This window comes from Globicephala melas, chromosome 18 (genome assembly GCF_963455315.2).
Source record: "Globicephala melas chromosome 18, mGloMel1.2, whole genome shotgun sequence".
Lineage (NCBI taxonomy): Eukaryota > Metazoa > Chordata > Mammalia > Artiodactyla > Delphinidae > Globicephala > Globicephala melas.
Genome location: NC_083331.1, coordinates 10,691,889 through 11,845,321, shown reverse-complemented (window position 1 = coordinate 11,845,321; position 1,153,433 = coordinate 10,691,889). Strand labels below are relative to the sequence as shown.

The 1,153,433-nt window shown below is 38.2% G+C and overlaps 3 protein-coding genes, 1 non-coding gene and 2 pseudogenes across 12 annotated transcripts; 3 read left to right on the top strand and 3 right to left on the bottom strand.

Moving 5' to 3' along the window:
• The first annotated feature begins 5,821 nt into the window (after nt 1-5,821).
• DCLK1 (doublecortin like kinase 1) lies at nt 5,822-332,710 on the top strand. Of its 5 annotated transcripts, none has more exons than XM_060288223.1 (18): nt 5,840-6,076; nt 10,788-11,182; nt 26,518-26,864; nt 173,676-173,775; nt 235,669-235,785; nt 253,189-253,283; nt 268,403-268,487; nt 271,377-271,485; nt 278,618-278,675; nt 279,177-279,296; nt 282,682-282,828; nt 294,305-294,438; nt 296,161-296,238; nt 296,600-296,696; nt 298,904-298,984; nt 309,072-309,185; nt 314,252-314,325; nt 326,880-332,710. In XM_060288223.1, exons 2-18 carry the CDS (start codon nt 10,807-10,809, stop codon nt 326,935-326,937), a joined length of 2,190 nt encoding a protein of 729 aa, XP_060144206.1. In that variant the 5' UTR covers nt 5,840-6,076; nt 10,788-10,806; the 3' UTR covers nt 326,938-332,710. The 5 variants fall into 5 exon arrangements, with proteins under 5 accessions (XP_030738374.1, XP_060144206.1, XP_060144204.1 ...); XM_060288222.1 differs by having other exon boundaries at nt 5,842-6,076; nt 268,403-268,490; XM_060288221.1 differs by lacking the exon at nt 314,252-314,325 and having other exon boundaries at nt 5,841-6,076.
• Nucleotides 332,711-390,245: 57,535 nt separating this feature from the next.
• On the top strand, nt 390,246-391,672 carry LOC115866711 (TOM1-like protein 1 pseudogene; annotated as a pseudogene).
• A 15,054-nt stretch (nt 391,673-406,726) lies between these two features.
• NBEA (neurobeachin) lies at nt 406,727-1,034,231 on the bottom strand. Of its 5 annotated transcripts, none has more exons than XM_030882520.2 (57): nt 1,033,914-1,034,231; nt 981,509-981,740; nt 977,900-978,000; nt 977,563-977,658; nt 969,728-969,849; nt 967,603-967,729; nt 960,198-960,317; nt 958,165-958,311; nt 920,262-920,459; nt 919,510-919,643; nt 902,122-902,230; nt 893,022-893,174; nt 890,874-891,042; nt 877,117-877,196; nt 876,347-876,409; nt 876,153-876,250; nt 872,418-872,510; nt 851,891-851,999; nt 844,693-844,774; nt 844,315-844,438; nt 843,274-843,466; nt 840,247-841,263; nt 838,106-838,323; nt 835,585-835,738; nt 819,576-819,756; nt 817,342-817,472; nt 814,054-814,161; nt 810,031-810,199; nt 808,475-808,570; nt 796,144-796,582; nt 785,688-785,842; nt 783,309-783,435; nt 768,990-769,117; nt 740,590-740,651; nt 721,732-721,796; nt 706,548-706,656; nt 702,563-702,729; nt 644,796-644,920; nt 627,686-627,829; nt 606,885-607,021; nt 526,778-526,895; nt 526,351-526,453; nt 519,773-519,888; nt 507,873-507,985; nt 486,704-486,844; nt 478,084-478,203; nt 463,803-463,955; nt 447,569-447,736; nt 430,130-430,219; nt 427,294-427,486; nt 425,646-425,717; nt 423,596-423,751; nt 422,902-423,072; nt 414,089-414,190; nt 411,407-411,603; nt 410,468-410,619; nt 406,727-408,593 (listed from the first exon to the last, which is right to left on the bottom strand). In XM_030882520.2, the coding sequence occupies exons 1-57, from the start codon at nt 1,034,214-1,034,216 to the stop codon at nt 408,503-408,505; spliced, it is 8,841 nt and encodes a 2,946-aa protein (XP_030738380.2). In that variant the 5' UTR covers nt 1,034,217-1,034,231; the 3' UTR covers nt 406,727-408,502. The 5 variants fall into 5 exon arrangements, with proteins under 5 accessions (XP_030738380.2, XP_060143843.1, XP_060143844.1 ...); XM_060287860.1 differs by having other exon boundaries at nt 427,294-427,471; XM_060287861.1 differs by having other exon boundaries at nt 785,706-785,842.
• Nucleotides 602,702-604,377, top strand: MAB21L1 (mab-21 like 1). The gene has a single exon (XM_030882521.2). The coding sequence runs from the start codon at nt 603,191-603,193 to the stop codon at nt 604,268-604,270; it is 1,080 nt and encodes a 359-aa protein (XP_030738381.1). The 5' UTR covers nt 602,702-603,190; the 3' UTR covers nt 604,271-604,377.
• Nucleotides 747,009-747,115, bottom strand: LOC115866858 (U6 spliceosomal RNA). The gene has a single exon (XR_004044885.1). It is a non-coding gene; the product is annotated as a U6 spliceosomal RNA (small nuclear RNA).
• Nucleotides 946,053-948,720, bottom strand: LOC115866535 (Y-box-binding protein 1 pseudogene; annotated as a pseudogene).
• Nucleotides 1,034,232-1,153,433: the final 119,202 nt, after the last annotated feature.

Here is a 1,153,433-nt window from a genome sequence, read left to right as displayed (position 1 = left end):
TATTTATTATTTATTTAGGCTGTGCTCGGCTTAGTTGTGGCACATGGGATCTTCGTTGTGGCGTGCGGGCTCTTTAGTTGTGGCATGTGGGTTCCTAGTTGCGGCATGTGGACCCTTAGTTGCAGCTTGCATGTGGGATCTAGTTCTCTGACCAGGGATCGAACCTGGGCCACCTGCACTGGGAGCACAGAGTCTTACCCACTGGTCCACCAGGGAAGTCCCTACTCAGATTTTAATTTCAGTTATTTTATTTATAATTTTCATAACTTATTCTTGTTACTTTTCTTTGAAATATTCTTGGTTCTTTTAAAATAATACCCTACTCTTTGCTCGCAACCTGTATCCTTTCTTCCATACGTATATATTTTTTTATAGTCCATGTTAGATAACTCCACTGTCAGAAATCATTTTGATTCTGATTCTATTTTCTTCTTCTTTTTCTAGTTCATACTCATGATGCCTTCTTTACTGATATATTTTGTGATTTTTTTTTTTTAACCATAAGCCTATATTCTTTGGAAGTTTATAAGTGGAGATCTTTTGAGGCCTAGGTTAAAGATGGGTTTCTTCAATGAGGATTTAGTTTATTTCTCCTAAGTTCCTGGGGACCATTTTTAAGAGAATCGAGAACTTGAAGGCTTTTGAGGCCCCCAGGAAGTATGACTTTAGGCTGCAAACCTACATGAGGCCTAGCTTGTGTATCTAAATTCTTAGAGAATAATTTCCTCCTCTGTCCTCAGCCCATCTCTTGCTCCTTGAACAAGCTGCTTCCCACTCAGTCTTCATAAGCCTATTTCTTCTGCTTGGAATCATACTCTTCCACCCTGCTGCTGGGTAGCTTCAGGTCTCTTCTTAAATGTTACTTCCTTAGGGAAGGCAAGCTCTCTCTGAAGCCCTTTGTTCTTTTCCTTCACGGTACTTAGTGATACTGGGATTAAGTAATTATTTGTGTAAATTTCATTTGCCATCCTACTCCCTACAGACTGTCAATGCCACGGGAAGAGGATATTTGCAATTCTACCTCATGGTTGTATTGTTCCCGCCTAGCACAGTGCCTGGCACATTGGAGACACTCGAAAATTATCTATTGGATGAATGGATGAAGGAATGAAAACTTGAAAGTGATCTATCAGTATAAATATACCTATGACCTCGAAATAGCAACAAAGTCAAGGATATAATTCTAGATGTAAAAAGGTGAATTTCAGCGATCACTGGATCTCTAGATATTTATTTGCCGTTAGAGAACATGTTTTTTATTTGCTGTAGCTAACATGGCCTGCTGTGATCATGTTCTATTGAAAGCTTTTATCCACTATCAAGATGAGATGAGGGTGTGGTGTTAATCAGACTGACAGGAGGCTGGAGGGATCGCTCTCGTGTCGTGGTGACATAACGTGTCTGAAGGGATCCCACTCAGCAGGTTAGAAAGGTGGATCAAATAACAACACACAATTTAAGAAGGAAAATACAGAGCACTGAACTTAGGCCCCCCAAATCTAATTGAACAAATACAGAATAAGGGGCCTTAAGAGCCAAACATGTGAAAGGCATGGAGATTTTAATTGACTGAATGAGTCAATAGTGCAGCATGCCTGCCAGGGAGGCTGATGTGATGTTCGGTTCCTTTAACAGAAGCAGTGTGTTGAGGACAATTGAAGTCGTGGAGCTTCCCCAGTGAGACCACCGTTGCCATCCGGGTCCAGTTCTGAGAGGCAGATATTGAGGGAGGTTTTGACAGCTGCGCACCACTGACATTTCCAAGCCGTGTCACATGAGAAGCAGCTGAAGGGCTGGGGGTTCCTAGGAAATGCAGAGTAGAATTTGGTAGAATACAATAGGGCTGTCAAGGAGATGGCAGGGCCATTCGATTTGTCCCCTGTAGATCCAAACAGAAGAGCCAGAACCACCAGGCAAGGTTGAGGAAAGTGGCTCTGGGTTTAATTTGCAGCGCTGCTTGGCAGGGGACTGGGCTGTGCTGAGTCCCTCTCTACTAAAGGAAATCACACGTAGGAAAAGGAGAAATGAGCTTTGGGAAGCTCTCTGTCAGCTTAGGGAGGGTCTCTCGGGGTGGTAGAGTCCCTTGCTCCTTTGTGTAGGTCCATAGCCTTTTGTAGTTTGGACCCTCATCATGTCTGGAACGCCAAGCCAGAGAGAAATGGCCAGTTAAAAATTTAGAGATCTCGTTCACTATTTCTAGAATCCCCTGATCTAGCGTAACTCTCAGAGGGTAATCTCATTTCTCTCCACTGTGTCACATGTGCCACCTTCAGAAGCAGCAGAGTGGAGGCTGAAAGGCCACTTGTGGTGGCGGGGATTCACACACGGGGTGAAAACTGGACCGGCTGTTGCAAGGGCCCTCATCAGGGAGTTTCTTTCATTCTGGAGGAAGGCAGAAGTGTTCTGTAATTAGAGGCAATTAGGAAATGCTGTGGGAAATGCCATAAGGAGCCTTTACCATACGGGAAGAAATACAAAGGAAAATTAAAATGACAATCATATTCTATAAAACTGTTTCTCACAGTTGTGGTGGGCACTAAATATGCTTGGTACTCTAGCCCAGTAGCACTGCATGCCCTTGGTCCCGGAGGAGGACTGAAGAGACGTGAACGGGACACAGTAAATTCCCCCTCCTAGAGGGAAAAGCAGGAAGTGCATCTCTTACTGCTAACATCCCTTATTCTGTAATTCTCTTTGAATCTGCATAATTGAGTACAGGTTCTAAGAAGAAGCCAATAAAGGCACCTGAAAAGAGGTATGTGGTCAACTAAAAATTATTATTCTTTTTTCTTTAAGAATTAAATTTTTTTTTTTTAATTTTTGTCTTCGTGGCATGTGGGATCTTAGTTCCCCCACCAGGGATCGAACCTGCACCCCCTGGTTGGAAGTGCAGAGTCTTAACCACTGGACCACCAGAGAAGTTCCTAAAAATTATTACTCTTTAGTTTTCTTTATCTTCCCTGGCTTTATCTGAAAACTTAATTTCAGGAAAAAAAACACCCTTTAGATAAGATTGTCCATCAACTTTGTGGACGAGCATGAAGTGCAAATGTTCTCATGAAAACGTTTAGCTCAGAGCAGACACACCTGATGGTACCCATCACTACAGCACAACAGCAAGAGTTGTTCTCACTCTGTTATGAAATAATAAATCCATTGGTTATGAGGCTGCATTTTTTCAAAATAGATTACACTTCACATTAGAATTTGGTATTGCTTTATAAGCATATGGGCATAGCAGTTGGAAAAGTGACTTGAATTTTTTTCTTTTTTTCTTTTTTTTTTTGCGGTACGCGGGCCTCTCACTGTTGTGGCCTCTCTCGTTGCGGAGCACAGGCTCCGGACGCGCAAGCTCAGCTGCCACGGCTCACAGGCCCAGCCGCTCCGCGGCATGTGGGATCCTCCCGGACCCGGGCACGAACCCCCCTCCCGTGCATCGGCAGGCAGACTCTCAACCACTGCACCACCAGAGAAGCCCAGTGACTTGAATTTTAAAACATAGGAATTAAAAAAAATGGAGTTGGGCTCGAGATTTATTAGCTACATGACTATGGGCAAATGAGGTAACCTCCCTCTGCCTAAATTCCTTCATCTGTTAGGTGAGGATAGTAATGCCTACCTTGAATGGTTCTTATAAGGATGAAATAAGAAAATGTACAAAAGCCCCCAGCACAGCAAAAAGCAAGCGCTCAGTTAACAGGAGCCACCGACAGAACAGTGTCCAAGCCGTTGTCATCTTGCAGGGCGCACAGCTGCGGCTGCTTCGAGCAGCAATTGGGGTACACAGCTTAAAAAGAGTTAGCTTTGGGGAGTTAGAATGAGACCTCTGTTGCCTTCAGATTTTCATGGAGAAAAGGGTCAGTCACTTCTCTGGTCAGTATCCTTGTGATGTACTGGAAGTAACGTCAGTTTTTGAAAATTATTTGAACTAGGAGTTTCCTGATTAAATTTCACTTCAATTAGGAATTATTATTGAATAGCAGTTAGATTTGCCAAAGACTACCCTGGAAATAATTTAGGCACTTCTGTTGTTACTTCTGTCAGGTCACTGGGAGCCATTTGTTACCATCCTCCTGTCCTGGCTAAATGATATGACCATGGTATATTGGCTGGTGGGTACTATTCAGTGTGCCCACCTAGTTATCAGTTGCCCTTTGGTGTCCTGAAAGGGTTAATGATGCCCAACTATTTCTAGTGAGAGCACATTGCAGCTGGGAGAATCAAACTCAAAGGTGTTTCTTTGGACAGTATCTGCATATCCCAGAGAGAAGACCTAGGAAAGAGGTAAGATACAGTTGAGCTACTTAAAGTGCTTAAGAAATGACCCTGACAGAATATCCATGGGGGCAAGGAGATGGAATATATTTCTTGGTTTAGCATATTGGCAGAAATCAGTTGGCATCTGTCACAGGAAAGATAAACAGAAGCTTTGATTTCCCTTCTCAAAATACCCTTGGCTTCTTTCTCTGCACTTACCCCTTGGCCCTCATTCTGATTAGAATTTGAAGGAACAGGCTTAGTACTTTGCATTTAGTTAATTTGGTGAGTTCACTGTACTCTCATCCCTGGGCTATTCAGTAGTTCAAAAATAAATATTGCAGCACTTGTTGAATATGTAACATGCATCTCTTTTGAGCTGCCTTTTATAACAAAGGGTAGTTAGTATTTACATAATACTTTTAAAGTACTTCAGAATAGCTCTTATTAATAATAACTAGTCAAATACATAATGGCTCAGCTGACAAGAGAAAAAATTTTGATTTTCTATTGAAAAGTGTAAGCTCAGGAAGAGAGAGATGCACGTGTATTTGTGTATGTACAGTATTTGGGACAAATACATGTCTCAAGGGACAGTCAGGAGGTTAACTGGACCAAAATTCAGGCTGCCCACTGAACCAGGCTAAGGTTCGCCAGAAGTCTGCGACTTGATTCTTGGACTTCCGTGCAAAAACTGGCGGAAGCTGTGAGCAGCCTGAGCTTTGAGAACATTCCTGCCCCCTGGGGTGTGTGTGTGGCGGAGGCTTATGTGAGCTCATGGGGCTTTCCAGCGCTGACCGCCAGCCTTGGCAGGCACGAGGGGTCCAGTAGCGAAACTCGGCCTTTAAGTTATCAAGGGCCTGTTGTGACATATATTCAGCTCCAAGCAGAGATCACTGTTTCAAAGGGTGACTCAAGTCTGGGGGTCAAGTGGAGATGATGGGCGGGATCTATGAGCAGATCTGGCCCATCCCAATTAGGGGGCCTGAGGGTGACACTAGTGCGGGTAGGTTGGGAGGGTCTGGGGATGGTCCTCCCAGGAGGTGCTGCATGGATGTGTCCTGGGTGAGAAGTGATGACAGGGCCATCACGTTGGCTTTCATGATTCTGGGAAAGGTGTCAAACCATGAGGTCACATCGAAGTGTGTGTACAGTGGCGGGGGGTGGGGGGGAGGAACTGTTTCCCTTGCCTCCCCTTAGGGAGGGGTCTCACGGCTCGGCCACACCTCACGTCTCTGCCTTGCACGTTTCCTGGTTCAGACCCGGTCCACGTTCTCTCTGCCTGTCCCCAGGTCCACCACCGACCGGCCCCAATCTCCAGACAACCACTCCCGGGGCCTGGGGAGGTCAGGGGGTTTGCTCCAGCCAGATGCACTGAGGTCGCGGCGGCGGGAGAGGGCGAGGGGAGGAGGAGGAGGCCCGGGGCGCAGCCGTGGTGGGAGCGCTCTGCCCAGAGGGGCGGGGGCGCCGGGCGCGCACGCGGAGGAGGCGGAGGGAGCGGGGGTGGGCGGGGGAGCGAGTGCGCCACTAGAGCAGGGAACGCGCCCGCAGCCGCCGCCGCCGCCGCCCTCCTCCGGAGAGAGGCAGGAGTGAGGCTGTGCGAAGCGCCGCATTTCGATGAGTAGCGGCCGAGGCGCGTCCCTCCGCTAGCGGCTGCAGCCCAGACGCCCGCGGTCCAGCAGCGGCCGCCGCCCAGTCCCGGCCCCGCCGCCGCCCCACAGCCCCGCGGTCAGGCCGCACCCAGCCCCGCGAAGACAGCACCAGGAGGCGGCCCCGAGCGCGGCCACAAAGACCCCCGGCGGCGTCTCTCCGCAGACCGGTGCGTGGTTTGCTTTCGCCGGGGAAGGGAGCCGAGGGGCGGGCCGGCCGGGAGGCCCCTCCGGGGGCCCGACAGCGCCGACTCCTCCCGCAACCGCGGGGTCCAGGGGAGCGCGGGCGCGGAGGGCAGGCGGGCGCCCCCTCGGCCGCCGCCGCCCTTCCCGCCGTTCCTCGAAAGGAGCTGCCCGGCCGCGGCCGGGGGCGGTGTGTGCAGGCGGCACTGGGGCTGCTGGCACCTGCCTCTTTTGTCTGGTGCCACCGGGCTGAAAACGGGGAGTCGGGCGAGCGGGGCCCCCATTCTCTCGGCCGCCTTGTTAGTGGAGATGGAGAGCTAGGGCGGAGGAGCTGGGCCAGGTGTTTGTCATTGTCAGAACTGGCCGCGGAGTGAGGACCAAGTGTGCGCCCAGAAGGAGTGGTCGGGTCGGGCCTCTTATTGTGTGCGTGCTTCCCCGTGGGCCCGGGAGGGTGGTGTGTGCCTGAGGACGGGGCGATCCGTGCGCGGGGGCTGACTGCAGTGTGGGTGCTGCAAGCACGTTTGCGGGGCCTCGAGTTCCCTTGGGGACAGCGTGGCTGCCCCGTGTGCAAATTAGTACCTGCAGTGCTAACAGCCTGCGGAGAGGAAATGGCATTTCCCTCCTAGCGGGGAAACGCACGCCCAGCCCCGCACGGCCCCCCACAAAAGAGGCCGCTGCTGAAAACCGGGTCTGCTCGGAATCGCTGCTGCATTGGGCCAGGAGGTGCTTGCAGGAGATGGAGCGGTTGAAAGGTTTCATTCAGGCCGGCTTGCTCTCCCCGCCTCTATGAATGTGTGTCCACATTCTGGTGCACACGCGTTCAGCGGCCACACGGCAGGGTGTTCCATGAATACGTTTTATGAATGTTCCTAAATATATCTCTTTTCGCCGGGAAAGTAGGACGGCCTTTTAAGTATGAAATGTCATATGAATGCGGGTCAGAAGGAATTTAAGAGAGGTTATATGTAGGAACAGTGTAAAAGGTATGCACACATCCTGTGGTATCTGTGTCCGGGGTGGTGCGTGCACACTGAAGGTGTGTTTGCCTCTTCGTGCGTGCCTGGCCATCCACCTACATCCTAATCCCACTGGCAAAATGTGCCTTGGGACCTCCAGGTCTAGCATCTGTTTAGATGTGGTAGCGTTTATGCCAAATTATTTCTTGGTGTGTGTGTAATCTCCAAAACAGGAACTCGTGTGCTCATCTAGAGAAGGATGAACACACAGTTTCTTCAAAATGGTGAGAAATCCCATAGAGAGCAGCTGAAGAAGCTGATTTCTTGGCCTGGCAGTGTTTATAGGAAAATCTCTGATAAGACCCAGGCCGGGTCTTCCCCACCCAAGCCTCTGGGACCTCTGTGGCTTAGGTGGTGCAGTTACCTCCTCGGTCCCAGGACACATGTGTGCCCAGGGCCTTAGCCATCTATGGCCTGTGAACGCGTGGCTGTGCCCTTTAGCCAGCTTCCTTGCAGAAAGTGGGGACCTGTGGAAGCCCAGTGAATCTTCTTCAGGAGCTCTTGATTCGAATATATGACTAAGCCAGTGGAATTGCTGAGCCAGCCAAGCAAGGGAAAGAATACCTATTTTGAAGCCACACATAATATCTGGAACACGATGATGTCTGGTGTGGTTTTCGGCATTCATTTAGTGGTAGCTGTAGCCTTGAGAATGATTTCACTTGGAGTGTGGTTTTTCTTTGTCACCCACATCGTTGCCTACTCTGGGGCAGACTCAGTGAAGGGAAGTAAAAGACGTGGGCCCTGCTGTGGTTGGACACATGATCCAGTTTGGAGAAATATACAAATAAAATCAACTTTTCTCTATTTTAAATTGATCTTTTTTTTTTCTCCCCCAATTGGGGTGGAATTGTTGGTTCTAGAAGCCCGTTCCCTCAAGGGAATTCCAACAATTGCTAAATAATTTGACCTTTGCCGATTGCGAATCAACAAGAGCCCCTTGGAATTAGATTTGCACTCTGGTGACACAGTTGTGCCCTCCTTTCTGCATGTCCTGCACGTTTTCTTTCGGTTTATTTGGATTTGGAAGGAAATGCCTAGGGTTGGAAGAATGATCACTGCATATAAAAAATAAAACAAAACCTTCAACAGCCCATCTGACCTTTATACTTTACGAAGTTTGAAGAGTCTAGTGAGGTGGCATGGGTTTTTGAGTACTGGCAGCATCATCCCCCCAACACACACATCCCTTTTGGAAGACAAAAGAACTCCTTTTAAAAACAGAGTAGGAGCACTTATGATATCATGGGCAAAATATTGGCTCTGTTAATTAATAGCTCTCTGAAGGATTAGATAACTAATAATTGTTTTAAAGTTATCTAACTTCAAAATCAATGCAACCACTTCATACCTACCTATATATGGTATATTTTTTCTGGAAAATGCAAATTTAGACTAAAAGTGAAGTTATTGAGTGGCATGAGGCGGTTTTCATATTTGGAGGAAAAAAAATACACAAAACTAATAATGACTCCAGATTGAATCCCAGCCCACTGCTCCCTCCCCCAAGCAGGGTCAGCTGTAGAATCATGAGCAGGTGAAAACGTTGATGGCCTGGAGACCACTGCCTGGTCTCTGTGCACACAACGTCTTTGGCAGTTAAGTGGCCTGCCCAAGGTCACAGAGCTAGTGAGGAGTGAGGGCTTTAAACACCTTACTTTACATGTCATGATGGGCCAATCCCAGGGGGTCTAGGCCTCTAGGACAGAGTGCACAAGTCGGAAAGGAGAGAGTGCCAGCTTCAGAGGCAGTTGGAGTGAATCTGGGTTCAAGTCCCAAGGCCCTCAGTTCTGTCTTTGGGACCCTGGATACATCCTGCACTCATCCTCAGTCACAATAATACCCCCTCCCTCACTGGACTGGCAGGAGGTTTAGAGGGAGCTCTTAGCATGTTACACAGCAGTTGATCGCCACGTAACAGTGTCAGGCACGTCATAGACGTTCAATAACTGTGAGCTTTTTCCACTCCACTCATTTCAGGTGTGCACAGTCTCTAGCAGTGCATGAAGCTTTTGAGCATGAATTTGTAGCCATTCTGAATGGCTCAGAGGTCAGTTGACTGAGGGTGAAGGAAAGGTCAGGGAAGCTTGGCAGTACTTTGGGCTGGTTTGGACTGACCTTCGGAAAGGTGACATCGTCTGTGTGGTAGGATTTGGGGAGCACTTGTAAGGTTCTTGCCCCCAGTTTTCCATTTCCCTTAAACTCTTATTTCAATATGCCTGAAACTTTGTCCTTGAAACTTCTTTCCTTTGAATGTTGAGGTTTTCCCACTTTCTAGATTACCCTGTTTAAAACACGGATCCCCTGTGAGGGGCAACAGCACAAGTCCTTATCAGCTAACCCCTGAGCAAGGATTAATTGATCCCACAGGCAGCAGCTGATGACAGGCCTCCATGGAAAGTCAAATGGGGACGTAGGGGCACAGGTGTACCTTTTAGAAGGTCATGAGCTGGAAATCTGTGGCGGGGGTGGGGCTGGGGGAAGCTCACCTGGAGCCTCTCTTACCGGAGGGAGAGATTCTGTTCCTACTAGGTCTTTTTGTGACAAAGTCAGGAACAGAAAGGCAGATTTTATTAACAAAAATATTAATACTTATCACAGGGTAGACATTACCCTAAGTGCTTTATGTGTTTTAACTTACTTAATAGCTGATGTTAACTAGGAGGTAGGTACTGTTATCTTTTCCGTGTGTGATTCAGGAAATCGAGGCTTAAAGACGTTGAACAAGTAGATTTCTCAAGGTTACGCAGCTCATACGGGGTCAAGTCTCGGTCAACATCTTCAAATCTCGATTTTCTCAACCACAGACAGACAGAGCCTTAGTGGAAGGAAAGGCCAAGTGTCCCAAAGAAGTAACTTCCGTTCCTTCTTCTTGTTCTTGTTGCTGTGCTGCTTCTCTTTTTCCTTCTTCTTTTCTGCCCCTGCCTCCTTTCCTTTCTCCTCCCTCCCCCACCTTCCTTTTTCTTCTTTTTTTTTAATCCACCTTATCTGAAGCATTAAATATAAGTAAATGAGTTATGGTGGGTCCACTTTTTAAGTAAATTTCAATTCAATATGTGAATCTGCTGGAAAATCTCTTTTAAGTTGGTAGAATCTACAGATTGTTTGCTCTTGGTCTAGCCATGGAGAGTACAAACACTAGGTAAAATGTTTACAATCTGACTCCTAAATGCTACCTGCCCTCTTTTGATTCCTCGTCCACCACCACCACTATATCTTGTATCTTTAGCCCTGTAGTGAAATGAAAGCTCATTTCCTACCTACCCTTGAAGTCAGGCAAACCTGGGGCAGAGTTCTTGATTCAGGCATTTCTCAACTGAATTACTTGGAGAAATTTAGGAGAAATTTTTCTGTGCCTCAGTTTCTTCATCTGTAAATCGGGTTAACAATACTTTGAAAGGTTTGTTGTGACTGTTGGAAATAACAGCGGTTCAAAACCTGACGTGCTAGGTGGTCAATGCGTACAGCCGTATTCTGACAAAACTGGGGTTGATTAATAAGCTGTTTCCACTGGGTCTGCCTCTTCTATTTGTTTGTCTTTTCTCTCCCAACTTGATAATTCATATTAAACATATCATCGATTATAGCAATATCTCCATCAGCTGCTCTCAAGCTGAGCCTTTCAAATCAGGGTGCAAAAATAACATCTTTGTGTGGCTGTTTGTGTTTCTGTGCCTCCCAGGTTCAACTTTACCTCCGTCATGTCCTTCGGCAGAGACATGGAGTTGGAGCACTTCGATGAAAGGGATAAGGCGCAGAGATACAGCCGAGGGTCGCGGGTGAACGGGCTGCCCAGCCCAACGCACAGCGCCCACTGCAGCTTCTACCGAACCCGCACGCTGCAGACCCTCAGCTCTGAGAAGAAGGCCAAGAAAGTTCGTTTCTATCGAAACGGAGATCGATACTTCAAAGGGATTGTGTATGCCATCTCCCCAGACCGGTTCCGATCTTTTGAGGCCCTGCTGGCTGATTTGACCCGAACTCTGTCGGATAACGTGAATTTGCCCCAGGGGGTGAGAACAATCTACACCATCGATGGGCTCAAGAAGATTTCCAGCCTGGACCAGCTGCTGGAAGGTGAGAGCTGGGAGATACCTCCCAAGTGACCCTAGGGCATATGGCTTCGGTTCCCACAGGTCCATATTATTCTCACCATCTTCTGCTTGATCTCTAAGAGACAGCATTCAGCCTTGTGGCTGTGATCCTTACTGTTCCACATGGTGGAGAGTTCCCTTGTCTGTACAGTAGCGTAAAAAGAAAAAACCCCAACAAACCTAGTGGTATTCGATCAGGTAGCTTATAATAATGGGCTGAGGGAAAAAGTGTCTTCATTCTACAGCATCCTCTCTATTGTTTCTCACACCCGTGCTATGTTAATTTTAAAAGTCCATTTTTATATCTTTAATTACATAGTTCTTATTTATTTCTAGCTGCAAATTGAACTTTTGCTACCACATGTGTGAAAGTACTTGAACTGAAAATAACTAATAGATCATGAAATTTTTGAGTTTTAAGGAATCTTAGATAGGTATCAAACCTTTTAATTTTAATCACTGGGGACTGAGGCCCCAAAATTCAAGTGTCATGTGTCTGTGCGTACATGGTAAGATAGTGTTGTTGCTGGACCAAAAGTTAGATTTGCTGCCTGTTCTTTCCAATATGACACATTTCAATGTTAAAATTATTTTAAGGTTTGACTGATTTTAAGTTTAAAAGGATTGTTGTCTTTCTGTGGTATTTGAGGAGTTAATCTGCTCAGTTTATTTTTGTTAAGTTTAACGTAGGTTAATAGTGATTACCTATTTTAGACATTTCATGTGGAAATAGGACTATTTGGGTCCACGGATGAGGCCTGGTGTCTCGTGCAAGCAGAGTAGGTTGCCTCCTCTGGAATATATGTGTCTCAGGACTGACCCTGTTTGAACAGGGCGTGAGGTCTCTAATCACCTTAGAAATCATAATTGAAGTAAAACAACTTGGGAGAAAAATAACCGGGGTTAAATTCATGCTGAGATGTAAATGAGGGTAGCCGATCCTCTTTGGAGAGTAGATTTTTCTAAGTTGAGGTCTCAAGGTCCTCATGAAATATTAGTGCAAAGCAACACGGGAAAGGAAGTTGGGAATGTGGGGAGAGCTTGATTTCACCCCGAGTTCATCTTTACTCCAGATGTATTTGCCCAGGCCCTGCAGTCTGTCTGGATCCTGGACGAATGCCATGCCCTGACTGCACACAGGCAAGCACTCTGGTCTTCCTTTGGAATCAGAGTTTGTACGTGATTCAAGGCTGAGGGCTTCTCTGTCTTTCTCCCATTTCTCTTCCCTTGATCCCTTGGCAGGGATGCCAGTCCACTCACAGTATGACTGCACTTGAGAAGAGGGTGTGGAGGGGTTTGGTTATGTTTATTTTGTGGGAATTCACATCTCTTTTCGATGACTCATCACCCTGCCAAGAAGCCTGTAGACTTGGCCTTTTTCCTTCTCAGATGCTGGAACTTCCAGTAAATTAAAGGGGAAGAATGAACATAGAATATTTGTGTATCAGCTTTGATTTTTGTGCCTTGTCTTTTCATGACCTTGGAAAATACAGGATAAATAATTTGGTGAGATATTCCAGAGGATCTGGGAAAAGATCAAGTACAAAGTCAGGTGTAAGCAATCCCTTTGAGGGCTGATGGTGTTGTAGGGAAAATATGCCAAGATCTCAAAGCACCTTCTAAGACATCCTGGGCTTGGCATTCTCTGGTCTAGAGTCACTTGTGCAACATCTGTGCGGGGGGAGGGTTACTTCAGTCAGTTTCTCACCCAGGATCGATCTTCACTCAGAAGTGGCAGAGATATTCCCATGATTCCCATCCGCCAAGGAGAAGGTGTGAGAGGTGGGATATGACAGTACTTTATATCCAGGGACCAGCAAAATCATGGCATGCTCGCCACCATCTTCTCTGTCAGTTTTTTAGCACAAAAGAACACCTGCCCTGAGAGAGAGACTACTGTCCTGAGTGATGATGATAATGATAGCTCGCAGATATTGAGCATGTGTCTTGCATGTATGAACATTTTTCATTCTCACAATGATCCTAGGAGGTGTAGGTACTGTTATCCTCATAGTAAGATGAGAAAAGTGAGGCACAGTGTGGTTAAGTGATCTGCCAGAGTCGCACAGCAAGAAATAGTAGAGTTAAGATTTGAACCCGCTGGTACCAGCACTTGAGCTCATAACTGCCACTAGTAAGATACTGAGTGGGGTGGTATTAGTGGCTTTTTAAAATTGAAGTATAGTTGATTTACAATATTGTGTTAATTTCTGGTGTACAGCAAAGTGATTAAGATAGATAGATAGATAGATAGATAGATATTCTTAGTGGCTTTTAAATGAAATCTTATTGTATTAGCTTCTTCTTGAAAACAAATATTTTTAACCTTGACTTAATTCCAGGAATGACAGATACTGCTCCCAGAAACACTTTACTATTTTCATTTGCCTCCAAACACCTTTCTCCTTGATCAATAAGAAGTTAACTGCAGATTGAATATTCTGATGTTAAAAAATTCCTTTTTGGAAAAAAATACCTTTTTCTGATTAAATAAATGGTAACTTCAGTAAAGTAGGTAAGTTCACTCATTGGCTGCATTTAAAATTTTTTTTCAGTTTAAACAGATTTTTTTTTTTCATTTATAACACTGACAATTCTCATGCAGCTGCACTTAGTGTTGAAATAGCTGGAAATTCATTTAGATTTGCCTCTTTGTCAATTATGTTTTTTGCTTAGTCTGATAAAATGCAAACCGTTGCTTCACATTCATCATTAGGTTCATAGCTCCCACTTTACATACTAATTTTATGTAAACGTCAGTGCATGTTATTAGCTTCTCATTTCCCTTTCCAACATGATGACGTTTGCATTTTAAGTTAAATCCTTTTAGTGAGTGCTGTGACAAATATATCTGACTTGTAATGTTTTTTTGTGAGTTTGTTCATTCTCACTTATCTCAGACTAGAAATTCGGACGATGATGTATGTGAGTTTCTTTATTTATAACGGTCTGCTGGTCACTTTAACTGTTGTATTATTATTATGCCTAAATTTGGCTTAAAAATGTTGATAAAGCTAGCTCTTGGCCTGGAGTATAACTGTATGAGTGGTGTGTGTGTGTGTGTGTGTGTGTGTGTATGTATGCTTGTCTATCTGTGCATGTATGTTTACATACACACACACATGTACATGCATGCACTTCAGAGTAGACCATGGATGACACTCCTAATTGTTTGCTTTCAAAATGGCCTTTATATGTTTAAAAAAAGCCGTGTTGCTCAATAAGGAAAGTTGAATTGCAGGCCTATTTCTGCAGGTGATTCACCTTGAGACGTGGCCTCATTTTCCCAATATTGCCTCTTTTTACCCAGTTTTACACCGTTTGTATTCCACTGTAGCTATGCAGATGTTGTGAGGATAAATGAAGGAGTAACACTTAAAACCTTTGAACCATTAGGAAAAAGATGTAATTTACATACCAAGCAGCAACTGATTGATTGGTTTTTCTCTGTGGGTTGCTCAGGTGTTAGTGATGTGTTGAAGAATAGGCATTCTCCTTCCCCACACTTGTAAACAGACTTTTTTTTAGTGCAGTTTTAGGTTGGCAGAAAAATTGAGCAGAAAATGCAGAGGTTTCCCATGTCCCCCTGTTCCCACACGTGAACACCGTCTCCCACTATCACCAGAGGGGTACGCTTGTTACAGTCAGTGAGCCGGCACTGACACGTCATTTATCACCCCAAGTCCGTAGTTTACACGAGGGCTCATCCTTGGTGTCGTACCTTCTGTGGGTTTGGACGGAGTTATAATGACATGTATCCATGACTGTGGTATCACACAATAGTTTCATTGCCCTGAAAATCCTCTGTGTTCTGCCTCTTCATCCCACCCTGCCCCTAACCCCTGGCGTCCACTGATCTTTTTACTGTCTCAGTAACATCTTTTAACATCTTGTGTGAATGTAGGTCTGAAAGGGCCAGGGCGTTTCCTTTAAGCCTTAGGATAAAAACGAAGCAAGGATGCTATCTTCCGGATATATGTAAGTTAATTGGTACATGAACTCTGCATGTATTAGAAACAGGCCCCTCTCTTCCTCGGCTCCCCCACATGCTGTGACCACCCCCGGCGCACCCCCGCCCCACCATGGACACTGCCTGACTCCCGAGCCCCAGCATAAGGGCTTTTCCCAAGTCTCCATCAGTATTAACCTCTCGGGAATAAACCCAGACTTCACCCTACAGTCAGGGAATCTCTCTCCAACCATGATTTCCAGGGCCCCCAGCTCTCTTGGCAATTTTCCTTTCCCTTGACGTGGTATCATCTGGTTTTTTTTCTCTAATTCACTAGCTTACTCTGTGCCTCTCCCTGCTGCATTGAGTTTTTTTTGTTTTAATTAAGTTTTGAAAAGCTATAAAACATGCCTCTCTAAAATTCCCGGCCAACAGTGGCCAACAGTCTACTAGTAGTTTTTTGAGTATCCATCTCCTCAAAGATACCAGTGCTTGTTAAGAAGATGCATATCAGTTGCCTGTAAGTTAACATACTGTGCTTACAGTTTGGCACCTTGCTTTGTGCACTTAACAATATAGCATAACACAAGTCTAGAACCACTGTGATCTTTTTCCTGACTTCAGAGTAACCCTTTTTACAAATGTACCATTTTTTATTTAACCAGGCTTTTATTGATGGGCCTTTAGGTTGTGTCCAATCCTTTGTTATTAGAAACAGTTTTGCAGGGAATATCCTTGAATGTTAAGTTTTCCACTCACGTAGGAGAATATGCATAGGATCAATTCCTAGGAGTAATATTGCTGGATAGAGAGGTACAAGCATTAAATTTTTAAGAGCCATTGCAAAATTTCCCTTCATAGAAGTGGTACTAGTTTGTACTCCCCATTAGTAATATATGAGAGTGGCTGTTTTTCTACAAGACAATGTTTTACCAAATGTTTTGTCATTTGCCGATCTGTTAAGGAAAGAAAAACATGTATCCTTTTATAGTTTTAATTTTCATGTTCCCATATGAATTGTCTCTTCATAGCTTTTGACCATTTTTCTACCAGGTTGGGGTCTTTTTTTGGTTGACTTCTAGGATTTTCTTTTTTTTTCTTTTAAATATATTAGCCCTTTGTGATACTAATTTCAAGTATTTTCTTCCAGATTGTCCTTAGTGATTTTGTTTATTTTCTATTTTTTTGCCAGATTTAACAAAATTATATAATCAAATGAATCAGTCTTTTCATTTATGGCTTGATTTTCATACCCCTTGGGTCCTCTGTACCCTGAGATTACAAAATTGTTGCTCTTATTTTCTTCTAGTGTTTTTATGTTTTCATTAAAAAATATTCTAATGAAAGTCATATTAGTATAATTTTTGAGGAAAGGATTCAGTTCTATTTTTTCCAGGCTACCTGCCTCATTTTAAAAAGTTTTTATTTTGAAATTAATTTGTACTTAGTAGAACTGTCACAAAGATAGAAAGTTCCCATATACTCGACCCAGATTCTCATGAGGGAATGACTTACACAGACATGGTATTAATTATCAAAAGTAAAAACTAACTTGAGAATACTAGCAACTAAACTATGGGCTTTATTTTGCTTTCACCAGTTTCTCCACCAGTGGCCTTTTTTCTGTTCCAGAATCACACATTGCATTTAGCTGTCCTATCTCCTTCATATCCTCCAAGCTGTGACAGTTCTTGAATCTCTCTTTGTCTTTAATGACTTGACAGTTGGAAGAGTGCTGGTCAGTTATTTTGTAGCATGTCCCTCAACTTGGTTTAACCTGGTGATTAGGTTGAAGTTATGCATTTGTGGCAAGGATTCCACAGAAGCGAGGCTGCATCCTTTTCAGGGCATCGTTTCAGGAGTATGTGCTGTTGCCATGTCTTGTTGCTGGTGAGGTTAACTATGACCCATTTAACCAAGGAGGTGTCTGCCAGTTATCTTCACTCTAAAGTTACTCTTTCCCCCTCTGTAATTAATAAATATTTTGAGGAGGAACTTTGCGGCTATGTAAATAACTTTCACCCATGAATTTTGGCATTTCTCGCTGGATTTTGCCTGTACCAGTGTTAGGAAGGTGTCCAAAGGGTGATTTTCTGTTTTCCTCGTTACTTGCCTCAGCTTTATACACAGGTCCCTTCACTTTCCTGTCTTGGGATCATCTGCTGTGACGTCATCAACTCCATTATTTTAACCACTCTTTTAAGGCCAATTAGTCCCAGATCAGACCTTCCTTCAGCGCTCCAGCCACCTGGATACATTCACCGTATACTCTAATCCTGAGTCATTTCATCTCAGCATGTATAGATGTGAACCCATTCTCTTAGGTTATCCCGAATTTAATCCTCTTCTCATCTTCTGCATCTTGTTAAATGGTGTCACCATCGAATTCAGCATCACCTTTGGCTTCTCCTTCTCTTCATCCCGCAAATCCAAGCTGTCACAACTTACTGTTGATTCTGCTTAAGACATTTCTTCAGTTTGTTTGCTCCTTTTCACCACCATTATTATAGTTTTCAAGTCCTCAATACTGTTTTAAAAGTATTACTTTTTTTTATTAACCATTTATTAATGGAAGTATATTAATTTACAGTGTTGTGTTACTTTCAGGCACAGCAAAGTGATTCAGTTATACATACATATATATTTATTCTTTATCAGATTTTTTCCATTATAGGTTACTATGAGAAATTGAATATAGTTCCCCATGCTATACGGCAGGTCCTTGTTATTTATATCTATTTAATATATACTAATGTGTATATGTTAATTCCAAACTCCTGGTTTATCTCACCCCCCCCAACTCCCGCTGTCCCTTTTGGTAACCATAAGTTTATTTTCTATGTCTGTGAGTCAGTTTCTGTTTTGCAAATAAGTTCCTTTGTGTCATTTTAGATTCCACACATAAGAGATACCATATGATATTTGTCTTTCTCTGTCTGACTTACTTCACTTAATATAATCTCTAGGTCCATCCATGTTGCTGCAGATGGCATTATTTCATTCTTTTTTATGGCTGAAGGAGTGGCACATTTTTATACAGTGAGCATTATAGAACATTTTGAAAGATGCAAAAACGTTTTAAAAAATTAAATAATGACCCCTCATATCCCTGTCCCTTGACTGTTCTCATCTCTTTCCTGTACTGTTGTAATAGTCTCCTAAGCTGAAACTGTATATCTTAGTTTTCCTTTTTCAGCTTGTTTTCTCTTTTCTTTTTATAGAACCTGTATTTGCCTCTGCTTTCCATTCCCGTTACAGTCTCTCTTAGATGAGGTCCTTTAGGACACCTGTCCTGTACAGTGGGCTTCAAACCAGTTTTCCTGCACAGAGACCAGGCCACTGACAAAGCATCGCATACCGCACTTGTGCTTCACCACGGCTCTCCCGCGAACATAGAGGATACAGCCCTCCATCTTTATCGTGTTTCTCTCAGTGGTCCTGCTCCTGCCCCTTCCTTCTGTTCTGGCTTGTCTCCCGTTACCCATTGATACTGGGCTCAGCTGCTCTCTTTCCTTGTGTTTCCCCACCTCTGGGCCTCCTTGTCTCTGGGAGGAGGGTAAGATGGGTGTTCTCCTGAGGGTGCACGGTGGCATCATGCTGCAGTCCTGGCTCCGCAGGCCGACCAGCCTTAACTGAAGGCTGCTTCCACCTCTCCTGGCTGGGTGGCGCTGAGCAGGCTCCCTACCTCCTCGTGGGTCAGTGTGCTCTGGGAGGAGAGGTCTGTTAGTTCTTAGCTCACAGGATCGCGGTGAGGATTACAGGTAGCATGGCATGGGTTACAACAAGATCTACTGATGGCAAACATTAAGTTAACCTGTTCTACCAATAGCATCTCCAGTCTTGTCCCTTCAACCTACGGAACAAGTCTCCCACAATCTAAACAGTTCTCGCCTTTGTCTTGCTTACCTCTCAACCCCTGGCTCTTCTACCTGAGAAATATCTGCATTTGCTGTCTCTACTTCCTCAACTTCCAATCATACATCAGCCCCTTGATTAGCATCATTACACTGTAATATACTTGCTTATTTTCTATCAGTGTCTCTGGAAGTCAGGAGCCATCGATGTCCTCACTGTCTATCACGGTAGTAGCAAGGACTCAATAAATATCACTGGAAGAAAGAGGAAAGAGAGAATGAACGGATAAACGAACGAACGAAAGCAGTCTGACATCATTATCCAACTGAAATGGCTGTTACGAGGCCACATGTGGCCTCCTAATGGCCAGGCCAGTGATTTCTTAGGAAACCTTATCTTTGCTGCTGTTCCTGGAGCCTCGGATGGTGACGTCTGGGTCTTTCCCAGCCATGTACTCACCACCCCTTGGTTTCCATGGCTCCAGGCACCTGATTTCTCTCAGTTCCCTTCAGTGGCACCTCCATCTCTGGGCACTCTCAGTACTGCTGTTGCCTGGATTTCATCCTGTCCAGCTGGGTGGGGTCTCTCTGAGCATTTTCTTCAGTTCGCATAGCTGCAGCTAGCCCATGCATCTCCATCCCATACCCCAGACCCATATTTTCTAACTGCTTGCTGGAAAATCTCCAACTGGTTGGCTCCTAGGAACTTCAAATTCATTATGTGCACAACCAAATTCATTTTCTTCCTTACCATCTAATCCAAACATGTTTTCCTTCTCATTTGTTCTGTTGTGGTATATGGGAAGTTGGCCCAAACAGGTTTCAATGCCATCATTTCAGTGTTGTCGTCGACTCTATTGTCATGAGCGCTGCATCCAATCAATTGCCAGTTCTTCAATCCAGTCGGTTGATTCTGTTAAGTACTCCTCAGAGCAGCCGTTTCTCTCTGTTCCTAATGCGGAGGTGTGAACTTTTGTTCTTCAGCTCCTCTCCTGGTCTATTAGAATAGCTTTCTAAGTAGCTTCCTGACCTCTGTCTCCCCATGTCCTGCCTTCAGCCCTGCCTTCACACTACAGCCAGTGTGGTCTTCCTAAAACCTGGGGCTGATCATGCATAAACACTTTGACCTTGTTGCCTACTGCAGTCTTACTCTTAACTTGTTTGTCCCTGGCACCGTTTTTGTTTTTTGAGAAAGACATATTAATATCAATCAGACTATTCCTTTACTGCACTGTTCACTAGAGCATATTAGTGTTTTATTTTTATCTGAAATGCTGTCCTCTTTTCTGCTAATGAAAATCTGACCCTCACTTCCAGGGCCAGCACGAATTCCATTTTTTCTTCCTTGATCACGTAGTGGGAAGTGGGAAATGACTTTTTTTTTCTCCTCTGAATTAGGATTGCTGGGACCACTTATTTACCAATTATCACTTATCTTGTGGTGGAATCTTTTCATAAACACATCTTGCTTTCTAAATTCTTTGAAGAGAAGGTCAAAGGATTAGGATTCGGATTTGGATTCTTTTCAGGTGTTATACCTGTTACTGAGAATTTAGGAGGTTGCTTAAAATTTTTGGATTTCATGGCTAAGTATGTTTGTACTTGTTGCAATGTTGTTATTTGTTGCTCTGTTATTTACTTAGGAAACATTTTTAGCAATGAGAATAAATATTTTCGTGGCTCCAAATACAGTTTGCCGTGTTGCTTTCTAAAAGGGTTGATAGCAATTTATAGTATCCCTAGTGGCATTTTCTATTTCTATTTTATTTTGTTTTTATCCTTTGTCACATATTTTAGTCCCTTGTATTTTTGTAAATTATAATAGGCTTTGTACATTATATTAAACCACTGTTGTATTATAGGTCGTCTGTCTGTTTTCCCCTTCTTATTTTAGTTTCTCTAGTTTTCAGTTATATCAGTCTTGAATTAAAAAAAAAATTGGATCCTTCAATTTTTTCTTTATGTTATTTTTCTCTTGCTTTAAATTTGAGAAGTTGACATTTTCCATAGACCTAAAATACACATTCACATTTTATTTTCAGTAAGCTTATTTTTATGTACTATTATATAATGAAAGACTTCCATGGAAGAATGATATCCATAAGTGCCTTTGGGAATCCTTTTTCTTGCCTTTGATAGCACTATCAAAATCGTCTTCTTAAACCAGCACCTTCCAGGTAGATTATGAAGTGTTGCTGTGTATACTGAGATAGGCTCATAAAATATAGTATCCAGAAGGCAGTTTATGACATTTTATTCCATAAATAATATCTTTCGTGTAATTTAACTCAGTTCAGAGATTTAAATATATATTTGAATCTTTCCCAGCTTTTACTGTAACTCACAGTAGTGAATTTTAATTTCCAGAGTTTTCAATAAGAAAATCTTTACTCTGGAAAAATGAGATATATTACACAAAGCCCTCATTTAAGACACTTTTGAATATGCCACATTTGGAACTTAAAGGAATCCTATAGGTGGTGGGCAAGCAGCTTTAATAATGTGAAGAATGGAGATTAGGTCATTTTCAGACCGAGGTCAAGTGATGTCACAGCTGGAATTCACATGTCTCAACCCTTAGCCAATGAAAAACCTCTAGCAATGAGGAAAAACAGGGCAGACTTCTAGTATCTCCTAATATGAGATCTTGTGGAGGAGTACCTTCCTAGCTGACTGCACAGGCCTGGTTACCCAGGGAGCTGGTACCATATTACTGGAAGTTGTCCAGAGTGACTAAGAGAATTTCTTTTACATGCAAATTCTCTAATTTCTTTTTTTTTTCCCTAATTTCTTAATGGGAGCCCATGGCCAAGTAACATTAACTTTGCAGATTTTTTACTAATAAACTTTGTTAGAGAAAATTTATTTCCATACTTTAAAGAATAACAGAAAATCTAATAATTTAAAAATGCATATGTGATTTTTTGGAAAAAAACAAGGACTCTTTGGTACCTCTAAAATAATCTAATATGCTTACACCGAAATTATTCTATTTTCAAAAGTCCCCCAAATATTTAAGCCTTTCAGGGAAAAGTTACTATATTCTGATATTTTGGGAGGTATTGATTGGATCCAGACACAATTTCATGCTTCATTTTCTTACCTTCTTTCTTTTTGTTTGTTTTTGTTTTAACTGTTGTTTTCTTTCTTTCTTTGCTTCACAGCAAGTATTAGTTTTTTGGCTTTTTTAAATGCCACAGCAATTCAGAAAGATGCTGCTTCTGCAGTTCCTGCTGTTTGTTGGGCGTCTTAGGTACCTAGAGTATTACATTTCAAATTAAGGGTCAGTCTTAACATAAAAATTTTTGGCTCTAATAAACTAGAACAAAATTGTGACAGTGTGATAACCAATGAGCAAGTCATTATGTTTAGTGATTTCCAGCTCCACCTCCTAGATTTTGATGCCATTTCCTTTAAACCATCTATGATCTTTGCCATCTTGCCATCCTTGTCTAATTTCACCTATAGTAAATAATCCAAAAGTTTCAAAGCACATTTTGGGCTATTTTGCTCAAATATACTTTGATTTAGATAAATTAACTTTTATTTCACCGTGGTAGTAGAAATTATACCGCGAAACTCTGGGATGGCTTAGTGTGTAGAGGAAGCATGTTATGGTACTAATGAGAAGTTTTACTTTACCTTGCTATTTAATTTAATCAATTTATTTTTTAAATTGAAATATAGTTGATTTGCAATTTTCTGTTAGTTTCAGGTGTACAGCAAAGTGATTCAGTTATACATACATATATATCTATTCTTTTTCAGATTCTTTTCCCTTATAGGCTATTACAGAATATTGAGTATAGTTCTCTGTGCTATACAGTAGGTCCTTGTTGGTTACCTCTTTTATGTATAGCAGTGTTTATATGTTAATCTCAGGGTCCTAATTTATCCCTCCCAACCCTTTTCCCCTTTGGTAACCATAGGCTTGTTTTTTATGTCTGTGGGTTTATTTCTGTTTTGTATATAAGTTCATTTGTATCATTTTTTTTAGATTCCACACATAAGTGATATCATATTTGTATTTGTCTGGCTTACTTGCTATGATAATCTCTAGGCCCATCCATGTTGCTACAGATGACATTATCATTCTTTTTTATGGCTGAGTAATATTCCATTACATAAATATACCACATCTTCTTTATCCATTCCTCTGTTGTTGGACATTTAGGTTGCTTCCATGTCTTGGCTATTCTAAATAGTGCTGCAATGCACATTGGGGTGCGTGCATCCCGCTCCTGGGCATATATTCGGGGAAAACCATAATTCGAAAAGATGCATACACCCCAATATCTTGCTATTTTTGAATGGCCTGAAATTTAACACACATACCTCATGTCAGGTCTTGAACAAAACCTATCGATGATTCTCTAGTCAAGAATATAACCTATCTCTTAACTGTCTGCCCAGTTAAGGAAGAGATTAAACCCTGGCTATCCAGAGCCATTTGACCAAATCAAGGCTATGTATTTTTCCCATTCAGAACAATTACATTTGTTAATTTACAATTATCAATGCTATTAACACATTAATTAAAAAGCTAATTTTTACAAGATCAGAAAACGCAATCAACTTTAACTGTGTTATGACAGAGGCTACGTCTCTTGTGATGGGAAGAAGTTTGGAATTATGATTAAAATAAAAGTAGTCAAAATGAGGGTCAAGTAGATTTAATGCAAATATATTTTTACAGCTTAATAGAAGCTTATTAACATATGGAAAGCCATCTTGGCTTTTCCTGAATTCCTGAATAGTGTAATAGATTCTAAATGACAGCACTGGATGGTGTGTGATCTTGGATTTGATGACCACTCCTTTCTCTCACTTTAGTGTCACTTTCCTCTTAACACAATATCATCTTTGTTGGGAGTCTCACACCCTTCGCCAAGATTTTATTCCAGTCTCTGAATTCGATAAAGGAGGCAGAGAAGTTTCAAAGTGATAGCACTGATAAAATACAAGTTTCCTCTCACTGCTGTTGCTTGAACCAAGCCCGCATTATCTTCTCAAAGTTGTCATGCTTTCAGAAATTTTCAGTGTGCTTTGTCTAAGAAGATGTAAAAAAAAAAAAAAAAAAAAAGTTTATTTTGTCTTTCAACAAACCCATTCCATACTGTTATGTGAATACTTGAAAATTACTCCCTTTTAAAATTATTTTTTATTCCTAAAGTTAAAAATTTTCCTTTTTGAAGTGTAAACCACTCCATGTTTTTGTTTTAAGTTATTCGCTTAGTATATAAACTTCCAAATAATCAGACAATGACATATCTCCAATGAGCACAGAATTCTGACAAAGTCTGGTGTTGTCAGCTAAGGCCTGTGTGTCTTGTGGGGGGAAGCTTGGGGCATCCTCACATTGTGATGTATCCCAAGTTGAGTGGATCTGTGGTCTACTGGTAACCACAGAAACAATGAACACTTTACAGTGTTAATACCTGTTTAGTGGACAATTAGTGCAGTGCATCCTCTGGTGATTTTCACTTGTGTAGCAGTTTTGCATTTGAGATCACTTTGACCTTTTCTATCTAATTTGATGGTCACAAAAAACTGGTGAGATGAAAGTGGCCCCTGGCATAGCCTTCATCTGACAGGTGAATAAACTACCACTGAGAAGAGTAGGGGATGTGCCCAGGTCACACGCTGAGAGGCCAGGTCTTGAGCCCAGAGTTCAAGTTCTCTTCCCACCATGACATTCACACTGTCTCTCCACCAAGCCTTCAGAAACACTGCTCTTGTTGCAGCCCCCATGGATGTGTTGTTGATATCCACATAGATCTTGAGAAAAGCATAGTTGGGACCAGTAGTAACTGCTAAGTGACTAGAAAGGGGGTTTCCTAAACTGGTAAACGTCCCCTAGTCTTACTATTTGTACCACTTCTAGTGAGACATAATGCATAAACACACATTGGAATATGTTTTAAAAACATTGGCAAAGTAAATATTTGATAACATATATAATTGTGCTTTTCTATTTTTGAAACCCTGGTTCAGTTATTTTTATGTGAATACCTATTCCATGGCCTTGGATATTTGCACTATTAATTTAAAAATAGGACAAGGATTTAGATAAAAGTAAATGGGCTGTGTAGGATTAGTCCTAGGTTACTTTACCTGCAATTATGAAGGCTTTTTAGCATTTTTACCTATTCCCAGTTATAAAGACTTACTACCACAGAAAAAAAGCCATTATGAGATCTTTAATTTCAAAATGCTTTGACTTAAGTTTATGAAATGTGTATGCAGGATTAATCATTTTATAATGACTAATGGTACATGTGTTACCTTCTTTTTTATGTGATACATATCTATTTAATAGTCTGAGTATCTGTAATTCTTTTATTCATTCGACAAACATTGGGTACCCCGAGGTGCCAGGCACTGGTCTGTCCTGTGTGCTGGGCATATATCAGAGAACAAGGCAGTAGAAGACCCTGCAAAACAAAATATATAGTTTGAGTATCTTCATTAAATGATTCTCTGTTAAGGAGTCATTTTTAATAAAAAATTTAATTTTGTATATTTTCTTTTTTTCAGCTTTATTGGATTATAATTGACAAATAAAATTGTAAGATATATAAAGTGTACCTCATGACAATTTTACATATATATATGAAGGATTCCTCTTATCTAGCTGACACATTCGTCAACTCAAATATTTTTCTTTTTTTTCCTTTTTTTCTTTAGTGAGAACATTCAAGTTCTATTCTCCTAGCGAATTTCAATTATACTATGTTGAACTATATATCAAATATACAGTGTTATCAACTGTAATCACCATGCTGTACATTAGATCCTCAGCTCTTTTTCATCTTATATAGTTATATTTATTTTAAAGTCAGTTTATGAAGTTTGTAAGTTGACGACTCTCAAAAGTTTTTGTCTATAAACAAGTGTGACGTGTGTGTGGATCACTGTGCTTGGCCCTGTGAAGATGGAAGAAAAGGAAAGGAGTTATTCTGCTTATTTTTGGAATTTTACTTGACTTTACAAAGGGTTAAGCAAACACTCCCGTCAAAAAAAAATTACACAGCTATTTTTAGAAGCTGTTTTCTGATCCATTTTCAGTTTTTATTTTATCTCAGGTGGCAAATGTAGGTGCTCCAATTTTGAAGTTTTCTGCAAATATAAATATAACTGAATCCCCCCAAATAGTTTCTATTTTGAATTCAATTTCATATCTCTCTGAGGGCTATATTCAATATCGGGATTTCTATCACCAAACTGAAGATGATGAAAGGGAAGAATGATGATTTTTTTTCTTCCCCCAGAATACCAATCTGTTGCTGACAGAGCCAGATTAGAAGTCAAAAATCTGGAAATCAACTGTACTCCAATAGAAATTTTTAAAAAAAGAAGGCAAAATTCTCTTTCATTAATTATTAATCATACCGCCATTGTTTAAAAAGTCACAAGTAGTGCTTGCTTCTAAGTAGAAAAGGAAAATTCAGAGAGTAGGAAAAAGGAATTGAATTTACCTGAGTGTAAATTTAAATATGCTTCTCTCCTCCTTAGGAGAGAGTTATGTGTGTGGCTCAATAGAGCCCTTCAAGAAGCTGGAGTACACCAAGAACGTGAACCCCAACTGGTCCGTGAATGTCAAGACCACCTCTGCTTCGCGGGCAGTGTCCTCGCTGGCCACCGCCAAAGGGAGCCCTTCGGAGGTGCGGGAGAATAAGGATTTCATTCGGCCCAAGCTGGTCACCATCATCAGAAGTGGAGTGAAGCCGCGGAAAGCTGTCAGGATTCTGCTGAACAAGAAGACGGCTCACTCCTTTGAACAGGTTCTCACTGACATCACCGATGCCATCAAGCTGGACTCGGGAGTGGTGAAACGCCTCTACACCCTGGATGGGAAGCAGGTAAGGGAGGTATCATGCTGTGACCTTGACTTTACGGGCAAGAACCAGGGAGTTGGGGGATTTGTGCAGCATATGGTGGAGACCTGAAACATACATTTTACTGATGTTGAGGGACTTGGGTCGTTTAGTCAATGCATACATAGCTTTTGCCCCCAAACCAGTTCAAGGATAGAGTTAGCACAGGATTAACCACTGAAATCAAGTACAAATATAGACCTATGAAGCTTAAATGATTACTCAGAGATTTCTACTTTTCCAGTCATTCATTGCTTAACATAATGGTGCCTTTTTCAGCCATCTGTTTTCAATTTGTTTATATAGTAATGTCTTATCACCTTGAGCAGGACAGAGCTATAGAGGTAGACTCTGACCAGTAGAGAAAAATCTGAGTCCTTTCTTTGACCTAAATAATATTTCATAGTTTTATGTCTCAGTAATGCTCACTAGTGAGATTTATTTACATTTTATAGATTTTTATGTACATATCTAAGGAATGAAATATTTCCATCTGGGTGGCTTTTAAGAGGCATATTTCTAGAATATTATACATCTTGTATCAAAAACATAATTTCAGAATTACAATGAAAAGGTTTTCCTTTACTGTGGAATGTACATCAGTCAGTTTGGGTGAGTGGACATCTTAATGTGCATTGCTCAGATGAACTTAAAGGAAGTCTTGTGTGGACTTTTGCAAAGATTTGACAGAACCCTGATGGTGAGCTGAATAAAAGAACACTGATATATGGACAGAGGAATTTGCTGGTCATTCAGAGTTTACCAGTGTCTTTTGGTTTCAGATTATAGTTTTTAGTACACTGTATTTGTTTGAAATTTTGTTTTTAACATGGATCTGTCCACTTGTTTTTTAGAAATTATTTTGAGGGATAATTTGAATGATTTGTGTATAGAGTACATATTAAAGATCAAAACTAGATTCATAAAAGATTGATCTTATTAAGTAGAAGACTCATCCAGGTTCTTGAAGGCTAACACATGCAAACTTTATGAATTAGAAATAGATGCAAATACTAGAGAGTGTTAGTAATGAAAAAAATAGGGATGAATTCCTCCCCTGGGAATCCATTCAAATGCTCTAAATTATAAAATTCATTAGGAGAAAACGGAAGATCTGCCAGTTCATTTATATTCACCTGCCTTCTGCTTGTCTCATAAAACTTCCCTTAAGTGTCACGTGGATAAGGATTCTTAGGAAATTTCCAGTCTTCTAGATCTAAGAGGGTGTAGCCTGAATGTCACCAATATATCAGTGATGAAAAAGTCCATAGCTGCTTTGTGAATTACAGCAGCAATAAGATGGCAAGGTTCACATTTAAACACTTAAGCCCTTCAGTGGTTCCCTTTGTAATGAACTACTCAACCATCTTGTAGTTCTACATTTTTGTGATTTTTCTCAAGATGGGATTTTATGTGTTTTCATAAAAAGTAAAATTTACAACAAAGAATATGCATTGATAAATGTTCCTCCTCCCACCTTGCTTCCGAATTTTGGGGTTCCAAATTGCTACACACTGAATTAAAAAATTGGCTTTAATTATGTAAGCTAAATTGCCATCAACTGATCATTTGTTTATTCCAAGAATGAATTCCTAGAATAGATATTATGATGTTGTCAGTGGTTTTTGTCCTTTTAGGAATTTATCTAGTGTCCCTATTTTATAATGGCTGTTTTTGTTTATGAACCAAATTTAGGTCCAATCACCTGATGTGAAGCAAAGCCAATCTACTGACATTAGGTTGTGGTGAAGGAAGGTGTAGCACTTATTGCAGGGCCAAGCAAGGAGAACCGGCAGCTCATGCTCGAAAGACCTGTGGCTTTTAGGGAAGTGTTTTTAAAGGCAAGGTGAGGGACAAGGTCTCAGGGTGCATGATCAGCTCATGTACATCCCTCTGATTGGTTGGTGGTGAGGTAACAGGGTGGTATTTTGGGAACTAACATCATCAACCTTCTGGTTCCAACTGGTCTGGGGTCTATGTGCTGGTGGTCAGCATGCAGTTAACTTCTTCAACCTGATGGGGGTTTTAGTATCTGCAAAACAACTCAAGGATATGGCTCAGGTCATTATCTATAGCCCTTGAGGAGGGACTAAAGGTCTGTGACATTGTTTTATGGCTAAATTATTGTTATTTTGTCTTGCTTGATTGTCTTCCTTTGTTTCTGTGTTTTCTCATTTCTCTGATTAAATTCCCTTTGGAACTTGCAGAAGGCCTAGGAGGCTAAAACTTTTCTAAAAACAAGAGTCAGGGGACACAGGGGTCTGTCCCCAAAAGGCCCTGCAGGGTCCTGCTTGGTTTCATTTTTGCTGTGGTTTACATGTAAATAATGCAAAGTAATGGAAAAGGTCCAAGGTTTAATGTCAGAAGACCAGGATTCAGATCTTGGCTCAGCCACAGGTTTTTTACATTTTTAGCAAATCACTTAATGGAGTCTCACTATACTCATAAGAAAAACATGGATGAAATGATCACCACTATTTCACAGGGTGCTTGTGGGAGCAATTCTGATAAATAAGTGAAAGCAATTTGGAACTATAGTAATAATGACCGTAGCTTTATTGAGCATTATTCTGAATGTTTTGCACGTCGTAGCTTGTTTAATCCTAACAGCTCAGTTATTATCCCCACTTAACAGATGAGGATATTAAGACACAGAACTTGTTAATAAAAAAACATGTCCAAGGCCACACAGATATAAACGGCAGAGTTGGAATTTGAACCAGTCTCTCTCCAGAGCTTGTGGTCATGACCGCTGTACACAGCAGATTATAGTAGAACACCAGAGATGCAAATGTACGGAAAAAGAATTTTCGAGTCAGTAATTGGTACAAGGAATATCATCTGAAGGTTTTCTGCCATGAGTTTTTCCCCTGCAGTCATCCCGCTGACTATTGTATTCAGCTGTTTTCTCGTGGAGCTGATTCAGGTCGCCTTCGTGGCATTGCCTCAATTGTGGCATATTCTCTTCATAGCAGGAGTGGGAAAAAGCTGCAGAGGAACTGGATGGTTAAGTAGAAAGAATATGAAGACTTTCTGCTTGATTCCTTCCTCATGGACCCCGGGAGTCTTTAGAATCATTTCTGTTCAAAAGAGAAATCTGCCCCCATAAGCCATTTGTGAGAGGGATTCTTTGACAGCTTGGGCTGTGACCAAGGCTTGCTAAGCCTCTGAGAAAAAATCACTTCCCTCCAAGCCCTCCTGTTACGTGACACTCTGCCATAGGAGGGTGGCACCCTATGCTGCCACCATCTTACCCAGCCCATTGTGGCATCAGGGTCCACATGCTGTCCACAGGACATCACCCTTAAGATCACTTGCCTGCCTCTCTTTTTTATTTTAATAGTATAACTGAGCCCTTGTATTAAAATCCAAAGGCCAATAAAGCTTTTAAAGGTAATTTCTTGTATTGAGGAAATAGAATTGTTTAAATAATTAACAGTTTGAGTGCTTTGGATGAATGGGTAGAGAGGAAGCTATACAAGCAGGAATGGCTTTTCAGATTGCCTTTGGGCTGCCTGCAGAGGTATCCATGGGAAGGAAACTGGTGACTCTGGGATTTCTGATGGTGGAACAGTGCAAGCCCGTGCCGGCTGTTACATATGGTACCCAGAGATGGGGGCTGGAGGACGTGGACCACGTGCCCTTGTCACTCGTCCTCCTTGCTCATCGGCCTCTTGGCTTTGCTTTAAGCCCTAGCCTATGAGGTCATTATACAGCGCTTTTTTGAGGTGTTTTGACAGAGATGAGGAAATCAACGTATTGGAAGTGCTGCACCATATAGAAGACATTTTGCAGGAACATGCAGTTTCCCTGGATGGCCGTTGTGGTTCATGAGCGGGCTGTTTGTGAGTGAACCTTTTCTGATTATTTCAACTCCATTCTTTATCCAGTGGCATTGAAGCTTTGGTTAAAGGTTCCTGCAACCTTGCTGCCCCCTCCTCTCCCCTGTCGGGGGCCTCTGCTCACCAGGTGATCAGGCACTTTTGCCGGCATGCTTAGGAGGTCAAGGCTCTTGCCGCGTCTTATTTTCAGTGATGCATTTTTTATCTGGGCACTGATTAAGGGCCCCCAAAGATGGACAGAGGGCATTTTCTAGTTGAAGGTTAAAATCATATCCCCTTTCTCCATGTTCAGGGGTGGCTCTGCAGGGCGTGAGAGTCTTTTCCTCTTGTCCCAGTCCAGGCTCTGGGTGTTGGAATTTTTCTGTGGGTTAATCACTCACCCTGCTAGGAAGCTAATCCCAGAGGTCATTTGGAGTGTGACTCATTTTTAAATGATTAAAATAAGCCCAAAACGTACAAGATTTGCTGAAAAGATATACTTGCGTATCTCCTAATACCTTTTTGGAACAGCTAATCAGGCTGTCTTGAACTGCTTAGTCTTCAGCATCTGTGATTACTGGATCCTTGCTTAGAAACATAAACAGCAGCAAGTCTTAGAACACTTAGTGCCTAAGCAGGCAATTTATACTGTGCAGATCATAGATAAGGCACTTCGCAACGATCCCCCATTTCCCAACTGGAGTGTAAGTCATGAGAAACCAGATTGCTCTTTAAGTAGAAGATGTATTCACATCCCATCTTATCTAGTCTTTGACGTTGAAGATCTGTATAAAATAACAATATACTTTAGTATCAGAGGAAAAACTCACTCAGGGGTATTGTATTTATCTTACAGACGTTTCACATAGGTCATGCACTTTGTAAAATCCACCACTGCTGCAAGCTAGCTTGAGCAAACAACTTATTGTCTTTGTAATATGGAAAAACACTGGGACTAACTCAGCTAAAGTAAAGGTACTCATAAACTGATTTAGATGGTAAACTGAGAACAGGCATCATAGCTGCTCTCTTAGTCCATTAGGGCTGTAGTAACAAAATACCACAGACTGGGTGGCTTATATGCAAAATAAATTTATTTCTTCCAGTCCTGCAGGCTGGAAGTCCAGTATCAAGGTGCCAGCATGTTTGGTCTGGTGAGAGCCCACTTTCTGGTTTTGCAGTGTTCTCACATGGCAGAAGGGGCTAGGGAGGTTTGTGGGGTCTCTTTTATAAGGGCACTAATCCCATTCATGAGAGCTTCACCCACAAGACCTAATCACCTCCCAAAGCACCCTCCCTCCTAATACGGTCACCTTGGGGGTTAGGTTTCAACATATGAGGTTTTGGGGGACACAAACATTCTGACTAAAGCAGCTGCTTTGTAAAGGAAATCCCAGTTGCTGTCAATATATTAGTTAGTATGTCTTCTCAGTATCTTTTGATCATTGGTCCCCTCACCTGTTACAAACATAAAGCTCAAAAGATGCTTATAAATGAGTCATAATAATTGCAGCCGTTTACTTTAGGTAGGTAGTTTATGAGTTTATTGGAATGCAGGAAATGGTGATACCATGCATAGGAATTTATCAATCAGAAGTCACAAAATGGCCTTTGGTTTTTTTCCTTTTGGTTTTTAATACCTAATTCTAATCTGAAGTAAAAATAATTTGGTTCACGCTTGAGTTTAGAGAGCTTAGAATAGTTCTCCATGCAAGTTAAAGAAGTGGTACATATTACTACCACATCTGACCTTGGCTGTAGCAATTAATGAGTATAGAAAATGTGAAAACCAAAGGTTTCTGAATGAAAAAGAAGGAATTTAGGATGTGAAAGGGTTTGGTTGGACTGGAAAAGGATTTTTCTGTAGCTGTTGGTAACAGTGATGTGTGTGTGTGTGTGTGTGTGTGTGTGTTTAAATAAAAACTTCTGTGACAGCTCTAAGTTTTTTAAGCATATTTAAAACCTTTATCCTTGTTATACAGATTTTTACTCTTATGATTTGGTATATATGTTGTGAAAGTGCATGTAACACTTTTTAGTTTTGTTTGCAACTGATGTAAAAAACAGTTGATACAAATAATTTAGCTTTCACTTTAAAATGTCAAATTAAAATTTCCTGCAGACGCTCAGAGCACATGTTCAGCCATTCTCACGATTTGCCAGAGCTCAGAATTGCTGGGAAATCTTAGCTGTTTTCAGAGAAAAAGGAGCTTAAGAATCGTTACGATACTTCACTCCGGGAATTAAAGTGCCCAGAATGGAGTGTGTTATTTTACATTATGTAGCTTTGGTTGATACTCAGGATTTATCGGCTACACCTGTCCTTATGTAGGTTTTCATTCCCCCAAGTTGGGAAAAGTTAAGTCCTCGTCTTCCAGTCTTAGCGCCTCTGACAATGTAATTAATTATGGGTGCCTGCAGTGGCGTGTATTTTAAGGTTTCGATTGGCCTCAGCAAAAGTCAGCTTTCTGGAAATTGAATTCTGATTTGCTGTCAAATGAGTTCTGAGTTCCCCAGTGGCCCCCTGTTGAACTGAAGATGTGCTGAAACCCTCCCTCTGCTGGGCCGCGGGTGCTGGGGCACTTTCCCCAGTTGGGGGCTTTGGGATCATCTCCTGGTGCTGACTTCTGCTTTTACAAAGGCTGGGAGCCTGATTTGGCCTGTGAGCTTCGTCTGCCCTGAGGGAGCACGTTGGAATGAGGAACAGACTTGGACTTTCACGTCAGCTGGGCCTGAGCTCAGATTTCAGTCTGAAAAATCTAGCTTGATCCAGTTTCTCATTCAGGCCTGGAAACCTTAGTTCCCCACTTAAGTGATGAAGTTTAAAAATCCTGTATATTGAATTTACTTGTAATGAGGAAATTTGCTTACAGCTGTTGTAAGGTAAGCATAGGGATTGATATATGCAGTGATATAGTACAGAAGAGAAACACTAGTTTTTATAGATGAGTTTCAAACACATGGTTTTAAATTGATAGACTTGGGGTCAAGTCTGTCCTCTCCCCCTGGTCACAGTGAAATCTGCCCTCCCACTGGGAAGTTTAATTCTCTGGTACTCCTTCGTTTTCTCATATGTGTAATGGGACTGATAATAATGCTTGCTTTATACGTTGTCATGAGGATTAAATGAAACCATCTGTGTGACAAATTTAGCACTGTGGTAGGCACTTAACTATTGGTAGTTCTTATACCTGAAAAGCTAAGGGTAAATTGTTTTTTGTTTTTGAAAAACAATCATATTTTAAATGTGTTGAGGGAACTCACTATTTAAAGTTACCCTTTAATAATTACTAATCATATCTACCTTTGTAAATGTGTCTTTTCACATGAAAATGCTCCATGGTATAATGAAAAGAGCGTGGAAATTGAAATGAGATGCTTATAAGATCAAATCCTGACTTTATCGCGCATTAGCTGTGTGGCCTTTGGCAAATCAGACTCTGAATCTCAGTTTTCTCTTTAAAATGGCAATAAAAAAGCATACCTCATAGTGTTGGTGGGATGATTAATTGAGAAGATATGTACATAAAAGCCCTGGCTTGATATATGGTAGGTCCTCTATAACTATTAGTCCCTCTCCCTGCTGTCTTCAAGTTCCAGGCTTTCCTAAAAGTACAGGACACGTGGTTGTAGAATGCTGTCAATGTAGAATTGGTCATTTTGCATTGTTTCCATTGTCTGTATTGTAGCTAAACTACTAATGATTATATTTTTGTCATTCCATTTCTTGTCAGTCAGTTGTGAATGTAGCCTAGATATTATTTTCTTCACTATCTTCTTTAATTATACCAATCATTTCTTACAAGTAACTTTTTCACAAACCACTACACTAATATAGTAATATTAACCTTATTATTACTATGATTGGTTGAACACCTTCTCTGTGCCCAGTGCCATGGGCTAGTTGCCACATGTCTATCCATCTCATTGAATCATCACCACAGCTCTGCAAAGCAAGAAGCTGATTCTTTCTCAAGATTAATTCAAAGGTGGCCTCTCTGTGAAACATTTCCTGACTTCCCCGTGTAGAACTGACAGCCCCCTCTCCTGGGGGACTCTGTTCAGTCCTTTGTACTTTGTCCTCTGGTACTAACACATTGCTTCCAGTGTTCTGCAAAGCACAGGTCAAGGCCATTTAGGAGCTGGTTGGTCACCTGGGCTGTGCTTGTGTGCAGTCCTCAATGCTAGTGGTGCTCTCTGCCCTGAAACCGCAGATTGTAAGCGGCTCATTATGGCGCTTGTTTTCTAGCTCAGACACCTGCTTCGTTAAAGGCTCTAGGATAATTAAACAAAAACTCATCTGCTAATTTTAGAGCAGTTCCTCAATTGAAAGAACTTTTATCCCATGGGGAAACAATAGATATTCTGCTAGAGAATTTTCACCATCTGAGTCGGGAGAATTGCTCAAAATCTTCCTGACATTGCCTCTGCCATCCAGTGCGTAAAGAGGAGAGCTAATTAATACATTTTATGGATTTGAAACTTGGTGATAGGCCAATAAGAAGGTGGCATGAAGAGCATCTGGCCCAACTGTTGCAGACACAGACCTGCAGTGTTCAAGGGCGTTTGTGATGCTGAGTACAGTACGTTGCAGCACATTTTTCTGATTAGTTTAAATCCTTGAAACTAAATTAAATGAAAGAAGGCAGTTTCAGAAATTAAATGGAAATTTTAAAATCCAATTTTAAACCTGAACTGTGTTGTAAACAACATGCCATAGAAACAAAAGGACAGATGGGAGATTTATGTTCTAATTGGCTTTTTCCATGGTAAGATGAATGTATAATTGTTGTAAAGAATTTTGGAGCAAATGAGAAAATATTAAGATAAATTAAAATGACCTACAGTCTCATTGACAAGATGGCTCTTGTTAATATTTTGGCCTATTTTTTGCTTTTTTTTTTAAAAAAAAATTCAGATCCTACTCTGAATCCAATTTGGTTTCTCGCTTGTAATCTCACATGCTACTGTGTACACTCATGTGCGAAATGTCTTGAAATTATTGTCATTCCATCTCTAATTGTGTTATTTTATTGCCCAGTGTAAGATCCTTGGAAGGCAAGTTGTCCAGCGTTGCTCTTTTTTCTAGTAACTCATCAGTGGACCATCTCCTGACTGAGTTCTGACTTATGGCTGAGTTATAGAGTTCTAAAAGCAGATTGAGAGGCAGACATCATGTGGAGTAGTGACTCTTGAGATGTTATTCAATGTCGTCGGTTATTGGAGGTTAAAAGTGTCTCAGAATTCATTCGCTCTGCTGGGAATCTTCATGGAAAAAAATTATTATTGCATTTCAAAACCTGTCTGATTAAGTCTAGTATTGTTTCATAAATACCAGATAATTTAGGCTTTTTAGGTCAGTTGCAGCTCAATCACCATGATGCTTTTCAAGTCTCTCCCTGAGGGAGAAACACCAGGTAATTCTCTTTCTGTGCCTAATCACGTCTGCTTGTGTTATAATTGTTTGTGAACTTGTGTAAGACCAGAATGTCCTGGAGAAAGAAGACAGTACTATATGGACTTCTGTATTCTTGGCTACCCTTATTAGATGCTTAATATTTATTAAATGATGTTTCTTTTTTTTTTTTTTTTTTTTTTTTTTGCGGTACGCGGGCCTCTCACTGCCATGGCCTCGCCCCTTGCAGAGCACAGGCTCCGGACGCACAGGCTCAGCGGCCATGGCTCACGGGCCCAGCCGCTCCGCGGCATGTGGGATCTTCCCGGGCCGGGGCACGAACCCATGTCCCCCGCACTGGCAGGCGGACTCTCAACCACTGCGCCACCAAGGAAGCCCTAAATGATGTTTCTTGATTTTAACTTGTGGCTCAGATTCTGATAAGTAGAATCACATAAATGTAGGACTAGGAGGATCTCTTTGAGAGATCTTTCTACTCTTTCTTCTTCTCTACTTGGAAAACCATAAACTAAACTTACCTTGGCAGGTAGTAAGATAAAATCAATATTTTCTTTAAAAAAAAATCTCCTAGGAAGAAAACAATTCAAGGTAAGCATTATGTTGAAAAAGAAAGGGAGAGACATTTTACCCCGATGCTTTTTCATAGTAATACTATGGGAACTGGTAACTAGTTACACAACAAAATAAGTTGTAGAAAGTCCTGTATGCTCAGGTATATATTCCACCCATGTTCTTTAAAACCTTGTTACCAAGAGGAGTCGGAAGATGGCAGCAGTAATGCCACTGGTGAGCTCGTAGAAATGCAGACGCTCAGGCCTCACCCTAGACCTACTACTGAATCAGAACCTGCATTTTAACAAGATCCTGACACGATCCACATTCATATTAAAGTTGGGGAAGCACAGATCAGGCACAGATCAAGCACAGATCATACTGGACAGTATGAATGGAGCATCGGAATCCAAAGACCTAAAGACGATAAACCCATGCTGTTACTCAGTAGATGGACTTAAACATTAATTTTAGCTGACTTTAGCAGTTTTATTTGCATCTTCTCAGTGTCAGTACTAACATCAGACGGCAAGGTATGATTGCCATCAACAAAGTTCTGGATAGCAGCCAGTCCATTAGCATGAAGAGTGTGCCCCCTGCGATTTGGCCTCAGTGGGCTGCCTGTGTGTGGACGATGGATGACTTCCTGTAACGATGGATGACTTCCTGTAACGATGGATGACTTCCTGTAACGATGGATGACTTCCGGTTTGGAGAATAAATGAAAGTTAAGAGATGCAGGGAAGGCTGAACGATAACCATGGAAATGCTGATCCTGATGAAGGGCTTAATGTACGTGGTTGCCGCAGAGTCCATATGCATGCTGTTGGAAGTTTATCTGCATGCTCCCCTCGATAGGCCATACAAATTTAATATTCTCCTCATGGTCCTTCTGAATATCTTCCATGGGGAGGATTGAAAGTCACTAAGCAAGAGTTGGTTTTAGATCTCCAACTGTTGTCAGGCAGAGTCCCTGTGCATGAGAAAATTCTCAACATGGAAGATGTCCAGAAAAACACGGGGAAATTTTTAATGTGTGCAGGAAATGGAGGGGCAACTTTTGAAAATAATTTCTAGTTAGTATATCTAGGAATTTAGTGGCCAAGAGTCTTATGTATCACAGACTCAGCTGTTGAGAACTACAGTGGAGGGGTAAACTGGTGTGCAGTGATCACCTAGTAATCAGAATTGGAGTGGTTCTCTTACAGTGCAGCCTGGGAGGCTAAGAGACTGGGGAGATGTAGCCTGCTTAATTCATCTGTCCGCTGCCCATGACCGCACACTACGTAGGGCAGACGTGACTTTGCAAACAGCCACACAGTGCCCGGGAGCTCATCATCAGGGGCTTTTTAAATCTCTGGGATCATAGCTCCAAATTGGGAAAGAAAATAATAAACTCTAGAAATAAGTGGCATACGCAGAAGCGATAGAATGTTCATTTTTGTCACTGGTTGATGATATAGCCCTGGGAAAAAATAAAATTATGTATTTCTCAAGTCTTTTCTGGGATTGGTGTACTGGGAAAGGAATAAAGGGCATGCTGGCCATTTTTTGGTTGGGAACATCATTTTCTTTTATAGCAAAAATTCCTTTTCTCCTTTGTTTAAATTTCATGGCGAATTGGTAGACTTTAGCCACTGTGTATTTAAAAAGTATGTCTATTTATTAAACTTTTTCTTTTTTTTTCTTTTGCATTTGGCAACAGTTATTAAGCCATGTAGGAAAAGAAAGAACCTAAGAATATTGTGTATTGATGCCTCTGGTATACTTTCAGGTGGAGGAAATTGAACCTAATCCCATTATTTTATTGTGCGGTGCCCATTGTTGATCGTTGTCATAGAAACAAAGACCTGTGCCAGTGTCTGTCAGCTGAGCAGGCTATCCACAGATTCACCTTTGATTTTGCCAAATTGGATCAAGAATTTCACGTGGGTTCTATTGAGATGGTCCTGCTTTAGCTGTTTAATTCACATGCCTTCTAATATTGAGAATATGCATGTTCTCATAGATTTGTTAGGTCAGTAGACATCTATGGAGCATGGGCTTGTGCCAGGAGTTGGGAATATCTCAGTATTCCTCCATTGAGTAGGGGGAGGACTTGGAAGAATTCCTCACAATGGAATCCTAAGCAGCGGAGTCCCTTTAGGACCCCGTAGATTCACTGCTAGGGAAATTTGCATTCTCATTTTTGTTATGTTCAAAACGTAGGAGGTGATTAGTATAGGTAACCTTGCTTGAGGGTGTCCTTGCACTGTTTGGAAATGTGCCTGTCAAGACACTCTTAACAATACCTTTCATTTTAAATATCTAAAAAATATGTTCTACTTTATAGTTTAATTAATAAACACTTCTGGCACATTTGGAATATGAATAACATTGAAAGCCTGCTTCTGTGTACCAGCATGCTAGTAAATAACTTTACATTTAAATTAGTCCCTGTCCTCAAAGCTCGTGGCATATTGTGGAAGGCTTGAGAATAAGTAGTAAGTGAGCTAGCCCTCAGTTTCACTAGCCTGTACTTTCCCAGGGAGGTATGTTGGCAGTCAGATCCTGTAAATCACCGTTCCTTTCCTTGCATCAGTTGAAGTGAGAGGGAAGTTATTTTCAAGATTTTACAAGAATATCAGAATATATGAGAACTGATTTTGGCAATTTTTACCCCCCATATGTACATTTTTGGGCACAAGAGAATGAGGGGAAGGACTAGAGGAAATGTTGATATGGTTTTGAGGTTCAGCAACAGTAATAAATGTTTTTCTTTCAAGGTTTTAAAATTACTTTTTTCAAAGGGAAAAATGAAGCCTTACCCTGTGTATCTAAATTATTGCATGTCTGTATTTTGGATGCTTCGTTGCTCTGGAAGGACCTTACTGTAAGGGACTCCATGGTAAATGGATTCTGCTCATTTGACTTTTTCTTTGTCCTATTTGCCTAATAGTTTGGTTTAACACAGTCTGAAGAAAGTGTGTCAGACCAGTTCGGGGGTGTGGCACCAGCTCTGTGCCAGCGTATGAATGATAACACACTGTGTAATGAATCAAAAGTTGGAAGATATTTTCTATTGCAGTAGCTGGAAAGGGTTGGCATGAGCATTGCTGAGTAATTGAGTTTTCAGGAAGGTAAAGACCTGGAGCTGTCCCTGGGTGTGAGGCTTTGTAGAACCGAGAATAAGATCATCTGTATATGGAACCTAACTCAGGGATGATGGCATCAATACGAACACAACAGCAGCTAGCATTTCTTGAATGTTTACCATATGCCAGGCACTAACTAAAGAGTTCTTTTTTACCACCTCAGTAGTATTATGTGGTAGATATTATTGTTATCTCCATTTCACAGATGCAGAAACAAGGGAAACAACTGGTTGACCCAATTGATTAGTATATGATCGAGGCGGACAGACGTTCTTAACCACAGTGCCATACTTGGCTTTATATGGTGTTTTGAGTATGTAAAATTCACATGAATCTTTTATTTTTTGTAAGAATGTTCATGATTCATTGCTGTGTTTTATCTACTTTACCCACTGGAGTTTAAAAATACTTTTCTTCTGAATTTATCAAATTCTGGGGATCTGTCAATATTATAGTTTGAGTGGGTTGCCAAAAGAATAGTAACTGTTGAGAAGGTTACTACTGAAATGTCTTGCTTTGATTTCTTCTAACTTTTTCTTGCTATTTTGATTGTTAGTTATGAAATTAATTTATTTTGAGTAATTTTAAAAAGCACCTAAGAATCTTTTTAAAAAATTGTCATAAAGATTTCCATCCCTAACAGTGGAAAAATAACATTCTTAATGGAACCCATTACCCAGAAATGCAGCCATTTTATAGAAAGGGAATATTGTTGAATTTTAAAACATGTCAACTTTAAAAAAGCTTTGTAGCTTTATTAAGGCATAATTTACATACGTAAATTTTACCTGTTTTAAGTGTACTAGTCAATGATGTCATACATTTATAGAGCTTGCAGCCATCACCACAATCCAGTGTTAGGACACTTGCACCACAGAAAGTTCCCCACTCTTGCCCCGAGACCGGCAATCACTGATACCCTTTTTTTGTTGTTAATTAATTAATTTATTTTTGGCTGTGTTGGGTCTTTGTTGCTGTGTGCAGGCTTTCTCTAGTTGCGGCGAGCAGAGTCTGCTCTTCATTGCGGTGCCCGGGCCTCTCATCGCGATAGCTTCTCTTGTTGCGGAGGCGTGCGGGCTTCAGTAGTTGTGGTGCACAGGCTTAGTTGCTCCGCGGCATGTGGGATCTTCCCAGAGCAGGGCTCGAACCCATATCACCTGCATTGGCAGGTGGGTTCTTAACCACTGTGCCACCAGGGAAGTCCCACTGATCTGCTTTTTAATTGCATCACTTTTTAAATGCTGACCCCATCCTTCTATATGCATTTATAGGAAAGACTTTTTTTCTGCCTTTGCAGTCATTTGTATAATATGGGTTTACTAAGTATATCCTTCTTTAACCTTTACTGTGATCTTCATCCTGTCCACCTGAATAGCACTGGGGCTCACTTGGGTTTTATTAAGTAACTTGGAGCAGAGAAGGTGATGCAGCATTTCAGTGCAGTGAACCACTTGTGGTCTTTGCACTCTTTGCAAAGAGTGCAATACACACATATGGTATTTCTGATTTAATTCCAAACCTAGACAACTAAGAGGAAAAACATTTAACGTTCATGGCAGGATGGAATAACAATTACTGTCCTCTAATGCCCCAGAGGGGCTCCCCAGACGTATATTCTTTACTCCTGCCTTCTCTGTGCTCCATTTGGAGATACTTTCTTTGTTATAGTCCAAAAATACCACTTATAGGCTGATTAGATTTCAAATTATATTAACGTATTTCTAGCTGTGTATCTTTTTGCTTTTTCATAACTAAAGTATGCTTTCCATGTGCTTTGTCTATTTCTTGGGTGAGATCCAATTATTTTGTAATCTCTCTCTCCCCCCCTATAAACCAATTACATATTTAAGGTCTGATATAGAAGTGAGAATTTCAAGAACATCTCAATGACCTATCATGTTAGTAGTTTGAAGTACTGTTATTGCTCCTGTCTCTTACTGAGGCCCGATTATCAATGACGTGAACAGTGCCTTCCTCTCTGAAGCCACTTTTTTCCTTGACTTGTCTTATTTTCAGAGTCTCTTTTATTTAGTTCAGACTGTTTTGTGTGGTCTGAACCCTTGACCAGTGTGCATGGGATATTTAGATGGTAGAATGTATAGAATTCAGTGTCTGATTGGATGTGGGAAGGAGAGGGAAAAGTGAAGAAAATGAAAAAGAAAGAAAAGGCATCTCAGATGAATGGGGGATGTGTTTGGGCAGTAAGGTGGGGAGTGGTGGCGTTAAATGTTAATCAATATGCGTAATGACTGCAGACACGTACTCAGCAGTTGTTATATATTAACCACTTTATATGCATTTTAAAATTTATTCCTCAGACCAACCCTTTGAGGTAAGTTCTGTTTTTTCTCTTTTACAGATAAGGAAACTGAGATTTAGAGGGATTGTATAATATGTTCAAAATAACACAGCTAGAAAATAAGTAATAGGCCAGAACTCTTATACACTGTTGTCTTCCAGTGGGAAAAATGAAGCAGATTTGGAGTTGTGTATAGCCAACAGTATCAGATGCTACTAATCACATCACGCTGTTTTCTTTATCTGCCTTGACTCATATATGTTTGTACCTCTGGGGTGTTATAACTAAAAGAAATTTTGTGGACTAACTTTGTAAACATATAGAGAAGCAAACAGATGATGCTTCTCTGAAGTTTGGGTTGTCATTTTCCGTTTGTGGCCAAATGTAGATTAAAGGTTGAAGGTCAGGCGTTGTCACATAACAAGACATCATGTGCCAGCCATTGAAGATACAAAGATGAGTCAGGTCCTGCACCTGCCCCGAGACACTCGCAGTACAGGGCAGGAGACAGGCATTTCAAGAAAGGGTTTCCATGCCATGTGCTAAGTGCTGAGTCCTGTGAGAGCAGAAGAGGGGACCGGCCATTGGCATGGGGTGGTGAGGAGTCTGGGGAGCGAGGCAGATATGATCACAAGTCATTGCTGCCCTCCCCTTCTGTTTCTGAGTTTCCACTTGCCTCACTGGAAACCTGAGCATCATCTGGACATCCTTCCTTTCCCTGCACTGTCCCCATATCCAGCGGGTCCCTCAGTGAGTCACCCAGGGTGCCCCAGGGATGCTTTGGGAATCCAGTTCCCGTTCTCTGTGCTCTCACTCTTGGCCTGGACTGCCACAGAAGTTCCCTAGCTGGTCTCGGCCTCCTGCCTGTGTCCCCTCCACCCGGGCCTCCATGCTGCCTCCAGAGGATGCTCGCTAAGACAGAGCTGATTTTGTCCCAGCGTGGCACAGCCTTCAAGATATGCGCCCCTGCGCCCTGTCCACCCTCATTTCTTGCCATTTCCCCAGGCACGCCCTCAGTCCCAGTTCTCCAGACAGCTTTCTGTTTTTTTTGTTGTTGTTGTTGTTTTTCGGTACGCGGGCCTCTCACTGCTGTGGCCTCTCCCGTTGCGGAGCACAGGCTCCGGGCGCGCAGGCTCAGCGGCCATGGCTCACGGGCCCAGCCGCTCCGCGGCATGTGGGATCTTCCCAGACCGGGGCACGAACCCATGTTCCCTGCATCGGCAGGCGGACTCTCAACCGCTGCGCCACCAGGGAAGCCCCAGCTTTTTAACCTCCAGTGTCGTTGTAGTCCCATCCCCTCTGCATGAAGTGCCCTCCGTCTGGCCTTCCTGGGAGCTCCTTTCTAAGACACCTTCTCTGGAGCGTTTAGGCATCTTCCCTGTTAATGGAGAGTGAGCAGCCCCACCAGGCCATAGGTTCAGCATCTCAAGGCTGTGAGAATTTTTGCACTCTTTTATAGTGTGTTGTAGGGCATCTCACACTTTACAAAGGTAAAGTGCAATAAATTTTAAAAATAGTAATAGATTGTCAACCCAGCGCTTACTCCTACCAAGCGTGTGGCACACTTGGGGACTCTGGTAGTCAAACACACACAGTCTGGATTTCTAACATTTGCTAATGCTCCCCAGTGGACCTCGGTAGTGATTCATCACCAGCAGAGTAAAAAGCTTTGGTTCTCTCATGCCGCCAAGTGGGGATCAAAGTGTCGTCAGCCTTTCCCGGGAGGCATTGCTGGAGTCACTCTCATACCAGAGGAAACAAGATTTTGTCTTGTTTCATATTTGAAACATGGAGAGAAGAAGTCAAACTGGGCTGAACGTTATTGGTGTGAGGAAAGAGTCAGTGCCTCCGAAACAAAGAAGGGAGTTAGGGAAATTCAGTGACCAGAACTACCTGTTGTAGGTTTCTTTGTACAGAGAACAATAAAATAAAATAAAATAAAATTTTAAAAAAGGAAAAGAAAAAGAAAAAAGAAGATGTCTTTGCCAGTGAGTTGAGGTGAAAAGACGAGGAGGGAGATGGGGAACTTGGGGCAACTAGGAACCTTTCACAAATGGACGGTCTGGGCTTCCTGTTGGCAAACAGTCCTGTGGAGAAGGTCACGAGGGCGGGGACGCATTGAGATTTACTGGGAAGAAACATATGCCGACTGATTTGGAACAAGATTCTTTCCAAATGTAGTTAGACTTCCATGAATTGCACAAAGCACACTGGGGAAAGGCCTGTGTTTCTACTAGAGCTGGCAGGCCCCCTGGGTCCCCAGGCATTGGGCCTGTCCTGCTGGGTCACCTAGCTGTTTATGATGTGAGGTGTTCTTGTCAAGCAGGGAAGAGCTTACACGTTATTCATAAATGTATGAGATTACACAAAGGAGGAGCGATTTGAAGTGGGCCAGAAATCAGGCCTATTGAAGATACTAAATAGGAAAATTAAAACCTACTCCTGAAAGCAGAGGAGTGATTCTGGTAAAAGCCATTTTAAGATGATTTCAGACTTTTCTCCCTCAAACTTGCTTACATAAATAGAACCAATGATGGTAAGCAGATTGAGAGTGTTCTTTAAAAATATAGAATAAAAGTGTATTTCTTTTACTGGTTATTGATTTTTTTAAAATAAGACTTTATTTAATTTATTTATTTTTGGCTGCGTTGGGTCTTCGTTGCTGTGCGCGGGCTTTCTCTAGTTGTGGCGAGCGGAGGCTGCTCTTTATTGTGGTGTACAGGCTTCTCACTGTGGTGGCATCTCTCATGGCGGAGCACGGGCTCTAGGCACACAGGCTCAGTAGTTGTGGCTCGCGGGCTCTAGAGCTCAGGCTCAGTAGTTGTGGTGCATGGGCTTAGTTGCTCCGCAGCATGTGGGATCTTCCTCGACCAGGGCTCGATCCCGTGTCCCCTGCATTGGCAGGCGGATTCTTAACCACTGCACCACCAGGGAAGCCCCTGGTTATTGATATTTCATCAATTTTTTGCTGCTTGTTGATATTTCATCTATTTTTAAAAGTATTCATAAACATTACAATCCATAGGAACCTTGAAATAGAGAGTAGTGGTGGGAGAGGAGTGTAACAGGCTGAGAAAATGGTTGCACTAGAAGACAGCGAGGCTAAGAATAGTGAGCCGTCTCGAGCTATTATAAGCTAAGACATAAATGGAAGTGTGGTTGTCATGGGGCTTCTGAAGAGTCGAATAAAGTATTTCGCTTTGTCAAGAGGTACAGATACTTTCCTAGCAGTGACGTTAAGATTCTGCTCCCTCAGAATCTCCATGTGCCTCTGGGAGGCCCTGCCCGTCCGGCAGCCCCACCTGGCTGACCGTCCCCCCTCAGCTGGGCTGCTGGGGCTGAAGCTGCCTGGCCCCCCTGCAGGGCACACTTCACCATGTTACCACCTGTTTCCCAGGCTGTGGCTCCCTGCCTTGCACCACTTCTCCCTCAACGTGGAAGAGGGCTGGCCTTTCATTCCCCACAGCAGAGCTAAGGCCAAAGGTGATATTTAACAAAACTTTCCAGAAGCTTCTTACATTAAAAAAACCAAAAAAAGCTGCAGCAAAAGCCTTCAGCCTGGACTGCTCTTGAAGGCCAAGGTCAAGTTCCTCTCTGGCACCGTGGCAGTGGCCAGCTCACCTGCCCACAGTGGGGTGCTCGTCTTCTTGTCTGCTCGTTCCCTCCTGGGTTCAGGCCTCAGCCCCCAGAGCCAAGTCTCTGAGTAGAAAGGATCAGTCTGCAAAGGTGAATTTGAGTCTTCAGTTAGGAAGAAACAGGAAAACCACTGGCACTTTACCATTTTCCCACATCATGTTTTAAAACATGTTGTTTGGACCCAGCCAAAGCATCCTTTATACATGGGCACTCCGGTACTGCCCAAAGGCTACCCTAAGTTTTGTGCTAAAAACCAAAAACACAGGTTTTGTGCCTCTTTCTCCCTGGTCTCTGACCACCTTCATTTTCCTCTCCTTGTTTCCTGGGGGAACTTGGTCATCAGCCCTGACAGAGCCGTGGGAGACGGTGTGTCCACAGCAGGACGGGTGTCCCTAGTATTAAGGGTCCAAACTACCCTCGCCTCCCCCAACCCAGCCCTTCCCTGTTAGAAGGGAGTGAGGAGGAGACAGGGGCAAATGTCCAGGGGGCTCCTTAATGGGAAAAAGGCATCAGTATCCTTGGACACCCACTGTGTGCCCACGTCCACATGGCTTTGTCTTCCAGCCCCATCTTTACACGTCTGTATCTGCCATTAAGCTACAGGTTTTCTTATAATCCGAGGATGGGTCTCATCATGTTTCTGTGCCCACCAATGCTTGTCTCTATGAGATGCTTAGAATTGATTAGCAATGTAATACGTAACACCTCCTAACTCTGTTAATTGCACCACGGGTGAAGAGATCACAGGTTCCTTTACAAAGGCTTATTTTCCTTGTAGCAACACCCATGCCGAAGATCAGTGCCGTCTTTTGTTGCAAACTTTGCATCCCACTTGCAAAGATATGCAAACACTCTCAGTCACTGTGGGTGTTTCAGAAGCTGAAGTGGGAGGCATTCAGGTCGTCCTATGCAGACGTCTCTGGGGACTGATCCTCTCTCCCCATGTACTTTGTCCAGACACCTGAGTTCAGGTGAGGTGTTCTGGAGCCCAGGAGATTCCAGGTTGTACAGAAGTGCACTCCAGAGGGCTAGTGCAGGGAGTGTTTTAAGGCAGAGAAGCAGTTCCTGACATTGACTTGGTCTGTCCAAGGAACTAATTAAGTCATGCTGATAACTGGCAAACAGTGACGTCAGATGGATAAACAGTGACACTGGCTGCTGAGCTGAATGGGGAAGAGGATCTACTTGTAGCTGATCAAGGGTGAGCGTTTAATATATAGAGCAACAGTAGAATATTTTATTAAAAGCATCCCACCTGGGACTTCCCTGGTGGCACAGTGATTAAGAATCCACCTGCCAATGCAGGGGACACGGGTTGGATTCATGGTCCGGGAAGATCCCACATGCTGCGGAGCAACTAAGCCTGTGCGCCACGACAGCTGAGTCTGAGAGCCACAACTACTGAAGCCCGCGAGCCTAGAGCCCATGCTCTGCAACAAGAGAAACCACCGCAATGAGAAGCTCGCGCACCACAACGAAGAGTAGCCCCTGCTCGCCACAACTAGAGGAAGCCCACGGGCAGCAACGAAGACCCAACGCAGCCAAAAAATAAATAAATTATAAATAAATAAATTAAAAGCATCCAACCTTGTGCCAAGTGCCACAAGATTTGGTTTGGGTAGAGATTTTTTCTTGAAGTATTTCTTCACACGATAATGTATTTTCTTACTGGAAAGCTAATTGAAAATGCACAATATGAAAATAAAATATTCTATTTTGGGTTCCTGCCTGTCTATTCAAAGCTGCACAGACACCAGGGTAATAGGAGTCCAAAGAAAGAATGAAGGGAAGGACAGCTTCAGGAGTTCGTGCCGTGGTGCCCTTGAGATGCCCATCGTGTCTGTCTCTCTTTGGGTTTGCCCTTTTCAGATCTTCTCTAGCAGCTGGCAGGCTTACTGTGCTTAATGGAAGATTGTAGCTTTCTCGGTTTATCCCAACTGTAATTTCACTTGATAACATCAGGATATTGGTGGTTGTTTCCTCAGTTTTAAAGGATAATGTGTAGTAATTTAGGGGGTTGATTTCTGATAAACAGTGTTAGGGTGAATTATAGCAAATGTAAGCAGTCATGGGAACTTTATGGTTGAAGCTTTAAAGATAATTCTAGATGGACTCTTGTCTCTCTGGGGCACTAGTACAGAGCTGGCTCCTGGCCTTTGTTTACCCTTAGTAATTTTTTCCTTTTCTAAAGCAATTTGCAAAATATGTGCAGTATGGTTTCCTTCATAGTAAAAAATGAAACAAAACAAAAACAACCTATGGATTGTATATATTAAGGAAAAAGGTTTAGAAAACACCACAACAAACTAATGAGATGTTACGTCTGAGAAAGACGGCAGGATTGGGCTCTATAAAGGGTGCATTTCCTTTGTATCATTGGATTTGTTCACAGTGTAAGTCTATTTTAAGTATAAAGATAAAAGGTAAAAGTATCCAAAGACAGCTTTTAGAGAGTGCAGGCTTCTGTTTCAAGCTCCTCCTGGGGGTGGGCATCAGTATAACTTATTTATATAATTTTGAGATCAAAGCATTATTTTAAAATATTGATAAAAATATTACTTTGGGAGTCCTCAGGCATATTTATAGTATCTAAGTTTATCTCAAAGTGTATGCTTAAAGAAAACATCAATTATTAAGAATTTAGCTTTGTCAATAAGGTGATACAAGACATTAGTTTTCCTCCACAGATGATATCTATTTGTAGGTTTTTTTTTGTTTTTAAACTTTTTATTTTACATTGGAGTATAGCCGATTAACAACGTTGTGATAGTTTCAGGTGCACAGCAAAGCGACTCAGCTATCCATATACATGTATCCATTCTCCCCCAGACTCTGCTCCCATCCAGACTGCCACATAACATTGAGCAGAGTTCCCTGTGCTATGTGGTTGGTCCTTGTTGGTAATCCTTTTTAAATATAGCAGTGTGTACATGTCAATCCCAAACTCCCTAACTATCCCTTCCCTCCACCCTTCCCCCACTGGTAACCATAAGTTCATTCTCTAAGTCTGTGAGGTTTTTTTTTGGTAAATATTTATTTGGCTGCGTCGGGTCTTAGTTGCGGCATGTGGGATCTAGTTCCCTGACCAGGGATTGAACCCGGTCAGTCCCTGCATTGGGAGCACAGAGTCTTAGCCACTGGACAACCAGGGAAGTCCCACAAAGGCTCATCTTGATTTATATAGTCAGGTGATATTTTTGAAAATGGAATGATAATTTAGTTTTTGATGGGAAAGCTGTTGATGTAAGTCTATCCCAGGAGTAGATTTTTAAAGAACAGCAATAGGTGCCACGTACCAGTAGTGGTGAAGACCATTTGGCGTTGGCTTGTTGTTACTCTCACATCAGTTTTTACACCTTGCTGGGTTTTCACTTTTCTTAATGTAACATACTGATGCTTGTAGGTAGTCTTTCTAATAGGGATTTAGTGGGAACATAGATAATAGCAGAATGATTGTAGCTTTCACACGTGTAATTAACTTCTTATAAAATACAGTTCTGCAGGACAGATCTGGAAATAGAGTAACTAACCTAGAATAGCATAGAATAACTAATAGAATAACTATTTCCAGATCTGGGCTTTTATACCCCGCCTTTCTAAGTTCCTTCCACTTGTGTGCTGTCAGCTTAGTGATTCTTCTAGAAAACTTCCAAAACTTCAAGTTTGTTTCGTGTCTCTCCTTTTTAGCCATAACTTGCAGAAGACTATGCATGAGAATTTTTGAAAGATTTCTGCAAGGTTGACCCCTGTGCCCAGTGATGCATATCAGTCATTAGAAAAATCAGATAGCCAGCTGTTGTCCCTTGGGGTCCAGTTTCTAAACCAAGAATCATTAACTGTCTGGGGAGAAAGGCAATGGAAGAAGGTGAATCTAGCGACTGTTTGGTGACCCCTGCAATCCTGTCTTTTTCCTCACTGTTTTCATTCTGCCAGAGAAAAAGCATTCATGGATGCTTACTGACATTTCTGCATATGTTTTTATGCCTCAGAAATTGAGTTTTCCTTCGTGATAGTGTAACCCTACATATCCATCTGCCCTGGTCTATTTTTTTTTTTTTTTTTTTTTTGCGGTACACGGGCCTCTCACTGTTGTGGCCTCTCCCGTTGCGGAGCACAGGCTCCGGACGCGCAGGCTCAGCGGCCATGGCTCACGGGCCCAGCCGCTCCGCGGCATGTGGGATCTTCCCGGACCGGGGCACGATCCTGTGTCCCCTGCATCGGCAGGCGGACTCTCAACCACTGCGCCACCAGGGAAGCCCTGACCTGGTCTTTTTTTTTTTTTTTTCTTTCTTTTGCGGTACGCGGGCCTGTCACCGTTGTGGCCTCTCCTGCTGCGGAGCACAGGCTCTGGACGCGCAGTGCCCTGGTCTATTTTTAATGCCAAGAGACAAATAAATTTTGTTTTCTTCCTTTTGATAAAAACAGTTGTTTGAGAAAGGGAAGTCTCAGTTGGACCCATCTCTGTGCTTTTCTGCACATTCTAATTATGTTACAAAAATAACAACAAAGAAATTTAGAAATATCCAAGAGGAAATGAACCTGTTGACTTGGAGACATATATATATACATATATGTATATTACATATATATACTCACATATATATATTATATATATATATAAAATATATATATTCACTAATCTTGTGCTTTAATAGAATGACCAGAGTATCTTATAGAAACAAGTTTCCCAACCCCACCCTAGAGGATCAAGGGAAGGGATAAGAAGTACCACAGGAGATGGCGCACAGTGGGTTCTTAATAAATGTTTGTTGAATTTTTAAAAAATGAACAGGGAAACTCAAGGGAAAATATTGTTTCTGGAGGAGTTCTGTATATCATTTATTTGTTGTATGGTGATCTTTCAGATGGGTTGGGATGTGAACAATACAATTATATGTTTCTTAGAATCTATTCCATGTTTGATCCTGGTGAGACACATTCATGATGGTTATAGCATCCATGTTTTGATGATTGCATGGGTATTAGTTGACAGCCTAGGCAGTGGATGTTTTATTACCATTTACATTTTCATTATCATCATCTGGATGGTGAATGCCACCACCACAGGCTGATCTGCCAGACGAGGGACTGGAGTTGAGCTGACGAGGGACCCCACAGAGTAATTAATCATAAAGTGGAAGAGAGGTTACAGAGACTCGAACCCAGGGGTCAGTTAAAAGCAAACTAGAAATTTCCAGTATATTTTAGAGAACTTCCTAGACCTTTGACATCATTTAGGGCTGAAAGGCTCTGACAGAGACCATTTAGGGCTTGAGGCCACCCTCTTGATCTGTTAAGATAACCTAGCCTTTTCCTCCTTAAATAAGATGCTTTCTTCTCATGGCCTAATGAAGAATGGATTCTTTACTCTTCGAACTGCCCTTCCACAAGGACTTTTAAAATATCAGTGTGGAATGTGTAAGTCCATTGTTTAACACTGAATGGGTGGTTGGGGAATTCAACTGAGATTTTAGAGATTCTTGTGCTCAAAGGGTTTTTAAAGAAAATTTTGTGGTCAGAGCCTATTCCTTGTTACCATAACTTTGACTCATCAGACATTGAGTTTCTGAGGCAACTCTTGCCTTTTTCTGATGGGGGCCATTTGCTTATATTCCCTATCTACAGGGGAGCAAGGAAGCAAAGTGAGGGATGCAGCAGAGAAAATGCTAGATGGGTGGTAACTGGGTTCATCTGGCTCAGGTGTTTGTCTAATCCAGTGCATGGGTTTGGCTCTTTTTTTTTTTTTTTTTTTTTCGGTACGCGGAGCTCTCACTGCTGTGGCCTCTCCTGTTGCGGAGCACAGGCTTGGGACACGCAGGCTCAGCGGCCAGGGCTCACGGGCCCAGCCGCTCCGCGGCATGTGGGATCTTCGCGGACCGGGGCACGAACCCGTGTACCCTGCATCAGCAGGCGGACTCTCAACCACTGCGCCACCAGGGAAGCCCCTTGGCTCTTTTTTTATAAGAAAATATTTAAGCGACTTTAGTGCTTTCTTCCAACTTCCATTTCAGTGAGGTTTGGAAACCATGCTCTCACAGGGTGGTCTAACCAAGGACTGTAACTCTTCCACTGATGTTTCAGGAGAGGACGCACTTGGAGAGTCCATCAGGCCTTCTTGATGCGGTGCGTCTGGGAAAATGGCTCCTTTGTACACATTTTTTTGAGAGTTTAAGTGACAAATGACATGCCCAAGTGATTGCTACAGTAGCAGTGCTGGAGATCTCAGGAGGACAGGTTGCATGCTCTCCATCCTCCTTAGTTAGTGCTCAGCCAGTGCCTGCTGTTGGTGGGATGCTACCAGTTCTCCAAATCATTCTGATCTAAAAGCATTGCTGTTCCTTACTCCAGTCGACTAGAGCAAATGGAATGTTAAACGGAAATAAAGTTTTCACTAAAGAATGCCTACATAAATCAGCCTTTCTGCTTAATTTCTACAAGCTTTCTACTTAAGTTGAATACATATTGTGATTTTTCCTGGAAGAAGTGAGAGAGCATATTCCAGCAGGGGCTCGATGCAGTCCTCTGTTCATGGTGAGGCTTTGTGTGCCTGTGAGGTTGGGGTGGACTCAGGAGGGAGAGATGGCGGTTGGTTTCCAGTGCTTTCTACCCAGGCACACAGGGTACAGTTCAAGCACTGCTGGTGGGAATGTAGATTGATACAGCCACTATGGAGAACAGTATGGAGGTTCCTTAAAAAACTACAAATAGAATTACCATACCACCCAGCAATCCCACTCCTGGGCATATACCCTGAGAAAACCATAATTCAAAAAGAGTCATGTACCAAAATGTTCATTGCAGCTCTATTTACAATAGCCAGGACATGGAAGCAACGTAAGTGTCCATCAACAGATGAATGGATAAAGAAGATGTGGCACATATATACAATGGAATTTTACTCAGCCATAGAAAGAAACAAAATTGAGTTATTTGTAGTGAGGTGGTTGGACCTAGAATCTGTCATACGGAGTGAAGTAAGTCAGAAAGAGAAAAACAAATACCGTATGCTAAAACATATATATGGAATCTAAGAAAAAAAAAGTCATGAAGAACCTAGGGGCAAGACAGGAATAAAGACACAGACCTACTAGAGAATGGACTTGAGGACACAGGGAGGGGGAAGGGTAAGCCGGGACGAAGTGAGAGAGTGGCATGGACATATATACACAACCAAATGTAAAACAGATAGCTAGTGGGAAGCAGCCGCATAGCACAGGGAGATCAGCTTGGTGCTTTGTGACCACCTAGAGGGGTGGGATAGGGAGGGTGGGAGGGAAGGAGATGCAAGAGGGAGGAGATATGGGAACATATGTATATGTATAGCTGACTCACTTTGTTATAAAGCAGAAACTAACACACCATTGTAAAGCAATTATACTCCAGTAAAGATGTTAAAAAAAAAAAGAGTCAAAAATTAAATAAATTATGTGTATTCGTACAGTGGGAAAACTATCAAGCAATAAAATTGAATGAACTAGAAAAAAAAACAAAACAGTGAAACTTTCCAAGAATGCAACTGCTGTGAAGTGAGTACCTGCTTTTTAAGACCTCATTTTCTGCATATGACTTTTAAATTGGAACTATGACAGTCTGCATTTGAAAGCCACCGTTAACCACCCTCTATTCTTTTGAACTGTGGATGGTCGTCTTAAGTTATATTTAAGCATACTTAATTTTTCTTGATATGTGACTTTGCATTTTTTTCTGCTTCATTAGATCTTTTTATAATCTGACCAACATGTTATTTAATAATGCATCAAGTAATGCGATTGTGTCTTCAAAATTCACATTATTTTTGTAAAGCCTTATGATATTAGACTATATTAATGAGGTGTTAGGAAAAGGAATAATTTGGGGGAAAATATACTTACATCAAATTGAGTTCTTAGCTTCATTATATTAATAATTCTAACATTCTTGCTCTTAAAAGTTGCTTTCATTTAAACCTTTTAATTAATGTTGCAGTAAATTTCCATATGCATTGAAATGGTTATTTTGTGATGAGTGAGGTAAAACTTCTATCAAAAGTCTGTAATTATTTAAAGCACTGTTTCTCAACGCTGCACTATTGACATTTGGGGCCAGATAAGTCTTTGTTGAAGGGAGGATTCCTGTGCACTGTAGGATGATTGATGGCATTCATAACCTCTACCTACTAGATACCAGTAGAACCACCACTACCCCACTCACTGCCCCAGTTATGGCAATCCACAATTTCTCCAGACATTATCAAATCATCCCTGGTTGAGGACCACTGATTTAAAGCCTACATCCTTTCTTCCCAGTAATAGAAAGGGACTCCTTATCTTAGAAAAAGAGAATGAAAGTAAAATCAGTGTGTGGGCAAAAGTATCTGTGGAAATCTCACTGGACATGATATTATAGACCAATGTCTGAGGTTAAGTAAAACTCAACAGTCAAGCTAAATATTCAAATAATACAAGAATCAAACTTTTTATTTCTTTATAGAGTATTTCTAGACCTAGATTGATATAAACTAAAATACTATATGGAGTACCATCTGGAAAAGCTGGTTGAATTCTAGGCGATTAAAGGAAACTGACATATCAGATTCGAAATGCTATTGACCTTGAAGACTATTTCCTGAGTGTTTATGGTATCCCAGACCTACATAAGAGAATCCAGATAGACTGAAGCTTCTTGTTTAGTTCCTATCCAATTCCTGTATTTCTGCTTTTTACATTAGCAGATATTTTTTCATCTTGATTTTCCTTGTACTTTGATCTTCCATGATGTCATTTTCTCTTGGTTTATATGCTGTTGCTTTGATCTTTTTGTTTTCCTCTCTTATGCCTCTTCACTCTACCACTGGTTATCTCCCATGGACTCTTACGTCCTGGTGCCTCTCTTCTTTATTCCTTCTTCATTAACTCTCAGTCACCTTCAGTCCAGCCCCACAGTCCTTTCTCTGCTATTCCCAACCCTCAAAAGCTATAGAAACAAACTTTTTCATTACTCACTAGTTAGCAAAACCTGACCCTACTGATGCACACCTACTTTGTAGTCACAGTTCTCTCACCTAATGTGAATAGATATACACGTCACTACAGAATTATTAATGTGCTGATCACGGAAACTGCTTCAAATACCTCTGCAGGGACAAGGAATGCGTGATATATATACTGGACTATTTTTCTAAGATCTGAAAAATTCAGAATTCCCAAACATATTTGGCTCCCCATGTATAGGATAAGGTATGCCTGTGTTACTTTTGTGTGGAACATCACAAATCAGTAGCTTTTGATGATTTAAAAAAATTGTTTTTTGCATACCAGGCTCTCACCAAACTAATTTTGGAGAGTATCCTTTGAATGAGTATAAAGGAAAATTTGGTTAATAGGTCCATTAATAAATGTGGATTCGACAGTATGAAAGAGTACCAGATAAGCAATTTACTAGAGATGTATGACTGATTTAAATGATTAAGAATTGATATTCACAAAATGAGGGAAGATATTTTATTTACCAAGGAGTAAGTGCAAGTCAAAGCTTACCGAAAGCATCTTTCACCTGAAAAGCTAAGAAAGAAAGACATCCTTCCGATAAACGTAGGCTTACTTGAAATTCTAGAACCGGATAAGTTCTTTTCTAACTGACTCCTTTCTTGAAATTTACTTAAACTTGTGCCCTATTTTATATAAATTTAGTATCTGAAAATCCAAATATGCTCATAAGAAAAATTAGTGATTATTTTACAAAAGAATTCATACTAAGCTCCCTGTAAATAGGAGGATTCTCTAGTGTATTTTTTAAATTGAAATATAATTGACTCATAACGTATTAGTCTTGGGGTACAAACATATTGATTTGATATATGTATATATTGTGAAATGGTTACCACCATAAGTGTAGTTAACATCCATCACCACATATAGTTACAGTATTTTTTCCCTCGTGATGAGAACTTTTAAGGTCTACTCTCTTAGAACCTTTCAAATATGCAATACAGTTTTGTTAACTCTAGCCACCATGCTATACGTTAATCCCCAGGACTTATAACTGGAAGCGTGTACCTTTTGACTCCCTTCACACATGTTTACCGTCTCCCCCCATTAATGACCTCCTAATTGCTTTCCTTTTGTGTATCTCCAGCTATTGATGGAACATTCTTTCGTTGCTTAAAAAATTTTGTTTAAAATTACGGCAATTCATTTTCCTTCCTTTGGGAGAAACAGAATATTCCTAATAGTCTCGTGGGGTATTGAGTACTCCAGTCTTTAAAACTTGAAGTTGGCCTGATGTCTCCTTTTCTCTACTTCCCCTTAAATTCCTAAGGTTTTCTAGGTCTTCATGCACAGGAATATTCCGTGACCACTACCAGTGCTATCAGTCTTGATGCTGCATCAGTCTCCATTCTGCAGAGCTCATGTATCATTTCCTCTCTCAAGGACCTACTGCAACTCTTCAGAGTAACATTCTGGGCATTTCCACAACTGCCCTCACATGGCCTCATCTCTAGCTGTGGATTTTGTTAACCAGAATGGGCTTTTCTGCTCTAGTGAGGCACATAGGCCGCTTAATGTCGTGTGTTTTGATACCATGTCCTGTTCCTTTGTTTACTTTCTCTCCCTAAGTGCCCCTTTTCTCAGAATCCATGTCCATCGTTGCCTGCAGTTTCATCTTTTCCATACAGCCTTCCCGAAGTGCGAGCCACATTTTATAGAAGGGATACAGTCCTACAGACCTAGTAAAAATGAAAAATTCGTGAAATTCAAGCCTGATTTTTCTTACAGGAAATGATTCACATTATATAAAGTTGTATGCATAAAGTGACAACCTTATTAATGTTTTATACCACAGTATATCACATAAAGTAAGGTCATTTGTAGTGTTTTACCATCCACTTGCTCCAGTACACAGATATTTTATGGATAGCTCATCTTCTCGAACACCCTGCAAATTTTTCAGTGTATCCAACTTGTAGGCCACTTTTATTGATAATTTGATTTAAAAGATCATGGTTTTCTTGTGGCTGAGATGAAAGACTAGTGAGATATTTCTACATAGTTGAAGAACTCTAACCAACTAGTGCAGATAACAGATCACTGCCAAGTTGGAGGGCTTCAGTTGCATACACCAACTCTCAATCCTGTGAGCATTGTTTAGATGCTTTTAACACACCTTGGTCTGTGTGTTAGAAGAAGACATAAGTGGTAGGCTTAATGTCTTTGTCAGTTTGGGCTGCTATAACAAAATACCGTAGACTGGGTGGCTTAAACAGCAAACATTTATTTCTTACAGTTCTGGAGACTGGGAAGTCCAAGGTCAAGGTGCTGGCAGGTTGGTGTCTGGTGGGAGCCTGCTTCCTGTCTCACAGATGTACACCTTCTCACTATACCCTCACCTGGCAGAGTGAGGAAGCTCTGGGGTCTCTTTCTTTTCTTATAAGGGCACTAATCACCTGGGACTTCTTGGCAGTCCAGTGGTTAAGACTTCGCCTTCTAACGCAGGGGCTGTGGTTTCGATTCCTGGTCTGGAAGCTAAGATCCCACATGCCTCGTGGCCAAAAAACCCAAAAAACAGAAGCAATATTGTAACAAATTCAATAAGACTTTAAAAATGGTCCACATCAAAAAAATCTAAAAAAAAAAAAAAAAGGCCACTAATCCCATCATGGGGACTTACCCCCTCATCTAAACCTAATTACCTCCCAAAAGCTCTTCCTCCAAATACCATCACATTGAGGATTAGGGATTCAACATATGAATTTTGGGGAGATACAACATTCAATCCATAGAATTTATCTTACTAATGTAGTAGTTAGTGAGAGAATCAGATGATTAGGACTCACTAAAACCATTGGTCACAGCTCACACAATCATATTAGTGTTTGTGGCATTGCAAGTTCTCCACTTTTGTTCCCAATATCAGTTATGTAATTATTGGCTAGGGCAATAGCTTGACATTATTAATTCATGAGAAAATGACATGGATTTTTGTTAACCAGAATGAGCCAACCATGTATTAGGACTTGTTAAGGTAAACATAGAGCAGGGACATGTGCAACAAGATGTGCGGTCCTTGTGGCAGGGGTATGGGGGGTGGGAGAGGTGGGGGAAGAGTGGGGGTGTAAGAGGGGTCTTACTGCATTCCTCCAAGGGACCAGTTTGTGTTTGCAATGCTGACCCCATCTAGCCCTCTTTCCACTTTCTTCCATTGTACCTTGCTTGTGCCTTTAGTATAGTAATCTTTTTATTATTATTCTTCTACTTATGTGTCTTTTCTCCTAATAGACTTTTAGCTGCCAGAGGACAAGGGCTTTCTGCTCATCTCCACTCTCTCCAGTACTAGCACAGTAGTTTATATTTAACATCCTGTCAGTAAACAGTTATTGAATTGTCTCAGTGACCCATTTCTAGGGGGATGTTGGCAAACCAGCATGCATCCAGAGGAGGACAAGTAGATTGCTGAGAATTCCTGAATCCATTTTACATAAGGAGTAATTGATGGAACTGGGATTGTTTAGGCTGGAAAATAGTTATGTCTGCATTATGTGATCCAGTTTCAGGAACACAGAGTAAGAGATTATCTAAAAGATAAAGCCTAGTGGTTAAGAGTTAAAAGCAGTGCAGCCTTTGGAAGGTCTAGGTGTATCTATTCGTAAATTAGAACAGGGTGCGGCCCTCATTGGCTTGTTGAGAAGCAGTTAGCACTTGGAGAAGTGCTGCTACTAAGTGTTCAGGAAGCGGCACCACTTTCTCTACTCCTCTGGCTACTTTTCCTCCTTCCTCTCTCTCCACCCCCCTTGCCTCCTGCCCTCCATAGGAGGATTATTACATCTATCTTATAGCCAAGGAAGATAAGTTTAGAGGGTTAAGTGATTTGTTTGAGATTTCTTAGCAAGACGTGAAAGAAGGAACTATAATCTGGGTGTCAGTCCATTATTCTTTCTTGGACAGGATAAACATCTTCAGACATTTGAGAGGGTGTCATGTAGAAGGGGGAGGTGACTTAGAGTGTTGCCTCACGGTGCACAACTAGGGCCGCTGGGTAGACATAGAGGTGGCAGGTGCGATCTGAACTTGTAACACTGGAGCTGCTGCTGAAGTCAGGAATTTCCCATACGTGTTCCTGCAGAAGCTGGGTCAGGAGAATAGCAGCCAATGGGGTTGGAACGAAGGGATTTCCCCACTGGGAGAGACAATTGTACGAGATGTCTCTAAGTCCCTTCCAAATTTAAAATTATGCTATTCTCGTGTCCCTCTCCTTCCTTGGCCTTTGGAATGGCACTGTGCAGATCCCAAGGAGTCAGCAAATCACTGAATTAATATCATTTCACTACTGGAATTACAAGAACAGAAATCTTTATATCTGGCCAGGGAGAACCAGGCTTGAAAAGTCGTTCTTCCGCCGGAATACATAGAAGAAGCGTTATGTCAGGATGACATAATCAAAATGGTGCCCGAGTGTAGAGATGGAAGGAGAACTCGGATGCAATCAGAGCTTTTTCAGGATTCAGCAAATGACGGTTTGCGTTAAATTGCAGACTGTGTGTGAGAATTGGGCAGTCAGCAGTTTCCAGGAACTGGTTTCATTCAGTAGTGCAGACTAGGGAGGTAAAGATGATATTTGCAGTTAAGGTATGTGACAGTTGTGCATGTGCCCGTGATTGCTAGTGTAAGTTCTGCCTATTCCAAGGAGACAAGAAAAATACAACGTCTTTTACATTCTTAACTTTCTGAATTGGTATACTTACCTCATTCGGCACTTCTTTGTGTAAATTTTGAACCATAATTTTCTCTTTGTTAAAGATTTTGTTTTCCTATACAACAATTTTTATTTATTCTATTTACTCTTAAGAGAAAGTAGTCTTACGGATTAAAAAAGTGTGATGAGGATAAGAAATACAAGACGTGTTAAAGGGAGGGGTCAATAGGACAGCCCTCGCGTTTACTTAGCGCCTGAGTTGTGCTTCGACTATTATTCATGCAATCTCATTTAATTCCCATTAATTTCATCCACATTTTATGTAAAAGGACTTGAAGTTCACAGGTTAAATAACTCACCCAAGTCTCTGCAGTAAGGAAATTATCTATCTTAAAAGGCAGACGGTAGAGAGAAAGTTTTTGTAGAAATGGTTCATTCACTCTCCTCTATAAAATTGTTTGGGAGCTCTAAATTATAAGGCAGTTGGTGGCGTATGACATATGCTTGATTTCCCAATAAAGTCAATCAGATGTAGCTTATAAGTAATCCCTGTGTTTTATTGGTTCTGTCCTCATTTGTATTTTCCATTCAATTTGAGCTCCCATCAATTACCCCCTACATGAGAAAAATGTGATATTCAGGAAGCCATAGTAATAGTATATAAGAGCTAATGGAAATGAACCTGGCAAATATATCTACTTGTTTTATACCGGATAAAGTCAGTAGAATTTTCCTTGTGAATTGGAAGGAATTTACACTTTGCAGGTGATTCTAAAAATATTCTTCATCTTCAAGAGCCATCTTTTTTTTTTTTTTTTTTTTTTTTTTGCGGTACGCGGGCCTCTCACTGCTGTGGCCTCTCCTGTTGCGGAGCACAGGCTCCGGACGCGCAGTCTCAGCGGCCGTGGCTCACGGGCCCAGCTGCTCCACGGCATGTGGGATCTTCCCGGACCGGGGCACGAACCTGTGTCCCCTGCATCGGCAGGCGGACTCTCAACCACTGCGCCACCAGGGAAGCCCATGAACCATCTATTTTTTAAAAACGTAAGTTTTTGATGCTCTTCCTTATTTGAACCTGAAAAAATGCACTTGCCACCCTTTTGCAGAAAGATGCAAAGGACAGGGGGTAATGTGGTATACTTTAAAAATCATTTAAAATAAAATATTTGCACCACTTCGCTGTCAGGAATTCAGTAGCAATGATAATAGAGTCACCTTCTGTGTCTAACGTTGCCTTTACAGTTGCTTGGCTTCATAGTTTTATAAATTGGGCTTTCTGGTTTCCTTGGCAACCCAATTGTCGACATTGGTTGCTAAGGAGCAGCCTCGGCTACACAAAGCAGGAGCTCAGTCTGCTACCCGGTGACTTCATTCCTGGCAGTGACAGGCGGTGGGGATCTTAGTACTTGTTCAAGTGATGCCTCCATCTTGATTTTAAGCCTGAAGGATTCTGATGGATTTTTCTGACCTGTATTATACTGACAGTTAGGCTGAGGTATAGGCGCTGATGGGAACTGACAATTGTGTAGCATTTCAGAGCATCTGTTTCATCAATCACCTGATGTCAGTGACTTACTCAACAAAAGAGAATCTATTGCTATAGTTACAAGATACCACATAAGCTGTCCTATCTTTTTTTCTTAAATGTAGCAGGGGACACTCAAGAAAGGAAGCCAGCTATTCATCTTTGCAAATCAGTGTGTGAGCAGGACACTGATGTTGGATTCCAGTTAGAGAAAGTAGAGATTTTCATGAACTTGTACCACAACCAAATGGTCAGTCCAATTAAAAAATAACCCCCAAATTGTGACCAGCCTTTTCTGTATTGACAGGTAACAGATATTGCAGTTCATACAGAAATACATTCTTTATTTGGTTTCTGCATATCTTTGAATGTGACTTCATAAGCTGTGATAAGCATAGTAATTCGGGTGCAGATCTATTTGTCGTGTTCCACGTGCTTGTTTTGGGGGCATATTGCATGAGGACGTCAGTGATACATGAGTCTTTGAGGTAAGAGGTAGAAGGTCCTTGTTTTCAAAATAGGTGCTAAGGACATGTGTAAGTGCCACTTCCATAGCTCAGGTGTGGGCTCGACAGTCATCCTCTGCAGCTGTCGAGCCTGGAGGGCTGCTTTGCGTTATGGAGGGTGTTGATGGAATGATGGAGGACCATTCCTCCTCCTTCCTTGGTTTTGGATGGCGGCGTTCTACAAGTTCATCATCTTGTATTAATTATCCTTTGGAGATCATCAGATACAGACAGTTTATTTTTGGAAGCCCACATAACTAAGTAGGCTGACGTTCCTCCTTGGGCAGGTTATTTACCCTCTCTGAGCCTCATGTTCATTATCTATAAAGTGGGCAAGTAATAATACCTCATATGGTTGTTGTAGGACTAAGTGAGATAACGTATGGGAAATATTTAGTTAGGTATCTAGGCCCTAAGAGGCCCTTACAAATAGAATCTGTTTTCTAGACAAAGCAAATCTATAAAGATAGATATAGATTAGTGGTTGCCTGGGGCTAGAGGTGGGGCTGGAGAATAACTGGCGTGAGGAATCTTTCTGGGTGATGAATGTGTTCTAAAACTGGATTGGGCTGATGGTGGCACACTCTGTATATATTTACTAAAAATCATTGTACACTTAAAATGGGTGAACTTTGTCATGTAAATTATACCTCAGTAAAGCTGTTTTTAAAAGTAGTAGCTATAAGTAGCAGCAGGTCTGTGTTTTCCCTTTCCTTTTCTCATCAAATTATTTGTTGCTTAATTTGAAATTGTTTTATTGTAATTTAAGTGGAGATGGCATGCACACTAATTTCTGAATGAATTTTGATGCACACCTAGAACAGTGAATTTGAGTATGTTTGTATTTCTCCAAATATGTTAATCCTGTAGCGGGAACAATGGAAGTATTTCAAGTTGAGCTAATGTTTATTAACCTTTAAAATAAGTCACCTTGATAGGGCAAAATATGTCATGGTGTGAATGGATAAGTAGGTGTGTCTGTGTAAACGATATTCTCTCACAGTGGAATTTCTTCACGGAGCCATAATTGAAAATTAAACCTGGCTTCTCAGAGGCGATCTTTGATGTACTAGTAATATCTTAGAGCATGTTGTTCAAACCAGGATATCCCGGAATCCATGTAATGATGAGCATGAATTATAATGAGATCCTATTGTGTGTGTATATTTTATGATACAACCGAATATAATTACTCTTTGTGATTATCTGATATTCTATGACTTCCAGTTCTATAGCAACCTTGAATGTTCATGACTGTGAGGGTAGCAAAATCATTTGTGGTTTTATACCTGACTCAGACCAAACCCTTTTAAAGAAGTTAGAGCTGGTACTTGGAGCAGATATCACTGTGATTCTGCTTTAGAGACTCATGTTCATCTGACTGGGCTATATCTGTTTATTCAACTCAGCCATTTTATTGAGCACCTAATATGTGTTAGTGACTTTTCTGGATGTTGGGGGTAGATGTGTGAAGAATATAGGAGTTCAGTTTTAGGCGTGCTAAGCGTAAGGTCTCTGTTAGTCATACAGGTTGAAATGCTGACAAGGCAGTTGATTCAAGTATGGAATTCAGATGAGAAATCTGGGCTGAAGATATAAATTAGGAGGACATTTGCATAGATAGATAGTATTTAAAGCCATGAAACTGGATAAACTCAGCAAGGAGATGAGTGTCAGTAGAGAAGAGAAGAGTTCCCTGGACCGACCTCAATTTTGGGGTGCTCCAAAAAGAACAGATCAAGGAAAAGAAAAGTTAGTGTGTAGAGGACTGAGAAAGAATGACAGGCTAGGTGGGGGAAAGTCAGCAGCGTGGGGCACCCTGGAAGCCAGGAGAAGGCAGAGCCAGGAGAACAGAGGGGGCCTGTGCTAATGGCTAAGGTAAGACATGCCCTGAGAACTGATGGAAGGGAATAACCTAGAGGCCATAGACAATCTTGACAGGAGCAGCATGGTGGAAAAGTGGCACCAAAGCCTGATGTAGGTGAGGGCTTTAGGAAAATATGAGAGGGGAGAAATTGGAACAACCATAGACAACTCTTCCGGGAAGAAATGGGGAGGAAGCTGGTGAAGGAAGTAGGATAATAAGGATAGCTTTAATCAGATATTTGAATCTATTAAGCATTGAGCGTTTGGTCTATATGGATAGATTTAGATTTTAGTTTCTTTGTTGTGCCTATCTTGATAGCCCATTATCATTAGTATTTTTTGAGTTTTGATTTGCAGGTTGTCAGTTTCTGTAACAAAATTAAGTTGTGTTGTATATGGATTAATTAACATAAGTATTTCCCCTGCAACGCAAAAGCAGTATAGTCTAGTGGTTAAGACCATGCACTTTACGTCATTCAGATGAGATCCCAGTCTCAGTTCTGCTCCTTCTTAGCCGTGTGAGCTGGGAAATTTTTTTAGTTTTCCTGAGCCTTGGTTTCCTCATCTAGAAAATAAGGGTGGTAGCAATTCTCACTTCATAAGTTGTTGTGAGTCTTAAATGAAATAATACAGTTTAAACATTGAGGCCAGCGCTAAGATCTGTGCAAACTCCCAGTAAAGTTTAGCTGTTATTGTAACTATTAATTTATATTTTGACACGAAGTAACATAGTGTAGTAGAAAGAATATGGGATTGGGAATTGGCTGTACTTGGGTTTCTACTCCATTTCATCACTCACCATCTTTACAGCTTACTTAACACTGCTGAATTTGTTTCCTTATATCTCAAATGAAGATAGTAGTAATTCTTTTTTTTTTTTTTTTTTGCCGTACGCGGGCCTCTCATTGTTGTGGCCTCTCCCATTGTGGAGCACAGGCTCCGCACGCACAGGCTCCGCACGCGCAGGCTCAGCAGCCGTGGCTCACGGGCCCAGCCGCTCCGCGGCATGTGGGATCTTCCCGGACCGGGGCACGAACCCGTGTCCCCTGCACCGGCAGGCGGACTCTCAACCACTGTGCCACCAGGGAAGCCTGATAGTAGTAATTCTTAACACAAAGAGGATTAAATGATGTATTTATAAAATCACATTGTATCTTATGAAGTGTCTTACAAATATTCATTTCATTTGTTTAAAGTGAGATTTTCTTTTAAATATATTTGATCTCTTCCATTAGATTTATGTACTAAGAAACAAGAAATCTTAGCACACCTTTGCAGTTTTAACTGTTTAATTTCATGGGAAGTTTGGGTTCCAAGGACAATGAAGCTATCCAATGGCAGTGTGAGAAGATCTGTTAACATTATTATTTTTGGTAAAAATTTTTGAAGTGTTAAAGATGCTACAAAATAGAAGAACAGAAATGTGACCCTATCATATATATATGCAGTTATTAAAAATATTTTCCCATATGGACTGGCTCAAGTGAACTAGCTTACTTGGTGCCAAGCAGGTGTCTTTTTATCTTTCTGCCAGAACACCACATCCTTCAGGTCTCTTTATAAAAATGGAGAGAAGTGATACATAACAGCTGGTAAAAAAACAAAGATGAAGCGGAATGAGGTCAGCCAATCATCTAAGAAACCCTCCAAGTAAGAATAACCTAATGGGGAAAAAATGAGGTTAGGCCTTGTTCGATAAAAATCTAACCTGACCTTGTACAAATTCCCTGACCCATAACTGAAGTGACTCGAATCCCTTTTGAGTCCACTTGGTCATCCTTTAAGGATGTGGAACAGCTAATACTAGTGCTGTTACTGCTAGTTTATATTTATGTAGTACTCAGATCTTTTCAAACACTCTTTCTTGGGCTTTGTTGCCTGTAATTCTCAGAACAATCCCATGAGATCAGTCTTGGAACTAGGGTCATGTCCATTTTAAGAAGAAACGAGGACTTCCCTGGTGGCACAGTTGTTAAGAATCCGCCTGCCAGTGCAGGGGACACGGGTTCGAGCCCTGGTCTTGGAAGATCCCACGTGCCGCGGAGCAACTAAGCCCGTGCGCCACAGTCACCGAGCCTGCACTCTAGAGCCCGCGAGCCACAACTACCGAAGCCCGCGCGCCTAGAGCCTGTGCTCCACAACAAGAGAAGCCACTGCAATGAGAAGCCTGCGCACGGCAACGAAGAGTAGCCCCAGCTCTCTGCAACTAGAGAAAGCCCACACGCAGCAACAAAGACCCAACGCAGCCAAAAATAAAAATAAATTTAAAAAAATTTTAAAATTAAAAAATAAAAAGAAGAAACAAACTGGTTTCTATGGTTATATTATTACCTTTGGATCAAAGCTGGGACTGACCCAATGTTGTTGGACGAAAGGTGTTTTGTTTTTTTTTTTCCCACCTTTTCAGGCACTATGCAACAAGTGTGAATTGTAAAGTTCTGAGCTTCTTTGGATACCTGAGGATTTTATTTTTTTTAATAACACAAGCGTCTTGAATCAAAAGTACATCTAAACTCATTCTTTGCACCAGACACACGGTTGGTCGTCAAGAACTCTCTGTTGACTAGCCGACTGCAGTGTTCCGTTGCAGCTCGTGGTCACTGTAATTCATTGCTGCTGCTGGATAGAATGCTCAGCAGTTTTTTAAAGGAATAAGACCAAATTCTGACATTTAAAATTTTTAGATCGTGTGCATGGCAGGTCACTATGGAACACACATAACGCTGCTCTGAGAGTGATGGGGATGTCCAAGAGACAGCTAGGGGATAATCCCACAGCAACATAAAAATAAGCATTGAGGTTGTGACAGCCCGAGTGAATGAAAGATCATGGTGGGTAAAGGAGGCTGATTTAGGGACAGAGGCTGGACCCATCTCTGGGAGGGGGAGTCGAGGATGATGGGTGGAGAGGAGGGGGAAGGTCATTTCAGGGGAAGGGAACAAGGAGGGCAGTGGGGCCGGTGGAGCTGGCAAGGGGAAGTGATGCCAACCTGGTGGATGTTACGCAGCATTTTCTGTCAGTTAGTGACCGAATGTTTAGAGCAAGCTTTGTTGCTTTCATGTGGCCTAATTCTTAGAGCCCTGGGGTAAAAGCCATGATATATTTTAACAAATTAAATCATGTTCTCATTGAAGGAAGAGTGATAACTAGTAGTATTCTTTTTCTACAATTTATTTATTTTTAATTAATTTATTTTTGGCTGTGTTGGGTCTTCATTGCTGCACGCGGGCTTTCTCTAGTTGCAGCGAGCGGGGGCTACTCTTCGTTGCGGTGCGCGGGCTTCTCATTGCAGTGGCTTCTCACGTGGAGCGTGGGCTTCAGTAGTTGTGGCTCGTGGGCTCTAGAGCACAGGCTCAGTGGTTGTGGTGCACGGGCTTAGTTGTTCCGCGGCATGTGGGATCTTGCCGGACCAGGGCTCCCACCTGTGTGCCCTGCATTGGCAGGCAGATTCTTAACCACTGCCCCACCAGGGAAGTCCCAAGAACTGACATCCTAACAATATAGATCTTTTAATTCATAATTATATATGATGCATGATTTAGTTTTTCTTTAGTTTATCACTGCAGTATTTTCAGTGAGCACTGTACAGATATTATGTCTTTTATATATTTTTGTTCCTGAGTATTCTAAGGCTTTTTAACTGTGCCACCAAGGAAGTCCAGTAGTAGTCTTGATTTCTTCGTTTCTTATCTTCATTTCTGTTGCACGTTGGCAAAGCTAGTTAGCTTAATTTGAACTTAATCTAATATTTGGATTCAGGAAGAGGAATCATGATCCTCTTAAAAGAATCAAGATCTCTTGAAGCTTTTTCCTCCATTTAAAATTTAGTCCAAAGTAATATTTCCCAAGTATTATTTTCTGGACTCCACTTTTCCAACGAAACCTTGTGCGTGGTTTCTTTCTCCTCAGCTCAGTTCCTACCGTATCCTCAGTTTCCTCTTCTGGCAAATGGAAATTAATACTCAGTATCTCATGTGGTTTTACTATGAAGGTTTAATTACTGTGATGTAATGTGAATACTGTGTACACTGAAAGATGCTTTAGACTACCGAACGTGATATTATATTCTTACATATAAGACTCTATGACTTATATTTGACTAGAGGCATAGCTTTTGTATGATTACTATATTTGGAAATTGTAACATGCATTTTATTATTAAGTTTTCCTTTTGTCTTGGCTTATCTTCACATTATCCTGGAGTTTTCAGTTCATCCAGATTAGTTTAGTGTGTTTTGAAAAACCAGGTACTTTATAGCATTCATCACTCATGCTCTTGGAAAGAAGATTTGAAATGCCCTATTTTGAAACTAGTGAAATGAATTATGGATTTTTTTCTCTGCATCTTTTAAAAAGCATTTTAGAAGGTTGTTGTGTTATTTAATTTGAATTACTGTGTCTTAGGACCTGTCACAAGAAGTTTCTTTTAAAGCTTTGTTGATCAAGTAAACTAATTATTAAATATTGGAGATTTCTTTGTAAAATAATTATGAAAATTTGTATGAGAGACTGTGCTCTACCAAGATGCAGGCAAATAAAAAGAGAAATAATAAGAGTAAAATAAATAATAAAAGTAAAATTTTAAAAATCTGAGGATTTAATTTTTGGCCTGTAAAAACTGTATTATATGGGTTTTACATAGAAGTCATTCAAAGCTGACTTTAAGATTTATTTAGAGAGGCTTATATTCACTGAATATCAAGCAGTTCTTTTTATTGTGGTTTTGTTATAGAGTTTAGGATTGATTTGCATGGCCTCTTATTTATAACCTGAGACCAAGACAGTGTAACCAGCCAAAACGATGTACAGTGTCAAAAGCATTTTAACTAAGCACAGAGAAATTAATCTTTGTTGCCCAGCATGAGACTAGCCAGGTCATCTACTGCCAAGATAATAGGAACAGCATGCTTTTACAGGCTTAGCACATTTGGCTTTGTTTTTTTGTAACCATAAATTTTCAAAAATCAGAGTATAAAATGTTGGCATTCAAAGTTGGTAGTGTAAACTTTAAAACTGTTAATCAGTTTGGTCATATTTCCTAATTGTGTTCTGAGTACTTAATTTTTTTCTTCCTATAGTTTAAAAATATGAATACTTATATATATATATATAAGCAGTTCTTTTTGGCTCCTTAATGTCTAGACTGGAAAACTTTTTGTTTTCTACCTAAAGCAGATGTCCAGCACCCTGGCAAAACATCTGGCTAAAGAACAGAACTGATTTGTTTTCTTTGGTGGGAAGCGGTGCTTTCCATTAATATAGTGGTTTTGGAGGCAGTGGCAGGGAACACGCCATGTCTTGTCATCTCCGAGGGCAAAGGGATGGCGTTAGAGAAACAGATAGGAAGCCTCGTGGAAGGACAGGGTCTTGGCATTTTAGTTGCCCCGTGACTATCCTGAAGGATGTGGTGTGGTACCAGAACCCACATTCCTCAAAGCTGTTTAGTGTGTTAATTTCTGAAATATGATGCCAAAAAAAGAAAAAAGGAAGAGAGGAGGGAGAGAGAAAGGGAGGAAAAAAGAAGAAAGGGAGGAACAAAAGAAAGAGAGGATGGAAGGAAGGAAAGTTTTGAAACACAATGAAAGAAGGATGGAAGGAAAGGAAGGAAGGAAGGAACAAAGGAACGAAGGACGGAGGATAGAAAATAATAACAGATTTCTTTATTATTGGCACAGATTCTTTCTAGATCCCTGAGTTTATGATGGAAGAGGATGTAGCTGCCTGATTTATTTGGGCCGTGCTCAGTTCATTACAGCACCTCTAAGCAAAATGAAAACTTCCCAGAGGAATGTACTAGTTGTTACTTCAAAGGCTAGCACGGTATCTTGTTTCTTATTTGGACAAGATCTGTTTGGGAAACTAGTGTCATTTAGACTCATTTTACAGTCCAGGAAAACGGTGTTGTTCCCAATGATTAACAAGGCAGCTACTGCCGTGGATCCTCCAATTCCGGATCCTGTCTGGTCTGGAAGGCCCTCCTGGGAAGAGCTGTGCCCCAGGTGGGAAAGCCCTGGGTTGACCTCAGGTGCCTCCCATTACCCTCCTCCCCCATATTTTGTGGAAAAGAACTTGACCTTTCCAAACTTCAGGTGCTTGGTCTGACAGGAATGTCTTGTGTTCAACACGTTTCATGAAGTTATTTGAGGTGCACATGACGCCATGTATATTATAACCCTTGGCAAATTGTAAAATGCTGTTCAAATTAGAGGTGATGAATCTGTTGTTATTCTGATATCTGGGACTTAGCTTTTAGATTGTGTTTTTTTTTCCCTATGCAAATGCAGCATTTGCTGCAAAGAGGAAAATTAAAAAATCACCCATAATTGTACATCTCAGATCTTTACTACTGCTGTTAGCATTTTGATACATTCCTATATAAATGATTAAAATGCACATGGATATTCTTCTCTGTATTCAATCTGGCATCCTCTCTTCCTTTTCCATAATATAATATAATGGTGTATAATGGTGTATGTATTTTTCCATTTTACAATGTAATTTCAGTGGTTATTTAATTGTTGGCAGTTTAGATTTTGCAGAATTTTTAAAGGATGTATCAAACTATTCAGCTGAGTCTTTGCTCTGCCTAATTGTCTTAAATCTTATAGATAGGTTCTTAGAAGCTGAGGGGCCTTGAGTTTCCACATCAGTCACTGAAATGTTGTCTTTCCAAACCATTCTTCCCTTCCTGTTTTTCATCCTTATGTAGGAAGAACAATCCAAATTCCAGATTGTAGGAATACTAGCTAACATTTATTGAGAGCTTATTCTGTGCTCAGTACGTGTTCAACATCTGATATCTGTAATTGTCAGATTGTAATTGTAACCTAAGATAAGTGCTGTTATTATTCCCATTATATAAGTGAGTAAACGGGCACACAGAGGCTAAGTAACTTAGTTAAGATCACATAGTGAGCGGGGAGGCTGGGGTTTACACTTGCCTAATTTCTCGGGAAGTCCTAGGCATTACATGACACAGGCAGCTGAGAAACCATTCATTAGCCTGTCATGATCTGTATATTTTGTTCAGCTATTATCAGTACATATTTACACTCTGTCTAAAGTCAAGAATTCCAGAGAAGGACTTTTTTAGAGAAGAGGGAGTGTTTGGAGAACGTTTCCAGCGTTATTTAGGAAGCTCACGTATCGTTAGCGCACTACTGCCTTTCCTTATGTAATCATGTGTGGGAGAAGAGCATGAACTCAGAGTAATGACACTGTAATTCTGTTTCTACTTGAGAATAAAAGTCTGATGAAAGGAGACTGATACCATTATTATGGGATAAATATGAAGATGTTATATGGAATTGTCACATTTCATTTCTGTCATTTTTTTCTGATATAATAGACCCTGATATTCCCTGTAAAGAGTAAAGGTGAAGTTACTCCTTTCCTTCTTTGTCTTCTACATTCTTATAAACTTAAGTTCAATGGAGCTTCGTCTTATCTACAGCTAAGTGGCATCAGGGTTGAAGAAGAACACATATATGATTAACACTTTGCTATACATATTTCCTCCGAGTCACTTGCTCTGCTGCAATATACTCCATGATACTTAGAGCTCTGTGAGTTTTCAGGTTAGTGGACGCATCTTTCTACCTTATTTGTTCAACCCAGTGACTGCCTCTAGTCTGAGTCTTGTTCATGTCGCAGGAACGTGACGTATGAATGGTATTCATCAAATTTGGCGGGACTCTTCCCATTGTCCTCTTACTTTTTTTTGTGAGAGCTGTTTGGAATACATTTATGACTTTTCGTTTTACTTGATTAGTACAGATGAATTATAGCTGTCAGTGTGCCCAAACCTACCCTGCAAGTCATGCTTTAAAAATGTAATCATTTGTTTAATGGATTTATGAAACTCTTTGTGGGAATTGCTTGTCTCAACATAAACTCATCATTTCACTTATTCATGCAGTAACTATTTACTGCCTGTCTTTTCTGTGCCAAGCTGAGTGCTGGGAACATGTTAATGAGCAAGTCTGTGATTTGAAAGCCTTTTTAAAAGGTTGAATTTCTAAGTAGATACGCTGAAAAATTCACTATATATTATCGTTTAATAAGAGAACAGTTCCATTTGGCTCTTTCCACAGTTCAATGAGAGAACAGTTCTGTGAGGTTCTGTTCATCTTTTCTCAGAAGGGGTACCCATGACCTTTCCTCTTAAGGGGAAAAACAACAAATTCCCTTACATTGACACTGTTGCCCTAATCTCCGTCTAGCAGGTGGTGGGCGCTGTGGCTGGCGTAATAATTTCTGAAATACTGGGCATGCCTGTACTCTTCTTAGGCCTTCTTGCCCCTTTCCCAAGTCACTGATGCCACGGTTTCTCCAAAAATAAGAATCTGAGGGCATTGAAGTTTCTGGGAAGCAAAGTAACTGTGCATATTTTTTCTTCATATATTTTGAAAATGGTCAGAGTCTAACTGAAGCCATGATCTAATGACCTAACTTTGTAATGAGGCAGAGAAATCATTTGAAGGACAGCAGATACCGAATCTCCTCTGGTTTCTCCTTCCTCTTCTATCCTTTGGAATGTCCCTGGGACATCTGGGGGCATTGGGTCTCTAGCTTGAGAAGGTGACATCTAGAACCTTCCAGCATATCTAAGAGTCAAATCCAAAGGCACTTCACAGTATCCTGGTGACACTTGGAGGACCTTTCTGTTAAAAGTTAATAATTTTTATCATAGCTTAGATGATGGCAATCACGATCAATATCAAAATCGTTTTGTTTCCATGTGCACGTGGTAATGTATTAGCTCCAGGCAAGTCAGATTAAACAGGCGTGGGCCCTGTTCTCATGAGGCCTCGGGTAGCATTGTTCCAGACAGGCAACTGAAGGACATCAGATGCAGACATCAGCCAACAAGTGCATTGAAGGCCTTGCATTATTTGTGGTCATTGGAGGAAATATCCTCATTAAGTTTGCAAATGACAGCTGGGTCAAGGTCACTGACCTTTTGATATTAGATGTCAGTGTGACCTGAACATATGAAATTGGAATATCAAATCTGAATGACAGTTTATATCCTCAACTTTTATTTAAGATAGATCAAGACTAGTCTCAAAGTTTACGTGTTGACTCCTACCTGTGGTCAGTTCTCTCCTCTGTTCTTTTTTTAAAATTAATTAATTTATTTATTTTTGGCTGCGTTGGATCTTCATTGCTGTGCGCGGGCCTTCTCTAGTTGTGGCGAGCGGAGGCTACTCTTAAGTTGCGGTGCACAGGCTTCTCATTGCGGTGGCCTCTCTTGTTGCTAAGCACAGGCTCTAGGCACGCGGGCTTCAGTAGTTGTGGCTGTAGAGCACAGGCTCAGTAGTTGTGGCGCACGGGCTTAGTTGCTCCACGGCATGTGGGGTCTTCCTGGCTCAGGGCTCGAACCCGTGTCCCCTGCCTTGGCAGGCGGATTCTTAACCACTGCGCCACCAGGGAAGACCTCTGTTATTTTTTTTTTAAATCTGTATCACCAGAGTTGGCGTTCACCATTCATCACTATCAACATCAGCATCCTCATAACTATTCTTTGGGTATATTTATGTGTCAGGCAGGCACTTTATATAATTATCTCTAATTCTTACAGAAGCTCTGCTGTCAGGTCTTATTATTTCCATTTTAAGAATCAACCAGTAGTTTTAACTTGCGTATTAAGTAAAGCTGAGACTCAGAATGTGTGGACTCAGCACCCATGCCCGTCACTCTAGCACAGACGGGGCTCCCTCATGCCTCTCTGTATTTCTCTCCACTTGGTTGGTTGTGAACCCCGGCCACTCGTCTGGGAGGTAGCGGTGATTCATTTATTTATTCATTTAGCAGTGATTACCTGGGCCTTGTTCTCAGCACTGGCAACAGAACCATAACCAAGACAGAAAGTCCCTGACCCCATTATGGTTACGCACATTCCAGTGGATTCCAGGCAATGTCTGGTAAGCCTTTGGAAGCCTCGGGGAAGGGGATGTGAGTTAAGGTTGTCTCAGTCTTTCTAAACCAGTGGTTGATGAGTGAAATCCAAAAACAATTCTGTAGTCCTTGGGCTTCTCAGAATTAAGTACAGTGTTTCTTAAACATCAAAGTCACTATATAAATAATGAGGGGTGAAAGAACCGGGGTGTTCCCAGACAAGAATGACATTTTATAATGATAGGAAGCTCAGCTGAATCACAACCAGAACGCCAACAGAATTGTACCTGACAGAAGCGTTCCAAATTTACACAGTTCTCAGCTGCTTCATAGATGAAACGTCTGAAAAATAGGACTTTGGGGCTTCCAAGGTGCTGACTTAAATGGTATTTTATGAAAGGTGACACATTTGTGGAGGATATTGAAATTTACTACGGTATGATTCAGTGCCAGAAAAATGTCTGGCTGTCGCTTAGTTTTGAGTAGATGCAAGTAACTCTATTAAATGTTTGGTTGTTTGGAATATTGATGTGTTAGGATCTCCGTCAAGCACTGAATTGAGCCAGCGTACATTCACACATCGTCACTTCACTTCTATATAGGTTGTGGTATTTTAGCAAGAATCCATTTCTGCCAGTTTTTCTAGATATAATATTATTCTTATTAAGCATCCTGTGGACTGATATACCCTACTAGAAATACTTGTGAGTCACTCTATGTGGAAGGAGAGACAGTAGTTAAAATAAAAAAAAAATCAAAGTGGAGATTTGTGGAGAAATGAATGTTTTGGTTATAGTTTTAGTGCTCTGTTACCAGAAGTGAAGATGTATGTGGTCTGAACAACCACCTATCTACTCTCCTAATGTCACAGAAGGGAGTAAGCATTTGTCTTTAGATGTCTCTAGACTTATTATAACAAAGACATGTATAACAGGGTACTTGTTTTTTTAATGTGCAAGGACTTATTTCAAGATTGGATCTTGCAACTGGCCATAGATGAGAAGAAATTTCGGTTCTCAGTTTAAGAAAGTCAGGGTGGGATTAGTTAGTTCTCCACTGCTCTGAATTTGCTGTTGCTGTGTGCTGGTGGCCTCAGTTTTAAGAGTTCTGTCCAGCCTCGTTGCCTCACATCCCCTCTGTCACCACTACCACGATTACCACCCTCACAGGCTTTCTCTTGGTCTTCTGAAAGATTTCTTATCTGAAATGTTGATTGTGTTATAATCAATCCAACATGCTTCCTCCCTTCTGTGGCCTTGTGTGGTCTCATACACGTCATTCCTAAGCAGATGTTGCATTCGTCGCCACTGGCATAATGACTGCTTTCTTATCTGTCCTATGGACCATTTCTGCCATTTCCTGCAGTCACCGCATCCTGGTGGTTTGGGGCACTGAATAAGCACTCTGTGCACCTTCCTTCCTGCATGGCTGCCTGCGCTGTGGCTACAGATGCGTAGTTCTTTGATTAAAGTCCTATCTTTACCAGTTGATGTCACTAACTTTGGGGGAAAGGAATGTTTGTTGCCGTCTAGTTTTAAACCAGACATCTTTTAAATTCTCCCGTTATTAACTGTGTTTTGGTGATTTTGCTGCTCCATGCACTTGCTGAGTGTAAACTTCAGTATAAAATAACAGGATTTTTAGAAATCTGTGCCAGTCACCACACCCAGAGTAGTATGTAATTCACAATTAATGATTACACGTATGCCTGCCGAGTAGAACGTGGAGTGTCTGTGTTTGACGAACATCTAGGAGTCTTTTATTTGCATACTCAAGGAGGGCACAGTGATGAACTGTTCTGATTATGAAGATGATATGACAGGAAAAAGCATACTTTCTGGTCATGGTACCACTGAAAGTGGGAATTTGGTACAGTCAGTGGTAGGGCTATGACAGAGTAATCTGATGCAGAGTAAATAGGAAATGGTTGAATGAATTGTGGATTAATGGGCATTTTATTATGTTAAAAATAGAATTCACCTGAAGCACATGTTAATGTACAGATTCCTCATGTGAATTGAATATTGATATTCTACCTTTAGAGAGAATATTGAAAAAAATTTTGTTAAGGAGTAGTTGATTTATAATACTATACAGATTTCAGGTGTACAACATAGTGATTCACAATTTCTAAAGGTTATACTCCATTTATAGTTATTATAAATATTGGGTCTATTCCCTGTGCCATATAATCTGTCCTTGTAGCTTGTTTTATACATAGTAGTTTGTACCTTTTAATCCCCTACTCCCAATTTTTAAGGCATCTTTATTATGGAAAACGTTATGTGCTCATGTGGAGTACTTCTTCAGGATGTGTGGGGTTCTAAAATTCAGAAGGAACAGCTGGTCTAGAACAGTGGAAGTAGGATAGTTTCCCCCTTATTCTAACTTGCAGTCCGACTATTAACTGCGACCTATGGTGAGTGTAGTTAAGGATTTCACTGGTTAACCTGTCAGAAGCCACCTATGGTTCTTCCTCTCCATTTGCTGTTATTCAAGCTTTCTGTATTCTAGATGAGTGGCTGTTTTTTGTGTTTCGATTTCTTTTCCCTGAAGCTGGCAGCTGGCCACTGGGGTCTAGTGGAGAAAACAGTTGCCTGGAGGAACAAAGACCTTGATTTTATTTCCAGGCCCACTGAGATGATTTCACAGAATGCTGGCTTATAAACTGCTGTTGACTTCTTGGGAGAAAGGTATTATTTAAATGCCAAGTTTCTAACATTAAGATTTCTCTGTGCAGGAATAAAGGGTGTGTTTGTATTCTTGTGTGAAGGGAGAGTGAATGAGAAAGGGGTGCATTGCTATTGGGAATTGGAAGGAGAGAGGGTTCCTAGCTTTTCTCTTCGTCTGACCTAAAGAATATTTCTGTGCAGATGAGCTCAAGCATACAGTGGTATGGTCTACGGGCGTAGCCCCTAATTTTATTTGGTTTCTCATCAGCAAACAAAGCTGAATGGCCATACCTTTGTGACTGATGGAGTTTGATGATGTGTTTGCAGAACGTGATTTGCCATCTCATTTGGAGAGGTCAGTCCAACCATTCTAAATCCACAGGGTGGTTGTCCTACGAAGGCAGAGATTTAGGGGTGGGAATTTTTTTAGAAAAGTAGTGGAATCGAATATTACCTTATTACCCGCTTTGGCCCTGGGTGCTAATTGAGAAATCTAGATTTCCTAATCATAAATAACCTATTCCTGAGAATAATAAGGGAGGCTGGACCTTATTCCTGATCTCTCCAGAGAGTTATAGCCCTGTATCTTTGATTGACTGAGTTAAATGTTGGCCTGAAGGTCACGTTCAACATAAACAAAATCAAAGCCACAATCACTAGTCAGGTTCTCTCAGTGGCCTTCCCTGTCGGTGGGGCTTTCATTCTTCTAAGCCTCAAGTCCTTGAAATGATTCTTGCTTCTTCTTTTTCTCCAGATAGTCACTCAAATACTAAAATCTCTGTCTAATTTTATGCTCTTAAGAAGCCCCTCCTGGCTGCCATAATCTTATACCCGTGGACCTCTGACATTCTCACCTTGTTCTCTGCTTATGTCTAGAATTGCTTTGCCCTTCCTCAATTAGTGCTTCACCCCAGACTAATCTTGTGGATGTTAGCTTCACATTTCTTAATTTGCCTTCTGGTTGTATCTCCCTCTCAACCTTCAGTTTTTGTGTTTTTTTTTTTTTTGCGGTACACAGTCCTCTCACTGTTGTGGCCTCTCCCGTTGCGGAGCACAGGCTCTGGACGCGCAGACTCAGTCACGGGCCCAGCCGCTCCGCGGCATGTGGGATCTTCCCGGACCGGGGCACGAACCCGTGTCCCCTGCATCGGCAGGTGGACTCCCAACCACTGCGCCACCAGGGAAGCCCCATCAGCCTTCAGTTTTGATACTGCCTTTGGCACTTGTCTCTGGTTTCATCTCCTACTGAAATTCATTCTTGCTCCTCACACAGCCCTGCCCTTGGTTACTTTGGGAAAAGTTCCCTTTCTCAGTCCATCAGGCTCCCAGAACCTTGTCCTGGCTCAGACACTTGTAGCCAGTATTACAAGGAGTTTGGCTGCGTCCAGTGAAGGGAACTGGACACTATTCTCCTCCACAGAGATGCTGCCACCCCGTGTGTGCTTGTCTAAATTCCATCTTTCTTTTAAACCTAGTTCAAATCCCACCTGCTCCATTAAGTTTCTCGGTCCCACCAGCCCATAGATTTCCCCTCTCTTCTGAATACTTTCTAGAGCACTTATGAACTGTCCTATTCTCTTCATATTTACTGTGATTGTTTAAGATATGTCTAAGCACAAATTACTATTTATATATAGCTTGATCTTACCCCTCCCCCCCCAAATCTATAATCATCTGAAGGACAGAAACCATATTATGCATTTTATCACAGGGCTGTACATTTAACAGAGAGGTATTCATGACTGGCTGGCTTTCTAAGTCCTTCTCAAAACCAAGTGGTCATAGGAAGAAAGATAAACTCACCCTGAATACAGAGCTTTGAAATCCCTTCCCTTGCCCTCCTCACCCGTACCAGCTTTATTCGGCCAACTGGAAGCCCATGCTGGCCGAAGAGCATGACTTTAATCCATTACATGAATTCAGTATCCTGATTCTGGTCCTCATCTGAGCTCCGCATGGGCTAAAAGTACAAATAATTTTTTCACGGGTGCATCACATAAAGCAAGGCTTGAACAAAGATTTAGATCTCTTTAAAGCAGAAGATGTTGCAGCACATTTTCCCTGTCCCACAGACTTTGCGGTGGAATTTCTATTCCTTACTTGCCAGCCTGATTTAATAATTGATGGCTGCCTTATATATTGCTCGTTCCCAATGTTATAGTATACGCATATAAATGTACACACATTTGAGTAAGCAATTGCTAATATTTCAGGATCTGTCAGGATTCAGCCCTTTGGAGCTTTTAAAACTTTACCTACGCCTATGCCTGCTGGGTTTTGTTTTTTTTAGGAAAGCAGAGGTTGGAGTGAAGTTACTAGTTTGGAAGATTAAATCCTTTTGAAGTGAGGGAAAAGGGGCGGGAAAAGTCATGTTGCTGTCCATGGTTCTGATTTATGTTGCTGCAAGAAAAGACAGATTTATTTGGCAAACCACTGATTGTGGTTTACGGAGGGATCGTGATGATGATGATAAAATATAACAAGAGAAAACTACTTTAAACAATATTAAAATTTTAAATATTGACCAAATTTCACATGTATTTGTGTGTGTTTTTGTGTATGTGTTTGTGCACATGCGAGTACATGTTTCTACCTAGAAAGAGCGAGTCCATGGAAGTCGTTCTAAAGTAGCATGTTCTGATCCTCAGGGATCAAAGGATAATATGCCTCCAGGATAATATGCTTCCGTTTATGTAGAAAAGGAGAACATATGCACACAGTTATGCATACGTACATATACATGTATGTAAGCATATATACACATACTTTTATTACATACTTTTGAGTACATTCTGGTGTTTGAATGATCTAACTTTATTACCTATTCTACAGTTAATTTTTTAAAGTTCATACTTTGTTTTTAATATTCCCTATTTAAAAAATTCTGCAAGAAACTAGAACTGTTTTAAAATAGAAATAAAAGACCTCTTACCTGACCTTAAAACCCCATTGTGATCTGGCAAGCTCTAAAGAAGCTAGAATGAAGTTAGGTGGTCCTAGAGTTCACACCAAGGGATAAAATGTGACCCGGATTTATGACAGTATGGTGTCTGAATTTGTTCTACCTAATATAAGTAGACAAGATAAATTGAATACCAGTGCGTTGGTATTCTTTAGAAAGCCACTGAGAAAGAAGCACTGGGAAAATGATGGGCTCTTCCCCTTATTATTATTTAGTTCAAAAAAGAAAAGTGTGAACTCTATTAAGAAAAAAATAGACGCTGAGTTCACACCTTAGTTCATTAAGAGAAAGGATGCTGGCTGATTAGGATCAACAGCGTGGGATGGTTAATTCTCTTCTGCTGGTTTTCCAATAGGGTCCAGTGGCTGGGATACAGTTAGAGTTTGAAGAAGATAAAAGTAGCCTTAGAGGGCAGAGTAGCAAAGTCCGTGATCTCTCAAACCTGACATGAAATTTCAAAGCCAATTCTGCTAATGCATCAGACTTGCTGTACAGAAGCCGAATCACTGTTTCTCCATTTACCTGTCCTCCCTCCAGCCTGGCCCTCTTCCTTGATCCCCTGTTTCTGGTAACAGTTGTTCTCCTGGCCATCCAAGCCTTCAGTTTCTTTCTAACCTCTTTCTCTGTCTTTCCAGTGAACCCAGTGGCCAGTTTCGTGAAACCGGTCCCTCATTATCTTTTGTTTCTGCCCCATCTCTTAACTCCGCCTGCATTCCCCGTGGTTCTGGCCCTTATGACCTCTTACAGAGATGGGTAGCCTCTCACCTGGTCACCACACCAGGTAGTATAGTGTGGCAGTGGGAATGCTGGGGCTGCAGTGAGATTCCTGGGTCTGTATCTCTACCCCACTACTCGTTAGTGAAGACAGAGATCTCAGTAAGATAGAGTCTCTCTAGCTTCAGTGCCCTCAGCTCTTAAATAGACACAGTAATAGTAGTCACCTCATTTTTTTTTTCAGGTCTCACTTACATTCACCTCCTCAGAGAGGTTTTCCCTGACTACCCTGTCTAAAATAGCATCCATATCACTCTGTCCTTTCACCTTGCTTTATTTTCTTTAAAACATTTATGACCACCTGACATTCTATCAACTGGTTGGTTGGTTGTCTGTATTCCGCCCCCCGCCCCCCACCTAGAATGTGAGTTCCATGGTCACAGGAACCTTGCCTGTGATTTTGTTCGTGGTTGTATCTCAGTGCCTAAAGAATTCTTGGAAGATAGTTGGTGCTCCATAATTGCATGTTGGATGAATGAATAAATAAAATTAGAGTCTCCTGTGAGAATTAAATGAGATCATGTATCAAAGTGCCTGCCCAGAAAGTGTGAGCTTTCACAGCCTCCATCACCGTTTTCTCCTCTAGTTGATCCTAAGCCACCCTGATAATTTTATCTTACCAAACATTGCTCTGCTTAAAACGATCACTGACTTCCTGTCGCCCCTCTCAAGCTGGATGGAAGTTTCTCAGCTCAGTGTCCAGCTCTCGCTACGATAAGGACCCAGCTATGCTGTGGGATTCTGAGATTTTACTCTACTTACCGCCAATCTTATTAAGAGGGCTGTTAGCAAATCCTTGTCTCAGAGAGAGAGATTCCACTTATTATCTGGATCCTGAAGCAGGTCTGCCCTCTACCTCATTAGAGACATCACCTTTATTGTCCAAGGCTATTTTGCTATACACTCATCTTTGCAAGGATAGTTTAGGACACATGCTGTCACCAGGCAAGTAGAAATGTCATGGAGAATTGCACCCTAATTCTGTCCTTCTATACTTATCTTCCATGACTCTTACATTTATCCTGTATTACCCCAAACTGCAGCACATGCCAGTTTCCTTGCTTTGTGCCTCACAGATGCTTTTCCTTCTAAGCTCTCCGAGGTAAAACCTGATCTCATCTTTAAGATCCATCTTTTCCTCTAGATATCTGCATAGTCTCCCCATTTGCTTCCTTGAGGTCTGTGCTCCCTTAGTAGTGAGGTCTTTTTCTGATCTAAAATAGAAGCCTGGCCCCGCCCAGCAATGCCACTCTCTTTATCATTATCACTCTATGACATATATTTACTTGTTTATGGTCTGTCTTCCCCTTCTAGAATCTAAGCTCCTTGGAAGTAAAGGCTTTGGGTGTTTGATATTCTGCTACAGCCTCAGTCCCCTAAACAGTACCTGGTACGTAGTAGATGGTAAATAACTATTGGTTGATTTTGTGAGTTAGTTTTGTATTTCATCTTCTCCATGGCTCTTTCCAGGTTTGCTAAGAGGGATGTGATCACCAGATCTGCTGAACCTTAATTCTACTTTACTTGTCCTTCTCCGTGATGATGATCCTGTTCTGCCTCTTATTATAGGTGTTTATTCTTCATTAGACTGTTAGTTTGTTGAGGACAGAGGCTTTCTCTTATTCTAATAGCTTTTTAGTACCTCACACATTTGCTTTAATGTGGTAGACACTTAATATACATGCACAGTATTTCATGGTAAGTGAAGAGACCAAGTAGCCTGAAATATCACACTCCTTTTGATACTGGTTTACTTAGCTCTGCATCCTGGGTAATTGGAATGTACTCTCCATCAGAATTTGGAGGAAATAACCAGTGCCAATTGGTAGAAACTGATGGAAAAGTGATTTTGGCTAAATATAAGGGCAAACAAATGGAATTTTACAAAGGCATTGACTGCCTCAAAGATAGTAAGCACCATATCCCTGCATAAGCTCAGTCACAGAACTCAGGCTGGGTGATTACTTAGCAGAAGGTAAGCAGCAGATTCAAGTACAGACGGGATGTGGGAGTGTGGTATGGTTTGACTAGGGGTTCAGGGAAGTCCCTTCTACAATATAGGTTCTGTGACTTTTATGTACATGTAATTTACCCATCAATCACGTAATGATCTGGAGCAGCGTATGCTGAGCCTAAAGGTACAGTTTCTTTCCATCCTCTAGGGCTTCAGTTCTTTTGTTTTTTTAAATCCTACAACATTTTGAAAATAGACCTTACACTTCTCTCCTTTTATTTCAGTATTGGCTTACATGTCTGTCTTTCTAGGAAACTGTGTACCCATTAAGAATAAAAACCATGTCTTATTTAGATTCCTGTTCCCAGTAGCTGACCTAGAGTCTTAGTTGAAGTTCATTGGATTTTTATAGAATGAATGAATAATCAGTCTGAGGTTGGTCTTTTCTATATTATTGATACTCTAGTTGTTTGGCTCTTTTTTTTGCTATCTGTACCCTTCTGAGTGACCCAGAAATATTGCCTTTCTTTCCCCAATGTTATGGCCCCTGTTTTGCTCCTAAAACAAATTCATCCTTGAATCCCTATAGGATGATGATGATGTTTTGCTGTTGCTAATAATAACACCTTTCTAAGAGAAGGACGGTTCTGTTCTCAGAACAAGCAAGGACATTCAAAAAGTCTATGGATGGTGGGGGGATATTTTAAAAATTAAGTAGCAGTTACACTGACTATCTCTAAAGTGATAGGAATGGAATACCAGGTAGAATTGTATTTTAAATCACCGGGAGGCTCAGGCTTCCTGAGAATGGCAACCTTTAATTCTGTGGAGATAATGGAACTTTCATTAAAGGTCTTTTCCCTCTTATGTAGGATGGAGTCTCTTTTTGAACAGATTAATTCCCTTCTAAGGTTCTTTTTTTTTTTATTAATCAGTAAGCATAGCTCTTTAGATGGCTATCACTATAATAAGGAAAGTATTGAAATTCAGAAAGCTGCTTTTGAGAAAAAAGGGGACATTGTGCTTTTAGTCTCAAGAAACATGAAGGTGAACAGTACCTTAGTGTTGTTCATTCGCAACGAAACTTGATTTTTCACTTTCTCTAAAGCTACTTTTCTTCTGCTTGAGTCTGAGCAATTTCAGAGGAAAAACCAGTGTCATGTGCTGGATGAGATTTAGTGAATGAATGAACAGAATTAAAAGAACAGTGAATTCAGGAAATTGTCATGATTACTGACAAATGAGAGTGCACATGGGGTTAGGGGTGGAGATGAATAGACTGTACAGAGGCTTTTATGATCTAAACTGGCAGGAATCAAGTGAGACAAATGTCGTGAAAGAAAAAACATTAACTTGTCCTTGAAGGGAAATAATCCTTTGCTACTTGAAGGTGTGAATATGGTTGAGCAGTAAGGTGATCTGAGGCTAGTTATTAAGTTGGGATGGTTGGTGAGTTTGGCAATTGAGGATTCATTGGTGCTTTTCTTTCTGGTGTGTTGAAGAACTGAGGATTCTCCAGAGACGTTGATGATCAGATAGGTCAAAAACGAAATCTTTGCTCAAAGATTATGCAAACATGAGCTGGAAGGATTAATAGATAAGGAAACGATATTATCTTTTCACCATTTTCTCAATTCCTTAAATAGCTATTTATTTATTTTATACTAAAGAATATGGAAGGAAATAGCTTGACTGTCTCATTAAGCACATTGAGCTTTTTGGTGGAGTGAAATGTGTTTCTGCTGCTAGAGCATCATCCCGAGTTGACTGAAGTACCGTGGTTCTGGACGCCTTGTGGAGTGCCACTGTGCCGAGTCTGGAGTTCTAACATTTTGTTTTTTACATGATCCTACTGGCACTCCTCTTTCTAACGGGCCGGGCTCTTACCTGATCCACTAGACTTCCAGAGAGAGGGGTATCTGTCCCCAGTCACCTTTGAATCTTCAGGGATTCACATAGTTCCTGACAGGCAGAAGACACTCAGTAAATGTAGAAATGAGCTGGATCGGTTTAATCACAAGGGACAGTGGTCAAGATGGTGTGCACCAGTGCAAATCCCATAATTTGAAGGAAAACGCAAACCTCATGCATAATGGAGGAAGGGATTAACTTAATCCTTAGATGGAAAGGGAAAGCACATTTAAAAAACAAATGAAATAACGGGGTCTAATCCTCACGTGTCAGTACTGCCTGAATGGGTAGATTTCATGGCAGATAAAGGAATTGGCATTGGGATTTTTAAAGGTTGTGAACCAGGTTATTATTTTGTCATCTTCTGAGGTTGGTCAGTCAGTACTCACTGGGTTAGAAGCAGTGTTAAAATTAAAATCAATTTTTCTTGATTTCCACTGTTGAGTTTAATTTCTGCTACATTATTGTTGGTATCTAAGTCTACCAAAAATGTGATACCCATCAGTGAACATCAGACTTGGGACACTCTTCTGTTCCTGGATGTGCTTATTTAACTCATGTCTGCTCTCAGATAGCTTTGTAGTAAATCAAGATATTTGAGGTTGACTAAGAAATCCTATTTTTCTCTACTCCATAGATATAATTATTTTAAAGAGATTATTAAAGAATCAACTATTAATGGGCCAAAGGAGTCTAATGATGACACCAGAGATGTAGTAAATTTATATTCAATTATACAACCAAAGTTTAACAATATTTTAAACATAGTAAGTACCAATTATGTGCTGGAGCTGGCTTGAACCAGCTTGTTAGAGCTGATTGTTAAAATTTCAAGAATTTTCTGAGCCAGTTGTTAAACAGTTGGTAGCTTGAAATTGGTCATAGATATCATGGTGGGAGTATTTACACCACAGAAATTAGCAGTTGCCACAAATCAAGACTTCCACACAATCCCCACCCCGAAAGCCAGTTGTTAAACATTTACCAGCTCTCCAATGACAGTAAGTCCTATTTTTATTAAATGATTTTTAAATCTAGTATGTTAGAGTGGTTGTTTTCTATTTTCATCATGACAAATTTATGATTATTGCCACTTTTGCTGTCTTTCCATAACCGGTTTCTTAAGTGTCAAGACTTACACAAGTTTTGAAAAATACTTTTTAAAAACCACAAATAAGATTCTAAGGAAAATTAAATAAATTGTAGAACTGAATAATTTAGCAGATTTTTTTGGGCTATCTTTAACTTTAGATAACGTTTTCATGAAATGAAATCTGTTATACACAAAAATAATATAAAAGGTTAATAGATGATTAAGATAGGAAAACATGAATTTTCTTTTAATTTCTAAAATAGTAACTGGCACAGAGTTCTGTTAGACCACATGGGACAGCCAGGGAGCTGTGTTAAAGGACTTGGAGCATTAAAAAGTAGAATGGACAAAGAATTGGAAAGTTTATTTTAGAAAGTAATACTTTAATGGAAGGGGTCTAGCAACAGCTAGATTCTCACAGTGGGAATGTGAGATGTCTCCTGAAAGTTTGCTAGATGCTTTCAGATAAGCATCTACTTGGTCAGGTCATTAGGGTCTGGAGATGGATTGGCAAATTCTTAGAAAATAATCATAATATTCTCATGTTTCTTAAGCAACCGTACTTGCCTGAAATGGTCAGGTGCAGTACAAAACAATTGAAAATAATATGCAGCCTCTTCAAGCCAGCATCTTGTAATCAGCCAGTCCAGACAACAATGGCTCCCTTTTTCTGCAGTGTTTTGTTACATTTGCTCGGGCTTGCTCTTGTCTTTGGAAAGTAGTGTGCAGGAGGATAAGATGGAAAGTGCATGGAAGTTATGAGATAGAGTTGAAAGGGAGAGGGAAGAAACAGAACGGGGTAAGAGGAGATAGTGTAAATAACTTGGGGTAGGAAACAATACACAAAACTGCTCCCACCCCCCCACCCCACTTCCAGCCTGATGATCCTACTGAATAGATTTGTGAAGCCAGGGCTATTTCCCCAGCGGAAGGAGGCAGAGAACTGAGTCCTGAGAACTTTGAAGTGATTGCCCACTGGTACTGTGACCCCGGGCTTACAAATGCTCAAGAATAAAACTCGTAAACTCGAACGCTGTGAGGGCTTTTGACCATCACAGACAAGGAAAGAGAGTTGATTTTCCCAAGAGCACACAGCTCATTCCTAGTAAAGCTGAAACGAAAGTCTCTTATTTCCCAACTTAGTGCTACTTATAGTGTCTTGTGCTTGTACATCACTGAATTGAATGTACAGCCTCATTTGTTTTAAGTCTACAGATGCCCTGGAAATTATTATTGAGTTGAGTAAGACATTCTGCCAAATGGCTGTTATGGGCTCAGAACCCCACTCCTGTGAGGGAGACACAAGACTGAGAACATACAGTGTTTATCAGCAGGGGAATATTCTGAGATCAGTTGAAATGTGATCTATATTCCATAAACATGCAAAGGGAAATATAAGCAGAATTACTCCACGGTATTGACAGATACACACTACTATATAGAAAATAGATAACTAATAGAGACCTACTGTATAGCACAGGGAACTCCATACTCTGGAATGGCCTATATGGGGAAAGAATCTAAAAAAGAGTGAATATATGTATATGTATAACTGATTCACTTTGCTGTACACCTGAAACTAACACAACATTGTACATCAACTCTACCCCAATAAAAATTAAAAAAAAAATTACTCCACGTAAAGTAAAATAATATTATCTTCAAGTACAGATTAAGAAGTGCAATAGTTGTTGGCTCCCCAACCAATATGAAAAGAATATTTTATAATTTTTTAGTTGTTTATTTCTTGGACTAAAATGTAAAAGGGTCTCAAGAACTTTATCAGTAAAGCCTTCCTCCCTGGTTAATCATTCCCAGTTTTAGCCCATATCCAGTGCTGAATATATCAGTTGGCTCCGTCTCGGCTACCACAGAATATTTAGCCAGAGAAAACCATGAGTTTAGCAGTGGAGCGTGGGGTTTAGCTGTCTGTGCAGAAATGTCTGTGGTTCTGGCAGTCCCCTTCGTGGGTAGATGCAGCTGTCTTTTCGTTCCGACAGCTGATTTCCATGCATGTGAACTTCGTGCTTTACTCACTTTACCACCATTGCTGGCCTTTTGGTGTCATGTTTATGGGTTTGGAGTTTCCAGTTTCAGCATCATTCTGATGGTCTGGTCTCATTAGTCCCAGTCCTTCTCCCTGAAGCTAGTTATTTCATATATTTTAAGTCAGGAGTTACTAAGAATAGGACATGCAAAATCATTAATTTGAAAGGAATGGGGTTATCGCACATTCCCCCACGGGCTCTGAGCCTTGAATTTCTCCGTTAAGAACATGTGATGCAGCCGCTTTGTAGAAACGTCCCACTTAATTTTCTTTGCCATCATCACCTGTTCCTCATGTGCTCTGTGCCGGCACGGCCAGCAGATTTCGAAGCAAAGGGTTAATGAAGTTTCAAACTACTGATATACTTTGTGGCTTCTTTGAGGATGTGATTTATGGATCTGGGCATTGCCACAAAGTCATGGAAGTATTTTAAGAAATGTGCTAGATTTAGCATTGTCTGTTAAACCACAGTCATAAAATTATCACTGTTCAGGCACTCTGGCTGCATATGTTATAATTTGCATTAATTTAGATGCTGTTGAATGATTAAAGAACCATAAAGTACCATTAAAATTACTTAGCAATTTGCATTGTGACATTCAAGCTAGTCACATGTTTCTAGCTAAATGTTAGGCCACAAAAAAGTATGCATTTGCTTCTGCAAGCATACCCGGCAAGGAGGGAAAATTGTTGGAAAAGAAAGTAAATATTCATGCCAATCGGTTCTGATAACTCCTTTTATCAAACCAACCTTTAGGTTTTTGTAATAATGCTTGAGGAATCTTATTATTTAATTATAAACTTAGGGTTTATTTAGAAAGGCCACACTGCAAAATGGAAGCTAGTCATCTCTTTTAGAATTGGGCCATAAATTAACCTAAACTGTGTGAAGAAAGTGGAAATTTCCATTTACTTTAATATACATTTACTAGCCTCCTTTATTGAGCACTGAACTCGACTCTGAGGAACATTTATTTGATGAGAAAAGTTTTAAAACTGAAATATGCAAAGTCAAATTTTGACTGAGAAGATTTGTACTTTATTGAAATCTTGTTAACTTGTATTTTACTCATTAATTTGCTTGATTTTTTTATTTCTTTAAAAATTTTCTAAAAAAATGTATGTGTATATACTGAAGTACTTATACTGGTATTTGCAGTCTACTTTGAAATGCATCAGAAAAGAGGATGGATCTCGGGTAGATGGAACAATGGGTAGGTGGATATTCATGAGACCAGTATGGTGAAATGTCAATGACAGAATCTCAGTGTTGAGTAGATGGCTGTTCACTGTAAAAATTCTTTCAACTTTACTGTGTATTTGAAATTTTCCAAAATACAGTTTTGGAAAAATCATTAATACCCCCCCCCCCACTCAGCTTAAGAAATAGAATATCAGCACTTACCTGGTGGCGCAGTAGTTAAGAATTAGCTTACCAATGCAGGGGACACGGGTTCAAGCCCTGGTCCAGGAAGATACCACATGCTGCGGAGTAAAACAAACTTAACTACCTAAATATTACGTGTGGGATGTTACTCCATCTGATTTTTACATTGACCGCAATTTAATCTGAATTACCAAAATATGCTTTTACAGAAGAAAGTGCATAATAACTAATCTTAGTAATTGAATATTAGATGTATATTAAATGTTTTTGAATGTTTTCTCACCAGAACTGATTTACCGCATTTACAGAAAAAGCTAATGAAAATGGAATAGTATAAACAAAACATTTCTTTTGACTTCATGCTTTGACTTTATTTAAAGTGAATGTCTCTTAGTTTGATTATGATCTCTTTTGCTTCTTCAAGATGCAGAACACATGAAGCACAACTTACATTGGAGCCTTCTTTAGATGCCTACTTGAGGCCTCTTTCATGAGGGAATTCATCCCTCTTTCATGAGGGGAGCCTCTGGCTTGGCAGTGTAGTCCTTAACATTTAGTTGTGTTTTATGGATTCGTGGCTGTTCACGCCCTTTGGTAAACCCTGATCACAACATTTTTATTTGAACATTCTCTCCCCTCAGTGCTTTAGAGTCACCCTAACTGGCATTTCTTGTCAAAGGTAAGTTCATGTACAGAAGAACAATGGATAGTACTTGGTTGGGAGGTAGAGAGAGGTCATTGAGGCTAGGTAATTTTGATTTTCTAAGGCTAAGTAGTGGTTACAGATCTGGCCACTAGTTTCTAAGCCACGTTAATAAGCAGATACCCTTTCTTTAAATCAGGTTGCAATAAAAAAGAAAGGAAACATGAAAATTATTTTATCCGTTCTTTATTTTGTGAGACATATACAAGTTTCCCCTGCTATCTGGAAGTAGAGGGTTCCTATGAAACCTTTTGTAAGCCAAAACGGAGTAAAGTGAAGAAGAAATTGCCTTAGGACAAGTCTGCTAATGGGTGCACAAAATAAATCAAGATAAAGCACAGACACTCACAGATACAGTTCAAAGCTATGGCAGCTTGATGCTGAGATGCTGAGTGTAGTTCCCAGGGAAGGAGCTTGGCAGTGCCACTATCACTACTCAGGGAGTGTGCTGCATCTGTAAGGGTTCGCCGCAAAACAAATGCCAAAGGCTACTTCCGCTTTTAGCCTTTCTTCATAAAAGCGAAAATCCTCTTCGGCTTTCTTTCTGTTAGTGAAAACAGGTACTGATGTCGATCTTTCATAAAAGCAAAGTGGCATACAGTGAACTTTTGAAAAGCAGGGCATACCTGTATAGACAGACATAATTTAACATCTGTGCTTGAGAAATTTTGGATATGCTTGGAAATAGCTTGTGACACTGTCACACAATCTGTCTTCAATAAGTGTATACAACTGGGACAGAATGCCAAATGTCCCACCATGTGTGGCCCATGCTTCTTTTGTATGTCACCATCCCTTTGGGAACTGAAGACCTGAGCCACTGAAACAAAGCTCTGGCTTTACACTTTGTTCACAGCCCCTGCCTGTCCAGTGCTCAATTTGAATTGTCCCAGTAATGGAAGAAGCAGAGTAGCCAAGGCGATATTTCCCTTGCTTCTATTTTAAGAAGTGAGGAAACAAGAGGAGAGACAATAATTAAAATTCCTATAGCTGGAGTCATCTCTGAGAGAGTACCTTTGTATTCTTATATTCTTTCTAATGAATAGTACTTTACTTAAAGCTGCACTTTATCCTACTAGAAGCTAAACTATGGAGTGTTTCCACAGGTGGATTTATATAAAAGTTCATTATAGTGAATGGATTTTAGTACGGGTGTGTGCAGGGGGAGAGCAGGATAAGTACCATGAAAAAACTCAGCAGCCATATGGATTAACATAGTGTTCAAAATACTTGGGCACCTAGAATAAAATATAATTCTATTTTAAGTATTCTGGAATTCAGAATAAGATAACACAGCTTAATACATTTAATTTCCTTTTCTTTTTAAAATACAATGGATGTGACAAAACAATCTATGTTACACATAAAACATCCTCACTAAAGGAGATGGGGGGAAACAGTGCTGCCCTAAGTGACTTTGGAAATGAGTGGCGTCTGTAAGATTGAAGGCAAAGGAAACTACAATAAGTACTGTCCTGTAGTTGATAAAGTTGTTTCCCATGGTGGTATGGGTTTAAAAATCTGATAGCAACTGAACACTTAGACGAATGGATGGCAAATGATGGGAGCCAGGTTCCTCACTGTTGGACTAGAATTTTACAGATAAACAAGGGGAGAAGGCTAAAATGACCCAGATGGTTATAGATTAGAGTTGGAGACATCAGTATAACTCATGGTGAGTTTAGTGTAGATGCAGATGTTACATATAGATCTATTTATAGATACGTATATATACATGGGTTAGCATACCCATACATATTTCCTTACTCTATCAGCGGAGAAGGCTAGAAGCAACAACAACCCAGAAGCAGTGATACATCTAGTGCTCAGATCTTGTCTTTAAATACCATCCTCTGATAAAAGGAAACAAGGATCCTTGGAGAACTGGCTGATTCTAAGACTAGAGCAGGAAGTGTATATGATGAGCCTGGAGCACCTTGTAGTGGCAGAAAGTAAGGAAGTGCTCGAAAAACAAAACAAAACAAAACAAACCCACAATGATGGAGGTATGTCGGAGGAACACAGGAGCCAACTGAAAGAACTCCCAGTGGCCAAGTTAGATCAATTTGAGCAACACATTAAATAAAGTGATGTTGGCTTATAATCCAAGGTACAAAATGAATGAGTCCACAGTGATACAAATAATTCATTGAATAGATAAATAATGGGGGAGAAGAGACAAATCTTCCATGCAAAAGAATTCTGAAAAATTTATGTAGGTATTCTGCCCCCAAAGAGATGGAGCATAAGTCCGTAGTCCTTCAGAGTGAGCTGCATGTGTGACTTCCTTCCACAGGGGGCAGCATGGGAAGGAGAATAAAAGCTTAATTTTATGGTTGAGAAACCTGACAAATGCCAGCTCATCCAGATGATCGAGGTCAACATCAACAGTGATAAGTCACATTGATAGTATGCACTCTTGATATGATGTGATGAGAATGGCATCTCACCTCTGTGGTCTTCCTCCCCCAAACCCAGAGTCCCAGTCTACTGAGACACCAGACAGATCCCAATTGAGGGACATCCTACAAATATCTGGCCAGCATTCATCAAAACTGTCAAGGTCATCAAAAACAAGGGAAGTCTAAGGAGCTACCGTAGCCAAGAGAATCCTAAGGAGACACAAAGATTACATATAATGTGGTATCATGGACGAGACCTTGGAAGAGAAACAATTAGTTAAACTTACAAAAAAAAAAGTTAAAGGAATCTGAATAAAGTATGAACTTGAGTTAAAAATATTGGCTCATTCATTGTAATATGATTCAAGGCATAATACTAATGTAAGATATTAATACTAGGGCAGGCTGGCAGTGGAGTATATAGGAATGCTGTGTACTATCTTTTCATTATTTTCTGTAAATCTAAGACTGTTCTAAAAATGAAGTTTATTTTTTGAAAAAGATAGGTGTTTGGATATTCATAGCAAAAATCAAACCAATCAATAATGGGTATACACACTTAGTTTACATCTGAGACTCTCGTTTAAAACTAGAAAAGCTGCTAATATTGGGGAATATTCAAGATAACAATAATAAACAAGAATATTGGGAAAATCCCACGTAGAAAATCCCATAGATTCCAATAGATGGAAATCCATTCTAGATATCTAATTGATATGATAAACTTAGAAGTTATTTGTGTTATATAAATGTCTGCTACTTAGTGGGACCATTTCAATTTTAAATTTAGAGCAAGTAATGTATGCATTATTAGACACTGAGTTCAGAAGACATTGAGTACATGATTCAGTCCATGCAGCAGTACATTTATGGCTCTTAGTCATACCTTCAGGATTTTGCGATAAAATTAGGTTCTTTGTTTAACTGAGTCAAAAGATCATTTGTTGGCTTTGTAACTTGTTTTGAAGCTAGAAGGGCAGTGTATTTGTGTGTGTACATATGTGTGTACACACATACATGCTAAGCTTGACTATACAACACTGTAAACAAAACATTTCACCAAGAAAATTGACAGAACTTTAAATTAAAAAGGAATTTTTAAAAGACAGTGTTTCCCTCCCTGGTTTAGCTTTAGAAGAAAGCAGTGCTAAAAAAAAAAAAAATCACCAATGTTCACACATTTTGAAGAGTGTGAATTTTATTCACCAGTTTGCTTTTTATACCAGAGCCCAGCTGCTGCCTTTTGGAAGAGTGAAGCATTTCCACCAGAATTGTCTGCAGCTCAGTATAGCTATAATGCCAGAAGAAATCCTACCAGATTATGTCCTTTGATTTTCACAGATTTTATTCAGAAGATCTGGCAATGGTTGCATTTTCACACTTCAGAAATACACGGTTGGCCAGGAGTTATTTCTGGAGTTTTCTTTTAAAGCCTTATATGTTTTTGAGATTCTCTGTGTTCCTAAATCAATTCCCTAGTCATTCCTTACCCGAAGTGAGAAATTTATATCTTTTTTTAATGAAGTCACTTTTAAAGTTGAAAGCGGTATTTTCTAGAACATCTGAAAAAGTTCTCTGTTCTGGGCATCTTGACTAATGACTGCTAAGTCATGTAAACTGCCTTCTTCCTTCATAGAATATGGTGCTGCAAATCATAAGATGTTAGACATAAATTCTGCCCCTGGGGGGTTACTTCGTAAAACAGATGACTGAGATTTTTGGCTCTGGAGCCAGGGACACTTCATTCAAGCCTCAAACCTGCCACGTCCTGACTATGTGAACTTGGGCATCTTCCCCTTAACTTCCTCCACCTCAGTTTCCTTAACTGCAGAGCGAAAAGAAAAAAATAGCAACTAATGCATAGAGCTGTTTTTAGTATTAAGCAAGGTAACTTTGTACAGTGTTGGTCATAGCACATAGTAAAAATTAAGTAAATGTCAGCTATGTTCATTATCATGACATTTATAGAAAACGTGCCAGGAACTACCTGAATAGTGCCACCAAGTATATGACTTCTAAACAATCAACTGTGCGTCAGTTGCTTAGGAACGCCTATGAGAAAAGCCTCCAAAAGAAAAAAATGTGTGTGCCAAGAAATGCCAGTGCTTCTTTGGATCATGACTTACAAGAAAGCTCTGTCCCACAGGCCCTCAGTATTTCCTGACCAGAGCTCGGCTCTAGAGCGCTTGTCACTGGATTTGGAGCTTGGGATTCTCTGCCTCATCCCTTTGACCACTTAGCACGCAGTTTGGGAGACGCAACCATCCCATGGCCCCGGAACCAGCCTCAGGGAGCAGGGGTGAAGCCATGGCATGCTGCCCGCCAGATCTATGAAATCTGGTAGCTTAACATGTAAATGAAATGTGATTTTATACACATATATACAAACACACACACCCTTTTTGGTTCAAAAGCACATAAAATATCAGGACTCATAATTGGTAGCAGAGGATGGAGTAATGTTATGGAGAAAGTCAAGAAATTATTAGATTTGCCATTCAGGCATTCTAAGAAACAACATATCGTACCCAGGGAAATAGTATCTATTTGGATAATGTTATTCTCTTCGTAAGTGTCAGCATGTGGCCAAGGAGAGAGGTGATCCATGTTTTTTTCTATACCACTTTTATGTAGTACCTAACTCAGATTTCCCTGAAATCCACGTTGAGTATAATCAACCACTGCTTTTCTAGGAATTAAAAGGACGCATAAAAATAGTCAGTGTTTCGTGTTTGGTAATTGCAATCATTGTTGCTTTTGTTGTGGTCATCCAAAAAAACAAAAGTCAGTGGCATAGATACCTAATTTCCTTTAGCAACCAAATTATAAAAGCACAGATTGAATATTTGATAAACAATTAGATTCAATCTTTAAATTATTTGGATCCCCAATACTACTTAATAGCCATATCAGTGGAAAACACTGGGAGAAAAAGAGCAGGATTAATTAAGAAAAAGCTGGTTATCAAGAGTTTCATGTGTGGGTAATAAGACTAAGGTTTCTGTTCTAAGTTAAATTCTCATTCTTGGGAGGTCAAGAGAGACCCAAGAAGATTACTCAAAATATGACTCTAAAAACATTGTCAAGGAGATGTTATTAGAACAGAAGTGAGGGGCAGAGATATGGGGCTATGTGGGTAGAAAGACAGGAAAGAAAGGACAGAAGCTGAGAGAGACAGACAGGGACAGAGAAACAGAGACAGAGACCAAGAGACAGAGAGAGGTGGAAGGGGAGAGGAGAGAGAGCCAAAGGTGGATGGAGAGAGAAAGGAGTGAATATGGACAGATGGATGGGGAAAGAGCAAAAGAGAGGGAAGGAGCTAGATTCACACAGGGAAGAGATACAGTGATGGAAAAAGAGGCAGAGAAGTGGTGGGCAGACGTGGTTGAAGGTGGCAGGGTTTTTCACTGCCCCTTGACATTTGGCTGATATTTTCATGGTCAAAAAAGAGAGGGGGCTTCAGCAAAAGATGAAGCCACAGTGATTTGAGGCCCAGCTCAAAATATGCTGCAGGTGGGATGTTCCTCACGTGTCTGGGCTTTTTTTTTGCTTTTACAACTAGTTCCTTCCCTGTGTCCCTCTTCCTGCCCATGTATCTTACCAACACCTTTCAGTTCTATGCTGGGCTTCACTCTCCCTGGCTCATGGTAAATATGCAGAAATTTTGCAAGCTGATCATTAAACTGGTGGTAGCTTGAAATCAGCCATAATGGGAATATTTACACCTTGGAAATTGGCAAATGAGAGCTTTTTTTTTTTTCTCCTGGACAGGGCTTGGCTGGATAAAATTTGCGTAAAATTCATTTTGTTTACTTACTCATTTATATGTGTAATTGATGTCATGACTTAGATCCTTCAAAATTTAGGGAATAGAATTGATCATTGGGCCAATTGTGCAATTTAAAACAGTATATAAATCCAAGACCCAAACATATGCATTTAGTATTTAACATTAAAGGCATACTTACCGTCACTTCCAGGAGATCACTTCAAGGGAAACTGGATAAACTGAGAACTGACTTCTGTTATTTCAGAGATAAAAACTAAGGTACAAGCAAAGTACATTGTATGAGAGTTATTCTTATGTATTTGGATGTGCAGGTATGTTTAGTATCTTGGTTGTGGCGATGGTATCACAGGTGTACTCATATATTCAAACTTATCAAGTTGTATATGTTAAGTGTGTGCAATTTTTTGTATATCAGTTATACCTCAAAGCAAAAAAAGGAGTTATTTACATCAAACTCAAAATGCAAATTTTAATAGACAGTAACTTAAAAATTCTGATTTAATTACTGTCGATTCAACTTTGGGTAAAAACAACTGAGAAATTTCTATTCTTCTTCATTTGTTTTCATTCTTACAATTGCATTAATATACATGACACTTCTTTCTAGACTGGAGTTCGCTTAGTTTTAAGTGTATTCATGACTTCATCATAAAATTTTGAGTTAGTTTTAAAATATCTTGTTCACTAGTGGCCGTGTCTGGACCAGTACCTTCACCTCCTGGCTCTCTGCTTTTTCTGTCATGTCTCACAGTGATTTAAAAGATAACCAGTTGCCCATTTTGTTAAGCTTATATTATTTTCAGGAAATGTTCAGAATACTTTGTATTTGATAGATGTTTATATTTTAAAATAGAACTTACAGTAATTGAGTGCCAACTCTAATAAGCTCTGGCCTACACTTTATATACTTTGTTCCTCTAAAACTTCACAGCAGTCCCCTATGGTAGGTATTATTTATGCCCTCTCCCAGTCCCTGAAAAGTTAAGTTACTTGCTCAGGTTACACCAGTAGTAAGTATAAGTGGTCTGAACGGTTTGATTCCAAAGCTTAAGTTCTTTACACTCCACCAGGCTGCCTACCATACATTATGGGATTTTACCCTTCTTATTACCTTGTGAAGAATGCAAAGCAGGTATTATCACTGCTTTACAGGTTATGTTTTATAAAGGACTTAGGGGCCACAGGTGACTTAAAATCAGATAGCTAGGAAAGTCTTCTGACTCCTCTTCCAGTGCTTCTTCCCAGATGGCCCAAATTGTAAGTACAATAACAAAATTAAAATGAGGTCATCATATCTGACTTAATGTGAAACTTTCATAGGACATTATTTCAAGCTTATAAAAGCTTCTTCGGGATTGAACACAAACTGCGTATACATGTTTTCAAGTGGTTCATATTTCAGAAGCAAGAGTGTAGGCCAAGAAAAAAATCTTCAGTTGCTGTTTGCCTGATTCAGTCAGAATGTGTTTGGCACAGAGTGTGTTCTATTCATCAGTCCTGTTGTTTCTGGGGAATACCCAGATCTCAGCCATCCACCCTCCTATTCCTGGGCCCCAGCCTCAGGAAAAAGGTGACAATTCATTTTGTTGGTTCATTTGTTTTTATTACAAGGAATTACTTTTAGCGACTCAAAAAGAATTCTCTGTCATCCAAGGAACTTTTAGTCACCCAGGTTTACACCTTGCATTTGCAATGAAAGGACGTAGGAAAGTGGAAAAGGGACAAAATGCAAAAGGCACTGAAAGAGCGTCTGGGGAGAGGGTGTCCCGCCCAGTGGAGCTGAATTGCAAGGAGCCCCCCCGCCCCACTTCCCTTGCCTGGTGTTCTTCAAGGGATCACTGGAAAAGGGGACTGTCCCTCCCTGGGAGCATGACAAGGCCAAGGTGGAGTCCATTTGGCCTTTATCCTTCAGAACTGCCCAGCCGATGGAAGGGTTTGTATGAGCAGTTATGAGAGTTACAACTGCATGTCATGCTATGAGTCTTCAGATTTTTTTTCTGATTATGAAAGTAGCAGTGAATGCTTGGGCTTAAAAGAAAGGCTGAGTTTTAGAAACATAGCACCTTGTTTCCAGTTGACAACCCACTGTGGGCTTCTGAGCCACCCGGAGCAGCAGGAGAAAGTTTAATTAGTGTTGTAGAAGGGGTCTGCCCCCACAGGCTTGTCTCCTGTCTTTTGTTCTCTCCTGCTTCTGCCTCTCCTGCTGAGCTGTACATCCAGCCGCCTGATCCTCAGCTTCTGAGCCTTCAAGTCTAACAGGTGGGCCCAGCAGGGAGCCGTGGGTTGGTTCTGTCAGCAGGGAAGCGCATCCAGGCTATGCAGAAGCTGTGTGCAAAGCCGTTCATCACCCCCATCGAGGTGACAGTCACATATTTGGACAACAACAAAAGATTGCCAGGGAACCAACAGTCGATGCTCTGAAGTTTCACGCCACGCAGTAACCAGCCCCTCCCCATTAAATGATCATCTATTTGTGTTGCTATGAATGAGGCCTTGGTGACAGAAATCATCTGTACAGCTTACCAAATTGACACTCTTAACTGTCTAATAAGAGTAAAGAGCCTCTTTATATTATCAGATTTATTACCAAGAAATAATTTAGGGCCCAGTAGCAATTCAATCATAGGACTGATCTCTTAAGGAAAAACAAATTTGGTGATATATATACATATATATATATATATATATAAAATACATATTTTGTATACATGCAATTCATATATATGTGTACATACACACCTACATATATATTTTTTTCTTGGCAATTGTATTATTTTATTATCTTCATAAAATGTAATTTTTTAAAAATAAACTAATGGCGACTTGTGAAGTAACAATAGATGGCCAGATAGAAAAGCTAGGAAAACTAAAAGATTTGGGTCTTTATTGACATTATCTTCTTTAGAGTCTCTTAGAACATTTAGAGTAAAGATCATCAAATCAAAAGGAATCAGAGCCAGATAGATAAGGGAATGAGAAAAGCATGCAAGTAGAGTATTAGGGAGGTGAAGGGACCCGGGCCCTGTGCACAAGGGCAGCTACTGTTGAGCTCCACATTGCTGTTGTCACGCAGGAATATAGTACAAATATTTATAGATACTCTAAATTTTCAGAAAAGATGAATATTTTCATTTAATTGTTATTACTCAATTTAGAAATGTTGGCCCAATTTTAACAACAACAAAGGCATAGCATTTGCCAAATGAAACATCTTTATAACAGTCTGGGTTTGTGGGCCTCTGATTTTCAAACTCTTATGCAAAGATGGATTCGTCTTATTAAATAAGTAAACAATCATATATTAAGTTTTTCTCAAAGTTAGTCTTGCTTCTTGTGAAGAGAGGTGATATCTGTTAACTGAATTTAGTGTGCTCATTATTTTGCAATATACACATAGATTAAATCAGTATGTCGTACACCTTAAACTTGTACAATATTATATGTCAATTATACCTTAACAGAAGTGGAAAAAAAGACATCGAATCAAAAACAAAGTTAGTCTTGCTTCCCATCACAGTTATATTCTTTTGAGGTGCAGGGAACTGGTCTTAAAACTGCTGCATCTGCCACGCTAATAGGTGGAAACTACATATATATTTAAGTGAGCCCTGATCCCTTTGAAACTGTCAGCACTGCAGAGTTCAAGCTTCTTGCAGCCACATTGTAGGGAAACAAACTCTTTCTGAAGCTCCTCCTTTTTTGGTGGTTGATATTGGAGCCAGTCCCTGAGCCTCACAAGAAAATTACTCTATGTTTTTATTCTTTTAGCCTAAATGGAATTATCCAGTCACACATATTATTTGCTAATTCAATTGTGGCTAATTTCCAAAGTCAAATTCAGATTCAAATGATGATGACTCACCACTATTTAGGATCTTGAGGAAATTATCCTGGGTTGTGAAGGCCTAAGACTCCAGAGATGAGGTTTGAGCGTTCATGGTGGCCTTGGGGAAAGTGTGGTGCTGAGTGTTTTGTATAGAGCATGGAATGTTTGTGCTCAAAAGTTGTTTAGAAATAAGTCCTATGGCTTTTGCAGAACACAGAGAAACATTTGGTCTTCTACTAAGGGAACAGCACCTCCAGAGACACCGAGGTCTGAAGTAACAAGGCACTGGCTGGTGTTCTAAGAAGTTTGGTGTGGTGAGATTGCATGAATGAATGAATAGGACGAGCTGATTAGGTGGTGAGGTGCCCTGGGACCTGCACCTGCTGCAAGCAGAAAGTCTGAGAAAAGAGGCATAAAGATTGTCACTAAAGATGGTAATCTGACTCTGTATAATTCTGACCTGCAGCAGACTGGCTGCCTGGGCTGTTTACTGCAGATAAGGACTTGGTTTCTTGGGCTGGTCGCTGCAGGTTGTGGATCAGAATTCTATTTATATAGGACTTCCCTGGTGGCGCAGTGATTAAGAATCCACCTGCCAATGCAGGGGACATGGAGTCGATCTCTGGTCTGGGAAGATCCCACATGCTGCAGAGCAGCTAAGCCCGTGCGCCACAACTACTGAAGCCCACGCTCTCTAGGGCTCACGTGCCGCAACTACTGAGCCCATGTGCTGCAACTACTGAAGCCCGTGCGCTTAGAACCCGTGCTCCACAACAAGAGAAGCCACTGCAATGAGAAGCCCGCATGCCGCAACGAAGAGTAACCCCCGCTCGCCTCAACTAGAGAAAGCCCACTTGCAGCAGCAAAGACCCAATGCAGGCAAAAAAAAAAAAAATTAATTAATTAATTTTAAAAAAGAATTCTATTTATATATACGGTCTAGCCATTGTCTGTATAGTCAGTCTTTCACTGGGACCATCTTACTTTTTCCCTTTTATTTTCCAGTGTCTTGCCCTGAACTAGGCAATATTTGTTGAATGAATATGTGTATTCATTCACGTATTGTCCCATTACCTTAAAAATTTTATCAGCATTATGCCAAGGTAAATTAAATCCTCTTTTAATGTAAACGTTAGATTCTACTGAAAAAGAAACTGCATGTTACTTTTATTTGAGATATAGGCAGAATCCAAATTATCTCAAAGAACCTGATTTTGAGACACAACCATAACAAAAGCAAAAGCGTAAGATAACCATATTGAGAGAGAGCTATTAGCAGGCCGTGGCTCTATTTGGAGGCCACTGTAGTTTGATTATAAGTTTATTTCCATTGTATAAGCCAACAGAAGAACAAGAGTTGCTAGATAGAATTTGCATTTCAGATAACATTTTTAGACATTTGTGTGTTTAGTGATAGCTACATTCCATTTTCTTACTGAGGAAGTATTGGCAGAACACCTCCTCCATGCCGGCGTTGTCATGTGCTTACACAAATTGTTAGATTTCCTGTTATCCCCACAATAAGCTGGGAGATGAAAATAATTAACCTAGTTTTACAGATGTGGTCCAGAAAGGTTTAGTAACTTGCCCAAGATAACACCGCTAGCACTCCATTGAACTAAGGCATTGACCCAGATTTATAAATGCAGAGGCCAAGAGTTCTTTCATTGAGTTATACGTACTTGAAGATGGAATATATCCAAAGGAAGCTTCACCCATTCAGAAATTTGCAATTGTTGACTGAAGCAGAGAGTTAATCCCTAGATTTTCCGTTATTTAGCATCTTATCTAGATCAAAAGAATGTACCTGTCTGAACCATAGTGTCACACTATATGAGTTCATGTTCAAACTTAAGAATTATTAAGTAACCCAAAGTTTTTGCTTTGTTTCTGTTTCCCGTTTCTTTCAAACGAACTGAATGGATAGTACTTAATCATAAGGGGATCAGTGTTTTCATATGTTTACATTTAGGAGAAAGTACCTCTTTAAAAGTATTAAACTCCAAAGCTACCTTGTTCATCAGAGAAAAGCTTCCCTTTTTTCAACTCTAAAACTTCCCCATTCCTCAACCTGCCTTTGAGTTTCTGCTGAAACACAAGTGACCATGGCTGACTCCCTTTCTATATAGCAAACTCAGAATAAATCATACTTGCTTTCTCATTTGATGGTCTTCTAGTTCCACACCAGACTCTGCTGTCGTGGCGCTGACAGTTTCTTGGGGAAAACAGACATCCATTAAATAGCCATACAAATAAATGCATAACTATAGCTGTGATGGATGTTGTGAAGGAAATATATCTGGTGCTGTCAGAATAGGCAACAGAGATTTGTGACTCGGCTGGGGAGATTGGGAAGTGGTTCCTGAGCTGAGGACTGAAGAAAGGGTAGGTGTCCCCTGGGTGAAGGGAAGGTGAGTGTTTCCCAGGCCAAGGGAGCAGCATGTACACAGGCAGGAGGAAGCAAGGCAAATGGAGGAACAGAGAAGCAACAGTGTGGGTGCAGCAGGGTGAGCAGGAGGCCCATGTGAAGCTGGAGAGCTTGGCAGAGATTGCACAGCAAGGGGCCCTGTGAAGGAGCAAAGGGAAACCATTGAGTGTTTAAGCCCACGAGTGATGTGGTCAGATCAGTATTTCAGAAGACCAAGCTGGAGTCTCTACTAGGACTATTTGGAGAATCAAAGCAAAGCATCTGTCTTTTTTTTTTTTTTTTGCTGCATTAGGTCTTCGTTGCTGCACACGGGCTTTCTCTAGTTGCGGCGAGCAGGGTCTGCTCTTCGTTGCGGTGTCCAGGCTTCTCATTGCGGTGGCTTCTCTTGTTGCGGAGCACGGGCTCTAGGCACGTGGGCTTCAGTAGTCGTGGCACGCGGGCTTCAGTAGTTGTGGCTCGCGGACTTAGTTGCTTCACGGAATGTGGGATCTTCCCGGACCAGGGATCGAACCTGTGTCCCCTGCATTGGCAGGTGGATTCTTAACCACTGCGCCACCAGGGAAGTCCCAAAGTATCTGTCTTGAACTTAACCAAGTGTTAAGTAATAATTTCATCATGCAGTTGGAGTTTAGATAAATCAAACCTGAATCGCGTATGGTTTATCCATTACAAATAGCCACTGAGCTGCTATTTCTATGGTCAGTAGGTAAGTCCACAAGAAATAAAGTACATCTGATAATAATTGAAGAAAACCTGGAAAACTGAATCTTTGAAAACATCAACTTAACTTAAAAATCAAATATGAATCTGGATCACCACCATCATCAATAGGAAACAGGTAGTTGAATGGCCCAGCCATTGTACTAGGTAAAGAAATGTTTTTCTTCACATATAGAAATTTGTGGCACTCTAAATACTTAATGCATCTGTTTTACATGGACCCCAGAACTGAGGTAATCATCTTGGAGGGTCAGTAGTTGACACATTCATTCCAAATAGACACCTACTAAAGCTGTAAAATTTGTTCACTTATCCAAAACTCTGTAATATTTCCGAGGTCATGTCTTAACAATGCATGTCCAAGTTCATTACATTTAATGTTATCACAGAAAGTAATGCTGCAGTGAAAACTCTCACTGTGTGAAAATAGTTTGAAGCCTTAGATATTTGCCTTTATTTTTAGTTAGTATTTCAAATTAGAAAGCCAATAAAAATTTTTAATGCATTTTAAAGTTTTTTAATAACTATATTTTATATTCTTATCCCAAGAATAGGTAAGTCTGTATATAAACATAACTTATTTGGGATCAGTGGAGCAAGCTAATATATTTTCTGTTATATTAATGTGTTATAAGTAACATATTACTTCTAACAATCGAATGAATTATCCTAGTTTATGATAATAGTGCCTGCGACGCTGTTGACTAAGGATAGTCCTGCTCATATTGAGTTTTGAGCAGTTTTGTTTCCAAGGAAACCAGTTCACTGTCAGCAAAAGATGCACCCAAATCAGTGCAAAAATATTTGCCAAAAATAATCAAATCTTATAAAATGTGAATTCACATGTCCCCCATAGCCATAAAGCAACAATCAGAAGAGGTTTACATTTCTTGCAGAAATGACTCAACTTGATAAACTCATCATAAAATGTATTTCAGACAAACATTGACATGGTGCAAAGTAAATGATTCATCTTTAGGATGTCTCCACAGTTTTGAAAGTTAACATCTTAGATGTGGTATGGATCTGCTAATGAAGAATTTATTAGACTTTCGCTTTCTCTACAAATAAATATATAATAGTGTGTAGTGATATTTGTAGGTGTTGTGTGTAGTGAATTGGAGGTGGGTTGAATTATAATTTATTGTTGCATAATCTATGAAGGAAGTCTTTGCTAATGTAAATCTCTTGACATATTTGAATATGTTTTTGCATGGCTAGTATTCAGTATTTGCTGCTCTAGGCAAATTTTAAAAAATAAAAAGAAGAGCTGACAAGTATCAGGTTATTTCCAACTTGAATAGTGCAGGACCAACACATTATTTCTTGCCCAATGTTAAAGTCATCAAACAAAACTCAAAATCATACCTAGTTCACAAGCGTAATCCAATAGGCTTCTTATTTTATCTGTAATCATATATGTTTATGAACAGATGTATAGGTAACATGATAGTTTCATTTAAAAGTGCTTAAATATAGGCAAACTAGGGCTTCCCTGGTGGCGCAGTGGTTGAGAGTCTGCCTGCCGATTCAGGGGACATGGGTTTGTGCCCCAGTCCAGGAAGATCCCACATGCTGTGGAGTGGCTGAGCCCGTGAGCCATGGCCGCTGAGCCTGCGCGTCCGGAGCCTGTGCTCCGCAACGGGAGAGGCCACAGTAATGAGAGGCCTGCATACCGGAAAAAAAAAAAAAAGTATATATATATATATATATATATATATATATATATAGGCAAACTTACCAGTCAAATAGAATTGGTGGGAGTTTACAAAAGGAAAGCTGCATATTCCAATTCATTTCCTTCGCTCTCGCTCTGCTGCCACCCTAGCAGATTCAGGCCCAAATCATCTCCGACTTAGACGTCTTTTAAAAAAAATTTTTTACTTTTTATTTATTTTTGTCTGCGTTGGGTGTTTGTTGCTGCATGTGGACTTTCTCTAGTTGCGGCGAGCGGGAGCTACTCTTCGTTGTGGTGCACGGGCTTCTTATTGCGGTGGCTTCTCTTGATGCGGAGCATGGGCTCTAGGCACGTGGGCTTCAGTAGTTGTGGCACGCAGGCTCAGTAGTTGTGGCATGCGGGCTCAGTAGTTGTGGCTCACAAGCTTAGCTGCTCCGCAGCATGTGGGATCTTCCTGGACCACGGCTTGAACCCGTGTCCCCTGCATTGGCAGGTAGGTCCTTAATCACTGCACCATCAGGGGAGCCCCTAGACTTTTAAATTTTTACAATTTTCTCTGTTCTCCTCCATGTTGCTGCCAGAATGATATTTTGGAAACACAGATTAGATCACATTAGTTTCGACTTTTTAAAAACATTTTTAAAACTTTTAAATTCTTCAGAGTAACATAGAAAATCCTTAACCATGGTGTTTAAAGCTTGTCCCCACCTGTCTTTCCCGTACCATTCTCTTTATCATCCTAGGCATGGCCTGCTCTAGCCTTAACCTTGACCAAACATGCCAAACTTTTGCCTCTTCTGAGCATTTCATATAGATGAAACCATGCCATAAGTGGCCTTTTGGGTTCTTTCACTTAGTATAATATTTTCACAGTTTGTTCATGTTGTATATCTGTACTTCATTCCTTTTTAAGGCAAAATAAGACTCCTTTGAATAAATTTATGTCATTTTGTTTATCCATTAATCAGTTGATGGACATTTGGGTTGATTCCACCTTTCAGCTATTAGGAATTGTGCTACCATGAACATTCATGTATATGTTTTTGCATGCCCATAGGTTTTAGTTCTGTTGGGAATATACCTTCATTCTTTTGCATGTGGATGTCCAGTTGTCCCAGAACCATTTATTGAAAAGATTGTTCCTTCCTCCATTGAATTGTCTCAGCAACCTTTTGTAAATCAACTGACCATAAATGTATGTGTTTATTTCTTTACACTAAATTCTGTTCCATCGATCAGTATGTCTGTCCTCTGCCTGTATTATACGGTCTTGAGTGATGCAGCTTTGTAGTAAGTTTAGAAATTGAGAAGTTTGAGTCTCTACTTTTATTCTCGTATTTCAAGATTGTTTCGGCTATTCTAGGTTCCTTGCATTGCCGTAAGAATTTTAGAATTAGTTTGAAGTTTCTGCAAAATGAAAGTTAACTTTATGGATATTGCATTGAGTCTGTAGATCAGTTTGAGGGAGTACAGCCATCCTAACAATATTAAGTCTTCAAATCCATGAACACAAGATGTCTTTCCTCTTATTTAGGTCTCCTTTAATTTTGTTCAATAATGTTTTGTAGTAGTTTTCATTGTACAAGCCTTGCACTTCTTTGGTTAAATTTATACCTAAGTATTTTATTCTTTTTCACGTTACTGTAAATGGAATTGTTTCCCTAAATTCAGTTTTGGATTGTTTATTGCTAGTTTAGAGAAAGACAGCTGGTTTCCGATTTACAATTTTATACAGAATATATAAAATCATGTCATCTACAAATAGAGATTGTTTTATTTCTTCCTTTCCAATCTGGATGCCCATCGTATGTTTTTGTTGCCTAATTGGCTGGTTAGAACCTCTAGTCCAACAGTAAATAGAAATGGCAAGATCAGATAGATACCTTTGTCATGTTCCTGATCTTAGTGAGAAGGCTTTCAGCCTTTCACTGATAAGTATGATGTTCTCACTGTTTTTTTGGTAGATGCTTTTTTATCAGGTTGTGAAAAAAAACCCTCTAGTCCTTTTTACTGTATTTATCATGAAAGAGTGTTGGATTTTGTCAAATGCTTTTTTTCCACATGTATTTTGAGATGGTCAGGTACGTTTTTTTTCCTTTATCCTACTAATATGGTATTATTATTTATGGTATAATATGGTATTTATTGATATTTGAGCATTAAATCACTCTTGCATTCCTTGGCATAATCCCAGTGGGTCATGGTTTATAATCTTTTTTATATGTTGCTGGATTTAGTTTGCTAGTATTTTCTTGAGTATTATTATCTCTATATTCACAAGGGATATTAGCCTGTAGTTTTCTTTTCTTGTGATATCTATGTCTTGCTTTGATATCAGGGTAATACCGACTTCATAGAATGAGTTGGGAAGTGCCCACTCCTTTTCTGTTTTTTTGAATGAGCTTGTGAAGTATTGGTGTTATTTCTTTAAATTAGTCACACCATCTGGTCCTAAGATTTCCTTGTGGAAAATTTTTGATTACTAATCCATGATCTTTACTTATTATAGGTCTAATCTGATTTTCTATTTCTGTGGTAGTTCGTGATTTCAAGGAATTTGTGCACTTTATTTAGCTTATCTAATTTATTGGCATAAACTGTTCTCAGTATTCTGTTATAGTCCTTTTATTTCTCCAGAGTTGGAAGTGATGACCTCTCTTTCATTCCTGAATTTTAGAAATTTGAGACTTCTCTTGTTTTTTCTTGATATGTCGAGCTAGAAGTTTGTCAGTTGTATTGATCTTTTCAAAGAATCAACTTGGTTTTACTGTTTTTCTCCATTTGTTTAAATTCTCTATTTTATCTATGTCCACTCTGATTTATTGTTGCATCCCTTCTGCTTGTTTTGGGTTTAGTTTGCTCTTTTTTTTTCCATTTTCTTTAAGTGGAGTGTTAGATTATTGATTTGAGATCTTTATTCTTTTTAAGTGTACACTTTTTACAGCTACGATTTTATTTCCCTTAAGTACTGATTTAGCTCCATACTAAAGGTATGCATTGTGGTTTTTAATCTTCATTAATGTATTGAGTCTCTGTTACATGCTAACGGCTGGGAGTATATTACTGAATGAAACAGACATCACTGGCCCATGGATCAGATACAATCAAATAAAGAAGTGTGTGTGTGTGTGTGTGTGTGTGTGTGTGTGTGAGAGAGAGAGAGAGAGAGAGAAAGAGAGAATGAACAGCTGCACATTAGAATGTTGTGGGAAGAAGTGATGTTTGAGCGAGGATCTGAAGGATGAGAAGCTGCTCACAAAACCATGTGATATTCTTCTGTGAGTTATTGAAAAGGGACAAGGTTGAAAACCTGTGAGTTTTACTTGAAAGAAGCATCCTGATGAGTCTGCAGTTTAAATTTAAACATCCATTTTTGGGCTTCCCTGGTAGTGCAGTGGTTAAGAATCTGCCTGCCAGTGCAGGGGACACAGGTTCAATCTCTGGTCCAGGAAGATCCCACATGCCGTGGAGCAACTAAGCCCATGCGCCACAACTACCAAGCCTGCGCTCTGGAGCCCGCAAGCCACGATTCCTGAAGCCCATGCACCTAGAGCCCGTGCTCCGCAACAAGAGAAGCCACTGCAATGAAAAGCCCGCACACTGCAAGGAAGAGTAGGCCCCTTCGCTGCAACTAGAGAAAGCCTGCTCGCAGCAATGAAGACCCAATTCAGCCAAAAATAAATAAATAAATTTATTTTTAAAAAATTAAAAAATAAACATACATTTTCTTTTTAAATTATCAATGATCTAAACATGCTATTATATTGAATAATTTAATTCTTTTTTCTCAATAATATTTGTTCTTTCTGGAAGACTAATTTTTTTTTTTTTTTTTTGCGGTACATGGGCCTCTCACTGTTGTGGCCTCTCCTGTTGCGGAGCACAGGCTCCGGATGCGCAGGCTCAGCAGCCATGGCTCACGGGCCCAGCCGCTCCGCGGCATGTGGGATCTTCCCAGACCGGGGAACGAACCCGTGTCCCCTGCATCGGCAGGCGGACTCTCAACCACTGCGTCACCAGGGAAGCCCTGGAAGACTAATTTTTTATTGCAGGATAGTAAAAAGATTGAGAATTATGATCAGTTTATTACCTGACTTACCTGCTGCTTTTATTTGTCTTCTAGCAACTCCAAGAGGATTGCAAGTGCTTTAATAACATTTCTCCTACAGATAAATTTTCTGAAAACAGTTTATCAGGATTGGGCCTTCATTTATATTAAATTCATTTGCCATTCACAGATTGTTAGCTTACAGTCCTAGGTTACAAGCATTTCAGGTGTGACAAAATTAAGGTAAACAGATTATGTACTCTTATAGCTGTAATTTAAAATTATAAATGCAGCAAAATAGTTGTTTTCTGAAACACTGCTCTGAAGAAGAGTGCAAAATAAGCTTTATTTGAATGGGGAAGTCCTGCAAATAGCAAATATTAAAGTTGTTCATTCTTGCAAACATGTATTTTTGTTTATATGATCTTCAGCTCTCTATAAATATTGGGGAGATGACTGATGTTAAAAATAGTATCCTGGGCTTCCCTGGTGGCGCAGCGGTTGAGAGTCCGCCTGCCGATGCAGGGGACACGGGTTCGTGCCCCGGTCCGGGAAGATCCCACATGCCGTGGAGCGGCTGGGTCCGTGAGCCATGGCCACTGAGCCTGTGTGTCTGGAGTCTGTGCTCCTCAACGGGAGAGACCACAACAGCGAGAGGCCCGCGTACCGCAAAAAAAAAAAAAAAAATCCTGGGGAGGGGACCCTTCAAGATGGTGGAGGAGTAAGACGTGGAGATCATCTTCCTCCCTACAAATACATCAAAAATACATTTACATATGGAGTAACTCCTACAGAACACCTACTGAACGCTGGCAGAAGACCTCAGACTTCCCAAAAGGCAAGAAACTGCCCACGTACCCGGCTGTGTGGCTGACAGGGTCTTGGTGCTCCGGCTGGGTGTCAGGCCTGTGCCTTTGAGGTGGGAGAGCTGAGTTCAGAACATTGGTCCATCAGAGAACCCCCAGCCCTGTAATATCAATCGGCGAGAGCTCTCCCAGAGATCTCCATCTCAATGCTAAGACCCAGCTCCATTCAATGACAGCAAGCTACAGTGCTGGACACGCTACGCCAAACAACTAGCAAGACAGGAACACAACCCCACCTATTAGCAGATAGGCTGCTAAACTCATAATAAGTTCACAGACACCCCAAAACACACCACCGGACACGGTCCTGCCCACCAGAAAGACAAGATCCAGCCTCATCCACCAGAACACAGGCACCAGTCCGCTCCACCAGGAAGCCTACACAACCCACTGAATGAACCTTGCCCACTGGGGCACACACCAAAAAGAACGGGAACTATGAACCTGCAGCCTGAGAAAAGGAGACCCCAAACACAGTAAGTTAAGCAAAATAAGAAGACAGAGAAATACACAGCGGATAATGAGCAAGGTAAAAACCTACCAGGCCAGACAAATGAAGAGGAAATAGGCAGTCTACCTGGAAAATAATTCAGAGTAATGATAGTAAAGATGATCCAAAATTTTGGAAATAGAATGGAGAAAATACAAGAAACGTTTAACAAGGACCTAGAAGAACTAAAGAGGAAACAAACAATGATGAGCAACAACATAAATGAAATTTAAAATTCTATAGATGGAATCAATAGCAGAATGACTGAGGCAGAAGAACAGATAAGTGAGCTGGAAGATAAAATAGTGGGAATAACTACTGCAGAGAAGAATAAAGAAAAAAGAATGAAAAGAATTGAGGACAGTTTCAGGGACCTCTGAGACAACATTAAACGCACCAACATTCGAATTATAGGGGTCCCAGAAGAAGAAGAGGAAAAAAAAGGGGCTGAGAAAATATTTGAAGAGATTATAGCTGAAAACTTCCCTAATATGGGAAAGGAAATAGTCAAGTTCAGGAAGCACAGAGAATCCCATACAAGATAAATCCAAGGAGAAACACGCCAAGACACATATTAATCAAACTACCAAAAATTAAATACAAAGAAAAAATATTAAAAGCAGCAGGAGAAAAACAACAAATAACATACAAGGGCATCCCCATAAGGTTAAAAGCTGATCTTTCAGCAGAAAATCTGCAAGCCAGAAGGGACTGTCAGGACATATTTAAAGTGATGAAAGGGAAAAACCTACAACCAAGATTACTCTACCCAGCAAGAATCTCATTCAGATTTGATGGAGAAATTAAAACCCTTACAGACAAGCAGAAGCTAAGAGAATTCAGCACCACTAAACCAGCTTTACAACAAATGCTAAAGGAACTTCTCTAGGCAGGAAACACAAGAGAAGGAAAAGACCTACAATAACAAACCCAAAACAATTAAGAAAATGGTAATAGGAGTATACATATCAATAATTACCTTAAATGTAAATGGATTAAATGCTCCAAGCAAAAGACAAGACTGGCTGAATGGATACAAAAACAAGACCCGTATATATGCTGTCTACAAGAGACCCGCTTCAGACCTAGGGACACATACAGACTGAAAGTGAGGGGATGGAAAAAGATATTCGATGCAAATGGAAATCGAAAGAAAGCTGGAGTGGCAAGTCTCATATCAGACAAAAAAGAGTTTAAAATAAAGACTATTACAAGAGACAAAGAAGGACACTACTTAATAATCAAGGTATCAATCCAAAACGAAGATATTACAATTGTAAATATTTATGTACCCAACATAGGAGCACGTCAATACATAAAGCAAATGCTAACAGCCATAAAAGGGGAAATTGACAGTAACACAATCATAGCAGGGGACTTTAACACCCCATTTTCACCAATGGACAGATCATCCAAAATGAAAATAAATAAGGAAACACAAGCTTTAAATGATACATTAAACAAGATGGACTTAATTGATATTATAGGACATTCCAACCCAAAACAACAGAATACACTTCCTTCTCAAGTGCTCATGGAACATTCTCCAGGATAGATCATATCTTGGGGCACAAATCAAGCCTTGGTTAATTTAAGAAAGTTGAAATCATATGAGGTATCTTTTCCGACCAGAATGCTATGAAGCTGGATATCAATTACAGGAAAAAAATATTTTAAAAATACAAACACGTGGAGGCTAAACAATACACTACTAAATAACCAAGAGATCACTGAAGAAATCAAAGAGGAAATCAAAAAATACCTAGAAACAAATGACAATGAAAATACGACGACCCAAAACCTATGGGATTCAGCAAAAGCAGTTCTAAGAGGGAAGTTTATAACAATACCGTGTACCTCAGGAAACAAGAAACAACTCAAATAAACAACCTAACCTTACACCTAAAGCAGTTAGAGAAAGAAGAACAAAAAACCCTGAAAGTTAGCAAAAGGAAAGAAATCATAAAGATCAGATCAGAAATAAATGAAGGAAACGATAGCAAACATCAATAAAACTAAAAGCTAGATCTTTGAGAAGATAAATAAAATTGATAAACCATTAGCCAGACTCATCAAGAAAAAAAGGGAGAAGACTCAAATCAATAGAATTAGAAATGAAAAAGATATGACAACTGACACTGAAGAAATACAAAGGATCATGAGAGAGTACTACAGGCAAACATATGCCAATAAAATGGACAACCTGGAAGAAATGGACAAATTTTTAGAAAAGCACAACCTTTAGAGACTGAACCAGGAAGAAATAGAAAATATAAACAGACTAATCACAAGCACTGAAATTGAAACTGTCATTAAACGTCTTCCAACAAACAAAAGCCCAAGATCAGATGGCTTCACAGGTGAATTCAATCAAACATTTAGAGAAGAACTAACACCCATCCTTCTCAAACTCTTCCAAAATATAGCAGAGGGAGGAACACTCCCAAACTCATTCTACAAGGCCACCATCACCCTGATACCAAACCAAAGAAGTCAAAAGAAAGAAAACTACAGAAAGAAAACCGTATCACTGATGAACATAGATGCAAAAATCCTCAACAAAATACTAGCAAACAGAATCCAACAGCACATTAAAACGATCATACACTATGATCAAGTGGGGTTTATCCTAGGAATGCAAGGATTCTTCAATATACGCAAATCAATGTGATAGACCTTATTAACAAATTGAAGGAGAAAAACGATATGATCATCTCAATAGATGCAGAAAAAGCTTTCAAAAAAATTCAACACCAGTTTATGATAAAAACTCTCCAGAAAGTAGGCATAGAGGGGACTTACCTCAACATAATTCTGGCCATATATGACAAACCCACAGCCAACATCGTTCTCAGTGGTGAAAAACTGAAACTATTTCCGCTAAGATCAGGAACCTGACAGGGTTGCCCACTCTCACCACTGTTATTCAACATAGTTTTGGAAGTTTTAGCCACACCAATCAGAGAAGAAAAAGAAATAAAAGAATCCAAATCAATAAAGAAGAAGTAAATCTGTCACTGTTTGCAGATGACGTGATATTATACATAGAGAATCCTAAAGATGCTACCAGAAAACTACTAGAGCTAATCAATGAATTTGGTAAAGTAGCAGGATATAAAATTAATGCACAGAAATCTCTTGCATTCCTATACACTAATGATGAAAAATCTGAAAAAGAAATTAAGGAAACACTCCCATTTACCATTGCAACAAAAAGAATAAAATACTTAGGAATAAACCTACCTAAGGAAGCAAAAGACGTGTATGCAAAAAACTGTAAGACACTGATGAAAGAATCTAAAGATGATACAAACAGATGGAGAGATATACCATGTACTTGGATTGGAAGAATCAACATTGTGAAAACGACTATACTACCCAAAGCAATCTACAGATTCACTGCAATCCCTATCAACCTACCAATGGCATTTTTCACAGAACTAGAACAAAAAAAAATCACAATTTGTATGGAGACACAAAAGACCCCGAATAGCCAAAGCAATCTTGAGAAAGAAAAATGGAGCTGGAGGAATCAGGCTCCCTGACTTCAGACTATACTACAAAGCTACAGTAATCAAGAGAGTATGGTACTGGCACAAAAACCAAAATATAGATCAATGGAACAGGATAGAAAGCCCAGAGAGAAACTCATGCACATATGGTCACCTTATCTTTGATAAAGGAAGCAAGAATGTACAATGGAGAAAAGACAGTCTCTTCAGTAAGTGGTGCTGGGAAAACTGGACAGCTACATGTAAAAGAATGAAATTAGAACACTCCCTAACACCATACACAAAAATAAACTCAAAATGGATTAAAGACCTAAATGTAAGGCCAGATGTATAAAACTCTTAGAGGAAAACATAGGCAGAACACTCTATGACATAAATCACAGCAAGTTCCTTTTTGACCCAGCTTCTACAGAAAGGGAAATAAAAATAAACAAATGGGACCTAATGGAACTTAAGAGCTTTTGCACAGCAAAGGAAACCATAAACAAGACCAAAAGGCAACCCTCAGAATGGGAGAAAATATTTGCAAACGAAGCAACTGACCAAGGGTTAATCTCCAAAATATACAAGCAGCTCATGTAGCTCAATATCAAAAAACAAACAACCCAATTCAAGAATGGGCAGAAGACCTAAATAGACATTTCTCCAAAGAAGATATGTAGATTGCCAACAAACAAACAAAAGGATGCTCAACATCCCTAATCATTAGAGAAATGCAAATCAAAAGTGCAATGAGGTATCACCTCACACCAGTCAGAATGGCCATCAGCAAAAAGTCTACAAACAGTAAATGCTGGAGAGGGTGTGGAGAAAAGGGAACCCTCTTGCACTGTTGGTGGGAATGTATATTGATACAGCCACTATGGAGAACAGTATGGAGGTTCCTTAAAATACTAAAAATAGAACTACCATATGACCCAGCAGTCCCACTCCTGGGTATATATCCTGAGAAAACCATAATTCAAAAGGAGTCATGTACCACAATGTTCATTGCAGCTCTATTTACAATAGCCAGGACATGGAAGCAACCTAAGTTTCCATCGACAGATGAATGGATAAAGAAGATGTGGCACATATATACAGTGGAATATTAACCATAAAAATAAATAAAATTGAGTTATTTGTAGTGAGGTGGATGGACCTAGAGACTGTTATACAGAGTGAAGTAAGTCAGAAAGAGAAAAACCAATACTGTATGCTAACATATATATATATATATATGGAATCTACAAAACAAAACAAAAAAATGGTTCTGAAGAACCTAGGGGCAGGCCAGGAATAAAGACGCAGTCGTGGAGAATGAACTTGAGGACACAGTGAGGGGGAAGGGTAAGCTGGGATGAAGTGAGAGAGTGGCATGGACTTATATGCACTACCAAATGTAAAATAGATAGCTAGTGGGAAGCAGCTGCATAGCACAGGGAGATCAGCTCGGTGCTTTGTGTCCACCTAGAGGGGTGAGTTAGGGAGGGTGGGAGCGAGGCGCAAGAGGGAGGGGATATGGGGATTTATGTATATGTATAGCTGATTCACTTTGTTATACAGCAGAAACTAATACAGCATTGTAAAGCAATTATACTCCAATAAAGATGTTAATTAAAAATAAATAGTGTCCTGTTATTAGGTGATCGGAATTGATCAAAATTTCAATTAAGTATAATTGGAAATATTTTAGTTGTCAGAAGGAACCTGAATATGTACATGGATTTTTACAAAAGAATGATTTTATTAATTACTCATGAAGGATTGCCTTTACAGTGTAGAAGATTCAGGGTTTATAAATGACACTCAGAATAATTATTCCTGATTTCTTGGAAGTCAAAGACAGACAAAAATACAATGAATATGACACAGTTAAGTGTCGTATTAGATTTTCTCTTACATGAAAAGTGTTTGGATGCACGTGGTATTCAGAACAAATCTATTTCATTAGTTATTTGAAGGTAGTAATTGCTCATAGTTTTAAGTTTCATTGGGTTTTTTGTTGTTGCTTTTTCTCTTTTCAAGAGTTTTTTTAGCCATGAATAGTGTGGGTTTGGAAAATATTTTAAAGGAAACTTTATCGTAGAGAGTAGAATATATTCAGTACTCTTCCAGTATGGAATATACTCCGCTTCCCTTTGGGTAGCTCATCTGCCTTCACTGCTGCTCTTAAGACTATTTAGACCCTTCCAGTATCAATGTTAATCTCTACTCACAACCCCATTATGTTATGAGGACTCACAGAAGGCATATGGCTGGGATTGTGCTGGGCGCATAGCTGGCTTGGATAGAGATTTTGCACGTTCAAGACCAGATGATTCTACCTTCAAATGTGTGTTAATACAGCCACGTAGCCCAGGAATCATACTCTAGAACATTGCAATTACATTGCTGGCTGAAGCTTCTGCCTGTAAAATAATAAAGTCTCCATTACGCTTTATTGATAAGAAGGCACCCTTGGCATTTATGGATTTGATATTCATGATTTTAGTGTTTGGACCTGTTCCCAAAGGTTTGTGATATATAGTAATGTGAAATTTCTTTCACACTGGAAGGGTGGGCAGTCAATCGCGATTTTACTGGGCAGTGACATGCCACAGGGATGACACATGACCCTTGCAGGATACCAGGTATCACTGTCTTCTCAATTCTCAGGCATCCTTTCTTTCCCTAAGTGGTAAAAACTTGATTTCTTTGTGTTAACTTTTCATCAAATCAAATAAATACCACTATGGAAGTTGAAAAGAATTGTTATGAATCTAAGCACAGGGAACAGCAATTCAGACATTTCCATATTCACAAATATTTAAATTGAAAAGGTACTGAAATATATTCTTTCAAATATACACAATTATCTGATTCTCAAAGTATTACCATTATTCCACGTCACAGGTGGAAAAACGTAAGCTCAGAGACTGTAAGTTAGTTGACTGGGGCCCCCTGGCTTTAAAATTTCTACTCTTATCTTCCGTAATTGCTCCTGGATCCAGGTCACTTCAGATAGAAGGTTCCTTGCCCAAGAGGTTGAAAGTCAATTTCTGAGACAGCAAAGTGAAGTAATTTTCTTCTCTTCTAAGACATCTGCTTTCAGGGCTCTGACCTTTCCTTTGCCCTCTCCTGGGAAGCCCTGACCTCCAGTGCCTTTTTCTTCATGGGAAGCTGCAAAGTGGTTTTTGCACAGCAGGCAAAAACGGTTTCACTAGAGGACCACAAATTGTTTTAAACATAAATGTAAATGTCGGTGCAGATATGCTAATGTCATGGTATAGTGTTTCTTGCTTTATTTGATATAGTCTCACATGTAGATGTGGCTTTTTTTTTTTTTAACCGCTTTATTGGAGTATGATTGCTTTACAATGTTGTGTTAGTTTCTGCTGCACAACAAAGTGAATCAGCTATATGCATGCATAGATGTGGCTTTTGTGATCCTTCCTTGTTTCATTTCTCAGTTTAAACCAGAGCTCCCATAGGATTTCTCTAAACCGAGTGTCCGTCAGTCTGGCCCCCCTCATCACCCCCACCCCTGCCTTTACTGGGCTCCCCGTTCCTTGTCACAGCTTCTGGGAGAATGTGCTTGTGTTTGGGCTTTCTTCCTTTTTCTTTAACCCATGATTTCTCTAAACATTTCTGGATAATCCACACTTCCTTCCCCTCCTCCAGCAACACAGGAATGCTGCTATGCCGTGGGTCACTTCCGCTCTTTGCTGTAACACAGCCTGTAGTGGTTATACCTTTTGTTCTTGAATCACGTATTTTCTTGCATCCTTTTATAATGTTTTCCAAAGTTACTTACAAAGTGTTAGTGGATATCTTTATAACAGCCCCTGGCCATCCTTTTGTTAATTGAGGGAACGTTGGTTTATGACATTATGTAAGTTTCATGTGTAAGCATTACATTTCAACTTTTGTATGTACTGCAGTGTGCTCACCACCCAAACTTTAATTTCCATCCATCACCATACAGTTGACCTCCCCTTACCCATCTTACCCCTGCGCCTTCCGCTCCTGTAACTACTACTCTGTTCTCGGTACCTACATGTTTGTTAGCACTTTGACATCATTTTTGAAAGATGCTTTGATCTTTGACCTTTAAAAATAAGTTAATAATAGTTTGACATATGCTTCTTGTGACACATGGTTATGTATTGAGTTTCTTGTATGTGATCATCACTATGTCATTTTCTCCTGGCCTCTTGAAATGGGAGGGATAAGATGTGATTCCTGCCTTTGGGAATTCTTTTCTTTTTGCACGTGAATTTGTATGTGTTATTCTTTACATTCAGAACAGATTTCCTTTATCATAATATTCAGTTACCCTTTCCCATACTTACTCTTAGCAAGTGCTTTTAAATTATCATCTATTAAAGTTAGCAAGCGTTCAGACTTCTTACATAGGTTTTATGACACATAGGAAAATTACCTTATTTAGAGTTTCTAAATAAATGTAGCTTTTGAAATGTATATTCTGTTGTTCTATTGGAAGGATCATATATGGTGGTATTTCACGTAAGTTGGGTTGGGTTTAACAGTCTCTTTGTACTAGTTTTATTCTGGTTTTCAGTATTTCAGTGCCACAGTTTTCATTGTCTATAAAGGTATTAATACTTAAAGGAGTTGTTGTGACCATTATATTAGATAAAATAAACACAGCATCTTGCATACAGTAGATGATAAACGGTAGCATTATTACTATTTAAAGTTTATGAACAATTTTGTTCCCCTGTGACTGTATTTTATGTTCTCTTTAAGAGAACAGGAAAATTTTTGGTTTTCTTGGTATATCTTAGCTTCATCTCTTCCTTTTACCACGTTACCCTTTATCCCTTCAACAAATATTTATTGAGCCCCTACTATGTTCCAAATCCTGTTTTAGGATATGGAGATTCGCCAGTGAATGATGAAGCCCCTGCTTTCATAGAGCTAATATTTTAGAACCAGTGCGTGTAACTTTTTCATCTTCGTAATTTTTAAAAGTTTTTGTATAACATGCTAGGGGCTATATTGTTAGGTAGTCTGTGGAAGCCCAAAGATAATGGAATAGTTTTGTGACCGTGTGCTGAATTATTAGAAACAGTTCAGATAGTGATTTTACTTTTTAAAAGATTAGCTGATGCTGGGACTTCCCAGGCTGTCCAGTGGTTAAGACGCTGCGCTTCCACTGCAGGGGGTGTGGGTTCCATCCCTGGTCCAGGAACTAAGATCCCACATGCCCCAGGGCACGGCCAAAAAATAAATAAATAAGATTTTTTAAAAAGATCATGTGATGCTGACTCTCTTGCAGTAATCAAAGAAGGACTCATTATTAAGGCAAAGCATCCAGGAAACATATTATTTTGTTGTTATTGTCAATTACGTGATTTTCATAGTTAAACCTTGGGGGTTGTTTTGCTTCTTTTCAGAACCATTAATATCATTTTTAAAAACTTTATTGAGGAATAATTGAGAACTACTGGTTTTTCGAACAAACAAAACACTCTATAATAAAGTTAACACAAAGACATAAAATTTGATTCCTCATTGCTTTTTAATGAGAGAGCTTATATTTTAATTGCAAAAGCAATTGTACTCTACTAGAAAAAAAAAGGAACATTGGAAACTGCAGATAATTAAATCTTAAAAATCATAACTATTTACATAAAATCTCTGTTATATTCTTTCAAACTTTTCAATGCACCCATGTATCTTTTTTAAAAAAATGGAATAGTGTTCATATGGTTTTGTAACTTTTTCACTTATCAATGTACTATGCAGTTTTTCATGCCATCAATCAATATGCTTAACATAATTTTTACAAGCTTTATATTTTTTATATACATCTAATTTGTTTGTCAGTACCATATTACTACCTCTTTATTTCCACCTTTTCATTCTTATAAGCAATCTTGCCATGAATTCTAGTCTCCTCGCAAATGTTTTGTATATCCTCAAATATTTCCTTCTGACAAACTATTAGAAGTTAAATCGGATAAGCTTTTGTGGTTCTTGTTATGTATCATAAAATTGCTCTCTATAGAGATTTTAAAAATTTACATTTCTCCAGAAATGTATGAGAATATGTTTCTCCAAACCCTTAATAATTGGAGCAATGGCAAATACATATACACACAGAGAATTGGGAATGCAGTTCTCATCATCCCTTTCCTAGTCCTGGGATCCTTTCTTCACGGCTCTCTGTGACAGAGCGAAAGTCTTCAAGGTCAGTTTCTCCCCCCTGGTCTCCAGGGTTTAGCTCCAGGAACTTTCAGAGCTTGGAAAATTGGGCTCATAGTCACCAAGGTCACATGGGATTGACTGGAATCACCTTGGTATCAGAATGCTCATTCGATAGTTTATACAAGTGGCTTTCCAGTATCAGATGAGATCAGATTGTTTAGACAATCTGGGCAGATAGCTGAGGACACAGTGGTAGCCTTCACTGGTTCCCTGGACCACATGCACCTGCTCTGGCCACGTGGTCACGTGGCCAGGAGAGGGTGAGGGAGCAGAGGGCAGAGCGGCGGTCGGTCCTGGTGAAGCTTCCTCTGACCCTCAGGATGCAGCTAGTGCTTTCCTTAGACTTGGAATTGTTCCTTTTTTGATTTCTTAAGAACTGTGGATCGTTTAGAAAGTATAATTTATTCAGTTCATTTTCCATAGGATTTAGAACAGTGGAGGATGAAATCATGCAGTTAGTTGCTGCAAGGATGTTGGATCGTTGAGAGGAGCAGTAATCCTGAAATAACACATGTGCATGCACACACACAGGTGCGCACATACACATGCCTGCACACACACACACACACACACACACACACGTTTGCAAATGAGCCAAAATAAGGCATTTTCCTACTGACCTCAATATTTATTTTGTAATTCTTGATCCTCTAGGGAAGGATAAGTTTCCTTGTGTGCCCCAATAGAGAACTACACAGAAATTTTCCATATTTGTTTATTGCTTAAAATGCTTCATTGGAAGAAACAAAAATTTATTGTGGCATTAGCACTTCAATAACTTTTCAGTTCTTGAAAAAAAAATAATTTGCCATCTCTTCGAAAGAGTATGTTGGTACTTTGAAGAATAAGCTTAGCTCTACCGATTATTTTAGAATGTGTTTCAAACTCACTTAAGTTTCTAGCACATATTATTCTAGCAAATATTTTTTTCTAGGTTTTACTAAAGAAGTCCTTTGACTTAAGTTGAATGGTACCAAATTGAACTCAAAACTATTTAAAACATTTAAAGGTTGTCAGTACATGTAATTGACTTACGTTGTGCTTGTTTTGGAAGATACATACTTGTCACCTCACTTGCTAAAGAAATGGCACATCTTCAAAAGACCAAAAAGCCTATGTTTATATATTTTGGTTCTTGCCTAAACTAAGCTTTGAGCTGGCCATTGCCAGAATGAAAATCGGATTTTTTTTTTCACACATTACACTTTGCCTTGTGAGTACAGCTATTGTCTTGAAAGAGATTTTTTTCCCCCTCCAACCTCATCCTACTTCTTTCTAAAAGAGGATAAGGTAGATAATCAAAGCTAAACTGGTTATTTGTGCAACAACAAAAAGGCAAGAGTGCAACCAAGCTTCATCTAGCTGACACTGAAAAGAAACCAAGCAAAGCTTCCAAGTAGCTTGGGTTATACAATGATGTGCTTTCTTTCCCAGTTAATTAAGAGTGTTTCAATCAGATACAGACCATGGGTTCTGACCTTTCATCTTCCAAGAAAAAAAAAAAAATTACTGCACCAAATCAAAACAAACTAAAAGGAAAGCTTTGTTTAGAGATCCTCCAGGGTGATGAGTCTTATATTTTTTATTTTGGTTTTCTTAAAACCGTTCTTCTCTGTCTCGTAACTTGGGCATTTGTGGAGTACACAGAATTTTTCATGCCCCACATCTTTTCCATTTAAAACCCAAAGTCAAGGCTTCCCTGGTGGCGCAGTGGTTGAGAGTCCGCCTGCCGATGCAGGGGACACGGGTTCGTGCCCCGGTCCGGGAAGATCCCACATGCCACGGAGCGGCTGGGCCTGTGAGCCATGGCCGCTGAGCCTGCGCATCCAGAGCCTGTGCTCCGCAACGGGAGAGGCCACAACAGTGAGAGGCCCGCGTACAGAAAAAAACAAAAACAAAAACCTAAAGTCAATGAGATGTCTTCTAGCAAGCAAGGGATGTTTGCTACAGGAGCCATGTAACCTAGAGTGTCAGAGATGGAGAGGACCAGATGAGGAGAATGAGGCCCAGGGAAGTGAAATGACCAGCACAGGATCACGTAAACCGTCAAGGTACTGGGACCTGATCTGATTCCTATTACAGCTAGTTCTTTCCATTAAACTCTGCTGCTTTGATGATGCTGGAAGAATTCCTTCTTTGCTGTCAGATGTTTCTTTTAACATTGTGTTTCGTTCTCTTACTACAGCATCACTCATGTATGTCTATACTTTTATAGCAATGTGTAGAATACATACTTAACATATTGAAAATACGGGTTAGGTGAATAAAATTCATATTCACTCATTCAGTTAACGTGTACTGAATGTCAGCTTTGTACTGACTGCTGGTAATATCAAATCAAATAATGTATGATCCCCTACATTTATAGGTAGGAAAAGATATTCAGGGTTTTTTTGTTTTGCTTTTGTTTGTTTTCTATGAAAAACATAATTTGATTAACACGATGTAATTATTCTAGATGGCTTCATTTTTTTTTTTTTAAGATGGCTTCATTTTATTTTTGATGTCTAAATTCCTCAATAACATATTTCAGATGACCTTTTAAAGGCTTTGACGTTAGATTACTTTCAATAATTTCAGTAATGGTATATAATGGCGTATAAATGGAGTATAATGCCGATTTACATAACGATATTTAAAGATGAGTTCTTTTTAGATATCAATCTAAGGCATCTTTATCTTAATGCAGCTTTGCAAGTGAGAGGTCTTACAAGTCAAACAGCCATCAGGTTATGGAACCTGCAATGCTGCAGTGCTGATAGCTGCCAGTGTCTGGCTTAGTCAGATCAAGCCAGGCCAGAAGCCTGGATTTCTTCATTTCCATCCCTTGGACCACCATAAACTGGAATGCGCCAGTCTGTGCTAGGAGCTTGGGATCCAAAGAAAGCTGAGTTATTTCTGCCCTTAAGTTATGAAACTTAAGGACTCCCTGGCAAAAAGAAAAGTGATTGTAGAGAGTGCCCAAGGAGGGCTTTAGGAGGAGGGCATCATCCCTGAGGTGGGGAGGGGTGGGATCCTTAATTAGGCCGTTTGGAGTGTGTGTGGTTTAAGGTTCACCTTGAGGATTAAATGGAAGAACTGAGGCAGGCCAGATGGTTCGAATGGAGGGATGGTAGTCAAGGTTAGGAGTGAAGTGGGAACAGACCTTGTTCCACATGAGACTAACAATTACCTAGTTTCCTTCCTTTTCTAGCCACTTCAGGTAACTCAACACTTTTCCAAGCATCATTGTCCCAGATGCAAAAGCTTTGCTCCCTGGAGTTTAAGACATTTTGGGGTAGATTGGGAGATTTCAGCAGTTATTGTTTGTTATTTTTGTACAGAAATCTGTAAAAGACTGTTCTGTAAACAACAGTCTAGGACTAGCTGACTGGAGGCCCCGGCTCCCCAGGCATTATCAGTCTACGCCACCTCCCGAGAGGAGGGGTCTTCTTTTACCAGTTTCCTCACAGAAGAGTTTGGTACCCGCGCGTAATAACACACCAGGTATCCGTAACAAGGAGAAAGGAATGTAGTTTATTTTCATACTACTATTTTTTACATTCCAGCCTCATATTGGCGTTGTGTTTATGACAAGAAAAATAAAACCAGAAAGAATGGAAGTCCAAGGCATCAGGATAAAGCCTCCATCTCCCTGACAGCATGAGGGAGGCCTTGCTTGGTCAGGTGGAAGAAAGCAGTTTCATGCTGGGCCTGAGATGAAAGGGTGGTGTTTTTCTATTTCAAAATGTCCTTGAAGGGAGAGAAGCAAAAGGTTGACGCCACCGATACCACCAATGACTTTTACTTTAAGAACCATCGTTGGTGACATTTGGGAGACCTGGGAGGCCCGGGTGCAGCTCTCTGGTCAAGCCGTGGTGACTCCATGGTGACAGCTGTGGGCACTAGGCCCTCGGTCGTGCTCAGTGAATGTGGTGTCCACCAACAAGGCTAGTGTTGGTAGCTGAGATCTGTTGTGGGGATTTAAAAATCATACCTGGAAATCAAAATCTTGTATCACCATTAAAATTATTACTTATCTCATCCCCATCTACTTTTGGATTTGCTGCCTAGAAAACAGTGAATGTTCAATAAAACCTTGAGTGACTGCAGCTTCATTGACTGCACCTCTTTCTGCAGGACACATTTTCATTTCATCTGGAAATATTTTGTAGCGTACCTCTAAAAGATAAGGACACTTTTTCTTTTAAAGCATAACCAGTATACCATTATCTTATGTAAAAAATTAATAGTAATCTCTCAGTTTGGGTACTGTACCTTTAATAAAAATATTAATGATGTAAGAAAAAACCTCATGAGAGATTTTCTTATAAAGCTAGTTTGATAATGTATCATTCATTCATTCATTTGTTCAGGTCCTGTTCTGTATGACTGGTGCAGGTGAGAAGCCCCTCACAGTACAATCACTGAGTTGTGCTGAAGCACAGTGAATTTCTTAAACCCTCTGTGATACTATTCTATCATCATTTTTTAATACATCTATTAATATAGATGCTTCACAATGCTGAATATAATTGCTTCACAGTGCTGTGCTAGATTCTGTTGTGCAACAAAGTGAATCAGCCATATGTATACATATATCCCCATATCTCCTCCCTCTTGCGTCTCCCTCCCACCCTCCCTATCCCACCCCTCTAGGTGGGCACACAGCGCCGAGCTGATCTCCCTGTGCTATGTGGCTGCTTCCCACTAGCTGTCTGTTTTACATTCGGTAGTGTATATAAGTCCATGCCACTCTCACTCACCCCAGCTTCCCCCTCCCACCCTGTGTTCTCAAGTCCATTCTCTATGTCTGCATCTTTATTCCTGCCCTGCGACTAGGTTCATGAGAACCTTTTTTTTTTTAGATTGCATATATATGCGTTAGCATATGGTATTTGTTTGTCTCTTTCTGACTTCACTCTATATGGCAGACTCTAGGTCCATCCACCTCACTACAAATAACTCAATTTCATTTCTTTTTATGGCTGAGTAATATTCCATTGTATATATGTGCCACATCTTCTTTATTCATTCATCTGTAGATGGGCATTTAGGTTGCTTCCATGTGCTGGCTATTGTAAATAGTGCTGCAGTGAACATTGGGGTGCATGTGTCTTTTTTAATTACGGTTTTCTCAGGGTATATGCCCAGTAGTAGGATTGCTGGGTCATATGGTAGTTCTATTTTTTAGTTTTTTAAGGAACCTCCATACTATTCTCCATAGTGGCTGCACCAACTTACATTCCCACCAACAGTGCAGGAAGGTTCCCTTTTTGCCACACCCTCTCCAGCATTTATTGTTTCTAGATTTTCTAATAATGGCTGTTCTAGCTGGTGTGAGATGATACCTCATTGTAGCTTTGATTTGCATTTTTCTAATAATTAGTGATGTTGAGCATCTTCTCATGTGTCTCTTGGCCATTTGTATGTCTTCTTTGGTGAAATGTCTATTTAGGTCTTCCACCCAGTTTTTAATTGGGTTGTTTGTTTTTTTGATATTGGACTATATGAGTTGTTTTTATATTTTGGAGATTAATCCTTTGTCCGTTGTTTCATTTGTAAATATTTTCTCACATTCTGAGCATTGTCTTTTTGTTTTGTTTATGGTTTCCTTTGCTGCGCAAAAGCTTTTAAGTTTCATTAGGTCCCATTTGTTTATTTTTGTTTTTATTTTCATTACTCTAGGAAGTAGGTCAAAAAAGATCCTGCTGTAGTTTATGTCAAAGAGTGTTTTTCCTATGTTTTCCTCTAAGAGTTTGATAGTGTCCGGTCTTACATTTAGGTCTTTAATCCATTTGAAGTTTATTTTTGTGTATGGTGTTAGGGAGTGTTCTAATTTCATTCTTTTATATGTAGCTGTCCAATTTTCCCAGCACCACTTATTGAAGAGGCTGTCTTTTCTCCATTGTATGTTCTTTCCTCCTTTGTCATAGATTAATTGACCATAGGTGCGTGAGTTTATCTCTGGGCTTTCTATCCTGTTCCATTGATCTATATTTCTGCTTTTGTGCCAGTACCATACTGTCTTGCTTACTGTAGCTTTGTAGTATACTTTGAAGTTGGGGAGCCTGATTTCTCCAGCTCCATTTTTCTTTCTCAAAATTGCTTTGGCTATTCGGGGTCTTTTGTGTTTCCATACAAATTGTAAAATTTTTTGTTCTAATCTGTGAAGAATGTCATTGGTAGTATCATCATTTTTAATGTTCATAATTTGTTGTACACCCCACAGGATCCTTAATCCACATCCTAAAAATACACTTGTTACCACTTTAGTTCAGCAGATATTTATTGACTGTATGCCACGTGTATGGTTGCTTTCTGTTGAGGAAAATGATAGCCTAAAGGATAAAGAGAGAAGGAAGAAATGTTTGTGGTTGTGGAAGATGAAGGAAGAGAAAGGAGGAGGAGGAGTGTTGAGGTGCCCCTTCCTTGACCCCCCAAATTATGAGTAAAGTCTCTGATTATCACAGAATGCTGGTGAGAAGCAAGTCAAGGAGCAGGTACATCCCCTGCAGGTACCAGGAATGCTGAGGGAGGTGTGGGAAGAAATGGGTCAGGGAGACGCTTTCCTTTGTCACATGGTGGGGAACTGGTTTCAGCCCCAGTGCAACTAGCTCCTTGGATATGAGGGTCCCAGCTGACAAAGGTGCAGAAAAAGTGGTGCAGGGGAAGCATATTTTCAGAGGTTGAGAGGTGGGATGTGGATGAGTGGAATGGACTGTGTGCTCTGCAGGTTTGGTGGGGAAATGGAAGGGAGCATGAGGGGCAAGGCAGGTTGAGGGGAGAGTTCTTTTTTTGAGATAAGGGAGATGTAAGTGAGTTCACTGTCCAAGGGAGAAAGAAAAGACCAAGAGGACTCCTGATGGGTAGACAAAGGGACAGCTAGGATGCAGATTGAGGATTTCACCTTGGGAAGGTGAAGGATGTGCTGGTTTCCAAAATCAGAAGGAAGGAGAACAATTCCAGGAAATAAACAGCAACTCCAGGAAATTCTAGAGGGAGGGAAGGCAAAAGATTCGGCTGAATATTTACAGTGGTGTTATAGGTAGGTGCTGGCTGCTGAACAGTGATTTGTTGTCACCCAGGGACGAAGCCTACGGGGGCCCAGCTGAGATGCAGTTTGGTTCCCAGATGTGCAACAGAGAGCAGATCCAGTTTTGGCTTCTTCCAGGAAAAATGTTCCCAACCAAAATTTCGAGATGATGCCATTTACCTAGAGCTGGAGGTTATGAAAAAATTAAGTAGATGAGGGATTCTCTGGTTGCTACGGAACATATGATTAAAACAGCCAGTCATGGGGCGGATGGAAGCTGTAATGAAGCCATGATAAGGATGAGAAGAACCAGTGGGCAGGGCTGAAGGAGGAGGAAATATGGAAGCCTATGGTCAGAGAGGATCTCAGAGTTTTGGTATCTCATAAGTGTGATGATTCGGAGTGGTGGAAATGGAGTGAAAGGAAGAGTGGTAGAGTTGAGGGGGCTGGAAAACTAGGACCTGAGGAGGTAGGAGAGCCATCCATGTGGGGGTGATGCTGGACCACAGTCAGGTGATGGGTGGGGAGGAGGGCCAGACACTTACTAAAGGGCCCCTTTGTTAATGATGTTATCAATCATTCTGTTAAAAGCACTTCACCTTAATGAATATTTATCAAGGTTTTTAGTATTTTATGATGGTAGGAGTATGTTGTGTCATATTTTTCTTTTTCTTAAGGACATTTTTGCCAACTTTTTTTCTAAGACTCCTACAATTTTTAATTTTATTCAAATTTTATTTTATTTTTTTAACTTTAAGGCATTTGAATGGATTAAAAAAATATCAAAAAGGGGGTCAGTAACTAAAGTTACTGAGGAAAGTAAGGGTGAGAGAACAGGATGTTAAAAGAAGAATTTATTGAGTGATGCTACCAGAACAAAGGTCTAAAACCGTGATTGGAATAAGAGAAACTGTTGACCATACTTAGCAGGAAAACAGACTGGTTGTATTTCAGATACATTTTCAGTAATAAAGCTCTCAATGCAAAAATGGTAAACTTTAGACCAAACTAACCAGAACACCTCAAACCTGTGCATTTGATTAGTTGAGGTGTTTCTGTATAATGGAACAAAGTGATTTGTAGTAATTAGTCCATGAGAAGCAAATTTTGTTTTTTGGTTTGTTTGTTTCGCCTCCTGATTTATATAACCTTATGGAACTTTCTGGATGAGAAGGGATGTTTTTACTCCAAACCACTCGTTTTCAATCTAGTCAAAGAACCTAATCAGACCAACACCACCTTGTGACCGTTGGTATTAAAAACTACTGATAGATGTAAACATGTGATTGGCTGTTGAACTGTTTTCCTTTGTCATATTGAAATCAGCCCTTGAAATTAGAGCCACGTCCTGAAAATGTCCTTTGGCCCCACAGCAAGCTTTCAACCTTCTGTTCCACTGTGATTTTCCACCCTCCACCCACCCCTTGCCTTTGAAATGGGAGATGAGAGAAGAGATTGGAGGTGATCGTATCTGTCGAGGTTTTGGTTGGACTGGGGCCTGTCTTCATCAACAGTGTCTCATATTTCCTCATCGTGGAAAGGAACTTGATCCAGATAATATGTTCTCATAGAGAGGATCATGAGATCATTGAAAATGGACTGTCCTCGGCTTTGCATTTGTGTATGAATGAGTCTGATCTCAGAATTTATTTAAATTCACAGATTTTAAATTTAAAAGCCCCAGGAGAGAGAAGCATTCTAGAAACTAACTGGCATTTTCCATCCCACCTTTTACTCAAAGCTTCATTAAACTCCTTTCCTAGCGAGGGGGAGACCATTTTCCTTGTGCAAATGCAGAGAAAAGTGGTTACAGTGCTTTAAAGGACTTAAAAAGCATGCAAAATATATAGCACAGGAATCAGTGTTTAAAAAAAAAAAAAAGCTCAAAGTAAATGCCTGTTGTGGCCAAGAGATTAAATGCTTACTCTCAATATTAAATGTGCAGAAATAAAGTTCTTCTATCCATATAGATGAAAGCAAGATGGGTACAGAGGATGATGCAGCGTGATTAATAACCCTACAGATAATCAGTGTATTATTCAGGTTCCCCAGAGAAACAGAACCAATAGGATGTGTATGTGTAAAGAGAGAGATTTATTTTAAGGTATTGGCTCACAGGATTATGGAGGCTGGTAAGTCGAACATCTTCAAGATGGGCCAGCAGGTTGGAAGCCCGGGGAAGAGCCAGTGCTGCAGTTCAAGTCTAAAAGCCATCTGCTGGCAGGGTTCTCTCTTGCTCAGGGAAAGTCAGTCTTCTGTTCTATTCATGCCTTCCTCTGATTGGATGAAGCCCACTTGCATTATGCAGGGCAATCTGTTTTATTCTAAGTTACTGATTTAAATGTTAATTCATCCAAAAACACCCTCACAGAAACATCCAGAAGAGTATTTGACCACATATCTGGATGCCACGGCCCAGCCAAGTTGACTCAAAAAATTAACCATAGCAGGTGGAACTAGATGGCATTGCCCAAGATGCTGTTTGCGGTACTGGCACAATGGAGTGAATGCCAAGGAAAGGAAGGCTTCATCTGTTTCTTCTACTTAGAGCATTGACAACTTGTCTTAAAATCAGAGTAGATCAAAAATACTATTAGCCTTAAATTCAGAAAAGTCTAATTTAAAAGATATTTTGGGCAAACTGTTTTAATCTGGTTGCTCGTGTTTGAAACATTTCTGCTAGGTTTGCATTTACAATACTAGCGAGGAAACAAAGATTTATGGAAAATATGTATGATCTCATATACCTAGGTTAATTGGTATTCTTCCAGGTTGTCCATCATAGCCTGCCACTAAAAATAAGCAATCTTCTATTATTTGCCCACCTAGGATTTAGTCAGAAAAGCCGGTGTATTCTAATGATTTAGGAAGAGGAAAAATTTTCATTCTGAATGATGATTTCCTGTTAATCATTGATGAACTTGAAGAGCCTTCCAGACTGTTCCTCAATGTTTGACTTGGTCTCAGTAAAAATAAAGGAAAATAAAGGAACACTTATATACAAGTTAAAATGTTCTTGGGCTTCCCTGGTGGTCCAGTGGTTGAGAATCTGCCTGCCAATTCAGGGGACATGGATTCGAACCCTGGTCTGGGAAGATCCCACGTGCCGCGGAGCACCTGGGCCTGTGCGCCACAGTTACTGAGCATGCGCGTCTGGAGCCTGTGCTCCACAAGAGAGGCCGTGATAGTGAGAGGCCTGCGCACCGCGATGGAGAGTGGCCCCCGCTTGCCACAACTAGAGAAGGCCCTCACACAGAAACGAAGACCCAACACAGCCAAAAATAAATAAATAAATAAAGGTGGAAGCCTGTCTACAGTAAACATTAAAATACGAACTTTCTTTAAAAAAAAAAAAGTTCTTATTCATTCTGTTTTTTCTAATAAAGTTACCAGAATTGGTTTCCCCCTCTTCATTCCCTGAATTCTTTTCATTATTTTATTATATTTTGGTGTGTGTCTCATTAAAATGATCGTCCCATATTAACCAGGACATTAAAAATGTATAGCATTAGATTTAGTAACAAAATGAACTTCGTTCAGTCGAACATTGAGTTATTTCCCCCTTTGAGTCCTTTTAAGCAAGGCACCTAGGTTTTATCTTTTCAATATGATATTGGAAAAAATGAGGGTGTATTGGCAATTTGATGTGAAAAAGACAATCCTTATAGTTATAATTAAATGTAGAAGCTCTGTCTTCTTGGTCTTATTCTTCTGGGGCAGAGGTTTAAGGAAGAAATCGTATCTCTTCCAAGCTACCTCTGAAAACACTTGGGGAAAAAAATTGCTCACAACGTATGCTATTTGATAAAAGTCACAAATTGCTCTTCGTAGTTTTCTGAATTTGTGGCTTATCTGCCTTTTCAAATTGAATGTGCTACAGGTATAACCTGTATGCTTTTGAACGGATCTTAAAGACGAGCCATTTCTTACTGCCATCCTCTTTGTCTTTCTTTGCTGATTTATGTTAATTGCCTTTTTTTTTAACATCTTTATTGGAGTATAATTGCTTTACAATGGTGTGTTAGCTTCTGCTTTATAACAAAGTGAATCAGCTATACATATATCCCCATATCTCCTCCCTCTTGCGACTCCCTCCCACCCTCCCTAGCCCACCCCTCTAACTGCACTGTGGTTTGGGGCAGTGGATGAGATAGCAGTGCCGTCACATGTGGCTGCTTACTTCAGGTCAGGTTCAGAAGCTCAGGTACAGTGCCAGGCGTTTGCAGACTGATTCAGAGCTTGAGCCCTGCCAAAATGATGCCACATTTGTCAGGCCTGGACTTGGGCAGAAGCTGCTGGAAGGCTCTTATTCATCTAAGCCAATAATTGATAATGAAGCTCGAAGAAACGTGAAATACTTTTTCTAAGAAACAAACGTCCACCAGTTGGCTGCCTTCTTTTATTTTTAGTATAATTCCCAGGGGCAAGCTGTCTTGCAAAATTGGTACCTTATATTAGCTGAGAATCTTTATCCTTGTGAGATAATGCAGGGGTGTTTTATTAGTTAAGAGTATGTGGCTTGAGGTCAGTTGAGCACTATTCTTTCAAGTTTTTTCTTGTGGGCTATAATGTGATTGATGATCCTGCAGTATGCGGAGCTGACAGAGAGAAAAGCAGCTTCAGAAGAACGACTTCCCTGCTTTCATGCTTGTATTTGATCTAATTTGCTTGATTCCTGCCGCAAACATCTATCTATCTATGCACAGATTTCTGCCACATGGAAAGTTCCAGAACAGCTAGGTAGCTGAAATACCTTAATCAAGCATGGAGGTGAAATTGTGAAACGTGGTTCATTCCAAAATCACCATACCCTCAATCTATCCCCACTAAATGGTTTAGGTTTGGTTTGGGTTTTGTTTTTTTTTTTTTTGGAGGTGACATGCTACCCTCCTCCTCTTTCTTCTTTTCAAAGGGCTCGTAGTACCGGTTCTAATATCTCAAAAGGATGTTTTGCAGATGAGAGAAAAGGACTTGAAAGTAGTCTGAAATGCTGTAAGAACTAGACACATTAGCTGGTCCCCCCCCCACCTTCTTCCTACCTTTCGTACTCCACAGTCAGCTGTTAAAACACGAGAGCATTGAAAAGGGGGGATGAAAAATATGGTGACCTGAAGTCTCACACATTGCCTGGCTCCTGTTTCGTGAGTATTCAGAGAAGGCAACTGAATTTGAGTCCTGTGATACCTGCCCAGGATACAGTCAGCTCAGGTCCTCCTGCTGTGTCTCTGAAGCATCATGTGATATGTAGTTCTGATTAGATTGTGGCTAGATATCATTATTATTACCATTATCAAAAGTGTGGGTTAATTATTCTTGTGTGTAGGACTTTGTAATTTATAACAGATTCATTTACCTGCTCCTCACAACAACCTGGTCATGAAGACAAGGTGGGTGTCATTATCATCATCACCATCATACCCATTGCACAGATGTGGAAACTGAGGATGGCAGGCTCCACTCCTTTCCTGAGGTTTCACAGTTAGTAAGCGACAAATCTGAGACAAACCGAGCTAGGTCCCATGCTTTTCCTATATTTCATGTTGCCTCCTGCCTGCTGTGAGCAGACTTCGGTGGCTGTTGAGGAGAGAGAGAATTGTAAGATAAGGTCCCTGCTCTTGGTGAACAGAAGGTCACCTTCGAGAGACTGAGTAGAGACATGAAATGACAAAGAAGACTGTCAGGTGGACCATGCGAGGTGCTAAGTGGGTGGTTCAGAGGATGCCTGCAGCAGGGATATCCTGTAGGAGAGGTGACTGAAGGCAGGGGACAGCAGAGGAAGCTTTAAGGAGGGAGTGGGACTTGAGCTGGGTCTTGAAAAGAGAATAGATAGGTCTTATATAAGCGAGAGCCGGAGCTGCCTGAGAGAAGGGATCACAAAACCAGGTGCACAGGATGGAGTGCAAAGCTGAGCGAGCAGTTCTGTGAAACTCACGTGCCATGTAAGGAAGTAATTGGAAACAAGGTTTGAAACACAGCATAAGGGCCAGAATGTGGCAGATCTTGAATGCCTGAATTTGCACTTTATCCATTGCATAGTACAAAGACATTGAGGGTTTTAGAGCAGCAGATTCATGTGTATAATTGATTAGAGATTGGAGATCACAGACGGGGGGGCGGGGGTGTGGTATCCTATCAGTGCAGTTGATAAAGATGGGGGAATTGAGATGAAGGAGTGAATGACCAAGTATCACAAAGGAAAAAGCAACAAGGTTTGGGTGGGGGGATGAAAATAGTGATCGTGTAACTTATTGTCCAACCAGGAGCTCTTCCCAGGAAAAACGCTAAACTGGTCAGGATGCTGACAAAACAGGCAAAAACTGGGACCATCCCTGACCAACTGGACCTATGGTCATACTAGTTGAGAAAGAAGATGCTGAGGTTCTGAGACTGGGACAGTCATGGTGTCACTGGCAAGAGAAGGATTGCCAGCAAGGAAACTTAGTTTGGGGAAAGGATCATGATCTGGGCTCCTAAGCTTTGAGATGACAGTGTGATGTCAGGCTTCAACTTCCAGCGGAAAGGGAGAAATGCACAAAAGTTGTCTGTAAATCCTTCTGATTTCACCTTTCATTCCGCCTTGACCCCAGACCCTTTAAAGGAGCATTTTCTCTTGAAGAAAGCAAGAGAGTAAGAAATATGCCATCTTCCTGGTGTTGCTGACACGTTGCCCTGAAATTCTGCATTTCAGAAACTTGAGCCTGGGTGGACTGCCAGGAACTCATCATCAGTGTGTCTTTGGCTTGCGGAAGCACGGCTGTGCACATTTTCCCCGCATCAAAGGGAATTCTTTGTCTCCTAAGTGGATTCAGACTGCTTTGACTTTCAGAAAAGCAGAATTGCATGTTGGCTGTCACCTGTTAACCACTGAGGTTTTTAGGAGGAAGAAGTGTGGGCTAGAAAAGTATGAGTGTGGGAACCAAATGATCATCTGTGATTTAGTTGTGAATTAGAAAGAATTTAGCCCTTTGTTATTGGTGGCCTTGAAGATTCTCCGAGTGGCAGTTTAACCAAGGTAAACTCAAGCTAGTGAAATCCTGAAACATAATTCTCATGGTTAGAGATGTCATTTGGGTTTTTTGGGTGATTTATGTGGCCCTTTGCGGGCATTTATAAAAGTTTTATCCATGTTATGTTTAAGATCTTCCTAGATTTCATTCCAGATAGTTGACTATAGCCTGTTACATGAAGTTAGAAGGGGGCAGGCAATTTCAAGCTCACAGAAGGTTCTTGAACCAGACCTGGATTTGCCAAGGAGAAGGCAATCCTCTCACCCTCTCAGGAACCTAGTTCATGGGGAAAGCAGAGGCAGTCACTGCCCTTCCCAGGAATTTGAAAATGTCATTCTCCATAGTCAGCCTTTTATTCTCCAGGCCTACTTGGTAGACATGATGTAAAAGGGAAGCCATCAGATTCTAAATAACTTGGTTGAATTATTCAGAAATATCTCCCTCAAAAAGTTTCCCAGCGTTGGTTATCTGTTTAAAAATCAACAAAAACCAGTAACATGTGAAGTCTTACTTGGAATTCAAAATGAGCTTGGAAACCATCTGCCCTGACTTAATCAGGGGTGGTCAGTGAGTGTAGACAGCTCCACGCAGGAGCTGGGAGGGATCCAGAGATTTCCAAGCCCGGCTTAAAGTAAGACACGTTTACCTGAGGCTATAGATTCTGTGTCTAGGAGCTAGGTGGGAGGGGGGGAAGGTGTCTATGACAGTGAGAGCCTCTGCCTCGGAGTGTAAGACCAGTTCCAACAAGGGCAGAAACACGTGGTGGGGAATGGCCAGGAAGGGCTTGGGGTGGAGACGGAACCTGGGGGCCTTGAGGCAGGTGGAAAGACGGACAGCGAGAGGCCCTCCAGGCAGAGCGGCGAGCGGGGGCCAAGGAGCCAGATCCGATTGATGTTCAAGGGCACTGAAGAGTGTCCCATCTGTGGCAGGCGATGTTTTCCAAAGTTCTAGGAAATATGGAGGCTTCATGACGATGCTGGCAGCGTTCCCACCTTGGCCAGGTGTGAAAGGTGCTTTCTCTCTCAGTAGGACAAGAGGCCCATTTCCTGTCCTACCTGTTGCCAAATATTTTCTCTTTCAGTACTTTTAAAGTATGTTGCTGAAGTCTAAACCCCTTTACTACCCAGAAATGGTCCCTAGCCTTGATTTATTGACAAAACTGCTGAGCTCTGGAAAATCTTAGCCTGCCTTTCAAAGCTGTGCGGCCTTTAGTACTCTCCAGGGCAGGATGTGGAAAGGATTGTTTCAAAATATAAAGAGTAGGGCCTGTGGGGCTCTGACGTTTCAAAATATAGGTGATGAATACATGCCATAATGTTTTAGTATCGGAAAATACGTTACACACAAATACTAGTTCTTAAAAGACTTGTATTTTGGTATTTAGTATTAGTATAGATTGTATTCTGATATTAAATCTATTTTTATATCCTGGGGGACAATTAACACATGGTTTTAAAAGGGAGACATTGTTAGGACCTAGGACCATAAATGTATTTTCTACGCTTATTACGGTCTCTTTTTACAGCAGTGCTGCCTTCGGATAGAATTTTCATATTTTTATTAGACATATATAAAAGGACATAATTAAGATGGGCTACCCCAGAGTTGTGCTTTCTTTAAAAAAAAAGGTAATTTATGACTTAGGCATTCCCCTTTCCTATTGCAATGATTATATCCGGCATTTATTAACTCTCCATTTATACCATATATCAGCTATTTTTTAAAGATTATTTTCTTCAACGGTGAAAAATGAGAAAAAGTCCTTATAAGGGTCACGTTTTGAAATTCCCAAGTATGTATCTTTTACAGAAATGAAGTTCACATAGACTTTTCCAGTACACACACATATCATAAGGGAGTTGTTACTGGGAGGGACAGGGGAAATCACCTCAGAGAAGAACAGCACTTAGTGGGCATTGGAGGGAGTGAAGATGGCATGGATGCTGTACCCTATTATCCTCTAGATCATGAGATAATTTGTAAAATTCCTAACTTATCATACTTTGAAAATTCAGATTTTCATTGTGCAAGATGTGCTCCCAGACAAGAGAGGGCTAGTATGGAATTTCCTGGAGTTGGCATCCCTCCCGGCCGTGCCCTGGTGATGCCCTGGGTGTGGTTCTGGGCAGCTGCGCTGATGCAGGTCTTCTGAGATGTTCTGGGCTGCAGCCATTTCCTCACTGCAGATGAATAATGAATGAGCTGTGGGTGGAAGCTAATGGTTCAGGATACAGTCAGAAGCGCACTGCAACATGGGTAATGGTCCTTTGTCATCTCCATGGTAACTGCTATTTATCAAGACATGCTAGTACCTCAGAAGACAGTGACCAGTAACCAGTTTCTGTAACTTTGGGTCAGCTGTTGAGAAATCCACAGACTGAGACAGAATGAGTAAAGAGAAGGCCATCTGCATGTGGTGGAGAAGCTCTGTTAGGCCATTCTTTGGGATTTTCATAGATGGTAAAATAAACAGTAAGCTGTGAGATGCGAATCAAAAAATGAGTTAATACTTTTCCCCCCGAAAGTCTGACTTGGCGTCTGGGTGGGCGGCATGGTGAAGGAGTGCTCAAGAATCTTCCAGGTGGCTTTCCCGGGATGCAGTGGGAGGGCTGGCACTGGTGGTAGGAACTCGAAGAGCAGCTGGCTACACAGCACTGGTACCAAACGGGCTCCCCAGCCTCATGCATGAGGGACACGCCTCACCTGCCGCCTGGGTGCCTTGTCCCCACTGCTGGCGCTGATGTCAGCCTGTGGCTCTCACACTCGGGGGCTGGTCCTCTGCTGCCACTCAGCCAGCATGTAGGGCAGGCTGGTCTGCCTGAGCCCTGAGGACAGTGGTGCCCCAGTCATTGATAGATGGAGGGAGAAATACAGGGGCTGGCTGAGCTGGGAGGTGCCAGGAGAAAGAGAAGTGGTGCGAAGAGGCAGGAAATGCCCAGAAGTGTGGCCTGGAAGTCGGTCCAGCAGAGGCTGGACCTCGCATCATTAGCACAGCCTGCAGTCAGCCGGGCCAGCCTGGGGACCCCTGAGGATGGGGGATGCACTTGGCCCTAGTGGAGGAGAAGTGGGAAACATTGAGGAGACCATACCGTAAACGCTCTAGTAATATTCAGACATGGGAAATAAATTAGAAAAGTAACTCTCCACACAGTCAACTTTTGGCCTGGGAAGCATATAGTATTGGGTTACCTAAAATCTGAGGGAGAATAAGCAAGTTTTATAGACTTGGATTCCAACTTGGCTCCCCCGCTTATAGCCTCATCACCTCAGGGCTGGTGAGACGCCTCCTCTCAGCCTCTTTCCACTTCATCTCTAAGGAGGGGCAGTGATCCTCCTCAGGGCCATTTTTAATATGAAATGAGACAACGTGCATAAAAAGATGAAGCCCAGTGCCTGGCATCTCACTGCTATGAATAAAAAAGGAAAGCACTTCTCTTTGCTAAGACTGTCTCCTAAGTCTCCCCCTCCCCAGAGAAGGGGGACAAGGGATGAACCGTGTTTGCTGAAGGAGGTGGCTGGACCTAACGGATCCTGCAGGAACGCATTTGCGGAGGAAGGGATGGTCGTGGCGCTTTGGCGGCTGCACAGCTGGGTTGGCCGTAGCCTCTGGATGACCCGCCCGAGTCCTTCTGGGCGTCTTGGCCCAGCTGCCTAGGGGCGCAGGCACCTGGAGATGTGTGTCTCCTGTGGTCGCGTGAGAGGCCATTGGTTGGCCATCTGTGGGCACGTCCCGCCTTATGGAGAAGCCACCGTCAGTATTTCATTCTGAGCCAGGCTCCAGCTCTGATTTGCCTCATTTTCCACCCCTTCCTCTGCTCAGTTAGTGAGAGCACAGGGAAGAGCAAGTCATTTTGAGATTTTTCTATGCAAGATATCATTAGGAAAATGGAGCTTCCACAAAAACATTAAACCTTCTCTGTGCAAACATCACTGCCTTTTAAAAAATTATCATACAGACTTCCTTGAGGCAACAGATGCTGCCTTCCTACCGTGTTTCCCTGTCTTCTGTAAGTGCCCCCCTCCACGTGTCCTGTGCTTGCACACATCAAACAAGCCGTCACTGCCTTGTTTACGTGCTGGAAAACCAAGGGGTAGATTACTTACCAGTGTAGCCTGCTGCTTACAGAAGGATCTTGCTCTGCCTCTTAAGATCAGCAGGGTCCCAGCAGTGTCTGCATTTCTCCACCCACCCGTCCCAAGTCATTTACTTCCAGGAGGGTGATAGGTGCAGAAAGCTGCCCGTGAGTCACACAAGAAACCATCCCAAGAAGCTGTCTCTACCGAGTGATGAAAATTGCGGTTTTTGTGAAAGTGGTGATCAGTCCTGCATCTCTCCTCAGTATGTGCTTTTGACTTTATCTGGCTAGTCAGATCTGATTAAAAGTGTGTATGAAGGCCAAAATACAACAATGAATACCCAACATATAGCTATAAGAAGGTGTGATGGGAATAAACCACGCTAGGATTTAAGGGGTCACTTGCTAGGCTGAGTTCGGGACTAAATCCCCAACTTCTTGGCCCTCCCTTGCCTCTTATAAAATGGGGATAATGTACTTTATCCATTTTTTAAGTGCAGCTAGACCTTATGAACTCTTGATATCTTCTCTGATTATGGTTATTTGGATTCTTTACTTCTCCTTAAATCTGGGGATAAACAGGAATAGGGATACTGCTGTACTGAGGATGTGAATTTCTTCCCAATAAAATATCTATTTCTTCCATGAGAGTACATTTTTATTTGGGGCAAGTATAAATTTTAAAGTGAGCCCCTTAATGTTCTGCTAGTTGGCATTCCCATCTGGCCAGAGGGGAGGAAGGTTCTGGAAAGGGAAGATTAGAGGCCCTGGAGAAGGCAACATGGGCATGGTGGTCCGTCACCGGCCTATCCTCGACCTGCAGGCCCCCAAGCCCCTCTCTCCCAGGGGCCAGCTGCCCTCTCCTTGCAGTAACCGGTTCTAGTGCCCGGAGAGCCATCAATGACCTTTTAGCCACTTACCCACTCTGCTAATTGCAAACTAAGCAGACCCTGCAGCCTGCTGTTTTTCCCAACTTCCTTTACTTTCCTGGTATTTATGTTTTCGCTCCTTTTGAATTACATTTCACTGATCGGTTTCTGAATACTCCTTCTTCTCCCACTTTGTATTTTATGGGTCCTAATTTTTTTTGGAAGCAGAGAACAGGGGTCAGTGTCAGATTTTCTAAAAGGACTGCCAGTGCCACACCTGCCATTTTTGATCCTCCTTACCTAAAAATCCCTAAGGATGGCTAATCCCCCTTGCAGGAGCCATTGTTTCCAGGGAGAACTGGCTTATTGGCTTTCCACACCTTGATTAGGAACTACGGTAGCGAAAGATGGGGTGACAGGGAAGTCAGCTGGCAGCAGGGCTCAATGAATCTGTAGTCGGAAAGATGGCCACATTTCCCTAATTGCTGTTTTTATTTGCAGAACTTCTATTTTAAGCGTACACACTCAGGTGTGGATTGACAGGCACTAGCCATAGTAATGGCTGTGTCTGTCTGTAGTGCCTGCAAACACTCGTTTCCATGGTGATGGGAAGCACTGCAGAGACACGGTTATGGTGCCGCTGGGACCAGGGCGCTGACACACAGGAGGCTTCGTGTGTGTGTGTGTGTGTGTGTGTGTGTGTGTGTGTGTGTGTGTGTGTGTGTGTGTGTGTGTGTGTGTGTGTGTGTGTGTGTGTGTGTGTGTGTGTGTGTGTGTGTTGGGGCGGGAGTGGGGGCTGTCGAGAGCCACGGGAGGGAGGGGCTGGGAGGTAAGATAGGTGGGAAGGGCATTAACTGGGAGAGAGGCCTGGGGGAGGCCAGAAAGGTCATACTTTGGATCGGGGAGATTCTAGAAAATCATAGAGGAAAGTGAATACAGGTGGGAAAAGCAAGGGGCACATGGAGAATTTCTCTCTTTCCCTTGAAAGGTTTATGGTGGCAGGATTATCCCACATAGAAGGGAAAGGGAGAAATCGAATTTAGCAAGCAGAGGCAGACGGTGCAGATGGTTTGAGTGTCAGGGTTTCTGTAACTCCAGGGTCTTGGGTTTGCTGTCCCCAGCCTCAGTGTGCCAGGAAGAGGAGGGAAATGCTCTCTCTCACCCCTGCAGGATTGGGGGACCTGTAAAGCCATGACTTGGTCTCCCCAGCACTGTGGCAGAAACAACCACCGGGGTGGAGAGCACCCAGAGCGGCCTCATCCTAGTGGGAGTGAAGGATGCGAGGCAAAGGATGGCGTCATCTGGGTCTCACAAGGGCACAACCCTCTGTCAGAGACCTCGAGGGGGTGTCCAGAGAATCTGTAATATTAGCATTTGTTTTGTGGGCACTGACTGAACCCTCAGCTAAAAGACAGACACCCACCCTTGGGGTCAGCGACCAAAAGGCAACTTTAGGGGATTATTCTGCTAGTCTCTGGTTGTAAAAACTGACGATTTTTGAGGATTTATTAACAACCAACAGTATGCCAGAAGTGGTACCGAGATGTGCACCACCATGGATAGGTGGTATCCACCCCATTTTACAGCTGAGAATGTGGAGGCTCAAAGAGGTTGAGCCATTTGCTCACAGTCAAGGAGGTCAAGGCAGAACCAGATTTCCAGATTGCAGTTCACTGGTTTCCTGCATTGGCCAGTTCCTCTTGTATGCAAACCCTTACTTTCCTGATGGAAGGATTCAGGGCTGAGGAATCTCTGTGGAACTTGACTCCACTCATGGGCTTGTTCATGAAAGGTCAAGGGGTAGTGGAAGGACCGAGAGGTGGTAACCAGGCCCAGCATGAGTTTGACCATGGCTGGCTCCTTGGCAGAAGCGCTTTCCAGAGATTAACTCTCAACCAACCTTGGAAAAGGAAGTCTTGGAGATGTTCCTGTGTATCTCTTGACTTTTGAAGAGCTCTGGACCCTACAGGAAGCTTGGTAGATAAAGCAGATGAAAAAGCCATTCACCCTAATGAATAGATTTGGGAAACCGAACACTCTGGAATCATTTGTTTCTCCCCCCAAGAATGTGATTTAAGCGAAATGCTTTTAGGTTTTTGAAAACTCGTATTCCAGATCTGAAGACTGACAGAAAAGCATTCACTTGTGTGGAGTTATTTATAGTCATTTTTGTTTTGTTTTGTCGATCTTCACATTTGGGCTCTCATTGTGGGTTTAACAATTAATGGAATTTTGAATTCTGACTTCAGTAAGTTGGAATTCATTTAAATTGCTTACCCTCACGTAGGCAGTCAGATTCCTGGTTCCTTCTTTCCCTTGAGAAAGGAGCTGACCAGAGGGGGGGCGGGCTGGGACCCCATACCGATGCTCTTCCATTCTGACCCAGCATCCTCCCAGGTGGTGTGGTGGGATCCAGAGGCAGGAAGCGATTTAAATCTTACATCTGTGAGGCATTCCTTTAACCCTAAGTACTACTGCAGTGTTATACAATTAGGGCTTTTTCATAGTTTCAACCTTGGAAAGAGTTTTTAAAAGGTTCACCTCACATCCACTAGGATAGCTACTATAAAAAAAAAAAAAACATGCATACACACACAAAACCCAACAACAGAAAATAACAAGGGTTGGCAAGAATGTGGAGAAATTGGAACCCTTGTGCCCTGTTGGTGGGGATGTAAAATGGTGCAGCTGTTACGGAAAACAGTACAGTAATTACTCAAAAAATTAAAAATAGATTTACCTTGTGAGTCAGCAGTTCCACCTCTGAATGTATGCCCAAAAGTAGGATTTCAAAGAAATATTTGTACACACGTTTCATGGCAGCTTACTCACAGTAGCCAAAAGGTGGAAGCAGCCCAAGTATCAATCAGCAGAAGAATAGATAAACAAAATGGGGCGTATACATACAATGGAATATTCTTCAGCCTTGTAGAGGAAGGAAATTCTGACATATGCTGCGACATGGATGAACCTTGAAGACATTATGGTAAGTGAAACAGGCCAGTCACAAGAAGACAAATACATTTTTTCCCCACTTGTATGAAGTATCTGCTGATCGAATATTAAAATTCCTGGAGACAGAGAGTAGACTGATGGTTTCCAGGGGGAGGGGGGAAACAGGGAGTTATTATTTAATGGGTCCAGGGTTTCAGTTTCGCAAGACGGAAAGAGTTTTGGAGATGGATGCCTAATAATATGTACTTAACACTATCCAGCTGTTTGCTTGGAAAAGGTTAATTAAGATGGTAAATTTCATGTTAGTGTATTTTACCAGGGTTTAAAAAAATGCATGAAGGGGTTTCTCCAGTTAGTCCAACTGTTCAAGTAGTTGAAATTTCATTATATTTCCAATAGCAAACTTTCAGTTCTGATAGGGTTTAGCTAGCATGACAGAAGGACCAGTGTGCTCCGATCCAGCTGACTTGATGCCAGAGTTGCTCAGAGAATCCTCCACGTCTCGGAGAAGGGGGACCAGCCGCCTGCATACGGTTGCCTGTATAGAGACAAAGGTCGTTTTCAGCCCTCCAGCAGGCTAACACATTGCAGAAACACTTGCTCTCCAGCTGTTAAGATTTGAATGAGGTAAATGACCATGATTGGCCTTTCACCACCGGGATTTGTTCCCGATGAATCATCATCATTTGACTGAGAAGCCAACTCAGCATCTTTTGAAAAGAAGAAGAAAAAAATCCAATCCGTTCCCTTTTAGCCCCGAATGCTGTGAGTCAGAGCTTTGGCAGGGGGAGTGGAAAGCAGGGAGAAATCGGCGGGCCTTTAGGGATCTAGCGGGAAAGGAGAGCTCTGAGAACAGTGTCGCTTGTGGGTTGGCTGTGATACATCTGCAAAGCAGGGGCAGTGGCTCTTCACAAGATCTCTGCCCCTCACCTGTGCGTAGGTTCTCTTTCTGGTTGTCTTAGCTCTGAACGCTCTGTGAGGACCGGCTGGTGTCCCCTGTCTTCCAGGAAGCCTCAGATGAGCCTCAGGTCTCCTGGTTCACAGGCTGTATTATGTGGTCTTTAACAGTCGTTGGACAGCCAGTTGGCACTTAGTTTACAGCCTTTGGACTGCTGCCTTTTCATGGGTGAGGCCCATCTCCCAGCTGGATATTAGTCCTCCAGGCAGCTGTGTGGCACCCCCTCCACTCCCTTTGGAGCCTAAGTCACTGGCGACAGCTTGGGATGTTACTAAACTCTGGAGGACTCAGATCCCTCACTTTAAAAACAAACAAGTAGGGACTTCACTGGTGGTGCAGTGGTTGAGACTCCACGCTCCCAGTGCAGGGGGCCCGGGTTCGATCCCTGGTCAGGGAACTAGATCCCACATGCCGCAACTAAGAGTGCGCATGCCACAACTAAGGAGATGGAGAGTTGCAACTAAGGAGCCTGCCGGCCGCAACGAAGGAGCACACATGCTGCAGCTAAGGAGCAGGCAAGCCACCTGCCACAACTAAGACCTGGCACAACCAAAAAAAAAATGTGCTTTAAAAAACAAACAAACAGGTATAACTACCATTCAAGTAAGGTAGTATTATAAGGCTTAGATGAGACAATATGTGTAAAACATTTAGCACTGTGCCTTGCCTTCAGTAAATGCTGGTTGTTACTCTTACTAGTAGTTTGTGTCATAGGTATGTATAGTGTTTGGGAGTTAACCTGAGTTTATCACCCTTTTGGAAAACAATCCCATTATTCTAATTCATGCCATTCTTATTTTGGAATATTTTTGCGTGAAATGGGGGCATTGAAAGAAAAAAAAAACAGGTATAGAAGTCTGATGTAATTGCTCAGGCTGAGTGTGGGACTTTCCTGGAGTTCTAGTGCCACCAAGTGGGAAACTATGTTATTACACCTTGGCTATTTTGAGTTTTCGCACTCTATTGCGTTGTTAAAATGGCAAATTATTCTCTGTATCATTTCTCTGTTTTCCCACTTAATTATAATTATTACTCTTGTCTCAAGGAGTAAGGTTAAATAATGGAAAACTGATTATAAAAGTAGTGCATGTAGACTTATTGAATAAAGGGAACACTGAATTACAGAAAGCAGAAGTGTGAATGGGCGAGTGTTTTCTTCATGTATTATTTGTATCACATCAATACAGTGATGCATTTGAAATTGATACCAATTTATGATGAATCATTAGCAACAAGATATGAAGATTTCATTAGGGGCCAGTGCCATTTTGCTTCATATTACCTACTCCAGTCTGTCAGTGGGGCTGGCATTTGAACATTCACAGAGTTGCTACCAGCGTAATCGGTCCGCAGTGTAGAGTAGGTTAGTCCTGTTCCCAGAATTGCTTCTGAACTTTCTTCCCACCTTGGCTTTCCTCATGGAGGAAAGAACGCCTCTCTGTCATTTTCTGCACTGCTGGGATGACATCTGGGAGTGGTTAGTCCTTGGGCATGAATTGTATACGTGGGTTTATTATTACCTTAGCTGCCAAAGAGTGGACTAGTATTGGTGAGCTGGGATTTTCTAAACTCAGTAATTTTTTTTTCTCGGCCTCTTTCTCCGTGTCATGGCAACACCCATCTCTGGCTGTGTTCTGACCTCATAGGTGTGTCCTCACTCTTGTTATTCAGGGTGTTCTGGGGGAGTGGAAGAGACATAGATCATCAAAACACACCTGGTGATCAGTATTAAACGCACACATTTCTATAGCTTAATCAGAAAAATTTAATATTGGGACAACGTAGAACGATATGCTCCTCTGATGGAAAACTCGGGTGTGTCCCCTCACACACTGTGGGGAGGTGCTGCTTTGGATTGGAGGCTGGTGGTCCACTGTGAAGTTTCCGAATCATACTAAGGAAATGGCCCCTGACTTTGAGTGGGGGCAGGGCTCCCTACCCTAGTGGGTTGACACAAGAAGGGCTGAGAAATATTGGCCCAAACGACATTCAATATCAAGTTTGCACCAAGTTCTTGTAGGAATCCTCAAGGTGTTTTCAGGTGAGTTAGGACAGAACCTTGAAGAAATCAAGAGAAAAAAACACAAGCAGTTCTGTATGATGCTCAAACTCAAGATTTTGAAAAGCTAACTCATCCTCTTGCTTAGGGGTTACAGACCTCCCTTGTTTTGCTTTGTTTTTTTTGTTTTTGTTTGTTTCAGTTTCAGAACCATTTAATACAAAGTGACAGTGTCAAAATTCTGGTAGAAATCGGGGTCGGGGTGGGAGTGACATCCAGCTCAGGAGGTGTCCCTGGCGACACGTGGATGAGGGGCGTCCTGGCACTCCTTCGTTTACTGCCTGGATTAGTCCAGAAAGGGTGAGAAGCCTCTTGATGTCATCTGCCCGCACCTCTGTGCTTCTGGCGTGGCAGGCTGGCGCCGTGACGGGTGGGCCGGCACAGTGCAGTGGGGTCTCCAGCCCCATGCGGGTCAGAGCCCCTCTCTCCTCTCCGTCCCCTCTGACTCTCCACCATGGCTCTTGTGTTCCTACCTGCACACTCTGAGCCCTCACACCTTTGTCCTCTGCCTGGTCCACGCCACGAGCCCCACCTGCCTTCTCTGCTCTTGTCCCTGGCAACTCGGTGATGCCGGAGAAACAGTTAATGGTGGGGACCGATGCCTTTCAAAGCTGTGGTTTTCAATCACAGCTGGATTGAGATAAGCCCTTACCCAGTCTTTGAACATGGAGTACGTAGGATTTGGGCCTCTGAGGTCAGCCCGATGTGCTTATACGCTGGTGCTGTGTCCTTGGAGACATCACTTGGTCCCTGCAGACTGAGGACAGCCGTGGCATCTGCCTCAAAGGGCTGTTGATTTAAATGAGATAATTGGGCTACAGTTCTTAGCACCTTGCCTGGTGTATGAATGAGCTTGGGCAGCTGTAACAAAGTACCAGAGACTTGGAGGCTTAAACAGCAGAGATTTTTTGTCTCATAAGTCAGGAGGGGAGAAGTCCCAGATCAGGTGTCGGCAGGGTTGGTTCTTTCTGAGGCCTTGCGTCTTGGCTGGTGGATGGCCGTCTTCTCCCTGTGTCTTCACATGGTCTGTCTCTATGCTTCTGTCCAGATTTCCTCTTCTTAGGAAGGACATCAGTCAGTGTGGAGTAGGGCCCACTATAATGACCTCTTTTCTACTTAGTTACCTCTGTAAATCTCTATCTCCAAATACTTTGCTATCTGATATATGACCTTTCCTGCTGTTTTGAAAAATGAAGTACCAGGGCATAAACTCACTCAACTTCCAGACTGTTCCCCATTCTCCAACCCCCCAAAACCTTGCCTACATCTCCTCCCTTCCTTCCAGTCTCAGAAGGTGAGTTTTCTCTCTCCCTCCACAAACTCATTCCTACACTTAGGCCCCCTTGGACCCCTCTCCTCCTGGACCCCCAGCTGGCAATTGTTCTTCTCTTGTATCTTCCCCTCATGACGTCTTCCCCTTCACTGCAGCCCTTGAATGTGTTCCTCCTGACGTAGACATGCTCCCTTGACCCAGCCTCCTTCTCTCTCTCCTCTGCTTCTCATCCAAGCTTTTGAGGGAGAGTCCGCATCCCACTTTCTCCTTTTCCTCATTCATTTATTTGTTCATGGGGCATCTTCCCTTTGTCACACACGGGGCTGGGTTTCGGGGATACAAAGATGCCCATCCACTGTCCCAAGACCCGGAAGGAAATAGATCATCACAATATCCTGAGGTACGTGCCCTGGGAGAGGAAAGCCCAGTGAGCCCATGGGGGGGTGTGTGGGCACATCCAGCCCATCAGGGAGTGGCCAGAGGCGTTGGGGAGAGCTTTCCAGAAAGAGAAGCCCATGAGTCCTGAGGGGTTAGGTGGGCCATGCGCATGTGGGGAGGTCTTCCTTGTAAGTGAGAGGACCTGGGTTCCTCTGGTGAACAGAGTTTCTTTGCTCCCATTTACCGCTCAGCCTGCTAGCCTCAGCGGGTGCCACTCCACTGAAAGGATTTTCATGGGGTCCCAGAGGATTTGTTGCGTTTTTATCTTACTTGACCACCTCTCCTCCCGGCACTTCTTCTCCCTCGCTCGCACCCTCATCCGGTGGTCCTCATCCCTTTCCCAACTTTCTTCCTCTGTCTTCTTCACGCAAGCCCCTCTGCTGCGGCCCCCAGAATGTTCTGGGAGCTGACTCGGGCAGCTGGGTGAGTAGTGGTGTCGTGGAAAGACGGGAGGAAGAGCAGGCTTTGGAAGGTGGGAGCCGTGATGCATTTGTTCAGCGTGGGGACCGTTAGTTTCGTGACTGGTGATGTGCAGTGGACAGAAGAGAGAAGAGGAACAGGCAGGGCTGCACCGGAAGGTGGAGGTTTTCAGCTGTCTTTTCTTTGTCCCTCACACCTGCTCAAGCACCAAGTTCTGTAGTCTTTACGCTCCGGCCATCTTTCGGATGTGCCTTCTCATGTCCGTTGTAACTGCAGTATTGATCATCACAGTCTGCCCTCTGTATCCGTGGGGTCCACATCCACGGTTGGTTGAAACCTTGGATGCAGAACGTGCAGACGCTGACCACTTCTCTGTGTTTGGCCACCTGCCGTGAGTTCACAGCCTGCACTGTGTGGAGGCAGAATGCCTCTCCTGAGCTTTCGAGATCCTTCGCAATCTGGCCCCATCCTAGTGATTAATCTGTAAATTCATTAGGAAATGTGTATCAGGCACGATGTGTGTAGTTCTGAGGGTAAGGAGTCGGTCTCCCTCCCTCCCTGTCTCACTGCACACATGTGGGCTGAGCGCTTAGTAGGCAGTCGGTATCTCATGGTTAATAGATTTGCATGATGGGGAATCTACAGGCGGGAAGAATTCAGTACAAGTTGTTTGGGAAGCACGTAAAGAGCCCAAGAGAAAGAAAGCAGAGAGGAATGTGTCCCAGGATGCGGGCAGGATCGGGTTAGGGTGCGTTGCGGCAGAGGCTGAAGAAGTAATTGAGATGTGCGAAAGGGAGAGGCGTCTGGGGCTGCCGTCAGCAACTTAGGGACGAGAACTTTAATTCTGTGGTCACAGAAGGAGACGCTTCTGGGAGTGCAGTCAATGAAGGCCTGGAAGGGTTTAGTCTAGACGTAGAAAGGAAGTCCACGGGGGGGCGGTGATTATTCGTTGTTAGAAGGTAGGAGTCGGTGTACCGCCATCCCTGTCTTGCTGCCAAATGAAAACAAAATACAGGGATGGGATTTCATCCCAGAGTCATCTCATCGGCTCCAGAGCCCAGCGCCGGGCCCCGGGAGGGTGCCTTTGTCACGGACTCTGTCCAAGCACCGTCTCCTGCCTCGAGCTATGTCAGCTCTGAGCCTCTGCTCCAGTTACATGGCTGTCAATCCATCTTTCTCTGCCCACCTCACTGCCAAGAAACGTTGAAGAGATAATGGGACCTAGAGATTATCATACTAAGCAAAGTACATCAGAAAGAGAAAGACAAATACTGTCTGGTTTCACTTATATGTAGAATCTAAAATATGACACAGGTAAAGTTATCTGTGAAACAGACACAGACTCACAGACATAGAGAACAGACTTGTGGTTAGCAAGGGGAAGGGGGGTGGGGGAGGGAAGGACTGGAGTCTGAGATCAGCTAATGCAAACAATTATATACAGGATGGATAAACAACAAGGCCCTACTGTATAGCCCAGGGAACTATATTCAGTATCCTGTGATAAACCATAATACAAATGAATATGAAATGAACCATATGAAAAAGAATATATGTATAACTGAGTCACTTTGCTGTACAGCAGAAATTAACACAACACTGTAAATCTACTATACTTCATGGACTGTGGATACAGCCCATCGCACTGTGGAGGAGCAGAAATCTCCTAACTTCGGTCCTTTGAGCTTCATGATGCTGCCCAGCTGGATTTGACCCAATTTTCTTTTGAACTGAACCGGGTGTGTTCCTGGGGCATTTGCTCTTCTTTATCAAGGATGTAACCTTCCTAAGGAGGTGGCTTGTTTCCCTGTTCCTCGGAGGGCCCTTTCCTTGTGGTATCATTTCCGTGGCCTCGGAGGTTCCCGTGCTGCTCAGTGTCAGTTCTGTTCTTTCGCTGCCCTGTGTGTAGACTGAGCCCTGACAGTGACATTTAGGGCACTGAAATGAGGCTACTCTTCCTACTTTCCTACTCTGCTAATTCTCCCCTAGCCAAAATATCTATGAAGTTAACTTTTTTTTTTTTTTGGCAGAATATTAGAAGTAGGATTGTCTAGGAAAATCTTACCTTTAAAAAAAAATGCAAATACTGTTAGAGGCCTGGTTCATCAAAGTGAAGTGAATGGTGTCAAATGTGGGAGAGTGGGTTATTTTAATCTGATATTGCCCTCAACAACTAATTTCTGGCTAGGGCCATGGGTGAAAATTTTTTAATGCCTAGGAAGGTTAGCAAAACCTAGGAACACTAATAAGCATCTTTAAAAAAAAAAAAAAGGGAGGGGATTGGTCTCCTGCAGGAAAGGAGGAAGGGGTCTTTAGATGGTGAGAGAATTAAACAGCTAAGTCACTATCAATTTTGCTCATTTCACAATCGAGTGAGTGTGTGTTCGGTGGAGACAAGCACTTCTGCAGCAAAGAGGGACCAGGTGAGGAGACGTGCAGTGTCTGGTGAGCACGATGTATTGGCTACCTAGGGCTGCTGCAGTAAAGTGCCACAAACTTGGCTTAAACAAAATGAATTTATTCTTCTACAGATTCTGGAGGCCAGAAGTCTGAAATCAGGGTGTTGGTAGAGCCACACGTTCTCCAAAGGCTCTAGAAGAGAGTTTTCTTGCCCCTTGCAGCTTCTCATGCCTCCAGATCTCACTCCAATCTCTACCTCTGTCTTCATGTGGCCTTCTCTCTTTTCCTCTTCTGTCTCCCATAAGGACACCTGTCACTGGATTTAGGGTGGATAATCCCAGTTAATCCAGGATGATCTTAAGACCCTTAACTTTTTAAAAATAGTGTCACATTCACAGTACCTGGGATTAGGTTTTGGACATATCTTTTGGGGGGGGGGCCACCATTCAACCCACTACACACACCAATGGACTCATGACTTCAGACACTCAGATTATGTGTCCTGACTATTGGTTCCAAAACTGTAATCCTTATAGAAACAGGAGAAGTAAAATATCCCTGAGCACTGCAGGAATACTGTAGAAAGTAGTCACTGCCATCAGGAGCGTCCTCATCTGGCTCAGGACAGGGAAGCAAAGGGAGATTCTGCTGGAGGAGGTGGTGGATGAAGGAACTCTTCAGCAGGCTCGGGGCCCCAGTTTCCCCCACTGGACTCCTGGGCTTCTGCTCCATCGAGCTTTGTCTCCACTTCTTGCCCTTGAAGCTGACCCCTTCCAGACCAGCAGGGGCACCACTATGGGAACTGTGAGAGGTGTTCATCAAATGTCTTGCCTGATGGCTGAGAAGAAAGGATGCTTTCAATTTTGAGATTTAAATGAAAATGTTTCAGGCTTCCCTGGTGGCGCAGTGGTTGAGAGTCCGCCTGCCGACGCAGGGGGCACGGGTTCGTGCCTCGGTCCGGGAAGATCGCACGTGCCGTGGAGCGGCTGGGCCCGTGAGCCATGACCGCTGAGCCTGTGTGTCCGGAGCCTGTGCTCCGCAATGGGAGAGGCCACAACAGTGAGAGGCCCACGTACTGCAAAAAAAAAAAAAAAAGAAAATGTTTCATTCCCCACAACTATATTTTTTGAAAAACACACAAAACCTTAACAACACTTTTTTTTTTTTTGGACTCACTGCTCAGCTTTGACTCTTGTTCTGGAATTGCTTTTGAGGTCAAGATTTTACATTATTGAGTTTTTACCTTGGGGTTTTATTGCCCAGACCTTACATGTTCTGTTATCATCCACATTTCATGTGGTTTAGTATTTGTTCCAGTTGTATTATTCAAATCTGTGTAAGCATCTGTTTTCTTTATTTTTCATGTAAGACAACTGTTTCTCATGAGAACGTGGAGAGGTGTAAACCAAGTTTCCACTTAGCCCCAGGCCTGGACCAGAGGGTGTGTGGTTTCCAAGACACACGCTTTGTGGGTACATAGACTTCTAGTTCTGTTTATTAGAGATCATAATTGAGAAAACTACTCAGACTGTTATTCATATATGTTAATGATTTTGAAGTAAAAGTATAGATTACAGATTCAAGATTGTGTACACTAAATTTTATGTTGTATGTGTCTCTGATGACAGGACGGGACTACAGCATGGCTAAAAATGAAACAAAACAATTAGGGAATTCCCTGGCGGTCCAGTGGTTAGGACTCTGTGCTTCCACTGTAGGGCGCACGGGTTCGATCCCTGGTCCGGGGAACTAAGATCCCACAAGCCATGCAGTGCAGCCAAAAACAAACAAACAAACAAAAAACACAGAACACTTATATGGGGGGGGGTGAGAGAGAGAGAGCGAAAATAGTGAGTAGTGAGTGCAGAGAGAGGGAGCGCGTGGAGGCATGAAGAAGTTGTCTCCAAGTGGGTCCAAAACCTACATCCAATATTCTAGCAGCTTCCGGCTGGCCTGCACTTGATACATCATGCTGAGAAGGAGACCCTGAGCCCACCCCAGGGCCAGTGGCTTCCTCTTCTGGAGTCTCTTCTGTGACCTGCGTGTAAAAAAAGGTCCCGACCTCAGAGCAGTGGTTGGTGTCCTTTATGCCTAAGACACGCCCCCAACACACACACACCTGGTCGACCCGCCCGTTCCCGGGCCCCACCCCACAGGTGACTTGGTAGCACAGGGCACAGGAAGTGGACGTTGTCCAGGGATCCAGAAAACGTGATATGCATTTTAGAGAATCTGTGGCAGGAAGGAGCGGGCCAGTTTCATGGCGCTGGGGAGCTGGTCTGGAGTGGACTGGAGGACAGCCAGAGCTCCCCACGTCACCTTGCTGCCTGGGAAACTTTCACAGTGAGATATGTGCTTAGCTTAGTAACCTTCCTCTCCCCAAAGTGCTAACACCTGAGGGCCCTGGGGGGCAGGAACATCACGTTGAGGATGGATGCCCCAGTCACCTTTCCTCCCTCCTTCCCTGACTGAGCCATGCCCGAGGGGAGCCCTGGGGACGTCACATGGCCAGGCCGTCAGTGGGAGGGGTGCTGGGCGGACAGGCCCTGGAGGTGAGGAAGGGGCAACCAGGGGTTGGCAGAAACCTACAAAGGACATACTGTATCAGGCGCAAAGGTCTAAAAGCTCTGTAACCAGCCCCCCTCCCAGTTCCAGGAAACGCGGGAGAGTCTGTGGGCCTCTGCCCTCCGGTCATCCAGGACTACTTCCTGTCCCGAGAGCGGAATCGGTGCTTGTGATGTACTCACAGACCTGGAGTCTAAGGGGCTTTGAGGTGACCCTGATGCCTGCACGAAAATTCGAGGTGAGCAGGGCTGCAGCTCTGCTGAAGGTCACCACGGCACGCCCGGGACCCACCAACTTGTCCAGTATCTCGGGGTGCCCCGAGCAGGAACCTGCACACACCAGCTCAAGCCACAGGGAGCTGATTAAGCCACAGAGAAGTCCCTCAGAACCTGACTGTGGCGGGGTGTAGGCATCCCGGGACCGGTGTGGGAAGTAGTCACAACGATTACACTCCATGTTTCCTCTCTCCACTTGCCCCTCCCCCGGCGTCTCTCTTCCCTCTTCTCCCCCCTCCCCTCCGCTCCTGCCCGGTCATGACTCTCTCTCCCCACCCCTCCCCCTTCTTCATCTCTTCCCAGCCTCGTCCCCACTCTCGCCTGGGTCCCAGCTCTGCCCTTTATCAGTGTGTGACTCAGCAGACACTCTCAGTGTCTCTTTCTCTAATGAGCAGATGCTGACACCTGCATTAGAGGTTGCGGGAATTAAAGGAAACGTCACAGTGCCCTTGATCCCACTGATGCTTACCTGGCGATGCTTCCTTTCCTTCCTTTTCTCAAGACCTTCAGGGGAGGAAAGCCCAACAGTTGTTATAAGCATTTTATTAATTATGTTTCTTTTTAAATTCACTTGCTATGACTGACCATCTAGGTTTGCCTGGGACTTGAGGGTTTCCTGGGGTAGGGGACTTTCAGTGCTTAGACCTGTAACCTGCTGCTCTCCAGGGAAAAACCGGGGCAAGTAGGTCACTCTAGTACATACGCCATCTTAACAAACATAATTTTCCAATTTTTTTTTCTCTCAATGCATAAGTGAATCAATGAAACTTTTTCCTTATGTATATATTGCTGCTGGACTCAACCACTATTTTGTCTGACGGGTGTACCAGTGCTTTCCTGGAGGCCAATTTTAGGGTTTTTTTTTTTAATTGTAAAATATAAATAACATAAAATTTACTATCTTAACCATATTTAAGTTTACCGTTCAGTGGCATTAAATACTTTCATATTCTTGTGCATCCAACTTCAGAACTTTTTTGTCTTTTCCAACCGAAACCCTGTACCCATTAAACAATAGCTGTCTTTTCCCCCTCCCCGATCCCCTGGCAACACCATTCTACTTTCCATGTCTAAAAATTGGACTCTTCTAGGTACCTCATAAAACGGGAATCATGCAATATTTGTTCTTTCGTAACTGACTTCTTTCACTTGGCATAATGTCTTCGTGGTTCATCTATGCTGTAGCACGTGTCAGAATTTCCTTCCTTAAGGCCGAACAATATTCCATTGTATGTCTTGACCACGTTCGTTCATCCATTCTTTGACACTTGGATCGAGTCTACCCCTTGGCTATTGTGAATAATGCTGCTGTGAACATGGGTGTGCAAGTACCTTTTCACATCCTCACTCTCACTTCTTTTGAGTGTATACCCAGAAGTGGAATTGCTGGATCATAGGGTAATTCTATGTTTAAGTTTTTGAGGAGCCACCAAACTGTTTCCCACAATGACTGCACTATGTTATATTCCACCAGTGATGCAGAAGGCGTCCAACCTCCCTACAGCTTTACCAACACTTGTTATTTTCTGTTGTTGTTTCTTTAAATGATAGCCACCCTAGTGAGTATGAACCAATTTCAGTTTTGTAATGAATTGTATTTTCAGAAAGTTCTTACATTCATTTTTAAACTGTCCCCTTACTTTGAGCTCTCTGTTTCTCACATATGTATTGACAAAAGCAAAGTTTTCCTTAACTTCTATGATACCATTTCAAACCTCTATTAATTTGCCCTGTGGCCCCCCTCTCTTTGGAATGAGAGGTTCAAATCTCATTGATTTATTGCCCTTGTTTTTTTTAATCTTTTGGTCATTCTTATTTTTATATGGCCCTGAAGAATATTTCTAAGGTCAGTGTCGACTGAAAAAAAATGCACAACCTAAAAGTTGAGAATTATGTTTTATTCTGTGGACTTTCTGAGGACTTAAGCCTGGAAGACAGCCGCTTAGAGAGCTCCGAGGCACTGCTCTGAAGAGCTAAGGGAGGAACCAGGATATATGAGAGTTCTTGCAACAAAAACCAGGAAGTCGGAGCATCAAACACTGAAAGATTACTGTTAATTAAAGAAAAAACAGGCAACTCAAGTCAATGAATTTAGCACTTTTTTATGTATGGGAAGATGCAAGAGTCTGAGCTCATTGCAATCATTCCTTTGATATGCACCTTAGCTACCTAGGACCAGGATCCTGTTTTTCTCCATCCTGGATCCCTTCCAGGTGCACAGTCAGGGTGACTGCAGTGGCTGATGGCTTGAGGGCCCCAACACCCCACGTTTACTGATACGGTAGGCGGCCTTCCTGTCCACATCAGTCACAGTGCAGAAGACCCCAGTTTTAAAAAGAAAGAGAAAGGAAGGAAGGGAGGGAGGGAAAGAAAAGAGAAGGGAAGAGAAGAGAAGAAAAGAGAAGAGAAAAGAAAAGAAAAGAAAAAGCAAGTGCTCTTCCCGACCGCATGCCCGTGGAATGGGCCGTGGAAACAGAGGACTAAGTGTGGGTTGATTCTCAGTGGCTTCTAGTCAGTCTTGGAAAAAGAGAGAGAGCAGTTGGTTTCTTAACCAGCCCTTAGTTGCTTTCAAATGAACTTTCCTTCATGGTAGGACGTTTCTAGGTTTTACTGAGCAGAATTTTTCTCTTCCTGTGCTTTGCACAGCAGTGCGTAAACTGAGATCCCTTTATTTTATTTTATTTTTTAAGATTTTTTTTTGATGTGGACCATTTTTAAAGTCTTTATTGAATTAGTTACAATAGTGCTTCTGGTTTTTTTTAATGTTTGGGTTTTTTGGCCACGAGGCACGTGGGATCTTAGCTCCCCGACCAGGGATCGAACCTTCACCCCCTGCATTGGAAGGCAAAGTGAGATCCCTTTAAAAAGTAAATATTTTTAAATGTGGAAACATCACTTAACAACCAAATGAGTAAAATTTGGCTAAAAAAGAGCATATTAGTATCACATGGAATGAGGGCTCTGTGTACACAGTACAGAAGCTCCTGGCGCTGGTGTCAATTCAGTTGAGTTGGAGTCAGAGCATAGAATGGGTGGCCCTGGGCCTTTGGATGGACTGGTCATATGGTTACAGTTGGTCAGTGCTTGCCTAGTCTGGACCATTGGTCTGAACAGAGTAGTGAGCTATTGGCATGCACAGGAATTTTCCTGTAATGCTTGTGGAGGGACAGTTGTGTGTATTTATTTTGAACAATTATTAGCATCATTAACAACACATTTGTGAAGTAGCTGTCCTGTGTTCAGGAGACTCTAGGTTTTGAAGGGTTAACAAACAGCACCGGTGACCTAGGAACTGCGTCTTCTACTGCGTGATGTAAAGGAACTTATTACTGATTTCATGTCAAAGCAACTTACGTTAGGACTTAAATCAGAGATCGGCAAGCTTTTTCTGCAAAGGGTTAGAGCGAGAAAATATTGTAGGCATTGTGGGTCCTACTGTCCTCTGCCACTGTAGCGCTAAAGACACCATAGACAATCCCCGAAATGTGTGAGCGTGGCTGTGTTCCAGTGAAAATGTATTTGTGGACACTGAAATTTGAATTTCGTATCAGTTTCACCTGACACAGAATGTTATTCTCCTGATTTTTCTTCCATCATTTTCGAATATAAAAGCCATTCTTAGCTCATGGGCTGTGCAGAAACAGGCAGCAGGGCCAGATGTGAGTCTCAGTTTATGAACCTCGCGAAAGTCAGAGCTTCCAGGAATGTTTATTATTTTTTTTCAATGTTTTTAATATCCAGCCGTTTTTTTTTAAATTTATTCTTATTTATTTTTTTGGCCCCGCCATGCAGCATGTGGGATCTTAGTTCCCCAACCAGGGATTGAACCCGTGCCTCTTGCATTGGAAAGGCAGAGTCTTAACCACTGGACCACCAGGGAAGTCCCCGGGAATGTTTATTTTGATGCTGAGGTTTTCATATGTGTAGAAAAACTCAGATGCAAGCAAATTTAAAAGTACGTTCTATCAAGTTACTCATGAAGATTTGAATGTGAGAGATGAAAGTAAGCATTTCTGGCCACCTGCCTTAGTGTAATTTGGCTGGTTACATTTAATGGCTTCAAGAAGGCAGAGATTTAGGGAGCAAAGGGAGCCTGCCAACTAGGAGAGGATGATGGAGGACTTTAAAACCCTGGCACTGTCTGTGAATTCTGAAGTCATGCATTCATACAGTTTACACATTCATTTCCTCTTACAAAATGTGTTGTTGTTGTTTTCTTAATAGAGGTTGCTCATCTTTTTATTTTAGTTATTTATTTATTTTTGGCTGCATTGGGTCTTTGTTGCTGCACGCGGGCTTTCTCTAGTTGCAGCGAGCGGGGGCTACTCTTCGTTGCGGCGCGTGGGCTTCTTACTGCTGTGGCTTCTCTTGTCGCGGAACGCGGGCTCTAGGTGTGTGGGCTCAGTAGTTGTGGCTCATGGGCTCTAGAGCGCAGGCTCAGTAGTTGTGACACACGGGCTTAGTTGCTCTGCGGCACGTGGGATCTTCCTGGACCAGGGCTTGAACCTGTGTCCCCTGCATTGGCAGGCGGATTCTTAACCACTGCACCACCAGGGAAGTCCCTACAAAATGTTTGCTCCTGGAATTCTTATAGTTTCATTGTTCGTGAAAATTCTCTCTTTTTTTTTTTTGTTTCCTCTCACAACCCTATATTATAAATTCTCAAAACCTGGCATTTCATGCCACATTACTTTTTTTTTTTTTTTTTTTTTTTTGCGGTACGCGGGCCTCTCACCGCTGCGGCCTCTCCCACCACGGAGCACAGGCTCCGGATGCGCAGGCCCAGCAGCCATGGCTCACGGGCCCAGCCGCTTCGCGCATGCCACATTACTTTTGAATGGCTTTAATTCTGCAATTTTATACACCTTCTTATCTTCTAAATTTAACTTGTTTCCAGAAGTTCTGCATGGAAAAGGAGCCATAATAGTTCCTGATTATTCCCAATTATCTTGTTCTCATTTAATACAAGAGGATTTTACTACATTTTAAGCAGTATTTTTAATCTCAAAAGAGATTGTTTTCCCCAAGTTTAACTTTATAATGCAACAGGAAACATTTAACTACTATGTTCTGGTTCTAGAAGCCTTTTTCTGTCTAAAATAAATGGTTTTTCCCAGCTTGTTATAATACTGCAGTAATAACTGAACTATTTCATGGTTCTAGAAACACCTAGAACATTGAAGTTTTAATGTTATCATTGACTAGCACATGCCAAAAATTTAGTAATGACCTCTAACCTCTCAGCATAAAATCAGTTCTTGACCATCTCAGTCTTTACATTGACAAAACATGGCAAAAACATGGTGTCCTGTTCTACCAAACATCCAGCAAGAGCATCTAATAATTTGTAGAATTAATTATATCTGTTCCGCACTCTCCTGACTACGGAAGCCCCTCGCTATGGTGATAAAGGTGCCTTTTACTTTAGGACCTCAGGCCTGGGAGGCTTGCAGGCAACATTTGCCTGCTTAGTTTGTCTCTTGCATGTGTTCCTTTGTAAATCACGGAGCAAAAGAGCCATGAGAGGCACTGCCTCGGCTCATTTAGTGTAATTGCTCATTTTAGAGAAGACGCAACTGGCGCTCAGAGATGTTAGGATCCCACTGAGAGCGATTTACAGTCAAGATTAGAAGAATCCAGTTTTACTGATTCATCATGGCCAGGGTTCTGTCCAGAGCCCACTTGTTCTGGAGGCATTGTCTTGACTAATCTCTCCCGGTTTCTATCTAAGAAGTCAAGGAGGTGTCCCAGAAAGGCTTTCCTGTTCTTAATACTCTATCCTGCATATATAATGTAATACAACTGGGTAATAAAAAACAAAGCTTCAAGGACAAGGAGAAAATAAGAGAGCCTGGCTAATCCAGGATCTGTACAAACAACTGTCATACAATCAAGAATTGGTCATTGTGGCATAGGTGATAACTGGCATAAATGAGAAATGAGTAAAAATCATGTGTTGCCCTTTTTCAGGTTAGCACAACATCTATAGTGTTGTAATAGAATGTTCTAGACTTCGGAGTTTCTGTCTAAAACCCTCTAGAGGGACTTCCCTGGTGGCGCAGTGGTTAAGAATCCACCTGACAACACAGGGGACACGGGTTCGAGCCCTGGTCCAAGAAGATCCTACATGCCGTGGAGCAACTAAGCCCATATACCACAACTCCTGAGCCTGCGCTCTAGAGCCCACAGTCCACAACTACTTAAGCCCACATGCCCTATAGCCCGTGCGCCACAACTACTGAGTCCACGTGCCATAACTACTGAAGCCCTCACACCTAGAGCCCGCCACCACAATGAGAGGCCTGCGCACAGCAACAAAGAGTAGCCCCCACTCGCCAGAACTAGAGAAAGCAACAAAGACCCAACGATGAAGACCCAACACAGCCAAAAATAAATAAATAAATAGATAAATTTATAAAAAATAAAACCCTCTAGAACTCAAAGTTAAAAATGAAGCCACTAACAGCTGATGCTACGAAAAAAAAACCCTCCAGGTTTAAGTTTAACAGTAATCTGGTATGTTTCAAGCCTTCCTCCTTCTACTTTTAAAGTGAGATTACAGGTGTTTTGTGGAGTATTTGTATGTTATTCTCCATTTTTGTATGCATGAAAGATACACACCTGTACTGGTTTGCCAGAGCTGCAGTAACAAAGTATCATGACTGGGGTGTGTAAACAGCAGAAGTGTGTTGCTTCACAGTTCTGGAGGCCAGAAGTCTCAGTTGAAGGTGTCAGCAGGGTTGGTTCTTTCCGGGGTCTGTGAAGGAGAATCTGTCCCTTGTCTCTCTCCTAAGCTTCTGGTGGTTTGCTGGCAATCTTTGGCCTTCCTTATCTTATAGAAGCATCACCCTGATCTTTCCCTTCATCTTCACATGCCGTCCTTCCTGTGTGTCTGTGTCCACATTTCCCCTTCTTATAAGGCCAACCATCGTACTGGATTAGGGGCCCCTTCTACTCTAACATGACCTCATCTTAACTAACTGCATCTGCAGTCACCCTGTTTCCAAACAAGGTCATACTCTGGGAATTAGTATTTCAGTGTATGAATTTTGTGGGGCAAAGTTGAAGCCATAGTCACACCCTTCACCGAGAGACTGCAAAAAAATAACTATTTTGGTCACTGTAAATGTTTATACAAAGACACTTCTCGAGTTTAAAAAATTTGATTAACCGTTCATGTGTTTGAACACTGAAGGGCAGTATAACACTACAAATACTGCACAAAGAAGTTTGTGGCTCAATTACTTTAGAAATTGAATTATCATAATGGTTTCATTTAAATACACTTTATAAGCATGGCTGTTGTTTCTGGTAGTTCTAACCTGATATCTGATGAGACTGAATGTTAGAGGCAGAGACTGAATATTGAAACTTGAGGTTGTCTAAGTGACAGACAAGGAGAGAACCTCAGTGTTGAGATTTACGGTGAATGGTTATGCCTTTTCTATGGTTTTAAAGCTTTAATTGGCTGCTCGTTGTGGCAGTTCATGCTTCCATTTCATTTCTTTTAACATCAAGGAAGTTATGATTGGCATGGACAAATGTTTCAGCATGGGGAGAATGTTCACTCGTCTACTTGTCAGGTATTTCAAAAGAATGTGATTTTCAGGGGCTGTAAGGAGATAGCTTATATAGTTACTGCACTGTATTCTTCACATGGGAAAGAAAACTGGATAATATACAGACGGAAAGTAAATGTTATTTTCATGTACTTTGGTTAGTGTTGATTGCAGTTCTAATGGCTTACAGTTGCCTAAAGCCTGACAGCCATTAGATGGAATAATTTTCAGTATGAAAACAGTACAAGGGAAAGAGAAGCTGGAAACTGCTGATTTATTTTGCCTTCTATGCCATGATTGTTGGCTTTTCTGAGAGTAACCTTAGAAGTTTATGCTTTACCAGGGCTGCATACAATTACTTGCCTTCTGCTAAACACTTGTTCTGTGCCTGACACATGTCCGTACATTATCTTATCAAATTCTTTCTACCATCTTGGGAGGTGGATGCAATAGTATTTTCATTCTCTCTATGAAGAAAAGGAGATTTCTAAATGTTGAGTAATCAGCCCAGGTCACCCAGCTAGTAATGAATGGAATTGAGTTTTAAATCAGGTGTCCTCAGACTCCAGAGCCGCTCTTCGAAGCTTTTCAAAGCTACGACAGCCATCCAAAGCTACTCTTATATGTTGTCCTGTATTGGTGTTTCATGAAATGAAAATTAGACCATAAACATGTGGAAACATAAACGTGTCCTCATCCAAACATTGAGAGTATCTCCCAGTCCTTGCTAGATGTTCCCTAGATAAATGCACTGACCCTTTATGTGCCATTAGGGACGTTCAGAGCTAATCACGACAGAAGGCCATCGATACCGTAAGACTAGTTTCTGAAAGAAAGAAGAATCATGTCAACTTACTTCTCACTAGTGAAATACCTAATAAATAAAAATCAACCATTAGAAATGATTTATGAAAAGCTTTGATTTTTATCCTCTCACTTTGATGTCTTAGGCCCCAAATCTATTTCCCCAGATGGCTGAGTTTTATTTACACTGTTTCCTTCCAACTAGAGCTAACATTTGTAATAGTTTTTAATGGCCCTGGTGATTTTCACATTTGGGCAGAGCAGATGTGACCAAAAAAAATACTGTGTATGATTGATTTTTATTTTTAAGAGAGACCTTTCCCTTGGAAGGTGAAACTGGCAGCCTTTCAAACCATGATTAGCCCTTATAACCAGGGGATGACTTGAGGGGCAGGAAAAAGAGGCAGAATGTGCTTCTGGCCTTTATCGAAGGGGTTTAATTTTGTTCCATCTCTACTGAGCTGGTAATATTTGGTCTGAAATTTCCTGTTATAGATTCTCCATATCATCTGCTTCTCCCCTCTTTTCTCCCAGGAAGGGAGAAAAGAGAGTCATGGTCAGGGATGGGCAAGAGAAGAAGGACTCAAAAAATAATCTCAGTTGAGAAATCCACCCTTTTCCCAGCGTACCAGAGTAAGCACGCGAGGACGCTCACGCCCACACACACAGACACATACAGCATCAACTGTATTGATTGTTCATGGGCTCCCATTTCCAGAACTGGTGGGTCTGGACTGCAGGCTACCTTGACTGTCTTTGGAGATTGCTAGAGTTGGAGTGTATCAGGATGCCTGGGGGCCTCCCTTGGACCTTAGGTACAGCCACGGGGACTGGCCTTATGCACATGAACCATGGCTAATGATCACTTAGTATGGAATTCTCCCCCAGAGATTGGAAACTGCCTGCCCATGGGTTGAATTCAGGATACCGGTGTGTTTTATTTGGAATGCACAGTGTTTTTTTATTAAAAAAAAATGCATTGCCAACTTTTAAGAATCGGGGACTTTCAAATAAAAACCTGATTTCACTTTCTCTCAGGAAATCAATGAATCTAGCAACACTGGGCTAACCGTCCTGCAGGACAGGTGTTGAGGGAGGTGACCCTTTTAGGTGAGAGGAGGGTTTCGGTTTATAACAGCCCCACCAATTTCCTGTTGTCTGCCTGTGTTAACTGCCATTTTCCACCCCATTTGCGCTGGGTTTTATGATGCTTGGCCCACTTCACTGTTTGTGTTACCCTCCAGGCCTCTGTAAGCATTTGAAGTCGTGATGCTTTGCACCTACAGCTCATGCATTGTGGGGAAGTGGCAGCCAGCCCCATGTTATTTACCGAACTCTGTATGTAGATAAAAAGGATTATAGAAACTCTAATATATATACTATAGGATGAAGACAAAGAAGAAATATTGGCCTAGAGTGTTTTGGTCACCATATATAATTTTTTTAAAGACCATTGAATAAGGAACATCTGCAAGTATATGTTCATCGTTGTATACCCATATCAGCCTTTATTTATAAAAACAATGTTTTGGGGCTTCCCTAGTGGCGCAGTGGTTGAGAGTCCGCCTGCCGATGCAGGGGACACGGGTTCGTGCCCCGATCCGGGAAGATCCCGCCCACATGCTGCGGAGCGGCTAGGCCCGTGAGCCATGGCCGCTGAGCCTGCGCGTCCGGAGCCTGTGCTCCTCAACGGGAGGGGCCACAACAGTGAGAGGCCTGCGTACTGCAAAAACAAACAAACAAACGATGTTTTGAAACCAATCCTTCATTTTAGACGTCATAAAATTTTTTATCTTACTATTGCCATGTCTTTCAGCCTTTTGTCAGTTTTGCTTAGATCTCAATACAATTATGCAAAACAGTATTATCATTCAAACAACTCCAAACAATTCTAGAGAATGTTTTCATTAGCAATTTAAAAAACCTATTCTCAAATACATTTTTGGAAGAATAAGTATTTTTTTCTCCAATAATATTTTTGATGCTATATAAATGTTTGTCTTAGCTGCAAACGTTTGAGTTGGGGTACAATAAAAGTAATTTTTTCATATAATAATTTTAGAATGTAATTTTCGGTTGCATTTGGACTGAATACTACTGGAATCATTATGCTCAACTAGAAGTGGTTAAGCATCCACCAGCCAGAACACTGACCAATATGTTACACATAACATACAGGAGACAAAAGGCTGTATCCTCAGTTCATTTAAAAAATCCAATGTTTTAGGAGCACTCCCATTGTGGAGCTGTTGATGGTGATGATGGTGGTACCAGCGGTGATGGTGGCCATGGTGTTGATGGTCATGGGGCAGTGGTGATGGTGGTAACAGTCATTTTGGAGATCTCAGATTTATGGGAATGTCATCATTTGAAAAACATCATTTACTTGAGAAGACTAATTTGAATCGTATAAAAAAAAATCCCTTTTTTTAACATCTTTACTGGAGTATAATTGCTTTACAGTGGTGTGTTAGCTTCTGCTTTATTAAAAAAAATCCCTTTTAATGTCAAGCTGTAAAGTCAGACAAGTAGATTAGAAATAGAAAGATTGAAAACAACCAACTCCATACTTTAATGTCAAGCAATTTACAAATTTTCCTGGAAGAAGCATGCTTCCATGGGTTTGGGAATATCATTTTTTGCCTGTAACCTCAAGTGACAAGCCAGTGCACAAGAATATAAAAAGTAGAGTGTTTGTCTTTATACTTTTATCCCTCAAATAGATACCAATTCTTTGGATTGTGATTTTCTTGTGAACCTTTTTTAAAAAATCAGGTTTTACCAAAGGGTACTTGTGAGGAATCAACGTAATGTTAAGTCTCTCTTTGGGGCCTGGCACATCATAGGCCTTTGCACTGGTCTTGGGCTCCTGAAACATCAAGGGGGAAATAAGTCATGCACTGATTCACTGGTCATGTGCACATAGAGATAAGAGTCAGTAAAATTGCAAGAGAGCTAAATGCTTTAAGTACATCTTTAACTCCTGATCAGAGAAACCGTATCTGAGAGTGCTGCCTTGCACAGGTTTTGTGGGCTGTGTTTGGCCCTCTGGGTTTGAAGCCCAACCTTTGTGATCCACGCTTCCTAATTCACCTGCACTCCAGGAACCCCGTCGCAGAGCACCTTAAGCCAGCTTTTCGGTGTCCTAAGTTTAATTTGCCCCACACCTATCCTGTTCAGGGTTCCCAGGCTTACGAACACTTAGTGGAAGCATCTCAGAGCATCACTTTTTTGTCCTTCCTCTTGACATTGACAAACGGTGACCCTGCTCTGCCACAAACACAAGCAAATGGAATAAACACGCATGAAAGCACACACTTCCGTAAATCTTTTTGGAAGGTGTAATTATTTTCAAGGAGCTTTATATGGTTGTTTCTAGATCAAAAGTTGCGTGGACTGAATGCAGCCCAGAAGAACCTTTTGTATGGATTTGTTTATGTGGTATTGCAGAGATATATATATATATATATATTTTAAAGTTGGGGGATATGAAATTTGACAACAATTCTTATTTAAATGTGAAGTCATAAAGTACTGCAGGGTGACACAGCGCTTGGTGCTGCTGGCTTTAGACATGGCATTTGTTATCCTTTTTGCTGCAGTCACCACTGAAGTTTGCCTGGTCCGCCTCCCTCATCTGTTTTCTCTGCCAAGCCCAGGCTGGACCTGTGTGGCGACGTTCACCGAGGGCAGCCAGAGCACCTCTCGGCATTGGCAGTGAGAGCTTGAAGTATTTCTCGGACTTGTTTGAAGCTGCCATTATGCCCAGCACCTCTGTTCACATGTTAAGCAGACAGCTCAGTATTAACTCTCGGTGCCACCTTTTCCCCTTGGGGATTGTTTTTCCTCATCTGCTCTGAAAAGCTCTGTATTCGTTGGCTTCATGTGTCTCATAATTAGTTTATGTCTTCTTTTTCCAGTGATCGTAGTATAATGTTTCTGCCTAATTAGAAACTGAGTCACAATCTCCACTACCTATTTACATGGATCTTTTAGAAGATCCTCTCAGCAACAGCATGTAAGTTTAACTCTTTTTCTAGCCCTGAAAAGAATGACTTGAATCAGGCTTGTTAAATAACCCTGTTCTTGGGCGCGTGGCAGCCCTCAGCTTGAACGTCGCTTGCCTTAGTCCGTTAGGTCTGCTGTAACACAATACTGTAGGACTTCCCTGGTGGCGGCAGTGGTTAAGAATCCGCCTGCCAATGCAGGGGACATGGGTTCGAGCCCTGGTCCGGGAAGATCCCACATGCCGCAGAGCAACTAAGCCCGTGCACTGTAGAGTCCGTGAGACACAGCTATTCAAGCCTGCGCACCTAGAGCCCGTGCTCCATGACGAGAGAAGCCACCACAACCAAGAGTAGCCCCCGCTCGCCGCAACTAGAGAAAGCCCACGCGCAGCAACGAAGACCCAACACAGCCAAATAAATAAAAAACAAAATAGTACTGTAGTCTGGGTGGGTCATAAACAACAGAAATTTATTTCTCACAGTCCTAGAGGCTGAGAAATCCAAGATTGAGTGTCTGGTAAGAGCCTGCTTCCTAGATGGCTGTCTTTTTGCTGTAAACTCACCTGGCAGAAGGGGCAAAGGAACCCCCTCAGGCTTCTTTTATAAGGACCCTAATCCCACGACCTAATCACCTCCCAGAGGCCCTACTTTCCAATACCATCACACTGGGGGCTAGGATTTCAGCATATAGATTTGGGTGGACACATTCAGACCGTAGCATCCATCTTGAGGTAAGTGGTATGCATTTGCTTCTGAGCTCAGATCAGAGATTATTTGTGCCCTCTTTAAAGAGATGACTGTGTGACAGTTTCCACGTTCTTGCACTATGGTTTAACTCCTTAAGTGAAGAGTGGCAGGTAGATTAAGCTACTTCTTTTTAATAGATTTTATTTATTTATTTATTTATGGCTGTGTTGGGTCTTCGTTGCTGTGCGCGGACTTTCTCTAGTTGTGGCGAGCAGGGGCTACTCTTCATTGTGGTGCGTGAGCTTCTCATTGCGGTGGCTCCTCTTGTTGCGGAGCATGGGCTCTAGGCGCGCAGGCTTCAGTAGTTGTGGCATGCGGGCTCAGTAGTTGTGGCTCGAGGGCTGTAGAGCGCAGGCTCAGTAGTTGTGGCTCGCAGGCTCAGTAGTTGTGGCGCACAGGCTTAGTTGCTCCACGGCATGTGGGATCTTCCCAGACTAGGGCTCCAGCCCCTGTCCCCTGCATTGGTAGGCGGATTCTTAACCACTGTGCCACCAGGGAAGCCCTTAGAATAAGCTATTTTAAGGATGTGGTAGCCAACAGGAGGGAAGTCTCAGGAGAAAGCAAACACAGCAGTGGGATTGAGGTTACATTAACTTGTCAAGAGGGCAGACTTGGAGGCCTCTGAGGTCAGCTCTGTTCTCCACACTCCTCTTTCCCAGATGTTCAAAGGTTTTAGTATTCCATTCTCAAATGGTAGCCCCAGATTCCTCATCATGATGCCTGGCCCAGAGACCTACCATGCCTGACCAGTGCCAGCACTAATAGTAGCAGCTGCCCGTCCCCCTGTGCCTTCCCTGTGGGCCAGTAGTTACTGAGGGCTTTAACTACCTTCATTCATTGAATTCTCAAGGAACTCTGCACAATAAGCCCCATTTTACAGATGCAGAAACTGAGGCTGAGGACGTTTAATAGCTGCCCAAGGTCACATACCTATTAGGTGGCAGAGCCAATGCCCCCTGTCAGTATTTGGTACTAGAGGGTCACTTTACTCCTAAAAAAAAAGAGAAGAAGAAGAGGATGTTAGTATTTAAAAAATAGGATAAGTAATGAAAGAACCATCATTTAGAAGAGGTTGCTGTCCCATGAAGGATGGTGACCCTGTATGAAGAGCGCATTGCTCCATCAGAGAGGATGCTCCATGGCGGTCTTCCCTAGGTGATGTCCACGTGAGCCAGTGGCTGAGAACACACTTAAGGAGTAGATGTACTTTCCATTCCATAATTATTGGAATTGTTTTTTTCTGGTTGACCCAGCAAATTAAATTGCTTGCATTTCAAAAGAGAACATTTCTTTTTTCCATTTCTTTTAAGCATCAGCATGTTATTCCAGTGTTAGCTCCGAGCCAATTCTGAATTTCAACAATATTATCCACTTTTGCAAAAAAAGATCCTAGAGCTTCAAACTTGTAAAAAGCAGTTTGAGGAGCTTTCTTTTCTTCTCTCTGTTACTATTATTTTACTATTATTAGAATAATGTATTGCTTTTCTTACTGGTTATATCTTTTTCTGAGGAAGAACCGTAGTTTCTTGAAAATATTTTTCCTTATTAGAAATTTCTTTGTTTTTCATCTTTACTGGAGCATACTTGCTTTACAATGTTGTATTCGTTTCTGCTGTATAACAAAGTGAATCAGCTATATGTATACATATATCCCCATATCCCCTCCCTCTTGAGGCTCCCTCCCACCCTCCCTATCCCACCCCTCTAGGTGGTCACAAAGCACCAAGCTGACCTCCCTGTGCTATGCAGCAGCTTCCCACTAGAATTTATAGCTAGAAGAGCAATTGTAAAATAAACTACCATTTGTATAAGTTTGTCATCAAAGAAATGAAAAAGTGATAAACGAACAATGGAGAATGTATTTTTGTGACAATAATATAACGTATTCCTAATATTTGGCTATAAGCTAATTGTAGACATATTTTAGAACTAGAAATGTATGGAATTACATGATTATAGAACAGGAAAATTCACAATGGTTGACTTATAATATCATGTGTCATAACAATGCTCAATGCTAAGAGTTAAGAAATGAAGCGAAGTATGGAATGAAATTGGAAGAGAAATCTTCTCAAAATTAAGTTTTGACAGGAGGAGGGGGCCTATGTGTGTCAAGTTTTAACTGAGAGCTAATTATAATGGTCATATTACGAGTTGTGTAGAAAGGAGATTGTTGATTCTGGTGCCTTAGATACACAGGTGACTGGACTTTTTTTCAAAAGTCTAAGTATTCCTTTTTGGTAAAGATTATCTCATCAAAATGTGGACAACAGAACCTTTAAAGCTACCCTCTTTAACTGGTATCAAGAAGAATGAGAAATTATTATAATTAGTATTATATCCTTTTTTAAAAAAAGAAAATTGAAACAGAAAGGATAGGGATACTCAATGATTCCAATAAATGGACTGAATTTCTTGGCTTTTGTTTTTTGTGGTGGTTTGTAATTTCACTTAAAATACATTAAATAGGTGACTGAAATATTTTTAGCGTCTCTAACATACCAGGAGACATCTGATAAAGACACAGTGGCTGGTGTGGCTTCAAACATATGAGGCCATGGCTGCAGAGATATCCCTAATTTCGTTGGTAGAGGTCACTCTTGTAAAGAAAATCTCATCATACAGGCGCTGCTGAGAATCTCGCCCTGTTCCCTGATGTCAGCGTCACCATGGAGATCTCATTCCAGTAAGGGGGAATGGATTCCACAGTCCTGCTTTGGAAACGTGTAAATAGCAGATGCTTTTATTGCCTTTGTTTGAATCTCTGCCCTTGTAGAGCAACTCAAACCGGAAGCTCAGAGCAGAGGAAGTCCATATTTGTCTGCTGTGATTTTTCCCCCCCCATGTAAGCAGCTTGGTCCCCTGGGACGGGAGTGCATAAAGACAAGTTAATGGGAAAGAGATGAATTCAGATTTCACATAAAGAATGTCAGAAAACTGAATAATGTTTTCCTTGAGTCAAAGAAATAATTCATACTTGCTTTAATACTTTTTATTATAAGCTATTAATGTACAATATATGGGATAACTAAATGGTTTTATCAACTGAAATTTATAATACAAAATTGGAAGGGTACATGTTTCTATGAATTTGAATAGACTTGTTTTCCTGAAACTTGGTAGTTAAGAGCCTGCATCTGAATTCTAACTGACCTGGTTTCAAATTCCTATTGATCTTCTGTTTAATCTGGCTACGTTTTTTTAAATCTTAAAATAGGGAAAATAGTAGCATCTAACTATTGTTTACTAGTGTGTCTCCTTCATAGCAGAGGGGCTTAAATGTAATCATGTATATTGAAGGTTAAGTATAGTAATATATATAGAAATATTCTTGTTGCTATATCACACCCAGAAGAGAATTTTCATCTTTTCTTTATATCTTCATCACATAATTACCGTGGTAAAACAGAACCATTACAGAAACTGATAAGTAAGAGAATTTAAGTAACCGGTCCAAGTGTATACAATGACTATGGCAAATCTGTGCTCAGAACCTGTGTATCCTGATCCTCATTCAAAGGCTTTTTCCAGCACATCTGGCAATTATAATCGTCCGTGTTTTTCCAGATACAGTGGTGTTTATATTTGGGATTAGATGTTCACATAGTAACCAAAGTGTTAGGTAAGAACTGCAAATTAATTGATGGAATATTAAGCCTTGTGTGCCATAAACTACCTCCTTTATGAATTGTATGCAGTACATCTGTAATTTCGTTTCTAGTGTAGGGACATTTCAACAAAGGACACTTTTCGCAGAGGAATACAGATCTCCAGTTCCCACAAAACTAAAAGTTGGTGACAGACCCCGATAGGCCCTGATTAAGATAATGGTTCATAGAACTATATATACGTGTGGAAGCAGGTAAACATATTTGCAGGTGACTGTCACAGCATCATTTCAGTGGAAACTTTTTTTTTTTACGTCTTTATTGGAGTATCATTGCTTTACAGTGGTGTGTTAGTTTCTGCTTTATAACAAAGTGAATCAGTTATACATATACATATGTTCCCATATCTCTTCCCTCTTGCGTCTCCCTCCCTCCCACCCTCCCTATCCCACCCCTCCAGGCGGTCACATAGCACTGAGCTGATCTCCCTGTGCTATGTGGCTGCTTCCCACTAGCTATCCACCCTATGTTTGGTAGTGTATATATGTCCATGCCTCTCTCTTGCTTTGTCACAGCTCACCCTTCCTGATCCCCACATCCTCAAGTCCATTCTCTAGTAGGTCTGTGTCTTTATTCCTGTCTTACCCCTAGGTTCTTCATCAGTGGAAACTTGGTGGAAATCAGAGGCATGAACCCAACTTCTTGTTAGCAACTTCTACCAGCTTTGCACCAATTCCCTGATACTAATTCAAAGTGTGCTTTGCACCAAGATAATTATACCAGTAGAACCCCTGTTCTCAAAGTGAGAAGGGGCACCCATGTGCTACATTTGACCCAAATCTACTTAGAGAAGAAGGCTGTTTGTTGTGCCCAGGAGTTACGTACTAAGTTTTTTTTTTTAACGTTTTATTTGTTTATATTAGGTATACATTTGATTTATACTTATTTGGAAGGAAAACTATATTTGGGCTAATAAAAATAGCTAAAATTTATTGAGGATTTATTCCCTTCAGATTCACAGTCGAATTCTTAAAACCACCAATATGATAAACGGAGGCACAGAGAGAATAGCATCTACGGGGCAGAGCTGGGTTAATGCAGAACCCGGGGTTTGACGACAGGGCTGTGCTCTTGGGAAATGGTGCCAGAGCAGATGTTCCCATTGTGACACAGAATCGCACTCAGGGAGGCACTGCCTCTGCCCAAGGTTTAGGATCTTTAGAAGCAGGGTTTCCTGATTTGCTCAAGTCAGTGGTAATGGCAGAGCACGAGCTGCACCCCAGCCGCCTGCCTCCAGACCCATGACAAACCACTGGAAGTTATTGCAGGTTACTCTCTGCTGAATTACTAATTCACCACAGTGTGTTAGGAGTGTCCGTCTGTGCACATATGTGCTGGAAATGAATAGGGGAAGGATGAGGGCAGTCGTATTCTCAAGGCCTAGCAGGGTGGCTGGCAAATAATAGGTGCCCAATGAACATTTATTGAGTGAAGATTAGGTGTTCAGAGCAGGGGCGAGGCACTTTGGATTGGAGTGGATAGAGAAGGTAAGGCTTGGATCTTCAACTGAGCTTTGACTCATAGGAGGGATTTGAATAGGTAAAGAGTTAATAGGAGGGGATACCTAATGGGAAAAAAAAATATCATACCAAAGCCACACACGCATAGGAAAGAAAAAGCGCTTTTCCAAGGAGAATCAGTAAAGCAGATCAACTGGAACATGTTTCAGGTTGGAGCATAGTACTTAGGTTTATCTCTCCATCCACCCACCCATCCACCCACCCACCCACCCACCCACCCATCCACCCACCCACCCACCCACCCACCCATCCACCCATCCACCCATCCACCCATCCACCCACCCATCCACCCATCCACCCACCCATCCACCCATCCACCCACCCATCCACCCACCCACCCATCCACCCACCCACCCACCCACCCACCCATCCACCCACCCACCCATCCACCCATCCACCCACCCATCCACCCATCCACCCACCCACCCATCCACCCACCCACCCATCCACCCACCCATGACCCACCCACCCATCCATCCATCCATCCACCCACCCACCCATCCACCCACCCACCCATCCACCCATCCAATGCTTATTGAGTATCAGGCACCATGCCATGGGTAAACCTACCATAGACTTGAAAGATAGGTTGGAACCAGATTTTGAGGAGTCTGGAACGCCAAGCTCAAAGATGAACTTTAATTCGATGATAAACCATTGATGCTTTTCTGAGCCATGGAGGGAGATGGTGAAAGTTTTCTGAGGAGAAGGAGCTTAGGAGAATTAAATAGGACCGGTGGGAGAGAAAGGAGATGGGAGTGAGAAAAACCATGAGAGGGAAATGCTAAGGTCCACAGGTGAGAGGCTAAGCTCTGGACTGATGTGGTGATGGGGGTGAAGAGGAGGGGCAGGAAAGGCCTGGGCTTGGGAGACGGTACAGAGGCAGCATCTGTGGCCATGGAGACAGTGGAGGCGGGTGTATGCTGACAATACCGACTCTTCTGGGGGCAAGAGAATGATGGTTAAACAGGAACAGGTTGGACTTTCTTTTCTCAAACTTCTTATCTCTGCCTTTGCATCTTCCCTGGATCTAATATTGATGGATGATTCCAACATCTGATACCTACCAACCAGAGAGTTCATGAAAGAATAGGTCAACTCTCACTACCTTGTTGTAGCAAGGAGCATGTTTTTTTTAATCCATAAGTGGAACTTATTTCTCAAAGCTGGTTACCACTCTGACTTTTGAGAACCTCAAACTTAAAAAGGAATAACAATGTGTAAATATATAAAATCAGATCATTACGCACAACATTGGTTTTACATTTGTCTATCTTTTCTAATCTTTTGATATCAGAATGTACAGTAATGCCTAAAGGAAAGTTCTCAAAGTATATTGGCCTAGAGAAAAGGGTTATAAATCTTACTCTGTTATGCTTTATTGTTAGATGGAATACATTTACAGCTACCTCAATATCAGTGATAAAGAGTGAGAGCACGGATAATTGAAGGGCATAGATTATCCTGAATCCATATTTATTGTAACCTTGTGTTTAAGCCTCTGCTATCAACTGTTTTACCAAGGCTTCTAACAGGGAGCAGTTTTATAAATTTGAATTTGATCTACTGACCGTACCCACCTTCTCTGGTGGGAGGTTGTGAGCAGGGAAATGGCTAAATGGTGCCAGAGCAGAAAGCACAGAAAACATCACAGTTTCTGACAGTTGAACAAATTCTTGATTTTAGTCACTGAAAATTGAGACGTAAATGAATACATGTTGCTTGGCATTGAAAGGACTTTTCCCTTTTTTTGTGCTGAGCGATGACAGTTAGTTTTCCTTAATCATCACTGCGTTCCTTTTACGTTCTTGGAGTCCTGGAGTTGGAAACAACATCAAAAGTTCATCCTCTTTCAGTTCCCACTTGCCAACAGAATTATACCTAAACTGTCCAGGCTGCATCATTGTCTGTTCCGTTCTCTGAGTCTTCTGGGAGGCTGGTCATGGGATTATGGTGGATGGGAGTTGGCTGGCAACCTGTTCATAACACACTATAGTTTTGATAGTTATTTGTCTGCTTAGCAGTGGCATAAAATAGGCACCAGTAGGTGAATGTCTTCTCGTTGGCCATCTCATGCTCTAAAATGCAAATGATGGGACTGTGAGGAAAGAAAGGACAGTTTCTTTTGGAAAACAGTACTTTTCATCCATCAGAGCTTTGTCATCATAAAGTTTGGCGCAAAGCCTGGCACAGAGTAGGCCCGGCATAAATGTTTGAATGATTTAAAAATTAGCCAATAAATATTTATCAGCTAGAGAAATATGGTAGCTCAGGAGTAGGGTAAGTAACTCTTATTTCCTTTGTGTGTTCTTTTCACTTATGGCCGTCAGCACGGTACCAAAGGGACCCTGTCAGACAGGAGTCCATACCAATGCGGGTGAGAAGAGTTCCAGAATCACATGAGTCTGGGAAACACTATATTCTTCTATCATCTCCTCTTTGGAGTTGCAGTGTACATTAGCACACTAAGGGTTTTGAGAAGACCAGAAATAAAGAAACCTGTTTCTACTGGTTAAATATTCCCCAAATCTCTTTGGCTATGGGACCATTTGGGGCACAAATGCTATTAATCATTCTCACTTTAGGAAATACTGCCTTTTTAGGGTTAATTCACACTTTGCCTGAAAAAGACACGGTTTCCCATTCTTACTCATTTTTGTATGCATGTGTGCTGTATGCTAATGGACATACAGTCGGCACAGTATGGACTTCTGCACGTAAAATGACAACGGCCTATGTAGGGTTGGTTGGGATGATACCCATGCTGATAAAGAAAGCTGGGGTGAGGAGTGCTGCGTCATAAAGGTAAAAATGAACAAGGTCGTGGTTGGAATCTGACAGAGAGGAGTGAAACGGAGAGTGGGTTCTGAATTCAAAGAGCCTGTTTTTAACCCAAGTAGACAGAGCTTCTGACACGAGTCTTAAGACCTTGGGTCCGTCTTCCTCGATGATTTCAAGGTCCCCCTTAAGTCACCTGTGTTTTCAAAGCTTTTGCAGACAGAATAAGTACTGACAACCATGAATGTCCCTCACTCATACTTAATGCTTACCATCAAACTGTTAGAGAAATATCATTCTTAAAACCTCAACCAAGCGATTATTTGGAAAGGAGAGATTATTTAAGAAAAACTATGTAAAGCCTGCACAGCATTGCGTTTGGGGCTCTAAAGTGTTCTCCCAACTTATTTCTGGAAGTCCTACAGCATCTTTGACTTGTCAGGGTCATGCTCCAGGAACTGACAAGGAACAGAACCCCACAGGTGCTCTGTGGATGAAGCTACCAACAGATAAGGGAGGGGCTCGTAGGAAACACAGACCCAAAATATCTCACATATCAGACACAGGGAAGCTTGTCTCTGGTCCTTAAATATCCGAGGGAAAGTGCAATAGATAAATAAGAAAGTCTATTTCATGCAGCTCTGAACGGTGCCTTCAGTTGACCGCTTTACAATCTGCTCCAAGCAGTCAAAGAAAATTGAAAATAGATAGAAATCAGCAGTGTTTCCGGCGCCTTCTGCTGGCATTATACATACTGTGAACAAAAAAAGTATTACACCGCACGTCCACGTATCCACAGACAGAGAGCAATAAGCTTGAAATTATTCATCTGGACCACATTTACTTGGAAAGCGGCATTTAGCTCTCAAAGTTCGTATTGGAGAAGAAATTGAATAAATATCAAAAAGTTGTTAAAAAACTTTCCCTTTGGGTGACTACAAGCTGGGGAGCCCACAGGAGTGTTAAAGTTTAGCTCAGCTTGAGTTCAGGGCATACAGTCCCTCCGTATCTAAATCTCAGAAATGACTTTTTCTATTATTTATGTATTTATTATTACTGTATTCTATTATTCCTTGTATGAAGGGTACCATTTTTGTTTTAGCTGGAGGTAGAATGGGTCTCAAGGAGACTGTTATATTCTTGTTAGGATATAACTATTCTTCTCTGTTTGTTACCCCAATGATCATCATGTGTATGGCAACTATGGCATCAGTTACTAGAAAATGTATTTGTTGCTAAAATCAGATGCTGACTTTTATTGCTATCAGGGACTGTTACGTTCGGAAGCGTGAAGGAGCGCCCCTTTTTCCATATGTTGCTGCATCCTCTCTGTTATGAAAATAAAGGGTTCTTACCTCATATCCTATTGATATATCAAGTAATAAATGTGACAGTTACCGGTTCTGTTTTCCTTATCCCGTCTTCCTGCACCACTGAAACGGAACAAGTTTCTTACTAGTAACAGATGCTTGCAACCTTCTTTTGAAATTCCTCTGGAGAAGCTGCCCTGTTGATTCCATTAGATGGGAAGTGGCTTTATGCAGATGTCCACTTGCAGGGATGCACTGTTGTAATTGCTGTTCTGCTGACCCCTTGCTGAGTGCCATGCTTTTCTCTTGTAGGTGATGTGCCTTCAGGACTTCTTTGGTGACGATGACATTTTTATTGCATGTGGACCGGAGAAGTTCCGTTACCAGGATGATTTCTTGCTAGATGAAAGTGGTAAGGAAAAAAAAAAAAAAAAGTTCAAAACCAGGGGAAATTTGAGGCAGCTTTCCAAAATGAGCTGCACCAGGCCAAGATTATGTCAACTCAAAAGCTACCAAATCAGTTTCAGATCCTCAACCAACATGGCTTTTCCATATCTTGAATTTCTTTGATTTTTTTTTTAATATAGAAAACAGATGAAATGATCATTGGGAAGGTTAAATCATTTAAAGGGTAAGTTACCAGTGGCTAATTTATAACCATTTCATAACTAAATTGATGTTCTATAGAAAAATCATGGTGCCGATTTCTACATGTTTAATTATATATTTTTGTCAAAGTGCGTAGTTGAGAGACGTGTAACATAAAATTGTTGAGTATGTGTCTAGACTCGGCTTTCACACGGCCTCCTTTATCCTTTAGGTCCTAACTGAGAAAGATGGTTTCGTGTCCTTTTCCTTTAAATGCTTCAGAGCTTGTATGTCATTAGAATCTATGAAGGATCAAAAGAGAGGAGGGAAGCTCCCTTCCATTGAAAATGGAATGTGATTTTCTTTTTACGTTTGTTAGAGGAGGAACAGTTGATAAAGAGGAAAAGGTGCATCTCAGCATATGAATGTGAAAGGTTGTAACTTCAAGGATGATGTTTTCTGATACCATAAATCATCTCAGAATCTTAACAGCATCACAGGGAAGATTATTGCCCTGAACAGAGACCTTTCCTTGATCACATTACTTCTGGTTTAATTAGGGACATAGTACATATTTATGGACAATTCAAACTGTTGCTAGTTGGAAATACTTTTTGACGTGATAGTGAATTTCTTGCTTAGATGAATGCACGTAAATCAGTGAGTTTTTGAGTGAGTGGCTGGGAAATACTGGAGCTCCAATACAGCTGATGTACATTCACGTAGAGTATCTACGTATCACGTAGAGTTACATGTATTTAAACACACTACAATTATTTCGTCATTTTAATGTGACTTAGGGTATATAGGGAGGGATGAGAATAAGAGAGATTGTCCCTTTACCATAAAAACTTTAAATGCCCAATAAAAGTTTATATAGATATATCCCTTGAAGAGATTTAAGTCATTTTGGTTGAAAGGGCTTAACTGGAAGAGTGGTTTGGTGTCTCTTTCCCTCTAAATACCTTCCATCTTCATCTCTGATAGACTGTCCTTGGGGGCACAGATTTATGTACACCTGTCACACATATAATGTCCTCTGGGAGGGCCTTCTTCAGGATGAGGCAGCTTTGCCATTGTGCAAAACAACTGAATGTTAGGAGTCAGGCAGAAGAGCCGGCAGCACAGTTTTGAGAAAAATAAACTGCCTTGACTTTCGATTTAAAGAAAATAGCTGTTTCTGGTAGAATGGTCTGAGAGACCAGATGCGTTCTGAAATGAGAGTTTCATTTGTTGCTTTGATACGGAAAGCAGCCTGTCAGACTCGAACAGGAATACAGCTCAGTTTCAAATCAGCAGAGTTGGCCTGGGGTTCCCTAGCCCTCCATCTCTACCCAGCCCCCAGGTAGACTTGGGGCTTCTCCCCGACCCTGCCTTGCTTGGTGTGGCCTTGTGCTGGGCTTTCCCTCCTGACAGTGTGCTCTCAACTCAGAACGCTGCAGCCTACTCGTGTTCATCTGCGATGGTGGGCAGGCAGGCTTTCTGAAAAGTACAACAGAAAAATCCCTGTACTCTCCCTTTAGAAACCTTTCTTATTAATAGGAATGCATATATATATACACACACATGCACACGTGTGCACGCATCAAGGGATATTGACCGTCACATATGGCTTGGCCATTTGAAGGACCACTTCAAACTATTTTAGTGAGAAAGTGAGAACTTCACATCCTTTCCTGAGATGAATATACCCTAAGCATTTCTTGGTGTGAAATATATTTGCTGAGTAACAGTGTCCTCCCCCATCCTCAGAGAAACACGTGGATTGGGGGAGGGGGTAGAAAGAAGTCTAAATGGAGCTTTTTACTTCCTTGGATGAACCTACCCTGAGACTAAATTCACACGTTGACAACTGCAATTTCCCTGTTGCTTGTATGGCATGTTCTGGTGCTAATGTATTAACATTTGAATCTTTTCTTACGTGCTCTGAGCATGATTTAGCCCAGCTTATTTGTGCTTGCTAAATGGTATTTGCACGTTGAGGCTTCATTTGGCCTCTTCCATAGTAGCTTCCTAAAAGGAGCGTCAGCAGGGGGCCCAGGAGTCTACTGAATTAAGACTGGCGCAGGGCTGTGCTTGATTTAATGGCGCCAAGAAGTGGTCCTTTGCCACAGGGCAGCACTTTTATTTTGTCTCTCAAAATTAACCCAGCTCCCAGTGTGTTCAGGATTAGCAATAATACATCCCCCTAATTACTGCTGGGAAAGCTTCTGGAGATGGCTCTTAAGGTCTTTGCAGTGAGGCGTTCTGCCATGACAGACATTTATTTCATGGGGCTACAGTAGAGCCAGATCCATATGAGAAACTGCAAGGGAGCCTCCTTCCTCCCCTGTTTTCACATGGAAAGAAAAAAATGCCTTCCTTCTTCCAGCTCCGAATGTAACCATTTTAGCAATATCGTCATCAATCACTGGATTCTTAGCGCCTTCTACCATGGTGGATGCAGCACTATATGTAGAGACAAGACAGGCCAACAGATCCTTCCCCTGTGTGGCTTGTGGTCTAATTTAGAAATGATGAAACATAGTCAAGGGAAATGCCAGATTGGAGACAGGAAGCTTCACATGGTTTTGCTTGTATATTGATGATAAAATGATGAATTTATGATTTGCTGCCATTAAAAAGTGAGCGGATTTTGTTGAGAAATGCCTACCTCTTACCTGGGAGGGATAAGTACCTCCTTGGTGAGGAGCCTGTCACAGGCTGCCACCTTCTGTTCACCCCCCAGCCTCAAATCCAACACCCTCAAACTCACCTGACCAGTTTCCTCACCAACTTACTTCACCCCTGCCAGGCCTGACACCTGCTCAGGTATCTAAACCTCACCCGTCCTTTTTTGTCAATTTTAATTTAATTTTTTTATTGAAGTATAGTTGATTTACAATGTTGTATTAATTTCTGCTGTACAGCAAAGTGATTCAGTTATATATATATGTGTGTGTGTGTGTATACATTCTTTTTTATATTCTTTTTCATTATGGTTTATCACAGGATATTAAATATAGTTCCCTGTGCTATGCAGTAGGACCTTGGTGTTTATCCGTTCTCTATATACTAGCTTGCATCTGCTGATCCCATACTCCCACTCCATCCCTCCCCCGCCCCCTCCTTCCCCTTGGCAACCACAAGTCTGTTCTCTATGTCTGTGAGTCTGTTTCCGTTTCGTAGATCAGTTCATTTGTGTCATATTTTAGATTCCACATATAAGTGATATCATATGGTATTTGTCCTTTCTGTTCATCCTCTCTGTTTACCAATTCCCAAGTGTCCTTGATTCCAGTGTTAATAAGCATGACTTCAAACTTAACATATTTTTGCTTAGGTGTTGTATTTGCTTTCTAGGGCTGCTGTAACAAAGAACCACAGTGGCTTAAAACAACAAAAATTGATTCTCTAACAGTTCTGGAGGCCAAAAGTTCAAGATCAAAGTATTGGAAGGGCTGTGCTCCTCCCCAAGGTTCTAGGGAAGAATCCTTCTGTGCTCTTCCTAGTTGTGGATGGTTGCCATTAATCCTTGGTATCCCTGGCTTGTTGTAGCATCACTCCCGCCTCTGCCTCCATCCTCACTTGGGCTTCTCTGTGTGTCCAAATGTCCCTCTTCTTATCAGGACACCAGTTATTGGATTAGGGTTCACCCTAATCCAGTATGACCTCACCTTAACACGATTACATCTGCAGAGATTCTATTTCGAATAAGGTCACATTCACAGGTACCAGGGTTAGGTCTCTGACATATCTTTTTTGGGGGGAGACAAGTATTGTTTGGAGTTGTCCAGATTTTATTTGAACTTGAGTTACAGGTAAACTCATCTTCCCTTGTTTGTTTTGTCCTGTCTTTCGATTTGCACAGTTATAGCTTTATCATAATTAGAATACATAAACAACAGAGCTGTGATAAGGCTGCCTCTCCCCTTACCTTTCATAGGTAGGATCACTCACCAGGGGGACCAGAGGGATGGGCTGAGAATTTCAGCAATGGACTTGACAGAGCCCCTCTTGAAATCCCTTTGACTAAGATGAAAATGTACGGTCTGAAGGATAGAGGTGGTTGTGTTTTTAATTGCTTGAACGGCCTCGTCCAGAAAGTGTCAATACTGATTTATAGGTGGAATATGCTGGGAGAGATCTCTGTTAGAATTGGCCCCAGAAGGTCCCTGAAGGGAGGGGCTGTTCGTCGGCTGAGAGTCACACCCCAAGGTTCTTCCTTGGATTCTGTATAGTTTAGCATCGTTAGAGATGCCCATTTGAGAAGGTTGATGGTGTGTGGGTGAAATCATCTGGGAGGGGAACTAATATGGTAGAAGACAGGTGAGGATCCACAGAATTTTAACAGGATGGGTTGTATCTAGGAAGATAAAGGTGAATTGGCATAGACAGGAAGTAGAGCTTTGGGGATTTTTTTTTTTTAAATTTAAAAACAAGCCAGTGCTACAAGCTTGGTTAGGAGCCGTGTATTTCAACAGGGGCACATGTGAAGATTGCTTTTAGTGGACTGCAGGCTTCTTAATGCGATATGGCTCATTTACTGTATTGTTGTAGGCATATCACGTATTATTAAACCATAGAGCCCCTCTGATTGAAGATCGCAAATGTTGACTGAAACAAAAATTAAAAGTGTTACTCAAATTTCACAAGAATTAGTATAGAAGTATAGTAAGTCTAGCATAAAAGTACAGAAGAAAGGTGAATAACTAAGCTTCCACGTGATGTTTGTTGTTACGTTTGTAGCGTTTATACTTTTGAAGTTATGAAAGTTTCAAACTGCACTAAGACTTTGGGGAGACTGAGTGTGTGTGTCCACACACACACCAGGTCCTGTCTCTGGGGAATGCCAGTCCAGCTTTTTCCTGCAATAGGAAGACCCACCTGGAGTATAGTGTTCTTTTGGGGTATGTGATTCTAGAAGGGATATTTCCTCTCTTATGGACCCCCATGGTGTCAGGTACCCAGAATCCACTTGATAAATGTTTCTAGAAATATTTCATCCTGCCCACTTTCCAAGGGCTCATGTCCTGAATGAGATGAAGCAGAAGCGCCCTGCACCACTGATTGCTTTCCCCAACTCTGGGTGATAGGAAAATAGGGTTAGAACCTAGTGTAGTAGAAACAGTATTGGGACAGGGTTAGAACAGCGGTCCCCAACCTTTTTGGCCCCAGGGACTGGTTTCGTGGAAGAAAATTTTTCCACGGACAGGGGGTGGGGGGGATGGTTCAGGTGGTAATGGGAGCAGTGGGGAGCCATGGGGAGCGGTGGGGAGCGGTGGGAAGAGGTGGGGAGCGGTGGGGAGAGATGGGGAGCAGTGAAGAGAGGTGGGGAGCGGTGGGGAGCAGTGGGGAGCGGCAGATGGAGCTTCCATTGCTTGCCCGCCACTCACCTCCTGCTGTGCGACCCAGTTCCTAGCAGGCCGCGGACTGCTACCGGTCCATGGCCTGGCGGTTGGGGACCCCTGGATTAGAAGACAAAGGTCTAGTCCAAGCTCCGTGTCCTACTTGCTGTGTGGTCTCTACATCTCCAAGCCTGCTTCCTATTCTGTAAAACACCTTTTTTTTTCCCCCTGGGTTGTAATGGACCTCAAATGAGATAATAAATGTCAAAGCACGTTCAAAACTGTGTTCCTTATTACTTAGTGAATAATGTTAGTGAGTGACACCTCAGCTGAAATATACCTCCTGGTGGACTGCAGCTGGACTCAGCCACGTCGATGCATTGGTTGGGCTTAACTGGAGGCAGATGTCACCAGGATTTGCTTTTGGTGCTCTTTAGAACAAGAAAAGTGATTTTCTGTTGCTTTTTCCCACTCTCAACTTTTATTCCTGTGATGGAGGTAAGGGGAAATTAAGAGACCTTTGAAGACATCCACTCTTTTCTGGAGGGAATCTCTGGAAGGTTAAACCAAACCACATTTAGAACCAGTCAGACTTCTGAAACTGACAATGTTTAGGAGTCTCAGGCCTTAGGTCCACATTGATTTGGGTCAAAGGAATTTTAATGGCCCGGCTGCTCTGTCCTGGGGCTGGTGATGCTGAGAAACCCCAAGGTCGTTGGGAACACCGGGAAGATGCTCAGTGTCTGGATTGACGAGACCTCCTCACAAAGTGGCTTTTGAGCTACTGCTAACAAAATTCATTCATTCTTGGGCTTCCCTGGTGGCGCAGTGGTTGAGAGTCCGCCTGCCGATGCAGGGGACACGGGTTCGTGCCCCGGTCCGGGAAGATCCCACATGCCGCGGAGCGGCTAGGCCCGTGAGCCATGGCCGCTGAGCCTGCGCATCCAGAGCCTGTGCTCCGCAACGGAAGAGGCCACAACAGTAAGAGGCCCGCGTACCGCAAAAAAAAAAAAAAAAAAAGAAAATTCATTCATTTTTTCATGTATCCATTCATTTATTCAGTAAGCTAAACTAACTTACCATGTGGCAGGCAGTGCTCTAGGCACCAGTAATTGTAGACAGTAACACTTCCGTGAAATAGGACCTTCATATGACTTTTTCTTTTGCGGTACGCGGGCCTCTCACTGCCTTGGCAGGCGGACCCTCAACCACTGCGCCACCAGGGAAGCCCCCTCATATGACTTTTAATATTGCTTATGTCTAAAAATGTCAAAGGATCTTAGATGCTGAACTTTGACTCAGAATATTAATTGTTGCTTGTTGTTCTTGTGTATTTTATCTCTTTGGAGAAATAGTGCGGTGAAATATCTGATGGGTCACAACAGACTGACAGTTCTTTATAGATTTGAATTTTAATTGCACAGTGTGGCTACTTTAAATCGAATCTATGGGCAGATTTCTTTGAGATGCTGACACCTGATGCTGGAATACTTTATTGGTTCAGTAGATGTTGACATTAGGAATTTAAAGTTCTTATTTAAAAAAAAAATTATAACTGTGTTGTTGAATAATTGCCAAGTTTCTGTGACATTTCATTTTCAAATAGAAAATCTAGTGTGTTTTTTATGAGTTCCAAACAGAGAGCCCATTGGCTAATGTGCTTTACTCTTGTCAGCAAGTTCCCATTTGCCTCTTAGCTGTGGAAAAACTAAAGGGGTTCTGGAGACTTCCTCCACCATGGCTACATTTTAGCTCATGCATAAATATAAAGTCTCCTGGAACATAGTGATGTTTTCTAATTTAACCCACTGCCAAGCTGTGGAGACATATAGATACTTTGGAGACATATAGAGACATATTATACTTTGGAGACAGACTCTAACTCAAGTACAAGCTAGTTCCTTTGCTACAAATAGATAATTTTCTCCTTAGGTAAGCAAGACATTGTATAACAAACATATGCAGTCTTTTATTTATACTTTCTCTTCCAGTCCTCATGGACTTCTCTTTATTGTATTCAGTAACAGTGATACCTGACTTGTTCACGTGGGAAAACCTACAAAATATAACACTGAGAATAAATCCTGTACATTAAGAGTCCTGGAGCCCTGTGAGTTCGCCCTCCCTCCTTACACTTGTTCATCCACCTCCAGCTAGAACCCTCTGTTCCGGCAACTTACACCTTTATGAGAAGGCCAGTTCCACAGTCCAGTAGTGCTGATTTTTAATAAGTTCTGTGTTATATTGAGCCCAAATAAATCTCACTGTAGCTTGTGCAACAGTGGTCTTAATTTTGTCCTCCAGAGCAGTAAAAACCACCCACTCCAGAGCAATAAAAACCACCCACTGCCTTCATTCTTAGAAGATGAGCTTTCCTTCTAGACCATCAGGATGTTCAAAGTCATTCGCAGTAAACTATTTTATTTTCCTTTCCTTCCAGACCAAAATGTCCCTAACTCTTCACTCATCTTCTCCTCTCCTTCTCCCATCTTTCAAAGGAAGAAGAGTCTTCCTTTCTAATGGGGATGATAGTGTTCTTGACTTTGTCTTTTCTCTTATTGATGACTTTGCCTTATCAACATTTCCTTCCTGTTGTTCTTGAAGATTTGTTGTTTTACCCTGGCTTTTCAGTCTCTTTCTCCTCAACTCATGGCCATGCCTAAATTTCCCCCATCCTAAAAGAGCTGTCCATCATCTCATCAAATCACAGTACTCTTTCTGTCTCTGCCAAACTGCTTAAAAAGTATCACTGTCCTTGAAGCCTCCATCAACTCATCCTGACTCATTTTTTACACCTTTGGGTAAATGGTACACTGAAAACACAAGAATCATGTTTTCATTCTTTCATTTACAAAATTGTCCTCCACTATCTTTTAAATTTATATGGTGGTGAAAGTTCTTCTCTTGCCACTGAATGACACTTGGGCAGATCTCTCAAGACTTTTCTGCTTCCTCCTAAGATAGTAAAAAGTGTTATGGACTCTCCTAGCTACAAGTCACCATCTCAACGCAGAAGTGGAAATATCTAGTCCCACACAGTAGTCACTCCACATTGGAGTTCTTTGTCCTTACCTGTCTGGGGCCCAATGTAGGGAGTTCTTTCTCTGAAGGAAAAAAATCGGGGTTGCTAACCTTCTTTCTCTTTACTCTCCTCCCCCGTGTTGTTATTGCTCCTTCCAGGGTTGGAGTAGGGAAGGGGGCAGAGGAGCAGCGTGATGAGAAAGGGGTGGAGGCTCCTACATGACTGTGCTGTGCCGTGATGGGGCCAGCAGATGCTGTACGAAGCCAACTTCTCTTATGGGTGTTTTCATGGGTTCTTCAGGGACACTCACTGGGAACATTCAACTCTTCTTTGATGTGGTCAGTTCAGTTTCTTCCAGCTTTGGGTATTTCTCCCTCAGTCCCTGTTTTCCAGAGCTCTCCCTGTTGGCCTCAGATGAGCCTCTAGGGAAGAATTTCAATTATCTTCATGCCAGCCCACTCCCTCAGATCCATTGCAACACTCGTATGTCTTTTGCCCCAACAATAAGCCATTCATTGCAACCAAATCTCCTTTACTCTTCTGTCAGAAGTTCTCGGGGGAAAGCCAGACACTCAAACACCAGTCTGCTCTTTCCCTCCATCCACAGATGCCGCTGACCAAGCTCTTCAGTCCTCCCAGGGAAGCCCCAGCTGAGGTGAAGGGAAGCAGCTCCCCTCTTTTGGAATTAGGGTATTCACAGCACAGCTCTCTCTAAAGAAATCCATCTCACAAATTCCCTTTCTCTCTAATAACTTAAGCCTTTTATACCTTTGAAAGTGGGTAAGAAGACTAAGGCCTGTCATTGTTTGCTTACATCTACTTTGACATTTCCAGAAGCTGATCCAGCTCACAGCTCACTTCGGTATCTGATACACATCCCTTTGGAATCTGGATGAAAATCCCATTCTGAATCCTGTTACATTCGTAACTGCCTCCACTCCGCTTACGTAGTAGTTCACTAAACAAGGGTAACCTTCACATCACTAAATCCCATGTTCTCCATTTTTTTTCCCTCCCCTATTTTTTTTTGAAGGATTTGATATCTTCTATGATTCCCCCCTTGTCCTTCATGGTCTGTCCTGGTCTTCTGCCCACCTCCATGACTATTCCTGAGCTTCTTTCAAGTCTGTTCTTCTGCCATATATCCCTTAATAATTGTCCCCTAAGATTCATTCCTCAACTCTTTTTCTTCTACTTAATTACTCTCTATTCCTAGCCAAGTTCATCTACCTTAATGGTTTCAGAAATGATGGTTATGGTAAACAGTGACAGTGACAAATGACAACCAGATGGTATGCAATAAGCAAAGCCTTTGAAGTATGTATAATTTTCCCAATTTTACAATTAAGGAAATTAAGCCTCTGGTGATAAATAATTTGTCCAAGGCCACACAGCTTGTTAGTGTGAAAGGCTAAGTTCACCAAATCTCCTTTACTCTTCTGTCAAGAGTTAAAACCCAAGTTTTACCTCTTTCTTTTTGGCGGTACACAGGCCTCTCACTGTTGTGGCCTCTTCCATTGCGGAGCACAGGCTCCGGATGCGCAGGCTCAGCGGCCATGGCTCACGGGCCCAGCCACTCCACGGCATGTGGGATCTTCCTGGACCGGGGCACGAACCCGTGTCCCCTGCCTCAGCAGGCGGACTCACAACCACTGCGCCACCAGAGAAGCCCCTGTTTTTTTTTTTTTTTAACATGTGTTTATTTATTTATTTTGGCTGCGCTGGATCTTAGTTGTGGCATGCAGACTTCTTACTTGCTGCATGCATGCGGGATCTAGTTCCCCGACCAGGGATTGAACCCAGGCCCCCAGCATTGGGAATGCAGAGTCTTACCCACTGGACCACCAGGGAAGTCCCAAGTTTTAACTCTTGACGGAAGAGTTAAAGGAGATTTGGTGAACTTAGCCTTTCACACTAACTAGAGTTCAAATCCAAGTTTGTTTATGTTTGACAACACACTCCTTAAGTGTACCTCCTCTCAAGTCCACATCTCTAACCCCAACTCCTCTCATGAGCTCCCGAACCATATTTCCAACTATCATGAACATCCTTACGATTATTCCACAGCCACCTGAAATTCAACACAGCCCACAGCTGAACTCATCAGTTTCTTGGTCACCTTTATTCTCCTTCTGGGTTTCCTGTGCTAGTTAATGGCATCGGTATTCTCCTTAACAAGGCTGTGAGTCATGGAGTTGTCTTCTACTTTCCCTCACCTTCACTCCTCCTATCCAGCAGGTTGCCCCCCTGATTTCCAGTGTCATTGCCATTATCTTGGGTCAGTTCCTCGTAATCTCTTGCTTAGACTTATAAAGATTCTTTAACTTGCTTGCCTGGCTCCAGCCATGTTTGAACACAGATTGACCCTCCTAAATTCACTTGACTGACACTCCACTGCCCAGGTCCCCTTGGCATGGCGTTCTAGGGCCTTCATAAGTCAGCTGTGTTGTATCTTTCCAGCTGTTACCATCACTTTACTCTTCCTCTGTACTCCAGCCACAGTATTACTTTCTGGTCTCCCCAAAGAATTGTTTATTCTCAACATCTCTGCCTTTGCTCATACTGGCCCATCCACCTGGAATGCTTGTCTTCCTTTTCTCCCGTATCACCCAGAATTAACTCCCTCTTGTCCTTTGAGGTTCACTTTACAAGTTGCCTCTTTTTGTAAAGCCTTCCCCCATCTACTCGGTTCCAATCAGTTACTGAGTTCTCATTCTTTTTATCGATATTTATCTCATTTAATTGTCAGAAAAACTCTGTGGTATTGCTCTATGAATAAAAAATGCCGAGTTAAGATAAGAAACTGCTTAAAGTCACATACTTAGTGGGGAACAGAATTGGTATGAAAACCGGGGATCCCAGACTCTTTGCATTTCATCTTACTTAATCACAAGTGCCTTCAGACTGGTCCTGTGTGTCATGAATTTCTATAACGCAGGACCTATCACAGTGTCCTGAATATAGTAAGTGCCCAAGAAATGTTGGTTGAATCTGTGTAGGAATCTGCTCCACCTGTCAACCCTTCAGATACTTGAGGACTGAGACCCGATACTTCCCCAAAGCTGTTTTTTCCAGGTTTCTTAGGCAATGCTCTCTTAAGACCATGCCACCATCCTAGTTACATTTCTCTGGATACTTCATGGTCAGCCATATCCTCCTTAAAATAAATCCAGAACTGAAAGCAGTAGTCCTTGGGGGCTTCAAATAGTGTAGAGAATGTAAACTTACTAAATAGAGGCATCAGACTCGTTCAGATGCAGCCTAAGAGCGATGATGGTTTCTTTAAATAGTTGTCAGACAGTGCAGGCTCATGGTTATCTTGTGGCTGAATTCTCTGGGGCTTCTGACGTGATGTCAAGCCACGTTCTCCTTCGCTAATTGCATGTTTGAACCTCCGTCCAGTACTTTAATTGTATTCATGCCAGCCAACATCTTATTAATGTTAGTCATTAATTCTGGCCATTTAAGGGCCTTCAACATCCAAATTCTGCCTGCGGATAAATAATGGCAGAAGACAGAGTTGAAATAAGGTCTTCCTGGTTTCCAGGCCCCTGCTCTTCCCAACTACGTTATGCTGCTAGGGGATTTTTTAGCTATAGACCACCAGTAGCATAGCTGCCTGCAAACTCTCAGACAAAAAAAGAAAAAGAAATGAAAAGCTACAGTAACCTTCATATGTTTCCTCAGGGGTGGCAATGGCAGGCCAGCCTCAGATCCCATGTCCAGCTTTGGCAGGGTCTCTGTCTCCCTGAAGCCGGGTAACAGTCCTGCAGAGAAGGACAGCAGGTTCTTTGGTCCCCTGCACTGGACCCACACATACCCCTGAGTACAGGAGGGTATAGTTAGGACTTTCCTCTTAACATGGGTCCACAGGGCATATGCACTCAGGCTTTTGTTCCTGTTTGAAATCTGCCAATTCAGTTCCCACACCAAGAGTGTATTAAGAGCCTTCTGTGGGTCAAGCATTCTTGGGGTTTCACCACAGAAAGTTCTGGGAAGTTAAATATCTACTTACCAGAAAGCAGATGAAGTGAAAATTACTGTGGAAAAATACTTGATGTGAAGGTAATTCTAAAATCAAGTTTCAAGATTGGCTAATAATTTGATATGTGTGTGGGTGTAGGTTGTCTTTACAGATTTTCACTATTGTAAGTGTTTGGAATAACTAAAATATAATAAGATCCTGATATTATATGATTCTTTGCTGCCTAAAGCTGTCTCGATGGATCTGGAAAATAAGCAAATGGATAAAGCTCTTAGTCAAAAAAATGATTGTGTGAGTGACCTATCTTCATGTTTCAATAGACAGAGTCATTGTGAAATCAGGAGTCCCTCTTTTCTTGGAGACTTCGAACAGATCTGAAGAAGGGTTTCTCTAAATTCATAAGAATCTTGTCAAGGGCTTCCCTGGTGGCGCAGTGGTTGAGAGTCCACCTGCTGATGCAGGGGACACGGGTTCGTGCCCCGGTCCAGGAAGATCCCACATGCCGCGGAGCGGCTGGGTCCGTGAGCCATGGCTGCTGAGCCTGCACGAGGCTGTGCTCCACAACGGGAGAGGCCACAGCAGTGAGAGGCCCGCGTACCGCAAAAAAAAAAATAATAATAATCTTGTCAAATCATCAGAACAAAGCCAAAAAAACTCAGCAACCTTGTCAAGAAATGCCAGCAGTGGAGCCAAATGAATCCACACCTCTAAGTGCAGGGAAGGGGAGTGCATGAAGGAAAACCCTTCATTGTCAGACGGTCAGGGGGAAAGCTGGCATCCTTTTGATCCAAGACAACATCAATCTCTACCTTTAGTTTAGTTGTTAATTTACACCAGGGCCCACTGGTTCAGTGACGGTCTCTTGTTCACTTGTGGAGCTTCCCACCAGTATGACAGCTGAGTCGTTTCTCTGGTAGGACCACAGAACTCCCTGCCCAACTACTGAGAACTGAGGTGGTAAAGCTTTTGAGGTGATTATCTCGGGAAAATACAAAATGTCTTCTTTTGTAGGTTTGCCCCTCAACCGTAGCTAAATCTTTGTTTTTATAACTTTTTTGTTGTTCATTCACGCTTGACTGCCTTTCAGCAGAATGATTCTGAGCGTCCCGTTCGAAGTCAGAAGATTAGTTTACGTTATGAATAGCTTTAAAAACCTATGGAAAAATGAGTCCTGTCGTTCCTTCTTCCTCAAGCGAGATGTAAAATTTTTCTATATACAACGGGTTTTCCAAATATGAAATGTAGGATAGGTGAATAAACTAAGTGTAGGAGGGTTTAGAGACAATTAATATGAATTCAATTTATTATGTCAAGGATCTTGATCTTTATAATGTATGTGTGTATGCATATAGGTCTAGGTTCTACTAATATTTAGGGAATACCTGCTACGTGCCAGGCCCCATTCTGAGCAGTAGATATAGAGCAGTGAACTAAAGAGAGAAAAACTTTTGCCCACATGGAGTTTATATTCTGGGAGAGGAAGGTATTTATTGATAATAAGCAAAATCATAAGCGAATTGCGTAGAGTATCAGAAGGTAAGTGCTGTGAAGAAGAATGAGGTAGGGAAGGGAAGGGAAGGAAGTGTGTGGGGTGTGTGGGAGGATGTGGATGGGGGCGCAACTGTAAATGATGTACAGTTGACCTTGAACAACACGGGGCTCAAGGGCACCAACCCCTACATGGCTGAAAATATGTGTACTGCTTTCTCTGCCTCAAAACCAAAGCAGTTGAAATTTGACTCACCCAAGGGCAGGACACCGAAACAGTTTGGTTAGAATCAGGACTCAAACTCTAGTTCTTTTGATTCCGCATATTGTGATCTCTAATCAGACACAAACTTTTCCCCACACTTAGTTAATTTAAAGATCTGTAAAGTGAAAATATAAGTACTGTGTTTATTGAAAAAAATCCATGTATAAGTGAACCCGTGCAGTTCAAATCCATGTTGTTCAAGGGTCAGCTGTGGTTTGAGAATACTTCAGTAGGAAGGTGACATTTGAGCAGACTTGGAGGAGGTGACAGAGCCAGGCATGAAGATCTGAGAGGAAGGATGCTCCATCCTAAGGGGACAGTTAGTGCAAAGAGCCTGGGGTGGGCGTGTGCCTGATGGATGCCCTGCAAGCTCTGTAGTGGCAGGGGGGCTGCAGGACTGCACTGCAATTCTGACCTTACTACCTGGAGTTAGCACAGAATTCACAGGTTAAGGGCACAGTCCCCAGAAAGGTCACCCTAATTTCAGATGCCAGCTGCCAATTCAGGGGTCCCCAGGCCACCCACACTTCCGACTGACTACCAGTTGAAGGGTTCTTAAATTGCCCACAGGTTCAATGGTTTGGTGGAACACACAGAACTCAGGGAAGTGCTATACTTATGATTACAGTTTTATTACAAAGGATATAAATCAAGAACAGACAAAGGAAGAGGCACGTAGGGTGAGGTCTGGGAGGGTCCCACAGGTAGAGCTTCCACATCCTCTCCCTGTGGAATCAGGACATGTAACCTTCCCGGCACTTTTGTGTGTTCACCAACCCGGAAGCTCCGCTGAGCTTGATATACGGAGTTTTTACTGGGGTTTCATTACGCAGACCTGGTTGGTTGCGTCACCAGCCACATGATTGAACTCAGTGTGTAGCTTCCCCACTCCTGGGAGATCAGGAAGATATCACGTGACTCAAAGTCCCCACCCTCACATCCCATGGTTGGTTTTCTTGGTGTGACCAGCCCCCATCTTGAGTCATCTCATTAGCATAAACTCAGGTGTGATTCGAAGGGGCAAGAGTGACAGAGACACTCCTATCACTTGGGAAATTCTTGGGGTTTAGAGATTCCCTCCCAGGAGCCCAGGAAGAAGACCAGATACATTTTTTTTTTTTTTATTATACAACGTGAGCTGTGTCCAGATCCTGGGAAAAGATCCATGTTAATTCTGTAACACTAACAATACCAACCACTTATAATAAGGACAAAACAAGCAGAGGAAGGAAAAAAAGAGTTTATCAAAGACTTTGGTTCTTTGCAAACAGAGAAAGGCAAATTGACTAGCCCCCAACTCAGGAGAGGCAGGCTGGCTCTCGTCATTTCACACTCCCATCTTGAAATTTGATTTCTGCACAGGGGTCATAGAAATGTTTTAACAACTGTTCGGACAGTCAGCTCTTAGTGAACTGTACTAATGAGAGGGACCTGTGGCACGAATCGCCTAACAACACGTAACATGCAGAATCCCTTCCATCTGCTTGTTGAGTGTACTTCGTGTTTCACACCACGTACATTCCCATCAGACGGATCATTTGGGAACGAGACTACTTTGACTCAGTAAAATTCCTAATTGTTGGAGTTGGAAGAACTTAGGGAACGTCTTGCTCAGTTCTTTGATTTTGTATGTGAGGAAGCCAAGGCCCAGGGGAATTACGTTAGCGGCCCAAAGTCAACCAGCAGGCTAGCGTTAGAGATGAGGCTTGAAGCCGGCTTGCTGGTGTCCAGTCTGGGGCTTGTTCCGTTATGTGAGCTTGCAGTCAGTCTGGCAGTGCGTCAGCAGCAGCCTCAAAGTCCCCCTCAGAAGAGCACCAGCCCTGGAGAAGGAGGGTCCTGGTCGCCACCAGCTCCTGCCCTTGTCACCTGTGTGACCCTGCACAAAGTACTCACCCTCTCTGAGTCAGCGTCCACTGGTCAGATGGAGACAGAAGTGGGGCCAATCATGAAACGTTGCCATGAGGATTAAATGAGATGATGTGGGTGAAAATCATGTTGCAGAGTTGTAATGTAATAGATAAATATTACGATTTGATACTATTATTATTAGGTACGTAGAAAGCCTCATCTCTTGATTAAAGTGGAACAGGTTTTAGATCTTCATTTTGAACTGTTTCACAGACGTTTATCTGAACAATATGTGAATGAATATAGGAGATACTAATTTATGATGAAATGTTTTGCCACCACCAACTCACAGAAAGAGGCCATCCATGGTAGGCAGCAGTGCTTAATCAACTCAGATTGGAAAATGGTATGAGGGCCACGTGGCAACCCAAAGAGGAAGGCTCAGAAGTTCCAGCGTGTCATGGTGTCCTGCTGCGTAGAATAAGGCTCCTGAGGGCCCCTGACATGAAAGCAGCAGCATAGCACAGGGAGATCGGCTGCGTGCTTTGCGATGACCTAGAGGGGTGGGATAGGGAGGGTGGGAGGGAGGCTCAGGAGGGAGGGGATATAGGGGACATGTGTATGCATATGACCGATACGCTTTGTTGTACAACAGACACTAACACAGTATTGTGAAGCCATTATACTCCGATAAAGATTTATTAAAAAAAGAAAAAAAAAAGATTGGATTTGCAAATATTTCTCCCCCTCTGGGCAAGAAAGAGCCTCTGACTTTGTGTAGCTCTCTCTCCTAACTCCACACACCTAGCTTCCCATACAAACTGCACGTTTAGGTAAGGCATATAGTTCTTGGGGTTTCAAGCATGGAAGACACTGACAGAATGAGGCTGCGTAACTTGAGGTTCACGCGTGGTTTTATTTATATGGCGTCTGCTTGCTTTGTGCTCAGTGCACGTGTTCAAGTCCGTATACATAATGCGATCTGCCAGCAAATAGATCAGCGTGATGAGAGCTATCCAGAACAACCAAAAATACACAAAAAAGATTCTTGAAGATAATAAAATTAAGATAAAAATGCATTGAAAATGGAAATACGCAACCTAAAACACATTGAAACGGAGTAAGACTTTTTCTTAATCTGAGGCCCAAGGAAAGTTTTCTATCAGACTCACTGATAGTATTATATTAGAAAATACCCTTAGGATGTTTCTCTTTATTTGGACTGATCTTATAGGCCAGTTGATAGATGGCATCGTTTCTGCAGTTTGGCCTTAACGTGGTGAGAGCGTTAGCATATTTTATATAGTCCTTTAAATGCACTGCGGGTAATTATATAATTTCTCATTTTTGGCTTGTAGCCAGCAGCAGGACTCTGTCTTTGAATTATTTAGAGTGATGATGATTCTCTTGCTTAACTGTCTCTTCTCTAGCAGTTTGCAAAGGAAGCTTGGCCTGGGCCGCCCGTGGCAGGGTCCCCTTGGAAGAATTCTCGCTCGTCTTGCTCTTGGCCACTCCTCTGCCTAGTAGGCCTCTAAGGGGGACAGGAGGGCCAGGCTATAGCACATCAACTAGTCTATGAACTTGCTAATCAGGGCAGGGAAACTTTGATTCTATTTGCTCACCTTTGGATTTGGATGGTAAATTATTCTCAAGCAACTGCCCAAGTGTCGTGCATGATTCTAAAAATATTGTCTAAATGGGGGATCAGCACCTTCTTCCATAAAGAGGCAGATGGTAAATATCTTAGGTTTAACAAGCCATATGGTCTTTGTTGCAACCCCTCAGCTCTACTGTTGTTGCGTGGAAGCAGCCACAGACAATACGGAAACACACAAGTGGGGCTGTGTTCTAATAAAACTTTATTTGTAAGATCAGGCTGTGGCCAGGTGTGGCTTGCAGGCTCCAGTTTGCTGAGCCCTGGTCTGAATCATTGATTTTTAATCTTCTGGGGAATATGCTCCTTCATGAGAACTTAATGAGAGGTACGGATGCTACTCCAGAAAAATAAACATTTTCATGCACAGGTACGTATACACCTGCATCCATGCATGTGGGTACACACACACACACACACACGCACGCACGCCTTCAGTTTCAAGAACTTATATATCCTCAAAACTCATCCATGGATCCAGGTTAGGAACTCTTGGTTTGGGTGGTGTTTTCCTGGCAGAGCTTTTGTAGTGATGTGCTGGATACCCTGGGACAGCCATTCTTTAAAATGAAGAAAAAGAAAAGAAAAAAAGAGATGATTTTCGTCCTACTTACTTCACATCAGAAACTACAGACTCAGACTCTGCAGTTTATATGGAGACGCAGAAGGCTTGCACTAGAGGGGACGTCAAGGGGCTTTCAAAGGAAACAGCCACGGACACGTTGTAAAGGCAGAGAAGCAGACTTTGGGAAGAGATGGCGGTCGGTGGCAGGTTGCTTATGACACTTAACAGTGGGTGACTTGGTTGCAGGCCTATAATTTTGAACACGGCTGCAGTCCCGCCTCCTTAAGACCCCTCTTAGACTATCCTGGCCCACAGCACCCTCTCTTTTTGCTAGAATGGGGTCTAGAATCCCATCTACATGTGTTCTGCTTTCTATCTTTCTCTCATTGTCTCATGGGTATTAGTGTCAAGAGTTCCTGAATTTATTGTGATATTGTTGAAGACAGCGGTTAGTATTTTATACACTCTTTCCACTCCCCAGTGCCTGACACTACTATTCTGCACCTCGCTTCCCCTTCCCGAGGCTCCCCTCCGCACCCAACTTCCCAGACACACCTGACCCTCGTTCTGCAGGGGATCCTGTACCCTCACCCGTGCAGCTCACTTGACTCCCCTCTCCGCCTCCACCTGGGGGACTCTTGGTCATCCTTTGAGAGCCAGGGCGCTGTCACCACCTCTGAGCAATCTCCTGGGACCACCCCACTCCAGCCCTGAGGTAGAGCTCATGGCTGTTTCTTGTGTTGCTGTGGCACTGTCTGCTCCAAGGGTGTGATCTGATCACATTGGATTGTATTGTTCTCATTGCTGTGGGTCCCCTTTAGCAGGCCACCAGCAGCAACACAGCCCAGGCACTGTTAGTAGAGCAAATGGCTGGACAGGCAAGTGATGGGCATTTCAATTTCTGGGGGGTTATAAGGAGAAATGTGCTGAACTGAGGTGCATGCAGTGAGGCTGTGCTACCCTATTGAATAGGTGTCTGGGACAGGGTCTGCCCACACAAGGACCCCTGTGTCGTGGCCCCCTGGTGATGCTCTCCTCTGTAAGACAAAGTGGTGCAGCTCCCTGAGCGAGACAGGAGGTGAGATTTGGGAGTCAGTATTCCAGACGGGATGGCTGTGGGGTGGTGATTGTGTGCACGTCCTGTGGCAGGTAGCCCAAGCACTGGCCGCGTGAGGACCCGATTGGCTGTGGTGGGGTTCCCTGCTTGAGTCTGCTTGACCTCAAAGGAATGGAAAGCAGCTCAGATGCTGTTCTAGTGTCCAGATGACCTGAGTACCACCAGGATAAGATGGACACAGAGTCTCGAGAGCTTATTGCCCCTCTATCACTCAGTGTCTATGACAGACAGGTAGGCTTGCGTGTGTATCTTCATACTACAAGCTTTTCTCCCTGGTCAGAAGCTAGTAGAATAGTGCAGCAGCTAAGCACATGGGCTTGGGGTTGCCTGGTTTCAATCCCAGCTCCGACCCGTCCAAGCTCTGAGACTTACTAGCTCCGTGCCTCTGTTTCCCTTCTATAAGCTGTGGCTAACAATAGTTTGTATCTCATAGGTTTACTGTAAGACTTAAATAGACTGCATAAAGAGTAGTGTCAAGTCAAAGTAAGACTCAATCGACGCTTCCTTGTTATTATTAATCCTGCGTAAATTTGCATTTGGTACCTCTGGAGTTCTGTTTCTTAGCAGAACTCCATCATCACAAATGGAGAGGGCAGGGGTGTACTGCTAACAGCGTACTCCAGCTCACTGCCTGGCCGCTTATTCTAGAAGAAGGTGAACCCCAGACACACTGAAACCTTCATGAACCTGAAGCAGTAGTAGACTCCTGGATCTCTTCTTTCCTTCAAGGGTATTCTTCCTAGAACTGGTGCCCTTCTGGGACGGGTATGGGAGACTTCTGTCTAATACACTGATGCCTTGTAACCCAGCAATTGCAACATGTAAAAATATACAGCATGGAAATATCATTGCTTCCTGTACGACTAATCATCAAATTGCTGTTGTCCTTTATTGACTGAATATTGTGTAGGCAGTGTGTATTCATTTATTTACAGTATCTCTAATTTTCTCAAGAAGAATAGGAATAAGGAAGTGGAGGGTCAGAGAGGCAAGACAGCCTCCCCAAGATCACAGAGTTAGTACAGAGCAGAACTGGAATATGAACCCAGATCCGCCTGCTGTCGTGCCCTACCCCCCAAGACTTTAATCTTTGCCTTGAGGTCATCTCTTGTTGGGGCCAGTACAGCTCTCAGTGATTTAAAAATTGGCATATATATCTATATATCTATATATATATAGCATGGCTTTTAATTAATGTAAAAGTCTGGCCTCTATTTAATGATCATTGGCGGTGGTTGCTCCTTCTGCTCTGACGATAAAACAGAACGCAGAGACCTTCTGAAAGTACAGCTCCCTGGCCTTTTCCAAAACACAATTCGAGGCTGTGTTTCCTGCTCACAGACTGACTCACTGGTGACTCAGGGAGGCTGAGCCAGCCCGTGTCCTTTATGTTTAGTACCACCAGCGTTATCATTTGTCTTGTAGCCTCTCTGCCCGCCACTGCTCCCTCATAAGCCTCCCAACACCCACAGGATCAATCGTGTTTCTTAGGCCCAGGGCAGCCCACCAAGTCCTGGCCGTCTTCCCAGTGACTCAAGATACCCTTTGCACAGCTCAGGGGAAAGGTGGTGAGATAGTGAAGCTCGGGGCCGTCTGGGATGCAGCTCCAGAGTTGCGGGAGGAGTCTGGGTTCTCTTCTGAGCCAGAGGAGAGTGTGACCTCAGGCAGGGCATCTAATGCTCTCCCAGGAGTCCCGAGACCCTGTCTTCTAAGGTCCTTTTCGGCTGTCCTCATCTGTTCTCATTTCTTCCTTATCTGAAGGCAGAATCTGGGGAGACCTTTCAAGCTGCCTTCCTGTCTTAGGCTCTTTTTCATTCTTTCACGGGTTAATTCACTGGCTCATCGACCTCTTCACTTTCCTTCAGTTCCTGATTCACAGCAGTTATTCCGGTTCATAAGGTGCCAGTGTGGAAGCCCAGTCATTGTCTGGAACAGAGGAAAGAGGACCAGACTTTTCATTTCAAGAGGTGTGGTTTTCAAGCTCTGTGTCTCTGCATTGGTCCCAGGAAGCAGCTCTCTGGGCCTCTGCTTCTCTAGATCTAGAGCAAATTGGTGCCCTGACTGGAGCTATGCGGTGCCCCAGGGCGATGACACTGGGCTTTGAGGTCAGACATCCGTTTTGGCACCCATTGGGCCACTTGAAGCTGGGTGACTTTGGGGGAGTGTCTCACAGCTCAGAGCCTGTTTCTTCATAGGGATTTTTGTGAGGACAAAAAAAGATAACACGTGCCAGGGGTTTGGCTCACTCCTTGACCTGGGTTGATGCCTGGTATATGTCAGTTTCCTTCCATCCCCCTTCCAGTGCCGAAATTCCAAACTGTCTTGATAATGGTGGAAAGCATCCAGTTCTGTGTTCTGCACAGCTTGCAAAGTGCTTTTGTGTGTGCTGTTTCCTCCAGTCCTCACAACCACCTTGTATAGACATAGAGGCTCTGAGTACCGTGGCACAGCTGAAGACACTGATTCAGAACCCGGATCTGCCTTTCTGTTAATGCGCCATTCTGTATCTAACAGCCAATCAGTGAATTTTTATTGTTCATCTGGTACGTGCTCAACTCCAGGCTGGGTGCTGTGCAGAGGGTTTGGAGGATGTGGTCCCTCTCCCCAAGGAAATCATGGGTGATGGGGCCGAGAGAGGTGGTAGGCAGAACATACTTAAAACAAGACGCCATCACCCCGAGAGATATTTATTAGACGCCAACTATGTGCATGATTGTGAAATTATAGTGCCTATTATTTACTTTTAAAAACGCAGTCCAGTGTTTCAGTCACGTTTTCAGAACGAGCTTAAGAGAAACAGAGTTTGAAAGTGGTGCTTGATTCAGCTCATGTCATAGTTTACAAAAACAGAAACAAGCCCTCAGCTGTGTGTTTCAAGGGCAGGGCAGGGCAGGGCTTCTAGCCTTGATACACTTTTGTTGGATAGAGTTCGTCTTCGTGAACAAGGTCATGCGGAACACTCGGAACGGCGGTCACAATATTCCTCTCTTCATTTTTACCTCTGACCCAACATGTTAAATTCCAAAAACCAGTTTCTAGACTGGATATCTGGCTCTGTCATTGATGTCATTTTCTCCCAGTTCCTGAGGTGGCATCTTTATTCCTGCTTTGTCCTCTGGTCTTCCCTCTGCTTCCCTCGCCCCTTCCCACAGCCATCAGCCCCATCCGTGTGTCTTCCCAACTGTCTCCAAATCCTTCTTTTATTCTCTGAGTCACTGCAGGCACCCCTTAAGTGACCTTCTTCTTCTCTTCATTCATTCAACACACGTTTCACTTTGGCCAGGCACTGTTCTAGGTGTTCCTACCATATTACATGAAACAGACATGGTCCTTGCCTCATGGAACTTAAAGTCTAGTGTGAGGTACAGAGTGAATGAATAATTGAAGGAACAACGTGTATTGTGAAAAGGAAGTATGGGGGCTACGAGACCATGCCTTGTGGACCACGTGTTTAGGTTTAGGAAAGAGCTTCTCTGAGGGTGTGGGGTTTAAGCTGAAACCCAAAGGGTTAGGAGGTGTCAGCCAGGCCACCGAGGTGGGCTTGGATAAGTGAGTGTGTGGGTGCGGTGTGTCGTTGGCGGCTGCCAGGGGTGCGCTGACAGCAGAGTGATTTCATAGAGAGAGAAAGAGTGGTTCAGTGTCACAGTTGAGGAACTGAAAGAAATCCAGAAAGACTGGAGTGGAGGGACGGAGAGGAAAAGTGGCAGGAAACGAGCTTGGAGTCAGGCTGTGGTGAATCTTCTGAAACCATTTTAAGGCTTTGCGACATTTTGGGAACAATAGGAACCAGGGTGTGGCATGATCCAATTTACCTTTTTTTTTGGACCGCACCGTGTGGCGTGCGGGATCTAGTTCCCTGACCAGGGATCGAACCCGGGCCCCCTGCCTTGGGAGCGCGGCGAATCATGTCTTGATAATGATGTCTTGATAAAGAAACGTGTAAAAGCAGAGGTGAGAGGTTATGGTGACTTACGGAATGTGGGGGGCGAGGGAGAGAAGGGGTGAGGGACGACGGGCAGTCCCATTGCTTGGGCCTCTTCTCAGGTGTGTGCTGGTCACTGCTGCCGGCTGCGTGGGTGAAGCACGTGGAAGGAAATACACTGAGCTTTGTGTGGGGACAGAGACATCGGGGAGAGATGCAGAGACATCGGGGAGAGATGCAGAGACATCGGGGAGAGATGCGAGACACCGGGGAGAGATGTCCTCAGAGCAGGTGTCCTTCCTCCTATCTCTTCCCACCCCAGTTCCTTCTACATCTAGCCTGCAGATCAGTGGTCCTTAAATTCCATTTGGACCACATCCTCCCCCTTTTAGGATGCTTTCAATGAACCACCGTGTGTGCAGCCATGGTCATCCTTGCCCTCCATGGTCTCAGCCTTCTCTCATCAGCCTCCCGCATAAATTTCATTGGGTTCCTCCACAAGCCCATGCGTTTTCCTCACCATTGCTCATGTTCTTTCCAATCTTGTTTCGGCCTCTCCTCAAAAATACTCTCACCAACTGTCCCAGCCTGTTTACTTCAGGTTTTTGTTTTTGCTATTCATTTAGCACTTGGAACACAGCACCCGACCCTCTTGTGATTTTCTCCTTTTATGTATTCTGCTTCTCTGATTTACTTAGGACATCCAAATCAGGTATGTACTTAGGACATCCAAATCAGGTATTTACTTAGGAAATCCAAGTCACGTACTTCATTGGCTAGACCCTTCCACAGTGCTCTGTGCATGGCTATGTTTCAGAGCTGTCAAGGCATGGACGTGGGAAGGGCAGGTCTGTGGAATGAAAATGAGGCAGGTGAGGTTGGAGAGTTTGATAGGAGATCTGCAGATGTGGATATAGTTATAGCTATTGATCGATACATATCTGTACATACGCACACACATACCTACTAGGATAAGGGGGTTATTTATCTGGTGTATGGTAGCTGAGGGGGAAGCCTTGTAAGGTTTAAAACAGGAGGTGACACATGGAATGCAGTCATTTATACAGATTAATCTGGCTGTGCCACACGGGTAGATCAGAAGAGGAAAACAATTGTTAACGAATAATGAGTTCATCTTATCTGCCAGGCTTTGTGCTAAGCACTTTACATGGATGAATTTCTGTGATTCTCACAGACACCCTGGGAGAGTCAGCCTCCGCGTTTTGCAGAGCAGGATTGCGAGGTTAAAGAAGGCAAACTATTCACAGGTGGAACCAAGGTGCAGGTCCAGCCTGCCTAACAGGAGAGCTCACCCTCTTAACCATTATGCTGTAGTGTCTTCTGGAAGAACGAGAGAGTCCAGGCGAGTGCTAGGACTGGAGAGTGATTTTCAAACTGATTCAGGGATCCCTCGGGTTCCAGGAAGAGCCTGAGAGCCCGCAGCCCAGAGGACAAGCCCTTCCCACAGCCAGAGCAGCCCCTCTGGCACCCGTCTGTACATTTGGGCTCTACGTAAGATTTGAAGAAAGGATCCTCTGTTAAAAAAAACTCTGAAATCACGGGGTCCAAGGATTTCAGTTGTTTGGCTTGTTGAAGGTACTATAGAGCTAGTCCGAGGCACTGCTTAGATGCTACAAGCCTAGAGAAGTCTTCCCGAGACAAAGGAAGGGATATTTATTATCCCCAAAGAAATGAGTCTGCTAGCTCCAGATTGAAAACACAAAGAAAACATGTTTTTAAACTTAAATTAGTGACAAAATTTGTTTACTTGTTTTGAAACTTGGGGAGGAAAGTTTCTTTTTGGTCCTTTTGACAAATTATAAGTCAACTAATTAAATAGGAGAACTTGTATTATAATCAATCTTTTCCATTTTCAGAATGCTTTCATGAATGTACTTATTTTAGCCTTACAACAACTGCCTGTGAGGTAGGTAAGGTTAGTCACCATTAGTGTCCATTTCACTGTGCCAGTGATAGATGCAGAAAGTCTAGGCAATTTGCTCAGGATTGCTGCCTGTCTTGTTCACTGCTCTGTCTGCAGTGCTCAGAACATAATAGTTGCTCAACTAATGTTTGAATAAATTGAGTGATTGAATGTAGCTAGTAAGGAATACAGTTGGAATCAAGCTCTTCAAAATCGGGTCTAGTTTTATTATCCCTGTCTCCCTAAAATATGGCAAGAATTCAGTCCGTGGGAAACCACCACCGCAAGGAGGTATAAATACAACATTGGAAATCAAATTGACCTATTGTGTTTCATCTATCAATTTAATGTTTGGAATGCTCTCTTCTGTTGCATAAGCTTGAAGAACCTCTCCTCACACAGTTCACTCCTCCACATCTCAGGTTTGAACCTATGCCATCTCCTTGACAATGGATTGCCCGGTGTTAGCTGTCATTGCAGCCACCTGTAACAGTCATATGTTCTTTTCATTATAAACCTTGATGCAAGTTATAGAGCGAGTTGCTATATTGATTTTTCCAAATCTATTATTTGATGCATTTGAGAAAGAAATATAAAAACATTTATAGTTCTATATGAGTTATGTGAGGCTATAGAATGGATTCATTCTTTTTGCCTGTCGCTCGAAATGATCACATCTTTGTGTGCCTATTAAGAATAAGCATAGTGTTTGTAAGAATGTTTAGAGAAGAGAATAAAGATCAGTGGCAGGGTTTTGGACGTGGTCTGTATTTGTTTTCTCATCTGTCTGGCTTTAAGGGGTGTGAGCTGGCAGGGTCTCTGGGCTGCCTCACCCTCTGGAAATCCATCGAATTTTGAAATGTGTGTCAGGCCAATTGTGCAGTCTCCAGCCAGCTAGAGGATGCCTCCCAGCTGGTGGCTGCCCACAGGAAATGCTGTGCTAATCTCTGCTGAAAATACTCTCAGGATAACTAATGACTTTAAAAATGCCACGTTACCATGGTGCTTGAAACATGTAGGTGGAGGGTCATGCCGCTGGGATTCAGATTAAGTATGTCTCCGGGTTCTTATAAGCTTCCATTTTCTTTTTGTTTTCAGTTTGTGTTTAATTTGAAACGCAACGAGAAAACAATCATACCAGTCTCAGCTGGCTTCCTTTTTGGCTTTTCTTTGTCTTTGCAGCATTGCCCTCCACCTCCTAAATTCCTGGTGGTGCGTTTTGTTAAGAGGTGGGACGGGATCGTTTGAAAGCTTCCACATGGGGTGTGGGCACATGAACAGGGAACCAAGGGCCACAATCATGCCAAACAAAGAAACCCCAAAAAAACCCTGCCTCAATCCAGCATCTCTGTTTAGTTATATGTGATCCACTGATCATGTTTTAAAGGTAGGGATGGACAGATGTTCACCATCATTTATATATAGGACAGTTGACCCTTCAACAGCATGGGTTCAACTGCCCAGATCCACTTATATGTGGCTTTTTTTCAATAAATATAGGAAAAATTTTTTGGAGATTTTCAACAATTTGAAAACTCGCAAACTGCGTAGCCTAGAAACATCAAAAAATAAAATGATATGTCTTGAATGCATAAAATATATGTAGCTATACGTATAACATGCAAAATACGTGTTAATCGACTGTTCATGTTCCAGTCAACAATAGACTATTAGTAGTTAAGTTTTGGGAGAGTCGAAAGTTGTATGTGGATTTTCTACTGAGCGAGGTCGGTGCCCCTAATCCTCGTGTTGTTTAAGGGTCAACTGTACATATAATTTAATTTTAGTTTTAAATTTTGACCACTTAAGGAAAGGATGTCTAGAGGGACATAAAGGGATAGAAAGAGGGAGGCATTGCTGAAGAAGAGATGAAAGAGATAAAAGAACAAGGAGAAGGGTAGGATGAGATGATGAAAGATAAAATTTAAGGAGCATCTGCTCTGTGCCCTTGTTAAAAGGTGAGGCTGGGCATCTTACACGGAGGAGGAAGGAAACCAGGACTAAGGGAGATAAACTGGGCCACTGGGGAGAAGGGAGAGTCTGAGAGGGGTAGAGAGCTGCCTGGAGAAGCAGAGGTTGTGCCTGGAATTTCCAAGTGGTATTATCCACGCTTTCTATCTGTGGTGTGTCAGGGCTCTGGATTTCATGAGGGCCCTTTGAAGTGCTCCTTGGCGCTTTCTGTGCTGGAAAGAAGCTGATCAGTTTCTGTGTTCAAATGCAAAGGCTGTTCATGGTGTGTGTTTGTTATGGATGTTTTATTTTCCTTTTGCTCATGGGATTCTTAGGGCTTTGCTCCCTGGTGTTCTGGAAATCTAGTGCGGGCTTCTCTATAGATGTCAGTTAATTTACAAACTGGGACCTGAAGTCCTTTTGGCAGGTGATGGGCACCTCATCTCCCAGAGCCTGAAGGTTAGATTTAGAGTAAAAAGCCCATTGACCTGCAGCTCCCCAGGGACTCCTGTCATTAAAATCAAATTCCCTTGATTTGCTTGCTTGGTTACTTGTTTTAAAACACTTATTCTTCCTTGCAATGTGTATGCCACACATATGCCTGAGGGTTTGAATTAGCTTTAAATAAAAGCTGCCCTCACTGTTTCTTCGGTTGTAGCCTCCCTAGGTTAGTGAGAAATTAAAACATAAGTAAGACAATAACGTTTCCATGAACACGTAGCTTACTTTCCTTTGAATAGCTCTTTAGCCTTTTTTTCGAATCAAACTTTCAGAATTTAGCTTTGAATGGCTAACCCCAGGAGTCAAAAATAGTGAATATTGACTGGGGATCTGCAGCCTCTGTGATCAGTGACATTAGGGATGCTGGGGTTAAGGGAACCTCAGTGGACGAGCACTCACAAGTTACATCCTTCAGCATGGTTTTATTGTTGACCTAGAACTGTTGGATTTCTGTGACTCTGAAAAAAAAATCCTTCTGTTTCTTCAATCTGCAAAAAAGTGATACGTTCCAAGGATTAACAAATTAATTGTTTTCAGTGCTTAGTATGATACTGTTATACTTAGGCTTAACTTATTTTTATGTTTTCTCAGTCACTGAACAGAACACTTAACTTCCTCATGGGAAATTTGAGGTACAATTAGTAGAGATTCCAAAGCATAATGCAACAATAAATGTTTCTTTTCAGTGTTTATTTGCTACTTAGTGCCTCATAAAACAATTCCTAAAATCATTGGCTGTCTCCCGTTATCTTCTGCTCATCTTTCAAGTAATCTCCTTTCTGTTTATTTGATTGAATTAAGAGATTTTACTATTTGCCAGGCACAAAACTAGATGCTGGGCACGTAACCATGAATAAGTTGTGATTCTTGCCCTCAAAGAATTCTTGTTTTCTTGGTGAGATAACTCATAATCAACTCAGAATTTGGCAACCTTAGAAAATAATAGGCTAATACTTTCATTAACAGTCATTTTGCTAATGTGTCTTTCTGGTCTCTCAGTATTCCTTCCTCTTTCCTATACTGACAACACCAACTCAGAATAAAAATGATGCAGCCTAGAACTGAAGGAAAATTAATCATCTTTTCTGGTCAAAGCCGTTGGATCAGCTGTGTAGCCTCTGGTCACCTGCCAACTGCAAGTTGAGTTCAATGCTACAAAGTTCTTGCCAACATATTCTTATATTGTGCTATCTTTCTGTGACTTTATTTTTCTAGAAGCATAAGCCTTAACTTTTTCAACATTTCCAAAATTCTCACACACAGGGTTAGCTAGGTAAAACCACTTAGCAACAATTTATAACAAGAATTATCTTTATCCTGTTTCTGCTTCATATTGTGAAGGGAGTCTGGGCTGCCATAGTTTTAAGATAAGAAGAAAAAAGTGACTGAGTGGGAAAATTTAAACAGTGGTAGGCAAGAGGCAGTGTATCTAACCTTTTTCCGTGTATCTCCATTAAAGATAATTTATTTGAGAGAGGGGTAGGAAGAAAAAAAAATGAAACAAATATTTTAAAATTCTTTACCAAACAAAGGCATATAATAGATGGTGCCAAGTGATAAAGTGCTGCAGCATTTGTGGTTGGACAGTTTCAGGAAAGTATTCATGAAGATGGGAAGTCAAGAGGAAATAATTTAGCACATGAATACTGTATCCTAAGGGAAAAATATATTTTATATAGGCTCTGGTGAAAGAATATACAGTTGTCGACTGAAGAAAAACCACACAACCTAAAAGTTGCATGTTATCTTTTATTCAGGGACCTTACTGAGGACTATACATAGCCCAGGAGACAGCCTCTCAGAGAGTTCTGAGGGACTGCTCTAAAGAGGTAAGGGAGGAACCAGGATTTTTCTGGTATAGGAGTTTTCTGCTGGAAAAAAAAAAAAAAGCAAACATGTAGTCAAACATCAAAAGATTACTGCTGGGCTTCCCTGGTGGCACAGTGGTTGAGAGTCCGCCTGCCGATGCAGGGGACACGGGTTCGTGCCCCAGTCCAGGAGGATCCCGCATGCCGTGGAGCGGCTGGGCCCGTGAGCCATGGCCGCTGAGCCTGCACGTCCGGAGCCTGTGCTCTGCAGTGGGAGAGGCCACAACAGTGAGAGGCCCACGTACCGCAAAAAAAAAAAAAAAAAAAGATTACTGGTAATCACAAAAACAGGCATTTCTGCGTTGGCCCTGGGAAGTCAGGGCCGTTGAGTGACACACCTTCCCTTTCTCCCAGGTACAGGAGTTTACCTCGGAAAAGGTGGCTATTGCTGGCAAAACTGAGTGATCTCTGTAGATCTGTGCTCTAAGGTTTGAAACCACTGGGGATGTTTCGAGAAGTTTGATTTGAAAAATTTCATCTCTTCTCACATCATTCTATTAGTAGATTATGAATCAGTGTCTTCTTGTGTTAATTTCTAAAAATGATTAATTGCACAAGGAACAGAGATAGCATTTTTGTGTGAACTATACTCTTCTTTTTTGCCTCATCCCCTAATCAGCCCACACTCCCCCACAATCCAACAATTTCTGGCCTGTTCCCTAGAGGTCTACTCTTTGCCACTTTAGGGTCTTCCGTGCTCCTTCTGTGCCAGGAGGATGCTACCATGGTGGCCCCCAGCAGGCCAGCACAGCCTTAGTTTTCTTTATAATCTGTCCAAGAGAGACCTGCGAGATTGGAAAGGAATTTGTTCCTTCAAGAAATGGTCTGTTTTAAGGAACTCTGTGTATTAAGGAAGGCTTGTCAACCTCTCCTATTTCCAGCATGGAAGGAAAAAGAAGGAGAACAAGGACAGAAATATTCAAATTATTTTGGGGATACTCTCTCATTTCTATTCGGCACAAAATCGATAATTCGCTTTTAAACAGTCACTGGCAGGACAATAAAGTTGTATATCCTCAGGCTGAGTGTTCTCTCTGTTTTTTATCAAATTCTTTTGTCTTTTTCATGCATCTCCTGTAAAGAGGCAGATCCCAGATTTATTTAATTTTCACTTTTATTTTTAATTTTTTGGCCGAGTTACATAGCATGCGGGATCTTAGTTCCCTGACCAGGGATCGAACCCACCCCCCTGCAGTGGAAGCGCAGAGTCTTAACCACTGGCCCACCAGGGAGGTCCCCCAGATTGATTTTAAAGATGTAAAAGTGTCTCCTCAGTCTCTGCTGAATAATCTGTTATCATTGTGTCGGGTCTCAGTGCATTCCCGTTTATTAGTGAGGGCAGAGGGAGTGCCGGGCTGGTCACTGGAAGCTTCTCCCGGTGGAGCAGTAGAGCAAGCTTGTTTCTGGCAGGAGTGACATGGCCTTATTCCCAGAGGAGATTTTGTTTTCTTTTTAGGAGTAATAAAGTCTAGGGTGGTTTGTGTCATTTCACTCTTCTCAGAAGTTAAGGAATAGACTAGTTCTTACCCAAAATGCTTCCTTGTGCTCCTTCACCCTTGAGTTTAAGGTCCCTGCCAGGTGCCTCCCTAGGAAGCCTTGAGTATCTTTTCTCTTTGTGAAAAAAATCACAATAGCAGTTAATAGCCAGAGTTTCGTGAGGGTTTAGAGTGTGCCAAGGATTGCCTCGTTACATACATTATCTCGTAAATCCTACCCCAAATGCTGCAACGTAGTTATCCTGCTTCACAGATGAGGAAACTGTGGAGCGGCGTATATGTTGCTGCTTTGGGCCACAAAGTGGGGAGCCAGGATTCCCAGCAGGGCTGTCTGGCTCCAGGGCCCATGCTTTTAACTTGTGCGTGTGTAGCGGGGTGGTACAGGTGGGGAGGTTGATTTTCACACGTATATACCGTCTTCAGTTTTATCTCAAATATTGATTTCTAACACCCTCTCTGGGGAGAGATGAGGTTGAGAGGAAGAAGTTGTAGGTTTTTTTTTTTTAAATTAATTTTTATTGGAGTAGAGTTGCTTTACAATGTTGTGTTAGTTTCTGCTGTACAGCAAAGTGAATCAGCTATACGTATACATATATCCCCTCTTTTTTGGATTTACTTCCCATTTAGGTCACCCCAGAGCATTGAGTAGAGTTCCCTGTGCTGTACCAGTAGGTTCTCATTATCTATTTTATACATAGTCATGTATGCATGTCAATCCCAATCTCCCAGTTCATCCCACCCCTTCTTCCCACCTTGGTATCCATACGTTTATTCTCTACGTCTGTGTCTCTATATCTGCTTTGCAAATAAGTTCATCTGTTTCATTTTTCTAGATTCCACATATAAGTGATATTATACGATATTTGCTTTTTTCCTTCTGACTTGAAGTTGTAGGTATTTAAATAGGCCCGCTCATGTTCATGAATATTTGGTCCGGAACCCTGTCCAGGAGGCCAGTCTTGGAATGAGAGCTGGAGAGGGCCAGGCTGAGGAGACGCCAACAGTTATGTTGTCCATCCTGCAGCCTTATTTCTTTTTCTGCAGCCTGAATAGCTGCTTCTGTATGATATGGAGGACGTGGGCTGTATGGTGCCGACACAATAGGAACTTTCTATGACAAGCGCTCCTGACGGCTCAGGAGCCTGCCTCTGCTTAGAATCACGCAAACTTCTGCGAACAGGTTTTCTATTTCTTAATACTTTGTAGAGATATGTATTTTTATTGCAAAAGCTTTATGATTTCTTGTGCAAGAAAATCTGTGTGTCTGAATACTGTCTCTTAGCACAAAATTGTAAGGAAAAGAAGTGGGGTTTTTTGTGTGCTAAATCAACAATAGGAGGTGATTATGTACATCATGGCCCCACAAATTATACCACCAGAAGGGGTGAATTGAGGAGCCTCTATTGTCTAACCTAGTTTAGAATTAGTATAATCCACATTCTTTTTCTTTGTCCTGAACCCAGCATTTTCTCCTACTTGATTTGAATAACAAAATGGCCTGTCCTGTTTGGATGATAAGAAATTTCTCATCTTCTATTGAGAAATGATAGATAGTATTGGCTGAAATTTCCTAATTTCTATGCCTTATTCAAAATGTCTTAGATCTTTTATACTAATACCTATAAAACATTTTATTTCCTTCCATAATTTATCTGTTCTATGTTATCCATCTCCTACTAATTCAAACCTCACCAGGAAAGGAGAAACAAAGCTTACCCCAACCATTATTCCTCCCTGAGTTGTATTATAATGTCAGCACAGTCCTATTTTAAGATCCTAAGCTCAAAAGCTTATTTTTAAGGGTGTGAATCTGTCTAGACTAAAATCTCAAAGCAGTCCTAGAATATAGGGAAAAAATATTATGTTCTTAGAAATGTTATTTTTAAACTTAGAGATAATTTATATAATAATACCAATTAGTAATTCCGATAGCCCCTACAATTTTGATTTTAGGCTGCTCCTTTGGGGGAAAAAACGTTTTTCCATAGGAATGCCAGTAGAGGTGATGGTTAGGGTCTGAGGCTCACAGAACACTGTTTAACCTACACTGAACCCGAGTCCGGGTCTCCTCTGAGCCCTGGCCCGGTTGCGGGGGAGTAGAGGGGAGTCAAACTCCTCGCTAGTGTCCACAAAACCTCCCCACCCATTTCTAGTTTAGGTCTGTGTGACCTCTTCCTTGACCATTCTTCAGGCTACCACCAAATGCCAAGTCGGTCTTTCCTACCACCCCACCCTGGTTATGTCACTGTGTTGCTAAAAAGTCTTCACTGAGTTCCCAGAGACGATTGAACTGAGAGAGGTTCTCCGAGTCCTATACAGCCTGCTCCCAACTCACTTTTCTAGACTTCATCAGTAGTTTCCTCCCTGCGTTCATACCCAACTGGGCCACCCCCAGTTCATCAGGTGTAATTCACGGTTGTGTTCTTTCCCTTCATCTCTCTATCTGCTGCTCATTTCCATCCTTTCAGAATCCAGCACAAATGCAACCTCTGTGAAGTCTTGGAAAACCTTCAAGTCGGAGGTAATCATTCTCTTGTCAGAAACCTCACCAACCTTTAAATATATCTCTTATGCATTGTTTTCATTCAGTTTTTTACTCTAACAGCACGAGACGTTGCTATAGTTCTCTTGTTCCTTGATTTCAAAAAGTGGGGATTTTTGACCGACTAATGAAGTGAAAATTAGAAAACATCTACTTCCTAAATTTATTAGTGACTTCATTTCTTACAAATCCCATTATAAAGATGACGAAGGAGGGATGAATGCTGTGTGGTTGCCGGTTCTGTTTCCCTCGCTGGATTATCAGGTAATTGGGATGGATAGCGTGGTCCTGGAAACTAACGATGATGGTGGTTTAGGGAGGAAAAGACAATGAATCGTTTGTATTAGTTTGTTTCCATTTTTAAGTAAAAATACTCTTCGGGAGAGTTTAACCTAATTTGTACTGTGCTTTTTTCCAGTTAATCAAATGATACTTTGCTGGGATTTATCATGGGAAATGGGACTTCTGACGGGGATAGTTGGCAGTTAGGGAGTCCCACCTCTGGCAGGCTTCAAAGCAAGAATCTGAATGAGTTCAGCAAAGTGGAAAATGCAGAGGTGGCCCTCAGGTGGATTTGAGCCAGAGATTAACGGGGTCTCAGGGACGTGGCTTGATTTCTTTGAAATGCTCTTGACTTTGTCATCCTGTGTGTGCGCCAGCCTTGACCTCATGGGAGTGAGATGGCCACTGGGGGCTCCCAGGGCTCCATATTTCCTGGCTCCTGTGGAGGAAGGGGGAGGTGGGAACCTTCTTTTGCCCCAAACATTGAAGAGAGTTCCTGAGCTTCTCTCTGATTGCCCCAAATTATAACACATCTGCCTCTACACAGTGCCAGGAGAAAACTATGATTGGCTTCGTCCAATCAAGTCCTGCCTCTGGAACTGGGGGTGATATTGATCCCACCCAGACAATACAGATATTGGCATGGCAAACAGTGTCCACCCCAGGCTAGGATGGAGGGTAGGGCTGATGGGAAGACGCTGACCAACCAGAGGACAACACAAGGTCATGGTACCTGGGAGTCGGGGAGAAGAGGCAGGGAGTAGGCAAGGGATTCGTTTATCATTCATCAACCTCTTATTGGTTACTGCTGTGTGCCAGGCATTAGTCCAGGTGCTAGGTTGTGAGGTGAACAACACAGACCAGGTCCCTGCCCTCATGAAACTTAGAGTCAGTTGAGGAAGGAAATGACAAGCAAACAAAAAATTCAGTGAACAAGATAATTTCAGATGGTGACAAGAGTTAGGAAGGAAATGGCGATGACTTGCAGAGATGGGAGGAGGGTACTTGAGAAAAGATGACAAGATTTCGGAAAGTAGAAGAGGAGGACGAAAACCCAAACTTTGCCCCTTTGCAGTTTTGCTGAGGGCATTGGCTGACTTGCCACCCAGAGGGGGTTGTCAGTGCCTGAGCTGAGGTGTCCAGACCAATCTGGAAAGTCACAAAGGGAGCTTCCCCCAATTCTGCCGGGTCTTCAAAGTCCCTGCTAACCCAGATCAGCCTTCCTGACCTTCCCAGTGTTTCCCCTTCTTGGTCCAGCCCTTCTTTTGGAAGCACAGAAACAAAGGAAGAAGAAGTAGAACAAGAGCTGCAGCCGTACTCCCTCGTGCAGCCAGCACCTCCCCATTCCCCTTTTTTCTTGTCAGAGGGGCATGTGCAGTGCTCAGTAGAGATCTTTGCTGAACAGAACTTTTAGAAGGTTTCCCTGCTAAAGGTACTGCTTATTGAAACTTCCATATTACTGGAAATGTTGCATGATGTTTTCAGCTGCTTGAAAGGCTATTTTAATAGTGTTTGGTTTAGAATATCCATAGCTTTGTGATGCTTTTTGTTCACTCAGCACATATACACATAGCTTTAAACTTTTCAAAAATATGTATGATTGAGATCCCTTTTGTGGATTTATACCTAGCAATAAGTATATGAGACCCTGTTTGATCTTTGCTTTACTGGAAATGAAACTAACCGTATGATGAATTCTTAAGATCAAAATATTCTTTTATATATATATATATACACACACACATATATATGTATATATATATGTGTGTGTAGATATATATATTATTTATATAAAATTCACTAAAGTAAAGAGAAAAATTGATATTGGTAGGTCCGTTGATGAACTTGAGGGATGTTTTGTTGTTTTGTTTTTGGCAAATGGAACATGAGTGATTTTATGCTTTTGAATAGAAATGATGTTGTCTGTGGTTTTAGTAGTCTGTCTCAAGAGCATATTCAGATTGTTGGTATTATTTTCTTAGGCTATTAATTAAAGCTTGGCTTTGGAGGGGGTGGACAGTCTCCATTCTAGAACATTTGTGTGTGTGTGGATAGCCTTCAACATTTTTTAGATTGAAATTAGTTCTGAGAGCATTAACTACAATATCCTGTTACTTAGAAAATATTGAAGACTGTTTGGCTGACATTAGCCGTATGGTGCCAAATAGGATCATTATAGCTTGATTTTATAACTTAAGCAAGACATTCATAAAGTGGATGGCAATGAAACGGGAAGAAACTAGCTAAAGATTAAAAAAAAAAAAGAAAGACCAATATGAAACATTAAATGCCAAATAACAGAAAACACATCTGTTTTGAGGTTAGGAAATGGTTCAGCAAGTTACCTATTGAGGTTTCCATAAGCAGTATTCCTGCCTCTTAGTTATAACCAGACATTTTCCATGGTGTTCTGTTTAATTTGCCAAGTGTGCCTGACATAATAAAATTTAAGGCACATCATAGAGCTGATAGAAATCCTTGCATTTTTAATCTTATGCTGAAAGACAAATTATAGAAGCAGTTCATCCAGACTCCCTCTAAATAAAAACATCTTGTTGTGATTAAGCATGTAAGGTTTAATACTTAATTTAGTTTGTGAAGTTTTACAGAACTTGTTTATCATTCTCATGGAGAATTACAAGTTGCTGAAGAGTCCTTTTCTTTCCCCCTCCTCCCATTTAAATGAACCTGGCACATAGGAGTTCCGATTTTTATTATTTGGTGATTATTTGAATTATAGGAGAATCTTCTCACCTTACAAAATGATTCACAGCAGTGTTCTTTGAATCAAGACTTTGGAATGTCCTTATTTCAGCTCTCCTAAAACTGTTAGGCCAGTATCTTTTGGACGTGTAGCTTTAGGATCCACAGTTTCCATTGTTTGTGAGGCTGAGACCACCAGACCCGTTAGGAGGCCCTACTTTTTTCCTCTGAACAGCCTCCTTCAACTGTGACTGTGATGGCCTCCTCCCTCGCTATGAATTTCACAGGTCTAAAATCTCATTCACAATATTACTTTCAGCTCTGCTGCTGTTCCCAGCTCCATTAACTTCTGTAAACAGTGTCATCGTCCCGCTAGTCACCCAGACTTAGCTCCTTAGTCATTCTTAATGTACATGTATCCTTCCCCCCGCATCCCTGGATCTACTCCCACAGCTACCGAGTGATAATGGTTCTGCCAGCAAAGCATCTCTACCCTATCTTCTTCCTTTCTGTTGGATGGGTACCTTGGTGCGTTGCAGATACAGAAAAATTGATTCAGGGTAGCTCTGTGGAGCCCTTTCTTCAGAAGGATCCTGAGACCATGTCCAAGCTCTTGGTAGGAAATCAATTAGCAGTGCCTGCAGTGGTAAAGAAATGGAGAGAATGAGCACACAGGCCACAGATTTGCTGCAATTAGTGTAGTGGATTTTGGATTTTGGAATTGAGGAGACCAGTTTCATGCTTGGTTCCAAAACTTACTGACCATTTCATCATAGGCAAGTCATTTATCTTCACCGGGCTTTAGTTTCCTTGTGACTGAAATAGATATCATAGGTTAACTTAAAATGAATTGAATCGAATTAAACTGAACCAGTATTTATTAAATATTTCCTGTGCATAAAGCAAATTTAAATTTGTTGTTATAGGACCAAATAACAGGTGTTACCCTTCAAAATATTATGCACAGTGTCATTGGTGCCACTATGTTCAGTTTCTTCTGCCAGCGCCCTAACCTACCATAGGCTCTCATTAACTTTCTCTTCAACAGTTAGCTTCTTTACTATTTTCCACACACAAACGCTTCCTCACAAAAAATTGTTCCGTGTGATAAAGCTGGTTGTTGATCCTGGCATTTCACCAATTCCCAGCCTTCTGTGGGTCATTGCTCCTTTCCTGGTAGTGATTCTCTCCTACTTTCTAGTCTCTATCCCAACATCCTCCTTCACAGGCACAAGGGCAGCGGGTCCAGCCTTGGGAGGAGGATGTTGGCAGCCTGGGTTGAGGGATGCTGAGCTCTAAGAGGAGAGAGACTTGAGAGAAAGCTGAGCGGGAGGGCCAAGAGAAGCTCCATTTTTAACTACCAACTGGCCTGTCTCTCTTTCCTCTAAACGTTCTACCCCGTTTCCACCCCCGCTGCCAACCCACCTCCGCCATCTTATATATTCTGTCTTTTCCTACTTATGTCTCCTCTGGTTTATCTTTCAGTTTTCATCTCCCTATTTCAACCATAATACAGAACTGAAGTATATTTTTATAATCTGCTGGGTCTACTGAATTAATTTTATGTCCTCTGTTCTTAATTTTACAAGCAAGAGAGAACATTTCCTTATTTCTTGTTTCTTTCTCACTCTCTCAACACCTACCTTAAGAAAATAAAATAAAACATTGTGCTGAGTTAATTTTTTGATGTGGCTTGATAATTCTTATCAAAGAAAAAGGGAATTCTCATTTAAAACAGGGAACTCGGCTGGTGCCTTTAAACTATGACCGCATTAACAGAGCTTTTAATTTCTGCACATCTTTCCACATTTATAAAGCAGTAGTTGCCATCAGGGGTCAGTTTTGCAATATGTGGAGACATCTTTGCTTGTCACTTCTAGGGGTGGGAGGTAGTGCTACTGGCATCTAGTGGAGAGAGGCCAGGGATGTTGTTAAACATCCTACAATGCACAGGGCAGCCTCCACGATAAAGACTTGCCTGGCCTAAAATATCCATAGTGCCAAGGTTAAGAAACGCTGCTATAAATTAGGGTAAATCTGTACAATGCCCATATAGAAAACTTGGTGAATAATTTCTGTAAAATGTTTTTTTAGTTGAGCCTCAGGTCTCTTAAAGCTAAAGGAATTGGCTTATGCTGTCCCCTGTAACCACATTTCTTTAACCATATTATGTTACCCCCGTTTTCTAGATATTTCCATTGATAGTATTCAGTGATTCTTTCTGTCTTATATTAATAGTACTTCGTTTTAATTCTTGTGACATATTTTTCCACAATGTTGCATTCTGATTAATGAAGAAAAATACTTAGTAAATGTGTTTATTACTAGTTGTTATAGCATCGGTATGAGTTTAGAGAAAGCTGAGGGTATTTCTAATGGTTTTTATATTTTAAAAAATACCTGACAAATGTTTTTTAGGGATTTGATTATAAAATTTGCCAGATCTTTATTCCAATGGGTCCATTTTCCCCACACTATCAATACATCTAAAATAAATTTCATGTAGAAATAGCCTGTGATATAGAACAGTGTGTCTTTTACCAATAGCCTCCTTCTTGTTCTTATTTATATATGCCGTTTTTTCAAAATTATTATTTAACTATTCATTTGATTCGTTCCTCACGTTGTCATTTCTTAAAAGCTTCCACGATTTTAAGTTATGGGCCACTGACCATCCTAGAGGAGTGATACGTTATGAAGAAGTTATGAAAACTGACTGCACATTGACAAAGTTCAACCTTGCGGTTAAAATGAGCACAAGTTAATCAGACATCTAGTTCACGATTTACATATTCATCACTGCGCTGCCTGGTGATTAGGCATGTGGTAAGCAGTTCAGAGAAATTACTGTAATTAATATTCCTTCTGCACAGCCAAACCACATTTTTATAAGGTTGTTTTTGGGGTTTTTTTTTTTCCCGCTTGCTTAGTTTGCCAGTGTCTGTAATCAGTGTTGGTTGACATTCTCTCTTGTGTAGTGCTGTGTACACTTTGTCTTTTCTCTTTCGTACATACACACACACACACACACACACACACACCCCTACACACCTCTTTTTCTCATTGACACATAATTACAGGAAACAGTAGCGTACTTAAGCTGCCCCCTCTCTTATATTATTATCCGGGGGCTTGGGAACATTAGGAACAAGGAAATGATTGGGAGATGACACTAGTGTCTCTCCTTTTGATCATTTTGAGAATATGGTTGAAATCATTGTTCTTGTTTAGGAAAAGGGAGGCCATGAACTGGAACCTAAGGTGTACCTCAGTGTCGGTCGTTGTATATGTGTGTCCCCCCATAAGCAGGGCATCATTTTCTGCCTGTAATTTAGGAAGTAAAACATCATGTTCTAAAGCACAAGAACTGTAACAACAACTAGGCTGCAGCACACAAACAAAATGGCCCCAAGGGTCATACCAACCAAGGACTGTCTTGTGCTTTCACACTTGGACGCTTGGACACCCTTTCACACTTGGACACGTTTTAAAATTATAATTCACAGTTTGTTTTAAAGCAGCCAGGCTGTACGAGTTTTTTCTCCTTCACTGTTCTTGCAAATATACTACAATAATAAGACTCCAGCCAATTTTTGATTCTCGTTATTTACAAATGAAATCTTCGTAGTATAGGAAATGCTTCCTGCTCATGTTTCCTCTCACTCATTAGTAAGAGCAAGCTTTCCAGACATTTCTATGTACACGTATACTCACAAGACTTCTTCTCAAGAACTTGGGGTACTGAGAAGGATGATTCATGTCTTTTGCAAAACTCTTCCCGGAAAACTAGTCAGGGACCACTATTCAGCTGACAGTTGAAGAGGTATCTTATTGTAGCCAACTCTTACAGGGTAAGACATTTATAGGCATTTTGTAGTTCCAGGAAATAATCTTGTACCTGTAATTGGAACTTACTTAAGCTTTCATAGGCTTTAAGTGTATGTTCAGAATTGACCTTTAGCAGCAATAATGGAAGGGAAACAAAGAAAAACAAGCTAAAAGAAAAGAGTTAACCAGCCACGTCTGGCCCCCCTGGGTGACTTGCCTTGTTACAGAGCATATATTTTCGATCCAGTAATTTAATGTTTACGTATATATATTTGAAGGCCTCTACCAAATTAATACTCTCGCCTGTTGCTTTTGGAGATGATCTCTCAATTTGGAATGACATTTAATTAATACAAACACAAAAAATAAGAGAAAAATGAAAATGTTTAGAATACAGTAAAAAGATTCTCTAGGTTCTTGAACATCAAATGCAGTTTTATCAGTTACACTCTCCTTTGTCAGATGTGTGTGTTTTTATAGTATTTCCTGAGATCAAGTTGATTGTTGTTCTCAGTTTTGTTTTATTTTTAAGTGGGGGATTTGGAATTTTTATGTTTCGGTTACATGGGAAGGGAAGACTTAGCCCACTGCCTACCATCACCACCAATAAAATTCCCCAACTAACTAATGATAAAAGTTAGTTGATGTACTACTTTAAAAATGTGTCTAGTTCTCATTTTCCCCTCTCTGGTTTAATAGCCTTTGATAGGAAAAAGGTTCTCCTAGAATATGCATTATGGAGACTGCTTACCACAGCTGGAGCAATATTGTCCTGTTCAGCTTGCACATGGGTTCATTCATCCCTGATTTTTTGCTGTACTATATAGATACTGAGCTATAAAGATTACTGTAAGATGGTTACATGTTCTCATAAAATAGATGCTTTATTTGTGTTCTCCACAGTCTTGACATAAAATAATTCATAGAGATAGCTAACCTCACGCTATGAACATGAAGATGTGACTAACCATCTTTGATACCATTTAAGGAAGACAGTTTACTCAAGGAAAGTGGGAATAAGGGTAGTATGTACATTAAGGACCCACTGTGCTTTAAAATAGATACAGCTTAGAAAAAATACACCTCTATGGTGACTTCAATGGGGCTCATCTAAAGCGAAATGCTGTCCCAAAGAACCATGAACCATCAAATCATAATTGGTCTTCGGTTACTATTTATAAAGGTGCGTGAAGGACAATTCTGAATGATCAAAGCATATTTACAAACCCTTCCAAAGAATTTTCATCTGAAGTTTTCCTCCCTATGAAAAAAATATGCGTATCTTTAATCTTGAATATTACTGACTTTTGGAATCACTCTTTTTGTTCATCATTACTGCAGTGTTGAAATGTTTGAAGATGAGGGTGGTTGTCTGGGAGTGTTTGGAGATGAAACGCTGCTGAAATCTGAGTTCTTGGCCATCTTCTCTGTCCTGTACTCCTCTTGCTCGCATATCCACGGCAGGCTTAGGAGGCAAGAAGAATCACAGAGGAAGAATCTGAGCATATGAGTAACGTGGCACACAGCTTTTACACAGCGTTCTTCTCAAGCTCTCCCATCTCCCCTAAACACTTACGTTCTGGTGCGGTCAGTGACCTGTGCACTTTTGTGCCTTTGTGTCTTCCCTCTTTTTTTGTTTTGTTTTGTTTTGGTTTGGTTTGGTTTGGTTTTTTGCGGCACGCGGGCCCCTCACTGCTGCGGCCTCTCCTGCTGCGGAGCACAGACTCCGGACGCACAGGCCCAGCAGCCACGGCTCACGGGCCCAGCCGCTCCGCGGCACATGGGATCCTCCCGGACCGGGGCACGAACCTGTGTCCCCTGCATCGGCAGGCAGACTCTCAACCACTGCGCCACCAGGGAAGCCCTGTGTCTTTCCTCTTGTTGCTTCCTCTTTTTCTGGAGGAAACTCTTAATCCTACTCGTGGGCCCAGCTCAAAGATGAGAATGTAGAGCAGAGGTAGGTGCTCTGTGCACAATGGCTTTCTTCTCCCCTTGCTGCCAGGCCTTCCCTTTCTGCTATGAGAGCCCTTTCCAGGGTAGATTGACAGTTACACTGGGGCTTTGGCCTCAGACTGCACCAAGTTCAAGTCCTGGCTCTGCCACTGTGTGGCTGTATGGCCCTTGGTAAGTCCCTTGTCTTGATAAGCCTTGATTTCATCTGTATGAACGGTCGCACTTGGACCTAGCATGTAGCCATGAATAAGATAGCACATGTAAAGGAATTAGTATCCTACCTGGCATTCAAGAAGTGCTCCGTGAATCGTAACTATTAATGACTTTGTCAGAGTTGTTAATGTGTTGGTCTTTTTTCTTTAAGGATAGAGATGGAGTTTTAATCTTTGAATAGCTACAGTGTCTGGCACATAGTAGATGCTCAAGAAATATTTGCCACGTGGATGAATTAATGAATAAGTTTGGAGCCGGGGTTGTGAGTGAACAGCAGGAATATTTCATATTCTTCTGGACAAGCTGCATTCCCCTTTCACCTTTTTCTTTGCCTGCTGGAGTCCCGATGCCCCCCAGTTCAGACCCCTTGAAAGAAACTACCAGAATAGAGTTGATGTCCTTGTTTGGAGTCTCATTTATTCATTCAGTATTCATTAAACAAGTACTATTGGGCTCCTCCTACGTGTCCAGACACAACGTCCCATCTGAAAACAAAGTTCCACTTTTCCGCTGCTGAAAATAGATTGTGTTTTTATGTATGGAGCTGAGTCCGTGCACTTTCCTGTTTTAGCATATTTTAGTTATGCCTCTTTCTTCTTCTACGATATCAGGGGCTTTCCATTTATCTTTTCAGCCACGAAAAATTTCCTTGAATCATCCAAGGCTATTTACCCTATGCTAAAATCTCCAGATGAACAGGCAGAGCTCCTGAGGTGTTTGGCAGGAGAGGCTACCAGACAGTTTCCTGTGTATGGAACAGAGAAATAAGATGTGGTTGAAGCAGCAGCTTCCTGTGTTAGTAAAATAGTTGACTGTTCCTTTACCATAGAACACCTTCATATGACAAGGTAGACTAAAGCCATGATCATGGATGACATACTCCTAAGGACACAGATCGTATCTGGGACCCTTTGTGGGGTTTCCAGAATACTTGATAAAATTTGTTTGTTAGATACTGACATCTATCTGATTAACATTTTCCTAAGTCGAAGGCACTAGAAACCTCACAAATATGTTAGTAAATGGAATCAAAAAACTTGACAGTGTTTCCCAGTTATGTATGTTACGGATGATTCCACGGAATTAAATTAGTTGTAGAGATTTTTGCTCATCACTGACTCATTGCAGATTTGTGCCAGAGAGAAAGGCCATTTACCTTGATTTTGACTCATACTCTGGAGGTTCAGAATTTAACGATGAAGGTAACAGTCATCCAAAGCTACTGGAAATAATGTAATAATGCCTATAGTTTTATTCTCTGTATTGTATTTTAATGAAAGGTCTTAAAGAATAAAAATGCAAAAAGCAGAAAAAGTCTACCACTGAATAATCATCGTAGGTATTTAAGGAGAGAGGCGAAAGAGATTCTCTAAGAAACAGTGATTGTATAACTAATTGTTGAATGTGTTGGGTCACATTCCTCTCAGTAAGATGAGAGCACATTAGAGCATGAAAATCCCTTATGATGTTCCAGTTGGTACCAAGCTGAATTTCTTTGAATCATCCAGGGTTACTTACCTCCTGCTAACCCACACTGTGGCATGTCAAGTTCTAGAGCATCTACACTGAGGAAGAATGATAATCCCAGGGGTCAGAGGAATAACAAAAACATGGAAAGAAGGTCAGAAAATCCCCCTCCATCTGCTCTGGCTCCTACCCCAGTCATGAGAATTTGAAAAGGGGAAGAGGGCAGATGAGAATAAACAGTGAGGGAAGGAATCTCCAAAGGCGAGCCCACCGAAAACCAGTTTCCAAATGAAGTTGTGTCCTAGCTGGTACAGAACATGCTGTGGGCAGTAAGGGGACAAAACACAGTAATTTATTTTGCACACAGCTGCACTCAAAACTCACCACATTTAATATTTCTTAGAAGCATCATTGAGACAGGATTCACATACCATACAACCTACCCACTTAGAGTGTACGATTCAGTGGCTTTTAGTGCGTTTGCAGAATTGTGTAAACAATTCTAACCATGACCATGATCAAGGTTAGAACATTTTCTTCACTACAGAAATAAACCCCCTACCCCTGAACAGTCCCACAGTTCATTTTTATTCAAACAGAAGGAGAAGAATCCTGTATTTATAAACCTAGGTTTATAATATAGTCCTTTTTGTGTGACAAAAGTAATGTTATAATTGGGGATAAAGCAACTATGATTGTTATAGCTCTTACAAGGAAATGGTAACTCAAAAGGTGGGAAGATTTTTCCAGCTTGGTTTTTTATGAACATTTTGATTTTTTACAAATATTATAAACTTCAACATCTGTGCTATTTCCTAGAGACAGAACTCCACTGTATAGTCTATCTATGTTTACATACATTTGTGGTCATTTCCAGAACCTATAATGCCACCCAGCTAATGAAAACGTTCCTTGAAAACACTTTGTGACCTTTTGTTTAAATATCATATTGGATGGGTTCTTTGCAATAATTAATTCCCAGAACCTATAAAAGAAAAGATTATCCAATTATAATGCAAAACAATTAATTCTGTATGGCAAAACACTGTGAAATTTTAAAGTCAGGAGACAAATTAAAAAACACTACCTTTGTAAAACATACCCTTTAAGGGACTAAATTTTGCAACACACACAGAGTATTTATCAAGCAGTAAAGAAAAGGACAAACAACAGAAAAATGATGAAGGATGTGGACAGGCAGTTCACAAGAGAGAAAATCCAAATGACTTACAAATATATGGGAAGTAAGCTTTCAATTCACTAAGTAGTAACGAACTGTAAATGAACACAACAGTGAAATCCCATTTTTACTTAACAGGTAAAGAAAGTGTTGTGAAAATATGAAGAAACACACTCTCATAAGAAAGAGAGTTGATAAGAGAGTGGAGAGTGCCAAACGGCACCAATCTGTAAGAACTTTAAAGGCACATCTGTCTTTGATCATTGATCTAGCACTGTGTCTCTAGAAAACTTTGTGCACAAGTCTACAAAGGTATATGTATAAAGTGTATTGTAGTTTATTTGTAACCACAAAAATCTAGAGAAAAAGGTAAATGCTATCAACAGAGGTCTGGCTAAAAAAATTACGATATATTCATTTATTGGGATATTGTGCTGTCACTAATAAGAATTAGGCCAACCTAAATGGGCCAATATGGTAACTTGTCCAATATGTATTGTTAAGTGGGGGAAAAACATCAGAGTATCAATATTATGTATTATTTTCTATTGTAATACAAAAGAACACATACATACATATATGTACACAAATGCATATATATGTGCACACTTGCATATGCACTGATTTTTAACAATTTCCCAAGAAATTGTTAGCAGTGATTACCTCTGGGTGCTGAACTGAGAGAGGAAGAGGGAGAGAGACAGTTTTATTTCATGCCCTTCTTCACTGTTTGGATTCACTTATCAAAATTCACATTTTGTAAAGCTTCAGAACATCTTCACACTTAAAGAGCAACACTGTATAGTACAGAAAATTGGAAATGCAGAAAAATATAAAGAAAAAATTAAAGACCTAAACAGACATTTCTCCAAAGAAGACATACGGATGGCCAAGAAGCATAGGAAAAGCTGCTCGACATCACTAATTATTAGGGAAATGCAGATCAAAACTACAGTGAGGTATCACCTCACACCAGTTAGAATGGGCATCATCAGAAAATCTACGAACAACAAATGCTGGAGAGGGTGTGGAGAAAAGGGAACCCTCTTGCACTTTTGGTGGGAATGTAAATCGATACAGCCACTAGGGAGAACAGTATGGAGGTTCCTTACTTAAACATAGAATTACCCAGCAATCCCACTACTGGGCATATACCCAGAGACAACCATAATTCAAAAAGACACATGCACCTCAATGTTCAGTGCAGCACTATTTACAATAGCCAGGTCATGGAAGCAACCTAAATGCCTATTGACAGACGAATGGATAAAGAAGATGTGGTACATATATACAATGGAATATTACTCAGCCATAAAAAGGAACAAAATTGTGTCATTTGTAGAGACGTGGATGGATCTAGAGACTGTCATACAGAGTGAAGTAACTCAGAAAGAGAAAAAAAATATCATATATTAACACATATATATGGAACCTAGAAAAATGGTACAGATGAACTGGTGCAGGGCAGAAATTGAGACACAGATGTAGAGAACAAATGTATGGACACCAAGGGGGGAAAGTGGTGGTGGTGGGATGAATTGGGAGATTGGGATTGACATATATACACTACCTGCTGTATAAAAAAATAAAAAGAAAAAAGTGGTTGCCAAGGAAAGACACAGAAAATTCTAGCATGCAGAGCATGGCATAGCTTCTGACTCCTAGTTTGGGATGATTTATTGCTTTCTTTTAACTTTTTTGCACTGTTGGAATTTTTATAATGGTTAAAGGTCATCTTTATACAAATAATAAATCCATTACAAAACATTTTTGGTAGATTATTTTCAAAGAAAAATTATGAAATTATGCATTAAATGTTGAAACTTTTATGTATAATCATGTTTTCTCCATTAAGTGGGGCCCGGTAGACCTCTCTAGAATCCTGTGGTTGTTGAGAGACAATTGTGTTAGATATCGTCTCTTTTAGCCTAAATGATGTTTTAAGTTTCTTTACAAATAAAAATTGGGAGCTTCCCTGGTGGTGCAGTGGTTGAGAGTCTGCCTGCCAGTGCAGGGGACACGGGTTCGAACCCTGGTCTGGGAGGATCCCACATGCCGCGGAGCAGCTAGGCCCATGAGCCACAACTACTGAGCCTGCGCGTCTGGAGCTTATGCTCCACAAGAGAGGCCGCAACAGTGAGAGGCCTGTGCACCGCGATGAAGAGTGGCCCCCGCTCGCCGCAACTAGAGAAAGCCCTTGCATAGAAACGAAGACCGAACATAGCCAAAAATAAATAAATAAAATTTAAAAACATTTTTAAAAAAATAAAAATAAAAATTGGGACTTGCTTGATGGCATAGTGGTTAAGGATCCACCTGCCAGTGCAGGGGACACGGGTTCAAGCCCTGGTCTGGGAAGATCCCACACGCCGCGGAGCGACTAAGCCCATGCGTCACAACTACTGAAGCCCGTGCGCTTAGAGCCTGTGCTCCACAACAAGAGAAGATACCACAACGAGAAGCCCGCGCACTGCAACGAAGAGGAGCCCCTGCTCACCACAGCTAGACAAAGCCCGCGCACAGCAACAAAGACCCAGCGCAGCCAGTAAATGAACAAATAAATAAATATAAAAATTATTGGGTACATGATGTGCCAGGAAGGATGGGGAGAACAAGATTACTCATCTGTTTTCTAACTCAAACAGACTTCTAAAAATTATTTAAATACATTTCTGCTAATATTTTTGGGGAAGGAAAACAAAATCCTCTCCATGTGAAATCAAATGTCTTTAAATATGGCTTGACACTTTCCTCTTTGTTTTGGAAATGAAGAGCCAAATTTGCCATAAAAAATACAGGTTTACCTTAGCTCGACATTGCAATTTATTGGGTAAATATTTGAAAATGCTAAGTCTAGACATATCTGCTGCAGTGATTCAGTGACCTCCTCGGCCAGAGATAACTATCCTAGTAGATTGCAATAATGACTTATTCGTTTGATGGCTGAGGGCCAAATGCAGATAGAATTATCATCTGATTTCAGGCAGCTTTCCAGCAAGTCAACTCTAATGCCTCCTTTCTAACCAGGCCCTTTTACTTGAAAGACCACAATCCCTCCAAAATGCTATATACTGTCATATTAGATGGCTACCTTCATATGACTACAATATTTATCAGCCTTGAAATACTATAGCCCAGGGACTTACGTAAGTACTGCACAGGGAATTCATTTCAAGCCACATCTGACCCCTTGTTTTAAAGGTGATCTTCAAATAGGTTTAAGGGGAATAAATCAAGTTTTCAACCCATATTCTGCCTTCTCCTAGTAAAAAAGAAAAGAGGCTTTAAAGGTTTCTAACCTTTTTCTTCTTTTCTTCACTTTGGGATAGAAGATTAATCACATCTACCCAGAGATGTAATTTAATGTCTGTCATTTGGAATAGAAGGGAAAATAGATAAATGGCTCATGAAGAGGGTACTTGAAAATTAAACTGTACAACCAAGGATTTTACTAGGCAGTTAATGTGAAGGATACTTCTCATTAAAAGGAAAGTCAAGTAACAAGGAAACATGAGAAACAGAATAATAAATATGACAGGTTTTGGCAAAAGTGAGGAAAGGAAATCTTAAGTTTTCAGAACAGGATACAGAGAATTACCCACAGAATTAACTCACTCTTAAAATATCTCCCTCACGTTGCATGAATGTGAAAGAATTTAGAAAGAAGACATTGTTCAGACATGTGTCTAGTCCAGGAAAACTCTGTCATTCATAACTTCACGTTCCCTATATATGTGTGGACATACTTCCCTTTGAAAATCCATTCCTATCCTATTCATGTTGCTATAACTCTGCCCTTAACAAATAACCTAGCTTCCAGACATAAGGGATTAAGTTGTGCTCCTTGAGATCAGGTCCTAGATAATGGTCTTCCTCAGGTTTTCACAGAGTTAGGAACAGGGAGTTTTTGTTTAAAACTGATATTAATATCTGCTCTTCCCAGATTCCATTTCCTTATCATTCTTTCCCATAGACTTTCTCCCTCATGGAAAAATGACTCATGTGAAACAAGGTGAGAGGGAAGGGTTGAGAAGCGAATACAGCATCTTTTGTGGTCTGTGAGCAACCCAGATCACGCAGCCAGAAATCCAGTGGGTCACAAAAATGATGGCAAATACCTTGTCTGATTGTGCACTGTTTCTTTTAACTGTTTCATCCTGAACTGAGAGACCCAGCTGAACTGCTTGAAAAGGCAGTGCCAGCAACAGCTAGGAGATTCACCAGGAATGCCCACTGCACATTGGTTGTGCCTTTTTCAGGTGTTCCCCTCACTTCCTTGCCCGCCCAAACAGATCACTTGTGGAACTTGGACAACCTGTAATTTCCCCCAAGCTTTTAACATGCAGCCTTATTAGCTATATTTGACAAGTGTGTCACCTAAGTGATTGCCAGCTGTGGAAGAGCAGGATATATCTACTGAGGTGAACTCTTCAGTTTGTCAAAAATAGAAGCAACTCAGAACATTTCTTCTTTCGATTTGTATTGCCATCCGGCTGAAAACACAGTTGCCTTCTCAGCAAACGTTGCAGGACTGAAGAGGGAGTGGCCCTGGAGAAGCTTAGACTATATTAATGATCCTAGAAAGTGTAGCACCTAGAAATGTATCTCTTATTTCTGTTAAACCTGTGCAGTTTTGTCTCTGGGCTTTAAAATTTTTTTTCTAAACATCTTTATTGGAGTATAATTGCTTTACAGTAGTGTGTTAGTTTCTGCTTTATAACAAAGTGAATCAGTTACACATATACATATGTTCCCATATCTCTTCCCTCTTGCGTCTCCCACCCCCCCCACCCTCCCTATCCCACCCCTCTAGGTGGTCACAAAGCACCAAGCTGATCTCCCTGTGCTATGCGCTGCTTCCCACTAGCTATCTATTTTACGTTTGGTAGTTTATATATGTCCATGCCACTCTCTCACTTTGTCCCTGCTTACCCTTCCCCCTCCCTGTATCCTCAAGTCCATTCTCTAGTAGGTCTGGTTTATTCCCTTCTTGCCTCTAGGTTCTTTATGACCTTTTTTTTTTTCCCTTAGATTCCATATATATGTGTTAGCATATGGTATTTGTTTTTCTCTTTCTGACTTAATTCACTCCGTATGACAGACTCTAGGTCCATCCACCTCACTACAAATAACTCAATTTCATTTCTTTTTATGGCTGAGTAATATTCCATTGTATATATGTGCCACATCTTCTTTATCCATTCATCTCTTGATGGACACTTAGGTTGCTTCCACGTCCTAGCTATTGTAAATAGAACTGCAATGAATATTTTGGTACATGACTCTTTTTGAATTATGGTTTTCTCAGGGTATATGCCCAGCAGTGGGATTGCTGGATCATATGGTAGTTCTATTTTTAGTTTTTTTTAAGGAACCTCCATACTGTTCTCCATAGTGGCTGTATCAATTAAAATTTTTTTTATCCTATTTAATCTCTAAATGAAATAACTTGACTTTCTGTTTTCCCTGAAGCAGTATAACAGTCAGGAAAGCTATTGACAGACTGTGAAAGCTGTCCTGTTGTGGGCATTGTCTGTTTTCTGTACTGATTGTGAAAAGAAGGAAAGAATGTATTTCATCCCCGTGTCCTGTGTTCTCTCATGCTGCTATCTTCAAAGAGTACCCTAGAAATCCACAGGCAGAACTGATTCCCAGAAAACTAATTTATATGCAGCACTTAATTTAATTTCTCCAGTGGATCTCCCTGGTGGCACTCTTAGAACATTCTTAGAAGCATTGCTTGTGTGGTACCAATGGGGGACTTTTACAGATGTTTTGTTTTTTCAGGGTAGGTACTTCTGTAATATCCCAAGAAGTCATTCATTCTAAAACCTGTTGATATTTAGAACAATATCTAACTGCTTGTAGGAAAACGAATGGCTGCCGTACTTTTAAGTATCTCCTTGGAAGGAAATGAAAGCTCTCTTAAGAACCTAGTCAACCTTTATTATCTAGCAGCTTTCCTTTATGTCCTGATTTTTTTCTGCTCTGCCACATGCACACGTTTGTGTTACCTGTTTCTTCCCTGAAGCAGCTGAGTCTTGTCAACCCCCATGATTGTCCCTATTCCTTGAAGGCAAAACCTCTAAATAAAATTCTTTCCCAGTGAGACTTTGCTTAGAAGTAGATTTGCATCGTTATTCTTGAGTATCACTCAATCCCTTTATAACCATGTAACTTCAGCTTCTCGTTTATCATGACAGTCATTCTGTCTGATTACTTTCTTCTGCACTAGAGTCTGAGTGTTTATTCCTGGTCTTATAGTTAAGGGTTTTTCCCCCTTAGTTTCCCTATTGGGTTTTTTTTTTTTTTTTTTTAATTCTCCTTGAGATGACAGGGCAGACTCAGAGGCTCGAACAAATTGGGGAATTATCTTCCCAAGCCTTGCCTTTACCTCAGGACATGAAAGCAGGGACCCCCAAATCTCATTTACCCCATGTTGATGCAGGTTTGTGTGTCTTTTCTCAGGATGAGACTCAGCTGATTATTCCTCAAATGCAGGAACCTCTTGCTGGCGAAAAATCTCTGTTCCTAATCAGGCCTGAGGTCCACTCCACAGAACATTTAGATATGACTTTCTGGAAACTTCTTTTGTACACAAGTCCCTCTCCCCACCAAGAACCTGGTTCTTCTGCTTTAACCGACAGATAATGAGCTGGCTGGGACGGGATATTTTCCAATACAGCAGTTCTCCTAAACCTCTTTAATTATCAGAACCACCCAAGGTACTTGTTAAAAATATAGATTCCCAGAACCTCATCCCAGACCTACTGCATCAAAGCATCTGGGGAAGGGGTTTGGGAAGTTGAATGTTCAACAATAACCCCCAAGTGATTCTTATCATAGGGAAAGCTAGAGACACTACTGTAAAATATTGCCCTCTCAAGAAGATGTTAGACTATGTCTGTTATTTTTTTATTTTTTATTTTTTTGCGGTACGCGGGCCTCTCACTGCTGTGGCCTCTCCCGTTGCAGAGCACAGGCTCTGGACGCGCAGGCTCAGCGGCCATGGCTCACGGGCCCCACCGCTCCGCGGCATGTGGGATCTTCCCAGACCCGGGCACGAACCCGCGTCCCCTGCATCGGCAGGCGGACTCTCAACCACTGCGCCACCAGGGAAGCCCTACGTCTGTTATTTAATGCCTTCCTACAGTTACTAATTCCTACTTATTACCATCTATGGCCCTGTTTCTTAAATTATTCCTTGAGTGTCAGAATCATAATCAGCTGAGGTGCTTGTCCAAGATGCAGATGCCTGGCCTTTGAGGTCAGAATCTCTGGGGACTGGAACGAGGGACCTGTTGTTTTTCACATGCTCCCCTAGATCAGAGCCACTGATCTAAGGGGTCCATCCATAGTTCTAGAGCAGTTCTTTTCAAGCTTTAATGTGAATACAAATTACTAGGAACGTTGGTAAAGTGCACATTCTGATTCAGTAAGTCTGGGGTGGGACCGGAGAGTCTGCAAGCTCTCAGGCGATGTTGAGGCCGCTCGCCCATGGACCACATTAGCACAATATGCTAGAGAACTTCTCTAAGCAAAATGCCCCAAACTGTTGGACAGCACAGAGCCTGTGACTCTGTTTTCATGGGAGAAGAGTGGACCCCATCTAAGCTATGACTAGTCCTAATTTCATTAAGGGGGCACAGGATAATTTAGAACAGAGCCTTACCCATTGTGAATGACACACCTGGCATTCTCAGCATTCATCACGTGGGCTGCCCTGTAACTCCATACCTTTCCCAGTGAGACCCTTCCAGACCTCCCGACTCCTGAACCACTCGGGCCTGGGCTGGGCCCACTGGGCCAAGAATGTACACTTATCTTTGTTTCTGCAGGAGCGGGATAAAGTCAGGCATAAAAGTAGCCTTACTCAAGGAGAAAGCTATCAAACTTTTTTCAGTTCATGCTTCTATGATTTTTTATCGTTTTGGGTTTCTTTTGTTTCTTTTTCCTTTCTCTAGGAGAAATTTGTACCCATTTTATTCCTTTTGGTTCTTGGGTAATTTATCTATTTCTTATCTATCTTTCAGATCGTTTCCATCTCGTAGCTAATGAAAGCCAGGTGGTCATGCGTTGTTAATAAATGTGAACTCTTGTTCTCTTCCAAAGTCTGCTTTAGGCTAAGTCTCAGGATGACAGTTGGTTGTTTTTGAAAATTTGAGTTCGGACCAAATCTCAATAGGATGGATGTTTGTTGTTTTTTCAAGACCGATTTATCTTGCTAATCTATCTCCTCGGGCTGTTAGCTTAGTCCTTTGTTCCAGACGCCACATTGCACAATGACTTCAAATGCTGAGCCTCCGGATTTTCTTCAGTCATTTTCTTATCTATATACCAGAGAATGGCAAAAGGTTGCTGGTCTGTGGACTCACACCGTCAGGGTCACCTGGGGATTTTTCTTAATGCTTCAGGTTCTACCTCCAGTGATTCTAATACTGTTGGTCAAAAGAACAACAAAGATTCTGCATGTTTAAAGAGTGGGAAAGTCTGTCCTTTACCCTGAAGGAAGACCACGGGCCTTGGTAAACTCTTGGTCTCTCCTGCCTTTGGCACCTGAAGCCACTACATTGTGTAGACCAGTCAGTAGGTCTCAGAAGTATACCTGACGAAGGTCGTGTTAGCTGGGACTGTCCTGCCCAGCCCTCCCCACCACCCCCCAGTCCACCCTCAAGCTTTGTGGACTGGACCTCCACATCATATCTCAAGTCATTCTCGTCCATCCATTTCTATTACCTGCATCCTGGTCTAAGCCACCACCCTTCCTCTCCTAGATTCGCCCCAGAGTGATCTTTTAGGCTCACAGATCAGAACACAACAATGCCTTTGCTTAAAGCCCTTCTATAACTTCCCATCCTGCTTAGAGTAAAATCCAAACCCCTCATTTGGTCTCCCCAGCCCTGACTTGATCTGGCCCCCGCCTACCTCTTTCCTGTAATCTACCCGTGGCTGGTTCCTTTCTATGTTCGGAGCTCACCTTTGATGTCCTCTACACCCAGAGACCTTCTCTGACCATCACCATCGAGAAACCACTCACCCAGGCGCTGTCACAGCCTCATTTCACCCCTTGGCAAAGCACTTAGAAAATCAGCTCTTGTTCTTGTTTTTGTTTTTAAGGCCCATTTCAACTTCCCATCAGAGTAGGTACCCTGTCTTCTGATTTACTGCTGCATCGGCACTTAAACAGCAGGGACTTGGTAAATATTTGCAAGATGGATGAATTTAAGCTGAGCCGGGAAGTATGAGCTGAAGTGAGCCAGCACAAGGGCGGAATTGTTCCTTGTGCAGGGAAATTAATGTCCTAAAGCCCAGAGGCAGGAAGATACTTAGTGTTTGTCAGAAACTAAAACAATGTGTTCAGAGGAAGGAAGAGAGAGGAGCTGAGGTGGGCAGGGGCCTTAAAGGCTGCACTAAGGCTGTTCACAAAGAGCAGCAAGGAGTCATAGAAGGGTTTTAAGCGGGGGAGTAACAACAGAATCCTGACAAAAGTTTTCAAGAAAGGCTTGTCCTAAAGTTGCGTCACACACACTCTGACAGGTTGAAAGGCCACAAGATGTCAACTTGTAAATGTTACCTTACTTGGAAAAAGCTTCTTTGCAGATATAATTAATTGAAGGATCTTGAGATGAGATTACCTTAGGTCATCCAGTTGAGCCTGAAATGCCATCGCAAATGTCCACCTAAGAAGGAGGCAAAAGCAGATAACACAGACACGCCTAGGGGAAGTCCATGTGAAGATGGAGGCAGAGATCTCCATGATGGGGCCACAAGCCGAGGAATGCCTGGAACCACCAGAAGGTGGAAGAGGCAAGAAAGAGATTCTCTAGAGCCTTCGAAGGGACTGTGGCCCTGCAACACCTTGATTTCAGATTTCTGGCCTCTAGAACTATGTGCGAGTATATTTTGGTCATTGTAAGCCAACACATTTTTGGTAATTTGTTGTGGCAGCCACAGGAAATCAATACATGCACTTTAGAAAAAAGTCATCATTCAGATGATGTGCACCGTCATGCCTCAGTGAGCATAGGTCAAGTGTGAGATGGGAGATGTTCATGTGCTGTTTCCTCCTGTGGATGCTGTCATAACTCTAATGAAGAAAGGTAAGCCTGTTTCATACAACCTGATGCTCAAGTCAAGTTAGTTACTTCGTTTTATGGCCAGCTTAAGAGGGAGAGCCGTGCGTGTTGTAGAAATAAAGAGCAACCAATGAGAACCAGGGAAGGCTATTTACTGTGAGCTTGTTAAAGCAAAGGAGTCAGCGACCATCATTTGCATTTTGGCAGAGACCCAAAGGCAGGCAGAGGAGTGGGAATGCTTTATAGTGGAAAAGGGGAAGGCTTCAGGTGTGCCCTGATTGCTGGCCTGGGGAAGCCAGAAGAGGGATAACTCCATTGTTTTGAGGCAGTGCTATCTGGCTTAATGAATAGAGTTGCAAATTTCCAGTCTCAATAGGTAAGAACCGAAATCTCCTGCCTGGGTATTTGCACTCAACTAAAATGGCTTGGGTAGCACTATTTGGGGATTGGTTCCAAACGTGTCATTGCAGAGGTTAAGTGGTACTTGGAAGGGAGAGGACTGGACTGAGAGTGCAGTGGATTAAGGGCAATGCTCCTGGCCCTTCTGCAACCATCAGATTTGCACAGCACAACATGCAAGTCCTCTTTCTCTACACTGTGCCCCCATGACCTCCTCCATTTTCCAAACTCTCAACTAGGAAACCACCAGCGTTTCAAGACCCCACGTCACCGTGTTCTCAGAGATGGCAAAAACAATCGATGCTGATCCGATTTTAACAGACAATTGGAAGGCTTTCAACACTGCCAGTCACATCATCTACACTGCAGTGGATGCACAGATGCCCGGAACTGTCAATTCATGTTGGCCACATCTACAGCAATAACGTGCAGAATGCATTGTTTAGGGCCCCAGGCTGGTGGTTGGCAATGCCTTCATTAACACCCTCAAGGAAGAATTGAAGAATTTATTGAAGACCGTTGGAAAGATCGCTAATGGAGAGATCCAAAAGTGGTTCTTAACCAAGGGTTATTCCCCCCAGGGGACATTTGGCAACGTGTGGAGACATTTTTTGGTCTTTACAACTAGAGAGGTGCTACTGGCATCCAGTGGGTAGAGACCAGGGATTCAACTAGCGACTGGCACCGAACAGTGCAGTTGTTGTGGGAAAAAGGAAAGAATGAGATAGATCAGCGTTGAGAAATGAGGACCTGGTGGAGCAGGCACAAAGCAGCTCTTCCTGTCTAATGTTGGGAAGCCTCCCTCTTTTCCCCAAGGGCTAAAACTTGGAGACTGCACGATGGGCAGGCTGGGACCATGTAGAGGAAGACACTTAGGGGGTGACAGACATAAGATAGCGGGAACCTGGGTTACCAGGCGATCTCCTAGAGCAAAGCAGCTCCCACGTAACACTCAGCTCTTACTTAGGGAAAATTAACTTTTATTTGACTATCAGGAGAAAAGAAAGTAATTTGGGGAAGAGAATCACTCGTGCTATTAAAGCAGTAGATCTGAGTGGTGACTCTTGAGATGTCAGGACGGAACATCCCAGCCCCAGAAAAGCTTCTGCAGAGGTTATGGAAAGGGTCAGCGCTCAGCCAGCAAATGCCTTCAGAGCTGGTTCGTGTCAGTTTCACAGCCAGCAACCCTGCCGCGTGGGAACATGTGCGTGCCATCTGGAGTCCTGAGCCGGGGGTTCTGAAAGTGGTGGGCCAGTCTAGGTGCTGGGTTTAGACACGCGTGGCTATATTTTTAGAAGGTACTTTAAAAATCTCAGTTTCTGGGACTTTGTTCTCCAGCTAAGCCACTCCAGCTGATGTCTGCTTCCAGCTCAATCTGCTACAGGCTTTATTTTTTAAAGACTATGGTTTTGAGTGTTTTGATCTCCACTGCTTTTATTCTGGACCTGCTGCATTTGGAGCTTAGGAAAGTAACACTGGTTCCAAACCCCATTGCCAGTAGGGAAGGGAGTTTCACTGTAGTGTCAGGATTGGCTCCGAATCTAGGTGGTGCAGAAACAAGAGGATGGACCTCAGCCCTTATCAGAGCATTGCACCTGGGAGATGCAGATCAACCCTTCCAGCATTTGGATTTTCCTGTAATGCTGCCCTGAAGTTCAAGAACCATCATGTTTCTATAGGAAGTAAACTGTGGCCTAGGTCATACCAGGACTGGTCTTTCAGCTCACCCATGCTGACAGACTGGAGGCTAAGCAGGATGGTCAGAGCTTCAAAAACCTTGAGGCAGAAGGTGGTGAATCCCCCAGGCACCGGAGGTGATCAAGAAGAAGCTGGCCAGCCCCTTACCGAGACGGTTGGAGAGGACCTTCATGAATTGAGCAGAGAGTTGATTGGGTAACCATTGACAACCTTGATATTCTTGGAGGGTTCCTTCCAACCCAGAGCATATGAACATGTGAGAGCTACTCATTGGACAGTTAGAGAGCCAGAATTGCAGATTCTCTCTTTTGGTGACCAAGCTTGCGCCATATTTATAGAAAGTCTCTAGAACTAAATGTGCTCCCTAACTGTCTTTTGCACATAGCCACAGACAGGACTGTTGTTGCATTTGGAAGCTTCTTACCTTTGCCAAGTTAAGAGGAAGCTTGTCTTTGTAATCAGGATGGGGAAGAAAGCACAAAGCATCTACTGCTGATAATGGATGCTTCTAGATGAACTTGCCCATCTCCTGAATAGCTCAGAACAACTGATTTTAGAGTTGTGATCACTGAGAGGTCTCTGCCTGACAGTGATTTTATTCTGCTGGTTTTAAAAAGAGATTACAGCCAATGCAGGGTACACGGGTTCGATCCCTGGTCCAGGAAGATCCCACATGCCGCAGAGCAACTAAGCCCATGCACCACAACTACTGAGCCTGCGCTCTAGAGCCCATGCGCCACAACTACTGAGCCCACATGCCACAACTACTGAAGCCTGCGCACCTAGAGCCCATCCTCCGCAACAAGAAGCCACCACAGTGAGAAGCCCACGCACCGCAATGAAGAGTAGCCCCCGCTCGTTCCAAGTAGAGAAAGCCCGTGTGCAGCAATGAAGACCCAACGCAGCCAAAAATAAATGAATAAAATAAATTTATATATATAAAAAGATATTACAGGAGTAAAAAATTCCTTGTTTAAAGGATATCCTCTAGCCAGCCTGCAAATGTCACTAAAGCTGCCTAGGCATTTAGGGGACATCACCTTTGTCTTTCAAGATTCTCCAAAAGATACTAGTGGGCTCCTTTGAATGCATGAGCATCTCTGCTGTGTGAGCTCAGGTGAACTGCTGGTGCCGCCAGTAGAGTTCTATAATCATTTCTATTCTTTAGCACCTTTCGTTATACATCAGCCCACCTACCACCTGTTTCTGAGTCGGGAGAATTTGCATACGTGGAGGTTCTCATGCCCCTGGGAACGTGGCCAAAGAATGTATTCCTTCTCCAGTTTCCTGCCTCTACATCCGCATCTGGTTTGTCTCTAAATCTGGCCATCACAGAAGGCCTGTTTCTTGAGTTGGGGTCCAGAGTGAAGGTGGGAAATGTCGTAACTTCTGTCTTACCAAATCCTGAGAACGTCTGTAAAGCTAACATTAGTACAGACCATATGGAGAACGGTACTTTCCCCCTCATAGAGCTATGATTGCAGGGACTTTCTGAAGCAGAGATTTAATCAGAGCTTGCTTGCTTGCTTGCTATGGGGGGTGGGGGGTCAGTTATCAGAGACCCAGTTCATGTGCTTCATCTGATTTTCTGTACTTGGGTAGGCTGCGATCTTCAGTAGCAAGAGAAATTACTCTCCTGAAGCTTCCTTCAATCTCATCCTCCTTAAGAAGTGTCCATGTTGTCCAGTATCCCCACAGCCAAAGGAAGTTCAGCCCGCTTAATGTGAGAGTGCCAAAAATACCAGAATGAAGGGATTGCCCTCAAAGGCAAATGACCCCAGAAGAGGAGGGAGGGTGCAGGGTGCTATCTCCTTCCTTGCCAGACTCTCTGAAATGTCCTTCATGAGAACAAATAAGGTTTTCTACTTTACTGGCCGTGTACATCATGTTACGCACAATGTTTCTAAATTGTGGTTTTAAGCTGACAAAGATTTGGCATTCTCTCCAAAGGAATGAAGCATTTGTCCTTCACGGCATCTTTTATCACCATAAAATACCATTCCCATTTAAATTAATTAAAATACTTAAAATCTAAACTTTAATGGGAAAGATGGTTGAAGTCTTTTTTTTATAATTTATGGCTTGGCAGTACAATTTTCTCCGATTGGTTTTATTTTGACCTTGGGAAAAAAAGCAGTTACTATCATTGTTTTGTTTCTGTTTTCCTGTATTCAGCCCTAGCCTTTCAGAATTATCCTAGTCCCCTGTATGACTCATGAAGCTTCGCTCTTATACTGAAGGCAAGTGGTATGAGATTTGTAATACTTGTAGTTATCTTTCAGACTCCATGATTCCCCCAAGCGATTGCTTCCCTATGATCCCACTTCTGAAAGAGAGTTCATTGTTTCTTTTTGGGGGGGATGCAATAAGCATGTTGATTGAATTGCAGCTTTAGTATTTAAATTTTAATTTAATGTTGACACGAGAACTGGTCGTTTGCCGTCCTTCCCATTGTCCGCCATCACCCACTTGTCTGTCTTCGACCATGGGCACTGATAACAATTTTCCAGCCTTGATTCACAATGAAGCAGCCTGCTTAGGCCACCACATCAGATCCTGGGGTGGTGAGGAAGCCACTAAACCGAGAGACTTCGATTCTGATGCAAGTCACTTAGCCTCTCGGAGACTCAGTTTCCTTATCTGTAAAATGGGAGGTTGGATTACTCTAATGAATACTAAGAGTTCACACAAGTAGTAACAAGGTCAGTAACAATGTGGGCCCATACTTACTGAGCGGCTATTCCGTCCTTTTCCATATGCCAGGCCTAGGTGGTACCCAGGGGAGTAGGGGGTGGGGAGGCAGAGGAGCAAATGAATACTTTTGATAGATTAATAGTATGGTGAGAACTAAGCTCCAGAGAAGCTGGAGAAGCTGGAGAAGCATGGCATGGGTCCACAAGGTTTTTTTCAATACTCTGAAAATCAAATAAAACGCCTACGTTTGCTCTGGTAAGACTTAGCCACCTGACGAAAATACCGACTTTTTTTCTGGGAGCTGGAAGAATGTCAGCTTGGTGTGGAGAGATTAGTTCTGTTCTGCCGATCCCGAGCCCTGGCTGGTAGGTGGGGTCCGTAACCAGCAGCTCTGCCTCCTGTGGCAAACAGCCTGCGACAAACCCTAAAGTCAACTTTTTAACTCATGTTGCAGCTCACGGATGGGTGTTATTACCAGTGTGCACCATCTGGTAGCTTTCTCTTTTACCCATTCATCCCTGCTAACAAGATACCGAGCTTTTAAAATTATTATCTTAAATTTATGTGACCTGTAAACATTCAGGACCTAGGACCAAAAGTCTTGGTCATCTTGCCCTCGTTATATAGTCCTGGTTTTCGTTTAAACTGAGAAATGTATTGTTACTTTATGCAATTTGTTTCATAAGCCAACATTTTTCAAACATGAGGTCCGCAAAATAAAAATTAGCAGAAAAGAGCCCTCGCTGGTTAAAAGATTCCACTCTGGACTACCAGGTGGGCGGTGTTTCTAGTTCCCAAACCGTGTGTGTTCCCTGTCGTGCCTGCAGAGCTCAGCACCTGGCATGGAGCAGACATGTGGTAAAAGTGTAACTGGGGGGCTTCCCAGGTGGCGCAGTGGTTGAGAGTCCGCCTGCCGATGCAGGGGACACGGGTTCGTGCCCCGGTGTGGGAGGATCCCACGTGCCGCGGAGCGGCTGGGCCCGTGAGCCATGGCCGCTGAGCCTGCGCGTCCGGAGCCTGTGCTCCGCAACGGGAGAGGCCACAACAGTGAGAGTCCCGCGTACCGAAAAAAAAAAAAAAGTAACTGGAAGCACGCCAGTGGGCAGGCAGCATTACAGCAGTCTGATTTGGTTGCTAATGTACTTCTGAAAGGCCAGACCAACGTCCAAAGGCTGGGACAAACTCCAGGATGTGTTGTCCGTTGTGGGGACAGAGCCTTGAGCCAAGTGGATGTCCTCTTCACATGGTCCAAAGATCTGTTTTGGGAATTAAAACCTCCGTAGACACCCTCTCAGGCACTATTCACATGGTGGTTCTGATCGTGTCTTCTGATATCATTATGTTATGCTTCTTGCTTACTTCTACCTTTTAATTTGTGCTGATACGTGCATATGTGTAGTTTGTTTTTGTTCTTTTTTTTTTTTTTTAAAGAAATTGGCATCTCCTGCAGGTCCACCTGGGCAGGACCCAAGCAGCCAATGGCGGTGGTGGCTGGGGGTGTGTGGTCCCGTAACCAAATCCCCGTGGATACAGAGGGACAACCGTATTTACTGTGTTGTCTAAGATGCTCACTGTGCCCTTTCTGGTTTTTTTTTTTTTTTTTGGTTCTGTCGTCATAGATACATACTGGGCTGGCAGAAAGCACGTGTGACCGAGGATGCCTGTGTATTTCTACTTCCAGGTTTATTATACATTTCGAATGGTATGTGCGTGACCCTGTAATGATGTGTGGCCTTTCTTCTTTCCCCAGAATGTCGAGTGGTGAAGTCCACTTCTTACACCAAAATAGCTTCATCATCCCGCAGGAGCACCACCAAGAGCCCAGGACCTTCCCGGCGCAGCAAATCCCCGGCATCAACCAGCTCAGGTAAAGCTGCAAAGGAGCCTGCAGTGGCTGCCTTGTTTCTGACGCACAATGAACAGAGGGTGTGTGAAGCCCAGAGCATGAGATTTCAAGAGAGTGTAGATTCCGGTTTATAATTTTAGAACATGTTGAAGTGGTGGAACAGATTTGCCAGAGTCTAGCATGTTGGCTGTAAGAAAAAGCATCAGGTTCGGGAAAACTTAGTAAAGATTCAGAAAACCCAGACTTGCCCACAGATAGAAGTACTCTTCTGACTTGCATCATTTCTGCTGCAGAAATTATATTTTAGGATAAAGGCCCCCAGCGTGAGAAATCTCTGTTAAAGCATTTGTTCTTCTTGGGACTGGCTGGTGAGGAGTTTACAGTTTATATTTGCTGAGCCTTTGTTTAACACATTTTTTACTCTGACCCCAGCATGGCTCTGGGGCTAAAAGCCGTGAGGAGAGACTGGTGCTGGGGTAGCTGCAGTGACTCTGGGCCTGTGACCTGTCTGTCCTTGTGCTCTAGTGCTGGTGTTGGAGCAGGATGTGTACTTATAGCATGACCGCCTCAGACCTACCTTTTCCTTCTTTGGTCTTAAATCTGACATCAATTGGGACTTCCCTCGCCGTCCAGTGGTTAAGACTTCGCCTTCCAGTGTAAGGGGTGCGGGTTCGATCCCTAGTTGGGGAGCTAAGATCCCACATGCCTCGTAGCCAAAAAACCAAAACATAAAACAGAAGCAATCGTGTAACAAATTCAATAAAGACTTTAAAAATGGTACACGTCAAAAAAAAAAAAAAAAAAAAAAAAAAGCTGAAAAAAAACTGACATGAATTGGTTTGTATGTTTGGGTCTTAGGTATAAGGTCTACTTCACGATGGAAGGGAATTATTTATTAAATGCTATAAACTGTTGAATGTGAATTATTAAATGATACATACATCAAAGTGATTGTCAGTCACCTGATTTTATGAAGGCAGGGAAGCTCTTAGAAATAGGGACCAAGACCTGTAGGGTCTATATTGAAGCCTTCTTGTACTCAGCAGTGTGGTCCCAGAGGGATGTGAAAAGAGCTCTAGGCTGGGGGCTACAGGGCCTACCTCTGGCACCACTGCCCAGTGTGAGTTATAACCTCCCTATTTAAAATTGGAGGTGCTATAAACTGTTTTTCCTCGTAAAAGCTAAAATTGAAACCTCCAAAGTCAGTCTTGGAAGAAGGGACTCTTAGTTGGCTGGAGAGCTAGACCACCGGGCCCATGTTAGTTCTCTAAGAGTCGCCTTCCCCTGGGCGCGTTGCTAATTACTGCTATTCCCTAGACAGGTCTGCAAAGACCTTCTCCTCACTCTGTGTTGGCATCGATGAGCTGCCATGTCCCTTTCTGGCTGTCTAATCATGGCAGCCAAGATTGAATGGAGGCCTACAGGAGGAAAAGATGGTAATACAGAGCAAAAAAAGGGAGAGAGAATTTTTGCAGCTCAGAAATAAATAACCTTGTAAACAGTGAAGAGCCTATTTTATTTCAAAAAGGGAAGCTAAAATTTCAGTTAAGAAAAAAGAATCATAAATCTGATCTTAAAAAGATAATAATGAATATAGGAAATTGTTTCACTTTGGAACTAATTGGTCACATAGTTACTATTCACCATCTCTTAAGATTATATAAGTCTTATAAATGTATTTAATTATAATCTTATAAATAAAGATGAATATATCATTTACCAAAAGTAATTTTGGAAACTCAAAAGAGGAGATAGGCAACTGTATTAAATGTATTTGTATTTGTCACCGCCAACGTTTGGAACCATTCCCTTTAGAAGTTTAAAATGCATAGGGTACATTACTTCAAAATTGATAGATGGATTCAAACAATCATTTCTATTTTCTGTTGTTTCCCTGAATCTCTTTTCCGCTATAGTTAGAACCTGGTTGGTTTGACCAGCAATCACTTGTAATGTGTGATAGGTATGCCATGCCTGGGAGTTATCGTTTCCATACAGAAAGCGGAATCCAGATCCATTCTAAAATCAGTATGTTCTTGAAGAATTAACACTTCAGTCAAGGTATCTTTAACTTTTAGGCCAAAATGAATTAAAAAGCCCTGCTCACGTTTTCTTTAATATAAGCCTTTGACACATATCAAGTTTTCAACTTCTTGCATTTTGATTTAGAAGATATCATACAATCATTTCCTGGTTATATAAGAGCTTATAATATGTGATGACTGTCTCTTGATTCTGACTTGCTGTCAAATCTTCCCACCTTCCTCTGGATGATTCTAATTTAGAGGGGGTTTATAGAGCAGCAATACCCGGTCGCAAATGAGTGGATTATGCCAGGGACCCCAAGATCACTCCCTCTCCCCGGGACCTAAACGCAGGGTTTAGGAAGTCCAGTGGTGTTTATGTATCTTTTCAGGGAAAGTGCAGATGCTGGATGTCAGGGGATCACCTGCCTTGTGCCCCTCCACTGAACTAGCCTAAGATTCCTGTCTCTACTCAGGTTTGTCTCTTGAAACCGTGGAACGGAGCAGTGAATTATCTCTATATTGACTGTATCCGAATTTTCTGAAAATAGCCTATTCATTGTTTTCCATAAATCGTAGGACTGGAATGTGAACAATTTTCCTTGAATACTCCTTAAACATTGATATTGTCCCAAGCCCCATTCCACCATGAACCTGACTTAACATTAAGTAATCTTTGTTTTTCCCTCTTACACAAGTGCCTGAAGTTTGAAATGATTTCTCCTCCAGTTTTAAAACTTCTCCTTCCAATATTCATCTTCCTGCATGATACGGAGACTGGAGCATCGTATAGAGTTAAGATTTGTAGGTTCCCGTGTTGTTCGTGGTCATATTGTTGGCTTACATTTAAATGAAACGTCAGAGTTCACGTAGAACTTTTATCTCTTTGATCTATTTTGATCCTCCCAACAATCTCCCAACAACAAGCAAGACAAGACATTATTCTTTGTTATATAATCATATACTCTGTTTTTTAAATGAGGAAGCAGGCGTAGAGCTGGGGGAACTGCTTGGCCCAGAGTCACAGAATTAATAGTGGCAACTCAGAGCCGGCACGTGGGGCTTCCAGTGCTCCGGATACAGCAGGCTGGCCACTCTTGATACCTGCTTCTTCACGTCTGCTTATTAAAATTTTGATCTTAAGGAAATAACTGATGCAGCACCTAGTTTAAGATTGAAATTTACAACACCGTAACCCTTTGCAACAGAAGCCTGAGCGTTAGTCCCAGACATCAGCATTCTGGGGGGTGAAGTGATTCACCCTGACTTCAGGATGTATGTCAGTGGTAGGCAGAAACTTTCCTTTGTAAGTCAGTCTTAGAATAAGAATGAGAATGCTTGGTAAATCTTGTCTTTGCTCCTTACTCATTTCTCTTCTTGGGACTAGAAGAAGTTAGAGGTGTTTTATTAATGTAAGGTATTCATTGAGACATTCAGAAATATCCAGTTCAGGCCTGCTAGTGTCAGGAACTTGCTAGGCGCTAATAATGCAGAGATGAAAGAAACAGCCCCTCCACTCAAGAAGCACACGGTGCAAGCCCCCTAAATAATTTATAGATAACATAATTCATGTAGCTGTTGAATTATTATTAGTCTCTGTAACAGTAAGGGTCCAAAGAAGGCAAATTGGAGCTAGAAGAAAAGAAACCAGAAGTCTTAATAACAATAGAAGAATAAGGGGCCCCCAGACAATTGTGTGCAGAGCCGTTGAATGAGGTATCACTAAGAAATGGGGAAAACGGGTTTTAGCTTCTTAAAGGAACAAGAATACATAAGAGCATCATAAAGAGAGTTTAATATGGGTTGAATCTTTATTCATGTGTCTGTCTTTGGAACACAGACATCTCATAAAATGTGTAATTTAAAAGTGAATTTCTTTTCAACAAATTCCTTTGTCTGCATAGGGAAGTTATAACAAAGTGTCTCCCCAAATAAGAGTGTTCTGTGCACTCATTCCATTTCAGTAAGAATGGCTAAGGTTTCCTTTTACTTTATATTGTTTTCTTAATATTAAAAGTATAAGAAAACCACATTTACCTATCTTGAATTTTCATTACTGTAGTCCTCCTTAAAAACTTAGAGATTTCAAAATTTTGACCTCTTCTTGGATTCCTTAGAAAAACATGGGTCTGTGTGTTTGTTTTAGTTTTGTTCCCATTTAGATGGACGGCCGTTTTTTTTTCTTTTTTGTAGAGTGACTCCTTCTGTTTAGAATCTCTATCTATACAAGCCGTGACAAACATAACTGAGTGCCCCGTCGTGCCTTACATTCATCAATCCAAGCATGAGCTGATGCACGTTCTTGCCCTCCAGAAGCTTATGGTCTAAGGTAGAAACACTCATAGCAACAACCATTCATTCCTTCAGTATGCATTGAGAACCCACCATGGACTAGTGATGTGAGAGTTGCAAGAGTGAACATTTGAAAGAGGGAAATCTGGATGCCTTAGTTAATGACCTTCTACCATGACAGAAGCATCATTCCATATTTCCCAGGCTTAAAACTTACTTGTATGTGACTCTTGAAATCCTGAAGTCTTTTTATTTATGCTAGTCAAAATTTACTTTTTTACAGTTATATAAAAATATTTTATGCAACATATGCAGATAAGAATCAAAGCTGGGGAAGCAAAGATAATTTTAATCAGCTTGCTGGTCCAATTTGTCAGCTGTTAAAATTTATATCAAACACCTTCAAAGACAGATTGCTAGCTATTAATTTTTCAGCTCAGTCTTTTTCCTTTAGTGTAGAGATTTCAGCCATGTATTTTCTATAGAGGATCTTTTCTGCTTTGGCATTCCAAGAGAATTGTTGAAAACAAAATGCACCAAGAAAATCAAGAGGGCTGAAGATTCATTCCCTGTGTTTTTAGAATTTTTTGCTGCATATATGCTGAATCCTCCTTCCATTCTCTTTCCCTGTACCCATCAACTGCCCCTAGCACTCGCTCTCAACAGGTGAGTATTTCCAAAGATAGTCCTTCAAACTTTGAACGGTTATCTTGACCCACCGTCTTTGTGGGGGCAGCATTGTATGTCAACTCCTGTTGTAAAGTCCTCACTGCTAATGCTCCATGTTAGTTAAATAAATATTTCCTGAGCATCTACTGTGTGCCAGGCTTGTGTTAGTTTGTAAGGATACAAAGATGATTAAACCGCTGTTCTTGTCTTCAAGTTGGGAAACAAACATATATAACACTATGATAGTGTAGTAAGGGCTGTGACAGCCCAGAGAAAGAAGGGGCTAAATCTCATTAATAGGGTCAGAGAAAAAAGGCTTATAAATTGGGACATGAAGGATCTTGCCAGGAGAAGGGCCAGGAGGACATCACCACCTGAGAAAACAGTGAGAGTTAAGGCACAAAGGCATGGAAGTATATGGCATGTTTAAGGAGCAGTGGCTAGTCCAATAAAAATGAATGGTAGCATTACAGGAAAGGGAGAAGATGGTGGTAGCCTAGTTGGTTGCGCTGAGATTGCACAGGGCCATGAAGGCATAATTTTGTTGTAGGTATTAGGGGGTGAAAAGGGATTTTTAGTAAGGCCATGATTTGATTTTTATCTGAATTTTGGAAACAGTGGTACAGTGGTAGAGGGGATGGCTACACGTGAAGAGCCAAGAGCCAGGAAGGCTCCATGAAGTCATCCTGGAAAGAATTGTTAGGACAGAATTTAAACAACAACGCTTAAAATGGGGGAGACTTCAAAAGGGAAATGAAACCAGGAATTTCACTGGATATGAGGCCAGAGGAAGAGAGAGGCATCAGAGATGTGGAGCAGGTTTGCCAGTCGAGGAGGAGAGTAGGGAAGGGGTCTCGTTTTAGACCTGTCCCATGTGAGATGCTTCAGAAGCATCAGCGGGCAAGTAGTGAGGGACAGTGTGTAAGTCAGATGTGAGCTGACAATGCGTATTTGAGAGACCCTGGCATATAGTAGTGATTTAAATAATAGAAATGTAAAATACCTCTCCCCTCAACCCAAGGAGAGATTTGTAAGGATAAGGATGAAAATGGAACCACGGGGAACATCTGCAGTTATACGAGCACATCAGGAGGACCTTCAAGATGGTGGAGGAGTAAGACGCGGAGATCACCTTCCCCCCGACAAGTACATCAAAAATACATCTGCATGTGGAACAACTCCTACAGAACACCTACTGAACGCTGGCAGAAGACCTCAGACTTCCCAAAAGGCAAGAAAATCCCCACGTACCTGGGTAGGGCAAAAAAAGAAAAAAAAAAAAAGAAAAAACAGAGACAAAAGAATAGGGACAGGACCTGCACCTCTGGGAGGGAACTGGGAAGGAGGAAAAGTTTCCACACACTAGGAAGCCCCTTCACTGGTGGAGACGTCGGGTGGGCAAGGGGGAAGCTTCGGAGCCACGGAGGAGAGCGCAGCAACAGGGCTGCGGAGGGCAAAGCGGAGAGATTCCCGCACAGAGGATCGGTGCTGACTGGCACTCACCAGGCCAAGAGGCTTGTCTGCTCACCCGCTGGGGCGGGCGGGGGCTGGGAGCCGAGGCTCCAGCGTCGGAGGTCAGATCCCAGGGAGAGGACTGGGATTGGTGGCGTGAACACAGCCTGAAGGGGGCTAGTGCGCCGCGGCTAGCCAGGAGGGAGTCCAGGAAAAAGTCTGGAAGTGCCTAAGAGGCAAGAGACCATTGTTTCGGGGTGCGCGAGGAGAGGGGATTCTTCCCCTGTCTGCCTGCAGAAGGCAGAGCACCACCTAAATGACCTCTAGAGATGGGTGTGAATCGAAGCTATCAGCTTGGAACCCAGAGATAGGCATGAAATGCTAACACTGCTGCTCCAGCCACCAGGAATCCTGTGTGCAAGCACAGGTCACTCTCCACATCCCCCGGGGAACCTGTGCAACACGCCACCGCCAGGGTCCCGTGATCCAAGGACAAGTTCCCTGGGAGAACACACGGCATGCCTCAGGCTGAACACACACTGGCCTCTGCTGCCACAGACTCATCCAGCATTACAATTATAACTTCTGTACCCCTCCCTCCCCTGGCGTGAGTGAGCCAGAGCCCCCGAATCAGCCGCTGCTTTAACCCCGTTCTGTCTGAGCAAAGAACAGATGCCCTCAGGCGACCTGTACGCAGAGGCAGGGCCAGATCCAAAGCTGAACCCCAGGAGCTGTGCGAACAAAGAAGAGAAAGGAAAATCTCTCCCAGCAGCCTCAGGAGAAGTGGATTAAATCTCTACAATCAGCTTGATGTACCCTGCATCTCTGGAATACCTGAATAGACAACGAATCATCCTAAAATTGACACAGTGGACTTTGGGAGCAACTGTAGACTTGGGGTTTGCTGTCTGTGACTGATTTTTTTCTGATTTTTACATTTATCTTAGTATAGTTTTTAGCACTTGTTATCCTTGGTGGCTTTGTTTATTGGTTTGGTTGCTATCTTCTTTTTTATTATTATTATTATTTTAATTTTTTATTTTAATAATTTTAAAAATTTATTATTATTATTATTTTCTTTATTTTTTTTCTCCCTTTTCTTCTGAGCTGTGTGGCTGACAGGGTCTTGATGCTCTGGTCTGGTGTCAGGCCTTACCCTCTGAGGTGGGAGAGCTGAGTTCAGGACATTGGACCACCAGAGACCTCCCAGCCCCACATAATATCAATTGGTGAGAGCTCTCCCAGAGATCTCCATCTCAATGCTAAGACCCAGCTCCAACCAACGACCAGCAAGCTCCAGTGCTGGACACCCCATGCCAAACAACTAGCAAGACAGGAATACAACCCCACCCATTAGCAGAGAGGCTGCCTAAAATCATACTAAGCTTACAGATACCCCAAAATACACCACCAGACACAGCCCTGCCCAATAGAAAGACAAGATCCAGCCCCACCCACCGGAACACAGGCACCAGTCCCCTCCACTGGGAAACCTACACAAGCCACTGAACCAACCTCACCCACTGGGGGCACACACCAAAAACAATGGGAACTACGCACCTGCATCCCGTGAAAAGGAGACCCCAAACACAGTAACATAAACAAAATGAGAAGACAGAGAAATACGCAGCAGATGAAGAAGCAAGGTAAAAACCCACCAGACCAAACAAATGAAGAGGAAATAGGCAGTCTACCTGACAAAGAATTCAGAGTAATGGTAGTAAAGATAATCCAAAATCGTGGAAATAGAATGGAGAAAATGGAAGAATTAACAAGGACCTAAAAGAACCAAAGAGCAAACAAACAATGATGAATAACACAATAAATGAAATTAAAAATTCTCTAGAAGGAATCAATTACAGAATAACTGAGACAGATAATGGATAAGTGACCTGGAAGATAAAATAGTGGAAATAACTACTGCAGAGAAGAATAAAGAAAAAAGAATCAAAAGATGCTACCAGAAAACTACTGGAGCCAATCAATGAATTTGCTAAAGTAGCAGGATACAAAATTAATGCACAGAAATCTTTTGCATTCCTATACACTAATGATGAAAAATCTGAAAGAGAAATTACGGAAACACTTCCATTTACCATTGTAACAAAAAGAATAAAATACCTAGGAATAAACCTACCTAAGGGGACAAAAGATCTATATGCATAAAACCAGAAGACACTGATGAAAGAAATTAAAGACAACACAAATAGATGGAGAGATATACCATATCCTTGGATTGGAAGAATCAACATTGTGAAAATGACTCTACTACCCAAAGCAGTCTACAGATTCAGTCAATCCCTATCAAACTACCAATGGCATGTTTTTGCAGAAATAGAACAAAAATTTTCACAATTTGTAGGGAAACACAAAAGACCCAGAATAGCCAAAGCAATCTTGAGAAAGAAAAACGGAGCTGGAGGAATCAGGCTCCCTGACTTCAGACTATACTACAAAGCTACAGTAATGATAACAGTATGGTACTGGCACAAAAACAGAAATATAGATCAATGGAACAGGATAGAAAGCCCAGAGATAAACCCATACACATATGGTCGCCTTATCTTTGATAATGAAGGCAAGAATATACAATGGAGAAAAGACAGCTTCTTCAATAAATGGTGCTGGGAAAACTGGACAGCTACATGTAAAAGAATGAAATTAGAACACTCCCTAACACTGTATACAAAAATAAACTCACAATGGCTTAAAGACCTAAATGTAAGGCCAGACACTATAAAACTCTTAGAGGAAAACAGAGACTGAACACTCTATGACATAAATTACAGCAAGATCCTTTTTGACCCACCTCCTAGAGAAATGGAAATAAAAACAAAAATAAACAAATGGGACATAATGAAACTTAAGAGCTTTTGCACAGCAAAGGAAACCATAAACACAATGAAAAGACAAGTCTCAGAATGGGAGAAAATATTTGCCAACGAAGCAACTGACTAAGGTTAATCTCCAAAATATACAAGCAGCTCAGGCAGCTCAATATTAAAAAAAACAAACAACCCAATCCAGAAATGGGCAGAAGACCTAAATAGACATTTCTTCAAAGAAGGTATACAGATTACCAACAAACGCATGAAAGAATGCTCAACATCACTAATCATTAGAGGAATGCAAATCAAAGCTGCAGTGAGGTATCACCTCACACTGGTCAGAATGGCCATCATCAAAAAATCTACAAACAATAAATGCTGGAGAGGGTGTGGAGAAACGGGAACCCTCTTGCACTGTTGGTGGGAATGTAAATTGATACAGCCACTATGGAGAACAGTATGGAGTGTCCTTGAAAAACTAAAAATAGAACTACCATATGACCCAGCAATCCCACTACGGGGCATATTTCCTGAGAAAACCATAATTCAAAAAGAGTCGTGTACCACAGTGTTCATTGCAGCACAATTTACAATAGCCAGGACATGGAAGCAACCTAAGTGTCCATCGACAGATGAATGGATAAAGAAGATGTGGCACATATATACAATGGAATATTACTCAGCCATAAAAAGAAACGAAATTGAGTTATTTGTAGTGAGGTGGATGGACATAGAGTCTGTCATATAGAGTGAAGTCAGTCAGAAAGAGAAAAACAAATACCGTATGCTAACATATATATATGGAATCTAAAAAAAATAAAGGTTCTGAAGAACCTAGGGGCAGGACAGGAATAAAGATGTAGAGAATGTACTTGAGGACATGGGGAGGGGGAAGGGTAAGCTGGGACGACGTGAGAGAGTGGCATGGACATATATACACTACCAGATGTAAAATAGATAGCTAGTGGGAAGCAGTCCCATAGCACAGGGAGATCAGCTCGGTGCTTTGTGACCACCTAGAGAGGTGGGATAGGGAGGGTGGGAGGGAGGGAGACGCAAGAGGGAGGGGATACGGGGATATATGTATACATCTAGCTGATTTACTTTGTTATACATCAGAAAATAAGACAACATCGTAAAGCAATTATACTCCAATAAAGATGTAAAAAAAAAACTCATTTGTCTATCTTGCAAAAAAAAAAAACACATCAGCAGAGACAAGGGGACAATGAGGATGCAGTAACAGAAGTCAAAGGGGCAGAAAGTATTGAGATGGAGGAAGAGGCAGAAATGTTAAGAGGGCAAGTAGCATGAAAACTGAAGGGAGGTCATGAGAACTGGAGCTAGGTCATAGGACTTGGCAGCGAGGACACCACTGGTGACCTGTGCAGGGTCCATTTCTGGGGGCATGTTTTCCCAGGGGGTCATTATGGGACTGACCCGGGGCTGACTCCCAGGCTAAACTCCAAGGAGAGGCTGCCCTGCAATCAGTACCTTGTAGGGTGTGGGCAGAGTACCCAGAGCCCATCAGTCCCAGGACCCTCATCCACCCTGATCCTTGCTTCCTTAAGTGCCTGATGCCCTCATAATAACCGCGGCATATTCTGGGATCCCGGTTAACACATTTTCATAATTTTAAATCAGAGGACTCTAGATGATTCTGTTTTATTGTTGAATTAGAGATCTCTTTCCTTTTACCCTGAAATCGTCTTTGACTCCTTTTCCCCCTCCTCTTCCACGTTTCGTTGGTCACCAGTCTTCGTGGCTCTTCCTCTGCTGTCCTAGGACTCTGCTTTCTCACAGCTGCAGAAGCCACTTGCTAGCTGGCCTCCTCCCTGTCTTTGTCCTCTGCCCCTGACATCTGCCCTGCTCACTGATGTCAGACTTGTTGCCGTTACTTACCATCTGCTAAATAAAGTCTGGACTCTATTCTCAGATGAAGACCTGTCTTGATTTGGCCACAGTCTTCCTTTGCAGCTGTATCTCCCATGTCTTCTCTGGACTTGTGCTCCAGCCTATACACCAACTTAAATTTCCACCAGATACTCCTTGGACTTTTCCACCTCCTACCTTTATTCCTATCACTTTCTAGAAGCCTTCCTTTGTCACTTCTGGTCAAAAGCGCACACCACCAGGTTGGCCCCGCCGACCTCTGTGAGGGTCTTTCCCACCTCCCCAGACCTGTGACAGTTGATTTGGCTACTGGGCTACAGGTGACATGCTGTATTACCCTCCCAAGTCTTAAGGTTTCGGAGGGCATGTGTTCTTTTCACATCCTACAGTGCCTTCAAGTTCATGGTCCCTACTAAGTAAATGTTGACCAGATGAGTGAATTGAGGAACAATAGGATCTTTTCAAGTTGCTTAGACTTGCTGAGGTTCAAGGGCCTTTTTGTAAATATTTATTAAATAATTAATTCATAGAGCCATGTTCCTTTCTCCATCCCCAGTGTTTTCTGTTGACCTCCCCACTTGCCATTGTTCTCACTAGATAAGATAGTCCCTTTGAATTGGACCCATTGTCTCAGTTTAAGAGAATGCAGACAAATGGAGAAAATTAGGGCTCCGTCTCACCTATGAGGTGAGCACCTATGAAGATAAAATTAGGAAAAAAGCATTTATTCTCAAGCGTTCCCCCACCCATTAGACGCTTGTCTATTTTCTCTTTGCCTCAGTTGACTCCGTCTGCTTTTTTTCTTTTTTGTTTTCTTCTCAGTAATGTGGCAGGCAATGGACAAGGGCTGGGAAAACATATTTTAGAGTATCTACAGCCTCCTCCACGATCAGGGAGAGAGGGAAAGTCTGGGGCAAGCAGCCAGATCTCCTGGGCAGCATGCCTGAATCACCGCCCCCTGAACACACAGTCGGATACATAGACCCATAGACATGCAAACTCGATCCCTCCTCCCCTGCCTGCAAGCGCAGTGGCATAAATAAATGAGCCATCTTAAGTGCAAAGAGCAGATCGGGAAACAGCAAGATCGGTTTTCAAGTCCAAAAGGTTAGTCACCTTGCAATGAGATAGCCTTGCGTAGAGATTGTTCTAACTTTGGGACCAGTTTGAGGCATTTAAACATTTAGTTTTCACTTGCCGTCTGAGACTGTTACCAACAAAACTGTAAAGGGAAGAAACCCTTTAAATTCACCAAGGGTTTGCTAGCATAACATACACACGAGCTTAGAGTCATTTAAAAGAAGCAATGAATTCTAACAAGGAAGGCAAGTATTTCCCAATTCTAGAGTTTTTTTAGTAACTTTCATATTCAATTGTAAGTTTCGGGAGACAGGGAGCACTACACGGAGTCAGGCACGTGGTAAGTTCACGCCGTGTGTGCTGACTGGTTGATTACAGAATCCTGAATTCATGGCTCCAATGAGTAGAGTAGGATCATGCATCTGAAACGATGAAGGATGAGGTGAGGTCGGATCTTTCATGGGGAGTGATGTGCTGTGACACATGCAAGCTGTAGTGTCCCTGATAGGCTGAGGTGCCCCTGAGAGGGACGTGGACTGAAGATGGTGGAAGTCAGCCCCACAGATTTCTTCCACAGCTCTTTGGTGGCTGGTTATATAATTGATCATCACGGGATATGAGAATAAGCCAGCCTGAAGTTTAGCCCTTCTCATTCAGGAGGTAACGAGCAGAGAAAAAGATACAGGGTTTAAAACGTGCCCAGACAGATCTGAGCAAAGGAAACCAGAACTGGGTATAAGGCAGTGGATCTGATGAGTACTTCGGTAATTCAGATGTTAGTGACTTCGATTAAGATGACTAATTGTTAGACCTGCTTGGCCATTTAAAAACAACCATATGAAGTTGAATTTTTCCCATTCAAAATAAAGAATTATTTAATACAGGCCTCTGTAAAATAACACCGTTTATTAGTTGAATTTTAATGAGTTCTATTAAATAAGTGACAAAGCCCTTTTTTACTGGCGCTCAGGGACTTCTGGTATTACAGGATTAAAACACAACTGAACTCAGTACATGTGTCAGACTTACTTATGAAAAGAAATTAATTATTCCAGCACTGATCCAGCCATAAGGTGTATGGTGTTTTCTGGAGGTCAAGAACCATTTTAAGAAGTTGACAAGAGGATGCTTTTTAGGTGGCCAAGAGGAAGAGTCTGAACAGAGCTCTGACCTTAAGAATGCAGTCGTTCCCAACTTACAAGCAGATCATGTTCGAAAAATGTTTGATTGTAGATGACTTTTTGGAACTCGAGCTTCATTTCTCCAGAGAGATGGCAACACAGGTAGGAGCTGTGAGCCTAGTGGCTGTCAATAGAGGAGGTGGGTTGGAGTGCCCCAGTGAGAGAGAAACCTACACATCCTCAGCTCTCCAGACAGGGGCAAGAGTCCTTGACATTTCCTGAGGCGCCAGGACAGGCCACTCATGGGAAAAGGGCGCAGTTCTTTGAGTAAGATGCGAGTGAGACTCAGTTCTGGCTCTGCTGCCTTTGAGCTGTTCGTCTTTGGGCAAGTTACCTCTCTGAACCTGTTTCCTCATCTCCAACAGGAAAAATGACATCAACCTACAACTCAAGTTTTCTCCCTCCCTCCCTCGCTCCCCCCCCTTTCTTTCTCTCTCTCTTTCTCTCTCTCTTTCTCTCTTTCTCTCTCTCTTTCTTTCTCTCTCTCTTTCTCTCTCTCTTTCTTTCTCTCTCTCTCTCTTTTTCTTTCTTTCTTTCTTTCATTCTCTCTCTTTCTCTCTCTCTTTCTCTCTTTCTCTCTCTCTTTCTCTTTCTTTCTCTCTTTTCCTTTCTTTCTCTTTCTCTCTTTCTTTCTTTCTTTCTTTCTTTCTCTTTCTTTCTCTCTTTCTCTCTTTCTCCCTCCCTTCCTTCCTTCCTTCCTTCCTTCCTTCCTTCCTCCCTCCCTCCCTCCCTCCCTCCCTCCCTCCCTTCCTTCCTTCCTTCCCACCTACCTACAATGCACCTCTAGCCTTAATCCTCTTCAGTCAGTCAGTTAACCACATCTGGTAGCTTTTACCTCTTCAATCTCTCTGGAATGTTTCCATTTCCCTCCACCTCCACTGCACTACCCTAGGTGGAGCCGCACCATCTCTCTGACCACAGGACCTTTTAAATGTGCCCCTGTCTCTCCTACCTGGACATTCGGCTAAGGGGTGTCCCTGCTGCCATTATTGTTCCCCTCTCAAGCATTCTTGACAGGGTAGGAGCTCTTCACAGCTTTTTAAAATGCAGATCTGATCCCCTGGGTTCCAGCTTAAAGTCATCCAATGGCTTCTCATTGTGCTTTGGATAAAACCCAAACTCCTTAACTTGAATTTCAAAACCCTGCGTTATGTGACCCCTGCCACCTCCTCCATCCTCATTTGTAAGGTCCTTCCCTCCAACGCCACTTGGCTGCTATGCTAACTTGTTTAGGTCCCTTCAAAGCACCATACTTGCTCCCTCCTCCGTGCCCAGCCATGAAGCAGGTGGTCCTCTTGCCTTGGAACACTTGCCCTCACTGTGCCCTACCCTCCTTCGCCTGGCAAACTCCTCCTAATCCTTAAGATCTGGCTTCACTGCCTCTTACCCTCTCTGTAGGGTGTAGGCCAGTCTTGACCCCATAGGTGGTTAGGATTCCAACAGCAACATGCAGTACTTCCTCTCTCAGAATACTCTGTTGTGATCACTAGTTGAGTTGTGTGATTTCCCTGCAGGTTAGAAGGCCGGTGCAGTAGGGAAAGTGGTGGTAAGGAGTGCAGAGATTTTGGCCTCCACCCTGTATTCGCTGGTCAAGTTGCTTATCATCTTTATGCCTCCTCATCTATAAACTAATACTGCTTGCCTCACAGAGTTATCCTGAGAGTTAAATGAGATAATATGTGTGTGTGTATATATATATATGCATATATGTGTGTATATTGGGTTGGCCAAAAAGTTCATTTGGGTTTTCCTGTAAGATGTTACGGAAAACTCAAATGAACTTTTTGACCAACCCAGTATATCAGTATAAAAGGTTTAAGTGCGTTAACTAGTCCATAGAAAATAAGTCTTCAATAAACTGAGATGCACGCGTAATGAATACTTAGTAAACGCAAGCTTTTTGTTGTCGCTTTGTTTTGTTGTTTTTAAGCTGAGTATTGCTACGGCTGTTTTCCTGGGAGTGCACTTTCCCCTTTTCTTTATGTGCCATTGGCTTGGTAAGATTAGAGTCCCAAAAGTAAAACTGTGAGTACTGTGTTTGCTTTCCCATTTGCTCATTTGTTCCCAATCTGCGTAGCCTGTAGGAGTGATGTCAAGACGTAAAGTGATGTAGAAAGTGGGCGAAGAAAATATTATGTTCACAAAGCCTGTTTTCCAGTCAACTCCTAGGGGATCCCATGCCTTATTAGTTGTGGATTCTGCCTCTGCCCACAGTTCTTTAGTCCTTGCCTGTTTCAGAGCCCTTCCTATTAGAGGCACTGGCGAGGCAGTGCGGTGCCAGGAGGCCCAGGCATCAGGCTCATTCAGCAAAGACAGGGCCATTGAATGCAAGCGAATTAAAGCATTCTCAGGGCTTCCTACTTCAATCTGCCCCCCCCAAAAAACAAAGAAGCAAAACATAGGTGTGTGCATGGGTGTGTTTTAGAGGGAGTCACCAAATACACGTCAAAGGCAACACACAAATTAGTGCAGCATGAGTTCTGTGACATTTGGTAAAGGTCTTTGGAGAAGATGACAAAACAAGGTGCTTCCCAGTTCCATGGCCCCTAAGGTTTGGTGCAAACACTGTGTGTGAAAAATCACCAAACATGTACCTCACCACTGAATTTTGTGAGGGTCGACTCATTACCCCTGTTACCTGGTAGTCTCCAGGCTTTAGAAGAGTTCTTGTCATTTTGATTTTTAGATGAGTCACTGGGTTTGTTGCCCCCAGAGGCACTTCATTATGATTCAGTGTAAAGCCCTGAAAGGACTCGGCTTCCGGGAGTTAGGGGTGGGATGAGGGCTGCAGTGGTTCTGCGTTGGCATGAGGCTGAATTGACACCTTTGATGTAGCCTAAGACAGAACCCGCACCTCCCACTGCTGCTCGGAAGACGTCAGCCTTACGCAGAAAAGGCATCTGCTAAGGAATCCTGCTTCTCATTCAGCCTGCTCTGGGAGCAGCCTTAGCCATCGTTAACTAATCCAACCGCTTCCCTCCTCCCCTGCGGTGCTGGGCTTAGTGCTCAGAAGGGATTTCGCCTCTTGCTCTTGTCAGGTTAGGCACTGAGACTGTGTCCATGTTAGAACTCATAGAAGGTAAGTTAAATGCATGATCCCTCTCCCTCACGGAAAGATGTTTATTTTGCGCCCTGGAGGACATGTGTGTCTCATTGCTAATCCTACTTCGTTGCTGTGGATGTAAAACATGTAAAAATGCTGACATTTTTACAGGCAAAAATAGTGGCGATCTGATACATCTTTACAGAGTCATGTCTTTAAGTGTTTTATCAGTTCTTAGAGGTGTTGTTACTCAGAGAAAAGAATGGCTTACGTGAGTTCTGTGGCTTTGATTCCTTTTAGGGATAATGTTTAAAAGTCTTGAGAGTCAGGTTGATTCGTGATGTAAACTTATTGAAAAGCAGCTTTTATTTTCGACAGCAATACAGATTAACGGTGAGGAGTTCCTGAGTGTCTGTGCCAGTTACTTTGTGTTGCGGGAGGCAGGTCCTTCTGAGTTAGGCTGGGGGTTGCATCGGGCGCAAGTGGATGTGGGAACTTCTAGAAGTGAGTTCTTAACTCTAAAAAGACAGTGATCTGTTTTCACAAGACACTGGGACTATCACTTGTGAGCTGTGCTAATATTTGCTCTCACTGGGTTGTACTGGGAAGCTAAACTAAAGAAGGAAGCATGAAGTCCATTGAAAATGTCTCAGAACCACATGCCTAAAATCTCCGTGGGCACAGCTAAGAGCACCATTCATAAATTCATCAGGAAAGTTGTGCAAAGTACATTATTATTCTTTTTAATGTAACCTGCTGCTATATTCAACACTGGATTAGCAAAGCAGTGAGTTTCTGAAGAAGGTTTCTCCCAGAAGCTATTTTTCAGCACTATAGATAAAAAGGTATCTGGAATTTTAGCAAATGTCCCTCTTTAATTGTTTGTTGCTCTGAGAAGATGATTTGTCGTGCGAATTCTTTAGTAAGCCACTTTTTCACTCTGTGATCCTCTGTGTTTCTAGTTAATGGAACCCCTGGGAGTCAGCTCTCTACTCCGCGCTCGGGCAAGTCTCCAAGCCCATCACCCACCAGCCCTGGAAGCCTGCGGAAGCAGAGGGTAAGGAAATGAGCACGCTCCTTGTTTAAGACCTGTCCGTGTCTCAGTGCAGATGGCACAGGTGCCGGCAAATAGGCCTCTCACGTTAGCGCTGCTTGTCTCTAAGGAAGAACCAGGCGAGGACAGGAGGTGACCGACCTTGGGTCACTTATTACGGCTGCGGTTTCTCTTAGCTACGACTCGGGGCTTTAAATTTCCCTGTAAACTTGTCCTGATCTTAATTCCAGGGAGAATAGACAGTTGCTGCTCCACTTTGAAATACCTCACTCTTCCTGTCTCGAGGGCACAAAGACGTTAATGGCACTGGATTGTAAGCTTCCTTAGCTGAAATGAGTTTCATTAGAGACATCATCACTGGTCACCAGCCTTCCTTAAGAAAGAAAAGGAAAAGTGCCTGGATTGGAGGTGGGCGGGCCCTGGTGGGAGTTGCTTTAGGGCAAAGGATGGTGGTCCAGAGCCCCTGAGGGTTTGTGCTGCAGAGATGGTCGCATGTGACCTGTGTTTTTGTGAATGAAACCCACACGGAGCACCTTCTCTTTCATCATGACCTGCATTTATCTTTGAGCTTCTTGTGTAATAATGGAGAAGTTGATTGAGCTTGGAGACCAAAGTCAAAAAAGTTACCGGAAACAGTGTTCGCTTCTCTATGCTAAGGAAGGGGGTGGGATTAGCTTTTCTTTCAGGATGGAAGAACGACTGTTCAGGACGCCTCACAACCTCTGCGGTTTGTCTTTCCCAGTAAGACCAAGGCAAGAATCACAGGAGTGGGACGGGGAGGAGGGGCATGGCGCAGTGGAGGCAACAGGAGGCCTTTCAGTGGCCTATTTTCAAAGGCAAGGTGCGGAGGGAGGTTTCAGGACATTTTAAGAAGCTAGGGCTCTTTGGCAGCTTTTCAACTCAAAGATTGGATTCATGAATTTCATTTCTTGTACTACGTGCTTTAAAATGAGACTTTAGGGCTTCCCTGGTGGCACAGTGGTTGAGAGTCCGCCTGCCGATGCAGGGGACACGGGTTCGTGCCCCGGTCCGGGAAGATCCCACATGCCGCGGAGCGGCTGGCCCCGTGAGCCATGCCCGCTGCTCCTGTGCGTCCGGAGCCTGTGCTCCGCAACGGGAGAGGCCACAACAGTGAGAGGCCCGCGTACCGAAAAAAAAAAAAAAAAAGAAAGAGACTTTATGTTCCATACATTTAAACTGCCTCCAAGAGGGAAGCTCCTCTTTGCAAGCCTCCTGCCGAGGTTGTGTCCACACACCCTCTGGGGGGAGGGTGAATGAGTCAGTCCCCAGTCCCCTTTGCAGCCTGGCCTGCCACTTAGCAGGTTGTACTGTCCTGCTCGCTCCACTGAACCGCCTGGCATCAGGTCCAGCTGGTTTTGATTATTGCATGAGGCCTGGAGCTGGACACCAGCTCCTCCACTAAATGGCTGTGTTATCTTTGATAAGTCTGTTATCCTCTCCCGGCTTCAGTCAAAACAAAACAAAATAAAAGGCTCTTTCCAGATAGAAAACCCAATAATGCAACTCCAGTTCCAGCTGAGTGTGTTCACTATGGTTTCTTCATGGCCACAGTCTAATCTGGCATTTTAAAGTACAGGAATCATTAGTGAACTACTAGAAGAATGGGCCAAGTTCATTTAATCTCCTAAATGTCTATGGTTGAGTGGAGGAAGGGCTAGTGGAGTGAGTGATGCTTTTCTTATAAATGCCAGTGAGGCCCCTATCTATAGAGGCAGCCATTAGAAATAGGGCAGATTGGGGACTTCCCTGGTGGTCCAGTGGTTAAGACTTTCTTTGCTTTCCAGTGCAGGGGGTATGGGTTCGATCCCTAGTTGGGGAATTAAGGTCCCACATGCCATGTGGCCAGAAAACCAAAACATAAAAGAGGCAATATTGTAACAAATTCAATAAAGACTTTAAAAACAAAAAAAAAAAAGAAAAAGAAATAGGACAGATTAGGGCCCTCTTACATAGAATAGTCTCTCTTTTGAGGTGTATACTTTGGAGACTCCACCTGGCATAGAAATCCCTCTTCATCCTTTGGGCTAATTAAATTAGGTTCAGGATTTAGCTCATGCTTCGTTGTTGAGATTAGATTAGAATGAGTGAGACTCCCTGCTACAGATCTGAGCTTCCCTCCTGCTGGCTTATGGTGCAGACTCCATCTTGGGGATGTAAAGCTCTGGGCTCAGCTCTCCCTTTGTTGGCAGAATGAGGCTAGAATTTGCTTCTTCTGCCCTCTGTATTTCCTACTACACTATGATTTTGTCCAACTGAGGCAGAAAATTTCCATCCAGCTCCTAGCAGCTGTGTGGCCAGTGGCTTATGTAATTAACACTGCCAGTGCTTGGGAAATGATTATAAGGGATGGTTCTCTTGTAGATTCTTCATTTTGTCATTTAAACTACCAGTGCAAGCTCCGTACTTGACAGGGAAAAACAATCTCGTTTGTTTTAAGGAGACAAAAGGTTTATCATCATCTGAAAACATTTATTAAACACGTGTTGTGAGCAGAGCACGAGATAGTTTAGAGATGGTTCAGTTTCCAGGCTTTTGAATTGAGGCCGTAAATGAACATCCTCCATCCGTGTACCATGTCAGTGAGTAGAAACATTCCCAGCTGCTTTAGTGAGAGGAGCTTTCATCTTGGTGTGGAGGCAACTGCATCAAATAATCCCTCCCAGTTAAAATGAGCCTAGAATATCCCTAAAAACTGATCCTGTTTCAAATTTGGTTAATATTCTTCTCAAATGGCTCTACTCCTATGCAGGAAATACTGAAATAAGTGAAAGATGGCAAGTGCTAAAAGAAGACACATCAAGGAATAAATTAACTCTTTTTATTGCAAATTGGAAAACAGTAGCTACTTCTCTTTTTCTTTCTGTGTTGCCTAGCAACATGGCCAGGGAAATGAGTGGGCTGCCTCTCCCTGCAACACACACTCACACTTCCTACCTCATTTTGAAACTCAGGAATATAAGCTGCTTTTCTTTTTTAAGGAATATTGAGACATTTGACCGCTTCTTCACAAACAAGAAAATCTATATTTTTGTTTATGTTAATTATGATGGTTTAATCAGCTTTTTTCCTTCCCTGAATATTTTTGTTACCTCTTTTGGTATTTTAGAATAGTCCTATACAATAGGAGTCTGCATGCCAGATATTTTTCTTCTTGAAAGCGCTGATGGCAGTGTACCAAGCAACTGCCCTATTTTTCCAAAACACTGTTATTTAAATTGCTGTCTAGAAGCGTTTGGTCACAGATGCAGATCCGGGAGGCTCTTTTCCATCCATGAACTTTCTGGGGTCCTATTTCTTAATATATCAGGAAGAAAAGTGTTTTATTGTGTAGGTGGAGTGAAGCTCCCCATGATACTCCCACATGGCTGACTTTTGTAGATTATCTGATCAGTCAGTTGATGTGAAGAGTGGGTGGTTCAAAATAGAAAGGAAGCCAGGATTCTAGACACTCTCTGCAGATCTGAGCTCGTTGCCTGGTGACCAGCAGAGGGATCTCTTAGCAGAAAAGGGCGGAAGGGAGAAGAGGGAAGGTGACGGGTGAGCGGTTGGGGAACCGGGATAAACACTGGGAAGGGAGCAGGGAGGTCAAGTTCGCGTTCTTTCCGTCTTCCAAACATACCATTTTGAAAAGGCAATGTTTATTGGGTGTATGCGGGGTGCAAATGCAACCCTTGAGTTGTTGCTCTGGGGCCAGAATTTCCTGAATGCCAGCTGGGGCTCCTAATAAATTATTGCCTGAGGTAAGCACCTTCCTCTTCTACCCAGAATGGGAAGGAAACGTTGAAGGAAGAATTGCCTAGATACATAGTAGCAGAGTTGGTGTTGACAGACCTCAAGGGCCCAAGAACCCAACTGGACACAGAGGAAGGCAAAAGCTCATGAGCAGATCAAGCCAATAAGGCAGAATAAGCACCCTTTTCATCTATTTAGACGCTTTCATGATCTTCCCTCTTATCCAAATTTGACGACTCTAAAGGGTTCAATGACCTCAGAAACCGAGGATGCCCATTCAGTGTTGTCCCACTCCTAAGAGAGCGCAGGGCACCTAAGAAAGCCGCGTAAACAAATCTGTACCTGCCCTTCATCTTACAGGACCTGTACCGCCCCCTCTCCTCAGATGGTTTGGATTCAGTAGGAGACTCAGTGTAAAAGAGACAATGGAGCAGTGTATATGGTTTGTGGTTGGGTGAAGGTTTCACGTTTCCTAAGCAAACGTCTAACAGCAAAATACACAAAAGAGTTTTGCATACCTTGAAATTATGAAGACTAAATCATATAGAAGGAAATATCCAGGTATTTTATATTAATCCTTGAAAGAGATATTTTTTTATATCGCCTACGTTGATTTGACTGAGGGAGCTTGAACACAGACTGGCTCAGTTGGTGAGGGTTTTGTGCCAGGCCTGGCTCTAGATGAATTTCATGTATGGGCCCGATCTTAGTTTCAGAACAGGCTAATGGTGTAGCAAGACAGTCATAATTTCTGTAGATGGGGTTTTCATTTTGATCATAGGTAAACATGTAGATACAAATTTTCTGTACAATTCTGTACAGATTTTCTGTCTAAGCAGATTAAAATGCCACTAGCAGACATTTTTTCTTAAAGTTATATTCTTCTTAAACTTTACATTGCTGATTTTAAAGTACTTTTATTGCAAAATAATCAAAATATTCAAGTAGCGTTCTTCTTCTTCCTAGACAATATTCAGAGCTACTTGTCATTTTGTGGGTTAGTCTAGGTGAGGAAAAACACCCATGTCAAAGACATAGCTCATGAAGACTCTCTTGTTAAGCATAGGAACTTTCCTTATTTTTGTTGTAAAAAGTAAATTTTACTTTTTAAACTTATCTTTCATTGAAAACAGCCTAAGTGTAGCTTAAACATGAAGAATTTTTTCAATGGCGTTGCTATAAATTATATAATTCCTCCCTATAACCATATATATAATTTTTCAAATATATAAATGCTGAAGCTAGGAAGCTTTTTTTTAAAACATACAGACCTAAAAAATTGTGTCTGGACTTATTCCAAAAAACCAATTTGAAAAGCAAAATTCTTTTAAATGTTGCTACATAAATCAGGTCCCAAATATCCAAATCTCTACTCTGATAAATCCTGGATCTTACTGGTATTTTGGAAATTTTCATATGCAAAACTCCTTTGTGTTAAACTAAGTAAGTCTATGATCATAACCTATTGTTAATCATTAACCTACTAATTCTGCTTTCCTAGTCCTCTGTTTAAAAATTATAGTCAGCTTTGCTTAAACATAAAACAATTATTTTTAATCTGAATGTTAAGAACTAATTTAATGTGTATGGTCTATTGTATTTAAGCCATACCCTAGTGATCATTTAGTTTTACTAGTTCAAACACTAACAATTTAAGACTTGTGTAGCATGGTTTTGATATTTTACAGGCTTGACATATCTCAGTAGGTGATAAATTAAAAATGTATGATGCCACTTGGAGGCTTTTACTTGGGGTTTTCTTTTTCAAATTTTACTTGAAGATTGAATTTAAAAACAAAATGTTTGATTCAAAATGGAGAGAATTTCAGTTGTCATATACTGTTTTAAATGTTATCCATTTATCTCCTTGATAAATTGCTCAACTATCAAATTTTACCATCTGGTTTATAGTTACATATGTTACTATCTCACTTTCCAAGTGAATAAAATATTCCAACCATAAGAAGGAGAAGAAGGAAAAAAAACAGTACAGGCAGCCTAACAGCATTTGAAAACTTAGCCTTATAAAAATTAGTGCCTCATTATCCTGTCTGTTGCAGAGAAAGACACTTCTCTGGCAGGTTATTTGAGAACTGCAAACTGAACCATTCCATCTTGAAAGAACAGTTCATAAATACCTGTTCCAGACTTCAGATTTTAAAACTGTTTCCAATAGAAATGAACAGAGACTCCTGCTGAGATCAAAAGGCTGCTTTGTTTTAGCTGAAACAGTAAACATCTGTGAGGTTGCCTATGCTGGTGTCTGTTCTAGTTATGTCTTTGTAAGATGCATTACTTAATAGAGTTGAGTCCATAAAAGATTAGTATATATTTGACTGAACTGTCAAAAATGCAGAGAAAGCAGTGGAACAGTTAACCTAAATCTGGTGGGGTCAGATGGTCCAGAACAAAAAATAAATTCCAATAATTTTAGCTTCCCTGAACTGTCAATCTTATGGACAACTACTGCTTAGAAAGGTCCAATAAACGCTATTTGTTCTGGATAAGTGGTAGATATTGCCAATTGATATGAAGCCCAGGGCTTTGTTTAGACATGGCAAAAAGAAACTGGACTTGTACTAATTGCCGATAGATATCATGGCCAGCTTTCCATCCAAGCAGTTCCGAGGGAAATGCTATTCCACAGCATTTAATCTTTTGAACATATGATTTTTATTAAACGACTGTTCAGGGGCAATATATATCATTTACTTTTGAAACTAAAATCCCTCAGAGATTGAAACAGCACACCATTTATAGACTTTGAGATCTCTTCCTGTGCAGAGCATAATTCCATTATACTAAAGCAGAAATTAAAAAAAAAAATGCTTAGCAACAAACCAGAAGTTTTCAGTTTATTGGTGGAACCAAATTGATGATTTATAGGCACTTAAGATTTACTTACTTATAGAATTCTTTTTTAAAAAAAATTAGACACTGAATTTTTAAATTGTTCTACTGGGCAGAAGAGACCTCCAGCAAAAGCAATGCATTTTTGTCCTTATGGTAGACCTTAAATGTTCTGTGAAGACATTGCACTCTAGGAAAAATTTGGTCATTGGCACTTACATTTTCACCTTTAGACATCGTAGAGAACGATACAATAAACGTATCCCTGCTTTTAGCATTTTAGAAGTGCAAAACCTAATTATATATCAAGTATAAACTTCAGTGTGAATTCAAAAGACTGGTTCTGAAAGCCACGTGGTTTGTTTCTTCTTCGTCTTGCTTAATTACGTGAGGTGGGGCAGGAGTTCCCAATGTTTTCATACTGTCATAGACTTGTGAGACGTGGCAGGTCCACACCCATCTATACACATCCCTGTGTTCTTATATTGGCTCATCTAAATATTAAAAGTATCAAATACTATCTTCTAAAAACATCTTGAACCAAAATTCATGTGCCACATGTGTTCCCTATGTTAACCAGCAGGGGTATTTTGGTTGCATCCACTGCAGATCTGTACATGATTTTTTTTTTTTTCATTTAAAAGTAATGGAATCTAAAAGCCACATTTCTTAGTACAAATGAATGAATATATAGAATAATATCCTTAAAAATAATTCCATATATTTTAGCTATTGGACTACTAAATTTTTCATATGTGGCCATATATCTACCCAGGTGTGTAGGTGTTTACGTAAATTTGCAGGGCCCAGTGTGTATATGGGTGTGCTTATGTAAGTATTTGTGTATGTTTATAGACCATAAATGGTAGAGTATGGTATTTGTGACACAGCCTTATAAGTTACTGGCTCTTGTGGAATTGTATGTAAAACCTTTCATGTCATAAATCATTACCCATGACATATTAATTGAGGCATATTTAACTTCAAAAGTAGTTTTCTAAACTCGTATGGCAAAACGGTTCCAAATAATAGGCAGATGTACTGATTTCTTTTAAACAATTTGGAATCCAGTTAAACAAAAATTTCAAATTCAGATAAATCCAATATTGTGTTAACTGTTAAATATAAGCATACATTAATGCTTATATTGTTATGTCCTGATATTCTATTATGAAAATGATTATATACTATCACTGTTGTTTCTCTAATGTGTATGACATGTGGTGATTGTCAGTCAGTATTCACTAAGAAAAGGAAGTATTGATTTATAGGGTTGTGAGTGGGTGAGTAATTATATTGAAACATAAATCGAAGAGAATCCAAACTGTGTTTGATTTGAAGTAAGTTGAATTGCAAAGCCAGATAACCTGTAAGGCAGTTTTGTATGTTCTTTCAAAACACGATTCTAAAGTATTGATGTATTTTCAGTAGTAACCCTACTATACTTCCTGTATGTGTGTATAACAAATATACACACTCCTGAAAATGTTAATTGAACGAATATATTGGGAATGAACTTTTCGGCCAACCCAATACTGTATATACGTACATTTCCTATTTATGCGTATTTGCATTAGCCTGGCTAGCATCTCTAACTGTGCATGTCAGTGACAACGATATCCCACAGCATTATAGTGTGAAAATTAGAGATATATTGAATTTGAAATACCAATTGCCTGATGCAGTTTGTTATACTGTCAGCTGAAAAATATTTGTAACTTTGTGCCTGTAATGCATGTGGAAAAGATAGGAAATCTGAGGCCCTAGCTGTAATTTTTCAGGGTGCATGATATATAGTGTCTTTAAAATGTGGTTCATTTTAGTAAAGACGATGGATAAATTCCAAGATAGTATAAATGATGCATGTTATACATGGGTGTTTGTATTATATATGGCCACAAAATGGTTTTGAAGCCAGGGAAGTAGGTATCTGAAAGGTCATAGGCAAAGAACTATGAAAGTTAATTTTCTTGTGATGTGTTTCTTTGAGTTTATATTCATCAGCAAGCAAGGAATTGAGTTTATTTGTTCTAAGGACATTTTACTTTGAAATACACTATGAATGTTGTAAATTTGGATAAAATTTTTGCAGAGAGGTTGACGTATTTCCTGCTTACAGTTTGAGTTGCTCGGATGTGCATTCTCTTAAAAAAAGCATTTGGTGTTAAAATGTTTTAAACAGCAACATGTTTTAAAATCCATCAGTTGAGGCCATCAGCAGAGTTTTACAGAGCGAAATGACAAAATGTTTCGTTGACCTACCCAATTTTGAAAGTTCCATCACTTTGTACTGTGGCTTCACTGTAAAATGTTGTACCTTGTGTTTCACACTGGACCATGTTATTCCCCTCAAAGTTCATGTTGTGACACTTACCACCTTAAAAGTAACTATAATAAACAGGAAAAACCACCTACGTTGTTCAGTGAGTTTCTTTCAGAAAACTTGATAAGTAGACATTGAAACTGAAATGACTGTGTGGGGTAAGGGTTACATTCATAATCATATTTATGGTGTTTTATGATGTAATTAGCATCAGCAGATGATACCTGAGATACTGCAGAATGGCATCGCATGACATCCAAAGTATAAAATACTGACAATAACAATGAAATAAGACTATTTTGTTGAAGAATTCTGTTTTAGTTGGTTATATTAAAATCACTAATACACTTGCCTCTCAGGGTTGCATTAATGGTGAATATGTCAAAGAAATTGGCAACTGGTTGAAAAAAAGAAATTTTAACCATAGGAACTTCCTCCTGGGCATGAAGGCATTTTTCCCAAAGTCATCTAACTTGCAGGGGGAAAAAATGTGCATGTGTATATAGGTGCATGTGTGTGTATGAAAGGTATTTTTAAAGTGCTAAATAAATAAATATATCATAAATAACTATAATAACAAACTTGATTACCCAACTTTAATATAGAACAAAGACCCATAATCTGTTTCATTCTTAATATGGTATATAAGGGAGAATAGAAAATTCTACTGGCATAGTTAGAAAAAAAATTTTTACATTAACATTATTATAGAAGTCTAAAATTATGGTTTTAAATCTAACATTTTTACTAGGTTCATTTTAACCTTAAAATTATAGTTTGCTGTAATTGGTTCTCTTTATTATTTCCATGATAACCTAAATATAGTCAGTACTCAAAGCAATAATGGTACAGCTGGAAGGAATGTTTACAAGTTTATAAAATTCCAAATTGTGCTTCTACTTTCTGAATATAATAGACTTCAAAGTGAAATGGAGCAGGTGCCTGAAAGAGTAGTGCTGGGAATCCAAACGGAGGAGTTAATCATGGAGGGAGTTATTTTATTGAGAGGAGAGTCCCCTTCCAAACTATGATTTCACAGCGAGGAACTCCTAAGAGGAGACCTGGTGCCCTCCAGGACAAATGGTTGAGATTTTAAATGTACCAATCCTGGCTCTAAGTGAGCGTAGTGATTAGACGGCAGCAGCAAAGCAGACTGCCCCGTACAACAGAGTCGTAACTAAACGTGTTTATTTCTAATATCTCGGCTCCGTGGTTTCACTAACATAGATTTCAGTATTCCCATTTTCATTTTCTCTTCCTCTGAGTAAACCTATTTTATGAATGACAGTTCTACAGTCCTTTTAAAACTTTGACCAAATGTTTATAACTTTTTACGCATTTCAGTATTCGTTCTGAGTTATGCACGTGTTTGCTATGCCGTAAACTTTAGGTTATGCGTACTGTGGAGAATGCAGACAAGGGAATTTGGAAAAAGGAATGACTTTTGTGCCTTGCTTCAAGTAATGGAGCCTTATTAGTTATTGTGGATTGTAGATTGTTATTGTAGATTGTAGTGATTGTAGATTGTCATCAACTTATTGTTCTCTACCCACTTGGAGAGTAAATGAATATATGTTTTTTTCTATATACACAGAGTCCCTTGGATTTCAAGCTCTCTACACAAAGGTTGTGATTTAATTTTGTTATATGAGATCATCTCTAGACATTCTATAGGCCTCAAGTCAGGATCACCAAAACAATTATTTGAGTTGGTTAAATATTTGTTGGTTGTGTTTCCTTTATAAAATTGATCCAGTTGATTTCTAAATTCTTTTACTGCCATTTTCCAAAAAAAAAAGTTAACAAAGTAATAACTGCATGCCGAGACAGAATGTGAAGTGGAAACAATGTAATTATCCAGACAAAGCTAAAGTTATCTGGTGAGGTTTTTCTACCTTGATTACATCAGTTGGATCAATTGGATATTTTTGTAGTCATTATTCGGTGTGGACCCCAGCTGAATGCCATTCATACAAGTGGCAGGAGGAACTCGTACCATTTTATGTTTGAAATGAACTGTTTTTTTACTACATAGTCATCAGATACATCTTGGTAAAATGTGCTTAGAACTGTTATGTCAGCTTTCTCACTTACTTCAAAAAAGTGTGATATGTTCTCCATCTGTTACATGATCCAAAGCTACACTTAGGGTGTGTTCTTACTGAGGCCAGTGCTTTTATGAAGGTGTGCCATGAAAGCGTCCAGGTGCCAGCAACCTGTCCACCTGGTTCCCATTAAATCTGCCTGGAAGCGATGACATTTCAAATGTCAGAATCTCTCTTAGAGCAGCTAATTGCGTTAAGTTCTAAAATTACTATGTTTTGCACTGTACACCCCTATGCCTTGGAATTCGCATACTGACTGAAGCAAACACAAAATCTTATCATCGTGTATCCTATAAAATGGTTTATCTTCTCAGAAAAACCAAATAAGTAAATTGATTTCATTTATAAGCATGCAAAAATATACGTGGGCCTTTTAGCTTCTGTAGGTCATAGATAGAGGCTGATTCATCTCATTGGGTTAATTCTAAAGAACAAGAACCTACACATTTTCCCTTTAGTATTTTCAAAATCCTTCAATCAGACTTATGGGCAATAATCAAAATGTTCCTACGCTGTCTAAGGTAGTATATTTAGGAGTAGTTACCAGGGTACTCAAAGGGCTGTGGTGATTACTGAATGACTTCAACTGGGAGAGACAGCAAAAATGTTAAGTGACGAAATCAGAATCCAAAAATAACGGGCTGGAAGGATATGAATGTAATAAATATGACATTAACATGAGTAAATGTGAAGTCTTAGACTTGATCCAAAACGCCAACCTCTCAAATATAGAATAAGGATATCTTAACACACTGTGAGTTCAGTGTAGGCTTAAAAGTTATGTTGTTACTGTTAAGCCAGTATGATCTTAAAGTGCATTAATATTCTATTCACAAGGAAGAAAGCTCTACCCTTCTCTCTCTCTGTGCTGGTCAGGGTACACCTAGAGTATTGCATTTGTTTTGAGCACTAGCATTAACCAGAGAAATCGACAACTGGAGGGTCAAGGGGTCACGGGGCCCTGTCTGATGACTAACAACCCAGAAAACTGGGATTATTGAAATTGAAAAAGAGAAGACACAGAAGGGGCGAAGTATCTCTTTCCAAATATCGGAAACATTGTCCTATTGGGAAATGCACTGTACTGGGTGGCTCCAGAGGTGAGAGCTAAGAACAACAAATAGGAGATGCAGAGGGGCATCATTTGAACATAACTTAAGGAAGAACTTTCTTTGCCTTATTAACAGTCAGGGGGCTGCCTTAGGAAGTAATGTGTTCAGTATTGGAGGTGTTTGGACAGAGGCCATTTGACCGCATGCCTGGGATTTTTGTAGTGGGCATTTGGTCTCTCAGTGGAAGTAGGGTAGAACAGGTAATATTTAAGGTCCATTTCAGTCCCTGAAATTCGTTGAATCCATGAATAGTCATTGTCTTGGAAAAGTGTATAATGTTAACTATCTTACTTCTTTGGGGGAAAAGAAGAGATAACACTGTTAGAAATTTAATACATTTATTTTACGTCATTTGAGCATAGTAAATAAAATGAGAACTTTCCATTTTCAGAGTACCGTGTTTGTAATTAAATGTTTTTCTCTTACAATTGTCTGTTACCTTCAGACAGTATGAAATTTGAAATGACTTGGAGTATATTTTCAAACCTAAAGTTGAAAATAAGCAATTTTAAACATAAGCAGACTTGTGTTAACCCTACTTTTTTTTTTTTTAACCAGAGCCTAAAAAACCTGAGGGGTTTTTTGTTCATAAGGCAGAGAAAAACACGGCTGGCACTATGGCCAGCTTGAAGGGCATCAGATATTTGGTGGCACTGTTGAAAATGCAATTCATTAGTTGATAAGGCAGTTTAGTGAATAATATCCAGCAAGTTTATTAAACATTATAGTTTAAAAGATGTTTTCGTATTATTTGGGTCAGAATTCTGTATTGAGTATCTGACGTTCTTATTAAAAGAACAAGATTTTGGAATTGAGTCCATAAGTCGTGGACATCTTTGCTAGGAAATACGCTACTAGTCTATTAATTTGAATGCTTGATTCTGAAAGAATGTGTCTTTGTATTCTAAAATCTAAAACGCCGTATGACAGGACAGCACCTGCCATCCCAAACCACAGTGTGTCTGCATTATTAAACACCATTTGTGTTGCTGCTGGAAGAAATTCAAGGATCAGAAGGCCCAGAAGAGAAAGTCTACATTTTAGACATTTCCTTACTGCCTTCCTGCTTGGAACACCGTTTGTCTACAGCACAAGCAATGACACAAGGGATAAAAGATCTCCCTGTTCCGGAAAACACAAACCTTCCCCTCAAATGTGGTAGCGTTAATGTTTCTTTTCTCCAGACCTCGACATCGTAAATCTGCCTTGTCTCAGCCATGTATTCCAATATTATAGATATCAGGTTTTCACAAACAAACATCCGTAAAAGTCTGAAGAGCACACTTAGCTCATACATTTATAGTGCCTTTGACAGAGTTGGTTATGACAGCACAGTTAGTGTCCCAGCAAGAAAAACTCTGTTTCAGGGTCGCAATCTGAATCCTTTCTGGCCTGCCACAGGACAATGCGTGCTTCTGGTCACAAAGGGAGATTGAATGAGACATAAGGATGGAAACAGCTCAAGTCACCAGGCTGATGGATTGGGGGATTATTACCATACTGGAAAGTAAAAGGCACATCACACAGACTAGGTGACCTTCAGGCATGTGGTGTACTAGAGTCACCACAAAACTTCTAGAAAGTCCTGTGAGGAAGCAGATGCATCAATGCCATGAATTTAACTTTTATTCCCATCGTGTCACCTGTCAGCTTTGATGAACTCGTCCCATGGAACGTGGTCATCTTAGCGGACCCAGGAGGATGTGCTATGGCAGTTGACTCAAATGGCGCTGCAGTGACTGAAGTAGCGTTTGCCCGATTATGTTCATCCTTTGGGTGAAGACTAAAATCTTTGAATTTCCTGATATTGTTGGGCGTAATGGCAAGATACTGTTGGGCACAATGACAGTACGTAAAACTTCTCTTCCTACTTACTTTGTGCACAGTTAAGGCTGGATGGAATGGGGAGGAGGTTGAAGGGAGACAGGTAAGCAGAGCAGAAGTAGGTCAACTTTGCTTCTCGCCACCTCTTCATTATTAATTCAACTACAGACGCTCTCTCCCTTCTCTCTGCTCCACAGACAGCCGGCACCATGAGCCCATGCCGCCCCTCACCGCCTCCAGGCTCCCATCAGGCCAACCAAGTGGATAAACCCAAGGAAACAGAAGGAGGATCTTTTAGGACAAGCTGTGTTCACTGTTTAGAAATAGCATTGGAATGTGCAAATTGCTTTCTCAAGGAGTAGATAGAGGGATGGAAGGATTCATTGTTAAAGTACTGCCTCGTGGCTGATCACAGTATTAAATATTTGGTATTGGTTCATCCTCTGAGCTTTGTAATATAGTTGTTACACTGTTTGCTCTCATGGGTCTTGGGTCCAGATACACCCCAAATTTACAAAGGAATCACAGGCTTAGGCTTTCAGTTCTCTCTTTGCCTCAGGAATAAAAGTAATAATAAGTCAATGTTTCTTGCTATGTAACATTTAATGTATCAATAACTTGCTTAGTGCTATGCCTTTATCTCAAAATGGAATTAAGAAACCCGCTCTTCAACCTTTCTCCAAGGATGTGGCAAAGCTGAATATTTTTTAAAGGATATTCCATAAAAAACAAACTGAAGAATTTTTTTTTCTATGGTAAGAATAGAAAAAGAAAAAAGATCAGAATGACCCCTTATCTGAAGCCTGTTTGCAGATGAGAGTGTGGAAGAGTGAGGTGAGATACCTCAAAGCTGCCAAACCTAAACAGTGCGCAAAAGGATGCTAACGTTGAGAAAAAGAAATAAAAAGTCACGGAACATCCAAAGGACGGTGATGAGCCTGACTCAGTTAACGCCATCTGTTGTTGGGTAATAGGGTGGGGGGAGAGGTCGTCCCAAATGAATAGTCTAAGAGCCTCCCTTTCCGAGTGTTAAGACCAATTACTCCCTGGTGGTGGGTACGGTTACCTCCCGAGATTCTGGGCTGGGCACAGCACCTGGAGACTCAGGTAGTGGGACCGAGGATGTTTATTCTCTGTTTCTGTTTCCCCCCGCAGAGCTCTCAGCATGGTGGCTCCTCCACTTCACTGGCATCCACCAAAGTCTGCAGCTCGATGGACGAGAACGACGGACCTGGAGAAGGTGGTGAGTTTTGGACTTGGTGTCTGAGGAGAAGGCTCAGCTTGTGCTTGGGCAGAGGATGGGCTGGCTAACTTTACACCCACCAGGAAACGGTCACTCCTCCAGCAGCATGAGCCTGAAGCAGCTTCAGAGGCTCGTAGCAAGGGGTAGGATTGAACGTGGCTCCCACCGGGGACGGCATCTACTCTCGGGGGCCGGGAAGAGGGAGTTAGCCTAATGTGGAGGCGTTTCCCATCCTGTGAAGGTATAAGCACCCTAACAAAGCCAGCTGTTGCCCACTTTGCAAATAAAAGGGGGCAATTGTTGCCTTTGTTGTTCCAAATTCTGTTCACTTCTGGAACAAGAAGGACATCTTTACTTTTTTTTTTTTTTTTTTTTTTTTTTGCGCGGTACGCGGGCCTCTCACTGCCGTGGCCTCTCCCGTTGAGGAGCACAGGCTCCGGACGCGCAGGCTCAGCGGCCATGGCTCACGGGCCCAGCCGCTCCGCGGCACGTGGGATCCTCCCGGACCGGGGCACGAACCCACGTCCCCTGCATCGGCAGGCGGACTCACAACCACTGCGCCACCAGGGAAGCCCCTACATCTTGACTCCTTTGCTTGACCGTGATAGCCCTGCAGAGGCACTCTAACTTAAGTGAAGTCAACATGTGAAAATCTGGCTTTACAGAAAGAATGAATTGATGGCAATTGCAAAAATATTCTTTGGACCTTAAGTGAATTCCCTTCAGAAAGTGGTGAGATGATGTGGATTCCAGAATAGACTTTTTTGCTAACTCCTGGATTGTTTTAGATAAGCCTCTTCGGCTCTCCACATCTCAGTTTTTCTTCTACGAAATGGAGATTGTAATATATGCCTGTTTCCTCCCTGGGGGTTATTATCAGGCTCAAATCAATTACGAGAAAGTATTTCGAAACTAAAGTATAAAACTGATATGATCAAGCCACTGTTACAGAATCAGCACCCCTTATTTGTTTTAAATAATATGATTTAATTTTCCAATAAAGTACCATTAGGGGGAAACATTTTTATTATGTTATGTGTGATACCTGACTTACCCAAGGATTATTTCTTGACTACCATGCAATATCAGACTTTTTTGGTATTTCCAGAAGTATGAAATTCAGAAGCCTCTTTTGTTCCAATGTGTTTTATTTACCTAATGAAATGAAATGGTCCTTGACGGAGCCTTTTTGGCTAACTCTTCTTAGCCAAAAGCCTAAAAGATACATTTTTTTTCAATAGTCAGGAAAAAAATCCCAAGCCATGTGCTCCGGATGGGTGCCCAGTGGAAGGAAGGATGGAAGTACTTCCCTGCATTTCCCATCTGAAGCCAGGGTTGCCGCTGACAGCTAAGGATGGTTACTTTTACTATCCGTGTAGTAAAGGGCCTCAAGACCGCGTCATCCCAGAGATATTTTGTAAATCCGGGTGCTCTGCAGCGGATTTGAAACTCCTCCGACCATTTTCTGTAATAACCATGGGCTAGACAAAAATCCCCAGTCTGAATCCTTCAAACGGAGGCAAAACTGTGGCTTCTTTGGGGTGAGATGGAGGGGGTGGGGGGGAGTGGAGGTAAGTCCCCAGGTCTCGCTTTATTCCGGAGACCACTGAGATAGCTTCTAGTGGGTTAAACGTAAAACGTCACCTGTAAAGAGATGAAGAGGTTGCAGAAATGCCGAGGACAAAAGCAGTGGCAGAAAATGTCCTACATTTGTACACGCTTTCCAGAAATTTCCTCCACTCTAGAATCCAGAGTGGTGCAGACTGGACATGATCACAAAACCAGAATAAGTAAGGGTCCTAAAGCCGATATCTGCTGATTGTGAGTTTCCATTTCCCGTTCCCCAACCCTGCAGACTAAACTCAATGAGAACACGGAAATCACCAAGAAAGCCCATTTGCCACCTACGGTTGGTTTTAATTTTATTTTGAGAAGAAATGTTTAGTCTCAGTTTATGATTAAAGGTCAGGAAAGGAGCACATTTAGGAAGCACAGTAGGCTTCCATCTCATTTTGTGTTCAGGTTGCCTGAGGGGAAGCCAGGATTTATAACTTTAAAGCATGTAAATTTTAGAGCCCAGCTATAAAAGCCTTTTTATACCCCTAGGATGTTAAAGGTTATCCACTATATTTATGTGACCTAAGTGTGGCTTATTTAGTTTTATGGCCTTAGATATTTAAAGCATTATTAGGCATTTGTAAAATATTTCAAAACGCATTTTAAGGGGGAAAATGCGTTGTGTTAGTGGCACTAACATAGTTGAAACTACACAACTGTTCTGTTCAGACATAATAGATATTGCAGTTTTAACTCAACATCCAGTGAGAAATTTGTCTAAAATCTGCTCATTGATACTGGGGAGGGGTAGCAATCAGTGCTTAGTTCATAAGGAATTTTACGGAGATCTCTATTTCAGGATGTAGTAAAGCTAAGTGTCCAAACAGCAGGCATTTCTCATGCTTGTACAATGTCAAGCGGCCCAGAGTCCCTTACGAACCGCATCTTCCTCCCTACCTAGGAATGTCATTTTTCTGGACACCATGGGTATGCAGTAAACGCTATTGATCAAATTGGCATGAAATGAAAAGTGAAACTTCCTCCTCAGAATCCCCACTGCGGCAGAAAGCATAAGTTGCATTTACCTAGGTGGCAGTGGACCCCATACATTTTACGTTTCCTTTTAGTTTATCATTCATCTTAGTAATAATGGTTGATGATGCAATGTCGGCAAGGAGGTGGGAGTCGGGGACTGGCCTCCCTATACAGAAAATGACATATTGACGCTGAATCAGTTCCAGTCTATTAGATGATACTTCTAAACGTATCTTTTGTGCAACATCTGTGTTCCCTTTTCTACCAATAAAAACATGCTAATGATTCTTTCAGAAGTGCTGGAGGAAGGCTTCCAGATTCCAGCCACAATAACAGAACGATATAAAGTCGGAAGGACAATAGGAGATGGAAATTTTGCTGTTGTCAAGGAATGTGTAGAAAGGTGAGAAGGATATCATTTGCATTGAGCTTTAAAGGAAGCACTTGGCGTTATGTTTTCCAAGACAGCGTCTTTATTTGCGGTCTGTGGCACATATGGAATAGGTTAATGTCTCAACTCCAGATGTAAAAAATATTTAAAAGAAAGAAAAGCCCATCTAACAACAGATTTGAAAAATGTAGTGATTCCTGGGGACAATCTATAAATTAAGGACTTTGATTTTTCTTTTTAATGTACTCAGCAACACTTTGCCAGAGCTTTCAGGTAAGTCCTTGTATTTTGTTAAAACAAACAAACAAAAAGAACTATTGAATAGTTTTTTCGGCACTGTTTCGAGACATTTTGTAAAGGTCAGAACATTCTTCTATGGGTGTATATCTCTAACATATAACTTGCATAAAATTAAATACAGTAACTTCAAAAAACTTCAAAATGTATCTGTTCTGATCCTGACAAAAACAGCATTTAATACATTCAAATGTTTTAAAATGAATGAACTAGGCACTCTTGTGGGCCAAAGGGAAGGACTTGGAGTGAAAGGTTTACCCCTGGGACCTTGATACCTAATCAAGGACAGTAGCTGGGGCTACTGGTTGGAGAAGTGACAAGTAATAGTCATAGCCCAGATCAAGACCGCCTCAAACCCTAAGCCCAGCGTGAGATTTGGAGTTCGTTTCTTACGGGGGACCTGGTCAGCCGGCAACTTCCTCTCAGGGCTGCTGAGCAGAGTACTGGAAAGGCGGGGGCTCCCACCTGGTTCCTTCAGGGAGTGTGTCCGCTGGCGCCCTGGGGGCTGGTCTGGGGTGAGCACCTTCCCCACTGCTCTTCCCCGCTCCCCTTTCGCCTACTCCCTGGGAGAGGGCCCTGTGCGCTGCCCGAGTTCTCAACACTGTGTGGAAAGAATGCTTTAATCTCCACCTCCACTCAGAGAGGATGTCTCAGACTAGAGGCTCTGTCTGCAAGACCCAGAACTTACTTTTCTCCAAGTCCGTTGACTTAGAAATGAAGATCCGTGCCACATTAGAGCTGGACGTCTGCCCAGGGCCTCAGACACTGTGAGGGCCCTGAGTTTGGCCAGTGGCCACTGATTTGCTTCCCTTCACCCTTTGCCCGACTGAGGTAGTGGAGCCCTCCTTAGGCTCCCCTGGAGCGGTGGGTCTCAGACTTTGCCCCACTCAGCATAGCAGCTGGGCCAAGTCATTCCTGAGGACGGTGACAGCGACCCCTAGAGCAGCCGCTGTGTGTCGGGGACGGGCATGAGTGACAGGCAGCTTGAAAATTCCCTTTGCTAATCCTGCTGCCCCGCTTTCCCCTCCCCCTCGTTCCCCCACTCCCACCATGAAGTTTGACCATCTGTTGCATGACTGCGAAATATAGAAATTTTCCCGTGACTTTCCTGGGCCTAACACCTCCTCAAACAGGAGCAGCCACTGTTTACTGAGCATAAACTACATACAAGGCCCTTAACCTACGATACTTCATTTAATTATCATAATAATCCCATAGTTATGGGATTATTATATATAATCCCAAACTGTTTCCATCTCATATAAAGAACGCCCGGAGAAGCTAGATGCCCAAGTAAGTTAAGTACTCAGCTAGTAAGTACTTAGCAAGGCAAGGATTCAAGTTCAGCTCCAAAACCCACGCCTTTGGACCACTCTGCACCAGTGCCTCCTGCCTCGGACCAGGGGTCTTCCGTAAGAAAGTGGCTTCGCTGAGCCAAAGTCACACACAACACGCTTGTCCCTGTACAAAGAAGACAGAAGTTAAGTGAGGAAAGCCATCCCCAGAGTAATGGGTGGAAGCGTGTGTGCGTTTATATAATTTTATATTTCATTGATACTTTTACTGATAGCAAGCCCAGCCCTTTTAAACTTAATTTCCTCTGCAGCAGAAAACCCCGTGTCTGGCAGATCCCCGTGCCCTTCCCCCGCGGCGCCTGGTTCCTTGCCAGGGTGCGTCATCTGTTGAGTCTGGAGTGGTGGCCATGTGCTCGTCCTCGGATCACGATAGCATCTCAGTCCCACAGTCCTGGTCTTCCCATGATAGAAATTTATCATTTCTCCATCCTGAATTAATTTCTTTCTTTCTGGTTTGCATTGTGTGCGTTTTGCATGAGTTCACATCTTGGGTCTCATACGAATCATCAGAGTCTAAACACCAGATTGCCCCCCAAAAGTGTTAGTATTCCGCTCCCGCGGAACAAGAACATGTGGCATCTGCCCTCTCTCCCCAGAGGTATCACGAAACAATCTTTTAATATTTTCCAGAGGTCCAGGAAAATAAAAGGGAACTAAGAATGTTTTGAATGGCACACGTTGCTTGCGGGGGTACATTCTGTCATATTTTAAAGGAGGAATATGTATTAAAAAGAGCAAGTACGCCTCTCCTCCGTTAATAATATGCTGTCACAGGGAAGGTTTTCCTGCAATAATGGATGCAGTAACGTTGCTGCAGAGGCCGTCCCTCCCCTGGTCCCGTGCCAGCACATCCCATCGTAGGGGATGCCAGGTCTGCTTCGATTTCTGCCTATCTCCCCATAGCAGTCTCGAGTGGCCTCAGGAGCCCCGAGGACATGCTAAAGGATGTCGGTGGACTTTTGAAGCTGTCTTGCGGAGCCTTTGGAAGCCCCAAAGAAAACTCAAGAAGCTGAAAAGCACTTAAGAAGAGATCCGAGCACGGGTAGGGGGCTCACAATGAGATGCCCTTCATCCCTGGCTTCCTGGCTCTGTGTGGACTAATTACCGTTCAAGCCACGGGTACCGGCAATGCGGTCGTGAGCAGGGACAGTGTCGCAGGTGGCTCCTGGCCCTCCTCCCCACCTGCACTGCTTGCACGTTTTGGCACCGTAGGCATCAGAACTGGATTAAAATTCTAGCTGCTCGTGATTCCCTCTTTCTCTCCTCCACTTGTAAACCCAAAGAACTGCACAACGAAAGCGCTGGCAATGAAGGTAGGCAGGCCCAAACCCACCCGAACGAGCTAAGACTTTAGCGTCAGCAACATGGGTTGCATCCACCTAGACAATCTTCAGAATTTTCAAGAACCGGGTACCTATAGTTGGAAGGCATTTCCTTCTGAAGTGGGATTTGGAGGATGAATCAGCATGAAGAACTTTAAGTATCTCTCAGCTACCTGACAGCGTTCTTTCCTCTTTCCTTCCTAAAGATGCTCTGGCACCTGATAGCCATAGGGCCCAAGTTCAAATTCAAAATAAAACTCTACTCTGAAGATGTTTGACAAGACACCGGGATGCCTCAGTTTTCTGCTTTACAGAGGAGGCTGAGATTTAGCTTTTTTTTTTTTTTTTTTTTTTTGCGGTACGCAGCCCTCTCACTGTTGTGGCCTCTCCCGTTGCGGAGCACAGGCTCCGGACGCGCAGGCTCAGCGGCCATGGCTCACGGGCCCAGCCACTCCGCGGCATGTGGGATCTTCCCGGACTGGGGCACGAACCCGTGTCCCCTGTGTCGGCAGGCGGGCTCTCAACCACTGCGCCACCAGGGAAGCCCTGAGATTTAGCCTTATTATGATTAATTGGTAAACAAAGGGTGCTGTTTACCAACCCCTCTTTCCTGGGGGAGAGGGTCTTTCTGTCACTGTCCTAACTGCCACCAGCCTCTGGAGTTTTCACAACTCCACCAACATGTTTGGAGCCCCTGCTAGTTCAGGCCTATGCTGGGCCATCTCCAGGGCTACAAAGAGAGTCAAGACGGGGCCCCTTTGCTTGAGAACCTGACGCGTAAGCAAAGGACTGCCTTGAAATTCAGTAAATGCCATGTCAGAGGAATGCCTGGGAAACCACATTTCCTCTTCCACATGATCTTGATAAAAATCTTCAAAACAGAGCAAACAACCAAAAGCCCGTTGGTCCAGAGCACCCTTTTCATAAACATTCTGCTGCCCTCCAGGGCTGAGGGCAAGGGTGAGAAGAAGACTGCCCCAGGGCTGAGAATCATTCAGTTAAACAAGACAGCTTTCTCCAAACCATTTTTAGTACAAACCTGAAAAAGTAGATTTAGTCCAAGTTTGTAAAATTCAGACATTTCTCCCTAGTAGTTGGAGCTCTAGCCTTGGGTCAAACTTAATAGGAAAGTGACTTTACAAATTGAGTTCCTGTAGACAAGGAGGAAAACAAAGCTTGTTCTGCTGTTGCCGCTTTGGCTGCGGCATTTGAGGTTTGTGTAATTTCGTGAAAGGTCAAGAATATAATTTCAGGAGCATACAAGCAAATGGCCTGGACGTTCCACAGCAACCCAGGTGTCTTCTCTCCTTCTCGACACACGGAACTGTAGACTCCTTGAGGTCAAAGACCAGGTCTCCATCACCTCTGTGGCCACCGAAGAACCATGCTCATGACTGCTTGCTGAATGATTACCTGCGGGCAGTGGTCCTCAGAGTTTAGGGTACGGAGGAAGGCAGGTATCTTATTTGAGGTTTTATTTCTTGCCAAATGTTCTCATTTACCAACTTAAAGCAAGCGGTGAAGTTCTTACTCGTATGGTGTACATTTAGTCCTAGCACCTGTTTTTAGTCTCATTTTCCAGATGCAGCTACTTTCCTATAAACATGCACTTCTAGTAATTAAGGATTTTCTTGTGACTTTATAGTTCTGTCCTCAAGGAATCCAGAAAGAAACCTTTCAGTATTAATTTTGGTGGTCCTCCTCAGGGCTCACTGTCTGGTATAAAATATGGGTAAATCTAATTGAGTGTTTAATCCTATTTTGTAAGGTTCTGGGTAGTCAACCCACAGGGTCCTTTTTCCTAGTAAGCTCTAGGGCCACTGCAACGCAGGTTTGCTTCCATTTTCCCCTCAGCTGTAGGCTTAGCATCTAACCTGATTGTTTGGTGTCCTGGAAGCCAATACACCCTCTTGTTCCCTGGGGATTCTGTTCCTTGTCTATCCGGCTGTAGAGGAGGATTTTCAGCCTTCCCGGGTCCCACACCAGCTCTTTGCTTTGAGTGTAGCAAGGCTGAAGTGTTGCTCATTCTAGGGAAACAGGGGATCAATTGGTAGCCATGGAGAGGACAAAGCCAAGAAATTCCTGGATCTTCTGACCAGCACCATCCCACATCCATCCCCTTTGTGGAGGCACTGAGTCCAAGTGTCAGCTTCATTCTAGCTCTCTGTACCTGCCTGGGACTGCTGGCTTTTATCAAAGCTGTCAGACCAAGAGTTCAGATTCCCTGCCATCAAATGAAACATCTTAAACTAGATAGGAAATTGCTCATGTATTCCAGTCTTAGATTTGCTTTGTCATCATTTTTAGTGATTCACGAAAAGCAGAATCCAGAAACACTTCAGCTTTTAGTTTTCCTCGATTAAATATTTTCAAATTTGCAAACAGACCCTTCAGAAGCCTCTTAAGAAGAGTTACTGAAAGGGACCCTGTGCTCCTTCTGTGATGCGAGGATTCCCCTCGTAGATGAGTAATTTCACGTTCTCATTTATCTGTTTGCGCGTACATTTTAAACTTCTAATGGGAAGTATTTTGTTGGCCCTCTAACTGAAGTGCTTTTCCTCCACCCCCATCCCATAGTACACACACAGCCTTGCTGAAGGTCTGGCGTTTATGTGGGGTCGTCTAGCACCCCAAGCCCTGCATTTAGCCAAGGCTGACTCAGCCTTCCTCCATCATGTTCTCTGCCCACACGGGGGCCTGAAGAATCAACAGAGGCATACTTGGGGCTCTCAGTCCATTTCTTCACGAGGCTGAGGCAATTCGGGTTGCGCTGGGTACCCTGCACCCGGGCAGGGGAGCCGCCCTGAGGCAGAGGGGTTTAACCTCCTCGCATCCGAACCACAGCGCTCTCTAGTGGAGAAAATCAGCTTCAAAATGATTGTTTCAATCTAGTTTCATTCCTCAGGTACAATTATATATAACAACTTGGTCAATGTTTACGGTTTTCTGCAGGCTAGGACCCTGAAGGTCCTGGAGGTATAGCGGAAGAAGTATTTTTAGAAGTAAATGACAGGAGTGGTTTCTAAGATGCCCTTGAAACACACTGTTAATATCTGGCCTCATGATGTGTTTGGAGGCGCATCACTTTCTTGCTCTTGCCGTAATGTACACCTAGGAAATTCTCCATACTGAAGCTTTTAAAACCCTATTTTAAACTTTCGTTCTTGATCACCTTCACTCCCATTGTATTCATTTGGACCCCTAAAATTGGCCTTTATCTGTAGGTGAAAACCTAGACTCTCTTGGTTTCCCCAGCAGATATGAAATGGCAGTGCTTGTGGAGTAGTGGTTTCTGACGATTATGAAGTATGCGTCGTGTCCTTTGACGGTGGACCTGTCGTGGTTGGCGCTGCAGTGTCTGGGAAATGCTAACACAAATGAGGAAGCTGTTTACAGCTGCAGTGTGACTAAGCCCTCCTTCCCACACCCACCGCGGAGAAGGGGCAATGTTGGCGGGGCTGCATGCGAAGCAGAGACCCCAAGAGTTCCAAGTTCTGACCTTAGTGCTGCCGTGAGGCTTTGGCAAAGCGAGTTCATTTTCGTCGTCACCTCCATTTCACTTCTATCAAATGAGACAGCGATGAAAGGCCCAGGAGGTCACGGGATGCTCAGTTAATGGCTGCATCCCTTTCTATATTCCTTGAGCACCTCATCCGCTAGTTCTCCAGTGGAACACACAGGGGTGCAGACGACTCAAGTCTGAAGAGTGTGAACTGCTTCTTGAGAGTTGTCAGTGTGGCCGTGAGAGCCATTCAGAAAACTGTCACAGCTACACTTCACTTCGTGGAGAGAGAACTTCAAGAGAGGCTGGGAAGAAGACGGGCAGAAACTCACATCCTGACCACACCACTTCAGAGGGAGGGGCAGAGCACAGCCACCTTGCAGGGGGACTTATGCATGGGACTAGCAATGGCAGCAATTTTATTACAAGTATGACAGTGTTAGCAGCTTGTGAATGTTTCTATGCTAGCATGTCCGTTGTCCTTACACTTGGTCAGCCCCTTAAAGTTCACTTATTTCTTTTAAAAAAGGAAAAGAGAATTTTTTACAAAGTAGTTACATCACGATGCAAGATCACTGCGGTAAGAAATGAATCCTTAACAGGATGATGCAACAGATCTGAAATTAAGTTGTTTTTATTTTATTTTTTTTTAAACTTTCTCTTTGCAGGTCGACTGCTAGGGAGTATGCTCTGAAAATTATCAAGAAAAGCAAGTGTCGAGGCAAAGTATGTATACGGTTTATTCTTATGAAAATACAGTGTTTTGGAGGCAGAACGAAACACAAAGATGAGCTCCCGAATAAACATAAATTTACGCTAGGAGTTGTGGAACAGAATGTTGTATATGTATTAGGATATAACTTTATTCTATAAATATTCCTGGAATAAAAGTTAGTTGGAATGATTGCATGTTATTTCTGTTCTTTCTCTGTGTTTGCCTCTTGGCTTACTTCTTCTATTACTTTTGTGATCTAAGTTTCATTTCATCCTTCTGTATGCAGTTATACTTAACATGGTAGGTTCTGACATTACAAACACCTTCTAAGGACCTTCAACATCTCTTGGCAATTCTAGGCTGTGTGAACATCAGAATTTAAGACAGACTCCATATACTTTACCCAAAATACATCTCCCTTGATCTTCAAATAGTATAGTTTTGTTCATTCGAGTCCGCTCCTCATGTATTTTGATGTGTATCTTGATTAAGGTCACTTTTGCCTTGAACAGGAGCACATGATCCAGAACGAGGTGTCTATTTTAAGAAGAGTGAAGCACCCCAATATCGTTCTTCTGATCGAAGAGATGGATGTACCAACTGAGCTGTATCTTGTCATGGAATTAGTAAAGGTGTGTATTTTGGAGAAAGAGATAAACCTGTACAAGGCACCCCACTCTTCTATACAGTAGAGCGCTCTCCTTTATTTCCTCCCACCAACATCCAGTCTCTTATTTCTGTGCATTGGCATAATGGTTAAGAGTATTAGCACTAGAATTATACTCAAAAGTTCAAGTCCCAGCCTTGACCTAAATAGCTCCCTGATCTTAGGCGTACCTCTCTGTACCTCGGTTCTGTCCTATGTAAAATGAGGATAATAATTGCTAGGAATAAAAATGGCTAGGAATGCTTTTGTGAGGGTAAGAGGGATGTCTTTCACCAGCTTCTGTGACACAGAAAGTATTAGATGCCAATACAGTTGTGGTTACTGTTGTAGTAGAAGTTGTTCACTGTTCCAGGAACTACATCCAGAAGTATCATTATTATAAGAGCAGGCTTTAACCTTTTAGCCACGACCATAATAGAAAAATAGCACCATCTTAATAATAATGTGAAGAGTCTGCCACCTTTCGCTGAAGGTTACAATCTCATCCTGTCACATAAAATTAAGTTGTTATTCTACTCAATCATAGAATATGGGAATGGCCAAATGTTGACGATGGTTGCGTCTAGGTGAAAGGTAACCCCCTTGTTCCCTCTACTTCCATACTTGAAAATTTCTTAATTAGAAATTAAATTTAAAAATTGAATGTTTCATTTTCATGAAGTCGTAGTTTTCTCAAGCCTTTTCTATTATGTTACTCTAACTGAAGGCATAAGTAATTTCTACTTTAGTTGTAAAGTGATATAAGTTAGTCACATCATCTTCTCCATCAGCGGTGTGCCAGTGAGCAGCTAGGGCTCCAGGAACCCTGTTTAGAATCACTCAGCTGAGCTGGTGGTGGGAATCAGCACCCTGGAATATGGGGTTTCCTTTTGTAAAGATTTAAGACCAGGCAAGCATTTAATCAACTAATCTGTTACTATATAGAAGAGTGTTCGTTCTAGGGCCTGTAAACTTTCATTATTCAGAATTTCTTTGCTTTACTTCTGTTGGCCTTTTTTAACTTGGTGGTTATTTATGTTTATAGATGAAGCCTGTTCTTTTTCTACTTCAAGTTAAGATTTGTTTCTCTGAGGGTGAGGGCTTTTTTGTTTGTAGTAACACAGGTTCCTGTCACGTTTGAGAGTAAGGGAGATAAAAATGCTAACCGTTTATTCCAACAAAGAAAGGTCAATTTCATTTATTCAGAAGATTTTCATGTTGGCACTTAATGACCAAATATAGTTTGGTAATTATCAACATTGTCCATTAACAGCCTTTGTGAATTCTCTCTGGGTGCTGGGACTCCTCAGTTGAGCCACTCTATCGTACCCTTACATTTAGTCTGACCGAGAACCACCGTGAGGCCAGGTCTGAAAGCATCCCGAGAAGTGAAGGCCAACCCCAGGCTTGACCTGAAAGTCTCCCACGACATCCCCCCTGAGGAATTTCGCTTGGCCTGTGCTTGTCAAACCCTGAGAGGCCAGTAGGATGCCCAGGAGGGCCTGAAGCTGTAGGATAAATGAGGCCTGTGTTCCAGAAAACAGTGAAGTGACAGTTCTTAAGAGTGAAATTCCATAATTACCAAGAACGGGACTTCAGGCTTCTGGCTGCAGACGTAAACACATGCACAGTGCTTGTGTGTTCAGAGGAAGGGAGGCCTGTGGACGGGGTGGCTCTGGGGCCCGTTGCTAAGGGATCATCACGAGTGAGAAAGACAAAGGGAGTAGAGGGGACACTGCAGGCAGCGGCTCTACTGAGGACGGGTATGGAGTGAGGAGGGAGTGTGACCTGTTCGGGTGACCAGGGAAGACATACCCTACCTGGAGCATTAATGTAACTGGTCTAGGTAGAGGCAGGAGATGAGGTTAAGCAAGTTGGAACGAAGGCTGGGGGCAGAGCGGGGAGAGCCGTGGGAAAGGAACGCTGATTTCATGACAAGAGAAAGAAACGTCGAGTGGGAAGGTGACAGTCCGTGCACACAGTGCTTTGCGTAAGGAGCCGGGGGACGGCCTAGAAGGCTGTGTCAGAGGCACGCCTTAAAGGGAGGACTGGTAAGATCTGTGGACTGATTTGCAGAAGGTGAAGAAGAAATGAGTTTACAGGCTGCCTGGAGCCTAGATAACCAGGACGATGGTGGAGGCTTGGCAGGGTGACCCCACACGGCCCTACACAGGGTCCGGCGTGCTGTTCACGCGAACCGCAGTGAAAACCCCACCTCCCGAGGTGGTATGGAAACAACTGCAAACCCGCACGTAGCAGCCTTGCCTTTGCGCGAGACAGAGTGTTGAGAGGGAAAGTGTTCATTTGGAACAAAACGTACGTGCTTAGCTTGGGAACTGCTGCGGCTGAAGGGTCAGTGGGAGACGCTCCCCTCCCCCGAGCAGAGATTATACAGTGTCACAGAGGGCCAGGTCAGGATTTGAAAATGGTCAGCCTACAAGCGCTCTATTTTGCATTTGCTATTTAAAAAGAAAAATTAAACCTCTTAGCCCATTAGGTAACAGATGAACACAGTCAGCCACTGGGCTCGGCTCCTTGGGACCTCGTGTGCAAGAAGGATGCACACATTGTCAGTAAATCAGACCCAACTTCGCTGAAAGCATTTCAAATAAATGAATCTAAAATTGGAGCCTAAAATCTTTGTTTCACCAAATAACGATAAATTAGCCAGGAACAATGGAAACAAAAGTTCAGATGAATAATGGTACTAGAAAACTTTCTTTGAAATTTCTCCACCCTCCTCCCTCTCTTTCTCTTTCATCTTTGGAGTGACAGTTTCTGGTCCTTTTCTCTGTTCTTACAAAGAAGCACATTATTGAAAAAGAAAACACTACGCCCACTCCACGAGACCTAAATCTAGAGAAGAAGAGAAGTGTGTGTGTGTGTGCGCGCGTGTGCGTGCGTGTGCGTGTGTGTGTGGTGGTAATTTCACAAGGCAGCAGAGCATTTTGTTAAGGGTGCAGTTTGCAGTGTTACCTGTTTCTCATTTTGGGAGATTTGGGATTAAGAGTTTGACCTTCTGCTGGCGGTTGGCATGAGGCAGGTAGCACATGCCACCAGGATTCCCAGGTGTCACAAGGCCTCTGCCCTGGAGACCTGGCTCCGCTTCCTCTCCCTGGCTGGGAGTTTAAAGGCAGAGAATCCTCTCTCTTTCCTTTGAGCTCTGGAGGAAATGTCACTGGCTGTCACAGTGGGGAGAGAAATCACTATAAGGTCTCCGGGCCTTTGAGAGAGAGGTGGCAGGAAAAGCCCTTGGAACCCAGAGACCCTGAACGCATCCTTCACTCCCTTTATAGCGTGTCACGCGCCTCTCCAGGCAGCGCCATTGGACCATCTGTTAATGTGCTTCTCCTCCTGCTGTTCTGTCTCAGGGAGGAGACCTCTTCGATGCCATCACTTCCACTAACAAATACACTGAGCGAGACGCCAGTGGGATGCTGTACAACCTGGCCAGCGCCATCAAATACCTGCACAGCGTCAACATCGTCCACCGTGACATCAAACCAGAGAATCTGCTGGTAAGAGGGATTCCAACTGCAGGACGTCTTGAGTTCCAAGCATTCATGAGTGAATATGAGCATTTCTCTCTTTTTTTCTTTTTCATTTTCTTAAAATCAAAAATGACTGTAGAGGCTGTTTTCCAGCTGGCCTTCAGTAACTAGCTGGAAACTAGTCTTTTAAGTTGATCTGTCAGGGTTAGTGTACCGTTAGGAGCACTTAATTTATTAGCAAATAAAAACCCAAGGCAGGGGGACAGGAATAGAGCTCAAGAAATCTAGGGCTGTGGTTAAGACCATGGGCCGGGCCAGGCCAGTCACGAGGAGTATTTACACTTACATTATTTATCAACAGCACTTCTGTGTTAGAAAGCTTCTACTTGGAAAAAAAAAAAAAAAGATGGAAGCCTTTTTAGACTTTGTCTTAATCTCCCAATTTACATCCTAATAATCTGATCTCAGAGCTAAGAGAATAAATCATTGTGAGTTTTCAAGACACCAGCCCCTCAGCATAAAAATAACCATGATGAAGACAGATTTAAAGATCAGAGATATTTTGTCCTCCCTTTAGGCCCGTTTGGTTTGCTTTTCATGAACTTTGTATCTCTGGGGAAACACTGAGAGTTCTCCATGCAAGGAAAGGAGGATGCTCTCCTAATCCCATTGTTAAGGGGACAGTATTGAAAGAATTCAGGAGACAGAGGCTGGGCATCGGGGAGCTATAACTAGTGAATGTGGGAGTATCATAAATTTTGTTGGCTATTCAGGATGGAATTTTAATGAAATATATTCAGTTTCTCACCCCCACCCGAGATGCTAGTTCTTCTTTTACTTTCATTATCCAACCCCAAGAGTCATGTATTCTGTGACTGTTAGTTTGTCCATCTCTTCAGAAATCTGGGAAATGAGGATTCTCTTTCTAAAGCAGTGTTTCTCCAACGGTGGTCCAAAGACGCCCTGCATCAGAATTACTCCCAGATGCCTGTTAAAAATGTAAATTTCTGAGCTTCCCTGCAGCCCCACCAAATCAGAATCTGGTGACTGGTGACAGGGTGCAGATCTGCATTGCAGCCAGCTCCCCACGTGAGCTGAATGAACGCTCAAGTTTAACGGCAGATGAACAGCCCAACTCCCACCACCAATAAAGGCTGTTAAGACCTGCTTCTGTGGAGACCACCTGTGCTCACCCCATGCTAAGGGCTTCACTCTTGGTATTTCATTCCATCCTCACAACAGCCATACGGGGTAAGGTCTATTACTGTCCCATTTCACAGGTGAGGAAACGGGGTGCCTAGAAGTCGAAAGACCCCCTCGAGGTAATCACAGCTCTTAAGTGGAAGGGCCAAGGTCACAACCTATGTCCTACTCCAAAGCCCAAGCTTTTAACCACTAGACTACATAAAGCCGTGAATTAGGGAGAGAGGTTTTCTATGTGCTTGCTCTGTGCCATGGACTGTGCCAGGGAACAGAGAGGCATATGCCTTCACAGAGGGGCATTCAGGTAGGAAAAGTAGGCATTCAAGAAATAAATGCACAAGCAATTAGTTAATTGCAATTAAGTTAGTAATCTTGTAGCTACTGGCTAATGAAGGTGGTTGAGGTCAAATGATGGAGTTCTGACTTAATTGCCCCGCAAATTCCACATCTCCACAGTAGCCTAAACATTCTCTTCTGCATAGTGCCTTGTCTGCACTCATTCTTCCTGTGTCCTGACATATGTAGGATTGTCTCATGGGAACGGACTTACAACTGAGCCTTTGTTTAAAAATTTCTCTAAGCTCCAAAAATTCAGTGATTGAAAATTAAAGTTTCATTTTCCTTCCCGCTTTTGCAGTTCAGTTTTGTGTACCCATTGTTCAACCTGCTTTTCACCAGAGCACTGTTTCTATAAATGCCATAAATGGTTACATAGCAGTGTGCTTTTACTAAAATGACAATTTGCAGGATACTTTTTAAGTACTGTGCTCATTTGAACATATTTTAGTTTAAATTACCCCAAAAGAAAAAAAGTTCTCTCCCTTTTTCCTTTCTTTTCTAATTTAAGAACGTGAAAAATGTACATATGCACATATATATATATATATGTGTACACATATATATAGACAAAAACAAACGCACACACCATTACAGTCATTCATAATGCAGGTTTAAAATATATATATGAAAAACTAAAGTAATTCTGCTTCTCCAGTATAGTAATTTCTTTCTATAGGAGAGTGGTAAGGATTGGTGATGTTTGCAGGGATAAATCTACTATAGGATAAAATAGGTAGAAGAATAGAATAATTTTAACAAAATTAGAATGACATCACTAATTGCACTTGAGACTTCTATTAACGTCATATTCTGTTGACCTTTATGTGGAAATAAGAGAGAATTGTCATGGGAAGCACAAAATCACATACTCAGGATTTATAGTCAGATGGACAAAAGTTCAAAACCAAGGGCTTCACTCTTCCATTGTCTAGTCTTCTGACCTTGAACAAGATACTTAACTTCTTTGAGCCTCCTTTAAGGGGACTGTATGAAGATAAAGAGATACCATGGGACTATTAGTTCCCTTCTTTTTTATTCCCTTTTTATTTGTAATGAAAATTAAATTATCCCTAAAAATAAAACTGTTTAACAGTACAATGTTACGTTGTAACAATCATTTTTCATCTTTTTTGACATTGCTTTTAAAATGTTACTATCTTCCCAGGCATGGATTTGCCATCTTGTGGCAGAATGTAGAGCTAGAGACTATTTTTGGAAAAATGCTATAATAAATTTAATGCAGAGAGTTTCGATCCATTTTCTAACTACCGGGAAACTGAAAGAAAGAAAAAAGGCCTTACTGCACACTTTGCATTACTGTTTTATTAAGAGACCTCGAAAAACCCCTAAATTGTTAGACTGCTGATAAATTTTTGCTAATTAAGTATTTAATGTTTATTATAAGTAGCAAAGAAATATTTATAAATGTAGACATTTCAGCTATAGATTTCATTTTATATAGCATCATTGCATATGCAGAACTTTTAGAATTTTTTATTTTTCATTCTTATAGAACAATATACAAATATCGTAGCTTGGCCTTAAGGATCTATATTAATCATATGGATGATTTATTCAAGTCTGAGTATTTGATCAAGTCACAGCATTTTAATGAGAAAAATTTGACTTACAGTGATGTTTCCAGCTACATTTTAGGCAAAAACTGGGAACTGACCCAATACGAATAGCTCTTCTAATTTTATTATTGCATTGTTACTAAGGGTTTTTTTCTTAAATGAGTTAATCATGCCAGTGATTTTACGTGATTCTTTCTGCTTTAATCGTCAGGCCTGGTGCTTAGTGATCGTATGGATGAGTGACAGGTGAATGAGAGGGTGGATTAGATAAGAGAGTGAGTGAATGGTGATACTTCACATAATAGAGGACAGACCCACCGTGACAAGCCCTAGTCATTTCTCAATTCATCTATTACGTTGAGGACTTACGTAGGCCACAAACTAAAACTCTCTGAGTAGGGGGAGAGATTACAGTGCTTCCCCAGCTGCACTTATGCATGGAACCATTTTGTGTGTGGGTGGGTGGGTGCGAGTGCCATGATAGTTTATGACAAAAAGGAACCTTTTGCTTTAAAAAAAAACCAACAACCCATAAATTGTCTGAGATCAACTGCTTTCAGTTTACATGAGTCACCACTAGATGGCAAGCTTGTACCCTTGGCAGCAAAAATCATCAGTAGCAGCCTGTTTTTTTGCAGGGAGCTGGGAGGGTCTTTTTAAAATGTATATGCAGATACCTCCTTCTTAGGAAAATTAAAGTCTTTATGGCAACAAATAACTGACATCACTAGTTTTTATTAGATTCCAGAAATAAACGCAGTAATTTTCTTGAGATATAAAAATTTCTGTTCAAGAAACGTTTTGCTTCTAAACTCCTTAATACTGTCTGGGAGAAAGCAGTTTCTCAGGGTTACTGCTTCTCTTGGTCAGAAATTTCCTTTTAGCGACTCTCTGTCGAGGTGTTTGTGCCTGTTCCTCGCTGCCCATCAAAATGGCATGTGCAGCTAATGACCCTCATTTTCATGAAATGGGTCGAATCTAGTAATAAATTATCTTGTTTTCCCCCAAGTGATGACCATAGGTTGTGCTCCAGCTCTTCTTAGTTTCCACTTCAAGCCAACACGGAGCTCACCAGATAATGGATTTCCTTCTGCCTTAATCCCAGGACCCTTAATCCCCAAATAAACCCATTTTCTGATAGGATCACTAACTACACTGGGAGATAAGGCCAGTGCCACAGATGGAGCGCTGGAGGTTGTAAACAGAAACACATTTGAGTAGATTTGTAGTCAGTCCACTGCATGAGGAACTTGAGCCACCAGAATGTTGATGAACGGATTGGGGACCACCCTGAGGAGGGAGCTGCAGGTCTCACAGGAGTCTGTCACCAGCCCCGCCCTAATCAGCATGCCAGTGGGCCGAGATGAAGATGTATTCTATATATCAAATGACAGACTTGAGATCCAAAACTATCTTTGGCTCCATAAAGGCCCCAAATCAGTAAGATGAAATTTAACAAGAGATAAACATAAATCTCTATAGACTAAGTTGGTTTTGGTATAGTTGTTTTAAGGACCATTGCAGAAAAACAGTGATGGGAAAATTTGGCCCAGTTTAAAGGCTATTCACTGACCATAAGTTCACTGTGAGTCTTAGTGTAACATGACTGCCACAAATACCAACGTGCCCTTAGACTCCTTTCACTGAAAGAGTGTCGCCATCAAGAGAGTCCTTGCCCTGCTTATACCACGTGACACCAGGTGGGAGGGACCCGAACACATCACAGTCAGGGGCCTGGGTTCAGCCCAGAGAAGGGATGGTGAAAGTGGAACGGAGTGGCTCTCATCAAAGGTTGCCAGATGTAAGATGGGAGAACATTTTTGTGCTGTGTATGTGAGCAGTAAACTCAAGAGAAGACATTAATGACAGATTTGAGGTTGACATAAGGAACAACTTTCTAACAATTACACCTGTTTGAAAAGTCAATGGCTTTTATTACAGGTCACTTGTAGTCATTGAAACTGTCCAAACAGAAACAGAATGATCGTTTTTCATAGGTGTTTAGAAAAAGAATTCCTTCTCTCTGAATTTGGTTAAAAGTTGAGGGAAAATAGAAGAAAAAGAACACTTTCCCCAAACATGATTTAATAGAATAATATGCCAGTTACTGTACTAAGCATTCGCTGAGGGCTCTTCTCCAAGGATCTGTGATTCCATCGGGGGAAGAAGGCAGGAAGTAAAAGTGTAGTGTGTCCCCAGGATTGACCAGCATCTGTCTGCTCTGCTAGCCATTTCTTCTGTCATTTAGGACTTGAGTAGTATCATTCACTTCATTTTAAAATGACGTGGCCTTCCTGGACTAGCAAAGATTAATAATGATGATATACTGGGTTGGCAAATTTATGAGGATACCAATCATCTCATATGGATCAGTGCAAGATTAACTTGATGGAACCTTTCTGAATGGTAGTTTGATAATATGTAACTAAAGCCTTAAATAATGTGCACCCTATGACCAAGTAATTCTACTTCTAAAAATGTAACCTAAAGAAAAAGTGTCAGATACGTATACATACATAGGGATGGTCATCTCAGTGTTTTTTGGTATGGAAAGAAAAAAAATATATATATATAGAAACAACTTACGTCAGGGCACTGATTTTTTAAATAATGATATGGAGGCAGGCGGACATCCTGGTTAGAATAATGGACTTGGACATGCCCGAGCTTAAGTTCTGGCTCTGCCACTTATTAGCTGTGTAACATTTGTCAAGTTACGTAACATCTCTGATCCTCAATTTTTTAATCTGCAAAATAGCAGTAATATTACTTAATGGTATTTTTGTGAAGATCAAATGGGATATTGAGCATGAAGTCCTAAACAGGAGGCCTGGCAGGGGCTCAATAAACAGCAGTGGTGGTAGTTTGGGGGATTATTATTATTATGGTGCATCCATACAGTGGAGTATCCAGCAGCCACTGAAAATCGTGATGTAAATATACGCTTATTCACTTGGGCAAACATTCAGGATATATTGTCCAGTGAAAAGAGAAAAACAGGAAAGAGAGAAAAAGAAAGCTCTTGGAAGTTTATACCCCAAAGGTTAACAGTGGCTATTTGCAGGTGTCAAGATTATGGGTGAGTTTAATTCCTTTCTTTCTGTAATTATCTGTCTTTTCTAATTTTCCTACAATGACCTATTGGATATTCCTTGTGTGACAAAAATGTAACAGTTTTTAAGAATTGCAGTGACATTGAGTTCCCACAATTTTAACAAAATCCTGGGATGTGCAATTACTACAGAATCCAGAATGTGCATGTTTTGTGCATCTCACTGCAGCTGCATAGAACTCCTTTCTAGATAGTTTCAAGACTGTTCTAAAGGAGGGATGAGAATCAGGTTTCCTGGAGTTTCTATTCACTTCTCCATCTTCCCAGATATCTCTAGGGTAACACTTTGAAAAGCTATTTTATTTTTTCTTCTAATGTTGCCCCGCTTCTGACTTCTCTACAACTTTTATTATTTTTATTATTTCATTTAATTTTTTGTTTCATAAAGGTTTTACATGTGGGTATAAAATGAATTTGTTTTTTTTTTTTTTGAATTTGGTTCTTTTAAGAGTTAATTTTTTTCCAGGAAGTTTAATTCAAAGTATGGAGACTATAAAGTGCATTTTGCAAAATAATTCCCTGCATAAATGTTGTTACACTTCACTTCTTAAAGATTAAAGGTTAAATTTAATCCACTGGTTTTAGGAAACATCATAAAGGCTAAATACCTTGGCTAGAAGAAAATCAATGTCTTTTTTAAAAAGATACCATATTTGTTAAAAACTAAATTCACTTTTTTTCATGGCTTTGTCAATTTCATGCCAGTTTTGTTAAATTCTATTTGGTGAAATAATTTTTAGTACCTCCTGAGCTCCTCTGTGAAAACTATTTCAGTGGTTACTAACGATTCATTAGCCAGCATTTCAACGAGGTTTTCCTTGAATTCATACTATCATTGAGAATTGTGTTTGTTCCAACACATCTGTTATATTAGTCAGCTCTTAGTTCTCTATTATGGGAATCTCAGAAACCATTTGACTGGGTTCACGTTATCTGTGAATTTTCACATTATTTTATGGCCACCGGCTGCATTTTATGACTATATTAAATCTTTTATTTTTTCAAATAACTTTTTCAGATGGTCTCAGTTTCTGATCCAAGGGAAATCAGGCATATGCCCAAACATCTACTGTTCAGCAAGTTACAGCCACTGCGAAACCCCAAATAAACGAAAAAGAAACAAAAATAAAACTCTTCTTTAAAAAAGAAAATTCCTGTGTAAAATACCAGTATGCCAAAAACCTACGTACCTGACCTTTCACTAGATCTATTCTTGGTAGGACATGCCTTCAGCTTTTAATTGGAACCTTTTTCATAATTGTTGCCATTTAACACATTTAGTCTGTCAAATCATGGGATGTCTTTATAGCCATATAATAAACCCTAGAGAACAACTTTTCTGACTGTAGCCATCTGCAGTGATCACAAGAGTAGCTTACAAAATACTGACAGTCTTTATGGTAATAGGATACATATGGCAGCCCACAATTACGTGTAGCTGCATTCAATTAGTGTTGTACAATTACACAGTTTTATTGCTTAGTTAAAACAGTGAAAGCAGTACATACTGGGTAATTTGCACTAATCCCCGTCTCTTTAATAGCCCTCGTGTTTAAAACGTGGGGGGAGCATCTACAGTATTTAAAGGGCGTGGGATGAACATAAAATTATATCTCATGTTGTGAATACTCTTTGACTGGCAATTAACGTACCCCACCTCACGTGTGGCGCATATGTTATGGCGGCTTTAAAATACAGTCACAGCAAAAAATTTCTTCTTACACCAGAACCCCACTTGCTGGGTCAGCCTGTCCAAGCTTAGACTTGCAGCCTGTTAAGGTTCTTTCTGAAAGAAGGTCAGGGTGAGGAGACAAGCTAAGGAAGTCGATTCAGAGAGTGGGAGAAGCCAAGGACTCTGTGTTTTGGATGCGAATGTGTTAGAAGCTTTTCCGACTCCTAACGTTTAATTAAAAACTTAGTTCAAAGTGAATTTATAGCTGCCATTTGGGAAAATACTTTCTGGAGATGGTTTTGTGAGGGTGTGTGTGTGCGTGCACGTGCACGTTTGAAACACATGTATTCAGCAATCTGTGATTTTTAACGAAGTTTTAATTACATTTTTAAATGGCCTCAATCCTGCCCCTCTGTAAATGGCTTGGTAAGAAATAAGAGTGAGTACACTTCAGGCGGCAGCAGGCGCTCTGGGGAGTCCAGTTGTGAGGTGGGCCCATTGCAGCACTTAGGAAAGGTGCTCTCCCAGGGGAGGAGAGGAAACACTACAATATATTCTTCTGTATCCTTCTCCCCAAGTGTTGACAGAGAAAAACCCAAAGCAACCTTGTTTCCTGCCCTGCCTGACGGTAAGTAAGTTAAACAGAATTCCAAATGAGAGGCCTGGGCATTTATTCACCTGCAAAAACATTTTGCTGAAGCATTTCAAATGTACTTGGGTCTAGAAATGTTTTCAATTATGTGGATTAGACCTTTGTCTCTTAGCTCTTACTGTCTCTCATAAGCATCACTTTAACCTCTTTATATGTTCATGAAAATTCTACTATATGGTTTTCAAAGCAAAAAAAAAAAGGGGATATGTAGAAGTGAGTAAAGAGAGATGAAAAGAACATTAAAATGATAGATTCTACATATTTCATTTAAATGATGCTGGTTTATTTTAAGAGAATTATTACTGTTAAATAATCCTCATTTTCTTTACTTTAGGTAACTTTTAGTGCTTTTTTTCTTAGTTATTGAAACTTTGAACTTTATTGCTCAGCTATATTAAATATAACTGGCAAATGGCTATATGTACGATGGAATTCCTATTAAAATGTAGATGCTTAAAAAGAAAGCCTTTGGTACATGGAGAGGAATTACGTGGTCATATTCTGAACTAAAATGTGACTTATGACTGCATCTGCCAATATCTGCTTTTGTCCAACTTTGGAATAGAGTTGGGTGATTATGGATAGTATGTTTAGAAAAAAAGCCACAGAATCTGTGTATAAATGGAGCTGTGTAATTTGAAATCTGCACCACCTCACAAAACACGCACCATGAACGTTTGGACCTAACAGAACATCAAAGCAAGAGGTTATTCTGCATTTTAGAAAGGTTATTGGTAACAAAATGGAATTAGGGAAGTAAACAATTCTGCTCTGTCTGGGAAATAAACTAGATGACCTGCTAGGTATTTCCAGCTCAGATTTCTTTTCATGAAAAACATTCGCGTGTCTTTTGAATGACCTGAATGGCTGACATGCTAAGACTACAGTTTAGGGATTTCTTTTGCCTGAGAGCATTTAGACTGGGGAGGATATTGTGTTTTGTAGCTCTGAGGCCTCAAAGTCCATGATTCAAACTTGTTTATGCTGACCAGGGCTGGTTGGCTGCTTCATTAAACTAGGGAGGACAGTGTCCATCTCAGAGGACAACTGGGCAAAGCCACATCTGTGGGGGACATACAGCTGTCCTTGCCCTAACAACCCAGGTGCAGGTGGCCCTGAAGGCCTCTGGATACCTGCCTGAGGGCAGCCCAGACTTGATCGTGGTTGAACCCTCAGGGAGAGGACTCCATGTTCTGAACGTGGAGAAAATGTAAACAAATATTTTCTGCCCAGAAATGACACAGTCTCTCCAGAGAGGAGGATCTGACTGCCTTTTTTCTGCCAAAACAGTTAGATCCAAATGATCATTGCTGATACTGCAGCTTAGCTGGCCAAACATCTGCACTTGAGGCTGCAGTGAACTGAAAGTGAAATCTGCTTTTTCCAGAGGAAGGCAGACATGGTGTGTGAACGGTAGCGGTGTTCCTAATGTGTGGAGATGTGCCTTGCTGTGCGTGAGGTTCCAACTGCTGTAGCAAGTACAAATGATCATAGAGCGATAACAGGAGAAAATGCAGGCCTCGACTGGCTGGATGAATTATTTTGATGTACGTGGAAAACTTCGCCATTTCCTTGAGGCGTCTCCTGGCAACTGCCTTTTACTGTGGCTCTCTTTTCTGTATCTCTTGATTCCAGTGGAGGGCTCTGAATTAGAATTCTGAATGCCCTTTGATCTTTTCTTTGAAAGAATAGACGTTGTTTGGCATACTTTTTAGAACAGATCCATTTGGTTTGATCGTGGGCTAGAATTAAAGCAGTTTAAGTACTTGCCTATGGTCACATGCATCCTTTTCTTGATTTGTTGGGTGAGAGACTAGAGACTTTTACTGCCTTAATAAGGAAACCTGGACAGAATGCTGACTCTGCACCAGATAAATCTTCCCAAATTGCCACAGGTGAAATGAAATGTTAATATCCCTTTCAATTATTAATAAAAAAATGTAAATAGATCTTGTTGGAAAAGTGGGGCACTGAAAATAAGGTATTTTAATAGACGTGTGGATTTTTTGTTCAATTTACTAAAGAATTGCATTTTTAAAGCTTCTGATATATTAAAATGAAGAGGTAATTATTTTCATAAATTGGAGATTTTACACTAGAAACTTGCTGTATTTCATTGTATTCTGCAAATCAATTTGAATTGTAGCAAACATCGAACACAGATAAGCAAAAGGAAGAAAAATCTCCTATAATCTTACTACCCAGAGACAGACACACCAATATGATGCTCTTCCAGGCATTTTTCTTTGTACATATTTGTTTCTTTAATAGACATTTTATAAAAACCAGTCTGAAGTCTGTCCTCACTTCCCAAACTTGATTCATTTCAATAAATGTAAACCCACATCACCATTGTAATGGTCATGTAGCCTCCCGTTGTATGAACATACCGTAATTTATTTAACAAATTTCCATTTGCGGGTTCTTCACCATGTTTTCAATTCTGCAGTAATATAAAGATGTTCTTGTATGTATATCCTTGCATAATTGCCTGATTTTTTATTTTATAATAAATACAGGTAAAATATTAATATACCAAAACCTCAATTAAATAGAGTCAGGAGACCAGAAGCGGCGTTCTCACTCCCTGTGATCATAGCAGAGCCCAACAGGAAGAAGAAAGACTCCTCTTTTTTTCCTGGCAAGGACTCAACCCATGAAAAGCCATGGACTCCTTGTTTTCTACAACCCTCCCAACTGCCTTTACCTCTTTGTAAATGCATCTCCCTCCCTTGCCATGTGGGGGCTTGGACATGACTTGCCATGAGTGCAGACCCCGAATTGCAATCCTGTGCTGATCCCAAATAAACCCATCTCTGCTAGAGAAACATCTGGCAGTCTGTTTGTTTTAGATCAACATATATTAAATTTAAACCACAGTGCCCTTCATTTCTTTAGGAAAGAACTTTTGAGCTCTTGGTTTTAAGGCAATTTCACTTTTACTTTAGGTGTACGAACACCAAGACGGCAGCAAATCGCTGAAGCTGGGCGACTTTGGACTGGCCACCATTGTAGACGGCCCCCTGTACACCGTGTGTGGCACCCCGACATATGTGGCCCCTGAAATCATTGCAGAGACCGGGTAAACACTTCTTGTGCATTTACTGCAGTACTGTGCTTGCAAAATAGCTAGTTGGCTTCAAGGATAGAAGAAATAGGAGTGTTGCTGTCCCATCCAGACAGAACTAGTTATCATATATTTTTCACTTTTTTTTTTTTTTGACTTGAAAGTGGGAGCCATTTTCTCTGTTTTCCCCATCAAGTTGCCAGTTACTACCATCTTGTTTAAGGCTTCCTTTTGGCCTTTGTTAAAGGTAGAATGGCAGTTATTAACCCCTTAGTAAAAAATGTTTGGACTAACAGAGAAACATAGTAATTAACTATGATGGTAATTAACTAGCTATTGGAGCAAAAAGAAACAGACATCGCTGTGTGCAGTGAGTGAGTACAGTCTACGGTGGTTACTTCTCTCAGCTGTCCTTATTCTCCAGTTCCGGTCCCATTTTGGTCCTCTTGGCAGCCCACTGATTATCTGTGGAGTGCAGATACCCTCAGACATCTGAGGGCCCCTGGGAACTGGCTGGTTTCTGAGTGCAGCGGACACAGATGAATGAAAATCTCTAGAATGGGGGGAGATTGTGGGGTGGCCTAATGCTTAACTAAGGACCTACTACTATATGCCAGGCTCCTTTACTTAATTCTTACTCTTCCAGTAGATGATATGATTCCCATTTTGCATCTGAATAAACTCAGTTCCTGATGATTGACTTAGACGCTCATGACTAGATAGTAGCTGAGTCAGCATTTGAACTCAGGTCTAGGTGAGTAAAAGGCTCTTTCAGTGAAGAGCCCCATTGCTTGCCAAGGATCAGCAGCAGGGTTCTGAAGCACTGTCCTTAAACAGAAGGTTGGGCCACAGCAAGGACAGACAGCCTGACTATTTCTTCCCATTAGTGGCACCAACCCAAACCTAACAGTCTAGGTAGTATCTTCCACTGTGACAGGTGGAGATAGTTTTTCTGCTTGTACCATAGACCAGAAAGGCAGAAATACAGAACAGATGAGAGGAGAAATCCCCAGAGTGAGGTGTGAGGTAATGAGCACTTTTTTATTCATCAAATTTGAGTCAATTGCGAGCCCACAATCTATAGCCATGCCTGACCTCCCTCGAGGCAATGCCGTTATCTCTGTTGGGTGCTCTGATGGCCTGCTGCGAAGGGGTGGTGTGGGGTCGAAGGAGGATTTGGTTCAGCTCTTGAAAAACCTTGGCTGGAACTCAGCTGTGCCACTAATTGTGAGATCTTGAGCAAAATTATTTACCCTCTGAACCTCGGGTTTCTATTCTTTAAAACAGGCAGTAATATTCATCCTGTACAAATTACAGAGTTGTTGGGAAAACAAAATCAGATAATGTATGCCAGTGCTTTATAAATTGGAAAATGTCTTCTGTGTAATTATTATTTCTAAAATTCAGGAGTGAAATAGTCTCAGGGGTCCATCTCTATCTGAAAATTGATATGACTATAATAAACATTTTTGCTGAAACCCTTCACTGACTGATATTTAGATATGAAGTAGGCATTTTTGTTTTTAGTCATGTGCCTTAGATAGTCTTTTCTTTTTATTATTATTCTTTTCTTGAATTCTGTTAAGCCAGTGGGTTGTAGTTTAGTGTTTGTTGTGGGTTTTTAAAATTTTGTTTGGTTTGGGTTTTGGTTTATGATAGAAGAGTCATTTATTTTACCGTGCCCCGTAATTTGTCCTGGCCTGACTTTGCTAACTCTGACATCACTTACTTTTTCAGATATGGCCTCAAGGTGGACATCTGGGCAGCTGGTGTAATCACTTACATCCTGCTCTGTGGTTTCCCTCCATTCCGTGGGTATGGGCAGCGATCTTTTATTCAGCACCAACAAAGCATTTCTCCCTTCTTTGAATGATCCATTCGGCCTCCCCGCACAAAGGAGCCTACAGCTGGAAAAGAGCATAAGAACTTGTTATTTTTTCCATGTTGTGCACGCTAATTTACATGCCTTCCATAAATCTTCCTCATATAATTTAAAAACTCATTCTTTCTTAATTTGCCAAAACAGTTCCATACTGACATTTTGAATTGCTTAAAAACACACATTTTACACATTTGTGGGGAAAGGGAGGGCTTCAATGCATAAGAATGAAAAGATACACCCTGAGTTGGCGTTTTCCTGCTGTTTATTCCTCGTTGTTGTCCTTCATCTAAACAGAAGCGGTGATGACCAGGAGGTGCTTTTTGATCAGATTTTGATGGGGCAGGTGGACTTCCCTTCTCCATACTGGGATAACGTTTCTGATTCTGCAAAGGTAGGTTTCCAGTGCTTTCCTCTTCCTTATAGCGTGCGTCTCAATGGAATTATTGATTCTGAATCAAAGAAACAAATGATATCGTAAATATGATTTCTGTATGCATTTTAGTCATAATTACTAACTTTCCCAAGAGCTCACATTCAAAGAGTCATCTGTCCGTAGCCATCCCAACTCATCGACTGCTTCTGCTTCCCTGGCTTATCCCTCCCTGTGGCCATTCCAGCTGTATTGCTGTAGCCTCTAGTTATGCCCTGCCCACACCTGGCTTGAGCCCACCTCAGACTTCTGTATAGCTTATTGCTTCACCTCTCTCGGATCTTGACTTAATGTCATCTTCTCAATGAAGCTTTTCCAGTTGCAGCTCTTAACCCCTACCTGGCTGAGCTTATCGTCCTTTGCTTTATTTTTCTCTGTAACACTTACACTCTGTGTCCATCTGGTATACCATCTAACTACCTCTCTGTATCTGTCTGCTTATCTAGATGGATATAGATAGGTGGATATATTGTATTTATGTAGTTTATTTTCTAACTCTCCTCACTAGGGTATAATTGCTATCAAGACAAGGATTTTTGTCTATTGTATTCATTTCTGTATCATCAGTGCCTAGATAGTGACCAGCAACTAACTGATGCTCAACGTATATTGCACGAATGAATGAATAAATGAATGAGTGAATTAAACAGTTAATCAATTAAAGTGGAGAAAGCACAACATGGGTTAAGATGATCAAGAAAGACATCATGGGGAAGCTATGATGTAACTTGGACCTCGAAAGACAGGATTTAGAGGCAGAGGGGAACAAAGCGTATGGTTTTTGTCCCATTAAACTAAAAGATCAATCTCTAAGAAAACTGTAAAAATCTCACACAGAGACATTAGTAGACGCTGAAATCAAAACTTTTAAATTGATCCCTTAAAATTATGTCTCCAAGCATTTACTTAAATTTTTGGAAAACTGATGTTGAGAACTAATTATCTTTTGATTATTCAATATACATGCCTTTCCTTTTGCTGTGTCCTGAGTATGAGTTCAATTTAAAATCTGACTCCTTAGGCCTGGCCACTTTCCATGGAAAATGATGCATATGGGGCCCAAATCTCTCATTTTCTTCAACTGTCCAGGAGTCTACCTCTAGCCATAGGAAAATGTGGGGAATTGGGAGAAGTGTCAAAGAAAAGCCACAAAAGTAAAAGGAGATGGGATGATATAGCCACAGAGGTGGGGCTGGAGGTGTTTTCACCTGTGAGCAGACAGTTCAGGAACCTGTCCCAAGTCTCAGGGCTGTCACTTCATAACTCAAGGGCTCAAAGTCACTGACCGATAGGACTATCTCCTGCACCCCCATGGCGCCTGCAGACAGCATCACACGTAGATAGTAGTTGCTTTAATTGAATCCTGGCCCAAGTTAGAAAGTGAAGGTAGAATCTCTACATCATTGGAAATAAATCGTCCCTGTCACGGAGCGGTACTCAGAGCCTGTGCTTATGAGGGACCAGGTAACACGCACCTAACCATTTTGTTACACGGGAGCTTCTAATCCAAAGTAGACAGATGTCTGACAGACTCATCATTAAAGCCAAAGCCGTGCTTTTCTGGTGCAAATAAATTTCAGAGCCATTTAATCATTTGCTTCATGATGGTTCTATTTTACTTTTATTGATTGATCTGGAAATTTTTGAATCATTTTCAACAGATTTCCTCTGAATTCTTCGGCTATTAAAGAATAGTTTCTATTTTACCCACTAGCTGTTGGCAATTCCGTATGTCTTTCCTCATTCCTTTCTTTCAAACCAAAATATGCCCTCTTGCAGTTAGGAGGAAAAAAAATCCATTTGTCCCTTCAGCTGCCAAAGCGAAATTTTAAAGTGTTTTTAAAATGTGATTTCTATATTAAATAATTTGGAATCTGTCTTTAAAGTCCAAAGAACTTTATTTCCTTTATACTAAAAATATTTTTATGAAATTGATTTTAATATTTATTTTTTTCTCTCTCAACTACAAGCTATATATTTATAATTCCAAAAATTCACCTTTCCTTTAAAAGGTGTTAGGTAGCTATAGGTAAGTTGAGTCGATATATTCAAGGTCTAGAGCTTTTACAGATGTTTTCCAAACGAAAAGAGAACCTCTGCTCTTGAAAACGCCCGGATTTTTACCTTCAGTGTTAGACACAAATGGCATTGAATGTTTCCTTTCACAGGAGCTCATTACCATGATGCTGTTGGTGGATGTAGATCAGCGATTTTCAGCCGTGCAGGTCCTCGAACATCCCTGGGTTAATGTAAGTAACTTCCTCCCTTCCCTGTATTTACTCCGAACATTCCTTTCTCAAATTGCAGCTTTCCTAATGATGTTGCCTCCTTTTTAAAGTGTTGTGTTTGTGTCTGTTCCTCTCTCTCAAACATGCCAGAACAGTTACAGGATCTCAGCCTTGTTCCACAAGGGCCTCTGATGTATCTGTGCTGACATGTGTTCTCACGGTCCCTTGCACAGAGCATTTCATTTGATTCAGACGAGACTGCCTTCTACCGGGGAACTGCATCCTATGGTCCAGATTAGGGCTGCATCCATCAATAATACAGAGCAGATTTTCTGAGTCAGTGCTGCTTTTGCATCATTTCTACCAAATATACCAGTGACCCAAGGGTCCCCGCATCAGTGTTGGAGTTCTCCAGTGCAGCACTTCTCAAACTTGCCTGTGCTCACAAGTCATGTGGTGGGGGGGGTGGGGGGAGGCTTATTAAAGTACAGATTGTAATGTAGTAGATGTGAGGCTCTGAGTTTCTAAAAGCTCCCAGATGCTGCTGCTGCTATCTGAGTACAAGGTCTGACGAAACTTCTTTAGCTATGAAAGGATTCTCCAGAGCAGAGTCATTATTTTTTGACTCTCTCTCTCTATAACTGATTGAAAAGATTTGTTTTGAATAACAATAATAATAAATATTTAGAGTGCTTAGCTTATAGTGTCTGCCCAGGACCATTTAAGTACCTCACATACATTAACTGATAACCCAGGGGCTGTTGGAACCCCTGCTGGCATGTGTGGAAGTTCCATACCTGGGTCTAATGGTTCTTGCTACCAGAATAGAAGACAGACATAGATTTGGATATAGGTACAGACATGGGACAGGTATAAAATCGTTAGCTCATTGGTATGAATTTTGCCAGCTGCTTCGAGGGATCTGGCTGTAAGATGAAGGCAACAAAATGTTCCACTTCTCTGAATTATCACTTCGGTGATAAGTCAAGTGTATTTTCCCAAGATAACTAATGACTGAGGATGAAGTGTGATTAAAAGCACAGTGTTGAGACAGACTGCATCTGAGGTGACAAGAGCTTGGGGTCTTGTTCATGTTCTGCCACTTGATGCCCATGGTCCTAGGTTCCAGCACTTTACATGCCTGAACCTGGTTCCTCCCACCCCACTTGGAGGTTATATATATATATATATATACACACACACACACATATGACAGGAGAATATACAGGAATGCGAGCGTGTATAGGTATACAGCTAAGGTTTGTTAAATATTTTTACACAGCAGAGCTTCCCAACTGGTGTACAGATGTGTGAAGATATTAATCCCCGCAGCCCTTGGGATAGTCAGGCAGGGCTGCCAGAGTCCAGGAGCTGTCACCTCCAGCCTTACAACCTTTGCATTTACCCTACGGTGCTGAACAAAAGTTATCCTTTTCTATGGAGTTGGAAAGGTTAGGAAGCATCTCATGTAAGCCTAATAATAAGCCGCCTACAAGAGAAGCAGGGTGGGTATTATTGTACCCATTTTACAAATGGAAAGACTGAGGCTGTGATGGATGACTCTTCCAAAGTAGCTGTGCTTATGGTTGAGCCAGAATTTGCAGGCAGGCACTTCAAGCCCATTTCCTTTAAAGTCCCGTGCACCACACTGCATCACCCTCTCTCTGTTGTACATGAAAGCACTGTGAATAGTGCAGAAGAGTGCACTATATGTACACCAGCATCGTTATAATGATTGTTCATACAAGGTCGCAGTCTTTCCAAAGTAACTTACCTGGGTCATGGTGCCTCTCCCTTAGACGTGCAGGGTAGAAGAGGCACAGGCCAGCTGCAGGCTCTCCTAGTGGCAGCAGCTGGTTTGGACTGATCTACATGCTGATTAAAAGTCCACGGTCCACAAACTGTCAAATTGCATGTTAGCGCTGGAAACACTGAGAGTGTGACCACACAGAATACAGTGGAAAATCCGAATTTGAAACACGGCCTTTGAAGGCTCACAAAGAGCCGTGGAGGAGAGAGATTACAAATAGCCATTTTAGAGTTTGAAATACATTTTCATCAGAGGACACCCCCTGTCGGGCCCGCTCTCCAGGAGCTCTGTCTGATACAACAGTCACATGGCAGTGAGAGAAGAGCCACCCCAGCTGGCCTGTGTGGGGAGGGTGCCCTGAGAGGCTTCCCAGAGGAGGAGATGCCAGAGCTTCTTCCTGGAGGAGGCTGGGAAGAGATGTCCTGCAGGGCCAGCTCAGGCAGGATATGGATATTTGCTATAAGATAACTGTGAATGTGAGCACATTTGTCTATACATGTGAGAGGCCTGGGGTGTTATTGGAAACAAAATAATCCCTTACCCTGATTCCAGACCAAATGACCCTATGTCAATATATTCCAACTCAGTTGGGTAGAGACACAAAATTAAGACGACTTCTGGCTGTTGCCTTTGAAAAATTAGGTTGTTCATTTTCCTAGGGCAGTGTATACATGTCTCAGCGGTAACTTTCTTCCTTCTCAACCTGCTTTGTGCACATGGTCCCACTTGGCTGACAATTAGGTGCCACAGCTCCCTCTGGACCTTGGACTTCTGCTGTCATTTTAGTTTTCCCTCTCAGATTCCCTAAAAACATTTTCTAAGAGCAAGGATAACATTTAAGGCATTGTCTAGGAGATTTAAAAATTTTAAATACCCTTTAATATAATTATAACAGACCTTAGATTCTAAGGGGAAAAAAGATAGCAATTTTGGCAAAAAACTTAACATATAAAGTGATTGCTTAATTTTTGAAATTACAGAGTAAATAAGTTAGAAAATTGATTATTTTCTTTATCTCAAAATAACAAATGAAAAAAATATGTATATAAGCATTCACAACCAGCATTTAGTGTTTGTTGAGGTCTCCGAGTGCAATAAATGAACCTAGCAATCAGAATAAATAAATTAGGGATGTAAAGGAAGCCCATTTAACAAGACATGTCGCATTTGGCAATCAGATTATATCTGATCACTGCAGAGGGTGCTACCTAAGGGGGGAAAAGTAATAATAAGTGTATGAGCCCTAAGGAAGTCGTCAGAAAGCTCTTCCCCCGTTCCCGTTTGTCCGAATTTTCTCTATCGCATAAACGATGCCCTTTTCACCTGGCGCACTTGGAATTGAAAAGGCAGTCTCATGAAACAGAGAGCAGAGCGCAAGGGCAACAGAATAGAAAAATCTAGTCAGCAAAAGTCACTTGCTTTAACCTTACTCCAGGTGCTTCCTCTAGGCCCCCATTTATTTTTTATACACTCTGAGTGCCCTTTGGTGTCCTGGACCTCTGCTCTGTTATCGGAAGAGCCATGAGTGAGGCCTCTCAGTGGATGGTTCTAACCAGCCAGAGGACAAAGGCAGCATCAGCGTGTGCAGCCAGGTGTCTGGGAGAGGGATGTAGACCCCCGGAAGGAGCGCCAGCTCACCTTGGGTAACCTTGGGACAGTCATTTCATGCCTTTGAACCTGTTTTTCTGTCTGTGAAATGGGAGATAAGAGAATCAACTTCTCAGGTTATGAGGATAGAGAGAGGATTTTATATCTGGAAGTCCTGAGCAGACAGTCTTAAGTGCTCATACGCTGTAGGTACTTGGTAAATATTTGGTGAATTTGAGTCTGAGGAAGGCCGAAACTCCATCATCTGTAGCTACGAGCTGATGAAATGGAAACTGTGATCAACGCTGGCGTGTGAGAAACTTGATTAAGGTGGAAGCCCCTCATCCAAAAAAATGACCCTGTTCGTGTGCTCCGAACTCCATGTAGATAATGTGATGAACAGCTTGTTGCGTTCTCCAGTGTCACAGCCATCTCTTAAGGTAGCTGCAAAGCACCAACAGGAATTTCCCTAGCTAAATTTATTTACCTTATTACTCATAGAGTGGAGAACCATATGATTTAGGCTCATATCATATGAGAGTGGAATAGGCAGTAATAATATATCTGGATCATTCCAGGGATTAGGGAGAAGGTTGAGTCACTTTCTCCCCAAATGATATTTTGTTGGTAGAAAATGCAGGTTAGTGATTAAGTTCATAAGCTTAAATGACAGTTCCAAAGTTTTGTTTTTTTTTTTTTTTTTTGCTGTGTAATTAGGATTAAATTATCAGCAGTCTATTTCAAATAGATTACTATTATTGGATTTTTATTTTCAGAGTTTTGACCTACCTTATCCCATTGTTATTCTCCTCATACCATCTGTGTTCTACCTTCAATTTTTTTCCTGATGAGGAAGATGAGGCTTAAAGAAGTCTCTAGCACGAAGCTCAGTGGGGTCTCTAGCATGAGGTCCGATGCCTGGGTTTTGCCTCTAGAGATTCTGATCCTGATCTGCACTGGCATCTAGGCATTGGGAATTTTAAAGGCTCCCAGGTGACTATAATGTGAGACCAATATAGAGAACCTCTGTCCTACTGGAAAGGACTGGTTTAAATAAGTCAAGTGTAGTTACTTAGCTGGTGCAAGACTTACTGTCATCTTCCTGGCCTTTAAATTTTATTTTCCCTCCTTTTTCTCATGTACCTCTTTTGAAAAGATACTGCTAAGCCAAGATATTCAACACGAAATAAAGAACCCGAGGAAGAAGAAAAAACAAGAGCCTAGATAATATGCTTTTTATTCTATGCTCATAAAAATCAATGCTACCCATACAAAAATATATAAGCATTCCTCTAACTGTTGTTAGAAATTAAGAGAACTCCCAATGATACTGTAATAATAAATAAAACCACCTATCTGTATGTACAACTTATAAATAAAGTTGTAAATGATGACATGGGATTCCACTTTCCATTGGGGCATCTCACCCTCTCCTTTCTCTAAGGTGGATCTGAATTTACTTCACATTTTCTCCCCGAGAGCAGAGTGAATTGTAGACATAAAGGATACGTAGGGCCAAGCTGAGAGATTCAGAAATCCTGGGATGTTGCACAACTGGGGAAGGTTAACAAGAGTCGAGGGGGCACAGTCTGGCCTGTGAAATGGACCCGCTACTGGAGAGTGTGCTAACGTACCTGGGATTGTTTAAAACGAAGTCGGGATATCCTGGTAGTGAATATCAGACTGCTCAAGACTGCCATGCTTCCCATAAATTTACAGCTATTATTAATACTAGAGTCTGGCAATGAGTAGACTGAGAACCAGATCCATGATTCAAAAACAAAACTCCATGAAGGGAGGAGGGTTTCCTAAAGCATGACCCCTGGAATGGCTTCCTGGAGGAAAGAGAGGAATTCACTCTGCTGAATGACTTCACAACCGAGCCCCCCAGCCCTCCTGACGGCTCCTCCCCAACATCCGCTAGAGGAGCGGGGACCAGGAGGCTAGGTCTCCCCCAGACAGCTGGGAGGGTTCATTTTCCATTTTGCAAACTAGTTTTGTTCTTGTCAGTTGCAACGCTTTGTCAAGGAGTGGATGGGGATTTTCTAAACCAAAAACCGCTAACAAACCACAACCAGCCCGCGTCAGACTTCAGAAACTCCTCCCGGAGACTCCACACCAGAATGTATGGTAATAATACGAGAACTATCTGTAGCCTACTGCCAGGTTTGTCACGTTTGGAAAATTCATAGCACATTTTTGGCACATAATCTATTCACAATAGTGGCGATGAAGATGTATATATAAAAATGTATGCTTTTAATGGCCCTATTTATTTTATTGATGCAAGATAGTAAGTTAGCTAAATCTCTATCATCAATCTGGATGCCTCAGGTACAGCTTAGGGCCCTGCTAAGCCAGTTGCTTGTCTTTTAATCCAGTTATGCTCAAAGCCTTCAAAATTGTTAGAGACTGCAGATTTTTTAGTTGCTGGTGTGTGTGTGTGTCTGTCTGTGTGTGTGTCTATGTGTCTGTGTGTGTGTGCACACTCGTGTATATGTGTTTTACCTTCTCTGGCGGAGGCACTTTAATTCATTGGGAAAAAAAATCCTGAAATGTTTTAAGATTTATGCAGTCAAAAGCATCCCTGGCAACTTGTAAGGATTGTTTCACTACTTTCATTGCTTCAACATGAACTAATAACCCATGGGAAGCTAAAACCTTCACTAGAATTTAAAGCTGGAGGCCTGAACCCCCAGGCCCCAGCATCTGAAAGAGTTGCTAGGAGTCTGACAGGAGATTAGGGCCAGGACAGAGCTGGGAAATGGTAACAAAGTCCATCGTGAGGTTGGTGAGAGAGCCAGCTTTTAGCTGGAAGACTGGTAGGGAAAAAAAGCCAGGTAAAGGGGAATTTCTGGCAGAGATGGCAGTGGTGGGGCTGTGAGGAGATGGGACTGCAGTAAGGGCTGATTCTCCCTCAGCAAGTTAAGTAGAGGCTGCTCCGATGGGGTCCCTACTGTTTGTTTCCTCCATATCTGCCCTCATTCAGTCACAGGCCCACACTGTGACCCAGGGCACCTTCCTGTCACCCTGTGTCAGCCAGGCCTTCTGGCAGTGCCTGCTCCGCAGAGGATTCCAGAGCCCCGGCCCTCATGGGCCACGTTCCCGTATCCCAGATGAGTGGATGCCCAGCATCTCCTGGGCAGAGAAGTCCCTAATTTCTAACTACATTCCTGTGGCCCCAGAAGTGCTCAGCATCCCTTTTACTGACCTCTGTCCAGATGCTTCCCAGGCTCCCTTAAAGCCCTGTCCAAATATTCTCTGTTTCTTTCAGCCCCTAATGCAGCCCTCCTTACCATCGTGCGACTTTCATCGTGGAAAAGATGACTCATTGCGTCCTTCCATTTCACAATTCTGGACCTCTTTTAGTAACCAATGCCCCTGATGCACTTGACAGTGCAACACAGTGTGGTGGGAAGACCACAGAGTTCCAACCTGTTTCAGGCCTGACTCAGCCAGTTTCTAGCCCTGTGACCTTAAGCAAATTTTTTAAACTTGCAGAGCCTCAGTTTGCTCATCTTCAAAATGGGACTAACAGTGCATGTTGTAGAAGGTAATCTGAGGACTAAGGAGATCGTATATGTAACTTGTTAGCCACATAATGGTTATCTCATGTCACCTTCCTCTCCGTGCATTTGTCTTTTAACTCTGCTTCTTTCCTTACCCTTTTCTCTCCTTACTATTTTATAATCTAAAGCTCATACAAATTGCTTTGCCTTGCGTAGCCTGGAGCTCTATTAAGAGATGACTAGAAGTACCTGTATAATTTGGGGAGTGAGGCCCAATTGGGCACCACTGTATCCGGCTGCCCCCTTTCCTTCAGGCAGGACCCCAAATTATGCCCGAGATATGACACTTAAAGGCACATCAGTTCGTCCCTTGTCAAATGTTTAACTCCTCCCCAAAGTCTAATTTAGATTCCAAGGGCTGTTGTTTCATACACCATTTAAAAAAAAAAAAAAGTGTTTTACATACACCATTGAATTCACCCTTGTGTTTAAAACTCTCGACTGTATAATCCTAATTCTCTGTGGTTGGCTTGCAACTTCTCTTTCACTTGTAGAGTCGGGAAGTGAATAAAGGGAGGGTGGTCCTTCACACTTCCTGCACTTACACCCCTCTTACTTTTTTAAATGTTTTAAATTTTTATTTATTTATTTATTTTTGGCTGTGTTGGGTCTTTGTTGCTGCGTGCGGGCTTTCTCTAGTTGCGGTGAGCGGGGGCTACTCTTCGTTGCGGTGCGCAGGCTTCTCATGGCGGTGGCTTCTCTTGTTGCGGAGCACAGGCTCTAGGTGCATGGGCTTCAGTAGTTGTGGCTCGCAGGCCCTAGAGTGCAGGCTCAGTAGTTGTGGCACATGGCTTAGTTGCTCCGCGGCATGTGGGATCTTCCCAGACCAGGGAATGAACCTGCGTCCCCTGCATTGGCAGGCGGGTTCTTAACCACCGCGCCACCAGGGAAGCCTTACACCCCTCTTATTAAAGAGTACTGCTTTATTCCTAATTGAGACCAAGGCTTCCAGCTCCAGATGTTCTGGGGACTCATCTGTGGCCAGTTCTCTCCTGCTCTTTCAGCTTTCTCGCCATCACTCTCCCATGGAAACTCTTAACTAGAGGTGGAATGGTTGACTCATTGTTTGGCAAACATGCCTTGTGGCTTCCCACTCAGGCACATCTGTGCACCAACATCACCTCCCCCCTCTCTACCTGTCAGTGCACTCCCACCATCAAGGACCTGCTGGAATCCCGTATTCCTCGTGAAGTTTGCGCTAACTGAAAACATGTCCTCTCTCCTCTGAAGTTCTGTGTTTCTAGCTGAGCCATGTGGCACACTGCCTGGTAACAGGTCTTTCTTATCTTATTGGTCTGTTTTACTGTTTGACGTGGGGTGTGCAAACTTTGTCTCCTAGTTAGCCCGCGAGGGTCTGGCAGACAGCAATCATTTCTTCTCCCCACCCTGCCATCCCCAATGCAGCCCTGCATATAGTAGGTACTTCAGTTGACCCTGTTTCCATTCCGAGTATCATCCCACTGGTACCCTAATTGACCTTCATTTTCTGTTTCCACAATTTTTTTTTTTTAATTTTGAATACACTCTGCATCATTGGAAAGCCTCCTTCTAGATTTGGTTTCAGATGTGACTCAATAAGCAAAATAATTGTTCCTTCTTCTAGCCATTAATAAATCAGCCCAAGAATATCATAAATTGAGCATCCACTGTGTGCAGGGCACTGAGCCAAGTGCTTATATTAAAGATTACAGAAAACATGGAAGATGTGGTACAAAAGGGCAAGAGTTCATTTATATATATATATATATATATATATATATAAACGTGTATAAGTTTTATATATATATATACACACACACACACACACAATCACCTAACACCAAAAAGAATGTAAATAGTGCAAATATATATAATGAAAAAAGCATTAGGAGTTTATAGAACAATTTTAATGGATTGTGCTTAATAGGCAGAAAATGTTTTGGAACAGGTGATTTGGACTCAAGTTTGGAAGAAAAAGAGGGACCACAGGGTCCATAAGAGCAAAGCCCATGAGTATTTTTGGCCACTATTATTTCCCCATCAGTTACTGTAGTGCCTGGTCCAGCCAAATGCTGAAAAAAAGAGTAAATCCCATATGGAGAGACCAGGTTATGTAAAAGAGCAAAGCATGCTGTGCTTGGAAAGCAGCAAATTTATTTTCTTGGGTGGAGCCAAGAAATTCCATGCAAAGTCATGGAGAGGAAGGAGAGAAAGAAAATGATGAATGGCACTGAAGTCTTGCCAGGAATTTTGGTTTAAATAGATAGTAACAAACACTTAATTATTCATTCATTCACTTATTCCACAAATTTTATTAAGCATCTACTATGTGCCAAAGTACATGCTAAGACCCGGGGATTCTGTAGTGAACAAAACACACTCTCTGTCTTCAAGGATCATGCAGTCTCTTCATCACACACTAGTAAGTGGTGTTACATACTTATGACTCCGATTCTTGTTATTCTAACAGTATTTAGCAAAGGAGAGAAATCTGTCCAGTCTCCATCATAGATGGCTCAGGCAGAGAGCAGAAGCCTTAGTTAAAATGAGCTCCAATGCAGAATATGTCATAATAACAGATGATATGAAGGCAGCAAGGAGGATTTAAAACTTAAGGAAGAACTTTCCACCTGGAAGGTTGTGTGGGATTATAGAATGGATGATCGAGTAGCTGTGGCACCAGCTTGAGTTTATTTACGGGCTCCTGCCTGAGCCCAGGTCCGTCAGTTTCCCTTGGCTTTGGGTCGGTATGATGGGCTAAGAGGATAAAACTTTGGGGTTAGAAAAAAAAATGTTTAGATTGATTTTTTTTTTTTTTTTGGTTGTCCAGATTAACTTGCTCTTTGACATATGTCTCTAGAGCGATGGCTGAAATCAATTTTATTAGAAACCAAAAACAGAAATAAAATTTTTTATTTAGGGACAAAGTCAGAGGGTAAGAAGACACAGCAAATTAATTTTAGAGCAAATGTGGAAATGAAGGAGCCCTTGAAGCAGTACTTGCTACAACAGTGTTTAATGAGAGGACATTGGTTGGTTTCTTCCTGAAATGTTATGAACTTTAAGATTACTGCCTGCTACTAGAATATCTTGGCCTCATTTTCTATTTATCTCATTTTTTTCTTCTACTCCTTTTTTTAAATTTTTTATTTTTTTTTCCCAGGATGACGGCCTCCCAGAAAATGAACATCAGCTGTCAGTAGCAGGAAAGATAAAGAAGCATTTCAACACAGGACCGAAACCGAATAGCACAGCAGCTGGAGTTTCTGTCATAGCAGTAAGCATCTGAAATATCTACCTATAACTTTTTCAAAGCACTCCCTCTAAGAGATGGGCATTACTCAGGAGATTCCACCCAGAGACAGCAGAATGGGTCATTTCTTTAGACAGCTCGACCATTTAAAGCACTGGGGGAGGTCTGGGGCTTATATATATGATGTGTTTTTGCTGATCATTTCCCTGGGAGTCACATCATTATCCAACACCTCCAGGGTGCCTTGCAGTATATATTAATTTCATGATTTATTTGTTAAAGCAGAAAACCTCCCCCACATTGGACTCTGTGCCAATGCAAACTTCTGGGCTCTGAGAAAAAGAGTTCCTAGTGTCCTTTTGCCAGGACCTGGCAGGGGAGGGGAGGGGAGCTGAAAGAGAGGACATGGCAGAGAGAGACTGGAACACTATAGATCTTTGTACAAGCCGTAAACGAAAGCCAAAAACGTGGCAGGACGCTTACCCAGTGAGATTTTCAGTGAAACTGAATTGCTGTGAACACCCAAAGAAATCAGGATTTCTTGCTCCTTAGAAATTTCTGTTTTCAAAGCGGAGAGTCTTTTAACATTTACCATTTTGTTGATGTGGCTGCAGGAGAATTTTTTTTTTTTCCTGTTCCATACATGCAGACATACACTACATGCAATTTGATAGCAGCTCTAGGCAAAGATTAAATTGGGCAGAGAAATAATGAAACCTCATACTTCCCAGTGTCATATTCTAGAGTAAATATATTCAAGTCCCAGATTACTTGAGTTTTAAATAATTTCCTCTTTTTTTCAGAGTACATACATTTTTACAGCATATTCAATGTGAAATCACTTGAGCTGTTTTTCTTTTTTAAAACAAAGAACTTAGACACTATGATCTAGAATTTTTAAAAATATTTATGCTCCTAAACATACATCATGCTCGTCAGCAATACTGAATATTTAACTACTTCCATGGGTGTTTTTCTTTTCTTTCTCTTTTTCTTTTTTGGTGGTGCTAGAACTCCAGGTAAAGCAAAAGATAACTAAGTGACCTATTTGATACAACCAATCCCAGATCTGGGTTACTAAATATTTAATAGGAGTTTCCAGAATTGGCAGGTGGCACGAACGCATGCATATACTTTTCTGGACTAGTTGCATTTCATGTTTTTTGATTGAACCCTTTCAGCAGGGAGTTACACAAGTATGAGTTACTGGTTCAGGAGTACACTGACAGCGCTAAATAGAATGCATACTCTTTCCCCATGCTCCTCAGCGCTCCTGGGGATTTAACATTGCAAGTTATTCTTCTGGCCCTCTCTCTCTCTAGTTCTTTCTAAGGAAATTCAGTGTAGAAGCGCAGTGTCCTTCCTGTCTTCATCGATCGTCAGCATTCTTTGTTATCAGCTAATATTCAATCAGTAATTTTTGAAAGTAACAATCTCATGGTGCTTCTCAGGGAAACCAGACATTCTATCCTCTGTTTTCATCATTCATGTAAGACACAAGTATACTCCAAAATGTTTGTTTCCACAATTTTCTTTTGGAATGGACTGCCAGCACACTTGTCCATGAAAAGAACTGCTTTTCTGCTCCTGCTGAGGGCTTACAACTGCTAGAGAGGGTGCTTTTTCCACCTCTGTCATTTTGGGTTTTGTTTCGTTTTTCGTGGTCTTTTAGTTTAACTAGCCTTTGGTTAGTTTGCCTTGGTTGCTCAAGAATGCTTTGTTCACGGTATTCTGGGAGACTTGTAATGACTGAGAGCAGGAACTTCAGGGTAATTCTCCAATGAACAGACAACACAGATGGGAGGGGAAATGCTACTTTAATCAAACCTGGATAAATTTTGAAACCTAATCCATGTGAGTTTATTAAAACATCAGCTAAGTAGATCTCCAAAAAAAACTTCAGTTAGTATTTGAAGATTAAAGGTCCAACTGATTTCTTTTTTCTATGACTGGACCATTTTGAATGCAATTTAATATCAGTTTCTCAGTTCATCACTAATATGTTTCCGTGGAGACTGTACCAACTGGTTAATATAAATCGTAAAATGGGCTGTGTGATGCTGAGTTGTGCATTAGTTGCAAGCTTATTTAATCTCTTTATCGACTACAAAGTTGTGAAAAAAATCAACTCAGGCTCAAAATAATTGACATTTTGGAGAAATATCTGAAAAAGTGCCTTGTCAATTCTAATGTTGCGCAATTCACATGTTGAACACTATCAATAGTTCAAACATGAAAGAGAATATGGCTGTAAATTTCAGGGGGTATTTCAGGAGAAGCTGGCCGGCCATAATATATGCATTTATGCATCTTCTCCAGAATGCTTTTCCCTCATAAATGTCCACACCCTCCATAAGAACCTGGGGTAGGTCACTAGGTGCAGGGCAGGGCTGGGAGATAGAAACGAGCCAGGTTGGCTGCCTTTGTTATTAACTTTCAAAATAGCACTGGATAAGTCAATGTATACCTCATAACCATGTTCCCATTCTTAAAGTGCACAGAATTAGACTCAGGGGACCATCACAAGATAAAGGAGCCCTGGCATTAAATAATATCCCCAACTCAAGCTAAAGTATAATTGCAAAGGAACAATCTTCTGCTGTGAGACAGAATGTGAGAGGTTGAAGGAATAGCTTTCATAAATGGTGCATTCTCTAAAGATCATTTGACAATTTAATAATGGAATATAATTGATTCACCCACATGATAGAAATTTCTGTAATTAATATAATACTATTATGACTTCTATTTGATAGACATAGGAAAAAAACCTGATTTCAGCATAGATTTCATGCAGACAGAATTTTTTCCCATGGGCATGAATGCTTTCCCCAGAGGCTATCAAATGATGTATTTTATTTTAAACTGCCTCTATTATAGGAGTGCTTTTTCGTAAATTATATACACCCTTTAAAATTAAAATATATATATACTGTTTAGAACAGAGTATCAGCTTGTTTTTTTCAAAAAATCAGCAATTAAATCATTGGTCTTTAACCGGTAGTTCTCTTTCCTTAGTTAGAAACCTCACTATCTGCTCATAAAAGAATTCATGACACTTTTTCTTTCTCGGAATGACAAAGGAGAAAAGAGCATACTGTCATAACAAACAGACTCTAATCACAGGTGTAATTTATGACATGAGTGTAGTTTAACATGCATTCATGGTTCTGAACCTTAATGTTTTCTGTTCGTGTTGTCATTTTTTTCTTCTCTTCCTCCCACCCCCTACATTATTAAGATCAAAGAGAGGACAAATGATAACTTTATATTAAGGTCCTCGAGTTGGCTGGGAGAGTAATTACCAGCTGGAGGCTCACGGGCATCATAGAGCCCTTCTCGAAGGAGAAAAGGTATCTGACATTTAGGTCAGGTGACATGATTAGGTGGAAACCCATTGCTGTCCTTATAACTACAACAGTCTGCGTCCATTGTTCCTCCACTGCCTTTCCCAGTGGTCGGGGGATTAAAACCAAACCAAACCAAACCAAACCAAAGAAACCCAGAACAGAGCAGAGAAAGGGAAACAAAAGGTTATTAAAATGCAATTTATAGACATAAAATGGAATTAGAGATGACATTTTAACGGCCGACTTCTTGAGAGCCGAGGGATGGGAGGGAGGCATTATTAGATTTGCTCAGCTTGATGAAGAACCGATGACTCAGATGTCACTTCCAATTTATTTTTCCTCATTTAATGCTGTTTATTATTTTAACCAACAATTTTCCTAATGCTTTTGAGTTCTTCTTTTGCATTTTGGTCGTGCAAATAGAGCATTTCAGTCTAATTGAACAAATCCATACTAATCAATGGGCAAATAATTGTGATAGTGGGAAGCTTCCTTCTAAAGCGAGAGGCCTCTGCACTGGGGCATTCCCAAATGCGGAGTTATGGGGCACTTTGCCTGTAGATGGCAATAAAGAGCCAGTTACTGAGTAGCCATCCCTGGGCTGAAACAGAAATGCAGGCCTTCATCTTCCTAACAGCAAGTGTACTTCAATTTTTTTTCCTAAATAAAACGAACTGTACATTTTTAAAAAGATTAAAATCTCACATTGCTGTTCCGTGAACACTGGGATAGCCTAGTTTATAATCAGAATACCGAATCTTCTGAGCAGTTTTTAGTTTAACCAAGTGCCCCGGCATGTTTTTGAAATGCCTTTGTGAATTTTGTAGTAGAAACTGTCATCAGCATCATGCCAGTACCACACTTGAAAGCATTCATGAGCCTCTCCAGAAAGAAAGGTGGTCAACTTGCATCCTCTCATGGGCAGAATGGGGGAGTGGGCATACAGCATGATTATTGTTTCTCAAATCTGGGGACTGAATCTTTTATTCCTAGGTAGCCAAAGGCTAACAACTTATTCCAGGAGGAACAACTTTGAGAACTTACCCTGTCTTCTATTTATTGTACCTTTTGTTAATCACAAGCACTTAACTGTACATATGCATTTTTAATATACAGCGAAAATTATTTTTCATTTTATTTTCTTGGAGAAAATTTACTGTTTTATACCATACCTTTTTAGTTCAGAAATGTAATTGATTCACCTTTAAGAACAGCTCTGCTTCTGAAGATTAACTCTTAAAGAAAGAAATCCAAATTGCTGTGATTTATGGGGATTCAAAACTTGATTCTTTTCTACTTTTATTTCATATTTATGAAGGCCTCAAACATAAGCTTCATGGGGTAAGATTTGGGGGGTGGGCGTCCAATCTGCTTTCTCTTAGGTGGCTAAAGCTGATTTCAGCACTTTATTGTAACGCATTTTCCATTGCTCTAGAATATGAAGACGTGTTTATATCTTTTGCAATTGAGAGGATATTATAAAGTGTGCATTCAAAACCTTGTTTGACAAATTAGATCTTTTCTAACAAATTGGCCTCCGAGATATTCATGGGGGATTAGTGTCTTTTCTCGCCTTTTTTATTTTCAATGTGCAGATTTAGGATATTAGCTAGTCACCCTGCAGAAGAGGCATTGTAACTCTATATACATATATAGTCGATGAAGAACAGCTTGGTCTGGAGTCTTAATACTTTAGCACAATGTCGATCCACTGAGTTGCCCCCATTTCTCTCTGCTCAGCTGGACCACGGGTTTACCATCAAGAGATCAGGGTCTTTGGACTACTACCAACAACCAGGAATGTATTGGATAAGGTATGAGATGGTGCAGCTCAAGTCAGTGTTTCCATGGCAACGTGCTGGCAGTCTCCATTAACCAGTTCCTTCAGTGGATAAACATGCTTTTGATTTGTTATCCAGTCCATATGCTGCTTTATCAGTTTCATTTTAATCTTGATTGAGATGCCACACCCCCTCATTCTTTTTTTCACCCCATTATTCACACTGACATTTGCCAGCTTTCTTTCCATTGCACATGCTCAGTATCAATTTTCCTTACAGTTAAAAGGACAGTATATTTAGTGTTAATGTCAAAGCATTTGCCTGATGTTGCTAATTAAAACAATGATTTCTAGTGTTTTGTCCCTTAACAAATGGAAGAACAATAGTACCTTAGTATATGTTCTATAGAAGTATATACTGTCATTTTAAAATCATCAAGCCCGACCTTAACCTTAGTAGATGGATGAAACAATGCATTTACACCTTAGTCATAGAAGCTCCTCTGAGCACAGTGAGCTATAGAATGCATTGTGTGTGTTGGTAAGCTTGTGTTTTCAAATCCTCCACCTTTTTGTTTCATTTTGTTTTTGTTTTATTGTTACCTCTCTCCCCCTGGAAATCCCTTTATGTACTAGCTATTGCATGAACTTATTTTTCGATATTTTGTAACGGTCAGATTACTTAGCTGGCTTATCTGCTCAAGCAAAAGGGACTATGGGAGGTATCGATTTTTTTTTAACTGGGTTAAGAATTCTATCCAATCGTTTTCTATTCCAGTCAACTGCACTGGCATTTCCTTCAAGGGGCATTGTTTGTGTCTCTTTAAGTTATCCACAGGCAGGATGAGTTTTGATGATATGAGGAATGAACTCTGAGAAGTGCTAGGCAACTTTTCTCCTCCATCTTAATGTTTCTGAAATGATCTCCAGGTAAAGCTCCACATCTTAGCGTTTGCTAAGAAAAAATTCCACTGGGTTTGGCATTTCCCCCAAACGATGGTGCCTTATGCTGTTCATGGAATAGATCAAGTTGTTTTAAAAAAAAAAAAAAAAAAAAGGAAAGAAAAGAAAGAATAACATATATAATATACAATTTAACCCCCAATTATTACTCCTAATTTTTTAGTCTAATTAGACACTAGAATCAAAGGCATTAGAGATGCAGAAAAGGCCACCCTTTGACAAACTCTCCAAATATCTAAGATCATGATATTTCTAAGCCTGCTGAAAGCAAGAAAATACCCAAACTTCAATAAATATCAAAGTCAGTTTTACACAGAAGGCTGTTTGTATCTTCTAGACATATCTGCATACAGGAGTTGCACACTCACCTTTTTATTTACCTAAATAAATAGCTTTATAGATACAGAAAGAACTTTTTTATTTTTCACCTTTCTTTTGTGGGGGGGGGGTGCGAATCAATCATGATTTGCCTTTGTGCAGACTCTTTACATGGAAGATGATCCATCCATCTTTTACTTTTTCCTGAAAGATAATACACATTTTGAAGAGTGCACATCTCAACGTAGCCCTAAGGGTAAATGCTGACCTGCAGTCTGTCCGCATTAATTAGCTTTGCCTGGTTTTGTTCTTTCTATAAATCGAATCATGCTCCATCCTTTTTTAATTGTATGTCTCCTAACCTCAGGCATATTAACCAAACATTTATGAGTTTAGTTGATATACAATTAAAAATAGGCATCAAACATGTCTAATTACAGTTGTGCATATTTGTATAACACAAATTACACATAAATTTCAAAAAAAAACCTCTAGAAAATTATATTACTAAATTGGTGGGCTTAGGGGTGAGTGCAAAACACCAAATAAACAGTAATTAATAAACGTAGCCAAGTATAAAAAGGTCATTTGACTAAAATCCTAGCGATGGTTCCCATCAGCAGACAAAATGACACATCCCTGAATAATGGGCAGGAGCAGATGGAAGATAATCTCTTTTTTCTTTCCCACATAAACTGCTCTGCTTTCCAGCTGGGGGCAGTAACAACAACGTTTATAGATAATGCTGTACTAAACAGCACACCCAGTATGTAAAGCTAAATTGGAGAAATGATGCTAAAAACTCATCGGCGTATATGCTTAATTAGGAAGTTTTATAATGCCATTTAGCCCGGAACGAACACACTCTCCTCACTGATTGCAGATGCCCGCCTTTTATCTCCTTGGAAGTGGGAGCATTTGTCTAACCATGGTGGCAGCCAACTTCTTAACATAAGCAATCATGGCAGGTGAAACAGCCCCACTCCCAATTGTTGTGTTTACAAGTGCTCCTGGCTGTTTTCACTGCTCTGAGCGGAACGCCTGGGAGAGGAGCTTGTGTTTTGTAAAGCAGCTCACATCAGGGCAGAGGCTTGGGAAACGGCTCTTCGGGGTGCCCAGAATTGGCATGTCCCTCTTAGTAGGCTTTTTGGGGATTGGAGACATGGTGGGGGCCATGCCTCCTCCTTGCATTCATTCTCCTGCCTCGAACAGAGGGATGCTTCCAAGCGGTAGCCAGGGCAGCAGCATCCTGCATAGCTTCCTTTTCTGGGAGACCTTTTGCTCCTGTGCCCCAGAGTCTGGAGGTGAGCCTCTCCCAGGAATGAGCTGCCTGAGCCATTCCACCCTCTCACACACATCCCTGCCTCTCTCAAGTGAAGCTGTCCCTGTGGCAGGTACTGTGCCAGCAGCACATGGAGAAGAATTCCTGCATCTTCTGCACGCAGAACAAGGCAACAGCCAGAACCTGATTAAATGAAACAAATATCAAAACAAGACATACGCTAAGAATGCCAAATGAGAGATAACGCAGAGGTGAGCTAGGACAGAAGGGGGGTTGAGGTCAGGCCTGACGTGACTCGTGTGCGTACTAGATTCAAGCACTGTCCTGAAACAGCGAGTAATGAGGCAGAGCGGCAGCAGCCGTACGCAGCCCTTGCAAGGCTATTAAATGCTGTCGTGCTCGGGTGTGAAAAGGAGTGGGGTCAGTTAAATGCATCTAGCTCGGCGCAGGTTTGGAAGACCAGTTCCCACAAAAGCCAGAGAGGAACCCCCCTACGTGGTGTGAAGAGGGTTCCAAAGGCACACAGCAAGTTGCAGGGCACAGGTTGCTTTAGGGATGGTGGCCTTGGCCTTGCTCTGCCGTCGAGAAAAGTCTCCCCATGCTCCGTGAGTGTAAAAAGCGCTGCAGGAAGGAAGGAGAGGGGCCTCTGTTCTAGGAAGGGATTAACCACCCTCCGTACCCCAGCACTTAACACATAGGAGAGGCATAGATTTAAACTTCAAAACCATCCAAACTGTGATTGCAGAGAAAAGTATAGGGGAGGTATGAGGTTTGGTAGGGCAGCTGTACCGTGATGCTAAAAAGTGAGTTATTGGCCAGGAGGCTCAAAAGCTGGGCCGCAGTACTTTGTATTATAGTTCCACAAATGGTCATAGAGAGAGACACAGGGCTAGGGAGACATCTGTGTTATTTTACCAAGTCAAACAACAGGTTGCTCGCTGTTTGAGATTTTATTTTGTTTCGTTTTACCTTCAGAGCCCCCTTAAGGGCAGGTCCCAACAATATATATATATATTTGTCTTTTTAAAACTTAACGTACTTGCTATTAGAAATGAGAAATTTCCATGGCATTCCAAGACTTACTGATTGGGTGTAAACTGTATATGTTTTCCTGAGATTCCTGGTGATTCGGTATTGATGGACAATTTTGTGGTATCGTATTTATTTTCATCTTGCTTCAGAACCTCTTTCCCCCTTTATGATTTAAAAAGATGCCTACACTCTATTCTATGTATTCTTTCCTGCCATACTTTGCCTCCGTATGTTCCTCAGTGATGTTTACGGATAGGATGTAGGTTTTATCAGGTTTAAATGTGTAGGAAAGAATAATCATAAAGAACTTAATCATAAGTATTGACACACTGTTATTCTATTAAGAAAGAGTGTAAATATCCATATGCTGAAGTCAAACAATTCTCAAATACATGTCAAACACATGACACTTCTAGAAACTAAAAAGTCTTGAAAATTGAAATGAAACCAACTTGATTAAAGATTGGCAGCTCTGTGCACGGAGAGTTGCACAGAGAGTTTGTGGCTTTGGTGTCAGGAAGCCCTGGTTTTGGATCCAGCCTGTCCTACTTACTGTGTTGTGACCTTGGGCAAGGTACACGTTCCTCCTCTGATTCTTAATTTTCCCATCTATAAAAATGAGACGAGTATTATCAACCAACCTTCCACATCTGTCATGAAGATGACATGAGTGGCCTGTGCAAAAGCACCTCCATGGACCCAGCCCAAATGAGGAGCCCAGAAAAGATAGAGTCATCCACTCCACACCACACGAGAGACAGATTTTCCTGGGAAGACTGATCTCTCTCCAGATCCAAGCATTTGTAATTAAAGTAGAACCGTGACCTTTTTTGATGTTCTGATTGGGATAAACTGTTGAATAACTTATATGTTAGATTATTCATGAATTGGGGCATTAAATTTTACTTACTCTATAGCCCCCCAAATCCTGATGAAGTGTAAGTTTAAAAAGTTATCCTCTAGGGCAGGGGTTGGCAAATTACAGCCAGCCAATGGGCCAAATCTAGCTCACTGCCTGGTTTTTAAATAAAGTTTTATTGGCACACAGCCACACCCATTCATTTATAAATTACCTATGGTTGCTTCTACTCTACAAGGGCAGAATTGAGTAGTTGTGTCAGAGAATCATATAGCCTACAAAGTCTAAAGTATTAACTCTTGGTCTTCCCAGAAAAAGTTTCTCAATTCCTGTTGTAGGAGAAAAATGTTTCTAAATTAAAAGACAGGGAGTTCCCTGGCGGTCCAGTGGTTAGAACTCGGCGCTTTCGCTGCTGCGGCCCTGGTTCGATCCCTGGTCAGGGAACTGAGATCCCACAAGCTGTGTGGCGTGGCCAAATTAAAAAAAACAGAAAAAAAAAGCACCACCTGGCAGGCTTGTTAAAAACTGTATCACCACCAGCTAGTGGAATGCACGGCACATAGAAGGCACTTCAATAAATATTTGTTAAATTAATGAACGATTGAATTTTCCCATGAAGGGACCATTACTATAGAGAAACCTTGATTGTGAAGATAAATGTGTTTTTTTAAGAGTTTGGACAATCAAATCACATATGAGATGCTCTACAGTAGCATCCCACTATAGCAACCCAAGAGTAGTTCTTCGGCAAAGCTAAAAGAATTGTTTTTGCAATAAAAGGAGTTACCCCTTAATCTACCTGCTTAGTAAGTTCTAAATTTTCATAGATTTTCTTAAGATAAACTGTGCCTACAGCTGTCCTTTAGTTTACTGGCATGATGAAGGAAAAACAACATGGCAGCTCAGCTTAGCTTCCTCTGTGAGAAAATCAGGGGCCGTAGGGCAGAAGAAACACGTGAATTTTGCCCTCTAGAAACCTGACCTCAGCAAGTGGCTGTCCTTTTAACCCCCTGATGGGAGGCCATCAGCAACCCTCTGCAGAGTTGGACCAATGTGGGATTCTATTAAGAACCAGATCAGCGGGAGGAGCCTATATTTATGACGTGGTGGGGAAGCATGAGGCCGCGCTGCCCCAGGAAATGCGGAATCACATTTAAGAGATGGGTACCTAGAAAGGAGGTTTGAAGGCCGCTGGTTTCATGAAGCCTGCTTTTGCCATTTAAATGGTCACCTTCACTTTAGGGAAATACCGTGTCTTAGACCCAGATACTGTGCAGTTCCTGCCTGGCGAGACCCCAAAGGGATGTTAAAGCAAAACGAAACAGAACCATAATAAGCATGACAGCAAGCCAAAAAAAAAAAATGAGAAGGGTGGATATATCAATCTAGGTGTCAGTTTAATTTTACTATCAAGCAAAACATTTCCAAAGTGGCAAGCAAATCGTAACTCAGTCCCTACAGAGTAAGGGCAAGCAAAGGAGAGAACGTTCCTGAGATTAATGCCCCAACAGCTGCATCCCTGGCTCAGTCTCCTAGGTAGTATGAATAATGGATGGGCTCAAAGGCAACATGCACGATAATGTTCTTTTATTAATGAAATGAAGACTGTTTGGGATGGCTGGCAATAAATTAAGAAAAGCGAAGAAGGAAAAACAGTCACCGTTCGCCTCTGAAAAATGCAGTTACTTAAATCCAATAATTACTGCCACGACAGGAAACATTGCCTCCGAACTTAAACGAGGTACATCTCTTGTGGGTCCTGCACATAGTGCAGAACAGAAATATTTTTGATCCATAGACTGGAAGGCCTGTTGTTTACGAAGAGAAAAACATAACCCATTTTAGTAGATTGATGGTGATATTAAGCATATTCAGGTATTTCATAGGTGGAAGTTTCCCTAGGAGTGAGGCACTGTCCTTCAGCTCAGGCTGTGGACTGGGAAATGGCTTGATGTGGTTAGAAAACGTGTCCAAGGTCACATAATCAGCTGAGCTAGGACAAAAAGCTGGTTCTCCTGACTTCCCCCTGCTGCTGCTACCAAGGGGATTAAGCTAAAGCTACCAGACAAGGCAAGCATTACACAGATGTGGGTGACTCAGACTTGCAAAAACAAAGTAATGCTCCAATTCATATTCTCACTTCATTCCTGACCTTCCACCTCCATGCTGTATTTTTCCTATAACATTGCAAAGATAGGCCAGATGGGTACCTCCTAGGTATTTATGCTGATTTCCAAATTTAATGTCAGAAAGAAGATTTAAAATATCTGAGTACTGTGTGGAGGATAGTGTTGTTTTATTTTAACAGAAAAGGCCAAAGATCTATCTGTTGTTGGAATACATTTTCTGGGTATTAGGCAAGCACCGTCTCTGATTCGTGCATGCTTGGTGTTAGGGCAGGCACCAAAACGTGATGGATATGAATTTCTCTAAGAGCTCCAACTGCTATGTGTGTCGCCCCCAGATTTGCTGAGGTAACTGGCATGATCTTACCGTTCCTCTGTTTTCACACTTCATCTAGCATCTCCTAAGGACACTCTCATCACCAAGAGCTTGCGGTCTGAGGTAGGGATATGCAGTGTTTCTTTCATGTAGAGCAGGTTTATATTAGTTTCTCCATATCATTTTATTTGGTCAGTTATTTGGTCTGTCAGGATCCCCCAGTCCACTGTTAGCTGGCTATAGCCCCGCACACGACATAGCCGTTGTTATTGGGTACATATTTTAAATAACTAGATTAGAGCTTCCTATTTGGTTACTACTGGTCAGCTCCAGAATCTCAAGAGATTTCTTGCTCACCTCTAACCTGTGATACTTAGCACCAAAATGTGATAATGCAGGTTTCAGATTGTCTTACGAGCTTTTAATGAAGTGATAACTTACTGAGGAAACACTTGGGAATTCTACTGCAAGTCCATTCATGTCTGTTCCGCAAAGCTGCAAACCGTGAGCAAAATAACCAATAAAATAATAAATCCGTTAGGAAGTCTTAAGTTTGAATGGAACATCAAGACTTAGGACCACCTTACCTTACAAAGATAGGCATTAGGGAGGAGAGACCCAATTTCCTTGATATCTGGGAAATTTTTGTGATTGAGAAAGAGGAAAGCAGGCTTTCAGAAATGGTTGAAAGGGCCCTGAATTTAAATCTATGATACAGCGCTTCAGAGGGAAAGTTATGTTTTGAATGTTTTCTGGGGATAAAATTACCAGTTGGATAATATATATTTTTATAGCAATACTTTAAAAAATTATGTGTTGGCCTATTATTTCTATTTCTTTGCTGAATTCATCTGTCTTGAACTACATGTTGGGCCACAGAATTCAACTGTAAAATTTTAACTGTACAGATTTTAGAGGCAATTAATTTTACAGCTACACTTAAAATTCTAAAGGTATCATATATAACAGTGCTTACTGTGATAAGGAATTGGACCACAATATGTAGTTGTTGAGTAGATAAATATATGAGGTGATTAATGTTATCTAATGTAAGCATTTGATCATATCTAAAACAAATTGCACTCTTAAATATTGGACTCATAATACCTTTGACTTCTTACTCTTTTGTATTATAGAGTTGTTTGGGGTTCTGTTTTCTTTTGTCATTGCTATTCGGAAAGTACATAATCACCTAAAATAATCTAATTCTGTATTAACTGAGAAACATTTAATATGTCCCTTATATGTGTGTCACAGTTGGCTAGGCATTCTGGAAAAATGCAAAGAAGTTTCAGATCCTACCCTAGAGCAGCTTGCATGGGATTTGGGAAATATGGACAGGAAAGGCAATAGGCCTGTGTGCAGTAAGTGTCAAAGGTTTGGTCAAGACAATACTTGCCTGAGGAATTTAGAAAGAAAAAGTGTGATGCAGAAGGTAAAATTTGATCAAATCTTGGAAAATAGAGAAATGCGAGTGGGCAGGAAGTGGGAGAGGTGATGTCAGGTTGGTGAACACGGTAAGCCAGGATGCAGAGGTGAGCGTGATTAAAATACCTTCAGGGAGATATCAGTTTGGACTGTGTGGATTGCAAGGGAAGAAAACCCAAACCAAACTGGCTTTCAGCAAAAAGAAGAAGTATGATTTTATATAATCTGAAAGGTCCAAAGGTTGGGTCTGGCTTCAGTGATGTGTGGATTCAGCACTCGGTAGGGCTTGGTTTCTTTCCATCCCTCCACTCTGCCTCCCCGTGCCGGCTTTAGTCTGGAACTTCACGTGGTACCAGGATGTGGGAAGCAGCTCCAGGCTTGCTATCCTCTCAGTTGGGATTCACTGTGAATGTGCAGTCTCAGTGAAAGTCTCCTCATGTCCCGTGAACTGGGTCGGGTGCCCATCCTGAACCAATCACGGGTATTGGCGAACACAGTCAGCACAGGCTTGCTTCTGGGTCACAAACCCATCTGCACCCCACCCTCAGAGATGGAGGTAGGGTCCCCTTCACTGGAACCACAGATTACGTGAGCGGGGGATTTCCAAAGGGAAACCGAGATGTGGTTAACCGTAAGCTAAATGGCTGCTGTGCCCACTAACGGGGACATGAGGTCTGCTGATATCACAGTGATCGCTTTGAGTAATAACAGGAACTAGACCCTGGAAGTTTTTATTGTAAGCACATTGTGACTGTTAGGACAAGGAGTCCAACTTTATGAGGAATTGTAAACAAATTGGACCTGCTGTGTGCAGGATGGGCTGGGGGTTGGCTGCTCTAGAGGGAAATAATGCGACCTCTGTTGTGCTTTCTCATATTTCTAAAGCCACAGCACTTAGAGAGTATCTCCTGTGTGCTAAGAGCTGTGGGGAACACAGACAGGATGCCCAGACTTGATCTTGCCCTCCACAGAGTGTACAATGTGGCAGGGAAGACAGTGCATCAGAGTCGATTGCGTTGCAGGCAGGATGCACAGTGATCGCTGTACTGGGCTTCATGGGAACACAGAGAGGTTCTTAAAATGAACCACAGTCCATAGAGCCAGAAGCAGAATAAGCAAGAGCCCTGGGAGGAGAGGTCTGTGGACAGTGATGCCCTCTCAGTCATCTTTGGGAGCAAGTCTGTTGGGGGCACTAAGCATTGCTTGTGTAGCATTTGAGAATGTTGCAAGGACCTGGGTGAGTCAGGAACTGCCTGTCTATCAATCAGCAGACCCAGGTCTCCCTAGGAGTTTACAGGCCTAGAATGGGATTGTCCACGTGGTAGAGGCTGGCTTGCTGTCCCTGAGAGAGCTCTCGGGCCATCAGCACGTGAAGCTCTAGTCTTTTGGCCTCTGACGCTGCTCGTGCTATCTCCTCCCTGGCTCACCCTGGCTAGGACCGGAGGAGGGAACCACTGGAGTGCGGTGGCTCCTTTGAGTTCTGTTTCAGTAGACTTTAAATGGGAAGAAATTGCCTGGGCCTCACGTGGGAGGAGAACTGAGTTCTATTCCTAGTCAGTGATGCGAAACGGGCAAGTCTCTCCACATACCTGGGCCTCAGTTTCCCTGCCTGTAAAGGCAAAGCCCTGGGCGAAGAATGCTTTGCTTTATAAATGCTCTTTCAATTCTAAGAGTCTATACATCCAACAGAAAGAACCATCACACCCTTTTCCATGACCTGTGATCATGACATGCTATGTCTCCAAAAATAGCTGCTGTGAAGTTACTGGTGAATCAGCACAACTGAAAGCTCAGGAGCATTTGAGCATGAAGGCCCGTCAACAAAGGCCAGCATTTAAAAGCTGCTAACTAGAGAAACTGGCAGGAGTGGCCAGGACTGACTGCTTAAATGGGACAAAGCAAGGGCTGTCCAGGCAGAGGGACAAGTAAGGAAGAGGATGTGACTGACCTTATGAGCATCTGGACAAATGAACATGAAAATAAGGGGGATGGGACCATCCAAGCCCATGAGTGCCACCAGCGTCTGCATAAACTGCATTACAGTATTGGTGGAGAAATGGCTTATTTCAGTGCTGACAGCCAAGAGAGTGACTTGGAATAATTGAGTCAATTATGGGGAGATGAGGTAAATATGGAGAAGGTGCCAGTGAGAGTAGGCAGGGAGGGAAGGTACTCTGAGGTAAGTTCTAATGAGAGCTTTGTTTTGCATTGTTTTCCTCTGACCTGCAGTTCCTTCATTTCAAAACAATATCTTACATTGTAAAGAAAAACAAAACAAAACAAAACACCACCTTCCATTTCTGGGAGTCTTCACCATTTTGAAAGCATTTGCACATCCATTTTTATATATAGCAACTCTGGAGGGTGTTATCCCTGCTCCTTATTTAACTGAGAACTGAGTGAACGGTTCCCATGGTCAGCAGTGGACGGAACAGGACTCAAAATTTCTGACTACAAACCCGCTGTGCAATTTTCTCCCCGACACTAGAGAACCTCAGTCCACTAGTCAGTCAGTATTAGTCCCATGCCAGTGACTGTTTTCTTTCTCAAGAAGGTAGAAATAAAAATATTTTTTATGACCAAGAGAAGCGTTTATATTACTCTTGGATTAACTACAGAGTGGTTTTTATGTGTCAGACTAAATAGACGCCTGTTTTTTACATTCAACTCTACACAAACAGAGCATTTTCAGTTTGCTTTGAAAGCAAAATACCATGTGTTGTAACTTTACAATGTTTTAAATAAAGTTAGGAATTTGGATTTAATGATGCTGAAAAATATAAAATCGGTGGGTATAAGACCAAGAACTATGTATGTGAGTTGAGGGTCCTTAAAAATTCGACACTTCGAAGAATCAAAGGTAGACATTTCAACACACCAGTTATTGAATCATTGTATTAACAATCTAGTGAAACGAGAAGTGAATTATTAAAGTTTATCTTCCTCACTGATTTGTAACACTGTTATTCAGACAGTTTTTAAAGCAGAACAATTCAGCCTCATGAAGCCATTTACTGTACTGGTTTCTACACACTGCCTCTCTTTCTTTATTACTTCATTCTGGAACTTTGATTACCCCATTTTAGATCTGAGATTGCTCTAATGCTACACTGCAATTGTATGAGGGGCTTAGTTTTCACTTTGTTCTCAGAACCCGGCTGGCTATAAATTTATCTCTGTTCTTTGAAGAAGCTAACAGTAAATTTCCAAGAGGAAAAATGGTGGTATATATCCCTGTAGAGGAAAAGTAATCTCTTAAAAGCAGAATAACCTCCAGGCTACATCCTTTCAAAGAGGGACTTTCAAACAAGGATGCCTTCAACTTTTATATGTGTTCTGCATTTTTCTTCAGGCTTTGTACCTGCTCTTCTGCCCTCTGTGTAAGGTTTCTCTGTAATGATCCGTTCCTCCTCACACCCATTAAATCTGTAATGAAGTCATGCCCTTCCCAATCCTGATGTCATAATAACTTCCAGAGCTATGGCTAGAGAGCACATCCTGGAGATCATATGAGGTTTCCTCAGGAAAAGGAGGCATAGGGCCCAAGAGTTGGAATACCTACAACATCGAACTTCAGTTTCGTAAATTACCACACACTACAATGAAAATGAACTTTGTAAAGGAAAATCCATGGGAAGGTTTCCATCAGGTTTAACTGCATTCAAAGCAGTTTTCAATTTCAGGCATTGGGTTCATTCAGATTAAACCCATCCTTGCCAGAGATTGAGCCATACTCCCTCATCAACAGATAATAAGATCATTTAGAATGAGGAGGTGCTAAAATAACAGGACGAGCTTGTGGCTCTGTTTCCATGTCTGACAACTTCATCACCTCTCATCTTTATTAGACAGCTGCCTGGAGCTGAATGTTGATGAACGAGACATGCCTGGCGTCCTCACATGTCAGACAGACACACAGGCCTGAGGCTCCCATTTACCAGGGGGTCTCTGGCTAGGCTGGGAGCGACCGAGGGTATTAGATGTGGTGCTAGCGGAGGTCTGGGGAGGGCCAGGGAGCTGTTGAACCCACAACATCATCCATCCTGCCTGTGCCTGCAATGTCATGACCAGGTGCCCTTAGGAGCTGCTTGTGGGGGAGCAGAGGGCACCCCAGCAGTGGTGACTGTGGTCACCAAAAGTGAGTCATCGTGGACAGGTTAACTTAGCCAGCATATTTTTCTGACCTCAGAAAGTTCCAGAAATCGTTCCTTTTGCCATTTCCTTCAGCCTAATTGTCCTCTTTCTCATTTTATGCCCCTGCTAGACCACCGCTCTTGATAAGGAGAGGCAGGTTTTCCGACGAAGACGCCACCCGGATGTGAGGAGCCGGTACAAGGCCCAGCCAGCTCCGCCCGAACTCAACTCGGAATCGGAAGACTACTCCCCGAGCTCCTCCGAGACTGTTCGCTCCCCAAACTCGCCCTTTTAACAAGACCCTTTTACTCGAAGTCCTAGCTTAACCCTTTGAGACTCTGAGATTTGTTTTTCCAAATTTATGTAAAACAGTTTCATCTGATCTACCTAGCACTCAATGCTTGAATGGCCGAGCAGAACAGTGTGTTTTCTGGTATCCTTGTAGCGATTTCCCTTTGCTGAATGAGACTGTGACTTGTCGTTGGTGGAGATGGCAACTTGCTGCTAATCGGGTCCTCAAAGGGTTAAGGCTACTTTGCAGCTTTTTTAAACATAGAAGCAATGAATGTTTTCATCAGTCAATCTAGGATCTGCAGTATGTAACATAGCACTTGTTAACCCTCTGAGTGCATAGGATTTTATGGGGAACCCTTGGGGGATTTTTCAGGCCTTTGGATTTATACACACGTTTCTTGACTTTGCTGCAGATCAAGGGGTTGTTATTAGATGCTGAGATGTCCAGACAAGAAGAGTGTCTAGAATGATATCTTGCGTGTCCTTTTTTGTGGGTTTAGAACATGGCAGGTTTATAACTTAAGCATCAGCACCCCCTCTTTCCTCTTCACAATCCTATTAAGAAAGGGGCTTTTTTTGCATTGGAGGTCTAACTGTCAGCTGCCCTGAGTCCTGCATCCTGAGTGGAGGGACTTGGGCCTGTGACCAACAGCCTGACCCAGGATATAGATGGTGCCCTCACCCCCAAATTGCCTCCATATGAAGATGTGCTGATGACGCCCCAGAAATGCTGCTTCCACTTCAGCTGCTGCTACTGCCAGCGCAGACCCTCAGGAAGGCACCATATCTTGTCCTGTGTTTGGTGAGTGAGAGTCTGCCTGCTCAGTATGAGACCTCTACAGGAAAAAACAAACAAAACACACAACTGGTGGAAAAGAGCAATAAATTGCCAGGTGCTCTATAGGGCTGGAATGTCAAACAGAAAGAGGCAACAAGATCCTGTTCTTTTTCTCACCTGCTTTTTCATGCATTTCAGTCTTCAGTGTGCAATCCACATAGAGTATGGAATCCGTAAAAAGGAGGAGCACCGGGTCACAGGGGCCCAGAGGCAGGTGCTCTGCAAGATGGCCGAGGAGAAAGCAGAGTGGGCAAACAATCTAGAATAGTCTCAAAATGGTTTTTAAAGAAATAAACCATTGGGAAGATAATTCCATGTGCATCTTTGGGTTACCTACATAATAGTCTCTCAGGGAGAACAGGAATGGGAGACCTAGAGGGTATTCCTGAGGATAAAACTTCCACTCCCTAAGATGACTTTTTTTTTTTTTTTTTTTGCGGTACGCAGGCCTCTCACTGTTGTGGCCTCTCCCGTTGCGGAGCACAGGCTCCGGACGCGCAGACTCAGCGGCCATGGCTCATGGGCCCAGCCGCTCCGCGGCATGTGGGATCTTCCCAGACGAGGGCACGACCCCATGTCCCCTGCATCGGCAGGCGGACTCTCAACCACTGCGCCACCAGGGAAGCCCAAGATGACCTTTTTATAGCACTGTCTTTAGCCATCCAGAGGGAGATGCTGTTTTCTCTCTTTGGGCCAAGTCCTGTCCGACACATGTATTTTACTCCTGTTACCAAATCTTTCTCCCTAGCCCTGTGTCTCCCCCGGTGAGCTTCTACTGCAGTGTGTCACGTTCAGAATGGGGGCCTGAGGCAGCCTGTAGTCACTGCGATGCTTAGTGGGGAGGCTGGCCATGGTGTTGGGAGGCAGGGGCCCGACTCGAATGTCCTCCTAAGGTTTGCTCAACTGTGTGGCCCGGGAGACAACCAGTGAGTGATGGCTCATGAAATTTGCATCTAGATGGCTGAACAGCACTCACTGTCTCGGCTTTGAAATATACTTCAATACCTGAAAGTCTTGAAATCTGTGTGCAGCACTTCCACAGTCAGTCCTTACTTTCAAATACAGATGGATCTTCGATGGCTGCTTTTTACTCTCCAACTGATGAAGGTATGGTCTATATTACTCTAGATTTTAAAATCACAGCATGTCATGACTTTTGCAAAATTGTTCCCCCAGTTTTTTGCTCTTTCACATTTAGGTTTATCTCTTCGGTCTGTGTTGTCTTGCCATGTACATATTAGATCATTTATTGAGATCCCCCCCTGCCCCCCACTCCCTTTTAGAGGGTCCTGAAAGCTTAATACACAACATCACAAAGTAGCACAAATCAGCTGGGTTTCTTGGGGAGGAGGAGGGCAGAACACGAGGAAGGGTGCGGCGTGTAGGTAGATTCCATATTAGTAAAGTTCCCTGAACTGGTCAGAAACGACTGCTTTCTCTAGAACTCTAAAGCAAAGCACTATTCTAAGTAAGACTAAGGAGTAGGTAAATAGCTTGGCCTTAACTCTAAATGTGGGAATATGAAAAAATCCTATGGGCAGAGACCTACCTACAATAGATTGTGAATTTCTCTGAATTACTGCTTTTCCTGTGGGCATTACATGTATTGCTCCAATATCTAGTGTACAGACCTTACAGTGCATGGCTCAGGCCTTTTTCCATCCAAGTCTTGAAGGACTGTGGACCGTGTGAAGCTGTGGCGTGTTTCCCAGAACACTGCAGAGGGGTAGCTCGGAAGAATGCAGGGCCATTCAGCATGGGGATCCCAGTGCATCGCTGTAGAATTTGAGCGATCTATGCTGAATAAACAGCGGAATGTGACCTGTCAAGTAGAAATATTGAGTAATCAGATGGAATGCAATCTTTTCAGCACTAAGCTATTGAGATCCTGAATGTCAGAGATGTACTCAGAGGGTTAACAGACAAGCACAAGGCATGCTGATTACGTGGGTGTACCCAGACTGCTTTTGCTTTTAGCCAGTACTTTCTATTTTTTTTCACAACATTCTTGGGATAGTTCAAGTTTGAAATAATTAAGTGGTGGTGTTCTTTAAGGAATTTCTATAACCAAATGATCTTATTTTTTATTTCACTTTATTATAGAATAAACACGTACCATTACGGCAGTGTATCTATCTCTATAATTATCAATTTAATCATTGCCACAAGTGTCTCCATATTTTTTTCCCTAAGTATTTAATATAGCTCTTATGGTGGTGGCCTGGTGATGGGGACTGGCTTTCCTTTATTGATACATGACCAACCATATGGTATTTTCAAGGGAATTTTAAGATTCATTTTGTTTCAGTTTGGTAGTAGACTTGTTAAGGAAAAAACTTTCATTACTTGCATCGTGTAAACCATCTCTGTAGATGAGAACTGTTCCTATTGATGAACACATTTTTTTCTCGACATTGTAGCAGAAATCATTTTATTTGTCATAATCAATGAATATGTGATTTGCTCCAGATCATTAGAAGGAAAAGTAAGATTTCAGTCATTGAAAATGTTTTTACTGTAGCCCTTATCTAACTTACACGTGGTGCATACTAAAATAAGCAGAGAAAAAATTGCAAATAAACTACTGAAAACGCTTGGTGTTTTGTGTTCAGTGAGACCTTCCTAGAACCTGCTCAGGACCTGCACGGGTGGTGGTGAACAGGCCCATCAGATATTGTTGAAAAAAAGCAATATATCCATGAATGAAGGCTAAAATTGCAATCCTTTACCCTTTGAGGTATGTTTCAGTTGGAAAAAAAAATAGAACAAAAGAAAAATTGGCTTAGCTTAGAGGGTCACGGAGCTATCGTATGACCAAGGCTCATGTACATTAAATCATGGTTGTTTGCTGGCCAGCAGTGCCCATTAGACGACTCTATCCCCTGTGCTGAAAGGCAATTGTGCTTGAGGGAGAGCTTTCTTATTATTGTGTTGCCTGCTAGCCTGTCTCTGGGTCAGGATCTGTCAGCATTTCCATGATAAACTTCTAATTTCAAAGGTTTTTAATTTGACCATAAAAAGGTGCCCCAGGCTGAAGTTTGCTGTAGAGGGCCTGTTCCAAAGAGTGAAGGTTCGCCGCCTTCTTTTCTCTGCCCAATTCTCCCGAGAAAAGAACAACCAAAAAATCAGGTATGTTCCCTCATTGTGAATTCAGAATTTTAGAAAGCACCAAGATCCAAGATGGTAGTTTAATGTAATTATTCATTTGGATGTGGGTTTAAAAACAAATAATGAGTCACCTGGCATATATTGTAGATAATGTATCTTTTCTATAATTTGTAAATCGTTAATTTTTTAAACTGTTATATGATTTCAGGGTGGGGCGGGGGGGAATCCAATCAAAGATTTTTTAAAACTTGAAGTTGGTCAGTTCAAGGGTTAGCCTTTCCTGCGTGTTGTCTGCCATTTCCATTAAGAGTTTGGGAAAAATGCTCTCAGACAGACCCTTATTTTGCATGCAGTGATAGAGGGTCAGATATATGCTTCTTTGGGAGATACGGATTTCTTTATTTAATCAAGTTTCATGAAGCCATTCTGGTCTGTTGAGGAAAATAGTGATTAAAAGCACTTCCAAATTAACATTTTTGTCAATTCGGATATGATAAGCACGTAATATGATAATGCACTTCACACTTTCTTGGTTTAAAGACAAAAAAATCAGCAAAACTTGAGGACACATTTGATCACTGCAAATGTGCTTTAAAAATTGGCTCAGTGGTGCTTATACATGAAACAGTAACAAATGGGGTCCCTAGGACTGTCAGAAGGAATCTTCCATTTGTATGTAGTTACATACTTGAGGAGGTGGTGCTTTTAAGGCAGTCTTATTTTTTAATCATCTCAAATATGCAACCATTCATCCAGTAACATTAAGGGTCGTAAACTGGTGGGAAACAGGAAATTCAATGTAGAAGCTGAGAATGCCTCTGCGTGGTGTGGTTTTTATTTTTCCTTTGGAGTTTTTGTTGTTGTCATTCTCGGGCTTCAACGCTGAAGCTATGCGATCATTTTTCAGTGAGTGAGCCTCTAACCGGCAGGTGTTTTGATCATGAGGTTTGCAATCTCTTGCCCTTGGAGACAAGTGAGAGCTCTAGTTTCATACCTTTTCATAAAGGAAGAGCAATCTCTACAATTAAACCCTACCTGTAAATGTCCTCAACATTCTTTTTTGGTTAACTGATGTGAGACCCTTAATGTTGCTTCAGTGTAAAATTGTATATTTTTGTCTGTGATATACTTTATTAACTTAAAGTAAATAATAGTTCTAAAAGTCTTCACTGTCGGTATTAAGAGAAAGTAGGATCTTAAAAGTGATGATAAAGATGCTATAATGTCAATTCATTCCAGTCCAATCGAATGTGGTAAGAAAAAGACCTTGAATAATTCTCTAGGGACAATTTCTCACTGACCATTGACATTAATTTTTGATATATTCTCAGAAAAAATAAAAAGAAATTGAAACTGGTCCAAGGTTAGAGTCACATCCTCGATAACTATTTTTTTTAAATTTTATTAGGAAATTAATAATGGTCTTTTTCAATCTGGCTGAAAGAAAATTATTAAAGGATTAGCTGAGTGTGAAATTAAATAGTATTTTGCTCATGCATACTGAAAAGGTGGGCTAGGAACCTGATGCATTTAAACAAGTTTCTGAAAGGTTTCAATTTGGTGCAAGAAAAAAAAACAGTGTTTCCTTCAAAAATACTGAATTTATCAATTGCTGCATGGATCAGATGGCACAGGTTAATCTTTGATTTTCAGAATCTTAATGAAATAACTTTCAAACAATTTGTATCCATGATTAAAGCTGGAATGAGATCCAATTTTTTCCCCTAATCTCTCAGTTTAAGCTAATAAATGTAGGTTAATGTGGATGAAATCATCTGTGATATATTATGTTCATTTATCAACTGAGCTTTTTTGATGTTGCCTGTTTTTATGTAAAACATGTTCTTAAAAGTTAATAAAATAATAGTACTTGGTGTATGAACTGCTACGTAATACCCGAGCTCCAGTGTCCACTCCTCAGTTCACTTTGCCATAATGGAGTAAAATTTCATTTTAGTTCAATTCATAATTGACACATTCAGTCCATGAAGGAATAACCCAGCTGTGTTCTTGAGGGGAATTCTCTCTATGCAAGGCTTTAAAAATTAGTCATGCAGTCAGAGTGTAGCTTTCCCACATGTCCTTCCTAGCAGAGTGTATATTTCATGAGCATAATTCAAAAACAGCTATTCTAAAAATGTCCCTTTTCATATATTACCTTCCTGCCTGGGCCAGTGACTTGGATAAACACAAAGTGACTTGGATAAACACAAAGAAATCAAATACCATTCAGGCCTATTTTACCCTTCCACCTAACAAGATCTCCAGAGAAGAGTGCTGCTAACCTGTAATTAGCTGCCATTTTTATAGCGATGTCCCATCAGGCATCCCATGTGCAATACTGACCTTAGAGAAAATCGCCATGCTGTACAAGGGAATAACGTTCTTTCTTACGTGAGTTGTTCAATGCTAGGAGATTGAAAAGTCGGCCAGCAAAAGTGACTGCAGGACCCTGGTGTCCTAGGAAGGTGCCAGAATATCTCCAAGCACTTGTAAAATTAGCAGTCACCTTCCTGGCCATCTACATGCTGCTGCTGCTACCGCTGTTGCTGTTTTTGTGCCTTTTGCTCCTCTGCAGTGAAATTGCTGGGTCCTTTCTAGGATTTCGGGGCAACTGCTGTGAAACAATAGCTAAAGTGATTGCTTCCTAAGGACCATTACCTTGTTTTATGAGGCTGGCGGCTTTGCCAAAAACCTGCCATCAGAAAAAAACGTGCCCTGACACAGAAACATCAAACACCGGCAACTCTGGGATTGAGGATGATAAAACTACCACATCAGGAAACTGGGAGAAAGGCCTTCCAGGACTTTTGAAAGGTAGGACTTAATGTTCAGATAAGGAAGTTCTGCAAATGGTGGTAAATGGGTCAAATACAACAGGTGAAGAAGCGTCCTAGGAAATTCCGTACACTACTACCTCCTTACACAGAAGAAAGGCTTTGCTCTATCTCAGAAGGCAGCCAGCCTCCCCAGCTCCAGAAGGGGCACCAAGGGAAGAGGGGGAGCCCCGCCCAGCCAGCTGGACCAGCCAAATCCATGCTGGCCGCCAGCTCTGTGACAGATGTCCTTGCCAGCTTGCCTGCACATCCAAATCATTCATTCAGATGTTTCCTGAGTAAGTGCCAGCACCACAGAGGGTACCCCATTTGGGCTTAGAAAAGAGACACCCCATTGTCCTTTTTTTTTTTTTTTTTGCTATGGATTAGAAGACTTTAAAGATGAGAAAATGTGTTTCTAGCTGCAAGGTTTGCTATTTATCTCAGACTCCTGGTCCAGGGTTCAGATAACCTGGACATCACATCCAGTCAGGCTTTGTGGTTATGGCAACTTGGATTCTCTCACTTGAGGATGTGTTTACCATCTGCCTGTTCAGTGGTGCACACACCCTGTGCTACTCTTGGCTCCGCTCCTGGCCTCTGGGGTAGAAGGCTCCCAGAGTCTTCTCTGCCGTTTGTAATTAGCATGCGATTTACAACTGTCGTAGACTAGCACATCTATTCAACAAGCATTCTCCAGGACCTACTGTGAGTGACGCACCACATGGAAGCCAAGATGAACAAGACACCACTCCTGTTCTTAAGAATCTCAGATCTAGTGAGAAATCTTCTCCTCTGGATGGCCATGGGCTGGGGCACCTGATTTATCACTCACAGATGGCCGACCAACAGTTTGTCGGGGGAGAGGCATCCCTACCAGCCCGAGACTGGCCCCCTCAGCATGTGTAGACTGTGCTCCTGTGAGCAGGCCAACCGTCAGTCACATGCGAATACATCTGTGGCCTGCTCTGTTACAACAATTCATATATTCATGTGTCACCCTTAGAAAGGCCCTGGAAGGAGGCAAAGATGGGAAGGAAATAGGAGACGGAGAGAGGGAGGGAAGGAAGAAATGAAGGCTGCTGACACCAAAGCTGCCCCAGTCCTAAGACCTAGTGTGTTACTGGGGAGTTTAGAGGGAAGGAAGAGTATTAATGTCTCACAGAGTGCTCTTCAGGCCCAGTCCGAGGACGTGCTCTGCGGGAATTAGAGAACATACCTCAGTGTAGGTTTAACATGGTCTCTTCCACACTCTTCATTCAGGGGAGTGCCCTCCACCCCCTGTGACAGGATGAATAATAAGACCCCACTGATAGAACCATCAATGCATTTCTTTAGGAAGCAGGGGGTGGGGTGTTTCCCAAAAATGTTCTAATTCTCACACTTTACTGTCCATTCTCTCCCTGACTTTCGAGATCCTCTTGGAGGACCTAATTCCCTTGAACCTGGGAATTTCTAGTAACAGGAATTTCAACCTGGGGGGCCCCCTCCGCCATCTGCCATCGGGGCACTTCGTCTAATCCCATCTCCAGCAAGCTCCTATCAGGTGCCAGTCCCACTGCTGGATCCTGGGATCCATCCTGGCAGCATGAGATAAAAGACCTAACCACTGCCTCCCCGACGACCAAGGTCCCGTGCAGGAAGCAAGTAAACAGAGAGACATCAACCAGCATGAGCAGGGCCGCGAGAGGAGAGCACGGGGTACTTCGCAGGCACTTTGGAAGTTCATCTAACTGAGATGGAGGGGCGAGGGGATTCAGAGGAGGCTTCCTGGAGCAGGTGCCCCTGAGTGAGTGTCTGAAGGATAAGTAGGAATCAGTCAAGAGAACGAGGAACGTACTTTAAGCCATGGGGACATACTTAGAGAACATGGTGGAGCTCAGAATGGGTAAGAGGGAGGTTTAAGGGTGGTCCTAAGGAGGCCAGGGTACAGCCCAGGGAGCTGGGACCCTCAGACCCTCAGCTGTCATGCAGGAGAACAGGCATGGAGATCAGCCCATCTCCTCGCTGTGTGTGCTCAGAATGTGGTGGGTAAACTTAAAAATGAAACAGCCCCAGACTCTGGGTCACCAGAGCTGGTTAAGGAGGAAGGGGAGCTGGGTGCATGACTCTTGGGGGGACATTAGAGACACTTCCCGAAATAACACGGATCCTAATGGATCCCTCACAGCAATTGCAGAGGGTAGCCTCCCTGTGCAAACGGAAGGGCTAGTCATGTGTTAATCCTTTCCTACAAGGAGTAGAGTCTCCAACTCACAAAGCTTCTCAGCTCACAGGGAGAAAAAATCACTTCCTTCTCACCTGTGTTGCTTCACTGCTGATAAAAAAAGGAAAAGAGAAATGCACTGACCCTGAAAATAGCTCTCTCTCTCCTCCTTCTGGGGCAAATCCACATTACCACCTTTCCCTCCAGCAGGGTGATAATTAACGTTCCACCCGAGAGAGGTTTCATTATTCCATCAGAATTACCTATTAATTTGCTGGATTCTTCCGATGAAGCGGTGAACTTGTCATGATGGGAACATTGTTCAGAATGTGAAATATCCTTTCATTTTCAACAGGTAAATCAAAGCCCAAACCAACCTAGACATGTTTAATTTCTGCTCTCGACATGGTCCCCTCTGTTCTCACTGTTGTGGATGTTTCATTTTTCAACATTTTCTAAGTTCTCTGCTCTCGTGCTGAGCAAACTGTTTGGGCTTCATCAATAGCTTCTATTTTTTTAAAATTCCTCTGTAGAGGAAGGTTCACACTGGCTTCTTAAATTGGAAAACTGAACATTTCCTGCTCGGGATGGGAGGGAGGCCTCATTCCAACACTTGCATCTGCTGATTCTCTCACGGGACTTCTGTCCAGTGGTTTTGTGGGTTCTCCTGAATTACCCGCACCTTGGTGTGCTTTTCTGTAAAAATGTTGTCGGCGCGTACGTGTGCCTCGATTCCGCTGCCTCTCGGGGCCTCTCACAACAGGGCCTTCCTCTCTGAACATGTTTGTACCAAAAAGGTCTGATGAAAACACACCAAGAGCAGCCCTGGTGCAGAAAGGAGGGAGGCGACTATCACCTGGACGATTGGTTCTCTGGAATAAAAGAGCGTGGAGACCCGCCAGCCTGGGTGACCAGGTGCCGGGAGGAGGTCTGATCACTGCTGAGCCTCGGATCTCTTTAGTGTCAGCCGACCAGAGCTTCCGTGAGCCCCTGTTAACCAGAGCCCAGGAGTTACAGTAGCAGAGGATGCCCTTGGACCTAAAGGGTCACTCCTATCTGTCATGATCAAGATTATCCAACTCAGCTCTGTCCCCAACTTGTCAGCAGGGTTCGCTCTAAAGGAGAGGAACGTTCTAGGTGAGAGAGAGGCCAGGGGCTCTTGGGGCCAAGTCAGGCCTCCTTCCAGCGCCCAGCTCCACTCATCAGTGTTTTAGCAAGAACAGCCCCATAAACCCCACCACGGCCATGCTCAGTCCCCTCCCAAGAGACACGTCTGCTGCCTGAAAACCATGCGGCCTCTCCACCATAACTGCCCAAGGTTTCGCTTCTCCTTAATGTGGCCCTAAATCCAGACTGGCCTCTGGGCAAACTCTGGCCCCGGCCTCCATCATGCCTCTTCAAGCCTGGAGATTTGGGAATCATTTCCAAGAAAGTTAGCTTTCACAAGAGAGACCATGTGCCCCTATTCGAGGAACAGACACCATTTTGGGGAAGTCAAAGCACAGTGGCTGGGTAGGCTGTTTGCTGTTTCCTGCCCTGCGGGTCATGAACACGCCCTGAGAGATATCCCCGATACTGTAACTCATCCTGAAAGCCTCGCTAGCCAGGGAACATGTGACGTAGAGACAGAGCTTCTCCATTCTATGTCTGCTGCATCAACATTTACCTCTAAAAGCTCAGACCCAGAACCACCGCTGCTTCTGTGCTGCTGTAGTTAGCAGGCTCCTTCCCCCACTCCACAGCATCTGGCGGACGTGGGTGCCAGTACTGGAGTTCCTAGCGGTATCACTACCTAGTTATCCAAAAAGTGTGTATGTGTGAGTGGTATGTGATGTGTTGCGTATGTGTGTTTGCATGTATGCATGTGCTACGTGGTGTGTGTGTATGTGTGTGCCTATGTGTATGGTGTGAATTTGTGATGTCTGTGTATGTGTGTATTTGTGTATGTGTATGTGTGTGTGCATGTATGTGTGGTGTGTATGTTCTGTGTGTATGTATATATGTATATGGAGGGGCGTGGTGATTAAAAAATGTGAGTCCACATCACACAATGCAGCAAGCTTCCTGCTGCAGGCAGCTTAACCGTCCCAAGTGTCTGCCATCTTATTATCCCCCAGAAAGATGATCCCCCCCAGCGTCAGGCTTAGTAGTCTTCTGTAACATGGGACCAGCTCCTGGCCACAGCCGGCCTCCTAGGGCTCTGTTTACTCTCCTACACTGTCATCCACTTCACCATTTGCCACCAGTGTGGGAGACAGCTGCCATGACTTTAGATTTGAGCGGTCAGCCTCAAGGTCAACCTTGACCTTACGGCAAGGTCAGGCTTGCTATAAATCAGGGAGGCACATGAAAAATGAGGTGCCCTTTTCTCCAATCCAAGCTCCTATACTTTCAGTTCCAGGCAGGAGTGTCCCGTCTCCCCGCTTTCCCCCAACGCTGCTGCTCTTCACAGATATCTGACGTGAAGCCTGCTGGCTACTGGCGTCTTAAAAATGTTTACGTGTGAAGGGACTTCCCTGGTGGTCCAGTGGTAAAGAATCCGCCTTACAATGCAGGGGACGCGGGTTCGATCTCTGGTCAGGGAACTAAGATCCCACATGCCGTGGGGCAACTAAGCCTGCACGCCACAACTACTGAGGTTGCACGCCTCAACTAGAGAGCCTGTGCGCCACAACTAGAGAAGAGAAAACCCGCACGTCACAACTAGAGAGAAGCCCACGCCGCAACAAAAGACCCCGCATGCCACAACTAAGACCCAAAGCAGCCAAAAATAAATAAAATAAATAAATAATAAATCTTTGGGCTTCCCTGGTGGCGCAGTGGTTGAGAGTCCGCCTGCCGATGCAGGGGACACGGGTTTGTGCCCCAGTCCAGGAAGATCCCACGTGCCGCGGAGCGGCTGGGCCCATGAGCCATGGCCGCCGAGCCTGCGTGTCCGGAGCCTGTGCTCCGCAACGGGGGAGGCCACAACAGTGAGAGGCCCGCATACCACACACACACACACACAAAAAAATGTTTATGTGTGAAATCACCAGACCATTATCTTTCTTCCACCCGGGCCCAGCTCTAACAATCAGCCGGTTGCCCTCCGATATTGACTTTCTTTCTTCCTGTTGGTTTGGCTGACAGTAGGATGCCTACTGGGACACTGGCCATGTCTCTGGAGAGTGAGGGTCACAGAAGGGACCCTTATCTGGTGATAGGGTGACAGGAGGGAAAGGGCCACATTTGTAAGTATAAGCGGGGACTCATTTTGTGCAGTGGATGAAAACTTCTGAGGGTGAGAGTTTGAAATTCCCCTTTTCCTGGGAAAGCATCTATTTTCCTCTATTTGGTTTCAGCCATACCTAAAAGCCAAGTATAAGCTAGAGTTTCCAAAAAAGAGAATTCTCAAGTTCATGAACCACAGCTAATTCAGTCCAATATGGCCCTCCGGCCAGCAGCTCCCTGAGCAGAGATCTGTTCACAGGCGTCAAACCACTTGCTATAAACGTTCTCTAAGGGCTCCAAGCTAAGACCATAGGTCACCTACGAGGAGGCAAGTGAGAGCATCATCAGAGCTTTGCCACCACCTGGGGACATACATCACTGCACAGGCTCAGGGATCTCAATGGCGCAACATGTCTGCTTAGGACACCAAGTTCCAAACCTTGCATGGCAGGAAATGTGGCTGGTAAGGACATCATGGGGACCTATGTACCTTATGAAACAATGAAGAGGCATTGAAGGGTTTTAGGTAGGGTGTGGCATGCTGAGATGTATGCTTGTAAAAGATGACTCTGTCATGAGTAGAGGCTTGTTTGAAAGGGGACAAGCCTGGCAACTGGAAAACCCATTAGGGGACTGGTAATATTTTAGGACGAGATAGTGAAGTCCTAAAGTGGGCAGTGGTGATAGGAATGGAGAGGAAAGGCAGTAAGGACATGTTTAGGAGGCCAAATCAATCAACAGAACCTATTTCTCATGGGTGATTTGGTGAGCGCCGTGTGAGTAGCAGAGGAGGGAAGAGGACAGGGCAAGGGTGCTGGGGTGGTGGACCAACTTGGTTTTGAACATATTGAGTTTAGTGGACTGTGGAGCGTCTGGGAGGGGAGAACCCACAGGAACAAGGCTGGGCTGCACACGGGTGTGGGAGTGGAGCAAAAAGCGATATTTGAAACTTTTAAGAGTAAATACCACCACCAAGGAGAGTTACGAACCTAAGTAGAGGGGGGGGGTAAGGAAGGCACCCTGGGCCCCTCTAGCACAGGAGACCCTGAAGGAAGCAAAGACTCATAGACATGAGGGACTGGGCATCAGAAGAGGGGCTTGGAGCCAAGGAAAGAGGTGATTTCCAGGAGGGAGTGATGAGGTGTGTTAAATGCAGCTGAGTGAGTTCCTAGGATAAAAAGGGAAGGGTTATGGAAATAAAGATCAACCAAATAAGAAAAGCAAAGGCTAGTTATTCTGGACTTGCTGTAGCAAGGGAGTCAGCCGCCATCACTTGTGTTGGGCAGAGACCCGAAGGCAGGCAGAGGAGTGGGAACGCTTTAGGGCGGAAACGGGAAGGCTTCAGGTGCGCCCTGACTGCTGGCCACTGGCCTGGGGCGACTGCAGGTGGACCAACTAGAAATGGGGCATACTATGGGATTGGTTAGGGGTGCATATTTGGTTTTCTCTGGTTGGTCCTAAGTCAGAAGCGGGGATGAAAATAGGGAAATTTCCAGTTATTAATCAAGTCCTGGCCATTTGGGGCTGATTGTTATAGAAGTTACTGTTTAGCTTCCTGAACTGTCACCAGCGATAGCCATCTAGAGCTTCCTACAAGCTTCCTGACATAACAGGCTGGCTTCCTGGGTTGCCCATTGTATATGAAAGGATTGGTTTCCTAGGCTTATTGCTGCAGGTTGTGGGTCAAAGTTCTCTTTTTATATATAGTCTGGCATTATCCATTTGCATATTCAGTCTCTCAGGGTACAGATTTGGCTTCTGGGAGCCTTCCTGAAAGCAGTTTCAGAGAAGCCAAGAGAGCAGAGAGTAGAAAGGTGAATAAGAGGTAAACACACGTAGACAGAGCATGTGTCCCTTGCTCTTTCAAGAAGATTTTGTTAAGAGAAGGAGTAATTAAAGGGTGATAAGCCTCCAAGAAGTGTTCTGTTTTTAAAAGAATGAACTTGAACTTTGTTCACTGAGAAAAACTATTAACATCCCATGAAAAGGGCTGAAAATATCAGACTGCCTAGTAGATATCTCCCCAAGCATGACTCATACGGACCTCGAATTTCACCAGGTCCAAAACTGAGCCCACTCTCCCTTGCTGCAAATAAGTTCCATGCCCTGTACACCCTGGGTTAGCTGGTCACTCCCCTCCAACCAGGCATCACTGAGTCACTAAGTTCTATCGATTCTACCATCGTCATGCCCATCCCCTGCTCTTCAATACCACTGGTACTTCCTTGGTTTACGTTCTCATTATTTTTCAGTTGGACTATTTTGACAGGTTTCAAACTGGTCCTTTCAACCCCTGTCTGTCCTGTCTGAAAACTGCTGACTGAGCTTTCTTTTTAAAATGCAAATCATCTTACTTTTCTGTTTGCATTCTTTCAATGGAGCCCACAGGATAAACTGCCAACTTCTTATTATGGCACTCATTCATTCATTCCACAAACAGTTCTTAAGCATCTACAATGTACCAGGCATTCTGTTGGGTACTGAGTATACAATAGAAAATCAATAAATCTATCCCCTGGTTCCTGAAGTTTGTGGTCTAGTGGTGGGTAAACATTAATCAAATAATTGTACAAAGAGCATTTCAACTGTGATGAGTATTATAAAAGGGAGATGCAGGGTACAATGAGAGTATCGGATAGAGGAATTTGATGGAAATAGGGAGGTCAGGAAGGCTTCCTGAGGTGAGATTAGAAGCCTGAGTAAGAGTTAACTAGCAAAGAAGAGGGTAAAGTGCATTGTGGGGAACAGTTTGTGCAAAGCCTCAGTGGTGGAAGGAAGCATGCTAGCCCAAGGGACTGAAATCTGGCCAGTGTGGAGGAAGAAAGGTGTGAGACACCTGAGAGATAGACAGGCAGGTCTTACAGGGAGAACAGTGGTTCATCTTTATCCCTCAGAGGAATTGATGGGTTTTAAGTAAGAGGTGGGGGTGGTGGTGATGGGATCAGATTTTCATTTCAAAAAGGTTACTCTGGCACTAGTAGGAGCTTTAAGGGGGTGTGGCTGAGAAGACAGAGGTAGAAAGCAGTACGGATAAAAGCTGACAGTAGATACACTCTGGTGGTGATAGTGGAGATGGGGATTATGGATATTTAGGAGCTATTCTTAACAGGACTTGAACATGAGGGGTCTGAGCAGGAGTTGTCAGGGATGATTTTAGCTTTCTCGCTTACAGAGGGATAATGGTCCCTCCCAGTCCCTGAGTTAGGGAACTCTGGAAGAGAGCCAGCTGAAGGAGTAGAGGAAGATGCTGAACTTAATTTTAGACGTGTTCTTTTTGAGGTGACTCTGACACATCCAAAAGACCTAGAGCGTGCATTAGGATATACTAGTCTGGAACCCAGAGGAGACATATATCTTTAGTCGTCTATATATAGGAACTCACTGATGGATGAGAATGCCTGAGATGAGTGTGGGCCAAGCGGAGTGGTCTTGGGCTGAGCCCTGAAGAACTTCAACCAATAGTGATTGGATAGAGGAGGAAATGCACACGAGAAGAGACAGAAGCAGCTGGAGAAGCAGGCAGAACCCAGGAGAAGGCTGTATTGTGAAAGCCAAGGGTAGAGAGTGCATAGAAAACTTAAAAAAAAAAAAAGTCGGTAGAATTTAGCAATATGGCGGTTATTAGCTACCTTAGCAGCACTTCTCAAGCCTGTGTCATGGAAGAATGGAAAAGGATATCTGCATGATACCAAGGGAACCAGGCAAGGCTGCCCTGGGTCAGATGCAACCAGCCCAGAAGCTCTAGCTCCCCAGCACCCAACTGACTGCCCTGAAGTATAAGGGATTATTAGCCAGGCCCACCTCTAGCTTATTCTCAGCATACCAGTGAGCAGTTGGGAAGCTCTGCCTTGTAGGGAAAGTACAGTTTCCAAAAAGTGATGGATCCTGGAAGCTAGATTACAAAGGGAATGGGGAGAGAGGACCAGGGCAGCTACTACTGCCCTACTCTAAGGAGCCAATCCCACTGTATTTTGAGTGAATGGTGCCACCTGGAGCTGTGCAACATGGTGGCAAGCCAGACCAATATTGTTAACTCTTCAGAGAGCTTTGGTTGAGACTGGAAAGCTAGAGATAAGACTGTGGATGGAAGGAAATGAGTTAATTGTTATCTCTTTTAAAATCCAGAGAAGCATTTGTGTATTAAAAAGCTAATTACTTATGTATTAAAAAGACAGATATATTGAGAGAAAAGAATGAATATGAAAGTCCATGAAGACTCAACATCATTACTTAGAGTAACGGCAAATGGAAACCTCAGTGAGATGATATTTCACACACACTAGGATGGCTAAAATGAAAAAGGCAGACAAGAGTTGACAAGGATGGAGAGAAATTAGAACCCTCCTACATTGCCGGTGGAATTTTAAAATGGTGCATCCACTCTGAAAAATAGTTTGGCAGTTCCTCAAATTGTTAAACAAAGAGTTACGATAGGACCCAGCAATTCTACTAGGTATATACCCAAGAGAAGTGAAAACATGTGCACACAAAAACCTGTACACAAATGTTCATTATTCATAATAGACAAAAAGTGGAAACAATCCAAATGTGATCAACTTCTGAATGAATAAATACAATGTAGTTTATCCATACAATCAGAGAGTATTCTGCCATAATAGGACCTGAAGTACTGATTCATGCTGCAGCACGGATGAACCCTGGAAACATTACACCGAGTGAAAGAGGTTAGTTACCAAAGGCCACATATTGTATGATCCCATTTATATGAAATGTCCAGACAGGCAAATCACAGAGCCAGAAAGTAGGTTGGTGGTTGCCAACTGGTGGTGGGGAGTGAGTGCTAATGGATACGGGGTTTCTTCTGGAAATGATGACTGTGTTCTAAAATTATAGAGGTGATAGTTGCACTACTCTGTGAATATACTAAAAACTCCCGACTTGCGCACTTTACAAGGGTGAATTCTATGATATGTGAAGTGAGATAGATCTCCCTAGTCCTGCTAAGTGCAGCCGCTGATTTGAACAAGGGGGCTTTTGCACAGCTGCTAACTGTTCCTCCAGATGCATGACACCTGGGTCCCCCTGGTCAGCCCTAGGAGGCGCCAGAGACAATGGACACCAAAACGCCACTGCACTGAAGCTAAAACAACTGTATCTTAGTAAAGCTGACATTTTTTCAAATCAAGACTTTTTATGACTCTTCTCTCTCTCCTGCCACACCTGCAGCCTGTGCCCCTCCCTTTCCTCGACAGCGTCTCCTCCATTCAGTCAAGTTCTACTCATCCCGTAAGACCTCACGAGCACATCTCTGTCTTGGTGAAGACAGGACTAACCTTGCCCACCTCCACCCCAGTGAGTAAACTGAGTCACCTCTGCTTTGTGCACCACTGTACTATTTAGTACTATTTACCATTAAAACTCATCTCGCTAGAGGGCAATTATGTGTTTGCAGGCCTGTCTCACCACACTGGAGCTTCTTGGGAGAACTGACCTCTCACCATGTTTTTCTCTGTAGCACTTAGCACTGTGCCTAAAGAGAAGAGATGCTAACAAATATTTTAGGGCAAAAGGGTGGACAGATAGAGAAAGGAAGATTGCCCTAGTAAGCAACTGGGTTGTCAGTGAAGAAGAGAAAGCTTTCAAATGTTATAAAGTGCTCTAGTCCGTAAATTAAAATACTTAAAGAAATAATTATTGTATCTATACACTGGATAAAGTTCACCAATGAAGAGCATTTATCAGTAATGAATAGATAGTGGGTGTGTTAGCCCCACCACCCTCTTCAACTTAAGGGTTTTTTAATTTAGTTAGTATAAATCTGGCTTTTAATAGTTTTGTAGAAAAGAGGTTCAGCAAACAAATGTTAACCCTGAGTAAAGAAAAAACAACACAGGCAGTGTCTTAATTCTTCAACTAACAGACACCATTTTGATGTGCTAATAGCTGCAAATAATAACTGCAGTGAGGTGTTAACTAAATGTTACCATAGGTGTAACTGAAACAGTAGATTAGGAAAATCTTTTGGATAACAATTGAAATAGACCCAAGCCCTAAACTAGGAAGGTGTTCAGAGCTGACATTTTTCTCTTAGCAGTTAAAACAGCCATATCCTTAACACTAGAAATCCCAGTTGCCACAAACATAAAAATAAGACCATGCCAAGCCAGTGAGGAAGTATCACCCCCTTAGGGTCTGGGCTAGTTGAGTTACTAGCTGCAAAGCTAGTACAAAGCTAGTATTGCTGCAAAGATTAAGTACATCAAAAATGATTTTTTAAATGCAAGGAATGCATGTTTAGTGTTGAAAGTTGGACATCATGGGTAAAGCAAAGAAGGTGGAAAAAAATTCCACCACGATGAAGACCTCAGCATATGTCCTTTGAGTCTTTCACAAAAACAGGATTATCCCGCACTTACGTACATACAAGACATTCAACTAATATTGATTGAGCCACTGAGGTGGGGAAGAAGCTCACATCACATAAAACAAAAGAGGCAAAAATCCCTCTCTCGTAATGCTTGTATTTTACTTAGAGGGAAATATACACATAAATATAAACATAAGAAAATTATTCATTGTTTTTCATTGAATCTCAGACACCATCAATATCAATTATCTCTTCTTGCATAATAAAACACACCAAAAGGAAAGCCATTCTTTAGGTCACTGTTCCGTAGGTCAGTAATTTTGTCTGGGTTCAACTGGTGGTCCTTCTGGTCTCTTTTGAGATGACTCATGTATTCATTATTAGCTGCCTATCACTAGACAGCTCTGCTTCTTGGAGTTTTCTACTGTCAGTTGGGGCAGGGGAGGCGACCTGTCCAATTGTTTCTCGTCATCCAGCAGGCCAGCTTGGGGTTGTTTGTACGGCCAGAGCCAGATTTCCAAAGGAGAGACTGGATAGACACAGACCTCTTGAGGACGAGGCTCAGAACTGGCCTCTCATTCCTGCCACAATGTATTGATCAAAGCAATCCACAGTACTGGGCAACTTTTAGGGGACAGGAAAATAGAGGAGCTACAAAGTCACACTGAAAAGAAGCGTGGGTACAAGGAAGAGACTAATCGCAATCATTTTTGCAAACAATCCATCACACCATCGATGTAAGATGCACCATCATTCCCTGCACTGCTATGAAAGAAAACAGCCGCCAAGTCGTTGGAAGGCATATGTGATTGTCAGTCTCATCTCAGTTTCAGAGATGTTTAACTGTAGAAAAAACACGCACCACAAATCAATGGAAGATGCTAGTTAGAAAGTCCTAAGACTATGGGAAGAATACAAAACTAGGAAAGGTGATCAAGAGTGCTGACAGTAGGGAGTCGTGATGGACTCTTAAATAAGGCAGTTAAGGGAGACTTCGCTGAGAAGGTTTGAGCAAAAACTGGAAGCAGGTGGGGGAGGAGGTATGCAGGTACCTGTAAACAGCCAGTAGGAAAGCCCTAAAGTAAGAGTTTGCCTGGTGTGATCAAGAAATGGGAAGTATGGTCGGGGTGGGGAGAGTAAGGGAGAAAGGAGTACAAGATGCAGTCTGAGAGCTAAGGGGGAGGGTGTGGAGGACTTTGTAGGCCATTTCCCATGTCTTTGACTCTGAGTGAGGTGGGAAGCTGTGAGCAGAGGCTCTCTGTGATGAGTTTTAATGCCTTAACTGGGTCCCTCTGCTGCTGTGTTGAAATAACCTGTGAGGCACAACAGCAAGAGGAGCAGGAAGATGTTGCACTAATACATCTGAGAGACGAGAGTGGCTTGCACTAGGATGATATCAATGACTCCAGTGAGGCTGAGATTCTGGGCAGACCTTGAAGGTAAGGGGTCAAAGGATTTCATGATAAGCTGGATGTGGCTGTGACGATAAAAAAATGACTCCAAAGTTTTGTCCTGAGCAACTGGAAGGATGGAGTTGCTATTCACTGTGGTAGTGGCTATGGGTAGAGCATATCTGACAAGTGGGGAGATCAGGACTTCATACTTTTTAAATCGATAAGATTGATTTTTATCTATTACATATCCAAGCGTGTTTTGACCTTTTTTTAACAGATTATTTTTTTAATTGGAGTATAGTTGCTTTATCTCAATTAAAATGTCATGCATATCATGCTTGTTATTCAGTATTCTCCTACAACACCTTTTAAAAACAGCTGTATACTATTCCTTTTATGGATATACCATGATCTTTTTAATCATCCCCTACTGATGAACATTTAGATATTTTCAATATTTTATGACTACAAACATGGCTTTAGTGAATACCCTCATAGTAAAATCTTTGTATAGATCAACTATTTCCTTAGTATAAATTCCTCAAATTGGAATTGCTGGGACAGAGAGTTTATCTATTTTTAATATGTTTGACACATGTGGTCAAATCACTCTCCAGAAAAGTTGTATCAATTTATGTTCCCACCATGATGAATATTTTCTTGCACTCTTTTTTTCTTGTTTTTATTTTTTGTTTTTTGTGGTACGTGGGCCTCTCACTGCCGTGGACTCTCCCGTTGGGAAGCACAGGCTCCGGACGCGCAGGCTCAGCGGCCATGGCTCACGGGCCCAGCCGCTCCGCGGCATGTGGGATCCTCCCGGACTGGGGCACGAACCCGTGTCCCCTGCATCGGCAGGCAGCCTCCCAACCACTGCGCCACCAGGGAAGCCCTTTCTTGCACTCTTGTTTAAGTGCATCTTTACAGTCAGAGATTCAGATTATAGAAAATATTTCATGAGATGAAAATAATTTTACTCTAAATCCAACAAACCTTTATGGAACACCTACTATCCCGCAGATGTATGTTCTGTATGCCTTGCCCCAGGCATAACTTTATTGAATTTTTGCTTGAAACCTGTGCTAAATAATTACTAAGAAATGAGACCAGAATCCAAAAGCCAGCAAGTGACAATGTCAGGATATGATCCCTAAGTCCAATGGCTTGTGTCCTGAAGGGTAGCCACAACCTCAATGCATTTGGACCCACTGAGTGTCACGAGGCACCCTTGGGGGGCAGGGGCCGACAAGAACAAAGATTAAAGAAACGAACATGAAAAAAATCCAACAACAGCCCCATTACTCCTGAAGGTGGAGACAAACTGACATGCAAAACATCAGAGTGTGAATAATAAGGTAAGAATGAAGACAGAGGAGAAGGGCTCATTCTGTGAGCACTGACAAGCAAGTGTTGTTGAACCAGAAAGAAATTAGAAGTTCGGGGAGCTGAGAAGAGAGCCTGAACATTCCCTCAAAGAAAAGAAACAAGAGCTTAAATGCACATCGGTTCCATTGTCGACCCACAATTGTACAGAAGAGGAGAAACAAGACAGTTGGCCAGAAAATACATACTATGTGGTGAAAGGAAATTATGATGTAACCAAGGCCATGGAAACCAGGCCAAGAAAGCGGGGTGATTAAATTACGAGGGTTGAATCCCGCAACTGGGAGGAATCCAAGAGGAGGAAGGAGGTGTGTCCCTATGTGTGAAAATAAAGCATTGCACTTACAGACATTTTCAGGAGGCCTTCAAAGGGCCAATGACAACTGCAACATGACAGGAGCAGTGTTATGCTGCATATTGCCAGGCATTTCAGACATAGAAAACGTTAAAAGTTAGGTGGAGGGGTGATGAAGCAAGAGTGAAATACGCTATTATATGGTAAAAGTGAAAAAAAGAGTAACTCTGAGAGAGGCAACCATAGAAAAGAAAGTTCTGGAATCCACTTCACTGCGTCAGACCCGTTGGTGAGCCGCACAGGTCAGGGTCCTACTGGGTAAGAATAGGGGCTCTCAGTCTAACCATCTGCTCAGGCCTATGACCTTCATGTCTACTCTGTGTTCTCACTGGACATGAGGCCCTACTGCACTGATTCATGGTTATCCTCGGGCCTTGAATCTCGGTTATTGAAGTGCATCTTAGCCCAGCACCTGGCCCAAGTGGCAATCAGCTGTTTTTGTTTTTGTTTTTTTTTAACTGAAGTGGCATTCACATAATACAAAATTAACCACTTTCAAGTGTACAGTTCGGTGGCATTTAGTACATTCACAATGTTCTGCAACCACCACTCCTGTCTAGTTCCAAAGGGCAATTAGCTTTTGCTGAGTTTAGTAGCTGTTTAAGAGCTGTTTGCTATCTTGAACCCTCACCACATGCATCAGATGAATTTACATATTAACGCATGTTAACTTAATACAAGTGCCCCATACCTATGCTTAGAATGTGAGCCCAGCTCAGCTCTGTTAAAACACCCTTGGCATTTGTTGCTATTATTTCTCAGAGGTTTAAAACATGAACCATGCTCTATAAATGAGGTAGGGAACAGTAGGAGAACAAACCATCGCTATATTTCGTTCTTTTTGCTTTTTAAGCTTAAAATAAAAAGGAAGGGCTTCCCTGGTGGCGCAGTGGTTGAGAATCTGCCTGCTAATGCAGGGGACACGGGTTCGAGCCATGGTCTGGGAGGATCCCACATACCACGGAGCAACTAGGCCCATGAGCCACAAGTACTGAGCCTGCGCGTCTGGAGCCTGTGCTCCACAACAAGAGAGGCTGCGATAGTGAGAGACCCGCGCACCACGATGAAGAGTGGCCCCCGCTTGCCACAACTAGAGAAAGCCCTCGCACAGAAACGAAGACCCAACACAGCAAAAATAAATTAATTAATAAACTCCTACCCCCAACATCTAAAAAAAAAAAGAATTAAAAAAAAAATCAAAAGGAAGACCACCCTTGAAAGTAGGGACCCTCTCACTGTCTTTGTACCCCCATATCCAGCATAGCGTGTTCACCCTGTTAGGTAAAGTCACACCTACACACCAGTATGCACTGTATTTCCTCCATATTTCAGGAAAGCTCTATTCTCCTATGGTTGGTTTTGGGTTTGGTTTTGGGTTTTTTCACCTTAAAAAATGATGTCTCTCATAATGATGAGTAATAAGAAGAAACACTGTCAGGGAAAAACTGGTTTTAGATCTGAAAACGACCTGAGAGAACATTTTATACCCTTAACTTACACGTGAGTCTATAGAGAAGTAAAATAATGCCACCTGGAGAAGAGAGGCCATCTGCTCAGGTTTGCAGAACTCTCCTGGAAAATCAAAATCCACGTCTCCCTCCCCACTGAGCAGAGAGTTAGAGTCATCAGGTTGCCAAGGGCAACCCCTCAGGAAGAAAGCTTCATCCAAAAGGTCTCACTTGTTTGGGGGTGTTATATCAGCAACCTTACAAACGCTGTTTCACTCATGAGGAAACTGAGGCTGAGGCGGGTCAGGGATGGAGGACCAAGCGAGAGCCTGAGGCTGCTTGTGCCCCACCCTCCTGCCTGCCACGTTTCTCAGAGGGGATTCCTCTGCTTGGGCTGTTATAACAATTCCATGGACTGAGTAGCTTAACAACAGAAATTGATCTTCTTAAGATAAAAATATATAAATATATTTATTTTTCAGAAATTTATTTTCTTGGACTTTCTGGAAAGTCCAAGATTAAGTTGCCAGCAGGGTCTATGTCTGGTGAGGGCTTTCCCCTTGGATTGCAAATGGCCACCTCCTCACTGTGTGCTCGCGTGACCATGACCTTTCCTCATTTTAGGTGCATGGAGAGAGAGAATGAGAGAGAGAGAGAGTGAGAGAGCACACAAGCTGTCTGGTGTCTCTTGTTATACGGACGCTAATCATATGGGATCAGGGCCCCACCCTATGACCTCATTCCAACCACTTACTTCCTTAGAAGCTATCCCATCTCCAAATTCAGCCACACTGGGGTTAAGCTTTCAATAGAGAAATTTTGGAGGAAACACACATGCAGTCTATGACACAAGCATGTAGAGCTTCTGTGGCTCAGAGCATATGTTCTTTTAGAAAGCAAATAAAAATCCGCATTTTAGACCACAAAATGAACAGTTTCCAGTATAGCCACAGTCCTGTAGTTTTGGTTTATCCAGGCAGTAGCTCAAGAAACTGGGTTTTGTTTGGATTTGGTTTTTTTTTTTTTTTTTTTGCTTTTGCTTCTTTACCACAGCATACACACAATAGGTGAGCCCAATGCCTTCTGTACTGATGTGGCAGAGGCCACATCAACATCTTTTTAAGGCCCCTTCCACCAAATTTGAAGCCAAATGCCAAGCCTTTAGACGCCAAGCCCAGACCTGGAAATGTCTCAGTGAGACAGATCTCTCTAGTCTGCTAACAGCTGCTGATTTGAGCAAAGGGACTTCTGCACGGCTGGTAACTGTTCTCCCAGGTTAATGACACCTGGGCCCCACCGGTCAGGCCCATGAGGGGCCAGAGACAATGGACACTGAGGTGCCACTGCACTCAGCTAAAGCCACTTGGCAGAGGGCTGGCAGTGGGCTTCCAGTTCACCAAGAGACAACCCTGACCTGACCTTGGCCCTGTCCTTCTAATCCTTCCCACTGTGGTGGGGAATCCTGGTGCCATTACACGAAGCTTGGATGGTTCCACTTATTCTGGTAAATAAAAACCTGGAAGAAATACCAGGAAAAGATGAAGAGAGCTGTGTCTACTCTCACATATATGTGAAAAACGAAACAGAGTATTCCCATCTCCCCACTGATTGCTTTTTGCCAGGTCACCCTCCCACAACCAGAAGTATCTGGATCACTTTCCTAGTTGTCCTCTGAGTCTCTGCTGTTAAACAGTGAACACACACTTTGGAGGGAAGGATCACTCCCTTGTATTAACAAATGTTTCCTTGGACGCAGTAATCCTGAGTTCCTTCCTCAGAGTGCTAGATGCGTTTACCAAACATTTTTTCATAAGCTCCTTCTCAGGAGCTGTTTCCACCTCTGGACACACACCCTGGATTTTGTTCCCAGATCTGATGACGGTTTTCAAACAGTGGGATGCCACATGCATTACTGAATTTAGTCTCTCCTTCCTTCATAGTCTCCTCAGCTTTAAAATGAAAACTAATCCTTTTCTTAGCCTTTTCAACAATGGTAACATCTCTGCACAATCGTAACATCTTTGCACAATCGTAAAGATGGTTCTTATACAGAATACATTATTCTGACCAAATGTGAAAAATGCACAATGACGTCAAGCCACTGACTCAAAGACTAGAAATATGAAACAGGAAATATTTTCACAAGGGACTTTCATGTAGGGCAGCTAATAAGAATCCACAGACGTTGAACACATGAGATTGGATTGAATACAGGTTATAAGACTATGGACTTTGGAGTCATATAGACCTGGGATTGAGCCTGAGCTCTGCTATTTACCAGCATTGAGAACTTGGGCAAATTACTTAGATTCCCAACTTTAGAGTTCTCTTCAGTAAAAGTGAAATAATAATTCCACCCTGCAAGGCTGTTGAGAATTGAATGAAGTGATGTGTGTGGGTTTCCTTAGCTCACGCTGCATAGAGCAATCAGCTGGGAGCTGTTAAAAATATAAATGCCTAGGTTCCTATAGTGGATTGAATAATGCCCCTCTACAACTTATGTCCACTTGGAAACTCAGAATGTGAACTTACTTGGACAAGGGTCTCTGCAGATATAAATATGGTAAGGATCAAAATGAGATCATCCCAGAGTAGAGTAGACCCCAAATCCAATGAGAGTGGCCTTATAAGAAACAGAAAAAGACCCAGAGAGACACAGGAAGACAGAAGCAGAGATTGGAGGGATGTGTCTACAAGCCAAGAAATCCCAAGGAGCCTGGGGAAAGCTGGGAGAAAGGCATGGGAGGAATTATCCCTGTGAGCCTCCAAAAGGGACCAATCCTGTGGACACCTTGATCTTAAACTTCCAGCCGCCAGAACTGGGAGAGGATATATTTCTATTGTTTTAAGCCACCAAACTTCTGGTGATTTGTTACCACAGCCCTAGGAAGCCCAGAGACTCTGATTTAACTGTATTCATTAACTCTGTGAGGGTGCTTGCCACGTGCCAGCAATTGTTCTAGGTCTGTGAGGGCTACAATGCAGCCACATTAGGCCACTGAGTACTTGACATGTGGCTGGTATGAACTGAGATGAGCTATGAGTACAAAATGTCATGGATTTCAAAGACTGAGTACAAAAAGTAAAAAGTAAAGTATTAATAATTTTCATATTGATCACATGTTGAAATAATATTTTGGAAATATTGGTTAATGACAATAATTTGGATATATTTGCTCATATAAATTAAAGTTAATTCCACTTGTTTCTCTTCACTTTTTAAATGTAGCTACTAGAATATTTAAAATTACACACGTGACTCAAATTATATTTCTCTTGGACAGTGCTGTTCTAGGCACTGGTAATACAGTGATGAACAAACAAAGTCCTTGCTCTCAGAGGCCTCAGATCCTAGCACTTTCCCTTTGGGCAGGGCAATGGGGAGTGGTGGGGAAGACTTCCTATGGGGAACATGATGCACCTGGCAGGGCCTCGACTGTGGGACAGTTTCTCAGTACCTGATGCCTTGAGGTCCCAAATCCTCAAACTCAGGAAGCCCAGGGGACACCCCTCAGTAGGGACCCTCACCTCATTAAACGTCCATTCCCCATTAACAGCCCTAGAACTAATCCTAGGCAAGATGTCAGTAACTGGTCCAGACTTCCTTCCTGTTTCCTGCTGACTGGCTGGGTGCCGGGGAGCAGAGCAGACTCACTTGGAGTCACCTCATAAACTCTGCGGGGCCCACCTCCATCTCAGTCAGTAAAAACTGAGGACAAAATGGTTTGCCCATTTGATTTGCTTACTAGTTACATGAAAAAGAAAAAAAAAAAAAAGGAAGGATAGAGAGTCCTTACGGTTTAAGCATTGTGCCAATTCTACTCTAGAATTTATCTGAAAGAATTATTAATTCAAAGGTAAAGTTAACCAATATAAATCATGGGAATGTTCTAAGGTGATCATGACATCTGCAAATATAGTTTTACTTATTCCTTTCCATTGTGGGTGCCTTTTAGTTCATTTTCCTGTCTAATTTTCCCAGCTAGAACCTCTAGTACCTACTGAACACTTACTTATGCAGGCACTGTGCTTGTGTTTTATGTGCATCATCTCATTAAATTCTCCAAACAACCCTATTAGTTAAGTGTCACTATCAACCACAGTTTATGGACAAGTTAACTTGGCCTGAGAAGGGTTAAATGGTCTACTGAGGTCACCCAGGTAGTAAGTGAGGGAACTGGGATTTGAACCTGTATCTGTCTGATTCCACAGACATGGTCTTAAGTTATACTCACCAGACTGCCAAACCTAAGCTTCCTCTAAGCCACCGAGGGGCTCCTCCAACCCTTCAACTGGAGACAGGGATGCAGGGCTCCAAGCGCCTTTCCAGCTGAACCTGAGATCCACATATTTGGGTTGCCATGAAGACGGTACTGCAAGTTTGACAATACTGTGCTGTATATGCCCAACATGGGCACTCTGCGGCCCAGGGTAGGTTCTCCCCAATAAAGAAGAAGGAACGGGGAGGAGAGGAAGGCAAACCCCAGAGAGAAGGGGCTGAGGTCCAGGCTGCCTCCCTGACACGTCCAAGATAGTAAGACAGAGGGATGAAGACACACAAAGTGAAGCTTCTCTTTCTTGGTAGTACTGACTCTGAGTCCATTATGGCTGAGGACTGTTTGGAAGTGCTTTGTCCCTAAGAATTATAGAGAACATAATACATGTCCACACAGCTAAATCCAAAGAATCACTATGTCTCTCATAGGAAAGGAAACCGATAAGCCCTGAGCAGCCACTTTCAACATCTACTCATGCCTGTATTAGCCACGTGATCCTTGCAGTAGCCCTGTGGGAGACGCAGCTTCCGTGCACCAATTGTAAAGAAGAGGGAGCTGAGGGTCAGAGAGGTTTCTTCCTTACCAGAGTCACACAGCTAACAAGCGGCAAAGCTGGAGCTTGCCCAACGTCTCCACTCTACCTGGGATCCTAAGCTTTGGGACGGCCTCCCTGACTCCCCCCAGGAAGAGGAAATGACAGTCCACACAGCGCCGTTTAAGACAGCCATCTTCAAACTGCACTACAGGTCCCAACCTGACCCTCTACACCCAGTCTTTCCTTCTTGTACCTGCACGTGGATCATTCCAAGGAAATCAATTTCTAACTCCTCAACTTCCATGAGTTCTCTCCTAAAAATTAACTGGCCTGAGAACAAGTCTTTGCTTTTGCCCTTTGCCATCTCCACTGCCACAACATTCCCTCTTCTATTTTATAAAAAATAAATAAATAAAATAAACAAACAACCACCACCAAACCTTACTATGCTGTATTTTCCCAGGTGTAAAAACCTCCAGGGCACCAAACAGAGAAACAATTCAAGACATATAAATCCCCTTCTATCCCATTAATACATATGTCCAGTAAAATTTTTATAATTTTTTTATAATTATTTTTCAAAATTTGTAAAATCTTTATCTTGTGGTCAATTGTTTATTAATAATTATAATAATACCTCAATTCAGAAGAAAAAGTTTAAACTTATAAAATTTAAAATATACATACACACATATATATTTATCACAGAAATATGTGAAAGAGTTATCATAAAATACAAACGCAAAAATATAATTAAACTGGATGGTTCTTAATGAGAAGTAGAATGGAAGTACAATGTTAAATAGAAGCATTTGTATTTAAAAATGGATGTTCGGGGGTATTAAATCATTCAACTGGACACATTTAAGAGAGTTAATAAGAGTTATATTTTGAATTGTCAAATTGTACAATATGCCAGAAGTTACATTCTTTGCAATTACTTAGCAATTACTTATGATGGAAAACTTATGATGAAAAACTCAGAGGTCAACTGCACAATATGGGTGGGGTTACAAAGTTTTTCCAAATTATTTTAGAAGGTATGTAAGCCAAAAAATTCATGGATCACTGCGTTAGTATATTCTCATTCTCTGAAAACCGATCCTCTGTTAAAAAAAAAATATCTGACCGTCTGTTATAACCATACCCACCTTACCCGTAGCTACTCTGCAACCAGTGAGTGTAGAGACAGGGAAGCTGGGAGACCACACGGAAAATCCCCACCTACAGGCAAAAAAGAGCACGCAGGCTGTGGGACCCCCATCACGGTGCGTTGTTCTCTTCCCAGGTGGCTTTGGAGCCTAATCCCTTTGAGGCCAGGGATGCAATCATTGTGTTGGTGCTTTCTTACCATTGTCAGGACTAGGTCCACTCCAGAAAGCACCGGCACAAACAATGCCTCACAGGTGTACAACCATGGATTCCCAGTACTATTTGCAAAGACCTTTGAAGGACCCAATACCCTCTGAATGCAGAGCGCTCTCTTTGTTATTCTACTCCATTAGGCGTGTTTTCTTTTGTTTTTGACAAGCACCGGGCTTTAACTTCTGGGATATTGAATTTCACTGGCTTCTGTCTCCTCCTTCCCCAGGCTACTGAAAATGCGTTGCTATCCTCAACTGCTCGCCCCACCTCCATTCTTCTCCTGGTCACGGTGAATTTGGATCTGCAAAAGCCTTGCATCAGCTTCAATTATTTTTTAATATAATATTGGTCTTGGCACCCGGGCTTGTCAGAAACGCTCCCCTCTGCTTTCCCTGAATGAACTCGTTGCTCCTAATTACAGACCTCTCTTCTGTTGCTTTTTCAGCCTGAGTTCAATCTGCTGTGAACATCTTTTCCTTGGCCTTTTGGGTTCATGTTCTGGGCGATATTCATAATGATCGCATGCGTTGTCATTTCTTCTTAGCAAATTCTGACAATACCCTGGAAATACTTGTTTTGGTAAACTTACTGAGGCCAGCTCTTCATTAGTCTAGATTAGAACAGCGCTCCCAGGTGGCTGGTCACCTGAGGTTTCCCCAGAGAACTTGAGCTTTCCCCTGGACCTGGGTTAGGCGCTGATTGTTTTTGGTGTGGGAGGTGACTTGAATTATTAAATTGGGGCATTTTGGTAAGATCACAAGCCTGGGTTTGGATCTTGGCCACTCCACACATCAACTGTATGATTTGGGGCCTCTCTGTACCTCAACTTTCCTATTTGGAAAATGGGAATAATAATTCTTACTTCATGTGGATTAACCAAGATAATGCTTATAAGTACCTACTTTGGTGCCTGCTATCTAGTAAGTACCCAACATATGGTGGCTGTCCTAAAAAAGTGTGTTCAACAGAACAGTCAAGACTTAAAAGGTTCCTATTCCATTTAGTGAAAAATATTAATGTAACTCTTTTCTCAACCAGATGCTGTGTGTTAATATTTTACTAATATTTTTGTTATATTGAAAATTCTTGGCTGAAGTCTTTAATATCCTTTTTTCTCTGGTGCATAATGAATTTTGTGGAACCCCAAAATTAAAGTAGCATTTGCTTTCTTCTAACTGTTCTAAGCAAAATCGTTTGTCTTATCTCTGAAACTTGAGTCTCTGTTTCAAAGGTTAGATTCTGTGGGTTCCCCCTGGGTTCCAGAGTCCCCAGACTTTAGAAATCACAGGATGCACTGGTCAGCATGTGCATATTCAGTTTTCAGAAAGCATCTGAAAAAGCTCAGCGTCAGAGATTGATGGTTCTCAGCTTTCAGCTTTGGTTTCTCTCAGCCCGAGGACCATTTGGATGTGGGCCTAAGAACATAGTCACACAATGTCAGAGTATTAGTATTAAGTAGGCGATGCCCCTCTTCCTGCCTCTCGGCCTCATTTAGAAAAACACGAGAAAATAAATCTAATCTCCTCACGGTTCCGTTGCACTGCACCACAGCAGGAATATTATATGATTTCAAGTTACTTATTAGAAATATTCCTATGGGTATCATGTTGAGGATTACTTTTCCAAGGTTATTATAGTGCCTGTATCATTAGGAAAATGAGGTGTAATTCTACCTGCTATCTCGTGCTGAAGGCGTCTTCTACCTTTGGACAAAAACCAACTTCCAAGTCAAGGAGTGGGACATTTATCTTGTTTCACTCTCACTTTCCATCACATTCTGGATGACAAGCTGAAGGTGGGAAACAAATCACTTGCTCAAACATTTGCTTCTAATAATAGAGTAGAGGCTTATCTCTTCTTTCAAAGGAGATGATGTGACACCCAGAGGGAGTTGAACATTAGAAAAGGCCAGCACCCAGAATGGAATTGTTAAAGTTTTGCACTTGTACTCATATCTGAGCAGAAAACAAGAAAAAATTCCTGTGGAACTAATTCAAGGCAACACAGTGTCCGTACTGATGATAAGAGGACCGTAGTCACAGAGACGCTTTATGGAACACAATCTAGAGAATGGAAATCCTTAGTGACCTTGAGTAAGTCACTTCACTTCTCTATCAAAATATCCTTCCTTGTGTACCCGCTGTATGTGTGTATGTATCAATTATCTGCACTTTAGTTTACCTGAGGCAAATCTTTCGAATTCATTGACAGCACTTAGCATTTAATTACTTTCCAAGTTGACAGCTCCCCTGTTCTGCAAGAAACACTAACATTTTAATTCCTTATTTTACTGACATGTTGATCCTTTCTAGTTTTCACTTGTTTTTTTCTGCAGCATCCATCCCTGCTGGGGAGCCCCCTGCAACATAAATCACACTGCCATTTTTGCTCCAGGGACGTTTGAAAGGGCAGTATGGCTTCTCCTAAAACACTTCAGGGCTGGCAAGAAAGCCCTGCCCACGTCTCCCCACCCCTCAACCAGGTTTTACTGAGGTATAAACAAGAGAAGAGATAGGAAAGGAAATCTCTTTCTAGCTCCTTCTAAGTCAGTCTTCAAAGCAAGATTCCTTGCTTTGCTAGAAGTGAACATCCACAAAATTTTCAAGCATTGGATTTGATGAAAAGCACAAACCCATTTCCAATCCAAATACCAGTGAGTTTTGAATCGCCTTCTCTGGGTGCAAAATATGGAGGGTGGACTTCGTTTGCATCCACACATTTTTGTCCTTTGAATTCAAAAGCTCTACTTGCTCTGTGCAAACGTGGCTGATGCTGACCTGTCCAAAAATGATAAATCACTTCTTGAAAAGCTTTTGGAGAACCTGAAGAGATCAACAAATTTTTTCGACTCCCATGACTAAGCCTCCTCAGCTAAAACAAAGTAAGAATATTGTGCAATTATTTAAGAGGAAATTCTGGACCTTTGGGACAGCCAGTCATATAATTTGGGCAAAAGTGGATGTAGGGCCCTGACATTTGCAGATAATTGTGCAACCCTCAGCTGTGTGAGCCAGCCCTAAGAGAGCGCCCACCTTCCATTCGCCCCTTTTCTCCCACCCGGCTTCACTTTCTGCCTCTTGATTAGTAATAAAGTGAATAAATCAAACAGACCTAGCTTGGCTCTCGTGAGCTATGTTAAGAGAAACAAATATGAAAACTGTAAAATACCAAAGTAAAGGTGTCCTCCCAAACCTCATTTCTCATTAAAAAAACAACAACAAAATAAAGAGACTCGTTCAGCAAACATGAGCTTCCAAACTAAGGCTCACTCCAGATGTTATTAAATATAAATATTTATAAGACCCATAAAGATCCTGGCTAAGCTCAATTGTGCCTTAATGTGGCAAATGTTTCAGATTCGGCTCTTTCACCATTTGAAGCCTTTAGAAGGCAGGATACAGTAGAAGACGCATTACTGTTGGTGAGAGGAGGGGAGGTTCTCTTTTATGTTTTATGACCAGTTTTTCATTGAGGGGTATTGCTTTTCTCAGAAATCACTTCTCGAGGCCTGTCTTTTCCAAGAAGCCAGAAGAAAGTACATTTGCTGCAGCCCTGACTTCAAGGGCACTGTGTAAGGCACACACATGGTGAAACGTGCATCCTCCATGTGAACGGATGGAGGAAAGCCAGGTTCCCTGTGTTCTTTCCCCATTTCATGAACCATCTAGCAAGAGCCTAAAAGCCTCATTGTAATCATCCATTAAATGGGTGTGTGACCATTATAATACATAAAGCACATTTAGCTCATGTTTTAAAAATTTTGATTTGGTTAACAAGGGTGTGCTTTTCCACCCTTGTGTAGCAAACTCTTGGCTACACTACGTAAACAACTCCTTTGGTAACTTTTACAGGCATAAGCAAAAAAACTGTGGACATACAAGCTCTAATTTTATGATGAAACAGTTCAAACTACATGATCATTTGGACTCTAGGTTTAGAGTTTGGTCCTCCAAATTCTTGAACAGGGCTCGAGGTATGAAATCATTATTATTTTCAACCCACTTGTTTCATGGTAAGAAAAATCTGCCCACATGTCTTGTCTACCTATGAACTATGCAATGCCTTGCTTTCTAAAATCCATTTGGTTAAATGCATCGCATTAACACTTAACTTCCTGGTGCATGAACTGTAAAAAGATTTATTACTTAACAGAATGATTCATCTGTGTATGCAAATGAAAAGAGCCTTGGGTTTCCCCGTTAGGATAGGTCCTAATCTGTGAAATAATTCCTGCTTCTTTGGGAAAGTCCTGATGCTCTTTTAGAGCCAACTGGCAGTGGCCTGTTCTGGACCCCATCTCTGCACTCCTGCATTTGGGGGTTCTTCCTGTTGCTGAGAGCTCAGGAATGGAGGCCATGGCTCTTCTCCAGCCCCTGGCTTTGACGGTTTCTCTGCAAGTTCTCTAGGTATGTCCACGCTAGCCCCATCCGACTCCCCACCCCTAATCTCACTGTTCAGTCCTTTTTAGCTACTGAACCTGACAATGAATGCTGACCCTAGGAACACTGAGCTCCTCAGTGGAGGCCTTCATCTGCTGGACGCATCTGGCAAGCGTTCCGTGCTGCTTACCTGGATTCCCTGATTAATGTAGATGTAAAGATTTTATCAAGGCTCCTAGTGGCCGGACTTCAAGATGTAATCACAAAATCAATCCACATAGACTAACTGGGCATAGACTTACTGAGAAGACATCCCACTATGTCAGGCACTTAATTAAGGCACTCTGGCTCCCCTGTCCCGATTGATTCTTTTCTTTCTCTAACAGGTGATGCCGCTCCTCTGGGTAGACACGCCATTCTCTGCTGGAGACCATCCTGCTTTTGGAGCCTTGCAGTTTGTAGGACGACCACCAGGGGGCACCTGCTCATCATCTCATTCCCCAGGGACTGGCCCAGGGACCAGAAAGATCCCTGTCACAGGCCCCCAGCGAGTTGAAGAGGCAGCTAACTAGGCCTGCAGCATCTGCTCTGCTGCAGTTTGTTTGCTGAGCCCCATGGTTTTTCTCTTAGCTTCAGGCATCCCTTGAAGATAATCAGAAACTCCTCCCCTCCCCTCTCTTTTCCTTTCCACTTAGGGCACCATAGTGCATGGTAGAGCCTGCTGCTCTGGCCTGAGCATATGGGAACACCAGCCAGGTTGGCTCGCTTGACATAGATGTTTCCTACTAGAAATTCAAAGACTTCAGAAATGGGGGTTATTAGCCGTGTAAAGCACCTTGTGAAAAGTAGCACAGATCAGAGATGATGAATTTACTGCCACTTGATGCTGAGCTAGGTCTGGGAAGCACTGCCTGGCTTTCATTGGCTGGGCTCATCTGGTGTGATCTTAGCACATTATCCTTTAATTCTGCAAACATTTGCCAGGCATTGTGCTGGGGATATATTTGTCATGGTTTAGTGATTACAGACTAGTAAGGGAAGAAAGTCAATGGGCCTATAAAACAGGGTGTTTGGGCAAGAGCTGGGGGTGAAAGGCTTTCAAAATAAGGCACTGTCTGACTCAGTCCTGGAGGATGAGCCACCTGGACAGTCCCCAGCTATCTAGGTAGCTATGGGCCAGAAACATCACTAGCAACTCTGGTGCCTGAGGGCCTGGCTGCAGAGGGGCAATTCTATTCCCCTGGAGCGACCAGGAGCAGGCAGGCTCCAGAGAAGGTCAGACCTTCATTCAGTCATTCAACACTGACCGAGCAACTACTACATGCCAGGCAACAAAACGAGTCACAATAAACCAGGCTGGGGAGGCATTCCTGACCACACAGGGAGGCTTCTCCCCTGTGGTACCCACGTTGGACACCAAGATCTTGACACCGACAGCTGAGCAGGATCCACCTGGTCCTCACTGTGAGAGACAAGCATCCTTGGAAGACTTCTTTAACTCAGATTCTTATTAAGCTGCCAAGAAGATTTGCTTGAAACAACTGACCCACACTTCGGCAAGAGAAGACAGTACACTACTCACTACCGTTTTTCCATGTCCTCACCCCTCCTCACAAAGGAGCCTCAGCCAGTGTGATCAAAATGACTCTGTCTCCAGCAGAGATGTTTTTCCTCCTGCCCTTGCTCGACTCTCCTATTCATCCTCTCTGGGTCCAGGCCATTTGCCGTCCTGGGGGACTGTCTCTGTTGGGCTGGCATCTTTGACATGGGTCCCAGCTACTGTCACCAGACTGAGTCTCATCTGTGAACATGGTGGTCTAAGAAATATACAATTTTAAATTTTTTCTATAACTTTATTTCTATTTTAATTTTGACCTGATGGTCAGAAACGTATTTTCCATTTATTCTGGGTTTCCTCTCCCCATTTTCCCCAGGGTGGTATTAAAGCTCCATGAATTGGACTAATTTTGAGGGAGATTGGAGGGGATTTGGTCCTTCAGTCATCTGTCAATGAAGGTCCCATCTGTGGTGTCTACTGAGCCTGTCCACATAGCATCTCAGGTTCAAGGCTGCCTTTGCCAAGCAGAGACATAGCAGTGAGTTCCCTTTGCTGCTCCCATGGGCCCCAGCCTGGCCTGCAAACCCTCTCCAGGGTCTCAGCTTCTAGGACTGACTCTGTCCAGGAAAATGGTCAGGGCAGCCACCCCGGGACTCCATTCCAAGTCCTGTGGAGCATTTTTTAAAGACACTAGCGGGGGAATACACTTTCCACCCTTGAGGTTTTTTCCTTAAAGGAATTCCTTGTACCTTCAGGTTAGCTTTGGAGGCGCAAAAGATATCCTTAATGGGTTTAGGCTTTGGGAAACCGTGAAGGAGGTAGCTCTTCCTTCTGCCTTCTACAATTTTTTTTTAAAAGAAACTTTATTTTCATCAACCTTATTTCCATTTTTTGTTTAAGAGTCTGGGGAAGAACAGAGGAACCATGGTGGTTCCTCCCCATTCGGTGGCCTGAGCAGCGGGAGTGCAGACCCATCTTCAGCGGCCGGCTGAGCGCTCTAGGCCTCGCTAGCGAACCACTGAGCAGGCACAGACGGCACCTCGCCTGCGCATCTGCCTGTGACCTCGGATCGAGTAGCAGTAAGGTGGGGAGCTGGAGTAGTCCATTCACCCTGACGTGCCTCCTCGGCCACAGCCCTTCCAGCAGTGACCTGCCCTGCCTGCCTGGTCTCTTTAGGAGCTCTGCAGAAGTAGAGATCAGGCATCACCTCCATGGGTGTTGACATGGGATGGTGCTTAACTTCCCCAGCCAGTATCCACCACATCAGACGTGCCGAGGCGCTCCCTTGTTGCATGGATGGCAATGTCCACATGGCACAAAGGTGGGGCTGTGTTATGTGGGGCGATGGGGCTGGTTAACGTAAGAGCCTCTGGGAGAGGCTGGCAGGCAGCCTAGGATCAGGAACCAGCAGAAGTCTTGGCTCCCGGAAAGCTGCCCAGATCAGATCAGATACCAGCACAGCTCACTCGCTAGTCGGTCTTCCTGGAAGATGTGACACTGACATCAGCCAGGTTTGCAATGGCAACAATGGCACAAGCTGCCAGCAGAAGCTACTCCCAGGTTCTCTTCAGATTTATGATGTAGAAGCCATCACTTCTTTTGTAGATGTACCGTTCCATTTAGAAGTTAAGGTGGGGGACTTCCCTGGTGGCACAGTGGTTAAGGATCCGCCTGCCAATGCAGGGGACATGGGTTCAATCCCTGGTGTCCCAGGAAGATCCCACATGCCTTGGAGCTGCTAAGCCCGTGCGCCACAACTACTGAGCCTGCGTGCCACAACCATTGAAGCCCGTGCGCCGAGAGCCTGTGCTCCGCAACAAGAGAAGCCATCGCAATGGGAAGCCCGCGCACCGCAACGAAGAGTAGGCCTCGCTTGCCACAACTAGAGAAAGCTCGTGCGCAACAACGAAGACCCAACGCAGCCAAAAATAAATAAATACAAACATACATACTAAGAAGTCAAGGTGGGTGCCACTTTAGTGCATTCCTGCTGTGAGAAATTTGAGGACATCTTTCTCCTTCATTTGCAGGACATCAAGGGCTCCTGACATGGTGAAAGTTTCCCTTAAGTTACCATGGGAACCCAGCACAATGCTGTATGGCTTCCTCTCTGGGTAGCAAGGCAAGGTGCTGTCTACATTTTTGCAGTTGTGTCATCCACCCACCCCCACCCCAGGCCATGCGGAATGTGGGGAGACAAGGGAAGGAGTAGGATTACCAGGAGAGAGATTTTTAAAATCAGTTAATATCTCAAAAATGTTATTCAACCACATTGAAGTTTTTATCCCTAAATGAAGTTCCAAGTTCACTTTAAGCACAGTCTTTCACCTTCCGTTTTCATCTGCTGCCTCAGTGTGGCTCCATTATATGCTCTGCAAAAAGTTTGCTTCCAGATTGACTTCTGGTCCCCCAACCCCATGCCTCTCTCTCTAATGCGAAATCTCAGCCCTTCTCTGAGGCAGCAAAGAAGTGGATATGATGTAGCTTGTTGGAAAAACCATAGAAATCTGTGCTCAGTTGATCCCCCATGAGCCCCAACTCAGCCACACATCTCTGGTTCAATCTCCACATACCTTCTAGGCTGCCGCCACTTGGGAACATCACTGGGTAACCATTTCATACCTCCCGTGAAGGGGATTTACTAGGCTCCAGGACATCAAAGATGAAAGGCATAGACGGGCCTGCCCTCAAGGAGCTTCCAGTACAGGAGAAAAGGACACAGAACATGTGTTTCAACGTAAGAAAAGGAGCTCAGTTTTGAACATGCACTGTTTGAGTTGATTGGCAGAAATGTCTGGGGCTGTGGCTGCAGCCAGTAAGAGACAGGTGATAATTCAACACCAATATGGGTCAAGACCACCACTAGTAAGAAGAACTAACATATCTAACACTCTTTATGTCCCAGGCCGTGATGCCCTAATATCTTCACATGCATTATCTCTTTGAATGAGGTTGCAGTTATTATTATTACTCCTAATCAAAAGTGAGAAAACCTTACGAAGTTTCAAGAACTTCTCCAGGGCCTCAGAGCTGATAGGCAGGAAGGCTAGGGGTCAAGGTCAGGCTGAAGGGCTCTGAGTCCGTGCTCCTAACAAGGGTGCCACACGGCTTGACCACGTGACCATTTTGTTCCTTATGTGTCCCCTCTATTCTGTTGTGAACAGTTGGGGGAACAGGTGCCATCCCTTTTCTCTTGGAACATCTCAGAGCACAGTGCACACGTGGCCTCTTGTCAGCGTCATTAACTGGCTGACTGCCGAACCCCCCAGCTTCACCATGCAGCCGTGAAATTTTACCTTAGAACTTCAATTTAATTCCACAAAATGTTTTTGAATATCTAAAGAAGGTAGGCGTGAGAGTGGGATTCAAAGATAAACAAGATGTGAGCTCTTGCCTTGGGATAGTTCTGATCCATCTGTGGGGAGGAGGGAGAGAGGAATAGAGAAACAAGCAAACCCAGCTCCGTGCCACAGTGCAGGGAGTGAGAATGTTCTGGATTCCAGGCAAGGTTGCAAAGCCACCAAGACCCATGGGGAGCCTCTGTTAGGCTTGGTACAGGGCTGACTTCTGCACTGAGCATGGCAGGAAGAGTGCCTGGGACCCATGATACATTCCAGGGCCCTGAAACTATTCTTACTTTTCTTTTAAAATCAGAAAAAGAAAAAAAAAGGTAATAATAATGAACCCAGCTTGGATTATAGTTGTCTTATACCAACAAAGGCATAAATAATATTATGTATTTACTTATTTTTATAGAGGTAGGAGCCCAGGAAAGCAAAAGTGCCTGGGACCCACGAAAGTCCTAACGTGGTTCTGCTACGATGGCCAAATCCTAGCCATTCTATGCACACTGGATTTTATAAGCTACAGAGAATTGTGCTCGGCTTTTAAGTGGATACTCTGAAACTTGTGACAATGTTTTATCAAGGATCTCAAACAGGGATTCAACATCTCAATGTTGAGGAAAATGATTTTAGAACCGTGAAACTTGGCCTTTATAAAACCAGGGAAAGAAGACCTAAATACAGCATCCCTTTCATAGACCCCAAATAGCATCACTTTGGGTCCCGATTCCTGGAATTAGTAAGAATTAGTTGCTAGGAAAGGGGCCTGATCTCTCTTCCTGCCTAATGAGTATGTAAAACATGAAGAGCAAAAGCCACGCTCTGAAAATAAATAAGTAATCCGAGCACGCTGCTGGAGACTCAGGAAGGGACCACGCCATCTCACCTGCTGAAATCTCACTGTGTGTCGGTGGGGGCCGTAGGCACACCCCCAGCCCACCAGAGCTGCCAGCTGGGGAGACAGACTCTTGTTACCAGCCAGGGCCTCCATGAGAAGGCTTGGGGGTCTCAGAGGAGGTGCGAAAGCTGGAGCCTAGAGCTCTCCAGAGGGATGGAGAGTGGGATGTAAGCCTCACCAGGGCACTGGTCCCAGAGGTGGCAGGAGGACAGTGCAGTCAGGGGAACCCAGAGACCTAGGGCCCAGCCCGGAGAGCTGCCTGCTCCCCCAACCCTCAAGGAATGGCCCTGGGTTTTGGGGGGGGTTTTGATAAATTTATTTATTTATTTATTTTTGGCTGCACTGAGTCTTCATTGCTGCGTGCAGGCTTTCTCTAGTTGCGGTGAGTGGGGGCTACTCTTCATTGCAGTGCGTGGGCTTCTCATTGTGGTGGCTTCTCTTGTTGCAGAGCCTGGGCTCTAGGCGCACGGGCTTCAGTTGCTGTGGTTTGTGGGCTCTAGAGCGCAGGCTCAGTAGTTGTGGCGCACGGGCTCAGTTGCTCCGCGGCATGTGGGATCTTCCCAGACCAGAGCTCGAACCCGTGTCCCCTGCATTGGCAGGTGGATTCTTAACCATTGCGCCACCAGGGAAGCCCCTGGCCCTGGGTTTTAAGCTTCTTTCAAAGCCACAACAAGGACTTGGAATGAGGGTGAGGGCAGTTTAGACAATACCATGAGGGTTAAGATCAGATGATGACTCATGCTTGCAAATGCTGACGGAGTCTACCTCCTACCTGAAGGGCAAAGTGACATTTCTCGCCCTTTCCCCCAAATAAATCTTCCCCAGGCAGCATTCTCTGAAGACCTCAAGGCCTGTCAAGAACTTGGCCCTGAGCTCATTGAAACCAACAGTAATTGCCAAATTTTGCAGATGTTTGCACTGACTGCTTTATGTTTTGCAATATTCCAGAGCTGTTCCCAAGTGACGCTCATCCATTCACCAAGTTAATGCTTAATAAGAATGATCTACAAAGAGTGAAAGCTCCAAAAGTTAGGGAGAGGGAAGACCGCCTCCAATGAGCATGGACGAGCAAAATAAATTAATAAATATGCTCAGTTCCCAATAGATTGAGGTGCAGAAGAGGGAACTTGTGCAGCAATTCCTAGGGAAAGAAAAAAAAAGAAAGAAAAAAAAAAAAAGAAAGGACAACAATGTTTATTTATGGACACGGGCATGTTTCTTTTTCTCAGAAGTGACATGAGACCCCCAACTGGGCTTGGGAACACTCCCACTGAACTCAGGCTGAGTTGAGATGAGTGTACATATGAGCTATACTTGAAATGTACATAGATGAGCCATACTTGAAACGTACATACATAGGCTATACCATCTATGGACTGTACAGGTGAGCTCTTATAGAAATACGCATTGATTCTATAGCCAAGGAGGGGTTAGTTCTCAGGGCAAGGAAAGTTTGGTTAACTCTGAAGGAAGCACAATGATTCCAAAGCTACGGAAATGGAATAACCATTCCTACTTTTTAACATGCCTTTGTCTATATCATCTTATTTAATGTTTGCAAAAATCCTGTGGGCACCAGATTTAGTTTCTCTACGAAAAGAGAGAGAGGTTAAAGGATTTTCTTGACAGTCAACAATTTAGTGGCATATCTAGGATTAAAAGACAGGTCTTTATTCCTTCCCAGCATTTGTATGAGGTATAAAATGCTAAATCTCCTTTATAGCTATAACATATTGCATGTTTTACATGTAGTGTATCTAATCCTCACCTCGATCCTGCAGAAGTGGTATTATTATCTTCATTTAAATATGGCAAAATTAAGGCTCAGGGAGAGAGATCACACAACAGACCTGAGGTCACAACTATTTCAACAAATATTAGGTTTTGTTTTGTGCCAAGCCAGGGACTTCTCAGCTACCAACCAGAGCAAGCACAATTCAGAACAGCAACAACAACAAAAATGACCAAAAGGTCTCAGACAAAACAAGATGAATTTTTAAAAATGTTTTTAAGGACAAAATAATCGTCTGATGCACCGTGGTTTTTTCATGCTAACAGGCTGAATTCCATGTAGGAATGGGAGCAATGCCATAATTGCATGGAAGGATTGCAGATGTACACAGGCTCGTTTTATTAATTAAGCAGGCCTGGATGCTAATTCAGTTGCTATGCACCAGAGCTCCTGGGAAATGCACGCAAAGGCAGAACCTTTAAGGAGATTTATAGATAATGCAGGTGGGAATTTCTGAAGAGAAGGAATGTGATTGCACAACCATGTTAGCACAGAATCCAGCTACTTAAAAGTCGTGTCCATGGGCTGTGCTATCCCCAGCCACATGCCAGCTGGAGGACTCGGGGAGGGATACAGGGAGTAATTATAATAGTGAGAGAGAAATTTTTCTTTAACTCAGGACCTACCCTCTTTGCAGGAACCCCAGCCTGCCTGTCCTCCCCCCTCCCCACCTCGCTAATCATCAGGCCCCCGGGGCTCCAGCAGACTTCCTACCTCAGTTCGCACCAGCTTCCTGCTGCCCCAGTTCTCCCACCGCAAATCGAGTCTCTGAACCTGCAAAGCTGCTGATGCTGCTGAGGCCTGACATCACCCTGCAGCTGGTGGCTGCCCCGGTTGACCCTCAGCTGCCCTGTTCCAGAAACTGGCCTCAGGGGCAATCTTGTCTTTAACACGTGGCCTCGTCTGTTCCAGGGGTCACAGAAGACTGCGCCCAGAGCTCACCACGTCTTATGGAGATTTTAATGAAACAGCTCTTCTATTTATTTGTGTTGCTGCCTCTAAGGCCTGGGGCCATGACACCAGTCCCTGAGAGGGGAGTCCGGGGCACAACCGGGACATCACGCTTTCTGTCCAGTTGCTCAGCTCCTGACACTGACCCGCCATTCTTGCGTCAATCCTATATCCTTCCCTCTGGTTTTCTCAGGCGCATCTGAATCCTGGGGTGAGTACCGTCTACCGTGCACCCTGCAGCACTGGCTAAACGTAAACACGTTTTCCCTGAGCGTTGGCAGCTCCACCAGAAGGAGAACAAAGGTCAGTGCAGTCATTCAGAATCTGATTAACATCAAGCCGCAGAAACACACCCCTGGATTAGATGCTTTCCCAAGCCACCCCTGCCCCTTGGACAGAGGAGCTATTCTAGCTGGTGTAGAAGAAGCAGCTTTGCTTAGCTCGCCCAGTGGGATGTGTTTAGTACCCACATTTCAAGTTGGGTTTTCCTATTGTTATTTTTTAATTACGTGTATTTTAAGAATGATGCTATCGTCTGGATTTTTTAAAAATGAATAGGAAAAAAAACAGTTTTATTACACTGCAATAAAAGGAAAATGTTGCTTTTAAAAAAATCAGGTTTATGGAGGTATAATTTACATACAATAAAATTTATCCTCTTTAGTGTACAGTTGGATAACAAATATATACAGTGTAATCACCACAATCAAGTTTCCACCCCTTCTCCCCCAAAAAGCTTCCTGTGTCCCCTTGCAGTGAACTCTTCCCCCTCTTCACCTCCAGCACCACCACCCCAATCACTGATCTGTTTTTTGTCCTTATAGTTTTACCTTTTCTAGAATGTCATACAAATGGACTCATATACTGTATATAGTCTTTTGTGCCTGTTTTATTCCATCTAGCACAATGCCTTTCAGATTCATCCATGCTCCTGCAGGTACCAGCTGTTCATTCCTTTTTACTGCTGAGTAGTATTCCCTTATATGGATGCACTGCAGTTTGTATATCCATTCCCCAGTAGATGAATATTTAGGCTGTTTCCAGTTCTTAGCTATTGAGAATCAAGCTGCTATGAATATTTGTTTACAGGTCTTTGTGAAATCATATGTTTTCACTTATTTAGGGTAAATACCTAAGAGTGGGATTGCCAGGCATTGTCAAGCACATGTAGAAACATTTTTGAATGAGAGGGGAGTTTAAGAATGTTGTTGGGCATTTCATGGAGTAACATATCAAGGTGATGAATTTTAAGGCGAGTCAGTTCAGCTCTGGGCTCCATCCCACCTTCCAAATTCTTGAGATCAGTTGATTTACTGCCTTATCGGTCTAGACACAAAGGATGGGACAGATAACTTCCATTATCTGGTGGTTCCACCACTTATCAATGGGCAAGTACATAAACTCACTATGCTTTTCTTTCCTCTGCTATAAAATGAGCATCAGCCTACATACAGAAGCTGGGAGCATTTTAAAAAGTATACATGTAAGATGTGTAGGAAAATACCTGGTGCATAGCAGGTACTCAATAAACAATGACTATTTAAAGTCTGGGGGAAATCAGAACTAGAAGTTAAACTGAAAGAGATTATAGCAGAAATCATTTGTCTTCCTAGAAAGCTCTATTTTGAATCAAATATGCTCACCAGATGACACGACAAATACATTTATTCATTTAACTCATATTCATGGAGTACCTGTTGAGTGCCAGGTGAGAGAAACAGGCCCAGTCCCTGTTCTTATGGAGCTTACAGTCTAGAAGGAGAGGCAGGCAGAATGAAAGGTGTGTGTTACATGTGAGTACAAACTCTAATGAGCTCAACGAAAGAAAAGGACAGGGGCTGAGTGTGCAAGTACCAGCCCTGCCTTGCATTGGGATAGCCCTTTATAGCTTCTAATTCCGCTCAGTTACTGACCTTGCATAAGAGGAAACGGAGACCAGCCCCTCCTGATCTCCTTCATGCCTTCCCTCCTTCATTCATTAATCATCAGCAAACATTTGCCTAACGCCCTTTAGAATCAGGTACCCAGGACATATACAGACAGGAATCAGACATTACTTCTCCTGCCAGGGAGTTTACAATCTCGTAGGGGATGAGACGGGGATGAATATACAGCGACAGCTCCACTTCCTGCTGGAACTGTTCTGACGAAAAGGATCATGAAACTTTGATGAATCCACGAGAGAGGCAGCTAAGCACCATTTCTGCTGGCCTAGATTTATCAATGGGATGATGCCACACACAGACTAACAGCACCAACATGCTGTTTTGGCTGAATGGGACCCACATACATGGAGGGCATTCTCCTTGGGGTCCCTATGGAGAGGTTAAAGCCCCTGGAGGAGGAGGCCGTGGAGCAACACAAGACCCATGATCAGTCCCCTCCCTGAAGCCAGATGGTGTTTGCCAGAGACTTTCAGAAGAAACTGTGTGAACAAGCAGCAGTGCTGCTGTGCAGATATGTAATATGTCTTGGAAAATAACAACTGTTTCAGAAAATTGGAAAGGTACTAACATGCTGAGAAGCCAATCCCAATGTGCAGGAGCCAGGATCTCTGTGGGAGTCACAGGGCCTGACAGACCTGCCCTTCTCTTGGGTCTCAGCCAGGTCCAGCCAAAGGCAGTGATTGGACAAACAGTAGAGTTCATATCCCCCATGTGTCCAACTCTGGTCCTTAGGATTTCAGCTGTGCCTATGAATGCCTTCTAAGCGGCAGGCACGATGCTCAGTCCTATGGGATATCCAAGATGTAGCTATGAATCCTGTGGTTTTCAGGATTGTCCTGGGTTAGCCTAACTAATCAGTCGGAAGGCCCTAAAAGAAGACTCAAAACTCCCCTGGAGCTGGACAACAGCTTCCACCTGTGCCTGTCCTGCTTCTGATTTCCCTTCCTAAAGGCCTCTGTATGAGCTTAGGCAGCCAATTCCTCATGATAAATCTCTAAAGGGTGTGTGTGTGTGTGTGTGTGTGTGTGTGTGTGTGTGTGTGTGTGTGTGTGTGTGTGTGTGTGTGTGTGTGTGTGTGTGTGTGTGTGTGTGTGTGTGTGTGTGTGTGTGTGTGTGTGTGTGTGTGTGTGTGTGTGTGTGTGTGTGTGTGTTCGTTCTATTGTTTCTGCGTGTGTGTGTGTGTGTGTGTGCGCGTGCGTGTGTGTGTGTGTGTGTCTCCTACTGTTTCTGCTTGCCTGGTTGAACCCTGACTGGTACAACAAAAGACAGGGTTTTGTGTTTGGGTTATTATTGCAGAGTCTGCTAGCTGTCCCATGTGTCTATTCTTTTCTCTCTTTATACTAGAATTCCTGGTTTTTAGCTAGGCTCATAGCCAGCCAGAGGTTCAAAATTCAAAAGGTAAGTATTGACCCAAGAGAAATAAGAACATATAGCCATAGAAGGATTTCTATGCTAATATTTGTAGCAGCTTTTTTCACAGTAGCTAAGAACTAGAAACAACCCAATTGTCCATCAGGTAGAGAGAGATATATGGACCAGGTATCTCTGTATATGCAGTATTACTCAGCAATAAAAAGGAAGAACTACTATTCACAAAACAACATGGATGAATCTCAAAATCATTCAAAAGCTAAGTGAAAGAAGCCAGTCACAAAAGGCCACGTATTTACAAATCATATATCTGATAAGAAATTTGTATCCAGAATATTTATATAATTCTTACAACTCAAAAATAGACATGTAACCTAGTGAAAAAGTGGACAAATAACTCTAATAGACATTTCTCTAAAGAAGATATGCAAATACCAATAAACATGTAAAAAGATGATCAACATCATTAGTCATCAGGAAATGCAAATCAAAACCACGAGATACTATTTCATATACACTAGGGTGGCTAAAAGAAAAAAGACAGACAATAACAAGTGTTGACAAGGATGTTGAGACACTGAGAATGGAACTTCTGGGAACTGAGTACCTTCCCCAAGGCAGAAAGAAGTGGGGTTACCAACAGAAATAGGGAATATTCAGAGGTAGGAGATCCTTTATACTCCAGAAGAGGAGGGACTCTGAAGGAAAAGTCCTCAGACAGCTGCTTCAGGTGCTGTCAAGAGGTCAATGAAGATCCAGACCAGTAAACAAGGGCATGAACCAACCAAGTCATCAATGTCCCCCAAGAGAGCCCCACTGGCTGCACCACACTACCATGACTTGCAGAGTTGCGGAGTCACAGGAGAAGGAAGAAGAGCTCGAAGAAGTAGTGGGATTGAGTGCAGCTCTTTAGGAAGACCTGAATGTATTTCTGGGAACAAACAGCCTCCCCAGAGTGAGTGTAATGGGAAGAGGCCAAGAGCCAGGAGAATGGGGTAGGCTGGATAAGGAGTAGGGCTGGGGGTCTCTTCCAAACTACAACCCTTCCTCCTCTTTCTCTGGTAAGAGTTAATAACAGACATCTTTGCTCAGAATATTAGGAGGCTTTGTTTCTCAGGCTTAAAATCCCTTTGGTGTGATAATAATAATTATCTGATTTATTAGAGGTATAACTCATTGGATATAAGCATGAAATGGTCTTATTCTTCCTAGTAACTCCCCCTTGATAAGGTCCATGTTGAATCCTCCTTTCTCACTAAGGGCCAGGTCCCTTCCTCACACCTTTTGGACCAGATTGCATAAGTTTCCATCATTCTCAGTTACTAAAATAGTTTAACATTGGCATTTAAGATTCAGTCTTTATCATTTAAAATGTCTTCATTTTTGTACTGGGGCTATCACTGCTTTAAGTGGAGGAGGGGATATGATCTGGCTCTGAAACTCCTCCTCTCCAGTGAGAGCTGGCTCCCCTCCCCCATCAGAGCAGGAGGGAGGCAGAGTCTCTCCTGGTGATTGTCATGGGGATGTGCCCCTGGCCTCATGTAGCTCAGTCTGGTCCTGTTTGAGCTGCGGGCAGCCTCACCTAAGGTGGTTACCTCCAGGTAGGCAGTGCAGGGGTTCTTCCTGCAGAACTGTTCAGTTTCACCTCCATCTCTGAGAATCATTCAGCCTCATCAGCAATACCTGCTCCCCACCCATTCTCCAGATGGGGTGTCCCATTGACCTTGAAATGCCCCTGGCTCTTGTGCCTCCAATAACCTCTGTGCTCCTCCATAGCATGGAAACCACTGGGCTCCTCTTCCACAACCTATGACGGCCATGAACTTCATTTTGTAATCCAGGTTGGGCTTCCAAAGAAGCAGCGTTGCCAGATAAAATATAGGATGCCTGGGTAAATTTGAAAATTTCATAAAAACAATGAACCGTGTTTTAGCATAAGTATGCCCCATGCAATACTGGAGACATACTAACAAATTATGCATTGTTTACCTGAAATTCAAATTTACCTGGGCATCCTACAGTTTTATTTGCTAAATCTGGCTACTGTACTAAGAAGCAAACTGAGATGGAGAAGGAAGTTTGCAGGGGGTGGGAGTGGGAGTGGGGTTCTCAGGATCAACACTGTGGGGGAGTGAAGCCAGCAGAACTGGGCAGAGAACAGAGAAAAAAGTTCAGCTGCGAGGCAGTCACAACAAAGACTTCAGCCAACCCTCCAGGGAGCTCTGGAGCTGGGATGATCCTTCAGAATTGCCCCACATGTAGGAGAGGTGGCTGGGGCTTTATTCTCCCAAACTGACAAGTCACTGGCTGTGGGCTGACCTTGGAAGGAGGCATGACTTTGGGCAAGGCTGGACTCTTCTGCAGGAGAAAATCCATGCCTGGGAGGCTCAGCTGGGAGCTGAGATATGTAAATTTCACCTCCATCAAGTGGAAATCAGGTGCCTTTGGAACTGCACAAAGGGTTACCCTAGATCAAACAGCAACTAGTGGCAGGAGAATTCGAATCCTCATGAGGACAAAGGGCAAGAGCCAGAGTGAAAAGAAACGGCACTGCAGCAGACTGGACTATATTAGTGACAGACACAATGATTTTGTTTCAGCACAACACCCTAATCAGTCGTATCATGGGAATAAATTGTTCGCGAGGACTTTGCTTTACGCTAGTTAAAAACTGTAAGGCTAAAGCTTTGTACGGAGTTTGGGCTCCAGCAGAGTCCTCTCCCTCTAACAGCGGTGCGTGCCGAGCTCACGGTCCAATCCGGAAGCAAGGCTGAAAACCACAGTAGGCTATGCCAGGTACTGCTTCTCTCTGGAAGTGTGGCCCCCACCCCTCTGCCAGCACCAGCCTGTCCCCATCCCGGTGCCTTCACCCTGTCCCCATTCTGCTCCGTTCTCCTCGCTCCTCCTGTGTCAGCCCCACCACCCACTCACTTCCTTGCTGCTCACTGGCTCCCACGCTCTGGGCAGGACCTGTCCTCTGACACACTGGACATGATTTTGGCTTGGCTTTGGCTAAGGTCTCCGAGGCGGCGCCTCCTCCTCTGGTGTCCTGGAATACCCTGCTTCACTTCCTACACCCCTGCTGGGTCTGCCACTCACGCCCCCGGCCACACCCAGGTCTTGTCATCACCAAGGGGCTCCTCAAAGACACCCCACACTCCCTCCTCCCACTCGCTGGCCGCAAGCCCTGATTTTCCATTCTCTCCCTCCCTTCCTCCCCGGGGCCTGTTCCCTCAGCCTGTGGCCCGGGTCCCTCCCTAGACCACAGCTCATCACTTCAGCCATGGTCTCACCTCAGCCTCCACACCCCTCTTTCTTCCACCCACCCACCTGCCTCCTCCCCTCTCCCGGGCCTGCTGGGGGCTGCGGGAGGAAAGCCCGCCAGATCTCACGGCAGAGTCAGAGCCCCCATGGTTGGCTGCTCTCTCAAAGCCCCTCAACAGACCTCTTCCTCCTGAGACGCTCCCCCTCACTCCTGCAAGAATCTATCCAATCCCTGCTGCCTGCCACACCTCCACCTCCCAGGCGACCTCGCCTGCTGCTTCAGAGAAAATGTGGAGGCCCTCAAAGGAGACACCTCAGCCTCCTGCCAGGCTCCCTCAAGCTCACCCACACCTCGGCCATCCTCGCCTCTTCCCTCTGGTCTTGGAGGAAGATAGGACCCTCCCTGTGTGAGATTCCACCTTCCACCTGGACTCCAATCCTCTCTCCTCCACGCCTTTAGTCTCCTGCTAATGATTTCCTGTCTCACCAAATCACTTCCTTTCTGCTGGCCCTGTCTTTTCTGATGTACAACCATATTCAAAAAGACCCTCTATGGCTTTAAAATAAATGATCAATGGACCCTAAACTTCCAAGAAGCGCCGCCAGGTCTCTGTCTTGTTGGCATTCACATTCCCAAAGAGAATAAGTGACACTTCGAGCGTCCACTTTGACGTCCTCCAACTACAATTCAAGTCTCAGAAACACAACTCCTGCTGCCACCACTTCCCAGCGATGTCTAAATCCTGGCCCATTTTCATCTCCACGTTACTGGTGTCGCTTCAGTTCTTGGTTCCGCTGACTGTTCTCCCTTGAGACTCTTTCTCAGGCTGCTCTCTCTCAGGTTCCTCCATGAGTGACTGACCCTCAGCGTTGTCAAGGGTCAGCTGCACCTTCTTCCCTCCTCTTCCTGCTCATGCTCATTCTCCCAGGGCTTAATCCTTTCCAAGCAGGCCCATGACTCCCAAAGTGTCATCCAGCGAGCCCTCTCCTGGGAGCTCCAGCCCAGACACCCAGCTGCTTCCTAGACTCGCCGCCTGAGCATCCCAGATGGGGGGCGGTTCCTCAAACCAGCACAGCTTTAACCCACAGATCTGCTCCAGGCAGGTCCCCTGGTTCAGTATGTGCAACACCCTCTACCAACGGCTCATAACCAGAAACCTCAGGAGTATATTTGATTCCTCCCTCTTTCTCCTTCTGTATCCCATCTGGACAGAAAACTAATACACCAGATAGCTGGCCACCACGTGAGGGCAAACAAGATGACACTTTGAGCTTCTTAAGCAATATTTTTATCCTATGACTTGCATCTGAACATTCATTGTAGTGTTCACTCATTCCTTCCCTCACTTGTTCATCCAGCCACAAACCAGAGCTGAATGTCTTCCACGGCTGGTACTGTGCTCAGCACGGGCTGGTGCTTTCACGGTCCTCCCTGCCAGGGGCAGAGAGACCTGGAAACGAGATAACTGCCTGTGTGGACAAGCTCAAGGGTGCTCAACGGATGCAGACAAGGGAGACGCACCATGGATAATGCGCTTACAGACTCGGGGAGTAAGGGTGCTTCTCAAAGCAGAGTGGAAACTCTCCCAGCTAAGATGTCTTGTTCAACACTGAGGTCCAAGAGTCTAGAAAGTGTCTGGCATGTATGTGGTAGATGCTCCTTAAATATCTGATGAGCCAGTGAGTAAAAAAAAAGCGTGTGTGTGTATGCACATTATAATCCATAGAATTAAGAAACCAGGAGTTCATACTGACATAAAGAAATAATTGGATAAAAAAATAAATAGGGGGAAAGGACAGCTCTTCCTTATGGTAGAATTGCAACTACTAAAGGTAGATGGAATGATGGAAATAGGAAATCATCATTCAACGGAACCCCAAAGTAACAACTGTTCCAGGCAGGAATCAGCAATGAATGCTAAAATTTATGGATGAAATTTGATGAGATACAGGATATTTACGTATTCTCCGTGTATCTCCCCACAAGGCACTTTAATTACAAATGACAAAATAATAACTTTACAGTTAAGAAACCCAGCAGACATCATTTTATCCAAGTGATCGAAGTTAGTACTACCAATGATGGGACATATTACCACTATGTATCTCCTGAGGATATGATGCCCTCAAAAGGCACATCTCTTCTGTGGCATTACTTTTAATTTTAAAATTTTGAACAGCTTTATTGAGGTATAATTCACACATGCAAGTGAATTATTGGCTATTACGAATAATGCATCTCTGCATATTCACATACTTATTTTTATGTGGACATGTTCTAATTAATATTGAAGAGATTATGGATATAGATATAGATAACACACACATACACACATACCCCTAGGAGTGGAATCGCTGGGTCATATGGTTATTTATAACTTTATGTTTAATATTTTTCTAAAGCAGATGCACCATTTCACATTCCATCAGCAATGAATGAGGGTTGTGATTTCTCCATACCCTTGTCAACACTTGTTACTGTCTTTTATATTTTATTTTAGCCATCCTAATGGGTGTGAAGTGACACTGACTAATGATGTTAAGCACCTTTTTATGAGTTTATTAGCCATTTGTATATTTTCTTTAGAGAAAGGTCTATTAAAATCCTCTCTCGGGACTTCCCTGCTGGCGTGGTGGTTAAGAATCCACTTGCCAATGCAGGGGACACGGGTTCGAGCCCTGTTCTGGGAAGATCCCACATGCCATGGAGCAACTAAGTCCTCAAGCCACAACTACTGAGACCATGTGCCACAACTACTGAAACCCACGTGCCTAGAGCCCGTGCTACACAACAAGAGAAGCCACTGCAATGAGAAGCCTGCACACCGCAACAGAGTAGCCCCCGCTCATCACAACTAGAGAAAGCCCGCACACAGCAAAGAAGCCCCAAAATAAATAAATAAATGAATAAATTTATTTAAAAAAATCTTCTGTCAATTATTTAATTGGCTTACTTGTCTTTTTATTTTTGAGTTGTAAGGGTTATTTTTATTTTCTGAACACAAGTTCCTTGTCAGATATACAATTTATAAATACTGTCTCCCATTCTGTGGGCTTTTTATTCTCTTGATTGTATCATTTGCAGCACAAAAATTTTGAGTATTGCTAAGTTATTTATTTATTATTGTCACTTGTGCTTTTGATGTCCTATCTAAGAAACCATTGCCTAATTCAACGTCATGAAGATTTACTTCTGTATTTTCTTTTAAATGTTTTATAGTTTCAGTTGCTTTTACATTTAGGTCCATGATTTTCTTAACTGTACAAGGTAGGCGTCCAACTTCATTCTTTTCCCCATTTGAACTGTCTCAGCACCTTTGTTGAAAATTAATTGACTATAAGTATATGGGTTTATATCTGAACGATTATATTCCATTGATCTTGATTACTCAGTCTTGATTACTTTATCTTTGTAGTGAGTTTTAAAGTTGGGAAGCATGAGTCCTAAAATGTTTTTCTTATTTTTCAAGGTTTTTTTGACTGTTCGGGGTAGCTTGAATTTTCATATGAATTTTAGGATTAGCTTGTCACTTTCAGCAAAGTAGCTAGCAGGTCCTAGAAGATAATATTGGAAAAAAACTACATAACCCTGAATATTTTAATGACTTTCTAGATACAACACCAAAGGCATGATCCATGAAATAAATAACTGATAAAGCTAGACCTCATTAAAATTAAACATTTCTGGGCTTCCCTGGTGGCACAGTAGTTGAGAATCTGCCTGCTAATGCAGGGGACACGGGTTCGAGCCCTGGTCTGGGAGGATCCCACATGCCGCGGAGCAACTAGGCCCGTGAACCACAACTACTGAGCCTGTGCATCTGGAGCCTGTGCTCCGCAACAAGAGAGGCCGCGATAGTGAGAGGCCCGCACACCGTGATGAAGAGTGGTCCCCGCTCGCCACAACTAGAGAAAGCCCTCGTACAGAAACGAAGACCCAACACAGCCAAAATAAATAAATAAATAAATAAAATTCCTACCCGCAACATCTAAAAAAAAAAATTAAAAAAAAAATTAAACACTTCTGATTTGCTAAAAACAAATGTCAAGAGAATGAGAAGACAAGCACAGACTGGGAGAAAATATTTGCAAAAGACACATCTAATAAAGGACTTTTATCCAAAATATCTGAAGAACTCTTAAAACTCAACAATAAAAGAGCAAATAACCCAATTGAAAAATGAGCCATAGACCTAAACAGACACCTCACCAAAGAAGGTATACAGATGGCAAAAAAGCATAGGAAAGGATGCTTCACTTCCTATTGTCATCAGGAAAATGCAAATTAAAACAATGAGATACTACTATGCATCTGTTAGAATGACCATAATCCAGAACACTGACAACACCAAATGCTGGCAAGGAGGTGGAGCAACAGGAACTCTCATTCATTGCTGGTGTGAATGCAAAATGGTACAGCCACTTTGGAGGACAGTCAGTTTCTTACAAAACTATACATACTCTTACCATATGATCTAGCAACTGTACTCCTTGATATGTACCCACAGGAGCTGAAAACCTGTATCTACACAAAAACCTGCATAAGGATGTTTATAGCAACGTTATTAAGCACGGCCAAAACCTGGAAGAACCAAAGTATCCTTCAGCAGATGAATGAATAAATAAGCTGTCATATATTCAGACAATGCAATATTATTCAGTGTTAAAAAGAAATGAGCTGTCAAGCAATAAAAAGAGTCAGAGGGACCTTAAATGTGTATTACTAAGTGAAAGAAGCCAATCTGAAAAGGCTTCATACTATATGACATTATGGAAAAGGCAAAACTATGCAGACAGTAAAAAGATCAGTGATTGCCAGGGGTTGGAGGAGTAGGGGTGGGAAGGCATGAATAGGTAGAGCACAGAGGATTTTTAGGGCAGTGGAAATACTCTGTATGATATTATAATGGTGGATACATGTCATTATATATTTGTCCGAACCCACAGAATGTACAACACCAAGCCTGCATTATAATGTAAACTGCAGACTGAGTGATTATGATGCGTCAATGTAGGGTCATCAGTTATAACAAAGGTACTGCTCTGGTGAGGAATGTTGACAATGTAAGAGGCTATATATGGCGGGTGGGAAGGGCAGAGAATATATAGAAAATTTCTGTACCTTCACCTCGATTTTGCTGTGAATCTAAAGCTTCTCTAAAAAATAAAGTCTTAAAAAAAAAATAAACCATGAGGGATTCAGTAGATATTGCATTGAAACTGTACATCAATTTAGAGAATGTTACCATCTTAATGATGTCAAGCCTTCTAATCCATAAACATGTCCTTCCATTTATTTAAATATTCTTTAATTTTTTCAACGTTTTGCAGTTTTCAGTGTATATGTATTGTACCATCTCATTAAATGTATACCTAAGTATGCTATCGTAAGTGAAATTGTTTTCTTAACTTCCATTTTCAGATTGTCCACCGCTGGTGTATAGAAATGCAGCTGGTTTTTGTATATTATTTTTATGATGAAAGAGTGTTGGATTTTGTCAAATGTTTTGTTTATGTCTGTCAAAATGATTATGTGTTTTCTGTTCTTTATTCTATGGTTTATTACATAAATTGATTTTTATATGTTGAGCCAACCTTGCATTCTTAGAATAAATCCCACTTAGTCACGGTGTATAATTAAATATGTTTCTGGATTTGGTTTACTAATACTTTGTTAGGATTTTTGAACCTTTATTCATAAGTAATATTAGTCTGTGTTTTTTTCTTTTTTCAACTTGTGATATCTTTGGCTGGTTTTGGTACTGGAGTAATTCTGTGGCAGTCTTGCCAAAAATGCATAACTAACTTAATGATGAAATAACATCAGACATACCTAAATTGAGAATGACTACATAAAACAATTTGCCAGTACTCTTCAAAAGTGCGAAGGCCATGAAAGATCAAGGAAGCCAGAAAAATGTGGTCCACAGTAAACTGACATAACAACTAAATGCAACGTATAATGGTAGATTGGAAACTGTAACCCAGAAATGACATCAGTGGGACAATTATTGAAATCTGAAGTAGGCCTGTAGATTAGATAATAACATGGAATTGACAGTAAATTGACATAACAACTAAATGCAACGTACAATAGTAGATTGGAAACTAACCCAAAAATGACATCAGTGGGATAATCACTGAAATCTGAAGTAGGTATGTAGATTAGATAATAACATGGAATCAGTGTTATTTTTCTGATTTTGATAATTGCAGAGTTTATGGAAGATGTTAACATTTGGGGACTTCTTTGTACCATTTTCCCAACTTTTTTATGTGTGAAATTATTACAAAACGAAGAGTCAAAAATTATCAAAAAAAGTTTTTAAGCATATGTGTCTGTGGTGTCCTTGGTTCAATGAGAGAAAGAATGTATTTGAGAAGCTGGGAAGCATGAAAATCAAGGTCTGGGGTTTACTATTTCTGGCAACTACATGTGGCTGAGTGTTTCTGGAATACAACGTGTGGGGAAGGGGATGGGACCAATAGCAGTGTGGACATCCTGAAGGCTGTGGGGGGTTGTGGGAGGACTGGGCACTGGGAGACGAGGGGAGACTGGGGAGAGAAAGTGATACAAATGGAAAGAGTTACAAAGATTTGCTGTGAACTTGCAAAGAGAAATTTTGCCCAGGGATGTTATAGTCTCCTTAGTTTTTTTGTAGATTTTAAAAAAATCTAATATTGGAAAGGAAAATTAAAAGGCCAAGTTTTGTATCTAGAACAATAGCAATGCTCAGCCCCCAATTCAACCTCAGAGAATTGAAGCGTTTACGCTAGGGGAAAGAGTTAAAATGAAATGTGTATATATGTCAATAAATAGATAACTAATGAGAACCTACTGTTTAGCACAGGGAACTCTACTCAATGATCTGTGGTGACCTAAATGGGAAGGAGATCTAAAAAGAGTGGATATATGTATAACTGATTCACTTTGTTGTACAGCAGAAACATAACATTGCAAAGAAGCTATACTCCAATAAAAATTAATATAAAATTTAAAAGTGAAAATATAAAATAAGACAAAAAGACCAAAAAAAATGAAATGTGGGCTTTAAATGCATTACCACAGGGAGGGCTAAGATGGGGAATTTCTTCACCATGCTAATGAGATTGAACTAAAGGGTCTGAAGATCCAGTTTTTAGGAGCTGAAAGTCCTTTTATTGAGGATGGAGGAGCCTCACGCTGGCCTCCAGGAGAGACTTGAGAAAATTTCTGTCAAAGAAGAACTGAGGTAAACTAAGTCTGGGCTGCGGCAACTTCAAGGAAAACAATTTGACTAGAGAACTAAGAAGCCAAAGGGAATCAGAGCCTGTAACGGGATGGACTGGGCAGGGAGAAAGAGAAGGAGCAAGGGGGTGTCTCCCACACAGCCAGGTCCCTGGAGTTTCAGAGACCCTGGAGAAAAGGTTGAAACAAGCTTACATGCATTTAGCAGTATTTTAAAATATCTACGTCCAATAATTTTTTTTCCACCAGTAACATTTCAACCATATCTATTGGGTTGAACCATATGAAATTGACAAGTCAGCTGCAGCGAGTTGTCAGGGCGATTGGATGTTAATATAAGACTAGAAATGGTCCAGGTAGGACACAGAGGGATGCAGGCAAGAGACAGTGAGAGCCTGAACTGAGGCTGAATCTGCTTGGTGGGTGGAATCCCCAGAACCTGGCTCTTGATTGGCTGTTGAAAGCTGGGTAAATGGGAGGCAAAGGAAGAGGAGGTTCCAGAGCGAAAGACCAGTGTTACCAAATACTTCTGCCAGGAGACATGGAGACTGAAAGATGTCCAACAGATCTGTCAGTGGAGCTCTTGGAGACTGTTTTATTAGTTGCCTGTAGCTGCTGTAACAAATTGCCGCGAACTTGGTGCCTTAAAACAATACACATTTATTTTCTTAAAGTTCTGGAGGCCAGAGGTCTGAAATGAGTCTCACTGGGGTCAAGTCAGGGTATCAGAGGGCTGCGTCCTCTGGAGGCTCTAAGGGGAAAATCTCTGGGGCTGGGGGTGGGGAGCTGCTTCCTCCAGTTTCTAGAGGCTGCTGATGTTCCTTGGCTGGTGGTGAAATTGATCACTCTCATCTCGGCTTCCACCTTCACATTGCTTTTCCTTCTTCTGTGTCAAATTTTCCTCTGCCTTGCTCTTACCAGGACACATGCGATGACATCCAGGGTCCACCTAGATAATCCAGGATAAGCTCCCCATCCCAAGATCCTTAACTTAGTCACATCTGCAAAGTCCCTTTTGCCATGTGAGGTCACACCCACGGGTTCCAGGGATTAGGATGTGGATATCTTTGGGGGCTAACACTCAGCCTACTGCAGAGACCTTGGCAAGAATATTTCCCCGCAGGAGCTGGGGGTGTGGCAGCAGAATGCAGAGGGCTGACATGTGGCTGGGGCCCAGTCTGGATGGCTCATCTGAGACCTTGAGGGAGATGCCACACCCTGAGGATGGACTAAGGATCAGGAGTCTGCATGGGAGAGGGAGAATTAGCAGTCACAACAGGCAGAAGGGAGTAGGAAAGAGTGTGTGGTGAAGCTCAGCGTGCAAGGAGATTCCAGAAGGAAGAGTCAACGTCATCAGGCACCACAGAGAGGACAAGCGATGGACTGAAAAGAACCCACTGCCTTTGGTGGTCAGTGGTCGTGCATAAACTGCCAGGGCAGGGGAACAGCAGGGTGTAGCTCAGGGAAGTTCACTTACAGAGGCCCGCGTGGGAACACGAGGTGAGGACGTGGAGACAGGGACAGAGATTATTTCTGAGGAACTTGGCTAACATGAACATAGGAGCACAAAGCACAGTCAGGAGAAGGATGAAGGGCCCCAGGCTGTTAGGGATGGAGACAACCTTAAAGCCTGTGAGCAGGCAGCCCAGCCTTCAGCCTTCCAAGCAGCCAAAGATACTGATGGACAAGTTATGGTCCTGAAAACTTCCACCCTTACTGCTAAGACATTCTACTATCTTCCATGTTTAGATTCAAAAGGTCTGTAACCAGAGCATAAAATGACCATGAAAATTCTGAGGATTTTCAGGTCTTTGTGTGGTACCCTCTGCACAGCCCCGGATAATTAGGAAATGGAGCACTTACAAGCGTGGCTCCCAAAGACGGGATGCGGTTTCACCTCAAAAGGATGAAAACTCCCTTTTCTCCGGGCAAAGAAGTTAGTAAGTCAGGGAAGAGCTCTTTCGAGAATAAAAGCTCTCAGTGTGCCCCTATATGGGAAAAACACCTTTCTTTCTCCTTCCAAACGCCCTTCCCTTCTTTGAATTGGGGAGGGCATGGCAGATGTTTGAAAGATAATAGGATATTCAACTTCTCTCGTTAATCAGGAGAAATCACAATAATCTGATCTTGCCTTTCTGGGCTTAGTTTTCATTGTGCCTTTTAAAAACTGAAACAATTCTCGTTTTTTTAGTTTTACATTCCTTTCTCTTTCTTCTTCCCTGGGTTTGTTTATCTCTCCTGTTCTGGGAGAGCTTTTTCTTGGGTTGTGATGGTTTGCGTTGTACTTTCACCTCCTTCTGCTCCTTTGTTCTCTGCTCTCTTTATTCCAGCCCCTCCCACCCCACCCCCACTCACTTTCCTCTCTTACCGCTTTGATAGCGAGGAGCTGCTCCCTAAATACCTGAGACAGTCTTCTGAGCTAGAGTCCACGGCACTTCTGGGGAGACCCCTGGAGTCCCTGCCTTCATTGGGAAGGAAGCCCCAGGCCAGGCTTGCACCCAGCACGGACAGGGCGACAACCTCATCAGCCAGAGGCAGCAGAATGCCAGACACACATTTGGGTCTGTCTTTGGGAAAGAAAATGATACTTCTGCAGGCAGGTGGTACTATTTTGGGGAACATTTTTATGTGCAATTTAGAGTGCACATTCTACGCACAGCTCAGACAGAAATAATCAGTTTAATGTGTGTCTGCACCATCATATGGTCAAGCTTTAGGTGAGAGCAGATTTACACACCAAAATCAAAAGGAAATAGCAGGAGCCGTCTTCTGCTACATTCCTTGACGATAAATGGTCACGCGATGGAGAGCTGCCAACCCAACTCTCCGCTCCTTTTATTCCTTCCCAGAAAGTGCTTGAGTTTGAAAGAAAATTAGTTTCCAAGGTGCTTGAGTGCATCTGTTAAATACAGATTTTTATTAACAGGGGGCACATGTAAACAAAGTCTACATAAACAGAAAGACGCCTGGCAGCAAAGGAGAAGTATGCTCAGGGTCAGGGAGTTTTTCTTAAAATGAAGTGTAAGGAAGTTTACAGGAATTCTTGAGCCAACGTTTCAGTTCAAGAAGACATCCTGCTTCTCTGATGTGTGCTACAGAAGATGGTCAAACCGAAGAGCTTAATGTCCACGGCATTGGGCATTTGTCATTGTGTGTTTTCATTAAAGAAAATGGGGTTTTTCTCTGATGGGCTAGGATGTCAGAGGAGCCACAGTAAAAAAAACAAACAAAAAAACATACTAAGGTTCACAGCATATTTTTCAGAAAGTTCAACTTTCAAATGGAAGAACTGTACTGAGGATTATTTTTTAAGTAAAAACTCCACTGAAAGCGTCCACGTGTGAACACCTCAAGAAGCAGAAGGGTTTTAAGTCAAGCCACGATGCAGATCTACACCCAGGGTAATATTCAAAATATGTATGTGTCACCCTTTGGATCCCCGAAGCAATGAATCAGTGCAGACTCTGCAAAAAAAGCAGCTGTATTGAGTCTGCAAGTCACCTCGGCCACAGCCTTCAGGAGAGAAGAAACTTTGAGATTAAAGGGCAACATTTTCCCTCTGAAATGGAATAATTGTGATATGGGATTTGCTTTTTTTTTTCCTTCAAGTTTTGAAGAAAAACAATGTTCTTCCTGCTGTGATGAATTTATTCTGAGGTTTGAAAGGAAACCCGTGTCCCAAGAGAAGGACGGCCCTGAGTCAGGAGGGTGAAGGCTGGCCTTTCAGCACATGTGTTCCCGTTTATCCAGGGGCGGCACTCGGGTGTGAAGGGGGAAATACCCAGGGTGAAAAGATTCAAGGGGATCAAATTATTTTTCCATTTGTCTCAGAAAGAAAGAAAGAGAGGAAATAAAAGGGGGAAGGAAAATCATTTCATTATGTGGTGATCCAGTGTAACCTGGGGTAGCAGGCAAGTGGCAACTTTATTTTTCAGAGAAGCTCCCTCTCGGGTGTCCCGAGCCTCCCAGGGTGTGGGCTGGGACTGTGGAATTCAATCGCAGCAGGAGCACGAGAACAGGAGTTGCACGGATATCTGTCTACACTTGTCATCTCTCATGTGATCTCTGGGCTACAAGCCTTCCTCGCCCCACCTGGGTGGATGGGTTCGAGGGGAAACCAGAAAGAGAAAACTGTTCAATTGAACATTTACTACATGCTAGGCGTTTTACGCGCATGGTCTCCCTCACCATAAGTCTGCAAAACAGAGATTATTGTCCCAATTTTAGAGGTAAGCAAAAAGTTTCAAATATTTTTGTGGGCCTTGCTCAAAGTGCCACAGCTGGTGGTGGAGCGGGCCTGTCTGCTACCAGACTCAAGCTCGTTTTGGTTTGCTGCACTGCCTTCCTGCCAGGTGGCCCTCATACGTGAGGTGGAGGCTGAAAGGACCATTTAGCATCACAGGATAAAGGCCACAATGATTTCCCTCCACAGCTCACACCCTATTAAATAAGGGAAAGCAATAGACTGAGTGAATGTACTCAAAGGGCAGGAGTAAAAACAATACATTAGGACTCATTTGAGGAATAGGAAGTTTGCCTTCCAGTTACTGTGGGGTAAGGCAGAACAGGACCAGTCCTAGGGGCTCCCTAATTCACTGGATAAAAGACAGGAGGACAGTGATTCAGCGCCTGCTGGTGATTAGCTCAGGGAGGCCCCACTGGTTGGCTTGGCTGCACTCTAACACTTAACACTGGCTGATGATCAGTTGCTTTGCCAACATTTGAACACACCTGTGGAGTGAAAAGCCCCAGGCCCTGAAGCTTTTCAACCTGCCTGTCTGGCCTCGTCCCCTTTTCATGGGTGCAGTACCCTCATACAAGGAACTCAGCCCCATGCCCTCCAAAACCCCTTCCTCAGGCCTCCCGCTGAGCCAGGGGTGCTCTTGAGAGTCCTGTCAGCCCCATGACATTCCAGAATTCCTCAGGTGGGTCACAGACTGGGCTTCACCTTGACCTTGAGCACAGGCTCCCCATGGCTGTGGGAAGAGGGGGTGACAGAGCTCTCTTGAAGCCTAGGCCTCGGCAGTGTCTCGAAACATGGGTTTCCCACTTGCCTTTGAAGTTTAAATGTGGACCTGTTTTCTCCTGATAATAATAAGCAGGGCCAGGAGGGAGAAAGACAGAAGAGGGAGAGGAGGGAGGGCACTCAGCAGTCGTGTCAAAACAGAAAACCATCCAAACGCTGCTCGGAAGGGATGCTGACGTGGCTCCGTGGTTGCCAGTGGGAGTAACGGGGGCCTGGAGGCCTGGTCATGGGAGCAGACGTGCCCTGCAGGCCAGCTCCAGCCCCTGCCCGCTCTGGTCACCAAGGAGTGGACGGGGTGGATCTTGAAAAGAAATCAAGAGAGTCCCAAAATGTAACCACCGAGGGACAGAGGAAATGAGACCCTCGGTGCGGGCACCCAGGGCCTCTGGAGGAAGGAGACCTCTGCCAACCAGCCCGCTATGGTCAGGAGGTGTCCCAGACCTGCAACAAATGGCCACAAGCTATGGCCTTGTTTGGTCTAGAACCTTCTCCTCAAAATAGCAGAAATAAATGTTTGGAAAGAAAGGTGAAATGAATGACAGCTCGTGACCTGGCTTCACATGTGTCACAGCCAGCTGGCCCAGTAGCACCAGGGGCCCCCGCGGTCGGGTCAGGGGTGATCCCTGCAGTCTAGCCAGAGAAACAGACACAACAGCCCACCTCTGTTCAGAAACAGAGTCTCCCCAAAGGATAGCAGTGCGTGCCTGAGGCACCCCGGGCCCAGGGAGGTGGAGCTGCTCCCAGCCGCAGGAAGAGCAGGGGCTCCAGAATCCAGGACCCCAGCATCAGGGTGAAAGCCTTTCCTGAGAGCCCAAGGCTTCCTGGAGACTAGAGCTGGAAGGGGCTCTGGAGTCCAACTCTCTCTGTTCATTCATTAAAAACATGGCAGCTCAGAGGAAGAGGCCACCCTGAGCTCAAGACCTCCTGAATATTAGCCAGCAGTTCCCCATTCATGAAGATGGAAACAGAATCCCTGCCTTGGCAAACTGATGTACCAATTAAATGGGACAACATATGTAGCCACTTGAATAGTCCATCACCTTGCAATCCTTATTTGTCATTATGCAGATAAAAGCCAACTAGGAAGACCCATAAAGGTCACAGCCTTGCCCAGAGTCAGTCAGTGGAAGGCCTGCCAAGGTCAGAGGTAGGCAGCTCCCAAGACGGCCCCTATGATCCCCCTGTCTGGGATTCACACCCTGAGTAATCCCCTCACACACTGTTATCCATAGATACAAAGAAGTGACTTTATATCACTTCCAAGATGAGGTTACAAGCCTCTGTGGCTCAGAACAGAATGAGGGTTGCCAGGGGCTGGGGGTGGGGGAAAAGGGAGGTGTTTATCAAAGGGTACAAAGTTTCAGTCTGGCGAGATGAACGAATTCTGGAGAGCTATGTACAGCACGGCAACTACAGTTGACAATACTATATTGTACACTAGAAATTTGCTACGAGGGTAGATCTTAAGTGTTCTCGCCACACACGTACAAAAGGTGACTATGTGAGGTGGTGTCCATTAACTTGATTGTGGTGATCATTTCACAGTGTATACGTGTATCAAAACATCAGGTTGTATACCTTAGATATGTACAATTTTAATTCGTCAATTATACCACCCAAAAGCTAAAAACCCAAAACACTGTGGCTGCCATCTTAGGCTCTGTCTTGGGCAGCCAGACCCTTGTAGACCAAATATGCCAAATTTTCAATCCCCACACACGATTCCAGGAGCTGAGAACAGAAACACTTTGAACTGGGACTGTATTTGTTTCCTGGGGCTGCCATAACAAAGTACCCCGCACTGCATGGCGTAAACAATGAAAATGTATTGTCTCACAGTTCTGGAGGCCAGGAGTCTGAGATCAAAGCAACAATAGCAGGGTTGGTTCCTTCTGAGAGCTGTGAGGGAGAATCTGTGCCTGCCTCTCTCCCAGCTTCTGGTGCTCGGCCTGCAATTGTTGCCATTCCTTGGCTTAAAGAAACATCGCCCGGATCTCTGCCTGCATCTTCACATGTCGTTCTACCTGTGTGTGTCTATGTCCGAACTTCCCCTTTTTATAAGAACACCAGTCATGTTGGACTAGGACCAACCCCAATGACCTCATCTTAACTTGATTACCTCTGTAAAGACCCTATTTCCGGTTGGGAACAGTGGCGGAGGCCCGGGCTGGCTCCCTGCACTACCATGGCGCTCGGGAAGAGTCACCAGGACCCGTTTGCAACCTCCGTGGGCCAGCACATAGAAAATGCTACAGTTGCTGGACTTCAGACTGAACACTGGGGCCAGTTTATGCACATCTGTGACATAATTAACACTGTTCACGATGGCCAAAAGATGCAATAAAAGCTTTGAAGAAAAGGATTTCCAAAAACTACAATCATAAAGAAATCCAACTTACCTTGTCACTTATTGACATATGCATACAGAACTGTGGTCCAAGTTTCCAGTCTCTGATTGTGAAGAAGGAATTTGTTAAAGATAGTCTAGTTAAGCTGCTGAATCCCAGATATACCTTGCCAAGAGACATTCAGAATAGAATTCTGAATTTCATTAAGATGTGGTTGCAGGGTTTCCCAGGAGGTATGGATGTAAGTGAAGTGAAAGAAGTGTAAGGAAGATGTATCTCCTTAAGAAAGATGTTCAGTTTCCTCCATCAGATGCTGAAACAGCCAGACAAGAGACTGCTCAGATCTCACCGAATCCACCACCATCTGTTCCTACTGCACCAGCTCTTTCTTCTGTAGTTCCCAAGAACTCCAGTATTACACTGGTTCCAGAACAGACTGGAAAACTGCACAGTGAATTGGATATGGTGTAAATGAATGTGAGAGTGATGTCTGCCATACTGATGGAGAATATTGCTGGGTCTAAAAACCGTGAAGACAAAGAGCTTCTGCAGAAACTTTATAAGACGGGTCGGGAGATGTAAGAGAGGATCATGGACCTGCTCGTGGTGGTGGAGAATGAAGATGTCACTGTTGAACTAATTCAAGTGAATAAGGATTTTAGTAACACCACCCTTGGATATGAGAGGTTTACTCGAAACCAACAAAGGATTTTGGAGCAAAATAAGAACCAGGGGGAAGATGCCAATACTAGCAGTGAAACTTCTGCCCCATCCTCTGATCTCCTTGACCTAAGTCCCAGCCCTCCAACGCATAGGGAAACTCTGGGAGAATACAACACCCTGAATGCTCAGCTTTCAGACTTAAATTTCAGCTCTCCAAGTCCTGTTGTAACAAACAACTTGAAACCCAGTCTTCATCTACAGGTGGATTTGCTAGCCTCGGAAAATACAGAAACACCCGTTTGCCCAAAGGACCAGCCAAAACCTTGCCTCAGGTCATACATATGAGAGTTCTCTGGAATATTCAAATTCAGTATTACCACAGCCGGCTAGTCTACAGACCATTCCAGTGACACCAACAAAGCAGAGACCACCATCCTTGCCCAGCAATCAACCAGCGATGACAAAGAATGATTTCCAGCCATCCAGTTACTACGAGGTAATGGAGTTTGATCCATTAGCTCCTGCTGCCACCACAGAAGCTATTTATGAAGACACCGATGTATATCACTACAAAGGAGCTCAAAGTCACAGTGACTACTGAGGTGGAAGTAGATGACCAGCTCACTAGTGGCATTATGGGTGCCAATTCTCTAAAAGGTAGACCCTGTCGAGCTTTGAGACCCAGAAGTTAAGACATTCCAAAACATCAAAACCACGGTGGAACATTTTTCCTCTGTAGTAATGAAGTTCAAACAGAAGAGTAACTGTTCCAGAGTAACGTTTATGGTTCCTGACAGCAGCTGAAGCTTTATCTCAAAAGAACTTGGTTGTAACATATATTCACTTAAAACTTCAGCAGAAGAAAAATTCATGGTATTGAGGCCAACCAGGTTAAGTGTAGCACCTTATGTTTCACAGGCCTTCCTACATTTAGAAATCATCACAAGAGCTGGGATAAGAGTAGATGAAGACTGTTTCATTACAAAATGATTGTTAATAGATGAAAGCATGAATGTGAAAAACTATTATTCAGGAAGAATACTGAGTGTCTTCATTTAACTAAAGTTGAAAGTAGAAGTCAATTTGCACTTCTTTATAAATAATACTGTTGTTTAGAATTATGAATTGTAAAAGCCTTGATGATTGTAGTTTAATTATATTTCAGGTACCCTCATCTTGACCTCCATTGAGGTCAATGGATTTTACATTGGTTGCCTTTAAATATAATTCTTTATAATACTAAATGCTCTTTGTTTTTCTTTTTTGGAAGAAAGACTTCTGGAAAACATTCAGAATAAATTGTACTTTGGTTTGTCATAAATTACAATGACAAATAAATTACCATTAAAACAAAAACAAAAAAAAATACCCTATTTCCAAATAAAGTCACTTGCTGAGGTACGGGGGTTAGGACTCCAACATATTTGGGGGGGGGGGCATAATTTAATCCTTAACAGGGATGTTGCAGATTACTGGGATAAGTTGAAGGAAGTCTTTTAGAATCTCCCAGAAGTGATTACAGTGTCCAGATGGCTCTTACAATGTGCCCTGGGCAGTTAAGGAGGCAGAAACTAAGCAATTCCCCTGGTGTTAAAGTGAGAAGCCACATGATTCTTTCCATGTTGGTACTGGCAAGAAAACAACCCCCTTTTAATGGGTGCTGTGGGTGTGGTTTTCTTCAGCACCCAGTTAGTTTGCTGGGGATGTCCTAACAAAGTATCACAGACTGCGCGACTTAAACAACAGAAACTTATTTCTCACAGTTCTGGAGGCTGGAAGTCCAAGATCAAGGTGCCAGCAGGGCTGGTTTCTCCTGACACCTCTCTCAGCTTGCAGATGGCTCTCTTCCCTCCGTGTCCTCACATGGTCTTTTCGGCTGTGAGCACACACCCCTGGCTCTATTCTTATAAGGACGCCGTCCAATCAGGTTAGGACCCACCCTAACAGCCTCGTTTTAACTCAATCACTGTTAAAGACCTTGCCCTGTTAAAGACCTTATCTCCAGACCTTGCCCTGTTAAAGACCTTATCTCCAAATATGGTTACATTCTCGGATACTGGGGGTTGGTTCTGCCCCGGGGACACTAGGGGGAGACTCCCTCCTGGATGGACGTGTCTTTAGTCCAGACCATCCAGAATGTCTCCTGACCTTTTATAGTCCCGTGCCAGCACCCCGCCTTTCGGTGTGTGGGGTTCCCTGCCTGGCAGGTTCCTGCATCCGTTGCCAGGTCTGGAGGGAGGGCTCTGAGAAGGCTGTTCTTTCTCTGCTATCAGGGTGGAGCAGGCTCGGGCCCCTTGGGCCAAGCAAAGAGTACTTCTGTTTTGACTCTTCGTTTTCTCACATTTTCCCTTTAAACACAGCCTGTCTTATATCTCCCTTTCTTATTTTCGTTTCTAACCCCCTCTGTTCCTCTTCAATGTAATTTTAAAGTGAAAACACATGGTCGCAAACCGGCGTCTCCCCATTTACTCAGCTGCACCTACTTATTCAATTTAAACTGGAAGGCTAGTTTACAAACTTTCAAAAATAAGTCCTGGGCCAACGTGGAGAACTGTATAAACACAGGTCTAATTTCATTTCTACTTGTTTCTTCTTTTTTTTGTCTCTCTCTTGCAAATGACCTTCCTAGTATAAAAGCCAAAACACATGCATGCACACACACATACACACTTTTTCTTTCTGGAAGTTTCTCCTTGATTTCTAATTCTGTAACAAAATAAACAGGTCTTGAACAGAAATTGAAAGTTTTTAAGAGACAGTTTCCAGCAAACTGTCAATTAACATTAGTGACATCATTCAACACAATATCCAGTTTAAAGGGCTTCAGGACAGAGTGTTTGATTGTTAGAAAAATGACTAACTGAGTAAGTGAATTCTGCTTTTTCTCCATGAAAGACACATACATACTAGTTTGTCTAACTGTTAATCCTAATCCTTTTTCACTTTTGGAAGGAAAGGAAGACAGCTTTGGAAAATAGGGCAAAGGACATAATTTTTGGCAGTAGAGCTGTTCATATTTTGGTACAAGGGAACCAAAATGAGAAAATTAACCCTGAAAAACTCTGGAAATCGACTCAAGTTGCTTTTTCCTAAAATGACCCATACTGTAGCCATATAAGTTCCTTATTTGACCCTACCCAGTCACATTATTTTGATTGTGAGCACACAGAATGACCAAAAAGTCCTATTGAACTATAATGTATTAGTTTTCTTCCATTTGTAGGGCTTAGGACTATACATTTTCACATATCTTATGTGACCCTCACAAAAACCCTGTTAAGGAACTTGCCCAAGATCACTACAGCAGATAAGCTGTAGACGATTCAAAGCCATGTCTTGTGAAGGCGAAAGCAATGCTTCTTCCTCTCAACTGGGAGGTATATACAAGTCTGGGGTTTTGTCATATGCTTGAATGTCACAAATGACCTTCCACACAGCAATAGTCTTGTTTTGGACTGAATTGTATCTTCCTCAAATTCATATGTTGAAGCCCTAATCCCAATGTGACTGTATTTGGAGATGGGGACTTTAAGGAGGCATTTAAGGATAAATGAGGTCATAAGGGTGGGCCCTAATCAGGTAGGACTGGTGTCCTTATAGGAATAAGAAGAGATGCCAGAAATCCATCCCCCACCCCCTCCCCCCAGCACGCAGAGAGAAAAGGCCATGTGAGGACACAGCAAGAGGGCGGTTGTCTACAAGCCAGGAAGAAAGAAAACAACCCTAACCCTGATGTTAGACTTCTAGCTTCCTGAACTGTGAAAAAATTAATTTCTGTTGTTTACGCCCCTCAGTCTGGGGTATTCTGTTATGGCAGCCTGAGCTGATTAATACAGTTCTGTTGGAGACTCCTGCCTGGGGGATACTTCCCTAGTTTTACCCCATCTAGGGAACCGGATGCTTGTCCTTCATGGTGCCATAAATTCCTGTCTGTACAGAGGCCTCTATGACAAAATGTGGAGAATTTCTTGAACTTAAGACTTAGGTAAGAAATGAAAGATTAGATGGCTGGACCCACACTTGGAAATGAAAACCATAGTCACATAACGTAAAAACCACTACTAATAAGGCAGTGGAATTATAAAATTAGCCTCTATTTCTTGCTTGATTTAAAAAATGGGTCGAAACCCTTCACCAGGTGTGACTTAGGGTGTTACTCTGATGAGACATAAGTTCTGCCACCTTCACCCTCGTGTAAGTCCCCCTGCTTTTGTCCCAGTCCAGCCCATATCGCAATGGCAGGTTTGTATGTCAGGATGTTTTTTCATGCATGAGAATTCAGTCCATAGTTGTGTAATTGTTAGGGTTCATTTTCAGAATGCCATCTTATAAACATTATTTCTAAGGAGATTTCCTCCTTGCTGTATTTTCTGCTGAACATTTAAAATTGGCTAGTCATTGTTTCCGTCTCAGTCAGCCGGACGATTCTCTGTTCTGGCCTGTTGATAGTCTGCTCTACCTCACTAGCTCTTCAGCATGAGAGCAGTTCCTGACTGGGGTCCATCAGAAAACAGATCCCCTATTTGAGCCAAAACCCTCCCTGTGTGATGTCATTTCACATCCCTCCAACTGCAGGCATTCAGGGGTGCTTTTATCAGCACTTTCCTTTCCCTGGTCCTAAAAGCACTTCCCTCTGTGTACATGAGTCTCAGTCCTCCAGTTCTTGGTTTGGTAACAACCAGAAACAAAAACAAGTCTGAGCAGGTTGGAGGTAACAACAAATACAACATCCAAGAAGCTTCTCCTGAGTTTACTACAACTAATTTTTTTTTTTTTTTTTTTGCCTAAGCATAACTTACAATGTACAACAGATGGTAAAGGGAAACCTGGAGTTTGAGTTTCTTCAGCTAATAAACAAGATGGCATTAGGGGTATAGTGGGCTGTGGTACGTTTTAGTAATGGATGTTGTGGAAGGAGAGATTCCCTGCTGACAATCCTGAAGGCTGACTGATCCAGGACAACTGTCCAGTCTGGGACCTGGTCACTTTCCCCATCTGATCAACTGCCTAAAACTGAACAAAGTCCCAAGAAAAGAAATTTTGTATTTAAACTGTTTACTGGCTCGCTTTCTTTTTCTTTTTTTGGAAACTGGGGATTGGCAAATGACCTTAGAGTAGTAGCATTTTTCATAAAATATAGCTCTCTGGATTCATGACTCAGTTTTGTTTTTTTGGGGCCTGTAGTGACCTCCCTTAGGTTTTTGTCGACTCCAATATTTTTAGATGTTTTGTAGCGGCATGGTTTTTGAATAGTTAAACCTCCATATTGCCAAAAAAGAGTCGAAATGGTTTGCTCTGATTTTTGCCCAAATTTTTACTTCTGTTTACTCCTTCAATTATGTGCCTTTCCTTATAAGCTCAAAATATAATCGTTTACTCAATTTTCTCAAAGGGTTACCCCAATATCCATATGCCAATACCTCACATGCCTTTTCATTTACTTCAATAGCTCCCACTCTAAACCTGTGCCAGTTTTCTCCTTAGAACTTCAGGTCTGGATTTCTCATCACAGTATGTAAGGAACAACTGGATCTCATTCCCAGACATGGAGAAGTTCCACACCGCCTTTTACCTTATGTAGAAAATCTGAGGAGGATAATGCAACAACTTTGCATTTCTCCTTGGCCTGTCTATGGATCAAACATTAATGCTCTTATAAAATCTGCATTCTACTTACAAAAATCAATGTAAACACTCATGATCCTCTTACTTTGTAGATAGATATTTGAGGTTCTGTGAAATAGGGATTTTCTTTTTCTTTCTATGTCCCTCATTTTCAGTTCATAAATAGATGATCTGGTCTCACATTTAGATGAACTGGTTGGAGCCCCTTTGTCAAATTAAGTAGGAAGATGGTATTCTTCTATTAATTAATTGTGACGGTTTTGATATTGAGGTCCCTCCCGTAAGAAACAGATACTCTCTAAGGAAAACTGGGGCTCCTGGTACCAATGGAATTGTTCATTTTATCCAGTACTAGTTTGTTCTGCTTCCAGGGTCAGAGCCAGGGGTATGGTTGTAGGTTTCAATGAAGTAGATTTTTTTTTTTTGTAAGAAGAAGAGCGAAACATTTCAGATCTGTCCAACCACGGGGCAAGCTCCCTCGGAAAGCTCTGTGCTTGCCATCCCCCCACAGGACCAGGTAGGAGGCTCCTGTCGGGAGGCCCATGAAGTCCATGCTAGTGACGAGGAGGAAAATGCACTTTCATAACCAGAAAGACAAGGCTTGTTTCCACCTTCATTACAACCTATTAGTGAAATTTAAGAGGAAACCAACAACTCACCACCCAACACAGGCACCTGCAGGCTCCAATATTCATTTCTGAGTCCCTAAAGGAAACCCATATGTTCAGATTTGGGGGACACAGCAGAGACTCTGCTGCCTGAATCCCACGTGCCCTGGGATGCTCCTGAAGTTATGAGGGCCGAGTTGGGCACCATGTAGTATCCGCTTTCAGAACTGCCCAACTGAGCCACCTCTTCTGACTCTCTGTGCACCTGCTAAGAGCCACGTGCTTCCTGAGGAGCCCCTGGCTTTGCCTGCACACGCCCTCTGTGAGACCATGACACCCAAGGGGTAGCAATTCCCCAGGAGTGGGAGGTCACTGCCTCTCCTTCCTCACATCCTCTTCTCAGCTAAAACCCCCATCTTTCAGGTCTCAGCTTCCTGTCACCACCTCTTGCAGGCAGCCTATCCCAGTGCCAGCCCTGGACAGGGGTCCCCCTCTGCTCCTTGCACTGTGCCCGCAACTGTACTGAAGTGGTGATCACAAGACCAGCTGGCTTTGGGATTCTGGCTTCCCGTATGCTATTGAAAACAGGGTTGCGGTATTTCTGTTGGTATAATACTGATTTTTCAGAATTCAATCTGAAGTCATATTCATTTATACCTTGATATGCACTTACGTAAAATAGAGACATACTGTCTTTAGGTCTCAAGTTGAACAAAAGTGCAGGTGTTTATGTTTAGAAAGTGCTCTGATCACCTCCCCTCTTGGTTTCAAACCCTTCCCAGAAGATCTCCCTTTAATTCCCGTCATTTTAGTTTTTTCATGTCTCCTCAAAGCAGTTTTGGGCTCCAATCTACTTCAATAGACTACAGAATCACGTAGAATAAGGGTGGGGTGGAAAGACACAGTTAAGCAAACAGGAGAAGGATGTGGTGAGGGGATCAGGAGAGAGAGGATGGTGGGGGGAAGGGAAAGAGAAGGGGGAAAGGGGGAGGGGGAAGGAGAGGAAAGGGAGCAAAGAGGGGGAAGTTCCCAGACCCAGTTCCCAGCCCTTCAGCTGGAGCCAGACACTGCCCTTCTCCCAGAGGGGGTCCCTTCTCTCCCCTCCCCTCTCTACTCCACCCCTGTCTGTTTTCCTTCTGAACTGAAACCAGTTCCTTCGGGCCTGATCTCTCTTGCCCGGGACAATTATATCAGCCTGGACCTTCTTTCCTGATCCTCCTACGTGAAGAAAGCAGCTGAAAGGACTGAGGAGCCTCAGCTGGGCCCTACACCGCTCTTAGCAAGAACAGAGACTGGGGACTAGTTTGGAATATAGTTATTTAACTATAGGTGCAACCGTTTGGATATAGCTTATTTAAAAATAAAATATGAGCATCAACACAGCCTTTTCAGGACCCCACGCTGCAGCACCATGGAATTAGAGACCTGGATTGCCATCTTCCTGCATTCCTCACAACTGTCATGTTTGGGACCGCAGTGGGGAGTGGCCCCTGAGTCTCCCCACTGCACTGTCACTCCTGTTCCGAACCCAGGGCCTTGCACAGAACTTGGCTACTACAGAAAAAGTCAACTAAAAACTGCACTTGTGTGTGCTATAAAACCATTGCTCCTTTGATTCCTCGGTGTCCCACATATAAAGAGGAATTAATTCCAAGTTTATTGTGAGGAAAGCTTTGTGTGTGGCCTTTGACAAGATCACTGGCCTCTCAGGCCCCTTCTGTGAACAATAGGAATGATGATGTCCACCTGATGTGGCTGTTCTGAGGATAAGAAACAGTGCGTTTCAGTCACAAAACAACATGGGCACCCAGTGGGCACTCAACGGGGCTGGTAGCCATCAGTCACTGTAGGTGCTCTGCTTCCCTCTTTTGTTTTTGGCTGGCGCTGCCTGAAACTCCAGAGGAATTTGAAGTTCAATCACAGCAGCTGTGATCATCATTTTGGTTAGCATAGTTGCTTCTTTTCCTACTTCCTACTGTTCTCTATTTTTAAATCCCTGCGTATGGACATGTGCTTTGTGAATGTTATAATTCTCACCCTCGGCCAGTCATTTCAACTACTCCATCTCCGTGAGGACGGCAAAGGTCTCCCATTTTCTCACATAAAACAAAAAGCAAGAATGACAAACCAGCACACAAACAAAACCCTGCAACACCCACGATGCTCTCGGTGAGAACCTGCACTTGCTGAGTGCTCGGGGGTCTCTGGGCCACCCCTGGGCCAGGGGAAGTGCTGCCTCATCTCCTTTCTTCCCGGAACAACCCTTTGCAGGTGACCTGGGCTTCCACTTTCCCTTGGTGCTTAGCCTCTGGGGGGGTGGGGTCTTTCCTTTTGTGCCAGCTCATCAATGCATTTAAAACAGGGTTTTAGTATTTGATCCAACATCATAGTTGTTCTATTTGGGAAGGGCCTTCAGGGAGCCTGGTCTACCATCCAGCCTGAAATGGAGATGGCTTTCCGGTACCTCTCCCACAAATCACTCTTCTGTTTCAATTACCCAGAATTGGTTTTCTCTGCTTGTAAGTAAGAAACCTGGCTGATGGAGGGGAGGCCCTTCTCCAAGACCCTTGGGGCTTCCCTCTCCTTCTGGTGACCCTGGGAAGGAGGTGAGGGCAGGATTTGCCCATGGGGCCAGGATTTGGGGTACTTATACCCCCTCTACCCAGCCTCTGCTAGGATTTCAGAAAACAGTATTTCAAAAACATTTCAGGAGGTAACTTTACTTGATCAAGAAAGACGTGAAAAACGATTATCTACAGTTTCCATAATTTCATTTGAAAGGAAATGTTTAGCCAACATAAAAGACATCATCTCAGAATAAGAATAATTGAGCAATGTTAGCTTTAGGACAAGCTCGATCTCTGGCCTTTGATTTCACTTTAGACCAATGACATCTTCATCCTGGGCCTTCAGATCAGGCTTTCGAAGTGCCGGCCTCATTACGTGGGAGGGCACAGGGCCCACCCCTCCCCTGCCCTATGGCGGGGACAGACCCTGGTTGCCTGCAGCTGATGATACTGGCAGTGCGTGCCCAGGGCCTCCCTCATCCCAGACTCTCCACCCCTGGGTGCTGGGTGGAGGGCAGGGGAGGAGGACCCAGTGGTTAAACAGCACTAGATCCAAACATATGTCTCTACTGGAGGCAAGGGAAGCCACGGGCTCAGCCCCGCCCACAGAGAACATAGGTTCCCTCAAAACCCCCTGCTGCTCCTGGGAGGGTTCCCTGCTCACATTCCCTCCATCCAGTCCTGAGAGTCAGGGAAAGGGCTTGCTGAGCCCGGGCAGAGGGGTACAAGTGCCCCAAACCCCGGCCCCATCGGCAAGTCCTATTCTCACTTCCTTACTTACTGCCTGTGTGGCCAACCGAGGCAGAGGTCATGACCTATCTGGCCACCAGCAACCTAGTAGGACAGAGGAGTTGAGAGGACCAGATGACCTCTGCAGCCCCTCAACAACACCCTTAAGGGATCCTCCCCTTGGGCCCGTGGCCTGGCACCCCCAGCCCTACCCCCTGCTCTGGGCATGGAGAGCTTGACTCTTCCTGAGGTGACCAGCCTGAGGGGCGCTGGCTCAGACTGTGAAGCCCAGGGCCATTCTGCCTTCAGAATAATCCCTGTGGGAACCTCTTGCCATACAGAGGGGAGGAAAGTCTGTACAGAGGCCTCTGAGCTTCTAACCACAGGTTTTCCTACCAGGGTTTTGGCTCTAATCACCAACAGGGAAAACAGCTCATCATCCAAAAGAATGAACACTCAGAGGAGGCCCTGCTGAGAAGCAGGCTCTCCCAGCCGTGTTGAGCGGCTTCCCATTTTGTTTCTGTGTGATCGGGAAGGGGCACCACAGAAGAACAGAACTCAAACAAACAAAATCTTTCTGTCTTACTAGGTGCTAACCAGAACTGAAATCCAGATTTATGTCTGCAGGTGGTGGCGGGAAGCTGCTGGCTCTGCCTCTCCCACAGAGAGCATAGATTCCATTCAAAAACACGCGCAGCTGTTCCTGTGAGTTTTGGCCACGTCATCAAAACACTCAATCTGGCACCTGAGGACTTCTCTGTTCGGGGGAATACCTCACAGAGAGGCAGTGCTTTGTGATTTGGAAAAAATGCAGCCTGCACAGGGCTTTCTCTATTGTACACCTGAAGAGCCAAACCTTACCAAGTTTCCATAACCTGCCCAAGGTCACTGAGCAGGGGAGCTAGGGCTCCGACCCAAGTCTTCAAGTCTCAAGCTTACTGTTTTTTTTCCCACATGACCCATGCATTTACTTACTCATTGGTTTATTCATTCATTCAATCAACAGTTTCAAGGGCTTAGCATGTCGGTTTACAGTCCAGTGGAAAAGACAGACACATAAATGACAGTGACAACGCAGTTTTGTGCTAAATGCCTGCAACGCCAGAAGGAAAAACCCTGGCAGTTTTGTTGTCATGTAGTGGAAGGGAGATGTGTGTCAGTGAGCCGTGAGAATACAGGGAGATGGTGCAAAAGGAGGGATGTGTGCAAGCAACCCCGTGCACTGAGAGATGGGCACCAACTACACAGGGAAGGGGGCTTCACGGAGGAGGTGATATGGAGTCAAGAAAAAAAAAAAAAAGAGTGCTCATCAAGACAGGGCAGCCAAGATGGAAGACCTAAAAACCACAGGAGAAAGGGGCAAGCAGAGATGGCGGTCACCGGCTCTGAGCACAGGACTGGCTCAGGGCTGACAAATTCAGAGTGGTTGCAGGAGCCAGTGTGAGGCCAGGCATATTTTTAAGTTTTAAAAGAACATTTTTTAACTGAAGTGTAACATACACACAGAAAAGGACACAAAACTTCACTGGGCCGCTCAGTGAATGTTCACAAGGTGAACGGACCTGCATAACACACGCAGCTCCTGAGAAGGAGCCCAACATGGCAGAACAGACCTCCAGCGCTCAGGAGCCCCGGCGTGGCCCTCACCAGTCATGACCTCCCATCGAGTAACCACGATTCTGATTTCTGACAGCACATATCAGTTTCACCAGTCTTTGTACTTTACATAACATGGAACACGTACTCTCTTGAGCTGGTATTTTTAAATCAACATCTATGTTTGATTACTGGGCACAAAGCTGCCAAGAGCATTCTTTTCCATGTCTTGCTGATGGATGGAAGCAGGGGTTTCCCTTGGATCTTTATCTAAACATGAGACCGTGGGGTCACAAACAGGCAAGGAATATTCTTAGCTTTACTACCAAATTTGAATTTGTCACATTTTTCTAAGCAGAGATAGGGAGCTAGAGGCAGGGAACTGTATTAATTAAGGATGTTTTGATTTGATCTCAAGCACCAAGAAATACAGCTTTGATCAACTTGGGTCACTAGGGTGACCCAATCACTAGGGTCATCAGAAAGGAGGTGACATGGTGGGACCGGGATGGGTCCAGGAGGTCCCCAGGGGTCGAGTCCCAGTAAAAAAAAAAAAAAGTCACATGACAGGTAGAGGAGGAAAAGTTACCCCCAGAAGATCCACAGCACATAAACAGGGAAAGGGATGTCAAACAGACGGAAAGGAAACGCGCCCTAGACCGTGGAAGGTGACGGCCACCTGCCGAGCGAGCTCTACTGAAGCTTGACTTATGCTGTAAACAACACAATGCAGATACTATTATCCCCATTTTAACTGACGAGAGGACTAAAAAGTCACTTCCAGAGGAGCCCAGCAACGGGACCCTGCCCTTCAGCGGCCTGAAAGGCCCAGAATATGAGGAGAAGCTCTTACCTCAAATCATGTCAGCTCCGCTTCTCCCGACGGGATGAAGGTGGGTAGGGAGCAGAAATTTAAACACTTAAATAACCCTTCTTTTGTAGCCTTGGGCGTTGCTATCATCGGTGAGTCCCTGAACCTTCACGGGAAAGGCCCGCGGCTACGACCGGGTCCCGTAGTTTGGCCGTAAACCTCTTTGCCGCAAATATTTTCGCTGCATAATTAATTGGCCGTAAGGCAATTTTGTCGTAAAAGATAAACTAACTGACCCTTTGGTTTGACACGTATAATACAAAAATCACGACAGATGATGATGATTTGCCCCAAGAGTTGCATTTCTTATTTTGAAACACATTACATTGGAGGAGAAAGAGGCCGAGGGCCTGGAAAGTGCAGAGTTGGACCCACATCTCCCATAGAACTCTGGAACTTCTATCAGCGGACGTGCAACACGTGACAATACGGCAGTGCACACAGCAGTGTAGAAGGCTTTCACTACCCAGTACAAAGCTCAGTGACAAATAGCATCCTAGTATTTAGAAACTGATGGCTGATACATCTTTTAATGAAGGAAGACACTTTATGGGGACTTCCCTGGTGGTGCAGTGGTTGAGAAGCCGCCTGCCGATGCAGGGACACACGGGTTCGAGCCCTGGTCCGGGAAGATCCCACATGCCGCGGAGCAACTAAGCCCGTGCACCACATCTACTGATCCTGTGCTCTAGAGCCCGTGAGCCACAGCTGCTGAGCCCACGCACCACAACTACTGAAGCCTGTGCGCCTAGAGTCCGTGCTCCACAGCGGAGCGGCGGGGGGGGCCCACTGCAGTGAGAGGCCCGCACACTGCGGCTAAGAGTGGCCTCCACTCGTGGCAACTAGAGAAGGCCCGCGTGCAGCAACGAAGACCCAACACAGCCAAAAATAAATAAATAAAATAAATTTTTATATAAAAAAAGACACTTTATGGAAAAAGTGCAATGCTGAAGGAGATAAATCAAAAAGCAAAAAAAAAAAAAAAGTGTAAAATACTATGAATGTAAGACTTGGGAGACAAGTGTTTAGGTAAAACCTCCTAAGTAAAATCAGTTATTTGAGCAGTATTCCCATGAATCTATGCACATTTTAAATGTATTCAACTATTTGTATTTTGCAATAAAGTCCTCTTAATTTTGTTACTCATTGTTCATGTTTCATGATGTCCTTTTTAATGCCCCTCTTATAGTTTTAGTTATTTTATCTTTTACATCAAAATTGCCTTATGGCCAATTAGTTATGTGGCAAAAATGTTTGGGGCAAAGATGCTTACAGCAAAGAAACTTACGGCAAAAATACCTAGAACTGGCTGTGACAGTAACTGGAGAATGGAGCTCTCTGGAAGGACCACAGTGCGGGGCGGGAGAGGCAACCTGCGGCTTTGGGTGTCAGGGCAGTGGGAAGAGGGAGGACCCCTGAATATTCCCGCCAAATTTGCCCAGGGGTCTGGGCTTCATCTATACATTTGTTAAAGCTACATTTACTGACAATCTACTCTGAATCCAACACTGCCCTAAGGATCCAAGATAAAAGAGTTCACAGTCAAGAAGTTCACAGTCACAAGGCAGGAGAGGCTAGTAAGCTATGACAATACACTGCTCTGCAGTGACAGGGACATGCCAGGTATGAGGAAGTTAACCCAGGGGTCAGGGAAGGCCTCATAGAGGAGGGAACACTTGAGCTGCAACTATGACAATAAGTAGAAGTGTGATGATGTTGTAATTTGCTTTAAAATACCCAGTATAGGCAATGTGATAGTACGTATTAATGTTCTCTGCACGCTAGGGGCCAGTTTCCCTGATCAGAAATTTACACTCCAGATCATTTAAATAGTAGAGTCTCAACATAAAGTCAAGGGCCAGAGCTCCAGCTTCCTTATCCCAAAGGAGACCAGAAGCTTTATTAGTTAGGATAGTGAATGTTAAGACTGACTTTTCAGTGGGGAAATTACTGACTCCTTAACTAGCATCACTGATGAAATTAATGGTATTTCATAGATGTGAATTCAATCTACACTGGCTACAGTATTTTGGAGACTTTTCCTACTGCTCCATAGCCAGGGTATAAGAATCGACCGAGGTCTTCAGCCTGTACTCTTGGGGTGGTACCCAAGGCTTGATTCCTAAATGATTGGGTTGGAGGAGTCTGGTTGCCAATGGCATTACAAGACTAATGGGATCCTGCTTCCAGATGACCAGTGCATCTGCTTCCAGTGTATCTTCCATGTACAATGATTGTCAGATCACCGAAAAAGGCGCTGGACTTCCCAAGCTCACAGAAGACTTCTGTGAATGGTCTCACGCTTGCTTGCTTGCTTGCTAAAATGTGTTTGCTGAAGATGTGTTTCTACAATGTGGCAGAAATTGATCCTGAAAATTGTTTTCATTATAACATAGTGAAGATGTGGGGTTTGGGGACTACCTTCACCTGCCAAAAAGCCTGCGAATGAGCAAATTGGTTTAGGTCAATTTGCAGCAAGGAGTGCCACCAGGTGGGGCAGATAAAGAGGAGTCCTCTGGGCAGGGAACACACTAAGAACCAAGGCACAGGGTAGATCTCAGCCACTGGTAGTACGTGGGTTTGCCTCAGGTGCAGGGTGTCAAAGGGCAGGGTAGATGAGACTGTTTCCCTCCTGGAGGATTTCTGTGCTCTCCTGAGTCTGGGCTTCATCCCTTACATTAATGTTGTCAACAATGTGCCCAGGGGTGACCCACATCAGAATCACCTGGGTGGGTGGGGCCCTAGATTCTGCTCATAGAAATAAGCTCCCCAGGTGATTTTTCACCCACCAGAGTTTAGGAAGACAAGGAAGCCATGGCAGGGTGCTGGGCAGTGGGATGACTGGGCTGGTGGTGTATTCAGACCCTCAGGCAGCAGTCTCATGGAGTACGGTGGGAGGGTTCTGATGTGAGGCCCAGATTCTGGTCAAGAGGTCTTGGTGACAGTCCAGGCAATGGTTCTGGAAGTGGGCCAGTTGGTTTAAAGAGGCCTTGAGGTAATGACCAGCCTGAGGAGTGATGGATGGGCTGTGAGAAGGGCTGGGTTGAGGGAGCCAGCCGGGCTGAGGATGACTGACAGACGTCTGGTTTGGGGCCAGGATGGAGAGTGACAGTAGCAAGGCTTTCTCAGGCTACTATATGGTTGTGTCCTTTTTGCCCCGAGAATGCAGATGGAAGCTTACCTGTGGTTCTGTTGCTCCCTGGGCCTGTCCGGAGCCCCCTCAGCCTGGCTCCTGTTACCTGCCTGCTCTGGTCAGCAGCTCCTCTACTCCCACCTGCGTCGTGCCTGGTCAACGATAAATTCTAGAAAGCGTAGTTCAAATGAAAATAGCACGATTTGCTAACTTTCATGTAATGGGCTGTTACACCCTTCACCTGCATTTAGTTTCTTTTAAATGAAACAAAAATAACCCTAAAAGTGGACTGTGCAGAAGAAATAACAAGAGCTGTTTCCCTCTGGTCACTGGTGCCCCAAATCCCTGCCAGATGGTCAAGCAGAGAAGCTCATGTTTCAGCAAATTACAGAACCTCATTAGGACTCTATTTCATGTTCTTAGATGCTCTAGGCCTTTATATGAGGTGACGTTGATTTCTTAAACTTGTATGACAACATAATGAATGCACATAAGTGAAGTGTCCAATGAAATGTGAAAAAATCGGTGAATTCTTTGCATATTTTATTTGTCTTTTTTTGATTTCCAACTCACACACATCTGGCATATTTTACATCTTTGCAATAAAACATGGTTACAATAGCTTAAGGAATTTATATATCCAAAATATTTCACCATGATCTCAAGATGAAATGAACTTGTCTTCCAGATGTTCATTATCCTCCCAATTCTAAGCTACAAACTCAAGATATTGCTTACAGCCTGGTGATGAATAAATTAATCATTACGCCGATTCCCCAGAATTTCAGAATCTCATAAATACAAACAACAATGAAGAAGGAATTCAGTGCTAAAACTTACTAGTACAAGGTGGATAACAAATAAGTAATCACATCAATAAATAATGATATGTTTCTGGTGCAAAGTGCCAATACAAAGAACCCATTATCTTGTTTTTATCTTTTTAAATAAATGACTGCAAGTGAGTGTAAATTCTGAGAAAATTACATTCCTGTAACATGCCTCATAGCCCTACCGACACAATATGTACATATCTATGACGATACAGTCACCAAATATACAAAGAAGAAACATGAATAAAGTGTATATACCCTGGGTGTATAACTTGATCAGTACAATGTATGGAAAATCATTTGATAGCCATCATTGTATATCATAAAAGATGAAGTGCCTTAGGCTAAGAATGTGGCTTTAGGTGAAAATTTCACAAGAACCTAAAAGAATAATGCCAGTTATTGTTATAATAAAGTCTGACTTATTATTAAAGAAACTAAGCTATTCAAGAACCAAAGAGAGAGAGAGGGCGGGGGGGAAAAAAAAACAGCAAAAAAGTTAGCATCAGATTCTCCTCCCCTAATGTACACACGCTAAGCCAGCAGGATGATTCTGGAAGAGTTGTCCAGGAGTTGGGAAGTCATTACTATGGAACTAAATGGTCGGGACTCCTATTTATACAATAAAACCAGGACCTCATCCCTAAGCCCCCTTTCTGCTGTGTCTTCAAATTATGAAGGTTACGGCTGAATTTTCTTTGTATCAAGTACCAAAATGGCAAATAATGGCTTAGTATTCAAATGCTTTATGAGCAAATTTCACTTAGAAGGGATGAATTTAGATTTAAAAGTGCAAAACTATGTATTTTGGTGAAAATGTCAAAAATTACTGATTGAGCCCAAATTCAGTCCTTTCATACAAGCTGTGTCCTTGCACAGATCGTACTATTTCCTAGTGTCAATGCACCTGTCCCATCAAGACTTCAGGATTAAAGAACATGCAAGTTGTAACTCCACAATAAAATTAAGAAATGTTTTGTTCTTTATACAAGGTTTTACTTTTACAAAAGTATCCCTTTAAATAAGATGCATCTGATGTACAAAGTATCAAACGTGTTTTTTTTTTTTTTCTCAGCTTGAAAAGAGGCTGGAAATGGGATGCAGGTTAGGTTCAAAGCTTAAACTTTGTAACAACTGGACACAAGGTTCCTCAGAATTGTCAAAAGTCTCTTGTGACACGTCCTACTACCTTTTCTCAATAAACGACAAGATATGAAATAATTACCAAAACATCTCCTAATTCATATAATTTACATGATATAAGCTTGCTTGGTAGCAGCTGGTGTTCAGTAGTGAAAAAACACACAAAGTAAAATGGCTGCTGACTACAATGTACAGCTATTGCTGGGTGTGATGGAATGTACAAACGGAGGTCGATGTAGACGAGTTTTTTTCCACCAGAGATATTGCCTTTCCATGCAGCACTTGTGCTCTCAGCTTTAACTTGGCTTTTGGCTCTCCATTTGTCTTCAGTATCTGTTCTGATGCTCATAATGCCACCGATTAAAATCTATATTAAAAGCTACAATGCTACCAGAAGCCATGCCAGTGATCAGAGTCCTGGAAAAGCAGAGGCAGTAGTTAAGAGAGACACAAAATCACTGATGTGGTGCTACTTTACACTAAACAATAGCACGATCTCAAAGTTCACCAGGTTTTACTCTTGTGTGCCCTCAGGTAGGATTAAAATTTATTCTTGGTTCTCCTAGGAGAAGCTGAATCAATTCTGAAAACACCTGGACTGCCAGACCACATGTTGATTAACTTTAGATCAGACAACTCATCAGATAAACACTTTCTGAGTAGGCATCCTCACTGTATGTTTATCTCTCAATTTGTAACTTATGTGCATATGCTACTGCTCCAACATATCAAGGACATCATAAAACAACAATAATAATTGAAATTGAGGATGAGATTGAAAAAGAAACAGAAACAGTATCTTTCCTTGCTCCTCCTGGGAGACCACTAAGACGACTACAGCCTTGCCTATGCTCTCTCATCTACTCTCTCCCCCATACCGAGTGAAGGATAAAGATCTTACCAAACCTTTCCTGCCCTCTGCACCCCTTGAGAAGAGCTAATCACTTCCTTCTTCTGTTCCTCTGCTCCTGCTTCCCTCACAAACATTTATTATGATTATTTGAGCTCTTTGGGGTCAGTGATCTTGTTTTGTATCCTCAGGACTGTGCACAGTGTTTAATCTACGATGGTGGCAGCAAGTGTTTGCAACATGAATACATGAATGAATAAGAATATCCGGGAGAATATTTAAACTACTTAAGAACACAAATCATTTCAAATACTTTAGAAACACCCATGTATATAAAATAATTACATGGTAAACCATTCCCATTTATGAATACGGACTACAGCATTTTGGAACACTTTTGGAACACTCTAATAATAATCTGCTTAAATTTTCTTTAAAACAGGTTGGGCTGCAGATCAAATACCCCTTCCCCAAACTAACTTAAATTCCATTGCTTTTCTTGATGACTTCAGTACCGTTTTACTATAGTGTGAAGATGCTTTGTTAAATTTACCATATAAGCCTTAACACTCATACTGTTTTAAAACCAATACTCTTATAAAGAATATACACATAGTTGAAATAAGTCGGTTAATAAGCTTTTCTTATTTCTGTTAAATATATAGCAAAAAATGAGAAATTACCATATTAAGATTATAGTTTTAATTTATTTTTTAAATTTAGAAATTTAGACTTTATATTCCAATAATTCTTTTCACTTTATAATAAACCCAAAGGCAAACTTTAGGAAATAACAAAATCTTGTTGCAAATTGAGGAACAGGAGAAAATCATATTACTTTGTTAACATTCCTGTCAATTCTTTCCAAGAAAAGATTATAGTGTCTTGGGGAAATACATAAAATACCACAAAATAACACAAATGGCAGATATGTGAATAAGAAAATGGGGGGGGGGGCGGTGCTGGAGATTGTTTCAAGTAACGAGTGCCTCGTATTTTTAAAACAGAGGCCAGCTGTAGTCTGTACGTTGCATTTGGCTGCATTTAGCTAGATGTATGCCTCAAGCCGAGACTCTGCTAAAAAATATGTGTTTCTTTCACATAATGTAAGCCAGGCAGGCCTGTCTGAGACCAGGTACGGATGTGAGAACAGAGAAGCTGGTGGGGATAATTCTACATTTTGGGCAGTGTCTAGACGCGCCTGTTTTTCTTCAGACCCATTTCTTTCTTTTTCCCCCCTTATTCTCTTCCTCTGTTTCCTTCTTACCAGAATCCTTTCTTACAGTACTTACTCCTCTCCTCAATTTACCCTTCTCTGCACTAGTCTTTCTTCCATCTGCATGCTGGAATCTTCTTCACAGCAGGTTTCACCCTTGGTAAAATGTTAAGAACTTTCAATGACAGTTCTTGAGCGATTACATTTCTCCCCAACATGGCTCACCTCTGGTCATGGGATAAGTCCATTGCTCTAATGCCAGCATCACATCCGGGGTAAATGTACAGCTGCTTGAAGTCACAGGCCTGCCAAACCTCCACCACGCCATTGTCCCCTCCGGTCACCAGGTTCTGGCCATCGCTACTCAGGAGAATGGCCTTTGGACAAGGGAGAAAAGCAACCATTTCTCTCAGTGTTTCCCAAAAGATCAGTGGGCACTACTGGAAGGCACTTAATACAAGTCCCTTGTCATTATTTTCTACTTTTAGCCACTTGTCCAAGTTTTCTAAAGTCCAATCCATAGACTTTCCAATGTGGAATTCATCAAAGTTCTTACATAAACAAAGCATCTTATTAAAACCAATTTAGGTTACAAAATAACAGAAGTCCCAAAGAGAATATTATCAGTCTAATCCAGAAAGAACTTGAGAATTAAGTAACATGATGTTTTGTTAAGTTCTGAATACTAGCTATATCAAGACTTTTAGAACAAATGGCAGAAGCATATTTAAAAGCTGTTTTTAATAATGATAAACCAGCAATTATAATTCATTTGTGAGTGATGGGCAATTTGGTATGTAATTTTGGTCTAGGGTTCAGAAGATAAGACTCTTTGACAATAAACTCATTTTTAACGTCAGGGGAGTGCAACGCAGGAACAATTGTTTGTAAGAGGAGATTAGGAGAAAATCTCCTTAAGGGTCTAACCTCTAATCAAACTACAGCCATCACCTCCAAAGTCTAATTCACTGAGTTGGCTACTTGGGATTAAATGAGCTTTGGGTTTGTTCAAAGCATCAATCAACGTGAATTCATATGCTTTTACAAACCAACACACATTTACCTGGATACCAGAGAAATTCTATTACGAGTCATTTAATGTAAAATAGTCAATCTTTAACCTCTTGGTTAGGTCCCCAGTTAGCACGGAACATGCAGATTTACCCGTGTTGAATCGTTGATCTCCATTTGAGCCAAAAGTTTCCCATTGATGCTGAAATTGCTGAATCGCCCTCGTTCATAGTAGATGATACAGTGGCCTTCACTGGAGACAGAGATCAAGCGTGGGAACAAGCAGTTTTCTGGTCCTTCGAGGGCTCTTAGCAAATCTCCAGTGATTGTGTGGACGAGGCAAGGGCCCTCTGCGGAGCGGGGAACAGAAAGGCCAGAGTCATTGGTGACGACCAGTCACGTATTAGCTCCCACACACCTGCAAACCGTACCTGAATAATACACTCAGATTTGTTGAAAGAAGGTAGAAAAGAAAAGAACTATGGTGGCAAGAGCAAAGCACTGATGTTAGATTTCAACAGAACAAGTACAGAGAACTGTTACATAACACACACGTGTCTTCCAAACTTTTTATCTAGGTCAGTAGTTGCTCTTTTCCTTCATGAGATAATATTCATTAAAAAAGGATACAGTTCATACATTACGTGAGAATAAAAGACTGTATGTCAAAGTTTTCTCTTAATATGTGCTTAGAACTTTTTCTTTAGAAAGTTCAGGAGAATTATCAAAACAATCACTAATTTTCTTTAGTATCATCAAAATTTTAATTGTACCACATAAATACAATACTATCAAATAATAAGTTTTACCATTCTATAGTCTATACATAAAATGTAAAAGGCAAAATTAAGAAAAGGAATCCAGTAATTCAGACTGTAGGAACACTTTTTTCTTTTTTAAATAAATGAAGAGTGAGGCGAGAATGTAAAAGTAGTATGGGGAGTGACTTATTTTTTCTCAGGTAGAAATTTTAAGATAAAACATTCAGTAGTCAAGTTCAGACAAATAATTGGTTAATGTAGTTTGGTATTACCTGTCCCCCAGAACCCCCAGAAAAACTGCATAAAACCATGCACGAATTACATTCTTATGTTTCAAACAATTGACTTCAGTAGATACAAATTTTACAAGTGACATTATAAGGCTATACCTAAATGTTTTCCTGATTACTAAAGTAATAGACGTGCATTCCAGAAAATACAAAGAGTTAGAGAAAAAAAATAGCAATCACTTCTAGTACCAACCATCAGCTACAGAAAATTAATGTTTCTCCCTATGCATATTGTGTCTCTTGCTTTCCTTCCCTTTCCTTTTTTTCTTTTTTTTTTGCTTTACAGAACAGAATGATATTACATGTTATTTCTAAGACAGACATTAAAAGACATTTAGTGAAAATATCCTATGTGTCCCTCCCGGGGTTATTTATTCTTAAATACGAAAACGCAGTGTCCCTGCCTTCAGACATTATACCCATTATCTCTAAAGCGGCCAGAATAAGCTCCTATAAGCCAAACCTGATCACCTCATCGCCTTGCTGACGCCAATGGCTCCCCACTACACTCAAAACAAAATACTTGTGCCACGGGGGCCCCTCACCTCTTCAGCCTTTGTCTCCTTACGTCCGCGGTGTCCTCACCACACTCGGCCCCTTTGGTTTTCTTTCAGTTTCTCCTAAGCATTAGGCTCCTTACTGCCCCGGAGCCTCCCGTGGAGAATTGGTATCTCAGCCAGAATTAGAATCCAAGTTTCCTGACTTTTCCCGAAACAGTACTTTTTCCACAAAAAGTCAAAAGAACTAAGTCATCGTATTTCCTTTCCCATCTACCACTACACAGTCCCCAGCCTTGAGAAGAAAATGACTTGTGGAGGGGGTTGGATCCAAGGCTGTGTCTGATGAGCAGCCTGAGCCCCCCATGGACCCCACCATCACGGATATCTTCCCCTTGTCTTTCATTTCTTTTATTTCTTTTTTTTTTACTATATTTTTATTTTTGGCTGCGTTGGGTCTTCGTTGCTGCACGTGGGCTTTCTCTAGTTGCGGCAAGCAGGGGCTACTCTTTGTTGCCATGTGAGGGCTTCTCATTGCGGTGGCTTCTCTTGTTGTGGAGCATGGGCTCTAGGCGTGCGTGCTTCATTAGTTGTGGCACATGGGCTCAGTAGTTGTGATTTGTGGGCGCTAGAGTGCAGGCTCAGTAGTTGTGACACACGGGCTTAGCTGCTCCGTGGCATGTGGGATCTTCCTGGACTAGGGATCGAACCCATGTCCCCTGCATTGGCAGGTGGATTCTTAACCACGGAACCACCAGGGAAGTCCCCTCCCTTTGCCTTTTTTTTTTCTTTTTGTTTTTGCGGTACGCGGGCCTCTCACTGTTGTGGCCTCTCCCGTTGCGGAGCACAGGCTCCGGACGCACAGGCTCAGCGGCCATGGCTCACGGGCCCAGCTGCTCCGCGGCATGTGGGATCCTCCCGGACCGGGGCACGAACCCGTGTCCCCTGCTTCGGCAGGTGGATTCTTAACCGTGGTGCCACCAGGGAAGTCCCCTCCCCTTGTCTTTTAAATGTTATCTGTAATGACTGCATGTATGGGTGTGCTGCAGTTTAATTTATCAGTGTTCTGGCTAGAATGCTGGTGAACACAAAGTACTACATAATATTTTATATCTATTTTATATTAGTACTAGTAAGTATTAATAATAAAACTAAGCAGCTACAAAAAACCTAGGGATTACATTTGTCTATGGAGAGCCTCCTAAAGGAAATAAATCGTAAATCATGGTTAACTTGTGAAAATCGTATAGTGTTTAAAGACCGAAAATGAAAGAAATGTCTTCTGACCTTTAGCACCACTGATAACAAGTCCAAGTTCGGCACAGACAGAAACACAGACAACTTCATGGTCATGGCCCGTGAGGACAGCTCTTGGTGCAGGATAGTCACCTGTAAAGGAACAGCAGCGGTGAGTCACTACAGACCAATGGCGGGAATGAAGAGCTATGCCATTAAATTGAACATTAAAAATAGCAATCATTGTTTAGTAAGGGCAATTATTAGCTGTGTGACCATGAGCCAGTTACTTAACCTCTCTGACCCCCTTTCTCATATCTTAGAGAATATTGTGCCTTTTTAAAGAGCTCCGTGTTTTTCTCTTCTGTTCATTCTGCTTCACCTGGTCGTTGAGTCTGTGATCTTGCCCTTATGGTGCCTGAGACCCCGCATGCTGGCCTGTTTTCCTCTGTGCGCTCATGTTCTGGATGGGGTTGAACCACCGCTTCCTCATCATGTCTCTCAGAAAAACATCCTATGCTTTGGTCTCGGCGATGCTGCTCTTTCTGAGAGCTGCCCCCCGGGTTGCAATCCCCCAGCCCCCACTGTAGAGGGGGCAGTGGGGGAAGTGAATGTCAAAGGGATGGCACTTGTGTCCACCTCCTGGGCAGCCCCTCCCTTGACTCTGATGTGATGCCATGGCCCTGAGTAGCTGGACTGGTGCTCCGATTCCCTGCCCCACAGTGGCAGGAGGGAAGGCATCAATAGATCGTGGAAAATTCTGGGAAGACGGTGCATAACTAAAACGCCCTACCCAGCAAGGCACCCAACACTCTTCCCCTCTGCCAATATCTCCTCCTTCAGACCCACCGGTCTTCTGTCTCTCCAGGAACTGCTCACAGTTTTCTGTGAGTTTCCTCAGATCCATCATGTGAGCCCCCACTTTGCTTCTGAGGCATTTCTTACTTAGATGGAGTATGGGAGGGAGAGCTGAAAGCCCACGTTAGTTGTGATTTTATTCTAAATTTATGTATCTTGCTATAATGTGTTTGAGTATTGGCAGAGTATCCTCTTAGATTTGACAGCAGTCCTAGATTTGTCCGAAACATATTTATATGATTTATAAACTTATGCTTCACAGATGCCTTGAGTTCCCTGACAAAATGAAGATTAATTATTGATAAGATTTTATGTGTAATATCATCTTTAATTTTTCTAAGTGATTATTTTATCTTGGAGAGACTGATGAATTAAAAATCCTGCAATTATATGTTTAATACAATTTATATAGAGTTTTCTAAACCTTTCCCTTATATGCTACAGAAAAAGTAAAAAGCAATCTAGTTCTACTGCAGGGAATTTAAAAAATGTATAAAAATATTAAAAATTTTCCTTATGTATGTAATATATTTTATATTAGAAAATAACGTTTTTCAAAGGTTTACCTCTGATTTAGAAAGCTTAAAATGTTCTATTTTTCATTACAATTTCCCCAGATCATTTGAATAAACTGTGAAACTTAACTATTAGGGGATTTTGTAGGGCCCCTGAAAGCACTGTTTCCCTCTTTCAACTATAGAAAAGTAAATAAAATGTTATTCAGGGGTTTTGAGCTGGAGAACCTGCAGCAGGGGGAAAGCGCATTTCCTATATTTCATTTCATTGTCAGGGACAGATGTCACACACCCCAACAATCATTCAAAATCCTAGGAATATTCTGTCACTGTCACATCACAATTGATGGATGTAGCTACGGGTTAAAGGGCCCTGCGCAGAGGGAGGTGCAGGTGAGACCTCTCCTCTAAGGACCATAGCACCACTGCCCTCCTTCCCTAGTCATTTCCTCAGGAGAAGAGCTTTCTGGGTGATGGAATTACTATGAATGATGAACAAACACATCCAATTTTGAGATTCCTTATAGGCAAGCATTTGGAAACTCCAAATATAAAAGTCTTATAGTAAACAGATTCCACCTCATTTTTATCACAAGATATTTCAATATTCTCAAAATGGATGATGAAAAAAAGTGCAAAGGTGTTAGATGCTGCTATCCACAGAGAACTGACAAGGAGAGCATTGTCAGTGTGATAGTCTGTGGCTTTCAGAGAAAAGATCAAAGTAAAGATTGCTTATGGTTCTTATTATTTTCAACCTCATTTATGGGACTACTAATATGCAGGGGAAGCTTTGGTCCTTCTGAATTGGAGCTAAACAAAAACAGCAGAGTTTTTCTGTGAACCTCAGTGCAGTTCTGGGGGAGTCGGAAAATGAACCTCTTGATGATGTATGACATTCAGATTTTATCTGTGACCTTTGCTGAGTCACTGAAGAATCACTGTAGAAGGTATTTTCATTCACATTTATACTATATAAAAATGATGGATTTTTGACTTGAAATCCCAGAACAAAAGATTTCAAAGGGTGCAGCAGTTTCATCACTACTCTGATTTCAAGATTTATTTTGAAAAAATTATGTTAGACATTTGCTGGGGTAGCTCAGAAAAACTTAGTTTGTGAGGAATTCCTGTTGAGGTACTGCGTCTTCAGCCACCTGAGGGCTGCTGCAGAGGTTTCTGGCCCAAGCGCCAGAAACACCTGGGCCTGCATTTTCCACAGGTCACAAAGTAATCCACATAAAAACATTCCGTGGGTTGGAAAACGTCCCATGATGTGGTTTCATTTTATTACACAATCACAGAGTACTTGATGAAAAATAGAAGATCGATACAAACCTATTTATTCACTGACTCTAAGTTGTTCTTTTTCTTCTTCAGAGAGGACGCTGACCACATTTTCCCCTGAGCCCTGCTGTTTCAGGGCAGATCTCTTCCCTTGAGGTCCTGAACCTGGATCTAGGCCACAGTACCTTACTGTCCTACCATCTCCTTCCCCAATCAATAGTATAATGCACCTGCCTTTCCCAAGGAGGTACAGGTTTCTGCATGATGCCCAGAGAGCCCGCTGGTATAGATCCGAGGCTCCCTGATCACGAGAACATATTAGTCACTCTTGTTTTTTATATTGCTTCTGACCCAGGACAAAGACCCTTGCAGCCTTGGTTCCGTAAAGGGGAAGGAAAAGCAGAAACTGAGTGGCAAGCAGCACCCTTCTTAGTCAGGAACCCTATAGTGTCTCCTAACGTTGGGCTGAGGGAGTGGGAGGGCTGAGAGGTCTCCTGCAGAATGGGCCCCGTGTTAGGGATGCTACATTATAGACATTATCTTTTGGCCCTCAGAAAGCTCTACGAGGTAAGAATTATTACACATGTAACTATGCTTCCTCTCAAAGTTAATGAGAAGAGGTTTAACATTTACTAAACCCTAGTTAAGATTCCTTGCTCTGAGAAGTGAGACAAACTCATCATATATATATATATATATATACATATATACACACACATATATATATAATATTATATACATAAAATATCTTCAGGCTATTCTTTGTTCACGCTTTCTTCATCCCCTATAACACCACTGGTCAGTGGTGGCTGTGGAGCTGGGCACCAGGATGGTTGTTTTAAAAGAAGGCTGGATGCAGACAAAGCGAGGGATGTGATTTGGCAGATGTTTAGTGACAGGTTGGGGCTGGCGGGAGGGTCAGTGTCCAGAGTTGAAGAGAACACAATGGGAGCCCAGGGAAGGGATGTGTGCACAGCTGGAGTCTCCTTTTCAATGGGCTTCTTGTTTCATAGTTTGTATAATTCTCAAACGTGAGCTGAAGACTTGTTTTTCAAAAGTGAAATAGAAAAAGCATGAAAACAATGTCATACATATTACTCAATGCATATTTGTAGATTTGATTTGAAAAGATGAACAGTAAATTCTCTTGCAAAGTTTCCTGTGGTTATGATATGATTTTAAAAATGTCAGCAAACTCTCTATCAGGCATGTTATATCTGGTATAAACATTAAAACCACACACTTTACAAGCCGACTGGATTTGGAGCCGAGGTCCCAATGTATTATAAGTGTCTGCTGAAGAGACAATGTTGACTTGCCCCTCTTGTGACTATCTCGTTGGAAGCTACAGCACGTAATGAGAAATGTCAAGTCCCAAGATCAATGAAATTTGGGGCTCTGGGGATTCAACAGGAATAGCATTGATCCTTTTAAAGAACACCAGTCAGAGACGGGCTGTAATATATTGCGAAGAAGGGCTCAGGAGGATAAAGAGCCAAGTCCAAGATACCTACCTGACAACAAATTCAATCAGCTTTTAGCACAGATTGCCTGCTCTGCTCTCCTTCTTTTCATGCGATAGCCTGCTTCCAATTAAAGTGCGCAAATTAATTTTTATCACTTCCAAATTAGTTTCAGAATTTGTGTAAAAGTCTGTTTCAGATGAAAGCATCTGTCCCTCACATCTCTGCAATTCTGTTATCTAGTCAGGGACCTAGTTTACATCTACAAGAAAACTGTCTACGTTCACAGTCACAAGTTTGAAAGAGTAACAATGAATATTAGCATTAAATATATTAATAAAACTACTATAATTCAGTTGGAACCTCTGCCAGGTAGCCTCTGCTTGTTTCTTTTATGGTCTAAAAGTCTATAATAATCTGCTTACACATTTTCATTGTCTTTGCGGCAAATCCATTAAAACTATAAAGATAATTAGAAAAAGATTTATTTATGATATGTCCAAGTTAGTCACAGCAATATATGTGACACACAATGAAACCATTAACTCTTTCAAACCTACCTAAAAAAATTCACAAACGTTACTTATTTTTTCTCTGTGGCACTAACAGAGCCAGCCATTAAAAAATAAGGATGACAATGCAAAAGAAACATACATATATTAAAGCACCTGAGTTTACCCTGAGGAAGTTTTAGTGATGCGCACATAGGGTGAGTAAATGAATCCTATTACGTTATGGTGTTGTGCTGGATAAATATGATTCAGCCTCTGGCACACAGAGCAAATTCAATGTCCACACCAAGACCAAGTCCTGAATTCTAACAGCTACTGGGATATTACGTTTCATGCTAGGACTTCCCCCTTCAAGTCGAGGTTAATATATACAGCCCTCGAAACCTAAGGGCGTTGTGTCACACATTTTAATATGAATTTAGACATAACTAGCTTTTCGGTCTTGTGTAGCAATGCATTATGAGACAGAAAGAACATATAGCCCGATTCTCTGACCTGTGAATTGGTAGCTAGAATAAAATAAAACAGGAAAAAAAAACCCAAAACCCTTTCCCTTCATTTTGTGAGTTTTCTGACCGCAAGGACTACATCTGTGTCAACACCCATGGCCGATCCCTGATGTGGCAGTCAATTCAGTGTGTGCTCTGACTGCCTTTGCAAAAGCTGAACTGACCAAAATATATGGTCTCTCTAGGCATGCCTACATGAGCTGCTAGGTTGGCTGGTTTCACAGACTGAGTCACAAATCAGTCAAGTTAATCAAATACTAAATATGACTAATTATTATTTTTTACTGTGTTTTACTATTATGATTTTTACCATCCGTATGGCAAAAAGCTGAAACCAGTTTTTACATAATCATCAATTTGTGCCCAAGATGTAATGTTAAGCATTTTGTAGATACAAATACTTATGACACTAAATATTATCTGATAGCAATTCAAGACTCATGTAATACTCAGTATATTCAGTACTTCCAAGCAGGACAGGCAGTTTTGTGGTCATAATATAGGCTTTTTTTTTTTGCGGTACGCGGGCCTCTCCCGTTGCGGAGCACAGGCTCTGGACGTGCAGGCCCAGCGGCCATGGCTCACGGTCCTAGCCGCTCCACGGCATGTGGGATCTTCCCGGAACGGGGCATGAACCCGTGTCCCCTGCATCGGCAGACAGACTCTCAACCACTGCGCCACCAGGGAAGCCCATAATATAGGCTTTTGTAAACCCCAGAAAGTCAGAATTTGACTACCCAGCACTCCCACCTGCTAAGGTAGTACCAGCACACAGCAGGCATTTAATACATGCTTGCTGCTTGACTAATACTTGAGCTACTCATCCTGTTTAATCTAAAAGAGCATATTTCTCCCTTTATGTTAAGGATAATGGATCAAATGGAACCACATTACATATGCCCACATTAAATGCCTAGGAAAGTCTTGGCAGGGTGGGTTTTATGGAAGTCCTTAAGGTTCATAATGATGACAACAGTTTTTAATCAAAAAATAAATCCCCCTAAATGGAGGCAATACTGTATGGATAATATTATGCAATAATGTCTTAGGGATAATCTTGTCTTTATTTAAAACTTAAAATTCTACATTTTAACAAATCCAGTATTCACAGTTTTGTTCTTAAGGATTAACATAAACATTTCTATTTACATAGCTCCTGTTGAAAGGAACTTTAAACACTCTAAATATTATTACATTTACCTTTCCTTGCTAAGTGATGGAACAAAGACACAATCAACTGTTAACCATCATTTGGTTGAAAAGATCATTAGAAAATAAAGTAGTTAACAGATAATTACTATAATTTAACATTTTTCTTTAAAATTCCTTTTTTTTTTTTTTTTTTTTGCGGTACGTGGGCCTCTCACTGCTGTGGCCTCTCCCGTTGCCGAGCACAGGCTCCGGACGCGCAGGCTCAGCGGCCATGGCTCACGGGCTCAGCCGCTCCGCGGCATGTGGGATCTTCCCGGAACGGGGCATGAACCCGTGTCCCCTGCATCGGCAGGCGGACTCTCAACCACTGCGCCACCAGGGAAGCCCTAAAATTCCTTTCCTTTAAACATCTTTATTGGAATATAATTGCTTTACAGTGGTGAGTTAGTTTCTGCTGTACAACAAAGTGAGTCAGCTATATGCATACCTCATAGCAGGACATTGTATTATCTTCTCTGCTACCAAATGGTAGTTTTTAAGAAATGAATTCTCTTTTTGGAAATATCACTTTCATCATTTTTGAGCTTCACTTTGAAGATGTTAATTAATTGGATTTAAAACCCTATTCTGCTTCTTTAAATTTTTTTTCTGTCTAATAACTTCTAATTTGTGTCAATAATGGATGGAAGATACCACACAGCCCTGCTGCTCAGTTCAACTTTTCTTCTTATGAACACTACACTCATCTAAAAGGAAAAAAGGAAACTGGGAAGTACGTAAAAATACAATTAGATAAAATACATGTGATAATGTACCATGCTTAAAAATAATAAAATATAATAATAATAAAGTAGATCAAACATTTTTTACATACACACACACACATATCCTGCTAAAAATGAAGTTTCCTTTTTTAAGGATACGGTTTTAAAAAAGAGAGTAAATAAGGAGGTTAACTTACTAGTATTTAGAGTATGATATTCGGTTTAATGTACAATTGGTAGCTAATTAGTTGAGCTGGTTGGAAATCAAGCAACACTGAACTGAATATGTGTTTTCCTCAAACCAGTATCACAACTTAGTTCACAACTTAGAGCAGAGGCACTTTCTCTTATTCAGTATCTACACTAAGAGACACTACTTCATAATACACTTTTAGTTTCTTCATTTACTGTTCTTCACCTCTAGCTATGGGAAACAAGAATAAGTCACCTGGTCATCTAGTTCATTCTCCTACCATCTTTATATATATATATATGTATATACATATACATATATGTGTGTGTGTGTGTGTATGTGTGTATACACACACACACACACACACACACACATATATATGAAGCTTTCCATGCCCAGCTCTCTCACAGGCTGGAAGGGGGCCAGCCATGTAGTTACAACACAGCATCCTGTACACGTCTTTTCTTCTCTACTTTTATAGTATTTCAGTGGCAGGTGCACAGCATTCCTGGAAAATTCCTATCTCTGTTTCATCACAAATATTCCCAAACTCATGTTTCAGTTTATTTTAAAGTACTGTTAAAGCTGTGCCCAATGTACAAATCATAATTAGAATAATCCTGGTTTAGGTACTTGCCATTATCAACACCTTACAGAAACCATTCTCTATTTTACAGGAAACATGTGTATGTAAAATATTGAAAGCTTGGTAATTAAAGACAGTAATTATTTCTAGGAAATGCCTTACCAGTTCTTCAGTCATTCAACGATATTTATTGAAAACCTATTATTTGTGCAACTATGCCAGGAACCAGAGACTTAAGATGCAGAGAGAGGGACTTATGGTCCACTTCAGTGTTTCCTCAGAATAGCAGCTCCAAGGAATAGTAACTGCTCTTCCACGAACACAATGTTCCATGGAAAACATGTTTGAGAAACTGTGGGTTATCAACAGCTTTATTTGTGTAAGGCTTTCAGAGCTCACATAGAAAGTAAGAGTATATGTGGTGTTTTCTAAAATTGTTTTACTCTGGAGTCCCCCCATTTTTCTCCTACAGGATATTTTCGGGAGCACTTTTGAATAAAAAACACTCAGGAATCATACCAAGCAAAGAAAGCATCTTATTCAGCTTTGCCTCACCAGGGTCTAATCTGAAGGGGGTATTTCAGTCATTGTCAAATAAATAAACAGATATTTACTACACCCCATGGTAGAAAGCAGTAAGTGTCCTCTTGAGGCACAAATAAAACATATGGAAATTCAGAGAAGGAGAGACTACACTTAGCTGAGAGAAATCATACGAAGTTGAATGGACCCGATGACACGGAAGGAAATTTTGGAAGGATGGGGACATTTGGAGACTGGGGAAGGGCTGCTGAGCACAGGGTCAATGTGAGGGGATCTGGGAGTTTCCTCAGGCTGAAGGTTATAGTGGTCGCGCTTTAGTACACCTTGAATATAGCCACATTCCAACGTAGAGGTTTGCTGCTTAAGCTCTCGTATTTTAAAACCCTTACAGAACCAGCAAAAACTATTAGGAAAATTAAAAAGAGCAAAACATGTTAAAATGAGTTCTTAGTCTGGTAGGACAATTCTAGACAAATACTTACTGCTGTTCGGGTTGTCTCCTATGATATGGTGTCGCCCACTCCAGTACCAGAGAAGCAGGGTAGCATCTCGAGACCCAGACACGATGTAGCAGTCCCCACCTATGTATGACTCAGACCTGGCCAAGCACGTCACCACATCCCAATGGCCAAATACAATCTGAGTTAGCTTCCCTGAAACACAGAAATGGTAGGTCAAATTCATTGGCTATTTTTCTTTAAATGGTAATAAGCTTAACTTTACTAGATTTGTGAAAAGTGAATCTATAGACCCGCAAACTTACAAGGTAATTTTGTAACGAAATCTAGCTACAGATTTGGTTTCTTGAATTGCTTCTGAAAAAGTGATACAAGAATGTCACTTGGGACTTCTTAAGAAAAGAACATAAAATAACACAATCTTGATTTTTTTTCAGGGTTGGGCCAGACTAAGGGGAGGTTTAAGGTCTTTTACTGGACCTGATTTGTGGGAAGGGGACTGTAGTGCCAGTTGTCCTGTGAACTCAGGGCTCAGCTCACACTGAAGTTCAGAGTGGATACAATTATAAGTAGTCATTTACTTACAATGTGAGTATTTAATTTGAATCTCGGCACCCAAGATGAAAATGCCTACGTTATTAAGTATGATTTCATATGAAGCTTTAGGTGTCACAATTGGCATTTTGAAGAGGATAAGGTATTTCATAGCTCAGTTTACCTGTTTCTGTAGAATAAACTCTGAAGCTCTTATCCCAGAATCCACAGATAAGAATATAGCGATTGTCGGCTGTGACCACAAAACAATGGGCGTTGATTTGTATGCTCTGGTCAACAAGGTCTGTGATCTGCCGTTTGTTCACACCAGAGTTATTGGCTAAACATAAACAGAAAAAGAACTTTAAAGAAAGATTCCACAAGAGTTTCACCAACCACTTATAGAAGGAATACTTTTATGCTTCATTTACCTAGAAATGGGTTCTTAAGGCTATAAGATTATTAAGATTTTAACATTTCCCCATGAGAAATGTAAACTCTTTAGTAGCAGTGATTATTTATGACCTGTATTATATATTAAAAACTTGTTGGAAATTTAAGTTCTCCACCGATATGAGGAATTCAAGATGTGAATTTACAACATAATAAAAATATTTAAATGCACTAAATTCAATAGATGTTCACCCTGCACAAGTTCATTGGTGTCCAACAAGTTCGATAATAATGAGGAATAAATATTGTATGAAGTGTGTTACATAAGGAAAAAAAAAGTCTTAATATTTGCCTCCATCTGTCATTTTCTGATGGCATTTACAATTCACGTGAAAAGAAGAAAGTAGGGATTTGTGGGAGGGGTGTTATGTAGGCAGCCCCTCAGGGAACTTTAGGTCAGCAGCTTTAAAGACCTGGATTGTCAACAAACAGAAACCTTTCCAGAATGGTCTGGCAGGGGAGGAGAGGAATAAGAAAGATGGGAGAGGGACTGGGGAGGAAAGAGACAGGCAGAGAATCAGTGGGTAGCACTGGGATTGAATCTGAATAAAGTCAGAAACTCAGACACACCATCTGATTTCCCTGGTGCCTGTCTGTATGCCAGCCTGTCCCTTACTCCACGCCGTCCTTTCAGGCTAAATCCCTGGGCTGAATTCTTAAACAGAAAATGCAGATGTAGAAGATCAACATCACTTTCTAACACCAATTAAATCTAAGTGCTACTATTTGTGGATATCTACTAACACTAAAATAGTAATTACTAGAGAAGGTAAAAAATAAAAAATAATTTTAAAAACAGCAAAGGAAAAGAAAAGCAAACATCCTGAGACACTTGAAAACTATGTAATTGGTCCTTGATTAATTAGAATACAGCTATTAATTTTTCCATAGTTACATTCCAGCTGTACGTGACACTGTCGATGTCTTTTCAGCAGAGAAACAGCTAGACCTCAACTCTAAAAATATTCCTTGTCCTAAGTGTATATTCTCCCAAAGAAATGTTAAGTGTTATTTTGTGTTGGAGTATAAGGAACTAACCCAAATGGCTGTCCCTCATCCTCTTTCTGGGTTCAAAGATGTAGGGTGGGTTAATCTAAGAAAAAAATACCGTAACTTGTGTATGGCTTTATAATTTTTCGTATCATGTTCAATTTTTTTCTAATTTAGTTCTCATAAGATCCCATGAGGACAGGCAGAACAAACATGATTAGGAACCATCTTGCAGACATGAAACTGAGGCCCAGAGAGATTAAGGCACTTGCTCTGGATCACACAGCTAATAAATGTGTATGTGATTATTTTAAAATACTTGGAATATCTGCTGCAAATAATTATAGCTCCCAAGTTTGCAATTCATATGAAACCTTTAATTAAAAAAATGTTTAGCTCTAGTGAGTGGAGATTTCCAGAAAAGAAATTCTTCAGTATTAGTTTTCTTTAGTAATAGCTTTGAGTCCTTATATATTTCAAATAATATAAAGTTGTTAAGGAAGAGTTGAGGCTGAAAGAAAGAACAGTTTGGAATCATTTGCGTTGTTTAGAACCAACCTAAGTGACCTCTTAAAATACCAAGAAAATGCCACAAATAATTATTTTAATACCAACAAATTCTTAGATGGCATGTTATGATTTGCACAGCTCCTTGATGGTAATCTGATGTTATCTGCACATTAATTTGTGGCAGAAAAAACTATTATTCAACTATCATTTGTGATAAATAGCCACATAGGTATCTGTGGAGAGGCAGCATCCATGAAAATGTATTTTTGTTGCTAACATACCAATGAGTGGATCCATTTCAATGGGAAGATGATGGGCTTGATCCAAGGAGTAACCTGGAGCTCCTCTGAGGCCTAAAGATTAATTAAAAGAGAAAATGACCATAAAATTCTCAGAAAGGAATTTCCTAATAAGCAGTGTTTTATAATGATTATACAATATATATATTTGCTTAAAAATTATTTGGTAAATTACTGCAAGAATGATTCAGTCACACTACATGTTTTTGTAGACAGTCTTAAAAAAATCATCACAATGGGGACTGCTAGTCTCCACTTAAGATGGAGAAAGCTGGGAAGAGTGTTATCCTAACAAGAAGAAAAAGCTAGATAAAGTGGAAGATTACAAAATTTCTTGAACCCATCAGAGAGCTGAAATCTAAGAAAAGGTCTTGCCTACAAGTAGGAATGGGTATGGGCACAGGCCCACCTGGGTCAAGGCAGAGAGGAAGATGGGGATCCCATCTAAGTGGGCCTTCTTTCAACAGATGACAAGTCAACTGAAGGTACAAAATTGAGCCACACCTAAAATCTTAACCTAAAAGCTACTTTCAGAGGATTAATATTTGGAGCTTGACTGAATTCATTAGTCATAATTTTTTACATGGGGTTATATAACATATAAAACTTTTAAACAATTCTAAAGAAAGATCAATTCTTTATAGTTTCTTTCAATGCAAAACATTTCTAGAGGCTAAGACTCCTGTGAATAAAGTCCTATTTTTAAAAGATGTCTGCTGCATATTTCTGATTGAATGGAAGTCGTTCTACCTCATGTTGAAAATATCGCCAATAACCATAAAATAGGGGCATTTAGAAACTCTTAGGAGATTAAGCTAAAAGTCGTTTGGTTTTTCAGAGTGATGCAGAAGTCAGTAGAATAGAAAGATTCAGGTGAATTCGGCGTGTCTCATCATTCAGTCTTAGAGACATGGGAATCCTTGGGTTTCTAGGGAGATCTTAAGTGATGAACTGGGCCAGCTAAACCAATTAGTCACATACATTCCTGTCCTGGCTAGATAAGTATCAATATGTCTAATTTTTATGACAGAATTATATCACTTCAAGATATACTGGCTGGAAACTTCAGGAATGAGTTTGGAGAAAACACACGTGAAATCACTGAACAATTTAGATTTTGTCTTTTCTCAAAGACTCTAAGCTCCACAGAGAGAGCCATGCTGTTCGTCTTGTTCACTGTTGTACTCCCAGTGCCCAGGACCACTGACACAAAGTGGTCATTCAGATATTTCCTAAATGAATTAATGAAGTGGAAGAAAGAGGATTTGAAACCATCATCTAGAAAATCTAGATTCAAAATCACTTTTGTTTAATATGGGATAAAAATGTTTTTTTTTTTTTCTCCTGGTGGGGCAGGGTGGGAGGACCTGAATTATCTGCAGGACTGCTTCAATTTGTCACGTACTTATTGGATACTTAACCATTAGCCAAGCATTCTGTGCAGCACTGAAAGACAGCAGCAGTGAATAAGACAGATAAGAGTTAATCAGTTAGGTTCGGCAATTATGTACTCTGCCGCTTTCTGCAGCTCATCTGGCACCCTTGCTAGCCCGCAGCACGCCTACCCTACCCTACCTGAAGCGCAGCTTCTAAGAACCCGTTAGTAAGGGGCTCCCTTAGGTACACATACCCACTGTGTTGTGCCATCGGTTCACTGCAAACAGTCTGCTGCAGGTCACGGTCACCACCGCAGGGATGGTCAGGTGGGGGAGCGTGTTGGCTGCCACATGCGTTACTGGAGAATTTGATGGAAACTTCAGCACCATGATCACATCCTGCTGCATCTGATCTTTAAACATGAGTGGACTCTGTGGAAGGAAACACTGTTGAATAGAAAGGGAAGAGAGCAAAGAAAACAAAAGGAATGACACAGTTAGTGAAAGCTCGGGGGGAGAATGAAATTAACACAGGCTAGCAAGGGCACAAACCAAGAGCCGAGCAGTCGGCACTCTGGTCTGAGAGGGTGGCACAGAGAAACGAGCAGGGACTCCTCGAAGTCGCCGGGAAGACACCCGCTTATTAAAGACCAGCCGCAATTTAGGTACCGCCAGACGATGTGAGGAGTTGGAGATACGTCCACATGACGGAGCGTAATTATTCAGTGCAGTTACAACATCAGTTTGGTGGAAAAATCAGTCAAGTCAGTTACTGACACTGTTTACATGAAATATGCAGTGAACTGATTCTTTCATTTTTTACCTGGTTGATCTGGGGTCATTGCTACAGTCTAAATAATTAAAATATCACAGCCTCCCTTGTCAGCGCTGTGTGTGCATTTCTGCTGCGGCTCTGATGACTATGGTCTCCTTCCCCTGCTGGATGGTGAGCTTCCTGAGGGATAACACTCTCTTTTCTTTTTTAATCTTTGTTTCTCAATCATCTAGCATATGACTTGATAGAAAGTAGACACTATAAGAACTACTATTTAGTACTATAAAATACTATAAACATGATTACATAAAAGACACAAAATAGGGATGCTGGGAACAACCATTATTTAGCTTTCATGCATGTTTTGTAATTGTTCACTATTATATATACACATATATATGAATCCTCTGCTACACAAACTTAAAAAGCTTATTTTCTTTATAAACAGTTCCATGCCAATTTAGTCTCTAACAATTTCCCCTAGGAAAGTAATGAGTTCTGACTGGGCATTTCTCCAGGATAAATATTTTTATTATCATTATTAAACAGAGAAAACTAACAGGGGAATACAACTCTTCTGCCAAAGCATTTCATAAAATAAAGTGTGAGAGAGATCCTCTTGGACAGTTTATTAAAAACGCTTCATCTCAGGTGTGGAGGCTCCGTGTCTACACTGTGTCTGGGTGTTTGGATGGGAGCAGCGCATGTGGTGAAAGCCTCTTTGCTTGGCCGCACGCGAGGACCCACTTCAAGCAGCAGAGTTCATTAGTGACTAATCAAGGGGGCTGAAATGAGTTATTGCAGAGGAAAAGAAATGTTTTCAAACACACACATTCATTTATGTGTTTCAGTAGGTGTTCGACTATCAATTCCTTGAAGGTGTAGAGGATGTATTACCTCTGTGTCGCCAGTGCTTAAGGTCGTGCCTGGCACACAGAAGGGGCTCAATACTAACTTGTTAAGTAACTGATAGAACAAATGAAAGGTGTGAACAATACTTCCGTCAGGAAATAACAACTGATACATTTGTTTACACATATATTATGGACGATGTTCAGGAGCATTTTATTCCAATACTAGGGTGTCTGGTGCCTTGATAACTGTCTAGAAACACTGATGAACTGTAATTCATTTTGCAAACAGGTTTTTACCTTCAAACTTTTTTTTTTTTTTTCAGTAAAACCTTAGTGGAAAGTCACAGTTAAAAAGTGAATTCTAAAGTAGTTTCTTGGAAAAAAATTTACCTTCTTCAAATTAGATAAAGAGGGAAATGTTCACCATTTGCTAAAAACTGAAAAAAGGACTGTTTTGTTATGAAAACTGATTTTTAAAACTCAGATTAAAATGAAAAGAATATTACCTTTTCCTTTGAAAAATGAGAATAAACCTTTTAATGTAAGTAGCTGCTGTGGCTGCTGACACTAGCTACCATTTACTGAGCACTTGTATGCCAGGGGCTGGTCTAAGTGCAATATTCAGTATCGAGTCATTACATTTTCAGGGTTGGTACTATTTTTACCCCCAGTTACAGATGCTGAAATGTAAACAGAGAGCTTAAATACCTCGTCCAATTCATTCATTAGTTCATGGCAAGAGACGGTGTTTGAAACAAGTCTGGCTCTGAGGCCCTTATTCTTTTCTTTTTTTTTTTTTACATCTTTATTGGAGTATAATTGCTTTACAGTGGTGTGTTAGTTTCTGCTTTATAACAAAGTGAATCAGTTATCCATATATATATGTTCCCATATCTCTTCCCTCTTGCGTCTCCCTCCCTCCCACCCTCCCTATCCCACCCCTCCAGGCGGTCACAAAGCACCGAGCTGATCTCCCCGTGCTATGCGGCTGCTTCCTTTATTCTTAACCCCTCTTCTCTAGAGCCTCCCTGAAGTGGCTGTAAATTATATTTCTTTCCTTTTCTCATGAACTACTTCCCCTACCCCACCTTGCCCAAAAAGATTAAATTAGGCAGCATCATATTGTGTTTATATTATATTTACATTCTAATTTGTAAACATAATCTAATTTTGGTGCTGGTGTGTGTCTGTAAGCCTGTATATGTATGAAGGAGTTTATGTAGATGCATATATAGTCAGAGAGGATGGCTATTTTTGTGAATCCAAAATTGGGCTAGTTGAAGCCAAACTTAAAGGTAAGAACTCTACTCCTTTCTCTGTTTCTCCCTCGGGTAATCAGTATATACTAAGGCTGAAGAGTTAGCCAATAAAGTGAAGAGCCTTTTAAAATGCTGCTAAAAATCACTATTTTATTTGATCTATACTCAGGTCCAAAATGTTCCGCAAGCTGCTATGTCTTACCAGGTGCATGGCAGAGCTCCGAGGCGGATGTGGCTCAATAAGCAACTGAGATGGCGTTTGTCCAAAGTTCTGTATCTGTGCCTCCATGGCCTGCAGGGGAAGGAGAGTAATTGTCATAATCAATATGCATCAACGAGAGAGGTCAACACACTCTGACAACGCAAGTGTATCCCAAGTCAGCCATGAAAAAAGTCCAGAATATTCACCGGGTGCTCTTCTCGCAGGGTGCAAAATCATCCAAGTGTTAGTATTTTGTAGACAAGCTTTGCTTCTCCTTCCAAACATGCTTCCATTAACCAAGTCACTATTCTTATTTAGAAGCAGGGGTTAAATGTGGAAATGTTATCCTGTGAGTGCATGCATGCAGCTAGAGACCAAAGAACACTCTGAACACTAAATACAACACATATACCTTAATAAAGTCCTTTGTAAGAAGGAACGTATGGGGATCTCTAATGAAATAAGCTTCTGGAATCTTAATGGGAAAAAAAAGAATGAGACATAAAGTCCACTAAGGATACAAAATAAAGTCAAATAATCATGTGTTCTAATCAATTCAGAGGGCGATCAGTAGAAAGAACATTAAGACTTTCGTATAATAATCAAATATGGTAAGACTTTCACTACAAAAAATACATTTTAGTGTGCTGTGCTATTCTAAGATGAATCCTGGAATATTATTTATAAGGTATGAATTCATTTCTCTCAAAAATTTCCTGAAAATTTAGAAAGAACTAACCCAAAGAGGAAATAATTCTTGGGGCATCCTGACCTATGCAATATGTCATTAAAACCTATGCAGATGGAAATATTAACGAGATTTTGTGATTTCCAATAGATAAAAATAATTCTAGATCTCAGACTGTCTGGAGTGTAAAATATGCCTTTTTTGTGTGTATGTTAAAGAGATACTCTTATAAGAGATTTAAGTATTTCTTCTATACATAAATTCTACAGGGAAAAATTTTCAATATATTAAGCTAGACTAACAGAAATATTTTTCTGAAATATTGTAAGTAGGTAACTTAAGTCAACAAGGAGAAGCACAATATTTACTATGATTATTACTCTGTTACCATGCTAATTTTCCCCCTAAAATTGTGTGCACTGTGGTTGCACATAAAAGTGAAATTGGAAAGTCATTGCTGAGTGCTTGGGAGTCAGGTAAGGTGGTAGGTGGCTCTCGACACAGCACTGCTACTAATCCCGTCACTATCTACAATTCTTATTTATAAAGTCTTTAAATTTAATAATCTGTCCTCCTAGACTGCATTTCAAGAAAATGTTTATCAATAAAAATGTGAATTTTCAAATTGATTAGCAATATTAAACATGAATGCATCATTATCTGCCATATTTTAACAATTGCATAAATGGAGCTTTGGTTCTTTTACTTGTAGAGGCAACAGGACGAGTTATTAAATCTCTTTACGTGCTGTCCAGTTTTAATGTATACATTTATTTGCATGTGTCCACTCATATGCGAAGTGTGACTATTTCACTAAATTGTACTCACATAGATACCATTATACTTTATCTCCCCAATGCAAGATTTAAGATTAGAAAGGGGGGAGAGACCATTTCTGGTTAGGTTCACATTCTGAACAATAAACTCTTGAGAATTATTTGAAAATCAAAAAAAGTACTCATTGTATTGTTAAAGTTGCCCTAGTTAGAAAATGTCCAATACCTAGCTTAATGTATCATGAACTAAATCTCTCTAGCAATAGATACCATTGCTTGTGTTTTTCCTCCTCCAGATAGAGGACCAGGTTGGGGGTAGGGAGACAGAAGTAAAATCAAACACATTTAAATCTCTAGATCAGTGCCTTGCATTTAGTAGGTAGCCTTTAAATGTTCACAGAAAGAATCAATCAACAAACATGTTTTGCTTGACTTATTTTTCTGGAAGGGAAATATCAAAATTACATGAAAAAATGTTCTGAAACAGATTTAATTTCCAGAAATCTTCTGTACGGTTCTCTTCAGGAGGTCCTGCCTCTGATCCTTTTGGACTGAGGCACAATACACACACACATACATATCTTAAATGGCTCTCAAATGGCGGCAGGGTAAATTTCAAGTTGTGCTCAATCTCACCCTTGCATTAAGACAATCGATTCCCAACATTCAACATTTATTTATTTTAAGACTAAACTGAATCTCTCTTCCTGTGATCTACCTAAAGGTTCTTATTCCAGTATTTATCTTTTAGCTATTGTGTAGATCTGCTTTCTAATAATTCTTTGCCCTCTGATTTTAAATTGCACAAGTCTTTCCGATCCTGGAAAAGCATGCTGTCTCCCCTAAGTCTATTAAAATGTTTGAAAGGGAAGTGAGCACCTACTGACTTTCCTGATTGGCTCCCCCTGTCATATGCTTTCTGTGCTCCCCCACTTTTAGGAAGTCATCAATGTCTTCCTTTTCATTAAGAAGGGAGGTACTACTGCTGACTATTGTTATTGGGCAAATGGATATTTGTTATATTATTATATGTTATATTATTCTCTCTACTTTTGTATATGTTTGAAGACTTTGATTTTTAAAAAAAGTGATGCTGACAAGGAGAAAGATATTGTTTTCCATGTGAGGTTGGGCTTTGAACAGAGATACAAATAAAACTACTGTAGAGCAGAAAAGGAAAAAAAAAACTGATAAATTTTTATGGCTTCATCTCTCTGTTACCAGCTCATATTTTTGATTGCCTATTTCATTTCTTTAAACATATTAAATCCTTTTAGAAATTAAAAAAGAAAAAAGAGGTACTTTGTATGGGCGCATGCCCGGAAATATACACAACCCATTCTGCAACCTATGACGCACAGCAACTGAGTAGTTGTTATGACGGAGGAGAAAATGCCTCCCTTCATGCTAACCTTGGGCAGGGTTCTAAATCCTTCCCAGAAATCCTTCCTAAATCATAATCAATGTCCTCCATATTCTCACAGCATATTTTCCCCTTTGTCATGGAATTCAACACATAATTCCTTACGTGTGTCTGTTTGCTCAGACTGTGAATCTCTGCAGGTCAGGGCTGTGATTTCGTCCTACAGAGTCAAAAAATGTTTGAATACAGAAGTGGGGAAATGGTAGGGTATTTGGGTAAAACTGAAAGGTAGCCTGAAAAGAGAAAAGCACAGTAGCAGAGAAAACTTCAGAGTTCTTTTCTCTTACAATTCAATACCACAAAAACAATTCAGTTAACCAACATTTGTTGAATATTTACTTCACACCAAGGGATATAAAATCAGACAGCAGGCTGCCCTCCAGACGTTTCCAGCCCATAAGGACATGAGATGAGGACATCAGGGCACATGGTAGGTAGGACCATGGGGGAGGCCAGCCCAAAGGGCCAGGGAGCCCGGAGGAGTAATGGACTGAAACTCAGGGGGAGAATGGGGGAGGAAGATCAGGGCTGTTAGGAAAGAGACTTCCAGAAAAAGAACATGAGCTAAGGTTTGAAGGTTAAGTAGAAATTAGCTGGATAACACCATAAAACGAGTTTTTGCTATATGGAATTTTTTGTCATATAGTGGAATTTTCCCATTAATATAATTTTTCCAAATATATCAAGTAAAAAAACCTAAACAACTACTTACAGTTAATTATAGGGTGGATTCTTTCTATATTATCAGAAATGGCATCTTAGAAAATTCTACATATTTCTATTTCTCTATATATTGTTCTACATGGGTCAGAGAGACTTAATGTTATTCATAAAACATATATTTATTGAGTACCTACTAGTACCTGGTACCCTTCTACAGATCTCTGATACTCATCAAACAAAACAGATAGAGATTCCTGCTCTCGTAGAGGTTGCATTATAGCCAGGATGCCATAGGGGCTTACATTCAGCCAGATGTCACACAACGGCATCCCATGGGCTAGATTCAGCTCACAGACATGGTTTCTATTTGAGCCAACATTTATAGGTTGGGAAATTTCATACAGTAATTTGGATTTTCTGGCTTCTCTCAGAAAAAATCAGAAGATCTGACATTACCTCATTAGCATTCCTTCATGGCAACACTCGTCAGGAGCACAGACTCTTTTTTAACACCCACCACTCATGTGACCCATGCATGCACTGCCATCTGGCCAGCTTCACTAGTTTATTCCCTGTCTGACCTCTATAGACATCAGCATTTGTGAATCCTTTTAAAATCTAATACCAAAACTTTAGTTTGAGTTACAAGAAATCTATTGCTTTATGTATCTATTGCACTTTCCAGTGAAGAAAGGATGAACTAACATTGTATGTGAGAGCTCATGAGTTGTAAACCTTGGGAAATAAGTCTGTAAACCTAACTCGCTTCATTGAATCTAAGATGTTATCCATTATTGAAGCATCATTATTTTATATACGATGAAGAAGTACAAAATGATGCCAATTAAATGATGATGCACCGTTGAAGGTAAGTAAGACACATTGTGATTTGGATTTTGAGATACAACAATGATGTACATCTTAGAATCAATAAGTTACAGTAACTTTTTACATATAATAGTCACCGATATTATGTCTTACATATTTCATACAAATCTAACATAAGTAATAGGCTTTAAACACTAGATTTTAAAACATGTGACTGACAAAACCTTTGCTGATTTATAAAGGGAAAGACTATGTATTCATTGGTGGACAACTCTTTGGTGGGATAACATGAAAATATGGATCTGCTTATACTTAAATAATAACATTAGGCCTTTGCGATTGCTGAACTTGCTATCTATTTATTATTTTTTGAGGTTCAAGGAAGACAAATTCATAAAGCACACTAATCCTAGGTGTATAAGTTGATGAATGTGTGCGTGTGTATGTGTGTGTGTGTATTTTCTCCCCCTTATAACCACCACCCAGATCAAGACAGGGCTTTGGAATGAAATGGGCAGGTTCCATATCTCGATCTGAGCAGCAGCTACATGGGAGTACGTAGATTCCCTCTTTCCCCTCCCAGCCAATTCTTCCCACTCCTCAACGTCTGCCAAGCTGATCACTATTTTGATGTTTATCATCACTGACTATTTTTTCTGTTCTTGAACTTTGATGAACGGAATCGTAAAATATATATTTTTGTGTCTACCCTTTTTTTTTTTTTGGTTAACATAAAGTCTGCGACATACTTCCTTGTTGTTGTGTGTCAACGGGTTTTTTTTTTTTGCTATTTAGTATTCCATTGTATTAATCTTCCACAATATATCAATTCTCCTGTTGACGGACATTTGGGTTGTTAACAGTTCCAGGTTATTATGAATAAAATTGCTTAGAAAATACTTGTACATGTCTTTCGAGGGAGGTGAGTAGTTATTTCTGCTGGGTGTATACCTAGGTATGGGGTTGCTGAGTCATAGGGTAGGAATGTTTAGTTTTACTGCTAAATTGTTCTCCAAAGTGGTTGTGCTGATTTTGAGTATTTGTAAGCGTTTTTGAACGCAGAATGCAAAGGTCAAGTTGTAAATAGAGCAATGATTTAGACTATGTGGACTTTTAGGGCACTGATATGCTGAAACTCTTACATGCCAAACTCATTTGTGTCTGATAATTATTATAAAATTATTATTTTTATAATTATTATTATAAAGAATACCACTTCACTTCTTCACCAGGAATTTTTCAGAGAGAAAGTTAGTCAAGAGATTTAAATTTTAATTGTTGTGTCGATTCTTGCTTATTCTTATAAAAATTATTCTGTGAATATTTAATTAAAGCCGTCATCATGTATTTAGCATTTAGTTTTCTTCCCAGCTAAAATCTGTCAAGAAATAGGTAGGTGAAGGGAGGGAGGGATAAATTAGGAGTTTGGGATTAACAGATACACACTACTACGTATAAAATAGATAAACAACAGGCCCTACTGTATAGCACAGGGAACTACGTTCAGTATCTTATAATAACCTATAATGGAAAAGAATCTGAAAAAATATATACATGTATATATAACTGGATCACTTTGCTATATACCTGAAACTAATACAACATTATAAATCAACTATACTTCAATTTAAAAAAAAGGAAAAGAAATAGGTAGGTTATAAAATTAGAGGGAAAAAAAAAGACTTTTTTTTTTAACACCTTGGAGGAAGTTCCAAAACACAGAATTTTGCAGGGGAAGGCAGAGAAGTGAAGAAAATGTGAAGTGAATTATGCTTAGGAGAACAATATAAGCACATTTGAACAGTACATGTGATTTTCAGATATCATACACATATATGACACACAACTCAGTTTCACCTGCTTATATGTAATATAAAGCTCCTACTAGGGAAAGTTCCCATTAGGGACAGTTTCCCTCTTGTCCCTTCCCTACCTTCTGATTGTCCCCTTCCTTAGCCTTGTTAGGCTCGCTTTGAAAAATCCTCCAGGACCCACCTGCCAAGTTACAAAATTACCCACACCTTCATTCAGCTCTCCTTTTTCTCACTTATTCTCAAGGAGCTCTCTCTAGTTTTTCATCTTCCCCACAGGTCAGGGGCACTGTATATGGCTGTGTCATTGATGTCACATACAAAGGTGCCCAGTTGGGGGACAAATGAGTGATAGAATCAACCCTAATTGCCAGAGGAAGGAGCACCTTTTGTAATTATCCTTCTAAAGAGGGTGGCTTTTTAAATTTGCACAAACAGGCCATATGTGTTCACAATGGCTCTGACATACGCCTTATTTCTTTGACCTGCTGCAGCTCTTGTTTAATTGCTTTTTTTCCCCCCGTTTCTTACCTTCCCTCTCAAGAAAGTTCTACCTCCTCTATGAACAAAGATACAAGTTTGGGATTAAATTCTCAGAAAAGGAAGTGAACATGCTGTTGTGTATGTGTGTTATATGTATGCCTATTAATACAAAAGACTTCACAGCCAAGGTAAAGTAAATGTGGTGACAACTAAGTCATAGTTTAGAACGATGTTCAAATTAATGATCAATTCAAAATATTCTAAAAGACAGAAATGAGGTGAACAAGTGTGCTTTCTCCTTCCCTCTGTGTTAGACTAGTTATCTATTTACACCTTCCCTTGTATGCACAAGCTAAAAACTTGATTAATGTCCTCTTTTCCTCAATGCAGGTGAATTTAGCCCAGATACATTTTTCTCCCATAGAATCTTTACATCTTCTAGTCTTTTTTTGCAAATGTAATTTAGTATTGCTTTTCAGATGAAATGCCATCAGGTCTAAGTGCCATGAGAGAGACAGTGTGAGGAATCTAATAAGGTAGGCTGTCAAATGACCTATTTCATCCAATTCTCTTGGTCTGTACAATCTTTTAAACAGTTTTCCAAAATATCGGCATTTTATAAAGTACTACAGGCTATGCTATCCACAATGCAAAATATCAGACTATGTCCAAATTACCTGTCAATTATCGACAAGTTTCAGAAAATTGAAGAAAAAAAATAGTAAAAGCTTGGGAACACACAGAAAGATTTTCAAAAAAAAATTTCCTTAGTACTGTGTGTATCTCTGTGTACAGCTCTTACTTAGAATGATTTTACTTTAACGCTTGAGAGTGGATATTCTTTTTTTTTTGTTTGACCAGAAAATACAACTTTGACATACAGTTGAAAATATATGTGATTTTTATCCCTTCTGTTCTACCTCCAATTCTACCAATTCTATATCAAATAGGAAAAAATATGGAATCTTGAGAAATCTGAAATAATAAAAGGAAAGATTGCTTAATGGCAGAATGTATTTTAAGTGATAAGCTTTTGCTTCTGGTTTATTATTGTAATAAAACGAGATCATATAAAGCATTACTTTTTAATGCTGGAAAAGCAGGAGCAAAATAAATCAAGCAAATGCTACCTGAACTTTATTATTTCTTGCCTTATAAACATTTAACTATATAAAAAATTAAAATGCTATTTTATATTCAACTGCTTCTAGTTTTTCATAGAAACTACAAAATAAAAGAACCAAGCTGTTTCCCTTGTTTTAACAATTGACTGCATTAAGGCTAAGCCTATACTAGCAAAATTATGAGAATATTTAAACAAATATTTGGTGACTCAAGTAAAAAAGAACCACATTTGCTTTAATTATCAGACTATGTTAGATGATATTTGAGGAAGGGGGTTTCTAGTTTGCTCATTTATCTGCCTCAGTGCTTGGTTTTATTCTTTTGGTATAAAACTAAAAAAAAAAAAAAAAAAAAAAGAGAGGAGACATCCTCCTGCTGATTCCTATTTCCTCCTTGGAATGATGAATTATAAGGATATTACATAATTGACTTAACAAATGAATGTGAAAAAACAAGCACCATATCCTCTAGAGAGAAAAAGCTCTGTCTAGAACATTAAAAAAAAATATTAGGTCAGTGCCAGTGGTGGCAAGCTCACTCAATTTTTCTACTTAAAAATAAGTCAGGTCAGGTAGAAAAAGTAGATGTATTTTAATGTAGCAGGTAGTGGTTTTCCTCCCCTGGATGCCTTATATACTCCTCCTAGAGTGGTGACTAACTCAGGGGAACAGAGAAGTGAGCTGGATCAGCATCCTTGCCCCTGGGAGATGGTCTCCAGGGACTGCATCACTGGTACTCCCTTGCTCTCTGGCTTCCCACTGGGTTTAGCCACTGAGAAGTCAGGACAAAAGATAGGAAGGCAAAGTATTTATTGTATGTTCCCTCATTGCCAAGTCATAGTTTGGCAGTGGCTGGGTTGCATTTCTCTACCTAACGCCACAGATCCTGATGGGTGACCACGCACCTAGGGCTACTTCTCCTGCCAGGCTCTGGCAATAGTCGCCTGCCCCTATACCCTCAGGCCTAGGTGCGGTACCCAGATGTTAACCCTTGGAGGCTTCTCCTTCCCTTGGTCATCCACTTTATCCTGCCCCATATTTTTGTAAATAGGACTATTATTAAACTCTTCATTATCCCTTTAAAATTTGTTACAATTTTGGTAATATTTATCACATAAAATTTTACAAGATAAAATTTACCATCTTAACCATTTTTAAGTGTACAGTTCAGTAGTGTTAAATACATTCATATTATTGTGCAACCAATCTCTAGAACTCTCTTTATCTTGAAAAACTGAAACTCTGTACCCATAAGACAACTGCTCATTTCACCTTCCCCCAGACCCCAGAAACCACCCTTCTGCTTTCTGTCTCTATGATTTTGACTATTCTAGGTACCTGGAATCATATAGTAATTTGTCTTGTTGTGACAGGCTTATTTCACTTAGCATAACATCCTCAAGGTTCATCCCTGTTACAGCATGTGACAGAATTTCCTTCCTTTTTAAGGTGAAATAATATTCCACTATCTGTTTATGCCATATTTTTTTATCCATTCATCTGCTGATGGACTCTTGGGTTGCTTCTACCCTTTGGCTATTGTGAATAATGCTGCTGTGAACATGGGTGTACAAATATTTCTTTGAAATCTTGCTTTCAATTCTTCTGCATATATAACCAGGAGTGAAATTGCTAGATCGTATGGTAGGTCTCTTTTTAAGTTTTTGAGGAACCTCCATACTGTTTTCCAGAGAGGCTGCACCATTTTACATTCTTACAGTAGTGTACAAAGGTTCCAATTTCTCCACATCCTTGCCAGCACCTGCTATTGTCTGTTTGTTTGTTTGACAGTATCCAACCTAATGGGTGTGAGGTGGTACCTCACCAGGGTTTTGATTTGCATTTCCCTAATGATTAGTGATGTTGAGAATCTTTCCCTGTTCTTCTTGACCATTTGGATATCTTTGTTGGGGTTTTCATTATTCCTTTGAAAGGGTAATGTGCTGAGATCCTGACTGATACAACTAGGATTGGTATTAGGTATAATATATAAGAAAAATGCTGGTTAGCTTTTCCTTCATTTCCAGGTAGGACTGACAAAAAGGTGATTACATCTAAGCAAGAGACATTTTCGTAGAGGATTTAGAATATCTTGGGGATAAACACTGTCATAAGCTTCTTGGGGGAGGCCATGGAGTCTTTTTACAGTCTATACTTGTTAATCCTCAAAAAAAGAAAAAAGAAACTAAAACACTCTGTTCTGGATGATTTAGAGACTGACCTACCTGGAAGCAAGGGTTTTAGCAGATGATATCTTAAGGATGTTTCCAGGTTTTTGGTTCTTTGCCCACTTTTGGGTTGATCATTCAATAGTACTTAGTAGAAGACTCAGCCCAGAAATGCTTAATGATATGTGAGAGGAAACAGTACAATATCCCTGCCAAATTCTCCCTCGATGAATAAATTTATATAAAGCAAACTCTATGCTGGCTGATTCAGGAAATGGAGGAGGGAAGGAGGTTGAGGAGAGGGTGGTGGTGGAGGGGGAGGGAGGGAGGGAGAGAAGCAGTAGTACAGGTGGTGACCTTTCTTCACTACATGGAGTAAGTTCACTTGGAGTGTCTGATTATGGAAAGAAAATAATAAAGTTGAAATAGATTTATTTGGTATGCGGGAAGATATCAAGACAAAGGTTCACCAGGTGCTGGTATAAACACTACAAAATGAAATCATTCACTTTTATTAAACTAAATTCAAATTAAAAATAGTATTGCATGTACTTGGCAGAACAAAATGCTCTTCTTTGATTTTGACATAAATGGGAAACAGTAATTTAGATATACTATATGGAGATCAAATGGCTTTAAATAGGCTCATTATCAATATGTTTAAAACACTTAAAAATGAGTCCTAAACATCTAACTGAAATGTTTATGTACTTAGCTTGAGTAATATCCACTTCAACAAACTGAAGCATGCAATATGTTTTGAATAATTGTTAATTTATGCTAAGGTAACAACTGTGTAATATAACTGAAATCTATGTTAATAGAAGATAAGGAAAGCCCTTCCAGCTATTTCTATTACAAACAGCAGGCTGCAATTTTCACCCTTCTTCCTTGTGTAAAATATGACTTTAGATGCTTGTAAAAGCATTTTCTGTTAATTTCTGAAAATCAATAATTAGCATTCTCAGCACCACACAATAAAAATAACACAACGAGGGGAAAAAGCACATCTCACATAAATGACACACATCCCTCTTTGACTAACTGAATTATTTATGCTTCTCTGTGGATGATTGATGACCATGGACTAGCTAAGGATTGCAGTAATTGGGAGAAAAGATAAACCTAAATTAAAGATTCATTCACTTATCAAAATTAAATGTGTCATTAATTTCCTTGATACTAATTTCTATATAGAAACTTTATTCATTGAATCATCTCAATGCATGCCTTATTGCTGTGGATGAGAAGCACATTAACAGATATATTTGAACTTATTTGAAAACTTATTTGAAAACTCTTACAACTTATTTGAAAACTTATTTGAAAACTCTTACTAGTTTTAGGGATCATAATATTCTTGTTGTTTCCAAAATGACTCTTTAAATGTTAAATAATACCTAATGTGTATTTTCACTCCGATAATTTAAAATGTAGGGTTTTTCTTTCTATTTTAATTTGGCTTTTGAATTTGTTAACATTTCTAGCTCAGCAAAATTTCTAGTAATTATAGGGGAGAAAATTAAGATGGTTTAAGAAATCTTTATCAGCCCTTTTGTTGATCATTTGTTGCCATCACGTCTCAGAATAATTGCCTAGGAGAAGAACCCTGAACCTCCCTCATCTGAAGACAATTGGGCATCATGGCACCAGTAAATAGACAATATTGTGCTACAACCCACTCAAACGATGCAGGAGGGGGTGTTGTTATCCCTTGTCAGATCAAAGAAAGAAGTCAGAAATGGGGGAAGGAAAGAGGGATAACAAATTCACAGAAAGAATAAGCAGTGATTGTAGAGGCCATCAATGTTGTCGCTATAAATACCTTCATTTACATCATCAAGATGAAAAGTGGGTTAATTTTTTTCCTTATGAATTTTATGAGTTCATCTTCTAGGAAAGCCAGCATTGCAGATGTTTTGGTTAAAGACACATCTGTCTTCTTGGTTCTTGACAGCCCTATCATGTCAGTTCTCTGTAGTAGCAAGGAATGTTTCAGCAAGAAAATAAAGTCAAAACTGAAGTGATCTATTCTACTTCCTATGGGCATATTTTCACCATAGCAGATCCAAAGGACTACTCTGTTATCCCTGTCAGATCAAAGAAAGAGATAAATGAAGAAAATATAGCCTAAGATTAAGAAATATTAGTAACAGAAAATCAGACTAAAAATACCACATTTTTATGACTACTGTTAACATTAAAATGTATTCAATGTTTTGATATTCCCAGCATAAATAGATAAATGAGTAGATATGTATAAATAAATAAATGTTGCATTGCCCATATGTTCTAATAATTTTCCAGCAAAACAGTCTTTTATGGTAGGCTTATGTGTATACCTTTCACGGTCAAAGAGAAGTCATTTAAAACATTTTTCAACTTGGCAGTGTCGACTATAGATATGACGGTACAGAGAAATAAATTATTAAAACAGAAGTTCTTCCAAGATACTTCATTTAATTATGGTTTAGGGTAGTAATAATCAATGTCCATGGTAGTGCTTTATACTTTACAAAGTATTTTTACATATCTTTTCTCATATGATCCTCAAATACAGTCCTATGAGGTAGATATCATTTCTGTTATCATATTTTAGGTGGTTAAACAAAGGTCCATTAAAGTGACTTACTTATGTCACTCAAATAATAATGTTGGAGCTGTGATATAACCTATTATCTGATTTCCATCTTTCCACCATCTTTTATTGACTGCTAGGTACCACAGAATCATACTCTGAGGCAGATAGGCTGAGTAATTATATCCATGACGGTAAGACTGATAATTTTTAAAAACAATTTTAGAATAAAATATTTTTCACTCATCGTAAGAGTACAGTAAATAATTGTTGCGTCATTTAATTTGTAATCTCTACTAACCAACTATTAACTATGGCATAATCTCCTAGTGCCTTTGGAACTCTCAGAAATTGATAAAATTTATGTTTTCTGGAAAGTGATTAGAACAAATGATCCAAAAAAATGACTGATAAAGATTTCTTAAAGCTACCTTAAAATTTTCCCTATAGTTACTGGAAGTTTTACTGAGTTGAAAGTTTTAACAAATTCAAAAGCATAAACGAAATAGAAAGAAAACCTTACAGCTTAAATTAGTAAAATGGAAATGCACATTAAAAGTCCCCTAGATTTAAAGAAATTATTTTAGAAGTAAGAAGAATATCATCTCTAAAGCTAAGTAAGTGTTCTGTTGTTTTGAAATTCCTAGAGAATTTTTTTTCAAAATAAACCTGTTTGAACATTCTCCCTGGTTATTCTGAGATACACTCTGGATGGAGGAGGGGGGAATGGAGAGTGGATGGGGCTAGATGGATATGGTATGTGTATCTGAAAATAGTAAAGGGGGGTGGCGATAGGATATTGGTGAAATAAGAGGTAAAATTTTTGAAACTGGGTGATAAGAACACCCAGAGGATTTGTTGCATCATTCTCTCTACTTTTGTAGGAAAAAAAAAAAAAAAAAAGAAAAAACTTTCCAGATGATTCTAACACACCTTTAGTAGAGCAGTGCTTCTTACACTGTAATGTCTCAAACAAGTCACCCAAGGATTTCCTTAAATGCGTATGCTGATTTACTAGGTCAGGGAGGCCTGAGAGTAGAGTCTGAAGTTCTAACAGGTTCCCAGGTGATGCTGATACTGTTGGTCTATGGACCGTATTTGAGTAGCAAGGAGTTAGAAAACCATAGGACCAGACACTTAACAAACCAGAATAGCTTATTCCCCAAGCAGGTCATAGGATGAAGTTCTTGGCCATCATTTGGTAAGTAGAAATATAAAGCAAATCACATAATTTTTATTAATATGTAAGAATGGATAAGAAAGATATTCAGTATCATGCTTAAAAAATACTGCTCAAATAGTCAGATGAGCTCATCTATGAAAAAAAGTGTCTAGAAGATTATGATAAAAACTAAGACTTAAGACAATTTAAATAATATCTAATATCCAACAGATTTAGTGTTTACATATTACGAAGAGCTTTGTACCAGAACGGTTCTGTCATGTTTCTGCCCAGAGGCTGTCATGATAAAGTTTATTATCAATTACTGCTGTACAAGTATAAAATAAGTTAAGCTGTCATATTTTTCTCAGCCAGAGATCCTAAACTGTCAAAGAATGTCAATTTTAAATCTGACATAGAGAAGAAAATTATCTGTTATTCTGACCTCTAATTTCTTGACATTTTAATGCCATAATTGCTGTGGTTAGTGCTGCTTCATGATTTCACCTGTCAAGGAAGAATGAATCAATAACCTCAAGCCATTTCTCAAATTTTAGCACTAACTTCAAAGCTCAAAGTTCTAGGCAGATTATGGGATATATATGTATGTATGTGTATATATATATATATATATGTGTGTGTATATATATATATATTTTTTTTTACAAAAGGGACATATGTAGATTTTTGTATATTAAATGTTTCCTCTTTAAATCAGTGTTTGATTAAGGCATTAAAAAATCATCTTCCTTAGGCTAGTTGGAGTTTAGTATAACTGTAGCTTTCCTTTTTACCTTTGTGAAATATAATGATCTTCACATTTAAAAAATACTAAGATAAACATTATCAAATAAAAGGAATGCACCGAGCTCAATAGAAGGCTTAACATTTTGAACACTATTTTTTCCAAGAGCCTCTGTCTGACCAGAGGCTGGGCAGCAACTCTCTCAAGTCACAGCACCGCAGAGCAGACCTCTGGGAGCTGAACGCTGATGCTCTGATGGAAGGTGGTGTGCTTTGCACAGCACCTCCTCACAGGGGGAGTGTAAATGCAAAGGGGAATAAATGACCAGGAGATACTGACTACGCTATACTTCATTCCACTTATCCACAGGGCTCTTTCTTGTGACAACAGATGCTAGATGCTTCTATGCTGGCAAACGTATGTTCTGTACTATTCCTCCTTTGCAGAGAAAGCAATGGAGGAAGAGGGACATTAAATGACTTGGCCACATTAGGAAGCTCACAGGATTTAAGTGGGTTCTCACCTTTTGCAGGTTCTTACCTGTTAAAGCAGAACTTTTTTGTATGGAAATATGTTAGTCGTGGGGTAGAGGAGGTAAGGGTGGGGAGTGGGGAGAGGGACGGTTAACTCATATTCCTTGGAAGGTCATTTAATCTGTTATGTCTACAATGTACTAAGTGGTTACCTAGTGGTCTTAAGGACCACTTAAGTATCTTCCTAAGCAATCTTGAGTTGACATAGGGCCACTGGGTCAGTGTGAATGCCTCTGCTGGTATGTGCTTGAGCCCATGCTGCCTAGCGGAAGGAAGGTAACAGCATTCCAGGTATGCGCTCCCTCACCTAGTATTCTGAGAACTGACAGAAGAGTTTCTGGGTGAGAGAGATGGGTGAGGGGCTTGGGGAGGGAGGACATATATGCCACAGAATGACTCTGGGAGTTTCTCTAATGGAACCTCAGCATTCAGCAATTATGCCCTCAGACTGGGAATGCTGGAAGGAGAGTCCTGGAGTAAGGCACTCCCAGTCTGCATCACTGTGAGGTAATCAGGAGCTGTAATGTATTATTGTTCAGATTGCCTATATAATGACAAACATTGTGGCTGAACCGCTCCTCTCCAACAGAATATTTTTTTAATTATGCATTTTCATGTAATGTTTCATTAGGAATTTCTAGAGTTTGACAATTATACATAGTTTTTATTACTGTCCAAAGCAATGGTGTGCTATTTTGTAGAAGCAGGTATTTTTATAAGATTCGAGTAATAAACACTATATCCGTGTAAAGAAAGTCTCAATCCTAATTCCATTTTCTTTCTATTCTCTCATTTATCTCTTTATTTACTGTCATTTGAATATGAAAGATCTGCTATTTTCAGTCAATTTTAATGCTGCCTTGCACTTTCATTATGTACAATATGCTTAAAATATTTTTATTTTGCCCAAGAGGATTAACTTGTAACTTTTTTATAAGGACAGCATGTTATAATGGACAAAAATGTATGCTAAAATATTCAGGGGCAAAAATGTCTATGATATTTAAAAGTCAAAAAACCATTTGGAGTTGGTCTTGGAATAAAAGGATAAGCTATTCCAATTATTTTCTTTTTTATCTGATTCTAAAGGTATTGGTTCTGAAAGGAGAATATAGTTGGTAAGATGTTTATAAAATTGGGCCATGTGTTAAACAAAGGTGTATTGTTAAGAGAATAATTAAGCTCAGAATTAGAATCCCCAGTTGTGTACAAACTAATCACATTATTTTGTAGAGAAAATCCCTTATTTCACCAACTAATTTTATAATATCTGGCTCCTCTCTCATTCATTCATTCTCTGTCCCTATCTCTTTCTTCCAGCTTCAGGCAATAATCCCATTTCCTTGTGCACACAACATGGTATAACACTGCACCTAATAATATGCTTGCAATGTGTTCTCCAAATATTTAGCCCTAAGGATCCAATGATCAATGATCATGAGGCTCTTCTCTTCCCTTTCCTCTTCTCTGCTTGAAGCCATACAAACGGAGTCATTTTGTTTTTATAGACGTCTGTAGGAAATAACTTTATGGATGTAAATTTTTCTTTTAGAGCTTTATTTCCCAAATCTACGAGTTTTCCACCTCTAAAATTAAAACTAAAAAAATAAAAAAGCATTCCACTGACTGGAAATGGAGAAGTGATTACTTCTTTTGCATAAAGCAGATGGCAGATATCTGGTAGAATGGAAGACTGGAATACAGTTTCCTTGAAGCAAGACTCATCTAGCAGCTGTTGCATCTTCAATCTTTTCACCTATCTGAAATAATTTTGTGCAACGTTGAAATGATTTAAATAATATATTTGATGAATATTTTCATAAAAAATAATTATACACATACTATAGTACATAATTCCCAAATGTTAGCTATAAAATTTCAGGGTGAGAACACACAGGAATAAGATACTATAACCTCATCTATTTTATTGATGCATTTTTGAGAACATACAGGGATAAAATACTATAACCTCCTCTACTTTACTGATGCACTTTTGAGAACATATAGGAATAAAATACTGTAACCTTATCTATTTTTTATTGATGCATTTTTTAAGTATTCTGTCTAGAAGACTGTAATTCTGCTTTTATTAAAAAATAGATACTGGCAGATTATTTTAATGTGAACGATTCATATTTAAATACTCAACTAGGTTTCATTAATTAATAACACACATAAGGCATTAAGCATTTTAGTGAAGATGCTGAAGTAAAACAAACAAAATAGGAATATTGAAGTGCATTGTACATATCTGCATTTCAAAAAGGAACTACATGGTGGTCTCATTACTTGTTTTTGACATATAACACTCACTTTTCCACATTTGTCAAGAACCTGAAATCTATGTTTTCTAAAAATTTACATTGAAAGGAAATTTATACAGAAGGAGATGCAAAGCCACATTTCTGCTGAAGGGATGACAGAAATTTTCATAACAATATTCAACTTATTACCTACCTCCCTCAGCACAGGGTCAGTGATACTGTCCAGGTTCACAGAGCCTTCATAGGTTAAGTAGTGAAAAAGATTTAGAGCCCGGACTGCTTCTGGTCCTCGCTGCTTGTAGCCAAATATAAGGTCAATCCACTGATGGAGTTGGCAAGAAACAAATTCACTTTCCAGGGCCTGAAATCAGTCAAGACAGAAATAAGACACCATGCAAATTTCCCTTTCTCTTACTTTGAAATATTCTATATAAATAAGTAGAACACATTCTTTGCATTCCTGTATTTTATCTGTACGTATTAAGACCTATTCTTAGGAGTGACAAAATACAACCTCTAATAAAACAGAGACCTAAAAGAAAATTTTCTTTCTAAAATACTTAATGTTCTCTTGGCTTAACTGTATATGTGATGTGAATTTTAATAGTAAATAGATTTCTTAAAAGGACACATTCATGGGGGCTTCCCTGGTGGCGCAGTGGTTGAGAGTCCACCTGCCGATGCAGGGGACACGGGTTCGTGCCCCGGTCCGGGAAGATCCCACATGCCGCGGAGCGGCTGGGTCCGCGAGCCATGGCAGCTGAGCCTGCGCGTCCGGAGCCTGTGCTCCGCAAGGGGAGAGACCACAACAGTGAGAGGCCCGCATACCGCAAAAAAAAAAAAAAAAAAAAAAAGACACATTCATGTTTAAAAGTAATTTGAAATGCCTGTTTTAATGCTATTTACAACAATTTCATTTCTAATTTTTAAATATTAGTTTGAAGCTAAACAATTTTATTAGAAACTTTGATACGTACTTATTTTCCTGCCTGAAGTCTTCAAATTTACCTCTAAAACGGAATGCCTTCCTTCTGTTATGAATGAGCTCTGCTATTACACTGTTTAGGAACCAGTGGGTAATTTTAGATGTTTGCTAGCCAGTGGGAAATGAATGGAAATTACTGAGAGCCAGTGACCATACGAAACCTCCATAAAGAGTCAAAAAAAAAAAGAGACCTTTTCAGTTCCTAAGAAGCCATCATAAACTTCCTAGAGGGGCCCTGGCAGGTAGGCAAGGAGTTCTGGTCACACCTGTGGTATGAGCAGTGACAGGCACAGTGTAGCTCACTGTGCCTCTCACCTCCTGCACTCATTCATCATCAATTTCTTATTGATTGTAAGGACACACTGATTTCAGCAGCATGAGGAAAAAGCTGTAGAGCTAGCTTCTTAAATTTCAACTATGCAAAGCTGTAGAAAACAATTTTTGAAATTACAGCTGTAACTAAGTATGTGAATGAAGTCATTCTTTGGCTGCGTGACCCTGATTTCTAAGGTGCTGAAACCAGCTTGGATTCACTTAATCAATAAATGGTTTCTTAAATTAACCCTCTGGTAATTATATCAATATTTCATTTTTTTAATCTACAAAATATCTGAGTGATAATTTTCAACTTTTCCCGTGATGACATTTAACTAGTAACTTATTCCCCTCAAACTCCCTTTTTATCTATTCCTTTTAAAAATTTTGGTATTTTATTTACACCAGTTATTGTGGACGTTTCTCATTCAGAAATATAAACAATTAGATTTTATAAAAGACTAGTTTTCATACTAAAACTAAACAGAATTTCTATACTCTGTATCTCATTGGTCTTGACATAATAGTTTGGACTAGAACACAGGAAAAGGGACTAAAATACAAAAGAGATGTTGGTTAAAATTCTATACTGATTAAGTCTATCATATCAGTTTGGTCAATCTGTATAAATGAGAAGTTGGTAATTATTCAGTAATGTTTTCAGTGCATGGTACAATAAACGAGAGGATGAAAAAAATGAATAAATGGAAGTTCATTACAGAGTCGCTATTGCCCAAGTCTGTTCACTGGAATTCAAAACAGTAGTAAAATCAGAAATATTATTTAAGGAAGATCTTACCAACATAATCACATAATCAGCTCAGCAGCAACCATTTCAGATCAATCTTATAGACACCACTAGACATATTTGGAAGGAAAGGGTCAATGAAATGTATTCCATTCGAATAAAACAGTTACTGAACTAAACGCCTAATGCAATGATGAGGGTTGGAAGGAATGATCATCTTTCACTAACATGAGTTTTAAAACATTTATTTATTATCTCCAACCACTAACTTTCATTTTCCTCTGCCATGGGCAATGTGTATTATTTGTTTAATGTTTCTCCTTTTGTTTACATGTGTTTTTATAAAACACTACTCATGTAATGTATTCCTGTGTGTATGTATTTTTGATTTATAAAAATGGAATAGGGTTACAGATTTCATTTTGTTTCTTACTTTCTTCACTTAGCCTTGCTTTTTAGGATCTACCTGTGTATAGGTAGTCTACTGCTTCCAGTGGCTGCTCAGAACTCCTGCAGTAATGAGCACTAGACTGCCTCTAACTTGCCATGACACCATGCTGAGATGAATGTCCTCTTTTGCATCCCTGTTTGGCTCTTTGTGAGAATTTCTTTGGGGCATATAATCTGGAGTAGGACTGATATGTCCCTGCACTAGATGTGCATAAACTGAGTCTGAGTCATCAGTGCAGACTGGCTGCCCCTGTCTCCCCTCCCTCCAGCAGTGCCTGAAAGTTTCTACATGGCCACATCTCCATTGACAACTGGTATTATCCCAGCGTTTAATATTAGCCTGTGTAACAGATACAAAACAATATCCCATTGTTGTTCTAATATGTTTTCCTCTGATTACTGAGGAATTTGACAGCTTTTTAATATGCTTGTTGGCCATGTGGGTTTCCTCTTCAGTATACTTCCTGTTCAGGTTCTTTGTCCATTCTTTTCTGGAGGTTCCTGTCTTTTACGTTGTTACTTTGCAGAAGTTCTTTATATATTTTAGATAGTTGTTTCTTGGTTTTAAACATTGCAAATGCATTCTCCCAAATGTCCCATGTCTGTTAAATTTATCCATGTCACTCTTGGTTGAAGAGAAATTCTTAATTTTGAGATAATCAAAAATTTTTTTGTAACGTTTACGATTTTTGCATTTTGGTTTAAAATAACAAAGGTAACTTTCTGTATTTTGATGTGTCAGCTTTATATTTATGGTTTTACTTTTCACATACTGGTCCTTATCTAGAATCCACTTTCACTCATATGTGGTATTAGATAGAGATCCAGTATAATTTTTGTTAATATAGTAAGTCAGTTTTTCTAATACCATCTATTAAACAAACACACCTTTCCTGAGTGATGTGTGCTGTCATCTTTAGTGTGTGAGTATATGTTTGAAACAAAGATATAAAACTGCTATTGTTTACAGATAATATAATAATCTACCTAGAAAAAGCAATACAATCCTTCCTCCCTTCTTTCATTCATTCATTCGTTCCTTCCTTCCCTCCTCCCCTCTTCCCTTCCTCCCTTCTGCTTTCTCTATCTACCTACCTACCTACCTTCTTATCTATCATCTATCTAGATATGTGTGTGTGTCTCCAGATCTTTGCACCTTTTATTTCTATTGTTATCTTTATTTCTTATATATCTTAATATCTGGTAGATTTATTCCTTTGAGAGTCAACTCAGCCATTTGTGGACCTTTATTCTTCCCTATAACTTTTATAATAAGTGTATAGATACATCAAAATAATTTTGATTGGGATTCCAATAAATTTATAGATTAATTTGGGAAAATTGATATTAGGTTTTCCCACCTAAGGTCTCAGAATTTTCTATGTACCATATTAGATTTAAAAATTAATATTTTCACTGTAAAGGACATGGGTATTCTTGGTTAATTCCCAGGCAGTTCATAAGTTTTGATGCAACTATACTATTTTAAAAATTATATTTTAAACCCCATTATTAATGATGTAGAAAAATGCTACTGATTTTTATAAGTTGATTGTGTTCCTGGCAACTCTTACTAGTTAACTTCTTTATTTTTCTTATATAATTGTTCTCAACCTTGAGAACTATATTAAACAACAGTGGTGACATGACATGGAACATTACTGTCTTTTTCCTGATCTTAAAAGGGTCAAGACACACACACACACACACACACACACAAACACACACACACCCCCCCCATGTATTTAACAAACGGTTGGGTTGTTAGATAGCATTTTATTTACAGTTTTTGTATTTATATCCATACTTGAAATGGCTTTATTTCTTTTTTCCTTTACTTCCCTCTACTCTGGAATCAAGATCACAGTAGCCTCATAAAATGAGCTGGATGGTTATTATGTTTTCTGGGATAATTTGCATAAGAAATTAATTCCTTACCTCTTGAAAATCTGGTAGAATTCACCTGTAAAATAATATGGCCTTGGATATTTGGGGGGCTGGGAAGATTTACTACTTAAATTTCTTTAAGGCTTATAAGTCTTCTGGTGTCAATTTTGATGTTTTATATTTTTCTAGATATTTATCCACTTCATCTCAGTTTTAAAACTTATTAGCTCATGGTTATCTATAATAATCTTTAATTAAATTAAAAAATTTCTATGTCTACAGTTACCCTATTATATTCTATATGTTAGGTAGCAGAGTGAATCAACAAACAATCAAAAAATAATTTTGCCTCAGGTTTTTTTTGGGGGGGTTTATAAAATTAAATGACAAAGGAACAATAAGGCAGTAGATTAAACAGATAGTCTTACAGAGACTGTCTTGCTAGTCACTGCAGAAAACAAAGAAAATCCAGTTACAACATATAAAAGCTAAATCTGGTTCTAAATCAAATGCATATCTAAGAATTGAATTTTAGATTTCACATAATTAAAGCATAAAGACCTATCTAAAGCTGAAACTTGACACTGAGACTTAACTGTATTCTAAACAGTATTAATCTGTTAGTAAATGCATGCTATCTGCTTATTTGTTCTTTTTAGAACTATGTTTTCATGCACAAACCTATTTTGGAGTTTGAAACAAGATTTTATTGCAAACACTCACAACTGAAGAATAGAAAGAAATACTTGATTACTAAGCTATTAGGGTTATAATGGTCTTAATAGCTTGCTTTACCCTCTCCTTGCATACCTAAAAGCAGAAGCAATTGCTTTAAGCCTAGATAAACCAATTCCCAATCCATAATTCTACCCTGGGGATCTGGGAGGAAGGAAATAAAGAGTGAGATTTAAACCAGAGAGGATATCTCTTAGATGAATAATAGTTACCTAGTATCTAATTTCAATATTGTCCCATGGGTATTAGAACGTAGAGAATTCTTTCTCTAACGGGTTTAGGACAAAGCAGCTCAGAAACTTATGAAAAAGGGATGTGGAATGAACTGTGAGGAGAGAATTTTGTTTTCTCCAGAATTCTTCTATTTAAGAATACTGCATTTCTCTCTCTCCTTCTAGACCATACCAAGAACATTTCCAAGCCCTTTCTCTTGTTGCCTCAAAAATCTGCTTCTGATATTGAAAAAATTCTCCAAATAGAGTTGCATATATTTCGGTGGACAATTAGAAAATCACATTGCTATTTCTTCTGTAGTGTCTATACTGGCTTCTTCTCTTCACGATTAAATTGAAATTATAGCTATTACCCAGTGAAAGACTTAATTATTTTAAATAAAGGTAACATAGTTGTTTTAAATGTTTATTTTGGGGGCTTACATTATTCTCTTACTTGATTGCTTCCTGGGTGTATAATACAGTGGATTATTTTCCATTCCCACTAGCACCATCCTAGTCTTAGCTCTCATTGCTCTCCACGTGGGCTATTGCAATAGACTTTGACCTCTTCCTCTACTCGGGGGCTTGCATCCTGATGGTGGAACAGACTTTTGAAACCATCATGCTCTTACTGTCATCCTCGATTTCAAATCTTCCAAGGTTCCTCCTAGCATAACACATTCAGTGTAAACTTTACTTGACCCCTAAGGACTTTCAAACCTTGATCCGACCCTCCTCCATGATTTCTTTGGGCTTCTAGAAACAAATTCTTGGCTCCAGCAGCACAGTTTACAGCCCCGGCACATTAGTAGCTGGTATGACCTCTGAACCTTTGTTGCTCCTTTCACCATAAAATGAAAGCATTTCATCCTCCTGCTTCCTCTTCATGTCCCAGCCATCCTCACTCAAGCCCAATGTCTGTTTCCTGAGTTCTCCAGCTCAGAGTCTATGAAGTCGTCTATGAATTTCTATGACACTTACCATCAGTACCCTCCTGTTTAATGTAGTAAATAATGTATACAAATTTACTTGTGAAAATCGATTTGCATATAAATTGTAAACTGCTAGACAAACGGAATGGGGTTATTACCAATTAACACTTAATTGTTTCAAACATGCCATACCATATTCTCAATTAGCATCCAAGCATCTGGAACTTAGGGACTATACCTAATGCTTCTTTTACATTTCCTATAGTTCCTAACTCAGCATTAAATGATAAATATTTAATAAATATTTATTGGCTGATTATTTAAGCAATGGGAAAGATGTGTTGGTCACAAGAAGGAAGAAAAGAAATGTCAGGAAGTGAGGGTGGGGGTGGGAAATTCATTCATTCATTCAACAAATATTGACTGACCATCTGCTATGTGCCAAACACTATTGTAGACCCTAGGATCACAGCAGTGAATACGTGAAACCAAAATCCCTGTCAGAAAGTTTACATTGTAGTGGGGAGAGACTAGTAATTAGTAAGAGAGTATGTCTGAAGGTGATAAATGCTAAGGAAAGGAGAAAGACAGGAAAGAAAGTTAAGAGGTATGTATGGATGGGGAGGGGATTGCTAATTTAGAGGAGGAAGTGAGAGAAGGCTTCCCTGAGTTTGTGACAATTAAGGATTACAATGAGGAAGTAAACTGTAAGGACATCTTGATGATCTCAAACAGAGGGATCAGTCATTCGTTTGTTCATTCATTCATCATTCATTCATTCAATATGGAGCACCTCCTATGTGCCAGGAATTATTCTAGGCCCCAGGGATACTGTGAGAAACAAGACAAAATCTCTGATCTCCAGGAACACATCCCACTGAAATGCAAATAATCAAGGTGAATACAGCCTAAACTCTCTCCAGGCCCAAATTACTGACCACCTACCACATGTCAGATGCTAGCCTTGGAGGACATACACATGAATAAGTATGCCACATCCTCAAAAAGATCACAGTTTGGTGGAAGATAAACATGCTGACTTGGGCTTTTCCTGCTGCTTGAATTTCTGCTGAAACTCTAATACGATGATATTAGAGTTATTCCCCACCCCATTCTTTTTCCAGAAGAATTACTTCTTCTAGAAAGTAATCCATCTCTGCTGCTCTAGCCATCACCACTCAGCACACTTGGCCCCCACCCTTCCTTTTACCTGGCTCTGTAGGACTAGAGAAATCTAAGGGAAAAAGGTCACTACTAGGAAGTTGCAGAGGGAAACTGTTGTCTTTAACTTGAAAATACATCCAGAATTGATTAATTTCTTACTACCTTCACTGCCACCATGCTGGTCCAAGCCACCGTCATCTCTCACAATACCTCCTGACAGACGTGCCTGATGCTACCCTGTGCCTCAACAGTTCATTCCCATCACTGCAGCCTGAGTGATCCTTTCACAGCACAGCAGAATCGTAGAACTCGTCTGCTTAAAGCACTGCAACAACTCTTGATTTCACTCAGAGTAAAAATGCAAAGTGTTTCAATGGCCTTCAAGGCCATATGTGATTTGCATCTGTTACCACTCAGTCCTCTCCTCCTCCTGTGCGCTCCGTGTTTATCCTACCCCAGCCCACTGGCTTCCTTGCCAAGCACACCCCTGCCACAGGGCCTTGGCCCGGTAGTTCCCTCTGCCTTCACTCCTCTTTTCGCAGGACAGGAAGAGTCTCTGGGTCACTCTCTCACGTCCTTCAGGTCTTAGTTCAAGTCTCACCATCGCAGTGAGGGGATCCTGACCATCCACCCCCGTATTTCTGATCCCCTTGCTTTGCACTTCTTTTTTCCACAGTACTGATCACCTGCTAACGTTCTAGATATTTTACTTATTAATTTCCATTGATTGTCTGTCTCTCTTTGATCAAAAGTAAGCTCCATGAGGGATGAGATCTTTGTCTGTTGCTTCACCGGTATAGTCCCAACACATAAAATAGCGCCTGCAATGCTCGATAATGATCTGTTGGCTGAGCGTTGACTGAGGCTGTATGTTTATTCATGCGGGTTCCTAACTGAAGTGTGAGCTCCAGCTCCTGCGTGGCTCACGCTTGTGTCTCCAGAGCCTAGAGCGGTCTGAAGACAGTAACAGGCCCTCAATGATGGGGGTAAATGAAGGGATTTCTCTGCTTTACTCTAGCCTTATTTAGAGTAGGATTCATGGCCAACTCTTTGTGTTTTCTATAATACCTTACTCAGAACTGGCTCTCAATAAAGGTTTATGCAATGAGCAAATCCCCAGTTTCAGAGATAAGGGAGACTGTGAAGCTCCAAGAGATAAGGACGTCTTATCCATCCAGTGTCCCGGCCAACAGGTGGCAAGGCAGGCACCCACATACAAGACATCTCTTGCAGTATATATACTTTTTCCATCTCAATATTTTAAGATGCTGCCAAAGACTTCCAAAAATTCTTATGTTATGCTGTTTGCTTAAACTTCGTTTTTGAGCAAGGTATTTTTTCAGTACAATATACCCTAAATGCACATTTTTACCTATCACAAAAGAGACTTTTTCCTTAGAAAGTGAGAATCTAATAAAGGATGTAATACAGTCAAAGCAAAACCACACCCCACTGTGCTCTCTGCCTCAGCGTGCTGCGTCCCGCCCTGCAGACAGAACGGTCTGCGCCTGGTCCCACGGCACCAGGAACATGCCGGGTGGAGGGCTGGAGAGATTAGTAGTGCACATCCGAGACAGGCCTTTTTCTGAAACAAATTTTTAAAAAGGGCAGATTATGATTGATGAACCCAGCATTAAGGTAATGCTATCAGACATACTTTCTATTTCTGCCCTTCGTGAGGAGGTCAGATTATAATCACGTTAGAACTGAACACAGTGCTTTATTAATGTTTCATGACTGAGTCGGTCGCAATCAGCCTAGATTCGTGTGGATAAATTAAACCAGTTCTTGATGTATGAACTCAAGGCACTGAGAATTTATTGAAATGTCTACTAAAAGTGTCTCTATCACCTTTCCAGGTTTGCTAATGAAACCAAATTTTGAATTTCACAGTTCTTCAGTGAAACACAAACCTTGTCACCATATTTACAAAATACAAACAACTCTAACCAATTATATATATTGTTGTGTATAAATAAAAAAAACAACGGACTAAAAGAAGTACATCATTAAAAATTAAAAGTATTGTTTCATTTTAAAAATAAGAAAAGTTAATGAGGTTGTCAGCACATAAAGGCGTCTACAAATACATCAAATGCCTTTTTAATTGCTGGCATGGGATAATGAAGCTGATCATTTATAATCAATGATACCATCCCTTTTTATAACATTATTTTTGTCTTCTTTGCCTTGAATTTCTTAATGACAGCTTGAGAGAAGCAGGAGGGAATGCTCCTTTGTACGGATACAGAATACTAATCCACACAAGAGCCGAAGGCTTTTTTACCACTGTGAATGTCGTTTCTTTGGGCTATATGACATTTTCATTTTATACTTTAGGCTGATTACAAAGAACTCCATCAAATAACTGAAGATAATCCCAGTCCAAATTATAAATATACTAGAGCGCATGTTCTCTAAACCCATTCCATTTCATGAGCACTAAATCCTGCATGAGCTACCCAGCCAATATAAAGTTAGAAACTTTCAATGCTACAAAATAATACTAAAAGGTGGATGTTGTATTCATGGAATTTATGGAAAGCTTATGAAAATTTAAAGACTTCTATATTTTATATTATCACCCAGTTAATTATAGAAATATTCATCAAGTAAATATTTCTTCAGCAAAAAAAGAAGATAGGTAGATAATTGGTTACATTTTCCAGTTTTAACACAGATGGCTGACCTTATTTCTTCATAACATCAGTATGCTCATTTCCCATCAGTATGACGGGAAAATGGACCAGAGGTTGGAGCAAAGGAAACCATACATAGGGTGCTGTGAAGGAAAACTTCAAGTTAAAGAAAAGTACAGGAGACACTGAGACAGGAGAGCAGCTGTAGACACACGCGGCTACATTTTGTAACGTGACTTTTGATAGCTCTGATGCTTTAACACTCTTCCCAGAGGTAACACCTTGGGTCTGCCCTTTAGCTCAATTCTGATGCACCAAGAATGGCAGCTATAGACAGAGAATCTTTTGATACACGTGGTAGCTTTCCCTTTCTATTCTGTAGAGTCCCTTCAAGGAAAACCCAGGGAAAGAAGACAAAGAATAACCACTTCTCAAGCCACCTGTTACGTGCTGGCTAGGCACTTGCTACATAGGGCCAGTTTAACCTGTCATTGCTTCCTGGTGTCCCAGGGAACCAAGACTGGGGCAGTTTGATTTTCCCAAATAGGCGGAATTTTGTGTAAAACCTTTCATTCCATGGAGTAAAGGTTTAGTTCACAAATCTTACCAAATTCATAATGCCTATAAGATACCAAGGATTTGGTTTTGAATAGAGAAAAAAAGTGCCTTGCTTCTTTCATTTCTTCATGAAGCCAAGTTGGAACTTACTACTTACAATAAAAATGTACCATTCATTTCTGAAAATGTTTTATGACATTTTCAGAAATGCACAAGTGTTTATCTCTCATACTTTAGTTATAAAAACTTATTCTTTTGAACAGATGAAAGCAAATCTTTGAGGAACAGTTACTTCACCATATCATATGCAATCCTTATAGTTCCTAGTACACTGAACACAAAGGTCGATGAATATGTGTTTACAGTGATACTAAATAGTGAGCTTTATTTTGAAGAAGCACTGTATTCTGACTTAGAGTTTGCTCAGCAGTGCTTCAGCTCTTAGAAAGACAAAATATAAGAGATAAGAGGTGCATAGACAGAAGTCAGTTCTTGAACTGGTAATGTTAGGACCAGGAGTAAATTATTTATTATATTATATTTATGTGCAATAGAAGTACTCTGAGCAACTATAAATATACAAAAAATAATTTATTACTCAAAATTTGCCTTTGTGTATTTTATTCTCTCTTAAAATAAGAGGGAAAAATCTATTTTAGAGTTTAAATTGTTTTTACAGTGTTATTATCCTTTCTCAGGCTGTATCTTTCAATGAATAATCTGCTAATTCTCTTAAAACTCAAATGATATGAGACCATTTTGTGAGAATCAGGTATTTCTAAGGAAAAGGGATTTCTAAAAACTCTTATGTGGTGATCGCATGAATAATAAGACAGGCCAGAGTGTCACTGATTAAATCTGAATCATAAGTCTGAGTCAAATTAGGTGTTTGGAGGTCATCCATGCTTAGATACAGATAGTTTGCAAATAACACACAGGTTGTATTTCAAAGTGCTTTCTAATTTGGTGTTTGGAACATATATTGCAGTAGAAACAGTATTAGTCTAATCTGGATTGATTCTCAAGTCGATCTATAAAGCCATATTTTGTTTAAAATATAGGTGAACTTTTAAAGTCTGTAAATGGGTATAGGGAACATGACATTCAGAGTGCCAACTTGTGATGCCAGGCACGGTGAGGAAGAAAAGGCACTTGGGTCCAGACCTGGGGTCAGTCACTTTGCCTTTCTGCGTCTCAGTCTGCTTATTCAAATAAAGGTCTGCTCCGGGTCTCAAATCCTGTGTGTGACTATAAAGTTTAACATGTAAAATAATGCCATTTCCTCCATTTTGTAGAGTTGGAAGATAGCCTTCTTCCAACACCCGATGGGTGGTGGGACTTGGGACTTCCTCAGCTCTAAAACCGAGCTTTTACTGGCTGGGAAAGGAAGTCTTATGGGGTGAGGACTTTGGGGATAAAGAGTTAGAAACAGGATCACAGAAAGTCAGGTCTGCTGAGCTGCTGAGGCTGGAACATGCTGCTGGTTTGGGGTCAATTCCCTCTTATCTCTGTCTTTTCTTCTGCTGGCCCCAAGGTACTTGCTGCTAGTTAGAAGACATGTTTCCTTCCCTCCTTCTTTCCCTCTCCCTCTCCATAGCTCCTCAAGTCACTACTCACTCGAGCCTGGAGACCGTGGGTTGGAACACTCCACTCTGATAAGTAGGTGATCTTTGACAAAGTAACTTACCTCACTGAGTTTCAGTATAATTCTCATTTCAGAAGACTTTTTGAGGATTAAAAGAATATTGCACCTGAAGCTCTAGCACAGTATTTGACAAATAATAAACAGTCAATAGATGGCATAGGTTATAAGCACTACTGCCATTATTTTATCCTGGTCAGCCGTCATATTGGGATGACTCAGGACCACCACTGGGATACGGGGTACGGTGACTAAGATTAGGGTATCCAACCTCCTGTGCAGCAGTTGTCAGCTGTAAGTCTTGGAATGAGGAAAGCAGAGAAAAAACTTGTAAGCAACTACACCCTGGAAGAAAGGAGAGTGTCCTAGCCCCATCATGTAGCTCTTTATACGTAAAAAGAGGTATAAACTGGGTGCTGTCTAGAGTAACATTCCACTTACTAAGGGAGGGTTTTGTCACTTCATGTTTGAGTGCCAACTCCCAGATCTGGAATTGATCTAACAATGGCCAATGAAACCTGAGGTAGAAGACAGTCACTCTCCTCCAAAGCTATAAAGTTTACACTTCCCCTAGGGCCTCTGTTAGCACTCGACTGACTCTTGTTTATCATAAGGCCTTGATAAGTCTGACTGTCTGATTTTGTAGACTAGAGATTATAAGAAAAATTCGAATCACTATGGCCATTAAAGGAAAGTGTGATGATAGCAACAATCTAAAGAAGAAAATAGAAAAAGAATAGATATGGAATTATATCACTTCACAGAATAATGGGTACTTACGATAATAAAGAGAAGTTTCATCCTTTGTATGAGAGGGTAGAAAACCAAATAGTAATACGTTTTAGAACAACAACCACAACAGGGTTCAAAAAAAGTTCTCACTTAGCTATAAAAATCTAGAAACTTAATTTATTTGGTAAGTTTATTTAGCTGGACTGCATTAGTACCCAACATACTAGATGAATGAAGCAGTGATTTTTCTGCAGGTTTAGTCAAGACTGTATGGTCCTGCTCGTCCAGTTTATATCAGTAATAACTATCTGATCATTTCTCAGGCATAATAATCATCTTTCCCTACATTAAAAAAGTTCTGTGCATGACGCTGACCTGGGGATTTGTGTTTAGAAACACAACTGCTTTTTCTTTTTCAATTAGGCATATCATTAATAAAATTACTAATTCTGGGGCGTTTAAACTTTTTCACTAATGAGGAACACAGAAGTTGTATCTATAATGAATCATTACCTGATGTTTATTAAAATATGTCTAAAAATGTTTTAGCATCCAATAAACATGGGAAGAGATTCTCAACATCATCAGTCACCAGGGAAATGCAAATTAAAATTGTAATGAGATATTACTTCACATCCACAATAATGGCTATAATAAAAAAAAAACAGACAGTAACAAGTGTTGGTGAAGATGTGGAGGAACTGGAACAGTCATACATTGCTATTGGGAATGTAAGATACACAGTCACTTTGCAAAAGAGTTAATTTCTTAAAAAGCTAGATATAAATTTACTACATGACTCAGAAATTCTATCACTAGGTATATACCCCAAAGCAAGGAAAACACATGTCCATATAGAGACTTCTATGTGAACATTCACAGTAGAATTATTCATAACACCCAAAAAGTGGAAACAACTCAAAAGTTCATCAACTGATGAATGGATAAACAAAATGTGGTATATCCATACAGTGGACTATCATTATGTAAAAAGAGGAACAAAAACTGATATACACTACAACATGGATGAATCTCAAAAACTATGCTAAGTGAAAGACATCAAACACAAAAGAACACATATTGTATGGGTCTATTTAAGAAAAATGTCCTGAAGAGGCAAACCTATGGAGAGAGAAGGCAGACTAATGATTGTCTGGGGCTGGAGGTGGGCACAGGAGAATTCTGGGGCAAAAGAAATGTTCTAAAATTAGATTTTGGTGATGGTCACACAACTCTGTACATTTGCTAAAAATAATTAAAATTGTACAAGTGAATTTTATCACAAATAATGATTTTTTAAAAACACTCATAAGGTAGTCCCACTTTACAGATGAGAAATATGAGAACCAGAGATGCTCCATAATTTACTCAGGGCAATGAAGCTAGTAAATGGCAAAGCTCAGATTCAAGAGCCAGGAAACTTTTAAACCCCAAGTATTCTTTCCAATAAAACCACCTGGCATTTATTAATTGTTAGCAGCCACATAAAAACCTGTGTTTAATCAGAGCAAGAGAAAATTCGGTCCAACAATTTTTGCTACTTTGCCTGCCTGAGTGAAGGATTCATTTCGTTACACTAGTTTGGACCTAACTAGACAACATGCTAAAATCATTAAGATTATTACCCCATGTGATTCATTCAATCATTCATAACAGCAAATATCTGGTGACTAACTACTCTTGCAGGCACAGTTCTTGGCTCTAGAAATATACAGTGAAATGATGTGACTGAGAGACACATCTCAGACACAACTCAGTATGTAGTGGGTTCCAGGGTTGAGCTTGTGGATCTGGTATCCTTACACTGATATCATAGCCAGTATTCAAGTATGTAAGGGTATTGTGGTAATAATAAACAACCAGTTCTAAAAATAAGTATAGACTTTAAAAGTAGGCATCACTAAAATATAAATCCTTCACATTAAAAAGATAAATTGAAGAGATAATCTGTTGTTAAAGAAGATGGTGTGAGATTACGCCATATACCTGAAAGTGCCAATTTCCAGATTGAGAAGTGAGAGAAATCCTATATAAAATTTACGTACTACATGATATTACCTCAGGGGGAGACTAGATTACAGATTATCTATACGGTAACTTTATACATAGGTCTACTGTCTCAGTACCAGCTTTCTAAAATAAAGTGTATTAAAAGTAAAATATTTCTTGGAGACAGAAAAATAGCTCTAAAATTGAAGGGAGCATGTGACTGACAGTGACAAAAAGAGACATAAAATCAGGGGTAGAAGAAGGAACCACATATTGTATGATCCTGTTTATGCGAAATAAACAGGATAGGCAAATCTTTAGAGACGGAAAGCAGATTAGTGGTTGCCTAGGGCTGGTTGGGGGAATGGGGAAAATGGGCAGGGGGAGATGCTAAAGGGTATTGGGTTTCTTAATGGGGTAATGAAAATGTTCATAAGTGACTGTGGTGATGGTTGCACAACTCTGTGAATAGACTAAAACCCACTGATTTTTTTCCTTTACTTTAAATGGTTGACTTGTATGGTATGGGAATTGTATCTGTGTGATATATGTGAATTATACAGCTCTTACTAAAGAAGAGACTGAGGGATATGTGAGGTCCACTGCAATATGTGGACCTTATTTGGATTCTAATTCAAATAAATAAGCTGTCAAAATGATATAAAACATATTTATGGGACAGCTGGAAAAACTGGGAGTGAAACAGGGTTAAAAACATATTTGGGGTCATAGGCTTTATTGATATAATTCCTCAATTGGCCAAGAACAATAGTACACTAGAGACGTTTGGTAAAGTGGTTCATTTCCATATACCGTAAGCCCATTGAGATTAAAATCTCCTTAAATATGGATAAAATATATTAAGATCTATAAAATAACCACATGCAAACATTCTATTTACACATTTTCTATTTGAACACCCAGACATCTGTCATACAGATTCAAAAAGTAATGACATTTTCTATCTAAGAATGTTTACAAGATGGGTGTTCTCTTAGTCAAGTATATTACATTTTAAGGTATGTTTCACAGCTTATAATTTCCTACATACAAATATGTTCTAAATGTATATTATTTTGTTTTGAGTATTTTGAGTGAAAAAAGAGTGCAGATTTAGCCAATAGACAAAAATAAGGAATGGGCATCAATTTCGACCATTTTAGAATACATTAGTCAACAGATGCTCATCTGATTGTCTTCTCCTAAGGGAGCAAATATAACTGAATTACCATTCCTTTATTAGTCCTCATGAAAGGAAAATCCACTCTACAATAAAGAACTGCTGTCAAAAGACAACAGTAAAATGCTTTCTTTCTCAAAAATTTAGCCTTGTATTTATAGATGTTAAAAGACAATTTGTTAGTAGCTGAAAACTAAACTACAGAATATATTTTACTTCCTCATGACTGCTCAAGCAAAAACAAAATCGCTCTTACCATCCTGTTGATCCGTACAAAGTCTTCAGGTTTTTTTGCCCAAGGGGGAAGATCAACATCATTTACCACCACTTCATCTTCTCTGACTCCAAGATTATATCCATTACTGTTGACGAACATCTCCGGTAGGTAATAGAACTCTGGAATTAGTTCCTGCCAGGAATAAAAATGTAGCATATTAAACCATTTTAAAAATCAGTTGAATGAAAGTATTAATTTATAACAACTGTAAACAGAATTAATTTCTTTACTTAAATTCAATATTTTATTACTTAGTTCCATTCTTTATTTAATTTTCTTTAGATAGGAGTCTAGGAAAAGAAGGCAAACATTTTTCTTGAACAATATGCTTGATAATTTATGTTTATAAGATTTTCAATCTTATCTTGCCACAAATTAGTTAAGAGAAATGGGTTACAGAATCAACAATATTCCCAATAGTATTAGTGAACAAATATATAAGGCTATACCTACAAGTCTGTGCTGTTCAACAAACTTTTCCAAATGCTATTAATAAAATATCCAAATTCAAAAAAGGTGTTGCCAGTATTGGTTAAAAATCATGTAATGTCTTCTACTTTTCTTTTTGACTCCACTGGCAATTACAATACATGATTTTTATGAAGAGACTCATTGTTTTGTTTTATAATTTGGCAAAATAAATTGTTTTTATACCTATCACTAAATACAATAAGAGATGATATGCAACATAATAACTTTACATATTTAATGCATGCCACTTGAATACTAAGTTCTTAACTTGAATGCAAAGATAACTTGTGTTACTTGTATGTAAGTATGGCATTAACAACTGGGTTCAAGGCAAACTTGTGTTTGATGCACATCTAATATGTGGTTTATGTAACTTTAGGTTAAATATGATACAGGAATGAATTGATTTTATGATCTTAAAAGTTTTAATTTGTTGCCCTTTTTAAAAAAAAACACAACAAATTGAGGAAATGAAAACAAAAAACACAGTAGTTTTATGTTTACCATCAATACTATGAAAAATACTGATCTTTTCAAATATCAAGATGAGGGTTAAATTAACTTTATTTGTGAAAAGCATAAGAACATCTGTTTGTGTAACATGTCTGACATGGATGGCATAGTACCCGAAATTTGAATCTCACTTTGGAATACACAGTGATAAACAGAAAAGCTAAAAAATAAACAACCATGCCCACCAAAAAAATAAAACACCAGACATTGAGGTCTTCAAATAAACTGGATTCTTCAGCCCAAGAAAAGCATACACAAAAGTGTTCCCTTTATCAAATTACCAATGGCATTTTTCATAGAACTGGAACAAAACATTTTACAATTTGTATGGAAACACAAAAGACCATGAATAGCCAAAGCAATCTGGAGGAAGAAAAACAGAGCTGGAGGAATCAGGCTCCCTGACTTCAGAATATACTACAAAGCTACAGTAATCAAGACAGTATGGTACTGGCACAAAAACAGAAATATAGATCAGTGGAACAGGAGAGAAAGCCCAGAGATAAACCCATGCACCTATGGTCAACTAATCTATGAAAAGGAGGTAAGAATATATAATGGAGAAAAGACAGCCTCTTCAATAAGTGGTGACGGGAAAACTGGGCAGCTACATGTAAAAGAATGAAATTAGAACACTCCCTAACACCACATACAAAAATAAACTCAAAATGGATTAAAGACCTAAATGTAAGGCCAGACACTATAAAACTCTTAGAGGAAAGCATAGGTAGAACACTCTTTGACATAAATTGCAGCAAGATCTTTTTTGACCCACCTCCTAGAGTAATGAAAAAAACCCAGAAAACAAATGGGACCTAATTAAACTTAAAAGCTTTTGCACAGCAAAGGGAACCATAAACAAGATGAAAAGACAACCCTTAGAATGGGAGAAAATATTTGCATATGAAGCAACTGACAAAGGATTAATCTCCAAAATAGTAAAAACAGCTCATGCAGCTCAATTTCAATAAAACAAACAACCGAATCCAAAAATGGGCAGAAGACCTAAACAGACATTTTTCCAAAGAAGACATACAGATGGCCAACAAACGCATGAAAAGACGCTCAACATCACTAATCATTAGAGAAATGCAAATCAAAACTACAACGAGGTATCACCTCACACAGGTCAGAATGGCTATCATCAAAAAATCTACAAAGAATAAATGCTGGAGAGGGTGGAGAAAAGGCAACCCTCTTGAACTGTTGGTGGGAATGTAAATTGATACAGCCACTATGGAGAACAGTATGGAGGGTGCTTAAAAAACTAAAAATACCATATGATCCAGCACTCCCACTACTGGGCATATACCCAGAGAAAACTGTAATTCAAAAAGACACATGCATCCCAATGTTCACTGCAGCACTATTTACAACAGCCAGGACATGGAAGCAACCTAAATGTCCATCAACAGGTGAATGGATAAAGAAGATGTGGCACATATGTACAATGGAATATTACTCAGCCATAAAAAGAAGTGAAACTGGGTAATTGGTAGAGACGTGGATGGAACTAGAGAGTGTCATACAGAATGAAGTAAGTCAGAAAGAGAAAAACAAATAACACATATATGTGGAATCTAGCAAAACGGTATAGATGATCTTATTTGCAAAGCAGAAATAGAGACAAAGATGTAGAGAACCAATGTATGGATACCCAGGGGGAAAGGGCAGGGGGTGGGAGGAATTGGGAGATTGGGATTGACATAAATACACTATTGATATTATGCATAAAATAGAGAACAAATGGGGAACTCTACTTAATGCACTGTGGTGACCTAAATGGGAAGGAAGTCCAAAAGAGAGGGGATGTATGTATATGTATAGCTGATTCATTTTGCTGTACAGTAGAAACTAACACAACATTGTAAAGCAACTATACTCCAATAAAAATTAATTTTAAAAAAGTGTTCTCGTTATGGGTTCTCCTGCTAAAACCAACATTTATCTGCTATAGCATAAGTGTTTATCTTAGCAATCCTCTGTGAGAATCTGATCATTATCCGTTCTTATGATAACAAATGTGAACCATAGAAAAATATAATCATGTTTATTTTCTCCAGCATTATGGGAGTTTGAACAGATTTGTGTAAATGAATTTTCTGGATAAGCAGAGCTTAGTTTTTTAAGAATCATAATTTTTCTTCTATTTAAACCATTTAAATAGAAATCTCTCTAAAACCCATTATATAATTCCCTGATATTTATTTATTCATGTAGTAAAGTTTGAGTACCAGGCATTGTGATGGGTACTAAGAAAACAAATAATGAACAATCATGGCCTTACCTTTAAGTAATTCATAGTCTGGTCTATGGGGAAAATGTATAAACAGATGGTTATAATGCACAACAATAATAGCTGTGAAAGTATAAACAGAGCACAAGGGAGCAGAGAGGACACAGCAGGGAACTCTGGGCAAGTCAGAAAACACTTCACTGGAGATCAGACATTGAGTTCAACCATCGCAAGATAAAGGTGGGGAAAGGGGCAGGGGGACTGGCAGAGAGTATTATCAAGGAGTGGTACGAACCGGGTATGAGTGGAGTGTAGGATATATTGAGGGACAGATCAAGATGGGGCGGAATGAGATGGGGGGAGGTGTATGGAGTCAGATGACAAAGGAAGTTTTATGCCAATCTAAGCTCTTTGGATTTTGTCTTATTGGCAATAATTTAAAAAAAAAAAGAGCTATTGACATGATTATGTTTATTTTAAAGCAAGACATTGGGTGTCAAAGTAAAGAATGAACTGGAGAGGGGAGAGACTAGGAATATGTGTGGGTGGGGAGGGGGAGAGGGGGAACCAGCAGCAGCAAGGAGAACGGGAGGGAAGAGGGACGGGAAGCTGCGGCTGTGTTGAGTAAGGGGACATATTGTGGGACTGTACCAGGGAGGGCCATCTGCAACACACGTGAGGATGAGTAAACAAAGATGTCGACCCGGGGATGCAAAAAGGAGAGGGAATTAGATGGCTCATACGGAGAGGCAAATATATATTAATAATAAACTACGTACAAGACATCAAGGGCACAAGGAACTGTGGGAAAGGAGAACTACAGTGAAATTAATATGTTAATGAAATTTTTCAGTGACTTGAATGTGAGGGGGCAATTAAGAAGGGGCTAAAAGAAAAACTAATAGGTAAACAAACATTCTTATTTGCAGATAATGATACAGCTTAGGTGGTGGATAAACCAGGGGCTAAAGGGTGCTTCAGCAACATCTATCAGCAATGACTATCATGAGTTTGACTTCTGGGCTGGGCAAGCATGACAGTGTATATACCATGTTGCACTGAGGGGCCAATTTGGTAAAGGTGTGTGGTCACTGATTAGAAGGTAGAAGTAAAGTATCATTGCTATTCTCATTTATTTGTACTCAATCAGAAATGTGTAACTGTTACAGACTGAATATTCTATTCCTCCAAAATTCAAATGTTGAAACCCTATCCTCTAATGTGATGATATTAGGAGGTAGGGTGTTTGGAAGGTAATTAGGATTAGACGAGGTCATGAGGGTGGATCCCTAGTGAACGGATTAGTGTCCTGGTGAGAGTCCTGAGAGAGCTTGCTTCCTCTCTTTGCCATGTGAGGACATACAAGAACACGTCCTTCTGTGAGCCAGGAGGCAGGCTCTCACAAGACACAGAACCTATGTGGGCACCTTGATCTTGGACTTCCAGCCTCCAGAACTGTGAGGAACCCATTTCTGTCTTTTATAAGCTACCTAGTTTATGGTAAAACACAGTAGCCTGAGCTGACCAAGACAATAACCACACAATTTTCTTTTGATCTTGTTCTCATTGCTTGGGAAAATGTGGGAAATTACTATAAGATGTAGAGAAGATAAAGCAGATTGCTATTTGCACATTATCCATTTTATATATGACAATGAGTATCAATAGCATCCCAAATGGTCCAAAATGGGGAGAGGAATGCAAGTTCATGCAGTTGCTCCATGGAGAGGGTGATTTATGTGTAATAAGCTCACATAAGTCAGGGATTTCCCAGCTGTCTTTTGTCAGTTATTTGTGTCCATGTTCTATCTCTAGAACTAGCCTATGTAAGCTTCCTTGAGGACTGAGAGGGATATACATCCACATGGATATAGAAACATGGATTTATTTTTCATTTAGACAGCCCAAAGAGTTTCGGTTTATCTTCAAGTGTCTCGGTGCTCTAATGTTTTTCATATATATTGTTTCCCATTCTTTCCTGTGGTATAGGGGCATATAAAATACGTGGTTATTATTAACCTACTTGCCACTGTAATACTATTTCACTGAATGTCATTAAATTAGAATCGCAAAGGCATAAGAAGCCTAGGATTTTATATTAATAACAGTTTGGGCAAAGCAGACTTTGAGCCTAATTTTGTAGGTTTATATTTTGCTAAATTCCCCACAGCTCTTGGTGCTATACTTTGTATGCAGCAGGTACTCATTAAATATTAAACTATTGAAGATATGAGATAAAATCATTTTAATATCACTAGAAATCTTCTGGGGACTATGGAGATGGTTGCAAGAATGCTTCAAGATAGGAAAAGAGCCAATAAAGTACTTTATTAAATAAAAGAAAAAGGATGCACCCAGAAATAAAATTTGTACCTTTCGAGAGGAAACTTTTGCAGCTTAAAAAATGTTATCTTGCTTATTCTAGTTTTGTTAGAAGGTTCAAAGGTGTAAAAGAGTTCAATTTAAATTTAGAAAAAGTTGGTTTTAACGTTGCCAGCAAAATTGTACCCAAACTGAGGAAGTGAAGGAAGCAAGTCCTTTTCATTTTAACTTAAGCTCTCCAGAAAGAAGGGGCTGAAAGCCTGCTACCACCAAGGAGAACAAAGCGAGGCTGAGGAACCTCTCCTCTGAGGGTTATTTAGAACAGCGGGAGGGGGGTGGGGACCTTGAAGGCTTGAATCACAGCCAATCATGAAAAAGTAGGATTACCAGGGCCTTCGGGATGATCCTAAGTGAGACATTTTCTCCACTCTGGTCCTCATGTGGCCGACCAGAATGTGGTCATAAATTAGGGTGTTAGCTAAGATGTTGGTGTAAGCCGCTGGAGGCCTGACGTCTGACGGGAAGAAGAAACTCCCCCCAGATTTACTCTAATAATATTTTTTTGTTTTTTTAGGATGCAGATTTAAAAAAAAGACACATTTTAAAGCAATATGAAGAAATTCCTGAAGTACAGCATATTTGCAAAGCCCCTCGAAGCTTCAAAAGACCAGAGCTGTAAGTGACTAAAGCAGTCTGAACCCTGAAGTCTTGAGCTGGGGAAGTTTAAGTTTTTTGGGTTTTTGTGTTTTTGTTTTTTTTTTTCCTTGAAGGGGAAGGAAAAGAGAGTAAAATCACAGAAAGTCTAGGGAGAAGTTGCTGAAACAGCAGAGTGGGTGCAAGTTTTTATGCCTTAATTTTATTGCTTTAAAATCTTGTTTCAAATGGCATTTTAAATTTAAAGTTAGTATGTAAATATAGGGCATTCATATATAATTAATATTCACATTTATATTACTTAAAAGATTTGCTTATTCTAAAAAATTTAATGAGTTGAGAGAGTTTCACCTCTGAGATTCAAATGTTATGTACAAGAAGATGACAATTACAGTATCTGGGCTCCAAGACAAGGAAACAGCTGAAATGTCACATCTGGCCATTCAATCTTAAAACAGCAGGAATTACTTATTTGTATCTTACTGTGTCATGACACTGTTCTAAGTACTTTACACCTTTTTCTTAATCTTCACAAAAGCTTCCTAAGGTATGTATCCTCATTCTTCCAGAAATCCCATCAATAAGGGATCTCACTTGCTCACCACTCAGTGGTAAGAATGGTGCCTGACGTATAAAAAAGGTACTCAATACATATTTGTGGAATGAAAAATGAACAGATCATTACTATATATGTATCATATCCTGAACTTCAGGCATGGAATAGTGGTAAAAGGTTTTCAAACAGTATTAGTTAAAGCAGAGTTACCGCAGGGCTACCAGTTAGTCGTAGTGAAGGGGGAGGCTGTCAGGCTGGCAGTTCTGGGACCATCCCTTCTACCGGGGAAGGGCAGCTTTCTGTGCATTGGAATCAAATGGTTCTGAGTTGAAATACAGACTTCTCACCAGCTTGGGCAAGTTTCTTAAACTTTAAGAAAAAAACAGTTTCTGGATATGCAAAATTGTGATGATGACAGCAACTAAATCACAGTGTGGATGTGAGGATTAAATGGGGGTCATGTGTGTGAAACAACACATTTCATAGCTTTATGCAAAATACTTTTTGAAGTTATTATTTACTCTATCAACAGAGTTTACTCAGTATCAAAGTACATCCCATAATCAGTAAAAAAAAAAAAAAAAAAGCTCTGTCACTTTGGATATTTGTGTTTGAATGAACACCTATATAGACACTTCAGACAATTTAAGTGTTTTTTATCAAACATATGGACTAGTTTACATGCTACCTAGGCTAATCAGATATATTTTTATAAGTTTTTTGCACTTCAGATTTTGTTTTTTCCAAATGCACAGTCAGACTGAACTGGATGTATAAACCAAACTGAAACTTAACAATTTTTTTTAAAATTGGTAACTTACAGAGTTTTCTCAACGATCCCCATAATAGTCCCTCTCCTCCTGCATGCTGTCTGGCATTTCCACTTCACTGCTCCTCCCATAGAGAGGTGGAGTCTATTTCCCTTCTCTCTGAATATGGGCTGGCTTAGTTCAACACACAGAATGTGACAAAATGACATTTCAGGGCTTGCAGAGATGCCTAAGTCTTAAGAGGCTTGGCAGCCTCCATGGTTGTTCCCTTAGAAGTCACCATCACATGAAACTGTGTGGCTGCCTTGCTGGAAAGATCGTGTGGACAGACAGACAGGCCTGGACAGTCCCCGACCGCTCCATCAGTTCCATCAGACGAGGCACAAAACATGGGAGTGAAGCCATCTTGCTTCTCTGACCCAGCCAAGCCCCTCCAGCTGTCACTGGAGCACAGAGGTGAGTGGTCCCCTCTGAGCCTTAAGTCCCATTGCATGATTGTCAACAAATAATACTTGATGCTGTTTTAAGATGAGGTTTGGGTGATTTGTTACACAGTGATAGATAACTGAAACAGAAATTAATGCCTGGGAGTGGAGTCCTGAAGTAATAAAAACTTAAAACACGTGGCCTTGGCTTTGGGACAGGGCAGTAGGCAGAGGCTGGAAGGATGGTGAGGACACTGCTGGTGGAAGATCAGTAAGGACGGTGCTATTGGAAGCAGGAGGAAATCAATGCGTGATACGTAGTGTGGGATAAACTAAGAAGACTAGTTCCTGCAATCATTTCAAAGACAGAAAACGTACCGAATGAACTTGTGCTTCTGGTTATAGATATTTCCAGGCAGAATGCTGAAAGTGACCACTGGTTTCTTTCAAAGGTATATGGATAAGGTATTATGAGCCAAGGAAGAAACTGCTCAGAGTTAAAGCAGTATTTAGAGAGACATAGGGGCCTAGGACAATCTTGTCAGATTCTCAAAATTAAAAAAGGTTCAGACAAAGATCAGTTCTAAGGTGCTGTAAGTAAAATATGGCCATAGGGCAAAGGGTGCCTGTAAAACCTTTTATAAGTGCTCAGAAAAATTTAAGATAGAGGTTTGCAGACTCACTCCGCCACACGAAGGGATTCCAAGAATCTTATGAGCATTATAAAGGGCATCCTAATCACAGCCTGAAGCAAGGAGGATCCTGTCTTGAAAGAACTTGTGAGAAAGAGTTTTTTCTGACAGTGAACTATATTTTGATACATAGAAAATCCACAAATTTTTTAAGTTGCTGCACCAACTTGGGCAAAGGAGGCCTTGGCCCCCACTTTCTATGATCAGGAAGCATATGGAGAAAGCTACTCAAGGACTGCTATGTACCTTCCACACTCCCCCATTTTTGAACAGAATGTCTGTTGATGTTTACCTGTTCCTGTTTTACCACTGGGAGCTGAATTATACGTGGGACAGATAACTTATCTTTTTGGCTTCCAGGTCTCCAAATTAGGAATTTCTGTACCTCATCTCTATGTGGACTTGATATAGATCATGAGCTACTAGATTTTGAGCCTGATACAATAGTGGGATGAGACTGTGGGGAACAAGTTGAATATATTTTGCTTGTAGGAGGAATGTGAATTGTGACTGGGGAGAGGACTTCAGTAGATTGTTTTCAAAGATGGCCAGAACAATCCCCCTGACCCCCATGTCCACCTGAAATGTGATTTTGCTGCTCATCTCATGGGGAAGTGGAGTCCACTTCTCCTCCCCCTTAACTTGGGCTGGCCCTGTGGCTTGCTTGACCAAAAGAATGCTGTGGAGGTAGGTAACACTATGTGACTTCCAAGCTTAGACGCTAAGTAGCTTTGCAGTTCCCATTTTTTTATCCTCTTGGTAGGCAGACACCATGAAAAACATTGTGATGATCTTCCCAGACACAAAGAGAGAGAGGGCCAGCCAGTCCCCAGATGTTCCAGCCATCCTTGCTAAGGGACCAGACATGTGAATGAAGTCATCTTGAATCTTTCAGACCCAGAGAGGCCACCCGCTTGGACCTGACATGGATAAGAGACAAGTACCTGATGAGCCCCATTCTGATTGCAGAACTCTGAGAAAATAAATGGCTGTGTTTTTTTAAGCCACTAATTTTGGAGGGTGCTTTGTACATAGCAATAAATTATTAGAGTATGACTTGATCTGTCAGTTACTCCAAACTAGTCAACGTGGCTGGATATAATTGTGAGATCATGCAGAAGAATGAAAGCAGCAAAGCATCCAATGAATAAAGCACTGGAAATAACTGAACAGCCCTCAGTGCTAGTTCTGGCTCCCTCTTGACCTGCTGTGTGAATTTAGGCAAGCCACTTAATATCTGTGAACTTCCTTTACGGAACAGGGATAATGATCTCTATCTCAGGGGACTGTTTTGAGGACTGCATCAAATGACCAAGAAAAAAGCATGCTTGAAAACTATTGAGAATTATTCAAGAAGAATGAACTCTTCTATTATAACTTGTAAGTGTGCTTCTATAGAGGTAGCTCCGGCACTAGCTTGCCCACTTAAAATAACAGCTCTTCTGTTTACTCTCTTCCCATTGATAGATTTCTGTTAACCAGCTTCTCTTTAAGGAAAGAGTCCAAGTAGTTTAACATTTCCTAAATGAAAAATAGTGCAGAAAGGCACCGAATATTATTAAAGAAATGGCAAGATGAATATTAAAACAGGCATTTTGTGTCTGTAAATGTGATTTCTAGTTTATTTTAACAGCTATACTAAAACCCCATGGTACAGTTAATAGTATTATATGCGTCCCGTCAATAATAAGAAAATATCCTCTAACACAATTTCTAATTTACAAGCTTATGACAAGTTCAAGCTGCTGAGAAATTGGACTTGAAAGTATGTCTTAGAATGATAGAAGACCACTATTAACACTATCATAATTGTATACCAACTGCATCAAATTTGACATTTCAGTTTAATACAGTTTGCTGAGAGAGCATACCATTTTATGGCTGCCTAGTGAAATCAAATCCAACCCAGACGTTTTCACTTTTCTAATATAATTCACTGCAAGGTTTTAAAGCTGCCATCTCTTTTCTTCCTTTTTTCAAAAGATTGATGCCCTGGCATTCGTTGATTCCACAAGAGCTCATAATGGGTCAATGAGTCAGTGGTGAGCACCTCCATTAACTGTATTAATTTACACTATGTCACCTTAATGACATTTTGTCACAGCTCCCTTTTCTGACATCTACATAGCTATTCAAAAGTAATACAACAACTTTGGAAGGCATTAAGGAAAATTAGTATAAGAACTTCAGTAAGTTGAATGTCATTGTTACCAAGACTATGCTGGAGGAGAGAAATTAAAAAAATAAACTAAAAACGAACTGGTCTGACTTAACTCGGGAGACCTCTCTCCTGAGAGATCACCAAGTCTTCTCTGCCCAGCTTGTACTCATTACCACAGGAAGAGACCGACAGTAACAAAGACAAGACAGAATAAAACCACCTACTCGGTCCTAGTTCTCCCTTATATGAGACCTTACCTAAGTCAGGAGATATTGCAGATGTACTTTTCTTCAGAAATATAAAAACATTTCTTTAAAGTGATATATAAAATGTTTTAACAGCTTAGTGATAAGAAGTCAAGAGTTTAGGCTTTAAAACTGTATTACTCTTGGTAACACATTCTTCCCTGCTAAATCAGGTATTATTGTAGAGGGAAAAATACCGTACATGTTAATCAATACATTTAAACATGAATTTAGAAAATCTCAAGCATACGACCATCATTATTACCAAAAAACTTCTCTCTAACATTCCCTCAATGAGGACCCCCGAATTTTGATGTTATAAAGGGAAAGAGTGATACATTTGGACACACACACACAAACACACACACATACACAAAACCACAAAAATATAATTGAGATATAGCAAAGGTGAAAGACTGAGAAACCATAATTGCAATGCAACTTTCTGCAGTCAATTTCAGATCTTTCTCAAATCAATAGAAAAAAGACATATGACCCAACTGAAGAATGGGCAAAAGATATGAGCAAGTTTACAGCTCAATAATTATATGAAAAATGCTCAACTTCACTCATAATTAATGAAGTGCAAGCCAAAACAAAGCTGACTCCATTTTTCACTCACCAGATTAGCACAAGTTACACTGTTTATTATAAGAGTGATGGTCGGGGCAGGGGGCATGGGGAGGGTGGCATCCTCACATGATGCTGTGAAGGGAGTGAATGATCATCTTTGGGAATGAAGGTTTGGCAGTATCTTTCAAAATTAAAGATGTATATAGCCTTTGAGCCACCAGTCCCATTAACAGGAATTATCTTCACATATACACACAAAGTTCATCAAGATATCTGTGCAAGGATTTACGGCAGCCTGTGTTTAACAATAACGATCAGAGAGAAAGACAAACTATCCATCGATAGAAGATTGTGTGTATAAATTATTGTATATGTAGGCAATGTGCAGGCTTCAAAAAGAAGGGGTCTACGTGGAAAGGTACTCAAAGTATATTATCATAGAATATAAAAGGTTCAGGGTGGTGGTGGGAGAGAACTGAAAACGAGAGCAATCCACGCAGTGTCAGGCTGAGGAAGTGAGTGTCTCATGAACTAATTAAGTTCGGGGGTTGGAGGACGGTATCTGTTTGTATTAAGCACAGCTACCTGGGATAAAAAACTTAAAATGGGGCTTCCCTGGTGGCGCAGTGGTTGGGGGTCCGCCTGCCGATGCGGGGTACACGGGTTCGTGCCCCGGTCTGGGAGGATCCCGCATGCCGCGGAGCGGCTGGGCCCGTGGGCCGTGGCCGGTGGGCCTGCGCGTCCGGAGCCTGTGCTCCGCAGCGGGAGAGGCCGCAACGGTGAGAGGCCCGCGTACAGCAAAAAAAAAAAAAAAAAAAAAAAACTTAAAATGTCCTGAATTAGTGATAGCCACATTGGTCCTTGTCCTTGACGATGTGCCCCCAGGAGCCAAAGGAACACAAAGGGTAACAAAATATAAATGTTTCTGAAAAGTTTCAGAACAGAAAAACTGCTGGGAGAATTCTGGGAAAAGCCTGAATTCGGCTTTATGGGCACTGGTCCTCAGAGACTGACATGTAACTAGGGGAGATACCTGGTGATCGGAAGCATCAATAAAGCTCTCAGGATAGAAGGTAAAGCCTAAAACGCTACATCAGTTAGGATGACTGGCTCATGTGTGTGGACTTGTGAGGGTGAACCTTTGAATTAAGTTGAAAAACCGAGTTTCTGCTTTGTGATGATGTCAAGAATGAACAGGCATTTTCATCTGAAAGAGTTTGATATAATATGGATACTGAATTGAGATATAAATAATCTTATATATGATAGGAAATCTTAAAATATAGATAAGAATATTTAATTCACATATAAAATATTTACTGAATGCCTTTTAAAGACACTGTGCTAATTCTAGAAGCCTATGGACTCCCCATTTTATGTCCAAAGTGTTATTAAGTAAGAAATGGACTCCCTTCTTGATTTCATTGGTTGTAAATCAGTTTAAATGGTGGTTTATGGATCTTTTAAAGTGGAATTTCTCAGTGAAATTATAAGTCTGTTCGGAGAAATATATGGGCCTTAAGAGTTTAATATAGCAAGAATGCATGTTACATTATCTTACTTCCAAATGTGAATACGTTGTATGTATAAATTATATGCAAACTTTGACGGCAACGAATAAGACACACAGATACGCTACACATTACTTGGATTCATTCCCTTTGCTTTCTGCTTTGAAAAAAAACTAAATAAAAGTTGTATTCATCCAGTTTCTTACAGTTCAGTAACACTGTAATTGTCTTTTAAAAATATTTGCAATAGATAAGCATAAATACGTAAATGACAATTTTGACTTTAATTCACTGTCTTTTGTTGGATTAAGACACTAAATGGAATGATACTATACTATTTGTATATTCAACAGCATGAGTGGCAGTGATGGGAAAAGTTTGAAGAAAAGAGGATTAAAATAAGAAACACATATACCTATGTAATAACCTGATCATATAGTCTTATTATCAGGAAAAAATGAGAAAAATGAGAGAGCAACTATATTTTAATGTTTTGAATACAACCATTTTTTAAAAAACAAAAGCCCATATAAATGAAAACCAAATCTTTTTATTTAGTACCAGCGGTAAAATGACTCCGCTCTCTGGCTGTTCCTGGATATTGTGCGTGTGCTGGTTTAAGCTAATGTGTATTGTTGCATAGCTTCCCCAGGCACAGCCAAGTGAAAGCTAAGGCTGTACAGAAAAGCCCCCATTTTAAATGGCTCTTGTCATTAATGCTTTATTAATTGCCCCAGGCTATGTAAACCCAAAGCTGGGCAAGCTATAACAATATGACACATTAAGGTCAAATCCAATTCCTGCTGTGTTTTATGGAATGGGCCAAATATTGAGTTAACAGCAGGAAAGGCAATTTCTTTCCAGCTCCTCATTGTTCGATCTAAATTAGATAGGAATTTTTTGAAATAACAAAAACACTTTAACTGAATAATATAAAAGAATCCTAATCGTTTTCTGTGGTGCTCAAAATTATTTCCTTTAGTTTCCTCTTAGGTTAGATATGCCACATAATTTTAAAATATGATGGAATAAAGCTGTGGAGTAAAATATCTTATATACCCACTTAAAAAAATACACAAATCAAAACTTCAACATACTTTGAAATTAATATCAACAAATAAAAGGGCCTACCTTTACATCAGAAGTATCTCTCTGACTCGTTCTCCAAGACCTTGCAACGGACGAGAAGGTTCGATTAGGATGGTCAAATTTTCCATCATTTGCATTGAGGAAGAAGGTTGTGAAAGGTTCCTAAAGGAAAAAAAAGTGAAGAATTTGACCCTTCTGAACACAACTGTCCTCTTCCTTTGTAAAATATTTTGTTTTTTGAAACCCTTCTGAGGGGGAAATGGTGCAGGATCCTGGAAGGACACCCACACCCAGGAGTCAGGAGGCGCTGGTCTGAGCCAGTCTGGACCACTGAGTCACCTGTCACTCTTCAACCTCGGCAGGTCATTTTGCTTCTTGGTCTTCAGTCTTCTGATTTATAAAAGGATAGAGTTCTAGTGCTCTGGGATTTTATGATGACTGATTTTGCATAACCGTCAATATATAACTCAGATCTTCTTTCTCATTACTAAGGCCACACATAGTAACATTCATAAGAAAGTCTCTCCGACACTGTTCCCCACAGTGTGAAATTAGGTAGGGAAGAACCATCTTAGGCTACCTGTGAAAGTCTCCTAAAGTTACCATATTATGGTCTGATGATCTTTTTAAAATGCAAATCCTTGATTAAAATACTTCCATAGCTCTTCAGAGCTCCTGGGAAAAGTCTAAACTACTTGATTTGTCTTAAGAGAACCTGAGTGATCTGGAACCTGCTTAACTCTTACCTCTCGCTATCCCCATTTTCACATGTTAAGGTCTTGCCACACTGGTCTCACTTCTCGTCCCTTGTGTGTGCGGTTTCCTCTGCCTGGTATAAACTTATCCCTCTACCTCACCATCCTAACTTGGCTAAGTTCTTCTTATCCTTTAAGTCTAAGCCAAGACGTCATTTTCTCCCGAAAGGCTTTCCTTGATTTGCCAAGTTCTCCAGTGTGTTTAAATAGCAACAGATATTTTCTCAAAACACATCCCTGAAGCATTTGTCACATTGTTTTGTAACTGATTTTTAACTTGTCTATCTTCCCCACTACACGAATAGGTTCCATATCTATCATATGCACTGTTTTGTCTCCAACACTTAGAAGAACTCATGGTACACCCAAGTTGCTCAATGTATAATCTGTTGAAGGAAAGAATGAAATGAAGTTAACACATATCAGACTAGATAAACTCTAGTCCTTCTATTCAATAGTATTCTGTAACTATTACCTTATCAAAGCTTGGTGTCTGTCATCAAGAATATGTTCCCATAGCAGGAAACCTAGGAATAACTTTATCACAAGGTCCGAATGTATTTAATTTTAATGCTTTTTCTATAGTTTTTATGATAGGAGAGAGGCATTATTTCTGATGTCATTAAACTTGCTTCCAAATTTAAAAGGATTAAATAACATTCATTCTTACTAAGGATTTCTTAGGAAATTTCAAATATAACAAAGATGAGTATATAGTTACTTTCCTATGGTTCAATCCTTTTCTCTTAAGACTAGGATAAATGACATGTCACTCCTAGGTTCAATAATGCTAAGAACTATTTCCTAAATATTTTTTTTCTTTAATATATGATTTCTGTTCATTCTTTTATATCCATAAAACATTACTTTGTTTCTTTAAACTCCTCTTTTTGCCACTAGTCATAAGGTCCAGTTGTCAGGCAACAGCTATAAATATTCATATTCCTCAGCATGTTCCTGAAATTTAGTGTGGCTAGATGACATCAATTTTATGTTTATAATGTATCACCAAGTCTCATGTTTAGTACTGAATGACAGAAATCTATCGTGAAAGAGATAAGATGAAGAATGATATAACACTATATAGGTAAGTAGGGTATTACTGATTTACCTGAAAATCAAATATGCATCCAGTAAGTCCATATTGCTGTTTAAGATTTTAAGCGACTTGAGAGACAAATAGATGTCACCAAAATTAAGTTAGGAAAAAAAAATTTAACTCCCTATTAAACTGAAGGTAGTCAAGGCCGTATATCTTATCACTAAATTAAAGCAGGGATATAAAATTCTAGAAGTAGCAACAGTAAATCGAATGAAATATGACAGATCTAAGTTTGAGTCTTGGTGGAACCATTTACTTCTCTTAGGCACCTTACTTAACCCCACCCACGTAAGTAGCGGTGTGAAGTAACTGTATCTCAGTTCTTTCATCTATGTTAGTTGGGAATGACAATACCTTGTGGGTAATTAAGATTAAATAATATTGAGAAAGTTTGAAGTAACTCAGCTGACACAGAGTGATGAAGATGACTACCAGCTTCATGCACTGTGTCTAGTACTCACTGCTGGGCTCCACCCTGACTGCCAGTTCCCTAGACACTGACCAGACTCTCAGTTCCTTAGGCCTAATTCATCCCTCTATTCTTAGAACCAAGCAAGTGCTTGGTTCATAATTAGTGTTTAATTAATGTTTTTCAAACTCATCTAAACATACAAGGTACTGTTGGGAGAAGGGGGTGGGGTATGGCTGGATAAGAGTAAGATGTAGTTTTTCTTGTCAGTTCTTAACCACTAGTTTGACCATAAAGTTGCATCTTCAGAATCCACTTCTTCATTATGCTAGGATGCTGATGTAAGGCATTTATATTTTTCTTTGTAGGTAGTAGGCAGAGAATAATTTAGAGGGATCAGACTTGTCTTCATGATTTTTAACCTACTAAATACATGTGAGTGAAGACCCGTTTATACATGTAAAGTCTTACTTCTTATCATCAACCACTAAAAGCTGATCTCTACCCCAGTCTAAATTATAAAATCCTTCCTTAGTTTTCAACCCTTAACGAAGGCATGCCAAGAATAGTGCAGATGGGCACAGTGAAAATAAATCTGAAATTGAAGAATTATTATCTCTGGTCGTGAAGTTTATGAGTCTGGTGGCACCTAAAAGTGGAGAATATTGAAGAATTCCACATTTCACTGTCCTACGTAGCCTTTATAAAGATCTGATTAACAACTGTTTGAGGGTCACATACTATTCTACTGACATTTATTCTCATTATTCCTGAAGGCCTCCAGTTGCTACAGTGGTAGAGTACTAACAGAAATGGATAACCTATTTGTTTATAAGTGGGAACTGATCTTCAAGCTCTGATTACTGTGGAGATTACCTTTTACCATGTGTTTCTCTATTACCTTCAAGGCACAGTACAAGGGCTTTCTTTTTCAATTGACTCATGCCTGACTAACACAGAGGATCAAGAGCTGTATTAAGTTTAAGAAACTTCTGTATTTATTCACCTGACGCATGTTGATCAAACCATGTTCTATATGTATATCACCATATTAGATATTTTATCATTCTACTAGAAAAGCTTTTGGCTTGGGAGATAAGACGGACAAATAAATAAATGTTAAACAGAAATTAAAATACTTGGGCTTTAAAAACTTCAGCTTTAAAAAAAAGAAAACAAAACTTCAGGTTTGGTCCGCTAATACAATATAAATGGCTGATGGCAGACTTCCTTCTCCTGATTACATCTACCCCAACCTTCCAACCCTTTCTCAGGGCTAGAACATCAAACTAACCTGTCCTGCATGGGAAGTACCTGTCCTGCTGAATTCTGTCATAACCTTTAATCCCTGCAAGGACACTAACAATCTGTCCTGCCTTCCAATGATCACAGACAATTCACCCTTCCTGGGCAATAGAACTCTGTGCCTCTGCCCCTCTTCTCTTTAAACAACTCCTTTATTCTTTTGTCTTATATGACTTTGCTCAGTCATCTCATAAGGATCTTTTCTTACATCCCCCTCCCCTTTTAGTTTTCTTCTTTTCCTTCTCTTCATTTCATTTGAAACAAACCCCATCCCTGGGGTAATAGTCAGTGCTTGTGACATAACTCTATCAAAGAAAAGATGTATACTTTGAAGTTACATAAAGCATAATAAAGACCAAAGGGAAGGGAACTGAAGTTACTGAGCACCTTTCTGTGTTTGGAACTGTATTATCTCAGTTAACTAACGGAATTCTCACTATGGTCCTTCAACTAGATGTAATCGCATTCTAGGAAATGGAGGAACCATTATTTCTACTGTACTTTGGCTAACTTCACAAGTTTATTTTCTCCCATCGCTTTCAAAAGAAACCAGAAATATCTTTTAGAATCTTCAGAAACTTATGCGCCTACCATACACCAGTCTCTTCGTTAAGAATCCCTCATCTTCCTCTAAGTATATATGCATTGTCTGTAAGTATCAAGAGAAACACAATGACAATATTTTATTCAGTAGCATTATCTTTTGGTACTTGCATAAGTGTTTCTACTATTTTATCACTACAAATATATACTGTTAAAGATATATTATGGTTTAAACAGGCTCTTGGGTAGGCTTTCAAAGCAACCCATAATTTATAAAGTAAATCCCAAATTCTAAACAACTGATTTATAAATTAACTTTTGTTGTACAACCTATTTAACTTCCTAAGAATTATAATTAAATGTTTGACAAGTGAGTTTTGAATAGGTAGGTTGAATATACTGAATTTGGAAGGTGAATTCCAAAGTAATTCAGAATTACTTCTGTGTATATGCTATATATTCAAGGTAAGATTTAAAGTAAAAACATTCCAAGTAAAATGTGTCCTATTATACTAGTTAATATCTGAACAAACTCCAAAATTCTATAATAGTTTATTCTATAATAGTTTATTCATCATTTGTCCAACAGCAGCTAGCAAAGAAACAGCTTTTTCAGAATCTTGTAGTTTAGACAAGTGACTTCACTGGTAGTGTGTCTAAAATAATATTTTTAATTAAAAGTAATGAGGTAGGGACTTCCCTGGTGGTGCAGTGGTTAAGAATCCACCTGCCAATGCAGGGGACATGGGTTTGAGCCCTGGGCAGGGAAGATCCCACATGCCGCAGAGCAACTAAGCCTGTGCGCCATAACTACTGAGCCTGCACTCTAGAGCCCGCAAGCCACAACTACTGAGCCCACGCACCGCAACTGCTGAAGCCTGCACGCCTAGAGCCCGTGCTCCACAACAAGAGAAGCCACCGCCATGAGAAGCTCACATACCGCTACAAAGAGTAGCCCCCGCTCGCCGCAACTAGACAAGACCCACGTGCAGCAACGAAGACCCAACGCAGCCAAAAATAAATAAATAAATAAAAAATATATATATATAATAAAAAAATAATGAGGTATGTAGTTAATTAGCATTTTAAAGCAATTATTATCATTGTCATACTAAACATATTGACTGAAACTAATGAGTTTAATGATTGGGTCTAAAAGGCTTGAAAGGTAAAGGGCAGATACTTATTTTAATCTGTATTTTGTTTTTATGAACAAGTTCTTAGTGACACAAATTTTAATGCATTTTCTACTTCATAAACTCCTTGGGATTGGAGTGAGGGAATCACAATTCCCTGGGCCATTAGGTTAAACACTTAGTAAACTATTAGACCGTGATACTTCTATTTATAACAGCACAACTTAAGATGTGTTGGCTAAATGAGTCCCCATAAAAGCAATCTTATAGATCTCTTTTGCCAATGTAGTAGCCACAGGCCACATGTGACTACTGAGTACTTAAAATATGGCTAGTTCAAGCTGAATGTGCTATAAATATAAAATACATTCTGGATTTCAAAGAATACCAAAACAATGTAAAATATCTCATTAATAATTTTTATATTGGTTACATGTTGAAACTATAACATTTTGGATATACTGGGCTAACAAATGTATTTATTAAATTAATCTCACCTGTTTCTTTTTACTCTTAAATATGGCCACTAGAAAATTTAAATTACATACATAAGTGGCTTACATTACGTTTCTACCATGCAGCACAACTATAGACAATACTAAAAGGGCATGTGTAGCATAAATAGGGATAGCATGTCTGCCGTACCCTTGCAGAGATTCAAATTTGTATTCCATTTCACTGGAATAAGAAATCAATTTAGGGATGAATTATGATTTATTATTTGATAAAATGTTTAGTTTATCAGGGATAGAAGAGTGTTAAATCAGGCTGGTGATAATAAGTATTTTTATGAACTCACACTTAAATTCTTATAAATCTGACTTCAAACTAATTTGATTATACAACAGCCATTGAATACCATTTTATATATTTCAAAATACAATTATATATATATATGTATAATATACTCATATAATTCTCAAAACAACCCACTTGATAATGTTTTTTTCAATCCCAAAAATACCCAAGAAAAGTGTCTTACTCCTCCCATGGTGGAGGTTCACTATAGTAATGTTTGTTTCTTGCTTTTCGTTTTCTTGTTTGCTTATTTGTGAGCCCATATAGAATATGAACATATTTTACGTCCACTGTAAAGGACATCAACTGTTTGAGATCTTGACTGGTAAATTTTTGTGTTTCTGTATTCAGTTTTGACTTGTGGCTGAAACTGCAGGATAGAAGCTACAAAGTTCTCTCTATATACATGTGTCTGTAATTCAGAAAAGCCTTTACTTCTTGCATGAGTGTGAAGTATTTTCTTACATCCGGAGAGTATTAATAAATTATTACAACCCATAAACTAAAGGTGTGCTGATTGGTTTATAGTGGTAAACATGCAGTTATATAAATCTAATATCTCCCCCAAATTAACAGAAAATAAAGAAATAGAACTTCTTATACTCAAAAAGTGTTAGAGTTAAAAAATATTTCTTAAGAAACTGCTAGCTCAGAAACATTTTTATAAAAGGATACAAGTTCACATAGTTAAGGTGAATTTTTCAACAAATTAGACTAACAATTTTGGTCTAAAAAAGAAAGTTTTATGTCTTTTCCTTTAGTTTATAATTACACAGTGTATTTTTAAAATAAGATTTGAGTTTGTTTTCTTACAGAATAGTTAATCTAAACTTCTTTATTTCTTATGCTGGTTTAGGATTATGAAAAATATAAAATATGTGTTCAGTTAAACTGAATCCTAATTCTGACAAACTTTATTTTGATAACAGTAATTATTTGTAGTATATCATCTATCAGTGATTTACAAGTTACTTAAAACATACGCATACTATATATTTATAATAAGTTCAGTTTCTCCCCATCATGGAGAGAATGCTTGAGGAAGACCTCCAAACCAAATTGTCATTCAGGCAGTGGGAAAAAATACCTTTGAAAATAGGAGATGCATTCCTGTGTATGCAACAGAATGGTCTGAAGTATGTTTTGGTAAGAGGAGAAAACTTTATTGATTGCATTGACTTAGAGGTTTGACTTAGCATTCTGCAATACTCCCCAGTCACTTATAGTTTTTAAAAAGTCAGACCATCTGACTCCAGTAATTGGTCTTAACTAGACTAGATTGGAGAAGGCAAGACTAAAGGCATAGAGATTTGCTAAGAGCTTTTGCAATGATCTAGATGAGAAATAACGGGAACCTGAACTAAGAAGTGCTGGACTCGATAGAGAAAAGGAGATAGACTGCAGTTGGTAGAACTTATCAGATGTGATGTCAGATTGGATGTAAGCGTTGATAAAATAGAGAAAATATCTAGATTGGGTAACTGGGTGCAAGATCATGCCGATTGTTTAGATAAGAAATCAGTAGGCACCCCGGCAGGTTTATGAGGGAGATGAGTTCATTTTCGGAAATGGTATTTATGGTATTGTGAGGTGTTCAGGTAGAAAAATCCAGTAGTATACAGAAATAAGTAAATATATTTATATATTAGAAATATAGGTCAGGAGTCCAAGAGAAATGTCTACAATGAAGACAGAGCTGGAAGTCACTAGCTTATAACTGAATGATGTAGTCCAGATAAAGTATGTAGAAATATCCTGGGGAATAGAAATACGGAGAAAAAGAAATCTGAGCGTGAGACTGGGCAGGACAGTTAGGATGACAGGAGGGAAACCAGAAGAGCATACTGTCAGAGGAGCCATGAGAGGAAGGAATTTCAGGTAGGAGGAAGTGAGCAATGGTGCCAAATGCTTCAGCTATATCATGAAGCTCTGCCACATAACCCGTGACCTCCACAGGGACAATTCAGTAAAGTGATGGGTGTGGAACCTAAATCAAGCAGGCTACAGACTGAATGGCAGGTGATAAAGTGGAGACGAGAACAGTGCAGAGCAAGACAGTAGAGGCTGTGCTTCTAGTGCATTTGACTACACAGGGGTAGACGTGGAAAGTCACTGCAGAGTGGGTAGAGGCTGGAAGGAAGTATGTACGTATATATGTAGGTATGTATGAATGTATGTATTTTAAAAATTGCAGAGACCTGAATATATTTACGTCTTAGGAGAAAGAGAAAGTAGTCTTCAAAACATGTAGAAAACTGTTTTTAAAATATGCCACCCCAGAAGCCAGATTGGGAAGGCTGGGGAGAGTGCCAGCCTGTAACAATCAGTGAGAAAGGAAACAGTGGGTGTTAAGGATGCACTCAGGCGTTTGGTACCTTTTACAAACGGTTTACGTTTAAGAAACTCACAATAATCTATCTTTCTAACCCAATTTTGCAAATAAGGCAACTCATTAACAGAAAGGATTCAAGTCTTGCTAGAGTTTGGAATCTCTACTTCACTGGTCTCTAATCTTTGTTTAAAACAAATAAATAAATTTGATTTTTATTTAATTTCCTCATGTTAAGTACTTCGAGATATTAAAGGCAAACTGTAACTTAATGAAGGCACTCACAATTCGAACAAGCCAGGATAAGGTGGATGTTGCCGTTGAATAATGTGTGTTATAATGGTAGGGAGGACTTTGATCATCTTCCCATGTCTCGTAACGCTCTGCGTAAAACACAGCTCTCTTTGGGTTCAAAGCACCAATCGGCTGTAAAAAGAGAAAAAGAAGCATTGTGTTTAATACAGTCATAGTAGATATTCAATACTATAACTCTTTACCTGAAAGTATTTACTGTGAATTCATTTTAACCATAGAATATAAATAAATAATTTTGTATCTATTTTTACCAAATTTGATTTTGATATTTGATTTTGATAATCACCACACTTGCTAAAATTCACTCAAGAAGATGATTTATGTATGCAAGGTTTCTAGGTTTTATTAAAAGTTTCCATAAACTAGATTACCAGAGATAATTCAGTTTAAATTGTTAAGGCAAAGCCAGTATTTTGATGTTATTTTGCCTACTTAACCACAACCATAGTGAACATTTAGCTTGATCATAGGGAATCCAGTGAGGAGAAAGTGTAGCAGTTGACCATGTGAAAACCATATTAGAGAAACCTTGTCTTAATAGGCTGTCACCCAGAGTGTGAAGGACAATAGTCACTTATACGGAAACCCTGTTGGAATGTTAGTCCCATTCTATTATTATACAGATGGGGCAAGTATCGTTTCTATTAAGTTCAACTGCAAATCTAAGGCTGATGGAAATAATCCAGACAATTCAGAGTCCTTGGAAAGCATTTTGTTAAGGCCACTAACACTTGTCTTATCTACACCACCACACTACCGATTATAATGTTAATCCCTACAGTGGAGCACATGGTAAAATGCTCAAGATACTATACATATTTTTTTCAACAAAGCATGTGTTAGTTTGATCATTGTCTCAAACTTCCTAGCACACCTAATCATTAAGATTTTCCAGCATATAGTCCTCACAATTTCAAATAGCAAACTGGCTTAGCTTAAGCTTTTGCCTGATTTTGGTTTAATGGAATATGGAATCCATTAATATGATACCTAGTAGCTACATTATTTTGTTTTAGATTGCATACTATAAAAAATAAATGTTTCTTAGAAAACAAAAGATGAATACTAAGTAAAATATATAATTCCTCTATTTCAAAATTTAATATTACTAGTTACCTATGAAGTTCCCCCCAAGGCTTAATTTTAACAAGGAAGTAGTAGAAAATTAGTGTTTTGATGGTGGTGTGGGAAGACACTGAGTTAGCGTCTCCCCACAGCTAGGGCACCCGCTGGCCACTGGTGGGGGACCCTGATGCCCAAGGAGACAGGAGGAACCCCCAAGTGAACCAGTAGGACGTGGGGGGACTGAGAGGGGAGGAGAAGTGGAGGCCAGACAGGATTGGCGCCACTGAGGCTGGGGAGATCAGGAGGGGCAAGCGGGAGGGACCCTCTGGGAGGAGCGGCAGAGGAGCAGAGGGTGATTGCCTGGCCCACTTGGGCCAGGAAGCCTGCTGAGTTCCCAGGCTGGTACCTCCCCCCATCCCGCCCCGCACCAAAGCCCCCTTGAGGCTGCATGGGTCCTGGGGGCATAGGACGGAGGTGAGAGAGATCAGGAGAGGCAGGCGGTCAGGAGAGGCAGGCGGGAGGGGCCCTCCGGGAGGAACAGGAGAGGAGAGGAGGGCATTAGCCTCACCCACTTGAGACCAGGAAGCCTGCTGGGCTCCCAGGTGAGGTGCCCCTGCCCTCTGAGACCAGGGGTAGGGGGCACGACTGGGACCCCTCTGTTCCTTGAGCCTAAGCCCCACCCAACACAGCCCTCAGGACTTTTTCCACTCCCATGGGTCCTAAGCATAGGCCCTGCTCACCACCCAAACATCACCCTTGCTTCGGCCCTGCCCTCCACAGCCAAGGTCTTTCCCCCCTTTTTTTTTCTTGTCTTTTTATTCCTTTTCTGTCCTCCTCTTTTTTACCATTCTGGTACTGATGTACCTTCCGGTTGTTGATTCATCTATATTTTTATTTTTATATTCTTTCTAACATATCTGTTAGTTTCCTAGTCTAATTTTATTTTTTACTTTGTTATTGTTCTCTTTTTTTTTTGTCACCCCATGCAGCTTGCAGGATCTTGGTTCACGAGCTGGGAGTCGGGCCGAAGCTCCTGCGGTGGGAGCTCTGAGTCCGAACCACTGGACTAACAGAGAACCTCAGAACCCAGGGAATATTCATCAGAGTGAGCTCTCACGGAGATCCTCATTTCAGCACCAAGACCCAGCTCTACCCAACAGCCTACAAACTCCAGTGTTGGAAGCCTCAGGCCAAACAACCAGTAAGACAGGAACAGAGTCCCACTCATAAAAAAAAAAAAGAGTAAAAAATAAAAGGGAGAGAGAGACAGCAAAAAAATATGTCACAGATGAAGGAGCAAGGTAAAAACCTACAAGATGAAATAAATGAAGAGGAAATAGGCAATCTTCCAGAAAAAGAATTCAGAGTAATGATAGTAAAGATGATCCAGAATCTCAGAAACAGAATGGAGGCACAGATTGAGAAAATACAAGAAATGTTTAACAAAGATCTAGAAGAACTAAAGAACAAACAGAGATGAACAACACAATAACTGAAATGAAAAATATACTAAAAGGAATCAATAACAGAATAACTGAGGCAGAAGAACAAATAAGCGAGCTGGAAGACAAAATGGTGGAAATAACTGCCGAGGAGCAGAAAAAAGAATGAAAAGAATTGAAGACAATCTCAGAGACCTCTGGGACAACACTAAACGCACCAACATTCGAATTACAGGGATCTCAGAAGAAGAAGAAGAAAGGGTCTGAGAAAACAGATGAAGAGATTATAGTTGAAAACTTCCCTAACATGGGAAAGGAAACAGTCACCCAAGTCCAGGAAGCACAGAAAGTCCCATACAGGATAAACCCTAGGGAAAACACACCAAGACACATATTAATCAAACTAATCAAACTAACAAAAATTGAATTCAGAGAAAAAATATTAAAAGCAGCAAGGAAAAACCAAAAAATAATATACAAAGAAATCCCCGTAAGGTTATCAGCTGATTTTTCAGCAGAAACTCTGCAGGCCAGAAGGGAGTGGCAGGATATACTTGAGGTGATAAAATAGAAAAACCTACAACCAAGATTACTCTACCCAGCAAGGATCTCATTCAGATTTGACAGCAAAATCAAAAGCTTTTCAGACAAGCAAAAGCTAAGAGAATTCACCACCACCAAACCAGCTTTAGAAAAAATGCTAAAGAAACTTCTCTAGGCAGGAAACACAAGAAAAAATGCACAAAAACAAACAAGAAAATGGTCATAGGAACATACATATCAATAATAACCTCGAATGTAAATGGATTAAATGCCCCAATCAAAAGACACAGACTGGCTGAATGGATACAAAAACAAGACCCATATATATGCTGTCTACAAGAGACCCACTTCAGTCCTAGGGACACATAAGGACTGAAAGTGAAGGGATGGAAAAATATATTCCATGCAAATGGAAATCAAAAGAAAGGTGGAGTAGTAATACTCGTATCAGAAAAAATAGACTTTAAAATAAAGACTGTTACAAGAGATAAGGAGGGACACTACATAATGATCAAAGAATCAATCTAAGAAGAAGATATAACAATTATAAATGTTTATGCACCCAACATAGGAGCACCTCAATACATAAGGCAAATGCTAACAGTTACGAAAGGAGAAATCAACACAGTAACACAATAATAGTAGGGGACTTTAACACCCCACTTACACCAATGGACAGATCATCCAAACAGAAAATAAATAAGGCAACACAAGCTTTAAATGACACAATAGACCAGATAGATTTAATTGATATCTATAGAACATTGCACCCAAAAGTGGAAGAAAACACTTTCTTCTCAAGTGCGCACAGAACACTCTTCAGGATAGATCACATCTTGGGTCACAAATCAAGCCTCGGAAAATTTAAGAAAACTGAAATTGTATCAAGCATCTCTTCTGACCACAATACCCTGAGAAAACCATAATTCAAAAAGAGACATGTACCACAATGCCCAGTTCACTGCAGCACTATTCTGCCCAGTTCACTGCAGCACTATTTACAATAGCCAGGACATGGAACCAACCTAAATGTCCATCAACAGATGAACGGATAAAGAAGATGTGGCTCATATACACAATGGAATATTATTCAGCCATAAAAAGAAACGAAATTGAGTTATTTGTAGTGAGGTGGATGGACCTGTCTGTCATACAGGTGAAGTAAGTCAGAAAGAGAAAAACAAATACCGTATGCTAATGTATATATATGGAATCTAAAAAAAAAAAAAAAAAAAAAAATGGTAGTGATGAACCTAGTGGCAGGCCAGGAATAAAGATGTAGACACAGAGAATGGATTTGAGGACACGGGGTGGGAGGGGGAAGCTGGGGCAAAGTGAGAGTAGCATCGACTTATATACACTACTGAATGTAAAATAGATAACTAGTGGGAAGCAGCAGCATAGCACAAGGAGATCAGATCGGTGCTTTGCAATGACGTAGAGGGGTGGGATAGGCAGGGTGGGAGGGAGGCTCAAGAGGGAGGGGATATGGGGACATGTGTATGCATGTGGCTGATTCACTTTGCTGTACAACAGAAACTAACACAGTATTGTGAAGCAATTATACTCCCATAAAGATCTATTAATTTAAAAAAAAGAAAATTAGTGTTTCAATGGGAGACAAATAATGTTACACAAGAGAGAAAAATTCATCTATAAATTGCTTGTAAGCTTTTTCTTTTGGTCCCATGGGACTAATTCAAACAATACAATGATGTCAGCAGTTAAGTCTCTTAGAATTTCCATAATAAACTCTTATTTGCAAGGATCCTTATCCTGAATATTAAAATTATTTATAAATTATGTTCTTTTTCCTTAAACTTAATTATAACTTAACAGACTAAATAATTTAATTATTTAATTTTTTAAATCTCTGGTTTAAACATATTTTTTAAATATTTCAAGGCTTAAACTTTATTCTGTGTTAAATATCACTGGCTATCTCTCAAATGTGTTTTACTTGGATATAAAAAGACAATGTAATTTCATTAAATGTCACATAAAATATCAATAATATTTCAAACAAACATAATTACTTTTTAAATAAAAGGATAATTACTACAATGAAATGAATGTGAATTCTGTTACTGAATTGATACAGTAAGTTTTTCATTTAAAATGGCCTATATATTTTATACTTTTCTAGATGTGAAAATATGTGTTTTTCTAATTCAGTATTATAAGTATATATCTTTTCAAAGCATTTAAAATGCTGAGTACTTTATTCTGTCTTGAATATGCTCATAGATCTTTCACATGCATAAAATGTCTGCACAATCCCTTAGGATTGACCTTACCTGATATTGTTTGTTCTGCAACACCCCACAAAAACAAAACCCCACAAAGGGCCTCATGGCCCTTCCCCTAATCTTTTCCAGGCTTCTCCTCAACTACTGGAAAAGGGATAAAATAAATATTTACACTTTTTATTTCACTCAAGTTTCATCAAAGTCATTTTATTGGAGTGTTTTACAGAATAATACTTTGTAGGAAACAGCTGTCCTGAGTTAAAGCCTACAGAAGCCTCCATGAGTAACTTCCTAAAATACATGTCTAATTTTGAATTTTCATCTGACGCATTTAGACATAAATTTTATAAAACAAATGTAAATAGTTTGGTTTGTACTTATTATTTTTCTATTATTTTGCTTCAATCAAGAGGCAATAAATCATTCAAAGGAAAAATACTTCAAAATATCTTTTTGGGAAAAGAGAGTTTCATCACAGATGACATATTTTCTTATGGGATCCAAATATATATAATTATCTATCTATCTATCTATCTATCTATCTATCTATCTATCTATCCATCCAACCATCCTACCTACCAAACTATCTATCTACCTACCTATCAATCAATTATTCACCTATCTATACCTACCTACTTAACCTATGTATAAATTGATAAGGTTGTAAGTTTGTTATCCTTTTAAAGATTGAGCAAATAATCCAATGTCAATACCACTTGGATTTAGTAAATAAATAAGGTAGAATTCTGGTAAAAAACTAAAATTGCACTTAATGAAATTTATACATTTATTTTGCAATCTTTTTCAATTTTTATTATAACCACCACAGCAATAATTGGTTTCATTTTCTCTTAAACAGTAGACATTTAGACATAGCCACCTCTATGCTTTTTAGGGATTCCCATACGAAATTTATAACTGAAAGTTTAGAGTTTGCTATTAGATTTGTTGTTCTTTTGTCCTTGTGAGTTTGTGTGTTACAAGTTGACAATCTAACAGATAAGCAGAAAATGATGCAGAGAGCAACGCAAAATTAAAAAGTAATTCTACCTCTATAACACATTATTATAATTCAATTTCTAAAACTGCTATAAAGCTTATATAGCTTGTAAAAAGTACTATTTTCAATATACAATTGATGGAAAATTACATGTGTAACATTACCATGTCTATATGAAATACTATTGAATTTACTGAAGAAACGATGTTGAGGGTTTTCTCTACTCTGTCATTCAATTTACCTGTTTTGAATACCAAAGAGAGACATTTGTCTCAGCTTTAAGTACCACAAAAAGCTTTGTTTTCCTGAGAAACTGTTATTTTATTATATGGAACAAAAATCCTGACAGATCCTTATGGAGATTTACATTATTAGAGGCTCTGAGAAATATTATTGTAAACAGCATTGCTTAATTTTGCTCACTCCAGTGTTTGTCTGTCTATCTATGTATCTATCTATCTATCTATTTTTATTAGAACCTCATTCTTCCTTTTGTTTTCTTGTTAACATGCTATAGAACTAGTGTCCATTAAACGGTACTTTGAAAAATTCTGGTTAGAATCATTATAGTATATATTTTTGAGTGCCAACTTTTTCTTTGGTTTCATTTTCCTATTTTCTTTCCCTTTCTGTTCTCTTAGCCTTTATCCATCAATGTTTTTCTATTTCATGAAACCTTACAAGCTTTATCAGTTCTTTCATATGGAACAGATAAATATATTAAATAAAATAGGTAAAAATGAACAACGAAAATTATTTAAATAAAAAATACTTATTGGGTAAATGGTACTATATGAGACACTAAAAGGACTCTAGAGAATATAAAATCTGAGCATAGAGTTGATTTCAGTAAATAAATAAAACATAAATGTGGATTCACCTGAGGTATGGTCAATGCCATTAAAACAGATGAGAAATTATAAGAATAAAAAGGGTTTTCAAGGGAAAATCAGAGGTCCAAATAAATCAATATTAATAAAACTGAATTCTAGTATATCAAAAAAACTTGAAAATGCTTATGATATTCATGGCATTAGGATTCTATTTATACATTAAAAAATGTTCAAGAGGTCACTATTGTTGCTACAACTGCTAATAATACTATGTATAAGATAATGTCCTCACATCCATTTTCTGGATTGATTTTCAAAAGTCTCTGAGGTGGACACAGCATTCCATCATGAACATGATTTCATGACAAGGAAACGGGTGCCTGGGTCTCTACTCTTTCCACAACACTGCATTGCTTTTTCATGGCTAAATATGAAATTCTGATCCTGATGTCATTTTTTTTTCTTCTATAGCTGCCTATGAGATTCCTCATCCATCATGGATCCTCAGAAATGGAACGAACCTTACAGGCCTAGTAATCCAACTCCCTTACATTACAGATGAAGATAATGAAGAAAAGTCCAATCAAGATCACATTGGTGGCTGACTGCTGTACATTTTACAGAACCAGCTGAAGCTTTGTGCTAGACAGCTTGAAGCTGGATACAGCTGACGGATGTTTGGCTTCTGAGTATTGCTTTAATTATTAGCTCAACAGTCAACACATCTGAGCTTCTAACATATCTAGGTTATCTTGTTATCTTTCATTATAATAACTGAGGGCTTGGAAATCCATAGAAGAAGCTTCAAGACTTCTTGCCTTTCATGTTTTGTCAGTCATGAGCTACATAATATCATTCTTAAAATTCTAGGTTATGATAAAATAGAAATCATACCTATAGACCCTTCTGTGCTCAAGTGAATTCCCTGCCTCTCTCTTATCTGACCGGGGAGTTCCAAATCATTCTTCCGGAAGCAGCTCAAATTTCATCTGTGAAGCCCTACATGTTACCATCTGGTAACAGTTAGGCAAGTTTATAACTTCTTTTACCCAGAAGATACGCTATTCAAGGGAATGTCCTATGTTTTATTCATCCCTGAACCCTCAGTACCTAATACAGTACCCTGGCTCTTTTTAGATGCATCATATATCCTGAATGAATGAAGACAAATCGATCTGATTGTACAATAGTTTAGATTTCCATATAGAAATTTTAGACAAAATTTTTAGGCATAATCATAAGACAACATAATAGTGAAATATTTATAGCACATATGATAAAAAGCTAGTTTCCTTTAAAAAAAAAGAACTCTTAAAAATCAGTAAAAACCAAGGAATGATCCAATTAAATGAGCAAATGAGATGAACAGGCAATTCACAGAAAAATGAATGAAATGTACGTAGGAAAAATATCACCAGCTCATACGATGTAATGGTATCCCTTCTTTTTCTGTTCAGCATCCATTATTCCTTCTTCCTCTGTGAACCACTCCTTCCCTATTCTTGGTCTACCTGGTTCAGATGGGCTGACTCTATTACCAGACCTTTTGGGTAGTCATGTGATCCAGACCTGTCAATCGGCATATTCTATCTATATGGCCAGTAAGATTGGTACAGAAATGAGCACATGATTCAAGTTATTCCAATGAAACTTTGCTGAAACTACCTGGGAAAGAAGGATTTTCTGTTTCTGTTACAAAGGCATCACTGCTATAACATAGAGAAGCCAGACTGAGAATGATGCCAATGCAGAAAAGTAACAGATATGTTACATCCCACAACACTGGGGAGCCCTTGGATCCAGTTTACCTGAACTGACCCATCTCTGTATTTCTCAGTGATATAAGCCAAAACAACTTTATATTTTAAAGTCAGTTTAAGTTGATTTTCTATTATTTGGAATCAAAGATCAGAAGTACACTGGCAATTCTTAAAATGTCAAACAAAAATTATTTTTATTCATTAGGCTGTCAAAAATTATTGTTTCGTAATACTCGTTGGCCAGGGTATAACAAACACGATATCTCATAATATGGTTGGTAGGACTATAATTGATATAAATTTCTTGTGGGGAAAACTGGTAATGCTTTTAAAAATATGCACATGCTTTGTTTGGATCTAGTAATTCCACTGTGAGGAATTTATAATATGGAAAGAATAAGATGCAGGATAGTTTTCACATAATTGCTTGAAATGGCAAAAAAACCAAGCAAACTAAAACTGGAAGTAGTCTAACTTTCCAATAAAGGAGTAGTTACATGATGACACACCCACACTGCTGTATATTATGCAGCTAATCAAAAAGGCTGATTAGAAAAAATTCCAAGACACATTAATTCAATAAATATTGAGAGCCTACTATGTGTCAGAAATTATGCCTATAATTATACCCTAAAATAAGATAAACAAGGTCGCTGTTCTCATGAAGTTTGCGTTTAAATGTAGGTGTGTATCTGTGCATTTAAGAGAATGTGTGTGTATGGGTGTGTGTATGTTTCTGTCTGTCTGTAGAGACAGAGACAGACAAAATATAAATAGGCAATTTGGAAACTATCAGCGATAAGTGCTCTGTTGACAATTACAACAGAGTAATAGGATAGCAGCGACTGTGTGGAAAGGGAAGGCATCTCTCAAGAACCCCTGAGCAGGGACATGAATGACCGGAAGAAGCCAGTCATAAGAAATTTTGGGGTGAGAGAATTCAAGATGGAGGACGAGCTAGTGCAAAGGCTCATAGGGGGGCGTGATGGTGTGTTCAAGGAACAGAAAGAAAAGCAGTGTGACTAAAGCGTAATAGACGAGAGGAAGAGTTTATGAGATGAGGTGAGAAAGTGGGTAGAGGCATATCATACGGCTTTGTAGACCAGAGCGATGAAACGTATTTTATGGTAAGTGCAGTGGAAAGTCACTGAACGGTTTTAAGCAGGAGAGAAACAAGATTTGAGTTAGGCTTTACAAAGGTACCTCCAATGGTTCTGTGGAGAATGGATTAGAGATAATATTAAGTTATCATGACTAGTACTAGGATTGAAAAAAGCCAGTTGCAAAACCAGCATCATTTAGCATTATCAATGTTTCTCTAAAAATCCTATATAGTGTATATGTAATATATTTTTGCTTAAATATTCAGAGAAAAATTTTTGCAGAATATACATGAAACTATAATAATAGTTGCCTCTGGGGAGTGAGAATAGTGGAAATGTTTAGTTTTCCATCACCTTTTTTTACTATTTTGTTTATCCCGTGTATAGAATTTTAGATGGCTTTTTAAATTATATGACCCAGGAATATCTTTCAAATGTGAACATTTTAACTTTCATAAATTTTAATAAGTTATGGTAACTTTATATATTAGCTAGCAAACAATAAATATCATATATTTCCAAATATAAATTCCTGTTATCAATCTTCACTGATATTTGAATTGCCATATATCAAACATTTAAAATAAGTTAAATGACAACATGAGGTAAAAAAGACAAATGCAGAAGATGAGATATTCTACAGGAGAGCTGGCATGGTTTCTTTAATAAGTCACTATCATGAAAAAAAAGGGTAGTGGTTAGAAACTATTCTAACCTAAAAGACATTTAAGAGACATAAGAATCAAACATACTATGTGGTCATGGGACTTATACAGCAAAGGAAACCATTGACAAAATGAAAAGATAACCTACGGAATGGGAGAAAATATTTGCAACTGATATGACCGAGGGGTTAACACCCAATGTATACAAAAAGCTCATACAATTCAATATTAAAACAAATAACCCAATTAAAAAACAGGCAAAAGAACTGAATAGAGATTTTTTCCAAAAAACACATACAGATGGCCAACAGGCACATGAAAAGATGCTCAACGTCATTAATCATCAGAGAAATATGAATCAAAACCAAAATGAGGGACTTCCCCAGTGGTGCAGTGGTTAAGAATCCGCCTGCCGATGTAGGGGACACGGGTTCGAGCCCTGGTCTGGGAAGATCCCACACGCCGCGGAGCACATAAGCCCGTGCACCACAACTACTGAGCCTGCGCTCCAGAGCCTATGAGCTGCAACTACTGAAGCCCACATGCCACAACTACTGAAGCCCACGTGCCACAACTACTGAAGCCCACGCACGTAGAGCCCGTGCTCCGCAGTAAGAGAAGCCACTGCAATGAGAAGCCCGCACACTGCAACTAAACCCCCGCTTACCGCAGCTAGAGAAAGCCTACGGGCAGCAACAAAGACCCAAAGTAGCCAAAAATATATAAATAAATAATCAATTAATTTTAAAAAAGAAAAAAACACAGTGAGATATTACCTCACAGCTATCAGAATGGCCATCATCAAAAACACCACACACATAATAATTGTTGGTGAGGATGTGGAGAAAAGGGAACCCTCGTGCACTGTTGGTAGGAATGTAAATTGATACAGCCACTATGGAGAACAGTATGGAGGTTCCTCAAAAAACTAAAAATAGAACTAACATACGATCTAGCAATTCTACTTCTGGGTAGAATTTTAAGAAAACAAAAACACTAATTCAAAAAGATACATGTACCTCAATGTTCATAGGAGCACTATTTATAATAGCCAAGACATGAAAGCAACCTAAGTGGTCCATCAAGAGATGAATGGATAAACAGGATGTGAGATATATATATATATATATAAAAATATACTCACACACATATATACATATATATCGCATATATACACACACATATACATACACATATATATATCACATATATATACACACATATATATATCACATATATATATATATACACACATACACACACACAAACACACACGCAATAAAATACTACTCAGCCATAAAAAGAATGAAAATTTCATCATTTGCAACAACATGGATGAACCTGGAGGGTATTATGCTTAGTGAAATAAGCCAGACAGAAAAAGACAAATACTGTATAATATCACTTATTTGTGGAATCTAAAAAATAAAACAAATGAATAAAACACAACAGAAGCAGACTTATAGACATAAAGAACAAATTAGTGGTTACCAGTAAGGAGAGGGAAGGGGGGAGGAACAAAATAGAAGTAGGGGATTAAGAGGTATAAAATAAACTACAGGATATATTGTACAGCACAGAGAATACAGCAGTATTTTATAGTAACTTTAAATGGAATTAATCTGTAAAAATTTTGAATCACGATTTGTACATCTGCAACTAATATAATATTGTATATCAACTATACTTCAATTTAAAAAAGGACAAGAAAAAATAAATTGCTTATTTCAAAAAAAATGTACTGTGTGGTCCTTGACTGAATCCTGGCTTGAACAAACTAATTTTTTAAAGACATATGGTAGGCAACTGGGAAAACCTGATTATGGGCACAGTGTTACACAATATTAGGGAATTACCATAAGTTTTGTTAGGTGTGATGATGGTATTCTGGTAACGTAGGAAAATGTATTTTTCATACTAAAGGATTTAGGGATAAAGTATGATATCTTTAATTCACCTTAAAGCACTTCAGTAAAACAACAAAAAAAAGCTAAAATGTTAGTAATTGTAACATCTAGGCACTGGGTAAATGGGTATTAATTATTGTTGGTACTTTTCTTTTGAAAAATTTTATAATAAAAAGTCAAAATAACATAAAAATTGAACGTAAAAACAAAGAAAAACCATTCAAATTTTAAAACATATGGTGCTTATGTTTTAGGTTGTTCTTATTGATAAGAATCCTTTTAATTTGGAAATTTATGTTTGTAAAATGTGTGAAAATTTTGTTCTCTTAAATAGATTAAATCTCCCCTTTGCAATTTTATGCACACTATTAATTTGCTTAACATGGCCTTTCATCTTCAGGTGAACTTCAGCTAATCACAACACATACATTCTTAAGAAATGGAGCCTGAAGTAATGAAGCATTAATAAAAGGAAGTGTAGGAATTATATTTTGTTGGCTATAATTGAGTGTATTTCTTTTAATACTTTTTCATAGGATGAATAAACACAATTAATTATACTATGAAGAAAGATAAACTTTGAGCCAAAGTTGCATTTTGATTAGCAAAATTTATGAGCACGTTAGTAGGTATGTCAGTTCCACAGAGAACCAAAATCTCTGGAGAGGTAGAGTGGCTCACTCCATGCATTTCTGTTGCCTCTGCTCATATCCGACATGACTGTCCTTAGTGTAGGGCGTTTAGGAAAGGTGGAGGGCACCTAGGAGATAACTTAATCACTAGGCTTTTTTAAAAAAAAAGTATATTCTACCTAATGATTGTAGAGAAATAATAGGTAAGAAATGAAAGGAAATAGAACCTATGTAACTAGTGCAATTCATCATAGGGTTGTGGGGATAAAATGAGAAAATCTATGTACAATGCTTAACACGATGCCTCGCATGTAATAATACATGTCAAATGTTGGCTATTATTGTTATCATTATCCCAGAAAAATTCCTAAGAAAATTAGTTTTAAATATCTTAGTGAAAAGTAACCATTTTTACATAGAAACAATGGAGGTATAAATAAAATAAAGTATATTTACAAAAAAACAATGGAGGTATAAATAAAATAAAGTATCTTAAATCTTCATTTGTCAGTTCTAAAAGCTTTCTAAGTGTTAAGTAGTAGGATAATGATAAGCCTATAAATTAGTTTCAAGATCATCACTGCTGACTATTCCACTTCAGCTGGGAAGCAAGGTTAAAGGAAACTGACTTTGGTCTAATTTTGCCACAATGATGCTATATTTTAGATGTGACAGTGGTGGGTAAAACAAAAGCGTACAGGGCAGGCTCCCTTTTCCTTTCTATAGTAAACTAAAAATGACTGTAAACTCAGGGTATGGGCCAGTTCTCACTGTCTTTTTGTCTCCAGTGACTGGCACAGAGTAGCTGTGCAAAAAATGCTTGTGTAATGAAAGAATAAGTGAGTGAATAAAATTATTAATTTAAATAAATCCAATTTTGAAATTGGTGCCCTTCTGCATATCCCCCCTTGCAAATTATGCCCTCAGCTTGGATTATTCCATGAGTTTAAAACAGTATCCAGATTTTGCCAATTCATACCTTGTCTTAAAATAGCACTTATCCTTCAGCATTGCAGTAGAAGCCAGCCTAACAAAACGATGTTCAAGTTGGGTTCTATGTTAAGGCGACCTTCAACGTATAGTTAGAAAAAAATTCATATTTGGCAGTAGGATTTTTGGCAGATGGTATATAATTAAATTTACACATTCACATTTTTGTCTTCTAATAAGTTTTATATCATCAGAGTCAGCTACCAATACACTTAGTAGTTTTGCCCGTTCTTCACGTTTTGTTGTTAAAACTAAAGCATTAGGTAAATTATATACTAAAGCAAATAAAACTAATTTCATTTTAGATATTGTTAATTTATGATGAGAAAGAAAGGTAAAATGACTGTAGAAACTTGCATCACATTGCCGAGTTGAGGTAAGCCCTTTTCTACGTGGTGTGTAGGCGTTTGGCAGTATCAAGGGTGGACAGTTGAGAGTATTCACACTTCAGTGCATCCATTTGCATTATCACATTTCCAAGCCTCAAGGCATTATCACTTCCTTTTTTTAAGTGGCATAATAATTTGGGAAAATGGTTATGCTTATCATCATCTGTCAGTCAAACAACTCCTGTGTTAACAAAACATATTTTTTCCACTCAGTGAATGGGTGCGTGTGTGTGATGTCCTATGCTCATGTCAATATTAGTAAGACTTGGCTTTGTGATGAAACTATTTCACTTATCAGAGGGCATGACTGGGAAATAGGAAAATTCCATTTACACTTTAATGAGCAAGGGGCTGTGCTTCATGTCAAAGTCACGTAACCACTGTAATTTCAGAGTAAAGTTCATATGAGCGTATGTAAATAACTGAAGCAGTAGCATATATCATGTTTTAAGATAGATTTCACCACAAAATCACATCTCCATGAGGAAAACCTGCATAAATTGGGGGAAAAATCTCTACACCCACTGGTGGTTGAGTACTGAAAAGATAAGTCAATGACAGATTGTTTCATTAGCTGTCCAGCATGTCAAACAATACATATGACCTCTAACCTGTACATGTAATGAATAAAACTTGAACTTGTGATGTCTAATCAAATGAGGGGTCTAATAAATGTTACTGATCAGGAAATTTCATTGCTCCTGTGCTCTTCAACTGTTCAGTTAAATGGGCGAAGGAAGGAGTAAGAATGTTATAAATATAATAAAATATTTCATCTAAATGAATTTCATCTAAATAAATATTTCATCTCCAGTTTCAATAAATGTTTAATTTAACTTCAATAATTTGATCTTTAAGGTTTTGGTAACTTGGAAATTTAAAGAGATGAAAAAGCAATTATTTATTGCATGAAAAATATTTTATATTTTATTAAAAGTTGTTGCTTTTAATTGTATTAAAACAAAATTAAATTGATCTTTTTCACTAGATTTTTTTCAATCACACCAAAGGTGAACTGTCAACTGACAATTAGGGAACTTTGTTTTGTAGCCCCCAGTCACTGAATGCCACTGTGTGTTGGACATTATACTAGGTGCCTTACCTCCATTAGGCACAACAACTCTATTTTGTAAATACTATTGTGTTCAATTTAAAGAAGAGGAAACAGAAGTTCAGAGAGCTTAGGAAACATGCCTAAGTCTGTACAGCAGGTGAGAGAGCTACATTTGAACAGAGGTGACATTCTTTTCATGTTCTGTTTACTACCTCTCCTTTTTTTCTCTCAATTTTAATAGATACACATAAAGAAAAACTGAAAAGGTTTGATAATTCTAGGATTAACCTTTCCCAGCATCCAATACAGAGAACGGAAACCTCCAGGATTCACCTTCCTCTGTAACTGAGAGCTGAATGCTTGCTGTAGCCCTGACTGTAGCAGGGACTTTGTGAAGAGCAAGAAAGCCATCTCCAGCTCATATCGCCATCCTGTCCATGGCATCAAAGTCCTGGGGAAAGTATGTCTGGGGCAGAGACATTATCTTTATTTACTTTGTTTCTCATTTTTGGTTCTTATCTGCATAATACTATAAAAATATTGCTACTAATTTTTCCAACATGCTTTTGTTAAGTATTAGATGCTGCTTAAAATGAAATAGAAAGCCATTGCTTTGTCAGTATTGTCAGAACGTTTTGGGGAAGTACGTAAGAAATGCATGTAACAGTTGAATTACGGACCTAGATCAGATATGCGAAGAAATAGATCCATGAGTAGCTAGATGTTTAAAACCCTTATGTACCCCTCTCATTTGCTTCAGTGAAGCATCCAGGATTCCTCAAGAGACAGCTCCTTCCTTTGCACTGAGGGTGGATCTGGGTTTTATGAGACAAGCAATTCGTAGGAGAGGGGTTCTTTAAGAAAATGAGCATAAAACTATGAACATAAAATTAGGGGCAAGGGATAAAAAGAAGCCCCTGAAACTTGAGGGGCTTTGAAGTTTAAGCCTGATTAGCTTTATTTATTATGGTAAATTTATCTCTGACTCCATTGAATGTCATATATTATAATTATATGTATGTAATAAACAACCTACTGCCTGTTGGTTTTCTCCCTTTATAACCAATGAACATTCCTTGACGGTCAGGACTCTGAAGTCCTCTTAGCACCTTGCCAAGTTCCTTTTACATAGTAGCTATGTGTATACAAACCTGTAATTTATTTGCTATTACCTAGATTATAGAAACTATAAAGAAGAAACTTTCAGATACAATATATTTGACACTTTATAATAGTGAGTTGTTTGTTGCTCACCAACTAACCCCCGTTTCTTTCGGAAACAGGAATCCAAATTTCCTCCGGTCAACTCTTAGCCTAGTGCATGAGGAGACATTTTCCGGGATTTCTGGGAAAGGAAAGTTTCTTTTGTCTTCCATGTGAGCTACTTGGTGAGATGCTCTCTCTTTCTTTGGATAGTATGATGTGAGGTCTGGAACTGTTGCAGCCATTCTGCTCCTAAAAGGGGATTGCTGGGAGCTACTGGAGGCCATCCAGCAGAGGGTGAGTGTGAAGTCCACAGATGGGAAGGCAGAGAAGAACAATGGAAAGAACTTTGCTTGGTGGCATTATCTGCAGCACCGGAAATAAATCTGACTGAAAACTAAACCTTCCTCTGAATTTTTTAGTTGTGAGAACCAATGATATTGATTTATTGTTCAAGCCAATTGCTCAAGCTGGGTTGTCTGAAATATTCATTCAAAAGTCCTGATATAACTAGAATTCATAAAGCTAATTTAATGCAGAGCTATAAAGAAAGAGAAGTAATTTTCAACTTGTTTAGGATTGTACATTTCTTAACTTCTTAACTTTTATGCAGTAAAGAATATAAAAATTATTTGGGGCTCCAAATGTTGTTTACTAAGACAAACTCTAGAATTACTCACTGATAGGAATTATTACTTGGGTCCTAATCTCTGTTTAGGAAAAACTTCTTTTGTTATTGGAGATCTTTTAGAATGTTTCTGGTTAATAACATCATTAAAATATTCCAAATCTTCCTTGAGTTTCTGAAGATTACCAAACTCTCCATTAAAAATTTCATTTGTAGTACTGGTTGTAACTACAAGAATTTCATGTGCTTCTCAATGGTCATCTCTTCTCTATAATATTGCATTATTAGCAGTTTTTCCTTCCAGTTATTATATTTCAAATGTCATTTTTCCCATTAGGCATATAATATGATATATTTTCATACATTAAAAACTTGTTTATTAATGATTTTTATCAGGACAGTCTCGGGTTTCTAGCCCATTTGTAAGAAGTTCCTATTAAGAAATTCAATGAAGCATGGGAACAATGCAAGAGTAATTTATTAACACATCAAGAGGCTTTAATTTGCTACCATTTTCCTATCATGTTATTCTGACAGAAAATAAAGAACAAATTGCTAAAGCATGGAACATAGCAGAATTGGAAGAAAAGCTATCTATCTTTAGAGAACCATGGGTTCAAATGTTCACAACATGAAGGACTCTATGTTTGCAAAAGCACAGTTAGTATTCACGTTGCCTAATTTATTTAGGCTGTCTGTTTACCTCTTCTATTTATCTAACACTAAACAAAATTAGGAGAGCACATGTGGGTCAGAAAGGGAAAAGTTCTGCCAAAAGGCATACAGATTAAATAGATCAGCTTTAAAAACCTGAAGAATGTTTACATATTCTAGTTACTTTAGAAACAGTGACTTCCTCATTTAATTTATCTCATTTTTTCTACATGAATAAACTAAAAATCTATAATTACTAGCAAATATTTTACCATATGCCTTATATAATCTATATTAATCATAATGAAGGCCATATTTTCTTTGGTTGGGTTAGTGTTTCAAGAACATTTGAGTCCAAATGTCTTAGTGTACTTGAGCTTGCATTTTCCAAGCTGCTACAGTCCCCACTATACCTACTGTCATAATGTAGGCCTCCCAGATTTCTGGCAATTATCTGAGTTTTCGTCTCAGCTCTGGACTGGACTTTTTCCAAGATGGCTCAGATATGTTTGTTTTATTAACTCCTGTACACTCTTCCCCCTAGTACAGTGCTTGACATACAACAGCAAATCTGTGATAAATATTTGTTGACTGAATGAATGACTGAAAGAATGAACACATAAATGGAGGAAGAAGGGAACTTTGGTCTGTAGGCTTCCTTTCACCAAGATATCCCAGTTGATTTCAAAGAAAAAGGACCTTCTTCCCTGTTCTACAAATAATCTAAAATAGCTACAGTGGTAGTTAGCTCATGAGGTTTTAAGACTACGTATCATGCTACCTGAGAATCTACACTATACATGTTATTGTGTGTGTATATATATATATAGTAGTGTCTAATACATAATGCCTATTGAATTAATGTTAAATAAAACACATGTAGATAAGATTTTGTTAAAGAACTAGTTTAACAGTTTTCACCTTCATATTGATAAGTTAGTTTGGTTTCTTTTTACACCCAAAGATTACACCTCAACCTTAGCAATTCATGTAAAAAATTCATACCATTCTAATTCCATTACAGATATAGCAGCATATATATATGATCATTATTTAAAATTTGAAACGCAATTCAAAGTATATAGCATATAGATGATTCACTGCATTATATTTATATTCATAGCTAATGTTGATATGCTAGGTACTCTTCTAAGTTTTTTATACTTATTAACTCATCAAATCCTCACAACAACCCTACTATTATTGTCACCATTATACAGGTGAGGAAACTAAGGCAAAGAGAAGTGAAATAGTTGTCTAAGGCTGCAAAACGAGTAACAGGCAGAATTAGGATCTAAACCCAGGCAGTCTAGCTCCAGAGTTCTTGTTCCTAACTGCTATTTATTGCCTTTCATGTAGTTCTCTATAAATATAGTACATTCTTATTTAATTTTTGAAGAAAATGATTTTATCTTATTTAATTTGTAATTTTAAAAATTATATTATTATATAAAATAAGAATAATTTTAATCTTATTTAATTTTGCTTCCAGAGGGCAAGCCTTATGAATTACAGTGCTTATATCTACCTAAGCCTGAAATCTTATTTGCACATAGTAATGGTTAAAGATTTTTGTTCAGTTCAAATAACTGTTCACTGGAACAATTACTATATTTGCAACCATATTGAAATTCACTTGCTAGCACTTTTTTTTTTTTTTAACCAGCTGTGTGACTCTCAGTAAGATGATGGCTAATTGATTCCTTAGGTCCCTTGAGTATCTATAATAGCATAGCTAAAATTAGCAATGAGCTAGCAAGTTTGATAAGGCAGTCACATACAATATAAGAAATAGAGAGTGAATGACAGAGACGAACATGCAAAAATTAGTATACAGGCTTCAAAAACAGGCTAAGAAATATTCCACGTGTAATAATAGCTCATATTCATGAAGTGCTTCTATGTTCCAAGTACTATGTTATATTCTTTAAATGCACATGTCATTTGACCTTCACAAGTGTATGAGGTAGGACAGTATTATTCTCGTATTACAAATGGGGAGATTGAGGCTAAAAGAGAGTGGCTTCTGGTCACACAGCTAGTAAGCAGTGGCATAGAGAACTTCAACTTAGGTGGGTCTAGTTTTCAAAGGCAAGAAAAAAGGCAAGAGAAGGTGTGCTGAGTTAAAAACCATTTGTGGGATTAATTTTAAATTGCTTGCATTTCATGCTTCCCTGCCTTGCAGAACTTCTGCTGCCCTTGTTCATGAGCTCCTCAACTCTCCCCCAACCAAAAGCAAATGTATACGCGTGTGCCTATATGCCTTTCGTGCTGCTGTGGCATGCTAAACCAGACAACTAAGGAGAATAGAAAAGGGAAGGAAATGCAGAGTGAATGGCCTGAGGCTTAATATGGCTAAAGTATTGATATAAACTTTAGGGCTTGGCTCTGATATTAGCTGAGGCTAGAGAAAAGCTTTTGGGCCTTAGTATCTAGTTCTTCACTGAATTTCAAAGAGTTTAGTATCCCACTTAGGTTTCTTCTCAACAAATGAGGCGAACTAACCAGAAATTCGCTTCTTATCCTTATCACCCATTGTGTATTTTTTTCTTGCCATTTTTGGGCCAAATCTTCCCTCTTTTATCTTAACAGACCCTTGACAAATTATTGTGCCCTACTTTCTTTCCAGTAGCAAGCTCCCCTACAGTATGTGTGTATGTATTATGGTCAAGATAACATGTCTTATCACCTAAGAAATACACCACAGAAATTACTGGCCAAATTTTGTACTAATTTTAAGTTTCTCGCCTTGATCTTTAAAACCTAGGATATCTGAACAACCTCTTCTTACATATGCCCTTTCTCAAATATCCATTTCATTTTGCCATACTAGTACTGATTTATCTTCTTGTAGCTTAATTCCTATGCTAAGCATTGATGAAATTTAGATGCTGACTACAAAAACAGAAGACATTCATGTTTACTTTCTTACAAACATTAATTGAACATATATACTCTGGTAGAAATGCTTTTAGAATACAGCCTTACAAAGAAAATTGACTTCTATATATCTAAAAGTTACCTTTGATAGATCCCTGAAGTTTCCTGGAAGAGTCAAATCCAATTCTTCTGATTCATAGTTTGTTAATACCCACGGAAACACGGGGTATTGGTTCAGATCATTATATGTCCGTCCTAGTAAAGAAAAAGATAAATGAAAATCTGTATACACTAATTGCTTATCAAAGTGTTCCTGTCCTTCTAATAGATGAGGCAACTATTGCATTGCAGAAGAAAAGTAACTCTTTTGTTTACTGAACTATGCCTTTATTCAATCAAAAGCACTTATAACAATGTGTTTCAAGTGAACTCACTCAATAATAATTAAGAAGTGAGTAACTAGAATTACTTTTTTATAATGTAACTTGTGGTAGTGATTGCTAGCTGTTCGTCATAATCAATTTCTCTTCTTCCTGGGCTAGACCACATTTCTCAGCCTCCCTTATTAGTAGCTATGGCTGTGAGACTTAGTTCTAATCTACAGAATGTGAGCAGAGATGGTATCTGCTACTTTCAGCCTTGGTCCTCTGCAACTTGTTGCATGGGTGCTCCATGCTCCATCTCTCTTCTGCTGACTGTGATGAAGATGCTATTTGCCACCCTGGAAGCAGAGCCTGATAAGCTGGGGTCCCTGAAAGTGATCATGGAGGAGGTCACCTGCTGGTCTGCACACTTGCAGATTATGTGATGGTGTTCTACTATAACTAGTATATATCCAGAATTCTATTGCCAGTATACAGCATACTACATTGTGCTTCTATTAAGAATCAATGTAGAGAATTTGCAAGTTAACAGAAGTACCCTGAAGCCAGTACGAAAAAGCACCGAGGCAGATGTTATGCACATTTTTTTTCACTCCCTTAAGTTCATGAATTTTCTTTTCGTATTATGTTGTTTCACTTTAGTGGAGAGCTGCTGAATGTCAGGCTGAATTTTTTTTTTTTTTTTTGCGGTACGCGGGCCCCTCACTGTTGTGGCCTCTCCCGTTGCGGAGCACAGGCTCCGGACGCGCAGGCTCAGTGGCCATGGCTCACGGGCCCAGCCGCTCCGCGGCATGTGGGATCTTCCCAGACCGGGGCCTGAACCCGTGTCCCCTGCATCGGCAGGTGGACTCTCAACCACTGTGCCACCAGGGAAGCCCTAGGCTGAATTTTGTTTGTTGGTTTTCGTTAGTTTTTGACAGAATGACTTAAGCATTTTAGGTAGGACACTGAAGCCCGTGGGACCGTGGCAAAGCTTAGGGAGAGCACAGGGCTGGCTTACCCTGATAAACTGACACTGAATAACATATGATCAGGTGAAATTAAGAGGAGCAGTATTAAAGAAACAGGGTCCAAAGAAAAATTCCGTTGGACAAGACTGTTTTTTTGTAAAAATGCATTATGAACTGATCACAAGACTTTCTAAATTTCCATTCAAATCCATACAAAATAGCAATTTCCCTGATATTAGTGATATGATTTCATCTTGTGCTCCTTGTTGCACACCGTGTTAGCATAACAGTAGCACAGATATGCATACATTATCTTATTCGTCATCAAGAACTGAAATTAAATGATACCTACCTCTTGTAGCAACTGGTAACTGTGACTGTGAAATAAAACAAAACAAAACAAAACAAAAAAGCCCCCATAATCTGAGGAAGAACTAAATCTGCTACTATTATAAGCATGAAACCAAATTAATTAATTCACTCAGTAAACATTTTATTCGGTGACTATTTTATCTGTTTCTTATATGAATCTCTGCATTTTACAACACAATCACTTATTGTTTTAAATATGTAAACTAATGTGGGTGTATATTATAAATGTAGGCAATTGATAGAAAGCAGGATGTTGCTTCCACTCTGCATTTCCTGGAGCAAGGTGAGAGTAAGGTTAGGGCTTCCTCTTTGTTCTCTGCCACAGCACTGTTGCAGATGTGTTCTAGCTAATACTTGTCTGCCTCTCCACTAGTCCATAAACTCCAGAATGTAGGGTTTGAGTTTAAAAAAAAAAAAAATGCCTCTGTATATTGGCATATTTTGTTTGTCTGATAGATATTTGTTGAAAGAACGAATGCATATGTGATAAAAATGTGATAAAATGAGAGCCAATTTTTAAAAGATGAACAAACCAGAAGCCAAATAAAAAAGGAAAATTGCAGGATAGTGTTGTTGGAGGAAGAGGACTGTGCCAAGGCACAGAAGTACACATGAGAGAGAGCGGCCTTGTGAATGTGCGTGTTAAACCACCAGACGGAAATATCTGTGGCCGACGAATGCACCTGCTTTATGTTGTAAGTCTACTGTGATGAAAAATAGTGATGAGAATTTGGAACCTTTTGACTACAGTCTTTTGTATATGAAAATAGACTGCTAAAGCAGTACCACTGTAAAATGCACAGTGTAAAATTCTAAAATTTTAAATTTATTACTGAGAGTTTATGTTAACCTAGGACACCTGATTACTCTCAGTGTTTTTTCTATGCATGTATATATACAGAGAGTCTAGACTGGCTGGGCAGAGCTATCTCTGGGATTGTAAGTAGGACCGTGGCATATTTAGTGCTCTGCCATTTTCTGGGTTACCATTCTACTTAAAAATCTATAGATTTTAATGGAAAAGAGGTCTTCCAATATATGTGTATTTTAAGAGAATAATTTGATGTTATTTATGTAACGTATTTTGTATTACTTATGTAAATCAATGGCTGAAAATTAGACATAATAACTGTTTTTAAATTTTCTGATGAAGTTTCATAACTTAAGGAAAAACTGTCAAACTAAAATAAATAAAAAGCCAATTTACATTAACTCAGTACTTAAATGTATCATATAAGTAGAAACAGCATAAAAATAGAGACTATACTTGAAGACACTAGCCTTTCACTAGAAATGATTTTCTAATTAAAGAAAAGATATAATGCTATTTTTGGAAAAAATACAAAGAAAGGAAGGTATCTTTAACATACACACACACACACACACACACACACAAATTGATTGCTGTCTACAGTCACAGCTCATGGTAATTAATCTATCCTGCATTTTTTGTTAATTCACTTTTAATAATCTTTGGAAGATTCTTTAAAAATAAATGCTTAGAAAAATTTAGTAAGTTTTAAATTACTAAAGCTTTATAGCACATTTTAAATCTAAGAAATACAATCAACTATATAAACAGATGTTCTGACAGTTACATTAAAACCTTTTTATATAAAACTTTCCACATAAAAGCTTTCCAACATGGACAGTTAATATATTATTTTTCATTTGAATTAAAAATTCACAATGTATTTAAAACTCACATGGATGAAGTTGGTACTCTGGGATTTTGCATTTATAAATTTTAGCCATGAATTACCATTATTACTTTAATTATTTTACTGAACACCTTTGTGAAATGAAAAAAAAAAAAAAAAAAAAACCCTGCTGTGTACCGAATTAACCAAAAAAGTGAAATATTTCCGAAATAATATCTGTTAAGTTCTGGCACATCTAGGTACTTATTAATTTTTTTAGGATAATTGAAATTTAGTAAATAATCTTGTGCTGTTATTTCCTTTGCCAGCAGTAATAGGTGCAGAGTTTTTTTTACTAACTATGCTTCTAAGGACTTAACTTGGAAGATGAATATTAATTATCACAAGCCTATGACACTAATCTACTCAAACAATAAAAATGAAGCACAGTAAATGAGATTTCAGAAACACTAGATATGTTTCTTCGTTTAAAAAAAAAACTTTTAATTAAAGCATCCAATTTAATGTTTTTATATGGCACTTTAGTTTTGAAGGTAAAGTGATCTAGAGACAGCTGACAAAGAAATTATAACTGCAATTCCTTGGTGAAAATGTTAATGACGGCAAAATATTGTTTAATTAGATGATTGCAGCATCTGGATTAGCACTCTTTAAGAGCGATGTTCCTGTGCTTGTCTGCTTCTTCGCACTTTACAGACATTTTGTCATCTCTAGGTCATTAGGAAAGAATTTTTAATGATTTTTCTAGAAGCAAGCAGTTCAAGTTACATTTAATTAGATGACAATAATAAGCCCAACACATGCAGTAGCTAAATATATACATAATTAACCAGGGAGGGCTTGTACATCACAGAGTAAAAAAAGTAGAAAATGCTAAACAGGAGAAAAAGGTTGGGGTTGAGGAAGCTGTGCTGAATTCATTAGCCGATCATATGAAAAACAACTCAAAAACCTTTTAAAAAACCTCCCAAACCTAACGGGATCATTTACACTAAGCTATGTTAGCAGTCAATGTGCTATTTTTTTTTTTTTAATGTAAGAATGCCAGATTTTAAGTCATGTTCATAGTATTATCTAATAAGGCATAAAATAGGCATAGGCTGTATCTTTTGGAACACAATAAACAGAAATTAGGTCAACTCTGGGAATTAGAGGCTGAACCCACATTTTTAGTTAAACTCTATGCATCACTAAAAATCTTCCAAAACTTAATGTTCTTCAAAAATTAAGAAAACAAAACCCAATTGTTTCAAAATAGTTAAATTATACCACAGTACTAAGCTAGACTTTCATGCAGTTTTTAAGATCATGATTTCAAGTACTATTTAATGAGATGGAAAAAGAAGAATGAACGTGTATGTGTAACAGATTCCCAAAGATTACCACACACAGAAAAAGAAAAAAACAGAAAAATCACCAAAACGTTAATTATGATATTTATGGCTAGTCTTCAAGTAATTAAATTTTTAAATTACACTTTTCTATATTTCCAATTTTCTATAATGAGTATTTATTAAATATATAAATATAACAAAAGAAAGGCCATGAAAAAAATTATGGGCCTTTAGGTATCCTTTCAAAACAGTATGTCTTCTGAATATTTGACAAGCTTCTTTTACTATGTAAAGTATCTTTACAAAACTTACATATATATAGGATAATGTGTTTATTTATATGCAATTATATATGTCACAGGAGGGTCTAAAAATCTACATACTGTACTGTATTAATACTAGGACACTGCTGTGTATGCTTTATAGAAAGTCTTATTTTTAAAAGCAATTAAAAAGGAGAAAAGACAAATTGGCCAAGTATGAGAGACCTCAAGAAATGGAGAACAAGAAATGGGTCATAAAATGTATTTCACATTTCATGTTAAAAGAATATTTTGGAGAAAAAAAGGTACATCTGAGAGGGTAAGAGAGTTACTAGAATATTTTTATTGAAAATGTGAATTTATTAAGTCACATTGACCTATATTTTTAAAAGCCAGAAGCCAGAAAGGGTTGCTTCATCTTCTCAATCAGATTCTATTCTATAACTCTTCTCTTTAATCCAGGAAATTTAAAGCATCCCTCATCCAGCAATTCTAGTGAATTCACATAATCATAAAGTCATGCAAACACAGAGCATAAATATTAAGTCAGTTCAGTTTGATGAGCATTTATCAAGCAAAACTTTGACCTCATAATCTTACTGGAAAGAAGAGATACAGACATAAAATCCAAGGATGCATTATCCTAAGTGCCAACATGGGTGGCATAGACAGCGCTATAGAAGATGTGAATGCTGCAGGAGATTAAGACAATTATCGTAAGGTAAATGTTTTAAGAATGTATGTGTGAGGAGGTGGTTCTCAAAGTGCAAACCTTGGACCAGTGGCATCAGCATCACCTAGGTACTTGTTAGAAATACAAATTATTGAGGCCCACCCTAAATCTACTGAATCAGAACCTGTTGGTTTCAGCAAGCCCTCCAGGTGATTCTGAGAACCACTCTAACCTAGATGGGGGGATGGTGGTTGTGTCACCCATGTCGTGGCTGGTGGCCTTCTCCAGGATTATCCAGGAGTTGCCATGATCAGAAGAAAGCTCTTTCATGCAAGGTCGTGTCTCCTTTCCAGGAGTCTGCATCCAATGACTGCAAAGTGGAGGTAATGAAGGCCTGGCCGCCTTGTCTCAGGGCAAGACACCTCTGAAGGGATCTGCTGAGGCCTTTGCTGCAATTACTCTGGGGTTCATTTTTCTCCTTCTGCCCGCTTCTACTTTCTTCACTCCCCTCACAGATGTTGATCCCAAGGACACTCTCCAATAAACTTCCTGCAAGCAAATCTCTGCCTCAGACTCTTTCTCTGAATCTGAGACCTAGGTGAACACAGTACTAGGGTCTACATTAGAGATGATAATTCCAGGCCCAGATCTAGTACTAGAATAGGCCTGTGGACAAAAGTCATGATGGTAAATAAACTTCAAAAGTTCTTCTCATGAAATATAAATTAAAAATGTCTAAAAATCGTTAATTGTTTCAGTCTTAAAAGTAGTTACAGATTAAGGCCAATGGTTAGAGGTGAAATTGAATGGTGCCATGATATCCCGAGGCAGTATGGTATAGTAAGTGAGTGAAGCTCTACAACCAAACTACCTACATTAGAATCCTCACTTCTTCACTTATTAGCTCTGTGACTTGGGCGAGTTATTTACTTCTCTGCACCTCATTTCCTCATTGGTGAAATGGGGATAGGAACTCTGGGGTTATTGTTAGGATTAAATGAGTAAATACACATAAAACACTTAGAACCATATTTGCAACACTGTAAACTGCTCAGTAAACATTAACCATTATTTGCCATTTTTTTTCTGAACGTTGATATTAATATTAAAGAACTGTATCAAAAAGAAACGATAAAACTAAACAAATATAATAAAAAGGTTTTTCCTGAATCTTGATATTAAGAATAATTAAAGAGGGCTTCCCTGGGGGCGCAGTGGTTGAAAGTCCGCCTGCCGATGCAGGGGACATGGGTTCGTGCCCCGGTCCGGGAGGATCCCACGTGCCGCGGAGCGGCTGGGTCCGTGAGCCATGGCCGCTGAGCCTGCGCGTCCGGAGCCTGTGCTCCGCAACGGGAGAGGCCACAACAGTGAGAGGCCCGCGTACCGAAAAAAAAAAAATTAATAAAAAAAAAAAAATAATTAAGGAAATGTTTAAAGAAGACTATGATAAGATATAATCCAACCATTTCTTGCCTTTGGATTACCCAGGAAATTAAATATAATTTGTCAATAAGAACACTAACATTCTCTCAAGAAATGATAAATCTAAAGTTTCAATCAATTGACTTGTAAGTATTTATTGAACAATAACTGTATCCCTAAAACTGTGCTATGAAACAACATGATCATGTAGTGGAACCCAGGTTAGTAAAAGTGGTATTGGTACAATTTAACATCTTTATAGTTCCCTTTATTCTAGGAACCTTCAGAGTCCTTTCTTTCGAGAACTCTGAAAAGTGTTCCATTAAGAGGAGATGAATGGATATGAACAGATATATAATATTCTCCACAAATCAGGAAAACAGACAATTCTAACTGTTTCCTAAATAAGTACTCAATCGTGGCTTTGGTGAAGCTTCTCTATAATACCATCACCCGTACCTTTAATGCTGGTGCTCAGTATAAACTGGCACCCCTACTCAGAACTTCAGGATGATGGCAAAGGAAGAATTAGCAGGGATACATATATTCAGGGAGAGTACCTCAGGGTATTTATATTCATAACTTTTTCCAATTTGTCATTCTACTTCTGTATGAAGGTTCATTTTGTCTGGATAATCATCTACGTATGACAAAATTCTTAGAGTTCATTTAAAGCCCATCTTTTCTACGAGGCCTCCCTTGATTAGACTATTTCATACTAACCTTTCACTACAGTTAATGACACTTAATCACATGCTTTCTTGTATGTTCTAGATGTTTTCATATGCAAATCTTGTTCTGATAATTAGATCTTAAATGGTTAGAGCAATGATACTCAAACTGTGCAGGAGAACCACCTAGAAGGCTCGCTAAAACGCAGAGCTGGGCCCCACTCAGAGTTTCTGATTCAGCAGGTTTGAGGGGTCTGAGAATTTGCATCTCCAAGTCCCCAGGCAATACTAATACTGCCAGTCAGGGGACCACACTTTGTCAACCACTAAACTAGAGCATATTACAATGACTTCTACTTTTTATATAATGACATCGTGCATTAGATCCTTTACTTACTTTTTTTCTTTGCCATACCTGTTGTCACTACTCTAATCCAATTTTTGACTCCACATTCTTTTTCCCCCCTTGGAGTGGCTTCTGCTTACTTTCCAGTGAATTTGTACTCATATTTCAATTTTCAACTTAAATGTTGCCTGTGAGAAGCCTATGAAAAGACTATGAGAAGCTTTTCCTGTAAATGTAATGCCTTCTGGACCTTAGACTTCAAATAGCTTTGTATATTTTCTCATTATAATAATTACAGCTTTTTGCTGGAATTACTGGTGTACGTGTCTGTTTTCCTGACTATACTATGACTCCTTCGAAGGCAAAAACCATACTTTGCTTTCCTCTGAAGTGTCAGTGCGAAATAGAGTGTGTGGCACATAGTAAAGTGTTCAGTAACTATTTATTAAAATGATGAGCAAGTTGATTTCATATCTAGAGTCCTGTAAGGCTCTCCTAACAGCTCTCCCTAACTTTAAGGTATTTTATTTCTGATTCATGCCATATATAACTAGCAGTTTAATTGTCCTGAAATTCCATACTGCACTGCCTTCTACTACAGAACTATACAGACTCCTGGATTCAGGCTCTTTACAGTCTGCCTCTTACCTATAGCTCCAATAGTATCTCCTATTATTCTCTGCTGCAGCCAAGATATGATACTCATGTCCACCGAACACATAACACATATTCAACTGGGAGAAATTTGTAAAGCTCTGCTCTTTTTCTTCTCCTCAAACACATTCATAAAATTTCTGTACTCTGCTTAGCTCTTGCAGCATTCACCATTTATAGCACTTATTCAGCACTTACCATCAGCTGTCTTAAAATGCTCTCTTATGCATTTCATTCACCCATCTAGTTATAAGCGCTCTGAGTTCCTAGTTCCTACCTTATACTTCTTTTTATCGCATTGTCTACAACAGACAGACTTAAATGTTTAGTTATAATCATTGTAAAGAAAATACCCAACAAATTCTTAAAAGAAAAAACCCAGTGGTCTATACATTTTTTATGTCACGAAATAAAACAGACCCCAAGTACTCAAAAGAAGATAGGAAGACAGTCAAATTCCTCTTACAACCTGCATGTTCTGGCTCAGAAACCCACCTGTCTCAAACAGAAAAAAAGCCATGTCTATACTGCTCAGGGGCAGCTTTTAGAAGGGATCATGATGTTATCTCTATCAGACCGCAATCTTTCTAGAGATAGACATAGAAACAAACTCCCAGAAAGCAGCAGGCATGAAGTGGGTGGTGGTTATAGGTGGAAGTATACCACATTGTGGGAAATGTGGCTGACATGAGTAAAAGGCAGTGAGAAGGGATGGAGACTAGAAGAATCCTTTAACACAGTGAACTAGATAACACTCCATCCAGAGGATAGACAGAGAGAATCCCATCTTAGAGTAGCAGAACCTTTTAGTAAGAATACCAGCTCCACTGGAAACTGAACTACAAATGAGGTACATCACCCTGTCTTCCAGTGTTAATTCCAAAAGCTCCAAAGGGGTAGCACAGTCAAGGAAAAAAAAATCATGTGCTTATCTATGACATATGGTAGACAATGAGTCTTGATAGATCTTTCAAGATAGATAATAGAAAAACCTAACAGAGGGAATATGGAAGAATACTGAAGAATGAAAAAAGAACATTATCCTGAAAAATCAGGTAAAGATCCATGTAGCTAAAAACAATATACTGTATTAAAGAGAAGAAAATTTTAATAGAGTTGAAATCCTTCCTAATATGCAAAAGTAATGGACTCCAAAAAATAAGTGTTTCATAGTAATATGGATTCTGGTAGTAAATTGTATTGACAAAGATAAGCAATGAATGAGAAGTAAATTGAGTTAAAGTTCTTATTTTGCGTAGGAGTGGTTTAAAATGTTGATTCATTTTTGAGTTCAAAAGGAAGAGAAATATATTTTAGAGGATTTTTAAAAAATTTAAACATATCAATATTAATTCTCTAGGAGAATTAGTAGCAAAAAGCCTATGTTCTAAATCACTAAAAAAGTAGGCAAAATTTATTTATATGGCCAAAGACAAACAAAACAATGTGAAAGGCAAGAAAATATTGAAAGCAATAGTATAATACAAGATGATATAAGACCAAACATATCAGTTACTAAAACAGATGGAGAGACTTCCCTGGTGGCACAGTGGTAAAGAATCCGCCTGCCAATGCAGGGGACATGGGTTTGAGCCCTAGTCCAGGAAGATCCCACATGCTGCAGAGCAACTAAGCCTGTGCGCCACAGCTACTGAGCCCGCCTGCCACAATAACTGACGCCTGCGTGCGTAGAGCCCGTGCTCCACAACAAAGAGAAGGCACCGCAATGAGAAGCCCACATACCGCAATGAATAGTAGCCCCTGCTCGCCGCAACTAGAGAAAGCCTGCTCAGCAACAAAGACCCAACACAGACAAAATTAAATAAATAAATAAATTAATTAATTAATTAAAAAAAGACGGATGGAAACAGATATCAAACATGGCTACTGAAAGATTTAAAGTACAAGACAGAGTTAAAACTTGAAATTCCACCTATGCTCTAGGACACAGAGTTGGCAGATCTGAGATTCTATCCCCTTCACTTTGGTAATGAAGCTTATGCTACATCATGCTGTTCACCTAAATATGCTAACGAAAAGGTTCTTTATTTCAGATGTTTAAGTTCATTCTATCTCTATATGTAAATGTGTTAATTAAATAGTATAACACATTTCCTTTATCTCTGAGGAAGTAAATAGGTTTCTTTAAGATATATACATTGTATACACTGATATGTGAATATATATGAAATATGTCATGAAGATATATGTATATAATGGAGATGTGTGTATAAAATATAGAATAAAATTAATATATGTAATAAAACAGTTCTTTGGTTGTAGCTCTAGCATCCTATTAGCAAAGGAATTAACATTACAATATGTATTAAATGATTAAAATGCAAAACCATTTCAAGCAACTTTTTTATCCCTATTTGTTGACAAATCAAATTCTTTTGTCTATGTAATACACATCTATATCATCCATATTTAACATATGCCATAGCATCCATATTCACACATATATGAGAGATTAAAAAGAGGACTATTACAGTTATCCTTTTAAGCAATGATTCAGAGAACAGGGCTCTCAATTCATAGTTTTGAGCATTCATTCAAAAAAGAACAATGATCAGAGGTAGGCATATGCATTTATGTAGTTTTAAATTCATCCGATTGTAAAAAGTTTTTGTAGAGCCTGATTTACAGAAGTAAACTCTTTGTAATTCAACATGAATAAGGGCTTTGGAGCTTAATTTAGTAAAAAAGAAAGAGGCACTTAAATCTCATAGAGAGGTTCAGCCACTGACAACCACTGATTTAGCAGAAAAACAAAGCCACTACCTTCTCTTAATTTACAAGCATGGTACTGCTGAGGCTGATGGCAGTTACTCATCATTTAGAAACGTAATCTGATTTTATATTTCCATTTGAAGATTTTAAGAAAAAAAAAATGCTGTAACCCAATCATGCCATAATCCAGGTGACATCTGTACTAGGCAGAATCCTGTTGTTATTCTCCTGTCTAGCTGCTACTGCTGAGAATGACAAAGTAGTGAAATTACATTTTCCCATTATTATTTCCAGACACTCTCTGGCAGTGGTTTGTTGACTCTAATAAACCGTCAGACAAAGCTGTCAGCAAAGGAAATGGCAGAAGGAGAGCAAGAAAAAGCCTCTTCAACAGTAAATGCACCTAAACCGTGGTACTAGCTTGTATAGTTTCTGATAGCAATTTAATGTGAGTGCTTCAATATTTATGCTAAGGCTGTATTTGAATTCTAAGGCGAACAATGCATTCCATCAAGTCACATTACCAAAGATTTTTGATGAACATAAACATATTATGAGATTAAAGAATAAGATGTCTTACCTGCTATAGTATTAAGAAACATCAAATATTCGAAGTTTGAAATTTCCCTTCTTTGCCAACGCTGAGTCATGTTGGAAGATTTATAAAGCTGTCGAGGAGTGGCTAGTGATATCCTCCTAGCAATTAAGCAAACCATAACAAAAAGTCTCTTTTAACTCATGACTTTTAAAAGTCCAATAATAACTAATGTATTGATTTGATATTATTGAATTTATGGTTTATCTTTCTGAGATAAATTACAAAATATATTTTAGCTGTAGATATTAGCAATATTTGAAAAATCTGTTATAGAGAAGATATATTTATTTACTGAGGATAAACCAATATGAAAGCACCTATTGGTATAATATGGCTCCAAGTGGGTATTTTATGTCAATAACAAAAAAAGGTGAAACTAGGCTCAAAATAAGGCAAAGTAGCTTTTGAACACTACAGCAAACCTACTCCATACTACAAAGCTAGGTAGACAGTCAACAGCTTAAAGGCATTTGACTTAACCCTTATATACTTAATGCTGCCACTGAACTTTCCACGCCTGCCTCTGCCACATGTGCACAGCCTCTAACCACAAGACTCCCATCCCCCTATGAGGTCAGAAACAAACAACTGGGAACTTTGAAAATGTACGAATTCATAAGGGACATAGGAATATTGTAAGGGAGTAATCAGGATAATTTGTGTAAATTATGAACCTTTGAAGGTACAATGTGTTTCTATAAAAAATAATGAAAGCTGGCTGTATTTGTAGTAGTACGATAAGGCTAACTGAGTTTCTAAAACATTCATCACTTAAAACAGAAGTTCCCAAACTTTTTGTATTTATGCCACCTTTAGGGTCTCAGGAATTTTTTCATGGCGCCCCTAGCCCAAGAGAGACACCTAACGGTTCTGTTTATTACGTAGTTAGGTCTAAATAACTGAATACTTGAGCCTTAACAACTTAGTAGCTGTTTGAGAATATAATACTCAAAAATTGAAAGAAAAATAATATTTTATTTCATTCTTAACTAACGACAATTACTTAACTAAAGAAATGTATTGCACACCTGTTGGTCACTGTGCAACTTAAACCTTGGAATCATATCTGACACCACCACCTTCAATGCCTGTTCCACATGAATTTTCATGCAGCACTTTTATTTTTTTATTACCAGAGCAACCCCTATAAACTAGTTTCACAAAGCTAAGATGGCATCAAAAAGCATGCAAGAATGCAGTCCTATCAAATGTTGAAACTTAGAACTAACTCAAGCTAAGAGTTTGTGCAGCGTCTAATAGATGTTGTTGTGTTTCTCTAAAAAATATTAAATGCCCTGCAGTAGCCCTGAGAGTGCACTGTGACATCTCAGGGCTCCGTGGTGCTTATTTTGGGAACTGCGGACCTAAGACTATTTTTGTCACCCATGTATTATTACCATATGTTTCTGTTCACATGGGATCTTAATAGGCATGGCAGGAGCTAAGATAGATGTTAGTTGAGGTAAAGGAGGGAGGAAAGAAGAATGGGAAGAAACTTGTTATCTCAAATTCAAATCTGAATTAAGAATTTTAAAAATAATTATGTGTAACTCAATGTTTAAAATATTAACGTAATATGTTGTAGCAGCCTGGTCACATATTAACATTTTTGAAGAACTTTCCTAATTACATATATTTGAGATAATAGATCCTACTGACTCCAAAAGAACTATGTAAGTCTAATGATTCACTTCATTGCAATAGTAAAGGGTATATATATTTCACACTTCAATTCTATAATTCAGCGTACTTTTCAATTAACTGGTGATATGATTTTCACAGGGCTACTTAGAGGGCTTCCAGATTTTGATCCATACCGGCACCACCACTTTTCAAAATTTTCCAGATACACTCTCATTCATACAACCATTTATGTTATAAACTTTTGCCTTGATTCTGACTTTGTCATGGCAACATGCTAAAATATTTTCTGAATTATCAAAGAATTAATAAACTATGTTTACCCAATTACTATTTGCTACTATTATAATTATGTGCTTAGTCCAACTTTTGTTGGATTACTATCATAATCATATTCTTGCTAATCTGACTAAAATTCTTACCTGCAACATGCTTAGTCTGCTAAAAGCAATGTATATAATAAAGTTGTACGTTTATTTGTTGACATTTTAAACCTAGACAATTTAAGAAGAAAATTGCTGATCTGGAAATAATTCTGAGCACCAAAAACACTCAAAAACCAAGACCAAACAAATCCCGATAAGGGGAAATACGAGGAATCATGGGAGAAAGTTATCATGTCATTCTTAGAGTATGCAGCGGTGAAGAAAAATATGAGCAAACGAAATGAATTTAGAAAATCAGATTACTATGAGCAAGTTCAGGGAAAGGATCAGCTTTTCCTGTTTACTGCTTTCTCTTTTCTACTATAAACTCACTGAGAGCAGGAACTGTTTTACACACTGTTATGTCCTTAGCATTTAGCAATGCTTGACCTAGGGTCTTAATAAGTGTATACTAAATGACTTGAATTATTGGACATCTATCCTAAAATTAAAAAATGGCTAAAGAGAGATGAAATTCAAAAAAAAATTAAATAATTCAATCATAAGGCGAAGCAAAATGGGAAACAGTAAATCAATAGGGCTATTCAAAGTATCCTATAAAAAGTTATATATTAGAATGAGGATAGTTGGTACATATTTGGGCTACGGTAAAATGCTTTTAGAATTGGGGGATAAGAAGAAGATAAAATTGCCCTGTGGAAAAAAATATTAAGTACCATAACAAATGGTGACCATTTAAAATCATTAACTCTATGTATGCAACCAGGTATATTCTTAGAAAGTAAAGAATCTAACTAAATCCAAAGTTTATTGATTGTAATGACTGTCTGAATAGAAAATACATTAACCAAACAATGACAATCAGTATGAAGTCTAGAAAATGGTCAAGTTTTTTGTCAGTAATTTTCTTCTGTTACGCAGGGGTAAAGGTATTGTTCTTTTGACCAATGTGGATCACTTTGATAGAAGACACAAAATAGAAATTAAGAGAGTGGGCTATGATCTTGGGCAAGATAAGTAACTTCCCTAACCAAAAATTTCCTATCTGTAAAATGGGATAAGAATACCATTAAGAATCCACATTAAGGGGCTTCCCTGGTGGCGCAGTGGTTGAGAGTCCGCCTGCCGATGCGGGGGACACGGGTTCATGCCCTGGACCGGGAAGATCCCACATGCCGCGGAGCGGCTGGGCCCGTGAGCCATGGCCGCTGAGCCTGTGCGTCCGGAGCCTGTGCTCTGCAACGGGAGAGGCCGCCGTGGTGAGAGGCCCGCGTACCGCAAAAAAAAAAAAAAAAAAGGATCCACATTAAGAACATGGTTGTTTTAAGAATTAAGGGCTGAGAGCCCCTCTGCCATGTGAAGACACATCGAGAAGGTAACCATCTATGAACCTGGAGTTGGGATCTCACCAGACACCAAATCTACTGATGCCTTGATCTTGGACTTTCTAGCCTCCAGAATTGCCAGAAATAAACATCTGTTGTTTATAAGCCCAAAACAAACAAAAAAGAATAACAGGAAATAATGCTTATAAACTAAAACACAAAATATAGTCCCTGGCACATGGAGAGTGCTCAGCAAATGAGACCCATGGGTATAAATTAAAGGGGCATTCATTAGGCTATGCTAGCTTAGTGGAAATATTCCTTCTGTTCTAAATTTTTGGAATGCGATCTCTTCGGTGGGCTTGCTCAAAAAGCAGCCTAAATGATATGTGAAGTCCATTTTCTGGCAGTATACCTGCTTTGGAGTTTGATCATTTTTGTTTGTTTCTAAAGCAGTCTCCTATGGGCTTAGCTTAGAGGAAGTACCCTAGAGTTTGATAAATTCTGCTTTAAACTGGCAAAACCCAATGTCAAAAAAACAAAGCAAAGAATGGATCCCTTGGTGATTTTGCCAAGATACTCTCAGCTGGAAGGCTTCTACTTGTAGGAGCCAGACATCATCGCTTTCCTTTGACAATTCTCTAAGTGTAACAGGATCTTACATATCACACACACACATATTTATACAAGTATGTGTCTATGTCTATTTATCTACCCACATACCTATCTACTTTCTCACCTACTTACCTATCTATATCTGTGTATGCATGCATGTGTATAGTGTATATGTGTGTTCACTGTTCACAAAGTGCCTTCATTTTATGATCTCAAGACATTCGTAAAACATCTCTTTGCAAAGATACTGTTCCCATTTTATAGCAGATGAAAGTGTCATTCCCCTTGCCTTATGTTATTCATTCTTTCAACACATATGTATTGAGTTCCTACTCTATCAGGCTCTATCACTGCCAGTTGTATCAGGCTCTATCACTGCCAGTTGTATCAGGTCTAAGCCTAGATTCAGTGTTCCTCTTACCCCCATCTGCTACTTCTAAGTCTATATATCACATGAAGTATACAAAACTGAATTTTTAAGTATTTTATTAGGAAACTAATAATGAGTTAAGCCTTTGGGGGGAAAGCCAAGGGGACAACAAAAGAGTGTTTTAAGATAGAATTTCCAAAGTTACTAAACATCTATTTTGTTTCCAGTTTTTCTATCAAGAAGAATGATCTTCCAAAAATTAAAGAGAGACCAAATGTGGTTAAAAGGAAAATAATGTTCATAGAAGGTAAGGAATATAGTACAAGAGCTTCTGGTTGTTTTTAATTCAGGCCTGGACAAGTCTAAGAGTACTAAAGGAAATTAGAAAACTCTATTGGTAATCTTTGAAGAATCATGATCATTGAGAAATATGCCAGGAGGCAGATGATCTTTTTTTTTTTTTTTTTTGTTTTTGCGGTACACGGGCCTCTCACTGTTGTGGCCTCTCCCGTTGCGGAGCACAGGCTCTGGACGCGCAGGCTCAGCGGCCATGGCTCATGGGCCTAGTCGCTCCGCGGCACGTGGGATCTTCCCGGACCGGGGCACGAACCCGCGTCCCCTGCATCGGCAGGCGGACTCTCAACCACTGCGCCACCAGGGAAGCCCAGATGATTATTTTTTAAAAGGAAAATGTTAGGCCTATTTGTGAGTTCCTAATGTCAATTCCTGGAAAAAATTCTTGACTTGATTAAACAATTTGTAAGTACTTGGGAAAGGAAGTAGTGATTACTATGAGTCAGCTTAAATTCAATAACAAGTCTTGCAAAACTAACTTCATTTTCTTTTTTTGATAGATTGAATGCATTTTTCTTTTGACCTGTATTTTATATAAGTACTTCATTATCTACTAATGTCTTAATTTAATATTGTCATTCAACTAGCAAATATCCTAGGCATGTGCATACATGTCAGTGAATTGGTCTTACACTGTAAACTTAATACAAGAATAGATACTTTGTAATGCAGGGTAACTCCAGTTGAGTAGCACTTAAAAAGCACCTTTGCAATTAGGCAGTGTGCTAAGTATTGTAGATTAAAAGATAAATAAGACACAGTCCCTGTCTTTTACATGTCTGTAGCCTGTTTAAGAGAAGATAGACAACGATTAGTTTTCTTTTCCATGCATGCAGTTCTCTGCCACAATTCCCAGGGACTTAATGATCTATGTGGAAGACACTGTTGCTTGTCTGTCCAAAGCCGACACAGAAAATGTATTTTTTTCAGGTAGGAAGTGGCAGGGAGTTGAGATATATTTCTCCTTGAATTCTAGGGGATGGTTTGGCTTTGTGTTCAGCATTCAGTGATTGTTTTAGGGGCAGGAAGGTGACCCCATTCTGGCCAAAGGGACCTGAGATAAAAATTGTTAAAGGCTTCTAAATATACTCCATCCTAAAACACAGAAGTTCAAGAAGAAATCCTTTGTGTCTTTTTCCTACTTGAAAGCAGTTGTGTGAAGATGTGGTGTCTGGAGCAGTGGTGGTTATTTTGTGAATACGAGGCCAACTGAGAGTCCTGACATCACTGAACGTCTGAGCCAATACTAGCAACTCCTTCTTAACTCCACATCTTTCATAAAACAACCCCCCGAAGCAAAACCCTTATTGCTTAAGCCACTTTTAGTTAGGTATTCAGTTACTTGGAGCCGAAAACCAGCTAACTGATATTAGTGATAAACATAATTACTATGTTTTCTACTTAGAATAGTATTTTTCAATAAAATAAGATTTCAAAATAATGCTTTTAAAATACCAAGATGAGAGATTTAAGAATGATTAAAATCACATCATAATTAATGACTATTAATCTCAATAAACTCTGAGAGTTTTATTACTTTAATGAAGAAGCATTTATACATATTTATAAAAACAATTTATATCTTTTGTAAGATCTTCAGCAAAAATGTCTTAATTATGTGCCAGCTATAATATGCAATCAACTTTTTTACTTCCTCATTTATATATGTGTTAAATAAAATTATGCCCTATTCTGTCATTCTTAAAATAGCTGTTTTCATAACCTCTTTCCCTACAAATGACCTGCAGAGGAAGACAATTCCTTGATTTTCAAAATAATTATAGTGGTATAAACTTATTTAGATTTCCGTCATATTGAGATTGAAATATGTTAACAAACCGTAGATAATGTGTAATGTGATATAATTACCTGGCTTGCGGCAAACCATAGCTGGTCCCTACTCCAACCCGAGGCAAGCTATAGACGACTTTTTTTACTGTTGCTTGATCAGGGAAATTAAACATAACTGAGGCTGTGGTAAGAAGAAAAAACATGATTTAGAAAAGAACAGGAGAGCTAACCATCAATTTCAGAAATCATTTTCAAGTGCCCTTCATGATTTATTGGTAAAGGTAATGAATCTTCATGGAAAATCAGGTTTCTATGTAACTTCATCCATGAGAAATCTAGGATTAATGTCTTCAAGCAAATTAATTCTTTTTGTATTTTTATTTTAGCGAGGGCATATCAAAGAAAGAAATAAAACAAAAAAAATATCAAGTCAGTATCACACCATGTAAATGAATAACATCCAAATACGAGCACATTTCCCTTCAAAATATTTAAGGGGACTTACTTCGGTTCGCCATAAATACTTCCAAAGCAGTGTTTTGTAGAAGATAACGCCTTGAAAATACAGCTCGTATCTCGCTGAACATCCATTTTCCATGAAGTCCCTCAGTGTATGCAAGAACCTAAAATAAATAGTTTAAAGGGAAGTGTCAGTCAGTTAAATACGTGTCTAAGACTCAGTGTGACAATATCTTAGTGCTGTATAAAACTCAGTAAATTATGAATGAATTCATGATATATCACATGATATAACTCATGAATTCATGATATATCACAATATTGCCAATCATTTGATTCTGTATATTTGCAAATTTTCTACCTTTCTAAAGTTTTAGTTGGCTCATGAAGAAATGAAGGAACAGAAAAGTTATATGTTCAAGGTGACCCTGTGACTTAAAATAGAAAACGTGTTATGCTTTTGTGGTCTTGTATATGATTGGCTGGACCACGTGGCCTGACATACACTTTTGGTTCTTTTCTAATGTCACTTTTCCTCCCTCTTCCTTGCTTAACGAAAGCCCACTTAGCCCCGAAGTGTCCATGTGGTCAACCCCAGGCAAGGGGCCATTACTGATCTAAGCCAGGGGTCAATGAACATTTTTGGTAAAAGGCCAAATAGTAAAAATGTTAGGCCTTGCAGGCCATCTGTCCTTCTCACAACTATTCAGCTTTGCCACTGTGGTGTGAAAGCAATCACAGCCAATGTGCAAATAAATGGGCATGACCTTATTTATAACAATGGCCTGAATCTGTTTCTGAGGTCAGAGTTTGTCTGATCCACGATCTAAGCTAATCATGATAAAGTTATTCTTTGCTTTTTCCAAATTCCCTTGCATGTAGGGGCAAGGACATTTGACCCAGAACTGGCTAATGAGAACAAAACCAGTCATTTGGGGATGTTTCAGAAAAGCTGATAAAATGAGTCATATGCAGCTGGCACACTCCTTTCTCTTCCTTGCTTGAATGGAGATATAATGGTAGAAACTACAGCAGCAATTGTGTAGCCATTAGAGGAAGGCCAAGGGAATCCCAGCAAGGTTGGCGCTAATATTGTTACTGAAACGGTCTCAGCAACTATCCATATCTGGACTTATTCTTCCATGATACAGATAAATCCATATTTGATTAACCCACTGCAATCAAATCTGCGACAGTTTCCTTCCTGATACACCAGTGTATTTTAACAATACATAAACACATTCTCTACTTGCACTGGTGTACCCTGTATAACCTACTACACTTATATTTGCTTCGGTGAAAGCAGAAACTAGTTACTGAGTTTTACATACATGATATTCCTTAAGGTTTGAGAACAAGTTATGAAGTCCTTTTTCACATTTCCTTTCTCTAGAAATTATATATCTCTGTGTGTATATTACATACCATATAATTATATTATAGTTATATCATCTATTCATCTTTTTATTTTTTGAAAAATCCATTTTCTAGCTCCTTAATTCAGTTTTCGTCTTTCTCTACACACTGGAAGGTTTTTGGAGGCAGTCAGACATCTGTTTAAATCATGAAACATTTTGGAGGCAGTCACAGACCTATTTAAAACTTGGCTCTGCTATTTACTAGCTATAGGAACTTGGAAAAATTATTTAACTCTATCTGATTTTTGTCACCTGAAAAACAGTGATAATAATACTCATTACTGGTTAATTTAAGTGGAGACAAGGAATGTAAAGTGCATGGCCTAGCTATTGTTTAAGTTCTGTTTATAAGTCCTTTCTGTTGAGCATAAAGTGACAACTGTTTTTCAGTTTCTACATGTAAAACTTCTTTTTATACATTTCACAAAAGGATTACAGTGACTTGCCACAATTTACATTAATACATTTTTACCTGGGTGCAACAGTTTCCAGATTTGAATTTCATAGACTAGCATAATTTTCTTTAAATGGAAAGAGTACTAATACAGGGTTGATAACTCTTATTTTGTCGGGTAGGAATAATTTTAAGACAGAACAGCCACAACAACAAAAACTATCTTTCATTATGACCATTATTTCACTTATATATGTGTATTTTATATATATATATATATAAAGGCCATTTGAAAACCCAAAGAGTAAAATGAGTATAATCTCAGAAAAAAGGAGAGATCTTCCCATGAAAGCTGTGTTGGCACCCTTATACTAAATCTGGTATGCCAGGAGGATGGATGGAGATTATATATATATAATGTATATTATATATAATATTTTATATATTATATTATATATAAAATATGTATAATATTTATATATAATATGCATATTAGGCTGTATACAATATATAGAGAGAGATATATTAGTGTGTGGGTATATATATAAACACACATATACACACACTAATATTATCTTTCTCTTTGGGAACCATGATGCAGTGAACATCTGACCAAGTATTCCTTTCCATTAAGCATGTTATCAGTTTATTTTACTTCTAGCAGGCAGGTGGCTCTCAAACACATAGAAGTTGGTTTGACTCCTTAAGTGCCCCATGCAAAACCGTCTTACCAACTGCGCCAGTTATCAAATTATTGCTTCCCAGCTCCAAATTCACCCTTAATTGTTTATCTTGTGAAAGTGAATCTGTGCCGTTTATTTTTCCTTTGCTAGCCGATACCATGTCGAGGTCTATCAGGAAAGGACTCTGAAGAGATGATGCAGAAGAAAGGGGTTTTTCTTCCTGGTTCTGTGTGCTCACCTAGCAGGTCCCTGCAGAGCGTGGGCTTCTCCAGTGCCCGGCTCCTGCAGTGTGTGATGGCTGACAGCACCCAGTGACCAGCAGTTTTCTCCAGTAGCCCCCTGCCCCAGACAGTTTTGTAACAGAGTGCTCTGGTGAGAACCCTCCCATAAACAGATTCACCAACTCCCTAGAGGGTGGTTTTCGGGGAAGTTCCAAAAGGCAGAGCTCCAGCGAGCTCCCTCAGCAGGGCACCAGAGTGACTTCTATACCACGAAGGGAACTATAGCCATGTCCTCCCTAACAAGGCCAGGAGGCCTCTTCTTGGGTTCAATGTCAGCTCAAAAGACAATGGCTGCTCCTCATATGTGCTGTTTCCTATATTTTTTAGAGTTCTTTTTATTTCTTACTAACCATTCCCTGTTTCTCCAATATCCCGTTATAATTTATAATTATTTCTGTTTTTATAAATTATAATACTTTCCCTGTTTAAATTGCTATGTGGCCTCTTTCTCTTGACTGGATCCAAACTGATACAGGAACTCAATCAGTTCTCCTACCACCGCTTTCACAGCTCCAGGTTGGGACCACAACGGTCCTCAGGGACCCTCAGGAGCAAGAAAAAAAGGAAACTGAGATCATCAGAGGAACTCAGTAAAGCCTGGAGGCAAAGAGTAAAAGGAGACAGAATAAAATTAAAAGAAAATTATTTTGCTAGCAGCTAATAAACAGCTCAGGAGGCAAATTCCAAAAGATAGACCCAAAGGTCCAAGCTATTTTGAACAAGGGCAGCATCATCTGAACGAGTGGTACAGTCCTTACCAGAGGGGCCAAGGGAAAGAAAATTTTACTTTACAGTCACCCATGTGACAGTTCAGCTTTTGAAATCCTTTAAAGAGGCTGATAAAAGACAATGCTCTGAGATGTTCATAATTCCCTGCCGGGAAACCCAACAGAGCCTAGAGTCCTTTTGTTTTTTTTTACAGCAAGCCACCTCCTACTTTTTCTTCTTGTTTCCTTCAAGATTGATTATGGAATGAAACTCTCTTAAATTTTTTTATTAAAAAAGTTTTGGCTGGCATCCAGCTTAGAGTTATCATATACTAACCTCCAATATCTCTTCTATGACATCACTGTGTTTGAATTCTGTGCCTGGCACTTATTTATTTTTTTGCTTGTTTTTGTCAGTCCCCTCCCTGTGACGTGAAAGTTCCATGAGAACAAGGCCCCATCTATCTTATTTACTGCTCAATACACAGAGCTTAGAGCAGTGCCTGGCACAGATGTGCTCCATATACATTTGTTTGTTGAATAAATCAGCAAGAGAAACGGACGGAGATAATACATATGGGGAAGGTTACAAAGAGATCTTACAAAGTACGTACATCTCTGACTCCTTTGCTGAACTGGAAAAAGCTTTCCAGTTTTGCCTCAGACTTCTCGTGTTTATTATCCTACTGGTGGAGGCCTTCAGAGGTCTATTCTCTCTTTAGATTTAATCAAGATCTAAACAAAGTGATCTAAATAGAATAACTGGTTTCTCTTTTCTAGTAGTTTAATCTGCACCCACAAGGAACTCTAGATTGGGTTATACCCCACCTTGGAAGACTCTGTCCCCATAAAAAGGATTCCTTCACTCTAGAGGGTTGGGCTAAGGTGTTTTAGTTCATAGACTTACGCCTCGCACTTAAGAAAGATGTATACTAAGGTGTGTCACAGAATATCATTTGACACCTCTCTTGAGCAACAATTTTATTTCTGATAAGTAACTAGACTTTTTTTGTAGTGAAATTAATATAGATAGGATGGAATATAAAAAGTAAAAAAAAAAGATGAATGGTTGAGACAAACCACTAGCATTCAAACAAATTTTGTGATTGCCATGACCGCCTGGGACTATACCCCGAGTCCCCTTTCCTCTCCTCTCCTCATATGCAACGAGAGGGTAACCAGGAGAGAGCTCACCTACACACACTTGGCAGCTCGTGGAGGCTTAAAGTAGAAAGCTGTTAGACTGGAGGCAGAGTGATCGGTTAGGACGCTCCTTCGGGCAAGTGATGAGGAGTTTAATCAGTTTGTATACGCTTCAAAAGTGCAAAGGAATATCATTTATAGTTGATTAAATACTGAGTTTATGGCATGTTTATATAAAAATCTGGGCATCAAGCCTACATCTGAAATATGACCTGATACTATAAAATTGCCTGTATTTTATTTATACCTCTACTAGTTACATAGTGTTCTGTAAGTTTCAGGACCTTCTATAATAACTCTTCAGGTTACTTTTTCATTATAGTCCAAGATATTTTTCTAAACCATATAAGTACTTTCATTTATACTTGAGGTTTGTGGTTTTGTTTTCTTTCTTAAGTCGACCTTCCCATATCATCTGGTTTGTGCTTGCTGGTCTCTCCAAATTATTTAATATACTATGAAATCAATCAACAAATGCTAACTAGCCTACTCAGTTTCATTTCATGAAAATTGAATAAAGATAACTTTTATTACATCATATAGGTCATAAATAAGAAAATTAAAGCATCTTGATCACAAATTTTATGCAACTTTTGTGATTTTCTTAAGCGACCACTGAACTGTTTTGAGCTAAGGGCTTAATATCCAAAAGAAGTGAAGGGAGAGAGAGATCATGCTGGCTTTATACCCTGAGGTCTGTCCCACTCACTTATGAACTGAAACACACAGGACATAATATAAAACAAATGTAATAGAGACCCCTTGTAAACCACTTCGCCCAAATGTGTGCTTAACACATATTATTTGATGATTGTGTTGAAGAAAAATAGGGTTGTTGTGCACTCATGTGTATCAGACATGCACATTTGTCAGAAACATGGGTATGGCTGTCAAATCAGTTTCATCTTTTTTTCTTTTAAAGGCAGCTAATATTGTGTGACCTAAAAAGTACTTGTTTAGTGAGAGCTTTGCTGATCTCAAATCATCTGATGCATATATTAGAACAAGTATTTGGATATGAAAAAACTAAATTTTGCTTCAAGTTATATTTTCTGTTAAGAATTGATGAAAATGATGTGAACGGGTGGAGAGACATGCCCTGTTCAGTGTTCATGAGGCCATCATATCCAACAGACACTTGCAGCTTGAACAGTTTAATTAAAAGGCTGTTAGTGCAATGGAAAGCTGTAACCCCCATTACTTTTATAATTCTGTACGAGTTATCAATGATTCTGGATGGAACAAATATATTCAGGATGGAATAGCTCAAGAGTAATTTGAGGTTTGCGTTCATACATGATCATCCCTGCTCTTTGCCCTTTTGCCAGATGAATGAAGAGGAGTCTGATGCCCAGAAGGAAAGCAGAACCACAAACTGGAAGAAGTTTGGGTTCTAAAATGACCATGTGGAAGATCATCTCTGGCTGGCAGTTGCTGCCATGGTACACGGGGTGAGGAAGTGGGAAGCAGCAAAAACAGCAAGACGTTTGGAACTCCTTGCTTCCAGTTCTTTCCACCTGCCTTCGTGATACTATTTCCTCACCAAAGGCACGGAGAGCATAAGATACAAGAAATAATTATTTAGAAGTGTATGGAAAAAAGGAAATAGCAACACAATGGACTAGCCTCTTCTAACTGGGCTAGAATGAATAACTCTCCAGGAAGTAAGTTAGGTACGCATAACTTAAGAGTAAGTTTCCAGATCCTTAACTTCTTAAAATCTATCTGCCTGAAAATGAACATGTGAGGGAAATACAGGTCCTCTTTCCCATCTCTCTTTTCCCACTGCCCTTCTCCAATTAAAAAAAAAGGATGGGGGGCTCTCTATGGTGTATTATCTGGGGTATAAAATCTGTTGAGGGGCTAGGAGCCTCAAATAACGGACAATTCAAAATTCTGATGGAAGTGCTGGAAAATTGTATGTCCTTAATGACTGGATTAAAAAAAAATCTTTTTGCAAGTTAAATGGTTTCCTAATTCTTTACTTTCAAAGAGTTGAAGTTGGATCTAATCAGGCTGTCAGTTGGGAGATAATTAAAAATAATTTTTCACGATAGATCACTAGGTGATTTCTAGCATACAACTTAGAAGTGGTACAAAAAGCTATATGAATACGGTGTAATAAAACTTCAACATCCTTCTATCTATTTACAATTTAAAACTGTGAACAAGATTTTTCAACATATCAAAAAAAAATAAAGTTGGAAACTACAAAGAGGTATCACCACACACTGGTCATAATGGCCATCATCAAAAAGCTTACAAATAATAAATGCTGGAGAGGGTGTAGAGAAAAATGAACCCTCCTACACTGTTGGCAGGAATATAAATTGGTGCAGCCACTATGGAAAGCAGTGTGGTGGTTCCTTAAAAAACTGAAAATAGAGTTACCATATGATCCAGCAATCCCACTCCTGGGCATATATCCGGAGAATTATAACTTGAAAAGATACATGCATCCCAATGTTCATTGCAGCACTATTTATAATAGCCAAGACATGAAAGCAACCTAAATGTCCATCAACAGATGAATGGAGAAAGAGGATGTGGTATATATACACAATGGAATATTACTCAGCCATAAAAAAGAATGAAATAATGCCATTTACAGCAACACAGATGGACCTAGAGATTATCATACTAAGTGAAGTAAGCCAGACAGAGAAAAACAAGTATCAGATGATATGGCTTATATGCGGAACCTAAAAATATATATACAAATGAACTTACTTTCAAAACAGAAATAGACTCAGACATGGAAAACACATTTATGGTTACCAAAGGGGGAAGGGATAAATTAGGAGTTTGGGATTAACATTTACACATTACTATATATAAAATAGATAACCAACAAGGACCTACTGTATAGCATAGGGAACAATACTCAATATCTTGTAATAACCTATAAGGGAAAAGAATCTGCAAAAGAGTATATATATATATATATATATATATATATATATGAAACTGAATCACTTTGTTGTATACCTGAAACTACCATAACATTGTAAATCAACTATACTTTGATTTAAAAAAAAGAAAATTAGGAGTAGCTTTAATATTGATTCCTGTATTGTTCTAGCAATAAATAATATTCATATGTGGATATACTAACCATTCATCTCATTAAGAGATGAATTTCCAGTAACATTTACTTTTCATGTTTAATAATTATTTTTCAAAGCTCACAATATATTTATGTTGTATGACTGTAAGCTGATAATATTTGTAATAATAATTTGTTCCAGAATAAAAATGTTAAGCATGTCAAATTTTATGGCTTTAGGAATTAAAAATACTGAAATTTTAATTCACTAGTATATGCTTTCTGCATATTAGTAGAATATAATGATCAATATAAGACTTTCAAGCATAAAATATTTTTAGAATAGATACATTTTGGGGAGGGAATCAAATGGAAATATTTGTTGAGTGAGAAAGAGGAATTATATAAAATGTCCATTTGAAAAAAGAGATTATTTGTACATTTTAAAGTGCATGATGATGGTAACCAAATCATTATTCTTTTGGATATATTTGATTCTATTGGGCATATCTGAAAAGTGAATAAGAATTTTATTTTAAAATATCAATGTGTAGGAACGTGTTGGATACCACATCTTTAAAAAAGTTTTAAACTTATGAAAAAATTTAAATGTTAACTTAAACATGTGTAATATGGTATAAAATACTTTACAGGGTAGGTGAAAAAAAGGGGACAATTACAATGAACCCACCCTGTACAATAAAGAAAACCTCAAATATCTGATGGAAGAGTCTTACTTTAGCCTCTTATCCAATCAATAATGAATACAGTCATCAAAATAAAACTGTCGGGGTAGGCACTATAATCAGTAAAATCTAAAATGTACCAAAAAATGATCATTGAATCAAAGCTTTTCACTAAAACTTAGATGGAAAAGAATCAATCCTGATGAAAATAAATAATTCATGTAATATAAAATTGAAATGGAAAAAACTGAAAATGGCTTAACTGTGAAGTAAATGAAAATGATCAAGAAATTAAGCTAGGGACTTCCCTCATGGCGTGGTGGTTAAGAATCCGCCTGCCAATGCAGGGGACACAGGTTCGAGCCCTGGTCCGGGAAGATCCCACATGCCGCGGAGCAACTAAGCCCGGGCGCCACAAGTAGGGAGCCGGTGAGCCACAACTACTGAAGCTTGCGCGCCCGTGGTCTGCAATAAGAGAAGCCACTGTAATGAGAAGCCCGTGCACCGCAACAAAAAGTAGCTTCCACTCGCCGCAACTAGAGAATGCTCATGCACAGCAACAAAGACCCAACGCAGCCAAAAATAAATTTAAAAATAAAAAAAAAAAAGAAAAGAAATTAAACTGGCAAAATGATGGTTTTCAGGAAATACATTTTCAATGAAAACTGAACAATATATACTATATTGCTATACTTCTGAGGTTAAATATTCATAAACACAGCCACTATCACTATATGGCTTAAAGTTACAGGGTCAAAATATCGTATAATTGGGAAAAATTTAGGCAGCCCACCTACAGAGAGCTTTTTATTTCACAACCTTGCATTTTGCTCTAATTCATGAATTTATGTACCTGCCTCTCCTAGATTTAAAGCCTCCCTAGGGTCTGCCTCTCTTACTAGCTGTGAGACCTCAGGCAAGTTAGTTCATTTTTAATTCTTAAGTTTCCATATCATAAGATGGGGGAAATGATAGTACCTAACCTCACAGGGTAGTTGTGAGAATTGAATGAAATAATTCTTTAAAAAAATGCTTAGTACAGTGCCTGGCACACAGGAAGTGCTTAACAAACGTTAGCCTCCTACTCTAATTAATGTCTACTTTCTTGGGTGTATCTGTACAGACATACACATGAACACGCACTCAGTGCATCTCCGGTTTTAACTTTCATTAATGACACTGCCAGCAAGGGAGGAGAAAACCTGGGCCATAGCCATGTGACCTTTAAAACCAATAGCCACAGCTCTTGCTTCCTTGGTGGCAGCTTGCATTCTAGAAGTTTTCCGAAATCACAGTACTAACCTCTAACTAGAAAGCCTAACTATCTGGGACGTCAGCTACCACTCCCATTGTTAGTAGTGATAACGCTAGGAAGGTTTCTTCCTATCTAAGAAACAGCCTATAATCGGGCCAGCTCTTGCTACCAAACTTGCCCTCATGATTTATCAATTAATTTTTTAGCGACGCTCACTTAACAAGTATTTATTGAATTACCACCATGAGCCGCTGGAGAATGAGAGGCAGAGTCCCTGACTTCAAAGAGTTCAGTCTCTTGGAGACTCACCAGCAGTGGGGAAGGTGGGGGAAAGCAGGGAAGGAAGAGGGTCTCAAGCAGAAGGAACATGTATGTAAATATGGTGCTTTGGGGAATGCGTCCAGGAAGTCTGGAACATAGATTATAAAGAGGAGAGAGGTGAAAAATAACATTAAAATAATAAAAAGTGGATAGGGAGACAGGATGTGGGGCTAGATCATGTAATCCAAGTTAAAAGAGCTTGGACTTTTGGTCTGAGAGCAATGATGAGCCCCTGTGCTAAACAAAGATGTGAGATGATTAGATTCACACTTTAGAAATCACTGCTGTGACTACAGTGTAGAGCCTGTTTTGACTGGAGAAGGGCAATACTGTTTCAATAATCTATGCAAATGCTATTTTATAGTCATTAGTAGAAAACCATGAACTCTTTCAAAAAAAAAGTATTATTTGTACCACTCCAATAGTATCTCTCACACTGTGGGAAGTACTTTAAAAATGATCTATTTTATTACATACTTCCTCCCAACTGTAGAGTTCATGAGGGTAGAGACTAGGTTGATGCCATTTTGTAGTCCTTATAGAATCAGCACATGAAAGGAACTCAATCAATTTTGTGGAATAAAATATTTTAAAATTTAACTTACAAACTTTGATTTGCAGCTGGAGTCCTCTGTGCCTACTTCATCTTCAAAGGCATGTAACTCTCAAAATTACAGTAAAACTCTCAAAATTAAAAAATGATATTGGCAAGGTTGTTTCATTTTTGTCCTGCTCGTGAATGTTCCCATGTGTAAATATTATGTATTTGGCTGTGTTTCCTCATTTTCTCAAATTTGGCAAACTCTGAAATCTTGTATTTGTCCCTCTGCTGTAATTTTACAAAGGGAAGGGATGGGGGAGGCAGAACGCTACACTATTGGAAGGAAACTATTTTCTAGTTTCTAACACTCACTTTTGCTTCCACACTTACTCTTGTATTATTCTGCATAGTGATAAATTTTAATATATATTTAAAACAAATATGACATATATATTTAATATGACAAATATATTTAAAACAAAAAGTGACAAATTGTTATATAACTCCAAATAATCCTATCAGGTTATTTGGGTTTCTGGGTTAGAGGTTTTTCTTTGAATCAATTTGGTAATAGGGTCTGATTGTGTAGATACTATAAATTACCAGCACAAATTGTTTTCTGTTTTCAGATATATTTCTTACTAAAGTTTTAGATATAGTAAGAAATGATACAAGACTAGATGGGGGAGTTGCAGTAATTATTGCTGCAATAGTGAAATCAGTCTTAACAGAGCAGACATAATGGAGAATTGCTTTTCACTAGAGATCTAGTTATGGTAAGGAGAGAAATCTTTTAGAATATTAAATTTTTTTTTTACTTTCCAATTTTTATTTTAGAAAATGTAAAACAAAAAATTTAAAAGTAGTGAGAAATGCATAATGAAGAGAGAATTTTTTTAAATTTAAGGGTGAAACATTTTTCTCTAGTTAACATTTATTTATATCTTCCTGAAAAAAAACGGCATGCAATACAAATACTAGTGCACTTTTTAATTCATACCCATCACAGCTTCAAACACTTAAAAAAATTTTGGATCCCAGCACATCAATGAAAATCCTAATACAGTTTAAAAAGCATATATATGTATGGTATATAAGTATTTAAGAAGTGGCCACTACTAGTATTAATAGTGGTAGAAAACTCCATATTAAACCACAAGGTGCATTACACCCAGTTCTTACGTTGTAACCATGCTGATCACTTTCAGCTCCCAAATGTGCCATGTTCTACTCTGTCACGCTTCTGTGCCCTTGAACACAGTGTTTCTTCCGCCTGACAGATCCCTCCCTATTCTGTTCTTCTGATTAACTCCTATTAACGACTAAGCAAGAAGAGCCTGCTGCTCCCTCTGAGAACCCTCTACCCAACTCTGACACTCACCAAACCATTATTACCACGGTTGGTTTACTTGCAAACCTGTGAACCCACTGATAGCCAGAATTTTCAATGCATCTCTGCAGTTTTCATACGTAGCACAAAGCCCAGCACAGAGCAGTCATTTAATAGTAGTGATTAATTATGAATGCTTTTATTGATCTATATTTAGTAATACTCATGTACAGAAAAGCTATCAATTTACAAGGTCTATATTAATTAAAAGCCATCCTATTAAGGTAGTCCAGAGTTGATTCCCAATTTATTATGTACTGGACAGGACATGGAAAGTGTCTGCTCCTGGTAAATTCCTTTTTACCATGTTGATTACCTGACCCCACCACTCTGGCCTTGGTGGACAGAACCGGGATGGACAGCTCATATAAAGTCGTTATCTAAGTATCAGTAGAGTAGCCACAACTCGTGGCCGTGAGAATCCTGTCCATCACAGCAATGCTATTATGAATGCTGGCAGGCTGACCCCATCAGATAATCTTTCTTAATGATTTCAATGTGAGATATTCAGGGAAAATTTTAAGCAGGAGGGTGGGAAGAAGCCAAAAGATGGAGAAGGCAGTCACCAGAAATCATAAGGCAGCAGGAATTCTGAGGAAGCAGAAGCCAAGACATAAAGAGATGAGCCTAATGGTAGATGCAACTATCTCCTGCTCCAAACACATCTGGGACCACTTTGCTCTCTTGGCTCCAGTCCCACTGGTCTTCTTCCAGTCTTCTGTCCATACCATGTTGTTTTCTGTCACAGGGCCAATGCACATATTCTTCCCTCTCTGGAAACAGTTCCCCTCCCCTATCTGCCTACTTCACTTCTACTCATCCTTGAGCTCTCCTGACTTCCTATTTTCTCAACCGACCTCTCCCGCTAGGTAAAATCGCCCTAACACACACTCTCATAGCACCACATGAGAGAAGGTCTCTTCACAGCACTTACCGCAAACGCAATTTTGCACATTTATTATGTAATTTATTAATGTAATCTCCCTCACTCTGTGGCTATTTGTTTCTGCTCACTACTGTATTGCTTGGCACAGTGCCTGGCACATCACAGAAACTCAATAAACATTCTGTTGAATGAATAAATTGAAGGTATATTTAAAGTCAGTTGGTCTGTAGTAGCAAAAATATAAACAAAGACAGAGAGTAACCAGCACTATAATGTTAATGGGTGGCTGAGGTTGAAGGGACATTTAAAAGACTCAATGATTGGAACTCAGATGGAATTCCAGTTTTGAAGAAGGCCTGATGAGACATTCCCATTCATACTTTACTATGCTTTCCTACCATAAACTCTGTAGTAGACACTACTGCTCACCCACTCAGGATCTACTCTGGCTTCCCCTCCCCTCCACCTTCCTGACTAACAGAACCCTGATGGTGTTCAGTTAGTGACCTCTTCCATGCACTTCTGAGCCAGGGCGCACCGACCTCATGGACAGTTCCAGAGGTGATCAGGCTTTGAAAAGTGTCCCCATTCTTAAGAGGGCACCAATGAAAGAGATGCTCCCTCTTTCCTCTAGACATTCCTGTGCTTAGGTTGATTTGGAGGAGTGTTGAAGCCACGTTGCTATTGGTGTGAGAATGAGGACAAACCAAGGATGACAGAGTGGAGATGGGGAATGAACCTGGGTTCCTGAAAACATCCAGAAGCAGCTGAATCAATCAACCCAAGACACTAATATAATTCAGGACTTACTATTTTATGATAAATACACGTATACACACATACATACATATATACGTATAAAGCCATTAGAGTTAGGGTATCTATTACTTGCTGCTGAAAGTCTTCTGATGCAAACTCTTATTACCTGATGTAACTTTCATGCCTCTGTTATTTGAAGAAGGAAAAAGCCTGACTAATACACAAACACCCACACACCCCACAAAACAGGAGATTTCTGTGCCATCTGCTCATGTTCCTGTGAACCTAAACTAAAACTAAACTAAAAAATAAAGTCTATTAAAATTTTGAAAAATATGCAGACATTGGGGCTTCCCTGGTGGCGGAGTGGCTGAGAATCTGCCTGCCAATGCAGGAGACACGGGTTCAAGCCCTGGTCCGGGAAGATCTCACATGCCGCGGAGCAACTAAGCCCGTGCGCCACAACTACTGAGCCTGTGCCCTAGAGCCCGCGAGCCACAACTACTGAAGCCCGCACGCCTAGAGCCCGTGCTCCGCAACAAGAGAAGTCAACACAATGAGAAGTCCGTGCACCGCAGCAAAGACCCAACACAGTCAAAAATAAAATAAATAAAATAAGTAAATTTTAAAAATATATGCATGCATTAAACGTTTCCATACTTTGTATATACTCTTGAATAGCTTCCCCTCCTTGTCTGCCTGATAAAGCCCTACCATGTAATAAAAACTTACTGTTCAAAAAACATTTCCTCAAAAAATATTTACCATTTATCAAGGATCTGCCAGGTGGGTGCCAGGCTCATCAGGAACCAGGAAGACAGTATGAATGTGAACAGTTTTCAAGTTTTAAAGACTTTTCTTTTTCAGTGAAAATTAGTAATTGAAGACTACTTTCCTACAATACCAGTTCAAAGTTTTCAAAGTGTGTTTTTACTTGAAAACCTGAGTATTCCTGAGCACTCACCGGTGCATCCTTGGGGTTCATAAGAATCTGTTTTTCTTTCTCTCAAAGCGAGATCTCTTCTCGAATTACTATCTCCCAAAGAGCAGCCATAGAATGAAACCCAATCTTCATGCAGGGGATTTGCATTTGGAAAGTCCCTTAGATTGGGTCTTATTGTAATGTGTATCTGCTCACCACAGGATGAGGGTCACCCTTGACACATTTCTTCATACCACCAGTATGTAGCAATAAGCATGCACTTTATTAGCACTTAGTTTGGTGGACTAGGCTCATTTTTTACGTATTGGACATTAGAGGATGATATACGGACTGAAGTCTGACTCAACCACTTCCGAGCTGTGTAACTTGGGACCGTTCCCTAACATAACTGGGACACAGTTTCCACTTACATGAAATGCGAATGATCACATTCACTGTGGTATTAAATGAAAAAACATACAAAGTGTCGAGTGGAGAGGTTGGCACAAAGGTAGTGCTACATAAGTGTGTTGAACAAATGAACTCACAACCTCCCCACCAGGACCTTAAGTGAAACCCGCAGTCAGGAGTGACAAGAGCACCCCCTGCTGTGGTCTCAGCCCAGATCCTTTTCCTGTGTGCATTGTTCTCTGATCCACACTCTGCTTCTGCAGTTCACATTGGTTCAACTGTGGTTATTTGCAAGAATTTGTTCTTGTATTCTACTTCCTAGATGACTTTGAGTGTTCTGTCTGCTATGTTTGAAGTTTAATCTTTTAAAAAAAAAATCTTACCGCTTCAGCTAGAGACAATTCAGCTACTGAATTCCCTGTGTTATTTTTATTTCCACTCTCAAATTTCTATATTAGAGGTTAATTAACAGCTCTTCAAAAAATGCAACTCAGTTTAAATGTAAACAGCTCGGTAAACACCCCTTGCTTTTACATGAACGTCTTCCACAAATATCTGTAATTGGAGGCAAAAGGAGATTTAGAGATCTCCCAACTTTTGTTGGCAATGAAAATAGTATTTCCAGGGTTAGGCATCCCCAAAGGACTCTTCTACACCACTGAAATGTCCTAAGACTAATTTTCTTTCTTCTGTTTACTTTATATTCCTTGGTCGTAAACCTGTCGATTTGCAGCAAAATACTGCTTTGCTGAGAACTTGCCATTTATCTGTTTTACCTGATTATCATGGTCAAATACCTCTCCCCAGGCAAAGGCTGTCAGCAGCGCATATCATTTGTTCACTAAACAAAAATTTAGCACCTACTAGCTTCCAGATATCGTGCTAGGTGATGGGAAAACACTGGTGAATAAGACAAGGATGGTCCCTCCTTTTACGAAGCTTGTACTGTCTATTAATGTCTTTATAATTGATTGATATAATAATTCTATTTTACTGGGATGTTGACAAAAATTAAATTGGTTACTGTATTTAACAAGTGTCTCCACTATAAGTACCAGAGATCCCCTTTCTATAGGCAAGAGGCTGTCCAGAGCGCTCCCTGAAGAAAGGATTAACTGAAACATTGATTTCAAACTTAGCTCTCAATGACTGGTAGCTCTGCTGATTACTGTGATGCCACTGAGACCACTGAAAGGAGCGCAGTTATAAGATTAAATCTGCATTTTAGAAAGGCCACTTTGGAAGCAGTGAGGGGGAGGACTTGGAAGGAGGCTAAACTGGAAATCTGCATTGTGCCAGTAGGAAATGAAGGAAGTCTAAACTAAGACAGCTGCCGTAGGTAGGAAGAGAAAGGGAAAGAGTATAAAGATATTTCTGAGACAGAATGAATAGGACTTGAATGTTTTTGTTTTGTTTTATGTTGCGGTAAAGAAATGAAAGGAATTAAAACTGTTGTAAGATTTTCTGGTTCCAGTGACTACGTGAGTGGTACTCTCCGCCACGTTCTAGGATTAGGGTTACTGGCAGATGACGAGTGTTGTGAAAAAGATAAGAGGTTCAGTCCAGACGTCAGATATGACCATCACTCCACTTGTGACTGATGGTCATGCTTTGCACAAGCATGAACTTGTGCAAAGAAAATGTGTTGTCCACAAAAACAGTTAACCTATTGACACTTGGCTACTTTAAAGAGACGATAACAAGTAAATAAAATATTAATAAATTAAGTATCTAATTTGTTATTAAAGTTTTGCTCTCCACTAATAACATAAATAAACCTAATGGGACTTCCCTGGCGGGGCAGTGGTTAAGAATCCGCCTGCCAATGCAAGGGACACGGGTTCGAGCCCTGGCCTGGGAAGATCCCACATGCCGCGGAGCAACTAAGCCCATGTGCCACAACTACTGAGCCCACGCACCACAACTACTGAAGCCTACGTGCCTAGAGCCCGTGCTCCACAACAAGAGAAGCCATTGCAATGAGAAGCCCGTGTACCTCAATGAAGAGTAGCCCCCGCTCGCCGCAACTAGAGAAAGCCCATGCGCAGCAATGAAGACCCAAAGCAGCCAAAAATAAATAAATTTATTTTAAAAATAAACCGAATAATATTATTTTCTCCAGATATGGAGGTTATTTATAGGTCTCAGCCTTAACCCTGTCTTAATGCTGAGTTTTTCCCCTGGTGCTCGCCATAGTGTCTGGCACACAGCAGTGAGGGCAGCTCCATGGAGCTCCACTGCATGTTTCTCCAATATTCATGTTTTAGTAAATAAATAAAAATGTATACTAGAGACATCCACATAACAAACTAATTTATAAAGAAGGTAGCTCTTGTGTTATAGAATTCTACATGGGAGATGTACTATGAAGTGTAAGTATATTTAGCTAATTATAAGTTATATCATATAGTTAACAATTTTTTTTTCATGCCAGAGCAGAAAGATTCTTGTTGGGTAGGTAGGTAAATTAAAGTGATTCTTATCCTTGTAACTAATGCCCCTATGACTTGGGCAGGGGGCATTCCATAGAGGAATAATCTAGATGGGAAGTAGGGAGAAAAGGAGATATACCTATATGTATATAATTTCCATAATATATGTCTATATGATGTCTAATACACAAAAATAGATACCTGAGATTAACTGTACTATTTATCAATAATCTCCTCCTATGGACATTAAAATTTTGCTTAAAAAAAAGTCAAACTGGACTTCCCTGGTGGCTCAGTGGTTAAGAATCCGCCTGCCAATGCAGGCGACATGAGTTCGAGCCCTGGTCTGGGAAGATCTCACATGCCGCGGAGCAACTAAGCCCGTGTGCCACAGCTGCTGGGCCTGCGCTCTAGAGCCCGTGAGCCTAGAGTCCACGCACCGCAACGAAGAGTAGCCCCCACTCGCCGCAACTAGAGAAAGCCCACGCACAGCAACAAAGACCCAATGCAGCCAAAAATAAACAAATAAATAAGTAAATTTATTTTTTAAAAAGTAAAACAGAAAAGTCACAAACTGTGCAAATGGCTCTTTCTTTTTTTTTTTTTTTTTTGCAGTACGCGGGCCTCTCACTGCTGGCGGCCTCTCCCGTTGCGGAGCACAGGCTCCGGACGCGCAGGCTCAGCGGCCATGGCTCACGGGCCCAGCCCCTCCGCGGCATGTGGGATCCTCCCGGACCGGGGCACGAATCCGTGTCCCCTGCATCGGCAGGCAGACTCTCAACCACTGCGTCACCAGGGAAGCCCAAAATGGCTCTTTCTTGATTAAAAACATGATTAACCTCACCCAGAGTAGAAGTGAAACTATATGGGGATGTTATTTTTAGCCACAAGATTGGCAAAAATGTAAAAGTTTAATAATACTGAGCTTGTAAGGAAAACAGGCAATCACAATACTGCTGGTGGAAGTGCAGGTTAATATAACTTATATCGAGAAAATTTTGTCAATACCTATCGAAAACTTCAAATACATATTCCCCTTGACATAGCACTTTCATTTCTAGGAATTTATCCTGTGGATATACGCCCAAGAAAGCAAGATGAAATATGTACCAGATTCTTCACTGAAGAATTGTTTATATATTAAAAAAAAGGAATGGAAGGAAATGCCCATCAATGGGAGGGAGGGGGCAGGCGCTAAATCAAAAAATTATTAAATAAAAAATTTAAAAAATAATTTAAGTATGGACTAAGCTTACATTACTCGAGGTGGCTTTAAAAAGAGAATACAAAGTTACAAATAAAAATTAGCTATGTAAGTGAATATTTAGAATGAGAAAGAAAATAATTACAACAAATACTGGAGGCTTAGAAATGTAGGTTGTTTTTTTACTGAAGTCTCTTAAGGCAATTGCGTAAAGTGAGATGACAACACAATCCTTGGCAACTCTTATCTCTCACAAGGCCCTGTAGAGTAAGGGGCCCTGATGCTGAAGCTTCATTAGCTTGCAGATTACAGTAAAACTACAAGTAAATCTAGGTGCATCAGTGATGATGCATATGCTCAAACTAATTTCTAATTATTGCCATTTTTTAATTTAATTTCTCAATATACATTTTAAATTTCTTTTTATAAATGTGCCAATATAGATCAGAAATGTCAGGTATGTCTTAAAGAGGTAATAACTTCCTTAAGTTTACCATACCTATAACAAAGCTCTTTGACATCACAAGCATTATATTTAGTATTAAGCATATATTTAATATTAAGCATAATATTAATTTTAATTTATTTTAATTAACATTAAAATAATATATTAACGTCATTTTTATTAGTAGTAAAATACCTAATGTATGTTCAACGTTATATTTCAAAGTATTTAAAAGATCTTTGGATATACATGGAAAAATACCTATTTTCTTCCCCATTTAAAAAAAAAAAAAAGAAAGGATTAATGCTTTCTTGCTTAAGGACTGATGTGCCTGTGTTCAGCTGCTTTAAACTAGCTTTGCCTGAAAGATATTTTTCACGTGATGAGGAAAAAGATATTTTAATGCATTTTGAAATAAAAGTTCTAACCTCTAATAAATACCTAAGCATCTAAGCATTAAAATGAAATTCAACAGTAAATCAAAGCTAAATAAAAATTACATTTCCTTCAACTTTTTAGCTCCAAGATAGGGTTTTACAAAGTAATATTAAAAAGAAAGTTTAATATATGATGGCTGACAATTTCAAACTAATCCCTACTCTACTTTCTCTTTCTTTTCTGAACCACCGAAGCAAAGTCCAATAGACAGCAGAAGATGAATCTCAGGTCCAGTACAAGCTTTTCAAGCCTAATCAAATGGGTGTAAAAACATACATAAAAAGATGAAAGTACTTTGCTTTTACATATGGCAAAATAAATCAGCGAAAAGCTGAAAAAAGAAGTGAGATGTTCCATAGGGGCAGGTTAAGTCTGATGCTAATGCTTACTTAAAATGGTGACAGTCTGGAGTGGTGAAGCCTTGCTGGGCTGCTTTAATTTCTCCCTGGAATAGCTCTCTCCCAACCTTCTGCAGCACATCAAAGTCTCAGGAGCTCAATTAAAATTGGATTATATTGAAATGCTCTATCTATGGGAACTGTGTGCTCACTAACACTTTTCTCTCAGTAATATTCCAGATGACAGTTGCCCATCCCGATTTAAACAGTTGTCATAGAGACGGGGAACTAAAGCAGCAGAAACTAACAATACAAAGGAAAGGTAAGGGCTAAGATTTCTGTGAATGAGGAGCTTGCTTTTTTTCAGCAACACGGTTTATTACACCAATGACAAAGTACAAGAGACACAAACAGTATTACATTTTGTGTCTTGCATGTGAATGGAACGATAGCTAACGGTAGCATTACGATTATGTCAAGATATACAGCCAAATGTTTCCTATTTGGGCGTGTTCTGCTTACTAAAAATTAAAATCAATTGTTTCTCCCAATGGAAAGCAGCTATCAGACACTATGAGAGTAAAGAGACTGCCTGTGGCCAGCAAGTCTATAAAGTAAAGATGTCAATATCTACTTTTTAATTGCAGGTAAACCCAGAAAGAATAATTTCTTGGCTAAAGACTTTTTTTTTCCTTTCCAACAACACAGTTTTAAAAGTTTAAATTTGGGGTTGAAATGATAAATTATGACCTGTGTGCATGTATGTTTCCAATGCACACCAATTTTTGGTAAATCCGGTTAACTTTAAAAAGGGCCCTATCATTGACATTAAAAAAAAAAAGTATTTCTAAATTTGATTTTGGAATTTATTTCTGGTTTTAATTAGCAGGTATTCTATAATCTTCTATAATTTCTTTTCCTGACATCAAAGGCTAACAACATGGGTGGAAAACTCTGTCAGCTCCCTAAAAGCCTAAGAATGAAGACAGCTTAAATTTCTGGCAGTTCTAAAGAGCAATGTATTCGAGAGTGTGAGCTGCTACTAATGATACTATGTTCTCATGTAGATGGCATGTCTCTGGCACTGGGAAAACTCTTAACCTTTCTTGTAATTGGCTTATCGCAAGTCCTAAGGTTGTTTTTCTAACCATTGTGCAGATCACTGTGGAAATAAACGAACTATTGCTCTTTTATAGAGTACTGTGCTGTTTTTTGCTTTTAAGATCTCAATACCTGGGGTTCTTTTTCTCTTGGGAAGACTCTGTTAGGATTTTGAAGTGGCAACAAGGCAGAGTGCACAAAGTGCAGGCCAAGAGGGAAGGAAACAAAAATGTGTCAGAAAATCTAAAAACCGCACAGATCAAAATTTGTCAAAACAAGGCCCTGGTTTAAACCAACAAGAAAAGGCCCCTAAAGCTTGGGACTTGACAAAGCACAGACTTTTTATTTATTTATTTATTTGTTTATTTATTTATTTATTTATTTTTAGCCCAGCTGTAGAAAACACCATCTAATGAACCTGTCTGGGGCGGCTGTCCCCATCCTGTCAGGCATGTCAGGAAATGACAAGCACTGGGGACAGGCCGCCGCCAGTCATAGACAGGCCTGCCAGCTGGAGAGTTCAGCCCCAATCTAATCACACCACCAGAAAATAACTTTCACGCTTTCAGCTTGACAGGATGGACTCGAGGAAAAAAAATTAGGGTTGGAAACAATGCTTTTTGTTTCAATTACATATCATTTTTACACAGTAATTAAAAGGAATCTACTGACACACACAATCCATGTTACTTCATATTAATGCAACAAAATGTAAATGTCATTATTAGAAACAGATATAAAGGTTACTCTGATAATATGGACACAGAAATGGGAAGTAAGACCACCTCTGTCTCTTTCCATACATATGCTGTATCATATTGGAAATTTGACATTGTTATCAGTTCAGTTTATTGCTATGATAATTGGTTATCTTCAAAGAATTTTCTTGTAAAATCACCAGGTAACAGTGGTACTGATTTTATTTCTTGTGTTTTGAAAACCAGTATGTATGAAGAGAGTAACAGGATAAAACTAGTATTTTCACACGGCATATTTACTGCATTTGTGATGTCGGGAAAAGGTGTCATTATGAACAAACACAATCCAGTGAAGACATTACGACTTGGATTGTGTTTATATTATACAACTTGACACAAGGGACTCAAAAGTGAAGCATTGTGATAAAAATCACAATCTGATTAATTTCCGTGAATCAGATCGTTGTTTCAGCAGCAGGTAGCTCATCATATAAGTATGCTCAGTTTACACGTAACTGAAGTTACATGTAATATGTGTAGGTCAACACTTTGTTCATGACATGACCACATATAAATAAATGATCATATACAAAATATACCTACACTCAGTAGTGCTTTTCAGTCACATTTTCCAAAGGGTAACTGCAAGCATTGGCACCAAAACAAAAAAGTCAAATACAAGGTTCTGTGTGTGTTTGTGTGTATGCAAATGCACAGAACAGGCTGAAAGTGTTATTTATTCTGATTGCTAAAAGTAGACTCCCACCGCCACTTATTATTATTATTTAATTTTTTTTTGCGGTACGCGGGCCTCTCACTGTTGTGGCCTCTCCCGTTGCGGAGCACAGGCTCCAGACGCGCAGGCTCAGCGGCCATGGCTCACGGGCCCAGCCGCTCTGCGGCATGTGGGATCTTCCCAGACCGGGGCACGAACTCGTGTCCCCTGCATCGGCAGGCGGACTCTCAACCACTGCGCTACCAGGGAAGCCCCTGCCACTTATTTTTAAAGTCATGAGTCACAAGATTCAATTTAATGGTAGTAAAATTACACTAAATATTAATATATTTGAAATATATTACTGAAAATATCACTACTGAAAATATGGAGTTGCCATCTATGAACGGCCATTCACTAGTCTGGCCAACTCGGTTAACTTAAGCAACCTCTCTGAGCCAGTTTCCTCATCTATAAAATGGTGAAAATGATGTCTGCTCCACAGGATTGTTGTGGATTAGATAGTGGGCATAGGGTATCTAGCACAATGCCTAAAATACGTGATTAACAAAGTTACTACCATATTTAACTTAAGAGAATCCAAAGCGCAAACCATTCAAAATTGGGTTTTACCCCCTAAAAATAATACTCCCTCTGGAGAGCATATGGGGCTGGATATTGCTTCTACTGTATAAAGGACAAGTTTTTCATAATAACCCAATCACACTGAAACCACAGTAAGTAAACAGAATGCAGTACCCAAGATGGGAATATGTCCAAACTATGGTTATCACCCTTACTCTCCCAAAAAGGACCATAACAACCTCAATGAATACAGGAGAATAGGACTTACTGATAGCTTCTCCATCCTGATAATTGAGGTGAAGTGGACATGCATTTAAAATTTCATATTTTCTTACACAAAATACAAGTTTCTAACATATAATGATTTTACTCAAGCTTTCATGTATAATTTTATCATTAGTTTGCTCAGTACTGCTTTCCTGCTGCATTATTTAATTCCTTTCAGTCATGTAGGAGAGTAAGGAGAGCTATGGCCTACTGACCTCAATTTTCACTTAAAGAAACAAATTTCTTTTTTGCAAACTAAGACAATTTTTCTCCTGTCAACCTTGTTTTGAAATATTAACCTTATTCCCATTACAGTAAATATTCATATTTGTCATCCAGATTTGCTTACAATTGCAACTTTAATCAAGTTATGAAATTGCTTGTCCTTAGTTTACCTATCTCAAAGAAAAGATGAAAAATAAATATTTTCAATGAATTATCTTTGCTACTCTGTAAATGCACTTAAAAACATCTTTTTTATTTCTGTTTGGCATCAACTAACATCTGGAAAGAGAACAAAACAAGGCAAACAGAGTCTGATTATAGGTTTTCTAGATGATAACTAGATACACTATTTCTGGAAATCTATGGCCTGCCCTTCTGTTAAAAGCCATCATAATGGATGTACTTATTCTTGGAGTAAAATTGTTGGATATATGAAAGACTAAAAGTTCAGTAGGAAGTCTAAATTGAACATGATCGAATTACTATAATGCATCCATAAAAATAACGTGGAATTCCTAGGGAAAGAGGGAAGAAAACAGAACCATGGTAGAGTACAACTTGTATCTGTAATGTTTTCTTTCATAAAAAATGATCAGAAGCAAGTATGGCAGAATTTTACAGTATGTTAAAGTTAGGCATTGGATACATGGCATTGGTTATATTACTCTGATTTTCTCTGCTGATGTATTTCATAATACGATAATTTAAAATATTAACAAAACAACATTAAAAGTACTGAATACATGCTTTCATATCTATCTCTCTATAGGTTTACCAAACATTTTCACATGTTCAACTTTATTTGATCATCACAAAGTCGCTGTGTGATGGGTAGGGCAGAATTTTTATTCCAATTTTACCAGTGAGATGGAAAAGACATTAATGATGTTAGTGTATTTCCATCAAGGTAAAAAAAACCTGAGCGCTGGTGGAGCTGAGACTAGAGCCTCAGAGTTTCCATATAGTATACACTTTCCCATAAATATGGTCCAGTTTTCTCAAATTTATTTCATTAATACAGTAATATTTGCAATGATCTCTATAATCATTTAATGTATATCTTGGTAAACATTCAATGATTTGATATATAAGGCACTAAAGCAAAGCAACTATATCAATAACATTTAGTAGGCTTGGATAGTAACTCATTTCTGATAAGCATTAATTTGCCTTCAATATTTTCTGAAACACAGTAGGACACCAAAAAGTAAAGAGTAATTAATAAATTTTGTGATTCAGGGACTTTCCTGGTGGCGCAGTGGTTAAGAATCTGCCTGCCAATGCAGGGGACATGGGTTCGAGCCCTGGGAAGGGAAGATCCCACATGCCACAGAGATTCTAAGCCCGTGTACCACAACTACTGAGCCTGTGCTCTAGAGCCCGAGAGCCACAACTACTGAGCCCACGTGCTGCAACTACTGAAGCCCTCATGCCTAGAGCCCGTGCTCCGCAACAAGAGAAGCCACCGCAATGAGAAGCCTGTGTACTGCAACGAAGAGTAGCCCCCGCTTGCTACAGCTAGAGAAAGCCCGCGCGCAGCACCGAAGACCCAACACAGCCAATAAATAACTAAATAAATATGTAAAAACATAAATAAATAAATTGCGTGATCCAGCATAATTCTAAATAAATGACATCAATTTTAGTTCTCTATGTAAAAAAAAAAAAGGTCCACATCAAGGATCAGAATACACTGTGCCCTACCTTTATAATGCTGTCTAGATAAAAGCCTCCTAATCACTCATCCAGGCAGTCTATTCTCCAGATAGTACCTTGCCTGCTGATTAGGAACATCCAGATAAGTGCCTGCAGTTTCAACTCTTCAACATTGTGTAAACAAACCTTTATTGGGAAGAGAGTTGTTTTATACTTTTCCGTGATATAGAAATCAATATGTTTAATTATAAAATTCACATTTACATGCACTAATTAATGTGTTTTTTTGTTTTGTTTTGTTTTGTTTTTTGCGGTACGTGGGCCTCTCACTGTTGTGGCCTTTCCCATTGCGGAGCACAGGCTCCGGACGCGCAGGCTCAGCGGCCATGGCTCACGGGCCCAGCTGCTCTGCGGCATGTTGGGATCTTCCCGGACCGGGACACGAACCCGTGTCCCCTGCATCGGCAGGCGGACTCTCAACCACTGCGCCACCAGGGAAGCCCTAATTAATGTTATTTTTAATAATATAAAAATAAAATCCAAGTGATGTATTATGGCATTTGTGTTTTCCTTGGAAAATAGTTACTTTATTGGGTTTGCTGGCTAAGAATGACAAACTCAATGTTGAAATAAAGGAATTTAGGGACTTCCCTGGTGGTTCAGTGGCTAAGACTCCACGCTCCCAATGCAGGGGGCCCGGGTTCGGTCCCTGGTTGGGGAACTGGATCCCACCTGCTGCAACTAAGAGCCCACATGCCGCAACTAAAAGATCCTGCACACCGCAACGAAGATCCCACGTACTGCCACTAAGACCCGGCACAGCCACACATATATATAAATAAACAAAATATTTAAAAAAAAAAAGAAAGAAAGGAATTTTAAAATGACAATATTGTTCAATGACATAGAAGTTGATACAGAATTTACTCTAACTGGAATAAATAATCTATGAATTTAATATGTTGAGGATGGTCCCATAAATGGAGTTTATAGGAAACACTGCTAGGCACTTGGGGGAGTGGAAGAAAGAGAGTCATAGGAGATGGGATAAGGGAAGGGCTTTGGGGGCACTCCCTGTACCCTTTTCCTCACTCACATTACATTGCTCATTGCTGACTAGTTGTTTGGACCATAGCCAAAGGATTTGACTTGTTCCTTTGGAGCAGAGTCAAAAAGAGAAGGCTCTTTCTTTCTTTTTTAACCTCTAGCACAGTTCTTCCTTATGGATTCCGAGTTGGTTGCAACTGTGGTGTAGACTTGGAGGGAGCAAGTGAGGCTCTGCAGTCTCTTCTCTGCAATGCCCCAAGGAAACAGTGTTTCACCAGAGACATCCTACCAAGGTTCATTTCGGTTATTATCACTTTTTTAGGAATGAGCACAGCAACAGAGCGTTCAGGAAAAAATGAAACAATGAATATTAAAACATTAGCATGGAATGTGATGAAAACAGACTGGCAATTTAAGTTCTTAGGTTTTTTTTTTTTGTTTTTTTTATTGGGGTATAGTTGCTTTATTAAGTTCTTAGTTTTAAATGTTTTCATCTATCAAAAAAGAAAATACATGAATCAAGCATTCATTTTAATCTTAAAAAAGAACATATCAAAGGAAAAAAGCAGAAAGAAGGAAACATAGTTAGAATAAAAATAAAATCTTTGGAAAGTTAAAAAGTAAAAATTTTGAAAGTCTAAAAAATGGTTCTTTGAAAAGACAAGTAAAAAAAATCACTTGGTAAGTATCTTTCAAATAGAGGAAAAAAAGAGTATACAAGTCTAAAGAGTAGGGCTGTAACAATGGATATAGAAAGACGCTTAAAATTAGAAATGAATACTCTGAAAAACTGTATGTATTTTAAAATAATTTCTATTATACAATGTTAATCAGCTCCCAGGAGGGACAAGTATTGCTTAGATAGTAACTAATTGGGTGTCCTGGAGAGATCTCTTCCACCACAGAGTTCCCACTTCAAGCTACTGTCTCTCAAATCTGAGGGTCCAGCCCAGACCTCCCACAAGTCACAGATGCATTGCCCACTGTCCCCTAGACCTCTTCAGCTGAATGTCTCACAGGAAACTCAATGCAATATGTCCAAATTGAAACTTATGTTTTCCTTAAAACTTGCTCTTCTTTCTTAAGGAAAGTAAACTTAAGTGCTCAGTCATTCTGAGGTCAGACAGAAATGAGTGTGAAAATTAACTTTGCACTTTATGAGTTATGTGATTACATGCAAAGTACCTAAATTCTTGAAGGTGCGTGCTTCTCGTCTATAAAACAGTGAAAACAAGATAAAATTCATAGAGACATTATGATGATTAAATAAATAATGACTAGGAAGGCCTCTAGCACAGTGCTTTTGTGTAACATAATTATTCAGAAAATGTGGTAACTATTACAGTGGTAAAGTTCCTATTGTCATCTTAATGAATGGCACCATTATTCATGAAGTAAAGCTGAAAATCTGGGACTTATCTATAAACATTTTTGTTACTTCAGTTCCTATCTCCAACTGATGACTAAATCTTGTTGATTCTAGCTCCAAAATATTTCTCAAATCTGCCCTTTCCTCTCCATTGCCAGCGCTAAAGTCCTCACTTGGCCTACCGCAAGTCTCTTAACTGGGTCTCTAATGGTCTCTTATCCAGCCTTAGCAATGCCCTGGCCTCCAGACTCTCCTGGCCCCCAGCCCCCAGCACCTGAGAGCTCCACTGCTGCTGGATGTCAGCTTCCATCTCCAGGTTCCCCCCAGGCCACTGTCCCCAACACTTCGCCGAAGCTTTGTGTTCTCAGAACCCCCTGTGTATTTTGTGCCCCACTCCCCATGCTTCTGCACTCTGCTCCTTTGATCTGTATGGAATGTTCTGTTCCATCTGTCTGACCTCCTGTCCACTGGCTCCCATCTGAGAATCCTCCTGTTATCCTCAGAATTTAGTTGGGTGTTCCTTCTTTCCTCCTGTATAGGATTACTGAGGGAAGGAAGCAACAAAATGGCTAAAAAGGGGAGACTTTCTGGAGTGTTATGTCCCAAACATCCCCTTTATCTCTGAGAAACTTCCCCATATTCTCAGGGGTGTACCCTGCACATTATGTGTATGTTTGCACCCACTTTTCCCGAATCACAGCTGAGTAAGACCAGGGTGAACACCTGTTGCAGGTGCTAGCCAATCAGATTCCCTCTTCTTGAAATTTGAAACTGGAATTTTAGTTGGTATTGGAGCCTCGATAAATTGTAGGGAGCCAGAATGGCTACTCCTGGGTTTTGAGCAGGGAGATTCAGGGAAATCTAATCTGTGGAGAGAAACAACAGTGAAGCAGAAGCAGAGTCAAGAGACCATATAGCCAAGAAAGGGAGAATTCTAGACTCTCCAATTCTAGAAATTTAGGTTTTCCAATTCTCAGTTCCGGTTGTACTTGCCATTGGATTGTATGAACCACCCCAACTACGTAAAATAAATGATCTTTTAGATTAAGCTAGTTTGAGTTCTATTTCTTGCAGCCAAGTGATTCCTGAAACTTCATACTTGTGATCATAGTGGAATCAAGATTAGAACTTGCGGGTGGCACTTGGCCGCTTAAATCTTATCATATTCTATAGGATTCTTGACTAAAAAATACACAACAAATAATAATCATCAGATGCAAAATAAAGAACTTTAAAATAATTAATGGCCGATACTATCCTCTCTTACTGCAAGGCTATTCTGGCAAGAGTTGGACTGAAGAATTTAAGTGGATCTGAAGCCAAAGCAAGGCTTCCACCACCCAGCTGGGGTATAAATACCTGGATAACTCCGGGGCGGCGGGAGGGGAGGGGGAGATGGCTGGGCTTCACAAGGGACCTACCTCAACTCGATGATTCTACCAAACAAGATAGAAGAAAACAGGCTGCCTAGTCTACCTTGAGGGATCAGTTCTGTCCAGATATGTTTACCTCATGGGAACAGTGACAATTTAACAGTATACTGACCCTACCAAGAGTGAATTTTTATGGGCCAACGAATACACTGCAGATTCTGGAAAATCAGAGTAGAAATTCCTTTCCCATGAGAAAAGCAAGCAGCAGTAGTTTCTTCTCTATGGACAAAGCAGGGTTGTGAGGAAATAAACAAAAGGATCTCTCCTCAACAGAAGTCTCATCAGTAAAAATTATCCAGAAAGAAGAAGTTGGGTTTATGGTATGTAATAAATAAATCATGAGTTTCAGGAGCAACCTCTCCAACTGAAGCAATAAAAACACTTAGAAACCTCCAACGGGCTTGACTCTGGTTTAAAGGAAAGTCATAAGAAGCAAAAAGACCATGTTCTTCTCCCCTGTGGGGTCAGGAAGGAAAGAAAATCAGGGCAAAAGCAACGCATAATAGTACTGGAAAAGGGGGAGCCGATTCCTGGATAACCTGGAGCTCTCAGGAAAAAAGAGGCAGCTGGTCAATTGGCTGGTGTCCCTGAGAGTCTTGTCAGGATGTGCCAGGTTTACTGGCATCTGTGCTCTTATAAGCCCGGATACTCTTACCTACTCCTCATTACTGTCACCACTGGCACATCTTCCCTCCCGACCTCTCTCAGGCCCTTATTCTATTACATGTCCCTGTCTTCAGTTCCACCAGAGCCAGGAGGAAGAACTATTCCAATCTGTCCGGCACAGGATAGATATGGTGCCTGATGCATTTTCACCACTGGAGTGTTGTCCGCAGTGATTTTATCACTGAAGCACTGTTCTGCATGGCAACTGTATCACTACGAGGCACCTTAGGCTTGCCTTCCATCTAAACAAATCATTAGATTATGTTAGGCCCCCTAAAGCATACTGACTCTTGTCTACGTTATACTCAATGCTATTTTCAGCCTTTTGCTGAAGTTATTTTTAAAAATGAATGAACCTGGTCTTCCTTGGTGGAGCAGTGGATGGGAGTCCACCTGCCAATGCGGGGGACACAGGTTCCATCCCTGGTCTGGGGGGATCCCACGTGCCACGGGGCGGCTGAGCCCGTGCGCCACAGCTACTGGGCCTGCACTCTGGAGCCTGCGAGCCGCAACTGCTGGGGCCCGCGTGTCTGGAGCCAGTGCTGTGCAGCGGGAGAGGCTGTGGCGGTGAGAGGCCCAGGCACCGCAATGAAGAGTAGCCCCCCACCCAACCCCGCGCACCACGGCTGGAGGGGGTCCGCGCAGCCACGAGGACCCAATGCAGCCAAAAATAAATAAATTAAATAAATAAATTACAAAAAATGAATGAACCTAATATTTCATTCACGAATGCCTGGGAAATAAAAAGTTAAATGAGATAATATCCTTATCAAAAGCGTTACTATATAAATATTTGGGGGTGTCAATGTGATAAGCACTATATAAAGCCAATTAAAGACACTTGAATGATCCTACCTTTAAAAAACTATAAATTGACATATGACATTAGAATAAACTCACAGGTGCACACGGTTGACTAAAATCCTAGCTTATCTGATACTAAGGAGTGTCATTTTGTGCACTAGGAAGTAGGCTAAAATTTTGAAATTTGTGTAATGTGAAACTATGAGAAAATGTCTACATTTCCTCCCAGAAAAGATTGGATTCAAAAACAGTTTATAAGAAGAGAAGACAAAAAGAAGCCTTAATAGATTAAGGGAAGTTTGAATTTTAAAAGAAAGAAAGAAAAAGAAATCTAGGTATAACAGGTTAACAGGCAGTTTGAAAGGCTAAGTTGTCCTGGTCAATCTGTTGATGTTTACTTCTTATCTCCACAATCGAGTATCGAAATCTGCTAAACGTAAAGGTGAGAGAGGAGCTAACTCTGCTTTGTTTGTCATTTTCTATGCTTGATTTGGGCCCATGGTTGCTGAAGAATTGCTCCCTTACAGGCATGCGAGGGGCAACATGTGCCGTGGAAAGGGTCAGGCTCTATGAGCTAGCCCGCAGCATTCCTCCCCCAAATGGAGGATGCAGCAGGCATTCTCCCCGACCCAAATTATATCCATAATTGCAATCACGTGACTAGTGCAAATGAGCAGGGAAACCATGTGGACTCACCCTGACTGGGCATTTGTGCGCGAAAATAGCATGTTGTTTTCATTCCTCGCATAAAACTGCAGGGGTGTGCTTTCTGTACGTTTAATAAGTAATACCATTCTAGCCATCACCTGGCATAATTATGACTAATGCTTCCTGCCTTCCCTAAATTGAGGCAACTGGATAAACACAGGAATCAGAGTTAAGAATGCCTGTCGTGTAACATCTCTCTCACTAAGACAAGGACATGCACAGCCTCGTGGCGCAGTGGAAAAGCACGGACTTGGGCATTAAATAAACTTCAGTTCCACTTCTGGCTCTGTCACTTCACTGCTTTTGTGCTTTGGAGAAAGTAATTTGGACTCTCAGCGTCTGTTTCCACGTTTGTAAAATGGGGATAAAAAAATACCGATATTTTAGGGTTGTTATGAGGAATACACAAATATAATAAAGTGCTCTATGTTTCTCTCTTTCCTTATCTCCCTATTACCATAAATATAACTGTAAGAGAATGTTGGTGTACTTAACAAATTTGATTCAAACGTCATATGAAAAGAGCACTATCTTCCGAACCACGCAGGCAACTTCATAAAGGCAGGTTCTTTATCCCCAGGACTGAACAAAGGGCCTGGTCCATGAAACGCACATAGTAAGTGCATGTCCACAAATGGTAACTCTTTGATGATAAATTGGGATGTACAAATCAGCAAGAAAAAAAAATACACTGAAATGTTAAATAAATAATCAAGAGGTTAATATTAAATTTTGACATGGGAAAGTCAAAGCTCAGCCACGTATAAGGAAGAATGGTATAAATTAAAAGTACTTGGGGAATTCCCTGGCAATCCAGTGGTTAGGACTCTGCGTTTTCACTGCTGTGGGTTGGATTCAATCCCTGGTTGGGGAACTAAGATCCTGCAAGCAATGCAGCATGGCCAAAAATAACTAACTAACTAACTAAATAAGTAAATAAATAAATGTACTTGTTTGAGACTGTTAGAGAATTTGACTTAATTCAATTCAACAAATATTAATTTAGCTTCTTGTTAGGTTTCGTCAGTTTTGGAGCCAGGAAAACTGGGGTACAAATTAAATGTCTGGAGATTCAACGAAGAGAGAAACAGATACATTTGACGGGTTTGAGGAAAACTTCCTATTAAAGATGATATTTGATATGGGCTTTGAAGGATGTCTGGTCTGTAAAAGGTGGAAAAGGGATGGGGGATGGAATTCAGCAGCCTAAAAAGGCAGGAGAGGCTTTTAATGTCAGGTCAAAAAAAAGTCAAACTAATTCAAATTGGCAACAAGGCCTTGGTGATTAGAAGAAGAATGGTTTCTTTTAAGATCAGGAAGTTAAGAAAAAATTTAGGAAGAAAAGGAAAATGATGAGTTTGGTTTGGCGTAAGCAAAGCATCCTGAGAGGGCTGTTGAGCAGAGCAGGCAGCTAAGAATATGGAGCAGCAGAGAGAAAAGACTAGGAGATATCTGCCGTTTTTTATACAAAGAGAGTTTAACGCATGGAAAGGGATTGGATCTCTCTGCTAAAGAATCAAGGGGGCTGGAAGGACACACCTTTGGGGATGGGAGAATCTATATTGAGGGCATGGCACAAAGAATAGGGGCCAGTGAAAAAGACTTCAGGGCCAGTGAGTAAAGAAGTGCTTTGAAGATTCTGGAAGCTCAGTGTAAAATGCTATGTAGAAATTGGAGAATACTAAGACGGAAAAGCCATTGAATGTAGGCCTTCAGAGATCTAAAATATGGAATAGATGAAAAAGACAGTAGAATTTTGACTGAATGTATAAGGTACAGTATAGACAAAAGGAACAGGTTATAGTGTTTGAACGAACATGAGCTTTGGAGCCAGGATTTGAATCCCTGACATTCCTCAGTGTGAGCTCGGGCAAATGACATCTTTGAATTTCACTTTCCTCTTTTGCAAAGTGGTGATAATGATGTCTAACTCACTTAGCTGATGTGAATATTAAATTAGATAATGTATGCAAAGTGCCTAGTACAGTGTCTGGTATACATTACATGCTCGACGAATGTTAGTTTCTTTTCCCTTACTCCATGGAAAACATAAGGCAGCAGATGCTCCTTCAGTGAACAAGCATTTAAGACAATCAGAAAGACACACATGAAAAGTAGTAAGATATCAAAAATCAGAGTGTGGCATGAATAATACATTTAAAATTCAAATAGCGAATAGAAAGAACCTTGGACCATGTGTCTGAAGATGTTGGTTTTATTCCTAGAAACATCATTCACTATGGAATTACTTGGATAAACTCATTTAATTTTCTACTCCTCAGCTTTCTTACTTATAGAACTGAAATAGGAACTCTAGTTCTGCTCATCAAAAAATGACTATTTTAAGGATCAAATATGATAAGATGTATAAGAAGACAGTTTACAAACCATTACACAGTAAAAAGATAGTATTACTGGATGGTATATACATCTAGCATTTGATAACATTACTGTTATCCTTGTCTGCATACTTATGTACACATTAAACTGTTGGTTGTTAGCTGGACATTAACCTTGAATGATTCTCAGTTCTCACTGACACCTGAATCCTAACCATTTGTTACCTTTCCTGAATATATGAACCTACTATGTAGACAAGGATGAAGCTTAGGTTTTAGGTTCAGGTTCCCAAATTAATCCTCAACTGTTAGTATCTCCACTGAGTATATATTTAAGCTTGTAATTTGATCATCTGACTCTCCTACTTCCTATGTAGCTTTACGTACATAGAAATATATTTTTAATGTTCCTGCAACATTTAAGATTAACTCCATAGCAGGAATAAATTAAAAATCAGAAGGGAATTTCATGTCCCTAAAGGTTTCTTAGATTCTAGCAAAACACCTCTGTTACTATTTTGCAAACAGGATGTTGGTTGCTATATTATAATTGCATCTTACTGTGCGTGATGTAATGTGTACTTTGGAATAACTGGCCAAATGAGAAGTTATAAGAAATAAGTAATAGAGGAAAACATAAAGACTTTAGTGTTTTAAAGTTTCAATTACTCACACCTTCATTTGATAGAAGGAAATATATTTACTATTATTTAAGAAAGACAGGTATTACATGAATGGGAAATGTGCTTAGAAAATGGAAGTTAACAGTTAAAACTGATTATAAAATATATTGTTTCCTCAACCTAATGATCTCAGGATGATTAAAACAATACTCAATGGATTTTGAAATGTTTCATCACTGAATGTGAATCTCTAAATTTAAAAGAGCAATTTTGGGGGCAATGCATGGAAAAAAGCATTTTGAAATTTAAAAATGTTTGCTTTTTAAAGGTATAACTAATAATGAAAGCTGTACGAAATACAAGAATAAATATTCCGCTGGATTTTGTTGTGGCTTCAGAACATTCAAAAGGTAATTGTGATTATGTGGTTTTTGATAAGAAGGGAGGTGACTAAAAACTGCCTTGTCAGTTTTCCACTCCTTGCCAGCTGCATTAAAATGCAGCTCCGAGCACCTTTTTTTCCCTCAGTCTGGAATTTCAGGAGCAAAGAGTACAAAAGAGCTGATGAGCAATGAATGCTTCACCCTTCCTCAATTAATCTTGTCTCTCTACCTTTGCTTTTGCTTTCCCTCTACATGAAGGTAATAATGACACCCTCATCCATTATCCTTTTATCCCTGTTATTCTCGTGAAATTGCTTAATAATATGTTACAGATTCGTCTTCACTCACATAATTCTTCCTGTCATTTGCAGTATATCATCCTACAAACATACAGCCCACTTTCACTGGCCGTTCTTTGAAGATTATTGTCAGTGACATCTTCAGGATGCGTTTGGAATCTGGAGCATCGTTTCCGTTGCAATGGGGAATTACACTGACTTATCTGTCATTGCCAAAAGCACAACAAGCAATTCAGTGTTAATGTAAAGGTAACACAGGTTTTTATCCTGCAGCCAGAACAAGGGCTCTTGTAAATTTATGCTAATATGGCCCTTTTAGAGTTTAATAACCTCTTGCCCTACTAGAAAAAGACCCACACATACACAAACACATATGAACTCACACTCCCATACACCAGAAAGATAGCTGATCAACGGGTAATTATTTATTTTCAATCTTTTTTTCATACTCATGTTAATTTCACTTGGAATATTATATAGACATGCTATGGAAAACAGCAGAAATGAAGATTCCATTTCAATCTCTAGTACTAAGTTATTTTTGATGAAAAATATATTTTAACCTAAAGAATTAGCAGAAGTTCCTCCACGACTGCTGTTTTAGTTAGCTTTTCTATCAAGAGTTCAAGACCACTACAAATGAGCAGTTTTCCCTGATTGAGGGTGGCATTCCAGAGGGACCCAGGCAATCCAGTGTGCGTGCCAAGTCTGACAACACATGACAAGCTGGTCGGCGTGCAGTAATTTGACTAATTATACCGGATTAGAGCATATTAATGCAAGCTGTTTTCTCCAGAGTTAATGACCTGCTGACTGGGTTCTGTTAGGCCCCACTAGGTCTACAGGCAGCTAAAAAACAAAACCCTGTTTTGTAAGCCCTCGTCATTTCACATCAGCAAATGAGTATATCAAACGACGGAGCAGCAAAATGTAAGCGACATTTGTCTGCTCTAAACTCCGGCAGCCTTCCCTAACTTTCCACCTCAAGGGCTTCTTTTATATAAATTTGATGTCAGGTTTCTTTTTTTGAAAAAGGAGTAGCCGAGAAGTAAAATCTGGGAGAAAAAAGAAATAATATTAAGAGTATGTTATTGTTGGAAGCGTAGAGGCTGCTGTTTTGAAACAGGGTTTATGTGAAAGAAAACAGTTTAAAATGCATATTAATTTTATTACACATCTACCTTCTCCATAACAAAAATATGTTACAAATAATGATGAATGCCAAAAAAAAAAGATGAATGTGTAATAAAATCTTTTCTATCCCTAACTTTATTTGAAAGATATTTCCATTCCAAAGGGATTTTTATGTTTTAAAAAAGTGGCTGGATGATTTTAAAATTACATAAATATAGAAAAATATAAGATATTGATATTTTCAAATTATTTGTCCATTTCTTTAAAATTAGGTCACATTTAACTCAAAACTACCTAGGAATTTTAACATGTCCCTTAATGTGTTAAAATTTATATAATTTATGTATATAAATTTTGGTTCTGAAAAGATATAAAGTGACTTACAGGAATATATAAAGTATTATTTGAATTGGAAATATATGAAAGACAAGGTCAAAAATAGAACATGAATCTAGGTATAAGATTAATAATAAAAGTGAAAAAGCACACCAGAGTAATTTAAACTTCCATTGTTTAGGCCACAAATTCGTGAACTCCCAACAACCAATGTAAAACAAAAGAAGTAGCAAATTCACCATAAAGTTAATAACACAAAATCATTCCAATTTAGGAATAACTGCACAATTATTTCTAATCCTAAAGCTAGAAATAAATTTATGCCAAGGGTTTTCACAAAATGGGCACTGTATAGAGTAATAAATAATGTTTCAACAATAGCCTCACACTGAATTTCAACGCTTCTAATATCTCCCAAAGTACAACTTAGAAAAATGAATCCTGCAAGAGAGCTAGTACGAGACGTCCTACTCTTGTCTTCTGAGAGAAATGGGCTCATCCAGAGTTTCCGTGCAAGGGGCCGACTTACGAGGACCAGGAGGTGCCTCCCCCAGGCAGAATCAATGGCAGCTAATCCACAGGTTTGCCAATACTCTGTGGTTTGGCCTGGCTCATAAATCTGAGCTCAGCGAATCAGATTCCTGTAGAGAACTGGAAAGAGGAAACGCAGAATGAACTGTACAACTGGTAGTAGGAACTGAAGCTGAAATGTCTCATGATGTAGTGAGAGGCCAGGGGAAACAAGATGGGACACGGGCAAGCCTAAAATTCCAGTGGACCAAAGCTATGACCAAATACAGGAAGCTTATGTGTTGAGGGAGAAGAAAAGAATGTCCAGAGATTAGCAGACCAAGTGGTTTATGAAAGAAGGATAGACAGACCAGTCCCTAGAGCTGACTTACTTCCTGACTTTTAATATTCCAGACCATAAATACATATATCTTTACAATAACATCCCTATTTCTTGAGGTAACTTGAATAAAGTTTATTCCATGCAACCCAAGAATCTGACCAGGTCAACATGACGGGCCAGGTTCACAGTTTCTGCTAATCAGGTTTCAACGAGGAGAATAGAATATTTAGGAATGAATAGATTCCTTAACATTCAGGCAATCTTCTATAAATACTGTTTCACTCAGCCAAAATTTTAATTGATGTTGGGCAGTGTGTGAAGATTTTGCTTCCTGTCATGTACCTATAGTTGTGTTAGAAACTGAAAGCAAGACCATGTGCTTTCAACTGACAGTTCAAGACTGGGGTGAGTATGGCAAGCTCTTCTAGAAATCTGGGGTGTTTAATGCCTGCCTGAATGGAAGACCGCCCATTTCTGCTATGGGGAACCAGGAGAGGGCTAAGATAGATTTGGGAAAATAACTCTGAGTTGCCTCTAATGCACAGACCGACAAAGATCTCACCTTCAGATTTTTAGTCCATAGTTAACAGTCATAAAATTCTTTGTTTAAAACAAACCAATAACAAACTAGAGGCAGATAAAAATATCAAAATGTCTATGTTGGGCATTAAGATCACTTGCAGCAAAGGTCTCCACAGTTGGTGCAATTTCAAACATGATCGCTTTTTAGTCACCCTACTAGAGTAGTTATTTGCAAACACTCTCCTTTAGGTAACTCCTTTTCACTGCCACTATTCCAGGTTAGGCCACTGAAAACTCTTTCAGCACTGTTGTCTTTAATTCATTCACATAAGATATAAGTCAGAGTAATTATTATTGAGAAAAGTAAATCTGGTTAAAGTATTTTAACAGCTTCCTCCTCCTAACACTTGACAGTAAAGTGTAAATTTCTCAATATGGTCTATAATCTCCCCAAAATTTGGCACTATCCTTTCTAGTCTGATTCTTGCCAGCATCTTATCCCTCATACTCTCCCAATATACTTTCAAATCCCTGAATGTATCATGATCTCTCTCATCTCCAGGCCTTCGTATGTAGCAGTCCAAGGATGAGCAATGAAGTCACACAGACTTCAATACTACTGCCTGTTCTAGTTCTACTAATTTTTAGGTCTGTGATTTTGAGCAAATTGCTTAACTTTTCTGAACCTCTATTTCCTCATCTACCAATCTGGATCATAATATCTATCTTTAAGAGGTTGTGGTGATAAAGTTGTGTAAGTAGGTGCTCAACAAATGATAGTCACTATAATTACTTTAGATGGGGCACCAATCTATCAGCAATTAATATTAACAAACATCAGGGAGTTTTGGGCAAACATCAGGGAGTTTTGGTTATATTAAAGTCAACACTTCAATATAACTACTAGAATGGTCCTTGCAAACCTGGGAAAAATTATTATGATGAAAAGGGACATAACTGTAACATGTTCAATCAGGCCATTTCTGAGCATTATACTATAAGAAGTACACTTAAAATTAAAAAATGCCCAGAAGAGGCTGGCCCATGTGGTAGCTGTGCAGGCGGTGAGAAGTGGCAAAATATTTGGAGGTAGAGACAACGATTTGCTAAGAGACTATATATGTGAGATATGAGAGCGAGAGAAGAGTCAAGGAGAACTCCAAGGCTTTGGCTCGAACAGCTGGACTGCTGAGGTTACAAGAAAGTTAGATAAGAAAGACTGTGGGTAGAACAATTTTTTTTGGATCGGGGCAGAAGGGAAAGGAAAACGGGCTCAAAATTGGATAAGGTAAGTTTGATTTCTCTACCAGACACTCACGTAGAAATGCTTACTAGGCAGTTGAATGTAAGAGCCTGGAGTTCCACACAGAGATCCAGGACACAAATACACCTTGTGGATTTTTCAGCATATTGATGATATTTAAGGCCATATGACTGAATGAGATTACCAAGGAGGTAATTGTAAAAAGAAAGAGAAGTCCAAGAACTAAGCATTGGGGCTTTCCAAGGGCAGGTGGTTGAGGAGAAAAGAAGATTCAACAAAGGAGAAATGAGTGAGGAAGGAGGAGAACCAGAGTAGGGTGTTCTGGAAGCCGAAGTAAGAAAGTGAGTCAAGGATGAGGATGTGATAAATTATGTTGAATAGAACTGAGGTTGGTCTCCAGATTTAGTAAAATGGAGGCCATTGGTGACCATGACAGAAGCATTTTCAGTAAAGTGGAGAAAGCAAAAGCCTATTTTGGGTGGATTTAAGAGAGAAAGGAACAATCACTGGAGACAGTTTTAAGGACAGAAAAGCGTACAGCAGCTAGAAGAAGAAAAATTAACAGGAGATCCTTATTGCTATACACACCCAAAATGGCTGGGTGGTTAGTAAGAAGGTGTCCTGCGATGTGAAATTAGACCAGATGACTTACAAAGTTCTTTCTAACTCTATGGCAATAGTTTTATAGTTTAAGAAATGGTTTGGAGTTAAGAACTTTGAGCTAGGAATCAAAAGAGTGGCCTGTTCTAGTTCTTCTAACTAGATGTATGATCATCAACAAGCTACTTGGGGGCTTTATTTGCACTGAAAAATTGGGAAGACATAATTTATTGCAAATTCTAACTCTAAACACTTAAGAGGTGAATTACTAAGGATTTATCTTTTGACTATGCTGCAGGGAATGAGTGATGGAGTAGCAGAACACTAATAATTTTTGGGTGCTAGGCATTGCTAGTCCTTACTATTTAAATCTTCCAAAGATCCTATGAGGTAGGTCTCAATGGTTCTAATTTCTGGATGAGGAAACTAGAGATCTGAAAAGTTAAGTGGCTTTATATCCAAGTTTGGTTAACTATACAGTGTGAGATGTGTAACCATATCATCCTGATGTCACAATTCTGTGTAAGAATTTCAAATTACCATAGCTAAATTAATATATATGATTTCTCAAACACTTGCAAAACCTAATAAGGCAGACTTACACACCTTTCTAATCATTTAATAACTGCTGTAAATAATAATAAATCAGACATAAGTTTAATAAAATTGGAAATATCTAAAATAATCTGAAGAATTAATATGAATCTGGTGTTAAATGATTATAGGAATTTGATTTTTCAACTTACCAGTTATTTAAATTTGAATTAAAGATCAACTGAAAGTAAATGTTATTTTAAAACATTTATAAATAAAATAAAACCTGTAAGGTGAACTTAAAGACTAAAGTAGAAAGTTTTCTACCTTTAAAGCTAATTAATTTAAAACAATTAATTAATTGAATATTAATTAAAACACAAATAATTTTTAAAATTTCTCCCATCATAAAAGATTTCCCAGATGCTAAAACTCACCAGTATCTCTGAGATTATTTATTTTATTACATTAACCTTTTGGATGAAGAAAATATATTTATTAAGGAAATTTTTCCAAGAGACAAAGGAAGTTGACAGCCATATATTTTTAACCTGTTTCTTCAACATTGTACTTTGGGTATCACTTCTAAGATGCAAACACAAATTCAGAATATAGCTTCAACTCCAGTTTAGGCTTAGATGTATCCCTGACATAAGAAGTTTGTTTTTATGAGCACTATATGAAAAAGATGAGGAGATGAAGAGTTAATAGGTAAAAATGGAGTATTTAAGCAATGAAAATTAAGTGATTATACTTCCGGTTCAGAATTCTTACTTCCATTTTTTTCACTCCCAATCCTCAAATTCCAGAAGAAATTGTTTTGGTGTAACTAAAATTTCAGAGTAACCACAGAGCACAGTGAGTTAGTCTTAAAGCAACAAAGGTCAAAGGCCAAAGGCCAAATATCTACTCATGAAATAATAGTTTGCTATTTCTAAATCTAAACTCAAATCCTATTTATCTTTTATAAACTAAATCTTATAAAAATTCAGTTTTCTCCTAAATGTTTGAATTCAATACGAATTTATCATGGTTCCAAATAAGACTATGTATATTTTATTTAGATGTATATTTTGGTATGTATGGTAGTGGAATTCAGCCTCATTACAAAAGTAACTTCTAGAAATGTTATTTTGAATTCTGATTTTTGCCCATTTACTTTCTTTCTTTTTTTTTTTTTTTTTTTGCGGTACGCGGGCCTCTCACTGTTGTGGCCTCTCCCGTTGCGGAGCATGGCTCCGGACGCGCAGGCTCAGCGGCCATGGCTCACGGGCCCAGCCGCTCCACGGCATGTGAGATCTCCCGACCGGGGCACGAACCCTTGTCCGCTGCATCGGCAGGCGGACTCTCAACCACTGCGCCACCAGGGAAGCCCCCATTTACTTTCTTTACAATAATATGTATATACTTATATACATTTACTTTAAAAAGTCAATTAATACAAGCCAGTAATTTACTGAGATAAAAATGATGTTCTGAATAGTAATACTTGTACTTACTACTGAAAAATAAGCCAGATTCCATTTAGAAATAAAAAACATATCAATAAAAAAATTTTTATATTTTATTTTTACATACTTAAAAATAGAAACTGCAAGTCAACGAGTGAGGTATGATGGGTGTGACACCCTAGGGAGGGGTGTGAACTGCGGCAGCCTCCACGTCGGGCAAGCTCAGTATACAGGAGGTAGGTGCTATTCAGCTCCAGCATCATGAGAGAGTAATGGTTGTATTTTGGGAGAAAATTGTGTATGTGTATGTGTGCGTGTGTGCGTGTGTATCTGAAACTTTATAAAATCTCTGGTAAAGGAATGAGAAAACAGTTTCCGTTAAGAATTGGCATGTATACCATTTTACAGGGAAGAGGGCCACAAAACCTTTGGCAGAGTTTATAAATTGGCAGCCTTTTGGCCATATTTTGCTACAGATATGCTTTTCTTGGCTTGCACAGTACTTTTGGTTGTCTTGTTGTTTTTAACTTCAATTAGCTGGTAACATTCTATAGCTGAGATGTTCCACATTCTGATTTTGTCATCCAAAATATTTCCTCTAAAATGAATACTCACTCAGGATTGTATTACATATAAAGAATGTGACATATCCCAATATCCAATTGAATATTCATATTCGTTGCCTTCTTCCTACATAGTGTAGTTATAATATACATCTTTCCTGCTCTTTAACTGAAAGCAGTCTCATTTTTTTTATTTCAAATTTGCACGTTCCAAATTGGTTCTTGTTCCTTTCTCTGAGGGAGTAACTATAATTGGACAATGCATTAGTATCTTACTGGACAATTTCAAGGTTAAATCTATAAGTTAAGGAGAAATTTTAAAGATTTTAAAGTATATTATTAAAACCATTTTGACAATCAGGTTAACAAAAATTAGTAAGAATGATAATATCTGATGTTGACAGGGGAGCAATGACATGTATAGTTGTATATGCTACTCTATATATTTGTATAAACTTTCTGGAGCCAAGTTTTGAAAGCAATACGTACGAAAGCTTCAAAAGCAAAGACAAGACAAATTTTCAATACCAGCACGTCTACTTCTAGGAACTTATCCTAAAGAAATAAGTGAACAAATGTACAAAGGGGTATTTGCAAAGGTATTCATGGTTTAAAATACAGAAAGCATTAAAAGTTTTATTTATAGAGGACTGGTTATTCTACTGCATTTATACAATGAATATTAATTATGTAGCTGCTAAAAAGAATGATGAAGATTTATACTTACTGAAATGTGCCCATATTACATTGTTGCATGAACAAGTCACAAAATTATTTGTATACCATCACCTGTAAAAATACATCTTCCTGGGCTTCCCTGGTGGTACATGGTTGAGAGTCTGCCGGTCGATGCAGGGGACACGGGTTCGTGCCCCGGTCCGGGAAGATCCCACATGCCGCGGAGCGGCTGGGCCCGTGAGCCATGGCCGCTGAGCCTGCGCGTCCGGAGCCTGTGCTCCGCAACGGGATAGGCCACAACAGTGAGAGGCCCACGTACCGCAAAAAAAACAAAACAAAACAAAACAAAATCTTCCTCTATTTGGATACACACACTGAAAACGTAAGGGATTATAAATGCCAATTTTTATCTCAGGGCTGTTAGATTATAGGTAATCTTAATTTTATTTTTTATACTATTCTAAATTACCTATATTTTAACATTCAGCAAGTATTAACATTGTATGCATTAAAAGCAATAAATGCATTAGTTTTGAAAGCAAAACAGAAATTTGATTTATAATAGGTTAAAGATAAAGACTGATAAAGGTCATTAGTCTGTAGGCTAACAATATACTTTTAAATTTATATTGTCTGCGATTACACTGGAAGCTAGTGAATATTTACACGCAAAAGAGGATTATTTTAAAAAGGGAATCATCATTGAATCCATGGGGAAAAGTTGTTATTGATTGTTACCTCAAAAGTTAAATGATATCATTAGTTAAATTTTTATACACTAAGAAACTGAATTTTGTTAACTAAGTTTTATATGCTCATAAAACTTAAAGTAACTAGAAAAGCAACCCACAACTTGACTTCATGTTTTCTAATTTACGTTTCCAGCTCCTATAGAGGAAGGGAGGGAAGCTGTGAGAATTTATGGACTCTTCCCAAGTCTATCTGTAGGCCGAGACCCCACGTAGGGTATCAGATATAACCAAGAGTGCGCTGATAAGTCAGCGGGGTGGCCAGGCTCATCTGCAGGGCTTGCCCGTTCCTGTTGTATGTGCCACTGTGGGTTTCAAGCCCCCGAGGTGCGGTCACCGGCTATGCAGCTGGGAATAAATGAGCACATGCCACTCTCAGAACCCTCTAGGAGCCAGCTCCAGCGCACCACTGCTTCCACACTGGAGATTTCCACTCTGTTTCTACATGGTTAGCAGATAAACCCGTGTAATAAACCTCGTGGAAAGAACAGACAAACAAAATACCAGAGAAAACGTAACCAAGAAAGACACACTTCTAGAGAAGTCCCTTCACTTGCTTTTTCCTGTCTGTGAACATAGCCTAAAACTAGCCTAACACTTCCTTTTGATATTCTAATTATTTATAACTCTTTTCAGCTGCTTTTTTCTACATGTTCTCTCACTTAATGTATTATCAGTAGAAAGTTTCTTTATGGTTGTAAATGTTGAATCAGAAGTGTATGTGCAAATGTTTTCAGGTCTTTGGAATGAAAATGAATAAATACAAATACTTTTTATAGCAAGGTGTCTTCAACAAATCAACTCAAAGTCACTTTCTCAGGAAAATCTTCCCTGAACTTGCTGACCGGATCAAATTCCCCAACAAGAGTTCATTCAATGGTCATAAATTTACATATATTTGGGTGCTTATTTGATTTCTTCCTGTCTCCCCACTAAAGAGACACTAAAACTCCAAAGGGCAGGGTGGTATTGTTTTAGCTCTCTCCACTGTTCACCAGCACAGTCTCTGCACTAGCAGGGGATTCAAAACATTTTTAATTAAATACATAAATAACTTTTTTACTGTGGGAAGATGATTACAGGTATACATTCATATGCGTGAGCATACACACATGAATACACTCAGCCCTTTGGAAAGTGTCAACATTAAAACTCAGCGAAGGAATTTGGAATTCAAAGGAATTAATAGGTTTTCTTTCTCATATTGGGGGCTCTGGTGATGAATGAGAAGTTGAGGAAATGGAACTTGACGTGGAGTACATGGGTCCAGTATTAAATGAGTTGTGGACAGCAAGAATTGCATTCACCATCTACCACTTTTTGAGAAAGAGAGATGTGTATTCAAAAGCCACAAAACACACACAAAGGGTAAAGTGGGGTATTAGTGCTGGAAGCTCTGTGTTTGAGTCCACTGTGGTCCAAACATAAACAAAGATGTAACCGACTGCATATAATCTAGCCTGATTGCTATTTACCATGCTGGCTTTTAATTCTTAGCAAGTCAGAGACGAAAATACAGCTTTGAAAACTATTAACATTAAGAAGACATTTACAAGTAAAAAATTAATGGAGAACCCAAAATAAAATTCTTGAGGATTAAGAATTACATCATCCTAACAAAATATTTTTTAAGTTGGAAAACTATATTATTAGAAAGCAGCAAAATGGTTCACATTAGACCTTCCACTAAACATTTAGCTGGTATTTTCCACACATTGCTCCAATGAAAAAGGGTAAGCAGTAAAAATGTGCTTCTGAGAGTTTTAAACCATATTGTACAGAAGTCACATCAAATTAATACTGAGGACCATTTAGAGCTTTTATTCTGAAAAGCTTTTGAAAGGGGATTAAACTATGAAAACTCTCATGATACTGAAGTACCTATTAGTGGGTTGAGGAGGTAAGAAAGGAACAATGAAAGTGTTATTTTTAGATAAGTCTTTACTTTTTGTGCAGCAGCACAAAGCTTTGCTGAAGGGCACAGCAATAGTTCTCTAGCAATATCCCACGCGTGGAGGCGCTGATGAGCAGAATTCTGTTGTCTTCTCTTTTTAGAAATAGGTCGTTTTCTTTACAGTGACATATTATAGGTAGAGCACTTTAACTAATATAAACGTAACTCGATAGTATAGAAAAACCAAAACAAAACGTTATCCTAAGTATTGCCATCCTGAGAAGACTATCATAGGCTCTTTGTTTCCTTGAATAGGAGGGAACTGATCTTTGCAAGGCCTCTAGCAAACTACTCCCCTAAAAAATGAGTTTCTACTCTCTCTGATAATATTTTACAGAATGAACAACTATGTTTTCAAAAAAAAGAAGCAGCAGGAAACAGCTTCGAGGAGTGAGAACACAAACCTAGATAGTTGTCATCTCATCAAAAATAATGAATGCTCAGGAGGCTTCAACTTCCTGTCTCCCAGCCATTGGTCCAATCACAACAGGCTACTGAAGAGAAAAGAGGAGGTGAGGAAACACTCTCCTCCATCAGCCTCAGCTAGCACCTGTAACCTCCAAACAACTATATACCAGCAGATCTGACAAGGCAACAGCCCCAAAAGACAACTGGAAATGTCGCTGCTCGCCTGCTGAGCCTCCGTCAGTGAAGGGGCGCAGCCCAGGGTGGGTGACGGCTCTGTGTCCGTCCCATCCGCAGCCTTTCCCCCTCCACCCTGACACACAGTCATGCCCTCACATAACAGTCTTATGGCTAATGATGCAAACGTGAAGTGTGAAGTCTCCTTAATTTGACCCTTGTTAAACTCCTAATTGGATTGAAGCAGGCTCTGAGTGGAAAGCAACCCTGGATTATTCGGGAAAGCTCTTACAAAATGAAGCCCAAATTACAAAAGGCTGCTCTGGCTGCAGGACATCACAAAGAACAGGCAATGAATTGCAGCTGTCACTTGAGTTAAAAATCTAATCAATTGCCTTTTTTAAACAGGTAACTTTTAGAACAGTTTCTTCATTGTGATACTCTTCAGAGGATGCTTGACCCAAATTTAATAAGCTGCTATTAAAGCAGAAGAGCAGCTGTAGCGCAAACACTGTCGAATGATACTGTGCATTCAGTCTTAATGATTTTAAAATGACTACAACCATTGCTTCATTCAAGAGGAACAAAGCTCGGGCTCTCTGCTCACAATGTCTTAACACAAACTGTCTGAGCAGACAGCGTTCATTTGTCCTCCATGAACCCCCGAGGTCAGCCGCATTGCTGAGGACATCTCAACAGTTTAATTGTGTTTCTTCTGTAATAAGTCTGAGTGGAGAAACTTAGGGTCCTTGTATGTGAAAACTCGCTTTTCTGTAGGGAAATATACAGCTTAAGTAAAGAGACGGGGGGTGGGGGGGGGAGGATATGCAGACAGGTGTAAAACATGAAGTAATTATAGAAGCTCAAATTAGTTCTTAGGCCGGAGGCAAAAAAGAGAACAGTGCCTTGACAAAAGAGAATAGCAAATAAGGGTAGCAAACAAAAAATGACTTGAATGTGTAAATTAGCAAGAAAAATGAGACAGAAAAGCAGCTTTACTCTACTATTATTCCCCACATGAGAACAGAGCAGCTGAACATGATCAAGAGAGCTTTGGAGGAGAGAGGCAGGCATCACCACGGACCTCAAGCCAAAGAGTGGCAGCTCTGCGCTTTCTAGTCAGTCACTCATTATGTGCTGAAGTGCTCTTGAGAAGTGCCTCTTAGACTTGACCTATCATATTACTTCTTCTGTAAACACATAATCCCTGCTTGTTAGGTGGTGTCAACACTAGCATTCATTCACTACGGTAGTCTTTTTGTGAATAGACACTTTAGAAGTGCTGCCAAAACCCAAGAATTGACACCATAATAAAATAATTTGAATTTCAACCAGGTAAACAGATGTTATGCTTTTCGCTAAAGAGCAATGTAAATAGCATTACATCAATTTTCTCTTATTTGGGAAAAACAAAACCAAAATAAAACTGCTTGCTTATGGCAAGACTATTTTTTTTTCCTACAAGTGATTATGATTAACTTGGGCTACAGATCCAAACAAGGAATAATACCTACTCCGAAACTGCCTGGTGTGGCCACATAAATTCCACCAAGCGTATCTGTTTAAACAACAGAGCAACACACAAATCTCAACCAAAAAGTCACAAACAACTCATTAATAATATCAGAAAAGTATATGTCTATATGTCTCTTGCACTAGGCATGGCTGACGATAAGATATTAGAGGAAAAAAAATTAATGGAGCGTTTGGCATGCTGTGTTTCTATTAGTGAAGACAGATATCATTTAATTAAACTATAACAGGAATTAAACGTTTAGTATAGCTAGTTGACAAATATATTTTTACTATTTTTAAATATAAATATTCTTATGAAGATTCAGATTTGAAGCAAAAATATTTTCAGTGTGCATTTGGATAAGTTAAATAGTCAAGGAGAAAGTATTATTTATTAAAGAGATGGGAGCACTTTGTTTTTCAACTTCTTTTCTTCAAATTATCTGGAAGGACATTTTTAAAAACTGCTAAGTGTAATCCCTGCTCTCCTAGTGCTTTAAGAAAAGTATTTCATCATCTAACATTGCTATGCCATATCTAAAATAAATGAACCATGATGTCTTCACGTGGTAGAGCAGTGATGTGTGACTGTGGCTTATTTCACCAGGCATCAACACCAGAGACTCCTGCTTTGGGCCCATTGCTCTGGGTACCAGATAGGAACCAACTTGCCTGAGGGAAGAAAAAACTGAATAGTAATTAGCAAGTATTTGCCACCTCTCATGGAAGATATTTTGGTAATTCTTCTTGGACACATAAAAGACAAGATTAGCAATGAAAAGTTTTCAACCCAGGGAGGGCTGCGTGTTACATGTATCTAACTCATACATAATAGTAAATATTCACATAAGCAAGTAATTCTTAACACCCAGGGAAAAGTCTGCTTAGCATCTCCAATGCGTTTCCTTCATGAAATTTTATTTATATGACCCTTAAAGAACAGAGTTTTTGTACAAATCAAAATATGCTGAGATCTACAATGTTACAAATCTATTGTTAAATAATTTTGCTTCTAAAATAACAATTGTGTGCAGGAAAAAGAGTACGAATAAATAAAACAACATACTCAAGGTAAAAATAAGAGCCAATCTTACAAAGAAGGTTTAGTAAGCTATAAACATAAATATTCATTTCAAGTGGATTTCATTTTAAAGAGACTTCTCTTTAAATATTTGGTAGAAAATTAATGCAGCACAGGGAGATCAGCTCGGTGCTTTGTGATGACCTAGAGGGGTGGGATAGGGAGGATGGGAGGGAGGCTCAAGAGGGAGGGGATATGGGGACATGTGTTTGCACATGGCTGATTTGCTTTGTTGTGCAACAGAAACTAACATGGTATTGTGAAGCAATTATAGTCCAATAAAGATGTATTAAAAAAAAGTATCAATAGAAACCAAAAAAAAGAAAACTAATGGAAAAGCATAAATATATTTAATTATATAATACTAGAGAAGATTATAAATAATCTGAAGTCTCCTAGATATACCTAAGACTTTAGATTTCTCTAAAGAGAAATCTCATTGCCCCTCATTCTGATACTAGCATAGCCACTCCAACTCTTTTATGATTGCTGTTTGCATGGTACATAATTTTTTCATCTTTTTATTTTCAACCTCTCTGTATCTTTGAGTCTAAACTGGGACAAAGCATACAGTTGACAGCATAGAGTTTATGTAGACAGCACATAGTTGGATCCTGTTGATTTAGAAAAAAGAAGAACTCAGTCTGATGGTCTACTTTCTGATTGGATGGTTTAACCCATTCACATTTAATGCTATGATTGATAAAACCGGATTTACATCTGCCTTCTGTATGTCTCGTGTCTTTTTTTTCTTCATCTATTTCTCCTTTACTGCCTTCACTTGTATTAAGTAGTTTTTAGTACAACACGGTAATTTCTTTAATGATTTTTAAAACTATATATATTTTAGAGGTTGCTTCAGGCCTTACAATACACATTTTAACTTATCAGAATACAAATTTACTTTTTTAAAATTTAGATCCTACTTGCTTACCAAAAAGATTTGAGGCACTTTTAAGTTTTCTCCCTAAGTCTTCAACACAACTTTGTTAACAATGTTGAATAACAAGGTGCCAAGTTCAAAATTTCCTAATATTTTGCTCTTCTCTGCTCTTCTGACACATGTCACATTCTCTGTAATTTCTCAACAGTGATTGATTCTTCAATCAAACTTACAAGTTTTTTCAGTACCCTGAAGTCATGAATTCATTTCAACTGATTAATTACTTTCTTATCATTTTCTTACTTTGCATCAATTTTGTTTTTACTCTTAATTGTATTCATTATATTCTTCCTAAAGATATAAAGAAAAATACATAGAGTTGTGTTTTAAAAATACTTCATAGCTAAAGGTTTAATTTTCAAATGATATGTCATAAAGAAATCATTAAACATATAAAACAACTTGTTTATAAAAGAATTGTTATAAGGGTCCTTGGAAGAATAAACTCAAATAGATTTGACTAAAATTAAATCATAAAACTATGATTTACTGCTAACTCTTCAGGAGTATATATATGTTGCATGTGATAAAGTAATACCTTCAAAGATAAATCTGCTGATGTTTTGTGCTGACCTCAAAATTAAACAAAATATAGAGAACTGAATGATTTTAGAAGTGGATGGGTATAAGAAGCTTTAGAGATCATCTATGCCAATGCTCTCACCGTACAGGGCAAGAAACTGGACAGAGAGATTAACTAAACCCATTAATAAAGGTCAGATAGTTCATTTGAAAAAGATCAACCCCTAGAACCCGAGTGTTGTTATTCGTAGTCAAGGGTTTTACTCACTCTACTGTGAAGCTATGTGAAACTAAGGAAGCTATGTGACAAACAAAGACTTAAAGTATTTTGGGCAGTTTTACAAACCTAAAATGAACCAGGTATGAGTGACTCCTATAAAAATATCCTGAGACACACTTTGGTAGTATTGGAAACAGATATGCTTGTGGACTAAGACTTGGGTTGGCCCCTAAATAGACCTTCATAAATATAAAGGTCTTTTAAAAGTTTATGATTGCCCTGGCTACAGGAATACATTTAAATACCATCAGCTGTTGATGACAATTTTTTTTAAATTAAGTATCTTAAAAATATTCAAAGCGGGCTTCCCTGGTGGCGCAGTGGTTGAGAGTCCGCCTGCCGATGCAGGGGACACGGGTTTGTGCCCCGGTCCGGGAAGATCCCACATGCCGCGGAGCGGCTTGGTCCGTGAGCCATGGCCGCTGAGCCTGCGCATCCGGAGCCTGTGCTCCGCAATGGGAGAGGTCACACAGTGAGAGGCCCGCGTACCGCAAAAAAAAATTCAAGGCATCAAACTAGAAATGATTTTGTGAGGTGGTCTTTGTCTTCCAATATTCCAGCAACCCCTGGAATTTGTTTCCATCTGTGCAGGTTATGGTGACTCAGCCTGTTTTCCTCTCCATTCACTCATTTTATTCCTTGTGGGCTTTCTTTCCCAAAGGTTCTTCTTTCCCTCTCCATCCAAAATCTTGTCATCACTTTTAGAGAATTCAAGATTCATTATATTCAATATTCAATCTATTCCAAGTTTAATCTTAAAATTATCTGATTTCTTTGAATTCCAACAGTCTATTCCTGTCTATGGCCATATTCTGTTTGATCGACTCTGCCTCCTACTTTAAACTATCTTATTAACTCATCTACTTAGGAATCTTACTTCATCTACTCCTCACTCAGATCTAGGGTTACCAGAAAAAGTACAGGATGTTTGTTCAGACAAACAATGAAATGTTTATCTGAAATATATATTTAGCTGGAAATTCTGTATTTTCTCTTTTTTTTTGAATTTTATTTTTTTTATACAGCAGGGTCTTATTAGTTATTTATTTTTTACATATTAGTGTATACATGTCAATCCCAATCTCCCAATTCATCCTCCCCCTCACCCCCCCACCACCCGCCTTTCCCCCATTGGTGTCCACACAATTGTTCTCTACATCTATGTCTCTATTTCTGCCTTGCAAACCGGTTCATCTGTACCATTTTTCTAGATTCTACATATATGCGTTAATATATGATAGCTGTTTTTCTCTTTCTGACTTACTTCACTCTGTATGACAGTCTCTAGGTCTATCCACATCTCTACAAATGACCCAATTTCGTTCAGTTTTACGGCTGAGTAATATTCCATTGTATATATGGACCACATCTTCTTTATCCATTCGTCTGTCGATGGGCCTTTAGGTTGTTTCCCTGACCTGGCTATTGTAAATAGTGCTGCAATGAACACTGGGGTGCATGTGTCTTTTTGAACTATGGTTTTCTCTGGGTATATGCCCAGTAGTGGGATTGCTGGGTCCTATGGTAATTCTATTTTTAGACTTTTAAGGAACCTCCATACTGTTCTCCATAGTGGCCGTATCAATTTACATTCCCACCAACACTGCAAGAGGGTTCCCTTTTCTCCACACCCTTTCCAGCATTTGTTGTTTGTAGAATTTCTGATGATGCCGATTCTAACTGATATGAGGTGATACCTTATTGTAGTTTTGATTTGCATTTCTCTAATAATTAGTGATGTTGAGCTGCTTTTCATGTGCTTCTTGGCCATCTGTATGTCTTCTTTTGAGAAATGTCTGTTTAGGTTTTCTGCCCACTTTTTGATTAGGTTGTTTGCTTTTTTGATATTGAGCTGCATGAGCTGTTTATATATTTTGGAGATTAATCCTTTGTCTGTTGATTCGTTTGCAAATATTTCCTGCCAATCTGAGGGTTCTCTTCTTGTCTTGTTTATAGTTTCCTCTGCTGTGCAAAAGCTTTTAAATTTCATTAGGTCCCATTTGTTTATTTTTGTTTTTATTTCCATTACTCTAGGAGGTGGGTCAAAAAAGATCTTGCTGTGATTTAGGTCAAAGAGTGTTCTTCCTACATTTTCGTCTGAGAGTTTTATAGTGTCTGGTCTTACCTTTAGGTCTTTAATCCGTTTTGAGTTTATTTTTGTGTATGGTGTTAGGGAGTGTTCTAATTTCATTCTTTTACACTTAGCTGTGCAGTTTTCCCAGCACCACTTATTGAAGAGACTGTCTTTTCTCCATTGTATACCCTTGCCTCCTTTGTCATAGATCAGTTGACTACAGGTGTGTGGGTTGATCTCTGGGCTTTCTATCCTGTTCTTTGATCCATATTTCTGTTTTTGTGCCAGTACCATATTGTCTTGATTACTGTAGCTTTGTAGCATAGTATGAAGTCAGGGAGTCTGATTCCTCCAGCTCCGTTTTTTCCCCTCAAGGTTGCTTTGGCTATTCAGGGTCTTTCGTGTCTCCATACAAATTTTAAGATTTTTTGTTCTAGTTCTGTAAAAAAATGCCACTGGTAATTTGATAGGGATTGCACTGAAACTGTAGATTGCTTTCGTAATAAGAGTCATTTTCACAATATTGATTTTTCCAATCCAAGAACACGATATATCTCTCCATTTGTTTGTGTCATCTTTGATTTCTTTCATCAGTGTCTTATAGTTTTCTGAGTACAGGTCTTTTACCTCCTTAGGTAAGTTTATTCCTTGGTATTTTATTCTTTTTGTTGCAATGGTGAATGGGATTGTTTCCTTAATTTCTCTTTCTGGTCTTTCGTTGTTAGTGTATAGGAATGCAAGAGATTTCTGTGCATTAATTTTGTATCCTGCAACTTTACCAAATTCATTGATTAGCTCTAGTAGTTTTCTGGTGGCATCTTTAGGATTCTCTATGTATAGTATCATGTCATCTGCAAATAGTGACAGTTTTACTTCTTCTTTTCCAATTTGTATTCCTTTTATTTCTTTTTCTTCTCTGATTGTCGTGGCTAGGACTTCCAAAACTATACTGAATAACAGCGGCAAGAATGGACATCCTTGTCTTGTTCCTGATCTTAGAGGAAATTCTTCCAGTTTCTCACCATTGAGAATGATGTTTGCTGTGGGTTTGTCATATATGGCCTTTATTATGTTGAGGTAGGTTCCCTCTATGCCCACTTTCTGGAGAGTTTTTATCATAAATGGGTGTTGAATTTTGTCAAAGGCTCTTTCTGCATCTATTGAGATGATCATATGGTTTTTATTCCTTAGTTTGTTAATGTGGTGTATCACACGGATTGATTTGCGTATACTGAAGAATCCTTGCACCCCTGGGATAAATCCCACTTGATCATGGTGTATGATCCTTTTAATGTGTTGTTGGATTCTGTTTGCTGGTATTTTGTTGAGGATTTCTGCATGTATATTTATCAGTGATATTGGTCTGTAATTTTCTTTTTTTGCAGTATCTTTGCCTGCTTTTGGTATCAGGGTGATGGTGGCCTTGTAGAATGAGTTTGGGAGTGTTCCTTCATCTGCAATTTTTTGGAAGAGCTTGAGAAGGATGGGTGTTAGCTCTTCTCTAAATGTTTGATAGAATTCGCCTGTGAAGCCATCGGGGTCCTGGACTTTTGTTTGTTGGAAGATTTTTAATCACAGTTTCAATTTCATTACTTGTGATTGGTCTGTTCATATTTTCTATTTCTTCCTGGTTCAGTCTTGGAAGATTCTACCTTTCTAAGAATTTGCCCATTTCTTCCAGGTTGTCCATTTTATTGGCATAGAGTTGCTTGCAGTAGTCTCTTATGATGCTTTGTATTTCTGTGGTGCCCATTGTAACTTCTCCTTTTTCATTTCTAATTTTATTGCTTTGAGTCCTCTCCCTCTTTTTCTTGATGAGTCTGGCTAAAGGTTTATCAATTTTGTTTATCTTCTCAAAGAACCAGCTTTTAGTTTTACTGATCTTTGCTATTGTTTCCTTCATTTCTTTTTCATTTATTTCTGCTCAGATCTTTATGATTTCTTCCCTTCTACTAACTTTGGGTATTGTTTTTTCTTCTTTCTCTAGTGGAAATGCTGTATTTTCATATGCTTAGATCTTGGGTGGACATGGAAAGAAGAACCTTTTCCTGAGCTAACTGGGAGTCCTGTATTTCCATATGTTAAACCCCACAAGACTTCCAGTTTCTTCATCATCCCATTTTCTTCCAATTTATCAATCTAACTACATTTTTTTCCCTCCAGTCTAGAATGAGTAGTCCATAAGTCTAATCACATAAGTACCTTAAATTCTTTCACATCCATATCCTTCAGCCATAAGCTCTCCCCAAATCCTTATCTCAGATATATTCTGCAATTTAGTTTCTCTCCTCTTCCACATCTAGATGGCTGAGTGATAGGGATCATTTTGACTTTACGTAAATTGACACCATTACAAGTTTATGGTTTCTATCATGGTGGATCTTTACTCTTCCTCCTCAATCTTTTACTTGCTCTTGATCAGTGTATTCGCTCCATTCCTTTTAGTGATGATTTAAACATACAAGTTCCTCCTTAACCCTTACCTAAGGCCCAGTGCTTTCTACTGCCAAGAGAAAACTGAGGCCTCATTTATATACTCCACCTACTGTTTAAACCACCATCTATAAACTTATCTCTACCCACAGCTACCTTCCACAATGCAGCAGCCTCCTCCTCATATATTCTAGACCTTACCAGTCTGTCTCAAAGCAAGACCCTCATTCTCTATTGTTACTATTACATACGGAATACGGGAAATGAAAGGCAATGCTAACAACTGTGCAGAGTTTACCTTCAAGGCAAACTGAGCCATCTCTCAACTGCGACCTCAAGAGAAGGATACCATTTCCTTCTGTTAGTCTTGGAGATAGGCCTCCATGGATTGGTTCTCTCTTTTTCAGTTTTAACCTCTCTTCTATGGCTCCTCTCTCAAAGCCCTAAATATGTGCAAATCTCTCTTAAAATTTATCCTGCATCACTCCATAATTGCCACTGTATCTCTCACATTTATCAAGATACCCAGTTTTCTTGAAAGTGTATTTTACACCTCACTTACTCCTGCTTACTCTTCAACCCCACTGTAATCTGCCTTCTGTCTCTGTGATTCTGCTGAAACTGATGTGGAAAGAAAATAAACTTTTCATTTTACTTGACCTCTTTGTGGTAGCTGAACTGTTGTCCACTATCTTTTTATTAAAACTCTCTTGTTTTGGGCTTTTAGGACAGTCCTATCTCTTTGTTTTCCTCCTTACTTCTCTGAACATTACTTCCCATTTATCTCTCCTGGGTCATCTTCCTCTGTTGGTGATCCCTAGGATAATGTCCTTGTGCCTGTACTCACTCTATACTGTCTCCTGGCCACTTTCAAGCACTCATGCTTCTAACTACAAAAATATTATGCTCTAACTACAGAGAAAATTATGGTGAATTCCAGATCTTTCTCTTAAGCTTTAGAGAAAGCTTATATATGTGTGTGTATGTCTGTGTGTGTGTGTGTGTCTGTGTGCATGTGTATATAAATCTGTCTTTTTGACTTTTCCACCTGGATAACCTGCAGTTCCATGGTTAAAAATGAACTCATAAGCTCCCCGAAAAACCTCTTCTTGCCCCAATATTTCTGTATCTCAGTTGGTAGGGTTTCTGTACTCCAGTCACTCAAGGCAGAAACTTCAGAGTACCCAAATACTCTTTTATGATTTTTCTACCCTTCTCATGCAAATGGTTTTCACAGTGGAGGTATGAGCTAGATATCCATTGCATTAGTCAGCACAATGCTTGAGAACAGGATAGAAAGAGAAAAAAATTATGCTCAATAAATGTTTGCCGACAGGACCAATTTCGTCCTTCGCTTTTTTCATTCAGAAAGCTTTCTTGGACTGTGTTTGCATGCCCCTTCTTTATGATCCCTAATAATTTCCTCTTTTCTGATCACTTAGTACTTTGCCCTCTGAATTGTAATTGTGTGCTCAGTTGTTTATAATTTCCTACTAGCTTGAAAGCTAGCCTTCACAGAGCTAGCTTTGGTATCACCAGAGCTCAGGAGATACTCAATAAATACCTGATAGCTGAATGACTTAAGTTCTTTGCTCGAGCCCTCTGCAGGAAATTTTAAAGGAATGTTTTCCACATTCCTGACCTAATGTTTAGAAAGCATTACAACTGCATTTTTCTCCCTTGCGTTCAGCAGCCTGATGATCATAATTTTATAATTTTCAAAAACTGCTTACATATATATTTAATACTAGAGATATCATAATTCATGAGTATTGAAGATATTCATTTCAAGTCTTTCTAAATTCTCCTGAAAGAAGACACTTAGTTGAATTGTGCTGTGGAATGAGTGTCTTCAGGAAAGACTATGTGATGATAAAAGGAGGTTCAGAACTGCCACGTGTGGCAATATGAGGCAGGAAAGAAAACCAGGAATTATTTCTTTGTATAGTCTTTTGACGCAGAGATAGCAGTGGCAGCTTGAGATGGCTGTGCACAATATCAACCTACTTACCAAATGCTGGTTTTTAATAATTATCAGGAAATAAAATAGAAGCCAGCCTGTATGTCCAATTCACCAAATATGTTATATTATTATATGCATATAATAATCATGGGTGAAATATAATGTATGAAAGTTTGTCCAGTTTATTTGTAATCAGTTTATAGATGAAACGGCTACTATGATCAGTTTTTCTGTCATCAGTTTTTCTTGTAATCACTAAATCTGCCCTAATCTTCTTCCTTCTATACTTTTTATGCCTTAAGTTTTATCACTCGACAATATGTATTGATCATCTATGCATATAGTCCTATGCTAGGCATTTTGGGGTAAGGGTAAAAAGAAGGGTAAATTTTTGCTTGTCATCCAGGAATTCTGAATCACTTTTGGGGCCAAAAGACATTTACAAATTCTAATTACTTTTTTCTTTTTTTTTTTTTTTACAGCTCTCATCTACACTACACCAAAGGTAGAAAAGTCAATTGATATAAGATTACTGAGAAGGAAAAGACCATTTTTAATTAGGATAATCATAGAAAGGATACATTTGATTTTAAAGAAGGAATGCAAGTCTGATAGATGAAGAGTAAGAGGTAAAAGGCAGAGAAAGAAATGGAAGAACTGTGTTTAGAAAACAATAAATCTATAGTAGAGAATGCAAGGATGCTTGTCAAGAAATTAATACCAGAATGCTGCTGTGGCCAGATAGTGAAGTATTTTGAATACCAGAGAGGCTTTTTTCCTTCCCTCCCTCACTTCCTCCCTCTCTTCCTCTCATGAGAACTGGGAGTCAATCTAAGGGGTTTGTTTTGTTTTGTTTTGTTTTGTTTCCGATACGCAGGCCTCTCACTGTTGTGGCCTCTCTCGTTGCGGAGCACAGGCTCCGAATGCGCAGGCTCAGCAGCCATGGCTCACGGGTCCAGCCGCTCCGCGGCATGTGGGATCCTCCCGGACCGGGGCACGAACCTGCGTCCCCTGCATCGGCAGGCGGACTCTCAACCACTGCGCCACCAGGGAAGCCCCAATCTAAGGTTTTTGAAAAGGGGTGTAACATGACAGAAGTTGGTCTGTGAGAAAGTCAACCCAGCAGCATTCTTCATGATGGACTAGAGAAGGGAAAGACAGAAGCAGGGATCCACAGTCCAATAACAAAGTGATAAAGACCTTGAACTAGGAAGATGGTGGTGGGCATGACAAGAATATATGTGAAAGATACTAGGTAAGAAGTAGAATCCATAAGACTTGGTGATTGATAGAGCACAGAGGTGGCAGAGAAGGAGCAAAGGGCAAGAGAGGAGTCAATAATGACTAGGATGTCAAGTCTTTGAAATTATAACAATGACTCAAGTCAATGACAGAAACGAAGGAAGAAATGAGAGCTAGTAATCCTCAAGAAAAGCTTTTGACTTCAACTTGAGAGGAAGAAGGTACAATAAAATGGCGAGGACAGGGGCATCAATTTGGAAAATGTCCACCAGGACATAGAAAATGATGATGATGAATTAATAGAGAGGTCAGGATTGGAGGTATAGATTTGTGATACATGTACACAGATGTGTCAAGCTGTATAACCATCAGGCGAGATGAAGTTAAACAGTATACAGCTGATCCTTGAAAAACGTGGAGGTTAGGGGCACCGATACCTGGCACAGTCAAAAATCCATGTATAACTCTGGACTCCCCCCAAACTTAACAACTAATAGTCTACTGTTGTGCAGAAGCCTTACCAATAATGTAAACGGCCAATTAACACACATTTTGTATGTTATATGTATTATATGTTGTATTCTCACAATAAAGAAAGAGAAAAGAAACTGTTGTTAAGAAAATCATAAGGAAGAGAAAATACATTTACCGTACATAAATGTATTTTCCAAAAAGATACACGTATAAATGGACACATACACTTTAAACCTGTCCTGCCCAAGGGTCAACTGTACTCATATTTGGCGGTATAACCTTGAGAGGAGAAGAGGCCAAACAGTATACTCATATTTAGGAAGTTAGAGAAGAAGGAGAGAAGGGAGTCAAGTTAATGGTGAAAAAGTCAGTTAGTGGGATAAGAGCCAAAACAGTATAATGAATGGAAGTAGCGAGCAGAACATAATAGTCACGTGCATGGATGCTGACGTCACAAGGAATGGTTTCATGTTCATGTTATCTAAGGCCCAGCCAGAGGACCTTAAATAACTTTTCTCAGCTTCACTTTTCTCATCTCCAAAAATAAGACAGTAATACCTACCTCTCAGAGAGCACTTATCACCACCTGACATGTTACAGATTTGTTTCCTTGCTTATATGTTTGTCAACTTGGTGTCTCCCCACTAGAATGCAAGCTCCATTGTCTAGTCTCAATTGTTTCCAGCTCTTTAGAAGACGAGACAGTGGATGCTTCTTTGCTCTCCACTCTGGGCCCCAGATGCCAATTCTGGGGCCACAGGAGAAATCCTACTCAACCACGTGCTGCACACATCCAGCTTTTAGCATAGGGACTAGCACAGAATAAGCGTTCAATAGCCGATATTATTTCTTTTGTCAAGAGAAGAAAACTTCCAAAAAGATGTCAAGAGGCCAATAAGATTTGTGAATTAAGAGGTTGTGATAACATTTTCCCCCATGGAATTATTATAAACATACTATTCAGCAGAATTAAATGATTATCTCTGATGATTCCTTCCCTCTTTCCTGCTTTTTTTCCCCCTCGATCCATCCCTTCTTTCCTTCCTCCCTTCCTTCATTTAAACAGGTATTTACTGAGCACTTATTATAAGCCAGGCACTGTTTTAGATTATGGGTATGGTAGCAACGAAGAGACGAAATCCTTGCCCTCATTAGAGTTTAGATTTAAATTGGGGGAGACAGACATTAATCATGATAAATAAGTGAAAACGTATGTTAGATAGTGGTAAGTGGTAGGAAAAGAGAAGGCAGAGAAGAGGAACAGAGAGTCCGCGTGGAGGTGTGTTGCCATTTTACGTTAAATACCTGAAGGGCCTGAGGGAGAAAGTCATGCCAGTCCTGGGAGCCGAGCTCCACAGATGAGCCAGCACATGCCGTGGCCCCAATGTGAGTGGCTGCCAGTGTGCTCGGTGAAGACACTGTAATGGTGACATTAGTCGGCAATGATGTCAGAAAGGTAAGTGGGAGAAACAAGATGGAAAGGTGCTGACTGGAGGGCTAGTAGGTCATTTTAAGGATTTCGCCTTTTACTCTGATGTGGGAAGCCATTAGGGAATTCTGAACTTAAGGATGTCATGATCTGCCTTCCTTTTATTTTTCATGGATCTTTCGAGAGAAGAATGTAAGGGGACGGCAGGAATGGGAAAAGGAAGAAAGCCAGGGCACCTTTCGGATAACTAATAGCACACCTAAGAGATGATGGTGACTTGAGCAGGACTGAAGGTAGGAAGCTGGGGAGAGGTGGTCTGATTCTGAAGGATTTGCTGATCCTGCTGGGTGTGCAGACAAAAGCAAAGGGAGGAGTCAAGGATGGCAGTTAAGTTGTTGGCCTAAGCAACTGGGTAAAAGGAGTTGCCATTTACTGGGGCACAGATGACAGCAGGAAGGGTGGATGGGGGTGATGAACAGGGGCTCCGTTTGGCTGTGTTATGTTTGATATGCAGCCTGCGTGTGTGAGAAGATGTGGGGAGGCAGCTGGATGCATGGCTTTGGAGTTGAGGGGAGAGGTCTTGGCTGAAGCTATACATTTGGGAGTGATCAGTGTATTTTACAGGGGAATACACCATGAGTAATCACCCACTCATTCACCCACCATTGAGTATCTGCTGTATGCTATCAAAAGAACCAGTTAGCTTAACAAATCCTTCCACTGGGAAGTACAGGACAGATGATACTCATTTAATTATTCATTCAACAAATATTCACCTAAGCATTGTGATAGATAAGCTCAGGGATCTAGAGACAAAAAGAGCTGGGTTTGAACCCTAGCTCTGCAGTTACTACTTGGACTTGGGTAATAAGGTTAAAAACACTCTAAGCTTGTTATGTGTATTAATTTTTTTAATCTGTACACCAAATCTATGATGTAGATATTATTATCCCTATTTTATCAATGAGAGAACAAACTTAGGATAAGTTTAAAAGGACGACTAAGAAAGTGGGGTCTAGGGTCTGAATTCAGGAGGGCTGGCTGAAAAATCTCACCTCTGAAGACTCCTAGTGCTGTAAACCTGGAGGAGTTACTTGACTTCTCTGTGGCTCAGTTTCCGAGCAATGAAATGATAGTAGCAATAGCCACTGCATAGTGCTGTAGAGAGGATGAAGGTGCAGTAACACAGATTGAGAACCTAGCACGGTCATAATATATAATAAAAACTCAATATTAACTGATTTTATCAACTCATTGTCTTTTTTTTTTTTTTTCCTTTTGGCTGCACCACATGGCTTGTGGGATCTTAGTTCCCTGACCAGGGATCGAACCCAGGCCCACAGCAGTGAAAGCCCCGAGTCCTAACCACTGGACCGCCCGGGAATTCCCTCTCTTTTAAATACTTGAAAAATTAAAACTAAAAAAGATACTCTTGAATCCCAAGCAATAACAATGACCTGCAACTTTTCCCTTCAAGGTGCTAAAACATGTTGCTTGCATGTTTAACTGGCTTTCAGGCAGAGGGTTAGAGATGAGAAACAGTAATGCCCAAGGTCAAGGCATACAGTTAAGACTAGTATTTATAAGAGGCAGCACTAAGTATCTTGTAATGAGATTCAGGGAATCTCCAACTGGTTCCTAGGTCAATACTTAGGCAATAGAGTTGGTATTTTAGGTATCTCGGTGCATCTAATCAAGTGGTACTTGCCCTTAAGGTATTTATTACCTGGGCTCTAGAGTATGGTGAATATTAAATACTGAGATCAATAGATAAAAGTAATAATTCTTAACAACAAATTCTTCTATCGTTTCTAGAAAACAGAAGAATGAATAGGACATAGGCTACAAAAACTACCTCCCTGAAGAGACTTCAGTATTGTATATACTGAGTATAAGGCTTTGATAAAGTTGTAGCCTTCTTGTGTTGGCAACTGTGTCTGTCCTCATTCTAGTATGCCCTCAGTAAGCTACCAGATCTTAACCTGCACAAAAAAAGTGCCACTCATTGAAACAGTTATAACAGGAAAGGCAAGCAAGTTGATGGGATTTAAAGTGTTGCAGGCCACTGAATCACTAATTGCCTGGTGAGGGCATGTAGAGAAATGTCATTCTCAACAACGCTGGTACAGTGAAGCCATATTAATGAAACACGAAGGGTATTCATAAGGATTTTTAAAAATCTTCTGATTTCCTTGGGAAATCTAATTCAAACATAGGAATCTTCCATTAATGATTTTCCATTATTTTACTTGTGGGTTTTATTTCCCAGTGGTGCATTTTTTTAAGAGGCTGTTATCACTTGATGTTTTCAATCCTATTATCTACTCACAGGCACCATAAATATACTGAGATATAAACAAAACAAAAGACAGCCAAGAAATGGCATTCCACTCAATGCTGGGGACTAACAAATAATACAAACTTCTACTCTGAAACATGTTTCTTAGCATTTCAAATACCCGATTTATTTTTAATGTCCATCAAATAGACAAAAATAGAGTAGCTGTATTAACACAATGCAGAGATTATGATTTGGAGAATTTTTTGGAATCAGACAAGAGCATGAGAATAAATCATTTAGAGAATTAGCTGTGTTCTGGGCTTCATTAGTTCTAATTATCCCCCAAATATGCTCAGCAGAATGCACTTGGGTCAGCTGGGACCGACACACAATAGAGCAGGCAACTTATAAACTCCTCAAAGCACAGAAAGAGTTCATAAAACAACTGCTTGTGCATTTAGATTCATGTGATAACACCTTATTGCATAAGCCACCAGATGAAACAGATGGGGCAGCTCTGCACTTGAGAACGTTTCTTTTGTAAAAGCACCGGACTTTCTTATTCTCCATTCAAGACACAAACTGCAAGAAAGCTAAATCGGAGGCAGGCTGTCTTTCTGTTTTATTGCCTAGATGTCACAGCAATAGTAAGTAAAGTATTAATAAAATATCCTCATGTGGGGAAAAAAAAGTTGGTAAACAAAAACCTGTGCCTATACTTAGAGAAATTTAAGGCTTTAAAATAACACACTCACCAAAAAATTAATAGATATATATTTTTTTATAACTCACAGTAAAATACATTTAGGAAACTTATAGATTCCATCTGTAGACAAAAATGTTGTTGACAAAGCAAAATTGATAAATATGTCAAAATATGTAAAGTATGAACTTAATATAAAATGGGGGTTATTAGATATATATTTTGATAAGGCATGAAAAACTAGTATTAGAATTTCAAGTGTTTGGCAAAACAAACAAACAAACAAACAAACACAACTATCCAAAGGCTGTGGACTATGTAATCTATTGATTTAATCTATCCACGGGGCTTCCCTGGTGGCTCAGTGGTTGAGAGTCCGCCTGCCGGTGCGGGGGACATGGGTTTGTGCTCTGGTCCTGGAAGATCCTACATGCCGCGGAGCGGCTGGGCCCGTGAGCCATGGCCGCTGAGCCTGCGCGTCCGGAGCCTGTGCTCCGCAGCGGGAGAGGTCACAACCGTGAGAGGGCTGCGTACCGCAAAAAAAAAAAAAAAAAAAAAAAAATCTATCCACAGACCTTATTAAGTAGATCAACCTCTTAGTATACCCAGGCTGAGCAAAAACAGTGAGTTCACTGTAACTAAATTCTGTTCGGCTATGGATGTTATATGTGTGGTCTAGGGCAAATTTTAAGAAAGAATTGTTATGCTTGTTAATTCATATTCAAAACAATAACACACAACTTATTGTAAGTCAAACCATGGAAAAAATAGCTAAAAATAGTAAGATAAAATGAGCTGGATAAATTAAAAGAAGTCATGTACTTAGGACCCCAGTAACATATGTTTAAACAGATGAGATATTTGTTGACACGCAGCTTAGCAACTGTCAACAGGGTTACGGAGGTTCCCCCAAAAAGGGAATAACAGCCTTGCTTCACAGAGGCCTTTCTCTACTCTGCATTCTCCAGTCCACTTTGGGAGTTATGAATTCTAGGCACCACACTTGAAGGAAATGATGTACAAGAATGGATCCTGAATGATGACGTGCTGTAGGTGTGACGTCTAAAAGGCCAGAGCGTATTCAATTTGGTATCATTTTTTTTTAAAGACTGGAAAGATCACTTTAAGGTCTTTTATTTTTTTTATAGAAAGATTTATTTATTCAATTATTTATTTATTTTGGCCACGCCATTCAGCATGTAGGATCTTAGTTCCCCGATCAGGGATCGAACCCATGCCCCCTGCACTGGAAGCGCGGAGTCCTAACCACTGGTCCGCCAGGGAATTCCCTCAATTTGGTATCTTAAATTCTGAATTTAATGGACTTATTTCTGTTAAAGGGGCAAGTCTATACAGACGGCACCAAAAGGTGAAAGTGTCAAAAAGAGACTTTTATTTCAGTATTAGGAAGAGCTTTTCTAAACAATTAGAACTGTCTGTACGTGCAAGTATCCATCTGAGTAGATAATGAATTTCTCATCAATGGGGATAAAAACAGAGGCTGGATGAGCATTCCATAGGAATGTCAAAGAGAAGATCCAGACAGTTAATGAGGAGGCTTGCATTACATTCTCCTCTAAAGTCTTTTCCTGCTGTGACATAAAATGTCTTCATATGAGGTAGAATTAGTTTGCAATTCCTAGCACTAACTGCTTGGTACATTTAAATAAAATGTTCACTATAAATTCTTTATAGTTTCTATATACATGGGAATACTCACAACGTATTAAGCATTAGTACTGACTAGTAATTATAAATAATTCTATAACTAAAATACATAAAGGTAAAGCATTTATAACATAATAGATGTATCATTGATAAAAATCCTTATACTGTAGTATCTGTACCAAAGAAAAGTTTAGCGAGGCATAAAAACAGTTGGTGTTCAGATAGCTTTCTTGGAAATGACTGTATTTAAATTCAGGATAAAAGGGAGTTTTTGATGTGTCTTGAGCTAAGATGTATAGCATTATGGCTTATACAACTCATTAATGTCACAGAGTAAAACTGTATGTATAAAAAAAGTATACAGATACTTCAAGTAATTGTGGAAGAATTATTTCTCATCATTTTTAAAGAGGTATATCCCATTAAACTTAGGTTTTGCAATGAAGTGGTTCTGTAGGTGAATTAGTCCAATTTGATATTTATTAAATAGTATATGTATATTTCCTAAGTAGTTTCTCCCTATGAGATAGATCAATATATTATTATAAAATAAAAATTGATAACATAAAGTGTCTCAATATTTACTTAATTAAAAACCTCCTGTAAAGAATGCAATCTTTAGAACTCATCAATCATACTCTTAATGTAAATGTAAGCCCATAGTTTCTTTTCAGAATAACACTTACATCCTAGTAGCAGTTGCTAAAGTTATTTCTGGGTGTAGACAAGACACGTATGTGTGTACTCATGCATACATACTTACACATAAACATACAGCTCTGCAATATACAGTCTAGATACTATAGTGCCAACAGGAGTCACAGTCAGACAGACCTAGTTTTGCAATTACTTTTGTGACCCTTGGTAAGACATTTAACCTTTCTAAACGTCAGTCTCTTTATTTGTAAATGTGAACTAATACTACTTGTGAGGATTGAAGGAAATTAAATGCTCATTAAGTACTGGTCCCCATTCCTTATCACCCATCTCTCAACTCACAGAATTTTAAGTATCAAATGAATAAATGCATATAAAAGTCTTTTGTAAATCAAAAAGAATGTTGCAATTGTAAAGTATTACCTCATTTAATAATTAAGGCCACTTATCTCCCTGTATTACATTATGGCTAACAGCGTTCATTAATGTTTTAAATAATCTGTGTAGTATATGATAATCTGTATAGTATATGGATCATAATATAATAACAAATTTCTACAGCACAAATTAACAACTTAAAACAAAAGCTCAAGTTTGAAAATAGAGAAAACTATCATCAGTAAACAACTACCCCCTAAATCATTTTGGAATAATCCATAGAATTTTAAAGAAATAATTTACCATTTATTTGGAACAGGCTGGGCCTATACACATAGCAGGAGAACAGAGGCTTTACGGCGCAGCTGAAGAGAAGGAAAAAAAAAAAAAATTCCCTCAAAATTTCACCAGCCTATTTTCTCGCCTAAACAATCTGGATAATTTTCTCAATAATTCACACTACCTGACTTATATTCAGCGTTCAAATACACACTCTAGTGTGGTTGTGAAGTATATCTTTCCTAGACTTTCTGATTTAAGAAGATTATAGCATTCAATGGTAAAGCAATATAAATTACAAAAATTGGAAACTTTTTTTAAAAAGTCAGTGTAATTTGATATTGTTCTGGTTTTTTGTTTTTAAAGACACAGATATTGAAACTATCACAGCTGATGATTTTATTCTGACATGAGTTTAAAAGGTTAAGTTACTATCTGAAGAAAGGTAATCTGGTTGCCTTTCACAGCAGCCTGCAAGCTCCGCAATCTGCATAGAGAGGGGCATTTGTCATCATTAGCTGAGCTGTGACAGCTGGCACCCAGGGTGTCCCAGAATCAAGGAGTAGCAGAGACACTCTTGGTTTAGGTTGCCATTAAGTGTAGTAGGTTTCTTGAGGATCAAGCATATTTTATGAAAAGCTTTGTGATCTAACTAACAACAGTGAACATATTTGGATTTTCCATAACATGGATAATACAATGATAGCACATAATTAGCAGGTTGCCTCTAGACAACAAGATGCCAGATTACAGTATGAATAAATATCTACTGCCTACCACTCAGAGAAGGAGAATTGTTTTCAGCACCCAAATAGCTCCAGCAGAGCGTTTTTTTTTTTTTTTTCAAGGCTGCATTAGGGTGATCAATTGATTAAGTACATTTAAGGAAACAGATTGAAGATAGAAAGGATAGTTCTCAGATATATTTTAAATTTGGTTGTAAACAATGCATAATGTCTCAGGAGTGAACTCAAGTACACACACTCAATATAGTACACATCCTTTTGATGACATGAATATGAAAATTAAAATCATTGGCACAGATGCAATCTGCCAACTGTTGGAGGTATATGTAGTTGATAATGTGTATTTAAAAATATTCCTCGGCAAAAGTTTAAAATCAGAATCTTTTTACCAAATGAGTGCTACCCACCACGGATCTGAAACAGCAGTGGTTAATATATCTAGAAAATATTTTTTCAAATTTTAACATTTTTACGTATAGTGCAAAACTATATAAAGCAAAAGAAAGTTTAAATTAAGAAATAGGCTGATCAGATCTTTGAAAAATAAGACTACAATCCCTTTAGAAAATCATCAATGCTTGGAAACATAATCAATAACACTAGGTTTTATATTATTATGTAAACTAGTTTTCCACAAATAAAACTAATTTTTGTGTTAATGTAAAATCTATGCAAATACATGCAGTCATTTATCAGGAAAGCTGACAAGCATTCCATATTGGAGGGGGAAAGGAAACTGCCTCAAGAATAGAGGCAATTAATTATTTCTGTATTTTTTCTTCTTCTGTCTTGAGGCACAAAAGTTATCCATCCAGTTAAAACAGCAAATGAAATAAAGAGATTTTTTTTTTTTTATTTAAACACATATGGCTTTTGCCTGCAATACTGATCACCACAAGGTCTACAGATGCCCGTGGCTAAATTGTACACTGGCAGATGCACACAGGGGAAAACTGTGCTAATGCAGCGTGGAGGGCAAAACAAATGAAGAACTGAATTTGCTAGTAAAAGGGGAAAAAACAACAACAACAACAAAAAACCCAAACCAAAAAACCCCACACTTCCCTGCCCCCCCAGTGAGTTATGCAATTCGCTTATCAAATACAGGTTCACATTGCAAAAAATTTAACCTTGGCCTGTTGCAAAAAAAGTGAAAACAGTTTTAAGTAAGTGAAGGCGTTTTTATGTATACACATGCATATGATGTATGTGAGTGACTGAGCAATATATTTTTACTTATATGGACAGAATGACAAGTAATGTTTAAACTTCTCAATTTTGCAATTAAAAGCTCATGACATTCAAAACTGCCATAGTATATATGACTGGATAAATACTGTTGGAACTTCCAGTTATTACTACTTTAAAAATCCATTTAGCTGCAATCTCTTAAGGTATTATTGAAAACTGTAAGGGTTATTACAGAACAATCTGGCAGATGTGATATTAAATCCTGGTGGCGACAAGAATCCTATATTTAGTGGATGTTTCCTTTTAACAGGTTAACGTAAAAAATGTATAGAGGCCAATTCAATCTTTTACTATCTGAAACATTGTGTGTGTGTGTGTGTGTGTGTGTGTGTGTGTGTACATACAGCCTGCATGCACAGGCTATTTTGCAAACCATAAAAAGAGTGTACTTCCTAAAAATGGCTTAAGATTATTAAGACAACAATAACTTCTCTTAATAGGCCTGTAAGCATGCATAACATTAAAATTCCTATTATAATTGCCAAATAAAAATATATAACAGAAAGCATTTAAATAATTTTGTATTTTTATATCTTGGAGGAAGAAAAGAGAAGACTAGTTGTACTATTCCAAGTTGTAAAAAGGCAAAATACTTGAAAGGGCTTCATTATCAATGAATATGTTTGCACTACTACAATTTAAGAATTCTTCGTTTGTAGTATTTATAACCATCTAAATTTAAATGACAATGTATATTTATACAAAATTAGGATTCGAAGCATATGTTCCAAGAATGTGTATATATTAATTAATATTAGCTCTAATAAACTCCTTGGCCTTGTCCCCCCCCACCATTCAAAGGGAGGATTAATTTACTGAAAATGTAAAATAAACTGTAACTTAAATACTGAGAGGAGATTTATTTCTCTAATGACATAAAGCTAGTAACATTACAAATATTGCTAACTTACATGAGGAACACCCGTTTCTTAATATGTATTTTGATGTGCAAACTGTAAACTATATTCCTAAATCTAATACATTTATTCATGAGAGCATAACAAATATTACCAGTTCCTTTGAAAATGAATCCTTTACCAAGCATTTAATGTCACATATTGAAATGAAACAACTTTCATGTAAAATAAAAACTGTGAACCTATTGCTTGTACATCTGAAGTAGCATTTTACATTTTGCCTCTACTTTGGTGCTCTCTGATTAAAACTGGTCTTAAATTAGAAGCATGATAAAATAGTAAGTTCTAGGGGAATAACTAAAGGTGCTTATAGTCTGAAGTTTTTTGGATATAAAACTAAAACACCCACTTATAAATGAATCATAACATCTACAAATTAAAAAATAAAATAGGGGCATGAGGAAACTGTTTTTGTGCCCATGGAAGTGTTCTGTGTCCCAGATGTTACATGACTGTACACATTTGTCAGAATTCATAGACTGGAACATTCACATTGAAAAATCATAGACTAGATCAGTAGTGTATGCAAAACATACATAATGAACCTGACTTTAATAATAAATAGATTTCACATAAAAATAAAATAATAAATCTATACCTTTTTTTTCCACTGAGTTCACAAGTTTTTTTCAGAGACACTATGTCTTACAAACTCTTTACGCTCTTCATGCTTTTAATTTGATCTAGATGTTAAGATAAAATAAACAAACATATCTAGATTAAAAAGTATTAACTTATTAGTACTTTTGACTTGACATTTTTGACAAATCATATGGGAAAATTGCACTTTCAAGAAATAGTACACATAGGTACACTGAAATGTATTATTAGAATCGTGAAAATAATCATACATAAGTGGAAATTAAATATTATTTAGGTGATCTATTCTCAGAAAATGTTTATAATCTGTAACTATATGTGAAGTTATAAAGGAAATTCCTATTCATAAACAGATTTCCATCTTTTTCTATAAAGTATTTATTTTATTGCATATAATATATGTGATAAAGGTAATAGGTTTTTATTAGTGTAATTATCCTTTTAAATTATTACTTACTCCAGTTACTGATCATTAAAAAAATAAATCCTAGCTTAGAGGAATTGCTTTGCTCATTAAAAAATAAGCTCTGAAACTGTAAATTAGGAATAGGAAATGTTACTTTAGACATGTAGTCACTGGAAGCTTATTATCTACATTCTGTACTCTAGTCTCAAGGTTACGTGGAACATTTTCAGTGGCTTAATCACACAGCGTCTGGGACAGTAATGAGAGCTATTCAGTCCTGGATGACCCACTACAGACGTACAGATTAACAGACACTAATCACATCTGATTCCATTGTTTTCTCTAAGTGCAATAAAACTGTACCGTACTAAGAGTACTAAAGATGTAGTCATATACGCAAAAGTCTATAAATCCATGTTAGTAATGGGTTAAGGAATACCTAGTTTTCATATATTCATGTAGAAAAGAATCACATGAGCCCATTTATCCTGTCACAATATGTCTATAGTATCCAAATTAAAAACATAAGCTGAAATCTAGTAAAATGAATTTAAATTTTACAGATTATAAAGATAACAGTGACTTTCTAAAGGGTCAGCGGGGAATTGGAATACTGGAATCAATACTTCCGCCATAATACTCAACAAATGATTGATTGACCCCAATATCCTTAAATGTTTGGAAAGGGTTAGAGATCAAGAATGATTGTGAAGAATAAGAAAATCTTTCGGTTGACAACCTTGTCCCTCAAATTTGTTAGTTTACAGATGCAACTTAAAATATCCTGCACCGCTGTGTATACATTCAAATGAAGTGAGGAAAGAGAGACAATTATCTAAATAACCCAGGCTTTAAATTTCTTTTTTCTACCAAAAGAAAGGTTCTGGCCAGAGTTATCCAGAATCACCTCAAATCTGCAAATCTAGCAGTGGTGATAATTCTTGTAAAGTACCCTTCCAATTTCCATTTTTAATCTCAAAGTTACTTTCTTTTCAACATTTATTAATACCAATAACAAATTTACTAAGCAACACTGTAGGAAAACAAAAAAAGAATTCCTTACTACCAACGTGACTATATTATCATGTACTAGGGGGATGAGGAAAACTGAGGCAACAGTCTTGAACATTCAAGTGAAGAATTAAGAAAATAATTTTAAAAACTTAACCACAATTATCAGGATGCTCTGGTTAAAGAAATAAAATAGGGTTTAAATTGTGCAAACAGTGACCTCAATTCTCTGCTCTACTTTGTCATAAACCTGATATTAAAATATGAAATAATTATTTTAAGAACTCATTGAAACTCTGGAAGCTTTCAAGCTATTTTGTTTTAGGCGGTCTTATACGAGGAGTCACAACAGGAAGAAAGGTATAGATGCCATCAAGTTAGATTACCAGAAAAACTCCCTCTATTTTACTTTATTTAATGTGACACATAAAGAAAACCCTGCACAAATATCTGTCTTTAATTTCTCTAGTGTAAAAGAAGAAATATATTGTGCCTGGCAGAATGAAACAGATGAAATAGCCCGGGTGCATTTAAAAAAGAGAAGACGGGGGCAGAAATCAGATGCGTACAATGAGCCTTCAAAGCCACTCCAGCAGTAGGGATAAATAATTTAATAAACTCAACTTCATATTCTTTTCATCTCCCCAGTGTAATAAGCACATATTAAAAAAATAAAACTTTAAATTCATGAATACCTGTGAATAGAATAGCAGCCAGCAGATAATGAAAAAACATAAAACAATATCTATGTGAGCATTTAACATGTGTGTGCATACATATCCTCTAACTAACAGATACATTTTTCCAGATGAAAGGTCACAATTGCTTAAATTCATGAACAGGCAATTCACATTTAAATTAGTTTTTTTAAAACACAGAAACCTTGCATTCCTACATTTCTCAACATAATAGAGTTTTTCTTTAACCTAATGAGGTGCCTATTTGCACATTACTTTCTGTGTCTCATATAAATTATGTAGGTTTACAGAAGGGAGGGATAAGTTACCTAGCAATTAGCACTTCAGGAAAAAATTATTTTGCCATTGTTATTTTGAATGCTTGAAAGTGTTAAGGATCACAATAGTTAATCATTTTATATGCATTAATACTCCTAAAATTTATGATAATGGTATGCTTGTGACTTTCTCCAATTTTTTTCATAATTGCACATTTTAAATCAAGGCTGCCCAATCCCACTAATGGGCATATACCCTGAGGAAACCATAATTCAAAAAGAGACATGTACCACAATTTTCATTGCAGCACTATTTACAATTGCCAGGACATGGAAGCAACCTAAATGTCCATTGACGGATGAATGGATAAAGAAGATGTGGCACATATATACAATGGAATATTACTCAGCCATAAAAAGAAACAAAATTGAGTTATTTGTAGTGAGGTGCATGGACCTAGAGTCTGCCATACAGAGTGAAGTCAGAAAGAGAAAAATAAATACCGTATGCTAACGCATATATATGGAATCTAAAAATAAATAATAATGGTACTGATGAACCTAGTGGCAGGGCAGGAATAAAGACGCAGATATAGAGAATGGACTTGAGGACAAGGGTTGGGGGGAAGGGGAAGCTGGGACGAAGGGAGAGAGTAGCCTTGACATACATAAGCTACCAAATGTAAAATAGACAGCTAGTGGGAAGCAGCCGCATAGCACAGGGAGATCAGCTCGGTGCTTTGTGACCACCTAGAGGGGTGGGATAGGGAGTGCGGGAGGGAACCTCACGAGGGAGGGGATGTGGGGATGTATGATATGGGGATGTATGTATGCATATGACTGATTCACTTTGTTGTGTGATAGAGGCTAGGGCAGTATTGTGAAGCAGTTATACTCCAGTAAAGATGTATTAAAAAAAATATATTGAGGCTTCCTAATAAACTAAGTAAATAGAATGGAAAAGTCAAGTCGGTTAGACCTTACAATCCCAAATACCATTCAAATGTAAGCATCTCATACTGTCATTAAATCCTGAGATTCTTGGGGTTTTTTCCTTCAATTAGGTCAGTTTTCTTCAATTATCATTCTATTATTAGCTCATGTCAAAGATGTCTGAAGAGCATACCAATGAAAACAATTAAGCATTTATATCCTAAAGCATGGGACACACGCAAGCTTTCATTCTAGTACTAACCACTATGATTATATTTATGGTAAAAAAAATAATATAATTAAGACTGGTGTCATTAGAGTTGTTTTATGAACTCTTCACAGAAGTAAATAAAGCGATTTTAAGCTATCTCCATGTATTACACAATCATAAAATAACTAGTTCAATAGGCCAAATGATATTTTTTAAAAATTACTATAAAATAGTTAAATAAGTTGCTCCCACAAAACAAGTCTATTTCCAAAGCCTAGATGAAAATCAGCAGAACTACACAAAAATGTACTGTATATTCTCCGTAGGTCATTTCAACAACAACAACAAAAAATTACGGGATAGAAAGCACACTCAGAATAGTTTAATTTTCCCTTCAACAATGAGAGGTGCCTGACATCGCTGAAAGGATCAGCTACAGAAGGCAATTCGTTTCACGTGTTCAGTGTAATAGAAAATCACTGTGTTGCAGCAACAAGCGCTACTTGCGCTGAAATATTATTCTAGGGCGCCCAGTTCACCCACAGTGATAAGGACGGGTGCCTGAATCCTATGTTATGTAAATCACTGTCAGCTCCCTGCGTAAAGGGTGCTGAAGGAATCAGCTCACAAAACACAGTCCCAGCGTCCTTGAAACCGAATGACTTCACTTCCCGGGAACACTCTAGGACTAACGAGTTTCTTAGTCCTTTTCTCACCATCCATTTTCTTCTTCAAAGTGCAAATCGTTAGTGAAAAGGCCCTGGTTACACCAATTAGTTTGCACGAAGTGCTCTGGCGTTTAGCTTTGCTTTAACCCAATTAAGCCGCACAGTGAGCCTCGAAGATGCGCCACCTGCGCGCCTGGCTCCAGCGCGGCTGCCCGGCGCCCCTCGCGTCCTTCCAGTTAGACCCACCCGGACGGCCGCGCCACGGTCCCCTGAACGGCCCTGGGGCCTCTGCGTCCCAGGCTGCCTCCCCTCCTCGACAATCGGGGGCACCTGCAGGTGGCCCAAGAAATCGAGGGGCCAGGTCTCTACCGAGCCACTCTGACCTGAATCCAAGGAAGAGCGCGCGGGGCGCAGGGGCCCGCGGCCGGCGACCAGAAAGCGCGGGCTCGGCCGCGACCACACGTGGGCCCGGGCGGCGGCCGGGCAGGGGGGCGCGAGGGCAGAGAACCTGGCCTGGAGCGGACGTGGAGAAACCTGGGACATTAAGTAGGGTTTTAAAATAACCCATACGCACGCACACACACCAAAGCCTGCCTATGGGACATGCAGCAGAGAGAAGAAGGAAGGATGGGCCGGGAGTGTAGAGCAGCGGAGAGAGGGGACCAGCGGGAAGCACGCAGGACCTGCACTGTGTGGGGACAAAGGTGGCTTTTCCCCAGAGACCAGGGCACATCTTCGCCTTCTTGGCCGCAGGTTCTCCGGCTCTGATTTGCCTCCTCTTCCTCCTCTTCCAACTGCCAAAAGGTAGCAACGCGTTCACCCGCATCGCTGGCAAAGTGGGGAGGGGCTGGCGGGTGCGCCCAATCCCTGCTCCTAAGGGAATGAAAGGCTCTTGGGGAACAGAGTAGGTGGATGCCGTGAGCCCTGAATCTAATGTACTATTTTAAGCTAAATCGAAATCTCCCACTCTTGGATAACAAGAAAGTATGATGCTGTACCTGTGCAAAGAAGAAGAAAAAAAAAAAAATCAAAAGCTTGAGTGAAAAGAGGGAGCCCTGAACAAAATCTTGTTACAAGTGGCTCTGAAAGGAAGTGCCTACAAACCTGTTCCAGGAATTATAGGATTTTGCTGGAAATATTCTTAATTTGAAAGAGATGGCATCAAAATTAAAGGTAGGGAATTAAAAATCTGCCTAGGTTTAAAAACAACTACAGAACCCCTAAGTAGTATTTCTTCCATTTCCTGTACATTAAGGACACAGTTGGTACCACCAGGAAAAAATAATATTCTACATAAATCCATTTCCCCCTCCTTTTTCAAGGTTCCCAAATTTAGAAATGTTGATTTCTCTCAAAGAATGATACTTAAATTTAAAACCCCGATGACTGCAAATTAATTTTCTTTAAAAATCTTAACCATTTCCCTTAATCAAGTCACATGAAATAGTATAAAATCAGAAGTCTACTGTCAGGTGACCACTAAGGACCCTTAGGAGAGGAGATATACCCTTAATTATGCATCTGTAAACAAGACAGAAACCCCAAACCTACAAATTTTCAGGTTAGGTATCTGCCAGTAGGTTAGATGATCTCTCCTGAATTTTCACGTATTAAAATACAGCTCATTAGGAACTCACATTAAAATAACCTCTGAATCAAAGAGATAGTTTACTGCACAAATATTTCTGCCAATGCGTACAAAACTTAGTGTCCTGGTTATAATGTTGGGCAAAGTACAAAGAGCACTGCAGATGGGGGGAGGGGTGTACTAAACGTTTTTGAAACATCCTAACTTAAACTGAGGTAGACAATATCTAACAGCAATAATTTTCAGATTCCTTTCAACAACTGCAAATGAGAGAAAACATAGGTAAAACACCGCATAACATCTAAAAAAAATCATTCTAACATAGAACATCCAGAAAATTATACAGGTATTAGTCCATCTAAAGCCAACTTGCATATACATGAAAGAGCAAACTCCCACCCTGCATTCAAAAAGACCTCGAGGATTAACAGGCATTAATGATCGTCCTCTAAATGCAAGTTAGTGACTTTTGTTTTAGAAAACCCCATCTAGTTCACCAATTGATGGATGACCATTAGTACACCTGTATTTGCATTTCCTCAGTAAAAAGACAAGCAGGGTTTTCAAGCACAGAAGAGAACCACTTTGCCAAGTCTTTTCAAAACGTCAATATGCTTCAATTAATACCAAAGCTGAGAGATTCCTCTTGATCTCCAAAACTGTCTAGGTGGCTTGGGTGGTTTTCTGCCCGGCAGCAGCCTCCCACCTTTAGTTTGTGTGCCTCTATCCACAAGGGGGGATTAATTAGCCGGGCTGGAGCTGACAGAGGCTGTGGTGACGAGCCCAGTGGCGATTGGCCGCCAGCCTGCCTGGCCCTGCCTTTATAATTTCCACACGAGTGCATCTGGGCTCTTAGACAAACCAACCGCAGCTTCTTCTGACATATACACACGCACACTCACCCCCGACACACACTCAGCACACTTTTCCTCCATCTGACTAACAGTCCTGCACACACCATGATTACGGGAAAGCGTAAATAAATACGGAAAGGGTTGATTATTTTGACTACTGGAAGAGCCTTGCTGGGTCTCAGCGCAACTTTTGTTTTTATGACTGAGAAGGTGATCTCTCCATGTGTTTCTCTCACACAAGGATTCTTTAAAAGAGGAAGAGAGACAGAGAGGGGGGAGAACAACCTTTCACTTTAAGACCGGCTGGGCTCAAAGATAAAAGGAAGGGGAAAGCGGCGCTAGGAATCCACCGCTGCAGCACTTCGGAAAGACGTTTCTGATACATTTCTGAGCGCGGCGGCCCGTTTCTCCACCGAAGTTGGCTCCAGCTCTAGCAGCCGCATTGGATCCCACAGCTTATTGCGAGACTCCGGTGTACAATCCGGATCTCTGCCCCAACATGATCGCGGCCCAGGCCAAGCTGGTCTACCATCTGAATAAATACTACAACGAAAAATGCCAAGCCAGGAAAGCTGCCATTGCCAAAACTATCCGGGAAGTCTGCAAAGTAGTTTCCGACGTCCTGAAGGAGGTGGAAGTGCAGGAGCCCCGGTTCATCAGCTCTCTCAACGAGATGGACAATCGCTACGAGGGCCTCGAGGTCATCTCCCCCACCGAATTTGAAGTGGTGCTTTACCTTAACCAAATGGGGGTGTTCAACTTTGTGGACGACGGCTCGCTGCCCGGCTGCGCGGTGTTGAAGTTGAGCGACGGGCGCAAGAGAAGCATGTCCCTCTGGGTGGAATTCATTACCGCCTCCGGCTACCTCTCGGCGCGCAAAATCCGGTCCAGGTTTCAGACGCTGGTGGCTCAAGCGGTAGACAAATGTAGCTACAGGGATGTGGTAAAGATGGTGGCAGACACCAGCGAAGTGAAACTGAGAATCCGAGATAGGTACGTGGTGCAGATCACCCCGGCTTTTAAATGCACCGGGATCTGGCCCCGGAGTGCTGCCCACTGGCCACTTCCCCACATCCCCTGGCCGGGACCCAACCGGGTGGCGGAGGTCAAGGCGGAAGGGTTCAATCTCCTGTCCAAGGAGTGCCACTCCCTGGCCGGCAAGCAGAGCTCGGCCGAGAGCGACGCCTGGGTGCTGCAGTTCGCGGAGGCAGAGAACAGACTGCAGATGGGGGGCTGCAGGAAGAAATGCCTCTCCATCCTCAAAACCTTACGGGACCGTCACCTTGAACTGCCAGGCCAGCCCCTGAACAATTACCACATGAAGACTCTGGTTTCCTATGAGTGTGAAAAGCATCCCCGGGAGTCGGACTGGGACGAGTCTTGCCTGGGTGACCGGCTTAACGGGATTTTGCTGCAACTTATCTCCTGCCTGCAGTGCCGGCGGTGTCCTCACTACTTCCTACCGAACTTAGATCTGTTTCAAGGCAAACCTCACTCGGCTCTCGAGAACGCTGCCAAACAAACGTGGCGACTGGCAAGAGAGATCCTGACCAACCCGAAAAGTTTGGAAAAACTTTAGAGGACAATTGAATCGAGAGCCGAAATGTGATTATACTATTCTTAAAGTTCTCATTAAGTGTAAACTTCCTGTTCGATTCCTATCTAATATTCCACTGGACAGTGCAAACAATCTCTTCCTTAAAAAGGAGTACTAACACAACGTTTAGGCATCATCTCACCCACCCCTCCAAGGGGAGAAAAAGAAGTAGGGAAAGCGGATGGAGAACACCCCAAACTCACAAGTATTAGAAGAATTCTTTACAAAGGATTTCGTATCTCCCTTGAAAAGGACACAGTAACACCCGGAAAACAGCCTGGCTGTAATGCAAGACCACAGTGAACACTGCTTAACCATCAAAGGATTATAGCAATCCTGGCGATTTAGGTGCATCTGGCTGTGAGTAAACACGATTTGGATATGCCATCTGAAGGAAAGTGTAATGTATATTTTAATTTGTAACAAATATTGTGATCTCACGTTGTCTTTGAAAGTGTGGATGTTGGTGTTTTGTGATTTGGTGAACAGAAGTTAAATGGCCATTTTGGATACTTCCAGACATTTTCCACTAACAAAGATATAATTTAAAGGTAGATTTCCTCCTGGTACTTTTATCTGTCTTTGAAAGTGTCTGAACTTTAAAAAGTTTACATTTTGTTTCAAATATATTGCTTGTTCTATTTCTAACATTCCATAAATATACTTGAAATGTTATTTAAATATATTCAAAGAAATTTGAATTCAGCTTATATAATAACGCTTGAATATCTGAATTATATATTTGAAAAATGCACTTGAAATACACTGGATAATTACTTTTGTGATTTAGATTTTAATTTCTGTTGCTGGTTTTTATTTAATTAGAAGCTAATAAATGAAGTAAAATAAAAGTTGTTGTGTCTCACTTTAAATTGTTTTCCTGTCAAAAGATGTAATGCTTCACTTTGAAAACTGAACCCACTTGAATATTTTAAACCTTCTGAGAAATATGCTAATGAGATAATTAAAAATAAAACCTTAAAATATTGGCGAAAAGCTCTTTTTGTATAGCTACAGAATACAGTGATCTACTGTCAGTTTCTGACTTACTTATAAGACTAGTCCATTCTACAACAGACGCAATTTAAATCTACCTTTGAAAGCTTGCTCTTCTGGGTTAATATTTTTGTAGAATTTTTGATAATATAATGATGAAATATGTCATGACAGTCAAGGTTGCTGAGTTAAAAATCAGACCAACTCAGAGGAAATGAACTTAACAAAATCCTAATAAAACTTTTAAAATTTGTATATGAAAACTAACTACGCTAATGAAATGAAGATAATTTCTGACCTATTTTATGCCAAGCCTTATTTTATGCAGTAAGGGTTCCACTGGCAGAATAAATGAATCAGAAATCCAAAATTACTTATTACTTCATAGGGCAAGCCAACGATAAAAGCATAAAGACAAATTTTAAATTATTTAAAATCATATGCACTACATTCAAACTCATTTTCAAAATGCCATTCTTTTGCAGCTAGAAGTTAAAGAAGTCCTGTGATTATCCCTCAGAGTATTTTAAGAGTCAACAAGTGCGGGAGGGGCTAATCACCTGTGGGCCTTAGGGTAGTTAGTTAACTCAGGTGGGGGTACATTTTAGACTTTCAATTGCTACTCTACAAATAGTGTTTTAGAATGCTTTACTTCTATATATAAATTAAATATAAATAATAAGGTTCTGGATCTACGGGAGCATTTGCCTTTCGCTATTTGAGAACTGCCTCTGAAAAATACTTCAAAGGAAGATCTTTGTAAAATGATGCTTGATTATCTAGCATGACACTTATGTTCTTGAATTCTTAGCCTCAGGAAAAAAGTTTACAAATTGCATGATAATATAAAAGTTAAAACAACAATAAAATTGATTTCAGAAGAACTGTAGAGGTATAGAGCTGTTGAATACTCAGGTTTTAAAATTTACAAAATAAGATATAATAAACAAATATTTATGCATTTCAAATCATCTGAATATATATTGTCTGGCACTACACCCACAGAAGAATACAAACTTTAAACATCTGAGCGCCAGTATGTACTATGTATACACATTTTAAATGAAAGCTTCTCAGATAATTGATTTCTCTTCCCCTTAAAATCACACATAAAACCCATTCTTATTTCAGGAGATGAAAACTGGATGTAATAACGGAGATGAATTTAGAGCTAAATGTGCTCTGTAGTTTTCTTACAACCTTTTAATGAATTATTATTCATACTGCAATGTACACTTTTGGAAATTAAAAGTGATCTTAGTAAGAAATGTCATGAGACCTTTCCCAGTCTTCCCAGAGAGCCTGAGATGCTGTACCCCAGGAACCTGGGAGCAATTGGCTTCACTACCAAATCTGCCGAAGTGTACACAAAGGCACTCACAGAGAGACCGTTAAAATGTGCATGCTCTGGAATACAGGATTTAAAGTTAATATATTCTTCAATCCCATAAAATAGAGCATGTGTTATTTCATTCATTTTATTTTCTATAAGGATGAGAATGTGCTCCCCTCCCCCACTGTCATTCAAAACCAAGCAAAATTGAAAACCACTTCCTGCCACAAAGCCACCAGTGCTGTACACGGAATCACTCAAACTCACTTTCGTGTCGATCTTCTTGAAGGCAGGATCATCCTCATCCACCTCGAAGTAGATTTCTGTCGTGGTGATGGAAAGAGTCCCCTTGGCCACCACCACAGGAGCAATGAGCTGGGCAGGAGTGCTGAGAACAACTGGGCCTGAAAGAGAGGGTACGGGAGTCAGGCTGCGCCTCTGCGCCCCTCTCCCGCTCCCTCCCAGAAGGGTACCACAGGCTTTTAGTTTTAGATATGCACTGAAAAAATAGTGTCTATATTATGTCTTTCACGTGAGATAAGTCTGCTTAGCTTTTACACACTACCTTATAACGAGACTAGAGACAAATAATTCTATAAAATCTCAAGAGATCAGAATATTGAATAAGTGACTTTCAGTAAGCGAGTCTGCAACCTCTGCTTAGAAATCCTACATGGTTAGTGAGGCGCTGACCTTAACCAGCTTAAAAGTGCAGAACGGACTCTCTTAAGGCCCCGATTCTCCACTGAGCATCAACGGCGTTCCGAGATACGCGCTGGGCAGTCAGCGCCGTCCCCAAAGACCAGCCACCGTGAAAACCCCGTCCCTCTGGGCAGCAGCGTCCCCCCAGGATGGGCGGGAGGACGTGAAGGGGTATAGGGTCTAATATATAAATTCCACTCCGCTAACGGGTTTGCATCTTGCAGGCAGATTAATATCGACATCCTAAGGCGCACCGCACACCGATATACGCGCAAACACGGACATGAGATACATTTTTATGCAGAAAAGAAAGAAAACTGTAGCAGTGACTTTTCTCACCGAGCATAGGTCAAAAATGATGAAATTGTAAGACACTTGAACAAAACGATTCTCAGAAAAGCATTTGAAAAGTGTTGTTTCTCAACTTGTGGGACGAGAGAGACTAAGCTTCAGTAAAAGAAATGTTTTAGAAAGTGTGCCCACTAAGGCGCTGACTTCGAATTCCCTCCATCTGAGTTAAAGTCGAAAATTACAAATTTCACATATTAGAATATTAATTCAAAGTGGCATTACTTAACTGCTCCTTTAAGGTTCCCCGAAGGGGGGACATTCTTCTCTACCCTCGACTTAAAATAAAGACTTAGAAATCAAAAAAATGTTATTTGTTTTTCTGTAGCAAGGGTGCATCATATTCCCTTCCACCCCCGCCCCCCCAAATGCAGACAAATGAGTCACAGTAACAGCAGGAGGAAAGCAATGAAAAGGCAGGCCCCCTGCGGTTGCCCAGGCCCGGCCCCCCCGCCCCCCCCGCCGGCGGGTGGCTCCTCGCGGGGAGACCGGCTCGCACCGCCACCGCCCCGGCCGCAGCGAGCAGGCCCAGCCCGGCGGCGCGGGGACTGCAGCGGAGTTCGCGCTTCCAGGGAGCAGCACACACCGAATCCACGACCGTCCTGCACAAAGCCGGGCGTTTCTGCCGCGGGAGGACCAGAGAGGAATCGGTCGGCTGCTGTCGCGCTTAAACGGGTGGCTATGGAGCAAACTGTGTCAGTGTCAGCCCTCACCGCCGACCGTGACCGCCTGCCCGGGTCAGGCTAACGCCAAGCCCCTGCTTTGACTTCACGGCTTTCTATCCCCGACGAGCCCGCTCCGGGGGGCCCGGCCCCCGGGCGCGCGGACTCCCGGCCTGGGTCTCGGGCGGGTAGCTTCCGCCTGAGCCGAGCGGAGTCGAGGTCCACCTCGGCTCCATAAGGTTTTTCTTTCCAAAGGGCGAAGCGGTCGATCTAAAGCGCCACTTTAAAAGCTCATCAATCTTAATCTAGGTTGCTCAAGTAATTATGCCCGAATCTCTTGTACGATTACAAGTGGATTTGGGTTTCTATTCCCCAGGCCCTCCTTTGTGTTTATTGGAGGGTCTGTGCGCGCGCTCTGCGGCGCCTCCTGCCTCCGCGCCCCCTCCGAAGCCCCCAACGCTCGGGCCGGTTCGAACCGCTCCCTTAACCCTTAAGCCACCGGGACGCTCCTCTGGATGCCACTTTTCATATTTCCCTTCAGGAGAAATCCAGGAGGTGTACTCTTGATTGGAGTGAGGTGAGAAAGAAGGTGACCTGATTCACATCGGAAACAAAGTGTCTTCTTACACATCGTTGGGCCTTGATAAAACCTCAGAAAAGTCGTCATTCTAAACACAGAAAGCTAGTGATTTCTGGTTTAACAGAGATTTCTGGCATTTGGAGACGATGAGTGGTCAAAAACATTAAAAATGGCGAACTGCTGCGTTCTCTTAAAATATAATTTAACATATCCAATCAAATTGGAAAAAAAATAAAAAATCATGATACACATTATCAAAACCATACAAACTAATTTATCGAGATATACAGTATTACGAATTTTACGTTCACAATTCCATGAACTTTTAACGGGGGACACATTTTCGCTACCTGTTTGCGTTTCTGAAAGGCGACCCCGTTTTCCTTTTGATTTTACTCCAATCTCATTCTATTGAATTGAGATTTTCTGGGGGTTTATATAAGGGCTTCGAACTGGTCCCTCTTTAAGAAAGACACTCATGAAATATTCAGCCTTAATAGTGTGTCATTTTTACCCTTGTCCTTTGGAAATCTCCAATTACAACTTCCAATTCCATAGCATGTTTAAGGAGCGCTGGGTCTTTTTGTTGTAGCCTTCAGGGAGCAAACCAGCCGCAGAGAGAACAGAGTTAATCCACTACAGCAATACAGAGAGGGATTATGTTTTAATCCCCTTTGGGGGAGTCTCTGGATCCGATATTAAAATGTTTACATAAGGCACAATCACAAACCAGCAGATCTTCCATATGGAAGATTTTGTTATTTGAAAACCTTGGATCCCTTTCCAAATAAAAGTAGTTTAGAAAGGGCAGCATGTCTAGATATCAGAGAGATGGTGAGCTGGGAGATTCTGTTCTAGACGATAACTAGGTACAAATTTAATCTCATAACTGTTTGGTGTAGTGAGTTGGGGTATGAGTATAGATATATTCATTCTAATCAATACTATGGCAATAAAAGGATAAATTATATCAATGTCCTCAAGCACACACAGAAGGTGACAGATATTAAAAGACAGTGAAACAAATGGATGGGACAAAACCTCCTCCCCTTGTATTGCTGCATACAATAGTTTAAAATTCTACCATCTGAAGTGGTAACTAAAGGAAAAATAATTTTATTTACCTTTTAGAACTGGCACTATAATGTTTAAGAAATATTGATCCATTACTATTTTTGAAAGGATAGGGATATTACTTGTCATTAATTTAAATGCTAATTTAAAATCTGAACTAGAACAAAGATCACCCAAGCATAATGGAAAGATTCTTTAGAAGAATAAACTTCTCTTTAGAGCTATGGGATCTTTAATCAGTTGAGAGGGTAAACCTAGAGTAGAAAATACATATGTTTTATATTTAGGAAGGGAACTATTCATCAAATATAATTTAAAGTTAGAATGTTAAAAACCACTTGTGGGTTTGGAGGATTCTACTGAAAACATAATTCTAAGCCTATAAGTCTTAATACATCAACTTTTAAACAGAACTTTACAGTTTACACAGTTCTTTTACATTTTTATTTAACTACCAGTTCAGTGTTCACAATTTTGGGGCTATGGATGTGTCAATACCTTCCTGCCAAAGACCACCAGGAACATAACCGTAGTGTAGAAAGTTGGGTTGATTGCTCACTTGCAGTGAGGGAAACATGGGAAGGAACCATGAGATGACTAAGTAAGAGGGTATCAGAAAGGACTTACTGTATTGTAGGATCAGGGCTTTTGTTAAGTGATTTGGGGAAGGGTTCAGGAAGGCAGGGCTTTGCTCTGGGTTGGGCTCTGTCAGGGAGTGGCAATAATTCTGTGATTGGAGATCTTAATAACTCTTATCTAGGACTAGACCTAGGCTAAAAACTGTAATTGACAAAGAAGTAGCAGTCACTCCTATAATGACGGAAGGGGGATGTTAATGTTTAGGCGTTGTGCAGAGTGACCCTGTTTTTGTCTGTGCTTAGACAAAATTACAAAGTTGTTCTTTGCCTCACATCATCACGTGGCCTTGTCTGATGCTGGTATTCTGTGAGGTTGTTTATGTCCAACAGGAGAGCACCATGGCGGAGCTGTGAGCCCCAGGCCAGCTCCCAGTGATACCGAGGCCTCCTTGTAAGGGTCAGGTCCATTTGTTTCCTGAGGTCAGGGGCTGCTTTTCTCTTCCTCAGATCCAGGAATTAATCATTTCTTAAGGGGGGTCAACAGCATTCTGGCTATTAAAAGTCAATTATGGCGATTAAATTCTCAAACGATGCTAAAATTCTTTACAAGTTTCAATATAAAGCACGACAAAGAATATATATACATAGGGACAAGGAGCTGAAGTTTAATTAAAACTGGCATCGTTACAATTATTTGATGACTTTCAGTTGGCAAAAACTATACTTAGTGTACATGAAATTATGATGTATTTTAGAGTCACTTGAATATTCTCTGACCTTAGTTTAACATTAATACAATTTTATCAGCTGTATGGATTTACTCCAAACTCACTTTGAAACCACATGTTCAATTTGCTTTTGGAACATGTAAAATACCATTATTTTGGGATAATAAGCATTGACTAATCTTTGTAAAATTACTAAACTTAAAATCCTGCATTATTTAGAAGAAATAAAACTAATCTGAGATCCTTTACGTTTACTGAAAAATGATATCATTCCAAAAAATTTTTAAGATGAAAATATAATAGGTAAAAACTTACAGCTCTATAATGTGATAAAATTTGTAGGAAAATAACTAACAGCATGAGTGACTGAACACATCTAAAATATTTATCACTGCTTTGGACTCATTTTTAAGTAGGGTACTATCAATTTAAAGAAAATGTTTTCCCCACAGAATTAAAAGAATAAAATGTTTGAATCTCAAAGCAACTGAAGAATATGAGAATATGAGAAAGTTGGAACTTTGTTTTGGAATCCTAGGAAAACTTTAGGCATTAAGAAAATGGAGATGTCTGTGTATGAGCCTGAGGGAGAGGGAAGTTAGGAGGAAAATGCTGCAGAAGATCTGAGATTCCTTTTACCCAGAGTACTTACTTCCCTGGGTTTCAAGCATTTGAAATGCCTCAGAAAAAAAGAAAGTATAGTAACAAAATCTCTACCAGTGACGCTTTCCTTTATGTACAGAGAATATTGTTAGTGGTCCAAATATATTATCAGAACAATGATGCTCTGAAATTTCCAAAAACTTTTCTTGTGATGAAAAGAGTTACAGAATATTTTTGCTTAAATCAGGAAAATATAACTTGAACAACTGATAAAATACATAACCCAAGTGTTATAAAGTTAACTTCCAGCATTATTATCTCCTTCCCTAGCATACACACACCACACTACTGATTATATAAACACTGCATAAATCCAAATTTTATACCAAGCTCACTGTGCCCAAGAAGTGGCCTCTTTGTGCTCTCTGGTGACTTTCTGAACACAATCTATCCTTAGATTGAGATGAACAATAATCAATCATCTCCACAGTGCAGTGGTTTCCTTAGATTACTACTGTACAAAATGAGACAGGTGCTTGAGAATGCCCATGAATCTTTTCAGATCTGAGCAAACCTACCTCTGGTAAAACTCAGCTTACCAGAGTCTGAAACAGAAACAGAAAGAATGGAGCCCTCTATATAAGAACAATTGAAGGCTGCATTTTAACAAAGTATCTGTTCACCATGGCAGAACATCTATCTAAAATCTCATTTAATGTGTTTACAATAAATAATTTTTAAAAGTCCTGAGAGAGAATCTGATAGGCTCTAACTTTAACATACCATTTATTTTTTTGATTCCCTTGTAGGACAGATAATACTTTACGTTAAAAAGAAACAAAGAGAAACTAGTGCATTTTCCACAAAGACAAACTTTATAGAAGAAAAAGCTTACGAAGCATATACACTCTAAGTAAAATATTACTGACTTATTTACTAGCACAAAAATATACTAAAAACAGTGATAGTTTTTATGTTCATTGTGATAATTTGCGCTGCCTTTTGATGCACTAAGTGAGCCAGCTGAGATTTGTGTTTCTAGTTATATCACATTCAGTTCAACATATGGAATCCATTTTTCACTCTCTGGAAGAGTATTGACTCTTTTATAGCACTAGGATATCATTTAATGATCAAGAAGAGTAAGTTCCTACTAGACTGGATGAGTGAATAAACCAGGGGAGATGACTTAAATCTACTGTACCAGGAGGACTAGGTCTTTGCACCTCTTGGTTGGACTAGTGCCTTGTCTTTAAGTTCCCATGGTTTCCTGGGCACATCTTTATTGCAGCACTTATATCAGATATTATGTGTTTAGAAGGCTGTTTCTCCCACTTGGCATAAGCTACTTGAAGACTGGGGCGTTATCTTCTGCATCTAACACAGGCTCTGTCACACAGTAAGTAAGCATCTGTGTTTACGGAATTGAATATAGAAAACGATATACACCATTGTTGCATTTTTATGTCATAGTAAAAAGGTCAATTAAAATAATAGATTACATCTTTTATATTTTTCTGGAATTGATTTCAAATCGTTCTTTAAAAATATGAAAAACATTACATTTTATAGAAGAGATCAATTTAAAATATGCTGAAAACCAGTGAGTTACAATGTAATTGGTCAGTCCAGCTATATTACATGCATACTATTATTTTTTTAAATGACGTAATTTTATAACTGCCATATTTTTCCCAGTGTGTAAGTTGTTTCCTCTTTGTAAATTAAATGCTTAGAGAGACATTTAACTCAGCATTCATTCATTCATTCATTCATGTAGTCGACAAAAATTATACACTGTTTTGTGCACTGAGAGAGAATGCAATAATGTATAAGACATGGATTTTACCCACAAACAGCTTAAAATACATAGTAAAGATAAGAAATACACAGGAATAAGCATAGCATAAGGGAGAAAGGGTTTAGCTAAGCGTTGTTAAAGCACTTGATGTATATGATTCTCATTTGTTCCTCATAATGTACCTAGGAGATAGGTACTGCTATGATCTCCATTTTACAGAGAGAAAATGAGACTGGGAGCTGAAGTAACTTAGGGAAGGTCACACAACTAGGAAATGGTAGAGACAGGATTCAAACCCGGTGATCTGACTCCAGGGTATTTACTGTTATGTATACTGCCTCCCACCAAGAGAAGGACAGAAAAAAAAGTTCTATAGGCATTCACAGAACTGTGATGCTTTCCAGCCTTTGTGGGGGGTCAGGGTGAGGCAGTGAACTGAAGTGAGCTGTGATGGATGGGTAGGAGTCAGACTGGTGCACATGCGGGGAAGAGTGTTGTGAAGTAGGAGAAGAGTTTGAACAAACAGATGCAGGATGTGGACAGTAGGAAATAAGATGGGCCAGCGATTAGGAGGTGTAAAGGGGAGCAGTGTGAGACAGGACTGAAAACACACGTAGCCTCCAATGTCAGGTTTTTTTAGGTCAATGAACCAAAGATTAAAGCTCAGGTATTACAGTGTGGAGCAGTGGTGTCTGTCCTTTTTCGGAAGCTCACACATCTCTTAGAGAAGATGACTAAATATATGGCCCCTTCCTAGAAAAATTCACATGTGAACATTCATCCATCCTGACCGCATAATAAATGAAGTATTCATATTTTGGAGAAAATGAAATTTGGTTATTTATCTTAATGTCTTCCTCTATCTAAAGATTTTTCTGCCTCTGCATTTATCGTTATCCCTTTTTCTCCAGAAAATGTAACTTTCCTCCTGTTCAGGTCAGTTACTCTCTCCATCTGGCATTCGGTCCTACCCTCCTCCACTTTAGCTGCTCTTTTATCTTGGTCTCCTCTCCTTTGTTAAGCTTCTGGACTTCAGTTTTCACCTCTTAGTTCCTCATTCCTATTCACTCCTTTTGGCTTCACCCTCATCCTCTACTTAGGCCAAGGTGTTAGGGACATACATATTAATTAATATGCTAAAAGTTTGGAAAAGTCCTTCCATCAATTAAAAAAAAACACACAATCTGCGTAACATTTTATTTTTAAACTCAGAATTTTCCAAATACCTTTAACTATACTCTTTTCTCACTAGCATATTTCAAAATAACTGTGTTCCAAGGAATACCAGTTTGAAAGTGACTGAGCCAGAGTTCCTTGACTTCTAAAGCATGCTATAGACATAACTCATTTCACTGCACTTGGCAGAGACTGTGTTTTTTACAAATTGAAGGTTTGTGGCAACCCTGCATCCAGAAGCTTGATAGAGCTTTTTTTTTTTTTTTTTCCCCAATAGCACTTGCACACTCCAAGTCTCTGTGTCACATTTTGGCAATTCTCATAATATTTCAAACTTTTTCATTATTATTATATTTGCTATGGTGATGTGTGATCAGTGATCACTGACATTAATACTGTAATTGTTTTGGGGCACCATGAACCCTACCCATATAAGACTAAACTTAGTTGGTAAATGTTGTGTTTGTTCTGACTGCTCCATGGACCCTTCCATTCTCTTGTCTCTCTCTCTCCCTATTCCCTGAGACACAACAATACTGAAATTAGGCCAGTTAATAACCCTGCATTGGCCTGTAAGTATTCAAGTGAAAGGAAGAGTCACAGGTCTCTCACTTAAAATCAAAAGCTAGAAATGAGTAAGCTTAGTGAGGAAGGCATGCTGAAAGCAGAGACAGGCCAAAAGCTAGGCCTCTTGTGCCAAGGAGTTCGCCAAGTTGTGAATGCAAAGGAAAAGTTCTTGAAGGAAATTAAAAGTGCTACTCCAGTGAGCGCATGAATGATAAGAAAGGGAAACAGCCTTATTGCTGACTGGAGAAAGTTTTAGTGGCCTGGATAGAAGATCAAACCAGCCACAGCATTCCCTTAATCCAAAACCTAATCCAGAGTAAGGCTCTGACTCTCTTCAGTTCTATGAAGACTCAGAGAGGTGAGGAACCTGCAGAAGATAAGTCTGAAGCTAGTAGAGGTTGGTCCGTGAGATTTAAGGAAAGAAGCCGTCTCCATAATATAAAGGTGAAAGGTGAAGCAGCAAGTGCTGATGTAGAAGCTGCACCGTACAAGCAACTTATCCAGAAGATCTAGCCAAGATAATTCATGAAGGAGGCTACACTAAACGACAGATTTTCAACGTAGATGAAATGGTCTTCTACTGGAAGAAGATGCCATCCAGGACTTTCACAGCCAGAGAGAAGAAGTCAATGCCTGGCTTCAAAGCTTTCAAGGACAGGCTGACTCCTTCGTTAGAGGCTAATGCAGTTGGTGACTTTAGGTTGAAGCCAAAGCTCATTTACCATTCTGAAAATCCTAGGGCCCTTAAGAATTATGCTGAATCTATTCTGCCTGTGCTCTATAAAATGCACTAACAAAGCCTGGATGACAGCACATCTGTTGACAACATGGTTTACTGAATATTTTAAGCCCACTGTTAAGACCTACTGCTCAGAAAAAAAGGTTCCTTTCAAATTATTACTGCTCATTGACAACGCACCTGGTCACCCAAGAGCTCCGATGGAGATGTACAAGGAGATTAATGTTGTTTTCATGCCTGCTAACATAATTTCCATTCTGCAGCCCATGGATCAAGGAGTCATTTTGACTTTCAAGTCTCATTATTTAAGAAATACATTTCAAAAGGCTATAGCTGCCATAAATAGTGATTCCTTTCATGGATTTGGGCAAAGTAAATGGAAAACCTTCTGGAAAGGATTCACCATTCTAGATGCCATTAAGAAAATTCGTGATTCACGGGAAGAGGTAAAAATGTCAACATTAACAGGTGTTTGGCAGAAGTTGATTTCAACCCTTATGGATGACTTTGAGGGGTTCAAGACTTCATTGGAGGAAGTAACTGCAGATGTGGTGGAAATAGAAAGAGAACTAGAATTAGAAGTGGAGCTGGAAGAGGTGACTGAATTGCTGCAATCTCATGATAAAACTTGAAGAGTTGAGGAGTTGCTTCACATAGATGAGCAAAGAAACTGGTTTCTTGAGATAGAATCTACTTCTGGTGAAGATGCTGTGAAGACTGCTGAAATGACAACAAAGGATTAAGAATAGTACATAAACTTAGTTGATAAAGCAGTGGTGGGGTTTGAGAGGACTGAGCCTAATTTTGAAAGCTGCTCTCTTGTGGGCAAATGTTATCAAACAGCACTGCATGCTACAGAGAAATCATTTGTAAAAGGCAGCATCAATCCCTGTGGCAAACTTCACTGTGGTCTTATTTCAAGAAACTGTCACAGCCGCCCCACCTTCAGCACCCACCACCCTGATCAGTCAGCAGCCATCAACATCCGGGCAAGACCCTCCACCAGCGAAAAGATTCTGACCTGGAGGCTCAGATGACGGTTAGCATTTTTTTTTTAACAATAAAGTATTTTTACATTAAGGCATGCACATTTTTTTAAACACAATGCTATTGCACGCTTAATAGACTACAATATGATATAAACATTAAACATAACTTTTCTATGCACTGGGAAAACAAAAAATTCATGTGCCTCGATTCATTGTAATACTTGCTTTGTGGTGGGGTCTGGAACCGAACCTGCAATATCTCCAAGGTAAGCCTGTCTTCTCTCCTGTTCTCTTTCTGCCTGACTTCCTTCTTGGTATCCCTGAGGAGCTGTCCTTTGTTGGCCAATTAAACCTTGTTGCTCCACAGGGGATCTGACTTTGGGCTACTACTCTTCTACTTTTATATTCTCACTTTCCTTGGGTGATCTCAGAGGTTTAAATTATGAGCTCCATGCCCAACCTGGTTCTCAAATTTCAAACCATTCTATACATTTGAAAAATATGGATACCCAACAGACCAATCTGACTAGTCATCTTCATTCTTCTCTCCCCTAAAACCCTGCATCTTTACATTCCCAAACACATTTAACAGCTTCCACATCATTTCTTCTCCCGGGACAGATTCCCCTCGTTCTTACTCCTCACAACTGGTCAATTATCATGGTCCTTCACATCTTACCTCCTAAGTGTTGTTACAAGTTGCCCTCCTCTCCTCTTTCCTCCACCACCAATTTAGTTTAGGCTCTCATCACCTCTGATCTGGACAACAGCCTCCTGCCTCAAGTCTGGACATCCTAAAACCATAATCTGTACAGTGGCCTGAGTACTTTTTAAAAAAACATAAATTAGATCTTTTCATGCTTAGAAGTCGTTCATTGTCTCACTGTAGCCTTTAGGATAAAATACAGGTACCTCATGGCACAAAATGCCTCCCACCCCAGTAACCTTCAGAGATTTCTGCCTCATACTTCTACCCGAATAATTTAGACCTACTGTAGTTTCACAGAGAAGGTGGTAGTTTAGCATACTATGTTTACATGTCGTCTGTAACAACTCCAAATCTTTTACTTATGATTAACTAAAAGGAATACCCATACAGAATCCACATGGCGGTCAAGGAACCTGTTTTGTGTTATCATGGCTTCCTTTGTAGATGTAGGATTTTTTTTTTTTTTCTTTTCATTATCTGTCCTCCCTCTTCACTGTAAACTCCTTGAAAGCAGGAACTTTAATCATATGTGTCTTTTTGCTCCAAGCACCCAGCGTAATGTCTTGTGCACAGTAGATATTCAATATTTCATATGTGTTTTGTTTGGATAACCACATCCAACCTGAGTCAAGCTGGGATCTGGAAACAGAGAATAAGGACCCAACAGGTCCTTCCAGCTCTTATCTTTATTGTGTGCGATGAATTTTGACATTTTCTATTTGAATCTTTTCTTTGCATTTTATTTCCTTTACAGATAATGCTGGTAATAGTCCAAGTAATTGATTTGCTAACACATCAATGGGTTATAATTCAGGATTTAAAAATAAAACCCAAAATAAAGCACTGATGTAGTAGAATGAACAAGGGCTTTCGGAGAAGGAAAAGTGGGCTCACTTCTTGGCTCATGTATTGATATTTGTTATATGATCATAAATAAATACCCCAACGTCTGACCCTAAGTTTCCACATCTTAGAATGAAGTATAATACCTAATTCATAGAGTTGTAAAGTTATCTGCCAGCATCATTTGCCCATCCACATTTACTCTTTACTACTTTAACTAGCTCATTCCACCCACCCCCGCACCCCAAAAGCTTGCTGGTGAATGAAGACTCATCCATACAACCCAATCTTAGATGCAAGATTTATTTTTAAAGAAAGTTTTCTGTGATATTTGGTTCTTAACATTCCTGTTTTAGATACAAATTGAACTGAAATAGCACTACAACTGTATTTAGCTGTTTCATCTGTTAGTGACTTAAAGTGAAGGAAAAATTCAACAGAACTTTGAGGAAAAAACACATAAAACATTACTATCTGTCATCTTCTGATCAATAAAACTGCCTAAACATTTTATCTGGAAAGAAGATATTTAACAATATTTAGCCAGCAAACTGAGGCTGACTTTCTCTTCTTTTTTGCTGATAAAAAGTTGTTCTAGATTTATATTTATTGGACTGATGATTGATCTGATGGAGCAGATGCTACTGGAACAACTACTTATAAATGGATTTCCATGTAAAACTTGTCCTTAGTGCTGACTGTTTATGTTGAGGTACTCTTGCAGGCTGTTGCTCTGGCTCCATAGCACTAAGTCATCGAAACAAAATAATTAAATAAATAAAATATTTTCAGGATGCAGAGAGACTAATTTGTCTTTTTGTATGGCACTGCTCTAAATGTAGTGGCAAAATCAGTTTTCTACCTGTTTGCGAATTAGTGCCAAAGTCTTTCAGAGGGAGGGCAGAGCACTCAGAGGTGAGGCAGTGATGAAACCTCACCTCTTCCTCTTCTCCACATTGCTAACAGCCAGAGTTCGGCATTAGGAACAGTTTTGTTATCTCACACTTTTTTTCCCCTCCAAGTGTGACAAATGTGGTGACCCACATGTTTTCAACAGGTGAATAATATCCTCATCATATCCTCTTTAAAAAACATGACATTTGAAATATTAGCTGCCTACATATAGGAGAGAGATGGTCTATTGATAAGTGAGTTGAGTTGTTCATTGCCACTACTTTTCAGGTTGGTAGTAAATATAACTATAAATCTGTAGAGGGATTACTTTGTGGGAAACTCTCCATACAGAGAAAACAGTAAAAAATAAAAACCGGTTTCAACTAGAACACTGTATTAGAAAGAACAGACCTCATCACTGTGGTTTGTGAAAGATTTGCAGCATAACAAAGAATGGCTTATTCTTAAAATAAAAAAAAGATGTAAGAACATTATATATAAGCAGAATCATGGTTGATGTCTAACGAACGTAGTTGAATTATGTCCTTTTATTATATTTTAAATTTACAAAGTTTGGTTAGTGGGATGTTGTTACACTTAAAAGTACCTTAAAAGTGTTTTTATAGACTACAGAATCCATGGTTGGAGAGGACATGCATTTTTGGAGATACAGAAAGATGGATACAGTAAAGTATTTGCAGACTCTAAAATGGCCTTGTAGACATTGTAAAAATAATGAAGGCTAAGAAGGCTAGATATTCAAGGTGAAGCTTTTACTGATTTTCACAACTTTTCAGCTGAATTAAAAAATTAACTTAGAAGTTTAAGTATTTTAGCTTTTGTAAGAAATGGGCATGTGCTAATGTTGTCTCTAAGAGCTTTGCGAATTCTGTTTGAAGCTGAACACGAACCCTTTGGGTATACTATTTATGACTGCAAAGCAACTTCCTAATTCAAAGAGAGACAAAAAAGACTTATAAAGACTCATAAGGCTTTTTCAACATCAAACAGCTTTTACTAAACAACATTTTGATGAGTTAAGTGTGAGTGAGTCAGGGACATATGGATTAAATTTCCCTTAAAACACATTTGGGTTTAAAAATTAAGGGGAAAATCCTGAGCAAAATGCATTTCAGAGAATCCAGAATGTTTAAAAGATATTTTCCCCTAAATACAAATTATCAGGTTGATTCCAGTCTAGTTAGACTTTGTAATTAAAACATCTTAAGTGTAACTTTTAAGGAATTTTTTTAAAATACTAGTTTTTTCAGGAAAAGAATCTTCATTAATCATATTAGAATTGGACTGTGTGGAATAGTTAGGCCTGACTCAAGCTGACATGATCTGAGTCAGAATTTATCTGCATCTATGAAACAACTGACCTTGTTCTCATCTATAGTATTTATATTCTTATTCCATTAAACAATTATAGTAATTTTTTTCTGTGCTTTCGGCTTATATTCCTTTTTATTCTTTAAATAACACATTTCCCTGAAAAACTCTTAGTTTTTAGAATTCTGTTGTTCCTTTCATTTTATTATTATAATTTTCTAGACTCTTTGAGTTCTTCCTTCTTGTATGCCCTATACTTTGCTTTTATCTTCCTTTCTTATTAGCTCAGTTTTTAGGTAACATTCACTCCTTAAATAAGCAAGTTTGCCTCTGGTAGATGAATATTTCAAGTTAGAACATTTAAAGGCCTAAATTATCTATCTGATCATCTTAATTGTCTACTTTCACTTATTAGGGTACGCATATTCTATACCATAATTCCTGGTTATTTGAGTTGCTGAGTAGGGGTAGCAGAACTGATTCTCCTGCTGACTTTTTTTTTCCTATCAGTCTCCGAACCCCAGAGTTCTACATAGTCACTAAGTATTCAAAAACTGTTACTGAGTAAGTAAATGAGTATGTGAAATGCAGTCAAATAGAGATTTAGGGAGGTAGGAATGGTCAACCTTAAAAAAGTTCTAAGTAAATAAGTGCAGGGGGCCAACTGTACAGTGATGGATGGTAATTAGAATTGTGAAGGTGATCACTTTGTATTTATACAGATGTTGAATTATAACGTTGTATGCCTGAAACTTTCATAATTTAAAAAAATTCTAAGCAACAGTTTCCTCCTCCGTCCCTATCATTTGATACCTGCTTTTAGTTTGAATTGGTAGAACAGAGATTGTACGAAATGCAAAGATTTGACTGGTTAACAATAAGAAAAACAGTCTGAACAGCTACTGCCCTCTAAACATCAGTGAAAGTGCATGGGAACTGTGATGAGCTTCAAAGGTGAGTCACGTGGGGAAAGTGATTGTCATTTAGGAGAACCTCCCACTGACCACATTCTATTTCTCTTAGTAGACCTCCCTTATTTCTATATTTTTCTCATTCTTAAATTCACATAACGCATTTCTTCTAAGTTTCGGATTCTTGACTTTGATTAGAGTATGTATGCGTGTGTGTGTGTGTGTGTGTGTGTATGTGTGTGTGCGTGTGTGTATGTGTGTGTGTGTGTAAAGGATTGTAAATCTACCATTTTGAAACCCACCCCCACAAAAAATCCAACACTTACACTCTAACACTTCTTCCCCATGTTGCTAGTTCCCTATACTAATTATTCTTTTTAAAATATTCAAAATAACATTATAGTCCATTGGTTATAGGACATCTTTTCCATGTGATAGAGAGAGTTATTATTTTTTTGATTAAGAGTCACAGTGGTATCTTGATGTTAAAAATGGGGACCTTAAGAGACATTTAGTTAAAATGACATAATTAGTAGAAACTGGGATGGAACCAAGATTAGCTTAACTTTAGATGTTCATACACTAGAAAAGACAAGTAATGAACTGAGTCATTATTTGAATGATTTAATTAGTATGAACATATGATCTGATAATTCAAGCTCCCAAATACTTAATTTCAAGAGCTCAAAAGTTTTGTCTCTTTGTTCTGGTATAAATTAACTAGATAATTATCTCAGCTCTCCAGTTTACCTATAATGAAACTTTTTCAATGGGAACATTTTAAGGGCAAGTAATGTTGTTACATTTCTTCATGGTTCAAAGGTACATGGGATATGGTTGATAGCCTTAAGAAATTTACAGTCTAAAAGGAGGGATAAAACATATAGAACAGCATCTACAAAACAACGCTTTATGTAATAAGTGTCTTAAGATTAATATAATCAAAATTTGGGGGGCAGTTATAATAAAAAAGATAGATAATAACCAGCATTGGGAAGAATGTGGAGAAACTGGACCCTCCCACACTGCTGATGGCAATTAAAATAATGAAGCCACTTTGGAAAACAGCCTAGCAGTTCCTCAAAAAGTTAAAAATAGAGTAATTATTTGACCCAGCAATTCCATGCCTAGGCACATACTCAAGAGAAAAAACTTATGTTCAAATAAAATGTTGTAAATAAAAGTTCATAGCAGTATTGTTAGTTATAACAGCCAAAAAGTGGAAACGAACCAAATGTCCATCAACATTTGAATGGATAAATGACAAAGAATGGATAATGTGGTACATTCACACAGTGGAATATTATTTGTCATAAAAAAGATATACATGTTATGACATGGATGAACCTTGAAAACATCATGCTAACTAAAAGAAGCCAGTCACAAAAGACTGCATATTATATGATTCCACTGATATGAAATGTCCAGAATAGGCAAATCTATGGAGACAGAAAGTAGATTAGTGGTCCTCTAGGGCTGTGGAGGAAGAATGGGAAAGTTGGGGGGAATAGCCAAAGAATATGAGATTCCTTTTTGAGGTGATGAAACGTGCTAAAATTGCGGCAATGGTTGCATAACTGTGAATATACAAAAATCATTAAAATCATTGTGCACTTTAAATGGGTCAATTGTATGGTATGTGAATTGTATCTCAATAAAGTTGTTGTCAAAAAATGTTATGGGGGGCTTCCCTGGTGGCGCACTGGTTGAGAGTCCGCCTGCTGATGCAGGGGACACGGGTTTGTGCCCCAGTCCGGGAAGATCCCACATGCCGCGGAGCGGCTAGGCCCGTGAGCCATGGCCGCTGAGCCTGCGCGTCCAGAGCCTGTGCTCCGCAACGGGAGAGGCCACAACAGTGAGAGGCCCGTGTATCACAATAAAAAAAAAAAAAAAAAAGTTATGGGGTGATAAGGCTGGCTAGTGAATATTTCACAAAGTATTTTATTTAAATAGGTATAAAAAAGGGTAGAGATTTTGATAGGAGAAGATAAGGGAGGGTGTAGATTAGAGATGTGTGAAGGATATTTCAGGTAAAAAGAGAAGTCTGGACATTGGCGGTGTGGGCTTGTAGAAAATCGTTTAAGTTATTTGACATTAAATACATGGGTGGATTGTTGGTAATAACAGCTTACATATACATAAACAAAACATTTTTAACAACTTACAGAACTGATAAAGCATGAAGGGCCATCATCATTAACATTAACTCAGAATTCTCTAAATTAGCAAAATTACTAACATTTGGAAGTAACAATAAAGGAATCCGTATGAATTCTAATTCTATTATGTAAAATATTTCTATTGTTACCCGCATATGTGACAGAACTACTACTCTAAAAGAAATTAAATATATTCTATTAGTGGGAGACAAGCCTTTCTATCAATTGAATTAAATCATTCACTTGTCAATTCACACAAATTTGAGTTAATTTTAAATTTTAGTTACTCAATAATTACTTGAAGAAATAACCTGCCAAGCTAAATTTCAAATTAAAATAAATAATTGAGATTTTAGATTAAAATCAGTTGAATTACACAAATTAATTTCAATGTTTTAAGTAACAATATAATTAGTAAGTTGAAATTTTTAATTACATATGAAATCTTAGGTGCTAATTCACTTTGGTCAATCTCTACAAACTAAAAAAGCAATTAAAATAAATTAAGTTAGGTGTTATTAATGTAATAATTGATTGGCATAGTTCTATATTATAATCATATTAGCCATTTGCAACAATACATAATAAATTGAGTAATTACTAGTCACACATATTTAACTTGCCTCTTGAGATGAACAGCTTGGGAAGAAAGGGAACTAAAAGTGAAACAGAAAATTGTATGACACTTAAAACTGTAGAACTTTGCAGACATCGTATCTTTATTAAAACTAGAAAATTCCAAGGAAAATGGGGAAAACATGAGAAAGGGTCAATGTTTAAATACAGTTGTGCTGAAAATACCCTGTCAGATTTTTTTAACTTACTAGATGATTTTGGGGAACACATATATAAAACTAAAATGAATTATTATGCTTATTCATAAACTTCTAAGTATATCTACATATTTATTTAAAGACACTATTTTGTGTATTTTAGTTTGTGCCATATACTACATATTTTTAAGGAAATACATTATTTTATACACTTGTTAACCTTATGCAAGCTACTTAAATTTGTCTTGACCTCTATAACCTCATTTGTAAAATTAAGGTAATAATAATTGTATCTACCTCTCAGGATTGTTGTGACTATTAAATAGGTTATTGCACATGAAGCCCTTCAAACACCACCTGGTTCCTAGCAAGACATGCTGGCTATACTTCCTCTTTTTTTTCTTTTTATAAACAGAAACTGATCCTAAGAAAGACATTATTATTTAGCAAATTTTGACTTCTGAGACAGAGATAACAATTATTTGGATAAGAATTTGTTAGAGCAACAAAAAAGTTATGTATTTATGTGGTTTAAAACTTATAGCTGATTTTTTTTAAAACCTAAGAATACTGGTTCATAATTAACTTCCAAAATTATTATTATTATTATTATTATTTTGCAGTATGCGGGCCTCCCACTGCCGTGGCCTCTCCTGACGCGGAGCACAGGCTCCGGACGCGCAGGCCCAGCGGCCATGGCTCACGGGCCCAGCCGCTCTGCGGCATGTGGGATCCTCCCAGACCGGGGCATGAACCCGCGTCCCCCGCATCGGCAGGCGGACTCTCAACCACTGCGCCACCAGGGAAGCCCCAAAATTATTTTTATGTGACATTGTCACTATCATGGCAGTCCAGATTAGTAAGTAGGCTTCAGCATAACGTTAGACACCTATATATTATACAGACTATTTCTGTGACTGTTACTTCTCCCTTCACAAAATATCTATCCCCTACTTCTTTTCTACTGCATTCAAAGTTCAGGGTCACATTTGTGCACTGCTGATTTAAACATGAACACTGTAGACTAAGTAGAAGATCAATATTTTAGGACAGTTTATAAGATTTTTCAGACACGAGGATTCCACAGAAAGAGTATGAGTTAGGATTTGGTGGATAGGGAAAAGAGCAAATCTGCTCAAAGAAAAATCTGTTTAAAAGACAGAAGTTGTAGGAGTATTGATAGAGACCGTTGGCTAAGATTCGATTTTTAAACAGTTTATTTCAAGCCTGCTTTCATTGCTCTTTACATATTTTAACTTAATGTTATTTTGAGAATTTTGTTTATAAGCATAAATTAATATTAATAATTACTCAAGCTACCATTAAAAGAGAGAAATATAAAGGAGTCATTAATCATTACCAGATTTTGTTTCTGGTATTAGTGAGCATATCTCATCATAATAAACTTCAAGGTACTAGCCAAATTTGTATCAACTAATTACCTTTAGTGGGAACTAAAGACCAGAGATGCTAAACTAAACTGTATAATTATTGAACATATCTGTGAGGATATGTGAATGAGGAAAGGCAACAAATTACTTCAAAAGGTCAGAAATCGTGTTTGTGAATTTTCTCTAGTTCTTTAGGATCAAGAATAAGACCAGAAAATGAGAAAACAATCTGTGGCAAAAAGAAATAATGGACTTCATTTGCTTAAATTGCCAAGTGGCCTCAGATAAAAATCTCTGAACTACTAAAAAATCCCACAAAAACAACAATACTAACTTGAACATTTCCTCAGAAATTCAAGGTAAACATTTGTTCATGGACTTAAGATTAGTTTTAAATAGGAAAAATCGTTTTCATGATACAGAATTGCTAATAACATAGGCATATCCAGGAGCTGGTGTTAGAATAACCTTATTAAACATTTTCTAAAAGAGGAAGAATAACGTTCCTCTCCAGTTTACAATTAACATCTTCTCTTTGGTAAAAGTGAGAGATTTCTAACTGGCAGAAATATTGTTGGAGACTTTCCTAATGCATGCCAGGTAATTTTCAGCTCAGTTCTGGAAACAGGAGCGCTATTTTGTAAACATAATGATGAATGTAAGTCCACTTCTCTATTGTCATCTGCCACTCCAATGTTGTATGGGGTGAAAATATAGAATAGAGGTAAGATTCAACCACTTTTGAGACTCTAAAGCAGGAGTTTTTAGCCTGAGATCTAGGATATGATTCCACAGACTGGATTCCAGGGGTCAGTGAACCCTCTGATACTGTGTACAAGATTGTCTGTGTACCTTCATGAAACAATCTGCTTTCACCAGATTCTCAAAAGTGGTTTAAAAACCAAAAATGGTTATATGCCAACACTAAGGTATATACAGTCCACTGGGCCATTGTAGATGCTGTTCTGAACTGACCTTAGACGAGCACCAGGACAAAGTGAAAACTGAGGGTGGGCAGGTGAAAGTATGTCTCCTAGTAGTGGGGATTAGCCATGCGGGGAGAGAGGAAAAAAAAGAGAGATGGGGAGGGACATTCCCAAGAGTGACAGCAGGAAGGAAATGGCTATTTCAATGGTCACCTGCCCGAAGTGGCTATTTTTCACAGCTGTTAGCATGTTAGTCGTATGTGAAGTCTACCATCCCGTTCCCCCCGCCAGCCCCCCAATTATTTAGGCAGTTAGATGGGAACAGTTTATGCTATCCATTATTTCTCCTATATTAAAAGTTGCTCTTCACTACACAGAAAGTAGATGCTATTCATTTATCGTTAGTTTGATATGTATTTTCCTCTTTTCAATACTAGAAATGAGATAAATTATTAGCATTCACATGATTGAGTATTGCTCCAACCACTGGCTCTAGCTTATTCATCAGGAGATAGATTTTAAATTCAATAACTTTGTGTGCATTTATTACTTACAACAAATAAAAAAATATTTAAAAATTTACCTGCAAGATTGTCGATTTCCTTCTCTTGGAGCAGACTGACTGCATCGTCATCTCCTTCCAGCATAAGCTCTGTCTCTGCATTCTGATTCACTATTGCTTGACTCCGGAATGTTTTCTTAGACTTTACTACATCTTCTTCAGTGCCTAATCACAACCAAAACATAATAATTTAGGTCATTGTGATTTACTTTCTTATAAATCCATTACTTTCTTATAAATATATGCTGCATTTACATACTACTTTCAATTATAGAAGATTTTTACCTTCTTTATCTTGTTTGGCCTAAGTAACTCCACGAGAAAGGCAAGGGGTGTAATCACCTGCTCTTATGTTGCAGATGAGGAACAGGCTGAGAAAGCTACATGCCTTGTTGGGGAACCTAGGACTTGGGACTCTAAGATCACTGCACTTTCTACCAAAAATCTGTACTTCACCACAAACCTGGTTTTCTGATCCATAAAATTAAACACTTTTACACAATTATACTTCAGTGTGAATTAGATAATCAACTGATCAGATCATTTTTTAAAGTAGGTAAGTATGAAGAAAGCATTCACATCTGAAGGGAGAAATGATTGTTACTAGGAAGCTACAGAAAGGCAGAGTAAGGAATGATGTAGATGTATAATGTACATCAAAACAGCTATTTCCTTAGCAATGGATGAAATAAATGATGGTTTTCTAAAGTGATATCCTTATTTTGATATAAAAAATAGTACAAAATGCCAAAATTCAAACACACAAAAAATAGAAAAATTGAAATATAGCAAGAGTTGACCTAGCACTAATTTGTTAATCAAGGCGCAGGTTAGGAATTACAACACAATTAAATCTCTCATGGATTTGACTGCTTAACAAATATTTCAATATTTGCATTCAAACATCTGCTTTGGCAGGTGCCATTGAATCTGAAATTATCTGAGCTACAAGTAAATTATATGTATACAGCTAAGAAATACCTTTATTTCATGTCACTTGAAGTTGGAATTCAACCTGGAAGATAATGGTGTAACTTACTGTGTTCTAGCTTTAGTATTAGGATATAGGCTTCAAGGAGCAGCATTAACTAGAGAAACACCTTCACATTTCATTTGGTATAGTGGATATATTCCTGAATATGTGAGCCTAATAAATCACTGCTACACAGTATTTTTGTGTCATAGTTTAGGGGATGTTATGGTATTGTGTACACATGCAATTACTCTGCAAATCTTGTCATGCCTTTGGCCAAAATCCTCTCCAGTGAACAATGAATACTTCCGGTCAATTCTCCTAGGCCCAGTACAGGACTTCCAACAGTCCCTTATTGCCTGTGGATATTTGCTCTACCATTTTCTTGGACGTGCATCTAGCTGTGGTAAAACTTGCATTGTAAACCAGACTGTTAGCTTCTTTCTTTGCAGCTTTCACATTTCTTTTTGTTAGTGACTCAGAGCCAATTCTGTTTGCTAAAACATTAACAAATCGACACAAAGGTAGCCCAGAGAGGAGTAAAAAACACATGTCGAGGAACACTGCATGTCATGACAGCACTGTAGAGTGTCACTGGCTGAGAGGTACCGTCTGTCATCCTAGCTCTTACTGGACAATAGCCTCTAGAGAGCATGGTTTAAATACAGCTTAACAATATAAAGTAACAGATTGTTAAATATATCTTTCAATAAATACTTCAGAGACATACAGATCAATGCTACATGGAAGGTCAGGGGAATTAAATGGCTTATATGTGTAGTCCTCTTTCACTGGCCCACAGATGATTCTTATTTCTGGAATAAAAGCTTGAGGATTGATTACTGAATGCTCCAGAACCTTATCTTAATTTCATTTGGATTCTTGGTGATATAAAGCCCGCACAACAGTAATCTTCTGGGGACAGATATCTTTATACATTGTTTGCTTCTTGGGTAGTAACTTAATTTGAGAAACTTGGAGCTTGCATCATCTGAGAACAAAGAGGCAAATCCAGTGATTAATAACCAAGAAATCTCTCCTGAGGTCTTTATAGCCATATTTCTACTAGGCATCTTCAGCTGGATATTCCTAGTTCCACGTTTCCCTAACTGAACAAATTATCTTTTGCTTCTACACCTTCTCCTGTTTTGATCTACCCACTTAATTAAGCCACAGACACAGGATTCATTCTGTAAGGTGACGGACTCGACCCATCTCAAGCCATTATCATTCTGGTTTAGAAGGCCTTAATAGCTCCCTTATTCACATCACCCTCCATACTTTTGTCAGAGTATTATTATTAAACACTAATAAGTTGAGAATATTTTCCTGCTTAATATTGTGTGTTAACCCCTCCCAATCAACAACACTCAGTGCAAGGCTTCTACTCTAGGATACAAATCTAAACGCCTTAGCATGACTGATTAAGGCCTTTTACCTTCTCATTACCAGTTTTGTCTTAGTTTTTCTTACTCCCCCATGAGCAATACTGGACCATTTACAGCTTCCGAAATGTGTCATGTTTTCTCAGACCTCTTTACCTGTGCTAAAAGTATTCCCTCAATATGGTATGTCCCTCCCTTCCTCCTTTGTTCGGCTAATTCTTACTTAACCTTCAAAACTCACCTCCTTCGGGTGCCTTTCCTAACCAATCCATACTTTCATAGTCTACACAGAACTCAACCACACTGAGTGGGTGCTATCTGTTATGTGTATGTCTTCTCCACTGGGCTATAGCCTCATTCTACAGCCTCAGCGCCTGGTACTCAGCAGGTGTGCCATGAACACCTGCTGAACGGAAGTTCAAGTCTACCCACCCAGAGTTCCCCACTCTGATTTCTTAAGGCAGGTTTGTGCGCACTCTCCCACATGCTGTTTTTTCTGGCCATGCAGCGTGGCATGTGGGATCTTAGACCTCAACCAGGGATCGAACCTGTGTTCCCTGCGTTGGAAGTGCGGAGTCTTAACCACTGGACCGCCAGGGAAGTCCCATCCCTTATGCTTCGTAAATCCTGCTACTCTAGTAGTTATATGTATTATAATCGTTTGTGTGCTTGTTATCTCCCCACAGCCTGGAAGCTCCTTCCTGGATGACTAGAAACATCCTTCTGTCTTTGTAATCCCAGTTATTAGCACGCTGCCTGGGACACAGCAAGTCCTCATAAATACTGAATAAATGAATAACCTGAAACATATTAGTTACCTCTGGATATCTCTTAATCTGAAGATTCCAGGATATCTCAGAGATTCTTGGTGAATTGCTTTCAGGTTGAGCGCTTATTGAAGAATCTATGAATTCACATGAAAGGGAACTTGGTTCTTTACATGAAATAGTCAATAAAGCCCTTTATGCATGAGTCAGCTTAATAAAGCAAGTTCTTCCTTGTATCACAACTGTGTGCATTCTGCTTTGTCTTTTTAAAGAAAGGCTTTACATTACTCTTGTGTTATTAAAAATATAAAATAAAATCTTCCAATCTTAGTCAAAGGAATGTGAGCTCTCAAATGTATATCATATTTGAGAAATGTACATTCAATTTTATCCCCTCTAGTTTTAAAGCAGTAAAACAATTATGTCTTCAAAAGATAAGTAGTAAACTAATCCCTACCAACACACTGAACTTATCGTCCCTGTTGAAGTGCTATCAGTTTGCAGCTCAGTAAACTTCCTGATTTTTATGATACTGCACCAAACATTTACCTAAATAAAAGTGTATGAGATCCAAAGGTGCTTTTCAATCACAATATCCTTTATGAATTAGACTTTCATTTATCAAAATTACAGGCAAAAAGAGGTAAGGTCTCAAAGGGCTGTCTCATTACAAGGCTTATAAACACTGTCCTTAGAAAGAATTGGTTTAACACCCAGCAAATCAAAATCTGATTGGGAAGAGAATTTATTTGAGATCATCTATCTTCAGAAGACGTGTTAGACTGAGTGCACTTCTTGGCCTCTTTAGCCATTCATCAGGAAATTAACAAGCGAGTACCACAAACCACCAGAATGCCTTAGCTTTGAAAATGTGAATTATGTGTTAAGCTGGATAGGCTGGACATACACCCTTATTTTCTAAGAAAACATTAAAATGCCATAAAATTTGAAAGGTTTCAGAATAAAAAATTCCACCAAATTATAGATTAATGAAGCCAAATCCAAAAATTACACTTATTTTCCACATCATGTTACAAATAACAAATACAGGAAAACATCCTATACACATTAGATTCCTTAGTAAGTAAATATGCTTAAAGCTCTGTATGTGAAAATGCCATCTAATATAGAATACTGCATTACATGAACTTAAATGAAGCTCCTCTTTTGTAATATTTCTCTTAATAATAAGGATCCACGTGAAACAAAGTATATTTTAAAAGTGAAGTAACGAGAAAATGATGTTTCTGTTTTTAGTACTGTTATTATACTCTAGCATTATTACTACTATAATAATAATTATTAATTATCATTTAAAATTATATTGTTATTTTAAACAAGGGTAAGTCAAAATATAGAAGTGATAAATTGGAGACATTAACTTATCTTGATAATATTCAGAGAATATGTCTAACTGGAAAGTCTGGGCAATTAAGGCAAAGAAATTTCATTTGCCCATCATGTCTTTTTCTATTGATACACATAAACAGTTAATGTAAAGAAAAATACTATAAAGTAGTTTATTTCTGTTTAAGGAATTATTCTATAGACAACTCCAAAACATCTATACCAATAAGGAAAAAAGTAATTTATAATAATAGGGAAACAATAAATCATGTCTGTGTGGTTAACGCACGAAGAGAAAAGATATAAACCCATAACAAGCCAATTTTAGTGTAGCAGGGGCTTCTTACCAGTTTTATATTATAGTTATCATTTATTTTCCATTGAGTATGGAAATATGGCTTTAATTTTCATTTATTAAAATGATACATGAACATACATGTGTATCTACCTACCTATCTACTTATCTACCTATATTATGTATATCTACTCTGTAAGAACACATTTTCCATGTTATTTGATCTGTACAATTTAAGTACATGGTGTAAGACTCATGAGCTGGCCCCTGCTTATTTAATATCTCACTAATTTACCGATTTGACCTCTTCACACATTATATTCCCCAAGAGCTGAATGCTTCTGTTCCCAAAGATGCCACACTGTTTCAGACCTTTAAGTCTGACATGTGTAATTTCTTTTACATGGAATTCTCTTACCTGCTCTGTCGTTCAGAATGCAGTTTAGTTGATTTTTCTCTTCACTGTATAAATTTTGTATCTTATAAGTCAAAATATATTATTTTTTGATATTTTTCTTAAGTCTTTTATGTAGGTATTCTCGTATTAGATTTTAATTTCCAGTGTATCGAGTGTCAAAAAAAAGTGGCAATCAATAAATATTTGTTGAGTGAGCACATGAAAATACAAACATAATTTGCATATTAATCATTTTATATGTACAGTACTTAAGAAAAGTTACTTTTCTCTTTATGTCCTTTACAGTTTCCTCATAAATGAGTAAGGTGGACTGTGTGATTCTCAATTCTTACTTTATTTTTCCTGCAAACATCCATTAAAAAAGTATTTTACAAATATATCCAGACCAATCTCCTAACCTCAGTTTCCTACCCCGTTGAAAGAGAACCAAGTATTTTTTAACTGAACTCTCACAGGATTATTGCAATGTTGAAATAGACAATGAATGCTGAAATACTGTGAAATGTGTGAATATTATTTATATAATAAGCTCTCAAAATGTTTGTTAAAATGTTGATAAAATAAACTAACAAGAGTATTAAAAGTTTACTAAGTACATAATTTAAAAATGAACAAGAATACAACCAATGCTTTATTGCTTACAATAATGCTGCCTAAGATTTACATAAAGGGGGAAAAAAGCAGGCTGACGTGAGGATTTAAAAACTCAAATAAGATAACGGATGCGTCTAAGGTCTTATTAGCACAATACCTAGTCAATAATGAGTATTCAACAAATAATGGTTTCCTTTCCTTCAATTGGGATTAATCTTCTTCCCTCCATTATGCTGTTGTAACACTGTTTATATTCATTACAAGGCAATACGAGCCTTCAACACCTCCCCTAGATCAGATAATTCCTGAAGACAGCAAGGATAGTGTGTAGGCAGGTACCATGAAGTGTTTGTAAAGCTGAATGGAGTGTAAATAGCTTACATTAAAAACTGATTTTCCCTCAATAACCATATTATTCATTTAAAGATATTATTAAATAAAATTACATAAGCATCAATATATTTGACATGCATTTTTGATTTTGTATATAGGCATCTTAAGAATATAAGTGTTCTTAATATCTTGGATAAGGAAAAAACTGCTTTCTCAACAAAGTTGATATCTCAATTTGTTTTAGAGAATTATAAAGATGAGCCATTTAATACATACTTTTCTTCCATCACTGGAAGGAAATGGGAAGAATGGAAATTTAGTCTCATTTTAATTTTATCTAAATGTAATATCAGGAAATTCTAATGTTTCTAAACATCTTGAAATCAGTTTAAGATGGCAGTCTTTTTTGGAGGAGAAATTCTTTTCAATATACACCATTTCACAACATTTTTAGCTTGGGAAATGTGTTTTAACAAAAATCTCCCCTTACGTAAGAGAAAATGCTGCAATTCATTTTCAAACCTAAATACTTCTTTTAGGAGTATTAATGACACATAAATACTTTGGGAAATTTTAAATAGACATTACTTTTTCTCATTAAAGCTGAAATCAGAGCAACAAATATCTTTACAGAACAGCACTTTTAGTAACTCCAATGATATTATTTAATTTCCACTAAAAGGAAAAGATTTTAAGATAAATACTCCCAACTAATTACATTAAATATGGTGATATGATCTTGTGCAATAATACGTATGAATCAATCTATTACTGAGAATTTTACAATTTTGAACATTTTAAACAAGATGAAAGAATGGTTTTTGTTGTATTGAGAAACCTAACACTCAAAAATGTTTTATGTCAATCTTAATGTGAGATAAAAGCAGTAGTACATACATAGAACAAACTTCACTGTAACAATCATTTACTGAAAAGTATTTTTCTTTGTAAATAATTTAAATTCAAAATTAAATTTTGCCTTTGACTTTATAGCACAGACATAGTATTTCCTTTCTTAAGTAACGTAAATGATGATGACATAGAAGGAAAGACCTGCTGAAGGCCAAGGACTGAAAAAAAAAAATCATCTTCTGTATAGAACAGGATTAAAGAAAAAACAGTCTTTGCAATAGAAAAATCCTAATGGTAAGGACTGTTGGTGATACAGAATAAAAACACTATTTGAGGGCTTCCCTGGTGGCGCAGTGGTTGGGGGTTCGCCTGCCGATGCAGGGGGCACGGGTTCGTGCCCTGGTCCAGGAGGATCCCACGTGCCGCGGAGCAGCTAGGCCCGTGAGCCGTGGCCGCTGAGCCTGCGCCTCCGGAGCCTGTGCTCCGCAACGGGAGAGGCCACAACAGTGAAACGCCCGCGTACCGCAAAAGACAAAACAAAACAAAACAAAAAAACAACAAAACACTACTGGAAAGAATGACTGGAAAACTCAGCTCTTTTATATTTGATGTTGAGTCAGGAGCCTCACTTTATCAATACAAAATCTTTTTATGAAAGCAAGTATTTCTATAAATGAAATAGACTGTTTCTATTCAAATAAACAATTTCTATTTGTTGTTTCAAACACACTTTACGTAAAAATCTGAATAGTTATTGACTAAATTTAATTAATACAGATAAAAAATCTGGACAGTTTACACATCAAATTCTTCACTTCTTAGTTGTGAGTATTTTAGTCTGAATGCATTGGATTTAACCATGGTTCTCACTTCAATTCATTTCTGTTGACAGAGAATATATTTTGTAATTCAAAATAGATATTATCTATATCACCATAAAACTACCAAGATACCAGCTTCAAATTTATAATGAATTTGATTCAGAAATGGTAATGCTTACCTGAATCAATAACTGATATTACTAATTATGGTCCATGTTAATACATTGTTATATCACATAAAATTAGAGTACAGCATGAGTAACTTGTACAGACTTTCGACTGTTTTAAACTAGACATAAACATTACATCTGCAGGTAGGCTGTTCTCTGAAAAGCTTGAAGAACTTATTTCAATGGCAGAGTAAATATCCAGAATTAGCAATATGGACATTAATAAGATGGAATGTTCACAGATTATTATTCTAAGTGGTAAGTTCTTATTCACATTAGTTATGCTTGTAAATGATTTACTGGACTATAAGAAATAAAAGAAAATGGCTACCTAACATCAACAGTTATTGCTCTGTGGAGAAGGACATCAAGGACACTTGCAAGTAAAAGAATTGGATCAATATTAACGTGATTTTCATTTCATGCTTCCCCAACTCCAGTAAGCTGACAATATACTCTGATTATGTGAACTGCCTCAGAGTAACACAGAAGAGGTTATTAGAGCAAGAGGTGGAAAGGGAATGCACTTTTTATATTGACAGGCCTGCTAATAGAGTATACTGATTTTCAAAGACATGCAATGCATTTTTACAATTTGGTTCTGACAGCAAAAACGGAATTTCATTTATTCCTAATTCAAAATATTCATATATAAGTAATATTTCTTAGAGCAGACCAACAAAGGGGATATTCATAAATAGCATTTTTAAACAGTAAAAATGCAATTAAAAAGGGTACAAGAAAATATTATTGAATTTAAGTACAGCATTATGTAACTATGAAATGCTAACTTAATAATCTTAATGGAGTAAATGTAGAAAACTGCATTCTATGCTTTTTAAGGGAAATTTGATAAGCCATATTTTAAAAATATACATGATGATAAACATAGAATCTCTGTGGTAGGAGAATATTATGTGGTAGGATTTTGATTAGCCATTAAGTTAGGGTGATTTTAAAATATTTTAAATAGGATTTCATTACATTGAAAATCACATGGCACACTTTACCTGTGGAAAAAAGTGCTAAAACATATAGAAAACTTGGGCTAGTTTGGAACCCTCTAAATATCATGAAGAGCAGAGATAATGCATTATTCATCTTCGTGACTGTCTGAGTACATAGCATAGTGTTTGGTCCTTATATTAAAGTATGCTTAGAAAAAGACCAGCAGGAATAAATACATTAAAATGGTAAAGGCAGCTATCTTAACGGCTGTCTATGAGTGACTTTTTCCCCCTTCTTTAAAATTGTTTTGCGTTTTCTGGATTTTCCACAATGACTATGTTTCTTTTCAGGAAGGAAGGAAGGGAGGGAAGGTGGAAGGAAGGAAGGAAGGAGGGAAGGAAGGGAGGGAGGGAGGGAGGGAGGGAGGGGAAAATGAACAAAGGAAAAAAACCTTTCATCCTGAGTCAAGAGGGGTAGATAGCCAATGAGTAGCAGAATGGAAGGAAGAAAGTTTTGGCATTCTTGGAATGAAAGAAAAGATGAACTGGACAGCTTGAATGAGGGCTTAAAGGGTGGGGAGACTTCCCCTGGCAGTGGATGGCATTAACCTGGGGAATGATGCTTGGTGTTTCTTTTCTAAGCCTGACACAAAATGCAGTGTGGAAAATTTACTTTAAAACTCTGAGAAATGGCGGGTAGGAGATGTTTTGGATAGATAAGCAACTGGTTCAGAGACATGGAAGGAAGACGTAATTAACAGGAATTTCTCTTTAACTATTAAAAACTGGGATAGCTAAGAGATGGTGCTGGTATAGGTTATCGAAAGCACTTTTAAAAACACTAAAGACTTTCCGGACGCACAGGCCCAGCGGCCACGGCTCACGGGCCCAGCCGCTCCGCGGCATGTGGGATCCTCCCGGACCGGGCACGAACCCGCATCCCCTGCATCGGCAGGCGGACTCTCAACCACTGCGCCACCAGGGAAGCCCTAAAGACATTTTAAATTATGTTTTTATACATGACATTGAATGCACAGTCTGTGAACGACTCTAAGTTCACCTGTACTGATAAATCTCTGTGGATGACAGGCTGTACGACTGGGCCAAAATTTAGCAGGTAAACTTTTAGAGAGGGGAGGTTCAATAATGCTCATACACTTGGGAAAATTCCAAATTTATCTACAGCAACACACTGTATAGGAAAATCACGGTATTTAGATTGAGATTTTGCTCTATCTACCATTTATTAGTTAGCATGCCACTTAATTTCTATAGTGTGTCATTTTCCCAAATAAAAATCCTTTAATAGCTCTGTCTATTGAAAGATCCCTTCACAGTATAGTTCCAAGCAGCCTTTTCAGCTCATCTTTGTACGATCTCCCCACACTATCTTGTGTTCCATCAAGCAGCACCACTTTCATTCCCTGGACACATCATGTTGTGCGGTCCCTTCCTCCATGTTACCACCACCTCACTTACTGTCTTGGGTAGATATCCATTTATCCTTTCAAGTTTAGCTAAAATTTATTTCTTCAGTTAGCCAGCCCTCTTCACTGAGTTTGCATACCATTTTTAATACAACTTGATGAAAATATCTATCATACTGTATTTTAATTATTTATAAATGTAATTTTATGTACACTTTATAAAAATTAGTCTAAAAATATAAGCAAGATTATGAGCAGCTCCATGCCACTTAGCAATAGATCTCTTACTATAATTTTGTCAGCTCCTTATCTTTAGTGGCTTTTGATGCTCTAACTGGAAATAAAGTACAGACATAAAAAACATATTTCAGAATTTGAAAATGCTGTACTTATAGACCTATTCTGTAGACTATCATACTTCAATGCTGTTATTGAAAAGGATGAATGAATGTGGTTAAAATACTGTGTATGTTGAAATGAATGAATTATCAATTAAATAAAAGACAGCAACTAAGTACAAAAAATTGTATTAATGTGGATGCTTTAAATGGAATAGGTGAAAGATATGATTCCTGTCCTCAAGTGGTTTTTCTTTTATCTCAGAATATAAAATACTTAAAATCAAAATACTTTCTGATAACTTTACAAGGTGACCTATTACCAAGTGCAAAATATTGAGGTCATTCAAAGAAGTAAGTTAGGGTCTTTTATGCCTCCATGTCTTGGAAATTTCTGTTATTAACTCTGCTCTTCCCTGCTTACCTGGTAAATTCCTAATCTTCTTTCAAGTCAGTTCATAAGTAATTATTTCTGTGAAGCTGACTCCAACCCAATAGGTCCAGCGTTAGTCACCTTCCCTGCGTTCCTTTATGAAGTACCACCTCCCTCTACGAGAACTGCTTATTTCTTTCCACTAGACCAGGATTTTTCAACCTAGGCACTGCTGATGTTTTGGGCTGGATTTTGGTTGTCATTCTGGGGAGCTGCCCAGTGAATAGTCAGGTATTTTAGCAGAATTCTTGGTGTCTACCCTTTAGATGCCAGTAGCACACGCTGACTTCCACCCCTGCTGAGACACACTGCACTAAACTATGTGCTGTGAGAAGGCAGAAATTGTGCCTCAGCCTCTGTATTCAACATTTAGTGCATGCACGGCATGGACAAGATATTCAATAAATGCTTTTAAATTAATGAAGCCACTTGATTCCTCTGAATCAGTTTAAAGCCTTCCATCTGAAGCTTCACATAAAAACAGGGGAGTTGTTAAAACCTTTGTTGATATGAAAATGCTGTTACACAAAAACTTTAAAATGTGTTTTATAAGCATATTTTATAAGTCAGCATTTATATAATCCATTTAAATTATTTTAAGAGACTATAAAACCATAGGGTGAAGATAAGACTGTATTAAAATATGACACTGGCATCAAAAAAGAGCTGAAAGATGACTCCATGTATGCCTTTCTCTCGCTTGTAAAAAATTTACATCATTAACTTTTCAATAAATTATTTTAACAATAATCATATCATCTATTTCATTCCAGATATGAAGATTTAATTAATAATACACCAACTAAAACGGACATATCAATGAACAATAAGAAGACATTTGCTAGAGACTACATGGTACAAACAATAAACCACTCGGTAAAACAATCAAATCATCGTTTCCAACTATTATAAATGTAAACTCTTCAAAAACCTGAAGTCAGAATAAAATGAAGTCAGATAATTTGAAGCTCCTGTCTCAACAACTGTATATAGCTGCACTAGTACTTTTTTATTCTCGGTGTTTTCTTATTTCTTGATGGCTGCCAGTAGCACCTTACAGTAGCCATGCATACACCATCAAAACTAATTTAATTCCAGATTCACTACAGAGCTGCTTTTTATTCATCAAGGTCATATCTCGATGGCTTCACAAGCTTAGATAAATTGGGTGTTAAGCAGATACATCTCTGAGGAACCTAAGGATGTTCTCATTTGCAGTTCTCAGCATATCTTATTATTTATTGCCAAAGAAATGAATGATTAATTTTGTCATCTTTGCTCCATTTTTTTTGTTCCTCTGGCTAAAACAGCCTGCCCTCCTCTGCGAAGCCTGATCAGACCTATTTAGGATGATGGCTTTGATCGCAGACATGGAGCTTGAGATCTTAGGCTCTGATGAAACATTGCTCCACTATAATTTCATGGAAAGGGAACAGAGTCCTACATGGTAATAGACAATCAACAAAGACAACCAAACATTAAGATTTTAACTATTCTTTGACACCATAATCTTTCAGCATCAGAAATGGACCAAAATTTGTCTGGTTTAGGTTTTATTTAAACATACAAACAATATACAAAATCCTCCTTTTTCAATCATTTCCTTATTAGCTAATTTGCCCTGAAGAAGAAAGCCCTGCAGATCAGAAAATGAATTTATAGTTTAAAATATTTTCCTTATATTCTTCCACTGCTATGGTCTGTAAAATTCCCGGTAATCAATTAAATTTGCACTTGTATGAGATTTTACTATCAGAAAACACCCAAAAAACACATTCAATACATATGAAATTAGAGCATTAAACACCAGCAAAAAAAATTACATGCCTCTAGGTTTTTATTAATCACATTCCAACACTAGAGGCTGAAAAGTATATCAAATCACACCAAATCTTTTGCACATGACAACCTCATAAATTATTCAACTCATTAGTATTACTAAGAAGCATGAAAAACTCCATCAGTGTTAAGGATGTTTTCCAACTGAAAAAGGTCAACCAAAAGTTTTAATAATGAAATGGAAGAGAAAGCTTTGCAAAGCAAATATGAAGTACAATAACTGTCCTTTTTGTCTCCTTGGAAATATATCTAATTCTGATTATTTGCTCATTTAAAAGAAAGTATTGTTAATATATTTGTTTTGTGGCTCCAAATAAATTGCCTAAATAGAATGTCATGAAATTTAAATTACAGCTAAATGTTTCTGCCCATCACATTAAAGTTTAACTATAATTTAAGCTAAACTGTTTGAATTAAAGGAAAAGTCAAGTGATTCAAAACATTTTTGTTAAAACATTAAGCTTGCAAATTCAGTTTCACTTCTATTACAATATATTAATAGAGGCTCACATTCTTGAAACATAGTGTACTACAGGAACAGAGAGACATGACCAGTGATCAGATCTCAGGGATTGCTTTGATGGCCATGTAAATATTCCCTATTTAAGTAATTTTAGGTTATTCCCTCAGCTTGTACAACTTGGTTAAAATTCTGAAAACTTTGATCACTGATTCAAATACTTCTAGCCATACTGAAAGCTCCATTCATTAAATCTTTTGTTCCTAAAACAATTTTGTTGCCACAATGTAGATGAATAGAAAAAAATTTTTGACCATAGATTACTGCAGAGTTTCTGTGCATTTAATATTTAACTTTCAAGGTAGAATTTGAGATACTTTAATTATTAAATTAAGAGGAAGAAATAAATTGAATTTCAATTTGTTCTAGAAGCTCTCTCAAAATTAGTAGGTTTGTGCTATAAATATACCCTTTATCTATGCCTACACAAACCAAAACATTAAATCTTTCAGATGTTAGTCTATACACTGCCAGACTTTAAGGTACTTAAAACACATTTAAATGTTTAATGGCAGGCAGAGTGACCAGATGATGGGCTGAGTTCTGTTAGTTTTATATGAATGTTCTGGCAATATGTGCATATAAAAGCCTTTCTCTAAAATATACAAAATATGTTTTCAATTAAGTCTTTCAACATCTATTTTCATTGGATAAAGTGCTTTGTAATAATTACTGACATTTACTTCCTATTCTTCTGAGGAAATACTTTAAACATAGGTTAGAAGGCACATTAAGAGTTTGGAAGAAGATACAATGTTATGTTTTTCTCTTGGCAGTTTGTAATTCCTCCTTCTATTTCTATGTACAGATCACCCCAGGGAGTACTTTCCACTCACCTCTTCATATCCTCCATATTTTACTCCCTACTCTCTACCCACTTCTAGAAGTTCACAAATGTGAAGTCAAAGAGGTGTGCTCTAGAGTTACTTTTGGAGGTAGAATTGTTTCTGTTCTCTTTTGTCTTCCACTACCCGACCTTAACCCCAAGAATGACCACGAAGTAAATCTGGCATGGGTACCATGTAGATGTCCTGAATATTTTATGGCATACGTGTGGTCTTTGTTCTAGATACGTATAAAATAGAAACATACCTTACTTTCCTTTTATCAAAGAACCCAACTCAGGAGAGATAACAGGTTTGGAATGCTGCTGATGATCCACTATTTCAAATTCATAAATCACTACATATTTTAAAATACGTTCATACTACACACAGAGGATGTTTACTATCACCTACATCTTTCATCTGTTTCAAAATCAGAATATTATTTTTTAATTTAGGTTCATTAACAGTGGTTACTATGTTACTAAAACATGACATGACAGTCTTAAAAAAGGTCAATATAGGGGCTTCCTTGGTGGCGCAGTGGTTGAGAGTCCACCTGCCAGTGCGGGGGATACGGGTTCGTGCCCCGGTCCGGGAAGATCCCACATGCCGCGGGTTCGTTCCCTGGTCTGGGAAGATCCCACATGCCGCGGGTTCGTTCCCCGGTCTGGGAAGATCCCACATGCCGCGGAGCGGCTGGGCCCGTGAGCCATGGCCGCTGAGCCTGCTCGTCCGGAGCCTGTGCCCCGCAGCAGGAGAGGCCACAGCGGTGAGAAGCCCACATATTGCAAAAAAAAAAAAAGTCAATATAAAAAAATTTAAATATGTTTCTTATAAGCTTTGACACTGGTTTAATAATAAAGACATTTTACAAATTGAACATACAAAATAAGGCATCCATTTTTATAGAAAACCAAAAGAAATATTTTTCTAACAGACCCTTTCTAAAAGCAACCTGTAGAACATTGAATGTAGTAATAATGTGAATCCTATATAATTAAGGTATTGGCAACACAGTGTCACTAATAATATCACTCTAGCCTAACCCCTATTACAAGGTGTCTTTAGATGTTTCTAATTTCTAATGAGATGAATTCAAGATGAATTGATGAAAATGCCTAAATGGTTGGGAATATGAAATGAAGTTAAAAATTTTTAAGTTCATATTATAAAGCATGCCACTTTAAGTAGATATTTCTAAGAATCTCTTCTGTAGAACATAAAGATAATAACTCATTTTAAGTTGGTGCTAAATCCTTAGGTGCTAGAATCCTTAGGTGATTTTTTTTGAGTTGATTAAAGAAATCCCCTACGGTACAAGTCAACTATAATTTTTTTTAAAGCACATTCTCTCCTGCAGTTACTTTTACTGTATAAAGTTACTTTTTAACTTTATCAATATTTTCCCTGTTCAATCCATCAAGAACATGAATGGCAACCTCTGTTATATATTAGGGTAAATTTTAAAACATATGGCTCATTTATTACTCTCAAATAAATAAAAATTAAAATAATAAAAACCCAAGTGATTGTGAGAACAAAAGTAGTCAATAACAAAAACATATGGACAGTGTTCAATAACGTTATTTTCTGAGTGTATATGGTTTATAAAATTATATTATCAATCAAACTTAAACTTTTTAGAGCATTTAAAAATAGGTAAACTGGGCTTCCCTGGTGGTGCAGTGGTTAAGAATCTGCCTGCCAATTCAGGGCACATGGGTTCGAGCCCTGGTCTGGGAAGATCCCACAGGCCGCGGAGCAACTAAGCCCGTGCGCCACAACTACTGAGCCTGTGCTCTAGAGCCTGCGAGACACAACTCCTGAAGCCCGGACGCCTAAAGCCCGTGCTCTGTAGCAAGAGAAGCCACCGCAATGAGAAGAGTAGCCCCCGCTCACCGCCACTAGAGGAAGCCCGCGCGCAGCAACAAAGACACAATGCAGCCAAAAATAAATAAATAAATTTTAAAAAAGTAGGTGAACAGAGAGAATAGCCCTATGCATACTTCTTGGTGGATAGCAATCTAAAGTAGCAGCGTTTTTATTTAATTACAAAAAGTATTTTGATATTTACTATTTATTGTACATTTTATAAAGGACAACTTAGGGTGCAGTTCTACTGTAGTGTGATAATGGATGATATCTTTAATGTTGGATGGTCTTTTTCAAACTTTATTTGCAATCCATTGGAGGCTGGGAACCTAATGGGCATACTGAGGCACGATTTATTTATTAAACTGAAAATAACAGAATAGAATAGGGTTAAACTACAGAATGCCATGTAATGAGATTATCAGTAAGACATTTGTTTCAGTTAAATACACAAGTATGTGCATGTGTATATGTATATACATAACAGTACACATATTTGCCTATATATTTCACGTATATATTTATATTCACACAGTATGCATATGTATATATACACACATACACACACAAATTATACGTAAAAATATATAAATCTGAATACACACTTACAGTAGTACATTGTTTTTTCCACGTTGGGTGAAAAAGTTTGAAAGATCAAAGTCTGAAAGACGCTGAAAAGGAAAATGATTTTACTCTTGTTTTAGGCTCTATGAGAAGGATGCTGGGTAATAACCAACTATGTAGAGGCTTCTAATCTATCACAGAGAAGCTGAAGAGTCTAACATACATCAAGTGGGAGAAATATTGGGTTGATTGAGTATAACTTAAATGATGCTGAAGGATAAAGCAGAACATAACATTTTTGGCTTATGACATGGAGAATTTTAAATGCTAGCGAAAAAAAAGAACTATCAACCACAAAGAGTCACCTCACATCCAGGAGTATTTTTGTGTGAGAGGCACTGGTACTCACCATATTCTATTGCAGCTTTGAGCAATGCTTCAGCATGAGTGGAGCCAAATGCATTACGGACAAACCGTCTCCTTCGACGAAGATCATCTTCCCAGTAATCCAAACGCCAGAAATCGTGCAGTTGGCTAAGAATGGGAAGATAAAAAACAATAATAACTATTAATAATGATGTATAACTGGAAGTACATTTTTTCAAGTTATATACGTTCACAGACTGCTTACACAATAAATTTTAAAAGCTTTGCACATTTTCTTTTTATAAGGATTAAATATTTTCTCTATTCAATTCATCAGGAACATGAATGACATTACATATTATAAACTATGGTAAATTTAACTCTTCTAAATTAATAACTAATACAGTTAAATCTTTATTTCTTTGGTCTCATTGGAAAATTAAGATAACTTTTGAGATATCTATGTTTTACAACTGTGTTTATATACATATGTTTCCTCTACAAATGAACAAAACTTAAAATAGTAACATTCTCATATTTTAGGCATTATAACATTCAGCTCTGCTTTCTTTACAATGTTCTTCCTTCTACTGAAAACATTCATCACTGGGCGTTTAGTAACAAATGCAGCATCAAATTACAAGTATTAATGGCACAGTTTGCATTCTTTTACACTGTTTTTAACAAGGCTTGTAAATCACAGGATAGACCTCACTACAAATAGTTCACAATTTAATGACCATGGTTTCTTAGTACACTGAATTAAGAACTATAAAATATTGCCCACTTGGATTTGGTGGAAGAATGATTAAAATAATGTGCTGAAATATTCATTGAAATAATTCCCTACTGCCCACAGCAACATGAGAAAAGTGCAATTTTATCCATTATTAATAATACTGAATTAGAGCTGCAAAAAAATGCCAGTACGTGGTAATTGTCTTGGTAAATTATTATTCTAACGCTAACAGAGTCCTTGGATGATTTTACAGCTTTCAGTTAATATAAACCATTAACAGCCATGGCCATCGTTGGTAACACTGTCTAAACTATGTTACACTTTAAACAATATTAAAAATCTACAAGATATTTCAGAAACTACTGAAATATGTTCGTTGTATATCAATGGAACATTTCATGGTATCATTTTTGTTTTCAATTTAATTTTAATAAACAGTGATAAATGCTACTGCTTGAGAAGTCTGTCTTTTTCTGTATAGTATCTGGAATAATATACTCAAAAGATAAAATTCTAATTTTCTTGAGCAGCACTATTCATAAAAACATATAAAATGCTTTCATAGAAGATTTGATTTCAGTTTTTATTTTGATATTTTACTGTAGGAGAACACTGTGTTTGATTAAGATGGAAACTATATATTTTGCTCATCATTATCTCTCTAGCACAACGTCTGGCACATACTATGTTTTTAATAAATATTCAATGAATTAATTAAAACAATTTTTTTTTACTTTGAAAATCTACAGAGAAGTATAGTCAGTGAGAACAATAATTTACTTCTGAAAAAAATTTAGATTTTATGGCTATTTAATTTTGTTTTCTATAGCTTAATTGTAAAAGAATATATCAATATAAGGGATATATAAAAAGAACATTAAAATTATAATCATTTAAAGTATAATTTAATATACTTGTTTTTCTAAACATAATAATTATAATTTTATTTTTCTGTCAAAATAATGATTATCTGGTGATTAATTATTATGAGTAGTGTACCTCTGTCATTAATTTAAAATAGGAAAATTTCTATCCCTACAAATACAGATTAATCCTAGTAGTTTAAAGAAGAAAATGCTAAAAGCTTGCTATAATGATTTTCCTTAAAAGTATGTTAAAATTAAGTAACTGAATTCACTAGGAGAGACCTGAGATGTAATGTTTTCTCAAATTCCTGACCACAGACATACTTTCCTCTATTCCTCCCATTAAGAACAACTAAAAAAAAAAATTTATACGCTACATATAAAACAAACGTAACAAAACTCTGAAATGTGGGGAACAGAAGGCAGACTGGCTAAGGACCACAGGGCCCAAGGAACAACAAAGTGGTGAGTTCCCTGGGTTATCTTTTTGTCTCATATACCCTAGATTTGGAGGCAAAGAAGCTAGCAACCCAGATCGACCAACAGGTACAGACAAAAAAAAAAAAAAAAGCCCCAACAAAAGCATGTTTCTCTAGCCGAAAGACCAGGAAAAGGGCATCCTAGGAAGCCAGGAAACTTTTAGACAATTATTTCCTCCAGCCAAACACCACAGAAAAACTATGCCTCTCATTCCCCCACACACACAATAGCAAAGGATGAGAGGGGAGCCTAGATCTGAAGCCTCCTGATGGTGTAATGAGGCGCCCTAACATCCAAACTGGGGTGGCATCAGAGAAGGTCATATAGGGAGCCAGGACTTTCACCTCTGCTGGCTGATGACAAGGTACCCCACCCTCAAGGAGTCACTCGAGACCATATGGAGAGACTGGATTCCCACGCCCTGTGGTCAGTAATGAGGCATCCTTCTCTCTTCCCACTGGGGTGGGTTGGGAGGAGACATAGTAGAGAGTCAGGACTTTTACTACTAACCAGCAGCAATGAGGCCACCCCCATCAGTGGATACCACGTGGGGAGCTGGAACTCCCACCCCTGCCAAGCCATCATGAGGAGCTACCCACTCCCTGGATGTCAGCAGAAGGGAAGCGGGGAACCTAGATTTCTATCTCCACCTGGCATTGAAGAGGCAGTGCGCCCCACTTGTCCTGGTGGAGTAATGTCAGAGAAAAGTCAGCTAAAATAGAAGATTTGAATGAGATAAAAATATCTCAGAAAATCAAAAAAAAAAAAATCCAGGTTTCGATCTCAAATTACTTGTCATACCATGAACCGTGACAGCATATTTCACATTCAAAGCTATGGTGGCCAGAGGAAGTGTAAAAGTTTTGTTATGTGCTAAAAGAACTGTCAACCCAGAATCCTATAACGAGTGAAAATATCCTTTAGGAATAAAGGAGAAATGAAAATATTTTCAGATGATGAAAAAGATTTGTCAGCCTCAGAGCTAGTCTAAAAAAATGGCTAATAGCAATCATGTAAACATAAGGGAAGCAATAAAAGAAGAAACATTGGAACATCAGGAAGGAAGAAAGGACATAAGCAAAGTATAAGTAAATATAATAGGATTTCCTTTTCCTCTTGAGTTTTGTTAATTATGTTTGGCTGTTGAAGCAAAAATTATAACACTGTCTGATGTGGTTCTAATTGTGGGTAGAGGTAATAGTCAAGACAAATATAAATGAGGGAGGGTAAAGGAATGTAAAGGGAGGTGAAGTTTCGATACTTCACTTGGAGTGGTAAAATGACACCACCAGTAGACTGTGATGAGCTATGTAGATATGATGTAATAATTAGAGCAACCACTAAAAAAGCTATACAAAGCCATGTGCAAAAAGTCACTATAGCTAATTAACTATCAGAAAGAGAAATCTGATACATTTACAACTGTATCAAAAAGAATACCTAGGAGTAAAGAGGCGAAAAGGCCTGTACAATGAAAACTAAGACACTGAATAAAGAAATTGAAGAAGACATAAAAAAGTGGAAATATAATCCTTGCTCATGGATTGAAAGAATTGATATTGTTAAAATGTACATGGCTACCCAAAGCAATCTACAGATTCAATACAATCTCCATCAAAATTCCAATGGCATTTTTCACAGAAATAGAATGAAGAATCCTAAACTTTGTATGGAACCACAAAAGGCCCAAATAGACAAAGCAATTTTGGGAGAGAAGAGCAAAGCTGTGGCATCACACTCCCCGATTTCAAACTATATTACAAGGCTATAGTAATCAAGACAGTATGATATTGACATAAAAACAGACACACAACTTAATGAAACAGAATAGAGAGCCCAGATATAAACCCATGTATTTATGATATTTACGGCAAAGGAGCCAAGAATATGCAATGGGGAAAGGAAAGTCTCTTCAAAAAATGGTGTTGGGGAAACTGAACAGTCACATGCAAAAGAATAAAACTAGATCAGTCTTACACCATACATGAAACTCAACTAAAAATGGGTCAAAGACTTTAAAACATAAGACCTGAAACCACAAAACTCTTAGAAAGAAACACAGGCAGTAAGCTCCTTGACATTTGTCTTGGCAATGATTTTTTTGGATTTGACACAAAAAGCAAAGGCAACAAAAATAAAATAAACAAGTGGGATTATATCAAACTAAAAAGCTTCTGCAGAGAAAAAAAAAATCAGTAAAATGAAAAGACAACCTACCAAATGAGAAAAAATATATTAGCAAACAATATATCTGGTAAACAATATAATATCCAAAATGTATAAAGAACTCATAAAACTCAAAAACAACAATAAAAACACCAAACAACCTGATTAAAAAGTGGGCAGAGGATCTAAATAGACCACAACAATGAAAAATTTTCATCTGTAGTTTCTAAAATCCATTATCCTCTCTTTTTTTTTTTGAGGGAAGCAAGGATTGGGAAAATTTAGATATTTGTTCTCTGATTTGTTCTTCTAGTATTTTCCCCAGTTTCTATGTGGAAATTAACCTAATATTACTGAGAGTCCAGTCTTTGATAATATTTGGGGTTTTCAATATTTGAACAGACATAAACTCTTAAAAAAAAAACAACTTTGTTTCTTTCAAACCACAATTGTTTTTCTATTTATAGCTTAAAGATAGTGGAACTGAGTATAGATAAAATAACAATAGGTACTGAGAGTTGTGCTTTCAACTCTCAATAACATTAAACAGTATCATTCATTAAAATGGATACTCACTTATTTCCTTCTCTCCTTCCTTCAATGTTTCTATTCAAAAAGATATTTACTGAGTACTTATCCTGTGTTAGGCAATGCTCTTGGTGCTGAAGATATAACATCATAATATGTATAATAAGATACACTCCTTTCCTTTTATTCTCACTCACACATTCTTCACTCTGCTTTCCCACTGAAATTTAATATATATTATTGACCCTTTAACTAAATCGCTCCTCTACCATTCCACCTATTTAATATTTCAACATAATAAGATACACTTTGCCATATTCTTCTGTAATATGTGAGGCATTCCAGGAAAAAAGATAATAATAGAGACTACTCTAATAAGTTTTAACTCTAGATGTGATTGTTATTAATAATTTGTAAGCACAATCAAAAATTTTTACTCTGTGATATGCCTATTTTAGTCAGTATATTTTGAGTACTCTGAGAGGTTCTTTTAATACCCTAAGTTAGGTTGACAAGCACTTCTCTTCTTGAAGGAGGGCTAATTTAGATTTCCTGCACTTGGAGAGCATCCAGGTGGACACATACAGAAGCCACTGTGCCATCATCTCCATGGTTGTGCAGGTAGTCATGCTGCACTGAAATTCTGCTTGGATTTGCAAGTTTTTAGCAGTGATAGTCTCATATGTGATACCTCTAATGATGTCACCTGGGAGGATGAATGTGATATCATATGTATTATTTCCCACTATTTATTTATTTTGGTCCTTACATCTATGTTTCTGCCTTTCATGACTGAATTACAGAAACATTGAGTATCATATGTATGTTTTGTTCAGGAGTGTGATTTTACAAGTATAGCACATAATTGCTAGAAAAGAGGAGGTAAAGAGCCAGTAACTAATGAAGGGAAGATTCCCAGTTAGGTTGTATTATGATAATTAATGTTACTATTGATGTAATGGTGTTCATTAATTAGAATTTGGTGTTATTTTAGCATAAATAGGGTTCAGGAAGTCATAATTTTCCTCCATGAAATTTTTGATAGTTATATTTTAGACTTACGAGAATGCACTTAATTTTCTTAAAAGGGGTCCCTCCTCCCCTTCCAGGAATCAATCACCTTCATAAGCTGGAGGGAAAACTGAATTTACCTGGTAAAGAATAACTGAACTGTTAATTGGTTACTTGATATTTGATAACAAAAACTACCCAGTGGAATAGAGAAAAGAGTGAAAGGAACAAAGGAATATCTTGCTAAACATACACACAAAATTCAGTAAGAACTCGAATCTCTGCTTGGCTAAAGAACTGGTGGTGATCACTGAGGTCAAGACTTCTGTGCATGACTTCTAATCCTACCAAGAACGACCAAAAACACAAATGCTAACTGAGAGACTAGTAGTTAAAAATTGTTATCCTCTCCTCCTCTGGACACACTGTAGATTACACTCCTCTATCTGTTTTGAAATAAGGCATGCCCATGTGACTTTCCTCAGCTAATAAAATGTGAAAGGTGAGTCACTTCCAGACAAAAGTTTTAAGAGCCAATGAAAATTTGCCATGTTCCCTTCCCTCCGCTGTAGGAATGAAGAAAATAAGCATGGATGTGGAGTCTCCATCATTTTGTATCCCTGAGTGACTTCGAGGGGCAGAGCTTCCCCATGGTTCCACGCAGAACATGTAGTATGAGTGAGAAATAAACTTCTCTTGTGTTGAACTTCTGAGATTTGAAGGTCCCATGTCACTGTAGTAAATAACCCCAGAATTGAGTAAGTTCCTAGAATAATAATACTTACAGAAGGACTAGTATTTACTGAGAGATTATTGTATTCCAGGTACTTTTCTAAGCATTGCATATGTATTAAGTCGTTTACTCTTCATAAATTCCCTTTAAGATAAGTGAACTCATTTTACAAATTAAGAAATGGAGACACAGGAAGGCTAAGTGATGTGCCCAAGATTAAGCAACCAGTAGGTGGCAGAAGAAGTATCTGTCCTCAGGCTGGCTGACTTTCTAGCTCATGCCACACTGCCTCTAACTGTAAAGAGAGCAACCAAGGAAACAAAATATCTTGAGGATATTACACTTAAAGCACCAGCACAGCTGATTCCTGCTTCTTTATAATCAGAACTAATTATTCTGAATGAAAAATGATAATTGTGAAGTAGATGGAATGCTCTGTGTATATTGCATATGTTCATTCCTTTAGTCAACAAATATTTATTGAACACCTAAGAGCCAGGGATAGGCTAAGTACTAGACTTCCATAGATGAATAAACTGACATGATTTGTGCCTTTGTGCAGCTTTCAGTCTATTTCATAATTTAAATAAATAAACTTATAGTTAATTTTTTGTAAGTGTTAAGAAGGAAACAGATGAGGTACTCTCTTTAATAAAAATGGGGAACCAACTTACTGCATAAGTGAATGTACAAGTAAACAAGTGTGAGTATGCTAATGAAACATGGTTACAAAGTATGTTGGCAAAACAAACTCTGTATTTATTGGCACTCTTAGTTCTCCTTCATAAGAAAAATCATCAGCCTTTTATTAACAGGTCTTGTGGGTTATTTAGTCAATTCCTAGTAATATATATTACCTCAATGCTGTAAGTGTGTGTGTGTGTGTGTGTGTGTACACGCACTCTCATCTAAAGGATATATCTACACATACACATTTGATATATGCCTTAAGCCATTAATACTGTTCTGACTCTCTTATGTATTACTAAGCACTTCTTCCAGTCTCCTTTCTCTGACACACTTACATCCTCTCTGACCTGAGGTCATGTATTATATCTGATAATTTAATTACAAATTGATTGTGAAGCTCCTGAAAGATGCATTCTTCCTGTCTTTGAAAAGTGTACTCTCACATCCTGACACTGTAAAGTCATATTTCACAAAGCCAAATCCTAGTCTTCAGGCCAGTCTTTCCAAGTCAGGCTAGTTTGTTCTCTCTCCCTGTATTACTGAACCTGGAAGGAAAGATAGGATTCCAAACACACCACTGGGGACGCGTTACAGCTGTCTGTCTATATCATTTGTTCCCATGCATATCAGTGGGGAGTAGTTACTGTGAATGATGATTCTTGAGAAACTCTATGAAACATTTTGGATTCACAGAGAGGGAGATAGTGATTGATGAACATATGTGAATTAAACTAGGTTTCCAATTAACTATAATGAAGCTTTAGATGAAAAAATAGTGAATATTATTAAAGTGTGTGTTAGATTGCATAAGCCATATTTAATAGTGAGAAAAGTTTTGTTAGCAGCCAAATCAGACATCTTAAAGGCATGAAAAAGAAAGTGGGTAGGAAAGTAAACTTTTTGTCTAAAATTTTGTTTCCATTACAGGTTTCTTATTTTGACCCAGGTTGTGATCTAACTTTCTGCTAATGTTTCTGTTCTCTCTGGATGGTCCCATATGTAGCTTATGCTACCTTCTCCCTTCCTTTCCCCTTGTACTGTTTACTGCAGCAGCGATCCATTGTACTTCTTTGCATCACATTTGCTCCTAATTTCCTTTTTTATCAAAAAAAGGAAAAGGCAGTATCATTTGGTTAAAATATGATAGTATAATCTTAGTCACAGTGCATGAAAAATAAAGCCTTTCAGAATAAAATATACTACAAAAGAAAATTCTTAGTTTATTTAAGGTGACCTTTGAAAAGCCATGTTGATGTTGTCCATTAATTTTAAAGAGAGATATATTTATACTGTAAGTTTGAAGGCAGACAAATGTCTATTTGATAAAGGGCAGAGCAAATCATTCAAGAAAAAAATCATTGCGTCCTTAAAATAATCATATCTGAGGGCTTATATTTCTTTTTTATTTATTGTTGCAGAATGAAAATTCTCCTAATAGAGTACTGGATGTTTTGTTTGATTCTTTAATTTGCTTTTTCTTTTCTTCTCTTTTCTTATGGAAAGCAGTTTTCTGGGGACAAAAAATATTTAGGTGACTCCTTTTGCTTTTTGGGTGTACCACCACTCCCTATGAGCCTGGTTTTCTGGTATTGTAAGGAATACAGTGGTTTTATAGTATTTAAGGGATAGTCTTCCATGTGAAAATGATAGATGAGAAAAATAATCCCCTAAGCATCTGGTCAGGTTCCATACGCTACTGCAAGACACCAGAGCAGCTATTGTGTGTTGTGTAGGAAACTGGGCTCAATTCTTACAAAATACTTATTTACCATGTTTGTAAATTCTGAATCTCCACTAAAGGAGGAGGAACAAATTTAGGAGTTGAGTATCCAGACAGATCAGTAGAGTTGGTTCTCGAACTTTCCTTAATCTAGAGCTGAAGAGGAAGAGCCTCCCAACAAGAATTCCACTAACTCCTTTCTTGTAACAGTTACATTTACTAACGAGGTTGCCTGGTAGGATCAGAAAAGGTTTGGTTCCAGCAAATGGAAAGATTTTAATGATAAACACTTTATGGGACATCTTCCTTTTTATAACTTTCACTTCTTAAACTCTTTCACTTTATTAACATTTGAAAAGAAGTAGTGGCTCCAAATCATGAATTAAATAAGGAGGCAGGGCTGGAAAGTAGAAAAGAGAAATAGTTTCCAAAAAGAAAAAAAAATAAATAACTTTATTCAATGAGCTCTCTATGACCCACCTGATCAGCAAATGTTGAATTGCATTTTCACTCTTTGTCTTTAACCAACTACTCTTCTGGCTCAGGCTTTATTTATTTATTTACTTTTGGGCAGCAACATACAAAGCTTTTTAGTGAATAGCTACACTCCTTTTTACACATTTCCTTTTCCAGTAGAGCTGGTCTCAATTTAAGCAGTCTTAGGGCAGCAATAATTACTTTTATCTTAATTAGGAAAATGGTAAAATTCCTTGTGAAAAACTTAATTCTATACAGCAATTCTATCCTACTTGACGAAAGCAGATATTCTTTCATCCTAATAATTACTGCTGTGGTGAATAGGCTTAATTATTTTTAGAAATTATAATTAAAAATTCTTCCCCATAAGACAGAAATTGATCACTATAAGAAATCACAGGAAAGGATTTGCTTAACTTTGAGGAATATCCTTATGCTACATAGTACAATTTTCAATTATCTTTAAAATTATATCTATTACTGCAAAGTAAATGTTTTTTCAATAGCGTAAAATATTTCATATAAAATGTATCTTATTAGTTATATAACATTTATTGATACATGCCTGCCTGGTATTATTTAAAATTAAGTTTATGATTTTCACTGTTGCATTCTCTAAACCTCAGTTACTTCATTTACAAAATGGGGATGAATAAAGCCTACATTATAGAATTGTTGTAAGGAATGTATTTAGAGTGTTCAGCCCAATGCATGGTACACAGAAGTCAGCAGCAGGAGCAGGAGGCAGCATAGTTAAAAAAGGTTCAAATCCCAGCCCTGACACTCACTATGTAAATGACAACCTGTCTGAGTATTAGTTTTTTTATTTACACGGGAGTAATAGTTCTCATTAATGCTCTCCATTCAGTGCTTGCTACAAGTCCACCAATAAATAGTAGTTATATCAGCTGTTATACAACTTTAAGTGTATACAGTTTTGCATTTCTATCAAACTAAAACAAGAAGTTTTCCAGAAATTCAGATATAGTTTTGAAAGGTCTAACATTTTTTAATGCAACATTTAACTGCAGTGACAGATACGCAGAAGTAAATCTTTTAGTCTGCTCTGCAGGGTCCATGGAGTGCCCCTCTTTCCAATATCATCACCCTTATTGCATTATTTAGAACCTCTATTCCCCTCAGACTGCCCCCCAAACTTGCGCTGTTCATTCCTAGTTATGTGCTATTCCTCTCATTAAAATGTTCATGCTTATCCAATTAGCAATTAATCGTGTATTACTCTTCGCGATGTTTCTATGTTTGTTCTGTATCACATGCCAGTCTTCCCTTTAAAACATCCTTGATTACAAATTTGGCAACTAAACATTTGTTTATATTCTGGTAGATCTCAACTGTTCATTTAATCATGCATTTACACTTTGACTCTCTTACTAGATTATAAACTAGTGATCAGGGTATTTGTCTTACGCAGCTTTGCAACCCCACAGTACTTAGAACAGTTTGCAAACAGGTATGCAATAATACTTGTTAATTTAATTGCTCTCTCATGGTATTTTCATGTAATAAAATTAGATTTAACTTTTAAAACAAAATTATGACAGAGACAAGTCTTGAAAGGCAGAGCAACACTACTAATTACTAGACATGCTAATGAATTTTAACAAAACCATATATGGCCTTTTCAGCTTTTACACTAATACACACTAAGTGGGGTGGAAGTAGTTATCGAACTCCTGACAATGGAACTAAAAGTATCACTTTCTTAGTAGCTTATCATGCCTTTGTAGAGGAATGATTTGCCAGTGTCATATTTAACCCAAATAGAAAAGTACAACAGCAAATTAGGAACATGGTGACAATTTCGTCAGCCTTTGTGAAGTGTGCTTTAGGCTACACGATCATTTCAGTGATCAAATGCAAGCTGGTCCATTTGTATTTGTTTCTTTCTGTTATTTGTGAGGCAAGTTATCTAACACATTTATTTTAAATTAATTGAAAAAGTATGCTTACTTGTTTCACAATTAACTTTCTATTTACAAAAGCTCTTAACTCTGTTGACACTCAATTTTGTCCATTCAGAAAACAACCAAATCCTACATCCCCTCTAATTTTTTTTTTTTCTGATAAATATGTCAAAAATATAAAACCAGGGGGCTTCCCTGGTGGCACGGTGGTTGAGAGTCTGCCTGCCGATGCAGGGGACGCGGGTTCGTGCCCCGGTCCGGGAGGATCCCGCATGCCGCGGAGCGGCTGGGCCCGTGGGCCAGGGCCGCTGGGCCTGCACGTCTGGAGCCTGTGCTCCGCAACAAGAGAGGCCACGGCAGTGAGAGGCCCGCGTACCGCAAAAAGAAAAAAAAAAAAAATGTATATATATATTTCCTTCCCTGATTTATATTTGTTACACTAACAGACAAGAAAGGAAAACACCCACTACTTGAGCATGAATACAGCAAACCTTTCATGATATATTTACCCCTAATTCTCATTAATGTACATAAATATTTTAAAAATCTGTATTCACAAGAGGAATAATTCTGTCATTATTTAAAAACTGGTATTTAAAAATAACATTTAATTTTGAATTCATTTTTAGTGTTCAGGTATACAGTGTTTTTCCAAAGGGTAGCATAACATGTGCTTATATAACTTAATTATATTTAAATATTCACCTCAATATTCATGCCTCATTTATTAAAGTTACATTTAAGTTTTCTATTAAAATGTAATATTTAAATTTTTTTCTTATTCACTTTTTGAGAGGCTTTAAACTATTTTCCCAATTTAGATAAGTTTCTTGCATAAACTTTTATTTTGACTCAACTTTCAAAATTTAAATAGTTCATGTAAATTTGATACTAATTAGGACATACCAATGAAAGAAGATTTGTTCTGCACGTATACACATCCTTTTATTACAGATGGACAGTTGTTACTCAGTATTTAATCAATTTCATATTTCCTCTTTTACATAAAGACAGCTTATATGCTTAAAACAATGACATAAAGACATGACTAGAAAACTCAGCACACAGCTCAAAATTCACCAATCCATATGTATTGATTTGACCTTTAATGGAAGTTTTTTCTGTTTTGTTTTGTTTTGTTTTTGCGGTACACGGGCCTCTCACTGTTGTGTCCTCTAGAAAAACTCAATTAACAAAGCCCCTAAACAGGGCTCTAGTGAAGAGTCTCATATGCAAGTGGAAATCTGCATTAAACAAAACTGTTTAATTTTCTTTAATTCAACATCCCAACTCAACATCCCAAACTCATCTGACCATGTAATACTTTACCCAAGTAACACTTATTGACAGCCCTTGGATCATACTTTGGAATATGTTGTCAGTGATGTGCTGATTTTTTCATTTAAAACTATTAGGTAGGACTTCCCTGGTGGCACAGTGGTTAAGAATCTGCCTGCCAACACAGGGGACATGGGTTCAATCCCTGGTCTGGGAAGATCCCACATGCCGCGGAGCAACTAAGCCCGTGTGCCACAACTACTGAGCCTGCACTCTAGAGCCTGTGAGCCACAACTACTGAGCCCGTGTGCCTAGAGCCCATGCTCCACAACAAGAGAAGCCACTGCAATGAGAAGCCCCCGCTCGCCGCAAATAGAGAAAGCCTGCATGCAGCAATGAAGACCCAATGCAGCCCCCCCCCAAAAAAAAAGAAAAAAGAAAAAGAAAAACAAGATAAAGAAATTAAAAAAAAAAAAAAACCCAAACCATTAGGTACTATAAGCCAGGGGCTGATCAGTATGTTACCTCACTCATGCAACCTCCCACATGCTCATGAGGGCAGAGACCTCTTCTGTCTTTATCATTGCTGTACTCCAGTCCTTAGAAATAACCTCTATTTCAGGACCTGTTTTCAGTGACTACTATCCTCTAGTACCTGTGTTAGGAGTTAGGCCAATAAAGATTAAGGAGTATCTTCTACTTGAGAAGATGAGGACAAGATATAAACAATTACAATAAAATGTGGTGAGTGATGTTTGAATAAAGTGCTTTGAGGGCAAATGAGAAAGACTTATGAATTCGCCTGGAGAGGTCAGGAAGAGATGATGCTAGAAATAAGCCTTTAAAGAATAAAGAAGGATGTACCAGGTGAAGGAGGAAAGAAGAGGTATAGACCCTGTGCTACAGCCACACTGAAAAACTATACCCCTATAGTTTCTAACTCTAATAACATTGATTTTATAGTGATTTTCTCTTTTCTTCTAACATTGGAGTGCTCCATAAATAAATGAATGGATAAATGAATTTTGTTTCAGTGAGATTTGTGGTTATATCAAGCATTCCATAGTTTGAGTCCCATCCAAACATTCCCAGGGAACTTTCCAGTCTACAAATTCCAGATTAGAAATGGTAAAATACAGAAAAAGAAAGGCTATTGTGGACTGAGGCAGTAGGAGGAGGAAGGGTTGAGTCAGACTACAGACAGCATCCAGGCCTGTGTGAAGTTTTTTGATCATCTTTGATATTCTGAACTCTAAAGTTATTTTCCCTCTTTGTCTTTCCCAAGGTTTTGTTATGATGTTTCAAAAACTTTACCATTTCTCGTGCTCTGAAAAAATCAGGGCATGCTAGATGTCTCTGTTTTCTTTTTTGTGACACTCTTTGAGCTAATGTTTTCTGAGTAACAAATATGAATTAGGCACCATATTATATCCTATAAACATATCATTTAATCCTTATAACAGTTGTATGAGATGTATATTAACCCCAAATTTCACAGATAAGGAGAGGATGGTCAAGAACTCATACACCAAGCCCAACCAGCAGGTTCAGTATTCAATAAACACATACTTATTTAATGGCTATACTAGAACAGGTACTATTTCTAGGAGCTAGGGATACAGTAATGATCAAGACTGAAAAGATCTCTGCCCTCATGGAATTTACAGTTTCATGTAGGAAACAGAAAATAAGTATGTAAAAAAAAGTTTAAAAAAGGATACTAATAAGAGTTATGAAGAAAATAAAGCTTAGTTAAGGGATATAGAGTGACTGTATTACATACACTGTACTTAGGGAAAGCCTCTATGAGACGGTAACATACGAGCAGATATCTCAGTGATGAGAAGAATCCTGTCACCCAAAGACAAAAGGTAAAGGCATTCTAGACAGTAGAGAGAGCTAGCTGAGAAGGCATTACACTGGATATGAGCTTGGTATATCTGAGTACAGAAAGGATGTTAGTGTGGCTTAAGCTTAGAAAATAAGAGGATCAAATGTGCTCTGAAATTAGGCAGGTGCAGGATCATTTAGGATTTTGAAGGAGTCTTTGGAAGAGTTTAAGAAAGGAGTAGTAATAAGATCTGATTTATCCTTTATCTCGCTTTGGCTGCTGTGTGAGGAAAAAAACAGTACAGGGTTAGTGTGGAAGCTGAAAGGTAGGTTAGGTAGGAGGATGCTGGAGAAGCTGAGATGGAAACAGTTGTGGTAGATAGCACTGGAGCTGGAGAGAAGACATCAGATCTTGGATATATTTTATAGACAGAGCCAATAGGAACAGCTGATATAATACAGAGGCAGAGGAAAGGGGTATTGGAAGAGTGGTGAGGAAAAGAGAGGAATGAAAAAATCACTCCTAGTTGGAGGCACAAGCTCCTAATAAACTGAATCTTCCACAGATAACAACCATAAAATCTGAGCAAACTAGAAAAAACAACCTGAGAGCTGTGCAGAGTAAACAAAATCAGTGTGATTCTGCAGGGGTGTTAAAATTGAAGGAAGTGATCAATACAGGGTGAGTTCTTCTTTTATTTTTTTTATTATTATTTTGTTTTGTGGCCTCTCACTGTTGTGGCCTCTCCTGTTGCGGAGCACAGGCTCCGGACGCGCAGGCTCAGTGGCCATGGCTCACGGGCCCAGCCGCTCTGCGGCATGTGGGATCTTCCCGGACCGGGGCACGAACCCATGTCCCCTGCATCAGCAGGTGGACTCTCAACCACTGCGCCACCAGGGAAGCCCAAGTTCTTCATTTTTGAGGGTTTGTCTCCAAGGCAGCTACAATCATGGCAATGATGCAGGTGACTGAAACTCTGATAGAAAGCCTGCTTCTGGACATAGGAACAAAGGGAAGGAGCTTGAGGTAGATAGGAATGCTGGAGAGTGAGGTGGGAACCATGAAAAACAGAGTGCCTGAGAAGGGGAATGCCAAATTCTATGTTTAAATCCTTTTCAAGTCTCTTGCTGGATTGTGAACTATGCATGAGTAAGACAGACAAAAGTAGTCTGAACTAAGATCTGAGCCACAACCCACTGTAGATGTGACAGACTTTACACAGTTTGAGTCTAACCCAGTTAACTGCCTGCTAAAAGAATAATATCAATACCCCTTAGAGGAATATAACAGAATCCAGTTTCTACCACATAACATTTACAATTTCTGGGATACAACAGAAAGCTACAAAAAGCTGGAAACTACGACCCATTTTCAAGAAAACAGATAATCAATGGATGTCAACCAAAAAATGATTCAAGTGTTGAAATTATTAGATACGGGCTTCAAAGTAACTATTATAATGAAGTAAAGGAAAACACAATCATAATGAATGAAAAATAGGAAATCTCAGCAAACAGAAAATTTTGAAAGAGAAGCAAATCAAAATTTTAAAATGCAAAAGTAAAATGTTGGAAATAATAATTCATTGGATAGGTTTAATAGCTGAAGGGAAATACAGGGAAATTCAGTTAAACTCAAGATTTATCAGTAGAAATTATCCAGCTTGAAGGAGAAAGAGAAAAATGATTGAAAACACTAACAGAGACTTAGGTATTTGTAGTAAAATATCAGAAGGTCTACTGTACATGCAACTGGAGTTCCCAAAACAGAAGAGTGCAGCAGGAAACTATTTAAATAAAAAAGGGCACCAAATTTTCCACATTTGGAATGATAATAAATTGACAGATTTAAGAATTTGAATGATTCCCTAGAGGATAAAGGTAAAGAAAACCACACCTAGGGAACATCATAGTCAAACCATTGAAAACCAAAGATAAAGACAAAACTTTGAAAGCAGCCAGAGAAAAAGACACATTACATATAGGGGAAAAAAAATGGAGCACAGAAAACAGTAGGAAAACATCTTTAAAGTTCTGAAAGAAAAATAATATACTATCAACCCAGAATTCCACATCTAGTGAAAATATCCTTCAAGAAGACAAAATAATCACCTTTGCAGCAAAAGAAAAAGTATGAGAGTTCACTGAGATCTGCACTATCGGATATGATAAAGGAAATTCTCAGTCTGAAGGAAAATACCAGATGGAAACTTGAATCTTCTGAAATGACCAAAGAGCACTAGAAATGGTAAATGTATGGGTAATATAAATACTTTCCCTCCTAATATTTTAAACATACATATGATGCCAAAGCAAAAATTATGATACGCTCTTGTGGGATTCCTAAGGTAGGCAGGTGTAATAATATATTATACAAGAAACAGAGCACAAAGGATTCTCGGCGGGGTATGTGGCAGGTAAATGGATTCATATGGTTACAGGGTTTTTAAATTTTACATGAACTGGTACACTATTAAATCTATGCAGATTGAAAACTAAGGTGTATAAAATAATCCCTAGATAAACCACTTGAAAAATAGAGCTAAAAAGCCAATACATAAATTAAAATGAAATTCTAAAATATAGTCAAATAATCCAAAATAAAAGCAAAAGGAGGGGAACAAAGAAATAAAGAAACAAACAAAAAAAAAGAAGAGACACACAGAAAACAAATATTAAAATTATAGAGCTAAATCTAACCATATAACAATTACTAATTATTAAATGCTAATAGGCTAAATATTCCAATTGAAAAAGAGATATCAAAATTGATTAAAAAGCAATACCCAACTAGATGCTGTGTACAAGAGATGCACTGAAAATACAAAGACACAGATGGGTTGAAAGCAAATGGATGGAAAAGGATATATAAAAAATAAGCATATGAAGCTACAGTGGCTCATCAAAAAATCTACAAACAATATATACTGGAGAAGGTGTGGAGAAAAGGGAACCCTCCTGCACTGTTGGTGGGAATGTAAATTGATACAGCCACTATGGAGAACACTATGGAAGTTCCTTAAAAAGCTAAAAATAGAACTACCATAAGACTCAGCAATCCCATTACTGGGCATATACCCTGAGAAAACCATAATTCAAAAAGAAACATGTACCACAATGTTCACTGCAGCACTATTTACAATAGCCAGGACATGGAAGCAATCTAAGTGTTGATCAACAAATGACTGGATAAAGAAGATGTGGCACATATATACAATGGAATATTACTCAGCCATAAAAAGAAACAAAATTGAGTTATTTGTAGTGAGGTGGATGGATCTAGAGTCTGTCATACAGAGGGAGGTAAGTCAGAAAGAGAAAAACAAATACCGTATGCTAAAGCATATGTATATATATGGAATCTAAAAAAAAAAAAAAAAGGTTCTCATGAACCTAGGGGCTGGACAGGAATAAAGGTGCAGACGTAGAGAATGGACTTGAGGACATGGGGAGGGAAAAGGGTAAACTGGGACGAAGTGAGAGAGTGGCATGGACATATATATACTACCAAATGTAAAATAGATAGCTAGTGGGAAGCTGCTGCATAGCACAGGGAGATCAGCTCAGTGGTTTGTGATCACCTAGAGAGGTGGGATAGGGAGGGTGGGAGGGAGGCTCAAGAGGGAGGGGATGTGGGGATATATTTATACATATAGCTGATTCACTTTGTTATACAGTAGAAACTAATGCACCACTGTAAAGCAATTATACTCCAACAAAGATGTTAAAAAAAAAAAAAAGAAGCTAGAGTGGCTTTGTCATTAACAGGCAAAGTATATTTTAAAACAGGGAGTATTACCTGAAATAAAGAGGGATATTTAATCTTGATAAAGGGGTCAATTCTTCAAGAAGATGTAATATTCCTGGTATTTAGCTAATATCAGAGCCTCAAATTACGTGAAACAAAACTGACAGAATTAAAGGAAGAAATAGATAATCTCACAATGATACCAGGGGATTCTAACACCCCTCTTCAATAGACAAAACGAGTAAACAAGAAATCAGTAAAGACATAGACCATATGAGACATATTATCAACCACTTTGACCTAATTTAAATTTATAGATGGGTATGCTCAATGACTAAAGAATGCACACCACTTTCAAGTGCACAGTATGTTCCCCAAGATATGCCATATATACTAGGTCATAAAGCAACCTTTACATTTAAAATAATTGAAATTATAAGGAGTATATTCTTTGACTACAATGGAATAAATAACAAGGTATGCATAAACACCCCAAATATGTGCAAATTAAACAACACACATAAATAATACATAGGTTATTAAAGAAATAAAAAGTAGGAAATGTTTCAAACTTGATGATAACCAAAGTATAACAAATGTGAGATGCAGCTAATGCAGTGAATAGGAATAAATTTATAGCTTTAAATACTTATATTAGAAAAGAAGAAAGTCTAAAACCAATAACCTAAGCTTGCATCTCAAAAAACTAGTAAATGAAGAGGAAAGTAAACCTAATATAAGTAGAAAAAAATAATAAAGGTCAGAGCAGAAATCACAATTATTATCTGGCAGAGAATTTGTTAATCTAGCTAGCTTAGGTTTGGAAATCTCCCAAGACTGAGTCTGTGTTCTGTGTTTATGTGTATGCACATGTTATGCAGAGTAGACAGCAGGATCTAGAGCCACTAATGCCCAGTTTTACGAGTTTGGTTAGTAGGAGCTCTTGCTCGTATAGCAAGAAGAATAAATTTGTATCAATTCTTTGAATTTACTGGTAAATTAGAATCAGACCATTTTCGTTTAATTTGGAAAATCTTTACAATAACAACTTGAAAAAACTAAAGTTTTAAAACATTACAGCTTTACTGTGATGCATAAATTTTCATCAATTATATACATAATTTAAGCTCTACTGTAAGACCATAAATAAGGAAAGAAAGAGGAAGGAAGGAGGGGAAGGAAGAAAGGACACAACAGAATTACATCCTCCCTTGTGTCCCGAGGTGACAATTCTTTTCTTCATTGGTAAAGAAATATCTAAGTTTCTGGGACTTCCCTGCTGGTGCAGTGGATAAGAATTTGCCTGCCAATGCAGGGGACATGGGTTCGAGCCCTGGTCCAGGAAAATCTCACATGCCACAGAGCAACTAAGCCCATGCGCTACAACTACTGAAGCCTGCACACCTAGAGTCTGTGCTCTGCAAAAAGAGAAGCCACTGCAATGAGAAGCCTGCACACCGCAACAAAGAGTAGCCCTTGCTTGCCGCAACTAGAGAAAGCCTGCACGCAGGAATGAAGACCCAATGCAGCCAAAAAAAAGAAAGAAATACTTAAGTTTCTGTTCCTAGAGGCAGTGTTTTCTGATCTGTACAGAGTTCCGCTTAAGTGTTCCATTGTACGGTGGAGACAGATCAATCCATTATTGATGAGGAGCGAGACAGAAAATAATTAGGTAAGACATTTTCTGGAATTAACTCTTTGGTCCTTGGCTATACAAAGACACATAAATAAGTTAAATAAACAATCTCTTCCTTTTCAGAAGGGCAAGATAAGCTATTTCCCTACAGTTAGTACATCTGCCTAGGTATGATGATACAAAATAGTTCAAATAGAAAGGTAAGGCTTAGTTACTGTGATAGGCTGTATCTTACAATAGAATATCTACAATGGGCTCCTGGTGTTGAAGATAAAACCCCTGATAAGTGTACTACTGTTCAACAAATATCCACAGGGACCATGAGCCAATTAGACAGACTTTTCCTAAAGGTGCATAACTGGAGTCTAGGTTTGCTCTGTGTAATCAAAAACAAATCTAAATGGAAGGGAAGCTGAATTTGAGGATAGATCAGGTATTTTCATACCTGTTTCCTTCAACTTGGAAAATATGAAATTAAACTTGTATTTCCACTTGTCTCAGTGTTTTAGGTACTTCAAAGCTGCAAATCAGTATACGCTGGTAGAATCTATATACAAAAATTTCCAATAAGGAAAAAGATTTTTAGAATTTTCCATAAATGTTTGAACCTGAATAAACAAAAGGGCCTCTACATTTCAATTATCTAACTATGATAATTAGAAAATTTTCTGAAATAAATGATTATTTTGATGATGCCTTCGATTCCAACTTTTTACCAAACAAAAATGTCAAAGAAAAAAGCATACCAAAGGATATTAAGTTTGGTAATGAAGCCTGTTATCGTTTACTACTTAAACTCTGACATAATTATCCTAATTTTTGTAGCATTGCATTTACAGCTCGCTTCAGTTAGGATGAAAGTAAACTCTAGTGGGAACTCTTCAATTAAAAAAATTTTTTTTAATTTATTTATTTTACTTATTTATTATTGGCTGTGTTGGGTCTTCATTGCTGTGTGGGGGCTTTCTCTAGTTGCGGTGAGCGGGGGTTACTCTTTGTTGCAGTGCGTGGGCTTCTCATTGTGGTGGCTTCTCTTGTTGCGGAGCACAGGCTCTAGGCACGCAGGCTTCAGTAGTTGTGGCTCGTGGGCTCTAGAGTGCAGGCTCAGTAGTTGTGGTACACAGGCTTAGTTGCTCCGCGGCATGTGGGGTCTTCCCAGACCAGGGTTTGAACCCGTGCCCCATGCATTGGCAGGCAGATTCTTAACCACTGCGCCTGCAGGGAAGCCCCGAACTCTTCAATTTTAAGTTTAGTAGGCTACCCGGAGAATGTTCAAAATCTTTCTTATGTGCTAAACATGTGTTTTGAGAGGAAGTATCCACCACTGATCCAGGTTAATGCTCTAAGGTGCTGTGTGGGGCTCAGTTACTGACTGCAACTGCTAGCCTTCAACTTTAGGTTAACTGGACAAACTGTTCTGATTAAACACAATTTGAATCCAATTAGTCGTAGTGGTAGGGCTAGTCCAGTGAGGCTGTAAAGAAGTAGCTTCTCAGAAAGAATGTGGATTATAATTATGAATTGGATTCAGCTAGAAGTCCTGGCTCTGGAGAATCAACCAATACAACTGTAACAGGAAACAATTCCCAATGGAACGTTCAACAGTGACCTGGAAGGTCATTAACAGTCCCACTGCACCCTATCTGGACCTTCCTTTTGAATAATGCTGACTCTACCGAGTCTTTAACTTCTGTGCCTCAACAGCTTTGGTTCTGGGCCAGGTTACCATTCTTAATTTGAAATTACCTAGGGAAAAGAAAGTTCCATTTATCCAAACACCTGGCTTTATTATTTCCCTTCTCATCTCTCCAGGTCTCAGGGCAACTTTAATTTACTATTTCTATTGTGCGTATGGTTCTTATCGACCCCCTTGGGATTGAATGAATATGTTTTGCAAACCATAATTTTCTGGATATCAGAAAAGTGGCATGGCGCAGCTACTTTGTATTATGTATCACTCCTGGTAGCATTTGGGTTAGTACTCCATAATCAAATAAATTAGTATTTCTGCAAAGAAATGTATAAATATTTACACTAAATTGGATAAAGACAACAAATAGCCACATATTAGTTTAAATTAAGTTTTGTCAGCCAATATGTTTTCCACAAGCATATGAAAAAAATTATGGTTTTCAATGGCTTTTAAAAGGATTAGACCTGTAATAAATCCTAGAAGTGAAACTCCTATTCCCATTTGTTCCAAATACTAAGCAAATGCAGAGTATCTTTAGTGTATTTTACTTTTCAATAATATTACTCAGTTGCCATGTTATAGTCCTAGCAAGTAAATGCAAACCTTATATTTTGTGTGCTTTATTTCATAAACGATGAAATCATAATCTTATTAGCCCACTAGAGTTCCTCAAAATAAAATTAATAAAAATACTGGATATAAAATATGAATAATGGTATTTACAGGTAAGTTTATTTTTACTGATAGGTACATAACATCCAAGAGCAACATGTACTTGTGATGCCTCCTACCAAACCGACTGCTATTGTCCTACTGTCTTTCCTACATATAGATTCTAGCACCAGCAATGACTAGAGTCAGATTAATGAAAGTCACGATATGGATGCATTTGAGACCTGTGGAAAAACTAAATTCAGTCATATAGAATATTAATTTACAAAACTGACATACATAATTATACTTGAAGATTTAGTAAGAACTAATAAATAACTTCCTGATGGCCTAGTTTGACAATTAATGACAGAGATAAAGTTTTCAACTAATATGTGCAAATTCCTCGAATTCACTTTTCTGGATATTTTAAGAATACTTCTTCCAAGAATTATGGGGAGAACAGAAATTTCCCTTTTGAAATTCCTTCATGTTCCACATTTCCACACTTCTTATTTATCTATATATACCCCATGCAACTACAATTCTTATTTATCAATATACATCTATGTAAAATATTAGTGCACACACATACACACACTTATACTATTCTTTTAAGCAATGCTTAATATTAAATTAATATGGACCTAAATTAAAAAAAACAGGGTAAACTTGTAGAATGTATAATGATTTTATACATTTAATTATCCTTATTATTCACAAATCCTTTCTAAATTATGTCTCTCCTGGGACTTCCCTGGTGGTCCAGTGGGTAAGACTCTGCGCTCCCAATGCAGGGGGCCCAGGTTCGATCCCTGGTCAGGGAACTAAGAGCCCGTGTGCCGCAGCTAAAGATCCCACACACAGCAACAAAGATCCCGCGCACCACAGCTAAAGATCCCGCACGCCACAATGAAGATCCCGCATGCCACAAGTAAAGATCCCGCATGCCACAACAGAGATCCCACATGCCACAACTAAAGATCCCGCACACCGCAACGGAGATCCTGCGTGCCACAGCTAAAGATCCCGCACGCAGCAATGGAGATCCCGTGTGCCACAGCTAAGACTTGGTGCAACCAAAATAAATATTTAATAAATAAATAAATTTATATATCCTTTTTATATTACTTCCATAGCATATAGCTGCAATTTCAAATTCCCCCATTTGTACAACATACACGAAACTCAGTAATGAAGAAAAGAGGGCTAGGCACACCCTTATACTAAGTTATTATCCCTAGAAAACTTTAAACGACACATAAAGCTTTTTGTGGTATATAATAAGTGATTTAAGGCTTTTCAGGTAAGCTTCAGGAATAAAACATTCGCTCCAACTTAATGAGGCACTTTGTATAGCAACAATATTAACAAAATAACAATATGAACATTGATAACATGGCATATAAAAAAGTAGAGATAATATGTTTGAAATTCTCCAACTAAATAAAAAATCTAAAATTTAAGAAGTGGAGCTTCCAGGACTTCCCTGGTGGCGCAGTGGTTAAGAATCTGCCTGCCAATGCAGGGGACACAGGTTCGAGCCCTGGCCTGGGAAGATCCCACATGCCGCAGAGCAACTAAGGCCGTGCGCCACAACTACTGAGCCTGCACTCTAGAGCCCGCGTGCCACAACTACTGAAGCCCGCACACCACAAATACTGAAAGCCTGTGCGCCTAGAGCCCGTGCTCCACAACAAGAGAAGCTACCACAATGAGAAGCCCGTGCACTGCAACAAAGAGTAGCCCCCACTCACTGCAAGTAAAGAAAGCCCGTGTGCAGCAACGAAGACCCAACACAGCCAAAAATAAATAGATAAATAAATAAATTTATATATATATATATAAAAAGTGGTGCTTCCTTTGGTACTCTGATAAAAAATTTTTTTTTCTAAAAAATATTCTTGAAGACTTATTATGCTCAAGATACCTATCAGTGCAAGGTACTTGCTGTGTGGTGATCTTTGCTTTCTGGAAGTTTAAAATCTCTAAAATAACATTACCATCCCTCACCCTCGTCTCTGACTTCACAAGAACCAGTTTTTCTGAAATTCAGCCTTCTACCTACCCTGGCACTTCATTTAGTACCTTAGCTCCTTTTCTCTGTAGGCATGGATTCCCTAATTGTTTGTTTACTGTAGTATTTTAGCAAACATTGCAGTTCTACTAGTTGCTAGCCTGGAAAAGGACAGGAAAATCCACTTTACTGAATTTCAGCATTTTTCAAAATATTGTATCTTGGATTTTCTTGTATCTGGCTTCAAATGGAAAAAAGTCTTAAAAGAAAGAGTGGGTTTTTTTTGTTTTTTTTTTTTTTTGCTGTACGCGGGCCTCTCACTGTTGTGGTCTCTCCCGTTGTGGAGCACAGGCTGCAGACGCACAGGCTCATCAGCCATGGCTCACGGGCCCAGCCGCTCCGCGGCATGTGGGATCTTCCCGGACCGGGGCACGAACCCGTGTCCCCTGCATCGGCAGGCGGACTCTCAACCACTGCGCCACCAGGGAAGCCCAGAAAGAGTGTTTTTAAGGCCTGTATCTTTGCCTCTGAGGAATTAGGAAAAATCCAAAAATACATCTACCCTGAGTGCTAACTGTATTGAATTTTATAGAAAAGACATTAGCACTAAATTGGTCTTAAATCTGACAACCCCTCAGGTATTTATTTCATTGGGACTGTTTTTACTGCAATTGGAAGAATAAGCACACATGAACTAGAAGTGATAAGTTAACAGACTCATCTTATACACCAATAATTAAAAAAAATAAAATATAAATTAATAATAAAAATCCATCTAAGGAAAGATATTGCACAAATATAAGTTCTAAAACAGACTACATATCAACAGTATTGAATGCTACTTATTTCTGAAACTTCCCTCTTTGAGAACATACACACACACACACACACATACAGAAACCCTACAAAAGACATAAACCATAGAAAAGAGTAGAGGACAGGTTATTTATTAGAAAAAATTGTATCCTGAGTCACAAAAAGTACTAAGGCAAATGAACTGAGATAGAATAATAAAATTAGTATACTTAGCTAGCAGTTGAACCATTTATCAAAAAGGACCACTTTATCTGTGCTCTTTTCTTTTGCAGAATCCAATAAACTGCCATTATATTCCTTCTAAATGGTTCCATTACAAGGATTCTATAACAACAGACTAATCTCTTGATAATTATAATAAATGCTTGTAATCAAAGAAGGAACCATTTAAAATAGGAAGGAGAAAGGCTGTTTTCCATCAAACTCGTTGTATTTCTGTGACCTTTGAAGCATTCAGCTACAATACAGCTTTCTATCCAAGCCTGTTCAAATAAATATTTAAGAAAATACTAGATCAATGATAATTTGGATTGTGGTATTTCAGCATTTTTTGTTTCCAAATTTTAAATTGTGTTAACATTAAGAATAAAGGGGCATCTCTGCTTAGAGTATAAATTTCTAGCATTTAAATGATAAATGATTTGATTAGATTTGTTTCCTTCGGGGGAACAAAAGCAATAGTTACTTTAGAAAACTAGAATGATGAGCTATTCACAATGCTTATGGCTTTAAGGAAGTATTATTTTCCTAGAAGACAGCACATCTCAACACAGAAGTTGGGGCTGTATTTACTTGAATAAACAATGATTTCCAGAGAGCACAGAAGTAACTGATGGCTGATAAAGTTACGGGAAATGACTATATATGATCAGAATGGCTTTCATCTGCATTTTGTTAGACCAAGCATTGATTTCACTTTTCAGCTGTGAACAGCAAGAGGCCAGCTGTGCCCAGAGTGGGAGCAAACTGTGAACCAGGGTTACACTAGAGGGGAGACTGTTTAAAAAAATAAAAAGTAATACTTTTTAATAAGTCTTAGGCAAAAAAATCTACTCGTTTTAAACATTTGGAGGAATATATATAGGGGTTTCCACAAACTGTCAAAAGTGGTAAATCTAATTTATGACAAAATGAAACCTTGTGCTCAGTTGTGGGAATAAACAGAATTATGAGGAGAAAATAAACAAAGAGAAGGAAAATATAAAATAGACTGCCTTCAAGGCAGAAACAACTACATTTTACTTGGTATTCCCAGATGTGCTAGGAGGAAATTTATGACAGCACACTGAAAAGCAAGATTCCCTTTGTGAAACCTTTCACATTTATTTAACTAAGCACAATCACTGAAAATGACCTTTATCCAAACCCTTCACAGCGGTCTTAAAATGATCTAAAATGACTGCCAGATATTCTTTAAATAACATTACTTAACTAAAAGTCATTACCCAGGGGCAATATTAAAGTACTGGCAAGTAAATACAGATTTATTTTCAGCAAAATATAACATAGGCTTAATGAAAAATTGATAACACATTAAACATCTTTGTCAAAAAGCTAACAAAATAATACAAATATCTCAGTTTTTCAGAATTGGTAGGGAATATACGTTTTTCACATTCAAAGCATCTTATTTGCGTCTTTTTTTTAATGGTGTGTTAGTTTCTGCTTTATATATTTGCGTCTTAATGAAGATAACAATCATAGAAAAAGAATCTAAAAATAGATTAATAATAATTAAAATTGTAAAAAAATAAGTGATATACCCCGAGAAGGCTTTCCAAAACATGTTTTAACTAAATTAACTAAATTGTTATACTTGCCAAATGTAGTAAATTTCAGAAAAGTAACAGATTTATTTATTTAATGATTCCTCTTATTGTCAAAATAAGTGTATAAGATTTGACCATCTCTATCTTTTCTTTCTTAATTTACATTCAGAGGAAGATCAAAGGCTACCTAGTAGACTAGGAATGGAGGGATGAGTAAAAGAATAGGTAAGGAATAATTGACAGTTGGTTAGAAACGTGTATATTTTGGGATCCTAAAATATGAAAAAATTCCATTGTTTCATAATGCATTTCTGTTTCAGTTAGCAAAAACTGGACATACTCGGGGGCGGGGGGAGAATTTCCTCTATTAAGAGGATGATTAGTTCAGTAAATCATGGCTTTGAGATAAAGATGATTGCTATACCTCCTTGATGGGAAAAAGAGAAGGGTATAGGAGGTTCATTTCACCACAAAGCAATTATGCTGAGCTGGAACGTTACCATTTATCACTGTTGAAAGATGACACTCACTGTTAGCCAAGGGAAACTGTTACTCAAAAGCTCCCATCAAGATCAATATGCCATGCTTTTTTTTTTTTTTTTTCCCAAGCAAAAAGTAATTATACAACAGAAACTTCACAATCAATACCTTCTCAGGCTAACTTAAAGTCGGCTATATAGGCATGAAGGTATGGCAGTGTCAGCTGTCACTGAAGTCTACCCCATTAAATCCAAATTAAGCCTGTTTTTCTGTGCTGTTAATCAAATCTTTCCTAGTGTTATTTCAAGTCCTCAATACTGGTTCCTTAGAAATAAAGTATTGTCAGGTTTTGTTTTTGGTTTTTGTTACTAAAGCATACCAAGTTACTATTAACCACATAACAACATAGGAGAGTTGCCATTAATTAACCCATTAGTATTTTTCAAGGAAATTAAAAAAAAAAAAAAAGAAGAAGAAGAAAAAAATCAATTCATGAGGAAAAAACAATCAATGTCCTTACTCAGTGAAAACTAAAGTACCTCCCTGGAAGCATGTTTCCTAATCTTGCAGTTGAGGTTGACCTTCTTTGAACTTTTGAGAGCCATAAGGAGAACAATCTATAATTTCATAACATGTGACTGAATTTTTCTCAAGATAAACAATCCTTACAATTAGGGAGGCAGATCACAGATGATTATACATATGCTTATTTTATATACATGGATAAAAATAGGAGTTACAATCATTTGAAAATCCATCCGAATATCAATTTGACAACTGCTTTCTGTAATATAGAGCTTAGTCTTATAAACCAATCTAATATATCAGAAAAGGTTAAAGGGCATGGAAAAATCACTCCTTCAGTGAAAAAAAATTTGACATCCAATTTTCAAGCTGATTTATCAGTGGAAAGCTAAAATTGATAGGCTGCCATTACTGGGGAGTAGCCTGTCTAAGAAAGCTGTTACAAAACCTCTCATTTTGATTTAGCCACATTAATCAATACAAACCTATACTGTTTCAATTTTTAAAACATTGATCTTCTGCTATAAGCTTAGGGCAGCCACATTTATCAACAATCATAAAAAAACTCAATATAGTTTTAAACAAAGTTTCAGAAAATAAAACGATCAAATGAAATTCAGGTTTACTTGCCTTGTTGGTTAACCACTGTTACCAAAAATTGTTTAATCAAGATATTGAGTTAATTTTTTTTATATTTTAGGAAATGACTGTTACTTTCACTTTGTTCTCAATTTTAACTAGTGCAGTACTATCTCCTAGGTTTCTCAGTTATTTAGTCCTAGTTCAATTTATCCCAGAGTTATTCTATACTAAGTTATTCTAAATATTTACAATTAAACAGAGATAAAAATTATCTCTGTGAATTATTTAATGTAAAACATACTTTTACTTGTTAATCAATAGCTGAAAGTGACAGCAGAGTGACAAAAACATTTTGAAAGAATTTCAGACTGTGTAGTAGAAATATTATGGGGGCACAGAAGACTTAAATATTTCTTAATTCACAACTGTATGAATGAAAATTCTGCTAGTAAAATGGAAATTTTGCTCAGAGTCATCCATTGTGTTCTAGAAGATTCAAAGTAGATAAAATAAAAATCAATATGTTTTTCAAACAAAGGGTCAGTATTTATTGTCACATTATTAGCATTTTATTATAAATGCTATTAAGTATCTAGAGGAAATGAGCAGAAGGATACGTTATTATGGAATAATCCTGCCTTTAAAATTTTTTCCAAAATAGAAACATTCAAGTTTAAGTTATATCATATATTTTATAAACATATTTAGATTTTATACTCAGAAATATATACGTTCTAGTTTATATTTAGAAAATATATTAAAAACTTATCACATTTATATAATTATTTATGCGTACATGAAATACCACAGCATTTACTGTGGATCTCTATAGTAAACTATATAAAACATAATGAGAAAATGGAAAGGAGCGGCAAATGATGTAAATCATACATGTTAACTGTTATTTATTAAGATTCCCTTTCCACATGTGCATATCATTGTGGTGAGTCTTATACAAAGTCAGATAAATGAATTCAGTCCCTGACTATTCGGTATGAAACTGATAACATCAAAAGAGATTTTACTGTAGTAGACACATACCGTAGATAAAACATTTCCAACTAACGTAAGTCAAAGAAAATATTAATTTCTTAAAGTTGTAAACACAGAAACATATGATTCGTATTTTTTAACCAGGTAGAAGTAAAATGGTTAAACAAAAGAAAAGCAAGACAAAAAATCAGTTACTATAAAAGAACTGTAAAGTTAAAACAACAATATTTAAAATTTATACCATAGATAATCAAAAAGTACTCTGTAAATCATACATAAATACACTCATGTCAACCTTAATTTACCAAAGTTTAAATTAATAAAACTGAGCTCCCATAGACCTTACTAAAAATTTTAATACAGCAAAGACTCAAAAAGGTTTACCTGAAGAACAAAAAATAATGCTTGAAGAAGAAAAAAATGTAATTCAATCAATGCAGGGTTTCAAACCTAGGGTATCTGAGCCAACAGTGTCAGGAATATACTTTTGAAAGGGAAAGGTAAGAAAAGTGGATAAAATCTTCAAACTGAATTCTGTTTGGCGATCCTTAAGTGAGCCTCATAATTAACTTTGGGAATGGTACAATATTATATTCTTATCTCTCTAGGAAAGGTAGTCCATTTGCAAAATGGACATGGTTGAAAATGAATAAATAATTTAAAAATAATTTACAATTCTAGATTGTAGGTGCTAAAATACTCTGATTTGACAAAAAACAGCATAAATAAGAGAGCATTGACAAAAATAGGCTGTAACATGCTGAGTGATTAAATTATTACTCCTTTGATTATATATCAAGCACTTCTGGAGACATATTACTCTTACATATCTCAAGGGTACTACTTAATGCCTTAGAGATGTAATGTACCACTTAGTAATTTTTATTAAAGTTAGGAAGAATCTATTTAGGTATGGAAGTTTGGGATATGTAAATACTCTTTAGAACATGACAAATGACTCAATAATAAGGTGCTAATATAACATTAACATTTAAAATCGATACTCATCACATTCATGGTTTTTCTGTTTTCTGGCCTTTGCTTGCTGCGTTAGTCAGTAAGCCACTGCATGCTCTCCCAATCAGTATGTTCGTGACTGGGCCTGGGTATTAGAATTTCCTTTCTTTTCAGTCTTTATCTTAGTTACCTCTAGAAACCACTTAGGCCTCTGTGCTAGATTTACCCTTCCAGATGGGACTCTCACATGGCTAGCCCATCATATCAGAGTCCAGTACCTATCTGCCTCGCTGTTTCACCACTGTCCCAAACACAGAAGAAAATATCCATTTATCTCCAACATAAAAGATTATGTTTAAACATGCACATGCACAAATTTGTACCTTTTCCTGAAATTATTTTCCCTATTTATCTTTTGAAACACTAATTGAAATTTTATCAACATTATTTTTGTCATTAAGGTCAAATTTTATGAATAATTTTAGTAATTTTCCATGTCACCAACTTTTATATATTTACTATTTCTTTCCATGTCTTTCCCAGCAACAGAGCCATGTAAAATATGTCCTGCTTACTGCCAATTGTCCATGAGCTAGGAGAATGACTGCACGAGGACAAATCACATATCCTGGCCAACCCTGACCTGCTCACCGGCAATGGTCTCTCAGTGCTCTTCTTCTCTGTCTTTTCCAGTCAGCCCAGAAGTTCACTTAAAGGCGTTCTTTCGTACTACACACTTTGATGGTTCCCTTGAACATGTGGAGCCCTGTAATTCTCTGAAATAGATTCACCTTCTTACTTCCGCTTTAAGGAATGACCTCTGTTCTTTTTCCTTATCCCCCCTAAGTAATACTATTTATAGTTTATACTCTGATTAGACATAACTTGTTTCCGACTGACATGTTAATTTCTGACTTTAGACAATATAGTTTCTTTGATTCTCAACCGTGACTGCTCTTAAAAATTCTACCAGTCATCTAACCTCCCTCGGTTTAACATCACCTGATTCACCTAATTCAGGGAGTCATCCTAGGTGGGCAATTTTGATGAATGCTTTACTTATCGCTTCTACAGGCTATGTCTAAATTTCTCTTCTACTGAATTCTCTTAGAATTCAAATCTTTCCAAACTTGTAAGGTACTGGCATGTATCGTCACTTATAATGAGGTGTACATCCTGCCGGTATTAATGTGTTTAAGAACAGAGGGCAAAGCAGTTACATTACGCATCAGTAACTGCTGGTCCCCAGATTACATAAAGGCAGATGGCATGAGAGAATCATGTGCTAAGGCGGCATTGTTCATACCAAACTGATTACTCATTTGTTTCTAGTACAAGTTCAAACTTGAAATAAAGCTCATAAAAGTCTAAACTAGGGGCTAAACTGAACTAAAGTTTCCTTTGTTTCCAAAGTTAAGCATTTTCATTTTCAGTTTAATTTAACTTATGAATTTTTAGTTCATGTTACAAAATTAAGATTTATTATTAAAGTGGATATTATAAATAACTACAACACTTTCTGAAAATGTAAGCCTATTACAAAGTTGAGATAGAAAGAGAGTGAATGAGAAAGGAATAATGCCTTACTTCCAGGCTTATGAAGGAATGATAATAACAATTCAGTTATTTTCTTCATTAATTCGTTCATTTACAGCTATCTATTGACCATTTTTATATGTATTAATGTTTTCTGAAATATATATTTTACTACCCAAAAGACATTATGCTACATAAAAATAACAACAAAATTATTAACTCCAAAATCCACTTAGTATTTTCTCCTTTTATGTTTCCTGTACTTCTGACTATAAATAAGGGCTAACCCTTGTGGTGCTTAAATACATGTTAAAGAAAATAGAATTACATAATTTGCTTTGAATACTAAAATAAAAAGGACAGTACAAAAAAGGGAATAGGTAACGGCATTTTCATCATTCCCAGTGAAACTTGTGGCCCTTTGCCTCTTGTTTAAGAAAGTATTGAGCTAATGGGATAAAGAAGTCATCATGAAGAGGTTCTACGGGTTTCTGGTATCATGACTACTATAGAAAAACCTAGTTACCATGTCACCAGAGTTTCAGCACTAAATGATAAATATCCTGGCTAGTACCCTATATAAGATGTTTCCCCTCACATTCATCACCCAGAGGTACTATATTGCTTGTTTCCTTTTTCTCTAGTGCCCTGTGACCTCGTTTTAACATTCAGTATCATATGACATGAATGCCTATTATATCTGTCATGGCTAAAGAATAATTTTTTTTTCCCCCACTTCTCATCAATTTGGTTTTACAATGGAATATTAAATATAATTAGACATAGAAGAATACAATTAAAGAAGACAAGAAATAAACTATTTTTATGAATACAAAGTAACACCATTGTAATAATTAGTCAGATAAACTAGTTTGGAAGGGGTGGAAAATTTCATTAAGGATCAAGAAGATTACATTTTTTTCCTTAAGAACTCCAGTTCTGATGTTGTATCACCACAGGCAGGTCATGACCTTGGGAGACTTATTTTCTTATCTGTAAAATTGAGTTGCCTACACAACCAGGTCTAATCTTTACTGGGCATTTGAGATCTTCCTTGATTGAATTTGAACTCTCTTTTGTAGTCTTATCTTTAACTACTAACATTCTCATACTTTATTCTGGTTCATTTAATGTAATGAAAGAAGCCTGGCTGTTTCAATCCTGTGCTGTTCCTTGGGACTGGAAAGTCTGAACACTCACCTATTTCTTTATAAAGTATACAATCTAGTTAATATTTCACTTAACTGTTATTAAATATTGCTTTATGTTAATATTATAATTACCTAAGAATCGGTATGATCTCACAAACTAGACTGTAGCTCCTTGGAGCTGAGACTGATTCTTACACATCTTTGTATTCTACCATAGCACAGTGGCCTGCTGTGTTTCATATCATACAATAGTTGTTTAACGTTGTATTAATTTGGATGGAAGAAGGTATATATTCTCCCAAATGACATACTAATTGAACTACTAGTTAGCTAACAAAAACAACAATTTATGTACTAACACTTTGTTAGAGGTCAGGCACTTAAACTCTTGAGAAATTTTTAGTTTGAAAAGACATTATCCAGTTTAACAATCACCCTTTGATATAACAGCTTCATATTATGACACCAATCAACTGAATCACTACATTAGTAGAAAAAAGGAGAAAAATCACATGGCCACTATGATAAATGAAGAAGCATGGACAAAATTATACACCTATTGAGGATAAAAACTTTTTAGCAAACTAGTATGGGAAGGGAAGGGAAAGGAATGGAACTTCCTTCTACTTGATAAAGACTATCTACCAAAAACCAAACAAACAACCCTATGGCAAATATCACAATTATGGCAAAATATTTAAAGCTTTCTCCTTGCCATTAGGAACAAGGCAAGTATGCCCGCTATCGCATTTCAATTCAACATTGTACTAGAACTCCTATTCATTAAAGTAAAACAAACAAACAAAAAGGTATGCATTCAGGAAAATGCAGATTAAGGCTATAATACAGTATATTTTACTTCCACCTGAATGGCCAAAATGAAAAAGACAGAAAATGCCAAGTGTTGGAGAGAATGCAGAACAACTGAAAATTTGGCAAACTGTTAAGCAGTATAGCTAAACATAAGCCTATACCATGACGTAGCAATTGCAATTCCAGGTATATGCCTAACAGAAATATACTTATTTGTTTATCAAAAAATAATGGAATCAGAAACAAACGTACTAAAATGTTCATAGCAACACTATTCATAATAGTCAAATTCTGTGTAATTCATAACTAAGTTCGGGTATATTCACAAATTGACTACTATATAGCTATGAGAATAAACAATCTAAAATTATATGCAACAATATGGATGAATCTCATTAATGTTATATTAAGTAAAAGAAATCAGACAAGACAGTTCATATTATATGCTTTTAGTTATGTAAATAAAAAGTAGTCAAAAGTAATATATGCTCTTAAATTTAGGACAGTGGTTACCTTGGAGGGATGGGGAGAGTACAAGTGGGGCTTCTAAGGTGTTGGTAATGCTCTGTTTCTTTATCAAGAATGGTAACTGCATAGACCTTTTTATTAAAAACATTATTTATTTTTTTGAATGTCAATTCTGTATTTATTCCACCAAGCTTCTAGTTTTCAAAAAAACCAAATGACTGGTTTGTAGTAAGAAACTTCTTATATCTAACTGACTTGGCTATCAGACAACTGTTTTTTTTTTTTTAACTTTTTATTTTATATTGGAGTATAGTTGATTTAGTAAACTATCTCAATGTTGAGATAGTTTCAGGTGTACAGCTAAGTGAAAGTGTATCTATTCTTTTTTCAAATTCTTTTCCCATTTAGCTTGTTACATAATATTGAACACAGTTCCCTATGTTATACAGTAGGTCCTTGTTGGTTATCCATTTTAAATGTACAGACGTTTTTAGCTTTTGAAAATTCATTGATCTTTTTCATCATGATATATGCACTTTTCATATGTGTCATACTTTAAAGTGCTAATTCCTCTAATGCCTTTTGTTTGCCTTCTTCTTACACACTGTGGTAATCTGTGGTCCATTTCACTGTTTATTGAAATTCAAATCTAACAATTTGATTTACCTATAAAATAAAATCTACCCTTGACCCAAAATCCTGACCTCACTTGCATTCTTTACCAATACACAAGCGAACATTACAAAGCTAAATACAAAGCAGAGGATGTTAAATGGCCAGCCAATGTCACGATATAGTTTAAACATAGCAGGAAATACATATTTAGAATGACCAATTGTATTTCCTGGAATTTGACCACAGACATTCCTTCTTATTAGTTATGAACCTCTTTTAGTTTCCACTAGCAAAACAGACTTATGCCTATGAATGAAAGAGGTTTTATTAAGGTTTGTTTTTCAGAGGCCATGCCAGTCACCTGGGCCAAAGAGACTTCTGGAAGCAGGGACCTCTGAAATACAAGGTGGGATGAAATAAAAATAGATTTACTTTAGTTTGCATAGGCCTATTCCTAGATACACATACATACATATACACAGGCACATTCCTCATTCTGTACATCTAAATTCCTTTTTCCCAAGATAGTAAGATTCAATGATATATCAATTCAACTGTGATATAACATTATCAAAATTATAATTATTATTGACATGATATCAATATATCATGCCAATTCAATTTTGCTCTTCTAATCCTAAAGCTACACTGTAATCAGAATAACTATGATGGTTCTTTGGAAAGATACTATGACAGGGCACTATCTCCTCTAAAGCTGCTATCTTAAAGTGATTAGTAAAGAGCTTGAAACAACCAGAGTAAGAATAAAAGATTTCAATGAAAAGATCCAAATCAGTGTTTTTGTTTATGGCAGGGAGTGAAATTGTGTACTTGTGTGTATGTTTGTGTTTTTTTTTTTTTCTTGTTGTTTGTTTTAACTGGGTAAATGAAAGACAGGTATAACAGAGGTCATAAAGGCAGAATTGTACTGGTGGAAAGTATAAGAATTTAAGTGAAGTTACTGTGAAGACAGAAGTCAAATGGCTTCCAAGCACTGGGCCAAAAAAACAATTTAAAATCAGTTCACGACAACTGGAAGACTAAATATCTGGGAGGGATAAGTAACAATCACTGGGATCTGAGCTAGAGGCTTATTCACTGGAAGAGGTAAATTTTAACAAAGCTATGGAATGAGAAACGACACTCTGCTGCTTCATGACAGTTACACACTTCAGATGTAAAAGCCTGGAAGTATCTGTATTGGGGGAAATTAACCATCAGAATTATAGAGGATAGACATTACTACTGTACAAGAAAGGGATATCCTGTCAAACCCTAATCCCCACAGGATAGTTCCTTCACACTGCCAGCCTCATCAGTTCAACCTAAATGGACCTTTTAGTCCTTCATTGGCAGGGGATTGGGCTTTGCCCTATAGCTTCCTCCGTAATCACAGATCAGTATTTAAATTAGCTTCTTCCTCTACCTAGCATTTCACCGTCTCTGCTGCTGGTCCTTGTGGCTCATTAGCCTGACACTCCTTTTGATCAACATCAACAATCCTGCCACCACTGTAGCTCACTCCCACAGCTGGTGGGGAAGTCCATCTCTTCTCTTAATCTCTGTTTAGTTAAAATTCAACCCTTCCCCACCCCCTCCAAAAAAAAACCCCAAACCCAATACCAAAATAAAACAACTCGACCCCCAACCTGTCAACAAACAAAACATCACACAGCATAAACCTGGTTCTTATCAGCTCTTTCCCTATCGCTTAACTCTTGCACTAAATATGAAACAAAGGGTAACTGATTGTCATAACCTTTTCATTACTATAGAATTTATCCTCTCACCAGGAAGCAAGGAGGTCTAAGCATTTGCTAGGAAGAAATGCTGGACAGGGTCCCTCAATACAGGAGACACGCTGCTCAGTGGAGAACCACACCGTTAACCCTAAGAAGGCCTATCACAACTTCTCTCCCTTTATTGGAGCACGTGCCCACAACTTCACAACCCTTTTTCCTAACCTCTCCACTACTCTAAATCTCCCTCTCCTTCAGCAGTCTAACCATCCAGAAGAGAGGACATCCTATTCCTTCCGTCATCAGCCTCCCCCCTAACACTTCAGCCTCCTGGAGACCATTCCTCAGGTCCTGTGTAATGCTAGACAAGTGGGATAATTTATAGAATGAATGAAAAGAAGGAAAAAAAAAGAAAAATGAACTAAAGGACATGCGTGACAGCAAAGTATTTGCCTTTCTTCTAAAATAACATTTGTCTCTTGCAAATCTGAATTTTATGAATAATAGTAACACTATAATTATACTGTCATTAAAGTGACAGAAGTTCTAAACAAGGAAAAAATTCAGGCTTATAAGAATGTTTACAGACTCTTAAACCACAGCAGTGAAATGAAATTTAACTAAATTTAAAATAAGAGAAGCAACATTCTTAAAAAGTGATGAAGGCTTTCACTCTGGAAGGATTGCAACATTCAAATACAGCAGCCATATCAATGAACAAATGCCAGACAGCAACTTCATAATGCTTAAGGGCTCTGTGCTTTACAGCAGTACCCTTAATGGAAAAGTTAATGTAGCATTGAATAAAAGTGAGCTGCTCAGCTGCTGCAGTAAAACCTCTAGATCATGGAAGTAATGGGTCATTTTTCTTTCCCTGTTCTTGACCAAAAACAAAACTTAAAAAACAAAGGGAATTTTTTAAAAAGTAACAACAAAGATTTATGGTTTATACTATCCAATAAGGCCCTGCCAAATCCTATCCCAGTTAGACAGTTTCCCCTCAAAAGACTTCTAAGGTAAAAATATTTAACGAAGAAGCACTGCCTTTCAAATATTCAAGAATCAATAATTTATTAAGTAACATAACTGGAAACAACAAACATATCACTCATATTAAACTGTAAATTAAAAAAATTTAGGAAACATGCCTAACGTTTCTCCTAAAATTCCTTAAATTTTATGAATTTATATATTCTAGATAATTTATTATTACAAAGCCAAAGTTCTCTCATTTATTATAAATTTCAACCTCCTAAATGCTATAATTTCATGTAGTTTCTGGGAACATAAGTTAACTTGCCACCTTTCTAGGTATTTGCAAAACAGAGACATAGTAAGGTGTGTATCCCTTGTTTATATTATATAAAAACTTTGTTGCTCATGTCTTTTATGTAGTGGAAGTAAAGAATGAAACATGAAAATGTGTATGTTTAACTATGATTCATTTAAGGTGGAGGGTCAAAAGTCAAAGTCAAGAGGATGAAGCTTGATATAATCTTATTCTTTGAACAGGAGAGGATTTCCTAAGATTTCCTTTTTTTAAACAATTACACAAAAACAGCATAACAATCTTAAATTTCATTGAATAAAAACCTGCTGAAAAGTAAAGGAGCACATGAATATGAGATATGAAATGACCTAAAGTTGAAAATGGATGACTGAAAACTTTTGAATCAAAAGAGATATTTTAGATGCTAATTAAAAAAATCAAAAGAAATGAATGTACACCATGAGTTTTAAATCAGATTTAAACTAGGTAAACAAACACAACCTAGTAGAAGTACCCAAAAGTTGTCTATGTACTTCTTTGAAAGGCCAGGAAACTAATGCCAAGGTGATTAATAATAGCTAATTACCCAGAAAAAAAAAAAAAAAAAAACTAAACACATTTTAACTTTAGTAATTTTTAAAATGTTGCCTTAAAGTTTTAAAACCAAAGGCTGAATTTCTGACTTTACAGCGTTGTAGTTGATGTTGTTTCTCTTGGAAAAATTTTACTAGTGAACCGTACTCTGCCACAGTTTTATTTAGGAAGGTTATTTCTACTAAATATTCTAGCCATGTATTTCTATATATTTGTAAAAATGCAACACCAATTAATAAATGCTTTAGCCTAGATGACAGTGAGATGTATAAAAGAAAGCCATAAGGTAAATTATTAGAAATCAGAACAGTAAAGATACTTTTAAGCTTCTGTAAATGTTGTGGGCTTAAAATATGCTGATGAATATTCCAATAATCAATTATAATACTGTACATATATAAATTAGAAAAATAAAACAGTAGAAGTTTCTTTTTGGGTACATTTGGTAATATTTCAGAATTCTTTGGGACCAGTTATAGGTATTTTGAACTCCTGCATTCATTCATTCTTTCATTCATTCACCTCCTTACTTACTCAGCAATATTTATTTACAGACCACCTCTTACATGTCAGGGACTCCGATACACACCAAGAACTTCAACTCCTGAGGAACACAGGGTTTTGGCAATAAAGTAAAAAGAAAAAAAAATACACACACACACACACACACACACACACACACAATATGGCAAGGATATAAAGCAAGTAAGAATGTGTTAAAGAAGCAGACACAGGGAAGGAACTAAACCGAAAGTGTTAACACCTAAGTTCCGTTTTCTTCACTTTAAGATGTCATAGGATACCTAGTTAAAGACGTCAAGTCAACAGTTGGAAATTCTCATCTGACCACGTGAGGTTTCAACAAAGGTCATTCAGTGGACAACAAATACGTGCCTTGGATAGTGTAAGTGTTTGTTTCTTGGCAAAGGCTGGAATAGGAGGCTCTCCTTAACAATACTTTCTAGAGCCAGCAAATGAAACCCAAAACACACTGAAATGAGTTGATATACTATGTTTTAGGTGTAATTTAAATATTTTTGGATTTTTATAAAGTTAAGAAGTTACCTCTTTTGAGAAATATGGAGCAAGGAGTGAAATAATCATAAGAATTATAATAAGTAACATTTTCACTTACTATGTTTTTAATCTTCACAACCTACTTAAGAGGAATGTACTGTGTATTAATAATAATGTAAATTCAAAATGTTAAACATAGATCAGAGAGGTACTTTAAAATATCTGGAGTACAGAATGTTTCAAAAAATGAAGTAAAGAATACCGGTGTAAAGGGATTTATATTGGGTTGGCCAAGAAGTTCCTTCAGTTTTTAAGTAAAAATAAAAGACATATTTTTCATTTTCACCAAGAACTTTATTGAACAACATATTCACCCTTTTGTTCTACTACCTTCTGCTATTTTTCAGGCAGCTTCATAATTCCATCTTCCCAAAATGTTTTATCTTTTTGAGCAAAGAACTGTTCCAGGTGCCTTTTACAGTCTTCCAGGGAAATTAAATGACATTTTTTCTATTAAGAGAATTTTGTAAAGACCAAAATAAATATAAATCTGAAGGTGCAATGTCTGGTGAATACGGCAGATGAATCAGAACTTCCCAGCCAAGCTGTAACAGTTTTTGCCTGGTTATCACAGAAACATGCGGTCTTGCGTTATCTTCATGGAAGATTAAGTGTTTTCTGTTGACTACTTCTGGACACTCTTCGTCGAGTGCTGCTTTCAGTTGGTCTAATTAGGAGCAGTACTTGTTGGAATAAATCACTTGGTTTTCCAGAAGGAGCTCATAATAGAGGACTCCCTTCCAATCCACCCATATACACAACATCACCTTCTTTGGATGGAGATCAGCCTTTGGTGTGGTTGGTGGTGGTTCATTTCGCTCGCTGCATGATCTCTTCCATTCCACATTATTGTACAGTATCTACTTTTCATCGCCCTTCACAATTTGTTTTAAAAACGGAACGTTTCCGTTACATTTAAGTAGAGAATAGCATGTGGAAATACAGTCAAGAAATTTTTTTTCACTTATGTGGAACCCAAACATCAAAGCAACTCACATAACCAAAATGGTGCAAATGATTTTCAACGTTTGATTTGGGTATTTTGAGTATGTCGGCTCTCTCCCACGTGGTATAACATTGATTGTCCTCAGTTAATGTCTCAATCTGATCACTGTCAACTTCAACTCGTCCACCCGACCGCTGAGCGTCATTCAGCGAGAAATCTCCAGTACGAAACTTTGCAAACCACTTCTGACATGTTTGATCAGTCACACCAACTTCTCTGTACACTGCACAAATCATTTTTTTGTGTTTCAGTTGCATTTTTACCTTTCTTGAAATAATAAAGCATAATATGCTGAAAATGTCGCTTTTTTCCTCCATCTTCAATATTAAAATGACTACATAAAAATTCACCAATTTTGATGTTTTCTTTTTAAAATGTACACTGATATGACAGCTGTCACAATACAATCTAAGAAAATTGTTTTCAATGAAGTTAAAGACAACTAAGCACTCTTAGAGCCATCTTATGGAAAAAACCGAATGTATGTTTTGGCCAACCCAATGGTAGGTATCCAGAGTAAAAACAAGTAATCTTGGGTTGCAGGAAGATGGATGAAACTGCAATTCCAAAGTGAAAACCATTCTAATGGCATGGTTTCAAGTTGGACAGAATAGATACTGAAGAAATTTAAGAAATACAAAGTGACAAATCTGACAAATTTATTTCTCTAGGTCCTGGATTATATACCAAAATTAGAAGAGCAGAGTAGTCACAAAGTTTGGGCCAGGAAAGTGTGTAAGGTTGTGAGGTGACTACTACTTTACAGATCAAATCCGAGATGACCAAAGTTGAAGTTTCATGAAAGTCATCTGGGAGATGGTAAATAAGAAGTTACTAGGTTAAACCAGAGAAGAAAAATCTAACTTCTGATAATGGATTAAAAAGACCTATATGTGACACAGATTTACATAAAAACCAACTGATTTTATCAAGTTTATTTTAAACTAAATATCATCTCTTCCTCAAGGGAACAATTACAAGGTCCTCATCAGTTAAGTGCCCTTAAACTAGTAATACTTGAAACTAATGCTCATATAACTCTGACCATGACACCATCAAATTTACTGAAAGGTAAAAATTGTAATTATCTATTTAATTATCATATTCGTAATGACTGCTCCTAAAGACGTTAACAAGGTATTTTGCTGCTTGTCTTTTTCGTATGTTTGTTAACTTACTGCTTAATAATGTATCTTAAAGTGCACTAAAACATGTTCAGCTTTTCAGTTGGATAAATCTAGTTTATAAGCTTTAAAAATGCCTATTTGATGGCTTATATCTGGCATATTTTATTGCCTAGCCCTCAAATGTCTTTCTTCATACAAAAGCCAGCCATACGCAATTTTAAGATTTATGGTAAAACTCAAAAGGCTTAAAAATCCTTTTTATGGAACACCCCATTCCCTGGCTCTGAACAGTATCTTCACATATAGTGTTTGACTGCAATTTGGTAACTATTCACTGAATAATGATAACAGAAAAGAACCTCACCTGAAAGAAAACAGTTTCTGTCTTAAGACTGTCTACAAACAGACATTACCATTTGTAGCTTCTAGAAAAATCATACGAACTGGGGACTTCCCTGGTGGCGCAGTGGTTAAGAATCCACCTGCCAATGAAGGGGCCATGGGTTCAATCCCGAGTCCAGGAAGATCCCACATGCCACGGAGCAACTAAGCCCGTGCACCACAACTACTGAGGCTGCGCTCTAGAGCCCGCGAGCCACAACTACTGAAGCCCACGAGCCACAACTACTGAAGCCCACGTGCCTAGAGCCCATGCTCCGCAATGAGAGAAGCCACCGCAATGAGAAGCCCACGCACCACAACAAGGGGTAGCCCCTGCTCACCATGACTAGAGAAAGCCTGCGCACAGCAACGAGGACCCAACGCAGCCAAATTAAAAAAAAAAAAAATCATATGAACCAAGTTTTTAGGGCTTATATTAGCTTGAAAGGCTATTAAAACAGAAGAAAGTCTTCTTAGGGCTCAGTTGTCTACACCTAAAGTAAAGGAGCTGACCATTTCTTTAATAATACACATCCGCCTTCTCTTCATGGAAGATTGTTTTCAACCTGATCCTAGTGGTCTAAGATTCAATTAGTAAAGATATATGATTCATCTTATTTTTCTGGGGACTTGTATTGTATTAGTAATTGGTCTTCTTTTCTGACAGGCTTCAGAGTTTCATTTTCTTTGTTTCCTTCTTGTATTGCTACTAAAATGCTTATGAGGGTTTGTTTCAGAGATTTCTTATATTTCTAAAATAATCTTTGTATGAAAACATAAATTATTATTTTTCCCATAGATTTTACATTATATAGCACACTTTTGGTGTTTAGAATTTATCATTACCATGCAAATTGGATTAATAGTAGCCAAAGTATGAAATCCTATTTGAAAAGAGGATTAAAGGTTTTACCACACCAAACAAAACTGACAAAAAGTTTTTATATATGGAAGTTGTTGGGAGACAAATATAACTTCTTTAAGATCATTTTATTCTATAGATTTATTATCTTAGCAATGAGAGCATTAATAGCATTTACTTTTTCAAAATGCTGAAGAAAAGGTGGATTTTCTTCTGGTTTGTGGAGATGGTCTCTGACATACAGTACAGTGAGAAGTGTTAGGTTCTTTTAGTTTGTTCCATTAATTTATTGTAGTGTGGCATGTTAATTTTTTTCTTGAATGCCTCAATGTCCTCAGTTTTCTTTTTCCTGGAATGCGACACTAGTTGCTTATAAAAAGGGTGGGATAAAAAAACTACTGATGTTGAGACTTTATGTTTGAGGAGTTATATAATCTCAAATATTTAAAAACTGCATACAGAAAAAAATTAACACAGGGATGTAATGCAATGAAAACACAATATAAAATCAAGCTATATTAAAACATCATTGTAAAAACCGATTTTATTATATTAATAATCTTAAATATGCTAAAAAATTTTAACTGCTTTTAAAAAAGTCACAATATACATATTATTTGTATCTATTTTCTTTTTCTCTCAGTGACTATTAGATACTACAAATGCTATCTGAAAATAGAATATAAATTATAATAAATAATTATTTTCTAGTATTACTTGTTAGAGAAAGGGAGTGGTAAAATGCTTCTGTAGTATCACTATCTGGGCCATATTTATTCCATCACACAGTTAATTCCTAAAGCTGAGACAATCATTACATTTTGATGTTCATCTGTTTTATTGAACTACCCACAGGGAGATTTATGGGAATGCTATCATGTCAGGGTCACAAGATTAAGTGAACAGTGATGACAGTAAATAAGCCACTTCTCTATATTCCAAAGTGTTTAACTCAGTTACTTAAAATGCCATAAACATAAATAGTCTTCTCTCTCTACATTGTATCCATGACAGATGACTTCAAAATACAGCACTCTAGGGCAATGGCACTTTCCAACTAAACAGGCAACCCTTATAATTGACAAAAGACACTAAACTACTTATAAACACAAATATAAAACATACTTCACATTCTAATGCATAAAATTTTAGTGTGCATACAATATAGAGCAATATCACTGTAAACTATTCATTTCATTTGTAACAACAAAAAAAGATGCGGTTATAAAAAGGGGATATTTGTTGAGAAAAATACTATTGGAATTCAAATTCCTAATGTTTGTAAAAATGTTTTTATGCCTTTTTATGCATTTTAAAAAGTCAATGAGTTGAACACATTATTTTAGGGAATGTAATGATATTTAAGTGAAAATGTCTAATCCAAAAAGCAAGCTTATAAAACCAATCACATCAAAGGAGTCCAGAAAGTTTTCTCAATGGCCTAATAATGTACTATCTCCAATGATTCCAACAAAATTGCCATCTGCCAAGATACCAGACGTTACTGCTTGAAAAATATTTTCTACAGTTTGGTATATGGATATTTTAATTAGCAGCCAAATAAAGGACTGAGAGACTGTGATAATCTCACTTTAACTCTAGGCACTTGCTGCAAATGGTCAAAAATTTTAAACTTTATGCCATTTATTAGCCAAGGAGAAGTTTCATTACTGTGGAGATCCAAAACACTAATTTTTATTTTAAAAGTAATGACTTCCATGCCTGAGAAAGTAGTCTAATTTTTGTGAGATTTGTTACTTTATATTTGCTTATTGATTTTCTTCATTATTATCATTTGTGTATTTTATGTCATTCTACTGCTATATTAAGCATTTTACAGTGTCTTACTTTGAAGAGACTTAACTAAAACAATCATACTAATTTTTTAAAAAATCTATATATTTTAGGAAAAAAAGCAGCAGAATGATATTGGTAATCAATTGGGTCATATAGGTTTCAGCTTGATCACCTTCACATCCAAATAACAGGCATTTCTGGTCCTGACCCATACAATCCCTATTGATCTAAAATCATCTAGTCTTTTCAATTCATTGTACTTACCTTTATGGTCTGCATTAGAATTCTATCAGGGAAAATGATCTGACAGGCTGTTAAAGTTTTGCCATCATCTCTCTCTCTCTCCCTCTCCCTCCCTCTCTCTCTCTCTCTCTCTCTCTCTCTCTCTGTGTATATATATATATATATATTTTTTTTAAATTTAAGGTAAGATGAACTTTGAGACTCCTTTAAGACCTTTGCGGAATCTGGTAATACCACCTTGGTCTCTTCCCCATTTGGAGTACTCTATCAGCCTCTCAGGCTTTTCCTTTTATTTACTGAAGACTTAGAAGATGCTCACAATCTTCCTTTCCATCCCAAATACTGGAATTATCTTGGGTAATTCAACGTAAGTGTCACATGCAAGATTCCATCCTTTCAGTTTATTGACCTCCTCATTACTATGATTTTCAACTTGACTCCACTTGACTATTTTCATGACCACATTCTAGATTTGTTAACCTTTTATTGATGTATTTCATAAGTCTTAAATTCAAACATCCTAGAGCTTCCCAAGTTCAGTTCATCAACTCTTGTTTTCTTGACTCCATTATTTTCTGTGTTTCAATCCCCTTCTTTCTTTACTTCTCTTCCTTAACTATCCTAGATTGTCTATCACTTACCACTCTATCACTTCAACCATTTTCTTACTTGTATCTTAATATTCCTGCTCCTTTGCCTTGATGAAACTACCCAGCAATATACAACCCTGGAAGAATCCATATTCTAACCATTTTCAGTGCTTGGAAGAAGAAAGCATACAGATGTACTGCTGACATAGGAGAGATGAAATTTGTTGGGGATTGGAAATATATATTTTGGCCATATCTAAGATCTCACAGTGTTAATGAGCTCACAATTAGTAGATTGTTTAGTCTAACCCAGTACCTACTAATATCTTGGCAACACAACTTGTAACAACAACTTTCATTGACTATAGAGCACATTCCTCATTTAAATCTTGACATTTTAAACTACTTGAAAATTGTTGGAAAAATTTTCTTTTTTTCCCTTCTGAGTACTTCATAATCTTTATTAGAGAACAGTATATTTAGTCCATATACATAAGGATTTTAAAAACTGTATAAAAAAAATACATCTAGTAAAAATTAATTCACTTATATGTATTAGTTGTAGGGAAATCCAATTTTGTTCCGATATACCTGTGTTGGCATGGATATAACTGAGATAATCTGACTTGTTATTTAACTTTTAAACAATAAATAAATAATATGATTGCAATTCTCTATATTAAAAATATAATATAGTTTGTTAAATATTAGTATTCACAGCTCAAGAATCATCTATAAATATGGGGCCTTTAAGTTTTTAAAAGTTTATTAACTTAGGTACAGTAAAATTCAGTCTTTTGGGTGTACAGTTCTATCAATTTTGACAAAAGCATAGAATCGTGAAACCACTACCACAATCAAGATACAGAATAGTTTAATTATCCCCCCCCCAAAGCTCCCTCACGTTAGCCCTTTCTAGTCAAATCCTCCCCCCACTGTTAACCCCTGGAAACCACCAATGTGTTTTATTTGCCTAAGGTTTTGCCTTTTCCAGAATGTTATCAATGGAATTAAACAATGTGTTCTGCCTTCTTTTATTCAGCAGAAAGCATCTGAGATGCCTTCAGATTGCTGCATTATCAACAGTCCATTCCTTACCAATGCTGAGGAGCATTCCAGAATATGGATGTGCCACAGGTTCTTATCCATTCATCAGCTGAAGAACACCTGGGCTGTTTTCAATTGTTGGCAATTATTAATAGAGCTGCTATAAACATTCAAGTACATGTTTCTGTGTGAATGTAAATCTTCATTCCTCTTGGGGTAAATACTTAGGAGCAGGCGGATTGCTGTGTCATATGGTAAGAGTACGTTAAACTGTATAAGAAACCGCCAAACCACTTTCCAAAGATTCTGGACCTTTTGTATCTCCACCAGCAATGTATGAGAGCTCCAGTTGCTTCACGTCTTTGCCAGCTCTTGCAGTACCAGGTTTTTGTTTTGTTTTAATTTTATTCATTCTAATGGTAGTGGTATATGATTGTTGTTTTAATTTTAACTTCCTTAAGAGCTGGGGATATTGAGTATCTTTCCATATGCTTATGTCATCTGTATACTGTCTGTGGTGAAGTGTCTGTTCAAATGTTTGCTCGCTTTTTTATTGCAATGTTAGTCTTCTTAATAAGTTTTGAAAGTCCTTTATACATACACATACACATATATACCTATATATGTGTGTGTGTATATATATATATTAGTAAGTCCTTTGTATAATTTTATACTTGTATAAATATAGATACTTATACCTGTATACTTTTGTAAGTCCTTTGTAAGATGTGTGACTTGCAAATACTTTTTCCAGTCTGTGTATTTTTAAAATTTCAGATATTACATTAAAATTTTTTATTTTTATTTACTTACTTTTTATTCAGATATTATATTTTTCATTTTCATCTGGTTCTTTCTTATACTTTCTATTACTCTGCTGAGATCTTCTATCATTCCATTCATTTAAAGAATATTTACCTTTACTTCATGAAAGATGGTCATAACAGCTATTTTTAAATCTTTATCTGATAGTTCCAACCTCTGGGAATTGGAATTGGTATCTGTTAACTGTCTTTCCTTAAGAAACGTCAAGATTTTCCTGGTTCTTTGTATATTAAATAACTTTGAATTGCATCCTGCTAATCTCCTATGGAGAACGTCTGTCTGTCTGTTTTTGTTTTTCTGGCCAATCAACCCTCTTAGGTTTAGACTGCAGGTTATATCTTGACCTCTGTGGGTAGAAGTTCCAGTGTTAATTCAGTTCGGGTCTTGAACTTGTAAAACATTAAAAATATTTTCTAAAACCTCAGAGGTTTGAGTCTTATTCCTGTTTAAGTTCTCTTTATTTCATTATTCCAACTGATAATATTTATAACTAATAACTAGTAATTAATTTCATCATTGGAATGACCATGGGCTTTAGGGTTAGGCAGATCTAGATTCAAATCCTGTCCCTACTATTTAGCTATGTAACACTGGGAAAGCTATTCAACTTCTCTTTGAGACTCACATTTCTTAGCTGCAAAATGGGAAAAATAATATCTACCTTACAGTGTTGTTAGAATGAAAATAACGCATTAGATGCAAAGTAACAGCAAAGTTACTGCCGATACATAGCTGCACTAAATAAATGTGAGTTTCTACCAACATCCTAACGAAAACAAAATCTCAATAGTAATGCTTATATGAAAATGCACACTAAAAATTGTGACCGTGTGTATGTGCGCGTGTGTTGTGTGGGTATTTTTTTACTCAAGGGCCTAGTACATCCTCATTTTTTTTTTTTTTAATCTTTTTGGCTGAGTCACGCAGCGTGTGGGATCTTAGTTCCCAACCAGGGATCGAACCCATGCCCCCTGCGATGGAAGCGCAGAGTCTTAACCACTGGACCAACAGAGAAGTCCTGACAATCTCCTGATTTTAATTTAAGTTGTTATGGCTTATGAAGTTTTTTTTTCCCCCAGTTTTATTGAGATATATCAATAACTGACAAACAGCACTGTGTAAGTTCAAGGTGTATGGCATAATTATTTGACTTGCATATATTATGTTTTTGCTTTTGTTTTGTTTTGTTTTGCGGTACGCGGGCCTGTCACTGCTGTGGCCTCTCCCGTTGCGGAGCACAGACTCCGGACGCGCAGGCTCAGCGGCCATGGCTCACGGGCCCAGCCGCTCCACGGCATGTGGGATCTTCCTGGACCGGGGCACAAACCCGTGTCCCCTGCATTGGCAGATGGACTCTCAACCACTGCACCACCAGGGAAGCCTGACTTATGTATATTATGAAATGGTACCACAATGAGTTAACATCCATCATCTTAGATACAAAAAGCAAAAAAAAGAAAATGGAAAAAAAAGTTTTTCTTTTCCTTGTGACAAGAGCTCCTGGGATCTACTCTCTTAACTGTCCCATATACCACACAGCAGTCTTAACATAGTCATCATATTGTACATTACATTCCTAGTACTTATTTATCTTATAACTGGAAGTTTGTACTTTTTGACTGCCTTCATCCAATTCCCTCTGCCCTCAAACCCTGTTTCTGGTAACCACAAGTCTGATCTCTTTCTCTATGAATTTGTTTTTTTTCTTTTTTTTCTGGGTCCACATACAAATGAGATCAAACAGTATCTGTGTTTCGCTGTCTGACTTATTTCACTCAGCATAATATTAGGTCCATCCACATTATTGCAAATGGCAGGATTTCCTTGTTTTGTAATGTCTGAATAATAGTCCATTGTATATGTGTATACCACAACTTCTTTGTCCATTCATCCATTGATGGACACTTAGGTTGTTTCCACGTCTTGACAATTGTAAATAGTACTGCTATGAACATATAGTCCCAGAAGTGGAATTGCTGGATCATATGATAGTTCTATTTTTAATTTTTTTAGCAACCTCCATAGCATTTTCCATAGTGACTGCACCAATTTACATTGCCACCAGCATTGAACAAGGTTTCTCTTTTCTACCTGTCCTCTCCAGCATTTGTTATCTCTTATCATTTTGATGATAGCCATTCAGACAGATGTGAGGTGATACATCATTGTGGCTTTGATTTGCATTTCCCTAATGATTAGTGATGCTGAGCACATTTTCATGTACCTGTTAACCATTTGTATATCTTCTTTGGAAAAATGTCTATTCAGGTCCTTTGCCCATTTTAAAATTTGCATTACGTAGTTTAAGACATAGGAAGTATGATCCAAAAACATAAAATAAATAAGGGAAAACTGTTTGTAAATACTAAGTATTATGTAACAGAATTAATTCTTGAATATGCATTTTTAAAAAGCTATCAGGGCTTCCCTGGTGGCGCAGTGGTTGAGTCTGCCTGCCAATGCAGGGGACACGGGTTCGTGCCCCGGTCCGGGAAGATCCCACATGCCGCACAGCGGCTGGGCCCGTGAGCCATGGCCGCTGAGCCTGCGCGTCCGGAGCCTGTGCTCCACAACGGGAGAGGCCACAACCGTGAGAGGCCTGCGTACCGCAAAAAAAAAAAAAAAAAAAAGAAAGAAAAAGCTATCACACTCTAGTTTTTCCTCAGAGAAGAAATATAGATCAATAACATTATATTAATTCAAAAGCTAAAATATGTTACAGCCAGCAGCATCATTGAGTCAAAAGATAAAATTAAAAAGAATTGTATGTTAAAATTAAGCATTTTTTTGTAAAACAGGAAGTAGAACGTGATAGAGATGAAATTCCTTCAGATTTAACATATATTTAAGAACAAGGATGTAAATATAAGTACTATTCAATCCCTCCACTTAGGAAGCTACAAGTCTATTGGAAGAGACAGGCACATCACATTGCTATAAAATATTAAGTGATATATTATAGATAATTGCAATACAGATAATAACAACAAAATAAGAGGAGGCAGGCTTAGGAAAGATAGAGAACCCAGGAAACGCTATAGCAAGGGCGACATGTGAACTCGGCTATAAACTGGGTGACCGTACTTGCCTATTTCTTCCAGCATATGTCTTCATAAAGCAGCCAGACTAATCTTTCTAAACATAAATCAGATCATGTTACTCTTCCACTCAAAACCCTTCACTGTGTTCCATGCCACTTAGGATAAAGTCACAAATCCTTAACATGATCTACAAGGCTTTAAATCATCTGGCTCATATGTTCTCCAGACTCATCTCAAGCCACTATCTCCATTGCTCACTAAGCTCTAGGCATACTAGCCCCCTTTCTGTTCATTTTATTATTTCTACACTCTGAGTCTTTGTAATATTTCTCTCCTTAATGTTCTACACCCTACCCTTTGCTGACGATCCCCTTCTCATCCCTTCAGCACTCAGCTTAAACCGACCTTCTTCAAAAGTCTTCCCTGAATCCCTAATCTAAAATAAAGATCCTCTGCTATACTCTCTCTTTCACAGTACCCTATATTTTCTTTCCTAGCATTTGCCAAAGTTTGTTATTAGCATCTTTTATTTCTATAATTGTTTGTTTAGCATCAGCCCCTTCTACTAGACTATAATTTAGTTATGTTAGGGCAGGGAACACATCAGTTTTGCTCACCACTATGCTAGCACATATAGGAGCTGAAGAGCTATCTGTTCATTAAATGAATAAAATAAATAAATTATAACTGTATATTTCAAGTTAGAGGGTGACTAAGTGGCATGGGAAACTACTTTAAAAGACTCTTTGTAAGGAGAAGAACAAAGCTGGAGGACTAATGCTACTTGACTTCAAGAACTACTATAAAGCTACAGTAACCAGGACAATGTGGTACGGGTGAAAGAACAGATACATAGGTCAATGGAACAGAACAGAGAGCCCTGAAATAGACTCCTATAAATATAGTTAACTGATCTTTGACAAAGGAGCAAAGGCAATATAACAGAGCAAAGACAGTCTTTTTAACAAATGGTTTTGGAACGACTGGACATCCACATGCAAAAAAATAAATCGAGACACAGATGTTACACCCTTCACAAAACTTAACTCAAAATGAATCACTGAGCTAAATGTAAAATGCAACTCCTAGAGATAACATAGGAGAAAATCTAGAACATGAAGATATAATCCATGAAAGAAATAACAGATAAGCTGGACTGCATTAAAATTGAAAGCTTCTGCTCTACGAAAGACACTGTAAAGAGAATGAAGAGACAAGTCACAGTTTCGGAGAAAATATGTGCAAAAGACACATGACATAAAGCAGGGGTCCCCAACCCCCAGGCTGTGGACCAGTATTGGTCCGCGGCCTGTTAGGAACGGGGCCGCACAGCAGGAGATGAGCGGTGGGCAAGTGAGAAAGCTTCATCTTCAGCTCCCCGTCACTCGCATTACCGCCTGAACCATCCCCCCGCCGCCCCCACCCCCGGTTCCATGGAAAAATTGTCTTTCACGACACTGGTCCCTGGTGCCACAAAGGTTGGGGACTACTGACATAAAGGACTATTAAAGAAAACTTAAAACTCAACAATAAGAAAACAACCAATCTGATTAAAAAATGGACCAAAGACCTTAACAGACACCTTACCAAAGAAGATATACAGATGATATAAGCATAGCAAATATATTCCACATTATGGGAAATGTAAATTAAAACAACTAGATACCACAACACACCTATGAGAATGCCCCAAATCTGGAACCCCAATAACAGCAAATGCTGGTGAGGATGTGGAACAACAGGAACTCTCATTCACTGCTGGTGGGAATGCAAAACCTTGCAGCCACCTTGAAGACAGTTCGGTGGTTTCTCATAAAATAAACATACTCTTACCATATAAGCCAGCAGTTGCGCTCCTTGGTATCTACCCAAAGGAGTTGAAAACTTATGTCCACACAGAAACCTGCATATGGATGTTTACAGCAGCTTTGTTCGTTACTGCCAAAATGTGGAAGCAACCAAGAAGCCTCTCAGTAGGTGAATGGATAAATAAACTGACACATCCAGACACTAGCATATTATGCAGCACTAAAAGAAATGAGCTAACAAGTCATGAAGAAGCTTGCACATGACTACATGAAAGAAACTAATCTGAAGGGGATACATACTATATGATTACAACTATATGACATTCTGGCAAAGGCAAAACTATGGAGACAATAAAAAGATCAATGATTGCCAGGGATGGGGTGAGAGGAAAGATGAATACGCAGAGCAAAGAGGATTTTTAGGGCAGTGAAACTACCCTGTGTGATATTATAATGATGGATATATGTCATCAGACATTTGTCTAAATCCATAGAATATACAAAACCAAGATGGACTATGAACTTTGGGTGATTACACTTCTGGGTGATTATGATTCATCCCTAACGAACCGTTCCGGTGGGAGACATTGATGGGGGGAAACTCCGCATGTGTGTGGGAGGCGGTATATGGGAAATCTCTGTACCTTTCACTCAATTTTGTTTTAATCCTAAAACTACTCTAAAAAAATTGTCTTTTAAGAAAAGACTCTTTGTAAAGAGCTGCCGAACATAAAAAGTGCCTAACAAGTACGAGACATCTACTACGTGCCATACGTTGTGCTAAGCATTTTGCACATAACATTTCATTTTACCATTAAAATAACCCAGTGAAGTAGGAACTGTTTATCCTGTTTTCTAGATGAGCTTGAGCTGTCATTTCATGCAGGGGTAAGTACTTTTTGTCATTTAATAAAATTATTCCATTTAAAATATAAAAGTGTCACAGACAATAGACTAAGTTGTTTTTCCATTCCATTACCAGTAGCGTCACTGTACCAAAGGATATATACCAAGCATTCATTTATTAATTTACTCAACAAACATTTATTTAGCACCTGCTGTGCATCAGGCATTATTCTAGGTGCTAGGGATAACACTGTGGACAGAAGAGATAAAAATCCCTTCCATTACAGAGCTTGCATTCTAGTGGTAAACAAAACAATGCAACTGCTAAATAAGTAAAATATACGGTATGTTAGTAATAAAATTTTGAAAAAGGAAAAACAAAGCAGAGGAATGTAGTACTAAATATTTGGAGGAAGGAGTAGAATTTTAGACAGGGTGGCTACAGAAGACTTTTTTTTGAGAAAGTACATTTGAATTAAAGCTGGAACAAAGCGGGAGAGCTAGCCACATGGGTTTTTTGTAAGAAAGCATTCCAAACGGAGCAAGCACACCCTGCAAACTTGAAGAACAGCAGGAAGCTACAGTGACTGACAAAAAGTACAAGGGCAGAGGAGCAGGAGAAGCAGGTCAAAGAGCTAACGGAGGCCAGATGACAGTACCTTCCCTCCCCATGGCTCGCTCCACCGCAGCCATACTGGCCTCTGACTACTTTCTGCACAGGCCAAGCACTTCCTTCTTTCGTATGCTGTTCTCTCTGCTTGAAATGCTCAGACAGCTCTTTGTTCAAATGGCTCCTCATCAGAATGGACTTCTCTGACCATTCTACATTTCTTTGTCCTTGTAGGTTTTTTCTTTCAGTGACATGGGAAGTCTCTGGAGTAGCACTGTCCAGTAGAATTTTGTGCAATGATAGAAATGTTCTGTGGTGTCTAACATGGGAACCACGAGACACATGCAGCTATTGAGTACTTGGATGTGGTTAGTGCAGCTATGGCACTAAATTTTTAATTAAATTAATTTTTTTTATTAATTAAATTTGTATAGCCACATCTGACTAGTGGTTACCTTCTTGCACAGTATAATCCTGGAGGTTCCTGAGCAGAGGAGCAAAGGGTTCTACATTTTAGTAAGAATCACCCACACTGCTATGCTGAGAATGGACTTTAGGAGGACAAGGGCAGAAGCAGGAAGACTGTTGAAAGTAATGTTGCAATAAGTCAAGTGAGAAATGATGGTGTCGTGGATCAAGGCTATACCAGAGATAATGGTGAAAAGCAGTCAAATGCTGGATTTTTTTATGGCAGAATCAATAAGATTTGCTGAAGGGCTCAATATGGGATGTGTGAAGAGTAGTTAAGGAAAAGAGCAACAATTATGGCCTGGGCAACTGCAAAACTGGGGTTCTCCATGTCTAAGAAGGAGATGACTGCAAGAGGAACTGGTTTGGGAGAAAATCTCAGGAGCTCAGTTCTGTCATGTTAGTGTGAGATGACAACTAGATATCCAAATGGAAGATACCAAGTAGGAAGATATACATGTCTGGAGATAAGGGAGAGAGACCTGGAGAATTTGGGAGTTACTAACATACTGGTATTTTTTAAAGCCATGAGACTAGATAAAATTGCCTAGAGAGTGAATAAGACAAAAAGGAGAAGCAGTCCAACAACTGAGCCTTATTAATTAAATAATAAGAAAGATTAGAGTTCAGTGTCCCACTTAGTAAAGGATGATAATAGACAGATTGTGTGTTTTTCAGTTAATCAGCACTGGGAGTTAATGTGCAGAAAAGGACAAAGGATACCTGTTCTTCTGAGGGGTCCTGTTGCCAGCCTTCCCGTCTATCTAATGAGCTACCATAAAGGGAAAGCTGAGCAGAGGATGCATTCGACACGTTACCACATGACTCTCACTACGGAAGTCTCTGTCCTTTAGCTGTATTTTAATTATCTGGTGAAATATTAAAACCAAACCATGTACAGCTTTATACATTTAAGGTAATATCCTATATTATACCAGTTGAATTGTTAGCAATATAATGTTATAGTCCTCACTACATATAACTGAGTAGATAAATCCAATTTGGATGACACAAAAAGAGAGACAAGGTCTACAGCTGGGGCAAAATGCTCGTGCTACTGTACTGTCTTAAGGTTAAATTCTGCATCAACTTCGCTAGGCTATGTGCTCAGCTGTTTCATCAAATACTAGTCTAGATGTTGCTGTGAAGGTATTTTGTAGATGTGATTAACATCTATAATCAGTTGACTTTAAGTAAAGGATATTATTCTCAATAACGTGGGTGGGGCTCATCTAATCAGTTGAAGGTCTTCAGAGAAAAGACTGAGGCTTCTTGGAGAAGAAGGATTTCTGCCCCAAGACAGAAATCCTGCCTACGCTTCCAGCCTGCCAGCCCACCCTACAGATTTCAGACTTGCCAGGTTCCATAAGCATGTGAGCCAATTCTTTAAAATAAATCTATATATATCTACACCCATATCCATATTCATATCCACAGCTATATCTTATCTACATCTATGTCTGACATATATCTTATTGGTTCTTTTCTGTTTCTCTGGAGAACCCTGATTGACACACTCTGCTTCTATTTGTACAAGTTGTGTGATACTATCTAAGTTTCACTTAACCTCTGAAATCTTCAATTTCTTCATTGTAATATGAAAAAAAAAATTCAGTATCAACCTTAATAGAGATGTTCTGAATGTTAAACAAAATAACCCATGTAATGTTCTTAGTATGGTGCCTAACACACAATAAATATTTAATAAATGTTAGATGTGGTGGTATTGCTATTATTATAAGAAACAAATATTGAGTGTTCACTATTTTTTTTTTTTTTTTTGCAGTATGCGGGCCTCTCACTGCTGTGGCCTCTCCCGTTGCGGAGCACAGGCTCTAGATGCGCAGGCTCAGCAGCCATGGCTCACGGGCTCAGCTGCTCCGCGGCATGTGGGATCCTCCTGGACCGGGGCACGAACCCGTGTCCCTTGCATCGGCAAGCGGACTCTCAACCACTGCGCCACCAGGGAAGCCCCCACTACTTTTTTTAAACATCTTTATTGGAGTATAATTGCTTTACAATGGTGTGTTAGTTTCTGCTGTATCACAAAGTGAATCAGCTATACGTATACATATAATCCCCATATTCCCTTCCTCTTGCGTCTCCCTCCAACTCTCCCTATCCCACCCCTCTAGGTGATCACAAACACTGAGCTGATCTCCCTGTGCTATGCAGCAGCTTCCCAACAGCTATCTATTTTACATTTGGTAGTGTATATATGTCCATGTCATTCTCTCACTTCGTCCCAGCTTACCCTTCCCTCTCTCCATGTCCTGAAGTCCATTCTCTACGTCTGCATCTTTATTCCTGTCCTGCCCCTAGGTTCCTGAGAACCTTTTTTATTTAAGATTCCATATCTATGTGTTAGCATACGGTGTTTGTTTTTCTCTTTCTGATTTACTTCACTCTGTATGACAGACTCTAGGTCCATCCACCTCACTACAAATAACTCAATTTCGTTTCTTCATCTGTCATTGGACACACAGGTTGCTTCCATGTCCTGGCTATTGTAAATAGTGCTGCAACGAACATTGTGGTACATGACTCTTTTTGAATTATGCTTTTCTCCGGGTATATGCCCAGTAATGGGATTGCTGGGTCATGGGGTAGTTCTATTTTTAGTTTTTTAAGGAGAGTGTTAACTATTTTTAAAGACATTATGTTATAATTTTACTTTAAATTCAAATAATAAAGTTTTCTTAAATCTATCTTATACTTGAGACCCCAGGACAGTCTGTCAAATAATATCCTGGCCATATTCTAGATGTTCTTCTCTAACTAACAGAATCACTTCTACCAGAATTTTCCTTAGTGTCTCGTCCACATTTACCCAATCCCTAAATTCTGCCAGAGACTTAATAAAAACAGTCAATGAGATAAGATAAAATGAAGACATACAAATGAAGAACATCAGCAATCTAAATATAGTGACCTGCTTCACTACTATGTTTCTAGAAGGCACTGTGCAGAGGACAACAAAACAAAACGAAACAATTTTATGCGCACAAAACTTCAGGAAGAAAAACACTTGTAACGCAAAAACAACCAATTTTGGTTTTGTTTCTATTATAATATCATAAATACCCTAATTTGAGATGAAACCTTTCCTAAGAAAGACTCCATAGAGAAATATAGAAGAAAAAATTTTAAAAGAATGTATTACTTCTCCATAGTGAACGCTTATATTATTATTACTTGCGCATAAAAAAATTAAGAATGATATAAATTTAATAATTTGAAGAGTTGGCTCTGAAAGATTAAAAACAAGTCACTTCTTATAACTAACACCCATGTTATATATGAGATGGCAGTCTAAAATACTTGCCTAAACAAATTTTGTATTATGTTACATATTATTATGAATTAGAAAAAAATTTCCATTAGATTACTTTTAAAAGTTTAGATTTTCTTTTAAACCATTCTCAAGAGTCATTACTAAAGATTTCAGGAAAAAAATTAAGTCATTTTTTTACACTGTAAAATCATATTTTGTAAGGAAGTTTTAAGTTTATAGTTTTTTTTTTTACTTATAACTACTATAATTAACCTATGAGTTACTGTTTACTTCTAGTTTTTTATAACTCACCTATGAGAAACTGCTCCCCAAGCACCATGCTTATTTGTGAGAATGTTAAGGATCTTCTGTTTCAGCTGATTTGCAGTCACGTGGTCCCTATGTTTCGCAGCACTAATGAGATGGTCACACATCTTTTCTTCCTCTCTTCTATCAGCAGCGTATTGGGCACACTGCGACTACAAAGAAATACAAACAGTGCATGATAATAAACCACTACTGTGTGTAAGAAAGAAATGATTATTGATTCAATTTAAAAAACTCAGATAATGTAATCTTTTGAAAGTTTATTCTAAAATATACACACACACACACACACACATATAATCACCTTTCAAACTGGTAAAATATGTTCTTTCTTCGTGTTTATACATAAAGTATATGTAAAGTAATTTGAATATTATTAAGTAATATAATCAAGTAATTAATGACTTTTAAGGTTCCTTCCAATTCTGAAATTCTGATTTTAACATATTCCAAAAATAAGCATTTTAAAAACAAAATGATTTATTAAAAATGTAAACCTACTTATTATTTTAACCTATACAGTATATATCTCACTTAAAATAAGAGTTATGTTCCTGATAATTATATATAGATCAAAAACTTGCCACTTAATATATAGTGTTCCATTTTGTAAATGGCAATGTGGTGTAGAAGAGAAAGCAGTAGTTTAGGAATTTAGACCTGGATTTAATTTCACACTTTATGCAAATTCTGTTTTTTTCACTGTATTCAGTTTTACATTTGTAAAATGAAGGGCTAAAACAAGGTTTTCTCTACAGTGTCTCCTAGCTCTAGAATCTAATGTATTCAAAGTTTCTCATGATAACTACTACCTTAATCTTATCTTCCCTAATAATCAGTTGTCCTGTCAGCTATCTGTATTCAAGTTCATTGGTATTAGCAACACAGGTAATCAATCTCATTGTGTATCAAAAAGGTTCAATACAGGGCTTCCCTGGTGGTGCAGTGGTTGAGAGTCCGCCTGCCGATGCAGGGGACACGGGTTTGTGCCCCGGTCCGGGAAGATCCCACATGCCGCGGAGCGGCTGGGCCCGTGGGCCATGGCCGCTGAGCCTGCGCGTCCGGAGCCTGTGCTCCACAACGGAAGAGGCCACAACAGTGAGAGGCCCACGTACCGCAAAAAAAAAAGGCTCAATACAAACATGAACATGAAGATGAATATCCCTTTAACCATAAGTTTGATTTGTTTTGTATAATAATTTTTGTATAGGGTAGAGTGACTGCAGATTTTAACATTATCATGTATGTAATACAAGTCATATAACTACAAAAAAAGTTTTGTACATCTAAAAAAATACATATAATGAGTTCACATTCATCATTACAAAGTAAAAATCTTTCATGTAAGGTATCTGAACATATTCCTTTCAATTATCTATTGATACAGACTACTACCACAAGTCATCTCTTCCAGAGAAATAACCCTACAGTAACCTAAGAAGGATTAATTCATTTTCCAATTTATCTTTTTGTACAGGGAATCACCAATTAGTACAATGATCTGCCTCCATAATGAGGTTAATATTTCATTAGCTCTTTGGAGAGTAAAATTAAATTTTCATTTTTCTTCCTTAACAATTACAGTGGTTAGCCAAAAAAAATTAACTGTGAAGTACCCATCTCAAATTAAATACATTTTTTATCTTAATTACAGGTCTATATGAGAGATACAGAAATTCCTCAAAAAGTCCTAGTATAAAATGTTATGACTTTTACAAAATCTTTTACAATTTAAAAGTGATATAAGTTTGGTAAACCACACACGCACAAACGTACACATAATCAATGCATTTACTAATATAGCTTTAACCTAAAAAGAACAAATCGAAACATCTGGGTTAAAAAACAATGCACATTCGTTAAGTAACAATGACAATACTCTCAAAATTAGGTTTACATTAGTAGTTTATTTTATGTGTACACAATCTAAAAACCCTGAGTCTTCATATCCCCTTCATAGCCTCTACACCTCCCTTAGCCATGCATCATCAACAGGAGTGATCTCATTCATCCCCGAGGGGGTAAAAACTGGTATTAGAGTTGCGTGAAAAAAACCTTACTCTTTTAATGTATAAAGCACAGATGCATATACGGTACACAAACAGATATGCAGCATATTGATGATAATACAATATATCAAGGTGGGGGCTGATTAGGATGACAAATATTTAAAAATTTTCCTTGTGGGGAGCAACAAAGAAAAAGGTCGAGAAACACCTCCCTTAGCTTAACATCACCTTGGTTAAATATATGTTAGAGCTTGTAACTAATATCTAGCTGCTTGAAAATCTATTTTAAATGCTTTCACATGACAAATATTGATCTGCTTATATTCCCACAAAATATCCTGATTTTCTTAGTAGATATATGATCAACTCAAAACTGATTCTGCAGGGAATTCAGTTAATAATCTAAGCCTTATTTACTAACAGAAGTCAAAAGTTAATTGAATATTCTTATTTTGTCTAGAGTTCTGACATATCTTATACCTAAACATATTATATTCAAAGAACTCAATCTTTTCTTGTCATCCAAATTACAGCATGATACCCAATGTTATAAATATCAGATGCTATTTACAGTTGAAGCAATACAAAACTTCATTTTGACAAACACTTGTCAATGGACTTTTACCAGAGTTTAAAATGTTTGTTTGTTTTTTGCAAAATAAGGTGTAATCCCATGTGACAAGTGTGTGCTGTCTCATCTGACAAATAAAGCAGAGGTTATGAGTTTTAAAGTGACAACAGCTATTTTTCTGCCTCACGTTTTTTTTTTTTTTTTTTTTTTTGCGGTACGTGGGCCTCTCACTGTTGTGGCCTCTTCCGTTGCGGAGCACAGGCTGCGGACGCGCAGGCTCAGCGGCCATGGCTCACAGGCCCAGCCGCTCCACGGCATGCGGGATCTTCCCGGACCGGGGCACGAACCCACGTCCCCTGCATCGACCGGCAGACTCTCAACCACTGCACCACCAGCGAAGCCCCCTGCCTCATGCTTTTTACCTAGGTAGGTCAGAGATCACTAGACCTAGGACATCAACTTGCAAGGCTAAGAGAGCTGCTTTACTGAGATAAAAACCTCGTCAAAACTGAAACCGTGGGCTCTGGCTTCCAGCCACACCACACTTGTTCGCATGTCGTATTAGGAGAATAAATTGGTGGAGTTATATATTATTTTCAAGACCACTGAAGTCCAACCTAAGCCAAACACCAGGTCACCTCAATATTTCTGAAACCAATGTTATTGAATTAGGACGATACAAATAATGTCAAATAATTACTGACATGCTAGGAATATAAGAATAATGTTCTTAAAAAACTATTAGTATGTAATATATAGTGCTTGAACATCCTTTAGTTTTTGCATATAAAATAGAAATGACAGCTATTTGTTCTTTACTCAAATGATAGTTAATTGTACTTATGAGGATTTTTCAACTATTACATTTCCATATATAGATCGATACATACAGATCTACATTTATATCATATATAATGGCATTGCTTCATTTGTCACTAAAATATAATTATAAATATAAAATATGAACTAAAATAATCTTTGGCCACTCTAAATAAAGACAGATACATTATTAAATAATAAATTACTGAATGGTAAAACTGTTTCTCCATATAACCACTGTTACACCCATATCTAATGGTGTGTAAACTATGCTGAAAAATTACTAAAAGAATTGCATTATAAAACTGTATTTGCCTTTAAGAATAAGTCAGAACAACTTCAGTCCACCAACTGGTTAGGAACAGGGCAGGACAGGTCTCTTCATGTTGTAAATGAGGTAAAAAGAAATAAGTGCCCTGTATTTGACATTTACTAAAGCTTTTAAAAACTACTGAAATGACTTCATTGAAATTTTTCTCTTAAAAAAAAAAAAAACCTTATGTAAGGTTACCATTGGTGACAACCGACTTATAACAGAAAAGCAGAATTTAACTCAATCCCCAAACCTTACCTCGAACTCTGCATGTTTATGTACATCCTCAGCTCTCTGTCTATTCAAAATAAACTCAGCTTCATTTGCAACACGAACTATATGGTCCTTCATAGCATGGCATAGCAATCTGAAAAGAAAAATACCTTTGGAATTATTATTCTTAATAGCTTTGTTTAATCCAATTTTTTTCAATAACCAAATTTCAGTATTGCAAGTATTAACTATGCATAAACTTTAGATAAAGCTAAATCATATAATTAAGAAATACGCTATTATATTTTTACAGCAATGCCTCTTAAATATAATGTGCCTTGTGAACAAATGATTCAGTTAATTCAATTAAGTTATTTAATGCACTAAAAACCAAGGATTTTTGACACTTTTTTAAATGGCTAGAACAACAAAATTCACTGCCATGGAAGTAAATTTTCACACAAAACTGGATGACCATATGTTAGGAAATCTATAGACTGGATTCTTTCTTTAATTAATACAGACAATAGGACGGACACCTAAAATTCACTTAAATGCTCAGATTCTTAATTCTAGATGGAACTACCTTGAAATGAGTTCCAAGCAGCACTCAATTCAAGACAGTTCTCAGTAGAAATCTTTCCAAAATCCACGTGTGTTCTGACACAGATTTTGTTACTCCGCGATGAGATTTCGGTTAAATTATGACTGTCACTCTAGGACCAGCGGGAACTTCCTGGCAGCAGCACGGAAGCACCACTAAAATCTTGCATAGCAGCAGGACAGGTAGAGAGATCACTTGGAAACATGTAGCAGTATTCTCTTCAATCACATAAGAGGGACACAGGCACATTCCAATGGGAATATGGTCTAGTCTTCAGCATGAAAGTTAACGACAACATAAATTATTCAAAGACACAACGGTTAGGGGAATCTGCTAGAAACCACAATAGTTGGGGGAAAAAGGCTCAAACTCCTATGTAAATGATGTTGGAGGGCAAACAATCATATGGATAGTCTTAAATTTAATCACTGAGGCAGCTGGAAAAATAAAAGAAGTTAAAGAAAGACTAAACCCCAAATATTAACTTTTGATGACATCATTGGTCTATATTTTATAGATAGTCTTCAAAAGGAAAAGAGATGTGAGAGATTAGAGTATTTCATTCAATGGCTTTGTCTAGTGCATGAAGGCTGAAGAAAGCCAGGAAAAAAATCTAATATGTGCAAATTAGTGCAGATTACATTTAAATAGATTAACAGAAGACAGCTGGAAAGGAGAGACTCAGTGTCTGGCTGGTTAATAGGTACTATTCTCAGGAACAGAACAAGTGGATGGGCAAAGCCAAGAGGCATGGTGGCAGAGGAGGGGGTGGGGTGGGGGAGACTCATGCCTCAGACACACCAGAGAAATTGCATCAATTGTCCGAAAGTCTGTCCTCCTACCTCTGACCCTTATGAGTCATATAGCAACTAATATATGATGTTTTATTTCCATGCATCTTCTTATCTGACTTATTGTCATTCTGGGTGACCTCATTAGCCACATGGGAAACCGTTCACCACAGTACCTCACAATTCTCTGACCTTTTAATGGGGAACCAAAAATCCCTAAATCTAAGATTTCTTTAGAATCTTCAATTCTACCTCACTTCAGGAAATCACCTCACTGGCCATAATCAGCTTCACATCGTAAATCTTTATGCCAACAATCTACTCTCTGGTCACAATCTCCTAGCCTAAGTGCTTTCTCTCCCCTTCACTAGTCCCTCTCTGGCCCCAGGCAAAAATAAGGTCACTTCCAACTTCCACTTCTTTGATCCCTCTCTTCTCTTAGTCCTTCAACCACTGCTCAGATTTATCTCCTTCCCCCCCAAGCAAGGATCCCCCCCAGTCCACACTTTAACCATTCTCTTTCCAGCACCTTCACTCAATTCCTGATCTGCCTGCTGTAATTGCTCAGGAAATACATAATCCTAGGTGAAGACGTGGGTCTCCCTCCTCATTCCTATATCTGGACCTCTGAGGAAACTTGAGTTGACTTTTCTAAAATAATTTTGTTAAGTGTGTATTCCTTGTCATGTGTGGTCACTGAAGTCTCTGTTTCATTATGTTAGTGTCACCTAATGATTAGACAGAGATTTCTTTAAATGCCTGAATCCAAAAAAATCTCCCAGAATTTCTCAAGCAGCCGTGTGTGTGTTTGGACAGCCCTTGAACACTCAGCCAGGCAGGTTTCAACTCTACCTTTGCATTTACTTCCTGCTTCCATAGAGTCCCAGCATCAGCAAAAGATGAGAGTTTGGGGCCTTCTCAGGTCTTTCCAGAGCATGAACACAACGTTAAGCGTGTGCAGGGCCCTTTACATTTCCAGGAATATGTCAGAGCTTTTCAAAGCCCTTGTGTACCTTTCACTCCCCAGCTGCTCCTCCCAAGCTTTTTGGTGTGTCTATCATTTGCCTCAGCTGTTAATCTATCACCTCAGGCAGCTGAGGTGCCTATCACCTCAGGCAGTGAGGTCCAAGATATTAGCCTATAAGTGTCTTCAACAAATGCCCTCAGGAAATCAGTTTTTTTTTTTTTTTTTTTTTTCCACTCTGGGCCACTTCCAGGTTAGGTAAAATAAAACAAATCTTTTAAGCCATTCTTCCAGGGAGTCACCAGACAGATCAGAACAAGTAAGTGATTTAAAATTCTTTACTAATGAGGTCTATTATGCTCCCTCTGGTACAGTGCTTATAATGTGTGCTGCATTTTTATGGCTTCCTTTGAAATGGGGAGCAAAGGTTGGGACCGGAGTGAGTTAAAATGTCACAAAATTACTCTATCGTCACACCCACCAATAATTTTTGAAAATATTTTTGTTGCATATACAATTATTGAGAATTTTTTTTTCACACGTTGAAAGTATTATGTTACTTTCTTCTAGCTTTCTTTGTTGCTGTTATTCTTTCTTTCTTTCTTTCTTTGTTTTTGGCTGCGTTGGGTCTTTGTTGCTGTGTGCAGGCTTCTCTAGTTGTGGCAAGCAGGGGCTACTCTTCACCGCAGTGGGCGGGCTTCTCATTGCTGTGGCTTCTCTTGCTGCAGAGCACAGGCTCAAGGCATGCAAGCTTCAGTAGTTGCAGCACACGGGCTCAGTAGTTGTGGCTCACGGGCTCTAGAGCACAGGTTCAGTAGTTGTGGCACATGGGCTTAGTTACTCCGCGGTATGTGACACCCTCCCAGACCAGGGCTAGAACCCATGTCCCCTGCATTGGCAGGCAGATTCTTAACCACTGTGCCACCAGGGAAGTCCCTGTTGCTGTTATTCTAATTTTCCCTTTTGGTAGATGATCAGTTCTTTCTTTCTGGGTGTTTTTGTCTCTTTATTTTGGGCATTGTCCAGTTTCAGTACCATGTATCTAGTATGGGTTTCTTTTTATTTAGCCTACTTGAGGTCCATTGTGACTTCTGTGTCACTGTATTCTTATTTTTAATCAGTTCTTAAAAATTCACAACAATCATCTTTTAAAATATTTCCTCTCCCCTACTCTGTATTTTTTTCCTTTTTCAATTCTGATGATTTGTAAACTAAACTTTCTTAGTTTACCTCCCTATCTCTTAACATCACTTCATTTTTCATTTCTTTCTCTTTCTGCATTCTGGGAAAAATTTCAAAATGTATGTTCCAAGTCACTGGTTCCCTTTATCTTTGTCTAATCTGAAGAATCATTAATACATGGAGTTTTTTCCAAATTGTATTTTTAAATTCTATATTTTTTGATTTTTCAAATCTTCCTCTTCATTTTGATGGTCTCTTCTTATTCATTCAATTTTGTGCTATTTTATTTCCTGTATTTCACAATTCTAATCTTGGTAGTCCCTGGGGGTCTAAATTTTTTGTTTTCTTCCTTGTTGATTCTCATACATAGTGGCTTTCATTCTCATATATTTAGTACTCTTTGACTGTTACCTCATTTCTGGTCTTAATCAGGAGTCCAACAGACCTAACTTGGATAAGCATTTGCTTTTATTTCTTTTGGTACCAAGGAGAGCCCACTAGAACCACGTCAGCCTCTCTTAAGGATCTTGGCTTAGCATGAAAGTTTCAGGCAAGGTTCTATACTTAATTCCTGGCTAAAGATTTAAAATCCTAACAGCACTGCTGTTTTAGGCATATGTCCCCAGGGCATTCCTACTCCTTGAGACACCAATTTATAGGGGGGAGATGTGGCCCTGGAGAAGCCTAAACCATGCCTAAACCATTTATAAGATGCATGTTGCCTCAAAGAGTATATCCTAAGTTAGGATGTGAATGTTCTGTAGCAGAAGATAACCTCAGATCACTGAGTTACCCATACAGCTTTATTCACTTTTCAATCTGCTGAAATGTGACTTTAAGATCATCCTACACTAAATTAATCACCAGTCTTGTCAATTTTACCTCCATAATATATTTTAATCTGTTTGTTCATTACTTTAACATTGTTTTAATTCAAGCCTTAATCATCTCCCATCCAATTACAATAGCCTCCTAATTTCTCTGCCTCCCTCAAATCTTCCATCCTTCTGATACATTTTTCGCTTTGCCATTACTGTTATTTACACTTAAATTTCTTCAATGGCTACTTTTTTGCACAGGCTCTGGACGCGCAGGCTCAGCGGCCATGACTCACAGGCCTAGCCACTCCGCGGCACGTGGGATCTTCCTGGACCGGGGCATGAACCCGTGTCCCCTGCACCAGCAGGCAGACTCTCAACCACTGCGCCATCAGGGAAGCCCTCAATGGCTACTTTTAATAGACAGGATAATAGCCAAACATTATATGTAGATATCAGTCTACTTCTGTAACCTTATCTACTGCCTTTTTAGCATACTTTTTCTATGTTCTAGAAAAACCTTTCTAGTTCTTTTAATGGCTCATGCTATTTCAGGATTTCTGTATGTGCCATTTCTTCTTCCTGTAATTCTTGTCATTCCCTCCTCTCAATACAAGTAAGAGATCTCCCAATTTCTCAAATGTTCTGGGCGTTATAATATTTATCCCACTGTCTTATGGATTTTTTCCCCTCTCTTTTCCTTTTAATAAGGTTCTCTCTCTTAGAATGTGAAGTTCGTTAAATGAGGTACAATCACTATTCATCTCTGTTTCCAACATGATCTGCATGTACATGTCATGAAATATGGACTCACCAATAACACATGACTAAATGGAAAGATGACTGAATGAATACATGAGCAGGTTATGTGGGAAGGGGGGGCAAAGAAGAAACAGAACTTTAATGATTAAGACAGTTTAACACTATAAAATTCTATGATACATTTAGCACATAAAAAAGAGGTAAATAAAAATCAGATAACTTGGGAATTACGGAACATTTTCTTCCTCAGAGTATCTGTACAAGATAGGAAGTAAATGAAGTGGTCTTTATCTTCTACTGTAAGTTTATTTTTCAAAGGAAATAGAAAAAGAAAACAATTTGTTCAATTATATTCATTCCTGTCCTAAAACAGAGTTGTCATGGATACAGGAAAGAAGTCAGGAGACAAAACAAAGTATTCTCTTCCAAATGGGACAGATATCATTGCAGCAAGTTCTGATTTTCTAGGAAGTTTCTAATTTTATGCAGTTTGTTATAATTTAAATTGCTTGTCATTGACCTGAAACCCTGAGATCCTGAATTTTAAATATAAATAATTCCTGTAATTTGACTGAAAGAAAAAAAAATGTCAATAGGAAAGGCAATATGAGAGGTCAGACAAATTAGTCTTTCATCATCTCTAGATGAGCGAGGGGACAGAAGGCAGAACTAGTTTATATTTAAGTTCTGCCTTTTATTAGTGTTATAAACTTGGACAAATAAATTTTCCTTGTGTCTGAGTTTTAGTTTTCTGATTAGAAAATGGGTGTGCACTGTCTCAGATATCCTATAAACTGGAAGAAATAGTGCATGCCCAAGCTGTAAGATTACAGCTTAAATTTTAGATCCTGATTTATTTAGTCAAGAAAACAGACCCTGATTGGAAGTAAAGTGGCCACACAGTGTAGGAGCAGATGTAACACCTCAGTGTCACTTCCTCTGGCCCCAAAACCTTAAAAGAATTAGGCATAGAGTTTCTAGTGACACTGCAAGGAAGAGTCTGGCTGTATCAGCAATTTTCAATTTCTTCCTGTGCTAGAGTTGTTTAATAGACTATTAAAAAATCTGGAAACATTTATAATTTTTTTTAATATAAATAATATAGAGCTCAGAAAAAGAGTAATATATAGAGCTCAAAGACAGATTATAACTTTTAACATAGAATTATGCCCATATTTGCTTTATTAGATAATAAAGAACATAAAGGTATTTTCTGTTGTTTTAAATCTTAATTTTCACAAAAAAAGCTAGGGTTGATTTTTTTTTTTCTTTTATTGATCCCACGCAGTGTGCCTATACTTGTTTTGGTTTGTCTCCTAAAAGAAGCCTTCCCCAACCATCACTGTCCACTGAAATAGGTCCTTCTTCTTAAAGTCAATGCAATTTTTATATCAATTTTTTGCACTTAGTTATATACTGTCTATGACACTTTGAACTGTTTAATTTTTTGTGCATGTAAAACCTAACTTCTCAATTACAAATTACTTTGAGATGAAGACCAGATGTAAAATGTATTTGTATCACTGCTAAAACTATATAATGAGTATTCTATAAGTATTCAGTTTTGTTTTGTTTTTCTGTATGTATTATAATTATTTACATAGGCGTTAAGAACTTCAGGAATACCTGTACAGGTATTACACTACTTTTGGTAATTAGAAAATAACAACTTTTTCTTAATCCTTGTCCAGCTCGGACTGTGACTCTTCATAACAGCCATGTTATAAAATAAGTATTCTGTTTTTTCACATGTTGGTCTGTACACAGCAACTGAGAGAGATAAATTGTCTGTGTGTTCTCATTTTACGAACATGGAAACTAATCCGCCTATAATCAATGCTTCAATTCCCTGGGCACCTTGGGAAGAGTTCCTAGACTAAAACTAATGGCTCAGGCCATGACCGTACTCTGGCTTGCTCATTCTATTCTTTTACCTCTCACCTTTAGTGTATCCTTGGACTGACCACACACACTATATCTTCATGGCAGCATTGACTCTCCTGTAACCAGGTAGTTCACTTCTCCCTGTGTCTGTTCTTTAAACAACATACCAGCCACAAATGCAAAGGCCAACTCTAGTCTCCTCTGTTACCAAGTGATCCTGGTTGTGTCAGAATGGGCACAGAAACTAAATCGAAGTTTTCTAATAAAGACGTATCATTTGAATCTAGGCTGGCATTTGCTTGCAATATGTAAGCTAAGGACAACAACAAACACAAAACTTTATGTCTCTAAGAAATAAGAAACAGGAAGAAATATGGCACAGAAATGATTATGCCAAAAACAGGGTACCTTTCCCTTTTTTCTTTTTTTTAATACAACGAACTATTAGTGTTTTATGAAATATTATTTAACTCTCACCAAAGCTAAAATAATAGTGCCTGGAAGGAAAGTATATTTAAAGTTGTTCTCAGAAGGAAAAAAAATCTCAATATATATACATATGCAGATATATCTTAAACATGGTTAAAAATGCAATTCAAATAAAATATATGATTACTAATTTTGAAATACTTTTACTTGAAATCTAGCCATTATTAAATGGGATTTGTTTATCTTAGTTTCAGGTAAATATATTATTTATCATCAATGTCTAAAGTTAAGTCTATAAATTAGCAATACTGTTTAAGATCTACATAATTAATTTTGTAAATGCACACATTTTTTTTACCTCGTTTGCAAACCTCAATATGTTTAATAACTTACTACATGTGTAAAATGAATAACATAGTAGTACGAAAAAAGAATAAATTAGGTACTACATGAAAAAATATAGAGGAACTTCTGTTTTCCAGGAGTTTCCAGGGTTTCTTGGTTCAACTTTAAATCAGATTCTCAACTCTAAGAAAAAAGTTTCTTATAGTGTTAGAAGGTGCTGGTTTTTGTTTTTTTAAACACAGTTTTTGCCAAATCAAGGACATGAAACAAACTCAAGCAAACCGAAGCTTATTGGTTTAATTATTGAATAGCATTTGTTAAATTAACGAGGATATTCAAATTTGGGCCATATAATCACTAAATAATTAAACTTGAATACGATGTGCTTCTCTTCTTCAAAACGTTAAGAAATGCAAGGTTATACATTTTTCCTTATTTTAAAGAACAAAACAAAAAATTGGAATCTTGTGAATCATAGGTCAAATTCAGTGCTAAACAAGAATACATTCCAGCTTGTTATGAATATTCATTAATTATATCCTATAGGCTTCCAAAAGAGTGATAGAGGTTTATTTTAGGCAAATGATTAATTTATTTCAAAAGATCACTCAAGTTCTATAATTTGAAAGTCTTTCTTATTTGCTTTATAGTTCAATTCATATTTTAATAATTTAAAATCCAATTATTATTGCCAAGATATTATAGGCAATTTTACATCCCATTAACCTTGCTTTGTTTTAATTATAAAGATCCTTTGTTAGATTCCTTTAAATGATCCAGTTTATAATTTCAGCCTGTCCTAGGGAGTACTTTAATTCAGCTGCACATTCATCAACTGTTTTTGTCGTTAATTGTAGACAACTGCACAATTGCTTTCTCCAGCTATGATTGATGAATTATATTCACGAATGTAGCTGTTAAGTAGGATAAACATTTATAACAATTTCCACTTAAAGATTTTTATCTTCATTCCCACAAGGAAAATTAAAGACATACTCTAACAACCAAGAGAAAATATTTTGTATGTTTCATTTTACACTATTAGAAAAAGTTAAGAAACATGTTGTATGTCCATGCAAATGGGATAAGAGTGTACGTAAAGAATCTAATTTGTGCCTAGTATAGAGTCGGCATCAACAAATAGAAGCCAGATAAACTGAGGAATGTGTCTTTACTGTAACTACATCAGAACTATCTCAATATGATTTTTTTTTTAATCTGGAACTCCCAGTTCAAATTTATGAAAGAGAAAGGTCTAAATTGAAAGGAAATGGACCAAACTAAAGATAGGAGTCGGCAAAATTCTGAATATATACTGTACGTAGTAACAAAAACTAACAAAATAACCTTCCTTTTTTTTTTTTTTTTTTGCGGTATGCGGGCCCCTCACTGTTGTGGCCTCTCCCGTTGCGGAACACAGGCTCCGGACGCGCAGGCCCAGCGGCCATGGCTCAGGGGCCCAGCCGCTCTGCGGCATGTGGGATCCTCCCAGACCGGGGCACGAACCCGTGTCACCTGCATCGGCAGGCGGACTCTCAACCACTGCGCCACCAGGGAAGCCCAAAATAACCTTCCATTTTTAAAGTGTCTATATTACTGTAGTTGTAATAAATGTCATATATTACATCCAACCTTCAGAGAAACTAGGTAAGATGTGAAACAATGTCAGAGGGAGATTATGTTACATGCCTAGAATCTAATAGTTTATCATTAGGAGAACTGGTATTTAAACTTGTTACAAATAATACACACGTGCTCCACATTATAATAGGCACTGTGGAAATAGCCATAAAAAATACACCACAAATAAACAGGCACTAACACTATGGTATGGTAAGTATAAAACAGGGGAAAATGGAAGGTGGTTTGAGAACATGGCAAGGCACCTAATCCGGATTAGGGATGTGGAGGGGTTGGTGCTCAGAGATTATTTTCACTAAAGTTAGAGAAGTGAATGTCTTAAAGCAATGCCCATCGTCTTTGTCCTGTGGACTACTGGGGAAAACACTACAATAGCAAAGACAGCATCTTCCATCCGGTCCCCCAAACACTGGCAAGTCTCCTGTGTTTCCTTAGTCATTTCACTCCCCAGTTTCTCTACACTGGCTATTTTCAATATTTTCTACTCTTCTCAAGTATAACACTTACCTCCCCAAATTTCCTTCATTCTCAGAAAATGGCCCTAACTGCCACTTTATAGAGAAAACAGAAGGCATCATTACAAAAACTCTCTGAATCCTGCCACCAATTTAATTGCCTGCATCCTTTCTCAATATTCATCCACAGAAGGCTAACCCCTGTCCCTCTGCCTCACCCCTCTCAGAGACTGTACTCTTTTAATTGAGTAGAAACTTTTCTTCTTTCTTTCCCACCGTATTGGCTTCTTTCCATCAGCATTTTAAAGTACTCAAATCCTTCCTTCTACTCCCCTCCTCCTCCTCAAATTAAAACCCTATCCACCACCAGCAACCACCCTTTCCCCTTCTTGGCCAACCTTCTTATAGTTGTAAGTACTTACTGTCTATACTCACCTCCCGCTCACTTCTCACCTGAAAACATCCGAGCTACTCTCCCTACTTCCCTCAGTTATCTGCTCCCATCCTCTATCTGCCTTTTGGCACATTTATTACATCAGTAATTACTTAACCTAACACTGTTGTTCCCACTGGACTGAAAGCTCTATTAGAGCAGTGCCTGGGTCTATACCCAGCATCTTTAGCACGTAGGTATTCATTCACCGGTATAAATTTGAATGAAATCAACATGTCCCTCTTGTCACTGACTCCAGTGGTGCCTTTAATCCTGACTTACAAATCCTCTTGTTGACTATTCATTCCTTTTCAAACATTCTACTCAACATTCTTTTCTTCATTCCTTCAACAAATATTTGTGATTGCAAAATAGGTACTAGGCATTATTATTCCAGAAACCAGGGATATATCAGCAAATAAGACAGAGAATAAGACACGAGTTCTGAAGGGAAGTACATTTTAGCGAGAAGACATGTAAACCAAGAAAAGATTTTGAGACAATGTTATTGAATGTTAAAGTAGAGTCATGTAATGGAAGTCTGATAACACAATAAGATGGTCAGGGGAGCCTCTATGAGTGTGACATTTAAGCTGATTCCTCAATGATGGGAAGAGCCAATCACGTGAAGATGTGGGGAAAGAGGATTCCCAGCAGAAACAGCAGCGAGAGTCTGGCCGCTTGTTTCCACTCACTCCACACACTCTCCCTGATCACACCTGTATCCTTATCCCCCATTTACCTCATGCAAAAACTGAGAACTCTTGAATTTAAATCTCCATATTAGCTGTCTCTTTGGAGCTGGACATCCAAATTCTAAGATGTCAATTTAACATTTCCACTTGGAACTTTCATAGGTGCTACAAATTCAGTGTAACCGAAAGTAAAAATATCTCTCACCAAATTCATGCCCTTCCTTCTGTATTGTTCTAAGTAAACTATGCTTACACTATAAATCATCCAGCTATTAAAGCCAGAAATCAAAGTACCTTCTTTCTCCTCTTACCATCCAATCTATCAGCAATTCTATAGATTTAATTTCCAAAAGATACTTCAAATTTGTACACTTCTTCCATCCTCATAGCCACTATTGGTTGCTCTACGACACCATTCTCTTCAAAAGGATTCTGAAACTTCAGATCGGTATCTCGCTTCCAGTCTGCAGCCCCAGATATCCATTTGTCACTCGGCAGATTATGCCAAACCTCTTCAACTACAGCCCTGTACCCTTAGCACAGCTTACAAACCCCTCCATGGCATGACCCTTGCCATGAAGGGATGGCCCTTGCCTGCCTCTATGTGGCTGGCACACAACATGCACTGAAATAGCTGTTGGCTGAGTGAAAAGAGCTCTCCAGCAACATGTCTTGCTACCTCTTCCCTCCAGGCTTTTGCACTACACTATTCCCTCAGCCCAGAATTTTATTCTTCTATTTTTCATTTTCTTTCACCTAGCTATGTCCTAATCATCTCTCAGTTCTCAACTAAGATGACATTCTGTTTAGGTATACTTTTTTGTGCTGAGGGGACCTCCTCCTTTCATTCTTTTTATAGGCGATTTTTAAGAGCAGTTTTAGGTTCACAGCAAACATGAACAGAAGATACAGAGATGACCCAGATACCCCCCTCCCCCAACCCATCCTCTTTCCCATATCACCATCCACCATCAGAGTGGTACATTTGATACAAATGATGAACCTACATTAATACATAGCATTATTGCCCAAAGTCCATAGTTTACACTAGGATTCACTCTTCGTGTTGAACATTATAAGGATTTGGACAAATGTAAAGTGACATATATCCACTATTACAGTATCATACAGAGTAGATTCATTGCCATAAAAATCCTCTCTGCACTGCTTATTCATCCCTCCCTCCCCCTAATCCCTGGCAACCACGGATCTTTTTCCTGTGTCCATAGTTTTGCCTTTTCCATAATGTCATATAGTTAGAATCATACAGTAGCCTTTTCATATTGGATTCTTTCATCTCATAATACACAATTAAAGTTCCTCCATGTCTTTTCATGGCTTCATAGCTCATTTCTTTTTAGTACTAATTAGTAAATATTCCATTGTCTGGATGCATCATATAAATAAGTGGGCATTTATTTATCCATTCACCTACTAAAGTGCATCCTGGCTGTTTGCAAGTTCTGAAAATTATGAATAAAATGATTATAAACATCCATGTACAGGTTTCTGTGTGGACGTAAGTTTCTAACTCCTTTGGGCAGATACCGAGGAGCACGCCTACTGTATTCCATGGTAAGAATAAGTTTAGCTTTATAAAAACGCCAACCTGTCCTCCAAAGTGGCTGCACCGCCCGGCGTTCCCACCAGCAGTGAGTGAGCGCTCCTGCGGCTCCACCTCTTCACCGGCATTTGCTGGAGTCTGCGTTCTGGATTTTGGCCATTCTAATACGTATGTAGTGGTATCTCCTTGTTTTAATTTACATTTTCCTGATGACATATGCTTTGGAACATCTTTTCCTATGCTTATTTTCCATCTGTATACTTTTTTTGGATAGGAGTTTGTTAAGGTCTTTGGCTCATTTTCTAACCAGGTTGTTTGTTTTTTTATCGCTAAGTTTTAAGACTTCTTTGTATATTTTAGAAAACAGTCCTTTATTAGATGTGCCTTTTGCCAATATTTTCTCCCAGTCTGTGGCTGTCTTCTCATTCTCTTGATATTGTCTTTTGTAGAGCAGAAGTTTTTCACTTTAATGAAGTCCAGCTCATCAATTCTTTCTTTCATGGATCATGCCTTTGGTATTATAACTAAAAAGTCATCTAGATTTTCTCCTTTGTTATCTTCTATGAGTTTCATAGTTTTTCAGTTTACATTTAGGTTTGTGATCCACACGGAGTTAAGTTTTGTGAAGAGTGTAAGGTCTGTGTCTGGATTTATTTTTGTGCACGTGGATGTCCAGTTGTTCCAGCACCATTTGTTGGAAAGATTATTTTTGTTTCACAGTATTGGTTTTGCTTGGATACACTTTTTGAAAACCCTGATAACCCCACCAACTGGAGAATGCACCCCTCCAGACTAGGTTAAGTGCTCTGCCTTATGCTTGCATTAGTACCTGTAACACCCCTATCACAGCACCCTTGTGTTATTGTATGTGCTAGTCTAATGCTTGCCTTTCCTCCAAAATTTTGCACCATGTTTGTCTCATTCACTTCTCTATTCCCAGTGCCTATAATGTGTTTGGTATATAGTAGGTGCTGAATAGACATATGCTGTATTAATGTATACATGAGATGTTCTTGTGTATTTAGAGCTAGGCATAATGTTTCAATATTTGTTCCAAAAGCATCTTTATTGGAGGAACTATTAGTATAAAAAATGGAAACACAAATCTAGAATGGCACAAAGAACATTATGAGTATTTTGAGGTTTTCATGGATTAAAAATTTTTAAATATTATAACTACTTTCTATAATTCCAACTCCTTTCCTAAAACCAAACAAAATAAACTCCAAACACTACCAATGAACAACAAAACATTTTCAAAAGCTAAAAACCTCTATTAGCAAAATTTTCACTCTCCTCCTTCTCTGAGACAATAACCATAATCTTAATCTTAAATGTTGGAGCTTCAATTTGTTAAGTCTTCAGAGTTACTGATAACAGCATAATTTTTGTTTTTACTTCACAGTTGAAACAAATTAGCAAAACTAGGGTGTATGTGAAGTGAGAGATTTCTATAACTGATATGACAATGAGCCACCTGGGCAAAAGTTTTTTTTTTCTATTTTTTCATTGCCTGAAGATGGATAATAATTGTTATCAATTCTTTTCACCATAAAGTTTTACAAGAAGTAGAGTGTATTATTATGTTTAAAATTATTATTTATGCTATAAAAGAAAACTAATATTTTCCTGCATCTTTGCTTGGCAGTGAATGAAAAATTTATTTTAATATTTAGAGTTGTAGTATTATGACTAAAAGTAATGCAATCATAAAATATCTAAGTGAGAAATACACAATAAGATGAATTGTTATAAAAACAAAGGCTATTTCTCAGAATATAATACACGAACAAAAATACTAAATTGCATTTAATTTTTTTCAAAATGGGTTTTTATAGCATATACAAACTAAGTTTCAAAGAGTAGCTCATAAAATATTCTTTCATGACACCTCCCTTGATAAAGATAAATTTTACATACAGTAACATTATTACCTTATCAATTTAATTAAATCTGGTTTCAAAAAAGAAATAGATTACCCCAAATCTTCAGTCATTATTTTCCAAAGAACGCACTATATCATAGAAGAAACTCAAGTTGTAAAGGACGCAGGTCTTCAGCTGATAGAAGCTGAACATGTCAAAATAGTGACAGTTATATCTGTCTTAGTGTATCCATTGCCAATAAAGTATTGGAAAAATCATAGTGAAAAATCTTACCACAGCATCATTTTAACAATGGTTTAAATAGATTCCTAACCAGACCTTTATAGTTCCTATATTAAACTTCTCTCACATTTTTAGCTGGATACTAGATAGCATGACATGGTCGAATAAAACTATTTCACATGAACTGAGATGGGCTGAGTGAGGGAGTAAACACTGAACACGGCTCTGAAAACAGATGGAGTGGCAGATGGGACTGCAGATTGGGTTCACTTGATCTATGTAAAACAACTTTACTACTTGGTAAGACGTGGCTCAGATCTCACAAAAACCTTATAAAGTTTGTCCCTTTATTTCATACCTGCTTCCCCTCCGCCAAATAAAAATGTTTAACATTTTAAACTTTGCTCCTTTAAAGTATAAGTACCTGTGTGATGAATCATTTAACTAAAATATATTTTCTTACACATTTTTGGAACAGATGGTAGGCAAGAGCAGTCACCCAGTGGAATAAAATGTACACTGACTAGTTGTCTAAAATTTGTAAAATTAATTACCTTCCTTCATTGATGAGTTCAATAAATGCAAGTCCTGCATTCTTCTGAATAGAATTTTGCCATTCCTAAAAGGAGAAAGCAAACCAACTGTAAGAAAAATGAGCATGTAAACAAAAGTAACATCTGGTTTAAGGATCATGTTGATCCTAATAACTTCCACGTGATATTACTTCTAAATCTTTCTAAAAGATTTTTAACAAATGTTATTTTGCAAGAAATCAAAACTTTAAAAGCAGTCCTGTATTACTTAGTTAAAAAGGTGCTTTTGAATTCCCAGTGATGCCGACTAAGATAGAGAGTGAGGTCACAGGGACAAAACTCACTGTGACTGTAAAATATTGCTTGTTTTACACTCTTCCTACGGCATATCTAGAATATGCTTTAGATAACTTTTTGGTTATTATTCTAGTGATTTCAATGTTTTTGGTCTTTTTAATATAGCTGGCAAATTGAATTTTTTGGATTAAAAATTATATCCCTTTCAATGGTACTATAAATAATACTTGCCTAACATATTTTTATTGAAAATCCTTATTGATCAGTCATGCCACTCATCTATAGACTTTCCCTCCATGATTTTCCACTAATTAAGTGCTGGCCACAAATTCAGCTTGAGGAAACACAGTCTCCATGTCAACCCTTCACTCTGTTCCTGATCACTTTCCCTTTTAAAGCTTTGCACACATGCTGGGAATAAATGTGGTCCCCAAAAGTAGGTACTTAGGATGTAAACATTCTCTGTCCTAAGTAAATTTATGAAGAATTAGAAGAACAAATCATGAATCTATATTTCCCCAGGAGAGAGAATCAACAACTTGGAAAAAGGGACATGATAGTCTGGGGACAGTAATGATCTAATAAAAGCCTAAATGACTCTGTTTTTAGCAAAGCCATTGTGTTTTAGCTGCCATAACTTTTATCCAAATAACAAGATCTTTGTTGCATTTTACTGAACTTATTAAAACTTGCAAATCATTTTTGTCAAAAACAATTGTTGGCAACACTTTTTCCCACATTTTAACAAAATGACTTACTACTCTCCTCATATATTTTGCATTAATTGAGGCACAGCATTAGGCAAAAGTCTCCACAGAAGAATAAACAAAAAGAGGATAGAGAGACCTAGGCTGATTCTTCGGAACCATTCACAATTTTAAGATTAGAAAAAGCAGCGGTTGAAAGGGACAAGAAAGGATCTAGAAAAATTTAAGAACAGATGCAAAATATTATAGCACTATTCAAAAGAAAATAATCCATGTATAATACATTGGCTCAAGAAAATAAAAAAAAATACAAGACCCTTTAATCACTAATACCATTTTTTTAATGATTAGGAAGTTAAAATTCTACTGTATGTGAACTGCAAAATTAAAATATAGTAAACCACAAAGTATATGAAACACAAAAACAAAAGTACAAAAGTCAAAAAAGATGTCATTCCAGAGGAGGGTAAGGAAAGCTCTGGTGGTAGAGTCGGCACCAGAACCAGGGGCTGGCACTAGAGCTGGTGCTGGCCCGAGCTGCAGAGCTGGCCCAGGAGCGATGCCTGAGCTGGCTCTAGCTGTGGAGAGACTCTATCTCTGGGGCTACTGCTGGATATGTTGCTGAAGTTGGCACTAGGTGTATTGCCGGCCCTAGCTCAGACAGTAGTGCTAGAACTGGCTGTGAATTGGCTCCAGTTCTGGGACTGACTTTAATTCTGGCACTGGTGCCAGGCCTGGTGTGAGAACTGGAGATAAGGATGACTCTAGATCTGGAGCTGATACCAGCTCTAGAGCTGAAGCCAGAGCTGGCACTAAGAAGCAGCTGGTACAAGAGCTAGTGCTGGAGTTGGCTCTAGCTCTACAGCTGGATCTACCTTTATCCAAGAGTTAGTGCAGGCGCTGGCTCTAGCTCAGAGGTGCTGCTAGGACTCGTTCTGGAATTTGCTCTAGCTCTGGAGCTGCTGCTAGAGCTGGTGCTACAGTTAATAATGGAACTATCTCTATCTCTGGAGCTGGCTCTAGTTATATAGCTGGTTCTAAAGCTGATTCTAGTTCTAGTATTGCTACTGGCTTCAGCTCTGGAGCTGGAGCAGGTCCCAGAGCTGTATGTAGCTCTAGAACTTATGCTAGAACTGGCTCTAGCTCTACAGGTGCTAGAGCAGGTGCCAGAGCCGACACATGAGCTGGTGCCTGAGCTACTAATACACTTCCGAAATCATTACATAGAGTTGACATCCTGACATGAAAGACAAAGATCAAGACAACAGTACAGAAGGGATACTAGGGACAACAACAACAACAAAAGAAATCTGAAAATTTAAAAAGAGAACATAAAAAGAGACAGCTTAAAAAACAAAGTTGAAAACATCTCCCAGAAAATAGAACAAAAAGATAAAAGAGTTGCAACAATAAGAAGAGAGATAAAGAAATAAGGAAAGTGGAGAATCTTCTGATGAAAGACCAATATCCATTGAGTAGGAATTGTAGAAAGAGTGAATAGGGAACATGGAAGAGAGGAAGTTATCAAAGTAATTTAAATTATTTCCTAGGAATTAAGTACATGACATAATATCCCCAGCAAAGCACATCATCATAAAATTTTAGAACAGGGTTAAAGAAAAGACTTACAAGAAAAAAATTTCTTTATACAAGAAATCAAGAATCAGACTGACACTAGACTTCTCTAGAGCAAAACTGGAAAATAGGAGAAAAGAAAACAACACCTTCAACAGCACAAGGAACATAATACTCAGAACATTATACCCAGCTAAGCTATCGATAAAATATGAGGACAAAAGAGTTACATTTTCAGACATGCATAAACATTTATTTTTCAACCACTTTTTCAAGAAGAAAGAAAAAGAACCTACTGATGGTGTGCTCTGCCAAAATGAGGAGTAGATCAAACAGGAGAAACAAGATAATGTTTTGACAGCCCCAAAATCTCAGGGGCTTAAAAAACAAAAGTTTATTTCTTGTTCAATTTCCAAGTCCACTGCCCGTGTTCTGCTCTGCTTCATCACCATCCTCACTTTGGGAGCTAGACTGACAATGTAACCATTGTCTGGAACACTACAGGCAACCAAGGTGGAGGGAAAAGAAAAGAAGTTTAAGTATCACTGGCTCTTATAGTTTCTGCCCAGAAGTAACACATGTCACTTCTCACATTTCTGGTCAAAGTCACATGACCAAGCTTCAGTTCAATGCAGCAAAGGAGTGCAAACCCACCAAGTGCTCAAAATGTGGGAAAGAACCAAACGTGAACAACCCAAAACATGACTCTAAGGGAAGAAATCATATAAAAGGTGGATACAGATCTAAGAAACAGTTTACAGAACTATTGTAAAGCTAACACAGTTTCTGTGAAGAATCAGGAGAGACCTGTATGCACACTAACAGACTGTCAAGAAGGAAATAATTTCATCAGATTATAGAGAGGTTTTGAATAAGGAAGACATATTTTGAATGAAAATTTAGCATTGCAATGTATATATTTTTTCTTCCAGAATTGTTTTTGTGAAGAAGCAGGCAACATAATTCCTAAATTTCTTTAATGACAATATAATGCAATCGAAAGGCTTTGTATTTGAGTTCAACTCTTTCCTCAAGTTACAGAATTGCTCTTTCTCAAAGTTTCTTACCAAAGAAGAGCTCACATTGGGGAGAAGGATTGGAGTCTCATCCAAGAGAATTTTCTTGAAACTTTTTGTGATGGTGAGACTTTCTCCCTTTATTCTCCCAAGTTTTTCAGATTTTTCTTTTTTGAATTTAAGCATTAGAAACCTATCACACCGTTTGTATATTATCACACTGTCAATGTTGCCACATGTCAGAAAAGTCAGGTATGACGAACACTGGATCTGGCGATTAGAATGCAGCCCATTGCGCTGGGCTGATGAATGAAAGGGAATTGAGGAAGAGAAGGTTAGGTAACCGGAGTATATGCTTTCAAAGAATTCTGTGGAGAAAGCTAAGAAAAAATAGGATAGGAGGCTGAGAGAAAAATCGGTTCATAGTTTTTAGGGCGAAGAGACTTAAATACAGTTGTAAACCATAGAGAATGAAAGAGTCAGAGAAACACTGATTACAAGAGAGAAATGGTGACAGGGAAATCTTGAAGAAGGCATTAAAGAATGGGGTGTCCTGGAAAGGAATAAGGATACTTCTTTCTTCAGAAAAAGAGTAAAACTAGGGGTAGAAGAAGTTTTTCTTTTCTTGTTCACATATAAAATAGTCCACGGTATTCAGGAAGGGACCCTGACTTAAGTAACACAATTGTAAACGGTAGTGTAATTCTTTTCCAGAAGAGTGTAAATTCCCTGGTCTTATTTGCCTTGGTCTTGTGAAATGAAATGTGGTTTTAAATCTTAATATTTAATTTTTAGCACCAGCTACGGCATGAGACACATAAGTAATACTCAATAAATACTATTATTGGTGATTTATTGGGCAAGCTGCAATTCATGTACAATTCACCTCTTGGTATTATCAGAAATGCGAGGCCATATGACAGGTAATAAAACCTCTTAAAATGTTCCTGTTAAGAATGCTCATAACTAATTGAACGTAAGTGTTTCTCTACTCCCACAGAAGCATAATCTAACTGGGCTCTTCTTCTGTGGAGACATGAAAGAGCATTATTAATCACAGAAAGAAGAAAGGATCTCTCTCTCTCTTTTTTTCCATCCTCCATCCATAGGGAGGGAAGATATTTTCTGTCCTCCTCTGAGCCCAAGCAAAAAATTTTACAGACTCTATCTTGCTCTTCTGTCACCTCTAACTGTCCTGTTATTTCCTCAGACATAAGTAGATATCAAACACTTATGTGATACAGGATTTTAAGACAACAAAAGCCGAAATGCCAACTTTCTAATATAAGAGTTTAAAACTTGATAACTTAATAGTATTTTCCATGTCTCTGCAACTTCACTTTTGTATGTTTTATATGCACATTATATGATTAGATTTTAGATATTGTATCTTTGAAGGAAGAGCCATATTTTATTTGTCTGTGGTAACCACAGAACCAGAAGAAATAGATGATGTAAATTGCACAGTGACTATACTACAGCATTAAGGCAAAAAGAGTTCAATTCTAGAAGTTTAGCAACATTAGATGGAAAACACAGAAAAAATCCTTATGTATAAAATTTATATTATTATGTGTATAAAGTAGTATATTTTCTGGTATCTTTTTTCTAGGTTCTACTAGTTATTTGCTTGCCAAACATGAATATTTTCTTCTCTACCACAGAAGCCTACTGGTTATGTTTTAAGATGATATGGCTGGGAGTACAAGCGTAATTTTGCAGGCCTTGACCTAAGTAAGGACCAAGTAGATTTCACCTAATGTTAAAAGAGTATAATTCAGTTTTTGAAGATTTTCAAAATTCTTCATCAACTACAATAATCAATTTGGACAATTTCAATTTATCAAGTCAATTTCTGTTAACTACATTAACTAATACTAACAATTTGTAAGGTGGAAAAAATGTTACTGGTTGTCTTTCTTTAAGAAAGCTAGTTTAAAATTTTTATTTTTCAAACTGTGGTATGAGATCAAAGTCCCAGGCAGGAGACATACTAAGTCCCAGGACATACATATTCATCTCCCTGGAGTCTGGGAGGAAAAAAAAAAAAAAGCCATGTAATTTAATTTAAAATTATAAGTCATAAAAGAATAATATAGTAAAATACAAATTTTAAAACATAAGAGCATAGAATGTTCCTGTTACGGTGGATTGCATGGGTTACAGCCTGTATCACCCTTTCATCCACTGCATCCCAGGGGGCTGCTTCAATAGAAGAGTTAGAGAAGGAATGACTTAAGACATAAAAGTAGCAGTAAAGCTAGAAATTTTAAACATACATTTTCATCAGCTGTTTTCTGGAATTTTGCATGAGACTTATATATTTTAATCTCTCATTGTTATGGTGAATTTTAAATATATCTCATAAGGCAATGAGGAAAACACAGTGTATTTCTTTCAGCTACTTTAAAAAATGCTAAATGAGAAAGAGAAAAAGGGGAAACAACAAAACGTTCCTCACAAGATAAAGTATATTTTCCTTCTCAGAAAATCTTACAATTGAATGAGGGTTTTAAAGCGTGTTTAATGATTTCTGAATGACAGTTGTACAAGCAGCACAAATAATCAATTTTGAGGGCATCTTTAGTCGAAAAGTCTAATCTCTTTACATTCTTGGCAAAACACGGCATACAGTATTGGGTAGTAAACAAGAATGCCTAAGTGTAAAGAAGAAAATGAAATGTGAAGGAAAAAGTAACCAAAGTATAACAAACGGCATATTCTCCTTCGGGTATGCTATTCTGTAGATGAATTTTTAGATCTTACTCCTATGAAAATGGGCAATATTATAACAAGAATTTATGCTGGCAAAGCAATAAATCTTGTGTGTAAAGAGAAAATAATTTTAAAACTTTGGAAATGGAAAATGGGATCAAGCCTACATCATTATTTTCTCAGCACTTAATGTAACTTTTATTACTCATGGAACATTCCCTCTGAAATATAATTATTTATAACTTGTAGTGATTTCTCCCCACTAGATCATAAACTTGTTAATAAAAGAAAGGATCTTGTTTTATCTAATTATGCACATCTAGTAAGTAGCAAGTGTCTGGCATACTGTACATACTCAATGTATCTTTGCTGTTGAACTGAATTTATTTCTCCAAAATCTATGGTATCACTTAAATCTGTGAGTTCTCAATTCTGACTGAACAAAAAAATCAATAGGAATGTTGTTAGAAAGCACCAGTCATATTGGAGTAGTCTCTAAGGATACGTCGGGCCCAGGCATCAGTATTATTATAAAGCTTCCCAAGTGATTGTGATGTGAAGTCAGTGCTGAGAACCACTGACTGTGGTCATTTCTCCCTCTCAACACGACTGCACACACACACAAACCTCAACGTGCCTAACTTGCCAGCATGGAGCAATTTAGTTATTATGAAGTGATGTGTACTTTTCCCTTCAAATTGTTCAATTATTTAAATTCCTTCTACTCATTTGTAAAATAGTATGCTATTGCATCATAATTACATCATAATTATTGAAGCGTCTACATCTCTAAACTAAGGCCATTACTATAGTCCTTTCCAGCTCTGACATGGTATTTTATAACCATAAATGATATTTTTGTAAGACTGAAAGTGTTACCTTATAATGAACATGTAAAAAATGTGAGCAATGAATTAGGTTATGCAGTTATTATATTCCTTTACACTGAGGCATGTTTCAAAAAGTATTTCTTAAATGCATATTACTATGTAACTGATTCTAGAAGTTTCAAAAGAATAATTAGGTATAATATTGAAAGGGGAGATACGCAAAGCTTTGTGACAAGAAAAACACACAGCACACAGGAGGAACTGAGTGTCTGCTGTAGTTGCTGAGGCATAAACTACATTGAGCGTTAAGAAATGGGATATATATGGAAAGGGAAAGGAAACTTTAATCACTGTCCTAGCTCCCTAACAATTCTGACATGTAGAATTAGAGAAATTACTTAAAACAAGGCAAATGGATACATGAGAATGTATACAAAAGGATAATAATAATAACATCATCATTTCAACAGAGTCAATTTCTTGGCAATGACAGGAAAAAATGTATCTTTAAAAATCTTATCTACAAATCATTCCAAAGTCTTCTGCCATCTGAGAAAACACACAGACACACACACACACACACACACACAGACACACACACACACACACACGCACACACAAACACTGGCTCGGCTACTGAAGAAAATGAACAGCCATAAGAAAAGGTGTAAATTAAATGTGGGCATCAAATTTTTACCTTCATGGGGAAACATACTAAACTGGGTTTGAAGGCCTGCAGACAGCTGCCAAGTCTTTAGACAGTTTTGTCACAATTGTTTAACTCTTCTACATGGATGTATAACATTGCCTTAAGATGAAGGACTTTTTCAAAGAATTGGATATCAAGTTAAGGATCCTTTGAAACGAAACACTTTGAAGACAAATAGGTTCCAGAAGGATGACAATGAAATCCCTATGTTCTCTTCACAATCACTTTATGGCAGTTAGATAACCCAGTAGAAATATCAGACCCAGCACATAATATTTTCCCCCACTGGTTTTTCCTCCTCTCTGTCAGTTCAGCGCACACTTCTCATTCCCTTTTGTTTTGTGTATAATTAAGTAAACCAACTTAATGTCCTCAGAGACTTAATCCATCTCAGATTCTTTGAAAATATGGAAAATATTTCAAGGTAAAAATGGGAGGTTAAATTGAGATATTAAGTCTTCTGGAACTCCAGAATTATTTTTTACTTTCTATATCCTTCATGTCTACTTATCATTAATTGCCACTAAAAGAAGTAGGTATATTCCTCAAAAAATTTATAACAAATGCTCATTATAACTGGCATGCTTATAAATTCTTGCAATGTTAGAGAAATTAATAAGTACAAGGACTGAAGTAAAAAATACTATGCAGAGAGAAAAACAGAGATGAGTGTTTTCAATGTATGCAAAAAATAAAACTAATGAAAAAAATATGCAAGTATTCAAAGTATGAGTTTTTCATTTCCATTGCTTATTTTTATGAACATCTTACTAAAAGCATTGTAGGAAAAACTGAATGTAAGAAATGAATAATCAATGATCAGTACAAAGAGATGATCGATATGGTCAGCCACAGAAAAATCATTACACAACATGAAAATATACCAAGTTGATTACTAAAAGAAGAGTTGGTGTATCATATAAAGATAAATACAATGAGGTTTCCCAGGATCTCAGTATGTGGCTAAATTGTATAAATAAATTTAACACAACTTTTTATTACAAATATTCTTATGAACATATATACACATACACATATATTTATGTTTGTACTTATGATTAAAAATAATTTAGATTGTTTTACAATATATTTTTTAAACAGCATTTTCTGTAACTATGAATATATACAACATACAAACACATTTATATTGAGTTCTAGAGGATACTCCTTCCTTATTACCTGCTACTAGAAATGATCAGAAGAAATCAAGGAAATGATAAATTTATTAAATAAGAAAATAGAGGAAATGTTTCATATTTTAAGATCTACATAGGTAGGAAAACAGTAAAAGCTAAAATAGGGTTTTTAGAATGTAGTTTTGAAGAAAAAGAAATTTTAAAACTTAAAACCGGGAATTCCCAGGCAGTCCAGTGGTTAGGACTCCACGCTTTCACTTCCGGGGCCCGGGTTCAACCCCTGGTTGGGGAACTAAGGTCCCGCAAGCCTCGCAGTGCAGCCAGAAAAAACAAAACAACAACAACAAAAATAAAACCAATAAAACAAAATCCTGTACTTGTCTATAATCAATGAAATAACAATGGCTGTCTTTCTCTAATTTATATGATTTATCATGAAAAATATAATTTACATTTATATAACAGAACACATTTCTTAAGAGCTTACTATGTCTTTGAGTCATGACTGATGTACAACTATTTTATCTTAAGTTTATAGTACTGTTGGTATCACTCTTGATGATGGTCTTTGAATGTCATTTTTCTAGAGCTAAGAATAGGTGTATCAGAGAGTGATCCTCAAAACTTTATAACTTAAGAATAAGATACAGTAAAATATGAATATAAGGGAAATTATACCATTAGCATCGAGAGCTCTAAACTGTATACAACTATCATAAAAGTGCTGGGTATTACGAAACTACTATGCAAGTTTAGCTTGTCAAAAAACGTTCGTAGATAATCTAAAGATAAAACAGACATTTAATATTTCTCAAGATGTATCTTGTGAGACCTATTAAGAACCAATATTTTGTGGCTACCACCCATGCTTACACAGAAGCAAGAAATCATTACGAAAACTGCCTTATTTTCAAGAATAAATAGGGAGCAACCATGTTGCATTGAGCTGTTGATGCTTTGTTGTCTGCTTGGCTTATACACTCTCATATACCAAACTCGTAGCACACATGATCTTAATTCACGCCTTGGCAAAATAATAAATTATTCTATGCCACTTATCTATGCTACCATTTAAGAACAGCAGGAACTTCCAGTTTAAATCTTGAATGTTAAGACCCTGTGTACAACATTATCATGAAGCAGAGCTATGTGCAGTTATATTAAAATACTTTACATTTATTCATGAATAATCATGCAGCTATAGGCATATAAGCCAGCATGAGAATTTTAGTGTTGGAGAGAAACTTAGGAATTGTTCTTTTTAACCCAGTGCAAGAATCTTTAACACACGATTAGCTGATCTTTGCTTGAAGACCTACAATATTCAGGGCTTCTGGAATACCCTGTTCTATTTTTAGACCATATTAACATTAAAAAAATAAAAGCACAGATGTTCATATATGGAAGAAAGAGCTGTGCTGACCAGTACAGCATCTACTAGTCATGTGCAGCTAGTACAAGCACTTGAAATGTGGCTAGTGTGACCTGATATGTGTTCTAAGTATAAAATATATGCCTGATTTGAAAGGCTTAGAACCAAAAAAGGAATGTAAAATATTCCATTAAATATTTTTATACTGATTACATACATGTTGAAATTATATTTAGGTTAAATAAAATACATTATTAAAATTAATCTTACCTATTTCTTTTTTACCTTTTTAAATGTGGTTATTAGACAATTTAAAGGTGTATGTGGCTCACATTATATTTTGATTGGACAGCACTGCTCTACACTATCAACTGGAAAACATAATTTGTAAACTATTGCTGTTATAACAGCAATTTTTGCTTATACTAATAACAAGAAAAATAATTTTGCACTTACGTGTAGAAATATAATTCGAAAGGATACACATTAAATGACTAATTGTTATTACTCCTGAGTAGTGAAATTATGAAGTAACAGGAAACTTTATTTAAACTTGTAATACTTATTCTAAAATTGCTTTTCTTTTAATTTGCGGGGACTACTTTTACATTAAAAATCACCGTAGGCATCTATGCTCAACTGATGTTCAACAAGAGTGCCAAGACCATTTGATGGGAAAAGAATAGTCTCTTCAACAAATGGTGCTGGGAAAACCGGATAACCATTTGTAAAAGGATGAAGTTGGATCCCTATCTCATACCATACATAAAAATTAACTCAAAATGGATCAAAGGCCTAAATTTAGGGCCTAAAATCATAAAACTATTAGAAGAAGACATAGGGGAAATGTCCATGAGCTTGGATTTGGCCACGGGTTCAAAGACATGATACCAAAAGCATAGGTAACAATAACAAAAATAGATAAACTGGACATTGTTAAAATTAAAAACTTTTGTGCATCAAAAGACACTATCAACAAATGAAAATAACCCACAGAATCAAAGAAAACCTTTGCAAATCATATTTTTGATAAGGGTTTAATATCCAGAATAAATAGAAAACACCTTCAACTCAAGCACAACAACAAAAAAAACAATTAAAAATGAGAAAGGACTTGAATAGGTATATGAAAAGATGCTCAACTTCATTAGTCATTAAGAAAATGCAAATCAAAACCACAATGCATGCTCACTAAGAATGGCTATAATTTTAAAACCAACAAATAAAGAAAAATAGAGGGAGAGAGAAAATAACAAATGTTGGAAAGGATATGGAGAAATTGGAACCCTTGCTCATTCCTCATAGAAATGTAAAATGATACAGACATTATGGAAAACTGGCAGTTCCTCAAAAAATTAAACACAGAATTACCAAATGACTCAGCAATTCTACTCAATTATATACATTATACCTAATGGTATAAGCTTAAAAGAACTGAAAATAGAGACTCAAATAGATACTTGTTGTCCAATGTTAAGAGCAGCATTATTCGCAATATTCAGAAGGTGGAAACAACCCACTGTCCATCAAAAGATTAATGAATAAACCAAATGTGCTACTGTACATAAAATGAAATACTGGTGAACCATAAAAAAGAATTCAGTTCCGATACATGTTACAACATGGAAGAGCTTTGAAAACATGTTAAGTAAAACAAACCAGACAAAAAAGAACAAATATTGTTTGACTCCCTTTATATGCTATATAGAGAATAGGCAAAACATAGAGACAAAAACGTGGATTAGGGCTTCCCTGGTGGCGCAGTGGTTGAGAGTCCGCCTGCCAATGCAGGGAACACGGGTTCGTGCCCCGGTCCGGGAAGATCCCACATGCCGCGGAGCGCCTGGGCCCGTGAGCCATGGCTGCTGAGCCTGCGCATCCGGAGCCTGTGCTCCGCAACGGGAGAGGCCACAACAGTGAGAGGCCCGCGTACCGCAAAAAAAAAAAAAAAAAAAAAAGTGGATTAGAGGTACCAGAGTCTGGGAACAGAGATCGGGAGAATTACTGCCTAGGAGGTGCAGAGTTTTGGTTTGGAATGTTGAAAATTCTGGGAAATAAATAATGATGATGGTTATACAACACTGTGAGTGTAATTAATGCCACTGAATTGTACACTTAAAAGGACTAAAATGGCACATTTTACGTTATATTTGGTTTGCCACAACAAAAATAAATAAATCAAATCATCTTGGGGACTGTGTTCTTCTTTTACTCATGAATTAACTCAGTAAGTAATTAATAAATATTTATACTAAGTGCTGGACACTGCAAGATGTGGAGGACACAGTGAGGAGCAAAACGGAAGACTTCACTGGCAACAGAAACATAAAATGAATTTTGTTATGGTGTAAATCTGTAGCATAACTGAAATGAACAACATTCATAATGTGACCCTGAATGACTCTAAAGCTTTGTCATCCTTAAGCAGCCTTTCTTTTTGGATAGTTTTAAAAAATTCTACAATTCAAAGATATCTCAATTAATGTTAAATAAATATACTGATGAGACTATACAATACTTATTTTCTCCATTGGTTGAATGAAATGCTTCAGATAAGGAGGAAATACTTGGCATGATGCTTGCTCTGAAAGAAACTCCAATGTAATGGATAAAAAAATCATACTTTATCACCTATGAGAGCATCCAATTAAAACCTGTAAACAGGTACCTATATTTACTATCTAGATACATGCACTTCAAATGCTGAAGGGAAGGATGGAGTGATTAAAATCATATAATAATAAACCAGAAAAGCTTCATGAAAGAAAAGAGTTTGAAATAATTGGGAAGATATGAAGTAATAGTAATAATTCCGTATTTTGTATTTTGATAGTGGTAGTGGTTACATCAATATAAGGATTGAAATAGCATTGATCTATACACACACAAATGAATGCAGACAAAGAATAGGGAAAGCTGAATGATGTCTGTACCCTAGTTAAAAGTACTGTACCAATATCAATTTCTTACTCTTGATACTGTATTACATTTACATAAGATGGTGCTATTGGAGAAGGCTGGGGAAAGGGTACATGGGACTCTGTGTACTATTTCTGCAACTTCCTGTGAGTCTATAATTATTTAAACAACAACAACAAAACCACAGAAAAAAAAATGATCATGAGGAAATGTGCAAGAGAAGAAAAAGAGGACAAAGAAAATTACCTATTATAAGATATTATATATAACTTACTATAAAATAAAGTATGTTGAAATATGTAGGATTAAAGAGAAAAAATCCACCAAAAAGCGAGGGAATATACAAGTGGTAGGACAATGAAATATACACCGTTGTTTTCACTATTTTTCAAAGTTGTCGTAATGTGCCTGAAGAATTTATATAATGTGAATATAGAAAAATAAAAATAGGGGGAAAACAAACAATCAAAATAACTGGGAAGACAGGAAAGGGCTGGACATTGCAGCCAAATGTGGAAAGGGGCTTTAGTCTAGGGAGGTGGTCTGTCAGTATTCAGGGAAATCTGTTTACCTCAGAATATACTACATTCCTTCTCCTGTGCCACAGAAACTATAACACTCTTAAAGATTATCCTGCAGAAATTGGTAATTATCTTACCAATTTCTTTTTGTCCCAATTTTGGTAGAATTATGAGAATTCAAACATGAGAAAAGGACTGTCGTTTCTCTTATATTTTACTATTTTCACACAGATGAACTCAGAACTTTTGTTCATCCATCATTTTCCTTCTCTGTTTATAATTCAGGTTGGATATGAACTAATCATTATACAGGGATGAAAGTGTTGTCTCTTGTATGGGTATCATGAACTACTGAACACTATTTACAAGTTAGAAATTTCTTATCAATCTCAATTCTAGGCTATCAACATACTATAATATTTTATATGAGAAAATACTCTCGAGGTATACTGCCTGGAAATGGGTAATTCCTTATATCACAAATAAACCCAGATACATATACTGTCTAGCTACTTAATTTCTGATGCACTCCAAATGAGGCTAGTCACTGGTCTGAGCACGTAGCAGGTTCATTTCTCGCCAGATCTTTGCTTAGAGTGAATCTCCTTCTCTGCTTAGGCCGTGTAGAAGGTCTATTAACTTCAAGGGGTCCATCTTTAGTCCATCTTATTAAAGCCTTCCATGAAAATCTTATTTTTAGTTCACAGGATCAATTTTCTGAACCACATATAGTTAGCACTTGATTATATTCAATTTAAAATATCATGCCACAACCACAACTTTTTTATTCTTCCTTGATTTCAAATTCAGCTACATAAACAGGAAAGTTTCATGGATAACACTAGACTTTAAGAAATAGAAGAATGTATCAATAAATTTTTAGTAAAGATTACAATGCTAAAATAAAAAGGTAGTCACTAAATAATTAAATGTGACATAATTTCACCATGATAATTAGGATTTCATATTTCCAAAGATGCTTGAAAAATGTAGTTCATCTGTAGTTTTCTTAAATTTATAATCTTCCTATTTTAAGCACCAAAAATTCTTTAAATATTGAGTACTTATGAATAAATATTCTTTAGTAGGCCTCTATATTCATCTTATCTATGTCTTTGTACCTCAATCTTAGGTTTAATATAATTAAAAGAAAAGTATGTCTTTATCTTTGCAACATCTGACTAAACTGTATCAAATTGGAGAAAAAATGAAAAATTTAGAAGTTCAAAGGCTAAATCATTTTAAAAAAGGAAGACTGTTCTTCAGTTGTGGTACTTTTGTAAGTGCTGTGTTTAGAGGTCCTGGGTTATATGGCCTTGATCACATCAGTGAAGTCACTAGAACCCTTTTTATTTAAGTATATGAAGTATTTAAAAAAGAATAAAGGCAAACAAAACCACAAAATAATTCATGTTAGTAACTTCATACACAGATCCTAAAAAGACTTGCAAGGCTGACTTCTACTTTATGTTACTTATACATTTTTGGGTTTTTATTGAGAATAAAAATGATACATTAAGCATACATTTGCTTAATCAGTGCTTCAAGTCAGAAAGTACTTAAATACTGAGAGACATTATTTTTTTTACATAAAAGTTTCTCAATTTATAAAACATTTTTTATTGACAGATAAGGCACAGAAAAATGCAAGTGACATCTGCTAAGCTTTACTTATGAAAACGTAAAGAAATCCTACGGGATAACATCACTCAATTTTTCCTGGAGTACCTCTGATGGAGACTTCCTAAAAAAAATCTGGAAATAATTAGAAACTATTATAGTACCTTAAAAAGTTTACTTGAAAACTAAATCTGCTCTTCATCAAAGAACACAATACACTCAGAATAATGTAATGGAAAAATTAGGTGCACATATAGACTAATGAAAAGCACCTCAACCACATCTGATTGTAAAACTTAAAAAAAAAAAAAAAAAAAAAAAGTTGATAGAGGACAATAGCAGACGGTGAGATACTGAAGAACTCCAGAGAAAACTATTCACTGATTAAGCACTGATTTTTCAAAGCACTACATATTAACTATTTTACTCCAGTTCATTTTACTCCCAATTTTTTTTAAAAGATACTACTAAGTGCACTTTAAATACAAACTGAAAGGAAAGAAGAATAGTTAATTCTTTATGTCATAAGATCTACAGGAAAAAGAAAAATATCCATATATGGTAAAAAATGTTTTGTGTATCTGTGGAACAATTAATGCAATATAATGATAATGCTAATAGCATCTTAAAACTTAAAATGTGTTTTCCACAGAGACCTAAAATTCCACTGGGGGTAGACTGGATGGCATGTCCCTTAGAGTTTAAAAGACTGTCCATATGAACTGAATTATCCTTGACAAGTACCTTCAGACACTTGTAATACGATCTCATGTAAATTTAGACCATATTTTACACACAAACCACTGGCAATAGTAAGTTTATTCAGGAGCTCAGATAAAAAGGAAAGAGAAGCTGATATCCTTAATAATATGTAGTAGTTAACATGAAATTTCCGAAATCAAAAGCATAAAAATAAAAGCATCTAATGAAAGAAAAACTAACGCTGTGAGAAATGTTACATTTTCCTTTCCATTTTCAGCCCTTAGCTAACTGTTTTATCCAAATAAAATGCTATGCTTTCATGTTCTATCCAAATTTAGGGGGGAAAAAGCATATTCTAAGCAAGTAAATAAACCAGAAAATTTCATTTGCATTGAAAACTTATTTTAACCAATAATTAAATCACAGTGTGGATAATATCTTAGCTGTATTTCCCACTGTGGGAAAAACATATACATGCAGTTCATCAAGATAGTAACTCATTCAGATTTTCAGCTCTTTTATGAGTCCTAGTAACTGCTCATCATAAGAACATTGAGCTATCAATACCTACAAAGGGCTGACTGTAAAACAGAAGAAAACTCAAAACTCTGCAGCTTTAAAGATTCCTCAGGATTGCCTGTGCCTTGGCGCAAAGACAGCTTACAGAACTATGCTAATTCTACAGGGATCCAGCTCCACTGTCAAAAGGATGTGTTAGGTCTGTAGAGGAGAACTCAGCACTGGCAGTGCTGCTGCACCAAGCAACCTCCGCAGCATCAGCAACTGTATTATTACTGTCAGGAGCCTGCTGCTGCTGTGTGGCCTGGCTAATGGGTTACAGTATAAATCATCATGAAGTTGAGTAGTAGAGAAAAGAGCAGACTATTTTAAGAAACTTTGACAACATGTCCATTTTGTGTGTGTTCTCGAAAACCAAGGTTTTATACATCCGTTGAACAATGGATGATCTTCAAAAGACGCTTTTATAAGCTAATTGTAAACTAGAATAGTAAACTCCTCCCACCTGAACTGCGTTGAAGGAAGATTACTCATTTGTTTCTTTATTTTTTAAAAACATTTTTGTGGAAAGCAAAGTTCCAGTTTAATAGAAAATAAAACAACTGGAGCTTTTTTCAGTAAACAAATACATTTTTAAGTCACTTAAATGAGGTATATTTAATCAATTAACCACTTAAATATTTAAAGCACACTGAATTATTTTAAACATTCAACGTAAAGATCAAATTGAGAGACATGTTTGTAATATTGCTTTGCTGAAACACTGAAAGTGCACTGCATAGAGGGCTTAAATTTCTCACTCTTCCTTTCAATCAATATCTGAGGCAAAGTTTCATCTCTAGGGCCCTTAATGGCAGGAATTCCTGGAGCCAGCAAATGAGTAATGTTAAACCTATGATTAGATGATGAGGCCATCAAAGACACTAGACCCTAATGCTACATTCTTCTTTATTTCTCTGAACTGCAGTGAAACCAAGAGCTAAGGAAGAAGAAATTTTACACTATATTTTCCCCATAAAACCATGTTTTTTTAAATGTGCATTGTCAAGAACCTACAAGGTCCAGACAGATCTCACAGAATGTCTCTCGAACTCAGGACTCTGGCATTAGGTAACAATTTTCAAATGCCCTGCAGATGAACTCTTGCCAGGAATGCTGTTTTCTTTAACTTCTTCCTTATTAATATTCTTTCTGGATGAAAAGGGGAAAATGGACCTAATGATGTCCCTATGAATATATTCTTGAAGAAAGTAAACCTGGAGACTGAAAATTACTGGGTAAGTTTTTGGTTCTTTTGTTTCTGCTGATGCTTTAAAGGATCAATTGAAGCCATATTGTTGTTTATTTGGAAGTTAGTTGTGGTTTTAGCCAGACCTCAGGTCAGTAACTAGAAACAGTATAGATGTATTTTCCTTGCTACTGAGGAAATTAGAGATAATGTAATAACTACTTATTACAAACACACTTAAGGTCTTTCTATTCTCATATTACAAAATATTTAATACTTATGTGAAAATCGGGATCACTAGGAGACTTGGGAGAGCTGGCAAGAAGAAAGACCATTAGGTCCCTATTTTAGTTATCAGAAAAATGTTACATATAATTTTCTCATAATTGCTTAAAAAAACAACACCCAACAATTATAATTCTATTTTTAATTCTGATTATTAAAGATAAATAGTATAAGTAGATTTTTAGAATTTACATTTAAATATACAAATTACATTAAAAAAGGGAAAGCAGCAAGGTATCGTATCAAAAACCCCTCACTAATAAGCTATATTTTATACTTTGGCTACTGCAACAAAAAAACCTCTAGTTTTCATTATCTATAAGAGTGAAAAAGAAACCATGTAATTAACAATGAACATCAAAATTATAAATAATACTGTATCATTTTTAAAGGATGGGGTGTAAAGATGGATATCAAAAAATCTATAACAAATTATATATACATATATTTGCAGAGATTAAAAAATAGGGAACAACAGAAGGCTAGGTAGGTGGGAAATAATAAGACAGCTAAAGGGAGGGAAGGGAAAGGGAGACTAAATCAATATTTGCATGGTAAGATCATCTACATAAATATAAATCTCTATGTAATTGATTGCCTTCATCTATGAAATGATAGAAATTTTTAAAATATATAAACATATACATATATATTCACATACATTCTTTTGTTAGTGACAAAACAATCCTCATGTAGTTTAATGTAATCAAGCGATTGAGATTTCGTACCTGAGAACAAAGCAGCATAACAAGCTCAACCACAGATGTGCTGGACTTCATACAAACAAGGCCTACAAGGAAGAAAGGTTAAAACAAAATGAAATTACAATGGTAGAAATCATCATTCTAAGTTAATTCATTATATAGGTTTTAACTTATAAAATCTTTCTTTAAAGTAAAATTCCTAAAATGAAATGAATGGAAACATTCATTAACATATTTTTATAGCATTAATTTCAAAACATTCAGATATTCAAGAAGATGTGAAAAATACTAAAGAAATTGACCTCAGGCTTGGGTTATTTATTTGGTCAAGGCATTTCTTATATTTAAACAAGGTGGGGTAGCTATCAAAATTGATAAGCTAGTTAGAACTCTTTTTATTCCAATGACATTTGCTATGTTATTGTTTCCTGGAGCACAGAACAGTAATCATTGAAGACCTGCCTAAATTTTCTTCCAAAAAACAAAATTAAAATAATTTACAAACAGGTAATTACCCACTGGTTGTCAATTGTTAAATGAATTTTATAATATTGAAAAATGAATTTCACATACAATTAACATATTATGAAATACTTGTAAAATATTCCATTGTTCTGCTTCCAAAGTCTCTGAATAGACATCAGAAGAAAAAAGAATTAAATGTATTAATACATATGTAATAATGGCTACTACTCATTGATCACATATTATGTGCTGGGTATTGTGTTAATGTACAAGAACTCATTTAATTCTCATTTATATTCTGTGATGTGCTATTATTATTACAATTCTACAGGTAAGAAAATATTCTTAAAAAGTTTAAATGTTGATTATTCGTCAAGACTTCAATTAAAAAGATGACTTCTGTATAACATAATAAGAAGGCAGATCATGATTGTTAGTATTTTTAAAGTGCCAACATATAGAGAAAGATGTAACCAAGGATTCATAACAATCTCTGGTAGGAGGAGAGTATATTCATCATGATGTCCGCTAATTTAAAATATATTTTTTAAAATTTTTAACTAAGTTTTTATTTATTTATTTATTTTTTGTGGTACGCGGGCCTCTCACTGTTGTGGCCTCTCCCGTTGCGGAGCACAGGCTCCGGACGCGCAGGCTCAGCGGCCATGGCTCACGGGCCCAGCCGCTCTGGGGCATGTGGGATCTTCCCGGACTGGGGCACGAACTCGTGTCCCCTGCATCGGCAGGCGGACTCTCAACCACTGTGCCACCAGGGAAGCCCTAACTGTTTTTTAAATTAAATTAATAGACTAACTTTTTTTTTCTTTTTATATGAAGACAAATATAATCAGTAAAAGCCCTGTATAGTAAGAAATGCCATGATCTTACATTAGTTGTTGCTAAATGGCAAACTAAAGCGAAACCAGTTATTTTTTCTTCTTAAGGTGATTTCAATAAAGAGTCTCAAATGTCTTCCAGACACTAGCATGTATATTTATTGTAGGTAGTCGATAAATACCCTTTTGTGCCCATTCTGCTAACAACTCTATCCTTAACGTACAGCCCTACAAAACAAGTTGTAAAAAGGCACCAGGATTCCATTTTATCAGATCTTTGGGCAGACAGTTAACTAATGAAATAAGAGGCAGATGTGAAAAGCTCATTTAAGAGACAATTGTTGCAACTGATCAGCAATTCTCATGCTCAGGAGCTAGAGAGTCAGAAAGATTAATGGGACATTTATCACCTGTTGGCTACTCAACCACCTGAAATTCTGACAAAGAAAAACTAAATAAAAGGCCAAAGGACTATGTACAGCAAAAGGATCATAAATAAAACCTGTACTCCATATCAATTTAGATTTTAGACTGTCAAGCTGTATAAAGAATGATTAGACTACAAGGCTATATGATGAATGATTATATAAAGAATTTTTCACTACATATTCTGTGTACTAGAGTTTTGAAATACATAACTTGTACAAATTAGGAAAAACATGCAATTATATTCATTTCTCACAGACTAATTTTAAATGAACTTCTAAAAAACTGCTGTGTAACAAGAATATTCATGCTTCTTCCAAACACATACTATCATTCCATCATAAGAAAAACAAATGCTCCATCAATGCTTTGTTCAAAGGAAATGAGAACAAAATGACAGGATAGCAAAACTGCAGTTTGTAAACAGCACTCTAGGTACTTTGAAAAAGGCCATTGTGATTTCAACTCAATAGACCCTTGCACCTTTACTAATGTGATGTAATTAGAATGAACAGAATGATAATGGATCCTACTCAAAATAACAATACGAAACAAAACAAACAAGCAAAACCTAAATTTGACAATGAGAACACAAGCAGAGGCAATTTTGGAAGACTTATCACCTTTCAAAAATTATATAATCATTTTGGTTGACACTATTTCTAAGTGTTAACAAAAGTATTACTAAAACAAATAGATTTTTTATTAGAGATATGAGATACTGAAGATATCTAGAGATATTGAGACATTTAATAGAGCTATTGAAAATACAAGCATTGTCTGATGACACTAATCCTTGCACATTCTCTAAATAAAAAAACACCTATATTTGAAAATTTAAGGTGCAAGTAATAAACGTGGTTTGGTATAACTTTAACCATAAGCTCAAGAAAGCCAAATTTATCTAGCGATACTATACTCAGGCTATATATGCACAAGGCAAATATTTAAAATTGTTATGTCTGAAACAGGTTGAGTTTTTTTTCCTTTTTGCATCTGGCAACAAATTCATAATCAAACCAACTCATTTGATATCTCCTCATGAGTAAAGGATAGTGTTAGCACTCAGGAGATTAATAAGACACTATCTACACCTTCCCAAGGGCTCCATCTTTTAATTCCAATCTAAGATTATCTAACGTTTACATAGAGCTTTGGCTGCGCTGGGTCTTCGTTGCTGTGTGCGGGCTTTCTCTAGTTGCGGTGAGCAGGGGCTACTCTTCATTGCAGTGTGCGGGCTTCTCATTGCAGTGGCTTCTCTTGTTGCGGAGCACGGGCTCCAGGCACGTGGGCTTTAGTAGTTGAGGCTCGCGGGCTTCAGTAGTTGTGGCATGGGGGCTCGGTAGTTGTGGCTCATGGGCTCTAGAGTGCAGGCTCAGTAGTTGTGGCACACGGGCTTTGTTGCTCTGCGGCACATGGGATCTTCCCGGACCTAGGCTCGGACCTGTATCCCCTGCACTGGCAGGCAGATTCTTAACCACTGCACCACCAAGGAAGACCTACATAGAGCTTTATCATTTACAAATCACTTATATATGCTGTCTCATTGGATTCTCTTAACAACTCTTTGAACTAGTTATTATCACCTCATGTGAGAGATAAAAAAATGAAGGGATTCAGTGACTAGCCCAAGATGTTTCATACAGTAAGTGGTGGAACTGGGACCTGAATTCAAGTCATTTAACTTGAAAGGCCATTTCGTGTTTGCTGCAGCACTACTTAAATAATTTGACACTAACAGGATGGCAACATGTGACGATGAGAAAGGTCATAATGGTTAATTCCAACTTGGGTGATTTTGATAGTTTTCTTGGAGAAGGTAGCATATGTTGGTCAGACATGGGGACCAAAAGCTTAAGCAGAAAGTACAGAGGGAGCAGGGGACGAAAAAACTCTGAAAAGACCTTTGTAGCTTGGGCGACTGGCTGACTAGAATACAGGGGGGTGTGAAAGTGGGACTGGAGCGCTACAGTAAAATTCAAAGATAGATAAAGATGGAAAGAAAGAAAATTACATGTTTTTGAAAGTTAAGAGGGGAGGAATGACACTAGGATCAGTTATGGCATCCCTATTCCATGATGACTTTTCTTACCTTGTCAATTAAGAAGTATCCCCTACGGAAGTGATACAAATGTGCCCCTCCAGCAAAAATCTAGTTAGAAGTGTTGGCCAGTTAACAGAACACTTTCACCAGGAAATGTATATTCACCAGAATAACTATTCTGACTAGAAATACCAGTCCAATACTGTGGACCATACTATCTTACCAGTATAAAGTGAACCCATGGAATGTAGATAGTCAACATGTGAGAGAAAGAAGCCTGAAAATATAGGAGGTGCTCCAGTGGTGAGGAAACTGTCTAGTACAAGCTTTTGAATATACTATGAACTACACTGAAACATTGTTCAACGTTGTCTGACTGGCCAAGATACAAGTACATGAGAAGTTGAATTAGGTAGACAAATTTGAGGTGGTCCAGATCCAGGCAGCAAACACATACTGGGTACAGATGAGTGAACGGCCACCCAAATAAATCGCTGGCAGTGTTTTTGGGTTTACACTTACTAGGGGTAAAAAGTCAGTTTCTACTTTCAGAACTACATTCCTCTGCCAATAAAACAAACAAACCACCACCAACAACAAAACCTCACCAAATCCCACTAAATTGTAAAATGAACATTAAGTTAAAAGCTTGACCTTTGGGATAAAACTATCTTTCTTTAATAAAAGAAATACTGAAATGTATTGTGATGCTGTTTTAATACACAGCCGTCAGAAACATTCGATTCAATGTGTGGGTCTGACTTCATGCATCTGTAGAATTAGAAGATCAAATTATGACACTTAAAAATAGTGTAGAAAAATTCCATCTCTAGCAGGATGCCCCTTATGGTGGGAGGTGAAGCATATGAAGCGTTACGGTTACAAGAGAGGAATTATACTTACAGCTGGGATGCATCTTCTAAGGAACATCAAGTTTTCTTTCAGCAAGGGCCCTCTTCCAAAAGAGGAGAGCATTCACATCTATGACTAGGGCAGTGCTGAGTATATTCTCAATAAACTTTAGTTAAATGAATTAAAAACCATCACTAACTGAGGAAATATACAGTTGATATATATTTATACAAATAAATATAAGTTGATGAAGAAAAAAGATTTTAAGGAAAAATAAGAGTATTTTTTTAAGAACAAGAGCGCCATTCAAAAAGCATTTATTTTTACTTATTTATTTTTTTAACATCTTTATTGGAGTATAATTGCTTTACAATGGTGTGTTAGTTTCTGCTTTATAACAAAGTGAATCAGTTATACATATACATATGTTCCCATATCTCTTCCCTCTTGCGTCTCCCTCCCTCCCACCCTTCTAGGTGGTCACAAAGCACCGAGCTGATCTCCCTGTGCTATGCTGCTGCTTCCCACTAGCTATCCACCCTATGTTTGGTAGTGTATATATATCCATGCCACTCTCTCACTTCGTCACAGCTTACCCTTCCCCCTCCCCATATCCTCAAGTCCATGCTCTAGTAGGTCTGTGTCTTTATTCCCGTCCTACCCCTAGGCTCTTCATGACATTTTTTTTTCCTTAGATTCCACATATATGTGTTAGCATACAGTATTTGTTTTTCTCCTTCTGACTTAACTTCACGCTGTATGACAGACTCCAGGTCCATCCACCTCACTACAAATAACTCAATTTCATTTCTTTTTATGGCTGAGTAATAAAAAGCATTTATTGAACTTGTGTCTTATGTGCCAGATACCCCGCCAGGTGCTAAGTTTAAAAAGAAGTGAGGAAAGTGGGAGTTTATATAAACAAATAATCATGACACAGAATCGTAGGAAGGACACAGAGAGTACAGAGTGTTAGACACACAGAAAGGGTAGTGAGCAGCTCTGCTGAGGAGAATTTATAGGGAGTGTGGCATCTGAGTTGGATGATGCTAACCCTATCTAGGCAAAAAAAGGAAAAAAGGAAAGTCATCCGAGGTGACAGAGAAACATCAGAGGTATAAAGAAGCATGACATTGCTAGTAAAATGGAATTGGGATGCTATACTGCGGAGTGCAGAGGATGGAAGGTGGTGAAATGAAGATGGAGGAAGAGAGGAAAGAGAGCCATCTATGGCATCCTATTCCTACCGGCAACAGGAAGCCACTGAAGGATTTTAAGCAGGGGCAGACAGAATTCGATCTATTTTGGGAAGATCGCTTCTGTCAGTGGAATAGGAACTGTCTAGTCAAGATGATGAAAACCTGAGCTGAAGGCGGCAGCAATGCAAGCAGAGACAGTTTGAAAGACATTTTGGAGATGACAATAAAATACTCTGGATAACTGAATATGACATTAAAGGACAAGGTAAAGGAGCAAAGTGTGAATAAAACCTTTAAGTGAGAAAGGAAAATAAATGAAGGAGCAGGTTTGCAGAAAGAAAGTGAGTTTCATCCCAGACAAAATTTAGAATATAGGCAAAAAAATTAATTTTGATATTTAAGATTATTTGTTTTTTAGGTATGGATGCTATAACCCTGACAAACCTGATATAAATAAATTGCACAGATAACATGGCATTGGACAAAACTGTGGAGTTATTATGAGTCCCACTAGCAAACTACCGGTAGTAATCTTACCAGTACAGTTTTTTTTTTTTTTTTAACATCTTTATTGGAGTATAATTGCTTTACAATGGTGTGTTAGTTTCTGCTTTATAACAAAAAAATATGGAACGCTTCACGAATTTGCATATCATCCTTGCACAGGGGCCATGCTAATCTTCTCTGTATGGTTCCAATTTTAGTATATGTGCTGCCGAAGCAAGCACCAGTACAGTTTTAAGATCTAGTTTTTCTCTTTCTCCTCATAATAAAATATGCTAATTTAATTTCCATCAAATAGACATGACTATACTGATAATTTGAATTTTAAATATCAAGTCTGCCCAGGACAATTTAGTTTTTAAATAACTTTCTAATGATTTTAACTTTTCTAAGTTCCAAAATTAGTACACATTAATGGCACTGAAATAGTTGAAATAGCTTCATTTTAATAATAAATGTTGAATAAGAACTACAGACCTTGAAAGAAAGTTTGCGTGCTCACTACCCTTCACTTGCTTTAGTTTCAGTGGTGTGCAGCTGGCAGTGTCTTTGAAATTCTCTGCTCTGTATAGCTTTCACATTGTGTTATGCGGCATTCTGAGATACAGCGTATAACTATAAAGTGTGTATCTCTTGTGACTTCTGCAATGCTTACACATCTTTATCCACATAATATCAATTTCCTATGTTTTTTACATTTCTTTTACTTTTTTACCTGAAACATGAAATTTATTTTTCTATTTCATCACTGTGATATTCTCCTGACGGTAAAAAATTACTTTCAGTGTTACCATTTAAGTCATCTAAACTTATTAAGGTCAAAAACGTAACAATTAGCAAACTGTGGCTTTCTAACTTAAAACTGAAAAACTAAAACCAAACAAAAAAAAAACAATATTAAATAAACATCCTCTGAAATAACAATAATGGCTTGAATTTTTACTGTTACTGCTACAACTAATATTAATATGTGTCTAGGTAGTATTACTATTTTTTTTATTTTTAACATCTTTATTGGAGTATAATTGCTTTACAATGGTGTGTTAGTCTCTGCTTTGTAACAAAGTGAATCAGTTATACATATACATATGTCCCTCTTTCTCTTCCCTCTTGCATCTCCCACCCTCCCACCCTCCCTGTCCCACCCCTCTAGGTGGTCACAAAGCACCGAGCTGATCTCCCTGTGCTATGTGGCTGCTTCCCACTAGCTATCTTTTTTTTTTTTTTTTGCGGTACCCAGGCCTCTCACTGTTGTGGCCTCTCCCGTTGTGGAGCACAGGCTCCGGACGCGCAGGCTCAGCGGCCATGGCTCACGGGCCCAGCCGCTCTACGGCATGTGGGATCTTCCCAGACCGGGGCACGAACCCACGTCCACTGCATCGGCAGGCGAACTCTCAACCACTGCGCCACCAGGGAAGCCCTAGCTATCTATTTTAAGTTTGGTAGTGTATATATGTCCATGCCACTCTCTCACTTTGTCCCAGCTTACCCTTCCCCTCCCCGTATCCTCAAGTCCATTCTCTAGTAGGTCTGCATCTTTATTCCCGTCTTGCCCCTAGGTTCTTCTTTTTTTTTTTTTTTTGATTCCATATGTATGTGTTAGCATACAGTATTTGTTTTTCCCTTTCTGACTTATTTCACTCTGTATGACAGTAGTATTACATACTATTTTGATTGGACATTTTAAGATTTGCCTTTATGTTTCAGAGAGTTTGATTTAAAACTGCACTACAAATGAAAACAACTGTAATGTTATCTTCAAGAAACTAAAATAACATTGAGCTCATTTACTAAAAAAAAAGCTTTTTTAAATGTAATTAAACCATTACAGCTTATTTTTGTATTTAGATTACAAATTTTAATTGAAAATTTTAAAAAACACCTTCAAAATACTGCAGAAACAGTGAGAGTTCATTCATTCATTGATTTACTTTAGTTCACTTAAAAACTAGGTTATCACAAATTTATGGCAGTCTTACTGTCTTCAGAATAGGAATAAAACTGAAGTCTCTGGATGTATCATATACATTAGGGGTCAGCATACATTTTGTAAAGACTCAGACAAAATACGTAGGCTTTGGGGATGGGGGCCAGGGGACAATAATAAATTTCTGTCACAACTACTCAACTCTTGCCGTTGTAGGGCAAAAGCATCCAGAGACAACGCATAATCAAATGAGCTTGGCCGTCTTCCAATAAAACTATTTCCTCACCCATAGGGGTGTGTGTGTGTGTTTGTGTGTGTGTGTGTGAATGTGAGAGAGGGAGAGAACACATACATGGGCACACATACTTGTACATACATCCTACAGATTTTTAAAACTGCAGGGGAAATTATTTTAGATGTATGCCTATGATACTTTATAATTCCAAAATACAAAAAGCTCTGAAAAAAGCTTTCTCGTAAGATTGTCATAACGTCAATCATCAGCAAAATTTCACCTAAATAATATGATGCTACTTACAAACTTTATTCTACTTAGCATGACTATCCCTATGTATTACTGAAAATATATTAATGTATTTAAGTCCATGAAGATGCTATGAAATACACATATAAGCACCTATTACTTTTCTTAAATCCCGAAATATCTGAATTACAAAACACATCGAGCTCTAAGTTTTTTTTTTTTTAAATATGGGCTGGTTATTATTTTTTTATATAAATTTATTTACTTATTTTATTTTTTGGCTGCATTGGGTCTTCATTGCTGCGCGTGGTCTTTTCTCTAGTTGCGGCAAGCGGGCTCTTCGTTGCAGTGCGCGGGTTTCTCATTGCGGTGGCTTCTCTTGTGGAGCAAGGGCTCTAGGCGCGCGGGCTTCAGTAGTTGAGGCACGTGGGCTCAGTAGTTGTGGCTCGCGGGCTCTAAAGAACAGGCTTAATAGTTGTGGTGCTCAGGCTTAGTTGCTCCGCAGCATGTGGGATCTTCCCGGACCAGGGCTCAAACCCGTGTCCCCTGCATTGGCAGGCGGATTCTTAACCACTGCGCCACCAGGGAAGTCCCAAGCTCTAAGGTTTTGAATATGGATTTTAGGCATTTATTAAAATAAAAGAAATGTGACTTTGCTTTTTAAGAGTCAGAAATTAGTGGTACTCTCTTACATGAAATATTTTGAAAGATTAACAAAGATATTAATACTAATATATTAACTGCAACCTCAAAGTAATTTGATATTGTGACTTTTCCCATGGAAATTCCACATGTTCAAACTAAAAATCTATTTCCATATGAGAATGGTTGGCTAAGTGCTTTTAAATTGTAAATCTAGAATGCTCAGATTGCTCAGAAACAAGATTAACTGTAACTGTAGTTACATAATACCGTCATTTTGACTCATTTATTGAAATAAACTCTAAATTTTTGTTTGCTTGTTTGTTTTTGGCCATTGTGTTGATATAGCCTAGGAATCTTATTGGCTGTGGAGATTTTTTCTTTTTATAGTTTTGCTTCTGCTAAGAATTTTTGCATAGTGGTAGAACTTAAGTTCCTAACACTCTTTTATAGATTATTCCTCCACAGAATGATAGATTACAATAAAAAACTGAAGTTACAGCGATAGTTCCTGCATAGACATTTGCTCATGCTCTGACTGTGAGTGAGCTGAGCTGAGGAGAATATTCTCCTGGCATTATTATCAACACCTGTAAATGTGTTGTAAATTGTGAAACACTGTTGTAAATTTACTCTTTTTTAGAATTCTTTAGAATCCATGTTTGTGCTAGCCCATCAAAAATGTCATATCAAGGAAGATGTTCTGGCAAATTCTTGTTATTCAATGTCACTTTTTTTTTTTTGTCTCCATGTGACTTCCACTTCTCTTTGCACATTCCATGGAAATACCATTTTACATTTACACATACTAAACAATAGATTATAATTTCACAATCACTTGGGACTGATTAAGTTTTGGGTTGGCTGTCTCCTGAGGTATTTTCATTTAAATAATTTATTTTAGGGACTATAAGTAAGCCACCGCTGTGTCACAGAGATGACACTGTCTTTGATCTCAAGGAGTGAAAGCCCGGTTATAAAAATAAGGCACATAAATAAACATATGAAGGTGTCCAGGGAGAGTATTATACTGAAGAAATTATAATAAGGCACTATGCCTCCAAATAACTTAAAACAACTATTGTTGAGGTTTTTATTAAAAACTTTTATCCATAGTATTAGACTCAAGTTTCCACTACAGAAGTGATTAACCTGAGTGTCTTGCCCTTTCCTTAACTTCCTGATTTAATCACAACAGCAATGAATAAGGATGAAATAAGGGAAATAAGAGACATTTTCACTATCATAAATCATCTGGATCCCTCAATTCTCTTTGGGTTAAATTTAATTATAGAACGAATTGCTATTCCTATATCACTCCTCTGCATCAACTTTCTTCTATTCTCCCTGTGCTGCTTCAAATTCCAAAAGTCTCTATTAAATTCTAAAACTACTAAACTATGTCTGGTTCAAATTTTGACATTACCCAAGAAAGACTCTGATCCTGAATTATTATTAAGAATACTATATACCTCTTAAACATGTATTTCATTTCAAGAAATATTAATAATCAAAAAAAGCAAGATAAATATACAGTTAAATCACATAGAGTTGAATTAAATGGCTATACTAATGCCTACTTATTAAAAATAAAACAATAATTCATATTCCATAAGATATGGGATCCTCCTTTTAGACATAGTGTGTATAAATGAATGATTTGTGTAATTATAGTTCCAAACTACTGAGATTCTGACTTTCATTTATTTATATTCTCAAATAAGTACATTTAATAATTTTAGGTTCTCAAACGTAACTAAATTTAAATTTAAAATTGCTTTTTAGTAATACACACCTTTAAGTTCTTTATTTTTATATTCAGAAAAACACTGGTTATTTTTCTTTTAAATACTTATATAATGCACAATGGAAATACTATGCATCACTTTTCTTAATACATTCATAAAGTCAAAGATAAAAACTAAGAAAATAATTAGTAAAAGGAAATTATTTGATAAATATTGTGATTAAGCCTAAAAAGGGAAAAAAAAGGCTACAGGATAAAGTAAGCTCAAGTAGAGGTCAGTCAGCTGAACCTCACTTATTTTCAAGAGTACATTAACTTTATCCAATAAAGTTGCTAACAGCTTATTGTTATTTAAGCCTATAAACTTAAATAAAGTTTAAGCTTTATTAAGGCTTAAATTGTTGAAGCACTCAGAGAAAACAAGCTAGACTTTCGGAGAACTCCTTATCTGTGCTCAAAGCAATAAATTCTCCAATTTGACTCAAGCTGAATTTTCTTTACTGAATCCTCCATTTAAAACAAAATATTGGGCTTTCCTGTTGGCGCAGTGGTTGAGAGTCCGCCTGCCGATACAGGGGACACGGGTTCGTGCCCCGGTCCGGGAAGATCCCATATGCCGCAGAGCGGCTGGGCCCGTGAGCCATGGCCGCTGAGCCTGCGCGTCCGGAGCCTGTGCTCCACAACGGGAGAGGCCACAACGGTGAGAGGCCCGCATACCACAAAAAAAAATAAATAAATAAAAAATAAAAATTAAATAGGGATGAATAAGCAGTCCAGTTTTATTCATTCTTAAGAATGAACTAAAAAGTTTTTGGAACTTGAAAGAACTCAGAAATTCCTTCATTTTAACAACATTTAAGATACTGCCAAAAGTCACAGAAATTATTTTAAGTATATACTCCATCTAAGCAGTAGTTTATTGCGATTATTTGACAAGGATTATATAAGCAAAAAAGTATAGATCACTAAATTAACAAGATTATTTTGCCTATACCAGAAAACTCTATATCCAACTCACACCCATCCACAATTCAGAGTCAAATTATATGGTTATATACGTACCAGAATACAGTCTGATAACGATACCGTAGAGAAGTCAGTATGTGAATTGCTTTGCATTTAAAAAAATAACACTTCAGCATAAAATATTAGACCCACTTATTAAAGTAAATGGTGCTTTTATTTCTTCTAATTCTTCTTGCAATAACAGATCTACTACAAATAACACTTATTTTTTGTTTTAACATCTTTATTGGAGTATAACTGCTTTACAATGGTGTGTTAGTTTCTGCTTTATTAACAAAGTGAATCAGCTATACGTATACATATATCCCCATATCTCCTCCCTCTTGCATCTCCCTCCCACCCTCCTCCCACCCCTCTAGGTGGTCACAAAGCTCATCTCCCTGTGCTATGCAGCAGCTTCCCACTAGCTATCCATTTTACATTTGGTAGTGTATATATGTCCATGCCACTCTCTGACTTTGTTCCAGCTTACCCTTTCCACTCCCAGTGTCCTCAAGTCCATTCTCTACATCTGCGTCTTTATTCCTGTCCTGCCCCTAGGTTCTTCAGAAACATTTTTTTTTTTTTTTTTTAGATTCCATATGTATGTGTTAGCATACGGTATTTGTTTTTCTCTTTCTGACTTACTTCACTCTGTATGACAGACTCTAGGTCCATCCACCTCACTACAATAAATAACTCAATTTTGTTGCTTTTTATGGCTGAGTAATATTCCATTGTATATATGTGCCACATCTTCTTTATCCATTCATCTGTCGATGGACACTTAGGTTGCTTCCATGTCCTGGCTATTGTAAATAGTGCTGCAATGAACACTGTGGTACACGACTCTTTTTGAATTATGGTTTTCTCAGGAAATATGCCCTGTAGTGGGATTGCTGGGTCATACGGTAGTTGTATTTTTAGTTTTTTAAGGAATCTCCATACTGTTCTCCCTAGTGGCTGTATCAATTTACATTTCCACCAACAGTGCAAGAGGGTTCCCTTTTCTCCACACCCTCTCCAGCATTTATTGTTTCTTGATTTTTTGATGATGGCCATTCTGACAGGTGTGAGGTGATACCTCATTGTAGTTTTGATTTGCATTTCTCTAATGATTAGTGATGTTGAACATCCTTTCATGTGTTTGTTGGCAACCTGTATATCTTCTTTGGAGAAATGTCTATTTAGGTCTTCTGCCCATTTTTGGATTGGGTTGTTTGTTTTTTTGATATTGAGCTGCATGAGCTGCTTGTAAATTTTGGAGATTAATCCTTTGTCGGTTGCTTCATTTGCAAATATTTTCTCCCATTCTGAGGGTTGTCTTTTGGTCTTGTTTATGGTTTCCTTTGCTGTGCAAAAGCTTTGAAGTTTCATTAGGTCCCATTTGTTTATTTTTGTTTTTATTTCCATTTCTCTAGGAGGTGGGTCAAAAAGGATCTTGCTGTGATTTATGTCATAGAGTGTTCTGCCTATGTTTTCCTCTAAGAGTTTTAGAGCGTCTGGCCTTACATTTAGGTCTTTAATCCATTTTGAGTTTATTTTTGTGTATGGTGTTAGGGAGTGTTCTAATTTCATTCTTTTACATGTAGCTGTCCAGTTTTTCCCGCAAACAGTCATTTTTTGAATCAGTATGAACTGGGATATCTACAAAGTGGAGTCAAATAAATGGTAATAAAAAATGTCTGACAAAAAGTAAGGAGCTAGTCATTCCCAAGAATTAAAGACATTTAATGATTCAGTTCTAAAAACAGCACTGCATACTTACTGTACACAAGGCACAGATATGAAACAGATGTGTTCCATGTGCTAGACAATCCTGCATTCTAATGGAGGACACAACAGATAAACTGATCAGTTTAGTGTGAAGAAAAGAAGCGTTATCTCAGAACCATTACAGGATATTGACTTGGTAAACAAGATAAATGATGTAATTAAAGTAATTCTTATTGTGAATATAATATGGTGAAATTGGAAATATGGTGAAATTGGAAATATGGAAAATGGTGAAATTAATAACAAAATGAAACATGCAACCTAAAATAATGAACAGTTATTAATTTCTTGGGAAAAATTGACTTAGAGATCACTCCAAGATCAGCAATCATGAATATTTCAACTTGTAAAACAGAATCTGTTTAATTTGACAGTAAAAAACTACCTCTGTTGACAGAATATAAAACTGCAAGATTTTCCCATATATCAAAACAAATACATTAATAGAAAGCACAACTAATGTGAGAATATTTTCGAGTTTAAATGTTGCAAAGTACAGCTATTGAAATAATCTGTATAATCTTTTTAAGTAACTAGTTTCAAAGTCAAAATAATATCCTTAATAAGAAAGATTACCTTTGGTTGGGTTTAGTATAACTAGAACAACCCTACTGAGTAGAGAGAACAACATTTTTGAGATAGTAACATGTATATCATGAGTCACAGGTTGTATTTCCGGAGGGAGAAGGAGGAGAAGATAATCCTTTAGCAGTTAAAACTGGTATCACAAGTCCAAATTGTATCTTTCATGGATTCTATTATGTACAGTAGAGTTTATATTGATTTAATATGCAATCCAGTAAATTCTGTTACTGGATATGAAGCAAAAATAGATTGAAAGCACAGATTCTACATGGAGGGGCAACGTATATAGAAAGCAGTACGGACAAAGAAGTTATCCAGGAAAATAAACGTTAAAGGAGACATGGGGGAAAAGCTTAGACCTCTGGTGAAAGTCCACAAAGGTAACCATTTTATGAACTAGTTTAAGAATAGCTAAAATAGAAAAATATTATTACTTGATCAGAATCTCACCATGTATAAAAAATTATACAATCTTGGTTTGCATTATTATACAGTAGAAAAATTAAAGATGGCATATTATCCCACTGCCCTTTGCAATAATAGGGCAAGAAATAATAAGCTTATATTAGTACTACAATTTCTGAGGGACATAATGAAATAGACTCTATTTGTAGGAAAAGTATCAGGATGGTACAAGGTGGGTTCTAGGAAATAGTTACATGAAACCAAAGATGCTCACTTGGCAAATGAGAAGATTTCTGGGGAAAGAGTTACTGCAGAAAGGGCTTATTTCTCTTGTGATCTGGGGTCCACCTAAACTGTAGCAACTCTACCTAATTAAAGGGCATCTGTAATGTGGAAAACTGTGTTTTGATACCTGAGAAGGGCAGACTGGAGACTGATGGTCAAGGGTGACATGCCCTGGGCCTGACCTCAATCCTTGAAACCAGAGACAAGGAACAACATATCTGGACAGCAGAGATCATGGACCAGGAAAAAGTCTGCCTGTGTATATTCTCTTTAGTTGTGGTGGTGTTTAAAATACAATGCAGGTATTTTTAAATATCTGAATTTAGTAACAAATCAGTTGGTTCTCCCACTTCGTTCTAAAATATTAGGGCTTATCCTGAGCTCTCAGAACTAGGCAATTTTATTAGCATTACAGAATTCTTTAATCTGAATCAAGTTTTTAATTAACTCAAAGAAGATCTAAACTGAAAATCTGAAGACATGGTTTCAGGATACAAACTAAATAGCTGTGTAAACTTAAGCTAAGACATTTGCCTCTCTTGACACTAAAAATCTTCTCTGGTAAACGACAGATTAATGATTTTGAAACTTTTTTTTTTTAACTACAATCTAAAGCGATACATTTTACATCCAGATCTACTATGTATAATTGAAACAAATGTTTCACAGAGCATCACTTCCTCTCACTGTGTGCAGATTCTCTGATCTCTGCTATGCTATGTCATGGCATGCCATTAAAAATCCTGTCAGGGCATGCTTTACTGATTATGCCATATCATCAATGGACCACAAGCTGCAGTCTGAATGTCACTAAAGCTGGCCTGCCTCCTGTATTTACATGGCCTCAAAGCTAAGGATAGTTTTTACATTTTGAAATGCTTGGGAAAAAAAAAGAAAGAAGAATATTTCATGACACTTGAAACATAAAATATTCAAATGTTGAATATTCAAATTTCATAGCCAAGCTCATTGCTTTACATATTGTCTGCAGCTACTTCCTCACTAAGATGGCAAAGTTGAGAAGTTATGACAGAAACTGTATGCAAAGGCTAAAGTATTTGCTTTTGGGCTCCATATGGAAAAAGTTTGCTGATTCCTACACTAAAGGACACCTGTGTTTCTTTCTGGCCTGAATATCCATGATTCTAAGTACTTCCTTCATGTCTTACTGGGCTAAACTGGGACTAGCGGAGTAGTTGCATGATGGTGAGAAAAATGATATGGAAAAGTATGGGTTCTTGGTAAGTTATATAGGCATCAGATTTCTATTTCATTCTGTACTTGAAAACAAGAATGAGAAGTAGTAAACCAACAGGCAGTACGTGGTGGTAGTATACAGATTAAAATCATTTACAGCATCTGTCCTGTGAGTTCATAGGGCTTTCACTCGTAGCCTTTAAGTATGTCCTTTTTATAGTGGTCCCAATAAAGGATGGTAGTTGTTTCGCAGGGATTAGTTTTGAACATAAAATGGACGATTATGTTGCACAGCTTTGCTATGTACACGTCAAATTCGCAATGATAAAACAGGCACTAAGGGGAGAAAAAAAAAGCTTCACTTTTACATACTTTATCTGAGTTGAAATTGTCTTTCAACTGTCTTTTTAAAATCTTTTTTTTTGTTCGCATTAGACCTTTATTGAAACACTAGATTTATTCAATAAAATCTTATTTGCTCTTTCTGCCTCCAGACTCTCCTATTTAAACCTTGCTGTATACAACTGACAGACAGTATCTTAATCATATTTTGATTTTCTCTCTCCCTTTTCAAAATTCTTCTGTAGATGACTAGGATCTAGTTTCTTTTTCTCTAGAATATATGTATTTGGCAAAGTCAGTGTCTCTGCCTTTCCACAATCTTCAACAGTGGTCATGAACAGATATACATTCTTCTGGCCCTGGTATCTTCACTTCCCTTACATACCTGGTTTCCCTTCCAGGTTTAAACCTGACTAACATGCACCCAAATTCTGTTTCTGTGTATGCTGTACTGTTATTTTACAAAATTTTGTTTTAGGAATATAGTTGGGAACAAAGCAATATCAGGATAAATATCAGCTTTCTGGGATATAAACAAAACTTGGGAGTATTGTACTGAAATATATTATTTCATGGTCAACATTAAAAATTAGTTACTATAACCATCACTCGTGAAGTCCTCAGACAACGTTGGAATAAGGAAACCAAGGGATTTTTGCTTTTTGCTTGTTTCAAATTAAATAAATTAAGCCCCTCTCTTTTATCATTCAGACCAACTACTAGAATCTACTTGACTATAGAAAACAATTTCATTTGTTCTACCATCCACTTATCCATCCACAAGTGTGTTTTGGGTACATAGCTAATGCTAGGTCCTCTGGCAGGTCCTAGAGCCCTTGTGGAGTGCATGCTTTCCATGAATCTATTAAAACAGAAGGAAAAAAAATAATATTCTCAAGTTTTTAAAGTATGTAAGTTAATATTATAAAATTAAAAGAGTATTTATAACATATTTCATAATCTAAAACAATCAGAATTCAGTTTAAAAAAAGGTGGATTTGCCTTAGAGCAACTTAAGGATACAGAGGGCCATCAGTTACTAAATGAACTCAGTATAAACACTGTGAACTAATTACATACTATAACTATATAATGTCCATAAGAATATAAAATGGCTGGAAAATATAACCACTGTAAGTACTCAGCAGTGTATTTTCTCTTTAAAATTTTCCAATTTAGTTTTTCTTTCCCAATTGTTTATTTCTTGAATGTGCATAAACATCTGAGAGGGTGAAAAAATAAACGCCTATAGTGATTTCAAGCTTAGTTTCTGGAAGGTCCCATGTAGCTTAGCATATGTATAGACATTATATCTAAATCAGTATGCAGGCCAATTTTCACAATATAAAAATAAGTTATTTTCTGCCTCAATATAAACTACATGTGTAGCCTCCAAAAACAGACCTGTTATTCAATATTCTATATTCCATGGAATATACAGACCTGTGCTTCATGTTATTAACTGATCTAGAGCACCCATATGTAGAGATTTGCCCAGATAATGCAAGCTGATACCAGCCTGCGTGCCATTCTAAATATGGGCATTTTCTCTTCTGAAAACGTTCTGGTTTGCATGAAAATTTATATGAATACTTTAACTTTATTAGAACAAAAGAGAAAACTGTTCCCTTCTAAAATTATGTTATGAAATATATGATACAGGTAACTACAATCTATTATTTCGTGAAACAAAAATATTTCCCAAACACCATATCAAGGTAGATAATCCATTTCTTAGGGATACATTTAGCTGCTACTGATGACAGATTCTTCATATTCAGTTATTCCTGTAGTAAGTAGTTCCGATATACCACTTTTAGATGGCCACACATGGCCTACTTTTTTTAAAGCTTCTTTTTTAATCCAAGATACAAAGATCATGCACTGCATTCAGTTGTCATAGCTTATTAGTATCCTTTCATCTACAGCAGTTCACAGCTTTCTTGCACCTCAAAACTTCCTAATTTTGGTATCCAGATTGCTTTTCTCCCCCCAGATTTAAAAAAAGTTTCCCCACGTTTAAATTCAGGCTACACACTTTGGCCAATAATATTCAATTTCATGGTCTATTCTTGATTTATATGCTGTTATTCATATCTCCTATCTCTGTGCAGAAGATTCATTCCTGTAGGCTTTACTTCTAATTTCTCTCCGGGGAGCCTAGGAGATGATGTGTTACCTCTGACTATATTTCTATAGTATACTACAGAACACTTAATATAGTATATTATATATACCAATATACTTGATATACTATATTCAGGAAATTCTTCTGGTAAATAAGGTTTCTCTGACTTTTCATCATTCCTTGATTTTATATTAGGTTGTTGGAATGTAGTTCCAGCTCAGCTAGTCAAGAATATATGATAAGAGTCATAATAATTTTAGTGAATGAAAAACTAATATTGGTTTGAGGACTTTAGTAAAACCATTCTCTTTGATGAATCATGTCTTCTTTGCTTTAATCATCTTTATTGGCTAAAAGGAGATTTCCATATTGAAATACTAAACTGGGCAGTTTGAAATATTTTATTTGTGATGAAAGAGTATGATTTCTCTTTTTAGAGGGTATTGTTTTCATGTTCGAAGTTACCTATGATGGAAAAATCTTTGTTAACATCTACATTTAGTAAACATTTGTGTTATTTTTTGGACAACTTAAATTCTACTAATTTGTAAGCAAAAAGTAATCTGGAAAAGATGCTCAGCGATTAGGGCAATACAAAAAGAGCTATGCTTTTGAACACAGAATCAACTAAAACTGAATGAGAACATCCTTGCAGATAAACTGTGAATTTAACAGATGCAGAAAATTCCATTTACATTTCCCTCAACTCACATCCATTCCTATTCTATAAATTATTCTTCTAAGCTCAGAAGTGTCCCTGTTCCCTTCCAAAGTGAATTTCTATATTTGGTCTGAGCCCTTCTTGATTCATGATGTCCTTTCTGCACTATTTCTCTTATACCTATCAAGCATCTTTATTTTTACATCTCCAATGTTTCGGGGTTTTTTATCCCTCTGTCTCCTAACAGACATAGATTTCTCCTCCATGAATAAAATTGTCCATACTCACTTGAATGTCTATCAATTTTACTCTCTTGTTTCACTGTCAAATTTTTCCAACAAGTGGTCTATGTTTAGTCATTTTTTTCCCCAAAATGTTCGCCTTTGGCAATCCAGTATCTGTTTCCACTATTCTTCTGAAATGTCTCCAAGGTAACCAAAGGATACGTTTCATGAAATCAAGTGGTCTGGTTTTAGTCTTCCTCCTCTTGACTTCTGCATAATATTTTCCACTTTCATGTAGTAAGAATAAATTTTCAGCCCTTATTTTTAACACCTAAGTTATTTTTGTATTTTAATTCAACTTTATAGAAAGACAGTTTACATAAAATACAATTTGACAATTTTGAATGTACACTTCTTTGAGTAAAGACAAATTTACACATCTATTTAGCCACCAGTACAACCTGCTCCCCGCAAATTTCCTTTGTGCCTATTCCTACTCAGTCTTCTCTGCATCCCTAACCCCAGACAACCACTGCGTTCTACACAAAAGATTTCTTCTGCGCCAGTGTTTTGTAAAAATGAAATCATACGATACGAACTCGTTTAAGCCAGGCTTCTCTTGCATGATGTTTCTGAAATTCATGCATTTTGCTATGAGTATCAGTAGTTTTACTTTTTTTTTTTTAATTTCCGAGCAGTAATCTATCATATGGACATACAAGCATTTGCTTACCCATTTTTTTAATGAATATAATTTTTCTATTTCTATTTATTATGAATTTTTGTATGAAAATTTGTATCTTTACGTGGACATATGTGTGTTTTACTTGAATGATAACTGTAGTGGAATTCCTAGATCAAATTTTACGTGACTGTTGATAAAACATTGCCGAACTGTTTTTCAAAGTTGTACCCTTTTATATTCTGAATCAGCAATGCATGAGATCCTTAGGATTTTCTACATACGTGATAATTTCAACTGCAATCAAAAACAGTTTTACTTCCACCTCTCCAAATCTGTATGTCTATTATTTTTACTCCTTGCCTTACTGTACTACTTAAGATCACACAGTAAAATGTTGAGTTAAAGTGGTGAGAGGCAAAATCCTTCCCTTATTCCCAATTTCACTTGGTTTTTCACTAAGTATAACATTAGTTTCAGTTTTTCATAAATACCAATTTTAGGTTAGGTTTGTTCCCTTTGGGACCTATTTTTCTCAGAGATTTTATCATGAATGGGTATTGAATTTTAATAAATGCTTTTCCTGCATCAATTGAAAATGAAAAAAATATTTCATATATACCCCTATATTAACTATTTCTTACATTCTCCTTTGTTTCCAACTGGTATCATTAACCCTCTGCTTGAAAAAATTTACTCATTGCTATGTTGGCAATGAATTTTAACATCTTTTGTTGTGTGAAAAAGTCTTTATTTCTCCTTCATTTTTGAGGAATATTTTCACTGGACAAAGAATTTCAGGTTGGAAGTCTTTTCTATCAACACTTGAAAGATGTTCCATTATTTTCTGGTTTGCAATAATTTCTGACTAAATGTTGATGATGATTTTATTTTTGTAACTCATGTTTTTTTTTCCTGACAGTGATTTCAACATTTTAATTTTAAATTATTATAGATTAAAACTGATTTTTTACTTTGCGTGTAAATTTCTATGAGATTTAATACATGTATTGATCCATGTATCACCACCATCCCAAGAAATCCTTTGAAAAATTCCTTTACAGTGATACCCTTTCCCCCACATAAACCCTGACCACCACTGATCTGTATGGAGAATGTTCAAAAAATAAAAATAAAAAGGAAACATAACGTACACAACCCTTGGGATGAGTTTTTCTTCCACACAATAATTTTGATGAGATTCATCCAAGCAGTAAGGTTTATCAGTAGTTTGTTCCTTTTTTCTTCTGTTTGAATGCACCATAGTCCCTTTACTCTTTTACTCACTGAAAAACATTTGAATTTCTCCAGCTTCTGGCTATCACAAATAAAGCTGCTATGAACATTCATGTATAGGTTTCTATGTGAAGGTAAGTTTTCATTTTCTCTAGGGAAAATTTCAAGGAATGGGATTACTGGGTCATATGATAAGTGACTGTTTAACTTAATAAGAAACTTCCAAACCATTTTCCTCAGTGACTGCCACTTTGCATTCTCAAAGCCATGGGTGAGAGTGCCAGTTGCTCCAAATTCTCCCCAGCACTTGGTATTGGGTGGGCCAAAAACAGCCTTCAGTTTAAGTAAAACGACACATTTTTCACTTTCACCAAGAACTTTATTGAATAACATATTCACCCTTTTGTTCCACTACCTTCTGCCATTTTTCAGGCAACTTCATAATTCCATCTTCCCAAAACTTTTTTATTTTTTGAGCAAAGAACTGTTCCATGTGCCTTTTACAGTCTTCAGGGAAATGAAATTTTTTTCCATTAAGAGAATTTTGTAAAGACCGAGATAAATAGAAATCCGAAGGTGCAATGTCTGGTGAATGCAGTGGATGAATCAGAACTTCCCAGCCAAGCTGTAACGGTTTTTGCCTGGTCATCAGAGAAACACATCGTCTTGCATTATCCTGATGGAAGATTATATGTTTTCTGTTGACTATTTCTGGACGCTTTTCATTGAGTGCAGTGCCGCTTTCAGTTAGTCGAATCGGGAGCAGAACTTGGAATTAATCGTTTGGGTTTTCGAAAAGAGCTCGTAATAGAGGGCTCCCTTCCAATCCCACCATATACACAACATCACCTTCTTTGGATGAGGACCAGCCTTTGGTGTGGTTGGTGGTGGTTCATTTCTCTTGCTGCATGATCTCTTCTGTTCCACATTGTTGTACAGTATCCACTTTTCATCGCCCTTCACAATTTGTTTTAAAAACGGAATGTTTTCATTACGTTTCAGTAGAGAATCGCATGCGGAAATGTGGTCAAGAAGGTTTTTTTCGCTTAACTTACGTGGAACCCCAACATCAAAGCAATTTACATAACCAAGCTGGTGCAAATGATTTTCAACGCTTGATTTGGATATTTTGAGGATGTCGGCTATCTCCCGCGTGGTATAACGTTGATTGTTGTCAATTACTCTTTCGATTGGATAGCTATCAACTTCAACTGGTCTACCCGACCGTGGAGCATCATCCAGTGAGAAACCTCCAGCATGAAACTTCGCAAACCACTTTTGACACATTTGATCAGTCACAGCACCTTCTCTATACACTGCACAAATCTTTTTGTGCATTTCAGTTGTGTTTTCACCTTTCTTGAAATAATAAAGCATAATATGCCAAATACACTGCTTTTTTTCTTCCATCTTCAATATTAAAATGGTTACCCAAAACTTCACCAATTTTGATAGGACTCTTTTTAAATGCACACTGATATGACAGCTGCCACATACAATCTAACAAAATTGTTTCGAATGAATTAAAGACAACTAAGTGCTACTAGAGCCATCTTACGGAAGAAAATGAACAAACCTTTTGGCCCACACAATATTATCAGTATTTTTTACTTTAGTCATTCTCATGTTTGTAGTGTTGTGTCATCCTGGTTTTAATTTGCATTTACCTTCTGATAATGTCGACTATCTTTTTATGAACTTATTTGGCATCCTAATGTGATCTTTTGTGAAGTATCTGTTCAAGACATTTTTAAATGAGTTGTTGGTTTGCTTAATGTTGATGACTACTTTTTGAAATTTTCTCTTGAAACCTGGTTTTGAACAGTTTAATTATGATGTTCCATGGAATTATTTTCTTTGTGTCCATCCCACTTGAGGTTAGTTGAATTTCTTGGATCTTAGGATTAATAGTTTTCAAATTATTTGGCTATACACATACACACATATCGTCTCAACCTCCTTCATCTTGGACTCCAATTCCATGTATGTTAAACTGCTTGAGGAGTAGCCCTTGTTACTGACACTCCTTTCCCATTTCCAGGCTGCCTCAAGTCTATCTGTATTTCATTTCCTGACTTTGAGACTATCTGCTGTATCCCCATGATAATTAAGTTATCTCTAATGTTCTTGTGAGTTCTCAACCAAACACAAGTAATGCTCATGGAACATAGCAGTGATATTCAGGGCCATTCTGTGCGGTGGTGGAACAAGGTAAAGGGCACTAAGGCTAAGACACATACACACACGGCCCTCACCCCCAACACACACACACAAACATCTTCTCTTCTAATTAACTTGGGTCTGCTTCCTTATTACTATGGCACCTCTAGGCTCATGGTATTTCCAAGACCTCCTGAATAACAGTTATCAAGATCTAACGTCAGCACTCCATCTACAACGGGACCTTCTTCCTTAAATCTGAACTCTAAAATAGGCTCCTCTCAACTCTTTAAGAGAAGTCCAGTGGCTCCTCTGAAGTGCATCCTCCATTGCTGCCTAAGCCAAATAAATAAAGCAATTTTGTTTTGTTTTAAATTAATGATAATGATCATTTATTCAAAAAGATGAGCAGGACTGGTGGGTGATGATTACATACAACTTCTATAAATTGACAAGGATTAAAACAATGGTGTACTCATGCAATAATAGAGCAGTGAAACAGATTTAAAAGTTCGGTAACCAACCCATTAGTATAACTATAACAATTTTGGACCAAACGTTGTTTTGCCATCTTTTTTTTTTTTTTTTTTTTTTTTTGGTATGCGGGCCTCTCACTGTTGTGGCCTCTCCCGCTGCGGAGCACAGGCTCCGGACGCGCAGGCTCAGCAGCCATGGCTCACGGGCCCAGCCGCTCCGCGGCATGCGGGATCTTCCCGGACCGGGGCACGAACTCGCGTTCCCTGCATTGGCAAGCGGACTCTCAACCACTGCGCTACCAGGGAAGCCCCTGTTTTGCCATCTTAAGCTGGTAGATTTTGATACTTGCATTATATACTCTAATTTGTACACATTAGTTTGCACATTGAAAAGCTAGAATTTTCTTAGAGAAAGTTCACTAAGCTCCCCAAAACTATCATCTTAAAAAATACTAATTATTGCCAAGGGGAAGACACACACACACACACACACACACACACAAAAGCTATGCAAAAATAGCTACCGTTAATGAGTGAACTTAAAAGGTATGAACAACACTGATTCCTATAGAATCATACAATAATAAATTTAACACAGGTTGACTAATAAAATGATAGACAAATTAAGAAAAGGAAAGGACATTACTTTAGCATGTGTTTTAAAGGACACAGACAGTATAAACTACCAATAATTAATTATTCTATAAGAAAAGAGTTAAATGGATACACACGTGAATCAAGAAAAACTGAATATAAAACAACAAAGATTCAATTCAAACATATTTTATGATTACTTGAAATCAGGAGTAATTGTCTTCTCTTCTCATAAGACATTAAAATATCTTCAGTTACCTAAATCCAGTTTTGTTCCTACCATACCTATACATATGATGAAATCAAAAGCACTGAGATTTATTCATCAGAAGCACTATTTCTGAACAGAAATATTCAATAACTAAAGATATTTTATCATATTACTCTCCTGAGCTCTTCACAATAGTTTGACAGTTTTTCTTCTCAGAGGAGAGGAATAGTGTGTCAAATTATGGAAAGAAGGGAAATGGAGGAGAGGGAAAAAGAAAGAATGATCAAGAGTACATGTTCAAGAATGAGAACATGACAGGATATATATTTCCATAGTCTGGGGCAGAGAGCAAGGATGGACCTTGGGTGAGTATAGGATCCAAGGCATGGGTGTGGATGATTGATCAATATTAGGAATTCTCACCACAGAACACAAAAGTTTTATCTACCTTCCCTTATTTTCAAAACTTACCTCTACCAAACATTGTCAGTAACACAAATAATGTTGTATTCAAGTACAAGGAAAAAAATACTCAATATTATGTACCAGAATCTAAGTTAGGCAATGTTAATAAAACCAATAAAATACTTCCTATTTACAAGCGAAAACTAATTTTATTAATATTGTATAAATAAAATGGCACAGGAGCACAGAAGAGAAGGCATTAATTTGGCATAAGGAACCTGAAGCAGAACTCAAAGGATGAGAATAATTTGGGGGAAAGAAAAAAGGAAAAAGATCCAATGCAGAAGGACGGGTTGTACAAAAACAAAGCAATGTGACGATGTGTAACTTACTGAATGTTAAAGGAATGTCCTCTATAGTAAGAGGACAGAGACTAGTTGAGTCTGAAAAGGAAGGTTATGACTAAATGGTGAGGATACCTAATGCTGTTCTGGAATACAGCAGAGGATTCTAGATTTTTTGATTGTATGGCCTAGCAGAAATTTGGAGGACCATATCTTAAGGTTGTCAACTTTCTATTGTGCCAAGTAATGGCATTTACAAAACGAAACTCAAAACTTAAAAATCTACCATTTGCTATCATCATTTTATTAAGAAGAATCATTTTAACACAAAAAAAGAGTATGAACATTACACCAACATAGTTTTAAAAATAGGATATTTAATTAAATTCTTTGGATTCAGAAAAGTGAAAAAGTAAAATTGTATTCTATCAAGGGAACACAAAGTGAATTCTTAATATATAACTTGGTCTAACGTTTCCTTTTTAGCACAGTCACCTTTATAAAAATCCAAGAGGATTATTCTTAATGCTGCTTCAACTCAATTCAGAGTATGTGAGGTAAACTTAGGGAAGCCCAAGAAAAACAGCTCTCAATTACAGGCTATTTCTCCTACCTTCTCTCTGCAGGGCTGGGAAGAAATAAGAAACAGTCCAGATGTCTGGCCATGGAAAATTCTGGAAAGGGGGCTACATGTATGGGGTTCTGACTGACCAACATAGAGCAGTTAAAAAGTCATCTGACAGTAACTCCTTAGAACTCAAAATTGTCACAAACTCATTTAGGAACCAATAATATAAGTTTTATAACTTCAAATAATTCCTTCTTTGCTTTGGCTGCTGGAAAACAGTGCTGAATTTGCATCCCAATTCTAATAACAGTACAGGATCCATTACTAACACTACTATATTACTAACTTTATTCCATGTTTATTTTTGCATGTATTTGTTCACCATTTATGAATTTCTTTGGTAAATTTGTCAGTTAATTTCTGGAAAAGATATACATAAATACTGAAAAAATTAAAAGACTTTTAGGGAATGAGGAAACATTTGAGATTTAATTTTTTAATGATGTTTATTGAATTTTTTTTCTTATTATACAGGTAACACATGTTATAGGGTCATTACACTATCCTCTTGACCTAGGACACTCTTCTAGTAAGCGGTATGGCTCACCTCCTTTAAGTCTTTCCTGAGATGTAACTTTTACTACTGGCTTATTTAAAATTAATCACCTCTTTAAAACTGCAACCTAACCCTGACACTTCTATAATACCAATCCCCTGTGTTGTACTTATCCTTTTACATAACACTTACCACCTCATATGCTATATAATTTAATTACTTATTTTGCTCAGTATTTATTTATGTTCTCTCTTTGATAGAATATAAGGTGACCAAGACAGGGATCTTTGTTATTTACTAATATATTCCAAGTATCTAATAGCACTTGGCCTAGAGCAAGAACACTGTATTAAGAAAAAAATGAATAGCCCTCCATGTGTCACTATTCTAAGAGCTTTATAGGCATTATACAATTTAATCCTTACAAGAACCCTGGGAGGGAGGTGTTATCATTGACTACACCTTATAGAAAGCAACTAAGCTACAAAATGGCTACGTAACTCACAAAGGTCATACAGCTAAGAAAGCAGTGAAACAAGGGTTTAAATTCAGGTTATTAACTATTATTGTTTCCCCTAATAGAAACAGATTGTGTAAAAGCAGTTGAGACAATGACAGAACAGGTAAGGAAAACTTCCAACAGTAAATAGGACGTAAAAAGCAAATATGTGTGTGTGTGTGTGTGTGTGTGTGTGTGTGTGTGTGTGTTGTGAGTGTATGTATGTTTGCAAATATATAAACATATATATAAATATATATATACCTGCTAAATTCAAGGAATAGCACCTAAAGCCATTATTCACGTACAGGATCATCTAGATATTGATTATCCCTTTCTGAAGCTCATGAATATTTATAGAACAAAACTTCTGTTTAAAGAAGTAAGGCTTCAGACAACCATATTTTTCAAAGCTCCTAATACAGATGCTTATATTAAATCTTCCCAACAGTTAATTTATCTTCTTTGCCTTCTCACTCCATTTAAGCTGCTGACGAGTAGATAACAGCTTCATCAATTCCCAGTTAAGTATTTCTTTACATTTTCTCAGTTAAGGATTCTCATATTACACATGGTATGTGTGAATAAGAAAAGTCACTTGAAGCATCACTTTAAGAGTTAGAAGGGGATTTTAGAGATCATTGCTTAGTAAACATGCCACCCTAATGAAGGATATACAGCAGCCCTAATAGATTGGGATTATAAGGGCCAGAGCCTCCCATTCCAACACTTTTTCAAAGTTCTTCATTCTGTTATTAGCATTGACTGAGCAAACATGCTACTTTTTTTTTTTTAATGAATAAGGAGAAAGCATACATGAATATCTTACTAGAATTTGTGGAAGCAATGTCTTTATATTCTTCTGTCAATAAATATTCCTCTAGTAGCACAAGTTATGCCATGATTAATAGATACATTATAGGAAACTAAAATAATTAGAATAGAGAGAGAAATCATACCTTCTATCAATAGCTCTTGTCCATGACTGCCAAGAAGTGTACGAGATAGGAATGGGGCAAAGTCTACAAAAATTTCACGAAGAAGAGGAGCAACTTTTTCTAAAGCTCTTTCAAGTTTTGCAGTGATGCTGTTGAAATTAAGACATAAAGACTAGTAAATATGGTTCAATATAAAAAGTCAAATAAACTTTACTTCTAAATTAAAACTTTAAAATTATAAAAGTCCAATTCTAACCCACTGAATAGTAACAGCTTCATGTAGAAGGGACACTGTAGAGTTTCACATCAGTCATAAGGCTACTCAAAAGACTGTTGCTAAATCAGATTGATTATACTGTGAAAAGGAATCAGGATCCTGTCACCCACAAGGGCCACAGATTCTGTCCATAACTCTAGGAGCTTCAAGAAAAGAAGTTCCTGTATGGCTTTTTTGTCTATCCTTCTTTCCACCAAAGAAGGCTGTTTCGAATACCTACTACATGGGTCACTGTGAAAGTTACAAAGAATGAGCTCTTGTTCTCAAGAGTTCCCTGAAAATTTCCTGAAAAGCGGGACAAATAAGGGGATAACTGAATTCAGTATGATACAGGTGAATTGCTTTGCCAAAGTAGGCGTTTTCTATTTCATAAGCCCACTTACTTTTTATTTACCAATCATTGTATCATTCATTATTTATATTGCTGACTATTAAATTTCAAGTTATATGACTTTATATAAGCACTATCTGACATTCTTGAAAGTACCTTGAGCAAGATATGTAAAAGTAAAAACACAGATAAAGAAAATAATTCTGCTCAAATAAATAATTTGGTAACATCCAACTGTCTCTCTTACAAGTAAGTGCTTTAGAGTAAGACTGCTTGAACTGGAATGCTGGCTCCATCGTATGCTACCTAGGTGACCTTGGGACATTAGACTTCCTATGTCTGCAAAATGAAGATGGTAACAGTGCCTACCAGGTGAAAGTTAATGAGCTAAGGCATGTAAAGTGCATAGAAAAGTGCTTGGCACATAGTGGGAGGTCAACAATGATAGCTCTTGTAACTGCTACTTTGAATAGAACACATCTGTATTTAATCTTACAAAATGTGATTCTGATATATTTGAACCAAAACAAAATCAATATAATAATCTTAGATGAGCACACATTCTTCTACACAGAAGACATGTACAGTAAGGAGTTAAACAATACTTTACAGTAATAAAAGTTCTGCCACAATGCTAAGCAACATTTTTGTTATGTATGAGGAAAACATAAATGACAAAAAGGTAATTACAGAATAATTTGCAATGTATTATTAATATTTAAAACTGAACTATTCCATCTTTTTTTAAGTGAATAGCGAGGGATTAGGGAATAATCTAGGATGCTCTTTCCTAACTTGGAAAGAGCATGATCTGAATCCTCTGTGGACACAAAGCCTCATCATTAACACTTCAGTTTAAGTTTACTTCCTCTTATTTGGGTCAACAGCTTTAGAGAAAGAAGAACTCAGAGGAAACTCAGGTTTAGTAACTTCCACAAACACTTAAAGAGAATATTCTGGAGGAACAACTTTAAGCAAGAAAAAAGGACCTGGGTGGGGCTTTGCAGACTTGCTGAAGACAAAGAGTTTTCAATATTCTCCTCTACTCTGTTACTCCTGGAGCAAACACCTACATTAAGGCAGTGGTTCTCAATCTTTGGTGTAGGTTGGAATCACCTGCAAGGCCTGTTTAAACCCAAACTGCTAGGGCCCCAGCCTTAGAGGTTCAGCAGGTTTGGGTGTACCGACACAGTTTGCACTTCTAAAAGATTCTCAGGTGGCTTGATACTGCTTATCTAGGAAACACGTTTTGAGAAAAACTGTTTTAATGAAAGTACTTACTATTATTAAGTTGTAATAAAACAGCTAGGAAAGGAAGGACTACCTGAAGTCACAGAATAATCATCATAATAATGAGTTAGCTCTGAATTTTAGAGAATATAGACAGAACTTCTTTTTTAGATCCATTATTTCATTCATTCTTTCTAATCTCCAGGATCATGTTTGATGAAGCTTCTCAGCTAAAGTAATCCTCTCTACCAAGGAAAGGTAAGTAAGAATGGTAAAAGAGAACCTATGAAGAGGAGAAAAATCTAGATATAATTACTACTGTTTTTGCACCTGAATTCTGAGTGAAGCATGAATATTTATTTTTACTTAAGATTAACTGAGTAAAATTACGTTAGAAAAATTCTAGATTTATAGAGGTTCACATCAGAGTTATACTACTGGATCATAATATACTACTATCTAATTGAAGTCAGAAACATTTTTCCCTAGTTTAAGATTTTTTTTGCATATTTTACAGGTTTCTGTATAATAATTTAGAGGCTTCAGAATTGCAAAAGTACTGTTCTTGGTGATTAAATTAAATATCAAATAGAAACTGATTAATCTATACAACTAATTACATGTGTGTATGTAAATGTGTATTAACTACCTTTACTTAAGGGTAATGGACAAAAAGATATTTCTCAGTGAGTGAATCCCTATAATAAGACTTTTTGCAGCTATTTTCTTACAAAATGTTAACAGAACATTAAATGATGCTTTTATAAATCATTCTGCAACCATAATTTAAATATTCTAATAAAGGGCAAAAAAATGTTAACATTTTACCCAGCAAGAGATTAAAGGTTTTAAATACAGGAGATTATTATCAAATAATACTGCCAGATTTCTCTATCAAGCAAAAACAAAATTTTCTAAGTGGAAAAGTTGCATCATCACTTTTTCATAGTGAAGAAAATGGACATATAGATTCATCATAATGTGTTTTAAAGTAAACATAGTGTAAAGTATGTTATCTTCATTCTTACACAATTTAAATTCTCAAAGGAAATGATATAAACATAAATTTTAGCTTTATACCCTCCCTCCTCTATCATCTGGCAGATAACCACCAATTACTAAAAAAAAAAATTTAAAAAGATATATTGTGCCTATATTGTTATTTCAATTATCATCTCAGATAAATACACAGTATAAAACTATTTTTTCCCAATCCCAAGGCACATGAAAAATGTATCTGTTAACATGTTAAAAATTCTTTAAAATCTTAATAAGGGAGAACTCTTTGACTTTATAGCTTATAAAAATAAATAAATTATTCTTTCTCTTGAATGTAATTTTCATTTTAAAAGCGGAAGGAACCTATAGCTACCAGAAAAAGAACAAGGTCCTTTGGCAAATTATTTTCTAAAACAACTAGCATATTTCACTTAATTTAGGGAAAACACCAAGTACTAATTTTTCATTTGGAAGTTTTCATTTATTCAAAAAACATTCACTTAGTCTAAGACATTTTGTGCAGAGAAATAATACAAATGTAGACTTGATGGGGAATTTGCCCTTCAGAGTCTAGTGTGAGGGTTATAATCTTAATAATCTGTTTATAACTTCTTAATATTTTAGAACATTCTTGGGACCTAAATATAGAATTTGTCAACTCTAGGCTGAAATGCATTCTCTTAAGCTACTCATTCCTCTCTCCCCACTTTATTCTTTTTCATTCTCTTCAGTCACACTAACTATGCTTATGATGCTATTTTGACTTTGGCTATTTTTCTTGATAGTAAGCACAAATTTTTTTAAGAAAGAGAATTACTGATTTCCATGAACACAATTATGGTTGCAACTTGGGAAATTTATCAACCACTCTAACAAAATGACCAATGATAGGAAAACTAAACATTCAAAGGATATAATAATGCTTTAGATGAATTTCTACAGCTCTAGTGCCTGGATTAAAACAATATGACTTAAAACACAAGAGTTTAGTTTAAAAAACACAATCATATATTGGTTTTTACCTATATTAAGGAAATCTCATTTAGAGGGGTTTACAGATTCTAAGTAATTTGTAGGAATAAAACTATAAATAATCCATTAGAGAAAAAACACATAAAAATCCATGGCTGCAACTATTATCATATATATACACATACATGAAAATTAAAAACACTATAGGAAACTGGAAGAGAATATTAACCTATAAAAAAATCAAATGGAAGTTCTAGTACTTACACAAAAATTAAAATTAAGAATGCAGAAGATTAGAAACAGTTAAAAAGAGAATTAGTAAAGTGGACTAAGGTTAAAAAGAAATACTAGAATAATAGAGAGAGAGAAATAGATAGATAGATGAGAAATACAGAAAATATCTAATATATGTGTAATTCAAATCCCAGAGAAAGAACAGAATGATTCTGAAGCAATATTAGAAGAGGTAATGGCTAAGAATTTCCCATTAATATCTTTAAAGCATTAAAAGGAAATAGCTTCCAACCTAAACTCTACTTTGGTTCAAAATATCCCTCAAAAATAGAGGTGAATTTCAAAGATATTTAGTTAAACAAGAAGTGAGGGAATTCAGGAGTGTCAGGCCTGCACTAAATGAAATACTAAAGGGGGTGCTCTTTAAGAAGAAAGAAAATGATAGCACATTTAAGTCAGATATTCAAAAAGGAATGATGAGCAAAAGTAAATGATAAAAATTTGGATAAATCTAAATATGTTGACCAATAAAATAGTAATTATATTCTCTTGTTGCATTTACAATTGATTTTTTTCAGTACGCGGGCCTCTCACTGTTGTGGCCTCTCCCATTGCGGAGCACAGGCTGTGGACGTGCAGGCTCAGCGGCCACGGTTCACGGGCCCAGCCCCTCCACAGCATGTGGGGTCTTCCTGGACCGGGACACGAACCCGTGTCCCCTGCATCGGCAGGCGGACTCTCAACCACTGCACCACCAGGGAAGCCCTTGCATTTACAATTTTATGTGCACACACACACACACACACACACATGCATACACATATGTATAAGTGTATTTGCCAAATTTGGAGTAGATGAAGTTAAGCTACACTGAGATCCATACATTGTCTGGGAAGAGGACTTATATAAATCAGGAATTAATGCTGCAATCTAGAAGATGATCACTTAAAACACTATTTCTCAAAGTGTATTCGTAGAGCCAGCACACCAAGATCACTTCATTTAATGGTTAATTTTATGTGTCAACTTGACTGGACCACAGGGTGCCCCAACATTTGATTAAATATTATTCTGGGTGTGTCTGTTAGGATGTTTCTGGATGAGATTACAATTTGAATGGGTAGACTGAACAAAGCAGACCGTCCTCCCTAATGTGTGTGTGTTCATCCATTCAACTGAAGACGTGAATAGAACAAAAGGCTAGATAAGAGAAAACCCCTTCTACTTGATAGTTGGTCTTTGCTGGCCTTCAGACTCAACTGAAACATCAGCTCTTCTGGGGTCTTGAGCCTCTCAGCTTCCATACTGGAACTTATACCATCAACTTTCCTGATTCTCAGGCCTTCAATCTTGAACGAGAACTACATATTGGCTCAGCAATGTGTTTTAACAGGCCTCCCATGTAACTCTGTTGCATACTGATGTTTAAGATCCACTGCACTAAGGAAAAGATAATAAGGTATAAACTTCAACCTAACAGTTTCTTGTTACTTCTCTCTAGTGAATGTTTCTTAATGGCAATATGAATAAAATTGATTAATCACTGCCAAGACTTGGAAGTAAGGAAGGAAAGCAGAAACAAGCTCATAATAAGCATCAAGAATAAAAAGGAGGGGGCTTCCCTGGTGGCACAGTGGTTAAGAATCTGCCTGCCAATGCAGGGGACATGGGCTCGAGCCCTGGTCCGGGACGATCCCACATGCTGTGGAGCAACTAAGCCCGTGCGCCACAACTACTAAGCCTGCACTTTGAAGCCCGTGAGCCACAACTACTGAGCCCGTGAGCCGCAACGACTGAAGCCCGTGTGCCTAGAGCCCATGCTCCTCAACAAGAGAAGTCACTGAAATGAAAAGCACATGCACTGCAACGAAGAGTAGCCCCCGCTCGCTGCAACTAGGGAAAGCCCACGTGTAGCAATGAAGACCAATGCAGCCAAAAATAAATAAATTAAATAAATAAATTTATTTAAAAAAAAAGAATAAAAAGGAGGGACTTTCTTACAGATTATATGAATGTTAAAATAATAATAAGAGAATATTATGAACTACATTATGCCAACAGAATCTACCAAAACTTACACAGGACAAAAACTGAAAATCTGGGGATACTTGTAACATTTTAACTTAAAAACTTTCCCCAAAAAGGAAATCTAGGATCAGATGTCTTTGCTTGTGAACTCTACCAAATATTTTAGAAAACAAAGAAAAACAAATAAAAAATACCAATCTTACATAAGCTCTTCAAAAGGTAAAACAGATTTTACATCACAAAGAAATTGGATTTCTTTCAGGAATTAAAGGTTTGTTTAGCATTTTTAAAATTAAAAGTCAATATCATAGACCATGTTAGCAGAAAAAGGAGGAAAACCACATGGTCATCTCCATGACTTACCCTCTCTTTAGAGATAAAATTCTATACCCATAATGATGGTAACTTGGTTAATTATAAACACAAGAGAATTCTTAAATTTGATAAAAAGTATCTTTATTAAATAGACAGGAGACATCATAATTAATGATGAAATGTTCAAAGCTTTTCATTTGAGATGAAGACAAGAATGCCTTTTCTAACCGCTTCTATAGAAAACTGTATTGGAGATACTAGGTGATACTATAAGTCAGGAAAAAGAAATAAAAAGGTGTAAGTATTTGTATAATGGGGGATAAAACTTTCAACATTCATGGATCAAATGACTGTCCATACATGCTTAGTTAGAAAGAATTATAGATAAATTACGAAACGTAAGTATCAAATTCTACTTTTCACCTTGAAGGGGTTAAGATGGTCTACAATTACCTCCCATGCTAACAACTAGAAAATTTTACAAAATGCGGAGAACAACTATTTTCATACAAAATGTGGGGTACAAAATCCTGAGGAAAGAGAAACAAATGAGGTGAGTCCCACCATCACCCAGATTTCCTACATGGAGGTATTTCCCATATTAGGGCAGATACAGAATCCAGCAACCTTTCTCAGTTGACAAGATTAAAACTGTAGTTCAAGGAGGCAAAGGTGAATAGAATTTGGAGGGCATAGTATGCAAGAGGAAGGTGTATGGAGAGCACAGTAATCTTTGGCTGAGTAACAATCTAGGTATGGGATGCCTGAAAGCTCCCAAGATTAGAGTAGAACAACTTCTGAAGAAAGAACAATTATGGAGGAGTCATAACAGGCATCTTCTACATCTCACACAGGTCTAGAATTGTCTGCGTTCCCTCTGGCCAAAAAGGAGGGACCTCCTTAGATATACTGAGCGTTCAGGAGAAATCCAGCACACTTTCTAAGTGGCAAAATTAGCCCAAGAATAAAGGCCACCCTAGATCTGCCTTAAAAGATCTTAAAAATGCTTCATGAGGAAGAATGGTCTTTCGAACAAATGGTGCTGCAACAAATGGACATTCACAGGAAAAAATATAAACCTGGACATAAACCTCACACCTTACACATAAATTAGCTCAAAATGGGACCCCGACTTAAAACTAAAACTACTACTTAAAACCACAGAACTTTATAGAAGACACAGGAGAAAATCTTCAGTACTCAAGGTGAGGTGAAGAGTTCTTAGACATGACATCATAAGCTAGACTACAATAAAAATGCAAAGTTTCCTCTGCCAAAGACTTTATTAAGAGGACGAAACACACGAGCTACAGTCTGGGAGCAAATACTTGGAAACAACAATTTTGAAAAAGGACGTGTACTTAGAATACTGAATTCTTAAGGCTCAAAAGTGAAAAAGCAATCTAATTATAAAATGGGCAGAAGATATAAACAGACATTTTGCTGAAGAGAACACACTAATGGAAAATAAGCACACAAAAAGATGTTCAGAATCATCCATTAGGAAAATACAAATGAAGACCACAATGAGATATCACTACATACCTACCAGAATGGCCTTAAAAAAAAAAAAAAAAAGGCAATGCCGAATGCTGGTGAAAATGAAGAGAAACTGGACTATTCATACATTGCTGGTGGGAATTTTTTATAACACTAAATAGGTATTTACCATATTAGCCCAGTAATCTCACTCTGGGCACTTATCCCAGAGAAATGAAAATGTATGTTCACATAAAAACAAATGTTTATTGTAGCTTTTTTGGTACTAGCCAAAAATGGAAAAAACCCGAATGTCTTTTAGTGGGTGAATGGTTAAACAAACGGTCGTACATCCACACCATGAAATAATACTCAGAAATACAAAAGGACCCATTAATACACACAACACTTGGATGGACCTCATGGCATTATACTGAGAAAGGTCAATCTCCAAAGTCATCTCTGAAACACTTAGAAGTCAAAGAAGAAATCATAGAGGAACTTAGAGAAAATACTGTGTGAAAATTAAAACAACATTAAATTTCTGAAATACAGCTAAAACAGTGCTTAGTGGAAGTTATGGCTTTAAATGCTCGTAATAGAAAAGAAGAAATCTAAAATCAAAGATCTAAGCAAGGGATTGGCAAATGTTTTCTGTAAAGGGTAAGATACTAAATATTTTAAGATTTTAGGGCATACTATCTCTGTTGCAACTACTTAACTCTGCCATTGTAATGTGAAAGCAGTCACAGGCAATATATAAACAAATGATGTGACTGTATTCCAATAAAAGTTTATTTACACAAAGTTTATATATAAAGTTTACGATGGCAGGAAGATTTGGTTCCTGGGCTGTAGTCTATAGACTCCTGATCTAAGTTTCCACCCTAAAAATCTAGAAAGAGAAAAGTAAGTAAACCTGAAATAACTAAAAGGAAATAAAAAGAGTGGAATTTGATGTAATAGAGACAGAAAAAAAATTAATGAATTTAATGTCTAATTTCTGGGGGGAAAATTATAATATTGAAAAGTCAATGGGTACTCTAATAATGCTAAAATGAGAAAAGGCATAAATTACAAAATCAGGAATGAAAGAGGAAACATCATTAGAGATCCTACAGGTGTTTTAAAATAATAATATAATAATAAAATTATGAAAAACTTTTATGGCAATAATCCAATAACTTAGATAAAATGACTAAATTCCTAGAAGTCACAAATGACCAACACAGATGCAAAAAGAAAACAGAAAATCTGAATAGTCACTTATCCAATGAAAGAATTTAATTTGTAAAACCTCCCCAGTAAAAAAAAATATTCCAGGCAGAGATGGCTCCACTGGTGAAATCTCAAAGCTACAAGAATAAATAACACTAAAGCTACAAGTGACATTATCTTTCACACAGAAAATAATAAGGAAATTACAGATAATATTGAGTTGAGAAAAGTCTAAACAATCTAACAAAGACTACTAAATTTAAGTGGATTAAGCAAAATTGCAAGACATAAAATCAGTGTACAAAAGTCAGTTGTCTTTCTATATACTACCAACACACAAAATCTTTCTTTTTTGTTTTCAGTCCTATTGAGATATAATTAACAAGACAATCATCAATTTGCTCTCTGTTAAGAAAATTTACTTGCATTTTCTATCATTTTATATAAATGGAAACATATAGTATTTATCCTTTTTTGTTTGGCTTCTAACTCAAAATTGGAAATTTAAAGTAAAAATTTTTTTTTTTTTTTTTTTTTTTTTCCGGTACGCGGACCTCTCACTGTTGTGGCCTCTCCCGTTCCGCACGCTCAGGCTCAGCGGCCATGGCTCACCGGCCCAGCCGCTCCGCGGCATGTGGGATCTTCCCGGACCGGGGCAGGAACCCGTGTCCCCTGCATTGGCAGGCGGACTCTCAACCACTGCGCCACCAGGGAAGCCCAAGTAAAAATTTTAATTTAGAATATCATCAAAGACATGAAAAACTAATTAAAAAAAAGACAAAACTAAGTACAAGACCTTTACAATGAAAGCTATAATAAGTTGCTAGAGAAATTAAAAACCTCAATGAATGGAGTTATAGACAATGTTTGTAGATTAGAAGGCTCAATATTATTAAGATATCAATTCTCCCTAAATTTAAATAAATATTCAACACAATCCTAATTAACATTTCAACAGGATTTTTTTTTTAGAAATTGGTAAGCCCATTCTAAAACATATAAGAAAATGCAAACAATCTAGAAAAGTCAAAGCAACGGTCAAAAGAACAGAGTTAGAGGACTTATACTACCTGATTTCAGGATATTCTATAAGCTATAGTAATAAAGTGGGGTACTGGCATAAGGACAGCCATATAGATCATGAAGTAGTATGGAGTCCAGCAATAGGTTCACGCATAGACAGCCAATTGATTTTATACCAATGTGCCAAGGTAATTCAGTGGTGCTGAAACAGTGATATACATATGGATAAAAACAAAACTGAAACTTTACCTCACCACACACACACAAAAATTAAGTGAAAATGGATTGTAGACCTAATCATAAAAGCTAAAACTACAAAACTTTTAGAAGAAAATATATGAGAATATCTTCATGACTTTCGGCTAGGTAAAGATTTCTTAAGATACAAAGGCACAAACCATAAAAGAAAAGATTTTTTGAAACGATGGACTTGGTGAAAATTAGAAACTTCCTGTTCTAAATAATTTTAACAAAATGAAAATATAAGCCACAGAATGGAATATCTGACACAGGACATACAATCAGAATACATAAAGAATGGTGACATTTCACAAGAAAACAACCCTACTTTTTAAAAAAATAGCAAAAGATTTCAACGGTCCATTAACATATCAGAAAAAAAACTCATCATCTTTAATCATTAGGAAAATGGAAAATAAATCCAAATGAGATATGATAACCCAGAAAAGTCTTAAATTATAAAGTCTTAAAAAGACTGAGAATGCCAAGTGTTGACAAAAATATGGAACAAATGGAACTTTTACACATTGTTGAAAGGAATATAAAATGATACAACTGCTTTGCAAAACAGCTCAGTAGTTTCTTATAAAGATAAGCCTATACTTCCTATTCAACCAGTTGTTTTATTCCTATTTACCCAAGATCATATGTCTACAATACAGTTGTATTCAATTCAAATGTCCATAGAATCTTTATTTATAATAGCCCCAATCTGGAAAAAACCCAGATGTCTATCAACAAGTGAAGAGATAAATAAATAGTGGGATAGCCATATAACAGAATAATACTCAAGAATAAAAAGGAATGGACTGGGCTTCCCTGGTGGCGCAATGGTTGAGAGTCTGCCTGCCAATGCAGGGGACACGCGTTCGTGCCCCGGTCCAGGAAGATCCCACATGCCGCGGAGTGGCTGGGCCCGTGAGCCATGGCCGCTGAGCCTGCGCGTCCGGAGCCTGTGCTCCGCAACGGGAGAGGCCACAACAGTGAGAGGCCCGCGTTCCACAGAAAAAAAAGGAATGGACTACTCATAAACAAAAAGACATGAATGAATCTCAAAATCTGAGTGAAAGAAGGTAGGCACAAGAAAGTGTATTCTATATGATTCCATCTATGTGAAATCCTAGAAAAGACAAATTTAAATTATGATATTAAAAAGCATATAAATGCTTGCCTGGGGAAGGATGGGGTAAATTATAAATGGGGCACAGGGAACGATATGGAGTGATAAATATATTCTACATCTTCATTGCGGTAGCGGTTGTATGGGCATATAACTGTTCAAAACTCGTTAAAATGTACAGTCAAATTGAGTATTTTTAAATTGAGCTTAAACAATATAAACAAATGATCTCAATAAATTTATTTTGGAAACTAGAGAAACGAAGATACAAACACAAAATACTTAAATTATAAGAATATATCATATAAAAAACATATAATATGGGGAGGGGGAAGGGTGAGCTGTGACAGGGCGAGAGAGAGTCATGGGCATATACACACTAACAAACGCAGTAAGGTAGATAGCTAGTGGGAAGCAGCCGCATGGCACAGGGATATTGGCTCGGTGCTTTGTGACAGCCTGGAGGGGTGGGATGGGGAGGGTGGGAGGGAGGGAGACGCAACAGGGAAGACATATGGGAACATATGTTTATGTATGACTGATTCACTTTGTTATAAAGCAGAAAGTAACACACCATTGTAAAGCAATTATACCCCAATAAAGATGTTAAAAAAAAAATAAAAAAAAATAAAAAAAAATTTAAAAAAATTAAAAAAAAATAAATAAAAAACATATAAGACTTCTACATAAAAATCTAAAAATCATTACTGGAAAAAATTTTTTTTAAAAACTAAAGAAATGGGAGGAATAGAAGCTGTTCATAGTTTGGAAGTCACAATATTGAAAGAGATCTATAAATGAAATATAACTCCAGTTGCAACAGATCTATAAATTCCATTCCTTGCTAAAATCCCAGCAAGTTGTTTTCAATATGGATACTGATAAACTGATTCTAAAATTTAAATGGAAGTGCAAAGTATCAAGAATAGCTTAGGCTTCCTTGGGAAAAAAAAAAAGGACAGGATGGGAAGACATTACTTATCCAGATACTGATCCTTATTAAACCTAAAGCTAATTATGACAGTATGTCACAAGGATAGACAAACAGACAAATTGGGTAGAATCGAGTGCCAAAGCAGAATCCAGTATACAGGAACACTTGATTTGTGACAAAAGCGGCAGAGCATGGGAGACAGGAGAGTTTCTCAAATAAATGGCACTGGGTCATCTTGACATCCATAGTACTCCTACGTCATAAAATTCACAAAACTCAATTCCAGATGAACTATGTATCTAAATATAAAAAGCACAAATAAAGCAGCCAGAGGATGAGATGGGGAAAATGTAGGCAAAGATTTCATCTATAACATAAAAAGCACTGAAAAACAAAAACTCGATAAATTGAGTTTCATTAAAATTTACAACTTGTGTTGATCAAAACATATCACATAGATAATAAGAAAAGCCACAGAATGGGAGAAGATATATATACAACATATAATCATCAAAGGGCTCATTTTCAAAATGCATAAGGAGAAGAGACTTTACAAATTAAGAAGACAACTCAACGTTTTAAAATGAGTAAGAGATTCCAACAGGGAAATCACAAAAGAGGAAAACCAAAAGACCAATAAATATATAAGAAGGTGCTCAACCTTGTTAACTATCAGGAAAATACAAACTAAAAATACAATGAAATACCACTATACTTCTACCAAAATGGCTAAAATGTAAAAGTGACAATACTAAGTATTGTTAAAGATATAAAAAATTAGGCACTCTCATACGCTGCTAATGAGTTAGTAAACTTGCATTAACCACTTCGGAAAACATTTGGCATTATCTAGTAAAACTGAACATACACAAACACTATGAATCAGCAATTCCATTCAGTTATTTACCCAACAGATATGCATACAAATGTGTAGGATACCCAAGAGTAATGTACAAGCAGCACTGTTATGTAAAAAAGCAGCATTATTTGCAATAGTCCCAAACTGGAAAATTCCAAATGCCCATCATCAATAAAATAGATTAATAAATTGTAGTATACAACCACCAAGGAATGAACATGAACAAAACTATTGCTACAGGCAATACAGATAAATCTCATAAACATAATGTTGAGAAAAAGTAGCCAGAGACAAAAAGAATACATACCGTGCAACTCCACTCATATAAAATTCAAAAAAGACAAAACTAATCTAGTATTAAGTCAGAGTGATGAATTTGAAGAGGAGCAAGAATAGTGGCAAAAAAAGGAGCAAAAGGTGGGGGCTTTGTGGTACCTGTAACGTTCTATTTCTTGCCCTGAGTGATAGTAACATAACATCGTTCTTTCATTGAGCTTTTACACTTCAATTAAAAATGTGAATACACACACATACTGTGTGTATGTATATGTGCAATTTAACTCCAAGCATTTTGGTCAAACTCTTCTAGGAATTCTCTCTGACATGATACTGCAAATCATTTTTATCTATTAATCGCGATAGAAAAGATAATGTTTGGTGATTCAACTTTCAATTATATATGTTATATATAACTCTGCAGATTTATTTTGAAAGTCTATATTTTAAACTCACCACCCCAAAGATGTCCAATTTTATCATGGTGCCACGTTTGCACGTTTCTACCTTACAGGAAACAGTAATGTGCTATATGACAATGGATTATAAACTCAGGAAAGTCAGATCATGAAAACCATTCAAGATCTCTCAGTTTAGACTGAAATATAATAAATGATTTTTATATAATGAATAACTATCTAAAAATATCAAAACATTGCAATTATGAGATATAATCACAAAATACATAATTAAACATTCTTAAGAATTCTTAACCATATCTTTGTATTTAATGTATTCTGTTTCACTATTTTTGAGGTGAGAGGAAGGGAGTAAAAGGAGTAAAAAAACAAATAGTTATGTATACCTCATATTTTCAGCCGAATCTTCTGGCATTGGAGCAACAGTTTGTACAGCTGGAAGGTTTTTGCTGGTAGCACCATTCACAAAACTAGAAGAGGAGGAAGAAGAAGAGGACCCCGAATCCACGGCACCTGTTCCCAAAATAATAATTTTTAGCCTTAAGTATAAATTTATTTAACAAAATAATTTTCATTACATCATTACTATCTGAGTTTGAAAAAAATATTCATCTGAATTTCAAAATAGAATTTGGCCATTAAAAAATCATTTGGTCATCGGTACACTAATAACTCTTTATAATTATTAAAAATAGCTATTGCATTAAAATCCAGTTTATTTACTTATGTTACTCTAAACAAAACTACATATTACAAATGGGATATAAATAAAAGACATCAACAAATGAAAATAATTTTAGATAAAATGAGGCTGATAAAACAATGAAAATTTAGATGTGAAAAATTTATGTTTTTATTGCTATATTGTTATATTTTTAGTTTTCATCATATAAGATATAATTTGCAATAAACTATCTCAACATAAATTTGTGGCACTGCAGCATCAGTGCTTATTTTGATAAAATGATTGCTTAAGAAGGGCTATAATGAGTATAAGATTTGTACCCGATTTTAAAATAATGAGTTCTCCTCAACGATATGAAGACGCCATTTTAGAACAGATTTTCCTATATTAACACCATGTAAGTATATTAAATAGCAGTGGAGTTGAGGGACATCTAGTGTTCCTAAATATTATCTTATCTTTATCTTATCTAACACTAATTCCCATAAAACTGGGATTTTCACAACACTTACACAGCATGTATATGTCAAAATCTAAACGAGTCTTGGGTCCAGTTTAGATGTTGGCCCTCAATTTCTTTGTGTGTGTGTTTGTGTATCTGTATATATGTATTTCTAAGGAGGATGTTCATTACTTACATTTTTTTATTGTAGTATATGCTTTATACTATCACTGGACTTCTAGCTACCATCATTTCCCATATCTATTATTAATTCATAGAATAGGAATTAAAGGAAAATATCATACCTTGTTTCAAATAAAGATAAAAGAGAGATGACTTGCTTTTTCATTTACTTATCTCTTAAAGAGTAAGGATTTAGTCAATAAACACCAAATGTAGATTTTTTTCTTTCTACTACATTGGTATATTTTAAAAATCTTAACACTTTTCTGAGTATACATTTCGGTAAAAGGAAAACATTTTTATTCCTTTTTCTAGAAAGCAGAATGAGTATAAGGAGTAAGACTGTAAACTGGATAGAAAAAACTTTATATAAAGTTTTCAGATAAGTCAGATACAAATATTTATATATATATCTATACATAAATCAAAGATGTTTTGTTTTTTAACACAATTCCATTAATGATTTTTATTTACTAACATAAATATGCTTGATAGAGTACATTCTACTTACTACAACCCCATAAATGTGCTGTTCATGATATGTCAGACTGAGGTGGTATGATAAACAAGATAAATACAGAAAGCACAAAGAAGAGCTATGAAATTAATAAAAATGGGAATAATCTAAGTAATGATAATAGATGTAAAAGTTCAAGGCTATACAGTTTGGAGAAGAGAAGGCTACTATAGTCAGGGAAGAAAAGTCAGGGATCATCTTGCGTTGTATAAATACCTAAAATGGAATCACAAAGATTTGGGTAAGGATTTATTTAGCTAATAATCAACAGGAACATTTCTGGAAATTTACAAAAAAAAAAAAAAAGGTTATTTTAGGCAGGCTTTTAAAATCTGTAGTGATTTGGAATTTTCTGTTTCTAGAATTATTAGGAAAATGTTGGACAATGAATTGGATATAATTGTAATCTAAGTATATAAATTAATTCAATGTCAAACAATGGTTCTTATTCACATGCACGTTTTGTCAAGTTGAGGCTCTTGCATATCGTCAAGGTTCTCAGGGGAGCTTGGTAAAAAATACATATTAGGTTTCAACCAGTAAATGTCACTAAATCTGTTTTCTGTCACTAATATATTTAATATACCTTGATACTCTTGGTACAATTTACTAATTTTTATGTATCAAATGTCAGTGTTCAAATTATCTTTTAGTTTTGCTCCCCAAATATCTTTCAGCAAACTGAGTTCACTCTGAAAGTAAATAGCATCATGTTTTGAGAAGACTCAAAACAAAACCCCCAGTGTTCTCAAACTAAAAAGTACACCCTAGAACCATAAATTCTGAAAGATAACATGAAGAATAACCTTCTTAAAGGTTAAGGTAATCTTAAATGATCAGGGTATTTTAATTTTTAAGATCAAATAAGCAGAAGAAATGAAGATACAGAAAACAGAAAGAAAAAGATGAGGTATCACAAAAATAGATAAAGACAATACCTGTTGTATTAATCATACTTTTTGGTGTAGCTCCAGTAGCAGCAAATATATTAGAGGTACTGCCTGTTGGCAGCCCACTTCCAGCAGCAGCAGCTCCTACAGTGGTTACAGCTAAACTACCTGGAGGGGGCTTCTTAACAGGGACCACGACACTCCTGCCAAGAAATGATGAAAAATAACACAAGGTCTAAGATGAATTCTAATCCTGCTATGGCAGATACATGTAATCAACATCAAATTTTCTTTTCTTTCTTTAATTCCTGATCCCAACTTAATTGGTGAAAAGGATATAGACATTAAGGATATATTGTAAAGTGTGTTAACGATTATAATTCATTTGGCAAACATTTATGTAGAATCTAGAATTTGCAAATCTTTTTTAAGATGACATGTGGTCTATAATCATGAATCTGGGAAAACTGGAAAAATGCGTGCTCAAGTTAGATTTTTCATATGCATATAGGGATTTTTTTTGTGTGAAAACATAGATACATATAATGTTCATCCTATCTCTATCATATTCTAAATGTGGAAAATAGTCATAAAAACGTTTGAAAGCCAAATTCTGAAGCTTCCTCATAGTAAAGCTAAATATTAAGCCAAGAAATATGGAATAACAACTAATGGCATAATAAAATTAAACTTTATTTTCCTGAACAAAATTGAGTTGTTTTTCATAGTAGGAATGCTATTATAACGAAAGAGAACTGAGAGGATACAATAGACATTTGGTAAGAGATCTATTTAGCTTCTAAACTTTGTGAACTTAGAAGTTGAAAATTTCCTCATGTTTCGTTAGCATATTTAAATGAATTTCATAAAAAAAACATTTCTGAACTTAACATCTGTGTTAACCCTAAATAATAAATGGATGTGAATAGTAGTCAATTTAAAAGATAAAGAAACTATTTCTTTAACATAATAAATATCTTTACTTCCTTTCAGTGAAGCTTCATTTTTCTCAAAGTTTACAGCATTCCAACTCCATTTAATAAATACTTTCAAGCATTACTCATTGAACTTATTTATCTAGAAAGTAGATGTATGAGATATTTTAAGTTCAAATATAATGCTTGAAAACTAATGACTGAGAGTAAAAAATATCCAATCTAAACTAGGTCTTTTAAATGTATTTATATTTTATAATTTTCTCATTAAAAAGTTCTACTTAAAGGAAACTATATCAATGGCTCATTGTCAAATAAGTCTATGGCTTAAACTTCCTTAATACCAATGATTTTCAAAGAAAAATGACTTTGTCAATACAAAAAATCTAAATTTATAAGAATTATTATTTTCAATTTTAGGGGTATTTAAAACTTTTTTGTGACCAAAGTAATTATAATCTTAAATAATTTTACTCGTGACAAAAATCTTCATTATCTCTTTCTGGATACTTTTTTTTTTCCTTAATGGATAGTGTCAAATTCATCAGACTCAACCTTGAACTTTCAACTATCTTATTAAATTTCCAAAAGCACACACTATGCTTTCAATCCCTTCATTGATCATTCCTCATCGAACACCTTCATTTATTTCACTGAGAGGTGGTGTGACATTATGGAGAATACAGGATGTGGAGTTAGAAGATTAAGGCTTGAGAACTAAATCACTCTCAAGCTATGTGATATTAAATTTCAGTTTTTCAGTACAAATGGCAAGACAAATGCCACTTCACATATGACTGGAGAAATTAAATGAGACTGTATTTAAAAGAACTTTGTCAATTATGAGACGCCTTATAAATGTTAATAACTGTTACCATTTTCTAAAGTGAAATAATTCTCTGCTTCCAAGATAAGGTATTTAGTTACAGTGATCTACATAAAGATCAATAGAAAAGAAACCAAACTAATATTTTGGATTTATCATCAAAAGTCTTCCCTAAACTTCTAAACTATTTCATTGCCTATCTAGAAAGAAGAGAAAATGATCAATTCTTGATTTGAAAAGAAGTCATTAGTAAAACTACAATATTTTTCCCTAAATCTCTCATTAAAATCCTTATGGATAAAATACAGAAACACAGGCTGATTGACAGTGCTGTGAGACAAATTTGTAGATGGTAGGAAACCGATCATTACCAACTTTGTACAAAAGCTCTCTGTAACAGGCTACTACAGGCATCTTGTCAAGTACTGAGGGTATGAGATATGTATTATGAAAAATTAGTTATATGAATGAGGGAAAAAATTTTCATCTCAACAACCTGTAATGATGGCTTGTAAATAAATGCAAACAACATCAAATGCCTTTCTACTAAAAAACTTCTAAAAACATCTGATTTAATAGCAATTGACATGAAAGCCTCCAGACACTTCACTGACAGCAAACTCAGCAGTCTGGTAGTTAGTACAACATGGGATATAAATAGAGTACAGTGTCTAGAAGCCCAGTTTTTAATGTCAAACAGACCTGAGTTAGAATTCTACCTCTATCTATTTTACTTTGGTAGTATATATATGTCTAAGGTAGTAAGCAAATAAATCTCTCTAAGCTCCATTCTCCTTACCTTTAAAATAAGACATAATAGTTTGTACTTCATAAGATTGTTACAAAGATAAAAGGATATACTGCATATAAAATGCTTAGCACTTTACCTGGAATATTATAAGTGGTCCAAACATTTTAGCTATCATTAGTATTGCTATGGCTCCCAAAAGTGCTGATGCGATCTGGGTCTACCTCAGCAACAGTATCCAGAGTCAAAGAAGCAATAATCCTGATATACTTTGTGACTGTCAGACCTCATAAAGTCCTATGTATAGGTTTAGGCACCATATTTCAAGAATAATGACAAAAAGCATCATGTCCATAAAAGAACAGTTAGGATGACAGTAGATCTAGAACACAAGTCATATCAGGAAAGACTGAGAGTCTAGAAAATTATAGTAAAGACGTGAGAAAAAATTACACCAATTTTTTAAAATCTGAAGGCTTTTGACAAGGAAACAAGATGAAATTTCCATGTATCTCCAAATACCAGATTAGGGCCAACAGGGTAAAGAACTCTCTAGTAATTTTTATGAGCACCAGTTTCCAAACACTGATGTGTTCAAAGGCATAGGACGACCATGTCACAAGAGTGGTGGTGAGAGAGGTGGGAAGCTGGTTTGACTGATTTCTCCAATTCTTTTTCAATCCATAATTTTATGTATTTGTTAGAACTACTATTTCCCCTTCGATTATTATGCCGAAATTGTTTATCTAGAATCAGAGGACTGTCCATTTAGGTCCTTAATATCATTTCTTCACCAACACTACCCATTCCCTAACACCTCAGACCATTCTCTCTCCTAAGCAATATATTTTACAAATTATTTGAATGTTTATACTTGCCAGTATGTGTTGATAACGTATTAGTTATTTTCTGGAATGTTATTATGTATTTGCAACTACTTATATATGAAAGTAAAAATTTTCAGCTTTTACAAAATCTTAGTCAACATTTTCCACTTGGTTACTTATCCCCCCCTACATCAAAAGGCTTACCTAGGAGTCTATGTACCCATTGTGGGTACCCCATTAGGGTGCATAAAAACACACAAATTTTTAGAGTATATACATTTTTCTAGGGTGAGCATACAATTTTTATCTGGATTTCAAAAATATAGCCACAAAAGTTGAGCCAACAATCTAAACTATTAACATATTCCGTTCTTCTACTAGATCTGCCAGTCATACTGATGGATATCTAGAATACTCTACACTACACACATTTTAAAAAATGCATTATTCTATCTTATGAATATTCTTTCCATATTTTCCCATACAATTTCACACTTCTGTCCCACAACTTTAAGACTGAAAACTATAAAGAAGTGGAAAATTCCTTTATACTACATATAATCTATACATGTGCCAAGGCTGTAAAGGTTATCATCAAAGTAGCACAAGCCAGAAAACTATTCTATCTAATTCACTTCAACAAAATGTTTCACTGAGTGATTAATTATATGTTTTGTAATACATTGAGTGTATTACAAAATACATGTAAGTGTAAAATTTTCCATCATTGAATTCATTCTATCTCAAAGCCATAGTTTTGGGGTGTGATCTTAAGATTTGCTCATTCATTTAACTCTGACGTGTGAGGGACTGTTCTGAGTTCTGAGATATAGCAATGTATAGAACAGACAAAATCTCTGCCCTCATGGAATTTACATTTCAATAGGGAGAGACAGAAAATAAAATAACATAAATGATTAAATATAGTATACCAAGTGGTAAGTGTTGTGAGAAAAATAAGCATAGACAGGAATAACGAGTATTATTGGAAGGGTGGCTAAGAGAAGACATATTCAAAAGGTGGTATTTGAGGAAACACTGACAGGGTGAATGAACAAGCCAGGAGGGTATCTAGGGAAGAGTGTCATGGGATAGCAAACAGGAAGAAGGCTAGTGTGACTTGAGAAGATTGAGTGATATGCAGAGATATAAGAGATGAGATTAAAGAAGTAACAGGGCCTCAGATCATAGGTCCTTATAGTCCACTGTAAAGATGCTGTCTTTTCCTCAGAGTGGGATCAGCAGCCATTAAAAGCTTAGGAATAGGGGAGCAATATAACATTAGGTTGTAACAGGATCACGCTGGCTGCTATGTTAAGGATAGACAAGGGGGAAAAGGCAAATGGCGGGGAGACTGGTTAGGAGAATACTACAATAATCTAAGTAAGAAATGCGAGTAGTTTGGATCAGAATTGCAAACTGAAACTGGTGAACAATGGGTCAAATTTTGACTATATTAAGAAGGCAGAACAAACACGACTTGCAGAAGACTGGATGTGGGTATGAGAGAAAAGTCAAAGATTACGTAAAGATTTCTGCCTTAAGCAACTGGAAGGGCAGAACTGCCATTAACTAAGATAGGGACTGCTATGGTTGGAACAGTTTTTTTTTGTTGTTGTTGTTTTTTTATAACTGTTATTAATCATCCAAGTAGTAATGTTGAATAAGCAATCAGATAGATGAGTCTTCAGTTTAGGAGACAGGTTTGGGCTGAGACATAAAATTGGTAGTAATCAGACTATATGTTATTTAATGCCAGGAACATGGATGAAATCACCAAAGAAGTCAATGCAAATAGATGGAAGAAGTGGTCCAAAGACAGAGTCTTGGGAATCTCCATTAACTAGTTATGTGAGTTTTGTAAAAAGGATACTATTTGATCTGTACACCTCAAGAACTGTCCTAAGTGTAAAGCGAGATACTGAAGATAAGAAATGGCTTTTAAATAGTGACTTATTAAGACAAGTGAGTTTTATATCTCACTCATGGATCCTATAATAATTCCTTTCTTCTTTCCACTTGCTCCCTCTCTTCTGTAACACTTACTGAGCACTGAAAGGTTAAGGGAATACAACTACACTGACAAGTTAGGGGATACCAAGACAAGTAAGACATAACCCGTGTCAGAGATACTTGAAGAAAATACAAGAGACAAATAAATCAACTGCAATGTATTTCAATAACAACTCTGATTAGAGTTATGCACAAGAACTTTCAGAAACATAAAGGATGAGCTTTATCAGGGAAGAGTAAGCTGAATTGAAAAGGACCAATGGGAATCAGCCAAGAAGAGGAAAGTTCAATATTAGAAACTTCATGAGGCGAAGAGATATGAAAAATCATAAAAGATTGAAGGACTGCAAATAGATTCTTACGGCTGGTGAAAGATGAGGACTTTATATTCCAAACTAAGAAGTTCATCCTTTACTGTGTAATAAGAAATGGTTTCAAAATCTTCATCAGTATTGCATTTAAGAAAAACATCTCTGACATAAATGTGGAAGATGCATTTGGTGGGGGAACACCTGGAAACAGGTGATAGCTTTGAAACTGGGCATGTCAAATCTTTTCTGGATTTCAGGTCTTTTAACCAAGTTCATAACTATCGGCCACTTTTTGAGACAAACTGTAAGGCCATCTCATTTATTCTAGGAATTTGGAACTTTATGGGACTTTTTGGAAATAATGCATTATTCTATATGTTGGGAAACTGAGTCCCAGAGAACCAAAGAGAATAGATAAGGGTCACACAACTAATTACAGAGACCCATTACTGATAGCCATTTCTTCTAATTTCTAGATTATTACTCTTTATCTAACAAGGCTTACTGTTGTTAAACATTTATCTTGAAAGAAAAAATTGAAACTATGAAGAAAAAAAATTTACTTCTGCTTTTAAGCTGACATTACAATTTACTGCAGCTCATTAGAAATCACAAGTTTATTTATGATGTTTTCATGATTTATTCATTGCTATCTTGTAAAGTATTTAGAATACCCGTAGAGAAAGAGGATGTATGAAAAATAACTGAGTGTTTCATTAGTCCACCCTTTAAAGAGAGATGCTTTTTTCAGCTCACTGAACTGTCTGTGGAAATGCCAGGAGAGAAAAAGGCAACAACATTGGGGAAATTAGGATACAACCATGCTGGGTCAAAACTGCATCTTCTGGCAACTGGCCTTAAAATACTATACCCAGGGTACTTGGAGCATAATACAAGCTGGGATTTCAGTGGCTAGGTATCATAGAAACTTTCAATTGTAAAGGCTGGCAGAGTTTTAATCAATGTAGCTTACATTTACTTGCTCATCCTTTAAGTGATATAATCAAAACACTTTTTAAAAAAAATTAGAAAACTGTAAGAACAGAAATTGAAGTACTCAGCAGTAATTGTAAGTTTTCATATTCTGACTTAATTCTAAGCTTAAAGAAATCAATGTAGGAGGATTCCATCATCTCTACTAAACATTTCTTTTTTATTTATCCTAAATTGTCATCCTTAGCACTAATATTTAAAACATTAATGTTAAAAAACTAGAGAGAGAATACCTAGACTAAGCTTATAGTTTAGGTTCAGTAATATGAAGGCTATATATATTGTTTTTTAGTCCCATAATATTTACAAAATATTTTTTATTTCAGAGATTTTCTTTTTCAGAGAATGAAACACTTGGAAGCAAGGATATTAAAAGTTTGAGGGGAAAAAATACAAACTAATTTGCCCGAACATATCAAACCCAGTAACTGAAACACAAGCAGGTATGTGAAATCAAAAAGGATGAAATATAAATCATAAGATCATTGTATACTAGCCAGAGAAGCAACACAATTACTAGCTTTTTGTGATATCCCAGACTTAAGATAATTTTCTGAAATATAACGACAGTTAAAATGTATGGAGAAGCATATTGTCCTCTGCCTTTTTTTATTGTCTTTTGTCCAAACTAAGGGGGCGTCTCAGGAATCCCTGGAGAATTAAGACTGAGCTAAATCACAGATATATACAAAATTCTCAAAAGATTAAAAGCATTTGGATATACAGGGTTAAATTTTAGTTTACAGGATATGGTAAAGCTTAATTGGTGGTTTTAGAGAAAAGCATTCCCTCAATCTAAAAGTTACAGAGTTACTGATGCCTGAAAAAAATACAGCTCAGCGAGGCTATTTTATAAACCATAGATCTACACAGAAATCTACCACAAGAGACAGTACTGTTGGGGAACTCTGCAACTAGATTTATAAGTTCTATTATGAGATTATTAAACTCTTCTCTTAGAAATAAAACCACGATAAATATTCCTCTTCGCTTCATAGTAACAAAACAGTAGAAAAACTCTTGTAGTTTCATAATCATATTTCCTCTACACATACAGTGTGTTCCATCTATAGAATGACAGTAGCGGATGTCTAGGATTTTCAGTGCTTTACAATGCATAAATATACATTTGTTAGGGCCACTCATTGTAATCAAAGACATACACTTAAATCTGCATAGATGATGACTGGAGGAAATGAAAGAAAAAGAATCAGCATTTCCCATATATATAGATAAAATTTATATAATATTTCATAATACAACCTGATGAAAGATTTAATACTAAAAGAAAAAGGTTTATTTTAGTTAAGTCTAAATGTTTCTAAAATTTGATGTTGCAATTTACCGAATGAAAACGATATTACAAACTTCAAAACACTGAAATTCATCAATGTGCCATCCTAAGTGAGGAGAAACTCCACATGTAAAACGTAAGTTAACATAACTCAATTAACATCAGTTGTTTTAGGAAGTTATTCCCAAACTTACAATCTAGAATAAGTATAAAGAATACATTGTTAGCACGTTTTCAATAGAACAAATAAACTATTGGCTAACAAAAGGAAAATCCTAGGTGATTTCCACTGCGATTGTACAATATTATTATGTATGATTTAGTTACAAAGAAATGAGCGGCTGAGTTTACAGCTATTTTTCAACTAAAGATATAAACGAAAAATACATTATTGGTAGAGTAAGACCCATGCTAATTCTGTGTTTGAAACTGTAAGTATTCAAGACTTGCCTCTAAAGCCTGTCTTCTTGGATCCTATTTTCAAGGAATTCAATCTGATGTTAAAAGACATGTCATAACTTGAATTTCAGACTTTAGTGCTTCAGAAATATGTTTATATACTTCATAATGTAATTATAGCTACCTTAAGACAGATAAGGCAAATGGTAGCAATATATTGGAAATATAATTGAAAAATGCAGTTGTCCAGAAGCACTTGTGGGGATGATGTCTCAGAAAAGCTGCTCAAAGCTCCAGAGTTTGAAGTTAAATTTTTGATGTTGTCACTCTCAATCTATTGAATGGCTGACAGACAATCAAACCCGTCTGGCTGGCTGGCAGCTCATTTTCCTGGCAGGTGGCAAACAATTAGACACACCAATTTGTGCCTCCTGATGACATTAAAGCATGAAACTAAGTTGTATGCAGGGCCTAGTGATTTGTGTGAAAGCATTTCAAAAATAATACTCTTTGCCGTGGCAACTCATTTCAGACTGCCACCTCCCATTATGGCTTTGAGCACTGAAGACGACAGACTTGAGTTACGTGCAGTGCAAGGCCGCTTCTGTTCAATCCGTCATCAGCGCCCCCTGAGACCTCAATCCCCTCCTTTCATCAATATCACCTCATCATTTACATTTGATAGTACTTGAGCTACTGCATATATTAACTACACTGGAGACCCTTCTCCTAAAAAGAATTGAAATATGCTTTGTGCTCCTCGATTTCATTTCTGCTTATGCAATTTAGAAGAATGATTCCACTCTCATTGCATTTTGCACAAATGCTACCAGGAACAAGTGGAAAGTTCTATTTTTTGTAAAGCAATATCCTCAAAAGTATAATAAATTTTGAGTAGCTAAGAATATCGGCACTCAGATGACTGCTTCATTAAGTTTTAATGAAAAAAAAACTGTTCTAACGATAATCCAAATTAGAACAGAAATATTTTACTTAATGTTTATTTCACTGGATTCTCTTATGCATATTACAATGATTCTCTGTATCTACTGTTTTATATTTTAACAAAATTTAGGTAGAGAACTTAAAAATTAAATGGAACATAAAATTTATGACCCCAAGTTAAATTATTATACCATTTATTTATAGATAAAGATTTATAGATATATACAAATACTTACATGCTTATGCTTATATAAACTCATAAACACACATACACATATATCCTGGGAACACAAACCAAATATGAATTGGCATAAGGAACATCCAAGGAACTATATGAATGAACCTCCAAACTATTAAAAAAAAGAAACAATTTCCTACCTTTTATACCCCTCCTTTTTTTAGTTTTTAAAAAACTTCTGACACTTAACACATTTTATCTTATAGACAACTATCTGCAAACATTTTATCTCCTTTTACTACTTTAAGTTCATAGAAAACAAACCTGATTCTCTCTCTTTATATTTGACATGATGACTAATGCCATTCATATTTTCACAATAAATTTTCAAGAAATATCTGTAGGATGCTGGTTGAAATGCTTATAGGCAAATTTTAAATCATATTTATGTATGAAAAAGATAATTCATCCTAACTGAAAATGGCTTTACTGTCACACCTCAACCCCTAAACTCTAAAAAAATTACTGTCTCTAATTGGGACAAAGCAGTTTGGCTATTTTAGAGAAAACATTATGGAATATATATTACATTTTGACTATATATTTATTTTGACATTTAAGAAACATTTGACTTCCTAACTTGATCTTTTCTCCCTAAAACAAAAAACAATTACTTTCCAGTTTCCTCACATATATGTATATATACATGTATATAATATATAAAACATATATATATATACAAAATGACTTCTCCAATCTACTGTAGTCACTTGATGATAGATTATAATCAGAATCTGTGTTTCCATATTTCCAATTCAATGTGCTATCGCCATTTCATATGAAACCCCCTTTTTTGAAACATATTAAAATGCCTATGAGATCAATCCAGTTGGCCTGTCACTTTGATAGTCTTTGTAGTAAGAATCTACAGTAAAAAATACAATGTTTTCAAGACCCTCCTAATATTTTTAAATTAACAGACTCTAATTTTCCTTCTATGCATAGAGCACTGTAAATAATAAGTTCAGTACCTACCTGTCAAAGGAATGAAACTGCATAGGAAGAATAGCTTGCGCTTCTCTCTTCAGTGCTGGATCTGGGTATGGGATAGGTTCAGGGCCACATTCTGCAATTTCAACTGGGGCGGCCACAAGACTTTTCAATATTTCCTTGACATTGATGCCTTTGGTTTGACTAATGCTAGATATAGATGGCGCAGGCTTCAACATTTCACTGGGGTTCTCAGTTAGGCTTTCCTGTGACTTTTTCACTTCGGATGACAAAGTAGATAACAGTTCACTCATGGCATCAGGGCCTGTGCTAGTCTCTAATTCTGCCCCATTCAGGATGCTAGCCACTTGCTCCTCTCCGATTCCTGAATCAGTATGAGGAATGGAACTTTCTAGATGAATATCTTCACCAGGGGCTGGTGTTTCTTTTTCCTTTACCGTGTCTGGAAATGCAGCAGGTGTTTCTGTAATGAAAGAAACTGATTTAAACAAAAAGCTTCATGAGGAAAACCCAGTATTATTAATAAAATATACTCACATATTAGAATAAGCAAAAGAAAACCTGTAAGAAACAAAAAATCTGCTAAATGGATGTGCGTAACAACACAACTTGATTAAAATACATCAGCCACATACACCTGTCATTTTGTTTGGCAAGCATCAACAGAACCCTGTTTCATTTATAAAACATCTGGCATTTCAAAATTGATATATAAGCATGGAGAAATAGTTCCTACCACAATTGCTTATAGCAGCTTGTAAATAATTATTATATAAAGCTCCCCTTTTATACTTCTATTGTTAGCTACCAATCATGCAAGATAAATTATTATACTTCTCTAATATCTCCTTAAAAATATTAAGTTACTTTTATATCTTTTTTGGTATTTCAGTAACCAATAATGAAATGCCTGATTGAAATATTTAAACTAGTTAAAGATATATTTTAAATTACACACAATACATAAAATTCTAAAGAGTTAATTGCAAAAAGCATGTCAAATGATTAGTTCACAAGGATAAATGCTTTGATAATAGAATAGTAAGCCTCACAAATTTAACCTATATGTGTCTTTAAGAACAATTATTTTGGAATGATCATTCTTTGTGAATAAATATAAATTTCAATTTGTGAAAATTGAATCACAAATATGTATGAAAATGTATATAATATTACTAACTAAAATAGATAAAAAGAAAACCATCTTTAAAATGTTAAATTCCTATCAAATCTCATTATACAAAGGTCATTATAATAAAGTTTTTCATATGTTACCAAATTCTAAATGATGACCTTGAAAAATTTAATCTAAGTACAATGGGAATAATAGCTTTTAACTTAATAAAGTCATGTTGAAGAAGAAAATAAGATACACACTTATTTACTTGCAGTTCCTGCATGAAGTAGATACTTAGTAAATGGCAGCTATTTGTATTACTTTACTAACTAATAGTTATTCTTTGTAATACAAGAAGGGAAAACTAAATTATGTCTATGATCTCTTTGAAATTAACATCTGTAAGTTCTATAAAACTGCCCTTAGCTTTGTTTGTTTATTTATTTATTCATTCATTCATTCTTGGCTTGTTGGGTCTTCGTTGTGGTGCGTGGGCTTCTCATTGCAGTGGCTTCTCTTGTTGCGGAGCACGGGCTCTAGGCGCGCAGGCTTCAGTAGTTGTGGCACGTGGGCTCAGTAGTTGTGGCTCGCAGGCTTAGTTGCTCCACGGCATGTGGGATCCTCCCAGACCAGGGATCAAACCCATCTTCCCTGCACTGGCAGACAGATTCTTAACCACTGCACCACCAGGGAAGTACCGAAACTGCCCTTAGGTGTTTTTGTTGTTGTTTATTTCTTTGTTTCTTTGATTTGAAAGGTTATTAGAACAAGAAACTAAAGATATACATCTCTCACAAGTCCGTGTCATGTGGCAGTTTTCCTCATATTTATTAAATAGGTTTTAGTTTTGCTTGTTTGGGCAAGGATGTTAGAATTGAAAGAACAAAAGATTACTCCGTAGAACATGATAATAATATTCAAACACTAGATGAACAACATGAAAAATAGGTTTTTCTTAGTTGTTCTTAAGGCTAAAACTTAAAATAACTATATAAAGTTTTTTTGAGAAGACAGAAAATTTCGGTGATATTACTGGCAAAACACTAGAGAAGGAAAAAGGTTAAGAGGTAAAGATAACAATTTGGCATTTTTTAAATAAAACCTTGTGAGAGCAGATTAAGACAAATCAGAATAATAGCATTAGGAATAAGATAGAAGAGAAAGAATCAAGATGTTTCTGAAATATCTAGCTTAAAGAAGAAAAAAGAACGGTGATATGTCACTAACTGAAGAAGAAAGCAAAAAAGAAGCAAGTTTGTTCAGGAAAATAATGAATTAATTGAGCATGCAGAATCTCTGGGACATTTATATCTGTAAGCCAAGGAAACTATGGCCATATATTTAGGGAACATTCAAACAGAGGTGATAATCAAATTTTGGAAATTGATTAAATTACCTAGGAATATAGGATGGGAAGATGGCTGAGCCAGTTATTTCCACTCTTAGAGATACTACTGAGTTTACTTCATGCATGTTTAATCTACAGATTACATAATCTTGGAGAGAAAACAATTACAGCAGAAAAATCAGGAGAGAATTAAACAGCGGTAGTGACATTTCTATGGCAACAGGACAGAGAATGTAAACACAGAAACAAAATAAGAACTCTAACATCAACAAAACATCACAGTGGAATAGTTACTAGCATGGGCTAACTTTTCTTAAAGAGTTTAATAGTCAAAAGGCATAAAGTCAAGTCTAGCACTTAGTCTAAATTTAGCTAATTTATAGATCTTGTCTACAGGCTTGGCTTTACCCTAACATGATGTCTCAGAATCTTTATTTATGATGTGTTTTACATTAAGAGCTACACAAAAATGTAAACTTTTCAAGTTGTATTGGTCTGAAATATAAGCATTTTGCTAGCAAACAAAATATCTAAGAAAATAAAATCTTTGGTTTGTGTCCACAAGGTGTCATATAAAAAGATTTTTTCTACCAACTATACAATTTTTGCTTTTCTATTCAACTGACTCTCTCAGTAGACAATTAAAATCTATAACTCAGTAGCTAGATACATGGAACTTCAACATAAATTTTGATCTCTTGATTATAAAACACAATTAAGTTTATTAAATTTGAATATTAAAATATTTTCAAATGCCTCATCAAAATATTTATACAGTAATAAAAATCTTAATTTTTTTACTGTGAATGATAAAAGAATTATTTCAAAAGAGCAGTAATTTTGATATTTCAATAAGAATTCTATTCAAATACATAAGTTTTGTAAAGTTTATGATCTTATTCACCTAGAAATAAAAATAAACACCAATGAAAAATTTTATAACAGTAATTGCAAATAGAAAACAGGTCAATACTCAAAAAACCTACCTTAATTTCCCATTATGCATTTATAGAACACACTCTCAGATGATAGCACAAACTTCAGCTTAGATGAATTACATGTTTCCAGAACGCTTCTTTGTAACACTAAAGTACTTTGAGGATTTAACCCAAGTGACTTCAACAGAAGCTAAGCATGAGCAGCATAGAAAGTATAAATGATTGCACCTGTGCAGGTTATATTACTGACAGGAGACTTCCAACTTTTCAGTAGTTCTCCACAGTTTCTGTAGCAATAGGCCATGTCAGCATACAAAGGAGAAATATTACTAGCCTGAGTGATCTTAACCTTGTCAGAACAGGCAATTGGGTGCCAGATGCCTCTTTTTCTTACTGTTTTTCATTGAACCTAATGAGTTCATCTAATGCATGTTCGGAAAAATATGGGGTTAAGTTCAACAAATGACATGATTTCTACATGGTGACCTCATTTAACACATTCCTTCTGCCAAAAATCTTGTTTTATGATAATTTATGAAGTGTTTCAATATTTCTTACCTATTAAATTACTCAAATTGCTATTTTCCAAACTACATTAATAAGGAATAACATGAAAGGAACATATAGCTTCTTGTTAGTATAGCACTAAAAATTACATCAAGATTACTTATTTGCTTTTCAAATAGTAATACTAAGCAAACTATTCACATTAGAGTAATTTAAAATAAACATAAAGATCTGTATATAACTTGTATATCTTGTTTATATTAAATGCAAATTAGTTAAATTGCATAAAAATTAACCAAAACTCCAAAGACAAAAGAAAATTACAGATCCCAACCACTCTATCGGCTATTCTCTCTACTTATCTTCAATTTCTACCTCTCATCCCTAGCTCTGGTCCCTTTATCTGCAGATCAGTATCTCCCACCCTAAAAGAACAACCTCTTACTCCCACCTCCCTTCAGGTACTTTGGGTATTTCTCCTTCCTTTCTGAAAAGGATATGTCATAAGAAAGATAATGGGAATGTGGTCAAATTGATAAAGGTTTCAATTCTGGCTCCACAACTTACTAGTTTTCCATGTTATCTTGAACAAGTTAGTTACGCTTTGAAAGCTGCAAGGACCGCACTTGAAAAATATAGATCTTATGTGTGCTATGAGGATTAAGAAATGTATCAGGCTGTAATGTACTTGCTTGATTTAGCTTCCCAAAGGCTTAGAAGATTTCCACAGACATCTCAAAATTAATACATCTAAAAATGGAAGTCTTGGTCATTCTCTTCAAATAATCTACCTCCGTTCTTTCTTGCTTTGACAAATGATTACTTATCATCTTGGTACTTCAGACCAGACAGCTAGGTATTATCTTTGAAAACTTCTTATACCCTCATGCCCCAGATCCAATCTTTTACCATATCCTGTCAATTTTACTTCCAAAGTATGTCTAATTTATCTTCCTGTTTAATCTCTACTGCCGCTACACCTTAGTCCTAAGCAATAGCAGTTCTTACCTAGAAAGCAATAGTCTCTGATGATTTATTCAGTTACCCTCAATGCCCCTCTAAATCTATTCCCTCATTGTACTCAGAATACTCTTATAAAATTATAAACCAGAATACTCTTGTAAAATTGTATGATACTTGTAGCAGGCAGAATTATGCCCCTCTCTCCCAACGACGTCCACGTCCTAATCTCCATAACCTGTGAATATTACCTTACATGGCAAAAAGGACATTAAATGGAAGGGCTTGGAGAAGAGACTAGCCTGGATTATCCAGGTCAGCTCAATCAAACTTCAAAGCAGAAAACCTTTCCTAGCTGTGCTCAGAGGAAGATATGACTACAGAAGAATAGCCCGAAAGATGCACAGTTCTTGGTTTTAAAAATGGAGGAATAAGAAACAAAGCCATAAGCCAAGAATATGAGTGGCCTCTGGAAGCTGGAAAAGGCAAGGAAAATGGATTCTCCTCAAGAGCCTCCAAAAAGGCATGCAGCCTTGAGGATGTCTTGATTTTAGCCTGGTGAAATCCATGTAAGACTTCTGATCTATAGAACTATAAAATAATAAATTTGTGTTGTTTTAGGCCAGTAAGTCTGTGGTATTTTGTTATGGCAGCAATGGAACACTAATATAACACTCCTCTGCTTAGTTTAAAAAACAGATCCTTAGTATAGTTTACAAGCCCTACATGATTTGGTTCCTGCTTACCTGTCTAAATTTATGGAATGCTTCCCTTTCACTTGATTCTTATGTTCCACCCACATACGTTCCCAAAATATGCCAAGGAATTTCTCTGAATACGTGGCTACCTTTTCAGAAATGTGCTTCCACTATCCCCAGTCTTTTTCCCAAACTAACTGACTTCATTGTTTGGTTCAAAGCTTAAATATCATTTCTATAAGGCCTTTCCCAACCCCCAAATTAAATTGTTTCTTCTTTTGTACCTTCTCACAATAATCTGTAATTTTATTTCTTAGAATACAACATAGTTTGCAATTATATACTTAAGTGTGTGGTTTCTAAAAGTCTATCTTCCTCACTAGAATGTTAGCTTCATAAACATAGGGACTTTGTGATCACTATTATGTATCTCTAGTACCTAGTATGTAATAGGAAACCATTCATTTATTCAGCAATGAATGAATAATGAATGAATCATAAGGTAAGTTGGAAAAAAGATCAAATTAGAAGATGAAAGAAAAAAGAGAGGAGGGAGGCTTTTGTTGGTACCCTTACTAATACTGAAAACAGACATTTATTTTAAAGAGTCGAAGTTTAAAAAAAATATTTGTTAGGGAAAACTGAGCATGATTTTCAGTTATAAATAAGATAAAATATATAGGATATTTGACATCAGTATTCAATAAGAATTCTATAAATATTATACAAATGACAGTGTAGAGTACTCGTAAAATAAATTATAATGTACCCATATAATGAATTACGAGTCCATTAAAAATGACTCCAAAAGATAAAATAACAAATGTGCAAGCTGAAATCATAGTGTTTGATTATATGAATGTAGCAACTTATTTAATAAATGTTAGCTTTATTTCTAAGTATGCAATAAATAAAAATTGAGTGGTAAAAAAATTATTGGCATATCTTTCATTGTTCCCTTAATATATACTTCTAAGAGTAAAATTAGTAGAACAAGGATCACGGATATTTTTATTCTATGTAAAATGCACATTACTTATATTCTCACCCTTCAAAATTTTGCCCAATTTGAAAATTTTGGTACAGTTTTGTTTCAGTATAAATGTATTTGATTATGAGTAGATTTAAATAAATTTCCCTTATTTGTACCTACATTGCCTTTCTCTTATTAACTGTTCAGCTATTTTTTACATTTTTCCATTACTGTGATATATTCTTTTAATTGATCTGTAAGAGTTCTTTATTTATTAAGGATTAACTTTTATCACTAAATGTAAATTTTTTCCTGTTTGCATTTTTTCTTTTAATTTTGTTAACATTTTCAGACATGCAGATAAATAAAACTTATTTAGTCATATCTTTACAACTTGATGTTATGATTTAAAACATCTTTTCTTGTATTATATAAATTTTAATTTTCTTGAATTATGTTCAGTTTCCTTTTTCGCTTTAAATTTTAATACATGTGGAATTTATTTAGCCTGTTATATGGAATAAGGATATAAATTTATTTTTTTCAATTGGCTACCCCATTTGGTAATACCAATACCATTTGCCAAATAATACTTCCTCTTCCATTTGATTAGAAAAGTTATATTTATTATATATGAAATACTCATACAAATTCCTACCTATTTGTAGACTGTTTATGCCATATGTCTGTTCTCGTATAAGTGGCACAATATCTTAATTATTTTAATTCCTGTGAACATAATTCTTTTCCCTGACAATAAATTGCTAGAGGAAAACTAATACAACATATTTATTTGTAAGTTCACCTACATATTAACATTCTTCTTTTGAAACCTAATGTGGAAAATTAACACAAAGCTTCTACAGCTTCTAGGACAAGCTATGAATAAAAATTTATTTTCTCTGTTTTAAGTATGTTTATTAATGAAATACATTTTATGGCTACCATCAATATTCAGCTTTTTAAAAATTGTTTAGCTTTCTCAATAACTTACCCATTTACTTAACAAATATTTACTGTATGTACTTCCAAGTGTCATGCTAGATATTAGGAATTACCTTCTTCAAGCACACATTCTAATAGACAAACAAATAAATAAATTGTATAAGTGTAAGAAGGGAAATAAAGAGGATGCCATGATAAGAAAATAAGGTGGTTGTGGGGTGGAAGCTCCTTAGCTATAGTAGTCAGGGAAAGCCTCTGTGAGGAGGTGACCTTTAACCAGACACCTGAAGGATAAGTACTCTCAAATCATACAAAAAATAGGGAGAAGAGAGAGCCAAAAACTAGGAACAAAATACAAAGGTCACGAGGCAGGAAAGTGCTTGGCATGATTAAAGAACTAAAAGGTAGTTTCATTGGAGTGAGCAGATGCAAGAACCACATGAGATGAAGTTAGGAAGGTAGTGATATTTTACTCTAAATGTTATGAGAAATTTTTATGTCAAAAAGAGACATAATCTCATTTATATTTTAAAATAAACTGCGGCAAAACTATAAAAAATCAAATAAAGATCAGCAAGACAAGAGGCGAGGAAACCACTTTGGAGATGACTGTAGTAATCCAGATAAGTTAGAACTAGAGTAGTCTTGCCACTATAAGTTAAGACATTTTAACTGTTTTGAAAACCATAGGAATCCCTTAGAAATTTTTAGAAAGAAAAATTATTATATTTGTTATATTATAAAATATTTATTAAATGAATGTATTATATTAAATATAAATTACATTTCATTACTTTATTATTTTATGTAATAATGTTATTTTAAAACCTGTCATCAGTAACAGACTAAATCAGCAGTCCCCAACCATTTTTGGCACCAGGGACTGGTTTCGTGGAAGACAGTTTTTCCATGGAAGGTTGGTGGGGGGGGATGGTTCAGGTGGTAATATGAGCGATGGGGAGTGATGCGGAGCGATGGAGAGCGATGGGGAGTGGAGCTGCCGATGAAGCTTCACTCGCTCGCCTGCTGTCCACCTCACCTCCTGCTGTGTGGCCCAGTTCCTAACAGGTCACGGACCAGTACCGGTCTATGGCCCGGGAGTTGGGGGCCCCTGGACTAAATGACTAGAGACAAGAAGTCCAAGGAAGAAACTACGCAATACTCCAAGGGCTGAAGGACTATCAAAGATTAAGAAGAGAGAGGCCAAAGAGCTAGTTCAGAATTTTTTAAAAGGCTCAATAACGAGGCGAAAAAAGGCAGTAAAGTGTGAAGGAGTTGAAGAGTAGTCCAGATCAGTCTTCTCAAAACAGAAAATAAAAGCATAAAAGCTTGTATTATTTGACTCCATAGACATAAAATTAAATTTCAATGAATATAATCAGAACAAAGGTAAATTGGGAAAAAAAATACAAAAACTATCCATGTTGTTCACTGAAAGTGTGGGTATAGGTGATCAATCTAGACAAATGTTACTGTACTTGTAACTTTTTTCAGTACACATAAATAAACAAAAAGTTTTAAGCAAAGAGTGATTCCCCAAAAGAAATGCCTATATAAACATTTTGAACAAACACTGGGAATATAAATATTTAAAGTTTATAATGTGATGAACTTTTGCTTGTTAACTTATCTAATCCAAGTAGAACTGGTAATACTACTACTCATGGGAATAACATATAGCTAGCCTATTTTTGTTTTATTTTAATAACACGCAGAGTGGAGAAAGCCGAGTCACAGAGTTATGTTGATAGAATGAGAACTCAGAGAGCTCAGAACATGTATTCATTTTATACTTTTACCCAAAATGAAACTAGAAATGCTGTATCTTCGAAATATACCCTCAATGTTCATCAATACTCATTTCCAATAATTTATCCCATATAGTTATAATCAAACATAAATTATATTTCAATGAAAGAAATAGATTCCAGATCCATAAATTTTGTTTATACGTATCTCCTTTTAATGTAAAATAAAATACAAGACATTCTATCAAATACATAAAATGATAGGAGATAACTTCTCAAGATGAGCAAAATCAAGATCATTCTTAAGATAGAGATACTTCATTAATAACTATTATATAATAAATATTATTAAAATAATTTTTATTAAATTATGCAAAATATCATAGAAACTGTGTACTTCCAACATTCTAACTTTTATTTTTATTCTTTCATCTTTTCTCACACTAAAAATACATGATGCAATCCTTTCCTGCTTGCAAGTACTAAGTTCATTAAACACAGTTTATATGTCTGACAAAGAGGCCAGTTCTACTAATTTTTAAAGAGTGGAATGAAACTGGTTTCTTATCCTGTAAAAACACTAAGAATTGACTTTGTATTTCCAACATCATCAACAGAACTTTTCCTCTCAATAACCACTGCATGACAGCACGCAGTAACAGTTACTTACTATCACCTTGCATATTATCATATAATTAAAAGAATAGAGGGGCTTCCCTGGTGGCGCCGTGGTTAAGAGTTTGCCTGCCGATGCAAGGGAAACGGGTTTGTGCCCCGGTCCGGGAAGATCTCACATGCCGCGGAGCGGCTGGGCCCGTGAGCCATGGCCACTAAGTCTGCGCGTCCGGAGCCTGTGCTCCGCAACGGGAGAGGCCACAACAGTGAGAGGCCCACGTATCGCAAGAAAAAAAAAAGAATAGAAAATTTACCACATCGACCTTAAAGTAATTCAAAATTTTATTATACCACTAAGACCATTATGCAGTTCAGCTAAAATTGTTTCATAGTAAACTTTTCTTGATAAAGAAAGCAGTGCATAGATATTTTGATGCAGGCGGCTTAATCAGGTTAACTACTCCAGAGTATATTCTAGTCACTGCAGTTAACCTTTTGGAACACACTTCTACACAAAACAAATTCCAGACGACACTCCAATCTAATCTAATCTAATTTAGGCTAATCCTTCTTAGTTTATCCAACTCAGAGTTAGATGCCTTTGAAAGCAATAAAGCTGAAAAGAATTTTTCCTTTATTTCATCATTACGTCCAAAGTTTGCAGGTTTATGAAAAATATCTGTCCATTCATCAAGTTGTAATAAGAAATACTTTGCTGCTTTATTTGTTCTATAAGTTGTTCTTCCATATCATTAGCCAATGTATGAAGTACACTGAACGGTGGTATCATCTGGAGCTCAAGGCCCTCTCTAAAATTACTCCAGTTATTGGCAGAATTCAGTTCCTTGCCAGGAAGGGCTCTCAGCTCCTACAAGGTGGTCTCAGGTCTTTGTTGCATGGTTACCTCCATCTCAGCAATGAAAAACTTCCTTTATTTCAGATCCCTCTCACACTTTGAGGCTCTCTCATTTCCTCTTCCAAACCAGCCAGAGAAAACTCTCTGCCTTTACAGGGTTCATGTGATTAGGTCAGAGCTACCTGTATAATCACCTTTTCTTAAAAGCAACTGTGCTAAAAAGATGCGAATCAAGTATCAAAGGAGAAGAAGAAAAAAGACAAGACTGAAAGACCCACAAAGCAATGAACCAACCCTTGAGTAGTTACAATGGATTGAATAACGTTCCCTCCAAATTCATGTCCCCCCAAAACCTGTGAATATGACCTTATTTGGAAATAGGGTCTTTAAAGATATAATCAAGTGAAAATGAGGTCAAACTGGATTAGAGAGGGGCCCATGTCCAATATGACTGGTATTCTTACAAAAAGAAGGAAATCTGGACACAGGCACAGAGAGAAGATGGTCATGTGAAGATGGAGACAGAGATTGGAGTTGATGCTCACACAAGCCAAGGAAAGCTGAGGATTGCCAGCACCCACCATAAGCTAGGAAGAAACAAGGAAGGATCCTCCCGTAGAGCCCTCAGGGAGAGCATGGCCCTGCTGACACTTTGATTTGGACTTCTAGCCTCCAAAACTATGAGAGAATACATTTCTGTTTTAAGCCAAAAAAAAAAAAAAAAAAAAAGAAGAAGCAACTGTGCTAACATATATAACATAACCCTGTCACAATAGTAAAAATCTATCATATTCACTGTCCCAGGAATTATGCAGGGTGTGTACATGGGAAAATCCTGGGGGGGGGCATAGTTTGGCTCACCTTTGTTCTGCACAGACTAATCTCATGTTAATCTTACCCAGAGACATCATTTTGGCTATTTTATTTTTCATCTCTAAGACTACAAATTGGTTCTTTTACAAAAATCTTCCATTTTTCTTCACATTATGTTCACTTTTTCCTTTAAATTGAAAAACATCTTGAACATATTTATAATAGATGTTGGAATGCCCTTATCTGACGATTCTGCTATATCTATCCTTTCTGAATCTGTTTCTATTGACTGATTTTTTTCTTCTGCTTATGCATCACATTTTCTTGCTTCTTTGCACATTTAATGATTTTTTATTAGATGCTTAATGTTGAATTTTACATTGTTTGGTGAAGAATTTTTTTTTATTCCTTTAAGAAGAGTTGGAATTTTGTTCCGACAGAAAATTAAATAACTTATCAGTTTGATGCTTTCGAGGCTTGTTTTTCTCAACTTTTTTGTTGTCATTACATAGTAGCCTTCATTTTAGGGCTAATTTAGTCCCACTAATAAGACGTGACTCTTCTGCAATCTCCAGTGAATGCCACCACTGTGCATATTATTATACATATAATTAGGCAGCCTTAATTTGCAGATGATACTTAAAGAAATATAATGGAATATAAATATAAAAACTATATTTTGCTCTCAATAGCCAGGTATAAATACAACATATTATATCTTCTTGAAACCTGAGGTGTATGATTGTTTATAAACAATTAGATTATGGATGGTTATTGTATAACAATTTATGAAATTTAAGAATACCCAAACAGGTCAGGAGATGAGGTTAATATTACCTTTGTAAAATGAGTGGGCAAAGCTCTGCTCAGGAATTAACTTGGCAAGGAATCCATGGTTCAAACTTGGATGAGGGATAGATGGTATGACCACAACTGTGGAGAAAATTATGGAATCAAATTTGAGCCAGCATGTAACAACCTGCAACATGGTCCACTGAAGATCCAAGACAGTTCTGTATCACTACAACATGCATACATACTAGTAGTAAAGACCACATCTCTGGAGGAAGGAAAGAAATTATGTATTTAAGAGAAAGGAAATAATATACTCGTTAAGTAGTAATTTTAGCAACATACACAACATACAACAAACAGAAGAAAATCAGAACTGGAAGGTTCGCTAAAATATTGCTTGCTTTATACATATACGACTGTTATGCATGTATTAAAAATGAAGAAAGAGTTGATTAACATATAGAGTCTCAGGGTTTTAAATGGTCAAAAGACAAACTGCAATGGTAGGATAACATTTAATTTGAAGAATAAAGTTAAAAGTAAAAGTATACTACAAAGAAATATCATGTTTACGTACTAAAAATAAATACAGCATGCAACAGCAAAGATTTAGAGTTAAGTATAATCTGTATTTCCACAACAGTGATAAAAATAAATGAGATATGATATGAATATGGAAAACAAAATGCAGAGATTTGACCACTAATTTCTACTCACTTTTAAAAATATTCATTTAATTTGTATATCATATGCATTTATTTAGGAAAGATAATTTCTATTACAAATTAATCCAGTGGTACATGAAATAACCACTGGGTTACTAAGGTCACACTGCAAACAACAGAGAAACAACCTTGATGTAAACACCTGGCAAGAAATGCAATTGATAAAAGGCTCCTCATGATATTAAAATATTAGTTGCCAGAAAATGTGTTTATCATTTTCAAGCAGAGTAGATAAAGCTGACAATGCATGAACTCCTACAACATGAGCATCTTCTATAGATGAGAAAGACAACATGATCCAAAATGGTTCACTGATGTCTAGAAGTCTTTGATTTTAGTTGAAGCAACTTTGGTATAAAGTTTAGAATGTATGTTTGTTTATTATAAATCTCTGACAGAATATTTAGATACTGAAATAACTATACACAATGAATGAAAGAAAGAAAGAAAGAAAGAAAGAAAGAAGGAAAGAAAGAGGGATGCTATCTTTGATCTTGGGTATAAAGATTTACACTTTGGCTTATTGTTGATATTGAACTACTCTATAAGGACCTCCTACTTTCATATGTTTATAAAGTTTAAAATTATACATTTAAAATATATGAGTTATTTGCATATTAAACAGTAGTATAAATGATTTGTATTAATAAACAGAAAAATTAAAACCAAAACTCTCTGATAAAATGAGAATATAGGAAATATCATTCTACATTTTTGTGTAATTAAAGAATATTAAATCGGCATTTATATACCACCTACTTATAAATACTTGAGGTGATTATGAATAGAACCAGTTTAAATCTAGATGTAAAATGAAATAAAAAGGAGATAAATGATGATGAAAATTCAAATAATTAGACAAATATTAAGTACCTGTACTTGTTGGTGAATTTATTTCTTGTCTGATGTTTCTACCTGGCTGGCTTCCAGTTCTTGCAGTCTCTCGCTGGGGTTCTAAAATGTCACGATACTTGGAAACCATCAGAACCGAAATGAAGTAAACAACAGCTAGAGCTAAGAACTGTGCCTGCTTGCTATCATCCTGCATAAAATGAAAAGGCAGTGTTGACACTCAAAACTTTTAAAGTATAAGTTCTTAGAGTACAAGAAACTATTGTTGTTTCATCTTCTTTATGGAGGCAAAATATGACATTTAACTTTTACTAAAACTTGCTAAGTATACACTGCTATTTAATAAGTATCATCTAAGTATAGATAAAAAAACTCCATAAATATATCATCTGATTTACAGGTTGGAATGTAATTTCAAAAAATGAGAATGTTAAGATTTTGCTGAATATGCCACAAAATTTTATTCTTTGTCCTCTCCACTACTAGTATCTACTACTTCCATAACAGAGAATGCATATTTATAAGATATGCAGATAGCACAAGCTTGAAAAGAATAATTTAATATCTGAATAAAAAAAAGACAAGAGTTTCAAATATACTTTCAAGTAACTGAAAAAAAATTAACAGAATAAAATTACAATTGGAATACATATACAATTCTAACATACCACTACCTGAGCAGGAAACAATATGAGTAAACTAGGGGAGGTGTAAAAATGGGGGAGCATGAAGCCTGAATTGTTTACAAGTTCAATATGAGCTAAAAGTGTGATATGGCAGCTTAAGAAAAAGCTAACACAATGTCTGACACATAACAGATAAAAAGAAGTAACAGCACCACTATTCTCCTCTGGAAAAATGAGGTAATTTTTCCAGTGCAGAATTGGGAGCCAATATTTGAGGCTCCCAATTTCCAAAGCTCAATGACAAAATGAAATTTTTCCAGAGGAGAGCAGCAACGTGGTAAAAGGTCTGAAAAAGACTGACCAAGTTAGGATAAAGCGGTAATAGTTTTAAAAAAGCAGACTGCTGTCTAGTAGAGAAGATAACTTTAAAATAAGTATGCTTTGCAAAAATATAAAGAGCCATATAACCTTGAGAGCTCTATCCAAAAAGCCTAAATAATCATCATATAGGGAAAAATTGTTAATGGACAAATTTAAATGACCTCTAATACTATTTCCAGATTAGACTATATCCAAGTCATCATATATAGATGGTTATTAAGCCTTTTTTCTAAGCTAGGTTAAAAGTGATACTCAAGCCAAAACTGCAAGTAATTACCTTGGCCCATAGATAACATAGAAATAAGGAAAACAAACATGCATTAAAGTCTAGTAACGCCATAAACAGGCACTTTACATTACTACTTCATTTAGGTGCAATGTGAGCAAGATTCAAAATTCATGTGCATTTGTTAGAAAAAAAAGACAATGAGAAATATTTACTGATGATTTAATACTATGAAACAGAATTAGTACAGGTAACGCAGAAAATGACCAAACTCGATTAAATTTGTTCTGAAATATTATGAATTTAGTATTTCATACTCTGTGGGTAACAGACAGCTTTTACATATATAATTTTTCCTTAAAGACCTAATTTTTTATCTCATGTGGTTTTGAAATTAAGGCAACTAAAAATGACTATTGATTCATAAAAATTTCAAAAGTTAAGGAGAAATCTTACTATAATTTCTACAATTGACTATAAAATATAGCAATCGTAAAACACTTCCAAATTTTGGAGATTATTTAAAATGAAAATAAAAGTGTACCTTAGAATTTACGAAATATGGTGGTAAAAAAGAGAGTGCTTTGCAAAGATCTACCTTGGCATTCTGACTCGACCTCACACTAGCTGTGTGATCTTAATGTTTTTGAGTCTTAGCTTTCTCTTAACCTTTTACTGAAAGCTGAGGTAATATATACTAAGTGTCTGATACACAGTATAAACTCAATGAACACAAATTATGTTACCTCCCTGATGTTTGGAAGGTACACCTGGGAACACTAATTCCCTTCCTTCAGGAAGAAAGCTAATAAGCACCACTGTTGGGTTATCCAGTATAGTTACAAAACATCTATAGATACTAGAAAAATTATGATAATCCACCACAATAACCTGATTCAGAATTTACTAACAATTTAAATGCAATGTCACACTTAACATAAACCCCTTCTATGTTAGGTTCGAATGGGTCTCTTGGAGATGAAGACATACTCCATGTTTAAATCATCTGTCATTAAAAAAAATTCTTTCCACAACATGTTTTTTTCAGGATGAATAATTCGCATTTCTAAATGGTTAAACTGTTAGTAATTTTTTTTTTCCCAAATCCAAATTCAAGTCCAGAATATAGAGTTTCTCACAGCATGATTTTTATACTATTATATGTTTTATCTCCTATTTTTAAAAATTCCTTTATTTTTTATTAATTATAAAAGCAATAGAGGTTTACTACAGAAAATATGGAAATACAAAAAAAGTACAAAATAAAAACGGTTTACCTAGAGATAATCACTGGTAGCACTTGGGTACTTTTTTCCAGACTTTTTAAAAAAAGGTGAACATGTGCATGTATGTACACTTGGCATACAAATGCAATATTTGCGTAGTATAAGTATTTTTGCATACTGCTGCTTTCCCTTAAAATATATCATGAGCATTTTATATGTCACTAAGTTTCCCTCAAAAATATGATGTTAATAGCTGCACAGTTTCTTGTTAAATGAATATACTATGATTTATTAAGCTCTATATTGGATATTTACAATGTTATCAATTTTCCTGAAGGCAACTCTGATGAGCACATGGGCTTAAATAGCTTAAGGAGAACCACTGGGTAATAGCATCAATATTTATAAGAGTTTTAACACATGTTGGTATAGAGCTTTCCAAAAAGTTTATTCAACTTCTATTCCTACCAGTGATAAGTCATAGAGCATGTTTCAATGCATCCTTGTAATGACAGGTACTATTATTTAAATTTTTTAGTTTATTTAATGGTAAAATATTTATCTCACTCTTGTTTTCAATTTGCATTTCTTTGACTGCTGGTTATACTGACTTTTAAATCATATGTTTGTTACCTTATTTTCATATTTTACATCCATTGCTTATTTTTCTGTTGGTATGGCTGTAATTTTCTTAGTGATTTATAAGCACTGACATATATTAAAGAGTGAGAATTTTTCTATCATATATTCCTACCATGCAGTATTATGCTGTATGACTTAAATATATTTTAACCACTTTCTCAAGTACAAAGTACTCTATCCAATTTATTATTAAATGTAAATTTAAAACATAAACTTCCTTCTATGTTTCATAAATCATCAATTAAAATAAGAAAAACAGAATCCAAAATGGCTGATAAACAGCAACTATACTAAGGAGTACTGCCAATATTACATTTGCTGTGAAATGCTGTGTATGTTTCTACACAATTTGTGGAAAGGCCAATCTTATCTATCCTTACTTTGGATAAGTGATCATATAATTGGAGGGTTCCATGAAACCGTTTCCTTAAGCTATCTTTTCAATAAGCTTTATTAAGCAACCTTTCTAACTCAAATTCCCATTGATATCCATATTTTAAAATGCAGATTCTTATCTCAAAAGTAATTGCCCCCCAAATGTAACTGCCAATAACACCTTAATGAATTAATCCCTTTTATCCATAATACAAGGAACATTGATATTAGCAAAATATTCAGTACCTAAAGATGGAGCAAGGAATACTAAAAGACAGGAATAGGTGATTCAAGATAAAGTCAAGTATAATTTTCAAAGTTATCCCTATTCTTAGTATCCATACAAAAATTAAATAAAAATTTAACATCATTAAAAAAATAACATATCAATAAGCTTTCAGAGAAAGCTAAGCTCATCCATTTTACAAACAGAAGCATGTTACATATCTACAATCCCTGACACTAGGACATTTAGTTTTAATATGCAGCTTTCTTATAAAATTTAAATTATTTTACACAAATGACAGTGGAAAGTTTTTTCCTGGGAAATCAAGCAGGCATAACTTACCACATCCCGAAAGACAACTGCACGAAGGCGATTGATATCAACATCCTGAAGAAGTCTATCAGGATCCTTAATTGGAGAAAGGTTACCTGGAACATTCTCTAGTGGAGTCTTAAAAAAAAAGAGAGAATTGTGAAAAAATAGTATAATACAGAAACTTATATAGCAGTATAATTTCTAAAACCTTTAATTTAGTCATTAAACTGGCCACATTCTTTACCTCCTCCCTTCATTGAACAACATTTATTGAAAATAATATGCTATTACAAGGCACTTTTTCTGTTCTCTTCTACTCTTGTCATGGTTTCGCTTACTAGTGTTCTTATTCTTTATCAGCATAGCTACCACTATAGACAAAGAAAGGCTAGAAGATTATGGCATAAAAGATATTAATCTTATACTCTGGGCTCAAATCTCTGCTGTGTGACCTCAAGCTTGTTAGTAAATTTTTCTGAGCCTCACATTCCCTACCTCCAGTTAATAAGTCTCTTTAAGTCATTGCGTTCATTTATCCATCATGCTTTTATAATGTATGAAATTATTACGTTACATTATTACATGAGATTTCATAGGTGAAAGCATTTCATGATCTACAAAATGTTAGAAAGGTGAGCAAAAAAAACACAACTTTAGTCGTGGCGTTAATATTAAAGCTGAAAGACATTAAAGATCATTACCACCAAAATCCTTTTTATAGCTGAAGACACAAAAATCCACACATTTTAGGTAACATGTCACATAACAAACTTGCAAGACAACAAAGATCCCTGAAACTCAATCTAGTACTTTTTCACTTACATAATATGTTAAGAATTGTGTGGATTAGATTATATATGTAAAGTACCAAATACAATTCCTGCATATAAAGTAACCTGTTACTCTAACTAATTAATAATAAATAAGTCTCCTTCTGTTTCTCTGTAAACCTGAATTATTCTATTTCACTCTTAAGATGATTGACTCCTTTGCAGCACAGAATAGTGAAAAGAGTATGGTATTTGAAGGTTGATAATTATTTGGCTTCCATTACAATTCCAAGACTAACCAGCCATATAACCTTAGGTGAGATACTTAACCTCTCAGAACCTCAGCTTTAATATGTAAAAATAGGCTAATAATCTTTATCAGAGAAAGATTAAAGAAATAATATACTATTCATAGCATAGATGGAAACTTTGTATATATTTTAATTTATATACTATTTTACAGTTTACAAAGTACTTCTATGTCCATAATCTAATTCGAGACATTTTTATAGGAAAAGCTTGTATGACTGCTCCTTTTTAGAAAGTATAAAAAATGAGGTGCAAAGAAACCATGTGGCTAATACAAGTTCATTCAGGTTAGTAACAAACCAAAATTAACTAAGGTTTACTTACTCAAGTGTCACATTAAAAATGAATAAAAATAGGGAAGAAAAAAAAACAACAACTCTCCATTGATTCTCTATTCTGAAACGTGTTTTCTTACCAAGTCAACTTTTCCCTAATATTTCTATATCCGTCACTTATAATCCATCTTTCATTGCCAAGGTTCTTGCTAGAGAGACACTGACTAGCTCAACTAAATTACTATGGATTTCCCTCTCACTGCGCTTTTTTGTCCACGTTCTACAATCAGTGTACTACTTGGCTTGACAAGCTTGAAATGTTCCCTATTATCTTCTGAATTAAGTAGACACCTTTAAGATCTAAGCTCTCAAAAATACTAACTTATTTATTCATTTCATGATATATATATATTGAATGGCTAACTGCTAGAGAGAGGAAGGAAATTAGTATTAATTGAATGTTCACTGCATTTCTGGAATTACTAAGTACTTTAAGGCATTATTGCTTTTTATTTAATTCATACAAACACCTTATACATTTATATATATATATATATATATATTCATTTTAAAGACTGGAAAACTGTCTTCCAGTCTTTAAAATGAAAAACTGAGGCACAAGAGACTAAGGAATGTGTCTTGGTTCATAAAACCAGTAAGTGGTAGAGCCAGGATACAAACTCAGAACTGTTTGATTCTAGAGTTTGTGCTGTGCGATATACGCTCTGTAACTACAAAGATGTATAAGATACGAACATGCCCTCAAGTAACATACAGTCTCCTGTGCCTACACAAATAACATGAAGCATGACTGCTGATATGTTTTTAGTTAATTTTCTAAGCAATGAAGGGCTTTGTGGAGACTTGTCAACAATAAAATAATATATGGTCTAATTATTTTAGGAATGTGTCTCTAACAGTAGTGAAAAAGAAAGACGCTACACTACAGATAAACTAAATGTGTGGCTGTTCTGCCTCAAAACTGCAAAAGTTTGAAGCCACAGAACTTTTAAAATGAATTAAACTTTTACTTCATGCCTTCATTTATTGAGCCTTCATTGTTTCAGTATCAAACATCTAATTACAAGTACCGTGAGTGACAAGAGACATTCCAGGTTTTATGAAAATATCAAACAGAGGAATTTCCCCTAGACTGGTTGGCAGTGAAGGTATTAGAAAACATTTTCCTCAGAGAGTTGAACTTAAGCTAAAGCCAAGAGTGGAACAGAGTCACTGGGGTGAAAAATAAGGATGGACATTTCAAGAAAGGGGAAGCTATGTGTAAGTCTAAAGGTTAAAACAAATTCTGATGAACTGCATGAAGTCTACAGTGTGACTAAAATAAAATAGTAATAAATAAACAAGATAAAATAATAAAAGCAAGGGTAAGGGATTCTAAGTTGTAGCTGAAGTAAGCAACAGTCAAGCATGCAGGACCTTAAGTCACATTACTGAAAGTCTGAAGCGATGCAAATGGTCAGTTGAACATACAATAAATAGAGCTAATTCAGAATGAGAATCACTGCTGCATTCCGAACTACTGTACACCATTCATTCATTTCATGGGCATTCAATATATTTTTGTTGACTATCATGGGAATTCTATCCCCAAAAGCATATCCATTTAAATAGCGCATTATTCATATACTGAACTCTCTGAAAATATATGTAACTATTAAAAATAGTAATAATTAAGAACTTTTCAGTGCTATGAACTGATATAATCCTTCCTTATAAGAACCCTACGAGGTAGAAATTAGTAGTATCTTCATTGAGCAACCAAAAATTACCAGTCTCAGAGAGGTTAAGTAATCTTGATAATACAATTCTGAAGAAGAGAAGCCAGGACCAGAGCCTCCATCTGCCTGATTATCAAGCAATACCATGTCACTTTGTTCTCATGAACTTAAAAAAAAATTTTTTAAGGTACGTTGTATTTAACATAGAAGATGCTTAATTACCTTGGAAGCTGCTGTGGCAGTCACACCTTGGGGAGCTTCTTGAGGTTTACTGCTTGCATGTGAAGGCTTGTTCCCCCTGTCTCTCTGTCTCTGCCGACATTCTAAACAGTTTCTCACAGCAACACAGCAAACTATTTTAAAAAATGAAAGCATATTATTGATGTAAATTGCTGACTTTGACGTGTTTTAAAAAATTGCTTGGTTCTATTTTTTCTTTCTTTCCACTTTCTCCATCCCATTATTATTCTTAAAATCAACCAGATCAATAAATATTGTTTTAAATTAGGAAACACAGTAATGAAAAGTATACATAAAACATTCATGTAGTTAAAAAATAAAAACAAATTACCCATAAACTACCAACCAGCTGAAGAAACAGAATACTACAGGGTCTTTGAAGCTCCCAATATAGCCTTCCTTATTCTATCCCTTTCCAACCTTCAAAATTCTGAAATTTATGGATCAATTAAAATTTTAAAAAAACTTATTCATATTTGATGATTTTTTAAATAATAAGTCTCTTGCCCTTAAGTTGACTATCTTGGTGACTATATAGAGCACAGCTCCCCATTTCAGGCAATAACAGGGTACATCCATATAGTCAAGCCTCACAAGTCCCAATATCTACCTGTTTTCATGGTGGGAACATCAAACTTTGTCAACAAGCATTCAATAAGTACATTCTGTCTATTCACTTACTTATTTTAAGAAGCAGTAAAGCATAGTAATAAACAGTACAGATTTTGGAATCAGGCCACCTAAGTTTGAATCCTGGCTCTGCCACTTATGGGCTGTGTGATCTTGGGCCAGCTGCTTAAACTACCTGTGCCTCAGTCTCCTCATGGTAAAATAAGTATAAACACAGTAACTTCCTTAGAGGACTGTTATGAGGACTAACTGAATCAATATATGAAAAGTGCTTAGAACAGTAAACAGCACATACATATAATTGTTTGCTTCATTATTATTCACTTATAAAACTTTCCTGTGGATGATAAAAAAAACAAATCTGCTAAGAATTATTAGGATAAAAATGAAATCAGCAGTAAAGCTTTGGAATATATTTAGAAATAAAAGTTCAGAATAACCAAATAAATGCAGTTTTCAAGATATCCGGGCATTTAAAAAAATATTTCTCTTTCTAACAAAGTTCAATCTGTAAGCTATTGTTAAATATCAATGGAAATGTCCATGATGGCCCACAGTAATTATTCCACACCTCTTGGCAGACAGAGAGATCTCCATGTGGTCAATCTTTCCCTTATAATGGAGATGAAATGACTCCTCTCAGGAAAATACAAAAATACAAAACAACATTAAAAAGTACATTTATTCCACCATTCTTAAATCAAGTTCTTATTCCGTCCTTGGATTAGAAACAACTTCTCCCCTACAACTATATATATATATATATTTTTTTTTACATAATTTTAAAAATTATGGATAAAAAGAATACATATCAAGAACATCCTCCCTATCAAATACCTTACTTTCTCATGTCCTCCCTGTTCACACTTGAAGGCAAGTATGAAAATAGTAGCCATTTTGGTCTGAAAACAGTAGTTGTCTGGTCCCCTGTAAAGACTAAATAATATAAATAATTTTTCCCTTTAAAAAAGGTAAGAGATGTAAAAATGATTCCTGCCTAAGGAGCTGGTCTAAATTTACTAAGAATTTTCAGGACTAAATTTTATTTGTAACACAAGATAGCGGCAAAAAAAATCATAGGTATAGTAATGTTTATTAGTGGTAAGGTTTATTAGTGTTATTAGGTACACTAATGTTTATTAATGTTAACTGTGCATTCTGAGAAACAGTGAGACTGGCATGGTCAATTTTATCCTTTAGCATTGTATGTATAAAACTAGTTGTTGGTTTTCTGATACATTTGTGGGCCCAGGACAACTACCCTGTATTAGTTTACCAAAAATAAGGATTCATAAATATATTTACATTAAAGTCACTTCAGTGAAAAAGGTTATTGTCCAACTGATTCTGAAAAAACTCAAAATATATTTGACTTTATTTCAAATTAGAATCCATTAAAGATCAATTCCATGAAATCTCCAAAGTGAAGATATTATAATTTTTTAATTTAGTAATTCTGAAGAATTACAAAATAATCTTTACATTACATAATCATCAAATTGTATCATTAATACTTTATGTATCACAGAGTATCAAAAAGTAATCTGTAATTATTTAACATGCACCGTTATTCTTAACAGACTTACCTAGCCTTAGGCACTGTCGCATTAAACCACCAGAAGACATGTTTTTTTCAGCTTCAATCTCACTAAAATTTAGAGAGCTGGCAAATACAAGTACATCAACCATAGCCATCAATCGACTGAGGAAAGTTACTGCTGTCTCAGCTGACATGCCTTGTGTCACTTCAATATTTTCCAATTCCGTCTTTAAAAAAGTAGAAGATTTAAATCTTGCTTAAAATTTGGAAATATAATACATATACATACATACTGCAGGTTAACAGTAGTTTATTTTGTAAACAAAACAAGTTATAAATCATAAACTAATTCCATATATCATAAGAGCTAGTTATCAAATTTAATTAGCTTACCTATGAATTATCTTTAAATAAAGGAAAAAATCTATTTTTAAAATCAATGTTAGATTTCAATATCATTACTTGTAAAAACTACATTCCAAACTTAAGATCATTTCATAAAGATATTTAGAAGTAATCACATGTATATATTTATACTAGTTTTGTTCTACTTTATTAGTTAACAAAGACATAAAACTCATATTTCTTTCCTAAAATCCTCATTCTCATTTATAAAAATATATGGGCTAATTTTTCTTTCCTATATATGTATGATGAGCAATAGGAAAGATATGTGGCGCTTTCATTTGACATCAAAGGGAGACAACTGTCAAATTATGACACTTTCTTATCCATTTCAGAATAAAGTGAAACCACTAGGTATCTTGTATGAACAATAAAAATCTAGGGTAAAAATACTCAAGATCATTAATTCCTCTACTGATATTAATTTGTGACACTAGCAATAAGAATCAGTAGCATTCTAGACTGGTGAAGCTGAACTTTCACTACACTATTGTCTATGGTAAAATATAATTTCCTGCTTTGAAAGGGAATGGTACAAAGCATTGTGTTTCATAAGATGTATAACTCTGTATTTTGTAAGCAATAGCAACATCTCTTTTTTCATTGCGCATTACATAACATTTTAATTATTTTGGTTCATTATGACTAGACCTCATTTTCTCAGTGCCTCAAAATCAGAGAAAAGTAAGGAATGCTTTATAAATAAAAAATACTACTGTTTAAATTTTCTGAAAATGGGCACACTAGCCATATGGATTAACCTTACTTCTGCACCAAATGATAAATTCAACGACAAGGTAAGCATATATCATAGGTATCTGCTCCTATTTAATGCTCCATTTGACATTATTTATACCCATCATTCTACCTAGACATATCCCTACTCACGTTAACATGGAAATGTCAGCAGGAAACACTGATTAAAAAACGACCTCTTAAACACTTCTTGTGTACAACATGGGTAAGAAAAGAGACAGCTGGCTACTGCAAGCACTTTTATAACTAAACGATTATAAATGGAGTATAAAATGTAACAACCTTTCTCCCTTCTATTTAACATCAAAATAGTTAAAATCATTCTCTCTAAGAGGAGCTTGTAAATAGACAAAAAAAATTTTTTCAATTGTTGATTTACAACATTATGCCAATTCGGTATCCATGACCTAAAGAAATAATTAATTCATTACTTGGATTTTTTAAATAAAGATTCCTCATTTGCTAGCACTTCACTGATATACAGCATCATTTCATAGCATGAATTAAAAATCGGTGACCACAACACAATTGTTTATAATAAAAGTTTAAAAATTAATTTTATATAAAACCTCCTTTTAAAAGATCAGTTATCAATATAAGTGTTTTATAATGGAATGGAAGATCTGACCATTGCTTAGGTCCATTAAGTATTCTGAAAACTTTTCAAAATATTAGAATTTTAGGATATCTATAGATGTATTCTCAAAGAAATTCATCATTTTGAATTACTAAAATTATGGGAACTCTAACTCATTTTATTAGTTAATGATCTTATTTTGAAGTATTTTGCGATGTACAAGGCTTAAGCTTCAAAATGTTTTCATTTTTAATGAGTAAATTATAAACAGAAATTATAAACAGAATTATTAATCATCCATGAAATTTGCCACTGTTATTTTTGACTAAACAAAATAAAATTTCAAACTAAAAAGCATTCTTAACCAATAACCTAAAAGGGAGTTCTTATTAATTCTATATAATAGTAATTTATAAATATGATGAAATGTTATATAAACATCATGGCATAGGTTTAAAAATAAAGATCACCCACATATAATTATTATTAAATCTTAACATATATTCCAACCAATTTCCTTTCTTTGGAACCAGTTAAAATCTGATTGTACATATGACTGAAATATTATTGTATTCATTATATTCTGATAGTTTAGTCTAAAGATTAGTGTGAATAATAAAATAGTAGTTCATCAGTACACTGAGAAAATAATCCTTCTAAAGAATCTTTTAAATATACCAAAGATATGCCTAATGTTAGATGGTATGGAAACTCAAAATATAACCAAGTCAAAAATTTCATAAATAAGCAAAAATAAAATTTAAAACTGAAAACCTGAAAATTACTGAAGTAATACTAACCTTAGAACCCTGGACATGCATTAGACAAAACAGACAACAGACCAAAAAAGTACAAGAAAAGCAAATTATTAAAATTAAATGAAAATACAATGTAAAATTGAAACACAAAATAATATATTAAAATTATATTTGATTATTTTATTAAAAGCAAAAATTCTCAGAAGAGATATTCATTTTATAAATTACATATGATTAAGATTAAATATCAAATAGACTTCTGTTTATATTTTTCATTAGAGTAACTGCCCAAATAATATATATGTAAATATAGTTCATATATTAGAAATGATGCATACTCTATTTTACAAAATATGTTATCTTTTCCTAGAAGATGACCAAGGAAACATTTTAATAACTAAACTAACGTAATGTCTCTGTAAAAGCCCTAGCTCACTACCAGTTTAAGCAGAAATGACTTAGGAAAATAAACTGAACCAACCTTCTAGAATTTTCATTAAGGAATCATGCTATTTTGTTTCCTAAAATATTTGGAGCCCTTCCTACAGAACAAAATCCCCGGTAATTAATAAGATAATAAAATATTTGAGTGATTCTAACTTAAAAACCACTTTCCCTTGCTAGAACTTACTGATACACTCAATGAGGTCGCACGTGAACTAAGACAACTGCATAGATTTTGTACTAAGTTTCAGAGTATTATTAAGAATTATATTCAGTATATTAAAAATTTTTGGATAGAATTAAGTTTCATAATAAAAGTCAACAACTATTCTTATTCTTTGATTTCTGACATTATACGTGAGCATAAATTTCAAAATAAACTATTTTCAAGTAGTACAGGAGAACATATAAAAGCACCCTGAGTAAAATATAATCAGTGTTATGAGATAAACAAAACACAAAGAAAATTAGTAGTTTTCCCAAATCTATTAGCTACATTTTCTAATAATGGTAAGAAAATATAAATTAAAATTAAGTCTTTGTCATCATTTTTTGACATAAAAAGTTCCTCTTCTTTCTCAGGATTATGAAACTATTAGGAAAGCCAGAAATATCAGTCTCTATTATTTTTCTATCAACAGAGAAAATGAAACCATACGTGACACTGAATGAAATTCTAAACATTCAGTGGACTGGATGGTTGACCAAAATGGTCAACTTAAAATCATTAAATGATTATGCAATTTGTAGTTGATCCATGTTTTGTTTATCTTCATTTTTTTCTCCAATTCCTTGTTTTCATTCATGACCAACTTGAACAATGTATAGAAAATAAATGAGAGGATGCAACTGACTAGTCACAGAAACATTAACTTCAAAACCTCAACAACAGTAACAAAAATAATGCTCCTTCCCCAAATCAAAGACTGGTCAGCCTACATACGAAGAGTTCTATTTCTTTCCCCTGACTACTTAAGTTAAAACTATTAGTCTAATTTAGAGACTTGAAACTATGTAATTTATTTTCTATGCTACATAAGATTTTAAATAATCTAGGTAAAACTGAAACTCCAATAAAGTCCTGCTTTTTCAATGAATATTAAGTTTGAGGTGGCATTATAACACAAATATTTGTATATCTATACTCTTTTTCTTTAAAGTTTCCACTGAAATATTTCCGTACAAGTAAGATAAAACAGCTCAAATTTTCTCACGTGATGCTACTGCAACAGCAATACACAAATGTCATCCTTAGTATGGATTACTGTATTCATATAAGGTCCCAGGGCAGAAAATAAACCACCACTATGCCAATGCCATGGAGAGAACAGACAAGACTACACCATTTTAGTTTTCTGCCATCAAAATGGATCACCCATAGTAACTAACTTGGTTCAAATATCCTATTTTAAACTTCAGAATTCTGAGTGTGACAGGCTTACTCTATAAATGGGAAGATCATTCCATCATAATACAATTCTGAATAAAAAGTTCCAAAAGGAAGTAAAGGAGGGAAACATTCAGTAAGAGTCATCTCCATCTAGTGACATTGCCTAACTTAATTTTCAAAAACTCCCTGTGGGATAAGTAAAATTAACACCATTAAAATGAAGAAATTAAGGTTGACATCATTTCTAGTAAGTGGTAGAACCCAGGTTAAAATACACATTTATCCTATGCTAAAACCCATGTGCCTTCAATTAAATCATAACTTCAAGAAAAATCGTGTTTGAGTCTCACTGATTACTGGGAAACAAAAGTTTGCTTTCGATGAAAATGAGCAAATTATCTGAGATCCACACTTATACTGAAAAACAGAAAAGACATTTTCCTGGGTTGAGCTTTTAATAGAAATTATAACGAATACTTAGCATTCTACTTACCTACTCAAAATTAAATACAATTTCAACATTAGACGTGTCAAATGCTAAAAATATTTAGTATGGCTGTATGGGAAAAGTTACATATCTTCTAATAAAACATAATGATCACAACCACCAGTGAAATTATGTTAAAAATTAAACTTTAATAAATGTTCATTAAGTCAAATGCAAGCTCTTATTTAACAGGAAAAATGAACTTATCTTAAGCTCTAACTATTGAATTTTTAATGATCAGGAGTAAGTACTGAAGTTTTACGCTATGACATTTGTATTTTATGTGAAAATGGTGCTGTAAGTCAGTGGTCAGCAAACTAGGACCTACAAGTCAAATATAAATAAAGGTGTATTGAAACACACCCACACCTACTCCTCTGTGTTATGATATACGGCTGCTTTTGCAAACAACAGCAAATTTCAATAGTTAGATACCATATAGCCCACAAACCCGAAAATATTTACTATATGATCCATACACAGAATAAATCTGTCAACCACTGTATACCATCATTACTCATATTTATTCCATAAATACATATCTGTATATAATGTATGAATATTCTGAAGAACTCCACAAACCTAAACAAAATTACAGATCACTCAAACATTAGTTTCAAATGTTTCTATCCCTCTTCATACAGGATTGAAATTCTAAAGGCATCTACATGACAATGTTTCCCTTTGGTAATCTGTATATTGCCAGTGTTTCCTTTTTCACTTATTCCACCCAAAATTCTCTTTTGGCTTTTTATATTTTAAATCTAAGTTAAAAAAAGTAACACGACATTGTTAATCAACTATACTCCAATAAACTTTTTTTTTTAAAACTCTAAGTTAAAAAGCTCCATATCTTCAGTTCTCATTTCTTTCTTTTTCTTTTTTTTTTTCTGTGATATGTGGGCCTCTCACTGTTGTGGCCTCTCCTGTTGTGGAGCACAGGCTCCGGACGCGCAGGCTCAGTGGCCATGGCTCACGGACCCAGCCGCTCCGCGGCATGTGGGACCTTCCCGGACCGGGGTACGAACCCGTATCCCCTGCATCGGCAGGCGGACTCTCAACCACCAGGGAAGCCCTCATTTCTTTATTTATTCAACCTCTTCCTTCCTAACTCTTCCCCTCTACTACATTACAATTGTTAGCAAGAATATTATACAATAAAGTAATAGAAGATATTACTCAACAGTTGACACCAACCATGTTTTCTCCCAGTAGGAAGTGGGAGAAAAGGTTCTCGCTATTAGGAAGCAATTTATTCAAAGAACGTAAAATTAGCTATGTTGTACAACCAGGTATAGGTACAATCAGCTAATGGACCAAAATAACAGAAATATAGAGACAGAGACAATGAAGAAAAGTTTCTACAATTGAATGAATTCCAAAGTCTGTTGAGAACAGTCTAAGAAATAAGTACCATAGTTTCAAATTCCAAACTGCAGAGATCAAAACTGCACAGGTAATAATTTTGGCAGTAAAACCTCAAAATGTCAGTATCTTTACTGTATATTCATTATAAAATAAAAAATAAGCAGAGGGGATCGAGAAGATGGCAGAAGAGTAAGACGCGGAGATCACCTTCCTCCCCACAGATACACCAGAAATACATTTACACGTGGAACAACTCCTACAGAAAACCTACTGAACGCTGGCAGAAGACCTCAGACCTCCCAAAAGGCAAAAAGTCCCCACGTACTTGGGTAGGGCAAAAGAAAAAAAGAATAAACAGAGAGAAAAGAATACGGACGGGACCTGCACCAGTAGGAGGGAGCTGTGAAGGAGGAAAGATTTCCACACACCAGGAAGCCCCTTCGCGGGCGGAGACTGTGGGTGGCGGAGGGGGAAGCTGCGGAGCCGCGGAGGAGAGCACAGCAACAGGGGTGCAGAGGGCAAAGCGGAGACATTCCCGCACAGAGGATCGGTGCCAACCGGCACTCACCCGAGAGACTTGTCTGCTCACCTGCCAGGGCGGGCGGAGCTGGGAGCTGAGGCTCAGGCTTCGGTGTCGGAGCACTGGGAGAGGACTGGGGTTGGCGGCGTGAACACAGCCTGCAGGAGGTTAGTGCACCACGGCTAGCCGGGGGGTAGTCCGGGAAAAAGTCTGGACCTGCCGAAGAGGCAAGAGACTTTTTCTTCCCTCTTTGTTTCCCGGTGCGTGAGGAGACGGAATTAAGAGCGCTGCTTAAAGGAGCTCCAGAGACGGGCACGAGCCGCGGCTGAAAGCGCGGACCCAAGAGACAGACATGAGACGCTAAGGCTGCTGCTGCCGCCACCAAGAAGCCTGTGTGCGAGCACAGGTCACTATCCACACCCCCCTTCCGGGGAGCCTGTGCAGCCCGCCACTGCTAGGGTCCCGGGATCCAGGGACAACTTCCCCGGAAGAACGCACAGCGCGCCTCAGGTTGATGCAACATCACGCCGGCCTCTGCCGCCGCAGGCCCGCTCCGCACTCCATGCCCCTCCCTCCCCTCCGGCCTGAATGAGCCAGAGTCCCAGAAGCAGCTGCTCCTTTAACCCCGTCCTGTCTGAGTGAAGAACAGATGCCCTCAGGCGACCTACACACAGAGGCAGGGCCAAATCCAAAGCTGAGCCCCTGGGAGCTGTGAGAACAAAGAAGAGAAAGGGAAATCTCTCCCAGCAGCCTCAGTAGCAGCAGATTAAAGCTCCACAGTCAACTTGAACCTGCATCTGTGGAATACATGAATAGACAACGAATCATCCCAAATTAAGGAGGTGGACTTTGAGAGCAAGACTTATGATTTTTTTCCCCTTTTCCTCTTTTTGTGAGTGTGTATGCATATGCTTCTGTGTGAGAGTCTGTCTGTATAGCTTTGCTTCCACCATTTGTCCTAGGGTTCTATCCGTCTGTTTTTTTTTTTTTTTTCATCTTTTTAAAAACAAATTTTTTTCTTAATAATTTTTTTATTTTATTTTATCTTATTTTATTTTATCTTATCTTCTTTCTTTCTTTCTTTCCTTCCTTCCCTCCTCCCTCCCTCCCTCCCACCTTTCTTTCTTCTTTCTTCCTTCCTTCGTTTCTTTCTTTCTTTTTTCTTTTTCTACTTTTTCTCCCTTTTATTCTGAGCCGTGTGGATGAAAGGCTCTTGGTGCTGCAGCCAAAAATCACTGCTGTGCCTCTGAGGTGGGAGAGCCAACTTCAGGATACTGGTCCACATGAGACCTCCCAGCTCCACATAATATCAAATGGCAAAAATCTCCCAGAGATCTCCATTTCAACACCAGCACCCAGCTTCACTCAACGACCAGCAAGCTACAGTGCTGCACACCCTATGCCAAACAACTAGCAAGACAGGAACACAACCCCACCCATTAGCAGAGAGGCTGCCTAAAATCATAATAAGGCCACAGAACCCCAAAACACAGCACCAGAAGTGGACCTGCCCACCAGAAAGACAAGATCCAGCCTCATCCACCAGAACACAGGCACTAGTCCCCTCCACCAGGAAGCCTACACAACCCACTGAACCAACTTTAGCCACTGGGGACAGACACCCAAAACAACGGGAACTACGAACCTGCAGCCTGCAAAAAGGAGACCCCACACACAGTAAGATAAGCAAAATGAGCAGACAGAAAAACACACAGCAGATGAAGGAGCAAGATAAAAACCCACCAGACCTAACAAATGAAGAGGAAATAGGCAGTCTACCTGAAAAAGAATTCAGAATAATGATAGTAAAGATGATCCAAGATCTTGGAAATAGAATAGACAAAATGCAAGAAACATTTAACAAGGACCTAGAAGAACTAAAGATGAAACAAGCAACAATGAACAACACAATAAATGAAATTAAAAATACTCTAGATGGGATCAATAGCAGAATAACTGAGGCAGAAGAACGGATAAGTGACCTGGAAGATAAAATAGTGGAAATAACTACTGCAGAGCAGAATAAAGAAAAAAGAATGAAAAGAACTAAGGACAGTCTCAGAGACCTCTGGGACAACATTAAATGCACCAACATTTGAATTATAGGGGTTCCAGAAGAAGAAGAGAAAAAGAAAGGGACTGAGGAAATATTTGAAGAGATTATAGTTCAAAACTTCCCTAATATGGGAAAGAAAATAGTTAATCCAGTCCAGGAAGCACAGAGAGTCTCATACAGGATAAATCCAGGGAGAAACACGCCAAGACACATATTAATCAAACAGTCAAAAATTAAATACAGGGCTTCCCTGGTGGCGCAGCGGTTGGTAGTCCGCCTGCCGATGCAGGGGATGTGGGTTCGTGCCCTGGTCCGGGAAGATCTCACGTGCCGTGGAGCAGCTGGGCCCGTGGGCCATGGCCGCTGAGCCTGCGCGTCCGGAGTCTGTGCTCCGCAACGGGAGAGGCCACAGTAGTGAGAGGCCCACGTACCGCAAAAAAAAAAAAAAATTAAATACAAAGAAAACATATTAAAAACAGCAAGGGAAAAACAACAAATAACAGACAAGGGAATCCCCATAAGGTTAACAGCTGATCTTTCAGCAGAAACTCTGCAAGCCAGAAGGGACTGGCAGGACATATTTAAAGTGATGAAGGAGAAAAACCTGCAACCAAGATTACTCTACCCAGCAAGGATCTCATCCAGATTTGACAGAGAAATTAAAACCTTTACAGACAAGCAAAAGCTGAGAGAGTTCAGCACCACCAAACCAGCTTTACAACAAATGCTAAAGGAACTTCTCTAGGCAAGAAACACAAGAGAAGCTAAAGACCTACAATAATGAACCCAAAACAATTAAGAAAATGGGAATAGGAACATATATATCAATAATTACCTTAAACGTACATCGACTAAATGCTCCCACCAAAAGACACAGACCGGCTGAATGGATACAAAAACAAGACCCATATATATGCTGTCTAAAAGAGACCCACTTCAAACCTAGAGATATACAGACTGAAAGTAAGGGGATGGAAAAAGATATTCCATGCAAATGGAAACCAAAAGAAAGCTGGAATCACAATTCTCATATCAGACAAAATAGACTTTAAAATAAAGACTATTACAAGAGACAAGAGACAAAGAAGGACACTACAAAATGATCAAGGGATCAATCCAAGAAGAAGATCTAACAATTGTAAATATTTATGCACCCAACATAGGAGCACCTCAATACATAAGGCAAATACTAACAGCCATTAATCGACACTAACACATTCACAGTAGGGGACTTTAACACCCCACTTTCACCAATGGACAGATCATCCAAAATGAAAATAAATAAGGAAACACAAGCTTTAAATGATACATTACACAAGATGGACTTAATTGATATTTATAGGACATTCCATCCAAAAACAACAGAATACACATTTTTCTCAAGTGCTCATGGAACATTCTCCAGGATAGATCATATCTTGGGTCACAAATCAAGCCTTGGTAAATTTAAGAAAATTGAAATTGTATCAAGTATCTTTTCCGACCACAACGCTATGAGACTAGATATCAATTACAGGAAAAGATCTGTAAAAAATACAAACACATGGAGGCTAAACAATACACTACTTAATAACGAAGTGATCACTGAAGAAATCAAAGAGGAAATCAAAAAATATCTAAAAACAAATGACAATGGAGACACGACGACCCAAAACCTATGGGATGCCGCAAAAGCACTTCTATGAGGGAAGTTTACAGCAATACAATCCTACTTTAAGAAACAGGAAGCATCTCGAATAAACAACCTAAACTTGCACCTAAAGCAAATAGAGAAAGAAGAACAAAAAACCCCCAAAGTTAGCAGAAGGAAAGAAATAATAAAAATCAGATCAAAAATAAATGAAAAGGAAATGAAGGAAATGATAGCAAGATCAATAAAACAAAAAGCTGGTTCTCTGAGAAGATATACAAAATTGATAAACCATTAGCCAGACTCATCAAGAAAAAAAGGGAGAAGACTCAAATCAATAGAATTAGAAATGAAAAAGGAGAAGTAACAACTGACATTGCAGGAATACATAAGAACATGGGAGATTACTACAAGCAACTCTATGCCAATAAAATGGACAACCTGGAAGAAATGGACAAATTCTTAGAAATGCACAACCTGCCAAGACTGAATCAGGAAGAAATAGAAAATATGAACAGAGCAATCACAAGCACTGAAATTGAAACTGTGATTCAGAATCTTCCAACAAACAAAAGCCCAGGACCAGATGGCTTCACAGGCGAATTCTATCAAACATTTAGAGAAGACGTAACACCTATCCTTCACAAAATCTTCCAAAATATAGCAGAGGGAGGAACACTCCCAAACTCATTCTACAAGGCCACTATCACCCTGATACCAAAACCAGACAAGGGCGTCACAAAGAGAGAAAACTACAGGCCAATATCACTGATGAACATAGATGCAAAAATCCTCAACAAAATACTAGCAAACAGAATCCAACAGCACATTAAAAGGATCATACACCAGGCTTCCCTGGTGGCACAGTGGTTGAGAGTCCGCCTGTTGATGCAGGGGACATGGGTTCGTGCCCCAGTCCGGGAAGATCCGACATGCTGCGGAGCGGCTGGGCCCGTGAGCCATGGCCCCTGAGCCTGCACGTCCAGAGCTTGTGCTTCGCAATGGGAGAGGCCACAACAGTGAGAGGCCCGCGTACCGCAAAAAAAAAAAAAAAAAAAAAAAGGATCATACACCATCATCAAGTGGGGTTTATTCCAGGAATGCAAGGATTCTTCAATATACACAAATCAATCAACGTGATACACCATATTAACAAATTGAAGGAGAAAAAACATATGATCATCTCAATAGATGCAGAGAAAGCTTTCAACAAAATTCAACACCCATTTATGATAAAAACCCTGCAGAAAGTAGGCATAGAGGGAACTTTCCTCAACATAATAAAGGCCATATATGACAAACCCACAGCCAATATCGTCCTCAATGGTGAAAAACTGAAAGCATTTCCACTAAGATCAGGAACAAGACAAGGCTGCCCACTCTCACCACTCTTATTCAACATAGTTTTGGAAGTTTTAGTCACAGCAGAGAAGAAAAGGAAATAAAAGGAATCCATATCGGAAAAGAAGGAGTAAAGCTGTCACTCTTTGCAAATGACATGATACTATACATAGAGAATCCTAATGATGCTACCAGAAAACTACTAGAGCTAATCAATGAATTTGGTAAAGTAGCAGGATATAAAATGAATGCACAGAAATCTCTGGCATTCCTATACACTAAGGATGAAAAATCTGAAAGTGAAATCAGAAAACACTCCCATTTACCATTGCAACAAAAAGAATAAAATATCTAGAAATAGGGCTTCCCTGGTGGCACAGTGGTTGAGAGTCCACCTGCCAATGCAGGGGACATGGGTTCGTGCCCCGGTCCAGGAAAATCCCACATGCCGTGGAGCGGCTGGGCCCGTGAGCCATGGCCGCTAAGCGGGCGCATCCGGAGCCTGTGCTCCGCAAGGGGAGAGGCCACAACAGTGAGAGGCCCACATACCAAAAAAAAAAAATATATATATATCTAGGAATAAACCTACCTAAGGAGACAAAAGACCTGTATGCAGAAAATTATAAGACACTGATGAAAGAAATTAAAGATGATACAAATAGATGGAGAGATATACCATGTTCTTGGATTGGAAGAATCAACATTGTGACAATGACTCTACTACCCAAAGCAATCTACACATTCAATGCAATCCCTATCAAACTACCACTGGCATTTTTCACAGAACTAGAACAAAAAATTTCACAATTTCCATGGAAACACAAAAGACCCTTAATAGCCAAAGCAATCTTGAGAACGAAAAACGGAGCTGGAGGAATCAGGCTCCCTGACTTCAGACTATACTACAAAGCTACAGTAATCAAGACAGTATGGTACTGGCACAAAAACAGAAATATAGATCAATGGAACAGGATAGAAAGCCCAGAGATAAACCCACACACATATGGTCACCTTATCTTTGATAAAGGAGGCAGGAATGTACAGTGGAGAAAGGACAGCCTCTTCAATAAGTGGTGCTAGGAAAACTGGACAGCCACATGTAAAAGTATGAGATTAGATCACTCCCTAACACCATACACAAAAATAAGCTCAAAATGGATTAAAGACCTAAATGTAAGGCCAGACACTATCAAACTCTTAGAGGAAAACATAGGCAGAACACTCCATGACATAAATCACAGCAAGATGCTTTTTGACCCACCTCTTAGAGAAATGGAAATAAAAACAAAAATAAACAAATGGGACCTAATGAAACTTCAAAGCTTTTGCACAGCAAAGGAAACCATAAACAAAACCAAAAGACAACCCTCAGAATGGGAGAAAATATTTGCCAATGAAGCAACTGACAAGGCATTAATCTCCGATATTTACAAGCAGCTCATGCAGCTCAATAACAAAAAAACAAACAACCCAATCCAAAAATGGGCAGAAGACCTAAATAGACATTTCTCCAAAGAAGACATATAGACTGCCAACAAACACATGAAAGAATGCTCAACATCATTAATCATTAGAGAAATGCAAATCAAAACTACAATGAGATATCATCTCACACCAGTCAGAATGGCCATCTTCAAAAAATCTAGAAACAATAAATGCTGGAGAGGGTGTGGAGAAAAGGGAACACTCTTGCACCGCTGGTGGAAATGTGAATTGGTACAGCCACTATGGAGAACAGTATGGAGGTTCCTTAAAAAACTACAAATAGAACTACCGTATGACCCAGCAATCCCACTACTGGGCATATACCCTGAGAAAACCATAATTCAAAAAGAGTCATGTACTAAAATGTTCATTGCAGCTCTATTTACAATAGCCCGGAGATGGAAACAACCTAAGTGTCCATCATCGGATGAATGGATAAAGAAGATGTGGTACATATATAGAATGGAATATTACTCAGCCATAAAAAGAAACAAAAGTGAGCTATTTGTAATGAGGTGGATGGACCTAGAGTCTGTCATACAGAGTGAAGTAAGTCAGAAAGAGAAAGACAAATACCGTATGCTAACACATATGTATGGAATTTAAGAAAAAAAAATGTCATGAAGAACCTCGGGGTAAGACAGGAATAAAGACACAGACCTACTAAAGAATGGACTTGAGGATATGGGGAGGGGGAAGGGTAAGCTGTGACAAAGTGAGAGAGTGGCATGGACATATACACACTACCAAACGTAAAATAGCTAGCTAGTGGGAAGCAGCCGCATACCACAGGGAGATCAGCTCGGTGCTTTGTGACCACCTAGAGGGGTGGGATAGGGAGGGTGGGAGGGAGGGAGACGCAAGAGGGAAGAGATATGGGAACATATGTATATGTATAACTGATTCACTTTGTTATAAAGCAGAAACTAACACACCGTTGTAAAGCAATTATACTCCAATAAAGATGTAAAAAAAAAAAGCAAATTGGGGTAGTGACATATTATTTAAATCATATTGTTTATTGAAACTTCATTAATTATTTTCTCTATTTTGATAGAGATCTAGTTTTAAAATGTGGAAGACTAGTAATGTGAATATTTCAAATCTATACAAATTTTTATGTCTACTGCTAATTTTTTTATAAAGGTCATTTTTGTTCTACAGAAAATTTTAAAACAATATTATATTTTAAAGTAAATTTCAGTATAACATTTTAAAATTTCCTGACAACAAATGTTAATTTATAAGACATAAAAAAATTTATAGGATGAAGAAAAATGCCAGGATGAATCATTAAGTCACTCTTCAATGCACAGAAGAGGGAAAAAACAAAACAAAGCCTCTTCCTGCCTCAATATTAGAATGTATTTTTAACATCACATATAACTCTCAATTTATCAGAATTTGGTATAAATCATAGAGGAAATCAGATATTAAAGAGAAGGGATGGTATGTTAATTTCACAGGATACCTGCACTCTTCACACACCATCAACTACTTTTCTTCCTGATTCAATTTCCTTGGTCAGCTGCTAATTTCAAGAAGGCCCTCATTAGGACCTGTTCTGCTGCACTCCCTGCTGAACTAGCCTTCTTGCCTTTGGAGACCCGAATAAATTCATGGATGAAATAGAAGTATATGTGCCTGTGAGGGGGAGGTGTGCTGAGGATACATTCTTTTTGCTGCCAATACTTAAGTTTCAGTGCTGCTCTAGGGGTGGTGGCAAAGGGACAGCGAGAAAAAGAGTCATGTAGAGAAAACTTGTTAATGATGAAATAAAGCCAGAGATCAATTTGGAAACACTGCCTCATCAAGTAAAACACATCTTAATAAAACAGCAAGTTTCTCTCTGGAAAAAGGATATATTTGGGGCTAATGGATGAGCTTCCAATGTGGTAGCAAGAACACAGTTAATATAAGAAGCAGAATTCTATATTCTTTCCCATCTGAGCAATTAGCTATAGAGTCTGTTTTTTTAAAAATATGAATCAGAGATATTTTTTAAAAGACAGCTAAAATATAGTTATTTATCTATTATATTTTAAATGACATAAGTAACATTATTTCAAACTTATATTAATACATTTCAATGTTTTATTAGAGAAAGTCTATATTTTTAAAACATAAATGTTGAACCAGTAAATCATGTCACATGAAAATTCTAAAAGATGCCATATGGCTAACATAAAGTTTTTTGAGGTTTTTAAGGATTATGAAATTTTTCAGGTACAGAAAAAAATGTCATTTATACTTTTTCTATCTGAGGTACCTAAGTTTTAAATAAGAAACACTCTAAGAATTCAATCATTCGATTCTCTTTTTGAAGCAAATTACTGGCTTCAAGATTAAATCTCAGAGATCAGAAGTATAATACTCCTATATATCATTTAAAATAATATTAAGTTTAAAAGTAATATTTCAAGCAAGTCATGAGACTGAATGTCTAAAGATGACTTTTTCTAAATTTAGATTCGACTCTAATTATCATACAATAAACATGTACTTGTATTTAGAACTTCAAGATTTACAGAACAAAGATTTTAATAGTTTATTATAATGTAGATTTGGAGAGAGAAACAATATATAGAAAATAAAGCTAAATCATTCATAGTTATTGCTCTTCCTAAGGCATGTTCATCAGAATTACCAAAGAAATATGTTCATAAATGCACACAGCTGGAACCCAAGACTGACAATTAAAAGAGGTGAGAATACAAATATATATAATTTTAAATTATATGGTTAAAAAGTTTCCTTGTTTATAGTATAGAACACCACTGACACACTCTAGTAATGTAATTATAAAACATAACCACTAGATGGAGGCAAAGTACTTACAGTTGGTGATGTTGCAGCAGAGAGCAAAGGTAAAATTCCTCCACAAGCAATGATGATGTTGTCTACCATTTGGGAAATGAGGTGAATTGTGTTATGTACAAAAATAATATTTTCATTGCTATTGACAAAATCCATTACAGACTTTGTGGAATGGCTAAAATGGCAGAAAAACAAAGCAGAAATGAACATTTCTTTGGCTTAAGAATAAGAAGTTTAGATTTTATTTATAATGCCATTTTTAAAGTGAAAAATAAGAGCGAGACAAATTTAAAATGGAGTTATTAGAAAATAACTTACAATTGAGATGTCATATTACCAAAAACTTAGCATTCATTTCAGCATGGATTTTTTGTGTGTCCAAGTATAATAATTTATTATTTTGTTTCTGCTTTTAAAATACAGTGCATTAACTTGATTCAAAGACATATGACTAGGCCAATGAATTTGGCTAAAAAAATTTATTTTTGCCAAAGCTTGTTGTTTGGTATTGAAAGGCAGAACAAGTGAATAGTTAGCTGACAATCTGTTGTATCACCATACTGCAGCTCCGGCTTTGACCAGCTGTACTGAAAATGTATACTGCTAGCCACAGAAGTGATACGATAGAGGAGTATAAATGAGTCAGTAAAATTCAAGTACTTACTGAATAAAAAAAGGAAAAAAGACCTCAAAGGTCAGCAGTGCAGCTCTGCCATACAAAACATTCGCTATAGATTCTCAGAGAAATACACTGCTTTAGTTTGGTATCCGTCAAGAATATGAACTATTCTCTAACAGAAAAAAAAGAGATTACTCCACGATCAAATTTAAGTGAATGACTCTCACCTTTTAAGAACTGCAAAATTTCATCTAATATATCTTAGATCTCAGGATGTTTTCTCTTGTCCTAAAAATTAAAGTACTATCTATCTTTTACATTTTTTTAAATTATGCAAAATTCTGTCTGGGAAATTTTATGAGAGTCCATGAAAGAAAACACAGAAAGACACACACAGTATAAAGGGACGGATAGTTGAGTATCATTCATTTGGGGGATACTAACATGGCAATTAGTAAATTACACTGTATCTCTCCATACACTGATACTCATGTTAGTAGTAATGTATTTCATGGTATTCCAGTCTCCTTATTTACCATCCCTAGGTAACTTAGTATATAACATTAGCAATGGAAAGACCATTGTTTCTATCACATAAGTAGACTAAGGACAAACTGACCAAATAAAATCAGAACTAAAAGCTTTCTATGGCAGACACTGATTGCTTGCATGATAGTTATTCCTTATTCCCTGCTAACACAATCTAGATTTTGTTCTATTATTGAGCTACATCTGGTACAGGAAAGACTAGGTTCACCACAGCTACTAGGTTGGTAACCAGTATTGCTCCATGGAGGCCAATCATTATAATCCCATTCCCTTTTGCTGGTGACTCAGAGAATAGCATATGATCCTACTGACACATGAGATGTAAGAAGGAAATTTCTTGAGGGGCTTCTGTTAGAAAAAAGAGAAGAAGAAGAGAATAAGAGGAAGAGGAGAAGAAGAAAGAGGAGAGAGAGGAGGAGGGAGAGAGAGAGACAAGGAAAAGGAGGAAGGAAGAAGGGGGTGAAGGAGGAAGAAGAGCCCTGCCCTCTAGGTGGGGTAAGTTTCCTATGTTGACTTGATTCTGGGAGCTGAAGCAGCCACCTTGAATCTCAGAAGGATAACTAGGAGAAGCAGAGAAACTCACTTAAGTCCACTGTTAAGAAACTCACTCATAGTCCATTGTGCCACTGATTGTTCAAGTCACTGATGGTGGGGTACTGTTACTGACAGACATCAACTACCTAATTTATCTGCATGAACACATGACTCTCTCATAACTGATTAATTTGTTGCATATTTGCTATTAGAAAATTAAATTGAAATTGAGGCAAGGTAATTTTAAAATTTATGCAGACTTTGTTTTCTTTCTTGAAACTTATTCAATTTATTTGAACTGAAAAAATAAAACAATTGAACAGTTTTCTTCACTGTTTTCCTTAAATGATTATATTTGAAATGATATCCACTTACCACGTAAATGGTGTAAGCTCTAAAAATAGATGGTCTAAGCTGATTTTAAATTTTATTTTAGCACTATGTGTTAAATCTTATCACCAAGAATAAATGTAGTACGTGGTATTAATTTTAACAGGGAAAGATAGAAATGTGGAAATTTATTTGAACCAGTACTGAACCTTTTCTTGGTTAAAATTCTTTTTTATAATAACCTGGCAATGCCAGATTTCAAAAATTGGCTAATTAACTGTCTTAAGCCTAAATTCTTGGTTAGCCTTTAATTTGACCCACCCCAGGACTCATAATCATTATGAAAATATTTATGTTTATATAAAAATGTTCAAGTTTGATTTTTTAATAAATTTAATTTGTGAGATTTTTAATGATATAATTCGCTACTAATCAGTCGATGCCACCAATGTTAAGATATTCATTTTTCAACTGGAATTAGTCTTATTTATAGAAAAGAAGTATTTCTACCTCCTCCAAACATGTACATCTGTTTCTAAGGCAAATAGCAAATCGGTGAGAAGTCGCTGGTGCATTGGAGACCATTTAAACTCAGGAATACGAAACATTGTAGTTCGTGGACCTGGGCTGAACTGGCGCCGCTGTTCCTCAGTCATTGGCATTCCTCGAAATCCTAAATCAACTCGGAGATCTCTGTCTTGTTGTGTGATAGACCGACCCTGAACAGCCTGGAGACAGAAAAGGGGAACATTTGTAGAGTGAAAAAGAAACACCTGATTTAAAAATGAAAATAGTAAGTACAGTTAAGTGAGTAAAGCTTTTGCATATGACTTTAGTAGGTTAGTATATTTTACATTTATTATTCACCTGGTGATTCCCTGCACAGGAACCCTTTTGAGAAGAAAAGGCTATTATTATTATTTTTATTTTGCTGCCTCAGAAACTAGGCAAGGTAACCTAATACTTAAGTTTAACACCAAAGTTCACATTGAAAACCAGATCCTCTCTAGCCCTCTTTATGAGTCTTTACATTAGACCACATTTCTTCCTTATAAAAGTGAGCCTATACTCAAAGTGAAGAATACTGGGTATATGTCATCAACTAATTGTAATTAGAAACACAAGATTAAAAGAAATATTACTTGTACAGATGCAAGTTAACTTCAAAGTCTATTTCACTCAAAATACTTCGATTTAGAAAAATAAATGCCTTTTCTACGTTAGAAAACCAGATAAATGCCTGTGAACTTTGAGTGAAAACCAGGCAAGCCTAGAGATTATTATGCTCAGTAAACAATGCACCCTGCTTTCCTTTATTTTAAACCTGGACTTAATTCAGTATTTCCATCTCCCGCCAATTATCACTGTAACACAACTGCCACAAAAATGGAAATGGCAGTATTTAGTAGAGAAAAAAATATATATCTTTTCCACACACAGAATATATTTTCAAAGATTCTGAGTACAAAGACACTAGTGAGGTATGGTTTACTCTCTGTAACCTAACTCTAATGGACACATGTTAAATGATTCTTTGATGACATTAAAAGGTGAATGGAGGGCTTCCCTGGTGGCGCAGTGGTTTGAGAGTCCGCCTGCCGATGCAGGGTACACGGGTTCGTGCCCCGGTCCGGGAAGATCCCACATGCCTCGGAGCGGCTGGGCCTGTGAGCCATGGCCGCTGGGGCTGCGTGTCCGGAGCCTGCGCTCCGCAACGGGAGAAGCCACAACAGTGAGAGGCCCGCGTACCGCAAAAAAAAAAAAAAAAAAAAAAAAAGGTGAATGGAAAACCGAGGCAACAACAACAAAAAACAAGTCATAAAGGGTAAAAGTTTTCTTCAGTTCTTAACCATAAGGTATTATCTAGTCTAGAAAATAAGTATAAACTCAGTGCTCAACAATTAAAATTCGTATCAGAAAACATCATGTTTTTAGCTTTAGTATGGTGAGGCCCAAACTGCAGCACTAACATTTCCTCACCACCAAGCCTGAGAATCTCTAATTTTCTCATACGAATCCCTATCCATGTGGCTATAAAGAAAATTCTCACTGTTAATAATTCCAAATTTTCTCAGCCATATTACCTACCTCACAGGGTTGTTGTGAGTATTAAATCTGATAACATATAGCACAGTGCCTGGAACATAGTAGGCACTTGATAAATAACAGTTCCCTTTTCCCTTCCCCTTCATTTCATTTATCAGTTCAATCTGGGCTCCAAGTCCTCTTTTCTATAATCCACAGAACAGGGTTGGGCCTGAAGCTCAAAAGGTTAAAATTAATCAAGTATTCAGAATGAAGATCTCGAATACAAATGTGTAAATGTAGTCCCAGAGCCATAAAATGTTCAAACTGGTAGAGACCTTAAAGGTCATATTTCAATCTGGTACAACCTCTTGCACTGTATAAGAAAATTCAGGCCCAGAGAGGTTGAGCAAAGTTACACAGACAGAATGTGGCAGAGTTGGATATATGATTCAGGTATTTTAAATTTCTTTTATATATAGAACCATACTACTCAATTCCATAAATTATTATGCTATCATAATTAAATATAAACATGGTGTGACTGGTAAGAAATTACTCTGCTTTGGTGCTAACAACTCTGTATCTATTCAGTGCATCTTCAGAACACATGTAAGATGACTTACTTGCGTTGTAGCAGTGGTCTGGATTTTACGGATTTCCTTTCCTGATTCTTTGCCATCATCAGATCTCTCAGTGTCTGAAATTACACTTCCTGCATCAATATTTGGTACAATTCTGCTACCAGAAGATTCAGTTTCCAGAGTCGTAGCAGTCATTTCAGCATACTCTAACCCTTTAGATGATGATGCTAAGTCTCTTTCAGAAATACTGCCCATTCCATCTGAAGTTGTATGGATTTTGAACTCTTTTTCTTCTATTATGCTTGATGTACAAGTTAAGTCTACACTACCGGTCATGTGAGCAAGCAATCCAAGATCATCACCAACACCAAGATGTACTTGTGTGTCCTGAATATTTGGAATAATGTGATTGCTAGAAAGTTCAGGAAGGAGTTTCTCTTCCTGTTTGGGTATTTTATCAAAGAGAAATGATGTGCTACTGTTGGGAAGTTCATCCTTCTCATCTGCTAATGTTATCAATGGACCGTTATCCTTTTCCTCATTTTTTTTAATGATACCAACACTTCCATGTACATTGTTCTGGAGTTTCTCAACAGCAGCACTGTATACATTATCCAACAAAGATTCAACCTCCACAAGAGCACCATTCTCTGCACCTACTAAAGTTTCTGGTGATAAATCCATATCATCAAGCTTCACTTCTGTTGCTTCCACTTTCTCTGCTTTTATATCAACTAAAAGATCGTGCACTTCCACGTGTACAGCATTTCCCGGTCTACCTGAATTTCCAAGAATATCATCTGACACTTTTGTTGACATGAGCAAGTCTCTATTGTCTGTGCTGACAGGGTAATCTGTCTCACTTTCTGGGCTCTGGCTTTGTGAAAGGTCTTCCATCTCTCGAATTTCCATTCCACCTTTTGCTCCTGTTGTCTGCGATGAGAGACCAGAGATGGTGCTCACATTCCCTTTCTTTCCCTTTTTAATGTTTTCCTCCTCTTGTCTCTGATATTCTTCATACATTTTAGCTAGGTATTCCTTATGTGCTTCATAAGTGACCTTAGGAATGGATAAAGAAAACATTAAGGCATTTTGTATATATTAAGAAGAAAAAAATGACATAAATAAAATTATGATAATAATAGCAAAAAATGGTGCAAATAATTTTAAGACTTCAAACAGTGCATATTAATCCTAAAACAAGTGCTTAGTTTCATCAAGTAATTGGAATAGCATCAAAATAGTCATATATGACTTATTATATGACTTGTCCAAAAACACAGTTAGGTAAACTAGCATTATTAAAGTTTTTTTAAATAAAATTATATTTTCTTTTAGGTGAAGTATTTCAATGTTACCCTAGTTAATATGCCAGCTGAACTCCGATATATTCGGGTTATTTGAGCTAAAACAGAGAACTGGCTAATAATATACAATATCCAAAGTACTATTACTACATCATTTTTCTATGACTCATATGTGTGACTATTGCAACAAGTGAGGTAAAAAAAGACAACACATACCTATAAATATATAATTATAAAATGTTAAAACTTTACAATTTTATCTTTATATAGGCTACTTTAGTTTGTTACTTTTATATAGGCTTGTTTAGGAATAATCAGTATATAGTTAGGAATAATCAATATATATTTATTGCACAAAGATTTGCAATGAGTTTCCCTATAAAATACTATTTTCAAACTTATTAGTGCAATGATAAAAGTGAGGTGCCAGGGCTTCCCTGGTGGCACAGTGGTTGAGAGTCCGCCTGCCGATGCAGGGGACACGGGTTCGTGCCCCGGACCGGGAAGATCCCACATGCCGCAGAACAGCTAGGCCCGTGAGCCATGGCCGGGGAGCCTGCGCGTCCGGAGCCTGTGCCCCGCCACGGGAGAGCCCACAACAGTGAGAGGCCCGCGTACCGCAACAACAACAACAAAAAAAGTGAGGTGCCAATATATTATAAAATGTAAATTTGTAACAGAAATAAAAGGTCTTTAAAATAAAAAAAGTTCAAAATCCTTCCTATAGACACATATGATATTGATATTTAAATGATACTATGACAGAATTTTAGGTTGAGGGACCTTTCTCTGAAGATTATCTTAATATAAAACCCCCTTATTTTACAGAAAAGGAAATCAAGTCCCAAAAGCAAGGTTGGTAAACTATGGTTCATGGGTCAAATCTGCTTATCACCTGTTTTGGTAAATAAAATTTTATTAGAACACAGCCATGTTCATTCTTTACATATTGTCTATGGCTATTTTCATACTGCATGAGTAGTTGCATCACAGGCTGTACAGCCCACAAAGTCTAAAATATTTACTATCTGCATCTTTAAAAACATTTTTCTGCACAAAAGGATTAAATGAGTTTCCTAATGCCACGAAACTGAATTGTGGCATAGAACTGAATCAAAAACCAACAACTTCAGGCACACGTCCTTTTCCTATGACACCATAAGATATATTAACTCTGAATTTCCAGAATCTAAGGTGTACATACTCTAAATTTTAATTGACTACTTCCTTTTACCAAAAACCAGACCATATTTAAAATATAAACAAACATACAGATTCTTATCATTAAAAATAAAGATAATGCAATTAAAAACAACACTAAACTTAAATACTTTAAATGTATTTATTATTCATTTGGAAATAAAAAAAAGTTCTGATTACTTTAAAAAGGCTTAAAAAGTATATATAAGACTCCGTTTCATGAGTAAGAACCAGTAGGGATGTCTGGGTTAAAAGGCTCAGACGCCAGCTCTCAGATCTGCTAGAAAACGTATGTGTGTGTGTGCGGGGGGTGCCTCGAGAGTGTAAACTTACTAATTTATAAACCTGAAGTTTCAATTATAGGGTCCCTAAAATACTTCAAGCTTTAAAAGTGTATGAACCGAGAGAGAAAAACAAAAACAAGAACGGAAAAGAAAGAAAATTGGCATAAAGGAATCAGCCATAATGCAAGATGCCCACAAGATGGCACCAGATGAGTGTCTACAGGCATTTAATCCACAGCTGAAATCCTGATGATGTAAAATGTTAAATCCCTTGTTACCTTGGAATGGGCTATTGAGAGAGTATCCACCCAAACTCTCCAGCCTCCCCATTCATATTTGATTGCATGATACAAAAGAATCCGGAAGATATTGTAGACCATCTCCGTAATCTTCTGTTCCTCAGAATTTTTAGGATTGATATAGCCAAGAGAAAACATCCAATCCTGCCACACTGAACACTGCAATAAGCATCTAGTGGGGGGGAAAAATCATTAAAAATTCCTAAATTATATTAGAATTTACTATTTTGAAGTTGAGATGAATAGTGAAAATATGATCTGACTTAGATAAAGCAACGTATACAGTCATTCTGCTTATTTAATATTTAACCTGGAATGACTTTTCCCATTCTTCTACTTGGAAAAATCCATATTATCATTTAAAATTGCTCTCCCAACTCTCCTAGTGAGATTTAGATATTTTTTCGCTACTCCCTCATCACATGTAGCACTCACAAGGCACTTAACATATTAGAAATTAATCATCGCTTCACTTATCTTTCCAACTGAATTGCACTAAGACTGTACACCAAGACAATCTGTGCAGCACAGTGCTTTATACATGGCAGACATTCAATCAGTAGTTGTTAAATATAAGACTCATGCAGCAACCATGGCTTCATACTGTACCCCATGTCCTAGCTAACCAGCTTTAGAATGCATGACAATAATCAGTTATCAGACCAAGCTGAGAAAAGCATAGATGATCTCAGCAAATCCAACATCATTACATTTAAACTACTGTTGGTGGTAGACAGTTATCAGGAAAAGGGATGGTGTATTTTAAATAAGGATTTTTGGATATTTATGTTTATATATACAGTTAAAATATAATAACCATAAAGTTAAATAAAATCATATAAAAATAAATAAAAGTATGCAGATTATATAAAAGAAACAAATGCCTTTTCTAATGATTGAAAGTATTTAGCAAAATAGGAAAGATTTGAAAATTTTTTCTTTGAAAGAGATTGAAAATAAAGGAGAGAAAATAAGATTAGTTAGGAAATAAAGTTTTGTTATAGTATTCAAACTGCTCACCTTCTATTCTCCCGGCTGTTACTGAAAAGTTTTATCATATCAGATAAAAACAAACGACGAACTTCCATCAGTTCTGCACTTGGTGTAGAGTTTTTTAACAAAGTTGCCACTACCTTAAGAATCACTGCAAATGAACAAAAAATTATAGGAAAGATTTATAACTACATCATATCTTCTGCTCAAAAAATATTTACTGATTTTCTACTAAATGCTTAGAACTATGGTAGGTGAGTTGTAAGTGTCATAAATGAAACTATGTGAACGCCATACCGACTGGGGTGGTTAGCAAAAGTTTTGAGTTAGTTTTGATTTATTTTCACATGTTACCATGTTACATGATACTACTGCATTACAATAAAGAATTGCTGGTTTGCTCACTTGGATTCTGAATTTTCACTGTAGAATCTGGCTCTGGATGTGGTTTGTGTACAACTTGAGTACATACTTGCTCTGTCAAAATCTGAAAGATGAAGAAGTTGAATTTCATTTAGAAATAAATTATAATTGCAAATTATAGATATACAAAGACTCTGCAAAAAAAAAAAGTCAATTTGTTCAAATCAAAAGAAGCATCTCTTCTAAGGGTCTTCTAGTGAATTCCACATACTTCTAAACTCTTTAATTCTATAGTCTTCAGATTTTTACAGATAAAGACAAAACCAGGACCAATATCTATAGAAGGAAAGATTAATTAGGAGCTCCAAGAATTAACTGTTTGAAATCACTTTTCAGTGTACATCTTTAATACTTTTAAGTTGTGAACTGTAAACATTTGACTGCTATTTCATCATTAATAAAAAAAAAACTTAGAAAATCAGTAAGTAAGAAAATAATGTCTGAGCCTGGGTCCTAATAACTTCAAGTGAAGTGTGATATGGGAAAAATCTTTATAAAAAATGTGGCTCATTGTCATTTACCAATGAGTTTTTTTTAAACTTCTTTCAAATAACAAAAAATGACAAAAGTTGACCAAATAAAGGAAAGACAGAAAGACAGACTCTAAACCATTTACTAATTTTTCCACCAACACCCAGGCTCTATGAGTACAGGATTCTTATACCTCTTTTTCACTGCTACATTCCTAGCAATTAGCAAAGTGCCTAACACACTGCCAGCAGTCAATAAACATTTGTTACATTTAAGAATGAATAGCTTAATTATATATAAAATATGGATATATGACTCTTTACTGTATTTCAGGCTATACAGCCTGTGTTTACCTCTATTTTTCCATATATTAAAAAATCCAATGAGATTATACTTAATAAAGATACCATTTTATATTATGATTTAACTTCCTGTGTAGGTTAACATGCTAAGTTCTGAATGAAACTTTTTAAATAGTTTAACCGGAAGTAAGATACAAAAACTTTGAGGAAACTATAAAACTTAGTTGAGAGCTTAGCTGTACATAGCTACTTGTGAAAGTTGGGGATGGAGAGTAAATTAATCAAGAGACAGGTATGACTCTTTCAGATTAGAAAAAGATCATGACATCCAGCAGTGGCATTTTTCTTACCTTTCTGCTCAGACTTAAAAAAAAAAAAATGTATATCAAAAAGGTACTGACTTGAAATAAAAACTAACCTACTATTATTAAAATGATAAATATAGGGCACAAATACCCCTTTCTTCACTGCCATACTTTTACTGAAACAAACACTTCCTTGTTTAAACAGTGCCTCAGAATTTTCTGAACAGAGCACTAGAGACATGCACTACTCATCAGTTGGACCTGACAAAAGGGATAAAAATTTCTTTGAAAACCATATACCAAAGAACAATCGGTGGTTGGTATATGCCTACAAGGAGTTTTCACACCAACCTGTCCAAAAAGTCCTGGTGTAGACCTACAGCCCAGTCAACAAGATCCCAAGAATTCTGGTTACAAATGCAGAGATTCAAAACAACTGCAGACAAGCTTGGAAAAGACTATGCCATACTCTTCCATGATACAGAACTGTCAAAACTTTTTCACCCCAAAAAGGAGAAAGCTCATTGTACAGAAAACAAAATTTATCTCAAAGAACCTTCAATTTTATACTGTTGTCCTTTTAAACCCCTATTTGATCATCTAAGAATGAGGGTAATAACTGCCTTGCCTATCTGATAAAGCTGGTAGGAGGATCAAATAGGGCTCTATATGTAAAAGTGTTTTGAAAACTATATGTCATAGTTTATTTAAATATGAGTTTAATTACAAAAATATATTTAGAAATTCAATGCAGCATGTATTTATAAGAACCAGTTATGTGCCAACATTCTGCTACATGTTTGAAATGGGAAACATAGTTGCTAGATAGAACTATATTTCCAGAAAAAATTATTTAATCAATATTGAGGAGACAGGCTCAAATCTGAATAAAGACACAGACCTACTAGAGAATGGACTTGAGGATATGGGGAGGGGGAAGGGTAAGCTGTGACAAAGTGAGAGAGTGGCATGGACATATACACACTACCAAACGTAAAATAGATAGCTAGTGGGAAGCAGCCGCATAGCACAGGGAGATCAGCTCGGTGCTTTGTGACCACCTGGAGGGGTGGGATAGGGAGGGTGGGAGGAAGGGAGACGCAAGAGGGAAGAGATATGGGAACATATGTATATGTATAACTGATTCACTTTGTTATAAAGCAGAAACTAACACACCATTGTAAAGCAATTATACTCCAATAAAGATATTTAAAAAAAAAAAAAAACTATGTGAGTTTTAAAAGAGGGGGAGGGAAATAAATAAGACAAGGAGAGATGAATGTAGATGTAAACACTTAATGAAAGGATAGGATTCAAGATGGGCCATGAAGTTTGACTGGACTTGGTTAGAGACATGCATAGGAAATTAACCCTGCCCCCGCACCATAACAAAATAGGATGGAGGGTTCAGAGCCAGATACGGACATGAAATCCAATGTGTATTTAACCCTTATAACACATCTCAATTCACACAAGCTCAATAGCCAAATGTGACTAGTGGCTATCATATTGGACAGGGCTGGGAAACAATGAATTAAATCATGGAGGTAACTTAATAAATATGCTATTTATGGACACAGATCTGAGTCCAGCATTATACATTTAAACATTATTTTATAAATGGTATTATCTCGTAATTCATGGGTCACAGAAAGACTTCAGGCTTAAGCAGGAGCTACTGGAGCTTCCTCTCTGACCTACTGACTTCCCGGACTTATCAAGCATAAATCATTTTGGATTAGTAGGCTCGACTTACGAGACAGGAATAGTACTGGTTTACTTCTTAAAATGGCAAACTATTAACCCCACTGTTACATCCAACTGCCGCTATAGATATTCAGGGGGTCAGAAAACCTTTGTATTTATACAGTTTGGACAAGCTCTACTACTTTTTTGACTCTTGGTTTCTTTATCTGTGAAAAGAATGTTTGAATAAGATGATATTTAACATACTACCTACACATAAGATTCTATAATTTTGAAAAAAAAGTTTTATTATGAGATACTTAAAGGTTTTAAAGTTACTACCCCTTTGTAAAAAAACTGTGTCCAGTAATGTTATACCCTTACCGAAAAAGATAAAGTAAAAAATATACATTAAAAAAATCAGTTCATTATTTCCATGGGAAACAGCTCCTCAGATGACAAGATCCCATACCTGACTGCCTCTGTCTACGGTAAGTGTTGAACTGAATTATAGGAATAGTATGTAAAGAGAAATAGTAAATCCAAACCTACAAAGTAAAATTTATATCACAATATTTTAAAAAAGCATTGGACCAATAATCATATATTGTTGTTCAGACAGATCTACAAGTATATTAAATAGAAAAATCTAGTTTTGTCTTTAGGGGACATATTCTACAATCTAACAAAAAATTTTAAGTGTATTAGGAAGTGCTACAAATCATTAAGAAAACATAATAATCCATAATTTAGAGATGGAGTAACAAAGTAAAAATAAAGCGAATAAAATGTAAGATACAAATTTTACAAATATTATAATTCTCAAAAAAATATTTGTATAAAGAATAGCCTTGAGTAATTTCAAAGAGGATTCATTAAAGCCAACTCATTTCATTATATGATCTATAAGAATAAATTCACCTCAGGAAACTAGGAGATAGGGATGTTTTTTCAATTAAATTTTTGTTTTTAGAATAATTTAAATAGAGTTTTAGATCTTCAAAGCTTATGCAATGTTGTCTGACATATCCTGCTAAAAACTCTAAATTACTTTGTCCTTTAATATTTACTGTTTATTTTATCATAGGCATCTTATCAGATTTAGAATTTTAAAGATCACAGTGACATAATCTTTACGATAACTGAACTTCCAAACACTTTGTGAAAACCACACATTCTAAAATATCATTTATCAATTCGGTAGGTTTGACAGAGTTCTTTATTATTTCTGTACTTGATTTTATACCTTTCTACAGTTGTAGTAATATGTGTTCTGATACAATGCTTGGAGTTAAGGTAATTTCCTCAAACCAAAAGAGAAAATGAAGATAAAATGAGCTTTCAAACTGCAGATTATCAACCAACTAAGTCTTGCTAGGAGTACAGGCCTTGGTTGATGTTCACATAGTAAATCAAACTCAAGTTAGTTGAGTTTTCTTTCTTTACTTAAATTTCACTTACTATTTGATGAGAATTTAAGTCGAACCTATCACTTGAGTTTTCATTTTTTTGGGGGGGGCTGGGGGGTCATTGGGGATGAGTTTTAAGTTTTTTACAACCAGATGCCACTCTCCAAAATGATGCAATCTTTAAACTTTGGTCATCTAGAATCAGTCATCCACCATCCTGTCACTGATATTACAATTTGATTTGTTAGTAGTAGTAAACCATCTGTTGAAGTCCTTTTCTACTTTTTTGTGGAATCAACAGTGCTAAACAATCATACCGCAACCATGTTTCTTTTTTGACCTTTTGTACACTTAACTTTTCTTTTTAGAGTATCATACTTAACTCAGGGCCCTTCATTCCAATGAACTATGATTATTTTTTCTACTTTGAAAGCCTACATTATTGCCAAATTGGTCAGATGGAGGCCCTGAAAGTTAGTTCCTTCATTATTTCCAAATCTCTGCAACATCCAATATCCAACATCCAGTATCAGAAGATCCTGACTTTCTCCACCTAAGTTATGGAATCAGAGATAAAATCCGGACACTAAGAGAGTGCCGATGAATACAGATGGTAGTACAGATGCTGCTGCACTTGCTGTTGAGCCACTTTTCAGGAAGACGAGTAGAATTACATATGCATGTATATATACATGGGACATTTTATTTTAAGGTTACAAGCACATGATGATCTTTCTAATTCAACATATAATGTTATGTGGAACTTTTATTTTAATGTAAGGTTTCATTGACTACAAAGACTTTCTACTCTATTAACACTAATAGGTCAAAACAAGCAAGGGTCAGAAATTTGTGGAGGAAAGAGAATGATTAAAAAACATATACAGGCATTATTGACCAGAGCAATTAGTAGGTAAGAAAACCAAGGTAAAGATACAAGTTAAACCAAGAGGGAAGAGATACGGGGATATATGTGTTATGTATAACTGATTCACTTTGTTATAAAGCAGAAACTAACACACCATTGTAAAGCAATTATACTCCAATAAAAACGTTTTTTAAAAAAAAGATACAAGTTAATCAGTATTTGACACTAAGATTCTGATATTGCAGCAAAGTTTTGATTCAGAGGAGGACTTTAATACTGTCAACTGAAGGTAGATTCTGATATTTTTTGCCTTATGTACATATACTATGAGAAATGCCTATTTTATGACCATTTATTAGTGGTATGACATAGAGCAAATTATTTAACCTGTGAGCCTCAGTGTGTCTGTTTAAAAAGGCAATAAAAATACCAGCTTCATAGCAATATTGTAAGGATTTGAGATAATGTATGTAAAGTACTTACCAAGGGGATTATGATAGGAAGTACTCAAAAAAGGCAGTTACTATTATTAGGGAAATATAATAATATCAGAATAAAGATGCTCTGCATACGATAGGCCTTTCTATTAGTGCTTATTCAGTTCTGTAGGCAAAATATTGGAGCAATATTAAAATATTACTATAATTTTAAAAAAGCAGCACTCTTGAGCGTAAAGTTTACAAATCATGTAATTTGAAGAATGACTGACACAAAGTAGGAAAATTAAGCTTAGATGAAAAAGACAAAGTAGCCTTATTTAAAGGGCAACAACTCTTAAATTTACTGATGAGAATATAAAACCAGAGGTAAAAAAATTATGCCCTGTAGGTCAAATCCAGCCTACCGTTTTGTAAGTACAGTTTTATTAGACAGCCACACTCATCTGATTCATATTTTCTATGGCTACTTCTGAGCCACAACTGCAGAGCTGAGTAGTTGCAACAGAGAGCGTATATAGCCTGCTACTATAAACTGAATGTTTGTTGTGCCCCCCAAAATTCCTATGTTGAAACTTACATTTGCTATGGCTTTTAGCACAACTAGAGTCTCCTTGTATTAACAGTCACAATGTTTTGCTATCTACATCTATAACAAAATAACCCATGCTCCACTATATGTTAAAGTGTGAGATGTGAAGTCCACTTTTCTCTTGTTTTGACATGATGGATATACACTGTTATTAAAAAAAATATATTAGGTTGGGCAATACAGGTGGTACGTGAAACACTGTCCAGTTACTGCATTGTACCGAGCTCAATGTAAAGATGACAAACGTTCTCTGTTGCAAGTACTCAACTCAGCTACTATAATGCAAAAGCAGCCATTGGCAATATGTAAGGGAATGAGCATGGCTATGTTCCTACAGAACTATTTATGGACACTGAAATCTAAATTTCATATAAGGCTTACATGTCATACATTATTTTTCTTTCGATTACTTTCAACCATTTAAAAACATAAAACAATCCTTAGCTCAAGGCCCTACAAAGACAGGTGCTTATAGTTTGCTAATCTTTGCACTAGAGAAAAGAAGTAGGACCTCTGAAAATTAGCTGCAGGAAAGTAAAATGAAGGTTAATATAAGAGAATATTCCTAATATTTTACTGGTATTTAAAATGAGGTAGTACACACATTTCACAGAAAATAATGAACCCAATTGGTATGGCCATCTGTTAGAAATAAAGAAAAGGATTTCTGAATTGAGATGATCGGATCTAAAGTTTCTCCAGATACCATTTTTACAAATCTTACCTACATTTTATCCCAGTCTCAACTCTAGGTTAATGTTAGTAGTTGCTACATATCAGAGACAGAGAGGGAAAAGCGGGGAGGGTTAGGGGAGGGAAAGAATGAATAAATAATGCATAATGGGTGTGATTTATGTGAGAAAAACTGTGCAAAGCCCATCAGCCAACCCATACTCAAAGAAAATGCCTAGGCCCAACATAAGAAGATTGGCAACTAAATGTACATGGATATGTTTTAAACAAAAATTTTAAAACATAAGTATGTGTTCATCTTTTTTTTTTTTTTTAAGGATTCCTGCCTTTTAGATTAACTGACCAACTGCTATTCCAATCACAGAGGGTTTCCACTGCATACATTTAAAATTAGCATCACACATTTTAAGTTTTTACCTCATAAAGTGTGTTGTACGTGGTGACAGTCACAGTGTTTGTATGCAACATCAGCCTCTCTCCAAGAAGAGTAAAAAGACTGTGGGTATGCATAATTTCAACTTTTCTCCTGGAGAAACAGGGGCAAAAAAAAAATCATACTAGGAAACACACTGGATTTTCTAATCACATGATGTTAGGATAAGCAGTAAAATCTATAAGCAGATACAGAATTACGTAAGTAATGTTTACTAACTTCCATCTACTAAATCACAGTTTATAGCATAGCTGTCTTCTAAAATACCAAGAGTACTATTTAAACACTTCTCAAAATGTCCGCACAAACTAAAACGTTAAGTGTACAAATTATAAAACAGTGTATAAATGTTGACAGCTATAATTTTCAAATTTCTAATAGCTATTTAGGAGTTATTTTCTTACGTTAAATTATTAGTTTCCCTTAACACAGAGACAACAGAATTTTCAAATCCTTTCTGTCCAAAGTCTATGAAATAATCTATGTAAAACTTTAATAACAAAAATTTATAAGTATGGTTAAAACTGAATAGAAAGCAAAATAATTCGACAGAAGTAAAGGGAACTCATTACTGCTTGTATCTGTGGCTCATTTAACTGTTGACCCATTTAACTGCTCCCCTACCAAATCCATACTTAGAATAGAAAGCTCTATTAAAGTCCTCCTGGAACACTTAGCTCTAGCCCAGGGAATTACTACCTGCCTTTCATTCATGTCACTTTCTTAGAAGTCAAGATCTGGAACTTCTTGGCCCCCAACGCTCAGTATTTCATTTCTTACCTTGATTTTCTATCGTTCCCTGTGTGGATCTGGCAACTATAACACAAACTGACTAGGTAATCACCGAACTTTTGTTCCTTTCTTCCTGAGCCCCCAGCTATACTATAATTCCACCCTCTCTTACAGCTATGTGTGGCCACTGAGTTCTAGCCAATGGAACCCGAGAAGAAAAGTTGTGGATCATTTTTAGGCCTGGGCTACAGAAAAAACACTCATGTACTCTTCCATGCTCTTCCTCAAGGCAGCAACACAGGAGCCTTACGATGAAGACACAGAGGTACTAGATGAAAGAAGCAGCCTGGGTCTCTAAAGCACAGCTTGAAGAAAATCAACTGCTGAGGATACCCATTTGGATTTTAAGTGAATAAGAAAGAAACTACTAGTTTGGTAAGTTACTAAAACTTCACTGTTTGTTACAGGAGTTATTGCTACCTTAATTAATGCACGAATCAAATAATGAACCATTTATCTGGGCACCACTCACCTGGAAATCCTCTCTTCTAACATCAGCCTTCAAGCTTCACACTGCACAACAAAAGAGGCAGGACAGCTATTTCCCCCCACCCAATCCTCCTCAGCCCAGAGAAGGAAACAGCAATTACCTAAATCCAAAAGGAAGCTGGGGCAAGAGTCTAATGGCTGTGTTTGTAAAACACTTAAGACTGGGAAAAGTCAAATGGTCATTAAAAAACAAAAAATAACAGGACAGATGGATATTTTGGGATTATGAAGGGGAAGGCTTTAGTCTCTTCCAACTCAAGCCACACCTAAGGAAAGGAAGCCTGACACTTTCATTTGCTCCCAATCAAGAAAAACAAATGCCAATGTATATCTCTTGATATATCTCTTTGATAAACAGAGCTGGTAAAAGTCATTTAAATTAGGCTATCTGGAATTTAGAGTAATTTCTTAACTGGGACACCATAATTTCAACTACTAAAGAAATTCATGCTCTCTTGACTACCTCCTCCAAAGTAAATGTTTACAGAGCAGCTTAATTCTACCTCTTAGGGGGACTTGAAGAATACTGCACATACCAGGAAAAAGATGAGTCAGCTTCCTCTTGCAGTTTTCTTTGAAACAATGCTCACCAATAAATGCTGTCTCACAGCAATCAAGAGATAGCCAAAAGTGGCATCCATCATTTCAGGCATAAAATGGGCATGCTGGCCCTGTACATCACATGATTTTGTTTCCCAGAGGACCTCTAATGAAAGACCCAGCTCTATGTATTCAGTTCAGAAAGGCTTCACGAGGGTATGTATTTGAGAAACTAACAACTTGAACCTGTTTAACTTTAAGATCTAAATAGACTTCAGACTTTAGTGCCTAGCTGCTTTACCTTTTCAATTTTATAGGATTTCTGCCCACTTGGATTGAGTGCAATCTATTTTTTTAAAAGAGTAACCTTTTAATCTCATACAAATTACACATTTATTAGCTTACTAACCATTCCATTAAAAACACACCCCAATTTCCTTCTTCACAAAACAAGTATTTTGGGGGGGATGACCAAAAAATACTTCTTGTAACAAATTCAGAGAATATGTTGGAACAGGACACAGTAAAAAAAAGAAAACGCATAATTCTATAACCCAGAGATAATCATTATAAATATCAGTTGATGTTCTTTCAGACTAATTACGTTGCACATAAGTATATGATAGACAGATATAGATGATATCAATACAATGGAAATAATTCTACATAAGATAATTTGTAGCTTGTCACCTGTAAAACAACATATTGTGTCTTAAAATTTCAGCTATTAAATATAGTTTATAACTAGAGTGTAGCATAATTTATCCATTCACTACTGTTGGCCGTTTATGTTATGTTCAAATTTTTTTCTACCATAAACAAAACTTTGTCCTTTTACATAAATCCTTCGGCATGAACATTTCCTCAGGATAAATTCTTGTAATGAAAATTATAAGGTTAAAACTTTTAAGTTTAATTTTATTTTATGAGACTTTGAAGTTTGTGACCTCCAAAAATATGTACATTCATACTCCAACATCAAGGTACAAATTACCAGCAGTTTCACCAATCCTCTGTATTATAATAATAATAAAACAGTCAAATGCAAAAATTAGGGCTTGGGGAGAAAAGATGAGAGAGGAAGCATGGTTTGGGGTAAGACTCCAATTCATAAATTAAACAGTTTTTTGCTGCTAATTATTGAATAATTCACATTTTAATAATGTTCCTCATATCTAAACATACATACATTAGCATGTGTACCTGGGGTTTCTTTTCACCTCTTTTTTTAGCTCATTCCTTAGTATAAGGTCTACTAGACTTATCACAATACACACTCATTATACTTATTTTTTAATCTTTCACTGACTTTTTACTTGTTTGTTCACCTGAGTTAGCTTTACAACAATTTTTGAAATTTTTTAAAGAAAACTTGGAATTTTTATCAAAACTGCATTAGGTTTATAAGTTCAGTTCATTACAAATCTAATTGAGTCTTTCAATTAAGCTACGTGGTATAGCTCTTCCTTACTGCAGCTGTTAAATTTTTTCATGATTTTCAGGAAATACATTAAAATATTATTTACATTTTCTATTTCCTTTCTAATAAACTGAAAGTAAGATCATTTTAGGCTACTATTCTATATATTATTCTATAGTTAAGAATCATTAGTTATTCTAACAATGGACACTATTATACTTTTCAAACTCCTTTAATCTATCAGGAGAACTGTAAAATTTTTTGAGGTTTTAACCTAAATTTCTTTAGCCTTTTACTTTGAGGGTAAAAATGGATAAGCTATAGGAACTCAATAATACGTGCATCTGTCGGTGTTTATGAGAAATTGTATCAAAACACAACTAGGAACTAAAGGACCATAGCATGGTTCTGTTGAAATATCAGATAGTGATTTCTAGTGAAGCAGAACAGGATTATGTTCTGTGCACCTGTACTTTTACCTTGTTTATTAGTGATCTTACTCTTCCCACCTTTTATTTGATGCAAGAAGTAGTATGTATATGTACAGAAAACCCAAAAAATAAGTATTTAAAAATATTTGTAGCAAAATGATGTTATTACCAAGGACTAGAAGTGAACATCTTGTATGTTGTCATAACATATTTTCTTATAATTACTATAATCTGGCCTATACTTCTGAAGGCCCCTCTTCATGCCCAAATTTTTCCATTTTATATTACAAGATATGAAAAAGTTTTATCCATTTTATTGATTCCTTCAATAAAATCACTCTTGTAGTCAGTGATCCCTTCAACAGTTTTTGTTTTATTTTCTTTCTTGATGCTAGTCTTCATCTTTATTAATTTGTACTTCCTAGCTTACTCTGCTGTCCTTTAATCAATGCTGCAATATGAGTATACATTCCTATCATTATCTTTATTCTTCAATATTGGACATATTTACTTCTGAGTATGTTTTTGCTATGATGAATAGATAATTTTAAAGAACTTATTTTCATTTTTTTATCTTCTCTTCACTAGCAGGTTTTTGGGAACGTTTCTTAATTTCTAAATAGTTGAAATTTTTTTTTTGCTCAATTTTTTTTTAATTTCTAATTTTATTACCTTACGGTCAGAAAATGGTGCCAGTAAAATCTCTACTGTGTCCACATTGTTTACTTTATGGTCAAGGACATGATTTTTTATTTTAGTAAATATCCTATAGCCATAAAGTATATTTTCAAAGCATATAAGACTGAACATATATCTGCTGAGTCAAGTTTCATGAATATATACTCAATTTCTCTATATCTTTACATGTTATCTATTCAATTGGCCCCATTCTGAAGAAGAAATACTGTCTAGACTATTGTTTCTTATCAATTACTTATAGCATCTCTAATGGTTTTCCTTACATATTTGAATGCAACATTTGATGCTTTGAGGCTTATGACCATAACATCATCTACTTAAACTGTGCCTTTCATCAATGTATAATGTCTTCTAATGTTTTGTTTTGAACTTCAAGTTCAACTGATTCTATTTTGTGCTTTCAGATCACATCTGATTTCTATAATGCCAACGAAGTTCTGAATTCTTTTTCTGTTATCCCTTTCCTTACCCATTTATTTTTTTAACATCTGATTTTTTAAAAAGAAAGGAAATCATATAATAAATACTCATGTAGCCACCATTACTACAACTTAAGAAATAAAGTATTAAAAATAAGCACTTCTAGGTACCTGTCCATGAGCCCATCCTTTTCATCACTATGTTTTGGGGTAAATGATATCATGTATTTGCTTTTATATAGCCATGCATGTCTTTATACTTTTATTAGATATGTACCTATTCCTAAACTATTTATTATTTTATTTTTTCATATCTTTGAAGTTTAGATAAATGATATCACTACTATACATCCGTCTACAACCTGCTTTATTGCTTCATGTTAGGTTTATGAAAGTTAACTTTTGTTAGTTCATTTTCAAAGCTGAATATATCCAATTGTATGAATATACCTAAATTCATTTCTGTTATCCTACTGATATTCTTTTATGTTGTTTCCAACTTTTCATTATTACCAATGATGTTACACTGAACATTTGTGCACATACATGAATGTCTCCATGTCACAGAGACAATTAATAATTAGTCATAGAGTAGCTTCATCTTTTTGAAAATTGTCAAATTGTTCCCCAATGTGATTGTAACAATTATACAACTCCACCAGTGATCTGAAAGTCTCTTATGCATATCCTTGCCAACACCTGATACTGTCAAAAATGTTAAAGCTTATCATCCTAGTGGGTATTAAAGGTAAGTTTTAAATGTTGTACTTTTGATTGCTACCAAAGTCGAGTATCTTTCCATATGCTTATTAGCCAAATCAAGTTTGCTCTTCAGTGAACTGTTTATATTCTTCATTCTCCTAATGGTTTTTCTTTTTCTTATTCGTTTGCATGATTTTTCATAGGGTCAGGATACAAACCCACTGTATTACAAATAAACTGCAAATATCATTTTTCACTTTGTGGCTCATCTTTTCACTTTTTATGGTTTTAAAACATGTTATATTTTAATGATCATATTTATCAACTTTTTCCTAGATGATTTATGTATGTTTACTTAGTAGTTTACAAACCCTTCCTTAATCCAAGGCAATAACACTATTATTCTACATTTGCTAAGAGCTTTAAATTTTGCTTTGCAAGTTTTTATTAGCTTTATTGAGGTATAATATACACACCATAAAATCTACAAATTTTATAAGTGTACAAGCCAGTGCTTTCTTAAAGACCTTATAGAGTCATGCAATCATCACTACTATCCAGTTTTAGAACATCTTCATCACCCTAAAAAGTTCCCTTGTGCCCACCTGCAGGCAATCCCCACTTCCATCACTAGCCCCATGTGACCACCAACCTGCATTCTGGATATTTCATATAAATGGAATCATACAATATATAGTCTTTTGCATCTGGCTTCTTTCATTTAGCATAATGTTTTTAGGAACTCATTCATGTCATAGTATGCATCAGTAATTCATTTCCTTTCAATTGTGCAATAGTATTCCATCGTATGGGCATATGATATGTCATTTATTTATTCACCAATTGGTGGAATTTGCAATAGTCTCCAGTTTTTGCCTATTATGAATAACGGTACCAAGAACATTCATGCACAAGTCTAGATGTGAACATATGATCTCATCTTTCCTGAGCAGACACCTAAATATAGAAATATCTGGTTGTATAATAAGTGCTACATTTTTTAAGAAATTAGAAAACCCTATTGGAACGCGGCTGGAGAATCTTACATTCCCAACAGCAATGCATTAGGATTCAATAAATTGTTATGTGTTGTGGTTTTGCTTTTATTCAAATCAAATTATTTTCTATCTTTCTTTGTGATTTCTTTTTAGAGCCATTTAGAAGTGTGTTATTTACTCTATCTAGAAATTTCTCAAATCTTTTTTGTTGATTTCTAATTTAATTTTGTTGTAGTCAAAGAACACAGTTTGTTTGACCTCAATTCTTTTAGATTTACTGAAACTTGTTTTATGTACTACAGCCCAACCTATATTATATTCTGGAGAATGTTGCAAATGAAGCTTGAAAACAATTCTGCTGTCTTTAGGTAGAGTGTCCTATAAATGTCATTATATTATTCAACATGATGTTGAACAGGAGTGGTGAAAACAGGTTTTGATTAATTGTTAGTTATGCAAAGGATTATTTCTAACATTTGACCACTAAATAGGTCTGTATTAAGTTTTGGGTAGATATATGTTATCAGGTAAAATAAATCATTTTATATTCGTGGCTTCCTAAGAATTTTTATGATGAATGCGTAATTAATTTTACAAAAAGTTTTTTGTACCCATTATTATGATTATATAGCTATTCTGTAATTTGTTAATAAGTAGACCATATTAAAAGATATCCTAATGTTAAAGTACTCTTACATTCAGCATAACATTTAGAATCTAGGGGAAAAAAGACAAAACATATTACTTCATTTACTGTAATATTTAGAGCTGTTAGTTGCCTCCAATACCACTTAGGCCAACTCTCAAAAGTATAAATATGCAAACATTTTAATATCTTTTGATTCTAAGTATTTTATTATCTGCACAATGATGTCATGTTATGGTTATTTAAAATATGTATATTCCCATTTTCTTAGTTTGATTTTTATCACTGGTTTCTTGTTTAATCACACTGTGGGTGAGAAGTCATCTATATGATAATAATTTATTTAAATTTATGGAGTCAATTTTTATGGCCTCATTTGAATAGTTTTGTCTGTTCTTGAGGAGAACGTATATGCTAATCAAGCCAATGGATTTTTTTGGTTCAGATTTATACTTTGGGGCTTCCCTGGTGGCACAGTGGTTGAGAGTCCGCCTGCCGATGCAGGGGACGCGGGTTCGTGCCCCGGTCCGGGAAGATCCCACATGCCGCAGAGCGGCTGGGCCCGTGAGCCATGGCCGCTGAGCCTGCGCGTCTGGAGCCTGTGCTCCGCAACGGGAAAGGCCAAAACAGTGAGAGGCCCGCGTACCGCAAAAAAAAAAAAAAAATTATATATATATATATGTATATATTTATATATATATATATACTTTGTTTGTGATGGCTCTTTTAAAAACAATACGTTAAAACCTCTAAACTGTTTTATCTTTCAAATCTCAGTTTTGCTTTCGATACCTCATCTATGCTGTTGAGCATATATAAATATGACATTGTTTTACCTTCCTGGTTGAATTATACCTTTTTCATTACATGATGCCCCTCTTTAGCTTCATTAAATTTTTTCCCTTAAAGTTTAGTTTGGTCTATTTAAATATTGGTCTGCCAACTTTTTTTTTTTCTTTTTTTGCGGTACGCAGGTCTCTCACTGTTGTGGCCTCTCCCGTAGCGGAGCACAGGCTCTGGACGCGCAGGCTCAGCGGCCATGGCTCACGGGCCCAGCCGCTCCGCGGCATGTGGGATCTTCCCGGACCGGGTCATGAACCCGTGTCCCCTGCATCGGCAGGCGGACTCTCAACCACTGCACCACCAGGGAAGCCCTGCCAGCTTTTATTATTCATTTTTTAAAATATGTAATACTTTTACCTGGGTAAAAAATAATGATGACATAAAGAGATACAGAGAGGTTTCAAACCCAACTCATACCCTTTCCTCCTCATTCACACTGCCCCCTGCCCCAGTAACAAGTAAACTTTGTTTTAGTTTCTTATTTCCCTATCAGCTTCTCCCCCAACACATGCTTTTTAACAGATTTTATTTTTTAGAGTAGTTTTAGGTGCACAGCAAAATCGAGCAGAAAGTACAAAGATTACCCATATTCCCCTGGGTGGCCCCATGTATGCCACGTATGTATGGCCTCTCCCCACTATCAACACCCTCCAACAGAGAGGTACATTTGTTACAACTACCTATCAGCTGCACTCCTCCCCAGTTTTATTGAGATGTAATTGATATATAACAACATAGCATTAGTTTAAGATGTACAACATAATGCTTTGATACATGTATATACTGCAAATAATTACCACAAGTTTAGTTAACGCCATCACCTTACACAGTTGCAAAATTTTTTTTCTTGTGATGAAAACGTTTAAGATCTATTCTCTTAGCAACTCTTAAATACTATATAATATAGTATTGTTAACTATAGTCACCATGCTGTACACTTCAGCTCCAGACCTCATTTATCTTACAACTGGAAGCTTGTATCATTTGACCACATCCACTCATTTCTCCCAGTCTCTACCCTGCAGATTATGGGAAACCCCCATCTTTTCTCTGTTTCTATGAGTTTGGTTTCTACAGATTCCACACATAAGTGAGATGATATAGTATTTGTCTTTGTCTGATTTATTTCATTTAGTATAGAGCCCTCAAGGTCCATCTAAGTTGTGGCATATGACAGGATTGCCTTCTTTGTTATGGCTGGATATTATTCCATTTTATATATAGAAACAGAGAAAACTACAATCTAAGTATCTACATTTTCTTTATCCATTCATCTGTCAATGAACAATTAGGTTGTTTCCATGTCCTGGCTATTTGTAAATAATGCTGTAATGAACATGGGGGTACAGAAATCTCTTTGAGATAGTGATTTCAATTCCTTCGGATATAGTCCCGAAAGTGACAATGTTGGGTTATATGGTAGTTCTATTTTTAATTTTTTGAGGACTCTCCATAGTGTTTTCCATAGTGGGTGCACCAATTTATATTCATACCAACAGTGAACATGGATTCCCTTTTCTTTATATCCTCACTGTTATCTCTTTTCTTTTTGATAACAGCCAATCTAACAGGTATGAGGTGATATCTCATTGTAGCTTAGACTTGCATTAGTTATGCTGAGCATGTTTTCATGTACCTGTTGTATGTCTTCCTTGGAAAAATGTCTATTCAGATCCTCTGCCCATTTTTTAATTGGATTGCTTGTTTGTTACTAAGTTGTATGAAGTCTTTATATATTTTACATATTAATAGCTTATCAGAGAAATGATTTGCAAATATTTTCTCCCATTCAGTAGGTTGTTTTTTTCATACTGTTGACTTTCCTTTGCTGTGCAGAAACTTTTTAGATTGATATAATCACTTGTTTATTTTTGCTTTTGTTGTCAAATCCAAAATATCATTGCCAAGAATGATGTCAAGGAGCTTACCCCCTGTTTTCAGGTGCTATGTTCAAGTCTTTAATCCATTTTGAGTTCATTTTTATCTAATATGTAAGCTAGAGTTCCAGTTTCCTTCTTTTGCATGTGGCCGTCCAGTTTTCCCAACATCATTTATTGGAGAGATTATTCTTCCTCACTGTATATCTTGGCTCCTTTGTCATAAAGTATTGGCCATATATGTGTGGGTGTACTTCTGGGCTATTTTATTCCATTGATTTATGTGTCTGTTTTTATGCTAAGACCACACTGTTTTGAATACTGTAAATTTGGATCATAATCTAAAATCAGGAAGTGTGACGTCTCCAGCTTTGTTCTTTCTCAAGATTGCTTTGGCTATTCAGGGTCTTTTGTGGTTCCATACAAATTTTAGAATTATTTGTTCTATTTCTGTGAAAAATGCCATTGGCATTTTGATAGCAATTGCACTAAATATGTAGATCACTTTGGATAGTATGGACATTTTAACAATATTGTTTCTTCCTATCCATGAGCATGGTATATCTTTTCATTTGTTTGTGTCTTCTTCATTTTTTTTCACCAATGTCTTACAGTTTTCAGTATAAAGATCTTTCAACCTCCTTGGTTAAATTTATTCCTAGGTATTGATATTTTATTCTATGAAATCTTTCATTCTTTCTCTATACCCTTAACCTTCTTTCCTATTTATCATCTTTGTCTCTTGGTGATGCTTTTACATAGTTTCTTCATTTCTTCTAGTTCACCAATTCTTTCTTAATTTCTATATAAGCTGTTTAACATGACCATGGAGCTGTTAATTTTAGTTAGTGCCTTTTCATTTCCAGAAGTTACTTCTGATTATCTGTTTAAAAGCTGAATGGTTAGTTTCAATATGATGTTGTTTCTTAAGAATTATAACTTCTATTATGTTTGATCTTCATTTTTGACATATGAGAATCTCCCTTACTTTTGTGTACCCAGCTATACATCTGAACGGAATTTTGCTATATTTTACCCAACATTTCTAAGTTCTTAGTAGTATAAAGTATTTCAGGATATCTTGTTTTACCCATTGTTTTTCTTCTCCAATTATTCTTATTAGTCACATGTTAAGTCTCCTATGCCTTTATATAGTTTCTCATTTTATGTTTTTGGTCCATGCTTTGAGATCTTCCAGTTCACTAATTTGGGTGAATAGGGAAAAATAATGACATAAAGAGGCAGAATGTCACCTTTGGTGCTCTACTTGAATCTCAGATGCACTTTTTAAAGGTAAAATTCAAAGGTTCCATGATAGCTTCCACACTAGTTCTATTTCATTGAATACATAATTTGATGATTCTTATCTCCTGTCTCTGGTTGCTATGCCCCTTCAACTGAGTTGTTATCTTCCATTTTCACACTGTTGCACTTAGATCTCCCTACTATGAATTTTAAATGATGAGATCCCTGCAGGTGTTGTAAGGCAAAGATCCCTCTAAGCACACTGATCTGTAGTACAAAACTTAGCATGCTGTAAGTCCTGAAGCCAACATCCTAGCACTCCAATATCCTTACACTCCCACAACTTCAGGACAGGGAAAATTCATCCCATCAATTCAGGTACCTCTTGGTATTCTGGTGGTAACTTAAATAGAAGCCAATGTTAATATTCCTTGGAAGACAGAGACAGAGGAGAGGAGAGAGAATGGGAGGCAGAGATATCTGAGATCAAAACATCTCTTAAAATTTGCTGCTTTTTAGTCTTTACCTTAGGCTGCTAACATAATTCTTCACCTGTTTGTCACTCCCATGGGAGAGAAAAAAGCCCTCACAAGTTGCCATTTTTCTCTACTGGTACCCCAACAGAACATCAAGACTCATTTGTACACACAAGAGCCAACATTTTGGCAGAAGAGAGCCAAATAGCTTGGAGTTGAGAGTAGATGAGGAGGAAGCTTTCTTTTTGAACTGCTGTATCCCCAGAATCTGCACCACTACTTTTAACTAACAGACAACTGGCTCTGCCAGATAAACTGGACTAATTTCAGCTAGTCCAAAAACAAAAGACACTATTAGGTTAAACAACTGTCAACATGTAACAGGCCTGTAACAAACAACTAATAGCATGTTTATTCATGTAACTACCAACAGCGCTTTTTAAATGTATTTATTTATTTTTGGCTGCATTGAGTCTTCGTTGGTGCACGCAGGCTTTCTCTAGTTGCAGCGAGCAGGGGCTACTCTTCATCGCTGTGCGCGGGCTTCTCATTGTGGTCGCTTCTCTTGTTGCGGAGCACGGGCTCTAGGTGTGCAGGCTTCAGTAGTTGTGGCACGTGGGCTCAGTAGTTGTGGCTCATGGATTCTAGAGTGTAGGCTCATTAGTTGTGGCACACCGGCTTAGTTGCTCCACCGCATATGGGATCTTCCCAAACCAGGGCTCGAACCTGTGTCCCCTGCACTGGCAGGCACTTAAGCACTGTGCCACCAGGGAAGCCCAACAGTGCCTTTTAGAGTGTGATTATCTTGGAGAATTCATCCAGAAGTTACGTTGTTCGAAGTTAAGACATTAAACAAACATACTTGGTTGAGAAATTTTTATTTCCACAGTAAACATTAAATAGTATGTGCTTTAAAATTTTTAGAAGCTAAAATTATTATAGCTTTAGTATGGTATAGCATTGGGCATTCTGATCATCTGTTTGAACCATTTGTTAGAATTCTGTCCTGCAAATAACTGTAATTAAGCCACCTCCATGAAGGAACAGTTTGGCTTTCTATTCAAGCATATATCAAAGGTAGGGTTTCTCAACTTTATATGTCTTTTTATTTTGGAAAATTTTAAGATTTACAGAAAAGTTGAAAAGATAGTACAGAGAGTTCCCATATATAATTCACCCAGCTTCCCCATATGTTAACATCTTACCTAATCATGGTACATATGTCAAAACTAAGAATCAACATAAGTACAATATTATTAATTAAGCTACAGACTTTATTTAGATTTCACCATGACCTTTTTTTCTGTTCAGGATCCAATCCAGAATACCACTTTACATTTAGACTTCTCTGGTTTGTAGCAGTTTCCCATCCCTTGTTTTTCATGCCTTTTAACAGTTTTGAAGAGTATTGGTTAAGTATTTTGTAGACTGTCTCTCAATCTGGGGGTGTACGATGCTTTCTCACGATTAGACTGAGGTCATTTATGTTTTAGAAGAGTATCACAGAGACGAAGTGCCCTTCTCATCATATTACATCAGGGAATACATGATATCAACATGACATATGACTGGTGATGTTAACCTTATTCAATAGTGAAAAAGAGTCAGGTTTTGCTATTCTTTGGAAGTTAGCCAGTAAGTCCATCCCTCACTCAAGGAGAGGGGATTTAAGTTCCATCTTCAGGAGGTGGGAATAGCTGCATATATTATTTAGAACAGACTTCTCAATATTTGTGATACATGTCAAGCCTATCTCCAGTTCAGCTGACAATTAAAGTGTATGGATTATCTCCCAACCTGTATCCTAGGTACTTACAGAAATTATAAACTCAGTGTTAGAAGAGACTACCCCACCCAGACTTCAGATTAGCTTCATCCATGAACCCAATTCAGATTCACTATCAAACGACTTCTCCATGCACAAATGAGATGCTGACTTTGGGTGATATCTCATGTTTCAACAGTTTTAAAGATGATTCTCTTAGATTTTGTTTTTTTTCCCAACAGAATAAAACATTTATTGTCTTCTGAAATGAAATGAAGCCTGTGATTTGGCTGCAATTCTGGAGGGCTTTCCTGGGCTCAAGGCATCCTCTCATTCCAGGACTCAGGCTAAAGCAGCAGCCTTTCTTTTCCATGCTGTTCTCATGGAAGAAGACAAGAATGAAAGAGGCCAAAGTAAAGGAAGTGAGCACATTCAAAGTCTCTGCTCACAAGTGGCAAATATAGTGTTTGTCCACATTCTAGCGACCCACTCCAGTCCTGTGTCCAGCATGTCAGTGGGGGAGCCTGGGAAACACTCCAAGTCAGGTGGCAAGGGCTGTTGATGAATGATCTTCATCACTTATTGTGTGGGAGGGAGCAGGTGGTGAGCGTGAATGGGAGCTAGGGCAGGACCACACGTGCAGACTCCTCTTTCAAGGAACTGGACATTTAAAAAAGTGGACCCCAGTGGTCCAGTGGTTAAGACTTCGCCTTCCAATCCAGCAGGGTGCGGGTTCAACCCCTGGTCAGGGAGATAAGATCCCACATGCCTTGCAGCCAAAAAAACCAAAACATGAAACAGAAGCAATATTGTAACAAATTCAATAAAGACTTTAAAAATGGTCCACATCAAAATAAAATAAAATAAAATAAAGAAGTGGAGATGTGGTTAGTTGTGAGGGTGAACCGTAGATCAAGTTTGAAGTTTTTTAATGGAGGAGGCTTTTCTGCATAGAAGTGGAAGACACAGAGAGAATATGGTAAAATAACTTAATTCTTTTAGCCTACATTCTTTGAGAAGTTACTTGGTGTGGCCATTTTACATTTGTCATCTTATCAGTGTTCAACAGCTTCATGAGGCAGGTACTATTATTATTTTTGTTTTACCCACGAGGAGAGTGAGGCCGATATTATATAACTTGCTTAGTCACAGAGTAAGTGGAGTTGTACTTCACCCTAGTAGATGGACTGTAGTCTTTTCTTATTACTTATTTACTACATAAAGATGGTGGAAACATGTTCTTCTCCTCCCCTTCTCCCGCCACATCCAAGAAATCCAATTCACATGTAGGTGGTACTTTGCATGTCCTGGGGTAGATGGCAAATGTTTGAGATCATTGAAAGGCACGGGGTGAGCTCATCCTGCTCACATGGACATTTTGCCCTCCTAACTGACCCCAGGTATGCTAAAAGTGTTGGGCAGCTTCACAATGAATGCACTGGGCTTTTGGTAAGGCTTTCTGCATCTCTGCTAGATGTGGTCAAAGTAACCAGAACTCCTGGCGACTGCATCCAGATGTTGCCTTTAGTCAGTCTTGGAGCTCGTCAGCTCGTCCAGATGAATGTTTCCGTTCCACCAAGGAAAAGCGTATGTTGGCAGCCAGTGCCGCAGGGAGAAACAGGGAGGATCCCCAAAACGAACAGTTTGAGCAGCTGCTAGGAATGTCCCCCCAAATCCCCTCCCGGGGCCAGTGAGCCATGAGCAGTGGGCTCCTCGCAGCCATCCTGGCGCGACGTCGTGGCGGTGGCCTTCTCTTAGGTTTTTAGATATATAATCTACCTATAAACAATGACACCTATTTCCTGCTACTGACTGTGTGTTTTATTTGTTTCAAATCTTGAATAATAATTACTAGTAATGATTAGGTTATAGTAGAAACATCTGATTGCTATTTGAATACTGCTAGTGCTTCATTTTTATATTTGGTGTCAGCTATTTATGATACCTTATAATGAAGAAATATTCTACCTTTATCAAAACTGCACATTAAATTGTACCTCTTACATTTTTGTTAACTATTTAAATTAACATATAGCAATATACTGTGACCTCTTTACATCTATTACATCGTTTATCCTTAAAACTCAATAAGGGAAGCAGTATGATTTCACTCATTTACAGGGTTAAAAACTGAGACTCAGAGATGTTTCTAAACCACTCAGAAAACATGTGGCTAAGCTAGGATCCAAACCTAGGCAGCCCAACTTAAGCCGATGAACTACTTGTATTTTATCAACCAGTTATCTCTATTAACCATCAAGCTGTACATGCTTTCTTTTAAGTGTTATTTTTTGACTACTAAATTTAACTTCATAGTCACATTGATAGGAATCATTTGAATTGTGTAGGTAAGTAGTGAAACTAACACTAAATTTCAGTGTTAGCCTTAGTCCTTTTGCTCCATCATTGCTCCAATAAATAACTCCTCATTTTAACTAATCGGTCATTGATTTTACTTAATCCAACTCCATTAATAATATAAATACTGAAAATTCTTCCAAGATTTTTTTTTTTTTTTTCTCTTCATCACGGTGCGCGGGCCTCTCACTATTGTGGCCTCCCTTGTTGCGGAGCACAGGCTCCAGACGCGCAGGCTCAGTAGTTGTGGCGCACGGGCTTAGTTGCTCTGTGGCATATGGGACTTCCCGGACCAGGGCTCGAACCCGTGCCCCCTGCATTAGCAGGCGGATTCTCAACCACTGCGCCACCAGGGAAGCCCCTCTTCCAAGATTTTAAAGGTGCTTTTTATATTTATAGTTTTTCAAACAAATTTTTGTTGAAAAACTGTTTCAATATGTAACATTCACATGATTAAAATATTTACATGATCTACATCCACCTTCGTTTCTACCAACTCCCCATTAGAAGCCACTGTTCTTGATTTATTTCTTATGAATTCTACTAGACTTTCTCACTGCAAATATAAGTATTATATTCTCATATTCTCTTCTTTATACAAAATAGTGTCTAATACATACCCATCTATACTATTTTTATAATCTTTTAACAATATAGTTGTGATATCTGTATATACAGTTATCTCATTGGTTTTGTTTATAACTGCATAGTACTCTATTTAATAAATGAACTATAACTTATTTATTAACAAATCCTCTATTAATAGAAATTTAAGATTTCTTGTAACATTTACTATTATAAACAAAACAACAATGAATAACTCTGAACAGCCATCATTTCACATATGTGCAAGTGATGAACTACTGGGTTAAAAAGTATATGTATTCGTAATTTTGACAGACATTGATCAAAATTAATAAATTGCACTACACGTGGGGTTATATTAATTTACGCTCCAGTTAGCAATGTGTGAGATGCTTGCTGTTCCCACAACCTTGCTAACAGAGATGGATGCTGAATTTTGATACTTGTATCCATCTAATGTGTGAAAAATGATGTCTTACTTTAGTTTTAGATTATATTTCCCTTATTACAAGTAGAAATCAGCTCTTTTCATATGTTTATGTGCCACGTGTAATTTCCCTCTACAAGCTGTTCATTTATATCCTTGCCTATTTTTCTACTGGGTTGTCTTATCAATTTCTAGGGAAAGCTATGAAAGTTATCATGTAAAATCCTTTTGACTTACTGTTTCTATATTAATTATGAAAATTATCATTTATTTTGTACATTCATATTTTTGCCCTTTCTTGAGTTGCTTAATGGTGATGTATCCATTTCTATCATGATTTTTAAAAATCAGATTTTTAAATGATTGTCTTCTAAATCATTAATTCCTACTTTCCTATTTATTATTTCCATTTATTGTTATTCTTTAACTTTTACATTTTAATTCTTTTTTTCTCTATTTCTTTTCTATTGGTCTACAGCTATGATAATCCTCTAAGCACTTCTTTAGCTGTCTCCCACAGGTTTTCTGAAGTTGTTTTCTAAAAATTCTGCAATTTTAGTGTCCATTTCTCTTTGATACAAAAATCGTTTAATAAATTTTAAATGTCTAGGTAGAAGAAACTTTGGTTTCTGATTTTGTTCCTATTTTCTAATTTTACTGCATGTTAACAAGAAAATCTTGCCTGTTTTGTCTCTATGTTTTAGAATTTTTCTTTGATGCCTACTACACTGTGTCAAATTTTCATGCATGTTCCATGAGCACTTGAAGTTATATTCTTTATCAATATGGTACCAACTTCAAGCTATATTAATCAGATTTACCTTATTATTTAGATTACTCTCTCTTTTCCCTTTTCATAGACTGGGGTGAATTAAAATTTGTTTTAATGTTTTAAATTATTAGTGATTATTTCTCCTGTAATTTGTTTCATGAAAGTTTCAACTTTTAATGTTATAAAGTATCTTTGTTTATATTGTTTACTGCTTTTTTGGCTTGAATTCTAATTTGTCCAATATTAAGATCATGATTCCTGCTTTTTTTTCATGTGTATATATGTAGTATAGTTTTACTCATCCTTTTATTCTCAGTACTTTTACATTTATTTTATAGCAGATATGTTTGGTGTTAGATATGTCACATTTTGTTATGCTTCCTAAATTTTATGGATTTTTTTTAAAACTTCCATTACATGTATTGTTCTCAGTTTTAATCATACAGTTTTTTAATATTTTGTCAGCATTACAGTTTTAACTGCTTATCTTTGTAACTCTATGTGTTTAGGAAGTGTATTTCCCTACTCTGAGCAAGGAAAAAATCAGCATATTTACTCAAATTTTCCTCTCTCTTAAGCCATCCAATTTTATTCAGTAGGCCTGCATTTCTAATTTGTCAGCTTACATGGATATCCTCTGACTCTCTGAACTTTGTCTACTTGCCTCCTTTCCCTACTCCTTTCTCAATTCATTATAATGGTAGCATTTCTACCTTATTAGGGCATACAAAAAGGGAATTCCAGTCTGTTACTCTAATTCAAACACTTGTCTTAGTCTTAGTTTTACTGTTAAATTAATTCAGTGTTCACCAGTAGTACTTGGCTGTAGTCTATCCAGTCAATCCTAATTGGCTGAACTTAATCCCCCAGCAATTTTCTCAAGAATTATTCTGAAAAACAGCTCCTTATATGGTTAAAAATTGTTTGGCGCCACCCTTTTTATTTAAAGGATACTTTGGCTTCTATTTCCTTCACTTGAGTATCTACATTTTCTATATTGAAAGTTGTCATAGAGAAGTCTAAGGCCAGACAATTTTTTTCCTTTAATTTGTGCACTGCTGAAAAAAGAACTTTTTTTTTACTTATATTTAAATCCAACAGTATACTGACCATTTCAGGAAATTTTTTCCTGGTACACAAGTATGCCCTTTTAATACTGATGGCAAAATCTATATTAGGACCTCAATGAATTATAGCTTTAAATATTTGTTTAGTTACATTGTCTGCTTTTCTTATTTGGAAACTCCATTTATGCCATTTTTGGAATTTCTGTGCCTTCTGTATCAATCATTTTCTCTTTAATCCTTCTGAACACTCATATATTCATCCACACACATTATTTGTTTTGTTTTCATTTTTATCTTCTGTGTATCTTACTATGTTATCCACAGAGTTTCTCTTCCTTGAGTGTCTTGCAATTCCATTTTTGTGTGATAGTTTTTTCCACCAATTTTTTCCAAAATTTTCTTAGCTCATGATTCAACATTTCAGTGATATTCTACCAGTTCTTTCAACTTCTTGAAATTCTGTTTAGTAGCTGCCTTTTCTCAGAAGCAATTCATTTATTTCTTACTTTTTTAACTTATGGTAAAGTTTTTAATCAAACTCATTGTGTACTCCATAGCAGTATTTTCTAGTGACTGTTCTTCATGTACTGGTTAGTTTTGTTTATCTTTTCCACATTTCTATATTTTAAAATGTGTTTTCTTGACAATTTTTAAGAAGTTGCATATAGGGTTGGAATCCTTTATTAATTATTCCCAGTCGATTTCCTTTACTTAACCAAAGTTAAATGAGTGATCATTATCTCTTCTTGTTAATGGTGCATATGCTCTCACTTGCAGTATTCTATCACCTAGTACACTTATAGTTCCTCAGATGCACATTACTCTTTTCTACAATCCTGGTTTTGTTGAACTTCTCTCTCTCTCTCTCTCTCTCTCTCTCTCTCTCTATATATATATATATACACACACACACACATATATATATATATATGTATAATATTTCTGTTCTCTCTTACTTAACCACTGATTTGGTACCAAAATGAAAATAATATCTACTCTTCTAGACAATTTAGCATGTTAGAGGTGTTTTACCTGAATGTTGTGCAGTTTTCATCAGTGTTACCGATAAACTCTTAGTAAATCAAAATACAAAAAAAATTAGCAATTCTAAAGTTCTGAGAGGAACCCCACCTATCATTACTAAACGGCAGTACTACTTTCCTGGGCTCATTTGTATAGAAAATGGATTTATACAAGACTATTCATGCACAGGACAACACAGTATGGAAAACATTCATTATATCAGCAGGTGATTTTTAAAAGCATCTAAATTCTGGACTTTGGGTGAAAAAAGAGATATTATAGGATCTTCAAATCACAATAAGCCTCAACGTTAGAAAAGAATACAGACAGACATTAAATACTGACTTAGCATGTGAGCAAAAGAGTAGGTCTCAGGAAGACCTCAATTTCCCTGTGTCAAGCAAGTTTTCTTTGAAATCATATCCCTATGTGTTTTATTTTATTTGATGAAATATTTTATTATATCCTTAACAGAACAATATTTTCTTTCCAGTAGGCCAACAGGAATAAACCATATTACTTAAATGTCATTTTGTTCTATAAACTACTATTAAAAAACATTCTTTCTGGGGCTTCCCTGGTGGCGCAGTGGTTGAGAGTCCGCCTGCCAATGCAGGAGACACGGGTTCGTGCCCCGGTCCGGGAAGATCTCACATGCCGCAGAGCGGCTGGGCCCGTGAGCCATGGCCGCTGAGACTGCGTGTCCGGAGCTTGTGCTCCGCAACGGGAAAGGCCACAACAGTGAGAGGCCCGCGTACAGCAAAAAAAAAAAAAAAAAAAAAAAATTCTTTCATAAAATATTTTTACAACTTTTACCACAAGAAGTTATTATTTTCCATTATAAGATCATTCCAGTCAAATTCATGTGTTACAAACCTAGTAGAAATACAGTTTCAGTAGATATTTCTACAATTCATTGTGAAAAACATCAACTTACTTGTGACCTAAATGCTTCAGAAAGTATCCCAGAACCTTCAGAGCTTGAACCCAAATACTTTCACTTTTAGAGGCCAATAATTTGTAGATTACCCTAAAATATATAGAAATAAATGATATTTTGAGCACTTACGAATATTAAAAATATAAGCACTGTATACTTTACAAATAAACTATAAATACATAAAACATAAAAGACCTCTCAGGTTTTTAAATTCTTTGAAAAAGTTGGAAATAAGCACATTAATTTTCTTTAAATTTGGACATCAAATACATCCTCAAAAGGACAGTGTGATTGGTTGTTCATAAGTATTTCCTCCCAGCACACTACACAACATTTTCAAGTTTAAGATCCATGCTTAGTTAAGCCACATTTCCTCTTCTATTTGAGTTTCCCCTGACATTCGTACTTAATGACCTTTTTTCTTGGTTATGGCTAAACGGACCATGGGTACCTACCTGCCGAATTATTTTTCTTTTCTGAGAATTTGGAATGAGTTCTGAGAAACAATATGTAGTCTTTGTTGGGCTCTTGAATTAGGAAATGATTTAAAAGAGAAACTATAGGACAGCCTTGTTTTGTTAACAAAGGTGAGTCTATATACAGAAGGAATAAAGCAGCTATACAGGAAGTCGCAGAAGAAGCAAACTTGTTTCTTCATAGATTTCCAATTCTTGGTTCCTACCCTAATGTGTTTGTACAATAAACTAACACATGACCTAACTTACACAGTCACTTCAAATCCTATATAACAGCAGGGATATATTCATTATAATACTTATATGTACTTCAAAATTTTTATCTCATTTTTTCAAAAAATAAAAACAAATATTTTTTCTATAAGGTAGAAGGGGGCAATAATAACTGCATTCTTTTGCAACTAATTCTACAATTTAAGAAGGTTCTGAGGGTGGCTGTGGTGACTCTATAAAATTAGGGTGTGCTTTATTCTATTAAATATCTTTGTAAAACTTAAAATGCCATTTTATATTTTGAAGTGAAGTAATATAGTCTGAACACAAAAACAGGTAAGAGAAGATGCAGTATGATTTTCCTTTCATTTCAGTGACATTAACAGAGGGGAACAAATAACTGAAAGTTAATGACATCTATTTTATTTAAAGTAACTTAGACTTTAAAAAATAATACATTGTTGATAATACTTTTTAAAAATTATACTACTGAAGAATACATTATGAGAAGAAGTAAACTCTACAGTGATTATTTCCTTCAGAAGATAGTTTTTTGCAAAACCCTCAAGTTCTTAAAAGAATATAAATTTACATTGAAATATATTTTCAGAACTTTCAAGGACCAACAACAGTAATGAAAAAAAGACAAATATGACAATAGAAAAATTATACATGTCAAAGAAATAGTCAGGAAATCATAACAAAGAACATTCAACAGCAAAAATAATCTTGAAAACCAAAGCAAAACCGCACAGCATAAAAATATGACTATACTCAGATATGTAATCAGAAACTCCCACAGAGTTCCTATTCTCTACGAATAACTGAGTTAAAGGAGTAAAAAGGTGTAAGATCCACCTTAGATCAACAGAAATTATGATTTAATATTTGAAATATGAAATCATCTAAGGCCATCAGACATCTGTGCTACATAGGATTTTTTTCACAACCAGACACGTATTTCTTACAAAAACCAAGATAAAGTATGAAAAGGAAATTTACTGACAAATCAATTAATGACTGTGTACTTACAATATAATAATACAGGTGAATCCTAATTCATTTGCCCCAGCTTACTATATTCAGCCAGAAAATGATCTAAACTATGTGAAAAAAGAAATTCTTCTTTTCTCTAAAGATTTTCAGATATAAAAATATTACATTTTTTTATGTTCAGGTCAGTATCACCACAAGGTCTTCCTTAAGTCCAGTTAAAATATTATCAGAATTAAATTAAGTTCATTCTTTGTGTTCATTTCTTAGCATGCTTGAATTATAATTAACCAAAAATTTCCCCATACATAACTGTCACCCTTTAGTACCTATTTTCTAGGATACAGAATTTAAAATTTTGTATCTAATAAGCCTATTTTTTCCATATTCTAAACCAGAGCCTACATCCTCTACATTCTTTTTAAGTGGAAAAACTAAAGTAGCACATTTTCCATGTTTGTGATTGTTTTGAACACACTGGTAACAATGTGACATGTTCAGCTGGTGTCAACCATGAGCAACAAGGCCTTTGTACTTATTGTGCTCAATCAATCTTTTCATGTTATACAGTTAAGATACTATTTCAGTCCTCTAAAGAGCTTACCAAATAGCACTCTCTCGTAAGATAATTATTTCCAGTGTGTCAAAGGAAAGCAGGATTTTATTTTTGCATTTCACCATATTAACCAATCGAAGGTTGGTATCATTCATAAGGGTAATGAGTATATTTTTAATTGATTTCTTAATTAATCAGTAAATATAATAAAAGAAGCAGGTACTAGGATCTAAGTTCAAGGATACTAAGTGTTCAATCTAAATATAATTTAAGAAGAATGAGTGTAATTGTTTGTACTATATTATTAGGTTGAGCCATATGAAATTGCCTTTATTTGGTAAAGTCACTTAAGTTTCAGCGATTTCATACAGTTCAACCTCACAATAAAATATATTTGTAGTTGTTAATAATTAAATGTACAATCTTCTTATTTAAATAGATTAGCAACCCAATGGGTTGTAAACTCAAAGGTAAGAGTGGCGTCACAAGTTAGATATCCACATAGAAATAAAGTGATTGCTTCTCTGATTTGAAAAGGAAGTCCTTCAAGACTAGAAAGTTGTTATTTGCTGATATAAATGTCCAAGTAAAAGAAGCACTAATAAAGTCCCTTGACATTTACTAATATATTATTTCCAAACTCTTTTTATAACCTGTGGAAGTTCACTGAGGTACACATGGCATAACCTAGATTTCTTATTTATTCAAATAACTCAGACTCCAGAAAAATAATAAGGGAGACTCCTTAAGGGGCTAGGTTTTAGGTTTAAGTTAATAAGAATACTAACCAAGAAATTATGTTTTACTTATCTACATAATTACTTTACAATCACCATAAGTAAAGTTAGTTTTCAAATTTGGCTTCTTGTTCCAAAATATTTCATCTCCATCATTCCCATCATACTGCCACTGTCCTAGCTCGTCATCTCTAACACTGATGAATAAAATAATCTCTCTACTGATCTTGCTACATCAGTTTTATCTATCTCCAACTCATTTTCCACACTGCTGATTGTAAATCTAGCAAATAGAAATCTGAGCAAATCAGTTGTGTATTCAAAATTCTTTAGTTTTCATCACCAATAAAATAAAATCTGAACTTCTTACCATTATACGTTATACGGATCTTTCAAACCTGGCCACTATCTAGCTCTTGAGCCTAAACTCATAGACTTTTCTTGAACTCTCTTTTGTCGAAATATACCATGCTCTCTCATCTTCTTGCCAAAATATTTGCTCTTCCCACTACTTAAAATGTCTTTACTACAGCAACAGCAATATATTTATTCTTCTTGAGACCCGAGACCCATTTTCTATACACTTCATCAGTTCCCTTGAGTATTAGAAGATTAATAACAGATTTCTCCATCTATTCCCTTCCTATGTGTAAGATTTTGCTATATACACTCAAAAGTTAACTCAATAGGGATTATTCTGGGAAGCACAACTGTACTCAATTAAAGCCTACTAATAGTACTACTATTATAAACATACCTTATTCCATTTCTTTGATCAAACGCTGGTATCATTGAGGCTGGGTGTTCTGACATTAAAGCCACTAGTAACTGTAACACATCATGAATATTTTCATCCTGCATAATAAGGATCAGCAATATTTATTTAGTTATAAATGTTTTCTAATGCATTGAATAAAATTATTAAAATAGAAGACCCAGACCATGTCCTACCTCATGCATTGTAAGCAGGTAATTTAATATACTCTGAAGTTCATCTTCCTTGACCCCTCGATCCTAATTTTTTAAAAAATTAATTAATTTAAATCTAAAATTAAAACTTTAATTAAAGACAGCCATCAAAATGATCACTTTAAAATAAAATATGGACAACTTAAAAGCAGTGATGCTTTAATTAAAATATCTAGATACTTCATAATTCATAGACTATATTATTTCAAGGTAAATACGTACATATTTAGAAAATTGTACCTATTCTTCTAAAGTTGCTAATGTTTGACTGACTTTACTATAAAAATTATTATATTTTGATCGTCTAAATATATTAATATTACTATTTTCTAAACATGTATTCTTTTCTTAAAATAATGCAAATTACCACAAAACTTTACAATATTAATTGCTGTGCATTTTACCTTTATTTTCTATTTATCTTAATCTTTTAAAAATCCTAATGTGATAAAAATATATAAGTCTTCTCAAACAGGAACACAGATCATTTTCTAAAATGAAATCTTCATGCTCAATTTTTATGTATATATGTTCCTTATCTATTTCTGCTACACCCCTTAGGATAGAGGACCTCAAAGAGTATTAGCACAAAGTGAAGTTCAACAAAAGTTAATACTAAGATTTACAGAATATTGAAAGCAATTCATGAATTAAAGGTTGTAAAACTAATTTTACAATAATGATTTAAACTCTGCCAAAACATTCTTTTCATGTAATATACTGCAATTTTGAATTACATAAAACTGTTTTACCTTTAATATAAGCTGTTTCAGGAAAAGTAACATAAATGCCCGTAGTGATATAATTTCTTTTTGTGATGGCCGGGGACCATCTAGAATAAAACAGAAAATAAAAAGAAACAACAAACAATAAAACCCCTCATTATTATTACTTAATAATAAGCTTAATGCAATTATGTTGTGATATTATGGAATACTTTAAGTTATAGTCATTATAATTATCATATTTCTTAGTATTAATTCTGTACAATTTCAATAATAGAGAATACAAATATTATTTTCAGATTTTTGGCAATTTCAAATTTTTTACTAAATGTCAGATTTGCGGGAAAGAATTACTTTTTAAAAATTATATTACTGTTCATTGATAAATAAATAATATCAAGTCTTTACATGGATTCATTTCCCTACTTTTATTAACTTAATAGGTTCCCTTTTCCCCCTCAAATCCAAGTTTTCCCAATATTTTTTCCACCTTCTTCTTACCTATGTTTAAAATCATTCTCCATTTTCATCTGCATATTATAGAACAAACCATAGAAAAGTGATACTCTACGTAATTATTTGTTTTGAAGCTTTTTTCTTCTATGACACTTATATACACAAAATACGTATTATTATGACACTCTAAATGCTTGAGTCAATAAATGAAATAAGCATAAACAGTTATAGTGTACATATCATTTCCAATAAAACACCTAAATTTCAAAGTAAATAAGTGCAAATATTTAATTACCAATAAAAATGAGAATATGCCATGATATATATGTAATATGTAATATGCAGTAGTGAAATTATCCCTTTAAGAAACATAGCTAGAACCATGAAGTCCTTAAACATCAAGCCTTACTTGAAGCAACCCAGATTTATATAGCTTCTGTATAAGTTTTAATCTATAATCCTTTTATGTATAATTTATAGCATCTGCTTATTCACTCCACAAATATTTATGTGTAGATTATTACACATCAAAACAAATTAGCCCTTAAACAATCCATTTTATCTACTCTTGGGAAAGAAATCTCTTTCCCATTTCTACATTTGTTGCCCTACTCCTGCCAATAGTGTACAAAGTACTCTTTCCCTCCTTACCAAAACTTGCTATTATTTTTGTTTTTTTAATATTTTCGTTGTGAAATACAGTACACATACAGAAGATATACATTTACAACTTAATGAATTATTATAAGATGAACACCTGTATAACAACTTCTTAGGTCACGAAACTGAACACTGACAGCAGCTTGGCAGAGAAACCTATCAACCCTTGGTGTGTAGGTAAAGGAGCTGCGCAGAGTGGAGGGTGAGGTCCTGATTTATATCATATGCAGATTTCTGATTTCTGTTGTGTAAATAAATACTCCCTCCATGACTGGTTTCAAGTTCACGCCACCAATGTTTTGACAACCATCTCATCAAATATTAATAATTGGTGGTGGCACCAGTCTGCTCCAGCATACAATAAAGTCTCACCCTACCCAGCTCTCAGCTCCGAGCCACACCCCCCTTCCTGATCACATCCCCCACACCATCTCCTTAGAGACAGCACCATTATTTCAATAATAATTTCCTTACTTTTATTTATAATTTGGCCACCACTTAATGAAATTGGACAAGTGTTATACTATATTTGTACATAAGTGTTTCTTATTGTTAGGATGAGGACAAAAGCTCTTTGTCATAGGATATTTTGTGAGGATTAAATGGATCAACATATGTAAAGGAATTAGAATAGTAACTGGTCCATTTTAATTGTAAGCACTCAGTATACTTACTACTGTCATATATTGATATTACACAATGTAAATAACAAAGGAGTAAATCACAGTAAAAAATAAAAAGCGCAGTAAAAAATAATAAAGACTCAAGAAAAGGTATAATAAACATAAAATTGAAGATGGGGTTATCTCTACGCCTGGAAATGGGATAAATGTCTGACCAAGGATAGATATATACAGGCTTATGGTAATATTCTATTCCTTAAGCTTGGTGATACTCATACAAGGTTCATTGTATTTACATATATAATACCACTTTGTGTTTGTGATATATTCAGAATAAGTCTTTGAAACACCTATAATATGAATTACCTATGCATATAAATCTGTAACTTTGTGTTTGAGCAGACAAATAGAGGTGAAAAAATATGTAAGACTGGTAATACTGGCTCCTTGGGCAAGTATTAACTTTTTAGTCACAAATCTTTATTTCATGGGCTACCAAGATCATGTACTACTATGAGATTTTTAATATAAATAAATGTTTTTACAGTGAGTCATATATAAAAATTTCAGAGACAGGGGAACGAGGGGAAGATGGCGGAAGAGTAAGACGCGGAGATCACCTTCCTCCCCACAGATACACCAGAAATACATCTACACGTTGAAAAGCTCCTACAGAACACCTACGGAACGCTGGCAGAAGACCTCAGACATCCCAAAAGGTAAGAAAGTCCGCACGTACCTGGGTACGGCAAAAGAAAAAAAGAATAAACAGAGACAAAAGGATACGGATGGGACCTGCACCAGTGGGAGGGAGCTGTGAAGGAGGAAAGGTTTCCACACACTAGGAAGCCCCTTCGCGCGCGGAGACTGCGGGTGAGGGAGGGGGAAAGCTGCGGAGCCGTGGGGGAGAGCACAGCAACAGGGGTGCAGAGGGCAAAGTGGAGAGATTCCTGCACAGAGGATTGGTGCCGACCGGCACTCACCAGCCCGAGAGGCTTGTCTCCTCAACCGCCGGGGCGGGCGGGGCTGGGAGCTGAGGCTCAGGCTTCGGTCGGAGCGCACGGAGAGGACTGGGGTTGTCGGCGCGAACACAGCCTGAAGGGGGCTAGTGCGCCATGGCTGGCCGGGAGGGAGTCCGGGGAAAAGTCTGGACCTGCCGAAGAGACAAGAGACTTTTTCTTCCCTCTCTGTTTCCTGGTGAACGAGGAGAGGGGATTAAGAGCGCTGCTTAAAGGAGCTTCAGAGACGGACGCGAGCTGTGGCTGCAAGCGCGGACACCCGAGACGGGGATGAGACGCTAAGGCTGCTGCTGCCGCCAACAAGAAGCCTGTGTGTGAGCTCAGATCACTATCCACACCCCCTTTCCGGGGAGCATGTGCTGCCCGCCAATGCAAGGGTCCCGGGATCCAGGGACAACTTCCCCGGGAGAACGCACGGCACGCCTCAGGCTGGTGCAACATCGCCCCGCACTCCATGCCCCTCCCTCCCCGCCCCCCCCCCCCCCGGGCTCATTGAGCCACAGCCCCCGAAGCAGCTGCTCCTTTAACCCTGTCCTATCTGAGCGAAGAACAGACGCCTTCCAGCGACCTACACGCAGAGGCAGGGCCAAATCCAAAGCTGAGCACCAGGAGCTGTGAGAACAAAGAGAAAAGGAAATCTCTCCCAGCAGGCTCAGAAGCAGCGGATTAAAGCTCCACAATCAACTTGATGTTCCCTGCATCTGTGGAATACCTGAATAGACAATGAATCATCCCAAACTGAGGAGGTGGACTTTGAGAGCAAGATTTATTTTTTCCCCTTTTCCTCTTTTTGTGAGTGTGTATGTGTACGCTTCTGTGTGAGATTTTGTCTGTATAGCTTTGCTTCCACCATTTGTCCTAAGGTTCTATCCGTCCGTTTTTTTTGTTGATGTTTTTTGTTTGTTTGTATTTTCTTTAAAAACAAATTTTTTTCTTAATAATTTTTTATTTTAATAACTTTTTTTATCTTTTCTTTCCTTCCTTCATTCCTTCCCTCCTCCCTCCCTCCCTTCTTTCTTCCTTCCTTCCTTCCTTTCTTCCCTTCTTTCTTTCTTTCTACTTTTTCTCCCTTTTATTCTGAGCCGTGTGGATGAAAGGCTGTTGGTGTTACAGCCAGGAGTCAGTGCTGTGCCTCTGAGGTGGGAGAGCCAACTTCAGGACACTGGTCCACATGAGACCTCCCAGCTCCACATAATAATATCAAATGGCGAAAATCTCCCAGAGATCTCCATCTCTACACCAGCACCCAGCTTCACTCAACGACCAGCAAGCTACAGTGCTGGACACCCTATGCCAAACAACTAGCAAGACAGGAACGTAACCCCACCCATTAGCAGAGAGGCTGCCTAAAATCATAATAAGTCCACAGACACCCCAAAACACACCACCAGATGTGGACCTGCCCACCAGAAAGACAAGATCCAGCCTCATCCACCAGAACACAGGCACTAGTCCCCTCCACCAGAAAGCCTACACAACCCACTGAACCAACTTTAGCCACTGGGGACAGACACCAAAAACAACAGGAACTACGAACCTGCAGCCTGCAAAAAGGAGACCCCAAACACAGTAAGATAAGCAAAATGAGCAGACAGAAAAACACACAGCAGATGAAGGAGCAAGATAAAAACCCACCAGACCAAACAAATGAAGAGGAAATAGGCAGTCTACCTGAAAAAGAATTCAGAATAATGATAGTAAAGATGATCCAAAATCTTGGAAATAGAATAGACAAAATGCAAGAAACAGTTAACAAGGACCTAGAAGGACTAAAGATGAAACAAACAATGATGAACAACATAATAAATGAAATTAAAAATACTCTAGATGGGATAAATAGCAGAATAACTGAGGCAGAAGAACGGAAAAGTGACCTGGAAGATAAAATAGTGGAAATAACTACTGCAGAGCAGAATAAAGAAAAAAGAATTGAAAGAACTGAAGACAGTCTCAGAGACCTCTGAGACAACATTAAACACACCAACATTCGAATTATAGGGGTTCCAGAAGAAGAAGAGAAAAAGAAAGGGACTGAGAAAATATTTGAAGAGATTATAGTTGAAAACTTCCCTAATAGGGGAAAGGAAATAGTTAATCCAGTCCAGGAAGCACAGAGAGTCCCATACAGGATAAATACAAGGAGAAATACGCCAAGACACATATTAATCAAACTATCAAAAATTAAATACAAAGAAAACATATTAAAAGCAGCAAGGGAAAAACAACAAATAACACACAAGGGAATCCCCATAAGGTTAACAGCTGATCTTTCAGCAGAAACTCTGCAAGACAGAAGGGACTGGCAGGACATATTTAAAGTGATGAAGGAGAAAAACCTGCAACCAAGATTACTCTACCCAGCAAGGATCTCATTCAGATTTGATGGAGAAATTAAAACCTCTACAAACAAGCAAAAGCTGAGAGAGCTCAGCACCACCAAACCAGCTTTACAACAAATACTAAAGGAACTTCTCTAGGCAAGAAACACAAGAGAAGGAAAAGACCTACAATAACGAACCCAAAACAATTAAGAAAATGGGAATAGGAACATACATATCGATAATTACCTTAACGTCAATGGACTAAATGCTCCCACCAAAAGACACAGACTGGCTGAAGGATACAAAAACAAGACCCTTATATATGCTGTCTACAACAGACCCACTTCAGACCTAGAGACACATACAGACTGAAAGTAAGGGGATGGAAAAAGATATTCCATGCAAATGGAAACCAAAAGAAAGCTGGAGTCGCAATTCTCATATCAGACAAAATAGACTTTAAAATAAAGACTATTACAAGAGACAAAGAAGGACACTACATAATGATCAAGGGATCGATCCAAGAAGATCTAACAATTGTAAATATTTATGCACCCAACATAGGAGCACCTCAATACATAAGGCAAATACTAACAGCCATAAAGGGGGAAATCAACAGTAACACATTCATAGTAAGGGACTTTAACACCCAGTTTCACCAATGGACAGATCATCCAAAATGAAAATAAATAAGGAAACACAAGCTTTAAATGATACATTAAACAAGATGGACTTAATTGATATTTATAGGACATTCCATCCAAAAACAACAGAATACACATTTTTCTCAAGTGCTCATAGAACATTCTCCAGGATAGATCATATCTTGGGTCACAAATCTAGCCTTGGTAAATTTAAGAAAATTGAAATTTTATCAAGTATCTTTTCCGACCACAATGCCATGAGACTAGATATCAATTACAGGAGAAGATCTGTAAAAAATACAAAACACATGGAGGCTAAACAATACACTACCTAATAACGAAGTGATCACTGAAGAAATCAAAGAGGAAATAAAAAAATACCTAGAAACAAATGACAATGGAGACACGACGACCCAAAACCTATGGGATGCCACAAAAGCAGTTCTAAGAGGGAAGTTTATAGCAATACAATCCTACCTTAAGAAGAAGGAAACATCTCGAATAAACAACCTAACCTTGCACCTAAAGCAATTAGAGAAAGAAGAACCAAAAAAAGCACCACAGTTAGCAGAGGGAAAGAAATCATAAAAATCAGGTCAGAAATAAATGAAAAAGAAATGAAGGAAACAATACCATAGATCAATAAAACTAAAAGCTGGTTCTTTGAGAAGATAAATAAAATTGATAAACCATTAGCCAGACTCATCAAGAAAAAAAGGGAGAAGACTCAAATCAATAGAATTAGAAATGAAAAAGGAGAAGTAACAACTGACACTGCAGAAATACAAAGGATCATGAGAGATTACTACAAGCAACTCTAAGCCAATAAAATGCACAACCTGGAAGAAACGGACAAATTCTTAGAAATACACAAGCTGCCAAGACTGTACCAGAAAGTAATAGAAAATATGAACAGACCAATCACAAGCACTGAAATTGAAACTGTGATTAAAAATTTTCCAACAAACCAAAGCCCAGGACCAGATGGCTTCACAGGCGAATTCTATCAAACATTTAGAGAAGAGCTAACACCTATCCTTCTCAAACTCTTCCAAAATATAGCAGAGGGAGGAACACTCCCAAACTCATTCTATGAGGCCACCATCACCCTGATACCAAAACCAGATAAAGATGTCACAAAGAAAGAAAACTACAGGCCAATATCACTGATGAACATAGACGTAGAAATGCTCAACAAAATACTAGCAAACAGAATCCAACAACACATTAAAAGGATCATACACCATGATCAACTGGGGTTTATTCCAGGAATGCAAGGATTCTTCAATATACACAAATCAATCAACGTGATACACCATATTAACAAAATGAAGGAGAAAAACCATATGATCATCTCAATAGATGCAGAGAAAGCTTTCGACAACATTAAACACCCATTTATGATTAAAAAACCTGCAGAAAGTAGGCATAGAGGGAACTTTCCTCAACATAATAAAGGCCATATATGACAAACCCACAGCCAACATCATCCTCAATGGTGAAAAACTGAAAGCATTTCCACTAAGATCAGGAACAAGACAAGGTTGCCCACTCTCACCACTCTTATTCAACATAGTTTTGGAAGTTTTAGCCACAACAATCAGAGAAGAAAAGGAAATAAAAGGAATCCATATCAGAAAAGAAGAAGTAAAGCTGTCACTCTTTGCAGATGACATGATACTATACATAGAGAATCCTAAAGATGCTACCAGAAAACTACTAGAGCTAATCAATGAATTTGGTAAAGTAGCAGGATACAAAATTAATGCACAGAAGTGTCTGGCATTCCTATACACTAGTGATGAAAAATCTGAAAGTGAAATCAAGAAAACACTCCCATTTACCATTGCAACAAAAAGAATAAAATATCTAGGAATAAACCTACCTAAGGAGACAAAAGACCTGTATGCAGAAAATTATAAGACACTGATGAAAGAAATTAAAGATGATACAAATAGATGGAGAGATATACCATGTTCTTGGATTGGAAGAATCAACATTGTGAAAATGACTCTACTACCCAAAGCAATCTACACATTCAATGCAATCCCTATCAAACTACCACTGGCATTTTTCACAGAACTAGAACAAAATATTTCACAGTTTGTATGGAAACACAAAAGACCCTGAATAGCCAAAGCAATCTTGAGAACGAAAAATGGAGATGGAGGAATCAGGCTCCCTGACTTCAGACTATACTACAAAGCTACAGTAATCAAGACAGTATGGTACTGGCACAAAAACAGAAATATAGATCAATGGAACAGGATAGAAAGCCCAGAGATAAACCCATGCACATATGGTCACCTTATCTTTCATAAAGGAGGCAGGAATGTACAGTGGAGAAAGGACGGCCTCTTCAATAAGTGGTGCTGGGAAAACTGGACAGCTACATGTAAAAGTATGAGATTAGATCACTCCCTAACACCATACACAAAAATAAGCTCAAAATGGATTAAAGACCTAAATGTAAGGCCAGAAACTATCAAACTCTTAGAGGAAAACATAGGCAGAAGACTCTATGACATAAATCACAGCAAGATCCTTTCTGACCCACCTCCTAGAAAAATGGAAATAAAAACAAAAATCAACAAATGGGACCTAATGAAACTTTAAAGCTTTTGCACAGCAAAGGAAACCATGAACAAGACCAAAAGACAACCCTCAAAATAGGAGAAAATATTTACAAATTAAGCAACTGACAAAGGATTAATCTCCAAAATTTATAAGCTCAATAGCAAAAAACCAAACAACCCAATCCAAAAATGGGCAGAAGATCTAAATAGACATTTCTCCAAAGGAGATATACAGACTGCCAACAAACACATGAAAGAATGCTCAACATCATTAATCATTAGAGAAATGCATATCAAAACTACAATGAGATATCATCTCACACCAATCAGAATGGCCATCATCAAAATATCTGGAAACAATAAATGCTGGAGAGGGTGTGGAGGAAAGGGAACACTCTTGCACTGCTGGTGGGAATGTGAATTGGTACAGCCACTATGGAGAACAGTATGGAGGTTCCTTAAGAAACTACAAATAGAACTACCATATGACCCAGCAATCCCACTACTGGGCATATACCCTGAGAAAACCATAATTCAAAAAGAGTCATGTACTAAAATGTTCATTGCAGCTCTGTTTACAATAGCCCGGAGATGGAAACAACCTAAGTGTCATCGGATGAATGTATCCGATGAATCGGATGAATGAATCATCATCGGATGAATGGATAAAGATGTGGCACATATATACAATGGAATATTACTCAGCCATAGAAAGAAACGAAATTGAGCTATTTGTAATGAGGTGGATGGACCTAGAGTCTGTCATACAGAGTGAAGTAAGTCAGAAAGAGAAAGACAAATACCGTATGCTAACACATACATATGGAATTTAAGAAAAAAAAAAATGTCATGAAGAACCTAGCGGTAAGACAGGAATAAAGACACAGACCTACTATAGAATGGAGTTAAGGATATGCGGAGGGGGAAGGGTAGGCTGTGACAAAGCGAGAGAGTGGCATGGACATATATACACTACCAAACGTAAAATAGATAGCTAGTGGGAAGCAGCCGCATAGCACAGGGAGATCAGCTCGGTGCTTTGTGACCACCTAGTTGGGTGGGATAGTTAGGGTGGGAGGGAGGGAGATGTAAGAGGGAAGAGATATGGGAACATATGTATATGTATAACTGAATCACTTTGTTATAAAGCAGAAACTAACACACCATTGTAAAGCAATTATACTCCAATAAAGATGTAAAAAAAAAAGAAAATTTCAGAGACAAAAGTGTGAAATCACAGTCAAAGGAAAAAGATTCTACTTCTCAAGGTTAGTGCACATATGCATAATACTTCTATGAAAAGGTAGTGTAGTACATATTATCTTTAAAATGTTCTTAAAAGAAAGCATTATTTAGGTCAAATTAGTATTGAACAAATTGTAATATAGAAAACTATGTGTTTCAAAACCTCACATTCCACTAAATAACAAAATTAATTTCAGACAGATTGAAAAGTTAAATCAAAAAGATTAAAGAGAACAGGGGCTTCCCTGGTGGCGCAGTGGTTGGTTGGATTAAAGACAACAGGAGCTTCCCAGGTGGCGCCTGCCGATGCAGGGGACACGGGTTCGTGCCCCGGCCCGCGAAGATCCCACGTGCCGCGGAGCAGCTGGGCCCGTGGGCCATGGCCGCTGAGCCTGCACGTCCGGAGCCTGTGCTCCGCAACGGGAGAGGCCACAACAGTGAGAGGCCGTGTACCGCAAAAAAAAAAAAAAAAAAAAAAGATTAAAGAGAACAAATTAATTAAAAGATAGATTAAAAAGAATAAATTAAACCATAAAGAAAAAGAAATGATACATCAGGGGCATGTAATGTACAACATGGTTACTGCAGATAATTCTGTATTGCATATTTGAAAGTTGCTAAGAGACTAAATTTTAAAAGTTCTTATCACAAGAAAAAAAAACTTTAACGATGTACAGTGACAGATTTAATTATTGTGGTGATCATTTCTCAATGTATACAAATATCAAATCATTACATTATACACCCAAAACTAATATGTTAATTATCAAGTATACCGCAATTAAATTTTTTTTTTAACTTTTTAAAAAAGTATAAAATTTAATGAAAATAAAAAGAAATACTCTTCCACTTTGTCACTGCGGAAGCAGCAGAGGCCAAGGAGACACAAGGGGCTGGAAAGAGCCAAGGAGGCAACTAAGTCTGGCAGGATTTTCAGGGTCAGGATGAGGAGACAACAGAGGCCAGTAGTATGGTCAGTGGTAAAGAAACAATAAGGGGCAAGGAGGTGAAAAGGACCATTTTATGTCAGAACCGAAGATGGTCAGAGCCAACTGGCAATGTCAAAGCTTAGAAGGTGATGGTGCATGGGTAAGAATGTGGGTTTCATAAAGTAGAATAAGTAAATATATTAAAAAAAATATTAAAGATAATGGTAGCCAGATTTCTAAATATTGAAGGAAGAAAGTTGTAAAAATAATCAATTTGAGGCTCGACTGACCCATGTGGTTTTGGATTGGGATTGAATTTACTTGTGTGAACTCATGGTTATTAATACAGATAGATCAGTTTAGAGGTATGCATATACATATATATGTATTTGCATTTAAGCTTATATTTCCTAGATCTGTCCAACAAGAATGCCTAGAAGCAATGATACCCAAAGAGCAATAAACACAATAAGCACACCTATCACCCAGATCTTGGTTTCTTAAAACCGTATCTACAGAACAAACCAGGGCTTCTGAGATAAGGAAAATAAAAGATGAACCAAAAATATCCTACACCAGAAAGCAAGGAAGTACAAAAAATTTATGGACGTTTGTCATAAAGACCCAAGACTCATGTGAAGGGGCTCCTATTGGCCAAATCCAGTACAACTTGAACATCAAAATAAATAAGGATACAATTCAGGGGATAGTCTCTACACTAAATCCATGCAGCCACTGTTTTTTCTTTAAGTTTCACCGGCACAAACCACAGCCATTCACTTACGTACTGTCTGTGGCTGTTTTTGCAATACAGTGCAGAGCTGACCACTTATAGTGGAGATCTATGGCTCCCTAAGCCTAAATTTTTACTGCCTGGCCCTTCGCAGAGAAAGTGTACCAACTGTTGATATAATACCAAATTAAACAGGAATCCATGAAATTTACACTGACACTAAGAAATGAACAAATAAATTAGTAAATGGAAGAAAAAAACAACTTCTTTGTTACTGCAGAATTCAAACTAATAAATATCTCAGAAAATGTCGCCATTTGGCAGCCATCACAGTAAAGATCAATTCTGACAAGAGTCAATGAACTAAAGCCAGTGGGCAAAAGTTTGTTGAAGAACAGGATGTTTATATAGTCTCAATGTATTTCTCCACCAGACACTTAAGATTACAGAGGAGAAACTGGAATTTTACAGTAAAGAACCCTGGCAGACACCAAAAGTTAACATCACTAGTAAAATAATAAGACAACTCAACATCATGTGCCTCTTGTAATGATAACATTGAGACAGAATTGTTATGACTTCTGTGTGATTCCTTCTAAAAATAAAAAACCTAAATCATCATGAGCAAATATCAAATAAATGCAGATTAAAGGACATTCTAAAAAATTGTCTGTATTCTTCAAAAATGTCAAGGCCATGGAAGACAAGGAAATACTAAAATAAGTATTCTAATCGAAGAATATTACGGTGACAAGGCAACCAAATGTCACGCATGATCCTCGACTGTGATTCAGAGAAAGAAGAAAGACTTTTTTTTCTAGAATGGATATTATTGGTAAAATGGGTTAAATTTGAATGGGAGCTTTTTATGAGATGATAGTATTGTATTAATGTTAATTACCTGATTTTAATGGTTGCTCTTCATTAATTCAAGAGAGTGCCCTTACCTTTTAGGAAATAAATATTAAAGTATTTAGGAGAAATAGGGCATCATACCTATAATTTATTCTCAATTTATTCAGAAAAAAATGCATATGTTTATATACATGTTTATATTTACACAGAAATAAAATGGTAAAATCTAAATGGTAAGATATAAAATATTGGGAAATACGGTGGGGGTATATAAGAATTCTTTGTACAATTCTTGCAACTTTTCTGTAAATTAGAAATTAATTTTTTGAAGCAGAAATAAATATTTGTGAACGTATGATTTGTCTAGAGTAGAGAAAACTCTATCAGAGTGTAATCGTAAAAACTAGGGCTCTGAGTCAGGCAGACATGATTCAAATTTTAGTTCTGTTACTTTGTACCAACTTTCAGTTTCCTAAAATGCAAACTGGGAGTGATATTAGCAATGTTGTTATATATAGATATAGCCCTATGTGTATGTGTAAATATGTATATGTATTTACATATTTACATATATATATATAAATACATTACACGTAAATGATTAAACAAAATTAACATGTAGGGTGCTTAGCATAGATTCTAACTCATGTTAAGTATTCAGTTAATTTTAGGCATTCTTAAGTCTAAAAGCAATGGGAAAAAAACATAAATGACAGAATATAAACCTGAGTGTGGATAACACAATTTTAAAAGCCCATCAGTAAAATGAAAGACAATGTAAGCCAATAAATGAATATTAGAATAGTAAAATGTTATTTTACCCTATCAAAAAGGTTTTTATAAAATGGTAATTGCTATTATGAGTATGCTGAGAAAAAAGCACACTAACATACCACTGGTGAAATTGCAAGCTAGTACAATACTTCTGAAAAAATTCACAATATTTATCAGGATATCCTTTCTCAGTAACTGTAAACAAATCAAAGATGGAGGGGAATAAGTATACACAAAGAAATAGATCACTGCATTATTCATAGGATCAAAACTTTGGAAACATGTAAGTGGTGTATCCTCTTAGATTACTATGTAGATCCAAGAAAAAGAAAAGAAAATCTGAATTCTGTAAAAGAGTTAATATATTTCACATATTTATGCAATAAGAAATAGTGGAAGATCACACACCCAACTTGTAACAGTGATTACTCCTGGGGTTTGGGTTATGAACAATTTTTTTCTTCTATATTATTTTATTTTCTATAATGAGCATGTATTTTTTATATAATTAGGAAAATCGGCAATATTTTTAAAACAACACAATGCACTGAGAATTAAATTAGTTTCTACTTTACTTAGAACAAAGAATGAAGTTTGGGGAAAAAATACAAAGGAAGGCAACAATCTCAAAATGTTTAAACGACTGTATTAGAACACACTGGCCATGAGCAATATCATTCATCTGTTTTTAATATTATGATTATATCACAACAACCATATAGGCTAAAAGGTACAATATTATTTATTTTCACCTGTCTTTATTCCAAAAACTTAATACGGAAGCTATAAGCTTCTTCTTTATCACAAAAAATTCTCAATATACCAGTCTACTACACAAGAAAGACAATAGCTCAGTGTTAATTTCATAACCATGCACATCTGTTCACTATAATAGTACTTAGGATATACACCAATCATAGTACAGACAACGTAGAAGCATTGTACTTACCTAAACCTTTGGGTGCAATGCCACTACTGTCGGCAGGATTAATGACCCAGTAGTAATATTTTAGTGTATGCATTAGCTGTAATACTGTTCCTACTCTGCGTATGGTGGTGTAAATGGTAGCAGTTCCAATAAATTCAGCAGACAAATAAGTGTATAGGGAAAGCTGAACCTAGTACAGAATATTAGCAAAGCATTAAAATAAATTTAAAATGCCTCAAGTGTTTATATTATAAATATACATTCTATTCTAATTTAAACGTAAATCATTAAAGGCCAAGAAAGAACCATTTATTACGAGGTGAAATATAACTATTTATTAAGTGTTATTTATATTATAAAAAGAAAATAATCTGGAATCAACACATTATAATAAAATTTTACTAAAGGTAATCTAATAGTTATTAATAATAAAATAATTTTAAATGATTCAATAATTCCATTGAAATTATCCAATAGGAAGATTAAATTATTTAAAAGGCCAATTAGACTAAAGCCCTGAATCAAAGTACACTGCAGCAGTTCAAAGGAACCGAACCTGACGTCAGCCAGCTGTATCATATTTGGAAAAAAATATATATTGTTGTCATAGATCCTAAAAGTTCATGTAATTTGAAATTTTCTTACCTACTGCCACATTATCAGAATCTAGCATGTAAATATACAGATGACAAGTTTAAACACCATGTTTAAAGAGTGAACAAACTTCAGGTTTGCGTTTTAGCACAATAATTAAAATGACAAACCATAATAAAAATTAGAACTTCAAAGTTATGTGGGAGATTTGAAAATTATAAAATGCAGCTCAAATTCATGAAAATGTCCCTCATTACTGATTTCTACTAGAATATAAGGAGGCTAAATTTAGGTATGCAAAATAATAAAAAAAATTATGTTTATATCTAAAAAAATTATGTATAAATTTCTTTTAAAAAATATTTTTACATATCATGATAAAAACTCTATGCTCACAATACAAGGAATTTTCCAGTCACAATGATGACAATTATCATGATATAGTTAGTTACCTGCTATTTTTTCTTTTCCTAGTCTTAATAATCAGTGTACCAGATTCTCTTTCTTGGAAAGGTATGAATCACATCTAATGACTTCAGAATGCAACCATTACATCAAGCCTAATTTTTTAAATCTTTTTAGTGCTGATTTTCAAGAGTTGTACATTCTGAACGTTATTAATTGCTATTTTTAATTGCTATTCTGAAGACTTGTACATTCTGAACGTTATTAATTGCTATTTTCTCCAATTTTTTACTTTGAAAATTTTCAAACAAAAAAGTTATGTAACTATCATAATAGATTTATCAACTGTTCATATTTTTCCACATCTGCTTTATTTCTCTCTATTATATTATAGATATAGATGTATAAATATATTTTGACTAACGTTTGAAAGGAAGTTGCTGACATTCAGACACTTCACCACTAACTACTTCAATGTAAATCTCCTAAGAATAAGGACCTTCTCCTAAATAGAGCATAATACAATTCCTCCACTCAGTAAATTTAACATTTGTGCAATACTAATATCTAATTTTCAGTTCATATTCAATGTTTTCCTCTTGCCTCGATAATTTCTGACATTGTAAAAAAACCTCCTAATCTATCATCTATTTATTGACATTGTCTCTGAAGATCATTTAACAAAATCTTTAATTTTGATATCATCAAATGCAGTAATTTTCCCCCTAAAAAGAGAGGTTTTGAAGGTCTAACTTAAGAACGTTTGGGCTATCCCCAAACTGCAAAGGTATCTTTCAACGATTTCTCCTATTAGCTTTATAGTTTACCTCTCAAATTTAGGTCTTAAATCTAAGTGGGTTTCACCTTTGTATAGGGTAAGAAGTACAGCTTCAACATTTTTTAAGCAACAATTACTATTATTTAGTTCCAGAACTTTCTCATCACCCCATAAGAAAAAAATTTTTAACTACAGTTTTATTTATTTTAATATTTACATATTTACTGTTTTGATTTCTAATACTACCTAATATAACTGCTTCAAACTGACTGTAAAATAAACTGAAAAATCCAAATGCTTTCTACTGGATAGTTTAGATCCAATAACTGTAATTTACATTTATAATTTATAACATTACACTAAAATAAAATGAATGACATTAAAATGCATACCTTTGCAGGTATATGTATCCAGATGGCTGGGTTGAATAAAATGTGATCACAAAGCTGCTTCAGCAAAGGTGCTCCATGAGATAAACCGTCAAGGTATTTTGCAAAGGATAAAAACTGCTCCAGGACAGCTCTAGTGATATGAACTCTTGATGACTAAAGAAAGAAAGCAGAAATTCAAGCTGAAAATATACAGATATAACTTTTTATACTTTCTTTGCTATTCAAAATTTAATTATATTTAGAAACCTAAGATTTTAAGATAATTCTCTAAATGACAGTTTGTTATTTGTGGCCCATTCTAGGACAACTATAGATAAATAATAGCTCAGTTGAACAATGCCACTCTCAACTCAAGCTAAAGAAATAAAATAAGTTATGGATAAGAATGGTTTCATTCCATTTGTTTAGAAATTGACTAACAAGAAAAGATCTTAGAAAATTAAAATGGAGTAGAATTACTATCATGATAATACACACACACACACACACACACAGACACACACACACACAGACATTGGGAAAGAGAAGTGCTTTCACTAGCTCCAAACAAAGTGAAAATAAATTGAGCCTACCATTCCAATGAATCATTTCTTCCAAAAGATAAAAATGAGTTGCACATTGACAAATGCAATGCATCCTGCTTAACATAAAACATTCCCAACCTTTCAAATCCATAGTACCTGAAAAAGAGGATCTCACTTCCCTGGAAATACTGTCCTCCTTTGCCTTTCATGACCCTCAGACTCTTCAGTGTCTTTTGCTTAAAAGATGGAAACTGCTGAAGATTATTTCTTTGGTCTTCTCTTCATAAATACACTCTTCCTAGATGATATTTTATGCTTCCACGGCTTAATATTACATTATCTCTAGGCTGAGTACTCTCATCTAGAATTTTCAAGTGTCATCACAGTATGTAACCTATCACCAATGGTATTTAGATAAACAACAAACCTTCCAAAATTCAAACCAAACCTTCAAGCTGCACTGTCCAATACAGTAGCCACTAGCCATAGGTGTCTACTGAGCCTTTGACATGTGGCTAGACCTAAGTGACAGGTGCTGTAAGTATGTATGCACTGGATTTTGAAGATTTCGAATGAAAAAACAATGCAAAATAACTATTATTTTTGTTGTTGCTGTTGAGTCTATGTTGCAGTGATAATATTTTGGATATACTAGTTTAAAAAATATATATTATTAAAATTAATTTCACCTGTTGCTTCTTACCAGAAAATTTTAAATAGCATATGAGGCTTGCATTATATTTTAATTGGACATGTTACAGTAGAGTATAATCTCAGATGAAAATATTACAGAGAAAATGCTCTTCATAAAAACTAGTAATTCAAACTCAAATATCAAAAAATATATCTTCCTATGCAAATCGTTTTTTTTCGTCGCTATGATACTTTTTATAGTATCACCATTCTCCCTAAAGTAAAGAATCCCCTACACTCAACCCTAAAGCACAGGTCACATCAAATCTTTATCTCTATGACCCACTGATTGAATCCAAATATCAGTATAGGATAATTAAGGTCTAAAAGCGACTAAATTCTCTTACCAATTTTACTTCCCATATGATTTGCTTACATTCATCACGCTCTTAAAAAGGGCAACTCAATAAATTTGACCTAAACATGCCATGCATTTTTTCATACTTCTACATAAGGAGTAACAAACTCAAATGACGACAATATGCAGGAATTTAACAATAATGTGTGAATTAGAATAGGAGACAATAAAGAGTAGTGAGGACTGCTTAAGGTACCTAAACAAAATAAAATTAAAAAACTTTTCACTGAGTCAAACAAAGTATTTCTTTGGGCCAATTTCTCAAGCATGCCAGACTGCTTCACCTGCTTTCTCTATCATGCTACTACTTTAACTTGTAAAACCCTTGCATCCATTGCATTTCCCTTAAAGGTACAGCTCAATGCTTTTCATTTAGCCATTCAGAAAATATGCATGTTGAGCATTTATTGTTTGCCAGGTACTCTCCTTGGCACTGTGGAAAGAGTAGTTAAGAAAACTGAAAAAAAAAAAAAAAAAAAAAAAACTGCCCACATAGACTTACATTCTAAGAGAAGACAAGGACATACAATAAATAAACTAAAAAGGTAAAATATGTAACATGTTAAATATAACAAGTGTATGAAAAGAACATGAAGTGAATAGAAAATTTGTAGAAGGGAGGTTAAAAGAGGTTTTACTGAGAAGGTGGCATTTAAACTAGTTTGAATAAGGCTCGCAGTGATTTTGTATTAGTAGGCTATGTGTTTGACAAAACACCAGCAGTGAGTAGATCAGCAATAGTCCAACAAAATTCAAACCAAGCCTTACAGCATAATTTTACATGAAAATTTCATAAGATGGAGGAAATGATCCTAACAAATAACTGTTATTACAAGGTGGGAGGAAGACAAAGACAAATAAATATTTGAGTTAAAATAAAGCAGATTGGTCACTCATTTTAAAAGAACTTTAATAAAAAATAATACTGCTTTTAAATTCTAAAATATTTTATTTTATTCATGTTTAGGGGAATAAAATGAAGAGCAATGGTTATTTAAAGCTTCAGCCATCTCCTTCACTGGTTATAATTTCACATAGCTTATCTTATACATTTTATTTTTATTCAGTAATAATGATTTCAAGAATATTATCTGATACAGTCTACTTTTATGCCTAAAACCCTGAAATAGAACAGTTAGAACCTGTTCCTAAATAGTCTTAGCGATCAGATTTTGGCCTATAAAACTGTCATGTGTTTATAAAAACACTAAAGTGATATAAAATCAGATTGACCACTATGAACATAATCATTTGAGGAACTAATTCATAATCTGGAAACCAGTTTTAACTTTCTCCATGTTATTAAAAGATATGCTAGAAGCATCACATGAGGCCTTCCATATTACTAAAATAAAATGTCAATTTATTTTTCATAGCAATTAATGCTGTTGTGTAGCAGTTTTTCATTATAAAATTGATCTTCAGGGAACATTTTTCTAAAATGTATTTTTTTATTAGCCCACTCAAAATTCTACCAGGCATAAAATGAATGTTCTCTTCAATAGCATGTTACCTTTACCTATAAGTACGTAGTACTTATTCCTTCTGCTTTGTGTAACTGTTATTCACATATCTTTCTTTCCTTATATAAAAAAGGATACTATCTTATTCATCTTTTATCCATCTGGTATCTGCCATAATTCCTCAGTAAATGTTTAACTGAATTCATGTCAAATTCAAGAATAAATTAAGAACAGAACAGATAAGATATAACACAGATTAGAAGAGGGTGGAGGAAGGACATTCAATTTTGTTTTAATGTGTTTACTTTGATTGATTTTTTGAAAATATTTGTTTATTTTGAGATTTGCTTTCATTTTCTCAAGCAAAGCCATTTTAAAAAGAGATACACTTGGATAATTTATAGTTATAAATCTGTAGAATGCAAGCTCTGGAATTTAAACTATATGACATGACTTTTGTATGGTAACCGAATACATAATTTGCAACAAGTACTATATGAGGGGTGACTAAACATATTTGGAAGCATAATCTGAGAAGCTAGAAAAAACAATTATATTATAACATCTACTCCTGAAGTAATTAAACCGAATAGGAGCAATGGATGTTACAGAGAGAAATTGCTACTCAGTAAAGAGAGGTCTTTCCCACACTTAGAGCAGACCACAACAGAATGGATTGCCATAAATGTTCATTTTTATTACAGAAAACATTATATATATATATATACATATATATGTATATATATATATATATAATATGCATTATATATTAAGCAAATTGTGGGAAATTATGTCAATTAGTTAGAGGTATATCATAAAGTAGTATCCGTTTTGCTCCTCCCAGGACACCAAGATTGAGCTCCAAATAGCCTAATCCAATGTGAATCACTTGTGTGTGTGTGTTGTTGTTGTTTGGCAGGGGCAGACAATGATTAGTTCAGATATGGAGCATAAAAATTTTTATGATAATATTAGGTTCAAAGTAGACCAAGACCTAAGCTGACCAGTCAAATTGGAGGGAAGGATCTTGGTTCAGTAACTGGGAGAAAGGAGCTCTCTCTCTCTCCACCCGGATGTGAAGGCTTATAGCACCAAGTCGGCCTGGCAACCTTGTATGACCACAAAGAATAACAGCTATAGCATAAAATCATGACTATAGGTAGCAGAACAGACATATAGAAAAAACCCGGGTCTCTGATGACATAATTGAGACTGAGACAACAAACCCTGAAGTCCAACTTACTGGGTATGTTTGGCTGGCCGCACTGATCCACTTTCCAACCTTCCCTATCCTATTTCTGTGCTTGGGATGCTCCCTTGTCTGTTGGCTTCCAGCTGGGTTTGACTAGTTAGAGACTCCAGCAGGAAATTAAAGGATAGAAAGAAAATGAAGTTTGGGGCATTCATCTCCTTGGCTTCACCCCTTCAGGTGAGTATACTATATTCCTCTCTATATTTCTTTATCAAAGACCACACTCTAATCAGGTACACTTCTCCTATAGTTACAGTAACTTTCTATTTGAGTTATGCTAAACACTCATTCCTCTCATCTCTTCAAACTTTGCTGACTTCCCTTAACAATGCTCACAACTTGTGAAGAGCCTTGCATTAAACTCCTCTCAGTAACCAAGTTTGAGCATGACATCTGCTTCCTACCAGGACTATGAATGATAAGCCATCTATCACTAGATTTCCAGTTACATTAGCAAGCCTATTTTCTTAATGTTTAAGCTATTTGAATCAATTTTTTATTAACCGCAACAAAAACTACTGAATGCACCAAATTACCTCTAAGTTTTCTTCAAATTTATATTTTGGCAACATAAAACAAAACAAAAATACCTTATAAGTTTTTTCGTGAAACAGTCTAAACATGATGAATAAGATGGCCTCTCATTAGACTACCTTCTTTGATAACTAATTTATATCTTCCAAGACAAGGAGATAAAGCTAAGTGACAGTTAACCATTAACTTGTTATTAGTTGATGATAAAATAAAAATGGAATCTTATTATCTATACTACTCACCTGACAGATGATTATTTAAAAATTAAACGGGTGAACATTAATCTAAGAAAAATGAAAAAGGTATTCTTTTATGTAATAACTATGTAAGTCCTTTTTATTTATTTAATTCAATTCAACAAATATTTATTGAAGCAGGCACACTTTTAGGTAGAAGATACAGCAATAAGGTAAGAAAAAAATGTCCCTGCTTTCATGAAGCTGAGGCCTACATTCTAGTGGAAGGAGGCAGAAAATAAGTTAAAAAAAATGTCAGACTGATGCCATAAAAAAATGAGCAGAGTAGGGAAACAGTCATTGATGGTTATCAAAGGAGTATTATTCTACTTAGAGTGATCAAGGAAGACTTCTCTGATAAGGTGTCATAAGCAAAATCCTCAATGAAGTGTAGAATCAACCCATGTGGATACCTACAAAAAGAATTACCAAAGCAATGTGAAAAGAAAATGCACAAGAACTGAAAAGAGCACATGCTTACTATTTTAGTTTTTAAGGGAAAGGTCTGCAAAGAGGCCTTAGGATGGTCAGTGTGGCTGCAACAGAGAAAGAAAGAATGAGAATGGTAAGGGATGATGTCAGAGGTAAGAGACATAAATGTACTTTGAGAAGGATGGACTAGTAAGATCTGGCACATTTTCAAAGGACTAGTCTGACTGCAAGCAAAAAATGGACTGTGAGTAACTAACTAGTGGTGAAAGATGATGATGGTTTGAATAAAGATGGTATCAATGGGCATAGAAAGGAGTAGAGTACTAAGTAGGAACTAGTCATTGATTCTGGATATGTTTTGATACTAAGACAACATAATTTGCTGCCAGTATGAATTTGCTGCATGAAAAAGAAGAGTCAAAAAGAATGAACATTTTTGGTCTGAACTACTTGTTGAATGGTAATGCTAGTAACTAAGACAGAGAAGAGTAAAGGACGAAGGGAAAGGAAAGTCAAAAGTAACAGTTTGGATAATTTAGATCTGTGAAGCTTAATAAACATCCAAATGGAACTGAATTCAAAGGAGAGGTTGTAGTTGGATATACACATTTGAGAATAATGAGTATTTGCAGAATAAGGAAAACTAAGGGAATAGTAAGCTTAATTAAAAGTGCAAACGGAAAAGTGAAAAGGTTTCCAGGATTAAGCACCAGGACACCACAGTCTTTAGAATTTTAGGAAGAAGAGGAGGAACTACTAGGAGAGAATTAAAGGAGGCCAAGGAGGTAGGAAGAAAGAAAAGAAAGAATGCTGTCACAAAATACAATTAAAGAAAGCATTTCAAGAAGGAAAGAATGTTATACTAAAATGTTGCTAAGTCAAATAAGATGAAGACTTGAGAATCATAAGATTTAAGAATATGAAGGCTATTAGTGACATTGATATAAGCCTTTTTTTTTTTTTTTTTTTCGCAGTACGCGGGCCTCTCACTGTTGTGGCCTCTCCCGTCGTTGCGGAGCACAGGCTCCGGATGCGCAGGCTCAGCGGCCATGGCTCACAGGCCCAGCCGCTCCGCGGCATGTAGGATCTTCCCGGACCGGGGCACAAACCCGTCTCCCCTGCATCGGCAGGCGGACTCTCAACCACTGCGCCACCAGGGACGCCCGATATAAGCCATTTTAAGAGAAGCATAAGGACTAGAATGGGAATGGATCTAAGACTACACAGGATTCCAGAAATAAAGAATATTTTATTTTGAAAATCAGCTAATGTAACTCACTAAACTAAGAAAAAGATGTAGAAACATAATAATTATCTCAAATAATGCATAAAAAGCATTTGATGATTAAGAGTGTGAAAAGGCAAGTCACAGAGGAAGAGACATTTGTGATACATATCCAATAAGGACTCATATCCAGGATATATACAGAATTCCCATGAATCAATAAGAAAATGATGGACAACCCAAATGAAAAAGGGTAAATACTCTGAACAGGTATTTAGCAAAAGAGCACAACCAAAAGGAAGATAAATATATGAAAATGCTCAACTTAATTTGTCAACAGTGAAATGCAAATTAAGTCATAAAGTGATCCACAGAATGGAAGACTATCTTTACAAATCTTACATCTAATAAAGGTTTAGCATATAGACTAAAAATCTCCTACAACTCAATAATAAAAAGAAATACCATAGTTTTTTAAAATGGTCTTTGTAATAAACATTTCTCAAAAAAGTATACAAATAGCCAATAAGTACATGAAAAGATGCTCAACGTCATTAGACATCACAGAAATGCAAATACAAAAATGATAAACCATTTCACACTCACTAGGGATGGCTAGAATTTAAAAACAAAACAGATAATAACAGTGTTTCCAAGGCTGTGAAAAGATTGGAAATTTCATACACTGCTGATGGGAATGTAAAATGATGGAAACCTTATTATTATTTTAATGTTCTTTTTATTTGATTTGAAGACTTTTCACAATATTTCTAACTTTAAGCTAAGTTTTAAGTGTAAAAGAATTCTCACTTTAAAATTATGCTAATAAACCCTCAGTAAATCGATGAAAAGTATATTCAAGAGGTAGTTCCTGACAGCAATCTTGTCACAAAGATGGCTGACAGCAGTGTCACAAAGGTATTTCATAATATGTAATTCACGTAAAATATACTATAACATAAATCTTCTAAAAAATTTGTAATACTCTAGATATAGGAAAATAGTTTTCCATGATTAAAAATATAAACCAAATAGCCTTAATGAAAATCTTAATAATGTAACTGAAAAAATTATAATGTAACTGAAAAAAAAATGCTGCCTATGATCGATCTACTTAATCTATCATTCCACGATCAACAATATTTCAAGAAAGAAAAGTACTTTTTCAAAGAAAAGACAGAAGGATTTCAAATGCAGATCAATCTGAAGTTAAAAAATTATTTCCAGGGGACTTCCCTGGTGGTCCAGTGGTAAAGAATCCGCCTTCCAATGCAGGGGACGCAGGTTCGATCCCTGGCTGGGGAACTAAGATCCCACATGCTGCAGGGCACCTAAGCCTTCGCGCCACAGCTACTGAGTTCGTGTGCCACAACTAGAGAGAAACCCGAGCACCGCAACAAAGATCCCGCGTGCCACAACTCAGACCTGATGCAGCCAAGAAAATAAATAAATAGTTTAAAAAAAAAAAAATTATTTCCAAAAGTCCTCTAAATTTTATTTCCCAAGAGAAAAATAAGTTTATTCCTCTTAGTAGAGGTCTCACCTCTATTATTTCTCAAATAGTTCCATTTACAGAGCAGCTGAATGTCATATGAATGTTAATGTTTAACTGAGAAGGAGAGATTTGGGAGCACTAGTGATGGTGATAGCTATTTCTTAAGGAGAAAAATAATACTTTTATTTGTGAAATACCACCTTACTTTTTGAAGGAAATCACATGATATAACCGAACTCTTGTGAGACCATAATCAGAAACTCAGCACCCATTACCATAATAGTACAGTTGTGACTAAAGCAAAGAAGGTCATTAAAAAAACAGGGCATAAATGACACAGATAGGAAAATCAAAGCCATCCAATTTGTACTGTTTACACTGTGTACTGATCAGAAAAAAACACTACTTTAAACATTCAAATATATTAAAAGCAGGGACAAAGCAAAAACTAATGTTTCTGTTGCTATCAAATATAGAATTTTTTTACCTTATAATTGAAAAATAAAGCAAAACAAAAAATTAAATCCATTGAAACTAAAATTGATAAAATTTGTAAGAAACTTAGTTTGAATATAAATATAGCAAAGAAATTAGAAAAAATAATTAAGAGAAAATACTTCTAATTTGAATAAAAGTAGATAAAATAATTTTTCTTTAGTTTCTACTTTTATTCAAAATTTCTTAATTATATAGATTTCTAACACCCAATTTAATTTAATGTCTACACATACATCTAAGTACATAATATAAAAATGTTTGTGAATTAACCAAAAACATGGCCTCTGCAGTCAATGGAAAGGGAAACTATAGAAAAAAAATATAGTTAGTGATCGTCAGTGGTCCATCTGTGAAGGCTACACAATAAAACCATCAATACATTTCACTTACCTTTTCAAGTAAGTAGCCAATGACTAAAAAGCCTTTTCCACCCAGCATCTGTTCTTGCATGGCTACTGAACTTTTAAGTAGTTCAACCAGGAATGCCAAAAGAGTAGCACTGCATGTAAAGTACAGATAATTCCATTACGTAATCATCAAATATTGATCATAAACACAGCGTTCCATTTCAGTACTTTATTATTCCGAAAGGTAACAATCATATTCAAATTTAATCTCTACTTTGCTGACTATTATGCAAGAATATTTCTCACAAGAATGAAAAAACTGGTTTTATCTCCTTAAAATTAAACATTATATAGAAACATAACTGTGGAGTTTTTCTGTATTCCGAGGTAAAATATCAAAGTCTATCGTTACACATATATATTCCCTGCTTGAAGTAAATCTAACATAAGAAACACACCCACAAATATTGCACTTCTCCATAATAAAGACTTTATCACAATATTCTTCTGAAGAACATGCTTAGAGAATTTAAAATATGTTCACAATATTGCTTTGGAAGAATACACCTATTTTCTAAAATAAACTTTTCATTTAGACCTGTTTTTAAAAACAACTTATATATATGTATTTAAATATGCAACATGTTACTTATGTCCGTATATGCCCTCAGGAAAGTTTATGAGAGCAAAGAAAATAAGATGATTTATGTCATATTGAAATAAAAAGTGGCAATCGATTACACAATGTATACATAAAAACACAAAGATATATTCCAGACAAACATAAAGCACTTGATATGTCTGTGGAATGAAGGAAGAGACAAAAGAAAAATAAATTATTGCATTACATTAAGCTTTGATAATGTATTACTTCACAAAATTATATGAACAATTTTCAATCAGCAGCATCGATACATGATAGCATTCCTAACTAAGAAACTATATACCCTTCATTATATATGCTTACTGTAGTTTATAACAATAAATGACTCTAAGCCAGACTTTATCAGCATTAAAATAATATCCATTTACACTGCTTTATAAATGTACCCCAAATTGTCTATTTACATTCACACAAATTTCTAAATATATTTTAAATGCACAAATACTCATTTCTACATGAAATTAAGAAAATTTGGTAATGAGGAAAACTTGAAAATTGTTAAGGCTCAAAAGGAATCTAAAGTTACTCTGTTTTCTAAAGTTACTCTAGCTCTTCAGGTTTCTATAGGATTGACAACACATTTACCTGATAATGCGGCTATTCTTGTACAAATCAGAAATATTCTCATAAAAAGAACCAACAGCAAAATTAACATCATTCTTATCGCTATAAAATTGATAGTTTAATGGATTACATGATATCAGCTAGAAAAATATAGTATATATGTAAATAAACTACTTCGTTACAAGAAATTAAAATTCAATTACATTAACTAGTCCTGTATCTTTAAGCCACAAAAAAGAAAACAGTAAACTAGTATTGCAAATCAATGATATTCTTTTACTTTGTCCTAAAGTCAAAGGTGGATATTTACAAGAAAAACACAACTACCAAAGAATCCCTTGAGATTTTTTTTTTAATGTTTCTGTAAAGAACAGCTATTAAGCAATCTAATCCAATTTACATGAATTGTATCAATAGTCAAAGCCACTTCACAAATAACTGCTTAAGCACTGATATACATAATACATCTGCCTAAGTGTTTGAAAAGAATAAAGAAAACTATTGCATAGAGATTACACAATTTCCTAATCTATTCATGGAATTCTTACCTACACCTGAGTTAGTGATTTAGGGGGAAAGATGACTAAGACTCCTAAACATTAGCACTGCCAAAAAGAAAGACTAGAAATGCCTCACTATGGTTCCTATGGTCCATGAAAAAATGCAAAAAAGTATCTTACAATAGATCACCCTTCTATATAGAACCATACAAAATTACAAAGATGCCATGGATTTTCTTATTCTTTTATGTCAGAAGGACTACTCTTTCTCAAACATCTAATGAATTAGTAACTCAGACTTCTAAACACAGTGGAGTTCCATTACAAAATCAGAAATATTAATTTTATTATTCCAAAATATTAACACAAGACTACCCATATGTTAATTTCACTTCAATTTTAACTATGACAACAATTGAAAAGTCAAATGCATTCACCAACAAAAGTATTTTTAATTTATACCTAAAACCCAATGCAATAGCAATACTACATCTTTTGAAAAAATCTTTAAAATAGGTATATTTGACATGGTGGACTTAATAGTAAATAGATGGCCATCTTCGAAGAGGTACATTTTCAAACATAATTTAACAAACTTACCAGTAACTAAAATGCATCGGATTGCTTCAGGGCTCACAATTAACTTGCAAAATTCTGTGTACTGCCATACAAAATTTCTCTCCATTCTTGCCTATTTCCAACTCCCCTAGATACAAAGGCAAATATAAAGGATACTTCAGCCCATTCCTATATCTCCTACATACCACTTCCTGTCTAGACACATCAGTTCATCTGTAGAGGATCTAAATATACAGGATAAACCAAAAAGCAAGGATCTGTGTCAGCCAAAACTAGTATACACAACACAGAACATTCTTTTGAAAAGTATAGCAATACCCAGAAACAGATTTTCACAGGAATATTTTACTTGATAGGCAAAAAGTAAACTGGTTTTTACCTCATAAAGTCAAATTGCTAAACTTTTCAATAGACAGTACTATAATGTATGTTCTGTAAGTAACAATTCTACTTCAGGAATGGTTAAGGGTTTTTAATTCTGTCTCCTTTTAAGGAAAATGACACTAATAAACTATAGGGTTATTTCTTCAAAATAATTACCATCTTCCAATTCTTTAATGAGCTTTAATTAAATTAGGAAAAATTTATTGCAAATATCACACTAGTAAAGGGCTATACCTTAAGAAAAATGAAGGAAATAATACAACAATACCTCTAACGACTTAGCATATTAATAATCTCTCCAGAGCTTTCTGGTCCACATTATTAAAGAATTACCACAATATTCTTGGCCCACAAATAACGGATAATATTTAACAACTACGTATAAACATGACTCATTTTTGTTCCTAATGAAAAAAATACGTACTACCTTTAGGAGCCATTAAAATTTATGTAAATATAGATTTTGACTTGATTTTAATATAACTTTATCCATTTCAACTTGTCCTTTATTTTTTAAAAATAACTGATGTAGATAACTCATGTAATATTATCCCAAAACTTGTATTATCTTTGAGGAATTTTATTAAAGATGCAATATATCATAAAGATAGACTTAATTTATAACTGAAATTATTAAGATTTAATATATAACCCAAGTTCAGTTCAAAGGCAGTTCTTAGGGTACAGGAAAGTGGCTTTTCAATTTGCTTTGTACGGAAACAAAGCACCTCAGCTAGATGGGCTGTTTAAATATATTAAGAAGAATGGAATTAATAATGTAAAAATTAAAGATTCCCCCTGAAATTCAACAACTCATCCACTTACATAAGGGTGTTTTTAATCTCTTAAGAAACACTACAGGCAAAATAATTGTCAGAATAAATTCAGAAGTAGATTAAGTTCCAATAAGATTTAAGGTACCAGTAATGGGGGAAATTCTTTTGACTTTTTCATAAGGTTTCATCTCTTATGTAGCCTAATTTAGTACTGAGAAACATTGAAATCTTGCAAAAGATGAATACATATATAAAATATCTAATATAGTTTCTATGCTATTTCTTTCACTACAAAACTCTTCCAAGATGAGAGTGATCATAGCAGGAATAAAACTGTAAAAGAAATCAACTCAAGTCCACACCCAAGAAAATTTCACACTCAACACAATTAATTTCCAGTGACACAAAAAATGCCCACAATAAGTTAGAAGAGTTAAATTCCTTCATAGTTCAAAATTAGAAAGTTCTAAACCAAAAGCTTCTAACTCCATGTACCTTTAGCAGTCACTTTTAGATCATGTATTCCTGAAGATGCTATCTCAAAAGACCACTGCCTAACTGCCTACCTAGGCAATAAACCCTGACACACAAACTGTCACATTCATCAATTCAAACATCAAGTGGAGATACATGCCAAAATAAGTAAAATACATTTATCTGCAGAGTCAAATAAGGAAAACAGTGAAATGCAGTACAGTAAAATGTGAGGACAGATGAAATACACTGGGTAGCACATGAAATCACTAAGCCTCCCTTAGCCATGAAATCTCTCCTCAGCAACTTCTCCCTTTTCTTTCAGCCTCATAAGGAGGCAGACAGCCTCATGACTGTCATAGCTATCTAAGAACATTCTTTAAAGGCTCTATTAAAAGTTAGTCAGGCTATCACAGTTTTTTACCTTCCTTTGTCTGGTAACAGATTTTAATTTTATGTTTCATCAGCCTATTTTATTTCTGACAAAATATATTATAGCAAAAAAAATAGACATTTGTAAAACTGTAACTGTAATGTGTCAAAAGTTGTCTTATGAAGGAAACAAAATTTTAAAATGTGTACAGGTAGAGGAACTCCAAACCTCTTATGACATCATTATGTGTTAGCCTATAGCATTTACCAGTATTTACATAGTTTGACAACCAAATAGCCTTTTGATCATCTCTATTCATAATTCTCTATCAATAACCTATAGATATTTATTATAACGCTCCACTGTAAAAGAGATAACTCTTAAAGCCTACTCATTTTTAATTTAATTCCAGCCAACAAACAATCACAATGCTCTAAGTGTCCTAGCACCTTTATGAGAGCTTTCTGGACATGTTTCTAGTGGCAGCACCACTATCGTGTATAATCCATGGATACATGAATGATGTAGAAATTTAATGATGTAACTCTCTAATACCTAATAAGTTCAAATCTTCAAAGGAAAAACAGAGATAGGTTATAATGACAAATAGGTGATCTTAACTATATATGCATACTCTAATGTCCTTCACGATCAAAACATGCACAGCAGGGAAGCCAAATAGTCCCTTCTCCTGGTGTTGGGTCTACTTTCAGCCAAGCCTCAGATAAAAGCGGGATTAAAAATACACCCTAGAAGTGCTGAAATTACCAAAAAAAAAAAAATGAAATAAATATTAAAACAGCTAGCTACACAAAAAGATGAAATAATTATTTGATACTTAGGCTTCATATACATCCAGGAATTCTCTATCCTTTTCATAATTAATTTCATTTTTAAAATGATCATGTAGTAAAACCAACTACTTTACTTCTTTTCTTTGTGTGTGTTTGTGTGTGTATGTAATTCTGAGAATGTTAGACGTATAGATTTGTATAACCCTACCACAATCAAGGTAAGATGTGTTCCATCACACACAAAAAACTCATTTATCCTATCCCTTTATACCCTTGCAGTCACATTCTCTCAACAGCCAAAACAACCTTGGGTAACTACTTATCTCTTATATGGATATAGTTTTGACTTTTCAAGAATGTCATATAGATAGTCATACAGTATGTAATCTTCTTAATATGTTCTTCTTGACTGCAACATATCGTCTCTTGAGATTCATCTAAGTAGTTGCATACATCAAGGTTTTTTTTTCTTTTAATTGATGAATAGTATTCCCTTGAATAAACAGACTACCTAATGGGTACATGTGAGCTGTATCTAGTTTACAGCAATTATGAATAGGACTACTGTAAACATTCACATAAAGGTTTTTGTGTGGACAGTTTTCATTCATTTCTCACAAATACAAATCCAGGAGTAGAAAGGCTGAATTATGTGGTAAGTATATGTTTAACTTCATAACAAACTGCCAAACTGACAGAATGGCTGTGCCATTTGCCAGTCCCACCAGTAACAGGCTCCAGTTGCTCCTCATCCTTACCAGCACTTGGCATCATGAGTATATTTTTTTAATTTTGGCCTTTCTACTAACTGTGTAGTTACATCTCATAGTGTTTTAAATAAATTGGTTAATGATGTTGAACATCTTTTCATGTGCAATTTTGACATCCTTATGCCTTCTCTGGTGAAGTATCTGCTCAAGTCTTTTTCCCATTTTTTAAAATTGGATTTCATGCTTTCTTACTACTAGTGTTTGAGAGTTTTAAATGTAGTCTTGATATAAGTCCTTCATCAAATTGATTTTCTATCATCTTCCTCCAATCTGTAAAATGTCTTTTCATTGTTTCTTTTGCAGAGTAAAAGGTTAAATTTAACTTTGATGAAGCCAATGTCAAATTTATCAATTTTTTCGTTGTATGCATCACACTTTTAAGGTCATGTCTAAAATGCCTTTGCATAGCCTAGGTTGCAGAGATTTTCTCCTATGTTTTCTTCTAAAAGTTCTGTAGTTTTATATCTTACCTTTACAGCTGATATTTGAGTTAATTTTTAATGAGGTTGCGGTTGAGGTTCATTTTAGCATACAACTATCCTTCTTCCCTTACACTGCTTTTGCACCTTTGACAAAAATCAAACAAACAAAAGTAGAAGTACCTACTTTAATTTTGGACAAGACTTCAAAGCAAAGAAAGTATCAGAGATTAAGAACAGCATTACACAATGATAAAGGAGTCAATTTTCCAAGAAGATACCAATATCTAAAGCGCATTTACCTAACAACAGAACATAAAATTATGTAAAGCAAAAACTGCTACAACAGTAAGGAGATATAGATGAAATCACTATCATAGTTGGAGATTTCAACATCCCTCTCTCAGAAATGGACAACTACAGGGGTTAGAAAATCTGTTAGGACATAGTTGAACTCAACAACACCAACAAACAGCTGGAGGTAACTGGCATCTATACACTACTTCACTCAACCACATTAGAATAAACGTTCTTCTCAAGCTTGCATAGACCATTCACTAAGCTAGACAACATTCTGGGCCATAAACCATATCTAACAAATTTAAAGTAGTGGAAATCACACAATGTCTACTCTCAGATCACAATGGAATTAGCTAGAAATCAGTAACAGAAAGACAACTGGAAAAATCCCACAATATGAACATTAAACGGTGCACTTCTAAATAACACATGGGTCAAAGAAGAAATCTCAAGAGATATTAAAAATATTTTTGAATAAAATGAAAATGAAAATACAACTGATCAAAATCTGTGGAATAGGGGCTTCCCTGGTGGCGCAGTGGTTGAGAGTCCGCCTGCCGATGCAGGGGATGCAGGTTCGAGCCCCGGTCCGGGAAGATCCCACGTACAGCAGAGTGGCTGGGCCCGTGAGCCACGGCCGCTAAGCCTGTGCGTCTGGAGCCTGTGCTCCGTAGTGGGAGAGGCCACAACAGTGAGAGGCCCGCATATTGCAAAAAAAAAAAAATCTGTGGAATAAAATGAAATCAGTGATTACTGGGAAATTTAGAGCATTCAATGTTGTGATACTGTGATTTATAATAAGAAATGTGCATTTGTTCTTGGTCCCCATTTTTGGCACAGCGGTCTGGCAGAGCTAGCTCCCTTGAAATTTCCTAAGGGATGGCAGTAATAAAAACTGTCTTCTGTCCTGTTAATGAAGTGACTTTTGGAACTCGCTTAAGGATGAGAGCCAGTTGCCAACACAGCCAACCATATAATTAGAGGGTTGGAACTTTCAGTCCAGCCCACCTACCACCCACCTACCTCCAGGGAGAGAGGGGAGAAGGGCTGGAGATTGAGTTCAATCACCTACGGTCATTGATTTAATCAGTCATGTGTATGTAATGACGCCACCATCAAAAAAAAAAAAAAAAACACAGGGCTGGGAGAGCTTCCCAGTCTGTGAATATATGGAGGTACTAGAAGGGTGGCATACCTGCAGAGGGAATGGAAGCTCCATGCCCTCTCCCCATACCTTGCCCTATGCATCTCTTCTATTTGGATATTCATCTGTATCCTTCATCATCCTTTTATAATAAACTAGTAATCCAGTAAGTAAAATGTTTCCCTAAGCTCTGTGAGCCACTCTAGCAAAGTAACTGAACCCAAGAGGGTGGCGGGAACCTCTGGTTTATATCCAGTCAGTCAGAAGTACGAGTAACGACCTGGACTTGCAACTATCACCTGAAGTCCAAGGAGGAGGTTACTGGAACCTACCATCTACAGTCAGTTGTTCAGAAGCACAGGTGATAACCTAGACTTACAACTGGCATCTAAAGTGAAGAGGGCCAGTCTTGTGAGACTGAGCCCTTAACCTGTGGAATCTGATGCTATGTCAGATTTGAGCATCAGAATTGAGTTAAATGATAGGATACCCAGCTGGTGTCACAGAGAATCTTTGGTGGTATGGGGGGAAAACCATGCCTCCACATATTGGAATTGGATGCTCAGACCTCTATAATGAAAATATATATATATATATATATATATATATAAAATCTAACAGTCATGAATCTAAATTTTCACCTTAGGAAACTAGAAAAAGAAAGAGTAAATGCCATCTAAAGTAACCAGCAAGAAGAAATAATGAGAACCAGAGTATAAATCAAAGAAACAGAAAACAGGAAATCAATAGAAAAAGTCAATGAAAACAAAAGCTGGCTCTTTAAAAAGATTAATAAAATTATAAGCCTCTAGGCCAGACTAACAAAGAAAAAAAGGGAGAAGACGGAAATACTAATATTAGAATTGAAAGAAGAGACATAACTCCATATCCCGTGGAAATTAAAAGAATAATAAAGGACACTGTGAGCAATTCTATGGCCACAGGTTTGGGAACCTAGATGAAAAGAAACATTCCTTGAAAGACATCGCCTGCCAAAAGTCACACAAGAAGAAATAGACATTTTGAATATACCTACACCTATTAAAGGAATTGAATCAATAATTAATAGGCAGAAATCACCAGGCCCAGACGGATTCACTGGTGAATTCTACCAAACACTTACGGAATAAATTATACCAATTCTCTACATCTCTTTCAGAGGATAGAAGCAGAGGAACTACTTTCCTAACTCATTCTATGAAGACAGCATCACTCATACCAAAACTAGACAAAGACATAATAAGTAAAGAAGACTACAGACCAATATCTCCCATGAACAGACATGTGAAAATCCTCAACAAAACATGGGCAAATTGAATCCAAACAAGATGAAAGAATTATACTCCACAACCAAATGGGATTTATCCAAAGTATGCAAGGCTGGCTCAAGACAGCAATAGGTTAAAAAAGAAACATCACTTTCACATCTACAGATGAAGAAAAAGCATTTGACACAATCCGACAGCCACCCATGATAAAAACTCTCGGGAAACTAGGAATAAATGGGAATTTTCTCAACTTGATAAAGACTATCTATAAAAAACCTACAGCTAACGTCATACTTAATGATGAAAAACTCAAAGTTTTCCCACTAAGATCAGATACAAAGCAAGGATGTCCCCTCTCACCACTCCTTTTCAACATGACACTGAAAGTCCTTGCTAATGTGATAAAATATATACAGGTTGGGAAAGAAGACATAATACTGTCTTTGGTTACAAACAGCGTGACTGTCTGTGTAGAAAATCTGAAATAACTGACAAGAAACTAATAATCTATTACTTCATTCACTGCTGCTGGGAATGAAAATGGTACAGCCACTTTGGAAGACAGTTTGGGGGTTTCTTACAGAACTCAACATACTTTTACCATATAATCCAGCAATCATGCTACTTTGTATCTACCCAAAGAGTTGAAAACTTATATCCACACAAAAACATGCACACAGATATTTATAGAAGCTTTATTCTTAATTGCCAAAACTTGGAAGCAACCAAGATGTCCTTCAGTAGGTGAATGGAAAAATAAACTGTGGTACATTTAGATATTAGAATATATATTATTCAACGCTAAAAAGAAATGAGCTATCAAGCCATGAAAAGACATGGAGGCACTTTAATTGCATATTACTGAGTGAAAGGAGACAATCTGCAACAGCTGCATTCTGTATGATTTCAGCTATATGACATTCTTGAAAAGGCAAAATTATGGAGACAGTAAAAAGATCAGTGGTTGCCTGGGGGCAGTGTGAAAGGGTAGAACACAAAATATATTTAGGAATGTGAACATATTTTTTATGATATTATAAATAGATGGATACATGGCATTATACTTTTGTCCAAACTTATAAAAAGTATGATACCAAGAGTGAACTCTTAACTATGGACTTTAAGTGATTATGATCTATTGATTTATGTTCATCCTTGTTAAAAAAATATACGATTCTGGTGAGTGATGTTGATAATAGGGGAGGATATGTATGTGTGAAGAGGGGGAGTATATGAAAAATCTATTTACTCCTTTCCATTTTATTGCAAACCTAAAACTGCTCTAAAAAATAAAGTCTTCAACAAAAATAAAAATTAATTTAAAACTTTAAAAATAATGTCAAATGTGATATAAAATGTGCAGAAGAAAAAGTTATGAGTTTTTATTTGGAGAAGGTTGAGTTTGAGCTTGGGTGTATGAGCCTAAATAGAAGGCTACAACAGAAAAAGCTCTGGGTGTTGTCCATCTAGGTAGTAAGACCATAAACCCAGAAACAAAATAAAATAAAGGCCAATAAAATTATAATACTAGGGACTTCCCTCCCAGTCCAGTAGTTAAGACTTCGCCTTCCAATGCAGGGGTGTGGGTTCGATCCCTGGTTGGGGAGCTAAGATCCCATATGCCTCGTGGCCAAAAAACCAAAACATAAAACAGAAGCAATATTGTAGCAAATTCAATAAAGACTTTTTAAATGGTCCACATAAAAAAAAAAAAAAAAACTTTCAAAAAATTACCATACTAAATTAACTAGAATTTCCTGATGATGCCTTATTAATTCTTTTACTGAAGATTCCACTCACTGCACGTAACGGTCATCACATTCAGGGGAGAGAAAGGGAAGAGAGCATAAACACTTGGGGGATTTATACCCAATTCCCATCAGAAATATTCTGAGCTTTTGAGGATGAACTCTGAATATTCGCACATATGGCAATGTTCCTCATAAATGCAAATAATACTTATTTTAGATTTAGACTGCATGAATATCATAAAAACAAAATAAATGAAGCAATTTACCTTATTATTTTCAAAAGAAACGTAAAGATATAGAAGAGTTAAAGAAATAAATGCTATTCCATGCATAAAATAACAACACCTTCAGTTACAAAATATCATTAAAATATTTAAGGACAGAGAATGCTGATATGCAAACTAGAGGAAAATTAAGGCAACAAATTCAGTAAAGATGTGTCCATGGTTGCCCAAATTCCTGCAACTAATAATTTGTAGTTACCCTTCTGCCAAAACAATGCCTTGTTTGTTTGTTCTGGTCAGGGAAAATGCACAGAGCAAAATTATGTGTTGAAAATTGAAACAGCACAAACTAATACAGCATTAAAAACAGATTTCACTAAATTTAAAGGAAACTTTTTATGGAGGAATTATTGTAGAAAAGCAATCACTTATTATGAAAAACACTTTAAAATGGACTATAAAAAATAGCTTATTTGGAAAGTCAGTGAATCAGAAGTCATAAGTCTACAAGAAACAAAATGTCCTTTCTTGTTGACAGTTGACAAACTCATTAAATTGTTAGATGTACCATAAACTTTATTATCAGATATCTTCTGTAAAGGATCCATGGAGTAAAAAGAACATGGCTGACAAAGAAGAGAAAGCTATTTGAACACTACACTATAATTTCCCTATGTTTCAGGCAGAATACTGTATTTTAATTTTTATTTATGGATTTATTTGCACAGTGAATTCAATATACATTCCATTTTACTCTAGTTAAATCTCACTAAAAAAATTATTTGGTTTTCCTCCTTTAATAGAAGTAGTGGTATACATATGTCAAATATACTTTCTGTGTCTGTTTCACTTCAAAGAATACTTTCATTACTAATTTTGTAAACTTAAAAAAAAAGGCAAAATAGCAAATATGCATATAAAGAAGTGAAAGATGTACATTTTCCTGAAAAACATAAAGAAAATAAAGAGAACATAATTCTATAGATATATATTTTTAAATGTTTAAATACTTCTAGAAACCAAACTAATAATAATTATATTCTACATATACAAACAACAACCTCCACAAGGGAGACAATCATTACAAACAAGTACTAATTTCACTTCTTTAGCCTACAAAAAGCAGTCACATTTCATTTTTTATGTCAGTTCGGTGAAAATATGTAGAAATTTTTGACATTAGCTGTATAATAGTCACTTCCCTGAACTAAAAATCAGAAAACACAGACAAAGGATTTTTATGTCACTTTGAAGTGTAAGGGAAAATTTGGGTTGTTAGACACTGAAATGCTGGAATTTCCAGGTAATTGTGTTGGTTTACAAATGACAGTGGTGCTAATCAGGACTTTATAATGAAAATTTAATTATTAAAGTGGCTATAAAATTCAAGATAATTACTGGAATAACTTTGGCTAGCAAGCTAGCTTTTAGGAAAAAATCTGGATTTAAGCCCACAAAACAAACTAATTAATGAGTCATAATATTCACATTACAAGAGGATTCTTAATTATAGGATCATTGACATAAATGCTTTATGGGATTTTCTAAATTTTTTATAGCTTACATTCCATCAAGCAGTCTATCAAACAACCTGTATTATAACTAGAAACAAAAAGAACACTTTCCTGAGAAAAATATTTATGCAGTTACAAGAATTAATTTAAATGATCACTTGTGGTTGATTTTTAATTTATCAGAGTTAAAACAGCATTAACAGAGTTAAATTAACAGAGTTAAAACACATTTTAATAATACAAAATTGCATCACATCAATGGACAAACTAACATTTACTGAGGAAATAAAGAAAACTCATTAAGTGCCTACTACGTACCAGACACTCGCTGTGATACACAGTTTATATATGCTATCCTATTTTAATTCATACTACTAACAGATAAAGTTAGCATTACAGTATTAAAATCATTCCATAGCTTGCAAAGGTGATTCTCAGAGTTAATCATGGTAGTTCAGAGTGAGAGCTCTGGAATCAGGCTCTCAGAATTAGAACTCTGGTCCTAATCTACCACTTAAATCTCTGTGACCTTCAACAAGGTACTCAATTTTTATCTCTCTCATCAGCAGAACAGGATAAAATGAGGTAATACAATTACAAACAGCTACTGGCACACAGTAAGTACTCAGTAAATGCCTTGTGCTACTATTACATACGCTCAGATAGCCCCATCACCTAAGAACAGAGAGTACATAATAGGACACTAGGTTGAGCCTTAGTCTGACACCAAAAGAAGGCTTGAGAACTACTCTCTTAGTGTATTTTTAATCTTTTGATATATAAAAACCTATTTATACCTTGTGCCAGAAAACGTATTTTTTCATAGTACATTCTTCCTAAGTCAAACAAATGAGGAAGATTTGTTTTGCTTTCTATGATCTATAGAATTTAGAAACACACACTCAAACAAAAGGGGTTTTGGGGCCAAGTCAGAGAAAGACAGGACATTTACAGTCAATGTATATTATCATCCAAATCAAAGGAAAATGAAATTTCTAATTCAATGAGTCATTCCTAAACATAAAATGTAAAAGCTATGATTATTTCAAGATTGGAGTTATACTTCTTGAAATCATTTATTAAGCATTTGTTATTTATACATTAAATAAATATTTACTAAATGTCTAGTGAAAGGTAATTTGTTTAATTATTGCTCTCAATGATCGCTGGACAGAATGGGATCAATCGACCAGTCCAATATAAAATAGTATTAATCCCTGAGGAATGACAAAACTTCCAAACAGCTTTCATCACTTGGCAGAATTACTCAAGATGATCATGGTGCTTGAGAATCATTATGAATAGTCTGAAATCACTATAACAACTACATATTGGCATGATTTACTTACTCAAAACAAAATTACATTAAAAATACTGTATGTGTTGCCACAAGCTATTTAACTCAATTCAATAACATTTATTCCTTTTGTGGTTCATTTTTTGTTCGTTTGTTTCACAAAGGCTAAACTACATGTTAAAAGAAAAAGCAATAAAAAGTGTTATTCCTGGAGATTTAAATACTAACGGGGTAGCTATAAAATCCAAAAACCAGCTAAAGAAAAATCATCTGAAACCCTTGAAAGCTTTTTTTTTAACTTGGTACTGACTTCAAAACTTGAGTTAACACATTTCTCAATTTTAAACCACTATATCTAGAAAATAGATAGATGGTTCACAATTAGTTTTCATCATTACAACTGAAATTCAAATTATAAGTCCTACTTCATCACTTAAATAAGTAATTCTCCATTATAAATAACATTATTGGTAGAAAATTTCAAATATAAAGTAACACGGCTCCTATTATAACAATCAGTCTCTATGATTGATGATATATATTTTAAAATATAAAACTGTAGTATTAGAGATAATCTAGATTACCTAACCCATTGTCATCATAATAACAAAACCAGCATGTATGTCAATCTACATATTTTATTGCATTTAATTTAAAAAATCCAGTGAGCTATTATTAGTCTATATATATAATATTCTATATTATTCTATTATAATGATAGAAACTGAAACACAAAATAGTTAATAACACTCAAAGTTGTGTAAATAATAAATAGTAAACGAGGGATTTGAAGCCAAGTGTGTCTGACTTGAAAGTCCACACATATAACAACTATAACATGTAGCTTTCATGATAAAACAAAAAAGCCACAAAATTTCTCCTGCACGAATAAAGCCTATTTTTCAAGGCTCCAGAAAATAAGATTATTCCTTCAATAAATTCTTTTAATATTACACCCCCTCTATACAGTAAAACTCATCAATGATTAGAACAATAATAAAGTAGTGCCAACAGAGGTGAGGCTTATATAAACAATAAAAAGTTTCATAAACAGGGACTACTGAGTGGAGGAAAGTGCATGGAAACCAAGACACTTTAGCTTGAAACACAAAGGCAAAGAATTAACTTATTTTAGAGTTTAGCTCAATTTCTCCAAAAAATAATCAAGAATTAGATAACATTGCAATTTGGGGCATGTATTTATTATACAAAAAGATTTTCCAGAAAAGGTACATAAAATTTTGTCCAAGATTTTTAAAGTTCAAATATTCTCATTCATCTAGAAGAGTTTAAAACTAACTGAAAATAAGATAACATATCCCATTTTAAGTTCTCATTCATATATATGAATTTAAGATATAGCCAGAAAATAAGAAATTCTATCAACCATTGTCCTAAAGCTAAGAATTTATGTTCTTCAAGTAGAGGGGGACGTCCCATTTAAAAATCTGCCTTTAACATTTTAAAAACTGAGACAGTATCACCACCAAAATGGTGCCCCTCAAAACTAAATATAACAAGAAACTGAATTACTGATACACACAATTGTCCACTAAAGAGCCAACCTCAGACATCAAGGGCTTTGAAGCAATTAATGAAAAAGTATTAGATAAGAATTCAAAGAAGTACATAAGTGAATCACAGGGTAGGGCTGAAATTGGGTATGTATTATTACTGAAAAGGAAAGTGGTACATTTCTTATTATATGTTTTCTATTGGCCATAAACTAAGAACACATATATCACTGAAAAAGTTAGTTATTACATGGAAAAATTAACATGAATGATATAAAAGAACTAAAAACAAATCAAAATCAGAAAGCTGATCCCTTCCACTGCCTTTTATCTCCATGATGAAATAAATACAATTTAAATATCAAAATATAATATAAACACTAAAATGAGTTTTAAAGACAGGCAATGAAAAATAACCATGTGCCTTGGATGAATGGACCAGGTAACGTGTTAAACATGGTTTTATCACTAAGATTTTATAATAACTACTCATGATGTTATAAATTATTATAATCATTTTAGTTATAGCATCTCAAACTGCATAATCTTTCTAATTTTTCTATACAAAGCAAAACATTATACTTCAGGTTAAAATAATTATGGACTTAATTCATATGAAATATTTAAATTACACATGGAGTTTTCTAATTGCTACTTCATCTCTAACTTCTTTTCACAGCACTTACTAGGTTTAAAATTACTGATCATAATGTGTACTAGTTCACTTAGATGACAAAGAGCAAAACATTTTGAATTTAAATTAGGCCTGGAATTTAAATGTTTCACTTTTCCACTAAGCTGATCTGCCTCCCAACAGAAGTATTTAAGACCTTATAACAGTAATATCTCAGCAGGACATGGCCTCAGGATTCCTTTTCACTTCAAAACTCCAACCTCTACATTACCTTGATATAAAAGAAGCATGACCCACGGATGGCAGCTGACTATTGTAAAGGTACAGGTCCCATTTATACTTAGATTTATACTTTACATAAAGACGGTCCCAATGCAGGGATAATATTATTAGCAACACTAAGACAGAATTTTGTTAATAATTAATTTAAATAATTAATAGGAGAAAATCATAGGTTACATTTCAATGGACTTTAAATTTTTCCCATCTTAGTTTCATTCACTAGTTTTTCTACAAATTCAAAATTGGATGATCGATAAAGAATCTCATGTATATGTGTACATACTAATGAAGCATTCCTATATTACTATTTAGTAAACTAATGTTTACCTATATAACTTTCCCTTTAAATTCTCCAAACTTAGCAACGTACACAAATAGTTATTAAAATTCAGATTTAACTTATGACATATATGATTCTAAGATATAAGATTAAATCAGAGTTTGATACATGAGGTATTTTTTTAACATCTTTATTGTAGTATAATTGCTTTACAATGGTGTGTTAGTTTCTGCTTTATAACAAAGTGAATCAGTTATACATATACATATGTTCCCATATCTCTTCCCTCTTGCATCTCCCTCCCTCCCCATGAGGTATTTTTTAATTTAAAAAAAGAGAAGCTATAAAATTTGCACATGAAATCAATCTAATTAGAAGATTCTGAATACATAAAACATGGGTATGCTACTGGTTAGATTTAGGTTCTCAAACATGATCTATATATAAAAAAAGCTAATATCCCTTAATACTGTGCTAGTCTTATGACACTAACATTATAGAATAATACCAATATTTAAGATATAAATTATGTGTGTTATTAAATACTATTCTTGAGAATAAACTTTACCCTAGTAATTTTATTTAATCTGACAAGATTTCACGGACAATCCAAACAATGGGCATTTGCAAAGGGTAAGGTCAGGACTAACACTTTTCCTCAACTTCATATTATAATCACTATGCTACACCTAGTAAGAATTTTTCATTTATTATCAAGGAAGTCACTCCTTTGTGGTTATAAAAATCTAAGTGTCAGGTTTTTTTACATTGTGCAAATATATATCTGCCTTAATCCTAAAGAAACTTTTATTAGCACCTCAAGGATAAAAACCAGTATTATAATACATTTACACAACACCAAGTGCACCATGCATAATCTAAATGAGGAAAAAATGGCATAACTTATATATTCAAAGAAAACTTACCAGACAGTTGTTTCCACTTGACTGTCATTGAGTTGCCGGTTGTCCAGTTGTGCAAAAAGTGGGAAAAGCACTTGAATCCCTCCAATAGAATGAATTGCACTATGAATTGAATGTGTAACTATAGCTTTTACATCCTATGTTCAAAAACAAAAATGTTTATTACATTTTCTGAAGCATAATGTTATCACTATTTGCTTCTTCCAGCTTCATAAGAAAATTAAATAAAATAGATATTTTTAAATCTATTTTTAAAATTTAAAAATCAAAATTATATAATTTTGATACACATGTAAAATAAAAGTTTGAAATATCTTTGCTAATCACTTAAATTTGAAATCTTAAGTTGAGAGATTTTTACAAAGAAAATATGAAGTTCTAAATCAAAACATATTTTAGAATAAGAGACTCATGGATGCAAAGACACACAGGCAATTTTTATGTTAGGGAGTTATACATTATTAAAACAAAGTATTTTTTAATATCTGCAATTATCTATTTAGCTAATTCACTGATTTTATTTCAAAGGATATAGAACATATAACAGAAAAAAAAGATTTTCTACTAAGGAGACATGTCCAAGGTAAAATATATTGCCAAAAAAAAGCAGAAGGCAAAAACATCATTCAAAGAACTAGAAAACCAAAAAAGAAAAACAAAGAGCAACTGGAGATTTCTAGATGAGCAATGTTTAATATGTAAAATAAAGACACAGTGCTGATGAGAACATGAAGATTAAGCTACTATTCACCCACCTGGAGCATTAGAGCATGTGGGGAATGCACAAAAATCGATGCATTTTCCTTTGGTGATGATTCCAGGCACAACTGAGCATCCGTGGCCTTAGCGTTATATGTAAATGCGATACTACTTGCAAGTTTCCCATCATACAGAACCTGTTTATGATGTTCTGCCAAATGAATATCACTCTCAGATTTAAACTTGAAGGTGCTCTGAAAAAACAAAACTAAATTAAACACTCTTTAAATGCAACATAATAAAACTCTCAAGTTTTAAAGAAGAGAAACATTTTAAACATTTAAAGAAGAGAAACATAATAAACAATTTGTTGTGACCCTTCCAAGTGTCAGGCGCTAGTCAGTGGTATTACATTATTTTGTTATTCTCATTTCAGTTCTATGAGTTAAATTTTATTATGCTAATAAACATGCTCAGATCTTCATATTCTCATTTTATTAAGTGTTTTTGTGTGTGTGTGGAACGTTTTTATCTTATTTTATTTATTTTTTATAACATCTTTATTGGAGTATAATTTCTTTACAATGGTGTGTTAGTTTCTGCTATATAACAAAGTGAATCAGCTATACATATACATATATCCCCATATCTCCTCCCTCTTGCATCACCCTCCCACCCTTCCTCCCTATTCCACCCCTCTAGGTGGTCACAAAGCACAAGCTGATCTTTATTAAGTTTTTGATTATTAATAAAATAATTTTATTAGAATATTATAAAGCCAGATGATACTAAATGTAAATAGGATTTTACTTTAATAATTCAAAGCATAAATTTAATTTTGCTTGTTAACAGTTTCAAAAGTATTTATAGAAATAAGTAGTGGCTGGCACATGAATTACTAATATAGAAATGGCTATAATGGTTATCATTTGAGACTAAAAAAACTGTTTATTCACAAAAATATGTCTTTACTATAAAAAGTTTATCAAGATAGTGAATATCAATGCTACTCCACAAAAAAATCATGATGGCCATGTTAAAACCCTAAAGAATAGATGACAATTACAATAGGAAATTGAAACAAAAAATTATTTTTAAAAATATTTTAATGAAATTATGAGTTAACTATATTAGGTAATAATACTGCAATATAAAATCCAGCTGACTGCCTTCTTCACTGGTTGCCTTAGTACTGTAAAACAACTATTTTAATATGTATTTCAGTAAAATCATAAATGCTCAAAATGTTTAAAATTTGGGTTTTTTTGGATCCTAATTTTTTAAAATTTTTACTGGAGTATACTTAATTTAAAATGTTGTGTTAGGGCTTCCCTGGTGGCGCAGTGGTTGAGAGTCCGCCTGCCCATGCAGGGGACACGGGTTCGTGCCCGGGAAGATCTCACATGCCGCAGAGCGGCTGGGCCCGTGAGCCATGGCCGCTGAGCCTGCGCGTCCGGAGCCTGTGCTCCACAACAGGAGAGGCCACAATAGTGAGAGGCCCGCTTACGGCAAAAAAAAAAAAATTGTGTTAGTTTATGCTGTATAGCAAAGTGAATCCGTTATATATATACCTACATCCACTCTTTTGTAGATTCTTTTCCCATATAGGTCATTGCAGTAAGTCCCCTACATATGAACCTTCAAGTTGTGAGCTTTCAAAGATGTGAACTGTGTTCGCATATCCAATCACGTAAGTTAATTCACGTGTCTGGCGTACACTGTCACGTGGGTGCATCCTCTACAAGTGGTTGTGCTTTTGTGTACTTTACTGTGCAGTACCATATGGAGTGCAGTAGTACAGTATCTTTATTTCAAGCCCAGGATATCCGGAAGCAAACATCTCCTATTGTTGACGATCCTTCAGCTCTACCATCTCCCTCCCCCAGTCAGTAACTCTTCCTGCCTGTTCACTCGATGCCAGCCCCTGTATGTCTGCTGTTGTACTGTACTACTATACTTTTCAAGGTACTGTACTGTAAGATTAAAAATGTTTTCTTTATTTTTTGTGTTTGTTTTTTTATATATTATTTGTGTGAAAAGTATTATAAACCTATTCCAGTACAGTACTATATAACCGACTGTGTAAGCTGGGTAACTAGGCTAACTTTGTTGGACTTATGAACAAATCAGATTTACAAAAGAGCTCTCAGAACAGAACTCATTCGTATGTGGGACTTACTACAGAATAATGAGAGTAGTTCCCTGAGCTATACTACTGTAGGTCCTTATTAGTTCTCTATTTTATATATAGTAGTGTGTATATGTCAATCCCAACATTTGTTTCTAACTCAATCTTTTAAAAGTAAAATTTCACAAATACATTAGAATTTTGACTTATTTTGTGAGCCAGTGATCAAAAGCACAATTAATTATTTTAGAGGAGTAAAACAAATGAGTTAATTTATAGAAATAAAATTATTTAGCTGAGGGAATTTGGGGGAAGAGTATACAGAACATTGAGACACAGGGGAAGCTGACCAAATAATGAAAGACTACAGGAGCTGGATAACCCAAAAGCAAATTGTAGTACAATCAAGTAGAGAAGTGATGCCTCCTTATGTTGATGATATTTTACTAAGAAAAACAATGTGTAAATGATGGGAATAACAACTGGAAAAAGAGCAACATATGTTCTAGCTTAGTAGAGCTACCTTAAACTAAGGAATTTATTTTTAAATTTGACATCAAAAGCAAAGGCAACAAAAGCAAAAATTAACAAGTGGGACTATATCAAACTACAAAGCTTCTGCACAGCAACAAAGGAAACCATCAACAAAATGAAAAGGAAACCTACCAACTGGAGAGAATATTTGCAAATCATGTATCTGATAAGGGGTTAATATATAAAATATAAAAAGAACTCATACAACTCAACAGCAAAGAAACAATTCATTTAAGAAATGTGCAGAAGATGTGCTCATTTTTCTGAAAAAGACATAAGACACAGATGGCCCAAAAGTACATGAAAAGGTGCTCAACATCACTAACCATCAGAGAAATGCGAATCAAAACCACAATGAAGTATCACCCCACTCCTGTTAGAATGGGTATTATCAGAAAAACAAGAGATGTCAAATGTTGGTGAGGATGTATAGAAATGCAGAGAATGGCAAGGATGTCCACGGATAAATGAATGAACAAAGAAAAAGTGGTATATATGCACATTGAAATGTTATTCAGCCATAAAAAAAAGAATGATATCTTGCCATTTACAACAACATGCATGGACCTTAAGGGCATTATGCAAAGTGAAATAAGTCAGACAGAAAAAGACAAATATCATATGATCCCATTTGTGTGTGGAACCTAAAAACAATAATAATAAAACAACGAACTCGTAGATACAGAGAACAGATAGGTGGTTGCCAGAGACAAGGAGGAGGGGGGTGGCAAAATGGATGAAGGGGGTCAAAAGGTACAAACTTCCAGTTATAAAATGAGTAAATCATGGGAATGTAATACACAGCATGGCGATTATAGTTAACAATACTGTATGATATATTTGAAAGTTGCTAAAAGAACAGATTTTAAAAGGTCTCATTACAAGAAAAAAATTTGTAACTATGTATGGTGATGAATGTTAACTAGACTTATTGTGATCATGTTGCAATATATTCAAATATCCAATCATCATGTTGTACACCTGAAACTAATATAATGTTACATATCAATATCTTAATTTTTAAAAGTCAAAAAAGTAAAAAGAAAAAAGGAAGTTCTGTAGAGAAATTTATATAGCAAACTACAGATGAGATCCTGAGTAGAAGAATTAAGATTACACAAAAAGGTTTGAACTGGGTGTGCATACTTCAGATATCTTTATTATCATCCATAACTGTTGCTTTTCCAATTGTTTTGTTGTAGCTAGGGCCAGCGGGAAATATCTAACGGCTTCACCAGAAATATTGTTCATTATGAAGCATAAGTCGATATAAGGTAGGTCTATCCTAACACTATCCCCAAGTATCTTATAAAACATTTTACTCATGAAGCATGTATCCAACGATCAGATTATTCTCATGCTACAGTTTTTGGTTTTTTTGTTTTGTTTTGTTTTGTTTATTTTAGCACCGCTTCCCAGAGGAGATTTTGCTTCCTAATTACAGACTGCTTATTGGTAATTTTTTAAAATAAAATATGGGCATTTCTGACAAATTTATACAAAAAATATTAGTATTAGTATCAAAATGTCTAGGAGGGCTTCCCTGGTGGCACAGTGGTTGACAGTCCGCCTGACGATGCAGGGGACACGGGTTCGTGTTCTGGTCCGGGAAGATCCCACATGCCGCGGAGCGGCTGGGCCCGTGAGCCATGGCCGCTGAGCCTGCGCGGCCGGAGCCTGTGCTCCGCTACGGGAGAGGCCGCATTAGTGAGAGGTCCACGTACCACCAAAAAAAAAAAAAAAAAAAGTCTAGGAAATAGAAATTAAAAGTATAAATAAATGTATTTCAGAATTTCTCTAAAAAGGAAGCATGTAAAAATGTTAAATATGTTATATAATCCTCAAATTGTCTGTTAACATGTAGAAGTGAGAGGGCATCAAATAACACGACTTCCTAATTCTGATGAGCTGTCACAGAGAGATATAAGCATCCAACCCTTTGGAGAAGAATGCAGGTAAATAACATATAGTAAAACAGACTTTACAAAAAAGTAGATGAAAATTGTTTTTAGACCACACACACTGTTATATCTACAATTTTGAAGAATTTAAATCTGAAATTCTTTTCAAAGATTTAGATACACCAAAGTCTCTGCTTGTAACCAGAATTCATGCTGGAGGTAACCATATTTAACTGATGCCTACAATTAGACAATTTTCACAGTTCACCATGCTATACCACCTAGAATTTCCAGAGGAGCTTCAAGAGCAGCTTACAAATTTCAAATTGACTCTAACCTATTGTTATATATTGCTAAGCTTCTGACATTTTACTTATTCTCCCTGTTAAACAGCCCATCATGGGTAAAGACTGGCATAGCCATCTTTGTTTTCTTTGAAAGCTCAATTAAGTGAAGGATCTTTTTTTTTTTTTTGCGGTACGCCCTTCCCTGCGCCACCAGGGAAGCCCGAAATCTCAATTAAAAGTTGATGAGTGAGGGCTTCCCTGGGCGCAGTGGCTGAGAGTCCACCTGCCGATGCTGGGGACACAGGTTCGTGACCCGGTCCGGGAAGATCCCACATGCCGCGGAGCGGCTGGGCCCGTGAGCCATGGCCGCTGAGCCTGCGTGGCCAGAGCCTGTGCTCCGTGACGGGAGAGGCCAAAACAGTGAGAGGCCCGCGTACGCAAAAAACAAACAAACAAACAAACAAAAAAAACCAGAGTTGATGAGTGAGTTATTACATCCACTATGGAAACAAGTATGGAGGTTCCTCAAAAAATTAAAAACAAAACTTCCACATGATCCAGCAATTCCACTTCTGGATATTTATCTGAAGAAAACAAAAACACTAACTCAAAAAGATATATGCACCCCCATGTTCACTGAAAAGTTATTTACAATAGCCAAGACATGGAAGCAAACTAAGTATCCATTGATGGATGAATGAATAAAGAAAAGATGGTATTAAGTATTCAGCTATAAAAAAAGGACATCTTGACATTTGAAACAACATGGATGGACCTTGAGGGCATTATGCCAAGTGAAATAAGTCAGAGAAGGACAAACATCACTTATCTGTGGAATCTAAAAATCGAGCTCTAGATAACAGAGAACAAACTGGTGATTGCCAGAGACAAGGGGGGAGGGGGTGGGAAAAATGGGTGAAGGTGGTCAAAAAGTACACACTTCTAGCTATAAGATGAATAAATGCTGGGTATATAACGCACAGCATGTTGGTTATAGTTAACAATACTATATTTGAAAGTTCCTAGGAAAGTATATTTTAAAAGTTCTTAACACACACAAAAAATTATAACTTTGTGAGGTGATGGATTTGTTAATTAGCCTTATTGTGATAAATCATTTTGCAATATATACACATATCAAATCATTATGTTGTAGACTTTAAACTAAGAAATGTTATGTATCTATTGTATTTCAATAAAACTGGACAAAAAGCTTTAAAAAATTTAAAAAAACAGTACAATATAGTTAAAAGCCGTAAATTCAAAACCAATTAGACTTGAGTTTGTATCCCAACTCTGTCACCTATAGATAATCACCCACAAGTTATCTGCCTCTCATCTGCTACACAACCAACACATAAAATAATATAAATAAAGCACTATGAACAATACCTGGTACTTTTAAAGCAAAATGGTAGCTGCTATTATTACTACTTCCTTTTCTACTTAATATTATACATTTTCTTTATTAATTTTTTCTTAAATGTTACTCATAAAACATTTACCATAAATGTTATGGTAATGGCATATTGCACTGACGACAGTGTAATTCAGATAACTGACATAGTTGCTATTGAGGCAAAGTCTCATTGAGCAGAACTTTAATTACCCAAACTAGAATTACTTAACACAAATATGAGAAAATGTGCCACAATACCGCTAAACTCAAAAAAATTAACTTTATCTAATTGTTATATGAGCAGAGGTATGTTATTTTTCTAACACTAATCTCTGAAAACTTCACCAATGTCAAGGATATAGCCATTTTTTCATTGAATTTATGTTAGAATAAAATATATTTGACAAAACCTATTGCTTTCCCCAGAATCATTATGTGACAAATGATGCTGATATTAACATAGTAATGACATTCCAATATTCAAGGAATCATATTTTCTGATGTATAATTAAGAGAATGTTGCCACTTGTATATTGTACAATGATTTTCTCCTCAAAACGAATAAGTAATCCATCTGAATTCATTAAAAAATGATCATTCAAACTCTAATATCTCCAAACTACTCAAGGAAAATACATATATAGGATCAAACCATTCTCTTGCTACAAATTTTCTGATAATTCCACATGACTGGAAAATCCAAATTCATTGCTTTGATATTCAAAACCTTCAATAACTTGGTTTCAACCTATGATAATCACCCTCGCATTCTACCATAAATCACACCATCTACTCTGTATTCTCCCATGAAGCCATGCCTGATTATGGATCAATCCATAAACACATCCTGTACTCCCTTGCTTCTATCCCTTCAGTCATGCCCACTGTCTCACATTCTATCATCACGTCCTGCTCACCCTCTCCATTACTTATTTTTTTCAAGAACCCTGAAAAATTTCCTTCTCTATGAAGAGTTCCTAAATCTTCTGCAGCTGGAATTAATCATCCTTCCCCAAAACGTTAATAGTATTTGCATTATGTTTCTTTTGTGGTATACATGTCAACTTTTAATTATAAACATTTACAAATACAATTATTCTCTTAAATAAAGTATAAGCTTAATCCCCAAAGCTTTAGAACAGTTCCTTGAATATAACAATTATTCAATATATTATTGAATTTTATTCAATCACATGCCCTACAATCATTATTACCAGATCCTAATAAGAAAGAATGTAGAGGAAAATAAAAGGTTACAGTCACAAGCATGCCAACAAAGGGCAAATAGATTAGCATAGAGTATTTCAATGCAAGAAGTGAAGTCAGTGCTTCAACATAGTTGAAAATGACTCAACCAATCAAATCTTAAAAAGTTATAACAATGACATATATCAAATCAGAAGTGCCAAGTACCAGCACTATAATTACTGCAATATTTCAAATACTGAACAAGAGAAACACATCACTAATACAAACCAATATCTAAGAGAAATATTAAACATAATGTTAATAAACTACTTATACCAAATTAAGCAATCATTTACAAATATCAAGTAATTTTATGTAACTCATTCTTCTAATATAAGAAAAGTTTTTTTTTCGTTTTTGTTTTTTTTGGCTGCGCCACGAAGCTTGCAGGATCTCAGTTCCCTGACCAGGGATTGAACCCGAGCCACGGCAGTGAAAGCCTGGAATCCTAACCACTAGGCAACTAGGGAACTCCCCAAAGATTTTTTTTAACATGCATGTAGTTGCACAGAAGAATGGATATTTTGGTAGGTTGAAAGTTTCAAAAATTAAATTGCAAAAGCAATCAATATCATAGAATGATAAAAGATACACTTTTTAGAAATGATTTGAGGGGGAAAATGTGTGAATAATAATAATCTAATAGAGGAAACCCCTGAATTGTCTACACCACTAGTGTCATTCGTTGGTTTTGGTTTTGGTCATGCCATGGGGCATGATGGATCCTAGTTCCCCGACCAGGGATCAAACCCATGCCCCCTGCAGTGGAAGGGCAGAGCCCTAACCACTGGACCGCCAAGAAAGTCCCTCATTTGTTTAATAATTACTAAGCACTCGAGGATGTGGGCATAAACCTTCTCTAATTGGGTCGATACTCCAAAGTCTCAAACAACTGTGTGACCTCTGGTATCTCTCTTCTGCTCTTCGTAACATCTTCCACCGACGGCTCACAGCATCTCAACACGGGAACCCTGACAAAGACTTCTATCCTTACCCCAAGAGCGTGCTCCTTTTCGATACCCTGCCCCACAAGTTCCAGCTGTTTCAGTACCTCAGAGCAGCAGGCCCAACCGGCTATGCCTGGCTTCTACCTACTTTATGCCTCAATAAAAATACTAACCCCAGTCAGAGAGCTGCGGTCATTAACAAGCTCATCTCAAAATGCTTTCCTCGACAAGAGGAAAGATGGCAGAAGAGTAAGACGCGGAGATCACCTTCCTCCCCACAGATACACCAGAAATACATCTACGCGTGGAACAACTCCTACGGAGCACCTACTGAACGCTGGCAGAAGAACTCAGACCTCCCAAAAGGCAAGGAACCCCCCACGTACCTGGTTAGGGCAAAAGAAGAAAATAAACACAGACAAAAGGATAGGGACGGGGCCTGCACCAGCGGGAGGGAGCTGTGAAGGAGGAAAAGTGTCCACACACTAGGAAGCCGCTTCGCGGGCGGAGACTGCGGGTGGCGGAGTGGGGGAACTTCGGAGCTGCGGAGGAGAGCACAGCAACAGGGGTGCGGAGGGCAAAGCGGGGAGATTCCAGCGCAGAGGATCGGGGCCGACCGGCACTCACCAGCCCGAGAGGCTTGTCTGCTCGCCTGCCGGGGCGGGTGGGGCTGGGAGCTGAGGCTCCGGCTTCGGGTCGGAGCGCCGGGAGAGGCAAGAGACTTTTTCTTCCCTCTTTGTTTCCTGGTGCGCGAGGAGAGGGGATTAGGAACGCTGCTTGAGAGAGCTCCAGAGACGGGCGCGAACCGCGGCTAAAAGTGCGGACCCCAGAGACAGACATGAGACGCTAAGGCCCCTGCTGCCTCCACCAAGAAGCCTGTGTGCGAGCACAGGTCACTCTCCACACCCCCTTCCGGGGAGCCTGTTCAGCCCGCCACTGCCAGGGTCCCGGGATCCAGGGACAACTTCCCCGGGAAAACGCACGGCGCGCCTCACGCTGGCAACGTCACGCCAGCCTCTGCCGCCGCAGGCCCGCCCCGCCCTCCATGCCCCTCCCTCCCCGCGGCCTGAGTGAGCCAGAGCCTCCGAATCAGCGGCTCCTGTAACGCCGTCCTGTCTGAGCAAAGAACACACGCCCTCCGGCGACCTACACGCACAGGCAGGGCCAAATCCAAAGCTGAGCCCCTGGAAGCTGTGAGAAAAAGAAGAGAAAGGGAAATCTCTCCCAGCAGCCTCAGAAGCAGCGGATTAAAGCTCCACAATCAACTTGATGTACCCTGCATCTGTGGAATACATGAATAGACAACGAATCATCCCAAATTAAGGAGCCCTGTGGATGAAAGGCTCTTGGTGCTGCAGCCAGGAGTTAGTGCTGTGCCTCTGAGGTGGGAGAGCCAACTTCAGGACACTGGTCCACAAGAGGCCTCCCAGCTGCACATAATATCAAATGGCGAAAATCTCCCAGAGATCTCCATCTCAACACCAGCACCCAGCTTCACTCAACGACCAGCAAGCTACAGTGCTGGGCATCCTATGCCAAACAACTAGCAAGACAGGAACACAACCCCACCCATTAGCAGAGAGGCTGCCCAAAATCATAATAAGTCTACAGACACCCCAAAACACACCACCAGACGTGGACCTGCTCACCAGAAAGACAAGATCCAGCCTCATCCACCAGAACACGGGCACTAGTCCCCTCCACCAGGAAGCCTACACAACCCACTGAACCAACCTTAGCCACGGGGGACAGACACAAAAAACAACAGAAACTACGAACCTTCAGCCTGCAAAAAGGAGACCCGAAACACAGTAAGATAAGCAAAATGAAAAGACAGAAAAACACACAGCAGATGAAGGAGCAAGATAAAAACCCACCAGACCTAACAAATGAAGAGGAAATAGGCACTCTACCTGAAAAAGAATTCAGAATAATGATAGTAAAGATGATCCAAAATCTTGGAAATAGAATAGACAAAATGCAAGAAACAGTTAACAAGGACCTAGAAGGACTAAAGATGAAACAAACAATGATGAACAACACAATAAATGAAATTAAAAAATACTCTACATGGGCTCAATAGCAGAATAACTGAGGCAGAAGAATGGATAAGTGACCTGGAAGATAAAATAGTGGAAATAACTACTGCAGAGCAGAATAAAGAAAAAAGAATGAAAAGCATTGAGGACAGTCTCAGAGACCTCTGGGACAACATTAAACGCACCAACATTCGAATTATAGGGGTTCCAGAAGAAGAGAAAAAGGGACTGAGAAAATATTTGAAGAGATTATAGTTGAAAACTTCCCTAATATGGGAAAGGAAATAGTTAATCAAGTCCAGGAAGCACAGAGAGTCCCATACAGGATAAATACAAGGAGAAATATGCCAAGACACATATTAATCAAACTGTCAAAAATTAAATACAAAGAAAGCATATTAAAAGCAGCAAGGGAAAAACAACAAATAACACAGAAGGGAATCCCCATAAAGTTAACAGCTGAGCTTTCAGCAGAAACTCTGCAATCCAGAAGGGAGTGGCAGGACATATTGAAAGTGATGAAGGAGAAAAACCTGCAACCAAGATTACTCTACCCAGCAAGGATCTCATTCAGATTTGATGGAGAAATTAAAACCTCTACAGACAAGCAAAAGCTGAGAGAGTTCAGCACCACCAACCCAGCTCTACAACAACTGCTAAAGGAACTTCTCTAGGCAAGAAACACAAAAGAAGGAAAAGACCTACAATAACAAACCCAAAACAATTAAGAAAATGGGAATGGGAACACACATATCGATAATTACCTTAAATGTAAATGGACTAAATGCTCCCACCAAAAGACACAGATTGGCTGAATGGATACAAAAACAAGATGCATATATTTGCTGTCTATAAGAGACCCACTTCAGACCTAGAGACACATACAGACTGAAAGTAAGGGGATGGAAAAAGGTATTTCATGCAAATGGAAACCAAAATAAAGCTGGAGTAGCAATTCTCATATCAGACAAAATAGACTGTAAAATAAAGACTATTACAAGAGACAAAGAAGGACACTACATAATGATCAAGGGATCGATCCAAGAAAAGATATAACAATTGTAAATATTTATGCACCCAATATAGGAGCACCTCAATACATAACGCAAATACTAACAGCCATAAAAGGGGAAATTGACAGTAACACATTCATAGTAGGGGACTTTAACACCCCACTTTCACCAATGGACAGATCATCCAAAATGAAAATAAATAAGGAAACACAAGCTTTAAATGATACATTAAACAAGATGGACTTAATTGATATTTATAGGACATTCCATCCAAAAACAACAGAATACACATTTTTCTCAAGTGCTCATGGAACATTCTCCAGGATAGATCATATCTTGGGTCACAAATCAAGCCTTGGTAAATTTAAGAAAATTGAAATTGTATCAAGTATCTTTTCCAACCACAACGCTATGAGACTAGATTATCAATTACAGGAAAAGATCTGTAAAAAATACAAACACATGGCGGCTAAACAATACACTACTTAATAACGCAGTGATCACTGAAGAAATCAAAGACGAAATCAAAAAATACCTAGAAACAAATGACAATGGAGACACGACAACTCAAAATCTATGGGATGCAGCAAAAGCAGTTCTAAGAGGGGATTTTATACCAATACAATCCTACCTTAAGAAACAGGAAACACCTCGAATAAACAACCTAATCTTGCACCTAAAGCAATTAGAGAAAGAAGAACAAAAAAACCCCAAAGTTAGCAGAAGGAAATAAATCATAAAAATCATCAGAAATAAATGGAAATGAAGGAAACGATAGCAAAGATCAATAAAACTAAAAGCCGGTTCTTTGAAAGGATAAACAAAATTGATAAACCATTAGCCAGACTCATCAAGATAAAAAGGGAGAAAACTCAAATCAATAGAATTAGAAATGAAAAAGGAGAAGTAACAACTGACACTGCAGAAATACAAAAGATCATGAGAGATTACTACAAGCAACTCTATACCAATAAAATGGACAACCTGGAAGAAATGGACAAATTCTTAGAAAGACACAACCTGCCAAGACTGAATCAGGAAGAAATAGAAAATATGAACAGACCAATCACAAGCACTGAAATTGAAACTGTGATTAAAAATTTTCCAACAAACAAAAGCCCAGGACCAGATGGCTTCACAGGCGGACTCTATCAAACATTTAGAGAAGAGCTATCACCTATCCTTCTCAAACTCTTCCAAAATATAGCAGAGGGAGGAACACTCCCCAACTCATTCTATGAGGCCACCATCACCCTGATACCAAAACCAGACAAGGATGTCACAAAGAAAGAAAACTACAGGCCAATATCACTGATGAACATAGATGCAAAAATCCTCAACAAAATACTAGCAAACAGAATCCAACACCACATTAAACGGATCATACACCATGATCAAGTGGGGTTTATTCCAGGAATGCAAGGATTCTTCAATATATGCAAATCAATCAACATGATACACCATATTAACAAATTGAAGGAAAAAAAACATATGATCATCTCAATAGATGCAGAGAAAGCTTTTGACAAAATTCAACACTCATTTATGATAAAAACCCTGCAGAAAGTAGGCATAGAGGGAACTTTCCTCAACATAAAAAAGGCCACATATGACAAACCCACAGCCAACATTGTCCTCAATGGTGAAAAACTGAAAGCGTTTCCACTAAGATCAGGAACAAGACAAGGTTGCCCACTCTCACCACTCTTATTCAACATAGTTTTGGAAGTTGTAGCCACAACAATCAGAGAAGAAAAGGAAATAAAAGGAATCCAAATCGGAAAAGTAGAAGTAAGGCTGTCACTGTTTGCAGATGACATGATACTATACATAGAGAATCCTAAAGATGCTACCAGAAAACTACTAGAGCTAATCAATGAATTTGGTAAAGTAGCAGGATACAAAATTAATGCACAGAAATCTCTGGCATTCTTATACACTAAGGATGAAAAATCTGAAAGTGAAATCAAGAAAACACTCCCATTTACCATTGCAACAAAAAGAATAAAATATCTAGGAATAAACCTACCTAAGGAGACAAAAGACCTGTATGCAGAAAATTATAAGACACTGGTGATAGAAATTAAAGATGATACAAATAGATGGAGAGATATACCATGTTCTTGGATTGGAAGAATCAACATTGTGAAAATGACTCTACTACCCAAAGCAATCTACAGATTCAATGCAATCCCTATCAAACTACCACTGGCATTTTTCACAGAACTAGAACAAAAACTTTCACAATTTCCATGGAAACACAAAAGACCCCGAATAGCCAAAGCAATCTTGAGAACGAAAAACGGAGATGGAGGAATCAGGCTTCCTGACTTCAGACTATACTACAAAGCTACAGTAATCAAGACAGTATGGTACTGGCACAAAAACAGAAATATAGATCAATGGAACAGGATAGAAAGCCCAGAGATAAACCCATGCACATATGGTCACCTTATCTTTCATAAAGGAGGCAGGAATGTACAGTGGAGAAAGGACAGGCTCTTCAATAAGTGGTGCTGGGAAAACTGGACAGCTACATGTAAAAGTATGAGATTAGATCACTCCCTAACACCATACACAAAAATAAGCTCAAAATGGATTAAAGACCTGAATGTAAGGCCAGAAACTATCAAACTCTTAGAGGAAAACATAGGCAGGACACTCTATGACATAAATCACAGCAAGTTCCTTTTTGACCCACCTCCTAGAGAAATGGAAATAGAAACAAATAAACAAATGGGACCTAATGAAACTTAAAAGCTTTTGCGCAGCGAAGGAAACCATAAAGAAGACCAAAAGACAAGCCTCAGAATGGGAGAAAATATTTGCAAATGAAGCAACTGACCAAGGGTTAATCTCCAGAATATACAAGCAGCTCATGCAGCTCAATAACAAAAAACCAAACAACCCAATCCAGAAATGGGCAGAAGACCTAAATAGACATTTCTGCAAAGAAGATACACAGACTACCAACAGACACATGAAAGAATGCTCAACATCACTAATCATTAGAGAAATGCAAATCAAAACTACAGTGAGATATCTCACACCAGTCAGAATGGCCATCATCAAAAAATCTAGAAACAATAAATGCTGGAGAGGGTGTGGAGAAAAGGGAACCCTCTTACACTGTTGGTGGGAATGTAAATTGATACAGCCACTGTGGAGAACAGTATGGAGGTTCCTTAAAAAACTACAAATAGAACTACCATATGACCCAGCAATCCCACTACTGGGCATATAGCCTGAGAAAACTATAATTCAAAGAGTCATGTACCAAAATGTTCATTGCAGCTCTATTTACAGTAGCCCAGAGATGGAAACAACCTAAATGTCCATCATCGGATGACTGGATAAAGAAGATGTGGCACATATATACAATGGAATATTACTCAGCCATAAAAAGAAACGAAATTGAGCTATTTGTAATGAGGTGGACAGACCTAGAGTCTGTCATACAGAGTGAAGTGAGACAAATACCGTATGCTAACACATATATATGGAATTTAAGAAAAAAAATGTCATGAAAAACCTAGGGGTGAAACAGGAATAAAGCCACAGACTTACTAGAGAATGGACTTGAGGATATGGGGAGGGGGAAGGGTAAACTGTGACAAAGCGAGAGAGAGGCATGGACATATATACACTACCAAACGTAAGGTAGATAGCTAGTGGGAAGCAGCCGCATAGCACAGAGAGATCAGCTCGGTGCTTTGTGACGGCCTGGAGGTGTGGGATAGGGAGGGTGGGAGGGAGGGAGACGCAAGCGGGAAGAGATATGGGAACATATGTATATATATAACTGATTCATTTTGTTGTGAACCTGAAACTAACATACCATTGTAAAGCAATTATACTCCAATAAAGATGTTAAAATGAAAAAAAAAAAAAAAATGCTTTCCTCCTCTCAAGGATCTTGGGCCTGTGCTATGTGTACTGACAAATGTCTAAAAACGGATGCTTTGTGTATTTTGCCCATTTTCATAGTGATTTACAGTGGTAGGGCACATCTAGTACCAGTTATTCCATTATGGACAAAATCAGAAGTCAGGTTGAATGTTTTAAAAATGAATTAATTAAGCAAGAAATTTTGTAAACTGGATAGTAGGTTTTAAAAGATTATTTGTGAATTCTAATTGTCATCCTCATAAGTAAAAGAAACCGGCTAAAGGATACCAATTGATTAAAAAAAAACAAGAGTGTTTTTCTGTTGGATGAATTCATGAAAGGTAACAGAGGGAAACAGATTTTTCCCCCAGCAAAAGAAACAAAAATCACTTAATTTTTATGAATTTAAAGCTTCTCGGGCCTCCCTGAACCATTTTTTGTTGTTTTTTTTTTTTTTTAATTAATTAATTTATTTAATTATTTATGTCAGTGTCGGGTCTTCGTTGCTAAGCATGGGCTTTCTCTAGTTGCGGTGAGCAGGGACTACTCTGTTGCATTGTGCGGGCTTCTCACTGTGGTGACTTCTCTTGGTGCGAGCACGGGCTCTAGGCACGCAGGTTTTAGTAATTGCAGCATGCAGGCTCAGTAGTTGCAGCACTCAGGCTCTAGAGCACAGGCTCAGTAGTTGTGGTGCACAGGCTTAGTTGCTCTGTGGCATGTGGGATCTTCCTGGACCAAGGATTGAACCTGTGTCCCCTGCACTGGCAGGCGGATTATTAACCACTGCACTACAAGGGAAGTCCCCCGAACTGGTTTTAAAGCTGTCTTCTCTTCCAAGCATTTCCCAGTTCTTACAATCAGAACCCTTCTCCATGATCACATAGGACTCAGTGTTCACAGATTATACCATGACTATATTTTCATGCTACTTTTCAGCTTTTGTATGTCTTTCTCCCTTATTTGGCTGTAAGATCCTTAAAGATAATTTATAGTTTTGCATCTTCCATAATGCCTATAATAGTGCTCTGTACACAGAAACGCTTTAATAAATGTCTTCTGAATTGTAAAGTTGTATGAGAAAATTCATCATAATGTAATCATTTTCATTTTCCCAAGTCATTTTAAAGCTACTTTTAAATGACTTTTCCTTCTTCAGGGAAAATCCACGATTTAGAGTAAAATCATCTATCCCCTAATGTTTAAGATTAAAAACATACTACCCTATTTCATCTTCCTTGATTTTGGTCTTCCTTCTGGACTCCAATCATAAAACTCTGGTTTTCTACTGTTGCTAAAGTCTACCACTTTTCAGTTTTTGTCTGTTTAAATGTTTTTCTTTGGCTCTTTTCAGAGAGGCTGCACACTTTTCCTTGATTTACTGCATGTATAAAAGAATTGTTTGTTTTGAGAAACAAAGCAACCATTAAGTATGAATATGAAATCACCCATGTCCTTTGCCCCACATTGAACTTGCAAGCAAGTCTTTTGAGCTGAAAGTCCTGTACTAATAATTACTGATATAACTTTTTAAATAATATTCAATGAATTTAAGTAAATTTAAGTAAAAAGTCATGCAAAACACTAAAGATATCACTCTCCTTGGCTCATGATTACTATATTTTAAAAGTAATTTGTCTGAAGCAGTTTAGTGATACTTCTTACCCTTTTTGTTTGTTTTTTTGGGGGGTATTATACCTATGATGCTTAAGAACTCCAAGTACATGGTTTCTAAAAATAAGGACTGGAATAAAATACTGAGAAGTGTGTTGTGAAACACTGTAAATAGCTTCTCCATGTCTACATTTTAACACTGCTGAACTGTATGTACATTCCATTATCAGGTAAAAAAAAAAAAAAAAAAACCTTTACTTTCATTTGGTTCATACTGCTTACAAAGGAATCAAAAATGTTTAATATATTCTCTTGGAAGTTATAAAATCTTTTTGGGGAAATATAATGTAAGATGTCTAATAAAACTAGTCTTATTTGGGGAAAAAGAATGGTCTTAATTTTTTCAGTCTGTTATACAAAGATCATTATTTCATACTTTTGCTAATTGTAGCAATACAACTTCACATCACAATTAATTATACCATATTTTAAAAATATGATTCAATTTAAATGACTGTAAACATATAATCCATTATGTACATAAAATAATTGTCTTATCTTAATCCCATTTGTGGTATTCAGATCACTTCCAAATCTTCAAACTTATATTTTTTAAGGTATAATAAGCAGATTTGTGCATAAATATCAATATTTATTGGATTATTATTTTAAGAAAAATTTTCCAAAAGAGAACTATTATATAAAATGGTTTGAATAGGATGGGGATGAGAATGAGGAATGACTGAGAATTGGCAAGTGAGATCTTTCCAGGGTGGTAGAAATGTTCTAAAAGTGGATTGTGGTGATGTTTGCACAACTCTGTAAGCTTATATAAAATAATTTACTTGTATACTTAAAATGAGTGAATTGTATGATATGTAAACTATACTTTAATAAAGCTATTATAATTTTTTAAAGAAAAACCCGTGTATGACCATATTTTGTACTAATTATACTCAAAGGAGTAACATGACTCAGCTTTCTTAAAAATAGAACATTTCAGTATAATATTTCAATATGGAACACTATGTGTAACAAGAGGACAATACACATTCTTTTCAAGAACACATGGAACAACTAGCAAAGAGGACACACATTTGGGTTCATAAGACAAACTTCAGCAAACTTCCAAAGACTAAAATCATATAAATGAAACGTATGTATTACTTGAAAAGTAAATTTAAAAGCATTCAAAGAAGAAATATAAAATATGAACTCTCTGACATCTATTTAAAAATTTATATTTATAATTTTTATTCAGAAAACACTCTAGGCTGCAGCTTCAATGCTGAGTTCTTGCAAATATTTAAGAAAAAAATTAAAATTAAGAAAAAACCCACTAAAGTAATCTATCCAGTCAATAAACAAATAATAAGCCCTAAAAGGAGACGGGGATAGTAGTACCCAGACATGCAGCAATATATTACCTAAAATGTCCATTTCCCAACCAAACACTGAGAGACATAGAAACAGGAAAATATGACCCATACATGGGAGAAGAAGCAGGCAACAGAAATTGCTAGTGACAGCAATCAGATGTCAGATTTAACAGAAAAAGACTTCAAAGCAGCCATAAAAACATGTTCAAAGAACTAAAGGAAACCATAATTAGAGAAGTAAATATAGTTATGATGACAATGTCACATTAAATAGAGAATATCAATTAAGAGATAGATATTGATATATAGGAAAGTGAAGAGAATAAATTCTAAGAGTTCTAATCACAAGAAAAACTTTTTAATAAATTCTAAGAGTTCTAATCACAAGAAAAACCTTTTTTCTTTTCTTTATTGTATCTATATGAGCTGATGGATGTTAGCTGAATCTATTAAAATAATCATTTCACAGTATATGTAAACCAAATCATCATGCTGTACTCCTTAAACTTATACAGTGACATAGTCAATTACTTCTCAATAAACCTGGGAAAATATTAATAGAATTAGTATTTTAAAATATCAATAAAATTAAAATTTAGTATTTTTTTTAAAAGAGAGAAAGATATTATAAAAACAATCCAAATGGAAATTCTGGAGTTGAAAAGTACGATGAATTGAAAAGTTCTCTATAGGGTCTCAACAGTATATTTGAACAAGCAGAAGAAAGAATTAGCAAATATAAGATCAACAGATAAAGGTTATGCAATCCAAAAACCAGAGAGAAAAGAGAGTGAAGAATGATCAGAGCCTGAGAGAAATGTGGGAAACAATTAACTGTACTAAGGTATGAAGAATGAGAATACCAAAAGCAGAGAAGAAAGAGAAAAGAAAAGCAAAATATTCAAGAATTTAATGGATGATAAGTTCCCAATTTATTGAAAAGCATTAATTTACCTATTCAGGAAGCCCATGAACTTGAAGAAAGATAAAAGCAAAGAAATCTACAAACAGAAAAGTCATAGTAATGGTGAAAGCCCAAGACAAGGAGAAAATCTTAAAAGCAGCACAAGAAAAACGACTCTTTACTTAAAAGAGAACAATAATAAGATCAACAGCTGACTTCTCATCTGAAAAAATGGAGGCCAGAACACAGAGGAATAAAGCATTCAAAGTACTCAAAGAAAAAAATATCAACCAAGAATTTATATCCAGCAAATCTAGCTTTCAAATCTAAAAGGAAAATAAGATACATTCCCAAATAAATAAGAACTAAGATAATTTACTGCTAGCTGACCTACCTTACAAGAAATAACAAAGGGAAGTCTTTCAAGCTAAAAGTGACAGTAATTTGAATCCACATGAAAAACAAAGAGCACCAGTAGTCATGTGGTTATAAAAGATGGTATAAATGCATATTTATTCTCCTTTTTCCCTCTTAACAGATTTCAAAGCAATTTTATAAGATAATGTGTATATAAAGTATGGTTTTGCCTATAACATAAAAATGTAATGTATTTGCTAATAACAACACAAAGGAGGTGAGTGGGAAAGCTATATTGAGCTAAGGAAATCAGTCCAGGTGATAAATGAACAAATGAGGAAATCTGTAAATGAAAATTAGGTTAATATAACAAAAGCTATAAACATACAGTTGATTTTCTTCTCTCAGCTTCCTTATAAGACATTCAACTATATAAAGTAATAATTATAATAATGTAATGTTGGGTTTGTAACCAACATTGTAATATGTACTACGTATAACTATATCACAAAAAAGAAGAAAAAATACATCTATAAGAAGTGACATTTCTATATCTCACTGGAATTAAGTTAGTATAAATCTGAAGTTGATTCTGATAAGTTAAAATTTAAATGGTTAAGTCCTATAGCAACCACTAAGTAAATAAGTAAAAGAAATAGAGTTAAAAAATTCATTAAAGATAGGAAAATGCTACAATAGAAAATATTCATTTAATGCAAAAGAAAGCAGTAAAGAATAAAGGAATTAAAAAGATCATGAGACATAGGTAACAGACAGAACGACAGATGTAAATCCAACTACATCAGTAACATTAAAGGTGAATGGAAAAACAATCTGCTCAAAAGGCAGATGGTATTAGACTGGATAATAAAACAAGATCTAACAATGTATTGTCTATAGGAGGCATACTCTAGATTCAAAGTCAAAAATCGATTCAAAGTAAAAGGGAAAATTTATCAACAATCCACAAGAAAGCTGGAGTTGCTGTACTAAGCGAAAACAGACTTTAAACAAAATATGTTACTAGAGGCAGAGTGACATTTAATAATAATAAAAGAATCAATCCACCAAGAAGATAATAACATATGTGCATCTAACAACCAAGCACCAAAATACATGAAGAAGAACTTGACAGAAATGAAGGGAGAAACATTAAGACAAGTTAAGATTAATAGTTGATAACTTCAATTCCCAAGTCGAACAGTGGATAGAACAACTAGGCAGAAGTCAACAAAGAAACATAAAAGTTGAACAACACTATAAAGTGATCAGACCTAAAAGATATCTCTATAACACTACACCCCACAACAGCAGAATATACATAACTCTTAAGTGTACATCAAACATTGGATAGAGCAATGTTAAGCCATAAATCAAACCTGATTAAATTTACAAGGGTAAATATAATACGAAGTACCTTCTTTGACCAAAATGGAATCAAATTAGAAATCAATAATAGAAATTTCAGAAATTCAAAAATATTATGGAAATAAACAAATTGCTAAATAAAAATGTGTCAAAAAGAAGTCAAAAGGGAAATTATAAAATGTTTTGAGATGAATGACAATAAAGGCACAAATGCCAAAACATAAGCAGGTAAAGCAGTACTCAGAGGCAACACTGTAAGTGTTTATATTAAAAAAGACATCAAATCAACAACCAAGTCTTCCACCTTATGACATTGGATAACAAAAGAACAAACTAAACATAAAACAAGCAGAAGGAAGAAAACACTAAGAATTACAGGAAAAAGTATTGAAATAGAGAATAAGAAAAACAATAGAGAAAACACAACAAAAACAAAAGCTGATTCTTTGTAAAGATCAAAATTGACAAACCTATACCTAGACTAATTAATATGTTAATATTATTATCTCAATAAATGCTTATCTTAATAAACACAGAAAAGGCATTTGACAAAATTCAACACCCCTTTATTTTAAAAAGTGTTCAGCAAAGTAGGGATAAAATGGAGTTTCCCCAATCTGATAAAAAGCATCAATGAAAAACTCACAGATAACAACACATTTAATGCTAAAAGACTGAAAGCGTTCCCCCTAAGGTCAGTAACAAGACAAGGATACCTGTGCTAATGTTCTGTTCAACATTATACTGGAGATTCTAGATAAAACTATTAGTGCTAGTATTTTCAGCAAGATTGCAGGATACAGAATCATAACATAAAAATCCATTTTATACACTAGCAAAGAAAATCCGAATATAACATTTATAAACAACTCTATTTATGACAGCATCAAAAATAATAAAATACTAGAGAATAAATTTAACAAAAGAAGTCAAGATTTCTGGCATTTGACTTATGGCAAAAAGTACAAATCCTCTTTGAAAGAAATTAAGAAGACACGAATAAATGTAAAGACATCCCATGTTCATGGATTGGAGGACTTAATATTGTGTAGTTGGTAAGATTCTCCAAATAAAAGATTCAACACAATCTCTATCAAGATCACAGTTGGGTTTTGTTATTATTGTTGTTGTTTTGTGTGGGTGTGTTGTCTTTTTTTCAGAAACTGACAAGTTGATCCTAAAATTTATGTGGAAATTAAAGGGACCCATCATTTCCCAATTTCAAAATTTATATGAAATGTCCAGAATAGGCAAATCTATAGAATCAGAAAGGTTAGTGATTGCTTAGAAATGGGGTAAGGAGTGAGAGAATAAAAAGTTGAGAGCTAAAGGGTGCAAGGTTTCTTTTCTGAGATGGTAAAAATGTTCTAAAATTCACTGTGTTGATAGTTGCATATACCTGTGAATATACTAAAACCCTTGGATTATAAATTTTAAATGGGTGAATTGAATATATGTGAATTATATCTCAATAAAGCTGGCATTAAACAAAAAAATAAAACAAAAAAATAAAAACAATAAAATAAAACAAAGAAATGAAGCTCTTTTCCTCTTACTATTCCTCCTGCCTTCCTGAAAATTTATAAAGCTAACAGATAGGGCTAAACAAGGCAGGGGTTTGCACTAGGGGTAGAGGTGAGGAGCTGCAGTGGCCAGCAGGGTGGCAGAGCCCTCAGCTGAGTCAGGAGCATAACCAGGCAACATGGTGTCAAAGTCCTAGAGAGGTGAGGAGTGTGTCCACCCAACAGGGTTATTAGCCAGGCATGGGAGACAGAGAATGAACAAAGACTGAACAAAGAATGAACAAAAACTGTTCTGTTGAGCAGACTAAAGATACATTATAACATAAACGTTGTGAACTAGATCATTTTCCTAAAAAGGACATTATGGGACAATTAGCAAAATTTTAATGGGGTCTGAGAATTACATGGTAGTAACACATTGATATTAATAATTATATAAAGGAATGTTTTTGTTATATATAATTATATAAAGGTAGTAACACACTGATGTTAATAATTATATAAAGGAATTATATAAAGGAATACAAACACAATATTCAGGGATGATGGGACATTATGTCAGCAATACTCTCAAATGGCTCAGGGAAAAAACTGCTTACTACTGTGCTTGTAACTTTTCTGTAAGTTTCACTTTATTTTTAAATTTGAAAAATGAGAAAGAAAAAAAAAGATGAAGATTCAAGATAAAGTGACAAATATTAAAGATAAGCAAAGTAAATCAAACATGTATAGTCAAGTCTCTGAAGAAAACCAAAGTAAGGAAATAGAACAAACAGTGAACAGTATAAAAAATTCCTTGAAATATAAAAAGATACAAGACTGCATACTGAAAGTGCATACCATTTAAACGAGAAATCAACTCAGAATATTTAAGACCTATCTAGCAAAATTGCTGAATTTAAACAAAATCCTTTGAACTTGTGGGCAAAAAGAGCAAGTGACTTACAATAGAAAGCATATTAAACTGTCATCAGACTTTCAACAAAAATACTTTAAGTCAGAAGAAAATTAGTAACAAATTTGAGATGTACAAAGAAAGATTAGTCAAGGATTTTATAGCAAAGCAAATGGCTGTCAAACATAATGGTCCCTGATAAACTAATACCGAAATGCAGTTCTCAGAAAACATTCTTCCCATGAGTCCTTCCTGAAGAATAAACTATAGAATAAGCTTTAGATAGGCAAAACACATCAATGTAAGGAATGTGATGAACCTTAAATATATGAGTACTTTAAAACTACTAAGAGTTAAAATAAGAGAGAATAATATGTAATAACTACGTGCATTCACAATGTAGTTAATCCCTTGTATTAGTTTGCTAGGACTGCCATAACAAAGTACCAGAGTCCAAGTAGCTTAAACAACAGAAATTATTTTCTCACAATTCTGGAGGCTAGAAATCCAAGATCAAACTGTCAGCAGGGTTGGACTCTGAAGCCTCTCTCCTTGGCTTGTAAATGACCCATTTCCCCTCCCTGTATCTTCATGTGTGTCTTCTGCGTGTGTCTGTGTTCTAATTTCCTCTCCTTATAACATTCATATTGTATTAGGACCCACCCTAATGACTTCACTTCACTTTACCTCCTTAAAGACCTTATCTCCAAATATAGCCACATTGTGAGTTGGAACTTCAACACATGAATTTTGGGGGAACACAATTCAGCCCATAACATTTATACCTCAGAAATTAAAAAATGGCAAGGAGAACAGAGAGAGCATATGGAAAACAAACTGTTTTCAGTAATTATGTCTGTAGGGTAGTATTGGTACTGTAGTTCTTAGACTGTTATATGTGTAATTATAGGCTTTTCTAATTCTAACATCCTCCATGTACTTGCCAACAAGATGTCTCAATGGGGAAGAAAAGAGATACAGATTTAACTAAGAGGAGGTCGAGATAAAACACAGCAAGTCCTAAATTTCCCATTAATAGAGACTAGAGATTCTTGGAGTACCGGCTGATTCCAGGACTGAAACAACAAAATGTTCAGGATGAGCCAGAAACATCGTCATAGGAAATAGCAAGGAAGCTATCAAAGACTACAGGGTCAGGTCAAATGGACTAAGAGACCAACTAGAAGAGATACCCAGAGTTGGAGCAATTTGAAGTTTTAAAGAAAAACATAGTAACTGCTCTAGGTTGAAACACCTCAAATACGTTTAAATCGAAAAGTTTATAATGACACTTTAAAAACTGGAGATCTCTGAATAATGAGAAAGTGGCATTAAGATTATATTATTCCCCCTCAGTGGTCATTAGGTACATTATTAGTCAGAGCTGCTAGAGGAGAAAGTTGTTAGTATATAGAAAATGTATATTAACTGGATAAACCCAGTAGGAATTACCCATTTTAAGACCAATGAGTAAAAATTATTTGAATATGGGTAATAAAATAAGGCTCTGCTGGGCTTCCCTGGTGGCGCAGAGGTTGAGAGTCCGCCTGCCGATGCAGGGGACACGGGTTCGTGCCCCGGTCCGGGAAGATCCCATATGCCGCGGAGCGGCTGGGCCCGTGAGCCATGGCCGTTGAGCCTGCGCATCCGGAGCCTGTGCTCCCCAACGGGAGAGGCCACAACAGTGAGAGGCCCACATACCGGAAAAAAATAAAATAAGGCTCTGCTGAAGGCATTGCATTGGGGGAATAAAACTAGAACTTTGGAAAAACAGAACACTTTTCTTGCCATTCACTGAAATTCTAGCATTCTAAATATAGTATAGCTATAAAGTAATACGCCTGATATTTTAAAGCAAATATACCTAAACAAGTATGATCAAATGAGTGGTGTATTTTGCAAAAGAAACCTCTTAGAACTACTCACATATATTCTATTACTCAAAATATTCCTTATATCTAGGATTTTTTTTAAAAAAACTATTTTCATAATCTACAGGGTTTTTTAAAGACCTTTATTAACAGGTGCTTGCAGTTTACTGACTTTTTTGAAAAAAAAATCATGTTGTGAACTTTTATTATATTATAAATTAAAAATAAGCTTCTTAAAATCTCAACTTGAACAAATATGAAACAATTTAAAAACGTTTAAAGGTGTATTGAGAAAAAACAGCCTTAAAAAAAAAAAATGTTTGTCATCATCAAAGAGTCTTTAAGTAAAGAGATAGTAAAAACTCCAACCTGCATAGGTAGTGCAGGTAATACTTCTAGCTATCTGGTCACGGGGCAAAGAGCAAGCACTTGAGGTCTTCAGCTCCACTCTCCTTTTCTTATTGCTGAAACTTTACATTCATTTCTTCTTGTTGGATAGCTAAATCAGATGATGGTAGAGATGGGAAAAGTGCATTTACTCAGCCTCCAGCAAGACTAATTCTCAGCTGGTGCATCTGCTGCTTTTCTCTTTGCCATCTTGTACTTTAGGGTTTTCTGGGGGTCTGCATTGGTAATTGAAGCTACGTCCTTAACAACGTTGAGGTGACTGCTGACCTTAGTCTCATCTCCTTGATTTTCCCTAGCTCCTTCATTGTGGTCCTCTCTAGGCTGTCTTGGGTGAAGTAAGCCCTTGTGGAATGGTGGTCTATAAACCACATTACATACTCTGTCTCACTGGTCTACCTTGCTCTCTTGCACCCTGGTTGTCAGCACCTTCCATCACTTCTCCCTGCACAGTAGGGTTGGAATACTGTGGTCGACACCCATAGGGTCTCCATGTAGTAAGATGGGCACAGTGGCCTGCTGTAGAGCCTGGCCTTTGGGACCACTCTCCGATCCTTCATTCTTTCTCCATTCTTATTATTCTAGTCATTCTGCTGTTAATTGTGTGGAGCACCCCTATTATGTGGACGGTATCTATCATGGTTACATCTGCTGCATATTTACTGCCTGGCACTAGAACTCCAGCAGGGCCTGGAACATTCACTGCTTCCACACCCTTTTCTCCTTTCAGCAACATCAAACTCCAAGTTTCTCCATCTCTTACACTGCAAAGGTGCCTCCTGGAGTTATTCTTCTTTAGGGCAGACTGGTATACAAATACATCTTCTTTGGTGTTACTCCTATTGAAAAAATCACATCCGTTTCTTACACTGAACCATTTTACTGTTCCAAAAACCTTCACTGTGATGAGTTTCTTGTCCCTGCAGGCAGGTGCTGCAGATGTGAAGCCACAGGGGCCACTGCTCCCCATGGTGCTGCTGGGCTGGGCCTCGGCCTGGATGCTTACGGTTGTAGTGATGGTGACTGGGGCCAGCTGAGGCAGCTGTGGCTCCTTGGGGAGATGGGGGTGCTACTCAGGGCTCCCCGGGGTCGGCTCTCCATTCCCACTACCAGCTGAACTCTACAGCATTTTAAGTTATATTTTTGAAGGAGAACTGTCATCCCCAAGGGATTGATTTAATTTTGGAAAAAGAGAAAAGATTTGAAGCCATGCTTGCTGAATTAATAGGTGTCATAAAACCATCTTTCATCAAAAATACAGTTTAGTTCTAAAGTAATGAAACTGTTTCCCTGTGTCACTTAAAAACTGACCATGCAGGCAATTCCAAAACAGAAATGCAATTAACTTGAAAAATGGTAGCATATTTTGAATATGTATATATCTTCCAAAAGAAACTAGCTAAAAAGGAAAATCATTTAAAATATTATAGTTTAAAAATAAAGCTTCCCTTTTTACAGAGCAAGTTGTTTATATAACCATATTTCAAAGGCACATTAAGTACATATTACTCAGAGGCTTTTATTTCTATAAAATTTTTATTTACAAATGTACTAGACATAAAAATATGTGTGATACAGTAAAAGGAAATAATCAGGAGACCAGAAAAAACCAACTACATATAAACAGTTCCTCAAAAAGAAAAAAATGATGGAAATGGAGTGGAGTATCACAAAAGAAGAGATAACGTCTTGGTATGAAACGTACTATAGCAGCGGTCCCCAACCTTTTTGGCACCAGGGACTGGTTTTGTGGAAGACAATTTTTCCACAGACCGGCGGGAAGGAGGTTTCTGGATGATTCAAGAGCATTACATTTATTGTGCACTTCATTTCTGTTATTATAACATGTAATATATAATGAAATAATTATACAACTCACCATAATGCAGAATCAGTGGGAGCTTGTTTTCTTGCAACTAGATGGTCCCATCTGGGGGTGATTAGAGATAGTGACACCCGAGGTGTGTTGCTTACATCCAGTCTACTCCGTGATCTCATTCTGCTTGCTGTCACTGCAGAAAACCCTGCTTCACAAAGATAGGATGTTGGAAATGCAAGCAGGCTTTTCAGTGCTTTTGTGGCAATCTCAGGATATTCTGCCTGACTTTAATCCAGACATATGGAGATTTGAAGTCGTCTCAAACATACTTTTAAGGCCACTGTCATTTGCCAAGGATCAGGCAGTTGATCCTCTTCTAGCATGGACAAAGTCGATTCACCTGGCTTATTCACGAATAAGTGAATCTACTCCTTCCCAGTTCAGGGGTCTTTTGTGGTTGGGAAGTAATGCTCAAACTCTTGAAAGCTGAGATAGGTGATCATGCACCAGCTGGGAGCGAAAAGGCCCTGGCTCAGTCTATTTCAAAATCTCTGCTAATGTTTGAAACATGTCAAAAATCCCAATGTTCACTCGTTGCCCCCATAATTCCAGTTTGGCTTTGAATGCAGCCACTTTATCTACTGACTTGAACACAGTTGCTGTTCTCCCCTGAAGTCACAGACTGAGTTCGTTGAGCAGGTTGAATATGTCATACAAGTAACCAAGTTTTGCGACCCATTCTGTGTCACTGAAACGTGCTGCCAATGGTGACTGTTTTTCTAAAACAAATCTCTGGAGCAGCTTTCGGAACTCAAAAACTCTGGCCAGGGATCTCCCTTTAGAAAGCCATCTCACTTCTGTGTATAAGAGAAGATGTGTGTGCTCTGCGTCCATCTCCTCACAGAGCTGCACGAACAGACGTGAGTTAAGGCCATGTACCTTAATGTGGTTGATAATTTTAATCACATCCTGCAAAATGTTGTTAAGTTCAGTCGACATTTTTCGTCTAGCCAGAACTTCTCTATGGATGACACAGTGGGTAGACACACATTCAGAAGCGACCTCTTTTGACCCAAGTAGTGAAACCAGAAAGCCATCCAGTCATGGCAGCCACTCTGTCCGTGCATATACTGACACAAAATGCCCAATTCAGTTTTCCTGATATGTAATCATTCAAAGACTGAATAGTTCTGTAGCTGTGGTGTTGGTTGGCAACAAAAGTGCACATAACATATCCTCATGCACATCCTCCTGAAAAATATATCGCACAAAAACAAGCACTGTTGCCTTGTCAACATCGGTAGACTCGTCAACCTGGATTGCGTACCACGGTGACTCATTAATCATCTCTAAAAATTGTGCCTCAATATCCTCTGCTATTTCATCAATTCATCTAGTTATGGTGCTAGCCGAAAGAGGAACATGTGCCACCTTTTGAACTGCAGCCTCTCCTAAAAGTTCACGACAAATGTCCTTAGCAGCAGGCAGGATCAACTCTTCACCAACAGTAAAGGGCTTCTTAGCTTTAGAAATGCGGTTAGCCACTAAGAACGATGCTCTCAGTGCAGACACATTTGATGAAGTGGTGGCCTTCAGTAATTGCTTCTGTTCTTCATGTTCACGTTTTTTTCTTTTGAAAAACTCCAAAGTCTTGTCTTTTAATGCAGGGTGCTTGGTCTCCATGCGGCAAAGCAGTTTTGAAGGTTTCATGGATTTGTTGGATAGAGAGTCGCCACGTATTATACAAAGCGGGCTTGGAGAATGTGAATCACCTGTTTCAATGAACCCATAATTTAAGTAGGACTCTTGGTTTTTTCTTTTAAATGCAGCTTTCTTTTTGTTGGCATTCTTAGAGTCTTCTGCTCTCTCATCATTGGGTCTTTCTCCCTTTTCAAAGAAGCTCTCCAGCGACGTTTGATTTTTACTCATTTTGGCTAGGGTTAGCTTGTGGGCTTACCAAAACTGTGACTGAGACAAGTGTGCAGGGCAGGAAAGAGGCACACACAGAAGTGGTAAATAAAATAATGGGCGGGCCACGCGTGGACTAAATTAAGTGTCGGATTCTGACTTAAAGCCCACCACCAGATGCAGCTGTATAATTGAAGTACATCAACTCACTTGCCACTATAAAACCTGCCACCAGATGCAGCTTAATTGTCACTTGCCACTCACTGATAGGGTTTTGATATAAGTCTGCAAGCAACTGATTTATTATGGTCTCTGTGCAGTCAAACCTCTCTGCTGATGATAATCTGTATTTGCAGCCACTCCCCAGCACTAGCATCACTGCCTCAGCTCCACCTCAAATCATCAGGCATTAGAGTCTCATAAGGAGTGCACAGCCTAGATCCCTCGCATGTGCAGTTCACAGCAGTTCGTGCTCCTATGAGAATCTAATGCCACCACTGATCTGACAGGAGACGGAGCTCAGGCAGTAATGCAAGCAATGGGGAGCAGCTGTAAATACAGATGAAGCTTTGCTCGCTCATCCACCACTCACCTCCTGCTGTGTGGCCTGGTTCCTAACAGGCCACAGACCACTTCCGGTCTGTGGCACAGGGGTTGGGGACCCCTGTACTATAGAATGAAACAAGCAAAACTAAACTATACGTTCATTTATAAAAACATTTAATGCTTCTCTTTGAATTCTGGACACTACTGTCTTCATTAAAGTTTTTTTCCTCCCACTTCAACTAACTGCCTAAGGTGTGATAATCAAGATTACTCATGACCTCCATGCTGCTAAATTCAGTAGACATTTTTCAGTCCTCAATTTACTCAACCTGTCAGCAGCATTTGAAAGTTAATCATTTCCTCTTCCTTTAGACTCATTACTCAGTCATCTTTTGTCTCTCAACTCACTTTATTGGTACCTAAATCCAGTCTTGGGGCTTTAAATCCTGTCTATATCCTGTCAACTTTAAACTTCTATCTCCAAACTACACTTCTCTCCTAAGCTCCAGACTTACCTCATTTCTCCATTTAGATGTCTAATAGGCATTTCAAATTTAACATGTCAAAAGCCAAACTCTTGATCTTCCTCCCCAAAACTTAGTCCTTCCAAGTCTTTCCCATCTCAGTAAATAACAAATCCATCAATTCAGTTATTCAAGCACTGGGTCACCTTTGAATCCTCTCTTGCTCCCTTACCCCATATTTATAGTGACAGAATATCCTACTCACTTTACTTCCAAAATACATCCAAAAGCTGTCCTCTTAGAGTTTTAGTTTAGGTATGCTTTATCAAAATCCAGTCAAGTTCCATTACTTTCCACTGCTATCAGCCTTGTCTAAACTACCATCGTCTTTCACCTAAATATTTGCAATAGCCTTCTAACTAGTCTCTCTATTGCCACTGATGCTTTTAATATTGATATCAGATCAATCCACTCAAGACTCTCCAAAGGCTTTCCCTCTCACTCAAGAGTAAAAAGCAAAGTCAGAACAATCATCTGCAAGTCTTTAATTGATACCTGAATTTATCTCCTACTACTCTCCCTCTGCCTCTCTCTATCCTAGTCACAAGGAAATACAGTCACAGTGTTTTTTAATCTACCAAGTCAGAGCCTACCAATGCCCTTAAGACTTGCCCTTCCATTTGCCCTGAAAGCTGTTCCCCAGATGCACGTGGCTGGCATCAACTTCATCTCCTTGAGGTCTTTAGTAAAACCTCTTCTAATCACTCTATTTTAAACTGCAGTCTACCACTTTCCCTGTTTTTTATCTACTTTATTTTTCACATTGTACTTATCACCATCTAGCACATTATATATATATTTTTATTTTGTTTTGTTGTCTGTCTCCTCCCATGATAATGTACATCCTCTTTCCCCCCAATAAAGGCAGGAATTTTTTTTTTATTGAAGTACAGTTGACTTATATTATTTTCAGATATACTTATAGTGTACTTATAATACAGTGACTTATAATAATTATAAGATGTACTTATAATATAGTGACTTATATTAGTCACTATGTTTAGTGACTGCTTCAATAGTTTTATAGATTACACACTATACAAAGTTATTATAATACTATTTATAATATTCCTTGGGCTGTACATTACATCTATGTGACTTGTTTTATAACTGGTAGTGTGTATCTCTTAATCCCCTTGATATATTTCACCCATCCTCCCATCTTTCCTCCAGCAATCACTAGTTTGTTCTCTGTATCTTTGAATATGTTTCTATTTTGGTGTATTTGTTGATTTGTTTTTTAGATTCCACATATTAAGTAAAAAAATACAGTATTTGTCTTTCTCTGTCAAAGCAGGGATTCCTGTCTCTTTTATTCACTATCATATCCCTAACCCCTGAACACCTAGAATAACAATGCCAAAAAACAATATTTAATAGTAATATTTACTAAAAGAAAGAATGACTGAAAGAGTGAATGATTCTTATTCATATTCAGTCATATTGGCTTGCATTAATTTATTTTGTTTTTCCTTTCTATTAAGTATGTATTGAATATATGTTACCTTTGATTTGAAAAAGAGGTCTACAGCATAGGCTGTAGGGAAATTAAATAATACTTACATTTCAAAAAAAGAAAATGATTTAAAATTTGTCATTTTTTTTTTGTCTTGGCTATTGAATTTCAGTCAATATCATTATATCACAGACACTTTATAAAATATGGAAAGTCTGCAACCATATAGCTCCATTTATATCCCCTCCCCAGAACCTACTGTTAGAGTTGCCATATATATTACATTTATATACATTATAAACCAAAAGGACAGTGTAGTAATGTTTTCTTTAATCAGTTTTGTTTATTTTAAAGAAAATAACAGAAAGGATATTTTATTTTTACCCATACAGTTAGCATTCCTAATGGTCTTCATTCATTCCTAATGATCCAACTTTCCTTCTCCAGTCTGTAATGTACATCTGGTAGCAACAAATTATCTTAATTTTCATTTATAAAACTTAAAGAATATATTCACTGAATGAAAAATTCTGGGTTGACAGGTTTTGCTCCAGCTCTATGGCTTCCCTGATTTCTAATGAGAAGTGTGCAGTTACTCAAATGATTCTTTACCTTATTTATGTCTAGTTTTTCTCTGCTTGCTTTCAAGATTTTCTCTTTCCTTTGGTTTTCTGCAGTTTTACTATAATATGCCTTCTGTGGTACTCCTTAAATTTATTTTGTTTGGAGTTTGCTGAGTTCCTTCAGTCTATAAATAGTTTTTCAACAAATTTGGGAAAGTTTCTACTATTTGAGGAAATATTTGAGGAATTCTACTATTCCTCAAATATTTTTTCTGCCCCCTTCTCTCACACTTTTTTCAATTAAAAGTTAATCAATAATCATATGAGAAAGAAGTGGAAATTTTTATTCAAGCCAAATTTGAGGATTATAACCCAGGAGACAGCCTCTTAGTGAGTTCTGAGAACAGCTCCCAAAAGGTAAAGGGGGGAAAGGTCAAGTATATATGACATTTTGGTGAAGAGGGTACATGCAACCAAACGCATATCTCAGTAGAAGGCTGATGCTAGTCATAAGGAACAGACTTTTAGTTAATGATTTTAGTGCTTTTCTAAGTATGGGAAAACGTATGAGTTTGGGTTCATAAAACCTTCTCCTGAAAATATCAAACTATCTGAAGGCCAGTTCTGCCAGTTTTCCCAGAGCACAGAGTGTCTCATTCCTGGTCTCTGCCCTGAACTCCTTTCAGGGTGTATTAAAAGTCAGCAACTGCAGTGGCTAATGACTTGATTCTTGTAGAACTGGATGGTGGGAAACATTATTTTCCAATCCCTTCCTTTTCAGTTTGGGAGGCATTTCTGAACGAATTTGTCCCATGGCACTAAGAATACTCAGTCCCATGTCAGGTGAGGATTTTGTTGACAGGCCACCCAATGTGCTGTTACTGGACTAGGCCCTGTTAACAGTAGCCAAAGGCCTGTGGACCTCCTCTTTCACTAGTCTGTTATGGTCCAGGAAATGGTTCCCTCTTGTTGTTTTTTCCCATATCTAGAGTTATACTATTACCATCATTGATCTCATATGACTATATATTTGGTCAATCATTTCAAGTCACCTAATAATCATTAATTTTATCTGAGGCTCAGTAACACATTTGGTAATACAAGGAACAATAATCTTGTAAAACAGGCAGAATACAAGTATTATAACTAGTAGCATTAATAAGGTCCTAAGTATTTAAGCTAAAAACTTCTATTAGGTGTGGCCCAGTATCTCCAGTCTGTTCTGCACCAATTGCTATCTTTAAGGGAAATGATATACTGGCATTGTATATAAAGTTCACCAAACATGTCTGCAAGTACAAGGCAAGTAGTGGGTCATCATGACTCCTTACAGAATTGATAAAGGATTGTTATCTTCTAAGGAGTTATATGGCTGGCAATAGAAGAAGAAAAACTGATCTTTATGGTTGAGCAGGTATTTCTGCGTTGGAGAGGTCTGGTTAATGCATAATGCAGATGCACAATGCACACCAGAAGGGAGAAAGGAGTCCAAAGGGCAGAGAAAAACCTTATGTTTAAATTTTTCTTGTCTTGCCTTCAAATGTAAATTTTTATTTCATCACTTTGCATATTAGATTTCAAGACTGTCCCATAAATCTCTTCAGTTCTTTCCCCCCAATCTTTTCTATCTCTCTTCTAATGTTTCAATCTATATCCAAGTTCATTTATTTTTCGTTCATGTCCATTCTGCTAATAAGCAAACAGTGGATTTCTTTTTACTTTAAATATATATATTTTAGTTCCAAATTTTCCATTTGATTTTTTTATTTTGTGGTTGATAATTCCCACCTGTTAATTCATTACAAGCAAATTTCTTTACACTGCTGGTTATAAAAAGTCCTTTAAAGTCTTCATGTGATAATTAAACAATTCTACGTTATCTTGGAGGTGGCATGTGCCGATTTTCTCTTCCCTTGAGAATAAGTCACATTTTCCTAGCTCTTCATAGGATGAGTAATTTGTGATGATATGCTGGACATTTTGAATATTATCCTGTGGAGACTATATTCTGAAAAAATCCAGATGATTTTGTTTTGGGGGGTCGTTTTCTTGTTTAGATACAATTACAGATTGTCATGCCTTCTATGTGTGGTGTCTCAGATCTCAATTCAGTTCCTGAAGTCTTATTTACAATCTACTATCCGTTTGTCATGATCATACATGGTTTCATGGGTCAGACATAGATTTTAACTGTGTTTTTTTAAAATATAGAATTCAGACCCTTTTCCGACTGCCTCTTTTCTGGGGGCCCATTAATCACCCTGTAGTGCTGCTTGCCCTAGTGCTTGTTACCTTAATTTTTCTGGCTGGGAAGTTGGTACATCAAAATAGAAAAATGAGAAACTCAGCCCATGCTGACCACTTGTTCCATGTTTTGACTCCCCTCTAAAACATCCCTGCTTTTTATTCAGTCACCAAGGCCCTCAGGTGGATTTTTTCAGCGTGATGTCCAGAGTTTTTACACGGTTATTTGTGGGAATATCAGTTTCTTAGGAGCTTTCCCTTCCATACGAGTTTTGGAAAATCTCCAAAGTGGATTTCTCGTTCTGGAGGTTGTTTTATACATTTTCTCTTATCAGTTAGGCTTTTATCCTAATATAATAAACTGTTAAAACATCATGATGCTATCATTTTCTTGAATGTAAGACAGAACACAAAACTAAATACTGAAATATCTAGCAATGAAGACTAATTGCTTGACACATAGGTTATTTGATAATTAAGAAATGTCCAGTAATGATTATGAAATATCTAAACTTTGTTAAAATCTGTTCTGCAAGTTTATGTCAAAAGGCCACCTTATATATGACTTCATAATCTTGTAAACATTCAATAACTCCAACCAAATGGAGCTCCAAAATCAACTTAACTCAGAGTAAATTTTACTATACTACAGAAAGTTACACTGAGAAAGTCTGTATTTTACAAATTTCTTCCAAACCTAATGAGTTATTTAACTGATTAGTGATATCTTTCCTCATTTGCCATTTACCAAAGATAACCAAATACAAAATATTCACTGACAAGTTACACTGCTCAAAACCACATAAAGAAAATTATTTAGCACTCTCATGATCCACAGGTCAAAATCACTTGAGACAGGCTTCACAGTATAGATATTCTGAAGACATTATTTGGGGGAGAGTTAATTTATTTTATTTATTTTAAAGCCCAGATGTTGACATGCGATCTACATTAAGCTCAGAACCACAGACAATACTGTCTGACCAATACAACTCTTTTATGCTGTCTCTTTTCTCCAGAGATTCTGAGGCAAAAAATATAAATACTGTGTTATTATATAACAACTAATGATGTAAGCTTCATTTGTAAAAATTTCAACTAATTAATATGTCCTACATACCTTAAAAATTCCACTGTAACCCACTATCGCTTCATTGACGGGAAGTGACCTTGCCTCCTACTTTACCAAGAAAATTGAGACTATAATGTGTGAACCACCTCAGCCTTTTTCCCTGTCATAACACAGTCTGATATTCATTTGCATCCTCTGCACCTTTCCTTCATTTTCTGAATTTCCAGAAATAACTTTTTAATGACAAAATTTTTGCAGATGCCTGTCCTGATAGTAATTGTACTTTTAAAATTTACAAGTTGAGAAAATACACATGCACCCATGGACTTACAGTCAACCTCCATCAACAATAAGGGGCCCAGCAGGCTATGCCTACAGACAGGGAACCTTCAAATCTTAATGAAATACATTTTCATGAAATGCTCAAAATTTAGAGCCATTTTCTTTTAAAAGTTCTGACTCTGATGTAGGTACTCTATTGTCTATGTTAGGATTCAAGGAATAGATTCTTCATCACTTGGGTACTTGTGTACAAACAAGGTGACACAGAGTTACTACTTATTTTCACTGTTGGTATAAAAGAATGTGATAAGAAAGAGCCATATGACAAATTGCTAAGTTTGCAAAGTGGTTCAAAACAATGTTTGCGCCTTTCTGAATGGAGAATTATATAACTACTTATGTTTAACCCTTTTTCCTTTTTGCTGCCAAGAAGCTCCCACCAATTCTGAAATTTCACTATAGCAATCATACTGGATTTATGATTTGCACATCTGTATTTTCTTGATTTTCTACCTTTATTTATATTTCATTGGTTTGTCACTCTACTTAACATCAATCTGTTAGTGCTTGAAGAAAGCAACTTCACATATTAATATGGAACAAGGCAAAGAAGTATGAAAGGAAGGCAAGTTGCATATTAGCCCAAATATCTGAATTACAGAAACATTTCCATGCAAAGCCAACACATGGCCAAACTAGGACTCAAACCCAATAAAAGGACCCATGAAAGAAAAAGTGGCTGTACAAGCGTAAATTCATTTCTAGGGATAGTAAAACAAATAAAATGATATGGAAAAAAGATGGTAGTAAATACTGTCACCTTGACATAAAAATGACAGCACTATTGTCATTCAATATTATTATGGTTATTAAAATCATTGGGAACAGAAATATCTTTTAATAAGGGTAAATTCAAACTGTTACTTATATGTCCAATATAGAACATAAAAATTGAAAAAGAAATGTTAATCCAAAAATCCAAAGGCAAAGAAGAAATATTTTTAATGTTTAGTACTCCTTTTCTATAACACAATCTTCACATTGATTATTTAAACAGTAATTTAAAAAAAAAAAAAAAAAAACTCTTACATGAAAGACACGTGCTTCTTCAGAAATACAAATACTTTGACTTACACTTTAGAATTCTCGCTCAGCTCCAAACAGCTTGGGATATCACAATTCCTAATGTGACTTAAACAAAACTCACATATTTCCCCAGCCAGGTGTACTGCCCATTAAGAACTAATTCATATATGTGAACGTAATATCTTGCTTAAATATATCTTTGTTTTTAAAGTCAAAAAACCAGAAGAATATGATAAATCACATTAAATAATTAGTTTTGCAAAATTAGGATATGCACTACTGTACCCACTTCCTTGCCTACTGCAAAGGACAAACAAGAATAGAAGCTAAAACTGAATAATTTCAGCTACATGTAATATTTTACATCATCTTCCTTCTAAATAATTAACTATTCTTTTCGAGTTATTTCTAACATTTCAATTGTTCATAATATAATTTATATATTGCAAAATTTGAGATTTCAAATACCACATTAAGCAATATGGTTTTATAAAATTTATTATTTCAGAATTATGTCAAGAAAAGCCACAGCTTCAACATTAGAAAACATTCTAAAGAATAAAAGAAGTTCATGAAGGGAAAATACTTAAAAAGTGAAAAAGCACCTTTGAAACAAAATGAAACATATAATAATAACTCAGTTCCAAAATACAGAGATGACTTTTAAACCACATTGAAGAAAGTCTATCACTATATATTATATTGTATCACATTTCACACCTAAAACTTTCCATAGAATTTATAATAAGATGGTTTTACTACCTTATATCCAGGTCCTAACTGATGAATTGCAAATATCTGTGCAGGGTTGAGGGCTTCACTGAACACATACACGGCACCAAGTTGACCACAGAATACCCTATTTGCATCAGCAGTTTCTGAAGATCCGAGAAAGCACTTGTCATAGCTCTAGTTTTAAAAAGTCATAAAAAAATCAAATGTTTTATTTTGTAATGACAAAATATTTAAGGACACCTGCCTTCATTGTCAGGAATACCATAAGGCATAACAATAATAACAGAAGAAAGCAACAATTAAGACTCTATGGAATATTTAAATAATAAAAAACAACTAAAGATTTTTTAGGGAAAGTTAATCAGTTAAGTGTTTCATATTTATGGGCAAGCAAACAAACAATAACCATCTACTCAATAATCACCTGACCAACTCTCCAAGTTCTATGGTTAAAAGCAAAAGGGCTTATAACTATTTATTTACAAAAGTAAAATAAATTTTAAAACTGTAATTATTTGTAATTGTCCATAGATAGTCATCTGAATCAACATAATGACTATTCCAAATTTAACCATAAACACACTGGACTGAATTTTAAAAGTTCTACCTAATTTCTCCACTATGGATACATTTCTCTATTTCTCTACATTAAGTTAAGGACACAAAGAAAAATCACTTCCTTCTCTTACATGAGTAGGAACTATGCAGAATCAGATAAACAATAATCACCAAAATCTGCTGACTAAAGCAGATGGTACAGTGCTCTCCATCTGGGGAGTTCAGCACCTAAGAAACCACACTTAACAAGACCCTTCCCACCTCTACTTCTTAATTCTCACCTAATACGTGGCCCCACCTATCCATACCAGTGAAAGCAGCCACTGTTCAGTTCAGTCCTCCCAACCTCACAGGTTATTCTACACTGGAATATGATAAGCAAGACATTATATATGTATGGAATCCCTTTGGTGCCTCAGTAAAATAACCAAAAAATTGTGAATGAGGTAGAAAGAAAGACACTCCTCATAAAATACCCAATCTTTAATTAAAAGTATAGGAAATTAAGAACTGACTGCATAATGTATGTGTGTATATGTGTTATTGTCCAGGCCTCTCCATTTCTTGGAATATTGCAAATAAGTGAAAAATCAGTCTTTTCTCCCTTTCTCTTTTTAAATATGACTACAGAGTCATGACAGTCAACAAAATCACTCTGCAATAGAAAAGACTGTCCCCTTTGGAGGGCAAATATGAAGCAGAATTTCATGTGAATATTCTAATTCTGAAAAAAATCATTCTCATAAATATTTATTGACTGTGACCCAACTGTGAGTTTCTAGGACAGAACAAGCAAACTGTTTCTGTAAAGTAACAGACAGTAAATATTTCAAACTCTGCAATCTCTAACTCGTTTCATCACAGATTCTTCTTTGATTTTTGTTTTATTTGAGTCTTTAAAAAAAAAAAAAACCTTTAAAAAAATGTAAAAACCAAGATAAACTTTCTACTTCTGCCTCAAAGCTTTTGAACTCACTGCTTCCACTGAATGTCATATTTCCTCCAAATATTCACATGGCTTTCTCCCTCCACTCTTCTCACTAAGACCATCTCTGGACCATCTGGCTTCTCCCTTCCCTATACCTACACTTTTATACTTGTTCCCACTTAGTTTTTCTCCACAGTATTTATCACCATTTATCTAGTAAATAATAGTCACATGTTATACTTATTCGTTCTGTTTAAGGTCTTGCTTTCCCATCAAAATAAGGTATAAGACACAACTTTTAATGCTTGAGATTCTGAAAAGAATAGAATAGTGCATTTATATTTTTGACCTAATACTTAATAATTTGGCCAAGCAATTGTCCTTTTTTTGTATCATTAATCATATCTTTTAGCAATTTAATTATACTAAATTAAACCAAGAGTTCACTTAATAGAAAAAAATTTCTAAGTAAAAGTATTGTTTCTACCAAACTATTTTATTATTCAATTCATGCTATAAACAGTGATAGATCAAACACTCAAATACATTAAAATACAGATAAATAAAAACTTACATCATTTGTGTTAACATGCCAAGCCATATCACCGTAGGACACCAGCTGTCCATTAACATAACACCGAATTTCACTGTTCCTCCATCGATTGTAAATGTGCACAATGCTGATCATGTACCACTTAAATGAAAAAAAATTTAGGATATCAATATGTAATGTTTAGTTATTACTGTTTAAAAGCAACCATAACATTTATCCCACACCACAAAAAATAGCTTGAAGGAATATTAATGATCGTGCACTAGCATTTTTTCAAATTCCCTTTCCCATTTCTCATTTTACAGGTGAAAAAAATGACTCATAAAGAATAAATGTGTGATGGAGATGGAGCAAGAACGCTTTCAGCTCTGGACTGACATCCTTCCACTATACCAAGATCCAAAAATTGTGGAAATACAATTATGCTCATTCATTTAATAACATTTGCATTGCGCCAGGCACTGCAAATACCCAGTTTTTACAGACAGACCATAGGTTCAAACTCTTCTGGAATTTATGGAGCAGTGGAAGAGCCATACATGAGACAAGTAAACAAATACAGAATTAAAAATCATGATGATTACTGTGGGGAAATAAGAACAGTGTAAACTGAGAAAGAATATCCTAGGATTCTACTTTGGATTGAACAGTCAGGAGAAATCTGTCAAGGAAAAAAATTTAACATTTATAATAAGATTTAGATAATTTCAATTCCACAATTTAGAATTATTAAATTCAGGAATAATTATATTTAACTTAATAATGTGTGACTATTAATTAAGAATCAAGGAATGAGTTTATACTCAGCTCTCATTTTATAGTTACCAGTGTCAACAAAAAGCATTTTAAAGTCTATTTTCATATGAGATGATTTAAGTTCTATAACAATTTGTGGATCTAATCCTTGGCCTCTTTGGAGTTAATAGCCTAATGCAGATAATATAGAAATATTATTTCTAAACTACAGAAAAATACAAATGATTTATAGATATTTAAACAATTATGCTTTCATCAGTTAAGAGAGATTTAGACTAGTTTTCCCCAAAAACATAAAAATATAAAGTACAAAGTTTGTTCTTCAGATTAGTTAAAAGCACTATTCAATTTATTTCATACATATTTTACATAATATAAAGCCATAAGAGTAATTCTTAACCACTAAAATATTAATCATTTCAAGGTATCTGAAATACTTTGAACAAAATTCAATTTTATTCATTTTGATTTAGAAAATAAAAATAGTGCACTGAACAACTCACAGAAGACAGTAATACAAGCAACACTTTTCCTCAATTACATAAAAAAAAAAGTCAGGTCAAACCATTTAACCCCTAAAACATGTCTGTTTTAAAGTTGTTTTATTCTAGATCATCCTTAATTTACTGCAAACTGAGGCTTTCACCTGACCTGAAAGCAACATATATGTTGGCCCTGATTAAAATTAGAAGAAAATCTTCAAAGTTGGTCATTTAGTGACTCATGTTTCTAAATATTATAAAATTATCAAGAAACTGAGCTTAAAATAAATTTAAGAAAAATCTTATAGAAGTTTACACGTATAAGAATTAAAATTTACCTCTCTAACACTCATTGAGTTTAAAAAGTTTCAACCAGAATGCTATCTGGGTAAAACAGGAGATACAATCTTTATATTTTGGAATAAAAATTTTAGAAATTTTAAACCTCTAAATACAACAGAAATAAATAAATATCTATTAATAGAAAGGGATTTTCTGTTGCCCAAAGACAATTTTAATATATGAAAATTATGAAAAACTGTTCCTAATACATATCTGACACCCATAAATAAGATACCACGGACTATATTTCTATTTATTTTTTATCTACTATTTCTTCATTATGAGATTTTTTCTGACAAAATTGATATTATTTACTCCTCAAAGTTGTTCATTCAAAGAATTTACTGTGGGCCTACTTCATGGCAAGTGTCCCCCAGATCGTAGGCACATAAAGAAATGTAACATATACAGCCTAAAGGAGGTTTCATTAGAGAAACAAACATGAAAACAACTATAAAACAATGGATAATATCTAAATTACACATATGGGAGCAAAAGAAGTAATGACTAACTGAGGGTAGGTAGAAAGGAAAGACAGAGAAGGAAGGCTAACAGAGAAGAGTTCACTAAAAGAGTAAAATAAAGCTTAAGACTAAACTTGAAGGATGAATAGAACAGTTGAGTAAACAAGGGGGAAACATTCCAGGCAGAAGAAACTTAATATGGTACATGGAGCACAGCGGTTTGACAAAACTTTTCTCAGTGTTCAGGTGTGGCAGGCAAAATAGACAAAGACCAGATCATAAAGAGACCCATAGTTCACCTTTTGTAATCGGCCTTTACTTTTTGCATAATGTGGTATAATTAAAGAATTTTGAGCAGGAAAGTGAAATGATCATCTCCATAGTTTAGGAACATAACTGGCAGCAGTAAGGAAGTGGGGCAGTTAGGCAAGTGTGGATGAAGATAAATGAAAATCACAGCAAAAGTCCAGGTAAGAAAACCATAGGAGCCTACACTAAGACAAAGGCATTGGTAATTTTAAAAAGCGGGGACAGCAACTAATTAACAGAACTGACTGGAACTGCTAATATAGAAAAAGGGAGTCTAAGATGGTTTCCAATTTTTCACTTAAATGGGTAGTGGTACCATCAACTTAAGATAATATAGTTATCCAGTTATTAGCCAGATAATTAAGTTTGGAGTTATAAACAGAGTTTGCTTTTGGTCATAACACTAACATTAAAGGTTAAATGGGTGAATAAATGAATACACAATTTAATGAATATATTGATCTCAGAACGAACAATACTTATTTATAGGAAAATTAACCTTTCTATTCTCTTTCCTTAGTAAATCAAGATATACTCTACAGATAACAGACAAATGTCTTTTTAAATCAAAAGAGCCCAAGTTTTGACTTGATATTTTTTGACTAAAGGAAACAGGGGTAAACTCGGAGACTATATATGCATACTGATACTATACATGTATGCTGAGGTCTACATTTAGTTTGAAACTCAAAAATAGATCTATAAAAGAAATACAACAACAGGAACAAGAAAAAAGGATGCATATTAAGAATTCATCAGAAAAGTGTAATATGATATTTATACAAATATCAATTGTAGCTAACATGTATTGAGTAAATTTACTACATAGTAGGTAATCTGCTAATTGTTTACATTCACTTTCACAAGGTCAAACATCTGGTTAAGTGGTAGCACTAGGAAAGCACTTTTTGATAGTCTAGCTAAACCCCTTATTAGGCAGGATAACAACTTAGCTAGGGTATACCCTTTAAAAACTAAAGAAAGGGAAAAAATAAAAAATGGAGTTATCTCGAATAATGAAACAGTAAAATCAAATACTAATGATTTTCAGGATTTATAAAAATCTTTACAGAAGGCCTTTCAAAACCCATATCACTCCCTGATCCTGCTCCTAACAAGATATATACAGAGAGAGAGACCTATTACAACTGGGAATGCATTTTTCAAAGGGGAAAAATGTAAAGACAGAGAGAGAAAGAGAGGGAGAGGGAGAGAACAAAGGGGTTAAATTGCTTTTTATTAGTTAATGGCAATTTTATTTGATCCTTAACTTGACGCTAAGTTTTCTTATTTATACTCTTTAAACCACTGTTTCTTAAACTTGTCTGATGAGAAAAATCACCTAAAGCATTGTTAAAAACTCATATTCCTGACATGAAAATGATAATTCCACTAATCTGTATTTCTAACAAGCTTCCACTAAAATTCTAAATAATTTGGCACATCTGGCAAACTGTCTGGGTAGCATCCCAAATCTAATAAATCAGAATTTCTAGAGGAGAGGCAATGAGATTTATATGAAAAAAAGTGGGATTTGTATCAAGAAAATATAACTCCCATTCTAATGTATAAATTTATTTAGAATCATTACTTTTAAGCTATTTTCTAAGTATATATTAATGAATTATTGTTAAATTGACGTTCTTTAATAGAAATAATTATTAAACTATCCCTTACATAAGAGAAAGATTTTTATTAGACTCATGTAAAAATAAAAATATATATTTGAAAACCCCATCCAAAATAATATTTTCTTCAGTATGTGGCACAATACACATGGGATCATAAGCAAACAAGAAAACAAACAAAAAAGAAAGAAAAAGAAATGAAGCATTCTCACCACCTTATATGGGCTCATCAAATCTGCTATGGTTGTTCCTGTGGATAAGGGGTAGAGTATGCCCTGAAGAAGGTGAACAGAATCACTGCTCTATATCCAAGAAAGACCCTTGAATCTGGAAGGGGGACCAGGCCTTAAACATTTGGGAAGGAGAACTATACTTCTTATTTTTTTTATACAGCAGGTTCTTATTAGTTATCCATCTTATACATATTAGTGTATATATGGAGAACTATACTTCTGTCCCTTGTTTTTTTAGACTCTGGACTTTCAAATGTTTCATTACTGTGACACGGAGATGGAGTCCAGTAAACAAAAGAAAGATCTCTCTAGTAAACCCCAGCTGATAATGAGTGAATTATATCTATATATCTAATGATACAGTTGCATGTTTCTCTGCATTTTCTCTTGTTATTCTTTACCTTTAAACAGACTTTTAAAAGTACATTTCAACTTGGTCTCTGAATATCCATATTCTAGCGGATATTAAGCAAAGGTATATTTCATGGGTCTAAACATTAACAGGAGAGCAACATCCCTCTCCTTGAAGCCATCATTACTTAAGCTGAATTTAGTGAAACCTTCAATCTCAGGAAACAAGATTCAGGGCTGCTAGGATCAGCTGAATCTCCCTTAAGAAAAGTCTCTCTGTATTACCAAACCTGGAGGTTTAACATTAGACTTAGAAAGGGAGTTCATCATCTATAAATCCATAGTGGAGGACAGCATACACACACATACACTAACCAGTTACTTTGAAGTTTGAATCTCTAGTCTAAAAACTGGTTCTGTTACCTAAACCAAATAAGGTTAGAGGAAGAAGGAGGAAGAAAAATAAGAAAAGAGAGAGGAGGGAGAGGAGAAGAAGGGGAAAGAAAAGGGAGATGAAAAGGATGAGCTAAAGAGAAGGAGGAGGAGGTAAAGGAGGAAAGGGAGAGAAGAAGGTAGAATTACAATTAGAGTAACATAATTCCTCAGATCTACAATTAAAGTCACAAAGCTCATATAAAAGTTTGCCTTGGAATAATCTTTGAATGAATAATGATTGTTGAAATACTTTAATATTGTTTTCATAGATGTGCAGAAAATTTAAAAGATACTGCATGATTTCTGTATATTATATAGTACATTTACATATTATACACAAATCATATATAATAATATATTATAAATAAATTATATAAAATATATACCAAAATTTTAGGATCAGAATGAAGATCTAAGAATGTGGCAGTTGTTGGCATTCGAAGTAACTGTGTTTTCCATTAAACCAGTGCAAAACACTTTTTCAAAAAGCATAAAATCTCTCTTAATGGTCATGGATATTGCTCTATTCTCTACAATTCCAAAAATTAACTTAGCTTTGCAATATGCATTATTATGCTGGAAGAACAACAAAAAAGGCTAGTAAGCTTTAGATTTTAAATGTGTATAACATACCAACAACCTAAATTACTCGGTCTTTATTGCCATGACTGCTTTTCTTCTTACTTCCACATGGAAAAGGTTCTTGGGATACTTACCTACAAAAAAGCACTGACCACAACAAGGCATGCCCTTTTTCTCACTGTATCAATAGTAATACCCCATTTATTTCATACTACGGGGAAATAAACTGCTCAATATAAATTAGCTGTCCAAATAAATGTAACTTACTCCTTTAGGAAAGAAAACGGTTTTTGGTTGTTAAAGTCATATTTTACTTATTTATCTAACATATATCATTGACAGTCTACCAAGTTCAATACTCTGTATTAGGCATATGAGGAAATACAAAATTGAATCTAACACATAGCTTAGTCTCAATAGTCACTAAATAATGCACATATAAATGAATAATAAAGGTTTAAAAGAAATAACAGCCATAAGAAATACTGAAATAATATGCTGAAAGAGAGACTGTATCTGGGGAGCAAAGCAAGGCAAATCAGGGACAGATTCCACGGAAATCTTATGTGAAATGGAACATAACAATGGGGTGGGATTTAAGACCTAGAGCTGAGAGTAAGGGGACAAGTAAATGTATTTCAGGCCCGAGACCGAACATTTGAAAAGGAAGAGATAAAAAAGTGAAGCATGTATATCAGCTCAGTTTTGCCAAAATAAAAGGTTTAAGTAAAAAGCTGAAAATAAAATCCAAATCATGAAAGACTAGGCTAAAATTTTTAATTTATTCTGTAGTAAGTAAGAAGTAAATGATTGGTTTGAACAGTGAAATAATATGATCAGGAATATAAATCAGGAGGAGGAAGAGGAGGAGACAGAGGATCCAAGATAAAAAGAGAGCAATATGAAGAATTTAAGCAACATGTAAAGAATTTTATAAAGGTGAAAGCTATATTTCAGCAATACTAAGTAAAGGACTTGGAAATTTAACTGACTGATACAAAGATCAAAGAGGGGCTGAAGCTGACTCAAGTCTCCACTACTATGAAGACAGTAGCCTCTTAATCAAAACAGAGGACTTGGGCTTCTCTGGTGGCGCAGTGGTTGAGAGTCCGCCTGCCAATGCAGGGGACACGGGCTCATGCCGCGGTCCGGGAAGATCCCACATGCCGCGGAGCGGCTGGGCCCGTGCGCCATGGCCGCTGAGCCTGCGCGTCCGGAGCCTGTGCTCCGCGACTGGGGAGGCCACAACAATGAGAGGCCCGCGTACCGCAAGAAAAAAAAACAAAAAACAGAGGACTTAAGAACATAAATGATATGGGACTGGGATGGCAAATTCAATGTTACACATTCTGAGGCTGCGGGGCCAGAAAGACATTCACTTGGTCATATCTCATAGGGAGATGAGAATATAAAGTATATATAAATATATAAAGTTCTGGAAATAAGAATAGAGGAGGAAATCTATCATAAAACTGAATAAAAATTCCCGAAAAAACATAAGCTTCACAAAAGCAAGGATGCTGTCTGTTTTGTTCATTGTCATATCTCCTGTGCCTACAACAGTGTCTGGCACTCAGTAAACACATATTGAATGTTCACTGAAAGAATGCCATACAACAGATCACAGCAAGAGAGAGAATGAGAGAGGTCAGAAGCCTGATCTTTTTATGTCAAAAGTCAGATATAAAAGTAGAAAGAAAATGCAGATAAGGATAAGAGGAAAGCAGTAGGAGTCACGAGAAAACCAATAAAAGAGAATATTACAGAAGTCATAATAGGTGAGTTTTAAGAGAGTGGGAATGGTGAATTGTGTCATTCTCAATAGATAATTTACTTATACCTACCTTGCGTGGTTGAAAATCATACTTCACACAGTGCTGAAAACCTTTTCCTTTGGACTTCAGTGATGTGACTATCAGGCAATTGCCAACGAAATGAGCAGAGTAACCAACTCCTTTGCTAGTACGAAAACTGCAAAGAAAACTGAGAATAGTGTAATATCCTCTGTGACAAAGAACAATATATCGAAAGATTAGTATTATACAAATAATATAAAACATAATTATAAAAATAAAACTTACATCCCTATAGAGTAGAAGGGGTATTACATGTACCAAATAAAGACTAAAACATGAAAAGTTTAGAACAACTAAAAGAAGGCATTTAAATTGGGAAAATAGAAGACTACAGAACCTTTTAATAGTTCAATTTAAAATATCACAAATACATAAAAACAAATTAATAGCCAACAAAAGCCTACCAAGTAGATTTCATATACCTTCAATGACCACCTGGAATTAACAAATACAGAAATCATGTACACAGTTAACGTTTTCAAAATCAACTGGCTCTTTAATTCTACTATATCTTTGAAAATAGCTTACAACTTTGCCAAAAAAAAAAAGTCATGGCCAATTTTGACAAATAACGTAGGTAATCAAGCAAAGGAATACATTTTCACTCAAAAAAAGAAACAAGATGTGAGTATGAAATATAGTTATTTTCTTCTAGAGGAGCACTCCTCCAGCTGTGAATTCAATCACAATATATATTAAAAAAAAAAAAAGAACAAAACCTGTAAATGTTTTGACAAATGACAGTATTATTGAAATAAAAATATGATCTCCCAAAATGACCTTTCTTTTTTTTTTTTTTAAATGTACACAACATATGATCTTATGTAAATGGTATCGTATCTTGTATGGCACAGTGAGCATTTAGAGATGACTTTTTTGGGGGCTGTGTTGGGTCTTCATTGCTGCGTGCGGGCTTTCTCTAGTTGCAGCGAGCAGGGGCTACTCTTCGTTGTGGTGCGCAGGCTTCTCATTGCAGTGGCTTCTCTTATTGCGGAGCACGGGCTCTAGGCACCTGGGCTTCAGTAGCTGTGGCTCGTGGGCTCTAGAGCACAGGCTCAGTAGTTGCGGCACACAGGCTTAGTTGCTCTGCGGCATATGGGATCTTCCTGGACCAGAGATGGAGCCCGTGTCCCCTGCATTGGCAGGAGGATTCTTAACCACTGCGCCACCAAAGAAGCCCCCAAAATGACCTTTCTGAAGTTCATCCCCATTTATGTTTGGAAGTTCAGATGCTTGTTAAAACTCTCATTACTATCCATATATAATCTTTTGTAATAGAGTTTACAAGTTATTAATAGCTCACATTTTTCTACACTTACATTTCTGAACAGTCATTGTACAAAAAGCACTTTAAATATTATGCTACCATTAAATCCTATGTGATATGTACCATTATTATCCTCATTTTACAGTTGAAGACACCAAAGCACAGGATAAACAGTAAATGGTAAAGGCAGAACTTAAACTCAGGCAATCTTATTTCAGAGCACTGCAAGTATGAAATGAGGCAATACATGTAAGCACTTATAATGCCTAGTACATATAGTAAGATAACAAACGAAACTTTGATGTTCTTATTACTTGGCATTATTGGTAAACTAAAATCATCACGTTCTGAGTCCTTACAGGTCAACCCATTGTTGGGTTGATGAACCCATTCTGTTAGTTATCTACCAAATAATTAATCTTATCTAATTATAACTTCTCAAATGGTTACCAAAATCAATATTTTTAAAGCATACCTTAATTATGCTCACAGAACCATGTTAAGTCAAAAAGCAAAGTGAATGAAATCTGGTAGGAGTTTGTTGTTTTGGTTTTTTTTTTTTTTTACTAAGAACACACAATTGAACTATGCAGACTGGAGATAGGAGGTCTGTAACCCTTGACTCTTAAAATGTAATTGAGGGAAAAAATAGTGAGGCAGGTTGCCTAGAATCAACAGCAAAAAATGAATAAAATAAACTGACATAACTGTATCTTTGTAGTTTTAACATATATTTATTTATTTACTTATTCTATTTAATACGTTGCCTTGACACTTGACACTGTTCCATATTTACAAGATTGAAATGCTTAAGACAAAAGTACTAAAATTAAATATATTACTTACCAATAAAGATAAGGTTTATCCTTATCAACATTAATGTTATTTAATGGATCCATACGAAACCAAGTGTTTAGGGTGAAGCCATTCTGATAAGGCCACTTTGCAATAGGAGGCAATGCAATTGCCTACAAGGTAATGGAAAAAGATACAAAAGTATCAGTTAAAGAAAATGTAATAGTAACTAAGGTCAAGTATGGCTTCCACAGATTAAAAAACAATGAAGGTATAAATATCAAAGAATCATGGACAAATATAAAAATAGAAACTATTATCATATTAAGATAATCTATTAATATTGTTTGTTGACTCTAGAAGCATTATTTTCAAATATTCAATGAATCAAGTTTCATATCTAAGTTACGTAGTATGGTTCAGACTGTATTCCAAGAAGTCCACCTCCAAGTTCACCAATATACAGTCCCTTATACATATGCTCCAGAATTTTCAGTTTTCTATAGTTTATGTTAGGTTTTCAGTAATATTTCACTTGATTAAAGAAAGCTGAATTTTCAAATCCAAAAGCAATAGAGAAGTTAATGGAATAAATACTGAAGAAATAATATTAATACTAAAGCAAGAGATTTATCATTCAGAAACTGAACCATTGAAATTTATGACCAAAAACGATTCAAATCCACTCACAAGTAGGAAAGGAATAATATAGTATTCAGTAGGTAATAGTAATAAAAAAAATCTAGACATTCTAAGGAAAAAATGAGAAAGTGGTATATTACTTGACTTGAAGTCAAAAAACATCTGAGTGGATTTACTTATCTTTCTATGAGATATCTAAATTCCTTCACATAAAAGATAAGTACCCTTTATGATTTTTTTAAAATTTATTTATTTTATTTTTGGCTGTGTTGGGTCTTCATTGCTGAGCGCAGGCTTTCTCTAGTTGCGGCGAGTGGGGGCTACTCTTGGTTGTGGTGCGTGGGCTTCTCATTGCAGTGGTTTCTCTTGTTGCAGAGCACGGGCTCTAGGTGTGAGGGCTTCAGTAGTTGTGGTGCAAGGGCTCTAGAGCGCAGGCTCAGTAGTTGTGGCACACAGGCTTAGCTGTTCCGCGGCATGTGGGATCTTCCCGGACCAGGGCTCGAACCCGTGTCCCCTGCATTGGCGGGCAGATTCTTAACCACCGCGCCATGAGGGAAGCCCCCGTTTATGATTTTATAACTGATCTGTTCCTCCAAACAGATCCTTCATATTGCTGATAATGACCTTACTCAAATATAACATATAGCTTCCATATAAAAATCCTCTGCATATAAAATAAAGTTTAAATTTCTTCAGGTTATACAAGGCTGTTCACACACACTGTGGCTCCAACAAACCCTTTCAATCTTATTCTCTTCTTGGACCTTACCCCACTTTCCAAAGTATATCTAAACACAGCAGCTGTTCCACCTGTTCTGTTATAGCCCCTCTTTTTGTACATGATGCTACTTCTGTGCAAAACACTTCCTCCAACAAGATCCCAATTACCCTCAATACCAGGCTAATATCTCCTTCTCCTGTGAAGCTTTCCTGGACTTCACCCCAGTCTAGTTTCTCTTTTCACTGTTTTTCCATAGCACTTAGTACCTAAATCTACAATAGCTTATTCTAACAAGCTGCTTTTGTGTCTACCAATGAGTTCCCAAAGAGTAAGAAATATAGTTTATACTTCCAGCATTGAGACTTAAGACATAGAAAATAATCAATATGTGATCAATGAAAAATCTCAAAGTGGCAAAGCGCCTGCTGCATAAATAAAAACAAAACGAAAACACACACAAAGAAACACATAAACACACATACGATTTCAAATGAAGACTCAAACCCTAACAATGAATAAAAATTTTCCTATATAATGTCCTTTCAGATTTTAATATTTAAGCAATTAGTCCAGGCATTTTAATTGTCAATACAGCCTTTTTTCGACTTTTTAAAAAGGGAAATATTTTACTTTGTTTTTTTGTTTGCTAGCAAAATGCAATTCTTGCCAAGTTTACTGCTGGTTAATACATCCATAAGTTTCACTAAACTAGACTTCACTTACTATAGATGCTTCAGAGTACCAAGATAAACAGGAGAAATATTTATTGAGGACATTGAAAAGTAAAGTGATTCTACAGAATTATAATAATAGCTTAATATATTAATTTGCTCATAATGCCTGTGGAACACAATTGGAACAGGGTCAGATTCATGGTTTCCAACCTCTAGCCACAACCAGCATACCCAAGTGCCCTTTCATACCAGACACGGCAGTCCATGACAGCACTATCATAGCGGCGTTAATAAGCACGCAGAGTGTGGCCCATTCCTTCTCTTTTCCCCCATTATTCCACATGCCCAAGAGATCTCTTACTTCCAACCAGTGGCCCTAGCACTTTCTATATCATCAGTCTTATCATCTGGTCTACTGAGCCCTACATAGGAACTTATACGCTGCATTAAACTAAGAGATACAGGAAAGAATTTGAGACAAGCTGTTCTTCAAGTTTTCCAGAACTACACTTCCACCATAGTAGGACTGAGAGAGTCCTAAATCACATTCAGTTGCAAACACTAGTGAACCAAAATACAACAGAAAAAAGAAAAAAATCTCACAAAAGAAAAAGCTAATAAGCTTGAGTGATAATGAAATAATAATAGTCTTTGGTCTTGCTACAACTGGTATGAAACACCTGAGAGGCTCTAAGACTGCATTTTTCTCAGTTTCATTGTGGACTTCTAAAAATTTCATAGATAAGGATCTTTATTATGGCCAATCTCTTCAACAAGATAGTTACCTCTACTCAAGGACATTCTCTTAAAATTATTTTTTTTATTACGTATGTATTTTAAATTTATTATTATTTTTTTTTTTACTGAAGTATAGTCTTCAATATGTAATAGCTAGAAAAAATGTTTTAGGGACCTGAACTCTCCCATTTCTAGAGGGTATGCCTCAACTTCCTGCTCCTACTTACCTACCAACCAGCTCCTTCTTACAGTGCACATTGTATTCCTAGCCTTTTTCAACTCTTTAACTGATGCATACACTCTCCCTTAAGGCACAAAAGCTAACTCTGTAGAGTACTGCCTTATGTGGAATCCAGGCCCATTTACTCCCCAACCGTTTGTGCCTGATCACCCATTTTCTAGACTCTTTATATTTCCTTCTAATCCCATGGCAATAAGGCATGACCTTTGGACTATCTCTTTGATTTTGGGTTTAAGCTGCCTTCACATTTCCTCTGTATTTCCTTCTACAATATTTTGGTATCCACAATTGGGTATCCCTCATTGTGTCCAATGAGTCCACAGAACTCTGAAATCTATATCCCTTACTGTCTCCTGGACTAGCTGACTCCAAAATTTATATTCTTATCTCTTGCAATTTGCAAAAACAATGATTTTGGTGTTCATATAGGATGCTTTCAGTTAACTATTTCAGTGAATAGATAAGTGTACTATTTCTTAAAGTAAGCAAATTCAAGAAATAACCATAATCATGAAAAGCAAATCTAGATAGTATATCCATAAAGGTCACAGAGCACAATGGTAAAATGCCATCTTACATTTGTCATTCACCTTTACACTAATCACTGCAGAATTCAACTAACTCTCTGTAAGTATTACCAAATTGCTCATATGGAGGCAGCAGGCTCATAGTAAGGCATCTCCACAATATAAAATACAATTCAGAAGACCTAGCATATATGGTTATTTTGGAGGGAAAGTAAGTTGTATCATGATTTTAATCACGCAAAGTCACTGCTATGAGCAGTGGTCCAAACAGTATGTACCCTCTTGTTACTAAGATGCCACTGGTTCATGCTCATCCAGAAGCAGATTATCAAACACACTGTAATGGTAAGGGTTTTAAAATCAGCTCCTATCTGAATTTTTCAGCAGTTCAATAGCAGAAGTAACATGTCTGAAAATTAGCCAATCCGTTGTTAAATGAAACGCAGGCAAATTTTGGTTCAGGTTGTGACTCTACTTTAAGACTCTGAACAATGTTATACCGTAGAGGCTTACTTAGTTTTCTCAACTGATGTAACAACAATAATATCATTTATCTTATATAGCTTGTACGACTCAAATGAAATAATAGTCATAAAAGTTCTAGTTCCTTCCCTGCTTCCTCCTCTACAAAGAATATACTCTTGATCCAAACTACCCTTTATGGAAACGAGTGATGCAGGAAAAACCAGGAAAGGCGGAAGAGATAGTGTAAGTCCACCAATATCCCCTGATCAAAAACAATTCAAACATACACTACTACTAACATATAAATAAAATTATCTCTGTGTGTGTGTGTATGTGTGTGTAAAATGCATTGCATACCAATAGGTAATTGGTGACCGAATGGCTAAAAACAGGATTAACTGCCATCTTACTGAGGCAATTCAGGCAATTTATTAAAACAGAGTTATTAATTCCGTTTTAATTAAACTTTGTTAATTCTATATATAAAACAGCAACTTGCTTATGTTTCAGTCAAAACACTTTGTTCTTCTTCCCCATACCTTAGACTGAAATCTATCAGATGTCAGGTCAACAACAGCTCTGTAAAATGTATTAGAAATACATATGTGTATAACTAGAACTGTTACATATAAAAGAACCCTCATCTCCTTAGGGACAGTGACAGTGTTTTCTCTGCTAAGTACCACAATATACATACATATTATATATGCTCTACACTAACAAACTGATATGTAAAATGATTTGCTTCCACCTTGAAAGTGTTTTGTTTTTTTTTAACTTTCCTATTTTTGTTTCACAATTGGTAGAAACTAACTTAAAAGATTAGTAACAAAATAGTCAGGAAAAAATATAAAATTAGGATAATGGTTGATGAAATGAGAGATTGAAAGGACATTTAAGTACCTGTAATAACCAAAGAGCAATAAATATTTACATTATGTTTTACAACTTATATAGTGCTTAAATAGTATATTATTTCATTACAGGCTCACAATAACCCTATTCCATTATAAAATGCTAATATTTTACATGAAAGTAAGCTAAGAAGCACTAAGGACTAGTCCTCTACAGTAATGAACTAGAGGATTCAGAAATCAAAACCGGTTCTTCTAGCCAAAAATTACACATAAGCTCTACAATGCTACCATGTATATTAAAATGATGAAATCAAGCTTACTGAGAAAGCTAGTTGAAAAGAACAACAAAATGGATAAACTTCCAGCTAGACTGACTGGAAAAAATATAGTAACAAGAATGAAAGAGGAGGCATCACTACATATCCCATAGACATTAAAAGCATAATAGAGGATATGATTAACAACTTTATGCCAATATATTCAACAACTTAGATTAACTGGACAATTACTTGAAAGACACACACTACCAATGCTTACTCAAAACAAATAGAAAATTTCCCTATATCTACTACAGAAATTAAGTTTGTAGTTTATTATTATTATTTATTTTATTTTTTTTGTGGCCTCTCCCATTGCGGAGCACAGGCTCCAGACACGCAGGCTCAGTGGCCATGGCTCATGGGCCCAGCCGCTCCAAGGCATGTGGGATCTTTCCGGACTGGGGCACAAATCCGTGTCCCCTGCATCGGCAGGCAGACTCCCAACCACTGAGTCACCAGGGAAGCCCAAGTTTGTAGTTTAAAACCTTCCCACAAACAAAACTCCAGATCCAGATGGCTTCAATAGTGAATTCTAGCATACATTCAAGAATAAGTATTATCAATTCTACACAAACTCTTCAATAGAGAGAAACAAATACTTCCCAACTCATTTTATGAGGAATTACCCTAACATCAAAACTGGAGAAAGCTATCACAGGAAAAGAAAAATAGATCGTCAAATCACTCATAGAAATAATTGCAAAGTTTCTTAGCAAAAAGTTAGCAAATCAAATCCAGTGTTGTATGAAAAGGTTATTACACTGCGATCAAGTAGTTTTTATCCCAGGAATGCAAAGGTGATTTAATACTGAAATATCAGTCACTGTAATTCATCACATTAATAAAGATTAAGAAGAAAAACTATATGATCATTTCAATAAAATCAGAAAAAGCATTTGATAAAATTCAACACCGATATTAACTTACTGATGATGAAAAAAAAACCCAGTAAATAGGAATAGAAAAGAATTTTCTCAGTCTGATAAAGGATGTATCTTAAAACCTAACGCTAATAGTATACTTAATGGTGAAATACTTAATGGTCTCCCCAAGACTGAGAATAAGTCAAGACTGTTACGATTACTAATTGAAGGTCCTACCCAGTGCAATAAGGTACAAAATGAAATAAAAAGGCATCTACTAAAAAAACTGCTAGGATAAGTAAGTGAGTTTAGCAAGGTCTCAGGATATAAGGTCAATATACCAAAAAATTTGCATTTTTATATACTAGCATAAAGCAATATGGAATATTTGTGAATTAATTTAACAAAAGATGTTTAAGACTGGCATGCTGAAAACTGCAAAACACTGAAACATCAAAGAAAATGAAATAAAAGGATATATTGTGTCCCATGAATTGGAGTACTCAGAACTAGATCCACACAAACACGGCCAGATAGTTTTCAAGAAAGGTGCCAACACAATCCAATGTGAAAAGAACTGTCTCTTCAACAAAAGGCTTTGAAACAATTTGATAGTCATATGTTAAACAAACAAAACTTAACCTCCAACCTTCCCTCACATCATATTTTTAAAATTTATACAAAAGGATCACAGACCTAAACATAAGAGGTAAAAAAACACAACTTTCAGTAGAATGCATAAGAGAATAAAATCCTGTGACCTTGGTTTACACCGATTTCTTAGATTACAAAATCATGTGTCATAAAAGAAAGAAAATTTTAATTGAACTCCATCAAAACTAAAATCTTTTGTACTTCAAGAAATATTGTTAAGAAAATAAGAAGACGAGCATCAGACTGGGAGAAATGTTTGACAAACACATTTCCAAATTAACTTACACCCCAAATATATAATGAACTCTTAAGATAACAAGACAAATAATCACATTTTTTTAAGTGAACAGAAGATTTGAACACAAACATCACAAAAGGTTTAAGAATGGCTAATAAACACATGAAAAATGTTCAACATCAGTCATAAGGGCAACACAAAATTAAAACTACAATGAGGTGCCATTACATAACCATTTACATGCTTCAAATTAAAAAGACACAATGTCCAGGATGCAGATCAACTGGGATTTTCATACACTGCTGATGGGGATGCAAAATTTTCCACTACAGAAAAAGCAATTTGCATGTTTATCATGAAATGAAATGCATACTTAACATAAAAACTAGCAACCTCACTCTTTCGTATTTACTCAAGAGATAAAAATACATACCTGCAGAAGACCTTTATTCAAGACCTAGCAGTTTTATTTACAATAACCAAAAACTGAAAACCCAAAAGTCCATCAACTAGTGAATGGATAAACTGCGGTATATCCATAAAATGTACTACTACTCAGAATAAAAAGGAATAGAATTACTGATAAACTACAACATGGATAAGCTCAAAAGCATTATGGTAAGTAAAAGAAGCCTGGCGGAGAAGACTACATACTATATGATTTTATTTATATGAAACTCTAGAAAAGATAGAATTATACAAACACAAAATAAATCAAAGGTTGCAAGGGACAGCCTAGGGAGAGGGAACAGACTTCAAAGAGACACAAGGGAATTTTGGTGGGTGACAGAATTGTTCTAAATCATGACTGTCGTGGTAGTTACAGGACTATTCAAAACTCAACAAACTGTACTTTTTAAACTGGGGAATTTTACTGTATGTAAATTATACCTTCACAGAGTTGACTTAAAAGAAATAAAAACAAACATATGTATTTAAAACTTACCGCAGCACTACAACCGGGGAAATTGAAAAAAGTATCAGGACCATGTCTTTGTGGCATCTGATTAAGAACTGATAATAATTTTACTGCATGTCTTGGCTAAGGAAATAAGAAAAAGAAATGTCACTGTACAAATTTAACAAAAATACCTAATATATCACCTTAACCACCAGAATGTTTTCTAACTTGAAAGAAAATTAATTTTAAATCATTTAATAAACTCTTTAAGAGGAACAATTTCCGTTACAAATTCAAGTTTATAGCTCTCTAGAGACGAACTGTTGAACATTAAGTATTAATGCACTGATATTGAATACTTTTCCCTCTGACCACGGCTTACCCAGATTCCACTTTCTCCTCGAAGCATGCTGAACAAAAGCTTCAACTCCTTGACAGTGATGCTGTAGCTGGCAAGAACCCCCAACATATCAACTAGAAGATCTTCAAAGGAAAATAAAGTTATTCTGAACTCTAGTCATGAGCTGCCATCTGTCAAGGTAAATATACTTTTTGAAAGAGCAAAAGTTAGCTTGTCATTTCTACATATATATGGATATGTATTATAGCTAAATGTCCTCATGAATAGCCGTTCTAATTAAAAATTTTTAACTCATCAGATAAGCAAAAAATTATATTTGAATTTTAGGATTTTCTTCCCATCAGAATTACCATTTCAATTAAGTTCTCTTTGAAAAATTATATAAAATGGATTTTATAAATTCTCAGAATGCACATACATACGGGCACACACACACACGAATCTGCTATATATATGCTGGGAAAAGTAGGCAAAAAAATGCAACGGTACAATGATTTAACATTGTAAATTTGTTATTTTCAAATGAAAAAGTGATGGTTAACCACATTTTCTTTTAGAATTATCTACTCTTAATAAAGTATATTCTTGAAATAGTCCTTGGCCCATTAACAACAATTTGGGGCGTTCACTCATTGCCTGGCATTATTCCAAGTGGTTTACATGCATTAACTTCACAAATCCTCCTAACAAGCCTATGAGGTAAGTATTATTATTATCCCCTTCTAAAAATGAGGAAAGTGAAGCATAAATAACTTAATCACACTGCCCAAGAACGCACTCTACTAAGTGGTAGTCAAAATTCAAACCTAGGCAGTATGGCTCCAGAGCCCTCACTCTTACTTACTAGTCTCTAAATAGAAGTACCATTTGAACATCTGACTAGTGATATCCATTATGATAATGTGTTTATGTTCATATAAGAGACACACCAGCTCACCAGATAATAAGAAAAAATTATACATTTAATCTCTTGTCTCTGATTACTTTCTCATCTCTAGACATTGTAATAGTACCTCTATCAATCATTTTTTGCAAGAAATTAAACATCTAAATACTTATACTTCATTTTCTCAATTTCTAAAGCACGTCCTAAGAATTAAAGATACTATGCAAGTTATTACAATAAATACACATATACATTATAAACAATTTATCATCAATTAATAAAATAGGTGAGGTTAGGATAAGCTGAAATAATTATTGACATGTACTATACATTATCCAATATCATAGATTAGTTAGTTGAACTTTGAGACTTTAAAAATATTTATTATGTATTTCAAATTAGAAATTTAATATGGTTATTTTCATCAAAAAAGAACTGACTTATTCTTACTTAACACCATTATAAGTAAGCAATCTCTACGATAAACCTGTGACTGTGGATATGCCATTTTAAAGAGATATCTTTTAATGAAAGACCATTCATCATTCAAGTAATAAAAATGTTCATAGTTACTACATATTAGTCAGAATATCTAAGAAAAAAATTCTAGATAAAAACCAAGCACTTTAAAATCCTAAGTTAATATAAAGCATTTTTAAGCAATTAGCTGCAATGACAGAACCTTCATAGAAGATTTCTTAAAGGTATGCCTACAAATACTATTTTAAAAGAATTCTATTTCCAAAACTTTATCTCATCTCCTATGTATGTCACAAAAAGTGACCTATTACATTTGTATTTAATTACATAATTATTAAGATTTCTTATTTATTATACAGATAAGATAGCCAAGCACCTCAGTTTTTAATTTTATTATAAAATTTTAAAAGGTCTATTAAAAAAGGTCTTTTCTATACCAGATTTTTAAAGGAGAAAAAATACTAAGACTATGAAATTCTCTTATCAATTTAGTATAGATGTTTAACCACCTTCTAATATGATATCTTCATATTACTAAATGAAAAGAACTTCTTTGAACTTAGCATGCTACAAAACACTCAGAGTGAAAACTTAGTAGTGCTTTGGTGGTTACTGGTGCTTCATTAGTATGTCATCTAAATTTTAATTTCTCTACGGAAAAGTAAGGTAGAGGTATTTTTCTAGCACTTATTCATCACTTAAATAACAAAAAGTGAAAAATTTGTGTTATCCACATTATCATTAATGAGAATAAAGGATAAGGGAATTAAGAAGCTTTGTATAACAGAAAATGTAAAAAGCTCTGTGGTACTATCATGCTTACTATCAGCTTACTTCTCAGTGCTCATGAATTATGTACAGTAAGCTAGTATGTTCGTAATTGTGGCTCATTTTCTAAAGTGCATTCTATAAAGTGCACTTTATTTACAAAAAAAATAAAAGAAAAAAAGAAAAGAAAAAGAATTTTAAGGGCTTAAATCCAGATATGAGGATTCAAAGATCACATGATGTTCTATACAACATGTGTACATGTAAGTTTATACATATAAATTCCTGTTAATGCTAAAATTTGCAGATGGTACCATATTTTCATCAAAAAGATGTTTTAATTTTGATTCTCATTTTTCATGAAGTTAACCATTAGTAACCAATATAGAGAATACTACATCATTCTAAATAGAGATAGATGCCACCTCAAAAGCAATTAGAAATGATTTTAATATACTCTATAAGAAAAACAAAAATTTCAAAATATTGCTTAAATTTAAAAAGCACTGATCTTTATTCTTCATTCTATTTTTTCTTGTTTAATGTTTTGTTCTACTGATATTAAAATTAATTATGCATAGATCAAAATATTATAGAGGATTTTCTGGTGTTGAACTATTTTTAAGGATCAGATATTGATCATATATTGTGAGGAATTATACTAGCACTTTTAGAATTAGGAAACCTTTTCATGTCAGAAGAAAGTTATACGGAAGATTCATGGCTTAAGAGAATCAACATTTCAAATTCCTTATTTTCTGGGAATAACTGTTGCTCTGGGACCATCTTTCAAAACACTTCTACTGAAGTGCATCTAACTACAGAGGAGAATGGACTTGCAGGTGGGTAAAGGATTGACAGTGAAGAATTACAGATATGAAAATTATTATTTGAAATAACACATAACACCAAATTATTATTTTTATCTTGAAATTTCATGCAAATAGTATGTTCTAATTAACAATATATCTGCATTTATTTTAACACAAAAGTTCCTCCAAAAAAATATCAAAGTAAAATCGACACTTCCAAAAACTACAGACTGCTTGTCCGAAGGCTTTTAGCACCTCCTGTCATAGTACCATATATGTCAGATTGGAGAACATGGAGTTCACAGAACTTTTAATAAAGTGCTAATTTTATAGAAATATAATATGTATTGTGATATTTTAATTATATAAAGGTTTATTAATTAAGTCCTACATAGAAATGTACTGTTTATTTTTCTGATAGATTTCATAGCACTTATTCCACATTACTGAGATTTTCTAAAACCTGGAAAACCAAAATAGTAATTATTTTTGTCGAATACAGAAGTCATCTTTCATTCTTCAGGTTTCCCCTTAACATAAAAGGCAAATTTCCCATACATTTCTACTTATCTATTTTAAAACAAGGTAGCTTCAACAAAACTATATAACCTATAGAATATAAAGAGAAGTATATGAATCTTTATAAACATTTAAATTATACTTTCCTGTCAGATAATCCCATACCTGCTATCATGTCATCTACAGCACTCATTTTCAGCAATACTTGCTCAATTAGCCCAACTTCTGTACTAGTCTGTAAATTCCGAACACTTTTTCGTAGGATGGCTGTAAACATGCTCCATATTTCTGCTTGACATGTGACATCACAGTGTTCCAAAAGCTCTGTCATGCATGTTATACTCTCAGCATCCTGGATAATAAAGTTCATCTCCAAGTCAAACTCTCCACCAACCAGCTAAAAATAAACAGAAAAAAAATCACCAATGATAATGTGAGAGGTTACACATATAACAGCAAAGCTAGCAAGAAAGTATTAGCTACTTTAAAAAATTTCAAGTCTTCTAGCCTGAAATTAATTTTGATGAAAATTTCACTACAGATAAGTGAAAGGTGCTGTAAAAATTAAAACTAGCAAAGAGAAGTCTAATTTTTTTTTTTTCAATTTGAAAAGGTGATTTCAAATCTAGAAAAATAGAGTAAAATAGAGCAAATGACTAAGAGGTGGGATTCTGGGCAAATTCCCTTAAAAAGATTTTGGCTTTGAAAAGTGAAAATTACTAGAAGATGCAGAGATCACTAAGGATAAATTTTAAGACATGAAAATTCATTTTCTTTTATATTACTAGACTGACAAATAAAATAGATGTAAATGAAAAAGAATAGGTGGGTCTAATCTCCATGTATAAAACATGAAGAAACATGAAACTAGATTAGCAAATTTACAGTAAATGTTGAAATAACAGAATTAATGTTAAAAATGTTTACACGAGAAATACCTAATATCTAGTAGTATTTTTTTTAAAAAAACATGTGAACTGGGAAAGAAAGCTGATTTAATGGCAGCATATTTGACTTGTGGCATTATGCCAAGTGAGTCAAAAGTCGTCCTCCTCCCAAATGCTACTTTACTACAGCAATAGACAAATACACATGTAATGAAAGATACAATGATACTCCTATTCTCTATGGATCAAATCTCACATTAATTAGTTTATTCAGTAATAAGTACCATTCTTAAGGAAGAACATTAACAAACTGGATATCTTTTTGATCTAGAGAATGGAAAATTTAGGCAGAAAATAATAGCCATATATAAAATGTGTGACAAATGTGAAGTCATTCATTCATTTATTCATTCAACAAATATTTTATTTATTAAAGACTAGAACTTACTGTTCTAAGAACTAGAAGTATATCTGTGGACAAGAAAAAGTCCATGCACTAACAGTGCTAAATTCTAGAAATAAAGATCTATATATGTATTTACGTATGTTCTACTTTATTCCAAAAAAGGTTGCATTTGGCTTATAAATTACATAAAGTATAAAAGAAGACATAAATTAGGTTCAGACAGGGGCTAGAGATTAGATTCAAGAAGTCAAATTAATTTTCCATCAATGAAACGTGTTCATTAATATGGATGGATGAGCACACTGTATTATATAAATTTGAAAATAATGGTAATAATAATACCACCACCTAACCTCACATACCATTTAGTATTATTCTAAGTGCTTTACATATAGTAAATAACTTAATTCTCACAGCAACTAATGACAAAGAAGTGAATATTTTAAAAGTTCTAGAATTCAAGAAGTTAAAAACAAAATATTCTCAAATTGTAAAATATTATACTCTGTATATATATTTTCTCTGTAACAGTTTCAAAATTCAACTTTATAAGAAACTAGCCCTTATGCTAACTTCCAACCTTTTACTGACCTAGATATTCTCTCTGGTTAAAGGTTGGGTTTACTTCTATGTGTGAAACGACTTCAGCTCCTCCTACTATTTCTGGTTTATTAACAAAAATAGCTATGGGAATGGTTAAGAGATTGGCTCTAATTCAGACTTCCTGGGATTCTGATTTTAGCTGCACCACTCACTTTAATGACGCTACTTCTCTAAGCCTGTCACTTCATCTACAATATGGGAATAAAAGTTCCTACCTAAAAGGGTTGTTGTAAAGATTAAATAAATAAAGTAATTGGGTCATAAGCATGGGTTATAAGCACTTAGTAACAAAGTCAGGCATATAGTTAGCATTCAGTTAAGGAGTTAACGTTAGCTATTACCAGTTCTCTTACCCCAACTTTGAGCTAAAAATTGTAGTCATCTGATCACATACTTATAAAGCACCATGAAACAGCCAGTGTAAACCTTATGTTTCCAGGAAAAGCTAAATTATTGTAGATCGTGTACTCTTAGATATTACTTGTAGCTTTAGCAAAACCAACTCAAGCATCATTTTCACCGTGCCATGGTCTCACCAAGAACTGCTTACTTTTTCATATTCATATATCCAATTGACTTGGGTCACTACCATGAAACTTGTAAGCCCATGATTAGTAACTTAGAAGAGGTTCTCCAGAAGTGAACCACAGAGAAATAAATAGATTTGAAAAACAATGACAACTTACTGCCTGAACTAAAAGAAGTAGATACCAAAGTTTAAGTCTATAAGACTCAGAATAAATCTCTGTAAGAATCAGTATACACTTAAATGGAAGAACACTGAAGAATTTTTTAGACTAATCTCCTTAATGAGTTGTAAGTGCTTAAGTAGAATCTGGTCTACCCAAGAACCATTATCAAATGAGTAAATAACAGAAATGGGCTCAGTGGTAACAAAAATAGTCTGCTTTTAAAGGAATTAACAATTATAATGTGTAATTCTAACAATCAACCTATTTTGTGAAGCCTAAGGCTCTATCTTTCACAGTTAAAAAAACAATGCTCCTTTCTATACCTCATTTAATTACAAAAGAGCACAGTTATGGCTCCCTGATTTCACTGCCAGAAGCTGTAAAAACATTTATTATAAACGTTAGAACAGAGTGGACCTATGTTTTTGGATGGTCTTTCTAACTCCCATTATAATTTTTAATACATTAGTATTAAGGAGGCTAACTGCTTGCAGAAATATCATTCCAAGATTAGGGAAATATTTATTCCTCACTTGTAATGAACAGTTCAATATTTATCAACTAAAGCATACAAGAAAAACTAGAAACAGTCAGTCTTTATTATTTAAACAATTCCCTAACAACTCTATGAGGAAAAGGCATAGTTGTCTTCAGAGAGGGAAACTGAAGATAAATGAGATTAGGCAACATAACCAAAGTCACACATGAGTAAGCAGCAGATCCAGGATTCTAATCTAGACTAGAAAATGTACCGAAACGACTTGCTATGAAGTCAAGAGTGTAAACTTAAAAAATAGAGATGAGACGTGTCATAGTAGCTCTATTAAGAAATTAGTGCTTTGAGAACAGTGTATGGGTAAAATGAGGGAAGACAAAATGATTTCCGTGGGTAAGAAATGAAACATCAAGAGGTAGTAAATCACAATAAAGGAAAACAACCAGTTTATTTAAAGTTATTTAAATAAATTATTTCAGTAAGAATGTCTAAGACTTTGAAGGCTCAATTACAGGAAAATTAGCAATAAACACTAAAAAAGGAAACTCACAGGAAAACATTTTAAAAAGCAAAAAAATTGACATGACAGGCTAGAAAGCTAAACCAAAAAAAAAAAAAAAAACCTAAAATCACTGTTACCATAGTACAAATGAGATTTATAAATGAATTGAGACTTCCTGTAAATCCGAATGTGTCAATATGACACTCTATTTGCACAGTTAAGGGTTTTCTTTTCCTCCAGGCCTTCTCCTTAAAATTCTAAAAGGTATTGGCATTCAAGAAAAGCGGTCCACAATGGCCCTTCCTACTCAAGAATCTGTCATAAGTGAATAAAATAAATATAGGTGAGCCTTTTTAATGAATTAAGTTTTATTTACATAAAAGTATAAAAATTACTGTATAAAAATTTAGAATATCAAATGCTGGCCTGGAAATGTATTATCTTCTGAAAGTACTAAGGTTTATAATTACTAGCAATTTAAGTATCTTTTATTTTTTAAGTACAGAGTTTTAAATATCTTTATTTTGAAATCTTAGATTATTAGTTAGGATCATATGGAATAATTCAGTGTACATTAGACTAAATCAAACTGGATAATTATTAACCAGTTGGATTTCTTTGCAAATCTTTGCAAATCTGTGGATAAACTCTAAACTAGATAACATTGCTTATAAAGCCCCAGTTCAACACCCCACATTCAGCTTCCTCTATTTTCCATTCCCTAGCTACTGTCATAAAAAACATTTCCACAATGCCATCTCTCACTTCATCTAAAACTCTTTATAATGTTACTCCCTATGCATGAAATAGGGTTCTCTCCCAACCCCTAATTTTAACTTCCATTAAACCTCCAAATATCAGTTTAGATACCACTTAATCCAGAAAGTCTTCCTAGTAACTACAAACACTGTCTTTCTCTGAACTCGCATTACAACCCATCCACATCACAGCAATCATTTCAGGATATCCTAGATGTTTACAGATTTCTTTCCACCCCCAGTTTACAGTAAGCTTTGTAAGGGTAAGGACCATTTCTAACTATCAACCATATCTACATCACTAGCACACTGACAAACCCATGCAAATTATTCAATATTTAACATGGAATGGGAAGATGGCAGGATGAGAGGACAGAAGGGAGGTAAGTAGGCTGGCAGGAGAGCTTCACAAATTCATGGTCCATCATCAGGTTGTAAGCCAAAGACTTTCTACCATACTCTACTTTTCTCTTTTAGCAATGAATTGCTCTTAATGCCATATAACTTTTCTAAAGTTCCAGAGATGACCACAAAGCCAAAGAAAATGTTTCCTCATTCTTGTTTATACCCCTTGGTTGCGTTATTTTTTTCTTCTATTACCACTTAAAAAATATGTAAGGTTTCACAGGTAAAATTCGGGAGACATGTTATTGTCTAAGTAAGGGACTAAGTACACTACACACAATTTTTAGTTGTTAAAATCAGGCTTAAGTATACTTCCAGTTTCTAACTATTTTCAAGTGAAATCAATTACAATATCTTCCTTTGAAAAAGAATGGGAGTGATGTCACCAAAAAAACACCAGAGTGGGCAGCTATGTCCTCCCTAAAAAACTAACGATCTAGCAAAAACTGGCAGAATAAACTTCTGAAGATTTCTGCAATCAAGTCAAAAATGTACAACAACCAAGGAAAGACTTGGTGAGGAAGAAGCTACTGTTTTGTGGGGTACGTCCCACCTTCAATCCCTCAGATTGGCAACAGTCATGAGAACGCCAGCCTGCAATGGTGGTGAGGGTTGCTAGTTCCAAAGGAAGCACTAGGGACCTTATTCTCAAAGAACTGTAGTTGTAGGTCTGAACCTGACTGGCAGCTCCCTCAAGGATAGACACAAAGAATTTTCTTTGCTTCACTCAACTCAGAAGGTTCCTAGAGCTAGAACACTTTTGCTGAAAGCCTTTAAAGGCACATGTATTAGCTGCAGCACCTGAGGCAAGCCAACACTTGGGGCAAGCTGTAGACAGACCTGGAAGCCTGGGAAGGAAGACGTGGGGAAAGGAGATAAATGTGGGTATAAGGTCTTTCAAAAGCTTTCATGTATACTGGGTAATCCAGAAATCCACATGCATACCCAGGGCAGGTCGCACATTCAGAAAAGGTCTACAAAGTCCCTAAGCTTTCATTTGTAGCTGACCTTTAGGCTCTATACAAGTAGGAAGTAAAAGCTAAAGCAGTGATGTAAACAGCCTGACCAAACACTGAAGAAGTCTCCAGCACAGAGCAAAAGATGAGGAAGAGCATTTTCTTTTCCTTTTTTTCCCTTCCTTGGCTCCAGGCATTTAAGGTAACTCTGTCAAAATATCCGCTGCCCATCAAACTAACAGAACAAAGCCTTCAATGGCCAAAAGTGGCAGAGATTACAGATCTTATACAGAATACAGAATATAATTTAGAAAAGCTACTAAGCAAACAGCAATAGCACACAATAGTAACTACAAACTCAAGAGTAGGGAAAAGAACAGAATTTCCAGAGTTTCCACATTACAATATTCAGAATGTCCAAATTTCAACAAAAAATTATGAGACACACAAAGAAACAAGAAAGAAAGGCCCATCAAAAGAAAAAATTAATTTTGTGTTCAAAATTTGACAACTGCTTTTGTCTTATCTCCTTCCTCTATTCTGTCTTCCAGCTTATGTTTTGCTTTCTATTAGTTCACAGATGTCTTCTACTGTTAGCCAATCAAATTACTTATAGAAGCAGATATAATCTAATTATAAAGCTCTTGAATTATTAATTCCTAAAGAATAGATCTTCAATATAAAGCTATAACTGTGTGTAATTTTACAAAGAAACAAAAAAGTGAAAACATGATAATTAAGAACCACCATTTTGTGAACATTAATTATATGTTGCATAATTTATGCATATAGCCTCATTTAATATCTCATAACTCTGGGAGATGAGTATCTCAAACAAGGAAATTGAGGTTAGCATAAGTTAAGTAACCTGCCCAAGGTCCCTAAGCTAGTGTCAGCATCAGAATTTGTCTTGTCAATATCATAAAGAATTAAGAAGTATATCATTACCAGAGGGATCACCCACAAGACATAAATATGTACTGCCACCAGTCATCTAACCTTCAAAATCTGATGTTAAACATTAGCATATGTAATAAATGACTTTTAGATAAGTGTTCAGTAAATAACAGGAAAACTTTATAATTTGGACATGAACATAATAAGCTAATGCTCCTAAACCGAGCCAACAAACCAAGGCAAGAAAAATAGAAAACTACTGGGTTTTTTCCTATTTCTTTTACACAAGTCTTCTCTACAAGTAATTTATATTGACAATCTTTCTGTGGTATAGGAATAACTATACCCAAGAGTATAACAAACGCTGCTGTAAATACCATCCATAAAAACTCTACGGAAGGGAGGAGGAAACAAAGGGAATAACTATCATACAATAAGTGCCTTCTTTAAAATGTATTTTAAACAACTTGCACTTTATCAAAAGCAAGTATAACCAGCTTTATAATTGCTTTATATGACTATACCAAACATATATGACAAATCCACCTGGCTACTAGGAGCCAACTGACATTTGAAGGAAAACTAAATGTGTTAATTGCCAAACCACTATATGCTTTTAAATTCTAACTCCTAGCCTAACAATGAAAACTCTATTTCATAAATAAAAACAAAGTAGAGACTTCTGCAGACAAATGAAAGCTGAGAGAATCTGCTGCCCGCAGACTTTTACCATACGGAGTGTTAAAGTAAGTTCTTCCAGCAGAAGGAAAATGATACCAGCTGGAAATTTGAAATGACATAAAAAAATTGAAGAGTGCCAAAATCAAGACTGTTGTTAAATGCAAAAGACTGTTTTATTTCATTTTGAAAATCCTTTAAAAGATAACTATCTAAAGCAAAAATAACAATGCATTAAGGGATTTATAACACATATGAAAGTAAAACCAATGACAGCAAGATCACAGAGGACAAGAAAGGAGAAATATAAGTATACTTCTAAAAGATTCTTAACCTATACTTGAAGTAGTATATTATTTGAAGGTAGAGAGTAAGTTAATGCATATTGTATACTCTAGAGAAAACACTGAACATGAAAAGGAAACAAATACTAAAGATCTTAACAGACACCTTACTGAAGAAGATATACACATGGCAAAGAAGGATATAAGAAGATGCTCCACATCCCACGTCACTGGAGAAATGCAAATTAAAGCAAGAATGAGATACCACTACACACCTATTAGAATGGCCAAAATCTAGAACACTGATAACATCAAGTGCTGCTGAGGATATGGAGCAACAGAAACTCTCATTGTTTGCTGGTGGGAATGAAAATGGTACAGCCACTTTGGAAGACAGTTTGGTGGTTTCTTACAAAATTAAACATTTTTACCATACAATCCAGCAACTGTGCTCCTTAGTATATAATACTCAAAGGAGCGAAAAACGTATGTCCACACAGATTTTGTCCACAAAAATCTGCACACAGATGTTTACAGCAGCTTTATTCATAATTGCCAAAACTGGAAAGCACCTTTACAATTTCCTTCCAATGGAAATGGCACAGAATCTATATAATGTACGGAAAATTAAAACAATGCAAGAAAAACAAAGTTTTAACTAAACCTAAGAGTTGACTTTCAGCTACAACAGAATGCATATATATATATAACATGAAACACACCCCTCAAAACTTCAACTTCTTGGAAAAAGACTATCATCCATTCCGCAACACATCATGAATTTATAAACAAAAAAAAAAAACTAAAAAAAACTAAAAACTATCTGCTTAAAATAAAATCACTCTCTTGGCTCAGTCATAAACACTTGATGCCTTCACATTACCTGTGACTCTTCTGCTTTTTTCATGTCAAGCCCTAGTATTTCTTCCTTACTCATATCTCAGACTCAGACCTTCTTCATTTTTCCTAGCTCCCACACCAAGCAGTTTCAACATTGCTTTGTTGCCTCCTCACAGTATCTTCCTACCTCAAGTTACCACTAAATACCACCGCCAAATTCATCTTTCTACAACAGCACTTATATCATAATAAACAGTTTCTCTACAACCTTTTTACTGAATGAATTCTTATTTATTTAATATTTGAATATCTGAATTACCTGAGTTATCTGAATTTATTATTTGAAATCCTTCACACAGAAATAATGATCAGGCCCGAACTGGTAAAATGGAAGAGAGCTAGATCCCTACTTTTTTTTTTTTTTTTTTGGCTGCACTGGGTCTTCATTGCTGAGCGTGGGCTTTCTCTAGTTGTGGCGAGCGGGGGCCACTCTTCCTTGTGGTGCGTGGGCTTCTCGTTGCAGTGGCTTCTCTTGTTGCGGAGCACGGGCTCTAGGCACGTGGGCTTCAGCAGCTGTGGTTCTCGGGCTCTAGAGCGCGGGCTCAGTAGTTGTGACACACGGGCTTAGTTGCTCCGAGGCATGTGGGATATTCCTGGACCAGGGATCAAACCCGTGTCCCCTGCATTGGCAGGCGGATTCTTAACCACTGGCCACCAGGGAAGTCCTAGATCCCTGCTTTTAAATCAAAGCTCTGCTAAAACCTATGGGCAGAAGTACATTCATTTAGTATTCTAGGTACCTCAGGGTATTTCTCCTCTGAGCCTCAGTTTCCACCTAGGCCAAAATTATACAATCTCTAAAATCTTCTGGTTCTAGGATACAGTGTATTACAACCTCTATTGAGAAGACAACTATGATATATGCAACAGCTGTGGTGTCTATCATATAGCAAGGACAGAATTTAGAATCTAAAGACTCAAAGGGGGTAAAATCATTTTCAAAAGACTGCAGGTAAGGCACTGAATAAATTGCAAAGACTGCCTGATGAGGTAAAAGCTAAAGAGATGATTCACTGATTCAAAACTTCTGTTTGAGAGAAATAAAAAAATATGTGACTAGAACAATAAAACATCAACCTTTGATTCCTACAATTCACAGAAGCTGCATGAGATAAAAAGGTTTTTGGCAGTACAAACCAGGACAGGAATGTGACTTCCCAAAGGACTGTTTATATCCTAATGAGAAGAAATTCCTCCTTTAAAAGGCTTTCATTAGGAAGCAACAAAAACAAAAAAATGAATGAATCAAACATTTAACTCAAGAGGTTGGGAAAATTTTTTAAAAAGCAAGTCTGAGTAAATTATGAGGAAAAAAATTATGTTAAAGCAGAATTTCATGGGTTAGAAAACAGAAAAATTATAGATTTGGTAAATAAATCCATAATGTGATTCACAGAAGAAAAAATAATATATACAATCCTCAGACAAAAAGAGAAAAGACTCTGAAAATTAGAAATAAGATACAGTAAATAAGTAAACTTTTTTTCTCATGAGACATATGTTCCATCTGTGGTAATAAATTTACATAGAGAAAAAAGGAACTAAATTAAAATGTTTCTGAAAGTGTATCTCTGAGTTGTGGGCTTATAAAATCTTTTCTTTTTATCTTTACATATTTTCTGATTCTATAAATTTTCTAAAATGAGAATCATTTATTTTTATAATCAGAGGAAAAAATAAGTGGGGGGGAACTATAATAACTGTTGGTATCAGGAGTTATATATAAACACTAGACTATAAGCTCCCTGAAGATAGGACCCACATTTGTCTTAATGTCCAATCCATGAGCAGCACCTATACAGGACGCACTGTAATATTTGAAACTATTATATATCCATTAAACAAGTATTTAATATAGTTTTGTGAGATGTGCATATTTAAAATGAGATTTAAAATAATATTTACATTTTTAGAGTTTTCAACTTCATAGTCCTTTGGCCTGTTTGATCAAAGAATTCCTGCCAATTCTTCCATGAAAATAACCTATCCCTTAGGTACAGAATCAGAAGCAAACCTAATGACATTCAACTTTGTACCTCTAGTTCCACTCCATAATATCCTAAGCAGTCCCTTCCTTATACAATTTCTCTTCTTCCCATAACATGGAAATTTATCAAATTCCTAATCAGAATATAAAATAAAAGGTAATTAAAGGAAGTGATAGAGTCCAAGGAGATACTGATTAAGGATGACAATTAACCAAGAAGAAAAGGAACAATTCACTAACACGAGGCTAAATAATCACTGTTTTATTTTATTTAGTTATTTTTTACATCTTTATTGGAGTATAATTGCTTTACAATGGTGTGTTAGTTTCTGCTTTATAACGCTGTTTTATTTTTAAATGCTAAGTAAAAAGTGGTTTTTACTGACCCACAATTGAGCATGATACAAATCCTTGGAGTTGGGCCAATTTGGGAACAAATCCTGACTCTGCCACTTACTAAATTCATGGTTTTGCAAGTAACTTCTCAGTGTAACACCACCTATCTCACAGGGACATTAGATGATTAAAGAAGCTATTCCTTTTAAGTACCCAACAGTGACCAGCTTAGACTAGGTACCCAATTAATGTTAATTTCATCATTTTTCCAGGATGAGACTGGCACCCAGAAAAAAATGAGGAAAACTTACTGGTTTACATGGGAACAACACTCATGAGTTTAACTTCATTAGTACCATGTGCTGATCAACCGATCTAAATGACAAGTGATTAATATTATTTAAAAATATAATTGCAATATTATTTAAAAAACAAAATTATCAAAAACTTTTAGAGATAGTAAATTATCACAAAGAAAGTACTGGTTTTGCTTTTTAGAAAACACAAATACACAGTTCATTCACAGGCATAAAAATTAGTAATTTCCCTTATAAATACCATAATTGTGAATGATTAAGCCTAAGTAAAACATCATGTAGCCTAGAATGTATAATCCTTAAAATGAAGATATATACCTAAACTCAGCTTCCATAAATATTTCTTAGAAATCCTAAGGAATATTAAGAGCAGTATCTAGTTCATGTAGGAATTCCCAACTATGGGTAGGTAATTACTTCAGTTTTCCTTGATCTACAGCTTAAACTATATACAGAAGTCAATATCAAAACAATTTTTACTTGAAATAAAGTTTGCATTTTTATGTCATATTTACATCAACTAATGTAATATATTTGTTTACACAGAATTCAAACAGTTGTTTTTACTGTCTGAAAATTAAATCACAGCAAAAAGAGCAATAATTCATGTAGTTTCAGTGTATGGTAGTCAATCATTTATTCATACTGAAGGGGATCAGTATATGCCACCCAAAATATGCCATTTGGCATAAGGGTTATTTAAAACTGAAGGCAATTAAGAATCAACAGATATAGGAAGAGTCTTCTGCTTTCCCATTATCTACCTGAAAGCACGGTATAAATTTACCATTGTCAAAGTGGTATAAATATCCCACCACTCTGGTGCTAGGGTGAGAAGAGCAACCCCTGTCACTGAAGATGGAGAGCTGGCCCCAAGATGAGTCTGCACACACCAAACTTTACTAAAATAACCCTTATCTTCCATTTGTTCTCCCACATATTTCCTAGTCACTTCCCCACAAAGTATCGTCCCTTGGAGTCCAAGCCCTCTTTCCTTTGTTGAAAAGGGTATATAAGCTCTTTGAATTTCACTTCTTTTCTGTGAATTGTTCCCAACCATCTATGTCCCTGCATCACCATAGCATACCTTCTACTGGGTTATTCTCATCAGCATGCAAAAGCTCCACAACTTTTTATGTACTTTATTCAGGCCTCACACAAAAGTAGTCAGTCATATTAAAATATAAGATGGGAATGAAAGCCAAAGAAAAAATTATAACAGACATATACATAACTAGATAATGAAGCAAATACATAGATGACTAGATAATGGAGTTATGAGACTCGGAATTTTAAACTAGTTGTAACTCATGTGTTCAAGGAATTAAACAACAAGATTTAGGATTTCAGCAGCTAATAGGAAACTATAAGAGCATAAAATGTACTCTAGAACTGAAAAAAAAACTGAATTTAATAACTCAATGAGTCTGATAGCAGATAACAAACAGCTGAAGAAAGAATTAGTTAACTGGAACATGCATTCCCAAAAATGCAGACATATGCACAGAGTAATAAAAAGGATTAAAATAGAGGAAGAAAAAAGGATATAAAATGCAATGACTAGATCTATCATATGGATAATTAGATATCCAGAGGACAGGTGGCACTATCTGAACACACAAAAGTAAAGAAATTTTCAATGCTATTTAAATAAATTAAGCCATAGGTTTAAGAATAACTTCTATCATTCAGTTCACAAATACTAAGAAAATCATACCTGTGCACATCAGAGAAAAGGTGCTAAAAATACACAGACAAAGAAATATCTTAAAAAGTAACCAGGAGAATAAAGCACATTACCTTCAAAAAGGCAGCAACGTATTGTTTTAAAACTGAAATTACAGAAGTCAAGTGATAACAAAAGAAGTCATTTTATCTTTGAAGTGAGGAAAGAAAAAAACTACCAACTTTTATCTATATCCATAAATATATCCTTCACAAATGAAGGGAAAATAAAACATTTTCACACACACAGGTGCCGGAAGAAATAAAAGTTAGGAAAAGGGTAAAAATATGGGTAAATCTAAATAAATATTTACTGTGTATATCAGTAACAACAATGTCAAGAAAGACATAAAATATTAAGATAAATGAAAACAACAGCACTGGATTTGGGAGAGAGAGGAAAAGAATGGATTTCATTTCACCCTTTAATAAGTCAAAGATGTATGTTATAATGTCTAGAGTAACCACTGAGAGAACAGCAAAATAACATACTTCTGAAAGTTAACAGAGGGGATGAAAAATAATAAAAAATATTTAAATCCAGAAAAAGTCAAGAAACATGAGGAAAACATGCTAAACAGGCAAGACAAATAGAAAGCTAACAGTAATATGATATACTTAAAGCCAAATACATCAGTATTTACATTACATGTAAAGAGATTAAACCCTCCAATTTAAAGACAAGGATTGTCAAACTGGATATATTTTTAAGAACAAAACACTCAACTAGATGCAGCTTACAAGAAATGAAGAAATATACCTTAAACATGAGGGAACAGAACAGAATGAAACCTGTGGGAGATATGAAATTGTACCTGTATTCCAGGAGTTTAAAATGTGAATAGCAAAATAATTCATAAACACAAAACAAAGAAAAGCGTAAGGCAATCATGCACAAACCCTTTAAGAAGTACAAACTCTTTCCCATCCCTATCTTTTGCCTGGCTAACTTATTCGCTAGTTCTCATCATGGCATTTCCCTCAGAAAGATTTCCTTGACTCTCCTTAACTAGGTTAGCTGAGTTAAGTGTTTCTGCTAGATGCTTCCAAACTAACTATAATTCTCCATCACAACAATTATCACAGCGTAATTAACTGTTTCACAGTCTGTCTCTTCCACTAGAAAACAAATCCTATAAGATCAAAAACCCAGAATCTACTGGGTTAAGAACTATGAAAGCTCTGAGATTTTGCCCTACTTGCAAGCTGACAAATTAGCCTGCCCATTTCATAAATGTTGACAAAAGACAGGAGGCTACTGGGTCAGAGACAACGAATTTTATTACTCAATTTTTATTACTCAGACAACGAATTTCATTACTCAATTCTTGAGTAATAAAGAGATAGAGACCCCCGCTGGTCCCCCAACATTAAAGGGCCCCAAACAAATCCACCCCATTTACTCCAGTTTGGAAAAAAATTTAAAGTCGGAAGGCAGAGATTACAATGAGAACCCTGATGTGCAATACCTTGGGACAGTGGTTATTCAGATTAATCAAAATAAAGACTAACAAAAGGACAGGGTCCCAATTTGTACAGCTCACAGTCATTTCTTCAGACTAAAGAATATACTCTACAGCCCTAATGTCCAACAATGGGCAGAGAGATATCCTCCTCAGCGTGATAGTTTGATGGGGAATTGAATGCGCAATTAAAACACTGGTTGTTTTAAAACAGAGGAAATAAAGGCATGAAGGGCTTGCTTACACACCTTCACAAGTGTGTGCTCACATTCAAGATATATATATATGTGTGTATACATATATATCCTCTTATAATACCTGTAAAATGATTACAAAGTATCTAATACATACTAAATGGTTAGTGAATTGTAGGTGGTGTTAGTAGTAGTAGTAGTAGTAATTTTTTCCTAGCCAAATCTAGTGTTAGCAAGTATATCTAACCTTTCCTAAAACAGGACCAGAACCACAGATGACTATTTTGTTCTCCTCTACACTTCTTCTTCCAACCCCCATGTAATTTTTTTTCAATTATATTTAGGCTTAACAACATGTTTTACTGCTTTCTTTGTGCATCATTACATCCCACTATTTTATCTTGGTTCACTGCATCTCATGCTAGAGTACATAATTAAGTCTTTCAGCAATGATCAACAGACAGGGTAGTTTCTAAGTCCCTGTATGCTGGAAATTGTCTTTATTTCTATCCTATTATAAAATGTTAATTTGGATAAAACATTTCTAGATTCAAAGTTATTTCCCCTACCCCTTTTATCAGTGAGTTCTGGAGTACTGTCTTCTGGAATCCCAATGTTGCTGACAAGAAATGTGCTGTCCTATCCATCTGATTCTCAGTCCTCTGTAGATAATCTGTTGGTATTTTAGATATATGTAAATAGAGAGAGAGGCAACACGAAAACAGATACAGACATATCCATGGATGGCGGGTATCACAGTTCAATTTGCATTGCCCTGATTACTAGTGAATGTGAGCACTGTATAATGTTTAAGAGTTTGGAATTTGAGATAGACTGCCTGGGTTAAAATCTAGACACTGACACTTACTGGATGTATAATCTCAGGCAAATTACTTAAACATACATCTGTGCTCAGTTTCCACATCTGTAAAGTGTGGATAATAATAGTATCTATCTCACAGTTTCATTGTGAGGTTTAAGGAAGATGGTCAAATGAATGAATTCAAGCCCATGATAGAGAATTTTTTAAAAATAAGAAAAATTCACTATATTTGGCTTCCATTTTTATAAAGTATATTTTTTAAAAATCATAATTGAATAACAAATGGCTGAGGTACACATTTTTTTAAAACCATGTAAAAAGGCACAGAATGATAAATATAATAGTCACAAAATTACTCCAAGGAAGATGAGGAAAACAGGATTGGGAAGTAACACACAGGGAGCTTCAATTATATTGGTATTATTCTAGATCACAAGTTGGAGGGTGGGTTCATGGTTATTATTTTATTACTGAGAATGGGGACTGGATGAGGAACAGAATATAATTACCAAATGCATAATATCCAAATTTATTTTATAGCAGCACATCTGATCACAAGCCTTCTTATGCATTAGAAAAAGTCTGAGGGCACACACAACCAAAATTAAAAACGTTTAAAAATTATTGAGACATTAAGATGGCAGATAAGATTGAAGAACATGCATTTCTAATAACCCAATCAAGATATGTGATTCCACCCCACCCCTCCCCCTGCCCAGCACTACCAGGCACACTCATAGCTAGTATAGAGACCATACATATATATGTGTTATGGCATTATCAAAAAAATAAAGAGTGGCAAGGTCAAATAAGCCAAAGATTCTCACATATGTGCCTAACTGGAACAGTATTCAATCAGCTCTGAATGTGGTAGAAAGAAGAATGAAGAAAAGAAGTTTAAGACACCAAATGTCTCAATGAAGGCAAAATCCAGGTTATTGGGAATGGAACATGAAAAGGTATGTTGATATCAGAATAAGTAATCATAACATTAAGATTTTTAAAACAACCATTCTGGTGATTCCAAAGTCCGATGTCTGGCCATATATGCTGGCTGTTAAAGTAGCATGAAAATACAAGTTGTTGGAACAGGAATGGAGGCCTGCTACGTGGGAGACGTTTACCTGTGAGGTGAATTTATCCATGATGCTTAGGAAAAAGATAGGTTACAAAGGAAAATGGTGAGCCAGGAGATAAAAGTCCTCGAGGGATATTCTATAGGTTAACAGATAATGGCAATAAGTATAGGAGCAACTGTGATAAAGCAGGTATAGCACAGATTTCAAGGTGAGAAGGAATTGTTCAAAGAAGGTGATGAAAAAGAAAGTGATCTGGAAGCAAAATATCTAGAGAATGCCAAGTTCTTTGCTCATCTGGAGGTACACTGGACTTGAAAGAATGAAAAAGCACTTAGATTTCAGGTGAAGTAAAAGAATACTGGAGGAAAAGGGTGGGAATTCAAAGAAATTTTTTTATGGAAAAGGAGCCAATGATGGAGAAACAGGGTGAAGAAAGAAAAGGCCGTGTTTTCTCACATCTCTAAGTCTCTGTACATGCTTAAAAAAGGTCCTTTTTAATCCACTTGATCTGGCTGACAGGATTCAGCTCAGGAGTTGTTTCTTAAGGGAGAGCATTTTCTAACCCACATCCCCCATTTAGTGTAATTTCCTAAGCACATATACCTTGTGCTTATCTTTATGAAAGCATTTATCAATCGGTAATTATTATTGTTTTATTATCTGTCTACAACTAGATTAATGTGACCTGAGTAAAAACCATGTGTTTAATTGCTTTGACTCATAATAGTGCCTGGCAAGTAAGCACTCAATAAATGGTGACCAAATGCTGAACCACTGCACTCCACCAAGTTTACAGGAGAGGAAACTTGTTCACAGAGGTTTGTGTCTTGGGCAGTGCCCATAGGAGAATGACACGCAGAACTGGAAGAGGTGAGAACATGCCTTAGAATTAATCTCAAGGTATGTAGTGTTACCAGCAAAATAGCATTTCATTCAAAGTGAATACAAATCATTTCAATTATTGAATGTACTCACAAATCTATACTCACATTTTAAAGTGTTAAACTTAACAAAAATGAAAGTAATAAACCTATTAAATTAATTAGAATATTACTTTATTATCAAAATATTAATTAAAATTACTAAAATAGCAAACTTAGTTTGTACACCCACTTTACATATAGCTTTGTCATCTCTGAGCCATGGAGAAAACACTCAAAAATGGATTAAATAACTCTCAATGATCAAACAACATTTTAACACGTTACTCTTATAAAGAAATTATTGAAGAATAAATACAGGACTAAATTTTATTAGAGTTTTGTTTTTTGTTAGAGTAAGTATTTACAATATTGCTCTATTTCTACAGTAAGGTAAGAGATGTGCTTTTTTAAGTCACATGACTTCATCAAATCTACATTGAAAAATATCTGACAAGCAAGAAGCTGGAGTGTGTCTACATAAAAAGGAGTAAAAGTCAGCCAAATGGCACTCTGAAAAAGGTACCATGATGTATCTCATTGGTTTCATTATAATAAGGTCAGTTGGAATTGGCACTAAGGAGGAAAATATAAACTCGCAGGATACTAGAAAACCCTTCTGTCAGTACTTGCCACTGTTAGTACAACATACAAGCATCTGACAGTAGAATAGATGGATATGCTGCCAGAAATTATAGCAACGAATGCAACTTCGAATAATGGCTTTATAGTACTCAGTCTCAAAAGTGAGAACCTTAAAAGGTAAAAAGATTTTTTGATAACAGTTTTATTAATATTTGGTTGGGAGAAGGTTGGTAAAAATATTACAAAGAATAACTTTAGTTTTTCATAAAACAGATTATTAGGCAAAATAATGATAAGTTTGAGGGATATCATGTGTGTAACTCATAAATTATTTACATTATACAGCACAAATATATTAAAATAACTATACGCACAGGCAAGAGTTTTTGGTATATTAGCTTATTGGTCTAGAAAGCAAAATAATTACCATTTGGAGAATAAGAAGAATGTGTTCATACACCAATGTGCAATGGAATCAGTATCAGCATTTTAAACCTGAAAAGTATTCGATTACAGACTATCTACTCCAGCTGCTCCCTTCATGGAGACCATAGGCCTTTATAGAGTCAAATGGGCAATGCTCAACCTACTTTTGATACTTCAAAAAAAATCTAACATACCATATTCCCCAGAATTAAAACTGTATGACCTAACCTAAACACCATCTTTCTTTATTCTTCACTGGGTATAGATAAATGCAATGCTGTTACACTATTTACCTCACTGGAAAGCAAAGTAATATTTATTTAATAAAAATTATTTATTAGAAATGAGACAGAAGGGAAGGTAAGAAAAGGAATCCTTCATGATTAAAAAAAAAAGTTGATATCATGAAACTCCTACAATTGGAATCAACAGCTATAGGAATAGACAGGTAGAACATCCAGGTTTCCTGATTTGCAGTCCAGTGGTCTTGCTTCCACGCCTCTTTGAATACAGAACATAAATAATGGCATTAATAAATACCAAAGTGTTGACAGTGATTACTATGGAGCAATGAGATTACTGGTAATTTTTAATTTCTTCTTCACATATATTTTCAAAATGATCTGCAATGAGAATATTTACCATTATAATCAGAAAATACACACACACACACACACACACACACACACACACACAGAGTTAACAGTGACCTTTCCTAAAACCAAATCTGTTAAATACACAAATCATGTCCAAAAGCATGATTTTCCAACATGCCCCTATATTCCACTCATATAACCTCTTGAGTATATTTCCTTATTTATAAAATAAAGACAACAGTTGGTTCTCACTTTTATGTTTCACTAATTATTGCTATGACAACTCAAAAGAGCAACAGCAAAAGAAGTCTACTACAGATCACTTCAAAAACCAAGTTAATTTTCACTTTAGTATAGATCCCATCATGATCAAGATTATATAAATACATAATTTTTTTAAAGGCCCAACCCTTCTGACTACCATTTCAGGTATCAGCATTCATTCCACAAACATTTATTGAACTCTAATATTGCTAAAAGTTCAATATAGTGTGGCAAGTTAATTACCTGGGATGAAAATCATAGTAAAATAAATAATAAAAACCATACCTATTTTTAATTCTTATGTAATTTTATATTTATATAATGTCAAGATTCATCTAACTACTCAAGAATGTTTCCCTAAGTAGCAAGTTATTTTTTAGGTCTTCTGGCAATAATCACACTTCGTGAAGTAACTATGAGGCTGCACTTCATTTTAACATTCAAGACAGTGTTATACAGCCGAAAACACTATATTAGAAGTGAACGTAAGATCTAGATGCCAGTTCTAACACCATCTCAAATTAATAATGTGATCTTGGGCAAGACACTTAACTTATCTATGGTTGAATCCCTGCTTTTCCAAACTTCAGCAGTACAGGTAACAAAAGCTCAGGCTTGGAGCTAAATCTGGTCAAACCTAGCAGAGTAGTAAGGACTCAGGTCCCACTAGCAGGTAAGATTAAGAATGTCTTTCTGCTTTGTGCTCTAATTCAGATATTCTGGAGCGGGGGAGGGAGGTGAACTTTTACCTCCTAATCCTCACTGGGTTTATAACTAGTTCAGGAAATGGGATTCGGCATTGGTTTCCTGAGTTAACTATAGTCCCCTTGCCAGAAGGTCAGGGGCAAAGAAAACCTAGAGCTGAGGTCCCAAACACCTAACAAGCTCTCAAAAGTCCCTATCTCCAGACCTGTGCATTCAGTGACTGAACTTCTGTTTCAGTGTATAATAATTCTATTTTGTAACCCTTAAACTATCAACTACTCAAATACAAGCATTATCATTTGCTCATACTACCCACCATGTCAGACACTCTGGGTAGCAGAGCCAATCTGAAACCAACTTAAATGCACCAAAATCTCAGATATGGTGATCTGAACTTCTAGGCATGTGCCAAGAATCAAAATTATCACCTCACACACTTCACCTGAATTCCCCATTGCACAAGGTCCCTCAATACGCCAGCTCAACTCTATGGTATCTGGTGGTCAAGACTTACAGGAGTAATTATAAAGAAACCTCTTTTTCTCATCTATAACAGTAAATGAAGGATTTTCTCCAAAATCAAGAGATGAAAGAATTAAGAACAAAAATATGGGAAACTGTAGCTAAAAAATAACCATTACAACTTACTATAAATATCAATAAATACTGCAAATTTGGCTCCAAATTAGAATATGTAAGAAATAATAATTCCTTTGAAAACTGTATAGTCCTTCTGTAAAGCAAATTTCAATATGTATCTAAAGTCTTAAAAAATATTCAGTTATTTTAACTAAGTCTCACTTTTAAAAGTCTAGCTTCAAAAAAATAATCCTAATGATGGAAACATATTTATGCACTAAAATGTTCTCTGCAGCATGTCTGTCATAGTCAACAACTGGAAACAACCTAAACACCCAAAAATAGAAAAGTTACATTATATACACGGTTAAATAGGATATTACATATCCATTCTAAATTTGACAAAGGCTGTATAATAAGAAATAAATATTTGTAATATGTTAGCTAAAAAAAATCTAAATTTATATACACAAACACACACAATTATAATTATACAAACAAGCATGCTCTCTGTATTAGGTGAAAATATAAAAGAAAAACAACAAAAATGTTAGCAGTTGTAGTACTTCAGGGATGGAACAATGTCTTCTTGTTTTCTTTTTATCCCAATTTCCCTGTAAACTGCTATACTAATTTTAAAATAAAAATTCTAATGACATATTTCATGTATGTATAACTATTAGACTCCAAGAATATAAAATAACCATTCAGCTAAAAGAAAAACACCTAAAATTGATTGCTTTCTCTCCAATTCTATACTGTACATAGTATTGTTTCTACATAACATGAATTCTTTTCATTAAAAGCATGCCTACTTGTATCATGCAAACATCTTTTATATCCTATTTGATATACTATAGAGACGGAAAAGATAGGGAAATATAAACCAGATCTCAGAAAATTTACAATTTACAATTTAGTATATCTAACATAGGCATAAAACAAAAGAAAACTTTAAAAATCAAGACATAAAGTAATTATAAAATTGCTATAACGCAAGTTGATACCATATTGTATAAGTACCACAAACTAGGTGGCTTAAACAACAAATTTATTGTCCCACAGTTTTGCAGGCTAGAAGTATGAGATCAAGGAGTCAGCAGAGTTGTATCCTTCTGCAGTCTGTGAAGGAAGGATATGTTTCAGGCCTCCTTCCTTGGCATAGTGATGACCATCTTCACATTACCTTCCCTGTGTCTCTTCACATCATCTTCCCTCTATGCATGTCTGTCTGTTTCCAAATTTCCCCTTTTTATAGGGACATCAGTTATATAGGATTAGGGCCCACCCTAATGACTGCATTTTAACTTGATTACCTCTGTAAAGACCCTATCTCTAAATAAGGTCATATGCTACGTTACTGGAGGTTAAGATTCCCCACAAACCTTTTTTTTGCGGGGTTGGGGAGGTGGGTAAAATTCAACCCAGAACACTACACCATGGTCGCAACATCCCAAATGTGTACCAACATGGGAGAGGCTGCCTTTTATTCTGCCTAATGCCTATCCAAGACAGAAACAAAAAATAGACAAATGAACAAAAAAACCTAGAAGGAACTACTGCAAATTATAAATATTGACTCTCAAGGACAGCATTATGGATGACTATTACTTCCTAATACCCTGAATTTTTCACTAAGGGAACGTATTTTTTTAATTATAAAAATGTTTAATTAAAAAATATTGAGACTTCATTTGTCTCTGACCCCAAACCATTCCTAATTACTAATATCTTCTGGCAAAAGCCTCTTTTTTGGGACAGAAGTCTCAAAGGCACTGGTTCCTCTCCGCTGCTATGACTTTCTAGAGAGAATATAAATCATGGGGAAAAGTTTAAATAGTTCCGGTAAAATGAAATGTTTTATCTCAAATTCCAAGTAAGATCAACTCTCACTTTTAAAAAGTATATCTCATTTTTAAAAAGTAAGCCCATTATATAAGGCACTATTAAAAAAAGAGAGGGAAAGACAAAGTGCAACACTTATGCACTGCACACAGACACATGCACACATTTGCTCTCTGGGACCTTAAAATAAACAAATAAATAAATAAATAAGACACTTTTAATATGTTATTATTTACATATAAAAATATAAAATTTTTTAAAAGATTAAGTGACTAATTCTATATGACCCATTGAAACTAGCAAGTACATTAAATAAAAGTAGGCAATTACATAATCACAACTGGAAATAGCTGAGAGGTCTTACCCAAGCCAGTTGTCTTTATTAAATGAAATAAATATTTTAAACTAATATTTTCCTATTTTCTACATAAAAGGTCTTCAAAGATGGACTGTCAACATCCTCACTTCCTAGAATATTCCTATGCCTGTTTCACCCTTAACCCTCAAAATGTGTTTCTTTTCATCTGAAATAAATTTCTCCTGTTGAAAGCTGTATTTTTCTTTTCTCATCCTTCATTAAAGTAGATAATAAATGATTGGTATAAACCCCTTTCACATCACTGAAATTTAATTTAGGTACCCTTTGAATTATTTCACATAAGCCATCCAACTTCATTCAACCTATTTTTCATAACTTTAACTATGTGACCTTATATTGGTTTCTACATATCTTTTTAAAAGAACCATAATCAAACTTGGGTTCAAACATCTAAAAACAATTAACAGGGCTTCCCTGGTGGTGCAGTGGTTAAGAATCTGCCTGCCAATGCAGGGGACACGGGTTTGAGCCCTGGTCCGGGAAGATCCCACATGCCGCGGAGCAATTAAGCCCGTGCACCACAACTACTGAGCCTGCGCTCTAGAGCCTGTGAGCCACAACTACTGAGCCTGCAGGCCGCAACTACTGAGCCCGCTCACCCAGAGCCCGTGCTCGGCAACAAGAGAAGCCACCGCAATGAGAAGTACACATACCACAATGAAGAGTAGCCCCGCTCGCCACTACTAGAGAAAGCCCACACGCAGCAATGAAGACCCAATGCAGCCAAAAATAAATAAGTTAAGTAAATTAAATAAATAAATAAAAACAGCTAAAAAAATTAAAAATCTAACTAATGAAGAGCATAGAAAAAATTACCATACTTCTTATTTACGAACATCTTTTTAATAAACTGAGTGAAAGTTAAGACATAATGTTATTCACTGTACTTCAGTTCAGGGTATGTACCAGGCACCATCTACATAATAAGCACAAAGCTTGTTAAGCACTACTCATTATGTTGTAACTAGGGACCATACTCAAGTAATATGACAATAAATCTGTAACAGCACTTGCCATATATCTTGGTTATTTAGTTCTAGAGATTTACCTCCTCACTCTGATTAAGAACAGGCAGGAATAAATTCTTCACACTAATTTTCAAAAATTTACTTCTCACTGAAAATTAGCTAAACGGAATTCCGAATAATCAATTCATATCTGGATTTATTCACTGTTATTCATTCATATGCTTACTGAGCATCTGCTATATGCAAGGGCCTATATTAGGTGCTCAAAATACAGCAGTGAACATAAAAACTCTTGGTGCCATAGAGCTTAAATTCTAGCACTGAAGCAGATTATTAATGCCTAAAACTTTATTTGGAGAGGCTATGAAATAACTGAAAAACTTAAAAATTTAGCTGAGATCATTGGGAGAAGAGAAAGTAACGAAGGGAAGATGAAAGAAATGAGAAAAAGAATTTCAGGCAGAGGTAATAGGACTTATCAAAGTCCTAGGACAGGAAGAGCCTCTAATAAAAGATGATAAAAGATGACCAGTGTGGCTGGCATTCACAGAGCAAGGGCGAAGAGGAAGGAATAGTAAATGGAAGAGTAGCAGGAGATGAGACTGAGTGGTTATGCAGGTATCAGATCATGTGGGGGGCTTAAAGTCATACTAAGAATTTCTAGCTTTACCTTAAGCGCAATGGGTAGCCACTGAAGGATGCTATTCCTCTCTCAAATACCTCTTAACCAAGTCAAAAAGTTAACACACTTGATGATTTGTTTATTTCATTCTATCTGCTTTTCTCCCCATTAAGGGACCCTGGATTTCAAAATTGAGTCTAACCTTCCCCAAATGGAAGGTTAAGATTTCTTTGGCTCTCAGGGACAATTTTCTGAGGAGCCCAGCAACTACTAATGTAGACAGTTAATCTAGCCATTAAGATGAACCAGTAACTGTTAGCAAAAGTTAAAAGGTACTAACAAGCCTCTAATGAGTATCTGTTGAAATTTATGTACAAATAGAACAAGGAGGGATCTCTGGTACAAACAGCTGAATTAAAATAAACTAGCTGATCACAGACCTTAACACTGTTGATTGATCAATTCACAAACAAAAATTAATTCTTACCAGAAGCTTACCACTATGATCTATGGGTTTCAATCTATTGTACATCTGCTGTCTCAGCTGTCTGAAAACCTGAAAAATTCCAGGACCAGCACTTCTTATATTCTAGCTCTCACTCCTCCCAGTTTCTGGGCCATTAAAGTGCCAATCTGAAGTATTTGTAGAACACAGAGGAAACCGGCCAATTCATATTGGAATTTTATAAATCAGCAAATGAGTGGGGCAGTCACCCAATTATTTAAGTTGGGGAAATCATAAAGTCAGACATAATAGAAGAAGGAAGGGCAAGAGAAGTTAAGGATGATTTTTAAATTTCCAACCAGACTTGGCTCTATGCTTCACATCATCTCTTTTGTCTTTATATTAAAGATGACACTTGAAAGCACAGTCCATCTATCCTCCCACCCCATTTACCTGAAAACACCTATTAATCCTTCAGACTCCAAGAAAGTTGTAATATTCCTTCAGAATGCATTCCTTCCTTAAATTCCCACACACCCCCACCAGCATGCCCATATTCCCTAGCCCAGTGAGAATCAAATCACACTTTCTTTGCTACTTTCTTTCCAACTAGAATCTATATTCATCACACTTGTTTATATTTCTGTTTCTTCTATAAACAAGTGAGGTCCCTGAAAGGAGGGGTCTATGTCTTTAATATTTGTATTTCCAACACTTGTCAAGCACACATAAGGGACTCTGTGATATTTGTTGAGTGAACTAATGGCATAGTAAACTATTTTGTTCGTTTTATAATTTAGGATAGAGGCAGGGTCTGATAATGGTGGAATGATTCTTAACACAGCAAATATCAGAACTATAAACGCTAGACAACATATTTTTTAAAAAAAACAGCTATTTGAAGGCACTGAAGAACAACCAAAGCCAGACACATAAAGGAAGAGCGTTGACAGGTGTAAAAAAGTAATGGCATTATGTAAAATTCTCTGTTTCTGATGACTTTTAGTTTAGGAACAGGCCCCAATCTACCTCACGAACCAGATGTTAGGAACAATCACAGCAGTTTGAACATGAGAGAAGCAATTCTAAAAGCGAAGAGCACTAGAGAGAGGAAGTCCCAAATACACTCTGGGCAAATGTCTGGCTGAATCATGAACCACTCAAGTTCATGAGATTTCAACTGCTGCCAACTGTATGAGAGACAGAGTTCTGCAGTTTGAGTTCAGCCAAGTAAACTGACATCTTAATTTTTCTTCAGTAAAATTCAGAAAAGCATAACAAAATGCAGAATCTCCACATGGCATTATTAACAGTGTGAAGGATACAATCCAAAATTACTTAACATACAATTAACAAAGAAAATGAGGTCCATACTCAAGATAAAACACAATCGGGACTTCCCCCCGGCAGTTCAGTGGTTAAGACTTTGCCTTCCAGTGCAGGGGGTGCTGGGTCGATCCCTGCCTGGTCGGGGAGCTAAAATCTCACATGCCTCGTGGACAAAAAACCAAAACATAAAACAGAAGCAATATTGTAACAAATTCAATAAAAGACTTTAAAAAATGGTCCACATCAATAAAATCTTAAAAAAGAAACAAAAACCACAATCAATAGAAACCAACAATGAGATGACCCTGATGCTGAAAAAGATTTTAAATCAACTATTATAACTATGTTCAAGGAAGCTATTTAAAAATGTCATAACGAGTGAAAAGATTGGAAATCTCAGCAGAGAACTACAAACTATAAAAAAGAATCAAATATAGAACTGAAAGCTCTGGTACTTAAAGTGAAATTTTCACAGGACGGACTAAATGGCAGATTAGAAAAGAAGAATCAGTGAAATTAAAGACAGATCAATTTAAATACTTAATCTGAAGAAAAAAGAGGAAAAAAAAGATTGGGAAAAAATGAACAGGGAGCTATAAGACAAAGTTCAAAGATCTAACATAACTGTTAGTGCAGCCCCAATAAAAGAAGAGGAAATGAACAGAAAAGTAAAAATATTTATAGAAACAATGACTAAAAATTTCCAAACTTTGGTGAAAAACATAAATTAACAAATTCAAAAAGGTCAACAAAAAAACAAGTTTCAGCAGTCAAACATATGAAAATCAAAATAAAGAGAACCTTAAAACCAGCCAGAGAATAGAAGTCACATAACATACAGAAAAACAATGATTGAATGACTACTTTGTTCTCATCGGAGAAAAACAGAGGCCGTAAGACACCGGGACAACATCTTTAAAATGATGAAAGAAAAACTGTCAACCCTGATTTCCATACCCAGCAAAAGTACTCTTCAAGAAGGAAGACCAGGGCTTCCCTGGTGGCGCAGTGGTTGAGAATCTGCCTGCTAATGCAGGGGGCACGGGTTCGAGCCCTGGTCTGGGAAGATCCCACATGCCGTGGAGCAACTAGGCCCGTGAGCCACAACTACTGAGCCTGCGCATCTGGAGCCGGTGCTCCGCGACAAGAGAGGCCACGACACTGAGAGGCCCGCGCACACCGCGATGAAGAGTGGCCCCCGCTTGCCACAACTAGAGAAAGCCCTTGCACAGAAACGAAGACCCAACACAGCCAAAAATTTAAAAAAATAATTAATTAAAAGAAGGCTCAACATAAAAAAAAAAAGGAAGACCAAATAAAAACATTTTCATATTTTTTAAAAAAAGTAAGAGGATTTGTTGATAGTATTTAAAAGCAATGCTTTTAAAAGGTTCTTCAAGCTGTACAGAAATGATATAAGGTGGAAACTAGAATTCCTGGAAGGAATGAAGAACACCAGAAATGGTATACATGTGGGTAAATATCAAAGAATACATTTATTTTCCATATATTTAAAATATAGATGAATGCTCCAAGTCAAAATTATAGCACTGTATGGTGGGGATAGATACATTATGTAGATATAATACATATGATAACTACAGTAGAAAAATGGGGGAAGAGGATAAATGGATCTCCATGATTGCAAGACTACAATTTTTTAAACAACAGAGTACTACATTAAGTAGACTGTCAAAGCTAAAGATACACATTACAAACCTCAGAACAACCATTTAAATAAGAATACAAAGAGGTATGCCTAAAAAAAATAAGTCAAAATAATGAAACTCAAAATTATATTCAATTAATCCAAAAGAAGACAGAAAAGGAGGTACCCAGAAACAAAAACCAGAGGGGACAAACAGCCAAAAAACAGTTGTAAATGGAAAACTTAAGTCCAACGATATCAATAATTACATTAAATAGTATTGGAACTAAATGTTCCAATTAAAAGGCAGAATATCAAATGAATTTTAAATTTTTAAAAAGACTCAGCTATATGCTGTTTCAGTAAAACAGAAAAATATTTACCATGCACACCCTAATAATAACAAAGATTGTGCAACAATCTAAGTATTAGATAAAGTAGACTTCAAGACAAGGAGTATTACCATAAACAAAGAACATTTCCTAACAATAAAAGGGCCAATTCATCAGGAACACATAACAATGTTACATGTATATACAACTGATAAAAAATTCAAAATACATAAAGCAAAATTGAAAGAATTAAAGGGAGAAGCAGAAAATTCCATAATTATAGTTGAGATTTTAACACCCCTCTCAATAACTGATAAAACTAGACAAAAAAATTAGTAAAACCATAAAGTATTTGAACAATATTATCACTAACTTGACCTAACTGATAGCTTAAAACATTATGACCAACAACTGCAGAATACCCTTCTTTTCAAGAGTCCATGGTACTTTCACCAAAACAGACCATATGAGGGGGCGTACAGCTAGTCCCAGTGAATAAAAAAGTATGGAAATCACACAGACTCAGTTTTCTTACAATGGAATTAAAATAAAAATCAGTTACAATAAAATCTTTAGAAATGCCTCCCAAAACAACTCATCTAACTCATCTGATTAAAACCTTACCAAATTCTGTGAGATGAGCTTAAAGCAGTGCTTGGAGAGAATTATACAGTGCTAGAAATGAAAAAGCTCTCACTGACCTTAAGGTTTCATTTTATGAAGCTAACAACAGAAGAACAAAGCAAGTAGAAGAAAGGAAACAAAGAACAGAAATCAATGTAATAAAAAGCAAACAACAGAAAAAATTAACAAAGCCAAATCTGTTTCTCTGAAATGATCGATAAAATTGATAAACCACTAGCTCAACTGAATGAGAGAGAAAAAAAGAAAGAATATAAATTATCAGTATCTGGAATGGATTATCACTACAAATCCTACAGATATTAAAAGGATATTACAGAAATGTTTATGAACATTACACCAACAAATTTTATTACTTAGATAAAACAAATCCTTTGCAAAACTTTCCAAACTGACAGAAGATAAATAAAAATTCAAATAGCTTTTATTTATTAAAAAGTTAAATCTATTATCAAAAAACCCTCCAACAAAGAAAAATGCCGACCCATTTTATTGGTGAATTCTACAAAACTCATTTATAAAACAGAGGAGGAAGGAATACTTCCACCCCATTTTATAACCCTGATAGCAAAACTTGACAAAGACATTACAAGAAAATAAAATTACAGACCAAAATCTCTTAAAAACACAGACAGAGAAATTCTTACAAACTACCCAATTTCAAAATTTATCAAGTTTCTGTAATCAAGATATCATAGTACTGACATAGAGACAGACAAATAGATCAATGGAACAAGACAGACTCACACTTGCACATCATTCAATTTTCTACAAAGGTGCCACAATAATCCAACAGAGAAAAGAAAGTCTTTTCCACAAATGATGATGAAACAAATGAATATCAATGTGGGGGAAAAGCAAAACTTGAACCCCTGTCTCATAACACACACAAGAATTAATTTTATATAGATCATAGATTAAACATAAGAACTAAAACTATAAAGCTTCTACAGGAAAACACAGAATAATATGTTCATGATCTGTAGTGAATAAAATGTTTTTTTAAGGACACAGAAAACAATACCAGAAAAGAGAAAATTGGTGAATTAATCAAAATTAAAAAGGATTTGTTCATGAAAAGACAACTTTGGGTAAATAGAAAATTAAAAGACTGAAAAAGTTTTCAAAAAACATATATCTGACAAAGGAACACTATCTAGGATATATACAGAACTTCTAAGTAATTTTTTTAAAATTTAACAATTGGCAAAAGATTTGAACAGGTACTTTGCAAAAGATTTACACATAGCCAATAAGGACATGAAAAAGTGTTAGATATCATGAGCCATCAGAGAAGTACAAATTAAATCCATAAGGAAATATTATACATCCATCAGAATGGCTAAAAGGACTGACCACATAAAATGCTGGTGAGGGGAGGATTTCCCATACATCATTGGAAATACAAGGTATTTCAATCATTTGGAAAAATGTCTAGCAGGTCCTTGTTAAACCAAGCATACACCATCTATCTGACCAGCAATTACATTCTTAGGTATTTACCTAAAAGAAATGAAAAATATATTCCAAAATGACTTGTATAAGAATGTTCAAGGAAGCTTTATTCATAATGGCCAAAAACTGGAAACAGCTCAGAGTTCCATCAACAGAAGAATGGATAAACTATGGTATATGCATATGACGGTCTGCTACTCAGCAATAAACTGATGAAAGACACAACATGAACAAATCGCAAAAGCACTATGTTAAGTGAAAGAGGCTTTACTCAAAAGAGTTCATTCATATTGTCAGATTCCATTTATACAAAATGCTACGACACCCAACTTTAAATTAACTGTGTATCGTTCTATACTTCCCTCTCTCCTTCCACAGTGATTAAATGACAGGCACAGGGAATATGAAACAAAAAATCCTGAACCTTGTGAACCGTCATCTGGAAAGGAAAATGACTCCAATTTTCAAGGTAGATTAGATGTCTTTAAAGCAGATTAATCTTAGCATCTATTCTGTTTAAGATAATTTTGTACAATCTACACTCACTTATGTTTACACTTAAATCCATAAGCATAGGCATGCAAACAAGTAGAGATGGAGTAGAGAAGCAGAGGAGTACTAGGTAAGTCCTCTAGAAGAAAACACCACAACCACAAAGTCTCAAAAATCTGAATTTTATCTTCCAGAGAAGAAAGCAGCATGGAATAGTTTGCAACAGGCCACAATGAATAAAAAGATTAGCTTTATGACTCAGATAACTCTTCAAGTTGTGACCTAATATTCAACGCTTCCATGCTCAAGCCTCGCCTTATATTTTCACATCATCTTGCATGTCTCTTCTTTACACCACTTTCCCTGAGGCTCCACTCCCCAAATAAGATGTTATCTATCCCTTCTCAGAAAGTATATAATTTTTTAAAATTTCACTTATAAAACTTAGGAAATTTTTGTCTATTAGGAAGAAACAGACTGTTAAAAGGCTTGAGCATCAGGCAGCCAACTTTACCTTCGGAATCTTATTTCCTCACATGTGGACTGTGGATAACAGGACTTTGTCTCACAGTGTTATTGTGAAGATTATGATGCTTAGCCTCCTGCATGGACCACTAGATAAAAATTACCATTATTATTATTATCTCCATATAAGCCTAACTCAGTACCAACAATATTTAATAAGTATTCAATTTAAAAAATAATGCAGTTGAAAGAGCAAGTAAATAAACTATTCATGTGTAATTGATTAACAGAATATTGCTGTGACCCACACATATACATTTAAGTAATTGTCCTTTTATGTTTTTAAAATGTATTTATTTATGTATTTATTTAATTTATTTTTGGCTGCGTTGGGTCTTCGTTCCTGCATGCAGGCTTTCTCTAGTTGCGGTGAGCGGGGGCTACTCTTCGTTATGGTGCGCGGGCTTCTCATTGTGGTGGCTTCTCTTGTTGCAGAGGAGGGGCTCTAGGTGCACGAGCTTCAGTGCACGAGCTTCAGTAGTTGCAGCACATGGGCTCAGTAGTTGTGCCTCACAGGCTCTACAGCACAGGCTCAGTAGTTGTGGCACACGGGCTTAGTTGCTCCATGGCATGTGGGATCTTCCCGGACCAGGGCTCAAACCCACGTCCCCAGCACTGACAGGCGGATTCTTAACCACTGCGCCACCAGGGAAGTCCCTGCCCTTTTATGATTAAAGATGATACTACTAACTCATCTGTGGTTACTGACAACAAACAAATGAGCTTCCCTTTGATTCTTCTGAATTTGGCTTTTATTTTAGCCCTAAAGTATTAGATAATTTTCCATTACCTTCATTTTCATCATCATTACTGCAGGGATTCATTAGGGCAATTCTTTTCACTCTCTACCCTAAGCTTATAGTCACATCACCTAAGCACATGAATAAAATCCAACCCGAACCTTTCCATCCCTATTAAAACAGTCAGTTCTGGCCTGCTCCCAATTTTCCTTACTTCGAGGCCACCCAAATGTTCATCTTCATGAAAATTTGAAACTTCATATATACTGAGACGTAAAATTAACAAGATAAGTTGATAAATTGTTATAAGCATGATTATTCATTCCACTGTGAAACCTTCAGGCAAGAAGAAGAAACAGTTTATACTCTGGCAAAAAGGAAAAAAAAAAAAAGGGCAGAAACCGAAAGTCTTCAAATGTTCATGCCTTGAACTGCATTACACAGTTGTAAGTGCCAGATTCCTACTGTCTCATCGGACAGCTCTCATAATGTGGAAGTTACACAGGCTCCCTTAGCCAAAGGGATAAAACTCAAACCCAAGGCTCTAGTTCCTTTCACCAAAAAACAAAAGAGTGGAACTCAAAATAAAAACGACAGAAGGAAAACACCATTCCAACAGCAACAGGTTACACAAAATATCACTAATCAAGGAATATAATAAAAATCATGATCACTCAGGAGAATAACACCTATAAGTTGTTACCCAGTGGGTAATATTCAAGCCTTCTTACTCACAGGAGCTAAAAGGAATTAATGTCTTAGAAGAACTGAAGACTTTCTCAATTGATATGAAAACATATTAGTAATCAGGGCACACAGGTCAAAAAATTTCCCTGCTCACTCACCAAGCATCTTAAAAAAAAACTCTCTACAGGTAGTGCCATTGATCTATAAAAATTTTCCTAAAATTACATCACTAAGGTTGTAACATATCATTTTAAAATTCTATAAAATAGTATAATATCAACGGGACTTCCCTGGCAGTCCAGTGGTTAAGATTTTGCCTTCCAATGCAGGGGGTGTGGGTTCGATCCCTGCCTGGTCTGGGAGCTAAGATCCCACATGCCTTGCAGCCAAAAAACCAAAGCATAAAACAGAAACAGGGCTTCCCTGGTGGCACAGTGGTTGGGATTTCGCCTGCCGATGCAGGGGACACGGGTTCGTGCCCCGGTCCGAAAGGATCCCGCATGCCGCGGAGCGGCTGGGCCCGTGGGCCATGGCCACTGAGCCTGCGCATCCGGAGCCTGTGCTCTGCAACGGGAGAGCCCGCAGCGGTGAGAGGCCCGCGTACCGCAAAAAAAAAAAAAACAGAAACAATATTGTAACAAATTCAATAAAGACTTTAAAAAATAATAATAAAATAGTATAACATCAATAAAAAAATTTTAAGAAATAAAAGATACAGTTTAAATGTCATTTTCTTAGAGAAGCCTTTCCTATTTTTCTAGAGCAAGGGTCTTCAAACTACTGCCTACAGGTCAATTCTAGCTTCCTGCCTTATTGTAAATAAGGTTTTATTGGAAAACAGCTATGCCTGTTCATTTCCATATTGGTTAAGGTTGCCTATAGTATAATTAAATATATATATATATATATATATATATATATATATATATATATATATATATATATATATTTGGTCTTTGCCCTCAGTTCCTGGCACAGAGCTTCAAAAATCCTTGGAATTTCATGAGTGATAGGAATTTATTTTGTTATTCGTGATTAGATTCTTTTGATCATACCTAAGGTTATGCTAACAAGTGACTCAAGGTGGGCCCTTAGATAGTTTCAAGAGAGGGGATGGCCAATGAAAGACCAAGCATGTGAGTAGAGGCCTGGAGATTGAATTCAGTTATGTGGCCAGTGATTAAATCAATCATCCTACATAATGAAGACTCCATAAAAACTCTTGAACAATGAGGTTCAGGAAGCTTCCGGGTTAGTGAATGCATTGATGTGTTTCTGAGCACAGAAAGGGCACGGAAGCTATGTGTGCCCACTCCAATACCTTGGCTGTTCCTCAGTTGTATCCTTTACAATAAAACTAATTGTCAGCATGGTGCTTTCCTGAGTTCTGTGAGTCATTCTAGCAAATTACCGAACCTGAGGGGTTGCTGTCACCCAGGCAGAAATTCAGATAGCCCCACTTGCAGCTGGCATCTGAAATGGAGGCAGTCTTGTGGGACTGAGCCCTTAACTTGTGGTGTTTGGGCTAACTCCAGGTAGTTAGTGTTAGAACTGCACTGAATTCTAGGACACCTAACTGGTGCCAGAGAATTAGTGTTGGAAAATCATGTATTTTCTTTTAAGTACTGGTTATGGCTGCCTTCCTACTACAACTGCAGAACTGAGTAGTTGTGATAGACACCATATGGCCCAAAAGCCTAAAATACTTGGATCTTTATAGAAAAAGTTTGCCTACTCCTGTTCTACATAATTAGTTTCTCAAAGTCTCCTCGTTCAACATTTTTGGTCCATATCACTAACACATCAGCTATTCCATTTATATATTTACTTGTATATAGTTGTTCAAATTAACCCTTGAACAACTGTGCAGGTCCACTAATACATGGGAATTTTTCAATAAATACTATATAGTATTACATGATCTGCAGTTGGTTGAATCCTCAGATGTGGAACTGTGGATATGGAGGGCTGACTGTAAAGTTATATGCAATTTTTGAGTGCTTGGGGTCTGGGCAACCCTAACCCCCATATTGTTCAAGGGTCAATTGTATTTATTTGTCTATCTCCCCTAGAAGATTACTACTTATAAACAAAAAACAGTTTCATTAATCATTCTATCTTTAGAACCAACTTCTTGGCATATGGTTGACTGAAGTTTAATAAAAACATCTATTCCAAAAACAAGCTTCTTAAAGCATGTTTCTATCCCAGTGTAGCTTATCGTCAACTTTAGTATCAGGTCTATGTTCTAGTTCTTAAAAAAAAAAAGGAAAAAATACTATTTAAAATCATAAAGTAATAGCATGTTAAAGCCTGAAAGGACCACACGTGTCATCTAACCCAATCCTTATTTTCAGTCAGGCAAAGTAAGGTCTGTAACACGTAAACGACTTGCCCAACTAATTAGTAACAAAGACAAGATTAGACTCCAAGTCCAAAATCAATATTCTTTTCACTAACAGTAGCAAACCTTTCTAACACCACAAATGAAAAATAACACAACTAAAACTAAGCTTTGAGGGTACCCAAAAGTACCTTCCATTCAAGCTACTCAGAGTACCAGCCAATGAGAAGGCAACTGAATCAGAACATGAATTAACACACTGCTTCCTTCATCAAGAAAGTCTTGCTATGGGGGAAAAAAGTTATTTGAAATAAACAGTGTGTTTATTGACAAAATTATTTATATTCTGGCACAAGCTCCTTATCTCCTCTTAGACCAACAAACACTTCACAAATATGCAAACCTGATCTGTGGACCACATTTGAATAGCAATGTGCTAAATGAACATTCTGTATAGTAGCAGAAACTTACTACTATAATGAACTGTCATATATGTAATTCATACATACAGTTCCCACTGAAGAGGAATAAAAGGGAAAATAACATCTTTTTCTCAGATACATATGAACAGACACATATGAAGTATATATAGAGGGATATATAGACAAAAGATATAGATAAATAGACACATAGATACAAAGAAAGAGAGAGAGAAGCAGAGGCTTGGAGAGATGAAATATTGATACTTGATACTCAAGGTCACAAACCAAAGAAAAGGCAGAGCCAGGATATGAATTCAAATTAGTTGTCCCACAACAGCCAAGCTCTTTACAGAAAACCAGGATACAAAAACTGACTTGACTGAAATAGCATTTACGCATTAATTTATAAATCTAAAAACAGAGTCGAAGACACTAGTTCATTGTTATAAAAGTCCTAAAAGAATCAGGTACAAGATGGAGCAAGAATTAGCACCCACTAATAATACACTTCACCACTGAACAGGCTGTCCTCTGTGACCAATCCTATTGTTTCAGGATAGAACCACCACAACTACTGAAAGAGTATGACAACACTAGTCTACCTAATCAGATCAACTTACATGGAATGAACATTTTGCTTTGCTCATGTCTCTTTTTTGCCAAAATGTCTTGCTCCACATTGCCCAAAGTCCTTAGCTACAAATTCACAAACTCTCACTTTTCTCAAGTGTTAAATGGGGATAGAAATGCCTCTGTCATGGAGTTATTGTATTAATTGAGAATACTATATTTCCTTTATTCTAAGGAATATTTTTCACATTTTAACATTTCTGAAATCAACATATAACTCGTAACTGATGTGTACATTTAATGTAGTTGTGTATCTTCTTCCCCCACCAAGAGCTGTTATTATATCAGTAACAGCCAACAGCCTAGCAGCACATCTAACAAAAACTTATAATTACTATTTTTTTTAATTATATTTGGTACAAACAAGCACCAGATGATCCTGGTTTGTTTTGGAAATGGCTGCATTATAGAACTTTTCTCTATACACTTATATACAAATATATACATGTTTAATGCATTATTTTTATTTCTCATCTACCTACACTTTGTTGTCTAGAGACCTTGACTTTGCCAACTGCAGTTTTGCCAACCACATTACATTTCAAGAATGTGACTCCTGAGGGTGCTGGGAAACCTATGTATTTACAAGGTGCTAATAGAGCACAAAAATGGAAATGCTTAACTGCCTCAAAACTCTCTTTGTGTTAGAGAAGGATCAATAGTAGAGATAGAAGCTTAAGCGAAGTCCAAAAGTACAGGCAGGAATTTGCCAGAAGGAAAGCTCACTCCTAGAAAGACATTACTACTTTATAATGTGCTGACTTAAAGTTCCAGAGCTGGAATGCCCTTACTCCACCCTGTCTACTCAGCAAACCCCTGCTCCCCTTGGAAGCCAATTTCAATAGAATCCTCCACCTTGAAGTCTTTCCTGACTCCTGCAAATAGTTCATTACTTCCTCCTCTGTGATACTGTACTCTAATACATACTTTTACTCACGGTCACAAGAGGGAAAAAAAGGCAGAGTCAGAATCTGAATTCAGATTAGTCATTCCACAAAAGCCTGATCACATAATTTAGTATTTTTTTTTCTAATTTACACAGTGGTTTCTGTTTCTAGAATTCGAAATCCTTAAAGAAAAGAATCATCTTTCCAATCTCACTCTTTCCCCAGGTTTGATCATACTATCCCTAGGTATGGGCACTTCAGCTCCTAACAATTACCTATAAATAAAAGTATGTTTAAATTAACCTCCCTCTCATCTCCATCAAGTATGATTATTATTGCTATTATTAAAGGAGAATGAAGATCTCAATTTTCTACAAACACTGCAGCAGATATAAAACTGTAATTAGCTGAGGAAAAAAGTAAAAACTGCTTGGACTTAAAGTGACACCAATAAACATGTAATACCTTTCAATACATATACGAAGGCATATGAGAATACAAATACGAGGGAGACAAGAAGGAAAAAGTAGAAGAAAGGAAAAAGATAAAATATTTCAAAGTAAGAAAGTATCCTTACATCCTTTGCATAATGGAAAATAGTAAGTCAGTAACTTCTCTGCTGCCTAGGTTTCCGTATCTGAAAACAAGATAATCTTCGAAATCTTACCAAGATAAGCATTAGCATTGCAGAATTCTAGTATTCTAGTATTCAATTCAGAGTCTTATTTAAAATATGGCACTCCTGATAATTAATACTGAAATTAGCAACCTAAATACAATAGGGGACTCTTATTCCGATAAAACAAGTAAATCTTCACAAAGTATATATATTCTGCTCTCTATATAAAGGTAAGGTTAGTTCTCAATTTCTGGTTTTGGTAAACAGGACATACATGCATTTCCAGAAAGTGTATTTTCACATAAAATTTTTAACAGTTAACTCACAAAAAGCAGTTGTTTATTCCATTAAGAAACCATCTAGCAAATTTTATAAGCAAAACATGTTAGAAATAACAGCACTTCATCCAACTCCTACAAAACAACTACATTTTATTCTATTTCTTCAACTCTGTAGCAATGCTTACAATTTGCCTTCCAAAGTATCTGCTGACAATAAAGTGCATTTTAATTTGTTGCAATATTGATTTCCATGAATTATTTAGGCAACTTTTACCAGGGCAGGGAGAACACGGTTTTCCCCAATGATACGTGGTTTTTAAATTGTTGCCATTAAGTCAATGCACTAGTTAGGATGTTTACTGACACTTAACAGGAAAACCCACAATATAAGTGGCTCAAACAATATAAAGATTATGTATATATGTGTCTGTAAGTGTAAGTATATACAGTATATGAATATGCAGTATATATACACATGCATAAGCAGACATATTAAAAGAAAAGAGAGCATGCTAGAATATCTATTAGTTTCTTTCTATACTTACAATGGTTCATCTACTTTTGAGACGTCCCCTATAAATCAGTGCTGTCCAATAAAAATATAATGCAAGCCATGTTATGTAATTTAAAATTTTCTATTAGCCACATTAAAAGAAAAATATAAAAGAAAATAGGTGAAATTAATTTATATTTCATTTAACCCAACATATCTAAAATATGATTTCAGCATGTAATAAATATTTTTAAATTACTAATGTAATATTTTTCTATACCAGCTCTTCAAAATCAAGTGCACATTTTATGCTTATGGAACATTTCAAGTGCTCACTAGCCACATGTGGCTAGTAGCTACTCTGTGACTGCACAGATCTAGACAGATCTAGCCATCTTCCAAAACTCAATTCAAACATCACCACTTTTATGAAGCCCTCCCTTGACTCCCTTGGTACATTTCTCCCCTCAGTGTTGCCCACTATTCCCTAATTTATTTCTATCATAGAATTCACACATTTCATTGCTTGTATTTTTGACTCCCTGCAGTGCTAAAAATTCCAGGGCAGGGATTGTGTCTTGATCATTGTATCCTCAGTGTTTAGCATCACACATGGTGTGAGGATTCTAAAAATATCTGTGGAATAAAATGGTTATGTGGTCATATGTGGCATTAGGATTAAAATAAGTATATATATTCAGACCCAACAGATCAGTATTTAAATAGTGGAGGGGGCAAGGGGAAGGAGGAAGAAGAAGTAACCATGAACAAAAGAACTAGAAAACCTGCAAATTAAATATAGTGACAATTAGACGATTAGAAAATGACAATTAAGTCAACTGTAAAATTACATAATTCAGTAACAGTGCATATTAAACATTCATTGCTGACTATCATTATATAAAGCAAAACTTTCTAGTTTTTCTTCAAGAATAAACTACTTTAATAGAGTCCCTCTTTAACAACTAATAACATGTGCCACAAATGTGATACATCTAATTATTAAATGTTATTCTCATAAACTACCTCTCCATTAATATATACCTTTATTCCTTTTACATACAAAGATATCAAGTTTGGGCTCTAAGATACAGAATGCATTATCATATTGATCCAAAACCCCAAGCACTGTTTCACCAGAAGTGAAATCTCTGTTGTAAATGTCTATATCCCATATTTTCTAAGCAGGTCATCTTTAATTTATTTCAGAGTTTGGCAGCATAATTTTTCAATGTAATTGGGTGCAGCTGTCATTGTGAATGACAGTTTGTCATGCAGTAACTAAAATACATTAGTTTACCTTTCAGAGTGTAGATCACTAATCAGGTTAAACGTTATTTCTAGAATTTAAAAAGCCCAACATAATTAATGAAAAAAACCCAGCAAATCTGACTAAAATCTGTTTGCTCAACATACTTTCGATAAAAGTACCTAAATGAGTATTTTCACAAAGAAAAATGCTTCTTCACAGCTACTCCACCCACCCCTAAAATAAGTCAGTCAGTCATCCTAAAAACGAATGCTTTTTATCCTAAAGCCCAGGATGAAAAAATGTTAATGGTTCAAAACAACTCCAAGACCACTCAGGCAAGCTGGTTGAACTGTGACCAATTAGTGTAGTCAGTCCCTGTGTGGTACTAATGAGACCAAAAAAATGGGTTACATTTCCATTTGAATCTAAACTTAGTATAGTCAATGGCTAAAAGACTGCAACTACAATCCCACCCAGTTAGGGCCTGCTGTCTGCCAGGGGGATGACTTCAACAATAATAGCAATGAAACAAGCATGTGAACAGATTAACACCCAGAAGAAAGAAAAAACACAAAATTGACGCCTTAGCATATTTTATTCATAGGAACAGATACTCCAAAGAAACTACAGCGTGAAAAGTCACACTTTAAAGATGAATCATTAAATCTCAACTTTTAAAAATCATGAAAGTAAATATACTATTTTATAAATAGTTGCTGCACTATTACATATAATATTATTTGACCTAGAATCTAACATTTTTTTCTGGAACATTCTTTGAAATTTTGTAATGCTGCTAATGGAAAAACTATAATTTGATTTGCAGAAAGGAAAAACCACTGTCCTTTAGGGGGTGGGAGGGAACAGGATTTCCTTACAGAGGAAGAAGCTGAACAAAACAGTACTAATACTAGACCAGTTAAGAGAAAAAAGGCTTCTTAATGGTGATCCTGATACTGAACTGCATCAGGCCCACTTGAAGTTCCTTGTAGACTTTAGAAAACCATTGACTCTACTTTGATAAAATGTTACTGTTAAGAATTCTGATTTTATAAGGCTGAAAAAATTAAAAATAACTTTCAACACCCTTAGTTTTCCTTTCATCTCTTCCTCCACCTTTACTCTTAATCATGAACCACAAATACCTACACAAACAGAACTCCTCAAATAACTCAATGAATACATTTTATCACCTAATACATTTTATCACCTCCCCTGTGCTTGAAAAACCTTAAAACAAAGTAAGCCAATGAACACTCATGGAATGAAAAAAAAAAAAAAAAAATGGGGTGGGACTTCTACAAGAAGAAATAAAGCTAATCTGATGTGGTTTGTAGTTAATGTTAGTGGACACAGCCATGGAAAGACTCCCTCATGACCCGTGTCCCTCTGTGCGGAAAGGTTTTCCACTCCTGCCCTTTATATGCGGGGAAACAGTTACTTGTCCTTCAAGATCCAATCCAAAGTCACTTAACCAATGATACCTTCCCAGATTCCTCCAAGCAAAGGTAGTGGAACCATTAATGTCTCCATAGCATTTTGTTTAAATCTTTGTAATATCACTTTTTGCCAATGGAATTTGTCTGATTTTTCTTCTTTTTCCTGTACTGAACCTCAAGTTACTGAAGGTAGGGACCATGAAATTCCTTTTTATATTCCCAATGAGAATCTTGACTCTGGCAATAGAACACTAGGTTAGGATTACTCAGTAATTTATTTAATCATCACTTTAAGTGTTCTGAGTGTGCCTGAGTTAAAAGAAAGAAAAAAAAAAAAAAAAGGTATGCTTCTCCGTGAGAGTTATGACCCCAAATGGGCTGAGGCAAAGTGGAACTCCAGGCACCAAGATAAAGTGGAAAAACAAAAACAAAACAAAAAAAACACACTGGACTAAGAGGGAATCTAAGTGATAATTCGAATTCTGTGAAAACCTGCAGGATCTTAACCCAACTGGTTCTTTCCTCACCTATGCAAGTGATAAGAGTCAGGCTATTCACCACATCTGAAGACCCTACGACTCCTCATATACATATATACAAACACATCAAAATATCTCTATCCACCCCCTTCCTCAAAAAAATAAAAACTGAAATGTTAAGGAAGAGGCAAACACAGAAATTAAAAGAACCAGAATAGTCTGAGAAGACAAGATTTGTAACTAAGCCAGAAGTGACAAAAACAAGTAAAATATATAAAATGTGAAAAAAAAAAAATCCTCTTTCAAAACAAGTTCACTAAGCAGCACAAAATTCTAGATTCTATGTTAAGTACTCAGGATACCAAGGTGAATAAGACAACATTCTGATCTCAAGGGATTCAGAGTCTCTAGGGTGGTCTGACAAGTAAACAAATAATTAAAATAGGACAGGCAATCTGAACTATGCTAAATCTGAACTATGTACGAAGTGTTATGGGAGAGCACAGAATGGGAGGAAGAGCTGTTAGGGGGAGATCAGAGAAGGCATCACTTAAGTGGGGGACAACAGCTGATTCTTGAAACATGAACAGGAGTTCTTTAGACAAAAAAAGGAAGACATGATAACTTGAAAAATGCAATGATTATTCAGCAAGTAACAGTCAAGACAGCATAATAAAAGAAAATTCTTCCACTGATGACTCATATCTCATAAGCTTTAAAAATAATTTAAATACTTAATTTAAATTTGAGGACTTTTAAAGGGGAATCAAGTTATAGAAAATAAATACAAATCAAGTACAATAATTTTATGACATTTTATAATAAAATATTGCTGATATAATTAGAGCTGAAAATACTTCTCCTCTTTTAAAATACCAGACTTAGTTTAACCTAGAAAGACAATGACTACTTTTATTTCATTGAAGATTTTATATTGCAGGTCAAGATGATAAAATAAGATAATGCATATTGTATGCTTAACATAGCGCTTGACATGTAAAGATTAAAGAACAACAAACCTAGGAACAGAACATCTAGCTTTGAGTCTAATTTCTGCTTTGCAACCTTGGACAAGCCCCTTCATTTCAGCCGTGGTTTACTTATTATATTAAAGTAGACCCACATTTATTTCAAAGGGGCTGGTAGAGGATTTTAAAAACATACGGTATGTTATCAACCCCAATTCTATAAATGCCAATTCCTTCCCCACACATGAAAAGTTTTTAAAAAAACACTGGAAATACTCATATACCATCTTTAAATCAGCTACAAGTTATTTCTTTCAGAAAATGGAAGTAGTTGCTAAAGAGAAATATATCTAGACATTTAACACTTCCATAAAATTTTCTATTAAACAATGTTTGCTCTACTTCAGTGAACTGAAAGAAGAATCACAATTATTGGAAATTGTATCACCTAGACTCTAGTTAACTCATTTGTTCTATCCAAGCAAACATGGTATGTGTGGTGGTGCATCTGATTAACACTAAAACATAACACATCTACTTTTTCTACATAAAATAAATATATCAATGTATACTATTTTTTTCTTGTTCAGAGTAATATCTAAAATACCCACACTTTGCCTAGTGAAAAGGTATACAAATGAAAGCTAGTTACCATTTAAATACTGTATCACCATTCCCCAAAACTCTAAAATTAATACTTCACAATATAGGCTGTTAGATCACTTTGTGTACAAATCCATCAAACTGTCCTGCATTCATTTTTATTTCCTGTGATCAGCAAGTCCTGAGTCCTCTATGGGCAGCATTCTCTACCACAGAATCAGCTCACTGATGCTGGCTGGACCCGACCCTCCCTTTCCAGCATCATCTCTTCATATAATGCAAGCCTTTGGGATAATTTCTAAGCAGCTACATTTTGTTCAATAATGGAGAAGATTATAGCCTTTGAATCTGAAGGCCTGAGTCCTAGCCCTGGTACTTAATACCTGGATAACCTTGTCTAATACTTCACATTTCCTGCAGTCTTAGTTTCCACATCTGTAGAGAAGGAATGGCATCTGAAAAGGGAGTTATTCTGAGGATTAGTTAACACAGCACAATCTTGCAAGTACACTGGAAACAGTTAAGAGCTATTAAAATATACACTAATATAATTTTCTAAAACAACTGATCACAAAATAGTTTTCAGTCCCCTAACTTGCCTCTTATGTTTGTAACTCAAGTAGTTTTCTAAATATTTAAGCTAATACTCCAAGAGGGAGGTATTATTTACCCAGGATCACCCTTCATGGCCTAGTATACATCCAGATGTGAAATTCAGCCATGTCAAGGAAGGAAGAGATAGAAGGAATTCTAGGCAAAGGAAGCTGTGTCACCTCACGCCTATTCGTTCCCCAATTTCCCATTAGGAAAAATTACCCCAGACGCTGTTAAAGACTATGCGGGATTCAAAACAGACCCCCTATGTTTCATTAGAAGGTGGACACCTGAGATTCCTTCTCTGACAGGTTCACCAGCTCAGGTAATCCAAGCTAAAACAGAACTCAGTTTTAGTTAGATCATTATTTTCTTTCTATGATCATATGGTCATCAGGCTCAAGATAAGAACAAAAATAACAATAGTAAAAAAATAAAAATAAAAAAATAACAATAGTAAATACTATACAAAGTTAGCTTTGTACCAAGCACTTTATATATATTAATTCATTTAATCTGTACAACTTTATGAGGTAACTCCTTTACACATAAGGAAACTGAGGCACATAAAGTGTGAATGGCTGTATAATATTTCATAACATAGATATAAAATTACATAACCTTTTCCTAATGTGAAAATATAGGTTATTGCTAATTTTTTATATCATTAAACTACATTTAACCCTCATATTTGTCCACAGGTAATTTTTCCTTAGCCTAAAGAACTAAGGATTAATGACAAGAACCTCTTTAAACTTCTTGACGCATATTGGGAAAATGTTACTCAGAACAGCTGTACCATTTTACATGCCCAACAATGTCATTTAAGATCATTTTAGCATGCTGATAAAACACTGGTAATTTTCCTTTTAATCATTTGTTTTTCAGGGTATCTCAGTATTACCTTATGTTCTTATTTAGTGAAGATGAATTTTCGTAATAATTAGCAATGTCTCTTTCTTCTTTCTTGAAATGCATCAAGCCCTTTGCCAAATTATTTTTCTTATGATTTGTCCTATGATACTTAATACCTAAAGTTTTTTTATAATTTTAATTCTGAATATTAGTTAGGAATCACTGGAGTGCAACAAATAGAAACCTGATTCAAACTGGCTTAAGCAAAACAAGAAATGTATTAGCTTAATGCACTGAAAAGCCTGGCAGTATGAGTGACTTGAAAGGCTCCAAAGATGTCATCGGTAATCTCTTGGTTCTTGGTGCCTCTGTGATAGCTCTATCCTCGAGCATACTCTGCCTTCATGGTAGCACAGTGACAGTCAAATCTAGACTTACATTCTAACATCTTAGCAACTCCAGTGATGAGTATCTTTTACTTTCTCCAGCAGAATGAAAGGAGTTATCAAGCTTTCGCAGATGTACAGGTAGATATTTAACCAATATCTGTTACTGATGGGCCAAGTACAGTTTCTATTCCTGGTCCAGGAAAGCAGAAAGGAGTCCAGGGAAACCCCAAACCATATAAACCAAGAATCAAGAAGAGATGACTCCTCAATCAAAAAATTCAGAACTGTTAACAGCAGAAGGAATGGACGCTATGCAGCCAAAACCAAAAGAAATCTACAACATTCTAGCCCTCGGCTACCCAGCCACCTTATACATTCACTTCTTTCCATATATATAACTTCTTAAATATCCATGTTTAACAATGTTACTATCTTAACCACAACAGAAAATGCACTCATCACTTCACCATGGGTCTGGGAGGCAGGGAGGAAAACAAAGACAATGTCAAGTTACTGGATCCAGCTACAAGTCTGAAATCTTTATGCTATTAGTATTATTCTTGGTCAGTTCCAAACATGCATTTTTTCATGGTACCTCATAATCTGACAATATATATCTATGTAATAAATTTAACTATCCTCCGTTAATCAATATATAATGGCAAAAGAAAATAATAATAATAATAATAATAATGCCCACTTAGAAGAGTGGAGAAGATAAATATGGAGGAAATAATCAAGAGGACGTGACTGTCAGCTGACCCATGAGCTGGATCTGGGCAATCAGAGGCTCCTCATCCCCTCCCCGTCCTTAGAATATATACTCTGCCTACTGTTCCCACAGTGGGAACGCTTCCAAGGAAATAGCCTCGAGAGCAAGGTGTTGTTGAAACCATCTGGATGGTATATGTGACTGAACTTAGTTAAGGCCTCTGTAGTTTAACTTTTAAGATTCTGGCAGGCAGGTGTAGAGACCACTAGTCTTGCGGCTGCCCAAGACAAGCTCATAAGCTCCCCTGCTTAATAAACCTGCCAGCTACCAATCTGGTGTGGTCTGCCTCTTTTCTTCAGTCTCTCCTTGCCCTCTGTGCACGGGGACCAGTTTGCAAATCAACAGTAAACAAACCATGGTCACTAATTCAAACCACAGTCCATATACTACTGGTCAGAGTAGCAAGAATTGCCTGTTACGGGAATGGAGTCTCTTGGTCAACCAATCTGGATGCACTTATTATATCTTATTATATATCTGAGATATGCACTATCTCAGAAGACCTCACTTGTCCATTATCCTCTATGGCCTCAGATTTTCCTTCTAGCAGCTGTACTGCTTTAGCAACCCACTTCCTCTTACTGAGGCTTAGAACTGCCTTAGAAGTAAAAAGAACACAGGTCTTTGTTTACCAGGCTTGAGGTTGCCCTGGAAATAGTTTCCCTAAAAGCTCAGAAAGCTTTTGGTCAATTTATTTCAGTCAACTGGTTGAACTAGTAACCAAAGCCAGAGATCTTGTCAAGATACCAACCTACCTTTTAAATTTCATAACAATATTCAGTCTCATAGCAATAGGCCTTCACATTACTCATCCCTTAAAACACTCTGCTTAATGACTTCCCTTGAAGCAATGTGAAATAATAAGCTGGATGAGGAGGCACAGCTATTCTATCACTTGTTCCCTGGTTGCATCCTCTTTTAAAACTCTTTAGTAACTGGATTGTTATTTTGGTCAGGAGGTTGGGAGTATAATGCATGAGGTGCTTGAGAGAAGCTTGTAAAACAGAACGTTACCTGGCTTTAAACTCCTGTCTTTCCTTTTACCAATTTTAGCATGGGGTAAAAAAAAAAAAAAAAAAAAAAAAACACACACACACAAAATTGGGCTTTCCAATCCTCATGGTTCTTGATTTTCTGATTCTCTTGTATGGTAGCTACAGGCAGAAAAGGCCTCTCTTACTTGGAAGGACAATATTTTCTCCCCTCTGTGCTCTCAAGCATTCCAGCTTGGACCAAAGCAAACTCCTTTCTTATAAGGCAAGAAGTGGACAACACGCTTGAGGATCCCTAAAGTTCCAATTTTAGTAGCTCCATGGGCAAAGACAACCTAGGTGACAATCGAAACAGCTGTCCCATAATTCCTTTTAAGGAATTTCTAGGGGAAAGCAGTCCTTACTGCCTTGCACTCCATTTCAACATTCAAGGTCTGTTCCTACAATACCCCACTTCCAGTTACTAATGTCTATGCTAGTAAGAATTCCTTCTATTTACAAGTGACAAAAATCCAATTTAAACTGACTTAAAGCTGATAACAATAATAAACTCTGAAAGAGAGAATTTAATGGTTAGAAGATAATAACCATAGACACAGAGAACTCCAAGTGCTCAAGAAGAATCAAGAATATATTTATCTCTCTTGGTTTCACACTTGGTCAAATTCTAATACAGGTACCTACAGCTATAGGATGAGTCTACCAGCTCAACATCCCCAACAGGAAGAGTTCCCAAGTCCTGTGACTCACCCTGTGTCTCCCCTCAGGTTAAATGCTCATCCCTGAACCAATCATGGTGATTCTGGACATGTCTGGGTTATACACCAGCCCACCTGAACCCACCTGAACCAGCTGAACTAAGAATGGAGGATGAGTGGTTCATTAAAGGAAAATTGAGGTACTATTACCAAAAAGGGGAAATGTATGCAAGACAGACAGAAACAAGAAATGCCCACTATTCCTAGTAACATGACAACTGGCTACATTTTTTTTTTAATTTCTATTCAATGCCATATATATTATTCTTTGTTTAAAATAATGTGATCTTAGTTACATGTATATATACTTGACATACATATATTGAAAAATAATTAACAGATTCTTATTCCAAGATGTCAGTTCAAAATAATATTTACATATATAGTAATGCCTACATAGAGAACATCATACATATTCAACAAATATTTCTAATTATAAGAATAGGCAATACATTAACTTTACAGGAGTCTAATTTATTTCAAGATCTTGGGTCTGGACCCTACTGTTGAACAGAATTTCAGAAACTTGTCCTCTACTGCCTAATAATGGTGTCCTGCATACTCAAAATGCACTTACTTTATCCAAGAGCCAGAAAGACAAAAAATAAATATACATAATATAGGCTTTTGCTCTCACAGAGTTCACAGCATAGGAGTGGAAACATGTATAAATAACTAAATACTATACACAATACTAGACAATGATAGGTATATCTTTGTATAAGGAGATATGCTGATATTGCACAAAATATCAGAAGTACAGGCAATAAATGAAAAATCTATGAAACTAACTGATGCAAAATAGTATTAAAGTAAATAGTCAAAAATGTGGATGACTGAATTGTATAATACTGCTACATCGGTGATCCAAAATGGGAGCTGATTTTGCTGGAACCAATGAATTTCTTGACACTGTGTTTGAAAAATATATAGCAAAAGATGAGGGAACCTTGAGATACATTTAATTAGCCACATAGTATTTGCCAAAAACTGACTAGCAATATAAAAAATACTTATTTAAAATTAATATAACTTGATAACAGACTTGTTATAGAATATATGCTGCTTAATGTCATTTATGACTAAATTAATACTTTTGAGGAAAACCTCAGAACTCCTTAAGGTATTGAAACTTCCAATATTTACATATGTACTCAATTTAATTTTCAATACCTGATAACAAGAATAAAATATAATTCAAATTAATATGTAAAGACTTACATGTCAACCTAAATTAAAATGTAGGAAATTCTCTTTTAATATAAATAAATGTGGTTTTATTAATATTAAGGACTTAATATTAAGGACTTCATGATTCAAAATGCAACCACATATTTTTAGAGTAAATTTAGTTCAAAAACATATCTTTTGTTTGTGAAATTTAAAATATATTGAAAATATAATTTTAAAGATATTTATATCCAGCTGCAAGTGAAAAAAACTCTAAGGAAGAAAAGTTACTGTCACATTCAAGTATAGAAGAATAACTTTCAAATTTCCTTTGAACAATAATACCATGATCCATATGTCAAGAGAAGAGAGGCCCTTAGCCCAGAAAGTCCCCTCAAAGTATCTTGCTATGCTTTTAATACAATATACAGTATGCCACTTAGAACATAAAAAAATAAAATTATCAGAGGAAATATTTTCTACAGCTAAAGATACACTAATATATTGCACAATTTGTGAAAAAATAACTGCAAATTAAATGTTATAGACTTATACTACCTAAGAGAGCTATTCAAAAAAGTCCTACTGTCAATTCTTTAAGTAAATATTAATCCTTTATTTTATCTTTTCTAAAAATAAGTTTATATTAAAATCTGTGATAAGAAGACATGTTCATGTTATAAACAAAGAACATATTATGTATACATAGAATTTACTTCAAGGAAGGAAAAACTTTATATAAACATATGTTAAGTGTGTTTACAAAGGAAGCAATGGATTAAGTAGTATGCCTGCTTTATAACTGAAACAACCAACAAAGTTCCTTTTCTACAGTTAAATGCTCTTTTACTGCCACATTAAATAATACCTCCCAAAGCCAAAATTTGTTGATCAGTTTTTTTCATCGGTAAAGCTACAATGCAAAATCCTTGACAATACACTCTCACTGTAACCTATTTACAAACTAACTTACTCATCTTCCTGATCTTGTCCACCTTGTATTTGAATGTTTCAAGTCAACTATAATATCATTGTACAAATACGTTCATCTACAATGGAAATTACTCATTTTATTTCTCATTCCATGGTGATTCTTCAACAAACTCCCACAATTCACCTAATAGTGGAAATGGACCTCTACCTTTGGCAAAAGAAAAAAGCCCCAAAATTACAACCATGGCTGTGTTAAAGGAGTCCTATATTTTAATGCATACTTCAACTTTACTCTGCAAAACTTTTAATTCTTTGGGCAAGACATGTGAGAAACCTAACAACCAAGTATCAGTATTCTCATCATATAAAGAAAAATAACATACAAAAAAAAAAGGAAAAAAAATATTCTGACAAAGGTGACTGAGACAGGGTTTTGTTTAAGGTAGAAACCGTTTTTTTTTGAAGTTTCATTAGTTCTTCCTTTCTTTTCTGTCATAGAAATCACTGTGATAAATATTTCACTATTCCACCTACTTTTTAATTTAATGTTTTAAATTAAGACTGAAAACTGAAAAAACTCATTTTAGAGATTAATATTAGAGGCTTCCAACCTTTAGCAAGCCACTGAGTGCCCTAAATGGATTTTACTGATTTACTCATTAAATAAATAGAATTAAGTTTTGATAATTATTTTTTAAATGCCTATGATCTCCAAATATTTTCTCAATCAACTTAAATTTTCACATGACATTTTCATCATGAGTATATTGGAAAGATAAAGCACTAGACTTACCATTCAAGAAATACTACACTGCAAATGACTAATGTGTATTCCACAATCAATATAATTAACAACTTAATAGTAAATAGCTCCTTTTGTCATTCTTTTCCCCAAAAGTTTCCATTTAAAGATCAACTGTACTCTTTAAGTACGTACAAAGAAATTTTAAACATAACTTTCTTTATGCCAAAAATAAAAATGTCTTTGTAATGCAGTTACAATGTCTTAAATGGATTTGGGAATATACCATGTCAGTATTACCTTATTTCTGATTACTCTAATAAAGCTTAACGGCAAAGTTAATCTTTAAAATAATGTTTGCATGTTGAGACTTCATGCCAGATTTTCACTGCACTGAAGAGAATTGAATTTCTTTTTTACCTCAAAAGAAATATTTCACTTCCTTTCTTAACTTACTGTATATCTATAGAACCCCATCTGTTAAGAACTGATCCAGCATACGTTGCTACTGCTGCAGAGTCCAAACTGGTTACACATTCAAATCAGTTTCCAGCTTGTGGGAGCCCCTATTGCCTCTTATCACGTTAAAATGTATTAAGTAAGCATACAAATACTTATTAAAAATAACCTAATATCACACCATCTAAGGTAAAAATGGTATTGGAAATCTGGAAAACTGTAAAAAAAAAAAAACCTTTAAATGTTTCCTTTTAAATTTACATAAATACAGTACCTGATAACCTACTAACATATTTTGAGATTTCATCTCATTAAAAAAAAAAAGGGCAAGTACTGACCTCCTATTTGCAGCTGGTTATAATTAAAACACCCAAGAAAACAATATTTCTATTAGTGTCTTAAAAAGAATTTGGTTATACCAACGCAGTGACAGCCCCCCAAACTTACACTGACTTTTTGTGATTTGTTTGATAGGTACACAGAAGTACAAAGAGGTGTTTGGTATTTAAACAGGCATAAATCTAACAAAGAAAAGTCAAATATTCTCTTATCTTTGACGTGACACCCCAGCAAAACAAACAACAAAAAAAACCAGCTTTAACTCTTCTGTGAATTTAAGAGGTACAGAAACCAAAGACATTATCTAATCCCTGTCCCTGTCTCAGGGCACCACTGCTGTAGCTGCAGCTTTCTTTCAGTTTTCCAATAGATCAAATAAAAATAATTGCTTAGCTGAAAATTCTGACTGCATGGGTGTGATAAAATCTCCTTGCAAGCAAATTTTTATATTCCTGTGACTCCACACCAAATACAATAGCCAACTGATTGCTCTTGATTTAAGCTTGCCTTCGAAAACCCAACCTTACAGTTTGTCAAAGACTAGGTATTGCAGAGGAAACTGTTTAAAAAGCTTTGCTGCAGCAAAAACTGCACTTACAAGGCATTAAAACATGAATTAATCTTAAATGAACTAGTCTTATTATCCGAAATCTATGATTCTCCTCTCTTTATTTCCTCCCCATGTCTTCCCCTGACATCTTGAACGCTTCTTAGCCTCTCCGTAGATAGATATCGCAAAACATTAAGTCATACACAGTTCTGCAGTAACTCTTTCTTATCACGAAGGATACCAAAACCTAGGGTTGAATTTAACACCTTTCCTCTAATCTTTATCCACATGCCATGCTCTCTGAAGGCAACCACAGAAATCAACCTGTATGATTTGGTGTCCTCACATTTTAACATCTGATGTGCACAAAAATTACTTAAGAGGTCAGCATATTCAGGGCAATATTACAAAGAAAGGAAGGCTACCTAAAAAGAGATTGGGGTGGGGGGGGGATACAGCCACAACACTCTCCAACATAGCCTCGTAATATATTTAAAGGCAGATGCAAAACTGCATCATTTTTCCTCCTCAATGGAAAACATCACCTCCCAGCTGCTCAAGTTGGACTTAATGCGCTTCTCGCATTTCAGCAGCACCGGGGAATTTAGGCTCCAGGGGCAAGGCTTCCATCCTCAGAGAGCCACACCACGTACAATTAAGAGTGTCGGAGAAAGAACCCCAGAGAAAAGGAGGCCTTCCGCTCCCCCTAACTAAACTCTCAAGTCAACCCAAAACCTGCACGGCAAGGAACAATTGACGACTCATAGTCATGAGAAGTGATAATAAGCGGTGTTAAGTTGGGCTCTGCGCTCAGGTGGCAGGAGAGGACCGGAGGAGAGCAGGGAGGTGGCGTGGCTTGGGCAGCGCGCAGGCAGGTCACCCGCTAAGCAATACTCGCCGGACGATCTGGGCTCGCAGGGACGCGCTGCGTGTGTGACCAGGGGGGTGGTGGAGGGGTTGGAGCCAGCGTTTGGGGAGGGAGGCCATGGGGGCTGGGAGGCAGATGGCGAGCACGCCTTTTCCCTTACCAGGTTGAGCACCGTCTCTACGATGTCCCTGTTGCTGACCTCTCCGACCTGTATGAGTCCAATCAACACTGCGAATTTCATCCGGATGTTGCGGATCGGCACCGAAGGGTTAATCATCCCCGCAGGCAGCACCACCGAGCCGGAGCCGGACGCCCCTCTCAGCTCCCCCATCCCGCTGCCGCCACCACCGCTACCCCCGCCGCCGCCGCCGCCGCCGCCGCCTCCGCCTCCGGCCCCGACGGCGATGAGCCCCACGGGTTGAGGCTCGAGCCCCGGGCCCGGGCCCGGCTTCTCGCTCGCCATTTGCCCCCCTCCTGAGGAGAATGAAAGCGCCGTGGCGCTGCCTCCGCCGGTACCGTTATACCTGCCTCGGCCCCCGCCCCCCGGCCGTCGCCTCGGAGCCCCAGCATCCACCAGCGCCGCGGCGCCGGGCCCGCTCCCCGCGTGCGCCTCAGCCCGGCCCTTTCCGGCGCCCTCCCCGGCGGAGGCGGAGGGTTATTCTCAAGCTTATTCCCGGCGGCGGCGGCGCCGCTAACCGCTGCCCGGCGAGCGGCAGTGCCCGCCCAGCAGCTGTGCCGCTGGGGCCGCCGCTGCCTCCTCTCGCTCCCCCTCCCGGTCCGTCCGGCCCGGCCCGCCCCCCGCGGAGATGCTGCCGCCGCTCCGAAAAGCCCTGAGGCGTGAGCAGCTGGCTGCGGCGCTGGCCGGTGCTGAAGCTCAGGCTGTGGCCGATGCTCCTAACGCCGCTGCCGCCACCGCTACGGGCGCCACTGTTGTTGTGAAGCCCCGACGCCGCCGCTCACTCCGCCATGTTGCCGCCCCCTGCCTGCGGTACCGGCCACTGCGCCTGCGCAGAGCCTCCGGGGGGCGGAACCCTCGTGCACCCCCTCTTTTGCCCTGCCCTCCTTCTCCTTCCACCCACCCAGCCCGACACCCCTCGTCCCTCCCCCAACCACCCTGAACGGATAGACAGGTGAGCAGGTGCATGGGGACCGCTGCCAGACACTGGGGCGAGCTGGCAGAGGCGGGGCGGGTGGTGGCTTCCTCACAGTTTTTCCCTGGAGGGTGGATTCTCCCTGCGGGGAAGGACACAGAGTGTGTGTCTCGCCTTCGCTGCCACTTCCTTAATTTCCTCAATATCCTCTTGCTAGGAGGAGGTTCATCATCTTCGTCGTCGCATCCAGCAGCTGCTACTGCCAGTGCCAGGTGCCTTGTAAGGTAGGGGAGTGGCAAACGGCCTCTTTCTGCCCCTCTTCGCCCTTCCCTCACTCCAGCCTAACGGGCCCCCCTGGAATTTCCCAGTGAAAAAGTGGCTGGCAAAGCAGAAGCAAACGCGCTCTGCGGAATGATCCTGCATTGTCGGGGGAAGGATACAGATGGAGTATAGGGGCTCTTTTTCTACAGCTGTGAAAGAGGCTGACACCTGCACACATAGGCACGACTTAAAATAGAACTTGTCAAACAGTGATCCACTCTGGATGGATCTCTGAACAACAAACAGTTCTCGAACTCACCTCCCAGACTAAAAAGGCTGCACTGTGTGACACTGTGGGGTAGTAGTTTGGTGGGATACACAAATGACACATTTTAAAAATCAGTAACCATCCTAGGTATGATGCCAGTTAATGATGCCTCCCTTTTTCTTAGGCATGTATAGTTCAGAGGATTTGGGAATTATCTTAAAATATGGGTAATTCTCAGCCAGCCTAGATCTGTGGTAAAAGTAGATTTCTGTGTCTTCACATATATAGAATGAAAAAATTACTTTTAGTTTAAAAAATTAAAATGTATACAGCAGTCTTGCTGCTCGTGTTCAATTAAAACTATATAGGCATGACTGCTGTTTTCCTCGAAATGAAGGATGTAATTTTCTTTAATATTTCATGAGGTATACCCTTTTCAATAAAGATAATGTTGGAAGACACCAGAACTGTAAGGTATCTTGAGGTATATTCAAGTCATTTTGTCATCTCAAGTGAAAACAGTCAATATACAAATCTGTCATAATCTGGTTTGTTATTACTCATATTTAATTGGATTGGCTAGTCAAGTTAACTCCCAGGATACTGGAACACATTAAAATTCTAAAGTACCACAGGTCATGTATAACAAAATTCCTCAAGATCAGTGCTTAGGATTAGTTCCTGGTTGTGTGTGTTTGTTTAAACTTATGCCTAAGTAATGGAATTATTAAAATAGTTAAGCAAAAATTTCTGAAAGGAGTGGTGATTGGTGTGTCCATTTAAATTAAATAGCAAGGGAATTATAAAATGTTAGAAAGATTAAAAGTGTATGGGAAATTTATGACACCTCTAAGCCTTAATAGTGTGACTTAGATATGCTGTCACTGAAAAATCCTGTGACGTATATCCACCTATAGCATTTTATCTGTCCCAGGTGAATAGCATCTACTTTTGCGAGCACTATTTTGATTTGCAAGTTTAAAATGATACATCTGTCTTACATATGTAAATCCAGGTTGAAAGGTCATCACACTAGCTTCTTTTCACCCCACTGTTCATATATATGGCAGCAGGTTCTACCTTTTGCTACTTTTAGTCTTTAAAAAGTGTTTCCAGTTCCCTGTCAGCTCCTCGAAGTTGCTGGTACTGTGCAAAGTACACAGTCTTTTGAATCACACTCACAACTTACTACCTGTGCAATCTCCTCAAGTTATTGAACTCAGTCTTCTGATTCACTAACAGGGATAAGAATATCTATCCCATAAGGAAGTGAGAATTCAATGAAATAATTTCAACTCAGCAGCCAGTATGTAGTAAATATGTCCTTGTACCCTTAGGATACAGGAACAGTCTGTGTTGAATGACCTGTAAACACATGTAGGAACAATTATAACCACCTACAAGGCTTTATAATTGCACAGTTACATGTTTTCGATACTGCCCCTCCAAAGCATAAACTTTTAAAAATTCAAGCAGGTCTGTTTCATTTTAGTCTACAAACCTTCTTTTCTTACAGATGTACCAGTAACTTAGCATTTGCATTAACAATATTTTGAAATGAAAGATAGCTATATAATGAGAGGCTACCTATAATGTTCATTTTTAAATCTCCAGATTAAAAAAAATATATCTTATGTGGTGAATGTCAGTTTTGTATAGATTCTTGCTTTAATAGATGCATACTCATACTTCCAAAGGACAGTCCTTCAAAGATAAGAAGGCCCTGAATCTGAGTTTCAAGAGGCAACATTGTGTAATGGTTGAGAACACAGGCTCCAGACTCAGTGGAAGCTGGGTTTGGATTCCAGTTCCACAACCCACTTATCTGTGTGATCTGGGGCAAATGAATTCTCTTCAAAGCCTTATTTTAGCCATCCCAAAGTAGAGATTCATAGGATTAAAGGATGAAAGGACATAATACATTTAAGGTACTTAACATAGTAGCAAGTGTCGATAATTAACGTTTCCCTTCATTGGCTGTGGGAAAAGACAAAGCTGTGAGTATTTTTGTGTTTTCAGCACGTAACATGTCTGGCTTATAACTTACATTTAACAAAGGTGTTTTAAAAATGAATGAATGAATGGGAATTCCCTGGCTTCCCAGTGGTTAGGACTCGGTGCATTCACTGCCGTGGGCCCGGGTTCAGTCCCTGGTCAGGGAACTAATATCCTGCAAGACCGAAAAAAAAAAAGGAATGAAGACAGCAGTTGTCCAGGCTAAATGTTCCCATTCCCTTCACCTGTCCTTTAAAGAGCAAGTTTCTTGCTTTCCTCTAACCTTTATCTGAGCAGGGTACTCCAAGTCCTAGGTAGGTTTAGACAATATAAAATAGAGGGAAACTCTTACCTGAACCTCCATCTTTAGAAATAGATTTCCTGTTAATGTATCCCCAAGTCAAATTAGTTTGCTTTGCTTTGGTTCTGGGTTTTCCAGCAACATGACACCAATGATTCATGTTTCGCATGTAGTAGGTTCTCAAACAATTTTGGTTCCATTCCCCTCTCATCTTAAAATTATTGTGGGGCTTCCCTGGTGGCGCAGTGGTTGGGAGTCCGCCTGCTGATGCAGGGGACACGGGTTCGTGCCCGGTCCGGGAGGATCCCACATGCCTCAGAGCGGCTGGGCCCATGAGCCTGTGCGTCTGGAGCCTGGGCTCCGCAACGGGAGAGGCCACAGCAGTGAGAGGCCTGCGCACCGGGGGAAAAAAAAAAAAAAATTATTGTGAACTGAAACACCAAGGTTCTGTTTTGTTGTTGTTTTGTTTTGTTTCTAGACATGCTGCTCCTAGGCAGCAGCACATATCCAATCTGTAGCTTTACCAGTAGATTTGGAGTTATAAAGTGCAGAATTGTACGTATCTATTGTAGATTTAATTTAATTTTTATTTTATTTAAATTTTCTATTTAATTTTCTATTTAAATTTAATCTGCTAAGAGTTTCTTAATCCTGATTATATCATGCAAAAACTTTGTCTTCTTATTATGACCTTATTATCTGCAAATTTGAGAACAATCCTTCTATATCTTCATCCAAATATTTTATTGAATAGGATAAAAACAGCTCTGTAGTTCCTAGAAACATTCTGATTGAAATCAATTCACATTTTTCAGACTGTGGGTCCCAACCCATTAGTGAGTCATGAAATAGATTTAGTAGGTTACAACCAGCAGTTTGTTTTTTTAATGAAATATAATAGAAAAATATAGAATGGAAAACATCACAGCACATCCATTATTTTAGTTATGTGCACGCACATGCACATACACAGACACACATACATATGTACATGTATGCTTACCAGATAATATGAAAAATCTATTTCTCACTGCCAGTCATTGTCCAAAAGTTTGAAAACCACTGATTTAAGTACCTGTTTGGTATTTGTCCCAAAGGATATCATAAGGGACATTGACAACTGGCTAGTTGAAGTCTGGATACACTCTGTCTCTGTATCTGAGCAAAATTAAAGTAAAAGTACATAGATGTGAATTGTTATCAAGTTTTCTGACAACTATTTCACAAATAAGAAAATGTGTTTGATTTGATAACAGGACTTACTGCTCCCTTTCTAATGAATGAGCCATTCTGTAATCTCACCTGGAGGTAGTATTAAGCTACTTGCTGTGGGTTTTCAAGAATTTATCTCCTCTTTCTCCCTTTGGCACTTTAATCCTCTGGCACATCTACTTCTCTATGAGTTCTCAAAGACCATTGAGAGTTGCTCAGTGATCTAGTTTTCAGATTCTTTCAGGATCAATGGATATAATTTGTCCTGCCTCAGGGACTTGAAACCATTTAGACTAGCTAAGTGCCTATTTACAATTTCTTCACCAAACTTAAACTTCAGTTTCTTCCAAGTACTATTAGTACTACCTTTTCACTCCACTACTTTTTCTCCTAAACAGGAAACACAGACACACAATAGAACTTAAATATTTGTTAACAAATTTGGTTGATGCTTGCCAACCAACAAATATCTAAGTGCCTCCTGTGTGCAAGAAAGTAAACTAGTTGAAATGCATGTTTTCAAATTTTCCATTTAGAGAAATATTGTGTTTACACATACAAAGTTAATCAGCAAGTCAACACATTAAAAATATCAAATGAATGGTACAGAAATTATAAGTACTCTTGAATTTCAAAAGAACTAGACATCATACAAACATCCCAATGTACACATATACCCTCAAACATCCACATAAATCTACATACAAATGCACCACGCACATGCATACTCACCATCAGATTAGCCATGCCTCTGTCCATTCTTCCTTGGCAATTTGTCTAGCATGCATTTCATCCTTCATTCATGTGAGAGCCTGCTCACTTCATACCTGATCTCCTTGTCTCCACTCTCACTCTTCTTTAGTCCATCATATACACAAGTAATTTTCCTAAAGCTCCACCTTGATGGACAGATTGATGTGGTTCAGAATTTTAAATTTATTTATCACATTAGCTTCTACATGCATACATGCCACCCACTCAGAAGATCACCAGTAATTCTCTTTGCCTGACAAATTAAACCCAGAGTCCTTATCTTGGTACCAGAGGCCCTTCATACTTTACTTTACCTTGCTTTCTTGTTTTACCTCATTCTATTCCTGACAGGAACCCTGTAACAGTGGTTTGCAACTTCTTTGTGTGTGCACAGGTCTTTTCATCATTAAAAAATTTGCAGACTCCTAGACTCTTACCTGAGAGATTTATTCTTTTAATATCCATTGATTGAGAAAAGTACAGTAATGAAAAAGTATTAACAATTTAATAATGCTATTTGAATATTTTTACCTTTTTAAAACCACAACATCTACATGTATTTGACACACACACACACACACACACACACACACACACACACACAGTTGTGGGTTGAATTGTGTCCCCCAGAAAGATATGTTCCAGTCCTACCCCCAGTAGCTGGGAATGTGACATTGTTTGGAAATAAGGCCATTGTAAATGTATTCAAGTTCAGGTGAGGTTATACTGGAATTATAACCTCATTATAAGAAGGAATGATTCATCCTTAAAGTGTTCAGAAAAAGCATGGCTCTTCTGATACCTTGATACTTCTAAACACCGGAACTGTGAGGGGATAAATTTCTGTTGTTTTAAGCCACTTAGTTTATGATACTTTGTCACAGCAACCCTAGGAAACTAACATACATGCATGCAACATAAATGTGTTTGATATTTATTCTGTCCACAAACAATTCCTAGTATATAAGTGTTCATGGATCACTTTCAATAATTCTGAGGTCCCCAGGTTGAGAAACAATGCTTTAGCCAACCCAAATTACTTTGTCCCCAGTTAATACATTGTGCTTTTATACTTCGTTGGCTTACTCGTGTTTTTCCTTCTATCCATAGCACTGTCCTCCTCGTCTCCCCTACCGAAATTCCTACCAGCTGAAATGCCACCTTCATGAATAAATTCATGGTAACACCTAGAGAAAGGTGATCTGAAACTTTCTACCCATTTCCAGCATTAAAAAAAAAATGATTGTTTTTTTCCCCCCAGGTAGCATATAAGTTGGCATAATTTCACTTAAATAAATTAATAGTTTCCATCCTCTCTGCCTCATTTGCCAAGAGTAATAAATTCACATGACAATATATGTAGTCACCTAAACCCCCTTCACTGAAAAATTTTTAAATGTACAGGTATAATTATTTTCATACTAGCGAACAATAACCAGTAAATTTCTCTTTCTTTTACACAATGACAGCCAATAATACACTGTCGTTGTTGTTGTGTTTGGTATACGTGTGTTAGAGAAAGACAAGTATGTTAAAGAATGAGGTTTACAGTTGATTATTTTTAACCATTAAAGCTGTCATAGCCTGTTCATCTCCTATCTGCCGTGCATTTTTACATGTATTATTTCTAACCCTGACTTCAGTTCTTGAAGTAAGATATTATTGTCCCCATTTTTCAAATGAGGAAACTAGTATGAAGAGGGGTTGTCAGTTGTGCAACTCACATTTTAGGAAGTGACAAAATTAGGATTTGATCCTGGTTATGGCGGGTCAAGTCCTCAGGTTTATTCACTATCCTACATGGCCACATTGGGACCTAGACTAAGGCCATTATTTTATTTTTACCAAATTTGCCAGATGAGAGATAATGAGACTGGGCAAGTTCATGGAAAAAAGAACAAAGTCATCATGTTTTTGCATGTTTTGGTGAAAGCCCACCAAGAGATGATCTCTAGAGTCAACCTGGTTTTATATCTCTGTGCCTATAAAGGTTCAAAAACCTCCATTAGCCTTTTTGTTTCCTGGGCTTCATTTTAATTCTAGACAAAAATTACTTGGAATAAATAAATAGTTTTTAATTTTGTTCATTAAGATTAACCAAAATTTAATCGCATAGTCCCATTAATATATCACTCCTTATTATGCTTTTCTGGCAAAGATTTCATTATGTGTCTAATTAACCATTAATCTCCTAGTCCCTGTTGAAAGTATTGTCATTGTATGTCTATATCGTTATAATAAAAAAGCACATACTCTGAGTAGAAGGAGGAAAAGAATGCTGTGAGGAAGTATCCAAGAGTTCTTTAGAATAGTTTTCTCTTCAATAGAATCTCTGCAAAGAAACAAAGAGTTCCTTTACCAACTTTAGCCCAACTAAGAAGCAGTGCATAGATTCAGTCTGAGCATAGTCCTGGTGAAGAAAGCTTTGGATTAGAGCCTTTCTCTAACGGTGCCAGCAGCCATAGCCCATAGATTAACCAGTGGAGGAATGTCTTGATTTATTTATTTATATACATGGAACCACCTCATTGGTCAGTTAACAGGTAATACATGGAGGCAATCTGAGGTTTATGTTTTGGTTTTCTGTGGCTATAGTATATCTGTCTTCACTTATACACAAGAGTCAGGATCAGAAAAGAAAAGGAAAGGAAAAGTGGAACAGACTACCTGGACTGTAGCTTCTATCTGAGAGTTTAATCTTATACATTTAGGGAAACTCGTTATATACAGCCTCTTTGTTGTTAATGTGAAAACGAATCTTAAATAGCACAGATAATCATAAGGTTAAAGGATGTCTTAAGGGTCAAGACACTTCATCACATTCAGTGTGTTTGGGTATCTGTTACATATACATGAATGTGTATATAAAACTTTATTTCTGTTTGGCTAGTCTAAGTTTGTGAGAAGTAGATGGAATGTCCTATGTTGGCTACAGCTTTATCACTGGTTTCTTTGTTTCTATTAAAACAAGCTCAGCCTGATTTCTTTTGCAGTGGCAAGAAGACATAACAGAGCGTATTTCAGGGCTGTTTGCATTCAGTGAAGCATAGAAAGATGATGGCCACATGATTTGCCCTCATAATTCATACCATGGTGTTTTCCTTAGTACACACAACAGAAAGCTCACGTGGTTACATTATAAAATAAGACATTTCTACCAAAATAACACATTTCTACCAAACATTTCATTGGGGTTTTTTTGTCTTAACATACCCATCCTAATCCCAAATAAACCTTTGAAGTAGAATATAGTGGCTAAAAGAAGGGTTTTGAAATCAGATGGATTGGGTTCAAATGTGGACAAACAGACCTTGAACCTCATTGTATACCTGTAAAATATAGCTACCTCACATGTATTACTTGGAGTATTTAATGAGATTAAACACATAAAGCATTTAGAACAATGCCTGTAATAGGTACTCAATAGATGGTAGAAATTGTGACTGTACATTGACACAAAAAGACAGCAGAATTTTGTGAGTTTTTAAATTATATAATGGAGTACACTAATGTCTGCTTATTTCATCTTTGTACACTGACCTGACTGTCCCTTCTTCAGAGAGCAAATAGAACAGTATTTTCTTCTTTAGTTTTGTTAAATAGCTATACATATTCTGTATTTACAAGAGTTTTAACAATTTCCCTTTCTATCTCAAACCTAAATGTTTTATCTCTGTTAAGTACATAAAACCTAATTATTAATATATCTTTTCTTTGTTTTTCACTAGGCGTAGGGAGAGAAGGCATATTCTGAACTAGGAATTTTCCTCTGAGACTTTATAAAGATAAAAAAGCCAAAAGAATAAGCAAATAATAAGATAATCCTTTATAATTTACTAATCCACACAAGTAAATAGTCTACCAAAATGTATCTGAGGGTTTAAACCCAAATTTTGTCCTGTTGTTTCAATATCTGTTTCTCTACTTTTCATTTTCACTAAACTTTTTGTTATTGCTTTCTTTGTAAATAAAGTTTAGTATTTTAAGTTGATACCAAGACAGAGATTGTTTTCCCTGAATTTCTTTTTTGAAGAGACAGTGGGACTTCATGTGATTAACTTCTTCAAATTATTTCTTAGTTATGTGTGTTTAATTTTGACATTGACTGGCAGTAACTCACAATTCTAATGGCATCATTCATATGCCATAAACTTGTTAGCAATTGCTAAGGTTACCCACATAGCTTCCAGTTATTAAAATGTGAGTTGACAACTGATATTTTTGTATCTCTACTTTCTTTTCCTATCTACTAGTTATTTGGAATTGTCCTAACCTGGAATATTTATAGAATTCATAATGTCTTTCATTGTCTCAATACCTCTACTAATGCCTGTACTGAAAATGTCTTATATTGAATCACTGTAAAACATATATTAACTTTTCACATGTAAACAGTACTGTTAATTGTTTTGAAAGTGAACTAGAGAGACACGGTCTCAGCACTCGAGAACTGTAAAATGTAATCTATTTGATGTTTAAATAAGGAAAATGCCAAAGGAAATATAATCATGTATAACACAGATTAGAGTGAGAGAAGCGATGCAGTCGAACTTAGAACATAGGAACTATAAACATGAAATAGTCAATATAATTGAAGCATCAATCCTTTAAGCTTTATGACCATCTACTATTCAGTAAGCATTAACCAGAAGTGAAATTTCATATAGACTAATAAATTAACGAGCTTATTCCTCCAAAATTATTATATAAACAAGTAGCAACTCTGTAATATTCGTTAGAGATTCATCAGAAAGCATACTAAAGAGTCGCAAATAATGAAACTATGAAACAGGACAACTTTAAAGAGACATTACCTATTTCTAACAGCACATATTTGTTATTAAATAAATGAAAGGAATTCTGTATTAAATAGATGGTATGTCTGTTGAATAATATAACATAGATGTCCTATGTGACACAGATGTCCTATTTGATAAGGGTAGAAAACTTTTTTAAAAAGTTCAACTTAGCCAAAACTTTGAGAGAAATACATTGAATTCATGCATATAATAAGTAGTCTTCATTCACACACACACTATATAATTTTTTTAAAGCCTAGAAGAAAATGAACATCTTCCTTACTACATGTAACTATTGAGTATGTTCTGCGAGGTGTGGATGGTTCCCAGGCACAGGAAATAGAGCAATGAATAAGACAAAGTTCCCGTCTTCATGTAGCTCACATTCTAATAAAGGACACAGACAATAAATTAGTAAAATTTAGGTAAATAACATGATTTCAGAAGGTGATACTTTTAGGTGGTAATTACTTATATGCAAAAAATTATGGTGGTGTAGTCATTCCTTATATGTTTTTTCCCTCACTAGATTGGCAGCTACTTGAAGGCAGGAACTATGTCTTTCTTACAAATAAAACCTTCAGCAATATAACGTGATTGTTGACTGATACATGGTAACAGTCAATAAATGTTTGGATAAAGAAAAGAAGGAGGAAAGTAATTAAAAGTGGAGATTTTAACAATTCAATACATTCAACAATGTGATACAAATTCAACATTTAGTTGACTCAACCATTAAAGAAGTAAGAACAGACTTCTTAACCTGTTTTAACTTTTTAACTGCTGTAGTGATCATCAGTGAACCTCAGGCCAGGCTCACTGAGCATTGGTTCTCTCCAGGATGGAGGCATGACATGGAAGGGGTCAGGTCTTAGCCTCAAGTTGTTTTTTCTGCAAGTGTTATGCATTTCTTCTTCCCAAAACTTTGTGTCCTCAGTTAATGGGAACTGTTAAGGCTGTTGGGTTAACTAACTATTTGTTTATACATCAGTATGTTTCCTGAATTCTAGCCATTCCACCATGCATTCCTGGTAATCGGGTTTTTTGAGTTCTAGTATCCCAAGTCCAGCATCACACTTAGATGCCTGTTAAAATGTAAATTGGTCTAATAATCATATATGTAACATAGAGATGGTCCCACCCGTTAAAAAGAGGTTGGGTATTGGTGACATCAAAATTTTTATATTTGTTGCTTGTATATAAACAAATAAACGTCCATATCCAAAATTGTGCAGAACCCAGATTACCTGGTTTCTAATGAAGATTGTATATTAGTTCATATATGTCTATTCACATATGAATGTCTTTTCTCCAAATTGACCAACATTTTCAGAACAATTATATTTTAAAAATTGAAATGTAAGGGAATTCTAATACATAGATTTGCAGTCATTTTTGGAGTGGACATTAACACTTTTTGGTTATTTCTGTAAATTACTAAATATAGTTTAACTTCCTAGAGATTTTAGTATATTTTTTTTTACCCTGATTTCGAAGTACACATAATTATCAAATAATATATTACAGTTGGTTATCAGCAGTCCACTAATTGTTTTATTCTTCAAAGCATGCAGGAAAAATATACCAGTTAAAATTTCTATAGAAAATTATAATACATAAGTATCTTATGGTTATGTTTGCGAAGATAATTTTTCTTTAAAATTTTGTGCTTTTTTTCTTTTTAACTTTTGCAGTGAAGTTTAATTTGAGTAAAGAACTTTAATTCATGACTATTGTTTTTCTTTCTGTATTTTGATACTATCAAGAAATGGTATTCATTGTTGTGCTATATTTTAAATTAATATGTATAAAACAAGAAATATTTAATTGGGGTCATTAATTTTCCACATATTATGGGTGTCTGTGACTAAGGAGAAATATAACTTTTTATTGCATCAACTTCACATGTAACAAGAATAATGCAAGAACAATAACAACAACAGAACATTCATTGAGTGCTTCCCTTGTGACTGTGCTCTTTACTATCATGTTACACTCACTCATATAAATCTAGCAATTAATTTGAAGTTAGACATCTAGTGTTTACTCATCTGTCTTATGGCATTCACTATTATCCGGGAAGATTACTATCCCTGGTGCTGAAACTGCTTTGTGTAGTTCTTATAGTTGAAGAATGAAAGTTTTTAAATCATGAACTAGATAAATGTTCATATCGAGAAGGAAGTATTAAATTTCAAATACATTAACATCTTGATTAATAATTATCAGATCAATATTTCATATCCTGCTTATTCTTACTACATTTTATTATTGGAAATTTTTTTTCTAGAGGATAATTAGCAGTTCAAGAAAAAGTTAGCACACAGGACATTGAGAAGTCAGTTAATGTTCCAGATATCAAAACATATTACTACCCACCAAAAATCTGACTCTGTTCATGTTAACTAGCATTTGATTTAATGTGTCAAATTTAATGTGTCAAATTAAAGGATTTATTTTAGAAATAAATACTTGCAATCAAATTCCCTAACTGTATTACAGCCCACTTGATTATAGGTAGTTAGTGCTTATTCAATGCTGAAAATGACTTAGAATTATGGTAACGTGGGCTTTCTCCAAGAGAATTGCTTTGTTGATCCTGAGTAGGGGTCACAAACCAGGGGACAAACATTCTTTTATATGTTCCTGTAAATAGAAGTATGCAAAGTGTTGGTGTAAGTTCTCCTTAGGTAGGTAAGCACAGAGTAAATACATTGGCACAGCAAGAAAACAACCGTATAGATCTAGTGAGACCCTGTCTTGTTCTGACAGTGTCGTCTGCATTTATGTTCTCACTTGGGGACTTTGGGAGCCAAGGGACTCTGTGGTGGGGTGTGCAGCATCTGCCTGTGCTTAATGTGGCCCCCCAGTTTTACCTTCTTTACTAATAAAACCATAAATATAATCTAACCTCTTTGTGTGTGCTCTCTTTCTGTGAATTTATAGCTAACCTAAAAGTATTGTGTTTGTGTATGTTGGGGAATAATATATAAAAGTTGAGTGTGAATAAACCAGTTATTAGTTTTATCCACTAAAATGTTAAGTTTTTTATCTTCCCATGACTAACTTTCTTAATGACAACAAATTTCTTTACTTTTAACTTTAAACTTCAAACAAGATTCTCTGGGTTGCTCTTTCAAACAGAATAGGACCAGTCATTTCTGACTGAATGGGTTAATTTCTCTTTACTGTTTTAAGAAGACATGACTTTACTTTATAAGCAGCTTTTTCAAAGCATGTTTCTCCTATATTCCTCATCTCTGTGAGTGACACCACAAACCCCTCTAACCTACCTCTGCTCTCTGCTCTCAGGTCCTACGATACTAATTCCTAAGTAATTTTTTTTAGGCCTGTCCTTCCTCTCCATCACCACTGACTCAAGTTTAAGTTCAGACCTTTATGGTACTTTCCCTGGATTATCGCAGCAATCAGAGTCAGTCTCCTTGATCCAAGTCTCTCTTGTAATCTGTTCTTCACACTGACATCACAAAGATATTTTTAAATGAACTAAAACTAATTTTATAAAAAATGCATACACACATAAATACACACTTTAAATCCTTCAGTGATGTTCCCAATGATATAAAATAGGAGACATTTTATGATCGAGCCTTGACCTTTCAACCCAAACTTGACTCCTATCACTGTTTACCTTGTACATTATATTCCAGCTATTTCAGAATAATAATGTGTAATATTCGCGGAGCCCTCCCTGGGTTCCAGCCATTATGTAAAGTACTTTACATACATTATGTCATTTAATCCCCAAGAACTTTATAAGGTAGGTCCTATTATTATCCATACTTTATAGGTAAGGAAAGAGAAGTTAAAGACTCACCAAATATATATCAATACATCTAAGAGGTGTAGCAGCTGGAATTTGAATCTAGGCAGCCTGCCTCTAGAGTCTACAATGGCTTTCTTTTGCTAAAGTACTTGTAGTTCCCTAAACTTGACATTTCTTACAAGCCTCTGTGTCTTTCACATGTTTTTTCCATTGTCTGGAAAGCCTTTCCCAACTGTGTCTGCCTGTAGGACTCATGCTTATTCCACAAGACTTGACTCCAGCTGTCCTTTTTTCATGACCGTCCCTCTGTCTCCTGAGGCAGGGTTAAAGTCTTGGCACCCATGGCGCCTTGCAAAGCTCAAGGAGACCACTGCATTTAGTGGACAGATTACAATTGTGATGTGAGACAGGACCGGTTTGCATTCATGGCTGTGTTGCATATTGGTTTTGTGACTTTAGGAAAGTCACTTCAGCTCTCTGAATGTTAGTTTCTTTGGGGATTAATAATATTTTTTTCAGGGAGTTTCTATAAGGATTAACTGAGTTAATTTTATGAGATGCATCTCCCACAATGACTAGAACATAACAAGAGTTCATTAGTTTACTTATCACCCTCTTCCACTGCAGCCCTCAGAACCTGGGTGGTAATTGTCTGTCTCCTCACTTGCCTGCAAGCTGCTTCCCCTTTCATCTGTGGCTCTGCTAGGCACTAGTGAAATGTGTGAAATGAATGAATGAACGACTGCACGTTTAATGCCTAGTGACATGTTTACATGAATCCTTTTGTTCATTTTGTGGCCTGCAAATTAGTATAATTAAGAAATAACAACTGGCAGAGAAGAGAAATGTCAGCTATACTTTTTCCTTTCCTCACATAGTATCTAGAACTTTGTCCATCTGACTAAAAAGTTATAGCTACATGATCTCTTTGAGTATGTCTCAAATTTTATGTAAAAAAACACATACTGATCACAGACCAGTATAACATCCAAAGATTATGTAATTTTAAAAAATCAGTTAATAGTCTTATACTCTTGGAATAAAATATATGTATATATATCTTCAAATATGTTGAAGCTGCTGCTTTTATGAGGCTATTTGTTGTTTTATTTTTTCAAACATCTAGTATTGTCTGATGTATTGGGTCTAGGTATTTACGATTAGGAGAAGTGGTGTTCCGGGGACAGGTTCCTGGGATTTTGAATCATGAGATATGAAAGTAGAAGTGAAACAAGGCAACCTAGGTGGAGTGTTTGAGAACACTGTTTATGCTTCTTGCATCAACTTATACTCTTCCTTTTCCCCACCTGTTTAATAGATATTCCAGTACTATGTATCTGGGGGCTTTTGAATCCAGACCATCTAACCTTAGAAGATGTCATAGATGAAAAGACATAGTAATTCTAAATGTGTGAACAAGTGAGAGCTCTACAAAATTAGAGATCATCATCGCTAGAGTCCGGACAGACTTAATTGCTTCCAGAGGAATTAAACCATAGATAATCAGGTGACAGATTGAAGTTCATCATGATTTCTAAAAATAATTTTATGTAAATTACCTGTGGAAAAACATAACTATTTGAATTATTTGAGAAATGAATAGCAGGTCCTCAGAATAGCCTGACCTGTAAGTATATATAGTAAAAGCATGGATTTAGGAGCAAAATTCTTATGAAGCTGCCTGTCATGGTTTCTTCAGTAAGATTCTTCTATTGTGTTTTTTGAAAATATCCATTACATTCCTATTATAAACCTTGTAAGAAGTTAAAAACCTTGTAAGAAATTAAAAGAAAGCCTCTTCTATTTTTTTTTTCCTTGTAGTCCCTGCTCTCCAGTCCATAGTGAGAATATCTCATCCTTAGTTCTAGAACATTTGGGTTCAGGACCAAGACAGGCTGTGAAGTATTGAACTTGATAATCTGAGCTCCCTTCTACTGACAGAGTCCCGTTATCCCTTCTCAGATACATGCCCTGATGAAAATGGAAGATGAGAGAGTATGCACCCAAGTTAACTCTTTAAGTATATAAAAGGTCATTAAGTTAACAGAAGAATTGCAAAGCATCTACTAACACAAAAATGCATAATCTCAGTTCTCAAAGGGTTTGCATTCTAGTATTATGCCAGTCTCTCTTTTTACTAATAGAACCCCAATTTTTAGGTGGGTTCCTGTAATAAAGATTGCACTTCTTAGCTTCTTTGCAATTACTATTCCAAGAGACTATTAGCTAATTAAAAGTGAACAGAAGTGAGGTGTTCAACTTCTAAGACATGCCTTAATAGCACGCCCCCTCTCCCTTTTCCAGTGGTTAGTGGGTCTGGTCACAAGCCATGTTAAGACATGCAGATGAGGGCGACACCCTAGTCAGAGAGAAATAACAAGAAGCCTGGTCCTCTGATGACTCCATGAAACAGAACCACAATACCAGCTTGGACTGTTAAGTGAAAAAGAAATAAGCTTCCATTTTATGAACTTACTGTTAATTTAGACATTTAACACATCAGTCAAAGCTATCTCTTAACTAATATGACTGGTTTAATTAAGCATTCTATTAAAAGTAACAAAAGTCACTGGAAAGCCTATCACAAAGCAGAGAACACTCATACTAAGTTTCCCATGATTTTTTTGGAGGAAGTATTATTCTGGACTTAAGGTAAGACTAGGAAATTGAGGACACAAAATCATTTACTTCCCAGTTTATAAGCTCACTGATAAAAAATTACATCTTTCAAAAGGATATCTATTTTTTATATTACTGAGCTCGATAAAATAAAGACAACATCCCAGTCTTAATCTCATGTAAATTAAGGAATGAGGAACTCAAAATGTATGAATGGCCTTTTTGTGTCATCTATTTTTGTATTTTTCTGGGAATGACCCCCAAGATTTATAATATGAGGGGTTGTCCTCTCTGAGGTAAAATTGATAAAGATTGTAATGTTTCAAACAATTTCTGGCGTTTCTTAATTTCTTATCATGATTCTGTCTAAACTTCTTTATAGTAATACTGAGTTGTAAGCAGTGGTGAAGAGTATTGTTCCAAATTGACTCTTTTATATTTATTGAGCACCGAAAATATACAGGACGCTGTGCTAGGGGTTAGAGATTCAAAGGTGAATAACTTGCATCTAGGAGCTCACAGTCTAATGGGGGAGACAGAATATAAATAATTACAAAGCAATGTATGATAAGAAGTAATATGATGAAAACAACCATAGTCTGAAGGGAACATTTAGACCTAGTCAGAGCAAGGTGGAGAAGGGTAGCAAGTCTTCTTAAAGAAAAAGATAACTGAAATGAGTCTTAAAGAAAGAGTAAGTATTTTCCATGTGATGAAAGCACTTGGGTGAAGGCATTGTCTTGGGAGAATAAGGCATGTTTGATAGCCTACGAGTAGCTAGAACAACTTGAGAACAGGGTGCCTGAGGAGGTACTTAAGAGATGAAGCTGAGGCTATGAAGAGCCTCTATATCTTGTTGAAGAGTATGGATTTTATTCATGATTTTGATTGAGAACCACTGACTTTTTCCCCCAGGGAATTAGCATTCTCAGATATGCATTTTAGAAAAATCAGTTTGACAACAGCAAGTAGCTGGATTGGGAGGTGCAAGCCTGGAAGTAGGCAGATCAGTTAGGAGACTATGAACAGGTCTAATGAGAGATTAGGAAGAGTAGAAAGACTGTGTGAGCTTGTGATATGGAGACTTAAATGCAAATTTACATAGACTGAGATAGAATTAACAAGACTTGATGACTTATTAAATGAGGATGAGTGAGGTGGTGAGGAAATAAGGGAGGGGAAGGATTTAAGGTCACTCACAGGGTACTTGATTGGACTAATGGTGTCTTCCATAGCCATAACATATCCAGAAATAGAATCTGGGAAGGTTATGTGATTCTTATTTATAGGTTAGATAATTTCCACATATTGCTAAGTTGGAAGTGACTGCGGAATATTCAAGTGGAGCTGCCAGTAGGCAGTTATCTACATCAAATCTGGAGCTCAAAGAATTAACTAGACTGGAAGTTGTCAGAGTATATCAATACCATCAAGTGGTTGAAGCCAAGAAAATAGTTGAGATCCCTTGGGGTTGTGTACCGAGAGAAATTGGTTAAGGGTGGAATCCTGGGGAAAAAGCAACATTCACTGGATGGAGAGAATAAGGACAGCCTGGAAGGAGACTCAGAGGAAGGACAATGCAGCAGAGACTGGTGTTGCCAGTCAAGAAAGAAAACAGTTTTAAGAGGAAGTGGTCAACATTGTAATTGCTGGAGAAAAGTCACATAGAAAAAGGCATTGGATTGTTCCTATGGAACTGAGCAAAGGAGCAGGAATCTCTTCCATAGAATGAAAGGTGTGAAAACCAGACATGGATTCAGGAGCGAATGGGTTATCATCAATGGAAAGAGCAAGCATCTTAAAGATAGCTTGACTTTGAAAGAAAGAATGGATGGGTGGGTAAAAGTTAAAGATGGACATGTGGTTGAATAATTTGTTCTTAAGATGGGAGAGATTTGGGCCTGTTTATATAAAAAAAAATAGGATACGGAAAAAAAGAGTAAGTTTAAATATCAGAAAAGGAGAAACAAACAAAAAATGTGGCATGCAGAAATGGTATCCAAAGCACAGGAAAAGAACCAGCCCCAGGCAGGAGGTGGGATAAAATTCCACTGAGATAGGTGAGAAGTAAAAAACAGCCCAGGAAGATAAGTGTTTTGAAGGGGTGGGTAGGAAGAGGCTAAAATTTTGTTTCATATGTCTGAGTGCATATTTACATAAGGACTTTTAAGGTGAAAGAAGATGAGATAGATAGATGGTCTGCTGAAAATAGAGGAACGTCTGGTGGAGGGGGAACCCCGAGTAGTGTTAAAAGTGTGAATAGAGGGTGGGAGAGGGAGCAGAATAGCATCACATGAAAGGATTATTGTCATCTTGAGGATACTGCTGAGGTGAGAGTTTGCACATTTGTGGTAGCACCAGCTTCTTGGCTGCTGGCTTTTCTCCAGCAGTATTCAGCAGCTTGGGTACAGGAACAAGAAGGTCCACAGTAGTATTGATGCAGGATTAGGACTTTTTTGGGCATTCATGTCAGATGATAAAGGAAGTTAAAGATACAAGCTTGAGTGTGGATGTGTCATGTGTTTTATCATGTATCACATGATTTAGTCAAATAAGAAAATTAAGACAAGAACAGTTGATAAATTTGGAAAATAGATGAAAGGTCTAGATCATTCTGAGGTCACAGGCAAGTGAAATAGAAGTAAGGAATAAGATATTTTTGAGGATCAAAATAAGAATCAGGGAATAAAGATCCTGAAGCTTATGGTGTTTGATATGGGACAGTTGGGTCCATAAAAATGTCTAGGATGTAGGTGGTGGGAGGTTGAGTTGATGAAGAAGTACAGGCTGTCAAAGCTGAGGAAATCAACGACCTATGAAATTAAGATGTTGGATGGGTTAATGTGTGGGTATGGAAGGGAAGCCAAATAAGACGCTGATGGGACTTGGGTGGAGAGGAAATTCTGGAAATTAATGTGGTGGTTGTTGTTAGAAGGTGATATAGCTGTATGGAAAGATCCTTAAAAGGAGTTTTTATGTTAGGGTAAGGAGCAATGATTCAAAATAGGCAATGTAGAGCTAAAAGCAAACCCACTTTTAAATCCTGTGATAACTTAGTTTTTAGGAAAACGGCCAGGTTCCACTTGAATACATTTCAAGGGAAGCAATGTCTCCATAGAGAAAATTGAATTTTAATGAAAGCAAAGAAATGAAGTGAATATCCTATGATGTTTCCAGAAGCCACAGTGGAAAAGTTTGGGAGGGAAGGAAGTTTGATTCAGAAGTAGGGTACAGAGAAGTATGGAGATAAGGGAATGGAGAGCTTTCCAAAAAAGCAAGATTATTTTATAGTTGCCTATTATGTTCCCTGGTAGTTTTTAGGGAGATATAGCTAAAGGGCCTCCAAAGAAGTAATTGTAGGACCTCCAAAGAAATCCTAGTCTCTGTCCACAGGGTACAGAATAAGTTCATTTCCAAGATGCCTTCCTGAAGGAATTAATTATTTGACTCAGGGCAGGAGACTGAATGTAAATAACAGTAAACCTGTCTCTGATGTCGTTGTAAGGAATAACATAATTTCACTTTGTAAATAAAGGAGGATCTTTTCTACAAAGAGTACTGACCCAATGTCAATTTTAGGACTTGCCTTATAATTCAGAAATGCCTTTCCAATATCACCTAACTGTGTCTTTTTCAGTGAAAGTAAAGTGCTGCCTTCAGGGAGCACACCTCCCAAGAGATCAATGAAATCAATGAGAAATCCAATGGCTGTTTGTCAGTAAAGATATGTGAAGTTTGATGGGTCTTTTGGGACTGGACCACCAGTTAAAGATTCTAAAGCACAATTAAGTGGAGCACTGATGCCAGAAATCTCAAAAGATCTTTGAAGAATGAAATGTGAAAGATGGAGACAAATTTAGAGAATGGCTGCTGGCATCGACCTGAACTTCCTGAAGAGGATGGGAACAAAGAAACAAAAAAGACAGAAGAGAACATTAGCACTCTGTTGCCAAAAAGAATAAGAAAAAAGGTTGAAGAAGAACCTTTAAAAATAGGTAAACAAATAAATGAATGCAATTTGAAAAAATATATTTCCTTTTGGTATTTAAAAAAATCAGCCTTTAATAGCTACTCCCTGATTGCCAAGCCTTTGATGAATACTGATTTTGAAATTATTATTATTATTTTTAAGAGGTAAACATTTAATATGTAAATTAGGAGAAAACATTTTCAAATTATCAAATTTAATTTTATTAAATGCTTGGATCTACTTATGAATATGTATTCATAATCTGAGATTGGTGTCTAAGGCCCCATCATCCTAATGATTTGTTCATACAGCCTCCCAATACTTGCTATGGGCTACAGTGTACATGTGCTCATGGTCTCCTCTGAGAATCCAATATGCCTCAGATCATCTTTTTCTCATTCATAGGGAGTAAACTATAGCCCTCTTTTGTTAGAATCATTAAAGGAGAAATATTACTTACTTAAAGTAAAAGACCAAATTAAAGGTAATCCTTTTGTCACAGTAAATGGGCTCACCCTAGCAACTCTAAAGTATTAAGAAATTTAACACAGTTTAAAAGTGGGTAACACAGTTTGAGTCCAGACTTAACTAGGCAATTTACAAACTGTGCAGTTAGGGTGTTACAGAGTCTTGGTCACATCTTTCTGGAGGCAGCAACAATTGTCGTGCATATGGTTCTTTCATATGTTCTGTTTTCCTGTTACTGTATAGGTGATTCTTTAACTTGCAGTAGTGGCGTGCCTATATTTTGTTAATATTCACGGGCAGCATTAAATAAGATAAAATCTTTAACAAAGAGATCCTAGATAAAATCCAGTCTATCATCACTGAAGTTGTAATCACAGCAACTCAGCTGTGGAAATAAAGGACAGCAGCGTTCTTGAGTTTTTGCCTCAGGATTTGCTTAAGTGAGAAAACTGCAGGTAGAAAGGAAAAAAAATAATGAAGACATGGTAAGTCACCACATTAGCCTGTATTTCACAGTGTGCAAATTCAAATTAGAGTAAATCCAAAAGTTTTTGCAAATGTTCATTGCAACATCTTCTCTGTGCCTTGGCAATGACCTGCTTCATTTATTCAGTCAATAAATATCGAAGGCCTACTTGTTCTAGGCACTAGGGGTCTAGCCTAGTGCATAAGCCCTAGGAGTTCTCTGCTCTCATGGACCTAACTGATGTATCTTAGGGCTACAGATAACAAGCAAATAAATATGTCAGGTAGTGATATGTGTGATGAAGAAAACAAAACAGGGTGAGAAGATAGAGGGTTCTGGATGAGATGGCATTCCTTTAGCTTGGAGTGTCTCTCTGAGGAGACCAAATGAAAATAAGGAGTGACAATAGGAAGAACTGTTATAATGACATTCCAGGCAGAGGGAACAGTTAGTGCCGAGATCAAAACCGGGAGTCAGTGTGGCTTGTTCAAGGAACAAAAAAGAAGACCAATGACTGGAGAGTATTGACTAGTTACTAACCTACTAATTGCCTTAAGTATCAGCCATGTTACCAAATTTCCCAGAACAGTCTACCAACCGTTTAACAAAATATCGATTAATTTTGTTTCAATAAAGCATTATTGAGGTTGTGCCAGGTACTGGGGCTGTAAAGATGAATCCATCATGTTCCAGGACTTCATGTGTTATGAAAATAATTAGGAGCAACAAACTGTGATGAACTCTTTGTCAGAAGTGGAATAAAGTGTGCTGGCAACAACAGTTACTTGGAATTCTGCCCAAATGGGTCAGTGAAAAGAAAAACATTTTTGAGTTGGGCCCTGGAGAGTAAGTAGGAGTTTACTGTCAAACAGGGAAATAAATCGTCTAGACTTCTTCCCTGAGTGCCTGACCCACATGGCAGTGGCCTCCTGGACATCTTCACGTGCATATCTCACTTCCTCTAGATTTAACATGGTACCAGAAATAAATTTCCTTTCCCCAAACATGTTCATCATCCGACATTCTGCATTTTAGTGAACAATCCCACTCTGAAGACTGGTAATCAACTTGATTGCTTCCTCTCCCCAATTTCCACGTCTGATTCTTAACCAAATACTGCCAGTTCTATCCCGAGATAGCTAGTCGACCTTTCTTTTCTTTACTATGCCCATCCCTTATAATTTTTCATATGAATTTATTTTTCTTTCTAGAATGCCTCTCATACCTCCAAGCCAAATTTCAGTTCAAGACACCCTCCTACACTGTTTATGGTTACCGTTAATCAAAAGGCACAAAAAGGCTTAAGAGGTAGGGCAGAAGAGTTCTTCCACTCATCTCCCGAGGCCTCTTTTTGGTTCTCCATATCCCCAAGGGAAGTAAGGAAATGAAGTGTCAGGGACAAAGTGATTCTTCAGATCATGGTTTTCTACCAAGTAGGAATACGCTAGCATTAGGAACCTCTATACTTCGAGTTAGGAAGCCCAGCCTTGTTCATCCTCCTGTACCTTCTGTCTCTTCCATCTCTCTAGGATGTAGACTCAATAGGATCACATCTTTGAGAAGGAATCGTCAGATTTCTTTCTTTTTCCATTTCTGATTCCTTCTACCCTTTTCTCTGGCTGTTAAGTGAGACCGAGTTGATGGATTAAACTAAGGCTTATCCTAGCTCCATAGCCAGTATCTTTCCTTGTCTAACTTTCTTCCCCAATTCAGCCACTTGCAAAGTTGTATCTGTGTGTTTGGGGGTGGAAGTGTAGTCTGAATAGGAGTAGAAAGTTCGGCATGGGCCACCTCACATAAACCTTAGCCTCTAATCTAAACTTTTTATAAAGACTCTCCCTGATGTGTTAGGCATTTCTGCCATTAATGAAGCGGTATTTTGGTCCCCATTATGCTATGATTCTTTCTGTGTCCTGGTGGGGTGGGGGGCAGGGAGGAAGCAGGTTGATGATGGATAAAGACAGTTTGCAAAACGCCCATGAGGACTTTATGAGGGAAAACAACGTGCTGAGCAGGCAGTGATTAATCTGGGGATCTAGGCCTGCATTTCTGCCTTCCTGGACCACGGCAGTAAATCCATTAGTACATCCACAAGCTCCCTTCAGCCCCTCATCATACACACACACAGACACACACACACACACACACTTATATATACGAGGCATGACGCTAGACTGTCAGGGGAAATAATTTTGGTCCATTCTGCTGAAGTGCCTGGGCCTGTTTAATAAGCTTACAAAAAAAAAGAAAAGACATCAAAAAAAGCCATATTTTTCAATGAGGAGGACTATTAGCATTTTAGATGAGAAAATTCTTCTGTCAGACTATCCCAAGAATTATAAAACTTTTAGCTTTTCTGCCCCCCCATTCCCCACTAAATGCTGGTGGCATCCTGTAATGACTGTGCCAACCAACACCATTATTCCTTCCCATTTCCATTGTCTTCTATAGGGTTAGTACTAACCAGGACTGAGAACTTCTAAAGGAGAGAAGCAATCACGAATCTACTCTAGATTTCTAGGTTACATTTGGAAATAGCATTGTAGATGAGTAATGGATATCAGGATCTGAAATCAAACAGATTATCAAATAGAAAAACAAGGCCAGGAACGGAGGAAAGCAGAGTCAAGTTAACCAATCTGGAGAGGATCAGAAGTCAATAGAGAGAGGTAGAGAAGACTCATAGGTCCAAACAGAGTAAGGTAAGAGGAACTGATTTCTAACACAAAAGAGAAGTGGAGTTTCTTAAATTTCTCAGGACTTTCCTCTTCACCCTGACCCAGACTCTCTGGTGAACCCTGTTTGCTTTAGCACCCATTTGCCCCCTAGAGGATTGCCAGGTATTTTGTGAAGAGTCTCTATCCCTTATGAACTTGTGGTTTTATCCTCCACCTCATGCATCTGAAGGAGGTAGATGAGAAGAAAGCAATGCATCTAGATTTTTGGCTCATCAGTAAAGCAGTGATGATTAACCCTATGGAGAAATTACATAAAAGTAGGAATGAAAAATTCATGCAGGTCATTTAGAATTTCGAGACTTTCTTATATTGACTACTCACCATTTCTTGAACCTGTCCACGTTCTTCTGCACCCATGTTCCCTCCTATAGCAACCTTCCACCCACACCTTCCTCTCCCTCCTTCTCGTGTCTGTCCAAACCCATCCCCCAAGATTCAGCTCAGGGGCCACTTTCTCCCAAAGCGCTTTCCAAAATCCCATGGTTCTTTGCTTTTTTTCCTTATTCACCTTGACGGATTTTGCTTTATTTTATAGCTTTTACATGTAGGTCTTATTTTCTCTATATGAATTGGAAACTTCTTGAAAGTAAGGACTAATGTCTTGTTCATTGTATTTGCTGCCACACTTGCAATTATCTCCTACTTCAGAGCTTCTCAGTTGGTGTGTTGAAAACCTTCCCAGGTACACCAACTTTTCAACAATGTATACATTTTATTTTACTGTAAAACTAAGGATGCATGTTGTTACAGCCACGACTGCAGATGAAACACAGAGTTGAGTGGATGGTACCATACAGTATAGGGCAAAGTATAATTTGCTTCAAATAAGAAGAGGCTTGATATTATCAAAATTGCATCAAAGAAAGAGCATAAGAATAACTGAAAGAAGGAATGATCATTTAGGACAAAAATGGACTGCTACTGCTTTTTCCATCTAGAGTGGTGTAGCAAAATTCATTCCTGAGGTGGATGGATATTTTATTTTTAAAAGTACCTTGATGGGTAAGAGTGAGAAAACTAGACTGCTCTGTCCAATAAAGACTGATTTACCATCTCCCAGGAGGCAGAGTAAGGGAAGTATGGGGCTGGGGTGGGGAGAGTTGGGTGTGACTTGGAGAAAAAGAGATATGGGGCTGCAGGGGATGGAGAGAGGTAGACCTTGAGCAGGGGAAACAAGCAAAGCTAGAACCTAGAGTGTGACCAGCAGAAAACCCCTAGGAAAGTATTTATTTTTCCCCTTGGTTTGTGGAAACAATCATAATTAGTATCTAATCTTGAGATTTTTCTCCCTATGTTATTATAGCTTCAATTATATGAAACCTTCAAAAAAGTTTTCTACATACAACAGCTTTCTTTTAGGAAGGCTTGGAGAACAAAAAAGCAGAGCTGATGCCCCATGTGGGACAAATCACATGAACAAAGGACAGTAATCATAGGAGCACTTCTGGTTATATGGCTGTTGGCTCTCCTCCCCACTCCTGTCTCCTCTGAACCACAGGGGGTTGAAAGTTGGCAAATGATATTTCCCAGGTTCTCTTGCCTGAGAGTTTACACTTAGGTCCTGCCCGTGCTTCATGCGAAGCATTAAATGGGAAATTAGGGGAAGTGGAGGGGGAAAGAAACCGTTTTCTCCTGCTTGTGGCAGCACTTCTGGATAGAAGGAGCAGCGAGCAGACACATGTAGGCTCCTGGGTTCTTGCCCAGGCAGTGGTTTCAGCAACAGAGTTCGCAGCACAGCACTTGTAGGCTCCGGCTTCAGCAGCAGCGGCAGCAGTGGTGGCATCTCGAGCCTCTGTGCTCCTGTGGAGGCGTGGGATGCAGGTGCACAGCTTCCTGTAGCGTGGAAGCAGCACAGCTGCAACACAAGAGCACTCCAGCAGCCTCGGCACCACAGGGGCCTTGGGTCCATGTAACGCTATTTTCTCTTTTGTTCTTCCATCCCTGGACCGAACTGTGTTCTCCAAAAATTCGTATGTTGAAGTCTTCACCCGCAATGTGACTTTTTTAGACTTAGAGCCTGTGAGAAGGTGATAAAGGTTGAATGAGGTCATAAGAGTGAGTCCCTAATCTGAAAGGGCTTATTTTTATTAAATGAGCTAAATTGAGAGCATTATAAACTAATAGAAATAAGTTTTTAGAGTCTGTGAACGAGTGGTTACAATACAGCAGAAGACTTACAGGAAACTGGTGAAAAGAAATGTAAAAATGCTTTATGTAAGCTATTAAAATGGCTGGCTACATGATCCTTTATATTTAGAAACTGATTGTATTTCTGGACCTTCTAATAGCAATGATAAATAACTAATGCTGCTTTTTCTATTGGTAATTTTTTTTTGGTGTGTTACTTTTTTTCTTATATATTTTTATTAAAATATAGTTCACATACCATAAAATAGACCCACCTAAAGTATACAACTTTTAGTATATTCACAAGGTTGTACACCCATCACCACTATCTGATTCCAGAACATATCAGCCCAAAAAGAAAACTGTAGGCATTAGAAGTCACTCCCCATTGCTCCACCCCCTGGCAACTGCTAATCTATTTTCTGTCTCTGGATTTGCCTATTCAGGACATTTATATAAACAGAATTAAATAATGTACGTATGGCGCTTTGTATCTGGCTTCTTTCACTTAGTATGTTGTAGCATCTATCAAGATTTTATTCCTTTATATGGGCGTACTACTGTTTTGTTACTGGTATCACTCAAGTGTCTCAGCAATTAGCATAATTATGAAAACTTTCTTGATGCTTTCCTAGCCAAACCCCTCATAGAGTAACCATCAGCCTTACTTACCTATGGAGGCTGGACACCCACCTGATGTTATTTAAAGAGTACTAAGAAATTCCCTGGTAAAATTTATCTTCCCCACTATATCATACTACCCCCCTTCCTCCTGCTATACTTCTTTAAATCTCATCACTGAAAGGTCTTTCTGTTGTCTTAGTAAGTGCTTTGTTTGAAAATACAAATACCCTTTAGTAGTATATTGAACTGTAATTAATTATCAGTTAATTAGCTCAGTTTGATCACTGACAGTAAGCTAGTAGTGCTGCTTAGAAATTGGGATTTTTAATAGAGGAAGGAAAGCGATAAAAATAATTTTGGAGTAAGGAGTAAGTAAAAATTTTGCTTTTCTGAAGCAAAGGTGGTCTGGAGTCTCTGAGCATCTGATGAAAAGAAATGGTTAGTTTTTTATATCACCCAATAATCATTTATTGAACCCCCGTTTCAACAGTGTCAAGCCTTGCTCTTAGAACTGAGGATGCAAAGTTGTATCCTGTCTTTAAGGAACCCACAGTTTTGTATAGGAGACAGACATATAACGAGGTTTCATGCAGGGTTTTGAGTGCTGGGATAAATGTTTCTAAGAAGAGCTACGAAAGCATAGGAGAAGCTATATCGGATTGAAGTTGATAGGTCAAGGAAGGCTTCCTGGAAGAAGTGACATGAGAAGAGGTTTTTAAAGTATGTGTTAGCTGGATGAAGAATGGGAGGAAGGCATTACAAGCAAAAGAAGCAACAGGGTAAGAAAGCCTAAAAGAATGAAATCACAAGCTATTTTTAGAAATGTGAAGTAGACCAGTATGACCAAAGAGAAGGAAAGAGAAGGATTAGAAGGATGGACATAAAGATAGCTACTATCAGAAATGAGTTACTTGCTATGTGCTAGGCACTGCCATAGCTGCTCTACATGCCTCCTTATTCAATCCTCCCAACAATCTTATCACATAAGTGCTATTCATGTCTCTGTTTTCAGATGGAGGAAACCAAGGCATAGACAGGTTAAGTAACTTCTCTACATTCCCACTGCTCGTAAGTGTGATGCCAGAGTATGAACCTCTCACCATTGGATTGTGATGGGCCTTGTTTGCCAGGCTGAGGAGTTTGACCTCTGTCCTGAACGTGACGGGAGCCTAAAGAGTTTGAAGGAGGAAAGTGACCTCACATGAACGGATTTACAGCTTTAGAAAAATCACTCTGGAGATTGGGTAGAGGAAAGAGTTTGTACAGCCTGGAGGCTGAGAGGGCAACACGCCAGGCAGGCAAGCAGGAAAAGGAATTAAAACCCAACTCTTAGGGTAGAAGGGGCAGAGTCCAGAATGACTGGAGTAATAGGTCATTGCGGGAACGAGGGGGCCTTCAGTGAGGGGAATACAGAAGGAGTAAAGGGTGTTAATTCATGTTGCGTAGGAAGTGATTCAACAACTTTTAGTTAGAAATGTCAAATTCAGAGCAGACTCTATGGGTCCAGAGCCCAGCAGTGGTGTCTGAGCTGGGCATAAGAGGCTAGAGGCACTGGGTCATAAGCGGTCGTTGAAAGAGAGCAGAGACTTAAACATGGTGACCAATGAGATCATATGTGGATGGAGGAGCACATGACAAAGAATCAGGCCCTGAAGCAGTGGTGGCAGCATCAGTGGAGCATCACTGGAAGAGCCCGCTTTGCAAGAGACTGAAAAGTGATCAGAGAAGGAGGCGGGCAGCTAGGCAAGTGTGGTGCCGCTGATGCTAAAGGCGAGTTTTAAGGAGGGAGAGGACAGAAGTGTCAAATGCCACAGTGAGGTCAAAGGAGACCAGCACATAAACTGTCATTGAATTTGACAATATGAAGATAAATGACGACTTTACGGAGAGAAGTTTCAGGGAATGGAGTCAGATTGCACAAAGAGTGAATGTGAGGAGAGGAAGTAAGGAAAGTGAGCACAGAAACACTTGTTGTGAAGCATGGCTATGAAGGGAAGGAAGGTCGGGAGGGGGAATAAAAAGAAGAAAAAGGGCATCTGAGTGCACAGATTTTTTTCTGACCACATGTCTACACATGGAGGCCATATTCTAAACCATCATTTTTAGTTTTGCAGTTATAGGCAAATAAGTAAGAAACAGGTACGCCATTTCTAGAGTTTGTTAAGGAACAGACTGCAGAGTCCTCTGTTGCCTTTGGAGTATGAACGGCCCTGATGAGCTGGCAACGTGAAGCAGAAGAAGGCAAAGATCACCTTCAGCTTCCTCTGGAGCTAAGCTCAGCCTGGGGAAATTCATAGGCTGCTGCGGGCTTGGGGTCAACTAGGGAAGGTAGCTGAGGTCTTGATTGGGTTGCCAGGCACCCTGCAACAAGAGGCTTCCCGTGGAGACAAGGCCTTCTATACTAAGTCTATGGGGTAGACTACCCGCTAAGCATTCTCCTTATAGGACTGCTCAACCAGGCTGCTGTAACAAACTACAATAGACTGGGTGGCTTATAAACAACAGAAATGTATATCTCACAGTTTTGGAGGCTGGGAAGCCCAAGATAAAGATACTGGAGGATTTGGTGTCTGGTGAGAAGCTGCTTCCTAGTTCATAGATGGCCACCTTCTCACTGTGTCCTTATGTGGTAGAAGGGGGTTAGGGGGCTCTCTGGGGTCTCTTTTATAAGGTCACTAATTCCATTCAAGGGTTCTGCGTCATGACCTAATTACCTACCAAAGGCCTCACCTTCTAATACCATCACATTGGGGTTATCACATTGGGGTTAGGATTTCAACATAAGAATTTGGTGGGACACAAACGTTAAGTCCGTTGCAGAGGAGGAGAATTGTAGGCAGAGAGGCTGGACAGTGACAAGAAACAATAAGAATCATACCTGCATTGGATTGAATATTTTCCAAGAGATGCTCAATTTTAAGTCAGAAACAATTGGAAAATTTATTGGTCTGGACTAAGTTTTCTGATTGGACCAAATTTAGTTTTTCTGCTACTGAGCAATAACAGGGCTCGTCAGAGGAAAGTAGGTGTTATCATAAAAGGGCTTTATGTTTGCATCAAGCTCATTGGTGACATCCAGTCCATACCCACCACACCCACTGTCAAAAGTTGCATAGGGCCTCTAGAGCAGGTTAGGGTGCTGCCAGAAGAACACTAAAATTCTGTCTCTCGGGAGGCCTTACAGGTGACATTACCTGTGGTGAATTTTGCAAGACCTCCAGTCTGGCCCTCAGCCCTTGTCAGTTTCTCAGAGCTGAAAAGCCTCAGGAAAGTTGATTCATGGCAATCTACTCACAAGAGGCCGAAGCAATTTACAGTGTGAGATATTCAATTCTAGAAGCTGGAATGCATGTATTTTCCATCCCAGGTGGTGTTCCTTTGCTGGAATTAGAGTACTTAGTAAGATAAACTAATAATGAGAGTGTTGATTAGTGGGCACGGGGAAAGGTTTCATTAGTCTATGGCAGGGCCTAGTCAATCATCTCTACTCCACTCGCAGAGATGCTTTTCTATAACTGGAAAGTTCATCTTAGCCACATTTAGTGTTTCTCCCTGGATCGTGCTGGACAAACACTGCCCAGTTCTCCCTTAATCCTTCCCTTCTTCACACTCTGACTGACCCAGCCTGGGGTCCAAATACCTCTCATGGGCTCCCCTAGCATACCCTGATCATGTACACATCAGAGCGTATTTTAATTACCTGTTTGCTGATATGTCTCCCTCTCCTGACTATAATACCTTTAGGGCAGGAGAGTAATACAGTCTTCTTGCTTATTCCAGACTGTTCCACTCTCTTCCATTTCCTGCATCAACCTTCAGGTTACTCTTCCATATTTATGGGAATGTTCTCCAGATCTTCCTCTTCATTTCTAGTCCTGCTTTATCCCAGGGGACTTCAACTCTCCTGTGACTAGTCAATGGAAAATCCTCACCTCCAAATTTACTGCTGTATTACTTCGACCCACATCCTTCACCATGCCATGGACTCGCCATCATCTGGAATTGCCCTTTTCCCTGGAAGACAGGACTGGGCTGAGTGAGAGCCTGTCCTCATAGCAGGGTTGAGGTTGATTGGACCAAATCAACCTCAGTTAAGCTGAATTGGAAGACAGGTTTACTGAAGGGAGCATTGGGTATGGCAGCCTGGGGCATTGGCTCAGTCACCCTGTGAACAGTGTATGTTACATTGGAGAAACTCTTTGAGGACTTGGGGCACGTGCTTTGATTGGCTTTTGCCTGGGGTAGTGAATGCTGGAGAAGTGAATTTGTTCTTGGGCAGCCTTTAAAAGGTCTCTCCAAAAGTGAGACACATCCTGGATCCCTTGGTCTGACATAGGAATGTGTTAGTTTGCTAGAGATGCCATAACAGGTTACCACAGACTGCATGGCTTAAAACCATAGAAATTTATTTTTCATAGTCCTGGAGGCTGGAGGTCCAAGAGAAAGGTGCCATTAGGGTTAGTTTCCTCTGTAAAAGAATCTGTTCCAGGCCTCTCTCTTTGGCTTGCATGTGTCCATTGTCTTTCTGCCTCTTCACAAGGTTGTCCCTCTGTGCATGTGAGCCCCTGGTGGTTCTTCTTTTTCATATTGGATTAGGACCCCACCCTAATTGCCTTATTTAAATGAATCACCTCTTTAAAGACTTTAACTCCAAATATGGTTGCATTCCAAGGTACTGAGGGTTGGGACTTCAACATATGAATTTGGAGCAGGGAGGAGACATAATCCATCCTATAACAATGAACAAGACTAGAACAGAACAAATGCTCATTAATTATTTATTGAAAAATTTTTTCACAAGTTATTCCTATTCTTTGTTACTTTTTCTAAACCATAGGGTGAAATACGATTTCAAGTAAAACACGGAGTGGGAATCTGCTTAGTTGTGAAATGTACTCTTTGTAAACAAATTTCTCAGTGAAAGTTTTGGTAGGATAAAGTAAAGTCACACAAAAAATTAATCAGGGTGGAAGTTTTTTTTTAAAAATGTTTCGGAGTATAGTTGATTTACAATGTTGTTGGAAGTTTTAATTTTTTTGTAAATGTGGATAAATTTTGATATTACTTATCAAGAATTGCATTTGCATTAATCTAAGCGGTAAGTACTGTTAAGAGAAAGTTTTCAAAGAGGGAAAATCATGATTCTCAGACAGATATAAAACAAACGTGTTAAAGATCTTAGTTAACTCATTGATCAGTCAGAGAACCAGGCAGATGCTATAAGAATAATTCAAAGAAGAATCAAAAAGAACAGATACATTTCTAGATCAGGACTATGGAAATGAATGTACCTATGGAGACAAAACTGTTTTTTCCACAGGTGGGTGGGTGGTTCCCTCCATCAGACGGTTCACTTGTATGTCTACAGACAAGATTTTGCAGTGCTGTCAGCACTCTACAACTTACAGATTTGGAAAAAAAATTCTCCCATAGAATCAGAATCAAATAAGTGGAAGACCATGCTATAGATAATGCATAGTTTTCTATCAAAATTTTAGACATCAACATCATGTTGATGGGAAAGAGACTTTGCGGTTGTGGGAAGAAGCTTTCTCATATCAAACGCCTTCATCTTGTAGGGTATAAAATCCCGCATAGGCCCTCGACCATCTTCTCCATTTACTCAAGAGTTTCTTGTAGTACTGAGTTAGCAATTATTGGAAACTGGGAGTTCACAGACCTTCCCTTATTTTGCATAGAGTTTTGGTAGAGTATTTATTAGATAGAAAACAGAGTGAATTAACAGATAAAAACTTATCTGATAGGTTTGCTACTGTTTTCCTGTAAAGAAATTCCTTCTAGAGTTCAATATAAATGGATGTATGTTTAAAGATATATTTCTAAGCTCCGAAATACCCTTACCTTTAAGATATTCTTGTGGAGGATAACATTTTTCAGTTACTTTCTTGGTTTTGGTCTCCTGATCAAGAATTAAAATGCTAAAAATAACTGTCTTTTAGGCTGCTTTCCAGTGTTGTTTTTTATTGTCCTCTATAAAATAAAATACCTGGACTTCATCTTAAAGAGCATACTGATGCTGAAATGCAATTCATTTTGGTATGTTAAAATCAGCTCGAAAAGTTGAAAATATTTGATGATCTGAAACCCGACTGGTCTAGAGTAGTACTTTTCTGTGATATTTTTGCGTCACAAAAACTGAATAAATTATGCCTTAGGTGTGTGACTGTTAGATCAGAGAGGTTGCCCTCCTCCTTTAGGGATGAATATGTTAACGTGGTTTGTGTGTCATGAGTTACAAGCAAAGGCACCTGATGGTTGGCAGGACCCCCCCGTGTTCTTTGAAAGTCAGCACCTATTTTCCCAGGCTCTGGGGAATGTGAGAGAAACACACGTAAAATGACAAGCTGAGGAAGTGGGGGCAGCTGAAAACATTTATTCTGCCACCCTCACCCCAGCCATCAAGTGGATAGTCTGCCTGAGGAGTGGCAAATACATGTCTTACGTACCATCATTCGACATTGATAATTCAACAAGATATTTCTTCTGCTGACCCAGAAATAGCCTCAGAACCCTAAACATAATGCTCAGAGCAGCCGCTATACTAAATCAGAGTTGGCATGCAACTTAGAAATTACCTACCACCCTTTGTCCATCTCTTGATTTTGAATTTCAGTCTCCCATGAACACCATGAAATAGGCAATGACTGAGGGATCCAGAAATCACAGAATGGGGCCCCTCAGGCAGAACCCAGGCTGCAGACAAATTTGATCTGGCCTCATTCAACAGTGGTTCCGTTTGTTTTTTTGAATCACTAGTTGCCAATGTTAAAACCATCAGGAAATCTCATACAAACACTCAGATTTCTGTCTTTCCTTTAAAAAACAGATTTGGCCACACTGGACTTTTATTGCTACGTTGCAACCACTGGCTGGATATGAGAACTGGCTCCCCACCCCCCGCTAAAGATTGCAAGCTCCTAGCTTTGCTGCAGGCCCCATTCATCCAACTTGGCTCATTTACATGATAACCTTTGAGTTCCCTTCCTTGTTCTACTGTGACTCTTAAGTGCCCTTGGCTCTTCACTCTGTTTGATCTCCCAGAATTTTCAGGCTTGGAAGCACAGGGGCAGGATCTGTAAACCTTCTTTGGTATTAAGGCAGCTTTGGAGGTGAGGAATGAGAGCAGTAGGAACTCCTGTAGGTGACCTTCTTCCCCTGTGGTTCAGGCCATCAAAGTAGGGCACGGATTTCTCAGCCAGAACCGGAGTCCAGAAGGCCAAGATTCCTTCAGGTGCTGAATGATTTCATTTGGGTGAGATTGGCATGAGGTCTGCAGCCTTGCAGCTGTCAATGAGATGTCACTTCTAAGCAATTAGGGACACAGTGAGGGGCGGGGGTGGGGGGGGTAAGAAAAACCAAAATAGATCCAAAAAGTGTTTGATTATGGTCTATTTAGAAGAAAGAGATATGAAATGGTGGCTCTTAGAATAAACTGGCCTAAGCTCCAGGAAAAGTTGAAGGCTGCTTCTGAAACCCTCTGTGTCCTAAGGAGTTCTTAAAACAGCTCAGGGATCTCAGATGCAATAAGGGTCAAGAAAGCTTGAGAAGATGAAAAATCTTATACTTTAATTTTATATCACATTTTTCTTGATTTGAGGAAAATATTAGTCATGAGAGATCTGAGAGCTGTAGTTTCTGGGTTCTTCAAGGCCTGTCTGGCTTCTCCCTTTGCTGCAACTCTTTCTTCCTTTAGGGCTTCACATGGAGTCTCAAAGCTATCACCATGCCATTCTGACCTCTCACCTCCTCCTCCTCCTTACTTTTTCTTCCTAGTGCTTATAGTTATCTAATATATATATATATATATATATATATACACACACACACACACATCTAATGTGTAATCTAATATGTGTATATATATATACACACATACACACACACACACACACACACACACAGCTTCCTCATTTCATTTAGGGTGAGTGTTCCTTCCACCAGCTGGATGAGCAGAGAAAATTTTGTCCTCCTTGTTCACTGATGCATCCCAGACAGAGCCAGTTGCATAGTAAGCACTCAACAAACGTTTGTTGAATGGTGTGAAAACTGCTTGGATGCAGTAATGCAGGTCTCACAGATTATGAGAAGTTGTATCAGGTTTCCCAGATGCCACAAACTTCAAAGAAAACTGGAGCAGGGATGAGAGTGTAATCTCCCCAGTCTCTCAAATTTCATTATTTAAAAACTGCAAGAAGTTTTTATTAGGTGGGAGGTGGAAATTCCAATACAGCTTCCAGGCAAACTGTCTCTTTATGATGGAAATAGACATCTTTAAGTTATGCAAATGTAAAGAAAATCTTCTTGGAATACAGATATGGGTCACAGGAGCTTAGAGCTTACAGTGCTTTGGGGAAGAGAATGGAAGGACAGTGGTTCAAGGCAGAGTTGCCACTTTGCTTGAAGGAGACAGAGGCAGGAGGTCTTTTTGTGGAGACAACATAAAACACAAATCAAAACATAGGAGTGGCCCATTTTAACCTCTGGAATAGGGTCTATATTTTAGTTACTCCAACTGTTCTCTATAGTTTTAACGGCGAGGAAAGCCAGTCAGCGACAAAACGAAAGACATTTTAACCCTTCTGTGTACATGTCCAGGTAGCTGGGGCTTGAAGCTGCACCTTGGTAAGGTTAACGGCTGAACACTAACTTGTTCAAGAATGTGCTTAACCTCAGTAACTGCAGCTCCTGGCATCACAGCAAGGAAGGGGTGACAGCTGTACTGTGCTCTAACGAAGAAACGTTGCTAGGCTGAAAAAGATTGCCTCTAAATTTACTCGTTAACCTACTTGGAGAAATCTGTGAACATGAATTATTTTATATTATAGATCATTATCATTTAGTGTCCAAACCTTAAGCACCAGGCAAAGTCTGTTGGAGGACTGAAAAATACTTTGGAAATGATGCGTGCATCTATTTTAATACACTGTGTAGTGATCATCATAAGAGGTTAACATGAAAAAATCAAGCATGACTATAGAAAAAAATTACTGTATTCGGCGGTACCAGTCTATGACATTGTAAAAAGATGGTACAGTGGAGGAAATAACACCATAGCATCAGATTATCCCTTATTTCCATATATAATAGAAAAGTGTCTGGTAAAAAGGGAAAACAACAGAATCCAAAGAATTTAATAGAATTTAAGTTCCAAAAACAATGAGGCCTATTCAAAACGCCATGCCCAGTGAACAGGTATTGCAACACCAAAGGGGAAAACGGACTCAACAACCTGGAGAAGAAACCTGTGATGCCTGAAATAATTACAGAAGACTGACCTGAACATGTAAATGAGCTGACATGCACTGTTCTTGAGAAGTAATAAAGGAGAAAACAAGGTTGCAGAAAAAGATTAGCTATGGCAATGAAAGACAAGTTCTAAACCAATTCATACTACAGATGAACTAAACATATTCCTGGAAGCTGTGAAGAGCAGCGATAAAGCAACTAAGAATGAACCAAAACAACGTCTCCCGCTGTGGTTAAAACAAATAAACTAATTACAACAACATAAGAGAAAATGACAGGCCTAGAAAATAGGTTAAGGGAATTTAGTATACAAATATTATAGGTAGATGATTCAATGATGTAGGAAGACTCATTTGAGGAATAATTGAATATTTTTTCTTGAACTGGAAGAGCATTGCGTCAAAAGAGTATCTGGACCTCTTGAAAATATCATCAAAGGCAATAAAACTGTTTTTGGCTATATTAACTAAAATATAAAACAATAAACGTTAAGAGAAGACTAACAGAAACTTAAAATGTGGTTCAGATAACTGATACAAGCTTGTTACTTAAAAATACTTTTCTGCCAATTTTAGATGTGAGGATACGAATACTCAGAGTCCATGTGAGAAATTGTCAAGAGGGCAAAAAGTTTTCAGAATCTTAATTTTCCCAAAAGTAATGGCACGTTCCCTTTTTGTGTGTAGGAAGGCACAGAAACCCAAAATGGGAGGAGAGGGAAAGTTTACAGCAGAAGATTTTTCAAAATATTCATGAAGCATTCTTTCCTGCAGTTTGAAAATCATAATGTGCAGTGAGAGAAAATGTTGAAGGAAATGAGTTGTGTTTGTGAAGGGCGTGGGGCCGAAAAAAAAAAACGTGAAGAATATCTAGTTTTCACACAAGAAAAAATAAGCAGTAAATGATCATTAAAAGCACACACTTTGGTAACTATTAATATGTAAATTAAGTTTTAAGATAAATTAGCAAAATAAGTTAAATAAGATTCATGATTTTAAAAGCTTCTGTGTATGTAGATCAATGGTATTCAGAAGCAACATGAAACTGTAGCTTAATTACATATAGGTTTTAAATTCATATGTGTGTATATCTTTATACATATATGTGTATAGGTAAACATATGTATATACATGTATATGTGTATATGTATATACCTATACACATACATAGAGAAAGAGATATTTTCTGATTAGAAAAATAAGTGAACAACCATTTAACCATATTTTAAATTCTACTCTAGTAATATTTATTTTTCCTTGGCACTTTCCTATTCCTTTCTTTATGTATGAGGTACAATCCGGAAAGTGATACTACAGAAAAGGAGGACAAAGAATTGGGATGAAAATATCACAGGGCACTAAAATAACTCCTGTACTGTTTGGGCTGTGGCCACCCTGGCTTGACTCCAGAACACATTTCCCTGAGACAAGTGTCCCTGAAATGCTCCAGGAAAAACTCTGGAGATGGTTAAAAATCATATCCTTGAAATTCATCCTAATCACGAATTTGATCTTTTCGAAGAGAACATGCTCATGAAGGGATCTTACAGGTGGTAGCAGATTTAGAAACTTTTTAGTGATAAAGCAGTAATCCAAATTTTAGCTTTTGGTGAATTCTAAATGGTGACAAATTTGGAGAGAGGAGTATCGAAAAAACAGAATAGAATCTAATAGCTTCATTTATGTTAATAAATCTCATGGAAGGGACATAAAAAATGGAAGAGATAAGAGCCATTCTGAGGAATTCCTATATCTGCTATCAGTTTCCAGATTTGAGCTCATCTAAGACTTTGTGAATTTAATTCTTACAAAAGATTTCCCATAGTTTTAGAGTTTGAGAAAATTAGTTACCTGTTTTGACTAACTCCTCGTTGCAGAAAAGATTTATCGAGGTGGATGGACCTAGAGTCTGTCATACAGAGTGAAGTAAGTCAGAAAGAGAAAAACAAATACCATATACACATATATATGGAACCTAAAAAAAAAAAAAACGTTCTGATGAACCTAGGGGCAGGACAGGAGTAAAGACGCAGATGTAGAGAATGGATTTGAGGACACAGGGGGGTGGGGGAGAAGGGTAAGCTGGGACGAAGTGAGAGAGTGGCATGGACATATATACACTACCAAATGTAAAATAGATAGCTAGTGGGAAGCAGCCGCATAGCACAGGGAGATCAGCTCGGTGCTTTGTGACCACCTAGAGGGGTGGGATAGGGAGGGTGGGAGGGAGATGCAAGAGGGAGGGGATATGGGGATGTATGTATATGTATAGCTGATTCACTTTATTATACAGCAGAAACTAACACAACATTGTAAAGCAATTATACTCCAGTAAAGATGTTAAAAAAAAAAGATTTAGCATTCTTTGTGAATTTAAGGATACAGCAAAAGTTTTTTTTAAGTAAGAAATTTTTTTAAGTAAGAAATAATAGGTTCTATTACAATAGGAAACATAGGCAGTGTGTTCTTAAAATGATATCAATATTGTGTTATTAAAAAAATAAACGATGCACAAAATTTCTAAACAAAACAAGCATTTATAATGATCCTAAAAATGTATCTGCTATATTTTAATACAACTTTGATTCTGTTTGGTATCTGTCCTTCAACTTGGAATGAGGATGCTCCATGGGTAGAATAGTTACTTATGGAATGAAAATAAGAACAAATAAAGCTTTCTGCAAATATCCTGGAGTGAAAGGAGCTGAAGGGAAAGAGTTAGTTGCCAAAGAACTACAAATCATGCTTATCCTGCTGAGGAAAAGATTCATAGCTACAGGTTATATTTTTGAGTTTGAAAGTGCTAAGCAAACCTTAGCAAAAATATAGAAATATTGGTCCAAAGAAATTTAAAAGGAAATATTGAGTCATGAAAAAACACTGAGGAGATTCATAAAGAAAGACATGTAGTAACAAGTCATGAGATGAAATTTGTCTATACTGTCAACACATATGCTCAATAAAGTCGCCTGGGAATTTTATAGAATATGCAAATTATAGTGGAATTTAAAAACTAAAAAAGTTAAAGTTGAAATAATTTCTATGAAAAAAAGGCAAATGTGAACTGTGGTATGATATGAGGAATGGTAGAGACAGGAGTCTTTGTTTTTGCACCAGCAATAGCTTCAATCGCAATTGTATTACTTGCGTTGGTCGTGTTTGGGGCAGAACAGACTGATGCTCTACTCACAGAACAGAGAGCTTGCCCTGGAATCCAGAGGCCGCAGCTCTTTGCCATTAGCTGAGACATTTGATTCTGGCCTCTGTGAATCTTAGTCTTAAATCTATAAAATGAAGGAGTAGGGCTAGATGATGTCTAAGGTTCTTCTTGGGTGTGATTCTGTGTGTCTTATCTTTAGTTCATTTGACTAAACGTAAATAAACATGACCATGTTAAGGAAAACTGACATGGACTTGCTGAATTTTGTTCACGAGACCAATAAAAAGACCCTCAAAAGAAGGCTTGTTGTATTGCATCCTAGAGTCAGTAATGGTTCAAGAATATTCTTCTTTTAAAATAATCATAGAAATAAATTATGGTTTCTGTGTGTGGCACCGTACTTAACATAACCATCTAGATTGTTCAGTTGCAAACTTTTTCACCCCCAGATGGTTAAACCTCTCTAAATCCTTAAGCATTTTGAGTCTTTTCTGGTGGGGCTCCAGGGTTCAATCTCCTGGTATTTAAAAATCAAAACTGTACACTTTGCAGCTACTGATCCTGAACTGAATTCTTTGCATAGATCCTAAAACCAAAACGCTATACTTGTTTTCATCACTCATGTTTTAAGCTGGGTCAAGTTTTACAAGAAGCTTTTTTCATTTAGCCTTGACTCTTAAAGCTCCATCAAAATGCCCTATTCTTGTTGGCTTCCTGGAGCTCCTAAATTTGTGTTGATTTATTTTTGCTTGTCTTAAGGCTACTTCCACTGATATCCTCTCCCCCCCCACACACACACATAAAGGAAGTCTGTTAACCTCCTTGTCCTTTTCCAACAACCTCAGAATCTTCATGCTCTGGTGGTATTATCTTCCTCCACTTGCAGTAGCCTGATTTGTTCATCATAAAAGGATGAAGAAGGCAGTTCAAATGCAAATAGATAAAACTTAGGGTTTAGATCATTACAAATGTTGGACTAGAAATTTGACTGATCTTAATGATAGCAAAACGTATGTGTTTATCAGTATACAGAGGAAGAAACATATTAGATCTTTAGGGAAACAACTTTGTGTGACATTAGGTTTTGAGTGACATTTCTGGAGTGTGACATCACATGGAAAAGATGTCCCCAAGTTACAATATATTTTCGAGTCTATAATTCCCTCAATATAAGTTAAGGACAGAGAACTCAAGTGGAACTCAGTGAAAGAATTTTGGGGGAACAAGACAAATACAAGCATATGAAGTTTTCTATGATCTGATCTGGCCTCTAATCTACAGAAAAATAGACTATTCTTCAAACATTATTCTGTTTCAGTTCTCTCAACTAGGGTTTTGATATAAATTAGGCAGCAAACTGTTTGAGGTTACTCAGGTCTATACTTGTGATCCCCAAATATTATGAAGAGGATTCAACACTTCTTAAAATTCTGCTCTTTATCTCCCATCTACTTTCTCCCTTACTGCAGGTCTGTCAGACCTATTTCTCTCAAAGTCTTCCTGCAAAAACCTGTTCCCTGGCCTTAGCCCGTGTACCTCTCCTCTTTCTGTCCTTTCCTCTGTTCTGATTCTGCACCATCAAATTCCAAATAATGAACTGGCAAAGGCAGAATCCTCCTTGGAAGGCAAGGAAGGGGAAGTAGATGAGAGAGAAAGACAGGACCCTCTTTAGCAAGATTAGTGGTTAAGAGCCATCCTCTGTTATTAAACTTTATTCAATCACACATATACCATCTTTGTTAAACTTCACAATAATGCAGTGTGACATTTATTGTTTTTCTGTTTACATGCAGAAAACAAAGTTTCAGAGATTTTATAGAATTTGCTCAGAGTCTCATAACTATTAAATGGTTCAGCTGGCATTGTGAACCCTGGGTCTTGCAAGAGCCTGGAGTGCAGTTTTCTGTGGGACTGGTTAAGGTCAGATCCATGCCCTGTAGAGACTGGATGAGTCCATGGTAATGTTGATATCCTTTTATCAAAGTGGGGGGCCCTGACTCAGGATCTCACTGGTTTCAATGACTTGACTACTTACACATAGGCTTGGGAACCTTCCACATACATATCACACCTAGATGATTGTAATGTACAACAGAGCAGTATACAGTGATTACATATATACTTGATGGAGAAGTTAATCACAACCTTGCATTTTCCATTCAGGTATATTAGCACAGGTAGTTATGTGTTTGGGGGTCTCAAGACCACTCTCAGTTTCAATGGTTTGCTAGAAGGGCTCACAGAACTCAGAAAAGCTGTTATACTCACAATTATGGTTTATTATAGCCAAAGGATACAGATTAAAATCAGCAAAGGCAAAAAGCTCATAGCTTGGAGAGGAGCGACTAGAATCAGCTTCCAGTTGTCTTTTCCCAGTGGAGTCATATGAACAGAGCTTAATTCTCCCGGCAATGACATGTGACGATACACACAGAGTATTGCCAACCAGAGAAGCTCACTCAAGCCTTGGTGTCTAGGGTTTCTATTGGGGGTTGGTCACGTAGGCATGGAGCGCCCGTGTGACCGACCTTAGTTATTCCGTCTCTAACTCCCCGCAGAGGTCATACTGATTCAGCACGGCCCAAGACCCCCACTATAAATCACATTGTTCAACTACCTGGCAAGTCCCAAAGCCCCAGGTATACAGACACTCTTATCAGGCAGGATATTTCAAGGGTTTAGAGGTTATCCCCCAGTAGCTGGTCAAAGGCCATTCATTTCTTTGGAAGGTGCAGGGTTTGAATATCCCAAACCTGCTAAGTTAACTCTTTACTGCACAGTTAAAATAAATCTATCAGGTATATGCAGAAATGAGATGAAACAGAATTGGCCACCTAATAATGTAGTTTCTTAGAGAAATTTTAATCACTTATATAGTAACTATTTTGAGGGGTACAAAATTTGATTTTCCAATCAAAAGAGTTATTCAGCAAATAATTGAGAGAAAACGTAATCTTTCAGAATATTTTCTATTTGTAAGAAAAATCATTCAACGCCAGAGTTGACATAGACCAGTGGTCTTAAAGATCATGCTTCAAGGTTTCTGAGGCACTGCTGGAGATGTGAGTTTGAAAAGGGGGTTTGGTGGGTGAATGGGCAGGCTTTTGAGTGCCTACTGTTCCTTTAACCAGAACAGCGGTGTTTCAAATGATTTTCCTGATTTATACTTCTGGGTAAAAACACATCTGAAAAGGTGCTGGGTTTACAATGCAAAACAGAACTGAAAATCAACTGTTATGGGTTTAATTGGGCCTCTCAAAAACATTATATGGAAGTTTGAACCTCCATTGCCTCAGAAAGTGACCTTTTTTGGAAATAGGGCTGTTGCAGTTATAATTAGTGAAGTCAAGATGAGGTCATACTTCAGTGGGCAGTATGTAGTGGGCCCTTAATCCAATCTGACTGGTGTCCTTGTAAGAAGAGGAGAGAGAAGCACAAAGAGAAGACAGCCACGTGAAGACGGAGGCAGAGACAGAAGCAGCTGCAAAGCAAGGAACACCGAGGAATGCCGGCAAACATCAGAAGCCAGAAGAGGCCAGGAAGGATTCGACTCTCTCAGTTTCAGAGGGAGCGTGGCCCTGCTGACACCTTGATTTTGCACTTCTAGCCCTCTGTACCGTGAGACAATACATTTTTGTTATTTTAAGCCACCCAATTTGTGGGGCTACGTTATGGCAGCCTTAGAAAACTAATACACTGACTAGTCTGATTTCATTCAGCTGATCAAAACCTAAGACTGAAGAGGTTAGGCAGCTTACTGAAGACTGAGAATACTAAAGAGGTTAAGAATCTACTGTGTACCTGTTCAAAAAATATGTTATAATTCTGTGTGTTTTAAATGGATCGCATTATTTAGTTAACAACAAAAACAACAGTATATATTTTTATAGATACATCTCAAAATTTCTTAAGAAATGGTCTTGGGGCTTCACTGGTGGCACAGTGGTTAAGAATCCGCCTGCCAATGCAGGGGACACGGGTTCGAGCCCTGGTCCGGGAAGATCCCACATGCCGCGGAGCAACTAAGCCCATGCGCCACAACTGCTAAGCCTGCGCTCTAGAGCCCACAAGCCACAGCTACTGAGCCCGTGAGCCTAGAGCCCATGCTCCGCAACAAGAGAAGCCACCGCCATGAGAAGCCCGCACACCGCAACAGAGTAGCCCCCGCTCACTGCAACTAGAGAAAGCCCGCGTGTGGCAACAAAGAGCCAACGCAGCCATAATTAAAATAAATAAATTTATTTTAAAAAAAGAAATAGTCTTTATCAAATCATAATATTGTACACCTTAAATATGTAAAATTTTTGTTCGTCAATTATATATCAATAAACCTGGCAAAAAAAGACATGGCCTAGCTGATAAAGTTAGGCTGCTGAAAGCAGTGCAGATTTTTGCAACTGCAGTTAAGGAATGGAACTACGTAGCAGTTTTGCTGGCCTGAGTTAAAACAGGCAAGTAGATTTTTAATGCATTCAGGTGCTCATCCATAACTATCTTCATTACAGGAAAAAAGAAACGGTGTGGGGGTGGAACTGGTGAACAGTGTTTTCAGTAGTTGACAGATATTCAGTGGACAGGCAAAGCACATGCAAGGAAAAAGAAAGTCAGAGTCTTGAATTAGTTGTTTATAGCCCTATTTGGGAATTTATCTAATGTTAAACTTAACCTTTGAATCAATTACCTGTTGCTATATGACAATCCATCCCCAAACTCCGTGGCTTAACAGAAATAACATTTTATTGTTGTATTGGCAGGTCAGCTGGAGGTTAGGCTTGACTGGAGTGGCTCTGCTTCCAGGCTCCTTAGATCAGCAGGATAGCTTTAGAGAATATTCTTTTCGTAACAGTGGAAGAGGTGTAAGAGGGCAGGTGAAAAAGTGTGAAGTTTCTTAAGGCCTGGGCTGGGGACCGGCACACTGCTACTTCTAGCCATGCGTCACTGGGCAAAGCAAGTCACACGGTGTGTTAGTTTGCTAGGACTGCTGTGGCAAAGTACCATAGACTGTGTAGCTTAAGACTATGGAGGTTTATTGTCTCACTGTTCTGGAGGCTAGAAGTCCAAAATCAAGGTGTTGTCAGGGTTGATTCCTTTTAAAGGCTGTGAGGGAAGGATCTGTTCCAGGCCTCTCTCCTTGGCTTATAAGTGGCCATCTTCATACTCACACAGTGTTCTCCCTGTATGCCTGTCTGTCTTCAAATTTCCCCTCTCTGTGTATAAACATATATATATATATATATATATATATATATATATATATGTATGTGTATATATACACATATATGTATGTGTGTGTATATATATATACATACAACACACATATATATATTAAATTATATTGGATTAGGCCTATCATAATGACCTCATTTTAACTCTATTAACTCTTTAAAGACCCTACCTTCAAATAAAGTCTGAGGTACAGGGTGTTAAGACTTCAGCATATGAATTTTTTTGTGAGGGGAGGGGACCCAATTCAATCCATAATACACAGTCAAGCTCAAAGTAAATGTGTTATAAAATGTACCTATAAGGAAGACATGGTAAGGGTAAGGATACTAGAAGGGTGAAGAATGGGGGTCTTAATAGTTTTAACTTTAAATCAAGCACAGGATTTGGCAAACTATGGCTCATGGGCCAAAGCTGGCCTGCTGCCTGTTTTTATAAATAAAGTTTTATTGGAACACAGTAATGTTCATTTAATGTACTGTTTGCTTTTGTGCTACAACAGCAGAGTTGAGTAGTTCTGACAAGAGGCTTTATGATCTGAAAAACCTAAAGTAATTATTATCTGTCCCTTTACAGAAGTTTGCTGATCCCCGATCTTGCCAGAGCAGCAAGGCCTATAGATATAAAGACTTTTTCTGGATCCAAGTAACTGTTCTAATCGAGCAATGGGAAAAACACTGTTTGGGAATGGAAAGTTTTGTCTCATGGCTTCAGTTTTGCCATTAGCTGCCTCTGGGACCTTGAGCAAGACCCTTAGCCTCCCTGTTTCTGTTTCTCATCTAAGATATCAGGGAATTGGTCATGTTGCCTGCCTAACTTTGCTTCTCCCTTATTATAGCCAGGTAGTAAATTTTTAGTGACTTAAAAGGACTGCATTGCAAAAAAAAAGTAGCAGAGTTGTAGAAAATTATAATTTTTCTTCATGGGCTTCAATCTATTATTTTAATGAAGTAAAAGTTACATTTTTTTCTGAATTAGAAATCCTGCTTACCATGGCATTAAATATTTAAGGTCATTTTCTCTTTTTAATATAGGATTTTACAAAATGAAATATGAAATGAGGGTAAATGTGTAAGATGTGGCATTCATAGATAGAAATATGCTTCATTGTGACAGAATTTTATTAGACCAACCTCATCCACTTTGACCACTCTGGGCATCAGAATCTTAAGACAGTGTCAGAGAGGCCATTTGGTCCTGCTCTTCATGCTTAGAAATTGGAAGAGCTTAACTCAGGATTTTATGAAGAAACAGAAGAATGTGTTAATAAGACTACAGCTCCACCTTGAGTGGCAGATTGGGAAAGATAGCCGCGATATTTTGTAGAGCTGCCCGTCAAGAGGTAGAGTCTTTTTCCCACCCCTTGAATCTTGCTTCGATTTGTGGAAAACAGTGTTGTGCAAGTTCTGGATCTTAGGACTCCAAGGCCTTGCAGCTTTGGTCTTTGATGTCTTGGAATGTTCCCTAAGACCACCACATAAGGAAACTGGTCTATATGCTGGAGGATGAGAGGCCACGTGGAGGAGAACCACGGTTGCCCAGGTGATAGCCAGTGCCAACCACCAGTGATGACACTGTGGCTAAGTGAAAAGTTCTGGTCCCATCTGGATCGCCTTTTGTGTGCCCCACATTCTCTAGTCTCATACCAGCTGCCCGCAAGTCTCTGCTTCAAGCTTTATTTTATATACATTATAGAGAAGTTTTTACTATTTCCTTTTGCATGAGCTCAAATTACAAAACTTTAATTACAGAACTTTTAATTGATTGATTTCTGTGGGAATTTTCTCACTACCTGCTTTGGATGAGTTGTGGCTTGCTGAAGTTTTCTGCCTCACTAACATGAACACGTAGTTCTGTGTTCCCTCTGCAAGATCAGCACACTCTTCAGTGCAGTGATGGGAAAGACATTTATACTCTTGGAGAGAAGAATAATTTCCTGTTTGTTGTCTGAGCTGGAAAAACATCTCTTTTTGTGCCAAGAACATCACATAGATTTCATCTTGTCTGCTAATTCTGATTTGTGGTGACTGCCTGGAATAATATTAAGAAGTATTGCAAGGCCACATCCAGCCTCAGTTATAACTGATTGGCAGTGTCTTTCCTGGAGAGGAAAGAGGCCCTAGGTATATCTACCATTGTATTTCCTACCATTGACCATGGTACTTTTCTGAAAACAATTAAATAGCTCCTTTCCTCTGATAGTACTAGCACTAGGGAATTTCTGTTTCATCACTTTGTACCCAGTAGGCATAATTTATAAAGTTATATTAGCTAGCCTAGATAAAGCTTAATAAAATTCACTAATAACCAACATCATTAGAGATGGTAATCTCATCCAAAGTGCAGAGCCTATTATTTTGGTCATTCTTATTTATGCAATTTCTTTAATAATCATGTATAATGGTTACTTAGTTATTTAATCCATGGCAATATTTTTTGCAATTAATAATATTTTTTAAACTATAAAATAAAGCTACAATGATAAAATTGCAAAAGGCTGTAAGAGTTGAATTGAGAGGTGATATATTGCAGGGTTAGCCAACTATGGCCAGTGGCCAATGGGCCAAATTCAATCTGCCACTTGTTTTTATAAATAAAGTTTTATTGGAACACAGCCGTTGGTCTATGGCTGCTTTTGCACCAGGATGACAGCATCTAGAGTTGCGATAGGGACCAGCAGAGTTGAGTAATTGTGATGGAGACGTTATGGCCTGCAAAACCTGAGATGTTTACTATCTGACCTACTACAGAAAAAATTTGCCAATCCCTGATGAACTGAAATGGTTAAGGATCTAACACTTATTGAGTACTCTCCATATTCAGGGAACTGGGATGGACAGAGATAGACCTTTGAAGGGCTCTTTCCTACCTAAAAAAAGGTAGCACAAGCAGTGGTGTTTAATCCCGTCTGCATATTAAAATCAACTGGGTAGAGTTGTTAAAACTACTAATACTGGGCTATGGCCTGTTTGAGATGTGGGTATTACATATTTTTGAAAGCTACTCAGCTGCATTTGACAGTGCAGCAAGGTTACGAAGCATTGATCAGGGTTATTATTTTAGACTTCAGCTGTTTGCTCTTCTAGAGGTTAGATGGTGTAACTAGCTAGTTTGATTTATAGTGATTCAAATATGATAGAAAGTAAATATGAAATAGCTTAACAAAATGGAAAATAAAAATTTTAAGGAATGTTCGGTGCTAATTAAGACCTGGGTGAACCATTTTAAAGTCCCCAAGCCAATGGAATTTTTGCTGATCCAAGTTTCTTATTTGTAAAGTATTATCATTTCTTCCACAGATCTGCAGAGTTAAAAGTAATTGTCAGGTTAACAAAAAATTAATTTGTAATTAATTATTTTATGTGTATGCCTTCTTCTTAACACTCTTGTATCATCTACTTCGGAAAATAAACCCTGAGATAGCAATCTTCTGTCCTGCTGTTAGAAATTTTGTTCACAGTGAAATACTACTTAGAAAGTACTTGAAAAATTGGGTAGAATACAAGAGGATTAAATTTTGGTTAGGTAAAGACAATTTTTTCTAGTTTAACATGTGGCGAATTATGATGGGTATCCCAGAAATAGTGGATCAGGAAGCTCCCTCACAGTTCCGGTTCTAAGGATATATACACTCATTGTCCTGCTTAGTGCACCATTGACTTTTTCTGGGTTTAAATAATAATTTTAATAAGTCATATACCAAAGTTTTCCATAGACATCTGAAAGTAAGACTTACGTGAATTATTGGAATTACACGAAGGAGGAAGTTATTTATAGATGGAGAAACTCACACTTTAGGATGCTTATCCAAAAGATGTACCTTGAGAACTTCCTAGGCAGGTTAGTGCACCAATAGTAACAATTATACATTTATAATTTAATATTTTACCAGCCCAACAGCTAGTTCGAGCATATGCAGTGATGAAAATTTCTATCCATTTTGCCAAAATCACACTTTCATCAGTCTGCAAAATCTGTTTTTGTCCCACCCACCCTTTTTTGTGCCAATTCTTCTTCATTACTATCTTCTCAAAGTCTGAAATTTCCTCTCCCATCAAACTAGGAAAACTTGGAAATCTCTTTGCTAGAGATATTCTTACAGATCCTTAAAAAAATGCAATTCAGGTAGAATATAAGGATGAGAAGAATCCATTACATTTTTAAAAATTATTCTTTTAGGGCCTCCCTGGTGGCGCAGTGGTTGAGAGTCCGCCTGCCGATGCAGGGGACACGAGTTCGTGCCCCCGTCCGGGAGGATTCCACGTGCCGCGGAGCGGCTGGGCCCGTGAGCCATGGCCGCTGGGCCTGCGCGTCCGGAGCCTGCGCGTCCGGAGCCTGTGCTCCGCAGCGAGAGAGACCACAGCGGTGAGAGGCCCGCGTACCGCAAAAAAAAAAAAAAAAAAAAAATTACTCTTTTATACTCTCTTCATACTCTTCTGCTCTTACTTTCTATAGAATTGGCAATGCCACCATGAAAACCATTCTGTTCATTATTGTCGAGAATATCTGTTTTCTACTGAGACTAGTTTTTCTTTAAATGACACATCCATTTTTCTTTGCAGAAGACTTCCGAATCCCGGGTCTGCTTCTCTAAATTCTCTCTGTCTTGGAGCAGGACCCCAGACTGTATCAGAAGTAACATTCTCCACAGTGATATATATATATATATATATATATATATATATATATATATATATATATATATATATATATGTAAATTTTTTTCTGACACTCTTATTCCCATTTTTAGAAAAAGAGTACTAAGAAGCACAATGTAAAAATGTATGGTGATAACACCAGAGAGAAACTGGTATTTATTTAGTATCTAATATATAAAAAGCCTTGATAAGCACTTCACATATGTTATTTAATCATCATAAGAAATCATCATACAGGTGTTATTCCTATATTTATGAGTAGGTGGATTTCTCAAGGCCACAAGCTGGTAAACAATCTGTTTTTTAATAGTCCTATATAGCTAACAAGTGATCAATTAACATTAATTATAATCAGTGGATTCTTATTTAATGAACTTTTGCTCATTAAATTTGGAAATTACTTTTCATTTTTACATTTATGCCTCAGAATACATCATAGGCATTAATGAATGGGTAATTTCCATCTCCATATGAGGAATGTAGGGAACTTTCTAAAACTATCTATCAGTACATACACAGAGTAGCTGCCCACTGCTTCCTAAGAATGAGTTAGTTCGCTTTATGATGTCAGCCCTCTGAAGCTAAGCCCTTTTTCTTTAGTTGAAGGGTACAACTTTGAAAATTACTGCAGTCTGTTTTACAACTTATTGCAGTTCTCTGCAAGTTCAGACATTCTCTGCAGCGAACAGAGAGTACAGATGTAGCTAAGTGTTAATTAAAAAGAACATCTTGAGTGTAAACATTAAAAATTGATCACCTTCTGTGAACAATTTAATTTATAAGCATTAACATATTCCAAGCTGATGTCTTGAATTTTACTAGAACATCTCTTGGTGCATAATGAAGGGAAAGAAGGAAGAACACTTAACATGAATATATTTAAATTCCTCTCTTCTCAGTCACGGTGGGTGTGCAAATTCTAAGGCCAGAGAGGTGGCTACTTCAGTGTTGCTCTAACAGCAGCAGCTGCAAGAACAGCACTATCCCAGCATCCCTGGTCCCCCACCGTCGGGTTCACACCATCAGCCCTGCACTATTGTAATTGTTTTTGGCAAGGTAGGAGGCCTGTGGAATGGCTCCGGCAGCTTTCCTTTCCTTTTGGGTTATACAAAATCATTAATGGATGCATTTATTTATTGAATTTTCAGCTTGTTCAGTAAGGTGTAGCAGAGTGTGCATATGAGAGAATGGAAAAAAGAATAAATTCAGTTTCATTGCTGAAGTCAGCCACCTATCTCCGTGAGCGTAATTAAGGGAATAATTTTTCCCCTTACTTCCAGAGTCTGTTTTCAATGTCATGATCCTGATGTTACATTTTGAAAATGTTACTAAATAGAATCAGTGCCCTCAAAAATGTGAAGTTAGGGAAATTTCTTGTGGGTTTCTCTTTAGGTCCTTTAACACTTCCTGCCTTTTATTGAGTCCCTTCACTAGTCCCAGGAGTCTAGTGGCCCAGGGCTTTTCTGATGCTCCCTGCCGGCTCAAAGCTCCGTGCAGTCATTCTCTACATTTCTTCTTCCCTCTCTTCTACTCTTCTACCAAAATTCATTGATTCTCTGTTCCATTCCTTTAGTGTTTCACTCTAATAGGAAATCTGATTTGTTAATCTATGGCAGGTGTGAGCAGTTGACAATGACACTGCAAGGAGGTACAAAGGTGCCTGCTTTCAGATAGCATTAAGTGACTTCAATTCTGAGAGAGGAGGAATCTTCAAAATCATATTGTGTAGACAGTGACTTAGACAGAATTGAGTCTGCTGTGTCTGTGTGTTACTTCACGCTTAATCTTTGTATAGGTGAGATGAAAACAAAGTTCAGAAAATTCTTAACTAGATTTCTCTTGTAATAACCAAAAAAAGAGTTTCAGAATGGGCTTGGGAAAGAATTTTTAGATTTTTTTAAAATTTTGCTTCATATAGTAACTAGGGTAATCTTTTAATGAAAACATTGTGTTTCAATGTCTTTAATATGTGATCCCAGACTATGTTATGTATGGCAAATGGCAAGATTTAGATTTTAAAATAAAGCTCTACCTAATAGTTCACCAAAGTAAAAGTATTGAGTGGTGATGGCCTCTGACATTTTAGCAGGTGACTTAGTGGAGGGCTTGCAAGCATATAATTGTTGATGTCATTCTTCAAAAATTGACACAAAAATAACAAGGTAGTATCCAAGTGAAATTCTAAGGGACTAAATATATAATAGAGTTTGAAATAGAAAGTTTAGTTTTATTAAGTTGTCGAGAAAATAAAGTGCAGCAATTTATTTTAACATAAACTTAATCATCAGTGAAATTTTAAAATAAATAGTATTTTAAATGTTTCAATCCAAACTTAGTGTTTCTTTGGACTGTTTTAGGGTAATAGAGCAAAAATGTATTCTGTCCCCCAAATCCCACAGCTTTAAGGACCACTCTTATAGCAGTACAGAAATTTTTTCATTAAAAAATAAATGGTGCCAGGGCTTCCCTGGTGGCGCAGTGGTTGAGAGTCCGCCTGCCGATGCAGGGGACACGGGTTCGTGCCCCAGTCCGGGAGGATCCCACGTGCCGCGGAGCGGCTGGGCCCGTGAGCCATGGCCGCTGAGCCTGCGCGTCCGGAGCCTGTGCTCCGCAACGGGAGAGGCCGCGGCAGTGAGAGGCCCGCGTACAGAAAAAAAAAAAAAAATGGTGGCAGTCTTATGTATTTTGTTTTTAGCTCAGAACTCCTGTATATTTATGAGACGAAGGAATCTGGACAAAAGCGATCTTTCTGTCTCTCGTGTGATGGATACCTATGTGTGGTTATTGCTGTAACCGTTTCCAGATATTTTTGCCAAGTTTCCAAAAAATAGGCATTTATCTGCTGCATTAAAAAAATAACTTGGCATGATTTAAGGTTCTTAAAAAGTCTGATTATACTATTAGCTTATCAAAAATTTGCATATGAAAATTAAACTCTAGCTGGATAATAAAATTTATGCTATGATTTTAATTCCTCAAAAAGATAATTACACAGATTCGTAATTTCCCAGTGGGCATTTTTCAGTTGCCATCCCAAGGGACTAGTGCTGATTATAGTGGCATTGGCATGGGGGGACCGCATTCAGGGGGAGCAGGAATCAGAGGTGTGCATTGGTGCCAGAATGACATTCCAACTACCAAATCAATCACTTTGTAGCTGATCAATCTTAGGACACCACTGCAAAATGGGAGTAATAATAGCCACTTCACAGAAATGGCAGGAGGGCCATAGGAAACTATGTGAGGAACTATATTATGCAAATGAGTTATTACAACCTGGGAAAGAGTAAGGGAAAAACAAGGCAAGTCAATTTTGTCCTCCCCACCACCCACCCCACTAAACCATCTTGGTCAAGGATTATTTGTTCCTGGAACAGACGTTTATCCAGATTAGCTGATATTGAATAATGAGGATGCTTTTAGTTATGACTGAAAGCAATTAATTAAGCTTAAGAAAAAAAAAGGAATTTATTGATTCATATAACTAGAAAGCCTTAGAGATGTTGAAAAAGATGTCATCAGGCATCTTCATCTTTTTCAGCATCTCTTGGCTCTGCTGTCCTCTGTGGTGTCTTCATGCTCAGGCAAGCCTCCTCCAAATGGTGGTGAGAATGGTCCCAACAATCTCCAACCTTGTAAGGCCCTTTGTGCTTGAGATCTCAGAAGGACAGAGACTCTCAATTCTTCTGTCAGTCTCCACAAAAGGGTTCTGAATCATCCAGGGTGGGTTTTGTGCAACACCCCCTCCCCACCAGGAAGAGAAGGGACAGTTCCTAAAACGACAGCACCAAAAAGGGTGATGGGCAAACAAAATGTGTCTGATATCTAATGCACTGTTTCAGGTGAATAAAAGACCTTATTCTGGAAGGGATAAAGAGGAATCTCATAGGTATCAAAAGACAGGAAATGAGATACAATAGGGCCACAAAGGGATAGGAACTGGAAAGTCTGCCCTAAGGCTAGGTGACATTGGATTCCACAATTTTATGTTCCCATAGCATCCTGAACTTAACCTATCATAACATTTGTGACACTTATCATAATCAGTTCCTCTCAGTCCTTTTTATAAGACTCAAGCCTATGAAGGCATGAACTTCTATTGTCCCATTTGCTGTTGAATCCCTAGCACCTATGGTAATGTCGGGATCCTAGTAGGTTCAGCAAATATTAGAATGGGTGGATAGATAAATGAGATTGCTCTCTTCATCTCTCGTGCTGCTAGATAATCCATCATCCTTGCATGTCTGCTCCATTTATCTGCTACTCTCTGCTATGCATTGGTCTCTCTGTTCTCTCATGTATGCCTGTCATTGGCTTTGCCCTGCTATAGCAATGATTTGGCCTGGTTGTGTATGTTCTTCTGGCTCTAGAGACTCTCAGTTTCTCAATTGCAAATTTGAGAAGGAGAATAAGACACATTTGGGTTGGTGTCCATGCCTTATCTAAGCAACTGCATGTGGGGGTGGGGATGTGTTGTCACAAAATGTGAAGGGCTGCGTAACCCATCTCTTCAGTAAGAGCTCTAGTTATAAGTATATTCATCCCCCAACACTCAAGTGAACTATAGAGGAAAAGTGATATAATCAATTTGTCTCAAATCAGACTTTAGTAAATAAAACATAGCCATAAAAGTCTTATTTACTAGCTCTCATTCCCTTAAAATCCATAAGTGGTCTAGTATCTTGAATCTTATTTAAGTCTAGTATAGGAAGCAGTTAGATCTTTCATGTATCATAACTATGATACTTACTCCCATCTATGCATATATTTACTCAATAATAGTTCTTGCTGAGGCAATAGAGTCTAGACTCCACTCTCCATTTGTGGAAGAAGTTACATATCAAGTAATGATATTGACTGGGTCCTTGAGAACCTTACAAGGTTCATTTATTTGATCAATGTTAATTGATCTTTGAACCCCTAATATATGTTTGAAGCTATGCAAGAAGGTGAGGGTGAATGAAATAGACAATCCCTGGTTGCACAGTCCCTGGTTACCTTAGTGGGAAAGATAAGTAATTAAAAATAATTATTATAATACGCATGAGAACTGTGAAAGGGAGAGAAACTATAAGGAAGCAAATAAGAAAGGGGCCTAACTTCAGCTAGAGGACTAGGGAAGTCTTCCTGAAAAAGTGGACTGAAGTTGGACATGGGAAGTGGGATCAGGACTTGATAAAAGGAGAGAATTGGAGGGATGAATATTCTAGGCAGGGAACATCATGTGAAGAGATCTAGAGGAACTGAAAGAAAACATACACACACACACACACATACACACACACACAACATATAGTAATCAAGGTTTTAGAAGAGTCATGTTCATCTTAAGAAAAACATATCCTATTATATATAGTTTGTTATGCTTTTCTCATTGACTATACATCATGTAAATCAGTCCAAATCAATTGGTAAAGATCTAATTCACATTCATCATTTTAATGACTGTGTACTATTCCATGTTGTAGATATACTGTAATTTATTCAACTATTCACAAATGGATGGGTTTTCTTTGATTCCATCTTTTGCCACTAAAAGAATGTTGTGTAAAAACCATATTCTTATATATACTGGAAATTTTTTGTTTCCTAGGAGCATTGTAGCTGGGCTTAAGACATGTGTAATTAAAAATCATACTCAATAGTGAAAAGCTGAAAGCTTTTCCTATAAAATCAGGACTAAGACAAGAATTTCCACTCTCACCACTTTTATTCAGTATAGTACTGGAAGCCCTAGCTAGAGTGATTAGGCAAGAAACAGAAATAAAGAAACATCTAAATTGGAAAGGAAGAAGTAAAACTATCACTCTTTGCAGATGACATGATATTATATGTAGAAAACCCTAAAGATTCCACCAAAAAAACTGTTAGAACTAATAAATGAATTCAGTAAGGTTGCAGGATACAAAATCAGTATACAAAAATCTGTTGCATTTCTACACACTCATAATGAACTATCAGAAAGGATAATAAGAAAACAATGCCATTTACAATTGCATAAAAAAGAATAAAATATATAGGCATAAATCTAACCAGGGAGGTGAAACATTTGCACACTGAAAACAATAAGACATTAATGAAAGAAACTGAAGACGACACAAACAAATAGAAAGATATTCTGTGCTCATCAATTGGAAAAATTAATATTGTTAAAATGTCCATACTACTATAGTAGTGACTGGAGTTAGTAATACTGTATCGCATATTTGAAAGTTGCTATGAGAGTAAATCTTCAAAGTTCTCATAAAAAGAAAAAAATATTGTAACTGTGTGTGGTGGATTTACTGTAGTGATCATTTCACAATATATACAAATACTGAATCATTATGTTGTACACCTGAAGTTACTATAATGTTATATGTCAATTATACCACAATAAAAAATTAATATACATACAAATTGTCCCCTCCCAATGCTATCGCATTTGTATTTTCACCAATTTGGTTGAAAATCCTTTTTTTATAGCATCCCTAACAGCAATAGATATCATCAACATTTTAAGTTATTGTTAGTTAAGTGATTGTTACGTTATTTGTAGTTCTCTGAATTCTTTAGAGGTTAAAGCTCCTTTCATATGCATACTATATTTTACTTTCCAAACTATTACTAGCTTTTCCCTTTTGGCATAGCTGTTTTATTTCAAGAATCTTTATTTAGGATATATTTTGCCTGTGCGCAGTTATTATCTACTTAAATTTAAATATGCATGTTGCGAGGTTAAACCTTCACTGCTGTTCCTTTCATCTTCATCTTTCCTTTTCCTGCAGTCCTTCTTATTAATTTGCTGTCTGGTGGTAGGTTTATCTCCAGTATGCCTCTCATTGGGAATTCTGGGCATTCCTGCTTTTTGGCAAATATTTTTCCTTCAACCTGGTTGGTAAATGGCATCTTGGATGGCTGTAGGATTCTTGAGTTCTGTCCTTTTCTCTCTCCATCAGCTGATAGTGGTCTGTCATTTTCTGGATCCCTCTGTTGTGTGTAGATGAGAAGCCAGACCTTTCTGATTATTTGTTTTGAACTTTCTTTCACAAAACTCTTGTAAGAGTTTGTCCCTTTTTTCATAAGTTCAGGAATTTTACCTGCATATGCCAAAGGTGTGTCCTGCTTGGAACTTAGTGAGCCCTTCAAATCTATTCTCTTCCATCAACTCAGGGACATTATTTTTCTTTTATGTGCATAATTACTCCTCTTCTCAATATGCAACGTTTCCCCCTGGAATTCCTTGAATTATGTCTCCTGGATCTATCTAGTCTCATGTTTTCTCTCATAATTTCTAGCCCTTTGTAATTTTTGCGTTTTTTGTTCCGCTTGATTTTCTAGGTTACTCATTTGGGTCTCATTTTTCTTTTCTTTTCTTTTCTTTTTTTTTAAGTTTGAAAAGCATAGTTTTTTATTCCCAAATGTCTATTTTTTTTTTTTTGATATGTGGTGAAATTGAATTCTCCCCTATACTGTTATTACTATTATTGTTGCTGCTGCTGTTGCTGGTGATGGTAGCAGTAGTAATAGTAGTAGTGTTTTGGTTTGGGTTGATATCTGTCTTCTTTTGAGTTCCATTTTGCTAAAAATTCTCTCTTCTGGATGTTTTAACCAAGCTTCCTCTTCCGGGTTGCTGTGTCACCCTTGGATGGGTTTATTGTTTTCTTTGCCCTGCTGCTGTGTTACTAGGACTAAACGTCTCTGCTCCTAGGTCATCTTAGCTTTAAAGGCAAACACTTGTTCAGTCTCAGAGGCAAAGAGGGTTCATTCCCAGGGAATTAGTTGTCGTAGGGATGACAGGAATAAAACTTAATGTATTCATTTCTGAAAATTCAGGAGTAAGTACCAAATAAATTTCCCACTTAAATATTATTCTGGATGTACTACTGAGACTGCAATTAGCTTTTATCTGTATATTACGGGCTCCTAAACAAAGCACTGACTCCAGGCACCGGTACTAGTCCAACCTTCACTGCTAACTGTAGAAGATGGGCAGTTCCCTGACCTCCGCATGCCCCAGTTTCTTTATCTTTAACAAGGGATAATAATACTTGTCCTCCTTCCCTCACAGAGGTATTGTGAGACTAAAATTAAACAACAGAACAAATTTAAAGTGGTGTGAAATACACAGTGTTGACGTTATCATAGAACATTGGCTTAGTGCATTTTAAATAGGAAAATGCAAAAATTCTTTTTCTATGTGAGGTTTCTATATTTTACAGATCTACATTCTACTGTTAAAGTCTTCTTGCATCGTTGTTTTAACCTGCAAAGGAAGAAAAAAGCTAATGCATGATAACTTTTTACTGGATGGCAAGTACACTTTTGTATAGATTGTCCCCCCCAAAGTAAGGATTATTCCCATTTCACAGATGAGGAAACTTTAGTCAGTGCCAGAGTGAGAATTTGAGCTCTTCTCTCCTGACTCCTATGACACGTTGGTACTTGTTTTGCACTCACCCGAGCCCAGGACAGTTGCTCCCTTACTCTGATTTCCTCCGTACCCCACTGTCACTGGGCTGATGCACATGTGTTCACATTTGTATGCAAGGCTGCCTTGGAACTGCTCTCTGATTAATGTTATTATGTCTCATCTTCTCAGTCACACCCTGTCTTCATTACATGTCCCTCTCCCACCTCTCCTTCCCAGGCAAACTTAGTGAATACATTTCTATAGTTGGTCTCTCCTTTTCTTCTTTCACTCTTTCTCCACAGGGCACTGTACATCATTTCTTTTCTACTGCTTCATTGAAACTGCTCTCTACAAGGTCACCAGTAGCCTCCATGTCCTTAAAACTAATGAACACTTTTCAGTGATTATCTTACTTCACTTTTCAGCAGTATTTTATAGCATTAACCTTCTCGGACATTTCTAGGAATTCTACTCTCCTGGTTTGTCTCCTCCCTCCCTCTCCAGTAGTATTTCCCTGCCTTCTCCAAAGGCTCCTTTTCTTCTCCAATATTTTTAAATATAGCTCTTCCTCTGGGTTCTGGTTATTTGTGCTCAACTTACTCTCCCAGGGAGATCCTAGCATTGCTATCTATATGCTGATGATACTGGAATCATTTTATCCAGTCCAGACTTTTCTTTTGACTGCCAAACACGAATGTCCAAACTACTGGACATCTCTACTTAATGGTCTCCTGGGTGCCTCAACTTCACAAGGTCTACAATTAAACTTCCTATGTCCCCCTGTAAACAGAACCGCTACCTACCCAGTTGCTTAGCTCAGAAGCTTGGAAGTTTTCCTTGACTCTTCCTCATCACCCACTTTCAATCATCCCCTGAGATCCTGATCAACAGTTGTCAGATATATTTTTGTCTCTTCATCATTACAGCCACCAGCCAGTCCAGGCAACCATTGCTTGCTTACTGCTCTTGTTTCTCTCCAATTCATTCTTCATTCAGCATCCAGAATGAGCTTCCTAAACTTCAGCTCTAGAGGGAACCAGCAAGCAGGTGGGGGCATAGTTTGTTCTTTCAGATTCAGGTGGAAAAAGTTAACACAAGGCTTCTTTCCATTTGGGCATATAAAGCTGGAGCCAAGGGCTGGAGATCAGAACACAGTGACTTCTCAAGAAATTGTTGCCTAAGGTTGTCAAAGGATTCCTGAGGACAAAGGCGTGGTAGATTGTGAGAATGTTTCTTAAAAAGATCTCACACTCATTCTGGTCCCTGGGGGAATGACGAGGAAGCTGAACAGGTGGTTTGAGACTGGCCTCTGAGACTGGCCATGTGTGAGCCTTTGCAGCTAAGGCAATCTGGAAACAGAGAGATTTAGTCCTGGTACCCCAACAGTAGGACATGAACCCTAGTGACAGAAGATGAACTATATAAAATGAGTTTTGCTTTCTTTTCTTCCCATTTCTCTTTCTTCAACACCATAATATAGTGCTACAATTATTTCCAGTTCAAACCATTATAATAGGCTTAATTGTTTCAAGCTAAGGTAATAGGTTTTAGTTCTAGGTAAAGGGCATCATTTCCTATTAGACATAACGCAGTAAGTGCCTTTGCGTAGGTATCCCACCCTCACTGCCTCTCCTCTCTTCTCTCCTTACGAAGGTTGCCTCCCAGCCTCTCTAGTTCATCACTCTCTTTCTCTGAATCCCATACAGCACTCAGCTTTAGAACCACACATTTTGGAGCTTAAAGATCTAATGATTTTCCTCTTGAAATCACCTTCTAGTCTAAAGTCATCTCAGGCCACCCACACCCCCCATAGGAACTTTAGCAATGGCCAGCTTAACTAGCCTCCCAGTCTGCATCCCATTCAATCTATCCCCCTCTCTGCCTCCAGAATACTCATTTTAATCTGCAGATTGGATCCTTATTTAATAATTCAACAGCTATCCTTTGTTTACAGAAAAAAGTCCAAAGGCTTAGATTGGCCGACAGAATCCTCCACCACCTCTTCTACCCACACTGCAGTCTCTCCTCCATGTTGAACTACTTGGAGTCCCAGAGTACATCATCACTGCCCCATTCATCTGCACCTTTGGATCTGCCTTTTTCTCTGTCTAGAGTTCCATTCCACCCTCATCTTCAAAGCAAGCTCTGTTTACCGTAATGACTCAGCTCAAAGATCACCCTGAGGAGCTGTCCCAAACCTCCTGGTAGGATCTGATCACTTCATTCTTGTGTGTTTCTTTATATCTTGTTATTATCTCTAATGTTTCACTCATGACACACTATGGAAATACATTTTTGTTAACATGTCTATCTCTTTTCCCACATCAAATGCCCTTTGAGCCTGGTACATAGTAGATGCTCAATAAATGCTTGTTTTGGGGCTTCCCTGGTGGCGCAGTGGTTGAGAGTCCGCCTGCCAATGCAGGGGACACGGGTTTGTGCCCCGGTCTGGGAGGATCTCACATGCCGCGGAGCGGCTGGGCCCGTGAGCCATGGCCGCTGAGCCTGCGCGTCCAGAGCCTGTGCTCCGCAACGGGAGAGGCCGCAACAGTGAGAGGCCCGCGTACCGCAATAAATAAATAAATGCTTGTTTTGAAATATTATACATATATATGTACGTATGTATATACATACATACGTACATATATAGTAAGTGAAGAAATAATGTGTGATTTGTCCCATACTCCCTTTAAGCCTATTTCCTAAATCATTGACTATGTTCTCCAAATTTGTCAAACTAACATTAGCCTGATATTTATAATAATGCCTTTATATTTACTCCAAAAGGTTAGGTCTGATCAGAATAGGGAATAGAACAGAGAGAGGAGGGGAGAGGTGGGAGAATTCCCTCAGTCTGCCTTTCTGGTGTCCCAAGTCTGCCACAAAGGAAGCCCCTTATAAAGAGTGGCCATTTGCCCACATGGAAAAAAGAAAGCCTACCTCCGAGGCTTTATGCAGTTATCAGGGTGTTGCACACTGTTCCACTTCAGCTGAGAAGCTGCCAGTCCGAGGTGGAGGACACTTTCTACCAGATCAAGCCATTCACATAAAGAATCCATGTAATGAAACCCAGATTCAGCCTCAAACCTTTTTACACCTTCCATACCCCTTCTGTTTATCCCATTTATGGTTCCTGATGCTAGTTTGTGCCCTTGTGCCTGTGTCTTCTGGGAACTCAGCAGCCTGCTGCCAATTATGCTCATCTTCCTCCTGTTCCTTGAGCTTAATTGGTGCCTTGTTGGCACCCTGGGCTAGGGGTTTAATCCCTTGCTTGGTTGGCTTTACACAGGATCACCTATCTCCTTCCAAGTATAGGATCATATCACAGAGATAATTCAATGTGATCGATGTAAATCAAACAATTTCTGAATCACCTGTGACTTGGTGTTAAGATGATTTAAGAGTTGGCTTTTTTTTCCCCTAAGAAATCATAGTAATATCTAGGAGCTAAGAGAAAAAAAATAAAAGAAGAGGAAAGATTTAGGTTTTATTATTCCATTTATGAAGAATGATGTCCGCTGGTTAGAAAACTGCACAACTGGATAGATGTCACTTATTCCAAACAAAACATAAAAATCTAATAAAACAATTTTAGTGAAATGTCTTTTCTTTTTAAAGATACACCTACAAAGATAACATTTAAACATTTTTAAAAGGTTCTTTACCTTTTTTCTAAGCTTTTTTTTTTCTTTTTAATGCTCCATGATGACATTATTAAACTTTAGTCACAAAGAAATAGTTACCCATGGGACAGAGAATCAAGTTTCAGCAATATCTTTAATTTTACATAACATGCCATACCACATGTTTCTTACATGAATATATCTTGGTGGGTTCTTATATTAAAAATTTTAAATCTCTCCAAAGAAGGAACTTTCCATCTAACAAGGAGTAGTTTTAATGCTATTACAATATTTTGTATGTAAAGTAAAATTATCTAGCTTATATACTTCATCAGAAACTTAAACAAGTGCAAAGTGAGGCTTTTCGTGCTTTAGGGTATTTGAGCTTAGATAATTTTTTAAAAGTCCACAATTTGGAAAGAGGGATGCTTCTAAAAGTGATGTAATGCAGCCCATGAAAACTCCTGTCATCTTGCTTGTTTGTCCATCCACAAATAGTAGGTGTAGCTCAGAGCATGCACAGGGTAAGCATTTATTAAATGCTACTAGGGATACAGATATAAGTAAGGAAGAAAAGGTAAAGGGAGCTGTGCAATGACATATGGTGGTCCTGATTTAGATCTGGGTATATGCCTGGCATACTTAGGTTTTCCCCAAGAAGACACTAGTTATATAGACTCTATCCAATAACTGGTTCTTAAACAGACTGTTCCCACTCTTGACACTGGCGCTTAATTTTATCTGAACATGTATCTGTGCTCCTAGGAACAGAAATGCATATTAAAGGAGCAGAGAAATGCAAACATCAGCTGTGAGCAAGGTGACAAATTCACTCAGCTGTGGTTGAATACGAATTAATAAAAGGCAACATGTGATTGTCTTAATGGATTTTAGTTTGGAGAGAATTGGGTGTGTCTGTGGGAATAGCCAGATATCCTCCCCACCAGCTCCCTGGGGTCAGCATTGGACATCTTGCTGACACTGTCCACCTCTGGAATTTGGGAAAATCCCACTTAATTCACTTTTAGAAACTAGAACATCACTGACTTCCTGGCTGCTGGTTAACATCCTAATTATCAGTTAACACCTTCGGAGGGATCTGTACACTGTCATCTGGGAGAGAGACCCAGTAGGAAGGATGGCCTCCTGTCGGGTTATACATCTTGCATCTTTTACTCAATTTATTCTCACATATCATGCCCTGGAGGACAGTAACAGTATATTTTCATATTACAAATGTGGAAATTCTAAAAGGAACAGAGAAAATGACTTGTCTCATGTCACAGAACTAACTAAAGAGAGAGCTGTATCTGGGCCCTTTGTCCCTGACTCTCTGAAGCTTATGGTTTCCAATTCTGAGACCCAGCCGCAGGAGGAAGAAGAAATTCAGCCATGAAACCACACTCACTTGCTTCTTCACCTGGTAATTACTTCCTGCAAGGAAACAGGAGCTTTGAAAACATCAAAACCAGCTTCAAGAGTGGGCATGACTCAGCAGTATACAAAGTAAAAAAAGAAAAATGTCATTAACTGTTTAAAAATTTTAAAAGCTCACCATAAGACTGGCACTTTCAAATGTGGTCTTATTATTTCCAGGCCCTTGGCTATTTATACTGGCAAAAATTGATTCTTTTTTTTTTTTTTTTTAACTCATTCACAGAAGTCTTCTTTCAAGTGCTTGGATTTCCGTAGGAGACAAAAAGTCACATTCTTATTCATAACCAAGTTGCAAGAGATTTAGAGCTCACCTGTACTGGGAGAGATATTCCAAACTCTAATAACACATGTAACTCCTGGAAAAAGAAGTGAAAGCACCTACAAAACCTCTCTAAAATTTATTGGCCTGTGTTTTTATTCCCCTACCCCTGTCCCTTTCCCCAGAGCAAATGTAACATCCTGTTAAAAAAAAATCACTTGAACAATTTGCAAATCTAAAAAACAATTTGAAATTAATGCAAAACCAATATGTACTTAATGTAGAAAATTTGATAAATACCAAAATATTTTTTGACAAAACCAAATCACCCTAGGATCACAATCTAAAGATCATCATGGGGTTAAAATGAAGTGATTTTGCACACACATGCACACACCTAACACAGCACCTGTATATGATGATAAATGATGGGACCACAGTGCACATACTACTAGGGATGGCAGATATAGTGCATGTGTGTGGCTACTCCCCAGCTTTCATGCCCATGGCAGGTACTAGTGATCACCGCCTTCTTTCCTGCTCAGCCCAGATGCTATTTCAGAATACCCTTCAATGCAGCACTCCAGACACCAGTACCAAAAAATTTCAAAAGCTATCCCTGATGAATCCTGTTTTGTATCCTCATTTTTTCTCCACTAATTTTTTGGTATGAATTTTCTCAAATCATTAAGGACTACTTGAAATTTTTATATGACTGCATATTATTTCTAAACATACAATACTCTATTTAATCCTTAATGTTGAGTATATGTTTTTCTATACATTTTGCTGTTACAAATAAAGCCGTCGTAACTATCTTTATACCTAATCTTTTCACTGAATTTCTGATTATTTCCTAGGGAAGTTTTCCAAAGTTTCCTTAAAAGTGGGCTCTCTGGATCAAGGACTGAAAACATTTTTATGAATTCTCATTTATTTAGCCAAACTATTTTCCAGAAAAATTGGACCACTTTTATGAGAGGGTATAAGAATTCAGTCTTAATGAACCTTCACCAACATAAAATATTTATTAACATATTTCAAAATCTTCCCTACTATGCTAAGGGGAAAAGGGTGTATAGTTTAAATTTGTAATTATTTTTCTACTAATAAGGAAAATTATCTGTGTATATTTTTAGACCATATTTCTATTGGGATGATAAAGTTTTAGTTAGTGATTTATATGAATTATTTGTATATTATGGATATAAATGCTTTGTGGATGATACTTCTCATTTTAATTTAGCTTACGGTGTTTCCTAATAAATGGAACTTTTCAATTTTTATGTAGTCCTATCCGTGTATCTTTTACTTTGTGATTCCTTTATTTCTTTATGCTTAGAAAATTCTTCCTCATCCAGAGAGAAGGAAAATATTTACCTAAACTTTCTTCTAGCATTTTTTTAGTTATATAAAGAATAAAACACATCTTGATTAAGAAATAATTTTTTAAAGAAAGCTATGTTTATGCCTTGTAAAATTTGTAATCAGTAGGCCAGCCTTGGGAGAGAGTAGCCTCCTTTGTGCTATGATTTAACTGTACTGAGAAAACCTTGCTTCAAAATGGCAGTCTCCTCAACCATCATTACATTACCATAGATTTATTCTGTGAGTCCCTGAAGGTTCTTTTCTTTTTAAAGTCCTTCTTCACTAATGAAAAGTATTATCTCAGAGTTATTAGCTAAAATCTTCATTATTGGTTAATATTCCAAAGGATTTGCTGCCCATCTAATAACTCATTACACAAGGTCTAGTGGGAATGGTACCCAGAACCTGTACTTTGGGTACAAAGGAGAGAAAGAGGAGTAGATGCTGTCGCTTGGAAACAACAAAGCTATGTGCTGCTTGATTCACATTTGCCAGGATCTGACACTAAGAGGACAGTGGCCAGAATCTGTGATGATTTAGTGCAGTTCTTATTCCATCCAGTTTCAGAGCATATGTGAATGGACTTTCAGGGATCCCTTTGATTCTACATTGAACATTAAATAACACATACTCCCTTACTGTTTGATCAGTGCCAAGCTAAGGTACTTTGTGTATTTCTATCAATCATCTCACCCCCACATGCAAACTGTATTTTATTGGAGTAGAACTTGCTTACTTGTGCTTTCTGTACCTGGTGGTATCCTGTTTCGTAGCAATAATAATAATAATAGTTAACTGCCATTTATTGAGTACATTGTTCATCTGTTATTTAATCCTAACAATCACCTTAGTGAGTTAGATATTGTTATTCTGGTTTTAACATCCTGAAGCTCTATTCTCAGAGTGGTAAAAAGCCTATCTAAGAACATGTAACATTTCAAAAGGTATTTACAGAGTGACTTCTCAGTGTCTGAGAAGTCTGCCTGTTTTAAGGGCAGTATCACATTTAATGATCATAGATACATTCTCATGCCATTCTAGGAATGGAGAAACCAAGGTTAAATATCTTGTGTCAGGTCACGCAGAGCTGGAAGGTGGCAGATCTGGGATTTAAACGCAGGCACACAGACTCCATAGGTCCCTCCCCCTCCCTCACCAGCTGTCCTGTTAACATGTAAGTGACAGAGGTGAGATTCAACGCCAGCTCTACTGATTCCAAAGCCCATTCCCTTAAAGAGGGGAGGCTCCCAGATGTGGTTAGTAAGCAGTGATGTTTTGTAATCACTTGTGAACTGTGCTGCATCCCATTAATAATTAAAGCCAGTCATTAAGGCATTGAAGTTTGTGAGGGGGAAGGGGAAGCTGGGATGAAGTGAGAGAGTAGCATTGACATATATACACTACCAAATGTAAAATAGCTAGCTAGTGGGAAGCAGCCACATAGCACAGGGAGATCAGCTCGGTGCTTTGTGACCACCTAGAGGGGTGGGATAGGGAGGGTGCGAGGGAGACACAAAAGGGAGGGGATATGGGGATATATGTATACATATAGTTTATTCACTTTGTTATACAGCAGAAACTAACACAACATTGTAAAGCAAATTCTACTCCAATAAAGGTGTTTTAAAAAAAATCAAATCAATTCAAGTGAGTTAAAATTTCTTATAATGAATGTCATTTTACTCATTTTCATTCATCCCTTCTCCAGTGGAAAAAGGTGGAATAATTCTGTTCATAAATTCTGTGGGCCAGGAGCCAGGACAGGGCAGAGCAAAGATGGCTTGTCTCTGTCCCATGATGTTGGGGTCTCATTGGTTGATGGCTCCAATCTTCTACAGCATCTCCAAGTATGGTCTCTGAATCATCAAAAAACATAGAAATGCAAATTATCTGGTCCTACCCTAGATCTACAGAATTAGAAGCTTTAGCAGTTGGGCTCCATGTTTTAACAAGGCCTTAGGTAACTCTGATGCATGCTAAAATTTGAGAACCACTGATCTAGAGGTTTCTTCTCTCACATATATGCATCTCAGCTGGATGACTCAAAAGCAGGAGTCAGCAGGGGGCTGTCAGCCAGGCCAGCTCTCCGTGAGCTTGGGTTTCTCACAATGTAGCACCTGGGGTCCCAGAGAGCGTCCTGAAGGGACACATCCAAAGAGCAAGAATTCAAAAGAGAACCAGGTGGAAACAGTGTGATCTTTTCTGACCTTGCCTCCAAGAGTGTCACGTTCTATCTATTAATTGAAGCAGTCACAAGCCTGCCCAGATTCATGGGGTGGGCACCCCATCTCTAGATATGAGATGTGTCAAAAACTTTGGAGCCAATATTTTTAAACCTCCAGAGTCTGCCATCTGCCCTCTGGACTGACTGCCATATGCAAAATACAGTCATTCACTTCCAGGCTCCCCAAAATTCGTATCGTTTTTGGTATTAGGCTCAGGCCTATGGTCCATAAATATGTGATGTGACTAGTTCATGTTGAATATTTATGGCTGAAAATAGGTTGACAACCACTTCTCTTAGCCATTCAATTATATTTCCCTTATGAGGATGTTATAAGATTTTTTTGAGCGTAGGACTCTGATAAATGTGATTTCAAAAATCAGTACACAGCATAAAATACATAACAGTACATAGAGTGTGTGCTCAGTGAGTTATTATTGAATAGAGTTTTAAAATTTAGAATTTGAAACTTTCCTATACTCCGTTACATATGCACATGTAGTTTGATATAATGTTCATTCTTCCTTTTTCTGTATTTAACACACTGTAACAATGCACAAATCTCCCATAAATCATAGAAGACATGACATAGAGAAGCTATTATCCTGGATATCTCTAACACTATATTTCTTATAAATAATTTTCTCTTAAAGCCGAATGAGGCAGTGATTACTAGAGTCTGGGAGGATAGAGGTTGGTGACCTCTTGACTGGATCATTTAAGCTTAGATGAAAATAACTACTCAAGTGCTTGTAGTCACATTTTCTAAAATTCTAAGTAATAATTTAAATTTGTCTTCTCTAGGGCTCATGCATGAATTTTCAGGCTTTCAGTTTTCACATCAGGTCTCAGTTTGATTTTACAACCCAATCTAAATGAGGAGTTTAAGATTGTTTACGAAGAGCTCAGTCCACGTGGAGGAGTTAACCTGGAGGCTTGTTGTGATAACAAAATAAAGCTCTAGTATTTTTGTTTTTATTATTTAATCAGTGTTTTGTTAGCCAGTTTTGCCTTGTAGTGAATGGGCCTTTGAGTCTGAACGAAGCCTTGGTAGGTCATAACTCTGGCTTCCTCTCTGTACTCTGAAAACAATGCATCTCTATTTCCCCCCTCAATCGAACTGGACATACCGCTTTAATTCTTAACACATATGATTTCTTTTGAATTGCTAAGTTTTCTAGAAAGCATAGAATAGATACTTAGTTGTGTATGGTTAAGAATAAGCATAAATCTTGCATCTCATGCTTTAACATGTTTGCATGCATGACTAGTAAAAGGGAACATGGAGTGGCATTGGAGAAGGCATTGGGAAGTAAAATATCTTAAACAGTCCGTTGAAGGATGAGAAAATTATATAGAGACTAGATTTTAATTCCAAGTATTCTACGTTGCCATCATCATGGCACAGGACTTTTCAGAGAGGCTGAAGTACGAAGTACTCTGTCCAGGCTGTCAGTGATTTCTACAGTAATTGCAAATGCACAGTGATTATTGTTTAAAGCATAATTCAAGCTAGTTAGTGCTCTTGCAAAGAAAGTCCTGAAGAGCGTGAAATGCTGTGGCTGTGTATAATGTTAGGTTGGGCGTTTTGCATGTGCACAATCATATATGAACAAGTTATAAATGAAGGAGAGCGAGGCTGAATTAGGAGAGCAAGCATCCTCCTAAAATGTTTCTTAATAATTTGTCGTATTGGGTCTGGACTCACGTTTTCTCCTGGTCTTCAATAGTTTCCATTAACTTTTCAATTTTGTTTCTTTTATTCTTGTCCTTCAGCTTCAAATTAAGTAAAGCTGTTTCTTTAAATCGATCAATTCAATTAAATTAAAATAAATTATCCTTTAATCCACATTTCTCCATCAAATCCATAAGGATATTACAAGAGACTTCTCAAGAGTTTTGCTGTGATAAACATATGTTCTGTAGTAGTTGCATTTGCTCTTGGACTGCAAATAATAGAAAATTTGCAACTGAATGCCACTCAATTGGTTTGAATAGTAAAAATATGTATTACCTTACATAGTAAGAAGCCCAGACATAAATCGGCTTCAGGGTTGGTTAATTCAGCAGCTCATTGACATAAAGGATCTGAGTTCTTTTCATCTCTGTGTCCTGCCATCTTTATTATACTGGCTTGTCTTTAGTATAGTGTTCCTCTTGGTCACGAGACAGCCACAGAAGTTCCAGGAATCACACCTAGACAAAACACTCTCTACTATAAAAGGGTATCTTTCTCTGTGTCTTTTTGTTTCTTAAATCAGTGAAGAGGTTTCCAGAGTAGACTTCAATCTTATGTTTCTTTGATCAAAATTGTACCAAATGCCCATTTCTAAGGTCTGGCAAGGGGTTTCCATGATTAGCATAGAGTACTCAGCATTTACTCCTCAGCTGGGAGTTAGAATATCCTTCCTAAGCACTTGACCGTAGGAAGTAGGGTGGACAAATGAAACAAACCAAATCAGGGATATTTCAGGAAGGAAGATGTTTGGAAAGAAATGAATTTTGAGTAGATAACTAATAGGGCTTCTCAAACATGAACAAATAAATGGTGAGTCTCCTATATAACATGATGAGGCTTGTACAATAGCACAGGTTATATCATTACTTCCCAGGAACAATAATTTTCCTGGTAGAAAATATGGTATTTCTTCCTGTTTCTACATGTCAAAAGGAATAAGTGTAAAACTTTTAAGAGATCATATTTCTGGGTTTTTCCAGTGTTATTTCTTTACGTACCATTTTTTTCTCTGCTGGTGATTGGTGATAGATGACTGGCTATGAGTATCAAAGATTTTTTTTTTAAGTATAGTAGAAAAATTATGTCTATAGACTTATTTTCTCATGAGTTGTGTGTTAAACTCCTTATTATTGAGCAGTACAGGCTCATAGCATGTTAGTAGTAGCAGCTACCAAGTTATTTACACATATCTCTTATCTATCAGTTTCTTCCTGTTCTCTTAGTACAGTTCTTACACATGTCCAGCATTTAATTTGGTCAAATTTTATACTTGGGACACCAGGGTGCATATTGGAACATTTGCAATTTTTAAAATTTAGGACCAGAAGCCTTACATAAAAGGCAAAAAAACAAACCAAAAAAAACCCCATAAAACAAAGAACCCCAGTCAAACAAAAATAAAGACTCCCTCTAAGTGTGGAATTTAAGACATCAGTGAGTAGAGATGAGGTTGGTCTTGGTCCTTCAAAATTTATGCCATGTAGGAAGCCTCCTCCTTCATTCACTGGGTAAAGATGACCTTGTTGAGTGTAATTACACACTGACCAGGAAGGAGCAAGCTTGACCAGAGAACATTGGGGCACCACTTCAAGGTCTTCTCCAAATTTTGAAAAAATAATTCTACCATTGGAAAGTCAATACTATAATGGAAATGAAAAAGCAAGCATCTATGTGATTTCAACCTTTCATTGGAAGCTGAATTGTTGCTGATTGCTAGAAGCTGAATTTGATTTTATTTACCTAGTACTACTGTTTTTACTAGGAAACCATGCTTCATAGTTTAGCATTTTATTGTGAAAAATAAAATGTCCAGTTATTGCAAAGGTATCTTAATGTGTGATTTTTAAATAAAAGGCTAAATCACACATTAAGATACCTTAAAACATCTACACGTTTTTCAGAAAGTTATTCTATGGTGAATTGGGTGACATTTACTTTCTTTTCAAAATTATTTATATCAGCCTCTTTTAAGCTGATTTACATTTTACAGCTTAGCCAATTTATCTGTTATTCAAAAAATATTCGCAAAACTCTTCCAGAATTGATAAACTTCTCTACTGAGTCACTGGATGGCTTTAAGGTCATTGTTATATTTCTCTCTATTAAGGCTACTATGGAGCTGTTTGCCTATAATCCTAAGCTAACTCTTTTGATGAAAACTGTGTGGACCCTGAACGATTTACTGTGTTAAGTGTAAAATTTATCTGTTCTATCTGATTTATATTGATTTATTATTCTTACAATACAGTATACCTTTGGGAAAGTATTTTACAAGCATGTACAAATTTCCACATCTCTGTTCAAATTTCCTATGATATTGCAGCTGAATCTGTCATATTTCAAACCTGCTTTTCAGAATGTTGAGGGTAAAACTACACTGATACAGTAACAAAAATGACAGCGGTATCTTAGATTTATGTTATTCTTTCCAAAAATTTATCTCACTTGATTTTGTGCTTATAATAACACTATGTAGTATGTGAAGAGATTCTATTATTCCCATTCTTCCAAGTAAACAATTGGATATTTGGACAAGTTAAGTGAAGTTTCCAGTGTCAGATGGCTGGTAAGTGGTGGAGCTGGGACTTGAACTTAGTTTTTCTGACTCTAAAGCCAGTGCTGCTGTCTACTTCTGTGATACTATTACTGTGTGTTTAATGTATGTGTTCACTAATCTGTATCCTCTGAATTATGGGGAAAGTGTTTCTTGTTGCAGGTATTTTATCTGAAATATTTACTTTCAGTCAGTGACAAATGAAATAGATTCCATTCAATTAGTTATTGAGTGCCTACAAGTTGCCAGGTTGTGTATTAGGCTCTTGTATATACATTTCACCTATACTGTCTATCTCATTTAGTACTCTTAAGGGATCTTCCAATTTCGTTCCAACTCTAGGATTGTTTAATTATTGAGTGTCTGCCTGATAGAAGACACATGTTTGTAGAGGCTCTAACTTCTGCAGATGATGAAGTTAGTCAGGCTTTAATGTTTATTCTGCTTAAAATTTAGGGCAGCAGCTCTAAGTTTTATAATTTAAATAACCTCTTTGGAGAATTCCAATAAGATTTATAGACAGACTTTTTTCTATAAACTTGTATTTGCAATTCCTTAATTCTTAATTTCTGTGTTTGGAATTTTATTAATCATTTAAACATAATCTGCTTGCAATGAAGTTACAGTGGTATTGGATGCTTGTGTGTCAGTCTAAGATCTGGAATCAGGGTTTGAATTTTGTTGTCTAGCTTTTGCTTGCCTATTTATACCGAAAGAAGTATTGATTTTTCAAAATATAAACACTGATAGTGTCTCTTCCAAATGGTTAAGGTGATTGCTTGTGATTAAGACTAACTTTTTTTTGCCGGTCAGCATACGTGCACCCGCAGAAGCACACTAAAAATCTGGCAGATGTATTTAAAATTTGAATTTGGTGCCTTGCTGCTAGGCTACTGAGGTATGAAGAACAGTCAGGGATTCAGAACCTTTAGTATTAGGAAAGGTAGACAGCAGAATTGAAAACATTAAAGGACATTTTTTTCAGCACTAATAATTAGAAGCTACTGACTGTCACCGTAAGTGGTCCCATTAGCTATTTTAAAAGGGATGCTATTATAATCTGCCAGTTCAGATGTGTGTGTGTGTGTGTGTGTGTGTGTGTGTGTGTGTGTGTGTGTGTGCAGAGAATGGATTACAAATATTACAATTTGACTCCCTATAAATAGATCCCATAGGAGATGGCTATCTATAACAAAACCCTAAAACATGTGGCATTGACTTTGGGACTGGGCTGTGGTCAGAAGCCAAAAGGGCTTTGAGGAAAGTGTCAGTAAAATCCTCAAGTCTGTTGAGGAAAGTGTCAGCAGAAGTCTAAGGGGCTGGGTGGGATGGTGGTCTTTCCCAAACTGCTTATATCCAAGAAAAGAAAATTAGTTAGATTGAGTCTTCTTTTCAGTGGATAAGAGCAAAAAAATAATGTTACTCTTTGGGTTCTGAGCAAAAATATCCTACCTTCACTGCATTTCTGATTTTGCATAGCAGTTCTTAGATTTTCAAAATAGTTTTGCTTATATGATCCTATTTTATACCTTAAGCAGCCTATTGAAGTAAGTAGATCAGCTACTGCTGCATGATCCCATTTTAAGACAAGCAGATCAAGAGGTTAAATAAGAAACACAAGCCACACAGTTATCTAAGGGCAGAGGCAGTACTAGATCGGGCTCTCTTTAGTCCTGATCCCACGGAGGATGGTTTCCCCTAGTGGGTGGTAATTTAACACTTGCTACCGTTTGCACAAAGGCAGGGGTAGTCCGAGGGGCTATAACAAAAGACAGGCGAAGCAGACTCTATCTGACTGCCTCTTGGTATTTCTCTTTCAGAACACATATTTTGGGAGAAACAGAATATTGTGGTTATATTGACTTGTTTTTCTTTCCTGTTGTAGCTCTTTATATTCTGAGTATAGTTCCAAGTAAATGTTTGATTTTTGCTCCAAGAACTTTAATATTTGATGAGTCTGGAAACTGAGAATCTAATAAGAAACACATACAACACAAGTTGCTATTAGTTGCTTTTATACCGCTTCCCTAAAATTCATACTTAAAGGTGAATCCTAGATACAATTCACTGGTCCAATTATATGGGATGGTTCTTTTCTGAATAGAAAGGACCCACAGAAAAGGAGAGCGATAGTTTGTGGATGAGTCTCTAAAGCAGGTACCTTTTGCAGGGCACCCACTTCTTTAAGAGAGCTGTGAGAAGACTGATTACGGGCTATTTTATTCTTTTAAAAAAGATTTTATTGAAGTATAGTTGATTTACAGTGTTCTGTTAATTTCTGCTGTACAGCAAAGTGACTCAGTTTATATATATATATATATATATATATATATATATATATATATTCTTTTTCATATTCTTTTCCACTCTGGTTTATCACAGGATATTGAACAGAGTTCCCTGTGCTTTACAGTAGGACCTTGTTGTTTATCCATCCTATATATATACTAGTTTGCACTTGCTAATCCCAAACTCCCAATCCCTCCCCCCCATCCTCCCTCCCTCCCTCTTGGCAACCACAAGTCTATTCTCTATGTCCATGAGTCTATTTGTGTTTTGTAGCTATGTTCATTTGTGCCATATTTTAGATTCCACATATAAGTGATATCATATGGTATTTGTCTTTCTTTTTCTGACTTAGTGTGATAATCTCTAGGTCCATGCATGTTGCTGCAAATGGCATTATTTCATTTTTTATGGGTGAGTAATACCCCATTTTGTGTGTGTGTGTGTGTGTGTGTGTGTGTGTGTATCACATCTTCTTTATCCATTCATCTGTCAATGGATATTTGGGTTGTTTCAATGTCTTGGCTATTGTAAATAGCACTGCTGTGAACACAAGGGTGCATGTATCTTTCTGAATTATGGTTTTCTCTGGGTATATGCCCAGGAGTAGGATTGCTGGATCATATGGCAACTCTATTTTTACTTTTTTGAGGAACCTCCATACTGTTTTCCATAATGGATGCACCAAGTTACATTTCCACCAACAGTGTAAGAGGGTTCCCTTTTCTCCACACCCTTTCCAACATTTATTATTTGTAGACTTCTTAATGACGGCCACTCTGACTGGTGTGAGGTGGTACCTCATTGTACTTTTGATTTGCATTTCTCTAATAATTAGCAATGATGAGCATCTTTTCATATGCGTATTGGCCATCTGTGTGTCTTCTTTGGAGAAATGTCTATTTAGGTCTTCTGCCCAATTTTCAATTGGGTTGTTTGTTTGTTTTTGTTATTGAGTTGTATGAGCTGTTTGTATATCTTGGAAATTAAGCCCCTGGTGGTCGCATCATTTGCAAATATTTTTTCGCAGTCCATAGGTTGCCTTTTCATTTTGTTTATGGTTTCTTTTGCTGTACAGAAGCTTGTAAGTTTGATTAGGTCCCATTTGTTTATTTTTGCTTTTATTTCTATTGCTTTGAGAGACTGACCTAAGAGAACATTGCTACGATTTATGTTGGAGAATGTTTTGCCTGTGTTCTCTTCTAGGAGTTTTAGGGTGTCATGTCTTATATTTAAGTCTTTAAGACATTTTGAGTTTATTTTTGTGTATGCTGTGAGGGTGGGTTCTAACTTCATTGATTTACATGTGGCTGTCCAACTTTTCCAACACCACTTGCTGAAGAAACTATCTTTTCCCCATTGTATCAGGCTATGTTTTTTTAACCTCTGAAGTGATGCAAATATGGTAATAGTTATCCAAGATTTTTATCCATAATGAAAGATAATCGAGAAGTTTGAAATAAGGAAGGACAAAAGGTAACCCCTCGAGCTTTGGATCATCAGAAAACTGCAAGATAGTTTCTGAACTATATTAATCTCTGCAGTTTTCTCCTTTACTCGAGGATTGGGCCACTGCTCCTCCAGCCTCCTGACTTCCCAGAGTGCCCCCATCCTGAGCGTTTTCCTTCAGCAACACTAGTATTGCCTATGGAGTTACTTTTATCACTTAAAAAATCAAAATTAAATCATGAATCACATTTCTGGCAGCCTTCTGTCTTAAAGAAGTAGCATCAGCAGAGCTGGTGAGCAGAGCTCTGGCCTCAGGGCAAAGGAGGTACAGCAGCAATAGTTACACAGGCCTCAGAAAGGAAGCCCCATGAAATGATGTGCATCTATGACAGAGCGCTTTGTAAACTATAAAATCTTCTACAAATAAATTGGTCTCAAGAAGGTGTTCCTGGAGTTCAGGCAATATCTATGTCTTCTGGAGCCATTGCTTACGTATGCCAACATTGCAATGAAGATCAAATTTGAAGACAGTCACTATCAGAGATGTCAACTATATTTAATGAATTAAGTTGGTGGCATTTGCCCAAAAGCACTAAAGGACAATATGCCATTCTAAGTTTATATAAGTAAAAAGTCAGTAAAATACCTCAATCCTAAGGGAAATTTAAGGAACTGTTTGCTTGCCCGTATTTTACAGAAGAAAAAAATGAGATGAAGAATGTGTGCTAGAGACTTTCATCTCCTGCCCCCCGGCCCCTGCAATGGACCTACTGTCTGTGTGACCATGCTCCCCCTGGCTGCAGGTTTTGGGCCAAGGTGAACCCCTGGCTCAGGGTTGGTCCACTCATTGCTTGCCAGTAACCGGAGATGGGAGTGGATGGTCTGGCCTAAAAGGATGAGCTAAGACCATCTGATATTTTCTCTTTGGACAGGGAACCAAAAAAATCCAGCAGAGTCCCTAACTTAAGGATCTACGGGCCTAAATAGGGAGCTGCCATTTATGGTCATGTCTAAGATGGGTAAATAGAGAAGCTGAACAATACAAAGAATGACAGAGGCATTCTAAGATGTGGAGAAATGGTGAGAGAAATGGAGATTAGAAAATGACTGCCCCCCAAAGTTACCTTGGGTTCAACCCATCCTCTGGCCTGGGTGTTTTTTCTTGGTTTACTGTGATATTTCACTGAATTTAAAATAAATTATCTTTCTTTCTTAAGAGAGATTAAGTGATTTTTGATTTGCAACAGCATTAAATGGAAGAGAAAGTTTATTGCTGGAGATTATCTAGTTAATAATTGGTGCAAAAATCAGGCATACATGACCTTTCAGATCCCTCCTAGCTCAAAGCTCCATCTTTTCTCCCAAGAGACTTTTTCAATATTTCCTAGGATCCTCCTGAAAGGCTCAAAGAGTGGGTCAGATTTTGTGGATTCCAAGCACCGTGACCTTCCATTAAAAGAGAGAGCTCGAGCAACCTTCAAATTAAGCCACGTAGGCAGCCGCCTACTTTGTTACTGAACATTGCTGTTTCATTGGTTTCAAGGTAAGTATAATTTAGATCAATGCCTTGAAGAAACACTGTAAATTATCACTTGGAGAGCTTCTTATTCTCTTTCAAGAGCGGCCCCTATCTTCATTGTAACAACTGTGCTTTTTCTAGAGAGACTTGCCTGCAGTAACTATTCATATATAACATCACAGTCTCCTGTATCACTTTTGTTGTAATGTAATCCAGTTGATGTTTATTCTATTTTACATTTAACTTGGGGAAACAAGGAGCAGTTGAACCACTAGAATGAATTAAGTCTATAAGAAATTTTTCATCTTCAAGAAATTTATTCTGAAGTGCATTTCTTTAGATTTCTGACATATTTGAATCAAAGATTTAAGAATACTAAAGTAACTGTCAGTTATCACTAGGCAATACATTTAGAAATATTTTTCAATTTGTTGATCACAAAAGAAATTTGACACACATTTAAAAACTGTCAGCTTATTATTTTCTAGTTATCACCAAGGATAAAATATACTGTAATTTTAAATGGCAGAGTTTGTTATAGAAATCAATTTTGCCATTGTCTCTTGGGTATTGCAAATACAAAGACCATATTAAAGTGAAGGATTTATATAATCTTTATGAAGAATTCTGGGATAAACCAGATTCGTGAATTTGTATGACACAAACATCAGGTATGTGATGATGGAGTTTGAAGATGGATGGTAGGATCATTCTAATGTCTTTAATCACCTCTCACACCTTTCTATCCATCATTTTGAAAGTGGTGTGGAATATCATCATCATTTATTGTGCAAGAATGGCTTAGGAATCATAGTGACTGCATTCTCCAGTGTGTACACAGGCAGTTTCTCTTTGGATACTTAAAAGCATTAACTTAAAGTTCAGTATATTAAATGTAATTTTACCTAAGTTTACAAAAGGAAGAAGAAACTGAAGTGAAACTTAAGAATTTTCTCTGCTTCAGGTAAATATTTTCTCTTCTTCCTAAGAAGTAGTACTATTTCTTCAGAGATTCATCTGGCCTTTGGTTCAAGATAGAGGACTAAACATCCCTTTATTCACATTTCTAATTAAATTGTACAGAGATGCTAGTTAAAATACACAAAACGGAATAGAGTCATTATAGGCAGTGAAGAACGTCATGTAGGCTGGGGCATCAAAATACCAGGCAATTCAGCAAAGAATTTCTGGAAGATTGAAAATGGTGTGATTATACTGAGGAACAACCTAGACTGGAGGGCATTTCATCGCACATATGCGCATAAGTCTGCAGTGGAGAGTTATCCCTTGCAGGGCAGAATGGTTCCTCATCGAGAGACTTGGAGACATCATACAGTGGGTGCCAGGAGGGCATCCTTCCTACTTTCCTTCATCATCAATATACAAACAGAGTTCCTGGTCTCTGTGTTTTCCTCAGACTAAACTCAGAGAACTGTATGTTAAAGAAATTAATTGCTCTGTTGAGGTGTAGGATTGGTGTAGGCACAAAGGATGTAGCCCTTATCATTTTAGCCTGATCAGAGAGACTGGGGGTTGGGTGTGGTCCAAGTATAAGCATCTGCTCTATCTCCAAGCACCCCTATGAAAGACTTTCCTGCAGCCAGCCCTCCCACTGAAGGAAACAGACCCTTGTACTTGCAGAGATATGCCATTCCAGCTGCCTTCATTCATAAATATGAATAGATATCTCAGGACTGTCAGATATTTGAGGAAATAAATAGCATAGAGGAGAAGCAGCAAAAACAAGTGGCCTAAAAAGAAACTGACAAATCTTGGACAACGAATAATTTTAAAAATCATTTACTTGATAATCATTTAACAAATGATTCCTAAATATCCAATGTGCTCCGGAAACTGTTATAGGCACTTGGGACACATCAGTGAATGAAACAAAGATCTCTGCTTCATGGAGCTTACCTTCTAGCAGGAGAGACAGACAATAGATAAATAATAAACAAAAAGAATATGCAATTTATGTAAGATGGTAAAGATGAAAATAGAACACAAAAAAACAGTGTAAAAGGGATAAAAGTATTGGTGTGGGGCAGAATGAGTTATGGTTTTAAATAGAACAGTCAGAGCAGGCCTTATTGAGAAGATGCCATTTGAGCAAAGACTTGAAGGTAGTGAGGGAATCAGCCAAGATGTAAGAGCTTTCCAGGAGGAGGGAACAGCCAGTGCAAAAACTGCAACTCAGGAGATCATCTAGTATCTTTCAGGTAAGCAAAGGCACATTGCTTCTGTTTGCAGCGGAGGACTGAGGCAGAGTAATAGGAGAGGAGGGAAACAACCCAGCCCAGATCTTGTAAGGCTTTGTAGGCTTTTACTCTGAGTGAAATGGGAAGCCCTTGCAGGAAAAGGAGCAGAGGAGTTACATGATCTGACTTCAAATTTAAAAGGATCATGCTGGCTGCTGTGGGGAGGGCGGGGCTGGAGACAGTTAAGAGGCTGTCACTGAAATCCAGGGGAGACATCATGATGAATGGGACTAGGGTGTTAGCAATGGGGACAGTGGGAAGAGACTGTATTTAGAGTATGTTTTGGAGGTAGAGAAGGCAAAGAAAAAATCATACCCTTCTTAAGAGGCTACGGTGACCTGATGGAGGAAGTCCGAGCTCAGTAACCAGGTGACATGAGTTTATAGAACAAGTACAAAAACTTTATCAAAAAAATAATGAGAACTGTCACAGAGATGCAATAAGATTATAGGAAGAACATTTCTAGATATTAAAAAATAACCTCTGTAATTTCCAAAATTAAAAACAAACTGAAAAAAATACAATCTATCACTGAGAGTTACAGAAGATAATAGAAATATTTTACTATGTAGAGAAAAAAACATAAAGAAATATAAATTAGGAGGGTCTTGGAAGATAGTTTCAAGAAGCCTAATTTGTGAATATAAAGGAGTTCAAATGGTAGAAAATATATAGATTGGGAGGGGGAGCAAACAATTTCTAGAAGAAAATTTCCCTAGGCTTAAAAAAAATGAAAAGAAGACTTGATATCATATATCAAAAGGATTTACAAGGTCCATGCATAGTAAGCACACCTAGACATATCCTGATTAAATTTCTGAATTTCAAGAATCATGAGAAAATCTTTTAGAATTCTAGATTCAATGAAAGCTACTAACAAAGAAAGGACAACCAGCATCAGATTTCCATTTGCTACAAGGAGAGCTGAAAGGCAGTCTTCTGGGAGAAACAGACTGTGATCTAAGCTCTAAATACATTGATAAGTTATTGCTCATCTAACAGAGCAAACAGAGAGTGTACCACTCATAGACACTATCTGAGAAAACTTCTTGGGAAAGAAAATTACTGAAAAAGAAAATAGAATGTATTCCACTCAATAGATTGTATAATTAAGAAAAACTGGAAGATATTAGTCATTATGGTGAAGAATGTAAATATTTCTTCTCTCAACAAGAGTAAAATAAGGTCAATTGACTACCTATCCATCTATCTATCTATCTACCTACCTATCTATCTACCTTCTCAAAGGATAATGATCATATTACTGAAAAATAACAATGCAAGTGCTAAGTAAACTTTAAAACAGAAGAGACATGTAATGGAAGACTAAATGACAGCCCCCAGGTGAAATTCTGAACTATCTTCGCAAAATCCAGGAAGAAGTTGAGGGCAGGACTAAGGAAAGGGGACAGGAGGTGGGAAGTAAAGGCAATCTTGTTTCATTTCTGGATTTGGGGAGATGTTGGCAAATATAATATCTTGATGAAGGTAATATTATTACCTTTGTATGTCATCAGCGAATTTGAAAAGCATAGGAGAATTTCCAAATTAATGTTGGTAGGGAGAGGGGGAGGGATAAAAGTAATTGACCCATACAACAAAAGTAACAAAGTGGATGAAAGGAAACCACAAAAGCAACAAGTAAACACATAAAAAGGATAGAAAGTAAAATGAACTATATTACTTTTCAAGAGCATTGCAAGCAAACTAAATTAACCTGCCAGAAGATGGATAGGAATAAGTTGGGATAAAACAGTAAATCCAGCTATATGTTGTTTTTAAAGGACTACCTAAACCAAAGTGACAAAGAAAGGTCAAATATAAACTCTCATTTTTAAAAAAAGATGCAATATTTCTTGCCCTTGCAGTGCACCAAAGGTTTGTGCTTAACAGAATTCCCATGGGCAGTTCAAGATACCCCAGCAACAGTTCCATTTGGAGAGGAGTCCCGGGTACTAAATCTTTCTTGGGAATTCTAAACATTTAATCTGATTCGAGGGTACAGACCTGAACTGATAATTAGCCAGAGTTCCTACAGGTGAGAAAAGCAGAGTTAAACTATCTCATTTTTGTGGGGACCTTCTCTGTCAGTGGATTCCACTAATAGAGAACACTCTGCCCTGGGCTACCACCTTCATAGATTTTTCAATATAATCACAATCAGATGAGGTTTGGGGGTTTGTAATTTTCATAAGCTCCCTGGTGATTCAGAAATGCCGTTGGGTTTAGAAATGATTCCTCTTGGCCCAGATGCAGCCTATGTTAGTGTTGTACAATACAGTGAATATAGAACCGAAACACACCAGCCTGAATTATACATGAGTAATCTTGACAACCCCAGAATATGCCCTTTGGTTTAGGCATACACAGTAGACATTCATTCATTGGCCTGGTGAGGGACTCTGGGTGTCTTTGGCCTGATAGTTGACAATTGTACCTATGCCAACAGGATCAGGCGGCCCTTAAGGTTAGAAAGACTACTTCAGTTTCAGATAATCACTGTTAGCAGGTAGAACACCTCTATACCATGTTGATTAAATTAATTTTGCTTGCTCAATGGCAAAAATCTAGAAATAGGAAATATGTGTTATAAGGTAATTTTTGCTATCTATGCTAGCCAAATGACTGCTGACATCAGTTTCTCTATTTAAGGAACCACTGCTACTTCTCAATGAGCTCCTTGACATGCTATATAAAATGCATTTTAATTATGTTTCTTTCTTTGCCCTTTGCCCTCTCAGGCTTTTTACAAAAAGCAGCAGGAGCCTCTACAAACATTTGATGTTATTTTTAAGATGCAATCCAAGAACTAGTTGGTTTGCCAGCATGCTGTAGTATTACGAAATTATACTTAGCCTGTCCAGGGATATTTTTTGGGGGGAAACATCTATAGTTTAGCTCTCATTTCGTTTCAGGCTTAGAGTAATGGAAGGGATAAAATAATGCATAACTTCCTCCTATTCTCGACAATCTTCCCCACACTTAGGTCTTGCGCTTCTAACAATGACTCTAAAACTCCCTCTGGCTTGTGAGTCCTTCAATGTCAAAAATTCTGTAACCTTCTCAAACAGCAGGTCTCCAACCTTTTGTGTTTGCATTCTACTTTTGATAACTAGACTTTTTTCTTGGACACAGTTAAGAAATTTACATATTCAAAATGGGATATTTGCAAGGTGTTACCTTAGTTATTTATTGTTCTCATGGAGATCAATCTTAGCATCAAAAATAGTGGGACAAACCAGACACTATGTGCCGTGATGCAATACAAAATTCACAGCATCACCTACAAAGTATTCTTGCCAAAAATGCTTAACTGAAACTAATCAAGCTTTTAGCTCTAACTTCCAGCTTACAGAAAATACAAAGGAAAGGAAAACAAGTTAAATGATACTGTATCCTCACTTCCCAGTAGTCCATCCTATAATAGTGACTTTCCCTGCAGCCTCAAATTCCTAGGCCTTATCTTTCTTCATTGTACTTGCCTGGCAAAACCCCGCTTTGGTTAAACCCAATGCTCCATTCTCTGGACCAACCACAGGCCTCTGAGCAGCTGTTTATGGCTGGTAGAAAGCACACAACTTTGCTGACTGGTATCATTTTGAATCTCTGACCACAAACCTCAAGTGAGCCCTTGGGACTCCTTGGCAATTTCACTCTCCTCAAACCTCCAAAACCACTTTCCTCTTCCTTACTCTCAGCTGATCCGCTCGCTTCTCATTTCACTGAGAAAATAAAAGCAGTCATTAGAGAACTTCCTCATCTTCCCACCACAAAATCTATTATTCTATCTTCAGCTTTACCGTAGATTCAGCCTTCCCTTTTCAAGGGTGGATAAACTTACTATGCTCCTATCTAGGGCTAACTCCTTCCTTTCATCCCCAGTCAGCACTCGGTGACTTTGTTCCTGCAACTTTCCCTCTTCTTTATCTGTCAAATTTCCCTGTAAATTGGATCAGCATGAAGAAAGCTGTAATATTTTTATCCCTTAATCCTGTTGCTGTACTTCATATCATAGCAAATTTTCAGGGAAGCTACATTCAGTGTATCAGCTTCTTAACCTCCCATTTCCTCCTCACCGCCCCCCCTCCACCAAATTAAGGAGAATAGTATAGTGAACATCTCTGTCCCCACCACCCAGCTTCAGAAGTAAAATATTACAAACACACTTAAAGCTTATTTCTGTCTCTCCTGGATCACAGTCCCCTCCCTTATGCCCTACCTCAGAGGTAGCTCATGCAGCACAGGGAAAACTGGGATACTCAGTTCTCCTACTGTGGGAAATATAGTTGATAATGGTCCCAGATGATTCTCTTCTGAATTTACCACTGTATAAGTTCCCCAGGTTTCTCCCAGTAATGACTGTACATGGAGGGGGGCGCGGATACAGGTTCAGGCCCACTTCTCTTTGATACAAAGACTTGCATAAAAGGTGACTGGCTTAAGGACTCCTCAACGGCCTCGACCTTGACATTCTTACATCCCTGCTGCAATGTGAATCTCTCTCACCCAATCCTTCTTTCCCTCTCTCCTTTCACAGGTGCCAATCCTGCCATGGGGTGTGAAGGGTTTTCCTGATAACTTCTGCTTCTTCCCCTTTATCCTTCACAACCATTTTCTCTAAAAGTGTCTTGCCATCTAATCCTATCATGGAGTACCAAAGTAACACAGACACTAGCCTGATTTTGGTGTTTGTTATTTTCATGTCTGTCTGTCTTTTATATACTCATCTATTATTGTTTTAGGTTATTAAGCTTTGTACATAGCCTTTCGTAACATTTTTTTTACAATGATATTTGTTTAATATTTATCTATGTTGAATTATGTAACTGATAATTCATTTTTACTGCTGTATTAATACATTATCTAAATATACTATAATTTATTCATTCATTCTCCTATTAATGCACATCTATGTTGTTCCAAATTTTTGCCCTTGTAATGTTGCAGTGAACACTCTTTTATCTGTCTCCATTGTATACTCCTGTATTTTCTTTGTGATATACAGGAGTTAAATGCTGAGTCATAGTGTTTGTGCATCTTTGACTTGACAAGATATTGTCAAATTGATCTCAAAGTGATTGTTTCAATTTTCACTCCTACTAGCAGCAAATGAGATGTTCTTGCTTCTCTACGTTCTTGTCATCTCTTAATATGTCAGATTTTTTGGTTTTGGCTAATATGATGGATGAAAAGTACCTTAGTATGGTTTTAATGTACATTTCCCTGATTACTAGTGAGATAGAGCATCTTATTACATATTTATTGGCACTTGGATGTCCTTTTCTTTGAATATCTATTTAACACTTTCGCCCATTTTTCTACTAGGTTGTTTTTCTTATCGACATTGGAATTCTTTATATATTCTGGATATCAATATTTTCTCAGTTATATTCCTTGCAAGTATATTATTTCAGGCTGTGACATGTCTTTTCACTTTGTTTATGGCAACTTTTGAATCACAGAAATATAAAGTTTTAATGTAGTCAAATATTTCAATCTTTTCCTTTATGGTTCTCTCTCTCTCTCTCTCTCTCTCTCTCTCTCTCTCTCTCTCTCTCCCTCCTTTCTTTTGATGGGTCTAGTTTCAGGAATTCTGGTCTATCTTGAGATTATAAATAGATTCTCACAATTTGTTCCAGAGGATTTAAAATCTGCCTTTCACATTTAGGATTTCAGTGTATCTGGAATTGATTTTTGTATATAGTTAGGTAACAATCCAATTCATTTTTTTCTAATTTGAATAACAGTTAACCCAGCATTGTATGTTGAGTAGTCTATTCTTTCCTTGCTGATCAGTGATGCCATATATCAAGTATCTATATATTTGGGTCTGTTTATGAGCTCTTTGTTCTGTTTTATTGATCTATTTGTCCATTCTAGCACCATTGTCACACCTTTTAAAAATTATTACAGTTTTATGAGTCTTGTCATCTGTTTTTCTTCTTCAAAACTCCCTTGGCTCTTCTTAATTTTTACATATCCATATAAGTTTAAAGTCAGCTTGTGGTGTTCCATGTGAAACCCTGTTGAGAATTTGGAATAGCATTGAAGTATCCAATTAATATGGAAAAAATGGGCATCTTGACAAAACTGACTCTTTCTACACATGAACATGGTTTATCTCTTGATTTATTCAGGTCTTTAATTTCTTTCAATAAAGTTTTACAATTTTACTCCTTAAAACCCTTATATTTTTGTTGCTATTGTAAACGGCCTTATTTTTTCACTTTATATTTGTTTTTCTGTATAGTAACCCTATTGATTCTTGCACATTGATCCTGTATCTAGCAGTATTGATGATCTCTTATTGATTATAATACTTTGACTATATATCCTTTCAGTTTTCTAGGTGGACAATTATATCATCTGTGAGTAAAGACTTTTATTTCTCTCTTTCTAATCCTTACACTCAAGTTAACACCTCTAGTATCAATCTCAGTTTAATCAGGCTTTTATTCTCCTCAAGCCACTGAAACCTTTTTATCTGAGTCATGAATAGCCTTCATGTTACCAAATCCAGTGGTTGAATCTCAGTCCCTAGCTTACTCAAACTCTCAGTGCCAGTAACCAAGACTATGCCCCCTTTTCTGAAATACTTTCTTCACTTATCTTCGGGGACAACATCCCCTGATTTCCTCCTACAGCCCTCACTGCGTATTCTCGGTCTTATTTGGTGGTTCCTTCTCATGTCCTAATCTGTCAATTTGGAATGATCCAGTATTGGATCCTTCAACCTCTTTCCATTTTTCTTTACACTTGCTGGTCAGGAGATCTCATTCAGCCCACATGCCAATAACTCAAACTTCTATCTTCAGCACCAGTCTCTCTTGAATGCTACACGTTTTTATCCAGTAGTCAACCCAACATTTTTACTTGGAAGTCTAATAGATATCTCTAACTCAACAAATTCAAAACATACACTTTTCCCTCTATCTCCACACTAAGACCCTTCCTAAGGATTCTTCGTTTTGGTAAATATCAGCACCATTTATCTGTTGCTGGGGCCAAAACCTAAAAGTCAGCTTGGATTTCTTTTTCTCTCACGTCCAACATTGATTTATTTGCAAGTCCTGTGGGCTCAGTCTTAAAAATATATCATAAGTCTGACCACTTCTCATCACTTCCTTTGCCCCTCCTTGGTCTGAGCAGCTATCTTTTTTTTCTGAACTAATGCAGTAACCACCTAGCTGATCTCCTTGTTTCCACTTTGTCCCACTTACAGTCTATTTTCCATACAGCAGCTGAAGTGATTTTTTTTAAAACAGGGATACAATCTGGTATCAGACAGGGATACTTCCTTGCTCAAAACTTCCTGATGACTCCCTATCACACTTAGAATATAATCCAATGTCTTACTTTGGCATAAGAATATAATTCAATGTCTTACTTTGGCATAAAAGGTCTCACATGAACTGACCCTTGGTGACTTTCTAACCTCATTTTCTATCATCCTTGCATTTGTTCCATTCAAGCCATACTGTCCTATTAGCTGTTCTTCAAACATAACAAAGTCATGCCAACCTCAGAGCCTTTGTACTTACTACTTCCTATGTATGGATGCTCTTTTTATTCCAGATCTTTGCGTGAATCTCTTCCCCACTTAATTTAGACCTCTACTCAAAAATTAACTTATGAGGAGCACTTCCCCAACCGCTCTATAAAATTCCTGCTCACTCCCTATTTCCTCTTAACTTGCTTTATTTTGATTTTTTTCATAGTACTTACCACTCTTTGACTTTTTTTTTTTTTTTTGGTACAGTTATGTATTGCTTGTTTCCTCAACCAGAATATAAATTCCTTGAAGGAAGATGCTTTCTGTATCTATACTGCGGCATTGTTAGTGCCTAGGGAATTACCTGGAACCTAGTAGGGGTTCAATAAATGTTTATTGAATCAAAGGATAAGGATGTCCCTTAGGACTTATAAAAATATCTACAGTTTTCTTTCTTTGTACTGGTTTGCCTTTCAGCTCAATGTCACAATTTGAACAGAACAATTTCCTGTCCCAAATATATTCATAACAAAATTCTCACCTATTTTAGTAAACACACAATCTTCCTCTAGTCATGATTAGATGATAACTATTATCTCTTTATTCACAGCGAGTTTTACCCTTGAAGTCCAGTCTGTTGTATCATAATCCCTTTAACTCAACATTTTATTTTATATAAAGCACTTTGACTAGAAAGAAAAATGAAGTTTGCATAATGGTCAAATCTGGTGGCACACAAGTGAAGGGCTAGCTGTCTAGAATGTGATCTTGGAGAAAATATTCTCTACGGTAAAGTCTAATTTCTAAGAGTGTTAAGACCACAGAACTGAGAATGAATTTTATAACTTAAAAGCACACTGTAGGAAAATAGTGAGGATGTATTTATTTTGTGGCTTTGACTTAGTTGTCTGAAGCCAGTGATCTTGGCTCATAGAAGGAAAATCTCCAGGGGGTCTCTTTGTTTTATGAATAGTCACACCCTCAGCACTGTGTCTTTGTAATCATATTGTAGTTGGCCTGTATATTTACTCACACAATGACTGAACTATGCAAAGAAAATGTAATCTGGTTCCTCAACACTTTACTCCCTGAAACAGATCGAATCACTGCCATGATCCTTCTGTGCTGCAGAGAAAGTCTTAAACTGCCAGGAGTGATTTCTCTATGTCTTTTGGTTTAACACAATATTGTGGTTAGTGTGTGGAGCTCTGTTTGTGGAGCATGAGTTATTTTAATTTTGGATTTTTTAAAAAAATATTTGTTATTAATTCCTTTCTGTAAGTGATTGAAAAGCCTGTAGCTTGTAGATAAATGCTCAGACTTCTTCCCCCTGTGTGACCATCTTCATGGTGGCTCTGTGCATGTCTTCGTGTTACCCTCTGGATCCCTGCTCACCTGTGCCGTGATGCTGTCCCTTGTTTCACCAGCTGCCACTTCCACTAGTGGCATCTGCTGTTAACCTTTTCCCTGGGCTCAGTGGTCCCTCTCTGCTGATGGGCCCCAGCTGAGTTTCACGGCCTCCTTGGCCTTTCTGTTGATGATATCACTTTGTTCTTGGTGTAGCAACTCCCTCTAGGAAGCTTCCTGGTCTGATTCCCACCGCTTTGCGGGGACTTAGTCTTTCCCATGCTATGCGGAAGCCAAACACAGCCCAGGGGCATTAACTCAGATTTTCACCTTAACTCCCCTTCACGACCACTGCCAGCTCCTGGGGCAGCCTCCAGGAGATGGGTGCTGAGGGCACTAGAGAAGCAGTCCCTTTTCTAAGGCTACAAACGTAGTATGGGGAAAATAATCTCTGTGCTTTTGGCTCTCCCCTGGGGATCTTACTGGCTTGTTGACTCAGGCTGGGGTGTGGGGAGACAGGAGCGGAAAGTTGAGGGGAAACTCCTGACAATCATGTGACTGCTTTCCTCCCTCTCCATCTCTTTCTTCCCCTTTCCACACACCCCTTGGATTCCTCCCCTTTTTCTTTCTGACAGTGGCTTTCTCTATATCATAACTTTTTCTTTCTTGTGGTGAATTTACCCTGCTACCTGCCTTTGGGCCACAATAGTAGGCAGAATTCATGAAGAGCTTTCTGATTATAGGAGATCCAAAAATCTTACCTATGTTACATATGAAAACAATAGGTTTAAATTTTTAATTGAACCTATTGTTTTTATTAAAATAGCATGCCAGGTGTCTTGAAGATTTAGCCTCTACCCTATATAAGGTGAGGCTACTAACATTGCATTAAAAGACTGTTGTGAGACTTTGAATGAAAAAAGCAGTGGACAGAGCCTAGGAGAAGGCTTGACTCATAGAGATTGGCTCAGAACTGCCTCACTGCCTCTCTCTCTCTCCCTAGGAGAGTAATAGAGTGTTATTATTTTTTCCTAGAGCATGAATTGTTTTAATTATGGATGTTTTAAAAACGTTTGTTATTAATCCCTTTCTATAAATGATTTAAAAGGCTGCCTGTCTTCTCTGTGCACTTAGTTAAAAGCTTTTCATCCTTAATGTAGTCTCTCCAGACGGAAATGTTTGAAAGGAGAACCATGTGCCAGAGATGCCAAGAAGCTATTACTGGTTAAGTAAACTGATACTCAATGTGATTAAGACCCACCATCTCACCAATCGCCACAATTCTTTATGTTAGGAAGAAAATGTCTTATTTTTCAATATGGAAAAAGATGAGAGAGAAGTTATTTACTTTTCTTAAAATCAAAGCAAATTGAATATTAGAACAGAGCCAGTCTTCGCTGACTTATAATCTGGTCCTCTGGGACTTTACTTCTATAGGAAAAGTCTTGAATTTGGCCCATGTTTGAACTAAATAGCAAAGAAGATAATTTTAATTATTTTATAATTTAGGGCTGGGTAATGCTTATTTTGATTTTGATTCAACGAAAGTGAAGAATATCTGAAACTATTATGAAGAAGTAGTGCTAGACACAATTTCCAAGGCTTGTACTTACCCAATCCCCAGGCATTCAGTTAAAAGCATTTCAGACTTAATGTAAGCTATAGAAGAAAACGCTGGAAAGAAGAATTGTGTACAGGAGATGCCATAAAATTATTGGTAAGGAATAGCTCCAGGAAAATTGAAAGTAGGCTTTTAGAGGGTGTAGAGTTTGGGAGAAGCAGTGAATGTATTTGCTCTCTCTTAATTGAAAACAGTCAATGCTAAACTCTGAGAGTCCCTAAGTGATTTGATTTTTCTGCTTAGTGGGAATAAATAGGGTTAGGAGGACAATTGCAGTGCCTCTCTAATTCTTTAGGGAAAGAATGCTTAACTCTATATTTTGAAGGTAGGGCAGATATTGAGATAAAGATTGTGTTGGTGCCTCTCGTGCAGCATGGAGCAGAGAGTGAATTCCAGTGACGAGGGTGGGTTACTCAGTTAGAATAATTCAGTATTTATTCATTAGTCAATCATGTGTTCATTCCTTCAACAGACACCATGCTAAGTGCTGAGGATATCAAATAAGACACAAGCTCTTCCTCTGAGGATGAGTTTCTGTGTGTGCAAAGATTATCTGGAAAGGGGTAAGTTAGTGCATTAAAAGAGGACATCACTGATTTGAAATCTTGTAGCAACACCTGTGGCCTCTGTATAGATAGGATTTTTGGTAAATTAGGAGGGAAATCTAGACCCTTTTGACCAATCCAAGGGGTATGATAGGTACCCTCATGGTCCAAAAGAGAACACCTCCAAGGTGAAGATGAATCAGGTAAACAGAGAACAACATGAGTAGTCATGTGACCTGAATTCACACTTCAACTGGAGTAACTTCTTGGAGCAACGAGAGCAGAACATACCCTGGAGTGACAATTCCAGAAGACTTCTGGCTCACGGGAGAACTTAGTTTTAAAATATTTCTCGTACTGGGACTTCCTTGTGGTCCAGTGGTAAAGAATCCGCCTTACAATTCAGGGGAAGCGGGTTCGATCCCTGATCTGGGAACTAAGATCCCACATGCCTCGGGGCAACTAAGCCCATGCTCTGCAACTACTGAGCTTGAGCGCCTCAACTAGAGAGCCTGTGTGCAGCAAACTACAGAGCCCACATGCCCTGGAGCCTGCATGCCACAACTAGAGAAGAGTAAACCCGCACGCCACAACTAGAGAGAAGCCCGCGCCTTGTGATGAAGAGACTCTTAAAAAAAAGAAATAAAACATTTCTCATACTAAGCCAGCAAGTGATAAAGAAGGACACTTATTCCAGTACATTGGGGAACATTAGGTGGTTATAAGTATCTACAGAAAATATATAATATTTATTTCATTTTTAGTCCCAGTAAAAACATCCATCTGTGACTCCCTTTGGTTTCTGAGTAGCAGCTTGGGCAAAAGCCAAGTATGACATTGCTATACACACACAACAGAATTTTATTTGGGAAAACCATGAATGTGGACTATCAATAAAATGTCATAAATTTCTTATTCATCCATCCATCTATCTAGTCATCAATTCATTGATAAAATATTTATCAAGCACCTCTTCCATTTCAGGCATTTTGCCTACCACTGGAGATACAGCAGTGAATAAGATGGACACACCCTATCTTAAGAAGTATATGGTATAGCTTCCTTAACTATTGAATTAAGTAAGATTGAAGAAGAAAAATACATGGAATCCCTTTCTCTCAAGGTCCATCTACTGGGGTGGATATAGAAGTAGGGCTATACTATTCACAAAAGATTGTGTCTCTTTGCCCTGCCCCAGCCTGCTTTGTGAGAACTCACAGTCATCTCCTAAAAGTTCTGCACAACCTCAGGGGTATCTTCCGTCTGTTCCACGTGAAATTTACAGTTTCCCCCTCTTCTCCAGATTATTGTGACAGTCTTTTATTTCTGCTAAAGTTAATAGTAGCAGCTCTGTTGCCTGTCATTTTCCTCATACCTCCAATAACTACCCACCTTTCTCTCTTCTACCATTTTCTTCTTATTTTTCTGAGAAAGTAGAAGCCATCATAAGACAACTCCTTCATCTTTCCAAATCCACATCTACCAGTCTCTTAGCCATGTTATAATGCATGGACTCCCCTGTTTCTAAGGACAGCTTCTCCACGTGAGCTCTGGATCCTATCTTCCCATCTCTCTCCATCTGCTCAGGGACTTGGCTCCAGTAATAATCCCTTCTCTCTCCTGTGATTCTCTCTCCCTCCCAGATCATTCCCATTAGTACGGAAGCATACTGCATGTAAAGTACTCAGGGCAGAGCCTTGTACAACAAAGGCTCAGTACATATCATCTATTATTATTATTATTACTGTCATCTTCTTCTTCTTCAGGATCATCCACACTGAGCTTTGTCATAGTGATAAGTATCAGGCCTTCCATATTCAAGTCTTGAAAAACTCCATTCCAAAGATTGTCACCAGGAGCAACATTTAGGCACTCAAGGATTATGAGGATAAGAAATGGGGTCTTAATATTTTCTTCCTTTTTGTAACAAAAGATAGGAAGACAGAATGAGCTGACACCACGAGATGGCTATGCTCACATGGTGGTTAATGGGGATAGTCAAACAGAAAAGGTGTAATTTAAAGTGTTGCCACATGACAGCTTATTTGGAGGAATCTCAAAAGTGCAAGTAGGAAAATAGCTCCAAAAATTCTTAGTTCAATAGAAAGAGGGGTGATTAGTTAATATGGCCATTAACTATTGAGTGAGGGGATAAGTATAGGGCATGACTTTTCAAGGAGTTACTCTAAATGACAAGAACACACAGAATTATTTTTTATATAGCAAGGAGATTTATTTGTGGGTTCTTATTGTTATTTACATGGTTGATCCTAAAAAAATTGGCGGTTCTGGAGAAACATAGTTTCTTTTCCATGATTTATATTTCATTTTTATTTGAGAGTTTTATCTTAAAAGACTCCTGGTGCTCATATGTTGAAAGATTGGAACCCACGTGGAACAAGTTAGAAGGTATGCTGAAACTTTATACAATGCAGAGAAGGATATAGACTAGGAACCCACAAGACTGGAACACTGAGAACTCACTGAGTAGCCAGACTGACTCCTATAGTGGACATTTTTATTTTTGCAGCTCAGGGTCTCTTCTCCCTTCTGGTGGTAACAGCATCCCAACTATGCTTTGGAGAATCACTCCTCTTCCATTGGATGTAGTCAATAGTGGAACCTGTCTTCCTCTGGCCAATGGGTGGGCACATGCCCCAAGCTTGGCCGACCTGATGCCTTTTCTCTGGAACTGAAGTCTTGCAGAATGTGTTCAAAGTAGATTCATTCCAGTGATGGCCTCCTGGAGAGCGTGCCCATTCATTCCTGTTGCCTCAGTGCCCAGAACGGCTCTGGTTTCTGGTCTTTCTGAACTTTGGCTCTTTAGATTTTCCTTCAACTCTGTGACCTCAACTTCTTTCCAATGCGTTTTCTTTTTTCTTCCATTAAAGACGCTCAAAATGATTTCTGTTGCTTGCAACAAAAGAACACTTACTGATACATGTCCTCACCCCAAGTGAGGAGACAACTAGCAGCGCCTCCTGTATCACAATGTTTGTGGGGGTGTGGCTGGCTACCTTCCTCCTCAGATGGTGTTTGTTTTCTGGAGTCCAATTTGAGAGGTGAAACTAGAGGCAATTTTTATGAATTCTGTCTGAGTTGGAAGATGGACCCATCGTGTAAGGGAAGTAACCTAGAAACAGGCACTTTGATCTTTGGGAAGAGTGGGAATGAGTGCGGGAGAATTTGGCAAGAGCTAAGCAGGGGATCAAGGTCCTGGACAAACCGTTTGGAATCTAGGAGAGTGCTTCAGTCTCGCTAGAAAATGAAACTCCTAAAACCAAGGCAACAAAAAAAAAATGAATAGTGGTGGAGGTAACATTACAGCTTGGGAGGCATAATTGCTAGGGCCTCCTCAGGCTCAATTCAAGAATGAACCAGTTGGGGATAATGGGTACCTAGCTGAATGATTTAAAGGAGTCACCTAAAACTGGGTTCGAAACCTACATTGAAAAATTGTGTTCTTCCTCTGGTAGTGATGAGACTGTAGAGAATTGCTTTATGGGTGAGATAAATGTCTCTTCCTCTGGGATATTTTCCCCATCATTTCCCCTTTTCTGTCTCTCCTGCGTATGTTGGTCTTGATGCCCCTACCGTGTGTCCCAATGGAAACCTCTATTTGACCTGTCATGTTATTTTTTTCGTCTCCCCAACCAGACCATCAGCTTCACAAAAGAACAACTGTTTCCTTTCTTCTTCACCTTTGTATCCTCAATGTCAAGCACAGTGCCTGACACTTAATAAAAATGTGTTGAATAATGAATAAGCAAAAAGGAAGCTAAAGAGTTTCTTTAGCTAAAGCTAAACTTTAGCTAAAGCTAAAGCTAAAGGAAGCTAGAGAGGTAGAAGGAGATTCTGTGAAAAGCAAGGCAATGAAAAGTCGTTTTTACTTCTTGTAGTATTATATTAAGTAATGTATTTACAGAGTACTTTATCTGAGGTCAATTCTAAATGATAAAAATAAGAGGTCCCCTGACAGTAATTATGGGATTTTTAATAATAAAGTAAAACTTCTCTAAAGCATGTTAAATCTTTTCATGCAGCGTATTTTTTTTTATTTTACCAGACCAATCAGCTAATATATGTAGGAAAATGTTTTGCCTCACAATGACATATGACACTTTTAATAGCACCTATTAAAGTGCTTTACACATAATAATTGTTCAGCACCTGTTTGTTGACAGAGCAAATATATTCAGCAAAATTGACCTCTTTTTATAAAACAGTTTTAAGGCTAAGAATATCTATTCACTGTTTAATTCTATAATAGCTCACATTGCAGCAAAGATTAAATGAGAATAAAAAAGAAAATATTCTCTATCTTTTCCTGATGCAAACTTTGTGTCATAACTTATTTTTGCTCTTCCAACCATTGAGGTCTGGACTTTAAACTGAGTTGCAACACATCTTGTCACCTGACACACACACAAAAAACCTTTGATAAATCTTAATCGCACACATAAACTGCATTAAAATCTTAATCCTGCATGAAAGAATAGCTCCATTTACCTAATGAGAGTCACTTTCTTCTTCTTGCTGGAAAATAAAAGCTTGTGATATTTGAAAAGGTAGACTTTGCCAATGGACTTATGTCTCTATAAATCATCATAGACAGTGATTCCTTGAAAAACAGGTTTCATGTAATATTTATGTAAGCTGCACATGACCTTGAATGAAAGGAAGGGTTAGAAGGAAGTGTTCTTATTGTTCAACAGAACACTTCTCTATTTTGTCAAATGTTACTTACTCAGGTCATATGCAAATTTTTTGGAACTGAACAAAGGTTGTTTATTTTAAAACTAAGCTATAGGGAAATATGACATTTCTTTTTAGAATCAATACTATTTTATCTTGTACTCGTAGAAAATCTCTTTTAAACAGCAAAGAGGAATACCAGCAGCAAAGCTGGATACAGAATGAATGTGGGTAAGTAAAGCATTAAAATGTCCTCTAACCATTCATGGCATTGATTCTGGAGAGAATCGTGAAAGCAGATGGAAAAGATCAGATGTCTGGTTGGTAGGGTACAGGTTGCTGTGTTTGATAAACATGTACCCTGGGGCTTCCCTGGTGGCGCAGTGGTTGAGAGTCCGCCTGCCGATGCAGGGAACACGGGTTCGTGCCCTGGTCCGGGAAGATCCCACGTGCCGCGGAGCGGCTGGGCCCATGAGCCATGGCCGCTGGGCCTGCGCGTCCAGAGCCTGTGCTCCACAGCGGGAGAGGCCACAGCAGTGGGAGGCCCGCGTACCACAAAAAAAAAAGAGTGAAATTTGAATTACTTAAACAGCAGAATATGGAGGAATTAAGATGATAATTATGATCCTTACATTTCTTCCTTCTATCTGTTCATTCCCCCTCATCATTTATTAGGCATTAATGGAAGAGGAACTGCAAAGTGGTTCGCTCACCGCCCACTCCATCTCCTTTTTAGCATGACTGCCTGAACTATTGAAGCACGGAGGTTGAAATTACATTTCCCAGACCCCTCTGCAGCTAGGATTCCACATGTGAGCTGTGTCTCCTCAAGCATATATAACCTGTGTGAAGAGTGTCTCAGTATATGGCTTACAGGCTCTGCATGATGTGTTGGCGACTTCTGGAGTTGTGCAGAGTATCATGCTTTTGTAAGTGAGACTTGGAAGGAAGAGTACTGAGTGGTTGGTGTAAATATGCAGGGAGATAGAATCTTCTGGCAGGTAGGGTGGTGCAATGTTTGATTCTCCTGCAGAAGCTTTGATAAAGGGACTAGTGGTCTTATCATTGGTGAGAGTGAGATTTCAGCTAGGAGAGTCCCTTACAGGGACTGAGTGTTCTAGTGCCTGAGAGTTGTTGGTTGAATAACGGCCAAGCTGCACAACCTGCCTCTCCTAGAAATTTTGTTAGCTGTCTTACACCTCTTAATAACTCCCTTTTTGCATAAACCAGCTAAATTGGATTATGAGTCCAGAAACTATGGAATCTGATAGACAACGTCTATGATAGGTACTGTAGATAGAAAAGTGGATTTATGCCCAAATCTTCATTCATGCTCACTGATATTCATCCTGAAGGGCTTTGAAGTCTTATGGAGGGGGTGAAAATAGGCATGTAAATAACAGTAAAATGTATTTATTTATTAATTTATTATTTTAAAAAAACTTTAAAAAATGCAATGTTAAAAGTTACTTTCTATTTACAGTTATTACAAAATATTGGCTACATTTTCAGTATAGTACGATACCTCCTTGAGCCTATCTTACACCCAATAGCTTGTACCTCCCACTCCCCATCCCTATATTGCCCCTCTCCACTGTAACTGCTAGTTTGTTCTCTACATCTATGAGTCTGCTTCTTTTTTGTTGTATTTTTTAGATTCCACATATAAGTGATATCATACAGTATTTTCTTTCTTTGTCTGACTTACTTCACTTAGCATAATGCCCTTCAAGTCCATCCATGTTGCTGCAAATGGCAAAATTTTGTTCTTTTTAATGGCTGAGTAGTGGTCCATTGTGTGTGTGTGTGTGTGTATACATATATATATATATATACATACATATATACATATGTATATATGCCAAAACTTCTTTATCCATTCATCTGTTAATGGACACTTAGGTTGCTTCCGTATCTCGGCCATTGTAAATAATGCTGCCGTGAACATTGGGGTGTGTGTATCTTTTTGAATTAATGTTTTGTTTTGTGTTTTTCGGATATACACCCAGGAGTGGAATTGCTGGGTCATATGGTAGTTGTATCTTTAGTTTTTTGAGGAACCTCCATCCTGTTCTCCACAGAGGCTGCACCAGTTTACACCCCCACCAGCAATGCGCCAGCGTTCCCTTTTCTCCACAGCCTCGCCAACATTCGTTATTTGTGTTCTTTTGATGATAGCCATTCTGACAGGTGTGAGATGATATCTCATGTGGTTTTGATTTGCATTCTTCTGATGATTAGTGATGAAATAACAGTAAAATTTAATAAATGTTGCTGTAGGCTTGAAATACAGAATGAGGAGCACAAGAAAAGGACAGTGGCTTAGAAGAGTAATTGGCTGAGAAGGGTCATTGGACCAAGGAAGGTTTCATAGAAAAGTTATCATTAGATCTTTAAGAATGAATTTTTCTTCACATCAGGTGAAGAAAATGGGAAGGATATTTCAAGAAGAAGGAACAGGATGTTCAAAGTTATGGAGTGATGAAACAGCATGGGGCATTCAGCAAAGTATTATAGAACTTTTGTTATGTAAGGAGAGTATATAATTGATGTCAGGGAGATGAACCTAGGAAAAAAGGTGGGGCCTTGTATGCCGGACTTAGGAGTTTGGCTTTGAGGATTTTGAGCAAGGGGATAGCATGTATTTCAGGAAGGTTACTTGGGCAGCCGTGTGTAGAATATATTGGGTGGGGGGGCGGTCACTATTAGAGACAGTATACAGGGAAGATTTAAGATGCTACTGCAATAACGTAGGGAAGAAATGGTGAGACTGTGGCACATGGAAAGGAGAGGAACAGATGGATTAGAGAGATAGTGTAGTTGCTGACCTGCAGCAGGAACCCAATGAACATTAGTTGAGAGAGGGATACAAGGTGGAAAAATTGAACAGAACTAAAAAGTTCTTGGCTTGGGTGAATAAGAGGAAGGGAACAGGCTTTTCAGTAAATGCCCAGAGAGTTTGCCGTTGGTACTGTTAGTCTCTACCTTATTTGAAAGGAGAAAAAGTGTGATAATCAATATTATAAAATATTCACTCACTTTTTTCCATCCATCCACTCACTCATTCATTCAATAAATATTTGTTGAGTTCTGTTGATGTGGTACACACCGAGCTAGGCATTGTGGATTCCATATTGAGTTAGCCAGTCTAAGGGGGATGGCAGACATAGAGCAAATAATGATAGAATAATTAATTACAGTCAGGAGGAACGTTCTGAAGGATAAACTAGGGTATTATGTGATAGGGAAGGTTTAGGGATATATGAGCCACAGGGGAGGTGCTGTGGAATAGTGAGCATTACCCGTGTAGTGAGACTAAACCTGTTTTTCCAAAAAGGATTGCATCTTTAAAACTTTATCATTCCATCCAGATTTCATAAAGGCTGTTGTTCTTACGTCTTTAAGGCTATGGTGTCATTGTTGGAAAGCTTTCTCTATGCAGAGCAAATCTACCCATTCATTCTCTCTTCTGCTACTATCACTAGAGAAATTTTCTGATTAATTATTAACTAGCAAATGTATCTCTAGAGCACCGCACTAAGTGGTAACATATTAATGAAGATGAATTTGCGGTCGTATTCACCCTTCTTGAGGGAAGTAAGCTGGACTATGCCAACAATCGATCCCATTAATCACTTTCTGTTAGATTCACTGTGCGATTTAGTTTGTCTTTTGGGGGGGGATTCTTTTCTCCATTTGAAAACAGATATTTTCTGCAAATAAAGGAAATGCCTGTGCAATTTACAGTGAAACCAGCCACGTTAATTTATAGAGGAAGGCTGCATGGACACTAGGAAGAACATATATGGGTTGGTAGACCAATAGAAGTCATGTATTGGTCCTGGCTATCACTTCACAAATGACACAGTCTGTCTCTAGGTATATCAAATTAATTGAAGAAAGTTGAAATAAAGTACAATGTTTAATTGGTCTAAAGCAGTGTTTTCCAAACTACAGATTGGAACTCATTAGTGGCTTGTGAAATCAGCTTAGTGTGTTATGACCAGCATTTTTAAAAAAGAGGAGATAGAATTGGAAAAGTAGTGAAAATAGCAGAGAATATTGCATATAGACAGAGTAAGTAATGGTTTGTAAAACTTCCATTTCATATGTATCTACATATGTTATATACAGTTGTCCTTTGGTATTTGCAGGGGATTGGCTACAGGACCCCTTTGGATACCAAAACACGCAGATGCTTAAGTCTCTCACTGTTGGTTTCTGTATTTGTGGATGCAGAATCCGTGGATATGGAGGGCTGATTGTACGTTATATTGTATATATGTATGTAACATGCAATATGTATATATGTAAGCTTATTTATGTGTGTATATACTAGGTGAATACATAAAACATCAAAGAAGTTTCAAAGCCATAGATCTGGAAAAAGAGTTCTAGAGTTCTCTTCAGTCAGATCTTCCATTAATATACCTATCCCAAATTACTTTCTTATTGCTTAAAGCACATTGAAAACCATTGAAACTACTGGGATGCAGAATTATTAATACATGTTAGCTCTGAATGAATGCTGGGTAAAACAGGGAAATAAAGGTACTCTTGGTTTGGTAAATAGATACATATTTCATTCAGGTGTTCTAAACTTTCAAGGTTTACTAATTTTGTTATTTAGAATTTAAGGAATTCTGTATCAAATATGTGAGAGAGAGTGACTCATTTTCCTAAGTACGTTAAATATAGCAACCTGGAGATATTAGAGATTCAGACTTTAAGTTATTTTTTTATACCTGACACAGATTGGTTTGTGATCTATGAATATTCATCATGAATGCCTTCTTTCTGACCCACATTTAATCATTTATAAATAGAAATACTATTATTTAGTTATAGTATTTTGTAAATAGTAATTTTTTTTAATATAGCATATTGGGATTACAGTTTTCAAGGCATAATTGTTGGCATTCTTTTCCATTTCTACACTATGTAGAAATAATAAAGCTATGGATAACGTTCTATTCTATATCACTACGGCCATTCTCCAAAGACTCCTGCTTTTGATTTCGTACAGAAGTTTATTTCATTACTTTGTAACATCAGTCTCATCATTTTCACTCTTCACTGCTGGGTCTCAAATTCAGCCTTCCAAGACAACAATTAAGCCTGATAAAGAAGTGGCTATTTCTATATGAAAGCCCAGGATTTTTTTCTATTCCATAGTATACAGATGCTGTCCATTTCATGCCTTCCTACACTCCCATTTATAAATCTTGATTCACACACTGTCCAGAAGGGGCAACCTTATTACCATTTGATTCTGCCCCCTGACTCAAGCTAACTGAAAAGGGTGGAGGCTTGGAAATCAGGTCCCTCAGAATGGAGGTAACGTTGGGTATTGAAATAATTAGTGTTACAGAGCCAGGGTAGGAATCTGTACCATGGAGAACCAGAAGCACCTGCCTGTCAATGATTCAGGAAATCAGAAGGAGAAAAACAAATACCATATGCTAAGGCACATATATGGAATCTAAAAAAATGGTACTGATGAACCTAGTAGCAGGGCAGGAATAAAGACGCAGACGTAGAGAACAGACTTGAGGACACAGGTGGGGAAGGGGAAGCTGGGATGAAGTGAGAGAGTAGCATGAACATATACACACTACCAAATGTAAAATAGATAGCTAGTGGGAAGCAGCTGCATAGCACAGGGAGATCAGCTCGGTGCTGTGTGTCCACCTAGAGGGGTGGGATAGGGAGGTGGGAGGGAGGCTCAAGAGGGAGGGGATATGGGGATATATGTGTATGTATAGCTGATTCACTTTGTTGTACAGCAGAAACTAACACACCATTGTAAAGCAATTATACTCCAATAAAGATATAAAAAAATACATGAAGTAAATGAAGCATTCAACAGTTAAAAAAAAATGATTCAGGAAAGAGTAAATAATAGTTTTGAAGACAAAGCTAGAAAACTAGAGGCCAGAATAGAGAAGTAGAATGGAGGGAAGCCATGCGGCTTTGAGGGATGCAGAGCAATCTTGATCCTCTTCTTCCATTCCAACTCCCAGCCCTGCGTGAACTTGGATTTCATTTTCTTGGAACCTGTGAGATTCCTCTTTATTTATGCTACCTTGAGTAAATTCACATTTCTAAATGTGCTCTGATTAAGACATGTCCCTTTGTTCAGTTTTCTTTGTTTCTCTCCCAACCCAATCCCTTCATGCTATTCAACTCGGACCCTTCCTCTGGGATCCACAACCATCTTATTTCTTCTGTACACTGTCATGTTGTAATTTGTCTGTAAAGTTCTATTTCTCATCACACCTAGAAATACTGGCAATGATAGGGAACCAAAATAAAAGCAGAGAAACTGATTATGTTATTTTAGTCAAAGTTGAACTGAAATGTGTTTAAAATTTTGAATCAGAAAAAAAAAAAAGGCAGTCAAAGCCCATCACTTATTCAATGTATGATAGTAAACCCCATTTCTTTGTTTCTATCTGCTCTAGTATTTATTCCAGGTCTTTCGCAAACACATTGCTTTCCTATCAACCAATAAAATTTAAGATGTATTTTCTACAAAATAAGGTAGTGTAAAACACTGCAGTTTTCAATTGGGATTGATTTCTCTCTAGAGTTTGAAATCACAGTGACTTTGGACTGGACTTTGCCTTAAAAAAGGAGTTGATTTGATACCAAAATTAAATGGTCAGTGTCTTAGATTAGATTTTCTCCTCAGTAAACAACTAGCTTCCAAGAAATATGATTTCAAATAACTCAGTATTTTGATATTTAGTGAAGTATTTAAAGATATTAGCTTTATGGAAATTTTGTTTCTTTTGATCTACATGTATACTCATTCTAATTACCATCAATATTTTAAAAACCCTGATATTTTAGTAGTTTTTGTGGCCTGGCAAACATTAAGAGATAACTTTTAAAAATATCTGAATCTTCTGTCTTTGCATTTAAGAATGATTAATAATGCTCAATAAAAACTCCACATATAACCGAATTACAGTAGTGATACTCGTAAAGATGACAGAATTTTTAATCCATTCATCAGATTCTCTTCAACTGTTTCAAAGATCTTAAATAATTATGTCATCAGTGTTTCTGTTCAGGCCATTTTGTGAAGAATATAGAAGCAAATGATTTCTAGGAAAAGATACTGATAAGACATTTACAAGGTTCACACTTTTCACTAAGTAGTGAGTACTCATTCTATGGTTTTCATTGGCTAAGAGTTCTATGTGCTATACCTGCATTTATGAGAAGAATGTACCTTACAAATTCTGAATTCAAATTTCAACTGTGTCGTACACTGTATGTACAAAGTTATTTTTCTCTTTGTATTTTTTTTTAACATCTTTATTGGAGTATAATTGCTTTACAATGGTATGTTAGTTTCAGCTTCACAACAAAATGAATCAGTTATATATATACATATGTTCCCATATCTCTTCCCGCTTGCATCTCCCTCCCTCCCACCCTCCCTATCCCACCCCTCCAGGCGGTCACAAAGCACCGAGCTGATCTCCCTGTGCTATGCGGCTGCTTCCCACTAGCTATCTACCTTATGTTTGGTAGTGTATATATGTCCATGCCTCTTTATCGCTTTGTCACCGTTTACACTTCCCCCTCCCCATAGCCTCAAGTCCATTCTCTAGTAAGTCTGTGTCTTTATTCCTGTTTCACCCCTAGGTTTTTCATGACATTTTTTTTTTCTTAAATTCCATATATATGTGTTAGCATACGGTATTTGTCTCTCTCTTTCTGACTTACTTCACTCTGTATGACAGCCACTGTGGAGAACAGTATGGAGGTTCCTTAAAAAGCTACAAATAGAACTACCATATGACCCAGCAATCCCACTACTGGGCATATACCCTGAGAAAACCATAATTCAAAAAGAGTCATGTACCAAAATGTTCTCTTTGTATTTTGATTTATTCCTCTATATCGTGAGTAAAACTAAAATCTGTGTTTCTCACATGATAGCAGGTGCTTTGATAATAAGAAACATGAGATAAATGTTAAATATTTGCATTGAGCTATAAAAGTGAAAGAAGCTGTGATTTACTGTTGTTTGTGTGCTAAAAAAATGTTTGCATTTCTCCTGTGTGAAGCAGAACTAATATACTCAAAGGAGCTGGGTGGGATTAAAAGCAATAGATACACAGCTAGGCATTCCCTAAGGAGGTGGCTATTTGCAGTTTATTGTGCATAAAAAATCATCATGTGATCTACTGAGCTACCTTTATGTATTTTCTCTGCACAGTCCTTGATTGTGAGGTTGAGAGACCACATCATTGTTGCCTTTTGAGTGTCACTAGTAAAAGTAGCCAGAATTTAACTGCAGAGGATCCTCTGAGTATAGTTGGTAATAGATCCATGTTGAAATGAGACTGATGAAGTCCATTATACCAGCATACCTAAAATAGTTATTCCACTGTTAAGACCACATTTTGGAAGAACTAGCCTTGTATATACCAAAGAGACAAATAGTTGGGGGCTCTCCTATTTCATTGGTATTCATTGCAAAAATCTGGCCATCATTATAAAGCATTCCCTTAGTCCAAAGAAAAGAGATGTTATCACTGCCTCTGTTCCATCCTGTTTATAAGCACATCATCCTGGTTTGCATCTCTATTCTCCATCATACAACCTATAGCCTTCCTGGTACTCTGTACTTAAGGAGAATACTGTATCCACTTATGAGATTTAGAAAGTGCTGAATGTAATTATTGTACAGACCTGCTTTGTGTCTTTATTCTGGTAAGAGTTGGTGACTAAAGGGCAGAGGTGGGCACTCTAACCACAACTAGCACTTAGTAGGCACTTAAAAAAACAGTGAGGATGGAAGCTAAATTGTGCTGATTGCAAAGATGCCATGAGAAAGAAATTTCTAGAGGGGACTCTTGACTTTAAGATTATCTTTTTTGTTTATTTTTGTCTCAAAATAATTAAAATGGCTACACTTGTCAGCAACAGAATCCTGTTAGCCACAACCTTTTTCACATGAAGGAGAGAAAATGCATTTGCTTTGCCTGTTTAAATGGAGCTTGCCAGAGGACAAGACTGGAATTACCCTGAAGCAATAAATATTGCTGTGGATTAAAGGAAGAAACGTTGCTTTTCTGAAGGCTCACCCTTTATAAATAGGAAGCAGATGCAGTAACAGAAGAGTGAGATATCACTCTCTCCGAGGTGGGGAGCTCGGTTGGAGGCTCTACAACATCAGAATCCAGAGATTAAGGCAGAAATGGGGTCAACGTGGTCAGAGGACTTGTCTTTAACAAGAGAGACAGTAGTCCAGTAGTCAGAGGCTCTGCTCTGTTTGCATGATAAACATGTAAAAAGAATATATAAGTTCCCAATAGAAGGCATGTTGTCTCCTATGGGTTACAGAAGAGAACTAACTCATTGCCAGTTCACCTTTGGTCAGACCCTTCAGCGCATTCCCAGGCTCTGACAAGGAGTGCTTTAAAATGACGGTGAACTGAAAGAACTTCCTGGTAACCAACATGCAAATGAGTACCCCAAACATTCCTCCCGGTGCAGAATTCATTGTGTGTTGCCTGCAAGTGCTTATTTGCCTGTCAATTCCTGGGGTCCTCCTGTTCACTGTTATTTCACTTGCTAGGTTTTAGTTCAAGGAGTGAATTGGTGACTTTGAAGGGCATTGCCATAGCATTGGTGTCTCCTCATTACCTTTCAGTAATTCGCCCCATTACCTTTTTACTCTATGGTAGGTGTACTTCCTTATAAGCACCAAAGCCTTTCAGGAGTCTTGGGAAAACCATTCTGCTGTACTAGTGTTTCCTCCCCTTTATTTTCCTGTCCATCAGATTTTCAAAGTGCATGCTTTGGGGGAGGAAAAATACTTTCCTCTACCCTTCTAGGTTCTTCTGGCTGGTCTAAGAATTAAATTGAAATGAGAGAGAGAACAGGAGAAAATCAAATTTAATTAGGTATGTACAGAGGCTCCATAAGAATATGAGCCCAAAGACAAGTCAGGCAATTGAAGCTTATATACCATCAGAGAGAAGGAGAAGCAGGTATGGGTTGGGGACTTCAAAGGGAAGGGAGGCAATTTACAGGCAGATGATGTCGATTGGGAAAAAAGCATGCACAATGTAAGAGTTGTGAGTTAAGTTTTGTTTGGGGTAAAATGAGGACAATAGCCAGGGAGACAGCCTCTCAGATGGCTCTGAGGAACCGCTCCAAAGAGGTATAGGAGGAGGTATAGGAGGAGGTCTGTATATATGTGATTTTAGAGAAGGGAGTATACATGTAATCAAGCACACTTGTTGGCAGAAGGTTGCTGCTAGTCACGAGGAGCAGAGGTCTCCATTAATGATTTTAGTGCTTTTCTAGATATGAGACGATCCAAGATATCGGACTCATAAATCGTCTCCTGAAAAGATCTATCTGAAGGCTGGCAGAATGCCAGCTTTTCCCAGAGGACAGAGTCCCTCGTTCTGATCTCCTCCCTGAACACCTTTCAGGGTGTGTTGAAGGTCAGCGGCTGCAGTGGCTAGTGACTCCATTCTTGTAGAACCCGATGACGAGTGACACTTTTTAGCTGGCAATGAAAAAAAGCAAAGGTTTGGCAAACAAATGTTTTCCGGGCCACACAGAGACAATGGAGCGCATATAACACTTTGATCAGACTACTAAGTTTCCCCTAGTCTACCACACCTGGTTCATATTACACTTTAGTAATCTATGGTGATAGGTCTTCTTGGAACAGGCCTTTTATATAAATTCTTTTAGGCAGTTAAGGGGAGGAGACCCTTTTGTTTCTTAAAAACAACCAGCCCCAAATAATCATCAAGCCACAGAGACATATTTTTGTCATGGTAAGTTTTGTTCCCCAAACAATGCATAGCTCTGGATTATTTCAAATGGATGTGAAACATACTTCTTGCTATATCGCCAATGATTCAATAGTCCTCAGTTATATCATTAAAAATGAGGGACTAATTGAAGATTGCTCCTGGTCCTAGTAGTATTTGTTATTTTTACTTATTATTCTTCTAGAAAAGATTTGAAAAGCTGTTGATTCATGTATGAGTAATTAAGTATATCAACTGTCCTTGCTTGAAGTGATCTCTGGCATATGTTTTCATTATACCTTTTATAATTGTTTCAACTAAATGTTTGTTTCACACCCTGTGATATTGTTATATAAAAGAGATATATATTTGATTTTGTCCTTGGTTCCTGGCACAGAGCTTCTAAAACCCTTGTAATTTCCTGAGTGATAAGGCTGAGAGGAGCATGTTTTGTTATTCACAATAAGCCCCTTTCAACCACACCTGAGTTTATGCTAATAAGGTGACTCTTGGAGGAGGGGGGCCCGGTAATTAGATGGTTGGATCTTTTAGCCCCACCTTCCAACCTCCCAGAAGAAGATGAGGACTTTTGGAAATTGACTTAATCACCAGAGGTCAATGGTTTGATCAATCGTGCCTATGTAGGAAAGGAAGCTTCCAAAAAAACAACAGGGTTTATAGAGACTTCAGGTTGGTGAAAGCAACCATGTGTCAGGAAGGTGATGCACCCAATCTCTGTGGGACAGAAGCTCCTCTTGGATGCCTAATTAGGTATCTCTATACAGTTCTTCATCTGTATCGTTTACAATATCCTTAATAATAAACAGGGAAACATAAGCAAGTGTTTTCCTGAATTCTGTGAGCAGTTGTGGATAATTAGCAAACTTGAGGAGGAGGCTGTAGGAATCTATGATTTACAGCCAGTTGGTTAGTAGTACAGGTGACAATCTGGATTTGGGATTGACGTCTGAAGTGGAGGGTAATCTTTTGGAGCTGAGCCCTTAACCTGTGAGGTCTGCATTAACTCTAGATAGTGTCAGAACTGAGTTGTAGGGTAACCCCATGGTATCCAGAGAGTTGGGAAATTGCTTAAAGTGAGAGAAAAACTCACATATTTGATGTAAAAGGTGTTATGAGTAGAGAAAACCAAAATTTTCCTTTACACCCTATCGGCTATTGGGGGGACATCATTATCTAACAAATATTTAATTACGTACTCTATATATTCTTTTGGTACTTCTTTCTAAAAAAAAAAATAGGGTCAGAATTGTTTCTGGCAACTGTGAACTGCCCATCCACTGATAAAGGCTTATAAAGGATAATACATCTGGGTCTTAGTTTTTCTCTTTGAACTGAAAGTGACCTTTGAGGCCATCAAGACTCTTTACTTGGCAACTTCGCATGTTAAAAAAAATAATAATAATGTATTCATCACAAAAAAAATTAGAACCTTATTGTAACTTTATATACTTAGCTATAGTTTGGCTTTGACATATGAGTGTAGGGGCAGAACAAGGGTGAGAGCATCACAATTTCTTCAGCCTGCAGTTCCTGGAAATAGTTCCATGTTGTGGGGAGTGCTGTTTTTTGAGTTGAAAGTGATTTATAAATATAAAAATGTAGTATCTAGCTACTTAAAAATTTAGTACATTGCAAGTTGAACAAACTAAATAATCATCCTGAAATAACTCACCCAAACATAACACTCGTTAAGTTAAAAACAAACCAATCAACTTTTAAGTGAACAAGAAATCACTCTAGGTAAATGTTTATCTGACTCTGGCATGGAGAAGGCTTTTCAAACTATGACTAAGAAGAAAATTGATAGGACTGGCTACATTAAAAATGTTCTCAATATGTGATTCCAAATTCTTGAGGGCTTAGGGAGAGTAAGATATCATTTACAAGTGTTTTATTTCATTTTATAAAGGCAGAGTCTACTCAACTGTTATGAGTCATCACTTAAGAAGATAGCAAAAGTGCTTCCTTGTATATACAAAAATAGGAAATTAAAACAGCAACAATATTCCAGCAAAAAATCACAGTTATCTCTCATCAGTTCATTCAGTCCTGGGTCATTAGTTCTTGTTCTGTTTTATCTTCACTTAGCAGACTTCTGACTCCAACTGCTTCTGGACTACAGTTCTGGGAATCCTGATTCATCACACTGGTAGGTTCTCAAAGTTGTTTCTTTTTTTTTTAACTATAGTTGACTTACAGTATTATATTTGTTTCAAGTATACAACATAGTGATTTGATATTTTTATAGATTATGCACCATACAAAGTTATTATATTATTGACTATATTCCCTATGCCGTACATTACATCCCTATGACTTATTCCATTTTATAGCTGGTAGTTCATACATTTTAATCCCTTTCACCTATTTTGCCCAACCCCCTCCCCTCTGGCAACCACTAGTTTGTTCTCTGTATCTATGAGTCTGTTTCTGTTTTGATATATTTATTCATTTGTTTTATTTTTTAGATCCCATATATAAGTAGTGTCAAACAGTATTTGTCTTCCTCTGTCTGAATTATTTCACTTAGCGTAATATGCTCTAAGTCCATCCATGTTGTAGCAAGTGGCAAGATTTCATTCTTTTGTATAGCTGAGTAATATTCCATTTTGTGTGTGTGTGTGTGTGTGTGTGTGTGTGTGTGTGTGTGTGTGTGTGTATACACTGCATCTTCTTTATCCACTTATCTGTTGATGGTCACTTAGATTGCTTCCATATCTTGACTATTGTAAATAATGCTGCAATGAACATAGGGGTGCATATATCTTTTCCAATTAGTGTTTTTGTTTTCTTCAGATAAATACCCAAGAGTGGAATTTCTGTGTTATACTGTAGTTCTGTTTTTAATTTTTTTAGGAACCTCCATACTGTTTTCCATAGTGGCTGTACCAATTTACATTCCCCTCAAGAGTGCACAAGGGTTCCATTGTCTCTATATCTTTGCTAATACTTGTTATTTCTTATCTTTTTAATGATAGCCATTCTGACAGGTGTGAGGTGATATCTCATTGTGGTTTTGACTAGTATTTCCCTGATGATTCGTGATCAAAGTTGTTCAAATGGTGCTATCAGAAGCCTGTTCCCTGAAGTACCTGGTATAATCCTTTTCACAGGCTCTGAGATGCTCCTACTTCGTTGAAGATGAAGCACTCTGGCCTGTAGCTTATTGCAGGTGCTTTCAGGAAAGCATAAGTGTAAAACAGAAAACTCTCTGTGGAAGACAAGAGACTTAAAATTGCTGTGGTTAACCTATTACTGGTAAGTTTCAAGGTGAAAGATCTGATGAGAGTCCACTTTAAAAATAATGAAACTGACAAAAATATTTGGTTGTTTCTGTGGCCTGCAGAACAAGATCATAAATTCAGTCAAAAACTACTTTAGACAAAATATCTATAAACCCAATAGACCTATTTTCAAAGAACACAGTGAACATGACAATCTAATTTATAAAATGAATAAACATAATCATTTCAGAGAAAAATCTTGTGATATATAATAATCCTGATGCAATATACCAAGAATAAAGTAAGAGTGTACCTAGAATATATCAAGAATATCAGGTAAAGAGATTTAGTGAGCTGAAGTAGGTCCTAAACATCTGTATGTGAATATAACACCATAGGTGAATAATGCAAATCTCCAATTGAAAACCATTGGCTTAGAAGATGCCAGATTCAAATGAAAGAAATTGTGCCTAAGTTAACATCTTAAAAATAACTGAAAGTATGACTAATCACACTGTACTGTTATTGTCTAATAACAGGCAAAGCAGCACCAGGATTCTAATAAATAAAGACATGTCACAGATAGCAGGGGCATTGGCAGTGCTTTAGGAACTCCCCATACAGCACACAATTAGTGAAACAGTTATATGCATTACCTTTTACCCATGCAAATTTAACCTTCTATGGTTTCAGTTTTTCACCATTGAGAACAATGATTTTAACTGTGGGTTTGTCATATAAGGCCTTTATTATGTTGAGGTAAGTTCCCTCGACGACTACTTTTGGAGAGTTTTTATCATAAATGGGTGTTGAATTTTGTTGAAAGCTTTTTCTGCATCTATTGAGATGATCATATGGTTTTTCTCCTTCAATTTGTTAATATGGTGTATCATTGATTAATTTGCATATATTGAAGAATCCTTGCATTCCTGGGATAAACCCCACTTGATCACGGTGTATGATCCTTTTAATGTTCTGTTGGATTCTGTTTGCTAGTATTTTGTTGAGGATTTTTGCATCTATGTTCATCAGTGATATTGATCTGTAGTTTTCTTTTTTTGTAGTATCTTTGTCTGGTTTTGGTATCAGGGTGATGGTGGCCTTGTAGAATGAGTTTGGGAGTGTCCCTCCCTCTGCTATATTTTGGAAGAGTTTGAGAAGGATAGGTATTATCTCTTCTCTAAATGTTTGATAGAATTTGCCTGTGAAGCCATTTGGTCCTGGGCTTTTGTTTGTTGGAAGGTTTTTTTATCAGTTTCAATTTCAGTGCTTGTGATTGGTCTGTTCATATCTTCTAATTCTTCCTGGTTCAGTCTCGGAAGGTTGTGCTTTTCTAAGAATTTGTCCATTTCTTCGAGGTTGTCCATTTTATTGGCATACAGTTGCTTGTAGTAATCTCTCATGATCCTTTGTATTTCTGCAGTGTCAGTTGTTACTTCTCCTTTTTCATTTCTAGTTCTATTGATTTGAGTCTTCTCCCTTTTTTTTTTTTTATGATTCTAGCTAAAGGTTTCTCAATTTTATCTTCTGAAAGAACCAACTTTTAGTTTTATTGATCTTTGCTATTGTTTCCTTCTTTTTCATTTCTTTCTGATCTAATGTTTATGATTTCTTTCCTTCTGCTAACTTTGGGGGTTTGTTTTGTTCTTCTTTTTGTAATTGCTTTAGGTGTGAGGTTAGGTTGTTTATTTGAGATGTGTCTTGTTTCTTGAGGTAGGATTGTATTGCTGTAAACTCCCCTCTTAGAACTGCTTTTGCTGCCTCACATAGGTTTTGGGTCGTCGTGTTTTCACTGTCATTTGTTTCTAGGTATTTTTTTGATTTCCTCTTTGATTTCTTCAGTGATCTCTTGGTTATTAAGTAGTGTATCGTTTAGGCTCCATGTGTTTTTATTTTTTACAGATTTTTTTCCTGTAATTGATATCTAGTCTCATAGCATTCTGGTCAGAAAAGATACTTGATATGATTTCAGTTTTCTTAAATTACCAAGGCTTGATTTGTGACCCCAGATACGATCTATCCTGGAGAATGTTCCATGAGCACTTGAGAAGAAAGTGTATTCTGTTGTTTTTGGATGGAATGTCCCATAAATATCAATTAAGTCCACCTTGTTTAATGTGTCATTTAAAGCTTGTGTTTCCTTATTTATTTTCATTTTGGATGATCTGTCCATTGTTGAAAGTACTGTGTTGAAGTCCCCTACTATGATTCTGTTACTGTTGATTTCCCCTTTTATGGCTGTTAGCATTTGCCTTATGTATTGATATGCTCCTATGTTGGGTGCATAAATATTTACAATTGTTATATCTTCTTCTTGGATTGATCCCTTGATAATTATGTAGTGTCCTTCTTTGTCTCTTGTAATAATCTTTGTTTTAAAGTCTATTTTATCTGATATGAGAATTGTTACTCCAGCTTTCTTTTGATTTCCATTTACATGGAATATCTTTCTCCATCCCCTCACTTTCAGTCTGTATGTGTCCCTAGGTCTGAAGTGGGTCTCTTGTAGACAGCATATATATGGGTCTTGTTTTTGTATCCATTCAGCTGGTCTGTGTCTTTTGTTTAGAGCATTTAATCCATTTTCATTTAAGGTAATTATCGATATGTATGTTCCTGTTAGCATTTTCTTAATTGTTTTGGGTTTGTTATTGTAGGTCTTCTCCTTCTCTTGTGTTTCCTGCCTAGAGAAGTTCCTTTAGCATTTGTTGTAAAGCTGGTTTGGTGGTATTGAATTCTCTTAGCTTTTGCTTGTCTGTAAAGGTTTTAATTTTTCGTTGAATCTGAATGAGATCCTTGCTGGGTAGAGTAACCTTGGTTGTAGGTTTTTCCCTTTCATCACTTTAAATATGTCCTGCCAGTCCCTTCTGGCTTGCAGAGTTTCTGCTGAAAGATCAGCTGTTAACCTTATGGGGATTCCATTGTATGTTATTTGTTGCTTTTCCCTTGCTGCTTTTAACATTTTTTCTTTGTATTTAATTTTTGATAGTTTGATTAATATGTGTCTTGGCGTGTTTCTCCTTGGATTTATCCTGTATGAGACTCTCTGTGCTGCCTGGACTTGATTAACTATTTCCTTTCCCCTATTAGGGAAGTTTTCAACTATAATCTCTTCAAATATTTTCTCAGATCCTTTCTTTTTCTCTTCTTCTTCTGGGACCCCTATAATTCGAATGTAGGTGCATTTAATGTTGTCTCAGCGGTCTCTGAGACTGTCCTCAATGCTTTTCATTCTTTTTTCTTTATTCTGCTCTGTGGTAGTTATTTCCACTATTTTATCTTCCAGGTCACTTATCCGTTCTTCTGCCTCAGTTATTCTGCTATTGATCCCTTCTAGAGAATTTTTAATTTCATTTATTGTGTTGATCATCATTTTTTGTTTGCTCTTTAGTTCTTCTAGGTCCTTGTTAAACATTTCTTGTAGTTTCTCCATTCTATTTCCAAGATTTTGGATTATCTTTACTATCATTACTCTGAATTCTTTTTCAGGTAGACTGCCTATTTCCTCTTCATTTGTTTGGTCTGGTGGGATTTTACCTTGCTCCTTCATCTGCTGTGTATTTCTCTGTCTTCTCATTTTGCTTAGCTTACTGTGCTTGGGGTCTCCTTTTCACAGGCTGCAGGTTCATAGTTCCTGTTGTTTTTGGTGTCTGCCCCCAGTGGGTAAGGTCGTTCAGTGGGTTGTGTAGGCTTCCTGGTGGAGTGGACTGGTGCCTGTGTTCTGGTGGATGAGACTGGATCTTGTCTTTCTGGTGTGTAGGACCATGTCCAGTGGTGTGTTTTGGGGTCTGTGAATTTATTATGATTTTCGACAGGCTCTCTGCTAATGGGTGGGTTTGTGTTCCTGTCTTGCTAGTTGTTTGGCATGGGGTGTTCAGCACTGCAGCTTGCTGGTCACTGAGTGGAGCCAGGTCTTAGCGTTGAGATGGAGATCCCTGGGAGAGCTCTCGCTGATTGATATTATGTGGGGCTGGGAGGTCTCTGGTGGTCCAATGTCCTTAACTCGGCTCTCCCACCTCAGAGGCTCAGGCCTGATGCCCGGCCGGAGCACCAATACCCTGTCAGCCACACTGCTCAGAAGAAAAGGGAGGAAAAAAAGAAAGAAAAATACAATAAAATAAAGTTATTAAAATAAAAAAAATATTAAAATGAAAAAAAAAAGTTATAAAAAAAAAGAAGAGAGCACCCAAACCAATAAACACATCCACCAATGATACCAAGCACTAAAAACTATACTAAGATAAACATAAAAATTAGAAACTAGTCTGTCGCAGACAGCAAACCCCAAGTTTACAGTTGCTGCCAAAGTCCACGGCCTCTATTTTGGGATGATTCATTGTCTCTTCAGGTATTCCACAGATGCAGGGTACATCAAGTTGATTGTGGAGCTTTAATCCACTGCTCCTGAGGCTGCTGGGAGAGATTTCCCTTTCTCTTCTCTGTTCTCACAGCTCCTGGGGTTCAGCTTTGCATTTGCCCTGCCTCTGCATGTAGATCACCCTCTGGCATCTGTTGTTTGCCCAGGCAGGAGTGGGTTAAAGGAGCGGCTGATTAGGGGGCTCTGGCTCACTCAGGCCAGGGGGAGGGAGGGGTACGGAATGTGGGGTGAGCCTGCGGTGGCAGAGGGCAAAGTGACGTTGCAACAGCCTGAGGTACACTGTGTGTTCTCCCAGGGAGGTTGTCCCTGGATCACGGGACTCTGACAGGGGCCGGCTGCACAGGCTTCCAGGAAGGGAGGTGTGGACAGTGACCTGTGCTTGCACACAGGATTCTTGGTGGCGGCAGCAGCAGCCTTAGCGTCTCATGCCCGTCTCTGGTGTACCCACAGATAGCCACAGCTCGCGCCCGTCTCTGGAGCTCGTTTAGGCGGTGCTCTGCATCCCCTCTCCTCGTGCACCGTAAAACAATGGTCTCTTGCGTCTTAGGCAGGTCCAGGCTTTTTCCTGGACTCCCTCCCGGCTAGCTGTGGCGCACTAGCCCCCTTCAGGCTGTATTCACACAGCCAACCCCAGTCCTCTCCCTAAGATCTGACCTCCGAAGCCCGAGCCTCAGCTCCCAGCCCCCACCTGCCCCGGTGGGTGAACAGACAAGCCTCTCAGGCTGGTGAGTGCTGGTTGGCACCGATCGTCTGTGGGGGAATCTCTCCGCTTTGCCCTCCGCACCCCTGTGGCTGTGCTCTCCTCTGCGGCTATGAAGCTCCCCCCGCCTCCGCCACCCTCAGTCTCCGCCTGTGAAGGGGCTTCCTAGTGTGTGGAAACCTGTCCTCCTTCACACCTCCCTCCCAGAGGTGCAGGTCCCATCTCTATTCTTTTGTCTCTGTTTTTTCTTTTGTCTTTTTCCCTACCCAAGTACGTGGGGATTTTCTTGTCTTTTGGGAGCTCTGAGGTCTTCTGCCAGCATTCAGTAGGTGTTCTGTAGGAGCTGTTCCATATGTAGATGTATTTTTGATGTATTTGTGGGGAGGAAGGTGATCTCCACGTCTTACTCCTCTGCCATCTTGAAGGTCCTCTGTCAAGAATAAACTTTGATAACTAACTGTTAACCAAGATGTAGCCAATAATCCAAGAAAAATTTTGTCATTGTAACAGAGGGAAAACTAAATTCTAGTTTTACATCAGTATAATATTTGATACTAAAGCTCTTTGTGAAAATCTTACAAATAAAACCATCAAACCATAGCTAGCTCTGACCAGAGTGAATAAATTTCCTTTTTATTGAACCTCTATAACTTCCTATTTCCTACATATTCTTTATAGTACAGGTTTTGAAATGGAGAAAAATGAACACATTCATTAAAACACCCCAAATATATAGATTCTCCATACCCTCAAAAAATGAGATAAAAAGAATATAAACTTATAATTATGCTTAGTAATTAATGCTTCAGTATCCCATCTTATTTAGAAATGATCTGGTATTTAATGAATATCCATTAATTTACTCAACTTAGTATCAGTCCAAGATTTTAAATGATCTAAAAATCTTGGAAACTATCATTAAGCTGACATATTATAAGATATAATTAATATTGAAATAAAGTTTTTAGAATAATGATCTAATTTAGTTAAACACAAGTTTGCATTATTCATAACCTTAAACATTTAGTAGAAGTAATGTTAGCTTTTTCCATAAGTAAACCTATATAAATTTAGGAAGAACATACCAAAGTAAAATCAAAATGTAATCTTGTATGATACTTAATGCTGGTATCACAGAGAAGATTTAACTGTTTTTACTAAAGCAACAATATTAAATTAGTCTCATTTGAAAAAATTTATTTAAATTATATGAACTTTAATTCTTAAAATATTTGAGTTAGTTTCATTAAGAATATCTATTTTTAGCACACTGAAATTATTAGTGAAGTTTCCTTAATTTCTGGGAATTTTAGGAATATTCAACTCATGTAAGTACTATTTATCTCTATAAGCCAATCAGAATAGAGCTCCTTTAATTGAAGAGACTTTATAATCTAATTTATTAATATTACACACTCACTCAAGAAGTAAAGGTTCTTCTAAATTATAGACATACAAAGATTCAGAAAAGATATATAAACATATTTATATGTTTGAAAAAGAGCTTATTATTGAATTATTATTATTTGAATTTTAAAATTTCAGCCACGGGTCAAACATGCAGAAATACAAAATTCACAAGTCCGGATATGCACTTCTCAATGGCCATGATATTCTTAACTGATTGAGCTCAAAATAGACAAATAGCCAAACGAATGTCTTGAACACGTCTCTTCTTACAATTCAGATTAGCAAAGTGAAGCCCTTGAAATTACAAAAGCACTGTAGCTAAGAATTGTTTTTATGCTTTTAAAATGTTGTAAAAGAAATTGATGATTATGTGACACAGAGTTTCTGTGGCCCACAAATTTTAAAATATTACTATCTGGCCTTTAACAGAAAATGTTTACCCACCCCTGCAATTCAGTCAGAGGCCTCCAAACAGTCTCAGGAGAATTTGGATTCTTCTCTTAAGAAGGCACAAGAAGGATATTCAATTTTTGAATTCTAAAGCAATACCTGAAGCCCATATCAGAAACAGTAGTTTCTAAAATCAAGGCTTTTCCTTCTCAAGAGCTTAGTTTGTTTGAGAGTGAAAGAAAAAATGCTTCTTAAAAATTGAGAGATGTTGGTATCATAACAATTTATTAGAAAAAGAAGAGATGAGACTCATTCTACCCTGGCCCAGGGAGATCAATAAAATGTTGGCTTGTGCTTGGGTGGGGTGTGTGGCCTGTCCTTAGAGGAGGTCAGTGGGCCTAAAAGGAGGAGGACCTAGTGACCTTTACTGTCAGGAAGGTGGGCTAGCACCTGCAGGCCACCTGCATTTGGAATAATCACTTCACAGTGTCTGAGCTGAGGGGTCAAGTGAGCTGTCTCTCACTTGGGTGTGAGGGTCTCCTTCCACAGATGGCTATAATTGCCTGTGGATCACTTAGCAGAAGGTACACCCCAAGACTTTGTGGAGCCCCATTCAAACTGCCTTAAGTGGACACCTGCCCCCCTTTAATGGCCCAAAACGTAGAGGTTAGAAATGGGGGTGGGGGGACTGGGTTTAATCCCAGAAAAATGATGATAGTGCAGAAGACAAAATGCGTGTGTATGTTCAGTAGGTCTGCACAATAGTAAAACTTAATCCCATTATATCTCTGGTAAAAGGAGAATAATAACCTCATAGGGTTGTTACAGAGATTAAATGAAATAATAAATGTAAAACGCTTAGCACAGAGCCTGGCACATAATCAGTGCTCAAAAAATGATAGCCAGTAATATTATCTAAAAATGACATTTTAAATTAAATTAGGGCCATAGAAAGCAACATGTCTGGGAAATGGCACTTTACATACAGAGAAGCCTTCGTTGAGTTTCATTCAACTCAGGCACTCAGCCAACATATAGTACGTGCAAAGCACTGGGTTCTGTGGAGGAGACCATGGTGATATAGACAGTCTCTGTGCTGTATGAAGTAGGGTCAAAATATATTTTTTAAAAAGTTTATATAAGACAGTATGAATAAGTGCAATGATATAATTACTTAAGTGAATTAATATTAAGAACTCAAGTTAATCTCCCCAGCACTTTCTTTTCTATCTAGCTAGATTCCATTTTCCTTCTAATGTGTTTTTCTTAAAATTCAAAAATATGTTTACTAATGAGAATATTAACCTATTTTGTATCTTTATTGGTCATATTGAGTGATCCTATATGGTCTTTACTACATCAGCCTTGTAAGTAAGGATTGTCACGGGACTGGACTCTCCTCAAAAGTGTATAGATTGTACTGCATAGAGGACCTGTTGGAGTTAAATATCTACTTTTTCCCAACTTTTTCACAGTTAATTGTTTCTGAGCCTGAATTATGAGAAGTCCTGCTTTGGGTTCTGGGAGAGTATGATTGCAGAGCTGTTGCTAATAGGAATTTACAGTGTGACTTGTTCTATCGTCACTATGCTCAACTCCAGAAACAAAAATTATACTTCAGTGGAAAATGAAGTATTATCCATCTTCCCAGTTTTCTTCCTCTAGCCCTACAACAAATTCTAGATCATCATCTTTGAGCTATTTTGCAGGGTTTGCAAACTGTAGGTAATTGACAGATATGCAAACTCTGTCTTGTCCAGTAGACTTCCCTGCCCCTTGAGAAAAACCAGTTTTGCCCCCATTTACAATTTGATTCCTTTACTCCCTTAAGTTTGTGCTTTTTGATTTTTCCTTTGAACTGGTTTTAACATTTGCCTATGTTAAAGAAAAAAAAATATTCTGACACGTTAACATGGTAAGGAAGAGTCTATTCAGGACTATTATGATAGGTGTCAAGACTATTGCAATAGGGGAGAGATACTGAGCTCAACTCCAAATACAGCAAAGACAGCTGGGGATTTATAGCCAACTAGCCGAGTGAGCGGATGAGCAGATGAAAAGTTAATAAGCAGGGACATCAAGGGTAGAGGGATTCTTGCTAAACTGACTTAACAGGATTCTTCTTGAAGACAGGCCAGGGTTATCAGATATCAAGGATGGAGATTCTCTCTAAATGGACATAACAAGATTCTTGCTAAAATTGGTCTGTGCCATCCTATCAAGGACTAGGGCCAGAGGTTGAGATCTAGTTGAGAAAAGGGCTCAGATGTCATGGAGAGAGACTCTCACATAATGAGTAAAATAAAAATTTTAAACACGTATGCATTTTCATTTATTTATGAGAGACATCGTTCTACTTTTTCTGAAACTTATCTTTTAACACAGACAAAGCATTTCTTATAGTATTTACCAAGCACATCTAGGACATATATTAACTGAATTATGTTTAAAGAAGCTCTGAATTCTCAACAGTATGGGAAAAGAAGTATGCCAGTTTTTATTAGAAAACAGTAAAATATTAAAGGAATCTATCTTATAAACAATAGAGCAACAAATACATCACATTACTTTTCCTATAGAGAGCCACCAAATTTAACAAAATTAGTTTTAATTAAAAGAAGAAAATAAAAGGGGAAGACACTACATGTAACTTGTATATAAAAGACATTCACATAAGATGAACATTTCAGGAAATAGAAGGTCTTAAATGCTTATTATGCCAGTTCCATTTAGTAAGAAAATAGTTACCATGGGAACAGTGAGTGTATATGGTATTTCACTTTCACATTAAGACAGCTTCTAAAAGGAAAGCATTTAGTGAACACTTGTTCTTGACATCGTTTGTAAGTGGCAGTGGCTCATAAAGAATGTGGCATTTCAATTTAGATTCATTGTATCAGTACGTCTGTATGATTTTCTCATTTCATGATAAAATAATTTGAATAAACCTGACCTATTTTAGGGATTTTTATAACCTATATACATTACATATTTTTCCTTCCAAACTAGGGCCATAACATCCTTTTGATTATAGGTTTTTCTTTAGAATATCAGGTTCTTGGGTGGATTTCTACTCCTAGCTTGTGACATTCACATATGGCTAATCAATTTTAAAATGTTTGATGAAGAGGTTGGTCCGAATTTAGAGGAAACCTAGAATATGGGGACCCAGACTAGGAAACTGGGTGTCCTGAAGGTTTCCAAACTCTAGGTTCTTAAGCTCATGGCTCAGTTACTAATTTCATATCTCCACCCCTGCCTGGGGCTGGCCAGGCCACCAGTTTTAAGACCTGGCTTGGCTGAAGCTGGCCTCAGCCCTTGTGTCCTGCTGCAGCCTCCCCAGCCTCCTCTTTCCATCTATCAACAGCACTCAGGTGCATTGGCTTCTCCAGATCTCTTTTATGTTACGTCCAAAAACAGTTACTCATCTTAGCCAAGGAATGTATTGATTCTGGGTAAGTAAGTAACCATTAATTTCGTGATTTTAGCTCTAATGTACCTTTGGGGATAAGGATGGATTGTTTAAAGTGTAGCTTCTCTGACGTTCTGCAAATCTTTAGAAGGCCGTTTTAAATATTTACAAGTATACACCAAGTTGAGAAATCAGTACCATATTAGAAACCAGAAGGATTTTAGCTCTAGCTCTGCTACCAATCAGCTAAGTCACTTGGGTAAATCACGCCTATTACTCCCAGAAAATAAGGTAGCCGGAATACTCCTTTAGCATATTTCTTTCATGAACTTTAAGAAGGTTCTAGACATCATAATGGAAAAAAGACATTAACAACACAAGCCAAAGACTTCACCATCCAATTTTTTTCTAGTTTGTGATTACTCATTCCATAAAAGCAATTAACATTGTCTTGGGCTTATGAATAATGTTTGAACTGTTAAAGAATGAAGAGGGACAAAAACAACTTACTTCCTAAATATGTCTTGAATCTGTCACTTCTAAATCCCTGCTGTCACTGCCCTACTTCAGCCATCACTATTTTTTTTTCCCCCCCTGAACTGCTGACTAGCCCCTTATGGGGTCTCTTTGCCCCTACTGCTATGTCCCCTTACACATATTCCACGTGACCATCCAAGTGCCAGAACCTAGCTATCCATCTGCCTTCTGCTCCTTAAGCACATATTTCTAAATACATTTAATATGCTACTCAACAGC

What these genes read in the sequence shown, in the direction of transcription:
- NBEA (XM_030882520.2), bottom strand. Translation starts at nt 1,034,216, where the DNA reads ATGGCGAGCGAGAAGCCGGGCCCGGGCCCGGGGCTCGAGCCTCAACCC. An exon ending in CTGCTGCAACATCACCAACT is followed by an intron (nt 819,757 to 835,584) that starts GTAAGTACTTTG and finishes ACTTTTTTAAAG; the next exon opens with ACGGAATTGGAAAATATTGA. An exon ending in ACTTCAGGGATCTATCAAAG is followed by an intron (nt 486,845 to 507,872) that starts GTAACTTTTAGA and finishes CTCTTTTTACAG; the next exon opens with CCGATTGGTGCTTTGAACCC.
- DCLK1 (XM_030882515.2), top strand. Translation starts at nt 10,807, where the DNA reads ATGTCCTTCGGCAGAGACATGGAGTTGGAGCACTTCGATGAAAGGGAT. An exon ending in ACACCCTGGATGGGAAGCAG is followed by an intron (nt 26,865 to 173,675) that starts GTAAGGGAGGTA and finishes TTTCTCTTGTAG; the next exon opens with GTGATGTGCCTTCAGGACTT. An exon ending in CGACGGACCTGGAGAAGGTG is followed by an intron (nt 268,491 to 271,376) that starts GTGAGTTTTGGA and finishes TGATTCTTTCAG; the next exon opens with AAGTGCTGGAGGAAGGCTTC.
- MAB21L1 (XM_030882521.2), top strand. Translation starts at nt 603,191, where the DNA reads ATGATCGCGGCCCAGGCCAAGCTGGTCTACCATCTGAATAAATACTAC.